The sequence below is a fragment of the Alligator mississippiensis genome, chromosome 3, assembly GCF_030867095.1.
Source record: "Alligator mississippiensis isolate rAllMis1 chromosome 3, rAllMis1, whole genome shotgun sequence".
In the NCBI taxonomy this organism is placed as follows: Eukaryota; Metazoa; Chordata; order Crocodylia; family Alligatoridae; genus Alligator; species Alligator mississippiensis.
In genome coordinates, this window is record NC_081826.1 from 138,938,996 (window position 1) to 140,002,688 (window position 1,063,693).

General features: G+C 43.5%; 3 protein-coding genes, 4 long non-coding RNA genes and 1 other non-coding gene across 20 annotated transcripts; 4 read left to right on the forward strand and 4 right to left on the reverse strand.

Moving 5' to 3' along the window:
* Positions 1 to 11,241: 11,241 nt before the first annotated feature.
* Positions 11,242 to 641,228, reverse strand: SEMA5A (semaphorin 5A). Of its 6 annotated transcripts, none has more exons than XM_059724457.1 (24): positions 641,131 to 641,228; positions 607,257 to 607,358; positions 557,917 to 557,976; positions 457,471 to 457,671; positions 405,518 to 405,617; positions 377,992 to 378,037; positions 289,030 to 289,092; positions 274,423 to 274,521; positions 271,321 to 271,534; positions 243,368 to 243,653; positions 233,825 to 233,960; positions 223,139 to 223,343; positions 178,982 to 179,189; positions 163,210 to 163,327; positions 153,811 to 153,992; positions 149,791 to 149,982; positions 132,182 to 132,329; positions 67,228 to 67,453; positions 53,446 to 53,664; positions 38,658 to 38,828; positions 33,818 to 33,973; positions 23,696 to 23,743; positions 19,195 to 19,406; positions 11,242 to 17,135 (listed from the first exon to the last, which is right to left on the reverse strand). In XM_059724457.1, exons 4-24 carry the CDS (start codon positions 457,601 to 457,603, stop codon positions 17,016 to 17,018), a joined length of 3,282 nt encoding a protein of 1,093 aa, XP_059580440.1. In that variant the 5' UTR covers positions 457,604 to 457,671; positions 557,917 to 557,976; positions 607,257 to 607,358; positions 641,131 to 641,228; the 3' UTR covers positions 11,242 to 17,015. The 6 variants fall into 6 exon arrangements, with proteins under 6 accessions (XP_059580440.1, XP_059580439.1, XP_059580442.1 ...); XM_059724456.1 differs by lacking the exon at positions 557,917 to 557,976 and adding an exon at positions 571,546 to 571,761; XM_059724459.1 differs by lacking the exon at positions 557,917 to 557,976 and having other exon boundaries at positions 149,791 to 149,934.
* Positions 641,229 to 641,699: 471 nt separating this feature from the next.
* Positions 641,700 to 697,802, forward strand: LOC109284038 (uncharacterized). 5 transcript variants are annotated; one of them, XR_009460885.1, is made up of 7 exons: positions 641,700 to 642,027; positions 647,808 to 647,897; positions 684,952 to 685,729; positions 687,423 to 687,520; positions 691,299 to 691,619; positions 692,362 to 692,692; positions 697,460 to 697,802. It is a non-coding gene; the product is annotated as an uncharacterized LOC109284038 (long non-coding RNA). The 5 variants fall into 5 exon arrangements; XR_009460886.1 differs by lacking the exon at positions 687,423 to 687,520 and having other exon boundaries at positions 641,718 to 642,027; positions 684,952 to 685,090; positions 685,628 to 685,729; XR_009460884.1 differs by lacking the exon at positions 687,423 to 687,520 and having other exon boundaries at positions 641,720 to 642,027; positions 684,952 to 685,090; positions 685,624 to 685,729.
* Positions 647,648 to 647,716, forward strand: LOC132249702 (small nucleolar RNA SNORD123). The gene has a single exon (XR_009461268.1). It is a non-coding gene; the product is annotated as a small nucleolar RNA SNORD123 (small nucleolar RNA).
* Positions 697,803 to 726,400: 28,598 nt separating the features above from the next.
* LOC132249398 (uncharacterized) lies at positions 726,401 to 758,196 on the forward strand. The gene is made up of 3 exons (XR_009460887.1): positions 726,401 to 730,131; positions 756,287 to 756,378; positions 757,676 to 758,196. It is a non-coding gene; the product is annotated as an uncharacterized LOC132249398 (long non-coding RNA).
* Positions 758,197 to 910,814: 152,618 nt separating this feature from the next.
* Positions 910,815 to 917,799, reverse strand: LOC109284026 (uncharacterized). The gene is made up of 3 exons (XR_002091335.2): positions 917,738 to 917,799; positions 913,876 to 913,982; positions 910,815 to 912,143 (listed from the first exon to the last, which is right to left on the reverse strand). It is a non-coding gene; the product is annotated as an uncharacterized LOC109284026 (long non-coding RNA).
* A 54,796-nt stretch (positions 917,800 to 972,595) lies between these two features.
* Positions 972,596 to 981,375, reverse strand: LOC132249399 (uncharacterized). Its single transcript, XR_009460888.1, has 3 exons — positions 980,368 to 981,375; positions 975,374 to 975,434; positions 972,596 to 975,263 (listed from the first exon to the last, which is right to left on the reverse strand). It is a non-coding gene; the product is annotated as an uncharacterized LOC132249399 (long non-coding RNA).
* Positions 981,376 to 1,004,411: 23,036 nt separating this feature from the next.
* On the reverse strand, positions 1,004,412 to 1,019,729 carry ATPSCKMT (ATP synthase c subunit lysine N-methyltransferase). Of its 4 annotated transcripts, none has more exons than XM_059724461.1 (5): positions 1,019,643 to 1,019,729; positions 1,012,868 to 1,013,157; positions 1,010,642 to 1,010,779; positions 1,009,412 to 1,009,462; positions 1,004,412 to 1,004,632 (listed from the first exon to the last, which is right to left on the reverse strand). In XM_059724461.1, exons 2-5 carry the CDS (start codon positions 1,013,102 to 1,013,104, stop codon positions 1,004,432 to 1,004,434), a joined length of 627 nt encoding a protein of 208 aa, XP_059580444.1. In that variant the 5' UTR covers positions 1,013,105 to 1,013,157; positions 1,019,643 to 1,019,729; the 3' UTR covers positions 1,004,412 to 1,004,431. The 4 variants fall into 4 exon arrangements, with proteins under 4 accessions (XP_059580444.1, XP_019346658.1, XP_019346657.1 ...); XM_019491113.2 differs by lacking the exon at positions 1,019,643 to 1,019,729 and adding an exon at positions 1,019,494 to 1,019,583; XM_019491112.2 differs by lacking the exon at positions 1,019,643 to 1,019,729 and adding an exon at positions 1,016,994 to 1,018,276.
* Positions 1,019,730 to 1,019,875: 146 nt separating this feature from the next.
* Positions 1,019,876 to 1,030,788, forward strand: CCT5 (chaperonin containing TCP1 subunit 5). The gene is made up of 11 exons (XM_006272898.4): positions 1,019,876 to 1,020,044; positions 1,021,486 to 1,021,546; positions 1,021,635 to 1,021,799; positions 1,022,259 to 1,022,457; positions 1,024,692 to 1,024,884; positions 1,025,125 to 1,025,274; positions 1,025,472 to 1,025,591; positions 1,026,137 to 1,026,322; positions 1,027,607 to 1,027,744; positions 1,027,958 to 1,028,138; positions 1,030,496 to 1,030,788. Exons 1-11 carry the CDS (start codon positions 1,019,940 to 1,019,942, stop codon positions 1,030,621 to 1,030,623), a joined length of 1,626 nt encoding a protein of 541 aa, XP_006272960.1. The 5' UTR covers positions 1,019,876 to 1,019,939; the 3' UTR covers positions 1,030,624 to 1,030,788.
* The last annotated feature ends 32,905 nt before the right edge of the window (positions 1,030,789 to 1,063,693 follow it).

The window sequence follows — 1,063,693 nt, forward strand, 5'->3', positions numbered from 1 at the left end:
CCATCCAGGAAGAGCACACACCAACTGCTGAAGCTTCCTTAGCCTGACGAAGGGCTTTTGAACCCGAAAACTTGCTTAATAACTATTCTCCAACCATTTGGGTTGGTCTAATAAAAGATATCAAATTCACCCAAGGAACCTTGTCTGCCTCAAATTGATTTGGAACTTTTACTTGGTCTCCTGATTGATTCGGAAGTTCAGTCTCCAAATCAGACCAAATCTCCTCCAAACTGAATCAGCTACAGAAGCTTTGCACAGCCCTAGTGCCCAGTGGGCACATCCAGATGAACACAGACATCTGGTATGTCGCACTGCAGACCCATCTGCAGCACTACACATGTAGGCATTCCCCATGCTGCTACTTTGCAGGGCGGGGGGAAGGGGTGCAGGTTTGCCCCTGGGAGATCCTGGGGTCAAAAATCCCCATGCCAAGAAAAAGTGGAGCAGCACACATGGTGGCAGTGCACGCTGCCCAAAACAAGAGCCTGGCCCGCTGGAGCTATACTGAAGGAGCTCCATGGTGCAGCTCCTGGAGGCACCCCAGGTAAGGCTGCTCCCCTACCCCAGCCTCCCCTACCCCACAAAGTGTGCCACTGTTATTTGTCCCCAGGGAAACCCATGTTTTCACTCATGGGGACATGCCCAGTGTGTGCAACTAACTAAACATAGAAAAGTCAAATTAAAAGAGAATCATGTTCAGCTGTGTGCCCAGTGGCCTCATATCTTAGCAGCAATGCAAAGCCATGGGAAACCCCACTTAAGCAATCAAGTGACATTATGGCTGTTTTGCATCCCTGGAGTGGCATGAGGCTGACAGCATATCTTGGTCTCAAATGTATTATCCATATTAGCTTTTAATGGAAAATTGTGGTGCTGTATTGCATCAGTTAAAGTAAAGGAAACTCCTTCCCTGGATGTTTCTTGAGCTGAGCCTGCCCCTCATGACAATGTGTGCTAGGTTTGTGACTTGTCACAAACAGTCTGGATCTAGTTTAAGAATTTGTTTCAGGCCCCCAGCAATGAAAGGGTACAGGACACTTACGCATCTCACCATCTCCAGCACTGATGGGGCATTACACAGAAAAAAACAATGCATCACATTGTATTAGCTGCCTGATGACCTAATATTAAGTAAGCAACCTCAGTCTTACTCCCACCCCATTTCTCATAATCATATGTAAAATAACTTCACATCTGTTGTACATATACCGCATTGCAAAGCACAGAGCTTGAGCCAAAGAAAATGGTACACAAAAAACCTGCTGCCTTAAGAGTTACTTTAAACTCTGTTTTGCTCCCAGTGGAGAATTGTTGCAGATTAGCTGTATTTAAAATACATTTCTGTGATTTACAGGGAATTTAGGTTTGAGCAAACAGCTAAAATTGAAAGAAACTTGTTTCAGAAACAGTTGCTTAAAGAAAAACATCACTGTTTTTATTGTTTTTGTTTAAAGGAAATGAGATAGCAAGTAACACTGCACCAGAACTTATTTTATTTTAATACTTGCTAAGTGGCAGCAAGACATTTTAAACACTTTTTTTTTTTTAAGTGTTTTTTTACAGCTTGGAGGTACATGAACAGGAGAAAAGTTTAATTAGGAAATAAGAAAATGTTTTCCAGCTTACTGATTCCATTTGTTCATTTTTTTCTGGAAGGAAGCAGGGATGGCAAAAAGGGCTGATACAAATTTCAAAATGTACTTCATTATAATTGTGTTAGAGCCTGTAGCTGATTGTAATAGGTAAGCCACTAATTTTTCTGTTCAGTTAAAAATATTTGTATTATTGTATTGATACAGTTGACTGAGGGCAACCCCATTGGTTTACCATTTTCTAACAAACAGTTACTCAGAGGGCCAGTTCTTTTGACTTCTCAGCAGATGAAACCATCTTGATGATAACGTGCACTGTTGGTAGTAATCCTGGACATTGCATTTAGCTCAATTGACGACATTAGCTGTCACAGTCTTGGCAATGGGCCATTTCCTAATGATGGATTTGAGTGCATTACATGAAGGTCTTATTGCATTGTACATATGCTGGTAGGCCTCATGGGATGTACCCTACTTCCGAGGTGAGGTGCTACTGTTGGTCAACATGTTCTCTACCATTTAGGCCCCCTCTATATGATATCTCTATTACGCAATTACCCAGTTAATTGCATGGTAAATGTAGACTGGCTACATGTGCAAATGAATTATGGTGCCTTGAAAAGGTCCAACCAAATATAAAGTTATTGCTCAAAAAGGTGTAATATCTTTGTAGCTGGTTTCTATTCAGCTTTAATCTGCATGTGTAGGCAGTCCCCAGTGGCTGGGAGACTGCAGCTGCTGTGATCTCCCAGCCACTATGGTGTAGCTGGGGATGAGCGTCTCTGCAACTGATGGCAGTCTTGGGCCCGGCTGTACCCCAAAAGTCCCTACAGCTGACAGGACTCTAGGTCCTGACTGCATCTGGTAGCTGCAGATGCTGTGTCCCAGCAGTGCCCCATGGTTGCTGGGATCTTGCAGGCACTGTGGAGTGCTGCTGTGATTTCCCAGCCCTGGGGATGCTTAGGGCCCCATGGCTGGATTGCAGTGGCGGTGGTCTCTCAGCCATGGGGATGCATGGGGCGCCCCTTCGCCTGGGAGCCCCATCAGCAGAGGGGGGGGGGACTCCCAGCTGTGGGACCCTGCTTTTTGGTGGTGTAGGGGAAGCCTGGGACTGGGCTCCCCCATCACCAACAATAAATAAAGGTGTGATAGGATCTAATGTGTAATCCCACAATCATTCATGTGTGGCATGGCAGGAAGTGCATTTGTGTAGGTTGCACATTAGATCCTATGGTGCCTTTACTTCCATGTGTAAAGGGGGCACTCTCATTTCAACATAAAACATAAGGAGCTTTCAATGCCAACAGGCTTATCTGAGAAAAATAAATAAATTGGTCTCTGAGTCTTTAGAAACAGAAGTGGCAAATAACCCTCCAAAAAAGAATCAGTAAAGATGCACACATACACACACAACCTCCCCCACCCCATCAATATTAGGATATCTCCTAAAGTGTAAGGATTTATTTTCAATGCCCACATACAATTAAATGAGAAACTATTTATAAATGTAAGTACAAAAAATATATAATACTATTTTATACTGTATATTATGAAACAATCAAGCTGCTACAGTCTGGGAAAAACACTGGACCCTAATTAGACCTGTATGTGTAATAAAATACTTTCTGAGTCAGGTATAATACCTAGCACATTGATTTTCCAATGCATTTTAGTCTCGGACTGAAGACTTACAAAGCATGGAGTAAGATATGCAACTGGCAGGTAGTCCTGCAGTAAGTTGGACTATATTTCTCCTAATGATCACTAATTGGTCCTTTCAGACATTTTTTTATGTTTTCCTTGGTAAGGAAACTGGGAAGATATTAAAATCAATTTTTATTGACTGCTTGAGTAGCTTGTTGGCTGTTTCTCTTTACTGATCAATATATACTTCTCCAGTGATAAAGACTGTCAGCACCCTTGCTTGCTAATTTGCTAACCATCAAATATCTGCGCAACTCATATTATCAACTTGCATCAGAAAACTGACTTTTGTTGGTGTTATATGCCAGCTTTCCTTTAGTGTGTGATCTTACAAGTGCCAGTAACAAACAACATCATGGATAAACACATTTATAATATTTTTTTTTTGAAGAAAGGTCAAAAAAATATCTGAGGTTTTAATTGTCCTCATGTCAGGAAGGTGTATGTGGATGACATTTAGAGTCAGATTCTATAGCACTTATATTAGGTGTCTAAGTAGACTTAGCTGCCTACATGTGATCCTACTCCATTCTGCTCAAGTCTGAAAAAACAGTGAATGCAAAAGCAGGTGGATCCTCCTTTTCCTCACTGCTCTTTGTGGCTTGGTCTAAAGTTTAGAGGTGAAGGCATGTTACAAGTGTAGATGTGTTAACATTTTCAGGGACTGGAGCAAGACAATAGGTGGTGTGGGAGGTGTTCCATGGTGTCTTTCACATGGGATACAAAGACAAATCAAAAGACATAAATGAATGGGGAACGTTTTCATACCCTAGGCTTAGTCCTACTCCTACTGACATCCATGACAGTCATGTCTTTGATCTCAGTGGGAAGAGGAACTGGTTCCACAGTTCATGAGAGCTTTAATATATGCACTGAAAAAAACAGGTTGTAGCCCCAAACCATTGTAAATCAGCAGGACTCCACTGGCACCAGTGATGATGCTGATTTACAACATCCGAGGTGTTGGTCTGAGATCCTTCCTAATGAATGTGATAGAGAAACATGCATGTGTGTGCACACACACACACGTGTGCAGGTGTGTGTGTGTGTGTTATATAGATCTACAGAGATCTATATCAGAACAATCTGGGAGAGCTTTTTAGTGTGTGCCATGTGAAACTTTATTTTGTTTCTTACACTCATAGGATGAGCTGCTTCTCTTCAGAAGTGTTTAACAAGCAGAAAACAAGTGGTGATAAAATGAACCATGTAGAAAATAGAGGTAAATAATTTTCACCTATTTTTTGTCTCCCCATCAGCCCACCCACTGCCAAAAAACATTCCTGTCACAGAAGCAAATTTTCACTGCAAGTACATACCAGCAACTTGATGAAAACAATTTCTATACAGCTTCTAAAAATACACCTCAGCTACCGTACTGAGAACACTGCCACCACAGATTCTTGCAAAATACTGGTGAGCCACTGAATTAGCCCATGTAGCTGGTAAAAGGAGGTAGCCTCTGGACACACAAGTAGACATCTGCATACAGAACAAGATTGCAGCAATCTATTTGTGTAACATGACGCTCAACATGTTGTTTCTCTAGCAGATCAACTCCCAAATATAGAGCAGTTGCAGGGGTGAAGGTGGGGCAGAGAAGGGGGAATAGGTCTTGTTTAATGCTTGATTTAAAACCCATTGAAGACAATGGCACGGTTTCAATGGATATTAGTAGACCTTGGATCAAACACTCAGGCCAGGTACAGACACTACAGATATAAAGGATTGGAAACTGGTCTATACCCATACCAGAACAGATGTTCGACACAGACTGATTTAAAATTGGCATGACCCAGTCTAAGAAATGGCAGAACCTGCCCCACCAAAGTGGAGCTGTGTGTTTTGTTTGCTACTGATCTGAACTACACCACTTACAGAAACTGCATAACTTAGATCAATTCTGCCTCAGGCTTTTTTAATATCTATACCTAGCCCTAGTGCCCATTTATCAGGTGTAACATTGAAACGAATGGGTTCAACTTAATTTTTCTAGTTTGTGGGAGGAGATTATATATATAATCTCACTTCTTGCCATTCACAAAGCCAAATTTGAACATTCCTTTTATTTCCATTCTCAACAATAAGAAAAAGCCCAAACTCTTAAAGCACATTAATTGCCCTATGTATATTAATTATCTTCCTTGCCTAGGGCAGATGGCTCACTGATCTTTGAAATGCATTTAAAAGGAGAAATATAAAGAGCATTGTAGCTTCTTTTCATTTTCTGCTCCTGAGCAGAGTGGGACACATGTGAAAGCAATTATTTTTAAAAGCATTCTCCAGCCACATCTGTTTCTTATTGCAAAAACTATTGTACAGGTGAAATAAATCAAATGCTGACCCTATAAAAGGGTACAAGTAATTTTTAAAAAGTGAACTTGAGCCAATGTTCTCAAGCATGGTTGTACAAAGTAGGAACCTAAATCTGTACATCAGCATTTGATTTTCAGAGGTGCTGAACATGTACTCCTCACTTACATTCCTGGGCACTGTGTGCACAGCCAGCTTGAACATCAAGTAATTTATGTTTAATGCCCCCTGTATGAATTTAGAGATGTGATTTTTCATTTTGAAAATACTGGTCTTCATTTCCACTTAAATGGAAATTGATCTGTAGATTTGCTTTGCTTGATCAAGTTAAAATATACTACACTTTGGAGTGATTGTGGTCAATGTTTCTGTGGTATCTTTCCATCTGTTTTCAGACCCTCATACAGATTTGTATCTCAGAAGTCATGTCATAGATTCCTAACAAATAAATTATTGTTATTTGAAGTCTTGCTGAGCGGAGAAGGTGACATTAATTCTCATCTTACCTACAGGTTTTGGCTTTGACAATGTCTCTCTTACACTCTTAAAAGATGGGTTAGTACTCTGGGTTTGGATTAGATGAGCTCTGAGGTCCCAACCAACCTGCAATTCTGTAAAATTTTCCTTTCTCCAAACTCAAAGCCATGCCCTTGGTGGAGAAGACTGCTCGCTCACAAGCAGGGCAGGAGAAAACAAGCAAGAGACTGTTGCATCAGCCTGAGTCTAGATCTGAGGGTCAGGCCTGCTTTGAAGTCAAAGCTTTTTCACCAAGTTCAGGCCTTATATTTAGTGGCAAATTTACTTTTTCTTCAGTTGTAGGCCACACAATCCCAATCAGGTTTGACAAGAGATTGCTCTATATCAAGATTGCTTGTTATTTTTTTTTAAATGATAATTATGACTGGAAACAGAAGCGAGGAAGAAGTACAAATGTACATGGTCAATAAATCTATTCAGGAAAAAAAAAAAACCAAGACAAGAAAAATAGAACAATATGATGTAAAAAATAGGCCAGTGCTGGTTGGTAGGAAGGGAACAGAAAGGCCTTTTTTTGTTTGTTTTTTTTTGTTTTTGTTTTTTTTTAAAGTGTAGTGGTGAAAAAGCAGTATTAGAAAGAAAAATAGTTGCATTAGTATGGACTGGGATGACATTAATGAAGAGTCAAAATGAAAAGCTAAGCTATGTTTCCAAAGAAAAATATAGAAAACAATTGAGCTATTAGTAAGGAGAGAATAATCCATGAAATAACGATGGGTACAGAATAGAAAAGGGATTCTTGAAACATCTGAGGACAACTAAATTGTCTGTATTATTACATTTTAAGTGAATTGGTGAAAGAACACATCACTGACAATTGTTTATATTAAAAATGTATTACAAGGAGCACATCAGACTTCTGAAAAGAGGAGGAGGAGCAATCTTGAAAATTCTCATCCTGTCCCACTAAATGACACCCTATAAATTAATGGAGCAAGTACTATGAGAAAGATAACATTTTGGGCCAAATCACAAGTGGGGCTGAACATCTGCTGATATTAGTAGACCTTGGACCAGAGAGGCTGAACATCTGAACACTTTTCCAAAGTACATCCGTGCAAATTGCTACTGCTCAGCACTGCAAACACTCAGGGGTAACTCAGATTTGTCACCCAATCGTTGATTAAGAAAGCATATAAACACATTTAACTTAGGTATATGCTTATGAACTTCCCTGAACTGTGGCCCTAACTAGTAACTGAACCATCAACAATACAAACAGCTTGAGATTTTAAAGAAAAAATTGTGCCAAACATGAAGGGCTTTTCTTATTCAAGGCTGAATGGCAACACTAGAAGCACTTTCCTTGTTATTTATGGGGATTTTAGTCAAACATTTGATACTGCTCTTCCAAAAAGGAATTATTTATAGACTGGATTCCTATTTTGCTGACTGAGAAGAGGCTATATGCATGCCGAAGGACAAATATTAAAAGTCCTGACTTGGGAGAACTGTATAGTGTGTACTGTGAGGATATGCTAAAACCAATTGTATTGACTTTCAACACCTGAAAGTGGGAGTAATAAGCAAATTTCACAAAACTGCCAAGTAACATGAACTGGGTAGGCATGGCTGGGGTAAAGTTAGATAACCTTTAGAAAACAAGCCATTCTTCTTCAGGTGACCCGTCTTGCATTCAAAAACTTGTCTAACTTTATTGCAACCACGCAGTTGGTCCAATAAAAGATATCAACCACAAAATCCTTGTTTCTTGCATTATTCCTGGACTATTGTGGCTATAATGTCACTCCCAACACTACTGAATGGGTAGGAATTATGAAAATATTCAAGCAGTGTAGCAATAGAACATGAACTAGAGACTGAAAAGGTGAGCAGAAAGCAACAAAAGCCAAGTTTAATATGGAAAAATGCGAAGTAAAGTACTTGAGGGGAAAAAACAAATCCAATATATGCTGGAGCAAGGGAAACCTATTGAAATAGGTGTTATAGTGGGCATCAAAGTTTGCAATGCTGTATGGCTATAAGAAGGGTCAGTGAAGTTTGAGATCCAGACACAAAGCACCACGCAATGGAGCAAAGCAACAATAAGTGTGATTCTAAACAGTTTTGGGCCACTATATACCTGACATATGATATTCATTTCTGGATGCAACTTTTCTAGGAAGGAAAAAAAAAAAAAATGATTGGAGAGAGTTAAAAGACAAGGCAACAAAAGTGGTTATGGAAGTAGACGGATTGGTTTGTAAGGAAAGTAAGAAGTGGTAAATGTGTTAGGCTATTTATTTTAATGATGTAACAGTTGTCTGTGGTGTCAGAGGTGTGCCTGGTTGCAAGAAGATTAATTATATGCTAACAGCCTGTGACTATCTAAAGGGAGCAACACCTCAAGTAGGGAGGAATTATTTCATGCAGCACAAGAGGGGGTACGACTATGAGTAATGGGTAAAATGGAAAAAGGAAAAACCAAGATATGCTGAATATAAGGGAAAAGTTGCTGGAAGCAAACTGTATTGTATCTTCAGGATAAGTTTCTGTTCTAGAGGCTCAATTGCTTTGGACTTTTATAACTAGATTAGATTAAAAACTGTAACGTACTTGATGGTCCAATCTTGCACTGGCCAAGGTCTTGGCTGGGCCTAGCAAGCTTTTCCATTTCTAACTTTCCAATCCAAATTAAACAAGAACCTATCTACTCCCTCTGCCATTCCAGACCTCCTTTTTTCTTATCTCTGAGTATCTGGCCCTGGTTTAATCTTCCCTTTCAGAGGCAAAGAGCTGTTTTTACACATTCCACAGAAATCATGCAGTTTGATTCATCCTTATTATCAGGGCAAGTACTTAGCTTAATTATACTAGGTAGCTCTATGACACCTTCCGTGCAGCAGTTTCCATAGTTTTTATAAGAGGTCGTGAATGAAGACTCCCAAAAACCTGAGAGGGATGAGAAATGATAGCATCCTCAAGGCCCTCTTAAGAAGTTTGTTTGCAGACAGGGAAACAAAGTAATGAGTGATAAACTGAGGCTTTGAAAACCTCACAAAGCAAATCAAGTGGTACAGAATGAACAAAGCTTGGAATTCACAATCTCCTTTCAGTTCTAATCAGTGTGAAATTAACCCAAAATAACTCTGTCTTCAAAGGGATTACTTTGGCTCAACTCGCTGAAGTCCAAGCCCTGCATTCTAGCCACTGCATTGGTCTTCCTCTTAAAAATGAAGATCCTTCCCTTGAAGCCTTGGCAGTTTTTCCAAGAGCATTTGGCATTTAGGGGGTGGTTGGTGTGACCTCCATCCCAGTAAGATTCTCTGCAGAGACCACTTACCCTATTATTACAAGCAGTGGCATTTTTTTTTCCAGCCATATCCATTTCTGAAAATATTTCTAAGAGACTTATGTCCCTTGAGTCCCAGTAAGTTACAATCAAAAACAACCTTTCAAAGTCAATGATGACCTTTTATAATGTTGCTTAAACACAGAGCACTTTTCAGCACACAGGTATGAAACCAATTACTTTTCCAGCCCAGCTGTCTTCAATTTTTTTTCTTTATTTAGAAGATGAAACCTTAGAGTTCCTTTGACATGCCTTGCTTTGAAATTTGATAAATATTTTAATTTTAGTCTATGCCCATTGCTGTAGCTAAGACAAGGGAGAATTTTATATGAAACTTTCTGCTGTAAGAATCATTAAATATGGTTGGTGGATACTGGAGCAAATATGATGGGGAAGTGATTCTGTATTCTCAGCCCTTGGGATGGGATATGTTGATATACAGCAATTTTGTGCACCACTTAGAAGTGAAGTCCCATCCATATAGGAAAGTTGCATTTGTTAAATTTATATAATTTTCAAAACGGTCTGGTTAAACAGATGGAACCTCTGTGTAGCTACTCTGTTTTCAAGTTAAAAATAGTAAAGTCTAGTCTACTTTAAACCGTTATGACTAAATAAATAAACTAAATAAAAAAAAATATGCCTGGTTTAAACTAAGGGGTAAAAAAATACCTATACAGCCTTTTATAGCATCTTAGTTAAATTTGTTAAACACACAAGCATGCACTTCTTTAATTAGGTCTGAACTGCATTCTTATGCAAATAAACTCTCAGTTAAAGGGAGCCATGTATACTTCTCTTCAGAGTCAAGGAGAATACAGGTGTCTGATCTGGTGCAGCAAGAGGGGGTCAGGTGCAAAAGAGATCAAATTAGGAAATCTAAGAGTCTTATGAGGAAGCAAAAATGACATCTGTCCAGAAATACTGACCAGTTTTGGGAGAAGCTGATATCCATCCACATATCCAGCTCTTGAAAAGGTCTCCATTCTGTTAATTTTATCCCTGCTGCCAAACAGTGACATTTCTTTGCCTAAGCATCTGCTGAAATACATGGACTCTCCTGCCAGGTGCTTGGCTGTAATAGCTGATAGACCTGATTACTTAAGGGGCAAAAGGTTTGTCTCATTTGGTCTTGCAAATGATGAACAATCATTCAAGCAGAGGGTTAACATTTGTGTGCAATTTAAGTAATGAGTCAGCCAAGTCATCAGTTCACAGTGCCCTATAACTTACTCCTACTTCCTTTGCTAAGAGAGCTTGGAGTTCAAATAGCTGGCCCATCTTTCACCTACAAACTCTTTGACATCAGAATTGTCAGGGGGATGGATTCCCTTGGCACATCACCCCAAGCACAGAAGACAGACCTGAAAAAACCTTATTAGATCATTCATCCTATCTCCTTCCCAGTCCTGTGCTATTTCTTACATTATATTTCCTTCCATTCTAGCTACTGTAATTTTAAAATTCCCAAGGCATGCCATTTCCCCATTCTCCTGAAGCCTGTACCTTGCACCATACCAGATTTACCTCCAAAAACAAACAAAAAAGAGCACCAAAAAGACATTTTAATTGCAGCCAAGATAAGCAAATAGCATGAAAGACACATTCATGTATTTGTGAACCAAGAGGCTCATAATGTGGCAACATGGTCCCTAAGGATCAGTTTAGGTTAGATGGAGAAATCTGTTAGAGAGGCTAGTCAAACTGAACACTGGTTTGAAATGAAAAATATTCCTGGATCCATTCTATAGCATTTTGTAGTCTGGGAAAACGTGTCTTTTAAATCAAGCCAAGCCAAACATCTTGTTTTGTAACCCATTTTATTTAGCAAAGAAAAAAATGAATTCAAATATCCCACACAAAGAACACATATCAGTTCCCTGATATCAAAGCCCAGATCAGAAAGCAAATGATTTTCATTCAGTTCAGTTCTGATGTTTGGTACCAGCGCAGTCCTCTTCTGCTACTTTCCATGGGCTCTTGCAGAAGTAGTACAGTTGGGGCCCAGTTCTGTACCCATTTTACCACATGTGTGATTGGCCTCAGTTAGTTCATTGACACAGTAAGAAAAATGCTCAGTGTTTGCAGAATGGGAGTTTTAGGCTCTGATCCAGCAAAGCAGCTAAGCACATGAATAGCTCTAAGCATGGGCTTAAGTTCCATTGATTTCAGTAGAGCTACTCTTGTACTGAGAGATAAACATGTTCACGTTTTGCTGAATCGGGGCTTTCATCGTTCTATCATTATCAGCAGAGGTGTTATTTAATATTTCTTTTCATTAAAATTTCCTTTACATCTTCAAGCTCCCTTTTTTTCTCTTTTGAGTGCCCATATGGTCAGATGTGCTGAGCACTTTTTTTTCTTTAATGTAAGTGCTTTGTGGCTCTTGATTTAACACTGACATGATATTTCTCAAAGGTTACTGTGGGATTCTGATAAAGCTAATGACTACTTCCATTTAATGTACACAATACCCTACACCCTTCCAGGATTTTAATTAGTCATATTTGACAGCATACAAAATCAAAGCCATTTTGACCCCATTTTATTCCCTGCTCTACTGTGAAAACCCTAATCCCAGTCAGGCATTTTTTGATTAGTTTTATCTGAACCACACGGCTGCAGCAGCAGGCCACTGCAGATAGCTGAAAAAGCTTCCATCAACAGAAACCTTAGGTGAGTATAAAAGTGTTTAGATTCAAATCCAAATACAAGATAAAATCTGCAATCACAGTAGTGGATTTTCTGAGCCACTGAGTAATGCACTCCTGTGCATCCCATACTGAATCAAGCCCAGAATGTTTAGACCTGCGCAGCTATAATTTGAACTATTCGATGACAAATCCTCTCCAACTGACATGGATGTCAATAGTACTTACATAGCCATGTAAGTGTTTTTGATGCTTATGTTTAGTTTGAGTTCTGTTTCCACCTGCGGCAGAGTAAGATTGCTCAAGTCTGCATGTATGTGCCTGAAGTAAAATGGAGGAGGAGGGTCCTGGGTTCAGGCCTCCCCTCCTACAATGGCTTTTCTTTACCTTGCATTTAATGTGTATTAGATAAAGTGGATAAGCAACAGTGGAATCGCTTCTGCCCCACTAGGGTGCCCTCCCAGGGTAACATCTATCGCACTAAGTCATCATCTTTCTTCACTGACTGTTTTACTCTTGGCCTCATATATCTTCCCCTTCTGGCTGCCCGGTGGGCCAGCTACAAAAGAGGGGCTGGAAAGGGCTCTGGACAATGCCCGGCCCATGGCCTGGTGGGTAGAGCCTTTTGCTGAGAAGCGTTGATGAAGGTTCATCTCCTGGTTGAGGGTAGACTTAAACCCTAGACTCCTGCTCCATTAGTTAGTGCACTAACCACTAGGTTATTGTGCTAAAAAAAGGAAAGATCTTCTCCATTTGACACCTACTAATTGTGGTTTTCTATAACTGCAGTTTCAGGTCTTACCTGATGTTCCCCCTAAGCACCTGTGCAGCCCACTGAGCATGCCTGATAGGGACGTGCAGGGCAAGCATAGCTACTTGGAATCCAAACTGTGCGTAAGTGCCAAAAAATGCAGATACGTGGCTATGCACAAGCCACTTAGGCACACAAGGATGAACCAGAAATTAGCCCTTACCCTCCAGTGTCAAGACTTTCCTTTAGTCAGTACTACCCAGAAATAAAAGCAACAGATTTAACCAGTGACATTTTGGTTGACACCAGAGATTTTTTTTTAAACTCCATTAAGTGCAAAATTTCAGTATTTAAAAATGAATGCTATCAGGACAGAAGTAATAGAATATATTGTGTGGAACTGATTGCTACCTCAGAGACAGAATTGTGTGCATCAGGGTACTGCATTGAATTTGAGAGGGCAGGCACTCAGAACAGAACAATGTTGGAAGGGTCGAAGTTTCTCCTTATATCAACGCAAGCAAAGCCTACTGGTTTATGTGAAACTGGCTATGGTGCAGCTTTTTAATTTTTTTATCATCTGTGCTTTCAAATACCAGAATCCACTTCCCCCCAACACTTCCCCTTGTTCAGAAGGTGTGTGTGTGTGTGGGGGGGGAGAATAGTTTTAGAAATACTTGGAAGAATATAAAACCCAATCCGATTGGGACTATTTTTTGCATCTCCCTGCCTGGAAGGCCAGGCTCCATTTATTCCATGTGTATGACTGTGCAGGACACAGAAGCAGAAAATATAAGTGTAGATAATACATTTTAAATATCTCTAACCTTACCTAAAACAGTGTTTCTACATCCAAAGTGTTCCTGCCTTTAATTTGGTTTCAGTTCTAGTCCCACTGGAAAGCTTGGGATTCCCTTCCCCATACAAACACACAGAGATCTCTTCCTTACCTTGAAGGAACATGAATTATTGGACCTAAAATTATTAATTACTTTTTTTTTTTGGCTGTAGGACTGAATATTGCTCAGTCTTGGGACTTAGGATGGGATCATTTGGGGAGATAAATTCCACATCCAAGAAAAAAAGGTTGATTTTTCTTTTAAAGAAAAATGACATTCCTTTACAGCTGCTCAGAGATTAGGAATGTTTGAAACAGTCCCATGGGAGATAGACAGGGGTTAGGATGTAGGAGAGGTGGTCAAAGGCACATGGTTATTACAATTAAATGTAAGGTTCTGTGATTTATCCCAATAATATTACTATTGCCTATCTAATACAGTATATATCTATTTATATATCTGTATGTACAAGGAATGGAAAACAGTTTGATATATAGATATACGTTCCTCAAAAACTATTGCAGAGGAACATGCTAACTCATTTCAGATCATTTTAATGAAAAGATTAAAATAAAAAAGATAAATATTTTAAATATTTTAAGGTGTGGCATTAATAACTAAAAATGTAAATTTAAAATACAGAAGCCAAACTAATGCTGCTATTAGTAGAGGAGCAGGAAAGAAAAGTGGGGCTTCTAGTATTTTTATTTTGGCAGTGATAGCAGTACAGGTTTTAGTCTCTATATAATTTAAATGAAAATGTCTATTTCTCAGTAGGAGCAGAATGATTGTAATGCCACAACTGTTATCATTTGGAAAGCTTTTTCCCCACCCCTCTATCCATTCCACTAAATTTTTTTGCAAAGGTGTTTTCCTTTTACCAAAGGGAAATAAATATAGTAGGCAGTATTTCTTTTTTAAGAAATCAAATCAAAAGTTTACTACAACAATGGTAAATAATAGAGGACAAGTACCACCATATTTTCTGAAGTGAACTTGTGTCAGAGTAGAGGCTTTTTTTTTTTTTTTAGCAGACAGTTAAAATGAATACTGAGAACAATCCAATAAAAACAACTAGGAAGCCCATCTTAATTATTTTCAGTGAATGTAAATGTGTGCTGTGAGCACAGTGTAGTATAAATATATTGCACACAAATAATGCATAAGATGTAAAATGAACTCTCCCTTGGTAAGTACCTGAAGGTCCTTCAGTTGGGCTCATATTGGAAGGCTTCTCCAAGCCTATTTTCTTTGCATTTTCTCATTTTACTGCAAAGCAGATGTGGAAAGCTTAGTATAGTATTCAAAACTGTCCCCATTCAAAAATATAGCACACTACAATGTATAGGTATGGTTTGAGGGGTGTAGGTTGTAGACGCTTCCTCAGCCTGATGTTTCCTCAGCCTGACGCAGCCTCAGCCTGGGCGTTTGTCCCCAAAAGCTTGCTAAAAAGAATTTTTCCAACTATTTGAGTTGGTTTAATAAAAGATATCAGATTTACCCAAAGAACCCTGTCTGCCTAGGCATGGTTTGAGGAATTAATGTAGTCTTGTTGTCAATCCATAACCTGGCCATATAAATAACAAGGCCACCATAGCTGTGCACACCCTCACATGCAATTCTACATTTGTTGGCATTTTTGCATAGTTTATACTGCAAAATTTTGAGTGACTTTATTTCTAACATTTTGCATTTACAGGTGTTTCCTCTAGGTGTCTAACTAACTACCCCACGCCCTAAAGAACAAGTCTTCAAAATTGAAACATCCCCACTTTTCATTTCCCTGCCTTGAAATACTCTTGGCATATTGTATACTTTAAAAACAGGCAACTATTTAAACCTTAACATTCACTGTTTAATTTCTTTTCTGAACTCTTTGAGAATAACAACTAGTAAGCTTTGAAACGTATCTTTTATGATAAACATTCTTTGGACCTCTGGGCTGAAGAAAGGGCACACAACCCTGCCATTTTCATTTCAGTGGTACAGCTGGAATTGCTGTTCCAAAAATAAAGATATCAGAGGTTTGGTGGGGTAGGAGGACACAAAGAGAAATGGCACAACAATTTGAGGATCGCTTCTGTTCCCTTGCCTGCCATTGCACAAGAAATCACAAATGACATCTTAAAACTCAGCTGATACTTTAAATATTTACATCAATAAATCCTCATGGGAAGCTCACTTTAAACAATATTATTAATGCTCCTGGAGGGGTTGATTAGCCTGGATCAGACACATCGATAAGATGAAAACAATGTTTTTCATAACACATTCACACTCCATGATTTTTTTTTTGTCAGACAGGTGTAAAAAGAAAAGCAATTTTACAGTTATTCATATGTTTGCAAGAGTGCCAGGAACAGAGTATGGTGAAAAAATCAAGGTATGGTATTCCTTTCAGTGACTGGCATGACGTTGAATGCTACAAGGGACCAGACAAGTGTATTCTGTATGAGCACGCCACAGAGAGGAAGTCTTTGGAATGCCATGAGTCATGCAAGTCCATACGCTACAAGAACGCTAGTTTACTAACGACATGCAGAAAACGCTCAAATGTGCCCTCCCCACCTGTCTTCCTCCCCTCAGCCTCCCAACAAAATAAAACAAACAAGATGAAGGCTTTTTGTCACCTGAACTGTTTTACAACTTGGAACCACCTACTTTGCAGATTTCCCTTTTGTCACAAGAAGCCCTTAGTATATATTTTGTTTTCTTCAAGGGCCAGATAGCTCAATAGACTCCAAGAACTTCAGACAATGCTTTGCAGTCAAAGCAGACAAACTGTAGACTGCTTGGAGTACCTACAGAATATCAAATTTCTCCTTGTCACTTAAATTAATGTTCTGTACATTTGTTGGCAGTATGATGTCACCAAGATTCCTTAGAGGGGACCATTGCTAGGAGCAGAGCTTTTTCCTCAATTCTTCTGGAAAGAAGGTGGCAATGTCCAAAAGGAAATGAAAGTCATATTCCTGGCACACTCTTTAGAGGGGTTATAACTTCTTGAGAACTCAATGAAATAGTTAGAAACATGTTAGCAACATCTGACCCAACATTAAGAAACTTGAACAAAGTGACATACTCCTCATGACTTGTTCAGCAAAGCCCAGGTGCTATCTTGACACTTGATACTGTCGGCCAAACTTTTACTTTCTGCAATAGGGAACATCATGTCACATACAGGTGTTTTTGGCAGCAATGGGACACTGATGGCTTGGAGTATGCTTGAAATGTCTCCAAATTTCATCTCTGAAGCCTCAAACACATGGGCGGTCATGTAGCACAGGCCTTGGGGAACTGGGGAGTTACAAGAGGCCGAAAAAATACACAAGCCCATTAGTACTCATCATAATTATTGAGATCTGTAAAATAGGCATTAGAATAGGTCTTTGCAGTTAGATGAGGATTGAAGTATTTGTTTCTCTCCTCCAGGATCAGGTTGTTTTTGTTAAATGCCTGGAAAAAGAATAAGAAAAGGGAGGGGGGGGGAGGGGAGTCAGTAAGCATTATTTAATTAAAGTGATTTTTGGGGGCAAACCTCAGGAGTCATAGTTTTAGACAAAAATGCAGTCTAGGGGCACATTCACTATGAACACTTGCATTATGTGTTCATCTATGTCCAAGTCCTTCATTCAGTAGCTAGATTTTTCTGTACACCAGCAATGCAATACATACATAGATACACACATATATATTTAAGAATACCTGAAAATTACCAGTTGCTTTTTATATTCATTCTTTCCTGCAATATTTTCATTGTCAAAATGGCTCTGTATAGCTTTATTGACATTTTTTTTTGCTTTATTTCTTATGCACGTCTTGATTTTTTATAGTCAAAATTTCAAAAGTATCTAAGTGGTTTAGAAGCCTAAGCCTGGTTTTCAGAAGTGATTTAGGCACTAAGGGCCAGATCCTGTTTGGTTAGAGCCAAGACCTGATTCTGTTTTACCTAGTGGGTGTCTAAGTGGACTTATATGCTTAAGTGTGATCCTATTTCCCCATATTCAAGTCCTGAAAATGCAGTAATGCATCTACTTTGGTAATGCACCATAATCTGACTTTGAGTCTGAGTTACAAAAAAGCAGCAAAGAGGAAGAGGAACCACCCACTTTTTGCATGAACAGTTTTTCAAAGATTTGAGAAGTGTGAAACAGAATCACACTTAGGCACCTAGGTCCACTTAGACATCCAATGTGTAGCAAAAAATCTGGCCCATAGACTCCTATACTTAGGTAATGGAATGGCGAAAACTTAGGGTCCCTGGCTCAGAAGGACAATCTAATTTGACCAAGTATGGTTGTCTAGAAATCAAGCATCTCAATAATAAAAAACAGACATTTCTGAAGAGCAATCCAGAAATCCTGAAGGTGACCAGTGGTTCGTTTCTAAAATTCTGCCTTTGTCAGTCTTCTAAACTCCTGACTCAGTCTCCAAAATAAGTAGCTCAATTATTCTGCAATCCAAAACAACTAGTAACAGTTCTAAGGGTAGGCAGTTCTGTTTATGCTTTTTATATTAAATAGTCATTAAACAACAGAAATTACTTTTAGACCACTCTCTGTAACACTGGCACCTAAACTGCATTTAAGTCTTGCTTAGGGGCTGACATAACCAAATTGCATTTGATCTTACGGTTAGATTTTCAAAGCTATTAACAATGAAGATAATTGTCTAATGGGATTTTCAAAAGTATCTAATGCACATTGATCTCAGAAAATGATATTTTCTTTACATTTTCAACCCTCTATTTTTTAAAGAAATAATATGAAAAAGGGAAAATGAAAAAGAAAAGTCACTAATCAGGACTCTAGAACCAGGTTATAGAAATTTCTGCAACATCTGGTATTGAGCTACATACCTTCAGACTGTCCAATCCCACATACTTTAAGAGATCTGAAAGGGGCAGGTGCTCTAAAAGATCATAAACATGAATAATACAGTGGAACCTATGGCCATGCAGTATACTCATCATGCCAGACACTTAGCTGGCTCTTAGCCAGCATTAGTCTGCCTGGCTCATCTCACAGGGTGCTATGCCAGATGAGAATTTGACCTGTTGTGTTCACCACCTAAATCACATATACGAAGGCATAGAAGGGGAAGGGGAACAGGACCTTTGGCTTGCTGTCATTGGAACTACAGAAAAATCTCTGCAACATTTTGTTACGATTGTCAAGGCCCAGATTTGCCTTCAAAATAGCAGATTGGGGAAGACAATTTTAAACCAAAAACTAAGCAATGATCTAGTTTCTTCCAGGAATAGTTAATAGTGTATAAGCATACCAGCCAAATCATAATGGTTTATATTCTGTGCAATACAGGTGGGTATGGTAAAATCTTTATAATTTTGATACTTACAACTGAATCTTTTTTTAATTCAAACTTCTGCAATTTTTAACATTATTAATTTTTCTGATGTTGACTCCAACTTCCAGCATGAAAAACTAACAAGCGGAATTCCACTTTATGCAATCATACAGTTTACACATTACAGTGACCTCTCTCTTTTTCTCACCTTGATGGCTTCTACAGAATCATACTTGTCCAGCTTATTGATATGGTTAGTGATGCTGGTATTAAGAGGAGCTGGTGATACCGGATGGATGACAGTTGCATCATGGGATTGTTGCTGATATCGCTGGCAATATGTGTAAACAAGGAGTGTAAGAAGGCAACCGAGTATAGAGCTACTCAGCCCCACTGCGATCATATGGAACATGTTGAATTCTGCAAGGTGGATTTCATAAGACAGTATTAGCTTTAAAGCACCCCCAATAAAAGCTTACAAACTTTAAAATGAGAAAAGAAAACAGGTGACTTGGTCTAGAAGAGAACAGAGTATCTCAGGGAATGATCATGTATTTCTTAGAAAATATCATGACTCAGAAGACTTTTCCTTGTAATGCCAAATGCATCTCCTGTCCCTAGAGAGACTTTCAGTGTCTTAAATTGTCACTTCTCTCTAGAGGTGTTAAGATTGAGACCTTCCAAAGGAACCTAAGGGAGTGAATTAAATTGTATTTAGCTAGGAGCCTTGAAAATATCACCTGAATTTAGTTCTGTAAATTGTACTACAAAGCATCTGATTTGTATTAAATACATAAATAATGTGACAATTCATGTAATATTTTAAAGATGACATACTATCTATACTAGCTTATGTTTTATTACATTAAATTATAAGTTGTTTCTCTAACTCTCTCTGTTATATTTAAAAATGAGGTGTGGTGGATGGGGTGTAACCACTCATATCCATTACAAGCAAACCCTGGGTGCTTTCTTTACTTGGTGCTTCTCCCAGGAAGCAATGGCCTGTTGGTCTTTCCATCCTCTTGCTTCTCTACACTCACTAGCAAAGCTATTACATTTCATGACCTGCCTAATTTTTTAAGGGATAGGGCAAGGGATTAGCACTATAAGGAAAACAGGGATCTCTCAAACTTGCATTTACTATGGAGCATCTCAGCCTGAAAGCTAAAGATGAAGCATATACTGCAGCACAAAGAGCAGGGACCTTTCCTCTTGTTCAGCTCCTAAAAGGTATGGTGAGCTCTTGTGATAGGTACTTTCTTATCTAAGATATAAAACTGGGGAGCAAGCTGGCTGCCTGGCTGCCATTTCAAAATCTAGGAGGGAGCTAACATTTTGAGAGATGGGATATAATAGGCCCATACCAGAACATGGCACTCAGAGGAAACTCAATTGCATTGTTTTGCACTATCTTCTCAAAGATGTAGCTATGCTGGTGTGGTGAAAAAAGGGATCTCAAAAGGACAGAATTCAATTTCACATTACATTTTACATGCCCAAATGGCAACTTTCCAGTTGCCCAAGTGGTATTTTTTTTACACACAATATACAATTCTATTACCTATGCACTGTGGTTGTGTCAGCATCCACATGGATCCTGACATGTGCAGTTGGCTACACACTGGCCAGACAGCTATGTACACACATATGCTGGGCAGGTGTAAGCCAGGAAATTCTACACGACAGAGACCCAGGACTAGCAGGTGTTAGGCACTAGAGGAACGAGGGAGGACACTGCCATGTTTTGAATCCAACAACTGAGTAGTTAGGGTGCTCATACAGAAAGCAGGAAATCCTGGTTCTAGCCTTAAATCCCATCACTCTGACAGGGTTTCCTTGAATAGCACTCTAAACACTGCTTCACAGATTAAAAGCACTATCCCTTCCTTTCTTCTGCCCTTCTCCTGAAGCTAGCCTCTTGGCTAGCCAAGATAAGGATGTAGAGCCAGGAAAAAAAAGGCAAGCTAGAGGATGTGTAACTCACTAAAATGCGATTGGATTCTGAGTTTTAGCCTGGATCCTTGCTCCCAATGGCGCAAAGACTTCTCCATCCATTTTATCCAATGGCTATTAAATACAAAGGCAGTGGCTCCGTTTCAAAAGAAGTGCCAGAGAGGGCACTGTATAAGGTACAATTCCCGGTGGTTAGAACACTATCCTGGGAAGTTGAAGCTGAAGAGATGAAGAAGATCCAAATTTATTCTGAATAAGAGAAGCCTAAAACCTCAGTCTTCCACTTCCCAAGTGAGTGCACTAACCAGCAGGCTGTTTGGTTGAATTATAAGAGGGTCCTTTCCCTGCAGACTTAGGCTCTGACAGCCATATACCATCACAGACTAGTATATGTGATCAGTAACTACATGGGTGCCTATATATGTACACTAGCAAGTAACAGAATTGCAAACTAAGTGGCAAGATAAGTTCCATGTGGGCAGGGGCTGCCCACAATTTTTGGGGGCCCCCTTCAAGATATAGTTTTGGGGCTCCCTGATGAGAAGAAGCCTGCAGTGGTGGTGGTGGGGTGGGGGGGAGGGGATTGGCTTGAGAGCAGCTGAAGAAGCCAGCATCAGCGGCAACGGGGGTGTGGCGAGCGGCCAGACATGAAAGCAGTAGCGGCAATGTGGAGTTGTGGCAACCGCCCGCCCCACCTCCCTCCCCCCCCCTTGCTACAGCACTGATTTGCAGTGTTCACAGCTGCAGGGGGCCCCTTGGCTGTGGAGCCCCCTGTGGTCACAGGTTCCACAGGATAGGGTGCACCAGCCCTGCATGTGGGCATATAGACTGTAATAGTGCTCTGCCCAAAGATCAGAACTCTGAAACCTCAGGGCTCAGTTTATTGCTTGCCTAAACTGGCACCTGGGTTATTTAGGGACAGATTCTATTTTACCTATTGGGAACCTCTGTGGATTTAGGCACCTAGTATGTGCAACTCTATTCCATCCTGCATATGTCCCCCAAACCCTTGAATGCATCTACTTTTCTAATATCCCATTATCTAAACCTTGAGACTGAGTCACAAAAAGCCAGTGAGGAGGAGGACAACTCACCCATATCTTGTATTAACAGATTTTCAGGGACTTAAGCAGGAATGAACTGAATCACTGTTAGGTGCCTAAGTCTAATTACATGCCTAATACATAGGGGTCTACCCAACTCAAGGAGGCGGCCAGCCGATTTCGAGGGCAGATTGCCGGGCAGGCCACCATTTTTGCAGGCTTATTGTGGTGGCCCCCACCTATGCTTCTGATTGGCTAGAGGAGGCATGGCCCTCCCCCCACCACTGATTGGTGGAGAGGACTGTCCATGATATGGTCCCGCCCCTCGTTGCTGGTTTACTGAGAAGGCTGTCCATCACATGGCCTCACCCCTCGCTGCTAATTGGTGGAGAGGGTCAGAGCCGTATGACAGGCAGCCCTCTCAGACAATCAGTGGTGAGGGGCAGAGGCAGCAGCAATCTTGCCTGATCACCTTCATGCCAGCAGCCCCATACATGCCAGGCTGTATCGTTGGTTTCACTGGGAGCCAGCATTTTATTTTTAGGAAGTTTTTTTTGTCTTTTTTGTTTTTTATTCCCCATGGATTTTGCAGAGATCACCTGATTTTGCGATTTCCGTGAAATCCACCAAATCACTATTTCAGTAAGTTCCTACTAATAGGTAAAACAGAATCTGACTAGTGGTGCCCAAATGAAGGATTTTAGTGTCTAAACTGAAAACTGGGCACCAGATGTATGTTACTGAATCATGGAAAGGGGTATTGGATGCAGGTCCTGGTTTTGGCAGGTACCTAAATCAGTGCTCATTTGCCCAAAATGAGTGGATTAAGGCAAGTAACCTGGCCATCAAGGTATGTTAGACCTGTGGATGTATGTCAAGATTCCCCCAAATCTGAAGGTTGGTAAAAACATTTCTAAATCATGGGAGGAAAGGAGAAAGCCAGAACATAATCTGTGCAGAGTAAAACCTAGAATACAACCTATTGTACTCACTGGTGCCTTCATATTTCCTTAGTGAACTCATTCCCTTTACTTGGATGAAAAACTGCTTCTTGCTGTACACAAGAGTGCTACAACAAGCCAGAACTTTTAATGTGGCCAGGTCCAAAATAAGTGTAGTTATTATGTATTATTTCATTTGTAGCTCTTTTCAGCAAGATTTCCTTCCTGTTTTGGGACCTGTTTTACTGGCTCTGGGGTAATCTAGAATGGGTTTTGTATCTGATTCAGTTTTGGAAGCCAGCCTGATAATGAGCTGGAGATACAGTTTGAGGCACTAAATGGACTGATTAGTAGGCTGACTCGCTGCTGTTCCTTTGCATCTCAAGTTATGGAGGGGGATGGCAAAATTATCATCCTGGACTGGTCCAGTGACTTTCCAGGTTTTTGACCTATATATAACTGGCTTATAATAGGGCTTTCTTCTGAGGAAGGAAGGGTGATTGCCTTGGGGAAGAAGAAGTAAATAAGTCCCTCTGGTAACATATGCTGTTGTCTCAAAGGTAGACAGTGGAAGCCAGCTGTTTAATAAGGAAGCCTCTAATAGCTACAATCTTTCTTGGCAAGTTTAATTAATGAGGATATGATATTTAGAAAGCAGACTAAAATGAAAGAAAGCAAGAGGTGGAACAAATGGAGAAGAAGGGGAATTGATAATTCAACTTTTAAATCACAGGTAAGGTTTCTACAACAGCAGAAAAGAAAAACTTACCACCACAACGTTTTTCTTCTATGCTGCTGGATCTTGCTACTGATATTTCTAGAAAAACAAAGGAGGCAATTATACCACAGAGAGAAAATATTACAGGCAATTGCCAGATTTGTTAATTGAGGCTGAGATTTTTAATGCATATTCTTACTACTCTTCCACGACTGGATCAGGATGAAAAGATTGTTACTGCATGTTAGAGCTGGATAAAGAAAACCCTCCCTCCAAGTTCACACACACACACACACACACACACACACTTTTCATTTTTGCTGCAAATATCTCTGGAAGTAAGCAAATGGCAGATATTGCACAGGATAATTTTTATATTTTCAGGGAAAAATGTGTTGGAAAAAAGTGGTAAATTTTTGAATGGGGAAAATAAGAGAGAGTTCATGACCATGTTTAGGGTTGGAATTGTGTCCAGGGTTGTAGAAATGGAATTCGAGGTGGAATTAGGGTTGGAATTTAGTACAGCAGTAAAGCACAGGTAAGCAATAAGCAGGTAAGCAATAAGGGGCCCTTCGGGCATCAGAGCTGGGGGGCAACAAAGGCACCAGTCACAGGCCTCAAGTGCCTATACACTAATGCTAGGAGCATGGGGAGCAAGCAGGATGAACTAGCACTCCTGCTTGTAGAAAACACCTGTGACTTAGTAGGGCTAACAGAAACCTGGTGGGATTCTTCCCACGACTGCGCGGTACACATTGAGGGTTATAAGCTGTACAGAAAGGATAGAGTGGCGAAGAGAGGGGGAGGGGTGGCACTCTATGTAAATGAGTGATATACATCGACCCTTATCAAAACAGAATCGAAGGAGGAGAAAGTAGAAGGATTATGGGTTAGGTTACATGGAGGTCAAAGAGAAAGGGATTTGGTGGTAGGGGTCTGCTACAGACCCCCACACCAAGGGGAAGAACTAGATTTGGGGCTCCTGAGGCAGCTCTCAGAGACCATAAAAACTAGGGAGGTGGTAGTCATGGGAGGACCTAAACTACCCAGACATCTGCTGGGAGACACAGACAGCAAAGTCCCACTGTTCATGCAGGTTCCTATCCTGTGTACAGGACCTCCATCTGACGCAGGAGGTACATGGTCCCACTACGGGGAATGCCTTACTGGACCTGGTATTGGCAATGGGGGATGACATGGTAGGAGACCTACAGATCGGTGGTCACCTGGGGGACAGTGATCACCAAATAATAGAATTCACCATAAGACGTTAAGCGGGTAAGGTAAGTAGTAGGGTGAAAGTGCTAGACTTTAGGAAAGCTGATTTCAATGAACTCAGGCGTTTAGTCATGGACGCACTGCAGAGTAGGAGTTTTGAAGAGATGGGAGCCCAGGAAGGGCGGCTGTGCCTTAAGGAAATGATCCTTCGGGCACAGAGGGAGACGATCCCGATGCGGGGAAAAAGGGGGAAAGGGGCCAAGAAGCTTCCTTGGCTGACCAGAGAAATCCAGAGCAGTCTACAGGCTAAAAGGGGGGCATATAAAAAGTGGAAATGGGGAGAGATTACTAAAGATTACAAGCTCACGCTTGTAGGGAGGCAGTTAGACAGGCCAAAGCTACCATGGAGCTGAGGATGGCATCCCAAGTTAAGGGTAACAAAAAATTGTTCTTTAGATATATAGGGAGTAAAAGGAAGGCCCAGGGTGGAATAGGACCTCTACTAAATGGGCAGAAGCAATTGGTGATGGACAGGGGGGACAAGGCTGAACTCCTCAATGAGTTCTTTCCCTCAGTGTTCCTAAGCGAGGGGCAAGATAAGGCTCTCACTGGGGTTGTAGAGAGGCAGCAGCAGGGTGCCAGACTGCCATGCGTAGACCCTGAGATGGTGCAGAGGCACTTGGAGGAACTGGATGAGTTTAAGTCGGCAGGCCCGGATGAGCACCATCTGAGGGTACTGAAGGCACTGGCTGACGTCATTGCAGAGCCACTGGCGGGAATATTTGAACACTCATGGCACACGGGTCACGTCCCGGAGGACTGGAAAAGGGCTAATGTGGTCCCCATTTTCAAGAGGGGGAGGAAGGAGGACCCAGGCAACTATAGGCCAGTCAGTCTCACCTCCATCTTAGGTAAAGTCTTTGAAAAAATTATCAAGGCTCACATTTGCGAGAGCCCGGCAAGAAAAATTATGCTGAGGGGAAACCAGCATGGGTTCGTAGCAGGTAGATCATGCCTGACTAATCTAGTCTCTTTTTATGACCAGGTTACAAAACACTTGGACACAGGAGTAGGGGTTGACGTCATTTACTTAGACTTCAGGAAGGCCTTTGATACGGTATCCCACCCCATACTGGTGAACAAGTTAAGAGACTGTGACTTGGATGACTACACAGTCCGGTGGGTGGCGAATTGGCTAGAGGGTCATACCCAGAGAGTCGCAGTGGATGGGTCGGTATCAACCTGGAAGGGTGTGGGCAGTGGGGTCCCTCAGGGCTCGGTCCTTGGACCGATACTCTTCAATGTCTTCATCAGCGACTTGGATGAGGGAGTGAAGTGTACTCTGTCCAAGTTTGCGGATGACACAAAACTGTGGGGAGAGGTGGACACGCCGGAGGGCAGGGAACAACTACAAGCAGATCTGGACAGGTTGGACATATGGGCGGAAAACAACAGAATGCAATTCAACAAGGAGAAATGCAAAGTGCTGTACCTAGGGAGAAAAAATGTCCAGCATACCTATTGCCTAGGAAATGACCTGCTTGGAGGCACGGAAGCGGAAAAGGATCTTGGAGTCCTAGTGGACTCCAAGATGAACATGAGTCGCCAGTGTGACGAAGTCATCAGAAAAGCTAATGGCACTTTATTGTGCATCAGCAGATGCATGACGAACAGAACCAAGGAGGTGATACTCCCCCTCTATCGGGCGCTGGTCAGACCGCAGTTGGAGTACTGCATGCAATTTTGGGCACCGCACTTCAAGAGGGATGTAGATAACCTGGAGAGGGTCCAGAGAAGGGCCACTTGTATGGTTAAGGGCTTGCAGGCCAAGCCCTATGAGGAGAGACTGGGGCTCCTGGAACTCTTCAGCCTCCGCAAGAGAAGGTTGAGAGGCGACCTTGTGGCTGCCTATAAGTTCATCACGGGGGCACAGAAGGGAATTGGTGAGGCTTTACTCACCAAGGTGCCCCTGGGGGTTACAAGAAATAATGGCCATAAGCTAGCAGAGAGCAGATTCAGACTGGACATTAGGAAGAACTTCTTCACAGTTCGAGTGGCCAAGGTCTGGAATGGGCTCCCAAGGGAGGTGGTGCTCTCCCCTACCCTGGGGGTCTTCAAGAGGAGGTTAGATAGGCATCTAGCTGGGGTCATCTAAACCCAGCACTCTTTCCTGCCTATGCAGGGGGTCAGACTCGATGATCTATTGAGGTCCCTTCCGACCCTAACATCTATGAATTTATGAATCTATGAATCTATGTATGACTCCTGGTAATTCCAGTTCAGATGAGTTTTGTATCTTTTCATTAATGAAGACCATCAACTTCTTGAACCTTAGTTCCAGACTAACAAAATTTTACTTCTAAATCAATCTATAGTACAGAAGTATAATAGAACAGCTGTGATGCATGGGGCAATGCCAGGCTGATGTGGTGCTGACTGTGGCAGTGCATCCAGCCACCACTGTGGTGGACTTTATTTTTGTGGTCCTCCATCAAGGTGTTGACTAGGGCTCCTGCCCCAGTCACCAGACCATCAGTTATGCTACTGAGTCTGTATCTTTGCTGTTTTTGAAAAGATTGGAATTGTGATAGCTCTAAGCAAGCATCTTAAACTACTGCTTCCATAACCATTCATAGAAGTTTCCCACAACTTTCTTGCTATCACAAGTCATGGCTGGTTCCTCAGTAGCTGTCCACAATCTCTAATTGATGAGTTTCCATCTAAAACTCTGTGTGTTCTCCATCTCTTAAATATTCTGCAAGCCTAGGCTCTGAAGAAGTCAATGGCTAAGCCTCCACTGATGTCAATGGACCTAGATTTTCAAATGTTAGCCCAAGCAGCATACAAAATGAAGACAGGCTGCTAAGAAAAGATGGACCATCATGCTGATATTTTGAAAGTCACTTCAGAAAACATTGGATTACTTCAGAAAAGAGAAGAAACAGCTTGATAGTATCGAAAGAAAGAAGCAACAAAGAGGAAAAAGCAAGTGGTGAGAAAAGAAGCAAACACAATTATGGTAGTAGGGTATGGCTGCAGCTGAGGAAAGGCTTGGAGAGATCAGTCAGGAAGTGTGTAGAATTTCAATGAGACGAGAACAGGAACAGAAAAGAGGCCTGAGGACATGGGGGAAAGGAAAGGCTGGATAAGGCGAAGTCGAGATTAACAGACAGAAGATGAATAAAATAGAGGAAAAAACATTAGGCAAAGGAAAGGGGCAGACCTCAACAGCTTTGGCATAGGTCTTGAGAAATCCAGAAGCTAAGGCAATCCAAACAACCTGCTGAATATTCTGAGCCTTGCTGTTACTATTTAGGCAACTATACTGGGGAACAGTTGCAAAACAGTCCTCTAATGTTGCTCACCAAACAATCAGGGCCACTCCACACTTTGCTTTAAATACTGATGTCTGTACAGATGGTTGGCCCTGGTGGGGTGACTTATTCTACTGTGTGGGAGCAGGAGATTGACATCTAAAGTCAGTTGTCGAAAGCTTCAATTAACATGCACATTAGCAGTAGGGTAGCTAAGGAGGGGTGACTAGGGCTGCAGGCACTGAGTTAGTGGGGCACAAAAACAACAGCTGCTGCACTAACAACCTGGCTGCCACTGCCACTGGCAGCCTAGTCATTGAGACTGCCCTATGTGCCACTTCTGACAAAGAAGTGGCCAGGTATGCCTCTGAATATTAAAAGACTTTTAAAAGACCAATTGAAGAGACAGTTCTCTCCCAGAAAGAATGCAAAAGACTTGATATTTTTTTTATAAGGAGAGTTAAAAGTCTGCACTCTTTGGGACAGATTCTATCCCACCAGTCGGGCATCTAAGGCATGTAAGTGCAATTCTATTCCACCCTGCTATACTCCCTGGAAATCCACAAATGCATCTATTTTTACAACCCACTACCCTCTGACCCTTAAGATCAAGTCACAGAAAAGCAGTGAGGAGGAAGACCAAACCATATTTTGCATTAACTGTTTCTCAGATTTTAGCAGGGTGAAATAGGATTGTACTAAAATGCCTAAATCTACTTGTACACCTAAGAGATGGACTAGAACCTGGCCCTTACATGCCTAAGAATCGGATTCAAATCTGACCTCTTGTATTTAGAGGCTAAATGAAGTAGATACCAGTGTAGTTTTGACAGGTATTTGGGGTGGTGGTAAGGACTTCTCAGAAACATCAAGGAAAGGCTGGTAGTGGAGAAAAAGAGAATAATGGATACACTAATGACCTGGCTTTCAAATTAAGTCTGTGCTCCAGGCTGGTTTTATGCTGAAGTATATATTGTGTTACTAGATGTGAAACAAAGATTAGTGACTTTTGCAAATCCAACAGGCCTCAAACCATTTAATTAAATTGAACCATACTTTTTCATCTTCATTCAGTTGTGAAATCAACCCTGGCAGATTTCAAAAGGAAAAATTACCAGTCCAGACAAAATATTATTATTATTGTTTGTTAGGTGCTGAGAGTGCAGTCTGTCTGGACAAGACACTGGTAATCCCTGCCTCAGGCAGTTAATCATCCAGAAGAAAAGCAGCCAAAATTGCATTGGGAAACTCAGAGGATGGAGATGATGTAATGTTGAGGTGGGTCATTATTTGGGGGCTGAATGATGAGAGGAGGTTATGCCAGGCATAGGAAATTGTACTGAAGAAGTGCTGAGAAAAGGAGAGAGGAAAAAAGGAGATGAAGGGAGAGGAAAACAACTTGCATAATTGGCTGAGCAAAGGTGAGGTGGATTACAATTAGAGAACAGGGCAGACATGAGGTGAAGGGGAATACTGAATGAAAGAGGTGGGGTATCATACACTTGACTTGATAGATGAGGGGCAGTGAGCTGCAAGATTAACAAAGAACAGTCCAATGCAGTCCAGAAAGATGACATGGTCTGAAGGGGAATAGGATGGGGATCAGAAAGCTGTTTTAGGAAGAAATTTCAGCAACATAATAAAACAGCTTATTAACTGAGCATTCCTCATTTCAATCATTTTAAAGTGCTTTTCACAAGACCACATGTATTTTAAATATGATCAGCTGGGCACTCGTAGCATCTGAATGTTGCTACGTTGTTTGAAACTCTCGGCAAGATGAAAAAAACCACGTTAGATGGGAGTGCTCCTTCTCATGCTGATTTTTCATTTGTTTTGGATGAAAAACAAAACTGTTATTGGATTCAAATTTATTCCTACTCACTGCACACCAGTTATAAAAACAAACATTGTTTAAACTTGTCGGTCTCATCATAGAGCTGTACTGCATTTATTTTAAGTCGCAAGGAAAAGAGTTGCTTACTGAGCAAACATAATTAAATTTGAAATGACAAAGGAATATGACATTTCTTTTTTTTCTGTGGATAGACTACTGCCTTTTTATGTATACAGAGACAAAGAATATTGCTAATAGCAATGTGATGTGGCCACCCATGTTGTTTTGTGGATTAAAAGACAGCAGTGATAAAAAAAATAGTGCAGCAGTGACTTTCCATAGATGCTAAGAATAATATGTGACCTGATTGTCTTGTCAGGTATTTAATGATCATGTGGGAGTTAAGGACCTGCGGCAAAGCCAAAGGTATTTAATGTTCTAAGACGGTATTATTCAAAGAGCAGGGGACCACATGAAAAGATTTCCATATACACTACTATTGTACTGATATTTTATACACTCGAGTCAAGCAAACAGGAGGAGCATGTATTCTGATATCCTCCAAGTTCTGAAATAATCAAACACCAAACCGGTTCTCTTAGGTAGCTAATGTAGTCAGAAATGCAGACATTAAATTAAACAGAATGAAAAGGGTACACAGAACGTTTTTGTATCAAGTAGCAAAATTTCTAGCTGGCAGAAATCAGCATGACTCCGTGAAGGTCAATGGAGTTTTTCAGATTTGAACCAGTAGAGAGTTGTGCACAGCTAAGAAGTTGCCAAAACACATGCAGGGGAGACCTACTGGGGGTGGGGAATGGCAAAATTCCAGCTTCATGACAATTTTTCAAGGCTTGGTTAGAGGAGCAATGTCTGCTTACATTACACAATGCCCACAAAGCTGGCAGGAACAAAAGGGAGCGACATGAAGGTCTTAGAGGCCTGTGTGAAGTGTCTCGTTTGTTACAAGGGATCTGGGTTTTCCATTTGCTGTGGAAAAAAAGCGGATTTTCTCCTTTAAAGGAGAAAATCATAGATTTTCTCTTGACGGGGGCACATGCTCCATTCTGGACACAGCAGCTATTGGGTCACAGCCCTGGAAGCTGGATTTTCTCCTTTTAAGGAGAAAAGCACAGGAAATCACAGGTTTCCCCTTGCAGGCTGGCCCAGTACCAGCCTGCAAGGGGCTGCTTGAGGCTGGAAGGAGTGGGATGCAGGGGGCACACACATGCACATGGCCAGCAATGCAGGCAGACAGCAGTGGAGAGCAGTTCCCCTAGTTGCCTATAGGTAAGTCAAGGAGGGGGCATAGGTGATGCATTGGGAGCAGATTGAGGCAGCCATGGTGAGGGAAACAATGGGGCAGTGTTGGTGGCTGGAGCTGGGGCTGGGGGTGCTGCTTGCTAGGGTGGGAATGCACAGCTGCGGGGCCGGGCTAGGGGAGTGGAAGAGAGCCATGGGAGGCTTGTCTGGGGGATGCTGGGGGGACTCATTCCCCACCCAGCAGCTCCCCCAGATTTGTGCGTGCAGCTCCCTGCCCTGCCACACTCCTACTGGGGGCTTTCACAGACCAGAGGGTGGGAACCAGCATGGGAGGGCAGGAGAGTGGCTCAGTGCCACGGCCCCCACACTAGCTGCATCACCATGGCAAAGTGTCCCTTGGCCACCTGGCAGTAGCAGGGGCAATGGTGGCATGGAGTTGTGCCCCCTGAGGCTGCTGGGTGGGCAGGGGGCACCTTGCTATGGCAGCAGGGCTGGTGCAGGGGTCCCAGCACCAGCAGCAGTGGCACAAAGCCTCCCAGCCCCACTCCATTTTCCTGTGCTGGGTCCTGCCCACTGGGCCGTAGAGGCCCCGGGAGCCAGACAGCAGGGCACGGAGCCCTAAGCCCTCAGCAGACAGCCCACGTCCATCCCTGCCCACCATGGGCTCTGCTCAGCTTTGCTCTGGCTGTGCCGCCTTAGGGGAAGGCTCGACACTCCACACTGGCTGCAGCTTTTGGGCCACGTAGCCCTGGCAGCTGGGGTCCCCCCCGGCAGGGCTGGGGGAGTGGGACCTGGGGGCTGTGGGTCAGGGGTGAGGTATACCAGCAGGGTTGGGGAGTTGGGGGGCTGTGGGTTGGGAGTGAGGGGCATCAGAAGGGAAGGGAGGGCTGCAGTTTGGAAGTGAGGGGCAATGACAGGGCACCAGCATATTAAGGCTGCTCAGCACCACAAAGCAGCTGCAGGGACAGTGGCAGCTGGACCCACATCCTGGTGAACAAAGTGGGTAGGTGGAGCTCTGATTTTCTATGATTAAAAAACCCCACAAAATCAAACAGCAATATATATATAGGTATCTATAATTTATTATAATGACTGAGGCAGCAGTAAGCTTCCAAATTTCTTTAAAATTGTAAATCTATCAATAAAACATTATGTTCAACTGATACCTATACATATAGTGGTGTTTCATTTTAATTGCAAGAAAAACATGGATTTGAGGGGTTTTAATCAGAGAATCTGGGATTTTTAAACAGAGAAAACCAGGATCCCTGATGTTACCCATTCTCCATTGCTTGACTATGAGCTGATGAAATGTAAGCAGAGTGAATGAGTGGAAACCTCACTACTCATTCTGGAGCAGCAATAAATTAAAGTTTAGGAAGCTATAGAAGTTATAGAAGTTTATATAACAATAGTTCAGCCAATTTCCTTAAGGGAGAGGTCTACAGAATAACTTTTTGAAGCCTCTGAGAGACCCAGGACTCAGAATTTGGAAGTTGTACAGAAGCCTTAAATCCACCTATATTCCCATGTATTTAATATCCTGGCTTGTTTGAATGTGGCCAATAGGTACTTTGACATGAATTTCAATGAGATCGGAGGCAGGTCTCTATTGAGGCAGAGAAAAATGCTGCATTTGCACCACCTAAGGATTATGTTTCTATTTAATGCAATCATATAAGACATACAGAATCTTCTTTAATGTCTACAGAACTCTACTGGTTTCATCTTTATTAAGAACTTTAAGACTTTTCCATGAGGGTTTTAGCAGGCCAGGATGTCAAATCAATGTAAAGCCACTTTCTATGAATATGACCTCTCTTCTTATTATTGCTGTAGTAGCACTGCCAAGAAGATGTGAACCAACTGGCATAAGATCTGCAGTGACTGCATTTACTGAATATATGGGAAATTCAGCAGCCCGCAAATGGACTCAGATATCCCAGAAAGTTTTCCTGAGTGAGATGCACGTGGCATTATTATTAATTATTATCTGTTAAGTGCTGGATGGGATGTAGACTATGTCTACTTCCTGGAGGATGTGGGCCACTGTAATCTATCTTTCTAAAGACGGATGATGTCTGTGAGTTGCCCTGGGTGGGAAGAGACCTTTTCAGACCTCTGAACAGTTGCCAATACAGGGCAGAAGTATAAAAGCAAGAGGCTGTGTCTGCCTGGACATTGAGCAGCTGGTCATGCTTATTGTGCATACAGGACTGCAGTATTCTTGTAAAGTGGTAACCGCTATAAAAGGGACATGATGGCAAACCCACAAATGTAGAGTATGAGGCAGCCGGTTGTGGTGAAGTTTGCAGGCATGAGTAAGACCACATGGCTTACAAGTGGTGAAGGAGTGTCTGTGAGGCGGTGAGAAACAAACTGTACACCTGCCTTCCCCATCTACATGTTTGCACCAGGCAGTTTCCATCATTTCTGGGATTTAGCTCCCTCTGCTCTCTGAAGCAGAGGGGAATGCTAGGGCTCATCTCTGAAATTCTGGGAGCCGATCTACTTAGTCTTTACGAAGGACTTTTGTCTTACCTGGTATGAAGTTGGAATCAAAAATGCAAGCTCGACTCTCGGTGGCATTCCCAGAACACTGGTTGCCCACAGGAAATAAAATAATACACTGACGAACACGGAACTGGATTCCAGATGAGTCACAATCAGACCACTCAGACCAGTCGGACCAGCTGTCTGCAGCAGTCAAAAAGGGAGAGAAACAGTGAATATCAGGGTTAGATCTGCGTGAAACCAGAGCAAAGAATTACTCTCTAGATCAGGACATTCTAGAGGCAGCAAGTGAACCACTTTAGTGACACAGTGCCATTTTAGTTCAGATGAAGATCGGAGCCATGTGGCAGACACCACAGAAAATGCGTTATCTTCCTTTTGAAATTTAGAGACTAGCAGTGTAAATGTGCAGTGGGTTGGTGTATTTGTCATGGGACTATTATTATTTTGATTTCTCTGTGTCTGAGTGTATATCCTGATGGATGTTACTGGTCCCTCCACTGAGCTCGAGAGAAAGTGTGGCTACCTAACAGGAAGCTTACCACAACTCTGCAAGGCAATGACAATTTGTTAATTTGCATATGTGACTAGTAGCAGTGGAGAGCTGTACAAATACGGGTTCTGTGTCTGATGTGGAGTATTTTTTAAATACAAAGTTGCAGTCTCTTACAGACACCTTCTTTTTATTCTGTCCTTGTTCTTCCCTCCTGAAATCATAAAGCATTTTCTTATATCTCAGATCTTATCTCCAGGTTGTTTCTCTTTATCGGGTTTGGTTCATTACCAATCTCTGTTGCTTCTTTCGCTTTGTTCCACTGCCTATATAATTTTATTGAAGGGATTTTTATTCTCACACCATGCCATCTCTGTGTGATCTCAGAATATCGCTCTTAAATTAAGTGCAGTTATCTGATCTATATGAGATGCTGTGAATCTACCCAGCTCACATCTTTCTTACATGACAAGTGTGAGCCCTGCCTTCACTGATTTTTTTGAGGTTTCATCTATGGTAGTAGACAGAGCTCTGTAAAACTCATTTGTTTCATTTTCTTCAGCGATAATCTTCCTGGGTTTACACCTGAATTGTGCTTTGTGCATCTGGTTTGACTTAATTGACCCCAAACTCAGATTTTGCTATTGAGTGTCAAATAGTTTTGTGTCAAAACTAAGACAACCCACAAATTTCATGTCTGGCAAAACAAAATTATAAATCAGTTCAAGTCTTCTAGAAATTGGATCCAAGTACATTTACAATAAATTCTGGCTATTTTGCAAGTGTTGTGAAAGTTTTATTATGAGTGATTTTAGATATATATCAAATAATATATTAGAAGAATCTGAAACCAGGTAATCTCACGTAGCTTTAGTTTTTATGGTGCATACTTTGCACATCTCTAACATATACTGCTTATATTTACCAGCTTCTGTTCCACAGTCTAAAACAAAAAGATCCTCAACCCTGTAAAACCAACAGATTTCTAACAATATATATTTTTAGACTATATGTTTATAAACCTTGTAGTAGTAAAAAGGCATGATCTGCATGGCAATATAAACATGTACTCCTGAGCCTTAAGGATTTGGTCGTATTAAAGCAACCAACTTTCAGGGAGCAAAATGAGAATGGCAGTCCAAGATGCTCCACAGACCTCCAGAACCAGAAATAGATTTCTCCATTTCCACTTAGAGCAGGGACAGGCAAAATATGACCTGTCCCACCAACTGATTTTATCCAGCCTGTAGGTCACTGGCTGTAAAGTCATAAGACCTGTCCCATAGGGAGCAGGCCTCTCAAGCAGCTGCACTGTGTAAGACGTCTCAGCCCCATCCACAGCTTACACCAGCTACCACCCCACCGGCGTGCGCTGGCTTTACTGTGGATGCTGTCTGTAAGTTCCCACTAGGGATCGGGACGACTGCCTGGGATGGCAGCTGATACAGCAGTGTCACTTGCAGATATGGGTGGAGGTCCTGATCCCCAGTGAGAACCTGCAGACAGCATCCACAGCTGATGCTGGCACTTGCCTGGCACTGCTTCTGGCATGCAGGCTGGGACCTGGTGTAAGCTGCAGGGATGTGCTGTAGGTGTGGGAAAGCTGAGGGGCAGGAAAAGGAAGGGGGAGACAGAGACAGAGAGAGGTGGCCTGCCCACGATACACAGCAGCAGCCAGTGCTTAGTGCCAGGCAAAAGCAGGATCCAGTGCCAGGTGCGCTCATTGCTGCCAAGGCCCTTCTGGCTACAGTCACCTGGAACCTGTGCTGGGGCTTCCCCGTGGCTCCTTCCCATTGCTGCTGCCACTGTCCTGCAGGCTGGGGCATAGCAAGGTGGTGTGTGGCGGTGGCAGCAGGTAGAAGCCACAAAGCAGCCCCTGTGATGGCTCCTGCTGGCCACAGCCATGAGGGCTCCAGCAGTGGCAACCACACCCACTGCTGGGTCCTGCTTTTTCCCAGCACCAGCTGCTGCTGTTTATTATGGGCAAGGCCACCTTCTTCTGCCTCCTCTCCCCCTCCCAACTGTCCCACACCTACAGCATGTCCCCTCTGCTTACACAGCAGCTCCCGGTCCATGTACTGGAAGCAGCATTGGGCGAGTGCCGGAATCAGCTGTGGACATCGTTGGCAGGTTCATGCTGAGGATTGGGGCATCTGCCCGAGCCCCTCCTCAGGGTAGAAGGGTGGGCTGGAAGCTGAAGCTGCCCACACCAGCTTCCTCCCTGCCACCCCCCGCCTAGGGAGGTTTCGTGAGCTGTTGCTGGGGGTGGAGGGCAGTTTTGACCCAGCTCACAACTCCCCAAAACTCCCTATATGGCCCGTAGGCCCAAATAATTGCCAAACCCTAACAGAGTCATTGTAGCCACCATAGTCTGATGCTATGGACAGACTTATTAGTTCTGCTGAGAGCAGAATATTAACAAAGTCCCAGAAACATGTGAGTGTTTCATTCTCTGATGTTTTAAGCCTTTAAAAAGGCATTCACACAGAAAATAAATGCTTTTTGTTTGGGAAAATGGTGCTGGGTTAACATTCAGGTCAAAATCATCTAAGGAACATAAGTTATAAATGCCTGAAAATTGGCATTTCTAATGTAAATGCTGACAGACCCTTAACAATAACAGCACTACAGGAGAAAGTACTATAATACTGGAGACAGCACAATGAACATGACAGTTCTGACCTTTCTAGAAATGCCTTAAGGATCTGAGGCTGCTGTGCTAATTTTTATGTACAAATATACTCCAACCCACTTGAGGAATCAAATCGTCAACTGAGTTCTCTTTCCCTTTTTTTAAAAAGCCGAAGTGGGGAGTTAAGTTCACTGTAATTTTGACAAAGTAAGTGCTATTCTATTTGGCTGTGAGACGCACTGTTCTCAGAAAAGGAAATTAACTGTAATTGCAGTTTGGTATGGGTAATACCATGTGTAAATTCATACACTTGGGCCTTGTGCCCTCACATGAGAAGTAAGCATGTGTGATAAAATATAACAGCCCCCTCAGTGAAGCAGCTAATGCAATGGAACAGCACACTTGCTAGCAGACATTTATTTCTCTGATGATCAAGAACAGACACTATTGAATGTAAGCAATAAACCAGCAAGAAAGACAGACAGAAAAACAGAAAGAAAAAAAATTTTCTCAGTTGTTTATCTACCCTGACATTTATCATTTATGTTATTTCAAGGAGTGCAGTGGCAGGTTGGTTGTGGCCTGTCACAGCAGCTCCAGAAGTGAGTTCAAGCCTTGGTTTCCCCACTTGTGCTGAAGCCTATTTATGACTGATCCAATGGAAAAGGATGCCTACAGCCAGGGGAGTCAGCACTAGGCAGATGTGAATACTAGCTACAGCATTCCCTTTTCTTCTATTAGCTATGAAAGCTAGCACACTTCTAGCCTCAAAGACCACAACTTAACATTTTTTACTTTCTATTTCTGTTCTTTTTTTATTCGCATTTTTATCATTTACATTTATAGTTTTCCTTGTTTTTCAAATATCTAGGTTAACTTGGTAATGCTCAAGGGGTAATCAGAATTAAAGTAAATGCCATGATCTAATAGCTCCTGCTGCTGACTGCAATAGTGTACAGGGGCTTCATTACACTAAATGTTGTACAAATACATAAAAAAAAGATGCAGACTCTGTACTCCAGTTCCTGCAATCTAGGAAAGCATTTTACAAAGGATAGCATTCTTGTAATCGGGAAAGGAGGCTGCAGTGCACTTTGTCCCCTTCTTGCAAAACTCCCTATAGGGTGGTCGGCAGGCAGGGAGCAGTATTCAGGAGTGGGAGAAGTGGGAGAGATTGGAATTACATGCCCCTGCTCTCTGGAGTGTGGGGTGTGTGGGCAGGGGCATGTGCTGGTGGGTGGGTGGGTGGGTGTGTGTGTGTGTGGGGGGGGGGGGGGTGTTGTAGTTTTTCAGGAAGATCGAGTGCCAGGTCCTTAAGTGGTAGATATAGGAAACTTCACTGAAGTCTTGTGTTACAATGACTTTCACCTGAGGAGTATGTTGCCTAAGAAAGCTTATTGGCCATGCCTATTCTTGTATTATAACTGGGGAGTTCTACTAGGGTGCTGTAATTAAGTGTCTTTCCAGACGCTGACCTAATAATTAAATTAATAGTCCCAATGTAACATGATGAGATTTTTTTTAGAGACTGATCTATGGGCTAAACCCACAGATTTATATGTACATTCACAGGGAATTCATTGGGAGCCGATGGTACACATACCAAAGGGTAGAAATAATTTTCCCATCAATGTTTAGCATGTTGATAAAATGGTAATGTACTAAACTGAACAGACTGGATTATATCAGGCCTATTGTGTGGCATAGTGAAAGGAAAGAGGCACTGAATGGATTTGCCATACCTGGGCAGGTTTGCGTGTTGCAAAGTGCTTCTTCAGTGTGGAGTCCAAGGCAGATATCCCCTCCATAGGCTGGGGCTGGGTTTGTGCATGAACGAGTTCGCATATAATGTCCACCTCCACAAGTTGCAGAGCACTTTGACCATGATGACCAACAAGACCAACCTCCATCAACTGAAAAGAAACAGAAAGTATAAAATTCCTGTATGGGTGAACAACTTAAATCAACCTATCCTGTTCATGCTTTGTGAGTCTGATCCATAGCACATAGGAGTTTTTTAGACAATTTTTGGCAAAGGACATGCATGGCATCCAGCTATGAGAGTAACTTTAGAGCTTTTAAATCCCAGAATATATTGTACTGTCTAATGCAGCCAGGATTATAAAACCAAAGTATGATATTTAACCAAGGACAAAAGTTTCCTCTGTCTTTTTTTTTCTTTGCAAGTGGAGAAAAATATGAAAGACTGAAAAGTAGAAGTATAGAAAGCCTAAAAGGAGAGTAAACACACAGCTGTAAAAGAAAATCCTAGGCTGATATTAGGGAGAGAAGGGCTGAAGAGCCTGGTTTTTGTTTCCAAGCCAAATCAGGGTCGATCTGGATCTGAATCCCATTTTACCCAAACCACTAGAGTTGGAGAAGATAAAGATAAAAAGATCCAATTTTAGCTCATCTTGAGTTTTAGCAGAAATATGCTGGTAGTTACCATTAGGATATTTGGTTTTAGGTTTTAAATCAGAGTTGGTCAGAAAAGAATCCCACAATTTATTAAAATGTTCTGATTCACTGAAATCTAAATGTTCCACAGAGAGCTCCTCCAGAACACAGACTGATTTTCAATGGAGCCATGCATGCCAGGCAGCTCCGGATGCAGGTGTTTAATAAATGCCTGCCTCATCTACAGACTCGCCTGCCTGTCTTCTTTGCAGCTTGGGTTCATGGGCCTACTGTCCTGGGTTCTCCAGCATTCAAGGCCTTGATACTGCCCACTAGATGGACTGTCCCAGGTTTGGAAACACCCATCTTGGAGCAGTTTCAGTATAATTAAACCAATACTCAAGGCTGAGCCTATGAAGAATATAGCAATTTGCCAATAAAGCTTTGTTTAACTCAGTTACTTTGCTTTTAGAACCAACTTGGCTTAGAAACTTCTTACAGAATTCTTAGTCTTCAGTCATACAGGAGGTGAACATTCACCATGTACAAGTAATTAAACACACTACAGCATTCCCAAGTTTTCCCACTCTAAGTATAGTGAAGACTGCAGACTATATGTTGTTGTACATAATTTCTCTTAATGGTTCACTCATGTTAATACATTTCTTAATCCATTGTTCAGTGACATAACTGATTATCATTTGAAAGCTCTGGACTATTTATACAGTTCTCTATAATTACTCTTTTTGAGCCTTTCTTTTTCCATGACATTAAAGAGCATTTCAAGGGTATAAAATCATTTCCACAAGTTTCCTGAAATGCTAGAATATAATAATCTGCGATGATAATAGGAGCTTCTGAATTTGAAAAATATACATATACTTTTAAAGTTATGTACTACAATGCACTTGTCCAAGAAATAACAATCCTTCAATCTTCTGCCAAATAAAGGCATTGTAGCATTTTGAAAAAAAATACCATGGACAGGTCATTTTGCTTAGATTGAATATTACATATTATGTGCATCCAGCAAGTTAAACTGAATGATTTCACTGAAAACATTTAATAGCTCAGAAATGAGCCCAGAAGATCTTACGATTTGGATACCAATATCTACATGTGCAGCTATGAATGCAGTCTTAGGACCTTGTTGCACATTATACTCAGGACATGTTAACTGCACTTAAAATGTGAGCCTCCATGAGTTCAAGGAGTAAAATATGTGGTGTGATCATATCATAGCTAAATTAGCACTTTTCATGCAAGGAGTATCTCCATATTGTGTTAGGTAGCATGTGTTCTTCTATCCTCCAACTGCTCCACACAGACAATGAAAGCGATCTGCAGTCCAGGGGCTGGGGCCCACAATTAGCTGATTGTCAATTCCAGTCCTGTGGACTAGCCCTGTGTGAAGCAGCTAGTATTCACATCACTGTCCCGAATCAATTCAGCCAAATCTGATTAGGAGATTTGGCTGCTGCCAAATCAGCTGAATCTCTGAGTCACACAGGCCACAACCCCTGCTTGCTCTCAATGGCTGTCCTGCCCGCCCCAGCTCCCAGCAATTCGAAAAAACAAAAGACCCCACTCACCGGGTGCTGCTGGGCTGGGGGTGATCCTTCTGCCCACCAGTGCCCCATGCCACGTGGGTGGCTCTTCCATGAGCCCCCCGACCTCTGCCCCCCCGCCCCCCAACCTTATGGCTGCCCTGCCTGGCCCAGCTCTGGCCCTTTCAGAAAAAAAACCCCAAGCCCCCCCCAACTCTCCAGGTGCTGCCGGGAGGGGGACAATCCCTGCTGCCCACCACTGCCCCATGCTATGTGGGGGACTCTAGACAAGCCCCAGAAGCCCCAATGCTGCTGCAGGAGCTGGTGATTCTGGGGGTTTTTTTGTTTCTTTTTTTCTTAAAGGGCTGGAGCTACGTCAGGCTGGGGGGCTGGGATAGCAGGGGGGGTTGGGGGCCTCGTGACAGAGCCCCCCACACAGTGTGGGGCAGTGGGGAGCAGCAGGGATTGCCCCCCTGCCAGGCAGCAGCCAGTGAGTGGGGGCTCTTTTTGGAGCTGGGGCCGGGTGGGGCAGCCATGGGGGTAGGGGGTCAGGGCTCTCAGCGGGGGCTCGGGGAGCAGGCAGAGGCTGGGGCCTGGCAGGGGTCCCCCTATGGTTCCCCCCCCCCCGCCCTCTACTTACCAGCATGGAATCCAGGTCCAGCTCCCTCCTGCAGCCAGCCAGGACTGCCCGAATCGCCAAAGCTCTCTGAATCTTTTCCGAATTGATTCAGAGAGCTTCAAATCGATTTGGACCTTTTAATTGGTCCTGATCCAATTCTAATTCAGAGATTTGGCCACCGAATCGGGCTGAATCTCCTCTGAATCAAATCAGCACCCAACGCTTCGCACAGCCCTACTGGGGACAGCACCAGTCTCAAACCCCAGTGCAGTGCCTGTCAGTCCCAGCCCCAGGACCTCACCAGAGTCCTGAATTGGCTCCAGTACATTGCAAACATGGTTTTTACAAGCTGCAAATATGGGGAAGAGGTGAGATTTTGAAATGGTCCTGGTGTGGTGCCAGGGCTGAGACCAACAATCAGTGAGCTGGAGGTCCTGTTCAAGATCATAGTAAAGATTTCTGTGTGACTATTGAGATGATGTTCTAACTTTTAATACAACATGGGAATGCTTGCTACCACCTAAATAAAACATATTCCAAGTGTCCTGTGTTACAAGGCCCTTATATGCACTGCATATTCAGGGTATTATGTCAGGTAAGCAGGTAGTTTACTAGAGCATTCCTGCGGTGATTAATTGCTCTTTAGTGAGAGTCATTAGCATGTGTAAAAATCTCTTTGCTGTAGTAGTTTACAATGTGCATTCACTGTACTGAATAACCTTGTAAGCCAGCAAACCTTTGTCAAACATGCACTACAGGAAGAATAATAAAGCAGACATTTATGACATCATGCAAACCATTTCTATACAATAATTCTAGCCTATCTACCTTCCAATAATCCCTAAACAAGAGTTTATTTTGCCTGATTGATTACAGGAATCCTGCTCAGACATCTCAAATATGACATTTAGAAAGAATTATTTGTATGGTTAATGAACTGAATGATTGTCACAAGTATGAAATGATTGTCACATAATGCCCACATTTTCCTGGATTTATTCAAATAGCAAGGAGTTAGACCCTCCAGTTATATGGATTTAACGTACTACATCTAGAAATTATAAATATTTGTCATATTTAAATGCCTGGCTTGCCATCTTAGGTCTATATCAACTAGAAAACAAACATCAGGATTTACAATAGCATTCTGTGCTATTCCAAGTACCGCTCTGTGTTAAGTATGTCTGTGGCAAAAAGACCAGGGATTTCTTTGTAATACAGGTAAAACAGTCCCCGAATCTTTGACTTGCTGAAGTCACAATATTTTTTCCTAAAATATATCCTTATATGGGAGCTAAATAAGAACAGAATATCTATTACATATATCTATTCTTTCCATAGTACAAAGGTCCTGATTTTCTTATTGATAATTCTTTTTTAATCATAAACTCTAGCTGCTCCAATGAATAATCTGCAGAGGGCCAGCTGCCTTCTATGCTTTTATGAAATCTAGTGAGCCTTAAGATAGAATTGTCTAAAACTGCCTAGACAGCAGAGAAGCTGCCGAAAAATATTATGAGATCTAGTTAGCCATGTTAGTCTGAAGTTAAGTAGAAGGCAGGGTAGATTTGCATCTTATATGGTACCAGCACTGTTTACCTTGATTAAAAACTTGTCCGGGAACAGTTGCCCCCACCCCATTTTCTACACAATGAAAATGCCTGTGTATTTGAAACCGTCATCTGCATCTCATTCTGTGGACAAGAGAGTATGTGGGGACACAAAGATCTTTTAGGGAAGAATTCTGCTGGAACTATGCTTCTTATTATAGCTACAATATAAACCTTAGGGTTTGGGAATAGATGGATGCATGGACACAGTGCAATAGGAAACGTGACAAAGGTTTAATTGTGTTTGGGCTAGAGGGTGCCATTATAATTTCAGCCTACCAATTAATAGTAAGGAAGGTAGTCAGCCTAAATCTCCAGCTCTCTAAAAAGCAGATGCAACTCCATCTTTTATCTGCCCCCTAAACTTTTTCTTTTTTGCAAGAGATGATGATAAAGCAGCATCACAGTTAAATAAGATCAAAGAAGTGGGTGTTTATTGCGTGAGGTTTTACAGGGCCTAAATAGAAGCCTGTGGTTGCTTTCATCTTTCTTTAACGTTGCTTAGCAACATTGGCCCATCTGTTTTCTCTTCCTTTGTCCATGAAGTCCTCAATGCTGATTCAGCCTCTTATCAAGGGACAAATAAAGAACTGTGAAGAAAGCTCTAGTCATTACACTATGTCTTTACACTACAGTATAGCTGAGCTGCTGGGCAAGAGAAGGTTGTTAAAAATTATTCCATAGTAATGGAAATACGGCTTTAAAATGCTTGACAAATATTCAGGTTGGTTTGTTGTGGAATTAATGCCTCTTCACCAAGCAAGGTACTTTCAAAACAATGCTTTTTTTTTTCCTCCATGCTTTTTATTTTGTGTCTGTGCGTATGTATATGTGCATCTTCATGAGCAAACAAATCTCTGCCTAATAGCTGTTGTCTTGGCTAGTAACTCTTTTTTCCACAAAGACAAAAAAATTAAAAATCATGATGGGAGAGTTTTCCAGGGAGGAAATAGTTTGTAGAAATGGGACCTCCTGTGGCTACAACAAAACATTCATGCCACTGGAGAATTTCCAACAGACTCATAAGTAAATTAGATACCCCGGCATGTATTCTGGATTTTTACAAGAGAGAAGAAGGACTTATGGTGGGGGAGCACAGATCCTCTGCATTCATGAAAATGTGGCTGGAACTGTGAAATTAGGTGTTTTACACAAACTATACAGTGCCAATCAGAATTTGAGCTTTTATTAAAATTGCTTCAAGCTTTTCTGTTGAGAAAATAACCTTTTGTAGCATTTGTCTTGTTGAGGATGTAACAAAAGAGAAAGAACGGTGCCAAAACAAGCTAGAAATGTATTGATTTGTTTGAGAGGATTAATGGAGGGGCAGCAGTCCCCTGCATGCACAGAAATGCAAGTGGCATCCGAATGGATAATTGGAATTAGAAGGCTCAGCTAGCACAAGTGTGGGATATTGGGCAGCCTGGGAAACTGGTGTGTTGGAGACATGGCCGCCTATTGCTCCCTTCCAGACTCCTAAACACCATCTCTACTCCACATACATTGCTGGCTTCTTCCTAACTCCTAATGAATACCACCTCCTTCTCCCCTGCCTACACGACCTGCAGGAAAACACACAATATTTTTTGGATATGTTTCTAAGTTTTTGTCTTTTGCTGCTACAGCCTACAACTAGATCGTATATGTGACAGACAGCAGTCTCAGTGTAGTACAGAAACAAGGCAAACCAGAGTTTGATGGTTTGTGAGCACAAAAAGAAGTGAGAGATACGGGTTTGAGTCCTCTTAAGCTAAGAAAGGGCTGGAATCCAAGTCTCCCTCTTCCTCAGCCACTGTCCTCACCAATAGGCTGTTAGGTGAAAGACCGCTGCCCCCACTGCCATGACGACTTTTGAGAGTGAGCACTGCTGTGGTTTGTATCAACATAGCATTGGTGTCTTCATGTGTTATTGGCCTCCTCTTGAGTGCCCTGGGTACCAAGATGACAAGGGTTCCCAATGTGGAGCCATGAATTAGACACTGGAGCTCTGAGAAAAGGCAGAGGTTCAGAGGTGCCCCAGTGTTTCACATTTCCTACTGGCTCACTTTCCACTGCCCTGTTGCCACTTAGTCTGGCTGGCTGGCTCTCATGAAGTGCCAGATGCTCTCTTCTGGGTTCATAGAGGCCTAACCATCTTCATTTGGATTGCTCTCTGGGTCAAGGAACCTGTATTATAGGTGATATAACACCTAAAATGCCAGTTTGGGTCTGCTCCTGAAAGCCAAAGTCCATGGGAGTGACTCTGACTTTAGATCAGGCACTGGTAGCATCAAGCCAATTTTTTCCATGATGTTTCCCCAACAGTAAATTTGGTTTATGTCTTTAAAATAACCTTGTCTTTCCACATGCCATGGCATAACTTCATGGGCAGAAGGAAAATCAGTTTCAGGAAAGAGATTAATGGGTTTTGAGGAGTTGAACATGCACCTATATATACTATTCTTACAGGTATTTTTGTTATGTCTGAACATCTGCATATTTTTGTCTTCATGTTCACTGATATGCAAATATTTGCCGTTGATTTATTAGTTTTTTCTCTGCCTGCATAATAGAAACAAAATAAATCTAAAAACAGTAATGAAAACAGAAGGAAATAGATGAATTCTCAAATAAAATAAAAAGCTATAACTTCAAATCTTGAAATCAGAATTTATGCATTTTTGCTTACATACTGGTAGGCTGGGGGTTGGAAAATATCACTGTTTTACTGAAACTGGGGGGCACAAGAGCAGCTCTGTATTCCAGTACAAGTACGGAATAATACCATCATGGAGCATTGCACTTTTGCTCAGTGATAGTTCAGCAATGGGAAACCCCTTCCCAAGAAACAGATCGTATACGTAACTACTTAGCAATGGGGCCATGAAGTTCAAGGGGCCCGATAACAAATGTAGGAATGATCAGCAAATGTAAATGGTTTGATAAGAAATGCAGGGGCAAGAGACTTAAATGACTGCAGGTGCATGTAAGGGAGAAAAAGAAGCATCAGATATTCCCAGAGAGAGGAGTATGAAGAAGGTAGCAAGGAAACCACACCAGCCAGCCAGAAAAACTTTTTTCATCCTCGCCCCTAAAGTAGATTTTAAATTGAATGGTTGTGTGAAAGAGCCTTGAAAATGTTAGCACAGAAACTGATTCCTACTAGGTTTCAGGAAAGAAGACTTTGGGTAAATTATTTGTAAAAAAATACAAAATAACTAATTCCAATATCGATTTCTCCTCCTAATGGGAAAAAAAAACTATATTAAAGCCCCACAAATGTGGCTGGCGATTTATGCCTAATGGGCTAACAACTTGCTAATGTAACTGATGGTGGATTTCCTCATTCTGATGTCCACAATTTGATCAAATATCTGTGTCTTAATTAAAACATAAACTGTCAATATAAATTTACAACTACTTCTCCTAATGTGCCAGTTTGTTCTGTATATTCTACTCCAGCATGATTCATCCCTCAACCATAACAAAACAGGAGACTATAGAGAGTGCAAACATGCTATTTTCTAAGTGTAGGATAATCATGTGAGTGCAATGAGCTCTTTTTAGTATGAGTTACTGTTGGTGACCATTATTTCCAATGAAAACAATGACCTTCCCCCATAAATGTGAGGTGGAATGTCATATACTTTGCAAAATGTTAAACCACATTGGCCCAGCTAAGGAAATAAAGTATGCTTTCCAGTAAAGGCTAGGATATAAATGAATCAAAGGAGGCCTCACAAATTATTTTCTATCTGTGAACCTCTTAAGATTTTACACCTGCATTTTAGAGGTCTGAAAAGTCATGTGACCAGTATTTCATGGTTTCCTTTTTGCTGTGGAATGCTTAAATATGATTGTCAAAGCTCTTCCAGCCTAAACAGACAAGTTAGTGTTATATTCTGTAAATGCAAATGTCCTTAGTTTTGAAGGGGTAGGGAATGTCATCTGGATAATGGAACTTGGGTTCAGGGTTCTGTTTCCAATTCAGTCAATAGCATGCTGTGGGACTGTAGCAAACCCAGGACAGTAACAACAGTTGGGTGAGGGGGGCATAACCCCTGGGCACGGATTAAAGTGGGGTGCTGGAATGGGTGCAGCTATGCTGCTACATGGACAGCTACAAGCTCAGGCTCTGTGGAGTGGGGCCAAGAGCCAGGTAGTGATGCAGGGCTGTATGGTCTTAGCACCTAAGTGCTTGGGGGAAGGATCAGTGAGTAAAGACTGAATTAGGGGTTTTTCGTTTTTCAGTCAGCATGGCATTCAATGGCACCTGTGGGAGGGCAGGTGAGGCTTAAGTCCTCGGCTGGGGTATATTCTCCATGTAGCTACCAGGACCCTAGAGTCACTCTGGCAACAGTCTTTGGCTCCTGAACACCAGGAGGACCTGTAGCTGCTCAGGACACAATCTCCACCAGATGTAGTGATCACTGGGTCCAATACACACAGGCATATGTGAATAAGAACTAACAGTGAGTTTTATGGTGAACCAGTAGATGAGGACCCTCAGTGTCTCTTCTAACTACCTGGCTGCTCTCTGAGGGGCCATCTAACAATTCCCAACTCCCTCTGTCTTCTGTTAGGTAGCCTCTCTAAATTATAACTTCTGTCATTACACCAATATGTCTTTGGCCCTGCTCTGCTGTGACAAGGGGTCCTAAGGAGATCATTATGCTTCTGTGCAAATCAGTTAACTTTGCTATGCTACAGTTTTTCCATCTGTAAAAAGGGGATGGATATAAATATTCACCCATCTTTGTAAAGCACTTTGTGTTCTGTCAATAAAAACACTCTATACAGCAGGCCATTCATTAATCCATATTTAGTTGAATTATGCATATCAGAATAACCTACAAGAAGAATTCACTGTCTCTTTTCCTCTCACAAGGAAGATTTAATAGCAGATGAAGAAGCCAGGTCCCAGATGTTGTCATTATTTTTAAAAGATGTACTGTAGTACGGTACATTTAATACTTTATAATAGACTATTAATATGAATAATTAAAACCCAACTATAACAGACAAAACAAATTAATTGAATATGCTTAGTGATTTCTGTCCTTAGGTTTTCAGTGTGTTAGTTCATTTAGGTCTTGATCCTGAAAAACAGTTAAGATTTCCAGAGAAGTCACTGGCTAGAGAACCTAGGTGATTTAGAAGCCTAAGTCTCATGGGCTTCCAAAGAGATTTTAACACATTGAAAATGTTCATCCACTGTCACTAATGCACAAATATCAATAACTCACAGTGGGCTGCCTGATTAATGTTAGTGAGTGAAGTTCTTTTCTCAGTACCAAGTCCATGTGTAGTCACACATTCAGATATGCAGAGTCATATCAATCATTTTTCCTCCCAAATTAACATCATGGTGGTCAAAAGCACATGATTTACACCCCAAAGGCTTGGCTTGGTAGCACACAGAGACAATGATGTATAGAACAGCAGAGTGGCATCTGAGCTGTGTTTGTGAGAACACTGTGGCATAGCTGCTAGTTAATCCTGCCTAGTAGTAGGGTAAGGCCTAAAAGCTGTGGGCTAGATGTACTGAAACCTTTTGCTCTGTATAATGTGGTGGGCATTATACTTAATGTGGTGAGCCTCGGAGGGAGACTCAGGAAGGAGTTTTGCTTGAGACATAACTAATTCTTTCCTTGACCCTTCATTATTCCAAGGGAGTTATTATTCTGCTATTGGCTTTGACCAGTGGTAGATGACTTCCTCCAATACATTGTAAGAGCTGTGCAGGGCAGTACACCCAGAGAAGGAAGTGAACCAAAGCTCTAGCCCTTCCCTATCCATGCCTTGCCCACTTTAATGGAGAGAAAGTATCAACTGTACAGATCCCTGCTTTCCTCTTCATGCCTGCAGTGGAAATGGGGCAGGTGGAGTGCTTCCATGTACCCTCTGCACGGCTGCAGATAGCTGGTACATGCTCTGCCTGCTAGGTGAGGAGGGTATAAATAAGTCCCATTAACATGACAGAAACCTATCTTTTTGAATTAATATTTCTTACCTCTCAGGCCCTGCCTCCCTTTGCCCTTCATGCTTCAGAATATATAAGGGTACAAACCCACTGAAACTCACTGCACTCTGGGTGGAGAAATGTCCTTAGCCCCTGGACCTGACTTTCCCTGGGAGTGGACTGCACTTGTACTGCTGTACAACCCAAAAGCATTTCCAGCTTCAAAACCCGAGTGTGACATTTTGGAAACCAATCTATGGATGACTTGATCATAACTTCATGAAGCTAACCTGAGGAGAGGATGAGGGGAAAGAAATGTACCTATCCATCCCAATGATAAAAATGGGGGCTGCAAAGCAGGTCCCTCCGCAGCCCTTGCTATAGCTTAATTTATAGGGTGTAACAGTGGTTGCTGCTCCCATATGCTCCCTTCATGGGTGTTTTTGGATGTTATGCCCAGGTAGCCTGGATCCAGAGGCCCTACCCCTCTTCTGCCTCACACCTCTCAGTGTACTCACCTCCTTCACCTTCTTAATGGGGGCTGAATGAAACCCCACATGGGACTCCCAGGTGTGGCAGCCCACTTCTGTTCTTTGCTACTGTTAGCTTTCTGTGGCTTCCATTTGAAAACCTTAGCTGAATTGGTAGGTTCCTCCTGGTAAACACTCACTATCTCCGTTGCTCTCAGTGCACCATCAGGGCCACCTTCTGGATGAGCCTCATCCTATTATCATTATTCACTCTCTTCATTCACTTCAAAAGAAAATAGCAAATGTTTCCCCCTCTTTTTTCCCCCATACAGATTTATCTGAGATCTGATTTGGAACTTCAACATTTCATTTTAATTAACAGCAAGCATCCATTGCTGTGAACAGGATGCAACTGAGGACGTTATGGGATTCTTTCCAACTCCTGTGGAACTACACTGTTCATGACCTGCCCCTAAGTCACCATGCATTTAGAGGCTTCACTGAAGCTCTGCAGACTTATTTAAATTTAATTTGTGGCCCCCCCAAAAAACAAGACTCAGAGAAAAGATATCACATACATTAGGACATCAGCTTCTTGTTTTAAAGACACCCATCACCGCTTTTTGCTTTGCTAGCTTTTGACAAACATTTTCAAAAGCAGGAACATCTGCAATGGGGGGTTGCTTGCATCCAAAATGTCAGGTTCAAGTTCTATAAGCTGTTCGGTTTAGTGTGTTGCCTCATGCTTAAGCAGTAGTGCCAGCATGGTGTTCTATATATTAACGTTGCATTCATATTGTATCAATTTCTTCCAAAAATATAAAAGCCTAACAATGGCAAAGTTAATAAGTAAAAGCTCTCTCATGTCTGGGAACCTTAGAAAACAATTTTGGCTTTAAAAGGAACATTGATTCATGAATCAACCGTGAGGGAGAAAAAACACGTCTACTCCAATTTTATAGAATTATTTTTATCCTGTGACTACAGTGTGGTAATGAAACCATGAATCTTAATGGTTAAGGGTCACCATGCTAGTGCAAAAGGAGCTAAAGCCAGCACCTCCTGGAAATGCATCCTCTGCTGGTCTTTGCCTTGGCACATGGGAGACTTGCTGGTCACATGATATACAGCAATGGTGTTCAATTTTCCAGCCCCAAGAGCCAGATGAGTGGCACAGGGTCAGTGCATGGGCTGGATCCTGAGCATAGGGTTGTTCTGTGGATGTGATCTGGCCATAAAAGGTTGGCCCTCACTGATTCAGAGCACACCCCAGGCTTCTGAAATGTGCCCTGGGCCTGAGCAACAGAACCTGTGAGCTTTACTGGGTTGTTGGTTCTGCCACCCTTCTTGTGCACTCAAGTGAAATTTAGCAGCAGGGGAGTGGCAATTAATGTTTACACTTCTCTCCAGCTGCCAAATTTCTAAATACCTGGGAAGACCCTGGGCCAGATGACATGGCCTTATGGGCTGGAGGATGAGCAACTCTGGTGTGGAGTGACTGTGACTAGCTCCCTGCTGCCTGGGTGGAAGGGGACCAAACAGACATCTGGATCACGAGGCCACTCCTACCATTTATCAACATTTAGAGGAGGAGTGGCCAACCTGTGGCACACATGTCACAGTCAGCCTCTGTATGTGGCAAGTGGCAGACTAGGGAGTGGACAGGCAGCACAGTGGCGGGTAAGGCAGGGAGCAGAAAACAGAGCAGAAGACTGGGCAGGGAGCACAGGGCAGGAAGCAGAAAGTAGGCCAACAGATTGGGCAGGGGAATAGAATCAGAGCAGCACTCAGGGAGGGTGTGGGGCTAATTTGTGATATGCCTGCCAAAAAGGTTGGCCCTCACTGATTCAGGGCATGCCCCAGACTTCTGAAATGTGCCCTGGGCCTGAAACCTGAGAGCTGTACTGGGTTGTTGGTTCTTGGCTTCTCCTCTTCTGCCACTTTTCTGTGACAGAAGCAGAGTCCTTCTTTTCTAGGTGCCTTGATCCTAAACTTGGTGGTAGGTAAGCACCTAACCTCCAATTTTTGAACAATACTGAGAAGAAAGCCACAGAATAATCAAAACTTTTATCCTTCCTCTGCTGCAAAGTGTCAAATGCCCAAGGGGGAAATTGTTCACTTGAGTTGATTGAACATTTCAAAAAGAAAAAAGCCAGTTTGTTGAGGCCCAAATATTTTGCTCAAAACATCTCAGGCTAATGAAGATGCAGGGATTTGAAGGAGCCCTGCCTGGGCTCCTGGTGGGTCAGGCCAAGGACAGGTGCAGGAAGCTGTGGGTCTAATAATGCATGACTAGAAATCAATTCAAGGTGTTTCACAGCTTATTTCTCTATTACTTATTGTTATTCAGTCCAAGAGGCTTTTATAACTTCTGGGGCTCAAAGACGTGTATATAATCCTCATCTGTCTTCCTTCATATCTTTTCATTTTTTCCTAATTTCATCAATCTTTCTTTCCATCCATCTCATTTTCTCAACTGCAGTGTTATTCTCCCTTCATGTCTCCCCTTCTGCAAGCCTATATAATCTCATGATATATATGTCCTCCCTTTGCCCTTCCATGTTCTATTATGTCCTCCCTTCAATCACTGACGCTGCCCCATTTCTGGGGGGACTCAGTTCTTTTTTCTTTTTTTCCTTCATCCTATTTTGATTCTGTTCCGGTGCCTGTACTAACTCTGTCAGGCATGATTTTGCTTTCATTCTCTGATTAGTGGTCAGAGAGCCTGAATATTTGCTGGGCCATCATTATTCACACAAGGTATTTCTGCAGAGTTGTATTGGGAATGATATCATAAATGTATGTATGGGAGAGAAGTCAGTATCCCCTCCCCTTCTACAGATTTATCAATGTACGTAACCAGTTTTAAGGGCAAACACCATGGCAATTGTTTCAGGCCACAAATGACACCAAGCCCCTTTAGGTTAAGTTGGTGCAGTCAACCAATGAGTGGGTAAGAGCGGCGAAGGGCCTGTGCTTTAGCTGGGGCCACCATGAGTCTCACACAAGGAACAGAGAGAGATGATCAGGCCTCCCGTGGTCTTGCCAGATGATGAAGGGACAGAAATGCTGCCCTCTCCCTCCACGGTCTGAAGAACATGTGCTTTATTTATAATCCCTTTTTAGACAACCATAAAACAATCTTTAATGAACAAACTGTTTATGAGTCCTTTAACAAACTCTCCCCATGCAACATTTACAGGCTGCCTGATAACATCTCCTTCAGTTATCTGTTCAGGCTCTAACCAGACTTCCTGGGGGCCCTGCACTCCAAATTTGGCACAAGTTCAGTCCGCAATGAAAAACATTTTGATTAACTTAAGCTATGAATTTTAACAAACATCCTGAGCCAGGCCAAATCTGTGTGTTGTTTCTTTTCTCTTTCATGAACACATCTCACATTCAGGGCCAAAGGCTCCATTCATGTAAACTACATTGATTTATACCCACTGACGATATGGCCCCTCTGCATCCCTCATACATCTAACTGGTTACTTGGGTCATGGGGAATCTACAATCCACATACTACTGAAAAAACTAAAGGAACTCTCTCTTCCTGGCAGACAAATAATTTGGCCAACTGAAAATGCAACTCAGAAATGACATTTCTGTATGGTACCTCACATCCTTAATCATTCATATCTAAAACGATAGGTGATTGAATGTAAAAAGGGCCTTTGGCAATATAAAATATAATAGCTTTAGTTGCTACAGGCAGTTACTATGAATGTATGTCTTCTGTACTCATACAGCAAATCATCACTGAAATTTACAGAGCAAAAGGTTCTAGCAAGATCAGATTAGCTGGGCTAATTCACTTTCCAGGAAGGGCTGCTGCAGAGAAAATAGTTTGATTTAATTTATCATGTTTTTCTGCTGTACAGCATGGGCTTGAAAATGAATTGAATCATTTTTACATCCCTTTTTGATTTCCCTTGACCCTTACCTGGACAAGGCAAGATGTTGCATTCCTGGTACTCTAGAGAGGGACCCAGACAGGGAAGTCCTCCATATTTGGGCTCAGGATTGTTGCAGACACGTTTGCGGTTCCGAATACCTCTGCTGCAGTCCCGACTGCATTGAGACCATGGAGTCCATGGTGACCAGGCACCATTGATTGTGTGAGCAGAGTATCGGCCAGAACGCAAGAAATCCCCAGACAGCCCTTTAAAAAAAAGGCAGAAAAAGAAACATGGGATTAAAATACTATCCTCTTCAAAACAAACATTTATTTTCAAATTTACTCTTAATCTTTCAATAATCATTTTTGGAAATATTCTGGATGATTTTTCCCTCTTTAACTATACACTCCCACAGGGCCTTGTTACATGGCAATTTTGGGCAATGCCTGGAGCTCTTAACCCCTGGATTGTTCACACATTAACATCTGAAACTGCTTGTAAGCACTTGTTATGCAGCTCAAAGTTATGCCACTCCAGGGCAGGATTATCCATGTTACTCAATAACTGTTGCACTAAGATATAGACTCTCTAGGATACACCTTAGTGTAAACACCCCACCTGCCCCCCCAAGCCCTGATCAGGCCCACTGCTTCCCCCCACCCCCTGCTGCTCTCTCCAGTACCCCAGATCCCTGGTCACCACCCTCCCCCCTGCTTATGTGTGACTGCCCACACCGTCTGTCCTGGGGGGACAGGCAGGGAAGGGTTAGCTTGCTTGCTTGCTTGCCTGCTGCTGCTCTCTGGGCCAGAAGAGCAGCAACCTGGCAGAAATGGCAGCTGAGCAGGCAGTTTACCTCTTCCCTGCCTGCTCCCCATGACAGGTAGGGCAGGCAGCCACACATAAGTAAAGCCCTGGTGCAGGGGGCAGTAGGAGGCAGGGGAAGAGCCCTGAAGGTGGGGGGGAGATTTTTACCTTTCAGACCTTCAGACCCCTACTGGCCTAAACATGCAACTACTCCACACTCAAACTAACACGAACACCCATCCGTATTTGTGCGGCATAGAGAGTAATGTGTAACAAAGCTCATACTGAGTTTTGCCACACGCACCTTTCATACAGTAGAAGTTGCATAAACCATCAGACAGCATCACAGGATGGTTTTGGAACAGACCCTCAGCTGGTACAACGCTGTATTGCTCCACTGGAGAAAGTGGAGCTGTGTCCATCTGTACCACCTGAGTATAAGAGAAATAATCTAGCCCTCACCTGATGCTTTCAAGTCACACTCCTCAAGGCACTTTACAAACGAGGTGAGTATCAGAATTCTCATTTTATAGATGGTGATAATGAATGACAAAGAAGGTAAAAGTCACTCAACAGGACCGTAAAAGACCAAGACATAGAACTCAGGTCTCCTGAGTTCTAATCCAGTGCTCCTGTAATCAGGATACTAAATTGCCTCCCTCCCTAGCTTTGGGGGTCCTCATTTCACCTAATATTAAATCACAACATGAATGGACTGACTGTATTTGTGCTCAGGTTTTACATGGCGTGAAACAATAGTTGCATAAATTTCATTAAGAAATAAATTTTGTTTCTTTGTGAAGAAAAGTATTTTCCTAGTCTGAAAGACAATCTTCCCTCTTTTCCACTCAGCTGAAGAGCTAAGATGCCTGCAAGTCAGGGAAGCGAGCCACTCTCTTACACAATAAGAACAGTGTGCTTCTCGGTGAAATCATCCATCTGGAAAATGAAAACATGTTTCAAACCTTCTTAAAACCTGTTCCTTTGTCCATTATCTTTTCAATGTGAAATTAGTGCTGAGAAGAAGCACCATATTAAACACTGCTGGAGTCTCAACTCTTTATTCAGAGAAAAGGCAAAATACAGGCAATGAGAATGGTGGCTCATTCATATATGGTCAATAAGCCCCAACCAAGTTCAAGCTGTGCACTTTTTAATGGTCTGAAGTTAGTTTTTAGGTCATTTTGGCTAGGGACACACATTACCTATAAACTGGTTTAAGTGATCAGAAACTGTTTTAAACCTGTAACAGAACAGAAGTTCAGTGCACATATACTGGTTTCAAAATAGCTGAACCTGTTTTTAGATAAACCTAGTTGAATGTAGTATCAGACTTAACTGACTTGGGTCAAACCAATTTATGCAATGTCTGTCCCAACCCTTTCATGGTTTAAGTTAAACCACAGTCCCCCAGAACCCCAGATGCTTTGTAGCCCTGGATTGTGCTGTCTGCTCCAGAGAACAGGGTTGGCCCCACCCCTCTGCTCCCTAGCTAGAGCTCTGGCAGAGACCTCAGGCACAGCAGGATCTGCCTGGCTTCAGCCTCTCCCCTCCTCCCCACCGCTGCTCAAGCAAGGATCCCCCCTCCGTCCCTCCCATAGCACGGACCCCAGCTCCACAGACCCTAGGCATGTGGTATGCTACCTAATGCCTAGAAGTGTCTGTATGTGTCCAATTTCACTGGGACAAGCAGACAGAACAGTGCCTGCTTAGGGCTTTTTGGAGCTAATCAACAGGTTAACTGGTAATGTCCCTTTGTTCCTTCCTTGGAAAAAACTGTTTAAGAAGAACTTGAGATGCTTTCGTTTTCTCGATGGGCTGATAAAAGCTCTGTTATCAGTTCCTTGCTGGCTCCCTTGCCTGTAGGTTTGCAGACAGTATGAAGAAGCAGGGAGAGGGAGATCGAAAAGCTCAGTATCATCAACAGATGCATTCACTTCACACACACCCTTTGCATCAGACTGCTAGCCCAGGGCTGGGGTCTGGCAACATTCCCGCCCCTTGAGCAGTGAGCAGAAGAAAGCCTGGGATGGTGCAGGCAGGTTGGGGGTCCCTCCCTAATCAGAGTGTCCTGCTGGGGCTTGGCCATGCCCCCCGCCCTCAGCTCAGTATTGTCAAAGGGAAGGGAGACCTGATCTAGCATCCCCTGGCTTCTAGCCTGAGCCCCAGCAGGCATGTATTACCATTTCTTCAGTCCATGTCTGTGCAGTTGCAAACTGGTTCAACCTAGGCAGATTAGACTAATCTGCAAAGATTGAATCAATTCAGGCTCAGGCCTTTTGAATGTCTGTCCATAGCCTTTAAGGCTAGATCCAGGATGGGAAGGAATACTCTCAATTATACTCAACAGAGGACTTAATTAATTCCTGACCCATTGAGCTACACTAGAAATGTATCAAAGCATACCTACAACATATGGCACTGATATAAAGTCCCCTCTGTACTAGGGGAATTCTTCCCACCATTGCCAACATGGATCACCTCCATTACTGTTAGCACTCTGGCACTCCTACTATAGAGGTAGAGTGTTGCTGCTGCTTGAAGCTTTGGTTTAAAGTTTTCTGAGAATGTTAGGTACTGAAATCAGTTGCAGAATCTGGCAGCCCATATTTTGTGAGGAGAAACAGTTTGGGGGTGGAGGATGTGGTTTCAAGTCCTAGCTCTGTGGATCACTTTATTTGTGGGCTTGCCTAACTGTGAATATTTGGAATGCCAGCCTTATGCATGTGATGAGTGAGGCATGAGAAGGAAGTGCCAATTTTTGTCCCTTGCTCCAGCCCCTGACTTTCAAATGGCAATGTTTCAACTGGACTGCAAATCATGACAGAACCCTTCTTTCTTAGGTTCCACTGGTCAGTATTTAGCTCGACAGGATGTTGCGGCACTGTATCATTTTACAATAGCATTAGGATGTAGTGGAGATCCCACTGAGGGGAGAATTTTCAGTCTGAAGGGAAATGTGTGACCTTATTTCACGTTTTCTCATTAATATATCAGATTTCTTGCAGTAATCCAGTTTAAAAAATGGCTTTACAGGAAACCTCAGGGGTACCTTTAGCTCTAAAACATAATAATGTATAAAAGACCCATTTAATGTAAAATTCTTGTTACAGCAAATGTTTCCTTGTGTCTCTCTCTTTCCAGAGCATTAAAAGAATATATTACTGTTAGCACTCTTTCTACAGCTTTACAGCAACTTATATAGTGTTCGTAGTCATATTGAGTTTTCTATTTAGACAAGAGTTATAAATCACAAGAAATTACCAGGTTGATTTGAATTCTGGGTATATAGTTTCATGTATAAATATAATAAAAATGAAATTATAAAAATATTGGAGAAAGGAAAAACTATTGAACTTGGCTTTATTTTTTAATTTCATTTTCTGCAAGCAGTGTGAAGCTATCTATTCCTTTCCTGTAAAATGTAACAAAAGGTTATTTTATACTTACCTTATTAAAGGAGAGACATATTTCCACAATTCCAGCATTTCCCTGTATTCCATGTCCATAATCTCTCCATCTGGGGGATAGGGGATATTTGCTATGCTTGGTACATTTTTGGGTGTATCCTCCAGTCAAGATAAAAGGGCAAGACAACTTGGGGATGAGTAGGTTTCCAGTCCTGCTGTATGGATTACCCTAAAGATCTTTCCTGGGTTCATAATATTCTTGTTTCAGCTTGGTATTCAATCGCTTCTAAAGGTACAGGAGGGCAAAATGAGCCTGACCATCACCTCTTCAAGATGACAAGGGATAAGATGTCTAGTTAACCTTATTTGAAACAGACCAGCCTAGCAAGACAACCCTACCATGTTCTTTACAAGTCCATTTATAGCATCTGATGAAGCAGGCTGCAGCTTACAAAAACTCTCTGAACGAGTTAGTCTGTAAGGCATCACCCTGTTCTGCCTTCTGCCTTTCTTCAGATGAACAGAGCTAATTACCCCTAGCAAATGAAGTGGACTTTTGGAGGAGGTGGTGGTAATATTCACTTTATAAATATTCCGTTCCAAAGAACTCTTTGAAATTATTCAAGAAGCAATATATGGCATTATCCTGAATATTACAGGAAAGTGAGCTAAAGTCAATGTTTGCATACAAAAATGTGCCTCCCACCAGGTGCTCAAAATTAATACCAGTTCGTGGAAAGCCTCAGTGACCCATTGGGTTGGACTCTGAGGTCAGAATACAGGTGATGAAAAGGCAAGAACCCTACTTCTGATAAATTATACAGTTTGCAGTGTGGTCCAGAGCCCTGACACTCCGGCTTCAGGTGCATCTCACCTTAATTAATCCAGGACACTGAAAGAACCATTATATGCTTATTTCAGAGTTTAAATGTTAGCACTGCAGGGTCTTCTGTAAACTACTGGGATCTTCTTAACTTGGACTTCATGTGCAGAGCACAAGACCAGGTGCATGCAGGGATGAGGGTGCATATTCCACTCAGCATACTCAACCAAAGGATTTTCCAGTATTTCACAAGCATTAATTTAGCCTCATCAGTAAAACAGGGAAGAATTTGCTTTAAAAGTTGGTTTGGCTTATAAGAATGAAAAAATTATCATCATTCTCCAGTCTGTATTTTACCTAAAGAACGCAGATTGAAAGAACAGCGGGGAACCTTGTAGAGGGAAGAAGTTAACTAAATTATTTTTTCCCAATGTTTTGCAAATAAAAGTAACAAATTGTGAATGCTGTTCCTCAGAATGCTGTCAGTCAGGATGGGTGAACTTGAAAACCCAGCTTGTATAATGTAAATAATACTCTCTCTTAAATAATATATAAGGACAAATACTGATATTATATTAAGACTACATATTTAAATACAAATAATTCAGGTAATATGCACTGGGATAAAATTTATATTACTATGAAAACCTTATTTTCCTCTAGTCTCTGGCTTTTTGTGTTTAAATATGTTATCGTAAATTTCCTGTAACACAGGTTTCTTCATTTATTATATTAGAATCGAACTGAATACACAGCTTTAAAAAGTCATTTTTTTCTTATCTTGAAATGACTTAGCTTAGCCTTGATGAGCCAGTTGAAGAGATAAAATCACAACTTGTATTCTTCCTGACAGGAAGACATTATTACATTCAGAATGTAGTTAAAAATAAAACTGGTGTAGATAACCTATGGTGCTCCTCTGTGGCTAATACTGTTATTTAATCAGTCTCTTCACAAGAGACTAAGACTAAACTAGTAGTAGGGCTAAATTACATCTTGCCTTTAGAAATTATTGTTTCTTGCGGTTTGGGTTATTGTACTACACGGTGGTTGGAAATTTGGGCTCAGGTTTCCAGTTCTATTTATTTTTGTATTTTTAGAACAGTTAACCTTCTATTTTTTTTGGTGGGGAAGCTGGGAGATGAAAGAGAGATTAAAATGAAATATCTTGCTGAGACTGCCTTATTGAAATGGTAGCTACATTCCCCCACCCCCTTTTTTTCCAGGAAATTTTGGGCCATTGATACAAAGGGACTTAGATGCCCTGCCATTCAACAGAGTTCTTAACCTAAGCTTATGGATATACATTTACCCTGGAGCAATGTACCCTACTCTGGGATGTAATTACACTGATGGCCAGAGCATGCACATGACCAGATCCCCTACAACAGCTACCTGCAATAGGTGGGCACTATTACAGTGCTTTACCAGTAGGGGTCGGGGTGGAGGAGCCAGTAATACCATGTTTGCACTGATGAAAATAACTAGAACTGTGGATACATAACATTTACACTGGGGCAAAGTTACTGATTTTTTCATGGAGTAACGTTACCCTGGAGTAAGTGACTTACTGTGGTATAAAGTTGTACATCATATATCCACTTTTACCCTGGAACAAAATCAAATTACTCCAGAGTAAACATGTTGTGCACTTTTTCTCTGTTAGTTGAACATATTCCCAACCCAACAGATAAGGCTTAGACATATCTGGGTGTATATCTAAGAAACATCAACTCTATTTAATCACAAGACAACACCAGTGAAGAGTCTGTCATTATTACAATTAAAAAAAGGAATTAAGATTATATCCTTTCCATGTACTGACACAGAACTTCTCTATACTTGCAGTTGCATGAAACAGCTGTACATATACCAACACATCTACCTTAGTTTACCTACAGGGCATGGTTCAAATTACCTCAATACATGCCTAAACTTATGAGTTGCAGTGCCTAATTTTTAGTCCCTCCTTACAAGTAGCCAACGGAAAATGCCTAAGTAGAGGGGAACACAACACTCAAAACCTAGTAAAGTACAGGGATGCACTTGAACTCTCCATTATGGATTTCTGTTCACTTGCAATTCACAACACTTAACCACATTTCTGAGATTCTGAAGATAAGTGATTCAGAAGGTGGTAGGGGTGCTGCTGTTGTTCACGTTTTGCCCCCAAGCCTAGTATATTTATCCAGGCCACACATTGTAGCCCTACCATAATCTGCGAGGATTAAACGCATTTCCCAAGAGAGTGCTCTGACTGCCAGGCTATAGAAAACTCTAGGTGAGGGTGCTCCCTATAAGCCCCGTTGAAGCAGGGTCACTGGACAAATAAGGACACAAGAGTCATGGAGCGAGGAGAAAAAGTAATAGGGATCCTGCCCCTTTAACCAAGTGGTTACGGTTCTTCTTTAGGACAGCTTGGTTCTGGTTCTGGTTCCTTGCTATATATGTACCAACTATGGAAATCTGATTCTGGCCTAGCACTGTGCTATGTGCAAACACTGTGTAAATTAAAGATCCCCAATATAAGGAACAAAAACACTTTCTCTCTCTCTCCCCCACCAGGTGACTTCTTTTTGTGTGTAGAGGACTGTCTGTCTTGTTAGGAAAATTATTTCTGGGGGATGCCTTTACTGAATATAAATTTGGGGCTGAGTCTGATCTGTTCTAGCAAAAGAGTTCTATTGCTGAGGTCGCAGCATTAAGAAAGCTCTGACCCTCGTGCTTGATAGTGAAAAAAACATGGGGTCTATTCAGCACCAGAACCTTGCAGATGTGTTTGGAGATTCTGTAGGAAAAGACAATCTTTGATGCAGGTAAGTTACTACTGAAATGAATGGAAAACTAACTGAACTCATAAAAACTGGTGTGATAAAAGAGTTTGGGAAGTGGATGGTAACTGAGGATGGTGAGGACATTACATGTAGGTTTATTCAGGGTAAGTCAGACTACTATTGTCTTTATCCTTTACATTTACTGATACATTTCCATCTGACAAGCAGACACAGATGGTTTCATTTATAAAGGGAGACAGGATTTTTTGCTAGGCTTCAGCACACATGAAGAGCAGACGACACTTTGCAGAAAGAGGTTTCAAAAACATAACACTACTTCAAAAAGAGTCAGTCCAGTTTTCTAAGCAAAAGAATAAGAAGTAGGAATTCCCAGAAATTCAGTAAAGAAACCAAGGGCAGACTACTAGGTCACCCGGTAGATGAACAGGGTGCAGCTTGAGTCTAACTAAGTTAAACAACTATTGTGTAGGGGCAATTCTATTACTCCCTTTGGTTGCTGATTGCCCTCTAGAGACAAGCAGATGTCTCTCCATTCCTATAATGGGAGCACTTACTCCACGGACGGGCAATTATTTTGGGCGGAGGGCCCCTTACTGAGTTTTGGCAAGCCATTGAGGGCTGCATCACAGGCAGCCAGGGGCAGATTAATATATATTTTCTAAATTTTTTATGGGCTCCACGAGCTGGGTAGAATGGCCTGGCGGGCCACTTTGCCCACCCCTGACTTACACACTTAACAGGGCTAACAAAATCACTCCTGCACTTCAGTCAGGTAACTCAGAATTAGTATAAAACTGCACTTTAGTTGGTGGCCTTGTTTATATCAACGAACTTCATAATGCTTGACTTACTGAATACAGGTAATAACCTTATTTTGTTACTAAGGCTACTTTACTTATTGTACATGGGTATTAAGATGCAACTTGCTTTTTTACTATTATTTTTAATGTAAAAACAAAGCCTGGATGATCAGGTTGAACACAGATGAATTAGTTAATTGATTACAACTATAAAGACCATAATCAATTAGTGAATAAACTATGTTTCCAGTTCTTGGTCTATGTGGAAGTGCAGGAAATAAAATGAAGCAAACTGTGCATACTGTTGTATACTTCAGGGCCTTGTTACACATTAGTTTTATGTGGCACTTGGAGGTCTTAACCCCTGGATTGTCCACACCAGGGGTAGGCAACCCCCAGCATGGGTGCCAGAGTGTGGCACATGAAGGCATTTTGCTTGGCACATAAGTACCTTGAGGTGGACAGTGGAGAAGGGGCTGGGGCTGCACTGCCACAACAAGGATCATTCCCCTTACAGCTACTCTGCCATCCATCCCAGCACACAAACATCTTACAGATTGAGGTTGCGGGTGTTTTTCTTACTCTGCCCAAAAATGTTGCCTACCCCTGGTCCACACAGTAACACATGAAAGTAGTTTTAAGCACACGTTAGGCAGCTGAAAGTTACGCCACTCCAAGGCAGGTTTATCTCTGATCTGTGTTACCCAGCTTGTGTTCCATTAATGTATGGACCCTCCACACAGATAAGCCATCCAAGTTGCAGTCTTCTAGGATGCAGTGTCCCTCCACCCTCCTGTTCTCTGTGGACAAACTTTCCACTTCCTGAACTCTACTGCCCAGGACACCAAGCCAACTCCCCCCCCCCCCGCCCCTGAGAGTGTGACTTTCCTACCCTAAGACGTGTGACCCCATGCAAACAGCCTGCACAGCACATGCCAGCTAGCCAGGTTGCAGGGCACCGACAGGTCCAGGAGTAGGATTTAGTTGAGTGACAGGGGGAACAAGGGAAGGGGCTGGATTGGGTCCCCAAGAGCTGTGGCTTCCTCCAAAAGCTCCTTTCCTCACTTCTCCCACCTCCTAGCTATCCTGGGAAGCACAACCAGCACACCCCACACCCCAATCCCAATTTATTAAAACATGAGACCTTTTTTAATTTACTTCCTCTTTATTTCTTTTTAAATTCTTTTATTTTTATTATTTTTTATTTTATCCTTCAATGGTTGGCCAACTTCATTTTATCACCCTTCTCCCACCCTTATTTCCTTTCCACCTCCAATTTCATTACCCATCCCTATCCTATTAACTCTCCACCTCCCACCTTCATGTTTCCACCTCCAACCCATCTCTCACATGTCCCCACCTAGATCAGGGATAAAACCCTGTTCCTGGCTCACCAGTCCTCTGCTGGCAACTCACAGCTGTAGCTCTAGTCAGCTCCCTGCTCGCCAGCCCCCTACTGGCAAGAGGTAGCTATGCAGGTGGGGGACAGTCAGTGAAAAATTTTAGTCTTAAAAGTGTGACTGCTCTGAACTAGAGCTCACACTAACACACATTAACATTTGAACAGCTCTAAGTGCAGTGTGTAACAAGGCTTTTATTTATACTCCACTTGCTCACAACATATGTTTATAGACTTAGCTAACCCTCTTGGCTTGGTTTAAAAGCACTAATACAAGAACAGCAAAGTACCAGACAAAAAATATTTTTACTGACATCTGTAGAAAAGTCTTTAAAAAGTAGAAATATAAAAATGCAAAGCATATGAGTTATCTATGGCTGGTACAAAAGAAAACCTCTTTCTAGACAGGTTTTAAAAATATTTTGTAAAAATAATGCTTGGACAAAGTTTCGCTAAGAGGCCTTAATCATTATGAACATATGAGTTAAATAGATTCCCAAACAGACATTAACGAAAAAGAAATTAATATATATATATATATTCCTATTTTCTAACAGGCAAAAGGGAATTGTTTTTATACCTACTAATATATTATAATGAAATTACTTTTAATTACTAAATAAAATTTGACTGGACTTCATCTAAATATCTAAAAAAAATAAATATATTTTGCTATTTTTTATTCAGAACTGTGTGGCTACCAAGGTTCCCTCTAAGCTGTGTGCATGTGTGGCCATGCACAAGAAAAAAATCTTGCCACGCAGTAAGTTTTTAATGCCCCACACCCACCCCAACCCAGCCACAGGCTGCTGCAGGAGTGGGGAGGGGCGAGCACACTGAGATACTCATGCACTCCCAGCTAGGATTGCAGCCGCAGGCAGGTAAGTGTCACTGTGCTTGTGGGGGATGGCAGGCAGATTGAGACCTCCGCAGCGCAGAAGGAAGAACGGTAGGGGCAGGGCACTGCCCTGCTCCCTCCTGCACTATGGGGATTGTCCCATGACCCAACCCAGCCGGGGGCCCATTCACTGTGAATGGGGCCCCAGCTGGGCTGGAGCAATCGGAGCCCAGTGGTTCATCCAGCACATTGCCTGCCCCACACCAGCTCCCCTGCACTGCGCCCCTGGATGAGCCGCTGGGCACTGATTGTCCCATGACCAAGCCCAGAGTCCAGCGGCCCCTCCAGACATGTGGCACAGGCAGCCAAGTGAGGGGACATGTCCCAGCCCGGCCCCCAATCTTTGCGTGGGGCAAGGGCGGGCGCTATCAAGGTACAGTCAACTTGGTGCTACCATCAGGCACTTCTGCACAGGCAGCCTGGTGCTGGCTGCCCCCCAGTAGCTCCTTTGTGTAACAACCCTGCAGGTTGGAAGACCAGTTGCAGGGGTACTGCAACTGCAAAATATACTACTTTTTTTTCAACCTAGAATCAGGATCCAGAAGGAGGAATAGTTAATTATGTGACAGCTGAAAACATTGGCATCCACATGTAATTTTGGAAACATAACAGATTCCTTTATTAGAGACAGAATTATCTGTGGGCCATCTGGGCCTGAAATGAGGCAGAGTTTGCTGAGAGTATTATGAAAGTATCTTTATGCACCTTGGTAAATTAAGGTGTCCACACCTTAAGTACCATGCGCAGTTCTGGTACCCATGCCTCCAAAAGGATATAGAAGAGCTAGAGAAGGTCAGAGGTATGGAGGGGCTTCCCAATGAGGAGAGACTAACAAAGCCAGGCTTGTTCAGTTTAGAAAAGAGATGCTTGAGTGGGGACATGAGAAGGATTTACAAAAAACTAAATGATGAAGGTAAAGTCAATAGGGATTTATTACTGACTAGCTCTCATCAGTGAAGAACTAGAGGTCACAAAATGAAACTACCAGACAGTAAGTTTAAAATGAGCACAAGGCAGTTCTTTTTCACGCAGTGTGTTATTAAAGTGGTGTACTTGGTGGCCGTGTTGATCTGAGACAAAAAGACATACAAAAAACTAGCTGAAGATGGAAAGCTATCCCTCCATCTTCATTTTTGAGGGACAGCCTTCCATCTTCAGCTTCTTCTGTGCAAAAATGAAGTTTATTTCCTACCTATGGGAACTTTTTCCTATCTTGTACCATTTATACTTTTCCCAGAGTCTGACGAAGCGACTTTGATCCCGAAAGCTTCCAGAAAAGGACAGTTTTCTTGCAGTTTCCCAGTTGATCTAATAAAAGGTAACATTTTGGAACGAAGAGTTCTAGTTTTTTGTATGTCTTATTAAAGTGGGGAACTCATTGACATCAGATGCAGTGGAAACTGAAGAGTTCAGCCAGATTTATGAAGGGATTGGACATGTTCTTGGAACAAATGGGATATCAGTAGCTATCAGTGTTCCCTGTAAGGTGCTCACAGACTGAAGTGGCGCATTCACGGACCACCACACCTTAGAAGGAACATTGGTGGCTACTGATGAAGGGAAAATAACTTAATGCAAACAAATTATATATGGAAAATACATTTAAAGTTAAACACACTTTGGTGATGAGGTCTTTCTGTCTTCACAGAAGGAAACAAAACTTGAAAACAGTAGTGATAGCTAGGTGGCATAACACTTGTATAATATAAATTATCCACTTCATAAGTTATCTATTTAGTTAATTGCCAGATGCACTCAGTCAGTTATGGCTTAAAAATTATTAAACAAAAAGCTCTCTTCATCAGCATGGCCAATATTTAACAAATGAAATCAGAATTTGATAGAATATCTAACAACAGTCCATTAGAATAAAAGGAAATGAAATAGTTATCTCAAGATTTAAACTTCAGGTCTAGAGACAGAAATTACACATAAACTGGTATAAGTGATCAGAAACCAGTTCAAATCTGTACACAACAGAAATTTAGTGCACATAAACTAATTTCAAAATGGCCAAAACTGGTTTCAGATAAACCTGGATGGATGCAGTATCAGACTTAAATGATTTAACTTAAATCAATTTATTGAACTTCTGTCCCAGATCCCCTCTAGATTCAAGTTAACTCGCATCTCCCCTCATCCCAGGATGCTTTGTATCTCCCCTACAACTTCCATCTTGCCAGGTGGGTGGGCTAGGCTTGGCTCAAGCTGTCTGCTCCACCCAAGCAGGGAGGCTTTCTTTAGCAACCCCTGACTTCTGGCCTAGGCCATGGCAGGCATATGACTGTATTTCTATAATCAAAAGTGAATATCTATTCACTTGCTTATTGGTTCAACCTAAGCAATTTAGGGTAACCTGTGAAGATTGAATCAATTCAATCTTGGGCTTTTTGTCTGTCTGTATTTATGCCAGTTGCATACCAATTACCCTGAGGAGCTGATTTTGAGAAAGAACAATTTAAACAACTATGTACATATAAATATCCCTCCTCATTTCAAGTGTGCTATTTGAATGGAACCAAGAGTAGAATATCTTTAACAGACAGCCTGTATCAAAATCATAATTTGATGACATTCTCAGCTGTAAGATACAGCATTCTATTGGGTATTATTATCTACTTACTTACATTGCAAGAGCATAAATATAATTTATCTAACTCTCTAACAAGGTAAAAATCCTACAGCCTGAGGTAAAAATACCTAGTTATCCTGTGATAATAAGCTAAGTCTAGAAAAGTATAAGCTAGTTTCCCTGTTGTGATCAATATGTCCATATTTCCATTAACATTTCTATTAGGCAAAAACACAGCAAGACATGAAGATCCACTCTTACAAAAATGGAAATAAAACCACCTCACTAGCAGGTGATATTGTTCAACTGCTCTATTTCTGCTTACCATCTGTGGAGCATCCACTGGTACCATCACTAGAACAATAACGCATTTCAATCCTTTGTCTTCCCACTTCCAGCAAATTTGGGTCAGGCAGTCGTGCCTTGCAAGTATATCGAAACCGTTGTTCATAGTGGCCACCATTGTCTGAGATATTGACTGGAGTCCAAGGAGTCCATGGGGTGGTTTTTTTTAACTCTGGACAGGAGTTGGTGTTACAAGGTTGATATTCCTAGAAGAAAATTAGCAATTATTTAAATTTGCTGCACAGTAAGGAATATACAACCCAAGACGAAACTTTGATCCATCTGTCTTTATTTCCAACATTTTTCTGTTTGTAGGGGTGGAAATCTATTTCCTTTTGTGCGTCTATGGCAGTTTTCTAGTTGTCTGCCTGATGGTTTTTGGCTCTCAGTTTGTAATTTGGCCATGTAGGTGTATGTACTGGTTGGGCATATATGCAGCTATGTTCATGCATACCCAAATGTAAGCCCTGGAAAAAATGATGTGGTGGGGAAAGGTATGACCCTCACATGTTTTAGTCCCAATACCTGAGTGGTTAGGGTACCACCATACTACAGACTTGGCATTACCAAACTCTGGCATGGTTCATCATCTCTGTTGCTACTTTTAAAGCTAAGGCACAGCCCCCTGTATTTACCCTCTACTGACTAAAATGAATGGAGGGTAGCACAGTGGGGAATCTTCTGCTGATTTGGGAGTAAGAGCCAAATTTATGACCCAGAGCTTACTTCTTCCTAGGGCAGCAACCACTGCACTGATCCACATACCCTCGTTCTTGTCTATTTATTTCCTAGACCCATGTATCTCCATTCTTGGGCTGTCCCAGGGCTAGCTGCAATAGGATTGCCAGAGAAAGGGCATGGATAATGCCCGACTGGTGGCATGGTGCCTGGTGCCCTCCTCCTGGAAATCAGAGACATAGATTCAAGCTTGAATGGGGGAGCTAGAACCACTCAACTCCTGGGGCTAAGCTATGGAAAAGACTTTTGCATCTAGAGACTAAAATCCACTAGTACTGTATTTCTGGCTGCTTGTATTCTTGTAGATTAGGCCCCTGGAAGATGTTACACTTAAAATGAGAATAACTAGTTGTCGCAGGACACCTCAGTGCCTGCTCCTAGAAAGAGGAGAAACTGCCAGGGAGAGAGAGCCCTGGCAGAGCCTAAGGAGCACAGCTGCGAGCTGCCGGGGCAACTAATCAGAATCAGCTGGCCAGAAGGGGGCAGGGCTTGGCCCTTATAAAGCCCAGGGCGGCAGGAGCTCCTGGAGTCAGGACGCAGAGAGAAGCCTAAGAGCAAGTACCGCGGTTACATGGAGCAATGTTGTTGGAGCCATAGGGCTTTGAGTTTAGTTATAGCCAGACGGCTTGAGTTTGCTTTGACGTTGTGATATTACACCCGGAGGCTTGGGTGAGGCTGTAGGGGTTGGAGGAGGCCTCATAGGGACCCCAGAGAGTGTGGGGTGCCCTAGCGCCAAGAGGGCACGTTGACCTCAATCATAGGTACCTCATAGGTGCCTCATAGGGACCCCATAGGGGTGGGGTGTCCTAGCGCCAGTGAGGGCGCAGGCTAGCGCCAAGAGGGCGCATTAATTTCACAGTGCCAGTGAAGGTGCAGCTTGCAGCGCCAGGAGGGCGAGGGGCGCAACCAGTAGGTTGCAGCGCCAGGAGGGCGAGGGGCGCAACCAGTAGGTTGCAGACGGGTGACATAGACCCCAGCCCCAGGGAGAGGGGCGATTTTATTGGGAAGCTCCGTGTGGGCAAGGCGAGCCCCAAAGAGGGGGGGGCGTCGTATTGTACGATTGAGAAGCCCCGTGTGGGCATAGCGAGCCCTGAAGAGGGGGAGCACCATATTAGGGAGCCCAGGACGGGCGCAGCTAGCAAGGGCATCATTTGTGGGGGGAACATTGACCCCAGCCCCAGGGAGGGGCGATACGGAGGAGCCCTAGAGAGAGGGGCGATACGGAGGAGCCCTAGAGAGAGGGGCCATACTAGAGAGAGCCCAGAGTGGGCTAGACTATAGAGGAGGCCCGGGAAGCGGGCGTGCAGACCTAACAACGTCTTTCCCATCGGCGAGGCTTGGGGCGTGGTATTAGGGGCTGGTAGGAGCCACGCATAGCCCATAAGGCTGGGGTGCCTAGGAAGCACCCATTGTATCGGGAGACCCCCAGGGGGTCTGGGAGAACCGCGGGGACAGAGGTCCCGAGTAGCCGTGCCCAGGGAGTCATAGGCAGCCTCCCAACCTTCTATTTACCAACAAGACGTGGTGGGCGAGAATAAGAGGGTGCCTTGGGCCGGCCTGACACGGAGCAAGGGACCTCAAGGAGATCACGGCCCTCCTGAAGGACCCCGCCGTGACACTAGTTAATCCCATTTTAAAATGTAACCTGGTCACATGTTCAGATAATTAATGGTTTTACAAAAAGCAAAACCATCCACAAAATTATTAAATGAAAATGGTTTTAATGGTGCCTTAAAAAGAATGTGTACCTGGGTGGACTACACAGGGGCTTGCATAGGTCCTACATGGTTCCTGCCAGCTGCCAAACAGCTAATCAGTGGCAGCATGAGAAGAGTATCGGGGCTAGAATGGGCCTCGGTGCAGTCCCTGTGCTGCCCCCCATGTTGCATATGTGCATAGCCAGTGCATATCCTACTAAGCACGTACAGTCTGTGTGCACAAGGCAATGTATCCACAACGCAGGGGAAATAGAATTGCTACTTGTATGTAAGTGGTATTTTTGGTACTTAGCTAAAAAGCTGCCATTCAGATGCAGAAAGGGAAACAGAATTTCATCCTAGTTGTACACAACATGCTGTTATTTACACTAATAAAAACTAGATTCAGCTATATCTGTAGCAACAGTAAAGTGCAAACTCAAGGGTATGATGTGCTGGATCTATCATTTATAGCAGCTAAGACATTTATACATCTCAAACTCAAAAAATGAATTAACTATAAATGCAATATACAAAACAGTAATTAATTCCCTGGTTAAACTCTGGCTGGTTACAAAAAAATCTACCTAATTTCCAGGGGGTTATAGTGTATGGGCCAACAGACATATTTTGCTTTCATTAAACACATACGACTGTACTAATTTCAATGTTGTCAGAGAAGCATAACTCAAAGTATAATATTCTTAAAAGATGACGTTCTCCCAGCTGAAAGATCTAGCCTTCCATTATTTATTATTTACTTATTTGCTCATGTCACAAGAATGTAAATATCATTTACCTAACTCTCACAGGGGGAAGTAAATTAATGAGTCAACTTGTGCATAAATCTTGCTATGTCATTTCACTCAGCATTTTCAGTTTTTTTTCTTTGAAAAATTAATTGTAGTTCATGTTTATTCAGAGCATATGGTGTTTACTGGAGTGGCTTTATCTAACTGCCACTTTGAGTGTCACGGCAAGGGAAAGGAGCCTTGACCTTTATAGGCTAACTTCTGCTGTCACTTACACAGCTGCAAAACCACTGAATTCAACATCTGCACAAGGGCTTGTTTTGTTTTTTAAACTTTTTTTAATGGTCATACAGGATGGCCTCAGGTCTCCATTCTTCTGTGTTGTCTTTCTATGGGTACTAAACCAGAACAGTTAAATTGTCCACCCACTTGGAAAACATCTACATAAACAAACCTAATGAGGCAGTGGAAAAGCAAGTCCCAAGCAAAAGGTGCACATGTTCTCTGGCAAGGTGGACTTCAATTTTATGGCAGCCTCACTTGTTTAATTGAGAACAGAAGAGACTAAACACAACTAACAGCTGTTTCCAGAGAACGACAGTTATTGTGCCTTCTAGTTAGGGGTCAATGCCCTTGCCCACAAAGACTGGCATGCTAGGCCATTCTCATCCATAGGTGGGGTTTGAGTCTGTGTGATCCAGTGCACTACAAAGTGTTCTAACTACTGGCTTGCAGACTAGGTATGTGTTCACCAGCTCTCCTCTTGTAACTGGCCCACTGGACAGCCAGGAGGAGACACTATGTTGGGTTAGGAAGAGGAACTCAAGTGAGTAGTTCAATGAGGTGGATGCTGCCTTGGAAGACCAGGCACTCTGTCCCCAGTGGGGTAGAAACTGTCTGACTGCTGTTCATGTAATAACTTTTAAACATGACGTGCAGTAACCCAGCTTGAAGAGGAGGGATGAAGAGTGCTTTGAGTAGTGCCTAGCCCAGGGGTGGGCAAAATCCAGCCCAAGGAATGGATACAGCCCGCCAGGCCATTCTATCTGGCCTGCAAGGCACCTAAAAAGTTTAAAAATTAATATTTATCTGCTCTTGGCTGCCTGTCAAAGACGACAGGAACTAGGGGCACTAGGACTCAGGGGAAACTGACAGGATCCAGCACCAAGGCTACTGTGTGATCACCTCTGTGTACACTACACAACAATATGTAAACCAGGACAAAAGTATTTTTTGAAATCAAATTAATGAATGTTGCAGATGTTCAATTTTTAGAATATAATTTGGTATTTTTCTGGTTCTGAGATGGCAAAACCCCTTGCTGAAAGGAGTATTTCCGGGGGCAAGGGGAGGGACTTCTGGTGACAGGTCGGGGGCTAGGGGGCAGTACTTCCAGTCCCAAAATGGAAACAAGGAAGTGGGGCACCTGTCAAGGGGCAGGGCTACCCATGCAGCCCTCAACAGCTTGCCAAAACTTGGTAAGCGACCCTCTGCCCAAAAGAATTACCTGCCCCTGCCCTAACCCATGGCCTGGTCTCCTCTGCGAGAGGGAGGGCTAACATCTGACTGGTTCTCTGCACAAGTGCCTCCTTCATTTTACTTCTGCAAACATGTGTATAAGGTGATCCTAATTTACCAGAGGTTGAAATAGAATTCAAACTTCTCATGAATGACAAACATTTCAGTGTTGCAGCTATATCGGTGCCAGTTAGGTCCCTGGCAGACATTACTTCCATCAAGCAAAAGGTAATATCACTCAACAGAAACTGTCATGCCATGTGACCAGCTTCACATTCAAAGACCAAGCTATCCAGAGCAGAAATAAAGCATCTTGGGAACTTGCTCTCCCAGCCTTTAGGAAGATCCAGGGAGGCCCTGTGAACCGGTTGGGGGGTGGGGGTGAGCATGCAGAAGAGGCAGGGCTCAAACTCTCCAGTAAACTTATGAGGTGCTTTCTTGCATGTGCTTGTCCTGCCCACAGATTTCTGAACAAATTCTGCCCGCCGCCCCACCCCGAAAGCATGTCACTTGAGTGTTTGTTTAGACTGGGTTTCAGAGACAGGTGCTAATAGCTTCTTAAAGAAGCAGCCTTGAAAGCCAGTTGAAGAAAGAGAAGTGGAGCAGTGAGTCATTGCATCTGCTAGTGTGCTCTGGGGCAGCAGCTAAGTATCAGTCCTCCTGCAGGAAGGGGAAGTGAGGGGGTGGAGAAGAGATACAGCACAGTCTACACTGAGATACTAAAGAACCTGGCCAAACACTATCACTCTGTGTATGGCATGCCACGTGTTCAAATTAAAGCTTGATAGAAACCAGGTACAAAAATGTTCTACATTTCTCAAATAACTAATTTATGGCTCATTGGCTATTTTTATTAGGTATATTACTTTTCATAAGTAGCCAGTTAATTTCACAATATGTGTAACGTCAGGTGCTTCTTGTGATTCTGTAGGTGCCACTTAGATGCACAAAAAGGTGAAATAGGATTTGACCCTAGGTTTCAATCAGATACCTGAAACTAGTCAAAAGACTTGATTTATAATGAAACATTTCAGTCTTCAAGAGATTAAATTTTAGAATTTAATGCCATAAATGTAGATCAGGAGAGCAAGTCTTTATAAATCCCAGAGGCCCTAGCAATAGCAGGTAAAAGACATACTCAGATGATACCAGAAAGAGAACCACTTGCCATGCTGCACTAATGATGAGGCACTAGCAGGGGCTCTGCCAGTATGACCCGGGGTAAAAATTCCTTCCACCTCAAATCCAGTGGTCTGTATATTCTGTATGTTGGGGCAAGATACCCCAGTCAGGCATCCAAAGAAGGGAGTTCTCTAGCAATACAGATAGGTAGAGTTCTGGTAGAGCTCCCCCTGTCTTGTGTCCTACTTCCAACTATGGACAACTTCTGATTCAGAAGAAATGGGAAGTAATCTAGCCAGTCGTGTGTTGGGGAAAAAAAACTCTCTCTCTTCCCGGTAGGAAACTAGCATAATTCTGAGATAACATATGCAAGTCTGCATTAAGCATATGAGCATCTTGAAACTAACTCTGGCAACACGATTCTCTTCAGACATATACTTTGCTCTTGTCTATATATAGAAGCAGTATAAAATAATATTGTTTAAGGGAACAGACGGTACATGTAATGCAGTAATACCAAAATCATCCAGACTTATGTTTTTATACAATGTTGGTAATACATCAAAGATAATAGCACCTCAGAAAAAGAGAAAAGGATAACCATGCTGGAGGCAAAGCATTCTTTTAATTCAAATGGCAGAGAATAATGTGTTCCTTCCAACTCAGAAAAACTGCCTGCTTGAGCAAGGAGAATATCACATCTTTTAAAAAGAGGTGGCTCACAGAATAAATAAAGGATTAAGCACATCCACCTTTTTGGTCTGATTTTCACTATAAATTACAGAATAATGTTGATTAATGCTGTGCTGTGATTTTATAAATCATACTCTCATTTTTTAGCTTCTATTGTTACAGGTAACAATACCAGTTTCCCAAAGAGTGTTTTTTTCCCTATTTAATATATTTATTACTTTTTTGCAGTTTCTTCATTGTTTCTTTTATGCATACAGTACCTCCTAGTTGTATGCATTTCTTCTGTTCTCTTCTCAGTTCTTCTTTGTGATCTGTGGAGGTAATCTCTCACACAGACAAGACACCTAAATCAACATTAAGAACCCATTCAGATTCAGTCAGCACATTACTTATCTTTAGGATTCATTTTTAATACGCTGTGTTGGCTGTGAGATTCTTACTGAATTGCTGGATAGTTCATTGATGTACAATAATTTCATGCTTCTATTGCTCTTGTGCTTCATTGTGCCTATTTTATATAATTTTTCAAAATAATATTCTCAACATAGAGTTTTTCTGGGTTGCTCAAAATCTTCTCACTTAAAGACTAGATTCTCAGGTGGTGTAACTCAGCATAACTTAAACAGGTCCTGTCCAAAACACAGGGAATGAAAAGCCAAAAGAAAAGATAATAACACAGATGCAAATCTAATGGCCTAACATGCTACTAGAGATGAGGTACGGCTGGACCAGTCAACCCAGGGGGCCATGTCCTACGCTTTACTCTGCATCAACACTGTGTGATTAAAGGAAAGGCTATCAACTGAATTTTTCATGATAAAACCATTAGAAATGGAAGCTGCTCTTCTCTTTTACTCTTATGCAATTGGTGTGGTGAAAGCCCACAATCAGCTGTTTTGTCCAGTGTATTGTGGGAGTGATGCACACCAGAAAAGAGTCTCCTGTGTGGATCTGTGCTCCTCGCCTGTGGCACGTGTTTCTGTAGTTGCCATCCCCATTATGGCTTCTAAGCGTCCCGCTAGCTTATCTCCAACTGTCTGCTGTTAGCGAGTAACAAAACTGTCTTAAAAAAGTGGTAGAAATGGGTCTGGAGGTAAGTAAAGTTGAGGTGTTGGAACGTATCCCTATTTGTTACATTGTAAAGTGGGCTCCCTTTATGTGAATTTGAGTTATGCACCATTTTCCAGGAACGTACGTACCGCATAAAGCAAGGGAAACCTGTACTGTACCTGTGATAGTCCCAGAAATATAAAAGAGGCAAGGGCTTTTTGGTAGTAACTTTTATTGAACCAACTGTATACCTAGTAGAGACGGTAAGCAAGTTTTTGGGCACACAAGACGTTGACTGCACGGTTGTTACTGCAAAGTTGTTTAGTACTTGCATACCCAAGTACTAAGTGACTTTGCAGTAACCAGCGTCACTGCGCAGCAGCATCCCCGCACGGCTCCCTGGTGATACTAACTGCACAGTAGCTTGTTACTTTCATAGATTTCATAGACATTAGGGCTGGAAGGGACCTCGGAAGATCATCGAGTCCAGCCCCCTGCCCAAAGGGCAGGAAGTCAGCTGGGGTCATAGGATCCCAGCAAGATAAGCATCCAGTTCCATCTTAAAGGTGTTCAATGAAGGCGCTTGAACGACCTCCGGTGGCAGGCTGTTCCAAACCTTGGGGGCTCGGACAGTAAAGAAATTCTTCCTTATGTCCAGCCTGAAACGATCTTGTAGTAGTTTGTGACCATTCGACCTTGTCATCCCTTGAGGCGCTCTGGTGAACAAACGTTCCCCCAGATACTGGTGGTTACCCCTGATAAACTTGTAGGTGGCCATCAGATCACCCCTGAGCCTGCGCTTTTCCAGGCTAAAGAGCCCCAGGGCTCTCAGCCTGTCATCGTAGGGTCTGCTTCCCTGACCTCTGATCATGCGCATGGCTCTTCTCTGGACTCTCTCAAGCTTCTCCACATCCTTTTTGAATTGTGGAGCCCAAAACTGGACGCAGTACTCCAGCTGCGGCCTCACTAAGGCCGAGTACAGGGGGAGAATGACGTCCCGGGATTTGCTTGAGAAGCATCTATGGATGCAAGCCAGCGTTTTGGTCGCTTTACTAGCCGCAGCATCACATTGCAGGCTCATGTTCATCTTGTGGTCAATGATGACGCCCAAGTCTCTTTCTTCCATAGTGCTAGCCAACATAGCACTGCTGAGCCTATAAGGATGCTGCAGGTTTTTTTTCCCAAGGTGGAGAACCTTGCATTTATCGGCGTTGAACACCATCAGATTCTCGTCCGCCCACTTGCTGAGCCTGTCCAGGTCAGCCTGGATCATCCGCCTGTCTTCTGGTGTGGATGCTTTGCCCCAAAGTATGGTGTCATCTGCGAACTTGGCCAGTCTGCTTCTGACTCCAGTGTCCACATCATTAATGAAGATGTTGAACAGTATGGGTCCAAGGACAGAGCCTTGGAGGACCCCACTGGTCACAGGACACCACGATGAGTGACTTCCATCAATTACTACCCTCTGGGTCCAACCCCGGAGCCAATTTTCCAGCCAGTGGATTGTGGAGGACCCAAGGCGACAATTGGCCAGTTTTTCCAAGAGACGATCAATCATGGGACACCAGATCGAAGGCTTTTTTGAAGTCAAGATATATGACATCAATCTCATCTCCCTTGTCCAGGTGATAGGTCACCTGGTCGTAGAAGGAAATGAGATTGGTCAAGCAAGACCTACCCGCAACAAACCCGTGCTGGCTATCCCTTAAGATGTTGGCGTCGGCCAGTCCATTAAGGATGGCCTCTTTAATAAACTTTTCTAAGATCTTCCCCAGGATAGAAGTCAGGCTGATGGGCCTATAGTTAGCCGAATCCACTTTCTTCCCTTTCTTGAAGATAGGCACCACGTTGGCCTTCTTCCAATCTTCAGGCACTACACCAGAGTGCCAGGAGTTTTCAAAGATCCGCGCTAGAGGCTGGGCTATGATGCTCGCCAGCTCCTTGAGTACCCTGGGGTGAAGATTGTCAGGGCCGGCTGACTTGAAGGTATCCAGCTTCTCAAGATGCTCCTTCACGAAGTCAGCATTAATGGAGGGCAGGGGATCACCCTCACCCAGACTTCCCGGCCCTGTAGCGGGCATGAGCGTCCCATGGGGCTGATGAAAGACCGACTCAAAGTACCTATTTAATAGGTTGGCTTTTTCCTGGGCGTCAGTTGTCAGTTGTCCCATCTGGTTCAGCAGGGGTCCAACGTTGCTCCTGCTTTTCCTCCGGCTCCCCATGTATTTGAAAAAGGACTTTTTATTGTCCTTGATGCTCAAAGCTAGCTGGAGTTCAGTTGCAGCCTTGGCTTTCCTGGTTAGCTCCCTACAGGACCGGACCAGTGCAGAATAATCCTCCTTGGAGGTGACTCCCATCCTCCATCCTTTGTAGGCCTTTCTTTTTAGCCTCAGGAGGTCTGCTAGGTCCCTGGAGAGCCAGGGGGGCTGCTCAGATTTTGCTGAGCGATCCTCCCACGAGATGTCCGGGTAATTGAAGTCACCCATGACAACCATGGTCCTGGAGCAAGCTGCCTCAGCCAGTTCCTGGGCAAACTCCTGGTCAAGCTCAGGACTTTGGGTGGGAGGTCTGTAATAGACTCCCACCATTGTGTCCCCTGTGCCGTGTTCCCCATGGATTTTAACCCAGAGGGTCTCCAGCCGTCCACCCTGGTAGCCAATATCGGCTTGCAGGGACGCGTAGCTTTCCTTAACATAGAGAGCTACCCCCCCACCCCTTTTCTCTACACGATCCCTCCTGTACAGGGTATAGCCATCTATCCCCGTGGTCCAGTCATGGGTGGAGTCCCACCAGGTCTCCGTTATCCCTATGACATCGTAATTGTTTGCACTGAGCAGGAGAATGAGTTCCTCCTGCTTATTCCCCAAGCTCCTGGCATTAGTGTAGAGGCAGGCAAGTGCCCCCTGGGGGGCTCCTTCCTTGCCCACAGATTTTACCAGGGCTGGGGCTGGGGTGGGCTCCCTTGAGTGCCGTGATCCGCTGGCTTTGCAAGGATTGCTCAGCGGGCCAGCAGTGCCGGTAGTCCCCCCGTCCCCCAATGGGCTTAGTTTAAAGCCCGGTGGAGCAGGTCAGCCAGTCTGGCTGAGAAGAGCCTCCTCCCTAGGGGAGAGAGGTAGAGACCATCTCTTCCCAGCAGCTCACTGCCTCTCGCCAAAGAGCGGGCTGTGGTCATGAAAGCCAAAGCCTTCCTGACGACACCAGCGCCGCAGTCTTTGGTTGACCACATAGATCCTCCTGTCCCTTCTCAGCCCATAGCCTGAGACTGGGAGGATCGACGAGAACACTACCTGTGCCCCCAGACGCTTAAGCCCCGCTCCCAAATCCCTGTAGCGCCTCATGACCTGGCTGGGAGTGCTCCGAGCCGTGTCATTGGTGCCCACATGAATAAGGAGCATGGGATAGTGGTCTGTGGGTTTGAGGAGCTTGGGGATCCTCTCCGCAATGTCCCGGATGTGGGCCCCTGGGAAGCAGCAGACTTGCCGGGCTAAGGGGTCGGGGTGGCAGATTGGCCCCTCTGTCCCCCTCAGGAGGGAGTCTCCCACAACAAACACCTTACATTTTGTCTTGGGGTGAGCAGGGGCGGGAGCTGCAGTTAGGCCCATGTTGCCTGTGGGGGCTGGCAACTCAGCAGGCTCTGCTGGAGCAGCAAGAGGTGCGTACCTGTTGCTCAGTTCTGGTGGGGGAGGGGCCTTGGTGCGGCGGGCCTTAGGGCCCTTGACCACCTTGGTCCATGCCCCTGGCTGGACACAGCAGGAGGTCCCAGAGTCCTCCTTTGGCCTGGAGGGAGACTGTGATCTACCCTCTGCCTCCTGGGGGAGAAGGGCCTGGCAGTAGGAGTCTATCTCCTGCTCGCAGTCCCTGATGGCACGCAGTCTTTGGACTGTGGCCTGGAGCTCCTCCAGCTGGCGCACCAGAGACCCCAAAAGGGAGCAGACCCCACAAGGGGAGGTCGCCATGCTCCCAGGCCCCAGAGCCTGAAAAAGGGACAGGCAGCCCCTGCAGCCGAGAGCCAGGGGCTCCGTCTGCGTGGAGCCCGGAACCAGGGGCTCCGTCTGGGTGGCCGTCTCTGAGGTGCCAGAGGGGGGGCCGTGGAGCCCAAGGGGACCCTCGGGGTGCAGCACGTGCCCATCCGAGTCATGCCTCTGGTAGGCTGGCTACGGCTGGGGCTGTCTACCCTGGGTGGGTGCGCAGGCAGGGTCCGGTGCCCTCCCGCACACCCTCCCGCGCGAAATCCGTGCTAACTCACGCGCTGGCAGAGAAGCGCGCCTGTTTGTGCAGCCTGTTCATGCGGCTCCGGTCGCATGGCTCCCTGGGGGGCTGGGCCAAGTAGGGGCCTGGGCGGGGCTTGACCCGGCCCGGCTCCACTCAGCCGCCGCCTCCCACACACACACTAAGGGGTTAGCCCCCTCTCTCCACGGGCCCTGCTTACCCTGGCTGTGCTGGGGGTCAGCGGGGGGCTCCACGGCTGCTGGAGGGTTTCTGGGGGGCTTCGGGGGAGCGGGGACGCAGCGGGCTTTCACCCGCGCGTCTCTCGCCGCTCCCGCGTCTAACTGGGCTTTTTCCCGGTCAGCGGGCCCTTTTAAACTGCGCGCATCTTTAAACTCCACGTCTAACTACTATGCAGCAGCTTGTTACTAGTGCACAGTAGCATTGCGTCATGGTTCATATCCCATGATGCTACTGCACAGTAGTAATGAGCTAATACACAGTAGTAAAAAGTTACTGTATAGTAAGCGTCTTGTGTAGATGCGGCCACGGTGTCCTTCCTCAAGTCATTCCCTAGAGAACAGGAACAAAGTATTTTTAAGAACCAATTGATTTTGAAGGGCTTCAAACACACATTCCAGAAAGTGGCTAATAGATCTTATAAATGAACATGTCATTTATTAGTGTTGGAGTGATGTAGCAATGATGGTTGAGGAGATATGCAAGAGGCAGGGATTTTTTAGGGTGAAACTTAAACAGAAAAGCTGATCTCTAAACTAATAATACTACTGTTATTAAAAACATTCACAGGCACTGTTTACCAGGACTTCAATATATATCGTAAGACAAAACCTCCTTAGGGTCACCTTCTACAAATATGACATCCATTGTAATGCTGCTTCAAAAACATGGTCTGAATTAATACCTGAGACCACTATGCTTACCCTACCTTAAACGGAGACTTTTCCATACTGCGAAATTTCACAAATATATATATATCCCACCCCAACATACCCCCCCACCCTCTTGTTGTATCTTACACTGTACAGTGTAGAAAGCTCAATTGATATTTCTAGCTCCTTTGATATCATTGGGAATATTGCCACTAAGTTTAATGGAACTAAGATGTCAAGGATCAGTGCAGAAGACAGTTATAGATACAGTCCTTGAGTACCATGTAGCAACAGAAGGGTTTTTTGTTTGGTTAGGTGGGGTTTGTTTGGGTTTTTTTTGGGGTGGGGGGGAGGAGGGAGGTGAGAGGGTTCCAGCACTTGCTATACATGTGTTGTGCATAAAGTGGAACAGTATCACCAGGAAAGACTGAGAATTCCATCCAGGGATACCCTGTGGTCTGGTGGTTAGACCAGTTTCCCAAAACACAGTGAGCAGGGAACTGGACCTGTTTCTCCACTTGTTTGGTGCAAGTTACAACCAGCTAACCACTATGGGACAGGGAGGTCCGGGTGAGGGAGATTCTCTGCCCTCCATCAATGCAGACCTTGTGAAGGAACACCTTGAGAGGCTGGATACCTTCAAGTCAGCCGGCCCTGACAATCTACACCTCGGGGTACTCAAGGAGCTGGCAAGCATCATAGCCCAGCCTCTGGCACAGATTTTGAGAACTCCTGGTGCTCTGGTGTAGTGCCCGAAGACTGGAAGAAGGCCAATGTGGTGCCTATCTTCAAGAAAGGGAGGAAAGTGGATCCGGCTAACTATAGGCCCATCAGCCTGACCTCTATCCCGGGGAAGGTCTTAGAAAAGTTTATTAAAGAGGCCATCCTTAATGAACCGGCGACACCAACATCCTGAGGGATAGCCAGCACTGGTTTGTTGCGGGTAGGTCTTGCTTGACCAATCTCATTTCCTTTTACGACCGGGTGACCTATCACCTGGTCAAGGGAGAAGAGATTGATGTCATATATCTTGACTTCATGAAAGCCTTTGATCTGGTATTCCATGATTACCTCTTGGTGAAACTGGACAATTGTGGCCTTGGGTCCACCACAATCTGCTGGCTGGGAAATTGGCTCTGTGGTCGGACCCAGAGGGTGGTAATTGACGGAAGTCAATTGTCATGGTGCTCTGTGACCAGTGGGCTCCCCCTAGGCTCTGTCCTTGGACCCATATTGTTCAACATCTTCATTAATGATGTGGATACTGGAGTCAGAAACGGACTGGCCAAGTTTGCCGATGACACCAAACTTTGGGGCAAAGCATCCACACCTGAAAAGAGGAGGGCGATCCAGGCTAACCTGGACAGGCTCAGTAAATGGGCGGACGAGAACCTGATGGAGTTTAACATTGAAAAATGCAAGGATCTCCACCTTGCAAGGAAAAACCTGCAGTATCCTTATAGGCTCAGCAGTGCTACGCTGGCTAGCACTACGGAAGAAAGAGACTTGGGGGTCACCATTGACCACAACATGAACATGAGTCTTCAATGTGATGCTGCAGCTAGTAAAGCAATCAAAACACTGGCTTGCATCCATAGATGTTTCACAAGCAAATCTTGGGACGTCATTCTCCCGTTGTACTTGGCCTTGGTGAGGCCACAGCTGGAGTACTGTGTCCAGTTTTGGGCCCCACAATTCAAAAAGGATGTGGAGAAGCTTGAGAGAGTCCAGAGAAGAGCCACGCGCATGATGAGAGGTCAGGGAAGCAGACCCTACGATGACAGGCTGAGATCTATGGGGCTCTTTAGCCTGGAAAAGCGTAGGCTCAGGGATGATCTGATGGTCACCTATAAGTTTATCAGGGGTAACCACCAGTATCTGGGGGAATGTTTGTTCACCAGAGTGCCCCAAGGAATGACGAGGTTGAACGGTTATAAACTACTGCAAAACCATTTCAGGCTGGACATAAGGAAGAATTTCTTTACTGTTCGAGCCCCCAAGGTCTGGAATAGCCTGCCATCGGAGTTGGTTCAAGCACCTTCATTGAACACCTTCAAGAGAAAATTGGATGATTATCTTGCTGGGATCCTATGACCCCAGCTGACTTCCTGCCCTTCGGGTGGGGGGCTGGACTCGATGGTCTTCCGAGGTCCCTTCCAGCCCTAATGTCTATGAAATCTATGTCTATTAAGTGACAGGGAGGGGCACAACCCTAACCTTCCCTTCCCCACCCCAAAATGTATTGCATGTCCACCCAAACTAATAAATGAGCGGACAAGAAAAATTCATCAGTCCTTGCCATCCCTCTTGAAGGGGCAAAGAGATGTCAGGAAACAACTGAAGTAGTGTATTAATAAGCAGAGCCAGCCACCTGTTGTGATGAGTCTTGATTTCATTCTTAACAGGTGATGAAGCAGCTATGGTCCCGGTGTGCCCCTAGGCTGAGATGGGAGCATACACATTAGATTGGCTATCAACGAACCATTTGGAGTGGCAAACCCAGACTTTGCTCCCTAGTTAATTTTCATCACATGACTGTCTGCAGTAATATGACAACAGTTTCTCAAAACCATGTAATCTGATCTGATCTTGGAAGTCAGAAAATGCTTTGTTCTGACAAGTATTTCAGCAAAGGTCATTGGAAAGTGACAATACACATAATACATGATTTGGAGACTCTGACAATCACTGGTTTGCTAGTTACCAAAACACATGCCCTCTGGAGACATCCTTTATACTATGAATTTAAGGAACAAAATGAACAAAGGAAACAAATAGCAAAGAGTTGTGTGAGAGAGAGCTGAATTCAAGCACAGTGTTACTCAAACCAGAAGTGAAAAAAAACTTATGCTTACCACCTCAGAAATGTCAGGTAGCTTGGCCTCACTGCCCTCTTCAAAAACAAGGCAGTCCTGTTATCCTTATCCCATAATTGGGATAAAAAAGACAGCCTTCTGATGAGGGCAGAGGCGGTTCAGAACAGCTTGCAAGAGGATGCATGCACCCCTGACTTAACTGAGAGTGATGTCCCATGCAATCCAGTCTTCCATGGCAGCTCATACTGAGGGGAGAAGTTTGCCCCTACCTCATGGTTCAAGTCATTCTTGATTAGCTCTTATGTATACCCATTTCTGGGAAAGCAGGGGAGGATAACTTGCTATTTGCTTGCTGTCCGAAAGGAGTCTTACAGCATATAAGGAGATAGTTCAAAAGAGCAGCAGGCAGAGCTACTCCCACAGAGCTACCCTGAAAACAGACCTAGTTTTGACAATTCGAAATGAAGGACCAAAGTTAAAAACTCTTAGAAATCCAGTGCAGTTTTTCACTCTTTAATTATTTTCAGTCCCTGTATACCTAATGAAAAACTAGCCTTTGCTCACTCTTGTTCACTTTTCAAAAGGGCTGTCTCCTTTTCCCTCTGTTTCTCTTAGAACCCCCCTAGATGTTCAGATAACGGTGTGATAGGATCTGATGCATGAGCCACACAATCATGTCTCCTGATATGCCACATGTGCATGGCAGGAGGTATGATTATGGGATCCAATATCAGATCCAATCACACCTTATTGCTGGTGCAGGGGGAGCCGTGGATCGTGATCCTGGGCTCCATCTGCACCAGCTTCTGCAGTTACAAGCCCTGTAGCTGATGAGGTTTGCAGCAGGGGTAGCATTTTCCCTGCTGTCCCTCCCCTGTGAGCCCCACAGCTGATAAGACTCGCAGCATGGGCAATGCTAGGAAGGCTGCTGCCACTGTGTTGTCATCTGTGGGACTGGCAGTGAGTGGTGCACCCCTGTGGGGGGGGAAGTTCCTTAGTCAATGGGGCCCCCAGCTCCAAGGGAGCACCTGGTCACATGTTCAATTAATGTCATGATAAGAACAAGCTACAAAGTTACTATACATTTTTTTGTGGAATAACTATGTAGGTCATTGCTTGTTTTATCACACCATTAATTGGCTGATCAAGTATCTGGGTCACAACTTATATTGTGATTACCTAGTTCATGCCTTAAGTGTAATATGTAGATGGAGTCCCTAATATAAGTCACCTGATGCATGTGGAATGTAATTTATATTTAAGACATATGTATACAAAGCCTGGTATTGCAAGATTGAAAATGTCATTTGCCTGACCTTTTTTGGTCATACCATGTTTGTGAGCACCCTGTGCCAGAGGCATGGACACGGGTGAGCAGCTGAAAGCCCAGAGGTTGAGGGTTTGAGGCCATACAGAAGCACGCACAGCACGGCCATGTCAGAGTCCAATGAATCTGCAAATTTGGCTAAATACAAGGACACGAGACACAAGGACATGAGAAATGAAGGATGTTTTCCAACCTATTTCTATACACAAATCCAGCTGGCATAACCTGAATCACTTCCTGCATAAACCCCCCCCCAAACATATTTGGGCTTTGTACCTCAGGGCAAAAGTAAATAGTATTGGAACTTTAAGAATTTAAGACTTGCTCATTTATAAATTATAAACATATGAATAACATTTTTTAATAATAAAGCGTTCTCCTTCCTCAGTCCAAGAACTAATAGAATTTGTTATGATTGTTCAACACAAGAACAAAGTCAACTTAGCATGAAGTTTCTTTTAAATAAAAAGACCTGAAATTTGGCTCAGACATTTTCCCTAGTGTCTATGTTTGCATGTCCAGTAAACATGTATTACTAGATACTTCATACTTGTCTGAGGCTTTAGGCTGCAAAACTAAGCTTGTTTTTATAAGACCTATACATCAGCTTCAAGGATTTATTTGCTATCTATTTGCAATCTTTTACCTAGTTATCTTAACACTTTTTTTAGGAGAGTTAACTGTGAATTCTAAACTTCTTTTCTTCCCATTAACAGCAACTTGATTATGAATAACACGCCTTACTTTTTCCTAGATTGGCATATATGACCGCCCCCCGCCCCTATAAATTTTTTTGTTTCCTTCACTCTTATGGAATCAAAGCTTACTGAATACATTATGAACAAGGCCTTCCATTATGCATTTCTTTCTCTCTTCCCTTTCTCTGCACTGTGGAAATTTTGCAAAAATAGATGAGCCTTGTGATATGACCTTAAGATCATCACTGCTGGACAAAAGTGGCAGAGGCAAGGTGTGTGAAAAGTTATCAGTCAGTTCCATAGTGAAGAAGTCTTCACAGAGAATGACTGGCTACTAGATCTTGTGCCACTGACAGCAGGAGGAGAAGCAGGCCTAGAGAAGTTTACATTTTCAAACATTTAAAAGAACATTAAAAAAGCAACCCCTGCTTTCCCCACAAAAAACAAACATTAAACCTCTAAGGGCATAGATTTAGACTTAGAAACATGCAACTACTTCTTTAACTGAAAGGGCTTTTATCATCCCTTTAACAGACTTTATGTTCAATTTTCTCATCACAGCCTGAGAAACTATTTACTTCTATGTATGGGTGTATAATGTTAGTTACTGGTAATAAGGTCACCTGTTCTTATCACTCTCATTTTATTGCTGGGGCTCTGCCAGGTCTTGGATATGACATATATAACTGCCAACCTCAGATGTTCAGAAGAAATGTCAGGCCTCAAAATGTCTTGGCTTAAAAATAAAGCTTTATAAGTAAATATAAAACGTTTCTTTTGTTTTTTATTTGCCTTCTATTTGGGAGATTTTTATTTTCCTTGAGGCTTTAAGATTAACTTTTAATTTTGTTCTTGGAATTGTGAGAGCAATAAACTTATTTTTTTTTAAATGAGACATGAGATTTCTGAGGCTCTGAGACAACTAAAAATCATGTGAGAAACACACTAAAACTGCAGGGGTTTGCAATGCTATATGCAACACATTGGGCCTAATTCAAGGTACTATAATTTAGACTGTATTATATCTGTGCTTACTTCCACCTACTTACTCTCACTTACTGATTTGTTATGGGAGTTATAATTAGAATAATTTATGCACGAAAGGGGTATAATCTAAGATTATGATTCTCTTAAACCAGGTTTAGGCCCAGCATGGTTTGCTGATATATCTGTGGGTGCATCTACATGTGTGCTGTACTAATTAGCTCTGCAGTAAAGTGCACATGTAGATAGTGACCAGGGCTGGCTGGGACATGAGAGTGCAATAGTGTGGGGGATGCCTACCAACTAGCCCTGTACAACAGCACCCTCATGCCCCAGCCAGCTCTCTGCAGCACGTTGAGCTGGGGCAGAGCAACTGTGGGCTGGTAGGCTGACCACAGGGCCCTCTGTCAGCTGGGGCTGTTCTGCCCCAGGACAATGTGTTGTGGTCCTGGGTGCACATGTAAATGCTGCACCAGAGTTTATTTCTGCATGCTAATTGCATGTGTACATGCATCTTGTACTGATAAAATAAGCTAGAACCAGTGGGGGTGTGACTCATCCCAGCAAAATAGGGAACACTTCCCAGTTAAGGTTTTTTTTAGCCTTGCAAATAAATACTTTAGCTTGGTAACAATACAGTTTTGCTGCTCAGCTTTCATTGCATGGCTTTTGCTGGTCCAGCTATGTTGGTTCTGGATCACATACCTTCACATCCCAGACATAAGTTTGTAGAGTAGACACAGCATTAGACTTTTTCATTCTCAATTAGAATTCAGATACTAGGATCAATTTAGATCCTCCCACTCCCTTATATTACTTTAGACTCCCAGGAATGGTCATAAAAAAGGTCAGGGAACTCTAAAGCCTTGTCTACACTGGCATATTTCTGTGGGCAGAGAGCAGCTGCCACAGGCAGGATGCCAGAGTGCACCCCCTCTCCTCTCTCCAGGTGGCCTCTGGGGGCTCTGCAGAGCTTGCACAAGATCTGCATGGCTCCATTTCCTCAGATGTGTCAGCAGGGCATACACTATACTTCGAGACAGCACCAGTTGTTGAAGCCATAGCAGCCAGCAGATGGTGTAGGCATATCTACTTTTGCCCTGCAGTTGCATGGGAAAAATGACAACTGCTGAAGCTCCACACCCCTGAATGCTGCCAAAGCTCCCTGTCCATAAACCAAATCAAATGGCTGTGCCAAATCCAGCCCATGGGCCACAGGTTGCTCACCCAGGTACACAGGGAGTATACAGGGAGTATACCTGGCTAGGAATATTCTATTCCTACAGACATAGCCCTGTATGTATGAACAGCTACATATGTGTGTGTGTGTGTGTGTGTGTGTGTGTGTGTGTACACACGTGCATGCATATGCATATATATACACACACACACATATACCACCAGACTGGCAGAGAGAGAGGGAGAGAGAGAGAATGTGAGCTTTTATCTCCACCCCCATTGCGTGTGTAGATGAAACGAGGGGCATATGTGCACAGCACTTTAAAGCAGGATAAATACTTTTGCACCGCTTTAATGGTTCGTAGATACTAGGGTCAGACGGGACCTTGAAGGCTCATTGAGTCCGACCTCCTGCCAGTGGCAGGAAACATGCTGGGGTGTTGTGACCCCAGCCACGTGCTTGTCCGGTCTCCTCTTGAAGACCTGCGAGGTAGGGGAGAGCACCATCTCCCTCGAAAGCCCATTCCAGATACCGGTGACCCTAACCATGAAGTTCTTTCTGATGTCCAACCTAAATTTACTCTCTATCAGCTTGTGGCCATTGTTTCTGGTTATTCAATGGGTGCTCTGGTAAACAGAGCATCTCCTATTCCCTGCTGCCCCGCAATGAATTTGTATACAGCCACAAGAACGTCCCTCAGCCTTCTCTTACTGAGGCTGAAAAGGTCCAGGTCCCTCAGCCTTTCCTCATAAGGACTCCTCTGCAGGCCTCTAACCATATGAGTGGCCCTCCTCTGGACCTTCTCAAGGTTGTCCACATCCCTCTTGAATTTTGGCACCCAGAACTGGATGCAGTACTCTAGCTGTGGCCTGACCAGTGCCGCATAAAGGGGAAGCATCACCTCCCTGGACCTGTTCACGATGCACCTACTAATGCATGACAAAGTGCAGTTAGCTCTGCTAATTACTTCATCACATTGACGACTCATATCAATCTTGGAGTTGATGACAAACAACTCTGAGATCTCTTTCCACCGTTGTGCTGCTGAGAGGGTCATCTTCACCAGCCTATAGGTGTCCCTAGGTGCAGCACCTTGCACTTGTCCTTGTTGAACTGCATCCTATTGCTCTCTGCCCACTTCTCTAACCTGTCCAGGTCTGCCTGGATTTGTTTTTTTCCCCATCAGTGTGTTTGCTTTGCCCCATAGTTTGATGTCATCTGCAAATTTGGACAGAGTGCTTTCCAAGCCCTCATATAGGTCACTGATGAAGATACTGAACAGCACCAGCCCAAGGATCGAGCCTTGGGGGACCCCACTGCCCACATCTTTCCAGGTCGATACCGACCCATCCACCACCACTCTCTGGGTATGACCCTTAAGCCAATTTGCCATCCATGTAACTGTGTAATCGTCTATGGCACAGCCATTCAATTTGTTTATAAGAATAGGATGGGATACTGTGTCCAAGGCCTTCTTAAAGTCCAAGTAGATGACATCTACCTTGACTCCTGCATCTAAGCTTTTAGCGACCTGGTCATAGAAAGAAACAAGGTTAGGCAGGCAGGATCTACCTCCTATGAGCCTCTGCTGGTTACCCTTCAGCATTATATTACCCACTGGACTCCTACAAATGTAATCCTTGATAATTTTTTCAAGGGTTTTCCTAAGAATGGAGGTGTTACTAACCAATCTATACTTACCCGGATCCCCCTTCCCTCCCTTCTTGAAAATAGGGACAACATCGGCCCTTTTCCAGACCTCTGGGACCTCTCCTGAGCACCACGAGTGCCCAAAAAGCCATGTAACTGGCTCTGCTATGACACTGGCTAATTCTTTTAATTCTTTATGATACTGGCTAATTCTGGTGTTGGTGTTTGCATGTGTCAGCAGTGTATTGCGCATTAATTCCAGCCGCTGTAGCACATTCAGTGGTGTGATGTGCCTTAAATGATTTTGGGGTGCAGCAAACTAAAACACTTCCGAGGAGTTTTAGTTTGCTTCCCTATAGCTGCAGAGTGAAGCACCAGGCTGTGTGTGGCTCAAGGACCATGCAGGCAGCCCATGCAGGCAGCTTGGCAGCAGCCTGGGAAAGCAGGCTTCACCAAAAAATAAAACAGTGGTGAGCCTGATCTTTTTTTTTCTCCCCCCTTGGAGCCTGCCTGCCTGCATGAGCTGCACGGGGACCCAGTCCTTCCCTCTGCAGCTGCAGTGCCACCCGGGACCACCCAAGCTGGGTGCCTGCAGTTAGGTGCTGCCTGGGAGGGGACCACCACTGCCGTGAAGGGAAGCACCAACCCCCCCCACTGCAGCCCAAAGACCACTACACCCTCCAGCAGCTTGCCTTCCCCTCCCTGCCACCAGAGAGGCAAGTAAGACGTGGGTGTACATAACACAGGGGTTTAATTCACCCTAAATTGAAGTGGTGTTTTTAAAAATTCACTGCTTCAATTTCAGACTCCCATTTCATCTACACAGACCCCCAGAAGCTCAGTGGGTGCAAAAAAGTGAACATGCATACATGAATGAACAAGGCTATGCATCCAGAAATAGGCAACTTCTTGATGTATAAATAACAAAAATGCCCTGTAGACAATGAAAAATGGCAACCAGAAAAAAGGGCAGAACAATGGAAAATCAGTTCCTGGGAATTTAGGGCTTGACTATGCAAAAAAGTTGTACTGATTTTGCTTAATTCATTATAAAAACTGATTCAAGTAATCCTGGTACAGTTTGTGTGTGTCAACAAGGCTACAGTTACAGCACATTACTCATCAGCTCTGAATCTGTGCCATGATGTTGATGGTGGAGGATAAGTCAGAGCAAGTGTAAATTACACGTTACATGTGTATAGGTCTAAATGAGTCAGAAGTCAACATTTCCAAACTAGGGTATTTAAACTTAGACTCCTGCATCCATATTTAAACACCTAACTATAAAGGTAGAAACTTAAAGTCATCTTAAAAATACTGGCCAAAAGGGGAGTCAGCCTGAATTGGTGTAATAGGTTGAAAAGGTCTGAAGAAAACAGAAACAAAACTCCTAGGTTCTCAGATTTATCTAGGAACTGATCCCTGGGCAATTTAGTCTTTTTTTTCCTCTAACACTTTTATTAGGAAGCTTACACTGTATTATTTGGATTCTACGGCTTTGAAGCATCTTAACTTCATATTTCCTGATGAAAATCTCTTTTAAATTTGACTAAGGATGGAAATATATTGAAAATTAAGAGAGTTTAAAAAACCCCAGAAAGGACAGCATAACTCAAGATCCACATATTTATTAATTCAGAGTGAAAGTTAAATTTACAAATACCTTTAAAAATGGGCAAGTCTTTAGCATAGGCACCTAAAGCCTGGTAGCTCTTCAACTAAACAAGACTAAAACATTAAAAAAAAAAAAAAGGGTTTGTAATGGCTCAGAAAATCTGGCTCTTCCTGCTCCTTACAATTCCTTACTTTGATTGCTACTGTTTCCTTTGCCTCCTTTTAGCACTTGGTCTATCAGTGGGAGTCACATGCCTGTTACAAAATGAGATCCACAACAGCTTTTGCAAATTTTTAAAAGTCTGATGGGTGGTAAATTACAGAGTTGGAATAGAACCAGGATATGAAACTGGGTAGAAAGTGGGAGGAAGGACGTGTTTGCGAATAGAAGGCAGATGATGTGCAGAAAATAGGTATCAAGACAGGAAAGCTGTTGGATCCAGAGAGCACAGAAACACAATAAGCAATGTGAAAGGGGGTAGCTGGTAATTCACTGGTGTACTCACCCTTTGGTGTAAGCAAGTTTGGAAATCTGGCTAGAGATTTTAATAACCAGAAATAAATGTATTATTTGCTACTTAGCAGCCTGATAAGAATTAGAGGTTTAACTGCTGAAAAGGAAAGTTTTGTTTCTGGTTCTAATTTTGTCCAAAATAAATTTCCTATAAATTCTATCATATGATTTATTGGTCACAAACTCCAAATTATAATCAACATGCCTTTTACTGAATTTAGTTGTGGTGAAATCTGCAGATGATTTTCAGTTTGGTTTGTTTGCTACCGTGTATCATTAACTCAGAAGGCTGTGACCACAGGGTGTAATCGAGAAAGCCAGAAACAAAAGGTAAAAAAACCCTATTGCCTATAATTATAGGATTTAGGATGAGCAGCTATAGTGGCACTCCTGTGGGCAGAAGTGGCTCAGTTTCTTGGCAAGCTAATCTTAAATTAGAGCAAAGCCGTGCAGTAGTTATGGTAATTTATATCCTGAGGATGTAAGTTAAACCCATATTTTCTGGCTTCGAAACAATGTAGGGGGAAAATAATATAGAAAAGTATACTAGCTATTACTATTTTAGTTCCTACCATAACAATGTACTACCTCATATTTTTCTTACCTACAGTTAAAGGGTTAGGGTTAAATCATAGGGTTAAAGCTGTTTTGCCGTACAGTTTTTCCTTTGAGGGGGAAGAAGCCTGAGTAAACAGTAGGGCTATATATCAGTGCTCAGGTATACATCTGCAACTTCCATTAGGTTCAGCTGGATTTACACCTGTGCATTTGAGGGAAGATCTGGAACCAACCAATCAACTATTTGTTTAATGAGACATACCAGCATGGAGCTGGAATTACAGACAGACTCCATATGTACAGGCAGGTTAGCTATGCAATCACTGTCATCTGTTAAGTGCTTAGAAAAGGACTGAAACAGCAACCACCTGATTGTGCCAGATCTGGGAAGTTTTACTTCAGAAAGTCTTGTAAATTGTATATATGAAAGGGAAAACTAAAAAGATTAGCAAGCAGTGAACAGTGGAAAGAGAGCAAGCTAAGGGTTTTAGTTTAGAGTATTACCATCCATGGTAAAACTATCATAAAACATGCCCACAGATAACTGCCTTAAATCAGTTTGTTCTAGATAAAATAAGAGGTATAAAAACCAGAGATGCTACCTGATTTGTAGTTTTATATGAGAATCTCTGAAAAGAAGTATATCTTTGCACTTCATGATTTTGTATCTGTCTAGAAATGCATAGTTAAGGACAATTTACATTTGCTCCGAAGTCAGTTTTCCTAAAAGTCTAGATGATAATGTACTGATTGAAGAATAAGTGGGAAGACATTTTGTTTGGAACCCTATCAATACCAAGTGACCCCATCGATTTCAGAGACTGCGCTATCTTCTCCATTTAATTTGCAGTAATATAAAAAATGACAAATCAATTCCTATCTTACAAACACCATCTTGTTTGTTTATTGGATTTTTTCCCCTCCGTATTATTGGATTTATAATGGAATTTGTTTATGTGGGACTTCATTTCTTTGTGTTGTATGCTGGGAACTTGTTGGTTGTGAATAAAATATTTTGTTTTGTGTTCTCCACCTGAATTCAAGTAGGAAAGATGTCTAATTGCACTGAATTAGCAGATATGGGCTTTGATCTGCAACTGTGTTTCCAACAGAGTCCCAGATAAACAGTGCAAGGATGGCCTTAGAATCACATAAAATCAAGGTTAGAAGGGACCTCAGGATATCATCTAGTCCAACCCCCTTCCCAAAGCAGGACCATCCCCAACTAGATCATCCCAACCAAGGCTTTGTCTAGCTGGGTCTTAAAAACCTCCAAGGGTGGAGAGTCCACAACCTCTCTGGGTAGCCTGTCCCAATGCTTTACTACCCTCCTAGTGAGAAAGATTTTCCTAACATCTAAACTAAACTTCCCTTGCTGCAGCTTGAGGCCACTGCTCCCTGTTCTGTCATATCCCACCACGGAGAACAGTTTAGCTCAGAAATGGGCAAAATGGCAGATACAGCAAGCAGCCAGACTCCATTTCCCAGCAGCCCCTGCTCGCAATGCTGCAGCTGGTTTCCATGGAGACCCCAGTATCGGTGATGCCGTGACAACGTGGGGCCAGGATTTCCATGGAAATCTGACATAGCAGTGCGGGCAGGGCACACGGCTGGGCAGGGAGCTGCTCTGGGACTGCGGCTGGAATCTCGCAGCAGTGACAGCGTGGGTCAAAGCCAGGGCATAGCTCTGATCTGCTGCCTGAATGCCCCGAGTGTCCATGGAAACCCTGGCCCCATGCTGTCATAGCACTGCCACTATTGGGGTCTCCATGGAAACTGGCCGCAGCAACAAGAGCAGGTGTTGCTGGGAAATGGAGTCTGCTGTGGGCCTGACCTGGCCCATGTACTGGGCTTTGCCTGCCCCTAGTCTAGCTCCATCCTCTTTAGAACCCCCCTTCAGGTAGTTGAGGCTGCTATTAAATCCCCTCTGAGTCTTCTCTTCTTTAGACTAAATAAGCCCAGTTCCCTCAGCCTGTCCTCACAAGTCATGTGTCCCAGCCCCACAACTATTTTTGTTGCCCCTCACTGGACTCTCTCCAATTTGTCTAGAGTGGGAGGTCTAAAACTGGATACAGTACTTCAGATGTGGCCTCATCAGCGCTGAACAGAGGGCAATAATCACTTCCTTTGACCTGCTGGCAACACTCCTACTAATGCAGCCCAGTATGTTGTTAGCCTTTTTGGCAACAAGGACACACTACTGGCTCATATATTCAGCTTACTGTCCACTGTAACCCCCAGGTCCCTTTCTGCAGAGCTGCTGCTTAGCCAATCAGTCTTCAACCTGTACTAGTGCATGGGATTTTTCCATCCTAAGTGCAGGACTTTGTACATGTCCTTATTGAACCTCATGAGCAGGGATTTGGGTTTTCCATTCATCATAGATAAATGTGGTAAAATGCAGATTTTCTCATTTTAAGGAGAAAAACACAGGAAACGGCGGGTTTCCCCTTGCAAGCTGGAAGAATTGCAGACTGCAAGGGGCTGGGGGGGGAGTGGAAGGATGAAAATCAGGCAGGGGGTGGCATGTGCATGTGTACATGTACACATGCACATGGCAGCCAGGAAGCAAGACAGCAGCTCCCCACAGGTAAATCTGGGGGAGTGGGATTGAGGCCCCCATAGTGAGGGAGGGAGGAAGGAGGGAGTTGGGCAGGGCTGGGGACTCAGCAGGGCCCAGCTGGGGTGGTGCATAGGACCTAGGGCTTGGGGCCCAGGGCTGGAAAGCACAGCTGTAAGGTCCATGCAGGGAGCTGGACAGAGCAGCAGGCAGCTCATCCAGAGGGTGGAGCCGGGGGCTGGTTCCTCACCATTGTGTGCACTCCCAGGGAGGCTATGGGGAGCATGTGCCCCTCAGATTTGTGCATGGGAGGGTGGGGGTGAATATGGGCTGGTGGCTGCAGGCTCAGGGCTCCCCATCCTGCTGCCCTCCCTCTGCGGGCCTCCACAGTCCAGCTGGTAGAACCAAGTGTAACAGGACAGAGTGGGGCAAGGAAGCTGGCTGCTGCTGCTAGAAGCCCCACACCACCATGGTGAGGCACCTCCTGCCTGCCTAGCAGCAGCATGGGCACAACTCCACGCTGCCACCCTGCTACTATCAGGAGAGCAGAGGGTACCTTGCCATGGTGGCATGGGGCTCCCAGCAGCGACACTGAGCCTTCCTGTGCCATCCCACTCTGCCCAGCCATGCCAGGTCCTGCCTGCTGGATGATGGGAGGGCAGCAGGGTGAGAAACCTGAGCCCGCAGTGGGTAGCCTGCATCTGCTCCTCCTATGGGTTCGCTCCAACTATGCTGCCTACAGGGGAGAGGGAGCCAGGCTCTGTGTTCTGTTCTGCTGCAGCAGCTGTCACCTCCCATGGGCAGTAGCCAGGCTCAGGCACTGCTGTGGGGGTTGGGGGCTGCAGACCTGGGTCCTGGCCCCACATCCCTGGCAGCTGGGGGCCCCCTCTGGCACAGCTGTGGAGTGCGGGAGGCTGTGGGTGGGGAACAAGGATCACCAGTAGGGCCAGAGGGCTGTGTGTGGGCAGTGAGGGGTACTGGTAGGGCCCAGGGGGCTGTGATTCAGGAGTGAGGGGCACCAGCAGGGCCAGGGAGGTGTGGGTCAGGAGTGTGAGGCACCAGCAGGACCAAGGCGCTGTGGGTGGGGAGTAAACAGTGCCATAGCAAGGTGGGTTGGCAAGCAGGGTGACTGCTCTGGGCACTAAAGCAAAAGGGTGCCAACAGGTGCTGCCCTGCTGGGGCGGGGTGCAGGACGGAGCCACGAGTGGCTTATTTGGGGTGTGCACATGGACAGGGGAAGGTGGCTCCTGCCACTGCATTCACTCTTGGGCAAGTATTGGGGTAAGGTGTGTGCCCCGCAGGCTCTGTGTGTGGGGCGAGGCTGAGCTGCTGCTGCAGAATTTGCCCCGGGCATCAAACTTCATTGCTATGCCACTGGGACTGAGTGGCACCTGCAGGGCCAAGGGGCTGTGAGTTGGGTGGGAGGGGCACTGGCAGGCCCAGGAGCTGTGAGTCCTGAGTGAGGGGAACTGGCAGAGCAAGAGGGCTGTGGGTTGAGAGTGAGGGGCACTAGCACTGCTGGGGGGCTGTGGCTTGAGAGTGAGAGGCAATGGCATGGGCAGGACACTGGCATATCAGGGCTGCTCAGTGCCACAAAACAGTGGGGGGAGGGGACAGCCACAGGAACGAAGGGGGCAAGGAGAGCTCTGATGTCCCATGATAAAAAACCCAAAATCAAATGCCAAAATTTATAGGTATTTAGCATTTATTTTATTATAGTGATTGAGTCACCGGTAGGCTTGCACATAGATTCACAAAAGTTTAGGGCTGGAAGGGACCTCATGAGATCATCAGGTCCAGGCCCCCTGCTCTGGGCAGGAAAGACTACTGGACTGAAAGAATCCCAGCAAGGTGTGCATTTCAGTTTCCTTTTGAAGATCTCCAGGGTAGGTGCCTGCACTACCCTCACTGGGAGTCTATTCCAGAGTCTGGTCACATGAACAGTGAAAAAGTTTTTCCTTACATCCAGTCTGAAACCTTCTTCTAGGAGTTCATGACCGTTGCTCCTGGTTTTCCCCTGGGATGCTTTGGTGAATAGTTGTTTGCCTAGCCCCTAAGGTTCTCCCCTGCTATATTTGTAAGTTGCCACCAAATCCCCCAAAGTCTTCTCTTTTCTGTTTGAACAGCACCATATCTGTCAGCCTTTTCTTATATGGCTTCCAAATTGCTTTAAAATTGTAACTCTCTCAATAAAACATTGTGTTCAGCTCATACCTGCATATACAGTGGTGTTTCATTTTAATCAAGGAAACACATGGGATGGGTTTGGGGGGGTTTAATCAGAGAATTCACAGGTTTTTATAAGAGAATTTTTAAACAGAGAAAACCAGGATCCCCACTCATGACATTTCTTTTGGTTAAATCCTCCAATTTGTCCAGGTCTTTGAATCCTAGTTCTACCCTCCAGTGTATCTACTTCTCCCCCAACAGCTCAGTGTAATCTTGAATCTTGCTTAGGATGGAATCCATTCCATCTTCCAGATCATTAATGAAGATATTGAACAAAACTGGCCCCAGGACCAACCCCTGGGGCACTCTACTTGATACTGGCTATCAGCTAGACGTTGTGCCATTGATTCCTACCCTTTGAACCCAATGATCCAGTCAGTTTTCTATCCACCTTACAGTCTATTCATCCAACCCAGACTTCTTTACCATGCCTGCAAGAATCTTATGGGAGACTGTATCAAAAGCTTTGTTAAAGTCAAGGTATATCACATCCACTGGTCTCCCTGCATCCACAGAGCCAGTCATCTCATCACAGAAGGCAATCAGGTTGATTAGGTATGACTTGCCTTTGGTGAATCCATGCTGACAGTTCCTAATCACTTTCTTCTCTTCCAAGTGCTTAGAAATGGATTCCTTGAGGACCTGCTCCATGATTTTTCCAGGGACTAAGGTGAGGCTGATGGGTCTGTAGTTCCCCATATTCTGAGTGATGAGCACAATGCCCTTTTTGAATCATCAGGAATCTCTCCCAATCGCCACAAGTTTTCAAAGATAACCGCCAGTGGGTCTGCAATCACATACCCTTGGGTGCATTGTGTCCAGCCTCATGGACTTGTACACATCTAGCTTTTCTAACTAATCCCTAACTTGTTCTTTCACCATAGTTGGCTGCTCAGCTTCTCCCCAAACTGTGTGGCCAGATGCAGTAATGTGGGAACTGACCTTGCCTGTGAAGACTGAGGTAAAGTGCATTAAGCCTTTTCTGCCTCCTTTGACACTAGGTTGCCTCCCCCATTCAGTAAGGGACCCACACTTTCCCTGATCTTCCTCTTATAGCTTGTAGAAACCTTTCTTGTTACCCTTTAAGTCTGTTTCTAGCTGCAATTCCAATTGCACTCCCTAATTTCATCCCTGCATGCCTAAGCAATACTCTTATACTCCTCCCTAGTTGTTTGTCCACGTTTCCATTTCTTGTAAGCTTTCTTTTTGGGTTTTATCTCACTGAAGAGTTCCCCACTAAGCCAAGCTGGTCTTCAATAATTGCTAGTCTTCCTGCACATAAGGATGGTTCATTCTTGTGCCGGCAGTAAGGTTTTTTTTTAAAATACAACCAACTCCCCTCAACTCTTTTCCCCCTCCGACTGGCCTCCCAGGGAGTCCTGCCCATCACTTCCCACAGGGAGTCGAAGTCTGCTTTTCTGAAGAGCAGGGTCCTTTGCTGCTCTCCTTCCTTCTTTTCCTCAGGATCCTGAACTCAATTATATCGTGGCCACTGCTGCCCAAGTTGCCATCCATTTTTACATTCCCCACCAATTGTTCCCTATTTGTGAGTAGCAGGTCAGGAAGAACATGGACCCTAGTAGGTCACTCCAACACTTGCACCAAGAAGTTGTCCCCAACACTCTTCAAAAACTTGGACTGCCTGTGCACTGCAGTATTGCTCTCCCAGCAGATGTCAGGGTAAACAAAGTCCCCCATATGAACCAGGGTCTGTGATCGGGAAACTTCTGCTAGATGTTCAAAGAAATCCTCATCTACCTCATACCTCATTCTCCTGGTCTGGTGGTCTATAGGAGACAACCACTATGTTGCTCTCCCTTCTGACCTCCAGAGACCCCGTCTCCAGTTTCACACAGCTCTTTTACATAAAGTGCAAATCCTCTTTCTCTTCTCCCCTGTATATTCTCCCTGAACAGTTTATACCCATTCATAACAATACTCCAGTCATGCAAGCTATCCAACCAAGTCTCTGTTAGTCTAATCACGTTGGCCTCTTTTGCTTCCCACTAAATACAGGTTTTCAGGGAGCTGGCATGACACCAGCTTAAGTCAGACCAGGCTTTAAATGAATGCCTGCATCTGCACTGCTCTGCAGACCACTGTTGCCAGTGCCCTCCAATGACATCTGCCATGGAGAATTTCCTTAGGAAAGCATTGAAACCCTTCTGTCTTGCTCATCAGTGGCAGTCGCAGCAGAGGGACAAAGCACTGACTAGAGGATGCTGGTACTATTCAAGGCATTCAGGTTAATGGAGGAAAGGAAAGGAGGAAGTGATTGTAGCAGTGATTCCTTAAGGGTCTGCCACAGTGGAAACTGTTGTGAGAAATGATACTGTATCACTATTGGGTCTGTCCATGGGTGTAGAAATTTGGCAGTGGAGGAGTGGTGACAATTAACACTGCCACTGCTCCTCCCCTGCCAAATTTCCGAGGCCACGGCTGTGCCCACACTGTAGGACTGGACTCTGATTGTGCTGGTGCCGCAAACCGGGTTTGGGCTAATGGACTAGATCCAGCCTACAGACCAACTGAGCACCAATCCTTCGGCCACAGGGCCAAGACATTTGGTAACACAGAGTAAGTCTGTATATAATTCGATATAGCTGCATCTATGAAGAGGATGTTATTTATATTTTATAAAACACACACACACACACACACACACACACACACACACACACACACACACACACAGAGCTTTCTGGGTGTAACAGTGAAGTGTGCTGCCAATTTTAATCCAGGAAAAAAGTATGCCTCAGGTGTCAGAAGTGTAGGAATGGCAAGAAAAAAGAAAAAGATTCAGGTAATGAAAATAAACCGACCACGGAAGGGAGGCAGGCTCTTCAGTATAATTAAATAAAAGTACACGTCAAATGGTGCATTTTATGACCTTTCAACAAGTTTAGTGTTGAAAAGCAATATTCCTTCTCAAGGAGAAAGCAGCTGAAGGAAACTGCAGGGCTATTCTGACTTCCTTCTGTGGGTATTAACTGCATCTGGCCATAAGATGAGATGGCTTCATCAGAAAAGTCTCTCTGCCAGGTAATATAAAGAATATGTGAACTGGCATTGAAGATAAAGATCTTAAAAACATTTTGCTACTTTGTCCCTCTTAGGCTGCATCTTCTCTAATTCTCAAAGGAAGGATAAAAAAAAGAGAAAAGTCTACATGGACTGTCCCAATTTAGCAATGATAAAGATACTGACAAATCCAGCCCTGGTCTGTGTTTATTGAGGAGAGGCTTCCCCCTGGCATGTCCATGAAGCAGTGAGGCAGGTTTCTAATCAAGTACTCAGGAGAGATCTCACATTACAGCTTGAGTAAGGACTGCACCCATAGGTGCACCACATCCTAGAAGAGCACTATGCCTGTTAGCTAGTGTGTATACTATCATGTGCAGCACACTCTCACTGCAGGTGAACTCAGCTCTTTTTTGCACCCATCTCATCTCAAACTTAGTTGAGTCATCTCATTGTAAGTTGGCACTGCCCCATTCCTCCTTACTTCAAAACTCTATCTAGCTGCATCTATTAATGGAATTATTCCATCTGAGTGAGCAATCACAATCTACTGGTGATGATACAAAGCCAAAAGAAATCATCATCAGCGTTCCTGAGTATGATCCACAGAGATGTTAATTGTATCAGTGTTCCTTATGCAGCAGACTTTAACTATTGGCCAAATCAGGCAGCCGTTACTTGGGTCTTACATATAAACACCATCCACTTAGGACAAGAAAAGTTTTTCTTGAATAAAGACTGCAGATTAGCTTTATTATATTATGCATTAGATGTTACTTACAGTTGCATAAAGGAAAAAGAAAAGGAAAACTGAAATAAAAAAGAAATAAAGGCACAAGGGGTGGTGCAGGTAACATAGGCTGCCCTGGGAAGAAGACGAGAATTAAAGAAGTGACACTTTATGCATCATGTTGTCTAATACACAGCTTCCTTTTACTGATCCAAAAATAAAGGGATCCAGAGCCTTCCAAACTACAAGAGTTGGGTTAAATTCAAACATGCCATACAGATTAAGGGATCCATGTCTCTTGTACGGCGGAAACGCAGTGTTTTGCTAATCGCTCAAAACAATGTTTTCATAACATTACATGACAAGAGAAATAGGAAGTGCAGGTACAGGGGATAAGATGAATGTCTCTTAAGAACTGCAGACAGAAGGGAGGAGACACATTGCCAGTAACCGTATACACTTGTTTTGGAATGGGTGAGCCAAAATGCTGCAGGTGAACCTTAGATCAAGATCAGGATAGGAAATGTGTGAAACAGGCTGTATTCAATGTGGATTTGGTTCGAATTGGAAACAGTGATTTGATTCATTGATTTGGATCACTGTCCCGATTCCATTCAGCTGAATCCGAATCTCAAGGTTCGATGCTGATTCAGAGAATCAGAGATTCGGCCATAGACACAGCATTAAATGTTTTTTCTACATACCTGGAGGTACCAAGCATGGCTCATGAATGCTTCGATGGTGGGGGGAGGATGGAGCGTCCCACAGGAGCACAGAGGGGGTCCCCCTGCATGCTCAGCAGCGAACCCAGAAGTGGACTGGAAGCACTTCTGGTCCACTTTTGGGTCTGCCGCTGAGCATGCCGGGGACGGGGGGGGCGGGTCTGCAACCCACAGCTTGGTGATCGGCTGCAGAGGACCCCAGGTGCCCCCCCAGACCCAGGAGGCAACAGTTGCCGAGCCAGGGGGGGAGGTGGGGGGCCCCCCTGCATGTTCCCCAGCAGACCCGGACGTGGACATGGACCGGAAATGTTTCTGATCCATTTCCACGCCTGCTGCCAAGCACGCTGGAGAGCCCCCCGCCCTCCTGTGGGATGTTCCATCCGCCCCAGCATCTCAGCATTCATGAGCCACCTGGTACCTTGAGTTATGTAGAAAAAACATTTAAAGATGTGTTTATGTCCGAATCTTTCCAAATCTCTCTGAATCGATTCGGAGGGTTCTGATTCGATTCAGAGAGATTAAAGAGTCTCCTGATTTGATTCATACTTGAAGATTCAGTCACTGAAATAGGCCAAATCTCCACTGAATCAAATCAGGGACTGAAGCTTTGCACAGCCCTAGTGAGCAGGTGTTGGCAGATGTACAGCAATCTGTAGCATAGATAGGTAAGCAAATCATGTGGCCAAATCTTCAGTGCCTTCAGGCCAATTAGTAATTGTTAAAGAGGAGCGTTAGTCTGAGCTTGCAGGCCATTTCTCAAAGGTATACTTTTGTACTTATTGGCTGTATCTACATGAGATGCTGACTGCGCAGTATCCTGATACCAATGTACAGTAGTGATGTGTGGCAAAAACCATGATACGATGCTACTGCACAGTAGTATTAGGCTACTGTGTAGTAGTGTCACAGAAAAGATGCTGTTTGGCACTATTGCACAGTAACTTGGGTTAATGTGCATTCATTTAGTACTTGTTTGTACAAGTACTAAATGAATGCATATTTCCATGAGATGCTACTGCACAGTTGTTACTGCACATTCATTTAGTACTTGTACATGTAATACAAGTACTAAATGAATGTGCAGTAATGACTGCATAGTAGTGTCTCATGTAAACATGGCCATTTAGTACCTTTCAGTTGGGAACCTCAATCCACTTTCTGGGGGAGCTGGCTGACAACACCAGACCAGGCAGTTTGGGACCAACAGTATAATCAAAGTTGAATAATTGAAGATTCCTGGCTTCCGTTGGGAATAAAAGATTGTAGAGGGGTTTTATTTAAGTAATTTAACTGGGAGAAGGAAGACAGGCATGGATGCAAAAGAGGGTGATCATTAAGTATATGTTTTTTGAGACTGCAATATCAAGAGAAATTTTACTACTTTTACACTAAAAACTGCCAATTAAGGATGTGGTAGACTCATCTGTCCTTCCATCCATGTAGTTAGGAGATTTTATAAAGTGTGTCACCACCCTATTGAATTGTTGGACCAGGGCAGGATGTTAAGATTCTAATGGGAAAAAGTCTGATTTTAACTAGTGTTTTTCTGGAGACCCAAGAACTAACCAACCAATATCTCAAAAACATTTAGGACATAAAGGAATAAGATACAAAAAGGATGGTCCAAAGGGAACAATGTAGGCAATGCCTACTTTTTTTTTTTTAACTGTTCTCCAGCTAAAATCAACAAGATAGTTATGATAAAGTAATGACACTAAGTTGAGTTTGCCTGCCTTCTTGCAGATGTATTTGCAGCTAGCTAAATCAAATTAATCTGTGCATAAAGGGATTACACTGGTAAGAATATCCAGGGGATTGGCAAGAGTTTCTGGGAATGATGATTGTATATAGCAAGAGGTTTAATTGCAAAGGATAAAAAAAGAGAGTGGTAGAAAGTAGCCCAGCAGGATACTGAGAGAAAGGGGGAAAGAGGAGGACAGGTTATTAGTTTCCATAATTACTTCTAAGGGCATAGGCTAGGACATTGCTACACTAAATCAATTTGTCACAGAACTCAAATTCCTTTAAAGAGAGAAAAATCCAACTGATTGAATGAAATGTATTTTTTCCCCACATCAAACATGAAAAATTAATTCACCTGTACATACTCTTGCAGCTAAAATACACAGGGACACATGAAAGAGATAACATATTTTTATGTCCCTAATTTCCATAATTCAAAGAATAGTGAAAGACTTCGGCATGAAGACACTTTGGTCACAGTCTATCAAACTGTAGGATACTGGGCTCCAAGCAGGATGCAAGGGCTTTAGAATGTATTTTAACAGCAGTAATAAGGAATGTGCCTGGAAGATAAGGCCTGCACACTGTGACTAATGGATTCTAATGCGAGACTGAGACATAAACGATTCAGGTAGGGTGTCTTACTGAAAGGGGTCTGTCTACACAGCAAATTGAGAGGCCATTAGGGATGCTTCTACTCATGGGCTTGCTAACTATTCATCTAGGTTTATATAAGGCCACCCATTACCATGGTGCTAAATGCCCTGAGTTCATTGTATTGATTGTGTAAGTTACTTCATTACAGATTCTTTTGGCATCTTGACAGCTTTTTTTTTTTCCACTGCACCGCATTTTAAGTCTGCATTTACTTAAGAAATTTATCACTTCCTTCTGACTGCAATTGTTTCTGGAGGCATACCATTTGGCATTAAATTCCATGAATCAGTTGTTTGTTTCAGTAGCCTGACAGCAATAGGAATTTACCTTGCTAAACCTAAAGGGAAGCTTCAGCCCCTGCTCCTTCAATGCATTCAAACCAAAAGGCAACTAGTAACATATTCAAACTTACAGCCCTCATTTTCAGGTTGGGGGATAAAATAATTCTGCAGGTGCTTTTCTTCCCTTCACATCAATGTCTCTCTGTATTGGCTTCATTTGTGGTTGGAGGTCAAGGTTCCTATTCTGAATATATTGTTCCTTGAGCAACAACTGATGCTGGCAAAGCATTTTTATGTTAAGAACATGTGGTTTTTTCCCCTACACCACTGGATTCATAAGCAATGAGACTGTCATTCAGGGTGATCTGAAAGTCTCCCACCACACTGAATAATAGGAAGAGTCCCTAATTTTTATCTATGGAAAATCCTATGATGGATCTGAAGATATTTTTTTAAATTGTAACTCTGGAAAGAAACATGTGGAAGTGACATAGACTATCACATGCAGAAGGAAGCAGATTTTTTGTTTTAATTAGGGAAAGATGCTGAACCACTTTTAGCTGAGCCATTAAATTCAGAAACTGCAGTGAAATGTTCACGTGTTTCTAAGAAAAACACATCAACCCAAAATATATTTCACTTTAGGCATCTATATGCTGTTTAGCCTTCTAAAGGAAGATGGACATGGCAATTAGTGTCACTTATGTTGGTATTAGATCCTATTTACACCTCCATGACCAGCCCATCCCTTTGGGAATCTTTATAAATGATCCCCTATAGCTATTTACACTCAGCTGCAATTCTACTTTGCCTGGGAAAGCATGCAACTATGTAAAGACCCTGAAACTTCAAGTGCAGAAGAACTACAATGAATAAATCAGTGGGAATTAGGCTGTTTTGTTCAGTGAGACAGATAGTGCTCGGAAAAGGAGGAGGGTACCTGGGGTCTGACCCCTGCTTCTGACCAACTGCTGTTTTGCATTAAGTAATCATTGAATAAAATGGATAGACAGCTCTACATCCAGAAATGGGGTGACATGATGCCCTCTATTGCTGCCTCAAGCAGCTCACCAGAGACAGAGATCTTAAAGACTGGAGGGAAGTATCCCTGAAGCATCATAACTGCCATACTTTCAGTTTGAAGTGGATAAATGGGATTTATTTTTCTCCAAAAGTCTTGAGAACAGTGCACAGCCAGTGAAGATGCACCCTCTGTATTTTCTAATAGAGGAAGAGAATGATTCTTCATAATGTGGACATACAAAAAAGTAGAACTCTTGGTTCTAAAATGAATGATACCTTTTATTAGACCAACTGGGAAATTGCAAGAAAACTGTCCTTTTCTGCAAGCTTTCAGGAGCTTCATGTTGTGTACACTGATCACCATTGAAAAGCCAACTTTTAGCGTAGGTATAATGGCAGAGAAAGGAAGAAAATAAAAACCCAGCACCATGTACAGTACGAGTGGGTTAATGGTGACATTTTACTGGTTTGTGCTATTTGTCTTCATAGAGTAGAAATTGTGTTGGTTTATATAGGATAGTGTTTTATCCTTTTCTATGCATACATGTTCAGCTCCACTGTCTCCAGACACAATATTACAGATCTCTTGATGCACAAAAAGCATCGTGTCCTCCAGGTAATTGATTCTGAGTTTTATATCTCTAATCCCTATGTTTATAGTATCCAAGGCTTTTTCAATTGTTGAGGAAATGAGTTCTTCATCATCTCTTGACAATACATTCAGATACCACAGTAGAAAGGTATATAAGATGCAATACTGTTCTTGTGGGCCTGATGTTTACCAGTTTCCTGAACAGCATTTTTTCTAATATTTGCTGCTTCCGTGAACTTGGGGACAGAAGTGTTACAAAAGGAGAAGTATCAGGGATGGATCTGGCATATGTGACGATAAGTATTTTTGAAGCACTGATGCAAATAGTCTTAGTCTTGGTCCCATATTAATTCTGTGCTACTGTCATATACATTTTTCTTATATATACCGTAATCATAATGACACTACCTAAACGTAAAAGAAAAGCTAAAGGACCATGACATTTCATGGGAGGAGACAATTTTACAGGTTAAATACAGTAATACTTATATTGAAATCATATATGATAAGAATGATTCAGTGGATAGGACACTGGCCTAGAGTTGAGGTACCTGTATTCTTTTTCCTATATCTATTCATTTCAATGGAAGGCAGGCACCTAAATACATTTGACAATCTCTCTGCTTCAGTTTCCATTTGTAAAATGGTGATGATAGAATCACACAGGTGTGCTATAATAGCAAATGTTTGAAAGGCAGTGAAGAGCTTATAAGTACAATAGGAATACCCTGGTTTGACAGATAGGAAGAAACTATTGGCATCTTGGCTAAGTACAGACAGTCAAAAAGGATTAGGCTGAATTAATTCCATCTTTGCAGGTTAGTCTATGCTGCATAGATTGAATCAATAAGCAAGTGAACAGACATTCACTTTTTATTCCAGAAATGCAGCCACATGCCAGCCAGAAGCAGGGAGGGGGGGGGGGGGGGGGGATAGAGCACACCTCTCTGCTTTGCTGGAGCAGACAGCTTAGGTCAAGGCTAGCTTCCCCACAAATCCCCCCACCTTAGCTGTGAGAGGGGGTTTGTGGGGGAGATGCAAAGCATTCTAGGATGCTGGGGGACTGTGAATTAACTTGAATCTAGAGGGGATCTGGAACAGAAGTTCAATAAACTGATTTAACTTAGATTGGTTAAGTCTGATACTACATCCATCCAGGCTTATCTTAAACTGGTTTCAGCCATTTTGAAAGCAATTTAAGTGCAATGGACTTCTGTTGTGTTACAGATTTGAACTGGTTTCTGATCACTTAAACTGGTTTATGTGTAATTTCCCTAGTCCTTGTTATAAAGTGTTTTCTTCATAAGTCAGATCTACTATCCAAAGGCTTGAGAATGCAAAGAAAATGGGATTGATCAGTTCCACACTTTTGAACCTTCAACCTAAAATATAAGTAAACCTAATATTAAGAGTAAACTTAAGCATTCAGAAAAATGATAAACAAGCAATATCCCCAACCATTAAAAAGTTAAACATAATAAGTTTATTTGAGCATAGTAGTTATGAGAACTATAATATTAAATAAATCAGAAGGTCTCACAGACAACAGGTGTGAATTTAACAAGCTGAGATCATGGTGGGCAGCACGACCGTGTTTGCTGGGAAATACTGTGGCTTTGGATATTAAACAGTAATTACTTCTCCTTCAAGCTTTCCTTAAGAATGGGGCTAACTTATATACAAAACCCTTTGTCTTTACTGACAGAACTCAAGATGGCTTGCCGTGATGGCAAGATAAGCTGCTGCTTGTGGCCTGGCTGCTTCCTTTGCAATCATTCTGCCATGGAAGGTTGCCCTGGGCCAGTATATGCCAAACCTGGAGGGCACTCTTGTGTCCCCTACTGAAGCTGCTGCTGTAACCCACCACAGTTACTGAGTGCCACCACTGAAGGTGGCAACAGAAAATGGTAGATTTGGTGTTGAGAAAAGTAGCAGCTGCAGTAGAGTCACAGAGTCCACAGGGGGCCTCCATTCTGGTGCCCTATTTGCCAAGTGTTACCAATCCCCTTGTTGCAGAATGCTGATCCTCCCTGCTGCTGATCACCACTGAGAGCCAGAGCACCCTTTTTCATGGGCCAGTTCCAACTTATAAGCCTAGGTTGCTGACCCCTGATTTAGACTGAGAAAACAGAAAATGAGGTCATCACAGTAATTCAGAATTAAGAGAAATAATACAGAAGTCAGATCACCCCAAAATCTTAGAGAATGTTTAAAATAATTTGGACTAGCTGGGACTGATCATGGGCTTCAGAGCCACTAGACTACCTTTTATTCCCAAGACTGCGACAGGAGGACTGTTTTAGGACTTCATTAAAGGCTGAGTTCCTTGTGAGGATTATTTATATGAAAACTTAAAGAAATTTCTCTCCAACTGACTTTGATTTATTGGTGTGCATAAAAGTGTACCTCCTCACCTTCCCATACACCCTATACACCCTCCTTCCTTTAATTCAAAACCAGCTGAAGGTATTCTCAGTGCTTTCCAAAATCTTTTTTTTTTTTGAGACCAAATAAACAATGCTCCAGCCTTTTCCCTTCCCTTCCCCTCCCTTGCCCAAAAAAAATGTTGTTCAGGAAGACAGGTGTTTTTGATCTTGGAGAAAAGAGTATTATAACAGAAGCTTTACCACAATTTTATCAAAACTCTAATTTTCAATGAAAGCTGTATTGTGTTGATGGTATCCATATGGAAAACTGTGAAGCCACATGATAAACTACAAGGTTTTTAACTGTATTCATCATATACTTTCAACCATTTCACCTGTCCTCTCCCCACATCCATGTTTCCTGAACCTGCTTCTATAGAAATTGTGACACTGACAGCTCCTTCCTGATATGATTCTGATCCTGCTTCCCAGAAAAAACTTTACACCATACTAAAGTACCACATACATACACACATGGAATATATGTAAAGAATCCATATTTATATATGTACCCTGTTATAACTCTAAATATATACATACATTCTCTTTCCTTCTGTACATTATACATATGAACACAAACTACTAGTAACTACTATTTTACTATTCTAAGTAATTTTTAATTTTATGCTGTAATATTGGTGCCCACCTGGATTTGCAAGGCAGGAGAAATTACTGATAGATTGCAAACTCTTCAAAGAATAATGCTTTAAGAATTTTCTGTCAAAGCATAATTCTGCTGTTCCTTCAGTCATCTCCTGGAAAAGACTGGAAAACCATACAGTCAAGACTGTATTTTACAATTAAAAATATGTATTCTAATGAATGGATTCAAAGACACATGTACATATTCAATAGAAAACTTTTTTATAGGCTTGTACAATTACCCCTCCACTTAAAGGAGGAGGAGGAGGAGGGAAAAAAAGAAACCTACAAAGCACTTTAAAAAAAACAAAAAACAATTCCAAAGAGAATGCAGGGAGGGAATCCATTAGATAAGCTTTGTATTCAAAACATCCATGAAGGATCAGTGCTCTGTTCACTAGCATCTGTGCTCCAGATGTTTTGTTTTGATTTTTCTTAAATCATTATGTTCCTTATTCTGATGAGCAAGTTTTTGATTGTATGCAGTTCCAGTTTTGGAGAACGAATTCATCAATGACAGGTCTCCCTCCCATAGCTCCTCATTATTATTTCTCACAGCAGCATGCTGATTTTAAAACTATTCAGAGCACCATTTTTTTTTTTTGGAGCTTAGTAGGTAACAATTTTACAGGATTAGAATATATTCATATTAATAGTATGGTTAGGTTTCCCTAAACCGTGTCTAAAAGCCACCCACAAAGCTCTTGGAGGGCTATAGAAAGCAACACTTCTTGAGTGCTAGATGCCCCACTCATGCATAAACCCTCGTATCTCCTACAGAACTGTCAAAAATGCAGAAAAGTTGATGCCTGAGCCAGAGCCCACTGATACTGTTGGAGGATTCTAGTGACCTCAATGGCTTTTGGATGAGGCCATGTCTGTGCGGTAGCAATTAGGCAATAATCCTATTTTATGGGTAAGGTGTGCGAGTCAGTATGGTGTGTAATAAGATTTTGAAGAACTACATAAGCCAAATAATAGGCTCAATTTCTGCAGAATTTTTAAAGGTTTTGAAAGCTCACTGGTAATTCTTGATAGCTACTGTAAGTTTCTTAATTACGGAGGTAACCTTTTTTCAGTCTAAGATGCACATGAAGCTCTTAACTAAAAATGCTATGCTTTGGCCCATTCCTTGTTTAAAAGAGAAGTGAAGAACCTGCTAGCAGAACCAGGATGACTCTACATACAGAAAATTATTTAATATCCGATTAGCTTTTTTTAAAATAGTTTAATTGCTTGGGATATGAATCAATGGTTAATGATCTATAGTTAAATAATACAGTCTGATAAGAGTAGAGCCAAATGAGTTCAAACTGATCTTGAATAAGTTGCAAAATTGCTACTGAATGTCAGGCAAACTAGGTTGATTTACTGTTGTTGGTTTAAAAAATATTACTTAATGTAGTGTTTCCCACACCTTTTAGGTTGATGTTCCACTGCAGTAAGTCAACCCTATTGTCCCTGCCACTGCCTCCTCTCACCACTGTCCCTGCTACTGCCTCCTCTCAGCAAGTGCCATTGATTCCCTTTGCCACTGCTGTCTTTTCCCCTGATACCGCTTCCCTTGGTTGCTGATTGCCACTGTTTCTCCCTACTGTCAATTCCTGTAACCATCCTGCCTTTACATCCTCCCTCTAGGAACCTTTGGCATGGCTACAGATATCCAGTATTAGCATATGCAAATATTTGAGATAGCAGTAACTAAATAAGTGTTTCTCATGCTGCCACCAAAATTTGTATACATCATAATGTGAACACACTATTTGATAGAGGGAACCTAACTGCATAGGAGGTGAAAGCAAATATGAACTCCAGGATGGACACCTCATGGGGACCCCGCATATACGAATACATTACTAGACAAGGAATATGCATGGTGGTGCAGACTGGGATTCAGGTGACTGACAGTCTTGTGAAAGCATTTTCCTAACATCAAACAGAAAAGCTATACAAAAGGCAGTTTTATGAGACACTCGCTTTTCGCTGTTGTAGGCTCTGAGAGACAGGAAAAACGCTGGAGCTCATTGGTTGACACTATGACTCATTCAAATAACTTTTTTTATGTGGATCACTTACATGTACCCTACATTCCCTAAGTTTTTTAAACAAATACAAAGGAAGAAAAACCATTTCTGAGGGATTTTTAAACAATGTTTTAAACACAAATAGATATAACTGAATGCTTTATTTTTAAAGAAATTTCTCTCTAAAAGCTAGGAGTGTGTTTCAATATTTCACTAAAATAATTTGCAACTGAACATCCATATTTTTTACTTTTTATTACATTGTCACCACATAGGAGAAGTATGTACATTTAAAAGCCAATTTAAGGAGTTAAACTCATGTACTAACCCAGGGGTGGGCAAAATACAGCCCATGGAGAGAATTTGCCTGGCCTGGGGCAGGTCCCTCAGCCCTGCTGGCCCAGATGTGGGGGGCAGCCCAGGCCATTGTGCATGCAGTTGGTTCTACCCTGCCTACGTGCCCCTGGCCCTGGATAGCTCCCTGCCTGGCCATGTGCCATGCCCATGCAGCTCCTGGCTCCTCTCCTCCATGGAGAGCAACTCTTGGCCCCGTCCCTGGACACAGGGCCTTCAATGGGGCTCTCACTGCTGCTGTTGCCCCCACACCACTCCCCTCCACACCCTATGCCCCGTGCTGAACTGGTGGGGCTGGAGGCTGCTGCTGCTGCCCAGACATCCTGGGGTGTCCCAGTATCAGCACTGGAGGTGGGTATCCCAGGGCCACCTGCCTCCCCTGACACCAGCCCAGTCCAGGCCACTGCTTCCAAGTGCATGGTGGGGAGAGTGCCACTGCCATCCTGAGTGATGTGGAGTTGCTGTCAGGTCCACGTTACTCCCTGCCATGCCTGCAGGCTTTGCGGTCCAGGCTGTGGGAGAAGGGTGAAAGGAAGCTCAGTTTCCTTTCCCCACTTGGTGCTGACACGTGGCTGTCCCCTGCCCCTGCTTCTTCTCCTCAGCCTCCTAAGCCTCCTCTGCAGGGCTCACAGCCCTCCTCTCACCGCCGTGGGTGCTGTGACCCTCCAAAGCGGCCTGGAAGTAGCTTCAATATCTGCCCCAGCTCCATGCTGTCACCACCCCAATATCCTGGCCCTGACCAAGGTGCAGCTCCCCAGTCAGCCATGAGCTGGGCCTGGGGCTGGGGCCAGGGGCTGGTCTCCAAGGAGACTGGCTGAGAGCCATGCAGGCAGGGTGCGTAGGCAGGCACGGAACTGCATCTAGGGGCAAGGTCAGGATCATGGGGCAGTGACAGCACAGGGCTGGGGCAGGCAGGGCTGCAATCTGCTCTCCGTACATCCCTGCCTGTGGAAACTATGCCCATCACAGGCATACCCAGGCAGCGGATCATGGCTCTGACGCAGCCCCAGCCTCACACTATCACCGCCCCACGACCTTGTCCTCACCCACCCATCCTGCTCTTGAACATCATGGCCTGCGGCTCCATGCCTCATATGCAGTTTTAGCAAGTTGTTGCATGTGGGGCGTGCAGGGGTTGCTGACCCAGCCTGCAACAGCACACCAAAACTTCCTACATGGCCCTCAGGCCCAAATAATTGCCCACCCCTGGTCAAACCCCAGACATAAACTTTAATTAAGTTGCAGTAAAAATGTAAATACTTATCAATGACTGTCATATACACACACAACTTGTAAAATCACAGATACAAGTAATACTAAAGATAACTAAAACTGGAAAAATATTTTTCAATTTCCTATCCTGTGAATTCAACAACACAATCATATTTCGTTTTAGAAGCACATTTCTATATAGGGATAATCCTATTTCATCTCCATGCACCTAAGTGACAGTTACGTGGCTACATGATGGCAGCTCTTGACATGTATGCACAATTTGGATTCCACGTAGCTATGCTCACCCCGCATTTCCTTACAGAGTCTGCTTAATAGCCTAAAGGCCAGGGCACTTCAAGAAAAGGTTGGAGAGCACTTTTGGTAATACTTACTCCACAGCCATGTGGTTAGGCGTTCAATTCCCTTATGTTTAAGAAGGTCTAGAGGCCAAATTTCCCCCTCCCTGGGCAGTCGCCCTCCACTTCCCCATTTGGCAGATATGTATGTAAAATGATCCTTTTCTGCAACAGGTGAGATAGAATGCAAACTGTAACTAAGTGCCAAAAGAAAGATGCTGTCTCTTGGCTACATAAGTACCATTTAGGCACATGAAGGTAAAATAACATTTAGACCATTGTGTTTAAAAGGGTCAATGACTGATTTCTTGATGGTCTAATAAATGGCTTAGTTTTTATTGATTGTCAGTGAGTTCAGCAGATCAGTACATTGCTTGTATCTGCTTTTAACATCTATAATATACACATCATGGCTCTAATATGTTTATAACAACTATTAATCATGTATTAAACCTTTATAAACTATTTATATGTGCCCAATTGCACTCTGCCAATGAGGAAAGAAGAAATTGACTTCAAGAAAAGATTTTTATGAATATAAACATGGCAACTGAAAAATTACGACAAAGTATTAAAAGATACTTTAATTAAAAAAAGACTATGCTGTTAAAGAGGGCACTAGGAAATAAAAGATTTAAAGAACATGAGCAGTCTATTTAAAAAAATAATCAAGTTGACAATATGCACTTAAGGGCCAACATCTCAAAACAGGTTTCTGAAAGCATTAGTAATTCTGGAAATTCAAAATTGAATTTGCATTAAAAAAACTGCTAACATTAACAAATCTAGAAATCTAATTATATCTACCAAACAAGTTTAATTCTGTCTATGCTTTGATGAGTTTCTAGCCTGCAAGCACATAATACTGTGCATGAAAAAGTCATTTTGATAAGGGACCTTAGAAAAGGAGGTTTTGCTAAGGACATGAAGGGACTAGCAGCCTGTAACCTGTATGCATGTAGTCTTAAAGTAAGCGGGTGCATCTACATATGTGCAATTAGCATGTAGCAATATACTCCGGTGCAGTTTGCACAGGAGTTCATTGATCCTGGGCACAGCGTTTACACGTGCACTCAGGGATGTAGCACGTTGAGCCAGGATGGAGCAGTCCTAGCTGGCAAAGGGATGGGGGTCAGCCTGTCAGCCCAGAGCTGCTCCACCCTGGCTCAATGTGCTTCAGAGGGGCATGTGGGGCTAGCTGACAGGCAGCCCCCACACTGTAGCATCCTTATGCCCCAACCAGCCTGTCACCATCTACACGTGCATTTTGGCACACTAAATAATTCCTTCATAGGATAGCACTTGCCCTGGACAATACTATCCTACAGCAGAGTTAACTAATTTACTTAATACAGTGTTTCTCAACCCAGGCTGCATTCTAGACTGAGGGGCTGCTTGTGGCATGGCCAGCATGCATCCAGATAGGGTCATGGGAGCAGCCCCAGCAGACAGATGAAGGGAAGTATATGGGGAGCAGGGGTTGAAGGGCCAAGGCTTGGGGACTGTCAACTTGGGGGGGGGGGGACACAACAGTCTGTGTGTGTGTGTGTGTGTGTGGAGGGGATGTGGGGGGCATGCCTGCCAGCACTGGGGGGAAGGGGGCCAGGTGGCCAGGCTCTGAGGCTACAGCAGGGCCAGGGGAGTGGGGCACTGTCGGTCACGCAACAGCAGGGCCAAGTGGGTATAGGTCAGGACAAGCCAATCTTTGCAAATGGGTCCTGGTAAGAAAAAGGTTGAGAACCACTGCATTAATAGGGGTGCATGTGTAGATGGTGACACTTTACTGTGGAGCTAATTAGTCAACTCCGCAGTACAGTGAATGTGTAAATGCACCCAGTCGGTAGTTTTACACTGGAAACTATATATGCTTTACAAAACTGTACCAAATGACTGTTCTGTATATGTCCAGTTCTGATTAAATAAAAATCTATTTCAACAGCCATAGACTCTATTCCCTTTTGTGCACCTAAATGGCAGTTGTCCAGCTACGTAAGTGGCCTTACTGACACAGAGCTTGTGATGCTGTTACCTTTTTGCTACCCATGCAGTGTGGGCAGGTAAGCCAATGCACATATGCTGTCTCTGCTCAGTAGGCTATACACTGGCCAGATAGGCACACATACACATGCCCAAGTCATAAAACTGTAGCCAAACAAAACCCTAACAGGTATGAAAAGGACAGGGGGTCTCTGATGTTGTAGTTGCAAGAGCCAAGTGACTCACGCCCTTGCCTAGGAATGAGGAGACCTGGATTGTAGGTTTCCTCTATGGATAGGAGGTTTGAATCTGCATCTTTTCAACTGGCCAGGTGCAATACTCTAGCCACCACAAGATGAGTTAGGCATTATCCAGGCCCCTTTCCAGTGTTCCTTTTGAAGCTGGCCCCCTTGGTCAGCCAAAAGAGGTGCAGGAATCAGGAAAAAGAACATAAGCTGGAGGAGGTATAGTTCAGTGAGATATACATGATTTTATGATCTTTGAGGCTAGGGACAGAAGTTACACATAAACCAATTTAAATGATCAGAAGCCAGTTCAAACCTGTAACAGAACAGAAATTCAGTGCAAATAAACCACTTTCAAAATGGCTGAAACTGGTTTAATATAAACCTGGTTGAATGCAGTATCAGACTTAACTGATTTGGGTCAAACTGCTTTATGAAACTTGTGTCTCAGACCCAGCATGCTTTTCAGCCCTGGGCTTGGATGTGCTGTCTGCTGCAGAAGAGAAGTGTTGGGGGGGTGGGGGAGGAGGAGGCAGGGACTGGGGGCTGGGGCCAGGGAGAGCGGTTAAACTCCCCTTCACCCTAGTACAGAGCTGCCCCACTGTTACACTTACTGAAAGTTACTGCTGGCTGTGACTGTGGACTACAAATCCCAGAGGCACCTGGAAGCAGGAAGAGGAAGTGATAAGCAACCCTGCAAAGTCCTGCTGCCGTAATTTTGGACTGCAAATTCCAGAGACTTCACGGGCAGCAAGAAGAGGAAGTGAACACACAGCCCAGACTGGCTATGTGCCAGACAGCATGCTCTACTTCCCCCTGGCTTCTGGCCTGAGTCACTGTAGGCATGTGGCTACATTTCCTGAATCAAAGGTAAACGTGTGTCCAGTTGTTTCTCAGTTTAATCTTTGCAGCGTAAACTAACCTGCAAAGACTGATTCAATTCAGCCTCAGGCTTTTTGACTGTCTGTACTTAGCCTGAGTGGGTTTACAAATGGTGCAGGATGGACCTTTGTTTTTCTTTGTATGCAGCCTTTAAGTAAGTCTCTGGATTCTGCTCAATCTCCACTCTCAAAACAGTTCAATACCTGCTTCTTTCTCTACCATTTCCAAAAAGTTAAGTGTGAATGCAAAGTTTATATACTCTGTATCAACCAAATTTAGGAATTAAAGAATTCTACTAATAAACTCTGCTAAATTAATTTAGGGCACAAATCTAGTTGAAGCCAAAAGAGTAAGAATATTCATGATGAGCTTTCATTTTGGACTGCTTATTTGTTTTGTAACTTTACGCCAAGCCTTTCTTGAATTATGGCAAGCCAAAAAAAAAAGTTAACAGAATGTTCTAAACATTCGTTTACTCTCTCACTACTGGGATACTTTTATCCAAAGCTCCTTGTGCAATTGGTCTCTAATTTACAGAAAATTTCATCCTGGGAGAGGACTTTGCCTATGAAATATTAAAGCAAAATAGCTTTTGTGAAGTTGCAGATGGGTCAAATGATACTTACAGTGAAAAGTTAATTCCAGTTTTCTCTATAGGTCAGGGTAAAAGGTCTTACCCAAGCTTAGATGGTCAACAAAACTAGCATGGCTAAGGCATACCAGAAGTTGTATCTACTCATCACTGACTCCCCATCTGGACTGGCCAGGTGCCCATATATAGCTGGGTCCATTGGGCATGACTTCCATGTCACTACATGTTGCCCAAGCTGTGGTTAAGGTTCTGTAGACTGAATGGTAAAACACTGAAATGCACAGACATGTAAAAACACTGTAAACCAACTTTCCCAGCTAAATACTTCAAAAGAGATTGCAGGCTTCATTTTTTTACAAGAATCATATTTATATGACCTATAGACAGGCTTTTGATGGATTAGTTCCCATAATCCAACATTTGCTTTTTCCTCCCTATCTGTGTCATGGAACATTTTTATACTTCATCCCAAAATTGCTGATGCTAAATTTCGATAGATGTCTCATACTTCTTCACTGCACAAGTAGATTAAGTCCACTGATACTATTTTTTTCCCTAAATAATCTAAAGTTCCTTTATCAAAAACTGCCAAGCTATTTCACACACATTCTCATCAAACTATACCAACAGGCAGCCTTCCAAGAGGGTTGGTGGGAACAAGAACCCTACCCAGGTTTAATACATATCTTGGATTGTTTATGAAGGGGATTATGTGACGTAGTTATACATAAAGGGACTCCTCCATACCCATGATCCTATGTGAATGCGTATATCTTTATTCACTCTGAAAGAGAAATACCAGAAATGGCGCAAACTCATTTCCAGGCTTCACTTAAATCTTTAAAATCAAATAATGAACATGTGGCTTCATTGCCTGGACAGAATATCATGGGTTACCCATCTACTCTTCATATTCCTGCCAGCTTAGATATGGTGATCAGGGAGGTAGAGGGCAAAAAAGGCAAAAGTGCAAAACCAGCCTCCTCCTAGCTTACTTCATCATTTTGGAGGGGGCTAGTTGAAGCTCTACCAATATGCAAACAGTTTTGTCAGTATGAGCTGCATCCACCCTAGAAGTACTCTGCTGGTATAGCATGTTGGTAAAGCTATACCAACAACATAATTCTACTGTGGGCTTCCCTTAGGTGGAATGGTACTCACTGTCTTCACAAGCACTGAAATGGAAAGGACCTTTTGTGAAAGGTTGAATGGATTCTGCCACCCCAGCTCACCTTTAAGATAACTATGGGGAGGGCAGGGAGCACCAACCAGGGCAATGATTTAGAGGGAGGACCAACAATGCTGCATACTCCAGAAGCACTCCTCCCCCCTGCCTTTTGATGCTCAGCATCCCCCTCCCTCCCCTGCCCTCTAGCTGTCAGCAGCCCTTCCCAGGGACTGCTATTTATGCCTCTGATGCTCAGCCTCAGCAGTGTCTTACTCCATGAGCAGTTTTGCAGGAAAAAACGGGGGTCTCCAATGTCAGCAAGGTGGCAGTGTCTTGGTGTTATAGTTTCTAAGGGCTGGATGTGCATCTTGCAATCTAGCCTGAGTAGAGGGAAAGGAGCTGGGCAGGGACTGAACAGCAGCTCTAAGTCAGAATGTGTTGTTTCATTCCCCTTTGCTCCATAAGGAAGATGACTGGCTTCCTATGCTGGCTGCTGCCTTGGTTCTGCTGGCTAGCTAACTGGTAAAGTGAGCCTGGAATCTAGGGCTCTGCCTGGTCCTCATTCCTCCCAGCCCACTTCCCAGCCATCTGTGCAGAGGGGCAAGTCACAGCTCTGCTTCTATCCTTGGACAAAGCTGGCAAACTAGTGCAGCTAGTTTCTGGATAGAAAATAGGGTAGGAAGCTGAGTTAAGTATTGTATTCTGGCCTGATTCATGATGACTAAACTTACCCAGATTCAGAAGGGAGTATATCCTAAATATGTATAAACTCAGCCACACTTAAAGGTCTTATTATTAAACAATCCAAGGTGTATGACTGCCCTTTCTAAAGGCATGTAACCATAGCTACTCTATATGAATGTCACAGGCTTTGAACAAGCAATTTCCTTTGGCATGGAGGAGATGGTATTTCTGCAGAACTTTTTTAATAGTGGAAGCTGAAGGAGAAAGTGATGAGATTCATCAATCCATGAGGAGAGAAAATTAGGTCCTTGTAATAACTACATAAATATATAGCCCACAGACTATTTAAAATTATGTTCCCCAATTGGCACAGCCAAGGGAATGAAATGGCTGGCAGATATTATTTCCAAAGAAAAGTAAAATCCTATCACAACTCAATAAACTAAAAATCACTACAATATTCTGAAAATAAGTGAAAGCAAAAGACAGGACAGCAGATAAATGTAATAAGTTTGGACAGAGTTCCATGTAATTGTACTCTGAAGGCTAAGGACTGCTGCCAATTAGCCTGGCTAACAAAATCACCCTCTCACACTTCAACAGCTCCTGCAATAGTGAATCTATAACTGCAATGGCACACTATTACTGATGCATGCTTCACCCATTTCTCAAACTCCTGATATCCAACCAAATAAATGACCAAAATGTGAAGCAAAAGCATGACTTTGTTACTTTTCATGTATCCATGTTAGATTTTAGAATAGTTTTCTGACTGGTAAATTTGTTTACACCTTTGGATTTTAACTTTAGCTCGGTAAATCCAAAAGCAAATGACTCTTAAGAGGGACAAACTGTTAAGAGCTGCAGCACTGATTTATGTAAAGGTTTTAATTTACATTCCATTCCTTATGCACTTCTGGTTTGCTTTTTTGAAGAGTCCACAGGAGGTTCAATGAATGATCCAGGAACTGGAAAACATGTTTTACAATGTGAGGGTGAAGGGCTCATTTTATTCAGTTTGTCAAATAGAAGACCGAGCAGTACAGGAATACCTCTCACATTTGAAGGATATGTTTAATTGGGTGGGGGGAGGAGGGTCAATCAAAATGAAGAAGGCAAAAAAGATGATTTGGCTGAAAGTTGAAGTTGGTCAAATTTCATCTCAAAATATAGTGTAATTTGCTCGCTGTGAGGCTAACTAACCATTCCTACAGCTTGTCAGTGAAGGGATTAACTCACTGTTTGTTACATGCAGGAATTAGATCTCTTTTAAAAAAGATGCACTTAAATCCATCTCTTGCATGGATTATCATGGTGGACCCTTATGGATGTGGAATCTTGAATCCATGAATCCCTTGTTCATAGGCTGCTTTCATTGGCTCTGGGGAAAACAGAATGACCTGAATCACCTTCAGCACAAAAATACAGAACCTGAGAATGACAGGACCTCTTGAGTCAAGTCCAGGGCTCTGCTTTCATAGACAGGCTCATCCCGTAATCCTGTTCATAAACATATATGCTTCTTCTCAGAAGCTCATTAAAGCCCATGCAAATTAGCAATCTTAATCTTCAGCATGGGGGACATCATCATAGAAACCTGGGTGTGAAGAACTGGACTTTTAAAAGCCTCTTTCAAGAACGAGTTGGAACCAGTTATTGCATTATGCAAAGGTACGCGTTACTTGAGGCTCATCATTCAGAAGTCAGACACTAGACAAAGCAAGCATCCATCAGATTCCTTGGCTCCAAGCAGTTCATGGACAATGCACTAGAACCACCATGAATGGCAGTGTTTCTTCTCAGTCACTCACAAATCGGAGTAGGAAAGTAACTGTGGGCCAATCTCTCTAAGATGCCAACTGCAATCCAGTTGAACTGGATGTCTTCTTCTGTGAACATCAACATGCTTTTTCTATCTTCTGTGGTGGTCTGTCTGGAATTGGCTTCCTAAGTTTCATGGTATTCTCTCCTACTGATGGGTTCACCAGGATGCAAAGCATGTGGAGATGTTCAGATGCTGCAATAAATTTCTCATCACCACTGAGGTAAGTCAAATTATAACCAGGGTGGGTCTTTACTTTGTAGCTCTTTCTCAGTCTAGAATGAATAATGGCACTCAGACTTACCAATGGCTTAACTCCTAAGAAGGAGCAGAATTTGACCCTCCATGTCTTTTGGTCTCATCTCCAGCTTAGCACTTATCCTGCTAGTCTCTGTACTGATACAGAGAGGTGTAAACTTGCATCTAGATCCAACATATATGGTAATGGTTAGATTTGTGAGTTCTACTTCTCAGTATTAAAAATATATGTCTAAATCATTTCATTTTCTTTGAAGCTTTTTTGACAAATGAATTGTTCTGCTTCAGTTTTAAGCGCATCGATCCATTCATGCCTCTTTTGTGAACTATTAAATTATGTCAATAAAAAGCAGTAATAAGATCTGCAATTTATCTGGTATAAAATTAAGGACATCAGGGGATAGAGCTCACAAGCCAGCCTTATGTTTACTAATTTCCAGATTGCCACATGATCTCTATGGAACCACTGGATCAAATGCAGACAGATGGCACCAGACTGCAGCACACATTGCACTCACACCAGAGCTCCAGCAGTGTTGCGACACATTTTTCTTTAGTCTGATAAAGTATTTTCAAGAAATTGTAATGGGAGGTGTTCCATCAGACCACAGACTGATCGCTACACAACTTAACCCCTATCTCAGGGGGACAAGCAGCCAACAGCAGAACCCTTTGCTTTCTGGAAGCAGTGTTAACATTTGTCCTTCACTGTCACCGAGTTGTATATTTTAGTTCAGTAGAAGATTTATTGAATGTCATGCCAAGTATTACATCCTAATTGAATATTCAACATGTCACAAACATGCCAAAACAAAAAACACATGCCTTTTGATTATGAAGAAAAACTTTTTGGAAATGCGCCCCCCCAAAAATAATAATAACACGAAGACTGGCCAAATCTTTAAAAAAGCCAGGAATGTTCATGAAACATTATGTACTTAAGGATACAGTCAAGAAAAATCACTGCTGTTTAAATCACAACTAACACTTATCAAAAAAAAAACTTCTTGATGAACATCAGAAGAGAGTTCTAAAGATGGCAATAGTAGTACTTTGGAATTCCCAGAAGTACTATGCAATGGTTATGTTTTAAAAACCCATTTAAATAGAAGGAAACCTTTTGGATATGAGAATATCTAAGAGAATGATTCTGCCTACCGTTCTGCGGAAAGGTCAAACCAACAGTCAGTTAGAGCCCACGAAGAAAGTTCACAAAAGAGTTGCATGAAATTGGGATAGCTCAATATGAGAACAATGGGCCAAAGCTTTAGCTGATACAGATTGTCATTGTTGTTCAACATTAGTAGAAGTATGACAGTTTACAAGAGCTGAGGAGCTATTCCTCTGATTTTAAACATTACCTGTCTACAAAAAATACAAGATTGGTATAACCTGTTTTTTAAAAAGGGCAAGCAATTAAAAAAAGAAAAGCAAATGAACTAGATCCCTCACTACCTGGATTACTAGCATGTGTAAAGTGAAGAACTGCAGGCAGGGCCCATTTTTTGGATACACATGCACAGCATGTGCCCAAGTTGCATGTCACATCTAGCATGAATATGCATGTACAGTCCAGAACTTTAAGGGCAAAGGAGCAGCCATGTTTCTAAATGGATCTCTACTAATACTAGAGACAATTTCCTGACAATTTTTCTTTTGTGATCTTAGTTTTGTACTGTTTATTACAAAACATTTGTCACCACTGTCTAAATTGGGGGTGGACAACCTGCTATAAGTGGCACAAACAGCTGCTGAGCATGTGGTACATAACAGATCAGGGAGAAGGCAGGGAGCAGAAAGCAGAACACCAAATCAAGCAGGGAGCACAGGGCAGGAAGCAAATCTGGCATAGGAAGGAGACTGGAATGGCACGCAAAGAGGTGTGAGATTAATTTCTGGTATCTCTGCCAAAAAGGTTGCCTCCTTTGGTCTAAGTTATTATTTACAGTTAGTGTTACCTGGAATGCCAGTAGACTCAAATGAAGTTGGGGTCCCATTGTACTAGACGCATCCAAAGCATAGAACTAGCAATTAATACATTAAAAAATTTATACTTTAAATAGACAGGAAAAACCAAGGCTACAGAAAATGTGCAGAACAAAAAGTATAACAATGAGGTTGCCAAATGCCACATGCAGACAAGGATTATTTTGTATGAGTTCTCTCTATTTCTGTTATAATGTGTAGCCTTTCTTTTTTCTGTAATCTAATAAGTCAAACAGGGGCTTAAAACCACAAAAACTGATAATAATAATTTTCATTTTCTTAGTACACAAAATATTAGAAATTCATTTTTGAAACTATGGAAATATTTTAGAGACAGAATGAATGCTGTCTGGTGGATATGATATACTGAAAGACCCCAATCTCCAAATGCATAAAGGCCTAATAGAAGAATGAAAGAGAACATTTCTGACATCAGTCTTTCAAGTACTACTTCTTTCAACTAGTTTCAGAACAGAAATATTGGGATGCCAATATTTTTCATTGTTGGAAATTTGGTTTCATCACTGTTCTTGAATATTAAACAAGACACAAATGCTATAGTAATGATTCTCTTTTAAGAAGCCGATATAGTTTTCCTTTTGTATTTTTCAAAAGCAGTAAGCTGGCCAGTTTGGTTTTCTTAATAAGTGTACTCATTTTTTTTCCAGATCCCGATTATATATAAATAAAATGGGTTTATATCATTAGCATGACATGCAATAGAAATGTTGATAAGTCTATGATACATAAAACATGCAAATCAAACTTGAACCTCATCCTGGATTTCTTACTCTAGAAATAAATCTCTCAAAAAAAGTTATTCTTTTATATTACTCATCTGAGGCAAATTCAAGTGAGATTGTTTCTCAGGAGAAAAGAGCCATGTCTGGAAGGAAATGTACAATTTACCTAAATATGATGTAGAATTCATACATATCTGTCTTTTGAGTCATGTTATTTCTGTCCACAGAATTTCACAATTCCTTCTTGAGCTCATGTATATCCTGTCTACATTACAATAACACCTGATTTCTGATCTACTTAAGCTTCCTATTACCAGATTTAGGCGGCTTGTAAATTTGACCACAGTCATTCTATCTGGCATTAGACAATTTCAAGCACACTATATTAACTTTACTTAACCTTCATGGGGTCCCTTTAGCTCACTGTATTGATTTCAAGGTTTTTCTTTTTGACCTTTAGGGTTCTCTGTGGCATAGTTCCTTTACATTATGAAAATTTATAGTTATCTTGCACTACACATGCATGCCTTTGGTCATGGCCTTTGGTCATCTATTTTAATGCCTCATGTGAAATTTCAGTAAGTGATACAGCTTTAAAATACCACAGTATATTTACAGTATTGAGATATTTTTGACGCCTTTCTCTTGAGGAGATTTATTTGAGAAAGACAGACAGAAACATTTTGTGGGCAAATTTAAAAATACTGTGTTAAAAAAACAGCTGTGTATGCAAAAGCCACATGTATTGTGACACCATCGCTATGGGTGTCTATGGTTATGGTGTTGGAAATGAAAGAGACTATTCCAAGGTGGGGGACAATCAGTCAGAATAGATAATTTAATAGGAAGGAAACCTTCTGTTTTATGTAAACACGTTTTAAAATAAATATCAGTAAGAGAGAGCAGGGACATTTTCACATGCATGCACGGTCAATTTTTAAATAATGAGTTTTCAAAAAGTTGGCTTAAAACATGAATTGCATATAAGGGCCTACTCTATTCCTAAGTATCTGAGAGGCAGTGGCAGATTGAGATTTCTTGGGGCCCTGGGCAAACAGAAAATAGGAGGCCCCCCACCAGGCGAGAGCAGGTCCCCTTTTAATCTGCCAGGAGGCTGTGGCTGAGTCCACCCAGCCTCCTTGGCATGTCTGGGTGAGCCAGGAGGTGTGAGTGCTGCTAAGGTGAAGATGGTCCCAGCCCCAGCCTGGACTCTCCACCTAGCAGGCACTGCGTAGCTGGAACTGCGGTCCCCCAGTGCTGTGGGATGGGCTGGAGCCAGCTTGCAGGGAGGGGGGGCATGAGTTCCACCCCTAGATGCCCGCCTGCCCCTTTGCCAATCTGGGTGGGATGGGATGGGGCTGTCCGGTCCTGCCCTAAGGGCCTTGATGCCGGCAGCCACCTCTGGCAGCAGGGAGCGGGCCCACGCATGGAGCATCTTGGCAGCAGATGGTCCCGGGAAGCTGCTGCTGCCTTCAGGGAGCCCTGTACCCAACCCTAGCCCCTGGCTCTGGCCCAGCCGGAGGGGAGGAAGTGCATGCTGCCCGCCCCAGATGCCCATGGCTACAATGCCTGCCTGGGCTGTGCTACCCCTGATGCCCCAGAGGGGGCCCTGATTGGCAGGGGCCCCTGGGCCCGGGCCCCACACACTCATGCATTAATCTTCCCCTGCTGAGAGGCAGATCATACTACAGTACTAACATTTAGAACATCTTGAAGCTGTCTTTAAGGCAATGAAGATTCTTCAGATAGGTGCAGCTGGATTCAAGCTCCTTGGGGATACTATGTTGTAAAAGGGCAACGGTCCTTTTTAAAGGATTAGTGGTTAAGGCACATCAATTTGTTTGTATAGCTCATAACACACATCACACCTGGCTATCTAATTTCTCAACCCCAATGGTCAGATACCCATTTACAGCTAGCAGAATTCCAGAGTGGGTCTTGAACTTTTGCAGCATCAGTACCTTGCCAAAAACAATCCAAAGAAAAGTTGCAGCAAAAGGCTGACAGCTAATAAGAGAGTAAAGAGACTGCCACAAAGCATCTGAAAGAATAAAGGCTGGCATGGTAAGATAATGGAGTAGAGAGGCAGAGTGTGTGGCATAAGCACGCTGAAAAAGGAGAAGCTAAGAGGAGGTAAAACAAAGAATGAAAGGATGTTTGGCTATCCTGATATAGGCAAAGAAGGACACACTGAAGAAATTAATGACAAAATAACTGGGGAGAAAAATGAAATTACAATGTGAAACAAGAAAGAAAACTGAGGGGGTTAGATGAAATAAAAGAACAGAGAGACTAAAAAGAAGGGACACTTAATAAGTGCTATGTCTTTTTTGTTTATAAAGCTTTTGGGCACAACGTACCCTTTCCCAGATGACCAGCAAGAACTACTTACAATTCCTATTGAATTCTTATATTCCGAAGAACAAAAAGCCAGGTTGAAAAAGTATCTAACTTACCTTGCTGCTGCCTGCTGGCTCAGCAGGAGCCTGGAAGAGTACAAACAAATTGCCAGTTATACCAATAAGTCAAGTTTGTGATGGGATATCCAGTTGGCAACTCTGTATACCACGCATCCTCCACTGAGGCATAGCACTATCTTCCTAAAACATTTTATAATTAGTCCTCAGGAAGGAGAATCCTGGCCTAAACTTACTTTGGCAATAGTTTGCCTATTTTTGGGCTCCTTCACTCTCCATAGTCTCTCAATCATCTAGAAAGCACTGCCCTAGTAGCCACTTTCTTGTGCTTTAGGCAAGCAGGCAAAATAAAACAATCTTCAGCAAAGAATATCTGGATAAGCTGATATAATATGATATAATATAAAATGGAAACTTCAACTCAATTGGGATATCTGAAAAGAAATGAAAACTGTGCCAGTAAGAGAGAATGTAAAGGACATACATTTTGTATAATGATCTCAAGATGAGGACTTAAGTCACCAAATCAAAACTCTTGGTCCTCCAGTTTCTACGCAGGACCAGGAAGGAAGACTTAAATAAAGCCGTCAGGTACCTGTTAGGCAGGAGGTGTCTCTTCTAGGAACATCATGTCTGTCCTAGATTGTTCTCTATTTCCATAGCAGAATTCTCAGACTTCAGACTAACTTTTCCTAAAGGTTCCAAGGAGGTTCTTACCAACTGAGAACCAAGGGAAAATATGATCCAAAGAATTTCAATAGGAATTCCAAACTGCATAAGAAAAGGGATGAGAACTTAAACCGTGACCAACAAAATGCTTCTGCAGATGAAAATAGCAGGGGTTTGCAAAGGAATTCGTTCCTCTTGAATGCATATAAAGAACACTTTATAAGGGAATCCAGAATCCAAAGAAAGCAGCAGGCTACAGGCACTCATCTTTGACCACAGTTGTCCGTGAAACATAATACTCTATGTATCAAGTGGCTTGTGATAGGCAAAAGCACGGACAAAGATGCAGCCTTACATCAACTGGTGCTAGCCTTATACTCTTTAGCCAACAGTATCAAGGGAATGGAATCCCTTTGGTGGAAGAGGTTTGGGGACACCAAGGATTCAAACTGAGAAGTGATCTTTAAGGTGGTATGAACTATATCTGAGTCAGTAAATACACAGTTGTGAGGAGGCTAAACTTTTGTTTCTTTTATAAGAGTGCCTTTCTTATTGAAGTTGGAAGTAACTGCATTTCTGTCGCTGAGGGAAGAACTCAAACCAAGAAGTCTAATTTAATTTAAGCCGGAGGGAGTCTATGTGAATGTAAAGGAATCTAAAGTTATGTAAACAACACACTGAGGAAATATAGAGATTATAAATTTCTTACAGCAAGCAACTCATTTTATTCACAGAACTTTTATATTCTTTCAAAAGTCTCGCAAAACAAGGATGTCATCTTATCAATAATGCACACCATTAAAGTTTAAAATGAGAAAATGCATAGGGAAATCTAGGATCTTCCAAAATAAAACAATTATAGGGTTTTACAATGACTGTGTCAAAATCTATCCATGATTTACAAATTTACAGCCGTACTCATTTCAGTTCCCCTTTTAATTGTGTTGTGAAAGTGTAACTGAGGGCAAATTTGGCTTTGATTCCTAATTATGTCTCTTGATGTTGGATCCCTGTAGACTGCCAACTCCCACAAGTGTATAAATTGCATCTGGTCAAAGCATCCTTTAAAGTAATTTTCTGGACAGATTAACTGAAGAAATTCATTTGGAGTCAGGTAAGAGAAAAGTAAGCTCACAGTTATCCCATTCTACATGCCTCTATGTAAGTACCAGGCTTAACAAGTCAAAAAACCTTCACATAACAAAAGTAGGCAAGGTAACTGGTGGTGACAAAGATGCTTTTTAATCCTCCCAGGTTGACAGCCAAATTTTTCTTTCATTTACATCTTAGAAATCTCTGGAATGGGCCAGGTGCAGCTGAGACTGAGGAGAGACTTTTTACTGTCAGGGCATGTTTCAACTGGGTTTTCAGGCACTTAAATGGGACTGAGAGGGAATTCAGATGCCTCCATTCCAACAAGCAATTGAAAGTGGCTCCATGCCAACAGCCACAAGCTTCTTAAACCACCTCTGTTTTGTATCACAAAGTTCTCTAGGCATCAACACCGGGGTTTCTGTGCAGAACAGAAGTGATTCAGGGGAGAGCTGAGGAGCTCCACACCACTAGCATAACTGAGTGGGGGTGACTGGGCCAGCAGTCCTGGGCACCACATTTGTGAGTGGGCACAAAAATAGCTGCCACAGCAATGGTGGCTGACCATGCTGCCCCGACTGGCACAGCTGCAGCCAGCTCTGCACCATGTGTTGCAGCTGCTCTGGGAGGGAGCTACCTGGCCATGCCTCTGCTCCACACAGCTTTGCAGTAACACAGAAATAGATGGGAAGGACAAAGCACAACCGACTCATACAAACAACACTGAATCCACCTCCAACCTACCACTACTACATTGCCCATCTTCAGAAATCCAGACGCATTAGAGATGACACATGGGAAATAGCAAATTAATGGAGATGCCTGAGAGGGGTTGGAGTTTAGACACCACCTTCTCCTTCGGTGGTGCCTGCTGGCTAGCTCTGGATACCTCTGGCACTTCTAAATTTCTCTCTGGTGAAGCCTAAGGGTCCCCATACTGTGTAAAAAGCACTAAGGTGTCCTTATGCCTTTCCAGAGTTACTGTATAGGGATCCTTGGCACCAAAGAAGGTAATTTGAATTGCTTTCCTGGGGCAAATGCAATTCAAATTTGCCCCAAAACTTAAGGAGGACAAATTTACCTCAAAACTTAAGGAGGACAACACCTAAGTCCAGGTGCACACTAAGAGAATTTGAGTCCTAGTCCAAGTGCTTAGATTCATAGATGTTAGGGTCGGAAGGAACCTCAGTAGATCATTGAGTCCAACCCCCTGCATAGGCAGGAAAGAGTGCTGGGTCAAGATGACCCCAGCTAGATGCCTATCTAACCTCTTCTTGAAGACCCCCAGGGTAGGGGAGAGCACCACCTCCCTTGGAAGCCCATTCCAGACCTTGGCCACTCGAACTGTGAAGAAGTTCCTCCTAATGTCTAGTCTAAATGTCTAGCTGGAAGAGACTAACAACAATTTTGTGCACAATTGTATAAGATTAAAATTCGTCCTTTTGTTGATGCCCCACACACAGTTCTCTGCAACACCAACCCCTGCTGCCACTCTACCAACCAAGTGCAAATCCTGGTAAGTTCCATTAGAATCCTTCAAACATCTCTTAATTCCTGGACCCGCAAACCCAGAAGACCAATATGCAAATAGGAATATGTTTTGGATATTGGATTGAAGCAGACCTCCTGAGCCAATAAGACCAGCCCCCCAAGAGTGCAGGCAGCTCTATTTACAACCCTGAACAGATCTTTTGCCCTGCTCCAAGACCTAAGTCACTTAAAACCTGCAAGGGGATATCTAAATATTTTGAGCTGGAATTTTTGCTGGGGCAAGCTACAGGCATGGCAAAACAGAAAGGTGGCCTCCATGCTTCAGAGGCAGTTCTCTGTACCAGCTTGGGATAAAACAGTGAGAAGGGGAGTGTAAGCAGACTGGGTGAAAGACCACTGTATGTCCTTCTTTGGAGTAACAGCAATAGAAGGCATCAAAAAGAGAAAACATGGCAATGAATTTGTTTGGTGGAAAGTTGAATGTAATCAGACACAACTGTGAGGAACACTGTAAATTAAAGTAAAGGTATAGGTAAATAAAATGGGCTCATTTGTGTTTCAGTCCCATAGCCCATCCCTGCGCTGGATCTCAAGATGGAAGGGCTCATAGTTTGTGGAACTGAGTCCCCCAATATCACATGCACAATGTCATATCACCACTTTCATAAATGGATCAAGTTCTGTTTTAAAAGTAATTGCGCTTCTTGCTCCCGCTAATCAAAAGGGCATTCCAGAACCTCATTTGTCAAATAATTAGAAAAAAGGTTTCTAACCATCAGCCTGAAATTATTCATGTCCACTCGATACAAATTTGTTCTTGCACCAACACAGTCCTTTATCTTAAATAGCTCTTCTCTGTCCTTGGTGAACAGCAGTCATAGCTCCTCTTAGTCTTAATTTTCCTAGGTTAAGCAAGCCAAGCTCTTGTAATTTCCTCTGCTATAATAAGCTTTTCTTTTTCCTTATCAATGAAGTATCCCTTCTCTTCACTGTTTCAATTTGAACTTGTTGGGAACATGTGGATCCAAAATCAGGGATTTTTAATTCTCTATCAGCACTGTTAAAAGACACTCAGGGAAACTTAGTGAATCTGACATTGTGAGGGTTTCTCAGAATTCACCTTTACTTTAGAAAATACAGACATCTTGATAAACTTTAGTTCTGGCCAAAAATGATACTGTCTAGTGATTAGAAGAGGGAGGTAGGATTCTGAATTTCCAAATTCTATTACCTCAGCTGCTACTAATTAATTTTGAAGTGGGTGGAAACATAACACTAACACTTCTTTACTCCAAATTTGATATTTTACAATCTGGGTTGATGGTGTGGAGTTCTGTGCAAGATACTAAAGTACATTGGCATCATCTACTCTAGCAGGTACAGTCCATTCATTAAAATATGTAGATATTGGACCAGATTCTATTTTACCTTTCAAGTACCTAAGTCCACTTACATACCTAAATGTGATTCTATTCCACTCTATTCAAGTCCCTGTAAAACTGTTAATACAACTGGTGAGTGAGCCATCTTCTTCCTCACTGCTTTTTATGTGACTCAGCCTTAAAGGTAAGATAATGCCATGTTACAAAACTAGATTAATTAATGGATTTTCAGGACTTGAATAAGGTAAAATAGAATGGCATGTGGGCATCTAACTCCATTAGGTGCTCAAACAGTAGGAAAAAAATCTAGTCCATCTTACTTTTCTACCACATATTAATCCAAGCCTAACATTTCTTCACTACCAATAAGTAATCAAAGAAAGTTAGTAACAAATCATAAATATTTCTACTTTGTGCATTTGTGGTTACAAATATGCATGGTTTTAATTATTTTGCAAGCTATTAGCTTGGCATTATATTCACACTGAAAAATGTATTTGTATCAGATGATTAAAGTCTCTTAATACTAGCCTTGATAGAATTACCCTTTTTCATTAGGATATTCTAGCAGCATAAATATTGTATGCAATCAACAACTAAAAAGTCATAAAATACTTCAAATAGGTCTTTTTCCGCTAGCGGAACAGTTTCTTCTTAACTAATAATCAATAAATTTCTAAATTGTGCGCTTCCACACAGTTCTGTTATATGGTAAAGGACCTTTCAATTCAAGACTAGCAGCTTTCAGCTGCATACTCACAGTCGCTTAGTAAACCACACGCTTAAGTCATTAGACTTACATTCTTTGTCTTCCAAGAAACCTGGTATTTACTAGGAATTTGCACCATATTTTTGGTATGCTGATACCATTTTAGGACATGCTGAAACATTTGAGAAGTAAATTGGAGTAAAAATCTTCATGTTTTACTGAAAAAATTGAAGCAAAATGTCTAAACAAAACATGTGGTTACTGAACCAGGAAGGAATTGTTTGAATACACTAGACGTCGCTACAGTTGCTGAAATATTTTACAAATGACAGGAAAATCGGATTGCAAATCCCAAAAACAACAGTCTCATTTTTTTGGATCTAATATCTGACAAAACACCTCATAATATTCTTCCTCTCATAGAATTTCCCAAAGCTATCTGGGGTATATACTTTTCACTACAGATCAGGAACAGATTACATTGCTCAATCATATGAGCCAAGTAATGCTAACACACATTTAACAAGGAAGATGGAAACAGAAAACTTTCATAGTGCACTCTTTAACTTCTTTTTGCCAGTCACAGAGGTTTAACCACAAATCTGTGCAAGAGATTTTCCTTTCTTCAACAGAAGTCAAATATTTTGAAGACTTAGCAGAAGTGAAGATAGCTTGGTTAATTAAGTTGAGCCAAGGGAAGGGAACAAATGCTTTGACTGTATTGAATTTCCTTGCAACAGTGAAATTTCAGTTGTGGGACAAGTGTCAAAAGCAGCATAGAACCACGGAGGGCATGTGAAAAAGCAAAACTGAGATTATTATAAATTACCCTTTACTTGGTTTTGAACAAGTTTGCCAGTGATGGTAAAAAAAGTCCATGGATGATAACACACCTTGTAATTAATCAAGTTTATCCTCTAAATTGAGGAAATTTAAATACTGGCCCACTATTTAGAGAACTGTATTTTTATCTTCTTGAATGACATTCTGAAACAAAGGACCAAAAAGTATGTCACAGGGCTTCTTTACATGTGCTCCAGGTTTGTTTTTTTTTGCAGGGAGGGGTACAGGGCTTTAATTGAAGTGGCTCTCGGGGTCCACTCTAATTAAAGTGCCCACAGCATCTCATGTATTCAGCATCCCACAGTTCAAAATGGTGGCAGGGGGTTGCTTTTGTTCAACAAGCTTTAGTTAAAGTACTCCCACCACCACCATTTTGAAGTGTAGGATGCTGAATACATGAGACCCTGAGGCTGCTGAAGCATGTAAATTACCTGAGTCTGGTCAGATGCACTGTCATTACACACACATCACGCATGTCTACAGGCACCAATAGTTCCCAACACGGATGTCCAACAAGTTCCAGCTCAAGTTCAGCTCAAGGTCAACTGTGTTAAATTAGAGCTCTTATCCTTCTCCCCAGACCTTTTCAGTAATTTTGGAAAATTAGACTAGTATTTTTTCTAAGTATCCATATCAGCACTGAGCCCTAGTTTTGCAGATTCTTTTTTTGTAATACCTCTAATACTTGGTCTTACCTATGTGTCCACTCAGCTCAAGCTCTCTTTAAGATTTCATACTGTGTCTCGATAGATGAATCATCCTTTTCTTTGGCACTAGCAAATGAAATATTTTCCTATTCATACAGAATTCTGCTCCGCAGATTATTCTCCCAGCCTGCTGCATTGAATATCTCAGTTTCCTCTTTGCACCTATCCACTAGCCTCCTGTCCCTAGCTCCACCCTGCCTGTCTTCATTCATTCAGTCAAGAAGCTGTCTCCTTATTCTGACCAGCCTGTATTGCCACCCTCCATCTCACACTTGTTAAATATTCTAATAAGCACATTCATGCCATGTCCCATGCTGCCCCTCACCCTGCGGTTGCTCCCCATAAATACCTACAAAGCCATTTCACAGATTTCCTTCAGGCTCACCTTAAAATTCCTTTTTGAAAACATTACTGAAATGCTTGCAAAATTCTGAAATGCCTGCAAAATTCCCGAAGTACCTTGTCTGCAAAATTGTTGATGTTGGTTAGCTCTGGGTACACTGCTGATCTGCTAATCAATATATCAGTTTTCTTGTGTTTCCACCTAGTCCTTTACTTGGGCTCTTAGTTACTTCAGTAATGCAAATAATAAATAGATTCAAACAATGTAGATATAAACTCACGCTCACAAATCACCATGTTTGTGAGTGTTTGCTGACAAGACATCCTAGAAGTGACTCACCACATTACAGCCAGGGCAGTCAGGGCCATTCTCACAAGTCCTGCGACGAGCCTGAATCCCTCCACCACACTGGGCAGTGCAGCGTTCCCACGGACCCCAGCCTGTCCAGAATACGTGTGGAGGGCATAGCAAATGTTCATTGCAGTATCTGACGGGGAAAAAAAATGATTTAATGCAAAAAGGTCCCCGACCTCTACATTTTCCATTATTTAGACAGATGTTTGCACATGGAAATGTTTCACATGGGTGGCCTCATATTTATTTGTTAAACCCTTTATTTTTTGAAACACAGAAGTGATGACTGTCATACTGTATATGACACATAAATATATGATTGGAATATTTTTGGTGCAAACTGAAAGTACAGCATTTTCATCATTGTCCATCTTCACTCTGGGTGCAATACAGCTTGTGTATCTACTTAACTGTAAAACACATTCCACACCAGAGTAGACTGCTACTCCAATAGAAGTAATACCTGTACTTGAGGGAAGAACTGAGTCCATGAATTAGAAAGGCAAATATTTATGTAGATACTATTTTACAAGCAGAAACAAGCAAGTCAAGCCTTGTTTATAATTCATCTTTTTTTCCTGCTCGAACAGTTGAGTTGGCTTTCCAACTGTCACACTGCCTCTGATTTTATAGGTAACATCAAAGATAAAACATGATTCTAAGTAGAAGGGTTCCATAAAATACTTTGATCATATTGTTGCTTTTACCTCTAAAGTATGTTTTTAAGCATCACAATTTACCTAAGGATTTTCTCAGTAGCCTTCAGGCAATCTGATTCAGAAGGCCCTCCGACTGTTTAATAGCAAATGAAAAGTTTGCTTCAGGACTGTTAATATTTATGTTAATCTGGGTCAAGCGAAAAAAAAAAAAATCAAACTGGGCATTGTATTGCCTTCCATCTTTCAACTTTTGATGCACTGACTACCATTTACTTTATAACTACTTTTGAAGTTGCTTTCTCCTCATCCTGTCCTGCAAAGAATATTTATTTTAATATTCTAGTCTCTCATTTTTTTCTATTTGGACACAAAGATGTTTTTCTAATATTATAAAAGCCTAAGTTTATCTGTCTGTCTATCTGTCTGTAACACTTTATTTGCACTCTGATTGGCTGATGGAAACAGCCAATCAGAGTGCTCCAAGTGTGGGTGAGCACTGTCATGATTCGAAAGCTGTACCAAGGATGGGACAGGAGGTGGGGGAGCTGAGGCTGGCCTTGGCTCCCCAACCCCGCTCCCTGCAAGAGGCAGAACAGCGGCAGCAAGGTGTGTTAGGTGGCGGCACTCCATCCCAGCCCCCTCTCCCACCCCACCCTCCAGTCATTCTTAACAGGCAATTTGCTAGTAAAGTCATAGTTCTCCCTACAAGAGAAACATAGTGAGCCAAGGTTACATAGGGAAAATGAGAGCCAAATATGCTCCTATGTATAAGTGGAATTGGGCAAACTAAGAGCAATTAATATATTTGATTAACTGACCTCTTTTTTTCTTTTTCCTTTCTCTACTTGTGAATTTTTAGTGCGCCAAGTCAGAATTATCCAAAAGTTTGGGTGAATGTGTTTCAATCCGTGGACTGCTCGTAAACTGTTCATTGGCTATTCCTTTGCACACTAGCTATTTTTAATTCTTTGTACACAGTATGTAATTGGTCTTCTGAATTACATTGTAATGTTCCATTCTGTGACTGGATAACTTCCAGACCCCAGAATATTCTCCTTGGTGGCACAAATGCTCCCTGTGTGAAAACAGCCACATGCTGACATCCTTGTGAATGTTTGTGACACTTTTCTCTTGTGATCAATATGGACTGAAAAGTTTACCTGTACAAATGTTCACAGAAATAGAAGAAATAGGAGCAAATGAGCTGTCAGAAGGAAGTCAGCCAATGAATGTAACACATAGTTTTTGCAGTGTACTTCCAGATCCTGGTAGAAGGTTGGTATTAACTTTGGGACTCACTCTCTCTTTCTCTGAAATTAAGCCACAAGTTAGGGGCTTGGAGTTACATAAAATGTGTACAAGGCAAGAATTTTTTAGTGTGATAACTTTTATGGGACCAATTACACAGTTGGGATAGAGTCAGACAAGCTTTCTAATGCAAGACATTTTTCATTAAGTCTGAGAAGTGAGAGCCAACACAACAAAGTAAAATACAGTTAGAAGACTGGGTGGAGAAATTCCCAGGGGTAGCAGACAAACAATTAGCAAAAGAAAACCAGCTGATTACTGGTAAATAAAGGCCTATTGAAAGATGGGGGCAGGGGTGGCATTCTCACATTTATGTGGGAAGAATTCAGGGATCAGGTAGTTTATAATGTACCATAAAACCAAAAGCAGTGTTAAGTCCTTGGTTCTTAGGATGAAGTTCGCATTACACTTAGACCATACTAAATATGTGGAATGTTAAGAGAAGTTAAAGTTAGAGCATGCTGTGAGCAGTCACATGTTAAGGGTTAATCCCATTTCTTGCCTGCACAGCTTTGATTTGCCACTAGAAGGCTAGCAAGCAAGGATTAGCAAGGAGTCAGGACACTTGGGCTCTATCACTGATTTGGCTGGGAGTATGGGGCTGGGAACAGTACATCCTGGGATGCTGGAGGGCTGCAAATTGCTCTATCTTTGTGGAACAGAATGAAGTTACTCTTTCACAAGCAAGGGAGCAAAGCCCAGAGTTAACCCTTACCTGAAGTGGCATAACTCTGTGATGCTCAGAGGGCACTTAGCACAAGTTAACAAGCTTTAATGTGCAGATGCTCGCATTTTAAGTGCTCTTAGTATGGTCTTAGTGTAATGTGCAACTTCACCCTTAATGTCCAGCCAGCCCATGAATATTTGTTCTCAGGCTTGCCATTTAATGGTGGTAGGCAGATTTCCCTTTAGCACAATGAGAGTGATGTCAGAGAGGGAATGGTTGTTCTCCAAAAAATGTGCTTCTAATGGAGCATATTATATTTTTATATTTTTTCTGTGACACTTTAATCTGGTGTGTAGTTTCTGTTTAGTCTCATCCACGTAGTTGCCATGAGAGCATCTTGTGCACTGTATCAGATATATCACATTTTGTGAAAGGTATGTGTAGAAACCATGAATTATGGTTTGGTTTGGTTTGTTTTGGAGGGTGTTGATTCTAGTAGCAGTGGAGATGTGTTGACAGGTTAAGCATTTTTTTGCTGAGCCAAGGCTGTGTTCCACTTGATGTCTGTTGGGTAGTGGCGAGTTCGCTTCTTATGATGAGTTGGGCAAGCTAGGGTGTTTGAAAACCAGGAGTCTAGGAGCTTGGAATATTTCTCTCAAGGTCTGATCTTTGTTGAGTATACTGCTGTTACTAACTTGTCGAGTAACATGTTCTCACCAAAGTGTCTTTATTAAATACCTGTTCTCAAATGTCAATGTATCATACCTCTTGCTCAGATAAGTGCATAGGAGGACAAAATTTTACCAGTTGATTTAGTATGTGCTGGAAAGGTCAGCAGTGCTAGAATTCTGTTCATCACATCCATTTAAAGATACATCTGAAGTTACAAAAAACACAAAGTGCCTATATACTCTGCTTAGTTCTTAATAAAACAAAATTGGTCATGGAGCTGAGTTTGCATTTTTACTGCCCTTTGAAAGAATTGCACCACACAAGTGCAGTCCTATATCCATCTCATCCAAGCAAACTCCAAAAACATCAGGTATGTTTTTACAGTCAAAGATCAATCGCAGGGATGATTCTGAGAACTTTGCTGTAGCATGGGGTTTTGAGCCAAGTTTTATTAAGCCTCTTTTTGGTTGCATTTCAAGTTAGCCAGAAATGGCTTTTCCTCTTTTGTGTTCTTTCTCTTACTCTCCCTCTCTCCCTCCTTTCAATTTTTTTTCTCAGGATCCACAGGGCTTATATTTTACAGTAATTCAGAAAAACAAGCAATATAACGAACTCAGATCTGTGAAACTGCTGCCCTTTGCACTGACCCTATCTCTAGCAGAAATGAGGTCAAGAGGAAGAGTGGCATGAAAAAATGCTAGTTTAGTGCAGTGACCCTTCCCCTCTTCCCTTCTCATGAATTTGAGTTCTGTTCTCCTAATATGGGAATTTTTATGGAGGGCAGGGGGAGAGGGGGAAGGTCAATCCAGCCCAGCATCCTCCCTTCAGAAGTGCTCTGTATTGATGGTTCAAAGAAAGGGAAAGCATGTTCTCTCTTTTTTTTCGATTTCATCTCATGAAGGTAAATGTCTTTCTAACACAGTAGAAATAAATTTATGCCCTAAAGAATACCTGTTGATGGGCCTTTTAATTTCTTACTCATACTAGTACAACTAGGATAAAGATCTAATCCTTTAAAAAATGGTACTTTATAGCTCAAGCCTGAGCCCTCTTCTGGTCAGGTGAGTCCCTCATTGGCTAGGGTCAGATGCTCAAAAACCCAGAGCTTGAATTAGAGATGTACAATTCCGGAAATTTTAAAGCCATGGAAAAAAAAACATTTTTTTCTGGAAAAAATGGAAATTTTGGGAAAAATTGAATCTGCAATACTTATGTTCTTAGCACCCTTTACAGATCTAAATTCACTTTCCTACTTTAACTTGGTTTGGTTATAAAATGATGTTTGGTATATTTATTAAATTTAAAAGTATAGCTTATTCAGACAATAATTACAAATTTACTAATTGAATTTACTTTAAAATGTTTTTAATTTTTGTTACAAATGGGGCTACAAGATGCAGAACTCTAAGAAACCTAGCATCTCTTAGTTTTTGCCAGTTTATGAGAAACAGGGAAAAATTAAAGTTGAACATAGAAGAAACCATCAACATTATAGTAAAACAAAGGAAGTTACTATGTATTCTAGACTTAGTCTCCTCCACAGTGTCAAGCAGATACAAAAAACACTCATTTTTAGAAAAAGAGTTGACAAAAAAGGAAAAAAAAACCAAGACTCATTGAATACTAATTTTGCTACATGAAACTTTGTCTAATCAGTCTCATTTTCTGAGCCATCACTATCAGCAGTTTCTGCTTCTTCTGATCCTTCATTTTTATAATCTTCATGGACTTTTGAAAACTAAAGGTTTGCCTGGATTGAGACAAGCTTCTTTACTCGTACACGTTAGATTATTTCTTGATTTAGTGTGAGTATTTCCAAACATAGACCAGTTTATTGCACATGCTGCAGAAGAAGTAGGAATCTGAAACAGGTGACAAGCAAGAGGAGCAGCAGCTGTGTTATGCAGCCATGTGTGCCTTGCCACCATGTTGCAGGAGGGATATGTTTGGCCAAGTGCAGGATTGCATTTCTGGACCAAATACCTGAAGATGTTCTCTATTCTGCAACATTTGAAAGTATCTTTCCAACATCAAGTCCTAAGTGTGTCACTTGTTTTGTAATTCAGTCAAATGCAGTAGCAGTGCTATCATTATTAAGATTTCTGTCTTTGATTCTTGGATTCAAGAGATTTGCAGCAGCATGAATTTATTGAAGAAATTGGCTCTGAGGTCAGACCCAGAGAGTGGTAATAGACGGAAAACCTGATGGTGGTCAACACCGAAAAATGCAAGGTACTCCACCTTGGGGAAACCCCCACCCTGCAGCATGCTTATAGGCTTGGCAGTGTTACGCTTGCTAGCACCATGGCTGAAAGGGACTTGAGGGTCATGATTGACCACAAGATGAATATGAGCCACCAAGGTAATGCCACAGATGATAAAGTAAGCAAAACTCTGGTTTGCATCCATAGGTGCTTCTCAAGCAAATCCCAGGACATCATCCTCCCACTGTACTCAGCCTTGGTGAGGCCGCAGTTGGAGTACTGCATCCAGTTCTGGGCTCCACAATTCAAAAAGGATGTGGAGAAGCTTGAGAGAGTCCAGAGGAGAGCCACACGCATGATCAGAGGGCAGAAAAACAGGCCTTATGATGAGAGGCTGAGAGACATGGGACTCTTCAGCCTGGAAAAGCGCAGGATCAGGGGGGACCTGGTGGCTGCCTATAAGTATATAAGGGGACATCAGGACCTGGGGGAACATCCAAGGGATGACAAGGTCAAACGGTCACAAACTCCTCCAACACTATTTCAGGCTGGACATAAGGAAGCACTTCTTTACTGTCCAAGCCTCAAAGGCCTGGAACAGCTTGCCTCCAGAGGAGGTGCAAGCCCCTACTCTGGACTCCTTTAAGAGACATTTGGATGTTTATCTTGCTGGGATCCTCTGACTCTAGCTGAATTCCTGCCCCTGGGGCAGGGGGCTGGACTCGATGACCTTCTGAGGTCCCTTCCAGCCCTAATGTCTATGAAATCTATGATTGGCAACAACATTCTTCCCGTCTGTTATTAGAGTCTTTCACTTTTCTTTCTTCTATACTTGTAAATGGAGATACACTTAGATTCTCAAAAACAGTTGATTTTATCCGGGCCATTTGGTAAGGAAGGTCTGACAAAAATGCACTGTCTGATTCAGATGCAGTGAGTACTGAAGAAATTGGCTTTAGAATCTTCAGGGAGTTCTACAGCTGAACCCAGAAGACATCCTCATCAAGTTCAGTGTTCCTTACATTTCTGGGTACTTTAAGATCCTCCATTATTACTGTTTCTTGAAGAGTTTCCTTGTTTTTTAGTAAACTTTCAAATGAGATCACTACTCCAACCCATCTAGTTTTACTACAGAGTTTGTGTCACTATTTTATTCTTTGCATTCTTTTCTTCCTGCTTCTTAAAGACTGCAGCTACAATATGAATAGCTTTTACATGTTTTATAACTTCTTCTGCTCTTCTATACATCTTTTGCAGTGTCCAACTTCATGAAGTCATTAAGAAGCCCATGGGATGCACATCCTATTGCAATAATATGTGGATATTTATCCATTATGATCTCCCATGCTGCTTTCATGTTACTTTCATTGTCAGTCAGCAAAGCAAATACTTCACTACTCACAATTTTCTGTAGGACTTCGCATATTTTACTACCGATATACTCTGCAATATGCCTGTTCTCTCCTGTTTCAATGCTTCTGTAAAAAACTGGTTGAGGTGTTGTTATGACAAAGATTATGATTCCTTCTCCCCACACTTTTGTCCATCCATCTGTAAGTACTGCAAATCACAGTGCTTCGTTGATTTTTCCTTGCACAGATTGTATTATATGTTCATATTCTGACTCTAAAAGAGGCTTGCTCAAAGGATGTCTGCTAGGCAAACGGTATGATGGTCTTAGTAATTTAAAAGCTTCCTGCCAGTATGCAGTTTCAGTTATTGATGATGCCGTCCCAGAAGAATATATTGCTCTTGCAAGAGCTTGGACAATTTGTTCCTGATCTTCAGGTGTCATGTTGTCTACAAATGAAGCTATTGAAAGTCTTTTGTATACAGTTGGTTGCAATATTTGGTTACTTGAGGATGTTGATTGGGAAACCCTTTGTGATGCTGATGTTATAGAAGAAGCAGTAGTAGGAGAACTTCTGGATTGAGAACGTTGGAAAGAGCTACTTGCACTTTCAACATCATGATCTACCTCCTCCTCACTTATACCCATGAAGGATTTTTTAATGTCTGCAGGACACTTCTTACATACAAGGATGTGTTTGGTTATCCTAGTAGCATTTTGAAATGCATATTTCATTTGAAAAGATTTGCAAATCACATTTTTTTTTCAGAATAACTTGCAGTGTGGAAATGCTTCCATATGCTAGAAGTTGGTTGCACTATTTTGCTGAGGGAGAAAACAGAAAAATATAATTTAGTGGCTAGCTTGCATATATAAACACTAAGCTACGCATGTACAAATTTAATGATGGATGGAGGAGAGGCCTCCTCAGGAGTTAACTGTGAACAACTACCCTGCCCTACAGGCCTCACCTCACTGCTAAAGTTGGATGATTTGTCACAAAACATCATCTTAGTAGGGAGTTCAATTATGAATTACATAGGTTATGAAAATATACTAATACAGCTAAAATATAGTTTAATATACTGAAGTCAGAGAAATTTGAACTCTTACCTTTCAATAAAGAAGTATACTTTCTTTCAGCTCCTTTGTGCTGCTTCTCTACTTCTGTGGATCTCAAGGTCACAGGACAGAAGGAGGCAGGTTCCTTCCAACTCCAAAACCTTTAGACTTGCTCTGTCTCCTCTCCTGCGGCTTTTGAGCAAGCAGGGCAAAAAGCTCCTCGTTTCTAATCTCTACAGGAATGAATGGATGATGCTGCCATTGTCCACTCCCAGCCCTCTGAGGCCTAGTCAGGAGGACAGGAGCAGATCCACCAATCTCTAGATCAAAGTCAACAATAGAGGAAGTCCACAAGCAAAGAAAGCACTGAATCCTTCTTCCTTCTCTTGTGAAAATGGCAGTGCCCCCTGGGGGCAGAAATGCATCTTGCTCTTGCATATGAGAGTTGTAGTGTGCTCCTTGTCCTTGGTGTACAGGAATTGTAATGATCTGATACTGTAGGTAGTCTTACATAAAAGTGCTCCTATTACATGCAATCTCCATTTAATGCTGTTTCACTTAGCGCCATTTCACTATAACGCTTGTTTTAAGTTGATACTTGATTTCGCTTAGCGCTCAGTGTGTTTCATTATAACACTCACGGTCACCATCTTGGGTCATTAAAAACACTTGTGGTTGCCATCTTGGGACATCAAATACTATCGGTTTCGATTAACATTCATTTTGTCCGGTTTTTCAGGAACCAATTAAGAGCACTAAGCAGGGGTTGCCTGTACATAGTTATTAAAAAACATTTTTGGGGAGCGAAGGGTAGCAATATATGAATACCTTGTATTAAAATTTTATTCATCATTCTAAAAGAAAATATTTTATAAGAGGTATTTTTAATTTTCCCCCAAATTTTCAATTTTTCCAATTTTTTTGAAAAAAACCAAAGATGTCCTTAGAAATCTGTTCAACCTCCACAAGAGAAGACTGAGAGGGGATCTGGTGGCCATCTACAAACTGGCCAAGGGGGACCAGCAGGCTATAGGAGAGCCCCTGTTCCCCCAAGGACTACTGGGAGTAATGAGGAATAATGGACATAAGTTGACCAAGAGTAGATTCAGGCTAGATATCAGGAGGCACTACTTCACAGTCAGGGTGGTTAGGATCTGGAACTAACTTCCATGGGAAATGGTGCTCGCTCCTGCCCTAGGGGGGTCTTCAAAAGGAGGCTAGATAATCACCTAGCTGGGGTCATTTGACCCCAGCATTCTTTCCTGCCCAGGGCAGGGGGTCAGACTTGATGATCTGCTCAGGTCTCTTCTGACCCTACCTACTATGAAACTATGAAAAAAACCTGTTTTTTTTTCTGCATTTTTCTGTTTTTTTCCCCAGGCTTTCACATCTCTAGCCTTAACTGATCCAATCTTTGCAAGTTAGTCTAACCTGCCTAGATTGAACCAATTTGCAAGTGAAAGTACATCCTCTCTGGACTGAGGAAATGCAGGTACATGTTTGCAGTTGCTCAAGCCAGGAGCCGGGGGCAGGGGGGTGCTCGAGTGTGTCCTTGGCTGCAGGGAAGCTGTGCTGGGGGGGAAGAGATGGGGACATGGCCAGCTCCGCAGTAGCTTGGAGTGAACTGGCTCCTTGCTGCTGCAGTGGCAGAGGCAGGGACATGGACAGATGCCAGCCAGCATGACCTCTGAGGCAGAGGGGGCAGGGAGGGGGGTTATTCCCCCGCTCTTCCTCCTCTGTCCCCGGGGCACGGCAGCCTGGGTCTGCCCACTCCTGCCCCCTCTGCCAGATGCTGGAGGAAGGGGGAAATAACCCCCCGCCCTGCCCCCTCACATAAAGGCCCCTGCTGGCCAGTCTCTGGCCCTGACCCTGACCCTGCAGCAGCAAGGAGGCAGGGACCCTGAGTGGGGCAGCACCTCCTGTGATGGTGTCCAGAGAGTGCAAGCCTACGAAGTTTACTTCATAAATCTACTGGACACAAAAAATCATGGATTAAACATAGACATTAAATTTATGGCACATTACAATCTGCCTGCCATCCGATAACCCCAGGTAACATCTCTACATTTTACCAGCTACATTCTATTACCAGATCAACATTCCCTAGTTCTCCCCTCAACCTACCTGTCTCTCACCTGTTGTCTCCCATGGCTTCTGATCCTCACTGCCACACACTTGTATTTTCACAGACCTGCATTTTGCATAGTGGCTTCTATTCCATCTGGTAGAGGACATAAAACACCACCAGACTCTCCCTATGCCTGAAGTAGGGTATTTGTGCCCGAAAGCTTACAAAGAACAATTTTTCCAACTATTTAGTTGGTCTAATAAAAGATATCACATTTACCAGAACCTTCTCTACCTATTCTATACCATTCATTCTTGTCCCTGTCTACACCATATTTTCATATTTAAGGTTGGTGGTGGTTATCAGCAGGTATTTCTTTGACTTACTGGCAAACAAAAAGCTCCTTGAGACTAACAGGGATACTAACTACCCCCTTTTCTTGTAAATGTGCAATTAGCACTTTTATGAACAAAGTTGAAACAACAAAAAATATTGCTCAAGGGAATAGGCCAGAGGCAAAACTGTTCAGAAGCTGAGTTATGTGGGCAGACCTTTTGCAAATGTAGAGGACATGTTTATAGCTGTGTTAAAGAAGACAGCTCCACAGATGCAGAGAGACAGGGTAGAAACTCTGGGTGTCTATATACGCCCTCTGGGGGAGGGCGGGGGGGCGTAATTAATTAGAGCAGCTCCCAGGTAGCCTCTCTAATTAAAATACTGCAGCATCATATGTATTAAAGCTCCCGTGCATTTATAAATGGTTATGGGATGCTTTATTTAAAGTTTGTTTGAGGAGGTTTAGATAAAGCACCCTGTGGCCATTTTAAAACACATGGGGACTTAATACACATGATACTGCAGAGATGCTGCAACATTTTAATTAGAACGCAGAGGAGACTTGGTTAATTGAGTTTGCTCCATTGCGTTCTAATTAGAAAGCTGAGGAGCATGTGTATAGGCAGCCTCTGGTGCAATGGCCTTGCAAGAAAAGGAAGTATGAGAGAGCTTTTTCAGCAAAGTGCTGTTTGGAAGAGCAGGTGTGGAACAGACACATCATTCTGGGGAAGAAAAAAAAAAACTGTGTTCAGAGAACTTTCTGAACACTCTTTGAAAATAAGCAGGATTGCACAAAGAAATATTGAGTCTATCATCAATTTCTCCTCCTAGGAGGAACACCTCCTGAGGCTCTGAATATTGGCTGTCTGCCCCCAAAAAGGTGGGGCAGTAAAGACCTTTCTGATCTGCCATGATTAATATTCCCTTCTCCTACATAAACTCCTGTACAGAGCAGAAGGGGATTTGTGGGATTAATAAACTGATGTTCACAGCTTCTTCCAGAAGGCAGGTACCATGGTTGCCTGTCCTCTGTACCCCCATTAGCTTCTCTTACCCTGAACAACTTGACAGAACAGCTCCTTAAGGAACATAGCTGCCATGGCATCTCTGAATACTAATTCTCCAAAGACACTTATGGAAGGTGAAGGAGCACCCATGGCATCACTCAGGTTACTATACACTCAGTCCTTGGAAGCTTGCTTCTTATCCTCATCCTCAAATGATGGATCTGGATTCCCAAGGAGACATGGGAAAAAATGGACGTCTGAACATGCTGTGGTGTGTACTCACTCTATATTGTGCCTGGATCCAGGTGTTTCTGTTCCTTTCTGACTGTGCAAACTATTAGAAGTGTGGAGTAGAAAACATGATAACTAAGTAGGGTGCACACAAGCACAAAGCAATAAACATGAGAAAGGAATGGTTTAAACCCCTCATTTGGTAGATCCTCGATTATTAATCTCCCTGAACACAGGTCTAAGCATAGGAATGGGGCAAATCCGCCAAAACATCACTCAGTGCTTGTCAAAAAATGAGGAAATACAGTGAATGATCAATAAAGTATTAGGTTGTGGTAAAGAAAAGATAGAGAATAATATGGATGCTGCTGCCTACATTATGTTCACTGAATATGATTTGTTTCGATGAATGACTCAAAAATGACATAGTAGAAACGGAACAAATCAAGATAAGAAAATGATTGGAAGCTTTGGAACTGCCTAAAAGGAGAAAAGGTTTTTAAAAAGTAGGAACTATTTAGCATGGAAGCAGATCAGAAGGGATAGATAGTACTACCCTCTTTGGACAGAGACTATAGCCAGTAAGGAACACTATAAATGGAAACTTGACAAGGTTCACTGATCTTCTAAAGAATAACCTACATACAGGAAAATGAGGTAATTTCTTATGTCCTTCAAAAATTCATCAGGATGCTTTTCTTCTGAGTGCTGACAACAAATCATTTTCTAGAATCAGCAAACTCTGGCACATTGCTATCCTTACTGATTTTTCAGACTGTATCTAAAAGCTCTGAAGAGCAGCTGTAATTTTATCTTCTTTCTATACTGAGAACTGGCCACATAATCCTATTCTTTTTTCCCCCCCATCTTTTAACCATCGCTCAGTCCTCCATCTTAGGCCCACATCCCACAAAGATTTAACCCAACTTTAATATGGTAAGTAATTCCATTGGTTTCCAATGGATAATTCACATACATAAGGTTAAGCCTAATACATAAGTCATCCTGCGACCCCAGCTGACTTCCTGCCCCTGGGGCAGGGGGCTGGACTCAATGATCTTCTGAGGTCCCTTCCAGCCGTAATGTCTATGAAATCTATAAGTCTTTCCAGAATAAAGACTTCCAGAAGCTTGTATGGGTATCACTGAGGGGGGAAAATGGCCCAAAAGGCTTAAAAAATAAATACTTAAAATGTAATATTTACTCAGATTTGTTAGTGTGTTCCCTTCAGTCACGCTTATGCCTCTTTTATATTAACTTTCTATAGAAAGTGAGACGGAGCTTGCACACAGAATTTGCAGACAGACCTGTTTGTAATGAAGCAATGCATTTAAAAACACATAAAACCATTGCCTGAGCAACTGGGTGGGTAACTTTTAGGAAAGATGCTTGTAGATATTCTGTAAGCAGAGGAAGAAGCTAAAGGTTTCTAGTCAGCTACCAGTTTTGAATTCTTTGCTCAGTTGTCCTAAATAACTTAGGCCTGATTCTCAAACAAATTACTTCAGTTTGAGGCAGATGTAACACTATTGGCACCAGACAAAAGTGGTGGTAAATCATGTCATAGACTTCATAGACATTAGGGCTGGAAGGGACCTCAGAAGATCATCAATTCCAGCCCCCTGCCCAAAGGGCAGGAAGTCAGCTGGCGTCATAGGATCCCAGCAAGATAAGCATCCAATTTATTCTTGAAGCTGTTCAATGTAGGTGCTTTAATCACCTCCGATGGCAGGCTGTTCCAGACCTTGGGGGCTCGGGCAGTAAAGAAATTCTTCCTTATGTCCAGCCTGAAATGGTCTTGTAGTAGTTTATGACCATTCAACCTCATCAGCCCTTGTTCACCAGAGCACCCAAAACGTTCCCCCAGATACTGATGGTCACCCTGATAAACTTATAGGTAGTCATCAGATCACCCCTGAGCCTGCACTTTTCCAGGCTAAAGAGCCCCATAGCTCTCAGCCTGTCATCGTAAGGTCTGTTTTCCTGACCTGTGATCATGCACGTGGCTCTTCTCTGAACTCTCTCAAGATTCTCCAATCCTTTTTGAATTGTGGGGTCCAAAATTGGATGCAGTACTCCAGCTGTGGCCTCACCAAGGCCGAGTACAAGGGGAGAATGATGTCCCGGGATTTGCTTGAGAAGCATTTATGGATGAAAGCCAGCGTTTTGGTTGCTTTACTAGCTGCAGCATCACACTGCAATCATGACCCCCAAGTCTCTTTCTTCCCTAGTGCTAGCCAGTAAAGCACTGCCGAGCCTATAAAGATGCTGCAGGTATTTCCTCCCAAGGTGGAGAACCTTGCATTTTTCAGTGTTAAACACTATCAGGTTCTCATCCGCCCATTTGCTGAGCCTGTCCACGTCAGCCTGGATCACCCTCCTGTCTTCTGGTATGGATGCTTTGCCCCAAAGTTTGGTGTCATCGGTGAACTTGGCCAATCTGCTTCTGACTCCAATGCCCACATCATTAATGAAGATGTTGAACAATATGCGTACAAGGACAGAGCCTTGGGGGAGCCCACTGGTCACAGGGCACCATGATGATTGACTACTGTCAATTACTACCCTCTGGGTCTGACCACGGAGCCAACTTCCCAGCCAGTGGATCGTGTTGGACCCAAGGCCACAATTGTCCAGTTTCGCCAAGAGGTGATCGTGGGATACCAGATCGAAGGCTTTTTTGAAGTCAAGATATATGACATCAATCTCTTCTCCCCTGTCCAGGTGATAGGTAACCTAGTCGTAGAAGGAAATGAGATTGGTCAAGCAAGACCTACCTGCAACAAACCCATGCTGGCTATCCCTCAGGATGTTGGCATCAGCCAGTCCATTAAGGATGGCCTCTTTAATAAACATTTCTAAGATCTTCCCCGGGATAGAAGTCAGGCTGATGGACCTATAGTTTGCTGGATCCACGTTCCTCTCTTTCTTGAAGATAGGCACCACATTGGCCTTCTTCCAGTCTTCGGGCACTACACCAGACCGCCAGGAGTTTTCAAAGATCCATGCCAGAGGCTGGGCTATGATGCTCGCCAGCTCCTTGAATACCCTGGGGTGTAGATTGTCAGGGCCGGCTGACTTGAAGGTATCCAGACTCTCAAGGGGATCTCCCTCACCCAGACCTTCCTGTCCTGTAGTGGGCATGGGCGTCCCATGGGACTGATGAAAGACCAACACAAAGTACCCATTTAATAGGCTAGCTTTTTCCTGGACGTCAGTTGTCCCATCTGGTTCAGCAGGGATCCAATGTCGCCCTTGCTTTTCCTCCGGCTCCCCACATATTTGAAAAAGGACTTTTTATTGTCCTTGATGCTTGAAGCTAGTTGGAGTTCAGTTGCAGCCTTGGCTTTCCTGGTTTGTTCCCTGAAGGACCAGACCAGTGAAGAATATTCCTCCTTGGAGGTGAATCCCATCCTCCATCCTTTGCAGGCATTTCTTTTTAGCCTCAGGAGGTCTGCTAGGTCCCTGGAGAGACAGGGGGGCTGCTGTGCCCTCTTGCTGCCTTTCCTCTGAGATGGAATAGAATTAGCTTGTGCACTGAGGATCGCTCCCTTGAGGAGCAACCACTCTTCTTGAACTCCCCTCCCCTCCCCCTGGGGTCATGGTCCCTTAGGGCCTCTCTGACAAGCTTCCTGAGCTTGTCAAAGTCAGCTTTCCTGAAATCAAGGACTTCAGTGTTGCTGACTGACTTGCCAGTTTTACAGCGGATGGTGAAGGTGATCAGCTCGTGGTCACTGTTGCCCAGCTTCCCATCGATCACTAGGTTGTCAATTAGGTTATCTCCAGTAGCCAATACCAGGTCGAGCAGTGCTTTACCTCTCATTGGCCCATAGACTTCTCGAGTCAGGTAGAGGTCATCCACGCACGATAGGAAGCTTTGCGACCGCTCAGATTTTGCTGAGTGATCCTCCCACAAGATGTCTGGGTAATTGAAGTCACCCATGACAACCATGGTCCTGGAGCATGTGGCCTCAGCCAGTTCCTGGGCAAACTCCTGGTCAAGTTCTTGGACTTTGGGTGGGGGGTCTGTAGTAGACTCTCACCATTGTGTCCCCTATGCCGTGTTCCCCACAGATTTTAACCCAGAGGTCATGCCTCAGTATATTCCCTAGTTTTCCTGTATTCTCCATTCTGACCATTCTGTGAAACTTCAAGGGTCAGAGAAACAATTTTACTCCTATAAAACTATGGTGTTAGCACCAGTATAGTGTGCTCTTCAAGAAAGATTATAACTACATAATGATTTCCTCAGCTAATTTTTCTTGCCCCAAAATTAGTATAAGGAGTCACAGTTAGAGTACTGAAGTTCTTTAGAAGGGCAGCTTTATGAATCAGGTTATACATTTTTAAGTAATTGAGAAACTTCATTGTTTTGTTCCTCCAGAACAATTAAGTACAACTATTGGTTAATCCCTCGTGCTTTATTTTTAATGGTCTCAAGTCACTCTATGTATCCTTGCCCATGTCACGGGTACTTTTTGGGAGGTATTCATTGTCTTGACAGTGGACATTTTATTTTAGATTTGAGGAGAGAAATCCTTAATGTTTTCCTGATCTCTGACTATTCATTCATTACGTCTCTTTGTTAATCCTCTAATCATATTACAATTAACATGTGAAAATGAACAATAAATACCAAAATGTATCATGGCCATTTTATTCAAATGAAATTCCTTTCTGAAGAATACCCACTCAGAGCCTGCCTTGTATCTTGCTGACCTCTCAGGTCTAGAAACATGGTAACTGCTGAAGGACAGTTGTGAGGCTTCAGTCATAACTCCACTTCCAGAAGTAGATTTTAGATGGGGGAAGCTTTTTTCTTGCCTGACCTAATGCCTGTGTTCTATAGCCAATCAAAATCTTGGTCATTATGACCAAACAATGGTAAATATGCACGACTGAAACCCCCAAATGTTGCAGAGCAACATTACATCATTGAAATTTTTCTCATTATCACTCTTATTGAAAGCTATCTTAAAAGTATTAGACATGGTGAAAAGAAAATAGAGATGACTCCTGTCTTGATGTGCAGGCAATATAAAAGCACCTGCTGTTTAATATTGTGTGATCTCTTCTCCACTGGTCGTGTGAATGTACTTTGCAGGAACACTAAAGTAAATTATAAGTGTGTATCAAGGAGAAAAGAGATCTGTATACATTTCTTAGAACTGATGGCCCAGGTACTCAGAATGCTAACACTGTCATATGATTGTGCTACTGTTTGCTAATTCTTTTGCAGCTGACAGGATGCCCCTGGAAACATGATAATACATTTCAGTGCAGTCACTTGTCTATTTTTTTATGAATATAAAAAGAAATGTTTCATTTCTATGCTGGACAGATAATCATAAATCAGAGTCTCTTGCGTGCATATACTATGGAATCAAAAACTGTACATTTGGAGATTGGGTGACAAAATGCTATGTGAAACAACAAACTGTGAAATCACAGTCTGATTTAAAATGCTGACTTGATCTATGGATAGGTTAATATATATACAGTCAAGTTTGGCTACTGTGAAGTGTCACTAAATATATATTTGATTGTAGGATGGTATTTTTTTATTGAACACATCAGAGTCCTTGAAAATTTCCCAAGTGCAGTAAAGATGCTTAATTTATATAAGAGAGAAAAAAAAAATTGAACTCAGCACACCAGTAATACAGTGCTTTGACCTTACTATATATTTTAGTTTTGTGTCTGGTCAAGTTACAATTCATACTTAGTGCAATCAATTTTCCAGTAAAATCAATTTTCAGGGTCTCATAGGCTACCAGAGAGGATAGCCTCAGCACAAACAGTTGACTGGCACTGCTAGAAGCTTAGCTGCTTTAGGAAGGACTTGGTTAAGTAAAAGTTGGAAGTGCTGCTATAGTCCTAGGTCCCTGCTAATAGTAATGGTGTTGTAATGTGCTAGCAGCAATTACACAAAAGAGTAAGGACACAAGGCAGGCAAAGGAGAAAATATAACTTGTAAACAAATCTAAGTGGAAGAAACTAATACAAGCAGTTGAGAAAAAGCAACTCACCTCTCCTCACGGTTCTGTCCCACGCACACGCGACCCCCATGCCGGGGCGTTGGATTGCTGCAGGAACGCTGACGGACCTGAAAGCCGATTCCGCAGGTGGTGCTGCAGGGTGACCAGGAAGTCCATGGAGTCCATCCTCCATTTCTGGAATAAGAAGCTACGGTTCTGTCAGCTGTTATAGAAAGTGTAGGACTGTATGGGTGTTACTAAGAGCTGAATTGGATCCGTTAATATATGTGCAAAGGTTGGGATTGCTTGTACTACTTCGAGTTAAGCTTTCTAAGGAGTAGATGAGAAAAAACACTGAGTTTCTCTGAGGCTTCCCTTTTCCATGCCTTGTGGATACTGCTATTAAAATGGGCCTGCTGGACAACAACCTAACAGATATAGAATCCATAAAACTCATTCTCTGATTGTGGAAAAAGATTTGAATCAAGACAAGTTTAGAAATGCTTCACTACAAATACTTCAAGAGATGAATCTCAACTTCACTGGGTTCATGTATTATTATTATTATTATTATTCTATTTGGGCTTAAAATATTTTTGTATAGCCTAAGCTATAGCATTTACCTCTTATTAACAATCTTCACTGGATGTAGGCCATATCTGATAAACATTAAGGCTGAAGCAATATGTTATGCTTAAAAAGTAATAAAAACCAATTCAATAAAAAAATTTGCATTTTCATTTTTTAATTATCTTCAGCATAAAGGCGTATTGTATATTTTTTATAAAATTAAATATAGTTTCTGTGCATGTGTGTGTGTGTGTATTATTTCCTAATATAGCTATATTTAGATATAGCTATATTAGGGAATACACACACACATATCTGTATATGTGTGTGTGTATTTGTATCTACACACACACACACAGAGGTGTGTGTATAGATATAAATCTATCTATCTATCTATCCCTCTCTCTCTCTGTATATGTGTGTGTGTGTGTGTGTGTATAAAAATTAGGAAACTATATTTGTGTGTGTGTATTTATATTTGTGTGTGTATGTGTGTGTGTATAATATAAATAGATCTCTCTATATTGCTATATATAGATAAATCTATATTCTCTCTCTTTCTCAGGAAACAATATTTGATATACATATAGATACAATCTATACCTATATATATAAGGAAATTATATTTGTATGTGTGTTATATATATATATATATATATATATAGAGAGAGAGAGAGAGAGAGAGAGGCGGGGGGGGGAATATAACAGGAATTTTATATACATACACACATCCTATATAATTTCCTGTTACATTTCTCTGTGTTTGTATGTGTGTATACTTTTATCTCTTTCAGGAATTATGTAGGGAAGAGAGAGAGAGAGAGAGAGAGAGAGAGAGAGAAGGGAATACACACACACACACACAGATATATATATGTAGATATATATGTATATGTATATCCATATATATATATATATATATATATATATATATATGGATATATTTGTATATGTATATCCATAGTTTAAAGATTTCATATTATTTACAATGACCATGTCTACACGAGACGCTGACTACACAGTAGCCTGAGACTACTGTGCAGTAATGCTGCATGGCAGAGCCTGTGACATGACACTACTGTGCAGTAGTCTCAGAATTATTACACAGGAGCATCACAAAAAAGCCATTGATCAGTGCTACTGTGTAGTAACTCAGGTTACGGCACAGTCATTTAGTACTTGATCATAATAATTACTAAATGACTGTACAGTAATGAGTGTGCATTCTGTGTAGATGTGGCCTTTGTGTATTTAGGAAAGATTAAAGTTTCATATTCACTTTCCTTCCTTTTCTGAAAAGAAAATGACAAAAAACTAAAACAAGATTAGAAAAAAGTTCAACTTCCAGGAGAACTCAGAGATTTAATATGAATCAGTTACATCAGCTTCCAACTTCCACAAGATCCTCAGGCAAAGTAACAATACCATGGGTGTAATGTGCCAAAAGTTGCTGAAAGCTAACAGAATCAATATGGATACCTTATTCTTGTAAATCACTAGAAGGCAGGGTTATGTTTCCATTAAAGTCAATACAAACTTGACTTCATCACAAAAAGCATCATGTCAAATCTCTGGAAAGGAATTTCAAACTCCACCTGAAGCAAATGAATCAGTGCACTACAACAGTTCTGGGCAAGGTTTTTTGGATAGATGTGATATCTTTTATGAGACCAACTGAGGAGCTGGAAAAAAGTACTTAGCAAGCTTTCAGACGCAGTCACCCTTTGTCAGGCATAGGGACTCTGCTGGTCTGAGACTCCAAGGAATGAGAAAAGCTAAACATTTTCTTCCCCCTATGCCTGATGAAGGGTGACTGTGCCTGAAAGCTTGCTAAGAACTTGTTTCCAAATACTCAGTTGGTTTAAGAAAAGGTATATTTACACAAACAACCTTGCCTGCCTGTGTCCTTAGACTCACATTGCCACAACCAAAAACCCAGCTACAACAGTTCCTAGACTTTTGTGTTGGTTAACTGGTGAACGTTATATCTGAAGAGTCTTACTAACAAAATACTATGAATTCCAAGAAAAATCTAATGCAGTATGTTATGTTCTTGAGGTTTCATCATGTTTTTAGGAATATTAAGGTTCAAATAAAAAGAAAAAAAAGCTGTCCTCCTCTACTGGACCACAATTAAAATATTTTAAAATTTAACTAATTCAAATAATCAGCAAGATGTTATACTTGTTAAATTGCTTCAGAAGTTGGTTAAAAATGCTGTAGTTAAAACTTTTACTAAGGTTACAAATTTTGGTTTGTTATCTTCCTTTGTTTCAACAGATACAGACTGTAACAATCTGGGAAACTGGTTACTGAAAAAATTAGGTTTCATTGATACCACATTTGGATTTAGATAAAAGGGTTGATTTCTCTGAAGGTCGGTATTACTGACCTGATTTTCTGAGATATTCAAATTAATGGGACTTCTGAACTGAAAATCTGAGCAAGCTTTCAATTCCCCTCCAAGTCCCCAAATGCACAGTTGTCCAGCAGACGACTAATAACAGCAGACAACTGGTTAGCATCACACAGCATCTGCATCTTCAACACTTCTCATATTTCCCTACTCTGATGTCGCTGTTAAGTAGTATATTGATTTTCCTTTACTGTTTACACTTGGATTCATGACCACATCTCATATCTCTCTGAATCATTTGGTGTTTGATTGAAGGCAAGCTAATAACTTTTACTTCTGATTCAGTGCAAAAATATCACAAGATACTTTGGAAGATAAATATTTCCTCCCTGTTCAGAGTAAGTGGTGAAGCAGAGGAAAATGACAAAAGGAGTCACTGAAAATGAACAGAACAGACCCTTTGACAAGTTTCATCTTGACAGTCACAGGTGCAAACAATGCTTGATACATGAGCTCGAGATCAAATTAGGCCCATTTTTTCTCCTTCACCAGTGGCCAGCCCATGCCTGCCAATCCCACAGCCTCTAACTTGTCCAAAGGACTTCAGAATAAACAAACACTCTGTGTCTGAACTCAAGCTGAAAAATAATATGCTCTCATCTTCTGTAGCTGGATGTGTTCAGGTATGTGCATGTTGAGGACAGGAAAAGAAGTTGCAGCAAAGCAAATTGTCTGGGTCACAGATCTGAATGCTATGGTGCTAGCACTGGGTAGAGTGGACATATACTTTCCCTGCTGCAGAGAAGTATTTTCCCTACTCATCTCTTGTTCTATATCACCAGGGCTGGCAGTTATGCATCCCAGATGTGTGGTTGAGGCAACAGTACTATAGGCTCTAGCTTCTTGGAATCAAAGATCAAAATGGATTTCTTTCTAACCTCTGTGCTGACAAATCCTGAAAGCTGGACCCAAGTCACTGCTTATCATTACAAAAAGTTTCCTAAGAAGAGAATGGGAAGGTGGTTGACAGGTTGTAATAGCAATGTAGATTAAATTCTGTACAAATTAAAACGTGTTTGATTTTTAATTCATATTAAACATCTACCACTGAAGGTCTGCTTGTGTCTTGCAATTCTGGGATGTACCTGGAGCAATTGGCAATCTCCATGCTGGGCCCGTCACACTGCCAGCCTCCACACTGAGGAGCTGGGCTGTCACATAGCCGAGTTCTGCAGAGGCAGGAGCCAATACTGGTCCCATCTGTGTGGGTGCAGGGTTTCCATGGTGACCACATTCCGAAATTTCCATCCACAGTCAGATTCCGTGTCTAGAATTAAAATAATATAATTTTTAAGAGGGAGGCAGAAAGACAAGTCTTATGAGAGATCATAAAACTGGATATAACTTTAATTTTACATCTTCTTGAAGTCTGACTTTCAACCATCCAATAACATGGAGCTAATCTCAAGAGAAACGTACCCTTTGTGACTGAAGGTCCTTCTTGGCAGGAACCATCTCTTTCTGCATTTGGGTGTTACTATAATAAAAGCAACAATAGCCTCTGACTACAAACAATATTGCAATAGTCCTGGGGTTTTGTTTGTTTGTTTTCAGACAATATCAACATTAATTCAAAAGGGATTGCAGCTCCATTTTGTCAATTATCTTCCGTGATTGTATTTTCCATTTCTCCTAAACTTTGCTTTATACAGTCCAGGTTCTAAATGTGAAATATAATGTGCAAGTATGCTTCCAGAAATGGCAACCTGGATTGAAAAGTGGAAGAAGCATAGGTCAACTTAAGATATTGTGAAACCTATGCTGAACTGTAAAGATTTGTAGTTGTGTGAGATAACATTTAAAATCACACATTTTAAAGAGAGAACTAATTTTCACCTTCACTAAAAGCATGTTTTCATATATTTACTGCTGTAAACAGGAGGGATGACCAATTTTTGACATGAGAGCAGATGGATTTGGATAGTTTGAAGCTCAGCTTTTAACCATCAATCAAGTAATAACTGCTGATAAGGTTATAACTAACTAGTACATTCATTCCCCCCAAATTAAAAAAAAAAAAATTAAAGCATTTTGTCAAAAGTGGGGAGGGAGGAATTGCATCAGAACAGAACGTCCTAACATCTGTTTATAGACTGACTATGAGCAACACTAATAGAGCTGCTGCGAGTCATGTAAAATGGTGACTTCTTTGGCTAACTGATGTGAACAACAGACTTCATATTTAAATGGAGGTAAGGGAGAAATAAAGTATGCATTCACTGATTATTTAAAGGTATAAGAGATGAAATAACCGCAGGCAGCATGTTTTCACTGTATTGCTAGCTTCTAGCTAATCTCCTGACACTCTGCTAGAGGTTCCATAATTTATTTATTAATTATACTGTTCAAGATTCATCATTCACATACAGTATTACCCTACAGAACATACTGGCTTATTTTCTGCCACCTGTAACTGACATTGCTACACTTAATTATTTCAAAATACTGCTGAGACATGTTTATTGAAAATAACTTACCATTCTTTGCTCACCCTAATACTGTACATGTGCTGCTGTTTTTCACAAAACAGGAAATAAATATTTCTTGTTATCTGTCAAGTGCGCTCAGTCTTTTATGCCGTTAGCTGGAAGAACGTGTAGTCGGTAAATCAGAGATAACATGTTCCCATCCCAATTAGTGTCAGGGCTGTGAAAACATCTCTGCTGCTTTCTTTTCCATGTGCAGGTAAAGCCACAATGGGATCTAATGCATGGTCCACACAATCGTGCCTCCTACCATGCCGCTAATGCATGGCAGGAGGTGGGATTGTGTGGAATGCAGCTGGGACTGAGTCCTGTCAGCTCTGGGATTCTCAGTCCGGGCAGCATTGGAGTGCTTCTGCAGCTGGGAGATCACAGCAGCTGCAGTCTCCCAGGCACAAGACTACATGGTGCACCCCATGGCATGGAGATTGCAGCTGCTGGGGTCTCCAAGCCACACAGCACAGGCTACACATGCAAATTAAAGCTGAATAGAAACCAGCTATAAAGTTATTACACATTTTTGAGCAATTACTTTATAGCCAATTGGACATTTTTAAGACACTATAGTTAATTTGCCTACATAGCCAGCCTAAATTAATTAGGCATTTAACCAGGTAATTGCACAATAGATGTAATGTGTTGAGGGGGGCCATGAAACACCACTACTTCTTCACTGCTGCCCATTGAGGCTAGTGATAGACTTTACATATAAACTAGTTTAAAGTGATCAGAAACTGATTTAAACCTGTAACAGAACAGAAGTTCAGTGCACATAAACCAGTTTCAAAATGGCTGAAACTGTTTTAAGATAAACTTGATTGAATGTATCGGAGTATCGGGCTCAACTGATTTGGGTCATACTGGTTTATGCAATGTCTCTCCCAGACCCCTGCCCAGTTTAAGTTAAACCAGAGTTCCCCAACACCCCAGATGTTTTCCTGGGCTGGGCTGGGCTGGGCTGGGCTGTGCACTCTGCTCTGAAGAACAGGCTGACCCTGCCCCTCTCCTCCCTAGCGAGATCTCCCAGGGAGTCTGCCTGGCTTCCCTCGTTGCTCAAGCAGGGATTCCCCCCTCTCATCTTCCACAGCATGGGTCCCAGCCCCACTGACCCTAAGTATGTGGTATGCTAGCTAATGCTGAGAGGTGTCTGTGTGTGTCTCCAATTTCACTGGGACAGGAAGACAGAACAGTGTCTGCTTAGGACTTTTTGGAGCTAATCAACAGGTCAGCTGGAAATGTACCTCCATTCCTTCCTTGGAAAAAGCTGTTTAAGAAGAGTTTGAACTAATGGGAGAGACTTTCATTTGCTGATGGGCTGATAACACTGGGGTTTTATCAGCTCCCCTGCTGGTTTCAAGCACTGCCAGGTTTACAGATGGAGAGAGAGATTGAAAAGCTCAGTATCATCAACAGATGCATGCACTGCACACCCTCCCTTTGCCTCAGAGTGCTAGCCTGGGGCTGGGGGCTGGCAACACTCCCACCCCTCGAACAGCAAGCATGGAAAAGCCTGGGATGGTGCAGGCAGGGTGGGGGTTTAAGCCCCTCCCTAATCAGTGTCCTGCCAGGGCCTGGCCACGGCCCCCCTCAGCTCAGCACTGTGGAAGGGAAAGGAGGGCTGCTCTAGCACCCCCTGGCTTCTAGCCTAAGCCACTGCAGGCATGTGTCTGCATTTCTGGGATGAAAAGGGAATGTCTATCCACCTCCAAATCAGTTCAAGCTTTGCAGGTTAGACTAGCTAGTGTCCTAGATCCTGGTGTTCTCTCCCTTGACATACTTGTAGGTGGCTATCAAGTCACCTCTCAGCCTTGTTTTGCTCAGGATAAACAAACCCAGATCCCGAAGTCTCTCTTCATAGGGCCTGTCCCCCAGGCCCTTGATCATGTGGGTGGTCCCTCCCTGCGCCATTTCGAATTTGTCCACATCCTTCTTGAAGTGCAGTGCCCAGAACTGGACACAGTACTCCAGCTGTGTAGAGGGGGAGGAGCACTGAATAGAAGGGGAGGAGCACCTCTCTGGATCTGTTGGCAACATACCTGCTGATGCATGCCAGAGTTCTATTTGCTTTGTTGGCAACTTTGTCACACTGGTGGCTCGTATTCATTCTCTAGTCAACTGACACCCCTAGGTCCCTTTTGGATGCAGTGCCAGCCAGTGGACTATCACCCATTGTATAGCTATGGTGAGGGTTCTTCCTACCCAGATGAAGGACCTGGCATTTGTCCCTGTTGAACCTCATATAGTTTTGTTCAGCCCATAGGACCAACCTGTCAAGATCTTCCTGAATTCTTGACCTGTCCTCTGATGTGCCCACTGTCCCCACAGCTTGGTATCATCTACAAACTTAATCATTGCACTTTTCACTCCCTCACTTGGCTGAATCAATTCAGAGCAGTGATTTGAATCACCAAATCGAATCACTGTCCCCTGAATTGGCCAAATCCAAAGCGAACACTATCCACTTCACAAGGCCTAGTACCAGGGTACTTTGGAACAGGGTAAGGTGGTGGAAACTGAGACATGAAGAGCATCTTTTTATGTGGTTCTAACAGGCTGTAAGACCCCTCTGCTGTGAAAATGTGAAGGATGAGAGGCGAGTAACTCACTGATTTGTACTACTCTTTTTATGGACAAGGGGAGTTGATATATAGTTTATACATGCAAATGACTAAAATAAATAACACAACTTGTTTCAATTCTTTTTATAGTGGGGGTTTTTTGGGGTTTTTTTTTACCACTTCAGCTAGTCTTTCCATCTCCCTGTTAATTGCAGATATCCTGCAGTCATATTTGTACCATGTGTCAGAGAGTATAATGAAGAATTATATAGCATCTATTATAATGTTTCATATATATCCCTAGTGTTTAAGACAGACTAAGTTTGAGCATGTTGCAGCTACCTGTAACACGCTCTGTGTCTTGAATTTAATTCCACTTTTTCTTTATTTAGTTTATACCCCTCCAGCAGCATATTTTCAATTAGATATATAATGCCTGCTATTACTGACTGACCAAATTCTTATTTGAAACCAATGAAGTTGCCCAGCTTAAACAAGGCACTGTGTATCTTACGAATAAAAGTATATGCAGGACTTTGACAGTTGGCTCTGTGTGTTTTCTCACTTTTATTACTAATACTATGAGTGACTGAGATGAGGTACAAAAACAATTAATTTTAAAATGCATCACCTTACCTTTAAATAACCGGGGCTGGGGTGGAATGGGTACTATGGCACACAGTTGACAGCCCAGAGGTTGCAAGTTTGAGGCCATAGGAAAAAAACACTCATCATGTGGCCCTGTCAGATTCCACTGAATCTACACATTCTGCAAAATACTTTGTCACAACAAGGACACAAAAAGGAAGGAAGGACCTCAAAATAACTGTTATCTTCTACTACATGCTCTGGTCATTTCTTTCTCTAGCAAGCTAGTTTTAATAAACAACTACTTTAAAGTTGCTCTGCTTACAAACTGCTCTACATAGTCTCGTCTGACTGAATGCTTTGCATCCAATCCTGCTTCTCAGTCTGTTTCTCTGATGTCTCCTCTGGGATATCTTGCTGTCAGCTTAAATTTCACATTCTCTAAATCAACTGGCTTACCTTTCCATTCAAATCATCTCCACTTTCTTCTGCTTCCATTACTGTTTAAGACATCATCCTCCAGTCCATCACATAATTCTTAACCTGGCAGCTATTCTGACCATTTCCTCTTTCTGGCCCTACTTTTTCCAAGCTGGGTCCATACTATATTGCTTCTTCTTCTACAGCATCTCTAGGATTCATCCTTTCCCATTTCTACAGCTGTAACTCATTCAGGTGATCCTCAAGTCTCATTTAACTACTGAACTTCACTGGCCTCTCCAATATCCTTGGAGCTCACCTCTGGTTCATATAAAACATCATTATTCCCCGTCTTCCCCTCAACTCTTGTTATCTCACCATTCTCTTTGTAGCCCTCCTATGATTTTCCTTCTTCCATCACACCATGTGAAGGCTTTTTATTGCATCCTTCAAAATCCTCTAAAACTCTGCCTTCCCTTTTTAACTGACCTTGTCTTGTTCCATATCGCCTCCCATTTCTGTTGGCCCCACCAGCAATGCTAGATTTATCTAGCTATTTTTCAGCTTCTCACATACGCCTCACTGTTTTCTCCTATGTCACCACCTTTGCAGGGAATGTCCTTCCTGGGCTTGTCTGTAAGGTTGTTCCCCTTTCTCTATCGGCCTAAAGACCCACTTCTGCCATGATGCCTACAGGGAAATTGCATGATTTATACTGACAAGTCTGTTGAATAAAGTGGGAATGATATATATAGCCTTAGGAAAAACCATGCCCAGAGCAACACCTTGATCACTCTGTAAGTTATATTTCTTGCCTCTATTTTTTGTCTATTTTTAGACTGCAACTTCTTTGGGGTGAAGACTAGGTTTTCTTTGTGATTTGGAAAGTGTTCGGCGCAATGTGGGAGTTGCAAGAAACATCCATAGCAAATAATAATCATCCTAATACAGCACAATGAACATCCTGGGGAAAAGCCTAAAGACCTGAGGGCTAAATAGTATTTTAAAATGTGTGAGAACGGTGCTCAGAATACATGCCTCTACTTTTGCACCACAGAAAAGCTTAAAATATTCACAAAATAGAAATCAAATCTCTTTCCTTCAGTATTTTTTCCAGTAAAAAAATCCTAGGAGATGTGTGTGCAAATGGTGCAAATGTGCTAACTGTTGATTACTAGGGAAGTGCACATTTCCAAGTCATTTTTAACCCCTAAAGATGGTCACTACAGGTTTAGGTAAACAGCAGAATTTTCAAAAGTGTTTAGTGCCAGCCTAACTACTTACATTAATGGCTAATTTGTGTGGGAGCAGTGTCAAATTACTACTGGGAACATCTACATGAGACACTATGTTGGTGTGGTGAAGTAGCTCATAGCTATGGCAATGTAGCAGTGGCAGGTACAAATGGTAATGGCGATGCTATGTTGCCATAGCAATGAGCTACCTTGTTATAGCGTGTCATTATGGTGATGTAGCTGCTAAAAATAAAAAAGTTCCACTGTGATGGTGAAGTAATGGCTGTTATTGCACTGTCATTTAGTACTTTAGCAAGGACTAAATAGGGGTGCACTGATAGATTTTTTGGGGCCAATGCTGATGGCTGATTTTTAGAGTCATATCAGCCGATACCGATCTGATTCTGATATGCAACTAGGCAGCTTGAAGACCAGTGTCGGGCTGGTAAGTCTGGTGTGGGGGAAGGGGTGGAGGGAGGGAAGGGGTGTGGGGGGGCAGACTGAGGGCCTCACAATGAAGGGTAGGCACTGCTCAGCTGAGGCGGGGCATGGGAAGGAGCTACAAGCGGCTCGTCTGGAGATTGCAGGTGGGGGGTGGCTCCTGACCTGCATGCACCCCAAGAGGGCACGGGGGGTGGTGTGTGCCTCCGGATCTACATGTGGGGTGTGGTGGGGTGGGCTGCCACTGCGGGCTGGGACCAGGGCTGCACTGGGCGCTTCCCAGCAGGAAGCTGTGCTTGGGGTAGGCAGCAGCAGAGCTTAAAGGGAGACTACGGTGGGGGGGGTGTCAGACACCCCAAAATTGGCCATATCAGGAAAAGCCCAGCATTGCCCCCAGTCCACAGTGGCAGCCCACCCCACTCCACCCCGCCCCATGTGCAGATCTGGGGCCACATGCCCCCATGTGTCCTGGGGTACATGCAGCAGTGGGAGCTGCGCCCCACCCCCTCCGGCACCCCCCAGATGAGCCCCTCACAGCTCTGTCCTGTGACCTGCCCTGGCTGTGCAGTGCCTGCTCCAGCCCCACTGTCTCCCTCACTGCAGGCGCCTTGATCCAGCCCCCCACACACCTCCTCCCACAACATCCTTACCAGACAGATTTTGCGCTCCAAACCACTGAACTGCGCTTCTGGCTGTGTGCATGCTGCACCTGTGCACATGTACGGTGCATTTAGTGGCCACATCAGGCAAAAAAAACGATTCCTAATACTGTCAATTTTCCCTATATCAATGCCAATCCAATATGGGACTGATGTATGAGTGAACCTCTAGTACTAAACAACTGCACCATGGAGGCACGTGTAGACGTGCCCACTGAGAGCCTTAGAATGCTTTGCCTCTGAGTACTGAAACCAGTTTGTGCAGCTGTGAGTGATGATCAGGTAGGAAGAAAGATTTCTCAGACAGTTCTACAAATTCAAAGCTAACACTTTCTCCATTTATTCTTCTTCTGTTTCCCAACTACTTCTCCTCTCCCCATTTTTTCAGTAACAACTGAACTATGTTCCCTATGCTCAACCCTGTGTCCTGTTTGGAATTTTCTCTCCCACAACTTGGAGGTACTTGAAAAATCACATGGGTCCCATGACTCACAGATGTTAATTCTCCAGCCTGAGCACACAGTTGTAGCTCTTTCCACAGTCCCAGAGGACCACTCACACACTACCCCTCTCTCACCAGGGTCCCACTCACTCCACTGGCTCTCACCCAACCTTTTTCATACTGTCCTCTGTCAGGGGCCCCACAAGCCGCTCGGCCTCACCTGGCTTCGGGCTTAGCTCTCTTCCCCTTGGTCAGCCCTGGCGCAGTCTGTTGGGTATCTCCCACTACCCTGACCTGAGCGTTGACTAAACGATTGTATGACTGTAGGTCTGTTTCCCTCCTAGCCCCTCGCCAGGCCATTCTGTCCCCACTGGGCCTCCTCACTCACCCACACTCATGGGGCCATTCTACTCAACGCCCCTCTCACACGGGGCCGCTCTACTCATTACCCCTCTCACATAGGGTCTGACTCGCACCCGCAGGCATTCCTTTGCCACCTAGGTGCAGCCCCAGGTCCCTCCTCTGGCCTGAGCTCTGCCTCAGGGCTCCTTAACTAAGCCCTGGGCTCCCCCTGCTAGAACACCACCAGGGATTTGGGGTTGGGGTTATTAAGGCACCCTGACATGCCTTTCACTGGGGAGGTAATTGGCCTGGCATTTCCTCGGGGCTCCCATCCCACTAGGAGCCCCACCAGACCATCCTTCTGGCAGGGTGCAGTTTTATGTCTTACCCAAGACAAGGGATCACCTCCTCCCCACTGCCCCTGCTCTTACCTCCTGACTCTGGATGGAGCAATCTCTCAGCCTAATGTTTCTTCCTTCCTTCCTGCAACAAACTACAGCCCAGTTTATATCCCTGGACCAAAATGGCTGCCCTCATCAGGCATCTTGCTGCTGCCTGTTTGCTGCTCTTAAAGTGGCAGGCACCCTAGGTGCCCTGCCACAGCCATCCATACCAGTGATGCTCCATGTGTGTTAAACAAATGATGCTCTGCTTAGTATTTTGTTCCATATTTCCAATATTATATTAATATAACATTTAAGTCAGACTAAAAAGAGTGTATCAACTTTTCTAGTGTGAAATATACTTATAAAAAAAGAAAATGTGAGCAATCAAATATTAATATTGTGCTTGCTCAGATCAGTTTTCATTTACCACTATGTAGATGTGATCTCAACACCTACACAATTCTCTCTCTGCCTCTGGAAGAAGAACACCTTTTCAGTTTATGAACTTTGTAAAATTTTAATGGGACTTTCAAATTAGCAATAACAACCCCAGAGGGAAAGATTTCGACTCTGGCAATTACATTTGACTTTAAAGTACAAAGCAAGAGAAAAAATCTGGAAAGAAAATCATATTGGTATAATTTGTCTCTGTGAATGTTCATCTTCAAAGTGGGAAAGCATTTAGTGGGGGGAAAAAGCTCACTGCCTTGTATAAACTGCAGACAGTTTACTGTCCTTGCTGCAAATCATTTTGCTAAGAACTAGAAAGCCAGCTAAGTGCATGGTCCAGATATGAGTGGAAACGCTTGGGGCAATTTGCTTTGAGTATAATAATTTTCTCAGCCTGAGAAATCTTACAAAGTCTTGTTTTCGTGAGATCCACATGAACCCAGAGAACTTTTAGAGATCAGCAGATTTTCTTGGACTTACAGGACATGCAGTGATACTTTGCTCCCACTGACTCATGCTCAGACTTTCTTCCAGGGTTGTGCATTTCTTCATCACCATGTCCCAGCCGCAGTAAGGATCCTGAGATCCAATACATGAACTGAAAATACAAACCAGAACAATCAGACAAAAGTATGAACAGTCACCTTTCACCACACATGCCAACAGTCCCTGAAAGGAAGCATTTCCTCATACTTTATAAGGCTAAAAAAAATACAGCAAAATAAACGCTAGTAATTATTACAATGAGCTTTGGTAGAGTGATGGGGAGACAGAAGGGAGGAATGCCAACTGCAGTAATAAATGACAAGAACAAAAAGCTAGATTCTCACAAATACAGAGGTAAATTTATCCTTCTGTATCGAGTATGTACTGAAAATTAGTAATCATTGAAATGCAGCAGTCAGTAATTTAAAAATCTATGTTGCCAGCTTGTTAAGTTTAGATTTCAGAAGGCAGGTTTCCTATGATTTCATTCTACTCTGAAACTAGTTATCACGTTAAAAATGCCCAGGAAATATACAAACAAAAGCTACATTAACAGCATGTGATTTAGGCTGCCAAGTCAAACACTCAAAAAGCAAGGAAATATCTGATTTGTGGTTCCCTGTACATCCTGAATTCAATTATTTACTGCATGGACATAATGATACCGTCTTTAATTACAATATCACATACTAATTTTCCACAGTTCCAGCTCCTGTGTCTTTATGTAAATCTTCTCATCTTTTGTTTTTTTCCAGTCACATTTTCCTCACTGCTTACATCTTTTTTTTTTTTTACCCTTTTCACTTCCAAGCTACAGTATGAAAAATACGCATTTAAGAAAAACAGGAAGTTACCTCATTGCACATAGGAAACAATAAAACTAACTGTGCACAAAGGGTTGTCAAAAGTGTACAGTAAGAAAACGGGGAAAGAACTGATAACTCCCTCTCTAACCCCATTCATTTAAATTAATCTTTGGTGCAATGGTAGGAATAAGAGGTGAATCTTTTCAACAGAATCGGGGACTTTAATTTGAGTGGCCGTTTAAACAGGCACTGCCTAGCTCACAGGCTTGGAAAATGCACTAGCAGCCCTGCATCTCTAGAAACTAGGCTTGCTCTGGAGTTTTATCAGAAGTAAAAATGAGTTTGTTCAACCTAGTCCCCAGTGGACATTCATAGTCATCTCAAAGACTTCGCACTATTTGCTATAACTGACACAACCAAAAAACTTTGCTCATTAGGGATATCTAGGAACAAAAAAAAAAGAAATTGGTTCATTATAACATACTCCATTTCTTCTAGTGCATCTTACACTGTGGCTGTTGGACCAGTAGGGGACAGATATTATCCCACCTATTAGATACATAAGTAGACTTACATGCCTATGTGCGATTCTATTCCACCCTGATCAAATCTCTAAAAAACAGTTGGTGCAAAATATGGGTGGATCCTCTTTCTCCTCAGCACTTTCTTGTGGCTGCACTCTAATGGTCAAAAATGTATATGCTCTAATGGATCTTCATGGCCTTGAACAGTGTTGAATATTGCTGCACAGTGACCAAGTTTATTAGATACCCAACAGGTGGAATAGAATATGACCCCCATTGCTTATTGTAAATGTCTATGCTTGTGCTGCTGCTTTTCTATTAAATTAGCAAAAGTGAATGATAGCTAGTTGAGTATCCTGTCTGCAAGTCATGCAATTGTCAATCACAGCCAGGACATCTGGTGAAATAATGTTTAAACAACAGTTTGTTGTTGACTAATAAAAGAAACTTAATCTAATCCAGTCTATCTTGCCATGAACATATCTTCCTTGCCTATTATAAGTTCAAGACAGGTTAGCATAATTGTTCTAGTTCAACAATATTAAAGGTCTGTTTAGCAAGACAGAAAATAAGGACTTAGGCGCATGACCCAGTACAGGTACAGGCTGGGGACCAGCTGGCTAAGCAGCAGCTCTGCAGAAAAGGGTTAACAGTGGACAAGAAGCTGAATATAAGCCAACAGTGTTCCCTTGTTGCAAAGAAAGCTAACAGCATACTGGGCTGCATTAGTAGGAGCACTGTCAGCAGATCAAGGAAGTGAGTCTTCCTTTCCCTCTATTCAGCATTGGTGAGGCCACATCTGGAGTACTGTGTCCAACCTTGGACCCCCCACTACAGGGTGTAGACAGACTGGAGAGAGTCCATGAGACAGCAACAAAAACAGTTAGGGGGCTGGGGCACATGACTTCTGAGGAGAGGCTGAGGGAACTGGGCCTATTTAGTCTGCAGAAGAGAAGATTGAGAGGGGATTTCATAGCAGCCTTCAACTACCTGAAATGGGGCTCCAAAGAGGATGGAGCTAGACTGTTCTCAATGATGCCAGATGACAGAACAAGGAACAATTGTCTCAAGTTGCAGCAAGGGAAGTTTAGGTTAGATATTAGGAAAACCTCTCTCACTAGGAGGGTAGTAAAGCACTGGGACAGGCTACCCAGATAGGTTGTGGAATTTCAATCCTTGGAGGTTTTAAAGACCCGGCTAGACAAAGTCTTGCCTGTGATGATCTAGTTGGAGATGGTCCTGCTTTGTGCAGGAGGTTGGACTAGATGAGGTCCCTTCCAATCCTAGTTTTCTATGATTCCTTTATACCTGTGTACTTTACATGAATAAAAAGTCCACCTGAATAGAGGGATCACTTCTCCTGGGATGCCTAATGACAAGGCGCTGTAATAGCACCTCCGTTTGCAGTAGGTACTATTACAGTGCTTTGCCATTAGTTGCTGAGGTAACAAGCAGCAGCCTGGCTTTCTTGAGCAAATAGCTACCACGGGTTAAGTTTCTTATACTAGTATAGTTTTATCCAGCAGTGGAACTATGGGTGAGCCACCAGAGCATGAGCCCCAAGCACCAACTCAAAGGAGATGCAAAAACAGAGCATCTACAACCACCCAGGTTACAGAATCTTTGTTTTATGCCTCTGATTTTAACCCATATTTTCCCGAGTGTTATTGCACTCTGGAGCTGAATGAGTTATGCTGATGTAAGGTGGTATACCATCTGTCTGCTCTTTTCTTAAACGGTTGTCAGGGCCAATTACACCACTGTAAGTATATACAATGTTCAAATCTTAAGTCAGAAATGAACATTGCTGTAGAGCCAAGTATATCAAATGTACATAATTTTGGCCTAGAAAGAAAGCATCACACATAGACAGACACTGAAAGATAGACACTTTTAAAGTGAAAAGATAAATCCTGCTCCTGTTGACTTAAGTGAGACGTGTATACTTCATTTCAATGAGGCCAGGACTTAGTTGCAGATTTCTGGCTTCTTCTTATCCAAAGAGTTTATACAGCCTGAGAAGCATCTATGTACATTTCCCTGTACAGATAGGTCTCTGCCCTGATCTATGGAGACTACATCAACATGTCAGAAGGGATTTCAGCTTTCTTCCCATTCAAACCTTTCTGCTCAGACTATCATACCTACAGGGTTCCACTTATTGTTAATTGTGATGTGGGCACTTTGTCCTTTCGTGACTGTGCTAAGACCATCAACTTAACTCATACAGTCCAAAGATTCTTTACTATAAAACCAGGACAAATTTTGAAACAGTGACACAGACATAATCATAGTATAAAATCTTTGTTACCATTATTATCATATTATGATCAGATACATTACAAAAAAATCTTAGACGTTTTACACATAGAGATTTTCAAATTGTTAATTGACATTTATTTCAGTGGACCAATATAGAAGGTTGAAGAGGAGGAATATAAAAAAGTGTGTGTGTGTGTGTGTGCACGCCAGGATTCCTATCTTTTGGGGGACAATCTATGAGTTAAAATTGAAATGTACATCAAAATATTCAGAATCCTGTTTAAATCTTTCCTGTGCTGTTCAAGAAAATGAAAACCTTAAAGCATCTAAGTCAGGGAGCACTTTTGCCTCTCCTTCTTTCCATCCCACTAAGACAATCAAAACAGATTTGGGTGTGATTCAGTCTTGTACTGTGCATTGACAATGCCAGCTTTAAATCTACAGACAGCTCCCTTCAAAGACAGAGTTGGGGATTTATGTATTATTTATTTAGTGAGGTTGTTTATACCACATAATTCTTTGAATGTAAATACTTTCAAGTGGTCCTGCTGTGATTCCTGGGGTATAATAATAAAGGCTACTTTAAGAGCTATACAAGAACACTCAAGTTTGCCATTCAGCTTTTCTTTCCACGAAATGGGAGATTTTAAATGTTAACCATAACTAATTTTCTGCTTCCAGCATTTCAAGAAACACACTTCATTGTCTACAATGGCATTATTTTCAACTCATTTCACATAAATATGTAAAGGGAGCAGTGTTAATTCTTTCTATTTTCTAAATAGGTCAGATCTAATTTTGTGGGTAGAGCTGGTTGGAAATTTTTCATGAACAAAGTTTCATCCAAAAATGCCAATCCATCAAGCCCAAAAAGTTTCATTTGAAAGAACTCCGGTTTGATGCATCGCCATATTTAACACATGATTCTGAGAGAACATGCTTGGATTCCTGACAGGTCTGCCCCTGATTTAGGGACCCAGATCTCTGGGTCTGGGACAGTTCATCTGATGGGATTCCAGGATCTGTAGGGGCAGCCAGCCAGGTCAAGGATGCCATGCTCAGTGCTGTGGACCCCAAGCTTGGGGCCTGAAAATGTTGTGATGGCCTCTCCAGGTGTATGCGTCCTGGACAAACTACAAACAAGCAATACCCAAAGCAAACCATTGGTTTCTATCCCATTCCAAAGCCGCCCCCCCCCCCCCCCCCAAAAAAAAAAAATATTCTGAAATTTCCCAAGAACTGGAAACTTTGCTTTGTGGCAGCTTGATTTGTGGTGTTACATTTTCCAAGCAATGACTATTTACAACCACTTGTTATTTTATGTTACTCTTCAGTTTAGACTGCTAGCAATACTTCCCATATTGTTTTAAGTGTAATAATATTCTCACTCTATCATAGCCAAACTCAGGGCTATCTTCAGAGTATTCTAAACTGGAGTTAACATGGGAGCAACCTGTAGATTTAAACTATTACATCTCTAGGAAAGTCTTCTGGGGGCCTACTCCAAAGTTAATGCAAGTGTCTGCATTTTAAAAACATAGCATTTTGTGCTCTTGAGGGCACCTGTTTCTAAGTCACTCACTCACTCAGGATGCAGATGGCATGATTTAGTAGGTGCAGAAAGATAAGACTGATTTGCAGTGGAATTGTGGATACTCCCCACTCCTGAACATCAGGCCTTCAGTGTCTGATGTTGAGCACCAGAAACAAATCTATCCAAAAAGTAAAGGCCACTTTGACATATCAGACTTAGGTGTTTTTTTGGAGAGAACATGACCCAAAATGGTGACCACTTTCCTGAAGCTACATTCTTGAGTTAAGTAAAAGCATCAAAGCACATTAACTGATCATGTCTAAACCATACAGGATACTTAGCTATTATTAGGGCACATTTAAGTCTCAGGTAAACTTAATTTTTAAAAAGAATAGAATGGTGGCAGGAAACACTTTCTTGTTAATTTCTATTTGTTCTCCAAGTCTAAAAATCCTCCAAAATTCATCTTGCATAGATCCCATAGGCTAGGGACAGACATTCAAAAGCCTGAGCCTGAATTTATTCAATCTTTGCAGGTTAGTCTAACCTGGCTAGGCTGAACCAGGTTGTAACTGGACAGACATTCTCTCTGATTAGGGAGGTCTGCCTGCACCATCTCAGGCTTTTCCCCACTGGCTGCTCAAGGGGTAGGAGTGTTGCCAGACCCCATCCCCCGGCTAGCACTCTAAGGCAAGGTGGGATGTGCAGTGCATGCATCTGTTGATGATACAGAGCTTTTCAATCTCTCTCCCTGCTTCTTTATACTGTCTGCAGCAAACTGACAGGCAAGCAAGCCAGCAGAAAGCTGAAAACAATGTTTTTCACCTCCATCAGCAAAACAACAGCCTCTCTCCATTAATTCAAACTCTTCTTAAACAGTTTACCAGCTGACCTGTTGATTAGCTGCAAATCCCATAAGCGGTCACTGTTCTGCCTGCCTGTACCAGTGAAACTGGAGAAACACATACGCACAGACACCTCTCAGCATTAGCTAGCATACCACATACCTAGGGTCCCTGGGACTGGGGTCTGTGCTGTGGGAGATGGGAGGGAGAGAGTGAGGGAGGGATTCCTGCTTGTGCAGTGAGCAGCGAGGGCAGAGAGAAGCTAGGCAGACCCTGCTGTACCTGCAGTCTCTGCCGGAGCTCTGGCCAGGGAGCAGAGGGGAAGGGCTAGCTCTGCTGTTGAGCAGACAGCCCTGCCCAGCCCATCCCAGAGAGCATGCTGGGATGCTGGGGGAGTCTGGTTCATCTTAAACCAGCAAGGGGTCTGGGACAGACATTGCATAAACTGGTTTGACCCAAATCAGTTAAGTCTGATACTACATTCAACCAGGTTTATTTCAAACCAGTTTCTGCCATTTTCAAACTGGTTTGTGTGCACTGAACATCTGTTCTGTTACAGGTTTAAACCAGTTTCTGATCACTTAAACTGGTTTATGTGTAATGTCTGTCCCTAGCACTAAAGGCTGAACCATCCTCATTGGATTAGATCACTTCATCATGTCTGTCTGCTACTATTAGCAAAATGGTCAATTGCAATTAATATCTGAAATTCTTAACATTGAGCATGAAAGCAAAGTGCCTGTGCTGGACATGTCAGAAGAATGGTCATGATGCTGTGCATCATGAGAAAATGACATGGAATGAAATGCATGCAGTGGTAATATCACAACCTGTCAGGTACCACAGGCACAGTAAGGAAAGAAATTATGACTGCTCTCTATATTTTTCTTTTCTAGGAATGAATAATGGCACCCAGAACCATACTGGAAATTTATAATACATCTTTCAAGTACACTACTTTTGACTCTGGAAAGATGGATCTATAAACAGGAAGATAAGGAAGGACAGACAGAGAGACAGAATCACACACACACACACTGATTGTAAGTGTAGGCTGCAGTGCTTGACTTTCTTGTTGAGACAACCTGATTCAGTTACATTTGCTATAAACAATTTTGCTACAGCAGATATGGGGATGAAGCAATTAATCTGAACTATCTGTCTGTCTTAACTTCAAATTACATTATTTCAGGAATGTTCCTCGTCTCTGATTCAACAATTTTGTCACAGTCCCACTCCAAAGAAATGAAGGCGCTCATAGTCAATTGAAAAGCATTCACAACTTTTGGAGACACTAATATATGAGATAAGTTAGGTTCTGCAAACTCAGTTTTTAATTTCTGTTGTAACAACATTTTGAATACAAGACTTTTAGTTATAAAAAGATTAGAGCAAGGCTTTCAAAAGTGATGAGTGATCTCAGAGAACCACTGGGAAACTTTTTAAAGGGGCCTGCTTTAGCCAAAAGTCTTTAAGCTTTTAGGATGTTTCAGATTAAGAAATCAAAACGGGAGTAATTACAACCACTTTTGAGACTCTTGGCCACAGTTCGTATACTTGCGTCAAGACTATTGTATTTCTCATCTATCCAAATGTTTAGTAAATTCCAAACAAAGAGAGTATTTTTGCCTTAGGACTTTCAGAATATACTTTCCCTTAAATTGGCAATGGAGGCTTCAACATTTTGTAAAGATTTGTCGTGGTAATACAAGTGGCATGTACTGCAAAGTAGAAGCTATATTGAGAGGCATTTGCCTGTGTCTTCTGGACTGCTTGAAGTAGCACAAGTCTGTGGAATACAAAATATTATAAAACCTATTTAAAACCATTCATTTTCTCAGCTTCACATTAAGTTATTTTATCCCATGCATTCTTTTTAACCTCTTCTTTCAGGTGCTTCTCAAATTTTTATTTTAGAACACATTCCCAAACATTAGGTGACTAGTAAAAGGACTTCCTGGAAGAAAATGTGTTGCTCTATAAATGTTGCAGCTGAATTTCAAACACTACAAGTTAGAGATAACTCCACTGCACTTAAAATATCCCCCAAGACTTCAACTTTATCTCTCTGTATAGATTAAAGCAAAGAAGTTAACCATATCATATATCTGAATACATGAAAACCACATGCTTTTTTCCCTATTCCTTAACTAACTTCTCATTTAAAAGAATAGACTACATAAAAGTATGTAGTTGAGATCATCTGCTTTTCATAACTTGGCCATACTAAAGGGGAAAAAACCCCAACTTATTTCTCTATTCCCAAGAGGCTATTGCATTAAAGATCTTCTGAGCAGCCCATAAAATTCTGTGAGTTTATCAGAATTCCTCTTTATCAAAAGAATTTGTTTACAATAAATTACATGCACACATATTTCACTACCAAATAGCTGAAAACACTGAAGAGCTATCCTGGGCTGAGTGGAAGTTAACTAGTTTGCTTCTGCCTGTTGTTTGGGCCTGGTGGAAGGGAATTTGAGCAATCCTGCCAAGTAGGAGAATGGAGGGCTGAGACTACTGAATTCAGGTATGATAATCAAGCTTTCTAAAAGGGCACTAAACCTTAGAGATAAGACACAAAACAGTGGTCTTCCCTAACACCAGTGTAAGTTTAACAGCTTCCTATCTTTTACTGGCAAATATTCTTAGTTATTACCAATTGGCTTGAATGGAGCTACTACAGTTTGCACTACTTGGAAGATCTGTCCCAACTATATCTAAACAGGGGTTGGCAATGTATGAGTTTTGGTGTATGAGTGGCCAGATGCAGCCTACGGAGCCTTTGTATCTAGCCTACAGAGCTGTGGCTTCGGCATCATTTGGCGGGGGGGTACGGACGACTGCCCATGCTACAGTGCACTACAGTTGGGCACTGTGGGCTTCTGCATGGAGGGGAAGGGCCAGCGGCGATGCATAGAGGGTGCAAGAGGCACCAGACACCCATGGGAAGGACTGAACTGCAGCTGGGCACCAGATATTTTGTTGGAGGGGGAGCTCTGCCCATGTCATGCCACTGTTGGGCAGCAGAGGTGGTTGGGTCCTAATGCTGGCCTGCCTGAGACCAGAGTTGTCATTCCAGCCCAATGATGGAAAACACTGCTGATCCTTGGTTTAGAGCTAAACCAATCAGGCAGAAGGTGTGACTTCAGACTAACACAGCTAATCACCTCTGATCTAAACCAGTGTTCACCATCCAATCTTCTTGCTTGCCTGTGCTAGGAGATTAGCTACACACCTATTCTGGAATATTACTCTGGAATAGTTATTTTGCTATAAGGTCCCAAATAGAACTTTTTTATTCTTAAATAAGAGTAACATTTTTAATTTAGTTTAATCCATATCAGCCCAGTCAGCACAAGGAACTCATACACCAAAAGAAGACTACCTATTCAGAAATGTATCCAAAAATAATGATTTTGGAGTAACTCTAGAATAGCTTTTTTTTGGTAAATTTCCAAGTTAGACAAGGTCTATTGTGTCAGCAAAAGGCGCCGGTTCTGTAGTCAGGGATGTGCAGGGAGTGGATTGTGGCTCTGTCCCAGGCTCCGCCCCACATTGTCACAGCCTTGCAATCCAGATCCCAGCCCTGGCCCCAGTCCCCCGTCTGTCCTGTTCCCAGATGGCACTCCATGCACACCTGCAGCTCCATCCCATTCCCCCAGCTGAGGGTGCCCTGCCTATGTGGGTCCCGGGCTGATCCCAGGATTGCAGGGCGGTGACAGTGCAGGGTCAGGCCCCGGGGCAGAGCCACTTAGGGAGTTTTGGTGAGCTGTTGTAGGCCCAGGGGAAGGTCAGGTGGCTGGGGGCAGAGGAGAGTGCTGATCAGCCCACAACAGCTCACCAAAACTCCCTAAGTGGCCCTCCAGCTTGCCTTAAGGAATGCAACACGGAAGAATGCCATGCCTGCTCTGTGCATGTTCTTTCCCCAGATGGATGTTATATAGCTGCTGGAGGGCATCAGTAAGCTCACTGTCTTGGGAGAATTTATTGGCAAGCCCCCACTGCCACGTAGGCTCACAGAAAGAACAGAATAGGCTGGGCATGAGTATAATGGCAGGCAAATCTCAAAATTTTGTCTGTGTAAAACCTGAGGGTAATAAATGCTTGACAACAGAGAAGCAGGTAATTCTTCTCATCTTTTAGCCCAAAATTTTAGTGGTTTGGTCACATATCCAAAGAGTATGAAATCTGTGCTTTAAGACCCATCAGCCAGAATGGGTTCAAATTCACATTTCTCACTTCTAACACTAAGCTCCATCCACCAGGCTCTGGGCAACCACTACTGCCCAAAGGCACCCTCCAGCCTTCTTCCTGAAGATGGCCCACTGGGCAACTGGGGGGGGGGGTGGGGGAGGGAGAGGGAGGAATGAGAGTAAACAAGAGGTACCTAAGTAAGATGGATGTTATACTTGAAGGACAGAGGGGGAAAGGAGGGAGGGATTTGAGTTCCACCCCAAATCAAGCAAATTATCCATTTTATCCAGCAAATATTAAATGAAAGGTAGAAAAAAGCCACTGGACCAAGACTATAATATGTTGGCATCAAAGGGAGGTCTGCAGAGTGCTCAGGGGAATACCTACTTCATGTCCTGGTTGCTAGAACTATTCACTTGGATGTTGGTTCAACCTGCACTGGATAAAGGAGGCCTGGTGCTAAGCAGAAGTCAAGGCCCTCTACAGGAGGAAGGGTAGTTTGTGGGAGAGTGCACTTCATGACAGAGAAATGGTAGATGGCCAGAGAAAGCACCAAAAAAATTAAAAATTCCAGGAGTGCTGCGGAATTAATGCACAAGGAAATATTAATGAGCCAAATATGTACAGTATGACTTAGTGATAATTAAGGATGGAAGAACATTTCAAATCAAGTAATGAAAAATGGTTATTGTAGGCTGGCTGATGAGAATGTAACTAGGAGTAATGGGATGAACACAACAAAGACACAATTAGACTGAACTTCTTGACACTGAGATAAATTCAGCCGTAGAACAGTCTGACAAACAGAGGGGTTGGAGTTCCATTGCTTGACACTTTAAAAACTTGAGTAGAAAAAAATATTGGGAAATAAACCTATGTGAACAATCTTGCATTGCCAGTGAGATGGCATAGATGATCTAATCGGTCTTTTTTATTTTTACCTTCTATGATCCTGTTTTTCACACATGAATACCTCCTGATTCTTACAAACTCTGTGAAGCGCATACTAAATGTGACAGTCTGGTACCCGAGGGCCACCACCTACAGGTCACCTCAATGCTGCCCACCTCTCACTCCTGCCTGCCAGGGCCTCACCCTGCTTCCTCAACTGCCGTGCCTTGATGTTAAAAGGTAATGAGGGGAGGCTGCCCTTGGTGGCTAGTGAGCCTCAGGTACTGTCTCTCTCAGTACTTGCTCCCTCAGGACCTACTTGCCTTAAGATCTAGATTTGTGACCTCCTTCCACCCCTACAGCCACACCCATGCCTTGCAGATGTTACTCTGTCCACAATTCGGTCCTTGTGAAGAGGCCTCAGGCCCCTTGACTTTAGCCCTGCTTTTCTCTGGATGCAGGCCAGCTTTGGGCCAAGATCTCTTGGCCTCAGCCCTCACTGCATCTCTGGGCCCCTCCTGTCTTGCACTTTGTACTAGCCCCTCCAACATCCCTGTGTGGCCACTTCTTCATCCCTTACAGCCACAGCCACCCCACTGGTTTCAAGGTTAAATCACAACATAAATAGAAGCCACTGCTTCCCAACTAAAAACCTACCCAGTTCTGGGTTGCTACCTCTCTACAGGCCATAAGCTCCCTGTAGCATTTTCCTGGAAGTTCCAGGGAGCAGCTCAGGTGCCTGCCAGTCTTTCAGCAGCAGGCGTTTCACTCAGGGGCTCCTCTCCCTGCAGGATGCAGGCCCAGTCTCCCCTTCTGGCTCAGGCCCCAGGCTTACATGCCTAGAAGTCATGCCCCCTTTCTGCCACGTGCCTTTCCAAGCTCTGCACAGGGGTTTTCACTTAGTTAAGGACCAGCCTGCCCTCTTGCAGCTATGGCTACACACCACCAGCTTAGCCTCTTGTCCCCTCTTAAAGGAAGAAAAGCCCCCTGGCTTCCTGTTAGTCCCCTCTCCTCCCCTTTCATTACACCCAAATAACAGGGTTTGGGTCCCCTCTTACACTAAACTTCAAATACTGCCCTGGATCTTTTGGTGGAACACCAGTTAACATGGGTTGGAAATTCTACATATAAGAACAATGGTAGTTATATAGCCTTAAGTCTGGTAAAGTATGGAGGCAAATGAGAATAGCATATGATGGCCCTGTAGTATCTACAGCTTGGCCTCAGGGTTATTCTATGAGCTTCCATCACTGTGGGGTGTAAGTGCTTCTCAGGCTGAGGATAAAAGCCACAAAAGGACTGAGGACTCCTTGGTCCAGTGACGCAGTATCTAACTTCCAGATGTCCGGGCACCTAGTGGGCTTCACAGCCCCCAGTAAGGTACCTTGGTTCTGTAAACAGTGCATAGGAAAAGTCAGATACCTAAGACTGAGATCTGAAAAACAGGAAACCCCCTTAGCCTTCCTAAGTCTCAGGGACTTAGGTACCTACCTATGGCCTGTGTCACTGTGGATTTGTATCTGTGGATCCTCTCCTAGCACTAGGCACCTAAGGAAGACATCTACTACAGAACATGGCCAGAGGTCCTTACCAAATGATTCAAGGACCATTTTACCCAACAGATAATGGAACAAGGACTAAAGCCCACACCTCTTCCATCTGCAGTTGGATGCTCCCCTAAGTTGAGGAGTCATACTTACTGCCTCTTCTCTATGACACAATGAATATTGGGATCATAGGATCATAGAAAAGTAGGGCTGAAAGGGACCTTATGAGGTCATCTATGATCTCTCATGACATTTGTCCTCCTTTTTACACATGCACTTCTCATGCTATAGGTGCAAGATCATAGGAAAGAAGGGCTGGAAGGGACCGCATATGGCCATCTAGTTCAGTGCCCTGCTCAAGGCAGATCATCCCTGACTAAATCATCCCAGACAAATGTCTGTTTAACCTGTTCTTGAAAATTTCCAGGGATGAAGATTACACAACTTCTCTATGTGGCCTGTTCCAAGGTTTGGCCAACCTCACAGTCAGAAAATTCCTCTTAATCTCCAACCTCAATATCCTGTGCTGCAGTTTGAGGCCATTGTTCCTAGTTCTGTTCCCTATGGACGCAGAGAAAAAACCCCAACTCCATCCTCTTTATAACTGCCTTTGAGGTATTTGAAAACTGTTATCAAATCCCCACTCTATCTTGACTTCTCCAAACTAAATAACACAAATTATTTTGATCTTTCCTCATAAATCATGCTTCCCAAGCCTCTAAGCATTTTTGTCATTTTCTGTTCGACTCTTTTCATTCTGTTCACATCTTTCTTGAAGTGTAGGGCACAAAACCAGTCCGTGTGAGGCCTCACCAGTGTTGAACAGAATCACTTCTCTTGATTTGAAAGTGACACTCACGTTAATACAACTCAGTATGCTATTAGCGTTTTTTTTTTTTCTCTTTTGCTACAAGAGCAGAGTCTTGGTTCATATTCAGCTTATGGTTTACCATAACCCTCAGGTCCTTCTCTACGGTACCGCAGCCTAGCTAGTCATTACCTAGTCTGTATTTGTGAACAACATTTTTTCTTCCCAAGCACAGGATTTTGTACTTGTCCTTGATGAATTTCACCTGATTGTTTGTAGACCATTTCTTTAGTTTATCCAGATTATTCAGGAATTTAACCCTACCCTCCAGAATGTCTGCAGAATACACATGCAAAATGGAACAGCTTCAACAGGTGGACTTGAGAAAGCAACCCCGTTCTCCATGCCTTGTAGTATAGTGGGTCATACATTCACCTGGCATGTGAGGGATATGGCTTCAAACTTCCTTGGTAAATTAATCTCAGTGTCCAACATACCTCCAACTGACATACTAAGGTGCAACAGGGACTGCCAGTGCTTTCTCTTCTTCCTGGTTTTTTTTTCCGTTTGTTTTTGGGGGGGAGGGGTTTGGGGGTTTTTTTTGCAGGGTCCAGTCCTCCAGCTGTGCCCTGAGAACCACACCATCAGAGGCAAGACAGGCAATGGAATGCCCTATTTCTGAATAATGGCAAGGCTTGGATGAGAAATAGGTACCTATCTGTTTAATATTATCAGGATGTAGGCAGTTCTGGGAATGCCCTGAAATAGGCCTTGAGGTACTTATGAAATTTTGCTGGCAAAATCGGCAGTGCTATGGTAATTTAGATGCCTCCATAGGGGTATATGACAGCTAAAGAGGGCCTCTAAGGGTCTACATTTTGTCTACAGTGTCTACAGTAAGAGCTGGGTGGCACTTAAGTGCCTAATTCCTTTTGTGGATTCAGCCTTGAATGGTTTTGAACTGGGTCACAAAAATCACAAGACCCCACAATACTAAGTTGTGCATGATCACCTACTTTTGGTCCCTGAGAGAATGTAGGGGACTAGTTACTACATTGTGCTACTTTTCTCACTGTCTGAAATAAACAGGGATCTTGAAGAATGTATTTCCCAATTTCTGTGCAAGGGGGACAGGCATGCTGATGGTCCAGGAGACAAGTGAGCAACAAAAAGATGAGACTGTGCTAATGGGCATTTACCTTTCCTGGTATCCATCTTTCATTCAAAATAGAGTGGATTATGATGGTCGTGACAGCATTAAGACCCTAGTCTTAGCTAGCTAAATCAAACATCTTTGAACCTGGTTTTGCATCCTTGCTTCAAGTACTAGATCCCCAGCTTTTGTAAAATTACATAATTCAACTGAAGGAAATATAGTTGTGCTGATTTACAGCGAGGAAAGATATATGGCCAATATTGTCAAAATATGGCAAAGTATGAGACTATTAACAATAAATGTGCAGCAGCACAGAAACTGCTTGGAGTGAAACACAGGAAGAATTACATGCTGAACTCTGAATGCCTTTGCTGTTATAAGACAGCCTCAATATGACAAGTTTTACAAACCAAAGTCCTTTTAGTTACTGACATGATGCTCAGGTGTTCAGTCATTTCTGAACAGCCATATCTAATTTTATTTTGGTTTCCTAAAAAACATCATACCCAAACAGCCATCTCTCCAACTAGTTTTTCCTTAACTCCCATCAAATTTCCTTTTCTGAAGTCCCAGAGACATTCCATTTACTGCATTGCAGCAGTTTAAAAAGAAGAAAAATACCCACTGTTATATTAAAGTTGGCCTGGAGTGTGATGAGGTAATCACACAAAGTCTAATCCTGACTAAACCAGCACATGAATGTGAATGTTCAAAGCATTTACTAAATATAATTTTTTTTAGAATATACTGTGGGGTAAAAATGGGAGACATCTCACTTCTTCTCAGACAGATAATGCATTTAAAAGCAATGGATTATTGCATTCAGATACATACAGTTGGCTTTAGCTCCAGGGTAGTCATACTTCTTACTCTTCTAATATCAATATCTATGCTACAAAATACTAGACACTTTGTTTCAATACCAAGAGTTGCTTATTGATTCATTCATATAGTTCAAATTCTATATGCTGACATTTAAATATCATTATCATGCCTTGGGAGGTTTTTCTAATGGAAACACATTAATCTACTGGAAAATGGTCCTGTAGATTCTTCTTTTAAGTAGTATAAATAAGAGTTTTACGTCCACTTATTAGGCTGCAGTTAATTTGGATGCCTATAACTATCACTTTTCCTTTTATGAAACCTTTCATTATGCACCTTCCTCCAAGCAGATAAAGCCCACTGATCCTTCGTACCTGTGTGTTTTATAAAACGGGCACCTCTTCAGGGGTATCTTTACCACATGTCCCTGAAGGCCCACAAACAGAACACTCTGGCTATGCAGGATCTGCAGGCTCCTGATGGATTCCCTCTGCCTCTTCGGGAAGAGCTCAATTTCCTCGAGCAAGCAGCTGGTTGAAGTCTGATTCATTGGGGCGAGAACTTTCTTAATTGTGCCATAGTCTGTAAAGGCAAAGAGGAAGATTTACTTACTGGCAGTCATGCAGGCAATACTGCCTATTCAATACTCTTCAATAATCACCCTTTTGTAAGAGGCCTTATAATCTGTAGAGTTCAACTGTGGTTTCCTGTTGGGGTACAAGGCTTACTATATGAACAAAAGAAAACTGAATAATAGCTTCAATTGTTTTATAAACACAAACAGCTTACAGACATAAGACAAATGTTTGAATAGTGGACACTAGGAAGATGGGCAATCACAGCTCATCTATTGTGAGCAGACATCAAAAAATTCATCTCTCAAAACGTACAGGCATTCCCATGATTTCTAATTCATGAGATTAAGGTACAGTTAACACCATTTAAGAAACCTATATATTTAATGAAGTCTATTGCTGTCTCAGTTTGTTTTACAACTAAAGGGTATGAACAAATAGGGCACTTCATGTTACAGAAGGCAATATTACTTTCTTAAAATACAATGGACAAGGGTTAGGGTGTGTGGGGAGGACTGGGGGTGCATGTGTGTGCACATGTGTTTGTTCAGTATTGGTATAACAAAACATAACAATCCATTGCTTCACCCACATCTAATCATGACACATGGAAAGTGATCACCTTTCTTCTAGGGCTGAGAAATACACCGTTTCAACTCTTCATTTTGCCGTGCTTTGGTCAATCCAAAGCAAGGACTGTTAATCACATTCAACCAATGTTAGTCTTAGCTGTTGATGACATTCTTGAATGGCCTCTCAGGGTATGTCCAGATGTGCATGGATGTTTGGTTCCCTGGGGACAAGAAGCAGTGGTGCACCTTCTGCTGCCGATACTTGTCCCCAGGGAACGCCTGTGCCACATGCGCTTTGGCATGAGGCAAGTTGCCTTGGGTGGGTAGGGGAGGCTGGGGACAGCACTGGGCTGGCCCCAGAAGCCTTACCTGGGATCCTGGGGGCCTCCTAAGGCTGCAGCTATGGCAATTCTGCCACACAGAGCCTGGCTGGCAGCGGAGCAGGGCTCCAGGCAGCCTGGCTCCACTTTTCAGCAGCATGTGCCGGCCGAGCATGTGTTCCTCTAAGTTTTTTTTCTGCAGTTTTTGTTTTTAACCCTGGTTTAGCCAGGGATCAAAAAAATCCACGGAAAAAATCCTGGTGCAGTGTGCACACAGGCAGCGTGCCCTTACATTACAGAGAACTCCCGACTGCAATATGTGGCAAACTGACCAAACTCGCAGTTACATGACTGTGTTTGTGCGTTTAGGTGTGTAAAGTGAAGCAGGACTTAGCCCACAAGGCCTAGTCTTGCAAATCATTATATACATGCATATTTGTTATTCATGCAAGTAGTCCATGATGAACAAGCAACTTGTGGGAGTCAGGAATGCTCATAAGACAAAGATCCACATGGTCAAACTCAGAAGCATTGACTATATTTTGCTTAGGTTCATATTAAAGATGCATTTCAAAGAGAATTAAATCACATCATGTCGTACTCCTTTTTTAGTTATGTTCCATGGCCTGGGTAATAAATTTAGAAATTAATATTACTGATAATCCATTGAAAATAGTTTCATTTCTACAAAACCATTGCTAGTACCTTCTTCTTTCTTTCCCATATGTATATGTGATTCTCCTAGAATTCCTATCTCTTCCACAGTTTCACTCCCAACCCCTTTCCCATTCTGCCTGTTAAAATGATCAGTGATTAGAGAATTAATACTCAGGTGTTATAAATGGTACTTCATGCTGATACTCCAGGGAGGAGTGGATAGGGGGCATCTCACAGTCAATTTTTTTATGGAGCCTGAAGGTTCAGGAAGAAAACATAGAATCATCTCATGTTTGGCTCATCTTTAGAAACCCTTTAGAAAGTTTTGTTCACAGCTCTGAAAAATACACAATTTCTTGTTTCTTTTAAATGAAAACAGATTCTGGAAATTCTGATTTTTTCCTATAAGCAAAATTAACACATGAAGAACTGCTTTCTGTTTCACTTTAACTATCTAAATGATAATTTTTCAGCTTGCAAAAGTGGCATTTTTGGTACTTACAAATAGTTTGCAATTATATTACCCATGCAGTATAGACCCACAAGTGTCCATGTATACCAGGTGGGTGTAAGTCCTAAAACTATACCTGGCAAAAAGCCATGATTAGTGGGTATTAGAAATTGAAGGAGAAGTAGGGTTGTGTGTAGCTTCAGTAGTAGCTGATTCAATTCAGAGGAGATTTGGCCTGATTCAGGGACTGAATCTCCGAAGCCAAATCGAATTGGGAGATCAAGTAAAAGTTCCAAATTGATTGGAAGCATCTGAATCAATTCAGAAAAGCTTCAGAAAGGATTCAGCCACTTCAGAGATTCGGCCATAGACTAAACAGGCAGCTGACACAGCTGTCTCCAGTTGGCAAGTCTGTTGAGTCTGGGGGAGGAGGAAGGGAAAGGGCATGGAGGAGGGAGGGATTGGGACTAGGACAAGCTGCCCAGCTGGGGCAGGGGGGGTGCGTTACTCGGCGAGGGGGGCAGGGGAGGGGGCAGGATGCAGGCATGGCAGTACTGGAAGCCACGGGAGTACCTGCAGCCACCCCGCTGTTCCTGCCTCTCCCTGGCCTATCCGAAACACTGAATCTCTCCAAATTCGCTGAATCTTCTGAAGCCAATTTGGATGAATCAATTTAGGACAGTGATCTGAATCTCCAAAGCAAATCACTGTCCTCTGAATCAGCTGAATCTGAATCAAATACTTCCCTATTCACACAGGCCTAAGGAGAAGGTTCCTCCCTGTTTTAAATCCAACAGCTGAATACTTAGAGAGCTGCCTTTTCACATGTGCATATAAACTTCAATGTATCTAACTTCTCCGTTCTATTGTCAACATCTCCTGCCTATTTAGGGTTATGTTTGATTGGCAGAAAAAGTTAATAATTGCACATCTGTTCACTAAAAAAATAATCAGATACAGGACAACTATTTGGTGTAATTCCCCACAAGTTTATGGCTTGATTTGTAAAAGTGTATAGATATAAATCTCCTAAAAGCTGTACAAGATGAAATATTTTACATGACAAGCTTGCATGATGGTTGGAGATCACTTGTATTTTGGCCATGTACTTTCAAAACCAAAGCCAAATACTATACTCCAGTATTCTATAGTTCTGTAAGCAACCTATACAATTTAGTAGGTTCAGCGTATCTGACCATTGCCAAGGGTTGCATATTGTTTAAAGATCAAATGTAGATCATGATCTGGGGGAACGCCTGTTCACCAGAGCACCCCAAGGGATGACAAGGTCAAACAGTGTCAAACTCCTCCAAGACCGTTTCAGGCTGGACATAAGGAAGAACTTCTTTACTGTCCGAGCCCCCAAGGCCTGGAACAGATTGCCACCAGAGGTAGTGCAAGCACCTACTCTGGACTCCTTCAAGAGACATTTGGACTTTTATCTTGCTGGGATCCTTTGACCCCAGCTGACTTCCTGCCCCTGGGGCAGGGGGCTGGACTCGATGATCTTCCGAAGTCCCGTTTAGCCCTAATGTCTATAAAATCTATGAAATCTATATAAAAACCTTTTTTTTCTTAACAGTCTTCTCAAATATTCTCAACTTAACTCTTTCTGTTTGAAATGGGCTGCCTTTGTAAGTATCCTGCTTGGTTATGACTCAGCGGAACCAGTTCAGTTATGGGTGCTGGCATAAAGTATCCTTGTACATTTAAATTTCATAGATTTCATAGACATTAGGGCTGGAAGGGACCTCGGAAGATCATCGAGTCCAGCCCCCTGCCCAAAGGGCAGGAAGTCAGCTGGGTTCATAGGATCACAGCAAGATGAGCATCCAGTTTGCTCTTGAAGGTGTTCAATGTAGGCACTTGAACCACCTCCGGTGGCAGGCTGTTCCAGACCTCGGGGGCTCGGACAGTAAAAAAATTCTTCCTTATGTCCAGCCTGAAACGGTCTTGTAGTAGTTTATGACCATTCGACCTAGTCGTCATCCCTTGGGGCGCTCTGGTGAACAAACGTTCCCCCAGACACTGGTGGTCACCCCTGATAAACTTATAGGTGGCCATCAGATCACCCCTGAGCCTGCGCTTTTCCAGGCTAAAGAGCCCCAGGGCTCTCAGCCTGTCATCGTAGGGTCTGCTACCCTGACCTCTGATCATGCGCGTGGCTCTTCTCTGGACTCTCTCAAGCTTCTCCACATCCTTTTTTAATTGTAGAGCCCAAAACTGGACGCAGTACTCCAGCTGCGGCCTCACTAAGGCCGAATACAAGGGGAGAATGACGTCCCGGGATTTGCTTGAGAAGCATCTATGGATGCAAGCCAGCGTTTTGGTCGCTTTACTAGCCACAGCATCGCACTGCAGGCTCATGTTCATCTTGTGGTCAATGATGACCCCTAAGTCTCTTTTTTCCATAGTGCTAGCCAACAAAGCACTGCTGAGCCTATAAGGATGCTGCAGGTTTTTTTTCCCAAGGTGGAGAACCTTGCATTTATCGGCGTTGAACACCATCAGATTCTCGTCCGCCCACTTGCTGAGCCTGTCCAGGTCAGCCTGGATCACCTGCCTGTCTTCTGGTGTGGATGCTTTTCCCCAAAGTTTGGTGTCATCAGCGAACTTGGCCAGTCCGCTTCTGACTCCAGTGTCCATATCATTAATGAAGATGTTGAACAGTATGGGTCCAAGGACAGAGCCTTGGGGGATCCCCACTGGTCACAGGACACCACGATGAGTGACTTCCATCAATTACTACCCTCTGGGTCTGACCCCGGAGCCAGTTTTCCAGCCAGTGGATCGTGGAGGACCCAAGGCGACAATTTGCCAGTTTCTCTAAGAGGTGATTATGGGAAACCAGGTCAAAGGCTTTTTTGAAGTCAAGATATATGACATCAATCTCTTCTCCCTTGCCCAGGTGATAGGTCACCTGGTCGTAGAAGGAAATGAGATTGGTCAAGCAAGACCTACCCGCAACAAACCCGTGCTGGCTATCCCTTAAGGATGGCCTATTTAATAAAGTTTTCTAAGATCTTCCCCGGGATAGAAGTCAGGCTAATGGGCCTATAGTTAGCCGGATCCACTTTCCTCCCTTTCTTGAAGATAGGCAGCACATTGGCCTTCTTCCAGTCTTCGGGCACTACACCAGAGCGCCAAGAGTTTTCAAAGATCCGTGCTAGAGGCTGGGCTATGATGTTCACCAGCTCCTTGAGTACCCTGGGGTGCAGATTGTCAGGGCCAGCTGACTTAAAGGTATCCAGGTTCTCAAGATGTTCCTTCATGAAGTCAGCATCAATGGAGGGCAGGGGATCACCCTCACCCGGACTTCCCTGTCCCGTAGCAGGCATGGGCATCAAACAAGGGGAAAAGAGGACCCCAAATGAACAAGCTTCAGGGCAGAGAAGAGACCTGTTAAATCCTTGAATAGCATCACGTACTCAGCCGTGGCCACTACAAAGTTAAATAAATAAATGAATACAGAAATACATGATGGGAGGAGGAGGGGAAAATATGGAACAGAAAATGTTCCTGAGTGCTATTTGGTAGACAGAACTTACAGCTTCTCCATCAGAGTTCCTGATTAAAATTCATTTCAGAGCTATATTTGCAATAATCAAGGCTGTCTGAAGAATGCAATTCTTCCTAATGGATGCAACTTTCTCTTCTACAGAAGTGACAAAGGTTTTTATTTTACCACAAACACTGACAATGGTTTCCGAAGTTATGTAAGAATATGAACGAGTAGCATTGCCACATTTTGAGAATAAGCAAGACAGGCTGGAATGGATCCAGGCAGCTGACAGGTTTGGTTTCCTGTAAAGATGACTGACTTTGTGGAAGCACAGAAAAAGATATTGATATTTCCCAGATGGAACTGATTCAATGAAAAAATATTTTAAGTAATGAAGCAATGCTTGCTTGAAGAGACCTGCTGAACTAGGAACTGAATAGCAGATATCTAAGGCACCCTGAATGAAGCTGATGAAGAATCAAGGAAGACTTCTGCGTGAAACAGCAGGTTGTATGGCCAAGAAGTCTACAAAACTACAGAGCAGTTCATTAATAATTAAATGGAAATTTCAAGGTGAGGACAGGGGAAATTAAATTTGGACAGCACACTGTCCATAGTGAACACAATGATGAATAGACAAAGTTATAGAAAGCCACTGAAACTAAACAACTGTGTTTGAGATGAAAGTGATACAAAGTGATACAAAACATTAGCACTTTTAGAAAATACCATACTTGAATTAAAATGTGATCATTTGCAGACTAGGAAGTGTTTAAATAAGTATCAAGCTTGGAGTGAAACTTAGAAAAGACAGTAGGAAATAATCCTGCAAGGCAAACATTACCAAACGAACAAACCTGCCTTATCTGGAAAGATTCCAGGCAAAAACTGGGACACACAATGAAGAATTTACAAATTCTTGCTGAAGAAAAAGAAAACATTTATATGTCAGCTCATATTTGTAAAAGCTTACTGAGTCCTTGGAGCAAAATTGTTTTTCACAAGGCATACATATATAAAAATGCAACCCTATAAAACTGCTCATGTTTATTTATGAGACAGTCTAAAAAAAAGCTGCTCCTTAATTCTGGAGGAAAACACCTGAAATCACTATTTTTAAGACCTGCCACATTATTATTATTATTATTATTAAAGCGTCTTATTTAACAAAATTTTGTTTAATGTATTTTGCCTAGGATCTTGGACAGTAGCCTCATTTACTAAAATGAGCATACTCAAGTGACTAAATTTGCAATTCAACATCTTGTTGACTCCTTATTTCATGTATTTATTTTAGTGAGAGGCAAGGATTTTTTGTGGGTGATGTCTTTTATTGAACCAACAAAAATATCACCCCCCAAAAATCCTGCATAATTCCTTTACCATCACAGCTATACCATGATTCTATTTTAGTATCATTTGATGAAAAAAAACATAGCTGTCTTGTAAACTACAAGCATTGTCTGAAGCAGACGCTTGAAAATGATTTCAAATGAATTCTCAGGCCACTTGTATACCTGAATATGTGGATTTACAGGCGTTACACTCTCCATTCTACTAAGTACTTGTGCAAATAGCAGATTCCACTGTATGCATAAATTTTGAGAAAAATAGTATCAACAATACCCACTAGGCTTTACTTAACACCAGAGCAGAATTGTGCAAGCTGGAGCGAAATCATACATCAACTACTGGAAGACACGCACAGCATCCCTATGCTATTTAGGAAAAATAGTAATTAAAAGAAATCAAAATAAAATGTGACTTTTGATTATCTAGAGGTATACTTGATTCATTTAATAACTGGAGAAATGGTACACCTATGACCAGAAAATAGCAGTGAGGAAAAACAGACAGAGTAGTGACTGACTGTCACTGTTCTGAATAGTCCTTAGAGTGATATCTAGAATGAAGGATGGAAAATAAATTACACCTGCAAGAAATAAATTGTTCGATATATTTCCAAGTATGTAAAAACAGCCTTTGTTTAAACCCTTTAAGACATCTGTCAACATAAGAAGAATGTTGTTGTAAATAAAAGTTTCAAATTAGCAAATGTCTTTTTTAATTCAAAACAGAAAAGTAATAGATACGTATTTCATAGCTTTTCGCAGGGCATAATTTGAAAATACTTATGGCAGCAATATTGCCCAGATAATTGTTTAATCTGGCAATTCATCATATGATATTTTTCCTGATGTGTTACTGGTTCTATTCCAGATGTGTTTCCAAAAGGCATAAAATGATAAAGAAAAGACTGAGTTAACATGAAAAACAATGTTCATTCAAAGGAAAAATGTAAACCAACATCATATTTTTTAAAAATAAAAATCTGTATATTTTTAAAATAATTCAGTGATTATGTGACTCAGATGTGATATTAGCATTCATTCTACAACATAGCCACATCACAAACAAAACAACAAAAGAAAAGAAGTAACATGGAGTTTTGCAAAAATAGTTAATAAAGGAGGAGGGAAGGTCCTTTTCCCCCTAGCTGCTTTTTTCTGACTCAGTCTTAAGGATCAGATGACAAAGTGTTACAAAAGTAAATGTATTAATGAATTTCCTGGGACATGAATAGGTCAAATAAAATCACACTTAGGCGTGTAAGTCCAGTTATGGTCCTGCTAGATGAAACAGTATCTTGCTCATAGCCCCTCTCTATATGTGCAGGTAAAGGCACCATAGGATCTAAAGCGTGATTCATAAATCCTGCCACATGTGATTGTGGGATCATGCATTAGATCCCATCACACCTTACTGTCACGGGAATGGGAGACTGATCCCAGGCTTCCCCTGCACTGGTGAGAAGCAAGTTCCCATGGCTGGGAGCCCCAAAGACACCAGTTGAGGGGCTCCAGCCTCTGGAGCATGGTGATCATGATCCCTTTCTATCAGGGTTGTGGGAAACCCTCTATGCTGATGATTGCTACAGGGCACTACTCCTTGCCCCAAGGGTGTGGGAAATGAGGCGGCTGTGATTTTTCAGGGCTTTGGGGGGCAGGAACCCCCTGGGCCCTGGGGATCATGGCCACTGTGCTTCTCAGGGCCTGGGGGTTTCCTGCCCTCCCTGAGCCCTGTGGATCACAGCTACCTCTATACTCAGTGTCTAGGAGTTTTATGCTGCACATGGTGCACCCCTGCAGCTGGGGGCCCTGTCAGCTGATGGGGGGGACTCCGTTACACGAGCAAATCAAAGCTTGATAGTAACCAGCTATAAAGTTAGTACCTAAAGTTAGTACACATTTTTTAGGTCTAACTTTATAGCTGGTTGGAGCTTTTTATTGTGTGACAGCAACTTTGCATGTAGAGCTAGTCTCCAAGTAAATTCACAATTAGCTAGTTAATTGCACAGTACCTGTGACATGTAGAGGGGTGAGGCATAGTCTCTGGGGTAGTTTTTTTCCAGATGAATAGATATCTCTGATGGCATGTGTAGAATTAGTTTAAAGTGGCTGATTTAACAGCCTTTCTCTGAGCAAAAATATCATCATTTGTCAGGCATTAACAACATCTTCTGAATTCCAAGTGCAGTAAGATATTGTAAGTGTGTTTCTTATCTCACTGACTTGGACAGGCAAGTCAGCTCTGTTGTCAGCATCTCAGACCAGCTCTACTGTTCAAAAACAACTTTGAGTCCACAACAGAATACCTCAACAAAAACAAAAACCATCTGCCCCTTCTAAACATTAAGAGAGAGGCAATTTTTTGCTTCTCCCCAGCACAGCAGCCTTCCCTCACCCTCTCCTCTTCCCCACCAAGGGTTCTGGACTCTCTCTGTAGCTCCACCTATCATCACTTCCAGCTGCCCTCAGACAGACAAACTATAATCTGCTGATCTGCGGCTGAGCTCCAAGCCCCTGAAGAGCTAAGCCCTTTCTTACAGACATCTTAGAAGACATTATATGATTAAACAATGTCAAATAGAACACTGTTTGGGTTTGAGATTTCAAATTTTGCAAATGTGGGGATACAAAAATTCATGTTTTTAACTGCAAACATTTACTGAAAGATGATGAAATTGAATCCCAAATCATCAGCTACTTCAGAAAGTACATCCAAATGTTTTCATTGGATTATGTTGCTTTATCAAAGCATGAATTCCAATTTTGTGTTTTTCTTTGTTTTCAGAGCTGTTTCTACACATTAGTAAGCTGCCCCCCTTATTTTATTTATAATTCAACCTGTTCAGATAAGTTAATACGAGTATTAGGCTACATTGTGCTTTTTTCTTCTTTTTAAAATAATACTTGGCACAATATAATAAATAATATATATATATACATTTTGTTTTCTTTACAACCTTCAGTTTATCATCAATTGAGAATGAAGATGTAACATTTTCTATTTTTCAATGTTCAGAGAGAATAAAAATTGTGAATCATTGGAGGCTTTTAAGCCATTAAAATGCGTTGACACCACAACTCATTATCATGATGAAGTGGATAACAAGACCAGACAGTGACAGATATTAACAATAATGTAGATATAAAGCATGTTTATTAGTTTATAAAAGCAATTGCATAGCCATAAAACACAGATCCTTGATAAATGGAGTAGTTGGAATATCAGCAGGTTAACAACAGTCTTTGGCAGTGATTTTCTGCAAAAACTCATAGAACCATAGAATCATAGAAAATTAGGGCCTGAAGGGACCACCAGAGGTCATCTAGTCCAACCTCCTGCCTGAGGCAGGATCATCCCTATCCAAACCAGCTTATACAAATGTCTAACTTATCAGCCAAATGACACTGTTAACCTTAACACAACCACAGGACATAGCACTCTGACCTGCCCAGGTAAAGCAGGGGGATTGCAGTGGCCAATGTCCGGTTTTTAAAATATACTTAAGACATGCAAGGAAGAGAGCCGTGCCTCCCTACTACGTAGGAAAGCAAAAACACCCATAGTCCATACCAATCTGACCATGGAGTAAAACTCCTTCATGAACTCAAATATAGTGATTGATCTGACCCTGAGTGGAGAGGCAAGACCCTCTAGCCAGGAACTTCTGGATTTAAGGCCCAGTAGGGGTATTGGCACAACCCAGTCAAAATCCCCAGCCAACACCCAATGCTTCTGAGGAAGGTGAACCCCCCCGCCCCCAACTCCCTCACCTAACACATGGAGCAGGAAGCGGGGAAAAAATCCTTCCTGGGCCCCATGTAGCAAGCAGCAAAGTCATAAGTCATGGTAGCAAGCAGCAAAGTCATCATGGATCCTATCTTAATAATACACTGATTTATTTTTAAATATTAAGGCCAGATTCTATTCCACCTGTCAGGTGCATTAATGCACTAAGGGTGAAATTACACATTACAATTGGATCACGTTAGGAACACTTAAAATTTGAATGATCACACATTAAAGGCTCATTAAGTGCCCTTTAGGCACCTTAAAAGTTAAGCTATTTTCAGCAGAGATTATCTTTGAACTGGGCTATCTAGCTTGAGTTAAATTAACCTCTGCATGTTCACCTAAAATAAAACCACCAATCTGCAGTCCTCCAGTAACCCAAGTGGATTACCTATCATCCAGGACTCAATGGGGTGACTGGGGAGGGAGGAAAAAGGGGTGAAGTTGGGTAGGAGAGCCAGGGGAAGTGGTGGCAGAAATGGAGGGGAGAAGAGGGTGATGTGGGAAATGGGTGGGTGGGGAGCTGCTAGACTGCTGCTCCCGACTTCCAAATTGCCTCTTCTGTCCCTTTATACCTGGATTATTGCCCTATCACCTGGAACAGCCTGAGAGAGGCTGAGGTGTGCTCTAAATAGGCTAAATTAAATGCCTTTTTTGGGGGGGGGATAGGGGGTTGCACAATAATATTAAGTGCAGAAAATATCTACTAAAATTTTAGCTCTTGTTTTTTCAGAAGTCCCTCATAGTTTTTCTTCAGTGTATTACAAGATTTCCTTCTGTTGGAGAAAAAAATTATACAGACAGGCAGGGAAACAAATTATTCCTCATAGTTGTTTAATTAAATTTTGAGAAACATGCCATAGTAATCCATAATGACTGAGCTGGTGCTGTCAAAACTAATACAAATATTGCTTAAAAACTGTTGAATTACAAATAAAGAGTAAGCATTCTAATATGGTGAAAACACTTTAAGCTCCCAAAAATTACCTTGCCCAATTGGAGGTACTGGACCAAATAGACTCTAGATGGTTTACAAAGTTCTCAACGCAGAGCAGCCATACATCCGCAGAAAGCACAAGTTGCGTTTACCACCATTTGTTTTGTGTCACTGAAACACCATAAGGCTGCTGAAGCATCCCAAAGAATTGAGCACAGTATCATCTTTCTGAGAGGTGAACCAAATAAGGGATGATGAGACTTCACTGCTACTGAAGTTGTTCAAGTGAGATTCCAGCCTGATATGGTGAAACTCTTGCAATACCTGCTGTTCTCATGAGTTTCTGGCCATGTATGAAGTGAATGGTGAAACAGGACCCAGTTAGTTCTGAATCTTTGCCATCAGAATCAAATTAATAGGGACATTTTAAGACCATATGCTTTAAAGCTAATCTCCCCATATCAATACTGTAAGGCCATTGGATTTTAGAGAATGGTTTATTCATCTTTAGTAGAGATGAGATAATATTGTTGCTATGATGATCCAGGAAATATGTAAGAGGCACAACTTATTGAGGGCGATACTTTTTATTGGACCAACTGCATAGCTAGGATAGATGTAAGCAAGCTTTCTGGTATCACAGTGCTACAGACTGGATTGAGTTATGTATGGCCTAAACCAAGACTATGGATTATGATCCCTTTACCTGAATTAGTATTTACAAACCCTACATCCCTCAATGGGTTAACTGATGTTTTTTTTTCTCCTTCCCATTTTGCCTCTCTCATCAGTGCCCCTTCCTTTCTCCTCTCCCCTTCCTTAACATGTGTATTCTATTCACTGTTTTCTATTTAGCAGCTGTGCTTCCTGCAGTCCCTTCACAGCATCTTACGAAGTAAGCCCCCTGCTTATAAAAACGTATGCTATACATCTCTGATTTAATCTATAAGGCTAAGTCCAGAACCTCAAAAGGCCTGAGGTGGAATCAATCCAATCTATGCAGATTTCTTTAAACTGCGTAGATTGGACCATTAACAAACAGAAATCATGTCGTTGTCCATTGGCCAAGGCAGGCAGATGCCTGCTCTGGCCAAGGCCAGGTGGGGGACACTCCTGCACACCTTCCAACTCTGCTGGGCAGTGAATGCCCCAGCCCCATCCCCTCATTAGTCCCACAAGGCTGAGAGGCAGGGTGCACGTGAGGGGAAAGGACTGGGGCATATGCAGCCCAGTGGAGCTGGGCAGCTAGGCAGAAAGCCCTGCCTTGGGGGATTCCAACCCCCGCTGTGCAGACCCCATCAGGGAGGGGGTAGGGGTCCATTCCCCCCTACCCCCCATGCCACCACTGGCTGGGTTGGGGAGTAAAGGCTTTGCTGCCTCATCTCTGTAACAGCCCAGGGGCAGGGTGGCCTGGCTTGGCTGGAGAAGAGGAGCTGGGGTAGAGGAAAGTACCCCTGGTGAGGCGGGGTTTGCAGGGGTTGTAATGCAGCCTAGGATGCTGGGGGACTGGGGCCTAACTTGTGTTGGGAGGGGATCCGGAACAGAAGTGATAGACCAGTCTAACCTAAAGTGATTCAATCTGATACTACATCCACCCAGGTCTACCTTGAACTGGATTCTGCCATTTTGAAACTGGTCTGTGTGCTAAACTTCTGTTTTGTTATAGGTGTAGACCGGTTTCCAATCACTTATACAGAATTATGTATAGTTTCTGTCCCTAGGCGAAAGGTGCAAATCTATCTTGCCTTCTGCCTGACTTCAAACTAACACAGCTAACTACATTGTTCTATGTCTATCCCAGCCATGCAATTGGTCCAATATTAAATATCACCCACAAGATTTCCTGCTTTATGCATCTTTTACATTTGTGGAGAAAACTCCAAACCCCAAGAATCATAAATCATGCTGGTACTCACATTTTTATAGCTTAAAGTCTTTCTTGGGAAGTCTAGGCAAAAATAAAGTCACTGTCATTCCAAAGCAATACTTAGCAGAAAGAAAAATGTTACCAGAAGTGAAGATTCCCTTCTAAAATTAAAGACTCTCATCTATGCCTGGCTTCCTGAGATCATATACCTGATGAAGAATGTCCTGCATTTGAAAATTTGTCCAACTTTATCCCAACTACATAGTTGGTCTGTAGCAGGGAGCTTGGGGTTCCTGCTACTTTAAGGGATGACAGGCTGCAGGTGAGCAGAAGGGAATCAAAGAAGCCACATGACTCAAAAGGGCTGGGCTTGCAGGATATAAACTCAGGGCCAGAGCTGGTCAGGCAATCCGACCTGGTAGCCATGGAGAGAAGACTTCCTGAGCAGAAGGGCTACAGGAAGGCTCCTGACTAACACCTGAGCTGGGGTAGGCAAGACTGGTGGTTTAGGGATGGAGACTGTAGGGGCAGTGGAGGGCTCAACTGACCCAGGAGCAGGGTCATGGCCTGAAAGATAGAAACCAAGGCTGAGGAGCAAGGCCAGTCATAGACTGGTGAGACCAGGTGGGGTCAGGGACCCATAGCTTAGGAGGGGTGAGAACCAGGTTCAGGGACCCACAGGCCAGAAGGGACAAGAACAAGAAAGGCAAGGGGGACCATAGCTCATGAGGGGTGATGTCTCTTGGAGGTATAGTTAAAGAGACAGAGGCCCGAGCCTAGGAGGGGCCAGGATGGTTTAAGGCACCAAGGCCAGAGGCCCCAACAGTGCAGAAGACTGTTCCAGCTTTAGAGGCCTGCAGTGACTGGACTGACACTGGGTGCACCTACATGAGATGCTACACTGCCATAGCGATTAGCTACGATGACAGCTTGTCACTATGGTAACACAGTATCAGCAGGTATGAACCATGATGCTGATGCTACTGTGCACTAAGGTTGGAAACTACCCATGCACTGCCAGGACTGCACAGTAACAACTGCACATTTGGGTGCACGTGTAGACATGCCCACTGGGGCTGAAGGCCCATGGATGAGAATGACTGGATTGGACAATGGGGCTTAATGCCTAATGACTGGTAACATCTGCAAGGTTTAGGCATGGCTAAGGGAGAGATGAGGAGGCCACATAATTAGCCCTTAAGGTGATGAGCAGTGACATCTGTGTTCATGAGTATGAGAGCTTACTTGACGACCCCTGGAGCAGCCTTCCTTTTCTCTAAAAGCATAATTACATCAAGGTGTGGCATACGATTTGAAGGTAAGATTGCCCAAAGAAAGTAAAGGTGAGAAAGGCTGCAGGGGCTCCAGGAGTGTCATGGCCACCCCTATTACATGGTCCCTCTGTTACATACACCCCTCCTGGGGTGGGAACCTGTTACATGGTCCAAGAAAAGATATCACCCTAAAAAATCTTCGCCTCTTGCATAATTTCTGGACCATCACAGCTACTTATACAGCTACTTATACTACCTATTCCATTGTCCTCTGAGTCCAACTAGGTTTCCTCTTCTTACAACATTCTGCTTCATATTATCTTCTTATTTAAACATTCTGTTTTACAGCATCTTTACATTTTAAAAGAAAAGGAATTACTATTCCTTTTTTCTGTGTTTTGATAACTGCAGCTATTATCTTTATTAATTAAAATTTGGTGAAAGGTATGCAATCAATTATGCATATTGCACTCTTAAATATACAAAGGGTCCAAAACCCAGAGAGTATTTAGTTTGAACATTACCAAGGTTAGCAAAAGCACAAGAATATTTAGCTCTTCTTTGAGAGTACTGAAAACAGCAGATATAGAATGAAGAAAAATCCTAACTTAAAATACCATTCATATGGTGGAAAAGCTTCAGTATTTATTTGATCCATTCTTAAACTATGAGTTACAGCAAGAACTAGTGTTGAAAGACAGAGCATAAAAAGCCAGGATTATTATATAATTTTAGACTTATCTATTTTATCTTTTGCTCCAGCCCCTTTTTACTCCGTCTTTTCCCTTTATTATATTGCAAGTAAATGTTGATGCTCTTTTAGAGTGAACAGTACTAAAAATTAAACTTCTGAATGAATGAAATACACTGTTGATAATGGCTGTCTACGAGAAGATGTGATGGTCCATTATCAGCACCTAGATTTCTAAATTGGAGAGATAATTGAATTCATCTTCAAACTGTTCAGAATCTGAAAGGGTACAATTTTGGTGATAACCCACTTGAATATCTTCCACAGCTATTAGAGAGAGTAGCATCTTAATGCCCTCTCAGCAATCCCAAGAGACATGCAGTTGTACCTTCATAAATGGAAGAGTATTTGACAACTGTGTGGTATAATTTCTACATGCATTTCCTTCACCATGGGGATAATTATACTCATCTTTTTCTATACTTCAGCTAGAACTACACTGTCACATTATTTCTTTTGATAAATGCATTGGTTTAGTTGGTAGTTATCCTAAAGTAAAGCATTCTCATCAATCAAAAGCACCTGCTTGGTAGGACTTCAAAGAGCAAGTAAATGAACGAATGAAAAAAATGGATATATCCACTTCCAGCTCAGCAATGAAATGATATAAAGAGAAAAAAGGTCTTGACTTTGAACATCTTTCTGGGAATATTCAAATTATTTATTTACAGCAGAATATTGTAATGTTTCAATCAACAACTTAAGTTTTCCGAGTTGCCAACTATAACAAAATGTCTGTAGTCAAAATGTGTAGAACCACCTCCATTTCCACCTTCTCTTTATTTTATCCTGTTTTACCTTTTTAAGCATGTCTTACATCAATTAGACCACCAAATATTTATTTTATTATGTAGCAGATATCAAACACAAACCCACTTGGAAGTAAACTGCTGGGATTTCCCATGCCAGGAACAACAAATAAAGCACCTACTATAGTACACAAAAGGTCTACCACTCCTAATGCTACAATAAATCTATAAGCAGGTAACTCTTAAGAATTCTACCCCTAGTGTTTCATGTGAATAAAAACTGTATTACATTTAAAACAATAGTGCAATTAGCGTATTCCTCTGGGTGCCCTTTCCAGGCCTCTTATCTAGGACCAGAACTTAAATTTAATACCATTCAGACTGGCTGGAAATCATTCTGTTAAGGAGGCAATTCGAGGTTCTAAAAGGAAATTACTTGCCTTAGATTTATTTTAGCCTAAAGTATGAAACACCACAAGCTTGGCAAAGCTAGCAGCTTTTTTTCAGAAAGACGCTGTGTATAAACACGAAGAATAAATTATCCTCTCACCCATGACGATGGAATTTATGTTTTGTCTGATCCCAGTAGGCCTTGGCTAAGACATTTTAACTACAACCATGTTAAGCACTTGTGTGCCCTTCAAATATTAATTTAAAACTAAAGCGTTTTCCTTCATAATGGATGACTAAAACCAAACTGCCACTTTTCTCAGTCTGCTAGGTTGTAACTGTTGAACGCAAGCAGCTGATGTTCACTCTCCACAGATCTGAAACTGATGCTGTTTCCTTGGTCTGTCGCAGGAGGCACACTTCTACCAGTGGCCTGAGAATATATACTTTTTCTTTACAACATGCCACAGGTCATTGCGCCACAGTGTTCCAAATTCACACGAGAGTTTCCATTGAGGTTGGGGGGAGTGAGGATGATCCAGCTGAAGCACAGTTCCCTAACGCTCCAGTGCATCATAGATCATTTTACTTGATGTATATACTAACTGAATTTCCTTTTCCCTTCCAAGGCCACCCCTCCCCTCCCCACAGTAAAACATATGCATTTAACTAGCCATGGAGCATTCGATGTCCAGACCACAGGCTGTGCCATCCAGCCCGAAGGGCTCCTCACAGGTCTGCAAATTTGGCGGCAATTGTACTGCTCCCCTGCTGCCAAATTTCTAGACCTGTGGGGGGCCCCAGGCTCTGCATGTTGGATTAGACACCTGATCCCAGTATGTGGGGGTCTAGGCGGCAGTGGCACAGTGTCCCCCAGATCTGATCCCGGCACATGGTAGCCCAGATGGGGACAGTCTGATACTGAGATGTGGAGCTCAACTTGGCCAGTGGACTGGCTCTGTACCACTCATCTAGTCCACTGGGCCAAAAACTTGAGGACCACTGATCTAGCCCATTGTTACAAATAGACAAAAACTCCATATACAGCATGGATTACAAGCATTTCTCCCAGGAGCCAAAAGTTAAGGATCTTTATAGGATTTATTAGACTGAAGAAGCAATCAGAGTACCTGAGAAGCCATACACTATAGTGTATTTAGGAAACCCAAACTACCACAATTATGTTAAGAACAGCAGTCCCAAATAGATAACCATGCAAAAACAAACAACCCCCCCCCCCCCCACTGAATAGGTAGATATTATCTTCTACTCTTTGCTCTTTAGAATGCACTTTTATATTGCATGCTATCTATGGCTGTATACTATATTTAAAATAATGGTTTAATTAAAAAATATAACGAAACAATATTATAAGATAGGCCTTTATCATTATTCTCAGCATCACTATTGAGGTTAAAGAAGAGCTTTCCCTTTCAGTAGAGAAAATGACTAGAAAGAAACAGAAAAATAATCAACAGAGCATCTTGATATCAGTAAAAATGTTATTTTTTGCTAAAGGCAAAAATGGAATACTAATTATATATACATATATATACACACACACACACACACACACACACACATATATACATATACCTATATATGTGTGTGTGTGTGTGTGTGTGTGTGTGTGTATATATATATATATACACAGAGAGAGAGAGAGAGATCTATATATCTATCATATGATGTGCATGTATATATATATATTTGTGTGTGTATAGGGTATGTGTATATATGTCTGCATATATCTTACACACATACATAAATTTACATGTATGCATTCATACACTTTATATATATGACAGCTCATATGCACAGCTAGATCTATACACATATACACACATACATATATACAGTAAAAAAATTAATAGCCATTTCAAGTGCATATGACATGTATATGTATGTGCATACCCAAGAAAGTACCCATCCACATAGCTCACATCCAATTGAAACAGCAACTGCTTTTGTAATCTATTTTTAGGCATTGTTGCTTTTAGCCTGATCCAGTATATTCCTATTGACTTTGGTGCACACTCAGGTATTGAAGACAACATGGAAAAACAGTTGCACAATAATGTAGAAACACATAAATAACAGAAAAGATAGCGAAAAAACAGAGAAGAAAAAATATTCTTAACATAGACTGTGCGCTAAAATCTTTGACCTAAATTCTCACTTATATCCGCTAATAGAGCCTGTATCAGTATAGCCTTCTGAGAAAACTCAGATGCGATGGAGTATCCACATTCTGACTCAACAATGGTAGATTTCTAAAATTCCCTAGTATAGATTCTGTCTGATGCCTGTAATAACAAAGCATAAATACTGGATAGAGAGTTAACTCTTAAAAGCCGGCCACCTACCTGACTTGTAGCCAAGGAAGTGTATAAGAAGACATATCTGTCTAAACCAGGAGCTGCCAAAGGATTATATTTCAGTGCTTTTTACAGAGAAATCAGATTGAAGGGAATGAACTCATGGTGAGTCAGCAATAGTAAACCGTGTATAGATTTTAATTTTATTTATAAGGTCTTTCGTGCAAACTGAATCCCAAAAGGCTTTGAACAAAATTACAGATACAGACCCATCGAACCATATATGGCATTTTATTTTCAGAAAAAGAAAACCCAGAAATGTACAGTTTCTATCTGGTTAATAAAGCATTCACAAGTGCTATGCTGAGAACAAATAAGTTTATATTTTTCCCAAGAAGCTCTTGATAATGTGCCACATAGCCATACTCCCTAAAGCTATGTTATCCTAACTGCATGATATAGGAATTCCTGTTGAAGACAACATCTGATAATTACTGTTTGTCCTCTTGATTTAATGTTATTTCAAGTATAGGAGGAGTGCCAATAAAACCAGCTAGGAAGAGCAGAAGGTAACATTTTTGTCTGAATTACACTGGGATGGGGGCAAGTCTCAGCTAATCTGACAAGCATCGTGGTGGATGCTGGGGTTACCAAAGACCTGATTTTACTGGCTTTTTCATTGCTATCAGTAGGATTTCTGCCTGCAGGAGTCAGTGAAAAGGTCTGTCTTGAGTTCCTTCTTGTACTGATGCAGCAGGCTTTCACCCACTCTCATTAACAAAGTTCATGCACTGAACTCACTAAAAGATATAATTTGAATTGGAATAATTGTAAACAGAACCTCAAATAACTACAGCTGTTTTGCAGGATATGGTAGATCCAAAATACTAATGAACTCACAACACAATCTATACTGGCTATATTTACAAAGTATTGTCTATGCTATATCTTTACATAATTTTAGGCTACATAAATAATAGATTTCCCCCTTCAACATACTTAAATAAAACTGTCCTTTTACCCTCAAAACAGTGTCTTACATCATCTAAATTGTGTCTTATATTTGGCTATCTGAGTTAAATGGAGAAGAATAGAGACAGAGTTGGTGTAACTGGTCTACTTTCTATTCTTCGATAAATTATCATGCAGGAAAATTAAGCATTTAATTAATGGAGGGATTTTCTCTCTCTCTCTTCTTTCTTTTCTTGCTCTGGAAAAAAAACTAGCATTAACCACATGCTGTGCTTTCTATCTCCAGAAGCAAAAAAGGTTAACAAAGAATAGAAAGTACATAGGCTGTCACACACAACATGTCTAGCTACCAGTTCTGTGATCAACTGCAAGGCTACATCAGGCAAGGAAAACAACCTTGTGGTTCAGACACTGTAAGACTCATGATCTGGGTTCAATTTCCAACTCTTTTCCATGGACTTCATGGCCAGACACTTTTACTCATATAAGTGATTGGAAACCGGTGTATTCCTGTAATTGAACAGAAGGTCAGCACATGAATGACGCGTGCCCCCAGCAGCTAATGGGGGGAGGGGGGGTCACAGCAGCGGCAGGAGCACAGCAGCAGAAAGTGGGTAGCTCTCGCAGATGCCACCGGTGGTGGGGGGTGGGGTGGTGAGCGCCAACCAGGGATCAGTGACCACCCGCAGACACTGCTGGCAGCAGCCAGTGGTGATTGCTGACCGCCTGCTGACCGCCCGCAGGGGGAGAGCATGGCAAGTGGCAAGTGTCGAGTGCCCACATGTGCCTTTTTGTAGCGGGTGCACCACCATGCTCAGCGGGTGCACATGCATCCATGTGTACCCCGCATGTGTCACCAGTGTTTCGGCACACACGGACTGGTTAAAAACGGTGAAACCCAGTCTAAGATTCCATTCCCATCTAAGATGCCAATGTATGTTCTGTTCATTACTGATCTAAACTACACCACTTACAGAAAACTGCATAACTTAAATTCTGCCTTGGACTTCTTGAATGTCTGTACCTAGCCATTATGTGACCCTGACAATTAAAAAAGGCAGACAACTTAAAGGGAAATTTAAAACCTATGTTTTCTGAAAACCGTTTTACATATAAATTAGTAAAAAAAACACTAAAGAGCCTTTGAAATGTATTATTTTGCTACCTAAGATGTCAAAACTTGTTTTGATTTACTGTGTCTATGTACACAGAAAGGATTTGCTGCCAAAAGTGAGAAGCAGCAGAAAAGTAATGAAGATTCTTCAGCCCCATGCTTTAAATCGGGGTTGGGACTGCAGGACACAATAGACAAAAAATACACGGAGTCCACATGGTCAGTGGGGATCTGAGGTCTGGAAAAAAGAGAAGAAGAGTACCAGAGGGCTTGGGCTGAGGAGCAAAGCATCCACAACCTCAGGTGTACGATGCAGACAATGAGCTGGGGAGGAAACAATGCATCTCTACTCTTCAACGCTCTTGCTTCTGGTGTTGCCTTATGCTTGCATGACTTTATTTGCCTGCATACATTTAGAATTCTTTATGTAGCTGACTTTAAAGTGATTTTGGACTTTGTACCCCTTGGATCACGTGTATTCTTCCTCAGGAGAATGTGGCCTAACTATTATACTGCCCAGTCATGCTCACTCTCCTCTCTAGCCCAAAGAACCCTGAATTCTTTTATGCTAAGTAGAACAGCCTCAAACACTCCTTGAAATCTGTTTAAAGGATCCCTTCTCAATTTAAATATCTATTGTGATTCAACCTAATATCATGGCTTTCAGGCAGAGATCTTGGATGAGCAGGGGCTCAGCCTGGGTGATCATAATGGTCCTCGTTGGCCTCAGAATCAACAAAAAGAGACCTTGATTGTGCTCCCTTCCCAGCTTGGTGCAAAATGTGGTGGCTATGATATTTAAGAAAGGGGAAAATGTAGCTCTGAACCCTCCTCACATTGAGGAAGCAATCATACCTGGGTCTTCCATATCCCAGCTACCTCAGGAGCTGTGGGGCAAGCAAAACACTGTTCTGGGTTGTGGTGAGCCATAGGGCTCACCTCTCCCCAGCATCTAAACATGCCTTACTCTGTACATCCTGAGGGACCTTCAGGGCAAGAGAAGCATCCTGCTGGGTCATGGTGAGCCCTACAGCTTAGATGACCCAGCACCCTGGCTCAGTTGATGGGCTTCCCATGCTTGGCACCCTGAAAACTACTCTAGAGCTGCACTGCACAGCAGTCATCCTGCTGCCAGGGGGAAGACCACCAGATGATGGGCTCTTGGCTTTGCACCTAAAACCAGGAAGTGCATCCCTATGAAGAGCTGCACCACACAGTTGTTAACCAAACCACACTACAGCACTGGGCTGCATGGTGGGGCTACCCTGCCATATGTTCAATTTAAGGCACAATGAAAACCAGCCATAAAAATATCGCATATTCTGTGGAACATTTTTGTAGCTGGTTTCTCATTTTGTCATACCGTTAATTCCCTGAACGTGCAGTAATGTCACTATTTATGGCATAATGAATAGGTTAATTGCATCCTAAGTATGATGTCTGCCAGTGGCTTTAACCACTCTCAAGCACATCAGCCTTCAGGACATCTAGGTGGAAGAATGCATGGTTGTAGATGGTGTAGGACCATACTGGGGTAGGACTCAGGTACAAGATATGTACTGAGTTGCACAGCAACAACATGGCTGAGATAGCAAGGACAGGGACACAATATGTATTTTAATTTTAATTTTCAAGGCTAAACTTAAATTAATATGTTTTATAATTTTTGTACCCAAATTGGACCATCCAAATATTTATCCCTCTAGTGCAAGTTATAGAAGTTGTATGAACTTTATCTTAATACTAGTTGAATCTGTGCTTTGCTGTGGAAGATTAATTTGATTTTTATAAACTTTTGTCATCATCATCATCTTAACTTTATGGATTATGCAACATTGCCTGTTTCAACTTCAAAAGCTTCCAGACCATCTTTTCCATCTGCTTTCTTCTCTTGTAGACTGTAATTGAAATGTTTTACATGAGTGAGCTACCAACCCCCATGATCTGGCCTCCGGATCTGGTCTCCAGAATAAGAGATTTAATTTATATAGATGTTGTAGCAACTATGCTGATATACATTGTGAAGGAAAAAGAAAATGTGGATAGAAAGAAATAAGGTAAGAAAGAAAGGGAGATACAGGAATAGAAAGAGAAACAGAAAGAAAAGTAGAAAAATGGGGGTGAATACTCTGACAGGGTTATCTAATAGAAGTGGGATTATCCACAAATCAGAAATAAAGAAATCAAACAACCACCTTTACTGAAAAGAAAGCAACATTTAAAAGACATGGCTTCTCAAGTTTTAGTATTATATTATGCTAAAATATTTTTTACATTCACATCTAAAAGGTGTACTACAAAGATAACAGCCCTTGAAATGTGTAACAACAAACTTGGCTGTAATCATTTTGTTGGACCTGGATAGATGCTTCAGATGGGAAGGATATGATTTGAGACTATGGTATAATAGGAAAACATCTTTAATTCAAGCTGTGCCAAGTTGAGGAATAGGAATCTGTTTCTCATGAGTTGGCAGACTGGAGCTAATGGCTGACTAACAGCAATTTCATGCTTTGCTCTAATGCCCCCACTGCTTTTTTTTTTTAGTTCAAAACATCAGGTAGTCTTAGATAGGGAACAGATAACAAAAATATGGTTCATGTTGACATCAAGAACTTTAATCTCACCAAAGCAGTATTTCCTTTTTGTATTTGCTTTTAGTTTTCCAAAGACAGTAGCTACAAAATTCCTCAGCAATATATATTTTACAAGTTCTATGAGAAATTAATGCAATCTCTTTGTGGCAAGCCAGCATAAAGTATCATTTGGTTTTCAGTTACTGGGTGCCAAAAGAACTTGGCACATATAAAAAAAACCCCCAGTGTATGTCCTTACAGCTTAGACAAGAACATATATCAGTGATCCAGGTAACAAATACCAGTAAAGAAAGTATCTGGGTCTGGACTGTATTTGCCTTTCAAACTTACCACTAAAAGAAAATACATATAATTATATATTTTGTCTATAGCAGAAATTACTTCACTGGAAACTCGCATGCGTTTCTAATATGTAGAGTAGTCTGTAAACAATCTTTTTATATCTTAAGACTCTCAGATATTCTTATTGATTATATATGCATTCCACACAAAATAGAAATCTCACTAATATACAAGATGTTGAGTTGTTTTTTCTGCCTAATTAATCATGTTTGGGATCTAGACTAAGGGCTGGCTATTTCCTTTGCAATTTAAGGGCTTATTTTATATAGGAAGACAAACAGTGCACTGGCAGAAAACTGTATTTGGGAATGCAGGAGGTATAGATGTGGGCTTCTATGCCTGCTTGCATGGAAAATTACCCAGGCTGCACTTGAGAAGTTAGACACACCTTTGTACTGCCATTTGAAAATCAAGGTCTTGAAAAATCAGAATTAGGGATTTCTTTTCCAGTGCTTGAGCACAATGTGTGCAGGAATAACATTGTAACTACCCTCACTCCCAAGCATTAAATGTTTTACTCACTGGCTGTTTACACATGAGCGGCCAACTCTGCAGTTGTTACTGTGCCCAGTAAGTACACGCCCACTAAGACTAGTTAAAGAATATTTAAGCAGATTCAATATCAAAAGGTAGGTGCATATAGCATATAATTTAATGAGTACCTGTTTGGCATAAAACTGTATTTGAATATGGTCTTGTTGGGAACACCCAATCTTTACTGTATTTAAAAAAAAAAAAAAGCTTTGGGACAAAGAATACAAAAGCCATCTAAATTTTAATAGTATTGAATGAGAAATCCTATAGCTGTCAAGACATTTGGCATTTTGATTCCCTGCACCTACAAAGGAAAAAAAGAAACAGAACTGTAAATATTGCTACCAAATATGGCAGCAGTGTTGAAATGGATGGAGATCAAGGTCTCCGCTGAAACCACTAGACTTGGAGCTTCAGTTTACTTCAGGCTCAAATAATGGACACTAACAAGCAGCCCCAAGAACAGCAGGAATAAAACATATTTCCAGGCAGCAGAGATTTGCTAAGAAGTCTGCTCAGTAAGAAGCCCTCAATTTCAAATAGGGCAAAATGAGCAAGTCTTTCTAAATGTGTGACCTAGAACTCAAGGAGTACAGCAGAAAATAAAAGATGGATACACGATTTAACTGAAAATTGAGACAGCCTTTGGGTGTTGGGCTTGCCAACAAAACTATCAATGAAGTACATGCCGCATGCAAAAAGTGTGAAAATATTTCATGAATTCTCTGGCATTTATCTCTGTTTTAGGAATAAAGCTCTTCCTGGGGTGGGATGTTTGGGTTTTTTAGATTTTTTTTCTCACTTCTCACCCCCTTTTTTTTGGCTAGCTGGGGTTGCCAGGTACTTGGTATCACTCTTACAATGGCCAAATGTCCTAAGGCTAGTCCAGTCAAGCTCTGCAGTTCCCTGACGTCTTCTGATTCCACAGTCAGATCCCTTCCATCAACAGTGATTTGTTACATACTCCTCCAGCTGCTACACACTCTGTCTGGGCTTTGTGATTTACGTTGTCCTAAAGGGGCACAGCTGTCATGGTGGTCCATAAATTGAAAACAAAACAAACAAAAACAGGTTTTGATGTTGGTGGGGTTTGATCCCATGATCTGTTAGGAAAATTAGGCCCTGGACCTTAAACTGGCATCACACATTGACTGGGTGGGTGTAAGGAAAGAGGGAGACAGTTCTGAAGTGCTTGTGAAGGCCTCAGCCACAGAGAAGATTCCTAGAAACCTGGAAGTGAAAGAAAACATTGATGCAAGCTGATGCCACCTGGCCGTTCCACACTTAAAGAAAATTCAGACAGGAGGGCTTAGCATCAACAGATGGGAACTGTATGTCTCCAGTGGAAGCAGGAGACAATATCTTGGCCAAAGTCTTCAAAAAGGTTTTCCCAAACCTTATTTCAATCTTGTTTGAGTATAGACTCAGCCAGGTGCTCTTTATCTAGGAACTGATTTCTTGCAGGTATTTATACTGTACATGCCTCTGTGACTATTATCAAAACTCCCTCCTCCCCCTTTTTATTTTTTTTGGTAACCAATGTGAAGACTTTTGGATAATCTGTGAAGAGAAAAGCATTCCTCTTCTTTAATGAGCAGCAGTTCAACCAATTATAAGACAGAACATTTGTGAGTGAGAACAGCCAAATATTCAGTGACCAGTTCATGACCAGACTAAAATTTGGTTGTGTAAACTATCAAGAGTTTGCAATGGCAAAAGGTAAAACCTTTGACTTACTTGTGGGTACTTTACAAAAAGAAAAAAAAAAAAGACTGAATAAGACACAGATACTTTGTGAACAGAATAAAAGGCTGGCACTTACCAGAAAATTACTGTATTGTTCTGATTACTGTATTGTCCTTCCCATTTTCTCCTCAAAAAGACCATAAAAATTGTACTCAGCTTATATTCACAACTGACCAATAATCAGGCCCTTGACAGTCTAGACCTTTGCACATGGAGTGCATTTGTACATTTAATGAAAATACCAAATCATATTTTTTAGTGCAATTGTTATTTTAGTATTTTAGTGCATTCAACCCTCCTTGCTTATTTGATTCTCCTGTAGTATTCTATAAGCACAATAGCTAGAGGGGTAACTGTCCAATTCTACACACTGGGGGGTGTTGATGCAGATGTTTGCTGCTGCGGTGGAGGGAGGAAGGGGATGATATGTCCTTTTTAGCTGTCACTGAGTGGCCATTTACACTCCAATTTTCAGCAGCAAAAAGGAGGTGACATCTCCCGCCTGCAGCAGTAAACCTTAGGCTGCTTGCTCCTGTACTGTTCACTGCCACTGCCCAGGACACCAGACACTGGTACTGCTACTTTACTGCTGCCAGAACAGGAATGGGAGACACTGAAGGGAAGGTACACAGTTTGGGAACCAGGAGAACAAGGATAGGAAGGTGGAGGTGTCCCCCTATCTCCGTTCTGTTGCTCCCCTCTCCCCCACATACACCTTAGGCAGCACCCAGGGCTCATGCCTCGCTCGCCCACCCATCATTATGCTATTAGTACTAGCAGCTTGAGACCTTCATGTGTATTTATTATCTCATAATCAGGGAAAAAGCTAATATCTTTTTTCCTGAAATTTAAACTGAAAATGTGGAGTTGATTTCAATGCAGGGACAATTTATAAATAGAATATAACATTTTCAATAAAAAATGTGATCAGCTTTAGTGCCATCTATTTGATAAATGGCCTTTTTTCTTTTTTTTCCCTTTTTTTTCAGTATCCATATCTGACAGAATTCTAGATCTCTGCTCAATTGATAAAACTGAACAATTACTACAACTGGAGGGTTTTTTTTGTTTACTTTGTTAATGTTTGAGGTTCACTTTCCGCCCAAGATACTGAAGAAGCAGGCTCAAAATTAACTGTCTCATTTAATAGCATTATTATTCTCATCTTGCATAAAATGGCACAAAAGGCAAGGCAGTGGCAAATCAGTCCTATGTTTAACTTACCCAGGCCAACAGGTTTGCTATAGAATCATAGAAAATTAGGGTTGGAAGGGACCTCAGGATATCATCAAGTCCCACCCCCTGCTCAAAGCAGGACCAGACCCAATTAGATTGTCCCAGCCAAGGCTTTGTCAAACTGGGCCTTAAAAACCTCTAAGGATGACGGTTCCATCACTTCTCTAGGTAGCCTGTTCCAGTGCTTTACCACAAATGTTTTCCCAGTACCCAACCTAAATTTCCCTTGCTATAACTTGAGACCATTGCTCCTTGTTCTGTCATTGCCACCACTGAGAAGTTTAGCTTCATCCTCTTTGGAACCACCCTTCAGGTAGTTGAAGGCTGCTGTTAAATCCTCCCTCAGTCTTTTCTTCTGCAGACTAAATAAGCCCAGTTCCCTCAGCCTCTCCTCAGAAGTCATGTGCCCCAGCCTTCTAGGATTCAGAGTGACCCTCTAGTCACTCTTGATCTGCTCAGAGTCACCCCTGGCAATATCATTGGTGCCCACATGGATGAGAAGCATGGGGTAGTAGTCAGAGGGTTGGACGATTCTCACTAATCCTTCCATGACATCTTAGATCTGGAATCCAGGCAAGCAGTGGACCTCCCAGGAAAACAGGTCAGGCTAGCAGATGGATCCCTCTATCCCTCACAGAAAGGAGTCTCCAACCACTACCACCACTCATAGCTTCCTCTTCATGGCAGTGGTCTCAATCCTCCGCACCTTGGGGATTTCTGGCCTGGCTTCTTCCACCAATGCAATGCACTCCTTCTCCTCTGTTGCTAGCACTCCATATCTGTGCTCCAGGCAAACCACTGCATATGGGGGATGACAACTTCTCCTTGCTGCCAGAAGTTACAAGCTTCCAGCTTCCAATTTCCTGGGAGTCCATGCCCTCTTCCTCTTCTAGCACCACCTCTGCCAGTCCCTCCTTCACAGTCCTAGAGGTTTCCTCCAGCATGGAATCGATGAAGCCCTCCTGGCAGAGGATCCTTCAGCTCCTTGCAACCTCCTCCTGTAGCTCTCTTGCCTTCTCCCTGAGAGACACCACCAGAAGGCACTGCTCACATTGCAGGCATTCCCTGACCTGGCTGACACTGGAAAGAATATGCAGGCTGCAGTCTGCACAGCATCAAACCAGGGCCTGGATGGAAGTCTCTATATATATCTTCAATATATTATTCCTTTCTGTTTCAAAGGTTATTACAAGTAAAAGATAACATAGATGCTGTGACATGGATATGTGATGAGATATATAGATGTGATTAGACCCAATGTTCTTAAAACACATTTAGCTGAATATTAAAAATATATATTCTTCAACCTAACAATATCAGAACAAGAAAGTTGCACACAGGGTTTATATCGCTGTGCTTTCTATCTAAAGCAGGTAAAGGAAAGTGTAGTTTCTGGGGTTGTGGATAACTTTACAGAGTTAACTTGAAAGGCAGAAGCCACTGGGGTGCTTGGGAGTGCTCCCAGTGCAGACATCACTCTCTTCAATGCAGTCACCTTGATTTGTAGGGCAAGTGTGCTCACGCATCGCAGCCCTATCCAGACACACTCTTACTAGGGATGTTACACTAATAGTTCTACCACTATTGGCCAACTATACTGCTTGCAACTTTATTTGTACTTTTCCAGCCCTGGGAACAAGAGTATGTCTGAGCCATATATACAGCACTAAGGGACAATGATTTTCCTGTACTCTTGCCAATTTCTGTGTCATTGCCACAATGGGAAGCATAATTCAGCCCTCTATGTTTAAAGTTAATTTAACTTTTAACTTATGATTATTTAATTAATGTCTCCACTGTGCCTTGGAAATAGAAATTGCTATGTACATATGCTTGAAAATTATATCTTAACAGTTATTGGGGGGAAAAATGATTAAGTGTCCAAATACAAAATGTATTGTCACTACAATACATTCTCCTGTTTGATTTTCCTATTCCAAAGGAAAATAATCTCAAAAAAGCATAGTTTTAAGTGTTGGGTACCATTAACTTTCTTAATACCAGTGTTAATACTGTCCTAGAGTGAATATTACCCATTGTTTAGACAAAAGAATGTAATTTATGTTTAAGCATTAAAGATAAATGCATTATGGAAAAATCAATAATGCAAACAATCTATTAATTCAGCTTCCCCAAAGCTACATTTCATTGCAACAGTTCAAATGTTTATTGTGAAATTAGCAGAGACCAAGGCTACAAAATGTCTGATGATTGCTGTTCATATGGCATTTATAATTGGACTGTTTTGATATGCACTGTTTTTGGAAAACTAACAAAGATAAAAATGACAGAATATGCAAAGGCAGTGTTTTCTACAGCTCCATTACAAAAGAACACTGTCAAGGCTGGAAAAAAATGTACAGGGGATAGCTTTAGTATGTTTCAGATTTGCTTTGCAACTGAATAACACCACAACAATTTACCTTCTAGTGCCATATACTGAACAAACACCTAGAGAATACAGTGACAGCATTATTAGTTACAAAGAAAGCTGGAACACTAGCTTCAAGGGTATCATGTCTGTGATCCACTTATCTTCTTTGTCTTTATGCCCCAGAAGGTATTATCTTTATGCACAAATTGTATACTTATCATTTATGCAAACTGCAAGTCAAAGGTCACCATGTTATGATGTCACAAAGCTGCAACAGCATCATTTTTAGTATTACTAGCTTTGATTCATGCTGGCAGAGCATCCAAGAAAGAACAGATGCTTTCTGAACGCTGAGGAAAAGAGGCTGTGGCTCTGTCTCAAGGTCACTGGACAATCACGTTCAATAAGCACTGGAACAGACTACCCAGAGGGGCTTTTTATCTCCATCCTTGGAAGTTTTTAAGAAAAGGTTTAACAAACACTTGGCTGGAATGTTTTAGTCAGGGACAATCCTTCCTTAAAAGCAGGGAGTTGTATGGGGCCTTGGACAAAATGACCTCCTGAGGTCCTTTCCAACCCAAGATGAGTTTTTTTTTTAAAGGTCCAGGGACCTCTAAATCTTGATAGTTTCCCTTTAAAGAGAACTATTAAAATAGTAGCTAGAATTCTGGTTTTGCTCCTAGACACGTCTATTGTAAAGATCAGTGAAGGTTTATGTGGATTCCAGAGCAGACAGGAAATCATGTTCTGCTAAACCTGAAAACAATTAATTTGAGAGGGGAATGTCATGGTCTAATTCTCTAGGTAACCGAAGGTTAATGAGATGCTCTCAAAGTTGTTAATGTGCATTACCTCTTTTCTTGTATCTGTTTACAAAGTCCATTTATGCATCTGTCTCTCTCTCTTCAGGGTCTGCAATTTTTCCTTAAAATATATATTTTTAGTGAAAGTTTTTCTACAAATAAGTATCACTTCAAGAAAACCACTGATGCTGATCTAGCTGTTTAATTTTTTCTCTCCTATGAACATTTTTTTATTGGATATCTTATCTCAGTTTACTGTGTGTGAATGTGTGCACCAGTGTTTAAATTAATAGCCCAATTCCCTTGTTACCATGCAGGGTAAACACCAGCCTGTGGTAACTTAGGCTATAGCTAACAAAAGAAAAACACATATTTTGATTCAGTGAACATGGCTAATAGGAGGGTTTATGTGTTTTAAAACAGATCTTTATGGATGGATATTTTTATTTCTTCCTTCCCCAGAAAGGGGGAAGTTAACATGACCATTAAGAACATGGTTAACCACTAAAGTCATCAGAGTTATTAAATGATACTGTTATCTTTTATATTGTTGATTAATATTGACATTTCTACCACAAACGAAGAATGTGCGAGATATTTGGTTTTTATTATAATAGTTGGATTTATCCAGTTTGACAGTGAAAACATCACTGCCATAACATTTCCCATAATTTTTTCTAAAAGTCCTTGTACACTTGAATTTGAAATGTATTTCCTTACTTTGATTCCCCACCTTCATGATAGGCATATGATACCTTACCATCTTCTATAGTGCTTAATTGACTCTTTCAGTTTCATCTGGCTAACAAGTATTAAACAACAGTGGGTAACACTATGTTTTTCTTCTCCTTAATATACATTTGAGCAAAACTTTATTAAGAAAAAAACAAAAACAAACTAAAAAATCCAGAAAACAATTAACTCTCCTTGTCAAAAGGACTTGTAACTGATTTTTTAAGACTCTCTCTGTCTCTTTGGGATTACACTGTATCTTAGGTTCTTGGATGGTTGTGCATTAAAGCAACTGCTTTCAGGATCAAGATTCAGTATAAAACTGCATCCTTTACCACCTGGTGTTTTCCCATCATTGCTAACACATGAAAAAAGAGTGGGGGGGGTTTCATAATTTACAAATATTTCCAAAACTATTCCTTTATATTCAACTGGTGTGTGTACTTTATTGAATCCATCCTAAACCGCTTGTCACCCACCACCTGAGTTTTATCCAAGACACAACAGACTTTCTGTGAAAACTCAAAACCATAGACCACCTTCCCAGAAATATTCCCCTAGTTACCATGGATGTCTCTAGCTTATACACCAACAACCCACACCAGGATGGCATCCAAACTTGCCTCATATACCTACAAGAGCGAGATTAAAACTCAGCACAGACCTCAGGATATCACTGAACCAATACACTTCATCCTCACATACAACTTCATTTTCAACAACCAACACTTCCTCCAGACCATGGGCACAGCTATCAGCATGAAAATCACCCCACAATATGCACACCTTCTTATGGCCTACCTGGAAGAAGAATTCCTCAACAACTGCACCATCAAACCCATGCTATACCTTAGATACATAGATGACATCTTTTTAATTTGGACCGAAGCTATGCAGTCTCTGATTGATTTCCATAAAAAATTCAACAATCATCACCCATCCATCAGACTATCTCTTAAATACTCTAACACCAGCATTTCCTTTTTGGACACCATAATGAATATCCAAAATGGTAAAATACAAACCACCGTGTACAAAAAACCTATGGACCAATATACATATTTGCACAGAACCTGCAACCACACTAAACACACCAAGAAAGCTGTAATTTACAGTCAAGCTCTCTGATACCACTGAATCTGCACCAAGGAAAATACCTATGATTGCCACCTCACAAATTTCAAAAGGGCTTTCACCCAATAAAGACACTTCTCAAGAGAGATGGATTGTATTTTTGAATGAACCACCCAGATTCCACACAAATAAATGTTGCAGTACAAAAAGAAAATCCCCATGAACTGCTCAGCATTAGTTATGACATATCACCCTTCCCTGGAACCTACACAGAAAATACTCAAACAATTGCAACCAATACTAGAAGAAGATCCAATTCTTAAAGAGATCTTTCTGGAACCACGCATCCTAGCCTTTAAACAAGCACCAAACCTTGCTAACCTCATCACCAGAAGCAAACTCCCTATGACCCAAACCACACCTAATGGACCCAGACCATGCCAGGACAAGAAATGCAAAACTTGCCGACACATGTCCACCACTCCCACAATAACTACATCCCACATGAGAGCTGATTAATTAGTTCTGCAGTAAAGCATGACAGTCTCCATGTGGGCACAGTAAACTAATTAAACTGCTATAGGATAGTACTGCCAGTACAAGTACTATTCTATGGCAGAGTACTTATGTGCACTCAAGTGCACCTATAGACTGTGACCGGGGCTGACTGGGGCACAAGGGTATTAGGGTGCAGGGGCTGCCTGCTGGCTAGCCCTGCATTGTAGCACCCTTGCACTCTAGCCAGCCCCTCCACTGCCCGCCACTGCCACCCAGAGCCCAGGGATGACTCCCAGGGCTCCTGCTCTGGGTTAGTTGCTCCTGGGCACATGTGAAGACTTCTCCAGAGTTTATTCAATTACATTAATTTCACTTGTACATGTGCCCACTGTGTTAGAAGGTGGCCTAATTTCCCCAAAACTTTTACAAAGATTTTTTCTGAATTTCCTTTCCAAGATGTAGAGGCAAAGAACATAAGGAGAGTCCAGCACTGAAATAATCATGCTGACTCTTTTGGCCACATTCAGATAAAACTGAGGAATGATTTTTCTTTCTAAAGCCAGCCCAGCCAACCTGACATGAGGTAAAATAAAGTGTGCAGGAACTCATGTACCTATTTTTCTGCATTTGATACCAGAACTATGAAATATTAACATTTGTACTTGAAATAGTAAAATGTTCTTTGAAAGTAATAGTAGCTGCTAAATCCCAGAACATCAAATCACCTAGCAAGAAGCCTTGGCAAAGGTTTGGAGGTATCAGTGACTGGGTTAATGCTTTTTGTTGTTGTTACTTTGTTTACTCTCATTCTCAAGTAGAAATATCTTTATTTAGTTCTTAATAAAAAAAAATGTTATTGAATATGGATCATACTGGCAGGGTCATCATCCTCGGCAAGGTCTGAATTTCGGCTAACAGGGTTATGTTATGTATATGGGGGGATGGGGAAGGTGTGTTCTTTTGACTATTTTCCATGTTCTACCAAGCATGCATATTTTGTTCCTGATGACAAAGGAAGCATGGAGTGTATTTGCATTCAATCCAACTGAGCCTAAGACGATTTACTTCTAAGAAACCACTAGTGCCTATACTGAATCAGCACTGCTCATTTTAAAACTCTATTTTTGTAAGCACTAGATAATGGATTCCGCTTACTAAAGTTATAGCACAGAACAAGTTACACAGCATGGACAAAAATCCATCCCACTTTATCCATCCTACTTGAGCTGAAAATTGTTTGCTGCACTGTACAAGTATTTCTCCTCAGTGGAGGACAGGTCCAGAGAACCACTAATACTTTCCCTGGTGGGGAATGTACTTGTCACCTACAAGATCCTTTACTAAAGGCTCTTAATGGAATTTGGCTGTAATGGCAAAGTCCACTTGTGCATCAGAGTAAAAGGACCCAAACTTCAAACCTGGCCATGGTGCCCCTGAGCAGCCCCACTTGTCCTTCTTGCTCCACTCTGGTCTCACAGGTTGTCACCCTGCTGTTTTGCCTGCTATGTCATGATGGTGAAATGATTATATAGTTGAGACCACCCACAGAGACCAGCATAAGCTTCCTAGGTGCTTCACTTGGCCTTGCTTATCACTGGGCTCTCAGCTTCCCACCCAAGCAGGGACACCTCTTCAGTTCTCAATCTGGACAGAAACACTTACTCCCTAGGCTTGGGCTCCTCAGGGCAAAGTCCTTTTGGGCTCAGGCCCCAAGTTCCCCTTCCCTTGCTTCACTGGGCCTCTGACCCTGCCTCTCAAACCATCCTCTGGCTTTGCTTCTCAGGCACTCACCAAGACCTTACTAACCCTAATTGTGCCCTCCAGTATCTGCTATAGCCATGCCCATACCTTGTGGGTATGTCTTAGGTGCCATTCACTGGACCCTCCAGTTCTGCACTCGTTCCCATTCACTCTGGCTCCTGTCTTAGCTTCCATTCACTGGCTTCAGCGCGCTTGCTCTGGCTTTACCCTTTTGGCTCCAGTTCGCCTCTTATCCTAGCCCTTGCTGGGCTCAACATGCAGAGTACTTCTCAGACATCCTACTGTGGCCTCCAAACCACCCCTATAGCCACTCTGAAGAACTCTGGTAACAACTCAGGTGCATATAATACATAACCACTTACCTCCCTATGGGCCTTTATGCAGATCTCCTTCCTGTCCAGGAATCAGGGCCAGAATGCCTTTGTAGCCCCAAAACTCTGCATATATCCCCAGCCTGGCTCTTTCCAGTCAGCCAGACCCCTGAAGTGGGTACTAGGGTTGCTAATTGCCTTATCAGCCCTCTAACAGTCTGCTACCTACAGTTAGCAGACGGGCTGATTTGGGTTTACAGCCTAAGCCTTTATACCTGTTTACCTTTGTTACCTATCTTCCCCTGGTCTGCTTACTTCTCTGCAGCGACCCAACCCAGATTTCAGGTCTTGGCGGTTGCACTTCTCTTCTTAAAGTAACAGGATCCCTGGACCCCTGTTACAATCAGTAACTTGCTAACGACTGAGAAAAAAGTGTAGTTGTAAATGGTCAGTTCTCACAGTGGAAAAAGATACGTAGTGGAGTCCCCAAAGCTCTGTGCTGGGGTCTGTGCTGTTTAACAGATTTTATGAATGATTTGGAAAGGGGGTGATATAACCAGGTCTGGGCTCCAAGAGTAGCTGGAATGCCCCTTGGTGGCTATGCAACCCTTACCTTGCTCCAGCTCTAGTGTACCCTCCCCTTCTCACTCGCCTGCCACAACTTGATGTACTTGTTTGATTGGAAGAGAGGCTGCCTAATGGGTCTTACAGTGAGCCACAGTTCCTTTAGATGTCAGCTAGCTCTCTCAGGCCACAGGTTAATCTTAAAGACCTTCCCTACAGCTAGGCCTATGCCTCAGAGGTGCTACCAATTAATGACTTTGGTGGACACTTGGCCCCAACCTGATGGCAGGCCAACTCAAGCCTCTATACCCTTGTCAGAACCTTAACCTTCCTGGCATCAGCCCCTTTTCTCTCGCTGATTTCCTTAGCCTAGGCCTACTGTGTCTGACTTGGCTTCTGAGTTCCAGCCCTGGGCCACCTAATCCAGCTTTGTCTTTGCCCAGTCCTGGGCAATACACTTGCTGAGCCTGCATCGGCTCCTGAGCCCCGCTGGCTGTCATCTCTGTCCTTTTCATGCACATGACCTCCTGGCCCTGGTTGCGCCCTTCCTGAGCACTACCCCCTTTGGTTCTTGTCCAAGATGGGCGTCAGCAGTTCTCTCTCTCTGGGCTTTAAAGTCACACTGAGGCCTAAGCCTTTAGCATGCCCTGAATCAAGACCCTTAGCTGGGCTCTAAACACTGCTATGCACCTGGCACCTCACTGTGGACACCTCAGGTGCCTCACCACAGCCTCTGCACACTCACCTTTCAGCCACTCCCAAACCACTGGAAGAAACTGTAATCCAGGAGTAGGCCTTCTGCCAAACACAAACTAAGCCTCCCCTGAGTCCAAACAGGAGCAATGGCCACCTGCCTGCATAACCAGGTAATACCCCAGGTAATATTTTCCTGTAGGGCATTGCCACTCTTGTTTCCCTTCTTCAAGATAGCCCTGGTGCTAGCTAGGAGAGCCCCTACATTCCCCTTGCTCTGGAGCTCTTGCCTCTGCAGCCTCCAGGGCCAAACTGACCCTCCTGGTTCAGGGTCTGTGCCCTCCCTGGCCTGCTAGTCAGGTGTCTCCTTATTCAGTTTGCTGGCTCAACCTAAGGGTGACTTAATACTATTGGTCTCTTCTGTGCTCTTATCCTATCTCCCATGCAAGGCTGTAGCCCAGGGTGCTACTGCAGCACAGCTAGTTCTGCGCTGAGTGCTTGCATCAGGTAAATCCTGAAGTACCTATTCCCTGGCAGCTCGTAATAAGCAGTTTTCCCTGCCTGCGGCTCTCTTTGTTGCTCTTTCACCCTTAAAGTAACAGAAGCCTTCAGTAATCTGTTACAGGTGAATAGCACAAAGTGACCAAGTTTGTAGATTATGCCAAAGCATTCAGGCTGATGAAAACCAAAACTGACTCTGAAGAACTACAGAAGGATCTCAAAAACCAAGGGAATGGACAACAAAATGGCAAAGGGAAATTCAATGTTGCTAAGTGCAAAGTGATACATATGGGGAAAAAATAACTTCAGATGCAGTTGGAATTATTCTGGATAGTTCTCTGAAAAGCATCAGCCCAGTGCTCAGCAGCCATCAAAAGAGCAAACAAGATGTTAGATATCAAGAAGGGAACTGAAAGCAAAACAGCATATGTCATTTTGCCACTATATTAATGGCATGCCCACACCTTGAACACTGGTTGTAGTTCTGGTCCGCCCACCTCCAAAAGGATCTACGCTTCATCTTAGCCAAAAGGCTGAGAAGCAAACTAGAAAACATACAGAGAAGAGCAAAACAAATGATCAAGGACATAGAGAAATGTCCATATGAAGAGAGACTAAACAGGCATGGACTTTTCAGCTTAGAGAAAAAATGACTAAAGGGAAATATGGTCAAGGTTTATAAAATCATGAACAGTGTAAAGAAAGTAAATAATTTTTACTTACTGTTTACCATTCCTCACAATACTAGAACTAAGGGGCATATAATTAAATTATTAGGGAGCAGCATTGAAACAAACAAAAGACAATATTTTTTTATACCATGTGCAATTAGCTTGTGGCAATGACTTCCACAAGTTGTGGTAGGCACTGAGAATTTAACCAGGTTCAAAGGGGGATTGCACCAATTCATGCAGAATCAGTTATTAGACATGATAGGTAGTGGTACAACAGGGGTAGGCAATTATTTGGGCTGGAGGGCCACTTAAGGAGTTTTGGTGAGCTACTGGGGGGTGAGGAGGGGAACTGATCCTATCCGGCCCACTGGCTGCCACTGAGAGCCTGAGGAGGGAGGGCAGTGCCTAGGGTGGCCATAATAGAGGACATTCCAGTTTTCTGCTACTCTGTCCTCTATTAATACGAGACCCCACAGCTGTAAAACACATAATTGGGCACCTTATGTCCTCTATTTTTCTCTTCAAGAAAGTTGGGGCAGGGGAACATGGGTATGTGCTACTGGTGGAGAAGGCAGGGGAGCCACCTGCTGCCAACAGAGCAACTGCTGCGGAGGGATCTTGGGAAGCGCTTCCTGTAGCATGTGCTCTATGCATTATGAAGCCCAGGGCAGCACCTCCTTCAAGAGAAAAATAGAGGACATAAAGCCATCTGATTTTGTATCAATAAAGGGCAGAGGACAACCGGATTGTCCTCTATGATGGCCACCCTAGCTGTGCCCCACTCCACTCCACTCCACTCCACTCCAGCCAGGGCCAAGCTAGACAGCATGCAGATTCCTCTGCTATCCCCCCTTCCCACCCACCCTTCCCTCCCCCAGATTTTAAGGCGATTTTGGCCCTTTGACCCAGTATTACTTCTGCCCTCCATTACTCACCCTCCAAACCAGTCTTGTTCCTCTGGTCCCCAGCAAAGCAGTACTGCTTCGAGTCCCCACCCAGCATATCAATTCTGCCCTTTCAGACCATCTGCAGGACTCCAGTCCCTTCAGGCAGCAGGTATGAAAACAAACTTTCCTCTGCCTGTGCTGGAGGGGAAGGAGAGAAGCCAACTATGTTACTCACTCAACCATGAGAGGGAGAAGGGAATGGAGCCACTCGAAGCTGCTTTGGTCTCCTTCCTTCCTCCTTCCTCAACCCTTCCTATGAAAACAGTGATGAGGAGGGACATTGCCTGCTTTGCTGTGGAGCTGGGTTGAACTAACATGCTTCCTCTTCTGGTAAAGCACTGGTTTGTTTGTTTTTTTCAGGCCTGTCAACAGCCAATACAATTTGCAATATACGAGAAACCAGACTAAACAAGCTAATGGTCTAACCTTGTCTTAAAATCTGTGATTTTTAAAATAACAGAGGTTATGGCCTCATCTCTGAGCACTCTTTCTCCATCTCTTGATACAGAGGAACTCTAGTTCACACCTCTGGATTAAAGAGAAGTTTACCATTCTCAGGGGAATGAAGCCAAGTACCTACAAGTAGTAGGGTGACCAAGAAAGTACTTAGGGCATGGACATACAGCTTACTGCCAAATAAACAAGAGCAGGGATTAACAGTGTGTCATGTACCTCTGAGTGACTGTCTGGGTGCACACTTTTATCCTGTGGTATAGGAAGGCTAACTCATGGTAGCTTCTCTCTCTTTCACCAAAGTACTCTGCCACTGAGGGCTTGGCTACCATAGGTTAGCATTCATTTACTACAGGGTAAGAGTATGAGCTGGCCATTAGTTTGACAGAGCTGACATGCAGTAGACCCCTACCTTCCTTACATTAGAGCTGTCCAAATAGTGCTTAACATGTGGCCCACAGGCCCTGGGAGTTGTGTGCCACTGTGCTCATGGTGGGGCAGGGGAGCATGGGGTATGTGCTACTGGTACAGCATGTGCTACTGGTAAAGGCAGGGGGAGTCACATTATGAAGCCCAGGGCAGCCCCCAGCTAGAGCAAAGTTAGACAGCCCTGCTTTAAAATCACAGAAATTTGTTCATGAGCTCCTACCCCTATTTTGATCCAGGATATTGCACATGAAGTAAAGTAGCCACATTATAAAAAGCATTATTCAAACACATAGAACTGTGACATTTACAGTACATAATAAGAAATCATTAGAAAATTGTTAGCAGTTTTATTACTCGGATCATCTGGACCTCACTTGATCCTTTTGCTCCCATTCATTTGCTGGTTTATGAACCCTAGAAGCGGGGAACCAAGTTAGCATTCCTTGTGGAAAGTATTAATCTATCATTTCATTGATGGAAAATAAAAATTAATAAAAGTATCAGATTCACAGGACTTGAGCTCTGACCTTTGAAACACAGAGCAAACAGAGTCTGTTCCCCATGGCAACAGAGCCTTTCCTAAAACTATGGGGATTTACAGGTTTTAAATTTGCTACAGAAAGCCTCCGCTACATATCCAGCAAGACACTGGAAACATGTCACAACTTAGAAAAAATCTTATTTAAAAATTTAAGCATTTCACACAATTGTTCCATATCTCAAGAATTCACAATATCCTAGTATGAATGATTTTGTGGAAATATATGGGAAAGCTCCCAGCCTACTCACCAACATCTATGCACATGCACAAGTTGATATGAGCTACCTCTTTCAAACCAAATACCAAAACCAAAACTCTTCACGTGAGGAAAGTTATAATAGGAAGAAAAGAACACGGCTCATTACTAATGCTTCATTGTTCAGATTTTCTCAGTTATGACACACCACGCACTCTGGTTCCAAATTCGCCCTTGTTATAACTTACAAAACAGTCCTACGGTGGGAATGGAACAATTTTTAAAAATAGTTTTGAAACATGACATACTAAATAAAGGCAAACTGATAAGGCAAGGACTCTGAGGTATATGAAAGCTTTAAAAAAATGAATATATTAAATGTAAAACTCATGTTTAAACGAAGTTGGACTCACCGTTAAAATTAACACTAAGCCTCCATTTGTTAACTCTAGTTATGTGCCTACTTGTTCTTCCCTACCATATATGTTTAACATACAGCTGTCACAGGCTGTGTTTCATAGTTTCATAGTAGCTAGGGTCAGGAGGGACCTGAACAGATCATCTAGCCTGACCCCCTGCCACAGGCAGGAATGAATTCTGGGTTCACAAGACCCCAGACAGGTGATCATCCAACCTCCTCTTGAATTTGCCCAAGGTAGGGGCGAGGACCACTTCCCTGGGAAGTTGGTTCCAGATTTTGGCCACCCTAACTGTAAAATATTGCCTTCTGATCTGTAACCTAAACCTATTCTCCATCCGCTTATTGTTCCTCGTCACCCCAGGTGGTGCTGGGGAGAAAAGGGCTCTACCTATTTGCTGTTGATCCCCCTGATGAGTTTGTAGGCAGCCACCAGGTCCCCCCTCAGCCTCCTCTTGCTGAGGCTGAACAGGTTCAGGTCCTTCAGTTTCTCCTTCTAGGGCCTGTCCTGCTGCCCTCTCGCCAAGTGGGTGGCCCTCCTCTGACCCCTCTCCAGGCTGGCCGCATCCCTTTTGAAGTGCGGTGCCCAGTACTGGACACAGTACTCCAACTGCAGCCTGACCAAAGTCCCATAGAGGGGGAGTATCACCTCTCTGGACCGGCTTGAGATGCATCTTTGGATAAATGACAAGGTGTGGCTGGCCTTGCTGGCTGCGGTCTGGCATTGGCAGCTCATGTTCATCCTGGAGTCAATAATGACTCCAAGATCCCTTTCCGCCTCTGTGCTTTCAAGAGGGGAACTTCCCAGCCTGTATGTATGCTGTGGATTCCTTCTCCCAAGGTGCAGCACCCTGCATTTGTCTACGTTGAACCCCATCCTATTCTTGTCTGCCCACTTTTGTAGTCTGTTTAAATCTATTTGCAGCCTCTCTCTCCCTTCAAGTGTGTCCACCTCAGCCCACATCTTAGTGTCATCAGCAAACTTGGACAGTGTGCTTTCCATCCCCTCGTCCAAGTCGCTGATGAAGATGTTAAACAGTGCGGGCCTGAGGACTGAGCCCTAGGGTACCCCACTGCTCACATCCCGCCAGGTTGAGTACAACCCATCCACCACTACTCTCTGGGTGCGCCCCATCAGCCAATTTTTTACCCATCCAACTGTGTAGGTATCAATGCCACAGTCGCTTAATTTATTGATGAGGATGGAGTGAGACAGTGTCAAAGGCCTTCTTAAAGTCTAGAAAGACTATGTCCACAGCAACACCATCATCCAAGGATTTAGTTACTTGGTCGTAAAAGGCAATCAGGTTGGTCTGGCAGGACCTGCCTTTGGTGAACCCATGCTGATTGCCCCTGAGCATGATCTCCCCTGCAGGCCCCCCACAGATTTGCTCCTTGATGATTCTCTCTAAGGCAGGACTAAATCCTACAAGTCACCTACAGATTCCTCTAAGGGTCTTACTGACCTCGATTTCTATTGAATTAATTGAGAGTTTTGGCTGAATAAAACTTCAGAGGATCCAGTCCTAATCTACTGCACAGAAGGTGCATAATATATATTTTAATGAGAAGATGGTTCATTAGCCAGTCTCAAAGGCTTAAACCTCTTAATGCTCTTTTACTAAATCAAATATAACAGGAAACACCATGAACAAAACCAAAAACCTGGAGACAATCAGGAATTATGAGAAATTACATCATGCTCAATGCTGCCATTATGATGCGATCAAATATCTCAGTGCAGCAATAGCAACCAAGTATAAAAACAATTCAAAATGTGTTTCTGTAATCCTATTTCTATCAGGAGGGTTGTACAGTATAAACAACACTTAGTATGGATATGATTCCACTTAAAATACTATAATTTACTAAACAGTGGGTTGTTTTGACTACTCTTGGCCAAATCCTTGTACTGTTATAATCTATTAAAGGTTTTTATTTTGCTACATATGTTTCCAGAACAATGAGTAAGCTTGCTCTGCTGTGGTAATATCCCAAGTAGCCTGGTCTCAACTGACAATTTAAAATCATAATATCTCCTAGTAATAGCCCAAAAGAAACAAGAGTCCTGCTAAAAGATGAGTTTATTGCTTGGATTCATAAGTAACACATTTTCTAAAGAAAGTTAAGCCATATATTGAAACACAGTCCTCCAAAAAACAGTATGTTTTTCATCACAATCCTTAAAAAGGAGGCTATAAAATGTATTGCTTTTATTAAGAAGCTGTAATTGTGGTGAAATATAACATGAACCATTGATTCCACTCCTATTGAAATCAACGAGTGGTTTTCATCAACTTAAATGAAAGTAGGATAAAACCAATAGTTTTTAAATTCTCCACACTTGCTACTGTATTAACTGTAAGAAAGAGGCAAAGATTGCAAACCACTGTTAACTACAGTAGTCCCTACTCATGCCTCTGGGACCAATTACACGAGGGCTAATTGTGTGAATGTGGGTTTACAAGTTGAGACTGTGCTACTGTCACTCTAGTCTGTATCTGAATCTTGATCAGTGGCATAAAATAACCAGTGACCTGCTTCAAAAATACTCTGCAGTAAAAAATAGTTCTCAACTACTTTTTAAAATGTTCAGGCAAAAGTTCATTCTGTGCTAAAACCCTTACAGTCCAGGAAGTGACAGTCTCAATGGAGGAATATTTTTCTTTCATTCCTAAACTTCAGGGTAAAAGGATAAGGATAGCAGGGGGTAAAAATTTCTAAGAATGAATTATTTAAACATGGCCTGTAAAAGAGAATAGACAGCAAATCTGTGCTGGCTGAGGAAGAGATGAAAATAGCCATAGTGATAATAATATTTGGCATTGGTATAAAATCTTCCATCCCAAAAGGTTCTAAAGCTTTTTACAAACTATGAGCAAGGTCATACTCTAGACTGCAAGAATCAACACAATTCAAATTGAGTTTGTCCTTTTCATCTTGATGGGCTGGAGCCCCCGAATTAAAACACTGAAAATTAACCTCTCGATACTGAGACCGAACCTTGGTTTATAACATTTTGTTCAAAAGATCTATATGCCCAACACACCATTCGGCTGATCTGCTTTGGCCAAATGAATGCTGTCGAAATTATCAATCAGTTGCCCCAGGTGGTTTAGGTCAGTGGTGCTCATGGTTTTGGCCCCAGGGACCAGAATCATGGACGTCACCCTTGCGTGCTGGGATTAGGCTCTAGGGACCTGCACACGGCCTCTTCCCAGGCAGGACTGAACTCCAGGGCCCTCTGCTGCCTTTGCCCAGCCAGGATCAGGTTCCAGGACTTGTGCTGCCCCCACCCAGCCCCTGTGCCCTAGGATCAGGCCCTGCACTGCCCTGCACACCCGATCTAGAGATCAGGGCCATGGCCTACCAGACTAGATGACATGGTGCCAAGGGCCAGATCTGGCCTGCATACTGGGAGTTGAGCACCCCTGGTTTAGGCAATTGAGACCTAATGTACTGACCACTGAAAAGGCTTCCTGACTTTCTACAGTTATCTTAGCACCATTAAGCATGTACCTGTGGCCAGATAGATGATATGAAAAAGCATTTCCTTGCCCTGCACCACGTCCACTGCGACATGAGAAAACCGGCTGTTGTCTTCCATGAAGTAAGGAATCGGAATGACAGGCTGAACCACCTCATGCATTAGAATAAATTTTTGGGCATCCTGAAGATTCCTCTCAGTCAGATTCACATATAGACCCTGGTCCATGGTACCACACTGCAAACACAGAAAAAATAACATTTTTTCCATCAATAACACATCTTCTCTGTTTGCATTACAGAAAACCAAAGTTCAACATGAAAGTCCTACATGTGTTTTATAGAATTCCAAAAGTATGCCTCAGTTATGTGTTTTACAGCTGTCAGGGCTCTACAGAAAAAATTGAGAGAGTTACACTTAAACAACACAGTCTACAGTGGATGAGTCTCTAAAACAAAACATCATCTTCATTTCTAGTGTGAGAGGTCAGCCTGACCAAAAGCAAATGGAGACATAATAATATCACATGAAGCTGTACCATAACTTCAGAAAAAAAGAAAAAGTTCAAAAGGTTAGTTTAATGTTCAGTGGTCTCATGAACATGAATATGAGTATCAATGCAATCCTGAAGACATGACCAATCACGTCTTGTCAGACCATAAAGGTCCACGTGAAAAACAGCATAGAAGAAGCTTACATGGAATTATTGCAGCTCCTAAAGGACTTCGTATTCATGAAATAAAAAATGGACAACAGGACCTAACAATAATATTTTAATCTGTGACAAATTAATATTTGCTTCAGAACTCTTTAAATTATGCAAAAGAAAACTGCAAACATTTCCTCCAAACCAACATAAAAATTTACAAAAGGAGCACTTCCTGCCATGAATACACTGAGCAAAATACATGATGATTATGTTCGTATTATCGCTTTACCACTTCTCATTTTTCTGAAGTATACAAAAATGGATACAGAAAGTGCTTATGTTAAGTGTGTAAGTAAGTAGCCACTCAAATGGAAAATGGACCAGCTATATATGAGATGAGAACACTATATTTGCAGCATGTATCCAGCATGTCAGCATTGTGAAAAGTGCATCAGTCAGACTATTTTTACTGTACTGAAAAACCAAACCTATGCTATGCCAGAAATGAGCTGAATCACAGCAGAGCCGAGATAACATGCTCTACAGAAATCTCCCAGTTTCGGCTTTCAGCGTTGTTAGTTCAAACAGTTTAGTTTGTCTGAATTTTCAAAGCGGGATGCATCTGAAGCATCAGACTAGTTCAATCTCCCAAAGTGAAGCTCAAAGGGAGCCCAAGTTCACAACTGCTAGCTCTTCCCTATGGGTTTAGGAAGGAGACAGAGGAAAAACAGTGGGCAGGAGGAAGGGACCTTACCTTGCCACACCTTACAAGCATGCAGAAAGCTGGACCAAGGAAAAGCTAAAATGACCAAACTGACTGTATCCTCAGCTGTACAATATTGTACTGATAAAAGCTCAGAGGCATTTCATTGTCTGGCCATCGAATTCAATACTGGGAAGTATCTTGTGGACCTGGTATTGAAAGCATAAATGATGTACTAGACTTGATGCAGCTATGTGTGTGTACACCTCTCAGAAACCTAGGACACACAGCATTTGATACATCTAATAGAGTGTGAGCATAGTCAGCCTTCCTATTATGTACTTTTGGCTCTTATTTATAACATTCTGAATAGTGTCAAGAATAAATTCAGTGTGGAGCAATCTTTCAGGTTATATGTCAAAAACCTTTGATCTTTTACCACAGACATAAATATACTACAGAAAACAGTATTCCTTTTCAGTAAGGAGATCAGGGGCTTCACTGAGAAATAAATCATTTGAGTGTCCAATGTGGGTTTTGAAACTGCAGTGAGGCACTCTGAACTCACAAAAAATGGTTAGCTCTAGCTCAGGGTACAGGGATAGCTTTTTGATAGATGCTGACGTTTCAAATCTGTGAAGCATGGAGCCACATGCCCCACTTACAGCTAGCTGAATCTGCAGAGCAAAAGATTCATTTGAGCAAAGGTAGCCATTTGGCATCACTCGTGGCACATGGAAATCTGTTAAAATCTACAGTTTAAGCATTTCTTCCAAAAGGGCAGGATGTAGCCCTAAGCCCTGGAAGTTGGCTGCAAAGCTGCCTGCACAAAATGGGATATGCTGCAGTTTCATTTTGGCATGTACTGTACAATAAATGGTGCTGTTGTTTTTCATGTAAATTGCTGTAAACCATGTGGTTAAGTATCGACCATATAAAAAGAAAAAAATCTCAGTGCCCAGAAAATGGTTTGACTAGGAGTTAAGGAACAAGTACACATGAGAATAGGGTTATGTATTAAGCCAGCAGGCTATTTTATACATTTTGCTCAATGTGACATCGTCACACTGGAACCACCACTAGCTTAAGACCTATATGTAAATATAACCTGCTTATTATACAGGATAGCTGAACACATTGGTCTTCAGCTACTTCAGCTAAGGGCCAAACATTTCAAAAAGTTACGAGGCCCAGTCAGCAATTTGGGGCAGATATTATGCTCTGCTCTGCTTCCTTTACACCACTTAGGAGAACAAAGGAAATGGAAACCACCCACAATTCTCAACTAGGGGTTCTACTTCATGAATGTAAAGACTTTATACCTCCCACAAGAAGATATGCTAGGCCAGGGGTGTCAAACGGGGGTACACGTACCCCCAGGGGTACTTGAGAAGGCCCTAGGGGGTATGCATGGGCAAGCAGGGACAGAGCACTGCCACACATCATCCCGCGCTGCCCTGCCACCTCCTTACTTCCCTCCCTAACCCCCGCTCCACGCCTGGCTGCTGGAGGTACACTGATCCAAAAAGGCTGCAAACTCCTGTGCTAGGTAATCAGAGGGACTTCTGTCAGGAGTGTTTCTAAAATCTAAAACTTGCATGTACAAGTAACACATTAGATAGAAAGATGCTGTCTATGGAAGTATTTCAGTGAAGCTGATGCTTTAAGTCCTGATTTTATGTGGTTTCCATTTCTAGTTCTCTTGTCAGAGCCACCTGGTTGGTAACAATCTACTGGGAAGATAAGTGGGTCTTATTCTGCAGAACAATAAAGACCTGCATCTGTCCCTGTCTGCAAATTCCCTTTCATTTTGCAGAAGGTTTCACAAAATGATTCACATGAAACTAATTGATTTGAAAAAGATACAGTCAAATTTGTCAGTCCAGTTTCGGAGGATTACATACTCTTCAGCTGATGGGTTTAAATCAGAGGACACACTTTTCTGAAACCATTTCCTTTCTTTGCTAAGCTGAAACACAAAGCCTCAGCAATAAGTATGTCAAGCAAATGGGCTTTGCAGGGTGGAGTAGGGTGCTCCTTATATCCACAGTGGTCAGGTTTAGTTGTTGCCTCAAAGCAGGGTAAACACTGCTAGGGTATGCCTACCCAATGGTGCCTAGACAGGCCACAGCCAAGCATGTCACATTCACTCACTTCTGCATGCACATTCTATACCTGGAAATATTCTGGTAAAAAAAACTCCAGGAGTCTTTCCAGCTTCTCTCAAGACTTGGTTTTTCTCTAGTGCACTTGAGGAGATGCTGGAACACCCCTGGGAAAGCCTTAGTGGCATATGACCATTTTTATTTTAGCATATGTGCAGCAGTAGGTGAGTGGGGGTGTGCTTGGGGACATGTCTCCATCTAAGTGTAGATATGTCCTTTTTTGGGTCTATGCATCTTCTGCCCCCTGAAAGTTGCAGAAAGATGTTTCCAGACAAGGATTTAGCCAGATGCTTCTGTTCTTCTTTGTCAGATAGCACTCCATTTTTGATTGTTTTGACACAAATGAACTGGACAAGAGAATCATAGCATGGTTACAAGGTCAGTGCTTGCCTCACACATAAACACCTTCTTTCACCTTGATAGACTTGTAAATAGCAGAAGACTCAACCTGAGGCTTATTGGAGCTATGGGTCACAGAATCATAGAGAAACAGGGCTGGAAGGGACCTCCAGAGATCAATCGAGTCCAACCCCCTGTCTGAGGCAGGATCATCCCTAACCAAACCATCCTATACAATCCATACTCTAAACTCTCCATAAGAGTACCATCAAACCTGACACAACACAAGACATAACACCCTAACCAGCCACAGGTAAAGCAAGGGAACCATGGCAGCTAAAGTCCTGCCTCTATAAAAGGTTGTTAATATATGTTCAAGAGACCCCAAGCAGAGGACCATGCCCCTTGATACAGACCTATGGCAAAACCCCCCACAGTCCATACCAATCTGACCATGGGGTAACATTTCTTCCTGACCCCAAATATGGTAATTGGTCAACCAGGAACCTCTGGCTTTGGTGCCAGCAAGAACAATGGTACACCCCAAACCCAGCCTTTGTTCCAGTCAACACCAAATGCCTCTGAGAGAAGTTTATAAATACCCTGAAGCATTTAGCAGAAAAGTGGGAGAGTGGAGGGGGGGGAGGGGGGACAACCAACACAGCCCAGAAGCATGGGGAATATCCATAGTAGAACGCAGGCAGAGGTATGCCTAGATCATCACTGACCAGTGGCTGTTCAACCTCTACTTGAACACCTCCAGTGATGAAGAGTCCACAACTTCCCTAGTCAGTCTATTCAGTGCCTCACTATTCTAACAGCGAAGAAGTTTTTCCTGATACCCAATCTAACTAATTTTGCTGCAACTTCAAGCCATTGGTGCATATCCTCCTCCTTGCAGCCAGCAATAGAAGGTTCTTTCCTCCTTCTTTATAGCAGCCCTTCAAGTATTTGAAGACTCCTATAACATCCCATCTTAAGAGCCTTTTCTGCAAGCTAAAAATACCTAGCTCCTCCAGCCCGTCCTCATATGACTTGCCTTTCAAGCCTTTTACTATTTTGTTGCCTACCTCTGGATCTCTCTAACTGTTCCATGACCTTTTTAAAGTGGGGAGCCCAGAACTGTACAAAATACTCCACGAGGCCTAACCAGTGCTGAGGAGAAAAGCACTATTGCCTCCTTTGTCACGTGCCTAATGCTTCTATTGATGCGTCCCAAAACCATATTTGACTTTTGTGCAGCAGCATCACACTGTAGAGTCATATTGAGTCTGTGATCTTCCAAGACTCCTGAGTCCTTTTCCATAATGCTGCCATTGAGCCAGATGTTACCCATTTTATTTTTGTGTTTTTCATTTTTCCTCCCGAGGTGTAGCACCTTGCATTTGTTTGCACTGAACTTTGTCTTGTTAGTTCTAGCCCAACTTTCCAATCTCTTAAGATCCTTCTGAATGGTGATCACATTCTCCAGCGTGTTTGCAATCCTTTCCAGTTTTGTGTTATCTACAGACTTGCTTAAGAAGCTTTCTGTATTAGCATCCAAATTATTAACAAACACATTGAACAGCACTGGGCCAAGGACAGACCCCTGTGGGACTCCACTTGAAACCTCCCACCATTTTGACATGAACCTATTAATAACTACCCTTTGCTTATTGCTATTGAGCCAGTCATCTATCTACCTTATAGTATTTTTATCTAGCCCACATTTCTCAATTTTGTTTATAAGGTCATGAAGGACCTTGTCAAAAGCCTTGCTGAAGTCCAAATACACTATATCCACTGCATTCCCATGATCCATCCAAGTATTCACTTTGTCAAGGAAGGAGATCAAGTTTGTTTTACATGATTTATTTTTCATAAATCTATGCTCACTGCTTGGGATCAGCTTTTCCTCCTCCAGATGTTTCGAATGGGTTTCCTTAGGATATGCTCCAGTAAATTCCCTTTTTGTCCTATTTAAAGAAGGTCACTACACTGGCCCTTTTCCAGTCCTCTAGTATGACTTCATAAAGATCATCGCCAAGGGCTACAAGATTTCATTTGCCAGCTCATTCAGTACCCTGCTGATTTGAATTCATTCAGACTCAACAAAAGCTCTCTGACCATCTTTTGTTATCTCCTCCCTCACCTTGCTCCCTTCCTTATCCAGATAATCTTTATTAGGTGTCTGGCTTCAGTTTAATTTTTTTGTGAAAATAGGCAAAGTACCTGTTGAAGAGCTCCGCGTTCTTTGCATCTTTGGTTAGGAGTTCCCCCTCGCTTGTTAACAGAGGACCCACAGCTTCTTGGTCCTTCTCTTCTGGCCAACATACTTATAGAACCTCTTCTTGTTGTCCTTAACCTCCTTTGACAGGCACAGCTCCTTCTTTATCTTTACCTTCCTGACTTTGTCCCTGAAGGTTCTTGCTATTTCCTAGTATGCGTCCTTGGTGAGCTGCCCATTCTGTCATTGCCTGTCTGCTTTCCTTTTGCTTTTGAGGCATTTTAGAAGCTCCTTGGGCAGTGACATTTGTCTCCTGCCATTCTTCTTGTGCTTCCATTGCATGGGGACAGTTATTTGCTGGGGTTCCAATACTGTGCCCTTACAAGCTCCCAGCCTTCCTGGGAAGTTATCCTTCAATCCATCTTCCCATGACAACATGCCTATTAACTCTTTGAGTCAGAAAAAATACATCTCTTTGAAATCTATCATACTAATTTTGCTGACCTCATGTTTTCCCTGTCTCAGGATCTGGAATTCTATTGTATTGTAATCACTTCCTCCCAAGTTACCCATCCACTTCACATCCACCATCCATTCTTTCCTGTTAGCCAGGACAAAACCCAAGACAGATGATCTCCTAGTTGTATCCGCCATTTTCTGGAACAGAACGTTGTCCTCCACACAAGCTAGGAACTGGTTTGAAAGTTTATGTTTGGTTTCATTGTTCTTCCAGTACATATCCAGAAAATTGAAGTCTCCCATCATTACCATCCCATAGCTTTTGGACAGATTTTTCATCTGCTTGAAGAGTGCATCATCTACCTCCTCCTCTTAATTTGGTGGCCTATAATAAATCCCCACCGTCATATCGTTGCTGCATCTTTTGCTTTTCATCTTCACCCAAATGCATTGCGCTTTGCTGTCATCTTCCTCCTGAACCACAGAATAAATATTAGTGTTTTTGACATACCAGGCAACACCACATTTTCTCTCAACCCCATCCTTTTGAAACAGAGTGTAACCCTTGATGTTGACATACCAGTCATAAAAGCTGTCCCACCAAGCCTCTGTAATGCAAATCAGATCATGGGTTTTTTCGTAAGCTACAGCTTCCACCTCATCCTGTTTATTCCTCATAGTTCTTGCAATTGTATGCATGCATTGGACATACTTTGTATTTTGACCTACTCACTTCCCTTTTGTAGCACTTGCTGCAGTCCTGTGGCTCTTTGGCCCTTTCCCAGAGTTAAGTTGCTTCTTTGAGTCCTTTCCCCTCTGGACTTTGTGCTCTGCTGCTAGAGGGTTTTGATTACCATCCCCCATGGAACCTTGACTTAAAGCCTTCCTTACTAGGTTGGCCAAATGACACCAAAAGATGCTCTTCCCCACTCTCATCAGAGGGATCCCATATCTTGATAGCAGTCCTCCTCACAATAACATCTGCCCATTGCTAAAGAAGCTGAAACTTTCACATCAACAATGCCATCTCAGCCACAGGTTCACTTCCAGGATGTGATGGTCTCTGTCTAGATCTTGCTTTCCATTGGGAGAATCTATGAGAACATGACTTGTGCTCCAAACTCCTTATTCCTCCTGCCAAGAGCCTCATAGTCATTTCTGATCTGCTCAGAGTAATTTCTGGCAGTACTGTTGCTGCCTACGTGGACAAGCAGAAAAAGGTAGTGATCCAAAGGATGAAAGAGTTCTGGTAGTCTCTCTGTGATATCCTGATTTCAGGCTCCAGCCAGCACACCTTCTGGGCCCCCAGACCTGTATGACAAATTGGTTTCTCTGTCCCTCACAGAAGTGAGTCAAACACCACCACTCTTCTCTTTCTTCTTGGTGCAGTGGTCCTGGAGCCCCTGTCCTTGGGGCCTTGCACTTCCTGCCCTCTAGGCTACTGCCCTCCTCTACCTCATGCCTGCAGATGTCCTCTGCCTTTTCCTCAGCAGTTTCACCACAGAGTGCTTGAAAGCAGTTGCTGACTTCAGTCTGCTGCTCTTCAATCCTGAGGACCCTCCTTCTTTGAGTAGTCACATGAGACTCCTATTCACATGCAAAGAGGCTGCTCCAATGTGCTGTAATTACAGCATGTCAGAGCAGACTCAATTAATTGAGTCTGCTGGAGCGTGGTAATTACTGTGCTCCAACAGACTCCAGCATCATGTGTATCAGTATCCCCAACGAGCTTTAGTTAAAGCACCCCCACTGCCATTTTTCAGCACAGGGATACTGATACACGTGATTCTCTAGGTACTTTAATTAGAACGGCTCTTAGCTACTCTAATTAAAGCACGGCCTCCCTCTTACCCACCCCCGCCCTCTGGCCACACACACTCCCAGAGCATGTCTATAAATGCCCACGCTGGCTCTTTTCCTTATTGCCCTTTGGACTCTCCAGTACCAGCCTCTTGTAACTCATGTCCAAGTAATCTTCCTGGTCCCTGATGCAATGCAGCTTCCAATCTTTGAATTTTCTTCTCCACTGAAAACACCAGCTTTCACTTGGTGCAGGTGAAGTGTCCCTGACCCTCTGAGAGGACCACAAACATAGTATATCCCGTGCAGGCCACAACAGCTGACCCAGACTCCATTTGTGCCTCCTTTGCTCCCTGAAGAACACCTACGCTGGAAGGAGAAGGAAAACAAAAGAGTGAAGGGGAAAGACAGAAAAAAGACACAACACAACAACCTGCACACCAAACACCCAAATCAGGACCCTTGCATGCACTCTCACACATATGCACAATCTCCTGCACCCTGGCTCCCTCCTTGGGCAAACTCCCTAAGCAAACTCCCTCTCTGTTTGTGGCCCTCTCCTTACTGTTCATACCATTCACTGGGGGCTGCCTTTTTATTAGGCTTCCTATCCTAGCTCCAGCCCTTTGTTACCTAAACCAGCTCCACACAAAGCAAATCCTGTCACTTAGTCATTCCAGAAGGGAAAAGATAGAAAAGGGGTGGAAAAAAAGAGAGAGAGCAAGAGCATGAATAAAAGCAAACACTCACCACAGGGGAAAAAGTGGAGTGGGAGGAACCCCAAATACACACACCAGGCTCCAGGCAAACACTTTGGTACCAATCACCTACCCTAATTCACTAGCATGGAGAGAAGCCTCATTTTTAGAATGCTTTGACACAGATGATCTGGACAAAAGAACCATGGCATGGTTACATTATGGCCAAAAGTCAGTGTTCGCCTCACATACAAACCCCTTTTTCTACTTTAATAGACTTGTAAATAGTAGAAAACTGAACCTGAGGCCTAATGGTGCTACAAGTCACAACGTATCTACTTTCAAAACCTCAGTTACTTCACATTGCTCAAAGAGAACACACCTTGTGTACATAAAGTCTAATAAGATGGATGGGATTTTGATGTTTCGGTTGCTATAACACCATGTAAACTTGGAGACCAGATTCTCCGGTCAGCCTTGTGTACGTGGACTCACGTAATCCCATTGAGCCTTACGAACGAAAATATGGCTCTATCAAGGTTCATGAATCTATCTGCTTGAGTCTAAAGACAATTTGGCTTTCTTGCTTTTTTTTTTTTTTTTGGATAACATTAACACCATACCTCTGCCTATCCTAGTTAAAACTTAAAGTAATATATGTCCCATATACATGTGGTTATGATGCAGTGCCAGGCACTTTTAATTAGTGAGCCATGCTAATTAAAAGCACCCGGCACTGTACTGGGAGTAGGTGTATCAGTGTCACAGTGTCCGTTAGTGCTGAGAAAATCGCGGCAGTGCACTTTGAACTAAAGCACATTAAATGTGTTTTAGTTCAAGGTGCACCACCAGCATCTCCTCAGCACTGACATGTGCTGCACCACTGATACATGTGATGTGGAAGGCTGTCAGCACGTCAACTTACATGCTCGAGCAGACTTGATTAATGCGCTGGATTTCCAGTGCATTGGAGCAGACTCCCCACATGTGTGCAAGTGCCCTTTGTTACAACGAGACCTTGGACAAAAATTGCTTATTTTTATGAAACACTTCTAGAAGAATAATTTTTAGAAAAATATCAAATAGTTTGGAAAAATACTAAGTACTATATTTTTGATAATACTAAAAAGTAATTTTTTTGTGAAACAGCATTTTGTAATATGAAAAAATATAGAAAGTAGAACTGAACCTGTGTATTTTAGGAGGATATGAACTGAAGAGAGGGTAATTTTTCCTGAATACACAAATATAATTTGTAATCTGAAAGTATTTTTTCCTTTATAAGCTTGCTCTTCTGTGAAAAATTCCTATAAAATTTTAGAGGTGGGAAGTCATGCAAAAAAGCTGATAAAATATTCATCAGCAATTACTACTGTTAAAAGTTCACCATTTTTGCTAAGTGAAATTCTTAGACTGTCTCTTTTCTTCCTTTAGCCAATTTGGATGAAAATATGGGGATATACTTAGCTAAATATCAGTATTATTGATCATAAAGTATTATTGATCATAAAGTAAACAGATGTCTATGCAATGTAAATTATTTCACTGATATCTGTCTGAGCAGATGCTTATAACCAGACTGACTCTAGATATGAAATGTCAGGTTCTTGTTTCCTGGTTTGTATTTTGATACCTGTGAACCATCCTATATTTAAGAAATGGAAAGCAATTAATGATAACAACTCCTGTCCATATGTACCTGAAAATTAGGGTTAGGATTGGGATAAGGCAGCCAGGCAGAGCGAGAGTTCTCCTGATATTTGAAGGGTCCATTGAAGGCCTGAGTTATGGCACTCAAGTTGAAAACACAAACTGCTGATGCTGCTATGCTGTTCCTGTAAAAGATTCCAAGAAAAAAAAATTAAATAAGGGTATTGGGGAATCCATTAACTGACCATGAAAAACAATATTTCCCACTGCAACTCTAAAAGTACTTCAAAAGTTAACTCTGCAACTCTAGAAGTTCATAAAAAAAAAAAAAAAGGAACGGGTCAGCCAGAGGGCGGCCAGGACCGGAACGCTCAGATGCTGTGAGTACTCAGCTCCTCTTAGATTCTCACCTGGTTGGTTCTGAGAATTGCGCTTGCTTGGTAGTTGGGAGAGAGGGTAAATCTATGCATGAATTCAGCAGCATCCATGACCACAAAGGGCAGCTTGTGCATGCCTCCTACCATATGGATCAAGACCTTCATCTTCCAAGCACTTTATATTAACCCTACTCTGACAACACACCCAGGAAAGGGTTCCAGAAAGTATTAATTTTATACTTTGTAAAACAAAAACATAGAAACAAAACCCCAAACAAAAAATCTGCCTTGTCCAGGATGATTGAGGGAGCCTGGGTTGATACTCAGGAGCTCCTGCAACTCAGTCCTGTTCTGATCGAACTACTTCCTACACTTTTCCCCTCACTGGATTCCACATATCAAAGCCACTTTCTTTAGCTAAGGAGGGGTAGATGGGACTAGTCTTCCTGCCCATTAATGAGACAATGCACTGAGATAATGGCACAGCCTGACACTTCCTAATTCCTCTAGAATCTGGATTTAACCTGTGAAGAGCTGAACTAAACCTAGATCTTCCAAGGCTAAGTGCAGACTGTTAAAAAGTCTGAAGCAGGATACACTAAGCTATGTAGACTGAACTGATAGGCAAGTGAATAGACATTCACTTTTGATTCCCAGGTTGCAGCCACATGTCTTGCAGTGGATCAGGCCAGAAGCTGGGAGGCACTAGAGCATGTCTCCCTGCTAGGCTGGAGCAGATAGTTTGGGCCAACCCTAGTCCACCCACTATGCAAGGGGGCCGGGGAAGGGGGTTACAAGGAAGGTGCAAAGCATCCTGGGATGTGGGGGGACTGAGTTAACTTGAATCTGGAGGGGATCTGGGATAGAAGTACAATAAATCAATTTATAGAGCTGTGCAAAACACCATCATTTTGTTTTGACATCTGTTTTGCAGCCCCATGGAGCACAGCCCAGCGGCGGAAGGTGGGCAGAGCCAGGGATGCACTCTGCCTTCCACCACCGGGCTGAGCTCCATGGGGCTCCGCAACCCCATGGAGCTCAGCCCGGCGGTGAGGGGCAGGCAGTCAGGACTGCGCTCCACCTCCCGCCACTGGGCTGAGTTCCATGGGGCTGCAGAGCTGCTTGGAGCTCACCCCTGGCTCTCCCATGCCTCCCGCCACTGGGCTGTTTCAAAACTTGAAACATTTTGAGTGTCCGTATTTTGTTTTAAAGGTGTTTCAAAGCTTTTTGTTTCATTTCGATTTCACTGTTTTGAGCTTGAAACACGTCAAAACAGCTTTGAAATGAAACACTCGGTGAAATTTTGTGCAGCCCTACCAATTTAATTTAAATCAGTTAAGTCTGATACTACATCCCTCCAAATTATCTTAAAATTGTTTCAGCCATTTTGAAAGCAGTTTGGCTAGGGACAGACATTACACATAAACCAGTTTAAGTGATCAGAAACTGGTTTAAACCTGTAACAGAATACAAGTTCAGTGCATATAAACCAGTTTAAAAATGGCTGAAACTGGCTTAAGATAACCTGGGTGAATGTAGTATCAGACTTAACTGATTTGGGTCAAATTGGTTTATGCAATGTCTTTCCCAGACCCTTCCTAGTTTAAATTAAACCAGAGTCCCCTCAGCATCCCAGGTGCTTTGCAGCCCTGGGCTGTGCTGTCTGCTCCAGAGAACAGAGCTGGCCCTGCCTCTCTTCTCCCTAGCCATGGCTCCAACAGAGACTGCAGGCACAGCAGTGTCTGTCTGGCTTCCCCCTGCACCTCCACCCCACCCCCCACCTCGCTGCTTGCTATTCAAGCAGGGATCCCCCCGCTACCTCCCTCCCATCTCCCACAGCATGGACCCCAGCCCCACAAACCCTAGGCATGTGGTATGCTAGCTAATGCTGAGAGGTGTCTGTGTGTGCGTCTCCAATTTCACTGGGACAGGCAGACAGAACAGTGTCTGCTTAGGGCTTTTTGGAGCTAATCAACAGGTCTGCTGGTAATGTACCTCCATTCCTTCCTTGGAAAAATCTGTTTAAGAAGAGATTGAACTAATGAGAGAGGCTTTTGTTTTGCTGATGGGCTGATAAACACTGTTATCAGCCCCCTGCTGGCTGCCTCACCTGTCAGATTTGCAGACAATAGGAAGAAGCAGGGAGAGGGAGATTGAAAAGCTCAGTCTCATCAACAAGTGCATGCACTGCACACACACCCCTTTGCCTCAGAGTGCTAGCCTGGGGGGTGGGGTCTGGCAACACTCCCACCCGAGCAGCCAGCAGGGAAAAGCCTGGGACAGTGCAGGCAGGGTGGGGGTTTACACCCTTTTCTAATCAGAGCATCCTACCCGGGCCTGGCCATTCCCCTCCCCCGCCCCCCCCCCAACAAGCTCAGCACTGTGGAATGAAAGAGAGGGCTAGTCTAGTGCCCCCCAGCTTTTAGCCTAAGCCACTGCAGGCATGTGCCAGCATTTCCTCAGTCCAGAGAGAATGTCTGTCTGTGCAGTCGCAAACTGGTTCAACCTAGGCAGGTTAGACTAACCTGAGAAGATTGAATCAGTTCAGGCTCAGGCTTTTTGAATGCCTGTCCCTAGCTTTTATGTGCACCAAACTTATGTTGAGTTACGGATTTGAACTGATTTCAGTCACTTATACCAGTTTATGTGCAATTTCTGTCCCTAGCCCAAATGACAATATGTGGAATTCCCAACATGCCTCATAAGTGCCAGATGACTGGCAGAAGGAAATAAATGACCAGGTAATTTTAACTTAACACTATGTAAGCTCACACACTTAGATAACTAAGCACTAGTCAGGCAAATTGTTCCGTATTGTGCAAACATAATTCTGCGTATCGTGACTATCAGAATTTCTAATATATGACTCAATAGCAAATTACTATTTTGCCATGACACAAAGACATAACTAAAATTACCTCTAAAAAAAGTGCAGCACTTGGGATTTATAAAATATCTGTAAAAATGCCTTTAACAGGAGCAAAACAAATGGAATGTTCAACAGCTAACAGTAAATTAAGGTCTGGAATTGCTCTCCTAACAATGCACATAACTCATGGGATTAAACTCCTGAGCTGTCCCTTTTCACAATGTTAGATAAATGGATAGATAATGAAGCTGGCAGACAGTTCCACAAACTTCCACTGTGGGCAAAACTGCTGACAACTGATCCACATAGCATTTATCTCTTCATAATACTCTGATGTTTAAATAAGGTCTTAGAAAGCAAAATCTACTGTAGAAGCTTCAAATTGATATTTTACAAATTTATAGGGAAAAGAAAATAATCCCTGGGGATCCAATCTGCCAACAACAAAACAAACATCAAACTACCCTGACAAAAGAGCACTTTGCTTCCTTCTATTTGTCCATGTTATGGCAAAAACCCAAAACCTAGTGCATGAAAGGAAATTTTATATTATGAACATGTGCAGAAACAATTAGTCTCAAATGTGATAAAACCTTGTTGACATAAAGTGCCATAACAGGCAACTCACTCGTAATATTTGCAATAGCACTGTGATTGTGATTGTAAAAAAGAAGTAAAATTGTCCCCTTTGTGGACCAGCAGTGGTATTGGAGTCAGTGGTCACAACAAACAAAAGGGGGAGGATTTTGCTATGAGTCTCAGTTTTTACAATGAGAAACATTTAACTTTTTCCCCCTCAGGTGTTACAGTACTTTTAAACAACCACTGGGGCCAATTTTACAGATAATTCAGGCAAAAATCACTGTACTTTTAAGGAACGCTGATTGTAGCCCAGTAGGGCACAATGTGCTCCTCCATTTACACTGATGGAAATAAGTGCATTCTTGACACTCTCTAGTAAAGCATTTAATTCTTCCACAGGCAGATTGCAGGTTTGAAGTTCATTGAGTCATATAGGGACAAGAAGGCAAACAACCACTGCCCAGTAGGTAAGAGCTCTGGCAGGGAAAAGTAGCTGTGGAGTTATTCAGTGTAAAACCCCAATATTTTGTAAACAAATTGCATGAGTAGATAAAAAATATATTGGTGTTTTTCACTGAATTTTTTCAGAGGAAAAACGTTCTTAAGCAAAAAAATTCTATAATGATCTGATGAGGTTCTATGTGTAACTTTGGTCATCCTGGGACACAGCATCCTACGCAGCCACCAGAAGCAGCAACTTTAAACAAAGCCTGCTTTCATGGGAAAAAGGTGACCCCAGAGGTAGAGTCATTCCTAATTCTCCCCTTCCAGATCATCAGAAGATATATCATTTGTAGATCATGCCACTTCACCACTCTGTGAAATGGCAAACTCTTCTAATCTGGGGGTGAGGGGGAATGGGCTCCAAGTTCATAAGAGAATCCTCATAATGGTTTTGGAATAGTATTCCTCTCTTGTGGGTTTCTTTTCCCCAGGGAAGAGGAGTGTTGATGCCTTAAAGGCTATGTGGAGCTATCATGTAGTGATGTGTCGAACCCTGCCATAGAACATCAGCTATGAAAGGAATGTCTGTGGCAACTGGTAGTACTTAGTGAAACAAAGAGACAGATTCAGAAACTAGTCATTTAAAAGGAAAAATTCATTCATCTTGTCCCTACCCAACACGCCCAACCCCCAGATTATTATTTTAAAAAAGTAACTCTCAGAGCCAGATCAAAACCTAACCAAACCTTAGATAGGGTTCTAAATTCCTCCAAAATTGCACTAAGTCCAAGGATCCAGTCCTCAAAACCCTGCCTAAGTAGGGTGACCACCCATCCCTAATTGGGTGGGATAGTCCCAAAATGTAAACATCACGTCCTGGTCCCAGGCTGAATGACTCCAGGACAGCATTTGTCCCGGGTTCCTCTCAATACAGTTCCCATGTCACTCCCTCCCCCTTCTCTCCCCTCCCCACAACCTCTAGGGCTCTGTCCCTCTGGCTGCACGTGTCATTCAGAGATGTCACAAAGTCTGAGGTCCTGCCCCCAACATGCTCCAAAAGCATGAACCCACCTTGAGAAAGCCCTCCCCCCAAGGGAAAGTGGTGCTTGCCCCTGCTCCTACCATAGGCACATGTGCAGGGCTGGGGAGGGAGGGCAGCCAGCTGTCCTCAAGCCTCCTCCAGCTGTCCCCATTGGTTCCCTATGTCACCACCCCATCACGCTCACTTCTTGTTGTAGAGCTCCTACAGGCAGTGCCAGTGGTATAATACTGTCCTCTCCTCCCATTTCTTTTTTAAATGGCATGCGTCCTGCTTTTGCATTTTGAAAAGACAGTTACCCTATGCCTACATGTTCAGGCACCTGAGAGTCCATAAGCACCTCAGTTTTTACCAGCAGAGCTCCTCAGATACCTAATGTTCTGCTATTGTGCATGTGTAGAGTTACCACTATCCTGGCTGAGCTGAGCATCTTGGTGACTAAGCTTCACAAACTTGTCATCCCTGTGTTCATGTCCTGAGAGTCTGAAACATGCTCTGAGCATATCTAACACACGTGGACAGTCCTTAGTTTACTGCAAATCACAGGAACTTTCTCTCAGACATGGTGGGAGTAGAGGGCCTGGCCACCTTATATAAATGAGCAGCTGTTTAGAGCACTACTCCAGGACATGGGAGATTTGGGTTTCACCCCTCTTGTACCTGAGACAGCTCAAGCCTATACCTTCCACCTCTCTGCTCTCAGAAGAGTGCCCTGACCACCAGGTTGGCCTGGGCTGGGATATTCTCCACAGTCAGGAATGCAAGTCTTATGGACCTAAGAGGAAAGCAAGCAAGAGGGAGCCCAAGGAGCAGCCCAAGCAGTGGGGAATCTTGAGTTTTGGTCTCTGCTCCCAAAACTCATTAAAGAGTCATTAGAAAAAATGCATGAGCAACACCTGGGAGAGGTCGGGAGGAAAGGGCTCTCTTTACTGGGCTAGAGATAGGCTCCCACCTGTTTGCTGCATCTCTCATCCTACAAACCTACCCTTCTTGGTTGTAAAGTTTTAACCAGATGGGGGCAAGATGCTCCTATCCCAGCCTGGCTTGGCCACACTAGAGGTGGGATGCTTATGCGGGCACTGAATTTGGGTCTACAAGGAAATGGAGGAAGTTGTAACAACTAAGCTATTACATTTATGTGTATATTGCACACCCCTGAAAAAGTCACACACCAGGTTTTGGAATGGCAGAGTGAAGAAAAAAATAGATTTTTCCAGTCTTCCCTGCCATGCCCCCAGCTCAGCCAAGGCTGAACCCTCCAGTGGCATGGAGCAGAGGTACAACCTTATACTCAGCATCACTTCCCCTTCACCTCCCACTGCTGTTCAGCCAACCAGCTACTGCCAATTTGACAGCTGCTGTTAGAGGGTTAAACCAGTAGCTGGCAGTCCTAGAGCAGGGGAATAGGGAGTGATGCTAAGGATGGGAGTCTGCCCCTGCTCCATGAGGTTGGTGGGGTTCAGCTCTGGCTGGCCTCCTGCCTTTCAGTGTCCCCCTGCCTCATCCTAATATGAAAATCAGTTTTAGACAGATGATTTTTGGGAAAGGGATGCATTTGGCAGGTGAATAAATATGGCATCTAAAAGGTGAGGTCTCTTTCAGCTGTTTTAAAATAAAAAAGAGGAACAAAGGAATAGCTAAGGAGCCTTTATCAGAAGAGGGCTCCAGGCTGTGAATTCCAGTATCACAAACGTCTGATTCGGGTTTGGGGATAGGTGCATAAGCTCTGCAGAAAGACAGGATTTTAGCACAGCCCTTTTCTTCAGCATTTCCTACTGGCTGTCCCAGCATTCTGAGTGTTACGAATACTATTTCTTGGTGCCTAACTCCAATCACTGCACAGGAAACTCAGGTACATAACTTGGGTTTGTGGCTCCTAGAATTAAATGCTGAGTGTTGACATTCCTAAGTCTCTTTGTAGAATGGAGCCCTTGCTCATATATACTACCTTTGGCTCAAAACACACAAAAAAAGTATAAAATTATTGTCCCTGTATTATAGTTGGAAAATCTGAGACAGAGAGAAGCAAAATGACAGATTTTTAAAGGCTTTTGAGCACTTAAAGATACAGATAGGTGCATCTATCTCCATTTTTAGGTATCTAAATAATTTTAAAAACCTGGCTGAAAATGACATGCCATAACCACACAGCAAATGAGTGCAGAACTGGGAAAACAGCTCAACACTCCTGACATTTCACACCAGTGCCCAGTACCATACCTAGACTCCTGGAAGCCCCATGCAAACTTTTAGTAATGGGGCCCCCCTTTGCCAGAGATAATTTTTTTTGTCACAAAAGTCTTTATCACATCTTTGATTTCAATTACTTTAAATAGTTCATTCTCAAATGATTACATTGCCAATCCCGTATATATGCACAATATTAAAACTTTTTTTTTTTGCAATTGTAATTTTTTTTTTCATTTTCAGGCCCCCTTTTTGTCCAGGCCCTGTGCAGCTGCCTGGTTTGCCCATGCCTATGTCTGGGTCTGCCAGTGTCCCACATATTGAAGCAGGCTGCTGTGCGCAAGCTCCCAACAACAGTAAGGTGCCAAAACTTTTTCAAGGTACTTAAACTGTAATTCTGAACTACTTTATTTTTGACATGTTAGCAAGGTCAGAAATGGAATAACTTTTTTTTTTAATATTGATAAGGTCTTGAAATTTGCTTGAGATTCTTTTTTAAAATTATTTTCTAATGTTAACAATTACAATTTTTTTTATATAATAATGGATCTTTAGACTTGATTAAGATTTCTTTCTGGGACTCAAACAAATATTAAAACAGGCTGCAAGATAGTTTGGAATATCTTATACCAGATTCCAGTGCTGCTAAAATCACAGATAACAGCACTTTTTAGCCAAATGAGCAATGATCTTGTTATGCTCAAAAATGAGCCAATAACTAAATTGTTTTTCTATAGCTACATTTAATGTTGTATTCCACTAGGAATTATCTTCTTCCCCTTTTGACCTTTCCCCTTGCCAAGCTCCACAAAACAGGTGATATTTTCCTTACTACAGCAAGATGGCAATGCAAATCTTAGGCCTCTCTATATGTTAAATGTATTATGCAATTACCTGGTTAATTGTACAATTAATTTAGACTGGCTACACATGCAAATTAACTATGGTGCTTTAAACTACCCAGTCAGCTATAAAGTTATTACTGGAAACTGTGTAATAACTTTATAGCTGGCCTGTGCCCCTGTGGGTGGGAATCTTATCAGCTGATCAGAGCTCCCAGCTGTGGGGACCCATGTGCACTTCCAAGCCTGGGAGCTTTGAGCTGATGCTGGCTCCCAACCATGGGAGCATATGTCCTGGGAGCCCAATCAGCTGACAGGGCTCCTAGCCCCAGAGTGCCCCACACATTCCTGTCCTGGGAGACCACAGCTGCTGTTAGCTTTCAACTGTGGAGGTACACCCCATGGCTGGGAGACTACACCTGGAAGACCCACATATCCCCACAGCTAGGAGACCAGCTGCTGCACAATCCTAGCCATGGGGGCACCCCATGCACTCCTGTGGCTGGGAGAGCAGCTGCTGCAATCTCCCAGCTGTGGGGGTGAGTGGTTGAAGTTGAGAGATTGTAGCAGCTGATCCCCCAGCCATGAGGATCTCCCAGCTGCGACAGTATATGGGTCTCCCAGCTGTGGTCTCCCAACCATTAGGGTGTATGGTGCACCCCTGGAGCTAGAAGATTGCAGCAGTTGAGGTCTCCCAGACACAGGGATGTGTGGACCACTCCCATGCCTGGGAGCCCTGTCAGCTGAGGAGCCTCCCAGCAATGGGAACTTGCTTTTTGCCGGTGCAGGGGGAGCCTGGGATCAATGGGATGTTGGGATCTGATTCGCAATCCCACAATCACGCCTTCTGCCACGCACATAAGGCATAACCAGAGTTGCGATTGTGTGGATCGTGATTAGATCCCATTACACATTTACCTGCAATGTAGAGGGGCCCTTAAGGACAAAGCTTGCCTCTGTTGAGAGCACACTCCACAGAAGCTCACATCTGAAGCATTTGACCCTGCTCATGAAGGCAGGGCACCTTCAGATGGGTCACTGGTTGAAGCACTTTGTTATTTTTGTAATCTCTTTACTCTCTATCCAGTCCATTAACACAAGAACAGGACATCTTTGGACCCTTCACACACACACACACACACACACACACACACACAAAATGCAATGTAATAATGTGGAATAAGGTATTGTGTGCGTGTGTGTAGACATTTTAAAAATGTTTCTTTTGTAAAATACTATGCAATTTACATACACATTAGTGGTAAAGATTCCGTAGATCAAGTCCAATTCTGGCAAGAAGAAAGTACTTTGTAGCTCATTGTAGTAAAATGGAATTTCTCCAGGACGCGAGCAGTTCAGACGAGCCTTCATAAAAGTGGTCCAAGTATCCTCCAGCAAAAATCTGCCACCAATATCATTCTTGCAGACCCGAGCAGCCCGAGAGAACACAGTTTTCCCACAATCATGCTCCACTGCATTCTCTCGAAAGAAGAAGTAGGTGAAGTTTCCAATGTCATAGGATGAGACAAAATTTGGCTCTGAAAACAGTTGGAGAAAAAAAGGAAATAGATATCATGTACAGTTGATACATATGCTTGTCCTTACATGGAAGCTAGGTTTTCATCAAATATAGAAGCAAAACAAAGCATATGTTTTTAAATCCAAACATTATTGCTATTTTTCTGTGCTGAAATAAAGGAAATCACAATGATGCTGATGTAGACATAAACTACAGTTTTGCATTTCTGGACATCCCAGGGAAAGTACAGAAAAGGTAGTTACTGAACACCTGATTGCAAAAACCTAACAACTTCTAAACATAGTTTGGTGTAATAAACCAGATCTTGACAAGCGCGTGAGTCTATCTAACTCTAGTCAGCAAGGGTTGTACTCATTGACAAAATTTGTAAAATTCCCACTGATTTCAGTGTAGCAGTTAAGCATGTACTTGTTTGCTTTGATGACAAAGAAGGAACTGTTGAATTGAGACTAACTCCATTAAAACTTGCAATAATTTTGGACTATTTTTGATGTCTTCTTTTTTTAAAAAAAAGAACAAATATTGATGCAACAGACTTAACTTGGCAGCAAAAGTGAAAACATGATAGAGAAATCAGACAATACAAAAAAGTAATCTAAGAAAAAAGAAACTAAGGAACAAACTACTGAAAAAAAAAGTGGTCAGAAATTATGAACAGCAGAAATAATGGGCATATGGCACATTTCCTGTAGCGTTTACTAAGGCTGAATAGTATCCAGGTTGTTGAAGGAGGCTGACAATTTGCTGAGTTTTTTAAAAGAAAAGACAAATTAGATACATGGTCTCTAGAGAAAAAAAGGCTAATTGTAAAATGCTGATGTTCCTAGAGTGGGAATGGGGTAAGAGTTCTTGCTTTCAATTCCAATATTCATTCTAAAAGCCTTTATCTGAATGTTGTCTACGATGCACGTCACTCAAAGAACTTTATTAAGTAGATCTGGGTGAATGTTTTTCAACAGAACATGCTTGTACTAAAAGATGCTGACTAGACACAATTCCATCAAAAGTTTTGCCTGAAACCACCTGACAGCACATTCAACTCCCATACTCCCTGCCCCTCTGCAAATCCTCCTGGTAGCCTGCTGGATTGCCTTGCTCTTAGGTTTCTCTGGTTGCTCACAGCTTGCCTGGAAGGCTACCAGGCTCTGATGCAGCCTGTTTCCCTAGGTGAACAGCTCCCTGGCACCTGCCTACATGGTGAGGGAAAGGCAGGCCACACAGCTCCCAGGTGGTCCATACAGTCAGCTTGTTTGACTTCCTGACTAGCCAGTTTGCCTGATGGTGGGCTGCCAAGCTCCTTAAGCGAGATGTCCATTTTCTTACAGCCCACCTAGTCTCCCAAGCCTGACCACAGTGTACTTCTACGGCATGGAAGGCAGCTGGCTGCCCAGATCCCAGGACTATTCAGTTCTGCCAACGAGCAGATCTACCAACTGACCAGCTTCCCAACTGGTTGTCTACCTGTCAGGCTGCCAGGTTCGGTGGCCACCAACTCCCCAAGTCTGGAGGCTACCATGTTCCTTGGATGACTGGTTCTTCCTGGGCAGTCAACTCTCTGGCCAGGCAACTGTTACCTACCCAGGCATCCAGGCAACATAGCTGTTTGACTGGTTAGTGGGAGATTGGGTAGTTTGGATGCCTGCCTGCTCAGGGAGCCCTGCATCCTGTCTAGTGAACAGACACAGAGCCAGGCAGACTGAGGAGCTCTGAGGAACATGCTTTGTGTTGGCAAGAATTTCAGTCCTACAAAATTCTAAACTTTTGTCCTGATTTGGGATCATTGTTAAAAAATATGTTTTCCCCATGGGATAGAAATATCATTTTCCAGGCAACTTTACTGACAAATGCCTCCCACATATCCTTCTCACTTGATCCTTCTTTCTATCTCTTGTCCATTATTCATTCTTTTTTTTCTCTCAACCACCTATGATAACTATCTCCTTGTTTGGTTCTAAAGCTCTTGTACTGAACATAGGTCCAGATCCTATTTTGTCTATTAGATGCCTAAGTGTATGTAGGATCCTAAGAGTAATTGGATTGCATCCTGCTCAACTCCCTTAAATATGTTAATGCACCCACATTTTAACACACCATTATCTTAGCCTCAAGACTAAGTCACAAAAAGCAGTAAAAGAGGAGGAGGACCCAGCCACCTCTTGCATTAACTGTGTATCAGAAACTTGAGCCAAGTAGAATAAGATCATGGTTCAGTTGACTGGATGAAGCCCATAATATCCATGACTTTGGACACGCTTACACATCCCTGACGGTGACGCTGCTACTGTGCCATGCTTTAGTACTTCCTAAAGGTAGTGTGCTATGCTTTAGTAACTGCCTGTATTGTTCCATGCGTGAGGCACAAAGTTAGTTTTCGCTGCTACTTTGATGTACTGGCAAACAGGGGAGCACACCACTACAGCGAAGTAGCTGTCAGTCACGTGTAGACTCACATGATCACTACATTGCCATAACATGTTGTATGGTGATGTAGGGTGATGTGTAGATGTGCCCTTTGAGTTCTAAAATCTGAAACTAAAGAAGTGAAACGAGAATTACGTGGAAATAGAAGTAAAGCTGGCATCATGTACAACACTAGACAAAGAGCTAGGTATTAGTAATGATAATGATTATTCTATTAGAGCCCTATGGGTGCATCTATATATTCATTAATGCATAGCAGTTTCTGTGCATTTAATTTAGTACTCACTTAATGAAGTACTAACTAAACACAAAGTAACTCGCACTACTGTGCAGTAGCACTGGCGCATGGGTTTTTAGTGATGCTTACTGTGCAGCAGCCTAATACTACTGCACAGTAGCATATTAACATGATTTTTGCCCAGCACGCTACCGCACAGCTTTATTAGGCTTCTGCACATTAACTGTGTCATGTAGACGCGCCCTATATATTCAGACCACTTGCATATAAAATTCACATTACAATCAACAGATCTGCATTCCAAGGAAAGCAAGATGTGAACTTAACTTGTGTTTTCCCAGCACTTACACATTCTCCATGCCACTGTTACAAAATAATAATTATTTTCTATTTCTAAGAGCACACTTAATATGCTTTTCACTGTGCAAACACAAAAAAATTCAGTGTCAATGGCTTAAAAGGCTTAACACTTTACTGTTAGAGTTCATATCTGTAGAAATTACACTTAGGTATTTATGAGCACTCATTCTTTATAGATAGAAATATAATACATATATATTCTGAACATTATAAGTAGAGGGAAATGAAATGAGTATTTAAAAACTCAAACTTCCTTCAGTTGCTTTTTCTGTAAAAATGTGAAAGATGAAGATAAAGATATTATCTGGTAAACATTTAAACACCCCTTTCTAGGGGATGACTTGGATGGCCTACTCTAAAGCTGAAATCAGAAATTGATGCTAAAACCTTTACAAAATAGCATACCTCACATATTAGACAGGTTAATCAGTTTGAGCAGATGTTAAATATACATACAAATACGCAAGTTTACTTATATATTGTTTTTCTTATTTATAAACATAAGTTGTCTGTCATCCACTCCTAAAAGGTATCATAATTTCCAGTTCTATGGGACAAACGTTGCACTACTTCTTCACTAAAAGTAACTCATCTTAAAGTACATTTAGGAATGTCAGGCAAATAGGGATAAAAATGCTGCTTCTCATTGCCTGACTTCAATTTATATCTGTAACATATCTATTCACTGCTTCTGTTAAACTGTAATGGGTATAAAAGATAACCTTGGACCTCCATTACCATATAATGGATGAGGTTACCTCCCCACCCCATTATCGTTACAAAATGTTCTAATACTCAGGAGAGGGACTACTGCCTGGAATGAAAAAAGATTCAGCAATCTGGATGAAACTTAGGCTATTTGTGTACAGTAGAAAGGTTTAGTTCTATTTAAGTCAATATCCACTAATGGCGTGTAGAAAGGAACAAACCTCATGAGACAGGATGAAAAAGAAGGACTTTCAAACTGTGTTTGACTCTTTACAATCTAAAAGCCCACTTGTTCTTTTAACCTGCTCAGCAGTATCATGACTGATCTATAACACTTTTTTCCTATTTATTGCACAAATCCTAACCATGTAGACTCCTCCATTTTTTCCCCTAAAATATATTTGTAGGAAAATTAACCACTAAGGCCCTGGTATGGACAGGACCAGTTGAGACTTCTAGCTGCCCAGTGACTTCAACAGAAATCTATGTGAACAGACAAAGACTTGAATGCAGGGTCAGGGACACAGAAAATTGTATTAAAAGTGCTGGAAGTATAAGTGGTGCACAGCTGCTCAGCAGCTCATAACTGTTAGGACTTAAAAAGTCCCATAAGAAGTAGCATAACTGTTTTCATTCTCCATTGACAAACCCACGTAATTTTTTTTCTGGGCAGCATTTTTTAATGTTATATATAATGCATGAAGTATATGAACATAAACATGTATATATTCATACAGACATGCATGTACATATATATGTATTTGTGTATATGAATATAAATTAATGTGAGGGGGCAGGGAAAATAAATGAAAACACCTGTATGCATATGCTTTGCTGATTATGAATTGATAAAAATGTGACCTGCTGTTGAAATTTGTAAAAGCTGTTCCTATTTGCATGAAATGTATTCATGCTCTCACCCCTCAGGGGATCCATGGACATGGAGGGATTATCCTGTCAGACTTTATTTCAATTGATTTTTTGGAAGAAAATGGATTGAGTAGCTTTGGAGTTTCAGGGAGAAAAAAAGGGATATTCTTGTCCAGGAAAAAATGAGTTCATAGGTTCCCAGTTACTGCATAGAGAACTCAAATCTATCAGTGTGGAGAAGGCCATCCAGCAAAACTTTGTAATATAAGAAATGAAGTGGCTCTTTACTTGCTATATTCCCAGATAGTTCTAGAAGGACAAATACATCTTTCAATTTTGAAGGTGATTAGTCACATTATTTGCGTACAAGATGTGTGTTAAGCAAGCACAGAGTTGCTGTGGTATAATCTAAGAATACTGATCTGTGATAACTTTATAAATTCTGAGTGTGATCTGGTCAGTGAGGAAAAATTACTATACAGCTGTAGGAGACTTAGGACACTTTCCTGTGAGAATACTATGCATAGCATAGAAGGAAAAGAAGCAGAAAGGCAATACAGTAACTTTAGGTAAACAGTCTGCCACTGCACACGTGGGGGCAGCTAGAGGTAACAATAAAACTGTTTGAAGTGAAGGTCCTACTCTGGGCTCCAGACCAGAAAGGATGCAGCTATTTTGTTAATGCTGGGAACTAGAGATCAAAAGGGACTGCGTGGGCAAAATCCTATTCCACTTTACATGCCTAAATGGCAGTTATGATGCATTCAGAGTGAAGCACCTAGAAAGTTTCAGATTGTAGTTTATCCTGCAGCCATACCAGTTGGAGGTGGCCGCCCATATGAGTAGGAAGGTCCTCCTTTGTTTTAAGCCAAAAACTAATGGTTAGGGTACTCATCATAGATTCATAGACTGTTAGTGGCAAGGGAACATGTTCTAGACTCCTTAACCAAAAGACAGTTCAACATATATCTCCCACACAGAGATCTAACTACCAGGCCACAGATTAGGAATTATACAAGTCTCTCTCCAACCCTCCTCTTGAAGCTGAGGCCCTAGACTATGGATTCTCTATTCACTGAATAAAATAGATCAGTTTAAAAGTTTCCAAACCTGTGGAAGCAATGGACCAGTCTGGTACCAAGGAGCCAAGTCCTATTAATTGGGTGAGGACAGCTTCAAAAGAAGAGCTAGGAAAGGGACTAGACAGTCCCTCATTTGTGGCTTGAGTACTGTTCTGGGAAGTCAGAAATATGTAGGTTCAAAACGTGTACAGGTGGGGGCTAGAACATGGGCAACCTCCCCCAACAATTAAGAGATCCAACAGAATTCCTATTCTTGCCTCCTAAACTGCAGTGCATGTCATAGCTGAAATACTGTATTTAAAGGAATATTTTTCAGTTGAATTTGTACCGGTAAGGAGATCCTTTCCTCCAAAGATAAATCCATGGCACTTACTACATGATTTGTTGAAGCCGACTTGAACACACAGTTCCCTCTTGACAAGCTCAGAGTCTCATTCTATTTCTCTCATCTGCCCATACATACTTTCTCATTCAGAGCAGTTTTTCATTTGTAGTCATGCTCACAGCTACAGGTATCACATGCTTCACCATGGTCTGAAGAGCTGGACACTTGCAGTTGGAAAAGAAATCAGCCCCTTGTGATCTATTTGTTCAATGTCCTAGAGTAGTGTTGTTCAACCTTTTGGCCCTGTGGGCCAAGCAGGTGGCATAAGCCTGTCTGTGGGCCAGATTGGGCTCTGGGGCCTGGCCCCAACCCCTTTTTACCCCACACATTGGGACTGGGCCCTGGGGGCCTGGCACCACCCCCTCTCCCTAGGGCTGGGTCGCAGGGCTTGGCACCATCCCTGCCCTGTGTGCTGGAATTGGGTGCCAGATCCAGGGTGTTCAGAGGTTTAACAGCAGAGGAACAATGCCATCACTCTCCTGCTGCCAAATTTCCAGAACTGTGGGATGTCCTGCAGGCCAGACAACACAGCACTGTGGGCCAGGTCTGGCCTGTGAGCTAGAGTTTGAGCACCATCTTAGAGCTTTGACGTGACTTCATGGTGTACACAGAATTAATTGCACAATGATTATCTAGCTATGTCTGCCTTGACACCATTCATTGTGCAATGATTCTCTATTTGCAGCCTTGACAACATCCATCAGATCTTTAAATATGAACTAAGCATGATGACTAAGCACTGAGAAGTGTTTCAAAGGACTTGCACCAAAGGGGAACCATTTCTCCATTTTTGTATACTTTTAATGCATATGACTTAAATGCACTTCAACAAATAGTTAAAAATGTCTTCAAATTCTCATTTACGGTGGGACCAATAAAATTGTCCTGCAGCCTATTCTTCAAATTGGCTCTCCAATTTGAAAGCTCTCTACCTTTTCCATGACTTCAGATACATCTGTGGCCTGAGATGCATCAAGAATTTTGATTGCCATGAGAAAAGCAGTCATATAGCTGCACACAGTACAAAAAGCATTCAGGGAGAGACAGATCTTTATCACTTGTCAGCTCATATTCTTAGTCAGTGATGAAGCCCCATATCGGTGCATGCATATTTCTTAACCTTCTAAAATAAAATGCACTTTCACAGCTCTCCAGCATTTCAACAGCTTCTTGATACCTAAAAGAGAACATTCCTGGAATTCTGTCAGCTCCTTGGCCAAGTTTGAAAACTCATTTTAATCCTTGATTGTCATGGCCCCCACATCATACTTAATTTGCTTACATCCCTGCTTGGCTGTGTTCTATAGCACCTTTACATTACAGTCTGCTTGCTGCTAGTTGGGTGACAAAGTATGGGATCATGTTTCTTGCTATTAACTGATACAATGTCAGCTGCAAAAAACAGTAACGGCTAGACATGTAAATGGGATTAGATATCTAAGTGCAATTCTATTCCACCTGGCACCAGTCCCTGAAAAATAATTAATACAATGGGGCTAAGTCCTCCTACTCCTCACTGCTTTTTTGTGATTCAGTCTTAAGGATCAGGTGATGGTACATGATAAAAGTTGATACATTAATGAAATTTCAGGACTTACACAAGGTAGAATAGAATCATACTTGGGTGCCTAAGTCCATTTAGACACCGAATAAGTAGAACAGATTCTGGCCACAATTTTTCCATCTTCAAGTCAGTGTCATTCTAAATGGCACATATTTTATTGTTTATAATCATTGTGTGCTTCTTTGGAATTTGTAAAAAAAAAATTTGTTGATGATGAATGGTTGTCATGGTGAATAGGCTGACTGAGACCATTCCCCACAAAGTCTCATACAAAACTAGCGGAATTTAATAGGAACCCTCCTATTTACTTTAATGCACTTTGGAGCAGGCCTGTATTTGAACTGGAGTGATTCATAGATGTTAGGGTCAGAAGGGACCTCAATAGATCATCGAGTCTGACCCCCTGCATGGCAGGAAAGAGTGCTGGGTTCAGATGACCCCAGCTAGATGCCTATCTAACCTCCTCTTGAAGACCCCCAGGGTAGGGGAGTGCATCACCTCCCTTGGGAGCCCGTTCCAGACCTTGGCCACTCGAACTGTGAAGAAGTTCTTCCTAATGTCCAGTCTAAATCTGCTCTCTGCTAGCTTGTGGCCATTATTTCTTGTAACCCCCAGGGGTGCCTTTGTGAGTAAAGCCTCACCAATTCTCTTCTGTGCTCCCATGATGAACTTATAGGCAGCCACAAGGTCGCCTCTCAGCCTTCTCTTGCGGAGGCTGAAGAGGTCCAGGTGCCCTAGTCTCTCCTCGTAGGGCTTGGTCTGCAGGCCCTTAACCATACGAGTGGCCCTTCTCTGGACCCTCTCCAGGTTATCCACATCCCTCTTGAAGTGCGGCACCCAAAATTGCACGCAGTATTCCAACTGCGGTCTGACCAGCGCCCGATAGAGGGGAAGTATTATCTCCTTGGTTCTGTTCGTCATGCATCTGCTGATGCACGATAAAGTGCCGTTAGCTTTCCTGATGACTTCGTCACTCAGTGCATGATGTCCTGCCATGGCACGATTATACATTCTGACAAATTTCTGGTTAATTGATAAATGAATATTCTAACTCAGAACAACAAAAACAACAAAAAAGCTGAGGTCGCAATCCCAAGAAGGCCTTATGCAGACTGCAGGTAAATAGTTATAACTACAGTACCAAAAAAAACTCTGTTCATTGGCTACTTAATCCCCGAAGTAGGTAAATTGACTCAATTCACCAATATGCTGCTGTTTGCATTTTCAAGCATTCCTACCTATCCAGTTACTATTAGGCTATTATATATCTTCCTTATGTGGCAGGCTTGTTGGCTAATGCCTGGTGCGCCAGGCTCGGAGAAGCTTGATTCCGATTGGTGGGCTGTTCCCACCAATCGGGTAACACTTGGGGAGGGGCTGGCCTTCCCCTACCCAGGATGAAGTGAAGAGTCTGGACCTGGTTGTAGACCAGCTCCACCTCACCCTGATTGGTTCCTTTACAACCTGGGGGCAGCATGCCCAACACACAGAGAGACATGTCGAGGGTCGGAGAAAAGAGTGGAGCTAAGAAGAGCTGGGAGAAGAGCAGCCCAGTGAGTGGGTGCTGTTGCCCTGAAGAGCCCCTGAAGACACCTCTTGCCAGACAGAATCGGCGGACGGCTTGTGCCCCAGTCAGTGTGTAGTGCAGCACAAGGAGTGAGACCCTGGGAGCTGTGTGAGCAGCTCGCGTCTCCAGTCACCCAGTGTACTCAGTGGTGCATGGAGCTCAGGCCCTGGGAGCTGCATGAGGCAGCTCAGGTCTGCAACCCCTGGCATGAGGCCGGGACCCCAGAGCTGGCAGCATAGAATGGCATGGGCTGGCAGGACCCTGATCCTGGGAGCCACTTGAGGTGGCTTCAGTCCAACATTTCCTGGCACGTGGCCAGGACTCATGCGCATGCTTGGTGCATGGCTGGTCCCAGGCAGGGACCTAGACCTTGGAGCCGCAGAAAGCAGCCTGAGCCCCCAGCCATGAGCAGCAGGCAGAGCCACTGGTGCCTGAAGTGGGGTACATGGTTGCAAGGGGATCAGAGGCCCCACAGGAGCCAGAGGCCTGCGTCTGTGTCAGCTGAAGGAAAACCTGGCTGGGGTGACAAGGACCCCACATTACCCATTGGAGCTGTGAGTTATCAGGAAAAGGGCTCCCACAGGGGAGGAAGCCCCTGGAAGGGGGTCTAGCACATGGCCCTATGAGGAAAGGGTCCCTGGCAAACCCGCAAGGGGCTGAGGTCCTGGGGCCCCTTCCTTCTCCCCTTTTTGGAGCAGTGCCAAGGCCCCTAGCCTCAAAGGGGAGTCTCCAGTACTCACAGTGATGTTGATACACTGAAGCGTGTGCAGACACCTCATGTTTTGTATGTGGCGACTTATATTTTGTTATTTCTAATGGAAGTTGTTGCTTAACTGTTGTATATTATACATATATTTACCTGTCTTGTTGAATCCCTTATTGATAGCCCCTCCCCCTCCGGTTTGCCAGTATTTATTTTCTGTTCACCTGTATTTACTTGTTGGTTATTTGGACTTAGCTGTGCTTAGCTGTTTCAGGTCAATTACTTATCTGTGCTGGGTTCAAGGCCATTGGTGGTGGTATAATTTCCTGGTTGCCAATTATAAAATATAGCCTTATATGTAAAGTATGTATATTGTATATATTTATTAATACCACTTTTTGGGGCATGTGTGTGTGTATGTTAATAAACCTGTATATAGTTAAACTATTTTTGTTCTGGCCTGACTCAATGGAGAACAGAGGGAACGGGACGGTATTGCATATCCCTCTCACAGCACTCCTGCCTGGCTACCCATCTCTTTTATTTGGAGAGTGGAGCATATGCTTGGGTGCACCCGGGTTACACTTAGGACCCAGATTTTATATTAAGTTTAATTTCTTTCCCAGAGGGTTTAAATCAAAGGCCTCTACATAATTAAGTGGGTATCTGTACAGCAGAATTAATTTTCCCTCAGGCTTGAGAGCTAAAAGTGCACCTACTAAACCTACTGAACAGTTAGTGAAATGGAAGCAGGGTTGCTAAGTGAAGGTACATTCTACACAAAGATACCTGGAGTTGTAAAGCAAATCTTAAAATATGAGATTCTTTGTGCTGGACAATGGAGTCAAGCAGTTAAATACCAGTAATTAAACTAGCATGCACATATGAGAATACTCTTGCTGTTTGGTTTGTTTTCATGTTTGTTTGTGGGAATTTTGCTGCCATCCTCAAAGGCAAGCTAAGCTTGAAGTATAACCTCATACCCCCACTTGTAAATGAAGTTATTTTTATTAGCTCTGTGAAAACAATGGTTTTACCTGATCTGTACTAAACCCTAATGATGTTAGGAAGACCTAGAACTTGTGATTAGGACAAGGTCCTCATCTTTTTTTTCTGTAATGTGTTTTCTAAAATAGAGACTAAGGCAAACCTGTCCTTTTGGCCAAGAAAATCACTTAATTGGAAAGCCAAACTCAGGGCTAGGCAGTATTCAATCAAAGTATCAAGAGTACAGAGAGATGCCTAATAATACAACCAGTAAAGATATTCACACCACCTGAGAAGGAAAGATGTAGGTGACCTCTGGACCACAATGGTTGAGTCCTCCCAGTTTCCAGTGTGGCATTTCATTGCATAATATGGTTTCTTGCTAATTGATACTTACATGATGAAAGAGTAATTATGTCTTTAGGGCTAGGGACAGAAGTTACACATAAACTGGTTTAAGTGATCTGAAACTGGTTTAAACCTTTAAACATAACAGAAGTTCAGTGCATGTAAACTGCATTCAAAATGGCCAAAACCAATTTAAGATAAACCTGACTGGATGTAGTATCATACTTAACTGATTTAGGTTAAATGGGTTTATGGAACTTTTGTCCCAAATCCATTCCCAATTCAAGTTAAATCGCAGTCTTCCAGCATCCCAGAATGCTTTGCAGCCCTGGGCTGTGCTGTCTGCTCTAGAGCAGGGCTGGTCCCTCTCTCAGCTATCACAGAGCTAAGGCACTAAAGCCTCTGCTCCCTGCCAGCACTCATCAGCCCAGTGGGATGGGGGGCAGGGGAAAGGACCCCCCAGACAGACCCCCTTTCCTTCTCCATCTGTACAGGACAAGGGGAAGGAAAGCTCCAGCAGTGGTGGAGGGGGGTTGCCCCCCAGCCAGTCCAGAAGGGCTAGCATCAGCTCAGACCTACCCCCTCCCCAGGCCCCAGCTGCGGGTGGAGGGGGGACAGAATGGGGGAACACATCAACCCAGCCCCCAGCCCCCACCCCCCAGCCAGGATCTGCCCAGTGCAGGGGGAAAGCCCCCACTGGGAGCTTTTTGCTCCCCTGCAGCCCAGTGAGCCAGGCAGGGATCAGCTCAGCCCCCTCTCAGGGAGGGGGCAGGACTGAGCTAATGAGCTGGACTGCAGGGAAGCAAAAATACCCCAGTCAGGTCTTTCCCCCACCCCAGGCAGAACCCAGCTAGGGAGGCCAGTGCCGGGCCATGTGTGTTTGCCCCCCACCCCTCCACTCACAGGTGTGGGGCTGGGGTGGGGATGAGGATGAGCCAAGTGGAGCACTGCTAGCCAGCTTGCAGGGGGTGGAAAGTCCCTGGTGGGGGATTTTCCTGCACCAGACCGACACCTGCTGGGCGGCTAGGGTCAGGTGGTGTGTTCTCCCTCTCTGAGATGGGGGCTGGGAAGAGATTTTCTGCTGGCTACCCCTTCCCTGCAGCTAACAAACAGTGGGGTGGGTGCAGGGGGGAGTGATGGCATGTGCCCAGCAACCAATCAGGCCTGGGTTGCCACTGGGTTGCATTAAGCAGCCTTAGGCAGTTGGCCATGAGGGGTGGTATGAGTGAGCTCCCCCAGGCTCCAGTCCTTGGCCAGTGCAGGCTTCTGCCTGTCTTGGCCAACCAAATACTGATCATTAGTTCAGTTTGTTACTGGTTCAAGCTCCACAGCTTAGAAAAACCTGCAAAGATTGAATCTATTCCACCTTGGGGTTTTGAGCCTCTGTAATTAGCCTAGGAGGTCTTTTGCCTTTAAAGGAAAATCATGAGAATGCAAAAAACAGGGTCTGAAAAAATTGCTAACATTATATTTTCTCAAATTTGTGACTTGATGGTGTCATGTCTGGAGATCACATTTGGGGCCTTCTGTCTCATGTTCCAGGGAGAAAAAATTGTTAATTAGCAACAGTTTGTGTTCTTTAGTTTTGTTATTAGCAATTTTTAAAATTGTGCAATTAGTTGACCTAATGACTTCTGCAATACAGTGCTTAATTTATACTTTTAACAAGATAAAAAGAATTTGTACAGTAGTTGTTCACAGCAAATAAAAATAGTTTTGCTTACACAGGATAAATTCACTAATACTAAGGCCTAAAGCAAGCCTAAGGCCTTATATACCAGAACTTTTCATCCAATAGCTAACCTGCTACAAATGCTACTCATTTTTAGAACTTCAAAAGATCACAACTTGAATAAAACTGTCTTTTAGAGCTTTTACATTGCTTTGTAGAAGGAAGGAAAGAAGGAAGAAATATCTATTTGCATTGAATTATGCAAAAGGAGAGAAATTTTAGTTTTTGTGATATTACCAAGAAAGGATAGGAGATATTTTTGGTACAACAAGCACAGCTCTAGTTACACACTTTATCTCCAGAGAAATTACCATTTCCTTTAACTGTAAAATCTGGAGCTTTTTGGCAAGGGGGCATTTTTTTAAAACAAACACTGCATTGCATATTTACTGTTGTTTTGTCAGTAAAATATCGTTCATTGTGGCATGCTAGGGAAAAATAGTAAAAGATACTAGTACAGCAAGGTGTGATTTGATACCACAAAAGTAATATATTTTTGCAAACTGGTAAACTAAGACAAAATAGAACTCATGATGCCTTGTGGGAGTTTGGTCAGGCTATTCACAACCCCTAGTTTTTAGCACATAATCTACATTGCAGTTCCCTAATGGCAGAATTGTATTTAGATTGTACCATATGTCCCTTAGCATTTAGGCACACAGAAATGATGAGCAGATTTGTGCATGTGACCTACTGTTAAGCTGTGAAACTGTTTCTTAGAAAACATTCAAAACATATCCAGTATCCTTCAATCTAGCAACAGAGAAGAACCCCCTGCATGATCTTTAATCTTGCCCCTGTCCCCAGATACCTTTAAGGAATATACTGTGCGCCTTGCATACAGCTGTAAGAAGAATGATGTGTGTATACCCTAAAGGTATACACACGTGTGCACACCATTCTTACAGATGTGAACAAAGACTAAATGTCTCACAAATTTAAATGTAAGTCAAGGGAGAAATCACCACAATCTCATTTGTCACTTGTGGAAATTTTGGAAACCAAAGCAATAAATCTGGATTCATTTTCATGATGGTCCCTTCTGACCCTAACATCTATGAATCTATGATTTAATATGAATGAATAAGATAGTTTAATATGATGTAATATATCCATATTCTATGCCTATCATGACTATTACATGAACCTACCACATCGTTACACTTGAGAAACTCACTCTGATTTCAGAGAAGATAGCATATGCAGAAGAGTTTCATATTTAGATGCAAAGAACAGTAGCTACTCAGTAATTAAATCTGTAATTGGGTTGCCACTTTAAGCCCAGTTTCCTCTATCTATATATTTCAGATACATGTATGCCCCTCTTTATTGTAATAGCTAAACACTTTACAATGTTTTAAATGCAGTTATGTTTATAATACTTATGTGAGATATGGAAATGCTATTAGATGAAAACAAAGCACACAGGGACCAAAGTCACAAGAAAAGGGTATAAAGGAACAGACAATCTAACCCAGGTTTCCCTGAGATCCAAGCTAGCATTTTCACCATTGAACCATCCTTCTCCTGTGTTGTGTTCCTTCCATCCCTAACAAGTACAAGCTTACTGGTTTTAAAATAAAAGGTTATATAAAGAAAATCTACGTCAGTTTAAAACTATCAAATCTGAAAAAAAATGATATGGAGTAACTGAAATATAGTACTCAGAACATAGTAATTTTTCACAAGGGCTCAAAATTTCTTGTTTTATCTATATAGTATTATCAAGAAAAATAAATACATAACTACCTACCTACATACAAAGTGGAGATTTTGTGCACAAATCGACAAATGCTGGAGATAATCTAATTTCAGTTATGAACGTCTGCATTTTGAATATCATAATATATAATCTGTTCTGGTGAGAGGAGTTTAGCACATCAAATGGGCTGATTTTTCAGAAGTGCTAAGCAATCTTATCTCTTTTTTAAAATTATTAATGGGAGATGAAAGTGTTCAGAACCTTTACAAATCAGATCCCAAATTACTTCTGGATACCCAGGACAATTTTTCTAAAACATTTGTGCTTAAAATTAGGGTCCTAAATTCATAATTGCAAAGTTGCTCAAAGGGTGGTCTGAATATAAAAAAAATGCTTAGCATATCACAGCTCTTATTAAAGTCAACAAGAGCTGCTAAATGTTCAATGCCAGGACAAAAATCTGAATCCGCTTATTTAGATTCATGACACTTGCCAGGTTGTGGCTGCAGTTACTGAGATGGAGCCCTACTCCAATTCACCTATTTCCGCAGGAGGAGGACTTTTTTCCTTTCTAAGGATCTTTAAGTTGTACATTAGTTCCCATCCTGCAAAGCTCCAATTAAGGGGGCAGAATGGTTTAGTGAATAGGGCAGGGGTGGGCAATTATTTCCAGTGGATGGCCAATTAATGGGTTCTGGTGAGCTGTCAAGTGTGGCATACATAAAATCTTTCAGAGGATACCATTTTAACAAGTTATAGATAAAAAACAAATCATATACTGTGGGATGGGGGTACACATGTGTGGGGGCGTTGCCTGCATGCTAGGTCCCAGGAGCTGGCCAGGGATGGAGTGGGGAGGGGGGCAAGGGGCAAATGCAGCAGAGCTCTCCTGGGCAAGTTGTAGTTGCAGGTGTGGTCCCCTCCCTGCCCACGACTGCCCCCACGGTGCTCTGCATGGGGCCTCGTCTCGCCCACTCCTGCCTAGGGCAATGCACTGTACTCCCACCCACACCTGCCAGATAGCACTACTTCAGCCCTGTCCCCCTGGGGCTGCTACTGGCTCAGCTGCAGCCACCTAGGTACTGCTTGGCTCCCCCAACCTCCAGCAGATCCTCCTTCCTCTGCTGCACCACTCCAAGCAGCAAATATGGGGAAGCCATGGGGATGTGTGCCAGGCAGCAGATGCCTAGCCAGGTTGGGGGAAGCTGCAGCCAGGTGGCTGCTGCCCCAGCACATGGGACTCTTGGCCATACCAGGAGCAACTCCGCTGGGAATCTGTGCACGCTGGCTGGGACTGTCTAGCAAGCAGTGCTGTCTGGTGGGTGTGGGACAGGTGTGAGTCAGAGTGCGGGGTAGGCTGTCCTGGGCCAGAGCAGGCAGGGCTTGGCCCCATGCAAAGCACCATGGGGGCAGCTGTGCCGGATCCAATCAATTGGCGAACTCTATTTTGCTCACCCCTGGAATAGGGTATCAGGCTAGGGATCCAGAGTCTTGGATTACTTACCAGTTGGGTATCCTTATATAAAGTCCCTTGACTTAATTTCTGTTGCCCAATCTGTCTGGTTATGTTTGGAGCTCTTCAACACAAAGATTGGGATAAGATGGTGCTTGCAAATACACAGAGTAGTATTTAAAGGAAATGTACTCCCTTGGGATTCAGTACCTGCCTTGTTTAATTTATGAACAAATGATCAGGAAATTGAAAAATATGATGCTTCCTCTGACCTGTGGAATGGTCTGTGCCACAGACACCATGGTATCCCCCATACTTCAGACAGCTGCTACAACACTGCAGAACAGGATGGCAAAGGTTTACTGATACCATGAAGGACTCCTTCCTTATCTCAACCCTTGATGAAACACCACCTAGTTTCTGGCTCCCACACCAGTTACAGAACAAGTAGGGACATTTTTTACGTGGTGTAGTGAAATGCAAAAAAATGAGCACTCCTGGGGACTAAGAGTCAATCTACTATGTGACTGTGGACGAAAGACACATAGTGGAAGGTTATTCTTGTCAGTGGAGATATCCAAGGAGGACTTATCAGATGCATGTTGGTGGCCCAGATATAGTCAAGTTGATGCAGAAACTTCTTAACTGTATTTTCACTTTTGTAATTTTTAATATAGCTGAACAGTTTTCCTTATCTCATGAGCTTCTCTAACATATAAAACAGCAACATTTGTACTTTGTTTTAAATTTGAGTAAAGACATTAAAACAAGGAAGGACTGCCTCATACTATATTTATAGATCAATGAGAATATTAGCTGAAGCCTGCTTTGTTGTAAAAATAATAATTGATAAAATATTACCATTTTATTTGCTGCTAATTATTCCTATCTGCCATAAATTGTAAATTAAATAATAGGATACAGACCCTAATATGCGATGATCCTAAGACTTTTCCCCTCTCAATTTGGTGAATTTTGATGCCCAAGGGAGGGGAAAAAACACACTGACTGAAGCATTAAGCATCATGCAACCAAACTTTCTCAATAATGCAGAATAGCTGCTCCTCCAGACCTGACATAGATCTGTGGTCAGAACTTCCCACAGCTTAGACAACACTGATTCTCATCTTATTCATATTTACATAACTGGAGTTTTATTACTGAATTTATTGCATGAGAACATGGGGCCTTTGGTTCCTCTATTATGTGTTTTCCTAACCAGAAGAACTAAGAGTGAATTCGTGATTTATTATATAGAAAGTTGAATTTCAGTCTCAATTTCATATTTTACTTCAACATTTCAAAACATTAGGAGGAAAATCTCAGGAAAAGTGATTTTGGAAACCTATAACACTATAATATACTAACTCAGCATTGTCTATCTGAGGGGTTAAATTGTAGGTTCCAGACCCCTGGGCCTGATGCCGCCCTCCCCATTGCTCTCTTGCTGTTGTTGCCAGGGTCTCTGGATTCTCCTCCCTCCAACTTCTGCTACCTACCTCTGCCTCTGAAGGATAGGGCAGCACAGCCCTTGGGGTTGAAGAAGCCTGCAGCTGAGAGGCTCAGGAGGACCACCCATGGGTTTCATGTGGCATGGAAACACTGGCGTGGTACACCATGAAGCACAATATGTGGGGACAGCCCATATGATGTGGTGCAGGGGAGCCAACATGATGCAGTGGGGAAGGTGCCCTCAGCAGGGGGTGCCCACATACCGCAACATCTGGCCTGCACAGCATGTGATTTGGGAGGCATGCCAGTGTCCCCTGGCCCCTCAGAATTCAGATAGTCCTGTACTAATTATTGTGCTGGTACTGTCGCCATAGCCAGGACAGATTCAGAAACATCCAGCTCTAAATCAGAGGCTCTGTACTGCTTTGTTTATTATCCTCAAGTAACACGTGTCTATGCTTTTAGACCAGGATGCTTTAATTTGTATTCCTGCTGTAGTGGTGACCTTACAAGTGTCCATGATATGCAAAATGTGACAAATACAGAGATCCTCCTTGATTACCATAGACATGTTAAAGTATATGTAAAAAATCTCATTTGCATCATTTTCTAAGGTTTTCCGATAAACTCTACAACCCAGAATGCACATTACTAAAAACTGTATTTTGCTCACAACAAAAATGTGAACAATATAATGAAAGGCAAACAAGTATTTGTCTTTTTGCAAAACCAGCCAAAATTGGCATAATAGTCAGGATCATTTACATATCTCTATTCATATCTTAGGTTTGAAAGCAAAATTCAAGGTTGCAATAACCCCAAGAACACTGCGTTCTTGGCTTACACAAAATATTTCCTGGTTTGGGTAATTACAGTAATTTTCATTATAAAAATGAGGGACAATCTTGAATTGTTATAATCATTTGCATTAATCCTTAAAAGCATAAATAAAAGGATTAATCACTGCTCTTAGCTCAGATTTTCTTTCCACATATCCAAATAGCAGTAAAAGTTATTTTCAAACTATAGTATGATTCAGTATGATCCCCAACACATTATTGGGAAATTTTAGTAGGTGTACCTTGGAAATATTGAGGGTGTTGTTTGACCTAGAGGCACTTTTTATAATATTAGATTTTTAAAAATAAATAAATATTATAAAACCCCTTCAAAAAGAATATTTTTGGAAGCTTATGCAAGTCTCTTGGATTGCGAATGCCCATGCACTCTTATAGTAGCATATGTATACTATGGTTTCAAAAGTCACAATGTTTTATCTGCCAACAGAGCAGACCAAGGCAAACGCTTCTATACTTTTCCCAGCTGGAAGTCTCTTTAATGAACATTATGGCTTTATCCTTTTTGGAGATGCATATAATATCAGATGACATTTTAGTTATCAATTCTCTGTAAATTGACTGTGTGGCTATATGTCTTTCATGATTTAAAAAAAAATGTATATATGTTGAGGGCACTTATTGTCTCACTACCATAAAAAAAACAAAAAAAAGACTGATATAGTTTAAAACATGTCAGACAAAACCAAGCCACCTAGGTACATAATCACATACGGCAAAGAGAACTTGTACAGAAAGAAGCTTTATATTCCCAGTGTTTCACAAAATGATGAAATGTAAAGGGAGAGTCAGTAGGGATATTAAATATGACAAATCACTGCCTTTCTACTGACTTCTTTCCTAGATGAAAGAAAGAGACTTTACAGAATGAACTGAAGGTCAGACAATGAAGCATATGGACATATCTCCTCTTGGTACCGGTCAACTGAAAAAGAAATGTTCCTACTGACTATGCATCCTGGGGAGGAGTGCAATTCTTGCAAGTACGTCCAGCCTAAATAATGAAGCTAATATACCAAAAGTTTGAATCCTTTGGCCTATTAGCACCTGGTCCAACTTGCAGATGCAAACATAATCAGCTCCTGTACTGGTATCTTAAAAAATAAGCAAGCATAAATTATACCTCACTGATCAATTACAAAGCAAAGCCCAATTAGAAGAATATTTAGCTAAATTTCTTGGACAATTAAAACCCAAAATTAAAAGACATTTTTGACCATTAGGGTCGTGTTCTATTCTCTTCATGGTCATTTAAGGGTGAAATTACATACTGCACTTAAACCAGTGGTCACCAACCAGTCGATCACAATCGACTGGTCAATTGCAGAGCCTCTTCCAGTCTATCTGAGGCTGTGTGGGACTGAGCACATGTGTGCTTGCACGCTGTCCCCCCCCGGCCCAGCCCAGAAGGTCAGTCTGTGGGGGGGGAAGGGGGGGGCAGATTGAGGCCCCTGCAGTGAGGGACAGAGTGCAGCACAGGCAGGAGCAGGGGCTAAGGTGAGAGTGGCTGAGCTAATCAGAGCATCCTGCCAGGGTCTGGCCATGCCCTGCTCAGCTCAGTGCTGTAGAAGGGAAGGGAGGGCTGCTGTAGTACCTCCCAACTTCTAACCCGAGCCACTGCAGGCAGGTGCCTTCATGTCTCTCGGATGTCTGTGCAGTTACAAACTACTTCAGCCTAGCCAGGTTAGACTAACTTGCAAAGACTGAATAAATTTAGGTTCAGGCTTTTTGAATGTCTGCCTCTAGCTGGGAAGGCTGTGTTAGCTATTATATATGTACTGTTTCTTTAAATATTGCTATACTGTGTACCTCCTTAGACACCATGAGTACTTTCCATTTCGGTCACTGCTCATAACAATAAAGTTACCAGCCATGTAAGCTATGTGGTATTCTCTCTCTCCTGTGCTAGTCTAATCTCTTTGCCACTGTGGAGCCACAAGACATAATATTTGAGCCAAAGGTGGAAGGCGCTCCACCGCAACCATCATATTCTTGCTTACGCATACGTCCAGTCTGCATATGTAGATGAGTAAGTCTATGCTCATATGATGTGGCCAAAAATAGAATTCTTACTTGTGCATAAGTGGTATTTTTGGCCCTTAGGTGACCAAAAATGCCAGGCTATGCCATGCCATGCCACTGAAGAATACTTTCAACTACTAGTTATCACTTCAGTTTTCTGTGAGGTATAAGGTAGCATCAACATTTTAATAATGTTACAATCCACATTTTCATGTAATCTCTCTTAGTAGCTTTGTATAACAAATTGGACGACCAGAAGGTCAGAGGGAAATGCAGTAAAACTACAATGAACCACAAGAGAATGTTGTTGGCAGTGGTTAGCAAATTTTCGTAATCCAATGAGTTTCCTCTCTTCAGGACCAGCACAATCATTCAAAAACTCTCTCATCACATATGCCTGCTTGTCTGCAGAAATGCTTATCCATCTTTCGAGCTGTTGAACCCTTATTTAATATCAAATATTTTTGCCCTTTCATATGATGCCATTGATTTGATACAAAAATAAGAGGAAAGATATCAGTGATAATGATGATGAATCATGAAAATAAATTAAGAGATTCTCAGAGAATTTTTGAGCTTCAAATGTCAGGGTGTGCATCATTTTATTTGTAATAGTAAAACTGTCAATGTCATGTAATCCCCAGTTGCCTTGTGTGTGCCCTGAGGTGTTATGATCCAATGGCTGAGAAGCTCTACTGTATAACATCAAACGTGGCTGAAACACTAAAAATAACCCACATAGACAGGTCTTTTTAGGTTCCTTGCCAGAAGGAGATCATCAGCCACATTAACAATGTCTGTGTCAGCCCTCAGATGGCCTGCAGCCCAACTGCAGGAGAGTGAAGTAACTGCTCAAGACCTGGCACTGTTCCTCAATAACTTTCTACCCAAAAGACATAAGCCTGTTCATTCATTAAAATGTTAACAAGAGCCAGTTTTTTCCATGGTAGACAAAGGGCACATCTACACACTGCTCTACGTTGCTGTAGCGATGCACTACGTCACCATATGATGTGCTATCGCAATGTAGCAATCACATGAGTCTACGCATGATCAGCAACTACTTTGCTGTAGCGTTATGCTCCTCCATTTTAGTGCACCACTACAGCGAAGTAGTGGTGAAAACTAACTATGCACCATCCCCATAACAACGTCGCCATAGGGTGACTTGTAAATGCACCAAAAGGGTACGTGTTTTTAAGCCATGCTCATTTAGATCTTTGACAACTACTTGATACAAAATGACAGAAGAAAAATGCTGTAAGAACAATTGGACTGGATCAAGGAATACCCAATTTGCATGTTAGTATATGCTGTTGTGAAAGTGTTTTCCATGAAAATATGAAGTACAAAAGCCATCCATGGTTATTACAGGCTATATTCTACTTGGCCCACTGGAAGTCTAATGCATTGCATAGCTGTCAGCAAGGACCTGGCTTACATGACAAGAGTCAGGGAGATATTCTACTTTGTCTGTGTAGATGCTCAGTTCAGCTGTACTTTCAAAGTACTGTGCTCCCCTCTCTCCGCAAATATGTTCTACTTTGTTTTACAGAACTGCATGACACTTTCATGCATTTTAATGGAAAGCACGTAGACATCTCCAGATGGCATGTGGCTCTCCAATCAGCTCAATGGGGGACTGTAACCTCTACTAACATGGATCTACTTGGTTAGATTCTACTTCTCCTGACTGAAAAAGCATAAGCTTCTTTCAGGGCTTTAACTTGAAAAGACAGATATCAACAGAAAGATGATCTTCCTCCTGCCTACTGGTTAGAGCCCTTGCTCAGGGCATGAGAGCCCTTTCTTAAGACATGAAAGACCCCTGCACCCTCAGAACCTACATCTCCAAGAGCACAGCACAGTATAGTGTCCTAACTGCCAGGCATTGATGTAGGGACTGCCTTCCACTCGTTTCCAGTTGAAACTGGCCAAGGGAGTCCTGGATTCTGACCCCTACTCCAAAGTGTTTTTCTGCATTTTAAACAAAGGCTGACAGATCTGGAGCTATACTGTTACAAACATTACTTTAAATTATATTTTAGTAGCAGAGGGGAGGATCTGGCCCAATAGAGTTACATAAATGCAAGTGAGAGGGGATTCTGGCCTTCAGTCCATATGGTGAAAAAGATGTGTGCTACCAGGAGCAGATCCCGTGGCAGTGCAGTGGTGCAGCTCACACACCACTTTCAAATTGGACCTGTAGGAGCCTCTGGAACCTTTTTCAAATCCCCAGAGCAGGTAAGAATCCCTCATCCTTCCCCTCCATGCTCAAAGGCAAGTCCTTGCCCCTCCCCTTCCCCTCTGCTCTTTCTGTTAGCTGCTGCTTTTCCCACTATCCCGAGGGTGGGGAAAGCTTCCAAGCTGCTCCTGCCTGCTGCAACGAAGCTCTGCAGAAGCTGGACTCAGCTGGGAACAGTGACAGATGCAGTAGCAATGTGCAATGAGGGTTCCCCCTCCCCACACTTGCTTCCAGGGGACCAAGCAGGGTGGGGGAACCCACCACCTCACCCATCTTTGCTGCTGCCCTTGTTGCTGAGCCCAGTCCAAAACAAGCCTGGCTGAAGTGGGCAGGAGCAGCTTTAAACCTTTCCTTGGAGCAATGGAGAAACAGCAGTGGCAGGCATGCTGGGGGGAGCAGGGAAAGGGGAGAGGAGGGGACATGCCTTTGGTTATGGAGTGGAAGGCGGAGGGATTCTTACATGCTTTGGGGACTTTAAAAAGTCTGTCTGTCTGCACCAATGGGTTGTGGGGAAGCAGGTTGGGGGCAGGGGTGCAGCCACCCCTGCAGCATGGGTGGCTGCTCCTGCACCTGCCTTTGCCAAATCCTAGATCTGCTCCCAGGTGCTACTGTCATGATTCAGCAGTAAATGCTTGCTGTTTGTGTTGGCCTAGTGTTTCAGGAGATTATGCAGCATCTCTATGCTTCCCCAGTGAATTTCAATCACAACAAAAATTAAATGGATTTAGACGCCTCCTTTTAGGCATGTCCAAAAGGAACAATTCAGTCATGTGAGGCATTTAGACATCCCAGCATAATTCAGGCCATTAAATGATGCGAGGTGGAATGGTACTTTGTGACTTTTAACCTAAAAACAGCGCATCACTTACGCTTCTTAAGAGTGAAATAGAATTCTGCCCTGTGTCCTTTCATCAAGTTCTCTACCACCTCTCCAAGAGGCACGTAAACAACTTTATTTTCTAGTGGGGAAGGCTACTGATGGGGGGAAAAAAACCAAAAACAGCATGCCTCACTGAGCCTTAAATATCCATCTGCTGATGCAACCTGGTTTTATTATGAGCTTCATGTCATTATGCCAAATATGGCTTCCAATTAACACCACAGATCTTCTTCCTTTAACACATAGTTGGGGGGCCTGTGAAGAATGCTGCTTTGTAACACATGCCAGAAATGTTGCTCTTAGAGGTCTGTCTAGATGGGTTACTTACAAATCCATAAAGTTTCCTATACAAAGAAGTAGCTGAAAGTAACTACAGGTCTGTACCTGGACCACAATGAAGGGGAAGTCACATGCTGAAATGGAAACTCTGTATAGAATATTTTCTTTCTTGATATTTTGAATTCCAAGCAATGATATCTCATTGTATCCCAGTCACAGTTACATCCTCAAGACAGGGAGAGCTCTCTTGTCTTTTCCCCACTTTTAGCACTCTCAGTAGCAGTCCCTGGTGGTAAAGGGACTGTTTTACCACCATTCTCAATGTGCCTAGTTAAACTCTTGATTAATCTATATTCTCAAAATAACTCGTCATTAATCTACATTCTCCAAATAAAATTTCCATTCTCAAAAATCTTTCCAGAAAAAGTGAATGCTGAGCATCCCAGCATATAAATAAGGTAGGCAAATGATTTCTCAGAATGCTGCTCAAATATGAAAGGTGGGCCATTGCTTTCAGCTTGACTGAAGACTTTCCAAATATTTGAATTTACTAGGAAAACAGTCCACTAGTTTTTAAGCCAAACAAGACCTGCCATTTTCAATTATCTTGCAGTAAAAAAGCATTGCTAAATACTGGAGTATTGGCAAGTTCACCTAGGAAAGGCTTGAATCAGGGCCTTTGGGTACTTAGAGTGGTAGTTCTACCATGCAAGATAAAAGTCCGTTTTCCTCATTGAACCATCAGATACCAGAGACCTGTACTTCATCTATATACTGCACTCCACAAATGTGAACCAGCAACACACACTTACCTATCAACTACTGCTGTAGGACTATGTTTGACAGAAAAACTTCATGCTGGTTAGAAAAAAATGACTCACTTACCCTCTTACCTTTTAGTACTACCTATTTTCCTCTCAGTATAGGAAGTAAGAAGCTGCACTATGGGCCAGTGTTGCAAAAGTAAGTGCTATTTGCTGGGAGGTGGCAGAGTCATGTTTGGGCAAGCAGACAGTCATAAGAACAAGTGAACTAACCAATATTATGACACTCCCAAAAGTGCTCTTCCCTCCCCATTCAGTTAAATAAAGTTCTGCTTCAAGCAAGATTTCGTTACAACTCTTATTTCATATTTATTCCAAAGTTAAAATCTAGGACCCGGTTATCATCTTAAATCCAAACAGATGACATTGTTGAGGCTAAGAAAATACATCCAGCTAATGCCTATGACAAAAAAACAAAACTTAGGCTTCAGTGGACTGTCAGATATAAAATGTCTTCTGCTTATTAGTTAACTCTAAGCTCCTGTACCCATAAAGCCTTATTCGTGCTCTGAATTTTACATGTGGGAACAATCTCATAGGAATACACAGGTGCATAAAGTTAAGCAAGCAATCCTGATTTCAGGATCAGGGCCACAATGTTTATATGGTGTGTTATTTACCATAAGATATAACACAATGCATCTTCCTAGCAAGGACAGTCCCTAGGAAAATTGATAAATGATGTATTAAACTACAGATTTTGTTTTAGGAAAAGTCTGTAAGGCTTTTACATATAAATGGACTGGAAAGTGGCCCTGCTGGGCCTCAGTAGAAGCTCCCCATTTTCTAATTTCTCCCAGCAGGAAGTCCTTATCTGCTGATTATGACTTGTGGCACAGGAAGCACTGCTGAACAGAGAATGTATTAGCTGTTGCAACTGGCCACACTTTGGTCTGGCCACTTTCCCTAGGCCACACACAGCTTCAAAGGTGTTGGCCTGAAGCTTAGTTAAACTGAAAAAAGCACGCAGTTTTTGCCTGTCAAGACAGGGTCCTCCAGACAGAGCCAAAAAAGTTCAATCCATTCTAAATTGCTTACTGTTTGTTTCTGCTTTTCAAGGAATTTAACAGATCATTCAAGACTAGCTACTGTTGTTGGCAGGCTGAGCTGTCCTGTGTAAGCACGCACCTGAGAGACACTGCACAGTTCATCTCTGCGCCTGCCAACACAGACATATACCATTCTTTTATGCTCAAGTGTACATTTCTACAAATCACTGGTCTATTTACATTTCCTCCCCCAATAATATAAGCATTAAATGCCTACACAGAACTACAGTGATGCAAGCTGGCCCTTGCAATTAAAGATCCTTCACTCTTTCCAATTCAGATATCCATACTCATATTTGTAACTGTTGCAAAGTCACCCTGGATTAAGGTTTGGCATACTAACTGAATGCAATGGGATGTTTTCCACATCTCCATATTAGGATGGTTAATGGTCAGCCTGGCTGCATCATACAGGCTAAAGCACAGAAAGTGATTCTTATATGAAATGCGCCTTATGAATTGCATAGGATTCCCAAAGGATTTTCACTATGTAATTGCCATATAAATTCTGCACAGAAAGCATGCACATTATGTTGCTACCTTCTATACTTGATACATTAAGTAAATCACACACTTGGTTCTGATACATGTAGTGAGATTTTCAGAATAAAGTAGTTTGAATAAATTTAGAGAAACTAAGTACCCAGAACTCCTCTCTTACGATAGGTAAGAAAGTCAGGATAGAAGGAAAGTAGGAAAAAAGAGAGAAAAAAGGATCATCATTTAAAAGATATTACTCTATACATATCTTTTGCTCGTTTTTATGTCATACGAATCAGTTAAAAGAAAAATGTCAACTCTTTACAGTAAAAATACTTTCTGCCTTGGCTGGCAATGTCTAACAGGGCCTATATTTCAAAACGTGATCCCTATATTTGCATTCATATGCCTTGTGTGTATAGGCCTTGAGGCTCACAGGCCTTCTCACACACACACAGATTTGAACCTATGCCTATAAGCTTTTCCTGAAGTGGAGCTATGCTCACTTGTATGTGCAAACATGCTTGCTCATGTAAATTCTATCAACCATATATGCTAGTGAAAGCAACAAGAATTGTATGCATACAGTTTTATGGGCACAAATGGAAGAAGGGTTGACTCCCCTTTGACAGTGCAGAGTGCTGCATCAAATGTCCTGCATCATAATACAGGGTCTTCATAAAGTCGTGGTGCACTTTTAAACTTTAATAACTTAGGTTGTAGGTATGATAGAAACAATCTGTAAACAGCACTTAAAAGCAAATTAATTAAAGTTTTAGGACAACTAGAGTACACAATGCCACCATCCATCATGATACAGTGCTCAATCCGATTGTCCAACTCCTTGAAAACATTTCCCAGTTGCTCTTGAGTTACTGCACTAAATGCACTGGTGATCCTAGCACTAAGTTCCACCAAAGAACGTGGTTTTGACAAGTAAACTACACTTTTAACATGTTCCTATAAAAAGAAGTCCAGCGGTGACAGGTCAGGTGAATGAGGTGGCCAAGCAATTGGCCCGCCTCTGCCTATCCACTTCTCTGGGAAAACATCATTTAGGAACTGTTGTACATTCAAAGCGTAGTGGCACGGAGCTTCATCTTATTCAAGAATAAAATCATTACTACTTATAAAGTCTAGCATTGTGTACTCTAGTTGTCCTGAAACTTTAATAAATTTGCTTTTAAATGCCGTTTACAGATTGTTTCTACCATACCTACAACCTAAGTTATTAAAGTTTAAAAGAGCACAAGAACTTTATGAAGACCCTGTATACTGACCTGCATTTTGTATGGACTTAGCTCTGATCAAAGAAAGGGAGGTGTAGGAACAATTTTAAAATAAAGATAATATTTCAAAAGCCTTCAGGCCCCAAGCACAGACTTCACAGAATGTGGAGAAGTGGAAAGCTGGCCTGATGTACACAAATGTACTGAATGAAGCTTGCCAACACTCACCATTCAGCCACTTGGAGTTGTATTGTGCAGTGCGGAGAGGAGGAAGGGTGCCCAAACTGCGATAGATGGCAGGGTCCCTTCCTGGAAAATCCATGGCGGTAGCAGCATATAACTCCCCACTGGAAGTGAGAAGAGCTGTGGAGTTGTGTTGGGGACTGTAAGGACAGCGAGCCATGCCACTGATCTGATCATGTATCTCTGTTAAGTTACTTAACTGTAAACAAGAGGGAAAAGACAATTAAAACTACATAATAATTACAAGAAGACTCAAACCACATTATCTGTGCAAAAATGTATACACAAAGCTCAAATTAGCTCCCTTGTTATAATGTGGAAAACAAGTAAATCTGTTCGTTTTTCTGACATCGGCCCAAATAAAAGGCATTATCCTAATGCCCAGCTGGCTTCCCTTTTGTATCCAACATGGTCACACAGTCTTTCATCATGAAAGATCACAGATCTGTCTATCACAACTAAGATATTCACTAGGGCTGTGCGAAATTTCAACGAGTGTTTCATTTCAAAGCTGTCTCAACACGTTTCGAGCTTGAAACCGAGAAATTGAAATGAAACAAAAGGCTTTGAAATGAAATGAGGGTACTCAAAATGTTTCAAAAGTTTCAAAACATTTGGAGTTTCGAAGCAGCCCAGTGGCAGGAGGTGGGGGAGATCCAGGGCTGGGCTCTGAGTGGCTCTGCCAGCCTAACAGACCTCAACCTGCCCTCCCAGTACTGCTGGACTCCTGCTGGGGGCATGGGCCCCCAGATCTGTGCGCAGGATGACAGGAGGCTGATGCTGCTGTCTGGGGCCAGCAGCAGCACAAGTCTTCCCGGCACTGGGCACAGCCTCTGCCCAGTGCCAGTCCCAGGCAGCAGCAGCAGACTCCTGTCATCCCGAGTGCAGATCCACGGGCTTGCACCCCCAGGAGGAAACCGACACAGTCCCACTTCCCTCCCATGGGTGCAGGCTCCCAGATCTATGCGCAGGATGACAGGAGGCTGTCGCTGCCGGCAAGTGACACAAGTTTTGCTTGTCAGAATTTTGAGGTGCAATTTCCCAGAAACCCCTGCACCCATCTCCTGAAACTCTGTAGTCTTCATGCCCTCAGAAGGGGCTACCAGCCCTGCAATTTTCATCTGAATCAGGCAAGAAATGACAAAGTTATAGGCACTGCATGATTCCCCATTATAGCCTATGGGCAAAACGTTGAAACACTTCAAAACTGTGAAACGGTTTTGACAAAACGAAAAGGAACAGTACTTCGAAACTAAACAAAACAAAATAATTAAATGAAACAGCGTCCATTTGAAATGGCAAAATAGAAGTCGAAACAAAATGGTGCTCTTTTGCACAGCCCTATATAGCACTTGACAAACATATAAAAACTACCCTTTGGATTTCTTGTTGTTTTCCAGGAATTGCACAGAAATAACAAGCTCAAAATTAAAAATGAGTTCTTCATCCTAGTAGAACTGCCCATTCGACACAGTGAGTCTTAATACTTTCACCCACAAACTGCCATCATGAAGCTAATAGTGTCTGGAAATGGATGGGCATCACATTTAAGTAGCATACAGCTTCCCAGAGATTTGACGCTGAACAGATATATATATAATTGTTTTGCTTAATGCCACCCCCTCTCCCCCCATGCTCTTCCTCCCAAAAGATCTCCCTGTTCTTGCCAGGGATGTTTTGATTTTTATTATAATTTTATTGATCCTTAATGGAGTCTCACTCTTTCTCTCTGCAACTGAAAGCTATCTCCTTGATCAATATTGTTCTTTTTGATGTCTTTTAAATCTATAAATTACAGAAAGGGACTGCTGTCAGTGAAATGATGACAATCTTTTCTAAAAAAACAAAAGTTTCCTTGTTGACACTAACCATAAATCAATGTCATACATATACTTATCTAAATTTAATGTTTTTTCCGCCCATGGCTACACATCCCTATTTCTGTTAGCACACAAATGCATTAACTGGATGTCCAAATTCCATACATCAGGTTTCATAAATCTCCCTTTTAGGTACACAACTATTTCTAGTTGTGGATTTCAGAAAAACTATTAAACTGCATGCATTTGAGAAGCATTCCTGCTATATCCCTTCTTGTGGATGACTAGTTTATATAATGCTTTAAAGTACAAAAATAATTTTTAAAAAGTTCAATTAAACAACTTTTAAAAAAATGAAGGCAGTTTCACATTTTTACCATGAACTATGGAATCCAAGTTAATATGCGTCTTCTCTCAAGTGTATAGATATGTGTATATCTGTATCTTATGATCTGTCTCTCTGTTCCCAAAACAGAAGTCATCCAGAAGATGACTTTGGAAAGGTTTGGTATGATTCACAGTCATGTGAATCACTTTGTTTTTTCTATGCTTTCTTGATGAAAACTAATCACTTAGCCCTTTCATCTTCTATGAACATGGAAAATTATTGTACTACTTATATTAAATGGTGCATGCTTCATGTACTTGACATTGTTCTGACAAGTTTGAAATATATTTGAGAAAGCAAATAAAAGGTGATTAGTTTTTAAGTCAAAGCCCTAGTCTAGTTATTTGTCTAGTTATTTAATTGATCAATCTCTTTTTGATCAGCATGTTATAGCTGTCTTGTGTCTTTTTTTCTGTTAATGCCTTGTTCATGCAAATTTAGTATTTGTACCAAATGTCCTTGGCATGACAACCTACAGAGTGAAATACCGTGGTATGTCAATACATAGGTAGCAGCCATGTAAACTTCCTTACATTATTCAACAACATGCCACATCCCCAATTAGAAGGGACCATGTCCAGAAGAAGCTACTTCAGCCTTGAAAGGTGATTGAATCTCTCTTAACCAGCAAGAAACTCCTTAGTGTCAACTCAGGTGCCCCTTGTTCTGTAATATGAAAATGTTTTTACTGTTCAGATCAAAACTTTATCTTACTTGAGAAAAAAACATTAGGGCTGCATTTGAACTAGACTTCTATATGCAGAAAAGATCAGTACCAAGCTAAAGAACTACCTACTCCCCTTTAGGAAATGTTTGGTTTCAAAACAGCAACAATGCTCTTTACTCTGAGTAGAGGCAGATTAAATCATTGACTCATACCGTACGATTGGTACAAATAGGAGTGAAAGCATTGGTTCCACAGGTGAAGAGATGATCACCACCAACAAGAAGTACACGGATATAGTTCTGGCATTCTTCCTGGCATGAAGAAAAGAAACAATGTATTCAGTGCTGTTGCAAAGGAGACCATTTAAAACTTTACCAATTCTTTGGTGTATACGACAATAAATTTTTTAATGATCTCGTGTGTGAGTAATCAAGTCTTATACAAACTGAATGCCTAATTAGAGGATAGGAGTATATTAATCTTAAGAAAATCTTTTAGCAGAGTCACACAAGCCTGTGCCATACTGAATGAATCTTTTACATGTTTAAATGTTTATATATTTAATATTTAATACATACCACTTTGAATAAAAATATCTGACCCACAAGACAAAATGCTATATACTCAAGACAAGCTAGGCCAGAAAGCAAGGATGGTCGGTAAATTGATCATTGGTTAGAGTATGTTGAAGCTACCATAGATTAAATGTATGTGCTAAGTCTCTGGATGCATATCTACTCTTTTAGCTTCTTACAAGTGCACAATATAGTTTATTAAAACATGCTGAATTACATGCAAAAGATATACATTTCACCAACTACAGAGGCCGCTCAAGATGGGTACCACACTTTTTCACTAGGCAAATTCACCCTTGAAGAATGATGTTATCATTTTTTATTCCATTAAAGAATATGAAGTTTTCCTGATATCAATTTCTACTTTTAGAGGCTAAAGGCTCTAACAGTAAACTTTAGTATTGATTCATGGAGGACTTTTTGCTGCTAAAAATATATCAAAACTTTGAATCAGGAATATACAAACACTCCTATTAGACAATACCTTTAAAATGAAGCAAAGAAGTGATATGTTTTTAAGAAAACAATTCGCAGACATCTTCACAAATCAAATGCACTGCTAAAATCCCTTCCCGTTTACTTCTATTGCACAAGAACACTTTAGGGTAAAATTTTAAAGCACTTGGTGGAGATTTAGCTAACTGGCTCCTACTGGTATTAATTGGAATTGTGTAGCTAAGTCTGCACACTTTGAAGAGGTACCTTGTTACATTTCAGAAAACCCTATTATCTGGGCTATGGCTATAAACAGTGACAAAAATGCACTGTGTGTACATCTTGCAAATAGGTTTTAATTCTGGAAAATGGGAAAAACATCCTACATAAATTGAACAAGACCTTGCCAGAATGCAAAACACAATAGACAGAGCTACAAAGGCACATGAGGCAATTTTCACAAGTGTATTCCTCTAGGAATCTTTTCTTCAGTATCAAAAATACAGGAAAAAGAGACAAATATACAACTGAATGTGTGTCTCTCTCAAGTCAAGTAACTTGTTTATTAAATTCAGCTTCTAACATCTCCCAATTAACTCTTAAAGTTCTTTTAAATGTTTTCAAATTCAGAGGCAAGAATCTCTAATGGTGTTATCTTTTATTGGACCAACTGCATAGTTGGGATAGAGCTACACAACTATACAGTTGGTCCAATAAAAAACATCATCTTAAGAAATCCTTGCCTTTCACAGAAGTCCTGGACCATCAAGGCTACAATATTACTCTAACAGTTCAACTACAGCCTGAATTTGAAACTTTACACTGTACCTTTAATTTCAATTTACCAGAACGTGTTTTAAATGCTCTTTGAATCAAAACAAAGTAATTAATATTATATACTGATACACCCTGGAACAACCTTTTAAACTTTTGGAAATGATGACCAAAATTTTGGCTATTTTTCTTGCTACAGATTTCTGTTTTCATTCAGTGCGAATGGAATGTTATCTTTGTTTCTCTGGACAGAAGGTGTTGGCAAGTGAGGTACACTGAGAAACAATAGGAAACATTTTTTTTTCTTTTGCCATCCACCCTTTGTAGAAAGCCTTGGAATTTAAGTGTAGGAAAAGCAAGTGGGCTGTAACATTACAGCCCATCCAGACCTACTCAATTCCCTTCATACTCCAAAGCCTGCTAAAATAATTCTGTGGCAAAATGAACTGTACACTGAGTGCCCACTCTTTGCATTTAAGAATGATGTTCTTTTTTCAAGTTTAACGTTCTTAACATTTTTAAGATACTTTCCTCTTCTGCCTGCAAGCCCTATGCCAACTTTGCAACAATTCATACCGTGCAACAGGATAAGTAAAAGATTTGTGGTCAAATGTATTTGTGTTGCAAGCCTGCTGAAACCAAAATAGATGCAGCAGTGGCCCAAACCAACTGTAGTGACATTTTTACAAGAAACCACATTAATGAATGTTTAAATTAAAATTAAATTAAAAATCCTAGGAAAGAATTCAAAAGCACATTGTCTTTCAAGGATTCATGGAATACTTTTCATACAATTAAGTATTCTTCCTAATTCCTCTAAAAATAGCGATAAAATACAGGCAATTAATAAAAGTCAAAAACTGTTTAGTTGTGTGAATTTTGGTCATCATTTCCAAAAGATTCACTTCCCTGCATTTGCAAGTAACACTCCTGTTATTACAAACCAATAAGCTGTTGGGTTTTTTTTGCAAAAAGAACATACTGTTGGTTTATTCAGCTTATGGTCTAGTACTGTAACCCCATGCACTGGGGGATCTAGGATTTTGAAGAGGGGTGCAGATGGTGTGGTACATATAACAACATATTTTTCTCCATTTTAAAAAGAAACTAGAAGCTTTACTAATATGCTAGAGGCCTAAAGTTATATACTTTTCAGTTTAAGATCAAAAGCAAAACAAAATATAACTTTATTGAAATGTCATTAATTTGCAATATATTATATACAGTGTCGCAGGGCACCTCGGTGCTCCTGCTCCTAGAGAGGGGAAAGCTGCCAGATGAGAAGCTCTGACAGTACATAAAGAGCCCCAGTGGAGATAATGAGCACAGCTGCAGGTTGCCAGGGCAACTGATAAGAATCAGCTGGCCAGAAGGGGGCAGGGCCTGGTCCTTATAAAGCCCAGGGCTGAAGCCCGACTGGCAGTTCCCTGCCAGCAGCCAGAGAGGCAGGAACTCATGGGGCTAAGATGTGAGTGCTGCTCGAGCAGGCCGAAGGATAGTGGCTCTGCGGTGCAAGAGCTATGTTGTTACAGCCAGGCAGCCTTAAGTTAAGTTACAGCCAGGAGGCTTGTGTTTTGTTTGGTTAGTGTTTGTATTACAACCGGAGGTTTGGGTGACGCTGTAGGGGTTGGAGGAGGCCTCATAGGGACCCCAGAGGGGTGGGGCCCCAGTGCCAGGGAGGGAGCAGTCTAGTGCCAAGAGGGCGCATTATCCTCATGGGTACCCCAGTGGTATGGGGATCCCAGCGCCAGTGAGGGCACAGCGCCAGTGCAGGCGCAGCTTACAGTGAAAAGCGCAACCAGTGGGTTGTGGGCGGGGAACAAAGACCCCGGGTTGTGTGCGGGGTACGTAGACCCCAGCCCCAGAGCGGGGCAACATTGAGAAGCCCAAGGTGGGCATGGTGAGCCCCGAAGAGGGGGAGCGCCATATTAGGAAGCCCAGGACGGGCGCAGCAGATGCCAGCAAGGGCATCACTTGTGGGGTGCATAGACCCGAGCCCCAAGGAGGGGCAATTTACTGAGGAGCCCGAGAGGGGTGTAGTAGACCTGGGTGAAGGCTAGCACTGCAGAAAAACCCAGGACAAGGGCAAGGTGCTGCGGTTGTCCCCGGCGAAAGGGGATAGCAGTGCGGTGAGCCCATACCAGAGGGGGTAGTAGTGCGGTGGGCCCAAAAGACTGGTGGCCAGAGAGGACGTCCCAGAGGGGACTAGCCTATTGTAGAGAAGGCCCAAGAGTGGGCATAGATGTATTGTGACCGGACAACATCTATCCCATCTGCGAGGCTTGGGGTGTGGTATTAGGGGTGGTAGGAGCCACGCGTAGCCCATAAGGCTAGGGTGCCCCAAGGCACCCATGGGTGCAGGATAAGACCCATGAGGGGTCCAGGAGTTTGTGCCCAAGGAGATGCAAGGCAGCCTCCCGATCCTACTGAACATCAAAGACGTGGCGGGCGAGAAATAGAGGGTGCCCTTGGGCCGAACTGGCACGGAGGAGGGCCTTAAGGAGATCACGGCTCTCCTGAAGGACTCCGCCGTGACATACAGACATACAATAAACCAGGCATTACTGTTTCATTAGAACTGTAGCCACTGGAAATAAATGTACATCTTTTTCAGATTCGTAAAACAAAATCTAGCTTTCTTGGGCACCTTGACAATACATCCAGTGCTTTACTGAAAGTTATTTCCATACCTGTTAACAATTACCTGAGTTAAGATTTCCACACCTGAGCTAATGTTTTTGCTAGAGCTAAAAACAATCTGCAGTGCTGTGAAATAGCAGCTAACAGACAGCAGAATTGCAGAAAAAAGGATAGCTTGATTAGTAGAATATCAAAACTATTAAGGAGAAAGGGTCATTAACACCTGGGGAATAAAGCATTTTAAAATATAAATTATAATTGGCCATGAACTCAATCAACTCTGTCACTGCTGCCTAACTGAAAATGCATCTGCCACTGCCAGGCAACTGATTTAAATGCTGGGTGGACCAGAAGTTAAAATGGGGTGTGATTGCAGCAATGTACACCCCCCTGGATCCACCTCTTTTTTTTCTTCTGCCTATTCTTTCTAAACAAGCTATATGCATCCATGACTCTACTCCAGTCACGTGACCTTTCCCACCATGTCTCCGTAATCCTAATTACCTAACAGTTCTATGCTTGGACTAGGAATCCCAATTCTTCCTGTTTGTTCCCTTTGTTTCTCAAATTAATATCTAAACACTTTAGGTATTTAACTGACTGTTCTATCCTCTGCTGGAGAACACTGCTAAAGCTTCTGTTACTGTTTACCCTTGCTAAGTTTTTATACAGGTCCCAGGGTCTTTACTTACTTCTGGGTGTTTGTGTCCATCCCCTGATGTTTTAGAAAGAGTTTAAGTAAGAATATTGGAAGCAGGATTGAATAACGGATACCAATTTTTCAATTTGTTACATCAGGCATATGATTTCATTTTAGGGCCATCTTGACAATAAAAGAGTAATCTAGTGGTAGATATTTATTTGCTTGCAGAAATATTTGTGGTTTTAATCTACCATTTCAGCAATGTCCGAGGGCAAGATGCTGTTTCACCTAGTAGGTGCCTAAATGTGACCCTCTTCCATTCTGCTCAAGTCCCTGAAAACATGCCAGCATAACCATTTTTCTAATATGCCAGCATCTGAAGCTTAACATTGCACCATAAATAGCAAAAGAAGAGAAGGACCAGGCCACTTTTGCTGGTAAGGGTTTTTCAAGGACTTCATCAGGGTAGAACAGAATCCTACTTAGGTGTCTAATAGGAAAAGTAGAATCTGGTACTGAGGTTTCAGAGCCTAAAATCAGTAAATGTAAAAGGAATCACACTGCACTCATTTTAAAAACTCTTTTTACTACATTATATGCCTTTAACTCAAATATCATATTTACTTAAATATAAAACAAGCTTTTTTTCCATCAATCAGCACAGGGGTGGGGTGGGGTGGGGTAGGAGAGGAGCCCCTTACTTTCTATTCACATACAACAAAATCTCATTCAATACCTTGCCTAGCATTAAACTGCTGCAAAAGCAGCATATACTCAGTAATGGAAACGAAATCTGAAGTTGTTCAAGTGAAGCCAACGCTAACCATGGCTCTAAAACACACGGCCCATATTGAACAAACACCACAAGGTTAGATTTGTGCAACCAATCTGAATAAGATATATGCTAATGCACACTGCACACAATCCCCCTTGGTGCTGACTCTTTCATGTCATAGTGAACCACTTCATTATATACATTTCTACTTCCTCTTCATCCCCACAAATGAACTGCACATTTCTTTTCCTTTTCCAATGAGTCCTGTTTCTTCACCAGCCTTAACTTTCCGGCAAATATCACCAAACAGGGCCCCAAACAGTTGACCCAGAATCCCTCTGTTGCCCCCTCTCTCAGCATGTTACACAGGATTAGTAGGGCCCTGCCCTCCATAAGGTGGAGCCAGACCAGACTGCCCTGCACCTCATCTGCATATACATTTCTGGAGGATCCCAGGATTTGTAATAAGAGCACCTGGTTCCAGTCATGAGTGAGAGGCTAATTAGTACGTGGATCCTTTGTTGGGTATCCGGAGAACAGATACATACTAAGCAGCACTGAGCTGTAGGGTCATGATGGCTTGAAATGCTGTTGACTCTGCTGGGGCCCAGCCTAATGAAATATATGATAAATCATGCACCTTTTAGTTTTGGACTAATGTAATTCATAGTGGGCACATCTACACATGCCCCCAACTGTGCAGTAACCACCATTACTGTGCAGTCCCAGTGGTGCACAGGTTGTTTCTAACCCTATTGCACAGTAGCTCATTGCTACTGAGCAATGGGGTTGGGGGTCACGGTTCATGCCTGCTGATTCTACATCGCCATAGCTCTTCGCTACAACGATGTAGTGTCTCATGTAGATGTGCCCAGTTTGTACCATATATAAGTAGGTATAAAAGTGCTGCTTAAAAGTGTGCTTGTGGAGTACCTGTGCTAAAACTTGCAGCAATTTCAAAGAAAAGGTAAAATGCATCAATTCTGGATGAACAGAGGTTCTGACAGTAAGGAAGGGATGGGATGCAGAAGGAAGAAGTTATGGGGCAGAAGGCAAGGGAGCTACTTGACCCCCAAAAGTATTCTCCCGGCTGTAGCAGTCAGATGGGGCAAAGTCAAGGCCTACTTCCAATAATTAGATTTTATACCTGGAAAATTAAACAAATGTATAAGTTTTATATATATAGAATCTAATTATTGGAGGGGGTCATCTTGTATGTGAGTAAACATGATAGTTGTATTTTGATTTATAAGCATTCCTGCTTAAAGCTACAACCTAAATGATCCAAATATAGTGTGTAGGCTTCTGCAGTGTTCTTGACTTATAAATACTAACACTTGATAGACATATTTTATTTGGCTCACTTCTTGATCTACTAGTTATTGTACGCAATAGTTTATGGGTTAAACTCTATGAAGTTTAAGGTACAAACATCAGTCATCTGAAGTTAAGTGTGCATTACATTGTCATATGTAACACGTATCCTTATATATTTTCCCTTCCAACTCTTTTCCTTTCTCAACTACTTAACTTAAGGCTCAGTGTGGCAACTACACAGAAAGGCTGGAGGCAATATTTAGTGCAACCTCCTTCTCAGATAACAAGGTCATATTTAGAGGGCCAGAACTCAGCAACTCTGCTGAGCAACTCTGCAGAGAAGGTATTTGAACTGTACCCCTTAGGTAAGCTCCATCCTTCAGGCAAAATATACTTAAGGCCTCACTTGTCCCTATGATGCAATGACCTCCAAAGAGGGCAAACAGCAGAATTTTCAATTTGTGAAGTCTCCCCCCAGATTCTTTCATCAAGGAAAAAGGGAATAAATAGGTTACCCCCCTCTTAGCCAGCAGACTCTATTTTGTTGACTGGCTGGAGGCCCTGGACAAACCTGCTCCAGCATGATTTAGAAAAGTCCGTCTGCCACAATTGTCTCTTGTGATCTGCAATGACACGCAACTCCAGGGATGACTGTGATGCACCCCCATATCTGGTTCCTCTCTTCTTCCTGCCATGCCTTGACACTAGATTAAATATGCTGTTTTAGGAGGCTGCCTTTGGCTCACTGGACCCAGCCATGGGTGCCTTGCTTCCCCTTTACTCATCTCCAGTCCATTAATCTGGCTAGCCTACATGGGGATCTGTCCTTCTCTTTCCCTCACCCTCTCTGTCCTTGGCTGGGGACTCAGGCCCGGCCCAGACTCCCTCCCACCTGGCTTCATTCTAAGCCTCTGGCCCATCTGAGCTTTGCCCCTCTTCTGGGCCTCAGCCTGGATGAGGTTTCCATCTACTTCCCTCCCAGAAACAGCCACACACACAAAAGAGAAAAGGGTAAACAGAAGTAAAACCAAGAGGGAAATATCATAGGGTGCTGAGCACTTTGCTCTGCAACCTCCATACCTCCCTCAAAACCTCCATACCTCCCTCCCCAGTCCACCAGGTGTTACTAACAAAGGAACACAGTAAAAAAAGAAAAATAAGTAGACCCTTATTGGGTTTGCATAAACAGCCCTCAGTCCTTGGGGTGCACCCACTCCCCCCAGTCCCACCTGGACCAACATTAACAGTCTTCAGTCCTGCAGGACCCCTCCTGGGTTAACATAAACAGTTCTCAATCCTTTGCATGCTGTCTCTCCCCAGGACCCCTCTGGAGTAACACAGAATGTCCTCCTTGCTTCCCACGCACCCATTCGCTCTCTTTTCACATACAGAGGCTCCTCAATGGTTGTAGCTTCTTTTTCTGGGTTTGCATTTGTCTTTATCCTCTGGAGGGATCCATCCTTCTCTGTCACTGGGGCCAGCCCTACTCCTCTGCCCTGGAGAAGAGTTTTTATCCCAATCAGGCCCTCTTCCCTGGTCAGCTAAAAGGGCTTCTGGCTCCCCTGACCCAGATCTGCTAATCTCCCCTTTGCATCTTGCTGCTGCGTCCTGCAGCTGGCAGCTTGCAGGCTAGGCTGCGCACAAGGCAAATCTATAGCCATGGGCCAGTCATTTCTCCTTAGACAGTCTCTGTTTTCAACTGCTACCAGGAGCTTGCCCCTTCCTGGTAGCTAGGACCTCTAGTAATCTGGCTGCTGGGGCAAACCTTCTGTCTGCTGCACATAATCCTTCCCCACTTTGGGCTACAAAAGCTCTGGTTTTAAAGATACCTTGCTGATTTTTCTTCCCTGGCTCTCTTCTCTGTAAGAGGGTTAGGGTTCCCTGTTACAAGATCCTTCCCTCCAGTCCAGTAAAGGGCTTCTATAACAATGCAGAAGGAAATAGCCTCATGCAATTATAACTTTGATTCCTTCCCCATCCTGAGATTTGGTGGGGTAAGGAGGAAGGACAGGGAACTCTACAGAAAGAACACCAGCTCCTTGACATGTCTGTCTTACCTTCTCCATCTACACAAAAGCGGAACCCACAGCTCTGCTATGAAACAGCTACTGTAGTGTTGGTGGGCAGAGGTAGCCTGCTCTGAACATAGAGAATACCTCCTGTCTGCAGACACAGGTTCTGTAGCTAATTAAAATACATCAAATGCACCTCATTTTGCCTGGTTATTTCAATCAGTTAGCAGAACACAACCAAAGACAAAGAAAGTTTTCCAGACCCCATTGTTTCTTTCTTTCTTTCTTTAATCCTCAACACAATAGGAGTTAAAAGAAAAGGAATATAAACCACTTAAAGACCTGGACAATCACCCTTCCCATCCCTGCCCGTGCCCAACCAAGGTCAGCAAGATATACCGGGGCCAAATCCAGTTTGGTCCTATGAGCACCTAAACAGGCAGAATTTAGGCACTCAAGTTCCAGGGAGCCATCCAGTTTGGCCCCACTGCACAGGCTACTAAATTTAATAGGTGTCAAAGTTTAGGTGGCAACTCTACTTTGGATTATAAAGTTCCATGGGCACCCAGATGCAGAGTCCTAAGCATGCTCAGGAGGTATCCAGTTTAATCACCTGGTATGCTCCAGCAGCCTCCATGTCACATGTATTCAGCATTCCCACGCTTCAGGCTAGGGGATAAGCTTTAGTTAAAGTACCCTGCCACCATTTTGAAGCATGAGATGGTAAATACACTTGATACTGCAGGCACTTTAATTAGAGCGACTTTTAGAGCCACTCTAAAGTACCTCCCGACCCCTGGCGCACACGTAAAGATTCCCTAAGTGCCCAGTGACATCTGATCCATTAGACCTACTCTGAAGACTAAGTTAGTTGGATTGCAAGTGATATCTCCCGAGCAATACAAGTCAGGCATCTAAGCTCCTGCCTGACTGGGTGTTTCCTACTGGCTAGCTTTAGATACTTCTGGGGCTTTCTGCAATGTCCCCTGCAGGCATATACAGCAACTCAAACTGGATCATCTCTTTTGGGGCAAAATGCATAGATTTTAAGCACCTTAACCACTATGTGTAGACATACCCAAGGCACAACTGGCTTTTAGGCCCTAACTCCTGACACTTTATAGCAATATCAGCAATGATAGAGTAACACAGCTTGTAGATCAGGATTATAGAACACTATTTTCTTCAACGGGGTATGAGGGAAGAAAATGAAAATCTGTGCTTGCACATCATAGTACCAAGGTCCAGTCTTGTTTAAATGTATGCTTAGTACTTCTCTTGGAAAAGGCGTTTAATATGAACATATGATTTTGCATTGCTAGAAATGAACGTAGACATTTATTGCTGGCTTGAACAAGGGAAACATTCAATGTTGTAAAAATAAGATTCCAAGAATGCTCCTGCAGTTTCAGAATTCCTCTTCCTCTCATTCATCATGCCAGATGATAATCACTGTACTGTGATTCTCCAACATGGGTTAGCTGTTCTTTTCATAGTTTTCAGACTCAAAAAAAAAAAAAAAAAAATCCTACTGCTAAAACACTGGGGTTTATGCTTTTATTTACACATAACACATTCCTACCATGTTATTTTCCACTATATGTACCCTTTGATCAAAGTAATTTGTCACATTCAATTGTAATCTAAGCGTGCTTTTCTTACTTCAAAGCAGTGTCGTCTGTGAGCTGGCTAGCTGATAAGGCTGGATGAATGTTTGAGGGATACATTACATTAAGAATCATAATGTTTTTAGGGAAGAGCAAGGATTTAGAAATTGAAACCCCTAAAGTATCATGCATAATTCAATGTAAACCTGACGTCATTTGGGGGATCTTTCTTACCTTTTCAGATACTGACTAGTAACTGTTCTGCCTTCTTGTAATCTACTGCTATCACTAACTGCCTTCACATATAAGATGATGCATCTCAGATGGTTTCCTTGGATTATATCAGCCTTCAGACTTTGCTTCCTTACCATTACACACACACACAAAGATACATATTATATAGAGAGAGAGAGACAGTGAGAGAGCGTGTGAGCACATGCACTAAACCTGCCTTTTAATGGCTAGCAATCAATACTTTATTAGCCAGCATTTCCCAAACTAAGATATGGGACCAGGACAAAGGAAAGGGGCAGAAAAGGCAAAACTGTCTCAGATTCACCTTCTCCAGTACTATAAGTATATATTTGCTGCAAAAGGTGCCTCTTCAAAAGCCATTTATCTTCCCTCCTTTCTCTTGTCTTAAAGCACCTAATTTAAAAGGAGCTTCTGGTGGTGTGTGACAAAGCAAGGCAGGAGAAGAGAGGGAAATAGAAAGGTGTCTCAAGTGAGACAAATGTGGGGAGAGGGGCAATGGCATTGTAGCGGGATCAGTATTATACTGGTTTGTGTGTGAGAGAGACTATGGCAATTTGCAGGAGCAGAAGAGCCACTGTTACCAGCAGCCCAAACTCCCCAACACTTGACCTCACCTCTTTTCATCTGTGGCCTTCAAAATAATGAAATCTTTGTCACTTCCAAAGAACGGTAGGGTATAGTGAGGCCCAAAGACCAGAAAGGCTAAGAACTGAGATGTATGGAAGAAGAGGCAGCACTAACAAGTTTGAGAAACAGAAAATAAAAGACAAGAAGGAAAGTTTAAAAAGAAGAAGAAGAGGCCAGAGACAAACAGGTAGAAAAGACAGAAACAAGGTATGAGAACTGGGACAGAGCTACAGCATGAGTGAATGTGGACATCTGTGGAACTGGCATGAGACGACAACCTTCAGAACAAGATAGGGATTCACCATTTTGAACTTAGGAAATTGACTGTTATAATACTAATTCACAAGCACAGATTTTATGTAATAACTTATCCAGAATAAAATATATCTGCAGGCTTACAGAGAAATCCTGGCCCCACTGATGCCAATGGAATTCTTGACATTGAGTCCCCCAGGGACAGCATTTTATCCCCTGCATTTCCTTACAGCCATCTTCAGGGGGCAGTTTTTATATTTCATGCGCATCCAAGTTGAGACCTGAGCTTCAGGCCTGGTTCTAGGTCACTGAAGACCAAGCTCAAGGCCACTGAAAATGACTTGGTTTGGCACCGAGTTTCATGGAGACAGAACCTTTAAAGAAAACACTTTAAAAAATATTTAAAATTCCATCTCTCTTGTTAATCTGCATTTAGAGGTATATGTCTAACCAACAACCTATATGTATTTTTTCAGGTTTTTTATATGAACACTGGACTAGATAGAAATACTTTTTTTATTTATTGGTTTTTAAAATGAGTATACATTGATCCTTTCCATAATGAAGGGAAAGCAGTTAATGCAGTTTAATGTTTTCCCAGAAAGAACCAAGACTGTTATCTTCAGTTTGAGTCCATGTTAAGCAAAATGGTTATAAAAGAAAGAGCTTAACCTAAGAACGAATCCAAGCCATGAGTTTGAGTCATGTTCTTAATGAAACAATAATTAGCAAATAACCTGAAATGATATTGCACAACAGTGAATGTTGGTAACAAGTTTAGGCATAGAGTTTTAAACAGACACCAAATACTCAGGAAAAGATGTTGATTGAACCTAAAGAAGTTTACTTCCTTGCATTCAAAGAATTTACGGTGGAGTATGTAGGAAATGGATCATAAGCAACAAGGAGTTGCAGGCCAGGGCAGGCAGGAGCAGGGTGGTCAGACAGCGGCAGTGGTGGCTCTGGGAGGGGTGGCTACAGGGGGGAATAAGGTGAATTTTGGGGTGGCTATAGCCCCACAAGCCCCCTCCTACTGCTACCCCTGCTCTGAGCACTCTGCGCCGCTGCCTTTCCCTTGGGAGCCCCCCACTGCTGGGCAGGCAGGGGACATGCAACCAGCGTGGGGCTTCCGAGGGAAAGGCAGAAGAGTGGAATGCCCTGAGCAGGACTGGCACTAGGGAGGGCTTGGAGGGGACTATAGCTACCCCAAAATTCACCTTAGCTCCCCGTAGCCACCCCTCCCAGTGCCGCCACCACCTGCTGTCAGAGACAGTACTGTCTTATACCAGAGTCATTTACTGAGTTGAAATGCACGTGTGAACAGTGACTGGGACCACAGCAGTTTGAGCCAGGGTGGAGCAACCCCAGGCTGGCAGCAGGTTTGGGGGATCAGCCAAAGAGCTCCACAGTCTCAGTGCTCTTGTGCCCCAGACAGCCCCTGCAATGCCACCCGGAGCCTGGGCCTGGCCCCCTCAAACCCACAGCCAGCCCAGGTCTCCTCCACCCTGGCTCAAACTGTTGCAGTCCTAGGAGCACATGCAGATGCTATGCCCAGGAGCAGCTGACTCCAGTGAAAACTGTGCTGGAGTTTATCATGTAACCTTAATGGCACATGTAAATGCACCCACAGTGTCTCAAAAAGATCTTCATGGATGCGTGTGCTGTTTTCCAAGTTGAAAGTGTCTAAGATGCTCCAAACTATAGACTTGACTGATTTGTATGAAACTCTAGGGATCTTTATGCCCAAAGGCAGCCATCTTCCCAAACAACTTCTTAGGTTTTATAACCACTGTATATTTTATGTATGAATCTGGTGATTCAACTACTTAGATAAAGTCCAGTCCAACACTGAGACTAATATACAGAATTCTTGATTTGACCTTAATTTGATAGTTGTACAATTCTGTTCTCAATTTATACTTTACCAATTCTAACACTAGCTTGGCACTGGTGACAGGTGTTCTTTATTTTAGTTTTGCTTGTTTAGCCATTTTAATAAAGTTCTCAAATCTAATACTGCATGATATTTCTTTCAGTTAACAGCATAGATCCAGATCATATGACAACCTGGGTGGAGTGCATCTGGTCAGCCTCCTAGCTTAATCAATTTCTTTTTTTTTTAGCATTTGCTTCTCCTATGAGATAGCATTTCTAAAATGCAATGTATTAACAGTGAACACAGAAGATTGCTGTACAAGCACCTTCCCAACTGGTGGACGCTAACCACCTTGGGAGAAGTAAAAGGGACAAAAAAAGACTACTTAGCAAGGTGAGTTATGCTCAAATTAATATAGGCAGTTCAGCTCCCAAAAAATAATGTTCTCTCACATAGGAGGTCTGTTTTGCCTCAGCTTTGCATTTAACTACTTTGTGTGCACTGAAAAATATATTGTAATTAGTCAAAACTGGAATCTAACTCTGGAGACAAAATCCTGTTTTGACATCAGTAGTACATTTCAGATTCTCATCTTCATTTTCAACTGAGTTGGAGTCATGAGGCAACAGAACAGGACAGAAGTCTAATATGTTGTTAAAACATGTACCCTACCCCCTGAGAGATGAGTGGATTTACACCAGTGTGCTGAAAAATCAGATCAAAATCTAGTGCTGTGTGTTTCACAGACTGCAGGAGTAAGACAGTAAAGTGACAGAAGCTGAATAAGGTGGGTATTGTTACTCTAGTGCCCTTGATATTTCCAGGAAAGAAGGAGCTATCCTTGTCTCCTGTTATTGTTCATATTCTTTTGCCTCCACTCCAATAAATGTAATATTGCCTCCCTAAAGACTCACTTCAAAAAGGAATGGGAGATAACAAGAATTTATAGAAAAGAGGTTTGTACACTGAATTGTACTAGTCACTCAAATATAAGTTCTGATTAAGCTGTACAGCTGTCACCTTCTTACCTTTGATTTGCCCTTACTGTAACAGGCTCTTTTAGTAGCTTCATCACATTGCCACTCTGCTGCCTGAAACACAAACAGTTATGGACACAGATAAGTAAAATGCACAAAAACAGAGACATCCAGCCCACAGTACAGTCTTATACGACACACGTCTGGTGCATTATCTACTAATATAGAAGAACATTCATTCATAATATTCTCCTAATGGCTTTTTTTCTTGTTCCCCAGGAGTGTAAATATTATCATTTTCCTTTTAATACAGAATACTCCTGAGTTTAAGGTAGGTCTGTATTTTTCTGACTTTCAATATAGAAAAGAAAAAAAAAAATCAAATAAAGTCATATTTACAAGGATACAGCATCTGCATTGTATATATGAGCCCGCCCACCTTTCCTTCCTTCCTTGTACGTACAGACCCAGTCCATTTGTAGATGAAATATTTCATTGTAAAAATGTGCCTTCTGTTTGAAGGAATACAGTACTACTGATTTCTCAGAAATTTCATGTTGGTGATCTCAATCAAGACCTACTATTAGATACAGCAACAGTATAAAAAAAAATTACAAATCACAAATGCCACTAATTAGAACCATGCTTGGCAGGTCTAACAAAGCTAAGAAACTGAAAAAGCACGCAAGGCAAAACACCCTCTCAGCCTGCCTACATGGTTTAACGGCCTGCCTCACCATCAGGGGTCAGTGTTATGGAGAGATATAGCCATGGTGTTGTGGAAAAGCATGTATGTCAGTGCCCTTGCTTTGAGTATCAACTGAAGATTTCAGTCCTTGGGGCTACCAACGCGGCACTAATCACAAGCACTAAAACATCCATTTAGTCAGGTTGGGGGCACGTACAAAACGACAAACAGTAAAACTATCTACTATAAAACTGAGGTGATTTATCCTCATTTCTGTGCTGTCTCCCCATTTCAGCAGATTTATGCTAGAGGTGTTACACTATTTTACCAGGCTGCAGGTTCAGTGCATGAACTAAACCTTATGATTTTGTTATCTAATATTCGAATGCTATGACTTGGAAAATCTACTATTTAAGGGAGCAGAGTGGATGTTTCAGAATGTACACACTGATACACATGTACATTTGCAAGTAGAGTGTATTTTATAGTAGCCATACTTGTCACATGGAGAGAGTATTTAAGAGCATCGTGGACTACATCTGCTTTCTACCAGACAGAATGGTGATTTCTTAGCTAACTATTAAAGCTCAAAAGTTTAAACCAAAGTCTGCCCATTTTCATTCACTAATAAATAATCAAAGACAATTCATGCTGATTTAATGCAGCTTATGTTTTGTACCTGACCTTCCATAGAGACTGGATTAATAGCAAGGAGGCTCTGTAATTAGTAAAAATAATAGGCTGAATGGCTATTTAAATGAATGGAAGAAAAAGCCTTCAGATTCTACTTTGTAGTATTCTTTGATTTGCCTTTTCAACTAACCCAAGAATGAGGTTTTTCATTTCAAGAAAAATAACCTTATAATCAACATCCCTTCCCTCCCTGCTTCATCCTTTCCATTTAAAACATTTCTATTGCAGATGAATTTGTACAGCAGTGGGGGGAATTCATTGAAAACTTCTGAAACAGGCTGGAAGAATCCATCAGTGAATGACCCTAACGTTTGTAATAAATTGTATTCTAACAGCATGAGAAAAACTCATACTGAGTTATATAAAAAGGGAACAATGGCTTAACTCTTTTCATTCTGTTGTAAGAAAACTAATTTTACCCCACTAATGGTAAGGACATTACAAAGGACTGTTCCTGGCAGACCAACACAGTTTTCTAAAGAATAAGGATTGCTTCAGAACAAATACCAAATGCAAGTGTCACTACGACACAATAAGCCTATACATTATACAGCATTATGTGTCGGTATCTGATTTTGGAAATGTTATCCTTAAAGGGCACTGAAGGTTAAAAACTTTACCATGCTTCCAATGCATGGAAGTACAGAGGAGTTACTGGGAGGAAGGCAGTGCAGGAAAACTTCATGGGCGCATTTAGATGAGCGCACACATTCAGTTTGCAGTGCCACAGAGCTATCTGTGGCATAGCAAACCACATGCGCCACACATGCAGGCATTTGCTGCGCTGTTAACTGCAGCATCAAAAAAAAAGACATAAAAAAGCAGGGTGGTACACATGCCACCCAAAACCAGAGCCTGGCCAGCCAGAGCCATGCTCCAGGTGTTGGCCAGGTTTTGCACACCCAGATTGCTGGTGCTGTAGCTCTGGGAGGCCCCCAGGACCACAGGTAAGGCTGCTGGGGCCTGCCCAGGTGCTGACCCCAGACTCCCCCTACCCAACCCAGAGCATTTTTCTCCATGTTAACCCTATGTGCAGGGGTGTGTGCCGGGACAAAAAGCCGTGGCACAAATTTGTGCTGCTGCTTTTTACCGCATGGCAACTGCACACCCCTGCTCGTGAGAACATGTCCTGTAGGTTTAAATTGAAGGCTTGAAGGAGAGCACTTGCCATTTGTGAAATGAGTAGGAAATATTAAAGCAGGGACTCTTGGGAGTGGGGGGGGGGGAGAGGGGAAGAATGGGGAGGAAAGAAGACAGAAAGCCAAGAGAAAGAAGAGGAGAAAAAGGGAAGATTAACTATATGCTGATATAGATGAGCTTGCAGAGTGAACAGAGATATAGGAGAAAATATAGAGGAAATTAGAAAAGTATAAAATATTAATAAAGTCACAGTTCACCATTAAAACAGCATGTTTCCAACTGTGTGAAAAACCAATGAAAAGGGAGTTTTTTGGAAGAGGGAGCTGTGCCACTGACTTGGGTTAATACTGTTTAAGACTTCATATAGTAATTATAAACTTAAGGCTTCACAAAACCTCTAATATGGTTGTCTTTCACATGAGGAAATTCAAGCAGAAATGTTTTGTTCTGACCAATATCCTGCACTACAGTACCATAAAAAGGGTTATATTCCAAGTGTCCTATTTGCTGTAGCCATGCATAATTCATTAGACCACTTTACCCACAAGACATAATGCTCCACGCCAAATTTTCAAAAGCAGGTTTTTGAATGCACAACTTTAAAGATTCAAGGCCTGCTTTTGCTTCTCACACAATCAACTCATCAGAGCCACATTTTCCCTGTCTCTAATGTAGAGGAAATAATATTTACTCTAGGTGAAAATATACTATACATTTTTAAAATATCTTCTCTAATGCACAGAACTGCAGATCTTCCCATTTTAAAACCTGGAATTTCAAACTGAGAAAGATTATGTTGCTTGTCTGGAGCCTACTTCTTAGTCTAATGAATTGGACATTGGTTTTGAGAGTCCAAAAATCATGATATAAGGGTGACTTGTTGTATGACCCTAATAATGTCCTTCAAACTCTATTTCCAAATATGCAAATGTTGGTGGATATACTTAACAACTTCATCAAACAGGTGAGGAGCATAATCAAATGATCCTTGAAAGAGCTACAGAAATACAAAATATTATATTATCTTATCAATAAGATGGGAGAGATGGGAATAGAATTTAGGAATTAAGATCCTTAGCCCTGTGATTAATTTTCTAGATTATAAAATATGGGGGCAGGAAAACTTTGTCACTCAATTCAAACACATTCATATAGATGTGGCCATTGTGACCATTCACACATTAATATAACTTCTATTTCATTCTCAACAGACTTCCTTTAAAATCTCTATAGTCTAATGATTAAAGCACCAAAATTAGCACATTATTTATGCCTGCAGATGTGAAAAAGAAAAAAAAGCACACTTTAGTTTAAATTTGGCATACTGCTGCGCTGAGCCCAACACATGCCCAGAAGAGGCAACACATGAGTCTGACCTGACTCTGCAGCAGCTGTATAAATCAGGCACTGTAGTAGGACTTTTTGCCACTTTTATCTAATAGGTGATTGAATCAGCTATTAGATAAAAGTGCCAAAAAGCCCCGCTGAAGTGCCTGATCTATACAGACACTGCAGAGCCACCCTAATGTGCTGCTTCTTCTGGTAAAGCACAGTTTGTTTGTTTTTAACATCTGCTAGCAGCCATTATTACTTAAAACCTAAAATGAGTAACAGGACAAAGACCTCAGAGAGTCATTTTCAGGACAAAGACCTCAGAGAGTCAAAACACCAAAACCTGCTCATGGATTTTCTTCAGTTTTCAGCAAGAAAATGCAATGAAATTGAATGCAAGCCAAGTTGGAAATCCAGTTTATCATACTGCAAGTACCCCTTTCTCTGTTCTTTGTACAGATAAATTGAAATATGAATACTAACTATTAAGATACCATCTTATGTTGCCAGATACAGTAGCCAAGGATGTACAGGGGAAGCTAGATCAAATCAACTTTCATAAGTAAATGTTATATTTAAATATAAAGCCAATTAAGTTGATAAAGCTCTGAGTAACATGTTGTAAACTTTTAGTGCAAGTTTTGCCTAATATGCAATCCTGTTAGGGAAAGAAGAACGTGTATTCACCCCGATTCCTTTTACATTAGTGATGAAATTAAGAAAGCAAAGATAACATTTGAAACTAAGTATACTTATGTTACTCTAGGTAAATGATTCTAAGTCAGGGTGTCATGGCACCCTGCACTGCCATGAGATCCTTTTTAAGAGTTCTGTGGGGTGCTGTGAAATATACTCTTAGGTATGCAAACACTTATACAATTCACAAAATAAATCTGAAGAATTCAAATAGGAATCCATGATGTCGAAAATACTCTAACCTGTTGAGGTCTTCCTAAGTTCTTTGCAACAAGATTTGCTCTAATATTTTTCCATAGCCAAAAAACAACATAAAGTGAAGACCTAGAATTTTCTGAGGAATGCCTTAATTTAAAAAAGGTGGAAAACCACCTATGCTGGAAGAGGCTGTCATAAAAGGGGACACAATCAGATAATGTGTTACAAGGACACTTGAGAATTAAAATATAACCATTTTAAATACTAATACACAGGCACAGCCCAGCCACACACGTAGAGTACTTGCATTTATTGTTAAAGTAAGGGCAGCAGATATGCTAGATTTATTCAGCTCTTCTGGACTGCTGGAGTACACCAGTTCTTTAAGTGACTTTGTGCTAATGCAGGGTGGAATGTCAAAACAAGTTAAAGAGCATCAAAGGAGTAGAGAGGCTTTGCATAACATTGTAAGTGAACTTTAAACTCAACATTTCAGCGGTCACTGGAGTGCTAAAGAGAAACTTGACTACAACACACATGCCGTATGAACCTGGTCAGGGACAGACTTGTGGAAAGCAATTTGCAAAGGTACATTACTGACTTATGCTGACCCAACACTCAATGTATTGCCCAATTATTTTTAGTTTTCTTTTCTTTTTTTGCATTTTCTCCATTGATAGACATATTGAGAATTCTATTTCTGTTCCAGAAAATAACTTTTTTTGTGAGAATGCTATGATTTTTAACAGACCAAATTCTGCCTTTTAATTAGCTCTTCTGGAAATATACAAAGGGCAAGCTATGGGAAAAAAATACTATCTTTCAGGAGAAAACAGTTTAAACTTCATTTAAAAAGCAAGCAAGAGAAAAGCATGTTACATATTAAACCAAATCAAATATTTAAAAAAATGTCCACCAACACAATCACACTGTAATTTTATCTTCAGACGCAGGTGATGGATGACAGGACTTCAAGTATTAGGATGTCTAATTGACACAAATTAATGTGTGTTATTTTAGAAAGGCAAAGTTTGACGTATGCAAAATCACTACTGTAATCTATGGTGAAACTGTTAGTTCCTTAGTAGCTCTTAAATACTTCAGTGGAATCTGGACTGGTTGGGCAAAGAATTGGGCATGGAGCCATGCATGACAATTATCTATTAAATGCACTACTGAGATTCTCAGAATATCTCTTTTCTTTCTTATGTCATAGTAAACTATACGTATTGCTAGCACTGGAGTGACGATGTGGCTGTATTGGTCCAGAAAAATATGCAATAAGCAAGGAGTTTTGTGGGCGTTATCTTTTATTGGACCAAGTGCATTAAGAAAATGCATTGCATTTGAAAGCTTGTCTAAGTTTCTCCCAACAATGTCGCTGGTTCAATGAAAGATATCACCACAAAATTACTCACCCGGGGCTCCGCTTGTCCGCACTCACCCCAGCCCATGCTGGAGCAGCCCCTGGAGCAGCCAACACCAGCTGCCTACACCAGGGCACGGTGCAGCCCAGGAGCAGAGGTGAGTGGGGACAGGCAGAGCACAGTGCAGCCCAGCAGCTGCAGGCAGCTGGCGCCAGCCACTCAGGGCCGCTGCAGTTGGGGTTGGGGTAAGTGCAGCTTTGTTTCCTCTGCTTTGCTGCCTTGTGCAACCCCAGGAGTGGCACCCCTCCCCCTGCCCCTTTCCTAGTCCCAGCCTCACTCTCTCCCTCACTGCCATGGGAACCTATCCCTATTTGTTACATTGTAAAGTGGGTTCACTTTATGCAGATTTAATTTATGTGCCGTTCTCCGAGAACGTATGTACTGCATAAATCAAGGGAAACCTGTACAACAATAAAATTAACTGAGCCAAATTCATAGATTCATAGATTGTAAGACCAGAGGGGACCTTGGAAGATCATCGGGTCCATCCCCCTGCACCAAGCAGGAAAGATAACTGGGGGTTAGGTGCCCCCAGCAAGATGACTGTCTAGTCTCCTCTTGAAGATTTCCAGGGTAGGTGATTGCACCACCTTTGGAGGGAGCTTATTCCACAGTCTGGACACCCTGACTGTGAAGAAGTTTTTCCTAATGTTGAGCCTGAATCAGTCTTCAAGGAGTTTGTAGTCATTACTCCTGGTCCTCCCCTCAGGTGCCCTGCTGAACAGTTGCTCACTGAGCCCTTGATGTACTCCCCTAGTGTAGTGGTAAGCTGCTACCAGGTCACCCCTCAGCCTTCTTTTCCTCAGGCTGAAGAGTCCCAGATCCCTCAGCCTTTCCTCATGTGGCTTGCCTTTAAGACTCTGATCATATGGGTGGCTCTTCTTTGGACTCTCTCAAGCTTGTCCATGTCCTTGTTGAAGTTTGGTGCCCAGAACTGGATGCAGAACTCCAGCTGTGGTCTCACCAGTGCTGAGTAGAGCAGAAGAATCACCTCCTTGGTTTTGCTGGAGATGTATTGATTGATGCACGACAGAGTATTATTTGCCCTGCTGGCTACAGCACTGCACTGCGGACTCATATTCATACTGTGGTCTATTATTACCCCCAGGTCCTTTTCATTCATGGTGCTAGTCAGTTTGGTGCCAGCAAGCCTGTAGGTGTGCTGGAGGCTGCTCATTCCTAGATGAAGCACTTTACATTTCTTGACAGTGAACTTCATCAGATTCCGATCTGCCCAACTTGCTAGCCTGTCTAGGTCCGCCTGTATCTGTAGCCTATCTTCAAGCATGACCACGCTCCCCCATAACTTGGTGCCATCCGCAAACTTGGCCAGTGAGAGCTTTACTCCCCTGCCCCCTCCACCTCCCCCCCCCCCCGACATCCAAATAGTTAATAAAGATGTTGAAAAGTACTAGGCCAAGCACTGACCCCTGCAGGACACCACTGCCCACATCTAGCCAGGATGACAGATCTGTTCACTATGACTCTCTGGGTCCTATCCTGCAGTCAGTTTCTCACCCACCTGACTGTCTTGGAATTAAGGCCACAATCCTCCAATTTTCTTGTGAGGACATTGTGGGATACTAGATCAAAGGATTTTTGGAAGTCAAGGTATACAATGTCACCCTGCTCACTCGTGTCCAGGTGGTGAGTTACCTGGTCATAGAAGAAGATGAGATTCATAAGGCAAGACCTGTTGAAGCATGGGGATATTGAATACATATGATGCTAAACTAATGAGCATGCTAATTAGCACAATCCAGCAGACTCAAAGGAAAAACCGCTATGTTTTGTACAACTATTCTCATACGTAACTTGGTATGTTTTAAAGACATTCCTTCCTTACTGTTTGTGCAGCACTTTGAAAGCTTAAGAAAGAAAGTGATACGGAATTTTGAAGCAGGACATAATTCCAGTAAAGGACCAAATTCCAACTAAAACTAAATAGCAGAAAAAAATCTTCTGTGACAAAAAAAAATATTTCAGCAGCTTGTCAGAATAAAAATTAACTAGTAATAGTAAGTATATACTTTGCGGCAATAAAGTGTACCACAATAGCTTGGATAATGGTTGAATGGCAATAGACTCTTGTTCAAAAGTTAAACAATGATATCTTTAGTGAGCAAACTAAATATATGCAGTTGGGCTAGCTCCAGGGGAAACCAAGAGGCATGCCAAACACCAACGGATTTGTTCAGATACCTTTGCAGAAAGCAAAGAGGAAAAAACACATGCAAAGCGTTAAGAATGCATAAGAGTACTTCTCATTGATTGGATAAACAATAGTCAAGAAGGACAACAGTTCTTGCCTTCTTCATATCTAAAGGCAGCAGGACATGAAGTCCTGCCACAAATTTTCCAGATAAGTTATAAACTGATTAAGGGAGAAACACAAACCTTTTCATTTTGATATAGCCCCATTATGAGATCCTAATCAATCAGTGAATGTCATCCAGGTTCAGAATATAAGAAGAGCCAAGGAAGGACTGGTTAATTAGAGTTTCTGTTATTAGATGTGCATCCAAGAGAATGAAAACACATTCCTCTTCTAGTGCTATCAATGGAAGCTGCACTTATAAGAATCGAGCATAACTAAGTCCCTAACAATATTTGTAGTATTGTGGCTAGACAGACATACAGACATTTGTAATGTGTATATTAATACACACACATATATTACATACACACTTCTTTGACGTGTAAAAACAAAATGTACTATTACATGTCACAGTGAAAGAAGTTAATTAGCCAGGAACCTGAAAAATGAACAGAACTATATTCCAGACAGATGGTCCAGTACTCTTTAGGCAGATGGCTCTGCTAATTAGATACTGGCAAAAAATAACATTAAAAAGGTGGTTTAATTACATGGTGCCAAAAATTAACAACTACATGAGTTTTTCTCTTTTCTTTTTTTATTATGTTTGCTTTCACATCTTATGTCATGTATTTAAACAATACTTTGGGGATTTTTAGGTATAATGGCAATGAGCATGATAACTAAATGACAATGAAGACACACTAATAATACCTGCTACTGCTCACACAAGTATAGAAATGGAATGCCTTGGACAAAAGTTATGATCTGTTGGGCTATAGTGGCCTTCAGCCCATACAATTAACTTTCAATAAACATGTATTTTGGTGTCCAAGAGCTAGTTCCAAGGAGATTATAACAGTGGGTATCAGAATAATCTAGGCAGGGAAAGAGTGAAGGTTCATAAAGGCAGATGCAGCATTCAGCAGACTATTATTGTTGGGTCTTATTGTTCACATGAATTTTAGTAGGTGCCTTGGTGTTGTGTCTTCACTCCCCTATGAGTTAGCTAAAAACAGTGTAGAAAGATTCACACATTCTCTTTCATCAAGAAAAAACATTTTCCGTATTTGTCTCCTCACAGCCACCTTGTCAGAGCTGTGCGTTACCTTGCCAACACACTTTAATAACTAGCCAAAGCTCAGAGAGTGATCGTTCTTTTCAGAAAACCTAAAAGAAAATGCATGAAAAGTAGCTTTTATGAGAGACAGGCTTCCTTCACTCAGGAATGGAAAGGGTTCCCTTTCAGCTGACTCAGCAAAGCTGATTTCTATGGATCAAAAGGACTACAGTTTGCATCTCACCTATGCTAGAATCTAATACAAGGAGTCCAACTACCATGAGAAACTTTTCTAATTTCCTGGACCATATGGGTACAATACTCCAAGCCTAGTAACTGGCTTAAGTCGAGAGGTGGTGAGCCCCTACACAACAAGCCAGATCTGGCCCATGGAGCTGCACCCCATGGGTCTGGAAGTATGATGACAGGAGACCAGTGGCACCAAATTTCTGGACCCACAAAGAGCCCCAGGCCCTGTATATTGGATCAGGCTTGCCAAAACTCAGTAAGTGGCACTCTACCCAAAATAACTGCCAGTCCCTGCTGTAACAGAACAGAAGCTCAGTGATGAGCAGCCTTGCAGAGTCCTGCTGATGCGATTGTGGACTGCAAATCCCAGAGACCTCGGGGGCAGCAGGAAGAGGAAGTGAACACACAGCTAAGCTGTGTTTCATGCTCACTTCAGAGAAAGAACTATTCTTGTTCAAGCTTTTATGAATTCAGTGCCACTACCTTTTTCCCCACCCATCCCCTACTCAGCCTGGCAGGTGCCACCCACACCCACCTAGGCAGAGCACAGGACAAGGCCTGGCCACACTCCCTCTGCTCGAGCAGGGAGTGGACAGAAAGCCTTGGAGGACTTCTCTCTTCCCTTCCCTTTGGCAGTGACTGGCAGGTGTGCTTTACTGCCCTCCAGCTTCTGGGTTGAGCCATTGCAGGCATGTGGCTGCATTTCCTGAATCAGAAGTGAATGTCTATTCACTCGCTCCTCAATTTAATTTCTGCATCTTAAATTAACCTGCAGAGACTGAATCGATCCAACCTCAGGCTTTTTGACTGTCTGTACTTAAACGAAGAAGTAAGAACACTCATTTCAAAATCTGGAGAAAATCTTCACACTAAGCCTGGGTAGATAAAAAAAATCTAAATTTCATGCACATTACTATATCTTTATGCAAACAATTAATTCAACATTGGAAACTACTCAGAAGCCATTTGCTGCCAATGTTAAGATCATCATCTAGCACTATATTTCTAAATCAGGAGTCTTACTTGAATCTTACAAATATTTCTACTTAGGCAGAATCAAAGTCCTAGATCCAAATGCACCCAATTTTGAGGGTATTCAGTTTTAGATTTGCATCTTAATTTTAATAAACATATACTGGATATTTTTACTAAATTGTTTTATAGAAATTGTTTTATAGATATATTGGGAGTAAAAGGAAGGCCCAGGGAGGAATAGGACCACTGCTAAATGGGCAGAAACAATTGGTGACAGATAGGGCGGACAAGGCTGAACTCCTCAACGAGTTCTTTGCCTCAGTGTTCCTAAGTGAGGGGCACGACAAGTCTCTCACTGGGGTTGTAGAGAGGCAGCAGCAAGGCGCCAGACTTCCATACGTAGATCCTGAGGTGGTGTAGAGTCATTTGGAAGAACTGGATGCCTTTAAATCGGCAGGCCCGGATGGGCTCCATCCAAGGGTGCTGAAGGCACTGGACGACATCATTGCAGAGCCACTGGCAGGAATATTCGAACGCTCGTGGCGCACGGGCCAAGTCCCAGAGGACTGGAAAAGGGCTAATGTGGTCCCCATTTTCAAAAAGGGGAGGAAGGAGGACCCAGGCAACTATAGGCCAGTCAGTCTCACCTCCATTCTTGGTAAAGTCTTTGAAAAAATTATCAAGGCTTACATTTGTGAGAGCCTGGCAGGGCAAATTATGCTGAAGGGAAACCAGCACGGGTTTGTGGCGGGCAGATCATGCCTGACCAATCTAGTCTCTTTCTATGACCAGGTTACGAAACGCCTGGACACAGGAGGAGGGGTGGATGTCGTATACTTAGACTTCAGGAAGGCCTTCGATACGGTATCCCACCCCATACTGGTGAACAAGCCAAGAGGCTGTGATGTGGATGACTGCACAGTCCAGTGGGTGGCAAATTGGCTAGAGGGTCGCACCCAAAGAGTCATGGTGGATGGGTCGGTCTCGACCTGGAAGGGTGTGGGCAGTGGGGTCCCGCAGGGCTCGGTCCTTGGACCGATACTCTTTAATGTCTTCATCAGCGACTTGGACGAGGGAGTCAAATGTACTCTGTCCAAGTTTGCAGATGACACAAAGCTATGGGGAGAAGTGGACACGCCGGAGGGCAGGGAACAGCCTGATCTACTGAGGTCCCTTCCGACCCTAACATCTATGAATCTATATTAGAAGACAATATCAGGCATGACTTCAAAAAGCACTCAGTACCGGATAGCTTATTGACTTATTGAGAGTCCTTTTGAAAATTCCACTCAGAAGCCCCAATTTCATATGGAATGTCACTGCATGAAGGAGAAAGATGACCAAAAGCCACTTGAGAATGTTATTATTACAAAATATCCAGTATATGTTTATTAAAATTAAGCTGCAAATTAAAACTGAATACCGTCAAAATTGGGTGCATTTGGACCTAGGACTTTGACTCTGCCTAAGTAGAAATATTTGTAAGATTCAAGTAAGACTCCTGATTTAGAAACATTCAGATGTGATTCTCCAAGTTATGAGTAAGTATTCAGATGTGGTGTTTTATTTTGAGTCTCTATTTCTTTAATTATATATTTTTGGCATTTAAAAAAGCAAGTCTGTATTGAAATGGATCTGTAACAAAATGTTCTTTTCCAAACTTCTCAGACTCTCATCAGGTGACAGTGGAGGATGTCATGATAAATTTCATTTTAGAATGTATATTCTGAAATTGTCTAAGAGATACCAAATTCAGCATAGAAATCATTGCAAGTTGCAGATGTCTAAGACTGATAGCTGTAACATTAGAGTGATTTAAATTATTCAGGCTAGCTGGCATCTTGGTCAATTTTAGCAGGTTCCAAGGTTTATTGAAAGGTATTTTGTATTAACTTTTCTCTCACTGGTACAAGTTTTTGTATAGTGTTGACAAATAAATATCAGCACCCCACCCCTCTCTCTCTCTGAAGAATATGAAACATCATAGAATCATAGAAATTAAGGGCTGGAAGGGACCTCAAAAGAGCATCAAGTCCAACCCTCCCTGTTCTGGGTGGGAATACTGTTGAGACCAAATGATCCTAGCAAGGTGTCTGTCCAGTCTCCTCTTGAAGACTTCCAAGGTTGGGGACTGCACTATCAGCTTGGGAAGTCTATTCCAGATTCTGGTCACCCTTACTGTAAAGAGGTTTTTCCTTACATCCAACCTGAAACCATCCTCTAACAGTTCATGGCCATTGATCCTTGTCCTCCCCTGGGGCACCCTAATGAACAGTTTTTCCTCCCAGCTCCTGATACTCACCCTTTACATATAGATGGCCACCAAGTCCCACCTCAAGTCTTCTCTTCCCCAGGCTGAACAGTCCCAGCATCCCTTAATCTTTCATCACAAGGTTTGTCCTCCAGGCCCTTAATCATGCTTGTGGTCCTTCTCTGGACCCTTTCAAGATTCACCATATCTTTTCTGAAGCATGGTCCCAAGAAATGGACACAGTAATCCAGCTGCAGTCTCACCAGTGCTGAGTAGAGAGCAAGTATTACTTCCTTTGCCCTGCTTATGACGTATTGGTTAATGCGTCCTAGTAGATGAATCACATTACAAAATAATTTAAAACTCTGCATACATTCTGGGCTAGATTGGGCATTTGCCTCAACAGAGTAAGAGGGAATATAAGAATCCCTTTTTATTACTGTCCAGAATTATTGAAGCTTGAATGTAGCCAAAGAGGAGTAAGTTGTGCTCTATGCATGGAGCAGGTAGACAGGGCATGAGCAGGACAGATCAAATAATGGGCGGACCCAAGGCTTTCATTTCAACTTGCTGTACAAAGTAGTTGAGCTAGCATGGACAACAATATAATAGGTTTGTACCAGCAGTTAAGAACTACTCCTCCCTGCCACACACACACACGCACACACACACACACACACACACACACACACACACTTTGGATTGAGGGGGAAGAAAAGAGGAAATGATGCTTTAGGTCACTCATGAGTTACAAACCCTCCTGAAGCTACTTTAGAGGTGAAAACTATGTGCTACTTTTTGTCTGAGGGATGTGCTTACAGTTTCTCCATAGTGTCATGACCCAATGATTTTGTGTGCGCTTCGGCACTGCAGAATTATTTCCCACCACATGGAGCTTTCTTTGCACGGTGCAATTCTCAGCTGCAGAGAGAAAACCCCGGTGCAAAGGAGTTCCCGCCACCTGTATGTAAAATTGTTCCCCATTATTGCCTGTTTCTAAATTATTCCCACGTGGCGGCTAGCGATTGGCTTGCTAGCCGTATAAGAGGCTTGAGCAGTTTCCGCCCAAGTCGGAGATCTCCGGGGAGGACCTCATTTAGGGGGACTCCGCATCCATCTCACGGAGAACTCTGAGCCATGTGGTAGAGTCTAACAAACTCTGCACGTGTCTTGGAGCCAACCGGTGGTTTGATCAGCCACCAAGACTCTCTCCCCGTCGCCGCACAATCCCTCGACGTACCCTACCCTGCGCGCTCGTCGAGAGTCACCTTTCAGACTCTCATTTCGGTTGTTCCACGGAGCCTAGCAAACTCGGTGAGTGTGTATCCAGAGCTCTGTTCGTGTTTGTTTTGTGGAGCCTAGCAAACTCCACGTGTGTCTTTTTGTAACTGCAACTCAAGAAAGTTTTTCCTGCCTGCACCGCGACCACCTACGGTGTAAGTAAAACAATCTTTAATCAACCTCTATGTGTCAGTGCCTAATTCTAGTTCGCCGTGCCGACTTCCCCGGCCCACGTGCCCGGGCTGCTGGCCACAGCCCCTCGGCCCCGACACATAGGAAGACAGAAAAACAATTATTAGAAAGAGATTTTTTTCTTATTTTTTAAGTTACAAGTAGAATCAATTCTACTAGCATTCTGACTATCCTTTTCTTTCTTAACATTTGTTTATAGTATATTCACATTGTATTTATTAAGGGAATTTTGCTATTTGACTTCCATGGGAGCAGGCTGGCTTCCTTTAATTGTACCTCTGATCCAAAGTTCTGGGGGAAAAAATAACAAGGCAACAACAATCATATATAGTAAGTAATTATAACACTACAGTCAAATGTAAAAAGAATGTAACAACTGCCAGGTTACAAAATAACAAAGAGATGGGAAATTGTTAAAAAAAATTAAAAAACGAAATGTAGGATGTGCAGAAGATGACAACTGTGCAGGCCAGGCCCTGATCCCACCGCCAAGTGCGAGTCGGGAGGGGCAATCCGCGGCCCGTCTTTGTGCACGCGGGCTGTGGCCAGCAGCCCGGGCACGCGGGGTCGGAGAAAACCAGTGGCGAGCTAGAATTAGTCACAAACGCGTAGTGGTTGATTGAAAAGATTATTTACTTACACCCAAAGATGGTAGTGGTGTAGGCTGGACAGTTTTCCAGGTGCAGCTCCGCTTAAATCCTCGCTGGAGGACTATGACAAATTATTTTCCACGGAGTTGTTTAGGCTCCGCGGGTTCGGCAATTCTTTCCCACGGAGTTGTTTAGGCTCCGCGGGTCCGGTCCGGTTCCCTGGTCCCCCGGAGTTGTTTAGGCTCCGTGGGTTCAAAAATTGGGTTTACAGGAAAGGGATACGTCTTGGATTGCGATCAGCAATGGGGAGAGGCTAGAGGCGATTCGTTCTTTTGTTTCCCCTCCGGAGTAGTTAAAGCTCCGTGGGTTCGATTGTTAAGCCTCTATTGCCTGCTTGAGAAAAGCGTTGGGTCCGTAAGGATCTGCAGCGCTTAGAGATCTTCACACTGGGTGAAGTCTCCTCCTCCTAGCGTTCGTGGAGTCCTCCAGTTTTTCTTTCTCTCTCTCCGACTTGGGCGGAAACTACCCAAGCCTTTTGTACGGCTAGCAAGCCAATAGCTAGCCACCACGTGTGCCTACATTTAGAACTGGCCAATAATGTGGCGCAAATCCAAATACAAATGGCGGGAACTCCTTTGCAACGTGCAGCACTAGTATGCAGCAAAGAAATGCACCCTGCAAAGAAGCTACAAAACGGCGGGAAACCCTTTTGCACCCAGGGTTCTCCTCCACAGCAGAGAACTCCACCATGCAAAGAAACTGTAATTTAGGCGGGAACATAATTTAGCATTGCCAAAGCATACACAAACAAAAACCACAACTTTGGGTTGTGACAACAACAATGTCTGAATTAAAAAGGAAGTAACAAATGAATTAAGGTTAAAAGGTTCTGAATAGAATAATGTAAGAAACAGGGCATTAGGTTTTTAATAAAAGAACTTAAAGAAGGACCAATTTATGCAATTAAGAGCTAGTGGAGGCAGAAAGGAAGCAAAATGAGATGTCTTGACTCCTTTCTGATTAAATGAAATACCTAGGAAGGAGAAGTAAAACTGGAATATGTAAGTCAGGAGGACTATGATGTCTGCAATTTAAAAAGAACATGCCACACAAAATATTTAGAAAGTGAGTAAGGCAAGACAGAATGCCATAAGAAATATGACTAGAAACAGTGGTGGTTATAGATCACACCAAAGTTTCCAGTGGTGGCAAGCAGAGTGATACATGTGTCATTGAAAGCAAGAGAAGAGGAAAGAAACAGAAGGAAAATACTATTTTCTATCTTGGTTTTATTTAATGCAAAGCAATAAGCTTTAATTTGAGAAAAATGAAGACAATCTGATTAAAATTAAATTACAGCTATTATGAGGGGAAAGAAAAAAGAAGAGCACAACGGAGTGGTATCAGCACATAAATGATATTGTAAGATGTGAGAAGAACTGTCAACACAAGGGCAAAGAGAAGGCAAAAAGGGTAGGAGACAGAGAAAAGTGCTTGGGGACAATTTATCAAAAAAGATGAGAGAAAGATGCTTATTATAACAGAATATCTTGAAGACACTGATTTTGTAATGTGGAAGAAATTCACTGGTGTGCAGATGTAATTTGTGCTATACCTGCTATGTGGATAAATTGTAGAGATATAAAAGGAACCACAGGGAGGAAAAGAAAGGGTGAGGAAGACAGATACATAGAAGATTAAGGAGGGTTGAATTAGGATTAACATCCCTTGGCAATATGAGAAGAAGGGCTCCAGCAGGAACATCACATGCTGCCATGGCAATGAAAAGGGGAAATAAAAGGGAACAGAGAGGCCAATAATGCAACTCACAATACCAAATTACAGCTTTCTGGGGGATATGTGGTATTATGGATTTGTTGCTATGAAGACAATGCAAATTAATTTTCATTTAGTATGATACAAGAGGGTTGAATAGTTCACAACAATGGCAAAAGGGTTAGGAGCCTTTTACCTTTAGGTTAACCTGTGCGGTTTTGCGATGATACCTGTGGTGTACAACAGTCTTTATTATTTGCAGGAACTTATATACAGTACTATTTATAGTAAGATGCAACTGTTTTTACTACCGCCCTTGCAAGGGTCTTGCAGCTGGCCTGTTTCCGTTTTGCCACCCAGAAGTTCGTGTTGACCACACTCCAACTGTCCCATGGGATGTCACACCTTCCGGACACGCTGTGTGTCCAGGAGAATGTACTCTACGTCACAACCTAAACCAGCTTTGATCATGTTAATTATTACTGCAGTTCAGTGACATCTGGTAGTCTCTTCGGCTTATGTAAACTGAATTATCAATTTCTGAGAGAAAAGCATCTACATCACTGCTGACAATACTTGGCAACTTTAGTGGAGGCAGCATGGAGTGACTGCTTAGGAAATATGACATCCTTTTACTTCTAATGTGTTTCCTCCTAGTCTAGGTTAAGATGTATTGACTAGGGATTCCAGGAAAGCAGACTGTGGGTCTTGCAATGGTTCTGTGGTTTGAAAGAAGATTTCAATACCTTAGATTTTCAGTCTAACTTCTTTCATGGACCATTACATTAAATAACAATAGTTTGCATATGTACATGTCTGAAGACTTACAGAAACTGTGACAACTTAAGAGCGATGATTTTTCTTTTGCAGAAGCCTTGTAACAGCCAGAGGCACAGATCCATAACATAAAAACGCCACCATTACAGAGATTAGGTTACATTCTCTTAAAATGCCTAAGTGACTTAGAAGACTAAGCTTCACTTTCCAGAAGTGACTATGACAGATCTTTAAAAGTATTTCAAGTATTTGGACATGGATATGCACTCAATGGATTGTAAGAGAGAAGGGGTTGTGAAATTTCCAAGTGCACACACCTACAAGCAAGACCAATATTTTTAGCTTTATAACAGTTATAACTAGAAAATACTAAATATCAATGGAACATCAAACAGTTTATCACTACCATGAGCAAGCAAGAATCAAACACAATGTAAAAAAAACTACTCATACTAAACTAACATCTGATCCTGTGTGTTTCAATACAGCCAAAGACATTTCAACTCTAACACAATCCCAGACTAGATTCTACCTGGTTCCATATACCTTTCTATCAGTTATGAATTTCCAGAGATGTCAAATATTTACCCATTCACAATAACCATGTAGAGTATGTTTTTAGAAATATTGGAAGGGGGGCTGCTTTTGTTTGCTTGGTTTCATCTTACAGATATTGTTTGGCTGACAAATCTGGAAACCTTTGAAGACTTCCCTTCATCCAGCACAGGAAGTAAAAACGTTCCATTGTTACCTAAGTATGCACCTCAAGCTTATTCTCAAGTAAAGGTAACATTTTAGCAGTGAAATAACAAGGCAGTCTCCATATCCATTCCAACTTTGGTGTTCTGCTAAGAATGCTAAATGGGTGCCAATTAGTGTGATGGTAGTGATAATTTTTGTGATATGGCCACTTGTACACTGGTAGTTGTAGGGACAGTGACAGCTAACTTCAAAATGGCCACCAAAGAATTTCACTGGCATTTTCTTTGAGATTTGCTTAGCATTTGGATTCTTTGGCAAAACCAAATATTAAGGGTGAAACCCCTCTCCTTCCCCCCCAAAAAAACTTAACAAGTTTCATATTGGTCTGCTTTGTGTCTCATTACCAATCTCTGTGTGATCTAAGCTACCATTAAAGGAACTACAGCAAAAGCTTTGTTATCCGGCACCCATGGGTAATGGGGGGTGCTGGATAACAAAATGTGTCAGTTAATTGAGAGGCCTGAACAGGTGTCTTTGCCTGTTCAGGCTGCTGCTTCTCCCACAGCATCTGGGGTGTCGCCGCCCCTCCCACTACATTGCCGACCCTCCCGTGGGCCCTGAGGGACAGGAAGGTGGGCCCTGCACAGCCTGCTATGCCCTGGGTCGTGGGGGCTCAGCAGCACAGGCTGCTTTGCCCCGGGTCATGGGGGCTTGGCGAAACTGGAACTGCCACAGTGGGCATTTCCAGTTTCGCTTTTACCTTACAAGCCGGCATGCCGGTTAATAAAGCATCCCGGCTTGTAAGGTGCCAGTTAAGGCAGCTTTTACTGTATTAATTCATAACTGCATGAAATATTGCAATAACTAATTTAACCATTTTTGCAAGAGGCAAGTTATTTTATGGGTGATACCTTTTACTGGAACCGCACGGTTGGGATATACTTAGACAAGCTTTTGAATGCAATATATTCTTCTTCAGATCACAAATATAACAATTCTTTCTTTTTCCTAAATTGTAGGGCCTCAACTGAAGAAAAGGGCTCAGATGACCATCTGGGCTAGAGACAGACTTTTCACCTTACCTTGTTCTGAATTTTTTTTCTTATGAACAGATTACCGAATCCTCAAATTCTAAACTTACAATTAATGTTTAGTATGCAAACAATTAAAAAATTCATCCTAAATGGTTAGTCATTCAGTGTCATTTTTGTTGCCTTCCTGGAAAAACTGTGTAACCAACCAGCAATGACTGTAATTGGTAGCTATTTAAATAAAAATATACATTCTGCTTTCACAGTTAACTTGATATTTATACTAAGACATAATTACAAGAAGTTATAAGAGTAGCACACATTATTAACTGTTATAAGCTCATCAGAAGAAGGCATATACATGGTTCTATAAGCCATGATTATGCACAACCTACTGACCTGTTGGACTACATAGTAATATATAATCACAGACATACTATTTATTAAAATATCATTTGTAATTCTATTATAAACATTTTATGAATGAAGTTCAATATAATTTATGGCCAATTGATTTATGTCCTGGTTGTACAACAGATTACTATTAAGAGAGTATGGGCAGCCACAATATGATAGATCTTGACACAGACCTTGCCCCTAAAGCTGATGTAAGAAGTACATAGACCTTGCAAACAGAGTGGTTAGAATGGAGGCCACATGAACCATTAGTTTGATTTTGATTTGATGGTTGTATCATTTTGTTCTCAATTTAGTTTAACAGTACTCAAATTAGCATACCTTGGTGACGTGTTCTTGATTTTATTATTGCCTGGTTAGTAATTTTAAGAAAAAATAATACATCTAATACAGTTTCACATTTTTGTCAGTAAGCAGAATGGACCCAGAACATGTGATGATGTGAGTGCGGAGTATCTGATTAATCTACAAGCTTAACCAACTTCCACATTTTAAAATTCCTAAAATGCAATGTATTTACAGTCGAATGTAGAAGAATGTTTCACAAGCACCTTCCCAAATGGTGGGCACCAGTTACCTTGGAAAGGGAGAAAAGGGACAAGAAAACAGTACATAAGTTATGTCCAAATCAATATGGTTAGTTCAGTTCCCCATCCCAGCCTGTCCCTCACCCCCTGACACTTCCATTTCCATTTTCACTGACTGGCTTTCTTGCCAGCATTGCAGGCCTGGCCAGCCTCTGGCTTCTTTACTATTCCTTCCATCCACACACAGCACACACACATACACCTACAAACTGCAAGTGCTTCCTCAGCCTGATGAAGGGTTTTTCAACCCAAAAGCTGGCATCCCAGGCAGCTAAGCTGAGCTCACCTGGAGCCTCAAAACTCCACTGCAACCAGCAAGCCTCAGGCCTGTCAAAGACGTGACGGCTCTGGGCTTTCCCCAGCTAGGACTGTGTGCATGTGTGTGATAGCTGGAGGTTATGGCACCTCCTACTTGCCTTTCACCAGGGAGATCCTCGGTCCTAGCATTTCCTGAGGCTGCCATGCCACCAGCAGTCCCACCAGGCCTCCCCAACCCTGGCAGAGTGCAGTTTTAGTGGTCATGCCCAGGACCTGGGGCCTCCTCCATCCCCATATCCCCAGCCCATACCTCCAAGTTCATGTTGGCACTGGAGCTCAGCAGAGACATGTTCTTCCCCTGCTGGCTGGTGATGCAGAGTGCCCCCTCCAGCTCTGAGACTGGGGCATTAAATGGCCTTTAAAAAAGGAAAAAAGGAAATAGCTGCGGACGGACTGAGGAAGGTGGCATTCACTTCATCTGCACCTGGAGCTTGGGGAACCCCAGCAGTGGGCGATTCACCTTGAGAAACACCAGCTGCTCCACCAAACCAGGATCCAAGCAGGTGCAGTGGGCTGTCATTACATCCCCAGCAATGCTGAACACCCTTTTGCTTGAAACACTGGTCAGTGGACAAAACAGGTGTTCGCGGGCAACTGTGGCCAGATCTGGCCACATCTGGCTGCAGCTTGCCTACTAGGCCAAGGGGGTCACACAGTAGCAGCTCCACATCATCGGTGAGATAGGCAGCCACGAAGACCTGAGCACTACCTGCCTTATGGTGGGGTCTGGTGCCTCTGGACCCCACCATGGAAGCCATGCCCTTGGCCCACATTAGCAGCTCCTGTGGTGGAAGAGGAGACTGGCTGGTGGATGGTGTGCCAGCATGGGACAGTGGATCCCCCTCTTCAGCGTCCCCCCGCCTCCGCTGTTCTTTCCCCCTGATTCTTCACCAGCACCTCCGTCCACTGATTCAGACTTTGGCTGCTCCCTACACTGCCCTTTACCCTTGGGTCACACATGGAGGCCACCACGTGGATTGTACTGGACCGCAAGGGATCAAGCCATTTCCTGATGCCCTCCTTCAGCCACCTCACCAGTGCTTGGACATCTGGTGACAGTGGCTTGCTTCAGCCAGGAACATTGATCCCCTGGAAGCTCTCCATTTGGCTCTGAAGTTTCCTCACTACGAGGATCACATGTCTAAGTGCTGAGGGTCTCGGTGGCCTCAAGTAAGGGCTTGAGGACCAGCAAGATCTGGGTGATAGTATCCCACTCAGCTGTTAAGGGGGCCACTGATCCCAATCTCCCTGAGCAAGGCCATCTCATGGATGGCCTTCTGTTGCTCCACTAGCCCCTTGAGCATCAAGTATGTGGAGTTCCACCGAGTCTCCACATCCTGCATGATTTTGTGCTGCGGGATGGTCAGCTCTGCTCGTTTGTCCCACGGCATCTTGCTCCCCTTGATGCTCCAGTGGAAATAGCCTGCCACCTTCCTGCATTTGGAAATGAGCTTGCTGGTGGTACTGGCACTGTCACCAGCAGCCCTGTTCCCTTCCAAGGTGTCCCTGAGAATGAAGTGGAAATTGTGTGCCACACAGCGGGTGCCAACAAATCGGGCCCCTAATCTGCCTTACAGATCACAGCAGGCTGGTGCTGCCGGCTGGGTCCAGTGGCAGCACCGATCTTCCCAGCACTAGGTGCAGGCTCCCAAGCAGCAGCACCAGCTTCCTGTGATCCAGGAGGTAGAGTGGGGGCCTGCACCCCCGGAAGCAGTCTGGCACAGCCCCTGCAGCCCTCCCAGGGGTGCGGGTGAGCCCCTGATATGCCTGCTGGATGACAGGAGGCTGGTGTTGTCGGCTGGGATCAGCACCGAAGCCAAGTAAGCCGGGCTTTGAAACTCAGAATGTTTCAAAACTTTTGAAATGTTTCGAGTGCCCTTGCTTCATTTTGAAGCTGTTTCAAAGGCTTTTGTTTCATTTCAATTTCACTGTTTCAAGCTCGAAATGCATTGAAACAACTTTGAAATGAAACACCAGGCGAAATTTTGCACAGCCCTAAGAGTTATGTCAGCCTTTAAAGGCACTGACCAGAAGCTTGATGTTGATGTGGTAAAGGGAGAGCCCAATGGAGGAATGTGAGAGGCAAAGATTATCGTGGGTGATATTTTTTATATCTGGAATCAGATAAATTCTAGTATGCCATAAAGTCACTATCAGTGTTCAGCCCTTGGTTCTTAGTATCCAGCCAGCTAATGAAATTTTGTTTCCAGGCTCATCTTTTGAAGGTGTTTTGTAAATTTTCCTTGAAGCATGAGGATAGTGAGAGCAGAAAGGGAGCGGTTGTTCTGTGAGAAATGTATTCCTACTGGTGTTTGTGTGTATCTAACCTTTTTATATTTATAAAGTATAAAAATATTTATATTGATTCATTTTTCTGAGAGTTTGTTCTGGTGCACAGTTTCTGTCTAGGTTCATCCACATAGTTGACATCAGAGCATTTGGTGGACTGGATCATATACCAATTTTGGGAAAGCATGTTTAGGATCTATAGATTCTGATGGGTTTCTTATGTGGGGGGGGTGTTGATTCTTGTAATAGTGGAGATATTTTGACAGGTTTTGCATCTCTTGTTAAGACAAGGCTCCATCCCATTTGATATCTCTTGAACAGTGGAGTATTTGCTTGTGATGATAAGTTGGGCAAGATTTGCAGGTTGTTTGAAAGTCAGTAGCAGAGGGGATTGGAGGTATCTCTCTCAATGTCCAATTTTTATCAATTATAGACTGCAATTGCTTGATGACTCTTCTAATTGGTTCAAGTGTGGAGTAGTAGGTGACCACCAAGGGCTTGCAATCAGGGGGAAGGGTGGGGAAGAGGTTGCTGTGGGATATCTGAGTACCTCTTTCAAAGAGATAGTCTATTTCTCTATTGGAGTGAACTTAGAGAGGAGATGACAGCTTAGCAAGATGTGTTGCAAGTATTCTCCTCAGAACACATGCGGTGGTACTTGAGGACCTAAGTGTAGGTTACCGTCCCAATGAAGGAAGTCATTAAGGAGCGAATTTTGGAAATTATCCTTGTATTTAAATAGCTCACGTACCCCTTTCTGAAAATCTCATGTGGTAAGCCAAAAGAAGGAAAGAAACTATTTTTGGATCACCTGTGCTATCTTTTCTTCATCCTGCCACTTTTCTTCTATGATTTCTTAGTTTAGAATCATACTGAAGACTGCAGTAGAAGAGCTGTTATGTACCTCTGTACTTTTTTCGCCAAAGCTGGCACATCAGTGGAAATGGCTAGAACAGCAAGACTAGTAATTTTCACTTAATAACAGTCACTGCTGACTACAAATCACTTCTGTTCAGCATCTGGTCCTTCCTTCCATTCTCTCCATTCAGTCATTAAATTTACCAGGTCATATTACAATCTGGGTGGTTATATTAATGTTTTGTTCTCAGATGGATATTTTGTGAGCCTCATTTTTCCACTATATCCACCTATTTTCATCCTGATTTGAACACTATAAAGATCATGTCAAAAATCTCTTTCCAATCATAGGAGCAAATTGACTTATTTCTTTAAAAACTTACTGTGCTTCTCTACTTAAGCAGAAGTCCTCTTGAAATGGCCCAAATACTGCAGGTTGTTTTTTTTTTCCAGTGGCCAAGCTCTGTTTGATTTTAAGTGAAAAGTGCTGAATAGAACCTATAAATTGTGTATGTACTAAAAATCAATAGTTTTACTAAGGAAAAAGGGCTGTATTTGTAAAGTAGCTTATAGTAGGAAAAAATCTGCAGCATATGACTGGTAAAAGTGGAAAACTAAATTGATTTAAAATTAGATCTAAAATCCATTTCTTTGCACCAGAAACTTCGTCATGAACAGTCAAACTGATTCAAAACCCAGATCATTCTATTTTAAGTGTACCTATAAAAAGCTGCAAAAAGAGATGGCTCCAACAACTCAGAACTGTAAGTTTGCCGTTATAATTCTAATGAGTAATACAGTAAAATAAAGATTTGTCAGGATTCTTTCAAAAAACAAAAAAAGTGGAAATAATGTCTTGTTGCAGTAAATAAGAGCATTTAAAAAGAAAAGGAGATGCCTTAGCTAGAGACAGCAAAATACTGAGGGAAAAGTGGAAATATATAGGGTTGTTTGTTTTTTTAATATAGAAGTCTAATGCCTAAAACATTACATTCAGCCAGGTTCCAAAACAGAGACCCTGATATACGCACATTGATATGCATGTCAAAAATCTCTAAAAGTTTAAAAATGACAGAGTTGAAATTAATTGATGGAGCTAGTTCAGTTAGACAGACAGACAGACAGACAGACAGACAGACAGACATTTGAGCTTCTACAAACTGTACTATATATACACACGATCTGAAGGAGTCAGAGAGATTCTGGTGTTGATCATGCACAGTTAGAATGAAGTAATAGTCCCCAAACAGTGACTTCTACCCTGATAAATTTCATCATAAAGCAGATCTGGGTCCAGCTAACTTTCAAAGGGAGAATTTTTTTAAAAATTAAAAAAAAAATTGTTGAAGTTGCGAAAGGCATGCCATTCTTTTAACTAACTGCAAGGAATCAAAGTTTCTGAAGAGCACAAAACTCATGGGAGGGCTTTTACCTATTATCAAGTTCCTTTTACTCACAAGTTGTGATGGATAAACAGCTACAAGTGTAAAAAGAACAAGCCCCCAGTATAGCCTCATAGCCTTTTTACAAAGGGAAAACAACAAATAAAACAAAACAAAAAGCATAACTGCTGACTTTTATTCCTTTTCCTTTTTAAAAACTATTGCAACGTAATGCAAGACAATTGCATCTTAAATTCAGACTTGCTCTAAATAAAACCTTCTTAACATATTTGATTTGAAAACAAATTTAGCTCTTAGGCTTCTAGCTCACCTGGCAGCTAAAGACCTCTGCCTGTGTGAAGCCCCCATGAAGGCAAGGAAGACTTTTCCCAGAGTCAACTGCATGATTAGGGTGCTTATACAATAACATTTTTCTCAACATTGGGCCCCTAAAAGTGCTCCACAGCAGGGACATAGCAAACATGCATGGCAGCAGAGTGCTTTTAAAATGGCCGGTTGCATGAAAAAATTACCCTGGTCAAATCAGGTAACAGATGAAGGCACTCTAAAGCAGAGCACCTCAGGGAACTTGTGTTCTCTCTAGCGTTAACTTTTCTTACTTTGTGAGCACCAGTCCAGCCCTGCGTTAGGGCTATCAGCAAGGTAGGGAGCATCACGGAGCTGCCAGCTGCTTTGCCTGGCCAGACCTGGGATGGCAGGGGCGGTGGACCAGAGCCCTCTTGCCTCACAGGTCCCCCCTCAAGGCAAGGGGGCTCCATTCATGCCCCAACCCTCCCCCAGCTCCAGCCAGACAAAGCAACTGGCAGCTCTGTACTGCCACTGCCAAGAAACCCGGCCGGGGAGGGGGGGGGGGGGGGGCGGAGTAGGGGAAGGGAGCCCCCCCTCACTTCGTGGGCCCAACCCGGCTCCCCCAATACCCCAGCCAGGGTAGCTGGGGGTGCCCATGAGGCAAAGGGGGCTCCCTTCCCTCACCCTCCACCCAGGCCTCTTGACAGTGGCAAAATGAAGCTGCAGACTGGTTTGCCTGTTTACAGCTGGAGTGGGGAGGTGGGGGGTGGAGTAGCTAGTCATCTGTTTGCTCCAGATCCCACTGTAATTTACATCAGTGTAGAAAACTCATGTAAATTACACTGTTAATGTGTTCTAAGCCCAGGCCCTCTGTCTCCAAATCCATTAATTGTTAGCTTCTCTGCAGAGACTGCCAAGAAAGGTCCTCATTATGATGGCAGCAATGTCAACACTGATTCATTAGGAGACTGAATGATATAGCCATCTCATTTAACAAAGCCACCTAATAGCCATCAGATACATTTTCATGACTGACAATCTGGGTTGGACCTAAACTGGGGAATTTAACTACTACAATCTAAGAAATCACTGTTGAGTATGTGTAAACTGATTGCACCCCCCCAAAGACTAATTCTAAGTACATGTAATAAGGGTAATGTATCTCTGGCAGAAAGGCCGTGGCCCAGCCACATTTCAAGTCCCTTCACTAACGCACAGGATGCAAAAGCTATTCACAGCAAAGCAAAGGCTGCCAAAATTTTTCAACATGAGCAAAACAAATTCTTTTCCTCCCACTTTACTCTCAGAAATGGCTGAACTGCTTTAGCTAAAATCCTTCAGCCTGAGCATGAAAGTCCATTAAAAAAGTCCATCAAAAAAATTCAATTCAAACAGTTATAGTTTGAAAAAGTTGTGAGCATCTGAAAACAAGGTTTTAGAGTGCAAAGCATTAGGCAACTTTAATAATAGGCAATCTTCCCAGCCCTACATATAACAATAATAATGTAATCTAAAAATGGGCTCCAATCCAGGCTTATATTCAAACTCCCCCAAACTGCAAAACTTCAGATGTGGATGGGATCCAAAATTTGCAGGACGGTCTCATCTATGCTTTCAGACAAAATGATCAAACTTGAAGCTTACCGCAGCCCTGCAATATTGTACACATATCTCATAATATCTTGGAAAATCCATCATTGTACATGCATTCTAGAAATGTAAAATGCAATTTGCCACAGTACAAACATTTTGCAAGAGTATCGTTTTTTTTAACATTTTAACCACTGATAAAAATCTGTAACTGCTTTCAAGATATGCCCCAAGCGGTTGTTCTCAGCTTTATGAAGAAAACCTTACAGCTAAATAAAATATCACAGAAAAAGAATGATAAAATCTCTCTCTCTTTCTCAAACATGCTGTATTTACTATATACACACCAGGAAGAACAAAGAAACTGAAAAGGAATACCTACTAGTTCCTTTATGGAAATATCCAGATAATATTGCATCTATATTACCCATTTCCTGACCACAAAAATGTTCACACTCATGTATTTACCAAGTCCTTTATCATGCAGCTACCTGTGAAAAGCGGTTCCTTATCTGTGGGCATTCATAATGGAAATGTTTTTTCTGCAATGAACAAATGAATGGGTGGAGAAGGCCAGAGGCATGCCAGTGGGCATACTGGAATGCCTCAACCCATTAACCTGGACCTTAACTTTACCTCCTATTCAGAGCTCATCTGTAAGTACAAAGCCTTCCTGTGCTCACTGTACAGCAGCTCAGGGCTGTGCCTAAAGGCAAAACCTAGCCTTGAATTATTAGTTCTAGTGCTAGCAATAACAGATGCAGCAGAAAGGCATAGGCACATAGTTATATCATTGGTCAAATCTTGATGTCTTTACACTGTTTGGGCACATGCTATTCTATTACATTGGGTCCAGTAGTCTTTCCTGTCTAGAGCACGGGGGCTGGACTCGACGATCTCATGAGGTCTCTTCCAGCCCTAAACTTCTGTGAACCTGTGTGAATTTGTTGCACATACATAGAGATGTGTACTGTTTTATTATTTGTATTGAAATGGAACTTAATAGCCTCACTGGACACCATGGTTCTCAGTGTTGTACAAACAGGAAGTGACAGAGTCTTCTGAAGATCACGTAGTCTAAACAGACTGGGTAGGTGAAGGGTCGAAGAGGAAACGGAGACATACAGTGAGGAGTGATTTGTCCCAGAGACCAGCAAGGCAGGGCCAGAGCTGAGAGCAGAGGAGACTCCTCTGCCTGACAACTCTCAATGCAGTGCTCTTTCCATGGCTTCTGCCAGCTAACAGCACACCTGGGCTTTAGAAAAGGCTGATGTTTATATCTTGGCCACTTCATGTTTATTTTTCCACTTGAGAAAAGAAAATATTGAGAAAAAAGGATTTTTTCTTTGAAACCAGGAATAAAAAGATTCCACTACTTCCCACTCCACTATTTCAAGACTCTCCCTTGTGTTGAGTCATTAAAGATGGTCTTTGCTGGCTACTTAAGCAACACCCACATCTGTGTTTTCCCTCTGTGGTAGTCAATACTATGTTTACAGCTGCAGCCTTCAGGACTTTTCAGCTTCTGGAATCAGGCCCAGTAACTCTCATGAAAGTCTGAAGTAGGTGAGGTTAGGCAGGTACAGTTCAAGTCCAGTCTTATCTCCATAACACGTTTCCCTGAGTAAGAACTGCAGAATTTGGCCCTTATAAGTAACAATTAAAAGCATGTTAATGCCATATCTGTTCTGTGATTACATATGGTCTTTGGAAAACAAGATTTTGTCAAAATGCTGAACTTTTTTTTGTCCTTATTCACATTCTGCATGTCTCACATTAGCTAAGTTCCAAGGTGATCGCCCACCTTTACCACTGTCTCTCCCTTGCTACCTGGAGAATCAAGCAGGTTAGAATGCAGCATGGAAGAACACTTCTTTTTTCCCCAAAGATATTTCAGCTCTAAAAAGTATTGATTTTTTGCAAAGTTACTTTTCACTTTTAAAAGAATGGTACATGTGTTCCGGCTTTTATGTGACAGGCTGGATTATACAGGAAAAGATAAAGATCAGCTGATATAGACTGCATTATACTTTGGTAATCAATATACCTAGCAAAGAGCTAAAGTCAAACCACTTCCTTTTTCACTCCTCCTCTACCTCCCCAGTTACATATACCTTTCTGAAACTTTCATGTCAGGCTGACATATTCCAGTAAAATAACAAATTATTTGGAAATTCTGAGCAAACACTAAATACCCTAGTCATTTTTGAGAAAAAGGATAAGGAAAAAATAAATGTTTCCCTTCCTCTTGCCTAACTGCCCCTTCCCCTCCCCAGAAATTCTGTAGGAAGGAAGGAAGGATATGGAAAGAGAAGGAGGGGTTCCTTTTAGTGCGTCACTGGAAATGACTGATTTAGCCAAGTAATGAGGGTGGGAATATTGGAAAAGTAATTCTACTTCAATGTCTTTTTAACAACAGTAGCAACACTTTTTAATCACCATCTTCCTACTCCCAGCTACTCAAAATGTTAAAAATAATTCATATTTGTAAAATTGCTTATATTTTAAAACATTCTGCATGAAATAGGCTTATACAATGTATACATGCATGGACTAGATTAGCTGCACAATGAGTAACTGTAATGAATGTGTGTTTTGAAGGAGACAGGTAAGTGTATATTCTCTACTGGAACCAAAGATTTGTTTCCAAAAAAGTTCTCAGCACAGAAACCTCCATAAATAGTTTGACGGTAACTCTGCTTGCTGGTTGTGTCACATTTTCGATATGATGGAAACCTAGTTGTATCCTTCAAAACTGAATTTGAGAATATCTCAGCTGCATATCTAATCAATATCTAACTATAAAGCAGACCCTGAGGCCCTGACCTTGCAACTTGGTCCATGAAAGAAGCTAGAACACACGCAAAGCTATGTAAAACCATTATAACAAAGGGAAATTAAAAAAAAAAAAAATCAGTTACGGAGGTGTGACTCCTAAATACTTAATCTTTCTTCTCTTAATCCATCATCTCCAACTTTACTGGTGTAAGGTTGCCTTAAAAATCCGCATTGGGCAGATGCCAGTTGGGTACTATTCAAGGAGTCACCAAGATGAATTCATCACTTCCAATGTGTGTGTGAGCTTGTGCAGTACAGGCATACATCCTCTTAGAAAAATGTGTTTACTAATATATCTGACCTAAAGAGACGCTGAACTACACTAAGATCTTAGGCCTAGATTCTATTAGCCCCAGTAGCTGCAACGGTGGACTTAGGCGCTTCTTTGTATTCTACCCAACTCGCCTGCCTTAAAAACAGTTCATACCAAAGGTGAATGTGTCCTCCTTCTCCTCACTACCTTTTTGAAATTTGGTCTCATGATGGTGTACTACAAAAATATAGATGCACTAATAGATTTTCAAGGACTTGAACTGGGTGGAATAGAATCACACTTAGACACATAGGGCACCTATAACATGCTCCGATGCATTTTGATTAGAACGCAATTAATCAAGTCTGCTGGAGCGCTCTAATCACAATGCTCCAGCGTGCTGCAACATCTCATGTATTCAGCATCCCCACATTTCAAAATGGCTTGAGGGTGCTTTAACTAAAGCTCTTTTGCCCCAACACCATTTTGAAATGTGGGATGCTGAATACACAAGACACTGCCGGCATTTTAATCAGAGCCACTGTAATTAAAAAGACCTCAAGTTCAGTTAGTTTTAGCCCAGTAGGTGGAACAGAATTTGGTTTAATTTGTCGCTGTATATATTAAAGGTGACACTGTATTATGATTTTGTGACCTGGATTCTGTTTCCATTTGTTTGTCTAAGTCATTAGTCTTAATGACCTTTTAAACAACCAGATGGAAATAGAAAGTCATCTTACATGCTAAATGCTCCTATAGTAATTTAATTTATTACAGGCTGTTAGTTAACCACTTTTTCTAACCCGAACTACTCTAACTACTTCTTTTGTAGAGCAGATATGGCCCATCACTGTAGAAAGACCACCAGTTTTCTGTCACACACCAAGCAGGGTTCTCACTCACTCAGTTGCTGTCCCCTGTCTTTCTGCAGCGGCACTGGCATCTCAGGAATCCTGGGGGCAAGGCCAAGTCAGGACAAGCATTCTGTCTTGGCAACAGTTACAATGCATTGAAACACAGGCTTCCAAATCCCTCCCACTTCCACAATCATCTCTGCCTTTTCAACCCCTGAGCTGCTGTAGGTTGTGGAATATTCACAAACTCTTAGGATTTGATTCAAAACTGGCATCTCCACCTGCATCACTGAAAGAGGAGGCCAACCCACAATTTTTTCAGTGGGCTAACTGCAGTTTCTTCATAAGCAGCAAGCTGTGCATGGGTACTCTGTAAGCACGCCTGGAGTCTGGTTTGCATCCTTGCACAATAGCCAGACACATAGATTCATAGATGTTAGGGTCGGAAGGGACCTCAATAGATCATCGAGTCCGACCCCCTGCATAAGCAGGAAAGAGTGCTGGGTCTAGATGACCCCAGCTAGATGCTCATCTAACCTCCTCTTGAAGACCCCCAGGGTAGGGGAGAGCACCACCTCCCTTGGGTGATCTGGTTCCAGGACTGAAACACAGTTTCAGTCCTGGAACCAGATCCTTCACAGAGCTATTCCTTCCATGTGTTCCCTCATGAACCAGAGCAGCTCACTGGGAGTTAGCATTTGGTGAGTAAAGGTCAAGCCCACCACTCATGAATCAGCCAGCAGAGTTTATGAGCACACAGAGGGAATTATGCTGAAGTGGCACAGCAGCAGGTGAATTCTCAAAGCACAGTTATGATAAATGGCCTAAATAATCTCTAAGGTAGCTTTTCTGCGATATTGTTCTGCACCTAAATATACATTAGGGTGGTCGTGTGTCTAATGCACCTGTGCTGGAGTAATGGATTTCCCAAAAGAGTGGGAGATTTCAGCTTCACACACCAATTAGTCACATATTCCCATCAAAAACAGGTGTAGCTATTCCACAGTTCCTAAGCACAGGCATTTCACATATCTACTAGAATAAGCAGCACAGTGGAGCCTTTTCAGATATATAGTCAATAGGGAGTCTCTGCCTACTTGTAATTTTACACATCTGCCAGCTAACTCAGAGAACTAAAAGTAACACTGTGTGCTCAGGGACATTTTCAGGATGACCTGTCTTATGCACGCTGCTTTTTTGATCTCAACAAGAGATGATATTGATACAAATCCTAACCCTATAAATCATCCAAATACAGTGACAGCCATAGAAGCATTCTTTATTTTATTACACTGCTTTATCAAAACAAATATGAGGGAATGTACCCTTACTAGGGAGAAAGTAATGATAATTTTGCACTAGGGTTTTCTTTCATACTGGAGTGGGGATTTATTCTGCTGAATGCATAAGAAAAGCAAACCACAGGAACACAGACATTTGTGTGTGTGGGGGGAAGAAATTGTTTATACAAACTTCTTGCAAACATGGCCAGAGTTAAAGTTGTTGTTCCTTTCTTATTATTTCAGCTAAACGTTAATCTATTTAAACACTGCAAAGATTTAGTCATTTTTTAAATGTCAAGAAGGAATCTTAAGATGTGTCAGTATTTTTAATATTCAATTGTTATGGAGTCAGAGAATCATAAAGTTGGAAGGCATCTCAAAGGTTAATGTGGTCCACCCTCCTGTACAAATGGAGGATGAACTACTCCTAAAACTCATCCCTACCAAATGCTTATCCAACATCCTCAAGAAAACCTTCAATGAAGGAGATTACACAACTTCCCTGAATCATCTATTCCACTGCCTCACTTATTCTTACACTAAGGAAACTTCTCCTGAGATCCAATTTCAATCTACTTCACTGCAATTTAAAATGATTGCTCCATGCAGAATTCTACATTGACGCAGTATTTTGTGTTTGGATAAAAGATGCAAGTGGAGTCTACAGCATGCACCAAGCCTCTCAATAAAGTGAATTCATACTTTGGTTTGATCACCACTTTGGTGTCATGGGATACCTGAAGTTGGCTCAAAACGTTATTGTCATATGTTTTGTGCTAGCTCCAGCCATTGTGCTACTCATTGCACAATCAAACGATAGTCTTTCTCCTAAAAAATTTAACAGCTCAAAGACAAAACAGAGAGGTAGTGTAATGGGACCTCTACCCCACTACTAGACAGGGAGTGGATCTAAGGGTGACTGGCCCTCTTCCCCCTTTTCCCTGTGTTCATACCCCCACCTTTTTTAAAGCCAATATAACTGTTAGAGAAGCCTGAAACAAAATGGCTGTCCAGCCCAGGTATAAACAGTGCCTAACAGACCTGGGACATAAGTGGAAGATCAGGTGCCCTAGGAAAGACTTTTTAAGCACAAGCCCCAAGCCAGAGGGGCAGTCTGGATGTAGGAAGTACAGGAGACAGAACTCCTGATAAAAGAGCCTAGGGGCAAGACTTGGGGTTGCAAAAGGACTCAAGAGTGGCAGCCAGGGTGGAAAAAATCTTGGAGTCTGTACCAGGAGCAAGATAAGTAGCCTAAGCCTTTCTGGTTTCTGTTTTGCAAGCACCACTATTGGGTAAGGCTGACCCCAGATGAAGCAATTTCTTTGAGTTAAAGGGGATGTGCAAGGTTTTGGTTCCTGTTCTCCTTTGTTCCTGATGGACTGAATTGTGGCTGTAGGGAAGGTGGAGGTCACTGATAAGGCTGCCCAGGGATGCCCCAAATGCTAGGCACAGTTGGTTTGGGCAACAGAAGATAAAGACTGGGGAATAAGCCCAGAACCCATGAGTGACACAGCTCAGCAAAGATTGAGCGGGGGAGAGGGCAGTCTCAGAACTCATGCAGGCAAGATCCAAGGCCACAGAGGACTGTATCGGGGTCGCAGCAGGGCCAGGGAGCCCAAAGTCATGAGGGCGTGACTGAAGCTGAGCTAAGAGCTTGTGGTCCTGGGCAGTGGGCCCCAAGCTGAAAAGCTCAGCTAGAGTAAAAGTGGAACAAGGCTCAAGGGACAAGGGTGTAACACTCAAAGCCCTCTTCAGCCTCAAGGTAGTCTCCCCTTGTCAATTCATTACATTAAGGTGTAGCAGGCAAGATCACAATGCAGGAGTGGTGGGGAGGAAGGGAGACCCTAGACAAATGAGGGAAGCTAGCAGGGAGAGACTCGGGAAGCAGAAGCTACCATTCTGGCACCTATAGGAGCATTACAGATGGGTACAGAACAAAGGAAAGAAACAAGGCTTGCTAAAGTCCTTATAACAGCAGAATTACTTCCAAGTTCACCCTCCACAGTCCTTATTAGCTTAAGTGCTTATCTTGCTGGGGTGATCTGACGCCAGCTGACTTCCTGCCCCTGGGGCAGAAGGCTGGACCCAATGATCTTGTGAGGTCCCTTCCAGCCCTAATGTCTATGAAATCTATGAAATCTATTAAAGTGTCAGCCCCACGCCCTTTCCTGCTCTATGGGAAGACTCTCAGCTTTACTCTGGGAAAACCAAACAAACCTAAGAAAGAGCAAACTGATAGAAATTATCTGCAAGGAGCTCTCAGTCATTTCCCCTCCCTGTGCTTTGCTTGTCCCTAAGAGAAGGGCAGGCATCCCATTTAACTTTAAATTGATTAGAGGCCATGGCATAAAATGAAATCCTTCAAAATTTTGCAATATTGGTTGGTGACCAATAAGGACAACTAGAACAAAATACTGACATAGGGGAATGTGCATTATACATTATACTTGCATTGTGTACTTTATGTCAAACAAAGTCCACTGGCCAAGATACTGAGATCTGGAAAAGGCAACATATCTCATTCCTATAAGTGCTCCCTGAAAACCCTCTAGGATTCCTGAAAGAGAGCTACTAAAAAAAATAAATTAAAAATTAAAAAATATCAGTACGCATTCTGGGCTTCATGGTCATACCCCATTTTAGATGGGTCTCTCCTGGGGTCACTACCTCAGTGCAAACAGATAACAGCCTTTCAGAATAAATACCTGTTTTGGCATTTTTTTTCTTTTTTAAAAGAATAATTACAATAAACACGAAGAAAAATTGGTACAAAATCTGTATGCAGAGCAGTTCTTATATTCTTAAATAAATAGACTGGCGTTCAAAAGTGCTAAATGCCCAGAGGCTACTATTGACTTTACAATTAATTACCTTTAAGTTTTTAAGATTGCTATTGATATAAATGTTTTAAAATTTTTACCTAACTTGTAAATAGCTAATTAGCATGGCCTTTTTGATTTGCACAGAAATTGCTTAGTAATTTATGGCCTCATTTCTATTTTACTTAGGTTCCATCCAGGGCTCACCATTATGGCATTTGAGCACCTTCAAGTTGGCATAAAAGTAATATGACTGCATAACTGTCATATGCTATTTGTTCTTTCACACACTATCACTTTCTCTTCCCCCACCCCCTCCAGGGAAAGAAGCACATGCAAGGATCATCTTGCTTTGGTAAGCTTTTACAACTTTTTTTCTTTTTAAACATCCATATTGCCATGCATTTATGCTAGAAAAGCCAAGGTCAAAGATTATGCCTTGCACCTGGAGAGGAAGGTGGCCCTTTAGTCTCCAGAGAGTTCACTCCATAGTTTAGGACCACACTGAGGAAACTCACTCATGCATGGATGAGTTGCCCTTATTGCAGATAGCTACATTGTGCAAGAAGAGCATAATTGGTGACCATGGTCTTCACCCCAGAACTTCAAGCTCTTTTAGATCATCTGTGATTATCCTGTAAAAAAATTCAAAGATAAGACCTGAGCCTGTGAACCTGAGTATTTTTTTGTTGGAAGCCATAACAAAGCAGAACATGAGCCTTCTGGTGTGGCTGAAACCAGCCTGGGATGTTGGGCTGCTGTTGATACAGCATTTTGGATTGGTTAAAAATGACCAAGTGCAGATGAAGATGTACATCATATTTTTGTAAGTCAAAGTAGAAGTGGAAAAGATATAGATAGTGGAGACCCAGAGTGTAAAAGACTCTACCAGCCAATCAGAGATGATAGAAAGCATAGCTTATGGATTTTGCCATGTGAGATTTAAGCATCAGATATCAATCCAAGAATATACTGAAAGCAAGGACTAATTTGAATTGTGTACCTTCAGCCAGAGAAAACCACACCCTGTCTGTGTATGCATAAAAGTGCTTTCCTCTGGCTTCCAGCTTCTTGGTCTTGGCCGTGTTAAACTCAGCTAGTCAACCAGGTGTCCTTCATCCATGAGCTGAATAACTTTACTTCATCTCACAGAACTACTGGGGCATCTTGATTATCAACTTCTCCCATTCGTATTTTTTAGCAGAGGCTTCTGACCTGGGACCATGGGGCTGTTTGTGCCTCCCTGTGCCAGAGCGGGAAATTCAGATAAGAAGTTGGGGGGGGGGGGGGGGGGGGAGAGAACTGTGGGCAATTGTCCTAGTCCTTAGGGCAGGGACAGTTTCTGCTGAGTCCCGTGGTCTGGTCATGCAGCCAGGAGCCACACAGGGCAGAGTGGCCAGTGGGTGGGCAGGAAAGTGGGGAAAGCAGTGGTGGAGGCAGAAGGGAGTGGAAGCAAGTGGGTGTACAGAAGCTCAGGGCCCGCATCAATGTCCTAGGGCCAGCACTGGTGGGGCCCAAAAGGAGCTGGCCCAACTCCATAAAGCCCCTGCCAGCCAGGACCCCATGCTCCTGCCGCTCCGCTCTGGGCCCCAATGGCACTAGCCTCAGGACAACAGCGTGGGCCCCATGCTCCTGTTCGGCTGTCACTGGCTCCCATGCACCCGCTAATTCCTAGTCCCCCCCCCCCCACCCCAGCCCTGCAGTACAGGTGGGGGTCAGCATGCACAGCCCTGACCCCATGCACTCCACGCTTGCCCATCTGGGATGAGTAGCGGCAGTGCAGGACAAACTGCTGCTCAGCATGGGGAAAAAGCAACCCCTCCCACTCCCAGCGCTTCCTAGTGCAGGCACATCAGAGCCCACGCGGGGCTGTCTTCCGTCTCCACCGCATCACTGGGGCAGGCTCAGGGGCGATCTGATGGCCACCTATAAGTTCAAAACGGGTGTTCACCAGGACCTGGGGGAACATTTGTTCCCCAGAGCACCCCAAGGGATTACAAGGTCGAATGGTTATAAACTCCTGCAAGACTGTTTCAGGCTGGACATAAGGAAGAACTTCTTTACTATCCAAGCCCCCAAGGTCTGGAATGGCCTGCCGCTGGAGGTGGTCCAAGCACCCACTTTGAACGCCTTCAAGAGAAACCCGGATGTTTTTCTTACTGGGATCCTATGACCCCAGCTGACTTTCTGCCTCTTGGGCAGGGGGATGGACTCAATGATCTTCCAAGGTCCCTTCTAGCCCTAATGTCTATGAAATCTAGGAAACATGGCAGCACAGAGCAGACACAGGGCAGCCCCGTGTGGGATCTGAGTGGAGGCACCAGGAGGGGGAGGGGCCGCTTTCCTCCCACACTGAGCAGCAGTTTGTCCTGCACCACCGCTGCTCAGCCTGGTCCCCAACACCGGCTCCAGGTTTGCCCATCAGGGCTGAGCAGTGGCAGCAGCAGCTGGGCAGAAATGGTTGCTTGGCATGGGGAAAAGAGGCCCCTCCCCCTCACTACCTCTGGGCAGTTTTTGCTCTAGGTGCCCAGAGCGCATGGAACACTAGGCTCCGGTGCAGCTCCTACACCGCCACCTGTGAGCTGCCCTGTGGCTGCTCCATACTGTCACTGCTGCCACACTGGGCAGCTCAGAAGCGGCAGTGAAGGAGATGCAGGGCAGGCCAGAGCAGGCTCTGGCTGGCCACAGAAAAAACTGCTCAGTGGTAGTGAGGGGGAGGGGTCACTTTCCCCCACGTTGAGCAGCAGTTTTTGCCTAGCTGCTGCTGCCCAGAGCTGGCACAAGGCTTGCTGCCCAGGGCAGGCAGGACATGGTATGGCCAGACACTGCAGACTGGGTATGGGGTGCGCTGGGGCTGTGTGCTGTTGTCAGTGGTGGAGAGGCACTGCAGGGCGCTCGGGCTCTGGGCTGTTGTGGGGTGGGGATGGGTGCTGACTGGCTCAGAGGGGCACGTGCACAAGGGCTCCCATGCAAAACCCACATACCCTCAAGCCCTTCCTGGAAACTCTCATGGCAACATCCTGAGGGACAGCCAGCATGGGTTTGTTGTGGGTAGATCTTGCTTGGCCAATCTCATTTCCTTTTACGACCAGGTGACCTATCACCTGGACAAGGGAGAAGAGATTGATGTCCTATATCTTGACTTTAAAAACTCCTTCGATCTGGTATCCCATGATACCAGCCTCTTCACAAAACTGGCTAACAGCGGCCTTGGCTTCACCACGATCCACTGGCTGGGGAGTTGGCTCTGCAGTAGGACCCAGAGGGTGGTGGTTGACGGAAGTCAATTGTCATGGTGCTCTGTGACCAGTGGGGTCCCTCAAGGCTCTGTCCTAGGGCCTATGCTATTTAACATTTTCATTAATGATGCGGACATTGGTGTCAGAAGTGGACTGGCCAAGTTCGCCGATGACATCAAACTCTGGGGGTAAAGCATCCACACCTGAGGACAGGAGGGTGATCCAGGCAGACCTTGACAGGCTCAGGAAATGGGTGGATGAGAACCTGATGGTGTTCAACACTGAAAAATGCAAGGTTCTCCACCTTGGGATGAAAAAAGTGCAGCATGCTTGTAGGCTTGGCAGTGCTATGCTGGTTAGCACTACAGATGAAAGGGACTTGGGGGTCACGATTGACCACAAGATGAACATCAGCCTTCATTGTGATGCTGCAGCTAGTAAAGCAAACAAAATGCTGGCTTGCATCCATAGATGATTCTCAAGCTAATCCCAGGACGTCATTCTCCTGTTGAACTCGGCCTTGATGAGGCCACAGCTGGAGTACTGCGTCACTTTGGGCTCCACAATTCAAAAAGGACATGGAGAAGCTTGAGAGAATGCAGAGGAGAGCCATGCACATGATCAGAGGTCAGGAAAACAGACCTTATGATGAAAGGCTGAGAGCCATGGGACTCTTCAGCCTGGAAAAGCACAGGCTCAGGGGTAATTTGGTGGCCACCTGCAAGTTTATCAGGGGTGCTCACCAGGATCTGGGGGAACGTCTGTTCATCAGAGTGCCCCAGGGGATGACAAGGTCGAATGGTCACAAACTTCTCCGTGACCGCTTCAGGCTGGACATAAGGACAAACTTCTTTTCACTCCAAACCCCCAAGGTCTGTAATGGCCTGCCACCAGAGGTGGTTCAAGCACCTACTTTGAACGCTTTCAAGAGACATTTGGATGCTTATCTTGCTGGGTTCCTATGATCCCTGCTGACTTCCTGCCCCTGGGGCAGGAGGTTGGACTTGATGATCTTCCAAGGTCCCTTCCAGCCTTAGTGTCTATGAATCTATGAACCCCACAGCCACACCCTCCCCCACACACAATCATATACCCCACAAATACCGTACCCACACAAACCCCACACCCACCTACCCATACCCCTCAACACCTCTGCACACCCCACACACTATACAAAAAAAAGACTGCATTTTTAGCTATTATGCAATAACTTCTACATAAACAACACAAACATATACAAATCAGGACAAAAACATTTTTATGAATTAAATTAAAATATATTATTATGGGTGTGTAATTTTTAATATATAATTTGGAAGTTTTTTTTCCATTCTAAGATGGCAAACCCTCTTCCCCAAGTTAATAAGTTTATCTGTTATTAACATCAAACAAGTTTTCCTGATATTTCTTTGAGTGGTGGCAAAGCAATGCCACCTCATACTGAAGTGATGCTTCTTTCACAAAGTTCTCCAGTTAAGAGGAGACAAAATGGGATGATTATACACACAGGTTTTGAAAGAAGTATGGAAGAAACCAACCGATGGGTTGAAATTCATAATATAACATTGCAATTGGAGAACCTGCAGCTCATGAACTCCACCATAAGAGTAGGTATGACTATAGAAAGAGAGAGAGAGAGAGAGAGAGAGAGAAAGAAAGCCTAACTGCTTTTCAGACAGTACTGCATATCTGACATGGTGATATACAATTCAAGCACTCCTACCCGAATCCTGCCAAAGCACTCTGCCTCTTACTGCAGCAGTTGCAGAATTCCACTGGGAGTGCTCAGGAGATGGTGGAACAGACAAATTATTCAGTTTTAACTTTGTCACAACGTGCTTTTTTGACAATGGCATCTGGCAACAAGGTACTCTATTGAGCCAAAATACCATTTGCTTTCTAGCTAGGATGCTGATTTACAAAGAGGAACACCCCATGGTATGCTATCTAGTGTCTCTCTTAGGATTTGTATTAGACTAGGTTCATCACTAGATAAAAGTCTGCCTCCCAGCTCCTTGAAATAAAAGTAGGTTGAACATGAATCGAGTCCAAGAGAGCAATGGGAGTCAGAACACCATTCAGATGCTTAACTGCAGGACAAAGACACAAGTAACTGTGAGAGCTGCCAATATAAATGACAGAGGAGTTTGCCAGGGACCAGCTGCAACTCTTTCTAGCACAAAAAAATGTCTTCCCAGGTGGCAACCCAGCCTCTGTGATAGTCCTCCAAAGTAAAGGACGAGCTGTGGAATAATTCCAAACAAAAAAAAAAAATGTCATGTTAACTCACAGCTATACAAGAAAACAGGATTTTAAATATTTTGAAAACAAATTTAAAACAGATTTTAGACATTTTTTGTGGGAGCAGAAAGAGATTTATTTCTTCCCTCAACAGATGGGTGAGAATGCATGTTTTTTGCATCTGCATGTTGCCTATGCCTGTATACATACTTTGGCTCTAATAACTTCTCAGTCTACTGAGGTTTCAGATATGCTTCATTTATTTCCAGTGTGAGATACAGACTAGGCTAGGGACAGATATTCAAAAAGCCTGAGACTGAATTGATTCAATCTTTGCAGGTTACCTTCCCAGGCTGAAACAGTTTGTAACCGCCCAGACATCCCCTCTGGACTAAAAAGATGCAGGTACATGATGCAGTGGCTCAGGCTAGAAGCCGGGGGCTGCTAAAGCAGCCCTCCCTTCCCTTCCATAGTACTGAACTGAGGGGGGCGTGGCCAGAACCTGGCAGGACACCTGAGCCAGCAGGGCTTTACATAGCATTTATCACTCCATCAGCAAAACAAAAGAATCTCTCATTAGTTCAAGCTCTTCTTAAACAACTTGCTCCAAGGCAGGAATAGAGGGACATTACCAACTGACCTGTTGATTATTCCAAAGAGCCCTAAGCCTTTGTCCCATCTCCCACGGCAGGGACAGCCAGCATGTGTGATGTAGCTAATGCTGAGAGGTGTCTGTGTAAGGCAGAGGGGAGAGGAGATTCCTGTTTAGCAGGGAGTGGTAAGGGAAGCAGGGGGGGGAGGGGAGGAGCAGAAGACAGGCAGGCAGATGCCTGCAGTCTACTAGAGCTCCAGCCACGGAGCAGAGGGGAGGGGCCAGCTCTGCTGTGGAGCAGAGAGCCCCACCCAGTCCATAGAGCATGTTGGGATGCTGGGAGAGTCTGATTTAACTTAAACGAAGAAGGGGTTTGGGATAGACACTGCATAAACTGATTTGACCCAAATCAGTTAAGTCTGATACTACATTCAAACAGGTTTATATCAAACCAGTTTCAGCCACTTTCAAACTGGTTTATGTGCACTGAACAGCTGTCCTGTTACAGGTTTAAGCCAGTTTCTGATCACTTTAACTGGTTTATGTGTAATGTCTGTGCCTAGCCTTCTACCTTCCTACATACTTTCTCACACAAAAGTATGTAGGAAGGTAGAAGGCTTGCCGTGGCCATCACAACAAGGAGAGAAAAAAAATGTTTGCTTATTCTCCTCAAGTTCTTCTTTGTCTGGATCACTCATCTCACACTGTGCTGCTGTCTCCTGATTGAACTCAGAAGGGGCACCTAAATAGTCTTCAGCATAACACTGGCTAAACAACATGACGTGACACGGCTCGGAGCACTCCCAGCCAGGTCATGAGGCGCTACAGGGATTTGGGAGCGGGGCTTAAGGGTCTGGGGGCACAGGTGGTGTTCTCGTCGATCCTCCCAGTCTCAGGCTATGGGCTGAGAAGGGACAGGAGGATCTATGTGGTCAACCAAAGACTGCGGCACTGGTATCGTCAGGAAGGCTTTGGCTTTCATGACCACAGCCCGCTCTTTGGCGAGAGAGGCAGCGAGCTGCTGGGAAGAGATGGTCTCCACCTCTCTCCCCTAGGGAGGAGGCTCTTCTCAGCCAGACTGGCTGACCTGCTCCACCGGGCTTTAAACTAAGCCTGCTGGGGGACGGGGGGACTACCGCCACTGCTGGCCCGCTGAACAATCCTTGCAAAGCCAGCGGATCACGGCACTCAAGGGAGCCCACCCCAGCCCCAGCCCTGGTAAAATCTGTGGGCAAGGAAGGAGCCCCCCAGGGGGCACTTGCCTGCCTGTACACAAATGCCAGGAGCTTGGGGAATAAGCAGGAGGAGCTCATCCTCCTGCTCAGTGCAAACAATTACGATGTCATAGGGATCACGGAGACCTGGTGGGACTCCACCCATGACTGGACCACGGGGATAGATGGCTATACCCTGTACAGGAGGGATCGTGTAGAGAAAAGGGGTGGGGGTGTAGCTTTCTATGTTAAGGAAAGCTACACGTCCCTGCAAGCCGATATTGGCGACCAGGGTGGACGGCTGGAGACCCTCTGGGTTAAAATCCGTGGGGAACACGGCACAGGGGACACAATGGTGGGAGTCTATTACAGACCTCCCACCCAAAGTCCAGAGCTAGACCAGGAGTTTGCCCAGGAACTGGCTGAGGCAGCTTGCTCCAGGACCATGGTTGTCATGGGTGACTTCAATTACCCGGACATCTCGTGGGAGGATCGCTCAGCAAAATCTGAGCGGTCGCAGAGCTTCCTCTCGTGCGTGGATGACCTCTACCTGACTCAAGAAGTCTATGGGCCAACGAGAGGCAAAGCGCTGCTTGACCTGGTGCTGGCTACTGGGGAGGACCTAGTCGGCGACCTAGTGATCGATGGGAAGCTGGGTGACAGCAACCACGAGCTGATCACCTTCACCATCAGCCGAAAAGCTGGCAAGTCAGTCAGCAACACGCAAGTCCTTGACTTCAGGAAAGCCAACTTTGACAAGTTCAGGAGGCTTGTCAGTGAGGCCCTAAGGGACTGTGACCACAGGGAGAGGGGAGTTCAAGAAGAGTGGTTGCTCCTCAAGGGAGCGATCCTCAATGCACAAACTAAGTCTATTCCATCTCGGAGGAAAGGCAGCAAGAGGGGACAGCAGCCCCCCTGGCTCTCCAAGGACCTAGCAGACCTCCTGAGGCTAAAAAGAAAGGCCTACAAAGGATGGAGGATGGGAGTCACCTCCAAGGAGGATTATGCTGCACTGGTCCGGTCCTGTAGGGAGCAGACCAGGAAAGCCAAGGCTGCAACTGAACTCCAGCTAGCTTTGAGCATCAAGGACAATAAAAAGTCCTTTTTCAGATATGTGGGGAGCCGGAGGAAAAGCAGGGGCAACGTTGGACCCCTGCTGAACCAGATGGGGCAACTGACAACTGACGCCCAGGAAAAAGCCAACCTATTAAATAGGTACTTTGCGTCGGTCTTTTATCAGCCCCATGGGACGCCTGTGCCTGCTACAGGGCCGGGAAGGCCGGGTGAGGGTGATCCCCTGCCCTCCATTAATGCTGACTTTGTGAAGGAACATCTTGAGAAGCTGGATACCTTCAAGACAGCCGGCCCTGACAATCTTCACCCCAGGGTACTCAAGGAGCTGGCGAGCATCATAGCCCAGCCTCCAGCGCGGATCTTTGAAAACTCTTGGCGCTCTGGTGTAGTGCCCGAAGACTGGAAGAAGGCCAATGTGGTGCCTATCTTCAAGAAAGGGAGGAAAGTGGATCCAGCTAACTATAGGTCCATCAGCCTGACTTCTATCCTGGGGAAGATCTTAGAAAAGTTTATTAAGGAGGCCATCCTTAATGGACTGGCCGACGCCAACATCTTAAGGGATAGCCAGCACGGGTTTGTTGCGGGTAGGTCTTGCTTGACCAATCTCATTTCCTTCTACGACCAGATGACCTATCACCTGGACAAGGGAGATGAGATTGATGTCATATATCTTGACTTCAAAAAAGCCTTCGATCTGGTGTCCCATGATCGCCTCTTGGAGAAACTGGCCAATTGTCGCCTTGGGTCCTCCACGATCCACTGGCTGGAAAATTGGCTCCGGGGTCGGACCCAGAGGGTAGTAATTGATGGAAGTCACTCATCGTGGTGTCCTGTGACCAGTGGGGTCCCCCAGGGCTCTGTCCTTGGACCCATACTGTTCAACATCTTCATTAATGATGTGGACACTGGAGTCAGAAGCGTACTGGCCAAGTTCACCGATGACACCAAACTTTGGGGCAAAGCATCCACACCAGAAGACAGGCGGATGATCCAGGCTGACCTGGACAGGCTCAGCAAGTGGGCGGATGAGAATCTGATGGTGTTCAACGCCGATAAATGCAAGGTTCTCCACCTTGGGAAAAAAAACCCGCAGCATCCTTATAGGCTCGGCAGTGCTATGTTGGTTAGCACTATGGAAGAAAGAGACTTGGGGGTCATCATTGACCACAAGATGAACATGAGCCTGCAATGCGATGCTGCGGCTAGTAAAGCGACCAAAACGCTGGCTTGCATCCATAGATGCTTCTCAAGCAAATCCCGAGACGTCATTTTCCCCCTGTACTCGGCCTTAGTGAGGCCGCAGCTGGAGTACTGCATCCAGTTTTGGGCTCCACAATTCAAAAAGGATGTGGAGAAGCTTGAGAGAGTCCAGAGAAGAGCCACGCGCATGATCAGAGGTCAGGGAAGCAGACCCTACGATGACAGGCTGAGAGCCCTGGGGCTCTTTAGCCTGGAAAAGCGCAGGCTCAGGGGTGATCTGATGGCCACCTACAAGTTTATCAGGGGTGACCACCAGTATCTAGGGGAACGTTTGTTCACCAGAGCGCCCCAAGGGATGGCGAGGACGAATGGTCACAAACTACTACAAGATCGTTTCAGGCTGGACATAAGGAAGAATTTCTTTACTGTCCGAGCCCCCAAGGTCTGGAACAGCCTGCCACCGGAGGTTGTTCAAGCGCCTTCATTGAACACCTTCAAGATGAAACTGGATGCTTATCTTGCTGGGATCCTATGACCCCAGCTTACGTCCTGCCCTTTGGGCGGGGGGCTGGACTCGATGATCTTCCGAGGTCCCTTCCAGCCCTAATGTCTATGAAATCTATGAAATCTATGAAACATTCAAGCAACATGCAGTGGCTCAACAGCACAGGTATCTGAGCCATATGGCAATTTCCTTATTTAACTCATGAATCCTTAATATTGGCTACTCAGACATTCACTAATATTGGCTACTCATATTTTTCATTTGAAATATATTTATAAAGCTTTTTTTTAATAAAACTGAATATATAAACAAAAGTAAGAAGAAATAACCACTAATAAATGTTCCACAACCACTATGCATCTTCCAAGCTCACCTGAAATATTAAGAAAAATGGCAACAATCCCAAGAGCGGAACAACAGTGGAGGAAAAAAACAGAAACAAAGTACACTTTCCTTTTTAAAAATCTAAAATCATTATATAATAGTGAAATGCTGAGTTTTCATTCGTAGTTTTGCCCTGAAATCAGAGTAACTAGGCCATTGAACCTCTTCATGACCCCAGGTCTGTAAAACTAATATTACACAAACACTTATAATTCCATAGGGGTTCACTGAGTTTTAATTATTCCTTGACAATCCTATAGAGGAGATTTGATGAAAGGCAAAAGAAATAAGCAATCATTAGGCCAAAAATTTTTAAATTAGCAGTCTTCAGTTATGTTCCTAAATCTAGATTTAAGGAATGGTAAAGTACTGGGTACTTCAAAATTCTTGAAAATAAGGCCACTTGTTTATATGCCTAAAAATGTATTTTGGATTTTGCTTTCAAGTGCCAGCTTTTGCGGATCTTGGACTTACCAGTTAACTCATATTTATTTCTCTCCGGGGCAATCTAAAAGCTAGAGGCCCTGATGGACTCCAGCACTTCTACATAAATGTGAGTTCTGCCCAAGTTGGAATTCCATGCTGAATGAGAATGATAGTGAAATTTAAGCTCCCATTGACAGATAAAGGAAAGCCTTCAAAACTTAGTAAATTACATGAGCTCAAAACAGAAGCAAGACATTTATCAGCATATTAATCCAGAGAAAAATTCAAGAGTGAAAGACTAAGTGGTGGGAGAACAAAGCAAGAGAGATTCAGAAGGTTCACTTATAGTCGTGACATGCTTCGTTTCTTCAGCACAAACAAGGCTATATATGGGCCAAAGGAAAAATCCCTCTGAGGTCCAAGGATAGAATAACATTCCTTAAAGACAACTTCATTCTCAGCATATGGTGGAATCACTTTCAAGAGCTCCTAAATCAAGATTCTGGTGTCAAGGAGAATAAAGTTCTTCCAAATTCCCCAATAAGGGCCATCAGATCCATCATCTTATCAGAGGTCTTGAATGCCATTAAGCAGGTGAAGAACTACAGACCATGTGGCCCTGATGGAATACCAGCTGACATGTATAAACAAGATGGAAAAAAAGCTCTGTCACCAACTACACTTCATTATTATGAAACTCTGGATATATGAACAGATTCCCTGCGATATGAGATGTGCCAGAATCATTACCATATTCAAGAAAAGAGATGGGGCACATTGCAGCAATAATTGTGGCATTGCACTCCTGTCTAGAGGTGGGAAGATTCTCACCTTCATTTTCCTCAATAGACTCATGTTCCTTTCTGAGGAGATTCTACTCAAGTCCCAGTGTGGTTCCAGAACACTTAGAGGTACAGTAGGTATATTCTTCATTTCTAAACAAGAGAAATGCTATAAGCAACATGAAGATCTTTACATGATCTTCACTGACTTGACTAAGGTCTTTGATTCAATCGACAGGGAGGCCCTATCAAAGATCCTGATGAGATTTGGACGCCCGTCAAAATTTCTTACCATCATCAGACTCCTTCATGATGACATGACAACAACCACCCTAAGCAATAGCTTGGAAATGGATCCCATTCACTATTAGAACTGGAGTCACTATGATTGCACCAACACTCCTTTCCATTTATATCATAGTTATTCTACATCTCATTGCTGACAGACTTCTATCTGGAGACAACATCCACTAACTACATTGACAGGACTCTCTTTAACATCAACAGGTTATGTTCCAAATGCAAATTAACCAACACCTCCATTACTGATCTTCAATACCCTGATGATTGTGTCATGTATGCCCACTCAATTAAAGAGCTGCAGGTCACTTATGACAACTTCTGTGAAGTATATAAAATGCTTGGGCTTACTGTCAGCTTCACAAAAATGAAGATGCTTTACCAACCCACCCCAGACCAACTAGTTCCTCTTCCACACATTACAACTGGAAAACAGGCTTTGAAGAATGTTGAGCAGTTCCCCTATCTGAGTAGCCACCTTTCCCAAAAAGTGAACACAGACAATGATATTCAACACTGGACAAAATCTGTCAATGCTGCCTTTGACCATTTTCAAAATCATTTCTTTGATGATCATGACATCAGGATCCAAACCAAAATTCTCATCTACCAGGCTGCTGTCACCCATACTCTGCTGTTTGGGTATGAAACTTGAATAACATATTGGATACACCTGAAAGTTTTGGAATGTTACCATCAACAAGGTCTTTGGAATATCCTTCATATCAATTAGAAGGACTGAAGAATGAACACTAGCATTCTCTCTCTCAAGCAAATACCAGCATCAAAGCCATGTTCATATGACATCAGCTCCATTGGACAAGACATGCAATAAGGATGTCTGAAAACTGGCTCCCAAAACAGGCCCTATACTTTCAAGTTATCAATGGTCCCAACTCTAGAGGTGGGTAAAAGAAGAGATTCAAGGACACCTTGAAGGCCAGTTTGAAGAAATGAAATATTATAACATCAATACCTGGGAGAGACAAGGACTGAATCTTCCCCAGTGGCACCAGGATATACAACAAAGCATAGGTATTCTGAGCAGAACTGCTTTGCTATCAGTCATCAATGGACTCACCAGTGACTTCCCTATTTACTGGAAGAGTGTCACCTCATATCAAGGGACCATTACCATCTACGATGATGCCAAGTATTGCATGCTCAAACACTAGCCACATCATTAAAGTTTGTTGAGTTTCTGTAAATTACCAGAAGTGTATGACCCATCTAAGCACCTGGGCTGAAACATTCACATGTTGAAAATTATTTTAATGAGGCAAGAAAAGGAGGTAGCAGTAATGACAGGTGGACAGTCTTATAGGAGATTACCACCTGTTGGATAGAGAAGTAAAGTGTTCAGGCCTGTCATCACCCTCTTTCTAAGCTCTACTCTCCCATGCGTCAACGTGCCATGGTTTTTAAATAGGCGTGCTACGAATTTGCCTTTGGACTTTAACATATGTAGGAAAGGCCATAAATCCCCACCATTTATAAAGCTTGAAAGGGTGCATGGGTCATAACATTTTGTGATTAGCACCTCAAGGGTTTAGACTTGAAAACCAAGCTATTTGAACACTATAATCATAAAGAACCTGTTACAAATGTAAAGTTGATAATGGAACTCAATGTACTCATGAGCCATGATTCTTTAAAATAAATGGCCTAGAACTTGAGCAGGAGGGTTTCATATGCAACCTTGAAATAATGATGAATTCTCCTCTACAAGTGTCCACATGATGTGTAAAGTAGTTGAACAAGGGAAAAGGACACATAGGAAGTATAGCAAAGATCATGTTGTTTAAATCCATGGAAGCTACAGAAGGTTTGCTGATATTAGGCACGGCAGCACTCTTACTGCATTAATTTAGATAAATCTCACTAATACTTGAACTTGGTGTTCTGCCTGTGAATCCTCCATTCCACACATGGTTTTGAATTCCCCTGTCTAAATTGGTTGTTGGAATATAAAAAAATGAAAATTTCATCTTTGAAGTATAAAGACCTAGGACAGCCCCATGCTTCACTAACGAGTTTCCTATTTTTAAAAAATGTACTTCTGAGAGTAATTTGTATACAACATTTCTACCTTGAACCCAGGAGCTGCAAATGGTGGCAGGGAGTGGGGAAGGCAGCTGGCTCTGTCGCAAAGGGCTTCCCCCCAGTGATGCATGAGTGCCGGGGCTGCACATGCACCATGGGAAGCCCCATGTGTTAGAGGTGGGCCAACCTGTCTCTGCTTCTCGGTGCCACAAGCAGCTCCTGGAACTGGCTGGATCCATGCACTGTCCCTCCCCTCCCCCCCACCACACACACACACACTCTCCCTCATACCCTCACACCCTGCCCACCTGAGTTCTGCTCTCCCACTGCCCCACTAGGCACGGGCCCCAAGCTCCACATTCCTGCCAGTCCCAGCCCCATGCTCCTAACCAGCTGCAGCTTTCCTTCCCACCCCACCACCACTTTCCTACCTGCTGCTCAGAGCAACCACTGAAGCAGGGACAGGATGAGGAGGCACTGGAGGCCAAGGAAGCAGAGCAGGTCCACTGGCAGCTATAGCAGTGGCAACAGTGGTTCCACCCAGAAGCTGCGAGTGTTGGCTGGGTCAGGGCCCTCCCACTACTCACAGACTAGTTAACTTTCACTTTCCATCTTGCCATTAAATAATGCAGACAACATTTCTGGCATAAAAACACCATTTTAAAAAACAAGAGAGTTCTGAAAATAAAATTAAAGCTTATTTCTACAAGTTTAATATTGCATGTAATTGCACGGGTTTTGTTAATTTAATTATGGCCATACATAGCCCAGGAACGGGCAAATTCTGGTCTGGATTGGGCCCAGAGCACACACCATTTCCCAGCAGCCCCTGCCCACATCACTGCTGCTGGTTTCCATCGAGACCCCATCAGTGGCAGAGCCGTGAGAGCTTGGGGCCAAGGTTTCTATGAAGACTGGCCCCAGAAGTGCTGGCAGGGCACACAGTTGGGCAGAGAGCTACTCCAGGGCCAGGATCTTGCAGCAGTGACAGCACGGTCTGGAGCACTGGACCACTCTGTCACTGCTGCAAGATCCCAGACCAAGCCCTGGAGTAACCCCCTGCCCAGTTGCATGCCCTGCCAGTGTTGCTGGGCCTGGTCTCCATGGAAACCCTAGCCCCATGCTGTCAGAGTCCCACTGATGCTGGGGTCTCCATGGAAACCAGACACAGTTACATGGGCAGGGGCTGCTGGGAAATGGGAGTCTGGCCACCAGTCGGATCTGCCATTTTGCCCACCTCTGATGTAGCCCGCTGCTCCACAGGTAGGACAGAGTATACTTAGATTAATGATGTTTTAAGTCAAAGTATCTTGTTCCCTCTTGCTTAAAAAAAAAGTCTTGACAATTTCCTCTTCTACTTGGATCTTCATGTTAAACATATTTGCTGCTCTAATGCACAATTGTGACATCTATTCATAACATAACCGTTTGCCACTGCAGGAAACAAATCCTATGGCTTAGTCTTTTCCACAGCCCTCCTGTTCAAAAGTAGATTTTCTTCCTCTCAATATTGCCCTTTCTCGTGTGCTTAGGAATTCAAGCACTAAGACCTCTGCCTGTCCCCTAACCACAAACCAAATATATTTTATTCAAATACCTGACTGCTAGCATCTAAGTTAAAAATGCCATGACTGGAGCTGGGCCAGTAACTTGGTTGTTACTGTAACACAATAGTACATGGGAGACCTTCAGAAAAGAGAGAGGTTTAGGAAAAAGTTCAAATTCAAGCTAAAATATCCTCTCTCTTTTAAATTGTGCCTGGAGATAGAGTAAGATCGATAAGCATATATTAAAAACTGTTGTAACATGAGATCGGTTTACACTGACAGGAGCATGAGGCATCTCATGAAAAGGAGGAAACAAAAGCTGCACATGCTCCACTTAGATCACTTAACTAACCTGCTTTGAAGGTAGAAACCACATACTGAATGTTAAGCTTTCGAGTAAAAAGTAAAGCATTCAGGACCATCATCAATGTTTTTCTCCAGGACACTCCCATGAGAAATCTCCTAACATTTTTTTCTTTTGGGGAGGTAATGGCTAGTGATGGAGAAAACCTAGAAGTATGAATTCCAACAAGCATCTAATGTTTTGGACACTTACCCAAAATTATCCAAACACCTGAAGTCTATAAAATCAGATGGAAAGTCTCATGAAGGAAGACACCTGATAAAGATTCTAAAAGTGCCTTGCTTCTCCTTGGCCTGGCACCAAGACATGCTAAGACATAAAAATTACCACTTTAAAAAAATGGCCATGTAAAAGTAGCATTTTGATTATGCAGATGAATTTCTTAAGTATATTGAGAGTCTAACTTGTCCACTGTCCTGAGAAAAAAAACATTTGTTTCTGTTTTTTACCCCTGAAATCCTGTAAAGCTACCACTGCTCATAGAGAGTGAGCTGTTCCATCCTAAACAGGATAAAATCTTAAATTCCAGTCAATTAAAACTTTGTGAGCTCACAACAGGATTCCACAAGCAGCACCAAGGGGATAGGTTGGGTTCCAGATCTGTTAGTATTGGTGATGTTTCAAAAGATGGAGTTTGCATGGACAGCAGTTATATATAAAGTACTCATGTATTTTTACTTGAACAGTGATCACATTTGACAAGGAAACAGTGAGAAACAAACACAAACCACAAAATACTTTCCCCAGAGCCCAAAGAGAACCATATTATCTTCAATCCAGATGTTGTCTCAACTTGGCATATTGGAGGAGGAGAAAGACACTGTTGTTGGGACTAGTCAACAGAACCAACTATTCTCTCTGCTCAATCCTTTATTTCAGATTGTCCATAACAATTAAACTTCCTCTGCAATCTCCAAGTTTCATCCAAGATCTCTGTTTACCAAGTGAAGAACAACTGCACAAAGGTACAGCTACAAATCAGAGACCCTCCCCTATGTGCTAAGTACCTGCCAACCCCACAACAGAGCATGACAGCTCTGCCAAAACACTGTCCAGGACCAGCTGGTGAAGGTCACCTCGGCCTTAGTTGGGACTGTGTCAGTCAACTGCACTACCCCAGGCTGTGAGAGCCAGCTATGCATGGACAGTCATGTCCAATGAGGAGAACAGCTGCACTGTGATGGACAACATCACCATCCCCGTTGAGAACTGGCAACAAGCCTTTATTGAAGCCCATAAGCAGAAGCAGATGAAGTACTAGCCACTGGCAGAAGGCTTGAGAAGCGCCAGGGATATGAGGTAGCCAACAAGATGCTGATCATTAGGGTGCTCCAAGCATGGGACCCCAGCAACTAGAGCCTCCTGCATACCTGCCAAGTATCCCACTTCTATGCCAAGCTGATGAAGCACCTCATGGTATCCAACGCTATCAGATGACTGAGAGACATTTACATCAAGCATGTCACAGGTGAGCACCAGTATGTGGACTCCAACAGATCACCAGCCAAAAGTGACCCAGAGGGGATGGCCTGACTGCCCCTTGCCAACAGATCATAACCAGTGCACTTATACCTGGACTCACCCTCACCCCTGCAATTGTACCCCATGTGGCAGTTACTTGTATCTTTGTGTATTCCTTAAAACCCACTCTGTAATGATGCAAATTCCTTGTACGGGGCACATTATATTATCTCTTTTCTGTAAGCATCACAGTTTTAGCTCCCCCATCCCCCACCCCAACCCACCCCCAGGTTAAGTAGGCTATGTTCTTACTATGTAACTTTGTCACGTTCCCCACTTTGTTCCCCCCATACTATTTAGCCACCCTCATCCAGATATTTGTATTTCCTTCTACCCCTTCAGCTCTGTAACTACCCTTTTAACAGTCACTAATAAAGTCATAGGGTGAGACCTGTCTCTTGCACTCTGAGCATTTTATAGCCATGGGATACTACTTTTGTGCTTTCCCCCTCACTTGCTCCTCAGCCTTTCGGCAAAGCTAGGGGGCATCTGAACTCCAAGGCTTCTGGACCTGGGGCTTGCATGTAATATGCCTGTAATGGATTTAGGGAGTATCTGAAACCCCAACAGGTGCGTCTGGGAAGGAGGGTACTTGCCCAGTGGTAGAACCACACAGTCCTGATGATTGAGTTTGGCTCTCAAATTTGGGAACCTGACTCTTGGGCTTTGCCCAAGTGAATTTGGAATGAACTTGGCCCTAGTTTATACTAAATAGAAGTCGGTGACGAAGTGCTGCTCAAAAGTGTGTTTATGAAACACCTGTGCTGAAACTTGCAACCATTAAAAAAAAAAAAGTAACGCGCACCAATTCAGAATTAAATAAGACTATGAGTACTGTATGCAAATTGCTACAGCCAGGGTCTAACAGTAAGGTCAGGGGGAAGGGTCTACCAAGGGAAAAAGTTGGAGGGAAGCAGAGGGCAAAGAGCTATCTGATCCCCAAGATTTATTTTCCCTGCTGTAGCAGTGGGAAGGGGTCAAATTCAAGTCAAACTCTAATACTTAGATGCTATACTGGAAAAATTGTAACAAATTTATAAATTTTCTATATCTAGAATCTTATAATCAGGGTCATCTTATAATCGGGGTCATCTATTCAAGGAAATATAGTGCTTTCCATATTCCCAGTGTAAGTTATCCTACCCTAAAAAAATACAGCATGGCTGCCCTAACTCATGCATTTCCAGGCTACCCTGTTTTCCTGATCCTGAGAAATAAATTGATTGAAATCAACACAGAACTCCTGTGGAAAATGGAATACTAGTCCACCCAATAATGAAACAGAAGACATGTCATTATCCTTAGAGTTAGCAACCTGGACATCATTAAAAATTTCAGGCTATTTTCCTAAAACCATTTCTTCTCCCTCCAACATCCACAATAATTCCACTGACAAATAGTCAAGGTCCTGGATCCTCCCCTCTTCCTGTTATTCATAATTGCACGGCACACAGAGATCTCATGTTAGAACTGGTTGGGAAATCTTACAAAGGGGTGGGACATTCCAATAGAAAACGGTGAGTCATCAAAAATGAACATTCACAGAAACATATTGTTTTTGCTGGGGGGGGGGTGTATTTGGTAGCCATTTTGGTCTGAGACAAAAAGAAACACAAGATTCTAGATCTCTTGGTTCAGAGATGATACCTTTTATTAGATCAACTAAGAAATCACAAAAATAATCTTTCTTCGCAAGCTTTTGGAAACACATGCCCTTCTTCAGGCTGGGAGGAATTAAACATGGTAAAAGTCCCCTTAGTTATAAAATGAACTTCATTTTGCACAGAGAAAGCTGAAGGTGGATGTATGTTCCTCTGGGTCCATGACAGTCCTTTTGTGTGAGCTGCCCATTGATGTGCAGATAAGGCAGTTTCTCTTCCCTGGTGGTGTCAGATGGCAAAAAGGCAGGGAGCCTTAGAAATCTCTCTTTGTTGTTCAGCAAAGAAGTTTACAATTCCAAAAAGGCTAAAATCCAGTACCTTCCACATTTCAGGGATGGTATTTGATAGCTGTGTTTGTCCAAGACAAAAAGAAATACAAAACTCTACACTCTTGGTTCAGAGATTATACCTTTGATTAGACCAACTAAGAAATCGCAATTGGTTTTGCTGAAACTTTCATGGAGAAAAAGGTTTCTCAAGTTCAGGACAGAACTTCTTGCAAATGAAAGACTGACCCACTGCTCAACTACTCAGGAATACTCCAGTCAGATGCAGAAGAATCAGGTTCAAGAACACTAACAGCTGGAACTGGAGTCTCTTCCATCCAGAATGAATATTTTAGAGCAGCCTATTTTATCTCCATGGAGATCCTGAGACTGATGGTGAGAAAAACCCTGCCCACTCCCCTTAATCTGCATGCTGAAAAATTGGCATGTGGCCACCTTTAGAACAGTGCCACACATACTCACCTCCACATGCCTAGGACTGAGATCCTGAGAGTATCCTTGGGCATGCTCTAAAAAGCGGTCCTCAGTGTTACCAGGAAAACCATACAGCTGTACCCATAGCTAAAAAGTTATCATCTCCTCCTTGTTTTCCATCTCTACTGTTTGAATTGCCCCACTTTCAAAAGGTAATTAAATAATCATTGGATTAGAGAGAATCAGGCAGAGCAAGAAACTTGAACCTTAATCTCCCAAAGTGCAACTAACGTTTTCACCTTGGGGTCTCTGGTCACTGGTTGGCTCTGGATCTCTCTCAGGATTGAGGAAATTTCGAGAGCAATGCTGTGTTTGATAGCAACTCTGTACACTGCCTGCCCCTTTTCTAGTTTCTAGTTAACTTGTAGTTTCATAGTAGCAAGGGTCAGGAGGGACCTGAACAGATCATCTAGCCTGACCCCCTGCCACAGGCAGGAATGAATGCTGGGTTCACAAGACCCCAGACAGGTGATCATCCAACCTCCTCTTGAATTTGCCCAAGGTAAAGATGAGGACCACTTCCCTGGGAAGTTGGTTCCAGATTTTGGCCACCCTAACTGTAAAATATTGCCTTCTGATCTCCAACCTAAACCTATTCTCCATCCGCTTATGACCATTGTTCCTTGTCACCTCAGGTGATGCTGGGGAGAAAAGGGCTCTGCCAATTTGCTGTTGATCCCCCCTGATGAGCTTGAAGGCAGCCACCAGGTCCCCCCTCAGCCTCCTCTTGCTGAGGCTGAACAGGTTCAGGTCCTTCAGTCTCTCCTTCTAGGGCCTGTCCTGCTGCCCTCTCACCAAGCGGGTGGCCCTCCTCTGAACCCTCTCCAGGCTGGCCACATCCCTTTTGAAGTGTGGCGCCCAGGACTGGATGCAGTACTCCAACTGCGGCCAGACCAAAGTCGCATAGAGGGGGAGTATCACCCCTCTGGACCAGCTTGAGATGCATCTTTGGATGCATGACAAGGTATGGCTGGCCTTGCTGGCTGCGGTCTGGCATTGGCAGCTCATGTTCATCCTGGAGTCAATAATGACTCCAAGATCCCTTTCCGCCTCTGTGCTTTCAAGAGGGGAACCCCCCAGCCTGTGTGTATGCTGTGGATTCCTTCTCCCAAGGTGCAGCACCCTGCATTTATCTACATTGAACCCCATCCTATTCTCATCTGCCCAGTTTTGTAGTCTCTCTAAATCTATTTGCAGCCTCTCTCTCCCTTCAAGTGTGTCCACCTCGCCCCACATCTTAGTGTCATCAGCAAACTTAGACAGCATGCTTTCCACCCCCTCGTCCAAGTCGCTGATGAAGATGTTAAATAGTGTGGGCCTGAGGACTGAACCCTGGGGTACTTGCTTTGTTGCTTGTTAGTTTCTTTGGTTTAAGGGTGATACCATTGCCCTGATCCCATTTTCTTTTTCTTCCTTGGAGCCCAGAAAGGTTCACAAGGTGGGGGCTCCACTTCAGATTATTTAAATCCTCTGACCCACAAACATGGGGCTCAGTGAGTGCCTGCTGTATCTAGCGGGGGGGGGGGGGGGGGGGGGGGGGAGAGAATTCCTTCCCAAACCGATGTGGCAGCCAGCAGAACCCAGACCAGAGGCTGTCTTTACTGAAAAGGAGAAAGCACAGCTGAAACTCCTGCTGTGTAAGCCAACAAACATCCAAGAGAAGGGCTGCAGACCTCAGACTTAAGTGTCAGACCTGAATGGTTCATTAGCCCCAAAGGCAAACACTTGTGAGAGCCTGTGACTCAGTTGTGTTGGACCTGGCAGCTAGGGATTAGATAAGGGCACACCCTCAGAGGCAGGAGAGCTGCCAGGGACTTGAGCTCTGAGAAAGGAGCAGGCACCTGAGAAATCCTTCCAGGGAGCTGAGCCCTCTGGAGGGAGACATACCTGGCAGGAGCCAGGACCCTCAGGAGCAGGGTGGTGAGAACCCCAGGGTTGAGGACTACCCTGGTTGAGTTCATTTACCCACAGCAGGGAGGATTTGGGTTGTTTAAAGTGACAACTTATCTTTTGTTAGCTGGGCTGTCTGTGTAAGGGTGCCTATGTTAAAACAACAGCTTATCTTTCTTTTTTTTTTTGGCATGATGTTTGCTTATCCAGTGTGGAGAGGATTTAGTTAAAGTGCTGGCATTTACGTTAGTTTCCTACTGGTGGACCAGGTTGTGACTAGCAGGGGAGGAGGAGGCTACAGAGTGCCAGAGTGGCAGTTCAGGAAGCCCTGCCAGGGAGCAGGGACATGAGAGACAGAGCGGTTAAGTAGCTGCCCAAGCCAGAGAGAGACAGGGCTGGGTCCAGCAGCTGAAGCCCCAGAGAGTGAACCTATGACAAGAGGGCCCAGCGTGATAAAAGGAGCTAAAGCCAGGAAAGCTAAAGGTTCCTACAGAGATGCAGAGGCCTGAAGGGACAAGCAGTGAGTAGGGTAACCTGCCCATTAAGAAAATGACTAATACTTGTGAGGAATGGGGAGGCTATAGGGAAGGTCGTAGGCCATAAATGCAACCCATAGGGCACCAGGTGTCAGAAGACATTAAGAGAGAGAGAGACTAGGCAAGTGGTTTCTCCTCCCCAGGCCTTGGGCAGCCTTCCAACTTCTCTTTTCAACCAACATCAAGGTGTTGTAGGTGAGTGAGAGGGCCCAAATAACCAGAGGCAGGAGTTGGGTAGACACAAGGTAGTGCCACAGCATCATTCAACCCCAATCTTGCTACACATGGGAAAACACAAACATCCTCCATGTACCCAAATCAAATGCTAACAAATACGCTGAATAACATGAGATATTCAATTGGCAATTTTTCAAGAAAATGATTGGAAAAGCAATTGTGCTTGCAAATATATAGATATCTAAATATGAGGCTTGTAAACCACTGAACCTATCTATATATATATATATATATTTTTTTTTAAACAAAGAATCAGATTCAATATACATTTTAAGGCAATAGTTTGTTTGGGGTTTTTTATCTGTTGATAAAATACTGAATGTTAAGGAATATGGAACATAAAATAAGTATCCCCAATGGATTTGAAAGTTTCTAAGTTCATTTAAGATATGTGCCATTCTCTCTTTTGGAATTTTTTTCTTTTCATTTTATCATCTTCAAAAGGTATCACCGCTTTCACAAGAATAGGATCAGCCACTCTGGCAAGTAACCCTCACTTAAGCCAGTTTCATTATTTTTCAGGAACAAAGCCTTTAAATTTAAAAAGCTCCCTAATAGTCTCGTTTTATTAGTTTGCTAAACTTTTTTTAAATTGTAATTTTATGGCTCTTATTCCGTCTTCAGGGTTGTAGAGCCAACTCCCACAAAAGTCAAAGAAAGCCATAGATATATATCTGAAGTCAGAAGGTGGTTATAGATCTACACATATAGATTGTGGACCAATTTTTCAGATGGGCTTTAAATTAAGCCTCTTTCAATAAGGGATAGGGCCACAACTCATACTTTAACAAATTTCGTATGTAACTTGGATGTCCATGTGCTAAACTACATGACTTCCTTCTAATAATTAATCATCCACTTCTGACTATGTCAGTGGTTCTTTCTTCCCTTGTTTTTATTCTAACACCACAGTTTCAAGCAGCTGCCATTTATAAAAAAGAATTAACCTGCCAGAGAAATGTTTCTTGCATTTCATTTCCTAAAAAAAAAACCAACACCCCCTCCCCACATACACATACTCTCTATTTTGAAGCTCAGTGCAAACTTTAATTTCTTAATGCATCTGTGTCCTAACTTTAGGTCCATGATATTGTATTTCTGCAAGGCCAGAAATGGGAGATTTAGGGATCAATAGGATAAGGAACATTTCCACTTACCAGTGTGGAATACAACTCTTGCATCTAGCCCTAGAAAGGCCCAAGTTACTAGACTTTAATATAATATTATTATCCTGAGAGCTGGCAGTGATGTCCTCAATTAAGCTGTTGGGCATGATAGGTGCCCTAAGTGACAGTTTTCCTTAACTGGTGCTACAGAGTAGGACAGTTTCAACATGAAAGACTACACATTACACTTAAGGCATAATTAACCAGTTAATCATGTCTTACGTTGTGACCCAGCCACACATGCAATCAATTAATGATGTGATGAAACAAGGAATAAGCCACAGAGTTATTCTATTAAAATGTGAGATAACTTTGTGGCTTGTCCTTATCACACCATTAACTGAATGTATAACCATGTGCGCCCTTGTGGACATAGTTGATGGGGCTCCCAGCCACAGGGGTGCACCACTTGCTGCGAGTCCTAGATGGAATGCTGCCCCTGCTGTGAATCCATCAGCTGTGGAGCTCACAGCAGTGGGAGCCAGTGCCCCTTGCACCAGCAATAAGACACGACTGGACCGAATACTGGATCTCACAATCATGCCTCCTGCCATACACATGTGGCATGACAGAATGAAGTGTGATTTCATGGTCACATCCTTTACTTCTTCCTATTATACCTTTAGTTGAACATCAGAGCAAGGCAGAGTCAATGACTTGACCGTATGCAGAACTGGGCAGTGGCTATTTGCTGTTATAGAATATGCATGTTTTTCTACATATATTTCTATATGTGAGAAGGGAGAGAGAGAAAGGCAACATAGAGAGAAAGGCAACATAAGTGTGAGATCAAGGACTCCCTTGGCAGCCAGAATGCCATAAATACCACTTCTGTAACAGGCAGAAAGGATTAAAAACACAAATGCATGCCACTAGCCTATGAATTCTTAAATGATCTGAGAGTTGTGTGAAATACACAACTGCAAGTACACTGGAGTGATCTGGTGGTCTCTTGGTCTGTTGTGACAAGAATGAAGAGTAATATAAACTAGGGACTGTATATTATATAAATTATATCAAAGTGTCTAGTTGTAAATAACTTTTCTTCCCAAAGGTCTATTGTTGTTCTTCTGTTTCTTTGCCAATTAATCTGTTCTTAACACCAAAAGTTGACAGTAGGTTTGTTAAATTTACTAAGTCACAATATAATTATAGATATAGACAAACAGAGTGCTATTTAACTGAATACAAACCTTCCCTCCTGGGATATGTTTCACTGATATAAACGTTTCTTTATATCAACTAATCAAATAATCCATTGGTCCCTAAGGGAATTTAGGCTAATATGGGAATATTAACTGTACTTGACATTATTTTAAAAAATCTACCCACCACATTCGATGTATCAAAGTGATAATATTGAATTTAAATATGAGCCATTCTACATAGCGTTGGCAAAGTTGCATGATTTTGGCCTGTTCTCCAAAATCCACAGATTAAGTCTGTAGCAAGTGCAGAGCACAGAGAGGAGGAAGGCAGAAACAGAAACATGAAGGCTGCCCAGAAAAGTGGAAATAGCGGAAAAAAGGCTTCAGTCATTTGCTATCAACAATATTTTTACACAAAATTTTATTTTTAAATTTTCAATGTATACTCAACACTTTATCAAGTTCTAAGAAGGAATTTTGTCATAAATGAATGCATCTTAATTATTTTAGGTCAAGGTCACAAGTCCTCTTGGCTTTAAAATAATTTAGATGTATATGCAGAGAAAAAGTATATAGACCACTACAAGTATAACAATATCCTTGGGCTCCTATACATGTGTAGGGAGGCTGCTCCAATGCGCTGTAATTAGTGTGTTGGAGCAGACTTGATTAATCAAGTCTACTGGAACGTGGTAATTACCGTGCTTCAGCAGATCCCAGTGTCATATGCATCGTGTCCCAGTGTTAAAAAAATGGTTCTGGGGCTACTTTAACTAAAGCTGGTTTGACAAGCCTCAGTTAAAGTTTCCCTGCTGCCATTTTTCAGCGCGGGGGTGCTGATACACATAATGCTCTGAGTGCTTTATTTAACAACTGCATCCTGCCCACCCCCTCTCCCCCGCCTCCCACAGCACGTCTAGAAACATACCTTGACTCTGTCAATTAAAACTAAAGTGTTTCAGTACACATAATATCTTGTGATATATACCTTAGATAATTTACATTGCAGCACTAGAAATATGTAGAAAATATTGCTATTTAACTACACAAAATATGACAAAAATACTTTCCCTGTTATAAGCACGGCACTTTTACCAAATGCTATTTGGCTTTCACAGAAGCATACAGTAACTAATGTAATTTGCAGAAAGAACAGAGTTCAGCTCAGGAAGGCAAAGCAAGATAGCTTTACTGTTTTGGGAATTACTAGCTTCCATTTTAACCATAATGTCACATTATTTTTCACAGGATTTTTTTTTGCAGTTACACCTGCACAGAGCAGGTACAGAGCTTAATCTTCAACTGACTCACCCTCCCTTTCTGCTCAACTAAAGTCGACCCCATTTTTCTGGTCCAAAAAATAAGGAATTTCTTAGATCCAGTGTATAAGTAAACCTAACTTTTGGGGTAAAAAATATGGGGTCTACTTATACCGGCCCCTGCATGCCCTCACTGTGGAGGCCAGGCACCCAGGGGCTAGACATGTGCTACAGCACCACTCGCAGGGGACAGCACTAGGCTCAGTGCTCAGGTGGCATGGCCCCATTCCCTGCAAGCGATGCTGCCTGAGTCACACCAGCTGAGCACCAAGCCCAGTGCAGCTCACAGGGGATGGGGCTGTGCCAGCTGAGTGCCAAGCCTGGTCCTGTGGGCAGCACTGCCAAGTGCCAAGCCCCTGTAAGCGGTGCCAGGCTCAGCTGGTGTGGCTGGGCTCCGCGCTCAGCAGCATCACTCGCAGCAGATGGGAGTAGGCTCAGTGCTCAGCTGGCACAGCACAGGCAGCGCTGCTCACAGGGGATGGGACTGCACCAGCCAAGCGCAAAGTCCAGCCGTGGCCCCTGCGAGTGGCCCTGGGCTCAGCATTCAGCTGGCACATCCCCATCCCCTGCAAATGGCACTGCTTGGGCTGCACCAGATGAGTGCCAAGCCTGCCCCTGTCCACTGTGAGCAGCACTGTCAAACGCCAAGCCCAGTGCCACTTGCAGGGGACTGTGATACAGTGTATAAGTTGAGGTTGAATTTTACGAGTTAAAGATTGGGCTTCAAAACCTGACTTGTATACCATGAAATATGGTAACCTAAGAAAGGTTAGTTTGATTCATGGAACATCAAGGCCATTAAAAAGAAGAGAATCATTAACACCTTTGGAATGAAAAACAATGAGCCAGAGAGTCAACTGACTTCTTCAGCTCCCTGAAAAGAAGTGTAATAGCTGCTGCATTGTGGAGCAAGAATCAAAGTAGGGTGCTCCTATCCTAATCAGAAAATCAGTTTTCTTTCTTAATACATGCACCCCAATTTTAGGGGGGTTGATTATGGGTGGAAAACTGTTGAATTTTACATTGTATACTCTGTCACAACCCAAGGGTGTGATTTTTTTTTTGTGCGCGCTTCGGCACTGCTGAATTATTTTCCCGCCGTTTGTAGCTTTCTTTGCAGGGTGCATTTCTTCGTTGCAACACAGAAATGCACGTTGCAAGGAGTTCCCGCCATTTGTATTTAAATTCGTGCCCCACTATTGGTCAGTTCTAAATTATTCCTATGTGGCGGCTAGCGATTGGCTTGCTAGCTGTATAAGAGGCTTGAGTGGTTTCCGCCCAAGTCGGAGAACTTTGAGCACACTGTAGAGTGCCTCTAAGGAGATCTGACTTGCGGCTAAGCTGATCGATAGACTGATCACCTATCGATTCTTCTCCCCGTCGCCGAACGATCCCTCGACATACCCTTCCCTGCGCACAAAGTTCCACGGAGCCTCGAAAACTTTGTGTGAGTGAATCAGAGTTCTTTCAGAGTCCTTAAACTAGGATTTAAGCCAAATATTCCTGGAAACGTTCCAGCCTACACCGCGACCATCTTCGGTGTAAGTAAACAATCTTAAACAACCATTAAGCGTCCGTGCCTAATTCTAGCGCGCTGCCTGCCTTCCCCGACCCGACGTGTCCGGGCTGCTGACCACAGCCCGCGGCGCAAAAAAAGGGCCTCGGATCGTTCCCGGCCCGCACATACTCTAGAACAGATTTTTGCATTTTATATCCAAAGTAAGCTGGTTTTCATAGAGCTTAATTCACATGGCTTTGATACTGAAATCTTATCTGTAGTATACTGAGCAACTTCCAATAGAAAATGTTTTCTAACAATTCCAAATATGTTCAACTAGCCATTCATTCTTTATTGCCCCCTTCATCAATGCTGCTGCTGACATTCCTAGTGAATAAATCTTTACCTCTCTGGAACTTGGCCAAATTCCAGGAGAATATATGACCAGTACTTTACAGAAGGTTAAGATTATCATCACAGAGCTATCTATATTCCAGACATCTCAAAGAGGAAACTGTCTTTATATATGTTAGCATGTGAAAGTCTTCATTTATGTTCCATGTTGTGAATGAATATGCAATGTCTTGTGAACACAGCTTATTCTGCTATCCTAATTCATGTTGAGTATTAGCATATTCTGTACATAGAATAAGAGCACTGAAATGTAATGTGGGTAAAGATTGTAGAAGCAGGCCAGATATATTCTCCATAAATATGTAACAAGTTTTACTGTTCTATTAGTATACAGCAATATTGTTTCTTTAGATTTGCATTGACATTGTACTCTTCCAACTATACAGTCAGTTCAATAAAAGATAACACTAAAAGCCACTTGCTTCTCCTGAAAACGTGAGTCAGATGCCTGCCTAAAATTCTGACAGTGGTTTAACATCCTGATATTTCAATTACTACTAGTAATAATAATCCATTCTGGGGTTTGGTTTGGTTTTGCTTTGAGCACGTAGGGTACACTTGTGGCATGCTCTCTACTTTTCTCAGTAACCATGAGGGCTAAAAAACGGCTTTTGAAAAAACCTGAAATTTTCATGTAAATCTCAAGAATTAAAAAGTTAGCGCTTTAAGAAAATACCAAATATCATGAGAGTTGACTAGAAACAAATGTGTACACACACAAGAAAGAGATAAAATGCATATCCTTTACAGTGCAAACAGCAGTCATTCTAAACAGCACTGGCTTTGATCTTCCCATGTAATAGTTATTACCATGTAACACATTGTGTTTAATGCTATGTGGGAAAAAATACTAAAATCTAAGAACTCGGTGCTTCAGGCACACACATATCCTATTGACTTCATTGGCATGTTGCTGTCAAGGTGGTTGCTACAGGGGAAGCACATGTGGCTTGCTCCGAATCTCTGAATTGTAGAAAGACCCAATGAAGAATGTCTTGCATTCAAAAGCTCGTCTAACTCTATCCCAACTATGCAGTTGGTCCAGTAAAAAGATACAGCCCTATACAATCCTTGCCTCTTGCAGGGACTCCTAGTAGTATTTTCCTCTCTTACTTGTGTGTGCGAAGGAGATCAGTGTGTAAAAGCTGTCTGTGCAAAGCTGCCTTTGACAAGGAGATCAGTGTGTAACAGATGACGACGATGACAACAATGGGCACATTTTTAGAAGGGCACCTTTTGTAGCCACAGAATCATAAAAATCACAGAAAAACAGGGCTGGAGGGACCTTAAGAGATTATCTACTCTAACCTCAAGGCAGGGTGGTCCTGTCTAAACTTAGCAGCTCTGGCCACCTCATCCATTGCCACCTGAGGGATAACACTGCTAACCATGTATCCCTTCCTGGAAGCATCCTTTGACTCTCCTCTTCTAGAAGAGTTTGGAAAGGAGTCCTTTACAGACTCTGAAGGAGCTATGCATCATGAATAACATGTGATAATTAGGGACCGACCGAATTTGCAATTTCACGACTTTCACAGAAACCGCAAATTCAGTTGGTCCCCGCAAAAAAGCCCAGGCCCTGCAAAAAAATGCAGACTGCAAAAACCACTGAAATTAGCAACAAATTGGGGGTGGGAGGGAAGAATCCTGCAAAAACAGAAAAGGGTAGAAAGTCCTGGTATCCTGAAGCAGAAGGGAAAAGGAGGGGAGGGGGATTTTCGCAGCAGAAAACAGTGCCCCCCCAATGCCTCTGATTGACTGAGGGGCCACAGAAGTTCTCCCCCTCCCCAGAGATTGACAGATGGCTATCTGTCAATCTCTGGGCAAGGGTGGGACTTCTGGGGCCCCTCAGCCAGAGGCATGGGGGGGGGGGGCAGTGCCACACTCTACTATGAAAATAGCACCTGGTACCACGCTTGAAACACAAAATTGGGGGTTAGCCACCCTGAATTTGATAGGTCCCTAGTGGTAATTCATTATCCTGGAATGTAGAAAGGCAAAGGAGGTTTATTTGTTGCAGAAGTTAATCTTCTTTGACTCATTTTCCTTTAGGAATCTTTTTGGCTGATCTAGTCTTTCCTGGCCTGCCAAGACAAAAAACAATCCTGGTGTTCAGAATCCTTGGGAAATACTTGATGACATTAACCTACTCATTTAGATGTCAGGGTAATCAATACAGGGTTATATCCAAAGACCCCTTGAGTTTTGTTAAGCCCTTATTTACTCTGGAAGCAACTGTCGGCATCAGGAAGCATAGTATGTTAAACAGCATATTCATATTTTCCTTTATTATAGTTGCTACAATGTCTGCAATTTTCATCTGAAGCTCCAGAATCCCTACAAATCATCCACAGACAGTACTATAGCCAGAACAATCAGCTTCTCCAGGAAGAGGGAAGATTCTTTAGGCGGGGAAGATAACTGAAGAGACTCCCATACCAATTCCATTGTCTCAATTTATGTTCCTCTGCTTACATATTGCTCTTCAGCTCCAAAGTCAGTGGTGACTAGAAACTCCTTGTCTTGCTGGGGATAGCTAATGTGGAGACACCATGGGATCAATGAGAAATGGGTCCCCAGGAGGGCAACCATACCCAGGATGGAATTCTGTATTAATAGTAATAAGATTGTGGGTGGCCCATCCAGTGCTATAGCTGTAATGGGCCTTGATACCGCACTTTCCTAGAACAGCCCCCAAGATCTTTTTCCAGCCTGTCCAGAGAGGGCTATCTGCTGAATATGGGCAAAATAAAATGGCTTAGAAAAGGGAAAGAGAAGAGGCCCTCTTGGAACAACAACGTCAGCTAAAGCAGTTCTGGAGAAAACATCTATACTGATGCTGATACCTGGCTCAATGCCCAAAGGAAGAGCAAAGCTGGACCATCACAAACAAAACTCTGTATAATGAAGGATTCCTCAGTTGATGGTAAGATCAATATTACAATTGCTTTCAGCACCAATATTAACACCTATAACATGAAGTGGCTGGCATTTAGCCACAGGTGCTATTTTACTGTCCTCTGAATCCAAGGAATTCAGGAATCCCTGGTCACACATCCCTGATGTGCCTGGAAAGTAGAGCACTCAAACAAGACAGTCTCCTTAGGTCCAACCTTGAAGATATCTCTTTCCTAGGATTAGAGGACCTTTTCACAAGCAGCTGGAATTCTGTGCATCTCACCTTATGGATGTGGGAGGAAGATAAAAGGTACATGGAAACATTCCTGGGGTATATGTCCTTTACCATGCAAGAAGAGATGCCTGCTATACACCTGTTTATTAACTAATCAGAGCCCTGAGATGACTGCAGATGTTAATCCTGACAGGTTAAGAGTCCATCTTTTCCAGTAGTCACAAAGAAAATAGGGGTTAAACTTAGACAACTGACAAAGTGGGGTGAACACGGTTAGGATTCTGCAAAAGGTACTACAAGAGAGCTAAGGGAGGGTTGTGATCATTCCACCTTCTATGTCTTATCATGGAGCATAAGACAACGCAAGGCAGATATTCTGATGTACACAGCTACTCAAGGACTCAGCTGTACATGAGGCTATGTGCACCTACAGTGGGGTCTACACTGTAAAAGAAAGAATGTGCCTTCCAGGTGTCTGGCCATCTTGACTTCCTCCTCATCATGGAAAACAAGACTGAGGGAAAAAGGATTCTAAGGGGATCCTTAGGGGTGGAAGGAAAAAAAAGTAGCAAAATAAAAACACAGGACTTCAAAAAAGCAGACTCTAAATTCAGGGAAATGGTGGGCAGGATCCCCTGGGAAGCAAGTCTAAGGAGAAAATGATTCTAGGAGAGCTTGCTGTACTTTCAGAAGGCTCTCTTAAGGGTGCAGAATAAAGCTATCCTGATGAGATGGAAGCATTGGAAGTGCAACAGGAGGCCAGCCTGGCTAGACAGCAATCTCTTAAATAAGATGAATCTCAAAAAGGAATCCTACAAAAAGTAGAAACTTGATAATAGCACTAGAGAAGGGTATAAGAATATTGTGTGGGCATGCAGAGAGAAAATTAGGAGGGCCAAGGCATGATTTGAGATGCAACTGGCAAGGAATGTAAAAGGCAATAAAAAGGGATTCTACAAGTGTGTCAAAAGTAACATGATAACCAGAGAAACCAGAGGTCCCTTATAGAATGCAGAAGGCAATCTAGTTATGGATGGTGATACAAAGGAGGATGAAGTATTTATGACTTTTTTACTTCAGCTTTCACAGATAGGGACAGCTACCAGATAATGAGCCCAACTGGCAGCAAAGATAAGGAAAAAGAAGAGCAGCCTGGAGTAATGGCAGAACAGTTTATGGATTAGTTAGAGATGCTAGATATTTTCAATTTGGCAGGGCTGGATGGTATGTACCCCAGGGTACTGAAGGAATTGGTTGTGGAAGTTTCGAAGTCATTAGTTACCCTCTATGAGGGGGTGTGGAGTTTGGGTGAGGTCCCAAATGACTGAAAAAGGACAAAAAGTATGCCCATCTTTGAGGAAGGGAAGGAGGAGGATCTACAGAGCAGTCAGCTTGACACCAATACCTGGAAAGTGCATGGAGCAGGTCTTCAAGGACCACTGCTATTATTAGGTATCTAGAGGAGAAGAAGGGGAACAGGAACACCCAGCATGGATTCACCAAGAGCATGTCATGCCTGGCTATCATGATTTCCTTCTCTGATCGGGTGACAGGCTCTGTGGATCAGTGGACAGCAGTAGATGTTATATACCTTGATTTTATCAAAGTGTTTGACATGGACTCTCACAACAGTCTCACTAATAAGCTAAGGAAGTATGGACTAGATGAAAGTACTGCAAGGCAGATACATGACTGGTTGGATCCTTGTCCTCAATGAATAGTCATCAATGGCTCAATGTCTAGCTGGGAGGAGGTATCAAGTGGGGTTCCCTAGGGGTCTGCCCTGGGTCTAGTACTGTTCAATGTCTTCATTAATAATTTTGATGACAGGACTGAGTCCATAACTAGCAAATTTGCAGATGACAACAAGATGGGTGGACTGGCAATCACTCTGGAGAGTAACAGTAGGATCTAGAATAACTGGAGAGCCTGTAAAAATGGTCTGCAATCAATCAGATAAGAATCAAGAAGGACAAGTGCAAAGTCACTTGAAAGAGAAGAATTATATGTACCAATACAGACTGGGAATGACTGGAGAGAAGGGCACAAGTGTTACAGTAGACCATAAGCTGAATATTGGTCAACTGTGTGCACTGGCTGTAAAAAAGCCAACCACATCTTGGATTGCATTATGAGGAGGGTCACCTGAAAATCAAGGGAAGTGATGCTTCTGCTCTATTTAACCCTGGTAAGGCCTCACATGGAGTACTTGCCTGGGAAGCAAGACTCAGATTCATAGACATTAGGGCTGGAAGGGACCTCGTAAGATCATCGTGTCCTGCCTCCTACCCAAAGGAGAGGAAGTCAGTTGGGGTCATAGGATCCCAGCAAGATAAGCATCCAAATGTTTCTTAAAAGTGTCCAGAGTAGGGGCTTGCGCCACCTCTGGAAGAAGTCTATTACAGGCCTTGGAGGATTAGACAGTAAAGAAGTTTTTCCTTATGTCCAGCCTAAAAGAGGAGTTTGTGACTGTTGGACCTTGTCATCCCTTGGGGTGCTCAGGTGAACAGGCGTTCCCCCAGATGCTGATGCACATCCATTATGTACTTACAGGCTTCCACCAAGTGATCCCTGAGCCATTGCTTCTCCAGGCTGAACAGTCCCATGGCTCACAGCCTCTCTTCATAAGGGGAAAGGCTGAAAGAACTAGAGTTATTTAGTCCGGAGAAGTGGAGACTGAGGAGGGTTTTGATAACGGTCCTCAGATACATGAAGGGCAATTATAGTCCATGGTGATGAACTTTTTACTGTGGCCATACAGGACAGGACTAGGAGCAATGGCTTCAAGTTGCAGGAAAAATCAGTTTGGAGATTAAGAGAAACTTTCCGACTATGAGGGTAGTGAAACTTTGCAGCAGCTTAGCTACAAAAATTGTGGACTCTCCATCCTTGGAAATTTTCAAGAGAAGTTTAGATAGGAACTTAGCTGGGATGATTTAGTTAGGGATGATCCTGCCTTGAGCAGGGGGATGGACTAGATGACCTCATGAGGTCCCTTCTACCCCTACTTTCCTATGATCCTTATAATTGTGACTGCAAGGTAACAAATTTTCATTCCCAGTCCTCCTCTTTCATTTCTTTTTCAAATAAGGACTCACAACTGTTCAGAACAAATCACAGGCAGTAAAATTCAATTACCAAAAAGACAAGGTTAAAGGGGCATTGAAAAGTGGCATATTTAGCCAGAAGGGAGCCATTGTTCAAAAACTGTGCTCAAGAACAAAATATCATGAGAGTTTAAATACAGGCTTTATTTAAGCAGAATCACTCTGAAAATACTCACTTTGGGTTCTAAATAGTTAGCACTTTTCTAAATGAGAATTATTTACTAATAAATCAATTTATTTTAAAGAATGATTAAAATATCCTGCAAAATTAACCTTGGCCTCCAATTTAAAATTTAATGTAAAAGCATACAACTACATGAACTACAGCCTGAAGATGTTCAATGCCACAGCTAAGTCCTTTTCACTAGTAATTAGCTGAATGCTTTTAATTCTGCCCCAATTACAGAGCCTTATTGGAATTAATACCCCAATGCTATTTGTCCTATAGTATATTACAGAAGTAGTGAATCCTTAACATTTAGTCATCAGTTGATTTCATGTAGTTCTTTCATATGCCCTTGAATACAGGAAACTAAAATGACTAATTAAAGAGAAAAGTGCTGAACTGATGATGTTTCTGAGTATTACGAGGTAATTATAGTCTAGAAAGAAATACCAATTACAAGACCAATAGGTGGTTTCTCCACTTTTTCTCAAGATAGTAATGTTCAGTAAAATTATACATAAATTCAAGTGTAAATATTCATCTCTCATCAAATTGCTTCATAGCAAAAAATACTAAATTTTTTCTTCTCCACAGAGAGTGCATTAGACACACATCATTTCCATTCCTCAAACTGAATAATTTCAAATATATTTGTTAAGAATGGGAACAAACAAGGTATAGACATACTATATTCAATTTTGTTTTTCAGTGACTTCTTATTTCTAATGTTAGGGTTTCATTACTTATTTTATTTAGGGAAACAATTTAACTAATATCAAATAGAAGAATGACTCTTTAGCTTTACAATACATATATTTCTCAATGCCCACAAGGAAGCATCGTAGGAAGCTCCAAACTTGTGTAATGAGGGAGTTTGTATTCAAACCAGAATGAAACAAATCATGGACAACAGATAAATTCTGATCTACAAATTATCTGAGAATGGATCACAAACACTATGTGGACCGTCAGCTGGGGAGTCTTGCATTAGAATGTTACTAGTGGTCTTCATATTATGAGTCTGGTGAATGTTGTATAAAAAGCTAAACTCAATATCACCACAAAAGTCTGTAGCAGCTTATGGATCCTGCTCCTCAAACATTAGAAAAATGCAATGACAAAAAAAATGGTTTAAACATATAACCCCTCCCCCCCGCATGGTTTTCTGAATCTGTGAAAAATGACATAGGATTATTTTCTAGGCAAAGTGCTTGTATTAATCAATGGCATCTCAGCTCTGAGGGGAGAGCAAACCGCATATGCCCTAAATAAATGCAATTTACAAAGACTCTAATACCTATAAAATAAGTTTGAGCTTGGACGAAATAAATATATGGACATGCATATTCTCACATAGTTATGCTTAGTGATATTTATATCATGCACAGTTTTTCTAGTGCTCTTCCATCATTATTAACTTTCACTTTTGGCCATGGATTCTTAGGTATTAGTCATGGCAGTTCTCAAGGAGAAATCATTAGAATATTTATACACATATAAAAGGCTATGCTACTGTATCTGAATGCTATACCATACCTAAAGCAGTGGAATAACTTTTGAGTCTATCTAACAGATGTACCAAAAAATAATCCATACCCTTATCTTACAAATGTCACCATTGCTCTGATATGATGGATTAACTTTTGAAAACAGTTAAAAGCCTGATTCAATAAAATGCCTTCTAGGCCTCCCGCCTTCTAGGCGGCCCTAGCTTGGGAAGACTGTCATATGGGACAGGCTTAAAGGTATAGGCACACAACCAAAAACACTGGGCTACTGGTCCTGCAGAGCTGGTAAGAGGTTAGTGAAAACACGGGCACCTCCTACCACACTTGCTGGTGCCATGAAACATATGGGGCAGGCAGTCTCTGGGACCTGACTCCCAAATCTTGCAGATTTACAAAAATATAAATAACACCTCGAATTGTCCCCAGAAGCAAACAGGTGGGCAAGGCAGAGCTCAGAACAATTATACAGGCAGTCCTCAGACTTACGACACAATTGGTTCCTGAGAACCATGTCTTAAGTCAAAACGTTGCAACTTGGAACCGATTTTCCCATAGGAAACAATGTTATAAGTGGGGGATTGGTTCCTGAACCAAGGCCCAATACCCTATTTTCACCAAAAATAACCCAGAATTTTGTACTCAAATCAATTATAGATGAGTAATATAACTACATTAATATATTTATATTGTAAATAGCAATCATATTGATTTGCAAGGACTTCTACGAGGCGACTTGGCTGGACGTTTTGAAGAGCTGTTGGCTGGAGTCTTCTCAGGAGTCTTGGCTGCTTTCTTAAAGCAAGTGTCCAAGGAAGTTTGGACAGATGGGAGATGGGCGACACAGCAAACTTGTTCATTGGCATGACATGGCGTGGCATTGGATCAAGTGTTATAAAGTCGAAACTGACGTCAGAAAGTTGAAACAGGGTGTCAATTTATAAACATTGTAAGTGCGAAATGTTATAACTCGAAACATTGTAAGTCAAGGACTACTTGTATTACATATTAATCACAAGCTACCCTGCTTGAGAAAAATGCAGTATTTGACACCAGGGCAGGCAAGGTTCTTTGAGTAGATGTGATACCTTTTATTAGATCAACTGAATGCTACTTTTCAAAGGCTGCCATTTCCTAAGCCTTATATGATAGCTCTCCATGGGTACTTGAGTGCCTAACCCTACAGTTGGTTCCTCAGAACTCCCCACTCAGCTGCCACCTAGCCCTGATGGCATCTGACTTCCCTAAGATCAGAAACTGGCATCAATGAAGGTGGTACAACCACAGAAACTCAGTGCCTCAATTTCTGCTGTGGATATGCACACAAGCACCCAAGCTCTGACAGCACCATGCTGCTCAGTGACTGAATCCCACCGGGATTAACAAGCTATGTCTTTTCTGGAAAGACTGATCAGGTAGGAGTTTTCAAAGTCTGTCTACTGGACTGGACTTCACACAAAAAAGCTAGGAGGAGTATATGATAGTGCCATCCTTTACATGCACTGGAGCAGTGGTTAGAGATGTGAGCCATCAGAGACACAGGTTCAAATACCAACTCGGTTTGACTGACAGATGGATCTGAAACCACTTACTGTGCCTATCAAAAAAAGTGTTTTACTCATTAGGGTATTCTAGGGGTGAGTCTCTCCTTGAAGTTGTGGGTGAGGGTTTTGGTGATTCCTTTGGTTAACAATTGCCTGTGAAAGCAGGGGACTGGACTTGATGGTCCTGCTAGTCCCATGTTCCTGCTGAAGCTTTTCTATTTGGCATAAAACACCCATTGGGCCCAGGAGGGGGACAGAGACAGAGAGCGCGTATGCAAGAGCATGTGCAAGTACCTGCCCAGGGTGGCCTGGAGAGTATGGGCAGCTCCAGGCTCCCCATATTCTTCTGTCATAAAGTAAATAGAGGTCCACCACAAAAAAGTAGAAAAAATTATTACTATCTTTTGTTGCAGCCACAAATTCAGGCATTTGTGGCACAACAGAGGGCATGGGCATCTATTTGCTGTTGCCCTTTGCCTGCATAAAAATTATTATAGAAGCACAACGGTGACTATGTTTCCAGCTTTACCCTCTGTGGACACTGCCGAAGGAGCCAAGGCATCTAACTCAATGTTGTGGAGTCCACTGGGCCACAGGGGGCCTAAGAATTAGATGCTACCACACTGACCCTAAAGGCCCTTTTGTGGATCTACCCTTGTGTACTCACTATATTGAATAGCTTTGTAATGCAAATAACTCTGAATATAGAGTAAAATTAAACTTACAATTAAAAGAAATAATTTCGTTGTTTATGATATACACTGGGTTTTATTTAAATAAAAGATGCTTTCAGCTCCTCTCTCTTCAAACAATCCCTAAATAATAGTGGATACTGTGAATGATTTATTACAGGAACCTCACTCATACATCTAACACAGCATTTCAAATCACATCTAGTATTCAATTTTAAGAAACAAAGTAATTTTCATATATTGATGTGATTTATAACTCCTGGAACTGACAGCAGCAGAAGCATTATAGTGTATTAGCATCAGGGACAGAGGAGGCAATTCACTCCAAAGGCCATGCCCATCACCAGAGGACAAAAGGAAGCTTCATCAGACCAAAATGAGATTGCAGGGATTGCATGGGGAAAGTGTCCTCAAAAGGCCTGAATTAGCATACCCGAATTAAACTCGGAATAACTTTGATTCACCTGCTTTTGGTCAAAACTAGTTTTGAAAAGGGCCTGTCCAAGGTTGTAGAAACTTCTGTTACAAGTGTCCCCAGCGCTTGAAAACATTTGAATGTGTAAATAAAACCTTCCACAGTAACTGAATGGACCTGTACACAATTGGAAAATACAGACCTTTGTCCTACCTGTGAAGACCTCTACTTAAATGTACATTGTGAACAACTGGCTGCCTATATAGACAAGGATCAATACCCTACCAGTAATCACAGGCAAACATGCACAGTATAGTCCCAGGTTAGTCTCTGTAAAAAGTTCAATAGCGCTCATATTGGGGCCTATTATTACAGATACAAATCAGACATCTTCAGGGCCAGAGTCTTAATCATCCTGGAAGACTTCTGAGCCCATTTTTTTCACGAGGGTTTATCATGTCTAAATGCTAAACAGCACAGTGCAAAAATGGCCGTTTTGGCAGCCCCTTCACAAAGGTAAATTGTGTTATGTAATCAAGGAATCTCCATTCAGCCTACACATTAGTGTTTACTAACTACTCTTTCTTGCAATCTTCTACCACTTTTAACCTTTGTAAGTGTGAAAACATAGTTATCAAAAGTGGGATTAAGTATCCCCACTTTACTGCTGCTTTACTAAACAATGTGGCTCTGATGCAGAAGCAAGGGAAATAAACTACTTGTTACCTTTCTTAAAATAAGACTTTTAGGTATTAAGAAGAATGCAGCATTGCTGCAAAAAACTTGTATTTTCAAAGCAACTGCCTACTTATCATTGCTGCTATATGATACACCACATCAGTATCACAACTTGATGAAGATGGCATGCACCTGACTGACCTTCATTTACACCACTGGAAAATTGAGAGCAAAGCAAATTAAGTCAACTGAGTTCCACTAATGTAAAATTAGTATCAGACCCTTTCTGTGTATATTCTGCAAAATGTGTGCAAATGTAGATTTTGCTTTCTTCTAAGTCCGTCATAAAAATAAACATGTTCCTGTTGTATATTTTGCTGATCCTGGATTCCGCTTTATTTTTTACTTAAGTACAAACACTTGAATTTTAAAAGAAGAAAAGATAAGCTTTACTGTAGATAGAGTGAAAAATCTCAGCACCTATTATTCTTTTCTATTGCCAAAACAAGGATAGAAGATTTCTATAAACCAACAACAAATACAGCCTGACAATCAGAGACAGGTGAAAAAAAGAGCTAAACTTCTCTAGACAAATGGATGTGTTCAGACTCATTTGTTTAGAAATGTACTTGTGCTTATATTTCAGTGCTGGCACAAATCTATGACAGATAGAGCGAATAAATGACAAATGAAGAAGGCTTTGCCCTGCTTTCTTTTTCTTCCTACCCCTCTCACAAAATGCTGACACAAACAGATAAGCCAAAGTAGCAGCAGAGCTTTGCCAGTTTATCAACATTCTTTGGTTTCACAGTTACTCTCTTTTCAAATTTAAGTGATGAATTTCAGCTCTGCTGAAGGGTAAAGGATTATGAATTCTGGAAGCTGAAGTCTCCCAATTACCTGGAGGCCAAGTGCAAATGAATAACAAGTGGGGGAAACACATAAATAAAATTGTCCTCTTGGTGTGTATACTTCATGGAGTACAATATCATAATGGGGGTCTGTACATCAATCCTGCCTTTCAAAAGGGGAAATATTCTATAGTCATGGGCTAGGGACAGACATTACACATAAACCGGTTTAAGTGATCAGAAACTGGTTTAAACCTGTACCTGACCAGAGGTTGAGTGCACATAAACCAGTTTGAAAATGGCTGAAACCAGTTTGAGATAAACCTGGTTGATGTAGTACGAGACTTAACTGATTTGGCTCAAACCTGTTTATGCAATCTTTGTCCCAGACCCCTTGCTGGTTTAAGATAAATCAGACTCCCCCAGCATCCCGGCATGCTCTCTGGGCTGGGCAGGGCTTTGCTCCAAAGCAGAGCTGGCCCCTCGCCTCTGCTCCCTGGCTGGGGCTCCAGCAGAGACTGCAGGTACAGCAGGGTCTGCCTAGCTTCCCCCTGCCTTATCCCCTGCCTCCTCCCCCCACTGCTCATTGCTCAAGCAGGAATCCCCCACTCCCTCCCTCTCATCTCCCACAGCATGGACCCCAGCCCCATGGAACCTAGACACGTGGTATGCTAGCTAATGCTGAGAGGTGTCTGTGCATGTGTGTGACTCCAACTTCACTGGGACAGGCAGACAGAACAGTTTTGCTGATGGGGTGATAAACACTGTTATCAACTCCCTGCTAGTTTGCTTGCCCATCAGTTTGCTGCAGACAGTATAAAGAAGCAGGGAAGGAGATTGAAAAGCCCCATATCATCAACATATGCATGCACTGCACACCCCTCCTTCCCTCAGAGTGCTAGCAGGGGGCTGGGGGCTGGCAATCCCCTAAGGCCATAGACAACAGGCCCCACATACTCCATCCCTTAAAAGCTAAGTCAGCACCAGCCTCTGAAATATGGAACTGTCCTGGCCAAACTGAGACATATGGTCACCTTACCTACATAGCCATTATGTTAGGGACTGGAGCGTGGATGATCTGGCCTAGTGGTCAATCACCTGAAACACTGGTGAAATCCAGGCTCAGCTTCTAAAGATTGGGGTGGGGTGGGGATCGACACCAGAACTGGAATCAGAAGTGTTAGCCATAGTCAGGATATGCTAAGAGTTAAGCAGGCTTTCTCTTATCAGATCTCTGGCTTTGACTATTGGCTCCCCATTCCAGTCCTAACTCCTGGTGTATCCTGACTCCAGCTAACACTCCTGATTCCAGTTCTGATGTCAGATCTCCAGTTCCTTGGGAATTCAGCCTGGACTTTACTAGTGAATCAGGCATAACCACCCATGTCCTGATCCCTAACATAATGACTGCATAAGTAGGGTGACCATATGTCCCAGTCTGGTGGGACAGTCCTGGTTTTCAGAGGCTGGTCCTAGCTGGCCAGTGAACTGGGGCAGGGAGATGGAGCAGCACAAGCTGTGAAATAGGAAGCTCTATCAGATAACAAAATGGCCCTAAAACAAGTTATCTGCATTAGTGGAATGAACATTAAAAAAGGGAGATGATTGTTAACACCCATGAAGTAAAGAATAATGAGCCATTAACGGGCCACTAACTCCCTTAGCTTCCTGAAGAGTAATACCAGACCTGCACTAAAGTACCCCACCCCCACTTCTCCCTGGTGCAACACCACAGACTTGAGAGTGTTTGTGTTGGGGGGTGGAGGAGACAGTGTCCCAAATTTCACACTGTCCCATATGGTCACCCTATACGTATGGAGTAGGGCTGTGTGAAGCTTTGGTCGTTGATTCGATGCAGTGGAGATTCAGTCCAATTAGGTGGCAGAATCTCCGAATCTGAAGACCCTTTAATTTCTCTGAATCAAATCAGAACCCTCGGAATCAATTCAGAGAGATTCGATGATTCGACATAGACACAGCTTTAAAAGTTTTTTCTACATACCTCAAGGTACCAGGCAGCTCGTGAATGCTGACATGGTGGGGCAGATGGAGCGTCCCACAGGAACGTGGGGGGGGGTCCCCGGTGCACTTGGCAGCAGACCCAGAAGTGGACCAGAAGTACTTCCAGTTCACTCCTGCATCTGCCGGGGAGTGCACCCCCCCCCAGCTTGGCAACTGGTGCCTCCTGGGTCTGGGGGGCACCCGAGGTCTCCCCACAGCCAATTGCCAAGCCGGGGAGGCACACACGGGGGTGGGGGTTCTCCCACACACTTGACGGCAGACCCAGAAGTGGACTGGAAGTACTTCTGGTCTACTTCTGGGTCTGCCGCCGAGCATGCAGGGGGCCCCTCACACTCCTGTGGGATGCTCCATCTGCCCCACCATCACGCAGTGTTCACAAGCTGCTCCTGGTACCTTGTAGAAAAAACATTTCAAGCTGTGTCTGTGGCCGAATTGCTGATTCTCTGAATAGGCATCAAATCTTCAGAATTGGATTCGGACGAATTGAATTGGGACAGTGATCCAAATCAACAAATTGAATCACTGTCCCCAATTTGGGTCAAAGGCAGATCGAATATGGCCCGTTTCTCACACCCCTAATATGGAGTTATAATGGTGGCTGGGGTTCTGCTCCTCTCTCTGGCCTCAGAGAGGGAAGGGCAGAGTTCACTCTACAGCATCACAGTTACTTTTAACCCTTTCAGAGCTTCTCCCTAATTGGCAATAGCTGTTGGCTGTACCACCACAAACCACAAGTGGCTGTGGAAGACTTGAAACAAGTTTTTGCCTGAAGGAGCGAGTGAGCTAGCTGAACGCAAGTGAGCTGCTGCATGCCGTCAGCTCTGGCCATGACTCTAAAGGGAAAAAGGAAAAATTTCCACCCTCCATTCAGCCTTCCCAAAACAAAACAGATATCTTATTTGGGGGCATATGGTATGTGATAAAATATAACAACATGCTGGTGTTTATGGAAACTACTGGTCCCATCACACAAGACCTCATTTTCTACAACAATTGAGCATTAAATGCTGGGACTTGCTTTTCCAAGGCCACCTGTATAAAAAACTTTTGCTTTAGGAAAACGCTTTGGAATTAATATTTAAATTTCCAGTTACCTCCTTCTATACTATATTTTTGCACTTTCTATTCTGTAACCATCTATGTGAGCATCATAAGATAAAAAATCACCAGCATTAGAAAAAGGACTACAGAACCGTCCCAACAGTGTGACTTACAGGTATAGAGAGGGTTGTTAACAAACATCTTTTTCAGACCATCCTATGGAAAAAGCAGAACGGTAAACCCTTAAAAGAATACCCTTTGTGTGCCTACATGGCAGGTCTTTAGCTCATAAGTAGATTTTCTAACACTTATGCATAGAAGAGAGAGATACATATGGTCAGGAAAGAGAGACAAGTTGGAGGGAATGTGGCTCAGTAAGAAGGACCCTGCTCTGAAAGCAAGGGGGCATCAGGTTCCAGTCTGGACTCCTGTTCCAATAGAAAAGATGCTTGCCCTACACTCTGTCCATCTTATCCAACACCTATCATGTGCAAGATGCCATGGCTCAAGTTCAAAAGAAATGCTGAAGAGGGGAAGAGATAATGCTTAACCTTTAGAACAGTGATTGGCATGAACAGTGTGTGCCCCCGATGGCTGGGGGGGGGGGGGGCACGGTGGCGGCAGGAATGCAGCAGCAGCAGCAGGAATGGCAGGAGCATGGCAGTGGTAAGCAGGGGAGCATCTACCACTGGCACTGTCAGTGGCAAGGAAGGGTGGTGAGCACCAACCAAGGGTCAGTGACCACCCGCAATAACTGCCAGCAGCATTGGCGGTGGCCTGTGGGAACTGCAGAGTGCCCACAGATACCACCAGCTGTGTCGGTGGCACCTTTTTGCAGGGGGTGCACCGCCATGCTCAGGGAGTGCACATGCACCCCTTACGAGTTGCCCCTGGTGATTAGAGCACTGGGCTGGCAACTCAGAGAGATTCAAGCCCCTTTGGCTGAAGACAGCCTAGAATCAGAGTCTCCTGCATCCCAGGTGAGTACCTTAAACACCTAGGGCATTTTTACACATGCTCGGGGGAGGCGGGGGGCAAAGGACACTTTAATTAGAGCAGTTCTGAGAGCCGCTCTAATTAAAGCACCTGCAGCAGCATCTCCATGCTTCAAAATGGTGGTGGGGGCACTTTAACTAAAGCTTATTGAATGAGCTTTAGTTAAAGCACCCCTGCCACCATTTTGAAGCATGAGGACATTATTACATGAGATGCAAGGGCTGATGCAGGTGCACTAACAAGCAGGCTTCAGCTGATTCGATTAATTGAGTCTGTTCTGACACACAGTAATTACAGTGCATTGGAGCCACCTCCCTGCTCATCTACAGACACCCTTAACTGTTTTGACTAAAACACTTCTTTGGTCTGTTCCCTCACCCCAGCTAGCCCCTGGGATATGTGCCAGTGGAACCATCTTCTCGAAGTCAAATGACAACTAATCAGATTTCTTTCATGTATTTTGAAATCAGCAGGAGTCTCTCAACACAATGAATCCAAACAGTAAAAAGTAAACAGAAATGAGTGGCAGTTAAAGAATCAACAATATACCATCTTTCCAGGTGTTCTATCCAGTTGACAACTTGGCAAATGAGGTATTAAATTAGATTACATTTGGCAAAAAAGAGAGATTAAATTATCATAGCCCAATTTCCCTAAATTTATCTTTGAATTCCCATTGAAACATAACTCAATATGCACTATAACTAAAAATGTCAAATGATTCTATGTAAATCTTAGTAACTTTGGCAGAATTTAGAGATGATGGGATCACCAGGACTAGAGTAATGCCAATATTAAAATCTCAGAACTGGGTAATTGCTCCAGGATTGTATTACCAAGTGTGTATACATTGTTGAGGCAGCAGGAAAAACATGACAGAGAAGAGCCTAACTGAGGGTTCAAAGCAGAGCAGAACAGCAGAGTATCTGTTGAGGCTGTAGGAGCAGATCAATCTTTCCCAAGAGCAAATATGTGGATAGAAGACTCATGGAGAGGAAATTTCTAGAGAGATCCCCCAGTATTCCTTCCTCATGGTTAAGTTCCAGGGCGAGTTCTTGGGAAGTCTTATTAAAATTTGTTTGCCAACCTAAATGGAGAGCTGGGTAATTTCTATGTATCCAGTGGAATCAATCGTTTTCTGGATCCTGCCAAATCACTTGGTCAAAAAAGACTTTCCAGCCACAAAAACGGGCCACAACAGGCTACCAAGAACACAATCCTGACAAAGCCAGGTGGTTGAGAAGATCTGAGGAGCAGGGCCTGTGCACCAACCTTTTTATCCTTATCACAGGGTAGGCATGAGGTGGAGAGCTAGACACTCCAAGGACACTTTGCTAAGGGGCCTGAGTCCTGGCAGTGTGTGTACGAATGAATGTGGATAAGTACTCATAGGAAAACTGCTGTGTGCACATTAGTAAGTGAAAACAAATGGGTCTGTGAATTCAGAGGCACCCATTTCCAAAGGATTTAGTTTTAAAATGAAATCTCTTGAAGAAATGTAGAGTCAAGATGCTTGTTACTGACATCCCTTCAATATTGAAGGGATGCCATAATTTCTCCCATGTTAATGTGGATTTAAAATGTCTCAGAAATATGTGAAATATACCCAGGAGGTCCACTTAAGGAGTTCTGGTTATACTTTCTTTATCTTTCTTTATAGACATAGTGGCTCTTTATGAAAGTTCTTCTCTTTGAGAAAGATATTCTACGCAAGGTAAAAGGATTTCAAAAAATCCTTAAAAGCATATACAGTAATACCTTTTATATTAACAAGGGAACCTATACATTTCATGTGCTGTTCCAAGGAATGAAATATTTGTCCTTCTGCAACTACAGCCTTGTAAGCCTTCCTACCCCTGCCCCCCCAATCCATAATCACCATATACTAATATCCCAATACCAACCTTAAACATTTTAAACCCACATGCTTCTATGGCTGGACATTAAAGGGCTTTCAACCTTTTTACTCTCCTTTATTTGCCTCCACAAAGAGAACTGCTGAGACGCATCAAATACCGGTTCACTACAGATACTATCACATTAAAAGTTGCTTACTCAAACAATAGTATTTTATTCCAAATGACAGAGCACAGAACCATGATGTTCAGGACGGTAGTTTTGATGTGCCAGCAATGGGTGGCGATGGCTTACTGGACAGAATGCCGTCTCCTGATTAGATACACACCCTGTCTCCTTCAATCTACTAATATTTTAACTATCACTTTTACTCTCTAGATTGGTAGAAGTGCTACTTTTAACACACATTAACTGGTGTTGATTCCCTTTCTGGTTATTTACATTTAAAATACAGTTTTATATAAAAACTGATTATTAATAGGTGAACCATAGAAAAGATTGTTCTGGGTTACTCAAATGAGTGGAGAGTTTCTTTTCTTCTCACTCACAATCATGAATGTGTCTTTTGGAAAGTTATCACAGAAGTGAATGAATCACTCTAGTTTCTTTATCACATTATGACCTTACAGAGTATGTTACTGGGTTTTTTTTAAATAAAAGGGAAATTTTGTAACTTAAAAATGTGGAGAGACCAGTCTAATTCCAAAAAATCAAATTTCAACCTGCTACTAGAGCAGGGGAAGGCAAAATCGTGGATGCGCCCAGCAGCCAGACTCCACGTCCCAGTAGCCTGGGCAGCTGCTCTGGGGTTGGGCCTAGGATCTTGCGGTGATGACAACATGGTCTGGAGCCAGGGCAGAGCTACAATCTGTTGCCTGCATGCCCCGGCCCTGCCTCTAGACCACGACCACTGAAAGATCTGAGCCCTAGAACAGCTTCCCAACCAGCCACGTGCCCTGCCAGTGCTGCTGGGGCCGGTCTCCATGGAAACCCTGGCTCTGTGCTGTCATAGCCCCAACCACTGCTGGGGTCTCCATAGAGACTGACCACAGCAATACAGGCAGGGGCTGCTGGGAAATGGAGTCTGTCATGGGCCCAATGTGACCCATGGGCTGGACTTTGCTTGCCCCTGTACTAGAGCATTGCTACTGTTGATTTTGTTAAACATCAATTGAAAAAGTATATATTTGGCATAACAACATGTAAAACAATGTAAGGATCCAAGCTTCCAAAGACCAAAGCTTGTGCATCAATGTATTTCCTGGGAATACTCGTGCAAACAAAGTTGTGCAAAGTTGAGCACAACCCATACTTCTGTTCTCCCCATTTCCCAGATAAAAATCTTCTGCATGCAAGTAAAATTAAATTGACAAATAGGTTTAAGCTAAGAAAAAAAATGGAGCTAATTCACGCAAAAATTAAACAGTTATAGAAGTCTATTTAGAAACAGTGGAGAAGCAGGTGGCAAATTGGAACATTCTTCCTTATTTTTGTGCCTGTGGTATCTGCTGTGAATGAGGAAGAATCAGCAATTTTCCTCTTGCCTCAGAAAAGAAATAGAAAAAGATAGGTCTTGAGCAATTTTCCAAAATAATGTAACAAAAGGTCTCTGGGATGTACTGTTTCCAGACCCTTTGTGTTCTCAGTATGCTTCACTGCAAAATTCTTACTGCTAGCACTTTACAGTATATCTCCTCTTCCAGATGTGAAAATGCAGTTTATTAGCCTGTACACCAGCTGCATGGTTGGTTTTTTTTTATAAAGTCTGGTTCTTATAAAGTAACCAAAGTGATCAAAGCAAGAAGGAAAATTAGACTGAAGCTTTTATGTTGTTATTATAACAACAACTGCATGAAAGCCAAGATGCAAAATCGATGGGCTAAGATTAAATTTCTTCTGTCAGCATGTGAACTTTCAGAATGTCCAGTCATTCCTTGAGCAGACACTACATAGGAAATGAGGGTATGTTCTACTGTTTCTACTTGTGATAATCAATAACTGTTTTACAGGTATTTCAGACAGTTTTTTCCTTTCCTTTTGATTTGTGTGCGCACTCCTGCTTACCATCACATCACTGAACTAAGGCTAAAAACAGATGTTTTTTTGTTGCAGCATCAGCTGATCAGATTGATCAGCAAAATGAGCAAACACTGCTGGTGTCCTGCAGAGATAAGCCCCTGCCACTTCCAGGGTTTCTGGGGCCCCCTCCAGAGTTGCAGACTGTGACCTAACCCTGGGACACAGCAGCATAAAACACATGCTATGGGAATCCCCCTATGGGGAGATTCCCAGAGTGCCCATTGGCATGAACAGAAGGGGGAATTCTCATAGGGTTTCCAGGGCACACAGGATCAGGCCCCTGAAACCCTGGGAGTGCCTGCCAATGGAGTTCCTCCATTTGCAGATACTTGCTCCAAGTCAGGTGAGAAAGTGTAATACATGCAAACAGCCAGAGAATCCCCTGCTGGGGGATTCCTGGGGTGTACCGCTGCAAGAAGGCTAACCTAGGCAGGCACACCCAGGACTTCAGAGGCCAGATCCTACCTGCTCCATGAATCCCCCTGCGGAGGAATTCCTGGGGTGCACATGATCAGGCCCCTGAAACAGAAGCACCTGCCCAGGGTGGATGGAGAGCCGGGCTGCCTGCATGCTCCCACCATAAAGCAAAGAAACATCTCCAGCAAAAAAGCCGCACCACTTTATGTCACCTAATGTCATGGCCACAATTTTGGGCACTTGTGATGCAACAATGGTTATGGGTGTCTGCTTGCTTGGCTGTTGTGCTGTCATAAAAAATGTTACTGGGGCACCAAGGCAATGCCAATTTCTAAGCCTAAGGTATGAACTTGAATCTTAGTTTTATGAACTCTTGGGACTTAATCACATGTCTTGTGATAGTTGTTGTTTTTCTTATGAAACCTTTCCACTCTGGGGTCCAATGGATACATTTGGTGATATAAAAATCTCGCATTTCAATTCAAAAAAAAATTCTGACCTTCATGATTATGGTCCAAAGATTGAATATATTTATCCTTTGCTCAAAAGGTAGAAAACAAGTTTTTAAAAAACCTACAGATTTATTTTAAACCAATTAGAACAGTTTGCATGTCTTCAGTCACTGAAGGCATCTGATAAACCTTTAAGAGCAATTTAAAATATGTATTTCAGATACAGGGATAGCTTTGTGTTTTTCTACACAAACACTTAGGTGATCTGATATCCTGCCTGTGTGAGGTTTCCATTGCCATAAGAAATTTCACTTTTGTTCTGGCTTGTTATACTGAAACAAAGTTTTGGCTATTTCTCCCCTGATCTTGAGCTTCATAATTAAAATGGCTACAGACCTTTAAGGACTGAAAATCTTTGGGCCAAAAGGTGTCCTAATCATTTTTTTTTATTTTTGTGCCAGGAATGAGCCAGAAAGGGACAGCACCAGAGGGAGAGGAGAGGAGGAGGAAGGGAACTAGAGAAGGATGGGAGGAAGAAATGAATTATAGAAAAAATTTGAACTACTGCAAGGGATTCTAAGGATAAGAGAAAATCTGGAAATGGGAGCGGTATTAGAAGAGGGGAGAGATGGGTGTAGTGTAGTAAATGAGCCCACCCATCCTAGCCTTCAAACAAGCACCGAACCTCACCAACCTCATCACCAGAAGCAAACTTCCTCAAGCCCAGAACACACAAAAGGATCCAGACCGTGCCACGACAAGAAATGCAAAACCTGCCAACACATCTCCACCACCCCCACCATTACTATACCCCACAACAGAGCCATCAGCATCCCAGGATCTTACAGCTGCACCTCCAGAAATGTAATATATCTCATTCAATGCACCAAATGCCCTGATGGAAGATATGTAGGAGAGACCAGACAACAACTGCGCACCAGAATGAACGCACACCGGAAATCCATCGACAGAAATACCCAATTACAGATGGGGGCACATTTCTCACAGGAGGGCCACTCTCTCTCCAATCTCTCAGTCCCGATCCTCAAGGGAAACTTACACAACACTTCCCAGAGACGAGCCTATGAGCTCCATTTCATCAACCTGCTGGATACTAGAGATCAGGGACTAAACATAAGCATTGGATTTTTGATACATTATAATCTGCCTGGCAACTGACTTCCCAGCCCAGCTCCTGGCTTCTTTACTTTTCATTCCATCCAGGAAGAGCACACACCAACTGCTGAAACTTCCTTAGCCTGACGAAGGGTTTTTGAACCCGAAAGCTTGCTTAATAACTATTCTCCAAATATTTGGGTTGGTCTAATAAAAGATATCAAATTCACCCAAGGAACCTTGTCTGTCTGTGTAGTAAATGAGGCATTGGAAGGGGAAAAAAACAGCTGTGTGTTGTTTTATTTCATATGGAAATAAGATTTTCTTTTTCCATTCCTAGCCAGGGAGGTGCTTTCACTGTTCGATTTTTCAGTGATAGGGCATGGGAAGGGTTGGAGAAAGCTTTGGTGAAGGTTGCAGGGACTATGGCTTACAAGCACTGGGTAAAATTTTGGAGTTGGGGGAAAAAGACCACACCAAAACTGAATTTGAAAGGACTGTGAAACTGAAGGAATTCTGCATCATGCTGTCAGTCAGGAACTTCCTGCTAACACCAATTGTTTACTAATTTACTTTGCACTCTTTCTGACTAGTTTAAAAAAATGGGTGGAAATTAGTGACATTTCTTTATACCACACATGGAAACACAAGTCTGTTGATCCCGGATAGCCCTCATCAACTATCTTCGAACAGGTAAGATAGTCATAAAAGACAATCCCTTGCAGTCAAGGATGATTGCAGAAGGAGCAGGTATCTAAAGCATTACAGACTATACTACTTGTTGTCATTTATCCTGTCAGTCACTAGTTGGGAACCTTCATTTGCAAACTAAAATCACAGACTATAATAGCCACTTCTGATCCACTTTAGCACCTTAGATCAATGGAAATCTCCAGCCATTAAACATAAATAATCTGCTACTTTTACGTGTACAGCTTTACACAAACTAAAACTGCTTGGGTAAGTATAGTCAACCCAGATTCAGGGTATATAGTTTACAGACTATCGTAGCTCAGCCTAGGTCTAGCCTTAATTTCAAATATTTCAGCCAAGTAATTGAAGTGCTATAATTTCTGCAATACATGAGACAGCTTTACCTTTTTCCTATAGTCATATGGGACAAGGAAGAGAAGCGGGGGGGGTGATTTTTTTGCTTAATCCCAATACATACAAAACCCTTGGAGCTCTGCACATCACACTGCTAGCCTCATTTTAATTTGACTGACTATTTTTTCAACATTCAAGTATGCAGAATAGCACTGTAGGGAAAAAAAAAGTAAGCCATAGCATTCAATTCAAAGTTGATTTTAAACTGCAAAAACAAGAGCGTGTCAAACCAGAAGTTTCCATTTTGTTCCGATTTTATATTTGGATACCTTACCTGCCTAGCCAATTTAAATGAAATGCAGTAAAACAAGCATTAGAGCCAAGAACACAGAAATGACAAATTATTCATTTCTGCAGTGTATGCATGGGAGGAATAACAGAAAAGAGGGGGAGGGGGGAGGAAGCTTGAGCAAAAAATGAGATTCATGAGGGAACATAAGAAAAAAATTAGATGAGGGAACATAAGACTGTGATATCTGACAAATACTTAACATGGAAGTCTCACCAGTATTTAAAAAGTTCAGAGGGAAAATGAACAGATTTGGGGTTCTTTCTATTCTTTCCTCAGAGTCTAAAGATTCCAATGTCAAGCTCTAACACAGTGGTTCTCGACTTTTTTTTAGACTCAAGGCACCCTCGTTAAACTCAAGGCATGCCTCGGAAAATGACAGCTCTTAGCTTTCGCTACTTTTTTTTTTTGGACTACGGAGAAGTAATAATAGAACAATTCTCTTGTTACAAAGAATTCAGAAAGACAACAACAGGTCAGAATGTTTCTGATGTTCTGGATTTTTATTTGAACTCTCTGGGTTCGTCTTGTGAACCATTCATCAATGGCTCAGTGTTTAGTTGGAAGGAGGTATCAAGTGGAGTTCCCCAGGAGCCTGTCTTGGGTCTGGAATTATTTAGCATCTCTTTAATGATTTGGATAATGGGATTGAGTGCACAGATAGCAAATTTGAAGGTGACACCATGTTGGACAGAGTTGCAGATGCTCTGGGTGGTAGGGCTAGGATCCAGAGCAACCTGGATAGACTGGAGAAAGAGTAGGAAAACAATCAGGTGAAATTCAAAAAGGACAAATCGAAAATCCTGCACGTGGGAAAGAAAAAAGAATACATGCACAAACAGAGACTGAGGAATGATTCGCTAGGATGCAGTACTGCAGAGAAGGACCAAGAATCTGGGTGTTACAGTGAACCAGAAGCTGAATATGAGCCAAGGTGTGCTCTTGCTGCAAACAAAAGCCAATAGCGCACTGGGTTGTATTAACAGAAGTGTCACCTGCAAATTAAGGGAAGTGATTCAACACTGGTGAGGCCTCAGCTGGACTGTGTCTGGCTTTGGGACCGACACTTTAGAAAAATGTGGACAGATTGGAAAGAGTCCAGTAGAGAATGACAAAAATGACTAGAGGCCTGGGAAACATAACTTATGAGGAAAGGCTGAAAGAGCTAGAGTTTCTTAGTTTGGAAAAGAAAAGACTAAGACAGGATTTGATTAGTTTTCAAGTACCTGAAGGGTGATTGTAAAGATATGGGGATATAGCCGTTTTTTCTGCAGCTGTAGGGGACAGGACTAGGCAACAGCATTATATTGTGGCAGAGGAAATTTAGTTTGGAAATTAAGAAACACTTTCTGACTGTGAGAGTGGTAAAGCATTGGAACAGGCTCCATAAACAAGCTGCAGAATCTCCACCCTTGGAAATGTTCAAGAGCAATTTAGACATACACTTGACTGGGATGATTTAGTCAGGGGTGATTCTGCCCTGAGCAGAGGACTGAATTAGATGTCCTCATGAGGTCCCTTCCAGTCCTATGACCCAGATGTTTGCACACCTAATGGTGCTAATAATGCGTGGCATCCTGTGGCACCCTTAAAAAGATCTCACATCAGCCTGAGCTACCATGGCACCCTGGCTGAGAATCACTGCTCTAATAACTTTAAACAGTAATTAGCTGCATTCTTTAAGGTAGGGAGAGCTCAGAATCATATTCACATTTGCATCTGTTTAACACAACTTTGCTTTCTTTCTTTGCTGTTTGCAGTTTCCTTAGCAAAGATGGGTACACTCCTTTCTTTGCCAGTATAGAGAAGGAGCAGAGCCTTTTCACATGAGAATTGCAGATATTGAGGGGAGTTATACAAGAAAGCCATAGCAGGATTCATAGATTCATAAATTGTGAGGTTAGAAGGGACCCCAAGGGATCATTGGGTCCAGCCCCCTGCACCAGGCAGGAAAGACAACTGTGAGTCAGGTGACCCCCGCAAGGTGACCGTACACTCACTAGCAAGTCAGACCATTTCTCGAATACAGCACTTTTTATCTTCAGCCTCCATTTTGGATATAGTCACTCTTACTAAATCCAAGTAGAAAAAGACCACACGCAAGTCTGTATGGCCTGGAACAAAGACCAATCTGGAATTAAAATAAGCAATGAGACTTACATAATGAGGGGCAGCAACAAGGATAAAAATAGCTGCACAGTCAGCTGTAGTTATGAAGCCAATGGATACCTTGATCATCTTTAAAACATCTGGTCTTGCCACATCAAATACAGGAACAAATTGAAAGAGACGGATAAATATATTGCACATACCTGGATTAGAGAGAGATCCTCAAGTTGCAACCTGAAGAGGTAGTTTCTGTCGTGAGAAAAAAAAAAGGAAAAAAAAGACAGAGAAAGTTACTATGAATGCTTTGATAAAGTAGTAAAACACAATCATTTATGGAAATAAGAACAAAGGAATGTGGTTGGAAGAAGTGACTGAGAATCAAGACTCCTGGATTCTGTTCAGGCTCTGACTCAGACTATCCTTGGGCTAATTACTAAGGGGATAACTCCAAATGTGCTTCTAATTTTGGGTACCAAATTGGAGGCACTTCAGCCTGTTTTCCAGAACTGCTGAGTATTCACAACTCCAACTTAACCTAAGCCTGATCATAAGTTTGTGTAACTTCTTTGATGTCAGAGGTGCTACACCCAACCATCTTGTGCCAAGTATAGGCCAAAAAAACTCCACTTAATTAGAAAAATCTCACTGCAAAGACATGTTCCCATTATGCTTTCAATCTACAAAAATGTACATTGTAGGACTTCATCAACTCCATCAGCTCCCTATGTAAATATGCAAAGCCAAATATGCATGCCTCAGGGATACTTTTTTATTTGTTGAGTTGCTAGAGTGTTTATAAATTGCATAGAAAAATCTAAAGGCTGTTTTCTGCCAGGTATCAGCACCTAAAGCTCTTACTGAACTTGATGGGAGTTCAGGGTGGATCAAGAACAACATATGACCATATCACTCTAAAATCTGTGGAAGGTGGAAGGAGAGCACTTAGGCAGATGAACTTATACCTTAACCTTTCTCCAGTATATACCTGTAAAAGAATAAAGCTAACGAGTGATACTACAAACTACCCTGGCCTGCCACAACGTCTCAAAGTGGCACCTGCTTAGTTTATATCTGTATTTTGCATCAGCTAAATCAGTTTTATCCCCAGTATCTAAATACATCAACCAATGTCAAATCACACTTTATACCACTGGTGCTCAGTCTTTTTGCCCTATCTTAGCACATAGAGTGGGGCCCAATCCGGCCATCAGGAGAGGAGATGGGGCAGTCCAGCTTCAATCCAGAGGCACAGAAAAAGGGGGTATGGTCTGGCCCCAACCTGGCTATATGGGGGAAAGATGTGGCCTGGCCCCAACCTGGCTGTAGCCACACAGGGGGGTGGTGTGTGGCCCAGTTGCAAAGGCCTTTGGTTTTTGAAGGCAGGGGAGGAGTGACAGTTTTAATTGTCACTACTCCCCCACCATCAAATTTATCAACCCATAGAGAGACCTGCAGGCCAGGTACCATGGCTCTGTGGGCCAGATATAGCCCCTGGGCCAGGGATTGAGTGCCCCTGCTCTATAATAACTAGTATTTCCCTACCCCTGAAAAAAAAAAAGAAATTAATACTGCACACTCTCTCTACATCTATAGAGAGATGGCTCCAAACCTGCAGGGTATGGATTCCCAGATTTGTGACAGGTCTGCTCCAGGGCTCTTCCATGTTCCATTCATGCATTTTTCAGACCCTGTTTTCTCTCTGGCTCTCATCATGTCCTTCCCTTTTGTTTACTGCTTATGCATTTTCATAATCTAATTTTCTTCCAATTCCTTTTCCCTGTGCTGGACTTTATTTAGTGCTACTCCCACCACCACCTCCCTTTCCCAGATCTTGTTCCACTCTTTCTTTCTCTCCCTCTTTTTCAGCTTTCTTGCGCACTCATTCAAAAAGGCAGCGTCCTGTTTTGCTCTACATTTTCCCTACCTTCTCAGTACATCTAAAAGAATGGCTCATTCACCAAAAAGGTAGTTTGGGGGCATCTCTAAGATGCTCACAAATTTGGGTCAAATTTACCTAATACTTGCAGCAGGAAAAAGAAAGCTAAATTCATAAACCTGCTGATGCCAGGACCATTTAGTCAAACAGCTTGCTGATTAAAGTACTTAACCTTGATCTAGGAGACCCATGCTCAGTTCCCAGCCCCTGCTGTATGCTGGAGGGCACAGTTTTCTAGGGGTCCAGGGTTCTCTAAATCTCCTGTTGATAGCGTTCTACCTTGCACAATTCATAAAACACATATATGGTCTGATTCCATATCAGTCCATATCTGATGAACAACAAACTCTTACCACCAGCTACAATGGCAGAGCTGCTCAATAGCTATTTTATTTGAGTCGTTACAAAAAAATTAAGCTGCAGCCAGCAATAATAAGGATTATTTGGACAAGGACGAGGATATGCTGAGAGATGAGATGGCAAAGCAACAGTCAGAGAGCTTTTGATGGGTCTGAGTGAATTCAAGTTGGCAGGGCCTGAAGGAACAGGCAGAAGAGATCTCAGAGCCCTTTATAGTGGTACTAGCTAACTGCCTGTCAAGAATGACTGATTTTGGGAAGTGTTTACCTGGTCCCCATTCACCCTTCGGGCCCGACCATGCAAAGACTCCTTCCACCACCTCCTCTTCCAGCCTCCAGCATGGGGGCTCCCTACCCCCTGCCCGCCTCTGGCTCGCAGCAGGGCTTCCCCCCACCTCTACTCCCCCCTCCCTGATGGCTGTTGTCGGGGCCAGGCTGCAGGGAGGCACTGCCACCATGATCCCCACTTTCCCCTCCCCTTTCCACCTCACTTCCCTGCCTTCCTTCCTTCCTTTCCTGCCACCCAGCCCCACCAACAGCCACCACCATGACCTCTGCCATTCACCTCCCCCCACCCACCCACCAGGGCCTGCTCAGCCTCCCCCGCTCCCTGCTGGCTGTTGTCAGGGCCCCCTTCCTGCTTCCCTCCCACTCTCCCTCCCTCCCTCCCCACTGCCTGGCCCTAACAATATCCACCACCATGACCACCCCTTCACCTCACCCCAGTCCACTGCCCTCCCTGCCTGCTGCGTCCCCCTCCCTGCTGGCTGTTCTGGGGGGCATTGGTGATGGGCAGCAGGGGGGGTACTGCCACCATGACCTGTTCCCCCTGCTTTCACCCTCAGGCAGGGAGGCATGGGGATGCCCTGCTGCTCAGGCAACCGGGGCTTGTTTGCTGCTGCCACAAACTCCCCAGCAGCAGCTCAAACCTGGGCCCATGTAGCCTGGGCCCATGCAAACAATCACCGCCCGCCCTCTCAGCGGTGCATGTGCAGTTGGCTGAAAGCATTACGGGCAGACAGACACACAGACAGACAGACAAAGCCCTTTATTATATCAGAATTTACAAGTTCATGGGAGACAGGTAAGAGTACTGTGTGCTCTACAGTTCTGGGCTCCACACTTTAAAAAGGATATGGAAAAGTTTCAGAGGGTCCATATGCAGGTGACAAAAATGCTAAAGGGCTTGGAAGGCAAGCTATACAAGGAGAGGTTGAAGGAACTAGATATGTTCAGCTTGTAGAAGAGGCAATTAAAAGAGGATGTGATAGCAGTTTTCCAATATCTGAAGGGCTGGCATAAAGAAGAGGGAGAACATTTTTTTCCTGTTATTGTAAAGAGCAGGACACAGATCAATGACTTGAAGTTGCAGAAATGTAGGTTTAGTTTGGATATAAGGAAAAACTTCTTCACTGTTAGAACAGTGAGGCAGCGGAACAGATTGTCTAGGAAAGTTGTGTAATCTCTATTAATGGAGGAATAGCTATGCATACCTATGCTATGGGTACTTCCCATGCTTCTGAGCTTTTTTAGTTGCCACATGGGGCCAGGAAGGAAGTATTTTCCTTTCCTGTTGCTAGAGGGGCCAGAGGGGTTTGTGGCGGGGTTGCCTTTCTCAGAAGCACAGGGTGTTGGCTGCCTGGGTATCTGGACTGGACCCTCCAGTCAGGGTCAGACTGATTGCCACATTTGGGGTCAAGAATTTTACCCCGTTGCGATATTTTTTTTTGCCTTCCTCTGTAGCCAGGTGTGTGACCCTCTTCCTTGGGTTTATTTTGACAAAGCCTGCAGCACAAGGACACTGACAGCTGTTGTCCACCTGCTTTACCTGTGGTAGTTTAGGCTGTGTGACAGGACTGATTGTGTAACTTCAGTAACAGGTTAGACAAGGATTTGTATGGGATGGTTTGGATAGGGATGATACTGACTCAGACAGGAAGTTGGACTAGATGACCTCTGAAGGTCCCTTGCAACCTTATTATTTCTGTGTGATTATAACAAGGAACAAACCCCCCACATTTTAAAATCAAGACCCCAAACTGTCCCCTCTGTTCTCCAAAACGCCCCCCTAAACATCCAAAAAAAACAACTCCTCCACTCTCTCTCAATTACCCTCCTTCAGGATCTTAAATGGAAACCCATTTGGTACCACAGCAACTCATCAAAGCCAAAATGTATTTCAGTAAATATGTTCTATTTTTAATAATTATTTAAACAATGTAATTACAATTAAAGCTAGGAAAAAATTGGGGGAGGGGCTATCTAACAATGAAAATATGGGCAGGGTTCCAATACAACTGTTAATTTTGCTACTCCCCCCACCACTCCATTGACAGATGTTCAGTTCAAGGCACAATGAGATAGCAGGAGGGGTGATTGGTTGGATTGTGAATCCTGTGCCCCAAGTGCATGAAAGGAAACACAATCATAGGATTAGGGGTCAGACCCCAATCACACCCTACTGCCAGAGCAAGTAGCAAGGCATGTGCCTGGTGCTTCCATGTTTCAGACCACCAGTTAGCTGACCAGTGTTCCCAGCCACGTGCGTGCATGGGAGACATTCAAGGCCCCAGTGCACTCCCAAGGCTGGGAGAGCCAATGAACTGATAAGCACTGCAACATGTTCAATCTAAGGCACAACAAGAACCAGCCACAAAGTTTTTTCACACATTTTGCATAATAAATTTGTGGCTTATTCCCTGTTTTTATCGCACCATTAATTTCATGACCATGTGGCCAGGTTCCTAATAAAGAAATGATTAACCAGGTAAGTGTAATTTCTGCCAGGGGTGTCAGATAACATAGATTTAAGTATATGAATAGATCCTCCCTAAGCATAGGCCAAGTGTCTGCAGTTTCAAACAAAGGGTATATTCCAAGTTACATTATACAGGATACTAGAATTAATACTTTCACAAAAAATAATACTTTCACAAAAAATATAATACTAACACTTTCACAAAAAAGAATCAAGAATTAAAGACAACTCCTCATTTCAGGCTCAATCAAAAGCTCAGATACATTCCCTACAGAATTATGATGTCTGAAGAATTAAAGTATTTCTATTCTTCAAGCTTAATAATAAGTTCCAGAAAGACAACCACCACCATAGCCAGGTTTTATTATACTAAAAAGAACTGTCTATCTAATGCATGTTTTATATGTTCATAATTATGGGGGGGGGGGGGAGTCACAACCTATTTCACAAGAGGCAAAGTACTAAAGTGAGTTTGTTTTAAACATGTTCAAAATGTCTGCAGGAGGCAGATTTTCAAAGGCAAGAACTTCTGAGGAGGCAAAAAGGAAGCAGCAGCATTTCTGACTGGCACATGGGAGCTATCAGAAGGAAATCATGGGAGCAGTCGTGTGCGATTGACAGAGAGATCCAACACAGGCAGACAAAGAGAACTGCACACTGTATGACAATGTTTACAAAGTCTCATCAGTATGCTAAATGCAAACTAACAGGAAAGAATTTCATTGAAAGTCAGGAATCACTGCACAGTCTTTTCAATCTACTATGTTAGATACACATAGCTCTGCTATCTTTTGGGGAAAAAATACACACATTCACTTAAAATTCATCCTGCTCCAAAATATTCAGCAGGGACTATAAATACTAACACTCCATTTCCATCAACTGTATTCCTCTTCTCACAGCGTATGCCCTCCAGCTACCACTATTGCTTGCTCTTTCTTCAGACAGAAAATGAGGGTATTAAGAAAAACTAAGAATTCATTGCAACTGCTATTCTTTGCTTGCCCTTACAGAAGCCAGATGACTACTTTCTTCTTTCTTAGAAAAAATGAGCCAGTGTAAGCATGTGCTACAGCACTGAACTTGATGGAGTTGGACATACTGTGTGCCCTGTACTTCTCTGTAATAAATTCAGCCAAGTGTTGTGCAGACTTCATTGTGGTTATTTTGTCTTGAGAAAGCTTTTGTGGATATATACTTCCAGTTGCATTTCAAGACAGACCAACTCATTCTCATCCTCTCATCATTTAAACCTTATATTAAACACTGAAGTCAGTTTTCAGTTTCTACCACCATAGTAATCATATATTTGTACTTATAGAATAGGAGCCCCCAAGAAAAAACAGAATGTAGAAGTTCTTGTGGGATAAAATAATTCAGTCACATTCTACACACTAAAATGTAATTTTCTTCCTCAATAATATGTGCCATCGGGGATTAAAAATATTGATTGCACAAGTGTTAATGAGGCTAAAATATCTATGCCATATGGATGAGCCAATAATCAACTAAATAGTTCACATTTTTCATTTTCCAAGAGCCAATAAATGCCAAACAAGAACCACACAATATCAGCCGAAAGGCTTTCTAAAATGTTACTGACAGACTGGTCGAAGGGAGCAAAGCAAGTGTAGATCTAGGAATAATGCTGGCATGAATGTCAGGAGTCACCTTATTTTATCCCTGACTCTTAAAAAAATGTGTCCTTTGCAGCAAAACTACATGGAACTATAAAAGTGCCATGATTGCAATGCCATGTACAGAAGGATATGCATTTTATTACTATTGGAATTCATAAGAAAAGGAAACATTTGTGAAAGAACCAGCTAAAAAAGAAAAGACCTGAGTGTGATTTGGGGATCCTGTTTTTCTCTGTTTAAAAACTGCAAATTCTCTGATAAAAACTGCAAATTCTCCGATTTAAAACCCCCAAATCTGCGATTTGAGCATCTGAGACCCAGCTGCCACCTACGGGAGGCAGCAGCTTCTGCAGCAGAGTGGAGCATGGAGCCTGGATCCCCCTCCCCTGTGGACAGCATGACCAAAGCGGAGCCCATGAGGGGGCGGGGGCAGGCTGCCTGCTGTGGGCTCAGACTCCCCACCCTGCTGCCCTCCACCCCTACTGTACATGCACACCACACCTCCTGCCTGACTGCCCTCCTCCTGCTCCCTGCAGCCCCTTGCAGGCTGGAACTCTGCCAGCCTGCAGAGAATTCTTTGCAAAAGTGGAAAATCCGTGCATTTCTCCATTAAAATGAAAAATCCATGTTTTTCCTCAGTTTCCATGGGAAACAGAAAACCTGGATCCCTGGTGATAATGGAGAAATCATCCAATATGGAAGCCCAAAGAAAAAGCCAGTTCAATTTTGAGCTCTCTTTTCAGAGTCATAATGTCAGACTAGATAGCTGACAATCCTTTCTTCTGTATGTTAAGACATCATGGTTAGAGCTGTTACTACCCAAGGTCTGTCTTGCAGAAATAACCCACTGTTTCATGCTATCACATTACCAAAAGATGTGGAAGAGAATATTCCCAATTATGCTTTAAAAGTATTTTCTTTGCACTTACAGATAGAACTTCTACCAAGTACGGATGTTCTGGTCCAAATAAACTACGACAAAAAATAGTGATGTAACATGCTGGAATTTCTCAGGAAATAATCTGATTGGCTAATACCTAGGACTAACTAATGGATGAACAGAAGAAATGTCACTCAGTTACCACACATACCTTATGGATAAGCTTTCCAGAACTGAATTCTAATTTTTTAAATAATTTTGATGGATAATATCAATGTTTATTTTTAAGCATTTATTTGGATTTTTATTGATTTACATTAAATTAACAACATAATGGTCTACTGCCCCCAGAATGCCAAAAAAAAATAAAATTCCCCAACAAAAAAGCCAAGAAAACACCAAAACTTGTATCCTTTCTAGTTGGAGCCTCTCTTTCCACATACCAATCTCACTAATAGGCTGCTTCCCCTCTTTTTACAGTCTCTCCCCAGTTTTCTGCACCTGAGTTGTCCCACTAAGACATCTGGACCTCCCTCCACTGCTTCATACACCTTCCTTGAGGGCTGCTGCTTTCAGTCCAGTTGGAATACCATCCCCCACTTTCTAGGCTCAGGATAGGGGTTTAAGTAGCCAGTTATCTCCCTCCAGCCCACTTTCTAGCACCTGTGAAGGAGCAGCTAATTGCTTAATTGACAAGTCATCAGGCTGCCCCCTATTTAAGAGACCAGCCCACTATACTCTGGCCTATGACTCCCTTTTGTTTTTCCCCACTCTTTTTGATTATTAACAATGGAAATATTTTTTCGTCAGTCTGTGAGTATGCAGTAAAATCAACATCTATTGACATTTACCGATAAAAATCCAATTCTGCCAAGCCTGCCTATGGACAGAACAGCAACATGACAGGAAGAAAATGCAACCCACAAGCGCCAGATATATGGTCCTTTATTTCCTCAGTTAATTGATGAAGAGTGTTCTCCTGTCCTCCTACCACACAAATCTAATACTAGAAAATTGTAAGGGCCTGCTCAATCCTAAGAGAAAACATCCCATCCCTTTCAGCAGAAGCTGAATCAGCCCATAAAAGAGAGTTTCCCATCCTCCTTCATTAACAAATCCCCTTTGATCTACAAGGGTGAAAAGAGGAGATAAGCCTCTAAACAAGGCATAGTTCTTATCTGTCATCAGTTTGTACTAACAGGCTGACCATCTGCTCTATGCAGCAATCAACTGATTACCCATGAATAAGAGGGAAGCAAGCAGCCCCCGCCTCCCCCCCACACACTCCGAAAAACTCCATGTAACCATAAGCAGCCAAGATTACTTAACCAACTGCTTTTCTGTGTTCAAGCTACAAAACACTAACAACAAAGTTACATTTGCCATAATATACAGTGCTATGATAGTACAAACTATACACTAAAGAACATTAAGGATCAACACCTGAAAATTATGAAATGCCCAGGCAATGAATTTACTCTGTTTCTGCATATGCATTTAATGACGCAATTATGTACAATTTAAGTCCTGTTTACTTGGCAACCACTGATCCTTCCAGATCATGGTATATGCATGAGAGGTCACGCAGATCTTTGATGCATATGCCTAGGCAGGAGTTATTTTTTGGAGGAGTGAGGGCTATGCTGTTTATTAGTCCACCACAAAATGCCACGATTCCTAACTAAAGAAAGAGAACAGCTGTGGGTAAAAGCCCACGTGGGTTCCATGAGGAAGTAAAGGCAGAAAAAATAAGAGAGCAATCAATATAAAAAAATATGTAGAAAATGGATAGGGGAACCAAAGACAGGAAAAAAAAAATACTGGCTGACAGGGCTAGCAACAAGTACAGTAGATTTCTACAATCACACAGCTTACTTTAAGTGGCATGATTGTAGTGGGGTACCAGCTATGCAGACATTGCCAGTGCCAGGAACCTGATCTAAAGACAGCCCTGTCAGAGCTGAGGGGGCAAGTGGCTGGGCTTTCTCTGCCCCAAGGAGACACTGCAAACATGTACACATTCCTAGGACCTGATCTACAATCATGGAGCTCACTGTAAGCTTCATGATCCTAGATCAGGTTCTGCATGTACACACATTTACCAATGCTGGGAGTCATGCCAGGAACATGATACAAGTAGGCCAAAGTGGGCAGGGAGGGGTTATTGGGTCTGCAGAGGAGTTAATATGTCCAAAGGGGGCAAGCAAATCTGTAGAGAATAGGGTGTTGTCTCTCCAGGGCTGTGCTGGTACACAGGTTCATCTTAGACTGAGTATGGGTTAGCCTGATCTACGTAGCTCACCTCCTATGTGATCTAAAGTTAGATTGGGTTGGGCAGTTCTTCCCTGATCTAACCATTCCCAAATGTCTGTACAAAGTGGCATTTAGATCAACCTAACCCTAGTTCAGTTGCAGCTCTCAGAAGCCACTCTAATTAAAAAACCCACAGCAACTTGTGTATTCAGTGTCCTGCATTTCAAAATGGCAGTGAGGACCACTTTAACTTACTCAAGGTTTAGTTAAAGTACCCCGCTGTCATTTTGAAACACAGGGATGCTGAATACATGTGATGCTGCAGCACGCTGGAGCATTCTGTTTGGATTAGACTCAATCGAGTGTGCTCCGACATGTTCTAAACAGAAAGCATTAGAGCACATGTATAGGTGCCCTCATTATATGTGTTTAGCAAAAATTTTCAATTATATAAGCTTTAGTTGGCATTGATATAGACAGACAGGTAGATGCATAGATGGATAGTATTGTTCATTTTTTATATTGCTTTAATATGAGCTTTATATAAACTACTGCTATTACTGCTGCTGCTAAACATTTTTTTTTTTTAAATCAGTAGGTCCAGATCTTTGGAAGGGTAGGATTAACTTTTAATAAAACTTGAAATACTGGAGAAATTCCAGAAAACCTGGAGAAGCGTTAATGTTTTGCCAATACTCAAACACAGCAAGTAATTGACATCAACCCTGGGAAAAATAATGGAAACATAGATATGGAATTCAATTAATAAAAAATTTAAAAGGGAACAAGATGATTAATAGCAGTCATATTTCTGTGGAAGATAGGTCTTGCAAACAAGCCAGTTTCATTCTTTGAAGAGATTTGAAGCAAGTTTCATAAAGGTAATTGTGAGATGAATTGCTCTTAGTTTTATAAGGTGCTTGACTTAGTATTCATTTACATTTTCATTAAAAGTGCCTACTGCACAATATGAATAAAGCATATGTTAAATGGGTTAAGAAATGGCTAACTGGCATATTTCAAAGTAACTGGCAATACGGAGTCAACATTAAATAAGAATGTTTCCAGTGGGGTTGTAGAGTGTTAACCATTAGCCCCAATGTGATTCAACATGTTTACTAATAATCTGGAACTATTAAAAAATCAATGTGATAAAATTGGAGGACGATGCAAAAACAGTAGAGTGGTAAATAATGAGGGCTTTGCATCTTTCACTGTGATGCAGACGACTTGGTAAACTGGACCCATTCACCCAAGATGCGTATTAATGCCAACTGTTCCTTACAACAGGATGGGAGCTGTATCAGGGAAAGCAGTGACTCTAGGGATCACAGTAGACAAACAAATACATAGTGAAGTCCCAGTGCAATGTAGTGGCAAAAAAGGTTAGCGTAAAAATTACTTGAGAGATGGGAAAAATGCCTGAGAAAGAGAAGCTTAAACAGCTTTATCTATTTATGTTATACACGGGAAGATTGAGAAGAGACTGAATTACAGTATATCAATACTTGCACAGGGAGAACGAACCAGTTCCTGGAGGCAAAACAAGATCCTATAGTTAGAAGCTAAAGCCAAACAAAGTCAAAACAGAAACAAATACCTTTACGTTATATATAATATAAAGTAATTTCAAACTACCAAGGAAAATAGAGGAGTCTTCACATTGGGGAGTCTTCGCATCAAGGCTGACTGGTATTCTGGAAATTGTGCTTTAAGTCAGACAAGTTATTAGGCTCACTACATGGGTAACTAAGTGGAAGTTAATGGTTTGTGATATACAAGAGGTCATAGTAAATGATCTAATGGCCACCTCTGGGTTTAAAAATCTATGAAACTATGAAAGTGCTCAAGAATGCTCTGTCCCCAGGGCCATATTCAGAGGCTGAGTAAATTCTAAATTAAGCAGACGTACAGCATCTAAGTTGATCTAGTTCATATGAAAGTTGATGCAGCTTCCATGCCAAAGAGCAGCAAGAAATGACAGTAGGAAAAGCAACTAAAAGAAAGATATACGTAAGTGTAAATTAAATTAGTCCCAACTCGCACTTTAATTTAAATCTTTCTACCACTTCTGTCAGCACTTGCACATGTAAGTTACACAAATGTAGATGTCCTAAGTGGAAATCATTCTTAAAGTAGTGTACTGGTAAGTGCATGTCAATTCTGAATTTGCTTTTGAGAGTTTGTCTGAGATTGTTATCAAGTTTGCAGGGTTGTCTGTATGGCCTTCACATCTAATCTGAAACTGCCACCAAGAAACAATCCCTATCCACTGGCTCCAGTACAATATGTGCCTTATGCTGAAAAAAATAGGGTGTGAGTACTATGAGAGTGCTGCCAGGAGAGCCCAGCATTGCTGGCATGGCCACATCTGAAACTAAGATCCTGGAACCGCCTATCGGCAAGTCTCAACATTTTTCAGCAAATGTACACGCACAGCAGAAGTGAATGGGGAGATTTGTTTTGCAGTATTGGTTTTAGCATTGCTTGGCTAATCTGAATTGTTAGCCAACTATTTTGGCTAATCTGAAATGTTGCAGCAGAACATAAAGAACAGGGCAGCATCTTAAAACTGCTTCGGCTGAAAGAAAAAAAATATATATATTTTTTTTAATTGTAGGGCTAACATATCTGGGCAGCATTCAGTCTATATATCTAGCAGTAAGTTATATTGGAATCCTATACAGTCTACTTTGTTTTTCAATTATTTTGCACTCTAAGTTACATCATGTTTCTCTTTAAAAGGAGTTTAAACATTTCCCTTACATCACCTCAGAGTCATCATCGGCAACTGATTTGGATCAATATTGAAACCCTAGACAGTTTAGTCTATCTGTGGCCTTTTTTAAAGTGATTAAATTAAGATTGTTATCTTACTGGGTAAAAGGATGGAGAGAAGTAGTGACTGTTTGCAAGAAGGTAGAAGCAAACTACAACAAAAAAGGACTAAAATTAACATAATTGTATCTGACTGTGATAGAGCTTAAAGGTTAGAGAGGAGAAAGGTGAGGGAGAAATACAGTACAAGAGCTATATACAACATTGGGTATAAATATTGACTTGGTGTATTTAAACTTCCAACATAAAAGCAAGGGGGCATGAAAATACATCTTAGATGGAATTATGATTATATTGCTTACTATAAGTAGCCAGATCACCAGTCCAAGTGTAAACAGCAATCAGACTTTGGCACAGAGCTCTGCACAGGCCACCTAGATCAGGTGTATAACACTACCACACACTTGTTGAGAGCTTTGTATGTAGTCAGGATCAGATCAAAAAAATAAACACCTGTAGAAGAGCCTGAACTACTTCTGCTGCAAAGACATTACCCTAAACCTAGGACAAATGAAATGTACAGCCACTGAAGTGAATGGATTTACACAGGTATAAAACCAGCATGAAATTGGAAACTAGACAAAAGTGCTCTGTTCAGAAATCTCCAGTTCTTAAACTAGATCAGAAGTATTAATTCAAAGAGAGATGCAGAAAGATGTTTTTGAAAGTAAATGTTAATTGGACAAAACAAACAGATACTTTCTCAAAGCATTTCCATGTAAATTCTTGGTACCTGCATTTTCTCTCGCAAGGTAGTGCTCTGAACACCTCATTAAACAGGAGCTCCTAGACTCTCCTGCTGAGAGCAGACAGCAGCAAGAAGCAAACCTGTAAAGTTATCTGTTCTTTTACTAAAGAGGTTCTTAAACAGATGTTAATGAATCCTTTAATTTGACTTCCTCATTCAAACAAAGGGTAGTAATAGTTCAAATTAAGTTTCCCAAATACACATTTAATTAAGTGAACAAGCCTACTAGTGCAGTCCTTTATCAGGGGGCTAAAGAGTGACTGGGGTAATAAGCCACCTGTGAGGAAGTTATGCTCTTCAAAACAACTTCAATTAACTTGTGAGACAGCCCACAATTAAAAGCACTACAGCTCTAGAAAATACCATGCAAAACAGATGCAAAACATGTTCCCAATAAGCAACATGGGTAATAGTAATGGGGGAATCGTGTGGCTGGGGCACATTGCTGATAAGAAGCCGTATGTTCTTCCAAACTCGGATCTTAAAAAAAGAACTACTAAGTCTTAAAAGCAGGCTCTCTCACACAAGTTTTCTAGAACTTCTTGTTTTCAATGGGAAGTGGGGGTTTGGGGCAAAAATTATACAACCTTCCCAATATTGTGCTCTTAATTCTGTACCATTAAGTGAAAAGAAATGAAAAGCAACCAATGAAAAAAATGTGAAACTTCAACAACATTTCTACCTTAATTCAGTTCAGGGAGAGGTTTCTGGTTGGTTCCTGTTTTATCCAAAATGACTCTCCTCTCTCTCACTTCTAATTATATACATTTAAATAATTCTGCCATTCTCAGAGGAAATTGGAGTGGCCAAGGATATTCCTTCTCCCATGGAAAACCTGTGGGGCTGGGGAAAAATAATGCACACCTTGTCAACACAACTTAGCTACTTCTGCCTCTTTCCCACCTGCTGTTGATGCTCTGTGGAGTGGGATGGAAGAAAAAAAGTAATAGCAGCAGGTATGGCAGAACTTCCTTTTTCCAAATGTGGCATAAGGCACACAGCTTCAGGCAAAGAAAATCTGAGCTCCAGGTTTACTCAGTTTGTCAAATCTTAGCAATCTTAACTGAATTTGCTTAAATATTAAACAGAATACTTCAAATTATATAATGAGGATGTTGCAGGTCTCCTGAAGAAGAATACATTGCATTTAAAAGCTTGTGAAAGTCTATCCCAACCATATCTTTCATTGGACTAATTGTATCACCCACAAAATTTTTTGCTGTTTAATATTACATAAGCTACTGGTGCCCAGCCTCTGGAGAGTAGGCCAAATCTGGCCTGGGGAGCTATGATATCTGGCTTGTTAGGTGCCCCACAGGTCTTGAAATCTGGCAGCAGAGGAGTGGTGCAGTGTTAATTGCCACTTCCCTGATTCCAAATTTCTTTACCTATGGAGAGCCCCGCTGACTGAATGATGTGGCCCTGTGTGTAGGGTTACCATAAGTCTGGGTTTTTCTGGACATGTCCTCTTTTTCAGTCCCCACATTTCCATCCAGGCAGGGGGGGTTTGGGGTTTTTTTAAATCAATAAATGTCCAGGATTTGGGATTTTGCTCTACTCACCATTGAAGTTTTCCCTGGTGCTGGGCTGCAGCAGGGCAGGGGAGGACTTGTCCCTCCAGCAGGGGAGAGGCAGCAGGGAGTTGTGTGGCCAGGCCATGCCTGTGCTCATGGAAGTGGGACAGGTGGGACATGCTTTCAGGGTTGGGGGGGAGAAGAGGGCTGCAGGTCAGGAGTGAGGGGCACCGGCAGGGCTGGGGGCAGGGTGGTAATGGGCTGGAGGTCAGAAGTGAAGACACCAGGAGAGTGGGGAGGCTGTGGTTTAGGAGTGAGGGGCACCAGGGAGGATGGGGAATTATGGGTTGGGAGCTCAGGGAACAGACAGTGCCAGGGGGCTGCAGGCCAGGAATGAGGGGTATCAGCAGGGATGGCAGAGGTGCAGGTTGGGAGTGAGGGGCACCAGCACAGTCTGTGGGGTGGGGGACTGTGGATCAGGAGTGAAAGGCAGCAGCAGGGTTGGGGGGGCTGTGGCTTGGCAGTGAGGGGCAGGGGTAGGGCATGGGCACATCACTGCCCCCCCACAATCATATTATTCCACACTCCTCGCCCCCAACAGGTGTCCTCTTTTTTGAAACTGGAAATATGGTAACCCTACCTATGAGTAAATCATGCTGGCATGCAGTCAGACTGGCATGTGGGAACACTGGCACATGGTTGCTCTAGTGCAGGAGTGGGCAATTATTTGGGCCCTCGGGCCACATAGCGGGTTTTACTGAGCTGCTGCAGGCCGGGTCAGCCCCCTGCCCCACCATGCACAATAGCTCACCAAAGCTCCCTATGTGGGATGGGGCTGGGATGAAAAAGGAACGGTTTTTGGGAGCAGGACACATAGGTGAGGCCAGACTCACAGGGTGAGGTTGAGGGTCAGTGACAGCATGAAGCCAGGGCCCAGGAGAGAGCTGCGATCTGCTGCCTGCATGCCCCTGTGACACACACCACTCCTCAGGCAAGGTTGTGGAGGCAGCACATCGCAGCTCTGCCCCAGCCCTGGACCTGTGCTGTCATTGCCCCAATATCACGGACACAGCCCTAGATGCAGCTCCCCATCTGCCCAACTGCACACCATGCCCACATGGCTCCTGGCCAGTCCCCACAGAAACCCTGGGATCATGGGACAGTAGCAGCACGGGGCTGGGGCTGCAGCAGGGGCAGACCCATGATCCACTCCGTGCATGTCTCTCCCTGTAGAACTGGGGCTTGTTCCCAGCCCCAGGCCTGACTCCACATTGTCACTGCCCTGTGGTTCTGGAGACTGCATGGAGACCAGCTGGGGGATGCATGGACAGGGCATGCAGCTGCGTGGATGGAATGGGGTCCCTGACAGGTGGAGAGCTGTATCAAGGGCTTGGGGTGGTGACAGCGTGGAGCCAGGGCCAGGGCAGAGCTGTGATGTGCTCCCTGCAACCAGCACCTGTCACAGAGGCACATGGGCAGCAGATCGCAGCTCTGCCCCAGCTACACCCCCAGCCCCATGCTGTCACACCAGCCACAAGACCCACAACCCAGGCTGCCCCCTGCTTCTGGGCAAGCAGGACCAAGGGACCTGCTGGAGGCCAGACAAATTCCCTCAAGGTGTTGGATCCAGCCCACAAGCCTTATTTTGCCCATTCCTGCCCTAGTGCATGCAAGATTGGGGCATCATGTTAAAATATCTAGGGTCTTGGTCAGCATACCAAACTAGACCCAGAGACTGATCCCATACAGGATCCAGACCAGACCTGCGGGTGGGATAGAGCTCACCACTCATTCAATCCACAGGACCAGACAGTTGAGAACCGCTGTCCTGGACCATTATGGCTACAACATCACTCCGCCACTACCAATAATAATGTAATATCTTTTGGAAGGGATTTTGTCCAGAGTAGCTGATTTCAAGACAAAAGCAGCATCCATTGGTAATTTCCACAAGCTTCCTGAGGAGGTAATGCCAAACAAAAAAGACTACTGGGTTGTTTGACATTACTTACATTTAAAAGCAAATTCAAAGGTGTTAAAGAACATTAAAATTGCAAAACTAAGCTCCCAAAATTTCATAAGTGCTGGAAATAAGGTAGTCTTTCTTGGCTTAATTTCTGCCTCCTTATGCACATGCATTATAGTCTTTACTATCAGAAATTCCCTGTTCTGCTATCTTCAGCTCTTCCTGCCTCTGTGCTGCTTTGCTCTTATTCACTGCCCCAACTCCTTCTTCTTCCAACTAGCCCCTTCTTGCACTTTCTAAATCTCTTCATCTTATCCCTTTGCATCCAAGCAATTCAAAATACCTCCTCCTTCATGCTGCCTGAATGAAGGGTGGGAGGAGGGGCTATTTACAGTACCAACAAAACTGCCTTTGTGCTCTTAGTTCTTCTGTGTCTAATCCCACAACAGATTTCTGCCAGTGGAAGATGAAACTGTAGGGAAAGTTCTGCTAATTCCCAGAAGGAACAGGATGGAATATGCCAGCTGGCTCTGTGAGGGCACAGACAAGCTCCAGGCAGTACCGTGGACCAGTGTGGAGATGGGACGCACACAGTGGAAGCAGAGCAGGTGGAAGTCTGACTGTAGATAGTCAAGGAATTATTCAGAACATAGAGATCTAAGTCTGTAGGGATGGATGGCACAGGTCAGATGGCATACGCAGTTTTGGACCATTGTCCTTGATCTTCTATTCACACTGAAATTAATTGGGTTTTTTCCCCCTCAAGGTTTTGTAGAAAATTATTTATGATTTCATTTTAGTTTATTAGTGGAATTAACTTTACACAATTGATGTTTTGCTTTGCTGTGAAATGTGAGGAAATAACTGTCTAGTTTAAAATTATGTGATATTAAAGCCATCTTTTTTCTTGTAAATGGACTCATCTTGACTGAAAAATACATGGTGCTATGGGAAAGAGAACTTTTTTGTTCGCTCTCAGTTATGCACGATAGTACTGCAATTCCTACTGGACATGTTTCTGCCTTCCTTGCATTTTCATTAAAGGGGTAGATTCACTGAGGAAGACATTTCACAGGAGAAAAGCTAATAATCTGGCCTTCAGATGTAAAGGGTGAAAAGGAATATAAATGCAACAACTAGTGGTTGACCTTAAATGTATTAATGTTGGTATGGGAAGTAGTAGTATCAGGATGGGTGGATGAGTGGGGCACAAGCCCTTGGGGCTGCCTAAGGGTGGATGCCAAAAAGGAGCTAGAGGGACAGCTCACTGTCCCATCCCTGTCCCCTCGATCCATCCCTACTGCACCTTTCCTAGCTTCCAACAGCAGGGAGGACAAAAAAAATGGCAGTGGAATGCAGGCCTATGGTTCACTGCTGCTGTAGATGATACCTTTTTTTTTTGCCCTTGAAAACTAGCATTTTTCTGGCCACTCAACGTAGATATCAGTGGCAAAAAAGGAGGCAATGTCTGCCTCAGGAGCAATGAAGTTCCCAAGGTACAGAACTTTAACTTAGAAAATTCTTATTCCTAAGTGTTTAATTGAAAAACCCCTCTCAGTTCTGTAAACCACTGATTTCATTTATGTAAATTTAAACAGTCACTTAAAAAGGGAAGAGAACAATAAACCTTTGGAGCAAGAAGAAATTATCAGAAGTAGCTACAAAACAATTATAAAGTAGTTGAAATAAATACATACACAGAGAGGTTAAAAAGGGATAACAGCATTTAGCTGTTATCAAATCAGAGGCTGCTTACCTCTTTATATTCCACAAGTAATAACGATCCTCTTCTCCTTTGAATGGTCTTATCCTTTTATATAAATATCTATCTCTTCTTCTTTTTTTAAACTTTCTTTGCAGCAATTTTTGATAACTTCTCTTTGCCCTACAGGTTTATTGTCCCTGTCCCTTTTTAAAGTCACTATTTACATTTACATAATGGAGTTTTACAAAAGTCACTGTTCTACCTAGTATTTAGTTGAGACTGTATCTGCTTCTTTCCCAGACCTGAGGAAGGAAACTTTGCATGCAAAAACGTATCTAACATCTTTCCAACTATGTAAATTTAATAAATGAGATTAACCAGCAAAACTTGCCTGCATATCCATGTTCAAAAGATTTGGGAGAATTCTCCCAGATTTGTTTTCCTGGTGGAAAAACTTACTCAGAGACACCCAAATAGACATTTGAATGCTGAACCCCTGAAGAGCAGAAAGATTGCCATGCTGATGCTGTGCAGTCTGAGGGCACCTGTACACATATTGCAGCATGCTCTGCAGACTCCTTCAGTCTGCCTGGAGACAGATGGCAGCACTGCACAGGGCAGCCCTGATTGGCTAACCCCAATATGCTCAGGGTTATCCTGTGTTTTGTCTCCTTGCAGCAAAATGTGGGGATTGTGAAGGGCCATGTTTTGCTCCCTGTTCCACTAGAGCACTAAAGCCCAGCAACATATTGTCTCCTAGGGAGAGGAGAAGACAAAAACACCCTGGCATGCTGGAGGACCATTCTCCTGTAGCTTCTCTCAAAAGACAGTATGTACAGACATTCAGTTTCTCTAAAGAAACTCTCTCAAGAGTGATTTAGCCCTTGTTGCTCCTGGGTTATTTTTCTCCCAAAGGAGCCATTTGGGCAAAAAATCTTGAACATCTGTACACTTCTGGTTTCTAGAGGGAGAGCAGCGACTCTCCCAGGACAAACTGAAACACTGTACATGGACTAAATAATCCCTAACTTTGTTTTTTCCCTTCTCTAGACACAGTAACTATCTGCATCCTTGATACTAATTGTGCTAGTCCAGAGTAAAATATGACATTGCCTGTCACCTGTGACTTGTACAAATGCTGTTATTGCCCATAGACAGTGAAGGTCAAGAGACACTGTTTAAGGAAATAAGCCAACCATTTACTAATAAGGGTTAGGATAAAACTTTCTTATGGGCAGGTTGTTCCTAGTGGTTCCCAAATTGTCTACTGTTAGGTTTTGATCTTCAAACGTTCTGATATCAGTCATGCTCAGAAGCAGGATTCCGTCCTAGACAAACTGTTAGTCTAACCCAGGATGACAATTCTTAAATTCTTGTGCCCTTATTTGCCACGATGATAAGAAAGGTAGAACCTATGGTCTTTCCATGTTCTGTTCTGTGTCACAGTTTTATCCAAATCTCCACACATCCCCTTCAAACTGTGTTTCTTTATATTGGACTGCTGATCAGAGAGTGATTACAGCATCTCCAAAATGAAATCAGTACCAAGCACAGAAATGAAAAGAAGGTAAATGACATGTAAATATATACAGCTCTCTCCAAAGGGGCCAAAGATTCAAATTCTGAGTATAAATTGAAAAACTGTACAAGCCAAACATAAATTCTGTCTACCTCTGATCAAAAGGACTGGATGGGATGGGATGCAGCTAAAGCTGGTACAAAATGAGCAAAAGAGACTTCACCAAAATTAACCTCAAACTTCAAACATGAATCAGAGGCTCTCTGCTGTGAGCACAGTAGCTGCAGATTCCAAGAAAATATCAAATCAATTCAGATTCAAAAGCAAGGAACTGATTTCCCTTCTCTCCTCACACAGCTGGCATTAACTACTTTAAAGCTCCTGTCTTTTATCTGTTCTACATAGCTGAGATTTAAATTGATTACAACCTCAGAAAAAACTTCCTTTCTTGCATTTTGTTTTTTTTTTTTAATTATTTATATCAAAGCACTGACTCATAAAACAGTTTGTTGAAAACTGTCTTCCAATAAATTAAATTTCCTGAACTAATATATGTTTTGGTCTCTCTCAGTTTGGCACTTATTTGTTCCAGAATGGAAAAAAGGAATGTGCATAAGAAAAGCACAATTATTTATACAAAATGTCAAAACTAACGGCTAATGTTGTTATAAGGCAATTTATTTGAGAGGCAGGAGAAAGTGATGGTTTATTTTGTATTGCTTCAATCAAAAAGTAAGTGACTAAATAACTATAAAGAATGAAAATTTGCTACAGCTCGTATGTAACCAACATCATTGTGTGACCAAGGTAAGATAGCAGCCTTAGCACATCTTCCAAAAACAGGGCAGGGAAGGAAGGATAATGCTGCAGCAGCAAGTGACTATTGCAGAAATGTAAACAAGGAGTAGCATACAATTGGTTTGAGTATGTGGCAGAGAGCAGAGAGCTCCTGAAGAGCAGACCTAGATTTTGAATGGTGCCCCAGGGGAAAGAGAATGCTGGAGAGGGGTATCTCTAGTTGCAATGCATTCCAGCCAGCAGTCCACCAATTCAGTTTAGTACAATTAATTAATCTTCTACCCCAGGTCCTAATATAGTCAATACTAGTTCACAGCAACATGTTGGTGCCCTGATGCTACAATTTTCCCTAAGGAGAAATTTCTGTAGGGCCGGCCCCCTGAATACATGGATGGGGGAAATGTGACTGGTAAGAGGGTGTTGCTCTTACTGGGTGTTGCCACAAATTGGCGACGACTGTATGATTAACTTACACTGTCCAGTTCTTATGCAGTTCAGCCAGCCCTCCTCTGTCTCCTGTACAAGTGCTGGCAGTGTAGTCCCTCAGCCTGCACAAAGGTCATTTAGCTTTCCCCTGCTCTACAAGGTGTTTGCAAGGAGCTATGTACTTCTGTCCTGCCTTTTTCTTCTAGGCTAGGGACAGAAATTACACATAAACCAGTTTAAGTAATCAGAAACTGGTTTAAATTTGTAACAGTACAGAAGTTCAGAGCACATAAAACAGTTTCAAAATGGCTGAAACTCATTTGAGGTAAACCTGGATGAATGTAGTATCAGACTTAACTGATTTGGGTCAAACCGATTTATGGAACTTTTGTCCAAGATCCCTTCCTGGTTTAAGTTAAATCAGAGTCCCCCAGCATCCCAACATGTTTTCCATCCCTGTGCTGGGCTGTGTGGTCTGCTCCAGCAGAAGGGTTGGGGAGGGGGAGGCAGGGACTGCCCCCCACCCCCCCAAAAAAAACCCCTCTGGCTGGGGTCTGGAGGGTGGAGGGCTGGGGGTGGAGGGCTTAACCTCCCTTTCCCAAAGTAAAGAGCTGTCCCCTTCCCCCAATTAAACCCCCTTTTCCGAAAGTAAAAAGCTGTCCTGCCCTGCTAAACTTACTGCTAGTTGCAACTGTGGACTACAAATCCCAGAGGCACCTGGAAGCAGGAAGAAGTGATGAGTAACTCTGCAGAGTCCTGCTGTTGTGATTCTGGACTGCAAATCCCAGAGACTGAGGGGGCAGCAGGCAGAGGAAGTGAACACACAGCCCATGGTGGCTACCTGCCAGAAAGCTATGCTCTAGTGCCCACCGGCTTCTGGCCTGAGCCACTGCAAGCATGTGGCTGCATTTCCTGAATCAAAAGTAAATGTGTGCCCAGTTGTGTCTCAGTTTAATCTAACCTGCAAAAGCTGAATTGATTCAGTCTTGGGCTTTTTGACTTGCCTGTACTTAGCCCTAGGGAGCAGAGACTGGTAGTCCCTTGAACAGAGGAAAGCACTGCTTTTCACAGGGAAGCTGCAAGGATATTGCTTGGCATGAGATGGAGTTCACTGACCCTGCAAATGCTGCACCTACCAGCTGAGGGCCTGCTCCTCATCCTTTCCCTCTCTATGAATGACATACATGTCCAGCCTGTTTTCTTGATCAACTCCTCACACTTCCTCTAACTCCAACCCCCGCCCCCCTCAAAAAAAAAAAAAAAAAAACAACAGCAAACAAACCCCAACTTGCAGGCTCCTATATTCTCCCCTTCAAAGCCCAGAACTGCTGGCAGAGGAAGGTCATATCCCACTTCTGTTAGCTGCTGCTTTCACCAAGCCTTATCCTGAAGACTTGCAGTGCAACTAGACAGGGAAACACAACCTGCATCATTGTGAAATGTAATACAGAATGGCACAGACCTGAGGGAGGGCTACTTCCTTTGGCTAAGCCCCCCTGTTGCTAATGAGGCACATTGCCTCATGTTCTCTTTTTGATACCACTTAATTTGAAAGCGACTCCTCCTCTTCCACCCATTTTTCTGTTTAAGGGGAACAGATGCCCTTATGCAACTTCAGATGGTAAGAGAAGTCATTTCACGTCTTGGCAATGTCACATTTGATGTTTAAAGTAACCCTTGACGTGTTATTAATGTTCATGGGCAGGGGGCTTATTTCTTATTCTTTTGTGGGATGGGATTTCAAGGAGATTTCAGGGGGATTGCCCCCTGAATATCTTCTAGTCTGGTAATATATTTTGGGAGCAGTGATTTTCAGAGAGTTGCTTAGCTTGCATGGATTAACAACCATTTTACTTCTGCACAGAGTTTTCTCTATATTTCTTTTCCTTCAATTCTGCTGCTTTTACATTTAAGCAAACATATAAAACAAACAAATGTGACATCTCACATGGAAAGCAATATCTGTGAAGTATCACCTGAATCCACCATAGGTTAGAGTTGCATTTGAAAGGGTTTCTTATATCAAATCTGGACAAAACTGCCATAACAGCAAAGAATCTGCTATTTTGTACCTAAACAGACTTCAAACCTAAGCAGACATAAAAGAAATGACCTTATCTTTTTGATTCAGCTTCAGAAAACTTTCACTTTTCTTTGACTATGCACTTTGGGCCATTTTATCAAAACTGGGCAAGAGAAATTCCTCCCCTCTCCTCCACTCTCTTCTCCATATTTTTCCAAATGAATTTTGCTACACAGACAATTTATGCAGAATTGTCCCAGGCAAGTACTCAATTCTATTTTGTCACTAAGAGCCAGGCTAAGTCATCAGTCATTCCAGGAGCTGCTCCCTTGTTCCAGAAGTCCTCTTCCAATAATGTACATATATATATATATATATATATATATATATATATAATTTTGCAATGTAGGCTGACAGAATAAGTATTAAGTATTGATGCTGTTTTAAAACAAAAGTGCTCTAACAGTTGTGCTTCAGTTTCAACATTTACTATAAAACAATCACTTGTTATAATCTCTGGTGATCCTGGAAGAAGTTGATGCTTGCCGTCAAGTAAGTAGTTGGTCCAAAGACAACACAAAACCTGGTTACAGTGGAGACTTTGCTAAGCACTTTTGTCGGGGTAAGTGGAAGGTACAATTAAACCTGCTTACATCATGATAGCAGAACCAAAAGAAGCCACCATCCACTTTTTGCATTAACAGTTTTTTGGGTGGAACAGGATGATAGTTTGGTGCCTTAGTCCACTTATGCACCTAACAAACCAACTAGAATGTGCTAAAAAGGGTTTATATGGGTGGTGGCTTATTATGGCAGAAGTTTAAGTTCCTTAAAGGAAATTAGTGCACTACCGAAAGGAACCACTGGCAGTAATTAAAACTATACAACTTTTTCCTTGCTATCTGTTTGGGAAAAAACTCTGCAGGTTAGGACAGGCCATGCATTCCCACATCACACAAGAATTCTGAGGGGCAATCTTTCAAGTAATTGGAAAAACTGCATTATTAAGATGGCACCATCAAATATAAGGCAGAGAATAAGTCATGATAATGCTGATGCTTTATCCAAACTATTATGTTTAAAGCACTAGGGGCCAATCTTTATGGCAGGCATGCCACAGATGAGTCTCACATGCTACCTGAGTGCCACTCTAATCACTTTCCCTTACCTGACCTACTTAGCTTTCTGCTTCCCTGACCAAGCTGCTGCTCTGCTTTCCGCTCCCTGCCCTGCTTGTCCTTGTGCTGCCCATCTCCTCCCTAGTCTGTCACGTGCCATCCGCAAAGACTGCCTATGCCACTTGTCCCACTTGTGCTGCTGGCTGGCTACCCCTGGCTTAAAGGATAATGCCAACACTGCCCTAAGCAAGGCTTTTATGGTAATATCTTTCATTAGACCAACTACATAATTGAACAGGCATATTAGACAAGCTTTCAGGCACCAAATACCCAGACCTGAGGTAAAAAAATCTGGGAATTTCATGCCTTGACTGTTTGTGTAACATTTCTCTCAATTACAGAGTAGGTATAGTAAAAGATGTTATTATCAAACAAACCTTGCTTCTTGCATATTCACTGGGCTATCGTGACTATAACACTCTGGACCCACTACAATACTGCCCTTGGCAGGAAAGCAAAGATTTGATTCCTCAAGGAAAGAACGTGCTCAAAGAGAGGGTTGTCTCTTCTTGCTCCAAAATTTGGGGATGTACAAATGTTCCTAAACTGAATATAACTATGGGTACAGTAGATTTACAGTTGCAAGAATGACTTCCAGCACAGTTAAATAAGAGAAGTTATTGACATGCCATTAGAAAATGAACTGGCAAATACAGACACCCTGGAATGTGCATCCCCTCCCTCCCACAGAACAAAAAAGCAAAAACCTTTAGGTCACATGAAAGATCTTGGAATTTAAGGATGAAATATACTACAGGGAATGGGGGGGGCAGGAACAGCAGGTGATAGGAAAGTAGATGTGCTGGCTTGGCTTCACTAGAGGATTCCCCTATACAAAGGAGAATCCAGAGCATAGTAACACTGAGCTGTCAATGGGATGAGTACATGACCTTAGAGGCATGTCTAAAGAATGAGTTGTTAAATAACTCCATATTGGATAACCACCTTTTTGGCCACCAGGTAGAGTGAAAGCATCCCTAGTTTTCCACTGTGAAGACATTGCAGTCCCAACAGAAGTGGTGCTGCTCTGTTAACCCAACCATGCATAAAGACACAGCTAATCAAACAGCAGAAACAGCACTATACCCCTGCTACAAAGCATTCACCTCAAAAAGGCCTGAACTATTACAGTATAGCCTTTTTTCATTCAAAAAACTGAATACATTCAACTGTCCCAACTCTCCTCATCTTGTGCTAAGGGCAAGAGGGAAAATATCTAATGATGTTAAAGGAGGAGATAATTCATAATGCTTTTGCTGACTATTTAGCATACACCTAATCAGCATTGTCAGAAGTGATTTTAGTTGAGGATACCTCTTTAAATGTGACTCTTTTTTTCCAAAACATGCAAAGCTCTGAACAAGGACTGCATTCACACTAAGTCTCATATATAAGTAATTGTTGCTATTGTAGTCTTCAAAACTATGTACTTAGAATTTTTAGGTACAGAATAGTATTTCAGTGTGTATCTGTCAGATTAACTAGAAACAAATGTTTATTATGAGCTGAAAGAGAAATAAAGATTTATCTACTATTCATACTACACAGAAATGGATTTAATAGTATCAACCTGAATTTTGTCCCCAAATGTATAAAACAGCTTCTTTTTATACTCTAACTAATAATACGGCTAATAAATTCTAGTACTTAGGGGCCCCAAATACAGACCAAACACCGCTCCATGCTCTATGCAAACATATAATGAAAAGAAAAAGCCCAAATCCCATCCCAAGGTGAAAAACAAATGAGAAAATTGGTCATTGTGATGGTAGGTTCATCCTGCTAATTGTCTAACTATGTATTTATGTACACACAAATCTCCCCAGTTTTAAAATAAGAAGTTAAAAATTCGAATGGTTAAAAATTTTTCCCTTGGAACAACTTTTAAAATGATGTGAGCTTTATAGGCAAATTTTGCCAGAAATACCTAAATGCACTCTCACTGGAAACAATGGAGATTGCACAGGTCTGAAGTCAGCATTTTACGCCAGTTCTGTTTTGCAAACATCTTCATGCATCAGGGCACAGTTTGATGCCAAGTGCATTTCTTAAACTTCCCCATATGGTGGATTATGTTTTGAGCCCAGAAACAAATATGTACAGCAGCAGCACAATACCTGTAATACAGAGAACCTGGGTGTTCTATGAATTAAAAGGAAACATACACCCAAAAATATATTTAAAAATTAATTTTATTTAATTAAAATCTCTGGAAACTTAAGTGTTCTACTGGCCTGTCAGAACTCAGTTTGAAAACTGATAAATGGATTACTACTTGGAGAGAAGAAATTCTGCATAGCACCAGAATGTGTTTTGCTATCAACTGCCATTTAACAACCACTGACATAATGTATAGTCTACTGAAGAAAATAATGATCAAGACTTATACTATTCTTGACTGACTGAGAGTCTTTAATAGATGGAGATGACCACACTGGACCATGACTAGAATCACAGAAGAGAAAAAAGCAGCACTGAATAACCAACACTTGAAGCTGCTAAAAAAGGGTTCCCTTAACTTAACTCTTGCCACACTGTCTTAAAATAAGGCTGCCTTTAACTACCAAAGGATCATATTCCGAGTGCAATGCCTGCAGGACAAGCCTACTAAAATTCAGAATACAGAACAAGTCATTAGGTACTCTGTGCCCACTTGGCACTTTCAAAACTAAGTTACAGTACATACCCATGCCACATCTACTATGTAATAAATTGACTTTCCAATCTAGCAGAAGTGAAGCAGGCACATGAGGCATAGCCCTAGTAGGCTGTAAATCACTAGCATTCAGGGTAAAGTTACTCCTTGAAAACATGGTATGGGTCAGCTCCCTTCGTCAATGTTATCCTGGGGTAGCCCACTGCCCAATAAAAAACGGTTCCCAGCCACTTGGCGGCCAGGCAATACAACAGGGCCTATTTTGGGCCGCCAGCTTGAGGGACTGGGTTGTGTGCCTGCTTCTTACCACAAAGTAAGTTTTCTATGGAACAAAATCTGGAGTGAATTACTCCATAGCATTCATGTTGTGTATCCACATCCTCAAGAATAATACGTGACCCTCGACACCTCAGATACAGCCAGTTCAATGGGTCTTCATAACCAAAGGCAGCAGAGTTGTGTGAATGCTGAACACAGAATGTGGCTCAGTAGCACAGACCCCATCGTGATCAAAAGGAAATATATTTCTCACCTTGCTCCAGCAATAAGTTCTTTCTGTCCTGGGTCAAATGTTAACTGCGAAAAGTCCACAGCGTTCTCGGCTCTAAACACACACAACCAGGGGGCAATTTCTAAAGAATGGAAAAAAATACGCTTGTTACTGAAGATGTCATAACTACAGTGTATCAGGTAAATATTACATTTCAGGAGTACTGTGGGGGAGTAGAGGCTTCCCAAGGTGATCCCTACAAGGAACCAGTTGGGATTTTCACCACTATGTCAAATAAGCTACTCTACAGATCTATAAAACACAGAGGGCTGTCACCCTATAAACAGCTGAATGAGATATCCATATTTAGCTCTGATTTACAAGCCAGATGTGATTTTCTTTTTTAAGCACTGAACAATGTAGACAAAAGCACAGTACGAGCAAGATTTGTAAACGATAAGCAAATGTAAACAAAATCATTTCCTTTACAAGTAAACCAGAAATAGCTGGTGATTGACCGGCCCCCTGTGAATCCTGGTTGAGCAGAGCACAGTAAGTAAAACTGGCAATATTTGACTTGTTACCATATTCACAATTTTTTGTCACAAATTTCTCAAGAGTCATGCAGCAGGCTAAAGTACAAAAGCTGAAGATTAAATGGCAAATTCCAGCTTTTTCAGAATCAGCAGCACACCCTTCACATACACAGGTTACTCCTATGTCCTAATCTTTTAAGTTAAGTATTAAGTTAAATACACAGAAGTAAGCACACCTAACCAACAAATGAAATGGAAGTGCTTGATGGGCTGACACAAGTCAGCTATTTGGTTGTACATATGACCGTGGCTGTCTGGCTCTATGCACACAGAGATGAGCTGAATACATGACATGAGTATTTGCTTACACATTACGCATCCCAGCTATTTATGCATACCTAAGTGGTGTAAGGCTCATCTATAGCTTTTCAGAGAATAGCAACAATGCAAAAATCTGATTCTGTGGGATTTTCTTTCAATTCAGAGAACAAAGAAGTATTTCTTTAAAAATATTTTGCCTCTAACCACTAAGCCGTACTAACTGAATCTGCGTTTCTGCGGTCATCAATCGACAGTGTAAATGTGGTATCTACAGCTGTAATGATGATGTATACACAGAAGTAGTACTGCCCAACCTCAAAGAACAATCTCATAAGTGTAAGTAGAATTAGTAGCATCCCCCATAGCAGTGGTTCTCAACCTTTTTAGATTCCAGGCACCCTCCCATAACATTTGTGAATTGAGCAGCATCATTTCAAAAGCTGACATTTATTACAGTGCTCATCTCTTTGCAGAGGGGCTCGGCAGGGGAAGTGGGGGAGCCTCCAGGCAGGAAAGACAAAACATGGGTTTATATCCTCACACCTGTTTATCTCCTCAACCTGCAGGCACCCTTCAAAGGATCTGGTGGCACACCCTTTGTTGAGAATTGCCACCCTGCCATTACAGCTGTTCAATATTTTAAGCACCTCTTTTCACTGGCTTATCACTTCACCAAATTTTAAACAACTGAACTGACATTGTACAGGCCAGGTGTCTGCTTTAGCTTGATTTTTTTTTAAGTTTCAATAAAAATGATCCAGCCATTTCCCAGAGGGAAAAAAAATATTCTTTTGACCACATTAAAAAAAACTTACTAAATTGCAAAGGTCACATTCAGAAAAAAAATCTTGAAGTTTGGCAGATGCATCACTCATTTATCAGGAAAGTATGTTTCACTCTTCCAGTTAAAATCTCTCTACATATCTCTGTGCATATACCTGGACAATTACAAGTCAATGAAAAATGTCAGTTTATGAGTACTGAGTATAGTTTGATAGCTAAATTCATCATATTTTCTATCTGCACTGAGCATGTTCTCAGGTTTAAGAAGTCTCCAAAAAAAATTTAAAAAAAAGGAAAACAGGCCACACATTGAATGAATAGGAACAACAGCTGCGCTCACCCAGTAAGTGTAGTACATCCTTTGCAATGAATGGGGCATGAGTCCTGTGATAAAACAGGACATAGTGAAAGACTGTATCATTAAGCATATGCAGAACAAGGTCTCAGACTATGACCCTAGTGGTCTTAACAAGCAAAGACACTTCCCTGATTTTCAGCACTGCCCTTGTGTTTGGATTCACTCCTGGCCAGTGCATCTAACTGTATGTTGTCATAATGATTGTGAATTGATTTTAACCAAAGCAGAAATCCATGGCAGAACAGTAATGCAGCAAGCTCAACTAATTATGATAAATACACTGCACAAATCCCTTGACATACAGGTCAGGGCCTTTGAACTTTGCAAAAGTGAAGTCCAGCACCCAGGTGGTTCTTTATTCAGAACCACGAATGAGTTTAGGGGCATCCCCTGTGGTACTCACAAAAGCAACTAGGTAAACAGGACATCTAAACAACCCAACCTCTCCAGTAAAAGAAGAATGGTGCAGTGACTGAAACTCTAGCCTCAGACCTGCATTCAGTGCCCTGCCATCTTCCTCTTGCATGTCCTCAGCCAAGACATACTGGCTATGCTTACCACTTAGCAGCAGATGGCTGCAACAAGAATATGCCCAAGCAAGCCTTGCCCACTTATATCTGTACTCATGTCCCAAACTCAGCAGTACCAGGCTGCTCTAGACTTATACTTTGAAGCATATATCATTAAAACAGGCAAAGGAACACTATTAAAAGTGATTCAAGATTTCTCACTTCTAATAGGTGATAAAAGATTTGTGCATCAGTGTCCTTACTGTTAGAAGTGTACAAGATGCTGTGAGTGTCTACCAGTACTTTTCCTTAAAATCCAGACACCACAGCAAAGTAATAGCCATTCAAATACAATTGCTAAGTAAAAGTAATTTCATTTCATGAATGACTTTTGTACAGATGCAACATAACATACTTACCAAAATAATATAGTTATAGGCTTATATAATAACTGCTGCGTGGTTAAGCATGTAATTTAAGTACAGTGCCTGTAACTGAGTTGTACCACCTGCTGATCAGAGGAGGACAAACAACAAAACTGTGACAATCCCTCCTCCCTTCCTGATACTAACTCATCTCCCTACAGTTCCCTTGATCCTCTTTATCCCCAATTATACAAGACCCAACCAAACACACAACCAGACAAACTCAGCTAACCATCGCCTTGCTTGTTTGCTATTCCTTTAAAACACTTTGTAGGTTTTGGCTCTGATTCTGAGAACACCTGTGCACTTCAATGGGGCTTCTTGTGTGCTTAAAGTTAAGCACATGTATAAATGTTGGCAAAGTTAGGATCTTACACTATGGCTAGGGAAAAAACATTACACACAAACCCGTTTAAGTGATCAGAAACTGGTTTAAACCTGTAACAGAACAGATGTTCAGTGCACATAAACCAATTTGAAAATGCCTGAAACCGGTTTGAGATAAACCTGGTTGAATGTAGTATCAGACTTAATTGATTTGGGTCAAACCAGTTTATGCAATGTCTGTCCCAAATCCTTTCCTGGTTTAAGTTAAATCAGAGTCCTCCAGCATCTCAGATGTTTTGTAACTCTGAGTGGGGTTCTGCTCTCTGCTCCAGCCCAGCAGGGCTCGCCACGCCTCTCTGTTCCCTGGTTGTAGCTCTGGCAGAGACTGCAAGTACAGCGGTGTCTGCCTGGCTTCTTCGTGGTCCACGCTGTACCACACACACTCCCTGCTCAACCTGGGTTTCCCCAACTCCCCTCTCCCTTACACAGACACCTCTCAGCATTAGCTAGCATACCACATGCTGGCTATGGTCCGTGCAGTGGGAGACAGGACAAAGGCAGACATCACAGTGTCAGCTTAGGGCTTTTTGTAGCTAATCAACAGGTAGCTGGTAATGTCCCGATGTTCTTTCCTTGGAAAAAGCTGTTTAAGAACAGCTTGAAAGCTGTTGTTTTGTTTGATGGGCTGATAAATGCTAACTCTCTGTGCAACTCTCTGCTGTGCAACTCAGTGCTCTGTTATCAACAGTGTGTATGGGGGGAGAGCGGGGGGAACGACCTAATCAGAGCGTCCTGCTGGGGCCTGGACATGCCCCCCTTAGCTCAGTACTGTGGAAGGGAAGACTGCTCTAGTGCCCCTCCCCTCCCCCCCCTCTAGCCTGAGCCACTGCAGGCATGTACCTGCATTTCCTCAGTCCAGAGGGGATGTCTGTATGGTTACAAATCAGTTTAGCCTAGGCAGGTTACACTAACCTGCAAAAATTGAATCAATTCAGGCTCAGGCTTTTTGAATGTCTGTCCCTAACTTATCTGGTGCAGGGTCTCTCTCTTCAGGCTCTTTCAATACTACTATAGCTTAAATTTCATTAGTAGAGTTCTAAGTTAATGATGTATAATAAAGTGCCAACACCTGGAATCCGTGGAAGTTAATGCAAGGTTTATCTGTACATTTCAAAAACAGGATAAACAAGCTGCACTGGTCTTGAAAGACATCAAGGAAGATACTAGTGATCTACAGTATTTCTTTTCTTTTTTCTCTATTTTTTTTTCTTTTTTTTTTTTTTTACCAACATCAGGTGTATTGGAAAACAAGAAGCTTGCCCAACTCAGACATCCAAGGTGAAACAAATATACTAAAACCCCCTATCAACCTTTTACAAAAATTAAGACAGTCCTTTAAAGAACCTGAGACACAAATTATGATAATAATTCAGAAGTTGTTCAGAAGGATATTAGATACTTGTCCAAATAAAGTCATTCCAAAATGTGTCATAATCCTAATCTAGAATTAAATTTCTGGCTGGCAGACGATGGGTTTTTTTGCTGTCTATATTGTCCAGAGGTTTGTCTGGAGTTGCTAGGTAATACAGTTCTTTGCAACTGGAATAAGTAAGTTGCTCTTAACTTTGCTATCATTATTCAGCACCTCATGAGTAAACAGACAAGCAGGTTGACAACAAACCTGTGAGGGATGCAATGGCAAGGTTGTAACTGAATTCAGGGGCGATCTCAACTGCAAACAACACAATTAAAAGGCAGGCAGGAGCCTCACAAGAAATATTTTAATCTGGATATTAAAGTTTTAATGCATGATATGCCAAGGACTTCTTGCGTTGCACTGCCCTATCTGTCAGTGTGCATATGCATCTAACAAAGTTACCACATACTACAATTATACCAAGATACAGTGCAAATGAAGACTTCTTCAGGACACTCTGCAAGAGAAAAATAGCAGTTATCTTATTTCACCATTTAACAAACTACTGAGTTTGCAATATTAACAGGAGTCTCTGGGTGGCACCTGTACCACAAATTCACTAATCTTACCAGATGCTGCTTAAAAGATACTGTTCCATGTTGTGTTTATTTTCTAATACTATGACATAAATTTAGACTAAGTTCAGTAAAATATCCCCTGTAATCTTATAACATGGGCCCAGCATAACTTCCATAGATGACTCCTCTCATAGCTGGTAAGACACTAGTAACTTCTTCAAAGGCAACAAGATGAGGTAGCATTCTGCTCTGACCTGCCATGTTTGATTCCATTCCATTACCCCTGCTGCCCTGGCGCCAGCCTCATTAACCCCAGAGGAATCCATTAAGTTAGCTGACAAGCTGACAGAAAAAGATCCACCTGTTCCCTCATTCACAGTAGTACACTTGGGGAAGTGCTTGCAGCCCCTCTTTCTTTATGGCTCTAATTAGGCGCACCTGCAAGCTCTCTGCTCTGACATTTCAGGATTTCAAATTCCTCAACTTTTTTTTTTTTTTTAACTATATTTGAGAAAAGAAAGGTTGCTGAGCAATTTTTTAAAAACACAATAAATCCGTTTCAGTGGGATTTTTTAAGTCGTCACATTAAGCCTCACTTCATTAAGCAAACATTTCTATAAGTAAAAAATGCACCCAAAACTGTTAGGAAAATGGACACTATCCTGTGCATAAAAAAAGAACTAGGAAGCAAAAAAAATGACATCTGTGGACCCGTTTCATTTTATTTTATTATCTTCTGACTACTCTCATTTTTCTTTCTTGTATTTCCACTCCTCCTCCTCCTTTCCTAGTTCTTTCATTCCAATCTCTCCTCACAGCAGTGAATTAAGCACACTCCTGTCGATAAGTCACTGGCTTTCACTGCAGGTAGGGAAAAAAGGTACCATTCTGGACTGCAATAGGAAAGCAGGAGCAGCAGCTATTCAATACCTTCCAACCAAGAGCGCTATCAGTTTTCCTCAAAACCCAGCTGTATTTTGTTTGACACCCTCAAGCACATTTCTCCCTTACCCAGAGCTCAGGCCGAGTGCATCAATAGGTATGTCAGGTACTTCATGGTTTATTTTGGACAATAAGTTATGTTAATTAATCACTGGCAATAAGTGTAATGAGCTCATTTAGGCTAAGTACAGACTGTCAAAAAGCCCAGAGGCAGAATCGATTCAATCTAGACAGCTTCTTTTAACTGATGTTCAGTTTTCAATTGGGAAAGGCAGGGAGAGGCCTGCACTGACCCAGGTAAGGGGGGGCGCACTAGAACACATCTCCCAGCCTGCTGGCCATTGCCAGCCCAGCCAAGTGGGGCTGCCCCAGTTGGTTCCCCAGCACACACTCCCAGCACCCTGCTGATCCCCCACAGGGGGTTAAGGGGCCCCCATTCAGGTGCTGGCCCCACCTTGGAGGATGCTGCCTGTCAGGGGATTTCCCCCAGCCTGGGTTCCCCAGTCCAGGCTGCCCTGGGGAGCCAAGGGGAATTCCCCACCTCCTCTTCTCAGCTGCTGAGTGCTTCAGCCACTGCCCCAGGTCAGAGGGAGAAGAAGTCCTTCAGGCCAGGTGCCTACCCATGTAGCCCAGCAAGGGGCACCTGGGAGCCCCTGCCTTGGGGAGCTTCCCCTACCCCAGCCCAGCCCCAGGGAGCTGAGAGCAATTCTTCCCCTCCTGAACCCCACAGCTGCTTGCCTTAGCCCCTGCAAGTCTCAAGGATAGCTGGGGTTAACCTCAGGAAGAAGAGGGAACTTCTTCTGCTCCTCTGCAGCTGGTTTTGCCTCCCCTGCTGCAAGTCACAGGCAAGCAGATGCAGAGGAACAGAAAAATTTCCCTCCTCTCCCTGAGGCTGCCCCGGGCTATCCTTGAGACTTGCAGGGGCTCAGGCAAGCAGCTATGGGGTTCAGGAAGGAAAGAATTCCCCTCAGCTCCCTGGGGCTGCCCCAGGCTGGGGGACCCTGGGTTGGGGTTGGGGAAACCCCCTGAGGCAGGGGCCCCTGGTGGTGACACCCCCCTGGGGCCTTGGGGACCTCCATCCCCCTCCCTTCTGTGGCATCAGCTAAGGCAAGCAGCTATACAAAAAAGGGGGAAGTGGGGAATGCCCGCAGCTACTTGGGCTGTCCCCAGCAGGGGGAGGGCTGCAGATGGGCAAAAACCCCCCACCATGGGCTTCCCCCAACACGCTGTGTAGACCCAGGTTAGGGGGGATGTCTTCCCCTCCCCCCATAGGCTGACAGACACAGGCAGGAAGCAGGATATGGAAAAGAGGGTGGGGCAGTCCCTACTCCACTGGAGCAGACAGAACAGCCCAGGGATGCAAAGCATCCTGGGATGCTAGGGGACTGTGAGTTAATTTGAGCTGAGGAGGGGTCTGGGACAGAAGTTCCATAAACTGGTTTGACCTAAATCAGTTAAGTTTGATACCACATCCAAACAGGTTTATCTTAAACCAGTTCTGGCCATTTTGAAAGCAGGTTAAGTGCGCTGAACTTCTGTTCTGTTACAGGTTTAAACCGATTTCTGATCACTTAAATCGGTTTGTGTGCAACTTTTGTCCCTAGCCCAGAGCCAACTTGAGCAAGGTCAGGTGCCCAGGGCAAATTAGCCCACGTGGAGCCCTATTCTCGCCCCGATCCCATGCACCCGACACGAAGAAGCTGCAGCCACCATCAGCAGTGGTGGCATTAGCAGTGGGAGCGGGGGGCAGTGAGTGGCTGGATGGGAAGCCAGAGGCTTTTTTTCATGTGCAAAAAATGAAATAACCAGAAAAATCAGATGCATCTAAGTACATTATGCATGACAACTTATATATAATATATTTATAGAGTTTATAGACATTAGGGCTGGAAGGGACCTCATAAAATCATCGAGTCCAGTCCCCTGCCCAAGGGGCAGGAAGTCAGCTACAGTCAAAGGATCCCAGCAAGATAAATGCCCAAATGTTTCTTGAAAGTGTCCAGAGTAGGTGCTTGCACCACCTCTAGGGGGAGTCTGTTCAGGCCTCAGGGGTTCAGACAGTAAAGAAGTTTTTCCTTATGACCAGCTTAAAACGGTCTTGCAGGAGTTTGTGACCACTGGACCTTGTCATCCCTTGGAGTGCTCTGGTGAACAGGCATTCCGCCAGATCCTGATGTATACCTGTTATGTACTTATAGGCTGCCCCCAAGTCACCCCTGAGCCTGCGCTTCTCCATGGTGAAGAGTCCCATAGCTCACAGCCTCTCTTCGTAAGGCCTGTTCTTTTGCCATCTGATCATGCGCGTGGCTCTCCTCTGGACTCTTTCAAGCTTCTCCATGAAACTCCACATCCTTCCTAAATTGTGGAGCCCACAACTGGATGCAGTTCTCCACCTGTGGCCTCACCAAGGCTGAGTACAGTGGGAGGATGACATCCTGAGTCTTGCTCAAGATGAATCAGTAGATGCAAGTGAGAGTTTTGTTCACTGTGCCAGCTGCAGTATCGCATTGGTGGCTCATATTCATCTTGTGGTCAATCATGACCCCCAAGTCTCTTTCAGGCATGGTGCTGGTGAATGTAGCACTGCCAAGCCTGTAAGTGTGATGTGGGTTTTTATTCCCGAGGTGGAGTACCTTGCATTTCTCTATATTGAATGCCATCAGGTTTTCATGCACCCACCATGCAAGCCTACTGAGGTCAGCCTGGAACTGGTACCAGCCTATCCTCAAGCGTGGACACTCTTTCCCAAAGTTTGGCGTCATCAGTGAACTTGGCCAGTCCGCAGTTGACACCAGTGTCCAGATTGTTTATGAAGACATTGAAGAGTAAAAGTCCAAGAACAGAGCCTTGGGGGATGCCGCTAGTCACCGAGTACCATATTGATTCAGTTCTGTCAACTACCAGTCTCTGGGTCCGACCTCGGAGCCAGTTCCCCAGTCAGACTGTGGAGTAGTCAAGGCCACAGTTGCCCAATTTCTCCATGAGAGCATCATGGGACACCAGGTTACAGGCTTTTTTAAAGTCCAAATACATGACATCAACCTCTTCCCTTTTGTCCAGGTGATACATAACCTGGTCATAGAAGGAAATGAGATTGGTCAGGCAAGACCTACCCGCAACAAACTCGTGCTGGCTATCCCTCAGAATGTTGCCTTCTGTTAGCCTGTCAAGAATGGTTTCTTAGATAATTTTTTCCAATCTTTTCCCAGGGGTTGAGGTCAAACATATTGGCCTGTAGTTTCCTGGGTCTTCTTTCCTCCCTTTTTTTAAAGATGGGCACCACATTGGCTCTCTTCCAATCTTCAGGAACTTTGCCTGAGCACCATGAATTCTTGAATATCCTCACCAGTGGCTGCACTATAATGTCTGCCAGTTCCTTTAGCACTCTTGGGTGTTACTTATCCAGACCGGCTGATTTATGGGGGCCTAGCCTCTCAAGCTGCTCCCTCACAAGATCCACACCAATGGTAGATATATATTCATTTTCTCCCTGGTCATCCTGCATCATGTCTGGCAGCGTGGACCCTTTGGGCTGGTGAAAAACAGATGCAAAGTAATCATTAAGCAGACTTGCTTTTTCCTGGGTGTTGGCAGTCAGCTGCCCCAGCTGGTTTAGCAGGGGTCCAATGTTGCCCTTGTTTTTGTTTCAACTCCCCACATATCTGAAGAATTACTTTTTATTGCCCTTGATTCATGTAGCCAGATCGAGTTCAGCTGCAGCCTTGGATTTTCTAGTTTGCTCCCTGCAGGTTCAGACCAGTGCAGTATACTCCTCCTTACTGGTGTTTCCTGTCCTCCATCCATTATATGCCTCTCTTTTTAGATGTAGGAGGTCCATGAGTTCTCTGTTGAGCCAAAGGGGTTATTTAGACCTTTTACCACCTTTCCTATAGCTGAGGATAGACTGCCCTTGTGCTTCTAGGATCGCTTACTTAAGGAGCACCCACTCATCATGAACTCCCCTCTCTGTGAAATCATGGCCTCTCAGCGCCTCAAGAACAAGTCTCCTGAGCTTATGAAAGTCAGCTTTCCTAAAGTCGAGGACTACTGCATTACTGGCTGACTTGCCAGCTTTGCGATGGACAGTGAAAGTGATCAACTTGTGGTCACTGTCACCCAGATTCCCTTTGATTCTTAGGTCACTGATTAGATCATCCCTTTTGGCCAGTACCAGGTCCAGCAGCACCTTGCCTCTTGTTGGCCCATAAACTTCTTGGGACAAGTAGAGCTCATCCACAGGTAGAGCTCGTGTATAGAAGCTTCGTGACTGATTGGATTTGGCTGAATGCTCATCCCATGAGATGTCCAGGTAATTGAAGTCACCCATGATGGCCATGCACCAAGAGTGTGCAGCTTTGGCCAGTTCCCTGGAGAATTCTTGGTCAAGCACTTGTTCCTGGTTTGGAGGTATGTAGTAGACTCCTACTGTTGTATCCCCTTCACTACATTCCCCTCTTACTCTGACCTAAAGGGTCTCCAGTCGTCCTCCTTGGGTGCCAATCTCAGCTTGTAGGGATGTGAAGCTCTCCTTGATGTAGAGATCTACACTCCCGTCCCTTTTTTTGGCACACTCTCTCCTGTACAGGGTATAGCCATTTATACCAGTAGTCCAGTCACAGGAGGAGTCCCACCAGGTCTCCGTGATCCCTAAGAAATCATAGTAATTTTTGTTCAGCAGAAGGACCAGTTCCTCCTGTTTATACCCCAAACTCCTAGGATTAGTGTACAGGCATGTAAGTGTGCGATTGGAGGCCCTAGACTTCTTTGTACTCATGGAGAAGCTCTGTTCCTGGGCTGGGGTAGGAGTGGGTTCCCTTGAGCACCCTAACCTGCTGGTTTTGTGGTTGATGCTTGGTGAGCTTGCTCTGGTAGTTGTCCACCCATCCCCAGGTGAGCTTAGTTTTAAGTCTGGTTAAGCAAGTCACTTCTTCCCCAGTTGAGTGAGGTAGAAACCATCTCTTCCCAGCAGACTGCTGCCTCTCCCTCTGAAGAGTGGATGGTAGTCACAGAAGCTGAAGCCTTCACAGTGGTACCAGCACTGCAGTCTGCTGTTTACTGCCTCAGTTCATCTCTTCCTCCTCTGCCCGTGACCCATAACTGGAAGGATTGAGGAAAAAAATACCTGTGCACCCAATCCCCTGAGTCCCGCTCCCCGAGCCCTGTAGCCACTCATGACCCAGCTGGGATTGCTCCAAGCCATGTCACTTGTGCCCACATTGATAAGGAGCATAGGGTAGTGGTTGGAGGGCCGGATAAGTTTTGGGATCCTCTCAGCCACATCGCAGATATGGAGTCTGGGGAGGCAGCAGACCTCCTGGGCTAAGGGGTCAAGGTGACAGATTGTTCTCTCTGTCCCCCTCAGAAAGGGAGTCATCCACAACGACCACTCTGTGTTTCATGTTAGGGATGATAGCTGGTCGTGCTTCTTCCTCACTTGCAGTCATTCATTACGCTCGATACAAGTGTACATTTTATTTCATATATTTCATTCTATACAAGTGTTTGTTTCATCATATACTCCAGGAAAATCTAGCAGGAAAATTGGTTCTGCCCCTCTGAGGATACCTACACTTTAAATGTTGTGACCCAGGGTAGAGATACCCAAGCTAGCTCCAAGTGAGCGGCAGCTTCATCAAAGTAACACAGAACATATTGGGTGTGTCTACATGAGACATTTACTGAGGAGCTAACTAATTACCTCTGCAGTAAAGTCTCAGTGTCTACACATGCAGCCCCATTAGGCTCAAGTAAACTAATAAATTCCACTGTAAGATAGTACTTTTAAACACAAGTACTATCCTATGGCAGTGTTTTTTTATTGTGCTGCAACACACATGTAGATGCTAATGGGGCTGGATGAGGCGTGACGGTGCTTCAGTGCATGGGGCTGAAGTATCTTTGTGCTAGCCCTACACTGAAGTATCTTTATGCCCCAGCCAGCCTCTCCACAACACAATGAGCCAGGTTAGAACAGCCCCGGACTGGCAGGCTGACCCCCTCCCAGGCCCTCTGCCAGCTGGGGCTACTCAGGCCTGGCTCAACATGCTGCAATCCCAGGCACACATTTAAGCATAGCACCAGGAGCAACAAACTCCGGTGTGAAATGCACCAAATTTTATTGTGTCATAGTAATATCACGTGTAGATGCACCAATGGCATACTAATTAAGTATGCTTCTGATACCCAAGATAACTTGAATAGAACTAATGTGGGTACCACTGCACTGCACTTCAGTATGTTCATGGATACATACACAGATGAAAAATGTTCAGCCCTCTTTAAGAGAAAGGTCCATCTATGGTGGGCAATTTTCCTCTCTTATTTACAGCTGACCAAAGTCACTACAATCTAGCCTAGAATAGGCTCTCTTCTGGACATACTAATCAATATCAATAACATGGCAAAAATGGCCATCTGTTTCAGAGAAAATATAATCAAGCAAACTTTAGAAATTGAGGTGAGAAGGAAAACTGAATCCAATAGCGAAATAAAGCATGAAAAATAAAATAAATTGTGTAAAATATTGGCCCCATTTCTCATACACTGATGTTTCCAGCAGCTACAAATAACTTAGCAAACATATTATGCAAATTCAGAATGTTTGAGCAGTTGAACACTACCCCCTCCTATGCTTCTAGCAGTTGAATGTGCTGTCATGTATCATTAAGAAGATAATTTCCCTTAGACCTAAGAACTACAATCATCAGATTTAAACTTCTTCTGTGCTAGGCTTGTGCAGTGTGCAACATCTGGAGGCTAGTAAAATGGGCTGGGGTCAAATTCCATTTAATAAACTTTTGAGAAGGAGATGTAGGACAGAGGCTGATGATTCAGATAGGCAAGATCCCAAATGTTTTATTCTTCCCTAATGGCCGTATGAATTGCCTGATGTTTGTTTGTTTTAATAAACTCTTTAGGGCATATTATCCTCCTAATCCATAAAACAGATATTTATTCTCACTTTTCCTTATAATTACTCAGCATCAACAAAACTGATTAAGTACATGTTTTTATATATAGCGAAAACAACCAAGAAAAAAATGTCTGTACATTTGTCAAGGAAGACTGACTTCTGATTTTTAAAATTAGGTAAACTTGCATGCAAATTAAATGCTGTCCTCAGACTTCTGAAAAAATTTAAATGCAGCTCTAAAAGTAACATTACGGCACCTTGTCAGACTACTTGGCTGTATGCCATTGAAAATATAATTTTCACTGGACAAAAAAGGTCTTGAATTTAGCCAACAGACATTCTGATTTGACTCATTTCAAACAGACTCCAAATTTTACAACATTAAGTGTACGAAAGTCACGTCAGTGAAGATCATTTTCTCTGAGGCTCTTCCATTGCACACCATACTTTTTTCTCAGTGTCATATTCTTCCAAAGTTTATGTTCTGTTGAAACAGTATTGAGTTTCATAAAGTTATCGGGCAAATTTGTAAGTGTTCTGGATTCATGATATTCGTTCTCTCATTCCCACAGCTCCTTTTGCTTGGATTCAATGGACTGGCTGGCGATGGTTCAATGTCTAATCAATGGCTTGATGTCTAGCTGGCAGCCGTTATCAAGTGAAGTGTCCCATGGGTCAGTCATGGGGCTGGTTTTGTTCAATATCTTCATCAACAATCTGGAAGATGGCACTGAGTGCACCCTCAGCAACTTTGCATATGACACCAAGCTGAGGGGAGTAGTAGATACACTGGAGGGTAGGGCTAGGACATGACCTAGACAAATTGGAGGATTGGGCCAAATGAAATCTCATAAGGTCCAACAAGGACAAATGCAAAGTCCTATGTTTAGGACAGAAGCATCCCACGTACCAGTATAGGTTGGGGGGCTAACTGGCTGGGCAGCAACTCTGCAGAGAAGGACCTGGGGATTACAGTAGACAATAAGCTGAATATGAGCCAACAGTGTGCCCTTGTCACAGAGGTTAATGGCATACTGGTCTGCATTGGTAGGAATGTTGCCAGCTGGGCAAGAGAAGTGATTATTCCCATCTATTCAGCACTGGTGAGGCCAAATCTGGAGTAGCATGTTCAGTTTTGGACCCCCAACTACAGACAGGGTGTGAACATATTGGAGGGAGTCGAGCAGAGGGCAATGAGGGGGCTAGGCCACATGACTTACGAGGAGAGGCTGAGGGAACTGGGCTTATGTAGTCTAGAGAAGAGAAGACTGAGAAGAATTTAATAGCAGCCTTCAACTATCTGAAGGGGTATTTGGAAGAGGATGGAGCTAGGCTGTTCTCAGTGGTGGCAGATGACAGAACAAGGAGCAACAGTCTCAAGTTGCAGCAAGGGAAGTTTAGGTTAGATATTAGGAAGAATTTTCTCAGTAGGAGGGTAGTAAAACACTGGAACAGGTTACCCAGAGAGGTTGTGGACTCTCCATCCTGGGTCTTAAAAACTCCAATGGAGTTTTTAAGACCCAGCTGGAATGATCTAGTTGGGGATGGCTCTGCTTTGAGCATGGGCTTGAACTAGATGACCTCCTGAAATCCCTTCCAACCCAACCCTAATTTTCTACGATTCTGTGATTCATGTATAAATCCCCCTACTTAGATTCATGTATAGATATCCTCTTTCTAGATTAAAGGAAATTAATATCATGTATAGATATGCCCTTCATGTATAGATATTCATGTGTAGATATGCCCTTTCTAGATTGAAGGAAATTACATATTTCAGTGTTAATAAATCTGAAATCTATCCATTTTAGTTTCAAATATTAGAAAGTAAATTCTAAGCTGGTTTGTGAATTTAGAATTCTCTTACAGTTGGTCTGGGGCTGCTAAATTATTAGGCATTGAAATGTGCGTCACACAGCTAAGAAACAACTGGGCAAAAATTCTCCTCTACCAGTAAAGGTGAAGATTATGTTACGGGTTGCTGGAAAGACAATTTTCCCTAAATATGTTATTTGAGATCTTAAATAGATTTTGAAATCAAAACACTTCAAATTTGGGGACTCTGAATATATAAACAGATGGCTCATATGCTTAGAAAATATACCGTGCATTTAACGGTTATAAATAAAATGGATAAACAGCAGTAGGCTAACACTGGCCTCACTAGGAACAGGAGAAATGGTGAAACCCAGGCAGGGCCTCCTTTCTGTCAGAACAGTGCCCATTTCACCAAGCTATACTCATTCTGGCTTGCTCTTTCCCTGGCCCCATAAATTTCCCCTGCTTGAGTATGCCATGGGCCAACTTCAATGGGCTGGCTTCTGGGGGATGGGGGAAAGTAGGGATTAGGGCACATTGCTAGGAATGAAAGATATAGGTTCAAACCCCCTCTGGGTGAGGAAGGGTCTACAACCTGGGTCCCCAACTTTCTGAACAGGCGCTCTTATTTCGCTAAAAAGTTTGAGGACCCTCCTCTTCTGGCAAACAGTAAATAGTTGTGATTAGTTGCACAGTTATTCACCTGCTTGGGTAGAACAAGGTGATCTCAAAACTTACCTAATCATATGGAGCCTTCTGGGCATGCTGGGATACAGATTATTTGTCTATAAGTGTCCAAAATGCCACCTACTAAGATGTAACTGAATTTACAAGTGACACTTAAATGAGTGGAAGTGAAATAGGATTTGACCCTTTGCCCTTTTGGAAGAGTGAGAAAGATGCATTTAAACACTCTTCCATATGGATCAAGAACAGTGTTGGCATGCCACCACCTAAACTTTCCTCTTTTCCCATAGGAGAAGAAAAATCTAGGTATGTGTTTGTATTCTTTTGAGTGATCCAAATAGAAGGCTAATGCTCTCTTATTCTCCGCCACATAGCCTAGGTTCCCCTGAATAAAACAAAACAAACACTATCTAGTTTGAAACTGAATCATGCTACCGTCTTGGGGACAAATCTTGATAATGGAGATTTATTTCCACGTTCCGTTTTTGAAAAGAGTTCAGTCAAGAGAGGCTGCAGCTTGTTCACTCTTCCATTAGATGCAGTGACAGTATCATCTTCAGTGATAGTTCATATATTCATAGATGCTAGGGTCGGAAGGGACCTCAACAGATCATCGAGTCTGACCCCCTGCGTAGGCAGGAAAGAGTGCTGGGGCCAGATGACCCCAGCCAGATGCCTATCCAGCCTTCTCTTGAAGACCCACAAGGTAGGGGAGAGCACCGCCTCCCCTGGAAGCCCATTCCAAATTTTGGACACCCTTACCGTGAAGAAGTTTTTCCTGATATCTAGCCTAAATCTGCTCTCTGTCAGTTTGTGACCATTGTTCCTTGTTACCCCAAGAGGTGCCCTGGTGAACAGAGCATCTCCGATCCCTTGCTGCGTCTCCCTAGTGAATTTGTAGGGAGCCACAAGATCACCTCTCAGCTTTCTCTTGCGGAGGCTGAAGAGGTCCAGGTCCCTCAGTCTCTCCTCACAGGGCTTGTCCTGTAAGCCCCTAACCATACAAGTGGCCCTCCTCTGGACACCCTCCAGTCTAATGAACATTCTTCTTGAAGAACAGCGAGCGCCCAAAACTGGACACAGTACTCCAGCTGCGATCTGACCAATGCCGCATAGAGGGGAAGTACCACCTCCTTGGTTCTATTTGTCACGCATCTGCTGAGGCATGATAAAGTGTGGTTAGCTTTGGTGATGATTTCGTCACACTGGCAACACATGTTCATCTTGGAGTCCACCATGACTCCGCGATCCCTTTCCGCTTCCGTACTGCTGAGAGGGTCACTTCCCAGCCAGTAGGTGTGCTGAATATTTTTGCGCCCTAGGTGCAGCAATCTGCACTTATCATTGTTGTACTGCATCCTATTATGTACTGCCCACTTTTCTAACCTGTCCAGGTCTGGCTGCAAATGTTTCCTACCCTCCAGAGTGTGCACTTCACCCCACAATTTAGTATCATCCACAAACTTGGTCAGAGTACACTTCACGCCCACATCCAAGTCACTGATGAAGATATTGAAGAGTACAGGTCCAAGAACCAAATCCTGTGGGGCCCCACTACCCACATCCTTCCAGGTCGATACCGACCCTTGTACTACCACTCTCTCGGTGCGCCCACTAAGGCAATTTGCCACCCACCAGACCGTGTATACATCTATGTCACAGCCTCTTAATTTATTTATGAGAATCAGATGAGATACTGTATCAAAAGCCTTGCTAAAATCCAAGTAAATGACATCCACCTCTACACCTGAGTCTAAGCATTTTGTGATCCTGTCATAAAATCCCAAGGGAGGTAGTGCTCTCCCCTATCCTGGGGGTCTTCAAGAGGAGGTTAGATGGGCATCTGGCTGAGGTCATCTGAACCCAGCACTCTTTCCTGCCTATGCAGGGGATCGGACTCGATGATCTATTGAGGTCCCTTCCGACCCTAACATCTATGAATTGATGAGAATGAAACCAGATTGATCAGGCATGATCTACCTGCTATGAATCCATGCTGGTTTCCCTGCTGCGTTATTTTTCCTACCGGACTCCCACAAATACGACCCTTCATAATCTTTTCAAAAACCTTTCCAAGGATGGAGATGAGACTGACTGGCCTATAATTACTCGGATCCTCCTTCCTCCCCTTCTTGAAAATAGGGACCACATTGGCCTTTTCCAGTCCTCCAGGACCTGACCTGAGTGCCACCATGCATGCTGAAACAGACATGCCAGTGGTTCTGCTATGACACCGGCCAATTCCTTCAGTACTCTCACATACAGCTCATCTGAGCCTGCTGACTTGAACACATCCAGTCCATCCAAGTGACTCTGCACCAAGTCAGCATCAACAGTTGGTGGGCTGATGTCCCTATGATGCCCATCTAAGAACCCATTAGGAGACTTATTTTGAGCCCTGTTCAGGAACACTGAGGCAAAAAATTAATTGAATAGCTCAGCCTTATCCCCCCTGTCTGTCACTAATTGCTCCTTCTTGTAGGGGCCCTATGCTGCCCCGCACCTTCCTTTTAGTCCCTACATACCTAAAAAAAAAAGCCTTTTTGTTGTCTTTAAGTTGAAACAGTGAACATTCTTCCAGGGAATGGAAGGGAAGTTTCATGAGTCAAGTACTAGATTGAGGTCCTATGTCAGGGTGGGTTTGTTAACCTCTTCTAAAATTTTCTAACACAACATTGTGGCCTTCTTAACCCACTACATTTCAGAGGTTTAACTGGTAATGCTTCCTGCAACAGTGTAATTTAGAGGCAACTATGACATTGCTTTATGGCCCTGAAGCTGAAGGAGCATGAAGGTATATGGAGCAGCAAGAAGGTGAATGTTATACATACATCCAAATGAGAGAAAAGGGCAGAGCAAGATGCATATGTTTTCATGATTCTTATATTGGAACCAAAGACTCAAGCCACTGTATTAAGATCCTTCATCAAAGAAATGAAAATGGAAATAAGGAGCAACTGAACCACCCAAATCAATTAATCTAAGAAGGCAACAGCAACTTAAGGAGTCAGTTCTGAAAAATGTGTGTTCAAATACCTGATGAGATCTGTAGTCCCTCTACTAGTGTGCTTGTAAAAAATGGAGGTAGTTGGCAATGATGCCATACTTTTTACCCTTGTCTTCTGAACATTTGGGCTAGGGACAGAAATTACACATACACCTATAAGTGATCTGAAACCAGTTCAAATCTATAACACAACAGAAGTTCAGTGCACATAAGTCACTTTTACAATAGCTGAAATGGATTTAAGATCAACCTGGGTAGATGTAATATTAGACTTAACTGATTTAAGTTAAATCAATTTATTGAACTTCTGTCCCAGATCCCCTCCAAATTCAAGTTAACTCACAGTCCCCAGAATCCCAGGATGTTTTGCACCTCCCCATGCCCCATGCAAACCTCTCCACAGAGGGTGGGCATCCTAGCTTTGACTCCTGCAGGCAAGCAGGGAGGTGTGCTCTAGCATCCCCTGGCTTCTGGCCTGAGCCACTGCAGGCATGTAGCTGCATTTCTGAAATCAAAAGTGAAAGTTTATTCACTTGCTTATCGATTCAATCTATGCATCTTAGATTAACCTGTGAAAATTGAACAGATTCAGCCTCAGCCTTTTTGGCTGTCTGTACTTAGTCTTGGAGCCACAAAAGAAGAGGCAGGGCATGCAACAGTGCTTCAAAAGGCACTGCCACTGTCTGAATGGTACTGTCTGTACATTCCAAACAGAAATGGTCAGAAGAGTTCATAGAAAAATGCAACCTTTTCCAGTTAAGGTCATAATGGGTTGTGATTTGTGTCATGTTTCTCAATAAAGTGAAAGGGACACTTATATTGTGTTTTGTCCTGGAGGTTGAGCATGTCTTACTCAAAGAAGAACGAGTCCTTTTTCTGTTAAACTAGTTTATAGCATGTCACTTCCTTCTCACTAAATTGAACTGGATGCTACAGACTAGATTTTTGCTTGCAGTTTGCCCCATACTAGGTAGAAGGTCTTGTTAATAAAAGGAAGGTGTGTATAGCTTTTATTATCTTGACGGGTGTGTCATGTGATACAAAATGGTATACTATCCCTCTTCATTTTTGTGTATACAATTTCATCCTTTGGGCTGTCTTAGAGTACTCAAACACAGTTAAATAAAATGCAAGAGTTCTTTAAGCATACTGTATACTGCAGAAGTTCCCAAACTTGTATTATGTACCCCCTTCCAGATTTACCAATTGCCTTACCAGCATGTTTTAGATTTGAACCCAATAATTGGCATTTAAGATTATAATGAAAATTAAATCCACCATTACATAATTGATCCTATGTACCCCCCTCCGAGATGTCTTGGGTACCCCCAGGGGTATGCATACCACAGTATGGGAACCCCTGGTGTACTACTTTCCATTTTAATTACCCACCACAAGAAAAGTATGTTTGCAAATGGTATCTATTAGAAGTGAAAAAAAAAATATTTATGCACTGTAGACAGTGGACTGTAATACACTGAACTCAGAACCAAAATCCCACTGGGATATACCTCCTTCACTCCCACACACACATGCACACAAAAATGGTCCCTACTTTCTCAGCCCATTCCCAGTTAGAAATATATGGTATCTACAATCAATGTTACACAACAAACAACTCAGGTACATATTGCACAAATGCATTTAGGGGCAGATTTATGAAAGGTCTTCAGTGCTAAAATGGACAACACTATAGCACTCAGCTTATAAGCACCTTGCCAGCTGCATAAAGTATCTTGATTCCCTATCAAATGCCTAAGGAGAATTAGGAACCCAGGAACTGGATCCACAAAAGCCAAGCTGAGAGGAGAGCTAACTAAAATGCAGAGTTGAATCTTAAGCCCTCCTCCTCCCAGGGATTCAGTGCTAGACTTTAGGCTCCAGAAAGACATCGTCTTCCACTTAGGATTCACAGACACACATTGCCTCCTGGATTTAGGTGCCTGTTGCAGCTCTTCTCACATAAAACCAAACTGGAGAAAGATGTGGCAGTTATACGGCATCCCTTTAATCAATCAATCATTGGTTAAAGCATTTTTGACTAGCTTTTAATAAGCAAGGTATTTCCAGTCAAGGAGAGGGACACATTAATACTCTTATACCAGGCAGTGGCGAGACTTCATCTGGAATACTGGGCATTAGGGGTATGCAAAGCAGACCCTATTTGATTTGGGTTCGGCCTGAATCAGGGACAGCGATTCGATTTGTTGATTTGGATCACTGTCCCTGCTTCAACTTGGCCGAATCCAAATCTGAAAACTCGATGCTGATTTGGAGAATTAAACGATTTGCACATAGATACAGCTTTAAAAGTTTTTTCTACATACTTCTAGGTAGCAGGGGCTCGTGGATGCTGTGATGTTGGGGTGCATGGAGTGTCCCAAAGGAGTGTGGGGGAGCCCTCCACATGCTCAGCGGTGAACCTGGAAGTGGACTGGAGGTGCTTCTGGTTCACTTCCGAGTCTGCTGCCGAGCACACTGGGGAGCCCCCCACACTCCTGCGGGACACTCCATGCTCCCCAGCATCACAGAATCCACGAGCCCCTGCTACCTAGAGGTATGTAGAAAAACCATTTAAAGCTGTGTTTATGTCTGAATCACTCTGAATCAGTTCAGAGAGATAAGAGAGTCCTCCGATTCGATTTGGATTTGGAGACTTGGCCACCAAATCAGGCTGAATCTCTGCTGAATCGAATCAGGAACCAAAGCGCTGCATAGCCCTACTGGGCATGGGTAGGAACAAATATAACAGTATAACTGTTCCAAGAATTATACCGATTGGGAACCAATTCACAATTGTCCCTGGACAGAAGTGTCCACACATACACTGCTAAGGATTCTAAGTAGGACCATCCCCTTTTAGGGGCTGCACTGCTGATGAAATGCCAAGGGGCTAGCAGAGTACCCAGACTACCATGCCTTCCAGGGCAGGGTGGAGGGGTCACCAGGTGCCAGAGGATTGTGTGGCCCTTGCTTTGTGGTTCCTGAGGGTCTGTGTGCACCCTACCCAATGTCTCCATTGCTTTTCAACTCCTGCCTTGAAAGCCATACCATTAGTTTCACATCCCTGCTAGAGACCCTGCACTCCAAGATGCCAGGCTTATTTGGAACGAGGGGAAGACAAGCCATGCAGTGTCCCCCAGACCCTGGCATCCCCTTTAATGTCCTCCTCTCACCCCAAAAGTGCACAGGTTCTCTAGCAGAGACATGAAAGTGATAGTGCAGCTTTCAGGCAGGGGTTGAACATCTGCAGAGATCTTGGTGTCCCCTGGAGCATACAGCTCCCCAGGAACCAAAAGCAGGAGGACACAAAGCCCCCTCAGAACCAGGCATGGGGCAAATCCAGAGGAGGTCCGGTCACACTCCACTTTTGGACCATCCCATCGGATCAGCAGTCCCCGAAGCAAGTAAGAATCTCTCCTCTCCCTTTACAATAAAGTATATTGTATTTGCGGCATAATAAACAACCTCTGCAGACCCTTTGTTTGGCTCTAAATAACTAGCTTAACTGAGGGACTATCTCCCAATTCACACCCAGTCTTCTCAGTAAGGTAATATCTTTAAATTATAAATTCTTTCACTACAAGGGCAGTTTTAATAACTCATGCTAGAGGAAGGTTTTCTGGGGGGTTTTGTTTGTTTGTTTGTTTGTTTTGGGTTTTGTTTTCTTACACGTATGGCATACATAGAAACTGAAGTCAAAAGCATCCTCTAATTTTGGATGCCAAGTTTGAGATACCTAGGACCTGATTTCTTCAGAGTTCTTAGCATAATATTGCACATTGGATGTTCAAAATCAAGCTTCCACTGCTTTCAGTTGCAGCTAGGAGTACTCAGTACTTCTGAAAAGCATAAGAGTAATAAGGCCAGGACACAATAAAAGAGGAACACAACATCAGTGACCAGCTCTGAAAGGTGTACCTTAAGTGATTTGCTTAGCAACATATATATATGCATTAGCTGAGGCTAGGATTGAAGCCAACTTTCTATAGCAGCTTTTACATGCCTGAACCATGAACCTACAGTTTTTCTTCCTAGGTCACCTGCCTCCTTCACTAAGCACCTTACAAATTCTGCAAGAAATGAGGCAGGTACTACAAACAATATTCTTTTTCCTCATGTGACCTATATATATTCCCAGAGCAGGCCACTCACCTGGACTGAATGAAGCAGGGGTCCTATGGGGAAAAATTATGTAACCATGCAAATAAAAACTGTATTGTGATGCCAACTCCCAGGGGACAGATAGCAGATCATATAGAAACTATAACTGTCATTTCCAAACCTTTCCTAGCTCTCCTGGGTGTTCATCCACTACAAGTGAAGCACAGTCAACTAATTAAAGACTGATTTATTTTTTTACTAATTATATGAGAAAATATGCAACAGTGTGGAGGTCTTTCCATGTATTTTTGCCCCTTGCAAGCAAAAACTCTAATCTTCATAAGGATCAGGATAAGCAGAAAGGAAAAGATTTTCCAAGGCACAAATGGCAGTTAGGCAACTAAATCCCCCTCAACCCTCAGTGGGAATTAGGCACCTAATGAATGAGCATCTGAAAACACCTCTCTGGCAACCCAATCCTATGAAGTGCTCAGCCTCTCCAAAAGGGGATCTCTGCACTCTTCAAATATTTCTGCAGCCAGAGACGAGTTTAGGATTCTGGCATCTTACGGGATCAAACACAAGGCTAATGGATCCAAACGACACGAGGTGTGGATGGTTGGTTAATGTTGTTCCTTAACTGGGAACAAATAGGAGAAGACTTTCACTAAGAATAATTCATCCACAATGTACTTTGGTGGAAAAAAATAGACAAGCACATTCTTTGCTCTACTGTATGCACAGGCAAAACACATTCATTCTGGAGAATAAGTCAGAAAGGGAGAAGCTATGAAATGTCTAGAGTAAAGATCCATGAGAAAACAATAGTGGAGTAAGCTTCCATTTCTCATTGCAGAAATAAAGAACACTGTAAGTGTTGTGTGGCACATAGTGCCACACAAAGTTAGCTACTGCTATTTAAACTTTCATAAAAGAAAGCTATAGGACTCAACAATTTGTCTACTAAGACTACAACAGCAACCAAAAGTTAAAAAACAAAACTACACATTGCCAAAGCAAACCAAATGAAAATGCATTAGGCCTCCAACGACACTTCAGAACTTGGGTTTCTAGAAAACATGTCTCCCTTTCAAAATGCAGTAGTTCCCTTGAGAGCTCCTTGTGTTATACAATGAGCAGCTACCTTCCCCCATTCTGCTTTAAACACAATCTACACAAGCTGCAATGGGATCAAAACCTACCCTACTCCTGGACTATATATTTATTCATGAACTGAACATAAGAAACAAACACAAGATCTAGCTCTCTCCTTCAGAGGCTTGGAAAGGATCCCTAAAATCAGTCAAGTAGTATCTAGACCACTCCCAAGACACCTGAGCATCATTAAACTTGTCCAGCAAGTGATCACCAGGGATTCTATTTTTCCATGGAAAAAAGCAGAAAATCTCCATCTAAAAAAAACCCCACAAAAATCTGTTGCTTTCTGCAACCTATTGAAAGCATGGTGGCATCCCACGGTGAATGGCACCATTTCTGTTCGCTTTTTGCCGCAGTTTTTGCCGATTCATAAGATGATCATAGAAGTACTCAACCCCACACCAAAAGGCAGGTCACAAAAAGAGGTGTTATGTGAATGATATAATTTTTTTCTCATCCATTCACTTCTCTTTATAACACAATGCAACTTCCAAACACTCAAACCAAACTACATTCCTGCTCCAAACCCTACATTAACCTTACATTATATCATATTTCCATGAGCTCAGATATATTTTATGTGCTCGTGTGTGCATATATCTATCCCTGTGATAATTAGAGGGAATTTAGTCTCTGACTGTCTGAGCCCTCAGGGAAGAGACAGTAACATCTGTTACAACGACTACTCATTTTTGCATTTTTCAGAATAAAAGGTTTGGACTGTTTATGTTTCATTGGCCACACATGTACTTTGCATACAGCTATAAGAAAGCATAAGAGAAAAAGGAAAATATCCCATTTAAATGAAAGGGATGTTGGTTTTTCAGACAAACAGTATTTAGAGGCTTAGAAATCAGTTCAGAAAGTAAGGAAACTATAGTTAGGCACTGTAAACAAAGAGAGCTTTTTGGCATTTTCTTGTGTTCTCAGTTTGCATCTTTACTAATAAATCCATAATGACAAGCAGAGATGGAAAGAGGCCAAAGCTGACAAGGATATCTTACCGGGAATTTTATTTAATATTTTATTTCTCTCAGGGGAGACTATTGGCCAAGACTGCCCCAAAAACGGAAGAAGAGTCTGATCCAAGGATCTCAGTACCTTGAAACTTTACAATGACAACTGGAGACAAAAAAGCAGGAGCAGCAGAAACAGTGTGTTGCAGACAGCGTCAAAAATTCAGAGCCACCCACCCTGACATGTCCAAGTTGCAACAGAGTCTGGCAAAACTGGATTGTCCTCATCACCCATCTCTGGACCCACAGATGCGACAACCCTCAACTGCAAGGGATTGCTGAAGAAGACTATATTACCTCATAATTATAAAACACTATATCTGAGGATATTAGCATGTTTTGCATAAGTATGGGTTTCGACACCCAAGTTTGAAAATTACTGTCCAGATTCAAGGACACAAAGAGAATTTACACTACAACCAGATTTCCCAGCTCTGGTCCATGCATATACAACAAATCCATCTGTGGCCCAGACGAGGAATCACTAAAAAAAGAAAACTCATACAAGCAGGACACCAATTAGGAAACATTAAAAAATGGAGTAAGGAAGAGGAAGACACAGAGAATAAAGGAAAACAAGTGCTACTTTAGGAAGGTGCTCGTCTCCTGTACAATTCACTTATGATCTCCTTTGACTGTCATCTGTTTTTATACTTGCAAGTTATACACGGCCATAAACTTTCCTACATTACATCTACAGCACCCACTAATCATCATTCTACAAATGAAGCAGTGGTGACAATTGTTGTAGCCCTAAGTCTGTATGACCAAGTACCCCAACACAAGAAGCTCACTGTTCATGAAGGCAGTGGAGGGAACCACTTACCTTACTTACAATTCAGATTTTCTATAATCTGAGTTATCAGCAATGAGCATTCAAAAACCTAAAAATTCTCTCCTCCCAGAAGCCGTTAATCTGCTTCCTTCCTCAGGACAGTAGGAGTTCCTGCAGCTGCCTCTGCTGAATACATTCTTCTTTCCCTTCTCTGTCTATATATAAAAGAATTAAATCAGAATGGGACACAGAAGCAAAGGCATCTTAGAGGTGAGCTAAGCCCCAAAGAAGGATCTAAAGGACAGAAAGGAAGGTTTCTGGGATAGAAGGGGAAACCACCAAGCCAGAAGAGGTAGTGAAGGGACTCTGGATGGGTATAAGCAAAGGGTGGCTCCAGGGGTGGAGAAGGCTGGAAGGGTGAGAGGCCGATAAAGAAGTGATGAAAAGATGTTGTTCGTTTGGGGAATGTGGAGAGAGTAATACAAAATGTTCAGCATGGTATGTTCTAGGGACTTCTAGGGAAATGCTGCAGACCAAGAAGAAAAGACCTAAGACCAATTTTAGAGAGAATAAAGTGAGGAAAGGAGGGAAAGAGGACCTCAGTAATCTAAGGCCTGGGTAGGGAGGATAAAGAGAGAAAGATCAGAGAAATGATTATAAACCTTAGGGCAAGAGTATCCATGAATTGAGACCAAGGAAAGGATGCCAAAAAGAAGTGAGGGACTTTCCACAGGAAGGCAGGAATTGCCCTAAAGCAGTGGTGTTCAACCTTGGCCTGCGGGGAAGATCGGGCTCATGAGGCCATGTCATTCAGCCCATGGGTCTTCCTTATGGGTCTGAACATTTAGCAGTGGGGGAGTGGTGGCAGTGTAAATTGCCACTCCCCTGCTGCCAAATTTCTTGATCCATGGGGAGTCCCATAGCAAGGAAGATATGGCCCTGTGCTCTAGACCACACTGGCTCATGGGGGAGCCATCACGTAGGGTCTCTTCACAACCAGATCGCACCCATAGACTATGCCAACCCTGTGCTGGATCAGGGCTGTGGGCCAACTCCGTGTGCAAGATCCAACCCTCACACCACTTATCCAGTTGAGCACCACTACCATACAACATTAGATCCACTGGCCTTCTCTTCCAGTACCCTGTTGGTGAGAGCGACCAGCTCCAGCAGCCTCAAAGGATGGTGTAAGCCTGCAGTAGACAACAGAAATCCATTGTGGGCATTACATCCGAGTCTTTTCTCTAACAGTTAGAGATTGACCAAAGCCCTGAACCAGAAAAGAGAATGAGAAGGAGAAAGACAATGCAAAAGACAATGCAAGGGGAGGGATCCAAAAGCAGGAAAGCAGGAAAGATGGGAATGAAGCCAAAACTCATGTGAAGTCCAAGGAAATGGAACAGAATATAAAAAACGTTACACCCGGGAGATTTCAGTTCCACTGACAAGTGAAAGTCATTTTGTAGGAGTCAAGCATAATGTGATAGATCACTGTGTAAAATTCAGTTTCGCAGTGTAGATGGGACTGAAGTGGACGCTCAAACCAAGCTGCAGCCTTGGGCTTTCATTGGCATATAACATGGTTCAAGGGTAGCACGAAAAGCATTTCATCTCCAATGACGCAACAAGACTGAACTACATTCCCAATGGGTTGGTACACCACTGTAGCTGTGTCTGGAGAAGGTTTTTTTTCCTTCTCCCATTAGAGGAAACAGACCTAGTTAGACTCAGAAAATGCAAAAGTCAGCTTGACGTAGCCCCTAGGGCCTTTTTACACCTTGCACTATGAGCCACACAAATGTTGATCAGTGTTAATACTAGCTCAAGTTTGGAGCAGTTGCACATTCAGGCCAGCAGGGGCCTAGAGGGCTGAAAGGTAAGAATCCTCCCCCTCCCATTCTGGGCTTCCTCCCTGCCCCCCACTAGCCTCCTCCCTGCTTACTTGTGGCTGCCCGTGCTACCTGCCCCCAGGAAGCAGGTAGGGAAGGGTTAACCTGCTTGCCTGGCCCCTACTGCTTCTGCTGTCAAACTGTTGCTCTTCTCTGGTCAGAGCCCAGCCTAGAGAGCAGCAGCTGCCAGGCAGGCTGGTTAACACTTCCCTACCTGCTCCCACCCACCGAACAGACAGTGCAGGCAGCCACAGGTAAGCAGGGGGGAAGAGCCAGGGGGGGGAGGGAAGGGGAGGCACTGAACGGGGATCTGGGGTGCTAAGGAGGGCAGGAGGGGAAGTGAGACTAATCCATGCCAGTAGGGAGGGAGGGACAGGTGGGATGTTTAAACTGGATTGGCTACACCTTAGTGTAACATGAGCTGGGTAACATGCATCAGAGATAATCCTGGCCTGGAGAGGTATAACTTTAATGCACCTAACCAGTGCATAAAACTAGTTTCAGGTGTTAATGTGCAGACAATCCAGGTGTTAGGAGCTCCAGGAACCGCTCAAAATTACCGTGCAACAAGGCCCTTAGTGAGAACAGGTTCCTCATCCAGTTCCTACCACACCTTCTAGCAACCAAGAAAGAACCCAAGGCATTAATCACTGCACCCTGTCCAGGAATTACCTACCACCCTGAAAGCAACAGATATGTGTGGGTAAGACGCTTCCATTTTATGTTCCCAGTCACTCTTCCTTTCAGTTGGTTTCATCTTCCATTATTTTTCTATGCTTTTAAAGTGTTAGGCCTTAGAATTTATTTTGAAAAAAAATTCTACTGTGTAATTAAAAATATGGTGTTTTCCCTCAGTGTCTAATCACAAAAGAGAAAGAAAAACCTGGTTTCATTTTTAAATATGAGCAAAAGGAGAAATATAAAGTTACTTGCACACAGCCAGTTATAATCATTCTTTAGTACACTTCTGGGAAAGATTTCTGGCTTCAATTAGTGAGATCTGTTTCTAGAACTGACCTCGTATTATACTGATGTGCACTCACTTCTTATGCTGTCATTGGACTGTCTAAAATATCTCTATGATGCAACATGAACAGCACTGAATAAAATATATTGAAGACTAGAGCTCTTAAAGCTATTGTTGTAAAGTATGACTAGGAAGAAGAATGAAAAAACAAAACAACCCTCCCCCCTCAAAAAAAAAACACACAAAACAAAACAACCCAAAATATAATAAAGAAGACAAAGCCTGTTCCTCCTGGACTTGTTTGTAAAAGTTGGAGCCAGGAATTGAGTTGGAGCATACCCAAGATCTAAGATTACAGCAACTCTCCTCTTTAGAGTGTTTTTGTATGTCAGACTTCAGGCGTTTTCTCTTAATGTCAATCTGTTTAGTGAATGTACTGAAATGATAGTTAGAGATGCTGGATTCCTAACCAAAAAAGATGAGATAGAAAGTTTTTCACTTACGCACAGAGCAGGTTTAACAAGAGCATGAGAGTTTAAATGCTCGCCTATATCCCATGCTGGAGGGACCAACAGGAGAGTCAAGAAGTTCATTCATGACTAAACCTATAAACTCTCCTGAAAATAAAATATAGTCACACCACATTATAAACTTGCTGAATATCAGATGTATTCAGCCATCTACAAGTGAACAGGATCAGGTGACATTCAATATTCTGAACTCCTGTCTTCGACTCCAAAAACACATTTGAGAGCAGCTGATGGGAACAAGAACATAAGCTAGAAATTACCCACCCAAAACAACCACTGATCATTAGGGCTGTGAGAAACAGCACTGTTCCATTCCGACTTCAGTTTCGAGGTCTGGACAGAACAGTGTTTTGTAATGAATATAATTTTGAGTCGAAACAGCCTCACTGTTTCGCTTCGTCGAAACAGTGAGACTGTTTTGACACTTTCAACCATTTTGCTGGACCATGGGGCTGGGGAAAGGAACTCAGCCCAGCTGGGCGAAGTTCCCAACCCCAGCCAGGGGTGGGAAGTCAGGCCAGCTGGGATAACTCCCCAGATCACGCCAGGGTGGGGAGGCATGAAACGAGGAGGCACGAAACAGCCGGGGAGGCACGAAATGGCCGTCGAACTTTCGCACAGCCCTATTGATCATGCTCATCTGCATCTGCCCAGTTCTTCAATGACATTCACAATGCTGTTCTCTGGTTGGTTTCCCTCATCTTGCCCACAATAAGAAATAAACATGTTGCTGATTTCTAAGGGGACAGGAAGTCAAAATGCAAAGGTGTTCGAAGCATCTCAGTGGAGAGGAGGAGGAATAAACCTTCTATCAACAAAACAGGTAAGGGAAGGCAGGTCTGGGAAGACATTTTTATTAGAATATAAGAAAATGGCTGATTATTAGGCAGTAATTGTGATTCTTTTAGATGAACTGTTCACACAGATTCCATTTGTGATGCACAAACTCCAGGTATGTGTGCAGGAGATCTGATTCTCTTTCAGTCCGTTGTGTTCATCACGGGCATGCCCACACCTCACTCACCACAGCTAAAGAATGGAGCAACCCCAATTATGCCTTGGTTTCTTTACCAATAAAGAATGTCAGAGGAGCAGAACTCCAAATTAGCAGAAAGAGAGAGAGAGACTGAGTTTTGGACTGTATATGGACAACACAACTCAAAGATCTATGGTGAGTGTAAAGTAAGAAACTGTCCTTCCTTTTTCAAGTAAGGGTGCACTCAAGTCTACCAACAAGCGCTTATCCAGTTGCTAAGAGGTAGTTAAAAGGAGTCTTACCTGAAAAGAGATTGCAAGATACCCCTGCCAAAATTAGTATACCACCTGGAAGTTTGTACAACAGAAGAATAGATGGTAGTGTATGAATTGAGCTCTGTTACTGTTCTATGCATTTCTGACTGGGAAATAGTACCCAATCAGACAGTTGATGCCATTCCCATCTGTGCAAGATAAGTTCCAATAAGTCCTTGGAGAGCCTTTTTAACTAACTGGTAATAGGTCCAGTAGCTGAGACCTTCTTACGTATGGTCTTACCCCTCTCTTGTAGTAGGGGAGAGGCTTGCATATCCCAATGATCCTCAGGACTATGTTGCCTGGAATTTTGCACTTTTGGCAGTCTCACCCAAGGTAAACATACCTGAGGAGAGGTTCCAGGCAAACCATGGTCCAACTCCCAACTGCCAGATCAGGCAGAACATGATGTTGGGATTTCAACAGCTGTAAAAATGAAAGAAGACTGCAGCAAGACAGATCTCCTGTTGCCTAGGGTTCTCCCATGCCACTGGGCCCAGATCTCCACCTTGTCAAGACTGTGTGGTAGCTATCTCCATGCACCAGCTTCTTCACATTAAAAAACTTACACACAGGCTTCTACCACAAGAAACAACATACTCTCCTGTACCAACCTCCAATAAGCCTTCTGGCAATAGACCAGTAGTGACAAAGACAGGACTAATAAATTCAGCAATCTCTAGCCATCAATTTGTACACAGGTGGAGGTAGTCTGCTGGTCTTCTTGTACCTGGGAGGAGACAGTGCAATTCAGCAGCTGCTGCTGTGACTGAGCAGTCCTAATTCAGGATCCCCTCTGCTCACCCCACATGAGGAAGAGGCTAGAAAAAGGTGCCCTAAACCTAGGCTGTCTTATCAGCTTCTGGCTGGATAATTATGTCAAGCAGGATCACTCTCTCTGCAGCTGAAAACATCATAAAATAACAATGATTTTCACAACACGGAATGCTCACACCATGCATAACCAAGACAATCAATGACCAGAAAGAACTACCATCATCTCCATGGAACTAGTGAGATGCAATATCCACATTGCATCTCTGAGCAAGACAAGATGGCCAGATGAGGGTCAGCTGAGGGAAGAGGCTGGAGGGTACACCTTCTTTAGGAAGGGAAAACCAGCCCAGGACAGATGTGTTCACAGCATCAGCTTCACCATGAAGAATCAGCTTGTCAGTCAGCTTACAGAGCTCCCTGTGGGCATTAACAAACACCTTATGACCCTGTATCTTAAGCTCATCAACAACCAATATGCCACTATCATCAGTGTTTATACCCCAATGCTTTATGTTGATGATGATGTCAAAGAATGAGTTTACTCTAACAGACCATATACAGACTAATACTTGCAAGAAAGACAAGATCATTCTTGTTTGTGATTTCAACGCCAGAGTCAGATGTGACCTGGAAATCTGGAGTGGCACCATTGGGAAGGAAGGAGTAAGGAAAGCCAACTTTAACAGCAACTTCCTCCTGAACAAATATGCAGAAAGCGGTCTTGTCATTGTAAATACCATCTTCAGATAGTCTTGTATTTTTCATTCTATCTGGAGACACACTTGCTCTATAGGCCTGTGCAAGTCAGCAGCGATCTGATCTGGCTTCAGATCTGCCCACTTCAGATGACAGTGATCTGATCCACAGCTCCGGATCGGGTTTCTGCCTCAATCTGGCCAAAGCAGCTCCGAAGCTTCGGGTCCACCTCGGAGATCCGGCCATAGGGTATAATGGGGAAATCAATGAAATATCTATAACTTTGTTGTTTTTTGTCCAATTTGGATGAAACTTTCAGGGATTGTCACCTCCACTGAGAACATGAGACCTGCCAAGTTTCAAGAAGATTGGGTGCAGGGGTTTGGGGGAAACCATACCTCAAATTCTTGAAAGCCAAATTCATGTCACAGCTGTGTGTTACAACACAGGGGGGTCAAAACTGCAGGGGTAGTAGTTCTTACTGAGGCCACGAAGCCTGCCAAGTTTCATGGAGATTAGTGCAGGAGTTTGGGGGGAACTGCACCCAACCTGCAGACAAGCAAAACTCGTGCCATGGGTGATACTGCGTGTGTCAAGGTGCAGCAGGGTGACAGCTGCAGGAACGGTGGCCCCTGCTGCAGTCACGATGCCTGCCAGCTGTCAAGGAGATTGGCGCAGGGGGAGTCTGGGGCCCTGCACCCCTAGCTGCTGAAAGGCAAAACTTGTGCCAAGACTATCTCTGTCTTGGGGCAGTTAATGGTCTGTATTGAGTCTTTCCTCTCCTTAGCCTGGTTTTGCAGGTGCTAATTGATGCTCATTAAGTTGTTATGTAGTAGCTAGGTCCTGTGAGCTGGTTCCCTGGTCTCTGAGTGAGTGAATCTTGATTGATTGATTGATTGATTGATTGGTAACTGGTAACACAGCAGCTTAGCAGCCAGGCCTGCAGTAGTGGGACTGTTTCTGACCTGGGGCATGGGGGACACAAGCACCCATGGCACCAGTTTTACTTATCCGCAGCTTGAAGGGCAGTTCCCCCCAAACCCCTGCACCAATCCTCTTCAAACTTGTTAGACTTTGTGGCCTCAGTAATAGTTACCATCCCTGCAGTTTTAACCTCCCTGTGTTGTAACACATAGACGTGACATGAGTTTTGCTTTCATAGATTCATAGATGTTAGGGTCGGAAGGGACCTCAATAGATCATCGAGTCCGACCCCCTGCATATGCAGGAAAGAGTGCTGGGTCTAGATGACCCCAGCTAGATGGTTATCTAACCTCCTCTTGAAGACCCCCAGGGTAGGGGAGAGCTTTCAAGAATTTGGAGTGCAGTTCCCCCCAAACCCCTGCACCGATCCTCTTGATACTTTGCAAGCTTCATCCTCTCTGCAGAGTCTACGATCCCTGAAAATATCATCCAAATTGGACAAAAAACAAGAAAATTATAGATATTTTATTGTTTCCCCATTATACCCTATGGCCAGATCTCCGAGGTGGCTCCAAGGTGGCTCTGACACTCTTCGGGAGCTCTGAACCACTTCAGGAAGCCTACCGAGGCCAGTGCTTTGACCTGGATGTGCTGCTTCAGACCCAAAGCTCTATCCGAAGCCTCACACAGCCCTATTGATCTATGTACTAGCACCTCCTTGACTTCATGTTATTGTTAGAGCTTGTGATTGAAAGGATGTCTGTATCACACAAGCCATGCAAGGAGCCCTGGCCAGCATGTGGTCTGCTAGCTAATATACAGACACCTCCTCAGCAAGGCACAGGGGAGGAAGGAATTCCTGCTTAGCAGGGAGTGGTGAGGAGGAAAGCAGCCCACAGTCTCTGGAGCTCCAGCTAGGGAGCAGATGGGAGGGGCCAGCCCTGCTGTGGAGCAGAGAGTCCTGCCAGGCCCAGAGAACATGCCAGGATGCTGGGGTGTCTGGTTTATCTTAAACCAGCCAGGGGTGTGGGACAGACATTGCATAAACTGCCTCCCCAGATTTGAGCCAAATCTGGTTTAAGCCAAATCAGTTAAGTCTGATACTACATTCAACCAGGTTTATCTTAAATCAGTTTCAGCCATTCTCAGACTAATTTATGTACAATGAAAATCTGTTCTATTACAGGTTTAAACCAGTTTCTGATGACTTAAAGGTTTATGTATAATGCCTGTCCCTAGCCCCAGGGAGCACTCCATGTACCAAGGTTAAGCACTTAACAGAGTAGGTGTTTACCTCATTTGGACAGGGCCAGTTATATGTTGCAAGGTCAAAAGTGAAATCCTTTGACCTGAAAGTGCAAATTATACAGATAAATTATCAAGTAATATTACCAAATATGGAGGGCATTTATGCAGACATGAGGTATTCTGCAAAATCTTCCAATGAAGTTTGTAATTGTAATATGCCCCCTCAGGCTCACATGCTGTTTACCTCCACTCCATAACAGGCAAAATGATTGAACCTGCTTATGTTGTGTTGAATTATGCTTTTCAATGCCCTTCTGAAGCTACTCCAAGTTCCACAAGTGATTTCAAAAGGTAACTGGGCTAATTTTGTTATATTTTAAACACCAGTTTTGTTCCAGGTTTCTGTGACAATATTTTGAACAAAAAATAAATAAATAAATAAATAAATAAAACAATCCGCTATATGGTAAGTTAGAAAGAGTCAAAAAGCTATTATAGACTGGGCCAAAATTTTACAAAGAACCAATTTATTCTGATTTACTGAAGATTTCAGGGCTTTTGACACAAATTTTATACAAATTCAATGTAGAATTTGACTGAAGAGTAGCAAGAAAATCAAAGAGCAACCTTAAAAGGAAAACGTGCAGAGCAGAAGGTAAAAGAGAAGTCATGAGAAAAAAATGAAAGATATTCAAGTGGATCCATGGTGGGTACATGAGACATTTACTGCGGAGTTGCCTAATTAGCTACGCAGTACAAGTCTCAGCATCTACACCTGTGGCCCTATTATACCGCAAGAAACTAAAACTCTGCAAAATTTTATTTTGTAAATAAAAGTACTGCCATGGAGTTTTTTTGTGTGCAGCAACACACATATAGAGGCTGCCCCATCTGGCTTGGGCATGAGGGTACCTCAGTGTGGGAGCTACCTGCAGGCTCGCCCCACACTGAAGCACCCTCATGCCCCAGACCCGGGTGTGTGTGACATCACAACACGCAGGAGCAATAAACTGAGCATGATATGCGGTGTTTTTGACTTTGTGTTATAACCTGAATCATCTTTTAGCTTTAAGCGTTCAAAGAGCTCACAGCTGGTGAAGAAAATTAGTGTGAAGTTGTTTCAGAATTATTTTTTTATGTATAAAGCAGATGTGCAACCACAATAAGTGGGAAAATTCACTGGGTATATACTTGTCAGTCAAAATAAAATGATGGCGGCAGGTATTTGTCACGAATCATTCCCCTTTCAGAGGAAGCTCTGCCTCAGATATCCCCAAAAAGAAGCCATGCTCAGCCTCCCTCTCCTAAAGGACCGCTCTGTGAAGCCAGCCCTGTCATGGATTCACAAGGGGCAAGCCTCTGGCTTTTTGATGCTGAATCTTCTCTATCCCTGGCTTCCCCAATGATTCACTGCAGCCCCACAAAGAACACCTTCATTTTAGCCAGCTCCCAGGAAGGAGACATACGTGACCTGTAACTGTTGATAGTAAGGGGAGCGGTACAATTTAAAGGTTTTGATTAAAAATGGGGAATGGAGGCATGGGCCCCTTTGGATCGCTTTCTCTCTCTTTCTTGCAGCAGTGCCAGATCCCACCTGAGGCAGCAGCAGGGACAGAATGAGGCGCTGCTACCTGGCCATGCTCTGCTGCTGGGGCTCAGGAGGTCTCTGGCCAGGAGGGGAGCTGTGGCAGGCTCTGCCTGCTGATGCTGGGCTGTCTGTTGCTGCCACTTGCTGCACTGGCCATGCAGGGAGCTGGAGTGGCAGCAACACAGTGTCTGCCCACCCTCGCCACTGCTGCCACCATTTGGTCTGTGCCCAGGGCAAGCAACAGAATAAGCCCCCCTCCTGCTCCCCTCCATCCGGGATCCAGCAGAGGGGGCTTATTCCACTGCTTGCCCCAGGCACAAAGCGAGCAGCAGTGGCAGCCAAGGTGGGCAGACCCTGCTGCAGTGCCCTGGGAAAAGGGGAAAATAACCTTGCTTCCTGCCCCTGCCTAAGGGGCCCTGCCCCCTCCCCCCCACCGTGTCTGGCCCTGCCCCTGCCTAGCCACTGGAGCAGCAAGGTGGGAAGCAACCCCGTCATGGTTTTCCCAAGTGTGAGCCTCTTCCCAGCAGGGAAAGCTGCTGCAGATTGCAGCGGCAGCTGTGGTGGCGGCTTGGAGAGCTCTGGCTACCTCTGTGCCCTGGTGCTGCTGCGTGGAGTCTGCTGCAGCAGGGCCCCCCACCAGGAAGGGCTCACACTCCCTGACGCTAACAGGGCTGCTGCCCCCATCAAGGGCCCTACAGCAGCAGGGTGGGGGTGCAGCCAGATGCCAGCTGGCAGGGCCCTTTAGGTGGGGGGCAAGGATGGGAGTTATTCCTCTTCCCTGCAGCGTCCAGTGGAGGAGGCTTATTCTGCTGCTTGTCCCAAGCAAGGAGCAAGCACAGTGGTGGCAGTTGGGGCAGGCAGACCCAGCTGTAGTCCCACAGGGGCAGTGGGAGTAAAGTAGGGAATAACCCCCATCCCTGCACCCTCTGCCTCAGGGACCATGCTGGCCCAGGAGCACCTGGAAGACCCTACTCAGGTCCCTGCTGGTGAGACAGGGAGGGGGGAATTAAACCCCTCTCTAGCCAGACCCCCACCCCTGCCTGTCCCTGCTTGGCTGGGGAGCAGCAGGGTGGGGCCAGCCCTGCTGGGCTGCAGCAGAGAACCCAGCCCAGAGAACATGCTGGGATGCTGGGGGACTATGGTTTAGGTTAAACCAGGAAGGGGTCTGGGACAGACATTGCATAAACTGGCTTGAGACTCAAATCAGTTAAGTCTGATACTACATTCAACCAGATTAATCTCAAACTGGTCTGGGGCACTTTGAAACTGGTTTATGTGCACTGAATGTCACAGATTCATAGACATTCGGGCTGGAAGGGACCTCAGAAGATCATCGAGTCCAGCCCCCTGCCCCAGGGGCAGGATCCCAGCAAGATAAACATCCAAATGTCTCTTGAAGGCGTTCAAAGCGGGTGCTTGAACCACCACCGGCAGCAGTCTATTCCAAACCTTGGGGGCTCAGACAGTAAAGAAGTTCTTCCTTATGTCCAGCCTGAAACAGTCTTGCAGGAGTGTGTGACCATTCGACCTTGTCATCTCTTGGGGTGCTCTGGTGAACAGATGTTCCCCCCAGATCCTCATGAACACCCCTGATAAACTTGTTGGTGGCCACCAGATCTCCCCTGAGCCTGCACTTTTCCAGGCTGAAGAGTCCCATGGCTCTCAGCCTCTCATCATAAGGTCTGTTTTCCTGACCTCTGATCATGCACATGGCTCTTCTCTGGATTCTCTCAAGCTTCTCCACATCCTTTTTGAATTGTGGAGCCCAAAACTGGATGCAGTACTCCAGCTGTGGCCTCAGCAAGGCCGAGTACAACAGAAGAATGACGTCCTGGGATTTGCTTGAGAAGCATCTATGGATGCAAGCCAGCATTTTGCTCTCTTTACTAGCAGCAGCATCACATTGAAGGCTCGTGTTCATCTTGTGGTCAATCGTGACCCCCAAGTCCCTTTCGTCCATAGTGCTAGCCAGCGTAGCACTGCCGAGCCTATAAGCATGCTGCAGGTTTTTCTTCCCAAGGTGGAGAACCTTGCATTTTTCAGTGTTAAACATGATCAGGTTCTTGTCCGCCCATTTCCTGAGCCTGGGCTCAGCTATGATGCTAGCCAACTCCTTCAGGACCCTGGGGAGTAAACAGTCAAGGCTGGCTGACTTGAAGGTGTCCAGCCTCTCCAGGTGTTCCTTCATGAGGTCAGCATTGACGGACAGTAAGGAATCTCCCTCACCCGGGCCTCCCTGTCCTGTACTGGGCAGGAGCGTCCCATGGGACTAGTGAAAAACCAATGCAAAATACCCATCTGGGTCTGTTCTGTTACAGGTTTAAACCAGTTTCTGATCACTTAAACCAGTTTATGTGTAATTTTTGTCCCTAACCCTCATGGTTGCCATCATGTTTGTTGCTATACTGTTTCTTCAAAATATTCCAGTCTGGGAGCTGTCACCCCATGGCACACTTATATTAAAAATAACTGTCCCCATTTTAGAATCCTTTTTTTTTTCTTTTCTTTTTTTTTTAATAAAATTGTCTACTTTAAAATCCTCGTTGCCTATTTTGTTTGGACAGCGAAGATATATATATGTAGCAGTGGTCTTTCACTCCTCTCATGTCTTCCAAGTAGAATTGCCAGACTTCCTGTTCTGAGAATAGGGTTTGATGTGCTTCTACATTCTGGCACCACATGCATGCAGGTGCCTGTGATGTGCATTGCTTCTCTTCAGTTAGCTCAAAAAAGGAGAGCTTCTAGGGTTGTTTCAGCCCTCATTCTGGAATGCAGAGAGTTTTATGGGGAAGATGGGAAGTGATTATTGTCATCAACTAGGCACATGGATTTTTCAGGGATTTCAACAATTGGTCTTGTTAGCCTTTATCTTTTTTCTTTATTCAGGAGTACTGCAAAGGTGCTATATGACTCAAGGGACAACCAATAGGAAATAATCCTTCACTCTTCAGATTATTTGTAAAAAATAATCTGAAGCTAATAATGAGGAACACAAAGCTGCTGCAACCAAATAAGCCTTAATTTGTGTACCATGCAAAAGAAACTGGTGATCTGAGTCTATATAAAAACAAAACTATAATTAGGTCAAGACTGAAGTTACTTCTTGTCCAAAGAGATGCTCCTTCTAGGTAAGAGACTGGAAACACTGGCAAGGCAGCATAAGGAAGTTTATCCTGCTGCTGTCTTTTTTTTGGTTACACCAAGGATTATAGTAGTTGACTCTCCCAGTCAGAACTTGTTCCCTATTAATGAATGCATCTTTATTTAAAAAAAAAAAAAATCCAAAAGAAAAAAGCATATCCCTTGACCACACTGTGGAAGTCAACAAAAGGTTTTTAAAGTATATTTTTAGGTGCCAAACCAAAGAGGAAAAGAGAAGACACGGTCTAATGGTTTAATAGTTTGCTAGGTATAATAGCAGTTTGTGCAAAAAGGGAGGCTGGGGGACAGAGAAACCTATTATATCCTATATTCCCTGTTATCTTATTCATCCCTGAAAAGTAATTTCCTCCAGTGTACACATTGTGTGATCTGTGTAGAAACCACACAAAAAATGGAAAGAATAATTGTACTGAACCTATATTTCTTAGACAAACATCAAATTAGGGAATACTGCAGTGGTTTAGACAAGGAGGTATAAGGAGAGACATTTCTTTGGGTTACTAAACCACAGCTAAAACATATGTGCTATTTTTATTCTCTGGAACCCTCAAAGAAACAAACAGTTTGCTTTTGTTTCTTCTGTGGGTTGAGTTTTCATCATAATTGCATTTGTTTACTTAGCACATGACCTTTCACAGCACAGCATGTGTTTTAAAAGATTAACCATAGATTTTAAAATTATATCAGCTGCCTCTCACTGAAGCAGCACTTATTCTCCCTAAAAATTTGACACCTATATAGTAGGATCCTAAGGTGAAACAGTGAGAATGAAATATACCCCACTACAGAAGATCTTTACAAGATCTCACACGCCTGAGTCAACACCAACACCAAGGGTGAAAAATCACATTGATTCTGGAAGAGGGGGTTAGGTCCCTATTCTCCAGCAGCATGTTACTTTCTTTCCAATGAACTGTTGATTCCAGAGTCAAAGCCCTAATCTACACTTAGGCTGTGTCTAGACCATTAAATTCCCATGTCTGAGAGTAGTGCCCTCAAATATGCTATGCTGTTTCACATGCGCTACACTGTCAGCCAGAAGCAACATAACCATCTCTGATGGTGCTAGGGGCTGGCTCAGTAACGTTCTTCAGTAACAAAGCCAATCAGCCCACCATTGGCATCAAGTGGACATGTCTACATCATGCTGCTCCCCTCACCAGCACCAATGAGTTTAAGGGCACCATTAATAAACACAGTAAATTTATGATCCAAATGTCTGGGGAGCAGCTTTGATTTCTGAATGTTGATCATTAGGCTGAGACTGAAACAAAATATTCAACATCCTCTGAAGAAGCAGCTCCCCTTAATAATTGGTCATCAAAGTTGATGTATACTGTGATACCCCGCCTCCTGTGAGAGGGAGTCAGTAAAGATTCTTGGGGCAAATCAAGACAAAAATCCTGCATGGTTAATGGTCTTGAGAGGTAGTTAGCTGTGTTAGATGGAAGTTAGGCAGAAGGCAAGGTAGATTTGTACCTCACAGACTAGCTACATCAGATGCATAGCATAAGCTTTCATGAATCCAGGCTCAATTCCAGTAGACTGCATCTTGATCAAATGCCTGTTCACTACTATATAAAGGAACGGTGCATAAAGCAAATTCACATAAAGCGAACCCACTTTACAATGTAACAAATAGGGATAGGTTCCCATGTCAGGGAGGGAGGGAGTGAGGCTGGGACTAGGGAAGGGGCAGAGGGAGGGGTGCTGCTCCCAGGGCTGCTTAAGGCAGCAAAGCAGAGGGAACAGAGCAGAACTCACCCCAGCCCCAGCTACAGCAGCCCCAGGAGTGGCCAGTGCCAGCTGCCTGCAACTGCTGGGCTGCACTGTGCTATGCCTGTCCCCACTCACTTCTGCTCCTGGGCTGCACTGTGCCCTGGTGCAGGCAGCTGGTGTCAGCTGCTCCCAGGACCACTGCAGCTGGGGCTCGGGTGAGTGCTGCACCCTGTGCTGCCCGGGGCTCCGCTTGTCTGCACTCACCCCAGCCCATGCTGGAACGGTTCCGGGAGTAGCTGACACCAGCTGCCTGCACCATGGCATGGCACAGCCCAGGAGCTGGAGTGAGCCCAGACACAGGGGGACTGGTGGAGCATGGTGCAGCCCAGCAGCTGCAGCCACTGGGGCCGGCCACTCCCAGGGCCACTGCAGCTGGGGCTAGGGTGAGTGGGGCCATGGCCCTTTCCCCTCCCCACACACACTTAACCTGCTGGGGGGGGGGAGGGGGGCAGACATCTATGCTGATCACATAAGAGTGAATTTACCTCGCATATAATGAATTCTGGGTCTAAATATGCTCATCACATAAAAGTGAATTAGCATACAAAGAGCCTGCATAAAATCGAGTTGAAACCTGTAGAACAAGTAATTGTAGAAAAGGGGATCACAGACATGACTAATGAATCTCCTCACCATGTGGCCTACTATGTCTGGATACAGAAGACCTGCATGATGATGTTGGCTGTAAAGGAGTGTTTACACTTATGAATTCTCTGTTCCCTTCTAGGAGGCTCTCCAACATGGGGGTCAGGCTGTTGCAATGAGCTGGCAAAACTCATAGATAGGAAGGTGTTCATTCTGTGTGTGATATAAGGATTCTTTTTTAAGCTTATACCTATATAAGAGTGACTAGACACCCAGTGATTGAAGCATGGCCCTGGAGTCTTTGAGGGTCAGTTTTACAGTTGAAGAGCTCTATAGCCCCAAAAGAAGAAACCCAAGCCCAAGAGCCTGCTACATTAAAACTGTCGATGCCATGGATCTGGAGGCAGTATGAGCTTCAATCCAGGGCTACTTGCAAGGCCATTCTGGACTCCAGCTGGGTTTCTGAAAGCTATGCTAGAATGGTTTCCCTTCCATTACAGAGGAAAGGCAACTACAAGTCTGCCAACTGCTCACAGACCTTAAAGTTATAATTTGCTGAGACTGACTGCAAGCCTCTTCCCAAACAGGTATAGCTTCTTAACCTTCTGTCCTTAAAATGTCTTACTTTCTTTTTCGTAGTTGTAAATACAAGGAAAAAGTCAGGTGGGAGTACAGCTAACTCACTACATTTAGAAGGCTCTCTGGAGCACTTGGCCACTTGTTTAGCTGTCAGGGGGACAAGATGCCAGATGTCATCCTACTACTAGGGACGCACCAAGATTTTTTGGCTGATACTGATGGCCGATTATTAACCAGCCATATTGGCTGATACTGATCCAACAGCCAACATGCAGCCTGGCAACATAGAAAGCAGCATCCGGCCAGTAAGTCTGTTGGGGGGAAGGGGTCAGGGGGAAAGGTGTGGGGTGCAGATTAAGGCCCCCATGGTGACAGAGGGAGAGGGGGGAGGGGCAGGGGCTGCCCAGCCAGGGCAGTGAATCTGACCCTGCTGGGAGAGGGGTGAACCCATGGGCAGATCATCTGGCAGACATGAGGGACTAAGGAGGAGAGGCAGCTTCCCAGCACTGCACACTCCCAGGAGAGACATGGGAGGCATATGCCCCCTGGATTTGTGCCTGGGCTGAAAGCGGGCTGCCCACTGTGGGCTCGGGGCTGGGGCTGCACTCAGGGTGGGCAGGGGTGGGGTGGGTGGCAGCAGCGCTGGGAGAAGTGGTTACGGGGTGAGCTATAGCGAATCCAAAATTCTCCATAGCCACCCCATAGCCTCCCCCTCCCAGCACCACCACCAATGCCCACCCCATCCCCGCCTGCCCCAACAGCAGCCCCAGCCTGAGCCCACAGCACAAATCCAGGGGGTATATGCCTCCCATGCCTCCCCCGGGGATAAGGCAGCAGTGAGAAGCCACCCCATCCCCTCACACCCCGCAAATGAGCCACTTGCGGCTCCATCTCACACCTCACCCTGGGGTTTCATTCACCACCCTGGCTGGCAGAGCCTGCCTCTTCCCCACTCCCTTCCTCACCATGGAGGCCTAGATCTGCCCCTCACCCCCCACACAAAACACTCCTTCCCATCCTCACACCCCTTCTCCCCCACAGATTTACGAGCCAGACGCTGCTCTCCACGCTGCCTGACTGCATTCTTGGCCATGCACACACTGTGGCTGTATGCATGCACACGGCATTTTTAGGTGATATTAATCAGCGACACCAGCCAAAAAAAAGCCAATTGCCAATAATATTAATTTTCCTTGTATTCATAGATTCATAGATGTTAGGGTCGGAAGGGACCTCAATAGATCATCGAGTCCGACCCCCTGCATAAGCAGGAAAGAGTGCTGGGTCTAGATGACCCCAGCTAGATACTCATCTAACCTCCTCTTGAAGACCCCCAGGGTAGGAGAGAGCACCACCTCCCTTGGGAGCCCGTTCCAGATCTTGGCCACTCGAACTGTGAAAAAGTTCTTCCTAATGTCCAATCTAAATCTGCTCTCTGCTAGCTTGTGGCCATTGTTTCTTGTAACCCCTGGGGGCGCCTTGGTGAATAAATACTCACCAATTCCCTTCTGTGCCCCCGTGATGAACTTAAAGGCAGCCACAAGGTCGCCTCTCAACCTTCTCTTGCAGAGGCTGAAAAGGTCCAGTTTCTCTAGTCTCTCCTCGTAGGGCTTGGTCTGCAGGCCCTTGACCATACGAGTTGCCCTTCTCTGGACCCTCTCCAGGTTATCCGCATCCTTCTTGAAGTGTGGCGCCCAGAATTGCACGCAGTACTCCAACTGAGGTCTGACCAGCGCCCGATAGAGGGGAAGTATCACCTCCCTGGACCTATTCGTCATGCATCTGCTGATGCACGATAAAGTGCCATTGGCTTTTCTGATGGCTTCGTCACACTGCCGGCTCATGTTCATCTTGGAGTCCACTAGGACTCCAAGATCCCTTTCCACCTCTGTGTCACCCAGCAGGTCATTCCCTAGGCTGTAGGTGTGCTGGACATTTTTCCTCCTTAGGTGCACCACTTTGCATTTCTCCTTGTTGAACTGCATCCTGTTGTTTTCTGCCCACTTGTCCAACCTATCCAGGTCTGCTTGTAGTTGTTCCCTGCTCTCCGGCGTGTCCACTTCTCCCCATAGCTTTGTGTCATCTGCAAACTTGGACAGAGTACATTTGACTCCCTCGTCCAAGTCGCTGATGAAGACATTAAAGAGTATCGGTCCAAGGACCGAGCCCTGCGGGACCCCACTGCCCACACCCTTCCAGGTCGAGACCGACCCATCCACCACGACTCTTTGGGTGCGACCCTCTAGCCAATTCGCCACCCACCGGACTGTGCAGTCATCCACATCACAGCCTCTTAGCTTGTTCACCAGTATGGGGTGGGATACTGTATCGAAGGCCTTCCTGAAGTCTAAGTATACGACATCCACCCCTCCTCCTGTGTCCCAGCGTTTCGTAACCTGGTCATAGAAAGAGACTAGATTGGTCAGGCATGATCTGCCCGCCACAAACCACAAACCCATGCTGATTATATATTGGTGCCAATCTGATACACAGACCAATATATCGGTGCACTACCCCTAAAAGGTCCATAATAGCCACATTAGCCAGTCCTAAAATGGCAGTGTTTTATGGTGCAACATAAAAGGGGGTGAGGAGACCACAATAAGAAAGGGGTCAAGCCACAGCCCTAAGGCTTCCTGACATCCTGCTGCTTCTCCCCTGTTCAGCAAAGAAAAAAAATATCTAAAAGAATAAGTGGCTAGAAATGGGTAGGCACAATAAAAGGTTTCCTTGATATGTTGAAGGCCATCATCATGAACAGCAGCAAAGCAATCTGTATCCAGCTAGGTGATTGTAAGGAACTAAAGCAGCAGAGAGTACGCACTGCCCTTTGTCCCCTCAAAGTAGGGATACTAAAAGTGACAGGGCTGCAGTAATCTCTATGGGTATTGCTAAGGCTAAAAACATTCCAAATGAGGCTCAGCAACAGAGACACATGTACACAGCTGCATGCATGCATACAGTATGAGTGTACATGTGGACAATTAATTGAAGGAGACTATTTCAAGCAGCCTGGTTTTGCAGAGGGATGTGCTGGTTTGATGTGGTTTCTGTTAGGCGCTGGCAGCACTAATGAGATTTAAAAAGCTGTAAGATCAAACTCTAACTAATTCTGACCACTGATCTGCAGTATATATAACTAAGTAGTACTGAACATATGGTCAATGAGCCATCTACTGCACAATCCTCCACCCAGAGGAGACTAACTGCTTTGAGTTGTCCAAAGCTTCAGATGGCTGTTAGCTTCCTAATATTTATGCCCTATCCCTATATATGAAGAATTCAAAGGTTTTCTTATATGTATATACTTTCTTTTCTCCAGGTATGCCTGTTGGTTTTTAAGTATCCTTTTCTTGCCTGTGGTCTGCTCCTCACGGGAATTTGAATTTCCATGGTGAGCTTCATTAAACAAATCTATTTGGTAACAGGATGTATTATTAAGTAGACTTGTTTTCTTCTAAGAAATAATCAAGTTAGACACAGTAAGCCCTTAAACACCTGCAAAACATAGCACTTCCAGAACTATATCTGTGCGTAAGTTCTCTGTGCACATAAAAGAGTAACCCTTCTGTCACCTGTCTCCACATATTCATAGCCTGGCTCTCCTCCCATATTTACACCCTCCTATCTCACTCCAGGATCTTCACTTACTATACTTTTGATCTTCACTGGATGGGATGATACATCCACAGCAGACAGGTGTAACAATATTTTAAAGACTGTAAATTAGTCTGACAAATGCATTTGGGCACCTAAATAAAAGGCTTGATTTTCAAAATGTTTCATGATCCTTGCATCACTCCCAAGCTTTAACGAAGTGGTAGGGGAGTTTTCCAGCACCCCAATGCAGGGGGACCCACAACTCATTTCTAACCCTGGAAGAGTCAAAGGTAAGCTGTAACATTTTCAGATAAAGAAACAGTTCTTTTACATATTTGTGTAATTCCTGGTGAGGTAAAATACTAGGCAGGGTTCAAATAAAGCAGAAAAGATGCATGGTACATTAATTAACCACATACCTGAACAATTTATCTTGTGACTATCCCTGCCACATATGTATATATTTATAAAGACATATATTTTAAGATGATTCTCTGAATACGCTTTTTTGTCTTCCCAGCTTCTCCTAGAATCTCTTGCCTTTCTCTTTACCTACCGTAACTAAAAAGTGAGGGGGGTTTCCTCTACTGGAGTTGGGGAACTTATTCTATTCGCACTTCGAAGATATGCCACAGTCCTCCAGATAAAAATATTCAGCTGAGAAAATTATCATAAAAAATACCGATGTGCCTTTCTAAGAGCTACAGTCCAACAGGATCACCTAAAATATGCTCCATGCTGAACCCAACAGAGTTTCACATAGGCAGTGGATAAGAAAGTTTGAGCTCTGCTAGGAGCCAAGCTCCCTTCCCATATGTCACCATGACAACTCCAGGGGACATTTTTTAGTTTTTTTGCATCTGTTCAGCCTTACGCTACAGTGGATTCTCACTCCATTAATTTTATTTAATAGCAGTTTATAGTCCATCTACCATGTTTCCTATCATCCTTTCAGAGGAAGACACGATCAAATAAACTCTCTGCTATTTCAGTGTATCAAAAGCGACCGAAATAATCTTCAGTTTATAAATGACTAAACAAAGAGTAAGTTGATGATAACAAATATATACATGTCTGTAAACTTAGGGCTGCAGTCTGCAAATGTTAATGTTGCTTTTAGGGTCTGCTAAGTGCCCTCAGCCCTTGCTGGTGCCTGGCAACTGCGGGGTAGGACCTTGGCAGCACAGTCAATAATATTAGAAGATGATTTCTTACAAAGTAGTAAATTTATAGGTCACTCTGAAGTCCTCCAGTAGCACTAATAATGTCATTGGAAGTTACTGAATGAAGTGCTGGCAGCTGCCTTCTTATGCATTAGTAAAACCAACTAGTCCTCCTGCAACAATACAGATAAAAGAAGTCAGAATTAGGTATTGTCTTTTGATCCCCAGATGGAATAGCAACTGGCCTAGTCCAGCCTCACAGCTTTCAAGATATCCCCTCCCCCAAGGGCCTACTCACACTCCTATTCGTTCTTGGGTCCTTCATAGAGTCATTCTCCTTGGAGGGAAATTCACTGGGCTACCATGTAAGAGCCATTGCCCTTTCCCACTTGCAGCACAGCATTGAGGAGTAGGAAACACTCCTCTCATTTAACACACCAGCTCCAATTAATAGTTGCATTAGTAAGGGGCCCTAGGCATTACCTAACCTAGCAGCCACAGACTGCAAGGCTAGGGACAGACATTACACATAAACCGGTTTAAGCGATCAGAAACTGCTTTAAACCTGTACCAGAACAGCTGTTCAGTGCACATAAACTAGTTTGAAAATGGCTGAAACCAGTTTGAGATAAACCTGGTTGAATGTAGTATCAGACTTAGCTGATTTGGGTCAAACTGTTTTATGCTACATCTGTCTCAGACTTCCGGCTGGTTTAAATTGAATTGGACAACCCCCAGCATCCCAGCATGCTCTCTGGGTTGGGCAGGGCTCCCTGCTCCACAGCAGGGCTGGCCCCTCCCCTCTGCTCTCTGGCTGCAGCTCACAGCAGGGTTTGTTGGCTTCCCTATGCCCCCCTCCCCCTGTCCCCTCACCACTCGCTGCTTAAGCAGGGATCCCTTCCTCCTCTCTTCCACAGCACGAACCATAGCCACCACGTGGTAAGTGAGGTAGTGCTGTGTAAGGCTCCAGTAGAGACTGCAGACACAGCAGGATCTGCCTGACTGCCCTACCCAACTCTTGCTGCTCTATCAGGAAATCCCCGCTTCCTCTCTCCCATACCATGGACCCCAGGCATGTGGTATACTAGCTAATGCCAAGAGTTATCTATGTGTGAGTGTCTCCAATTTCACTGGGGCAGGCAGACAAAACAGTGGCTGCTTAGGGCTTGGAGCTAATCAACAGGTCAGCCAGTAAGCTGTTTAAGAAGTTTGAAATAATGAAGAGAGGCTATTGTTTTGTCAATTGGGTGATAAAGACTATCATCAGCCCCCGGTTACCTTGCTCCCCTGTCAGTTTGCTGCAGACAGTATGATGAAGCAGAGAAGGAGATTGAAAAGCGCCACATCATCAACAGATGCATGCACTGCATAGCTCCCCTTGCCTCACAGTGATAGCAGTGGGCTGGTAACACCCACACCTCTTGAGCAGCCAGATGGGAAAAGCCTGGGACCTTGTAGGCAGATCTTCCTAATGAGAGTCCTGCCCGGGCCTGCCCACGCCCCTGTCAGCTCAGCTTTGTGCAAGGGAAGAGAGGGCTTCTCTAGCACCCCCCAGCTTCTAGCCTGAGCCACTGCAGGCACGTGCCTGAATTTCCCCAGTCCAGAGAGAATGTTTGTCCAGTTTCAAACCAGTTCAGCCTAGCCAGGTTAGACTAATCTGCAAAGATTGAATCAATTCAGGCTCAGGCTTCTTGAATGTCTATCCCTAGCCCAATACTCTAGGGGCCAGATTCTATTCCTCTTACTGGGCATCTATTCATCAGCCCAGCATGATTCTATTCAACTCTGTTCAAGTCTATGAAAATCCAGTAAAGCAATTGCTTTTGCAACATGCTAGGTCCATCTACACATGCGCTTTACTGTGGAGTTGGCTAATTAGCTCTGCAGTAAAGCCTCACCATCTATAAGCGAACAGGTATTAGGGCGCAGTAAATTAACTAACTCCTATGCCCTTATGGCAGGGTAATTAACTGCAATCAAACACTTGTTTGGATGGTGATCACCAGGTGCAAATTGTGCCTGGTTAGCTCAGCCAACTGGAAGCCAGGCCCCCAGCTCATGCCAGTCCCTCTGCCACCCAACACTGCCACCCAGAGCCCAGGGCTGACTCGCAGTGCCCCCTGCTCTACCCTGGCTCTAACTGATGCAGTGCTGGGCACATATGTAGATGGTGCACCAGAAGGAGTTAACTTGAATGCAAACTAGTCCAGAGTTTATTGTATCACCTTAATAGCATGTATAGATGCACCCACTGTCATCCAGCCCTTACAAAATGAGTCACAAAAAAGAGCAAAGAGAAGGAGAATCACCTTACCTTCTGAATTAAGTTTTTTAGGAACCCAAGCAAGATGAAACAAAATTGCACTTAAGTGTCTCAGTCCATTTACATGCTAAATAAATGGAATAATGGAATAGGATGTGGCCCTGCTTCCCTAGCATGTACTGGACATAGGCTCCCAGTGGGGTTCTAAAAGATCATACTATTTATTACGCAACACTTCAAAATAGTCAGAACATTTTTGACTAAATGAAATTTTGCCAAGATATGCCATTTCATCAAACCCAAAGCACTGTGTGGAGACATTTCAGTTTCAACAGAATCTTTGTTGGGAAGCAAAAAAAAAGATCTGAATCTTAGACCATCAATCTGAAAGCAGATGTTAGAGTCAGTTCTGTCTCCTGAAGGCACCTGAAAAGTTTTGCTATGTTCCATACAGAACAAACACAGATTTGGAACCCTTTCAAGTTGATATTGCAAGGTACTATATTTTGCCAGATCAATAGAGACAGTAGCACTGGAAAAAATGGTTCCTGGCTCTCCTCAGAACCCTTTAACATTAGAGGAGAGCACTGTTCAACAAGTATCAACCATCCAGAGAATCCACGGAGAATAGTGGCCACAGAGAGGGAAGGCTAACCCTATATGCTATTAAGACAAATAGACAATCTCAGTGACAAGTGGCGCTACCTGGTCCCCTTGCCATATAGGCAGATTCTGATATTCCCCATCAGGACCTCCGAGGCTCAAAACCCACATCTCCTGGGCTTGTGACCAGAAGTTTAGCCTGCAGCGCCACCAAGCTGCAGAACTAGTTCTGGACCCAGCCTAGCCTGGGTTCTCCTATGGGGTTCCCCCTGGTGGACCATGTGACCCAGGGTAACTAATGCAAGGCATAAGCCCTTGTGGGGTAGGCTATAAAACCCACCCACTTGCCTAGGGCTGTCTTGGCAACAGTATTAGTGGCCTGGTTATTTAGGACACTCTTACCTTATTCCTGCCTTGCTCCAGCCTTGCTTTAGCCTTGCTCTTGCCTCATCTCTGCCTTGGACTCCAGTACCTTGCTCCCACCTACCCCACTGTCTGCTTTAGATTCCCTAGCTCCTGAACTCTTGTCTGGCCTCGAACATGGAACGATCTCAACCCACAATGGGATACCTTAGACTCTGAGTGATACCAAATACAATGACCTTCCACTACAGCTTCCGGACTTCTAGTATTGTAGACACTCAGCTCCTGAACTCTGACCCCTCCCCGAAATCCAGATGGTTGTGACACTCCCATGGAGCACTGCCTTACTTATCTGATAGCACCACTGAACAAAATTATAATTAGATATTGAAATAAAACCTCAAAAGCAATTATTCTACATTACTCTTAAATATATGCATTGCACAGATGTTAAAATAATGTGCAACAATTTGGGAAAAATCATCATTTATTTATGAAAATAAATAATTTATATGCTATATGCCAGTGAGTACGCTCATGAGCCCCAGACCTATTCTACACAAGATGCGAGTGGGTCCAAACCACTGCTTCCTGATCTTGGTGTTTAGCTCATGCTTAGCATGTCCCAAGTTCAATTCCCCACCAGCTCCAGCCAAGAGGGTAGTTATCACAATTATACATCAATAAATCCTGAAATAGAACTACTCCTCATTCAACAGACCAAGATTCACTGTCCCAAGCTTTCCAATAGTCTGGCTAAAACATACACAGTTTTTTCCCCAAACAGAATTATAAATCCCAATTTAGTGAAGCAAAAGTAGACCTAAATAGCCCTTTTACTAAATAAATAGAAAAGTTTCTAGGCCAGTTGAGAATAATGTAATGAATACAAAGTACAATACGTTTTAGGAACCTGTTCCCAATATCCTCTTATGTACAAACCATTTGGGACTCTCTTTAAATTACTAACCTAGTGGTCAAACTTTGAATCAATAGACAATACAAAATAGAATAGTATTATTAGCATAACTAGAAAATAAACATTTTAAATTAAATTCAGGTGGTCATGAGAATCAATAAACTAATTGTAAAACCGGTTGTCCTAGAGGGCTGCTATTTTTTTCCCAGCACAGACATTTTATTAGGCATTACAAGAAAGGCAGCAGTGATGGTGCGTCTAGTGCACAAGGGATTTTAGCAGCAATTACCCAAGAGGTATGGGAGTCGAGAGAGTAAGTAGTCAAGGAAACAACTTTGCAAGCAAGTCAAAGGCTCAAGCCATTAGATTATATTGAACACTAAGAACTCTGCTGAATGGGACTCTGTAGTGGTAAATATTATTTCTGTGGTGAAAGGACAGTGAAGCCAGAGTCTACTGCATAGCAGGAAGGAAAGGAAAAACAGACTTGGTTAATATATATTCTGATTTATCCAGCTGTCACTCTCACTGTCCAAATGATTTCAGTGATAGCCAAACAGTGCAGTTCTGTACAGCAGGTGTTGCGTCTACTAATTACACATAAAAACAAAAGACCTAATCCTGAGATCAGATGCTCTGAGTATCCTCTGGTTAACACCCCAGGACTCAGTTATGAGCAAAGTTTGTAAACTCATTATTATTAGCCTGCTCTGAAACACAGTTCACTTAGTTTCTGCTCCCTGCTTGTCTCTCTAATTTAAAGTCATGTCTTTTCAGTTCTTCCAACCAGGTTGGCAGAAACACATGTTCCACTACATGACAGATTTCAAAAACGGTGCTTGTAAGAGACCAAAATGACTGCAGCACAGCGTTTACCTGCTGCTGAGAACTGTCACACACTTTTTGCAGAGTTAAGGGATTGTGGCATCACGCAGCTGCTGAGAAGCAACAAAAAGCTTTTTAATATTATTTTTTTCTTTTTAAGAAAATATTTGAGTCATTTCAGAGCATATGAAAAGGAAGGACCAACCACACCAGCTAGGGAGTGTAGGATAGCAAGAGTAGATAACATCTGTGCCAGTACTGCCAAGGTGCTCTGCCAAAGCACTTTAATCCTGACCTTTGATATCTCTGCTGTTCCAGGCCTGGGACTCTCCTAGAGCCAAAATTGCTAGTCATGCAATCAGTCAAGCTGTGCAGAGATTCCTGCAATCTGGACAACTGTCCGTAGGCAACCAAGTGAACCAAATTCATTTTTACTTGCTGCCAATGTACAGTATGAACAGAAGTTTCTCAAGGTGAAGGAACTGAGCACTATTTTGTCCTTTTTTCAGGGTGGGGTGAGGTAGGGGGAAATATTTGAAGAGGAGAGGAAATGCTCTTGGTTTCTCCTTACCTTTATAAGTGATAACTGGGTGTTCAGTACGCTGGCACAGGGAATCTTCTGTTGCTGTCAACTCCAGGATCTCCAAGACTCCCAGGCCTGCAACCAGTAGTGCAATGAGTCCATTCCTCTTCATGGTGGCCATACTGTGCTTTGCACTGCTCACTTTTCTTTTAACTAGCAACTCTTCTCGTGTTCATGTGTGGAAAGCTCCTGAGGAATGAGAAGAAAGGAACATGATTACACAGAGGACCACTAGCTGAAGACAAAGCAACTGGTTAGTTTTTTACTGGAAAATAAAACTTTGTTTTCTTTCTTTATAGAATTTGGCTCCTCAAAAATGAATTATGGCAATGACTGGTACACTTACATCATAAAATCATCACCTACTTTTCCATAAATTAGGGAAATAACCAAGAAATATCGAAAGGAGAATTTACAGTTTCCCACTGGTATGCAGAAAATTTCTTTCATTTTATTTTCCTTAATTTATATTTTTCTAACTTTGTTGCATATGTGGGTGGGAGTAGATTTATATATGCAATGCTTTCTTTTAGAAGCAACTTGCAAAACAACAGCCTTTTCCTAAGTTAGGATATTCTATTTTTATGAAATCAGCAGTAAAGACCACAAACCAGACTGTCTTTTAAAGGAAACCATACAGCCTAGTCAGACAGCTTTCATGGTATGCTCTAAACCAATAGTTTTCAAACTTCAGAAAGTCACAGAGCCATTTCATATCACTTCTTCTGCAGCAGAACCCCTACTCTTTGTTCTGCAGGCCAAAGGGCCAGGCAAATCAGCACGGCAGTAGCAAAGCACCGTCTTCCAGCCTGCTCCACTATTACCCCAATCACTTAGGGGAACCCTGGTGACCTGCTGGAGAATCCCAGCATTCTGCAGGACACCATTCCAACACCACTGCTCTAAGCCAATCCTTGCTAGGGCTATTTATACAGAAGATAGCATAAGGCTGGATCCTGCACCACCAACGTTAATAGTTTTGACTTTGACTTCAAAGGAAGTAGGAGCAGGCCTACAGTTTATCTGACTGTCTGTGTGGGTGTAATACTTGCTTTACTTCAGCACCAACTGGAACTACAGTGTTCCCTTAAGATCTGGAGAGATTCTGCAGGCTCCCCCAGGGGACTGGGGCCCACTGGGTGAAAGACCTGAACTTCTTCATTTCCCCCCCAGTCAACCAAATTCCATGACAGCAAGCTCTTGAAGGAATCTTCCTCTCATGAGTTTAGCATGCAAGTCAGTGCCCCACAAATCTCATGGGGAGGGGGTAGCATTATAAATGTCACTGAAAGATTAGAGAAGGAACAGAAGTTAATGTTAAGGAGGTCAGAATTTACACAGAGGTATCCTGATAGAGCTGAGGGGACAGATGATGCCATGTTACAGCCATAACTACCACCACCTTGCTCCCATACTACCCCAAAGCCTTGAGGAGGTGGGCATACCAGAGAATTGCCTCTTCCCCACCCTTACATAGGCACTGACACTTTTTTTCCTTTGCTCAAAGTAAAAAGCATCTGACCTCACATTAATGTATCGGAGAAAAGAGATCTTTCCTTCCTGTTGCATACACTCAAGCCCTAGGCAACCAAGATCTGTCTAGTCTCTGTGCTCATTTAATCCCTGGCTGCTCTGCAGAGCATCCTGACAAGGTTGCCTGTTGCAATTGTACCCTAATATTTCAAGAACACCTTTCTAATAAAATCTGGACAGAGATCACCAAAACAGTAATGACTTCCACTTAGTACCAACCTGGGTTAGATGCAAGCTGGCGAGAGACCCCATATTCTGCTAGTAATTAATTTATTGAAATGGCCAGTAACAAGTGCTTGTATTTTATAGGTGGCAGGACACTCAATGTGCTCAATGTATTCAAGATCAAGTCCATTTCTATTAGATCTACCATAAGTAAATGTCCAAAGCCTTAGCTATCTAATGCAGTGGCTCAAAACATGCATGCCTTGAACAATTTAACTAAGTCAATTAGGAAAATTATAATCAACAGTGGCAATTCCGGGTATGAACACACATACATTTGGAGCTGTTTCAAATGAGGAGTGCGTGACACTTGCTCCAAACTGTGTGGTAGCTGTTATGTTCTAAGAGTTGTGTGAGAACATATTGGGAATGATATACATGTAGCAAAACAGCTCCACTTTAAATCTACTTCCAGGATTAAAAATTAGGGGTGTGCGAAATGAGCCCTATTCTATTTGGATTTGGGCCGAATCGGGGACAATGACTCAATTCATTTATTCGGATCACAGTCCTCAATATGATTCAGCCGAATATAAAGATTCAATGCCGATTAGGAAAAAACAGCAACTCAGACATAGACACAGCTTTAAAAGTTTTTTCCACATATCTTGAGGTAGCAGACGCAGCTTGTGATCACTGCAATGCTGGGACGGATTGAGTGTCCTACAGGAGTGTGGGGAGGGGGACCCTCCACACGCTCAGCAGCGAACCCAGAAGTAGACCGGAAGTACTTCCCATCTACTTCCAGGTCCACCGGGGAACATGCTGGAGGCCCCCCCTGCACTCCCTGGCTTGGGGATCAGCCATGAGGAGACCCCGGGTGCCCCCCCAGGCTCAGGAGGCACCAGCTGCCGAGCTGGAGGGGCATGGGGGGGGCCCTCTGTGTGCTCCCTGGCAAACCTGGAAATGCTTCTGGTCCACTTCTGCGCCTGCTGCTGAGCGCACTGAGGAGCCCCCCTGTGCTGCTGTGGGACACTCCATGAGCCTCAGCATCACAGCATTCATGCACCCCTGCTACCTAGACATATGTAGAAAAACATTTAAAGATGTGTCTATGTCTGAATCTCCAAATCTTTCCGATTCAATTCGGAGGGTTCCGATTCGATTCGGAAGATTAAAGGGTCCTCTGATTCGATGCAAATTCAGAGATTCAGCCACTGAACCAGGCCGAATCTCCACCGAATTGATTCAGGGACTGAAGCTTTGCACAGCCCTATTAAAGTCAGAGCAGTTTTGCTACATTTTTATCATTCCCAACTTGCCCACATACAACTCTTAAAACATAAGAGAGGCTGAGAACTTTTGGAAACAACTCCAAAAGTGTGTGTGTCCATATGTATTAAGAACTGACATGTCACATCTGATTCCACTGGCCTGTATGAACAGTTAAACAAAGATACATTGGAAACTTTTCTATTTGTACTATATAAATAATATTAATTTTCAAAAATGAATATGAGTATATTATCCCCTTGACATGCACACACACCAAACTCCCATCAGCATTCATAAAGGTTACTGGGGGGAAAACTCTATTCCATAATGTGAAGGAAGCTAATTGCTCTATTTGGTACTTGCTTTATTTACCTATGTGACTGGTGGACAAAATGTATTAGGTATAATGAAGAAAAGTTTGGCTTACGATTTTGAACAAAAATTAAAGAATAAGATCTGACTTTAAATGCATGTTCTGCTATTCTTAAAAAAAATTAATTAAGGAGGGGAAATGTTAATTAAAAAGATACAGCATGGGCAAGAATGTTTCTTGAACACTGTAGGAGGCATAATTTCTCAAAAGGCAAGCAAGCGTTCTCAACAGAACTGACATCATTAAGGTCTGTCTTTCACATGTATTAGACATCATATTATTATGCAACACTGATATTAACATTCATCAGCACTTCACTGCAAGCTTGTCCTAGTGAGCCTACATGTGTAAATCTGATTCTTTTAAAAATGAAGCATTTTTATTCCATTCTTCCTAATACAAATGTTTCTCATCATATAACTACATTATAACAGTATATTTACTATAATTCATCAGTAATGCTTTATAAAAGGAAAGACAATATAATTTAAACAATCTAAGAACAAACAAATGCTCTTTTAAAGATGTTTTTAAAATTCAAAGATACAAATAGCATTCCTTTCAAACTGTGCACTTAGGTTAAATGTTTGAACAAAGCCAATGCAAAACAAAAGTTAACTGATTACAATCGTATAATATAAAATAAATGAAATTTACTAGAAGCCTATTGCTTTGCTTCAACTCCGCTTGATTCCAGTGGAAGTTGAGAGCGCTTAGTTCCTTGTCAGGAATCCTTGAGTATGTCTCAGCACCAGAGCCTAATGGTGATCTTCTCAAAGACACAAATCACAAAGCCAATCAGTATTGCTGCTATCACTGGAAGACATGTTGAATCTGGGATGTAAAAGAGGAAAGTGAAGGGAGCTGCAAAGCCAAAGGACAGAAGAGCTGGAAGGGGTCATGAGGTCATCTAGTCTAGCCGCCTGTTCAAAGAAGGATGATCCCCAATTAAACCATCCCAGCCAAGTGTCCGTCAGGGATGGAGATTCCACAGTTTCTCTAGGTAGCTTTTTCCAATGCTTGATTACTCTCAGTACGACAGTTCTCGATCTCCTACTTAAATTTCCTCTACTGCAGTTTGAGGCCTTGGTCTTAGTCCTAGTCTATATTTGTGTATGCACAAATTCCATCCCAAGTTCAGGACTTTGCACTTTTTATATCTCATCTGACTGATTGAGAACCGCTTCTCCAGTCTATCTAGGTCATTCTGAATCCTAGCTCTACTCTCCAGAGTATCTGCAACTCCACCCACCCATGAATTTGCTAAGCATGATTCAATTCCATCATCCAAATCAGCAATGAAGATGTTGAGGGCAGGGAACAACTACAAGCAGACCTGGACAGGTTCGACATATAGGCAGAAAACAACAGAATGCAATTCAACAAAGAGAAATGCAAAGTGCTGCACCTAGGGAGGAAAAATGTCCAGCATACCTACTGCCTAGGAAATGACCTGCTTGGTGGCACGGAAGCGGAAAGGGATCTTGGAGTCCTAGTAGACTCCAAGATGAACATGAGTCGGCAGTGAGACGAAGCCATCAGGAAAGCTAATGGCACTTTATCGTGCATCAGCAGATGCATGACGAACAGAACCAAAGAGGTGATACTTCCCCTCTATCGGGTGCTGGTCAGACCGCAGTTGGAGTACTGCGTGCAATTTTGGGCGCCGCACTTCAAGAGGGATGTAGATAACCTGGAGAGGGTCCAGAGAAGGGCCACTCGTATGGTTAAGGGCTTGCAGGCCAAGCCCTATGAGGAGAGACTAGGGCACCTGGACCTCTTCAGCCTCCGCAAGAGAAGGTTGAGAGGCGACCTTGTGGCTGCCTATAAGTTCATCACGGGGTCACAGAAGGGAATTGGTGAGGCTTTACTCACCAAGGCACCCCTGGGGGTTACAAGAAATAATGGCCATAAGCTAGCAGAGAGCAGAGTTAGACTAGACATTAGGAAGAACTTCACAGTTAGAGTGGCCAAGGTCTGGAATGGGCTCCCAAGGGAGGTGGTACTCTCCCCTACCCTGGGGGTCTTCAAGAGGAGGTTAAATAGGCATCTAGCTGGGGTCATCTAAACCCAGCACTCTTTCCTGCCTATGCAGGGGGTCGGACTCGATGATCTATTGAGGTCCCTTCCGACCCTAACATCTATGAATCTATGTTAAACAATACTGGACGTAGGCTGGATCCCTGGGAATCCCACTTGATTACCTCCTTCCAGCTAGAAATCAAGCCATTGATGGTGTCTCATTGAAGATGATCCAAACAGTTATTCACCTTACGGTACTGCCATGTAGTCTGTATTTTCATAGCTTGTTAATGAGAATGATAAGAGAGACAATGTCAAAAGCCTTGCTAAGGTCAATGTACATCACATCCACTCCACTGCTCTCCCCTCATCCAAAGAGTACATCACCATATCTTAGGAGGAAATAGGGTTGGTCAGACATGACTTGCTCTTGGTAAAGCTGTTCTGGCTGTGCCTGATCATCTTGCTGTCCACTAGGTGCTTCACAATAGATTCCTTGAGGACCTGCTCCACAACCTTTCCAAGTATTGAGGTCAGGCCGATATATTTGCCTTTTTTCAATCATCTAGAACCTTTCTCAGCCTCCATGAGTTCTCAAAAAAGATAGTCAATGGCTCTGAAATTACCCCAGCCAATTCCTTCAGTACTCTGGGGTGCATCCTATCCAGCCCTGCTGACTTGAAAGCATCTAGCTTTTCTAAGTAATCTCTAACATGTTCTTCCACTACTCTGGGCTCTTTGCCTCCTTTCCTATCTTTGCTACCAGCAAGGCTCATCATCTGGTAGCTGCCCTTGTGCGCTACTGTGTACTAGGGCTTCCAATTCTTCCTATTTTTTTCCTGTGCTTCTTGAATTAGGATACAAACACTTCAGGTATCTAACTTTTTGCCCCATCTTCTCCCTGGCCACATCTACATGCAATTAATGCAAAGCAATAAACGCCGGTGCTTATTGCACTGGAGTTTATTGCTCCCAGGCATACTGCTTGAATGCAAGTCTGGGACCAAAGCATGTTGAGCCGGGTCGGACCAGTCCTAGCTGGCAGGGGGCCCCAGGGGTCAGCCTATCAGCCAGGGACTGCTGCTGCCCAGCTCAATGTGTTGCGAAGGGGTAGCCCTGGCACTGAAACACCCTTGTATCCCAGCCAGCCACATCAGTATCTACACATGCGTTGCTGTAAATCTAAGTACTGACCTGCTGCAAAGTCTTTTAAGCATTAACCTGCTGTGTAGTTTATGAGTTTACTAGAGCCTAATAGGGCCATGTGTATAGATGCCGAGGTGTTTACTGTGGAATTAATTAGGCAGTTCTGCAGTAAGCATCTTGTGTAGATGCACCCTCTGAGAACATTACTAAGGCTTCCATTATTGAGTTTTTATCCTGGTCCCCTGGCTCTTTACTTACCCTGGGTTTTTTTCTCTATCCCTCAGTGAATGTAGTTCAAAACCCTCCTCACTATGTTATCAAGCTTATATGTAAGCTCATCTCTCTTTTTCAGGTGGACCCCTTCACTTCCCAGTAGTCCATCTTCATAGAACACCACCAAATGGTCAAAGAAGCCAAAGTCTTTTTGGTGACACCATCTATGCAGCCATATATTGATCTCCAGGATGTCTGCTCTTAGCTGGGTCTACCCTTAACTGGAATGTTCAATGAGAACACCATCTGGGATCCTGTCCCCTTCACCCTTGCATGCAGAACCAAATAGTCACTTTTGATCTGCTCAAAATTGCCCCTGGCACTATTATTAGTGCCCATATAGATAAGTAGCATGGGCCTCATATGTATGCTGACCTTAAGGAAATTTCAGACATTCAGGACATCATCAGGGACGTCCAAGACACTCTTCCCCCCGTCCCCCCATCATCCCACTGGCCGCACACACACACTCTCATAAGTTGGCAGGGGTGGGACAGCATGCTGGGCAGGCAACAGTGCCCACCTGCAAGGCATGCCAAACCACCAGGACTGTCCCAGCTAAACTGGGACATATGGCCACCCTGTTCATGTGTCTCGGCATCCTTTGCATGATGTCTCGGATGTGGGCTCCTGGCAGGCAGCAGACTTCCTGAGCTAATAGGTGGTCAGGCCACCAAATGGACGTCTACATGCCCCACAGGAGGGAGACACCAACTACCACTAACCTGAATAAGAGAAGGCTGAGAAGTGACTTGATAGCCACCTATAAGTACATCAGGTGTGAGCATCAAGATCTAGGGGAACAACCCTTCAGGTAGGCACCTCAAAGGAGGACGAGGACCAATAGGCATAAGCTAATAGAAGGTAAACTCAGGCTGGACATAACAAAAAACTTTTTCTCTGTAAGGGTCACCAGAATCTGGAACACACTCCCAGCAGAGGTGGTACAGTCACCCTCCTTGGAGGTGTTCAAGATGAGACTAGACAAGCATCTTGTTTAGCTTGCCTGAGCCCAATATTTTTCTGCTCATGAATGGGACCGGACTTGATGATCTTGTAGGTCCCTCCCAATCCTATGACTCTATCCATCACTTCCTTTTGGCAGCAGTGGTCTCAATTCTTCCCCCCTTCCCCAAGACAGCATGGCTTAGCCTCTCATACCACTGCAGTGGGCTCCTTCTCATCTAATGCCAGGATTTCACATCTGTCCTCCAGCTGGACAGCTGTGGATTCAAAAGAGAAGTGCTAGCTGTTGCCAGAGATGACATGCTGCCAGCTTATGCCTTCCAGAGTACCCATGCCTTTGGTGTCTTCCAATGCCCTCTCTAGGTGTCCCTCTTTCATAAACACTGGAGGTCTCTGTATCAAGTTGATGAAAGCCTCGTGCTCATGGCTGCTTCTGAGCTTATCCACCTCTCATCACAAGCACTCCCTCACCTGGCTGTCCCTGCTATGGACATGCCAGCTGTAGTCCCTGCAAAGCCAGACCAGAACCTGAGTGGAAGCCTTGGTTGTCAATGACTATGCCTGAACATAGCCCACAGATACAGGCAGAGAAAAAGCTGGCTGTAGCAGGGGCTTTGGCATTACAATGTTTTCCAGCTGTCTTGATTTTCCTACTAGCTCCTCCTTAGCCTTCTGCTGCTACTTCCTGAAAAATTCCCTCTTCTTCCTTTACCTGCTTCCACTCAGCAAGCTCACAGTGAAGGAAGGATAAGAAAGAAAGTGTGTGGGCAAACTCCCCAGTGAACTCCTTCCTCAATCTCCTACTCAGACTTCCCCATTTGATGGGCTTTTCACTGGTCCTGTGTCTCTGGCTTCTCTGTCACTGATAAGTGTCTTAAACCAAGCCTCAGGCCAAAGAGACGTCATGGTCAAGTCAACTCTTCAATAACAGCTTGATAATAGAAATAGCTTGATAATGGATAGTGAATAGTCTATCACTGCACTGCTGAATGCCACTGCATTATAAAGAGAACATATGTATAGATTTTCTATCCATAGATTTTCTTCATATAAGAGCTATGACAAGTTATATTTTAGAGCTATATAAAATGACCTCTTGTACAAAAAGAGAAATAAAAAGAGAATATGTTTAAACTATTTTATATATTTCAATACTGGTTCAACTCCAGTGACCTTGTTTTATTTCTGTGTTCAGAGGGATTTGTTATTGTGCTTTTTTCCTCAGTCATTTGTTTAGGTTCGGTTTGCCAAGGGGAACTGTAAAAATAAATGAGGTCTATTAGATAAAACCATTATTTGCACAAAAACAATATTCATTGCATCTCTTGGAAGCTTTTAGGAAGAAAGGATGGCTTATTCAAGCTACTTTTATTTTAGTTGAGCCAACAAAGATGGCTATTGCTAAGGAAAAAAAGTTAAAATGTAAGCAGCTGAGCATCCAAGGTAGAATAACAGTATTGGCAGGTCCTAAAGGATTCCTCTTGAGATGATTCCCTCAGGGCACCAAAGCCATATAGTCAAAATGAAATAATCAAGTTATAAATGATTCCAGCTCACTTAAAAATAACATCGATTGAATTTTAATTCACCTCTGAATTATAAAATAAATTGGGGTTTTTGTTTTGTTTTTTACTAAAACACGGTTACTCTAACACATAGCTGCTGCTTGCATTGCCACAATCGATCAGTAAAAACAGCCATGCATACATAGCGTAAGGGACAAGCTAATTAGCACTGGTGTATAGCAGTGTTGGACACCTCTACACTACTCCTAGTTTAAATAGGCAACCCATGAGGAGCTGCAGGATGTCCTTCAGGGCATGGCATCCAGGCACAATAACTGTTAATATCTATACCAGTTTATAAAGGCTGATAGCCCAAACTTCTGGCTGAATTTGCAATAGGTTTTTGATCTACCCCTTTCTTTTTAAACTTCCCTACAAGTCATATACTGTTAGTATAGACACTCTAGTGCTAGTCTCTTTACAAACACAACATGCGTCTGATGTTGTTGCAAGAAAAGCAAATGCAAGTGTGAGTTGCATTAACAAAAACACTGCATGCAAGACATAAGAGGGGATAGTACCTGTTGCTAGTTAGGTCTCCACTGGAGTACTGTGTCCAGCTTTACATTGTGCATTATAAGAAGGGTGTAGAAAAATTGGAGAGGGTTGAGAGATGAAAGAAATTACCTATGTTTAGTTTGGCAGAAAGATGATTCAAGGGGAACGTGATAGCAGTTTTCAAATATTTGAAATACTGCTATAAAGAAGAGAGAAAACTGTTGTCCTTAGCCACAAGGACAGAACACAAGACAGTGGTTTTAAACTACAGCACAGCAGATTTAGATCAAACCACAGGAAAAAACTTCCTACCTGTAACAACAGTAGGACATGGAAGTTGCCAAATAAAATTATAGAATATCCTTCAACTGAGGTTTTCAAGAAGAGACTTGGCAGGCATCTATCAGTTTAGGATGGTTTAAAAAGAAGCAAATCCTGTCCAGGGAAGTGTTTTAGATGACCCTTGAGGTCCTTCCCAATTCTATGATTTACCACTGAGAAGGAAAAGGTAGTCTGCCAGGCGCTTTCCTTCGCATCTAGCTGCCTGGTAGTTGCTTTGATAACTCCTCGTTATGCATACTATTTATAGCTTTAATTTTTCAAAAACAGAACTATAGGCCTTCCAGTGTTCGGGGTGTCTAGCCCATAAGCTAAAAAGCAGGTCAAAACATAAGCAGAGGATTGTCCATAAAAATACTCATCTCAATCCAGGCCTTTCTCAGATGCCTTACAGAATAAAGAAAAACGGGCTTTGTAATGTATCAGGAAGATTTATGAGCCTCAGTTCTGGTAATCAAGGAGGCAAGCATGTTCCAAAACTAAAGATCTCCAACAGGGTTGTGCTGCCTTTAAGTTAGGTAGTGTCTACAGGATGACTGGTGCCACCTCTGCTCAAGACCAACTCATTAGGAAACTAAGCTGTCTACCCATAAAACCAAGATGTATGCAGCATCTCATTAAGATAATTACAGCGCACTTGGACATAATGTGTTGTATTTTAACAATCCCCTAACTTTCATGCACATGTGGCATGACAGGAAGGACAACTGTGTGAATCACAATTTACATCCAATTGCACCTTTACCTGCACGTGTAGAAGGGGCCTATTTCTCATTAATACGTACATTTCAGTAGGAAAAGGACAGCCATGACCATCTAAAACCTGAATTTTAAGGCAAGGAACTACTACTTATTGTCTGTCAAATGGCTAACAAAAGAAGGGAAGTTAGCCTAAGCATTTGCAGCAGGACTGTTCATATTGACAACTACTAAATTTATATGCAGAATAAAAAAGTTAGCATTAGCCATGATACGACTTTCAAACATTCTTTCTTAAAAATTACTACACTAAGGGACAGATTTTATTGCACCTATTAGACATCTAAGTGGATTTAGGTGCCTAAGTGCGATTCTACCGCACCGTTCTCAAGTCTGAAAAACTGTTAATGTAACAACTGGGAGGGTCCTCCTCCTTTTTGCTGATTTTTTGTAAATCAAATCTTAAGTAACTGATGATACCATGTTAAAAAGTAGGTTTTGTTGTGTTTTTTTTAACAGAAATTGAAAAAAAAAGTCACATTTAGGCACTAAATCCACATATATGCCAAAAACTGGAATACAGTCCTGCCCTAAATTTGTATTTTTATCTTTCTAGGAGGAAAGCTGGTAAGTCTCTTGCACTTCCACTAATAGTCTTCTCCTCCAGTCTCCAGATTTGTAATCACAAAGGAACTTTTCTCATCCTTCCCTGGTCAGGTTGTCAAGATCTTGTTGGGTTTTTGCTTTCTCCTGGACTGTGAGGCATGTTTCTCTTTCCAGGACCATGTAAGCATATTTTAACTTCTCTGCCACTACAGGGATAGAGTATTGGCACTGTCCCCATGTTTTACTTGTGACATTCCTTACAGCGTTTCCGGTTTCATATCATAAGAACCTTTGTGGCTACAGTGCAAGAGAGGAGCTAAAGTGGATGATAAATGATTGCCTGTGAATGCAACCAAAGACCTTGCCAGGTGATGTTCCATATTTTGGCACCTCATTAAAGACAGGGTGATTTTCAGAAGAGCTGATCAACCACAGCTCCCACTGAAGATGATCCCTTTCATGCCAAGTGACAGGCAACAAACCTGGATGAAAGCACTCTGATCTGCTACTCAAATATCTTGGAATGTTGGGCAAAGCTTTCAAGACTGACATTTCATTTCTTCAGAGAGAAGCAACAAGGTTTTTAATGGTCTCTGTCTCTCAAGTAACACCTTATATAGCTAGATAAATAGCACCACTCATTTCAAGTCTTTACAAAAGAAATACAATAAGAGACTTTTTACTGCAATGAATATTACTGAGTTTCTGATGACTGCACAAATGAAAACTGTGCCACTTTGTAACATAATCATTTTGGAGATAAATTCCATATTTAATATAGCTTTATAGGAACAATTTATATAACTTGCCTCCTATCTGATCAGAGCAATAGCACAAAGACCAGCTCATTAAACATTAAAATGAGGCTGGAGGCTATGGAGCTTCTATTTAAAAAATCTATGCTACCTCATCATCACTGAGACCCAGCTGTTTCATATGCAGCAGACTAGGCATTTCTAATCTGTCTTCCTGTAATGGGAAGGATCCGACCTTGATTAACAAAGCAATTACAAAGTTCTTTGATTTTTTTTTTTTATATTGCCTCTCATTATTGCAGAGATATCAAATCTAGGAGCCATCAGTGGCAGATACCCATCAGCTGTCAGAGAAATGCAGTCAGAAAGTAATTCCTAAATCTGTAGTGACATATTTCTGACAACTTAATAATATCTGTAACTCATTGGTACCAGCCACAAAGAAATAGTCTGTCATTAAAGTTAGCTCTGTACAAAGAGACGCTCTGCTTGTGATCATTTGAATGAGTTGCTGTTTTTAGGAACATTGCCACTAATAAAGTTAGAAACTTGTAACAGAATCTTGCTTGCAGATCTCCCATCATTGTTGCTCCATGTCAATTAACTGTTAACCTGCCACCTGTAAAAACAATGCTCTAACCAAATGGCAGAGATCTAAGCAGATTTCAGAAATTACAAGTCTTTGAACCCTTTACAATTGAGGGACAAGCTCTCATCAAGCATGGTCCTGTGCCAAGTCTTTTGTAAGCAAGATTTCCATATTCTTTGCTCATAAGTGAATAAACTCACATAATAGTACTCTTATTTCTGTATTTTCTCTCTCCCCTCAAGAATATATCCAAAGTTAACCAAATAATAGTCTTAAAACAATATAACCCTCCTGCCACTATGCCTCCCCATAGTACCATATGGTAGCATAACTAGGGGTGCGTGAGTGGGACACCAGCCCTAACTGCCAACTCACAAGGAGCACCAAAATGCCACCCACCCCTGTGGAGTCCACACCCCTGCAGCAAGAGTTGTTCATACAGCAACAGCCAACACATGGGTATCAAGCTTCTGCTGCTGCTCTTTTAAGAGCAAGAGCCAGGATGAACAGAGGATGCAATGGTGGCAGCAGCAGCCGTGGCCAGGGACTAGATAAGACCTCTGCGCATGCCCTTACCCCACCCCACTCTTAGAATTGCACCCTCTGCCCCAGCCCAACTCTCCCACAGGGTTTTCCCAGGGCACAAACCCAGCTTGTAATGCAACTGTTAACATATATATCACTTGCCAATCAAGCACACTACAAACCAGGCCTACAAAACCAGGGAGGGAATGAAATAGAAATAGGACTTTGTAAACAACATGTGAAAAGGAACTGACACAAAGGATCAATAGTGGAGTTTGGCAAACCCATTCCCACAGATAAACACACCAAAAAAAAATGTACACATACAAAAAATGTAACACTTACACACAAAAAAAGTTAAAAGTGTTACTTAGACTGAAAAGCCATTATTCAAAAGTAGGAACTTCAACCCACTTCCAAAAAGGCATGAACTAAAATGAAAGACAAGATTCTAAATCCCAAAGGAGAGTGCCCATGCAGGGACTTATGCCAATAAAACTATGCTGAAAAATTCCTCTGTGCAGACAAGACCTTCGCCTTCTTCCATCAATGCCTCCCCCATTGTTGCCCTTTTGACACTGCGGGCAGGAGGCTTTTGTGAATGCAATTAAATGTGGTGGTCCAAGCTCTGCACCATATGGAGTTTGTTCTCTCTTCTTTAATAACTGAATTCATTTGGATTGTAAAAGCAAACAACTTTTTTCTGTCAGATGCATTCATAAGAGTGGTGGTATTTATTGGTAAATATATATACACATTATATACATACAGCTATGCAAAAAGGTGGCTTATTTGTTGCTTAATGAGTCTTCTATGGAGCACTAAATCCCAGGATGTGGTTTGAGATCATGCAGAGAAAGAGAACGAATTTTTGAGAACAGTCAGTCAACTACACTTTCTATTTGAATATTCTACTCACTCCATTTACTAAAACGTCCTGTGAGCTGGATAGAAATCCCACAGATACAGCCTTGTCACCAAAGGCATCAATCAAACTACACTATCATGAAACAGCAAACTCATGCTACCACTGTCTGGACTCTCTCATAAACTCTGTTTATAAATGTAATTTTCACAAAATAAAGTGACATTCCATCACCTCTTTGGAAAGCACTTTTAATTTAAAGGCAGACCTTTGCAACCCCATCTACTCTCTCTCAAATGAAAATACAAGGTTGCATCATATTATTCAGCTTCCTTCACAGCTTGATGACAAAACAGATCTCTTAAAATTAAAGTAGCTTTATTTGGATCTCACAGACTTATCAGTGTTACTGGTGACCCTTACAACTGTTCCTGTACAGTATGCTGTCCAAATATCCTTTACACATTCTTAGGGGGAAACAGTATCCTAGACATTATAGTGAAACCCTTATAAACAACATTCTCCCTTCATAGATTTTATAGGCATTAGGGCTGGAAGGGACCCCACAAGACACTGGTCCAGCCCCCTGCCCAAAGGGCAAAAAGTCAGATGGGGTCATCTAGGCTTCTTGAATGCATCTAGAGTAGGCGCTTGTACCATTCCTTGGGGGAGTCTATTCCAGACTCTGGAGACTCGGACAGTAAAGATTTTTCTTATGTCCAGTCTAAAACAGTCTTCCAGCAGTCTGTGCCCATTTGACCTCGTCTTCCCTTGGGGTGCCCTGATAAACAGACGTCCTCCCAGATCCTGATGCACACCCCTTACATACTTATAGGCTGTGGGAATTCCCATAGCCAGTTTGAACTCAGTTTCAGCCCTGGCTTTTCTGGTCTATTCCCTACAGGTGCGAGCCAGTGATATTACATAATACTCCTTAGAGGTATTTCCCATCTCCCAACCCTTATAAGCTTCTCTTCCATAGACAAGTTTACGTAGTTTCTAAAAATACAACATATTCTATACCTTTAATTCTATAAAAAGCTATATGTGAAAAGCTTATTTACCTTTTAAAAACCTGGAAATAATTCTACCATTAATATCAGCCTGCTCCCAAAAAAAAGTACTGTTAGAAAACCTAGTTACGTCATTCCAATACTACCATAAGTTTTGCATGGTAATTAATTACATGGGTTTTTCTGTAGACAGGATGAGGTGGAGCAGCAATAAATACACCTGGTTACATCTAGAGTAATCAAAGTATCCAACTACAGCCCAAGTACACATAACCAACTTACAATCCAGCAGCATGTCTACATCTCTAGATTACTGTGTAGATATATCCAGAGAAATTATTTCTCTTTCATTCAGACCCTCATGATTCTTTACACTGTATCCATATACTCTTTACATTCCAGCCTATCAGCTAGAAATGTTATACCCAGTATCCCCAATACACCACATATTCCAATTTTACCTAATAATGCACAGAATGTGTTGGCTATCTATAGCCAATATACACATGCACAGTGTCAAGATTTTCAGAACTATTGCTAAGGGTGTAGAAGCACTGCCCAGTGCAGTGTTGTGAAGAGGTAGGTTGGCACATTGGATATCTATATGCATGCACGGAGGCGGGGAAAGGGAAGAAATTTTAATTTGAGTGATTCCTAGAGAGATGCTCCAATTAAAATGCTGCAGCATCATGTGTTTTAAGCCACTTTAAGACATTTTAATTCACGTCTTCTGTGTATGATAGGTAAAGTAGTAGAGATGGACTGATACATTGGTCCCATATTGGATCAGCACTGATATAGGGAAAATTGACAATATCGGAAATCAGCTTTTTTTGCCTAATGTGGCTGATAATGTGGCCAATAAATGCTCTGTGTATGTGTGCAGCCACAGCATGCATGTGGCCAGGAACACAGTCCAGCACATTGCAGAGCAGCATTGGCTGGTAAGTCTGTTGTAGAGGAAGAGTAGGGGGAGGGAAGGAGTGGGGGGAGGCAGATCAAGGCCCCTGTGGTGAGGAAGGGAGTGGGGCAGGGGCAGGCAGGCATGACTCAGATGGGGCAGGGGGCAGGTGCAACACAGAGCCGTGAGAGGTTTATCCAGGGACACGGGGGGGGGGGCAGCTCCTGCCTCTGCATGCACCCTAGGAGGCATGAGTGACACATACCCCCAAATCTGCATGCAGAACAGGGCAGGGTGAGCTGTGAATGGGGGCTGTGCCAGGCTCTTCCAGTCTGGAGCAGTGCTGGGCTCTTCCTGGTGGGAGGGGCTGGGCCAGGTTGCGCTTGGGGTGGGCAGCAGCAGCACTGGAAAGAGTCTATGGCAAATTTTGGGGTGGCTGCAGCCTCCCCTAGAGTCCCCTCCCAGCTACACCACCACCTGCCCCAAGCGCAGCCCAGCCCACCCCAGCCCCCCACCCCGGACCCAGCCCCAGCCCACAGCAGAAGCCTGCCCTCGCCCCACATGCCAATCTGGGAGCACATGTCCCCCCTGCCCTCCTGGAGTGCATGCAGCGGCGGGAGCCACCCATGCCCTGCATGCATCCCGGAGCTGCTCATGGCTCCAGCCCACACCCTGCCCCAGCCCAGCTGAGCAGCACCTGTCCCAGCCCTACTCCCTCCCTCATCGTGGTGGCCTCAATCTGTCTCCCTGACATCCCTTCCCCCACATCAGACTTACCAGCCCAATGCTGGTACCCAAGCTGCCCGGCTGCCTATCAGAATTGGTTCATAGATTCATAGATGCTAGGTTAGGAAGGGACCGCAATAGATCATCGAGTCCAACTCCCTGCATAGGCAGGAAAGAGTGCTGGGTTTAGCTGACCCCAGCTAGATGCCTATCTAACCTCCTCTTGAAGACCCCCAGGGTAGGGGAGAGCACCACCTCCCTTGGGAGCCCGTTCCAGACCTTGGCCACTCGAACTGTGAAGTTCTTCCTAATGTATAGTCTAAATCTGCTCTCTGCTAGCTTGTGGCCATTATTTCTTGTAACCCCCAGGGGCGCCTTGGTGAATAAAACCTCACCAATTCCCTTCTGTGCCCCCGTGATGAACTTATAGGCAGCCACAAGGTCGCCTCTCAACCTTCTCTTGCGGAGGCTCAAGAGGTCCAGGTGCCCCAGTATCTCCTAATAGGGCTTGGCCTGCAAGCCCTTAACCATACGAGTGGCCCTTCTCTGGACCCTCTCCAGGTTATCCACATCTCTCTTGAAGTGTGGCACCCAAAATTGAATGCAGTATTCCAACTGCAGTCTGACCAGTGCCCGATAGAGGGGAAGTATCACCTCCTTGGATCTGTTCATCATGCATCTGCTGATGCACAATAAAGTGCCATTAGCTTTTCTGATGGCTTCGTCACACTGCTGACTCATGTTCATCTTGGAGTCCACTAAGACTCCAAGATCCCTTTCTGCTTCCGTGCCACCACGCCGGTCATTTCCTAGGCAGTAGGTACGCTGGACATTTTTCCTCCCTAGGTGCAGCACTTTGCATTTCTCCTTGTTGAACTGCATTCTGTTGTTTTCTATCCATTTGTCCAACCTGTCCAGGTCTGCTTGTAGTTGTTCCCTGCCCTCCGGCGTGTCTACTTCTCCCCACATTTTTGTGTCATCCGCAAACTTGGACAGAGTACACTTCACTCCCTCGTCCAAGTCACTGATGAAGACATTGAAGAGTATCGGTCCTAGGACTGAGCCCTGCGGGACTCCACTGCCCACGCCCTTCCAGGTCAATACCGACCTATCCACTACAACTCTCTGGGTGCGACCCTCTAGCCAATTCACCACCCACCAAACTGTGTAGTCATCCAAGTCACAGCCTCTTAACTTGCTCACCAGTATGGGGTGGGATACCGTATCGAAGGCCTTCCTGAAGTCTAAGTATATGACGTCAACCCCTACTCCTGTGTCAAGGAGTTTTGTAACCTGGTCATAAAAAGAGACTAGATTAGTCAGGCATAATCTACCTGCTACGAACCCGTGCTGGTTTCCCCTCAGCATAATTTGTCCTGCCGGGCTCTTGCAAATGTGAGCCTTGATAATTTTTTCAAAGACTTTGCCAAGGATGGAGGTGAGACTGCCTGGCCTATAGTTGCCTGGGTCCTCCTTCCTCCCCTTCTTGAAAATGGGGACCACATTGGCCCTTTTCTAGTCCTCTGGGACCTGGCCCATGCGCCACAAGTGTTCAAATATTCCCACCAGTGACTGTGCAATGATGTCAGCCAGTGCCTTCAGTACCCTCAGATGGAGCTCCATCAGACTTAAATGCATCCAGTTCCTCCAAGTGACTCTGCACCATCTCAGGGTCTACGCATGGTAGTCTGGCGCCCTGCTGCTGCCTCTCTACAATCCTAGTGAGAGACTTGTCTTTCCCCTCACTTAGGAACACTGAGGCAAAGAACTCGTTGAGGAGTTCAGCCTTGTCCCCCCTGTCCGTCATCAATTGTTTCTGCCCATTTAGTAGAGGTCCTATTCCACCCTGGGCCTTCCTTTTACTCTCTATATAGCTGAAAAACAATTTCTTGTTATCCTTAACTTGGGATGCCATCCTCAGCTCCATGGTAGCTTTGGCCCGTCTAACTGCCTTGATACAAGCGTGAGCAGAGGAGGTATACTCCTCTTTGGTAATCTCTCCCTGTTTCCATTTTTTATATGCTCCCCTTTTAGCCCGTAAGCTGCTCTGGATTTCTCTGGTCAGCCAGGGAAGCTTTCTGGCCCTTTTCCCTCTTTTTCCTCGCATCGGGATCATCTCCCTCTGTGCCCGAAGGATCATTTCCTTAAGGCACAGTCGCCCTTCCTGGGCTCCCATCTCTTCAAAACTCCTACTCTGCAGTGCATCTTTGACTAATTGCCTGAGTTCACTGAAATCAACTTTCCTAAAGTCCAGCACTTTCACCCTACTAGTTAGCTTACCCACTCGACGTCTTATGATGAATTCTATTATTTGGTGATCACTGTCCCCCAGGTGACCACCGATCTGTAGGTCCCCTACCATGTCATCTCCCGTTGCCAGTATCAGGTCCAGTAAGGCATTCCCCCTAGTGGTTCAGTATTGGCCAATACGGCTCCTTAAAAATCAGCCATCGGTATCAGCCCAAAAGATGTTTATCAGTGCACCCTTACAAAATATGAAAAGTTGCATGTTGAAGAAATGTTCTCACTTACCCCCCCAGCCAACCACTGGATTTTGGACAACTGAACTATTTCTTCTGTCCCTCAGCTATGGTAGAGAAGAAATAACTTTAAAAAGAAAAGGGGGGGGGAGGCAAGAGGGTCATGACAGCTGCAATATGCTTTATGAAATAAAATAATTTCAAACCCTAAGCCTCAAACTGTAATATCTCAAAATATTTTTTGACAATATGTTCTCTTCACTGCTGCAGTCATGGCATTTCTCAGATAGGATATTAGCTGCTTCATATCTGTGGTATTAGCTTTACTAGTACTCTGCAGTAGTCTTATGGCCTTTTATAGCTCTATTTCCTGTACTGTAAAGAAGACTTACAGGTGATCATTTATTTCTGTTTGTGCCCCAAATGAAAGGTGTATTTTAATGTTCCTGTTCTGTGTTCATAAACCTGTGCTGGAAAATATTCATAACTCTATGGCCTGTAATCACACCTATGTCTGCTATTATTTGCTTAGTACCAATGAATTATGATTTTATAATATATAAAACAAAGCCTACCTGTTGTAAAATGCTTATGGTCTATAAGATGGATGACTAGCCAGGCTTTGGTACTGCAAAAAGAACTTGGGAGTTATAGTGGAATGTAAGCTGAATGTGAGCCACCAATGTAATATTGCTGCAAAAAAATCTAAATAATACATTATGATACGTTCTTCGGCAATCCTTCACAGTCAAGGATGATTGTCTTCCATGACTGTCTCATCTGTGGGTCCAAAGATGGCTGATGAGGCTGATCCGGGATCAACAGAATGTTGCAATTCAGCCACATGTTTCCATGTGGGGTGGGTGACTCTGGATTCTTCATTCAGTCCAAGACACTTTTTCTGCCACTCCCACATTTCCATCTCCTGTTGTTGTTGTAGTAAGGTTTCAGAGTACTGAAATCATTGCAGCAGATTCTTCCTCCATTTGAGGCAGTCCTGGGTAACAGTCTCCCATGAGTTGGTGTTGATGTTGCATTTTTCAAGTTGGCCTTGAGGAAGTCCTTGAAGTGTTTTCTCTGCCCCCCGGAGCATGTGTGTCCCAGGGGCGGTCAAATAAAAAAACCCTAAGTCGCACCCTGGGGGCTCTGACAGTGGGGGCCATATACAGAAAAACAAAAACAAGAAGACTACTTACCTGCAACAGGACACGCAGTGTTGCAAGAATGAAGATGGGAGCCCACGTGGGTTATACGCTGTGCCTTCATACAGCTGAGACCGGCCAATGATGTCATCGGCAATCACCAGTCGGCGAAATAAAAAGGATCACCGCGGGAGGAGCGGGGAGAGGAGAGCTGGCAGAGGCTCTCTACACCAGTGCCAGCCCGTGCACACAGAGGGAAGGGAAACCCGGAAAAGGGGCAGCAACAGAGGTGGCAGAGGCTCGCAGTACAGCCAACAGAGAATACAAGCCTAGAGGACCGCAGGACACCGAAAGCAGGACGCTGCAGATGTCATCAAGCGAGAACAGCACCACAAGCCGCGTTTGGTGGTGTGAGTGGAGTGATAGCCCAGAAGGAGGACCCATAGTAAGCCCGGGAGAGACAACGGGTCATCACTCTGAACATTCCCAGGTACCGGGTGCAGAAGATTGACCGGTGGGGATGAAGGCAAAGAAACCCCAGGGAGGAGCGACAAGGAACCCCATCATGTCCCAACCGTAGGGCTGGGGAGGGAGCCTATTAGGCCCCTCCCAATTCATATTTTGTTCCATTCATTTTTTTCTTTTCCCCCTTTTGGAGGGGCTGTGGTGACGGAGCGAACAAATCATGCGAGTTAAGTCTCTTAGCTTAGGAAGGGTCTCCGCAAGGGGCAGACAGTGTGGCATAGGGACGCCAGCACTGTGGCTTCCTCCCTTTCCTTTTTTTTCTTTTCTTTTTCTGTTGTTGTTTGGTGCTTTCCCCAGTTTGAGGTGGCCCCGAGCAGGAAGAGGCCAGGCTCAGGCTAGCTAGTAGATCTGTGGACTGCCATAGGAGTAAAACCCTCAGGACATGAAACCCAAGGGAGGTGTTGAAGTTGAGGACACAGCCACATGGGAGGAATGGCTGCTTCAAGACCTAGTGACCCGCCGGAGGTTAGCATAAAGCTGGGGCGTAAGGGAGGTGGAGCCCCACGTACAGCTGTCAAGCAGACTACCAACCACTGCGGGACCCATAACAGTTTGCCCTACCACTGAAATTAAAGTCATGGCAGGCAAGTCTGGGGGTAGCCACCAAGGTGATACATATCTACCTCAGGGTTCACACAGAACACTGGTATGTCTGTCACCACCTGTCCAGGCCAAAGCAGCATGCAAACAGCTGCTCAAGGCCAGGCGGGAACAGTATGCCTTGACTGAGCTGGAAGAATAAAGCTACAGGAGTCTGGAGTCAGACATCCAGATGATGAGGACAGCCCAGCAAAGTTGCTATCAGATGATCATCACCTTGATGTTCATGGTGGTTGCTTGCGAGAGGATGCTAATGCTGGTGCATCCATCTTCCCACTGGTTTTGGAGGATCCTCTACAGGAAGAGTTAATGATACTTCTCCATCCACTTGAGGTGTCTCCTATACATTGTCCATATCTCAGCTCCATACAGAAAGGCAGGTATCACAGCTGCTTGATAAAACATGAGCTTGCTTTCAGATCTGATGTTGCAATTGAAGACTTGTTTGCTCAAGCAACTGAAGGCTGCACTTGCACATTTGAGGAGATGATGGATTTCTTCCATGTTAGACTTCTGCAGGAGATGGCTTCTGAAGTACAGAAAGTAATCAACCATCTCCACCATCTCACCATGAATCTGAATGACCACAGCTGGGAACTGCTCATCAGGACCTTGTTGATGAAGGATCTTAGTTTTCTGAATGCTAAGCGTCAGTTCCATTTTACTGTATGCCTCAGTAAAAATGTCCATGATTGCCTGAAAGTCTGCTTCCGAGTAACCACAGACTACAGCATTGTCAGCATACTAGAGCTTGATGACTGAGGTTGGGGTGATCTTGGTTTTGACTCAGAGTGAGCTTAGATTATACAGTTTATCATCCACTTGATTGTTTTACTCCACTCCAACTGGAAGCTTGTTGGTTGTCAAATGTAGCATCCTGGTAAGGTATATAGAAGAGAGTGTTGCAGTGATGACTCAGCTGTGCTTAACTCCCACCTTAACCTCATAACTTCCATCTTAACTGCAAAGGGATCAGTGAGAGCCACTGCTTGCATATCATCATGGAGTAGGGGAAGAATGGTGATTAATTTCAGTGGGCATCCATATTTCAGAAGGATCCTCTGCAGCACTTCTCGGTTGACAGAGCTAAAGACCTTTTTGAGGTCAAAGAAGGCCACGTAAAGAAATTTATGTTGTTCCCAGCATCTTTCCTGTAGTTAGCAAGCAGTGAAAATCATGTCAGTTGAGCCTCTTGATGCACTGAGATTCCAGGAAGAGCGCTTCAGCAAATGGAAGGAGACAGTTCAGGAGGGTTCTCGCACTTATCTTTCCTATGATGGAGAGTAAAGTAATCCCTCTGTAATTTCCACAATCAGACTTGCCTCCTTTCTTAAAGAATGTAACAGTCATGGCATCCCTGAGGTCATCTGGAATTTCTTCATCATTCCAAATCGTTAGAGCTGTGATGTAAGCTCTTCTCTCCCCCTGCTTGCAGATTGCAGCCAGATTCCATCAGCTCCAGAAGCTTTGTTGTTTTTTGTCTGCTTGATGGCTTTCCTCACCTCATCAAGGGTTGGATGGATGCTGAGATCATCTCGGACTAGGTGTTGTAAAATGAAGTTGAGAACACTCATCAACATGTTCCATGCATTTGGTCAATAGGAGGATCCCATTGGAGTTGATCTTTCCTATTCCTTCCTTGTTGATGGTTCTGTTCCAGGGCTTAGAGTCCCTTATGACTGTTACTAAAATCTCCAAGAATAAGTCCATCTCTCTCCAGAACATCAGAAAGGACCTGGGTCAAGGTTAGCATAGAATTCCTCCTTGTTTTCATCAGCAGCATCAAGAGTTGGGGCATACCTGCTCATGACAGTGGCTTATTGGCTCCCCACCAGTTTAAGACAGAAAGTCATGAGGTTCTCATTAATTCCAACAGAGAACGTGTTGAGTTGGTTTATGAGTTCACTCTTGATTGCAAAACCAACTCTGTGACACTGATGTTCTCCTTCCTGTTTACCCTTCTGGAAGATATACCCACCTCCATGTTCTTTGAGCTTCCCATTTCCCGCTCACCAGTTCTCACTCAGTGCAGCTACATTGATGATGTGCTGCCTGAGCTCTTGAGCCATAATTATGGTGCAGAGCTCTGGGCATTCATTGTTAGGGTTGTCCATGAAGGTCCTGATGTTCCAGATACCAAAATTGATTATGTGTCTTCACTGATTTTGACCTTAGTAAAAGTGATCCTACTGGATTCACTTATCCAGTCAGGAATGAGGTAGGCCAACTGTGCTTTGAGCAAAGGATCCTGATGAGATCTGCTCAGTTGTTGATATAGTTGCTGAATAGCACTCTTGCCTCATCCAAGTCATAGGCCACGGAATGGGGTGGGCCATGCATTTGTGGGTTATATAAATTAGCATGCTAAAAGCTGGTCGGGCCATAGCCCAGGTGTCCCACCCCATTCTGCAGCCTATGATCCAAGTGCTAGACAACCTTCTTCTAACTTCTGCCTTAATGCCAGTTCATGACTTGGAGCTTCCAGACCTCACAATCTTGCTTCTGTTGTCACTACCTGGTTGCCAAAGGGCTTGAAAAATGCCCTGGAAAAGACATTTTCATGGAAGATGCCTGTGCATGATTTCTTTTACCATAGAGAAGCTGCTGCACATTTGCTTCTACAAAGTTCTTGACAGAGCGGGACCTTAATCCAATGGCAAGGAGACCAAGATAATTGGAGATAGTGTTCCACTCCAGCCTTCGGCTGCCTTCACAGTCATTGAGATTCTAATATCTTCTTTTGCCTGCTCTGCCATTGAGGACTTATAGGCCCATGGCTAGGGGTTGGGCAGGCTTATTATAGTGGCAACCTGTACTCACCATGTCACAGCACCATCAAAGGATATATGTGACTTCCCAGCAGGGAAAGCATTGCCATCTGCTGTCCGCACTGGATCCTGATGGTGCTATTGCTGCTCAATACATAACTGCTTATTCGTCAGAGTTACCACTGCTTATTTCACAGCTAACCTTCCCTGAACCTTCCCATTGCTTTATCTGCCACATATGGATGAGCTGGGTATTAGTAGAGCTCTGCCGCCAGCCTGTTATGATACTTTAACCAGCTTGTCAGATGCAAGTCATAAGAAGTGATTCTTGCATTCTATTCAACCATGGTAAGGCCTCACCTGGAGTACTGTGCCCAGTTTTTAGCAATGGACTCCATGAAAGATGTGGTAAATTGTAAAGAGGCTAATGAAGAACAACAAAAATTATTAGAACCCTAGGAAATGTGAGGGGAGTTTGAAAGAACTGTGATCATTTAGGCTGAAGAAGGTTGAAGGAGATTTGATAACAGTCTTCAAGTACAAAAATAATTTTAAGAGCATGGCAAACCAATTGTTCTCTGGCAATCAAGTGTTCACAGGGGTCAGGACAAGAAGTAATGGACTCTAATTGCAAAAAGGGAGATTGAGGATTGGTATTAGGGTGAATTCTCCAAGTATGATGTTGGTCAACCACCGAAACTTATTGCTTTGAGAAGCTATGGAATCTGTCACTGGAAAATTTTAAATTCAGTTTAAGAGAAATATTTGTTATGACTTCGACCAGGATGAATCTGATTTGAGGGTGGATTAGACTAGATAACCTCTTCTGGTTACTTCCAGCCCTGGTTCTCTATGATTTTATGTAGAAAACAAGACAGTGGGAAATCCAGACATGGAAATAATGAAGGGGTTTTGTGATTGCTGATGTTTTGTCATCTTGTTTCCCATTTCTCAGATTACACTAAGTCCTATTCTTATGGGCCTTGTGGAACAAGTTGGTTTTAAAGAATGATTTGACTGAACAGATGGCAGTAGTTTGGTGAACTGGGATTTTGAGAGTATCTGTGCATGGGGAGTAGAATGAGAAATGCACTGAGATGGCAAAAGAAGATAATTACCAGAGCACTGACGCTAGTTTCAGTGGCAAAGCAGAGAAGGTAGAGAAGAACAGGAGAAAAAATCTGAAATATAGGTTGGAGTGGATAAAAAAAGATATGTAAGGCCTGAAGATGAGTCCAAGTAGTTTCAAATTATTAAGGTATGCAAGTGGGAACCGACAAGGAGACATACAGTGCTTAAATTAATGAGAGGAGAGGGAATTGTTAGCAATCACATTTCAGATGGACTGGAGGGAGTTGAGTGGAGGTTAGAGTTGTGTTATGTTGGTGATGGCTGCATCACAGACAATTATTTTGGGCACTGTGACAGAAAGGAAGTGCCAAGTTTTTTGATAAAATATACTGGAAGACTTGACAGGGCTTGGGCGTGAATAAAGGAAGAGGAGTAAAGAAGCCAAAGCCAAAGCAGATTACCAGGATGTAAGGTTGGGTAATAGAGAAGACAGCTACATGACAGCTTCAAAAAGTATATTATTATTTTATATTTGTTCTACCTCAGACTCAAAAATGAGATTTTTCCAACACCCTGAAACTCATAGGACACAACTGTTGGGAAGGGACAAGCTATCTGTCCATATGGAAACATAGGATACTTACATTTAGAAAGTTATAAACATGAATGCCCAACCTAGAGACAAAACTACATTGCTAAAACAACAGTTAACAGCTATTGTAAACATTAACACCAGGCAAGCTTCCAAAATAAAATCATATTTAAATGGTTAGTACTTGAGATAACTGCTTGGGTAAGTTTCAAAATGTCATGAGAGTACTGTACTTAAAATCTGCTTTGGAATAAATAATATAAATAATAGGGAAGAATTATTCCCTTCACTGTGGGCACAATTCTGTATCCTTTTAAGGGCACTTAAACTTTACCACTTATTGTAAGCAGAGCAGCCACAGACTCCCTCCCAACTTCTGGCTACCTGCCAGCACCTGATCTGGCTTTCCACTGAGCAATCAACCTGGCCTCTGGCTACAACTAGCTTCAGTTGCTTGACTGGCATTAGAGCTGAGTGGATTAATCATAGAGATAAAAGCCAGTAGCTCTAGTTCTCATTCCAGCTCTGATACCAATTCCCTTTTCTACCCATCTAGTCAGGTATTTAAAGTGCCCTCACCACTGGTTTCATAGATTTCATAGACATTAGGGCTGGAAGGGACCTCGGAAGATCATCGAGTCCAGCCCCCTGCCCAAAGGGCAGGAAGTCAGCTGGGGTCATAGGATCCCAGCAAGATAAGCATCCAGTTTCATCTTGAAGGTGTTCAATGAAGGCGCTTGAACCACCTCCGGTGGCAGGCTGTTCCAGACCTTGGGGGCTCGGACAGTAAAGAAATTCTTCCTTATGTCCAGCCTGAAACGATCTTGTAGTAGTTTGTGACCATTCAACCTCGTCATCCCTTGGGGCGCTCTGGTGAACAAACATTCCCCTAGATACTGGTGGTCACCCCTGATAAACTTGTAGGTGGCCATCAGATCACCCCTGAGCCTGCGCTTTTCCAGGCTAAAGAGCCCCAGGGCTCTCAGCCTGTCATCGTAGGGTCTGCTTCCCTGACCTCTCATCATACGCGTGGCTCTTCTCTGGACTCTCTCAAGCTTCTCCACATCCTTTTTGAATTGTGGAGCCCAAAACTGGACGCAGTACTCTAGCTGCGGCCTCACTAAGGCCGAGTACAGGGGGAGAATGACGTCCCGGGATTTGCTTGAGAAGCATCTATGGATGCAAGCCAGCGTTTTGGTCGCTTTACTAGCCACCACATCGCACTGCAGGCTCATGTTCATCTTGTGGTCAATGATGACCCCCAAGTCTCTTTCTTGCATAGTGCTAGCCAACATAGCACTGCCGAGCCTATAAGGATGCTGAGGGTTTTTCTTCCCAAGGTGGAGAACCTTGCATTTATCGGCGTTGAACACCATCAGATTCTCGTCCGCCCACTTGCTAAGCCTGTCCAGGTCAGCCTGGATCACCCGCCTGTCTTCTGGTGTGGATGCTTTGCCCCAAAGTTTGGTGTCATCGGCGAACTTGGTCAGTCTGCTTCTGACTCCAGTGTCCACATCATTAATGAAGATGTTGAACAGTATGGGTCCAAGGACAGAGCCCTGGGGGACCCCACTGGTCACAGGACACCACGATGAGTGATTTCCATCAATTACTACCCTCTGGGTCCGACTCCGGAGCCAATTTTCCAGCCAGTGGATCGTGGAGGACCCAAGGCGACAATTGGCCAGTTTCTCCAAGAGGCGATCATGGGACACCAGATCGAAGGCTTTTTTGAAGTCAAGATATATGACATCAATCTCTTCTCCCTTGTCCAGGTGATAGGTCACCTGGTCATAGAAGGAAATGAGATTGGTCAAGCAAGACCTACCCGCAACAAACCCGTGCTGGCTATCCCTTAAGATGTTGGCGTTGGCCAGTCCATTAAGGATGGCCTCTTTAATAAACTTTTCTAAGATCTTCCCCGGGATAGAAGTCAGGCTGATGGGCCTATAGTTAGCCGGATCCACTTTCCTCCCTTTCTTGAAGATAGGCACCACATTGGCCTTCTTCCAGTCTTCGGGCACTACACCAGAGCGCCAAGAGTTTTCAAAGATCCGTGCTAGACGCTGGGCTATGATGCTCGACAGCTCCTTGAGTACCCTGGGGTGAAGATTGTCAGGGCCGGCTGACTTGAAGGTATCCAGCTTCTCAAGATGTTCCTTCAGAAAGTCAGCATTTATGGAGGGCAAGGGATCAGCCTCACCCGGACTTCCTGGCCCTGTAGCGGGCATGGGCGTCCCATGGGGCTGATGAAAGACTGACGCAAAGTACCTATTTAATAGGTTGGCTTTTTCCTGGGCATCAGTTGTCAGTTGCCCCATCTGGTTCAGCAGGGGTCCAATGTTGCCCCTGCTTTTCCTCCGGCTCCCCACATACCTGAAAAAGGACTTTTTATTGTCCTTGATGCTCAAAGCTAGCTGGAGTTCAGTTGCAACCTTGGCTTTCCTGGTCTGCTCCCTACAGGACCGGACCAGTGCAGAATAATCCTCCTTGGAGGTGACTCCCATCCTCCATCCTTTGTAGGCCTTTCTTTTTAGCCTCAGGAAGTCTGCTAGGTCCCTGGAGAGCCAGGGGGGCTGCTGTGCCCTCTTGCTGCCTTTCCTCCGAGATGCAACAGACTTAGTTTGTGCACTGAGGATCGCTCCCTTGAGGAGCAACCACTCTTCTTGAACTCCCCTCTTCCTGTGGTCACGGTCCCTTAGGGCCTCACTGACAAGCCATGGTTAGAAAAACTCATTTTGTAGAAAACCATCTTCCTTTTCAAGACGCTTCATCCCAAATGTGGATAATATTTGAGTGGAGGTCACCATAACAGCAGGCCAGGGACTGTTATAAGGGTCTAAAAGCAGAACTGAGCTCAAACATGCTCTTCTGCAAGTTCCTGCTTTTTAATTTGCTCCCCCAAAAATCTGGTATCGATACTGACCTTTTACAATCTCTACAAGGGATCAAAGGTTATAGGCATTTTTCTAAAATAAATTATGTATGGTGAAGCTTTAAAAAAAAAAACACAAATGTTGCAGTTACTTAGATCAGTGTTACAGCTAGGAACTCCATGGTGTACCAGAACTGACATCATATGCTCAGGTCCACCCTAATGTGGTTGTGTTGCCTCATTTTTGGCACTCACACAATGACCAAATGGAGGTTGTTTTTACAGTGTGTTCCCAGGGGTAAAAAAGAGGTAGTGTAGACATGCTACTGGACCCCAATCCTGCACTTTGTTCACCTCAGATATTTAACGGATTTCAATGAAATCCCCCTACCTGGAAAAAATGCAATTTGGTCAGTTCTGCCTGTCACAGCTTAAAGTCTGAGACTGAGAAGTCAGCAGACATGTACTACTTGTGTGTCTACCTTCACATGGATTCATTCATACTGCAATCATAACAGAAAACATTCCTTTACAGAGAAAAGAGAGATACCTGTAATGTTTCCAGTCAGTGTTAAAAGTGAAAAAAACATTTTAAAAACTATAAAAGTTGACAAAACAGGATGCATGTACAAGCTAGTAGCAAATAACTAGTGAAGCTGTCAAGCTATAAGGGTGAAGATGTTGAACATGCAAAGGTTAATCAGAAATATTTCCTGACATGTTTCTTATAATACATAGAAGCTGCAGCTGTTGTGCATGTGTCTCTCTCTCTCTCTCAATGTTCTGGTAATTGTAAGTGTGTGTATCCTGGTATTTATCATTTAATTAGCATTTTCAATGTTTTATATAGGTAGCTAATGGAGGATACCCTTTTAATCATTTATATTTAAAGCCATAGGGGGGAACTCTTCAGTTACTTTTCAAACCAAAGATGTAGGGAAAAAATCCAATTTGCAAATGGTGGCACCTTTTCAGTGAAACTGTCAAGGGCTGAGAAATTGATCACTCAAAGACTAAGATACATGGTGTTCCTCTAATGTCTTCATCACATACAAATTCCCTTTTGACTTCTGACTTTCTATACTAGTCATTTTTCATTTCTGGTATATTAATAATCATCCGATATGCATAAATTAAACAGTCAGAAAATATGTACTCCTTTTGAAGACGATGTTTGAAGATCTAGAGAGGGAAAAAGAATGGGTGAAGTCATCTTGATCTCATAAACATGAACATGAAGGGGTGACCAGGTCTTATATTAGATTTTATCAAAGCAAGAGTTCAGCTGCAGGTATCTCAGAGCCACAGATTGATCGATCTTGGTAGACAGTTTTGAAAAAAACAATATTCCAAGTTATCACAAGGAGAAACCAGTAAAAGTATTTTCCTTACTACTTTATTTTGCTTATACTGTATTAAAATAGAATTTTAATAAGTCTTCTGAACCCCTCCCCCCCCCCACCAACTATTCTCCAACCATTTAGGTTGGTCTAATAAAAGATATCAAATTCACCCAAGGAACCTTGTCTGCCTATTCTCTCCATTTGCATTTGTCTCCATTTCCTTGCTCTGAAGGCTCAGCTTTGCATTTTTGGTGCTAAGCCTCCTCTCTCCTTGCCAGAAGTCCCCCCTTCTCTGACCTCCTCTGTTCATTTTCCAGTTTAATTTGATCCTCCTTTGCATTTACTAACCTGTTTTCATGTCATCTGCACAGTACAAACAGACACATAATCAGACTCCAATTCATGACCAGCAACCCAGACATAAAAGCAAACACTACAGGGAGTAGCAGGCAAGGAGAAAAGATACAGACAAAATGAACATTTCAAATACCAAAGGCCAATTAAAAATTAATGGCATGTGAAAGAGGGAAAATACAGTAAAATGACCTATAAACAAACATTAAGGTCTGACTGAAACCTACTCTTCGGCGCAGTGCTGTTGTGATGCCTGGAAATGATCAGGTCAACAAAAGAGTGAATGTCGAGGTTGTGCTGGAAAGGTGCTGTGACACAAGTAGCAAAGCTTCCACAATGAAGCAACTATGGGAAAGAAAATTTATGGGGGAAAAAATGCAACCCAAAAGCTGACAAAAATCCCAAAGATTCCAGTTATTCCAACCATACACTGAAACTCAAAAAGAAATTAATGATTTGGTATGTAGGGAACCATGATCAAAATCAAAGATGATGGAGCATTGGAAAGCGCTTTTTTATTATTATTAGTTGATTCGGTGAAAGAAAACCTAAGCCATAAATGAATGTTGTGATTCGCCTTCAAACCGCAGCAGGATTTATGGCATGTTCCTACTATGGTTTGCTGCACTTGCTTCTCCACAACAGGCTCCAATGTAGTGGGAAAACCCAGAGTACAGACTATCTGAAAAGTTTTACAGAAGTCTGAGGTGGTACATGCTGGTTCTTCAATGTCTTTATCCAGTGAATGTGGTTATCAAGAGTATTCCCAACAGGTGATGCCTTTTCCCTCTTTCCCTTTCTTTTTCTTGCATTCTTTTCCCTTCCTCATGGATATAATGGAGCTAATATAATCCCAGTCTTGACTTACATGGTTTGGACCTTTAATAAAGTTATTTCTCAGTATAAATTAATTTAGTTTTAATTTAGTTACATGTATAAATATTCATCTAAGCTTTCACATTAGGCCAAATTCTCTTCTGAAAGTATACCTCATCCTCCTGGAGGTCAATGCCATTGTCACAAAGTGACTGACTAGGGAGTTTGGTTTGTGCTTTTAAAGCAATAGTGGTGCTTTCTGTAAAGAGAAAGAGAACAAATGAACAAAAGAAAGAAAGGAAGAAAACTGCATTTTAGCTATTCATCTCCTGAATATTATGATCACCTTCCACCACTCTAATATATAACACCATAGCTGTAGCAGGTTTCTTGTGGTATTATGGGACTTTAGAAAAAATCATCTCCTTTATGAGAGGAACACTGTGTGGGAGTTCACTTTCTATAATTTTCAATGACACCAGCCTGTATATATACCAGTTTACAGTATAACTATAGATATTCTGGAAAAAAATAATAAATGTCCACCAGAGCATATTTGCACAACCGTTACGTACCTGTTACAAATTAAAGCAGAATGTTGCAGAACGAAAGCACTGACCCGCCTTCCTATTGTACTGAAATCCTTGCATACCTTCGGTACTACATAAATACAAATACATGAGCAGAGGTCATCTCAGCAGGTCAGGACAGAGCCACATGGGCATGACAGGTCTTTTGCACTGATCCAAACTGCTGTACTCTGTTGTGTGCATAAATAAGGCTTTCTAGTTCCCAGGGGTGCCCATCCTGCATATCATACCAGTGGTGAAATCCCAACATATTTTATAAATGGATATAAACTGAAAATGAGAGTGAAAATAATTCAGCCGCATGCAGTGCCCCATAGGAAAGGATTCCATAGCAACTAAATCACCAGCCCCACATTAATGTGCATAAAGGAAGTACAAAATCAATGTCACATAAAAAACACAGACAGAAACTATACCACCTGAGACAACTCAAAGGCCTCCAAGCAGGCCTCCTTTCTACTAGTGAATTCAACATTTTCAGAATCATGAACAGATTAAGAAATACATGAAGAGCTCAGGCAGCTACAAGACATCTGGGTCACTTTTGGATTGTTGCTGGAGGAGCAAGTGATCTACCAATTTTTTTGTTTGTTTATTATTCACTCGATTCTTAAGGCTGCAAAGATATACAAAAGATAAATCAAAGGCCATTTAGAGCTTCCTGCCAGGTGTTGAAATCCAACTTCTGGACTGCATTAATCCTGCAGCCTTAACAGCAGGCTTGAAAAGGAAGGGGCTTGTTCACTGTAGCAGGAAACAATGATCTTTCTATTAGACATAATGACCTTATCCATCCTTCTTTGATGCTCCTTCACCCTATATGCAGAGTAAAATAGAGCACAATTCATCACCTCTCCTGGTTTGTATAAGAGCTGTCTGCAATTCAGTGGTTTGTGGTTATATCTATATACCAGATAGAGGTTTTCTGAGAGAAAGCAGCAGGTTCTCCATTGACACATCCCACCCTGGGCTTGCTACACAAAGTAAAAAGCATTAAAGGTGATTTTTCCCTGTCCTGCTCCTTGTGTAGAAATTTACAAAAAAACTGGAACCCTTCACTGATGGGTTTCATTTCTCATTGTCATTCCCAATGCGCAGTCACCTGCGGGGCGCTCTACCAGAACGAACAGAATTCCATGAGGAAGGGGAAGGCAGGCATCTGTAAGGAGATCAAGAAAGGATCTATTTGCCTGTCTCCCCTAGAGCTGTAAATTTTCTCTGTCCTGTGACTTCTTTTCCATTCATCCACAAGTCTGCCCTTGTATCCACCATCATGAAAAACACATTCCTTCAGACATTCTAGACTCTCCAAGTGCCAGCTAATCTGTGTCTTTGCTTCTGTCTCCACAATTCTTGTGCAGGCTGTCTAGACTTTCCATGTTACTCCTTCAACTTCTCACATCTTACTTCTGCTGTTTACCAAAACCATCCTTACAAGGGCAGCTATCTACTTCCTACTCAAGTGAAAAGGCATTTCTCTCCTCTACTCATCCCCATCTAAATAAAATCATTCACACAGCTGTTCTTCTTTTCTTGCTTCTTCTCTTTTCTAGGTTCTTGTAATTATGATATCACAGCTCTCATCCCATCCAGCTGGCCACTTTTTACATTTGCTTTAAAAGGTCTTCATTTTTCTCTTTCCACTCTGTCCCCTCCCATCATTCCCCTACTCTTCCCCCAATGCCCTCTCTCTTAAAAGAACATCTCATCTGCTTCTATTATTTAATTAATCATGTCTGTGCAGCTTTCTAGTCTCTACCCTTTGTCTTTATCATCATGTAATAACTCCAGCATGTTCCTCGTCTCCCAGGTGCACAAACACAGCACCATTCGCAGTTTGACAATCCTCTTTCCCTGCCATCAGTTCCAAACTCCCACTAGTCCTATAATTTCTTCTTCACTATCACACTCTATCCTTACCTAACAATAATGGTCTCTCTGCTGCTGATATTTATTCAGTGATTTTATTTATTTTTTTTGTCCTGGAGATGAGGCCAAGCAGTTTCATGACTAATTTAATTAAGATTCTGTCTGGTGACAGAATAGGCCCAAATCTTTCCGTTTTACTTATGAGAGAAAAAATAGCTTTGAAAGCAAACCAGAATTTCAAATTACAAAGTGACTGAAGGGTTTTTAAATAACATTCCAGCCAACAGGAAGTTGTACTGGGACTAGACTCTGCAAACCTCTTTCTAGGAAACACAAAATTGTTAACATGAAGAAAGGTTTCCAGGAGCAGTTTCTAAAGACCTATTGGTGACACAGATAATCAGAAATGCTGTTATGAAATCACCTTTCACAACATAGTTTTTCAAATACCAGTACTCAGTAAGTTATGGAATAAAAAGTTATATCAAACAACAACAAAAGACAAGCATCTCTGGGGTTCATAAATAAAGATCCTCTGACTTAGCTAGCACAGTTCCCTTGCCAACAAAGCACGGGTAAGCTTCCCACATGTAATTCATCTGGGGAACACAAAAAAAAAAAAGAAAATAAGAATGCACTTTGCAGAATGTGGAAAAATGCATAAGAAATGTTTTATAAATTGGGCCAAATAAAAGAATCACTTTACCAAGGGCTAGCGTCAAAAGGGAGACTTGAATTCTGAAATGCTAAACACTACAACTACTAAATTTTAGGTGTCCTACAGCCTAATGGAATTCACAGCCCTGCATTGTCCATTTTTTAAGCTCCCTAATACAATGCATAGAAAAAGTGAGATGCCTAAGAATGGGATTCACAGTACCCTGAGCTGCCTAAGCTGACTGTCACAGGATGCATAACCATAAGCCTCCTCCTGAGTAAGAGCCTATGCCCTTCTTTCAAGAAACAAAAGGGAGTAAATCCTTTCAAAACATGGAGGCTAGACGGTGGTTAAGGCATTCTCTTAGGCCAAGTACAGATACTCAAAAAACCCAAGGCTGAATTGATTCAGTCTTTGCAGGTTAGTCTAAGCTTCAGAGATTGAACCGATAAGCAAATGAACACACATTCACTTTGATTCAGGCAATGCAGCCATATGCCTGCAGTGGCTAAAGCCAGAAGCTGGGGGGCACTAGAGCATGCCTGCCAGCCACTGCCAAAGCGAAGGGAAGACAGAAGCCCTCCAAGCCTTTCCCCTCTCCCTGCTAGAGCAGAGGGAGCATGGCTAGGCCCCAGTCAGTGCTCTGCCTGGGCAGGGGGGCAGGGAGGGAAGGTAGTGGCATTGAATTCATAAAAGCTTGAACAAGAATAGGTGTGTCTCTAAAAAACGATAAACTGAAGAACTATAAACACAGAGTGGGCTGTGAGTTCGCTTCCTTTTCCTGCTGCCCCCAGGGTCCCTGTGACCTGCAGTCCACAATCAGAGCAGCAGGACTCTGCAGGGTTGCTCATCACTTCATCTTCCTGCTTCCAGGTGCCTCAGGGATTTGTAGTCCACAGTCGCAGCCAGCACTAAGTAAGCCAACAGGGCAGGGCAGCTGCATACTCAGGGAAAAAGTGAGTTTAATCCCCCCTCCCTGGCCTCAGGCCCCAGTCAGAGTTTGCCTGGCAGGGCCAATGAGTCAGCCCTCACTGCCCCAGCTGAAGAACAGGGATGGGGGGGACAGGGCCAGCCCTGCTCTCTGGAGCAGACAGGACAGCCTAGCTCAACCGAGGGCTGCAAAGCATGCTGCAGGATTCCGATTTAACCTGAACCAGGAAGGGGTCTGGGGCAGAAGTTTCATACACTGGTTTGACCCAAATCAGTTAAGGATACTACATTCAACCAAGGTTCATCTTAAACCAGTTTCAGCCATTTTTAAACTGTTTTATGTGCAATGAGCTTCTGTTCTATTACAGTTTTAAACCAGTTTCTGATCACTTCAACTGGTTTATGTGGAACTTCTGTCCCCAGTCTTAGAGCCCTGGGTTCCTATCTCTGCTCCAATGAATATTTATTATTGTATACAAATGGAACAGTATCAATTGAAGAGTTTGACACAACACACCACCCCAGCCTCTAACGAGCTGGTTAATGGACTCTCCTGGAAAATGGAAGGTGTTAGTTCATATCAGAGCTGTGCAAAACAGCACCGTTTCATTTCAGCTTCCATTTCATGGTTTTGATGGGACAGTGTTTCATATCAAGTTTCTTTTCATTTAAAAACCACTGCTCCGTTTCGTTTCATCAAAACTGTTTTGACGTTTCGCCCATAGGCTTTAATGGGGAAACACAAAACTGCCTATAACTTTGTCATTTCTTGCCTGATTTGGATGAAACTTGCAAGAATGGTAGCTCCATTTGAGGCCGTAAAGCTTGCCAAGTTTCAAAGAGATAGGCACAGGGCTTTCTGGGAAACTGCACCTTAAACTGTTCAGAACAAAACATGTGTCACTTGTAAGTGTGAAGGCACAGAGAAACTTCAGTTCAAACAATGCTTTTTATGCTGTTTTCCCATCCCTCCCCCAAAGCACTGGGATTGGAAGGAACCTCAGGGAAGGATCACAGTCACTAGCCAGCTATAAATGTCATCAGAGCAATCCTTCCCCCCTCTTCCCCTCCCTCTCCTTACTTTGTTTCCCTGCAAGCAAGCCCAGCTTCGAAACTCAAAACGTTTCGATACTTTTGAAACATTTACATTGCTCTTGCTTTGTTTTGAGGCTGTTTTGAAGCCTTTCGTTTTGTTTCGATTTCGTTGGGGAAACAAGTTGAAACAGCATTGAAAAAAAAACAGTCGGAGACATTTCGCACAGCCCTAGTTCAAATCCCTTGAGGCTGAAGTAATATTTAAATTGGAGCTTTCCACATTCTGAGTGAGTGTCCTAAACACCAAGCTAGTGTGTAAAGGGCAGAAGGGTGGAGAGTGTCTCTTCTTTCTCCAGCACTGCTTTGTGTGGAGTTAAACATCCTGAACACCTCTACCAGATCAAACACAGGATGGTCTCCTCTACTTCAAAGTACTCCTTCAGACCCTCCTTTGCCATGAGGATTTTAAAAATCCTGATCAATAGTTAGGTTGCTGCTATGGTGATGCCTCTATCACACTGATTACATTTTACCTCATAGTTTTCTTGTATCTACTTCTCTTTGCATCTACTACTCGTCTCTCATATTACATTTGCACTGTAAGCTCTGTGGGCAGTGATTGTCTGTTTTGTGTTTGTATATTGCCTAGCACTGTGAGATCCTGCTCTATCACTGGGTTGCCTAGGGAATAAAGTTTTCCTAGTAAGAAATAATACTAATAAAGACCAGAAAGACTGCTCGGTTGTTCTAGATGTCTGTAATTCTCAGATATTTATAATGGTCATAAAGCATCTGTCCTTCAGGACAATAAATGGTAACGACAAGCACTGAACTACGTAGTAATGAATAAGTGCAAAAGGGATGATGTAGGGAAGAGACACTGGGAAAAAAAATGTCCATTGTTTAAAATACGTGGCAGACCTGATGTGAGAAGTAGCAAAAAATAGAAACAGAATTCATCTGTCAATGAACTAGTATCAAATCAAAATAATAGAGAAGTGTTGGACTAACTGAAAACAATTTAAATTTTATGGTGAAAAAGAAAATGTTCCCCATGGTGCCCCATGTTTTTGACAGAATACAAGTCTACAAAACATTTTGAAGGGAAGGGGAGCTTTAAATTCCCTTTTCCTACTTCAATAGCCCTTGAAGTACTTAAGGACACACTATTCAGTCCCCACTCCCCCTCACCCCCACCCCACCCCCATTTGCTACTGCATCTATCAATGATGAAACACTCTTACTCAATTAAAATCTTACAGTCATAAATTATACTAATAACTCATAAAAAGGTACACTAATAGCTGCTCACAGACAAACAGAGCTATTTTATCTTCCAGATAAGATAATTATTGTGCCATTAATTTGTGGACCTAATGAATCGGCTAGAATGATGAAAGGCTGACATTAGAAATTACGTATGCAGCAAGTCCAATTCCTCCAATTTCTTTGAGAAGCCTTGCAACATTTGGTTTTACTTCAAGCCCCCATTCTCAGGGTTATATTATTTCATGAGAACATCAGCCTTCATTTCAGTAAATAACAAGCTTCTAGCATTAATGCATACAGAGAACAGCTTGAACACAGAGCTCACCCTAAGAAGTCAATACCCAGAAGTTGAATACAAAAGGAAATAATACCTATTTCAGGGAAAGAAAAGCAGAAATGATGCTTATAATGAAGGTTGGGGAGAAGAAAGGAAAGGGCTGACTCTCTATTTTTTTATGTGTGGATTTGTTGTGGGTTTGTTACCTACTGTATATGCTCACTGAGGATTCCTAGTTGATGGATGTTAATGGTTTAAAAAGGGGTGCTCTAAGTGATATCCAATAAATAGGTAGACCAGGCATGGGCAAAATATGGCCCATGGGTTGGATCCAGCCCACCAGACCATTCTATCCGGCCCACAGGGCCCTTAAAAACATTTAGAAAATTAATATTTATCTGCCCTTGGCTGCCTGTCAAAGTTGACAGAAGCCAGGGGCAGTAGGACCCAGGGGAAGCCACCAGCAGGATCAAGCAGCTGCAGAAGCAAGGCCTGGCCACCCTGCCCCCTGCAGCCAGAAGCCCCATGCAGAGCAGAGGCTTCTGGCCTGGGCCCCTGGAGCTGTTCCTACCTCCCTGCACCAGAGGAAAATTCAGATGGAGGGGAGGGGCAAGGGGAAGGCAGGGGAGGATTGCGGGTAATCGCCCCAGTCCTCAGGATTGGGTCGAGTCAGCTCCTGCGGTCCCGGTACTGCAGCTGGGAGCCATATGGAGCCAGAGTGGCTGGTGGAGGGGTAGAGAGGAGTGGCAGCAGCCACAGGCAGGGAAGCTGTGAAAGTGGTAGCAGGCAGGGCAGGGAAGGGGCAGTGAGCAGGTACACGGAGCTCAGCAACAGCTGGGCTCGAGTGTGCGGTCCACATGGTGTACTGGAGCCAGGGCTGGCAGGGCCCAGAGCAGGGCAGCAGGAGCATGGGACTGGGTTGGGAGGGCTCTGGATCTGGGCCAGCTCCCCCTCACCCTGCTGGCACAGCCCAGCCTGGCTCCATAAAGTCATGTCAGCCCCTGCCCTGAGCTTCCACCACCCCACTCTGGGCTCCGCCCGCATTGACACCGGCGCACCACGCAGACCTTGCACTCCCACCTAGCTGTCACACTGCTCCACAAGCCCACTCACTGCCACTTCCCCCTGCCTGATGCAGCCATTTGCCCACTGCTGTCATCGCTCCCCTCCACCCTCCACCGGTCGTTTTGGCACCACATGGTCCCCAGCTGCAACGCCAGGCCACAGGATACAGTAAGAGCTGGCCCATCCCCCAAGACTCTAGGCTGGCCCTGTGCGGTGCCGGCTGGGCCAGTTTGACCCCTGCTGCTTCCTGCAATCTCGGCCATGCAGCTGGGATGTGGTGCTGGAGCAGCAACCTGAGGAGGGAGGGGGGAAACAGGGAAATGGCAAACGGGCAGCGGTGGCAAACTGGGGGAAGTGGCTGTGAGCAGGAACATGAGGCCACACCAGTGCCCTGGAGCAGGAGCCACACCAGTGCCCTGGAGCATGGGGCCACACTAGTGCCCTGGAGCCAGGAGCAGCAGGAGCGCAGAGCCTGGGCTTGGAGGTGCACTACAGGGGGCTGTGGGCAAATCCTCCCCCTCTACACATGCCACAATCCTCCCCAGCCACCCTCCCCCCCCCACACTCACAGCCCCCCAAACCCCAACACCATCCTACACCACATATCCACACATACACCCCTACATGCCCCCACCCCACATACCCCTCCACCCCCCCACACCCCTGTACAGTATACAAGAGTAAGACTTCGTTTTAAGCTATTGTGCAATCACCTCTATGTACACTACGCAAACACATGTAAATCAGAACAAAAAGTTTTTTTGAAATCAAATTAATGAATAGTAATTGTAGTAAATGTTTGGTTTTTAGAATATAATTTGGTATTTTTCTGGTTCCAAGATGGCAAACCCTTGCTGAAAGGAGAGACTTCTAGGGGAGTAAGGGGAGAGACTTCCACTGCCAAGGGTCAGGGGCTAGGGGTGGGGCTTCTGGTTCCAAGATGGTGACCAGGGGGCAGGGCACCTGTCAAGAGGCAGAGCTAACCTTGTGGCCCTTGCCCGCTTGCTAAAACTCGGTAAGCGGCCCTCTGCACAAAATAACTGCCCACTCCTGAGGTACACCAACAGCTCTTAGAGGTGATGCTTTCTTTTTTTAAGGTCTTATGTTCATCAGAAAATAAAACAACATTCCATGCTGCTAGACTGTACAAGCTGTGCCATTTTACTCTGACTTACACTGGGAAGACGTTCTCACACAAGTAGTCTTATTTTGGCCAGAAAAGCTGTTTTTAAGAGTAAGTTCTTATCAACTTGAGTAAAGGTTTCACAATCATCCCCACAATAGTACAAATATACTAGGAAAAAATAAATTAAAAAAAAATCAGAAACCCACAGCTAAGTGAATTATGTTAGAACTCTGTTACACTAGCTAATTCTAAAGTAAGTAGAGAGAAACAACTTCCCTGGCACCCAAAAAACCTCAAAAACCACTGAAAGTATGATACAAGATATAATGAGCCATATATCAATAAATAATGCTGTCGTATGGCATTATGAATCACAAATCAATCAGAGACTAACCCACAATATTACCATATAAAGTTTTATGAAAAAAGGATGTTAATTCAAAGTGCTACCCTTGTTGAGTCCTCCCAGTTTATTTTAATATTTCAGGGCAATAACCTATTGTTATTTTTATCTCTTGAAGATAAAACGTTAATTGGACAGAAAGGTCCAGCCCTCCCCGATATAAGTAGAATATTTCTTTATTGAAATTAACTGAATAAACAAATCCCAAACCAACGCAAAACAAACTCACTGTATGGAAAGTTGTGGCTTCCATTTGGTGACTAGTGCGAGTAGGTAAGGGCAGATCCAGAGCGGGTATGCTAGTGCCCTTTGATTCCTGGTCTATCCAAAGTTTAAAACCAACTGCCTGGCAGTGGAATCAACATTTGTAGTCAAGCAGTGCTGAGAGAGTCCCTTAACTTTATAGTTCATTATAATCTACCCAATCCCTTCTAAAACCTTCATTCCACAGGTGTTAATGACATCTCTCCTTTTTAATGGTCTTGATGTTTCACCAATCAAGCTGTCCTTTTTTTTTCTGCAATTAGCTGCTCCTGATAATGAAGTACCTATTTTACAGCCCTGGAGAGTATTTTTAACTCATTCCTATGAAGTTATATTTGCTTTTGCTTCAATACAGCCCTAGGCCCCTAGCATATTAGCAAAGCTTTTATTTTTATTTTTAACTGGATAAAAATGTCTTGTTTCATATGTGATTAGGCTTCCCACCATCTGCACCCTGTGAGCAAGTTATGCATTAACCTTCACTTTGTACTGATTTAGGCCCAGAAAGTCAAAATGTATGGCCCACAGGCCAGATCTGGCCTACTGATGTGAGTCGCCCAGTCCATGGAGCTTCTCATCAAGGCTGCCATCAGTGCAAGACCCTCTTTGTCTGCACCAACAGGGAAGGAGTTAACATCTCTGTTGCTTAATCTCCACTGTAGCAGCTGCAAGAGAGGTTAAGTGACAGAGGCCTTTCTAGATGGCACTGACACAAAGGGCATTTTTACACACACTCCGGGCCGCAGCGCCAGGCACTTTAAGTAACAAGCTTCACTAATTCACGTGTATCAGCATCCCCACACTGAAAAACAGCAGCGGGATGGTTTGAACTAAAGCTCATTGAATGTGTTTGTCCCAGGGACGCCGGGGTTAAAAGGGTACCCCGGGGCCGGACCAGGGGGGAAGTAACCACTCACTTACCCCACGCAGAGGCCGGAATAAGCAGGGACACGCGCGCGGGGAGACCGCCAGCATGGTTTGTAAGCCGCACTTATATCCAGCTGGGGCCGGGCGACGCCGGCGGGAGACGCCGCCTGGCGGAGATAAAAGGCAGCCCCGGAAGCGCGGCGAGGAGAGAGGCGGGGGAAGCCCGCAGGGAACCCCGAGAGTGGGACCCGTGCCAGCAGGGCACATGTATCCGACCCGACGGGGTCAGCCAAGGCAGCGGCGCTACCTGCAGCAGCTGCCGGGAGAGCGGCGGTGATAGCAGCACCGGCCGCGGCAGAGAGAGCCGCTGCATTAAAGGAGCCGGGAGAGAAAGCTGCGGCTACAGCAGCAAAGACTGCACTCTTAAAGGAGCCGCGTACGAAAAAAAGACGACGTCAGCAGCACGACAGGAGGAGGAACTGGCTACGGTCGTAGCAGGAGTACGGGTGGCGAAACCAGTGAGGCAATCGAGCGCAGACCCCACGAGACAAGTGACAGGCAGGCCAGCGGGGAGCCGGCAGTGGACTCGGCGAGGGAGAGAACGCCGGGAACAAGACTCCCAGAGAGAAGGAACCACAAGCTCAGGGACTAGGCACCCAGGGAAGTCGGTGGCCTTAAGCCTCCTGACAGGCCGGTAGCCAGGGGGGAGCTCATTGGTCGGGGCTTAGGCACCCGGGTTAGAGCCTGGGCTAGGCGTGATATAGGAATTGGAATTTAGTTTCAGTATTTCGCTCTCTTTTGGGGCTAGCTCGTGATTCTAGTGTTGCGGAGGCCTCGTGACCATACGGGCTAGGGGCAGCCGAGAAACCAGGAGGGGTAAGACCCCTAGGCAGCTTTCAACCTGGGTAGTTTGGATCCCTGGGATAAGGACCACTGGGAGATTCAGGACCGGAAAAGTGGCGGGGCCGCCGGACGAAGGCCACTAGAAGATCAGCGGCAGCAGGTGGCGATTGGCCGGGGTGTAGGGGAGGTTGGAGCCCCGTGTGTGCCCGCCGAAGGCGCGACGACCCCGGGAGGCGGCATTTAATGGAGACCCCCACCACTGAGGTTACATTCAAAGTCGTGGCAGGCGAGGTTAGGGGGCCTCCCGTCACCACCCGAGGCACCTCCCGGGGCCCTCTCGTGAGCTCGTGGCCAGTGAGAACGGCCACTCAGGCTAGAGCAGCCCGAGAGCACCTGGTCAAGCGGAGGCGGGCACAGTGTTTTATTTCAAAGAGCCCCACTACCATTTTTTCAGCACAGAGATGTACAGGGACACAGATACATGAGACGCGGAAGGCTGACAGAATACATCTATTTCCATGCTCTGGCAGACTCGATAAATAGAGTCTGCTCCCATGCACTGAATTTCCAGCGTGTCAGAACAGGCTCCCTGCATGTGTATAGGAGCCCAAAGGTTCCTACCAGGCAGGGGCTGTTTCAGCAGGTTTCTGGCAGCCATGGTGAAGTGCAAGGGGAAGGGGGCAGAAGGGAGGGGCTAAGCAGTGAAGGCGTTAACTCTTTGGCTACTGGTGTTGACAAAGAGGCCCTGGAAGCCACAGCAAGCAGCTGTGGTCCAGGTCCAAAGGTTGGTTGTTTGACCTGTGACCTGCTCAGATTTGGTCTGCAGGGCCAAATAAATTTAATGTCCCTGATTTAAGATCACTGCTATTTATGACCATTGTATCTGGCACTTCCTTAGATTGTAAATTATTTACAGCATATTTTTAAATGTGGACCCATTTTCTAAGTAGGAAAAGGCTAACAGTAAAACAATGGACTTATGTTACCTCAAATGCAAGTATATCTGATATTTTTAAGATTTTTCCAACACAGGAACTATTCTGAGAGAAACTCCTCTCACCTTCTCTCTGTTACTAACCCACAAGTACACTGGAAATTCACTTGGTTAAATAAGTGTTTTTTAGAACACTAATGTTGCAGCCTACTGGAAAAAGAAAGGGGTCTAGAACCTAAGACCTCCAAATGAGTCCTGGACTTTGAGGGGAAGAAGATGGACACCTAGATAGCTTTTTCCATCCGTGTCTGTCACAGTTTTTGGCTATCCATTTTCAAGGGTATAAGACCACTGCAAGTCCACAAGGGGTTTATGCAAAGGCCCTAGTTACTACTCCCAATGCCTGGTCTATTATGTGCAATATTATGCCTCATCATCCATGTGTGCATATATACATACATGAGTGAATCTGGACACTTAGATGACCAGGAAGGGAATAAACCGTTACTCCTGATAGGTGAAAGAGAATATGGCCTTTAGAGAAACACGAAGTCCAGTACTGCACGAAATGGAGGAGTAATCTATTATCACAAAGCAATTACCTGATCCTCCATCAACTAAAGGGAAATAGTGAGTTCTGCCCTAATCAACAAATCTACCTCTTTAATGAAGCCCATAATATTTTGGCCAAAATACTAGTGAAAAGATTAGAAGAGATCCTCCTATAATTAATTCTTCCAAGTCAAGCAGGGTGGAACATAAAGTACATGAAATTTTTAAAACTAGATAACACTTATTTCATAAATCTGAACCATAATAAAAAAGCAGCCAAGTGATAGCCCTTATTTTAAATGCAAAGAAAGCTTTAATTGGATCAAATGGGAATATTTGTCCAATATATTGCATATATTTATTTTATTTTTTTTAATGGGTACAGAGGCCTAACACTCGCCACTAATAAGCAATTTTCTAAAGCTCTTAACGTACCAAAAGATACGACACGTGGGTGCCCTCAATTCCCACTGCTGTCAAAAATATAGCACGGAAGCCATCAGTCACTGCAATCTGAGCAAACAAATGTAAGAAGGTATCACATGCTGAAAAAGGGCAGAGGAAAAAGCTTGAGCAGTAAGAGTCCCCTTATGTATTACAGGTCTCTGTAATGCTACCAAACTTACTGAACCATGTTAATGTCCTGAAGAAAATGCCTAACTACAAAATTAACTCAGACAAGCTGGAGGACTTGCTTACTTCTCTAATTAGTATGGTCCAGATCCTTTTTTCTTTTTCTGACTTCTTTGCATAACTCAGGCAGTGCACAGTGGTAGAATCTGTTTCAAACTGGTCAGTTGAGAATCCTTCCCCCCTCGGGAGTCTTTAGGAAGTGTGAAATGGCACAGCTGACCACCTCACAGACTGCTCAAGTGTAGAGGGAAGAGCAAGACATGTCAGCAGGCCTACACATCAGTCACTAGCCAACCACAATGGATAGTTCCATGGTGATCATAGCCAGCTGGCTTAATTTAGACTGGTGCTTGTACACATGCACAAACTGGCAAAAATGCACTATTGGGTTGCAAGGCAAGGTTCTTTGAGTAGATGTGATATCTTTTATTAGCTCAACTGAGGTACATTGCTAAAATGTACCACTTGTGATTCTCCAACTTATTTTGGTACAGGAGACAACTTGGTAACTACAATATAATTGATATGCTGGAGTGGTGCAAGAAGGACTACAACCATGGGGAAAAAGTCACAAGAACACAGAGCGATTAGAAGATTCAGAGGTTGGTTGTTTTTGGTTTGGGTTTTTGTTTTTTGGGTTTTTTTTGGGGGGGGGGGGGGAGTTAAATATATATTCCTATATGTCCATACATGTATGTGTGTGTGTATATATATATCTATATATATAGATATATATATAATTAATAAATGTATATCACAATACGTCTACCAAACTGTCCTGTGGCCACTATGGCTCACTTGACAGTCCAAAGCACCTCATTACAATTGCTTCATACACATTCTCATCACAATATCTGCACTGCATACCCGTGCGTCCATCACCATCACCCTTACCCATCACAGTGACACAGAGATATGTCCAAACTAGTGAAAATTCAGAACAGTTCCCCTGTCTCCTGTGCAAACTACAATTCTTGCTTTAAAATGGGGCTTAGTTAATATCCACACCTCAAAACTGCATAACCTCCCTATGGACTATAAAAACCATACCATTCCTCTCAGTGGAATATTCCTGCTGATAAGAACATATCAGACTTCATCAAATCTGTTTTAAGAATCTCCTGATGAAAAATGTACTTGGAATGGTGGGAGTAATGCAAGCTGACCCCCTCAGTAATTTAAGCAAAGTATGAATAGTTGCATTATGATACTGTATTGTGTTTGTGCAGTAATTCGGAGCAAAGAACCAAATCAAAACTCAGGATAAACAAACAAATCTAATAGTTTCTATTATAAAAAATATGCCAGCTCCTGTGTAGTCACTGGCTCTACCATCTGAATAAACACATGAGCCTCTTCCACACCAGAAAATTGGCAAAGAGATTCTGAAAGCTCCAAAACAGGAGAAACATGCTGAAAGACTACCATCTCCTCATTTATACACTCCAGAAATGATATGCAGATTGTAGTTCTTCTTTTCCATTAACAGAAGGAAATCCTTAGTAAAAAGTATATCAAAACACCTGCAGCTCTGGCACCTTTGTATCTGGACAAAACCTAAATCATCATATCCATAATTTTTCAAGTTTTTCATCCTGAATCAAAATGGTTTCTTGATTTCTAACTACAGCAAACTAGATTCATAAAGTAAATTCATATACAATTTACACAACTAATAATAGTATATTATTAACAGCTGTAGGAATTGCTCTTTACAGTAGCTTACTCTATGTTGGAGTGGCAAAACATGTTAAAAGAATCATAAAAACAGATTTTTGTAAAAGGCATGAATGTATATGCTTGAAGCTATTAGCATAGGTCTGCATAGTGATAAGGCATTATTTAATCATTGATGAAAAATGCCTCCAGTTACTAAAAGATATCATATTTTCTTGCATACCACACGCCCAAAATTATAATACTCATCTTGTTTTTTAAAAAAAAAATCTTTTCTAGTAATAAATAATGGAGCAGCAGCAGCTAGGAGGCTGAGACTGTTCATTGTTCTGCTCCTGTGGACCACTGCAGATTTTATACTCTATTTCACTCAATAAGTGAAAGAACCTATTGTAACAGAGTACCCACCAAAGACATTTTGAGATACTCAGCTCTATGGGCAGTCCTCCCAGCTCTGGCCCGCTACACCTTGATGTTAGTTGTTATACAGTATGGAAGGCTGCCCTGATCTTATTATATCGACCACCCAGATTGTGGTCCTGGCCTTACAGGCCAATTGCAAGACTCCATACCTCACCTACACCATGCCCCATTCAGGTTGCCAAACCCCTCGGTCTCTCTTCCTGCCCCTCAAACCCCTCGGTCTTGCATAACCCTGGGCTACCAGGCCCCTTTGTCACCCTCTCCACCCCTCTTCAGGCTGCCAGCCCCTTTAGGTCCCTCATCCTGAACCCTTTTAGTTTTCCACTTTCCCAGCTGCTCTCCAGGCCCTCGGACCCATACAGTCCTACACTCTATTCCCAGCCACTCATTGGCCCACTGGACCCCTCTAGTCCCACTATGCTCACTGGGCCCCACTACACTCCTCAGGTCCCTCACTGGGCCCCACTGTCCAGGCCCTCAGACCCATTTGATCCTGCGCCCTATTTCCTGGCCCCTTGCTGAGCTGCGGGACCCATATGGTCCCAGTCTTCCCTGCAAAGTGCTTTTCTTGTTGGGTTGTGCTCCTCCAGTGTTCCCCCTCCACAGGGTAACCCATAAGGCAGTGAGAGCTGAGGCTTTCTGGTGTCTCATCCTCACCTTTCCCTGGAGTGGCCCATGCATGGTATTTCATGGAGGCTGCCCCGTTACAGGCACCCTCCATGCTAACCAGCCCCAATAGAGAGGAGTTTCAGGTCTTATTCAGAACCGTCTTCAGGCCTTCCTGATCTTACTTATCTCTTTCTGGGCTCTCCTAGATGTACTACACCTCTCCTGGGCTGCTACTCATCAGTCCCCCTGGTCCTGGCTCCATCTCCCACCCAAGTGCTCCATCTCTGACCCTCAGCTCCCTCTCAGACCTCTTTCCTTGATCCCTCCTCCTCAGATAGCCTAGCATCAGCCATCCTCATCCTGGGCTGCACGCCCCTTGATTTCTTCCTCTCAACTGTTGCCACACAAGGACCTTCAGCCTCTCCTAGGTCCTGATCCCACCTCAGGACAGTTGAAAAGTCCATGCTCTCCCAGCTCTGGCAGTCTCTACCATGGTCTATTTCATAGAGGTGCACTGATATATTGGTGCCATAACAGATCGGCACCAATAAAAGGAAGATTAACATTACTGGCTACTGGCTTTTTTTGGCTGGTGTAGCCAATGTTGTACCAATAAATATAATATGCCTTCTGGCCGGGACCCCCAGACCTTTTGTTCAAGTGCCACTGCCGCCATTTTTAAAGTTCCAGGAAACTGATCCCCTGGACAAGTTGCCCATGACTCCATCCTGGCTTAGCAGCACCCGCAGCCTCAGCTTCAGCCCCTGCTCCACTCCCTCCCTCACTGTGAGGGGCCTTGATCTGGCCCCTCCCCCCTCAGCCATGCCCCTTCCCTCCCCATACCTCTTTCCCTACACAGACTTACTTGCAGGGTGCTGCTCTGCACACTGCCAGGCTGTGCTCCTGGAAATCAGCTATCAGATCAGTATCAGCTGATATGCCTGGTGAATAATTGGCTATCGGTAAAGAAAATCTCTATTGGTGCACCCCACTGTTTCACCCTTCCGCCCCTCCTGAGCCCTGGTCCTGCACAGGCTAGTTGAGATTCCTAGGGTCAGTCCTCCAGCTGTCAGCCCTCTCATCTCTATGGGTCCACCCTCTCAGGCCTCTCCAAAGATGACTCTCTCTCTCTCTGGGCTTTCCCAGAGCCTTCCATACGTCTTCCCTAATGTAGCCCCTTCCTTCTCTGGGCTCATCCAGACCTCTCAATAGGCCTCCATACTCTGTCCCACTCATTGGGTTCACCCAGACCCTTCACTAAATCTCCCAAACACTCAGCTCCTCTCTCAGGGGGCATCTGGCCCCTCAGTATGCCCACAGACTCTCAGCCCCTCCCCCAGGACTCACCTGGCCTCTCGCTGACCCTTGTGCACTCAACCCCTTTCTCTCTGATCTCATCCAGCCTCTCAACAGACCTCAGGCACTCAGTCCCCTTCTCAGGACTCTGAACCCTGACACTGGGTCCCCCAGGAACCTCCTATATTCCCTTAGTTCCCACCCAAACCTCCAGATGTTATTCTCCTTGCTGGCATTCAGGAACAGCAGCCCTCCTGCTGGGTGATGTTACTTCACCAGATCCTGAGATGTTACTGCCAGTCCCACTCTCAGTCTGGGCTTCTGCCCAGTCTAAACCCTGCCCTCTTCCAATCAGGTGACTCCCTTGATCAGGCCTAGCCGCTCTTGCCGGCCCCCTGGGTCAACTGACTACAATTAGCCCTGACCTCCACCTGTTGGTGGCTCAGCAGGCTGCCTGAACTCTTAAAGTGGCAGGCACATCGAGTGCCCTGCCACATCTATTTCCTGCATATAATCCATACTCCAAATTTCCAGCAGCTGATTTTTTTAAGGTGTGTGTGGTGTATGTAAGAAAATATGGTAATTATTTTGGAATAGTAAATTGGGGGGGAAAAAGATAGAATAATCTGAATTACTTTAAGTAATTTGAAGGGGGGGACACAGAAGTGACATAATAATTACATAACCATTTAAAATATGCTGTTCCATTCTTGCTCCTACTGAAGTAAGGAAGTCCAACTTCCTACAAATTGTACAATTGAGAATTGTTATTTAGAGGCATTTCATTCTGGGCCAACTCTGTTTGTCTAGAGATTAAAGGCTAGATTGCCACTGACTTCAGTGAGAACAGGTTTGAGCCCTGACTTAAGCTAAGTGTAGACAGTCAAAAAGCCCAAAGCTGAATTGGTTCAATCTTCACAAATTAGTCTAAACTGTGTAGACTGACTGATAAGCAAGTGAACAGACACATGATGCAGTGGCCCAGGCCAGAAGCCAGGGAGTACTAGAGAATGCCTCCCTGCTTGACAGGAGCAGACAGCTTGGGCCAAAGCTAGCTTGCCAACCCTGTGAGGGGCGGGGGGTTTGCAGGGAAGGTGTAAAGCAACCTAGGATGCTGAGGCACTGTGAGTTAACTTGAATCTGTAGGGGATCTGGGACAGAAGTTCAATAAACCAATTTAACATAAATCAGTAAAGTTTGATACCACATCCATCCACATTTATCTTAAACCAGTTTAGCCCATTTTGAAAGCAGTTTACATGCACTGAGCTTCTTCTGTGCTACAGATTTGAACCAGTTTATGATCACCTATGCTGGTTTATATGTAATTCTGTCCTTAGCCATAGGGACTATGCCATTCGTTCGTAAATCTAAACATGCATACTTATTGTATTTTGTTTTCCATTGCTACAAAGGGGTCTATTTCATTAATTATATTTCCTTATTTTCAGATCAAAATGCTGTTAAACACTTTGAAAGATTTTGTTCTTATTGCATGGTCACTTTTTGAGCTGCTATGGTTAAAACTTCACCATTTATTCAATCACATCAGGTCAAGACTCCCAGATAAAAAGGTACTATAAATCTCATATATTATCACAAGATGTTTCCTCCCCACATGAACACTTTTTAAACATTCTCATGAAATCCCATTTCTTGTTTATAATTCAGCAGCACAAAAAATGCATTTCTTTTCCACTGACACTGTCTTAAATCTTGGTGCTTCAATTATACTCAAGATATTTCATTTTGGGGGTACAGTGCTCATAGAACCTACATAACCTAGGCCATGTATGCAGAGTAAGCATGCTATGCTTGGCAAAACTGCCCTCAAACATAGTATGATGCTCTAGCTGGGCTACCTCTGAAACCAATAGCAAATCTTGTATTAGGCTAATTAGCATATGACTGGCTAATTGGCCTACTCACTCAGTAGTCATAGTTAGCCCACCCAAAGGGCTGGGCAAATGTTGTTTCTGGTTTAGGAAACAAGTCCCCTGAGGCACCACAATGCTCCTGAGATTACCAGGGACAGAAAATTTACCAAGTAAGCGCAGCCTTAAGGAAGGGTGCAAATTTTGCACTTGGGACTGAACAATCAATATACTAGGGAACGACTGCCTAAACTACAGTACTTCCAAAACAGACCTGTGGGTTACAGTGGATCATAAGGTGAATATGAGCCAATAGTGTGCTCTTACTGCAAAAAGATAAACAGCATACTGGTCTGTATTAATGAGAGAGTAACTTGCAAATCAAGGGAAGCCATTCTCCCACTTTGTTTGGCAATGGTAAGCCCTCACCTAGAGGACTGTCTATTTTTAGGTGCTCCACTTCAGAAAAGATGTAGACAAATTAAGAGTCCAGCAAAGAGTTAAAAAAAAAATTATTACACCTCTGGGAAGCATGACTTAAAACAATAGGCTGACTGTTTAAGTTCATAGAATCATAGAAGTAGGGTTGGAAGGGACCTTGTAGATCTTCAAGTCCGACACCCTGCCTGGGCAGGAGGGAAACTGGGCTCAAGTGACCCCAGCCAGGTAGGCATCGAGCCGCTTTTTAAAGACCCCCAGGGTAGGAGCCAGCACCACTTCCCTTGGAAGTTGGTTCCAGATCCTAGCCACCCTAACTGTGAAGTAGTTCTTACGGATGTCTAATCTAAACCTACTCTCCAACAACTTGTGGCCATTATTCCTTGTTATCCCGGGGGGTGCTAGGGGAAGCCAGGTCTCCCCCAAACCCTTCTGGTCCCCCCTAGTGAGTTTATAGACGGTCACAAGGTCCCCCCTCAGTTGGGAGAAGAAAAGACTGAAGGGGATTTAATAACAGTCTTCAAATACCTAAAGGACTGTTATACAGAGGAGGGAGACAAACTGTTCTTTGTAGCTACAAGGGACAGGACAAGGAGCAACAGTTTTAAAATGCAGCAATGGAAATTGAGGAAAAACTCTCTCACTATGCGGACAGTTAAACATTGGCACAGGCTACCCAGAGAGGTCATGAAATCTCCATCCTTGGACAAAGATGATTCTGCCTTGAGCAGGAGGCTGGAGTAGAGCAAAGGTGGCTAAGCTGCAGTACATATGCCACAAGTGGCATGGGCAGCCTCTCTGTGGCACATCGCAAATTGGAAAGGGGGCAGGCAACACAGTGGCAGAAAGGGCTGGGAGCAAAAAAAGAGCAGCAGGCTGGCACAGGAAAGGGATCGGAGTGGAACTCTGGGAGGCTGCAAGGATACTTTGTAGCACACCTGCCAAACGGGTTGGTCTCCACTGGACTAGGTGACATGCTGAGGTCCCTTTCAGCTCTACTTTTCTATGATTTTCAAAAGTGACTGAGGGTCAGATTCTGTTCCAGCTGTTAGGCAATTAAGTGGACTTAAGCACCCAAATGCAATTCTATTCCACCCTGTTCAAGATCCTGAAAACCCATTAAAACATCTAAATTTGTACCATACTATTTAAACCCTTAAGACTCACCCAAGGAAGGAATTTTATCCCATGGTCAGATTGGCATGGACTGTGGGGGTTTTTTGCCTTCCTCTGTAGTGTGGGGCATGACCTTCTACCTGGGATATCTTGAGCATATATTAATAACCTTTTATAGAAGCAGGAAATTGGCTGCCATGGCCCCCCTGCTTTACCCATGGGAGGCTAGGGTGTTATATCGTGCATGGTATCAGGGTTGATGGTAGTTTTACTAAGAGGTTAGATTATAGATTTATATAGGTTGATTTGGATAGAGACGATCCTGCCTCAGGCAGCTGGGTAGATTAGATGACCTATGGAGGCTACTTCCAGCCCTACTTCTCTGTGATTTCTATGGAAAAAAAAAAATCAGCGAGAAAGTCTCACCCTCCTTTTGTATTAACTGTTTTATAGGGTGGAATAAAAGCAAGGCTAGGCCCTTAAATCATTTACATCATTAACAGATAGGCTAGAATCTAAAAGCCTAAGACTAGACCCAAAGCCTAAGACGTTGAGAGACTTAGGTTCTTAAGCACTTGCATCTCATTTGAAAAGTTTTACCATTTACTTTTATACACAAAGCTCTGTTTTTTGCTTTGTTTGGTTTTAACCTGGTCTAGCTACATTTTGATTTTCAAAGACAAGTGAGTTAAGAAAGATAGAAGCAGCTAAAAGGAAAGGACCGGATCTGAGAGAGAAAACAAATGATACATTAGCCCAGACTCATCTTCACAGAATGTAATGATGTATACATTTTCTCTGGTAGCTTGAAAGGGGGTTGCTGAGCATTGCAAAGATGCTCATCAGTTCTGAGGGAAGTCAGAGCTGCTGCCAGCTTTCAGAGAAAAACAACGCTGTGAACTACAGTAACACGTACTGCTATTTAATTTTAATTTACTATTTTGGAAAACATGTTTGGCTTTTCTGTGTAGCAAAACACAAACTGGGGTGTTGCAGTTAAATTCTCTGGAACGGTTACTGACTAGCGGACAGGATGAAGCTGGGACTTAGGAGACCTGGACATTATGCCTGGATCTGCTGCTGATTTGCAAGGTGATCCTAAGCAACCCAGGTCTCCTTTCTATACCTGTTTCATCACATGAAAAATAAAATAACCTCATACAAGTTTACCTGCCTTACGATCTAGAGATAAAAAGCACCTTAAGCGCTAGTTGTTCTCATGACAAGAATTGGGGATGACAGTGAGGTACCTTAGGACCCCAGTACAGATTACACTTAAGACATGATTAACAAGTTAATCATGTCTTAAGTTGTTACCCAGCCATGCATTAATGCAATTAATGGTGAGATAGAACAAGGTATAAACCACAAAGTTATTACACAAAAAAAAAAAAAAGTGTAATAACATTGTGGCTGGTTTCTGTCATGTCATTAATTGAACACGTGGCCAGGCTGGGGCTCCAGTTGTGAGGTGTGCCCCCAAGGCTAGAAGCCATCAGCTGATGGAGCTCCCTGCTGCGGGAGCCTGCTACTTGCCAATTCAAAAGGAGCCAAGAATCATGAGCCCTGGCTCCTCCGGCACTGGCAATGAGGCATGATGGGATCTGATGCTGGATCCCACAATTACATCTCCTGCCACGCATGAGAGGCATGGCAGAAAGCATGACTGTGGGGATCCTTCATCAGATCCCATCACGTCTTCACTTACAGGGGCCTTAGATGTACATGTACAGAAATGCCTGGTAAAGATCATGGATACTGAAGTACTATCAGATATGCATATACAAGTGTGAAACTTAATAAATAAGCTGAAAAAGATGGATTCCACTTGAAATGAACTTTGGAACTGGTAAATTTCAGTTAGAATTAAGTAAAATGCTCCAATCTTTTCACTGCTCTGCAATGTGCAGGCTGTGATTCTAGTTATGAGTAAATCTCTGAGGGCAGAGAACTTGCTCTAAGAAAAATGACTTCATGGTCACAGTATCTGTCAGAGCTCAGACTTCTGGAAACCAAGACTGAACAGATTCACCTAGGTACTGCAGATGCCAAATAATGAAGGGACTAATCCTGAAAATTGCAGCTTCTGATAAAGCTCATTGCCTAACAATGCAGAAAGGATCACACCCACTACTGCCTCCAGCATGCACTGCTCAGGGAAAAAAAATAATAAGTTGTCTGGCAGAACCCACAAGGATAATTTGAAGAAGAAAAAAATAACCAAACGATGTCTATATAGCTTGAGGTTATGAAGAGAGTGTCTGATAATATGCAGCAGACTTCCATAATTGTACAGTTACAGTAATAAGGCCCAAACAAAATGCTGTTAAAAATGTGCGGGGTTGAACATCTGAGTCAGTTATCATGTATGTGGCAGTTTGCTCCAGGAGCTACCTTATCCACTTTGATAGCTTAAATGGTACAGAAACATTTAAATAGTGGCATGTACCTACTTCATTTAAAAGATAAGGAGCCAAATTCATCCCTGAGTAACACCACAGACTTTAATGCACTTTTACCCAGGATGGTTTGGGTCCATGAGCTGATTTTATAAACTATTTGTAACTATTTGTAAAGTATCTGTACTTTTGTAAAGTACATTTTGTAAAGAGGTACATTTCATAGGACAGGTTTCCCTCGCTTTATGCAGGTTCTGTATGTGTGAATTCACTCTTATGCAATGACCCTTTTATACCAAAAAACCATTATATGCGAGGTAAATTCACTCTTATGCAATCGGTGCGGTGGAAGCTTGCAGTCAGCTGCTTTGTGCCATGCATTGTGGGAGTGACATGAACCAAAATATAGTCTCCTGTGTGGATCTGTGCTCCTTGCTCGTTGCCTGCGACACATTTCTGTAGTTGCCATGCCTGTTATGATAGTGCCCTGTGCTTGTGTGTACTGCCTACTGTTGGTGAGTACCAAAATTGTCTTGTAAATGTGGTAGAAATGGGTCTGGGGGTCAGTACAGCCAAGGCCTTGGAACGTATCCCTATTTGTTACATTGTAAAGTGGGTTCCCTTTACGCGAATCTGAGTTATGCGTCGCTTTCCAGGAACGCATGTACAGCATAAAAAAAGGGAAACCTGTATTTCTTTTCCTCTAAATATGCTGGAACCACATTTGATGGGAAATGTAGGTTTACAATACATAAAGCCTTCAAACCAAATGCCTACCACAGTAATAGTTTGGCTTTGATTTTTCTCTCTCAGTAAATAATGTTCCCCTTTTTCCTGCCTCAGCCTGCACAGCAAGATAATCAGAATTTAGCATTTCTGTCACTAGAGCCAGAAGAGATGTTGCAGTCCATCAAGTACTAAAAGTTACGGACTTATACTTCCCAGCCCTCCTACTTTTTCTTCAGTGGGAAGAGGTGTGAAGCTGCATCCTTCTTCCATGTGGCTGTGGAGATAGTACCATTGTGGTAGCAGGGATCTGGACATATTACAATCTCCATCAACATATTTTTATCCAAAATAAAATATTTTATCCCCACTGGCAGTAAAGGCATTCCATGCTGTGGCTTTCCTTCAGTGAAACAAGCCCCCCCGCTTCGGTCTTCAACTTCTTCCATTACACACACACGCGCGGTTTTGCTTTGACATTGCTAAAATCTTCACTAAAACCTTTCAGTTTACAAAACATCATTCTTTACTCTAAACTCAGCATCCTCTGTGGCACTTTTGTCACATTAGCCCCAAATAACAGGGTAGGTAGGGACTGGACACCAGAAGTTTACAGCACTGCCACAAACCACTTCCACCTAGCTATGCATTCATTTACTCTATGATGATTTAGCATTTCCTTTAATTTGGATATTAAATTCAGCTCTTCTTATACAGCCTCTAGTTTTGGGAGCTATAATAATGTATATAGTATGATTTAAGGCAATATCCAGCAGCTACTGATGAGGATAAGTCTTTCCTAGAGGTAAATTATTCCACACCTGTATTTTCTGTCTTTTGTGCCTTCCTACATCTGATAATTCCACTATAAGAGACAGGATATTGGACCAGGTGACCACAGGTCTGAACCAGTAAAATAATTGATACATTTCAAATTCTGTAGCATAAACATGACTGCAAGAGTTGTGAAGCAGAAGCAGGATTAGGAGGTTTTGACATGAGGACTGGGGTAAAGTTTGGGGCTTCAGCACTCAGGTAGGTGTGAGAGTTTATAGATAAATCTAGGCAGCCATGAAATCAAATTGTAATTAGCACCCTATTTGTAATGGAAATGTTATCTTGAGTTTGTGTTGTTATTAGTTCTCATTATCTTTGACAATTCATTCAACACAGCTCATGATATATATGGAAGCTAACAAGTAAATAGCACAACTAATGTCATTTAAATCTAACTGCAATGAATTGCCCATCAGGCAGGATCTCTTATTAGGAATGCTTTTACATACATTATCAACAAGAAATAGAACAAAAATAGGACTGATGAAATATGTTTACTTGAGAAGGTTGAATTGAGATATTGTTTTCGAGTACTTTTGGGATTCTTGTATTTCTGCAGATTTGTAGTAACTGCAGGAAAGAAAGAAGGAATGTCTATGGCTAAGAAGATCTGATCCACAATAAGACAATAAACTCTTTGAAACCAAAGAGAGGGGGGGAAAAGGATGAATGAAAGAGGCTGGAGAGCACAAGTCGAGAAATGGCTATCAAAGAAAATATATGAATCCTAAGTAAATAATGAGAAAGAATCTCCTTGTGGAAATGTCGGTAAACCAACCAAGACAAAGGTGCCATGAACCTAGAACTTAGCCTTTATAAAAAGGAAGAGGAGTTTGGTACTACCTGATAGAGAGAAAATAAACATACTTCTGTCTAAGCATAGCATTCTTACAGATGAATGCTATTATCTATGCCATGCAGACAATGAGCCTGCCCATTACCCAGGCTCCAGAAAAGTGCACAAGTTGCAAAAATGCCCCACAGAGCAGACAGTTGGCATGCATCCCCTGTGCATTTGCCACTTTTTATCTCCTCATATATTAAAATGTGTGCTTAACTGTTTTACCTTCAGGACCCACTTTCATCAGAACAAATGAGCTTGGATCCCCAATACCCATATTCTGGAGGCAATATTCATATATTAACTATTAATGAAACACTAGGTCACATACAGGAACAAATTAAATTATCCCTAGAAGGGAAGAAAAAAAAATCTAATGTCAAAAAGAAGTTTAGGTTGAACATATACTTAAGTAATTTTGTACAAAGAAATGTTAGTGAGATGATGTAATTATTCCCCAAACATACAACGTCTAAAACCATGTAAGGTGTAATTTAACAAACTGAGATGGGGTGAGGGGAGGACTTGTGGAGGAAGGCAAACATTCAAGATGGTTATTTGTGGGCATGTGGTTGCACAGCTCTGAAGTGACGGGGAAGTGTACCAATACTCCATATTTGCTGAGAGAGAGAAAGCCATGCAGTTCAGTTCAAATCCCTTCTACTTGATATGGCTGACAGCAACCCTTGCTTCCATCAGAACACAAAAGTTTTCATAATGAGGGAAAGCAATGAACCTATGAATCAGTACTTCATCTCTGCCCCAGAAACTGAATGCCTGAATGTTCCAGTTCAGTACAACATTCATTTGATGTCAGAAATCAGGAGGAGAGTAATATTGCCTCAGATATCACTTTTACTGGTGCACAGGTTCCTTCTGTTTTCACACAGTTTAAACTGGATTATCGATCATACCCTCTACTTTTCACAGGTGAAACTATTTGACTCTTCTGTGTAACACTGGCCAGAAGGCACTGTACATCTGGCAAACCTGAAACAAGAATAGGCAGGTTCTGGAAAGGCAATGTTAAGAGGTGGGGAAAAAAAATCTCCATTCCCGGACAATTGGATATTGTGAAAATTTTAGAGAAATTAAACGAACCAATCAAGCAGTAGTGAAATGAAAGCCCCAAGCCAGGAGCTACTGGTTACTGCTCTCTTCACAAGCCTCAAACTGCACCGGAAAGGAGGGACACTGCTGTTCAGTGTTCATCAAGCATATCCCAGTCCAGGCTTCCTTTCCAAACACTGCAGCTGTAAATCAGAAAACTAGCATGACATACCAGTGACAAGCGGCTACTTCAAAGAGTAACATTTCTCCATTTTTTTCTTAATACTGTGTTTTTTATTACAATTTTCTCACTAGAGATAGTACTATCTGGGATTAAATAGAGCTGCTTGCCTGCTTGGTGATGAGGTGCTCACTGAGAGGCTGCAACTGAAGGCAGCCATCGCATCAGTCCACATCGATCAATATCAACTAAAGGTTTAAGAGGGAGTGAAAGCTAAGAACAGAATCAGGATCAGCACAAGCAAAATTTTCTCTGTGGGCCTGACAGCTTATCAGGTGACACTTCTAGAGATGTCAAACTTTCCCTTTTGCCACCAGCTATTGGCTGCAGATGGCAAAATGACAAGTTCCTAATGCAGGCATGTTACATCTTTCCAGTGAGGTGTTAAATGGCCAATAAAATCAATTGCTCAAACTGAACCGCACAAACACATACATGCGTATTGCTGTGTAGGAAACCCATATAATCAACCCAATTTAAACAGCTGCCTAATGCAGCTAACTGCACGTTATGAACCCTGTCAAAAGGGATGGCCTATTTCTTTTGACACCTTTCCCCCTTCTCCATTACTTTTTTCCTGTCAGGCAGATCATGCCAGCAGCTCTACTAGTACTTCTTGGCTTAGCTCGAACGCCTGCTATTGTGACAGAGCTTTTAAGAGTGGAAGAGATAGACAAAGTTAGAATGGCAGCATGAGCTCTGTCCCCCCAGGAACATATTGTATGGAAACTGTCACTGCACACACAACATCTTCATTTGCACCAAGATATCCAAAGGGAGCCCTCTCTGTTCTTTTCCAATGTATTTCTGCAGGCACATGGCTTCTGATGTGTGGTCCCCTTTCTTAAAGCATAACATTGTGCTGTCCCCTTGGTGTTAACAAAGGGCGAGAGAAGCCAAAGCCCTGGTAAGAACGGCATTCAAATCGCAGAGAGCATTCCCAGCAGCCTCCACAAAAACAAACAAACAAAAGATTGGGACTCATTCAGCCCCAGCTCCAGTCTTACAATACCTCTAATTGCTCCCAATAGGCTAATGAAAAAGCCGTCTCTCTGTCTCGTAGGAAATGCTACAGCCACTCAGAAATAAAAGACACGTGGTGTTATACAGCAGAGGAGGACAGCCCCTGAAAAAAAATAGGGGCTGTCCTTTATGCTTGTGAGGTTCAATTATTCATTAATATGACAAGAAAGAAGTTCATTGGCTCTGGCTTTCTTTTGGGACACTGACTACCTTTAAAATGAGCTGTTGCGCTCAGGTTGGCTATATTTATAAGTAACATAATATTGCAAAATCTCAGAAAACTAATGGGAAGAGAGAGGAGGCAGAAACAAAAAAGATCAGTTCTTGCCTGGAAACAGCACTGGGTGGGTGTTCTCAAGTGGCTTGGTTCAGACAAGTTGCTTTTTCAGACAAGAGCTTTGGTATTATCCTCACTGCTTACTTACTCATCCAGTTTAAGCTCTCAGGCTTACACAAAACCTAATTACTACCTTGTAAACAGGCAGATTACTAATATTTACATGTAAGCCTACTGGCAAGAAAATTCACTAAGATGTAAAAGGCTTTGGCACTTGCTGACATCTTGTTTACTTTTCCCCTTTGACAGAATCAGATTTATACTTTAGTTCACAGATTTATAATGAAATGATTACTCTTCATTTCAATACATGGGACATTGTGGGACCTTGGGGCTTCAAAGAGCTAGTAAAAAAACCTTATAAAATATAATTTACAATAACTTATTTTCCAATCAGGGACTAGCTTAGGTAAAATTGGGATTTGTGGCTCATTGCTAACTGGATACTCAATTTTTTTTTATTGTATTTCTTCAATGTTCTAATGTTATAATGTAAATCAGATAGTGGACACATCTACACACGCACTGTAACATGCAGTAACCTATTGTACTTCATGTTAAAGCAGAGCTAAAAAACTGTGCAAAAGGCTAATGCGCAGTACAATAGGCTACTGCGCATTAAGCGCCACTAAAGAAGTGGGTGCTTGCGCTACTGCACATTAGCACAGCCTAAAGCACATTTATATAGTACCTCAGGGTGCCTGCAGACGTGCAGGGAGACTGCTGCAACATGCTCTAATTACAGCACATCAGAGCAGATTTGATTAAAGCACTCCAGCCAGCCTCCACGTCTCATATCATCAGTGCTGTACCTAGATTCCTGGCAGCCCCAGGTGAACTTTTAGTTTCAGACCTCCCTTTGCCAGAGATAACGATGATAATAATAAATCGGACAACAGAAAAAAAATTACAAAATGTATACATTTTTGTGCCCTCTTTCTGTCCAGGCCCCGAGCAACCACCCAGTTTACCCATGCCTGTGTCTGGGTCTGTGCATCAGGGTCCCCATGCTCCAACATGGTGGCAGGGGCACTTTAAAGCTTGTTCGACAAGCTTTAGTTAAAGTGCACCACCACCATTTTGAAGCATAGGAACTCTGATACACTGCAGGTGCTTGAATTAGAGAGGCTCTCAGAGCCACCCAAATTAAAATGACCCACCTTCCCCACCAATCCCTGGAACATGTGTAAAACACCCTTATATTGGAGGTATTAAATTTAATGCGCATTAGTAAAAGCGCATTAACACACATGTAGATGCACCCAGTCATACTGTATTTGGATCAGCATCCTTACCTTCTTAATATAACGAATGATTAAGAGCAAGGGATGGTATCGCACTATTGTACTGAATAAAACAGTTGTCAGGATTAAACTTTCAAATACCATGGCAACTCATCTGTAGCTTCTCTTAACATATTTTATTATATTTATTGTATGTCATGCATTGGCTAGGAAACAGATGTTCAAAGTGAAAACTAATGTTAAATGCTAGTACTTCATCTTGCACACTGCAAGCTTTTGGTTCTCACGTCTGATTTTGACAACAATTTAACTTGTTCTTGCAATACATTTCAAAGAACAATTTTTATTTCTTTGGTTATTAAAATAAAACAAAAAGAATAAATTTATTTTTAATAGGAAAAAAGAAGCAAGTTATAAAATTAAAACAGGTAAAGTCAAAAAAGCTTCTTTTAAGTGAGACCTGACCTATTTCACTTTGCCTTCAACCCCTGATGGGGGAAATGTGGTTCTTTTCAGCCACAAAAAGGAAAACAATCCAGTACTGCTATCCCAAATTCTGAACACACACATTTCTAACTCCTCTTCTTCATCTGCCTCCAACTTAGACTGTCATTTTCAATACTAATAAACAAGTGAGCAGGAGTAAATATAAGCATTCCTGAAGACAGAACATTATGAATTAATTTACTTTACAAGATACATCCTAATTGGTAAAAGATGCATCTAATCTCATCAACGCTTATTTTTTTTAGTACCAGATGAATCACTATGAGCTTCAAAAATTAAATACTTAATAAAAATGGACATACTCATCACAAACATTCACATTACTACATCACACTTAAGAAATTTAATCAGGACAATACTAGAACCTTGGAAGGCTAGTACGGGTTACTAGATAATTGTACTCAGGGGATTAAGAACGTAAAACTGCTTCATCTCTCCTGACAGGGCAAGGACATAATTATTTCAAACCTATTATATGTGTACTATACTTGCTTCACTAATTAATACACTACCTGCATTTTCTATCAAAATGACTAGCATAAACAGTGTTTTAAGAATGCAGAACATGGACACAGTATCAAAACATCCACACAAAAAAAAAAAAAAAATCTCCCCTTCTGCCAGACAACCTGAAGCTATTTCAGAATTTCAGAAATTATACTATTATTTTTAATAACAATATAACTAAATGGAATGCTGAAATGCCTGATGGTATGGCATGGTATCATAACATTCTTTGCATGGATCTGAAATGGTATTATTACTCAGGGAAAGTTACGAGTTATGCAATTTATCTCAAAAAAGTGCTCTTAAAGCCTCTGGGTGCATCTACACCTGCAATTACCAGGAGGCAATAAATTCCAGTGCAGTTCGCACTGGACTCAGTGGCTCCTGGGCATAGCATATATACCAGCACCTTGAGCTGAAGCAGTTAGAGCCAGGGTGGAGCAGCAGGCTTGAGGGAGGGCGGGGTCATCCCCAGGCTCCAGGTCATAATGTCAGGCACCAGAAGGGCTGGCTAGGGCATGAAGGTGTTACAGTGTGGGGCTAGCCAGCAGTATTGTAGCACCTCATGCTCCAGCCAGCCCTGGTCACCATCTACATGTGCATTGAGGAAGCCTAAATTATGCCACTATAGGATAGTACTTGTCCTGGACAGTACTGTCCTACAGTAAAGTTAATTAACTTACTGCACCCTAATACAGGTGCACATGTAGACAGTGACACTTTACTGCAGAGATAATTAGTCAACTCTATAGTAAAGTGCATGTGTAGATGCACTGGCTATTCTGCATCAATTGATCACACGTATGACCAGGAGAAACACAGAAGTAGGACTGGAAGGTACAAAATGAGAAGGAACTGAGGAGTTCAACTCATTTGCAAGGCAGGATCATCCCTAACTAACCATTCCAACCAAATTTTTGCCTGACCTGCTCTTAAAATCTTCCAAGGATGGAGATTCCACAACTTCTCTATGTAAGCTTTTCCTGTGCTAAACCACCCTCAAAGTGAAAATATTCTTCCTACTATCCAACTTAAATATTCAATGTTGCAATTTCAATCCATGATTCCTTATCCTTTTTCCTGCAGCCACAAAGAATTGTCTATCACCATCTTCTTTATTACTGCTCTTCAGGTATTTGAAAACTTTCATCAAATCCCTACTCAATCTCCTATTCTCCAGACTAAATCTTTCCAAATTCTTTCAACTTTTTCTCATAAGTCATGTTTTCTAGACCTTCCTTCATTGAAAAGGATACTTTGTTTAAAAATTTCTTGAAGTGTAGGCCCAAAATTGGAAATCCAACTCCAGATGAGGCTTCATAAGGGCTGAGCAGTACATACTAATCACTTCCACTGACTTGCAGGCAACACTTCTGTTAATACAGCCTAGCATCTAGTTCCTTCCTTTTGCAACGAACAATGTGGACTCATATTTAGCTTGTGGTCCACTACCCAAAGCTCTTCATCTGTGTTACTGCAACCTAGCTAATCTTTCCTTGATCTATATTTGTGCACATGACTGTTCTGACCTAAGTGGAGGACTTTGCATTTGTCCTTATTTAAGACCTTTTATCCAGTTTAACAAAGTTATTCTAAATCATAGCAGATTTCATGATGCCCACGACTCCACCCTGCTTGGTGTCATCTGGAAATATGCTAAGTGTACACTCAATCCCATCCTCCAAATCATTAATGAGGAGATTAAACAAAACTAGACCCAGGACAGACCCTGAAGGAACACAGACCACAGAAAATCTACAATTATTTAACAGTGCTTGTGAACTGGGGGTACGCATACCCCTAGGGGTACTTAGAAAGGTCATAGGGGATACTCAGAATGAACGAGAAAAAATTACTAGAGGTGCACAGATACATCGGTCCCATATCGCAGGGGTTGCCAACAGGGGTATGCATACCCATGGAGGTACTTGAGAAGGCCCTGGGGGGTACACGCGAGCGGGTGTGGAGGGAGTGCTGCCATGCACCATCCCACACTGCCGTGCAGGTGCCACCTGCCCACTGGAAGCTCGCATGCGGAGGCTGCCACCGCTCCACGTTTGGCTACGCACCACTACTTCCCCCTCCCCGCCGCTGCTCCACATCTGGCCACTGGCAGTATGCTGCTCCACGTCTGGCCGCTGGGGGTATATTGATCCAAAAATGTTGAAAAACCCCTATTTAACACAATTCTGAAGTGTTAATAAAGCTATTCTTACCTCTCTCTTGACTGGAAAGCCAAGTATCCAATCAACATGCCCAGGTTTACAACCTTCTCCAAGGGAAAAAGATTGTAATTAAAACAATTCAGAAGCCTCTACATTTTTTCCATGACTAATAATACTGTGATGTTACATTGTTAAGATCTACTTCTAGATATGTTATGTCAAAAAATACTTGCCACTTGTGCAGGACTTCATATTGTGCTTTCCATCACTAGCCATGCTTTTGGTAAACAGCATACAAAGATATTGCCATAAAGAAGTTGTACAGGAGCAATCACTGGCAAGACAGTGGGGAAGCTGACGATAAGAGTGAAGAGATAATAGGAGCACATGAGACAAAATGGTCAGAGATCAACATTGATCCTGAAATCATGACAGGAAAGAGACAGCTAGCAACCTCCATGCTACCCCTGGCAGTAATGACAGTCTCTTCAGTCCATTCACATGGACCTGAACGGTTTCCCACCAGATGAGGAAATGGGTACCAGTCCCTGCCCAGGGAATGTCAAGGTCCAAGTAGTGGGGAGGGCAGGGTGTAAGATAGAATTCAAAATACTGCATCCTTTCTTGGGGATAACAGCACACCCTTCAAGTTGCTGTAGAATACCTTATCCCACAGGGCATGGCACAAGCACAAATTAGTGAGACATGAGCAAAGAAGTGCCTGTTGCAGAATGCAGGTGAAAAACTAAAGGTGCAACAGTCTGGACCACTGAGTAAGGCAGTATATTGACACTTGTCAGTAAGGTAACCCTAACACTGCTATAACCTTTCACGCATGCCCAATTCCTCTGCATCAGTTAGCACAGCCAGTGGTACAACACTCTCCCATAAATCAGCGATGCACAATTTAAAGCACCGTGGGTCTGCTTTACATTATTTTCCTGTATATCTCAGGATGCTGCTGGTGAGGGAACACCCCAATGAACTGGACCTTTTGACCATGCTTCTTTTCCACCCTCCTCTTCAGCAGCAATACTTCTTTTTCTTTGATGGAGACTTTTTGCTAACATGTTCTAAGAGCTCAAAGGCAGCATAGTAGCAATTACAGTTTTGTACAACTCTTTGATATTACTTTTTCAAAAGGATGCTGCACAAGTCATTTCCAACTGTAATGCAGCATGTGTCAGGAAGGCTAAAACATGGTCAAAACAAGTATTTGGGAGGAGGTGACTTTTCATGTCTGGCAGGGCTGAAGTTAGCTGCTTACACACAGCCACAGCTTTTAATTAAACATCGTTTCATCCCATTAAATTATCACTTATCGGTTTCAGCTGTCACTACTAGTTTGGGTTTTTCTTTTTCTATACAAGTAATATTAGAAGCTACTCTGGAGCAAAGGTGGCTGGTGTATCTCCCATTTAGTCTGGTTTTTAAAAAGTTTAATCTCTCTTTAGCAACTGGCTGAAAATGCATCTGGCTACTTTTAGACCAGGTACAGACATTACAATTTTACCAGTATAAGTGATCAGAAACTAGTCTATACCCATGACAGAAGAAAAGTTTAGCATGCATAGACTAGTTTAAAAATGGCAGAACCTAATCTAAGATTTGCCCCCGCCACCAAGGGGCAAATGTGTATTTTGTTCACTAATAGGGCTGCGTGAAATTTCGATGCGTGTTTTGTTTTGAAGTTGTTTCGACATGTTTTGAGCTCAAAACAGTGAAACTGAAACAAAATGAAAGGCTTCAAAACAGCTTTGAAATGAAACAAGGGCATTCAAAAGGTTTCAAAACATTTCAAGTTTCAAAGCCAGGCTTGCTTGCAGTTAAACAGAAAGTAAGGAGAGGGAGGGGAAAGAGGAGGGGAGGACTACTCTGATATTGACTGTGTAGCTGACCAGTGACTGTGATGCTTCCCCGAGGTCCCTTCCGATCCCAGTGCTCTGGGGGAGGGACAGAAGAACATCATAAAAGCACTGATTGACCTGAGCTTTCTCTGTGCCTTCACACTTACAAGTGACACGAGTTTTGCTCTGAACAATTTGAGATGCAGTTTCCCAGAAATCCCTGCACCTATCTCCTTGAAACTTGACAGGCTTTGTGGCCTCAGCTGGGGCTACCATCCCTGCTGTTTTCATTTGAATCAGAAAAGAAATGACTGTTACAGGCATTTGTTATAACTCCCCATTATAGCCTATGGGCAAAATGTCGAAAGAAGTTGAAACAGCGTCAAAACACCACACCTTTGAAACAGCAAAATGGAAGTCGAAACGAAATGGTGCTCTTTTGCACAGTGCTACTCGCTACCAATCTAAACTATGCTGCTTACAGAAAACCACGCGACTTAATTCGATTCCACCTCAGGTTTCTTGAATGTCTGTACCTAGCCTTAGAGCCCTCTCCAAACAACAGGCTATTGGTACTGGAGACAAATCATCAAGCACTTGGATAGATGAAAGAGAAGTAGATCAGAAAAAGGAAAATCAGATTCAAAACAGAGTTTACTTCCTCTTGGGAGCTGAACAAGAAAGTGAAGGGAGAAAAATATTAGGGCAAAGAGGAAGTACTTCTCCCCTTCCAAGTTTGTAGAGAACAATTGAGGACAGCTGTAACCTCTAGAAATAACACAAAACATATGTCAAAACACTACTGACACCCTTCTCCTTTATCCAAAACCTAACAGAGACTGATTAGACTCCAAACCACAAAAAGGCTTGAGGGGAAGAAGCAGGAGCCAGGGGCCAGAAGCAAACCTAAACTGATCCAGCTGTAATAACATAGGCACAAGGCTCATACCACTAGAGCTTTTTTAAAGAAAACACTGCAGTTTAAAAGTTCTTTCATACAGATTAGGGGTAAGGGAACCCAGAGTATTTTGGGGTTTCACAAAACCCTTTGAAAATTGTCATGGGATATATATTTTAAAGCAGTGTGAGGGGTGCTTACCCTTGTGACTCCTGTTTAATTCCAGAGACTCGCAGATAAATCCACATGCAAAGCTTTGAAAATTTACCCAAAGATGTTTTACAAAACAGCTAGAATTTTTCATTTCCCCAGGAAACCTTTCCAAGATGTAAATGTAACACAAACCTAATGGTGCACAAAGCTTCTAAAAGGGCTCTAATTCGAGAATGCATAATTATCTAAATAGACTGCTAGATCTGTCTCTCTTCGAGAGGCCTTTTGAAATAAAGGTCCTTTTTTTATTCTTAATGAAAAGAGACTCTTCTGTCTTAAGCTCCAATTGTGACCTATGTCCTACCTGTTCCATAGTAGTACATGGTTTTCTGCAGAATCCTTTTATCCCTCATTCCCTTTGACTAATAGCCATTGTGATACATTCTTTCCAAAAAGCAAGACTAACATTAGTATCAAGAGTGACTGTAAGAGCATGATAACTTCTACCTGGAGACCAATCCACAGCATTAGCTTTGTTGCAAGGCCATGACAGAACAAATAAAGTGGAAGTTCAGCCGAATGGGGATTTGGGGGGGAGGGCGAGGCACAGCCACACACACTGTGGCCCCAGAGATGGTCTTGATTGGGGTGGAGATGCAGGAAGTAACAGAAGAGCTTGGGTCCCCCAACATTTCATAGATTTTCCTTCCCTTCCCACCCAGGATCTCAGGGCAACTGCGGAGCTGGTTTGGTATACGTGTCTCCAGTTCTGAAGAACAGAAAATCCCTTGCCCCTAATTACTGCAAGATACTTTAGAGCTTTTTTCACTACAAACTGTCAGTCCCCACACTGGCTGTGATTACTGGATTGACCCTGAAAAAGATCTCCAGCAAGGTGCTGAGTGCCCTTAGCTCCCTGACAAATAGCAATTACTTCAGAAAGGAAAGAAACATGACAGCATTTTACACTTGCTAACACTGGTATTCCTGTGGTAGGAGAACTGCCAGTAGGTTTATCCAGTCTCTTGCTATGTTAAACCCAAATTCAAATCATATGAGGAGACTGTAAAGCAAATAAGAGTACCTCCACTGCAGATTATTTTGCAAAGTTAAATACTTGTAATGTTAGTCCCCAAAATAAATTGTTTCCAATATTAACTCCTCTGTTACCCTCAAACATTGGCTAATAACATTGTTTTCTTTAAAAGTTTTAAACACCAAAATAATCTGTAAAGACCTTCAGTTATACATAGGAAAAGCCTATGCAAGATACAAGGATACTCTACTTCAGCTTACCAAAAGTTGGTTTATGAGTAAAATGTTTAGAATTCCATAAAACCATTGAAGAAATTCTACAGAAATTGTAAATAGCTGCTCAAATCAGAGGGCTGATCATTGCATATAGGACTTAGCCCACATTCCTTTGTAAATGTGCTTTCATTAATAAAAACAAGAAAAGAAAAGAAAAGAAAAGAAAAGAAAAGAAAAGAAAAGAAAAGAAAAGAAAAGAAAAGAAAAGAAATTGTCACCAATCAATAGAACAATCCATGCCTTATTTTCAGTCAACACAAAACATCACAGAACCTAATAAGCACAGGAGATACATTGTACATCAAGTCTTTTTTATTTAAAGGGAAAAAAACTATGCTTTACAATCTGTGGTATAACAAACTGTCACAGCTTAGTAATGCTGAGTCAGTAATTATAAAGGGAAATCTCCCTTTGAACTTCCACATATTAATTCTTTAGTAATTCTATAAGAATTCAGCAATGCATTCTCCTTGTCGTAAACCATGCATAGTCTTTTACTTGACAAAGTGGGTCGCAAGAATATATGAAAGGGTCACAGGACAAACTTTAAAAAGAGATCAGCAAACTTTAAAAATGGATTCTTATTTAAAGAAAAAAAAATATGGGAAACCATGCATTTTCCTTTGCAGGGTGGCAGACTTCCAGCCTGCAAGGGGCTGCTTGCCCCCCTTCCCCCCCCCCGCTCCAAATGTCCCATATACACCCCTTCCCCCATAAACCCACCCCCCACCCCACACACTGGAGGGCTGGGGCCTGGGGACGGGAGGCAGCGGGTCGGGAGTGAGGGGCACTGGGTTGGGACTAGCCATTGTTGTTTACAGAAGCGTCTGATACAAAAAAGGTTGAGAACCATCTAGAGGCCCAAAAGGCTGCATCCCTGAGCAGACAAGAATGAATCTCCTGAGACAAGATGTGTGTTTTGTGAGTGAAGGGTCGCACAGGCTAAGACATCTACTAAGAAGACTAGGATCTTGGCTCAAAAGTAAAAGGAAAGACAACACTGTATAAATAAATAAATAAATAAATAATCAAAATCCAAACCTCTTCTCAATATCACGTGAAGATGACAACCTCCCCCCCGCCCCCTTATCCATTTATATAATTCCTACATTTTGTACTAGGATACTTAGTACATTGAAATTCCTTTCCTGGAAGCATTTATTCATGCACATGTAGCTGGAGGGAAGAGACTCATGCATGCAAAACAAAAAAACTCACCTCTAAGCCAATATAATGGCTATATGAACTTAGACAAATTATTTCTTTACGTTATACACTGAAAGCATTGCAGTAAACATCTTTCATTTTAAAATGTCCAATTTCCTTTACATTTTATTTTCTTCCTAGTTGCTATCACAAGAAGTGATATCCGCAAGAAAAGACAGAGGTGATCTTGTGGCCACCTACAAATTCATTAGCGGGGCACAGCAAAGTATCGGAGATGCCCTGTTCACCAGGGCACCTCTTGGGGTAACAAGGAACAAACCGACAGAGAGCAGATTTAGGCTAGACATCAGGAAAATCTTCATGGTAACGGTGGCCAAAGTTTGGAATGGGCTTCCAAGGGAGGTGATGCTCTCCCCTACCTTGGGGGTCTTCAAGAGAAGGCTGGATAGGCATCTGGCTGGGGTCATCTGACCCCAGCACTCTTTCCTGCCCAGAAAGGGGTCAGACTCGATGATCTGTTGAGGTCCCTTCCAACCCTAGCATCTATAAATCTATGTAAAACCATTTTATAGCTTTTAGGATTGGTAGATTATGATGTTTTATGAAAAATCATGCACGGTTTCCTATTACAATTGTATATAAAAAGTAAAAATATGGTAGAAAAAATGGTTCCTATTTATTATACATGAGCTGATGATGTGATGTGTTCAGTAAACCTGGTTCTTAAAGTTAAAAGGTTATAAATTAGAGTTTTATGAAGGTACAGGTAACTCAAACCTGTGCACTAGACTTATTCAAGCTTCTACAAAAAGAGAAAAAAAAATGTTTTCAGAAGTCTAAAGAACATAGTTCAACACATCTACTGGCAGTCAAGATTAAGACTGAGCGAATAAGCTTGGGAAAAATGCAAGCATGTCTTGAAGTCCACCAAATACAATTCAGCATCACAGTAAAACTTCAATGGCATCATATCATCACCTCAAAACAGGAAATTTCTTGTAGGGCAGAATGAATAAAAAGCAGCCAGTCACCACCTACTACCTGCATTCAATCATGGGACCCTGCATAGAACAATATGATCAGACAAGTTTCTTTGGGTGAATCTGATCTCTTTTATATTTATTTAACCTTGTCTGCCTATGTCCTTAGACCAACACCACTACAACAATATGATGGCATTCACACTGTAATTCTATATGACCAGAGGACAAAGTAAACTTCACTAAGTTGCTTCAGACCATTAAAGAGAGGGCCATTAACACCTGTAGAACAAAGGGATCAGGTAGATTGTAATGAGCCATGAAGTCAATTGATGCCCTCAGTACTGCCTGACTAGAACTGCTGCTGCTACTGCCAGGAGGTTGTTTTTAAACTTTGGGCAGACCAGGAACCAAAGAGGGGTGCAAGTGCACCAGTGTACCTCACCTGGATCTTCTCCTGGTTTGGATTAAGGGCATTTTTACACGTGCTCCGGAGAGGTGGGGAGAGGGTGCTTTAACTAAATCAGCTCCAAGAGCCACTCTAATTAAAAGTGCCCACAGCATCTTGTGCATCAACGTTCCTGCACTTCAAAATGGTAGCAGGGACATTTTAACTAAAGCTCGTCAAACAAGATTTAGTTAAAGTGCCCCTGCTGCTATTTTGCAGCACAGAGATGCTGATACACAAGGCATGGAGGCTGCTGGAGCACACTAATTAGCAAGCTTCAGCAGACTCAATTAATTGAATCTACTCTGATGTGCTGTAATTACAGAAATTCCAATTTTGGATTCAGAGCATATCTACCCAACAGGTTTGTGTGCACTGGAGTCGTTTCCAGTTAGTGCACATTTCCAACTCTTGTCGGATCATGTTTATCCCTTTTATAGTTCATATTTTATCTCAGTCAATAGCTGCCAAACTGAAAATAACATGCTTCCACCTGCCGCATATTTTATTAGTCTAAAGCTCACAATACCACAACCCCTTGATTTACATTTTCTTCCTTCTCTGTGGCAAGGAACAGACATTACACATAAACTGGTGTAAGTGATCAGAAACTGGTTTAAACCTGTAAGAAAACAGATATTCAGTGCACATAAAGCAGTTTGAAAATGGCTGAAACCTGTTTTAAATAAACCTGGTTGAATGTAGTATCTGACTTAACTGATTTGTGTCAAACCAGTTTATGCAATGTCTGTCCCGGACCCTTTCTGGTTTAAGATAACTCAGACTCCCCCAGCATCCCATCATGCCCTCTGGGCTGGGTGGAGCTTTCTGCTCCACAGCAGGGCTGGCCCCTCCCCTCTGCTCCCTGGTTGCAGTTCCAGCAGAGACTTGCAGGCAGAGAGCATCTGCCTGGTTTCTCCCTGCTAAACAAGGATTATTTCCCCCTTCCCTCTGCCTTACGCAGACACATCAGCACTAGCTAGCAGACCACATGAAGGCTATGGTCCATGCTGTGGGGCAGACAGGCTTTTTGGAGCTAATCAACAGGTAGCTTAATGTCCTTCCTTGGAAAAGCTGTTTAAAAAGAGCTCCATAAGAAAAGCTCCATTAGTTAATGGAGGGAGGCTTTGGTCTCTTAATGGGTTGATAAACATTCCCTGTTGGGCTGCTTAGGAGGAAGGGGGGGCAGGGGGGGATGCATAATAAGAGTGGCCTGGCCACACCTACCTCAGCTCAGACCTGTGGAAGGGAAGAGTAGGCTGCTCTAGCACCCCCTGGCTTCTAGCCTGAGTCACTACAGGCATGTGCCTGCATTTCTGGAATGAAAAGGGAATGTCTATCCACCTCCAAATTAGTTCAAGCTTTGCAGGTTAGATTAACTTGCAAAGACTGAATCAATTCAGGCTCAGGCTTTTTGAATATCTGTCCCTAGCCCATGAGTTTAACTATCATTGACACATTAGAGACTTAATGAGCTTCATTTTGTTCTGATCAAGTGCGACTCCCAAAGCCAAAAACCTTTAATCTTTTTATGTACTATTTTACTGAATGTTGCTTTAACTCCACAATTAAGAGCAGACTTCAGATGAACAGCAATCGCCCAGCCTGTGAAATCATAACATTAAAACCACCTCCCCTGTGATCTCTTACCATTGGTACAGAGAAGAAACACTCTTCCAATCAAACTCACTTACATATATTCTTGTTCCTTAATCTTGAGAGATGCAAGTTTTTGATAAAGTATGCATGGACAATTTAATTTACAATTGTTGGATAGTTACTGTGAAACAAAAATGTGTTTCACTGAACAGATACTAAATAGCAAAGCAAGACACTGGACTGCATAATAGTTTGGGCTTATTTATACTTCACTTTCCATGATTCGTCATTAAAGTTGAATTCATGATCAGAGTTTCCAATCCAAGCTTTGCAGCATTATTCTCCTTACAAATGAATGTTCTACTGCCTTGTACTCAGTGTGTAATTAGTTTGAAATACAATTCTCTCAACTTCTTGTGATTCTCTCTACTTAAATTCTTTCTTTCTTCCTTGGCAAGAATAAATCATTCTCTGCCAAAGAGAAATTTCAAAAAAAATATTGAAGGAAGAGGAAAATCCACTATGTGTCAAAGAAAAATAGAAAAAGACAAACCAAAGATGTGCTTATACAGCATCAACCACATGCTGTTGAAAATGGAAAATAAAAAAGGCAGGACATCTGTGATAACACGCTACTTCTGTCTGCCTCATAGCTCCCCAGCAGATAAATCTGGGAAAATGTCAAGCAGGCACTAACATGTACTATATTTAAAATATAGCATTCAGCTTCTGTATGCTAAATTGAAAAGTTTTGTTCCTAATTGAGGACAGTGTTAAGATGCCCAAAATACTTATCCACCAATGAAGCAGACTGTTCTCTTCCTATGTGATAACGAGGTTAAAATCATTACTTCCAAGGCACCATCTGTACTTTAAACAATTCATTCATTATTTAACATTTGTTAATGATAAAATCTTGATAGCTAGAATTAGAAAAATCAAGCTAGAATTAGAAAAATCAAGGTGGTCACTCTTCCATTTACTATTTAATGCACAATTCACCTTGTCAGGATTTCTAGTCAGCCAGAAAACTTAATAGTACATATGAACATTTCTAACTCAAATAACTGTCAGTAAATGAACAGATCCAACATTGTTTGATAGCATTTTATAAGCTATCAAATTAAAATAGGCAGTCTCTTCGTTCACACAAATCCATTCATGTAAACTATAAACTGTGTTCTATGTCAGCCCCTATGAACTTGAAGCACTGGAAGAACTTGAAAAAAAAATAAACAATTTTAGTGCCAAAATATAAGAAAGGATCAGAATCCAAATAGGTGCTCTATAGTATAAACCAAAACAAGATTTTTTTGCTAAGACTGATTTTGAGGTCAACTATCACTGCATTTCTAGTTGTGGCCCAAGTAGAAATATGCCAATTAGATAAAAATATGAAATTAAATAGAATGTTTATGCCATGCTTAAGATGCTTAAGATTCATTAAAAATATGAAAGTTACCAATGTTAAAGCCATCATATACAATCCTGCCCAGGAAGGGGTTGGCCAGGCACTTCCCCCATCACTGTGGCAGCAATGGGGGCAGGGGAGCAGCCAGACATCAGCTAGTATGATCCCTGAGGCACAGGGGTCATGGAGGGAGCTTAGTCCTCCCCTACCCCCAGGGGACTACAGCCAAGATCTGTCTGCCTGGCCCACTGTCGACTGCTCCCTGCATGGGGCGAGTGGCAGGATAAGCTCCTTCCCTGCCCCCCTTCACCAGACGCCAGAAGGAGGGAGTAATAACCCCACTTTTCCTATCCACTCGCCTAAGGCCCTGCTGGCCGGTGTCTGGCCATGCCCCCGCCCAGCTGCTGGAGAGGCGATGGGGAAGTGAACCTGATGGGGACTGCAGCCCCTCTCAATGGTGTCCTGGGAGCACGAGCCCCTTCCCAGCAAGGGGCTGCACTGCCACAAACTGTCAGAGTGGAAGCTTTAGCCCAGCGGCTTCTGCCCAGTGCACAGAGCTCTAGATACAGCTCCTGCTGCTTTCCACCCCACTCTCCCACCTGCAGGGGCTGCTCATTGTGCCAGGCAGGCAGAGTGGGCAGAAGGTAGCCGGAGCTGGACTCACAGCTCCAGACACTGGGCAGAAGCCACGGGACTGAAGCTCCTCCTACCCGGTATGGCACTGCACAGTAAGCTGGAGGTGGAGGGAAGAGAACAGCCCTGCTGAGCCCAGCCATCAGCCAGCTTCCCCTTGTCTCAAGCAGCTACTCCCCCTCCTGCCCTGCTGTGCAGCTCTGAGTGGCAAGGAGGGGAATACCTTTAGCCTGGCAGCTTCTGCCCAGAGCACGAAGCTCTGGCTCTAGCTGCTTTCTACCGACTCCCCACTCAAGGGCTGCTCTTTGCGCCGGGCAGGCAGAAGGCAGCAGCTGGAGTAGGAGCCAGAGCTCCATGCTCTGGGCAGAAACAACACCCTCCCCCCTCCCCACCCCCTAACCTCCCAGAGTGGCGCAGCAGGGGCAGGAGGCAGAAAGGGAGTAGCTGCTGGAGGCAAAGGGAAGCTGACTGCTGGCTGGGCTTGGCAAGGCTGTTCTCTTACCCTCACCTCTAACTGCAGCTCCTGCTCTTGCCCCTGTCCACCATGCAGCTCCACTCAGGGCTAGGGGAGCTTTAGGCTGGAGGCTTCTGCCCAGCATCTGGAGCTCTGGCTGCCTTCTGCCTGCTTCATCTACCTGGGGTGGGGGGCGGAGGGGCGACACAAGTGAAAAACAGCAGGAGCTGGAGCCAGGGCAGAAGCCACCAGGCTGAAGCTTCCACCCACTCTGCTCACCCAGACGCATTTGGCAGCGGCACTGGCAGCTGGAGGCAAGGGATGCAGAAAAGCCCTGCCAGCCCCAGCCAGTGGTGCAACTGCAGCTGGTGGGTGCTGCACAGGACAAAGGTGTGGCAGGAGCTGTGAGCCCCCACAGCAGGAAGCTGTCAGGTTCCAGGCCCAATGGTGCCTCCAAGCTGACCTGGGCAGCCTGCTGCTCAGCCAGTCACCACCCATGCCCCCCAACCTGAGTCACAGGCCTGGCCCCTGTGAGCTGGTCTGGCTCAGCCCTGCAGCTGCCGGTGAGGCAGATGGATAGTGGTGCCCTTGTCCCTGCCACTGGAGTAGGTAGATAGGATAAATGCCTGATGCGCTATTACACCCTGCCTAGGCAGTCCTCAGCTGTGGTGCCCCAGTGGGAGAGCAGAGTTGGGGGAATAAACCCCTTCCCTGCTCCCCTGCCTCAGGGGGCAATGCCCATTGGTATCTGGTCATGCCCTTGCCCCTGGCTAGAGAGCAGAGGGGCACGGCCAGCCCTGCTCTCCAGAGCAGAGAGCACAGCCTAGCTGAGGAGCATGCTGGGGGAAGTCTGGTTTAACTTAAACCAGGAAGGGGTCCGGGACAGACATTGCATAAATCAGTTTGACCCAAATCAGTTAAGTCTGATACTACATTCAACCAGGTTTATCTTACACCAGTTTCAGCCATTTAGAAACTGGTTTATGTGCACCGAATGTCTTCTCTGTTACAGGTTTAAACCAGTTTCTGATCACTTAAACCAGTTTACGTGCAATATCTGTCCCTAGCCTTGGTGTGCCCCTGCCTATTTTTTAAACTATAGAAAACAGGTTTGGTGTTCTTTGGCTACGTATGTTAAGAATGTACATGGCTGGGCAATCCAATCTGCCCATTATCCAAAACACTGAAAACTCTTTGTAAAGATAGCTGTAGGTGCCTACCCTCTCTTCTCCACTTGGTTGGACGCATATGCCTTCAGCTCTGACTCAACACATAAGCTCCTGAGACAAGCTGGAGTTTCAGATGGATCAATCATGCCAAGAATTTTCTATTGGGAGCTTCAAGCAACTCTTCCACTTAATATGTCAGATTTTTGGAACATCTTTCTAAGATACCAAACTCTCTTTATACACCTAGTAGTTGGAGAGAGCAGTGGATATGATATACCTTGACTTTAGCAAGTCTTTTGATACTGTCTCCCTCAGCATTCTTGCAAGCAAGTTAAGGAAGTGTGGGTGGAAAACTGGCTGGATCATTGGGCTCAAACAGTAGTAATCAACAGTTCAGTTTTTAACTGGCAGCCGGTATCAAATGGAGGGCCCCGGGGTTTGGTCTCAGGGCCTATTTTGTTCAATATTTTCACCAATGACCTGGAAGATGGGATGTAGTACACCCTCAACAAGTTTGTGGATGACACCAAGCTGGGGGGAAACAGTAGATACAGTGGAGGATAGGGCTACAATTCAAAGAGAGCTAAACAAACTGGAGGATTGGACTAAAAGAAATCTCAGGAAGTAAGGACAAGTGCTAAGTCCTGCACTTAGGATAGAACAATCACATGTACTGGTACAGACTGGGAACTAACTAGCCAAGCAGCACTGGGAGTTACAATAGACACTAAGCTGAATATGAACCAGCAGTGTGTCCTTGTTGCAAAGAACAGCATATTGGCCTGCATTAGTAGAAGTGTTGCCTGGAGATTGAGAGAAGTGATTATTTCCCTCTATTCAACATTGGTGAGGCCACATTTAGAATAATGTGTGCAGTTTTGGGTCCCCCACTATGGAAAGGATGTAGACAAATTGGAGAGAATCCAGTGAAGGGCAAATGGTTAGCAGGCTGGGGAACATGACTGAAGAAGAGGCTGAAGGAGCTGGGCTTCTTTAGTCTGGAGAACAGAAGACTGGAGGGGAGGCGGGATTTAATAGCAGCCTTCAACTACTTGAAGGGGGGCTCCATAGAGGATGGGGTTAGACTGTTTTCAGTGGTGGCAGATGACAGAACAAGGAGCAATGGCCTCAAGTTGTAGCTAGGGAAGTTAGGTTTTTCCTAATATCTAACCCTTTCTCACTAGAAGAGTAGTAAAGCACTGAAACAAGCTACCCAAAGAGGTTGTGGAATCTCCATCCGTGGAGGTTTTTAATACCTGGATAGAAAGGACCTTGGCTGGGATGATCTAGTTGGGAATGGTGCTGCTTTGAGCAGGGGGTTGGACTAGATGACCTCCTGAGGTCCCTCCCAACCTTAATTTTCTGAGTCTATGAAAACGTAGACACTTATATTTAAGTCCCTCCCTCTAAATGATCCCCTCAATGTTTCTATAAATGAATTCCTTTAATCTACTGGAAGTAAAGAAATGGCACATGATGTCTTCTGCAGAAGGATCTGCAGTGGGGCATTTACACCAGACTTTTGCATAGCTAAAAAAGGAGAGAAAGAATTCCCGACTCCTACTCACAGAGAGAGAAAGAGGAGAGACACATAAATAAAGCAAACCAGAACATGCCCATGTCAAAACCCTAACTAAAACTCCCATCTTTTCTTTGTCAACTCAGAGCTGTTCCAAGAAGATATGTGGTAAATTCCACAGGTACAGAGCCACTAAAAAGATGGATGTAATGTAAGTATACCCACATTCACAAAATATTTAATGGGGACATAAACATCATGAGGAAAACATAAACAATATTACCCTTTTATAAAGGTGTAAATACAACAGAAGGTGCAAGGCACTAGAGAATCTATGAGTAGCAATTCAACAGAATGGAGACGATTTATTGAATAAGCAAGGAGAGGAAAGTAACATTTTGATCCATCTTTGTCAACAAATTGATAACAGTGACACTTATTTTTCCTACTTCGAATACGTGGTGCCACAAGTGACCAAGATCATGGAAAATCCTAGTTTACAAATTATAGCCAGAAAGTAATAAATATGTCAGATCAATTATCACAAAATGCTAAAATACACATTGCTTGGGCTAACCACTCAACTTTCTGCAAACAACACACATAAATAGAGAGTTTCCAGGAAGGGAAATAAAAGACTTTTCAATTATATGTGATAACGTTTTAAAAATATTATTTGAACTGGTCTAGTGTAGAAGGACCATTTGTTGCATAAAATTTACAAACCTCACCTCACCTTCCAGCACAGACATTAATGGATGCCCATAGGCTTACTCCCAATCATATTCTGGCTCCAAAAAAAATCTAATGCATCTTGCAGTTAGTACTGAGAAGCAGGCACCTTGAAAAAGAACAAAAAATGTATATATAGTAATAGCTATATGACTGGCTAGCTGTTTGAATAATGTGTTTGTGTTACTAGGTTACAGAATGCTTTTTCAACTCTGTAGGCTCATATATTATAGAGGTAGATGTCTACTTGTTCTCATACCCAAGCTAATGGACAGCTAAGAGACTGAACAGGGATCTTACTGACAGCAAAATCTGTCTTAAATTGACCATGCAGTTTCAACTTTCATTGGTACTGTTGCTACAAACAACTCTTCACACCAATTATTTCATTCTTGTTAGCTCTAAAAATTAACCATCTCTTGCTACTTACCAGAGAAGTGAAGAAGGATATAATGAAGCTTGAATATATATTTTTAAACAGCTACTGGTGCTATTTGGTTATTGTTCGGTATAATACTACACAGCTTCTCAAAAAGTGTGTTTTTTTCCCCAGACAGTAATGCAGAAGTAATGCCCATGTGATCGTCTCAATACTTTAAATCACTACCTTTATCTGATCCAGCTCTAACTGGATACACTAAACAGGTTCTGTTCTAACCTGAGGTTTTTCTACCCATAACTTTCCCTGATGATCTCAGTGGAAATTCTACATGCAGAAGAGCAAAACATGGTCTCAGGAAAAGAGGGCCACAGTACTGACTATATTGTTCCACGTAGGAAAGGTTCAGAATTTCCCTCCTTTGAGGTTTTCAAGGAGAAATTGGTAGTCACCTGTCTGATATGGGTTTCAATCTTCCATCTATGCATGGGATTAAACTAGATGGGCCCTGAGGTCCCTTCCAATCCTGTGGGCATGTCTACATGTGTGCATTTAATGCACATTAGCCCGATTTAAGGCACATTAAGGGCACGTATCTGTACGAGCGTGCCCTTAACGCACCTTTAAAAATGGTGATTTAAGGCTATTCAAGCCTAAATATGATAAAGCAGATATCAAAATTATGCACAAATGCAGATGTGCTAATGTGCATTAATGCGGTGTGTGTCCATTGATTTGGGACTAACTTTAGTCCCAAGTCAGTCCACACATCTGTGTTAATGCGCATTAGGGCATGCTCGTGAGGATACATGCCTAAATCACCTTAATGCGCAATAAGTTCATGTGCATTAGGTTTAAGCATACGTAAAAGCACATGTAAACATGCCCTATGATTGATTCAATGATTGTACAATTTATTTATTTTATGTCAGCAAAAGATGGTCTTTTAGCTGCATTTTACTGCAGAGAACTTGAAAACTGAAATGGGAAAAAGAAAGTGAAAAAAAGGAAATTGGATAAAAGAAATAAAAGGGTTTAAGGGATTTGAAGCAGCTGGGGTAAACCTTCAGTGCATATTCTGACAGCATAATAGAAAGGTTGATGGAAAGCTGTAGTTATAAGAGCATCTTTCCGAGCCTGAAGATAGCTTCCCTACAAACAAAACTACCAACATGATGGTATTCACACAGATTCATAATCCTAAATCATAATTTTAACACATTCATTTGACTTATTTTTGTTTCCTCTCATATTCAAAAAAGTTATAGGACTTTGGATCTATAGATATTGAACAACATGTAAAGATTATAGATTCTTTGTTCAATTATTTCTGCTCTTTGCTTTCAGTTCTGTAATACAAAGAAATTCACTTTTGTAAGAGATACTAAGCAAAACAATCTATTAAAGACATTTTAGTGTTAACAAGAAAAAAATAAATAAATCAGAAAATGGATTAGTTTTTATTCTATCTCCTCCCCTCTGTTTTATTTTTTTCCTCAGAGGTCCCTTCTGCTGACAAAGTTATACTGTGAAACCACAAAAGCCACAAAGCTGAAGATGGCAAGGACCTGTCAGGTCACCTACTCCTGGCTGGCTGAAAGCCAAGGTAGTACTGTTTTCTACAATATATTTTCTCATTCTTTTTCTCATTTGGATTGTCTTGTGCAACTGGACTTCATAAAATATATAAAAAGAGCAATATAGCCAATAAACCAAAAAAAAAAAAAAAATCTAACTCCCATCCTGCATTTTAAAGGAAACTAGCACAGGGGATGGGAACTCAGCCCAGCTGGGATGACTTCCCATCCCCAGCCCGATCTAGTGCTGAGGAGGGGAACTGAGTAAATCAGGCTCAGTTCCCTTCCCCAAGCCCAGGCGGCAGCACCAGTTTCCCTCCCTCATCTGGCAGGCAGATCAGGGGCCCGCAGCCCCAATCTGCCTGCCAGATGAGAGAGGCTGTTTTGAGCTTCCCCATTGTAGCTAATGGGCGAAACGTCAAAACAGCCTCACTGTTTTGATGAAGCAAAATGGAACAGCTGTTTCAAATTGAAATGAAATTCTAAATGAAATGCTGTTCCGTTGAACCCTCAAAACTCAAGTCGAAATGGAACTGTGCTGTTTCGCCCAGCCCTGATACCTAGTTGGGTTGCCTGTTTTTTTGTAGCAAGTCTGTGACTGACAACAGATCAAGTCTAATTGTCTGCCCTGCTCAAACCATTAGGCCATATTCCATCTTTTTGAGAGCTTGCTTATAAGACTGCTCTGTTCTATACTACATTGCTTCTTTTGCATGCCACAGCCATAGAAATGTTATTCTTTGCTATAAAATTATATCCCGCTCCAGTTCCTCCTCCTCCTCTTCAGAGCAAAAACTAATTCGTGGTGCTTATTTGCATTTTAATCCTTACTACCCCAAGCACTTCCCACAACATAATTTCCCATCTCCTGAAAACATTTCTCATAACTTCCTTATGAATGGAATTAACCAAAGACCTTCGCCAGGATAAGAAATAAAAATAATAAAGGCAACAAAAATCCAATTGTAGCTGGCAGCTATTTTTCACTACAGTGTTATAATCAACACCATTTTACAAAGTAGGCAAATAATATAAGCTATAAGTTAGCAAAATAAGTCATCACAGCAATTTACAACTGATTGGAGAATATTAACAGCCTCAGGCAAATCAGTCATTAACTGCTACTGATTTGTAGGGTGATATAGCATTAATAATTCAGTAAAAAAGGCTTTGAGCAGTAAAAGCTTAAGGTTATTTATTTAACCAATTAGATTCTTTTTGGGAGCATCCCTGCTTTTGTAAGTATGAATAAACCATGCATGTTCTTCAATTAATCATGAAAACTGTAAACTACAAATTTGCAGTCTCTGCCTTTCAGTTGTTGTTATGCAGTGCATAAGAGGCCCTCAAATTGAGGGGGAAAAATACAATTTGTAATAGCTTTACAGGCATAATTTATATTCTCTCTGTGGATTAGAGAGCTGGCACTCGAAAAGATGTGCTAATTAGAAAAGCTTGGTCACCAGTGCTTAACGATCCACTCCTCCTGTACCACTTTCCTAATCCTCTGAGAGACAGGTACAAATTGCACCTATAAGAAGTTATAATCCATTAACATGCATATGAGGTGTACCTTGTTACCACTAATGTTTAACAATCCTCTTTAATCTTTTAAAGAGCTGGATACAAATTTATAACTAAAAATTTGTATTGAATTGTCATGTGTATCATGTAGGTTGGTCAGAAGCTCAGTGTGGTGTGTTGTTACAAAGTTATTGGTGACCTAGGTCACTATTTTCAATGTATGGTACACTTCAGTTTGGGTCTCCTGTCCACTCTCTAAGGGGATTGATCTCTGGCTCCCATAATCCATACGAACCAACTAAGCTAAATTTTCCAACATGAAAACTAAATAAAGCCTCTTGTTTCAGGTCTCTTGCTCAGTGAACCAGGCTAACTGAAATCTCTAGAGTGCATTCACTCCTGGCCTTATGTGCTGGATACTTAATCTTCTCTTAGTCCTTCTATAACGTGCTTTTTTTTTAATTGGCTGTGCTTATTTGGACAAAAGCCAAAATTAGTCATGATAAATCATACAATCTACTTTCTAGCTGATGACCAAACTAGCCTAGACTAAAGAAAGAAATGGAAATATACTGTACTTTCTATATGGCCTTGAAGGGCTTAGAAATCAATTTGGCCCTCATTTAAAGAGGTAAAACACCTAGGGAAGTTGAGTATATACAGAATTAAAGCCTCAGTATCTGGGTGTCTCTTCCATATGTATAAATTACTGCAGACAGGGAAATGTTTCAAGCAATCATTGACTGAGCAAATTTGCTTGTATAATGATTTACAATTTTTTATAAAGTAATGCTTACCATTTGGGAAAACAGTCTTCATGATGAATACAAAAATAAATTTCAGCTTCCTCAAATAGACTGGGATATCTCAAACTTATCCCAAGAGAGGCAATAGCAACCACAAATTCTTTACATGTGGGTGAAATTAAATTACTGGAAAATGTATGAAATTCTTACTGCCAACAACAAACCACTGAGTTTTAATATAGTAGTATTTTCTTCTAGTCTCTTTCATTCCACATTGGGTTTGTTTTGTTTTTCACCCAAATAAACCAATTGACTAAGCCAATATTTTCAGGAAAGTGTCCCCAAAATTAGGCACTTAACTCCACTTTTTCAGCACCTAAGTAGAATGCCTGATTTTTCAAAAGAGACTGTTTTTGGCTGCTACTACTGACATCAATAGTAGTGGATTTTCCCTAGAACCTTTTACAATTAGGCTACAAAATTAGATGCCTAAACATGGGCTTAGACACTTTCCTTTCAGAATCCACTTTCAGAAATTTTTGCCAAGGTTATGATCAATAAATTAATGGATGAGGATATGTGCCTTAAGCTACCACTCTCCAACCCATGTGGCATTTGTTAACTTCATTTACGCTTTGTTCACTGCTCACAGAGAAAGACATGAGTAATAAATCAACCATATTCCAATCCTCTCATTTTCTTTACCTCTATCTCTCTTCAATGAATTCACTGTGTGGCAGAAGTGAGAAAACATTTCTAGCCCCAACTACGAGAAAAGACCAGCAATGATCTGAAATGTTTCAGTAGCTTTCATCATCTTTTGAAATGTAATCCCTATATTTTAGAGCTGACGGAACTAAGATAGCCTGACCCATTACAGTATGAGGGCACTTTTACACATGCTCCAGGGGTGGTGGGCACTTTAATTAGAGCAGCTCTGAGAGTCACTCTAAATAAAGCTCCACAGCCTCTCATGTATCAGCATCTCCATCCTTCAAAATGGCAGTGGGGGCACTTGAACTAAAGCTCATTTGATGAGCTTTGGTTCAAGTGCCCCTGCTGCCACTCTGAAGCGCAGGGACACTGATACACGAGATGCGAGAGGTTGCTGGAGTGCGGTAATTCCCATGTTCCAGCAGACTCGCTTAATCAAGTCTGCTTTGACATGTTGTAATAACAGCGCGTTGGAGCAGCCTCCATGCTCATGTATAGGCACCCTGAGAGCCTATGAATGGGGACCAGCATCCCCTTGAATTGAATTGAGCCAAAGTATTTGGGACCCCTTTGCAGCCAGCCCCTCTCTCCAATGCCCCCACCTAGTGCACCTACCCTACAACTTGCTCCATCAGTGGCCAGGCTGCTGAGAAGGGTTGCTCTTCAGGATGAAGGACATCCACCAACTGGTGCGCTGAGGAAGCTCCTTGTGGATGTGGACCCTACCTCTCATTGACAGACACGCCACACCTCGCAATGTCTATTCCATTGTTGGCTTTCCTGGCTGTAGGCCCACTCAGTCTTAGGTTTGACGCAGCCCAGGCCTTTCCCTTAGGGCCTGCTCACAGTCCCATGCTCCTTGGCCTATTTCTCTGCTCCAAGTCATGTCTTTCTTAGCCTGTCCTCCTTTTCCCTTTCACTTCCAGAGCACACCTGTCTTCCAGCCTTAGTTGTCCCTGTTACAGGGACCTTCCCACTTTTTCCTTTTCTTCTTCATAATGAGGGAAAAGGGGAGCCTCAATTCAAAAGCTCCATTACATGGAACCTAAAAGAACTGCATGGTTATTTATGAAGGAAGACCTATAGAGTTAGCACCAATGTGAACTCCATGTTACACCATTATATCTGAGAAATATGGTAACAGCAGTTTCCACTTTACCAGGTGCAAACAAACATAAAATCTGTGTGCAACTCGCAGGGAGCAGAGCAATGAGCAGGCTTGGCTCCCTGGCTGCTGCAACTCAGTTAATTACTACAAAGAAAGATCTTTCTGTCTTCATTCTGCCTTTCAAAAACAAGGTGCATGTTTTATCCCAGGGAATGTTATATGCAAGAAAATGCAATATTATTTGTGGAAAGTGCATAATTTGTCTCCAAAGATCCTCAGGAGATTTGACAGACTTTTCAGAGCAATATCTAAACCTCACCCACCACTGAAATGCTGAAAATCTGGGGATAAAATGCTGTAAGTATTTAAACGGAGCGCACAAACACCATCATTGCGTCTATTAAAAATTCACATATCTGAAAATAGGTCAGATAACTCAAAGTTTCTGCCCAGCAAAGCAAAGACAATGAGTTTGTCAAAGGACAGAGAAAAAAACAGGAGAATGTTTAAAAAGACACCAAACCAACAACAGGAAGAATCCATAGGTCGTACTACAGAATACTGCAGTCAGATAGTTCACCATTTTATTTCCTTGCTTTCTTAGACAATTCTCTTCCCCTCCCACTTCTCACAGAAAGCTAATAAATAGTAAGTGCCCACATTTCAAGGGAAATCAAATTAATTTATCCAAAATTAATTTTTCACTGTAGAGGTGTTTATTTTTGAAAGTTCAGTGGGCTGGATCATGCACCTCTTACCCAAAGGAGGACTTGGCATCACGGGTATTTCACTACAGTGGAATTCCTGCTGATAGAAAATGGCTAATTCAAAGAAATCTTGTGAAATATTACATTTTTGGCTCATGAAATGATCTGCAGCAAGAAAACAGTACATGTTCATATGCAGTGTTATTACTTTTCTTTGACACTTCTCTACAACTCTTCCAAACCACCTAAAGCCCCTTTTTCTTGCTGGTGGATGCTGCTTTATGTTTTAGAAGAATTCTAATGTATACTACTAAAATGAAAGCACTGGGCTTCTTTTTGCCCTCCTTACACAAATACAACAATTAACATAAAAATGACTAAAACTTATCTAATACTATAGTTACACAGAGAGCAAGACACACGATTTTAACATATTCAGGCTTCTCCCCCTAATCCTCCCCCACTTTGTTCCAGCAACACCTCTACTGCACACCATTCACAGCCACAATCTCTCTCCCACCAAAACTGCTGCTTGCCCTTGAAACCCATCTAACTGCACCCCTACATTCTAATAATATCCATCCACCTGTTTTCTCTGCCAGCTTCCCATTGTGCCCACACAGAGTACACTGTATTACAACCATACAGGAGTGAAGAATTTGAGGGTTTCCAGCCTCAGACTTTATTATTTTTCCTTCTTTTGCCTCTTTTACCCAGGGGCCTCTTCCACCCCTTCCAGGCACTTCAGAACTCCTCCAGGAAGGTGTCGAGTAGGAAAGAACATGATGAAAGAGGAAGAGCTCCGTCAGTCTATCAGTACAAGTCTATCCACGGGCATAGCAGGGCTAACAGTGCCCTATATAACTACACCCAGGCTGAAATCCCACAAAATTTTCTGAGCAATCCTAACCAATGTACTAGAATCAAACAAAACAAAACAAAACAAAACTTGCCATGACATTGGAAAAGATGGAGGGTGCTGAGGCTTACCCAAATACTTTGAAGTACAGGAGAAGCTGAAGCTGTACTCCACTGTATTCCTCCACTCAGCTACAGGGGAAGGCCAGGGGGAGGGGTTTTGTAGAAAACTAACGGACACTTTCAAATCTTCTAACTTTCAATCACAGGTCAGTCACGGGTTGTGCGACAGGACAAGGCATACAGACATGAAATATTAATGCATTTCAAGATGACAGCAGGAAGTAATATCTTTCCGCATAAAGAACTTGCAGCTGTGGGCAATAGCTTTCCAAACAAATATGTAATATTAAAAAAAAATTCATTCAAGAATTGACATATCACCAGAGGAAGAGAAAGGGAAGAAGGGAGATGACAGTGCAAAAGAACTGCATGAATACCAATAAGCCAAATATCCTACATTTCCATATCCTATATTGAGCAGGACTTTAGGAGAAAGATCCTGCTAGGTTTATTCATGTAAAACCTCATTTAATTTCAGGGGTTCTCTTAGATCAAGGAAACTCAAATCACTGTGTTAAATCCAGCCCACAGAGCCATGGCATCCAGCCCACAGGGATCCCCACAGGTCAGTAAATTTGGCAGCAGGGGAGTGGTGGCAATTAACATGGCCATCTATCCACAGCTGCCAAATTACCAAGCCCCACATAGCTGAATCCAGCTCCTCCCAGTAGGGCTGTACAAAGCTTCGGTCCCTGATTCAATTCAGAGGAGATTTAGCCCGATTCAGTGGCCGAATCTCCAAATCCAAATCGAATCAGAGGACCCTTTAATCTCTCCAAATTGAATTGATTCGGAGAGATTCAGAAAGACTTGGAGATTCAGACATAGGTACAGGTTTAAATGTTTTTTCTATATACCTCTAGGTAGCAGGTGGCTGTGAACGCTGTGATGCTGGGGCACAGGGAACATCCCACAGACGCATGGGGGGCTCCCCAGCGCACCTGGCAGCAGACCCAGAAGTGGACCAGAAGGACTTCTGGTCCATTTCCGGGTCCACCAGGGAGCACACTGGGGGTCTCCCTGCACCCTCCTGGCTTGGCGACTGGTGCCTCCTGGGTCTGGGGGGGCACCTGGGGTCCCCCTGCTGCTGATTGCCAAGCCAGAGTAATTCCAGTCCACTTCTGGGTTTGCCATTGAGCACATGGAGGGGCCCCCCCACCACACTCCCGTGAGATGCTCCATGCACCCCAGCATCGCAGCATTCACGAGCCACACCTGTTACCTCAAGGTATGTAGAAAAAACATTTAAAGCTGTGTCTATGTCCAAATCACTGATTCGGAGAATCAGTATCAAATCATCAGATCCAGCTGAAACGAATCAGGGATGGTGAGCTGAATCAATTAATCGAATCACTGTCCCCGCTTTGGGCCGAATCCAAATCCAATAGGGCCCGCTTCGCACATGCCTACCTCTCAGGCTGTTACTGCATGGCCAGCTCAGACCCAGGCTTCTTCCCCTCACCCCCCTACACCACAATGCCACATAGGGGCAGGGCCACCATATGCAGACAGATAGTGTTTCCACCACACCTGCCCTGCAAGCCGTTTCCAGCCCACGGACAGCCCTGGCATTAACCATCTGGCCTGCAACACAAAGAGATGGGGCACCACTGCCTTAGACAGATAAACTAAGCAGGATTTGTTAAAAATACTACCAATAAAAGTAATCATTAGGTAACCTGGCAACTCCATCACCAGTACTGCTCTGTACTCACTGATCCTTCCTTGAACTAATGTTCTTTGTTTAGGGCTGTCCCAAAAATCTGCATGCACAATTTTTATTTCAACTTACTCAAGCTAGTCTAATCTTTCATTATACAGACAGCAGCCCAGTGAAGAACTCACATTAAACAACTTTAAAGCTTCTTAATACACTAAAGAAAATGTGTGTAAAGAACTAATCTAAATCATAATTCTGACTTTTTCCTGCAATTTAATTTCTAAATACACTGATGCTGATAATGCAATTAAATATACAGCATCATAATAATGTGTTGGTATGTAGCTTCAGTATCTGTTAAATATGATTTTGGTTCTGTGTGGTTATGTTTTTATGATATATAAAGCCATTACATTTGTAAACACTTAATCTTCTCTCTCTCCTCTCTGCCCAAGCCAGCCACTGTCTTTGTGCTTCTGAATGAGAAAAGAAAAAAGTAAAGGGTCAGAGTTAGTAGAAAGAGTGAAGTAGAAGAGGAAGAAGTCAAGCAAGGAGGAAGGAGTGAAAGCAGCCAGCCTGACAGGTGAAAACGTTTCATGATTTTGTCTACACGTCTTGAAATGAAATATTTTAGGTAAGAACATCAAATCCGTTTCCCCCCACCACACCTCCCACCCACATGGCACAATAATGGATTTTTAAATGGTCATCCCTTGGACATCTTTAACTGTGGAGGCTTCATATTATGCCAAGTGATAGAAAACATTTAATTCCCGAGCTGAAAATGCTTAAACAACATTGTGATTTTTCTCCCAGAGAAAGTAATTGTTTAGCCACGCAGTCCTCATAATCATGAATACATAATACATGAATGCATAAGAAGCATCACCTATAATATGCTGACAGGGTGATATTCTATTTCCATTTGGTTGTTTAAGTTGCCACTGACCTAGCTGCAACTGAGACAACCAAAGGAAACAGAATGTCATCTAGGTGACCAGTTGGATATACAATGTCATCCACAGTCATCATCTTACTTGCATCTCTGGTCATGCTCATCCTTGTCCTATCTTTTAGGTGCATTTCTTTTAAGGGGATGTATAGGCTCCTCCCCCTTCCCTCCCCTCTGGTAACAGCAAGGGTCCAGCCTCATAGCTCATAAATGACAGTGGAGCTAAAATAATTTTTTATTTTTATTTTTTTTTTTACTGAATTCATTTCAGAGATCTAACATTCACCAAGCATTCAACCGTGACCCCCTTACCTTATGGCAGCGGTAGGCAAAACGGAAGATCCGGACAATAGCCAGACTCAAATTTCCCAATGGCCCCTGCCTGCATGGCTGGGGCTGGTTTCCATGGAGACCCCAGCAGCACCCATGCTGTGATAGCACAAGGCTGGGGTTTCCATAGAGACCGGCCCCAGCAGTGCTGGCAGGGCATGTGGCAGGGTGGAGAGTTGCTCCGGAGCCCAGCTGAGATTTTGCAGCAGTGACAGTGTGGTTCAGAGCCAGGGCAGAGCCAGTATCTGCAGGCCACATGTCCTCAACAGGGACATGCAGGCAGCAGATCACAGCTCTGCCTCAGTTCCTTGCAGCAGTGACAACATGGTCTGGAGCTAGGGCAGAGCCAGGATCCACTGCCTGGATGCTCCTGGATGCCCCTACTTGGGACATGCAGGCTGCAAATTACAGCTCTACCCTGGCTCTGGACCACACTGTCACCTCCGCAAGATCCCAGCCAGGCTCCGCAGCAGCTCTGTATCCTGCTGCATGCCCTACCAGCAGGAGTGGTGCTGGGGGGTGGTTTGGGGGACTATAGTCACCACAAAATTCCCCACTGGCCACTGTAGCCACCACTCGCAGGGGTGCTGCTTCTGCTACAGGCAGCACCAGCTGAGCCCACCCCACTCCTGCCTGCAGCACAGCCCCTCCCCGCCCCCCAACCACCAGGAAGAGGTTGGAGCCACTGCTACCTACCAGCACTGCTGCGGCTGGACTCCACAGAAACCCTGGCCCCACACTATCACAGCCCAGCTGCTTCTGTGATCTCCATTGAAACCAGCCCCAGCCACATGGGCAGGGGTTGCTGGGAAATGGAGTCCACTGCCAGCTGGATCTGGCCCATGGGCCAGACTTTGCCTACCCCTGCTTTATGGCATTCAGGTTTCGTAAGTGCTCTCCCTTTCAAGTATTAGCCAAGGCTGCAACTGCTTATCTCCCACAATCAGACAAAAAGCAGGTGAACTCACTCTTGCCTAGCATCATTTTAGAGCAACTGGCAAAAGCAATTTCAGTGAACTGAGGAATGCCAAATTCAAGCTGAGTTACATCTGCAAAGAAAACTGAAATAAAGAGTAACACTTTCTTTAGCTTTGGAAGCAGAAAGAGAACAAGGAAATAAGAGGGGCTGCTACAAAGTCAGGCAAGGTAAAGAATAGATGTGGATCAAAACAGAGTGAATAACTTGTCCTGCTTCTAGTAAAGAGAATGGTGTTGAACATGGAGTTTAAGTTTTCAGGATTGAGGATATGGAAATGGAAATAGAAATTACCACATCCAAGTCAGAAGCAAAATTTAAATAGCTTACTGCTCTCCATGACTGCTTTCAAGACCTCAGTCTCCAAAAGGCTTCAGTGTGGTGTGGGCAAGTGGGTGGGGCATGCTTGAGGCCACCTCAGCCAGGGTACACTGACATCACAATGTAGACAAACAATTGGCCATCAGTGTGATGCAGCCATGAAACAGAAAAATTAATCCTAGCACATATCAAATAAAGTATTAGAGATAGGAAAATATGAAAACCATTGTATAATAAGGCAACGGCAAGAATCAACCTGGAATTCTGTGTACAACTCTGGTAATGCCTATCCAAGAAAAATCAAGTCAAATTGAGGCAGGCACAGAGATGGGCAGCTAGGATTAACAGGGGAATAGAGAGCCTGTCTTATGAGAGTAGGCAAGGTTCTTTGGGTAGATGTGATATCTTTTATTAGACCAACTGAGTAGTTGGAAAAAAGGTTGTTTGCAAGTTTTCCGGCGCAATCACCCTTCTTCAGGCATAGGAAGTCTCTGCTGCTCTCTCTTATGAGAGAACACTATCACAATTTAGTTTCTTTAATATAGAAAAAGTCCAGGCTGAGAAGGGAATATGACTGCTGCCATGAACTATGTAAAAGCTAAAGAAAAATGTTAGCATGGGAACAAATGAGTATAAACTGGCCATGAATAAGTATAGTTTGGAAATTGGAAGAAGGTTCCTTAACCATCAGAACAGTAAGACTCCAGAAGAGCCTCACAAAAGGTAGGGTGGGACAAACAATCTATGTACTTTTAAGGTAGAGCTCAGTATATTTATGAACAGGACTCTGCGAGCAGACTATCTGTGACAGCAAAATCCTGGGCCTAATGTGAATTGTTACACTGACAGGTATTGTGTAAGGTCTGCTTTCCATGCTTGTATTGTTTGTATACCACATTTCAAATGTCTGTCCTGTCCCATGTTCCTAAACACATAATAACCCACAAAGACTGGGGACTAGGTAACCAGGTACCAAGAAGAAATGGGAGGGCAGTCAAAAGACAAACGAGGGCTTCAGCCCACAGAGAGCGGAGAAAAGGCCACTGAGAGTTCTCATGCGTTTTCCCTCTAGTGTATCCCAGCTGTAAAAATCCAGTGACATCACAAAACCAGGGGGAATTCAATTCTTCTCTGAATTAGAACAACTGAACTCTAAGTTGTGACACTGAAAGAAAAATCCATTTCTTGCCTTAGGAAAAACAGGGACAACTAAAAGATCAGTAATAAAGTTTGTTAGGTAGTTTCTAACAATCTTCAAAGTAAACAGACCCTGTTACTTTTATAAATAAGTATATATTAGATATACATTATGTTCTGAATATGGATATTTGCTTTAAGCCCCGTAACATTCATGCGCTATATCACTTCAAAGCAGGAAGCTTGTTTATCTATGCTTTTACTTAAATGACTTTTCTTAGCCCTGCACCTAATCTCCTTCTACAACCCTTCTACCATGCCTGCAGCATAAACTGCTTTGCACTCGCATGAAAACACATGCGTCAGTGAAGTCAAATCCTGACACCGTTGTGATTTTTTTCCAAGACATTCATTCATTCAGACTTCCCCTCCACCCCCACAATATAGCACACACAATCTTTATAATCAGTTCAAATTTTTAAGCAGAAAGTAGGGCAAGGTAGCATCTTAGAGATTACTTGGTTCAGAAAGGTGTGAGATCATGGGCAACAAGTTTGTCATATTTGGAACATACCACCTGACAAAGTAGTTTGTTGCATATGAAAGCTCATGCCTCGATGAACCAGTTAGTTTCTAAGGTGTTACCCCACCCTACCTTCCATCCAACTACAGACTAACATAGCTAATCACTTTAAAATTGTGGTGGTCCCCACAAAAAATTAATCTGATCCAAAGCATATCAAGCATTCAGAAAAGTGGTCAAGATAGAAATGGAGCATAATAATCCTATGAAAATATACAGATACACTAGAAAAAAAAAAAAAGCTAGCTATATAAGAAGCTCAGCTAAACAAGCAAACCAGAAAGACCTTATGAGCAAATCAAAGGCTTTATAACAAGGGATAAGTATGCCTCACTGATATATATTTGTCCCTCTTTTTTCCACATAGGCTATGCTGAGCAGGAGAGCCCAAGAGCAGGGCTGGACACAGGCATGGGCAAACCAGGGGCCGCCTGGGGCCCAGACAGAAGGGGGGCCCAAAAATGGTAATTTTTATTATTATTAGCATTATCATCATTATCTTTGGTAAAGGAGGGTCTGATACTAAAGATCTTTGGTGAAGATTGGGGGCCCGATCTTTGGCGAAGGGGGCCACCAGGAGTCTAGGTATGGTGCTGCCCAGGAGTAGAAGAAAGGAGACAGATGATATTGCCATTATGCTATTATATATTGGTACTACTGCCATAATTCAGTCAAGGACCAGGCTGTGGCAGAGGACTTGATGTTCCACTTTAAGAAGCAGGCAGGCTAGTGCTGGGGCAACCTGCAGGTGAGGCCAGGATTTATCATTGAGTCATCTGACCCTGCAGGAAGGCTGGGCTTAGGTAAAATATAAGCCCAGACCCGAGTGAAGCCAGCAGTAATGTTTTGGAGCCTGCTGAGAGAATACTACTGCGGCAGGATGACTGCAGCTCCAGAAGATCAGCTTGGAGAGTACATCAAGAAGCAGTCTGGAGGTTTGGGGAGGAACTAAGAGGAGGAGGAGGTTCCTAGGGACCCAGGTTGGGGTCCAAAGCCCAGATTGAGAGGCTGAAAGCGTGGGACCAGCGAGAACTCCAGAAAAGGAGCTAAGAGGAAGAGAACATCAATGAGGATGCCATCTGCAAGGCATGGGGCATGGTGTAGGGATGGAATACAGCCATGCAATTAACCACATGCACCTGGTGCTCATTTAAGAGAGCAATTTAGGAAGCCCTGGGGCAGCTTGCCTCATAAAAGTAACAAATATCAAGGCATGGCAGATGGCTGAAAGTCAGGGCTAAAGGGACTCCAGGGGCTTCACAGCCACTCCCACAGCCCTGTCACAGAGGCAAGGTGCTGTACAAACAGATTGAACAGTCTCAGCCCCAAGGACCTTCCAATTTAAGTAGTCAGTTGTAACTGTCTTCAACATTTAAATGCTAAACTTCAGACATAGCTGTTTGCACAAAAGGCTGACTAGCTCTGTTACCTAACTTGATCCTATTTTCAATGTGGCATGTTTCAAATTAATTTTATAGTGATAATTGTTGTGTATGAAAGAATGTCACAGCATCCAGATGGTGTTTTCGAAAAAAACATTTAAGTTTCAATAAACATCCAACAGCATATTCCAAGGAGTGGAAGATCAGAAAACTGTCAAGCCAGCTGAAAAGACACTCTTGTAGCACCTCCAGCTAATTTCCTGTTTAAATAGTAACATCAGCAACTGACATTCTTACTACAACCATTTAAAATCTTTGGTCTTTGACCGTGTTCTTAAAATCACTGGTCACTATGTGCAAAGAGACTTGGAGCCAGATCCTATTCTATCTATTGGGCCCCTAAAGTGGATTTAGGAGCTTAAGTGCAATTCTCTTTCACCTTGCTCAAATCCTAAAAATTCATCAATACTTTTTTTTTTTTTTTGGCAACACACTGGACATGTCTACACATGCCCATGACTGTGCAGTACCTACTGGTACTGCACAATCATGGTGGTGCACAGGTTGTTTTCAACCCTACTGAACAGTAGCAACAAGATACTGTGCAGAAGTTTGTTGCTACCATGCAGTAGTGCGGTGTTCATCTGCCAAAGCTACAGCACTTGCCGCTATGGCAACGTAGCATCCCATGTAGATGTGCCCACTATCATCTGACCCTTAAGATTAAATCACAAAAAAGTCATGAAGAGGAGAAAGACCTGCCCTTTTGCATTAGCTGATTTTTAGGGATTTGAACAGGATGAAACAGAATCACACTTAGATGCCAAGTCTTCTTATATAACTAATAAGTGAATAAAAGTTTAATCCTTAACCCAAGATTAGCCATTAGAAATTAAACGAATTGCTAAATTAGTTGGCAATGCACATGTTTAACAAGAATAACTGAGTTACAACTCTATAGATTGAAGATTAGTTTCATTGATATAATAGTAAAACAATTAACATTTATAACAAAAATTCAAACTTCATATTCCTGAAAAATGACACAGATCCTCGTTTGAAGTCAACAGTAAAGATAGCTTGCACTAGCTGAAGATTTGACCCTAGAATTATGTTCTCTGGATGACAGCTACTACAGTTTTGCCTTTAGATCTCAACAGCATTGTTTCATCTTACAGATGTTTTCCTTATACCACTGATGCAAGGGAAATATAACAACTGAAAAAGATAATATAAAATTCAATATTTAGGCTATAAGTGGCAAACCAGGTGCATAATATTTTGAATCGGGTGCCTTAATTAAGACCCGATTCAAAATATCATGATGATAAAAGTTGAATTTACTCTATATAGTGATATTTGACAAAAGCACGAGATCAAGAAAATTTTATGCTTTTCCCCATAAGTAGGGCACCTATTCAAACGAATTGGTTTATTTTCTACCAAAATAATAAGTCCTCAACATACCACATTATGAGAGCAGTCCCAGAAACTTCACATCAGATTTGTATAGAGATCTACTCAATTCATGATGTGATTTTAGCGGAAAGTGTGAAAAAAGGCGTTTTCCATGATCACTATGAATACTGGCATTCCCTGCAAGTTTGTGCAGGATCACCGGAAAAAAAGAAAAAGGCTTGCTAAAAATAAAATGCTGGATCCCCAGTGGCCAGCCTCACAGCCCACTAGGGACGGGAAGGAAGCTGCCAGCACAAACGGGAGCAGCCAAGATGGCAACCGCCCCCTCCTCCCTCTGCCGCTGATTGGCTGAGAGGACTACCCTTTGTGTAGCCCCACCCCTCTCTACCAATCAGCTACAAGGGATGGGGTTGCATGAAGGGAAACCCTCTCTCCCAATAAGCAGCAAGGGGAAGGACCACTTCAGCCAATCAGCAGTGGCAGGTGGGGAACTCACCACAAAAAGACTGTGAAATTGGTGCCAAGCACCCTGAGCGGTAGGTGATTTTTACTTCCCCTCTGCATGCTTTAAATAAATCCCTATATATAAATAGTAACAATAATGCTCTTATCCTGTTTTGGTTTCAAGTCAATAGCAAATCTAACAAAGATGGAGGAAACTAATCTTCATGGACATGGCAAAGGAGTGTATGCGAATGGGAGCAAAACACTGCTTCACTGTTCACCCTCATAGAAGGGGTACAGTCCAGGGTTACAAGGAGTTTACCTCTATTATACGACTTTCACATATGCTTTCAACCCATCTTTTGAAAGGGGAAAAAATTGAATTCACAAGATTTGTGACCAAAACAAAAGTAAAGCAAAACTGCCTGTGTAATGACTAATTACTTTTTGCAATAAAAGAGACTCAGATTTGTGTCCCCAAATGAACTGAAGAAACAAAACACTTGAGCAAGTTCTGCAGGCACAAAACTGAAAGAAAAGTGAAATAAGGAAGGACTCCTTTCAAAAAGAAACTTGTTTAAATTAGAACCAGAAACTCAATGCAAAGCTCAGTAGTTGCAAACCCATGCAGACTGATATCAAAGAAAATATTGCACATCCCCTTTATGAAGTGTAATTGCCATGTTGTGCACAGCTCTAAAAATAAAGATGTGTTTGTCACTATCATGTGCAATACTGTGTTGAAACTTAATTTTTCATAGCATCAAAATGGAGCAGGTAGGAAGAGGTTGTATATGTACATGTGAATGATTTAGTGGTAATGAGTATTCCCTTAGGGCCCAACTTTAATTTGCTTTCACAAGAAAAACAGAATAAGACCTTTGATTCCAATTTTTTCAAAATACATTTTTTAAAGTTACTGATTTAAGAATGGGGGAAAGCTTTCGAAATGTGGTGTACAGTGCTTCAAACTGTAGCTTGGTATAATTAATGCAAGGCAACTACCTTATAAAAAACACCATCAATATAGTAATTCACATACACCTCTTCTTAATGTTTCTCTGTGGATCATCTGGTCCGGACAGAGGGTGTTCTAACGGAGTAGGGGTCAACCTTTTTGGCAAGAGTGCCACAAATTAACTCTGGGTTTTTCATTTTTTTTCCAAGGACATTTTTTGTTTTGTTTTTTCTGAAAAAATGGAAAAATTGAAAATGTTTGTAAAAATTGAAAAACCTCTTAGAATGATGAATAAAATGTTTAAGACAAGGTGTTCATATACTGCTACCCTTTACTCCCCCAATTTTTTTCTAATGACTATGTAATAGAAAGACTTTTATGTAAGACTACCTACAGTATCAGATCATTACAATTCCTGTACACCAAGGACAAGGAGTACAGTACAACTCTCATATGCAAGAGCAGGATGCATTTCTGCCCCCAGGGGGCACTGCCATTTTCACAAGAGAAGGAAGAAGGATTCAGTGCCTTCTTTGCTTGTGGACTTTCTCTGTTGTTGACTTAGATCCAGAGGTTGGTGGATCTGTTCCTGTTCTCCTGACTAAGACTCCAAGGACTGGAAGTGGAAACTAGCAGCAGCAGCATCCATTCATTCCTGTAGAGATTAGAAACAAGGAGCTTATTGCTCTGCTTCCTCAAAAGCCTCAGGAAAGGAGAAAGAGCAAGTCTAAAGGAGTTGGAAGGAACCTGCCTCCTCCTGGCCCTGTGACCTTGAGATCCACAGAAGTACAGAAGCAGCACAAAGGAGCTGAAAGAAAGTATACTTCTTTATTTCATAGATTTCATAGACATTAGGGCTGGAAGGGACCTCGGAAGATCATCGAGTCCAGACCCCTGCCCAAAGGGCAGGAAGTCAGCTGGGTTCATAGGATCCCAGCAAGATAAGCATCCAGTTTGCTCTTGAAGGTGTTCAATGTAGGCGCTTGAACCACCTCCGGTGGCAGGCTGTTCCAGACCTTGGGGGCTCGGACAGTAAAGAAATTCTTCCTTATGTCCAGCCTGAAACGGTCTTGTAGTAGTTTATGACCATTCGACCTAGTCGTCATCCCTTGGGGCGCTCTGGTGAACAAACGTTCCCCCAGATACTGGTGGTCACCCCTGATCAACTTATAGGTGGCCATCAGATCACCCCTGAGCCTGCACTTTTCCAGGCTAAAGAGCCCCAGGGCTCTCAGCCTGTCATCGTAGGGTCTGCTTCCCTGACCTCTCATCATGCACGTGGCTCTTCTCTGGACTCTCTCAAGCTTTTCCACATCCTTTTTGAATTGTGGAGCCCAAAACTGGACGCAGTACTCCAGCTGCGGCCTCACTAAGGCCGAGTACAAGGGGAGAATGACGTCCTGGGATTTGCTTGAGAAGCATCTATGGATGCAAGCCAGCGTTTTGGTCGCTTTACTAGCCACAGCATCGCACTGCAGGCTCATGTTCATCTTGTGGTCAATAATGACCCCCAAGTCTCTTTCTTGCATAGCGCTAGCCAACATAGCACTGCCGAGCCTATAAGGATGCTGCGGGTTTTTCTTCCCAAGGTGGAGAACCTTGCATTTATCGGCGTTGAACACCATCAGATTCTCGTCCGCCCACTTGCTGAGCCTGTCCAGGTCAGCCTGGATCACCTGCCTGTCTTCTGGTGTGGATGCTTTGCCCCAAAGTTTGGTGTCATCGGTGAACTTGGTCAGTCCGCTTCTGACTCCAGTGTCCACATCATTAATGAAGATGTTGAACAGTATGGGTCCAAGGACAGAGCCCTGGGGGACCCCACTGGTCACAGGACACCACGATGAGTGACTTCCATCAATTACTACCCTCTGGGTCCGACCCCGGAGCCAGTTTCCAGCCAGTGGATCGTGGAGGACCCAAGGCGACAATTGGCCAGTTTCTCTAAGAGGTGATTATGGGAAACCAGGTCAAAAGCTTTTTTGAAGTCAAGATATATGACATCAATCTCTTCTCCCTTGTCCAGGTGATAGGTCACCTGGTCGTAGAAGGAAATGAGATTGGTCATGCAAGACCTACCTGCAACAAACCCGTGCTGGCTATCCCTTAAGATGTTGGCATCAGCCAGTCCATTAAGGATGGCCTCTTTAATAAACTTTTCTAAGATCTTCCCCGGGATAGAAGTCAGGCTAATGGGCCTGTAGTTAGCCAGATCCACTTTCCTCCCTTTCTTGAAGATAGGCACCACATTGGCCTTCTTCCAGTCTTCGGGCACTACACCAGAGCGCCAAGAGTTTTCAAGCCTTTTATTTAAAGGTAAGAGTTCAGATTTCTCCAACTTCAGTATATTAAGCTATATTTTAGCTGTATTAGTATATTTTCATAACCTATGTAATTCATAATTAAATTACTACTAAATCTGAAGTTTTGTGACAAATCATCCAACCTCAGCTGTGAGGTGAGGCCTGAAGGGCAGCAAAGTTGTTCACAGTTAACTCTGAGGAGGCCCCTCCTCCATCCAGGAAGCTAGCCACTAAATTACATTTTTCTGTTTTCTCCGTCAGCAAAATGGTGCAACCAATTTCTAGCATATGGAAACATTTCCACACTGCAAGTTATTCTGAGGAAAAAAAAATGTGATTTGCAAATACTGTCAAATGAAATATGCATTTCCAAATGCTACTAGGCTGACTGAACACATCCTTATATGTGAGAAGTGTCCTGCAGACATTAAAAAAATCCTTCATGGGTATAAATGTGGAGGAGGTAGATCACATTGTTGAAAGTGCAAGTAGCTGTTCCCAATGTTCTCAATCCAGAAGTCTTCCTACTACTGCATCTTCTATAACATCAGCATCACAAAGGGTTTCCCAATCAACATCCTCAAGTAACCAAATATTGTAACCAACTGTATACAAAAGATTTTCAATAGCTTCATTTGTAGACAACATGACACCTGAAGATCAGGAAAAAATTGACCAACCTCTTGTAAGAGCAATATATTCTTCTGGGACACCATTGTCAATAACTGAAAATGAATACTGGCTGGAAGCTTTCAAATCACTAAGACCATCATACCGTTTGCTCAGCAGATATTCTTTGAGCAAGTCTCTTTTAGAGTCACAATACAAACATGTAATGCAATCCGTGCAAGGAAAAACCAACAAAGTACTGTGTCTTGCAGTACTTAGAGATGGATGGTCAAATGTGTGGGGAGAAGGAATCATAAACTTTGTGATAACATCACCTCAACCAGTTTTTGGGGATTTTTTTGTTTTTGTTTGGGGGGTTTTTTTGTTGTTTTTGTTTTTTACAGAAGCACTGAAACAGGAGAGAACAGGCATACTGCAGAGTATATCAGTAGTAAAATATGTGAAGTCCTATGGAAGATTTGGTAATGGTAAAGTATTTCCTTCGCTGACTGACAATGCAAGTAACATGAAAGCAGCATGGGAGATCATAATGGATAAATATCCACATATCACTGCAATAGGATGTGCATCCCATGGGCTAAACTTGCTTCTTAATGACCTCATGAAGTTGGACACTCTGCAAAAGAGCTATACAAGAGGAAAACACGTTATAAAACATGTAAAAGCTACTCATATTGTAGCTGCAGTCTTTAAGAAGAAGCAAGAAGAAAAGAATGCAAAGAATAAAATAGTGACACAAACTCTGTAGTAAAACTAGGCATAGGCCAGGGCTGCTCTGTGCTGTTCCCAGTGAGGGGGGGTGGGTGGTGGCAGTTTGGGGAGGGGCAGGCTAGGGGGGGCTATGGTGAATCTTGGGGTGGCTCCCCTCCCAATGTCACCACCACCAGCCCTGCTCCCGCTCCTGCTCCCGCTTGCCCTGAGCGCAGCCCTGCCTCAACCCCCCCCCCCCCCCCACCACTGGGAAGAGCCCAGCACTGCCACTGGCCCCAGCCCACAGCAACAGCCAGCCCTCGCCCTGAACAGACTTGGGGGGCGCAGGTCCCCCATGCTTCCCCCAGGATGTGCACAGCACCAAGAGCTGCCCCCCACCCCCATTCCCCCAAATGAGCCACTCAGAGCTCTATACTGCAACCCATTCCATCCTGGGTGGATGCCTGCACCTGCCTCTGCCCCTGCCTCACTCCCTCCCTCACTGCAGGGCCTCAATCTGCACCCCGCCCCCAGGCCCTTCCTTCCTCCCCAACCCCCAAACAGACTTACCAGCTGGATACTGCTCTCCAAGTTGCCAGGCTACATATCGGCAATCTGATTGGTATCAGCCTGTATGGTACATTAATAATCAGCAAATTGGTATCAGCCCAAAAAATCTTTATCGGTGCACCCCTACTTCCTGTCCTACCTGTCACTGTGCTGCCTGCCCCCACCACTACCTCCTGTATGGCACACACAGAGGCTGCCCATGCTACTTGTTGCACTCAGGCTGCAGGTTGGCCATGCCCTGCTGTTGCTGGTATGCTATTAGTTCATACCCTGAAAAACCAAGATCAGTATTTTTGTGATAAATGTGACTTCTTGCTCAGGATGTATACATGAAGTCCTTTGCTGAACCCAGGACTTTCACATAGTATTGTTAAATGTTACTATATGCCTGTAAGTTTGTCATACTTCATCATGCATGTTTAATGTTAACAAAAAATTAGACATGTAAAGTGCCAAACAATTTTTAAAGAATTAATAAATATTAATTTAAACCTTTCAAATTTTTGGCATGAGATGCTTATACAAGGAAAAAAGTGGAAAGAGTCGTTTTTTCTTAAAGGGATATTTCCAATTTAACAGCAAAAGCCTGACCCTTTTCACCCATTTTTTCAAAATAATACCTATTGCTAGAAGTAAGAGAGACAGGAAAATGAAATCAGTATTTTTCCCACCTTCCTTTTTGCATGTGCCAGCAGTTTTTTTACGGCTTGATTGTTTACCGTGCGTGCGTGTGCGTGCGTGTGTGATGTCCCAATTTTGTAAAGTACTTGTACTTAAAGTTCAGCCTATGAGTAGTTCTTTTGATTTCAATGGGATTATACTCATGAATAAAATGAAGCAATTTTAAGCCCTTAGAGAAGTAGTGTTCTGGAAATTTCTCCAGATTTGTGTAGGTCATTTACACAATACAGTGGTGAAAAAAGAAAACATGCTTAAAAATAGGAAAATGCAGGTATAAATGTATAAAATTGTCAAGGAGACTCAAGAGCAAACCTAACACTTGGAATTGCTTTACCTCGTTTTATTTTAAACCAATTAGACTTGAAATTAATATCTCCCCTGTTTACTCCCCTTATGTTCACGCACTTTGAAAAACATTTCATTTTAACACAATTTGACTTACAGTTCAGATATTTTTCCCCTTTTCTGTCTTACTCTTTTATCATAGAATCATAGAAAATTAGGGTTGGAAGGGACCTCAGGAGGTCATCTAGTTCAACCCCCTGCTCAAAGCAGGACCATCTCCAACTACATCATCCCAGCCAAAGCTTTGTCTAGCTGGGTTTTGAAAACCTTCAAGGATGGAGCTTCCACCACCTCTCTGCTTAACCTATACCAATGTTTTACTACCCTCCTAGTGAGGAAATTTTTCCTAACATCTAACCTTAACTTCCCAACTTGAGACCATTGCTCCTTGTTCTGTCATCTGCCACTACTGAGAACAGTCTGGCTCCATCCTATTCTGAACCCCACATCAGGTAGTTGAAGGCTGCTCTTAAATCCCCTCTCAGTCTTCTCTTCTCTCAACTAAATAGGCCCAGTTCCCCGCAGTCTTTCTTCAATAAGTCATGTCCCCCAGCCCCCTCACCATTTTTGTTGCCCCCTGCTGGACTCTCTCAAATTTTCCACATCCTTTCTGTAGTGGGGGGCCCAAAACCAAACACAGTACTCCAGATGTGGCCTCACCAGTGCTGAACAGAGGGGAATAATCACTTTCCTTGACCCACTGCCAACACACCTAACAATGCAGACCAGCATGCTGTTAGCCTTTTTGGCAAAATAGGACACTGCTACATCATATTCAGCTTATTGTTCACTATAACCCCCAGGTCCTTTTCTGCAGAGCTGCTGCCCAACCAGCCAGTCCGCAGCCTGTACTGGTGCACTGGTCCTAAGTGCAGGACTTTGCACTTCTCCTTGTTGAACCTCATGAGAGTCCTTTTGGCCCAATCCTCCAAATTGCCTAGGTCACTCTGAACCCTAGCCCTACCCTCCAGTGTATTTACTACTCCCCCCAGCTTGGTGTCATCTGCAAACCTGCTGAAAGTACACTTTATGCCATCTTACAGATCGTTGATGAAGACACTGAACAAAACTGGCCCCAGGACCAACCCCTGGGGCACTCCACTTGATCCCGGCTGCCAACTAGACATTGAGCCATTGATTACTACTCTCTGAGCCTGATGCTCCAGCCACTTTTCTATCCACCGTATAGTCCACTCATCTAGCTCATACTTCCTTAGCTTGCCTGCAAAAATGTTGTGGAAAACTCTATCAAAAGCTTTGCTAAAATCAAGATATGCCACATCCACTGGTCTCTCCACATCCACAAAGCCAATCGCCTCATCATAGCAGGCAGTCAGGTTGGTCAGGCCTGCTTGCCCCTGGTGAATCCATGCTGACTGTTGTTAATCACTAGGGCTGTGTGAAACACCATCATTTCATTTCAATGTCTGTTTTGCCATTTTGACGGGACAGTGTTTTGTTTCACTGTTTTGTTCCGTTTCGAAGCAAGCTGGCCTGTTTCATTTCATCAAAACTGTTTTGCTGGTTTGACGTTTCACCCATAGGCTATATGTGCCTAAAACTGTTATTTCTTGCCTGATTCGGATGAAAATTGCAGGGATGTTAGCCTCTTCTGAGGGCATGAAGCCTCCCAAGCTTCAAGGAGATAGGTGCAGAGGTTTCTCAGAAACTGCACCTCAAACTGAAAAAAGCAAACCTTGCCAGCAGCAGCAGCCTCCTGTCACCCGGTGCACAGGTCCAGGGACCTGCACCCCTGGGAAGGCTGTGCCAGACTCCTATTGGGGGTGTGGGCCCCCAGATCTGCATGCTAAATGACAGGAGGTTGCTGCTGCCACCTGGAACCAGCACTGGGCACAGCCCGCACCCAGAGACAGGGAAAACTGTTGCTACCACTGGCCCCAGGCAGCAGCGGAAACCTGCTGTCATCTGGCCCAGTGGCAGGAGGCAGGAGAGAGTCAGGGCTGCACACTAAGCAGCTCCACAACCCCATGGAGCTCAGCCTAGTGGCAGGAGGCAGAGCTCAGCCCTGGCTCGGTCCACCTCCTGCTGTGCTGCGTTCCATGCGGCTGGTGGAGCTGACTGGAGTGCAGCCTGAGGGTGGGAGGCAGACAGCAGCCCTGGCTCTGCCTACCTCCCACTACTGGGCTGCGTTCCATGGGGTTGTGGAGCCCCATGGAGCTCAGCCTAGTGGTGGGAGGTGGCTGCGCTCCATGAAACATTTCGAGTGCCCTCATTTTATTTTGATTTTGCTGTTTCAAGCTCGAAACAGCTTTGAAACTAAATACTCAACAAAACTTTGCAGACTCCTACTAATCACCTTTTTCTCCTTCAAGTGCTTAGAAATGGATTCCTTGAGGATCTTCTCCATGATTTTTCCAAGGACTGAGGTGAAGCTGGATGGCTTGAAAATGGTATTTAAAGGTTTGCTTTTTGGGAATTGGAATATATATGGCAGCAGGGGTTAATTGATTTTTAAAAGCCTATGTCTCTCTCACAGTTTTCTCAGCCTTCAGAAGCAGACAGGCTGTCTAACAAACAAGGACAAAGTCTGAGAAACTGGAGGCATATACCACGCTGTTCCAAAAAATGATATAAGATGGCACCAGCTCACAAGGTCAAAGAAGGGGGCCTGAAATTCCTATTTTGGGAAGGGTGTGCATGTGTTAGGCTTAGAATATGCTGATGGAACAGAACGTGGACAGTGAGACAAACACAAGAGACCAATCAGCAACAGCCACGGATGAAGAGTCATCAGGAGGGAAGGAGAATACAACAGCAGAGATTTGAAAGTAACAAAGGGTCCCTCCCCATTCTCCTCCCTGAGATGGTCCCCAAGTGAGGTCTCTGAGGCCACCATGGACAGAAGGCACACCACCAGCCCGTTTCATCCACCCCACTGTGGGTGAAGGAGTGAGCCTCAGCATCCCACCTCCAGGCTGCTGATATGCTGACATCTGACACCTAAGACAGAGCCTTAGGAGTGAAGCCTCCACCCTGGCCAGATGTTTGTTGATTCTAATGACAGCCCTAGGACTGGTAGATATACGGAACTGCTTGATATTTTCTATTCTTTTCCATTATCACTATGTATCAATACACATTTTCCTATTATTAAAAAGAAAGATCATGGTCAGTCTGAGGGTGGATTCCCTCCCCTCACCCCCACCCACTCCGAGCCCAGAACAAGGCATCTGGGTCCTAAATCCAGAACCATCAAGGCTGACTGGTCTGTAGTTCCCTAGACCCTCCTTCTTCCCTTTCTTAAATATGTGCACTATGTTTGCCGTTTTCCAATCATCCAGGGCCTCTCCTGATCACCATGAGTTTTCAAAGATGATAATCAATGGCTTTGCAATCACATCACCCAGCTCCCTCAGCACCCTCGGGTGCATCCCATCTGACCCCATGGACTTGTACATGCCCAGCTTTTACAGGTAGTCTCTAATCTGTTCTTTCACCACTGAGGGCTACTCACCTCCTCCCCAAACTACTGCCCAGTGCAGTAGTCTGGGAGCTGACCTTGTCTTTGAAGACTGAAGTAAAAAAGGCATTGAGCACTTCAGCCTTTTCTGCAGCCTCTGTCACAAAGTTGCCTCCCCCATTCAGTAAGGGACCCACACTTTCCCTGATCCTCCTCTTGCTACTGACATATTTGTAGAAGCCCTTCTTGTTGCCCTTCACATCCCTTGCTAGTTGCAACTCCAATTGTCTCCCTGACTTCATCCCTGCATGCCTAAGCAATGCTCTTATATTCTTCCCTAGCTATTTGTCCAATTTTCTACTTCTTATAAGCTTCCTTTTTGTGATTTAGTTTACTGAAAAGTTCCCTGCTAAGCCAAGCAGCATTTCCTCCTGCTGCTTATATCTTACACTCAGAGTCATACTTATAATAGTTTTCAGGGAATCAGGGGAACTGTATGTGTGATTTCAATTATGTCCTACTATATATCTCAATCTGAGGCTCTATTCTTCTGGGTCCAACTGTACAAACTGTCCTCTTCTCTGGGAAATAGTAGGTGCATCTGCCCATGCAGTTAGTGTGCCTTAAGGCTATTGTGCACTAAAATAAGGCATAGTAAACTACACCCAGGAACATATCTTCACATATGCCCACATCAGGAATATATTTGCTCCCAACAGGAGCAGTTGAATCCATTCCTGCTCCTGCTCCCCTGCCCTGCTCTGCTCCCTTGTGGTAGCCAAGGGGAGTTCCAGGCTCCCCATCCCCCCAGACCTGCTGCTGCCTATGCAGTGCATGGCCCAGTCCACTCCCACTTGCCATCCATACCTGGGGGGAGCCAGGAGCTAAGCAGCGCTGGGACCAATGGGAAACATGGGGAGATAAGCAGCACCAGGCCCAGGGGGAGATGTGCTGCTCAGCTCCTAGCTCCCCCAGGCATAAGCAAGGTGTGGGAGCTAAGTGGGGCATGTGCTATATGGACAGTGGCTGGGCTGAGGGCACAGGGAAGCTCTCTCTCCTTAGACTGGTGCTGGAGGGACAGAAAGCTCCCCTGTCCCAGTCTTGCTCAACTCCCAGCTCCTGGGGGAATCCAGGAGCTGAGCCATGCCAGAAATGGGGACAAAGAGTTCCCCCATCCTCTCAGCAAGAAAAGTGAAGGGAGACCTTAGGGTGTTGCTGCTACTCAGCCACAGGGCTTCACCCCAAGCCAGTGCTGCTGAGCCAGGCTGTAATCCCAAGCCCCACACTGGAGCTGCTGACAACTCCCCCACCACCTGCAGCCACCTGCTGCCTAGGCTGACCAGGAGCAAATTGCTCCCAGCCAGCATCTACACATGCGCTACCACGCAGTAGCTAATGTACCATTAATTTAGTACCTGTATTTGTTGGTACTAGCAAATGGCGCAATAACCTGAATTACTGCACAGTAAATCCTGCACACATGTAGATGCTGATGCTTTACTGCATATTAAATTAGTCTAACGTGCAGTAAAGCATCTCATGTAGACACGCGTAGTCTTCTCCAGGGAGGCACCAAGAAATCTACTCCCAGTCCTCGAATCTAGCCTGAAAGCCTGAACACAGACAATCATTTGGCTTACCCTTTCACCCTAATACTGAGGTAAAGAGAGGCTCAGTAATCACCAATCAAGTCCTACTGCTATATTTTATATAGTACAGAAAGACAGTGCAGAGATCCTTTCCCAGAATTCATCACCATACCATGAGAGACACAAGAACCAGAACCAATCTCTCCACCACAATGAAAGCAAGAGATCTGACTCAGTCATTTCACTAGATTATCATGCTCTCTGAACAAAGAATACTACTCTATCATAGAATGGTGCTATTCAGTAGACCTCACTGTGGGATTTTAGTCCTACTATACCACAGCTGGGGTAGAAGCCAATCATCTAAGAATGGAAGATGACTCACAGATAAACTGGTGAGCAGTTGTTTCTTGGAAGCCCCTTGAAGAGGAGACCATATTCCAGAACAGAGAGTCCCTTCTAGAACAGGACTCTCACACTAAAGATGAAACCATGTACTGGAGACCAGTAGCACAACCACATCCCAGGAACACCTGCCACCAGAAAACAAAAATGGAGAGATGTTTTCCAGATGCCAACATTTCCTTCATGAGCTGAGAAAGAATAACATTAAGCAAGATTTCTGTAACTAAAGGTTGAGCGTATTTTAACCAAACCAGCTCATTTACCAGTCATGCAAATTGACTGCAAGATCATAACAAGTTTGTTACTTCTGCAACCAAATATATCAGAAACAAGATATTACAATATTAGGTGCAAATAGGCAATATTCCCCCAGAAAGCAAAGACATATTTTCATTCAACTTTACCTAGCAAATAAAAATCGAGACTGAGAAATATGATATGTAAATATAAAATGGTTACATTAGTGACTGGAAGCCAGGTTCAGAAAACAGCCATTGGCATGAGTAGCTCTAGACTTAAAAAACAGATTTAAATTGCACCCACCTGCAACAGCTCCTCTGGGGAACTAGTTCAGGGTGTAGGAATTTCTACAGCGTAGTTGTGTTCTGGTCATACTTCCTCTCTCCAATCACAGTCCTCATACAAGCATAACTATGGTGGAGTACAACAGTGTCCAAAATTGTGGTTGCACTCTTTCATGAATACAACCCCTACTGGAATTGAGTAAAACTAAACATGTATGCTATGGACCAAAGTTACGCATAAACCAGTTTAAGTGATCCGAAACTGGTTTAAACCTTTAACAGAACAGAGGTTCAGTGCACATAAGCCACTTTCAAAATGGCCAAAACCAGTTTAAGATAACCCTGATTGGATGTAGCATCAGATTTAACTGATTTAGGTCAAACTGGTTTATAGAACTTCTGTCCCAGATCCCTTCCCAATCAAGTTAATTAAGTCACCTAACATCTCAAAATGCTTTGCAGCCCTGGGCTGTGCTGTCTGCTTCAGCAGAAGAGGGCTGACCCCTCCCTCAGCTATCACAGAGCTAAGGCACTAAAGCCTCTGCTCCCTGCCAGCACCTGTTAGCCTGGCAGGATTGGGGGCAGGGAGGGAGGGGTGCGCAATGGAATGGATCCCCAGACCACCCCCAAGTCCCCTGTTTGGACAGGACAAGGGGAAGGAAAGCCCTGGCAGTGGGGGCTTTTTGATCCCACAGCAGCCAGATGAGTGGGGTTGGCATCAGTTCAACCCTGCCCGCTCCTGAACAGGGAAGGCAAAGTAGAGGGGACCACACCTGTCTAGATCCAGTCCCCACAGCCAGGGCCTTCCCACCACAGAGGGAAAATCCCCCTTGGGGGCATTTCACTCCCATGCTGCCTGGCTCACCGGGCCGGCACTAACACAGCCCCACCCCCTCTCCAGCTCCCCACTTCCAAGAGGGGCGGTGGAGTAGGGGAGGAATGAACTGGTTCACCCCTGGCCCCCACAGCCAGGGCTGCCCAGTGCAGGGGGTGGGAAAGGAAGCCCCCCACAGCCAGCCTCACCAGGTTGACATAGTCTCATCTGTACCCCCTTCCCAGCCACCATCGGGGGGGGGAGGGGGGAAGCTGTGGAGTGGAATGCACTGGCTCAGCCTGGCACTGGGCCCCCCACCAGAGTCTGCCTGGCATGGGGTGGTACAGCTCAGCAAGCCAGGTGAGCATCAGTCCACCTCATCTGGTTGAAGCACAGGCAGGGTCTGGGGAGGGGGTGGGGCTTAGCCCATGCCAGCCTGGCAAAACCAGGACCTAGGGGAATGAAAACCTCCCAGTGGGGGTCTCCCCACCACCACACTGGGCAGACCTGGGAGGTCCAATGTTAGGCTGGGCCAGTGGGTTCCCCGCCTACCCCACCTTGGAGGTGAGGGACTGGGGAAGGAGCAGGGCTGAGCTAATCCCAACCCAGTGAGCTGGGTTTCAGGGGAGCAAAAAGCCTTTAGCGAGGACTTGCCCCCCTCCATGCTGGGCAGACCCCAGCTGCAGGGCCAATGCCCAGCTGGCCTGGTGTGTTCGCTCCCTCGTCCCCTGCCTCTCACACATGGGGGCTGGGGAAGGGACAGGGCTGAACTGATTCTAGCCCGGAGAGCTGGGCTTGCAGGGAGTGAAAACCCCCAGGCAGGTTCTTTCCCCTATGCCGGGCAGACCGCAGCTGAGGTGGGGGTCAGTGCTGGACCCCACCCCCTCTCACAGGCATGGGGCTGAGAGGGGTAGGGCTAAGCCAATCAGAGCTCTGCTAACCAGTCTGTAAGAGATGAAAAGCCTTTCTTGTACCAGGCAGATCCCAGCTGGGGGTGGGGGGGCCAGGGCTGGGTGATGTGTTCCTCCTCCCCACCCCCTTCTCAGAGGCAGGGGCTGAGAACAGATTTTCTGCTGGCTCTCTCCTCCCTGCAGCTAATAAAAGTGGGGAGCAGGGGGGAGTGGGGGATAGCATGCGTCTAGCAGCCAATTAGCCTTGGGCTAGGCTAGTGCAGCCTAGGTTAGGCTAGTGCAGCCTCCTGCCCGTCTTGGCCACCCAAACACTGAAGGTCAGTTCAGTTTGTTATCGGTTCAAGCTATGCAGCTTACAAAAACCTGGAAAAATTGAACTGATTCTGCCTTGGGCCTTTTGAACCTCTGTATTTAGCTGCAGAGAATTATGGTAGAATTCAGCCCAAGGCTTGTCAAGATTTTCTATGAGGAATTTCTTTCCCCTTCACACATCTAACTGGCACTTATTGGGCTATGTAACTGTAGCTTGGGGGACTTATGCAGAGTTTGGATTCCATGTAGCCGGGCTTACCCTGCATTAACCTACTGAGCATGTACTAGGCTCACTATGGCTGTCGTAGTATTCAGGGGGAACAGAATCCACAAGGCACTTACATAATGTTGTACAAGTCTAGAAACGTTATGGTCACAGAAAACCCCCAACTAGCAGGTTGTTTGGTTTTTTTAAATGGGAAGAGGAGGGCATTCCCACTTCAGAGCCCAATAGCCTTCTGGCTAGGGCATTTGCCAAGGCAGTGAAAGATCCAGGTTCTAGGACTCCATCCCTCAGAGGGGATTTGAGCCTGCATCTCTAACTTTTCAACAAAATGCTCTAACCACCAGGTTATAGGCTAGATTAAAGCACTTTCTAGCCCTCCTCTTGAGGCTAGCCAACTAAGCAACTAAGAGTGGAAGACATGTGGAGCCAGGAGGAAAAGAATAAGCCACAGGAAGTGTGGATCAGTAAGATGGATGCTCCCCCTTTGAAGGGACGTGACCCTGGGTTCCAGTGCAAATAGGCCAGCAACTACCCTGCTACTTTTTATCCAATGAATATTAAATGGAAGGTACAGGGAGCCAGCTTCAAGAGGAGGGATGGGCAGTGCCTAGTTCATGATTAGAGCACTATGTTGGGAAGCAGGAGATCCAAATTCAAAATCCCTCTGAGTGAGGGGGGCCCAGAACAAAGGCCTACTACTGCCTGGGTAAGTACCCTAACCACAAAGCTTTTGAGCTAAAAGATAAGTGGGCCCTCCTTCTCTTCCATCTCAGTTCCAGAAAATTAATGCAACCTGACCCTATTTCACCACAGATGGAATTAATCCCAACCATGCATAAGTGCCAAAAATACATATTGCCTGGCCATGCACATGCAGACGGAAGGCAGTTAACTGTGCAATAATTAATCTTTTTTTTAATTTTCAGTTTTCAAAACAATTTTAAAAGCTCTCTCTGCCTTTAAATCATTCTCATTAAGCTATTTGTGATCTAGTGCTCTACTGTCTTTTCATTTGCATTATATTGAGAATCACAGTAGAAATATTAAGCAAGAGAAAGAGATCTGTCATTATATTTGTCTTTCCTAAGTACTGTTTCTTCTGGTCATAGCACGCAAAAATCTTTTGGTATTTACAATAAAGGTGGCTAGTTCCCCCACCAGGGTTTCCCACTGGGTGCATAAACAGTGCAGCCAGTGATGCAACGGCAACTGATAGGCACTGGTCAACAAACCTGTCTCGCTTTGGGAACATCCAACAGCTCCAGGCAGAGGAGCGCCTACGGGCAGGGTAGTGGAGCTCCCTGAGGGAGGAAATGTCCCCAGAAAAGTGGATGAGCCAGAATCCTGTTGGGCAACGGTACCCATGCTACTGGAACCATGCCCATCCAGAAAAGGTGCAGCTGTGGATGCGATAAGGCAGGTGGCTTCCTTCAACTCAGAGTGGCATCCCAACTAGAAGCTGAAGCAGGTCTATCTCAATTGTCTTTACCTTCATCTTGCCATTGGATTTCTATAGATCCTTCTAAAAGAGAAAGTAAAGGGCCCATGGCAATGCCTTCCTTCTCTGTTGTGCCTAGACATACGTGTTGAAGGTCAATGCTCAATGGTTGCTCATCCTGCTGGGGAAGGATCCAGGTGTTTGGCATTAACTCAGATGTCCAAGCAGCCCTATTTAGGGATGGCCTGTTTGTCCCAATCTGGGGAAGGTCCTATAAAAAGTGAGCTAAATAAGCTGCCTTCTAACTTATTTCCTGGCTCTAAATTAATCATTGCTTGTTGGAACATTCACGCTCTGTTAACCGGACTTCAACTCAAAGACCACAGCTTTGGAAAACAGGCATAATTGATAGAGAACTACATCAATTAGGTCTGATTTTTCAGTCTTCCGCGAGACGAGACTTTCAGAAACTCAAACACTAGGTGAAGTAAACTACCACTTCTGCTTATCTGGGAAACCTGATAATGAACCAAAGATACATGGTGTCAGATTTGCTGTTAAGTCTATCCTCAGTGCATGTACCCCCTGCATGTACTGCATGCACAGTATCTACCTATGTGAAAATCATGCAATTGGATGTGAACGTGAACTCTGGAACGCTGACTCTATGGACTAACAATTGACTACTCCATACAGCAAAAATATGAGTTCTAGTCTCAACTGAAACAATTCATCAAGAATGTCCATGTAAGGAACAGACTCACTTTTCTTGGTGATTTTAATGCCCACGTGGGTAAGGATTGGAAACACTGGGAACACATCATTGGCCAACAGAGCACAGGTAGCCTCAACAAAAACAGCCAAGATGTCCTTGAACTTTGTGCCTCTTGTGAGTCAACAGTCTCAAACACCTATTTTGCTGGCAGCAGCCGCAGCAAGATCACATGTAAGCACCTCTGCTCAGGATACTGGCATCAGCTTGACCTCATCCTGATCCATCACAGAAACATTTGCAATACACTGCATGCTCGATCAATGCATAGCACTCATTGTGACACTAACCAAGCCCTTACCAGGACCAAGCTCCAGTTGCACCCTAAAAGATCCATCATGCAAAGCCAAAAGGCAAACCTTGTCTCAGCATCACTAGCATGAAGGACAGCGACATTGTACAAAGTTTCAATGCGCGCTTAAGTGTGTTTCTAAAAATGATCAATTTGATTCTTGATTCTGACACCTTGTGGGAAAATTTCAAGAACAAGACACTAGCTACTGCCAAGGATGTCTTTGGAACAAAAAAAAAACCACACACACACCACAATAGGCATTTATTGATGTGCTCCAAGGCCGGGGGGCCACTTTCTGCTCTAATGAAAGCTCTCGGAGCATCACATGTATCAGCATCCCCAGGCTGAAAAATGGCAGCAGGAGAGCTTGAACTAAAGCTCCAACAATTACCATGCTCCAGCAGACTCAATTATTCAAGTCTGCTCTGATGCACTCAGTGCATCAGAGCAGCCTTAATGTACGTGTATAGATACCCAACCTGACTGGTTTGTAGCATCTGAACATCTGCCACTCCCACTCACAGAAAAGAAAAAGCAAGCTCACCTAACTACTTCAACAACAAACTAAGTCCATAAATCTCAAGTTCAAAGAGGCTAAGGCTATGGTCCAGAAAACCACCAGAGAATGTGCCCAGGAGTACTGGCAAGACCTGTGCAAAAAGATTCAAATCTGTTTTGAAAGAATGGATCTTTGTGGTACCTACGACAGAATCAGAGGCACTTGGTACAACTTGTAAAAAGACTGCAAACCAGAAAGCAAAATGTGATCCCATCCTGACTGACTGGCAAGAACATCTTGATGGCTGGACTAAACGTTACAGAGAACTCTACTCAAAGATCGCTATTACAATCTCTGCTCTCTCCTATGGCTGATGAAGGGTGAGTGCACCCAAAAGCCTGCAAATAAATAAAATCATTTGTTTGCAAATATCTAGTTGGTCCAATAAAAGACATTACCTCTTCCATGAGTTTTGATTCCTTTTGCCTCTACTCTAGACTAATACGGCTACAACCTGGATACCTGATATTATATGCGATACTGCCTTAGCTGCCATTTCCCAGTTTCCAATAACAGACCAAATACCAACTCCTGAAGATGTAGAGAAAGCTATCAAGGCCTGGGAAAGCAGCAAGCAATGACCAGATCCCTTTGGAGCTCCTAAAGGCAGGGGTAGAAAACTTGCGAGTGACACCCACGCATCTCTCTGCACTTGCTGGGAAGGAAGCCAGATACCCCAGGATCTGAAAGATGCAAAGATAATTACTCTATACAAAAATAAAGGCAACAGAACAGACTGCAAAAACTACCAAGGGATATCTCTGCTCAGTGTGGTCACCAAGGTGCTTGCAAGGGCCCTGCTGCAAAGACTCCAAGACCTTGCTGAGTGAGTATACCCTGAGAGCCAGTGTGGGTTCAGAGCTGGATGCTCCATGACTGACATGTCCTTCACACTGCATTTATTACAAGAAAAAAAATGGGAACAAAAGGCACCTCTCTATTCACTGACTTACAAATGGCCTTCATCACTGTTGGCAGGAATGGCATCTACAAGATCCTGTCAAAAACTGGCTGTCCACAAAATGTGCTGTCCCTAATCAAGGAGTTCTATGACAGAACAAAGGCAACCACGCAGTATGAAAATGAAACATCATCTTAGTTTAGCATTGATACTGGCATGAAGCAAAGCTGCATTTTAGCACCTACCAGCTTTGGCACCTTCTTCTCTATCCTTCTCAGACACAGTTTTGCAAACAATTAATCTGGCATAATAACTGAATTGAAGATGGACAGCAGCTTGTTCAACATCAGATGATTTCATAGTAAAAGGCATGTCACCCAGTTCACTATTCTGGATCTGCTCTTCTCAGATGATGCTGCATTCGTCTCCAACTCACCTGATGAACTGCAAATCATGATAAACAAGTCCTCTGATGCATGCACCAAGTTTGGCATGGCAAGCAGTATGAAGAAAACAGTTGTCATCCTTGAGAGGACTGGCATACAGTCTATGCAGACTATGACGGATGCTCTCAGGCTTCGCTGGCTGGGACACATGGTACGCATGCCTCAAGACAGTCTGCCAATGGCTACACTCTATGGCCAAGAACCACCTGCGATACAGAGAAAGGCCAAAGCTCCAATACAGTAACGAGGTCAAGCAAAGTCTCAAGAATTCAGCATTCCCACTGACAACTGGGAGAACCCTACCCACAACTGCTCAGTCTGGAGAAGCTAGGTCAAGGCTGGTGCAGTTACCACGGAGAGCCAGAGCACCCAGACTAAGGCCCATGGGAGAGCCAGGAAGCAGAGTGTGACTCAAACTCTATCTGATGAGTGGACCTGTAGCCACTCTGGGAAGGTTTGCTGCTCATGCATTGGGCTCTTCTCCAACACCACTGCCAAGCACCACTGACTGAGTGACTCTGACATCTCCTTTCATCTGTCAAGATGTTGGATGGCTATCGCATTTACAACAAACACACCCAACAACATCCGCTACTAGAAGGGCATGGCCAATATATTTTACAGATTATTTTCCAATTTTAAAAATGAACCTCAGATCTCTTTAACAAGGTTTTTTTTTCTTCTCCTTATATCCTACATGGCGATTTGTTATTTTTAAATTATTCACAATTATATTTAATCACAATAATAAAATGCACATTAAAAGATGTATCCATTTTATCAACAGATATCATTGTTTTAACATTTATATCTTAATTTCTTTAACTTGACTCCTGAATAACATTAACTTTGTTTCTCTACTACTACAAAAAAGGAAAATTCAAAAGCTAACAGGATAATTTAGGCTCTAGGATACAGCCTAGGGTAATTTACAGCAGAATCTAATCAAATCACTCAATAAGTCTCTTTAAAGCTGAAAATTGTCAATTGGAATTTCCACTAAGAAAGAGTTTCTCTTTTCAAAAAAATATTCACACTTTCCTTCCAAATCAATTTTCTCAAGATGTCATTCTGCAATTTAATGAATATCTACAAACAATAAAACACAAATGAGGTGTTACAAATATGGCTTCACTGACAACATTCTTCTAAATTCCATCATGTTTTAACAAATGCTTTGATAAACTTGTCAGTAACAGCAAATGATGGTAAATTTTCAGTATGCAAAGATACAAATTGAAATAAACTAATACAACACTTTAAATCGCAGGCTCTCTCTTTCTCCAATATTGCTTCCTTATTAGATAGTTATGTAATATAATATAATATATCCATTATTATTATTATATTATATAATATAATACATCCATTATTATATAAAGGAATGTGTCTATTACCATACAGTGATAGGTACCAGATGGTTTACTTATTTACAGTTTATTCAGAACTCAATGAAATCAATGGAAGGCTTTTCTCTTTTATTTGATGTGCTTTAAATTGAGCCCTTATTTTATTTTCTGATGTTTATCAAATGAAGATAAGGCTCTATATACTTCTAAGTAAAGATAGGTCTAAACCAAAACTCCAGAATGAGCAACCTAGACTTTGGGGCAAGGTTTAGCATTAGAATCTTGCGCATGACTGTTCTCTCTCTCTAAACGAAAATGGACCAAACCTACAGATATTAACATCCTGGGACCTGTGAAGGAGCCAGACTGGGGGGAGGAGGGACAGGGGGGCAGGAGAGAGAAGGAAATGGATCCAAGTTTTACAATTTAATTGGGACCAGAAGATGTAATCATTTTCTGTTAAAAGCACAGAATAAAGATATGTCTGCAAAATGAATAGAACATTCTATATTCCAGCAGAAATCTCTTTAGATTAAATATGGCCTGGAAAAAAAATAAAGGAAAAAAAAAAAAAAAAGCAGAAAACAATACTACACTGTCATTAATAAAAATGTCTTTAACCAATACTGCACATAAAGTCCCAAAGCTATTAAATGTATTTTAAAACAGTGCATTCAAATGGACTATCAAAACAACAACAGCTGTTAAGTATGTAAGAGAAGTTTTAAAAAATACATCTCTATTGCTGTCAGTTATATATAGGAAAAATAAATATATCTGTTCATTTCACACTAGGAAGTTGCAATGTCTATTGTGCAACTGTTCACATATGGAGGGTTCATTGGTTAAAGCCAGGCATTTTGGCATTGATGACAGCGGATTAGCATAACCAGAGTTTGGAGTATCTGAAAACTAAGGTTAGCAAACCTGAGTAAGGAAAAACTCATCTAGCTCAAGAGGTGGTTGGTTTAACTCTCTGTGAAGTCAGGGATCACATTGGGCTCCTATAGACATGCAGAGAGGCTGCTCCAATGTGCTGATACGTGTGACACTTGGGCGCTTTTAATTAGCACAGCTCGCTAATTAAAGCACCACCTCCCAGGGCATGTCTATAAATACCCATTAGGAAGCAACTGAATAAGCAGTACTTTAGAAAGTACCAAGAAGAGGTTGCTACTGATTTAAGAAAATGGTACTGATCTTTGCTGCACATAACAGTTACCAGAAAGTACCAAAAGTTCCTTGAATCACACAGGGAACAAAAAACTGTTAGTGTCTATGCATCTAAACCATAGTTTCTCAACCTGTGGTACGCGTACCCCTGGAGGTACATGAGACACATGCAGGGGGTACACAGGTACCCCAACACTCTCTTGCCCTCTTTTCCTCTCTCACCCTCTTTTCCTCTCAAAATCATGGCAAAAAATTTGGTGTGCTGCATATTGCACGGCGCTTTAAATTTCCCTGTAGTAATTTGGTGTTATTGGGTTCAGCCCTCCTAGCTTTGGCCTACATCACCTCTAGCCCAAGTACATACTTGAGCTGTGCACCCCTGGTATAAAAGGTGGCAACCCTATCCACACCAGATCAGACATCTGTCATATCACGGCCTTATATTCACAGCCCTTCTTCCAACATATAGTTTCATAGTTGGCACACATTAGTCTGTAAACATAAAATCCCCTGGAAAATTGAGTGTTGGGGTACTTATTAAAATTTTCAGAAGTTAGGGAGCACTTGCTACTTAAAAGGTTGAGAAACACTGATCTAAACCACATCCAAAGCCAAAATATTCAGACAAAAAATGTCCTTTATTTTTTAATCATGGGACAAGATTTATAGAACACTGACCAGAACGGAAGAACAGAAGAGACCTGTAAGATCAAGTCTGGTCCCCTACCATGGGCAGGAGAGAACTGGGCTCAAATGAGCTCAATGAGGCAGCTGCCCAGATAAAAACAACCAGATACAAAGGGCATGCATTCTTCTTCTTTTGAACCAAGCTATGACATTTTCCCTAGAAGAGGGGTTGTCAACCAGGGGTATGCGTACCCCTGGGGGTACCTGAGAAGGCCCTAGGGGGTACGTGCAGGCAGGCGGAGATGGAGCGCCACCATGCACCATCCCGCACTGCCGCACAGGTACCACCTGCCTGGCTGGACGCAGAGGAAGCTTTCAGGTGGCGGCTGATGCCACTCGGCATCCAGCTGCACACCACGCCCCTCCTCCCCCTGTGCTCGTTGTCTGGCCGTGTGCCACCCCCACCCCCCTCATTTGGTGGCCGTGGGTACATTGCTCCGCATCCAGCCACCGGGTGGTACAATGATGCAAAGAGGTTGAAAGCCCCTGCCCTAGAACAAATACCAGTAGAAGGTAAGTTCAACCAAATCACTGCTGGAGAAAGAAAATAAAAAGAAAGAGAAAAGAATATAAAAGTGTAACAGTCTATAGGCAAACTACTTTACTCATTAAAGTGCTCTACTTTTTACTGGTAAAAAATTTTAGAGCTGTAAAACATTTCTCAAGTAGATTTGAGGGGAAGGATTTGGGGTGTGGGGTTACAGAAAACAATTGGATTTATATAGCATGTGGTATGCACTGGAGGATGTAAAGAGATATGGCATGAGGACATGACTTGTTTAGTCCAACTGTAACAACTCATTCATAGCTTCACCAGTCCAGACCACAAATAATAAATTCATCCCCAACTCATACCAGCAAAATAGTTCCTATCATTTCACATCACCATCTATTATTAAGACTTAAAAAGTTTTAATTGTGTTCTAATTAAAAGTCAATATTTTCCATCCCTCAGACTCTAAATCTACCCCATAAAACAATGTGAAGTTCAAAATGCATACCTAAGAATTCTATACCTCCCCTACTCCTATCTACTTTATTTGAATTAAACTGGAAAAAGGACTTTGATTAATGAGCTGCTAAAAATATAGGTATTCATTAGAGTTATGTTAAGAAGCAATGTCCCATTGTTTCCACTTCTGCATATAACTAGAGCAGTAAGGTGAAATCCTGACCCAATTAGGGGCTTCTTTATTCAAGGAAGTTTACTGTGATACTTATATTGCCAAGGTTATGCTGAAATAAATCCTCTTGTGGACATGCTTATACGAAAATAAGACAGCCTTTTTTCCGGTGTAAGCGTATAACAACACTTTGAAAGTAGCAGTCAGGGAAATCACTCATTGCCTTCAGTGGAGCAGCATTTTATCTGCTATTCCTTTAAAAGCAGATGTCTCCACTGCAATAGGTGGATTGATTGCAACACATATCTGAGTTAGTTTAATTCTAGTTAGCTTGCATACTAATAACAGTGATACCAAGGCTGCCTAAGCATTTGCACAGGCACAAGCCCATCTGGGATGCTGGTTCCATGTATGGGGGAGCCTAAGATTACTAGACTAAAACTACCTTGGGGGCATCCACATGCCCAACAATCATCTCTCTCCCAGATGCACTGTAGATGTAACCAAAGACTGAGTACTTCAAGAGCTAACACCCTCTCCCCAGCATGACTCAGCCTTAAGCCTTAAGGAGCTATAATCAAGCCCTGTATTTTTACAACCTATTTTGATTTTATTAATCTATGCTTCTCCACTCGCACTCAAATATTATGGTTATAGTAGGCATATAAATTAGACAGACTGGATAGAATAATTTATTGCATAAACTATCCTGTGCCATAGACATCAGCAATAGAATTAGAATTGAATGTGATTACTCAGCTCTTCTTTAAACATTTGCTTTAGTTCTTTCCCATGTTTTACTTCCTATCGTATTACTTCATTCACAGTCCCCGAGGATGCATGCTGAAAATGAAAGCTGCTATTTCTCAAACTCAGAAATGGATAATTACGAACAGCTAATCTCTGTCTTATATTTTAATATCCAAGTTTTAACTTTTGTCTACCATATTAAACTCCCTCTCAAAAAAATCCTTAGATATACAGTTTAAACTATTCCACTTTTTTCTATTGTGCTCCACATGTTCTTAACCACACTAAGTCAGGACAGCCTATGGTTTATCTAAGTTCAAGCTAATAGTTTTAAAATCATATTTTTATTTGAGTGTTAGCCTTTAATGGAAGCTAGATTTTGGAGTTTAAAAAGTTTTATTACTAAAAACAAACACTGAAGAAAGGAGCTAGACTTCAAAACCATCCTATTCCAACAACTATATCTCTCTGGTATCCCAGATTTCTGTTAATCACCCATTTTTAATTAAATGTTTCTTTAGCTTTTCCATCACTAGATGGCAGGCAATGTAATGAACACATTATATCATGACACACTTGTAATACAGAGTTACTTCTCCCGCATCCCCCCACCCCCACATTTCATATTCTGAAGTCATATATTACTCTGAGTAATATATTACTCTGTGCAAAAATGAAGTTTATTTCTACATATGGGGACTTTTTATGATCTTTCACTTTCCCTGAGCCTGATGAAGGGCATGTGAGCTCAAAAGCTTGTAGATTATTATTATTATTATCATCATCATCATCACCACCATCATTATTAATTTTTTTTGCAATTTCTCATTTGATCTAATAAAAGGTACCATATCTGAACCAAGAGTTCTAGATATTCGCCTTTATTTGCGTCTCAGACCAACACAGCTACCAAATACATCTCTGAACAATTTTCTCACTTGAATATTATAAAAGGAGATTAGTTTTGGATGAACAGACTTTTTAAGACTGTGCAACAGTACAAGTAGGTTGAGTGAGAGCAGATTAAAATGGTGTGTATGATACAAGGAGTATAAATAGACTGAGAGACTAAAATATACCCTCCCCGTCTTTTCTTTTCCGAAGAGACTAGCTCCATTCATTTCAACTGGTGATTCATTTAAAAAGCAGCTACTTGAACAATTAGAAAATACGTGCTCATGTTTGAAGATACCCGACTCAGTCCCATTTTTTACTCTTTATCTGCAGGCTGTCATTATGACTACCTCATTGACTTACTTGCTTTTCTTGTACAAATATTATGGGAAATGCTGAAATTGATTAGAATTACGTGACAGGGTGATAGCAAAGATGTCTATATGAACCTGATTTCCAAAATGATTTTAAAAATAGCTGAAGAATGATTCTAGGTATTTCAAGTCCAAGACTTTTCATGAATGAGCTTTTAAAAGTGATCTGAGGTCATTTCTATTCTTAATACTGAATAGAAGTGAATAGAATATACTTTAGGATTCATGAAGAATTTGGATGAACACTTCAGATAGGTTTTTTTTGTAATGGGCAACAGCTCTCCACGTTACAGTTCTTCCAACTTTCTGAGCTACACAGAGAAGTTTTAGGGCTACTGGTTGTAGCCATGTTGGTCTAAGGGCATCAGCAGACAAGGTTCTTTGAGTAGATGTGAAACTCTTGAGAGATATAAAATCAGCAGTTTTTGCACATTCTAAAAAAGAAGATAAATGTGTATTTCTCCTGACCACATATGTATCGTACAATGTTCTTAACACATTCACATAAAACTATACAATCCACTTATTAAGGGATGCTGTTCCATACATTATGAGGAAATGCAGTTATACAACAGACGGAAGCATCAGAGGACAACCCTGAACATGTTTTGCATGGTACAGACAAGAGATTTATTTTAGAAGTGAAATGACAAGTAGCTTGATCAAGGAAACATCAGTTTGGGAAATAAGAGAACAAGAGCATGGCTACAGTTACTTCACTTATCCCCATACCCCAAATAGTTTGCCAGTCTTGCAGAATTTGCGGGGTTGGCTAGTTCCTAGATTACAATGTTAAAGAGAGGAGGGAGAGAAGAAGCACTGTATTACTTGTCATTATTTTTCCATACAGTACTGTACCCAGCCAGCTATCAAGGACACTGAAACATGAAATATTCAGGACTCATTCATACCCCAGCCAGAGAACTCTTCAGGAAGCCTTTTTGAAAGAAGCATCTGCACTATTGCCCATGGTTTGCTTCTGCAGTATAGTCAAAGCTCACAACAGGGTGTAACGTCTGCCTACATGCTTTTATTTTCATCTCCAAAGATTTTTCAAAAGAACTACAAGCTTCTGCTTTTACTTAAAAATATAATTCTAAAAAGGTAAGTTAGCAACACCGCATTTTAGCAGCATTAAAACCACTTACTAGATCCTACCAGACTGCCTAGGGCGCTGCTTATTTATAAAATAATCTTGAAGTAGTGAATAACTAAACAGCCACTTTCATGCTGTGTTGTTTTAGTGAAGATGTGCACTTTTCAACAACCACCTTAGCGCTAACAGTAAAGCTCAATAAAATATAAAAGTTATTGTATGTAGTCTGATGAAACAATAGAATTATGCTTTAAAACAACAACAGTGGAAACTTCTGCTTTTTTGTGTTAAACGGAATCAACCTAGTAGACACCCACCAATAAATCATGGTGAATTTCCTTTTGCGTGCATATTAATTTATTTTGATAGTGGGAAAAAATTACTGCATGCTTATCAAGACAGGCCCTTCTTTTCTAAATTTTAACACTGTTGGTGGTTCAGACTGGAAAATGCCAGATGACCAGTCCAGGAGACTGTTTAGTCTGCAGATCAGGCAGTGCATGTGCAACAGTGCTGATTTTTCCTCACATTTACCCTGCTCAGAGACATTTAAAATTACACCCAGGTAGGAAAGCATGACTCTTAGCATAGTGCAAGGTCTTGAAAGCAAGCACTTTCAAGGCCATGCCAACGGCTTTTGCTGACACCAGCCCCTCTGCCCCATCTTCAGAGCCTGGACTGACAGCTTTGCTGGCAAAAGTTTGTAGCATACACTAGCAAAGTTGGAGGCTACCATGAAGTTATACAGCAAATGTGGCTGAAATTACAAATGTTGTTGCAAGATGCAGGGATCATTCACATTTGTGCTGCTTTGAAAAATGTTGTGTACAGTTTAACATCTTGTAATATTTACTAACTTGTAATGGGGTGGGGGAAGATATACGGGGGTGCAGTTGCACCCCCCTTTTGATTCCTGATCCATCCAAAACGTAAAACCAACTGCCTGGCTGTGGCAGCAACACTTCTATTCAGAAGCAGTGAGAAACTCAACTGATTTCACTGTTCAATATAATCTACTTAATTCCTGCTAAACTCTTCATTCCATTGAAGTTAAGTTTCCTTTTTATGGTCTTTAACGGTTCCACTATTCAAGCTACCCTTACCCATACTTCTGCAATTCTGCTTTCTGTTTGATCATCCTATTTCACAGTCCTGCAAACTGTTTTTTAGCTCCAGCTACAAACATTAACTCAGGTGTGGAAATATTAAAATCAGGTGAGCATTAGCTCAAGTGTGCAAATAACTTCCAGTGAAGCGCTGCATGCATTACAGGATGCTCAAGACGACTAGATTTTGTTTTATGAATCTGAAAGAGAAATGTACCTTTAACTATCATGACTGCAGCACCAAAGAAGCATTGCTTGATTATTTTTGCCTACGTAGTTATGTTTTAATATATACAACAGTAAATTAATGCACATTCCAATAAAGAGGTTTTGTGGGGGGTTGCTTGTTTCTTTTTTTTGCTTCAACCTTAAATTGAATACTATAGTCCTAGGTCCCTTGCTTATTAGCGAAGCTTCTAGTTTCTTTTTAACTGGAGAAAAATGCGTGTTGTGCTCTATGTCATGAATTCAAGGATCCTAGTTTTCTATTCACCACAGAAAATTGAAGAAAAGCATGGAATCCACATTTTCTATGTCCTACCAAAAGTGTGGTGACATCCTGCAGCAAGCTTTGCCATTTGTGCTCTTATTTTTCCTGTTTTTGCCTCTCAGCCAATCAGCAGCACGGGGGAAGAGAGGTGAAGGGGGAGCACTGCTGACTGGCCGAGGCAAAAACCACGGAAAAAATGAGACACAAAATGGTGCCACTTGCCACAAGAGACCACCACACTTCCAGTAAATCATGGCAAAACATGGATTTTTGTGGTTTTTTCCACGGAAAAGTAGGATCCCTGGTGAGGATGCACCTCACCATCTACACCCTGCCTTTTCAAAATCCTAGATCTGCCCACATAAGCAGATCCCTTAGCCTGCTGGCTTTTGTAGGAAAAAAAAAGTTCGTGGAGGAGCCACTCAGCCCGTTCTCTAAAGCAAAGTTCAGGCTTTAAACAAACAAACAAAGATACCCCCCTCCCCCCCGGGGCCTCTTTGGGACACTAGGGCTAAGTACAGAGGTTCAAAAAGCTCAAGGCAGAACTAGTTCCACCTTTGCAGGTTTTTCTAAGCTGCATAGCTTGAACCGATAACAAACTGAACTGACACTCAGTGTTTGGGATCATATGTAGATGAAAAGAGGGGCGTGTGTGCACGACACTTTAAAGTGGGCTAAATGCTTTTGCACCGCTTTAATGGTGTCGGTGTTTGCACACCTTGGTGGCGTATTGTGCATTAATTCCAGCTGCTGTAGGAAATTTGGTGGCATAATGTGCCTTAAATGACTTGGGGCACAGCAAACTAAAACTCTGAGGAGTTTTAGTTTGCTGCCCCTACAGCCGCGGAGTGAAGCGCCAAGCTCTGTGCAACTCCATGGCTCTGCAGGAAGCCCTGCAGGTAGCCTGGCAAGGCAGGCTCTGCCAAAGAAAAGCGGCAAGCCTGATTTCCACACAAACCCCCACTCCCCACAGGAGCCTGCCTGCCTGCGTCGTGCGGGGGCCCAGAGCTTCCCTCCGAGGTTGCGGTGCCTACCGGGACTGCCCAAGCTGGATGCCTTTAGGCAGGTGATGCCTAGGGGTGGGCCGCCGCTGCCACAGAAGGAAGCACCAGCCCCCTTCTCTCCCCACACCCCACAGCCCAGGGACTGCTCTATCTGCTGGCAGCTCACCCTCCCCTTCCCACCAGAGAGGTAGGTAAGTGCAGGGTGTGTACACAACACAAGGGCTTTAAGGGCCCTAAATTGAAACAGTGGGTTTAGAAACCCACCACTTCAATTTAGGGCCCCCGTTTGGTCTACACACACCCTGAGTGGCCAAGATAGGCAGAGCCTGCACTGGCCCAGCCCAGAAGCCCTTTAGGGCCTGCAGCCTAAGGCTGCTAAACCTAGCCCAGTGGCCCAAGCCTAAATTTGCTGCTGGGCACATGCCACCCTGTCCCCCACCTCCTTAGCTGCAGGGAGGGAAGAGCTAGCAGAAAAAAATCTGTTCAGCCCCTGCCTCTGAGAAGGGGGGGAAGGGAAAGGAAACAGGTTTTTTAAATGAGAGCAAATGTCCAGGTTTTTGCTTTGCCTCCACTTTTCCTGGGCATCAGCATCTTGGATGTTTGGGACTGGGAGCAGCGGGCAAGGTGACTGGCTGTAGGGGGTCACGTGCTCTGCATGCAGCCCTGGCATGCGTGTGTGCATGCGTGAGTTGTGTGGGCAGCAGGGCTCAGGGGACACAGGGCTCTGGGTCAAGAGTGAGGGGTACCAGCAGTGCTGGGGGGGGCAGGGCACAGGCATCACTGTCCCCCTCCCCTTCAATCATATACCCCTCCCCACCCCCCACCTCGCACAGGTGTCCTGCTTTATGATCTTGGAAATATGGTAATCCTACTGGTCCCCCAGCTGGGGTCTGCCTGGTCCAGGAAAAGCCCCAACTGGGTGCTTCCCCCTCTCCCCCGCCACATGCTGGCTAGTAGGGCTCTGATTGGCTCAGTACTGCCCCCTTTCCAACCCCACACCTATGGGGGGGATGCACACACCTGGCCCTGCACCAGCTCCCCAAGCCAGGGCCTGCCCAGTGTGGGGCAAAGATCCCACCAAGGGTTTTTCGCTCCCCTGCAGCCCAGTTTCCCAGGCTGAGATCAGCTCCGCTCCGCTCCTTCCTCAGCCCCCACCTCTGAGGCAGCAGCCAAGGAGTGAATGCACAAGGACGAGCCAAGTAGTTCCCCCCCCCCCACCTGGGGTCTGCCCAGTGCAGAGTGTGGGGGGAACCCTCACCAGGAGCTTTTCACTCCCCTGTAATCCAGCTCACTGGGCTGGGCTCGACTCAGCCCTGCCCCTCCACAGACCCAGCTGACTCTCCCGAGACCCTGGCGGGGGGGGGGGGGGGGGGTGAGGCTGGGCCACTGTGTTCCTCCCTTACCTCACCTCCCTTCTCGGAGGTGGGGAGCTGCAAAGGGGGCAGGGCTGAGCTGATCCCAGCCCAGTGAGCTGGGCTACAGGGGATCAAAAAGCCCGCAGTGGGTGTCTTCCCCCACCCCAGGTTGGCAGGCCCTGGCTATGAGGGCCCAGTGCCATGATAGGCCAGGCCTGTGCGTCCATCCCTGCTCCCCTCCCCCCCTCAAAGGTGGGGCACTGGAAAGGGAGCAGGGCTCAGCCAATCCCAGCCTGGCTCTCTGAGCTGCAGGGAAGTGAAACGATCCTGATGGAGGCTCTCCCCCTACACTGGGCAGACATGGTCTGGTGGGGGCCAGAGCCAGGCCAGTGCCTTCCCCCACTCTGGCCCCGCCACAGCCTGGGGGCTCAGGAGGGGGCAGGGCTGAGCCAGTGCCAACCCCACTCACCTGGCTGCTGCAAGGGTGAAAAGCCCCCACTGCTGGAGCTTTCTTTCCCTTTGTCCTGTACAGACAGGGGATTAGGAGGGTCTGGGGATCCATTCCTTTGCCTCACCACATCCCACCAGGCTGACAGGTGCTGACAGGGCACAGAGGCTTGAGTGCCTCTGGGCCCTTACACATGGGGGGGGCACTTTAATTAGAGCACATGTTTCAGCATCTCCATGCTGAAAAATGGCAGCAGGGGTGCTTTAACTAAAGCTCATCAAAGGAGCTTTAATTAAAGCGCCCCTGCTGCCATTTTTCAGCGTGGGGACACTGATGCATATGATGCTGGAGTCAGCTGGAACGCGGTAATTACCATGTTTCAGCAGACTTGATTCATCGAGTCTGCTCTGATGCACTGTTATTACAACGCATTGGAGCAGCCTCGATGCATGTGTGTAGGCACCCTCAGCTCTGTGGTAGCTGGGAGGTGTGGGGGTGGAAACAGAGGGATGGGACAGCCCTGATCCACTGAAGCAAAACAGCACAGCCCAGGGATGTAAAGCATTCTGGGATGCTGGGGGACTGAGATTTAAATTGAAATCACAAAGGGATCTGGGACAGAAATTCCATACACCAGTTTCACCTAAATCAGTTAAGTGTGATGCTACATTCAACCAGGGTTATCTTAAGCCAGTTTTGGCCATTTTAAAAGTGACTTACATGCACTGAACTTCTGTTCTATTACAGGTTTAAACCAGGTCTGGATCACTTAAACTGGTTTGTGTGCAACTTCTGTCCCTAGCCTAGCAGGTGAGCTCCCTTTTACTCCAGCCCCAGCACAGAGCCCCCACCCCCAATGCAGTAATCTGTCCCCTTCACAGCTTACTTCCTTGCTCCTCCTTGCTTTCAATTCTGTGAGCTTTTAAAGCTTCCACTAAGACATTCCTTCATTACCCACATGCCCTACAGCAGAGCTTTCTTAATGAGCAAGGATCCTGATTTTCCCTGATGAAAAATTGTAACTTCTCTGATAAAACTCTGCAAATCCATAATTAAAATTAAAGGCCTCCCCCACAGCCCCACCCTGCTGGTGCCCCTCACACTTCCCCACAGCTCTAGTGGTGCTCCTCACTCCCCCCCCACAGCCCCCCAGATCTACTGGTGCCCCTTGTCCCTCACCCATAGCCCCTGCCCCTCAGCCCTGCTGGAGGGGGCCCCCAGCTGCCACAGCTATGGGACCAGGGACCCAAGCTTGCAGCCCCCTGCCCCTGACAGCAAGTAGTGGCTGCTGCAGGAAAAGGAGCATGAAACAACCACCCCCTGCCGGCTGCTTGCTGCAGGCTTGGGCAAGAGTGGCTCCCAGCCACAGCACACACTCCCAGGGTGCAAAGGGGACCTGCGCCCCCCCCCCCCCCAGGTCTGTATGTGCATCAGGAGAGGCAGGTGGGAGCTGCAGGCTCATGCTCCCCACCCTACTGCCCTCCCCTGGGGCATCCACAGTGCAGCTTTTGTGACCCAGAGTGGTAGAGCACAGCAGGGCCACACAGGAAAGCTGCTTGCTCCCATTAGCGCCGCGCTGCCCTGGGAACACTTCCCCTGTGCACATGGGCAGCAGTACAGTGTAGAGCCCCTCACTGCTACCCCCATGCGCAGGGCAAGTGTCACCATGGCAGCATGGAGCTCACAGGGGCAAGCAGCTTTCCTGCACAGGCCTGCTGTGTCCTGCCATGTGTGGAAGAAGAAAACCCCAGGCCTTAATTTCTGCTGACTTCTTGCAGCTAGTGCATGATTGCTTTTTCCCACCTATTTTGTAACCTGCTCTCTCCCGCCCTTTTCCCTTGTTGAGCTGAGTAGGCCTATGAGGTCAATAGGTCAAACCACAGTCTATGCCCCCTTACAGCTTTCTGGTTCAAACCAGTTTTTCTTTGACTTGATATATCTTGCATCATATGACCTGAATTGAAACATATAAAAAGCTTGCTTCAATTGTCTGTTGGGGGGGGGGCATGCAGAACTGATAAGAGGAAGCTCTGTCTGTTCGGTGTCCTCCCCCGCAGCTGTTTGTATAATAAAAGTCTCTGACAACTTCAAAACCAAACAACAGAGTAAAGCCTGTTTCTTGCACACATGGTGGGTTGCACACAGTGTGCTGCAGAGAACCCAGGGGAGGGCAGCAGCACAGGGAGCACAAGCCCACACAGTGCAGCCACCCTGCCCCCATCCCACGCACAGATCTGGGGAGTGCACATTCCCCCTATCCCCTGGGAGCACACACTACAGTGGGGAGCCAGCCCCACCCCCAAACAGGCCACCCATAGCCTCGTCCTGCTCCCCGCTGGGGCTCTGAGACTGCACATTGTGGTCCAGGGCCCCAAGCCCCACACACTGCCCAGCAGGGCAGCAGCCCCATCCCTGCTCAACTCCCTCCCTATGGGAGCCCCCAATCCGCACCTCACTTACCTGTAGGAGCTGCTGTCCAGGCTGCCTGGGGCCATGTGCATGTACATGCACATGGCTCCCCCTGCCTGACCACCATGCTCCCTCCCAACCCCCTGCAGGCTGGAACTGTGCCAGCCTGCAGAGAGCTCACTTCAAAACTACAAAATCCATGGGATTCTCTGCTAAAATAAGAAATCCACGTTTTACTCTAGTATTGGGGAAAATCCACAGTTTACTCTGTTTTTCCGTGGGAAATGGAAAACCTGGATCCCTGTTAATGAGGCTGACTGTTCTGCCTTAAATGGACAGATCATCCTATTACAGCACTGTATATCAAAGAATTTTAAACACAACCTTTCAAGTTGGCTTTGCAGTTTTCAGACAAGAGAAACAAAATGTTCCATACCTCATATTTCTGTTGCAGTCACCCACACCTCAAGTGCAGGGCCTTCTTTTACAAAACCTAATAGGCTGATACACTCCCTCAAACCGGAATAAGTTAAAATCAATGCTGTCCAATTTCTAAGCCCCTGGGGGCCACAAGCTCCCCCACCTATGCTACATTGTATACCTCCCCAATGCTGGACCACAGGGAAGCATGAATGAAATTGCTTTGCCACTGCAATGCATGCCCATGTAGGCTCCCTTCACACTGCTCCACTGCATGGGTGGAATTTCCACCTTTATACAAGGACCCAATTCCCTTCCCCACCAGTGTGGCCCTAAACTCGCCCTCAGCTCCCCATGGTGCCACACTACCCCAGCCCCTTCAGGGAAGGCAGAAAGCAGCAACCAGAGGAGCATGTTGGGGGGAACCTCAACACTCTAGCTGCAGCTAGAACAAAACAGGGAGTGGTGACTAGGTGAGAGCCTAGATGTCACACTTTAACATCTTGTGGGCTGCATGTGGAACATGGACCACCAACTGGACCATCCCCATGTTAGATTTTTCTCAAAGCACGTGACAAAGTTGCTGATAAATTTTCATATGTGAAACCAGAATATGTGGGGGATGCAGGAAAATAAGCAGGTTGTCAAGTAGTGATGGGCATGCCCACATCAGTGGACTTTGTGACATATTACACTTAGCATGTATTATATTTAGATCATAGTTAGCATTAAACGTGACTTAGCAAGTTTTCTGAGCAGTCACACATGAATGCTTACTATGATCTAAATATAGATCATAATATACACCAGAGTCTTGAACCAGCTCTCTTTGGCTTGCATCAGAGTTAGTTCAAGGCCCCATTGCAGTGCACTGGCTGGGAGTCACAATGGAACAAATCTAGTGCACTGCAGGGGTGAGGAAGCCCATCAAACAGCTGTCATTTTTGTTGCTCCCCCCTCTCCCCATCACACTGGAGTACCCTGATCATATTACTTGCATGAAGCAGTCTGACATTAGTTTAACACATGTTAGGTAATAGGATCTGGAGAAAAAACTCCTCACTGGAAAAGACCTAACTTTTCTATACTATGATAGCACTTAACATGTCCTTCACTGCTTCAGTGCTTAAACACTAGCAGTGTAAGTGCAGTTAGCATGTGCTAAGTGTAACGTGCAACAAGGCCCTTACTCATCTCAAGCAGGAATGCAAGCTCATTTTGTGGCAATTTGGGATGGAAAAGTAGAACATTATTATTTTCCAACTGAAAGAGTAGTAGTATAAATGCTTTGGAGGACGATGGTCTGGATATCATTTTGTTTAATGCCATTATTCTTCTACATTTCATCCTTATTTCATATGATGAGTATTATAGTGAGTTATAAGGGAGCATCAAGATTTTTGCCAGAAAATTCATGTGATTTGACCACATAAGTACAGCAGTTAAACTTGGAAGGAAATAAATCAGAGAACTGGAGAAGCTGTCTTAAAAAATTAATAGGAATAAAATTGAATGACTCCAACACAGAAGTGAAATACTCTTCAATGGTTTAGCGTAAAAAGAGAAGACCCAGGAGAGCCATACTGTATCTCTACTGAAATATGGGGGTTAAAGTTACTCTGCTGATCAATACTGTGTTGATTATTATGAACTGTATATTTAACAAGAAATTAGATTTACTATGTAAATTGGTTTGAGAGAGAACTGAACATTATCTGCCAAAAGCCAAGAATATTAACTTCTTGCAGATGGAATAAATCAAGGTAAAATTACAGACAGGATTACAAGTGATGAAAGAGATTATTACATGAGCATAACTGAAGGGCTTTAAAGGGTATTATTACATCATGACAACAATGTTAGAAAAGGTTCAGATGACATTTCCTTTCTTAGTAAACTTCTGTTTTTGTTTCCTTTTAAGCTTTTCAAATAAGTTTTGCATGGGGATACAATTTCTTTTGTTTTATTTATCAAGGAAGTACTATTACTTTTCAGAAAATGTAATTAAAAATTTACTGATACTTTCTGACATTTTTGAATGAGGTGCAAAAATATTTTACAGACAAGAAAAGCCATTCTTTTCCTCCCAGCTTTACCTTCACTCAACCATGAAATTTTTTTCTTTCAAGATCTCACTTGGCAAAATGTCATACTTAGGCCTGAATGAAGAATTTATATTTTCTCTTAGAAAAAAATTAATTAAATCAACCAATGGATCATGAAACTGATGAAAGAATATAAACCTCTCCTCATCCAGCAACTGTTCCAGGAGAGAAAAGGACAGAGAAACCCAAGACAGACAAATGATGTTTGATGGCCCATGTGAAATAAACTGGTGGCCTCTGCACCAGTGTTAAGAGAAAAGGTGTCGGTTCACTGAAACCCTGACCACAACGGTTATCAGCTGGCAACCCTGGTTATAAAGGGAAACAGCAGAGGTCAAGAACTGACCAGGCACAAGAGCATAACTACTCATTTTTCTCTGCTCCTCCTGGGCTGGCAGAACATTGTGGGGAAACAAGCATAGCCTCTCTGTTTGCTGCACTTCTTCTGTGGGCAAACAGAAGATTTCATTTTCATTCAACTTCTTTCAGGAGCCACAATGTTTCAGTGGAAATGTTAATGAGAGGAAACATGCAGCAGACCCTAAGTGCTGACTGTGCTATGCCAGGATGCAGCCTCAAGAAAGCAGCTGAGAGAGCGTCAAAAAAATTTTATTCCCTCCATCTGTCCTGGGGACAAAAGCAACACAACTGCTCTTCAAGAAGCACAGGAACTACTTCCTCCCCTCCCAAGGTACAAGGCTACTACTCCAAAAGGAGCAGTCAAGAGGGAGACTGTGGTTGATCACCGACAAAGAACTATCTTGCAGCATCCTAAGGAACAAAGCAAATGCACATACACACTGGTATAAATAGGGACTTCAAAAGGGACTCTGACTCTGGAAGTCAAGCTCCTCTGAGCCAAGAACAGTTTTACGTTGCCACAACCCTGGCTAAAGTCTTAATGGCACAATCTGCACATAAAGGTTTTGATTCAGAGCACACTGAAGTCTGCACAAAGACACCTATTAATTCCAACAGCCTTTAGATCAGACCCATAATGCAGCCAGGACTAAACATCTGAAATTGAGGCTCAGATTGCAATTTAATAATGCTACAATAACAACAATAATACGTTATAGTATATAAATTGCACTACACTCGGCTACTCTTCAATTACTAATTCATGAGGCAGAAAAGATCTGTAGAACCCTCTGGAAAAAAATGAGCAAAACTTCATAGAAAGAAGTGCATTTTCTCTTTTTTACAAGGCACAGGCTTCATGTACAAATAAATAAATAACAGTAAGATAAAATATAGGGGATGTGATGCTCCATTAGCAAACATCACATCTGTTACTCATATTTTAATATCTTCACTGTCACCCTGTAGCATAGCATGTGCAATTAAGAGGAAATTGCAAGGCAATTTTTTTAATAAGTTATTGTCAACAGGCATACAGTGCTGAGCCAAATGCAAATCACTAAATCAATTTAGCACCAATTTAAAAAGTTTTGATTAATCCTCAACTCATTTCAATGCTATTAAAACGCATTATTAAATGCAACCCTTTGTTTTAGGCTCACTGTTATTATTTCATTTGTAAATATACTAAATATTGATTGCAGGGGTGATCTAGAGGCAGCCTGAGAATGTGAAATCACGGTCCCTGGAGGGACTTAGCTAGTGGCAATGTGATGAAAACCATCTCTCTGGCAGATTCAGCCCAGATATGTAAAAGTTCACCTTGTTTATCCATTATGATGCATATCCGCTTGGGTCTACTTTGATTAGCACAGCAACTGACTACAGCATACTTTTTTCTAAACACATTAATCAATTTTATCTTCAAATTAAAGTACCATGTAAATTGCTGCAACAGTCCACAAGCTCTAAAAAAAAGTTTTAAAAGTAAATCATGTTCCTGTGCATAACTAACACTTATATTTTACTCCATTAATCCAATTTTTTTCCCCCACTAATCCTTCAGCTGAGGTGACATGTGCTGGTACAGCAGCCCAGTTCTTCTTTACTCTGCAGAGCTGAGGGGGAGAAACAGGGGGATAAAAAATAAAAATAAAACAGAAGGTAGGAGGTCACTGAGCCATTCTTCCAGCATCTGCTCCTACTGGCAAAGAAAGAAAGGTTCTTTTTCCCTCCACACACTTTTTATCTTAAACACCTTCTAGGGGACCGTCTCAGAGCCTTCCTTCCTTCTGATGTCCCCTCTCCTGCTGGAAAGGAAGATGAGGACTCCATAATCCATTCCAAGCATAAGAAGATGTAGAATTGAGGATACCCAAGCTTCCATCCTCTTCCATTTTTTCTGTTAGCAAGGAGAGGGTCTCCAAAATTCTCCACTTCCAAATCTGAGTGCCCCAACACCAACTCCTTCACTGCTCTTGTTCAAGTGGAGGCCATAAAACCCTTTTAATTGCATACATTTCTTCCACTGAAAAACTTGCATTTGCAGAAACAGTTTGGACCAGATTCTATCACACCGATTAAGGCTAGGTACAGCAATTCCAAATGCTCAAGGTGGAATCAATTTAAGTTATATGGTTATCTATAAGAGGTGTAGTTTAGATCAGCAGCAAACAGAACAAATGTTCATCCTTTGGTGGGGGCAGGGCAAATCGTAGACTGGGTTCCACCCTTTTTAAACCAGTCTGTGTGTGCTGAACTTTTGTTCTGTTACAGGGAGACTGGTTACCAGTCATTTATACTGGTGGACTTAGTGCTGGCTACAAGGGACAACCTGGTGGGGGGTTCTGCAGGTACAAGGTAACGTAGGGGATAGCAACCATCAATTGATTGAATTCACTATCTGGCAAAGGGTGGAAAAAGTAACCAGCAGGGCAAAAGTGCTAGACTTCAGAAAGGTTGACTTCAGTGTGCTTAGGAGATTAGTTAGTGGGGCATTAAAGCTCAAGAGCACTGACAAAATGGGGGCCCAGGAAGGGTGGTCATTCCTCAAGGAAGCATTCCTTCAGGCGCAGGAGGAAATCCCACCGAATAGAAAAAAGGGGCAAAAGGGGCCAAGAAGCTCTCTTGGCTAAACAGGGAAATACAGGAAAACCTAAAGGCACAAAAAAGGGCATACACGCTGTGGAAGCAGGGGGTAGGTACCAAAGAGGCTTGCACTTGAAGGGAATCAGTTAGGAAGGCCAAAGCAGCATTAGAACTCAGGTTGCCAACAAAAATTAAAGGACAACAAAAAGTCCTTCTTCAGGTATGTAGGGAGCAAAAAGAAGGTGCAGGGTAGCATAGGATCCCTGCAGGACAGACTAGGGCAGTTGGTGGCAGATAGGAGGAACAAAGCAGAGCTCTTCAATTAGTTTTTTGCCTCTATTCTTGAACATGGATCTAGACAAATCTCCCATATGCATTACCAACAGAAGCAAGAGGAATACTAGTCCACCAACTGTCAGCACTGACCTAGTAAAAAGACACTTGGAGGGGCTGGATGTGTTTAAGTCAGTGGGACCGGATGAGCTCCATCCAAAGGTGCTGAAAGAATTAGCCAGTGTCATAGCAGAGCCAGTGGCATGACTGTTTGAACACTAATGGTGCTCCAGTGAGGTCCCAGAGGACTGGAAAAGGGCCACTGTGGTCCCAATTTACAAGAAGGGAGAAAGGAGGATCCGGATAACTGTAGACCAGTTAAGTCTCACCTCTATCCTTGGGAAAACCCTTGAAAAAAGTATCAAGTATCACATTTGTAGGAGTCCAGTGGGTAATATAATGCTGAAGGGCAACCAGCATGGCTTTATAGCAGGTAGATCCTGCCTGACTAACCTTGTTTCTTTCTATGACCAGGTCACTAAATGCTTAGACACAGGAGTCAAGGTAGATGTCATCTACTTGGACTTTAAGAAGGCCTTGGACACAGTATCCCATCCTATTCTTATAAACAAACTGAATGGCTGTGCCATAAATGATTACACAGTTATGTGGATGGCAAATTGGCTTAAGGGTCGTACCCAGAGAGTGGTGGTGGACAGCTCGGTATAGACTTGGAAAGATGTGGGCAGTGGGGTCCCCCAAGGCTCAGTCCTTGGGCTGGTGCTGTTCAATATCTTCATCGGCGACCTAGACGAGGGCATGGAAAGCATTCTGTCCAAATTCACAGATGACACCAAATTATGGGGCAAAGTAAACACACTGATGGGAATAAACTGAATCCAGGCAGACCTGGACAGGTTAGAGAAGTGGGCAGAGAACAATAGGATACAGTTCAACAAGGACAAGTGCAAGGTGCTGCACCTAGGGAGAGGGAATCACCAAGACATCTATAGGCTGGGGGATGACCCTTTCAGCAGCACAGCAACAGAAAGAGATCTTGGAGTCATTGTCAACTCCAAAATTAATATGAGTTGTCAATGTGATGGAGTAATTAGCAGAGCTAACTGTACTTTGTGATGCACCTACTAATGCATGACAAACAGGTCCAGGAAGGTGATGCTTCCCCTCTATGCGGCATTGGTCAGGCCACAGCTGGAGTACCGCATCCAGTTCTGGGTGCCACAATTCAAGAGCAATGCAGACAATCTTGAGAGGGTCCAGAGGAGGGCCACTCGTATAGTTAGAGACCTGCAGGGAAGGCCTTATGAGGAAAGGCTGAGGGACCTGGACCTTTTCAGCCTTGGTAAGAGAAGGCTGAGGGAGGATCTTGTGGCAGTATACAAATTCACCGGGGGGAGGGGGGGGGAAGCAGGGAATAGGAGATGCTCTGTTTATCAGAGCACCCCTTGGAAGAACCAAGAACAACGGCCACAAGTTGATAAACAGCAGATTTAGGTTGGACATTAGAAAGAACTTCTTCACAGTTAGGATTGCCAGAATCTGGAAAGGGCTTCCAAGTAAGGTGGTGCTCTCCCCTACCTTGGGGGTCTTCAAGAAAAGACTGGACAAGCAGGGGGCCAGATTCAAATGATCCACTGAGGTCCCTTCCAACCACAGCGTCTATGAATACCATTATTAGTGTAATGCCTGTACCTGGCCTAGATGTGTAAGTAGACTTGGGGGGCATACAAACATTCAAATCAACTGGCTGAAGTTCAGTCAGTTAGTTTAAGCCATTTGAAATTCAGCTAGTTGAAACCTGTACACAAGTACAGACAGCTGTCTGAAGGCTCTGCAAACAGCCAGCAAATGCTAAAAGCATCTAACCAGGGAAACCCAGAGCACATATCCCAGTATGCTTAGCAGGCTGCCATTTACCTCATGAAACCAGCCCAAGACACAGGTCAGGTCTCATTAACCAGTGCCCAAAGGGACTCTGCCTCCTCTTCCCACAACACCCCCTCCCTCCATTACAGCTGTCAGACAGCAGACCCAGAGTGGGTCTGCCAGCCCTCAAGCATGTCACTTTCCCCTCCAGTAGCCCAGTGACCCTTATCCCTGTGGCACTAGCTGCCAGATCCAGTGAATATTGGGTGAAGTCTTCACCCTTCATCTCTCCAGCCTTTCAGGTAGGGTCTGTGGGGGAAGGGAGCATCTGAAGGTCTGGGAAGTGTGGGTGAGAGTGGGCCAGTCAGTCTGTGCAGGGCAGGGGGGTGTCAGGAGGCTCTAGTCCCCATGGGAGCTAGCAGTACCTTGCAGGGGGGTGTCTGGGAAGTCCAGTCCCAAAGGAAGCTGACAACATCCCTGAGGAGGGGGTGGTGTCAGGTCCCCGTGGGCCGGTGGGGGGACTAGCAGTGCCTGGCCATCCGCCCCGGACTCCCCTTCTGCATGGACACTGGCCAGCTCCCCCTCCCCCCCCCGCATCCCACAACAAGAACTGGACCCCCCCCAGCCCCTCCCATAGACACAGGCCCTACCCGAGATCCCAGACTATGTCTGTGCAGGAGGGTGGGTTCAGTATCTCTGGTCCCCCTGGGGGATGGCAGTGTCTGTATGGGTGGGGGTGGTTCAAAGAGCCCCAGTCCCAGAGGGAGTGGGTTCCTTGTTGTTTGGTTAAAGAGGGGGCAGGGTTTGGCAGATCCACGTCCCGCTTGATTGGCCCTGGCTTTAAATGTAACCACTGCTGCCCAGCTGGGTAGCATGGGCAGCATTTGAAGCCCAAGGTCTGGTTGGGATTAGGGGGGAGGAAGCTGTTGAGAAGGGCTGACTTTCCAAACCGTGAGGGTTAACAGGGGAAGGGGTCTGCTCTGTGACTGGGACTGCAGCAGTAAAGTGCATCCCTAGACATAGAGCCTGCCCCTGGAGAAGAGGCAGGGGTGGGAGCAGGGCACACCAGGATACCAGAGGGTATCCCAGTGGCCTCAATCAACTGGGGGTGTATAGAAGTATTTGCTCAAATGCTTGAACCCTAATTATCGGCACTTCAACCTCATCTGATGTAGTGATTTTTTCACCAGATTGGCCATTTTTTTTTAAACGGCTGAAGAGTTGTGAACACTTGTTTACAGAGCATTTCAACTGGTGGAACTGCAATTCTACTGGCTGAAAGGTAACATTTGTACTCGCCTTTGGGCATCTAAATGGAATCCTATTCCACCCCATCATGAGATCTTCCTAAACAGTTAATGCAAAAGGTGGGTTGTTCTTCCCCTTCCTCACTATTTTTTCAGGACTCAGTTTTGAAAAGATGACTGGCCCTTAAACTTCAATTAGGAACTCCCATAAAAAATAAATCTCAATCCCAATTCTCATTGGAACCTAGGCTAAACAGCCTTATGACTCGTAACCAATTTTGTTCTGAATGTACCTTTTATGTATGCATTGCTTAGCTTGGTTCATAAATAATATGACTGAAATTGTTGTCAAATAGACTGAAAAATATACCCAAAATGAAGTAAATAAATGGTGCTGAAAGTAGCATTTAGAGACATGAAAAGATTTCCAGCACAATTTGTGTAATTTTCATCATATACTGAATGATCCCCTTTTTTTTTTTTTTTCCTTTTGTTTCCAATATTTCTCAGTTAAGTGAACGTGCTGCAGGGTGGCAGGGTATACCCAACAGCAGATGGCCCTGACAGCACCAGGCACCCCACGCAGATATGCCCTCAGTGGCTTGCATCTCCAAGAAATGTGTCAGGACAAAGAGAAGTGGAGTCTTAATATTTTTTTAAGTTCACATAAAACCAGGATGACTAACAAATCACAAGATTTAACTTTCAATCCTTAGCGCAGTTCTGTTCCTTCTAACAATTCTTTGGTGTAATCAAATAAAGATGATGGATCCTTGTTAGTAGATCATTAGAAGAGACCATCTCTCTCAACCCAAAATGCAATTAGATGACTGGAGTGCCATGAATTAATGAAAAAGTAGGCTCCCAATGACAGAATTCACCGTGATATGTTCTGATGGAGCCTAAAAACGTCTAACACATTACAAATTTTCTGCAGAGTCTGAAAACATTGTTTGTATTACTTCAGCTGTAACTTGCCATCACTGTTGCAATCTGCTCTGACATAAAAAAATAAATAGATGCTTCCTATCAAATACTTGAGGGGGGGGGGGGGGGGGCTAGAGAATAATCAGAAAAAAACTAACTTCTTTGCAGATTGTCTTTTTATGGCACCCTAAAGATGAAAAATGTTCCCACTGAGTTCTTACTTTCCCTTTTCTGTGGTGTCATTCTGCCTTTGTTTCTTCTTTGTGTTTGCTAGATTGAGAAGCAAAGGACTTATTTATCCATGAAGACTGGTATTAGCTTCCAAAATGCACACAAGATGCTTCATCAACAAATTTGGCACAGCAGTGCTTTATATTAATGTAATATGATATATGCAAATTGAAAAAAAATGAGGGGTCCCTGATGGCCAGTTCTTCTAGGTCTCATTTAAGAACCTAAATAAAGCAGTCAGATTTTCAAAAATGATCAGCACTCCAGTCTAATTTTTCCAAGAAGCTGCTAGATGCTGAAAACTTTTTAAAATCCTGTCTAAACAATTCATATTATCTCCATAAAAAGCACAAAGGTAGTAAAGTAACATGACAGTGTCTACTACCTGTTGTAGCAAGAGCTGACTAAATGAGTGATTTGTCTTGAAACTCATTCTTAAAGGGATGGCACTGGCATAATTGTAGATAATCATGACTTAGCTTTAAGGCCATTCCAACATTTGGAGTAGAAGACATACCCATCCAAAATGCTGTTTATTTGGCAGGAGTATATAGTAAACAATTCTTTGTGGATCCACCAGGAATTCTGGATCCCCCACAAAAAGTGCCACCTTCAACAGCTAGATCCTTCCTCTCCCCAACCTGCTCCACTCACTAATAGGCTCCGAGAACTACTCATTTTAAGGATAGCGGCATCTCCAGGTAGATGCACCAAGTCACGGAACTATATCCTGAAAGAAAGCAAATAAATACCAAAGGCTTGCCCTAGCCAAATGGCCCATAGGTTTAAGGCACACCATTTTCTGTAACAGTATGCAATGGAGCAATGGCATTAGCAACCTATCCAGTTCTCTTTGATCTCCTAACCTGAATGACAAATGATCATGTGCCCATTTACAACCGAAGATAACTGGGTCAACTGAAGACAAGTTTTGGTGAGTCTGGAGAAGGTTCAAACTCATGGCACTATATCCTATGCTCATGCAAAAAAACCCCAACAAAACAAAAAATTGTTTTTCCTGTATGAAGCTCAAATGGATCTTAATCATAGAATCATAGAAGTAGGGTCAGAAGGGACCTTGTAGATCTTGCCTGGGCAGGAGGAAAACTGGGCTCAAATGACCCCAGTCAGGTAGGCATCGAGCCGCTTCTTAAAGACCCCCAGAGTAGGAGCCAGTACCACTTCCCTTGGAAGTTGGTTCCAGATCCTAGCCACCCTAACTGTGAAGTAGTTCTTACAGATGTCTAATCTAAACCTACTCTCCAACAACTTGTAGCCATTATTCCTTGTTATCCCGGGGGGCGCTAGGGGAAACAAGGACTCCCCCAAACCCTTCTGGTCCCCCCTAGTGAGTTTATAGACAGTCACAAGGTCCCCCCTCAGCCTTCTCTTGTGAAGGCTGAACAGGTTCAGGTCCCATAGCCTCTCATTGTAGGGTCTGCCCTGCTGTCCCCAGATCATGCAGGTGGCCCTCCTCTGGACCCTCTCCATGTTGTCCACATCCCTCTTGAAGTGGGGTGCCCAGAACTGGACACAGTACTCCAGCTGTGGCCTGACCAGTGTCACGTAGAGGGGGAGGATCACCTCCTTGGCCCTACTTGAGATGCACCTGTGGATGCACGATAGGGTCCTGTTAGCCCTGCCGACCGCGACCTCACATTGTCGGCCCATGTTCATCTTGGGGTCAATGATGACTCCAAGGGGATCCTGATCCCCTATTTTCACAGAACCAACCCAAAGTTCAAATCCAGATCTGGATTCTAACCCACTCAAAGTCTGAAGGTATTCCAATTTGGATTTCTGGTTTATGTGATCCAACAAAAGTAATCTCTCTGCAAACAGACAATGGAGCAGTGCATTACTGGGTCACAATAAACTAAAATGAGAGCTAATAGAAGATACTGTAGAGATGCCAGAACTTTCTGAATGAAGCACAAAAGACTCAAGTGCCTTTTAAAAATCCTTATGACGGGTCATCTTCGTAGTCCATATTCACAAAACGTCCCTGGTATGGTTGTATTGCTGCAGGACCAATTAATAAAAAGGATGAACATTAACTACCAAAAGAGAATGCTCCTTCGGCTTTTCCTTTCTTTCCGTCTTTTCTTTTTTCAGAGCATCAGGCAATCCTAGTAAGGTTCCAATGATACCAGATGGTTCATTAACCAAATAGCATTCTCCAAATCTTACGGCAAGGTGAAAGAGTTATTGACTTTCAACAGACTTTCATAACAAAATGGCAGAGGTATAATCTGGAGCCATTTCCAGCTGGACACTTGCTTAAAACAAGCGAGTCAAAACCAGCCTGTGAAGCTGTCCTATTTGCCCCGCTGAACTACAGAAGTTGGGGGCATAGCTAGAGTGAAGGTGTACCACTGCTGCCCTGTGCCCTAGGCTAGATCTGCTGCTGCTGGTATGGCCACCAGCCCCACCACAGCTACCTCATTTCCCAGACCAGATCCAGTCTGTGAGGAGCCCCAAGACAAATCCCGCCTGAGGCACAGGGCCAGTCCAGATGCAGCCCAAGGCACAGGGCAAGTTTGACATCCCTTGTTTGAAACACATTTGGCAGAGCCCCCATGGGGTCCCTCTGTGTGCTCTCACTTGCCAGTCTCTCTAGGGCTAGCACTAGCCTGCATTTGTATATCTAGCAAATAAATGTACTGTCTGCCTGCCATCTAGCATGACATCAGAGGGGTCGCTCAATAAAGCGAGGCATTTGGAGGCATCTCAACATTGCAGGCCAGAGTCTGAGTGATGAGAAGCACCTTGCACCTATGGAAATAAACTTAACAATGTCAAATTCCAAAGACCATTCCTTTGCCCAAAAAGCCTTTCAAATACTGGCAAGATTTTCCTAATACAAGGCTCACGGTGCCAGGAAGAAGAAAGGGGAGGCTGAAGCAGCACATTTTTCTATTCCCCCTGAAAACTTTTGCTGTACTTTATATAGAAGTTAGAATAACGTCAGTAATCAAGTGAAAGTTGTTTTAACATACTGAAGAGTTCCACAGAACCAAATCCTGGCTTCAAAAGTACACATGGTATTCATTGATTTAAGTGAAAGGTACATATTGAACCAAAGCCAGATATTAGCCCTTAAGTTTTATATTTAGATCTCAGCAGCCAGAGACAGCCAAACAAACATATTAATATAGTTGAAGTGGCTACTCCTCAGTTCTGAGTGCTAGGGGCAATGGCAAAACTAGCTATTGCTCTTTCATTTTATTAGGGAGGAAAAGTTCTCCTGTTCGTAGGATATTGCTCTGTGTGATCTTGGGCAAGTGACCTACTCTAAGTTCTCCATCTGTAAAATGGAAGTAACAGCACTTCTCTGCCTGATGCGGGTGCTGACAGGATGAATGCATTATAGATGGTGATTTATTCAGATATCACTATCACAATACCAATCATAAGTCCCAGATTTTTTTTTTTTTAAATAAGGCATAAAAAAAATTAAAGTCAGATTACTGAACTTTAGTGGCTTATAAACCAGATAAAGTCTCTATGTAGGAAATGACGTTTTCCATCTGTGATGTTTCTTATACAAAATACAAATAACTCTTACTGAAGTCAAGAGCTCATATCCTGGAGTGGGGGACTTAATGAAAGCCCTCCTTCCCCAAATGCATACAGTCTGTTCTGTTTTTTAAATAATTATATATGTTTAAATTCTATGTACAAAATGCAAATACTGAAGGTCAGATGCTCTGTACCCAACTCAAACTCAATGTCAAGACTCGAGCATTTATTTCCTCTCATCAAACACAATCACTGCAGGACCAATAAGGACTGGGGGTATTTTTAGAGGTATTCTTTTCTCACAAATAGATAGGTGACATTATATAAGTGCTACACAGCTGCAGGTCCCACCAGCTTACAAAACTTTTAAGATAAATCATATTCTAAGGTTCACAATGATTTTATTCTTTTATACATTTGAAAGAAGAAAACAAGTTCCTGTGTTTTGAATATCAGTGCCTTTTAGCCTGTGACTTCAGGCCAAAAAACAGTGATATTCTTTTCCTTTACTCCAATTTGAGTGACCCTTGTAATAATTTTTCAGACACTTTTCCTCTCACTGCACAGTCCTAGAGAGGAGACAAACTCATGTCTCCAAAGGCTTTGTATTATTATTTTAAATTCCAAGTTATCTAAAAAGGAACAAGTCCTTTCCATCCACTCATTCACACCCCCACTGCTTTCAAAGCATTTTCTACTCTGTCTTCTCAAACTCTGAAATCAATCAGGGTAAAACCGTGTCTGACAAGGGGAAGCAGGGTTCAAGACAAAGGCTTTAAGAAGTTGCTTTCTCTGTGTTCCCCTACACAGGCCAGCACAATAGGGAGGGACAACTTGGGACTCAGAAGTGCAGGGACTGCTTCCACCTACAGCCAGTGAGAATATGAATGGGTAGGAGGAAAGGAGCAGACCCAAAGCCTGTCCACCCTCCATATTGGCTCACAGAATTGGTGGTCCAAGCCAGGAAAGAAGGCTGCTTCATCTTTCACAAAGGTAACTCAGTCCCAATTCACACAAAAGACTCAAGAGCGGGCAAGGCAGAATTCTGTTTTACTTAGTAGATAACTAAAGAGCAGCTTGAGAATAACTCTAAGTGCTAGACTCTGTTCTACTTATTAGGCATCTAAGTGAATTTAGGTGCCCAAATGAGATTATTTCATCCTGTTCAAAATCTTGAAAAAAATGTATTAATGCATCTACGAATCCATCACCATCATCTGATCCATAAGAATGAGTCGCAACAAAATGTTGGAAGAGGACCTACCCACTTTTTGCAATAACTGTTATTCGGGTGAAATAGAACTGTATTCGCCAACCAAATCCATTTATGCACCTAATAGGAGGATTTGAATCTAGACTGTGTTGTTTGACTAAACTGTAGGAGTGATTCTATTACCCCCTCTGGACATGCAAACGTCCCTATTATAGGAACAGAATTGTGCCCAAAGGAGGCGACAGAACTACCGCAACACTTTAGTCAGGTAGCTCAAAAACAGTCCCAAACTATTGCACCAAGCGAAAAAAATTCTGCCCCCAGTGGGCATTTCTACATGTGCCCCTTTAGCAAGCACTAAATGACTGAGCAGTAACCACCGTAAGTGCACAGTCCCAGTGGCTCACAGGTTGTTTCCAGCCCTACTCCACAGTACCAACAAGCTACTGCACATTAGCTCATTGCCACTGCACAGTAGCATCAGAGTCATGGTTTGTGCCCACCAATGCTAAGTGTCCGTAGCTCATCGCTACAGTAACGTAGCATCTTGTGTAGATGCGCCCAGTGTTAACTAAAACCAGGATGATGTTACCTCAAAGAATGATGGCCCACAGACTATGTCTAAGGGGTCCACAAAAGAGGACTACAATTAATTAAAAGTATGTGAATTTCCACACTTACAATTCAAAAAGGTTCGCACCTCCATTCAAAATCTGTTTAGGGGTCCGCAAATGAAAAATGGTTGAAAACCACTGCCCTAGGGGAACTCTTGATAAACACACTCCAGTTGAAAAGAAAAGATGAATAATGTTAACCAACATAATATAAAGATGGAAAGATGCATCCAATGCAAGCAGTTAAAAAAAAAAAAATGCATCGATACTACCCGCAGTTCACTGTACAAAGTGTTAAGTTGCAGAGCTCCTTTTGACTTGGGAATTGTGGTCCAAGTATCCCTGAAAAAGGGTTAGTGGAGCACCACACAGTCCCCACCCTTCCCTGCACATCAGACAGCTGAAGAAATCACTAAACACAATCTCTCCTGGAACCAGTTCTTGGGTAAGACAGCTCCATGTCGCCCCTCCCACTCCCCTTAAACTTGGATGATGGCAGGGAACGTACAGTCTGGCCCTCAACACAAGGCAAAATACAAGACTAAACAACCCTAGTGTTTAACACCCTTTTAGATAAGTATGCAGTAAATATGATATTATGACCTTTGTGTGTCCTAGTCCCTGTGTGGGAATCCTGTTAGCCAGAGACAGTTGTAAGAGAGTTCAGAGAATCCTGCCAATTTTGGTATTCGAATATGTCACCTGACATTTGCTAATCATTGCATTCTCCCTCATAGGAAATTAAGCAAAGCATAAGAAGTGCATCTGGTTTTCTTCTCCTTCCTTTCTTTTTGTTTCATTTCCTTCCCTATTTCTTTCATTTTGCTCTTTTTCTTCCTGCATCACCCTCTGCTCCTTCCCCTGATTTTCACTTCTCTCTCTCCACCTCCCTATCCATCTCTCTTCCCTCTCAAATGTCTACATTTCTTCTTCTCAAAAGGGAAATGCTGGCCAGCCTTCTCTGTACTCTCCTCACTGCTCTGGCCACATCAAGTGCAGAGAAAGAGCAGAAGGATTGTTAGTATTATTATACACAAAGCTGATAGCACCACTTATTACTAAGTTTGCCCAAGGCTGCTTCCAATTGTCTGTCGCTGTTTCTAGCTGCTTGCAACTTTTGACTAAAACATTCAGGCTGAAAATTTCCAGGCTGGGTATTTCACCTTCAGATTTGGGAGGCCGGGGGGGTGGGGGGGGGTTGTTTGTTTGTTTTATTGGGGGGGGGAAGGGAAGGAGGGGGAGTAGAGAGAATAGATGGAGAGTGGGCAGAGGGCAAGCAATGTCAGCCAAAATAATTTTGGCCATTTCTAGCAACTGTGAAAACTATGTTAAAAAAAACAAAACGTTTTTTCTCTCATTTTAATACAATGTTGGTGACATTTCTTTTTAGATACAGCCACCATTTTTAATAGAAGTGTTAAGTTTGACAAGATGGAGGGAGCATCTAATGGGTCCAATCCTGCTGACAAGCCATGTCACTGTCAATATGGCCCATGAAGAAAATGTCTGGGGATTTTTTTTAATTTGATTTTTTTTTTTTTTTTTAATCTAGGGCCCTACACCCAACATTCAAAGAACACATGCACAGCAGCCAAATCAAGCAGTCAGAAGTTGCCCTTGTGAACAGAAACTACTCCTTGTTGCATATGCATTTGGATTCAAGATTTAATAACTGCACAGGTTTCCCTCAGCAACCACAGTTTTGAGTATCCACACTTAATATTCTACATACCATTTTGGGTACCATGGTATACATTTGAGTAATCATGGTTTTCAGCCCACCACCTGCCATTTTTGCCTATAAGCCTTTTGTCTTGCCAACCACCATTTCACCACCCACAGGAACTTTCAGGAACCTAACCCCAGCAGTTGGCAAGGGAAACCCGTCTTGCCATTTACTACCATATTTTGTCTCATACCACACATACCCAAATAAGAAATGTACGTTACTTTCCCTTTCCCCTGCCAGAATGTCCTCTTCTGCAGAGGTGTTGCTACTGTATTTCCTCACTTAAAATGTGCATCCCAATTTCTAGCAGCCAATTTTTGGAAAAGGGTGTATAAGGTACATGAGAAAACACCGTCTCCCACTGCATGAGGGTCCTGTTCAGTGCACTGGATGGACCCGCTTTGGGGAAGAATTTGGGTTGGGTGCCCAAGTTAGCACTGTAGAGACTGAGGCAGAGAACTATAGAAAAGAATCTCAGGGCTTAAGCTTTGAATGGGACTTTAGAAAACCAGCCACTATCACCGTCTCTACTACAAGTTCCAAAGCAATACCAAGCAAGTCACTTAAATCAAACTTCTCACTTCCATCTCATTTTCCAGGTGCCCGACTGGAGATTTGGAACCTGGTTTGCAGAAATGCTGGGCACTTGGGCAACAACAGAAGCTAGTGTGAGTGATGTTTTGAATGTCTAAGGTGATATATAATGCCAACTGCTCTGAAAATCAGGTTCTTTTCACCTTAATCTCTCAGTACCTAACCCTCTTTCTACAGATGGGGAGTTAATATTAACTAGTAACATCACAGAAGTGTTGTGAAAATAGTAATGAATGTTATGAAGCACTTGCAAGCTGTAATGATACACGCTTTGTGCAAAATTTAAATTATTCTCTTTTCAGAACAGGACTCAAATGTTATGCAGCAAAATCAGGCCTACAGCCTGGGTCTACAGCCACACACTGAATGTGGGAAAGGAAAACTAAGGAACTGGCCCACCTAAAGAGCAGTGTCAGCTTCAATTCCATGCACTGAAAGAGAAGGGCTAAGCACAGACAGTCGAAAAGCCCAAGGCTGAATCATTTCAATCTTTACAGGTTTCTTTAAACTGCATAGATTGAACCAATAAAAAAAGTGAATTGAAGTTCATTTTTCAAACCAGAAAAGCAACCACATCCCTGCAATGGCCCATACTACGAGTCAGGTAGGGATGCTAGAGCACACCTCCCAGCCTGCCAGCCACTGCAGAGAGTGGGGAGATGGGAGATTCCCCCAGCCATGCCCCCTCCTCAGCCTCCAGCCAGCTGAGGGTGGGGTATGGGGGGGAATGCCCCCCCCCCCCGCTGGACCCCCATCCTGGGTCTCCCTGGTGCCAGGGAAGGGAGGAAGCTGCTAGCAGGGCATTTCTCCCTTCCTCCCCTCCCTGTCCCTGCCCCCAAATCTGGTCCCCCTAGCCATGCCCCCTCCTATGTCCAAGCCAGCTAAGAAGGGTGTGTTGGTGAATCCCCTCAAACCTGCACTAGACCCCCAGTCGGTGTCTCCCTAGCATGGGGGGTAAGAAGTGCAGAGGGAAGCCCCCAGCAGGCTCCCTCTCAACCCGCCACACCCAGAGCCTGAAGCCAGGCCAATCACCCCCTCCTCAGCTGGCAGGATGGCTAAGAAGGGAGTGGGAGGTAAAATGGCTCCCACTGTGGGCAACCCCTTGGTGCCAGGCACAGCTGGATAGGAGAGGCTAAGGAGGGATTTGGTGAGAAAAAAACAGGTCACCCTCTCCCTCCCTCCATTCCAGCCCCTCTAGCCAAGCTGTGCCTGGCACGGGGGTGAAGCCTGCAGTGGGGTCTTTACACCCCCAACCTGAGTGGGGAGCCAGGCTGATCACCCAGCTACATGTTTTCCCCAGCTGGAAGGCCAGCTGAGGAGGGAGCGCCGGGGGTGGGGGGAGGAAACACCCCCCCCCCCCAAGCTCCGGACCTCCAGCCAGGCTGTACCCAACATGGGGGGAAGCATGCAGTGAAAGCTTTACTTCCCCCCACCCCACCTGGGAGCCAAGCCAGTTTTCCTGGCTAAGGAGGGGCCGGGGTCAGGGAATCCACCCAGCTCCTAGGGATGGAAAAGCCCCCCACTTTACAGCTGGCGGTGAAGCTGTCCTGCTCTGCTGGAGCGGAAAGCACAGCCTAAGGCTACACATCATTCTGGGATACTGGGGGACTGTGAGTTAAGTTGACTTGGAAGGGAATCTGCGACAGAAGTACTGTAAACCGCTCTGACCTAAAACAGTTAAATCCAGGTTTATTTTAAATTAGTTTCAACTATTTTGAAAGTGGTTTAAAGTGCACTGAAGTTTTGTTCTGTTACAGGTTTAAATCAGTTCCTGATCACAAACTGGTTTACGTGTAAATTCTGTCCCTGGCCACTGTGGAAAATAGAAGTATGTGGTCATGCTTTTAGATTTTATCATAATGCATATGCATGGCTGCTATGTTAAATTTACATATGTTATCATAATTCTGGTATTTCCTAAGATTTGGGTACCTGAATGTGAAATCTTAAATTGTTTAACAGGTATGTATGCATGCGTGCATGCATGATTGCTACTTATTTTTATTTTTTATAATAAAAATAGGAACACCAATCAATGCTCAAGGACCTGCAGTGGTAGACACTGTGCAGGTAAACAACAAGAGGACAGGCCCTGCCCAGGAAAGTGGAGAGTCCAGATGCCAGACAGGGCATGAAAAATAAAAAAATAAAAAAGACCAAAAAGATGTGGCAGCTGGTGGGAAAAACAAAATAAGGAGACTACCAAAAAATGCAAATCTCTTCTTCATGATTTGTACAACCAAAGGAATGAAGTTGAATCTGGCAGTGTTCAATTCAAAAGGCATATGATGTAGGATTAAAAAAAAGAGTGAAGCTGATCTAAATTTCAAATCACATGAAATAGATTTTATACCAGTATAATTGAACCATTTGCTGTGGCTGAACCAAAGGACACAATTACTTTAATACAGTATATACAATAGTTTCTGGGGATTATTTTTTTTAGAGAATCTTAATAGCCTGCGAAATAGCAGTGGGGTGAAAAATTCAAACACTTTTTCACACAGATCACACTAAGAAGTTGCTGTTTTATCTTTTTTCTAGTTCTGGCTCCATAACTGACTTTGATGGATCCATTAAAGGGTTGATTTAGTGCTGTCATCAGCTGGTGCATTTAGCTCCAACTCAACATGTGGGCAAGCTGGATAATAAAATAAGCAGATTCCTCTATTTTTTCCTGAACCTTTCTGAATTCATAATCAGGGCCATTCACACTATTCAATATCACATTGGTCAGAGGCTATCGCTGGTGACTAATCCAAAACATTCTCTACTTGTCCCAAGACATGAATGTACTTCTCTGAGATCAATCCAATGACCAAAGGCCAGAACTGTGATTCAGAACCAAACAACTAAAAGGGTTATTTGTGTAAGTATCACAAAATAAAGGACCCACATTCTCATAAGTAAGGGTTGTATACATAGGAAACTTACCTTTGGAGGCCCATTATCAAATGAACTAAAACCTGCCTGCATCAAAATTAATTATCTGATCATTACATAGCAACTCAGCCCATGTGGCAGCATAGTATTAAATATTTTAAGTTTGCATACATAATATTCAGCATCACCTACACTGTGCTCCTTCCTGATAGTAATTTAAGGTGTAAGCAACACAGTTCGCAATTTCAGAACTAACAATGTGGAAGCAAGACAGATGCCAACAGGTATAAAAGGGTAAGTGGCATATGTGATAGAGTCCTAGCACTGTAACACAGAGATGCAGAAATTGTAGTATTATAATGAAGAGATACAGTTAACTCTTGGCACCAAAATAAGTAAATAAAAATACCATGTGTGGCCTGTACTGAGAAGAGACATCCGCCTTTGCAAGTTTTTTCTTGTCTAGCAACAAATTACCTCCTGTATTCTACAAAGAATTTACAGCCAAAATACAAGCTGGTAAGTAAGTAAAACCAAGGTTGTCAAAGTTGTGGGTTTGAGGGAGAGCTGTTAAAACACTCCTCTATCTCCAAGGTTTCCGATGTGTGTTCCCAAAGTACCACATATGTTAGAAGAAAAAAAGAAACTAAGGATTACAGCAAGGTAAGAAATGCATTTCCTGATCAATAAAAACCTTTTGCAGGGTCAGAGTCATTTCTAACCTGTATCAGAACAAAACTAAGCTCATAAAAATATTTGGGGGAGCGGCAAGAACCAGACAGACTCCCTTTGGCACCCCACCCCCAATGCACATTGCATAGCCAAGAGATTAGTGACTGGGCACTCACCTTGGATGTGGGAGGCCAAGCTTCAAGTCCCTGCTCTGCCTGATTCAGACCGTCTTGAAGATGGAACATTTTAGGCACAGAAGAAATTCTTGAAAATTCTTCCTAAATTGGAGAAATACTGTGTTGAAAAATTTTAGTCTAGAAGCAAATTAAGTATTCATGAAGATCTCCTATTGAGAGGATGTGAAGAGTACTTAGCTTTGATGGAACCGTTGCAAACTGCTGCAGCTGTACCTCCCTTTCTAATATCATGTGCCATCTCTAATGCAAACCAGATGGTGAAACCAAAGTGTCATCTGGCATAGCAAAAGATAACAGTCAGGTATGCTCTTCACCTGCCTATACTATTTTTCTGTAGAACCAAGATCCAGAGAGCCATTATTTTCAGCCTCAGTTTGCTATTTTCTAGTTGCTGTACTGCAATTTAATTTCACTCTCCCATATTGAGCATTGATCACAGGACTAGTTGTTCTTTTAATGTTAAAAATTGTATTCAAAGACTCACACTGTTCCTTTTTATTTCCAAAAAAATGGAGACTGCTTTAGGAGACTATCCTTATAGTGACAGAAAAAAAGAGTCTTCCTAATTTCAAACCTAAATATCCTTTGTTCCAAATTAAGTCAACTGGTTCTCACTCTACTCTTGGTGGACATGAAGAATAATTGATCACAGCCCTCTTTATAATAACTAATCAAAATCAAATTCATCATGTTTTCTAAAGCTTTCTTTTATGCTCTCCTTTACACTCACTCCATCTGTCTATACCTTAAAATCTGGTGCCCAAAGCTGGACACAGTACACTAGCCAAGTTCAAATGTAGGGTGCAGAGGAATACCACACAGAATTGGCACACTGGGCAAACCCTGCGGAGGGAACAGGGAGAGGGGGCATGCAGTTCCAAGAGCAGGAGCAGGGGAGAGGACTCAGCAGTCTTATCCATGCAAGAAACTCTTACGTAGTCCCCAGCTGCACTGTTGCTGCTGCTGTGCCTGCCACAGCCAGAGACCATTTTGGAGTTCCCAGCACAAGTAAGCTATGGGGCTGCTCTTGCTGAAAGGGTATGGACTCCAAGGGATTGGGGTATAATTCTGGTGCACCTCCTAACTTGACACCTGCAGTGAGTGCCCCCTCACTTGCACCTAGTTACATTACAAATAGAGTGACAGTTTGTGTACAAGCCAAAAAAAAGAAACTGGTTACAGAAACTACAACCTCTTTCCTGGGCCAGGGACAGACATTACACAAACCAGTTTAAGGGATCAGAAACTGGTTTAAACCTGTAACAGAACACACGTTCAGTGCACATAAACCAGTTTGAAAATGGCCGAAACCGGTTTGAGATAAACCTGGTTGAATGTAGTAGTGTGTACTGTCTGCTGTTGAAGAGTACCAAAATTGTCTTGTAAAAGTAATAGAAATGGGTCTGTGGGATCAGTACAGTCAAGGTCTTGGAATATATCCCTATTTGTTACATTGTAAAGTGGGTTCCCTTTATGTGAATTCAAGTTATACACCATTTTCCAGGAATGCATGTTCAACATAAAGCGAGGGAAACCTGTATCAGACTTAACTGATTTGGCTCAAACCGGTTTATGCACTGTCTGTCCCAGACCCCTTCCTGGTTTAACATAAACCAGAGTCATTTACAATAAAATGTATTCCTATTCATAGGGCTTCCATAAGCCTTATGCGCCAAGCAATCTGTGCCATCACAACACTCAAACTACGCATCTCTAGCTCACTGCTACCCAGACAGCAAAAGCTGGAAGGGAAAAAAAAAACCCTCATACTACTACACTTGGCCTATTAAAATGCATAAACTGTACTCCTCTATTTTAGCATTAGGATTATTTTCTTAATTGCAAGTAAAAGACAAATAGTAAATTCAAATCATGTTCATTTATACAAAAATACATATATGGTCAGCTTCAAATCAACTAGAAGTCCCAAAGACCATCAGAATAATACAAAAAAAAAAAAAAGATAATGGTGACTCTAAAACATTTTCTGAAGCCATAAACAAGGACTTTTTTTAATAGAAACTAACAGTCCTTACTGCTGGAAGAGTTAGGCCAAAGTAAACGATATATAAACACATCCACCCAAGTTCAACTGAAAAGTGGAGTTTCTCTACATGGTCAAGAAAAACACCACATGCATAGCTCCATATTCTAGTCTCCCTCCATCACACCCCTTTTCTCACCACCCCTCATCATCAATGTGATTGACTGAAATAAACAGTATAAATTTCCAACGTTTATGTGCCTGAACTTTACTCACAGCTGAGAATCAGCAGCTGAGTACAGTGCAAACCACTTTCGAAGAACATTCATAAGATGTAGGATAAAACACTCTCAAAAATATAAACAGTTTAAAGAGTTCACAATGGACAGCCAAGCAAGCTTTTCAAAATCCAGTTAGTATTTAGAAGCCCAATAAAAAGTCAATGGATGCTGGGCATGCAACTCTGAAAATCCCCTCTAAGTGATTATTACCTTAAATCTAAAACAGATGAGCCTTGACACTGACTGGATGGATCTCTCTGACAACCCACCACAGCACTGTATGATTTTGACACATAATGTATTGTTTTCCTTGTACACCCTCCAAACACAGAACAAGTTATTACAATATAAAAGGATATTTTATACCATGTCCATTTCTAGAATATCCCATCTATCTACTGCATATTCAAAATTGTCATATGTCCACAAACTGCATATACATGTGCCTAAGAAGAGTGTTCTTCATATCTCGTTGAGTATAACGAGACATTGTTTTTAATCCTTATTATAAATTAATTTAACAGATTTCAGATTCAAGCAATCTTTTATCTGCTTTAACTTGCTACGGAACTCAATAACCAAGATACATTTATCATTGATACTGTTATATCTGAATGTTGCATAAAATAGATTAAGATTGTTATACACCCTCACCCTCCTTGTGCACACCATATGTTTAGTAGGGAACTAGTTGTCCATGGCTACTATGGAAGTGTTACTTTTTCCTGTTTTATTCCTACCATGTCCTGTTGGCCGTGGGCTGTTCTCTAGTCCGTGGGAACTGTTCTGTGGAGTAGCAGATTCAACCCCGAGTTCCTACAATACTAGTTTGGAGCTGTTTATGTCAGGCAATGAAAGCTCCTAATGAACACTCTGAACTAAACTTCTAAATTCACATTCACAACAGTGATCGGGAGAGTAGTTTGAAGACATTAAGAAAAACAATTTCAATAATATAGTTATTGTATAATACTACAGTAACACAGCCTTGCCTCACCTGTGCTACACTCAGCAGACAAAAGAAATGGGTAGAATACAGACAAATAAATGCATTTGTTCCGCAGTCAGGGGTAACACAACTGCCACAAAAGACAACATCTGACAAAAACTACCCAATCGTTGAAAGGGTAATTTAGATGGGGCAGGGTGCCCTGGGAAAACAACTTTTCTTCCCACAAATCTCTGACATTCTTTTAAGCTCATCTTTCAAAGGACTGAAAAATGGTCAAACTTGAACAGAGAATGTGTGCGCCATATTTATGCCAAATTTACTTTTTAACTTTATAAGCATACTGTTGAAATGGGAGCATCTGAGTCGTTTGGCCAAAAGAACGAGTCTTCTTTCAGCATTTGGGTTTGAATGTCAACAAAGTGCCAGAGAAAGTTAAAAGTTAAAAAAAAAGAGTGTCAGCACCAAGAATATAAAGATCTAAAGGCAAATCAAGGAGAAAATATGAGTCACCTATGGAATTATACACAAGAAGTATAACAAATGGATACATTTATGATACACTTTTCTCAGAGGAAAGAAAAAAGAATGTTTTGTTTTGGAATTAATGAAATAAGGGGTTTGTTTGGGGCGGGGAGCGCTGTGTTTTATTCAGGCCTTTTTGGTTTCTTTTTAAAAAATTCATTTTAAAAAACAGCAACAACAACAAACTACAGTTGTCTCTGATTGTGCATTGGCATCCTGCTAAGATTCAGCTAGTAGTACAAAAGAGAAAAGTTATTCAATTATCTGGAAGTCACTTTTCCTGTTCAGTGAAAGAAGTGATTAATAGAGTCCAGCAATGACATAGATTACCCCCTACCCATGCAACCTCTTTCATTATAATGCAATTAAAACTACTGAAGTAAACAACTGATTCTGGTGCTCAACTTACTCTTTGCCTCTTTTTTAAATTGTTTGCCATATTAAGGAAAATGCCACAAATAAGCATGTTGCATATGTTCCCTCAATTAAATTCGGCTTTCTGTTACCACAGCAACATGTACATTTACACGACTTCAGTCCCAATAGGTGGCAGAAGACATACAAAACTTTCATTTAAAGGGATTTGCATGTGTGTGGTGTGAGTGTGGTATTTTGTTTCACCATGGTGCAATGAAGAAGTTTGCTATACATTCCAAAATAAAAGGCAAGCAGTAACTATAGTCACCAGACAAAAATCTCAGGGAGTATCTGTAAATTTGACATCAGAAACAAAACAGCAGCTCTGTCTTTTTTACTAGAATTGGCTGGAGACAATTTCACAAAACATTCCTCCAGTTCACTTTAAAGTGAGGAACAGAGTCTGACTAAAACAATACTGAACACTAAAATTCCCCTACCTCATGTGGAGAATTAAAGATGATTCAGCTGATTAAAAGCAAGTTGAATTTGGCCCAAACTGATCACAAAATATATATTTAATTAACTTTTTAATACTTGCAATCACATCTGTGGGGCTTTTCTATGCCAGACCCCAGGCATAAATGTTTTTATTTTTATTTTTTCCTTAGATTCATTTAAAAATTGTTACTGTTACAATACATGGACTGTACTCTCTCTGAAACAAGACACTTTTGTATTACCTAAAGCAAATACAACTATAGACAGGCAAGAGTGCTTCCACACAAATCAAGGTCCTGCCCAGTAAGATTTTATTACTGTGCCTGGACCTCCTGTTAAGCATGAAGCTGATAGATAGTGACTGAATAGCAACTGCAATGTTTCTATCATTACAGTTGCACCGTCTATAGTGAATTTTTGTTATACCTGTACAAAACAAGATATAGTTACTATATGAATCACACACATGAATACGTGTGTCCTTTAGTTGGAAAAGAAAGACAGGCTTTTACAAAGCTCATAAGAAGAGTGGATCTGACCATTCTGGGTATCAGGTATTACAAGGAACATCACCCATTCAGACACGCAAATGTCCTAATGCTAGAAAAAGTCAAGGGGACTCAGAGGGAAGTCCCTTTACAGGGTCAGTACTTTAGAAAACAAAAGAAAAAGGAAAAATAATTACTTCTCATAGTTTAGCAGAATTCAGTCAAGCAGACCATAATCCTCAGTTTTAGTGACTAAACACCACTTCAAACATTCATGCCAAACCCATTTCAGGTTTTCAATATACAGTATGGCCAAGCCACCTTGTCCTTATGCTGACTATCTGAGCTCACCTCTCCCTACTCCTCGCTACTTTCTTTATGCCAAATTAATACCTGCCTTCTTCATTTTAAAAGAGGAAGTGGCAAATCTCTTTCCCACACATCCTGATAAACCTCTGCCTTTGACTGACTCACTCCAAATGCATCTCCCTAGTCTTTTTTGCTTCCTGATCTTTGATTTCAACCGTCTTTTTAGCTATTTCTAAAATATGTGGAATTATAACAATATATAAAAAAAACTCTGCATGTACTCCAATACAGAAAACAATCCCCCATAAAGTATTTTGTAAATTGTGTGTGAAATGTTATCCCCAATTAAGTTAAATTGCACTACATTGTGTTGTGCTGCGTGTAAGAGGTATTGTATCAGCTGGAAAAAAACATGGCACTGAAAGAGGTACTTTTTTAGCAAACTACGTGGGCAATTACATGCTCCACACCTGTTCTTTGCACTAAGTGGTTGCAGACTGTTCAGAACATTTCCTCCCAGGGGATCAAAAATATCATAAGGATCACAAGGTTTCCTCCATGCCTACCGGGGGGGGGGGGGGGGAAAAAACCCTCCTAAAAAACACAAAAATCTAAGAACTGTTTAAATCCAGCACACCATAATTTACAAACAAAATGGTTATAGTTTTGCCTTTTGGGATGTCCTTTATTCATTAATAAGTACCAATAATTATGGCTTCTGTAGAAACAAAGGGCAATATTTTCTGACTACAAATTGTGATTTAAAGTTTTTCTCCCTGTGATACTTTACAGCATACAGACTGTAAAGGCTGGGTGTTTTACAACTCATACATTTACAGTGGAGAAGTGTCCCATGAAAATTGAAACCCCTGGAAGTAACAAAACAAAACAGGCAAAACATAGCAACTAAAGGTGTAAGAGCTTTTGCAGATCTTTGTTTGCCTACTTTTAAATAAAAGCCTGTTTTTAATGAGAATAATGAATTTAGATTTATTTCTCATGAAGACGCCATCAAAATAAGGGCTTCCAGGCTTCAGTAACAAATCTAATAAAGTAACCAAGGGGCTGTTCCACACTACAGTGGTTGTGTCATTAGAAGCTGACTCCTGTCAGCACTCAGCCTTCACATCATTCAGCCATGAGCTCAGAAGTGTGGGAGAGCCTGTCACCCCCAAACTGTAAATCAGTACAAAATAGCTGCCATGACCCAAGTTGCTTTTTAATTTACCATTAACTCTTTAATTTGCTAATTTATCCTTCCCCAAACATAATTAACCCCAAAGCAGCCTTCTCCAGGGATTTATTGGGCTTAAGAAAAAGAAAAAGTAATCAGACATGTTTCCAGCTAGTGCTGTCTGCTCTGGGACCTGAGGCAAATGCAAAGCCTAACCAACTTGAAATAAATGAAAGTGATATTGGCTTACTAAATGCATTACAGAAAAGTCCATGTATTCTTCCACAGACTTCCTTTTCAGGCTAGTCTATGTTTTACATCCTACTTGCTCCTTTATTAAAAGCAATTCTGTGCTTTTTAAATTTTTATTATTTGATGTCTGATGCTCCTGTTCAATTTCTTGGGCTCACAAGATGTTTTTTTACTCTAAGAAGTCTTTTTAAGTCAAAATTATAGGCCAAAAGTGTTTCTTTAAAACTGCATATTAATTTTTTCCCCATGCACTCATTCACCCTGGAACAGTTTACCATAAAACCAACTTAGCTTTTGACAGCCAATTTCATTAAAAAATAAATAAATTAAAATCAACCTACCAAGACCCCCCCCCCCAAATCAACAACATTCTGTATTGTTGTTTAAACTGGTGACACCTCCAGTACACAAAGAAGGTACAGAAAGTGGACACCAAAATTTGGTATTTGAAGACAACTATCAATGTGTGTGTGGGGGGGGGGGGGGGTGACACCGATTCCAATTTTCTTTTTTGACCTCTACAAAGCTCTCTTGATCTAACCTAGCGGACTTTAGCTGAAACAGGCACACAACCTTTTAGCATGGATGTCCGTGTTAATGCTGTTCTCACTACGTACTTACAGACTTGTAACATCACTCAAGCTGCAGCTCCCCCAGATACGAAACCCCTCCAGTCCGTTACACGCCTACCAAAGTTGAGAAATTTCATTGTTTTGCAAGTACCATTTTAGAAAAAGAGGCAGAGCTATTAAATGATAAAGCAGGATCTGACAGTGCTGAGATAACAGACAAGTGTTTAAAGCCAATAAATGTTGCTAATGATTGCCATCTCCCATAGTTAAAATTGGAATTTTAACTTTCTGACAAGCCCAGAGATGCACAGAACTTAGTAATGCATCAGATAAAGAAAAAACATTCAGAAGTTAGAAAACCAGAGAGATCCACAATGGGCTGAAAGTAACCCAGCTATTAGACATACAAGAAACAGTGCTAAATCCCCTTTGCTTTTCTTCCCCTTACACTTTAACTGGTTTGCCTTTTCCCAGCAGTGCTTGCATTTAGCAAAGCTGGTGAGTTCTTGAGCCATCCTGCATTTTCAAATGTCTTTCAAGCCTTTTGCTTCCAATGCATCCTAAAATGCCATACCATACATAACTGATGTGTTCTCAATTAGTCATGTAGTGCTGCAGTTGTCAACTAAACAAAACAAAAACAGTGTATGAGTTGGGTTTTTGTTCATATCAAAAGGAAAAACCTACAGAAGTGTTAACACTAATTGGGTATGGGAGGATCCCTGTTCCTGATGAAATACAAACCTTTTTCTGGACAAGCTAAACTTGTAAATGGAAGATGTTTCTGAAAGAAAAGTCCCAAGAATCTCCCTCCAAAAGCTTTACACCCTATTTAAACTGACCCCTATAACTCTCATTTGGAAATGAGGTCTACACAGCTCAAAAAGCAACCAAGTCTTATTTTTTAAGCAGCTAAAGACTTCAAGAAAGCAAAATCTTCTCCAAAGTCTCAGAACTATTTTAAATGCAGATAGTGCCTGCATTTTCAACAGTTTAAATAACTACTCAAAAGCAGTTTAAAACATAGGGAGGTTTTTCTGTGTCAGGAGATTAGCAACATTTAAGTGGTTACTGAAGTGACTGTTATCAATGGAAAAGGTCAGCACTCTAGTGAGCTTTGTACAGTAAAACCCACTCACTGTGAACATGGATATAGTGAGAAATAATTTAAAATATGCAGAATCAATAAAGCACTTTCTATCCAGGAATCTTAAGGTTCCTTAGAAACGTTTAGTAAATAACTCGTAATTGAGTGAAATTCACGCCTATGTGAAAGAGCAGCATGGAATCCTCAAAACAAGGCTTCCATGGGGCAATGGCCACAGCTGAGAATAACTATAGACTGACCCCAAAACCCATCCTTCTTCCTCCTATGATAAACAAGTAAAAGACCCAACTTTTTTCTCAAAATATTCCATTTTGCTAAGAGTATTTCCACAATATCTCATTTAAAAATAAGCCAAAACACTCCCTTGCAAGAATCCAAGTATTTTGAGAAATCTAATGTTGTGTGTGCTTTTTCTTTTTCTTTTGTTTTTTGAAGAATGGACAGATGGTTGGAAAGGCAGCAAAAAATGTATTGATCTTCAGTCTGAAAAGGAATAAGTGGTGAAAGACTCATTGGGTGCTTGTATATACGATGATCATCAGCATGTACATATGACAAAAATGTCCTTTGTGTGGCTTAATAACATCACACATTACACATGCGCGAGGTTTGGGGTTTTCAAAGGAGTTTGCAATTTTGCAGACTAAACCACATCCCCATGTAGTTTAGTTTGCAACGTTGATACTTTTAACACTGCAGCCTTTAATCTGACAGATTACCCTCCAGTTGAGGGAGAGGTGGGCAGGGTCCCCCGAAGAAAAGGAATGGATCCTTCATTGCTTCTCCCTTCAGCAGGCATCTGCTAGCCAAAGGCGCCTGCTGAAGGCAGAAGCAGTGAGGGGCCTGATCCTTTTTTATTCTCCCCCCTTCCTTCACAGAGCCTGCCTGCCTCTCCCACAGCCAGGGGTGAAGCGGCCAGCAGGCCAAGCAGCCCCTGAGCTATGGAGGCCCTGGTCCTTCCCTCTGCAGTGGTGGTGCCCCCTGGGGCCACCCAGGCAGGCTGCTAGTGGGCTGGGTACTACCCTAGCTTGAAGGCAGCACCTGGCTCGATTCAACTCTTCCCCAACCTCGCCGAGGGAGCAGTGCCTAGTTGGCTTCCAGGAGGCAGGCTCAGGGAAGAGTTGGATCAAGTCAGGTAGCACCCAGCCCACCAGCAGCCTGCTTGGCTAGCCCCAGAGAGGGAAGGACCAGGCAGCTCAGGGACTGCTCAGCCCAACCGCAGCAGGCAAGCTCTGGCCAAAAAAAAAAAAAAAGGATCAGGCCCCTCACTGTAACGTGATGAAAAACCTGCTGAAATTGTTTAGTCCTCAGGGTTTTATTCTATGCCCCGCCATTTCAATTTAGGGGGCACAGAATAAAACCTTGATGATTAAACTCCCATCATGTGTACAAGAGTCCATTCACAACAGTAATGTTTTAAAATTGCTCTTCAGAAACAAGAATCAGAAACTTCCAAATAATTTCTGCCCTACCTGAAAATTGCTAACAAAGCAAATGCAGACCGTGCTTCTATTTCAAACCAATGCACCATAATATCCTTTGACTGTTACCCTAATACCACCCACTTCCAAAGACAATGTCCTAATCTATACTAGAATGAGAGGAGAATAAGGGCCAGCATGTCATGCAAATGGTTGCCAAGTATACCCTGGGAATGCAAGTCTTCCTATTTAAAATTAATGCTCATATCTTACATTTTCTAGTCCTGTCTCATTTACTTTCCTGGTATCAGTTATTATTCATCTAGTATTGATACCCAGGCCAAGTAACCAGGGGTGCACCAATACATCAGACTGCCACCGATATGAGGAAAGCGAGTAATCGGCAATCAGCGCTTTTTTTTTTGGTCTCACGTGGCCAATAATGTGGCCGATTAATGCAGCGTGCACACATGCAGCCTGGCAGCATGGAGAGCAGCCAGGTCCAGCTGGCAAGTCTCTTGTGGGGAAGGGGCAAAGGGGGGGCAGATCCAGGCCTCCGTGGTAAAGGAGGGAGTGTGGCTAGCACTGGGGCAGGGCACAGGGTGGAGCTGTGGCTCATCCAGGGGGCATGGGGAGGAGGGCGGCTCCCAGTGCTGCACACACCCCACGAGGGCATAGGGGACATCTGCCCCTGGATCTGCACACAGGGTGAGGGTGGGCTGCCACTGTGGGCTAGGGTCAAGGCTGTGCCAGGCTCTTCCCAGTGTGGAGGCTGTGCTCAGGGTGGGTGGCGCTGGCAGTGGGGGTTGGGGGGCTGCAGCCTCCCCAAAATTTGTCATAGCCCCCACCCCAAGACCGCTACCACCGCCTGCCCTGAGCACAGCCCAGCCCAGCCTCAGCCAGGAAGAGCCTAGTGCTACCCCAGCCCCAGCCAGCAGAGGTAGCCCGCCCTGCCCTGCACGCAGATCTGGGGGGGGCACACACCTGCCCCATGCCCTCCCGGGGTGTGCGGAGCAGCAGGAGTCACCCCCCAGATAAGCTGCGGCTCCATCCCATGCCCTTGCCCCAGCCCTAGCCCCTCCATTACCTAGAGGGCCTCGATCTGCCCCCCCAATCCCTTCCCCCACAACAGACTTAGTAGCCATATGCCACTCTCCATCCTGCGGGGCTGCATATTGGAATCGGATCAGTATCAGCCGATATGGCTGATTTAAAAAAACAGCCATCGGTATCGGCCAAAAAAAAATCTCTATCAATGCATCCCTAGAGATAACCAATTGGGACAGAAACCTAAGGATGTTTAAGTCTGTCATTCATGTCTACTGAACTGAACGCAACCACTTCAGTTTCACCATGGCACAGAGACACAATTCATTTGCATCAGAACAATATTCCCAGGTGGCTCTTGTTCCCCCTCCCGTCCACCCCCAAAACTCTATATTCTGCAAATGTAAAGGAGAGTCTAAGCTGCTTCCCTGCAGTTGATAAGTCTTTAAAAGTCCTCACTTCATTTTTCCTAAAAAGAAATGGGCAGAAAAAAGCATAATATTCAAAGGACCCACCATCTAAAAACCATTCTGCAATGGTTTTCTGCAATGTGGAAATCTGACAGCTCTAACTTCAGAAAAATTCACATGGATCAGTCTCACTTCACACAGTTTTTCATTCTATTTTCACCCCACAAGTACTCTACAACCTACATCTACCGATGTGCCCTCTGCTGTCGACACCGCAGAGTCTGCCACTGAATTTCTTTGCTCCATCAAATGGAGGTGCCTCTACAGTGGGGCTGCTGACTGAATTACACACTCTCCATCTTATTCACTGCACCCTTATCACTGTTCTAATATTAATATCTCTCTTTGTTTCATCAGTGAATTGTAAATGTAGAACCCAAGCTTTTCAGGTTAGCAATGTTTTAGTCCCTTAAAAATAAGGCTTAATGGAAAGTATTAGCTACTTAAACTATGGCTGGAAATTATAATACTTGAAATCCCCAAATGTAATAGTTATTAAAATTCCTGCAAGCACCAAATATGAAAAAGGACTTTATGAACCTACTTTTTTTTAACTACTTAGCTCAGACACACTCTCTAAAGCTCTGTCAAAAAACTGAAAACGTACTGGACAGAAGTCTTTCACCTTATTAAAAACCATAATTTTTTTAAATCAGGAAATTTAACTTAGAAGTTTTTCATAATCATTCTAATAAAACATGAATATATTTGGTAAGATATTTTAATGCCAGAAGTTAGTGGTAACAGGAACTAATTTAAGGTATAGCACTGGCTTAGCAATGTGGTTGTCTGCTTCAGGATGTTCTTCCTATATAAGAATTGTGTGTATATCTATATCATACATACATTACACACACACACACAAGCTAGCTAGATGAAGACACATACAGCTTTTGTCACTGAGCCAGGCATTAAAAACTCATCGTCTGCAATCAACTGCCAAACTGTAACAGAATCTCTTCTTCTTGTTTCCCCACCAGCGCGTTACTTTGATGGATTTAAAAACAGCCTTCTGCCCCAAAATGCTTAGCTGCCTTAAAAAAAGAGGGCAGAGAGAAGGTAGGATCCCAACCAATATAGAACAGCCCGTGTCAAGCCATATGAATCACATCATTCAATGCCTTGGTTTAAGTTACTAAGTACAGAAAGCTGCCCACATTTTGAACATTGTTACATGTGATTAAGGCTGCTTAAAAGCCTCACCCATGTTTTGTGCCTATGCCATTACTATTAAATTAGGATCCACTACTATTCCCACTAACTGAACAGGACAGGGCCATAAGATTTTAAATGGCTCTACAAAGGACTCGGTTTTTAATGCCTATAATACAATACCTTCGATGCTATTTAAATAAGATAATGTAGGAAAATGGTCTTGCAGAGACCCATAATGTACTTGAAGTAAACATATGTTGTGGCTTGCCTTGAACAGAGGTGTTGAATACTATTCCGTGCTTGTGACCACTAGCAGTATCATATCCAGGATATGATGTTAATTTTAGATTGTTGGATGTACTCCACGACAGGATATGCTATTTTTAACAAGTTCTAACATATCAGTCTAATGGTACATCCCAACTTTTAAAGTTGTACTGTAAGGTTATCAATGTTTCCAGTTACTAGTTGGCTTGAAGCTGCAGACTGCTACAGCGTTGTTCTGCAGAACTGAATGCGTTTTCTGATTATCCTTATCCAGCATAAACCCATTAGTACAAATATATATTCTTTCCAGATGTTTACAATGGAAAGTGCAGTTGTCACAGTGCATATTTTTTAACAAGGAAAATATTTGTTCATGCTGAAATCAAAACAACAGTATTGACAACGTACACAGGAAATTCATTTTTAAGTGATGTTACAGCCTACAAATATACTTTCTCCAATGGCCCCGCACTGCAGTAATTTATATCAGGGATGCTCAGCTCCCAATCAGTGGGTCCCATCTGGTCCCTGGCACAGTGTCATCCAGCCTAGGATCTCCGGGGAGCCCCATGAGCCATGGCCCTGCTAGATTGGGCATATCCATCATGCAGACAAGGAGACCCCTGCATGGATCTCTGATCCCTGTCATGCCACGTTGCAGGCCAGGGAAGCAACGCAGTGGTGAGCAAGCTTGCTGGTCCCTGCCTCATGACTCGGCTCCGCAGTGAGCAGAGATCTGCAGCGGGGGTCTCCTTGCCGCTGCTTCCTGCCCCGTGCTGCCCCAGTGACGCCGGGCTACATGAGGTGGGCAGCAGTGGCGAGGAGCACTGCCCTACTCCTCGCCAGTGCCAGGACCAGCACTGCCCTGCCATGCAACCTGACTCCACAGGGATGCAGAGATTCACTCCAGGTTCTCCTCGCCACCACTGCCTGCCCCACGCCTCTGCTCTCTGCGGAGCCAGGTTGCACAGCAGGAACCAGCACTGCTCTGCTGCATGACCTGGCTCCCAGGGAGCAGAGATCTGCGCCAGGGTCTCCTTGCTGTCCCTGTGAAGCCCCGGATCTCTGCTCCCTGTGGAGCCAGGTTGCACGAAAGGGACCAGCACTGCCCTGCCGCACGACCTGGCTCCACAGGGAGCAGAGCGCCACACGGGAGATCTCTTCACTGCTGCTGCCCACCCCATGCAGCCCTGCATCGCTGGAGCAGTGGCATCAAGGAGACCCCCAGCATGCATTTCTGCTCCCTGCAGAGCCGAGTCATGAGGCACTGCAGCAGCGTACACCTGTTTCCCTGCAAGCCCAGCTCCAAAACTGAAATTTTCCAGAACATTTCCGAAATGTTTCAGATGCCTCGTTTCATTTTGGAGATATTTTGGAGCCTTCCTTTTCCATTTGGATTTGGTGTTTCGGGCACCGAAACAGCCTGAAACACCTCCAAAACGAAACAGCTGCTGAAATTTCGCACAGTCCTACAGTGCAGGCCATTGGAGCCCAATCCTGGCGCACAAGTACAGTGCGAGGCCTGATCTGGCAATAAACTTTCCTTGCATGCCCAGAATCAAAACCATAAGCACCACTGGTCTATATTATGCTAGGCATGCAAGGAAAGTTTGTTGCCAGATATCTATGGAATGCTTCCTGCCAGAAGTACCATTTGTTGGTCACCACTGAAAATGGGACCAACAAATGTTCCAATGGGAGCACGTAATTTACATTGTCCAATGGATAATCATGAGTTTGTGCTAACGATACACTGCTTAACCACAAAAGCAGTGTGGATGATCAAATACCTTCTTGTTTAAAAGAAAAAAGAGTCTAGAGTCAGCACATATTTTTGTAATTTTAAATAACAAGAATTTTAGATGTATATATTTGTCCAGTAGCCCTTCTAGCCATGCAGCCTTAATCAGAGGGTGGACTGAGACTGCAATGGTGCTATCTGTTGCTCAGAGTTATTTTAACATGTTTTGAATCAGTTTTAAGACTGAAAACATTAATGTCATTCCATCAAGGGACTGAAATAGTCAAAAGACTACATCTCCTGCCAAAATCCTACCAGTTACGGTTATAAAATTAGCTAGAAACAGTTACCTGAACAGTAGAAAGAAGTCACATCAAAAAGAAAAAAGTCTTTATTTCCCAAGAAAACAACTTAAAATTATTTTTAAAATGTTTTTGATCTGTTTTCATGGCTTACCCATGTCTGCTTAATTAAACCCAGCTACCAATACCATTCTCATTCAAAAGGGCAATTAATGAATAGAGCACAAAGGAAGCTTAGCCCTAGAGGGGTCTCTGACATTAGTCTTCACTTTAAGTGAATCACTAATTGCTCCCCTTATCCTAAACTGCTTAATGATATTTTTGACACAGCACCACAAATCATTGCAACTTGTTCTTTATAGCCAAAGAAAACTATACTAAGTTAAATCAATGAAGCAGTTTTAAAATTCTGCAAGTAAATATTTTTTGCAGGGGGCGGTGGACAGACTTTTAGATGTGGCTGACACCCAATACGAAAATTACTTCAAAGTTCCTATTAATATCACCAATTTTAAGCAACTTGTAATTATGAGAAAAAACATACAACAGATCATCTAGGTGAACTTCATAGCTGCTTTTTATTGGCTATAATTGATGCAGCTCAGACAGGAAGTCCAGCAGGCTATTCCAGTCTATTTGAACTGTGTTCCCATACAAAATTGAATCGTAACGCTTCATGGCTCTTCTTCAGATCATAAGGTCTCTGATGACTGGAAGAATTGGCTCTCTGATTGCTTTAGCAAAAATGATTGCTTTCTCAAAGGTGGGGGTGGGAGGGAGGAGAGAGTCTGGCCCAGACCTGTAAAACAGCCACCTGGATTTAAGGGTCAATTCAGAAGTTAAGACTAGCATGATCACCACTGGATGCCATATCACACCCAAATTATAGTCAAAGCCAGTCTATAAACGATGACTTGCATTGTTTCAGGAGAAACTAATTCCTTCTCTTTGATGAGTTCATTTTGTAATTATGAACTCACAGTCATACCCAAAAAGTCAAGTGATGGACCCAAGTGCTGGAGAGTTCTCTGGCTCAACACGCTATAGCCCAAGGGAGAAAACTAAATGAAGGGATGGATGACTGTGTGGAAAAGTCAAGAACTGTGAAACACCTAAAAGTTCAATGGATCCATATACTCTAAGTAAATCCAAATGAAAGTGTTCACCCTCAAGAAAGCAATAATAAGTCATTTTCCTCTGTTCCAGATTTACAGCCTGAGATTCAGTTTCTGCAATTCACATTATATAATACAAATCTTTCCTACTGTCTGTCAGTTTGGTGCGCTAAACACGGGTGCCAAGTTTTCTGAGGCTCCACATGTCTGAAATTTAGTGCAAAGTATATATAAATAATGTGTGCATGGCCATATGCATCAGTTTTGAAAATATTATGTGGATTAAGTCCTGATGGAAAACACCGGACAGAGTAAATCTCTCTCCCAGTATTCCCCAGAGCAGTGGCAGCAGAGGAAGTGAAAATACATTTTTTTTGCATTCCCCTTGCACCCCTGCAAAGAAAGGTAAGGGCCCATAAGCAGCCAGGGAGCTTGGGATAAGAAAGAGAACCAGGGGAGTCAAGTGGCTGTGTAAAAGAATAGCTAGAAGGCTGAGCATGGTCCCAGCGTTCAGCATTAACTCATGCTCCCTCTATTACCTACAGGTCACCTGGCACCATCAAAAAGCTCCATTCCTACCAGTAGCTCTTGTTGTCTGCTTCCTCATCACTTAGTAGCCCTGGCTCCCTTCCTCCACATTCCTGTAGAGACCACTGTAGCAGCTGCTGCCTCCTCTCCACAGTGCTCCAAGTAGCTTAGTGGAGCAGGAGGAGGAGGAGGAGACAGCTGCTCTTGTGGTGGGCAGAATGAATTGCAGCTCAAATGTTCTTGCTTACACGTGAGTCTCGCAGTAAGTTTGCATGGACCAAACTGCATTAAATATTCAGCAGGTCTCAGGGTAAGTGTCGGGAAGGCTCCAGGATATTAGTATATCTTCCACTGGCTAACCTTGATACAAATAATTTGATTTGCTGGCATAGGCACTGAATTTGGATTTTGCCAGTGGGTACTTGCAGATGTTAAAAAAAACAAAACAAAACCCAAAAGGCAGTTAACTTGAAAACTTGGCATGTTCCTGCACTGAGCCCCGCACATGCCCAGAAGAGACAGCACGTTACTTTAACCTGGCTCTGCAGCGTCTTTAAAAGATCAGGTGCTTTAGTGGGGCTTTTTTGGCACTTTTATCTAATAGCTGATTGAATCAGCTTTAGCTAAAAGTACCAAAAGCCCCCTGAAGCACCCCATCTTTACAGCTGCTGCAGAGCTAGGTTGAAGTAATATGCTGCTTCTTCTAGTAAAGTGCAGTTTTGGGGTTTGTTTGTTGTTTTAATGTCTGGAAGTAGCTGCAGCCATGGCTCATGGCGTGTTGAGCATCTGCTAATTTTTTCAATGGGTGCTCCAGAGCCTCAGAGCACCCACAGAGTTGGTGCCTATGTTTGCTGGATACTAGCTTGGCCGACACAACAAGGACTGAAAGCTAAGAGCATGAGTTTTAATCAGTGGGTCTCAATTTGTTTATTTATTTATTTATTTTACTTGGGGGCACCTCCTCAATAGACTCAAAGCACACTTCAGAAATGCTAGCCCTTAGCTTTCGCTGGTTTCTTGACTACAGAAAAATAATAGACCAATTCATCTGTTGCAGGAAACTCAGAAAGACCACAGAGATCAGAACATTTATGACACAGTGGATTCCTGCTAAAAAGCTCTGGGTTTATCTTGTGAATCAAGTGTAGGTATTTACACATCTAACAGTGTTAATAACATCACACAGCATCTTTAAACTGATTTTAAAACACCATGGGAATACCATGGGACCTTCATTGAGAAATACTGGTTAAATCCCCTAAAAGAAAAGATTTCTACGTGGGGCTGCAAAAAACATCCTCTTGAATTGGGCACAGCATGGGACCAGTAACAAATACTCACTACTGGGTCACATTCACACTTGGAAGAACTGCCACTGAGGTCAATGGGATTATTCAGGTGGATAAAGTTAATCCCTAGAGTGTTTGCAGTATCAAGGTTTCAATGTGTGTGTAGTACCATGCTGTAAATGCCAAAATATTGTAGGAGCTATTTCCCATTTCAACAAATAATAGATGTACACAATATTTAAGATCTTTTAGCAAGGTGCAAGGCTGGCCTAACCATCTCTACCTCAGATTTCAGCCTTAAAAGAAATGAAGTCTAAACACTAACCAACGAAGCAAGGAAAATCTGACTCTTTGCTTCAGTATTTGTGTAAGGTAAGTTTATGTTTAATGGAATGTTAAATGGTTTTATCAAAAGGAAGCACTGCTACACTAAAATGCATGTATCCAATCCTATAGAACAATATCCTTATCTATGGAAGTTAAATGAAAAGTTCCTTTATAAATGTTATGGTCAATGTGCAATAATTCATAGTTTAAAACTTTAAGTGAATGAATCTTTTACATCCAGGCAGCTATCCTGCATCTTCTCAGTTGAATTATTATTGTTCACACATTGGTTTCTACCAAGAAGGGTTTCATCAACATTGTCAGCCTAAAAGTCATTTGACCCAAGCCTTGCATGCAAAGGTTTAGAAAGCTGTGCGAGACAGAAATGTACTAGGTGTGCTTTTGTTCCCCAGCCCTATTCAGTGAGATAATTACCTCACTCTGGTAGGCCACTAAATCTGAGGCACAACCTGTTTTAAAAAGTTACTAAAGTTAATAAAAGACCAAGCATACTGTACAGAATAAAAATGCTGCAAAACATGTTGAAGCTTTGAAGTTTGGGCCTTTTTTTTCCTTATAGCAATTAACTAATTAGTTAATTTCTCTAATTTATCCTTATATCTGTACTTCCATTAAAACTATCAAACACTGCTTTTGATTCCTTCTAGATGCAGATTCCTTCCTTGCAAACGTGTATAAACACCTGCTGCCTTTTAAAGAGCCTATTATGGGATTTGATTTTAAAAACTGCAGTTAAAAGCAAGGATTGAAAAGAGCTTTCCATCCCATCGAGTGCAACCTCCATTATTCAGCAGCAGTCATTTATTCAAAGGATCCACAAGGATATCCAGTCTGGGCTGTATTGTTCAATACAACCACAAAGCACCAAATAAAAAGAAAGTGCATACAACATTCCACGGGATGAAAGCAGGAAAGACCAGGATGCCATTAAGGCAGGATTTGTGGTAAGCTATGCTCAGAAGATCCCAGGAAGTGTGCCATGCCCCACACTTTTACTGTGTAAACACAGTACAGTGGTTTTAGCCAATCTGAGCAGGGGAATCCAAATCTGATGATCAGCTTGTCCTCGATCACAACAAGCAACGCTCATCACAGACAGAAACCTCTTGGCTACCTAAGTGCCACTGAGGAACACAAGAATATCCAAAATAATCTCCCACTCCTAGCCACAGCAAATATCCAGTGCTTCCAAAGGTGAAAAAAAGGACTCAGAAGTCACTTAATGCATTTGAGGTGGCAAGGAAAATTTCTTCAAGCCCCCAGGAGACAACTAGCAAAGCTCTGTCACATGGAGCTGCCAGACACCTCCCACTCAAGCAAACAACCTACAGAAAGGTCAAGTTTCCTGTCAGCCTCCTCATGGGGATACCAAACGCATAAAGCCAAATATCACCTTTCCTTTATTCATTTTCCTCAGCCCATAGTTTCACTCACTCCATCCTTCCCTACAGCCCATATTAGTTATGGATCTTGTACATAATCAATATTGGATACTAACATTTCTGCGCTCTTCAAAAAGATAAGCTTCTTAGAACACATGTAACCAAAGATATTCTCATCTCAGTTTCAGTTCACATCCCCTTTAACAAAATTGTTTTGTACATCAACCACTGGACTGGCATTGACCTTAAACAAATCAGTGTATCCTTCTTGTCCTACTAGCTTTTACTTTACCAAAGAGGTCATGCCAGCTGTGTAGCAAACAGCACTTTCATAGCCTATAGAGTTGGTGGGAATACATTTAGGAATATTCATCAGGTTCTGAAAATTAGCAATTTGAAAGTGAAATTCAACTGAACCACATCTGTGATGAGAGGTGGGTGAATAATGAAAAATATATTCACAACTATTTATTTAAGAAAATTACAACTGTCATTTAGCATTTTTAATGAACAGGTCAGTGTGTGTGTGCGTGTGTACAGGCATGCATGCAATGATATATATGTCAATGTATTTCAAAGATTTTATGGCTAGATTTTTCTATTTAAATTTTGCATAATACAAGACAAAGAAGCTTACTCCATCACTTCTGAACCAAGCTCAAAAGTGGTTTGAATTACAATTTATCTTTGCCCAGCTCCAATTATTATTATAATTTTACAATTGTATACACATTTGAAAAGCATCTATCACCATAGTAACGTGATGCATTTTAATATTAATGCATATTATTTCCTGAGTGTCTCAGAATCATCAATATATCCCAACATCAGAAAATGTTTCATCCTCAGGATGTACTCAGTTTGCTAGAAGTCTTAAAATGAAAAAGTTACCTGGTACCTCCAGATTACATCATGGTATAGCAAGTACTGGATGAAGCGTCTGACTATTTAGTCTTTGGTCTTGCATGGGTTTAGGCAATGGTTATCATCTCTGAATTCAAAGCAACTCCTCTAACCATAAAATTGAACATGTGCATGTGCAAGATCTAGACTTAGACTGTAAGCTCCTTGTGGCAGAGGCATTATATTCTCATTCGTGTATAAAGTTCCATGCACACCAATGGTATAACTAATCATAAATGTAAGCAGGTATAGAACAGCTTTTCTCATCAGTGATGAACTTCTGCAACTAGAGAAAGAACAGGAAAAATAGTTCTAAGTACTTTTATAAATGGTGAGAATATCTATTAAGAAATAGTATAATTAGTAGTAGCTACTAAACAACATTTCAGAGGAAAAAACTGAAATACTGAAGTTACCTGGAGATTAATTATAGTGCAGTTCTGTCTTTTATACTCATTGCTAAAACGTAAGAGTTTGCATTTTACATAAGCCTAATACTTGGACAAAAAGTGTTAACAGTAAAATAAAATCCAGAGTAATGATTCTCAACCAAGGTGCCATGGGACTGTGGAATGCCTTGAGATCCTTTTAAGGGTGTTGCAGGGTGATAGGCAACTTTAACACTGTTAAGTGTGCAATCATGATTCACAAGATAAGCCTACAGATTTCAAATATGAAACCATAATGGCCAAGTACAGACAGTCAAAAAGGCCAAGGCTGATTCAATTTTTGCACATTAGTCTAAACTGTGTAGATTAAACCAAGAAGAAAATGAAGACATTCTGGAAATGCAGCCACATGCCTCAGGCTAGAAGCCACATGCCTCAGGCCAGAGCATGCCTTCCCTTCCCTTTGGCAGTGGCCATAAGGCAGGAAGGAAGCTGGGAGAGACACCCTCCATTTAGAAAGCAGTTTATGTGCATTGATCTTCTGTTCTAGTACAGGTTTAAAGTGGTTTATGATAACTTAAACCAGCTTGTGTGTAACTTTTGGTCCTAGCCTATATTAAAAATATTCCTATCTATTGTGGTCTTCCTGAGTTCTTTGCAACAAAAAGTTGCTCTATTCTTTTTCTGTAGTAAAAAAAATAAGTGAAAATTAAGAGCTGGCGTTTTCTGACGGTTACCCTGAATCTAACAAGGTTGAGAACCACTTTGAGACGCTTCCAAGAAATCAAAACCAAAGTCTTCCTGTTTGTGAGTGAGTTTGAACCGGGTGTGGGATTTGGTCATTTGAACAGTGCAACGCACCGTATTCTTCATCTTTCAGGCAAATTCCAAAAGTTCATTTAGTCCAGTCATGCTAGCATAAGTCACTGTGGCTAGGAACACACATTACACATAAACCAGTTTAAGTGATCAGAAACTGGTTTAAACCTGTAACAGAACAGACATTCAGTGCACATAAACCAGTTTGAAAATGGCTGAAACTGGTTTAAGATAAACCTGGTTGAATGCAGTATCAGACTTAACTGATTTGGGTCAAACCGTTTATGCAATGTCCGTCTCAGACGCCTTGCTGGCCTAAGATGAACCAGAATCCTGTAACAACCTGGCATGCTCTCTGGGCTGGCCGGGGCTCTCTGCTCCAAAGCAGGGCTAGCCCCTCCCCTCTGCTCCCTGCCTGGAGCTCCTGAAGACTGCAGGCACAGCAGGGTCTGCCTGGCTTTCCCTCACTGCTCAAGTAGGAATCCCCCCATCCCTCCCTCCCATCTCCCACAACACAGACTCTAGCCCCATGGACCCTAGACATGTGATATGCTACCCAATGCCTAAAGATGTCTGTGTGCATCTCCCATTTCACTGGGACAGTCAGACAGAATAGTTACCACTTAGAGCATTTTGGAGTGAATTAACAGGTCAGCTGGTAAGCTGCTTAAGAAGAGTTTGAACTAATGGAGAGAGGCTATTGTTCTGCTGATGAAGTGACAAATACTGTTATCAGCATTCTGCTGGCTTGCTTGCCTGTCAGTTTGCTGCAGACAGCATAAGGAAGCAGGGAGAGGAGGATTGAAAAGCTCTATATCATCAACTGCCCACCCCTCCATGCCTCACAGTGCTAGCGTGAGGTTGCCCACCCCTTAAACAGCCAGGTGGGAAAAGCCTGGGATGGTGCAGGCAGATCTCCCTAATCAGAGGTCCTGCCATGGCCTGGCCAAACCACCTCTCAGCTCAGCGCTGACAAGCGAAGGGAGGGCTGTTCTAGCACCCCCTGGCTTCTAGCCTGAGCCATTGCAGGCATGTGCCTTAATTTCCTTAGTCCAGAGAGAATGTCTGTCCAGTTACAAACCAGTTCAGCCTAGCCAGCTTAGACTAACCTCAAAAGATTGAATCAATTCAGGATCAGGCTTTTTTAATGTCTGTCCCTAGCCTGGATGTTATGTACACACATTCACATGACTGAAGAAGCAATGCTCTCTTCCTCAACATCCATATTCTCAAAGCAAGAAAATGTACCATTTCTTATTCATTATTTTTATTCCTTGTTCCAAAGCTTGGAAAATTTTAGCCATCAAATGAAAGAGCAGAAACAAAACTATGCGACTTAGGGGACTGGTCAACGTGAGCAATACTCAGGCATTCCACGAGACAAAACTCCCCAAAGTATGGAGAAAGGACAAGAAAGGCAAAGGGTTGGCCAGGCAGAAGGACAGACATGTTTCTTAACTAACTAAAGAAAAAACAATTCTGGAACCTCTGTGGGGGGTTGGTTTGTTGTTGTTTGGTGGGGTTTTGAAAAAAAGTCTACAGCTGTTACAGCAATGGAAAAAACCTTCAAATTGCGTGCCTGAGTTTGGAGACGGAGCAAAATAACAGGTTTGAGGTACAAACCACCCAGTTAACTCCAGAGGGTACTAATCTGACCCCAGCACACTTTCCTGCCTAGGCAGGGGGTTGGACTTGATGATCTGTTGAGGTCCCTTCTGACCCTAGCATCTATGAATCTATAATTCAGAAGCCAATTCTTGCCCTTTGAGTATCACCAATATCAACTAAAAGTTCAAAGCTTGAAAGAAAGGGGAATATATATATATATATAATATTGTGCTGATCTTAATCAAAACCAGTGGAAAAAATTATCCAGGAGCATATCTGGGAGGGACCAGCAGTGAGGAGGATGCTCAAGGGCAATCAGCATGGGTTCATTAAGTGCAGGTCCTGTCAGACCAACCCGATTGCCTTCTATGATCAGGTCACAAAATCATTGTCACAGTGGATGTAGTCTTTCTGGACTTCAGGAAGGCCTCTGACACCGTCTCTCACCCCATTCTCATTAAAAAAAGCTAGGTGACTGTGGCATTGATGCCTAATCAGATGGACTGCAAATTGGCTAGGGGACCGCACCGAGAGAGTGGTGTGGGATGGGTCATATTCGACCTGGAGGGATGTGGGCAGGGCTCGGTCCTCAGGCCCATACTGTTCAATTGCTTTATCAGTGACTTGGGCGAGGGGGTGAAAAGCACCCTGTTCAAATTCACTGACAACACCAAGATTTGGGGCGAGGTGGGCACGCTAGAAGGGAGGGACAGCATACAACTGGACCTGGACAGGTTACAGAGGTGGGCAAATGTGAATATGATGGGATTCAATACTGACAAGTGCAGAGTACTGCACTTGGGCAGGAAGAACCAGCAGCGTACCTACAGGCTGGGGAACTTCCTTCTTGAAAGCATAGTGGCAGAAAGAGATCTTGGAGTCATTACCAATTGTCATAACCCAATGATTTTTAGCGCCTCGGCACATTGGAATTTTCCCGCCACATGGAGCTTTCTTTGCACAGTGGATTTCTCAGCTGCAGAGAGAAATCCCCAGTGCAAAAGAGTTCCTGCCACACGTATGCAAATTAGTGTCCCACTATTGGTCAATTCTAAATTATTCCTACGTGGCGGCTAGCAATTGGCTCGCTAGCCGTACAAAAGGTCAGAGCAGTTTCCGCCCAAGTTGGAGGACTCCACAACCATCTCGTGGAGAACTCTGAGCGCGCTGTGGAACCTAGCAAACTCCACGTGTGTCTTGGAGGAGGACATAGAGGCCTGATCAGCTCTTAGCCACTCCCCGTCATAGTGGAAATTTGACGTATCCCCCATGTGAAGCGCTCGTGGAGTCGTATATCGACGATTCATCTCGGTTTGGTGCAGTTCGGAAGAGATCTCAATTGTGTTTGTTTGTGTGCAACTGCAACTCAAGCAAGTTTCTTCCCTGCACTGTGACCATCGGCAGTGTAAGTAAAGCTTTCTTTGTAAAACCAATACGCTTCTGTGCCTAACTCTACTCCGTTGTGGAAAAAACCCACCTGACGGTCCGGGCTACTGGCCGTAGCCTTAGACCGACCCTTGGTCCCGACACCAATTCTAAAATGAACATGGGCTGCCAATGTGAGGATGCGGTGAGTAAGGCTAACTGCACCTTGTCATGTATCCACAGATGCATCACGAGCAGGTCCAAGGAGGTGATCCTCCCCCTCTATGCAACACTGGTTAGGCCGCAGTTGGAGTTCTGGGCACTGCACTTCAGGAGGGATGAGGCCAGCATCGAGAGGGTCCAGAGGAGGGTCACTTGCATGATCAGGGGGCAGCAGGGCAGGCCCTATGAGGAAAGGCTAAGGGACCTGGACCTGTTCAGCCTCCACAAGAGAAGGCTGAGAGGGGATCTAGTGGCCATCTATATACTTACCAGGGGGGACCAGAGGGGAATGGAAGAGACCCTGTTCCCCCGAGCGCCTCCTGGAGTAACAAGGAATAATGGCCACAAGATGATTGAGAGTAGGTTCACGCTAGACATCAGGAGGTACTACTTCAGTCAGGGGGGCTGGATCTGGAACCAGCTTCCAAGGGAAGTGGTGCTGGCTCCTACCTTACGGGTCTTTAAAAGGAGGCTTGATAACTACCTAGCTGGGGTCATATGAGCTTAACTTAGTACAGGTCATACGCGCCCAGTATTCATTCCTGCCCAGGGCAGGGGGGTCGGACTCGATGATCTGCTCAGGTCCCCTCCGATCCTACATCTATGATTCTATGAAAAAGGTAACACAGAATGACATGGTGTGCAAGATGTATAAAGATGGACAAACTTTTACAACATATGATGGAGTTCCAGGAGCAACTTCTTTTCATTTCCCTAAAGGAAGGAACTCAATGTTATAGCCTTTCACATGCTACCATTGGGTAAAATTTGAATGCACATTTCAGCAATGCTAATTAACATCAGTTTGTTTAGAAATCAGAATTAGTTCATGAACAGAACAAAGGGATAAGTGAATCAAATCATTTTCTTGCAAAGAACAATTTAATCTCTTCTCTCTGTCAGGTCACAGGATTCCCAAATTTCCAAGTACCAACCACTATGGTAGGTCTATGTAGCAGGCCAGAACCTTTGCTGTCCTTTTAAAAAAAAAGTTAAGAAATGATATAGCACTTGTAGCACTTTATGTAAAGGGAGAGTCTTATCAGTGGTCAGCTATATAAAGGCCCCTGTGCGTTTCAAGACATAAATAGACTATGAGAGTCAACATGCTCACACTTGCATGTAATGGATAATCACAGTCTTGCTAATGTCATTGTAAAAAAACAACAACTATAATATGAGGTTTGGATGATAAAGAAAGAGTCAACACAAACCAAACATCAAATTAGGGTAAGTGCTTAATTACCTGTATCTCAAGAACAATTAGATGACTCTTGTCCACAGCCTGATCCGTAGCTGTCTAAGTATCTCTGGAAATTTGCAAGATCAATTTTCCAAGATACAGTTAAAGCTCTCTTTTCTCTTCCTATCTATATAGCAGAAGCCACTTGCAGTCTTAACTATAAAAAAGCTGCAGCCTCACCATAACAGTTACCAAATAAATAGCGTTAATGAATATAGATTGATTTTATTTAAATCCAAGCTTCACATAGTCATGGCAAAGCTTGATATCCCATTTTAACTAAACATTTAGCAATAGGTTATCTTCCACCGGAGAGAACCAGCAAAAAAGAGCAAGCGTGAGGCCCAAATTACACAGCTTTGTCCTCATAGAGTTAAAGGCACATCTGACCTGCAGGAAAAAGAGTGTGGGTCCATGCTCAGGAAACGCAGCAAGAAAGAGGAACCAGAGCCCTAGGGCATCCTCTGGAAAATAAAGGCAAAACTCAATGGATACCTGCCTACATTTATGAAAGAATTACCTCCTTTACGCGGGTCTCTTGGCCTGCTTTCCTTTGACTGCCAGACTCTGGCCCTGACACGTAAACTACAGCCCCTTTTTAAAGGCAGCTGCAATCCTCCCTCTGCAGACCAGGATAGTTCTCCCAAGGGCTGCTCCCCAAGACACAGCTCTAGGGGTACCTAGCTCTTACTGCACAGACCTTAGGCAAAGGAGTTGCCACAGCATCAGAAAGCAGAATACAGCCTACTGTGAGCCTGACTGCCTTTTGGCCAATCCAGAGCTTTGCTGAGTTACTTCACTCCTCTCTGTACCACAAATGTGGAGGAGCATGCTAACATCACAGCTGTATCTCATTATCTCCAGAAAAATACAAGATTTAACTTTCCCTGAGTGAAAAGGCCACAAAAGAGGAAATAGATGGGTATTTAAATCAGAAAAATCTTGCTATTAAATCCAGTCTGCTGACTTACATTCATATTTATCACCAGCATGAACAAAGTTTAATTAAAATATCTGCCAAGCAAGTCAACACAAGTACCCAGAACAATTATCCTGTGCAACACCATCAGTTCCCAAATGTGTCCTTTTCTTAAAATCCATTAAAGAATCAGTGAACTCTAAATCTCATTCCTGTAAAAGGAGCTAACTATAATCTGTATTCCTGCTAAACATCCTCTGAGAACGATCCGTATTCAGATTTGAGGTACCCAGAAACTATCAAACAAAAATGAAATGCTGCCAAAGGAAACCAGCAGTTATTAACTATAGAACAGCACAGTCCTGACTTCACCCTCCAAAATACTGACCACCACTTTCATCCATTATATTTTTCTTCATCTACTTGAATTTAAATAATGTCTTTCAGAAATGTTTCCCTTAAATCAAGAATACTCAGACTTTGCCAAGCCAAGAGACGCATGGACATTTTACATGAGTCACCCATCTATAACATGCAAGCTTGAGACTTTCCAAAGTACTCATCACTGACCTAACTCGGTTCCCATTAAAATCTACAATTGACCTCAATAAAAGCAGTGTTAGGTCAGTCTTAAGTACTTTTGTAAAGTATACACTAAACATGCATGATTTTTAACTGGAAAATAAAGACACAAAGCCTAGATATTCATTCACTTAACACTACATCTTCCTGGGTCAAGTTTACCAGCAACACAAGATTCAGAGACAACAGTGTGAGCTAGAACAATAGCACTTCAACTTATTAGAACAGTGGTGCTCAATCATCTGGCCCTGGGCGCCAGATGACTGGTGCAAAGTTGGTGCACATGCTGGATTGGGCCTGGCCTGGCTCCACATGCTGAGATGGGCCCCAAAACTCCACACCACCTCCGCCCAGCCCCATGTCAGGATCAGGTCCTGCATCACCCTGCATGCACAATTTGGCATGCAGGGTCACAGTCCACAGGACACGCCACAGCCCCATAGGCCAGATTACTTGGGTTTGGCAGCTAATCTGGCCAGCAGGTTCGGGGTTGAGTACCCTGCGTTAGAAGAGTACATCTCCCCAAACTGTACTTCCCTATCTAAGGCCTTACACTCAATTCTAATAAGCATATTTATTTATTTATTTTTAACCTGGTTCTAGTCAGAGACCAGGTTCAAATTTACCTCTAACTCCCCATCTAAACTAGAATTTGTTTTTGAAGTAGTTTGTTTTTTGTGGTTTGGTTTTGAAACACCATTTAGGGTGTGGCCTTGTCCCTCCCGGCTGCCCTAACCATATTAGGACCAAGTTTGCTGACAGATGAGTTTAAAGTGTACTTTAACATGTTTAATTTTAATTGTAAAGCCCCAGGAATGGCCTTGAGTAGAATAAAATAGAAGGGGAACAACAGGCTGGTGGTCACAGTATATATACTCTAAATAAGACAAATAAGTTAATAGGATGCTGTTATCTAATTAACATATAGCAAGGATTATAAATACAGGAAATTATACTCAAAGGAAGCACAGCCACTTGACCAATGCCTTTCAAAAAGCTTATTCTCTACTTACATTTTATTCCTCTATTTGAGAACTCTACAAACAATGAAAAGCTGGCACTCCAGTAACAAGTGGTAGCAGATCTATCTATGAAAGGATTAGTCAAACAGTTTAAAGGTCTTTAAAAGTTATGTGTATACATGGCTGGCAAATATTAAGGGGAGTGGGGAAATGAAGTGCAAAGGATTTCTTTCCTTCTGTTTCACAAAAGATTTTTTGAAATGGTAAACATGGAAGCAATCAGTCAGACACTTAGGGCACCTATACACATGTATTGAGGCTGCTCTGACACATTGTAATTACAATGCATCGGAGCCGATTCGATCAATCAAGTCTGCTGGAGCGTGGTAATTACCATGCTCCAGCAGACTCCAGCATCATGTGCATCAGCATCCACATGCTGAAAAATGGCAGCAGGGGCGCTTCAACTAAAGCGTGTTGGAGCAGACAGAAGTGCAGTTCCCAGCTGTAACTTGGAACCATTTCTGGAAAGTGCTCTGAGTTACAGCATTAACCCAGACCAAACAGAAGTTCACTGTTGGTTCCAGGGGGGAGGGGAATCTAGCTGCTGGCTGGGAGCAGGCTATTTTATTCTACTCAAGGCCATTCCTGGGGCTTTACAATTAAAATAGGCTATTTTCATAATAGGAGGTGGGGGAAGGCAGTGGAGGGAGCTCATTTTTGGTGCCCCCCACCTTGTGGGGGAACTCCAATACACCAGCCCCACTCTCTGGGGGAAGAGGGGCTAAAAAAAACCCAGACTGAACTCCCTCTGCTCCCTTTCCCCCACCCCCTCCCGTTCTTAAAACAGCAACAGGCTGGGATCTCCATAGACACCAGTTACAAAAGATGCTACATTTTGAAACATCTGTATCTGGTACATCCTTCAATGAGGGTTCAGATTTTGACTCAATCAGCCATTTTTGAAGCTGTCTCCAGTCCTGCATTTGTGCTCGGTCACAGCTATAAACTGTCTTCTGTGGCCAGGTCGGTCGAAAATGATCACTTCAGTCTGCACCTAGTGTCAAAGCACACCCGCTGCCATTTCAGCATGGGGACGCCGATACATGTCACACTCTTGGAGGCACTCCAATTAAAACGCCTCTCCCCCCTCCCTCACCTCCTGCAGCACATGTATAAACACCCTTTAGAGAGTGTGAAAATGGCACTGCAGTTGATATTTTATAGCAAAATTTATGAAGATTAATCTTATCCTTTTTCCCCTTCCTAACTTCTGAAGATAGTTTAACTTGTTATTAGAGTTTTGGCTATAAGCAAAAAAAATTGCAAGAGTTCTCAGTGCTGTCCCAGTAGACAGTTAATCCCATTTCCATATTTTCCAGCTACATCGGGGGTATAGTATCTTTGAAGTTCCCTGGCTTTCTAATTCACTGTGGAATGCAAATGGAGACTTCCTAGCACTAGAATGCCTCAGATAATCAAAGATTAGTTATAACAATGAAATTATGTACACCATTACAGTACTCGGTTCTTTATCCTCGTGCTGTTTTGACAGTTCGTATACATGCAAAAGACAATGATGCAAGACAATACTTATTAGCAAGCTAATAATAGAAAACAGGAAGATTTATACAATTCTTCAAATTCTGAAAAATTTAAATAAAAAACAGGCTCTATCCAGGCAGTGGGCTGCTAGCAAAGTCCTAGCAATGGAGTGCCTGCATTCCAGTAAAGTTTGCAGTAGTTATCTTCCTGCCAAATATTGAGCGCAGTTAACTTCTCCATGACAAATTCCCTAAAGAAACAACAGGATGCATTTACTAAGCAAGTTAAGTATTTTCCTTAGAAGGTTCTGTCTTACTTTTGCCATCAGACCCACATTTACCTGCACAAACCAGTTCAGTCTCTGAGATTCACAAAGTTTCCAGAGGAATAAGAAATAGCAGACTGCCACCTGTCTTTCGCAGGTCATTTATGCAATCCTGCAGGCTAGAATTTAAAACTAGCCTACCACGAGGACTTGATACAAGATGCATGTCACAGAGGGGTCCATTGGAAATATGTCAGATATGGCTAGTAAAATATGCATTTTTTAAAAGGTATTTATAGTTTCCAGAAACAAATGAGAAAAGATAAAAGATGTGCATATTATTGCTTACAACCGTCTTCACAAGGAAATGCATGCATACACAATGGGGACAAAATAGAAATGTAAAATAAGTCAAATTACATAGTAATGTGAAATTCAGCCCTGACGGGAACACCAATTATACATCCCTACAAATATTTTCCAGATCATAAGAACTTCCAGTGTCAACTCCTTTTAATTATGACAGTAATTCTACCAATTTGTCTCAGTAACTATGGCAACTATTTTTGGCCATTTTTCTTCTGAAATATCAAGATGTATCATTTTTATAGCCCCTATGCTATAACCCCTCTTAAAAATGAAGTATATATTGTTTATACTCTGAAATGCTTGCTCACGCTGTGTTTATTGATTACTAGATATTGTTTCAGTCTAATGAATCTGTTATCTGAATATTCACAGTACACTTTAGGTGTAAATTAGGCCATATCACTGAAAATTAATCACAAGGAACTTGACATTGCCACAGCAAGGTATGTAAACAACCTTGCTACTTGCCCATATCTTAAGAAACTGACACTGCGTAAAGATTTAGAGCCTGGTGTAGACTGTCAAAGTTAACACGTCCAGCTCCTCCAAAGCACTATTGTTAAAATACCCTGATGAAAAAAAACAACTTAGTGGAAGGTGTTTACACTTTTTTTTTTTTTTTCCCAAACTACCTCTAGGATAGAACTGCAAACTCAGTCCTATTCAGCTGAAGTCTCCCCTCTCTCTGGGACTTCTCACAGCTGTTCACTATTAAAATGAACAAATGAGATGGTACCTTTAATAAGTAATAAAATCAGATGATCATTATCTACCCCAACCACCAGGCTAAAGATTAGGTGCGATCTACCCCTCCGGAACACAGAAATCTGTCAAAACCATGAATGTCATTAAACCAAGCATGCAGGCTAGATCCGAAAGAGGTACCTACAACTTGGGCACTGCAGTACCTAAATCTTAGGCATCTGGGACTAGAATGGAATTAATAACACCTCACAGTGAAGCCCCTTGGCTCCCTATGCAATGTGTAAGGAAAGGTTATTGCCTCAGGAGGCACCCATAAGTTAAGCAGGAAGCTGCCTGGAGCTAGCCAACAGGGAACACTAGGCACAAGGTTGTTTATGAACACCTTGCCCCTCTCTGACACTTGGGTACCAAGCAAGGGAGATGCCACTTAGCATGCAAAGCCTGGAACCCTGTCCTCAAATGAAAATACCTATGAGTATTCTTAGAAAGAACTGAAAATGTCTTGTTCTGGTTTTTAAGTCCAAAAGCTGCTAAGAAAAATTTTTCCAACTATTTAAGTTGATCTAATAAAGATATCAGATTCACCCAAAGAACTTTGTCTGCCTCATTCTTTTTAAAACACTTTTCTGGAAGAGCAGGTGGTGGTGATGAGTTAGTTACCCCTGCTTTCTACTAGCCTAGTGGTTAAGGCACTCACCCAGGACATAGAAGACTTTGGTACCAGGTCCTCCACAGCCTGAGGGGATTCAGACCCACATCTCCCACCTCCCAGGAGACTGCCCCAACCCCCATATTAGGTGCTCAGCACCCGTCTTCTTGAAGCTGAATTGCTTGCAGCAAGGAGTTTGAGATTCTTGGGGCCAGAAGAAGAGTAAGTAAGAGGGTGCTTGACAGTAGCATAGTAGTCTGGGCACTCAGCTGGAGGGAGCGAGTCAGTCCCTGGTTCTGATCTGCCACGAGTGCTGAACACTGTCAGTTCAAGTACCTCTTCCAGATTTGGCATCCTTGGAGAGGCCCTTGCTACTCCTAGGTTCTGGATCTAAAAGGGGTCTGAGCATTAAAGGGGTACCCAACTGCACAAGTCATGGCATTCCCATGCACATGCTAAAGCAAAACTTCCAAAGCCTACAGAACTTCCCATCAAGAAGGGAGCTGCCTGGTGTATTTACATGCCACCAGGGTTAGGTGGTTTCTAAGCAAAGGTTTTCTGGATAATAATTTAATATCCAAGCACCCAAAACTAGGAAGATTTCAGGCATCTACGTCTTTTTCTCAGGGCTGCCCCTCTGAACCTTAGCCAAAATCCACTAAAGCCAGCAGCCCTCTTCCCTTTGACCTCACCGGACTTCAGACCACCCCGTTAACAAAAGCTTAAGACACACATTGCCAAATTTTGCAATCTTGGCTCAGTCAAACCTCTCGCAGAACTGAGCAGGAATTTTGCTTGACTGGAGGATGCCAAAGCTGCTAGGGTTAAACTTGAAGCCCCACTTGCATTATAAACCAGGTTTTACAGAGCTAGGATAAATGGTTTGGGGTTTGTTTGTTTGTTTTTTCTCTTTTCCGCTTCAACTATAGTTTACCCTGCAAGGACTCAGCCCAGGAGCGTTTGGTGTTCGTTGCTGTAAAAAAGCAAGAAACCTGCTGCTTTAATTATAATAATAGCAGGCTCTGACAATAAAAAGAGCTTCAATTCCAGTTGTAATCTTCCCAGGGACAACTGCCTTGGGGTCTTTGGGAATGTCTCTTACCTCCAGCTTTCCTTTTGATGGGACCTCTTCACTTTTAAGAGTGAGGCTTACTCAGCCAGCTATTACACCCTGGGGTTTTTGTTGTTGTTGTTTTTAATGACAAATGCCCTATGGATTATTAAGAGGCAAGTGCCAGGAGCAGCATGCTTGGCCCGGGGGCTAGTAGGAGAAGCCATACCCCAGGCATCAGGTCAGCGATCCAGGGCAAGGAAGACAAGCTGATGGCTCCTGCCTGGGACCCTGGGGCACTTCCCAGACAGCCCAGGACACCCCAGAACCCCGAGCTCCCCTCTTCCTAGAGCGGGGAAAAGTTTGCCTGAAACTTGGGCTCCACAGGGGCAGGCCTGGGGGCGCCGGGCAGGGCGGGAGGCTGGGAATGCACCGGGGGTCCCTGGCTGGGGGCGCCCGGGGGAAGGCTCTGCCTCCACACAAGCCCCCGCTGCAGCCTCTCCCGAGCGGCCGGGGCGCCCGAGCCCTCGCTCCCAGCTCCCCCTGCCGGCAGCGCGGCGCTGCAGCCCGAGCCCGAGCCCGAGCCCGAGCCCGAGCCGGGCAGCCCGGCAGGTAGAGGCGGCAGCGTCAGCGGCGGGCCGGGGCATCGCGGAGCCCCGCAGACTCCTCATCCCCCGCGGCCGCCCGCTTACCTGCGCTCCCCGCCGCCCCGCAGGTGCGCCCCGGCCGCCGGCATCCCCCCCGGCCGCTCCGTCCTCGCCGCGCCGCGCAGAGCAGCCGCCGCCCCGCGCCCCAGCCCGGTGTGCGCGCTCCTCCTCCCGCACTCGCACCAAGTTTCGCACCGCGGCGACTGGGCCAGCACGGCCCGCCCCCGGCCCGCCGCGCCGCCCCCCGCCGGCCGGCCACCCCCGCGCACACGTGCATAAATACACATCGCGATGGATACAGAGACGTGTGTGCACATGGGTATACACACACACATGCACACAAGGGCACGTGTGCACACACGCGTACGTATGCAACTAGTGCACGTGTGTATCTAGATGGACACACGTATGCATATATATACCTCTACGCGCGCACAGGCGCTTATCCATACGTACACACATATAGACACGCATACACATGCACACACGCACGTATGTACACACGCACGCACACGTATGTATACACACGCACACACAGCGGCAGCAGGAGCCGGGGCAGAGCAGGGCGCGGGTGCAACTGGTGCCCCCCCCGGCTCCATACCCGCCCCTGCGGCTTCTCCCCCCGCTCCTGGCAGCGCCCCCAGGCCGAGGTAGCGCCGGGGGCAGGGCAGTGCCATTCCGCTGCACCCCGCACCTGGCCGGGCTCCGCTGCAGCAGGTCGGCGGGGGGCACCGCGGCGATGCCGGCAGCAGGCGGGCGGGCGGGGCGAGAAGCGCGAGCGGCGAAGCCCCAGGCAGCGGCCCCGCTCCCGCCTCCCGAGCTGCGCCCTCGGCGTCTCCTCTGGCAGCCTCCGCCTGGGCGCCTATAAAGGGCCCGTGGAGCGCGCGGGGCCGGGAGACGTGGCACTCGCTCCCCTCGGGCCGCCTTCTCCCACCCCGCCAGGTACGTGCGCCCGCGCCCGGCACCAGCCTCCCTCGCCTCTCGGGCTCCCTCTTTTAGTGGGCTGGGCTGGGCTGGGCGGGGGGAGACACCCGTGGGCCCCCGGGCCCTCCCCGCCGCGCAGCACGAGCCCGGCGCTTCCCTGCTCTGGGGCAGCAACCGGACTCAGCCTGTTGCCTCCAGCACCCGCTGTCCTCGGCCTCCTCCCCCTGTTTCATGGGGGCTAAGGAGGCTGCTCTACCGCCTTCCTCCCCTTCCCTGCTTCACTTTTAGTCTAATGAATTTTATTTTATTTTCATTTCTTTTCATCCACATATTTCACATTCGCTTCCTTTTTACCCACGCTTTATTTTGCGTTTCCTTTTATTCGTGCTCAAGGCCGTTATGTTCACATTTGGATGTTTTTGCTTTATTTGGGTTTATTCATATTTTCTTTTGGTTGTGGTTTATTCAGTTGGCTGCGACTTACATTCACTTTGCACACAAGCCCATCAGAGCTGGCTCTGGTCTTTTCAGAAGCATTTGCATCTTTGTAAATGGCAGGACAAACCCCTCCTGCCTGGGTTTCACAGGAGAAAGTGTTACCAAAAGTTTCACTCTTTTTTTTTTTTTTTAAAGTGGGGGGGATAGGGGAAAGACATGAAATCAATTCCAACAGAGTCCTACAGATTGAATACTTAAGTATCCAAAGCTACTTACATTGCAAAATGGTGGGTATCTAAGTTCCCCCCTGCCCCCACCTCCCAAAACCCCAAAAGTTGGGACACCACATTGTTTTAAGGAATTTATTCAGAGGGAAATGTCAGTGATCAGGAAAGTTCATCACCCTTATTAGCAAGGAAACGGCCCAAACCTAGAGCCTATTCCCTAACTGTTTACTAGCCTGACAAACCACATAAAGTTTAAAAGCCATGGAGGGCCACGCTACACTTTCGGTTACATACACGCAACCCTCCGAGTACAGGATTCATTTCCTTTCATTATAACACTCAGGTTGGTCTACAGAGGCATCTGCCTGTGTTAGACAGCGTAGCCTGTCCTTAATCCCTCATCTCGCAGAATTATACATTGTGCTATAAAAATTTAATCCAACAAACTTTAAACTTGTCGTGGAAACACTCAAGCAGCTATATGTTAGTCTTCAAGTATAAAGTTTTATAACTTGTTTGGACTGCTCTAAAGTTGTTGCTGTATGTAGACCCTAAATCCTAGTGCCTTCTGCAAATCCTGCATTTTATGACAGTTGTTTTTTTAATTTCTAAACTACAGATGGTTTCTTTTCTAATTCTTTAAAAACAAAGTAGCAAGTATTTTAACTTTGAAAAGCAGCTACTGTACATGCAAGAGCTACCACCAATAAAAAAAAATGCTATCTGGTTTTTAGTACCCAGCTTTACATTACATTAGGTGCCTGGATCAGACTGACCATCAAGTAGAATACAGTTTAACAGCTCCATTGCAGCACAGCTATTAAAGAATCGGTAAATACATAATGAAATGATAAAGAGTGACTTTCACAGCTGTTACATTTTATTGTGTCAATGATCCATAATAGGCATATCATAATAAGACATTCACAACAGTTCCGCTGAAATCACACGTTCTCTAAATAATCCATAAGAGTTTTATGTCACGTTTCCTGTCCCTCTGCTAAAGGGCCAATATAATCCCACAGAAGAGCAGTAATAATATCAGTGACCAATTATTTTTCATTTTATTTTGCTCTGAGAAGCCCACAAGACAAGAATCCATTAAAAAAGGCTGTGTAAATGTGGCCATGAGAGAACTGCTTTGATAGAAAGCTGCAAAATTTTAAGTCAATGTGGTCTGGGAATGTGGGGCGGGGAGGGTGCTTTAATTACAGCAGCTGTCTGAGCCGCTCTAATTAAAGTTCCCAGAGTGTCTCATGTATCAGCATCCCTCCACTTCCAAATGGCAGCAGGGACACTTTCTCTAAAGCTTGTTGAATTACTTTTAGATAAAGCGCCCCCACCACCATTTTGAAGCGCAGGGGCACTGATACACAAGACACGGAGGCTGGCTGGAGTGCAGGAATTACAACACTCCAGCAGATGCACTTAATTGACTTTGCTGGAGTGTTGCAATTCCTGCACTCCAGCCAGCCTCTGTGTCTTGTGTATCAGTGCCTCTGATTAATTTGTCTGCTCCAACACACTGTAAATTATAGCATGTCAGAGCAGCCTCCAAACTCCTGTATAGGCACCCCTAGTGCCTACATCTAATTTCAGCATTGAGCAAATCCCTACCAACATGGTTCCATTGGACCAAATGATCCTCAAAGACACAACTTTTCTGTTAGATTGCCTGTATTTGCTACTGGAATATAAATAATGATTTTTTTTCCAGAGATTTGATAAGAGTGCTAGGGAGTACCAGCCTAGGAAGAAAAAGGGAGCTTCCAGCTGATTCTGCACAAGTAGAAATCCTTCTGGGCCAGATCAGCTTCACCTGCTTTTCCCTAGTCTCCATCCTTGGTCCTATTTCCTGACATTACACTCCCCTCCGTGCTGCTAATTACTGATTCCTGCATCCAACAGAAGAAAACTTCTCATGTAAAAAAATGGCAGCATGTGAAAGCACTAAGGCAAGGGTGGCCAACCTGCGACACATCTGCACAAGTGGTCTGGGCAGCCTCCCTTTGTGGCATGTAGCAGATAGGGGCAGGTATCATATCAGCAGATAGGGCAGGGAGCAGAGCAGCAGATCAATCAGAGGAAGGGGATCAGAGCGGTGCTTAGGGAGGGCAGGGGGTTAATACATTGCCCTCCCCCCCCCCCCAACTAAGGCACATCAGGACTGGGAGGAAAGCTAGGGAGAAGCATAGGGCTGCTGGCTAACTTAATAGGAAGCCAGATTCCAGATCCTCCCACCCCCTACCCAAACCCATTTTTCAGTCAATTTATAGAATGGGGTTTTGATAAAAATGTGTGCAACAGCTTTGAAAACATCATGATAAGTGGTTTACATTTTTCAGCCAGCTCTACTGCACAAAGCTAGACAGAGAGGGAAGTATCCTAGCCTTTCAGGGAGCATTTTACAGTAGGGCTTGTGAAAATGAGCTCCTTGCACTATCCTTCTTCTCTAGGGCCCATTCTAAAGAGCTGTGTATGCACACACAAGTCTGTGCAGTATGGTAGTTTCAATCTGCCCTTCATTTGGGGTCATATCTGGGTGAGGCGGAGATGTCCAGGACCCTAATATGCTAGTGAGCAAAAGAGATTATTCCAGGGGTGGGCAATTATTTTGGGCGGAGGGCTGCTTACCCAGTTTTGGCAAGCTGTCAAAGGTTGCATGAGTAGCCCCACCCCTTGACAGGTGCCCAGCCCCCTGGTCACCATCTTGGGACCAATGTCTCAGGGCCAGCGCCGGTGGGGCCCAGAGCGGGGTGCAGGCTGACAGGGGTCTGTGGAGCCAGGTTGGGCTGCACCAGCAGGGAGATAGGGGAGCTGGCCCGGCTCCATAGAGCCCCTGCTGGCTGGGACACCGTGCTCCTGCCACACTGCTCTGGGCCCCGCCAGTGCTGGCCCTGGGACACTGATGTGGGCCCTGTGCACCCACTCACTCCCAGTGCTCCCCAGCCCCGCAGTAGAGGCAGGGCGCAGAGCACAGCTCCGACCCCTTGCTTTGTGGCAGGGAACAAGCTGGTGCTGAGTGCAGGGAAAAGTGGCCCCTCCCCTGCCCTGTGGCCAGCGCTCCCTGCTGCAACCACTTGCAGCCCACACGGGGCTGTCCCAAGCAGGCACAGGTAGGGGCCAGGGCGGAGAGGCAGCAGATGTTTGCAGCTGGCCCAGGTTCTGGGTAGCTGCTGACAGCTACAGAGCCTGGGCTGGGGGGCAGGGGCAGCAGGGCATCCTGCCATGTACTCCCTGCCCTCATTTTGTTTTGAGCAGCCACAGGCAGCCCCACGTGGGCTGCAAGCAGCTGCAGCATGGGGCACTGGGCATGGGGCAGGCGAGGGGCTGCTTTTCCCCCCCATGCTCAGCACCAGCTTGTAACCCGACCACACAGCCAACCTGGGCTCCGCACCGGCTCCAGGCTCATCCATCAGGGCTGCACGTGGCAGCAGCTGCTGTGGCCCCCCCCACCTGCCACGCCAGGCAGCCCAGCACTACCACCTCTGGGCTGCCCAGCATGCGAGCTCCAGGCAGGTAGCAGCAGCCAACACTGCCCAACACAGCAGGCGGGGGCACTGCAGCTGCTGCTGCCATGCACAGCCCCAACAGATGAGCCTGGAGCCAACGCAGGGTTCAGGCTGGCAGCGGGAGCCAGTTACAAGCTGGTGCTGGGTGTGGGGGAAGCAGCCCCTCCCCTGCCCTGTGGCCAGCACCCCGCGTTGCAGCTGCTTGCAGCCTGCATGGCCTGTGCCTGCTCAAAACAGCCCCGTGGGCTACGAGTGGCTGCAGCAGGGAGCACTGGCCACGGGGTGGGCAAGGGGCTGCTTTTCCCCATGCTCCGCACCAGCTCCTTCCCTGCCTTCCCCCCCCCCCCCCACCCCATCTGAGGCTCCAGCCAGGGCAGCCACATGGTCCCAAGCCAGAAGCCCCTGCTGGTGCTTCCAGCTGTGGGGGCAGGGCCAGGTGGGCCCTGCTGTTGCAGAAGCCCACCAGGCTTCCCCTGGGTCCTACTGCTCCTGGTTCCTGTCATGTTTGACAGGAACCAAAGACGGAGAAATATTACTTTAAAAAAAATTTTAGGGGCCCCGCGTGCCAGATAAAATGGCCTCATTGGCTGGATCTGGCCCACGGGCCTTATTTTGCCCACCCCTGGATTATTCCAACCTTGCAGCTGCAGTCTTTGTGGGCAAACCAAAAGATTACTGTCTTATTTATCATGTCTCCATCACTTTTGGTGGTGGTTATTGGGTGTCCTTTTTCCTTCCTCTCCCACTGAGTCTGGGGAAAATGACAAGAGATTTCTGTGGTTGCCAAATGCGAAAATATATGCAACTTTTCCCCAGGAAACAGTCTTGAGTGGCAAGCCTAAGAATATGTAGATGTTTTCAAAAAGAAAGCATACCATTGAAGTAGCAATGCAGTAGTGTCTAAATAGTTTAACAGATACGCACCTTTATCAGTGAGCCAACAGCTATGGACTATATAGAGCCCTAATAGGCAAGGAAAGTGTTACTATTTTTTCTTAAAAATCACAAAAATTCTAGTTGTTGTCTCATATTATGCATCACATCTAAAAATCACACCCGCTGACACCTATAATACTTAGAGTTTGTGAACAGAGAGACAAAATATAATTCTGCATTACTTGACTTCTGTGAGCTAGCCACTCTCATAGGTTTTACTTACTGTTCATAAATCAAAAGAGTTGAATCAATGTATTTGGCACCTTGGGGTGTTTACAAAATCAGGCTCTTTATAAAAAAAAGATAGAATGCAATCTTTGTCAATCCCGACACACTGCATTGAAGTGGTATTTTCAACACAACTGCACAAAATCAATATTAATATGTCCTGGGAGTTCATTTTAATAACTACATCTTATTTTTCATCTTCAAACATCTATGGCAGCTAAGATAGTTAATAGGTTTTTTGTATAAACATTAACATCATATATCTTACTTTAAGCTACTAAAAAATTTTAAACACTGGGTGAAAATGATGAATCTTGGGATACTGATTCATGTGATCTGAAAAAGCCATCCATTTCCTGATTCACCTTCACATCCTCTAGGTAAAAAGAAATATTTTGGAACCAATCTCTTCAATCAAACTATTTTTGTGTGTGTGTTTCTCTCTCTTTCTTTTCAGCCACTTGCCTTAACTGACATCTTAAAGATAAAGAGAAAAGTTGGGGAGAGAATGAAGAACGCCTTGAGGAAACCCAGTTCCTGAACTTCTGTGAGTGGCAATAAGACGAAATGTTAATAACTGTGATCTTACATAATGGAGAAGATTGAGTGGAAATTATGAAAAGTCACAGACCGGAGACAAGTTCTTATTACACTGAAATCTAAATTAGTTTTTTGAATTTAAAAATAAGAGGGTTTGCATGTACTTTATCCACCTTATATGCCCCTGCACTCCCCCTTTCCATCTCACAGAACTGCCAAACTTTCCTATTCAGAAAAAAAAGTCTACTTATTTCAGACTAGATTCTTTCATCCTTAGGCTGTGTGTATAGAGCTGTTTAAGTTGACTCTGGCTCAGGTCTTGTCTACATGGAGATCTAACCACACAGTAACATAGGATGTGAATTTCCAAAACACTAAGGGTACCTACACACATGCTCTGACACATTGCGATTAGAAGGCATTGGAGCAGACTTGGTTAATCCAGTCTGCTAGAGTATTTTAATTAGAGTGCTCTAGCATGCTGCACCATCCTACATATTCAATGTCCCGCATTTCAAAATGGCATTGAGGTGCTTTAACTAAAGCTCATTGAACAAGCTTTAAAGTGCTCCCACAGCCATTTTGAAATATGGGACACTGGATACATCTACATGAGATGCTACCATGCAGTAGCTCATTGTTCATGTAGCTGAGACCTCACTCACATGAAGTAAGACAGTATACAAACTGGCCCATTGAAGAAAAGGAGACAAAGGACAAGTAGGAGAGTTGCCATCAGATTAAGGGAAGCAATTCTTCTCTATTTGGTACTGGTGAGGCCACAACTGGAATACAGGGTTCAGTTTTGCCCTCCCTCCACGCTCCCTACAGAAAGGATGTAGAGAAATTGGAGAGACTCCAGAAGAGGACAATGAAATAATTAGGGGGCTGGGACACATGACTTCTGAGGATAAACTGAGGGAACTGAGCTTATTTAATCTGAAGAAGAGAAGACTGACAGGGGATTCAATAGCAACCGTCAACTACCTGAAGTGGGGTTCGAAAGAGGATGGAGCTAGGCTGTTTCCAGTGGTGGCCAATGACAGAACAAGGAGCAAAGGTCTAAAGTTGCAGCAAGGGAAGTTTAGGTTAGAGGTCAGGAAGAACTCTCACCAGGAGGGTAGTAAGGCACTGAAACAGGTTACCCAGAGAGGTTGTGGAATCTCCATCCATGGAGGTTTTCAAGCCCTGGCTAGACAAAGCCCTCGCTGGGGCGATATAGTTGGGGACGATCCTGCTTTGAGCAGGGGGTGTTGACTAGATGACCTCCTGAGGTCCTTTCCAACCCTAATTTTCTTTGAATCTATGACTTCTCAATGGATGGGTGAGGACTTTCAGTGTTTAAGAGGCATGTCAGAATTGCTTCTTTTCACCTACTGGGTCTTCCTTTTCTGACCAGACAGTCTAACAATGGCAGGGTGAAATTATGTTCTTTCCCTTTCAATCATTATTTTCTCAGGTCCTTGCCGCACTTTGCTCAACTTTCTGATGTGTAAGAGCTAAATATTAATCCTCAAACCTGAATTTATCAGTCTTAGGATTGTACATATATTTATGCCTTACATTTTCCAGTTTATTTTCTGTTGTGTGAATAGAATCATGTCAAGCTGTGGATGGCCAAAGAGTTTTAACTGTGTATAGCTTTGGAGTTAGGCAATTAAAACATATCAAACCCAATCTCAGATTTCTTACTTAGTCACTAAAAGCACAATCTATAACACAGAGCACTAGCAGTGTAAGAATAGGTACCCTGTCCAGCTGTAACACGAAGCCAAACCTGCAACTATTTTACATCTTATAAGACATGCATGAATCTAGCAGTCCCATCCTTCCTGCCCATGTCTAAGATACAAAGTTAAACACCCAAAAACATTTTCCCCATACCAAAAATGCTTTGACAACTCAAGGGGCCCTGGGCTACAATACAGGAGACTCTAGATTCTGTTTTCACCTTCTCTGCTGTAAATGTCTACTCCTCTAATTACTGCATAGTATTTCATAAACCCTATTCTCTCCACCCCCATATGGCAGGCAGGTGGCATTCCCTGTATCAATACCCCCTTGTAAACAAGGTAATTGAGAGAACCTAGATCTGTAACATAAGAGAATAAGTACAGCAAATGTGAGTGAAGCTATCTTGTCTATCAATGATGCTCTAACCACTGAGAAGCACTCAGTCAGGAATAGATGTATAGGCAACTATCAATCCTCTGGATCATGGTGTATGTGGAAGAGGTCTAGTCAGGTGCCTGATGCATCCACTTGTACAGAGTCCTGCAACCGTCGCACCAAGACCTTTGACACACATGCCTAGGCAAAGTATGGAGGACTGGAGACTGCCTAAACCTACCATACCCTCTTTAGATCATGGAGACAGAATCCAAAGGCCAGACCAAGTCCAGATGTCCAGTGCCATAATAGTTGTAGCTTCTGCTAAGAAGAATTGCTGCTGACTGTCGAATGCCTAAAGCGGGGATGCATTTGTCAGGGTGATGTTCCTTAGCCTTTCTCCCCCCAAGGAGTACCCACAAGGCAGGGGGACCTAGGGTTTTGAGGCACCCCATACTCTGCAGGTTGGAATATTGTGGTATTTTATAGGAGCTACTCTGCCACAGGTAGCTCTGCCACGATGGCACCAAACCCTCCAGTCATATACAGTTTACAGTCATACCCAGGGCCATGTTTGTATATGCACACACATATAATAACATACATATGTATGTACATATACATATATGGGAGGGTATGTATTTATGTCTCTTTATTAGTTTGAGGAATTTTGAAGTACAATAATTGTTGAAATGATTTCAGATTCCAAAATACTATATTCAGAAAGAATCTGGATATTGCATTAATATTTATTTTCTATTGTGGTATATTTATGGTGTATATTTTGGATAATAAAAACTGTTCCCTAAAAAATATGGTATGGAACTTGATTGTAGAGTTTTAGCTGGATAGAGATTGTGTCTGTGTGTCCAAAGAAGGACATCCTATCTGTATAAGGTTTAGAAAGTCAAGAATTTGATTCTGGAAACTTGTTTTTCCAGGAAGCAAGCTTCATTCTTCAAGGTGTGGCATGAGAATATGTTTGAGGGCATATTGGTTAAATAGGCTTGTCTGCTTAAGTAGGCCAGCTCAGTCAAGATTAACAGTAGCTTTGATTTAATAAGTCTTGTGTGAGCTTCCCCATCCCATACTTGCCACCATACTTTGAACTTGTGATCACTGCAAAGCAACTGAGAACAAAGCCACAGAGACTATAACAGTGGTTTTCAACCTGTGGTTCGTGGATCCCTGGGGATCCACAGACTATGTTTAACAGGTCCACAAAAGATTATTATGATCAATCAAAAGTATGTGAATATCCACACTTACAATTCAAAAGGGGTCTACACCTCCAATCAAAGTTTCCAAGGGGGTCCACACCTCCATTTAGAATTGTTTAGGGGTGCACACATGAAAAAAGGTTGAAAACCACGCTCTGTTAAGGAAATCCCCACCTAAGATCATGCTGGAGACATGCTGACAGGACAGGATGTGCACTAAACTTACCCTGATGATGTGTCACAAATACACAGAAGACTTTTCACCTTGGCAATTAAGCTTGATGCCTTTCACCAGCACTAAATCTACACAATTTTTTAAAAAGTTGAAGTTCATCAGTATATTGAAGCAGAAATGCAAATGAGCTAATTAAATAGCTTGCATACAATGTCACATATGGAGTAGCACAAAATTTGGCAGCTGTGGACAGAATGGGGTCAAGAAAATTCTAGGCAGAAGCTCTATAGAAGAAAAGTAACACAATAGCTTTAGGGGTTATACTATGTTCCTTGTTCTACTAATATTTCCTGTTGATCAAAAGAAGTTTACTAATTCTATGACCATCCATAGTTGTTCCTAAAGAAGCAAAAAAAAAAAAAAAACCCCAAAAAACCAAACCCACCCGGATTCTCAACAATAAAGACAGCAGATCAACATAAACAACATAATGTCTGTACCTTAACATCAAAACAAACTGCTTAGCTCCCTAAACTTCCTTGAAAACAGAAAGGCTATCCAGCATGCCCTAAAAGTAAAAATACAGGACTGTTTTCAGTAAAAGAGGGAAAGAATTTTAAAGTCAAGGAGAAAAATCTTCCTGCAGATTCCCACTCACACACTCCACTAATCAGAGATACACACTCCAGTGATTGCAGCTGCAGAGATACTCGTCATAAAGGAATACAAGTCTCATGTACATTGGTACCAAGTAATTTAGAAACCCAAAGTTCAAATGCTTTTAGAACACTAAAAAGCCATCAGTGCAAATCGCAGTTAGATGGCTTAGGGATGATCCTGTCTTGGGTAGCTGGACTAAACCTCCTGAGATCCCTTCTAGTCCTATTTTCCTCTAATTTTATTAAGTGCTTATGTCTTGCACTCATAGCACTTAGCACAAACTCTGTTACATTGTGCACTGCCTTTGATTCCTGAGTGAATTTTAGGTATGTGCCTTGTAGAATACATTGTGCAAACCTATTCTCCAAGTGACAATAGCATGGATTCTGATAGTTAGAGTTGCCTTAGGAAACATTTCTGGCTATCTCCTGAGCAGGTACACGTGAAAAAAGCAGTCCCAGTTGCCCTGCAACGTAGGTAAATACTAATATCCTCCTTTTGCAGACAGTAAAAAGAAGGTAGAGAAGGAGAAACATTAGCAATGGCCTTCAGATTAAGCCTACTGCATGGATGAACCTACCATGCAAAAATTCAATGAAACAACGAAATAAGGAGCAAACCTAAAAAAGAAAAAGGTTTTCTGTAGATTAAAGGCTGAGTTCTGTTCCACCTATTGAGCACTCAGGCTGTGCTCCTAAGCTAGATGGAGATCACTAGCACCAGTTTGCAATGCTTGTTATCTATAGAGGTCCTTATAATTTCATTAAAGTGGTTAGAATAAGAATCTTAAAACACAAAAAAGACCATAATATACAAATGAAAACCTTATTTTTTAATGCTAGCATTGACTTTTTCTGTACTAAATTCATTTTCTTAGATGTATGGAGCAAGCTTTTTTGGGTCAGTGACTGACATTTGCTTTCTCCGATGAGAGCAGCACAAAGCAAAGATTTGTTCTAGCCATTTATTTGCTGTGCGAGCAGATGCTTCAGCCCATTTCATTTTTTTCAGATTAAAATGGTGCAGGGATAAAGAAGAATATCCCTCACCCAACTTTTTCATATATGGGAGCTAAACTTACATGACTACACTCATATTTAGTAGGGCTGTGCAAAATGGCACTTGTCTTGAGTTTCGACCAAACCGTGTTCTGTCTCGCATTTCATTTTGATTTGAAACAGCTGTTACATTTTGCTTTGTTGAAACCATGAGGCTGTTTCGATTTCTCACTAGATCAGACTTCCCACCCCCAGCCCAATCGCAGCACTGGGGAGACAGTTCCCTTCCCCTGCACTGTTATCGGCTTCCCGCAGCCTGCAGGGAAGACAGGGAGAGCCAGGGCTGCACTCTCAGCTGCTGTGGGAAGTGAGTGCAGCCCTGGTTCTCCCCTGTCTCTCACCACCTTGCTGCTAGCTGCTTTGAAACTCGAAACATTTCAAAACTTTTGAAACGTTTTGACTAGCCTCGTTTTGTTTCAAGGCTCTTTTGAAACCCTTCATTTCAATTCCATTTCACTGTTTCAAGCTCGAAATGAGTCGAAGTAATGTTGAATCGAAACAGCCAGCAAAATTTCGCACAGCCCTAATATTTAGGCCTATCCTTACAGAGTTGAAGAGTGTGTATGAGCTGAGGAGTTCCAGTTCAGAGGTCAAGTGATCTACTTGGGTACCTAAACAACAGCTGTGCTCCAAGATAGCCTCAAGCATAGACATTGGCAGGCAGCCCAAAGCAGGGAGGTGTGGGGAGGAGCTGGTCCAGCTGGGTCCCCAGGCCTTCAGAGTCATTATCTGAGTGGAAGGGGAGACCTTCCAGGTGAGCAGGGCTATAAAGGCAGGTCCTTCTCATCCACTCACACATATCAACTCCTAGAAAGGAGTCAACACAGCCATTAGAGCATGCTCAAAAGATGTTCCCAAAGTACAGTACTGAAAAGCCTAAGTTATGTTCCTACGCAAAGACACAGATATATGGTATGACAATGCAACTATGACTTGTCAGCTCCAGAAGTGGGCAGAATTGTGACCAGTGAAATCCCTGAAGCCTGGGATTGCTAGACTCCTTTCTTCCTCATACCTCTGCCAGGTTTTTGACATACAAGTGAAGTTCAGCATAGTGACTGGATCTCTTGAGTGTATTTTAAGAACTATTTCCTGTCCTTACAGTGGCAAGACATTGACCGTGCCCTCATCCCCCTGATTTACATAAGACAAGTTAGGGTGTTTTAATGTTTTGGGCATTGTACCTGGTAGTTGTGTAAGAGAGCTGTTGACAAAGTTTTTTTTTTAAGAATAGGTTGGACAAATGCCTGTCTGGGATGATTTAGACAGGGATTATCCTGCCTTGAGCAGGGAGTTAGACTAGAGCTTCCTGAGGTCTCTTCCAGCTCGGCCTTGCTAGGATCCTATAATTATCTGAGGTAGAAGAGAGTGCAAACTAGATGAGGACACTTCTGTTTGTACTGTCCACTTTAGTACATTATTGCAGCTAACCTTTTATATGAATTGACAAAACACTGGTGGCAGTTTAGTTTTATTTCATAGCAGCTGAGCAAATAAGTGCACTGTAACTTCCAAAATTTTTATTCACAGTGTTCAGGCTAACACTCCCCAAATCAGCAGGCAGATGGAGTTGTAGTCGAAAATGTACATACACAGATTATCAAAGAGACCAGTGCACTCCAAATTCCAAAAGAACTTTTCTTCTTTGACACAAAGTACTGGTTAGGGCAATTTCCCTTCTATACACCTCAAGATTTCTTCATTTTGAAATATTTAAATCAGTAGCAAAGCTTCCACTGATTTCAAGAAGCATTAGAAAAGTTTTTATTTCTCTGACATATCTGAATTACTTGTATTCAGAGAAAGTGTGAAATCTACACCCCACTGAAGTTGACAGGGAAACTCCCATTGACTACCATGGGGCCAGGATTTCACAACAGATATTTAAGGATGTGGGCACATTTACTATGGAGTAAATTGAGTATTCTGTAATAAAACTAGAGCAGGCATACATTAGTACAGAGCTGTGCATTGTAATTTATTCCACTCTAGGTGCATCTACACATGCACTTTACTGCAAGTTGACTAATTAGATCTGTAGTAATGTGTTACTGTCAGCACATGTGCTGGTATTAGGGCACAGTAAGTTAATTAACTCCATTGAAGAATAATACTGACAGGACAGTACTATCCCATGGTGGAGTAATTACCTGTGCTGAAATGCACATGTAAACAGTGACAGGGACTGGGTGGGGCAGAAGGGTGGCTAAAGTGCAGTGGCTGCCTGCTGCCGAGCCCTGCACTTTAGTACCTTCATGCCCCAGTCAGTAGGGCCGTGCGAAATTGCTATGTTTTGTTTTGGTTTTGGATTCAGCCATTTCAGAGGGACAGCTATTTGTTTCGGTGTTTCGGATCACTGTTCCATTTCGATTTGGCTGAATCTATTCTGGAGTTTTGACACTGCTTCGGCTCCGATTCAGAGATTTGGATTGGCCGGGGAGAAGCAGGTACAGTCTGGCATCTGCAGATTCTCCCATGGCTCCTCTGGCTGTGCCTGCCTTTCCCTCGGTGGGGGGAGCTGCAGGAGAAGCCCCATGGCTACCCTGCTCGGCCCTATCCTTCGCCTGGCCCCAGCCTCCTGGCACTTAGAAAAAAAACCAAAAAGAAGCCCCACACTCACCAGCTGTAGCAGCAGCAATCAGGGCCTCTGGGGGCTTGTGGCAGAGCGCCCCCCCCCCACACACACACACACACAGCGCGGGGCAGTAGGGGACAGCAGGGATCACCCCCCCTACCCCCTCACCCCCCCTGCCTGGCACCTACATGGCAGCTGCCCCGTGGAAGTTTATCACATTGTCTTAATGGCATGTGTAGATACACACACTGAAGAGCTGCCCCTCAGGAAGTAAAGGATAATAATACACAGTGTTATTTCCACAAGTCTACTGGCTGTGTGCCTACTCCCCTAGTCTCTTCCATCCTAGGTATTTGTTTCCTCAATGCAAATGGTTTCCTTTGATATCCACTGGCCAAGTTCTGTAATAAACAGCCAGTCTGGCAAAGCTTGTTGTGTGTCCACTCCCTGTTCTGGAGTAAGTTATTCCTGAGCAGTCATGTCATGTGTCTACACCCTCATACAGCTCTCGAGGTTGCCCGAGATGCAGAGCAATGTGAGGGAACATGCTAGAAATTGTCTGCAGCGTGCTTACCTAAAGTCTGTAGTCTTGGCCCGTCATTTTCATTAACACTTCATTCACTCACAGCATTTTAGACAAGGCATTTTAAAAATAACTGATCTGCTCAGGACAGTTCATTAACTGTTGTCTTGTAAGCCATCTTGTAAAATAGGAATAATTATACGAACCTCCTTTGTCCGGCATTCAAGCTCTTACTGATAAAAGTCATTGTTTAAGAGGTGGATATTATTAGTATTCATTGAATCATAGTCTGAAGGGGTGAAATGGACCTTAAGGGTCATTGTGGCAGGTCCAAGCCCCAGGGGCAGCTGTGATGCCCCGTGGTGTCCATGCAACTCCTGCCCAGCTCTGACCCTGATATTGCCCTCCCTCCATTGCTCACCCACCACACCCTGATCTTGTTAAAGGCTGAATAAGGGAGGCTGCCCACGGGCCTTAAAACAAACCCGTCCTGCTAAATCTGCAGCAGGGTTCCCCTGGATCCCACTAGTCTCAACTAAGCCCTCAGGCTCAATAAGCCATCTCAGGCTGACCATGCCTCTGCAAGTAATCTGTAGCCTTAAGGACTAATTGTGTGGCTCTGTTCTGCTCCTACACAATGCCCCAAGCCTCACAGGTGTTATTGTACCATCATACTCTATTGTAGGGGGTCTCAGCCTTGTTGGCCTCCTCCCCTCTTGCTCTCGCTGGACCCTTTTAGCACAGGCCTATGCTGCCAGACCTGGCTTCTAGGCTCCAGCCTCCTTAACTGCAGGTCCCAGCAATATCCCCCTGGACCTGTGGCCCCTCCTGGGCCCCTGGACCCTCATCATCTCCCCAGGCAACTCCTTCCTGAGCTCTTGGACCTTCAGTGCCTCCCCAGACAGCTCCTCCCTGAGCTCCTAGACCCTTGGTGTCTCCCCAGGCAGCTCCTGGGCTATTAGTCCTCTAAGTATGCCTTGAGCCACCCTCAGTAGGGCTCAAAGCTAAACCTCGAGGGCAACCTAAATACAAAGCATCTCAACCCTCTGGCAGGCACCCCCAACTTTCTCTAGATTAAACACAAAATAAGGCCACTTGCCTGTATCAAAAGCCCCTCTCTGTTCTAGGTAACTTCCCCTGTTCCCAGGTCAGCAGTTTCTTACCCAGTTTCACTCTGTTCAGGATCTTTGCTGTTCTACTGCCAGGAGCTCCTACCTTCAAGGCTCTCTGGGCTGGACTGCCTGACTGACTCAGGCATTGGGCTCATATGGCTCAAGCCCAGTCCCCTTCCAGTCAGGTGAGTCCTTAATCAGCCCCCTTTGCCACCTGCAAGCCCCTTGCAGGCTGCTTGTCCTCTTAAAGGAACAGAAGCAACCCAGTGCCCTGTCACAGTCATATACTTCAACCTCCTACATAGATGTAGGATGCATTATCCCTAACCTTCCCAGAGAGATGCTCATCCAGCTCTTTCTTGGACCTCTCCAATGAAGAGGATGCCACAACTTCCCTATGTAGTTCATGTCATGTATTATCAGCAGTTGTCATAGTAGTAACAAAGCTCACACTCACACTCGTATGTAGTGTCTTCTTTAAGTAGACTTTAATTTTTAAATGGATATAGTGTGAACTTGCACCTGTTTAAGACTAATCTAATGTGCAATAAAGCATCACCATCTATACACGTACAGGATTTACTATACATTAAATTAGTCTAATGCGCTGTTTGCTAGTGCCAACACACACAAGTACTAGATAAATGGCAGATTGGTTAATGCTCCATAGTGCACGTGTAGACACTGACTGGGAGGAATTTGCCCCTGGTCAGCCCAGGCAGCAGGAGGCCTGCTGCTGCCTGGCTAAGCCCTGATGTGGGGGAAACTGTGCCAGCTGCAGGTGCAGCTGTCTCCCCACCACATGAGATTGAGACATTCCCAATCCCCATGTGGCTAGGAGACCTGTACCAGCTGCAAGGACAGCTGTCTCTCTGCCACATGGGGACTGGGACAGGAACCTGATCCCCACGTGGCGAGGAAGACAGCTGCCCCTGAGGCCGGCACAGCTCTCCCCACCTGGTGGAGATCAGGACTGGCCCCTGTGCCCCCTGCCAGCTACCGGGGCTGGCACCAAGGGGAACCTGGAGCTCTCCCTGGCTGCTGCAGGGGGGCAGAGCAGGATAGGAGCAAACCTGGATTGGGTTGTTCCTGTCAGGCTCAATTTACTCCCAGCAGGGGTGCACATGTTGATGTGCACCAGGGAGTGCTTTAATGAGCCTGAATTTTCTGCACAGGAAATTCAGCTGCATTAATTGCATATGTAGATGCACCCAGTGGGTGTGTCTACACAATACATTTACTGTGCATTTGATTAAATAGCTGCACAGTAAATGTCTTGGCATCTACACATGCACCCCTTTTAGGCTGGAGTAAACTAATTTACTCCGCGGCAGGATAGTACTTGTAAAAGCAAGTACTGTCCTGCTGTGCAGTAAACAACTCCACAGCAGCACACATGTAGACACTGGAGGGGCTGGCTGGGGCACAAGGTTGCTTCAGTGTGGGGGATGCCTGCCTGCTAGCCCCGTACTGAAGCTCCTTTATACACCAGTTAGGCCCTCCACAGCATGTTGAGCCAGGGGGAGCAGTCCCAATCTAGCAGGCTGACCCCCAGGGCCCCCTGCCAGCCAGGGCTCATGACCCAGCTCCATAAGCTATGCAGGAATATAAGCTCCAGAGCTAATTGTTCCTGGGTGCCCATTCAAACAATGCACACAGGAGCAAAAAACTCCAAAGCAATAAGATCCAGAGTTTATTCATGTGCAGTAATAGCACATGTAGACGCTCCCAGTTAATCACTGGTTAAGCAGCCCATATATACTTCTTTAAGCAGAAACTAATGAAACAAAGGCTCAAATGCTATTCCACCTACTAGGTGCTACTGTAATATGAATAAAATAAAAATAGTGTTTATATGCAACAGGCAGGAACACATTATAATTTCTTGGAACACTGTTAAAACGTATCACCTCAGATGTAATTTGAAAAAAAAATTTCAAAGGATCTCTGATACTATGAAGACAGATGAGGTTCTCAAATGGTTAGAACATCCAGGATTTAAGAATGGACTGTCTAACCAGGTCTAATTAAAAAGTCATTAAGTATACATTCTGTTTCCCAGAAATGTATTACCTGACAAGCACATGCCATGCCCTTTCTCTCCACTTTATTTCTCCCCCCCCCCAGCATCTCTATCACCTGCATCCCTTGTAACTGAAATTAAAGTATTAGAGAAATCAACAAGTTTTAGTGATTTTTTGGAGTATGGTTATAAATGAAAATACAGCTGACTAAATTCTGTGGAAAGTGTAATCCGTTATGTTACAGAAATCGCTCAGCATTGAATACAGCTGGATTTGATGATACTAGGCATTGCTTGTTATAGAATCAATACTGCTGGCCTCCAGGAAGGGTAAATGAAGGAAGACTGATGGCTTGTGGGTGCAAGCCAGTCTGGGTCATCAGAAGCTAATAGGGAATGTTTTGACTTGCCAATGGCATTACTATTTCAGTGCCAAAAAGCAGGTCCAGATGCCAAATAACTGTCCCTAATTTTATTCTGAAAACAGCCTAGGTCTTTTGCCTCTAACTCTTGATTACTTTGGTACAGCAGAAAAAGGTTGTTTTATGTAAATGTTTCACTCAAAACATTTTCTGAGAGAGAAATGAAAAAAAAAGATGTACTGGCTTGAATTTTTAAAAGTGCTCAGTACTGGCTTGACTTAACTCTCATTGACTTCAATAGCACCACAGTTATACCAGTAAAAATCTACTTATTGTGTATTTCTTTCATGTTTGTTCAATACCAAATGAGCTCAGATCAAAGTTGCATCCGGAGAAAACCCAAATTTTGTGGTGCCAGTGCTGGTATTTATATCCCTCCAAACAGGCATCATTGTTTGTGTAACACTAAAAGTTAGCCGGGTGCTCTACCTTTCTGCATGTAAACAAGATTCACTCCCCAAAGATCTCTTAACACTGTCCACGCATCTGCCACTAATGACGCACGAGACGCATTGGCAGTGCAGTTGCTGCAGATCCACTTTCTGAAATTAAACTCTACATATTGTATGACAGACAGATAACAGGCTCCACATCCTGAAGCAGAAAGCTAGTGAATTACTTTCTACCCAGAAACCCATCATTTTAAGTTCCTTCAACATTCCTTAGTCCTGTCTGCAAAAAAACAAGACCTAGAACTCTATAAATCAAACTCAACTCCATAATATAAATATGAGAACGAAGTGAGAGAAGTGAAAAACATTTATCCCACCTGCCCCCAACTAAGGGGACTCCTGTTTTACAGTTTAAAAAGGAATGTCCTCATATAGTGCAGCATTATACAACATTCACAAGCATGGTACCTCAGGCCATTCAAGAAGTTACCTCAAGACGGATATCTTGGGACAAATAAACTGAAATAAAAAATCAGGGAAGACTCAAAAAAGCACATGAAGAAAAATAACAAACTAGAGATGAAAGAGATGTGAAGGGAAGTGCCCAGGAGATCAACACCACCTGGATCCTGCAATGTAATAATGAAGATGAATCCCCTTTCTCAGGGCACTGCATGGAGTCTACCTCTCTGCTATTGCTTTTCTTAACACCAAAAGCAGCCACACTATCCCTTGAGAAAAGCTGTAGTACGTCCTCATGTTTTTAACAAAAGCGCGTTTATGATTGAGCTATTCAGAAATGGAACTTCTGCCCTACAGAAAATCCCATCATTAGTTTTTAGCCTGAATTAGGATTTGAAAAATATTTTTTGTCAGAATATAAACTCTGGAAACATTCAATTCAGAAACACCAAAAGGAAAACTTCCTTCAGAACAGAAGCTGTCAAACAGCCAGGGATAGTTTCCCTGCTCACAGCCCCATAGTTCTTTCTTTTAGCTGCTAACACAAAAACTCTCTCTCTAGAGGTTGAAGGCAGATGTAACTATAAACTGCTTGGAAGAGCACATCAGTTGTTTTAACTGCTACATATGTAAAATCCTATATCACTATAAATGACCTTAACTGCTATTACTTTAAACCTGAACAAGAATTTAAAGTTGTAGCAGTTTTGCTCGATTCATAGTAGCATAGGAGTGGATAAACATAACGGTCATTACTGGAACAGCCTATATCAGTATACTTTAATGCTGGTGTAGGGTTTATGTCTGTTCACATTCTAGGCTTCCCTAAAGGCTACACACCAGTGATTGTTTAGCTCCATGTTAATGCTTCCTTTTCTATTTGCTTTGGCACATTGTCTCCTTCTGCACCTGATCTGGCTATAATCCACCCAAACACACCTCTCGTCCCAAACAATATGCCACATGGGGCCAGGAAGAAATTTTTTCCCCCTCCTGTTGCTACAGGTGTCAGGGTTGTTTTTTTTTCACTTCCCTCAGAGGCATTGGGTGTTGGATGCATCCAAGGCTGAGGATTTTAACAGGTATGCCAGTATTCCTGATGGAACTAAAACCCAGAGGATCCTGGCTAGACAGTCTTACCCCTCTGGTCAGGGTCAGACAAATTGCCATATTTGAGATCAAGAAGGAATTTTCCCTCATGGTCATATTGGTATGGATTATGGGGTGTTTTGCCTTCCTCTGTAGTAGGGGGCATGGCTTCCTTGGACCTCTCAAATGCATTTTACCAACTCTTACAGCAGCAGAACACTGACCACTATTGTCACTCCCACTTTTACCTGTTGCAGGTTAGAGTATTATGACTTAATCTCACGCTGTGGCTGACTTCCCACATCGCGTTCTGGCTCTCCCCAGGGCTATGCTGGCTTTCCCCAACGTGCTGGTTTCCCCCTGTACAGTGCCACCTCTCCCTAGCATGCTGGTTTTTCTCCAGGGTCAGTGCGAGGCTTCTGGTTACATCGGAAACTGCAGACCGCTCACTCAGATACACCCAACACATGCTTCTAAAGCATGGCTGGGGCAGTGTTGGGGTTAATCGAGGCTCTTCTGGTGCCACTTCATCTCCTCCTAAGAGGTAGGAGACTCTTTTGGCCCTTCCCTTCCCTTCTCTTTTCTCTCGGGGCTTAGGGCTGCTTCTCCAGGCTCCCCCTGTCCCATCTTCTTCAGGATGTTGGGAGGCACTCTTCTACAAGTGTCCAACAACCTGCTGCTGCAAAGTTTGTTAAAAATAGTCAAGAGATCCAAGGATGAGGCAACTCCACACTCCCACAAGGAAGGCAGAAACCCCTATAGTCTTAGTTGCCAAGAAGGCTAATGACATACTGGGCTGCATTGGTAGGTGTGTTGCCAGTAGATCAAGGGAAGTGATTATTTCCTTCTATTCAGCACTGGTGAGGCCACATCTGGAGTACTGTGTCTAGCTTTGGGCCCCCCACTACAGAAAGGATGTGGACAAATTGGAAAGAGTCCAGCGGAGGGTGCTAAAAATGGTGAGGGGGCTCAGGGACAGGACTTATGAGGATAGACTGGGGAAACTGGGCTTATTTACAGACAAGACTGAGAGGAGACTTAATAGCAGTCTTCAACTACCTGAAGGGGAGCTCCAAAGAGGATGGAGCTAGGCTGTTCTCAGTAGTGGCAGATGACAGAACAAGGAGCAATGGTCTCAAGTTACAGCTAGGGAAGTCTAGGTTAGATATTAGGAAGAACTTTCTCACTAGGAGGGTAGGAAAACACTGGAACATGCTACCCAGAGAGGTGGTGGAAGCTCCATCCTTGTGGTTTTTCAAGGCCCAGCTAGACAAAGCCCTGGCCGTGATGATCTAGTTGGAGAAGGTCCTGTTCTGAGCAAGGGGTAGGACTAGATGACTTCCTGAGGTCCCTTCCAAACCTAACTTTTTATGATTCTACCTAATTTTGGGCTGCACATAATAGTCTAGATGAGGCTTAACCAATTCTGAGAAGAAAAACACTTTTACCTCTCATGTCTTGCACCTAATGCTTCTATTGATTGCAAAACCACATTTGCCTTTTGTGCAGCTGCATTGCTGACTCATATTGAGTTTGCAATCTCCCAGATCCTTCTCTGTACTGCTACCGTCCAGCCAGGTGTCATACTTTTTATAGTTGTGTTTTTGATTATTCCTCCACGTTGTACTATCTTGCATTTCTCAGCATTGAATTACAACCTGTTAGCTTCAGCTCAGCTTTTCAATCTGTCGAGATCCTTCTGAATTGTGCACCTATCCTCTAACATGTTTACAATTCTTCCCAGGTTCATGCCATCTTGTTGAAGGAGCTCTCAATTCCAGCATCCAAATAATTAAGAAGTATATTAAACTTGTCCCAGGACAGACTCCCGTGGGACTTAACTTGAAACCCCCTGCCATTCTAACATAGATCCATTTATATCTGTACCCTTTGCTTGTGTATATTGAGCCAGATGTCTATCCACCTTATAGGAGTTTTGTCTAGCCTACATTTCTCCATTTTTTTTTTTATGAGAAGGTCATGTAGGACCTTATCAGAAACTTTGCTGACATCCAGATACATTATATTCCTGGTATTCCCTGGACCCACCCTAGTAGTTACTTTGTCAAAGAAGGAGATCATGTTTGACATGATTTGTTCTTAGTAAATCCATGCTGGGTTAAATCCATAGTAAATCCATGATCAGCCCTTCCTCTTGCGGATTATTGCAAATGGACATCCTTATAATATGTTCCAGTAACTTCCTCAGTATTGAGGTGATACTAGCTGATCTGTAACTCCCCAGGTCCTTTTTGCCTTTTTAAAACAGGAGCACTATACTGGCTCTTTTCCTTTCCTCTTGTACCTCACCTGTCTCCCCATGGCATCATAACTATTATTGCAAGGCTCTGAGATTTCCATTGCCAGTTCCTTCAGGACCCTGAGATGAAGTTCATCAGGCTGTGCTGACTTGAATTCATTTTGACCCATCAAAAGCTCTCTGACTGTCTCTTTTATCTCATCCTTCAGCTTATCCCCTTCTTTATATAAATAATCTTCATTAGGTGTCTGACTACAGCTTTTTTTTTCTGAAGATTGATGCAAAGTAGCTGTTGAGTAGCTCTGCTGCCTCTGCATCTTCAAGAGTTTACTCTGGCTATTTAAACAGTGGAGCCACAGCTTCCTTGGTCTTTCTTTTCTAGTCAACACATTTAGAGAACCTCTTCTTGTTGTCTTTAACTTTCTTTGCCAGGAGCAGCTCACTCTTTATCTTTGCCATCCTGGTTTTGTCCCTGCAGGTTCTTTCTATTTTTGGCATGTTTCCTTGATGATCTGTCCATGTTTACATTGCCTGTACACTTTCCTTTTTCATTTGAGGCATCCTAGAAGCTCATTGTACAGCCACATTGGTCTCTTGCCATTCTTCTTGTCCTTCTATCCTGCTGGAACACTTTCTGGTTGGGCTTCCAATACCATGCTCTCCAGTCCTCCTGGGCACCTTCAGTCTGTCTTCTCATGGCATCATACCTATTAAAGTCTTGAGTTAGTTGAAATCTACCTTTTTGAAATCTAACGTCTTAGTTCTGCTGACCTCACGCTTTCTCCAATGGTTGATGGTGTTGCTTTAGTAACGGACTAGACAAATTTTTATGGGATTTTTTGGATAGGGATGATCCTGCCTCAGGCAGGGGGTCGGATGAGATGACCCCCAGAAGTCCGTCCCAGCCCTATTTCTCTGCAGTTCTATTTCTGCAAAACAGATACAAATTCTTGACATGAAAAGTCTCCCAATTACAAGATAAATCTGTGGCCAAACATTCCTCCCTACCATGAATTATTTTTATCATTTACCTAAGCTCAGAAAAGACTACTCATAAAAGTGACACATGTTCAAAAGTGTCTCACATGCTATATGGGACTTATGACAGAACTAACAAGAGGGAGTTATATAAAAAAGATTTGCAAAGAAGAAATACCACTTTCACAGAAAGCCTAGGTCAATTATCCATGTAATAAGATGCCTTGACTGCTGAATACATAGATAAATTTATGGTTTCTATAATACACTGGAAGACAACTTCACAGTCAAAGGAAAGAATCGTAAAATGTAAAAAAGAGAGGGAATTGCAATATTACTGAATACACAAACAGAAATCAAGCAAGAAACTGGCTTTAACAAAACCCTCTTTCATTACATCTAGGACTACTATACTTTCATGGCATTCATAGATTTTAAGGCCAGAAGGGTGTTATCATTGTCAGTCTGAGCACTTCATCCAGTAACTCCTGTTTTCAGAGCATTTCTCTTATGATGATATGACAGAGCACAGGGATACTAAGGGTACATCTGTACCAGCTTCCTAGGCGTGTTCTTAACACTGCTGCAAGAAAACATGCCCTGTCCACCAGCTCCTTCTCTGTACAAACCAAACCATGGAATAAAACAGTGAAGTCACTCTGGGAGTGTCTCCTGTGGCTGGTCATAAGTTGCTAGAGAGACAGTGTTGGAGAGTGGAAGCAGGTGTCACTCTCAAAGCGACTTCAACACCTCATTTTCCAGATTGGCAGATGCAAAGAGGGTGGTTGGAGCCAGGCTTCTCAGGAGCAGTCTACAGTAGGGCTGCACAAAGCTTCAGTAGCCGATTCGATCTGGAGGAGATTTGGCCCCATTTGGTGGCTGAATCTCCAAATCTGAACTGAATCAGAATTAAAAGCATTAAAAGCTCCAAATCCAATTGGAAGCGTCCAAATTTTTGGAAAAGATTCAGCCCCATTCGGAGATTCAGCCATAGATTAAACAAGCAGCAGTCCTTGAGGACACTGGACACAACTGCCTCTAGCTGGTAAGTCTGTTGTGGTGGGGAGAGTGGGGAGGGAAGGGGCATGGGGGAGGGGGACAGACTGACATCCCCACAGTGAGGGAGGGACTGGGGCTGGGACAAGTTGCCCAGCCAGGGCGGAGGAGCACAGGACTTGGGGAGCGGGGCTCCTGCTACTGTGCGCCACCAGCCTGGGAGGGCATGGTAGCAGGCGTGTGCCCCTGGATCTGTGCAGGGTGGGCTGGGACAGGCTGCGCTCCAGGAGGCTAGCCCCAGCCGCTTGCCACCGGGCTGTGTTCCATGGGGCAGATGGAGCCAGGGCCGTACTCTAGGCAGCTAGTCCCATCCGCTGCCTGGAGCACAGCCCTGGATTCGTCTACCCCACAGAGCACAGTGGAGCAGGGACTATGAGGGGGCTGCAGCCACTCTAAAATTTCCCATAGCCCCTGCCACCAGGCCAGGCCTGATCCAGGTGCACCCGCCCCCATGCCCTGCCGCTGCATGCCCAAACAGGGCAAAGCCATGGTTTGTCCAGGAAGCGCAGGGAGGCTGGGCGAGCGGTGGGAGGGCATAGCCCCCACACCCAGAACCTTCTGCCGCCCATCTGGAGCACAGCCCAGCACAGCCTGCCCCATGCAGATCTGGGGGCACATGCCCGCTCCCATGCACTCCTGGACTGGTGGCATGCGGTGACACGCAATGGCGGGAGCCCCTCTCCCCAACTCCTGTGCCCAGGATGTCTTAGGATGACAAACTTTCCAATGCAAGACATTCTTCATCAAGTTCCTTCCTCTTTTGCCTGTCAAGAAGCAACTCTTTTATCCATGTCCCAAAATATCACCCTAAGAAATCCTTGCTTCTGGCTTTCTTGCCAGGGGGTGCCCCTAGAGTAGCATCACTGCCTCATTTCTACATTTGGTGCATGCAAGTGGATCAGATGGGTTTAGTGTGCTTGGAAACACTCCTAGGAGCCAGGGATGTGGTGCAGACATACCCACTGGGGTCAAAAGGTTACACTCCACAACTGGGATCACAGGACCAGAATGATCTCTGAAGTGGGCAGTTTGCTTCTAATAAGTATGTTTGTTTTATGGTAAACAATAACCTAGGGCAAAAGGCCTTGATGAGAATGATTTCTTTCTCCTACAGAGTCTCTACACCAATTTCTGCTAATTTGCCATTTTACAATAGAGAAGTGTTTCTTCATCCTCCTCTTCCTCCTCCAAGATACCCAAATATGTTGGTTACATATAAAGTATACCTGCTTCTCTTTGAAAATACAGCATTGAGGATGTTGATCAGGTATCCTATTTATTTTAATAAAATTTAACAAAGAAATCAATTAGGAAATTAAACAATTGTGCTGAAATGATAAGTGCAACTGCTGCATTAAAAAAAAAAGATCATTAGGCTGGAACAAACAAAATTAATATTCATATTGAGGATGCTAGTTCAGCTCTATGACCCAGGTTTTCAAAACATGCTAGTTGAGTAATACTAATTTAGAATATTCTCTGGCAGGTAATAATAATAAGAATATATAGTAAGTATTTTTACAATGACATGGCAACTATAAGTCACTGAAACTACGATACATGAAATCTGACATATATATCCATATTTTAAACTTTGAAGTGAAGATGTTAGCCATCACATTTTGATATTTTTCACAAGCCTTTAAATTTGGCTTCTTTTCTACCCTTTAAAAAAAAATCATGTGTTCCAAAATGTAACCCTGATATTTTATTTGTTGAAAACAAATCTCTCACAGCTTGTGCTTCTGACTGGTTGCTGAACTAAAAAGCCTTCCATTGAGCTTACTTGCCTCCCTATCAGTTCTAAACTTATTGAACTCATTGTGTACAATTACTGTCTAGAGTTCCTCTTCTCCAATTTCATCCTAAATCTCTTTCAATCCAGCTTCTGACTCTGGCACTCCACTGCCATCCTTTTTACCAAAGTATCTAACAAACTCTTCCTACCTAAACCTCCCAATCAGTGCTCCATCCTCATCCTCCTTGACCTGTCAGCTGCATTCACCACCACTGACAATTCTTTTCTTTTTCTCTCTTGGCCTCTAAGACTCTGTTCTTTCCTGGCCCTCCTGGTACTTCTTCTGCGCCCTTCAGAGGATCCTCCTTCTCCCCACTCAGGGCCGTCCTGAGCAACTGCCCTGGGCCCCGCGCTTTGGGGGGGCCTCGTGGAGCTGGGCAGAGAGGCCATGGTGACTCCATCCTGCTGCCAGCTTCATGTCCGGCCACTCAGCACCTCTTACCCCGCTGCCAAATCTACTGCCAGCTTCCTTGCGACTGGAAGTGGGGCCCTGCACAGGCTGATTTGCCCTGGGCCCCGCACCCTGCTCGAATTGTCTCTGTCCTCACTCCTTCTTTCCTAGGGGATTCCACAAGGCTGTGTCCTTGGTCCCTTTCTGTTCTTTCTTTAGAATTTGAGTTAACTTGTCCAAGAATTCGACTGCTGTAACTGTGAATGACTTACAGGTCTGCTTCTCTACTCCAGATGTGTCTTTTGCTGTGCAAACTAAATTTTGGCCTACATGTTTGACATCTGCATAGGGATGTCTTTGGCTCAATAGCTAGACATAGCTTTTTTCATTTGTAATAATTCTCATTAATAACCTAAGGAAATAAAGTCTAAATGAAAGTACTATTAGGTGCATACATAACTGTTTGGGTCACTGTGCTCAGTGAGTAGTCATTAATAGCTCAGTGCCTAGTTGGAAGGAGATATCAGCTGGATTCCCCAGGTATCTGTCTGGGGTCTGGTATTGTTTAAGATGGACATTATTGATTTGGAGGATGGGATTGAGAGTATACTTGACACATTTCAAATGACACCAAGATGGGTGGAGTTGCAGGCATCCTAAAGGGTAGTTTTAGGATTCAGAATGACCTTAATAAACTGGAGAAATGATCTGAAATCAATCAGCTGAAATTTGATAAGAGCAAGTCGAACTTAGTCAAACAATCACAGCTGCGAATAGACCGGGCAATAACTGGGTAGACTTCAGCAGTGCAGAAAAGGACCTCGGGGTTACAGTGAACTATAAGCTGAATATGAGCCAACAGTATGCTCTTGTTGCAAAAAAAGACCAATAGCATACTGGGCCTCATTAAAGGAGCTTCACTTTAAAATAAAAGAAAGTAATACTCTCATTTTATTCAGCAAGCACTGACGAAGCCTCATCTGGAGTACTGTGCCCAGTTCGGTTCCTGCACCTCAAGAAATATGTGGCCAAATTAGAAAGAATCCATCAGAGGGCAACAACATTGATTAGAAGAGTGGGAAACATGATTTACAGGGAAAACCTGAAAAACCTGGGATTATATTTGTAGCAGAAAACCTATTCTAGGCCCTGCTATGCTTGCCGTCCTGGGTGAACTTGACCCAGAAGTCTGGCTTTGGAGGGCTACTGACCAGGACACAAAACAGTTATATCTTGCATCTCCCAACTTTGCAAGTGGGAGGCAAATTCCTAGAAGGTTCCAGGAGTTCCAGTTGTCTTGTGCAGGGGGACCGCAGAAGGCCCCAGGTTGGGATTGTCTCCTGGAAAGGGGCAAAACGGGAAGCCTTACTCTGGACTGCACAGAAGCATGGTCTGACTGCTGTCTAAGAGTCTGGAAGACTTTACTTGCCAGGACAGTGAGGAGGCAAAAGCTGAGACCGCTGCCATGTGGGATCACATCACCAACTGGTAGGAAAAGCAGTCTTGCAAGTAGAGGGAGTTGGGGAGTGCCAACCTTTACAATAGAGGAAATGGACTATTCCTGGGAAAGGGGAAATCCAGGATACTCACCTGGGATCTGCACAGAGGGGTAGACCAGTTGCAGATATCTTGAGCCATGATCCTCAGCCACCGTGGAAGTCAGGAGGCACAACTTGTGTCTCTGGCTTCACTGGAGTGATATGCACTGATGAGGACATGATCCAGGCAGGAAAAGGAACATGGCAGACCAATTCCAACTGTGGGGGAAAGAAGGTGGCCCTGAAGAGGAAAAGAAAGGAAATAAAAATGAGTCTGCTGTGGAAGCGGGTGAAAGCCTATTTGTAGCCTGTCCCTAATAATAAGGCCCCTTAACTGAAACTAAATGAAACCCTGAAATCAAATTGTTTGAGCTGAATATGGACTGTGTGAGACACAACTTGAAAGGTAGCCCCTCCCTATGTCAGAGAAGGCTTGGGGAGAAGAGTCCTTATTTGACCTTGAAAGCAGAGCGATTAATTAATTAATTGCTTGGAGCACAGGTGTTGCTCTGAGGATACTGAGATATAGTTGTTGGCTCAAGGCATTGACTTTGGTAAAAGAACATAGGAGTCCTTTACCTTAGGTAATTGTAGAGGGGAATAATTGATCAAGAGGACAGACCTAGTTGAGGGACACTCTGAAGTGTCATAAGAGGAATAGAGAGAGGGGTGACAATTACTAGGAATGAGACCCAGACCATTAAGAAGGTCTGACATTGACTGAATCTGAATTGTGGCATGGAAGTCACTGAAGAGGTCTACAAAGGGGACTGAGTTGTTTATTTCTGTTTTGTTTAAGCTTGTATATTTGTGGGATCGTACCTACCAAGATAAACCAGGGGGGACACTGGGTCAAATGAGAAAAGGAGTTTGAAAGTGTAAATATAAAGAGCAATAATTATTAACATCTTGGGTGAGTGACAGACCAGGATGTAGGGGAGGAGGAGCCCTGGAAAAGGACCAACCATAAGAACTAGCAGGAAGCAATCCCTCTCAGACTGACATTTCCTTATGTCCACAATAATAACAACAAAGCATGGTGGGCGATAAATTTAAGGACAGGGGAGTGTTAGTCCTAGCTTGGAGACTGAGTGATTGATCAGTCAACACCCATGCTACAATATTGTCTGGAGAAGAGAAGACTTAGGGGTAATTTGATAAGACCCTTCAAATACCCGATTTGTGGTTATACAGAGGGAGAAAGAGTATTTTCTGTTGCTGCAGGGACCAAGATAAGGAGCAATTCTCTTAAATTAGGTTGGACATTAGGAAGAATTTCCAAGTATTGGAATAGTCTACCAGGAGGAGTTGTGGAATCTCCACCCTTGGAACTTTCTGAAAGCACTTTATATAGGCACTTGGGTAGGATGGTTCAGTCAGGAATGATCCTTGCTTAAGTAGGGTTTGAACTAGATAACCTTCTAAGGTCTTTTCCAACTCGAATTTTCTATGACTCTGTGGTTCCTTTTCTCCTTCAATTTTAGTTTTATAAAGTTTTAAATCTGTTTTGTACATTGTTCTTTCATTTATCTGGGACCATGGGTTTTTTTCTTTATTTTTATATATTTGTTTTATTTTGATCTGTCCATCTTTCCTTGGGTCTTCTGCTTGGTCTAATGCCTGATACTTACATATGCAACAATTACTTAGTAATATGATCTTCCTTTCCCTTACCAACATATCCATATCCTCTCAAACACGTTGTTCATAAATATTCACCTATAGCTGCTAACTGTGAAATTGAGACATTGGCTCAAGCTCAACCTGTTTAAACCAGAGATGTTAAATTTCCTCTTCAAGATCTCCTAGTCATCTCTTTTTTCAGTCACTGGAGACTACCCCACCATTCTGCCTATTACTCAGGACCATACCCTAGGTGTCATCTTTGATCAAAAACTCTCTCTAGATGTTCATATCCAGGCCATCTAAGCCTTGCCAATTCTTTCTGCATAACACCTGTAAACTATAGCCATTTTTAAATGTCTGTATACTATGGCCTTTCCCAACCATCCACACATCCAAGAGTCTCATCTCGGTTCTCATTACCTCACATCTTGATTACTGCAACATCCTAGCTCCCAACAAGTACAATCTTGCCCTATTCCTATCTGTGCAGAAGGCTGCTGCAGGGACCATTTTCCTAGTTCATAGTTTCAAGTCTCTCTGCAGAGGTATGCCTTTATAGTATTGTACATAGTGCAATGGGATCTTCACTGGCTTCCTCTTCTGTCACATCCAACACAATCTACTTATCTGCACTTTCATGGGCCTTCACAGCTTATCCCTGCTCCAGTGATCATTTATCATATGCTCTTGAGAGGTTCATCCAACCCTGTGGACCACTTGTTAAGTGTCTGAATAAGCTTTTCAATAAGCTCCTCTCGCTTGGGAAATACTCCCCATAAACATCCACTAAGTCAGATGTCATCAATGTTTTCTGGTGGGGGGACTGAAATGATCCAGTTCAGGTGGAGACAGGTGGGCATCAGGACCCAGCCATTGCCACTGTTTCTCCCCAACACACAGATGCAGCATGGCACAGTGAAAGTCCCTTTCTGCCAGGCCAGAGCCCATTCCACCTGATTGTGGCATGGCATTGGCAAAGCTCATCCTCCACCAGTGCCCTAGGTGGCTGACTGAAGCACAGCACAGAGACTACCCACTGTTGCTGAATGCCACCAAAGGCATGGCACAATGGGCCTAATCTAAAGGCTCTATGGGCTGGATCCAGCCTGCAGGCCATAGGTTGCCAACCCCTAAACGATTCACTGATTCCCTTCAAATCCTTAAAACTCTCTTCTGGCATGATGAATACCAAAAATATGACAGCTATTACTCCCCTGGGATGCTGAGACCCCCTACCTGTCATATTGCTAATATTGCCTTATTGTCTCCTTGTACCCTCATGTCTTTACACATTTGTTATCTCTTGAATTAGATTGTATGTGAGAAGCAAGGATTTCTTAGGGTGATATCTTTTATTGAACCAACTATGTAATTGGGATAAAGTTAGACAAGCTTTTGAATGTAAGACATTCTTCCTCAGGTCTCTGAATACAGGAAGCTAGACACAGCAAGTTAAACACAGCACAGGGGAGGGACTAAGAGAAATTCTCAGGGGTAGCAGACATACAAAGAACTAGAACGCTTGGTTCCAAAACGATACCTTTTATTATACCAACTGGGAAATTGCAAGAAAATTGCCTTTTCTCAGGTGTAGCAGACACACAATTAGCAAAAGAAAAGAAGCTGAGTACTGGGAGATCAAGGTCTATCAAAAGGAAGAATGGCGGGCGGAGGGGATCAGTCTCACCTTCTTTGTATGGAAAATATTCAAGAGTTAGATAAATTATAATGGGCCATAAATCCAATATCAGTGTTTAGTCCTTGGTTCTTAGTGTCCAGTCAGCTTATGAGTTTTTGTTCCCAAGTTCACCTTTTAAGTGTTAGGTAGATTTCCCTTGAGCATGAGGATAGTGAGGTCAGAGATAAAGTGGTTGTTCTGTGAGAAATGTGCTTCTAATGATGAGTGTATGTCTCTGTGCTTTATATTCTTTCTGTGAGAGGCCATTCTCTTGCATAGCTGCTGTTCCATTTCTCCCACATAGTTGGCATGACTGTATTTGGCATATTACATCAGGTATACCACATTTTGCAAAAGGCATGTGTAGGAACCATAGATTCTAGTGGACTTTTTATGGGGGGGTTGTCTAGAGCAGTAGCAGTGGAGAAGTGCTGACAGGTTAAGCATTTCTTGCCAAGGCAAGGCTCTGTTCTATTTGATGCCTGTTACGCAATGGAGCGTTTGCTTCCCAAGGTGAGATGGGCAAGGTTGTGGGGCTGTTTGAAAACTAGGAGTGGAGGGGCTGGGAATATTTCTTTCAAGGGCTGATATTGTCCAGTATGAGCTGTAGTTGTTTGATGATTCTCCTGACTGGTTGCAGTGTAAGGTGATAGGTAGTCACAATGAGAAGGAATTTTTTTCTTGTATTGGAGAAGGGTATTTGGGTAGCTCTTTCAAATGTATGATCTATTTTTCTGCTGGGCTATCCTTGTATAAAGGCAGATTTTAGGCTGGTCAGGTGGGCATCATGGATGTACTCCTCTGAGCAGATATGGTGGTATCTGAGGGTCTGACTGTAGATAACAGCTTTTTTGGTGCATGGGATGATTGCTGGCTCTGTGGACATAGGTATGGTGATTTGTGAGTTTTCTGCATATAATGGTTTATAGGGTGCCATCCTGGATGCGTCCTGTGGCGTCTAAGGAGTTGATGTTAGTGAAGGAGTATTCCAGAGAAGGTTTAATTGAGGGATGATGGTTGTTAAACCTGGTGAAAGTTGATAAGTGAGTCCAAGTGTCCGGTCCAGATAATGAAAATACAATCCATATAACACAGGTATAGTTCATGTTTGATGGTGCAGTTTTCTATAAATTCTTCCTCCAGGTGGCTCATGAAGAGGCTAGCATATTGGGTGGACCATCTTTGTGGCCATAGCTGTACCCATGGCTTGGAGGAAGTGGTAATTGTTGAAAGTGACTTTGTTGTGGGTGAGGATGAAGTGGATGATTCCACTTCTGAATCTATTCCATGTTCTTGAAGGTATTTCAGGCAGAGGTATGCTTTCATGGTGTGGGATGTTGTGTACAGGCTCATGACATCCATAGTTGCAAGTATGGATCTCTCAGGGATATGGCTGATGTTCTGGATTTCAGTGAGGAAGTCTGTGGTGTCTTGTAGGAAACTTGCTCTTTGAGGGATAAGTGGTTTCAGGATATTTTCTATCAATTAGCTCTTCAATGAGGGTGCCACAGTTGGATGTGATATGTCTGTCAGGGTTGCCTTGTTTATGGATTTGTGGGGGCATATGGGAAGTTACTGAGGTGGGAGAGCTAGGGATGAGTGGAAGTTGTTTTTCCTGATGTTGGTGTGGGAAGGATTTGATATTTTCCAGTTCCAGAGCTCATTGTGGTGTAGGGTCCTCCCCAAGTTCTTTACAGTATTTTGTGTCAGAGTTGTCTGTCAGCGTTATTGATGTAACCTTGATAGCTGAAGATGACAATAGCTCCACTGTCTGCTTATTTGATTATTATTTCATTGTTGGATCTTAGGAACTGCATGGCTTTTCTCTCTGAGGGAGAAAGGTTGTTGTGGTCCTACCTTTTGTTGAGAATTTCGCTGTTGACTTTCCTCTTGAAAGAGTTAATTTAGTATTCCAATGTGTAGTTACATTCAGTGGGAGGTGTGCAGTCTGATGTTTTATTATTGTTTGTTTTCTCATTTTTGGCACGAGGTGGTGTCCTGACTGTGAAAGTATTCTTTCAGGCGAAGTCTGAGAAAGAATTCCTCCAGTTCTCCACATGTTAGCATCTTGTCAGGTTTTTTCCCTGAGCAGAAGTTTAAGCATTTGGAGAGTGCAGCTATTTCAGATTGGGATAGTGCATGTTGCAATGGGTTGATGATGTTCATGTTTTGAGATCTACTGTTTTGATTCCTTCCTGTGCTACTGATGTGCTGCCTGTGAGGTGGCTCTGGCTGTGATAGCTGATTCAATTGTTTCTTCTTATGTTGGATGGCTATCTTCAGGTATTTCTGGTAGTATGTTTGGGTCTGCTACATAGGAGTCAAGTATATCTCCAAGTTAATATCTTTTAGTTTTACTTAGATTGTCAGCTCTGTGGGGCAGGGACCATCTTTCAGGTGTATAATACCTAGTACAATGGGATCTTGGGCCATGAGTAGTGCTTATAGGTGCTGCTGTAGTACTAGCAGTAATAGGAAAAGGAGAAGTGGCAGCAGTAGCAATAATAATAATAGTTATGTTGTCTGATGTATAAATCAAAGTGTTCAAATACACCAAAGAAACTCCTGATCTAGGACTTGTGCAACAGTGGCAGATTCTTCATTTAGCAAGAAAATAAGCAGCGTCCCAAAGTATAAGATCTGCCAATATACAGAAATATTTGTTCACTTTGCCATTCCAGAAGCAGCAGCCCCACTAGAGCTGGTGCAATTATATACGAATGATGATGAAACTGAAAAAAAACATGTCTGAAGAATGGAATCAGATGTTTCCTGACCAGCACTGGCTTCATGTTTTACACCACTGCTTTGCAAATAGAAGTGAGGACCTATTTAGTGAGGCCAGTAGTTTATCTCTCCCTGAAAGACCACCTGTTTTATCATATTGCTTAGAAGCTGGTACATAAGTTATCAGTTAAGCTTTCCATCACCAGGGCTTTCCAGACAGTGCTATTAATCTGAGCTTGTCTGTTTTCTATGCTTTATTCTAAGCATTATTTGCACTGCATCACATGCATTTCCTTAAGGCTTAAATTTAGGATTTTTTTTAATTCTTCAAGTCCTTCCTTCCAATTTCTAGACTAAGCCTAGATAACACAATATTTATTTTTGTTCAGGTTTTAACTGCAGACTCTGATGAGCACTGGACAATTTCAAGCTACTGAGTCCCTAATAGCTAAGTCATATTTTGGGTGGGCTTTTATCTCAATACCAAGTCTTCTATGTTTTCTACAAGCATTGGCTTCCTTTCTAATAATGTAGTCTGGCTCCAGTGTGCATATACTCTAGATTCAGAACTATTTTTATAATGCTTTCTCCTTTCTTCCCTCCATTATTTTAGAAATGAATACAGGCTGTTCTGCAGATATGGCATCCAATCCACTCATCCAGAGGCTCAGCATCTTGTAAAACCTCTATTTTATTATCTCTTTAACTGCAGTTCTTTACACTATAGGCCCACTGATCTTACAATCAGATATCATTTATTACTTCATGGCCATGAATCTGGTGTTTTAGGGTGAAGATTCTCTGGTGGTTAAAAGGAAATGTTCATAGGAATGAGCATTTCTGTGGGGAAAGCATGGGGTTCCTTACTTAAGGATACATGCCCAGGAGATCCCAGGGGTGTGTCTCTGTAAGCAGGAAACAGGCTTTCCCTGCTTAAAGAAATGTATCCCTGGAATCTCCCAGAGGGGTATGTCTCCATAAGAAGGGAACCCTAACTTTCCTTCCTTACTGAGATGCACCCTGAAATTTCCTGAGGTGGGGAAAGTGGGCCACAAAGTCCAGGGGCTTAAAGGGTCTGATCTTGCCCAGGAATCCTTGGGGTGTGCAGAATCGGGCCCCTCCGCACTCTCCCACCACAAGCAATCAAACATCCTCTGCTAAAAAGCACCACAATCTATTACCACCATTGTTGTGGCCACAAATTTGGGGCATTTGTGGCATGACAAGTTATATATGGTCATCTGTTTGCTTGACCTTTATGCTTCCATAAATTTTTTTATGGCAGCAGAAAAGCAAGGAAAGTTGATGTCTGTTTCTACCCTGATTCAGCACATCCCCACAGTGGCTCTTAGTGCTCAAATGTATGTCTATGGATCCTCAGCAGCTGAAAGCCTGAATAAGAGAAGCAGTAGAAAAGCTAACTGCCCTTTACCAAAGTGAAACCTGTGCTCATACAGGGAATTCAAGGCAATACAGTTTGCCTCTTTTTCTCTCTTACTTTGAATCAGAACCTTCAACTCAATATCTCTGAAATCTCCCTGTTCTCTAGCTCCATGTTGCTAATTCCTGCAGCTCTTCTCATTCCAGACCCTGGATATCTTGTGTCTTCAGGAAATACAGGCAGTGGTTCTGCTCAGATGGTGAATAGTGATGTTTCAAGTACTCTTTATTGGTTTTTGCTTATTATATTCTATCCTATTCTTCTATTACCATACTAACACAAGTACCTTCCAATAGAGCACTGAAAAAGTATGACTTATCATATACCATTTTTTCTCACCACCTACCACCTGATGTGGTGGAAGCATGTGTAGTCAATTACCTTGTTTTGGTTGGATTTTTGTAAGCTATCCATGTTGTTGTTACTAATATTAGAGAAGGCAAGATCAAAGAGGTGTACGTAATAGTGAATGTCCGGAGTGCTGTACTGCAATCATGGTCCAAGAACTCAGGTGACAACTGATATAGCTTCATTGAGTGACACTCAGCAAGCAGGAGATGGGCAGCTCAAAGATGATGGAGGTGGCTATACCTTCTTCTGGAAGGGTAAACAGGAAGGCGAACACTGACTTCATGGAGTTGGTTTTATCATTAAGAATGAACTCATAAACCAAGTCAGTGATTTCCCCATTGGAATTAATGAGCACCTCTTGACTCTCCATCTTAAACTGGTGGGGAGCCAATATTCCATTGTCATCAGTGTGTATGCCCTGACTCTTGATGCTGCTAATGAAACCAAGAAGGAATTCTACGCCAACCTTAACCAAGTCCTTTCTGATGTTCCAGAGGAAGACAGGTTTATTCCTCTCAGAGGATTTCAATTGCAGAGTTGGAAGGGATTCTAACTTATGGAACCATTGAAGGAGCAAGAAAGGTCAACTCCAGTGGCATCCTCCTTTTGACCAAATATGCAGAACATGGACTTGCCATCACTAATACCCTTGTCCACCAGAAAAACAGAAGACATCATGGCAACACCAACAATCTAAGCATTGGCACCTAATTGCCTATGTCATCATCCATGCCTGGGATTGCAAAGATGTCAGCATCACCCGAGCTCTACTAAGAGCTGATGATTGCTGGACTGATCTTGACTCCAACGCATCATACTGACTCCCAGGCAATGGATGCAGCAAAAGACAACCTTGAAGGACCCAAGCAAGTGAGACCTCTTCCATCAGTGCCTCAATGAAAACTGACAAGTTCCATCAACAACAATGGGAGAATATCAGTAGCCTGTTCAATGCCCTCAAGGCCACCATCATCAGTGCCTATCTAGAGACATTTGGATTTTCTACCAGGAAGCATCAAGGCTGGTTTGATGAGAAGAACTGGGAGATCCAAGAGTTGATCGATTGCAAGAGCAAGACCTTTTTGCGTTTGGCAAAATGCTTTTGGCTCTGTTCTCATCAGCACACAGGCAGAAAAGGCTCTTGGAGTCATTACTGACTCCAAGATGAACATGTGCCGACAATGTGAGGACGTGGTCAGGAAGGCTAACCACATTTTGTCATGCATCCACAGATGCATCATAAACAGGTCCAAGGAGGTGATCCTCCCCCTCTATGAGACATTGGCCAGGCCGCAGTTGGAGTACTATGTCCAATTCTGAGCACTGCACTTCAGGAGGGATGCGGACAGCATCAACAGGGTCCAGAGGAGGGCCACCCGCATGATCAGGGGGCAGCAAGGCAGGTCCCACGAGGGGTGGCTATGGGACCTGAACCTGTTCAGCCTCCACAAGAGAAGGCTGAGAGGGGATCTGGTGGCCATCTATAAATTTACCAAGGGGGATCAGCAGGCATTGGGAGAGTCCCTGTTCCCTCGAGCACTACCAGGAGTAACAAGGAATAATGGCCATAAGCTGACAGAGAGTATATTCGGACTTGATGACCTGTTCAGGTCCCTTCCAACCCTGCCAACTATGAAACTATGACATCAACTCCAAGCAAAATAAATTGAATCTCTACTAAGCAAAGGCAGAGGTCCAAAAAAGGACATGAACTTCATTGGACTGGCCATGTTATCCAGATGTCCGACTCCAGACTCCCAAAGCAAGTTTTATTCTCACAGCTCTCCCAAGGCATATGCTCAAGTGCAGGGCAGATAAAGTGTCAGAGATGTCTTCAAAACCAACTTTAAAAAAAGCAACATCAATGTCAACTCATGGGAAGCTATCACCTAGGACGGCCTCAAATGAAGGAAGAGTCTGCTGCAGAAATCTCAGTACTTTGAAACCTCATGACAACAACAGGAGGTGGAAAAGTGGGCGCAGCAGAAACAGCATGCTGCGGACCTAATCAAGTATCCAGTGCCACCCATCCCACACAGAAACCCATGCCCAAGTTGCAGTAGAGTCTGTTAATCCCGGATAGGCCTCATCAGCCATCTTCAGACACACAGATAAGACAATCATGGAAGACAATCATCCTCAACTGTGAGGGATTGCTGAAAAAGAAATATTAATTTTTCACAAGCCCCAAAATAAAATTATTCTGCAGTGTCATCTAGTGGTATTAAGAGGCTCTCATTCAAATTGAACTTCCAAAGTTATGAGGGCAATATTACATGAGATTATCACAATCTAGGAGTTAGACTGTAAAGCATATGTAAACCTTGTGACTGCTAAAACAGTGATGAAACTAATGAGAATGAAATGCAATACAAATTAAATTAATCAAATAGAAAAATAATGGAAATACTTCCTTATCTCATGGAATAGAAGCCAATGTGTTTTGAACAAAAGGTCCCGAGTTCTTCATTTATAACCTGAATGTCATAGATTTGTTGTACTTTAATCCAAGAAAACAAGGAACTTGTTTCTAGTAAGGCTGCTATACAGCATCTCAAATCATTTTCATGTTTTCATAGAAAAATCATCATAACTTACTTTACATCATCTGCCATCACTGTATGTTGATACACTAGTATATGGCCCCCAAATACCTAAAGTATTAATATTTTACTGCCATGGGGAGTAGAAGAGAAAAGAGAGAGAGAGTGAGAGAGATAATAGACTGAATTAAATGAAAATCTAAAACAACACTGGAAAGAAATTCAAGATGAAGTCTCAACCTTACTTCTCTCTGTCAGGTAAAGCCAGCACAGATTAGTGATGTGAGGGAGATTATAAAGACCATCCTTGGAGAAAAGTGGTATAGGGACCATTCCAAAGTGTTTAAAGATAGGGTCCATACATTTGGAAAAGATTATATGAATTTTCTGCAGGGACTCCTGAAGCGGTAGAAAAATGTAACCCTTTTAGAAATCTGGAAATAATAAAATGGGGAAACCTGAATCTAACTTGGAAGGAAGGTGGCATGCTAAAAATTTTGTAAGGAGGACTTTGGAACATCACAGTGTCATGGAATGTCTTAGGAACAGTATTCTCCAAGTGGATCAAAATTGTGTTGGACTGCTAAACTGAAAAGCTTTGCTGCTTTTGTAGAGTAAGTTTACCTTATGGATGGTTTACTGGCTTGGACTAGGATTTCCTGTATTTGTACTGAATAGTCTCTGTCAATGGCACTGAACTAGCCAATATCCAGGCTGCCGTGTGCAATGATTTTAGGTCTGGGTAAAGAACACTTGACCTTGGTTCTGTGATTTTTACATCTTGGCAGCCTGGAACTGCTACAGAGGCTGAGCTGACATTTGAAGATGCATTATCCAGAATTGTCTCTACTAATTAGGAACTATCTGAGTCAGTGTAACTGGATCCTGTCTGACTTTCTATATATCCTGCATATTAGAGGGACTGAAGGAAATGCAACATGAAATCTTCTTTCTATGATATAAGAAATCTATCTTGTAAGCATTCTAGGCTCAGGCTTCTTCTGTAGCAAAAAAGATGTGCACTTCATGTTCCCTTTGTTGGTGAATAAATTTATACTGGGATTTTACCATTACTGAAGTATTGATCTAAGGGTGGAGTTCTTCCAAACCCATTTGAACTCAGTGACAAATTGTCTACAAAGAAGATCTAAATCATTTTCCATCCTCAGAGGTGTAGAAGAATTGTAATTATCCCACAAAGCTGATTGCCTCTTAGTGCAGAGAAAATGAAAGGTTATTTCTGTGCTTATTCATAGAATAAGTCAGAAATGCACTGTCTGTGAATGACTGCACAGTGAAATCCTTTGAAGCCAAAGGGAAATGGCTTCCAGGCATTGCTACATGTCTGGAGTCCCAGAATATTTATGTGGATTGTCACCCCCTTCCAATTCAGTAGGCTGCATCCCTGAAGAGGTTTCATGTGACCTCCCACCTGGTTTGTAGTGAGTCTACAATCAGTGTCCTTGAAGGCAACAAGCTGAGGAAGAGCACACACACCTTGACGAACTTCATGAATTTACGCATTGATAAGATGGGATTTTGGAGTACGGTATAAATGATTCTCAGGCTGAAACACTGACCTCAGCAAGGCCTATAAAGGACAAACTAGTGTTGTCACATCAGTGGAAACTGACATGTGGGCTAACCGTCAGAGACAGGCTCTCACTGCGGCTGACAGGTTTATCTTGAGGCTAGAGATGATCACCTGGATAGAGTAAGCAGAGGTGTAGTGAGCTCATTCAGCACCTGGGGAGGGGGGTATATACTAAGCATTGTAGAGTGGGAGCTTGAGGGAAAGGAAGGAAAGTCTCACCTTTTCAACTTCCATCAGCAGAGAGAGTCTGGTACAGCAGCCTAGTTGCATAGGCTCCCTGGGAGCTGAGCCTGGTTCCCTGTTCACTACCCTCCACCCATACATATGCTACTGGGAGCAGAGCTGCCCCTCTGTGAGAAATACTTTGGTTGGCGGAGGAGGTGTGGGGGGGCGGAGGACTGTTTTCCCCCTCTTCTGATCATAGGAGCAGCCCTGCACTGCTGGGTGCAGGACTGCTCCTATGGCCACGCCTGGGCAGCACATGGCTGCCTCTGCCATGGTAAAGACTCTTGGGGTAGTCTGGTGCCCCTCATTGTCAGTGTCCAGGGGCTAATGCCCTACTCACCCTGCCCTAGTTATACTACTCAGACTGAAATCTCTGCTCTGTAAGTTTTGCCTTTAACTAACAAGACTGCCTATGAACTGTTTTGTCTGTAAGGGCTGAGTGATGATTTGTTAGTTTATAAACAGTTTGAAAAGTATAAGGATGAAGTTCAGAACTGAACACTGTCCTGATAGGACTATCTTTAACCAGCTAATTGCCTGGGAATGGATAGGTATGTATGTCACATCTCCCTAAATGTGTGGACTTTTGAGAAGACTCTGACTACTGTGGGGAGATTGAATGACATTACATTAATAATGATTGAGCCTTACTATGAATCACAGATATGATCTCTGAGCCAAATAGATCACAATATGTATGACTGACAGTCACAAATCAACCTCAAGTCTATAAGGAAAGGATAACAGGGGTTATGTTACTGTCTCAAATCTGAGATGGTTTGGTCCTCTCAGTTCAAGGATAAGATGAAGACCCTTTTTTCCTTATGGAAAAAGGAACTATTAGGTATAGAGACCACTTCCCTTCAAGTGCATACAGACATTCTCTATAGCACATATGTGAAACAAAGGGGTAGCTATTTCTTCTTCAAATTAACTTTCATGAAAAGATCCCCAGAAGGAAGATGGCAAAGGGGTTAGGAAAGCATCAGAAACTGGAAATGAGCAGAATAGCCACGGTAGATAACATTTATTATCCATTTGTCAATTATTATTTCAGTCCAAACTTGTAGAAGAGGGAAAGACAGTCTGCAAGACAGGGCTCCTTCATGACTCTAGTCCAGCAGGATCGTGACTCTCAGTATTCATGTCATTATGCTGTCTCAGTGATACCATATGCATGAATCATACAGAGATTGATGACTATAGAAGATGGTGATCTTCTCTGAACCCTGGGCTTTTTCCTCAGAGGACAGTAAATAGACCACTGTAGAGAGCAGATGGGTGCTCTCTATTTGCTGAAATTCATGTGTGAGGAGCTTCTGTCTCAAGGCAAATGTATGTAAACCTAGAAAGCTCAAAGTGGTTCTGAAGTCTTTTAAGTACTGTAAAGCCTCACTTGCTTGATGGCTAAGCTAAACAGACTTGTGCTCAAAAGCTAAGTACAATCAAAAAAGCCCAAGGCTGAATCAATTCACTCTTTGCAGGTTGGTTTAAGCTGCAGAGATCAAACTGAGAAACAGCTGGACAGACATTCACTTTTGATTCAGGAAATGCAGCCACATACCAGTAATGGCTCAGACCAGAAGCTGGGGGGGGCACTAGAGCATAGCTCTCTGGCATGTAGCCAGCATGGGCTGTGTTCACTTCCTCCTCCTGCTGGCTCTGAGGTCTCTGGGATTTGCAGTCCAAAATTACAGTAACAGGACTCTGCAGGGTTGTTCATCACTTCCTCTTCCTGCTTCCAGGTGCCTCTAGGATTTGTAGTCCACACTCACAGCCAGCGGTAAGTTTTTAGAAGGGCAGTGTAGCTCTGTACCCAGGGGAAGGGAGGCTTAACCGCTTTCCCTGGCCCCAGACCCTAGCCAGGGTTTGCTTATGGGGGGGCAGTCCCTGCCCCCCCCCACCTCCAAGCCTTCTCTACTGGAGGAGACAGCACAGGCCAGCCCAGGGCTGCAAAGCATGCTGGGATGCTGGGGGATTGTGAGTTAACTTGAACCAGGAAGGGGTATGGGAAAGAAGTTCCATAAACTGGTCTGACCCAAATCAGTTAAGTCTGATACTACATTCAACCAGGTTTATTTTAAACCAGTTTCAGTCATTTTGAAACTGGTTTATGTGCACTGAACTTCTGTTCTGCTACTGGTTTAAACCAGTTTCTGATGACTTAAACTGGTTTATGTGTAGCTTCTGTCTCTACCCTAAAAGGACAAGTCCTCTACAGTGTTCTTTATCTCTTTCAGGATGCCTGGTGCTTGAAACCACAAAGCTCTTCTTCCAAGAAACTTCCATGGCTATGGACAAAATTGTAGTATCAGAAATGTCCATAGGCAATTACAGATACTTCTCTGCCACTACTTCCCTTCAAAGAATATGGCTTCTAATTCCTCCCACGCTTCTGGATAAAACTTGTGCAGAAAGAGTGGCACTTTGCCCTATGATGACAACTTATGTTTAGCAAGTAGTACATAGTAATTTCCTATCCATTGTTGGACCAAAGCGGGGTAGTATGCTTTTCTTATCATGAAACTAAGGATAAAACTAAGGATTTCGGGTCTTTATCTCTTGGAATTGCTTTTGTTAGACCAGGCAGTAATGCTTTCTTCTAAACAAGAGAAACCACTAGAGATAGTTTCATAGTTGGTAGGGTCGGAAGGAACCTGAGCAGATCATCAACTCTGACCCCCTGCCATGGGCAGGAAAGAATGCTGGGGTCAAACAACCCCAGCAAGGTGATTATCTAGCCTCCTTTTCAAGACCCCCAGGGTAGGAGCAAGCACCACTGCCCTTGTAAGTTGGTTCCAGATCCCAGCCACCCTGACTGTGAAATAGTACTTCATTTTCTGCCTCTGTGCTGATGAGAAGGGAGTTCCCCAGCCTGTAGGTATGCTGCTGGTTCTTCCTCCCCAGATGCAGTACCTTGCACTTGTCAGTATTGAAACCCATCCTATTCTCATCCACCCACCCTTGTTACCTGTCCAGATCTAGTTGTAGCCTGTCCCTCCCTTCTAACGTGCCCACTTCTCCCCACATCTTAGCGTTATCCGCGAACTTGAACAAGGTGCTTTTCTCCCCCTTATCCAAGTCACTGATGAAGATGTTGAACAGTGTAGGCCTGTTGGTCCCTCCCAGATGTGCTCCTGGATAATTTTCTCAAAGAGCTTCCCCAGGACCAAGGTAAGACTAACGGGCCTAAAGTTTCTTGGGTCCTCCTTCCTCCCTTTTTTGAAAATGGGGACCACATTGGCCCTTTTCCAATCCTCCAGCACCTTGCCAGAGCACCATGAGTGTTCGTAGAACTGTGCCAGGTGTCCCACAATGGCCTCTGCCAATTCACTCAGCACCCTTGGGTGGAGATCATCTGGACCTGCTGATTTGAACATGTCCAGTCCCACCAGAAATTCCCTGACTAGTTCCTCTCTGACCCTGGGCTCGACTGTGCCTCTTCTGATCTAGGAACTAACTCTGCCAAATTGTGCAAAGACTCTCCATTGAACTTTATATCCCTCCTTCCACTGACTTTGAAGTTTGAGTAAAGGTAGCAGGAGTCTGAAAGATATTTTGATGGCTCCAAATTGCCAACATTCATAGGTATAATTAAATTGTCCAGAGCAGGGAAAATGAACAATGTCTAATAAATTGGAGGCCTTTTCCTTCATTAATGTGGTCATAATTTCCATTCATTTGGCTAACCATCCCTCCAATTTAAGACAGCAGCTCTTGGAATGACCTCAAATCATCCATGACTGAAATCAGCACTGAAGAATCTGCATCACTGGGAGATGGTGATAGTGGATCCTGGGAAGAAACTGAAAGGTAAAAGTCTACTGGTTCAGAACCTGCCTCTTCTTCATCCCAGCCCTAAAGCAATTCTATGGGGAGAGGGGTCTTGAAACCTTCTGTGTCTTCCTGACACTTAGGAAACAGACCTACTCGTCTGTGGGTTGGAATAACAGTAAACCAGTAGGACCATAGTAGTTGCACTTGTTACTTAACCTGTGTTTCTCACCCCATTGGCATCCATGGGTTGGATAACTTATGCCCTTGAAATGAGTGTCTGGATCTGAAGGCATGGCCAATCTCTGGATCATGGTGAGTGAATGAAGGTTCCTGGCTGGATGGCAGGAATGGCTAGGAGATGAAAAGGAAGAAGAGATCACTTCTAATAGTGGTACTGGGAGCTCAGATAATCAGACCTGGTGCACAATGAAGCACATCAGCACAAAGGGCAATACTGGAGAGGAAAGTACTTTTCATCAACAATAGACTAACTGAGGCCATTAATGCCTCAGCTGTGAAACCCAGCTCACTATGATGTCTTAGTATCAAGAACTCAGCACATGACCTAAGGGCTGGGTTATCTGTGAGGCCTTTGGGTGCCGGGCTGGAGAATGAACCAATATCACTTGTCTCTGCTATCTGAAAGGATGGTGTTCAGTTTCTCCATAGGAGAATGGAAGTAAGTTGCTCTTTTAGCCCTCTTGGTTCCCCATTTTTAGTAGTGAAAGTTTGATGCTGAAAACCATGTTTTGTCCAACTTTTTACTTGTACCAGCACTTGGAGCTGCGTCCCAGTGGAAGTTAAAAGTGGAAGTTAAAAGTGGAAAGTCCCATCTTGGAACTTAACACCATTCTTTTGCATTAAATGTGCTCTCTTTTCGATGGCTTCAGAAGACACTTTTTTACTGGGAGTTTCTAGAGTTTCTCATTCTTAAGAAGCATAATGGGCATATGGAGCAGTGGTCAGCATATGGCTCTTGCTAAGACAAAACAGGCCACAGCTATGACTTTCTGTAAGGGGAATGAATCCATCATAACATGGCAGAGTTTGAAGCAAGAGGGCTTTGAATCTGCCATTTTTAATACCTGCTGTGCAAAATAGTGAGAAAATAAAAAGGGTTTTTCGTTCTGTACAAAAAAAAGGATGAAAAATTAAGGGAAAAAAAGAGCAGGGGAGATTTCTTGGAAGTTAATCCTTGTTAGTTTGGTGAGGATAGGTTTAGAGAATATGCTAAAGAATAGCAGACATGCATAGCCTAGTTCAGTCTTGCTGCCCATGAGGCAAGAAAGAACTGGGGGACATTTGTGGCTGGTTGAGGGAGGGCTCAGGGACCTTTAGAGTTTTCATGGCCCAGTGGATGCTGCTATTCAGAGACTTCACTTGGGGACCAATGGTACCAGGAGTGGGTTCCACATGGGCAAACACCCAAGGAAGGACCACAAATATCAATGTCCTCAAACTGGAGCCTGAGAAAGTCACCTCTGCAAAGCTAACAGTGTCTATTTGAAGAGCAGGAGTTTTAAAGTTATTCACAAGCCCATATTCTTTCTCTATATTGTGGAGTGCAGCACTGACAGCTGAGTCACTGAGCCAATTTTTCTTTTGTTATTGACTGGACTAGCACAGATTGTTTTTTTATCTGGACAAATTGTTGTCGCTGCAAACTAAAAAGATTCAGGTACCTGTGGTAAATGGATCTAAGAGGTGGACATGCCATTCATTTTAACAGAATTATATAAAAGACGGCAAAGACAGGCTGAGTCCTTATGTGTGGGTTGAATGGCATGTAGAATAGAGATGACAAAAGGAAGCAGCATTTTCTTCCAGGTAAGCCTATATTACATTTTCATTAACCATTTAAGCAGAAAAATAGACTGCACAAGTGATCTGGAGCATCAGTGAGCAGCGCATACAAAGCAAAATTTCATTTTTTGTTGGTAACAATCACATTTATTCTGGCAAATACAGATTTGAAAATATATAAAGAGCTATCAAAAGCCAACAGGAGGCAGACTGAGCTGTAAAGATAAGTTCTGAGTAAGGGAAACGGTATAGATACTACAGAAAAAAATAGAAAACTGTTAGAGGCAAGGATTTTTGTGGGTGATATATTTTATAGGACCAACTGTATGGTTGGGAAGGATTTTTAACTCAAAAGGTAGTGTTGACTAGAGAAATTTACACCAGTGCAGATACAACAACACAGTTACACCAGTGCAAATCTGTAATGAGGACACACTGCTCTCCTGCAAAATGCAGCATTCTGCAAAATTGCTATGGTAATTTTAGATAAGCTGTCATAGTACTAGCCAGTTTGATATCAGAACAGTAAATCTATAGTAAGAGTTTGCATGGGAGCAACAGCCTGTTTATAAAATAGCGATAATAGTACAGACAGACCCTTGGGTTGTCACAGTACCCTACCTGCTCCTGTGTCTTCTTGAAATGGGCAGACTGAAATTTAGGTCATGTCTGTATGTGAAACTTGCCGATTGTGCCAGTATAATTATATAGGTATAATTATTCTAAGTTCTCAGTATACTAGTATCAGTATAAAATTGCACTTTAATTTACATTGAGAAAACTTTCTATATAAATAAGGTCTTACACAAGCCCTTGAAAGGACAGAGTCCTCTCCCTTGCCTATGTCAACTGACTGGTATAGGCAGAGCTCAAACTCCACCTGTTCCCTGAACCTCTCCATCATTTCACACTTGCTCTGCTTGAGGTCTCTACCTGAGTATTATCCACACTGTCTTCTACCTCCTACTCCATATCCAAGCCATAATGAAGAGATTCCTAATGCAGCCTCACCATTGGGGAGCAGATCTTAAGGCAAATTTCAATCTGGCACTTTGTACAAAAGCAAACTAAATACTTTAGAGCCCCAGGCCCCTGAATCAAGTAAAGTTTCCTTGAAAAGTTTCAAAATGCCACAGGAAGTATTTGCAATTACTCAGACAAGAAAAGCACCACATAATAATAGCAATCCATACATGCAATTCTGGAACTCTCCAACACCTGCTTCAAAACTTGGTGATCTTATACCATATGTTTTTAGTCATAAGGCTCTAAAATTATTATTTTTTAATATTTGCAACTTTTGTTGAGAATTTGAAGGTTTCTTTAGTCTACCTTCAATATCAAGGGTCAACCATGTTTTGCACTGGTGGGCTGCTTTAATGGAGCTTAACTCTGTGTGCAGACAACTAGCAACCTAGCCCATGCCACCACTGCTGGAGCCAGAGGAGCCAGAGCCGGAGCCACTCCCCCTCTACAGTGATACCAGCACTAAGCCTCCCTTCTTCCCAGTGGCCATGCTAGTAAAGTTTCTCACAACAGAAATGCCACCAAAGCCCCCACTGCCAAAATGCCCCCAAATCCTCCTAGCTCTATGGATCAGATAAAAAGTCTCCATGGGCTGAAGCCAACTCATGGACCATAGGTTTCCAACTTGTGTTACATGGACAGATTTTACTGTTTAGCTATGCAGTTTAGTTTCCTGGGCTGAAAACTACTGGATTCCCCACCCCCGCTTCGCTGGAAATATACTACATACCTCAGTCACAGCAGTACTGAGTATATAATAGATACCATAGAAGAAGCTGTGTGCTCCACAGGGAACTTAAGTTTTTATTTCATTTTTCACTGCAAGTCTTTAAAAGTTTTCCACCTGTTCTGTATGCACAGTTGAATTTGTGTCATAATGTACTGATTTATAAAGCATCTCCCCTTATAACCTTGCCTACACCACAACAAACACCCACAACTGACAACTGGCAGTGGCAACAGAGGCTGCTGAAGCACACCTACCATTCAGCAAGCACAGGCAAGAAGTAAACAGGGTTGGCACCTCTTCAGAAACAAGATCTTCCCCTGGTTTGGAAACAAGATTGAACATCATTTGCCTTTGTCTACAGTTACAGCTAAACAATGTATAGCATCAGTTCATGTGCAGGTTGCTGACCCCAACTACCAGTAGCAACTCCCTTGGTTCCAATGAACCGAAGTCCCACCCAAATGATTTCAATGGAGTCTCACGCCAAGAAAGTGAGCTCCACCATGTTAATCCTTAAAATGCATATTGTTTTCCATTTAACTGCAGCATATGCTACTGTCTGGCATACTGGTGTTCTGGAGAAAATATCAGGAACTCTGCCACACTGGGACACTCATCTAGTTGAACTATTACTACATGGTTGATGCTTTAGAGTCCAACTGGCCAACCAAACTAGCTCTCGGAGACAAACTAATGACCTCCCTCAGGGATCAACCTGGTTCAAACTGTACATTAATGACCTGCCTGTGACTGGCCCACACAAATTTGTTTATGCTGATGACAGTGCCTTTGCCACCCAAGCTCATGACTTTTCAAGGGTGGAACTCACACTTGGAGACATGAGATGATGTCAGAGTACTGTCTAAAATACTCAAACCAAATATCTCAAAGACTGTCTCAAGCGTTTTTCATCTGCATAATACCAGCACTAATCATGACCTCACTATCACTTTAAACGGTCAGCTTCTCAAATGCAAAACCCACCCAGTTTTTCATGGAGTCACCCTTGACTGGACTTTAACTGATGAATCACATCTCCAGAAAACTGCTTTAAGAATCAAAACAAGTTGCCAAACTTGCAGGCTCCACTTGAGGTGCCAGTGCCTCCACACCACATTCACCTGCTCTTGCACTGTATTATTCAGTTGCAGAATACTTTGCCCCTGTACAGGCTTGCTCATCACACAGCAAACTAGTGGACACCCAACTACATGTTACAATGTATCTTGTGTCAGGCACATTGGGCCCCACTCCACTCCCAGGGTTACCAGGCCGCAATAACATTCCTCCCTCTCATCTCTGCCACACAAATGCTAAAGCTAACTTACCAGCCAGACTCTATGATAATCTTACGCTGCCAGTGCACTAGGACATATTCTACTCACCGACAGCTCAGGTCTCCTCAAGGTGCCCAATATGGTCCAACCTTTCAAAAATCCTGATTTTTCCTTACTTACTTGATGGCATGAACAATGGTCAGCATAAGCACCAATCAATCACCACATCATCTCTGACTGTAAGCAGCTGTGCATAGTTGAGGCTGGCTGCCTACACTTTGCGGGGCGTTCTTCCACTTGTCAACTTTTAGGACCTGACAGCTTGACACAGCAGACAATTATTAATGGTGTGCACCCCTTGTTTCACCCACCATGCTTTGATGTAAATATAGAACAAGAGGAAGGTTCCTTGATCTAAGACACTGTTAACTCTTATCCAAGTGATGTTCCTTGGGGCTCCACCTCCCCTTGCATCCTGTCCTTGTACCAACCTGATATTATCAGTCTTGTTCAGGCCATTTGTCTTAAGGATGCATAGTATATTTCTGTCCTCACAGTTGGTGTATCTGGCACCGTCAAATAGCTGATTTTAGCTCAGTCCACTGGGCTTGCAATAGGCTGCACCCAGTGCCTTATTCTCTGTAAGCAACTCTGTTTGAGCAACAAAAACAAGAAAGTCCAAAGGGACACCCTTATTCAAGGGTTCCCAGGGAATATTCCCCTCACATTGCAACCGACTCATGGTTTGTTGTCTTCTTCTTTTCCATAGGGTGGAGAGAACTTCCTGATACCCTCCTTGCCATCTGCCAAACTCTCATCCCTTACTCAAAGAACTCCAGTCAGTAAAGAGACTCCTTCAAGTCTCACCATAGAGGAACAGCTGCCACTTTCCTCTGCTCAATCCTGATGGGGCAAGTTTAGATAGAAGTCGGCTTCTTTGCAGCCGCGCTCCCTTCTCCACGATTCCCTGACCCCAGCTGGGACAACGCACACCTTTATGACATGTTTGGCCATGCAGTGGCCCAGCTGGAGCTGGCACCAACTGATAAAGCATGCCAGCGACAGCACTGTGCTGCTGGCCCTTTCCCTGGTAAGTGTCTGTGCTAGGGAAAGGCTCGTTCTTTCCTTCCTCATGCACTGAGAGGGTTAGGGATGTCTCCAGGGGGCTCCTGGCTTATATCAGGGTTCAGTGGGGGAGGTCCCACTGCCATACTGACCCTACAGTCCATCACCAAGGATTTAATTGGCCATGCCATTATTGGGCACTTCTCAACCATTTTCAAACTGGACAGGGTCACTGTGCCTCAAGCCTATATCAATGGGACCTTCACAATAACAAGTGCCCTTGTGTACGAGTTCCAACCATGTCACACATTGTGTGAACTGCAGCGTGTCAAAAAGATTTTTATTTAGTGTATGCAGTTTTGGCATATAGTTTTAGCCATCTTAAGGTGATGTCATCAGCAGTGTGAAGAGTTTGAAAGCCGCCAGGTAGCATTGGTAAATGGACATGATTCAACAATCTAGACAGGTGTTAATTGCCAAATTCAAAGGGGATTATCACTTCCCTTCCCCTTCTTTCCACTGTCTGAACAAGGTTGGAGAAGGGGTTTGCAACTTATTCAGGGATAATGAGGAATCCTTTTCCAGCTTTTGTATGTAGTCCCAGAAGGTATGTCTTGCTGCAGATACTGCATGGTCTTCAAACTTTTTACAGGGTGGGCCACAACTTAATTGCCTTGTCCCTGTCCCTCTTTCCCTCCCCTTCCTACCATGGTGTTGTAGCTGTGATAGTCCAGGAAATATGTAAGGAACAAGGGTTCTGATTATAGGTCTGCCTGGAGGACTCGGCAGCTGATACAGATAATCGGCTGGCCATAGGAAGTTAAAAGACTCCCAAGGAAAGGAACCAAGAAGGAAGTCAGAAAGAACAGAGAGAGACAGAAGACTGTAAGAAACAGAGGAGAGAGATGTACCAAGCTAGTGGAGGCAGAACCGAGCCAGGGTACGTCTCATGGTCTGAGAAAAGACCCAAGGACTGCAAGCAGAAACATCATGTCAGGAAACTGAGCCAGAGACAGACTGAGAAGGAAGGCTGCAGTGTGACTGGAGCAGCAGGGAGCAGGAGACACCTTCTCAGGGGCTGGAGAGGACTCTGGGACTGTGAGTGCACCTTCTATGGACTATGCTATATGTGTTATTGAGTTCTGATTTATGTTGGAGATCATAGAATCATAGAAGTAGGGTCAGAACGGACTTTGTAGATCTTCAAGTCCGACCCCCTGCCTGGGCAGGAGAGAAACTGGGCTCAAGTGACCCCAGCCATGTAGGCATCGAGCTGCTTCTTAAAGACCCCCAGAGTAGGAGCCAGCACCACTTCCCTTGGAAGTTGGTTCCAGATCCTAGCCACCCTAACTGTGAAGTAGTTCCTACGGATGTCTAATCTGAACCTACTCTCCAACAACTTGTGGCTGTTATTTCTTGTTATCCTGGGGGGTGCTAGGGGAAACAAGGTCTCCCCCAAACCCTTCTGGTCCCCCCTAGTGAGTTTATAGACGGTCACAAGGCCCCCCTCAGCCTTCTCTTGTGAAGGCTGAACAGGTTCAGGTCCTGTGGCCTCTCATTGTAGGGTCTGCCCTGCTGTCCCCGGATCATGCGGGTGGCCCTCCTCTGGACCCTCTCAATGTTGTCCACATCCCTCTTGAAGTGGGGTGCCCAGAACTGGACACAGTACTCCAGCTGTGGCCTGACCAGTGTCGCGTAGAGGGGGAGGGTCACCTCCTTGGCCCTACTTGAGATGCACCTGTGGATACACGATAGGGTCCGGTTAGCCCTGCCAACCGTGACCTCGCATTGTTGGCCCATGTTCATCTTGAAGTCAATGATGACTCCAAGATCCCTTTCTGCCTCCGTGCTCTCAAGAAGGGAGTTTCCCATCTTATAAGTGTGTTGCTGGTTACTACTGCCCAAGTGCAGCACCCTGCACTTGTCCATATTGAAACACATCCTGTTTTTGTCAGCCCACCCTTGCAACCTATCCAGGTCTTTCTGCAGTCTTTCCCTCCCTACTAGCGTGCCCACCTCACCCCAGATTTTGGTATCATCAGCAAATTTGAACAGGTTGCTTTTCACCCCATCGTCCAAATCGCTGATAAAGAAATTGAACAGCGTGGGCCCAAGGACCGAGCCCTGGGGGACTCCGCTGCCCACTTCCCCCCAGGTCGAATATGACCCATCCACCACCACCCTCTGAGTATGACCTTTCAGCCAATTAGCAATCCAGAGATGGTTCCTGAGAGGCAAGTGTGCCCAGGAAAATAAAGAGCTGCATGGTTTAAAGGACTGAGTGGAATTGTTAAAGACTGTTTGAGCTAAGTGATTCGCCGACCTGCTACAATAGCCATAACAAGAGCATCTGTTACAATGCCTAGGATGTAGATGAGTGGCTATTTCATCAAAGACTCACTCTTTTTCTAATAATACCCTGCTTGTTGAGATAGTGCAGTGGCTTTTTCATAAACCTGTCTTATAAATACTGTACTTCATAAATAATATTGCATACAGGGGTATTTTCAGTTCAAAACTGTTATGGAAGTAGGTAAATTTGGTAAGCTGTATTGATTTTATTCATAATACTTCATAACAAGATGTGATGAATCCTCTAATGCACCTGGACATCTCACATGGATTTTCATGAGGTATGCCCTGTGTACACTAAAGAAGCAAAACTTTGAATTGGACAGATCCATAGCTACCTACTGTTCTGTAGACACATCTACAACTGCTCACTTATCCCAAGAGCTATGATTACACCCACTTCCTATTAATCACTGCCCCTCCATACCATCCTCATTTCGCCAGAAAGTGCTGATGTAAAGAAAGAAATGTGCCAAAATGTCTTTTGGCAAAGAGCAACACATCTATCATGAAGGAGACTTGATAGAACAAAAAATGCCAGTGTCCCCACATTCAATCAATAAGTCGGTAAGGCAAGACCTGAGCAACCAGGACCATCCCCATTTCTCTGACTAGGAAACATAAACAAACAGAGCTGATATGAGATTTAACTGAAAAAGAATTAAAGTTAGGATTTATGGTTTTAGGGAATATAGTTTTTGTCAAACAAACTCAATATCGCTCTTTAAGAAAACAGAGGGTATGTAGAGGCATTGCATTCAGATTGACCTAATCAGGATTAGTTCAGTTTAAATGCTCACCCAACCATGCAGAAGTTCAGAGGTTTTAATTTGGGATGCACTAACTTAAATCAAGAAAGAGTTAACCCAATCTAGGAAGGGACTAACCTGATTTGGTGAATGTATAGCATAGTCCTGGGACTGGAAAATATTTTTAGCCCATTGACCCCTTCTCCTGACTGGTTAACCCCCACTCCTTTCTCCCCCGCTATTAGGCTAGTGAACAGTAACATCACCTAAAAGACTTTAGCAGCGCTACTGTGCAGTAACTCTGGTTACTGCACATTTATTTAGTACTTGTATTAGCAAGTACTAAATAATGCACAGTAAGGACTGTGCAGTAGCATCTCATGTAGACACACCCACAGACTGGTTTAGGAATGGTAAAATACAGTCTAAGATTTGCTGTCCCCCCACCAAAGGGTGAGTCTGTGTTCTGTTTGTTACCAATCTAAACTATGCTGGTTATAGAAAACAGTATACCATATTGCACTGTGTATAAGTCAAGTTTTGAAGCCCAATTCGTGGGTCTTAAAAATCAAACTTGACTGATACACTGTGCCACATCCAAAAAAAAATAAATAAATCAGGGATGGGGCTGGGCTGGACTCAGCTGGGCTTGGCGCTCAGCTGGTGTGGCCCCATCCCCTGCCAGTGGCACTGCTGGTGCCACTGGCAATGGCTGACCCCAGCTCCATCCCTGTCCCGTGTGAGTGGTACTGGGCTTGCAGAGGATGGCACCACACAAGCTAAGCCTGACCCTGTCTGCTGCGAGTGGCACTGCCAAATGCTGAGGCTGACGCTGCTCACAAGGGACAAGGATGGGCTCGGTGCTTAGTTGGCACAGCCCATTCCCTGTGAATGATGCCAAGGGTGTAATATACAGCTCTGTACTGTCCCTACACTGTGTCCCATGCCTCGCAGATGGCATCCAATTCCACTATTACTCCTCTAGCCCCTTAGCTTGGCCACACTGGGGCCTCCACTCTGCCCGCATTGGGCTTCAACTCTTCCCCCCTCATCTGGGTCTCTGCTCTGACCAGCCTATGTGCAGTCCTTCAGGCCCATGGAGATCCTACTCTATGCAGCCACCAGCAGTCACTCAGCCCCCTCACTGAGGCCTCAACTCCAGCCAACCTACATGCAATCCTTCAGGCCCCCATGGACCCTACCCTATATGGCCTCCAGAGGCCACCCCAGCCCCTCACTGGGGCTACTGCTCTGGCCCCCTTACTGAGCTGCTCAGTAAGGCCTCAGGTCCCAAAGGACTTTGGCCCTGTTGCAGGCCCCATCTGGTAGACCTGAGCCCCGTGCTTTTCTCTCAGGGTGCGCTCCCCTAGACTTTCCCCTCCACAGAGTACTCACAAGGCAGAAGGGACTGAGATTTTCCAGCACTTCATCCTCACCTTTCACTGGGGAGGCACAGGTGTGGCATTTCCTGGAGACTGCCCCACCACAGGCAGCCCCACTACACCATCCAACCCCAGCAGGGTGTAGTTTCAGGTCATGCCCCAGAACCAGGAACCTCCTCTATCCCTGTAGTTCCTATCCTATCCTATCCTATCCTATCCTATCCTATCCTATCCTATCCTATCCTCTAGATATTCTGGAAACACCAGTACTCCAGCCAGGAGATGTTCACCCTTTGGCTCCCCAGTTGCAACTGCTGGCCCTGCTCCCTGGGATTAGTCTTATGCTCAAGCAGCCAAGCCCTCCTCCAATCAGGTAGCCTCCTTGTTGCCATGTGACACCCTGATTGGCTCTGCTGTCACCTGCAGGCTGCTCAAGCCCTTAAATTGACAGGCATCAAAGATGCCCTGCCACAGAAGATGAAACTGGAATGGTGAGGTGATTTACCACTCTGTGCAGCATCAGTTAGAGTGGTACTGGAACACTGCAGACAGTTTTTGTATCCACATTTTTAAAAGGCTGTTAAACTTTGGGGAAGATGCAGAAAAGAAAAAAAGATTTGGTCCTATTTCCTAATAGTACTGTAACCATGTTACAGGTTACGTATCATTGAGTACTGTTTTCTGTGCTGCTTTTGAAGTTGGCTCACTGGGCAGCCAAGCTAGAGAGATATGTAGGGCTGAGGGGAAAAGAGCAAACTAAAAGGTTTGTGTCTCTGTTGGCTGCTGCTTTTGATAGGAACGGGGCCCTGGGTTCTAGTCTAGACTATGCTCCCACTGCACTGCTTGGTATCCTTTTTATCCAATGACTAATCAATGCAAGGGGCAGTCACTTAGCTTCAGAAGGAACTCTGGAGAAGCATTTGAATAGTTTCTGGCCTTTGGTATGGTGGGTAGAGAAGCATACTACGAAGTCAGAGAAACACAGGTTCAAATGCCCAGTGCAGAAAGGGGGGGTGTTGGAACACAAGTCTCATACCTCCTAAGTGCCCCAACTACTCAGCTATGGGGTTAAAGCATAAAAAGTTCCTTCCCCTACTTGCTTCCTGTATATGCATAGCCATGTACCTGTCAGGCTACTGCATAACCTTCTAGGAATGATCAGTCTATATGTACATGCTGAGACACCCCAGTAACTGAATCACAACCTCTGCATAAGAGCCAAAAAACACCACTTATGCGGCTAGAGAACTGTCATTTAGGTGAACAAAGGGAAATAAATAAGCACATAAGGTAGAATTCTCTCTCACGCTGCAGTGCAGATAACTAACCTTCCTGTTTGGTTTGAGCAAGGTAATTGTCCGTTTTCATTTTCTTTCCTGCAGGAGATAGATGGCCTCTGAGAATGCGAAACAAGAACCAAAAGATGATAAAGTTACCTCTTACTCTCACAAAGTTATCCAGATGGCTCCCTAGAGGTTTAAACTTCAACTTCCCTTTTGGATTCTACTATACAAGATGTTCACTGTATGTGAAATACAAAGTAATTCACTTTCTTTAGTTGCTTTGTTTCCAGAAAACCATTTCTTGTTCCTTGTGAAAAATGATAACAGCTTCACTCCAGCTTTTACAGAGACCCTTGCATGCAAGAATGTCTGCCTTGTTTTAAAACGAAATAGTGAGTGGGTGTTCCTAAAACCGATTATAAAAGGGAAAAGTTTCAACTCAGAGCTTCCTGCATGTGTTTTTTTTCCTGCCATGACTTGATGGGAGTTAGTTCAAAATATAACACGCAGATAACCCGGTGTTCTTAATTACAGCTGAATTGGTCTTACACTTTTATTCTCTAAGTGCCTCTGTATCTGGATATTATCTTACTCTCCAAGAGCAAACCCCAAATTTGGTTATTAGGTAAAACAACACTTCAGGGTACTAGGTCTTTAATGGAAAAATCCACAAAAACACAACATGGAAGTAGTTACTAGTAAGTCTCTTCGCAAAGTGGGGTTTCAGGCTTCCGCCCCTCCTCCTCTGCTCTGTGAAACTACTTGGCACAGTCTATTTATAATCCGGCCAGCTGGTCAGCAATCCAGTCAAAAAGTTTCTAATTAAAGTTGGTCTACCTGGTTCTGGGGATAGACAGAATGATCTCCAGTCATGGTTTTACCCAGTACTGGCCTCCTGAGGGGACATCACTCTCTGGCTTCTCTCGTGCCTCCACATGAACTGCGCTCCGTTGCTCTCTGTCTCAGTGCCACGGATCTCTGTTCTTCCCCTTCTGGGGGATGTCTTGTTTCACTCCTCAACCTTTTAAGTAGGTCAGTTTCAATTACTAATTTTCAGGTTTTTCAGCTCCTCAGGTGCAGAGGAAGTTCCCGGTGCCAGCTAATGATGTCATCCTCCTGGGCATCTCGCCGCCGATTGGCTAAGCTTCTTTTCTTTTAACTGCTTTCAGTAATAGGGCCATGGGCTCCATGTTACAATAATGTATGTAAATATACTTTCTTAATAGTTACAAAGTATTTATCCCACTGCAAATAGGATTTGGCTCCAAATATTTATCTCAGTTTTAGACATCTAAGAAGTAGTTATGTAACGGTGCAAATTCAATTTTTTGCACTCAAACAAATCTTAGATTCCATTTCTCCACATAGTGGAATAGAATCACCCAGGTAGGTTGGTAACTGCCTGAAAAAAAATAGAAGAGGACTATCCTACCTTTTAGTCTAATAGCTTAATGGTCAGGGCACTTGTCCAGAGTCAAAGACAAGTGTTCTAGGACCCAAATGTAGAAGTATCTTCCTCCTCCCAACAAATTGTTATAGCATGACATGAACTAGATATTGCCCAGACACCCTCCTATTGAAGCTGATCCTTTATGTAGCCAAGGAGAGAAGATGTGTGGAATCAAGAGGAAAGCAAAGCGAAGAGAATGTGAATCAGTGAATTAGCCCTTTCCCCCAAATGGGGCAGACACTATCCCACTGCTGTGGGTCAAAAAATATTACATCCAAGTTACAAAAAAAAAACACACAAAAAAACCCAACAACCCAATCACCGGGCCAGGGGTCATAACCCAGGACTTCTCATTTTCCGAGCTGTGTCCTTCTGACTAAGCCTAAAATTGGATGCCTAAGCTATGTGTTTGTCACAAAACATGGCTGGAGGAGGAAAAAGTAGCAGCAGTATTGTTGAATCCATTATCCAACAGTACACAGCAGCCACACACAATGAGGGCAAAAGTTTTAATCTCTCCTTTGGGACAATATTAACCCATGCCTCCACCTCCAAGGGAAACCTTGTCACCTCTGAGGATACCTTAAAATGCTACATAGCCTCATGGTTAAAGCATTTGTGTGGAAGATTAAAGATGTGGATTCTACAACCATAAGCCAAGTGGAGAAACCACCACCAGCAAAGGAGAGAAATGAATTTGGGTCTTTCACAGCCTAGGTAAGTGCTTCAACTAGTGGGTAGAAGAAAGCTCCCCACACATGCACACAACCCTATATGCAGATTGGGAATTAAACCTGCATCCTTCACAGCCACATGAATAGTCTAGCTACTGGTCTGTTGGGTGGAGGTAGAAATGCCTCTTCTTCCAACAGTAGGATGTTGTTTGGGAACTACAAAAGGACTTGAGTGGAGGGGGTCTCTCACAGAACCATAGAAAATTAGGGTTGGAAGTGACCTTAGGAGGTCATCTAGTTAAAACCCCTGCTCAAAGCAGGACCATTCCCAACTAGATCACCCCAGCCAAAGCTCCATCTAACTGGGTCTTAAAAAACTCCACGGATGGAGATTCCACAAGCTCTCTGTCATCTTCTCTGTTTCAGTGCTTTACTACTCTCCTCATGAGAAAGTTTTTCCTAATATCTAACCTAATCTTTCCTTCCTGCAACTTGAGACCGTTGCTCCTTACTGAGTAAAGGAGAATAATTACTTCCAGCAGATTGAGGGAAACGATGTTACTAATGCAGCTCAGTATGCCGTTAGCCTTCTTTGCAACAAGGGCATGCTGTTGGCTTATATGCAGCTAATTGTCCAATATAACTGTTAGGTCCTCTTTTGCAGAGCTGCTGCTAAGCCAGTTGGTCCCCAGCCTGTACCAGTGCATAGGAATGTTCCATCTTAAGTACAGAGCTTTGCATTTGTCCTTATTGAACCTCAAGATTTCTTTTGGTCCAATTCTCCAATTTGTTAAGGTCACTTTGAATCCTACCCCTACTCTCCAATGTATCTACTACTACCCCCAGCTTGGTGTCATCTGCAAACTTGCTGATGGTGCACTCCATCCCATTTCAAATCATTGATGAAGTTATTGAACTAAACAGGCCCCGTGACCAACTCCAGGGGCACTCCACTTGATACCATCTGCCAACTAGACATAGAACTATTGATTACTACACTTTGAGTCTGATGATCCAGGAGTTTTCTGTCCATCTTACAGTCCATTCATCCAACCTATACTTCCTTAGCTTGCTTGTGAGAATGTTGTGGGAGACCATATCAAAAGCCTCACTGAAGTCAAGGTATATCATGTCCACTGCTCTCCCCACATCCACAGAGCCAGTCATCTTGTCACAGAAGGTAATCAGGTTGGTCAGGCATAACTTGCCCTTGGAGAATCCATGCTGACTGTTCCTAATCACCATTTTTTCCTCCAAGTGCTTAGAAATGGATTCTTTGAAGACAAGCTCCATGATTTTTCCAGGTACTGCAATGAAGCTGATTGGTCTGTAGTTCCCTCAATCCTCCTTCTTCCATTCCTTAAAGATGGGTACTATATTTGCCCTTTTACAATCATCTGGGACCTCCCCCAGTGGCCACACGTTTCCAAAGATAATGGCCAGCAGCTCTGCAATCACATCACCCAACTCTGTTAACACCCTCAGATGCATTGCGACCGGTCCCACGGACTTGTACAGGTCAGCATTTCTAAATAGTCCCTAATATGTTCTTTCACCACTGTTAGCTGACATTTCCCCCCTATACTGCTGCCAGGTGCAGAAAACTGGGAGCTGCCCTTGCCTGTGAAGACTGAAGTGAAAAAGGCATTGAATACGTCAACCTTTTCCATACCAGCTGTCATTAGGTTGCCTCTATTGGGTAGCCTGGGGACCCACATTTTCCCTGGTCTTCCTCTGTCTTATTGCAGCCAGTTCTGTCATCCCTCAGTCTTCTTAAAAATCTCCTTGATCCCAATTCTCCTGCCAGGCCTTGCTAAAAAGAAGTGGTACAGAGATGTCCTGCCTCTGCCCAAAGCAGAGTGGAGGAGCCTGATAACTAAGTCGTACCATGCCAGCAGGGCTTCTGGTATTTACTAGCTGTCTCTCTGTCTTATCTCAACTGTAGCTTCTCCACCTCAGCCCCTGAGCCTGTTCTGGGCCACAGACTCTCTGGACTCCCAGACATACTTTTTGTAAGTAAATCTGAAGCAACTTCTGTGCTTCTCTCTCTCCAGGGTTTAAACCCAGAGCCTTGGACTCAGGAATCACACTACTTAACCCTTTAAGCCATGACAGTAGGCCCTTAAGCCCCTGGCACCCACCTCAGGGTTTTTGTCCTTGTGCAACTGACCTTTTCTTCCGATGGGAGGGTATCACTAAGGATGTTGAGACACCTTTTATGTGGCCTCCTCATCTCCCCTTGTAGCTGCTTTCTTTCTACCAGTACCCATTGACCAGAAATTTCAATTTAAAGTTCCTCCCCACGTTGCAGTAAATGGACATAGTCCCCAGCTCAAGGTTTAACCCATTGGTATTTTTTGTTTTTTGAGTAGCGTGCCCAATGGAAACTTACTCCATCTATCACAGCCTTTTCTCCATCTGGTAAGGACAATCCATATTTTTCTGTGGTCAGGGCTTGGCTGACTTTCTCTCATCTGGAGTGAGCTTTTATAATCCCTAGCCCCTCCCCCTTTCCTGTCACCTGATCTATTCTGCTCTCTCTGGTAAAAGTCTTTTGCTATCTCTGCTGTGTTCAAACTAGTGGGGGGGTTGCCACTTTGCTTTCTCCATCTTCCCCTAGGCTCCTTTTCTGGCCTCTGGCTTTAGTTAAAGTGCCCCCGCTGTCATTTTTCGGTGCAGAGATGCTGATACATGCAATACTCCGGGCACTTTAATTAAAGCACCGCCTCCACCCAGAGCACATGCATAAATGCTCATAGTTCCTAAAACTGTATAAAATTCTACCATTTCAAAGGTAAAAAATTCAGAAGACTTGTAGATATTCTGCAAAACCAATAATTTTAATAGATTGTGGGTGTTAGACACTATCACAGGGCACTAAGATGTGCTCCTTTAAGAGCAGAAGCAGCCTAGCTAGAGAGCCCCGAGAGCTAAGCTATGCTCCATAGCTGCAGGTTGCCATGGCAGCAGGCTAATGAGGAAATTAGCTGGCACCTGCACCCAGTCAGCTGACCAGAAGGAAACAGGTCTCTGGGCACATATAAGCCCCAGGGCTGGGGCTGGCAGGAAGCAGTTCTCTGGCAGCACCAGGGAAGGAGCTATTGCAGGAAAACTTACTCAGAGATGCTTAGTTGCCTGTTTTGCTACTGGTGAGACTAATTGGCTCCAAGAGCTCCTAAAGTACCTGGGGCTAGGAGACACACATTACGGAGAGACAAGCTTGCCTTCTTAAAGGGGAAGGGTATAGTCTCCAGTGTTATGGTTATGGTTATTGTTATTGTTATGTTGTAGCCCAGGGGCTTCTATTTATGTTATTATTTGAACTGGTGGACCAGGATGAGGCTATTAGGGAGGACGAGGCTTCAGAAGAACCAATATAGTAAAATCTTTGTTATCTGGAATTTTAGTAAGTGGCACACTCTAGTAACTGGAATTTCTGGCTGGCCAGCTGGGTGTAGAAATGGGGAGGAAGAGGCAAAGCTCGCATGCAGCCCCCACCACCCACCATGCCGCACTGTTACCACCCCACGTGCGGCCACCGCCACCCCCCAGGGCCACTCAATTAACCAGCATATTTTGTTTTCTGGCATCCCCCATTCCTGGGGGATGCTGGATAACAGAACTTTTACTGTATATAGGGAGCACTAACATGAGATGCTTTAAGGCACATTAGCCTAAATTTAAGGTGCATTAGGGCATGCATCTACACATGCGCACCCTTAATTCTCTCTAAAAATGGAGATTTGGGGCTACTTGTGCCTAAATTGTATATCCCAAGACAGTCCACGCATGCAGCATTAATGTGCTTTGACACCTGCATGTGTAGATACCTGCCTAAACCCACTAAATTTAGGCACACTTAAATGTGTGTGTAGACATGCCCATGCTGTTGAAGAATTTTAAGATTCCTACTTAAAATAATGCAGTATAAGTATGCTTTATACTATATTCTAGTGCATATTTTATCACATCCAACTGAACTGATCTACAACAATGACCTTTAATCACCTGCAGTAATACTATCCTTTACCTATTCAGCAATAACTACCATAATATGCTCCATATTGTACAGTACTTATTCTACCCCACATTAGACAGAACAGTATAACTACATTTAGACTGTATGAAATTAAGAAACCTAAAGCCACTGTGAAACTCATTATGAACATACCTTAATATCTTCAAAAGTTTGTTTTACATCTTACACATTTTATTTAAATGTGTGTATTGATCTGGTCTAACATAAGGTTTTGCTGCAAACATGATGGCTTTGACACAGAACTCTACAATTCTGACAGTTTCATTTGAAGATTGAAGGCTTACTTGAAATCTAAACTCCAAATGAAATTCAAGGAGAAAGTAGAGCTTAAAGTTGGAGACCAGAAGTTTCATTTCAATAAACCAAAAGTTAATTAAAACAAACAATAAAGTGTCTGAGATTGTGAAAGTGCCCATATACCAGGGGTGGGCAAAATACACCCCGCAGACCAGATCAAAAATGACAGGAACCAAGGGCAGTAGGACCCAGGGGAAGCCTGGCAGGCTCCCACAACAGCAGGGCCTGCCTGGCCCCGCCCCCCCAGCCGGAAGCCACAGCTAGGGCTTCTGGCCTGGGACCATGTAGCTGCCCTGCGCCAGAACCACAGGTAAGGGGGAAGGTGGGGAGGGCAGGGGAGAACCCCGGGCAGAGGAGGAGCCCAGGGAAAAGTAGCTTTGAGAAAAAGCTGAGCGCAGGCAGGGGGAAAACGGCCCCTCACCCGCCCCATGGCCAGCGCCCCGCGCTGTAGCCACTTGCAGCCTGCGTGGGGCTGCCTGTGCCTGCTCCAGACAGCCCTGCGTGGGCTGCGAGCACCTGCAGCAGGGAGCACTGGGGCTGGTGAGGGGCTGCTTTTCCCCATACTCAGCACCAGCTTCTTCCCTGCAGGTGAGCGGGGTTAGAGCTGTGCACTGGCCCCTGCCTGTACTGCAGGGCTCGGAGGCACTGGGAGTGAGTGGGTGGGGAGCCAGCAGGAGCACAGGGCCCTCACCAGTGTTCCAGGGCCAGTGCCAGTGGAGCCCAGAGCTGGGTGGCAGGAGCTCGGGGTCCCAGCTGGCAGCATCTCCCCCCTTTCCCTGCTGGTGCAGCCCAGCCCTGCTCCACAGACCCCTACCAGCCTGGTCCCTGCTTTGGGCCCGACCAGTGCTGGCCCTGGGACATGGGTCCCAAGACATTGGTCCCAAAATGGTGACCAGGGGACGGGGCACCTGTCAAGGGGTGGAGCTACCCATGTGGCCCTCGACAGCCTGCCAAAACTGGGTAAGCGGCCCTCTGCCCAAAATAATTGCCCGCCCCTGCCATATACCCTAAATTTCCTGTATTCCATTTCCTGGCAGCTTTGGCTATTAGTATTTATTTTAATGGCTTTCTCTTTTAATAAGGTCATCCTGTTCATATTCTAGCAGGAATCTTGGTATATATGAAATATTTTTGGCTCAGAGACATAATATACTCCACATAAGGAGAAAGACTTTGTAAGAATCACCTAATCAGTCTATCAGGAGTCCCCCTGCTAATCTTCACAAATACAAAAAGATGCAATACAGCAGTGTTAGCAGTCCCTTAGGAAAAGATACAAGAAAGAAAAGTACTTACATTATATTTGACAGACAGCATATCTAGCAGCAAGACTTACTGGTACTGAACCTAAGACAACAAAGTTGCCATTAGGTGTCTGGTAATGATCCAGCCATTTAAATGTATATCATTTTACCTTTTAAAAAATCCAGTTCATGAAAAGCAATTAAGCACGTGGTGATGGTTAATAACATTAAAACCACTAAAGTAAGCTTCTTCAAGACTTTGTAGTGATTTTGATGGGGATTTAAAAAAATCAAGACATATATGATGACAGCCTGACACACAAGAGTGCCAATGTATGTGATAAATTCTAATCTGCGCACTATGACGCATTAATTGTCGAATAATTTATATTGTAAAAGAAGAACATTGAAAAATAAGAGAAGGCAGAGTTAAATTTGAACTTTTAACCTTTTGCAAACAGGTGGACATTTGATTTTCCAAACAATGCTATTTTTTTCCATGGAATACTATTAAGGGCTTATGACAAATCCCCTAATGAGAGAGGCAAGAACATAATGTGCCCACCATGTTGCTGGTGAAAGGGAACCATACAGAGATGCTCTGGAAAGAGTTTCTCTCACATTCTAAATGACCCTTCCACAAGAACACCCTATAATGGCAACTCTAGTAAAAGTGTCTGGCCAGGTACAATTCTGAATTCTTATTCCTAGTTATATCGCATTACAAGTTATTGCATAGTATGAATACAACCCACAAGGGCTGAAAACAGGACAATCCAACCACTCTGGATATATCTACATGAGATGTTAGCTGTACAGTTAACTAATTTACTGTGCAGTAAACCTCTCAGCATCAACACGTGCACTCCAATTAGGGTGCACGAAACTAATGTAATGCTCACTGGCACGCTAGGCTGGACAATACGCCAGATTCTGGATCCTCAGGGTGCCAGTAGCCCTGGGAACCCCTTCAGGCAGGTTTGTTGACTGAGGTATCCTATGGAGCGGTGTGTCCTTCAACCTCGCTGCCCAAGAATTTCTTTGAAGTCCAATAAACAAATGGGCTTCTTTATTATACACAACTATATACAGAAAGCAAATAATGAATCAAGAGAAGAAGAAAATATATATATATATAATTCTAATACTATAAAAGCCTCAGTCTGTCTGTCCATAACACTTTATTCCCACTCTGATTGGCTGTCTCAGCAGCCAATCAGAGTGCTCTACACAGACAGAGACAGATGGTGGAGTGCCATGACAGTGGGGACTGAGGGGCCAGAGGGGAGTGGGGCAAGGCCAGCAGAGCTGGCCTCATCCCCCTCCCCTGCTCCTTGGAGCCAGAGGGGGACGGCAGGGACCAGAGTGCCACCATAATGGAGAGAATGCTTCCTACCCCCACCAGGTCTGCTTCTTGGAGTCAGGGGCCAGTGTGCCCTCCCCCCCAACAACAGCCAGCAGGTAGCGGGGAACAGGGGAGGGAGGGGGGGTTACCGGTGGCTGTGCCTCACACCAGCCACAACTGCCACTGGTGCCATGGTCGCAGGCCCCAGCCCCGGCCTGAAAAGGCAGGGAAGGAGTGGAATGGCTCTGGCCTCGGCCTGAACTAGTGGGGGAGAGGGGCCCTGGCCACAGCTTGAAGGGGATGGGAGTGGGGGGAGCAGCCCCAGCCCAAAGTGGAGAGGGGAGGTGGGGAGTGGTCTTGGCCCCAGCTTGAAGGGGAGGGGGGTGACAGGGAGCAGCCCTATCCCTGGCTCTGACTCAAAGCAGCAGTCGGGGGGAGAGGCAGAGAATAGCCCAGGCCCTGCCCTGAACGAGATGGGGGGGAAACAGGCCCAGCCCAGATTAGGGACCATCCCAAAATAGCAGGGGGAAGTGGGGAGCAGCCCTGGACCAAGGTAGGGGAGGGGCTGATGGTGGGGCCAGACGCCCTCCCCACCCCCTCTGTCCCCACAACCCCCCATCATTCTTGATAAGCAATTTGCTAGTATGTATATAATATCAATAGTTAGTAATAAAACCAACAATTTGAATTGGGTTTACAACTGCAGCAATAGACTTTCATAGATTTCATAGACATTTGGGCTGGAAGGGACCCCAGAGGATCGAGTCCAGCCCCCTGCCCAGGGGCAGGAGGTCAGCAGGGATCACGGGATCCCAGCAAGATAAACATCCAAATGTGTCTTGAAGGCATTCAAAGTGGGTGCTTGAACCACCTCTGGTGGCAGTCTATTCCAAACCTTGGGGGCTTGGACAGTAAAGAAGTTCTTCCTTATGTCCAGCCTGAATGGGTCATGGCAGAGTTTGTGACCGTTCAATCTTGCCATCCCTTGGGGTGCTCTGGTGAACAGACGTTCCCCCAGATCCTGGTGAGCATCCTGATAAACTTATAGGCAGCCACCAGATCACCCCTGAGCCTGTGCTTTTCCAGGCTGAAGAGTCCCATGGCTCTCAGCTTCTCATCATAAGGTCCATTCTCCTGACCTCTGATCATGCGCGTGGCTCTCCTCTGCACTCTCTCAAGCTTCTCCACATCCGTTTTGAATTGTGGAGCCCAAAACTGGACGCACTACCCCAGCTGTGGCCTCATCAAGGCTGAGTACAACGGGAGAATGATGTCCTGGGATTTGCTTGAGAAGCATCTATGGATGCAAGCCAGCATTTTGCTTGCTTTACTAGCCGCAGCATCACATTGAAGGCTCATGTGCATCTTGTGGTCAATCATGACCCCCAAGTTGCTTTCATCTGTAGTGCTAACCATGCAGCACTGCCAAGCCTAAGCATGCTGCAGGTTTTTCCTCCCAAGGTGGAGAACCTTGCATTTTTTGTTGTTGAACACCATCAGGTTCTTATCGGCCCATTTCATGAGCCTGTCAAGATCTGCCTGGATTACTCCCCTGTCCTCAGGTGTGGATGCTTTACCCCAGAGTTTGGTGTCATCAGTAAACTTGGCCAGTCCACTTCTGACACCAATGTCTACATAATTTATGAAGTTGTTAAAAAGTAAAGGCCCTAGGACAGAGCCTTGAGGGACCCCACTGGTCACTGCACACCACGACGATTGGCTACCATCAACCACCACCTTCTGGGTCCTACCACAGAGCCAATTTCCCAGCCAGTGGATCATGGTGAGGGCAAGGCCACAGTTAGCCAGTTTTGCCAAGAGGTGATCATGGGATACCAGATCGAAGGCTTTTTTAGAGTCAAGATATATGACATCAATCTCTTCCCCCTTGTCCGGGTGATAGGTCACCTAGTCATAAAAGCAAATGAAATTGGTCAAGCAAGACCTACCTGCAATAAACCCATGCTGGGTATCCCTCAGGATATTGCCATCAGCTAGTCTGTTAAGGATGGCCTCTTTGATAATTTTTTCCAAGACCTTCCCCAGGATAGAGGTCAGGTTGAAGGGCCTGTAGTGTGCTGGATCTACTTTCCTCCCTTTCTTGAAGATAGGCACCACATTGGCCTTCTTCCAATCTTTGGGCACTTCACCAGAGCACCACGAGTTCTCAAAGATCCGTGCCAGGGGCTGAGCTATGATGCTTGCCAGCTCCTTGAGTACCTTTGGGTGTAAACTGTCAGGGCCAGCTGACTTGAAGGTATCCAGCCTGTCAAGGTGTTTCTTCATGGAGGTCAGCTTTGATGGAGGGTAAGGAATCTCCCTCACCCGGGCCTCCCTGACCCACAGTGGGCAGGGGTGTCCCATGGGACTGGTGAAAAACTGATGCAAAGTAGCCATTTAGCAAGTTTGCTTTTTCCTAGGCATCGGTTGTCAGTTGTCCCATCTGGTTTAGCAGGGGTCCAATGTTGCCCTCGTTTTTCCTCTGGCTCCCCACATATCTAAAAAAGGACTTTTTATTGTCCTTGATACTTGTAGCCAGTTGGAGTTCCATTGCAGCCTTGGCTTTCCTGGTTTGCTCTCTGCAGGTCCGGACCAGAGCAGAGTTTTCCTCCTTAGTGGTGGTTCTAGTCCTCCATCCTTTATTGGTCTTCCTTTTAAGATGCAGGAGGTCCACTAGTTCCCTGGAGAGCCAAGGGGGCTGCTGTGCCCTTTTGCTGCCTTTCCTCCGAGACAGGATAGACTTTGCTTTTGCATCCAGGATTCTCCCTCGAGGAGCAACCACTCCTCCTAAACTCCCCTCCCCTTTGGGTTGTGGCCCTTTAGGGCCTCACTGACAAGCCTCCTTAGCTTGTCGAAGTCAGCTTTCCTGAAGTCAAGGACTTCTGTATTACTGACTGACTTGCCAGCTTTATGGCGGATGGTGAAGGTGATCAGCTCATGGCCATTGTCACCCAGCTTCCCTTCGATCGTTAGGTCGCTGATTAGGTCATCCCTGGTTGCCAATACCAGGTCGGGCAGAGCTTTACCTCTCATTGTCCCATAGACTTCCTGCATCAGATAGAGGTCATCCACACATGAGAGAAAGCTTTGAGACCACTCGGATTTGGCTGAGCGCTCCTCCCTGAGATGTCTGGGTAGTTAAAGTTTCCCATTACAACCATACACCGGGAGCATGTGGCCTCAGCCAATTCCCTGGCAAACTCCTAGTCAAGGTCTTGACCCTCGGTAGGGGGTCTGTAGTAGACTCTCACCATAGTATCCGCTGTGCTGTGTTCCCCATGGATTTTAACCCAGAGGGTCTCAAATCATCCACCGTGGGTGCCAATGTCGGCTTGCAGGGACACGTAGCTTTCCTTGACATAGAGAGCTACATCCCCTCCCCTTTTGTCCACTCGATCCCTCCTATACAGAGTATAGCAGTCTATACCTGTGGCCCAGTCATGGGTGGAGTCCCACCAGGTCTCTGTTATCCCATGACATCATAGTTCTTTGTGTTTAACAGGAGGACAAGTTCCTCCTGTTTATTCCCCAAGCTCCTGGTATTTATGTATAGGCACACAAGTGTCCCTTTGGGGGCCCTTGCCTTGCCTACAGCTCGTTCCAGGGCTGGGGCAGGGGTGGGTTCCTTTAAGTGCCTTGGTCTGCTGGCTTTGCAAGGGTTGCTCAGCAGGCCAGCAGCGGCAGTAGTCCCCCCATCCCCCAGAAGGCTTAGTTTAAAGCCCAGTGGAACAGGTCAGCCAGTCGGGCTGAGAAGAGCCTCCTCCCCAGCAGAAAGAGGTGAAGGCCATCTCTTCCCAGCAGTTTGCTGCCTCTCTCGCCAAAGAGAGGAGCTGTGGTCATGGAAGCCAAAGCCTTCCCGATGACACCAGCGCTGCAGTCTTTGGTTCACTACCTGGATCCTCCTCTCCCTCCTCAGCCCATAGCCCGAGACTGGGAGGATCGAAGAAAACACCACCTGCAGCCCCAGGCCCTGTAGTCCCACTCCCAAATCCCTGTAGTGCTTCATGACCCAGCTGGGAGCACTCTGAGCCATGTCATTGGTGCCCACATGGATAAGGAACATAAGCTAGTCATCAGTGGGCTAGAGGAGCTTAGGGATCTTATCCACAATGTCTCAGATTCTGGCTCCCGGGAAGCAGCAAACTTCCTAGGCTAAGGGGTCAGGGTGGCAGATTACCCCCTCAGTCCCCCTCAGGATGGAGTCTCCCAGGACAAACTTTGCATTTTGTCTTCAGGAGAGCGGGGGCGGTAGCTGCAGTTGGGCTTGTGTTGCCTGCAGGAGCTGACAAACCAGCAGGCTCTGCTGGGGCTGCAAGAGGTTCATACCTGTTGCAAAGCTCCAGCGGGGCAGGTGCCTTGGTGTGGCGGGCCTTGGGGCCCTTGACCACCTTGGTCCAACCCCTGGGCTGGACAGTAAGGGAGGTCCTCGAGTCCTCCCTTGTCCTGGAGGGAGACCGTGGTCTACCCTCCATCTCCCGGGGGAGAAGGGCCTGGCAGTAAGAGTCGATCTCCTGCTCACAGTCCCTGATGGCATGTAGTCTCTGGGCTGCGGCCTGGAGCTCCTCCAGCTGGCAAGCCAGAGACCCCAGTAGGGAGCAGACCTCACAAAGGGAGGTGGCCATGCTTCTGGGCCCCAGAGCCTGAAAAAGTGACAAGCAGCCTCCGCAGCCAAGAGCCAGGGGCTCCGTCTGCGTGGAATTTGGAACCATGGGCTCTGTCTGGGTGGAGGCCTCTGAGGAGCCAAAGTGGGAGGCCGCAGACCCCTCGGGGACCCTCAGGGTGCAATGCATGCCCATCCACATCATGCTGCTGGTAGGCTGGCTGCAGCTGGGACTGTCTACTCTGGGAGGCTCACAGGCAGGGCCTCAGGCCCTCCCGCTCACCCTCCTGTGAGAACTTCGGTGCTATCTCACATGCCGGGCCCAGGAGCACGCCTTTTTACGCGGCCTGTTCATGAGGCTCCGGTCGCATGGCTCCCTGCGGGGCTGGGTTAAGTAGGAGCCGGAGGGGGTGACCCTCCCCGCCTCAGACTCAGCCAGCTCCCAGCTGGCTAAGTCCCACCCACCATAAGCCCCCGCTTTCCTGCGGGTAGGCAGGGGTCCCTGGGCTCACGGGGGCACAATGGGCTTACACCCATGCATCTCACACCAGAGCTGGGGACCAGAATGAGGCTTGTGCCATTGTCAGGCCCTTTTTAAACTGTGCACGTGCGCAGAAGGGCCATCCGGTGCCTCGCTACTTTTGGTTGATGAATAATTCCACGACACTGGGTGGCTCCACTTGCATCAAACAACCTCAACTGATTACATTTACCTGGTTATAACACTTTAAAACAGTTTTGCCCCCATAACCCAGGTTGATTTACCTCTGTTCACAGTCCCCTTCCCATAACAATAAATGGCAACACAGCTTTAATTATGATCCAGCACTAGGTGGCAGAGGCAAGGCTTCTGCTGCTCCAGGGAAGATGGACTCTTTGCTCATTCTTGGTAACTCAGCAAAAAACAAGGCTCTGATCAGCCACTACAGGGAATAAGCTTATTTTCTTTAGTTTCCTTCTGAAAAATACACCTCCAGCAAACACTAGGGGTTAAGTGTCCCTTCACACACCCATGCAGATCTGGGCTGTCTCTCTCCCCCGGCACTTCCACATGCAGACAGGGGATTCCCTCTGCAGGCCTCTGTCCCATGCAGTACAAACCTTTGCAGCACAAACAGAGGACTTCCCTCTGCAGGTCCCTGACCAGGCAGCTTCTCCCAGCTAGCTTACCAACCCCTCCCCACTCTTTCCCTGGGTACCTGTGTCCCTGATTGCACAGCTCTGACCCTGGGTGTGGAAACAGCTTCTGCTGGGATGACTCAGGTTCTCCTCTGTCCTGAAGTCTGCTCCCCAGCAAGCCTCAGCTCCGTTCCCTCTACCTGGGGGGAAGGAGGGGCTGAGTCTCTGTCCCCTCTCTCCAGGCTGGTATAGCTATCCTGCAGCTTCTCTCTCCAGCTGCTTTTCCCTCCCTCAGCTTTTTATGGCTCCATAGTAGCCAGAGTCCAGGGTTTGTGAAGGAGGCTCTGGCCACAGTTCAAATACACCAGTAAAAAGCAGGGGTGTAGGTTGTAGCCGTGTTGGTCTAAGGACATAGGGAGACAAGGTTCCTTGGGTGAATTTGATATCTTTTATTAGACCAACCCAAATAGTTGGAGAATAGTTATTAAGCAAGCTTTCGAGTTCAAAAACCCTTCGTCAGGCTAAGGAAGTGTCAGCAGTTGGTGTGTGCTCTTCCTGGATGGAATAAAAAGTAAAGAAGCCAGGGGCTGGGCTGGGGAGTCAGTTGCCAGGCAGATTATAATGTATCAAAAATCCAATGTCTATGTTTAGTCCATGATCTCTAGTATCCAGGAGGTTGATGAAATGGAGCTCATAGGCTCATCTCTAGGAAGTGTTGTGTAAGTTTCCCTTGAGGATCAGGACTGAGAGATTGGAGAGAGAGTGGCCCTCCTGTGAGAAATGTGCCCCCACCGGTAATTGGGTGTTTCTGTCTTTGATGGATTTCCAGTGTGCGTTCATTCTGGTGCACAGTTATTGTTTGGTCTCTCCTACATATTTTCCATCAGGGCATTTGGTGCATTGGATGAGATATATTACATTTCTGGAGGTGCAACTGTAAGATCTGGGAATGCTGATGGCTCTGTTGTGGGGTGTAGTAATAGTGGGGGTGGTGGAGATGTGTTGGCAGGTTTTGCATTTCTTGTCCTGGCATGGTCTGGATCCTTTTGGTGTGCTCTGGGCTGAGGAAGTTTGCTTCTGGTGATGAGGTTGGCGAGGTTCGGTGCTTGTTTGAAGGCTAGGATGGGTGGCTCTGGGAAGATCTTTTTAAGAATAGGGTCTCTTTCTAATATGGGTTGCAATTTTTTGAGGATTTTCTGTACAGGTTCAAGGGAGGGGTGATACGTCATAACCAGCGGTGTGCAATTTGTGGGGGGTTTTCTTCTGTACTGCAACAGTTCTTCACGTGGTATCTGGGTGGCTCTTTCAAACGTGCGATCTACCTCTCTGGACAAGTGTCCTTGTTGGGTGAAAGCCTTTTTAAGATTGGTGAGGTGGCAATCCCGGGTGTTCTCTTCAGTACAGATGCGGTGGTATCTGAGGGCTTAGCTGTATATCACAGCTTTTTTGGTGTGTTTAGGGTGATTGCTGGTTCTGTGCAGATATGTATGTTGGTCTGTGGGTTTCTTGTATACTGTGGTCTGTATTTTACCCTTCTGGATACTGATCATTGCGTCTAAAAAGGAGATGTTGGTGCTGGAGTATTCTAAAGAAAGGTGGATGGAGGGATGGTGACAGTTGAATTTCTGTTGGAAATCAATCAGAGATTGTAGGTTTTCAGTCCAAATGATGAAGATGTCATCGATATATCTTAAGTATAGCAAGGGTTTGATGGTGCAGTTCTTGAGGAAGTCTTCTTCCAGGTGGCTCATAAAAAGGTTGGCATACTGTGGGGCCATTTTAGTGCCCATAGCTGTTCCCATCATCTGGAGGAAGTGTTGATTATTAAAAGTGAAATTGTTGTGTGTGAGGATGAAGTGTATAAAGTCAGTAATATCTTTGGGCCTGTATTCTGAGTTGTAATCTTGTTCCTGTAGATATGTAAGGCAGGCTTGGATGCCATCCTGGTGTGGGATGTTGGTATATAGACTGGTAACGTCCATGGTGGCTAGGAGTCTGTTGCTGGGAAGGTGGTCTATGTTTTTAAGTTTCTGTAGAAAGTCTGTAGTGTCTTGTACAAAACTTGCTCTGTGGGTGAAAAGCGGTTTTAGGATTGATTCAACGAAACCTGATATTTCCTCAGTTAGGGTCCCATGGTTGGATATGATAGATCTGCCAGATTTCCCTTGTTTGTGGATTTTAGGGAGCATGTAAAAAGTCCCCGGGTTAGGTAGCAGGGAGATCAAGGTCTGTAGTTTTTCTTGTAGTCTTGATGGAAATGATTTGATGGTATTGTTGTAAAAAGCATGCATTTTGCATAGCACACCCTCCGTTTGGAAAGCTGTGCGCCTTCTGCAAACTTTTTGCTGCCCTTCTCATGCTAAGTCCTTAGGCATGGCTCATCTACTCAGTTTGCAGCCAAGCAAAACTCCGCAGCTGTTACACTAATTAACTCCGCAGTAGGATAGTTTGGTAAAATACAAATACTACCCTGCTGCTGAGTTTTTTCATGCACAGTAGCGCATGTGTAGATCCTGCCCTAGTTGGCTACGGTTATAGGAATCTTCAGTGTGGGGCTAGCTGGTAGACAGCCCACGTGCTGAGGCATGCTGGACTCCAGCTAGCTGTCCAACAGCATACGGAGATGGGGGAGCAGCCAGCAGCAATATGGTCCAAAGATTTTTGCTCCTGGGCACACATTCAAACAGTGTTCCTGGGAGCAAAAAACTCTGTAGCAAAATGCCCTCTGTTACCTCAGAGGGATTGGAGACGAGCTTCACAAGGCAGTGTTAGTACATTAATGCAGGGCTGTCCCACTTCCAGGCAGCTGGGAGAGAGACACTATGTAGGCTGCAATCCTGGGGCATGTATAAGACCTGGACCACAAACCACGGCCCCCTTGGAACTTCCCCAGCCATCTGGACAGCCCAGCATGCCCTGCCACTGTTGCATGGACAACATGTCAGCCCAGCTCCCCACTCCTCCCTGCCCCACAGGCAGCCTGTCTCCCCCTCCCCACAACACAGATAGCCAGGCTCCTTCTGCTGCATCTGCAGCATCTGCTTTCTCTCCCAGCTATGAGCTGACCTACAGTAAAGGTAGCCTTGCTCTTGCTTTTCTCATACACAACATGAGCAGCCCAGCCACCTCTCCTAGTGAACACACAGCAGGGGTACCCTGCTCTCTCTCCCCCCTGCTGCACATGTAGCATGGCACCCTAGCATGTTCCTGCTGTGCTGCCCTGGCTCCAGGAGCAGGGGCAGTAGGTAGAAGCCAGAGGAGGGCAGGGACACCCAAAGAACCTGGCTCCATGGCAGGAATAACAGAAGAGGGGCAGCCAGGCAAGACCCCATGGGCCACAAGCTAACCCTTTGTGGGGTGCATGCAGCCTATGGGCTAACCGTTGGAGAGCCCTGCATTGATGTATGATGATACTGCAACTAAGTAGATAGAGGTGGTGATGGTGGCAGGGAATACATTGGTGTAGAATAAAGGCAGGAGGTGACCTGAGGACAGCTTAAAAAGGAACAAACAGAAGTAATGGACAAAAAAGGAATAAAAGAGGGAAAAGAAGACTTGTTGACAAGGTAAACAATGTAAAGACTATGAGGGAAAGTGAGAAACCAGACCTCGGAGTAGGAGACACAGAGAAGCTGGAAGACATGGATGGCCCTCTCTTCCCATCTTACTCCTCTCCAGAAAATGTCAGAGGGTCACTGAAGCCACCAGCTGATGCTTCCACAATACCCTGAATAACAACTAGTGGAACTTAAGGGCTGTTATGCTAAGGGAATGGCTAAAAGGAGTGCTCTAGGAAGCCCCATAGGTCCTGAAGGGGAGTCTTTGGCTGCTAGTCTAAGCCAACTGCAAACTCTCAGCCTCATGAGGATTCCCCATATTCATTAAACAGACAATTTTGAAGTAGTTTCATGTGTATCCCACTCTCACAGTTTTGCAGCACTATATGACTGGGATCCAACATCATTCACAGAGTCAGCAGTGTAGAAAATACCGAAATGCATAGGTAGGTTAGAGTCTCTTGTTTTGCCCAGAGAATATTTTAACAGCACAAAAGCTGTGTTGGTTGTGAGCTCTTGGTGTATATTTATATCTCATTTTCATTCTTACCAATACTACTAAGATATTATTTTTAATCATCTGGTTATTTTTGGTTTGTGTGAGACTGTGCTTAACAATCTCAACAGATGGGCTCCCTTAAGTCCTGCACCATACACAAAGACATGACCCCTGTCCAGTCTAGATAATAAATTACCAGAAATGCACCATTATAGAGAAACAAACTTCTAGCACGGAGGGCAGAGCAGGCCCTGGGGGATTGCCATCTTACCTGGACAACTGGCTTTTGAGACGAAATTAAATTGCAGGTTTGATCCAGCGTCACTGCATAACACTGGCTGTCTTCTCGCAAAGCAGTCTGGTCAGGTGGGGGGTAATCAATCTCTTCTTCCCATGTCCTACTCTCCACCTCCCCCCTGCTCCCCACTTGCCCCCCAGCATGAAGCCAGGCAGGAAGGATTCCAGCAGTTCAGTTACTTACTATGCTAAACAGAAGACAGACAAAGATTCAATGTTTTCTTTAACTGTCTTTTTCTTCCCTAGTGCCACTGAGCCTTTTCTGAAACCTGACATTAGAAGCTATTGAAATTCTTTGTTTTAACACATAAAACATAGATACACCTGGTATATATTTTTGCCTTACTACATTTCAGATTGAAATGAGATCTGTAGTTCACAGCTGACCACATTTCTGCTTTTGTGTTGGCAGAATAGAAAGCGTGGCCCAGGATTCCACGAGCTGCAAAAGTCTCTAATACGGAAAATCTCTTCTATAGGATGAGGGAAAGATCAGTAACAGATTGTATGAGATACACTTTTTTAGTGGGAGAAGAGAGGGGTGATAGGAAAAGCTCAAAGATTTCTTTGCAGGAGGGGAACGGAGGGATTGCTGGAGACTAAAGCAGCATGGCCTTAGTAGGGGTGGGCAGAAGCTGAAGGTCATTGGATGAAAGCAATTATGTGAAAGGCAAAGGAGATTAGATTAGGGAGTCCCTGGAGGGACAGCTTCTACCGGAGCTCATTTCAGACACAGCTAGGGAAGGGCAGGGGACTTAAGTGGGGAGGGAATGGGAGTCACCAGTGAAAACAGAGAGGGGGGGGTCTGGTGTTGTGAACTACCCATAAACACTGCAGCTGGCCAATCTGGTGTGCCTACAAAAATGTTAGGTGCCTTTACTACATTGAAAGCACTCAGTTATTACAAGATTCAACTGAAGCACAGTGCAGACTTAGCAGTAGTATAGCTCTCCTGCTCTGCCTGCAGCTAGAGAATGAACGTGTTGCTATATGAAGGAAGGGGGAGGTTGACAGAAAGGACACAACTTGAGTAAGGAGTGCAATGGGATCTGGCATCAAAGACATACACCCTTTATAAAAGACAGCCTTTTATGACAAAACATCTGTGGAAGTACTTTAAATAATATGACAGGTAATATATTGCAAAAATATAATTTGCACCCTTTATCTAAATAGCCACACGTGACTGGTTGCAAATTGATATACTTTCTTCTATGTCTTCAGTCAGAAGGAGGGAAAGAGCCAGAAAGGTTCATTTCTTCAACATGGCATTAATCAACACAGTTTGCATGGCAGTCTGTATCAGAGCCAACATAAAACCAAACATAACAATTAATGTCAACTCCCTCTAGTCCCCTTGGTGGGAAGAAAAAGCAGAAAAGCTAATGATGACCTCTTTCCTTTTATTCTGCAAACCAGATACCTACAGGCTGAAGGCCAATGGGCCAGGAAAAAAGTCCTAAGAGATAATAAGGATCTCACATCCATAAAGGACAGGAATAGGTCATTTAAGCAGTGACATTTGGAAAGCATGGGTTTTTACAAACATAGTATAAAATACAGTTGATAAAGAGCAGCAGCAAAGCACCTTCCCTGAATTGTCTTGAGTGCCCTCAGGATTTTTAAGCCTTGTGGTCAAACCATTTTGTTTTCATAACAAGTGTTGAGCAAAGAGGTGAGACAGGGAAGAGTACTAAAGAAACAGTATATCCATCCCCAGGATGGCAATACAGACTTCCAGCAATGACAGGAATATAACAATAGGATGATGCATTGGAAACAGCAGGATTAAGAGAAATAAATGTGTCCATTTCTATTTATTAACAGACTGTTTCCCTTTTATGTTCTAGTATTTATGTGGGGATTTGGGCTTTTCATCTATTCCATTATAAATATATTTACAACTAGCTTTGTGAGGCAAAGACATTCTGTCAGATATCAACTTTAGCTGCATGAAACGAGTCTTCCAAAATAGACGATTTATAGAGAAATAGAAAATGCACCAAGTGCAAGGTACATTTAAATCTAATAATTCTCAGCACCCACCTATTTCTACACATTTCACTATGTGCCAGTTGGGAGGGAATGCCTTAAGTTATGCCTATGCAGCAGTCAAAAGTGGAGCTGTGACTTAGGTATGCATACCTGAGTCAGCTTTACACTAGCTGTAGTCACACTTTTGACTACAGCGGGCGCATCTGCACAAGATGCTTTACTTGAGATTAGAGTTAATTACTACACAGTAAGAATCACCGTCTGGACTTGTAAACACTTACTGTACAGTAATTTGCTTTAATAGCGAGTAAATTTGTTACCTGCAAATACAAGTAGCAAATTTACTCTTGATTATTTACTGCACAGTAAATATGCTCCTGATCAGCTGGGCAGCAGAGGAAGTGTGTGTGGGGCTGGGGGGGGAGGAATTGATTCTTGCCCCCAGGATCCACAGTTCAAGAAGGGTGTGGAGAAGCTTGAGAGAGTCCAGAGGAGAGCCACGCACATGATCAGAGGTCAAGAAAACAGACCTTATGACGAAAGGCTGAGAGCCATGGGACTCTTTAGCCTAGAAAAGTGCAGGCTCAGGGGTGACCTGGTGGCTGCCTATAAGTTTATCAGGGGTGCTCACCAGGATCTGGTGAGCGGGGGGAACGTCTGTTCACCAGAGCGCCCCAAGGGATGACAAGATCGAACAGTCACAAACTCCGCCGCGACTGTTTCAGGCTGGACATAAGGAAGAACTTCTTTACTGTCCGAGCCCCCAAAGGTTTGGAATAGACTGCCACCAGAGGTAATTCAAGCACCCACTTTGAACACCTTCAAGACACATTTGGATGTTTATCTTGCTGGGATCCTATGACCCCTGCTGACTTCCTGCCCGTGCGGTCCCTCCCAGCCTGAATGTCTATGAAATCTATTAAATCTGCCTACTGCTGGGGCAGGCTCCAACACTGAAGCCCAGCAAGGGACTATGTCACCCTACCCCAGCAGCAGGGAGCTCCCAGCCCCAGCTTTGCAATCTGGAAGTCGGGGCTGGGAGATCCTTATCTCCCAGTCCTGGCCCCACAGTCATAGGGCCCAGGCTGGGAGATCCTTAGTCCAGGCCACCCAACTACAGAGCTTGGGCTGGAAGATAAGGATCTCCCAGCTCTGGCCCCATGATCACAGAACAGGGACTGGGAGCTCCCTGCTGCCGGGGCAGGGGGATATTGTCCCTGTCTGGGCTCCAGTGGTGGAGTCTGCCTCAGAAGCAAGCAACTTCCAGGGGCAAGGAGCAATATCGCAGCCCTGCCAGGAACCTGCTGTCTCCTGTGCTCCCTGCCAGCCCCTGGGCTAGTACCCAGGGGGACCTTAGAGCTCCCCTTGGCTCCTGCAGGGGCCTGGTGCAGGGCCTCAGGGAGCAGAAGCAGTCTGCTGCTAGGAGTAGCAAATCTGCTTCTGTGTCCCTGCACATGTAGATGGTTGCCCGGGAGAGTTTGCTCTAGAGCACTTTACAGTAAACTGCTTCTGAATTATTTGTATATGTAGATGTGCCCAGTATAGACATACTCATTGACTACTTTGAGACCTCTACCCATTTTTATTTCTTTTGAAAGAACAAGAGATATTGATCCCAACTTGAACAATATTGATCAAGGCAAAAGGAATACTTGCAACCAAAACATTCCAAAGAAAAAGTGTGCCCAAGAAAAAAAATCCCCAAGGAGCTACAGTATATAGACAATTTATTTTTGAGTGAGAGGAATATCACAGAATGATTAATGGGCATTCTGACTGTGTCTCCAACTGCCACACTTCTGAAGCTCCCCACCTCACATGTCAGTCACACAGCTCATAGCACTGATGTTATTTCCATAAGTAAATTACTCATAGCAGATGGCACAAGGCTTGTAAGGGAAGGTTCAAAAGATTATGACAGTAGTTACCACTGTATTATTCTGATTTAATAATATGCTCATTCCCAGTCATCTGTAATGAGCAATCACAGAGGAAAAGAGGATCTGTAAATATTCTTAGGACAGCTGACAGGCAGGAGCGAGTCACATTGGTATTCAGTTCATTTAGTATTTCAAGTGAAACTAAAAGTTTTTTTTTTAAAGCATAGTTTCATAGCAATGCTCAGATAGTCATTATCACAAAATTCTGTTTTGCTGGGCAGAAAGACAAAGTGATTATCTTTCAGGTTGTCTGTTCCAGAGGACAAAAATCTATTGTTGGACCAGAGTCAAATCGAAAAATCAACTATATTTTAACGCTTTTCCCACTTTTTACTTGATTGTCATGGCAATGATTTTTGCTTTAAGCAATGTGCCCACCTATTACTGCATGTTTCTAAAACCATTCAAATGAATGGGACTGTAGGTTAAATAACAAGAGAAAAATGTGTATACCAAGTCTTACATAAGGCACATCAATGCACACAGAAGATTTTTGCTCTCAGAGGGAAATAACAACCTTCAGAAACTCACAACAGATATCTACCTAATTCTCACACATGATGGGCCAGTCTCCACTGCTTTGTGTCTTATGTGACCATTTACACCGGAGTAAAGAGAGCATAAAATACTACCATTCTGATTGAATTCAGATTCAGCTCTGGTGAAAGTTACATAGGCATGCACTAGGGAGGAACATGGCTCTGTGATGCAAACTCTTTAAAAATGATTTACAAATGTTATCTATCACCAGTTCTATCCATGTAGTTTATGGAAGCATTTTCTCTTCTTTAGAGATGGGTAGACTGGGGATGAGAAGCTAAATATGCTTCCCAAGGAGGCAGCTGGAGCCCATTTTACAGCCAAGAGTAGAACTTGGGAGTTTCCAGTTCTGTCAAGTCTCCCTCCCAAATTCATCGACAGTCAGAAATGCAATATGTTTCATGATAAATCTTTCCTCAGGATAACTTACTGGACTCTCCTATGATCAGCACAGATTCTGCTATAAACCTTAAGACTTCTGTATATTTGGATGGAGACAATTAAGTTATTTTGTCTGGCCTGTTTTTATACTGCTGAAATACAAAGCACCATTTCAAGGCTTCCTGTCCTTGTTGTGATAGTGTGATACCAAGGTATCTTTTGCCAAACCCAGACAGACTAAGAAAAGCGGTCAAAATAAATCGAGGTCAGCTAATCCTAAACTCCCTCTCTCTCAGATTCAGGTTAACACCTTCTACTTCCATTGAGCAGATTGCAGTTGAATCTATGATGTCATAATAATCCCAAGCCAATAGTTAGCAAGAAAAAGCTGAATTTGAAAGCTGAATCCATGCTGGGCAAACTGTAGCTCGCTTTTCATAGGAAGTTCTTTCAGGAGAGTCTTATATCTTTTCCTGGGTTTTTTGGTTGCTCAGGTATTTCCATGTAGAAGCACAATCTGTCTTTAACTGTCACTATTGCTGTAACTCTTAGCTGCTATTTATAGTTAAATTAACTAAGTTGCCTACCTTCCAAAGTGCTCAGCATATTACTGCAATATAATGTCAGGGCAAGAGAATTTCAAAAAACCCAAAACTTTTGGCACCTTTTTAAAAGAAAGCTAATACTGATTAATAAGGACACAAATGCCGATCAAAAACAAAACTATTACAGCCTTCAGCATGTGAAGTAAAAGAAGCCTGAATATTGGAATGAAAGTTACACGGGAAGACTGGGGGAAAAAAAGAACAGCATCAGACCTTTACAGAATTGAGTTACCTGGGTTAGTGATGGGTAAGTGGTTCCACATAGACTGAACCCTACACTCGCATGGGGCCCTGATGAATTCAGTGGGTAGCTTGTTTCTTTACCCAGCCTGTTGGATCTGCCCATAATTTAACCCATTTGGCATATCTTGTCTATAATTAGGCAGTAAATGCTTTGGAGCAGCATATGAGGCAACAATGCTCCAATGTTAGCAGCTCATCCCTGCTACACCTCATCACAGGAAATGAGGTAATAAAACCATGCCATCAGCAGCCCATTTCTTGCCTCACACTCAGCACAATTCCAGTGTTTGGGGACAGCAGAGCCAGGTGAGTTTTGGAAAGCCAGTTTAAATTACAGCTGCTAATATGTAAATGACCAGTCCCACCAGTTTCTTCGCTGCAGAACTCCGACTCTCCCATGTACATAGATAGCATTGGTCTTGCCCTGCTCGGAGTGAGGATTTAGAAACTCTTTTGGAAAACCCAAGCACAAAAATTAACTGCTTTCTGAGGAAGAGCAGTACAAGAAAGGTCAGTGTAGGGAAGCTGCTGAAGAGACAAATAACAAGTAAATTTGCTCAGAGCATGCCTACCATATAGTGACAGTATAGAGCTCAACACAGCACAGCAACCAAAGCCATGTTCATTCAAAAGCACATGGTAATGTCCACTTTTTATAACAGCAATCTTAGTGGGCCCTTCTTAGCCAGAGGGGGTTCAAACTAAGCAGCATGCTCTTAGCAGCACAGCAGAGGAAAGAGATCTCGGAGTCATTGTCAACTCCAAGATGAATATGAGTCATCACTGTGACGAAGTAATTAGCAGAGCTAACAATGCTTTGTCACGTATTAGTAGGTGCATCACGAACAGGTCCAGGGAGGTGATGCTCCTCTATGTGGCACTGGTCAGGGTGCAGCTAGAGTACTGCATCCAATTCTGGGTGCCACAGTTCAAGAAGGATTTGGACAACCTTGAGAGGGTCCAAAGGAGGGCCACTCGTATGGTTAGAGGCCTGCAGGGAAGGCCTTATGAGGAAAGGCTAAGGGACCTGGACCTTTTCAGCCTCCACAAAAGAAGGATGAAGGGAGATCTTGTGGCAGTATACAAATTCATCGGGGGGGAGCAGCAGGGCTCTGTTTACCAGAGCACTCCTTGGAATAACCAGGAACAATAACCATAAACTGATAGAGAGTAGATTTAAGTTGGACATCAGAAAGAACTTTCACAGTAAGGGTTGCCAGAATCTGGAATGGGCTTCCAAAGGAGGTGGTGCTCTCCCCTACCTTGGGGGTCTTCAAGAAGAGACTGGACAAGCACCTGGCTGGGATCACATGACCCTAGCACTTTTTCCTGCCACTGGCAAGGGGTCAGACTCGATGATCCATTGAGGTCCCTTCCGACCCTAGCATCTATGAATCTATGAATCATCTATGTGACAGGGGGCTGTCTCGCAGCTGATCAAATCATTGGTCTGCCCACCTGTCTAGGACAGTCCACCCATCTGCCACGCCTTTGATGTCACTGAAATAGATGTTAACAAGGCAGGAGGCTACCCATTTACTGCCTGATGCAAAGGGAGTAATATACACCTCCCTGCACCATGTCCCATGCCTCGCAGATGGCATCAGTATGTAGCTCTGGCCCCAAGGTGGACCTCATTCTATGCCCACCTGGCATTCAGACCCCACTTGGATCCCTCTTACTCAGGCAGTCTACTCCACCCTCATTCTGGGTAGCAAAACTCCCTAAACCCTTTTTCCCTCATGGCTGTGGCCCCCTCTGGGACCTTTGGCCTCACTGGCCAAGACCTTGCCTCTAGGCCAGTCAGGACTCCTGGCCTCTAGCCTTTGGCCAGCCCTTATGGTGGGCACTCTGGCCCCTTAACCAGTCTGGTCCTGGCCCCAGTGTAGTCCAGTGAGGTTATTTCGGGTAGGAACAGAATCGTTCGCTCTCGGGTCTGCCATCTCAGGGCCCCTCCAAACACAGCTCCCTTTACCTAGGCCAGCTTATGCACAGTCCTTTGTGCCCTCCATATGAACCCTACTCCACATAAGCCACGAGCAGTGCTTCAAGCCCCCCATACAGACCCTCCTTTATGCAGCCTAATTACTCCTCACATTCCCCCTCACTGCAGCCAATACTTCACCCTTTCACTGGAGCTAATACACTGCCCCCTCACTGGGGCTCTCAGGCCTTATGCCCCTTAGGTCACAGGCCTGATGACATGCCTGCACCCCTCGCCTCTCCCCTCTATGGAGTAACCCAGCAGGTCATTGGACTGAGGCTATACAGCACCCCATACTCACCTTTCACTAGGGAAGCACTGGTGTGGCATTTCCTGGGGACCACCCCACCAAAGGAGACCCACCACACCATCCTACCCTAGCAGGGTATAGTTTTAGGTCATTCCCCAGCACTAGGAACCTCCTTCATCCCTATAGCTCCTACCATGAAACTTCAGGTGTTCTGGGAGCAGGAGATCCCACTGGGCAATGTTATACCTCTGTCTCCCTGCATCAACTGCCAGCTCAGCTCTGAGGGCCTGGGTTTATATTGAGGCTGCTTAGCCCCATCTTCCAATCCAGGAGCTCTCCTGCAGTCATGTGACCACCTTGCTAGGCTGCATTGTACCTCCCAGCTGCTCCACAGCCTGTTAAAGACTCTTAAAGTGGCAGGTACCAAAGATGCCCTGCCACACCACATCACCCATGAGAGCACCTTCACCACCAGGCAATATAATATTTTGGAGGTGGGAATGAGATGGGGACCTTCTGTCTCTCCAGTTGACCCTGGGCTGCTGGGCAGCCAAAAATTCAAAAGTCCTAGGAGCAAAAGGAGTACAAGTTAAGGGCAAGCCTGGCTCTGTGGCCTAGTACTTAAGGCACTCAGCTGGGAGTGGGGCGCTCCAGGGGTTTTTTCCCTACTCTAGCAGCTTTTTCTGGTTTTATTCAGTGACTGTTTAATGTACAATGCATATAAAAGGCATGCACTACTACCAATGGCTCCAGGAATATTTTACAAGGAAAATAGTAAACTCTGTTCAGTTCAATGAAAGAAAAGTTATAGGCCACCACACTCAAGAGAGGTCCTAACCACTTAAGCTCTGGAGAGGGTTGGGAGTTGAGACATATCCCAGGGCTTAGTGTTTCCTATTGGCTTACTCTAGGCAGCTCCCTGTTCAGCGTGTAGCTTTTTGGATTGGTCTTCTAAGGCACCTAACTCTTCCCAAACACTGTACAGGGAACATAAGCACTTGGGGCATACCCTATTCTTTCCTGGTCATCTAAATGGCCATTTTTTGGCCTTCTATGGCATTTACATGCCCAGAGGAGTTCTATTTCTGGCTGCTTAGCCTTGTATGAATGGACAATTATATGAGTAATCCTGCAGACTGAGTACATGCAGTAGGGGGCATAGTATATATGTATATCCCTTGTGGATGTGTAGCGGACCTATATGCCTGAAAATTGAGTCAGTCAAAATCCATGACTACTGGATTTAGTCTCAGGACAGGAAAATACTGTTTGTGTGAGTGCACATTTTTGCACACGTGTCATTCTTTTGCCCCATAGTTTAGTGGCTAGGGCAGTCACCTGGGAAACTAGAGATTATGGTCATCTAAGTGTCATGTTGACAGATTGGAATTCTATCCCTGGCTGACTAACCCTGTGTGCATGGATGACAACATATGCATCCAGACTGGGTGTATACACTGACAAAAAATGAGAGAGAGGGAAACCATCTTTACCCCAAATAGCTCAGGGGCAATTGTGGCACTTAGATGACCATGTAAACAACTAAATCTAGACACTGAGGGTGACATTCTGTTCTTTCCTAGTCACCTACATATGTAGAATGCATTTACATGCATTTGTGTTCTATTTCTGAATGTATAGTCAACTATGTGCCCAGACTGGGCATATGCACAGGTTAGAGGGGAGGAAGGGAAGAAAAAAGGCTCTCATCTTTTTCCCCAAATAGTTTTACAGCAATAGTACTTACCTAGAAATCCTCAATTCTGCTCTCCCCACAAGGGGATTAAACCAGGAGCACTAACTCTTCAACATAGCACCTTAATACCTGTACCACAGGCCCGCCAGTACACCACCATTTCTCTGGTTTTTGAAGTTGACCCCCTGGGAAGCCATGAGAGAAAAGTCTCTAGAAGATATAGGATATAGGAAAGAAAGGCTGGAAAGAACCTCACAAGGTCATCAAGTCCAGTCCTCTGCCCAAAACAGGCTTATAGATGACTATCCCAAACAAGTATCTGTATAACTTGTTTTTTATTTGCAAGTAACACTCATGTTAATATAACCCAGTAGGCTGGTGTTTTTTGGCAACAACAGTATGCTGTTGGCTCACATGCACCTTAGGGTCAACTGTACCCTCAGGTTTTTCTCTGCAGTACTACAGTCTAGCAGTCATTCCCCAGTCCCTATTTGGACATGTAATTATTCCATCCCAAGTGCAGGACTTTGCACTTGTCCTTATTCAATCTCATCTGTAAACCATTTTCCTAGTCTCTCCGGTTCATTCTGGATTCTAGTCCTACTCTCCAGAGTACCTGCAACTCCACCCAACTTGATGTCATCTGTAAATTTGGTAAGCATGCACTCAGTTCTATTGTCCAAATCATTAATGAAAATATTGAACAATACTGGACCCAAGACAGACTCCTGGGGAACCCCACTTGATAGCTCCTCTCAACTAGACATTGAGCTATTGATGAATACTTGTTGTGTACGTCTACACGACTCCCTACAGCAACATAGTGACACACTACATCACCATACAGCGCACTATGGCAACATAGCCATCACACGGGTTGACACATGATCACTAGCTATGTCACCATAGCAGCATGCTCCCCGCTTATAGCATGCCACTATAGTGTTATAGCAGGGAAATCTAAGCGTGTACTGCCCATACAGGGCAGTATAGGAAGTTACTGCACCATGCTTTAGTACTTCCAAGAGGAAGTACTAAAGTACAGTGCCGTAGCAATGTCACCATATGACAATGTGTAGACGCGCCTGTTGAGTAAAATGATCCAATGATTTATATATTCACGTTATAGTACTTTTCATCTGGTCTGTACCGCTTTAGATTGTTAATGGGAATGTTATTAGAGACTGTGTTAAAAGCCTTGCTAAAGTCATGATATAACCCATCCACTTCTCTCTCCACTTCTACGGAGCCTGTCACCTTATCACAAAAGGAAATCAGGTTGATCAGGCAAGACTTGTTCTTGGTGAATCCATGCCGGCTGTTCCTGATCACCTTGTTCTTCTCTAGTTGCTTCACAATAGATTCCTTGAATACTTGCTCCCTGCTCTTTCAAGGTCTTGAGGTCAGGCTGACTGGTCAATAGTTCTCTAAATCTGCCTTCTTCACTTTCTTAAAGATGGGTACTATATTTGCCCCTTTTCAGTCATCCTAGACTTCACTCAACCTTCATGAGTTCTCAGAGGATAGCTAATAGCTCTGAAATTACCTCACCTTAAAGTGCATCCCCTCCAGCCCTGCTTCTTTGAAAGCATCTAACTTCTCTAAGTAATCCCTAACCTTTTCTTCCACTACTCTAGACTTTGTCTCTTTCCCTGTCTTTGCTGGCAACTGCACTAATAATCTGGTAGCTGTCCCCATTTCCGAAGAGAGTGAAGTAAAAAAGGCATTAAATACTTCACTCTTCTCTGCATCATCCATAACTAGATTTCCTTCCACATTCCTTAAGGGACCTATGTTTTCTGACTACCTCTTACTTTTGACATATTTGCAGAATCCTCTTTTTTATTGCCTTTTATGTCCCTTGCCAGCTGCATCTGATATCACGCCTCGGCCTTCATAATGTTCTCCCTGCATGCCTGTGTGATACTCTTATACTTTTTCCTCGTACTATAACCAAGCTTTCACTTTTCACTGGGTTTCTTTTTGAGTTTCAACTCATTAAAGAGATCACTATCTACTGGGGTGTTCTCCTGTTGCACTTCCCAGTCTTCTGTTACAGTGAGATAGCTTGCTCCTGTGCCCAAAAGGGTCTCCTTAAAGTAGAGCCAGGTCTCTTGGACTCCTTTTCCCTTCAGACTTGTCTTCCAGGGAGTCCTCCCCATCAGTTCCCTGAGATCTGTTAAAGTGTGCTTTTCTGAAGTCCTTGTTCTGCTGCTCTCCTTCCTTCCTCACCTTAGCACCTTATCATTTAGGACTCTTAGGACTCTTATCACTTAGGACTCTTATCATTTCATGGTCACTGCCACCCAAGTTACCTTCCATCTTCACATTCTCAAGCAATTCCTCCCTGTTTATGAGTAAATCAAGAACTTCCCCCCTTGTTGACCTCATTACTATCCATGTCAAAAAATTATCCCCAATACACCCCAATAATTTTCTAGACTGCTTGTGAAGTGCTGTTTTTCTCCCAGCAGATGTCCCAGTAATTAAAGTTCCCTATAAGAATCAGGTGATTCAGAAGGTTAATGAAGGCCTCGTCTACCTCCTCCTCTTGGTTTGGAGACTTGTAGAAGATGTCCACCATAACATCTCCCCTACTGCTCTCCTTGCTGATCTTTATACAGAGTCTTTCAACAGGCTTATGTTCCACTTCCTGGTGCAGATGGGGGCAGGAGGAAGGAGCAAGCCAGAGGGTGTTCAGCACAATGAGGCGGGTACTAGCCTGGAAGAATAAGATTTCAAGCTGGGGGCCTTCCTTCCCAGTGAGATAGAGGCATCCTCCTGCACTGCATTCCATCCATTTTTCCAGTGACTGTATGTTAATAGTTTAGCTTCAAAAGGGGTGCCAGAGAAGACTGAATAAAGCTTCAACTCTGGTGGGGAGGCTGGAGTGCTATACTGGTGAATCAGACACACCCAGGTCCAACACCCTTTGGACCAGGGTGGCTTAGATTGCAGGACATTTAGCCTCCCAGGTGAGTGTCTTAGCCACTGAGCTGTTGGAGTGAAAAAGGGACACACACAGTGTGCCCCTTTATTGGTCTTAGTTTCAAAAACAGAACCCATGGGTTTTAGCTGGCCTGTTTGTGGGTGCTTGAGGCTGCCATGCATCCACAAAGGGTGCATGCAGGTGCCCTAGCTGCCCCTGTGCATGCCCAGTTTGTGTGACTATGTAGCTGCAGAGTTATCCATGCATGCACAGCTATAAACCCAGGAACAGAATGCCAACCTATGTGCAAATGCTAATTTTGACATTAGGTTGGCCAAAAATGCCATATAAATGACCAAATCTGGATGCTTTGCTTAACAGGAAGGGAACAAATGCCACCTTTTGTTCTCGCTCTAGGCTAGAATGGCATCTTTTACAGTGTAAATGCCTAATGGTCAGATCTAATAAAGACTCCAGCCACTGTAGGGTACTGGCTAACAAAAGCCATTTCCTCAGTGATAACTACTGTTTATACCTTGTTCCTTATCTGGAACCCTTTAAGAACCAAATTTTCAGTAGGATGACCAGGGGTGTATGACCTGGGCACCAGCCCCAGGCACTGATTTTAAAAGGTTGAAAGAAGGGCATCTGCTAGTACTGCTGCCTCCGGCCCATCTACCACCACTGCTGCTGTCCTGGCCACTGCCACTACCCCAGCCACTACTGCCACCTAGGGTATAGAATCTACTTGTCACACTTCTGCAAACTTGGAAAAGGTTTATAGTTTGCTCTCAGTGCAAGTCACTGATATACAGGACTGTTGCAAGATGCATATAGAGAATGCAGGGATGATGATGAATCGAATTTTTGTTTTAAACAATGCTTTCATTATGCAGTCATTTTTCATTATGTTTAGTTGATTGTTTTTAATTAATATCTTAATTATACTATAGGGCTATACAATGGATGCAGATGATTTATGTTTTTCTAGGTGAAATATTCATATCCATAACAGGGAAGCCAACCTCTTCTCTTGTGAACGAGATACTGTGACTTCATATATGTGCCCATGACAGCAAACATGCATGTAAGTAACTATTTTCTTAGGATTTGTTTTTGTTAACAGTTACATATGCATGTGGACACTCAGAGGCTGTTTTTTTTTTTCTATTAATATATTTGTTTACAATCCTGACATCATGAAAGCTAATCTGACAACAGATCATATATGGCATAATATTTCATAAATGTATTGAAATATTGCAAGGGATTAGATCCAAGTTGGAAAATGTTCCCAACTGCAGACTAGCTCTTCTTCAAATACTGGTTATCCAGAGCTACATTATTTTTGGATGTCTGGTCCTTTTTAATTATGTCGCAGTCAGGTACCAACACACAATTGTATCTGGTTCCTAGGACCCAAGCACATGGACCACACACACGCACACAACCTTAATATCCTTTTTATTCAATCTCAGACAGTGAAAGAAAATGGAGATTAAAGTGGCTAAGAAGAGGCACCCTATGGCGATGGGAGATGAAGAGAAGGAGTGGATAGAGTAAGGGTTTGAACAAGAAAAAGTAGCAATTTAAACTGCACACTGTCCTGAAGTCCCAAGATGCTTTTTTAATAGCAGCATGTGGCCCTTTCAGCTATTTTTAACACACTTCCTTGTGTAAAAACTAAACTAGGGGCTGCTCAATAGTCTTATTTACTTTTTTATGAAAAAAAATAAGCTACAACTGCCTGTTAGTCCATAAACAAGCACCAACAACTGGGTTTTGGAGGGCAGTAAGAAAGTTAGATTTGTCCAGAGATCTTTGAAAAGAAAGAGTGAGGATTCAGAGAAAAAAAACAGATATTATGCATCAAAGCACATCCTAGTATGTCGACAAGGATTAATATTTTGTGTTTGGCTGGTAATTATAAGTGGAAGACAGTAATGAAAAAAGGACCAGAAGGAACCATAAGATGGGTGATGAAGGGAAGAAGCAGAGATATGTTTAACCTGTCTTTCAATCTCTAGACTGTTCCAACAGTGGTGTTAGCTGACCCAGTAATGAAAAATGGGTTTTCAGTGGTGCATCCACATCCACTAGCCCAACAAGTTACTATGACAGCTTTTGTAGCTTGTAGCACTCAAAATGAGTGGTGTGTCTAGCATTATATTTGCATGCCTTTGACTGTCCAGCCAAAGTGAGCCAAAACTGTTTTACATCTGGGGACAGCTTTTACGCAGAAGTCCGGAGCAAGGTTTAAATTCATGACTGCAGCTGTAGCAAAATGCCTTATCTACTCTGTCTCTACATCCCAACAATATAGGATTTTATTGATCAAGAAAAATAATAGTGCAGCCCTACAGTGTCATTCAGACTAAACCAGTGAAACATATCCTTAAATAATGGGTAGAGTACATATAATACATAGTGGCAAATGATCAATACTAGAACTGAAAAATAAACATTCAATTTAGGCTGTTATATGTTGGATTCTAAGGGGCATAATTTATTCCAGTATCCCATGAAATATATCCTTAATAGGGTCAAATCATGTTTGACTGGATTAGCAAACCACTTCTCATGCATGTAAAAAACCAAGCAGTTTATGCAGACTGCCATGGATAAGACGCACCTCTCTTTAACGTAGGGACAGTTTATTTTGTCTGTTGTGCGCTGTAGTGTGTCGCAATATCCAAATCTGGCAGTCATCAATATATGGATAAACATGACTAAGTTGGTGTTTGGGAAGACAGGGTACAGTTTTCTCCCCAGCCTCGGATGGAAGAGGATATTTTGCACAGCTGGAATGATCTGTGTTTGAGGTAACAGTGAAGGAGTTCAGAGGGACCCAAGGGTTTTAGGATTTTGACACATCCTGAAGGTCAGGCATCACTTAAGTGCCTCTGTTTGCCAAAAGAAACTTTACATCATTGAAAAAAAAATCCTATATTTTTTAATGAAAAAAGAATCTGTTTAACAGCAAATTACTGTTGGATGTCAGAAACTCGAACAGCATCTGCCACTGCAGCTGCACTTTCTGAGAGAAGGGAGCAGAAAAAGAGCAAAGAGAACAACAAAAAGGGAGGGTCAGAATGGTTTATTGCTTTGTAGATTTTCTCTCTGATATCTGCTCCATCTGCCCTCTTACCCCTCACTGAGCCCACCCTAATCAAAACCAAGGGCATATTTGACAGAGGATCATCATTAGCATGCAGCCTGTTTTATACAGCCAGCAGAGCTGTTAAATTCACTAAGCAGATAGCAATGTTTGGTGATTCACAGAGAAATAAGAAAACAATATAAAACAAACAACCCCCCCACTCTATTGTTAGTAAGAAAGGAAGAGACTGTAATCTTTCTCCTCTTCCTCAATAACAAGATTGATGCTTGAGTCAGACCCATTCTTACTCTCCATCTCTGACTCACTATCAGACTTCTCTGTTATTTTTTCCAATAAAGAATTGGATGCCTTGTCTGAGACTTGACTGCTGGGAGATGAGCTTTTTGTTATGCAGGAACATAGGTTTTGCCCTATAGATTGAGAACAGCCCTCCACATAGCCGAGTATCCTGCCTGTACCTGTAGTCAATCAATACTGTATGTTTTAGAAGAAAATATGAAAACTACAGCCAATCAATGATTTCTCATCCAAACACATTTTGGAAGGTGAAATATGGACATTTGATCAGAATGTTTTCTATATTTTCATTGAAATAAGACATTCTTACCAAAAATATTGGCATAGGGTATGAAGGGACAGTTGGAAAAAGAAAGAGGGTGGGGGGAGGAATTTGGAAAAAAAATGAAAATGTCTGATGGAAAATAAGTGGCAGTTTTAGAACAGCTCTAACCAAAGCCCATAATATAACTAGATATAGTTATGTATCCATCACCATAGTCTTTAGTCTTTGCATCCAAAATTAAAATAAAAAAATATATTTATGAATACAAGAACTATAACTCTCCATTCTTGCTTGTCAGACAGTTATCTTAAAAAGGTAACACACCATCAACATTAAATTAGTTCTGGGGGTTTGCGCAACCTGTGCTGTGAAGTACATGGTTTTATTTTCTAAATTCAAATACTGGTAATAAGCATAAACCTGTCTGGGACTTTCTGAAATCTGGCTTCAAGATAACAAAGCTGTGACTTCTACAGGCTGGGACACATTCATCCCACCTGCCATCTTTCAGAGGTTTTGCTGGGAGTGGCCAACTTTGCCTTCAGCTGGTGGCTCCATATCAACCCCACAAGAAATGGTGACTAAGAGGGTATACTGCGAAAAAACTTTTTTAGGTAAGGGTCCCCTTACCTAGGAAGTCTACAGCAGTGAATTGACTACCAAACCCCTTTTCTGAGTGGAGCTTCTCTATCTAGATCTTCATTTGTGATACCCCTCTTTGGCCCAATAAATGTAAACCATAAGTTAAATTTCCACCTATATGTTCTGAACACAATGCCCTTTATTATCACTATGTGCTTTCAGTTTTGTTAGATCATCAGCATTTCATTTTGTAATAATTCCATTGGTACAGAAGGAGAATCGGGCAGATGGGACAGCATGCCCCAGGCAGTAGTATTGCCAGTCAGCTGTTGGGATGCTTTTCCTCATCACTGACAATATGCTGCCAGAAAACCATCCCTGAGCTGGTGTTCTTTGACTTTGATGGGATTTTCCTTCAGGTCCTTATAACAAAGCTGTCCTGGAAAAAAGAAGGGCCTGTTGATTAAACACTGGACTTAGGCTCATTTTTAATACAGTGCCATAAAGTGTTTACTTTGCATTTGAGATCCAAAAAATGCAAGGCTTCCCATAGGCCATATGTGCTCTGAATTCATTACTGAATTTTCTTCTTCTATAACATCTGAGCTTTGCATATGAGCTTCAGTTTGGACTGTGAATCAAAAGCCTTCACCTTCTGTTCTCCTCTTGGCTGCTTGGGGAGATGAGAGGAAAGTAACATTCAGAGGAATGAAATCTTGTTGGCTTCTGGGGTGCTCTGAGGAAGGAGAGGCATTTAAGGTCCCACTATGAATTTAGCTTCCCCACTCTCTTCTTCTTTAATTTTGATAGCCCCATTCCAAGTGCCATTAGCAACTCCTCTTTCTGTGTGCCAGTCCTCTATTCCTAACAAACACTTTTATACTTCAAATTAATTGTTCCTTAAAGAGCAGGTTGAACTATTCATTTTAAAAAGTGGTTAGACTTATTAATTTTTCTCCCCTCTTGCAAACTGAAAATCGTTCATTCACAATGCTTCCATTTTTTCCTCTTTTTTATTTGATCAGTTGTTCAATTCACAGTTTTTACATGTATATTTGGGCTGATGCACTTTCATGACTGGCACTACCTCAAGCATCTCTTAGTCTGAACTCCGTGTTCTGACTGTGCTCTCAGTCACATAAGTGACAAATTATGTTTCCCAAGCAGGGCTGGATGACCTAATGCTTTAATGTCCACAGAGAACCTCAAATTCTCTGGAAGAAACAGATAGGCAAATACACACACCATGCCTGACACACTTTTGGACACTGCTCTTCTCACCAATACTTGCTGTACCTCCCTGAAGTCATTACTGACATTGATCATCCTTCTCCCTGTCTGCTGATCTATACCTTTATGATGGTGGTCAAGCATCTGACTGTAAGACCATCTATCACCTATACACATGATGGAGCTCTGCTTTGATGTGCATTGGAGCAGACTCGATGAATGTAATTAGCGCATTCAGCAGCTTTCATGCCGTGTGCATTCAGCATCCCTATATTTCAAAATGGTGGTGGAGGCACTAACTAAAGCTTCTTGAACAAGCTTTAGTTCAAGTGCTCTCGCCACCATTTTGAAATGCAGGACACTGAATACACGACGCTGCAGGAGCTTTAATTAGAGCAGCTCTCAGAGCCGCTCTAATTAAAGCACCCCTCCCCTCCACCCCAGAGCATGTGTATAGATACCTATATATATGGTCAAGCAGCTGTTGTCCCTGGCTCTGGAATGTGTCAGCCGACTCAGACAGGTAGATGATTGAAGTCCTATTCTCCATGAGACCTTGTGTTGACAGGGTACAGACAAGCTCTGAATGAAATACAGTTTACTAAAGTGTTTTTCAATTAACCCATATATTTGACCACACTGTATTTTCTTGCATACGACACACAGCCTTTTCTCCCCCAAAACAAACAAACAGCTTCTAGAAACTGGAATGTGTATGTATATGTTAGAAATATAGTAAAGAGCAGTTTCTGCAGTTTACCAGGCAAAAGTGAAAGGGACTCTGCATTTGATCCACAGGGAGAACAACAATAAGCAAGCTTAACTCCCTAGATGCTGCTATTCAGTTACTACAAGGAAAAATCTTTTTTTCTTCATTCTGCCTTTCAAAAACAAGATATATATTTTTTATTTTGAGACATTGTATGCAAATATGAAATATACCACCATAGTCTAAAGATCATCTTCACTGCTTAATGAATTCATGAGATTCTCAAGTATCCTCTTTCTCCAGAAGCCTGCAGCTACATAAAAATGCTTTCAAGGACCAGAATCAGTTCATCTTCTCTCACAAAAGAAGCATAAAGGAGGGATCAGAGAAGATGCAAAATCTCAGTGGGTATGTCTACATGTGTATTTACATGCTCCTAAACTTAATGCGCCTTTGCTTAAGGCACATTAAAGCAATTTAGGTGCATGTCTACACATGGACGCGCTAATGGGCACTAAGCTGCATTAAATTTAGGTGCAAATAGCTAAGATGCTAATGCAACTTAGCTATTTGCACCTAAATTTAATGCAGATGCACTAATGCAGATGCACTAATACGCATTAGTGTGCTATGTATGCATTGACTTATGCTGTGTTAATGTGCATTAGCACACCTACACATGCACTAATGCAACTTAGCTATTTGTGCCTAAATTTGATACCCATTTTATGCAGGTATCAAATCTAGGCTCACATAGCCTTAAATTGCCATTTTTAAGGTGCATTAAGGGTGTGCACGTGTAGACACACATCCTTAAAAATTGTGATTTTAGGCTAAGCCCACTTAAAAGAAGCACATGTAGGTGCACCCAGTAAGGTAAACCGAATCTTAGGCTATAATTGATAGATTGTTTAGCTCATGCAGTAGTGGTAGTACCCAGGACTTTTGCCACACAGAAATATTTGTGAGGCAAAACACTGCTATCCTTTTCATGGACTGTGATAAGGACCTGTCTGCTTCCCAGGAGCACTCCTGCCATTGACTGAGTTCTCAGGACACTTAACAAGACCTAACATTGTCTTTATCTCAGAAGCTGAGCAGCTGATTAAGCCAAAAGCAAGAGTGGTCCTTTCACTTTTTGCTCCCCATCCTATTTCCCAAACCATGAGTCATTGGGAGAACTAGCTAATTTGGGTTCTGAGTATAGTGCTGGTCACTATTTTTACAGCTGAGTGTGCAGCCCCCTCCCCCCCCATGCCTCTGATTGGCCCAGGGGCCCTGGAGGTCCCACCCTTCCTCAGAGCTTGATAGATGGCCATCTGTCAATCTCTGGGGAGGATCAGAGCATGGGCCGCAATCTCTAGGGCATGGGGAGGAGGCCGCCATGTTCCACCATGAAAATCCTCCCAGACTTGCTCCCTGTGCTTCAGGATGCCAGGGCTTCCCACCTCTGTTTTCAGCTCCCTTCCCTCTTCTTCCCACGCCCCGCCCCGCCGCCATGTTTGCTAGCCATTTTTTAGCTTTTTCGTGGTCCCTGTGCTTTTTCACGGGGGAGCTATCAAATTCGCAGTTTCTGCAAAAATTGTTTGGTAGGTCCCTAGTCATGGGGAATATAGATCCCACAGAGTGCTCACAGGGGGAGTCCAACAAGATCCCAGGGGAGGGAGAACTACAGTACAGAATCAGTATCCCCTCCACTGTTCCTCCATGTCATCACAGTTCCTCTCCAATTGCATATGTGAATATGGCAATCAGAGTTGAGGAATCAGAGAATTATGCTTTATGAATATTTATAAAACCTAACTGCAAAATATACCAGTGGCCTATGTATGCACTCTGTTGTATAATGGGGAGATAGGCAATAACAGGGATTTCTCTTCCATGTGTTTCTGCACCCTCTCAAAATAGCAGAGAGTGGGATTTACTGAACAGAGTTTTAAAAGGAAGCTACTGAGCCACACAGGGAGTTTATGACAATACTCCCATCTAGAAGTGGAAATCCAAGCTTGATTTTAGGGGCCAGGGAGATATAATTTGAAAGGTGGCAGAGTCTCAAACCACGTTTCCTGTCCCATAGCTGTATCTCCCAGTAGACTTGAGGTCACACCTCTCTGTCTTACCTCTGCATCAAGGCTTCTCTTTCATCTTTGGGGATAAGTTGCTTCAGGAACTTTCTAAGAACCCAATCCAGGTCTGGCCTTTTGAAGATTTCCAAAAGAAAAGCTTTCACTTTATCTATATCCCTTAAATTACCAAGACATTTTTAATCAGGAAAAATATAGAAATAAAAAGTCAGGGACCAACCCGTTTATTGCTGTTAGACTTCCAGTGGGGCAGGGAAACTCCATTTCTAACATGAATCTCAGGCTCACCCCTCCCTGCTACTTCCACTGGTATCTATCTGGCTTATTTCAAAAGCCCTGCATTGTCTTTAAAATGTTGAGGGGAAAAAAAATCTAACCTTCTGTTTACCATGAATGCACTTTGTATAAATCTCATCTCCATCCTGTTCATTTTTGCTGCTGCCTTGACTTCCTTTAGTTTTTCTTTAGCTCTGAACAGTCCCATTCATATTGCCTTTTGCTCAATGGCTATGTGAAATACAAACTGACTTTGTTCTCTGAACTTCTTTTTGTCCTAGTAGAAGTAATTTTAAAAAAGGGTTCAGTATGTTTTGTTTGCCACTTATTAAGCTTGCAATAAGTTCTTTGTGTGTTTTAGCTCTTTCCCGTTTGTAATGTTTAGTCTTCCTCTCTTTCAAAATGTGTCTGATCTTTTTTGAATGGGTTTCATGTCCTATCTTTTTTTGGCTTCTGAGTATGCCCTTTGATGCCTCAGACCTTTTCATTTTAGGCTTACTTTCTCTTTCTTTTTTTAGTTGCCATGATTCAACTAAATAGGGGAGCACAAACCCACATTATTAACAACAGCATATGTAAAACTGGAAAACTTCCTTTCTTTTCAGAAAGAAAGAAAACATGAAAATAACTGCATCAAATAACTACATAGCATGTGAATGAGTTATATAAATGTTTTATAGCAATTCAAAATTCAGTTGATATAAAATGTAGCAGTAACAATTTTTCCCCAGATGGGCAACTGTTGGAAAGACAAAATTTTAAACATTTTTTCTGGTATTTTTTTATTTTTGGTCTTTGTTTTTTCCTGTTCCTTCTGTCTAAATCTAATTTTATATCACATACATACACAGAGCAATATCTAGCATATCTGTTTTATAAGGATTTAGGGGTTCGGTTCAGATACATCGCCAATAGTCAGGAAGCTCATGCAAACTTCTCTCCCTGTTGACAATTACTATTGATGCAAGGATGTTTTACCGTGACATACTCTGTACAAAAATGCTTTTTAAAAAAACTACTAAGCAACATATTTGAACTTCTAAAAAGGTTTGCTTCAATTCAATTTTGGGGCAGTCTGTTGGGCAAGTTCTTAATTGTTATGAATGATTTTGCCAGTTGTCAGTATGTTTTATATACAAAACAAATCACCCAGATACGGGACCTTTCATACAAATAACTTCAAATCTTTGTACATAGACATGTTGGTGTATATACTTCAAAACCACAAAGATATAACTCAAGTTTTAATAGGAAAAAATGTATGACAGTGGAAGCCCTAAGCCAATGCTACAGCATTTGAAAGGTTGCTAGCAGCAGATATACCACAGTTCATCTTCACCTGGAACTGAAAACAGTTTGGCTGCTAAACTGTTTCCAGTTCCATTGCAGTATGGGAAATTAAGATCTAGTAGGACTTTCCCAGTTCAAAGAGCCTGGTTTTCCAGGCCAGATAGAAAGGAATGCAAGAAATATTTACAAATATAATTAAATAAATATATATAAAGTATTTTTTTTAAAACCCACCTCTTTAAATACACATTAAAAATACATGTTGGTGAGGTTCAAAGATCATATCAGCATAAACTTATGAACTTAAGAGACAGAATTGAGTTTTGTACGACTCAGATTTCAGTACATTTTACATGTTGGTAGCAAGTGACTTGTATTGTTATTCTTCATCCATAACCTGCCCTACTCTTTGTTACTCTGCACCATAAGCAATTCACAAAAAGCCATGACTGACTGTATTTTGCAGTGTTCTTAGTAAACTTTTGGATGTTGCAAAATGAAACCTGATACAGATACTGTTCTATAGATAACATTACATTCTATATAGATATTCCATTTTCAAAAGTAGGATTTTTGAAAAGGAACATAGGTCCAGACTTTCCAAGTTATTTAGATGTTTAAGAATCAGAGGATTGCCTTATGGTAGGTGAATAACTCTCCTTGATATCAAGAACAACCTATGAAACACTTGCATCTTGAAAATATCCAAATAATTTGGTAAATCTGGCCCTTAGTAGTTTACATTCCATTAACCTGTTGTTAGATTTGAGTTCTTAAGTGCCTAAATCACCTTTAAAATAAAACACTAAGGGCTATCCGTTAGGTCCTTCTGAAGAATTTTAATTCAAGATCTTTAAGTCAAAACATAACTGAAAAAATAGACCAGGTAACAATTTTAAACTAATTTATTCCAAGTCATTTTGTCTTATTCTCAGAAAAAGGTAAAACTGTCCAGTTAGACTCTTTTACCTCCCACTTTAAAGAAGTTGCATTTAATTATTTGTCTGAAACCCAAACATTTCTTTATTTCTAACATGAGAAGGAACATAAAATAAGGAACGCACGCAGTACAGGATATCTATTAATTCATCACTGTTTGCCTCACCTGCTGATTACCCCACATGAACTGAATAGAATTAAAATTAGAGTGAAAAACAAACATTGTGATTCTTTTGACCAGGGTCACTTCTGAAAGTAACAATCCATGCTGGCATAATGTTAGAAAACAGCCGCATGCAGGAGAAAATTATTCTCAAATGCTACATAAAGATGACTCAGCAAAAGCCTCCTCATACAAGGAGTGTGAATATCTCTTGGATTTTTCTGGCTAAAGCAATTGGATATCAGAAAATACCCAACATCCCCAAGCCAATCTCCCAATCTCAGCATTACAGTGGAAAAAACTGAAGGGGAGGAATGAGCCATGTGCAGTAAAAAACTTCAGTTCTGTTATTTATCCTGCTAACTGACAAGGGGAACAACTGGGTAACAAAAAGAAAAAAACCTCTTCATTTATGGCTACATGAGGCATGATCTTACTAGTCCCAGATACTTGCATTCTGTTTTTTGTTCTGACCATCCCTTATAATGTACCTATTTAATATGGCCTGTAATCACAGGTCCAGCTGCCCTAAGTGAGGTGCATTTCTGGCACTGATAAGTGTGCCCACTGTACTATACATATTGGATATGTTACTGAAGACATATTGTACCATGAACTTTTAATCAGCCCTTTTCATGAATGTAAAAAGGGAGGTCTAATTTAAATTTGATGGCAGAATATAACTTATAACCATTACCTTTTCTCACAGATGTTTGTGAAAGGGAGATCACAGTTCACACCAAACTCTGAGTAAATTAATATTTTTTTTCCCAACTCACAGGACATAATACTAAGTTCATGTGTCTCTCAACAGTACAATAAATACAGCCTCCCTGAAGCCACCTTCGCTCTCATTTTTTGCTTTTCCTCTGCTTTTTCCTCTATGCTACACTAAATTTGGTTTGCCTCACAACCTTTTGACACTATAAGGTTGGTGGGGAAAGACAGACAGAATATAACATTATAATGAATAGTACATTTATTTATTCACTTTTCGGCCTTTGATATGAACCAGAAAAAAAAGAAGCCTTGTTCATCTACAGCAAGGATTGTTCGGTGGGGACCAGATGATTGTGTCAGGTTGCAAGCTAGAAAAAGAGAATAAGAGATCCCCAGTGTAGCACAGCAAAATATCTGGTTGTGATCCCATGAAGGAAAGCACTCTACCTGACCTTCACAAAAACACCTTGAATCAGGTACTTTCCTCCACTGTATGTTCCTCTGCCTCACATCCTCAACCCAAAGCACTCTGAAGGGATATTCTGAGGGTTTCACTTTGATGGCTGGAAGAGGCTGAGAGACCAACAACATTTGACCATTGGACACTCCTCTCCTCTTAAGGCCTGACAGATAATAAAGTGGCTCTGCTCTTCCTCTCTCCTGTGCAGAATTTGCTTAGGAGCACAGCAGCCCCAGTCAGAGAGGCAGGTTCAGAAACCATGCTTCCAAATGGCAAAGTGTCCCAAAGCCAAGGAAGCAATATGGCAAACCTCCACAAAAGCAGTTTACTGAAACATTTCTGTTCAAATAGACAATGTCTTTCTACACAAATGCGTCCGTGATTACTTTTCACAGCATAAGCATTTTTCCACTGGAAAAAAATGTAGTGGAATTTTAAAAAATAATTTCTCTCCCAGAACATCATGCAAAAAAGAGCTAATTCCTCCTCACCCCCTCTCAGTTCTGGGGAGTAGAAGTAGAGATGTATATCCCTAGCATTTCTGCAGAAACATATCTGGAATACATTCAGAGATTGTTGTCACTGAGCAGAAATAACCCAGGGAGAAGAGCATGCCTGACCCCTGACTACTCCGCCTCTACCATACACCACTTTTAGTAGAGTATCACCTAGTTACTCATAAATCTATTAATGTACTTCGAATCTACAGTTTTGTATGGGTGGGAATTGAAGCATGAATGATTATATAGGAAGTACACCTACAATAATACTACATGGTAGCATAGATAGTATCCTCTTTGAGAACTCCTGGAGGCTGGGTGAGGTCCCAGATATTTGGAAAAGGGCAAATACATATCTTTAAGAAAAGGAAGAAGGAGGATCCAGAGGATTATAGACCACTTAGCCTGACCTTGATACCTGGAAAGAGCATAAAGAAAGTCCTCAAGGAATCTATTGTGAAGTGTCTAGAGGAGAACAAGGTAATCAGGAATAGCCAGCATGAGCAATGTCATGCCTGACCAACCTGATTTCCTTATGTGATGAGGTAACAGGTTCTGTGGATCAGGGGGGAGCAGTGGCTATTATATACATTGACCTTACTAAGCTTTTTGACACTGTTTCTGACAACATTTTCATTAACAAGCTAAGGACATACAAATTAAATGAAACCACTATACTAGTTTGATCATCAAGCTCTACAGATAGTCTTCAAGGGCTCAATGTCTAGTTGGAAGGATGCATCAAGTAGGGTTTCCCAGAGGCTTGTCCTGGGTCCAATATTGCTCAACACTTTCATTAATGATTTGAACAATGCGATTGAGTGCATACTTAGCGCATTTGTGGATGACACCAAGTTTGGTGGAGTTGCAGACACTGGATGGTAGGGTTACAATCCAGAATGAGCCAGATAGACTGGAAAAAAGATCCACAATTAAGAAGATTAAATTTAACAAGGACAAATGCAAAGTCCTGCACTTGAGACTGAAGAATGGCATGCACAAATATAGTCTGGGAAATGATTGGTTAGGTTATGGTACTGCAGAGAAGGACCTGGAGTTACAGTAGACCACAAACTGAATATGAACCAACAGTATGACAAAAAAGCCAACAGCATATTAGGTTTATCAATAGGAGTATCACTTACAAATCAAGCAAAGTGATTTTTCTGCTTTATTCAGCACTGGTGAAGTTCTACCTGGAGTACTATGTCCAGTTTTGGGTCTCACACTTCAAGAAGGATGTGAATAGTTTGGATAGAGCCCAGTGCAGAGGAGCAAAAGTGATTAGGGGCCTCGGAACCATGACTTGTGAGGAAATGCTGAAAGAACTACATTTATTTAGTCTGGAGAAGAGAAGACTGAGGGGAGAATTGATAACAGTCTTCAAATAGCTGAAGGGCAATTACAGAGACAATGAAAATGGGCTTTTCTCTGTGACCCTAGCGGACAGGCCTATGAGCAGTGGTCCCAAGCTGCAATAGAGGAAATTTGGAGTGGAGATGAGAAGGAACTTTTTGGCTATGAGGGTGGTCAAACATTGGAACAGGCTAGCTAGAAAAATAGTGGAATCTTCGTCCTTGGAAATTTTCAAGAGCAACTGGGACAGTGTAGTGTGAGATGACCCTGTCTTGAACAGGGGACTGGACTAATTGACCTTGTGATGTCCCTTCCCGCCCTACTTTCCTATGATACTAGGAACCTATGGATGTTATGGTGATGCATTAGAAATTACATCTTAGTAATAAAGAATAATAAGCAATGTGTTCTGAGTGATTATTTGGTTTAGGTCAGTTCTTATTTAACTTGTACATGATCAGCCTTTCCTGTAATAATCACTCAGACCTTGTTTGTCAGCTTATTATTATAATGAAATGGAACATTATGAATAAAAATAAGGAACAATAAAAATTGTATCGGGATTCTAGTAATAAACCTCTTGAGCTCAGCTTTTGTGGTTTGCAGTGCCATATGAATTCCTTAATGGAATTCTAATTCAGTATTACCTAGACACTTACCTATCACTTTTATTACAGGAATCTCCTTTTGCAATATATATATAATTAACTGCATATAATTTAACCTGTTAACTGTTCCTAGCCCACTATTTACACCATTATCAAGACCTGAACCAATTTGTAGAGGGTACTAGCTTGATGAGAAGCAGCCAGCCAACCAGTAATTCATTTTTGTAGACATTTATTTGTCTTTTCATTCTTATTTTACTGAAGTAAATTGTGTTAAAGTAAATCAGGTATAATTCAAAGGAGATTTTGTTCATTCTTTTTATATTCAAAGAGCTTGTATTATAGGTAAGGCTACTAAACATGGGTATTGTGGATTGGTTAATGGCATTTGGAAAAACCTTAACTTTTGCATCAGTTTCTAACCTTTTGCATTCAAAATATATAATTTATTGTAGCATTTTTGCAGTTATTTGCATCCAATATACTATTATTTTACCTGATGTACTTTGTTAGATGCATTATATTTTCCTGGGCAAATGTACGTTGCTTTAATGAAAAACAATTTAGATTTCTTTCAAAAAGCACATATCAGGCCAATCAACAACACTAGAAAAAAAAATTCATTCTCATAGGCCTCAACCTGGATTCCTTATTCAGTAAGATTATTAACCACAATGCCTTTTCCCCCACAAAAAACAACTATAGGTACTACAACATGAGCCTAAAATTACACATGGAAACAGTCCTGTTGAAGTGAATGGAAAGACCCGTGTGCCTAAATGTTGACTATATAAGTGAATAAGAATACACTAGCAACAATAGCACTCAAGCTCAGACTTACCTCAGGACGTAACAGGGAGGATCCCTCACAATCAGTGATGATTGTTTTCCATGACTTTTTTATGTGTGTGTCCAAAGAGAGCTGATGAGACCTATCTGGGATTGACAAACTATTGCAGCTTGGACATGTGGGGGTTGGACTCGATGATCTATTGCGGTCCCTTCCGACCCTAGAATCTATGAATCTATGTGCTTCTGTTTGGGGTGGGTAGCACTGGATTCTTGATCTGGTCCATGACACTGTTTTTGCCATTTCCGCTTTACCATCTCCTGTTGTTATGAGGTTTCAAAGTACTGAGATCCCTGCAGCAGACTCTTCCTCCATTTGGGGTGATCCTGAGCAATAGTCTTCCATGAATTGACATTGATGTTGCATTTTTTTAAAGTTGGCCTTGAGGACATCCCTGAAACACTTTTTCTGTCCTTCTCTTGAGCTTAAGCCTTGGCTGAGCTAGAAGAATAAAACTTGCTTAGGAAGTCTGGAGTTGAACATCTGGAGGACATATCCAGCCCAATGAATTTGATATTGGATGATCACAGGGAGGAAGGTATTGCCCGAAGAGAAAAAAAATATATCTTTGTTCCCCTCTCAAATAATATTGTAACAGCAATAAGGATCACAATGAGGTTGATTCCCAGGAAAATGATGACCAAAGAGAAGAATGGGAAAAGTCTGCCATTAATTCCCAAGAGATGTTGCGGGTTTCCTCTCACCTATGTAATTAATCACCCTCAAGATGCAATGGGATTTGTGATAGTTCAGGTGTCGTGCTTTAATTTATGGAATATTCAACCAGGGGAGCACAAGGACATTTCTTTTGCAATTTAAAGCAGAATGCTTGGAAATATTTTTTGTGTTTCAATCTTACCCTCACAAGGTCTGAGTCTTGGAATGGCTAAGCACACTTTAGTCCCACTGAAGTCACTAGGAACTGAGGATACTCAGTGCTCCTCAACGAAGCACCCACAGATGAGGTTATGACCCTTAGCCACTTCTCAGTTAGAAGCTTGCTATTTGGAGCATATAAAGTGGAATCAGTAGAAGCTAGATGTTCATACTTCTCTCAGCAATGTACTTGGGACCCAAAATCCTGACATACAGTGGGGAAAAACTTCTTTAAGTTCTACCCTTGTTAGAGATGCTCAAACAGCCAGAGTTACTGAAGTACCCATATGGCCTCTGATTCTTCAAAAGGAGATCAATTATTTTAATTAAAAAACTAATCTAAAAACCCTTTCCAACCTGATAGCAACTCTTCCCTTTCCCAGAATGAGACATGGCTGCAGAATGATAGATTGTCTCTTGTTTTCACTCCATTATGTAAAGGGGTCCCTTATTTGGAAGACTGAAAAGTTCAGCTATCAGCACTGCCAGGGACAGTTGGAACCAACTTCCAAGAGAAGTGGTGCTGGCTCCTACCCTGGGGGGCTTTAAAAGGAGGCTGGATGAACACCTTGCTGGGGTTGTTTGACCCCAGTACTCTTTCCTGCCATGGCAGGGGGTTGGACTAGACGATCTGCTCAGGTCCCTTCTGACCCTACCAACTATGAAACTATGAAGCTACAGATATTTTTTGCTCATCGCCAAATCTAGCCAGTAAGTTTTCAAGATTTTAGTCTAATACAATGCGTTTGCTCTCATGTTTATGTAATAAAATGACAGAGGAAAGCTGGCTTTTTTATCTGAAATTTGGGTCTCAGACCAACATAAAGGGTGCATTTACATGTGCAATTAAATTGAAGCAAAAAACTCTGGAGCAGTTTGAGCCAGAGTAAACTACTCCTGGGTGCAGCATCTACACATACGCCCAGGACAGCAGCAATCTGAGCTGGGGCAGAGCAGTTTACACCATGGCCACTCATACCCTGCTTGTGCTGGGCTGGCAGGGGCTACAGGGGGTCAGCCCCAGGCTCTAGGTGGAGGCGTTGTACAGCTGGCTGGGGCACAAGGGTGCTGAAAATAAGGACCCATGTGGCTAAGTGGCAGGCAGGAGTATTGCCCCCTGATGTCTGGGCTGACCAGGCACAATTTACACCCATGGTCAGTGTCTACACATGCATTTAATCACAGTTAATTACCCTGCTTTATGATAGTGCTGTCCCCGACAGTACTATCTTATGGCGGTATTAACTAGTTTACCGTGGCCTAATACCATTGCATGTGTAGATAGTGACACTTTACTCCACAGCTAATTAGTCTACTCCACAGTTAAGTACATCCAGAGCCATGGCCAGGGTTTTTTGTGTCAGATTGGAAATGAATTGGCACGAGTTTACTGAATTATGATGGCCTAGAAGTAAAGCTGGCAATCATCTTATTCTTAAAATACCAGAGAGAGGTAGTAAGCCATTCTAGGAAGATGCCTAAACAAGAAAAGAGAACACTTTTGCATTATTTTCCATCCTTTTTCCCCCTCTTTAACAGTAAAAAGCAGAAAAAAGAAAAATGAGCCCTAGTTGCCTGGGCTACTTTGAAATCTGGAGCACCATGCCAAAGATAAGTTGATCAACACCAATGTTTATGAGTTATTAATATTTTTTAAAAGGAGACAGAGTAATGTGCCTTGTAAATGGTCATAAACTAGGAATTCAAATGAATGCTAAGGATCTAGTTTGTGCTGCACGGAATCAACACATCAAGCAATGATTAGACAGCCATATCCATTGGAAAAGAGCATTTTTTCCCTACCAAAAATTTAGTTAATCAAATAAGTTGTTTGCAAATTGAGAGAGACTATTAAAGAACTGCTCATCAGAGCCCACGCTGTAACATAGCTGTTGTAAAACAAGCATTTGAACACATTTTGATAAATGAAGTGGTAACTCAATGTGATTATTATTAACTATATGACTAAATAGGCTCTTTCTTCCGTCTGGCCTAACCTGGAAAAAACTGCCCATGCCCTTTTTTCAGTCAGATATAATATCTGTTTATAACAGAGACTGCCAAGCCCACAGTGATTTTGCTGTAGGAAGATTATAACAGACTATTATCCACCAAGGCTTTGGAATTGTCTGAGACTACTGCATTTATAAGCCCAAGGTCCAGACAATAAACCAGCATTATAAAGAAAGCCCATTTGTATGTTATCAACAGAGCCCATTAGCGATTGACAATACAAGGCATTAATAGGTAAAATGAACTGGGTGCCAAATTATTCAAATCACTTTCCCATTATTTTTTCTGGGTTCAGTGCCATAGCAAGGGGAGAGGTGAGCAGGGTGACCGCCCTGGCCTCCAAAGCAAAGGGGCTCCAACAGGTGCTGCCCAGCCAGGGCAGTGCGTGGGATGGAGCTGCAAGCAGCTCATTTGCAGGGGCACGGGGATGGGGGAAGGGTGGACTGCACTGCTGTGTGCGCTCCCGGGCAAGCATGGCGGAGGGCATGTGCCCCCCAGCTCTGGATGCGGGGAGAGGGCAGGCTGCCCCTGTGTGCTTTGTCCCAGCCAGCAAACGTTGTTGCTATGGCACTGTCTGGGTTCCAGCATCCAGTGCAACAATACTCCTTTGCAAACAAGGAAAACACCACTTAGCCCAAAATATGAGAGGAATAGCAACTACCTCTTTTCCCCAACTATTCTAAAATAAGAGCCATTGGGTGCCTGAACGATACCAATCTCCAAAGAGTCAGGACTTCAGTGTACATTGTCCCATCAGCCACACCCTAACTACTTCCCTAGAAGCATCATGTTGAAAGAACCTTTTATTTACAGTTCTAGTGAGAGGAAAGTCTTTGCAGTCTTCAGGTCCGACACACTGAATGCTAGTAGATGCTACAAGTAGCAGCTGAGAGTCAGCCTGGGCGTTATGGACCTAATGGTTTCATGGTGCCAGAGACACTGAGCTAGATCTGCAGCAGTTGCTGATTAGCTTGTCAGTAAATTACAGACAAGGGCAAGAATAGGTATCTATTGTAAGCAAGTACAGCTATTACTTTTGTCATCTCCCTTGTTTCTATGAAGCCATGATTCACACAGATTGCTGTTACAGTTTTGATCTCTGAGCAGGCCATGTGTCTCCAGAACTGGGATAATTTCTTATACTTAGACTTCATCATACCAGACTTCATCAGTGGTTTTTAAAGAAACAAGGACAGGGATATAAACTACTTAATGCCTTGCCAAATGTAATTCTCTTCAATTCCATACCTACATATTTTAATAACCTTATTTTATGTTGGCAAATATACTGATTGCTAAAACATACCATAGGATGTAAGGAGGGAAATCATTTGCTGAATGGATAGTGTGGAGGGTGTCTATTTTTATGCTCTTTATTTCTATGTATTTAATCAGATTTTTATAATTTTTCCCCATTAGCTGCCTTTAAATTCCATTTAACAGATCCATGTATCAAGGAGCACCTAAGAAGAAAATGGACTGTATCTACTTTTAGTATCCCGCTGTGTTCAAGTTAATTTCATAACCAGAGAAATAATTTATCTTTAACTCTGCATCATAGCTTCAGTTTAATTAGCTTAATTTTGCTTGTCTGCATCTTGTAGGAATCATCCCACCATAACCTTGCTTCTTTTACAGCCCCCTTAAATAATTTGATATAAGTTGCTGACTCCTCTATTTTCCTCTTACTTCTCCTCCCACACTAGAGCTTTCTAGGGTAAGTTCCACATTATGCCATATAGCAGGTGTTGTGTAGATGCATTCTAATGTTTGAGTAATGTTTTTAAGAAAACTTCTTTTATTCTAACATACATGTCAAGATGTCCTTGCAGAAGCTTCCCGTGGCGTGATACTACAGAAATCTTCCATTCTTGATTTTACTGAGTTATAAAATTGAGCTGTCTTACCGATCTACTTTGCTACCAAAAGGGAACAATATGGATTAGGTTCACTGCTGATGGGAAATTCTGATAGGTGTCATTTTAATTTCAAAATTACTGTTTCTTTCAAAGGTACATCCAGAAGCAAATACTGACAGAAGATAGACATCTGTCAGAATTTGCTTTCTGCTGTACTGAGGGTGAAGGTAAAAAAAACCCCAGTGTCTTTCCTTTTCCTCATCCTTCTTCATACTTGACGTGATCAACAAGAAAAAGATTAGAGGCTGGTGTAAGGAGCTTCAGGGAACTCAGGCAATTTTAGATATAAACTACTAACCTAAAAACTTCATCAAAAGTAGAAACTTGGTCATAGTACTTGCATAGACATGCAAGGAGAAAATTAGGAAGGCCCAGGCATGATTTGAGATGCAACTGCCAAGGGACATAAAAGACAATAAAAAGGGATTCTATAAGTATGCCAAGAGAAAAGGAAGACCAAAGAATCAGTAGCTTCCTTACAAAATGCAGAAGACAATCTAGTTATGGATGTTGAAAAGAACCTAAAGTATTCAACATCTTCTTTCACTTCAGTCTTCACAAACAGAGGCAGCTACCAGATGATGAGAGCTGTTGTTAGCAAAAATAAGGAAGGAGGCAAAAGCTCAGAGTAGTGGAAGGACAGGTTAGTGATTACTGAAAGAAGTTAGATGCTTACAAGTTGGCAGGGCCAGATAGGATGCACTCTAGTTATTGAAGGAATTGGCTGAGGCAATTTCAAAGCCATTGGCTATCCTCTCTGAAAACTTCTGGAGATGAAGTGAGGTCCCAGATGATTGGGAAAGAGCAAATATTTTGTCCATAACAGGAGTCCCTAGCCCCTGTTACTTTAAGAAAGGAATGTTAATTTTAAGAAAGGAGCAGACAGTTGACAGAGGGCCAGCAAAGGAAAACTGGTGAAATGCTGTGGGCCATTTACCTAGATCAAGCTGGTAAATGAGACAGGCTAGGTTACAAGGGCTGGGCTCCAGGCAATGGATTAAATAGGGTCTGCACCAGTGGATATTTCAGCAAGGAGTGCCAGGTGAGATCAGAATGGTACTCTTATGAGACCAGGTGAGAGATGGAATTAGTAGCTGCTAGGTGGCACCACCTCTGACTTCAAAGAGAAGGAGGAGGATTCAGGGAATTACAGAGTCAGTCTGACCTCTGCACCTGGAAAGATCATGGGGCAGGTCCTCAAGGAATCGACTGTGAAGCACCTAGAGAAAAGCAAGGTGATCAGGAACAACCAGCATGGATTCAGCAAAAAGAAGACATGCCTGGTTTAACAAGAGCTGACAGAAGCAAGCAAATGCCATAAGCAGGATCTCCTATTTCAACCAGTATGACTAAAAGGTTGACACGATCAAGCTTCCTGGGAGACCATGTGTAGAATGCATGAGCCAAATTTGTCAGTTTTGAAAAAAAAAAAAAAAATAGTGGGGAAGGACAAAAATGAACCACCAAACTCTGGATTTTTGCCTGCTGGACATTGCACTGTTCTTAGGAAAGAAGAGGAGCTGCAGTAGAATGGCTTTTTGTTTCTCTGCACAGCAGGGGTATATGTCAGCTAATCTTGGAATATGTAAATATGAAGATTCTTTCACAGGCACAAAAATACAATAGATCTACTAAAGTGACATTTCTGTTATGTAGTTTCTGGGCAGAGATACAGGGGATGGTCATACCAAAAATAGCAATCATCATGAAAAGGCAGGGAAGGGATCAGATTTTCAAATACGGTGTACAACTGTGATGACAAAGCACATAAGAGCTCACAGATCTGTACTAAACTCTGACCTGCCTAATCTGAGACTTCAAATAAAAAGCATCCCCCCCAAAAAACCAAACAAACAAACAAAAAACCCATCATTGCTACCACCCTTGGCAGGTACTGTGGACCATTCCATAGTGCTTAGAACTGGAGATTTTTCAGCCTAAATTTGGACGGTTGTAGGGGAATAGTCAAAGAAGAATCATGGGAATATCATAGCTGGCACTTTTTTTTGGTAATAATTTAACTGACTAAATCTAACCTGTCTCCAATTATAGATGTCTCCTTGAATTAAATGCAATTCAAGCATCACAGCACCTACAATTTAAGTGGCTGGCCCCAAAAGCATGATTTAGAGAAATAGGGTTAGCTCCCAAATTAAAGAGAGTTCGGCACCTCTTCCTAGACCCTGAGTTGGGGACTTCTGCCCCTCATTGCAGCTTAAGTACCTGACCCAGGGCTGCATACAAGTCTCTGTTTGCAACCCAGAGCTTGGAGTCCTCCTCAGCTGGTAGGGACCCTTCTAATGGAGCAAGTCTCACTATTATAGTAAATGAGGTGCTGCCACCCACCTTTTGCCCAACAATATAGGGCAAAGGTGTCAAACATACAGCCCACAGGGCTTTATGCTATGGCTGCCAGCAGCCAAGGAGTTAATGGCACCACCAATGAAGGACCATTGCTGCAACTACTAAAGTAGTTTTGCACAGCCAGCAACCAAGCGGTGAATGTCACTGCCGAATTTAGTGGTTTCAGTCACTTCTGGTGACTAGAATCTGCACTGGTCATCCCCCGACTGCTCACCTTGTTGGCACTGTAGCTTCAGTAGCCATGTTGACAGGGTTTCAGTGCCATCCAGGAGCCAGGGTGAGAAGACCCGTGGGCTGGATCCAGAGGTAGGTCATACAGCCCATGAGAAGCCATGCAGTCTGCATCTAGTCCACCAACTCATTTGAATTGGATATCCTGGGCTACTAGTTAAACCACCTCTCCAGGAAGTGAGAGACTCTGGGCTCTATGCTACTTTCAGCCTGATGGGATTCAAAACCAGAAAAGTGACTTACCCTGTCAGATCCTGACTAGGCTAGGCTAGGCTAGGCTAGGCTGGGGTAGTATTCTTTATTTCAAGGTTTATGGGATCAGGGAGGGAGTAGCAAAAAGAAGCCAGCCTGTGTAACCAAGTAGTTAGGGCACTCATCTAAATGAAAGGAGTCCTGGGCTCTGGTTGCTGTTCTCAGTGTTATTTCTGGTTTTCACTAAATGACTGTCTAATAGATAATGCATAAATGGTCCTGGGAGCTGGGCCTAGAACTCAGAGCCAAACCTTTGCAGCCAAGTGCCCTGACAGCCATGTTACAAACTGGGGCTTCCTCTTTCTCACTTCCCTGCTGGTTGCAAGGCTTCATGGCTGTATAGCAGCCCAGCTTCAATAAGATGGATGCAGGATATTCTCATCCTAACTCTTCTACAGCCTAGTGAATAGGACACTCCCTTCAGAAATGGGGGATTGTGGGCTGCCTCCTTCCCGCGGAGAAGGGCTTAGCACCCATGTCTTCTACTTCCTGGATGAGTGCACTAGCCACTAGGCTATTATGGAAAAAGTGGGCCCATCTACATGAGACGCTACTGCACAGTAGCACTAAGATACTACATAGCAGCAGTTTTTGGCTACTGCACAGCAGCATTGGTGGGCACCAACTGTGCAGCAATGATACTGCACAGTAGGAACGAGTTACTGTACAGTAGCGTCTGAAAACACTGTATGGCGATAGTACTGCGCAGTAATGCCGATTACTATGCAGTCATTTAGTACCTGCTTGTCCAAATACTAAATGACTGTGCAGTAGCAACTGCACAGTCCGGTGCTCATGTAGATGTGGCCAATGATTCTTAAAACACAGGTGTTTCCTCCTCAGCCTATATGTTGGAGTGAAAGGGAGAGTGGCTGGTAAGCTTTAAATCATGTTGGTGGCATGTACTATATGCACACTGATCATACCTGCCCTATTATGTTCCTCTGGTGACTGAGGTGGAATGTAAGCTCTACTTCACCTCCATTCTGGATCCCAAAAAATTATAGGCAGGAGTCAGATGCCTATCTGCTCACACTGGAGTATTTCTAAGCATGTATAGAAGCCTAAGTTTAGCTCCCACTAAGGAACTGAGCAAGCCAAAATGTCGGCTCCAAATTAATCTAGGCACCTATGGGGCTTTGTGGAGTAGGGGTACTCTGGATAGCCTATTGGTACATAGGCATCTAATGTCTGTCCAAGTCTCTAGTTTTCCAGTCTAGGTATTATCCTAAATGTCTATTTTAGCCTGGAAGGAACTTCATGAATTAAAGTTCCTTAAGATATGGTCCTCTGTCACTGTAGACTTGTCAAGAAGACCCTGTTCTTTGTTAATCTCCCAGGCAGCTATCAAAGTTTTCAGTAAAATGTGTTCATCTCTTTCCCATCACACCCACTCACTTATCCCGTCTGCTGAATGACTCACAGAAACTCCAAATGTCAGTTGTGGATAGCGAACATGCATGCATGCATACACACACTCTCTCACTGCCATACTAACATCCACTCTTATCAATGGAAATGTTTTGCTCCCATTTTCTAAAAGCCATCCCAGTCTCTCTGAAGTCGATATCAGACTTACCCACTGACTTCAGGGAAATGGTACTTAGCCCTAGAAATATAAAGTGTTCTATGGAAGGAATGAGTAATACTAGACAATAAGCTGCTGTAAAAGAGAACATTTAATTGAGCATGAAATGTATTTAGGCATAGACCATTCTCTCATTCAACAAGGATCATACATCACTCTTCAGCCAACTGAAACTCAGTTCACTCTTTGATTTTGATTTCTGTCACCACGGTCCTGCTTCTCAGTGGACGAGTCTACATGCACATTAACACTCTTTAGTTAATGCACATTAAATCTAGTACCTAAGGGCATTTATACACATACTTTTCTGTCTCACGACGTGCCAGAGATCCACTGCTTCAGAGCAGACTCGACTAATTGAGTCTGTTCCACACATGAGCTGAGGAGAACTGTGCTATGCCAGAGGCCTATCTGGGGCTCACATGCAGTGTGTGCGGTATGCAGCCTGGTGGGTGCAGTCTGGGTAGCATGCAGTCCCCACAGCTCAGAAGCTGGACAGTTCTGTTCTAGATTTTACCAAGTTTTCAGCACTTAAAATAATGGCTTGGAGTTTGAGACAAATGAAGTTTAGAAGGCTACAAGATTAGATGGCCAAAACTTCTCAACCACATTAGCTTTGAATCTCTACATTTCAACAACAGAAACTGATATTTCCTGACTTTAAATGTTCTCAACTTTAAAACCACCAATGAATTTTGATTTGAGAAGTAAAACAAAGCATCAAATGCAGTACATCTTTTTTCTGCAAGCAACTTAGTCTGGTAACTGCTGCGAGCATCTGATAGCCTAAACTTGAAATGTGAGCTGTGCAACTGAATAAGTAATGAACACGTCCTTTTTTCTATCCCTGATTGCAAAACTCTTAACTGTTATAAAGAAAAGTGTTTGAATAGCTCACTGTGGTTTTGACTCCTTCTGGGTGAAGGTGGGAACACTTTGGGAAAAGAGACTAGAAGAACACCACTTTGAGAAGAGGCCAAAGATATTCAAAACCTTTCCTGCACTGTCTACATAGGTTTAGGCTAAAACATAATCATTAGAAAGGAATCTATATTTAATTTTCCATATTTCAGTCATGTGTGTATGCATTTCTAGTTGAGAATAAATAATGCATCAAACTCATAATGGAGTGTCCATTCTTGTCTACTGCCTGTGTGATGCAGTGACTTGGACAGTGACAACTTGGTTAAGGCTGAAAACTAGACAAGACAGAAGTAATATTAGGTGGCTGGGTCAGTAGTGAGAAAATGTTAGTGTTGTTATCTCATGCCAGGTAATAGCACACATTCTTATTTTCCTAAGGAAGTTTATAATCTAAGAGGTGTCCTGGATAGCTAGAGTTTGGGGTGACTTAATGGACAGAAGTGATCATAACCCTGTCTCTAGTGGATGCTGCAATTGTGACAATTTATTTTCCTGATGAGGACTTTGTTACATCCATCTGGGATTACTACAGTGAGTTCTGGCTGAGATTACATTTTAGGATTTCTAATGCACAATGGAGTGTCCTGTTTCCCATAAGGATTACATTATATCCCATCTCCCAAGATTTTGCTTTTTCCTCTCTTTTCTTCTATGTGTAATTCAGAGTGTTGATATTGATGTATAGGTACTTATACAGCTTGAAATTTAGCAACCTGAGAGACTTCCTCTCGGGTGGCCTATACACATAATCTGAGGTGGCAGGGAGGCATTTTAATTAGAGCAGTTTCTGGGCAGCCGCTCTAGTTAAAATGCCATAGCATCACATGTATTAAGCCCCGACACATTTAAAAATGGCCACAAGATGCTTTATCTAAACCTCATTTGGTGAGGTTTAGTTAAAGTGTCCCACGGCCATTTGTAAATGTGTGGGGGCTTAATACACATGCTGCTGCAGCAACGTTGCAGCATTCTAACTGGAACATGGAGCAGACTCAATTCATTGAGATTAACTGAATCTACTCTGAAGCGTTCCAGTTAGAACATGTTGGAGCACAGGTATAGGCAGTCCCTGTGCTCAGCCATGGCACATAATATCAACTAAGTCATATAACCTAAATGTTTGGGGGGGCTTTTGCAGGGCATTTCCTGTAGAAGACATTTGATTTTGCCACTGCTTCCACAGAAGTTCATCTTTTTACAGTCAACATTTTCCTAATAGACTAATGGGAAAATATATGCACAATCATAGAGTAGTATAGGAACTGGTATTTTTATTATTTGAAAAATAAAACCATCAAGAAATACAACATATGTAAAATAGTTCATGTACCCTTATTTTTAGCAGGAATACAAACTGTATACATTATATATCAGTAGTAATGGTAACTCCATTCAATGTCTTTGTCATTTAGTAAACCCACAATCAAATTTCACATCAGATTGTAACACAAACTTTTGGGAAAGCATCCACTATCCTTCCTTCTCTATCTTACTGTAAATTGTTAGTATGCTGCATTAGAACTAGTTATTATTGTGTGCAATCATTGATGCTAGTGAGTTTGTATGCCTGGATGGTCAGTTTGCTCACTGACTCAGACACAAATTTCAATCTCTGTTTCAACAAGAAATCCAATTGATGAGTTATCCCATCAACTGACTGAGGAGAAAAAACATTCTGGATGGTTCATATTTGAGGGGTTGCAGTATGAAAAGAAATGTAAGTAACCCAGGTACTGAAAGCCTTTGGGAATTAAATTCAAATAAAAAAAATGAAAAGTAGTTTTGCCTTTGAATAAATCAGAGGCTGAACGCTGGGTTATAGGGCTTTAGATATGGACAAAAAAGGAAGCAGCAAGGTAAGATGTGGCAGGGATTTAACATATAGCAGTTGCTCTGCATTGATAGTCCATACCTCTGCTATCATCCTGTGATAAGTGAAAGCTAAAGTGAAAGCTTTGAGTGACACTTGAACTACCCTGAGCATGCAGGTAGAAAGCTGCTGGCTGGCAGTGGTATAGGACTCAGGGTAGGGGGAAATATTGGGAATCAGCAAAGGAGCAGATGTTTGGGGTTCAAACCCAGTGAGAATTTGTGTTAGGGCCAGAAGGTTTATTCATATGTTATAGTTAAACTGGTGGACCAGCTTGGGACTGATAGGAGAGATAGGAGGTCCAAGAGTTGCATGTGAGGCTTGGGCAGGGTACAAGCTGCAGTGTAGCCTGAGAGGACGAGAACTAGGGCCAGGGACCCAGCAAAAGAGTGAGAGAAAGACAGAAACAGGATGAAAGCACCCAGCGCCTGAGAGGAGTGGTGCCAGGGTCAAGAACCACAGTACCCAGGAAGGACAGAGACTGAGAAGGGACATAGAAGCCCCCTGAGTTGGGAGATGAAACTGGGGCCAAGTGCCAATGAACTGATTGACTAGTGACATCTATGAGGCATGGGCATGGCTACAGGGGAAATTGGAGGCCACAAAATTAGCCCATAAGATAGCAGGTACCCTGGAGGCAAATACAGGCTATGGGGGCCAACTTAGAGGGATCCACTGAAAGGAAAACAGAATAGGGTGCACTCTAGGGATCTTGGGCAGCCTTCTTTTCCAAACTTAAAGAACATCAAGGTGTGATGGGCAAGAAGGGAGGGACCCTAGAGCCAGAGCAGAGCAGGAGCTGCAGGGTCACCATGGGGTGCCATGACCACTCCTAGGGCTTGGTCCTGTTACATCCTCATACAAGAAAATACTGTGATAGCATTTGGTTCATATGTACAGTACTGTTTGACCATTGTTGCTAACTGCTGAGTTTTCTAAGGATGACCTTTGTGTGGGTCAAGTACTTTTTGGTGGTCTATCAAGAATGAGAATCAAATTCTTTAAAAAGATTCTTTCCAAAATCCTATTTACTCCTCCCTAATTTTACTCAGTCTGCTTCAGCAACAATAGTGAATGCTAAATTTGTGTTGTTACCAAACCTATTTAACTTTAATCTTCACTGTCCCTTTTAATATTCTTCCAGACTTAGTCATACAATTATATACTTCAGCGCACAGAAGATGAGAGAAGTAGAAACTATTCAGACTGGAATGGCACTGCTAACAGATGTACACTTCTACATTTTAACACAACCTTTGGCAAGTCTGGCATGGCACTGAGAAGAGCTGGATTGCCTTCAGCTCAGTGAGGTAACCATATTTCATCCAGAGATCCACAGGAGCAAAGGAATCTTTTTTTCCAATCCAATATTATGAAGTGGGGTTGGCTGGGCTGGAAGAGAATGCAAAAGCAATTAGTGCTAAATGCCAGAATTTAGAAAGCAAGACTGAGAGGTTGAGAGGAAGACATCAGTCATTCATCACGCAGACTGGGTAGCAGGGCAATAATAATCAGGCAGTCCTCAAATGTGTAGGGCAAAAAGACACTGCTCCATTGCCCCCGCCCCAATTCTTACCTTTGCTGACTTGCAAAAAGGAAGAAGTTGAGCTATTTGTAACTCATACATTAATCCCAAAGAATAAAGCAACATCTTGACAAATGCAATTAAAGAATTTTTAACTGCAAGAAGCTTGTGTCTTTTTTTCATTTCTCTCATTTCTCAACAACAAACTTCCCCACCTTTCTGGTTCCAGAAATCCCAGAACACTGAAGGTGATGTTTTCTGAAATAGTCTGTGATTGTATCATACATAAGTGAGCCTTTAATTCATCAAAGTTTTAAAAATACAACTCCAACAACCTAAAAAGGTACAGTATTCTTTTGCTACTTAAAATACAAATTGTGAGATTTCTAGCATCTCTTCAAGCTATTTTGGGATTTCGTACTGGATTTTGAAATATGCTGACAAAGTCTACGCTGATCTGTGAAAGTTTTCATTTTGTCCCACAAAAACAACACTTCTTAAAAAATACAACACAGCCTGAACAAAGAGCAGGGAAGCTCCAGAACTCAGGTTTGTGATGAACCCAAGCCTTTCAGAAAATGGAGGCTTTGATAAAGACAATGGCAGCGGGAGCTTTCCATAGGAAAAATAGCTTCAGTGTTAAAGAACTCCGCACTTAATGTGCTGTAACATTTTGTAAAAATAGCTGATCTCCAAATCAGACAATTAAAGGAAAATAATGATAAAAATCAATAGAACAGAACAGACTAAGTGCTTATTTTTTTAGTGTAAGTTATGTAAGAACAAGATATGGAGGCCTATTCTTTTTTATTTATTTTTTTCAAATGATACTGTGGGAAACTGGTGGGAATTACACTAGTGGTAACTGCAGTAAAAGAACAGTTCAAAACTGAGAACACAATTTATGGGTTAGATGTATAACAGTATCTTGGTTATCAATTGTTACCAATCGCAGGGCATTAACTCATAAGAATATGGAGGGTTAACCTTTGCCATTTCATGGCCATATTCAAATAAGAGTAAGTGTGCTTTAACTACCATATGCTTGTGCCTGTAAGAGTAATGGAGGGCACTGAAATTCCAAATGAATTGAAGCACAAGGTCAGAGATTGGAGACATTAAATAATGGAAGACTTCTTTTCAGCTGCTTCCTGAAACTGCTTTTCTTTGCTGGCTAATATCACTTATCTTTCCAGAACTGGGCTGCAGCCAGCTATTCTTTATCCACGGTCCTATTTTATTGAGGCACTGTTGCATCACTAGAGGCAATGCAATAGACTAACAATTTTTATGCCAATGGTTTCATTCCAAGCCATACCCCGCATGGACACACCTGTATGAATACGTACTAGAAAAGCTAGTGCCACAACAAGTAGTGCTGATCAAAACATAATGTGCATTCTGTGTTAAGCTTAATCCTAACTGATTAATGGCTGTATACATCCACCATCCCATATCTGTTCATATGCTTTACAAACAACTTTGAGGGATCTTTCAGCATACAATCTTGAGTGGGTGGAATGAATGTGGTTTAAAGGTTACCAGAGGGTGGGTGAGCATAAGTTAGATGGGCCTCAAGTCTCTTTTGCTGGCTTGGGACTGGCCTGAGTACAATGTGCAGGAAACCACACCTACTCAATCTCCTAACAGGCTAATCACAGCATAGTGGAATCTACAACCTTCCAACATACTTCTATTCAAGAGGAAGCCCCAGTAGCTTCCCTAATGAGTGGGACAAATGGGTCAGAGTGGAAATTTTAAAGATGACCCCTTACCAGTATATTGGGAAGTAGGACATTGCATGTACCAGTGAGACTGAGAATTCAGATTCACCTGGCACGTGCCAATATGGCACTCAGAAACCTCCATGATGCTATCTTCTAAATTTCGAATTCAAGGCTTCCGTTAAAAGAGAGTACAGGCAGTCCTCGACTTACAACATTTCGAGTTATGTTTCGCACTTACAGCATTTATAAATTTACACCCTGTTTCAACTTTCTGACATTCATTTCAAATCTACAACGCTTGATCTGATATGACGTCATGCCAGCAAACAAGTTCGCTGTCTCACCCATCTCCCTGGAGAACATCTGTCCAAACTTCCTTGGACACTTTCTTTAAGAAAGCAGACAAGACTCCAGAAAAACCTGCAGCCAAGACTCCTGAGAAGGCTCCAGCCAAGCACCCTTCAAAAAGTCCAACCAAGAGCCTTTCAAAAAGTCCAACAAAGTCACCTCAAAGAAGTCCTTCCAAATCAATATGATTGCTATTTACAATATAAATACGTTAACGTAGCTATATTACTCATCTATAATTGATCGAGTACAAAATTCTGGGGTATTTTTCATGAAAATAGGGTATCAGGCCTTGGTTCAGGAACCAATTGCCTATTTATAACATTGTTTCTTATGAGAAAATTGGTTCCGAGTTACAACGTTTCAATTTAAGAGACAGTTTTCAGGAACCAATTGTGTGATAAGTCCAAGGACTGCCTGTATTGGTGCTTGTCCTCATGGGGAGGGGGAGTCCTCTGAGAGGAGCACACTGGGACCTAGTTCATGTTCTGGCCTTTGCCAGGGTCCATGGGGGCCAGGATGCTGTCCAACTCCCTCAGGAAGAGCCCAGATCAGCTGGCAGCCCCAGACCACCTTCTATGGTTCTAGACATGGACCTACTGTGCCCTCAGGGTTTTGGCCTTGACCCAGCACTTCTGGCCAGACCACAGGTATCTGTGCTTCTGCATCCTCTGGGCCATGTCCTTGTACACATGGGCATTGGCACCTTGTCACCTGGCCAAACTGCCACTGGATTTTGGAATCCCCTCCAGACAGCTATGAGATCCACTATCTCCTCATAGCTCAGGTTGGGCCCTTATCCCTGTGTATTAGCAGGCATGGGGCCTGATATGGCAGCAGCTGAAAGGAGCCTCAGCGGGTCAAGCCTAGGCTCTGGGTAGCAGTGTTGGGTGGCAGGTCTCCAGACCGGTAGCACTTGGTGCCCAGAGGGCAGGCCCACGCTGGCAGGGAAGTGTTGGCACTGGATTTAGAACCCAGCCCTTACACCTTTGTTCCGGGTGAGATCAACCCCAACCTTTCCATTCGATAATAGGCAAATTTACTGATACAGTGATAACAAAAGAAGCAACAATACAAACGATCAAGCAATTCTATATCTACCAATCCTAGGGATGTTATCAAAGTACATCTGGTTAGGACGCAGGCTTCACTCTGAGGCTTTCTCTCTCTTAGGCGTCAGCAGTCTGGAGGTGGGATGCTGAGGCCCACAGCCCCCCTCCAAGTGGGGTACATGAGACAGGCTGCTGGTATGCCCTCTGTCCATGGTGGTCTCAGGGACCCTTCTTAAGGAGGAGAAGGAGGGATGGGAGGGATGAGACGAAGGAAGAGAAGGAAGAGGAAAGGAAGAGAAGGGACAGGGAGGGACAGAAAGAAAAAGGAAGAGGGACAGCAAGGAGGGACAGGGAGGGACCATTTGTTACTCTCAAGTCTCTGCTTGTGTATTCTCCTTCTCTCCTGATGACTCTTCATCCATGGCTATCAGTGGTTGGTTGTCTTTCTGTGGTCACACATCCACGTAATCTTCTGGGCCTTTTCCTAATTTGGTCTGTTCCCCCAGAACTGGGACTTAGCCCCTCTGCTGCTCTGGAGCCTTGTAGCTAGTGTCACTTATCTCGTGTTATGGGACAGTATGGAATATACTTCCTCAGTTCTCAGGCTGTTGCTTGTTGTGTTAGGCAATCTGTCTGCCTTCAAGTTGTGCTCTTGTGTTATGGCAATCCTTCTTCAATTCTCAGGCTGTGTCCATCCATTGGCCTTGTTGTGTAAGACAGCCTGTCTGCTTCTATTAACCCTTGCTGTCCATCTTGAACCCTTATAATGCATATATCTATATCTATAAGTCAATTCCCAAAAAACAGACCTTTAAATACCATTTCTAAGCCAACAGATGGTGCAGCCACAGGGTCTGGGTTGCAGCGTTGGGTGGCGGAGGAGTTACTTGGCAGAGGTGTACAAAGTAGGCCATATTCAATTCAGATTTGGCCCAAATCGGGGGACAGAGACTTGATTCGTTGATTCAGATCACTTCAAATCAATTCAATTCAACCAAATCTGAATCTGAAGATTTGATGCTGATTTAGAATTGGGCCATCAAGCATGCTGGGGACCCCCCCACACACTCCCGTGGGACACTAAATCTGCCCCACCATCTCAGCATTCGTGAGCAGGCTGGTACCTTAAGGTATGTAGAAAAAACATTTAAAGCTGTGTCTATGTCTGAATCATTGAATCTCTCTGAATCTCTCCAAATTGATTCAGAGGGTCCTGATTCAATTTGAAGAGATTAAAGGGTCTCCTGATTCAATTCAGATTTGACTGCCAAATCAAGCCAAATCTTCACTGAATCAAATCAGCAACTGAAGCTTCACACAGCCCTACTGCTTGGGCCACAAGGCTCCCAAAGCTGCTGCACCACATGGCTTGGCAGCAGGCAGGAGTCTGGACCCCTGCTGGCTCAGCTGACCGGAAGCAGTTTGCACCCACAACACCATCTGTCTACATGTGCATTTAGCTGCACTAATTTACTCCACTATTGGATAGTATTCGTATCTGACAGGACCATCTTTAGCACAGTAAATTAGTTTACTGCATCCTAATAAACATCACTGTCTACATGTGCGCTGCTTACTGTGGAGCAAATTAGTCTACTCTGTAGTAAAGTGCACATGTAGATGCACTCAGTGTGTATATATTTAAAGCCCAGTGAAAGGCTATCATACACAGATAGCATTCAAAAAGAGATTTTCACCCTCTACATAATCTGTTGTGAATTCTGACTTCTATGGAATTTGTTGTGTAGGCAAAGTTGAAAATACCATCACCTTCTATTTCCCTAGTTTAACCCAGATAATAGCATCTGAAATGGTGGGGAGAAGGCTGCAATGAAGTAAGAGCATGGCCATTAAAATCATCTAGAAGGGCTCTCTTCTAAGAGATTAGCTTCTTCTACAATATTTGAGGAAATGATTTTGCATGACCATTAGAGCTGTGTGAAAGATCTGTTTTTCAATTTGGTTTTGGATTTGGCCATTTTGGAGGGCAGTGATTCGTTTCAGTGTTTTGGATCACTGTTCTGTTTTGTTTTGGCTGACTTTCCTCCAAAACTGTTTTGAAGCCCAGCCAGGCAGGGCTTGGGGCTGCAGGGCCCCAGCAGGGAGCAGGATGGGACCATGGGTGCCTCGTCTGGGACCGCTGTTCTCCATGCAGGTGAGGAGACCCCCGCACAGATCTCTGGTCCCTGCAGAGCCAGGTTGTGTTATCCCAGGTGAGGTAAGGGAGGGCTGGCCCCAGCAGCCTTACCTGAGGTCTTGGGGGCCTCCCAGGGCTGCAACAACAGTGATCCTGCCACGCAGAGTCTAAATGGCAGCAGAGTGTGGCTCTGGCTGGCCAGGCTCTGGCTTTGGGTGGCACATGCTACCGCCATGTGCACTACTCCCTTTTTCTCCCCACAGGTTTTCTTGACCCCCTAGATAACCAGGGGTCAAAAAACCTCTCTGTGCTTCTCCCCGGCAGCATGGAGAACAACTGAACATGCAGTATGTGGTGCTGCAGACCTGTCTGCAGCACCACATACTGCATGGCCACGCTCATTTGGCTGCAGCCACAAGGTTCATTAAGGACAAGTGAAAAGTCCCACACTTAGGGCAGAACAATCCTATGCACTGTGTACAGGCTGGGGAGTGGCTGGCTAAGCAGCAACTCTGTAAAAGAGGACTCGGGGGTTAGAGTAGAAAACAAGCTGAATATGTGCCAACAGTGGGCCCCTGTTGCAAAGAGAGCTAACAGAATACTAAGCTGCATTAGTAGCAGCATTGCCAGCAGATTGGGGGAAGTGATTCTCCTCCTCTATTCAGCGCTGGTGAGGCCACATCTGGAGTACTGTTTCCAATTTTGGGCTCCCCATTAGAGAAAGAACATAGACAAATTGAAGAGAGTCCAGTGGAAGGCAACAAAAATGGTCAGGGGGCTGGGACATATGAGGAGAAGCTGAGGGAATGGGCTTATTTAATCTGGAGAACAGAAGACTGAGAGGGGATTTAATAGCAGTCTTCAACTACCTGAGGGGGGGTTCCAAAGAGGATGGAGCTAGGCTATTCTCAGCGGTGGTAGATGACAGAACAAGGAGCAACAGTCTCAAGTTGCAGCAAGGGAAGTTTAGGTTAGATATTAGAAAGACTCTCTCATAGAAGGGTAATAAAGCACTAGAACAGGTTACCTAGAGGTTGTGGACTCTCCGTCCTTGGATGTTTTTAAGACTTGGGTAGACAAAGTCTTGGCTGGGATAATGTAGTTGGGGATGGTCCTGCTTTAAGCATGGCATAGGACTAGATGACCTCTTGAGGTCCCTTCCAAGCCTAATGTTCTATGATTCTAAGTAGAAAAATACATTTTAAATAGTGGGTGCAGGTCAAACATTTGAAGGAATCGTGGCCAATGTCTACCCTCAGTCCACAATTCTGGCTTCCAGACCTGAAGAAGGTAGAGAACTTCCTTGTAGTTCTGAGTCCAATGTCTAAGTTTTGGAGAAGAAGAATTTAGATGCATAGCCATGCTTCATGTTTCCTACTGAACAGCCCCAAGGAGCTCCCATTCAAGATGCAGGAAATCTGATTACCTCTTTTGAGGGACTTTACTCCCTCCCTGCTCTGCACAGCAAGCCTTGGTGACTAATTTTGGCTTGCATATTCACCTCTGGAGACTAGGGGTATTGGTTATAGTCATGTTGGTCTAAGGACATAGGCTCTAAGGACAAAGGTTCTTTGGGTAAATCCAATATTTTTTATTAGACCAACTAAAATAGTTGGAAAAACTCTTCTTTGCAAGCTTTCAGGTACAAACACCCTCCTTCCGGCTGAGGAAGCATCTGCAGTTGTTCTGTGCTTTTCCTGGATGGGATCTATTCTACCCAAAGAACCTTGTCTGCTTCTGGAGACTAGACACTTAATATGTAGATGCTGCAGTTCCTAAGCATTAAGTGCATAAGTCCTTATGTGGACCTAGCCCTAAAGATGGGATGTAAAGGAAAAAGATACTCAATATACCGGAGGAACCGACACCTATTTATTATTTAACTTTATTGTTGACTCTAAGATTTATAGCTGATACAAGAGTGTTTTTCATGCTTGCTGAGAAAGAGTACGAAGAGTTTATCAAGCAGAATTGAAGGTGGAGTCTTGTTTCCTGACATGCATCTTCCTATCACTGTAATTTACCATGAATTCTGTAACAAAGAATGGGCAGTTTAAAACTAACACAGACTCAGTGTGTATGAATATGTGTATTGAGCTTTAAACTTCCAGTTCTTTGCTACAAAATACATGGGAAATTAGTGCGTGTGTGTGTATTACAATATATACATAAATTATAATATATATAGTATATGGATGTTTGTATACATGTCTACATATGAATACACACACAAAATAACTAAAAAAAAACCCACGTGCAATATAGTTCACAGCAAACTGAGAGACATTCTGTATTATAAACTTACTTTCAGCGACATGGCTGCCTGAGTGTTTTGTACAAATGTTTCTTCTTCTTTGCACATTTTCCCCCCCATTTTGAATTACTTTCTGCTAACATTTAAATTGTTCCATTGAGAACAGGATTTATTTGCTGAAGTGTGATGAGGAGAAATAAGGATAAGAGAAATACAGTGTAGGCAGCTCCAATTGCTAGCACAGCTGTATTTTTTGTAATTTATTTTAGTTTTTTTATTCCATTCCTTTGGTAATGTAATAACTGAAGTACAAAGCTCGTGAAAGCTAGGAATGTGTTGGGAGGTCAGAAAGGAAAGTTTGTGCAGTATGATTGGGAGGGAGGAAGAGGAGGTCACGATAACGTCAGAAAATAATCAATTGCTATGATCTGGTACCTTATACCTATAGTGTGAACTGGCTAATGTATGGAGTTTTGGAAAACAACGCATTTTATATATATGTGTGTGTGCGCGCGCGCGCGTGCGTGTGTATTTTACACACACACACACACACACACACACACACCAGTCTACAGCCCCTTCATTGCAATATATATTACATAAGCTAAGGCACTTTGGGGTTATTAATCTAATATGGCTAAGAAAAATGAAATCCATTTCAGGCAAGCATATCAGCTCAACGTCAATTAGAAATTAATACAACTATTTGTATTAAGTTTCTTGGGTCACAAGAGAAATTGACACTAATCACCAACTTGCTGCTCTAGTTAGTTTGCTAATAATAATAATAAACCATCATTTCTTTTAAAGTCATGAAGGCCATCTGTAAATAAACTGCCTCCCACTGTCTAATTAAAAATATAGTGAAGATCAGAGAGTACATTTTTGGGTACTGTTTGAGGTCAACCGGCAACATTTTCATCTCATTTAGTGAGTCACATACTCACAGACAATTTCATAGACATTTGGGATGGAAGGGACCCCAGAGGATCATCGAGTCCAGCTCCTGCCCCAGGGGCAGGAGGTCAGCAGGGATCATAGGATCCCAGCAAGATAAGCATCCAAATGTGTTTTGAAGGCGTTCAAAGTGGGTGCTTGAACCACCTCCGGCAGCAGTCTATTCCAAACCTTGGGGGCTCGGATGGTAAAGAAGTTCTTTCTTATGTCCAGCGTAAAACTGTCATGGAGGAGTTTGTGACCGTTCGATCTTGTCATCCCCTGGGGCGCTTTGATAAACAGACGATCCCCCAGATCCTGGTGAGCACCCCTGGTAAACTTATAGGTGGCCACCAGATCACCCCTGAGCCTGTGCTTTTCCAGGCTGAAGAGTCCCATCGCTCTCAGCCTCTCTTCATAAGGGTCTGTTTTCCTGACCTCTGATCATGCGCATGGCTCTCCTCTGGACTCTCTCAAGCTTCTTCACATCCTTTTTGAATTGTGGGGCCCAAAACTGGACGCAGTATTCCAGCTGTGGCCTCACCAAGGCCGAGTACAACGGGAGAGTGATGTCCTGGGATTTGCTTGAGAAGCATCTATGGATGTAAGCCAGCATTTTGCTCGCTTTACTAGCTTCAGCATCACATTGAAGGCTCATGTTCATCTTAGGGGTCAATCATGACCCCCAAGTCCCTTTCATCTGTAGTACTAACCAGCGTAGCACTGCTAAGCCTATATGCATGCTGCAGGTTTTTCCTCCCAAGGTGGAGAACCGCGCATTTTTCAGTGTTAAGCACCATCAGGTTCTCATCCACCCATTTCATGAGCCTGTCAAGATCTGCCTGGATCACCCTCCCATCCTCAGGTATGGATGCTTTACCCCAGAGTTTGGTGTCATTGGTAAACTTGGCCAGTCTGCTTCTGACACCAATGTCCACATCATTGATGAAGGTGTTAAACAGTATAGGCCCTAGGACAGAGCCTTGAGGGCTCACTGGTGACCATGCACCAAGATGATTGGCTTCCGTCAACCACCACCCTCTGGGTCCTGCCGCAGAGCCAATTCCCCAGCCAGCGGATTGTGGTGAGGTCAAGGCCGCAGTTAGCCAGTTTTGCCAAGAAATAATCATGGGATACCAGATCGAAGGCTTTTTTAAAGTCAAGAAGAGTGTCACTTACATAGTGAGCTACTGAGACCACACAGTGTATTTTAAAACTCAGTTCCCATTTCTACCATCTTGGGGAAAGAATCATTTCACCCATTGCCTTCTTGTACAGTTCAGCTACAAGTGAAAAAAATAAGGTCCTAATCTATAGCCTGCTTAAGTTCATGGGAGTCTTTCCATTGTTTTCAGGGGACTTTCAATCATATTCTTGATGATTGTTGCCCAAGACTTTTCTTTGGTGCTTTTCATTTTAATTCACTTCTAGATGTGCATTAACTTCTAGTCTGTCAAACAACCAAATTACTTGTTTGTTTGTTTGTTTAGAGAGAACAAGCAAAAAAAACAGGCAAGAAAGCAGGAAAAAGTTGAAGCATGAGCACTTCCTTCCTAATTCAGGCATTTGACTACTGATAATGCACCCTCCCCTCCCCCACCAAAAATCTATGTCACTACATGGGAATGCTATTTATTTGGTTTTAATATTTATAAAAGTTCTGCTAGTTTTTTTATTACATTTTAATGGAATACAGCAAATCTGCAAACTTGGAAGACAACTGCATTATTCTGCAAAATGTATGTCTTTATCTTTATCGTCTTTGATGATATACCTGGGGAGGTCCTGCTTTGAGCAGGGGGCTGGACTAGATGATCTCCTGATGTCCCTTCCAACCCTGATTTTCTATGATTCTGTGTTCATACATACCAAACTCTGCACCTGCCACATATAATCCAGAGAACTTGATGGGTCACCCTCTTCCCTAACCCCTCCAAGGCACATACCCCAAACAGAAGTTTTGGACTGAATTTGGTACATGTTCTTTATGAAACAATCTTGTTTGCTCTCCACAGATGAGGCCTGCAATTATGGATAGCCATTATCCCAAGCAGTCATCAAGGTAAACTTCCTGAGAACAGCAACTCTTGGTATTTAAATGATTACAGAACACTAATTGCATTTTAAGTGGTCAGAAAAATATGATTGAAAATTAGTAAATAATAGAAAAGAACTCATACAGACCCCAAGCCAGATCTGAGGCAAGCATTGTTAAAAATTAATTCTGGCTGCATCAGAGTAATGTCTGGAGTCTGTAGCTGGTTTTAGCAGCCTTTTCAGGTAACCAGAAACACCACCCTAAACAGAAAAGAGGTGCAAGGGCCTGGAATGGGAAACTGAGATTTCAAAGTGATAAAATAGCTGGCCCAAAGTCACAAAGTAGATCTGGGAATCAACTCCCTTTTTGCTAGCTGCCAATCAGACTGTGCTGCCTTCCGAAATGTAAATTACCTTGCTGAGCAAGAGGCTTAATAATTTATTTTGGAACAAATAATACAACTTTTAGATTGTCCAAGCTGCAGTACTGGGCCCATACAACCCTTTACATGTATAGCTTTACAAAACCAGACAAAACTTTTTTTATAGAAAGAAAAACTATGTGGGAGAAGCTAAGGCTATTCTGATTGGTAAACCTGATTTTCAGTGCTCTATTTGAATCCTGTAGGAGTTATGGGTGTTAGACCTGAAAAATCAGGATGTGTTGGGCCTAAACAGTTACTTAGGTGCCTATGTATCAGCTCTCATATCCATAAATTTTGGCTGAAGCAATTTGCACCTAGACACACAAAGCCTATGACAGGACTTAGCAAATAATCCAAGCCTCCTGACTCTCCCCTTTTGCCATCAGACATTAATACCACAATTTTACAGAAAACGGTGTTCAGTACAGCACTGGTCAACAGGCACTGACCCTCACATCCTCAGCATCTTCCTTCACCCCTTGTCTACAAGCCATAGATAGAGACTGTTCAACAAGCACAGCCTTGTCAAATAGAAAATGGTACCTCTTCCTGACAGTCCCAACTCTAATGATTGCATCCACAGAACACCTAAAAATCCCTGATGTGGATGGAACTGCCTAAAGCTTGCTTACAGTCTAATGCCATCTGTAGCCTTAGGAAAAAAAAAAGTCTTATTGTTCTGGCTTGTGGCAGCCTGGGATTTCCATTCTAATATTTGCCCCAGAAGTGGTTGTTTTCCATCTGTATAACATGACTGGGTTTTGTAGGCAGCCTGCCCTTGCTAAACCCCAGGTTGCTTGGCACTGCCTAAAGCTTGAACAGTCCAAACAATTTATGAATGGGCAAGATGCCCTTCAAACAGATGGTTCTAAATATCAGCAGCCAGGGGATCAGAGTTGTACATAAAAATATTTTTCCTGGAGGTAACAGTATCATGTTGGAGCCCTGCTTCATCTATTTAGCCAAAATGTATCACCAGGATTCATGTCAGGAGGGTTTTTTTATTTTTATTTTTTTTAAGATATCCAAATAATTGATTTTTCAGCTTTGTTTCAACATTTTAAAGATTTTTTTTTTAAGTTCTGTTTTATTCCAAGTGAATTCATTTCTTGCCAAAATGGAGGTGGGGAAATGGGGAGAATCTATTTGGTTTTTGGCACTTAACAAGAGCAGAAGACTAAGCTCAAGTGTCATCACAAACCCACCTAAGTAGAATTGGTCCCCTTTTACTTGCTTCCAAAGCACTTGCTACGTTCTGGCATCAGTTGTTCTCCATCCATCCTTTCGACTTTAATGAAAATACTTAAGACACTTACTGAAGCACAAATGGAAACCATATGCTTCACCTCTCAGTTAAGTGCCTTGATCAGCAGGCCACAGCGTCATTCTTATACACACATAAGGTCTAACTGAGGATTAGGAGGCCAGGGCAGAAACCAAGGGACTAGCATGGATCTGATATCAATATCTGTGTTCAAGGCATGGTCCATAGTTCAAGAGCCAATGTCAGGAAGCAGAATGCCAGGCAAGGGTTGATGGCCAGCAGTCAGGACACCAGGCCAAGTATGAGGAGCCACAGACAGGCACAAGGATGTCGGGTAGAGTTCAATAGTTAAAGACTGGAAAAACACAGTGCAAGAATCAGAAGTAAGAGCTAGGAACCAGAAGGACAGGGACTGGGCTGTGGGCTAAGGCTGAGAATCAGGACCAAAGGCATGAAGGGTTAGGGAGCTGCTTTAACACTGAAGATACCTTGTGTATCAGAGGTCAGCTGTTTGAGTGGTTCTTAAATCTGGAGTCACAGCCAATTAGGTAGGCTGGTTAGTATGTACAGAGAGGTGGTTAGTAGGCCTGTGAAAAGCAGCAAGTATTCACTTCAGATTTGGATTTGGCCAATTTGGAGGGACAGCGATTCAATTTGGTGATTCAAAAAGTGTCCCGATTTGGCCAGTTTGGATTCAGAGATTCGGCACCAATTTGGAAATTACACCATAGACTATAATAGGGAATCACTAAAATACCTATAACTTTGTCATTTTTTGGCAGATTCAGATGAAAACAGCAGGGATAGTAGCCCCTTCTGAGGGCATGAAGCTTGCTAGGTTCAAGGAGATAGGTGCAGGGGTTTCTATGAAAGTGCAACTCAAACTGTTGAAAGCAAAACTCATATCACTTGTGTGTGTTAAGGCAGGATGAAAACAGCAGAGATGGTAGCCCCTCATGTGGGTATAAGGCCTGCCAGGTTTCAGGCAGAGTGGTGCAGGGGGTTTCTGTGAAATTGCATCATAAGGTTCTGAAAGTAAATTAAAAAAGCAAATAAGTGCAGAGGGAGGAGGGTGGCACTCACCCCATCTGCACGTGGAGCTTGGGGAACCCCAGCAGCAAGAGGTTCACCTTCAGAAACACGAGTGGCTCCACCAAACCAGGATCCAAGGAGGTGTGGTGGGGTGTCACAACATCACCAGCAATGCTGAACATCCTCTCGCTTGGAACACTGGTTGGCAGACAGGACAAGTGTTCCCGGGCAACAGTGGCTAAATCCTGCCACACCTGACTGCAGGTTGCCCAATAGGCCAAGGGGTCACAGTGCAGTGGCTCCACATCCTTGGCAAGGCAGGTAGCCACCAAGGCCTCCATGCTACCTGCCTGATGGTAGGGTCTGGTGCCTCTTGACCCCAACACTGAAGCCATGCCCTTGGCCCACATTGGCAGCAGCTATGGTGGAGGAGATTGGCTCATGGTTGGAGTGCTGGCACAGGAAAGTGGATCCCACTCTTCCACATCCCTCTGCCTCTGCCCTTCTGCCTTCCTGACTGTTCACCAGAACCTCCATCCAGTGATCAAGGGTTATTCTGCTGCAGATGCTCCCCTGTACCGTCGGGTCATGCATGCCTGCCAACATGTGGACTGTACTGGACCACAATGGATCCAGCCATTTTTTGATGCCCTCCTTCAGCTGCTTCACCAGTGCCTGCAACTCTGTTGAAAGCAGCTTGCCCCATCCAAGAACTTCGATCCCTTGGAACTTCTCTATTTCATTCTCAAGCTTCTTCACTATAGGGATCACCTGGCTAAGGGGGGCATTGCCAACACTGAGGCTCTTAGTGGCCTCAAAGAACAGCTTGAGGACCATCAAGATCTGGGAGATGGGATCCCACTCCATTTTGTTAAGGGTGCCTGTACCCGCCTCCGTTCGATTAGGAGTTCGCGTGCCGCTTTCGCCTGGGCTCGGAATCTTGCGCCCCCGAGCTTCGTTGGTACGCCCCAGGGTTTACCCCGGCTTGTATTAAGGGGGACCCCAGAACTCGCCTGCCACGACTTTGATGACTCTCTCAGTGGGGGGTCTTCCCTTGGGGTATCCCCTGGTGCCGGCACGCCTCTTCGCGGGTACTCTCGGGGCTCCGTCCTCCCCTACACCCCAGCCATACGCCACCTCAGGTCTTCCTGTCCTGGCCTCTAATCCGTCCTCGTCTCGTCCTCTTTTGGCTCGGTCACCCTAGCCACTACCGGCGGTCTTCGGACCGGGTATGCCCCTCCCAGTTGGGGGTGCTGCCCTGATCCCTCCTTCCTTGGGATGCAGACATCCTCTCTGCTTCCCCAATAGTCCCGGCCGCAGTTACCCGCGCCGTTGGCTCCGTAATACAGGCTACAGCTGGCCCCACTCTCGGGATAGCTGTTGCGCCTCCTGCTGCCTCGGGTGTCGGGTTCCCCGCTGGCTGCTGCCCCACCTCTGGGGCTGACTTCTCCCCCTGTCTCCTCACTTCTGGGTGCTCCACTGCACTACTCGCAACCTGCTCCGCCTCTACCTGGCGGCGTCCCACAGTCTGCAGGTGGAGGCTGATCCCCTGCTCGCTGGGGCTCCGCGCTTCAGCTCTCTCCCTTCAGCCACCCCGCTGCTTCAGCGGGGCCGCCTTTTGTTCCTCCCGGCCGGCGTGCCCCGCCCCCGCCGCTCAGCCGCAGCCGGATAAACGCCCGGCTGATGACCCGCGCTGGCAGTGCCGGCGCGTGGAGTTTCTTCGGGTCTTCCAGCCCTGCGGGAGGTAAGCAGACCCCTTGGCCGCCACGGGGGTCTCCCAGTGCCCCCGCTCCCCTGGGACAGTGCCGCTGATCCCAATCTCCCTGACCAAGGCCATCTCATGGATGGCCTTCTGTTGCTTGACCACCCTTTCCAGCATCAGGCATGTGGAGATCCACATCCTGCATGATTTTGTGGTACAGGATGCTCAGCTCTGCCTGTTTGTCCCACACCATCATGTCCCCATTGATGCTTCAGTGGAAGTAGCCTGCCACCTTCCTGCATTTCGAAGTAAGCTGCCTGGTAGTGATGGCACCGTCACCAGGAGCCCTGTTCCCCCCTCCAAGGCATCCATGACTATGAGGTGGAACTTGTGTGCCACACAGCAGATGCCAACAAAATTGGCATCATGCACCACCTTAACCATATTGGCCCCATTGTCGGTGACCATGAACCTGTGGGTGAGCTCACCCTACCCAACGAGCCACCCCTGCACCATGCAGTTCATGGCTACCATGATCTCCCTTGTTGTGTGGGATTCATCCATCACCTTGGCTTGAAGGAGAGCCCACTGATACCCTGACTGATCACACCAGTGCCCTGTGAGGAAGAGGTAGGCTTGATCTCCACTCCAGTTGCTCCAGATGTCCAAGGTGAAGCACAAGGCTACCTACTGACCTGCCTTCCACAGCTCCTCCCTCAAGTACTCCCTGCATGCCTCATACAGGGAGGGCACCACCATCCTGCTAAAGGTGGTATGTGCGGGCACTTGTCATGATGAAACCATGAGTGCCATGAGCAGCCTGAACCCTAGACACTCAACAAAAGAGAAGGGCTGGCTATCCAGATCAAGCATCTCTCCAAAACTCTGGGTGACCTTGCTCACCTTCAGAATGTGCCCCCATTTGCCTCTGCCTTTCCCCCACTGGTCCAGGGTGGCATGCTCCCACTGGTGCCAGGCTGAGGAGGAACAAGATAAAGGGGGTGCTGGCTTCTGAGATGCAGCAGCATCACTGTGGTGGTGATATGTTTCACCTCCTTGCCCCAGCTGATCTGCCTTCAGCTGTGTTGGCTGGTAGCATAACTGGGATCATCTGCCACCTCAAAATGATCCCACACTACACTACCCACCCACTTATGGGTTGAGGGTGGGGATTCTGCCTTATCCCCCTTCTCACCAGGCAGAGGCACAGCAGGAGGAGGAGCTGAGCCACCTGCCCCCACAACTTCCTCCAAGGTGCCTTCCAGAGAAGGAGACTTGCCTCTAGGGGAACTTTGAGGGGTGTGGAGCACAAACTCAGATTCCTCCTCCTTCCCCATAACTTCCTTTGCTATGGCCCCCAGCTCCGCTGCTTCCAGATCCAGCTTCTCCTCTGGCACTGGAAGGCTCATGCTGGGAACTGAAATTGGGGTGGAGAATGTCATGCTGCTGCTAGTTAGTGGTGTTAGTGGTAGTGGTACAGATGCCGGCACTGCTACCACCACATTGCTCCCACTAGCAGCAGAAGGTTTCTCATTGCCAGGAAAGAGGGTGCATCTGTTTGGGACAGGGGGGAACTTGCAGCTCTCCCTCTTCCCTGCCAGAAGACCTGTCACATGCCTTACTAGCATGCTTCATAATGTTTGGTGTTCTGCAAAATGTGTGTGTGTAATGTACGTTGTGCTTTCCTGCACAGTGATGGCACACTGTTAGGGAAAACACAGATTTCTTTTTGTGGGGGGGGAAAGAATCAAGACAGACTAACAAGAACAAATAAGAGGATTTTGGGGGAAGAATAAGTTGAAAGGAATGGACAGGGATAACAATAGGGACTGTAGGCAAGGGTGAGTAGGAAAGGACTAGATACAACTTACAAGAAGGGAGATGAGCTACCAAGAGACTAGCTAGCAAGCCAGAGCCTTTCAGATGCTGCTGTTCCAAGAGCGAGACAGCTCACAAAAGGCACAGATCATTTCAGACACAGCTTTATAAGTTGTTTCTATGTCCCTCCCACAAAGCACTGTGATGGGAAGGGTACTCAGAGAAAGATCACAGTTACTGGCCAGTTACGGATGTCAATATCAGAGCAGTCTTTCCCCACTCACAGCCTTTTCCATATATGGAAGATCACCCCATCCCCCTCCCTCTTCTCAGTTTCTGTTTGCTGCAAGCCTTCTGAATCTCTCCAAATTGATTCAGAGGCCTCCAGTTCAATTCAGACCTTTTAATGGGTCTCCCAATTCAATTCAGATTCAGAGATTCAGCTGCTGAATTGGGTCGAATCTCCTCCAAATCAAATCAGCTACCAAAGCTTTGCACAGCCCTAGTGGTTAACCAATTTACTTTGAAGTCAGGCAGAAGGCTGGGTAGATTTACACTTTATAAACTAGGAGTGGGAAAAATATGGCCTATGGGATGGACCCAACCTACCAACAGATTCAATCTAGCCTGCTGGTAGACGGCCGCCAATTAATTGGATCTGGCCTGTGGGCAGCTGGCAGCTCTGGCTGCTGCATGGTGTAAGGTAGGCAGGTAGCACTGGTTCCATGCAGCAGCATTAGGCATCAGCTGTGGACCTGGGTGGGGTTTCTGCCACAGTGGGCGGGCAGCAGCGTCAGCTGTGGATGCTGCCTGTAGTTCAGGAGCCCAGATGCATAACCTGCCATTGGTGTCAACAACTGACCCACTGCCCTCCCAGTCTGGTAGAAGCTCCTGCCTGGAGCCCCAACCTGGAACCTGCTGGTGTAACATGAACCGAACTAATGTAGCTGATGTTAACATAAAGTGTAATAATAGTGAAATGTAACCATGTTAGTCTTGTCCTGTAAGCAATTTGAAAATTCCATTTTGTATCTTTCTGCTTGACATATGTGAATGAACTCTGCATAGACTTTATGTATAAGTGTGTGTAAAAGGGTGAATGGTGAGAGAATGACAGAGATGAGAGAAGATGATTTAATTGTTTATGTAAGCAACTAGGCACCAAATGCAAATTACCAGTCAGTAAACTAATTAATGAATAGCTGAATAATCCCTTTCAGGCCTAGGGCACAAAGAAGATAACAAGGAGAAGGAATTCACCCATCCTGCCAGATGGGCAGCAAGGACACTCCAAGACTAAGATACCAACTTTGATGACCAAACTGACCTTGGGCTGAGATAAGCTGAAGACGGAAGAGAACAACCACAAAAACAGAAGCTGGGTATGGAAAATCCCCAGAGCACTGAAACAAAGGATGCCAACCCCGATAAAAGAGAACTTTGAGAATGCTAATTTGGGCAAGTCTCTCAACTGCTGTTTCATTGGAGCACAGACACATCTGTTTCACCCCGCTCCAAGCTGTTATCTACAGGATCTCTCTCATATAATAACCACCCTCTCTCAATAAAGTCTGGGCCGGCCACCCAGTGCGATTATTGAACAACTGCTGCTGGTAACTATAATGTCTGAATGGAATGGTTATGTGTTTGTGTGCGCCTAGGTGTAAATTTTGTGCATGATGATCTGTGTGTGTCTATATGAGTGGTGTGTCTGAACCTCTATGTCTAATTCATGTAATCAGTAAACACGGCATTTTGCATTATCCCCCTTTATAAGGTCTCGCTCATGATTTGAGCAATTGGCAAAAATGTTAACACTGTCAGCATCAGCTGTGGACTCAGGCAGGAGCTGCTGCTAGGCCAGGTGGGTGACAGCATCAACTGTGGGTCTGGCCATTAGGTTCCAGAGCCCCACCATGTAATCTGCCGGCAGTGTCACAACTGACCTTGCTGCTCGCCTGGCATGGCAGCGGCTCCTGCCTGGGTTCACAGCTGACAATGCCAGCAGGTTCTGGGTCAAGACTCTGGGCAGGAGCTTCCACCATGCTGGGAAGGCGTCAGCGTCAGTTGTGGATGCCACTGGCAGGTTCTGTGTCCAGGATTCTTAACCTACCAACAGCGTCCACAGCTGACCCTGCCTCCCACCTGCTGCAGTGAACTGCAGCTTTGGAGAGTTCATAGATTCATAGATGTTAGGATCGGAAGGGACCTCAATAGATCATCGAGTCCGACCCCCTGCATAAGCAGGAAAGAGTGCTGGGTCTAGATGACCCCAGCTAGATGCTCATCTAACCTCCTCTTGAAGACTCCCAGGGTCGGGGAGAGCACCACCTCCCTTGGGAGCCCGTTCCAGACCTTGGCCACTCGAACTGTGATGAAGTTCTTCCTAATGTCCAATCTAAATCTGCTCTCTGCTAGCTTGTGGCCATTATTTCTTGTAACCCCCGGGGGCGCCTTGGTGAATAAATACTCACCAATTCCCTTCTGTGCCCCTGTGATGAACTTATAGGCAGCCACAAGGTCGCCTCTCAACCTTCTCTTGCGGAGGCTGAAAAGGTCCAGTTTCTCTAGTCTCTCCTCGTAGGGCTTGGACTGCAGGCCCTTAACCATACGAGAGGCCCTTCTCTGGACCCTCTCCAGGTTATCCGCATCCCTCTTGAATTGTGGCGCCCAGAATTGCACGCAGTACTCCAACTGCGGTCTGACCAGCGCCCGATAGAGGGGAAGTATCACCTCCTTGGACCTATTCATCATGCATCTGCTGATGCACGATAAAGTGCCATTGGCTTTTTTGATGGCTTCGTCACACTGCCGACTCATGTTCATCTTGGAGTCCACTAGGACTCCAAGATCCCTTTCCACTTCCATGCCACCCAGCAGGTCATTCCCTAGGCTGTAGGTGTGCTGGACATTTTTCCTCCCTAGGTGCACCACTTTGCATTTCTCCATGTTGAACTGCATTCTGTTGTTTTCTGCCCACTTGTCCAACCTGTCCAGATCTGCTTGCAGCTGTTCCCTGCCCTCCGGTGTGTCTACATCTCCCCATAGCTTTGTGTCATCTGCAAACTTGGACAGAGTACATTTGACTCCCTCGTCCAAGTCACTGATGAAGACATTAAAGAGTATCGGTCCAAGGACCGAGCCCTGCGGGACCCCACTGCCCACACCCTTCCAGGTCGAAACCGACCCATCCACCACGACTCTCTGGGTGCGACCCTCCAGCCAATTCACCACCCACCGGACTGTGTAGTCATCCAAGTCACGGCCTCTTAACTTGTTCACCAGTATGGGGTGGGATACCGTATCGAAGGCCTTCCTGAAGTCTAAGTATAGGACATCCACCCCTCCTCCTGTGTCCAGGCGTTTCGTAACCTGGTCATAAAAAGAAACTAGATTGGTCAGGCACGATCTGCCTGCCACGAACCCGTGCTGATTTCCCCTCAGCATAATTTGTCCTGCCGGGCTCTCACAAATGTGAGCCTTGATAATTTTTTCAAAGACTTTGCCAAGGATGGAGGTGAGACTGACTGGCCTATAGTTGCCCGGGTCCTCCTTCCTCCCCTTTTTGAAAATGGGGACCACGTTGGCCCTTTTCCAGTCCTCCGGGACTTGGCCCATGCGCCACGAGCGTTCAAATATTCCCGCCAGTGGCTCTGCAATGATGTCGGCCAGTGCCTTCAGCACCCTCGGATGGAGCTCATCCAGGCCTGACGACTTAAAGGCATCCAGTTCTTCCAAGTGACTCTGCACCATCTCAGGGTCTACGCATGGCAGTCTGGTGCCTTGCTGCTGCCTTTCTACAACCCCAGTGAGAGACTTGTCGTGCCCCTCACTTAGGAACACTGAGGCAAATAACTCGTTGAGGAGTTCAGCCTTGTCCCCCCTGTCTGTCACCAATTGTTTCTGCCCATTTAGCAGGGGTCCTATTCCTCCCTGGGCCTTCCTTTTACTCCCTATATATCTAAAAAACAATTTCTTGTTGTCTTTTACTTGGGTTGCCATCCTCAGCTCCATGGTAGCTTTGGCCCGTCTAACTGCCTCCCTGCAAGCATGAGCAGAGGAGGTATATTCCTCTTTGGTGATCTCTCCCTGTTTCCACTTTTTACGTGCTCCCTTTTTGTCCCTTAGGCTGCCCTGGATTTCTCTGGTCAGCCAGGGAAGCCTCCTGGCCCCTTTCCCTCTTTTGCCTTGCTCAGGGATCGTCTTGCTTTGTGCCCGAAGGATCATTTCCTTTAGGCACAGCCACCCTTCTTGGGCTTCCATTTCTTCAAATCTCCTACTCTGCAGTGCGTCCTTGACTAATCGCCTGAGTTCATTGAAATCAGCTTTCCTAAAGTCTAGCACTTTCACCCTACTAGCTACCTTACCCACTCGACATCTTATGGTGTATTCTATTATTAGGTGATCACTGTTCCCCAGATGGCTACCAATCTGGAGGTCCGCTACCATGTCATCTCCCGTTGCCAATACCAGATCCAGTATGGCATTCCCCCTAGTGGGACCATGTACCTCCTGTGTCAGGTGGAGGTCCTGTACACAGGTTAGAAACCTGCGTGAGCGGTGGGACTTTGCTGTCTGCGTCTCCCAGCAGATATCCGGGTAGTTTAGGTCCCCCATGACTACCGCCTCTTTAGCTTTTATGGTTTCCAAGAGTTGCCTCAGGAGCCCCGCATCTATTTCTTCCCCTTGATGTGGGGGTCTGTAGCAGACCCCTACCACCAAATCCCTTTCTCCTTGCCCCCCATGTAGCCTAACCCACAATCCTTCTACTTCCTCATCCTTGGATTCCGTCTTGATGAGGGTTGATGTATATTGCTCACTGACATAGAGCGCAACCCCTCCCCCTTTCTTCCCCACCCTGTCCTTTCTGTACAATCTATAGCCCTCAATATGTACCGCCCAGTCATGGGATGAATCCTACCAGGTTTCCGTTAGCCCCACTAAGTCATAGATGTTTTGTGCAAGCAGGAGCGCTAGTTCATCCTGCTTGTTTCCCATGCTCCTAGCATTAGTATATAGGCACTTGAGCCCTGCGACTGGTGCCTTTGCTGCCCCCCCGCTCCGAGTCCCAAGGGGCCCTTTGATTCTTACCTTCTCATTCCTTACCTGTGCCGTAGTGCTGGCCTCCCCATGGCTTTCAGGTTCCCAATGCTCTCTTTCTTCAGGCTGGGCTGTCCTTGTGGGTGCCACATGGTTTGGTGGTCCACAGCTTCCCCCGCCCTCATCTTCCCCTCCCCCTGACGAGCCTAGTTTAAAGCCCGCTGGAAGAGATCCGCCAACCTAGAAGAAAACACGCTTACCTTTGGGGAACAGGTGAAGCCCATCCTAGCTGAGCATGTCTCTCATCATGATGTGCGGGTCATTGTCCAGGAAGCCGAAGCCTGCCTTGAGACACCACTGCCGAAGCCGCCAGTTGGTCTCTTGGATGCAGTTCTCCTGCCGTCTTCCACGTCTGTTCACTGGTAGGATGGAAAAGAATACCACCTGTGCACCGAACTCCTTCAGCACGCCACCCAGAGCACTGTAGTCCTCCATCAGGTGATCAGGGGTTCTCCTGGCCGCATCATTAGTACCCACATGGACTAGGACCATGGGGTAGTAATCGGTGGGCTTGATCCTGGCCTGGATTACCTCCGTCACATCCCGAATCTTTGCTCCAGGGAGGCAGCATACCTCTAGTGCTGAGGGGTCCTGGCGGCAGATGGGCCCTTCCAGGCCTCTCAGGATGGAGTCACCTATGACGAGCACTCGTCGCCTCCTCCCCTGGGTCCTCTTGGATCTCTTGATCTGTTCGGAGTGTGAAGAATGTGGTGTTTCTTCCTGCCCAAGGGTTTCCTCCTCTTCTTCCATCTCCTGCAGGGTCGCCAGGGCCTCGTACCTGTTCTCCAGTCGAACTGGAGAAGCTGGTACCAATTCTCTGCGAGCTGCTCCAGTCCTGGCTGTGACCGTCTGCCACTCTGCTGTGGAGGGCATTCCCCGTTCTGGAAAGAAGGAAAGGAAAGAAGAGACAGGCAGAGAGAGTGACAGACAAAGCAACAGAGTGACAGAGCAAGAAAGGCATGGAGGGGGGCCAAGAGAGGGAGAGGGAGAGGACAGGAGATGAGAGAAGAGAGGGAGACAGAGAGAGAGAGAGAAGAGGATAGAGAGAGACAAAGAGGAGAGGAGAGAGAGAGACGGGAATGGAGGGGAGGGGACACAGCGAGTGAGAGGAGGGGGGATGGCGGAGAGAGGGGGAAGGCAGAGAGAAGAAAGAGGCAGAGAGAGATGGATGTAGCTCTCAACAGGTCCCCAAAACTCATTAAGTGGCCCTCCAGTCAAAATAATTCCTCACCCCTGTTATAAACAAACTAAATCAAAGATGTATAAGCTTTCATAAGTAGCAGTTTACTTCATCAGATGCTGAGAAGGGGCTGCAGGAAGCAGAGCTTCTAAGTAGCTTGCTTCATCTTAGCTGAAGACAGCTGGCTCATTATGATACCTTGTGCAGTGTTGATTGGTCTTCACTGTAGCTGGGAAGACAAGCCTTACTCCTAGAATGCCCTATAGCAGCAGTCTCCAACCTTTTTAAGTAGGAGATCACCTTTGGCATTTAAAAGCAATCCAAGATCTACCATGTGCTGCTGCCGCCCCCCTCCCCCCACCCAGCAGGTAAGTCTGTGGGGAGGGAAGGTGGGGTGCAGATAGAGGCAGAGGGAGAAAAAATTATTTGGGGGCATGCCTCCCTAGCAGGTAAGTCCCACCTGGCCGGGGCCCCACTCAACTTACCCTTGCTTCTGCCTCTGTGGCACTGTTCTTCACCATGGTGGCCTTAATCTAACCCCCGCCGACTGACCTGCTGAGCTAGGGCGTGTGCATGCATGCACACAGGCACTCAGCCCCCCACTCCAGCCTCAGCTCGACTCCAAGAGGCTCTGAGAGCTACCACAAGAGGCTTCAAGATCTACCTACCGGTGGATCGAGATCCACTGGTTGGTGACCACTGCCCTATAGCCTTTTGGATAAGGCCACTCAGTAATATGAGTTCAAATCTCTTTAGACAGAGAAGATGGTTGAGCCTAGGTCTCCCTTATCCTAGATCAGGGGTGCTCAATCTCCAGCTTGCAGGCCAAATGTGGCTCACAGAGCTATCACATGTGGCCCATGGGGCTCCCCAGGGTCCATACATTTGGCAGCAGGAAAACGCTGGCTATTAATCCAGCGCCATCTTCCCTGCCAAATTCCCAAACCTCAAGCTCCACGCAGCCAGCTGAAGCTAAGTCCTATCCCCTTCCCCCATGAGGCCAGGCCATGCCCTCTTCCCCACTGCAGGGCTGGGATGGGGCCAGGCCATGCCTCCTTCCCCCTGAGGGGCTGGGTTAGGCACCTTTCTCCTGTGGGGCCATGTTGGGGCTTGCTTGCCCCCTGCCCTCCTCCATGCAGCTGGATGGTGTTGGATTGGGACCACCGGCCAGATACAGCCTGTAGATGGACTGGGCATCTTGCCTCACCCCACTTTCCTGGGCTGCCAGGGGAAAAGGTTGGGTACTACTGTCCTAGATGAGAGCCCTAACTGCCGAGTCATTAAGAGGACTCCTCCACTTTTGTGAACCAATCCCAACCACTGATTTGTTTTATTTATTTACTTATTGGCCAATTGTTTACCAATTGAAATTTCACCCAAGTCTATTCCAGAGCCAGATAAAACCATAGCTTCTAGTTCAGGGGAACAGGTGAAACAGTTATTCTAATGTCTGAATCATGAGTGAGCCTTTTTAGAAGGAACTGAACAAACAGTCTTGTTAACACACCTCTAAATCAAGACCTCTAACTTTAATTAGAAATAGTATAAGTGCTGACTCACAAGTGTACTGAAGCCATGTTTAGAGCTCGTGGGGATAAGCAGGCAAAGGTGGGAAAACAGAGAGATATAGCAAAGCTAGGTAAATGCAGATGAAAGCGTTGATAAATGCACAGTAAAGCATATTGAATGTATGAATATGCATTCATTATATGAATCACTAGCATACCCTCACTGGAAATACTGTATTCACTTCTGGTTATGCTATCTAAAAAACATGGTGTGGCAATAGATAAAGGATAGATGATGGGCAACAAGAACACTTAGAAGAAAAAAACCCAGATGAAGAGACATAAGAGAGATGAAGACTTTTTAGTCTGTGAGGAAGTGAATAAAGGAACCCAGTAAAGGTATACAAAGTAACAAATGGCACTAAAAAGATAAATCAGGCAATGCTTTTATCTTATATCACAGGCAATGCATTATAAACTATCAAAACTCGTGGAAGGTACAACATATAGGTTTGTGGAACTTATTTCCACAAGATACCAGCAGGTATTTAAAAGAATCAGGTATTTATATGAATATGTGAGAAGCGAGAATTCTTATGGGTGGTATCTTTTATTGGATCACCCATACGAGAGGTATAGGCAGAGGTAGGCTTTTGATTATCAGAGTACTCCTTTTCATGCCCGAGGAAGGATACTGCGATACCCCAAAGCTTATATATTATAGTCACATACAGACTTCCAGCATTCCAGGGGGTTTTGCTCTTGCTCCCTCCCTCCCCAGGGAGAAAATGCATCCCACGGGCTGGACTCTTCTGCTCCCCCCGCACAGGGAGCAGAACATGCCCCCTCTACAACGCTCACATTGTGCTGCAGGGAGACAGCCTGTGAAGCTCTCCGGGTCAGGCAATCAGGGCTGCCATGTACAGTGCAACCACATGTCACCAGGCGGACTGAGGAGCCTGAAGAGCATGCTAAAATGTGCATACAAGGGCCCTCAGGTTGCACAGCATCAGCATTATAAAAACTCTCTGCTCTTCAAGGGCTCAGCATTTAAATGTCTGTTCAGGCATCTCCAGTAAAGTTTTTCTACAAGGAGAACAAACCCAGGATAATTATCACAGGTCATTTGAACAGCCTATGCTTTTGGGCATAAATCAACTCCTAAATGACTGAGGGTAAGAACAAACTTCCATGAGGAGGAGACAATTCACTAATTCCCTATCCCATTATTTCTTGCACCTGGCTCTGGAGCATCTGTTCCTGACTATTGTCAGAGAAAGGACACTAAACTACATGAATTGATCATTTCCTATATATTATGGAAGGCTCTGGCAAAAAGGAAAAAGAAACAGTAGCAATGAGTAACTTAAACAACTAATTTCTGCTTTTTTGGTTCTCATACAGCCATATACATGTATATACAAGTGACGTCTTTCCATCACCTAAACAGGAGCCCACAAAGAGGAGATGGGCATGCTCAGTAATGCTGTCCCTAAGCAGTAATCTTGGGGTGGAACACTTGTAAGGATGGTAGTATTCACTCTAGCATTTGCTACTTTGGATTCTCAATTTAATGTATATTTTTCACAGATGGGAGACATATTATCAGCATTTTGAACACCAGTCATAATTTGTACTCACATGTTGTCAATCTCCATCTGGAAATATTGTCCAAAACTCTAAAATCTGCAATAGGACACCAGATCCATTCCTTGCCAACTACAAAGACCTCCTCTTATGGCTCTTGTGCATTTTCAGGTTCAGTTAAGGGGCAATGTCCAGTACAGAACTAGGTAATACATCCAGATCCAGCAGTATAAAAATGGCTTGGAAATTCTATGAAACTTTGCAAAATGTAATGGTCTAGATCAAAGGTGTCAAACTCATCTGGCTGTGCTGCATATGACAGTCACTCCACCACTCTAGGATGTGAGCTGGAACAGGTGCTTCATGTAGTACATGGAGCTATACAGTGTGACCCCACATGCTGCTTGTAGGTCACTCTGAGACCCATGGCCAGCACCAAGGGCCAGCTGATAGGGCTCTGTGGGCCATATCCAGCTCACTGGCCATATTTTGACACTCCTGCTCTAGATAACCTAGCATAAATTATTTATCATGAGGATACATTATTGCATGACAAGTCAGGACAAACAGTGATAAAAGTGCCACTGATAAGGCATCTTTATCCAACACGCTGTTAAGAACTTGGGTCCACTCTGAGCTTAGTGCTTTTTTTTTGTAAAATCATCTGGGGCATATACTGATCAATGTGTGAAGCATACCACTAAAACCTCAGAAGGAAGAGTAGTGGGACACATCCTCTTCTGCTGTATCAATTGCTGACAACCAGGCAGTGAAACATTGCCTATGACACACAGGCCCTTTATGCAAACTGCCTAAAATGGAGCTCTTTGAAGGTCTCATTCATATTTAGTTGAATTCAACAGTTAACCCTCAGGCCAAAAGTCTACCTGAGTTTAGCATCCTATTGGTTAAGAGAAGCCAGTTTCTGAAGCCAATGGCATACAACGTGGCTGCCCTCACACCTGGATGTCTTTGACCATCCCCTCCTTGACAAGCCCAAATGACCAGGTACTCATTCACAGCTGGGTCAATGAGAAGCAGCCTTCAGTGTATGTCCAGAAAGGCTCAAACTCTTCTGTCAAGAGCTGTAATGAGACTCCTCAACTGAACTTTCCCTGTGTCCAACCTCAATCCTTTGGTATCTCTAGAAACATACTGTTTTGTCTTTCCTGAGTTCTATCTCCCCTCTTCAAAAATTGCTTCACCTGTTGCCAGCTATGAGAAACAATGTCAATATTTTCCAGAAGCCTTATTTTGTAATGTTCTGGAAGACTTCTGATTGGAGCTGGGTACCTTCCACTCACAGTATCTTCAATGTGAATGATATAGCACAATGCAAAGAGCCTTCAATAATATTCCCTGCTTTTCAGGAGAGGTAATTAGCTGAAACAGAGAGCTGCACTGTTAATATCCTATTTCCAGACCTTGATCTAGCTCATTTAGGGGCATCTCAAGCATCTCTTCATGAAACTGCAATGTGCTGAGCAAACATACTCTACGTTCCTTGCAGGACTGTGACCTTTCTGAGGGTAGCTGTAGTTGGGATGAAGCAACTGAACTTCATTAAAAAGGACAGCAGGAGTGAATTACTGGACATCTTTTGTAGGAGAAAGCCAAAAGCAAGAACCTCAAAAATTCTTCCTCTTCAAGTCTTAGAAATGTGAATATGATAGAGTCCTGATTACAATTCCTGCATTCCCCAGCACTTTTAAGGGCTTACTCATGGAATGAAGTCCAAACCATAGACCTGCTTTCCAATTTGGATACTGATGCAGTTAAGTTATAAGAACAGTTTGAGTTTTGGCCAGGCTTGGTATAGGGTGTAAACCTGCAGGCCATTTGCTAAATCATCTAGACTAAGAATCAAAACACCATTACATAAACCTGTCCCTAATATTTTCTCTCTCCATTCAAAATAATACCCAATGACCAAGGAAGGCCTTCATTCTGCAATATATCTTGATCAGAAAAACAGGCTGAGTGAGAGACCTTAATTATGGCTAACCATCAACATTAACAGTCAAGAGAAGAATTTATTCGGTACTAAAAATTGGATAATTGGTTTGTAACACATCATGAGCAGCAGCTGTAATTGTAATGCAGCTCAACAGTATCAGTAGATGCTCAGGTGATTAATATCCGTCTCATTTCTAGCTGTGACAACATGAGTTTTGAGCCAGAAGTGTATAATCAATGCTGTGCTAGACCTCACTGGCTGCTCTACAATGGTCTTGCTACCTATCAGGCACTTTCTGAGAAAAAAATGCTGAGGCAACCTAGCTTCCATACATATGGTAGGACAACAAGAAAATGGCTCTCCAGAGGAAACAATTGGATACCACCCTTTTACATATGGGAAGTCAGTCATGTCCCTTCTTAGTCTTGTCTTTTGCAGACTAAACAAACCCAGTTCTTTAAACTTTTACTCACAGGTCACATTTTCTAAACTTCTTATCATCCCTATTGCTTTCCTCTGGACTCTCTTCAGGTTTGTCTACATCTTTCTTAAAGTGCAGTGTCCAAAACTGGACACACATTTCCAGCTGAGGACTCACCAGGGCTGATTAGAGTGGAATAATTGCTTCCCTTGGCTCATCTAGAATACACTGGTTAATATCTCCCCAAGTGGTATTTACCTTCCTTTTCTCAGCAGTATGCTTTTGACACATTCAGTGTGTAATCCCTTATACATGCAGATCCTTTACTACTGTACTGCAAACTAACCAGTTATTTCCTATTTTTCACATTGCCTAAAACTATATATATCTAGATAGACAGGCAGATAGACAGATAGAACCAATAGTGGCAGCAAACAGGGGAAGCAGTTTGCAAGCAGTTTGTTGAGAGCAAGAGGAGGAAGGGGAAGAGGAAGAGAAGGCAGGTACCAGACCCTGCCCTGGGAAGGTAAATGAGCCAGGGCTGCCTATGTCTTTAGCTTGCTAAGTTTTGTTTGGTGGGCTGTGTGTGTTTCAGGTGTGTGCTCTGAGAAACTGGGAGTGTTGCTAGCTGAATGATTGCTGGGCGATTGCTGTCTGCCTGACAAAAGTCCTAACCAAGGGGCAGGGCCAGTCCAAGCCCAGCAGGGTATAAAAGGAGACTCACTGAGTGGCCAAGGGGTGAGCAAACAGGGAAAGCAGTTTGCAGGTCAGTTTGCCACCCCACTCTTTGAGGGTAAGCTTTTAAGCTTGGTTCATAGATTATAAAGGGCCAAAAGGACCTCACAAGATCATGGGGTCCAGCCCCACTGCACTAGGCAGGAAAGACAACTGGATCAGGTGACCCCAGCAAGGTGATCATCCAGTCTCCTCTTGAAGATTTCCAGGGTAGATGATTGCACCACTTCTGGAGGGAGCTTATTCCACAGTCTGGACACCCTAACTGTGGAGAAGTTTTTCCTAGTGTTAAGCCTGAAGTGGTCTTCAAGGAGTTTGTGGCCATTACTGCTGGTTTTCCCCAAGGGTGCCCTGGTGAACATTTGTTTGCTGAGCCCTTGATGTACTCCCCTGATATAGCGGTAAGTTTCTACCAAGTCCCCTCTCAGCCTTCTCTTTTTTAGGATGAAGAGACCTAAGTCCCTCAGCCTTTCTTTGTATGGCTTGCCTTGCAAGTCTCTGATTATACGGGTGGCTCTTCTCTGGACTCTCTCAAGCTTTTCCACGTCCTTGTTGAAGCGAAGCACCCAGAACTGGATGCTGTACTCCAGCTGTGGTCTCACCAATGCTGAGTAAAGCAGAAGAATCACTTCCTTGGTTTTGCTTGAGATGCATCAGTTGATGCATGCCAGAGTTTTGTTCGAGTATGGTGAGAGGAAACAGGAAAAAACGAACCTTTCAGGACCAAAGACAATAAAAGAGCCAGCTTACAGGTGAGTTTGCTAGGGAAGGGCTGCTTGGAAGATGGGCAGCAAGATAGAAGCAGCAGATTAAGAAAGTGGCTGGAGGAAGTTGCAATGCCAGACCCACTGCCACTGCCTCTGCTTGCACCTGTGAGGTGTCTGTCCAGACAGGCATGCTCACTGTTGAGGCTTCCACCCAGGTTCTGGTTGATTGCAGCTTGCAGGTTCCTTCTGGGGACAACCAGGTTGGGGAGTGCCTGCAATGTGAACAGTGCCTCCTGGTAGTCTCCCTCAGGCGGCAAGGCCCCAAAGCACCCTCTACCATGAGAACTTCATCAATTCAATGCTGGAAGAAACCCCTAGGGCTGTGAAGGAAGGACTGCCAAAAGCAGTACTAGAAAGAGGAGAGGACATGGATTCTCAGGAAGGTGGAAATTAGAAGCTTGTGACCTCTGGCAGCAAGAAGAAATTTTCACGTCCACCTGCAGCAGTTTTGCCTAGAGAATAGGTATGGTGGCAACCCTTGATCCTCCTGGATCATGGTGTGTGCATGAGGGCCACCCAGACCTTCAATGTATATGTCTGGGCAGGATTTTTTGGAGGAGTAGAGGCTGGCCAGAGCTTCCATCTTTCCTTTAGGCTACTGAGACAGAATCCAAAGACCAGACTGAGTCCAGATGTTTAGTGTCTCCATGGCTGTAGTTGTATAAGTATCTGGGAATTGAACCCAGGTTTCCTGTGTGGTGGACAAGAACTCTACCACTGAACCATGGGGGACTCCTGAGAATAGATATGGGGCCCTAGTAACAGAGGGGTAGGAGCACGTTCCATTGGTGGAGGAGGACAGGACAGGTCTCCAAGGTTGGAAAGATCAAGACTATTGCCACCAAGAAGTGATTGGGGGTGGGGGGTGGAGACTCCCTTCTGCACGGGACAGGGGCATCAATCTGCCAGCCTGATCTGTTGTTCCAGGAGGTCTGCTTGCCAGGAGCCTGGAACCAAGATGTTGCAGAGGGATTACCGAGGCTCATCCAGACTTCTGACCGTTACCCTATGCTACTTGTCCATGTGGGTACCAATGATACTGCCAGGGAGCAGATCAAAAGTGACTACAGGGCTCTGGGTGAAGGGGACAGGAGCTCAGGTAGTGTTCTCCTTAATTCTTCTGGTCAAGGGGAAGGGTCTGGGCAGGAGCACATGCATCCTGCAGATCAATGCATGGCTGCACAGATCGTGTTGTTAGCAGGGCTTTGGCTTCTTTGACCACAGCATATTGTTCCAAGTAGGCTTGCTAGAAAAAGATAGTATCCACCTAACAAAGAGAGGGAAGAGCACCTTTACAGATAGGCTTGCTACCCTAGTGAAGAGGGCTTTAAACTAGGTTTGCCTCATTTAGTAAAGGACCCACACTTTCCCTGATCCTCCTCTTGTTGCTGACATACTTGTAGAAACCCTTTTTGTTACCTTTCATATCCCAATTCTTCCCTGTTTCCCAAGTTCCATGCACTCATGTACAGACACTTAAAGTAACTAGTCAATTGCCCTGATTTCTCAGGAAGTATGAGAACATATCCCATTACCCCTTCCTGCATGCACTTACCTCAGGGCTTTGGTCTCCATAATGGAGACCAAAGCCTTGAGGTAAGTTGGGACAGTGACGTCCTCTCCCCATTCCTCCCGGTAAGCAAAAATCAACTGCCGGAGGATCACCCCTCTGGGTCAGTGCAATCAACCATGGGGGATACCCACCCTGCACCAGTCACCCATGAGATGGGAAGTGTGTGACCTGGAGGAGGTGCAAGCAGGAAGGAAGCTTATAAGAAGTGGAAAGTTGGACAAATAACTAGGGAAGAATATAAGAGCATTGCTCAGGCATGCAGAGATGAAGTCAGGAAGGCCAAAGCGCAATGGGAGTTGCAGCTAGCAAGGGACATGAAGGGCAACAAGAAGGGTTTCTACAAGTATTTGAGCAACAAGAGGAGGATCAGGGAAATTGTGGGTCCTTTATTAAATGAGGGAGGCAACCTAGCGACAGAGGTGGAAAAGGTGGAAGTACTCAATGCCCTTTTACCTCAGTCTTCACAGACAAAGTCAGCTTCCAGACAACTGTACCTGTCAGCACAGCTTGGGCAAGAGATGAGCAGCCAACAGTGGCAAAAAGGACAGGTTAGGGACTATTTAGAAAAACCAGACATGTAGAACTCCATGGGGCTAGATGAGATGAACCCGATGGTGCTGAGAGAGTTGGCTGATGTCATTGCAGAGCCGCTGGCCATCATCTTTGAAAACTCATGGTGACTGGGAGAAGTCCCAGATGATTGGAAAAGGGCAAATATAGTGGCCATTTTTAAGAAAGGGAAGGAGGAGGATCCAGGGAACTACAGACTGGTCTGCCTCACCTCAGTCACTGGAAAAATCATACAGCAGATCCTCAAGGAATCCATTTCTAAGCACTTGGAGGAGAAGGTAATTAAGAACAGTCAGCATAGATTCAGCCTGACCAACCTGACTGTTTTCTATGATGAGATGACTGGCTCGGTGAATGTGAGGAGACCAGCAAATGTGGTATACCTTGACTTTAGGTAGGATTTTGATTTGATCTCCCACAACCTTCTCGCAAGCAAGCTAAGGAAGTACAGGCTGGATGAATGGATTATAAGGTGGATAGAAAACTGGCTGGATCATCAGGCTCAGTTGGTAATAGTCAAATCACTCAATGTCTAGTCAGCAGCTGGTATGAAGTGGAGTGCCCCAGGGGTTTGTCCTGGTGCTGGTTTTGTTCTGTATCTTCATCAATGACCTGGAAGATAGGATAGAGTGTACCCCTCAGCAAGTCTGCAGATTACACCAAGCTGGAAGAAGTAGATATGCAGGATGGTAAGGCTAGGATTCAGAGAGACCTCAACAAATTGGAGGATTGGGCCAAAATAAATCTCATCAGGTTCAACAAGGACTGGAACGGGCTCCCAAGGGAGGTGGTACTCTCCCCTACCCTGGGGGTCTTCAAGAGGAGGTTAGACGAGTATCTAGCTGGGGTCATTTAGACCCAGCACTCTTTCCTGCTTATGCAGGGGGTCGGACTTGATGATCTATTGAGGTCCCTTCCGACCCTAACATCTATGAATCTATGAATCTATGAAGGACAAGCGCAAAGCCCTATAGTTAAGATGGAACAATCCCATGCACCAGTACAGGCCGGGTAGCAACTGGCTAAGCAGCAGCTCTGCAGAAAAGGCTCTGGGGGTTACAGTGGACAATACAGTGAATATGAGCCAACCGTGTGGCCTCTTTGCCAAAGTTAATAGCATACTGGGCTGCATTGGTAGGAGCATTGCCAGCAAACCAAGGGAAGTGACTATTTCCCTCTATTCAGCACTGGTGAGGCCACATCTGGAGTACTGTGTCCAGTTTTGGGTCCCCCACTACAGAAAGGATGTGGACAAATTGGAGAGATTCCAAAGGAGAGGAACAAAAATGGTTCTGGGGCTGGGGCACATGACTTCTGAGGAGAGGCTGAGGGACCTGGGCTTATTTAGTCTAGAGAAGAGAAGACTAAGAGGAGATTTAACAGCAGTCTTCAACTACCTGAAGTGGGGGGGCTGAAAGAGGATGGAGCTAGACTGTTTTCAGTGAAGGCAGATGACAGAACAAGGAGCAATCGTCTCAAGTGGCAGCAAAGACATTTAGGTTAGATATTAGGAAGAATTTTCTCACAAGGAGGATAGTAAAACACTGGAACAGGTTACCCAGAGAGGTTGTGGACTATCCTTCCTTGGAGGTTTTTAAGACCTGGGTAGACAAAGTCTTGGCTGTGATGGTCCTGCTTTGAGCAAGGTTTGGACTAGATGACTTTCTGATGTCCCTTCCAACCCTAACTTTCTAAGATTCTACAATATTTATTACTCTAGCATTCACTACTGCAATGTGGGCCTCTAGTGCCATGAGCACTAAAATACATTTTTTGAGACTCCTTGTATTTGTGCATTTGATTTCTCATTTTTTAGATATCAGATTTAATACCTGTTGTTGAATTGCATCTTGTTAATTTCAAATAATTAGACAACTTGTTTCTCTTCAAAGCATTTGCAGCTTATCAGAGATGGGTATCATTCAGAGTATTGTCGCCATTTCACCGTCTAGAGTCTTAACGGAAATAGTTAATAGAAACAGGTTCAGGGCAGATCTCTGTTGGATCTCATGTGAGATGTCCTCCTATTTCACAGAAAACCACTGGGTCAGGGATCCTGGTTTTCTCTTACAAAAATCGCAAATTCTCTGATAAAACCCCCGAAATCCTCAATTAAAATGAAACACAACTATATATATAGGTATCAATTGAACACAGTTTTATTGATATATTTACAGTTTTAAATATACACCTCAATCACTATAATAAATTCTAAATACCTATACATTTTGGCATTTGATTTTGGGTTTATCATGGAAAATCAGAGCTCCCCCTGCCCCCTTAGCTCACAGAACACAGGTCCAGACTCCTCACTCCCAAGCCACAGCCACAGCCTCCCAGCACTGCTGGTGCCCCTCACTCCTGCCCCACAGCCCTCCCAACCCTGCTGGTGCCCCTCACTCCCCAACCACAGCCCCCTGCCCTGCCTCAGCTCTGCCCGAGCGGACCCCAGCTGCCAGAGCTACAAGGCCAGGGACCTAGGTCTGAAGCCCTCTGCCCTACTCAGCAGCACCTGAGCCCTGGCTGCCACCCCTTGCAGATGGTGGCTGCTGCAGCATAGCTGAGTGTGGAGCCCAACTCCCCCACTCCCGTGGGCTGCCTGCTCCCTGCCACTGCATACACTCCTGCAGGAGCAGGGAGGACCTGCATCTCCTAGATATGTGCATGGGGTAGGGTTGAGGATGGGTGCAGGCTGCCTGCTGCAGGCTCGGGCTCTCCACACTGCTGCCTTCCCCCATGACCTCCGCAGCCCAGCAGGTGGGACCCAACATGGCAGGGCAGAGTGATACCAGGCAGGAAAGCTCATTACTACCTCTGTGAGCTTCACACTGCTCTGGTGCTGCACCCCTGTGCACTCGGCAGCAGTGAGGGGTACAACCCTGTTCCACCATCCCTGCTACTGCGGGGTGGGCAGGGGGTGTCTTGCCAGGGTGACATGGGGCTTGCAGCAGCAAGGAGCTTCCCACTGGCCCAGCTCTGCCCTACTGCACTGGGTCTCACCTTTCAGGCTACAGAGGCCCTGGGAAAGAACAGCAGGGCAGGGATCCTGATCTCGCAGTGGGCAGACCGCATTGCCCCTACCCCATGCACAGATCTTGGGGGCACAGCTCCTCCCAACCCGCCCCAGGAGTGCACGCAGCAGTGAGGAGCCAGCCCCACCCTGCCCCACTGAATGAGCTGCTCATGGCCATCCCACTCCTCACCAGGGCCCTGCAGCCACACATTCCAGCCCCAGGCCCCAAGCCCCAGACACTGCCTGGCTGGGCAGCAGCCCCAACCCCAGTCCCATCCTGCCCAACTCCCTCCCTCCCTCCTTACTGGGGTCTCAATCCCTTCCCCCCCCCCACCCCCCCGTACCAAAATGTTCCTGTGGGAGCTGATCTCTAGGCTGCCTGGCAGCCATGTGGTTCCCTCTGCACATACACATGGCACCCTTGCCTAACCACCCTCCTTTTTGTCCCCCTAGCCCCTTGCAGGCTGGAACTCTACCAGCCTGCAGAGAGCTCTTTGCAAAAGTGAAAAATCCACACTTCTCCATTAAAATGAAAAAAACAAAACAAAACAAAACAATCAACATTCACCTTGGGTAAAAGGGGAAATCCAGGGTTTTTTTTCCATGGGAAATGGAAAACCCAGTTCTCTGATAATTACCCTGTAATGCATATACCCACCTGATGCCGATTTCATCCTCACCCTGCATATTTTACATGTGTTCGGATGCCTTCCGATCAGAACATGCTGGAGGAGACTTGATTAATCGAGTCTGCTGGAGCGTTCCAATCATAACACTGCAGCATCTCCGCATGTAGTTAGCGTCCCTGTGTTTCAAAATGGCAGTGGATGGAGGCACTTTAAAGCTCATTAAACTAGCTTTAGTTAAAGCGCCCCACCCCCATTTTGAAATGTGGGTGGCTGAATACACAAGGTGCTGTGGGTGTTTTAATTAGAGTGACTGGTGAAAGCGGCTCCTCCCTCCACATCACCCAGAGCACGTGTATAGGTGTCCCACATTTCCTTACAAGTTTGCTTGTGAGAATGTCAAGGGGCACTGTGAAAAGCCAGACCACAGTCAAAGTATCATTTCCCCTCTATCTGCTAGGGGCCAGATTTTATTTCACCTATTAAATGCAAAGGTGGATGTATGTAGGATTTTCCACTCTGCTCAAATTCTTGGAAAAAGTTCACTGTTGGTGTAAAAGGTGCATGGGTCCTCTTCCTCACTGCTTTTTTGTGACTCAGGGTCAGATGATGGTGTGCTACAAAAGCATTAATGGATTTTCAGGGTCTTTAACAGGATGAAATAGAATGCCCATGTCGCAGAGGTACCCAAGTCCACTAGGGTGAAAACAGAGATTGTCTGATTTCTCATTTCTGCCACCTTAAAAAAATTTAAGGCAGCACAAACAGAGAGCAAATAGATGTCCTTACCCTTATTGTTGCACCACATGACAGGAAAAAAAATCAGTGGCACAAAAGGTAAATAGATTCTGCTGCATTATTGCAGCTATTACCTTGTGGAACTTTCCCCACTGCCCCAGACCTGCGCTATGGGTTTGGGGCAAAAGGGAAAAGTGTTTTTCCCTATGGGGCTGGCTGGGCAGGGAAAATTCTGACTTTCCCTGGTGCTCCAGATCTGCTCCCTGGGTCTGGGGCACTGAGCAGGACAGGGAAATCATGTTGCCCCTTGTCCTGCACCATCAAATCAGGAGAGAGGCTAATGTGTTTCACCCTATGGTGTAGCCCATTATGGCACAGCTGAATCGCTCCATTTGGCAAAGTTTGCTTCTAGCCTTTGACACCCAAGGTTTGGTATAAAAATCTGGCTCCAGGCCAGTGCTCATATCACAGAAGGAAATCAGATTGGTCAGGGACGTGAGTAGTTCTTAACAAATCCATGTTGGTTCTTTTTGTATCACCTTATTATCCTCTAGAAGCTAATAAATGCATCTGTATCAAAAAAGCCAGCCTGTAGGTCTGTCTCTGCATTCTAAAGAGTCCCCCTTTGGAAGAGTATGAAAGTAGACTCTTCAACAGTTGCTGTTATTGTCGCTCGAGGCTCCTGACTTCTGTAGCCAATGCTGATTCCGCGCACACTGTGCTTAAACTATGACTGGAACAGAACCTATTCTGGCTTCCCACCCATGTTCCTGAAAATATATACAGGTATTTGGGAGCTTGACAGTAGGTGGAGTGTGAGGGTGTCTGGTATGCACTGGTCATGGTTATTACTTGTCTGACCTGTGCTCTCTCTACAAGTTTTTCCTCCGGAGTAGCCACTGTTACAGAAAAATGCATATAACCTCTGGACCCTCTTACCTTAGAGGCTCCATAAAAATTACAGAATTTAAATATATGCTCATTATTTTTTTTACAGCTCAAAGTTCAAAACTAAGAATAAAAATGGTAAAAGCACATTGAATTGCAACAGCAAATGCTAATTTTGAAACAAATTTTTTTTTTCTTTACAGTCTCTCACCCCATTTCTACTTCTCTCTCAGACCCAAGTTGACTAAGAGAATATAAACAAAACAAAGCAAATTCAGGTACAATAAGTGATCTCAATTTTCACCCAAACCTCAAACCCAGATACCATCTGTTACCCTGTCATTTTGATATGCTGCCTATGTATTCTGTGCCTATGTATTCATGGAAGCAGAAGTTATTGCTGTTATTGTTATCTGTTTGATAAATGCCAACAACCTGCTCAGTGCTATACAGGACACAATAATAAATATAGCCAATGCATCAAGAAGTTTGTGAAATATCATTTAAAAAAACCCAAACAAACGTTCTTCTGGCCTTTATTGTTTGGCTGGAACCACAGAAGGTGAATAACTTCACCAGAGAGTTTGTTCTTGCAAGACTTTCTACCTACACCAATGCATTTACTTGACCAATTTTTGGCATATAAAATGTAGCTACCTTCATGACCCTGTATTTGCACATGAGAAATTTGCTTTTGGACACACAGTCAGGTAAATGTGCATACAAACATATTTGCTTGTACAAAATACCATACATCTCTACAGTTGCCTGATTTTTGCACCAAAGCACAGATTCATACATTTACACACAATCACACTACTTCACCTTTGTTAAAAACTGCACTGAAGATTTTGGGTGCTGTACTGAAGGTAGTACAAGGTTTGGCAGCAGTCTTGGGTGATAAGCCAGAACAGCTGATAAACCCTTGCGTCTGCTTCATCATCCTGGAACAAAATTAACAGTGCAGGTCTTGAGGTTGATATTTAGTCAAAAATCACCATGAAGCAGCATGAAGAATTTACCTTTTCATTTTCCAGTCTGGACCCCAAGTGGAATTCCAATGAATTGGATGGGATTCAAAAGTCCATTGATTACAGTGGGATGTGGATCAGAGCCCCAGATTTTTCCATTATTTTGACAAGCAAGTTTCAGTTTCATTTAAGCATAGGGAAGATTTCTGATTTCCAGGTGGGAAATGGAAAGAAAAAATATATATTTCTTGTCTTATTTCCATATCTGTAAAAATGCAAAATTCACCTATTTCACTCTTTCTGCAATAGTTTTCCACTCAGTCCCTCTTTCTACTCTTTTTGTGATCAGAAGCTGACTTACGGGAAAACTGGACATTGTGGTGAGAAACCGTTAGTCAACTTTGGCAGATATGAGACTTCCTGATTGACAGGAACCATAGCACATACAGATTGAAAGCTGCTTTCTGCAGAAAGGAGCGCTACTAAGGAGCACAGTAAGGAGCGCTACTACACAGAGCCACCCACCTCACTGTGCCTTGACCAAAACTATGCTTTGGGAGTCTCCCCTGGCCAGCCTCCTTCCTGAAGAACATCCACAAGCCTGGGGTAACGCTGCCACCACCCGGGCACTGGTCCCAATACGGCTCTGTGCAGCCTGGGGTACGCAGAATCTGTAAGCCTGAACATTTGCCCACTGGTAATATTTCTCAGGCCCTTAGACAGTGAAACAGCCAGTCATGCTGTAACTGCATACTTTTATTGATCAGGTGGAGAGAGTTGGGGGAGTGGGGGGAAATGGCGTTAGAAACTACACTTTGAGCAAACCAAAATAAGTTGAGCTGGGTTCAGTGACCCTTTAAAGATGCGACTACATTACTTGGTTTTAATCTATTAGCTAGTTTCCAGGTCTTTAGTCATAGAGATACATCCAGGCAGCAGTCTAGAGGCATGTTGCTTGTGTCTGTTCCAAAATGCCACCAGAGGAAGAGGGAGAGCTCCCCCCCCCCCCCTTAGGAATTTACCTAGCCCAGTCACCTGACTAAAGTTCAACCAAATAGCAAGCAAGTGAGAGAGAGGAGTGTGTCAAATGACCCAAGGATGGGCAGAGAGAGGGGAATTTCTTCACACATATACCATAAGGTTCCATTTTTGTTGTCCCTGCCACATACATACTCAGTGGCAGAGTTTATCAGTTTGTAGGCAAGCAGTACAAATGGATTACTTCAGGTCAGGGCTTTACTGGAGCAGAAGCCAAAGTCAAAGGCAGGTGTCAGTCCTAGTCCAGTATACCAAGACAAGGACTAAGACAAGGTTGTGGTTAGGGCAATCAGTTGATCCAGGGTGGGAGGCTCAGGACAGGGACAGGAGTATGTAATCAAAAACAGGGAGGGCAGTCCAGATCAAAGGTTCAGACCTCAGAGTCACAAGCCAGAGATTCAGAGCTGGAATCATTTTTAGAAGTTTCAAGCAAGCCAGGGACACAGCAAGGCAGTCAGTTGCCCACATAGACTTGCAGTTGTTTGGTCTGAGCTTAAATAAACTGGTAGGGGCAGGGCCTCTTCCTGAGAGAATAACTCAGCCTAGTTCCAGTTAGACCTGGATCTGCCCCACCTGGGCCTCAGCTCCTTACACTCAGTCTTTGACCGCTACATCTCATTCAGAACTGGTCTCATTCACTCTCACGTTCTACAAACAACCCTATGCAGATTATTTTCAGCTTACTTCTTGATACCTCCCCATCAATCTACTCCTGAATGAGTCTACTCCTGAACATAGATCTACTCCCGAACGGTAATGGGAGAGAAATCATCAGTTTGTCAGGAAAGACATAATTCAGTGTGGAACAAGGGGAAACTCAAGAATGAAGGCAAGGATGAGGTTGTTAGTGCTCACTTTGTAGAGCTTTAGCTTGTAGCACTCTGCCTGTAGCATTATTTTTCACCAATGAAACAGATTGTAACTGCTTGTTGGCCGTATAGAGTGTATGAACAAATAGGAAAACTGGGATTAGGGGAGGAAGTAGCCATAAACAGCCAGAGGAAAGCATTTTGCTGTCATTTTGATGGTGTTTTGCTGTCTAAGCAGGGCTCAATAAGCTGCATATGGTCACAGTTTTACTCGCAGAAGGGAGGGATGCACACTGAGCTGATCCAGCCCTAAAGGAGGATGTAGGATGCTGTGGCATCAGTGTTTTTATGATATAATTGCAGTTGGCCCTACAGCTAAAGGAGAGCAAGAACCCTCCATGCAGGTGCCAGCTGGGACAACACAGCTAGTGCTACCCCTTACATTAAACATTGAGCAAAAAGCTCCATGTTTAAATCCAGTGCCTGAAATTAGCTCTTGGCTAGAAGCTTTTCTTTGGGAAGATAGAAAAAAGGTGTGGTTTAAGGTGGAGATGGCAGCGCAAAAAGCAGAAGGCTTAGCCCCGAATAATTTTAGATAATGAGCAGGGTCGTCATGTCTGCTGTACACTCTAGACTGTGTGCTTACCACCCTGGCTACAGGATCCAATTCTCATTGCTGAAATGAAGCCTGGAATCTAAATCTATATTGCAAAATGATGATGTTCCTCCCCCTCCCAGCCAGATCAACACTTTCCAAATATGAACCCAGTGTTAATCAATACAAATTCATTCACCTAAATTCCAAGGGCATCCTGAAACTATAGCTCTGAGATAAATACACTCAACTCCCTCCCATTAACTTCAGTGGTCTGTTAATGATATGAGCATCCTGTAGCTAGTTATGTTACTGCTGATCATTATCATTTTAGCACTAACAACCTACTAATGTGCTTAGAGCATAATCCCAAATTGACTCCCTCTGCCACCTTTGCAGGTGAAACACCCAAACTGAAATGGGCATTGTGGCTGAAATCACCCATACCTTGCCCCCAATAATTTCTAGAGGGCAGTTATACATTTTTAATATGCTAATCGGAAGCCCAGTGAAAACTATATAATCAAATGGATGTCATACTGCACGTGCTTTGATTGTTTTTGCATTTAAATCCATAAACATGAATCTACGTGAAGTTACTGCTGAATTTTTAATGTGCTGAACCAGGGAGCTGACAGGTTCAGGGAACTTGCTGTAGACTTCAGGCCTGCTTGCTATGAAGTACACAGGGCCTTTGCAACAAAGAGGAATAACCAGCGTTGAGAATAGCATTGTGACATGTACGGTTCATAAACCACTAATCATAACTGATGCACAGCAAGACACTGCAAATCAATGAGGCGATGCAAGAAAATATTTGCACTTGGGTTTTACAGCTACTGTGTCTCTCTCTTTTTTTCCCTTGTTGTTAAAACAATAAGACAACCCTATTGTACCTATCCAGAGTTTCAAATTAGGCTTGGCTAGGTATAATATGTTACAATTAATTTGTAACAAAGGCAACGAAGTATTTTTTCCCTCATGCTCAGGGACTTCATTGTGGCTAATGAACTGGAGAGATTTATCTCCCTAACACTCACACTACTATGCTTGTTGGGGGAAAATACTAAATATAAATATGTGTTTTTGTTGACACAACAGTTTAAATTTAAGGGCCTGCCTGCATGGCCTTTATTTAGACTGGTGAAGGCTTGTTAACACCAAAAATCCCATTGCAACTCATGATACAACTTGTAAGAGAATGCCAATGTTGTGTCAGTATTGTTAAATGAGCATTCATTGTCTGCTCATCCTATGATACGTAGAAAGAGACTGAACACTGCCATTCTGCTCAGCCCCCATAAAATAGTCCCAGTACTGGAGGACTGACAGGTGTAAGGACAGAGTCATCAACCTGAGTATCCCTCGGAAGGAATTTGCAACAAAACGGGTTTACCAAATGTATATTGGGGGTGGGAAGAACCAAAAAAGGTATGGTGAGGGCATTCTTCTGTCCCAGCCACGTAGCAACTGCCACAGGGTTCATGGAGCCATAGCAACTGGGGTACTAATTAGGCTGACTTCAGTAACAGCAGGATATAGAACAGACCAGGAAAGAATTTGGCTCTTTGTAGACTGCTGTTGGTGCAATATTAGCCATATCTCTGTTCAACAGCCTAATGCCAAATGAGCTAGTTACAGAAATATTAATTAGCATGAATCATAAAGCAGGGAGCTGCATATCAATGAATATTTTTGTACTCTCTCTAACATTATAAATTGAGCCTAGTGTGGGAAGGGCAGTTGTTTCCAGCTGTAAAAGCAGAGGGAATAAAAAGGTAATCTTTTCCTTCATCTGCTACTGGGAAGACTCCTGTGGGTCTTCTAGTTTTATTTGGAAAAAAAATTAAAGTAATAAAATATTTGTGAAACTTCTCGTGTGCGTGTGATACTGCTCCTCAAAAGTTCTGTGCATTTTTGTGCCACCTGCATTTACCTTAGCATCTTCTCATAGATCAGAATAAAGCCTTTTTCTGATATGAAAGTTATTTAAGAATTTAAGGGGGAGATAATCTTGAAAATGCCAAGTACAAGAAAAATGCCCAAAAAAAGACTTTTGCAAAAAAGGGGGGAAAATCTGCTAAAACACAGTCACAGTGTGATACGGACACACAGCAGTATAGGATATATGTAGTATATGCAGCCAGGCACCCGGGACAAAGCAGAAGCAGAGACTTCCAGTTGCCACTGCAATTTCGAATGCACAGCTACCAGCAACAGTTAGTAGCAGTCTCTTTTTTGCCCCCGTGCATCCCTCCTCCAGCAAGATGACACCCACGATGATTGCTCCCATCAACCCCTCCTTAATATGGCACTCATCTCTAAGGTCATAAAATTACACTTTCTTGGTTACATAAAGCAGTATTAAAATGCGCTTCATCAGTTTTAACAAAAACAGCAGCAACTTTGATCAAGTTAGGAAAATAATATTATTGAATACTACATTTTACTATCCACAATGAACAAGACTGCATTGAGAATGTAAAACATTAATGGTGCACTGCTATTGGACTTGCAAACTTTGAGGTGATCTTTTCCAAGTTCATTTCAGAATTCTCACTAAGTGGCTTCAAGAGTCAACATGCAAGTCTTTTGCTACTACACAGCCTCAAATATTTGCTTAGTTGCTTGATAGAACAACCTGAGTCTGTGTTTCAAGTCCTATCTTAAATGAAGCTACTCGTTTATTTATGTTTATTTTATATATATATATATATATATATATATATATATATATATATATATATATATGGGAGCTTCATCTGATGTAGAATAGGGCTGTCATAGCAATGGTCATAGATATAGGTAACACTAATATTCTCACACTGTCATTTTAGGCAAAGTTATCACTCACCTTGGTTGATGCAATATTACAAGCTGTATTCTTTTTGGCCTTTTACAGCTCTCTTTATAGTTCAAATTATATACAATTAGTCATTATTCAAAGTGTCCGTTATTTACATTTTAACTGTATCCATGGATGTGTTATATTCACAGCAATAGGATTCTGAGAACTTGTCAGTTTAGCATGTCTCTGCTGAAATATGTGGATGCAAGCTTCTAAACTTGTCTGACCTGCTTCTCTTGAGTAAGGAATATACAGCTTTTAATTTTAAAGTCTATTTTTGTTTGCATCTCTCTTGCTGAATAGTATCATGAATTCCTTTATTCCAATACTGAAGAAAAACTCAGCAAGTTGTCTTTAGTTGACAAGTCTGCCACCCAGAAAACACATATGAATCTTTTTTTAATGGAGCTTAATTTGTACTTTTCAATTTCATTAGACCTTACATGCCGTGAAATGAAAACTGCACTTCCTGAAAGTATAATGACTCACTTTCTAATTCTGCAGATGAATGAACTAGCCAGAAGGCTGGGTTGAAGGGAGGCAAATGCAAAAAGAAAAAAAAAAAACCCCACTCATTTTCTGGTCTTCTGATTCAAAAATTGTTTATCCTTCACAGGTTCTCAATTAGTGATTCAATTAGCTTTCACGGGGATTGATGATGCTGTGATCTTGCTTTGCTAAACTGAGAATGGAACACTGACAGATGCATACTGGTTTTCGCTGCAAAGTATAGAACCATATTCTTCCAGTCCCTCCTGCCCTACACAGACTTCAGGCTCTAGTTTATAGTCCACTGTATTGCCATGGAGCTATCCAAGAGCAATCTGCAGACCCTGCCCTATATGAGGGACCTGTCATAAGCAATTCTGCACTTTAAGACTTGATAGATCATGACATGGTTTGGAAAAAATAAATCAGGTTCCTACAGAAGCAGAGAAAGAGGATGATAGTTATCCACTAGCAACTGTGTCTGGGGGTGGGATACATGGGATTAAGTGGAAAAGCGGGACCAAGAAGCTTTACCAGAAAGAGAGTACAGTGACTTGAAAATATTGTACATTGCACAGAAACAACAAATCCTTTTAGATAACTTGTAGAAGGGCTATGCTTTGCCTTTGCCTGAGAAGAACTTCTAATACAGTTTAGCCCTAGCCATCTGACCAGCAACATCATATTGAAACACATGGGTCATCCAACTACTGAACTTAAATTAAGCTCCATCCAGACACAGACATTAAGATCTGCCATAAAGCCTTTACTGACAAAGCTCTGTGAACTCAGGCTGAATCACTGCAACATGTTGTACCTAGAAACAGCCATGAAGACCTTCTGGGAGCTTCATCTGATGTAGAATAGGGCTGTCAGATTTTAGAGCAGGTAAATCAATGAGAGCACATGACATCTCAGCTCCATGTTATACAATGGCTATCACAAATTGATCACCAGATTCACACAGGACCCTATGACTGGAGAAGGTGGGGAAGATGTAGTCAAGTTCCTGGGATCCAAGATAGATTGGGAAAAGTTGGTCCAGCAGAATAAGTAATTCTGCTTAGACAGGCAAGGACTTCTTAGGGTGATATCTTTATTGGACCTACTACATAGTTAGGATAGAATTAGACAAGCTTTCAAATGCAAGACATTCTGCTAAAGAATCAAGTTGGGATGCTGACATTCTGAAGGATGTCTTGTATTCAAAAGCTTGTTCACTATACCAACTAAGTAGTTGGTCTAGTAAGAGCTTATCACCCTAAGAAATCCTTGCATCTCACATAATTCCTTCACCATTGTAGCTACATTACTCCCAACTGTGTCTGATGCTGGGATTCATGGGATTAAACTGGAGGAGTGGGGCCAAGAAGCTTTACCAGAAAGAGAGTACAGTGACTTACAGATATTGTACATTACACAGAAACAACAAATCCTTTCAATGACTTGTAGAATGGCTATGCATTGACTTTGCCTGGGAAGAAGTTTGAAGTCAGTTCCATAGTTCATAAATCCATAAATGCTAGATGACGCAGGGGGCAGGAGGCAGCTCAGCTGGGCGGCATTCCTGTTTCCCATGCTAGATTGCCTGGGGGACCGGGAAGCAGCCCCGCTAGTCTGACTCCCCTTCCCCAGCAAAACTTGAAACAGCATCGAAACAGCCTTTCTGTTTTGATGGAACAGAATAGAACAGCTGTTTCGACTCGAAATGAAATTTGAGACAAAATGCTGTTCTGTCGAACCGTCAAAACTCAAGGCGAAATAGAACAGTGCCGTTTCACACAGCCCTAGTGTGCAATGGCACGTGAAACAGCCACTGACAGGGAAAGAGCAAGTTTTCTTTGAATCACGGAAGGAAGGGAAATAGAACAATGAATGGTGGTATAGCATTACAACTTGTTGCTCTAGTCCTAGAAATGATGAACATGTGACATGTAGAGCTCTGTAAAATGCTAGTATTTCCTGGTTCCTATACCTGCACTTTATTACTGATTTTTTAATACAGTAGAAAAATCAGAAAAAAAATGCGTATTAACTATACATATAAAATCAAACTATGTCACAAGAAATAAGCAATCACAGGAAAAAAGAAAAAAAGGAGGAGGAAAGTGGGAGGGATAGAACAAAACAGAAGCATGCAGTGAACAACAATTTAGCTACCAAAATAGTCCAAGAATTTCTTCCAAATGTGCACTTAACTTCCTGAAGCAAGTAAGCCTGCTAAACATGACTCTCTCCATAGATGCCAGCTGTGCCATCTCGTTGTACCAGATTTCAGCCTTTGGAGATGTCCTGTTTTTTCCAATGCATCAATATAATCCTGAGTGTTATTAAGAACGTCCACTATAAGAATGAAATCTGGGAAGGATTCAGCAGGAATTCCTTGGGGATATACCCAAGAACATACATTTACCAAAGGTTTCAGTGCTGCATTATGTAGTATTGCCAACTCTCATGATTTTTAGTGTTCTTAAAGTTTACACTTTGGGAATGTGAAAAACTGAGCTCTTTCTTCTATAAACAATACATATTATATATACATATATAAAAGAAAGAGCTCAGTTTTTCACACTCCCAAAGTGTAGGTTTTAAGAACAATGCCAAAAATTATGAGAGTTGGCAACACTCATTACACTTACACATTTATAAGAGTCTATACCTCACTTGAGATAAGGGCACCCCATCAGGGTGTCTCAGAGAATTATGTCTCCTAAAGCTGTTGTGATCCCTTACCCTAAAAATAAAAGCCTTAAGCATATGGCTGCTGTGTGTATGGCAAAATAAAGAGCTCTTTAACCCCTAGAGTAGCTGCACATTAGCACCTTTTAAGTGGCTTAAAGCACTCTTTATTTGTCTTAATGTTACCCTACTCTAGGGCAGGATTATCTCAAATCTGCCTAATTTTGCTTCTGTTTTATTAATTTGTGGCCACTCTCCACAGCTTTTCCACCCAAGTTGAAGTCCTCCAGCATCCCACGAGGCGGTGAGCCCACTGTGCCTCTTGCCATCGCTTGCTCTGACTGGCTCCCAGTGGCAGTAGAGCTAGTTGGATCTGAGCAGGGGAGCAGAGCCAGTCAAGTCCAAATGGGGGAGGGAACCACATCGCCGCCATCGATGCTGCTCAGATCCAGCTCCTCTCCCTGTCGGCAGCAGAGCCAGCTGGGTCCAAGCAGGGTGGGAAACCATGTTGCGCGGACCCATGTGGCTTTGCTCCTGGTGGGGAGCAGAGCTAGGTCTGAGTGCCACAGTTCCCCTTCCTGGCTCTGCTTATATCAGGGAGTGGAGCTGGGTCTGAATGGCGGTAGCAACATGGTTCCTTCTGCTGCTCGGACCCAGCCGACTGCTCCCAGAGGACAGCGAAGTAGTTGTGAATGATGCAGTTCCCTTCCCTGCTCAGACCCAGCTGGCTCTGCTCCTGGCAGGGGCAGAGTTGGTTGAAGTGGTGGCAGGAGGCACCATGGCTTCTAGGAGCTGGGGCTGCAGCACTTGATCTGCCCTGAGGGAACAGGGGACCTGTCCTTTCCCTGCTCACCAAGCCTCTAGTAGCAAGTCATAGCTGTGCAGGTAAGGATCAATCAAAGCAGGATTTTTGCCTTAATGTGCAACTGCTCCACAAAGCCAAACAACACTAAGCTGATTAAAACTTGTTCAGTTTACAGCATAGGGTCTGACAAGGCCCAAACAAAGACGTATTATCAGAAATACTTCAACATCTCTGCAGGGGGCAATACTGGCACCTGGACATAGGTTTACTAATAATTAACTGTGGATTTTCTTTCAAACCTACAACGTGGCCTTCCAGCTAAGAATGGCAGAATTTCCTAGCTCAGTAAGCCCTGCAGAATTTAGTTTGTTACATGGAAAACTACTCCCTATGACTGTGAAACTGAAAGAATATTGTCAATATTAGCACTCTCACATTATTGAAAATGCATCCTTAGTCTTCTTGTCCTGAGGAGTGACTGCCCAGAATGCAAAATCATACCATTAAGGAGGTTATAAAGTGGTACCAGGAAAGTCTACATCAGTGGTTCTCAACCTCTCTACCATACTGGGCGACACTTGCAGTTCTCAATGTGTTATGTGGGCCTCACCCACGCAGCTTACTTCCTGTGTATCCATTTAATGGGATGTCACATGAGCCACAGCAGTGTGCTGATTGGGCTGCATGCAGCCTGCAGGTTGAGACCCACTGGTCTTATGATTACCATATTTACCCAAATAGAAGACTACCCTGATTATGAGATGACCCCCAATAACTAAGTTCTGTATCTGGAAAGAATTATAAAATTTGTTATAATTTTCCAGGTTTAGAGGTTTGCCTGGAATTTGTCCTCCTCCCACTGCTACAGCAGGGAAAATAAATCAGGGGGAGGGGGTATCATGTGGCCACCTTGCCCTCTGTCCCCCCAACTTTTTCCCCCTGCAAACCCTTCCCATCAGACCCTGCTTTCTTTGAGCACATGGAAATATGGGGAAAATTCTGAAAACGCTGACTTTGAAATAAATATGTCTTTGTACTAGTACCCATAATAATATGCATATTACACTAGACTTAGTTCATCCAGTATTGATGCATTTGACCTTTTTTCATGAATAATTGGTGCCTCCCAAGACTGGGGAGGCACCATGGCGGTGAGCGGCAAGCAAGGACTGCCTGCAGATGCTGGTGTTGGTGTTGGCAGTGTGAAACGGGGACCGCCCGCAGGTGCCAGCGGCCATGCTGGCAGTGGGCGGGGGACGGATGCAAGTAGTGATTGGCCGCAGAAGCCAGTGGTGGTCAATCTTGGGAGGGGGTTGGAAAAGTAGGAAAAGTAGGGTTGGAAGAGACCTCAGGAGGTCATTTAGTCCAACCCCATTCCTAAGGCAGACTCATCCTTGTCTAATTTAAAATAAATGTTCTTGTTTAAGTTTAATTTCAAGAAGTTATTTTGCCTGAGAATACTTGAAAGCTGAACTTCCACTACTATGGGGCAATTTTTTTCATACTCAAGTTATACATACAAAACCCAACATATTCACCCAAGTAATGATTCATGCTACTATGTTTGTTAGACCCCAACTCCATGTGGCGCCCAACAACTAGGGAGATGACAGTTCAATTGCTCATGGATCCTGGTACTCACTAGCCAGAGCAGACAGAGAGCAGGCACCAGCACACATGGCTCGCAACAGCTTTATTCAGAATGGAGACAGTTTTAGACAAGGGTCCCAAAAAACAACAAACCGGGGACCTGCATTGAACATTGGTTCTTTTCACATTTTATACACCTTGGTTCATACATAGTAACATTTACTCTGCCTTCAACCCTCCTTTGGTTCCACCCATTTCTCCTCCCATCTCAAGCTCCACCTCTGTTTACTGTTTGCTTCCTTAGCATGGCATTGCCTATATATGCCTCTCTGCTAAGAGCGCACGCGTAACACTTTGACCCCCATCTTGTTTTGGTCACTTGCGGTTTCTCACTGGTTTTCTTGCTGACCTCAGCACCATCTCCAAGGCCATACTTCTGCTTTTGTCTCCTGACACTAGTTGGTGGGCTATTCTATTTTTACTCAACACACCATGCACTTGACACCCTATCCTTTTGTAAAGAATCCGCTTACTTAAGCATTAGCAAAGTTAGTTGCTTTTAACATATCATCCAGCCTTGTGACCTGCAGCTTTTGCTGAGACAGGAAAAAGCCTTCATTCAGCTGCACACTCAGTACTCCCCAAAATTCATGTTACCCCAACATTCAAAATCCATAGTTACCCTAACAATGTTCATATACAGATCCAAGGGCAACAGAATGTGAACACCTGCAAGCAGGCATATCCTTGTGCATCAGTGCTTTTTAAGGGTCAGGATCTAAGATATTTCATAAAAACTAAACCTCCCCATTTCTAAGCCACAGAAAGGAACTGCATCCTAGATTCTTCTCTCATTTGCATCAATTGTACACTGATTCAGCTCCGTCAACTACAATGCATTTACTATAGATTTACACTGGTGTAAGCGAGGGCCAGTTTAGGCCTCCAAACCCTGGATTAGTTTCATGAATGCACTCCTCAGATGAGCTGGAAGCACTCAGCTATTCTGTCCAGTTGCTTAATTAAACCATGCTTTCCACTGATGCACCTGAGTAACATTGTCATATACAGAATAAAAACACTAACCAAGGGATGGCCTTCATTATTCCAGCATGAACACATAAAAAAGAAAAACATCTTTTAAAACAGAAGGGGGAAAAACATCAACACACAACAGGTTCAGAATCAGATTTAAAAAAAAAAAAGAGGAGGTTAAAGCTGAAAGAGATGATTGAGACCTTATTAAGTCCCCCGTCTATGCAAAAGTATCCCCTACCCCAGTGAGGGCCAACCTTTTTGGCAGGTGTACCACAAATTAGTCCCACACCCTCACTCAGCGATGCTCCAATCGCTTTCCCTTATCTGACCTGATGCTCAGCTTTCTTCCCTGTGTTCTCTGTTGCAATATTGCCTGTCCCTTCCCCAATCTACTGTGTGCCATACACAGAACTTGCATACCATAACGTAAGTAAGAACCCCACCTGAAACATAAGAAGATGGATTCGCAACATTTCAAATTAAATATGGGAATAAGTCTTTGCACAACCAAGACCATAGTTTGTAACCTGGCTACCTTTTTGAGCATTCAACTAGTCAATAGTGAAAGATTGGCCTCATACATATTTAGCAAGCACACACAAAAACATACTTTTCTTCTTTGCATTTTTACAAAGATATGTGATGTCTTGTATTTTAATTACTTGATTATCACATCTTCCTCACAGGCCTGAAAATCCCTACGACATACTCATGCAGTTAAGGCTCAGTATTGCAGCTGCTGTCCTTGAGAATGAGCTGAATAGGCTAAAACTCCATTTGAAGCACATGGACTAGACTCCTGCAGTGAGAGAGAAAACCAAAAGTTTTAAGGAAAAAGTGCAGCAACAAAATAGAAAGAACAGAATAAGCAGAAAGAAACAGAAAATGAGACCAAAAGAGAAGAAGCTATTACTGCCTCAGTGAAAACTCATTTTCTAAGACGAATGGTCCCAAAACTATGCTATGGGTTACAGTAGATGGAATGAGTACTGATAACATAATGGAAAGATCTGGTACTTATAAATGGAACTGAATTGAATTTTCTCATCCAAAACTGAGTTGGGGGCAAAATGAGGATCCAAATTCAAGCTCTGCTCCTACAGGGTCATTAATAGTAGGGACTTTTTCTACAGCTGGAAAAGGTAATAAAAATATGATATGCAAAAAGTATGCAGTAGAGTATACCGAACCTTCCAAAACCCAACTATTAAGTTCCTTCCCACCATTTTGTAAGATAGATATATTAGGTCTATTCATTTACTAGTGTGTAGACAAGGTAATGACAAGCCTAATGGAAAGTGAGTCAGAAACAAGACTGGGTAATTCTTAGTATCCACTCATGTGTTCAGGCCTGTCCCCTCTCTCAATGAACTCTTAAGGAAGTTTGGCTGGGTTGCACAGTTACTATATTTAACCCAAGTAGAGAATATTTCCTTATACTAAATAGTAGTAGAGTCCAACCTCTTATGAGGACAAGCATCACAGACAAAAAGCAGAGAACAATATAACTTTGGGAGGCTGATTTGTCTGATAAATAGTTTATTTTAGCTCCACAAAAGTAAATTCAGATATGTAAATGAAGGTTGGCTGGAGCCAGTTCCAAGCTGTGTCCTGGATGTTTATGCAGCGTTTTATTGCGGTGATTACTGAGTATTTCCATAGAAGGGTAGCAATTACCACTGCAACCCTTATATTAGATGACACATTCACACACAAATAGATCAGCAATCCAAGAGTAAAATAAAGCCAGTCTGAACATTTATCATGGGATAGAGCATCCCCTCCTGTGGACAAACAGTTTTTCCAAGTACTTACGTCCCCTGTAGGAAAGGTATAGAGCGTACAGAAAGGCACAGATGGTTGAACTTTGGAATTTAAAGGGCAAAAGGAACTTCATTCCCACAGGTGCCAGACTGTTTATATGCTGCACTGGCTCTCCCTGGAGTATTGATCTGCCAGAAGCAGTAAGTAATGACTGGTCAGGGTGACAAATGAAAAACCAGAGGGTGAGTTGGAGTTAAAGCTGCAGAAAGAAATTGGCATCCTGCTGTTCCTCCTTCCATTGTGATGATATCCACACATTTTTCTGCAGTCTTGATCTGGTAAAACTCCAGTAAAGATGCATCATGAACTGGAAGGAAATGGGGAACACAGCAGCAGAGCAGACCTTCCTACACTATTTTTTCCCCAAGTGAGATCTGCTAGACCTGGGCTCCCCATGCTTAAAGAAGAAAAAGGGATGAGTTTCTAAACCTATGGAGGGTAGTTGGTTGTAGCCGTGTTAGTCTCTCCTTATGCCTGAAGAAGGGTGCTCATGTCCGAAAGCTTGCAAAGAACAATTTTTTCAACTAATTAGTTGGTCTAATAAAAGATATCACATTTACCCAAAGAACCTTGTCAACCTACAGAAGCAGATCTTTCCTGGAGGAAGGGGAAGGCTTGGCCCAACCTGGAAATGGAGGGATTCTTTATCAAAAACGGAAAAGGAAGAAAGTTGTTGTGAAATAGCTAATATTAATGCTGTTTCCTTCTACACACATCTTGGAGACCCACTCTTTATTTTCTACTAGTGCTTTTTAGTGTCTAACGGTGCTTTCATTCACCTGGCTACAAAGTGTGTTTACTTCCCTCAGCCAGGAGCACACAGCTCACCCCCAGATGATGCATCCCTGAAGGTCACTGCTGTGCTTTATCAGGAGTTTGGATGGACTTCAAAGATACAATTATTTTCTTATGGTGATAGGAGGAAATTGAAAAGCTGTGGGCTCTTCCGATTATCTTTCTCTCTCTCTTTTCCCCTCCTACTGGCCTTTGTTTAAGACTTTAATTTAATGGAGCTCTTGGCCTGAAAGCCCATGCAGGATGCTCAGATTTCAAACAGCAAAGGAGCTGCTATTCAATAAAGAGGAGTGGGGTGGTTGGAAAGAAGCTGTGCAGCTGACAGGAAATTGTTGACTTGCTGGAGTGAACATTAGAAGTATCACCGACTCTGAGGTTATTATATCTGTCCCTCACGGCTGGGTGTGCTCCAGCTTCAAAGGACATAGAAAAACATGCTGTACTACATACACTGGACTACAATTAATCAGGTACTAATTTCACCAACAAAACCAACTTTGTACTTTATCTTACGCTCTGGTGGTTCAGCAATGTTGAAGTTGCTGTTTTTTTTCCATGGAGTTTTGTCTCCTGATTTTCTCATTTTCAATCCCTCTCCTTCCTCACATCCAGATTCCTTCCTCTTCTACTCATAAAGTTTCCCACCTGCCATGTTAATAGACCATGCTATCCAATCCCCCTGTTCCATTCGGGCACCTAAATCCACTGAGATGCCTAATAGATGGAATAGAATCTGGCCCCAAAAGCAGAATTCTATCACTTAATAGATGCAAAAAGTTTGCAATTAACTCCGAGTTTCCAAACTAAAGTGAAGGAACAATTCTACCACCCCATCTTGGAGCATAAGTGCCCCACCTATAGGAAAAGGATTTTCCACTAGAAATGTACACATATCCCTCTTCCTATAATGGGGACCATTACATGCCCAGGGAGGGCAACAGCATCACTTCTACACTTTAGTCAGTTAATTCAAGGTTGATCAGAAGTCAGTTTGGTTGTCAACTAAGTGAAATAGAATTGTACCCTTACAGATTGTAATGGGAACAATATTTGAGTTAAAACATTGTTTTTCATTCCCTGGTTCTTTGAGGAGACCAATCCAAAAACAACCAAACAAGCAAAAACAAACCCAAAAATATAAACATTAATGCTTTCAAATATTAGAAATCTAAATATTGAAGAAGAACTGTTTGTTGAGAGTCTGGTCAAAAGAACGAACAAATCACTCATTACTGCAAAAAAAAAAATGTAAGGGAAACATTTTCATTTGCAATTTAAAAAGTTATCAAATATTGTGAAACTAAATATAAATTTTCAAACATTTTTATTCAAATCAAAATGTTCATTTTATTTATTTTTCATAAGCAAACTGTGTATTTTGAAGATTGAATGAACAATACAACTAGGAACAATGTTTTATTTAATTTCTCAGTTTCTTGTAAAAATAAATATTTTTCTGCAGAACAAGTTACTTTTGACAAAACTTCATTACTGGCAAGAAAATGTTGAATCTGATGCCACTAATTATTTAAAATTATCCTGTAGGGGGACCATGGGGTGTGGTGGCAAAGCAGTAAAGATTTACAGTATTACTAAGACTCTTGAAATGTGATCCAAACCTTACTTTAGGTTCATGCTAAAGGCTGACCTCAGCTGTAAACAGGCTTTTGGTTAAGCTGGGGAGTCAAAGCCAACTGGATGCAATGCTGACCACATCACTCCCGTGTGCGCTGTTGGTCACACTAGCTCAAAGGGCCACAACATTCAGCTTGTCCAATCACTTGACTTTGATAGAGTAGAGGAGGGGTGATCAACCTACTTGTCATCTTGTGTCATGCAGACAATTAACTGAAGAAACAATCTAGCCATTAAATTCTAAGGCCCAGATTCTGCCACAACTATTTATACCATACTGTATTTCTCTGTATAAGTCAGGCTTGTCCAACACGCCCACAGGCCGCCATGCAGCCCGCCAAGGCATTTTCTGTGGCCCGCAGTGCTGCAACGGGAAATGAAAGTAAACATAGTTTGTGGGAAGCCAGCTTCAGCCGCATGCTGCTCCAGATGGGACAGACCCAGCTGGGTCAGCACCGGCCAGGAAAAGCGGCATGCAGCTGAAGCTGGCTTCCCCACGTGCTGCTGGGGACGGGAGGAGCCCAGCCGAGTCTGCACCAGCCAGCAGAAGCAGCAGCAGAACCGCGTGCTGCTTGGGACGGGATGAGTCCGGCGAGAGCGGCAGGGGCTCAGCTGCATTTTTCCCCTACCTGCACCGGTCAGTCCCAAGCAGCACATGGCTCCGCCGCAGCTTCTGCTGCACCTGAGAAGCTGGCTTCAGCTGCATGCTGCTTTTCCTGGCCGGTGCTGACCCAGCTGGGCCCATCCCATCTGGGGCAGCACGCGGCTGAAGCTGGCTTCCCACGTGCTGCTGGGGATGCCTGACTGGGTCAGCACTAGCCAACAGAAGCTGTGGTGGAGCCTCCTGCCTTTTGGGACAGGCTCGCACAGGTAGGGGGAAAGTGCAGCAGCACATGGGGAAGCCACGCTTGACAGGGGACAGGATGGGCTGGCCGGGCTGCACCAGGGAGGGAAAGCTGTGGCTGAGCCCCCTGGTGCTGTGCTGTATGCTCCTTTAAGACTGAACAATATGCTCAAGAATACAGCATGAATGATCTGGGCTCCAACATAAATTTGGAGCAGGTAAAAATCTTTGTAAAAATACAATACAGTGTTTGGATTCTGCTTCTGTTTTTCTTTGTGTGGGATTGGGGGTTCAACTTGTTACTACTTGTTAAAGTTGTGTTACTAACAAGTTATTAATTCAATATAAGTAAATCTTCTTGAAGATTATTCTCAAAAATGCCCATATTTTGTTGCTTTGATTAGTTTCCACTCTGGCTGATATCTTTTCCGCATTTGATCTGTCGACTTGCATTATGCTTCTTTCATTCACTGAGAAGTGAGTAGAAGAAAAAGTGTTTATTTTAGTCAAGTGTTTGGTATTATTTCATTCTTGCTTTTACATTGTTTTTATTTTGGATTTTAAGCCACATTTCCAGACCCATTTCATTGTCACTTCCTGCAACTTCACTGGTGTCAAATGTCATGTGACATCACTTCCTGATGTGATACCACTTCCTGTGAGGTCTTTGAATATGGCTCACCGGCCCACTGGGTGATAAAAAGTTAGTGATCTGTCCCCACGTTCAAAAAGGTTGGACACCCCGGGTATAAGTAATCCCACTACAATCAATGACCCTGCTTCAGGAGCAAAATACCACTTAGTGTTCTAGCTAGTTTTTGCCACTCCAATTAAGAGAAAGATATGGAATAAAAACCAAAAATTTATTTCCAGCTATTTGAAAAGTTGATGAGATACATTAAGCTTTGCTCCTATCAGAAATTTAATGCAATATATCCACATTAGTGATCTGAAAAATGAGGATGAGCAGGGAGGTAGGAAAATCTGCATAAGACACAAAATTATATCGATTAGTTAAGGCTAAAGATGACTGATGAAATCCAGTGGGACATAATGTTAAGGACCAGATTCCATTGCACTTCATTTTATGGAGTAATACTTCTTACTTCATACAGACAAAGGGACTATAACATTACTTCTCAAGAAGTGACAATGGTAATGCCCATTTCCCTTGCTGGGATCTAAATCAGTTGTAATAATTCAAGGAGAAGACGTGGATATCAGTATAGAAAACAGAGTGGACATCAGCAGTAATGCAGAAAATGGTCTTCTAGAACAAGAGAGAATAGAACAAGACATTTAGGAAATATTATCAAGTGATTATGTAAATCAGTGACACATCATCTAGAAACTGTGTTCTGGTTCACATACCTCTAAGTCATTTAATTCTTCAAAACAAGTGAATCATTTTGATAAAACTTCCAAAAAGAATTCAGCCCAAGACAGATACCCATCATGGAAAATTTCACCACAGTTTGGCAAAACTTTTCCATCTTAGCTATAGGTATAGTCCTGAATAAAGTCCACACCATTAAAACAGTAGGAGGCAGATTCTATTCCACCTATTACAAGCATAAGTGGACTGAGATGCCCAACTCCACTTAGACACCCAGTGAAGGGTACAGAAATCTAGCCCTTGACCAGGCCTGTCCAATTTCTGGACACCCAGGAGCTGCACAGCATGAGCTACAGACCCAGGGACACTCTTTGCCCCCTCGCCCTGAGTGTCTGCCCCCTTCCATGCAAACAGCTTAGCTCCCCACAACTGTGTATGCATCCTACTCCGCCACCCACCCCACCATGCAGACAACTGCCCTCTCCCAACCACACACACACACACACACACACACACACACACACACGCCATGCTAGCAGCCAACTCTGCAACACAGACACCCTGGCTACCCACATTGGACACACAGCACCCCCACCCCCCTCTCAGCCTTGCACATTATACAAGCAGCCCACCTGTAGCATGCAGCAGGGGCAGCAAAGGAGGGAGCCAGGCTAAGTGCACAAGGCCCACAGCCTGGCTCCCTCCCCTGCCTTATGCACAGAGGTTCAGGCTGCCCATGCCCCCCCCTGGGCTGCCCTGCCACCACAAGCAGAGATAGAAGCTAAAATCTGAAGGACAGAAGGGAGGCCTGGAAACCCTAGCTGCCACAGCCATAAGAGCAATGGGCAGAGTGGCAGCCAGGGAGGGAGCCCAAAAACCATATGTGAACACCTTGCAGGCCGCATGAAGCCTAGGGGCCACCAGTCGGACAGCCCTGCCCTACGCGTTTACCACTTGTGGGGGTTAAATAGTTAATACCACCCAGATATGGTATTTATAATCATGTAAAGAGAAAGGTCACAGAAACACTGGCCATAACATTACATGAAAAAATGCGACAGTAAATCATGTAGGGAAATAACAAACAACAGGTATTTCCAACAAGGTTGTTTTAGAGGTCATTACCACAGATTCTCTGCTTAGAGAGGAAGAGCGTTCTTGAGAACACCTACTGGAATTTGGCTTAGATAACCCATTTCTCTTTTTGCTGCATGACCGGAGAGGTTTCTGGTATACAAAATACAAACCAGTAGCCATACCAGCAGAGAACATACATGACCTGGGGGCAAAAGTTTCAACTCTGCATATGTGCCTAGGAAAATAAAAAGACTTCTTGAACAACTGGTTTCAGAAATTATTGCCAAAGACTCCACATGGGGAAAGACTAGTGATAAGGAAACTGAAAAGAGAAGCAATTGAATAGACAGATGGGAAATTAGCGAACAAGATAACAGAGTCATCATGAGGCACTGAACCAAGTAGGACTACTGAATCGTTACTTGCTACTTATTTGGTGCATCTACATGAGACACGTAAATGTGCACTAGCCTCATTTACTGCACACTAAGCACACACGTCTACATGTGCCCGTGCTTACTATGCAGTAAAAACCCTTAATCCTGTGCACATTTATACATGGGATTAGTTACTGCACAGTAACAAACATGTAGATGCAACCCAGGAGCAAGTTTGCTCCCGGCTCTGCCCTGCCACTAGGGGGCCAGCCTCAGGCTAGGCCCAGGTTTGTGGGCTTGAAACTTTCACTACCCCAGGGCTGGGATGCCCCTTCAAAAGCCTGAAGGCAGTTTGAGCCTAGAGGCACACCACCAGGGAACCTGAGAGCACTCCAGGCCCCTGTGTGCCCCTGGGCAGGGTGTAGGATAGCCACATGAACCTGCCTGCACCCCAGCACTGTGGCAGGGCTGCCAGGACAGCACCATCCAGGCCAGCAGGGTGCTGCAGCCTCCAGCCAGACCTGTGACTCCCTAGATCCAACTGCAGGCAGCTTCTGGCCTGCAGAGCCAACTCCACCTGCCCACAGCCCACCCCCCAGCAGCCTGCCCTGTGCCTGTAGGTGTTGTGGGGTATTGCCTCTGCTGAGCTGCTGCTAGTCCCATGCCATACCCCTGCAATGGGCACTGCAGGCAGCTGCCCAGGCCTGGCAGAACAGGGACAGTTACATGGTGGCCCAGAGAGCCGGCATGGGACCCACGATGGCCTCATTCTCCTCAAAGGCCTGTGCCTTCCACCTGGGGCTCCAACTGGACCAAGGAGGAGACAGGTGACTTTATGGTGCTGTAGGGCAAGGCAGAGGTTCAGTGCCAGTTTGAGCTGGGCAAGTGCTGCAATGCCCACATCTGTGAGGAACTGTGAAGCCAGATGCAGGAGCACGGGCATGACCAGTTGTCACGACAGTGCCACATACAGGTCAAGGCCTTGCAGGCACAATGGGTCACCATGACAGACCACAATCCTTTGTCCAGCAGTGCCCACAAGTCCATTCCCTTTATGTGGCAACTGACAGCCATCCTTGTGCCCTGGGACCCAGGCCACAGCCATGCTGTCTACAGCAGCACAGATGGCCTGCCTGAGCCCTAGCCTGGCACCTCCAATGACATCACTAGAGGTGGACCCCTCGGGTGTTCAGCACCCCATCCTACCGAGCTCTCCAGCTGCAGACTCCACCAACATCTCAGAGAGCCCTGGCCAGCACCTGCCTCACCAGCTCTGCAGCCCCAGCCATGAAGCGTGGCTGGCCATGATACCACTGGCTGCCAGCAGCATCAGCTCCTCCCCAGGGAGGACCCCTGGCTAGGCACCTATACCCTGTGCCCCACCATTGGAGGATACTGCCTGGCCCCATGCAGACATGGAGCCAGAGATGCCTGGAGTAGGGCCAGGACCACATGGCTTGGAGTGGGACCATGGCCATGCCAGGGGACCAGCAACCACCACCACTCATGGGCAAGCCCCCCACCTGCCACTCTCACCACAGTATCCATACCCACGGGTGGGGGGGGGGGGGAAGGAAGGGAAACAGCCAGAGGCTGGGGTGCTGGCCACCTGCACCCAGGCTTTGTCCCCTGGGCACCTCTACCCCACATCCGCCCCACCCTGGGACAACCCATAAAAGACACTGCAAATAGGTTTCACGAGGAAGAACATTTTTATTGTTGGTGGGTGAGTTGGGTGGTGATGGGGCTCTGTTTGTTGAGGGGGAGGGAAGCTGTGTTTGGTGAGAAGTGAGGCAAGAGGGGTGCTCTGGTTGATGTGAGGAAAATAAAAGCTTCTTCTGAGACACGTGCAGTGAGTGTGGTGCAGGCAAGCTAGAGTGGGGAGTGCTGGAGGAGGTGGTTGGCTGGGGCCTACCACACCTGGTGCCCCAGACTCTGTTAGTGGATATGTAGCTCTCCAGAGGCCTTAGTGGGTAGAGGGCACCCCTGCCACTGCCAGTGGTTCTCCCATTGCCAGGTGTCCTCTGTGCACCACACCTCTGCCCTGGCCTCTGGGGGAAGCTCCCCCCAGATGTTATGAAGCACACAGGGTGCAACAATGACCTGGGGGAGGTTGTCCTTGGCAACTTTGAGGCAGGCAGCAAGGGAGCACCAGTGGTTCTTGAGGCAGCCAAAGGCACACTCCACCAGGGTGTGGGTTCAGCTTAGGCAGCAGTTGAAGTGGGCGTGGCAGGAGTCCAGATGGCCAATGTCCTAAGGCAGAAGCCAGTAGGTGGGATCCCCAATGAAGGAGGGGCAAGACAGCCAGGGCACCCAGCTGCAGGTCCAGAACCCACAGCCTGAAGCAACACTCTCCACTGGGACTGGCAGGTTGACGTTCTGGAAGATGGGGGCATCATGGGTGCTGCCCACCCAGCTGTCATGGACCACCGTGGGGCCTTCATGCACACAAGTGCCAGCTGGAGCACCACGGAGTGAAAGCCCCCTGGCCATAATAGGGGAGGTCTCCATGAGGGGAGCAGACAGGGATGTGGGTTCCATAAAGGGTCCCAACATGCTAGGGGAATCCCAGGGCAGAGAACCCTGCCACCACCAGGGGGTCATGCACATGGAGCACGGTGTTGTCAGCATGTCCTAGAGGGCACCGCACACTTCCAGGATGACTGCCCTGGTAATGGCCTTGCCTACGTCAATCAGGTGGTTGACATACTGCAGACTGGTAGGCATGGCCAGCTTGAGCAGGGTGAGGGCCAGGTAGGTGTTCAAGGAAAGGGGCAGCCACATGCCAGTGTCCTGCTGCTCCAGGTAGAGCCAAAACTGCTCTAGATCATGTGGAAGACCTCCAGACACTGCTTGTTGTCCCAGGTGGTCTGGATGATGTGCAGCCACTGGTCCTGGTTGGCTCAATGGGCCAAGAGCCAGCAGGGCAACTACAGCCCCAGCAGTGACATCCAGAAACTGTTCAGTGTCCCTGCTAGCAGGAAGTGTGTGGCAGCCCTGGGCTGGAGTGCGGCAGCCAGGCAGGCTATCGTTGCATGGGGGGCAAAGCCAGGTGTGGCGAGACAGCCACGGACTAGGTAGCAGTTGGTACAGTAGGTTAGCAGGGCCAGCATAGTGGGTGGCAGGAGCCCAGGTGCTGGCCATTGCTGCCAGGGGCAGGGGTTGGAGCAGCCATAGTACAGGAGGCAGAGTGAGCTGCTATGTGCTGCCCCTGTGCTGGGCAGGGAAATGGACTGGCCAGAGAGCAGCATAGGGCTGGTTTTTGAAGAGGGCTGCCAGCTGCAGCCAGTGTTGGCACTGGATTGAAAAAAAAAAAACAAAAACAAAAACCACCCAGATACTTGATTCCCAGTGGACCCAAACCCTCAGACCAACCACAACCTCCCCTTCGCTGATAAGCAAATTTCACTAATACACTGTGATAGCAGATAAGAATAATGCCAACAACTCTAAACTACCAGTCCCCAGGTTCACACAGTCAAAGGTGCATCTGGCCAGCATGTGAGCTTCACTCTGAGATTCAACATCCAGGCTACTGACATTTGACATGTCAAGAGAGAAAGCCAAGCCCCGCACCCTCCCCCCAGGGGGGTAGGCGAGATAGGTTGGTGGTGTGCCCTCTGTCCATGGTGGCCTCAGGGTCCACTCTCAGGGACACTTTGCTGCTCTAAAATCCCTCCTTTTGTATATTTCCCCCCCCCTCCATGATAACTCTTCATCTTTGGGCATCATTGATTGATCTCTCTGAGGTCAGATTGTCCACATTCTGTCCTGTCAGACCTGTGACCTGGCACCAATACTGCAGAGTCCCTTATCTCCGTTATGGGACAGTATGGTACAGGCCTTCAATTTCCCAGCCTGTGTCTGCTTGCCCATGTCAGATACAGTGGACCTAGAAGGAGACTTGTCAAACAGGCTTTAAAAAAAAAATAAAAAATTAACCCTTGCTGTTGCCCTGGGCCTTTGTTCCAATACTTACCTACTTTACCTTCAAGCCAATTCCCAAAAGCAAGCCTCTAAGTAGCATTTCCTAGCTGTCACCGGAGCCTGGAACTCTCCCTGGTAGCAACAGGGGCCCATTGCAAGGCTACAGGAAGTTTGGTGCTGAGAGCAGCAAATCTCCTCCCTAGTCCCTGCATATGTAGATGCCTGCCTGGGAGCCCTTACTCCAGTGTAGGTTACACCCAAGTAAACTGAGCCTGGATCAAATGTATGGTGTAGACATGGCCAGTGAATCAGCTTCTGAGGAGCCTGTCTCATGGAGAAATAGAAGCTACTGGAGATGCACTTGGGGGGCATTCCTGCAGTATGAAACAAGTAGGTACTAAAGGCAATATTTTCACCACCCTAAGAAGGAAGACTCTCGTCACTGCTGACTTCATCTTGAAGAGCGGATAGAGAATTTGGCAAAGCCACAAAAATAGTAGAACTTATTGTCATGTCCCTAGGTGAAAATATAGCATGTATATAAACTAGATAGGATTGAGGATGGTCTACCAAATCCTCATTGGTCATAACACATACTAAAACACTGACATGGCATCACACCTAACAACCCATATCATCAGAAATGTTAAAAGGATCTTGGAAGAGAATTGAAGATGACAGAAGTCCAAGTGATCTTCCTGGAAGTTCTTCTAGTCCCAGAAACCTAGAAGTAGGTAGATGGCACAACATTTTGAACATGAAATGCTGGCTGCATGATGAATGTTGGAGCTGAAGGTTTTGACTTGGCGGAACACTGGACCACATTCTAGTGGGAAAGACATTGTCTAAATAGGATGTGCTGCATCTCACAAATAGGATGGCTAATCTCAAACAGTGACTGGATAGAACAACCAGGAGCAAGGCAAGGCAAGGGTGCTAAGGAAGCAAAAATAGTACAAATTCAGTTTGCTGCAAGCAAACTGAACTGCTGTGAGAGAAGAAAGTTTTCATTTTCTTATATAAAGAATTTCAGACTGTAGGTACTAGACAAGAAAAAAAAAAAAACAACTTCTCATTGAATAAAATGGATAACTGGCATTACTGAAACAATTTGCATAGACTGGAACGTTAAAATCCTTGTTTAGGAACAAGAGGATGGGTAAATGAGGTGTGGGGACAGACGTGCCATTACTTATTCCATAGTTATTGGTAATTCAGAACCACAGGTTCTTAACTGCGTATGGATGTGCTAGCTAACAAAGCCTACAAGACTTAGCTAATAAATCCTGCAAGGAGAACTGTGGCAGACACCAGATCAAACCTAAGAAAAGGATAAGTTACCTTGAGCACCTCTCTCTAATGCGTGGAAAGAAAAAAAGTGTGCTGTTAAGGTAGACTTCAATTTCGGAGAAACTGCTAGACAGCTCTCAGACAGGCCAGAGTAAAATCAGCAGTTTCTAGAAATTATAAATATTTTTTCCAAGTTAAGACAACTATTTTGGACCTCATTATAATGGATAAAGATGAATTAATCAGTAGACTGGAAGCTGAATATTGTCTAGGGATCAGGGGATTATATATGATTGCTTTCAACAGAAGAGTATTCCAACCATTATCTATGTACTTAGTGCTCCAAAAGGACTAATTTCCCAAAGACTAAAGACAATTATGAGAAAAATTGACTAAAGGTCAAAAAGCAGGTCCTTCTGGCTTTAAACTCTATGAAGGGATGCAAGTCATAAAAAGAAATAGAGGAATCTAAACAGAAGAGATACAAAAGCCAACAGAAGATGAATAATAGAAATGAATACAAATTAGAAGATTGAACAAAACAAAAAATTATAAAAATGCACAGAATGAATGTAAAAAAAGTACAATAAGGCTAGGAAGAGACATTACACTTAACTGCACAGGAAGTGCTCTATAGCCATTACTAGACAGACATTCACAGCACAGAGCACCTTAAAAAAAATGGTGGATCCTGCTCTAAATTAAAATGGAGGCAAGGGCGCTTTAACTAAAGCTCATTTGACAAGCTTTGATGAAGCTCCCCCACCACTATTATGAAGTACAGAGATGCTGAATACACAAGACACGGAGGATGCTGGAGTGCACTAATTATCACACTCCAGGAAACTTGATTAAGCAAGTCTGCTCCAACGTACTGTAATTACAGTGCATCAGAGCAGCATCCCCACATGTCTACAGGCACCGTATGATGCAAAGGGAATGAGATCTCAATAAACCAAGATGAAAGAGACCAGTTAAAGATTTTCTGTAGTTTACTATTGTCCTAAAGTAGTGTAGCAAGAGGGATTATTTCCTTAAGTAACAGCTCACGGCATTCTGTGCTTAAGACAGGAAGGAGTAAGTTAAGGCTATTTAGAGAACTCCAGGGCAGAGAAGTATACAGAAGGGCCAACTAGCAACATGTTAGGGTTAAAAAGCTATAAATAAACAATTAGTGCATAGCAGCACTGTATTTTTAAAGAGGCAGATCTGAAAGTGATACGAGCAGAACTTAGGCCCTTACAAAATGATGAACCCAGAACCACCACCCTGCTACCATCTTAACCTAAACCTGGCAGCATGCAAAATCCATAGCCACCTCTCCCCCTACCCTTTTTTAATACCTTAAAAAGTTCCACGGCCACCAAAAGTTATATCTCTAGTCATATCCATAACTGCATCAGCCTTGACAGGGCCAGCAGCTTGTCATCTCTCACATGTAACCCTGATCAGGATCCAGAAACCATTTGCTTCTCTATTTAAAAACTTCCAGGGGGACTTAATCTGGTAGGCATGCAGAGAAGGCCTAACAGTCTGGATCAGGCCTTGCACAAAATTCAGTTACAGCTCCCCCTGCCTCCTAGAACTGTTTTTGCAGCTGGCAGTAAGCACCCACTGAAGAAAATGCAGACACAGATTTTGGAGCATCCTCCCTCCCAGGTGAGTACCCTAACCCCTAACATACCAAGTTAGTCCCTCTTGCAATCTTTCAGGCCCAATGGATCCTGCATCTCTGGTAACACAACGGCCCATCTCTACCAGGAGAAGAATGCCCATGCTTGGAATAGCCTATAGATTGGTGGTTGCTGCACTCTCTGGAGTTATAGGTGTTGAACCTCTGTAGGCCCAGAAGGAAACAGAACGCAGGTCTACTACTTCTTGAGCAAGTGATCCAAGTACTGGGTTATTATAGAGCAAAGAGACAGAACTAACATCTGCTTCTTAAAAGGCAAAATGTGGGCCCTGATCATTATGTAAAAGAAAGGAATAAGGCAACTGTCTTTAAGTGAGGTTCCTTGGCTGTGGATTGCAAGTAGATGGAGCTCTGCAGCTGTGGCTGAGACATGACAGAGAAAAAAAAAAGAGAGACTTTCACACTTAGCCCCTGTCCTCTGTCTGGCAGCAAGAATTGTAGGAGCAACCTGTTATTTCTGTCCAAGCTGGGAGCAGATGACCCAAGAGCTTCCTTGGTCTAAAATACAGTGTACCTAACCTGGACATCCATGTTTAAGAAACATGGACTCCTGAAACCAACTCAGAGAGAAGTTATTAGGAGAATCAAGGGAATGAAGAGTCTATTCTGTGAGACAAAAAGACTAGTAGAACTTGGCTTGTTCAGCCCAGCAAATTAGAGATTGAGAAGGGACATGACTCTGGGCTATAAATAAGTCTAAATACTAGACAGAAAAAGGACAATATTAGCACCAAAAAAAGGTTCTAACCATTTAAACTGGGAGGTTCTGTAACAACCCCCAAATAGGAGCAGCAAGATTTAAAACAAACAAACAAACAAGAAAACAAACAACAAAAAACCAAGCTTTTAAAAGGTGGAGGTCAGTAGGTTTATGAAAGTGTTACCTGAGTCAGCACCTGTAACAGCAGGAGACCAGACACAGCAACCCAGGAGATGCTTTCCAGGCCAGTCTTCCTCTCACCTGGAGGCTCAGCAACCAGAAACTCAGAAACGTCGAAAATTTGAGTTGGTAGGGACCTCAGGAGGTCATCTAGTCCAACCCCTTGCTCAAAGAAGGACCATGCCAGCCAAGTCTTCATCTTGGGAGGTTTTTAAGACCTGGGTAGATGGAGAGGCCACAACCTCTCCGGGTAACCTGTTCTATGGTTTCTAGTGAGAAAATTCTTCCTAATATCCAATCTAAACTTCTCTTGCTGCAAGTTGAGACTGTTGCTCCTTGCTCTGTCATCTGCTACCATTGGTAACAGTCTAGTTCCATCCTCTTTTGAACCCCACTTCACGTGGTTGAAGGTTGCTATTAAATCCTCTCAGGTCTTCTCTAGATTAAATAAGCCCAATTCCCTCAGCCTCTCCTCAGAAGTCATGTGCCCCAGCCCCTGAAGCACTTTCACTGCCCTTCACTGGACTCTCCAATTTGTCCACATCCTTTCTTCAGTGGGGGGCCCAAAACTGAACACGCTACTCCAGATGTGACCTCACCAGTGCTGAATAGAGGGAAATAGTTACTTCTCTTGCCCTGCTGGCAACAGTCCTACCAATGTAATCCAATTGCCAAGAAGGATAACAGCATATGAGGGCACACTGTTGGCCGATCTTCATCTTATTGCATACTATAGCCCAAGGTCTCTCTCTCTACAGCTGCTGCCCAGCCAGTCAGCCCCCAGCCTGTACTGGTGCACGAGTTTGTTCCATCCTAAGCGCAGGACTTTGCACTTGTCTTTATTGAACCTCATGAGATTCATTTTGCCCCAATCCTCCAATTTGTCTAGGAGACACTGAATTCTAACGCTACCCTCCAACGTATCTATTGCTCCCCCCAGTTTGGTGTCATCTGCCAGCTTGCTGAGGGTGCACTCTATGCCATCTTCCAGGTTGTTAAGGAAGATATTGAACAAAACCAGCTTCAGGACTGACCCCTGGGGCACTCCACTTGACACCAGCTGCCAACTAGACATCAAGCCATTGATTACTACCTTCTGAGCCCAATGCTCCAGCCAGTTTTCTATGCATCTTACAGTCCATTCATCCAGCCTGTAATTATCGCAGGTAAGCTAAAGATTGTGGGAGACCATATTAAGAACCTTGCTAGAATCAAGGTATACCACATCCACTGGTCTCCCTGCATCCACAGAGCCAGTCATCTCATCATAGAAGGCAATCAGGTTGGTCAGGCATGACTTGTCTTTGGCAAATCCATGCTGACTGCTCCTAAAAATCACCCTCTTCTCCTCCAAGTGCTTGGAAATGGATTCCTTGAGGATATGCTCCATGGTTTTTCCAGAGACTGAGGTGAGGCTGACTGAAGAGAAGCTATCAAAATCACAACTTAGAATGCAAGGACCCTGAGATTAATGGAGGAAAAAAAGGCCACCAACCATCACATCCTCTTGTCTCCTGTTTCCCCCAAGCCAGAAATACGTCCTGTCCCTTTAGAGTGAGTAGACAGTGGGCATGTCTACACAACACGCTACACTGCCATAGTGATGAGCTATGGTGACATAGCATCAGTAGGCATGAACCATGATGCCACCATTACTGCGGAGTAGCAACAGTCAGTAGCTCATTGCTACTGAGCAGTAGGGTTGAAAACAACCTGTGTGGTGCCAGGACTGTGCAGTAACACCTGCATAGTCAGGTGCACATGTAGATGCAACCAGTGTGCAGCAAAGGGAATGCAAAGGGAAATGACACAGTATACAGTCTGAGGCTATAAGGATGAGGACTCATCTGTAGAACAGAAAGGTTGGCTTAGTAACTATGCCTTTGGACATATCCAGTCATTGGTGTGGGAGTGTATAGTGAATGTTGAGGCACTGAAGTTAACTCCCCTCATTCCATGGCTTTTGTCTCCATGAACCCTGAGTCACTGCTCTTGGTCATCATTTTTATTTGACACCCAGATCATGAGAATTCACTCTAGGGGGGATAGTTCTAATCATTCCCATGGCCTGTTATCCAAGGCTGCAGGCAAATGTTACACATAAAACATGATTAACCAGTTAATCATATCTTAAAAAGTGTAAACTAGCCACACCTTCAGGGGATTAATGGCACAATAAAACCAGAAACTTATTACACAAAATATTTGTAATAACTTTGTAGCTAGTTTCCATTGCATCTTAAATTGAAGGTGTGGCAGGGACCAGCCCAGGGCTTGAGCCCCAGAGCAAACCCAGCTGATTGTTAGCTGGCAGAGACTACCCTGGGGCTTGAATCCTGCGGCCATCCCTACCAGCTAATTCTTAGTTGGACAGCAGATCAGGACTGCCCCAGGACTCCAGCCCCAGGGCAATCCCGATCTTCCAATGATCAGCTGATTGTCACCCAGTTCTAGAGACAACCCAGGGTCTCATACAGCCCTGTGGGTCCCCCAAGCCCGCCAATGATCAACTGATTGTTGGGCACTGAACTTGCCAGTGCAGAAGGAGCCCAAGGTCATGATTCTAGGCTTTCTGCACCAGCAATATGGTGCAATTGGGCCCCAATTCACAATCCCACAATTGTGCCTTCTAATATGCTCATGTGGCATGGAAGGAGGCACAGTTGTCAGAAGTCATGTAACATACCCAGAACCCGAGAGTGAAGTGAATTTCACAAGAGAAGCCCTCAAAGAGGAACTTTCACTGCCAGGGAAGATGACACTTCTTTTCTATACATACACAAACTACCTTAGATTGAGCCCTGGGGAGAGGGACTGCCCATTCCAAAAAAATGCATAAAACTGAAAAAGAAACCACACGGAGTCTGTGGCACTAAGTTGTGAAGTACCTGCCCTGCCCTTTCAACATTAATGTGCAAGTAGCACAGCTTTATTATGAAGAGGAGAGCTGCTGTTACTATAAAACGTCCCTCATAATACACCAACGCACAAAAGAAAGAACAGCTCTGCATTTGCTGCATGAACAAAAGCTTTCCTCTCCAATGCTGGTGGTAGAAACAGAGGAATTCAAGTCTCATAACCAGGATATTTTCTTACAAAAGTCTGGAATTGTGGCCCGAGATTGGAGATTAAAAAAAAAAAAAGAAAAGAAAAGAAAGAGCATTACGTGTATATGTCTGCGTGTTGAGAAAATTTGGTGAATCTGTCAGGGGCCACTGAATTTTAAGGAGATTTATAGATGCCCTCATGTGCTTTCAAAGCAGCAAAGGCAAGTCCAACGCTTGCCATGCTGGAGTAGTACTGTTTCCTACAAACTGAAGCACTATAGATATTTCAGGGAACATGAAGCAGCCATAATAAATCTGATTACTTATGCATTACTTTAAAATATAATTTACAGGCAGTTTCTTCCTGAATATTGTAGGCAAATCAGCCTGCATCCTGAAGTGCAAATAGTAAACTTCTTGAACCTCTACTTGGAAAGAGAGCACAAGGAGGAAGAAGTGTCATATAAGAGATAAGCAATTATTTGTAGTGAAAGCTATGGCAAACCATCAGCACAATTCAAATGCATGTGATCAAGCTTACTTAAAGTGTTTTACTAAACACACAGCATTTAAAAATCAGCCAAGGACAAATGCAATAATTCCAATGCTATGTATTCTGTATATCATTCTGCTGTTATATTTGCCATCTGCTACCGTGTCATGCTGCTCATTGTTCTGTGATCATCTAATGTAATGTCCTACATGTATAATAGGGCAGGGCAAGATGACTCTAGGAATATTAACTTGGATTTTTCTTTTAATGAATAAAAACAACCTTAATGTTGCATTAGTATAGGGTTTTTAAACATATGAATAAGCTTTAGGTATCACAGATACATGATATAAAACATGACAACCTGGTAATCTTTTTAGATTTGAAACACTTCAACATGAGCCATAATCACTGGCCAGTTTTACGAGCAATGTAATGTCATATTTGATAGCTGGCAACAGAAATCTCCTGCAAGCTCAGTTATGTAATTGATGAATGCCCACATTTTTGTGCTGGGCTCAAATAATGTCATGTGACAAGCCACTAAAAGTGGATCATTTTTCACAGCTTCCAGCTCAAAACTATTAATTTCTTGGAAAGTCCCATGAAGACAGTTACTAGGACATCAAAAATAGATTGCCGAATAGTAGCATACACCCCCTCAGATACATTTTAAATTAGTCACTTCATTCTCCACTCTGCACAGTGTCAGTTGGAGTTCAGTTTAGTCACGTAGGCAAATCTATTTATGGAAAGGGTGTAGCAGAAACAAAAGGCAGTTAGTTGGCTGTCCAAGTAAGACTATTGAACAGTTAAGATACAAGCTGTAAAAGATCCTTTACATTTCACAGAAGACAAGAGAAAATAGTAGAGACATCTAAGAATACAGTAATTACTTTGAAAGATATAAAATATCTTTCTATAGTTATACAACAGCAGTTTAGAGTAGATTTGCAGGTGCATACCTAACTTTAAAACAATAAAAGTTATTTTAACGGCTGTAGCATTAACCTCTGTTGTTCAAATTCAAAGCAGCCAAAGGTCTTTAAACATGCCGATTCATGGCATAAAAAGTGGAGACAAAAAAAACCTCACTGACGCTTGTGAGCAAAACCTATGAGTGATAAAGATGCAGACAGAATAATCCTTCTGTTTTAGATCAAAGCTTTAGATCAAGTTTTACATATGCTGAGAAAGAAACAGATTTCTGGAAAAAAAATCTTTATCATCTTTCAAAACAAGAAATGATCTTTATTTAGACATTGATGTGTTAAGCATTAGTAAAGAGGTCATCCTTCTTTGTTGGTGCCTCCATGGGAGTATAGAAACTGAAGTCAGAAAAATGAAGGCTGTGACCCGTGGACAGAGGCTGAAGGAGACGGAATTAAAATACAATTCTTACACAATGGCACACAATTCAGTGTAGTCTCAAGGTTACCCATGTTTTATGCAAACCTGACACCCTGCGCTTGTTATTAAAACTTGCGTCAAAATAGAAAATCATGAGATCGGAGCTATAGGAGGCGATTCACACCAACAGGGCGAGTTCCACAGCATTGCATTTCCTGTGAGAACAATACTTTGCCTCTCGCTTGTGGTATGTATTCCACACTATAGACCAGAACCAATTAAAAAAACCTCAGTGCCTACAAATTGGGTGAGGTGATGCTTGGGGGAAAAAAAAAACAAAAACAAAACAAAAAAAAAATAATCAGGAGCCTGGCTCCCAATATGGGTACTAGCCCCCCGGCTTTCTGCACAGTGTATGGAGAGAATTTCGTACCTCAGAAAGGCGAGTCAAAAAGCCTGAGTGGGGAGCTGAAGGGTGAGATCTGGGTTCTGCTCCCAGGATGATTTTCTTTTTCCAGCCGCCACCTAATGTAAAATATATAAAACAGGCCCTGGGAAGGAATCCATCGCTTCTCAGCTCAGCTCATGGCAGTCATGCTGCTGTCTTCCTTTTGGCCCAACAACATTGCTTAGCTGTACAGTGGCCCAGGTCTGATGACTTAGGAATGGTATTTAAAAGCTTTGATTTTTGGGAAACTGGCTTATATGTACAGTAAAAGCTCCGTTATCTGGCATCCCCCAGGAATGGGGGATGCCAGATAACAAAATATGTCAGTTAATTGAGCAGCCTGAACAGGTGTCCTTGCCTGTTCAGGCTGCCACTTCTCCCGCTGCATCGCCACCCCTCCTGCGGGCCCTGCGGGACAGGGAGACAGGCCCCACACAGCCTGTTATGCCCCTGGACCGTGGGGGCTCGGAGAAACTGGAAGTGCCACGGTGGGCACTTCTGGTTTCACTTTAAGTTACAAGCTGGCATGCTGGTTAACAGAGCAGGTTGGCTTGTAAGGTACCAATTACTGGAGACTTTACTGTATATGCATTAGAATAGTTCAGGATGGGCAGCAGCGGTGAATTGATTTTTAAAGAGCCTGGGTCTCTCGTAAGCAGTTTCACACAGCCTTTGAAGCAGGCAAGTTGTCTAACACAACAAGGCCAACAAGAACATAGCCTGGGAAAGACGGGGCATGTACCATACTGTTCCACAACATGAGATAAGGTGGCACCAGCTAAAAAGGCCCCAGAGCAGGGGGGCCTAAGTCCCAGTTTTGGGGGAATGGACCAAATTATAAGGCCCAGAAAAACCGAATTAGTGCGTGTGTGTGGGATGAGCTTGTAATATGCTGACAGAACAGGATGTAGATGTGTGACAAAACAGAGACACCAACCAGCAGCAGCCATGGATCAAGAGTCATCAGGAGGGAAGGAGAATATAAAAAGCAGAGACTTGAGAGTAGCAAAGGGTTCCTCCTCCTCCTTCAGATGGTCCCCGAGAGGGATCTGTCCCCCAAGAAGGGTCCCTGAGGCCACCATGGACAGAGGACACACTACCAGCCCATCTCATCCACCTCACTGGAGTGGGGGGTATGGGCCTCGACATCCTACCTCCAGGCTGCTGACATCTGACACCTAAGAGAAAGAGCTTCAGAGTGAAGACTGCATCCTAGCCAGATGTATTTTGACTCTGATGACAGCCCTAGGATTTAGCAGATACATAGAATTGCTTGATTGTTTATATTGTTTCTTTTCTGTTATCACTGTGTATCAATAAATTCACCTATTACTGAACAGAAAGGTCATGGTCAATCTGAGGGTGGGTCCCACTGGAACAAGGCCTCTGGGTCCTAAATCCAGAGCCAACAAGGTCCACCAGGAAGGGTGGAGGGCTCCCCATTCAGTCTACCCTATAACCTGGTGGTTAGGACACTCTCCTGGGAAATGAGAGATGCGTTTCTCCAAGCCCCTGATCCAGACCATCATCTTAAAGCCAAGCCAGAAAAAAAACCAAAAACAAAGGAAGGAGACCCACCTTTTCCATTAACTATTGACTAACAGGTTGGAATAGAATGGAATCACACTTAGGCACCCAAGTTGAACTAGGTGCCTAATAGGCAAAAGAAAAGCTGGCCTAAGTGCCTGTCAATTCAAGACAGGACAGTTCTAAGCATGCAAAGAAGCAGAACTGCAGGAACCTCCAGAGCTTTGGACTCAAACAGGAAAGTGACTAGTTGGTGAATTTAAAGCACCTCTGAGAAGGGAAGATTTGGATTGCAATTCTAGACTGAGATGCCAGAAGTCTACATAGGTCCCACTTTAATCACCTAAGCCTTTCTTCAGCTTTGGTCATTTGCTTCACAACTGGGGCTCCAGAAGCTGAGAGCTAAGAATTAAAATACCAAAAAGACCTCACACATTTACAGCAGTGGCTTTTGGATACGAGCCAGTTAATTTTTTTATTGGTTCAGCATGCCATCAACCTCAGTTCTGATTTCACCTGCTTCCAAAAGCAACTACTGTCTTCTTTCTTACTCACTTGTAATAAAAAAAAAAACCAAAAACAAAACCAAAAAACCACACTACGCTGCTTCTAAGCCCTCCACCCCCTGCAATCTTCTAAATACTTCACTGACTTTTAAATACTGCCATTTAAGTGCTTACATAGCCTCAACCCCGTTACTTAAAAAAGGAGGAAGAAGGCAGGGTCTGAGACTGAGTCTGGGGCAAGTCTTTGGAGAATTTTAAAAACAACAATGTATTTGAATCTATTTCTCAAAGTGAATGACTAGGCAGAATATGAAGATGAGCATTACTTGTGTGTGCAAGCTTTAGATGACAAACTATACAAGGCCATGACCTGGGTTTGTCAACATGTGTATTCTTTTTACTACTGAAAAATACAAAATTGGTCTACAAAACTGTATTCTCACACACACACACTCACTTAACTACCATGGCATCAGCCCTAAGTGCCAGTGTAGAGGGAGCACCTGTAGCACTCCCTATCCCTGCTTTCCAGCACTCAGCATTCCTTCCTCCTACTGCCATGTTCTGGGAACATCCACACATGATATTCATGGGACCTAATGAACCGTGGCAGAGTTTGTGCCTGAATTTATTGCTTCTGGGTACCATATTTACATGCACACCCAGAACTGCAGTATGTCGAGCCAGGTTGGGGCAGCCCCAGCTGGCAGGGGTCCCCAGGGATCAGCCTGCCAGCCCAAGGCCTCCAGCCAGGGTCAGCATGTTGCAGAGGGGCTAGCTGGGGCACACAGGGAGCTTTAGTGTGGGACTAGCCAGCAGGCAGCTCCTACACTGAAGCACTTTTGTATCCCAGCCAGCCCCATCAGTATCTAGTGCACTGCAGTGCACATACAGACACCAGCACCACAGCATAGTACTTGTATTTATAAGTACCATGCTACAGCAGTGTTTATTAGTTTACTGTGGCCTAATAGGGCCACACGTGCAGATGCAGAGACTTTACTGCAAAGCCAACTAATTATCTCCGCAGTAAAGGTTTCATGTAGACGCGCCCTCTGGCATCCAACAGCATCTCTGGCTAGGACACCAGAATGGCTAGTTACATCTCTGTGTACAGACACATGCCCACACACTAATACTTTAATTATATGTAAGCAATCAGTGGATTCAGAAGTGTTTTATTATGTCTGAATTGACATTGCTTGGTAGTACTACCATCCACTGGTTAAAAAAGCCATAATGGTTAAGGCCCTGTAATCTTGTCCTTGGGCTGTAGCAAATTCAGAGAATGGCACAGAACTAAGAAGTAGAAGTCTCTTCTTTTTCCTTCTTTAACAGTTGACCCACATCCACGTGGGCGATGCTTTCCATCAGACTTGCTTTTATATGATGCAGTGCACAGTGGTGCTTAAGTGAATTCTAATACCAAGATATTATGATTCTACCTATTACACAGCAGACATGCATTCTTTTAATTGTAATGTTTGCCCCTGTGAATTAGACAGTTCCTATTATGCATGTTACTAAGCATCAATACAGAAAAATAATCCATCCCAGCAGAATAGTATTTATCTGTTCAGTGAGTATCTGATCAATATTACATGACTCTGTCTATCCTGTAATTGGAGATTGGGAGGATCTTGGGTTTTTTTTAAATGAAAATGGTGAGTTACGAAATTTCATTTGTGTTGGCAATGGAAAAAAAAATGTCACATTGCAGAATCAGTTTGTTTTTTGAAGTGCATAATAAAAAGGAAAAACATCAGTCTTTCCATTGGCCCTTTATCCTAGAAGCAGAGTTGAAGTTGTAAATGGCTTTTAAGTGGTTGCAAATAAGCTGACCCAGAATTGTCTGTTCCCTTGCTACTATAGACATTTGTATAGCACTGAAGAATATACAGTCATATCACGTTAAGGTTGCTAAAAACAGATAGCACCAAGCTATCAGTAATGCACTAGTGGACACTTTAGAAATGCACAAAAAGTTATACCGCCCAACATATCATACTGCCCCCCTCCCCCCGCCCCCCCCCAGCACATAGGGGCTTTTTTTTTTTTTTTTTTAAACAGCATTTTTTATTATTTGAATGTTTTCACTTTTAGGGGGATGGTCTTAAAAATACACTCCTTTTCACAGAGGGATTTAAAATTAAAATCAGGACTCCAGTATAATGTGCAAACCTTAGGGAAGAGAATTTATGCAAGTATAGTCCTATTGATTTCAAATCACATGTTCAACACAGTGAACAACTGCTTGCAAGTAGGAACAATGGTCGCGTGATCTACTAGTGAAACAGTTTTCATATAAAGGCAATTCTACATCTCACCACTGGCAAGGAAACATTTTCAGATCTTCCCTTCTACACATTGTGACTTTTTATCTTTTTGGCCATTTGAAAGAGATGAAAGCCAAGAGAGGGGGAAGGGAGGGATCCTTGCATCTCCTTCAGAACATGGGAGACATACAAGTAATCTCAGATGGCTTAGGCTCAATCAAACTTCACTCAGCTGATTTCCAGGACTATGTAACAGTCTGCTATGGACAGCTGGAGGCAGATTGTTTCAGTGAGGCACAGGCCCACAAGGTGCAGAGCCCCAGGGGAAGCTCCCTGCCATACGTATGAAGTAGGCACCACACTCGTACAGATGTATGGCATGCCCTTCCTTCTCTAACTGGTGATTGTGCTGCTTGGTACTTAGAGGAGAAAGATACTGGTTCTGCCTACCTGTGGGACAACAGGTGACATGGGGTATGGTATAATCCTGACATAGCTGATCCACTTCATCTGGCAACATCTATTTATACCCCAAGATATCACCTGTACAGCATTTGGGCCCTTCCTCCACTCCAGCAAATATCCGACTCTAAATTTTCTGGAAAGGCTCAAAACCGCAGATGAGTTTCAAATTCAAATTACTGACAGAGGGGCTTTCGAGATTGCACATGTAAGACACGCGAGAGATTTGCACCATACTGTCCCACTGCAAAATGAGAGGACAGATGGTCTTCATCCACTCGCATAAAAAAAAGTTAAAAAATAAATAAATAATAATCATAATACACAGCCAGGTTGCTTGCACAGGCCAACATGACATTTGGCAATAGCTTCAATGCATGCCAAGACTGAAAATACTACAGCAAAGCATGCAAGTGCCACATGGAGATGCACAGATAAGACAGCACAGAGATCCGGACTATAGCAAGACTAGATTCATGCAGGACTGAGGGGTGGCTTCTTCCCTCATCTCACCTGTTGGCTATGGCTCTGACAAGTGCCTGCAAATGTGGCATCACAGGGCTCTATGCATACTCTCCCTAACATCCACAGCTCATCTGCCGAGTTCCCAACATATAGCCTTTAGCAGCCTCCAGCATTTTCCCCTCCTCTGCCCCTCAGTCTCTCCACCCCTTCTCAGCTTGTCCCCCTTCTCAGCACCCCACTTCTGCTCTCTAGATTCCTTCCAGCTGCTGGTGCTCTACCACAGGATGGGCACTAGTCATGCCTGGACTCACGTGCCAGACAACAGTGGCTTCTAATGGATGGTGGCGATTTAACTGAAGCTACGTTTATAGCTTCAACAGTGGTTCTCAGCCTTCTAAAACTCCTAGCAACCTCCTATAACATTCTGAAATTTAGTGGCGCTTCATTTGAATAACTGATTTGTTGATTAAGAGGCATAAAAATAATACAAGTGGAACCACATTTTTAAACAAACTGGAGAAAACATGCATGCATAACAATAATAATATAATTAAAGAGACTGAAAGTAGGTAAACCGAGACGCTAGATAGTACAATGAAAGCCATCTCATTAATTATATTATTATTGTTATGCATGCATGTTTTCTCCAGTTTGTTTAAAAATGTGGTTCCACTTGTCTCATCTTGTATGTATAAAATCACTATTTGAGCTACTGTTTGCTTCAGGTTCATCTTTTTCTGAGCACAAAGATTCACACTTCATTAACATTTCCCCTTCCCCAATGTTCTGAGTACATCTCCTTCACCTGATCTACCCCAAGTCTCATGGAATTTGAGCTTGGGAGTCCCACAGGGTTCTCGAGGGATGAAGAAGTGGCATGGCCAAACTGGAGGCAACTTTAACACAGCTGAGCTGGGGAAGAAAGGAAATGGGACCCATGTTGGGGCTTCCTCCAGTGCCCACAGCACTGATGGAGCCCAAGATGGCACCTCTGTACCCAGGGCAGATGCCATCTGGTCCTGGCTGTAAGGATCAGGGTATAGGCAGTCTGGTCTAGTGAGTAGGCCATCCAGGAGGGTCAGAGACAGAAGCTAGTGTCAAATACCCAAAAGAATGAATGCCAAGAGCAGAATCCAAAGTTTCAGGCCAAATCAGGGGTCTGGTGTCAAAGACTAAGACACCAAACCCAAGATGAAAATCCAGGGGGAAAGTCAAAGGCCAGATCTGGAGTCAGGGACCAGGTTACCAAAGGGAAAGGGAGTTCACAAAGTCAGAGTTCAGTACAGTAGCAGAGTCAAAAGCCAGTGATCATGCAATGCAGACAGGCTTACCACAGCAGACCCACAGAAACTCCTGGCTGACATACAGTCTGCTACTAGAGGTGGACCTAAATAAGGAGGTTTCTCTTCTCATCAGGCAATCAGAAGCCACTAAGTGGCCAGATGGTTCATAGCCAGGAGGGGACTGCTGGTTAGAGCCTCAGGTAGGTTTGTCCAACTAGGGAATCAGGCCAGGCTGCTTTTTAGGGTCCTTGAGACAGGCCCGCCAGAAAGCCCAGCCGACACTTGAGGATACAGCTCACCCAGCATGATGGGAAAAGGTCAGGGGCTGATCCTCAGCTGGGAGAATTGGCACTAGAGCCTTAAGTGGTGCTGCTTTACCTCTCTTGAGCTCAGCAGGGGCACAGGTGACACTCTATCCCATCTGACCACTCCCAGGCAAGTTGACCCCTCTTGCCACAGTTGCTTCCTTGTCTAGTCCCACACAGCACCTCCTAGAAACAAACAGAGGTGCAGTTCTACATGGCACTGGTGGCAGCATGACACACTTAAAAGGATCTTGCAGGACCCCAGTTAAGAATCACTGGGTTTCAGCTACAACTCAGGCTTGATTGAGACATGGGCTGGTAAGATTAGGCAGCCTGTCACAGAAGATGCACAACCTGTGGCAGCCCTGTTCCTCACTCAGTCTCCTCTGTTCAGCGTCATTCCACCTTCCTTCAATGCAGCTGTCCCTCTTCACTTTAAAATTCTCCACTCTAACACCCCCTCTCCTCCGTGTTGTCACTCTTCTTAGTGAATCTGTCATCTAAAATTCTATTACAAATGATTTTTTATTTAAGCAGTTAAATATTGTAGAGCTATCATTTAGAGTTCTTCACTTCACTTGTGGTTGTATGTTATTCCCCCACCTCCTCCCAAAATTGTCTACTTCTTATTCAGTCTTTATTCAGGTTTTAGCATAATGGGTCCCTGATCTTGCCTGGGGTATTTCCATGCTTGAACACTTTAGGACTGAGAGCCTACTATACACAAGTACCCAGCTGATACAAAATCCTTGAAAAAGGGGCATTTGTGGCTACCCCATCTTGGGATGAATTTAAGACTGGCATAAATCTAGGACAGCATCAGGCATTCTTCAAACTACTCACCCTCTGCCCCCCAACCATCTAAGGCAGAGACTTCAACTTGGCATTACTCAAGTAGAGTAGCATCCCAGCCACAATTTCAAATTACCTTCCATACCAGGAGCCAGCAGGGGACAGCATGAAAGCCAGCTAGTTTGTATCTGTGCTATTCAAGGATTCTTCTTGCACAGCAAAGAAATCCCTTAGGTGAACAGGTAAATAGGCCTGTGAGATGCTTTGTGTTGCCTGGCCTGTATAAACCAGTCAGAGCAGTAGCCAAGGATACAGCCTATTATTCACATTTTCTGTGCTGTATGCTACAGACTAAAGTTACAACAACAACAAAAAACCATTTCAACACTTGATGTAGTACGAATAACCAACCATACAATACCTTTCCTGGAATGCCTCTTCCCAGCACAGTATTTCCTTCATGCCATTATTTATAGACATAACACAAGTGTTTTGGAATATTACAGCACTATATAAATGGAAGCTGATAAATTAAAATAGTCACATTGATCTCAAATTCACTCAAACCATGGGGGGAGGGAGGTACAAACAATCATAACAACAAATTGCACATGTGGTAATACCGTGTTTTGGCTGTAGCAGCCTGGCTCCACAGCCAACATGGAAAAGCATGGATTGCTAAGAGCCGCCACCGTTAGCTGTGAAAAACTGCTTCACAGATTTTGTTTCATTGCCAAGAGAGATCAGAGCTCCAGGGTCACAACATTAAAACAACGTTGCCTCCTTCAGTCTCTCAGTGTTAGACCATCTGTAATGTAACTATGAGGTGGGCATGTATTGTGCCACATTTCTCTTTAGAAATAGAGCTGCCAAGTAAATAAGAACTCGGAGTCGCATGCTTCATTTGAGGGTTTGGTTGCTACCTAAATGGAAAATGGGAAACATAGGCAGTCACCACATCAAGCCACTTCCCAAACGGCATGAAGCACAAGATGCTACTTACATTTGTGGTAATTCACAGGCATATCCAAGGCCTCCTCTATACATGCAGGTAAAGGCGTGATGGGATCTAATGCACGATTCACACAATCATGCCTCCTGCCATGTCATAGGTGCATAGCAGGAAGCATGATTGTGGGCTCATGCCTTAGATCCTGTCACGCCCAATTGCCAGTGCAGGAGAAGCCCAATCCTGGGTTCCTCCACATCAGCAAGAAGCAGGTTCCTGAGCCCTGGCAGCCATGGGGCATGACTGCAATCACCCAGCCCTAGAGATATGTGAAGCACCGCACCCCAAAAGGTGGGAGATTGCAATGGCTGGGAGACTGCAGCAGCTATGATCTCCCAACCACTGTGTGAAGTGTTCCCCACGGCTGGGCAATCATAGTGTCTGTGATCTCCCAGCCTTGCAGGGACACTGTGCTCCCCACCAGTGGGTGGGAGATCACAGCCGCTGTGGTCTCCCAGCAGCAGACACATGCAAATTAAAGCTGGATAGAAGTGATCTATAAAAGTTATTACACATCTTTGAGCAATAACTTTATAGCTAGTTGGAACTTTAAGGCACCACAGTTAATTTGCACATGTAACCAATCTAAATTTACTGTGCAATTAACAAGGTAATTGCATAATATGTACAATGTGTAGTGGGGGCCCTAGTAACACTGAGCTCGAGCATCTCAGACACAAGTGGCAAATAACCATCTAGTCTCAGCCTGAAGTACCCCAACACAGAGGTAGCATGTGGCTGCCCAGGTCCCCCCCTCCTCCCCAGAAGCATGCTGTATGCCCTCCTTTCATGCTGTAGCTCAACATTTCTGAGGGTTGATGTGGAGCAGGGCACAGCTGTGGCCTCCAATCCTTTAAGTGAAGACTGCTGAGCTTGCACAGGGTGAAATCTCCTATCCCATTTACACTAGTGGGACTTTTGTCACTGATGTCAATGGGGCCAAGATTTCACCCACAGTCAGTGGGTTCAGGTGAGCAAATATTGGCTGCGCTCAGTACGGCATGGACAGCTGGAAGGCAGGAAGTCTCCTTGAACACTGGAAAAAACAGAGACTAAGGTGGGGGGGCATGACAGCGGTTTTCAAATATTTGAAAAGGTTGCCGTATAGAAGATGTAGAACAACTGCTCACCCTTGCTGCAGAGGTCAGAATGTGAAACAATGGCTTTAAACTACAGCAAAATAGATTTAGATTAGATGTCAGGAAAATTTTCCTTACTGCTACAACAGTAAGGCAGTGGAACAAGCTTCCTAGGGAAGCTGTAGAATCTCCTCCACTGGACGATTTCATAGACATTAGGACTGGAAGGGATCTCGGAAGATCATCGAGTCCAGGCCCCTGCCCCAGGGGCAGCAAGTCAGCTGGAGTCACAGGATCCCGGCAAGATAAATGTTCAATTGACTCTTCAAGGAGTCCAGTAGGTGCTTGCACCACCTCCGGCGGCAGTCTGTTGCAGGCCTTGGGGGCTCGCACTGTAGATTTCATAAGGAAACTCAAATAAGCATTGGTTAGGCATGGCGTAGGGCTAACATTCCTTCATTCATTTAGTGAGTTGGACCAGATATCCTCCGAGATCCCTTCCAACCCATTTATATATTGGGAAACCTAGAGAAAAATATTTATTTATATTTACCTCTAAGCTTTTCTTGGACAACTAGCAGTGGCCCATTCTCAGAAGAGGCATGAATTTCTCTTAAGTAGAAGAGTGCCAAGGTTCATCCTTTCTATATCCATTAAGAGATATAGAGAAAAGGCCTAGTTCAATAGATGCTACTTGGGTACTTTCTCTGTTGATAGGGTATATGATAAAAGTTGGATGTTTTAGGAATGAGAGTCACAGGAAACAGGAAATGGGTTTTGTTGATTATTTGGGGGAAGGGGGCTTTTGTTGTTTTTCCCCAGGTGAAAAATTCAAGAGAAGTCATGAGTTTGCAACCTTCATTCTGTCAGGAACCATATTTAGAAGATTACCTAATGATCTGTGTTGTTGGGAGTGAGGCCCTAAATAGGGCAGTTATTTCCCATAAACATATTACTACCATGGGTTAGAGTCTCAGCATCATCAGTAAGATTACCTTGTAGAATAAGATCATCTGACTCCCCTGCTTAGAGAATTGTTTATTTTACTTTCCCATCAATAGGGTATTTCCAGTAGAACTGTTCCAGGTCATGAATGGCCTGGTTAATCCAGCATATTTTTGCCTGGAAAGCAAGTTATTTTCAGTCCTCTGTGACAAATTTGCCACCAACTTTGCAGACAAAAAAAAAAAAAGAAAAAAAAATCACCACCCATATCCTGCAGTTTATGGAGCACTACTTTTGCTGCAGAGTCAGAGTCTGGAGATAAGAAAGCCTAGTCTCATCCTATTTATATGGATCACTTTAAATTGCTATCACCCACTGATGCAGAGAATATGTTTGGGGGGGGGGAAAGGGGGAGGAGATAAGGGTGACCAGTGTCACACACACAACCATGGGAAGTCTGCCTAGTGGTTGACATGAGAAGATAACCAGAGGTCCAAGGGAGAATGAGGTCAAACCCAACGAGTCAGAGTCCAAATCAAAGCCAAAACAACAGACAAGGCAAGCTGGGTAGGTACCTTGTGAGAGCCAAGTTCCAAACAGTGCAAGTCTTGTGGCAGAGACAGAGGTGGAAGTCCAGGCAAGGTCAGCAGTGGGTGGTCAGATCTGGATACAGGAGCAAGAACACACCAGAGCAGTCCACAGGCAGCAAGAACCTTGTTGTTTAGACAATTTCCACAGGCAATAGGAAGCCTTATTTATACTGGAGGAACCAATCAGCAGCCTGGAGCCCTCAGCCAATCAGGGGATGGCAGCAGAAGGCTTTTTCCTAGCAGGGTGCCTTTCCCTGCCACTCTACTGTTGTCCATGAGTTGTGGCATGGTGGAAGACTGAGCTGGTGCTTTATCCTTGAGCCTGTAGGCTGGGGGCTCAGGACTGGGTCCTGACAGCCAGTTATGAATTAAATCCATGCCTCTCCTGGCTTGTAAAAGCCAGTCACCCAGGGGAGATTGGGGCCACTGCTGACAGGGGTTCCCAATGCCTCCTTTGGGAGAGCAGGGACTGGATGTTCTCACATCTGTGATTGTCCAGCCCCTGCTCAAGAATCCATCACTTGACATGGACTCCTCCAGCCAGTTAAACCCTGTATCCAACCTCCCCTTCTTGGGGAAGGTTATTGAACAGGTGGCTGCCTGACAACTCCAGGTTCATGCCATCAGTTTCCTGAATCCTTACCAGTCTAGCTTTTGCCTTGGATATAACAAACACCCAGACTGCACTCATAGCCTTGGTAGACAGTCTCCACCTGGAGATCAATAGGGGAAATTGTGCCCTGCTATTCTTACTAGAACTTTTAGCAGCCATCAATACAGTCAACCATGAGGTGCTGATAAAGTATTTACAGGACCTGGTGGGTATTCATGGGACTGCTCTAAATTGGTTCTGCTTTTTCCTATCAAGTAGGTTCCAAAGGCTGGTAGTGAATGCATGCTCATCATCCCGTTGGGATCTTTCTTGTCGGGGAGGGGTCCCTCAGGGCTACATCATATCATCCCTTCTGCTCAATGTGTATATAAGGCTGCTGGGTGAGATTATGTGGAGATTTGGAACGCAGATGACACCCAACTCTACCTCTCCTTCTCCTCTGACCCTGGCTTACAGTCTCAGTTCTTTCCTAGTTGCTGGCTGCAGTTGGGGACTTGATGAGGGTGAATTAATTGAAGATGAATCCAGACAAGACAGAGGAGATGGCAGTGGGCAGACCACTTGACTTTGGTGGGATTGGGACATGTCACTGATAAGTTTCAGCCTCCTTTGGTCTCTCAGGTTCACAACTTAGGGTGCTTCTGGATCCTTTGCTCCATCCAGATCTTCAGATGGTGGCAGTGACTAGGAGCACCTTTCCCCAACCCCATCTCTTGAGAAGACTGATCTGGTCACCATCATCTCTGCCTTTGTAACTTCAAGGCTAGACTACTGCAATGTGCTCTACACAGGGCTGCCCTCAAAAAAACATCCAGAAGCTGGTACAGGCATTGATTAGGAAGCTGGTACAGAACATAGTGGCCTGCTTTCTGACAGGTGTAGGTCACCAGGAAAACATCGTTCCAATCCTCCAGTATCTGTACCGGCTACCAGTAGCATTTTGGGTGCAATTCAAGGTGCTGGTTTGGACCTATCAGGCCCTTCACAGCCTTAGTCCTACATACCTAAGGGGCCACCTTCCCCTTATGCCCCATCATGATCTTTATGTCAGCCAGGGGCAGCTTCCTGCAAGTGCCATCAGTACATCAAATCTGCTTGGCAAGACTTGGCAGCTGCTCTTCATCTAGTAAACTCCTTCTCTCTTGAGTCCTGCCAGAACCCAAGCCTGGACATCTTTCAGAGTTGATGCAAGACCTTCCTATTTGAGCAGGCAAGCAAAGCTAGGCCAGTATGTTGTTTAATAGGTCTGTATTTTATTTTAATATTCTAGTTACCTTTTTAAGTTGTTCTTTTCTCTTAATGTAAGCTGCCCTGAGTCTTTTTGGGGAAAGGTATAATATAAATAAGTCACATCTATACTGCTATCTAAGCCACACCGAAGCATGCTCTTTAGTCCCAAAGCTGCTGATCATGCATATTACAAACCCTGTCAACTAGTCCGCCCCCAAAACCTTTCCTTCCTGAGCAGGGCCCAAGGCTAAACAGTATCTGTACAACTCATTCAAGCACAGAATAAGAAGTCCATCTGAGCCTTCTGCCTCCCACTTTCTGTCTTGCCACTCAGAATTAGAGCCAGGCATAGAAAAAGAGACAAGTGGGGAGTGATTCCTAAAAATGTTCTATTTAGTTTCCTGTTCTTATTCTTCTAAGAATCAGTCTGTTCATTATGCGTCTCTCCTGGCCTCCCACATGGGGGCAGAGAAAGGTAATATAGGCAGGGAGGGCTAACTCCTGTGGTTTGGGGCAGTTAAGGATGAGCCTTCAACTGATCCCAAAATAGAGGAATGGATGCATGCTGAATCTCAAAGAGATGATCACAGGAACACCAAGTATGTGAGTGTGGCAGAGCACAGGGTGTCTCTGCCACTTTAAGGGCCTGGAGCTGGCAGCCTCCAGGTGCCTGATTGCGGCAGCCATTTTGAGGCTTATAAAAAACCAGGCAGTTTGGCTGCAGGAGGCAGGTAGGAATATTGCCTGGCTGAAAGGCTGCTGTGAACACCTGGAGGTAAGGGGGAGCTGCAAGGGGTTGGCAGGAGGCTCCTGGGCGTGACCTGAAACTGCACCCTGCCAGGAGTGGGTGGCCTGGTGGGGCTGTCAGTGGCGCGGGAGCCCCCAGGAAATACCAGGCCAGTTATCACCCTGGTGAAAGGTGAGTTGGGGCACCTTAACCCCTAGCTCCCACCACCACCGGGTGGGTAACCCTGATAGTGTTTGTGAGGGGCCCAGAGAGGGCGGACCCTGAGAGTGTATTGTGTACAGGGTGTGGTGCTGCAGTTGCTCCTAGGAGGAAGGGAATAATGGCACAGTGAGGCCCGAGGATGAGAGAGAGTGGCTAGAGAGACCCAGCCTGAAGGGGATAGTACCCTCGACTGGCACATGCTGGGGCCAGGACCAGAGAGGGTCAAAAGGGCCGGGGTCCCACCGCGAGGGACGCCCAAGAGCCAGGGGCCTGGGGTCCCGACTGTCCTGGAGGTGGGCCAGGGCTAGTTAGCCGAAGGTCCCGGGGGAACCACACCCGAGAGGGGAAGATGGCTTCGGGGGGGGGTGAGGTAGCCCAGATGATGGCGGAGTGGCCACCTGTGTAGCGAAGATCATAGTGGGGTCTTGCGTGGAAGATTCTGGGGCCCAGCGTGGGGGCCGGTGAGGAAGAACACCATGATGCCATCTGCGAGGCTTGGGCTGCGGTATTAGGGGAGGTCAGAGCTGCTGAGCGCCCCTTGGCATCGGGGCATTACAATGGGCAGCCTCCCGCTCAATTAACAACTTAATTGAACTAGTTATCATCAAAAGCATGGTGGGCGAGATAAGTGGGCGGTTGCCCAGAGACAGGTGGGTGGGCCACGAAGAGCTCGGCCCTGAGTAGGCCCCCTGTCACGGTGACAGGCGGGCGGGCCACAGAGTTCGGCCCCAGGAGGCCCTCTGTCACAGTGAGGTCTAGTATAATTCTGTGACCTCTCTGTATAGGACATTCAGCAACCCAAAGAAAGGCAAATGATGTCTTCTTATCATAGATTTACACTCCCAGCAGGATTGGAGATGTGTAATGCAGCCCTTTAAATGCAAGTCCAACAGAGGAGAAATGTTTGCCAAAATTTAAGGATTTTTCATGCTCCTCATTTGAAGAATGAAGTGACCTGAGGAAGGACGCCTGATGCTTGAAAGCTTATCCAGCAGCACTCCTGACTATACAGTTGGTCCAATGAAAGATATCACAAAAGCATTGCTTCTCTTTAAGAACAAAGACATTAGTCAATGTATAAATCACCAAAAAAAAGTTTTCTATTTTCAAATTGGAGAACATATAATAACAGTATAGGCATATTCCCTGCTTTTAAGTTTATTTTCACTTTTGAGTTACTAAGTACAGAGATAATGTTCAGGTGATGGTCATACTTGCACAATCTAATCAATTTAGACCTTTTCTAAAATACGGTTCAGTACTAATTTTGGTCCAATTCTGCCAACATCTATGCACATGGTAGCCCTCCTCCTGTCAGAAGATTACTTGAAGTTAATGGAATCAAGTGCTCCAGTAATGCTACTCAGATGCCCAAGTGTTTGCAGAATCAACTGCTTACTAACTAAGCAATAAATTAGGAGTGATTTTGCACCCACACTGCATGTTTGGAGCATTTATATTCCAAGCAAAATTGTATATGCATAATAAGCTCCTTCACCCTAAAGATGATGTCATTCTGGGAACAAAGAGAAAGCAGGAATCAAAGGTGTAATCACACAGGGCCTCCATCCTCTTAATGGTGCTTCAAGCTTTCATTTGCAATAGAAACATGCTTATTTCCACAGTAAAGTAACTCCATGGCAGTAGGGCAGGCAAAACACTGATTTTTTCTCCTTCACTGCAAAGGCCCAGATGTGTCTTTTTAAATACTATCCTTGTAATCCTACAAGGATTCTCTAAAAGTGGCATTTTTGCTATAGTACTTGCTACTTAATTAGAGGATATAATACAATGTAAACCCCCAATTAAGCATTTCAATAAGAATTGTGCCAACCCTGCAGCCCCAGACACTGGCACAAGCAGCAAGAGGGGGTTCCCACTTTTGTACAGAAAATCACAGTGGTTAGGATCATAAGCCAACAGGCCAAAGGGAGGGAATAGGTAAAAGGTAAAGAAATTTCAACACTGTGGTAACATATACTCAGCACCTTAATTTTCCCCCTACACCTCTGGAGGTGTCCCCAACAAGCCTTTAGTTCAGGGGTGGAAAAATACGGCCCATGAGCCAGATCCAGCCCACCAACAGATTTCATCTAGCCTGCGATAGGTCCCTCATCCCCTACCTGGCCCAGGCACAGGGGCCAGCCCAGGCACAGGGGCCAGCCTAGGCCTTGGTACATGCAGCCAGTCTCATTGCCCCCAGGCATGGTTAGGGCAGCGTGGCAGCCAGATCACACTTCCTGTAAGTCCTGCCACCAGCAGATTCTTCCAGCTGCAGCCACTAGTGTCACCACTGCCATTAGACCCGGCCCCACTACTCTGGCACCTTGGCCCATTCACCCTGCTGAGCAGATTGCGGTTCTGCCCTAGGCCCCAGCCCCACGCAATCCTGGCCCTGGCCCCTGCCTGGCCTGGCCATCCTGCTCCCAGATGTTGCTCCCCTGCCTGCAGCCCCATCCCATCTGCTTGGCCATGTGCGCCCTGCATGTGGGGGTCCCAGGCCAGTCTCCACGGAGACCCCATCTGCCCACCTGCTCAGTCCAGCACTACCTAGTGGCGGGTGCAAGGCAGAAGGGCCCAGGGCCAAATAGGCTCAGTTGCCCCAATCCATCAACACCCCTTCCTCTCCCCCCAGCCCAAAACAGCTCACCAGAAGTCCTAAAGCGGCCCTCCAGCCAAAGTAATTAACCACGCCTGATTTAGTCCCTACAGCACTCAAACAACAGCCTGCAGCTGCCCCCAAGCCCAAGTGCAGATCCTTCAGTCCATGGTCCTATCTGACCGAGCCAGTGAGATCTCTGGCTCCACTGTGCACTCCTCTACATAGGGCTGACCAGTTCTACCTCCACGCCCTACTCCAGCCTCAAACTTCCTCTTCTTTTTTCCCTTGCCCCCCCAAGCCCTGAGAGTTGCTGTCCAAATTAACAGGCAGCACAGCTCTGCAGACTGCCCCCCTAGTTTCACCTGCTGTCACACATACTGCATTCACATTACACAATGTCTTGGGGCAGCTCTTTCCTAACTAAAACCTTGTCCCTGCCAAGAGGTAAGTGCTAAACCCTGAGAGCAATCACAGCTTCAAACCAGCTAACAGATGTTTATTCTCAAGCATGTTTTAATCTAAAACACTTATAAACTTCCTGACAAAAAAAGAAAGACTAGCTCACTGCAACATGCAAACATTTTCTACAAAGTTTTGGGGGGAAGATTTCAGGAGTGGTTAAAAGCAGGGGATTCTCAGTAGGGGTTAGATCTAGCTCCAGTGCAGGTCTGTTAGGAAAACTTGTAAGCACAGCTCCTGACAATTTAGACACTGGAAGAGGGCCCTCTGATGTTTTAGCCCAGTAACTTCAGTTGTTAAAGTATGGTAGCATGTTGTGGTCCCAGAGGCAGCCATGATGCCCCCTGGTGGCCCCTAACTCATGCCGTCCTCTGCCTCTAGGGAACCTCACCTCCTTGTCTGCCGCACCTTGATATACTTATTGCATAGAAAGGGAGGCTATTTTGAGAGTCCTACAGTGAGCCTTAGTCCATCCACTAGCCAATAGCTCCTTCCTGCACCGCTGGCCTCGATCCTACCCTTCAGCTGCTTAGACACTCTCAGCCCATCCATGCTCCCCAGGCCACCGTAAGGCCTTTATGGCTCACTGTGTGGCTTTGTCCTTTCCCTATACCACATCCCATGCCTCACAGGCATCGCTGTATTGTCACTGTCCTGCTGGGGCTTTGGTTTTCTTGGCCTCCACCCCTTTTCTCTAGCTGGGCCTTCTAACCAGGGCCACTGTATTGGCCCTGGGCTCTGGAGCCCCACGCCCTGCCCAGCTCCAGGTCCAGCACCTGTTCTGCCTTGGGCCTGGCCCTAGCAAGGCTCAAGGCAATCACATGCCCCTAAGGCACTAATGGGACCTCCAAAGACCACCCTTCACAGCCCCAACCCAAACTACTAGGATGGACTGTAATCAAAAGATAAGCCTCCTGGCTATAAACGCTCCCTTCCAGGCCTACCAACATCAACAAAAGGGAAAACACTGCCCCTTTAAGAAGGAAAAACTTCCCCCACTTCAGGGTAGGCAAACAAGTCCTTGGGGCAGCCCTTGCTAGCTAAAAACATAATCCCTGCCCTGGGTTATATCCCTGTAAGCTCCCTGAGTCTCACTGGTATTCCCTAAGGCAACTCAGCAGTCCATCTAATACCCTCTTGCAACTTCCCTAACCAGGAGCTTCTTCCCCTACAGCTTGCAGGACCAGACTGTATTGCTTTGGCTCTGGACAGTATTTATATGCCCAGAGCCCTGCTCCTATCTCATCAGGTGACTATGGGGTTGCCTGCAGGTGCCCCTTCATAGATTCATAGATGTTAGGGTCGGAAGGGACCTCAATAGATCATCGAGTCCAACCCCCTGCATAGACAGGAAAGAGTGCTGGGTTTAGATGACCCCAGCTAGATGCCTATCTAACCTCCTCTTGAAGACCCCCAGGGTAGGGGAGAGCACCACCTCCCTTGGGAGCCCATTCCAGACCTTGGCCACTCTAACTGTGAAGAAGTTCTTCCTAATGTCCAGTCTAAATCTGCTCTCTGCTAGCTTATGGCCATTATTTCTTGTAACCCCCAGGGGCGCCTTGGTGAATAAAACCTCACTAATTCCCTTCTGTGCCCCTCTGATGAACTTATAGGCAGCCACAAGGTTGCCTCTCAACCTTCTCTTGTGGAGGCTGAAGAGGTCCAGTGCCCTAGTCTCTCCTCATAGGGCTTGGCCTGCAAGCCCTTAACCATATGAGTGGCCCTTCTCTGGACCCTCTCCAGGTTATCCACATCCCTCTTGAAGTGCGGCGCCCAAAATTGCACACAGTATTCCAACTGTGGTCTGACCAGCGCCCGATAGAGGGGAAGTATCACCTCCTTGGATCTGTTCGTCATGCATCTGCTGATGCACGATAAAGTGGCATTAGCTTTCCTGATGGCTTCGTCACACTGACGACTCATGTTCATCTTGGAGTCCACTAAGACTCCAAGATCCCTTTCCGCTTCCATGCCACCAAGCCAGTCATTTCCTAGGCAGTAGGTGTGCTGGACATTTTTCCTCCCTAGGTGCAGCACTTTGCATTTCTCCTTGTTGAATTGCATTCTGTTGTTTTCTGCCCATATGTCCAACCTGTCTAGGTCTGCTTGTAGTTGTTCCCTGCCCTCCGGTGTGTCCACTTCTCCCCACAGTTTTGTGTCATCTGCAAACTTGGATAGAGTACACTTCACTCCCTCGTCCAAGTCGCTGATGAAGACATTGAAGAGTATTGGTCCAAGGACCGAGTCCTGCAGGACCCCACTGCCCACACCCTTCCAGATCTATACCGACCCATCCACTACGACTCTCTGGGTATGGCCCTCTAGCCAATTTGCCACCCACCGGACTGTGTAGTCATCCAAGTCACAGCCTCTTAACTTGTTTACCAATATGGTGTGGGATACCGTATTGAAGGCCCTCCTGAAGTCTAAGTAAACGATGTCAACCCCTACTCCTGCATCCAGGTGTTTTGTAACTTGGTCATAAAAAGAGACTAGATTAGTCAGGCATGATCTACCTGCTACGAACCCGTACTGGTTTCCCCTCAGCATAATTTGTCCTGCTGGGCTCTCGCAAATGTGAGCCTTGATAATTTTTTCAAAGACTTTGCCAAGGATGGAGGTGAGACTGACTGGCCTATAGTTGCCCGGGTCCTCCTTCCTCCCTTTCTTGAAAATGGGGACCACATTGGCCCTTTTCCAGTCCCCCAGGACCTGGCCCGTGCGCCATGAGTGTTCAAATATTCCTGCCAGTGGCTCTGCAATGACATCAGCCAATGCCTTCAGTACCCTCAGATGGAGCTCATCCGGGCCTGCCGACTTAAATGCATCCAGTTCCTCCAAGTGACCCTGCACCATCTCAGGGTCTACGCTTGGTAGTCTGGCGCCCTGCTGCTGCCTCTCTACAATCCCAGTGAGAGCCTTGTCCTGCCCCTCGCTTAGGAACACTGAGGCAAAGAACTCGTTGAGGAGTTCAGCCTTGTCCCCCCTGTCCATCACCAATTGTTTCTGCCCATTTAGCAGAGGTCCTATTCCACCCTGGGCCTTCCTTTTACTCCCTATATATCTAAAAAACAATTTCTTGTTATCCTTTACTTGGGATGCCATCCTCAGCTCCATGGTAGCTTTGGCCCGTCTAACTGCCTCCCTACAAGCATGAGCAGAGGAGGTATACTCCTCTTTAGTAATCTCTCCCCGTTTCCACAGGTACCTTGTTTGGATTCACTGCCTGGTTGCCATAGTGCCCACCTGTAGCAGTGCCTAGTCTTCCCTGCAGGGCTCTAGCCTAAACTCCTACTGTAAAGCAACTAGCCCTGCAATAGACTTCCTACTAGGGCTGTGCGAAGCTTTGGTCCCCGATTCAATTGGGCAGCGATTTGGCCCAATTTGGTGGCCAAATCTCCAAATTTGTATCAAATCTGAGAACCTTTAATCTCTCCAAATTGAATTGGAACCCTCCGAATCAATTCAGAAAGATTCAGAGATTTGGACATTGACATGGCTTTAAATGTTTTTTCTGCATACCTCTAGGTAACAGGGGCTTATGAACACTGTGATGCTGGGGTGCATGGAGGGTCCCACAAAAGCACAGGGGGCACCCCAGCACGCTCAGCAGCAGACCCAGAAGTGGACCAGAAGCACTTCTGGTCCACTTCTGGGTCTGCCGGGGAGTGCATGCCCCCCCCACATGGCCCCCAACTCAGTGATTCCTGGCTCCTGGGTCTGGGGGGGCACCCAGGGTCCCTCTGTAGCTGATCACTTTGCCGGGGGGGAGCGCAGGGTGGGGGGGCCCAGCACGCTTCCTGGCAGACCCAGAAGCAGACCGGAAGCAATTCTGGTCCACTTCCAGGTCTCCTGCCAAGCACGTGGAGGCCTCCCCCCCGTGGGACGCGCCATTCACCCCAGTATTGCAGCGTTCATGAGCCACGCTGGTACCTCAAGGTATGTAGAAAAAACTTTTAAAGCTGTTGTCTGAATCAGCATCGAATTGTCAGATTCCGATTCAGATGAATTGAATCAGGGACAGTGATCCGAATCAACTAATCAAATCGCTGTCCTTGATTTGGGCCAAATCCAATTCTGAATCAAATAGGGGTGTGTGAAGCAGACCCTATTTCCTACTTCTCAAGCAAGCATTGTCCTATTATAAGCGCTCATAGGTCCCTTTTACCTGGGCCAGCTCTCCTGCATCTTGCTCTTCTGCAGTCTCCCCCCACCTGGGACTCTCCCTGTGCCCTTTCTGCCTTAAAGTAGCAGAGAGTCCCCAGCTGTCTGCTACAGGTACTCACCTAAAAAGTAGGAGACCCACTATTCTAGGCCCCGGAAGGAGCTTGAACTTGTATTTTCTGTTTCTGAGCTCATTGTTCCAACCACCAGGAAACAGGTGAGGCATCATTTAGTCCAGGGGTGACTAATCCATGGCATGCATGCCACAAGTGGCATGCAGCAGATTGGGAAAGAATAAGGGACTAACAATAAGGGACATCTTGAATTTTATTAATAGGTGGTTAGGATTGTGAATCCAAAAAGATGACAAAGCCAGTAGGGAAATACAAATTGCCCGAGCAAGGGACTAACGTTAGAGGGATGGGGGTGAGGAGGGGAATGCAACTAGGTTACAGAAAATACAAAGCTAGCCAACTAAGCCCGGGGGTTGGGGGAAAGGGAGGGAGGGGGTTCACAATGCTGAGAGGGAAAGAAGTTAGATACACACAAACCCGTACAATGGTCTGCAATGGTGGAGGGAGTAGGTGCACAAAAGTGTCTCAGTCCATATAGAGTCTCATAGCGGGGGTCCTCTGTTGCTGTGTAAATGCCATTTGGGTGTACAAAATGAAATAGGATCTAGCTTTAAGTGTGAGCCTATTGTAACTTCCTAAAAATCCCTGAAAAAACATGAATGTACCTACTTTTGCAACATGCCATCAACTTGTGACTTACGGCTAAGTTACAAAAAGCACTGAGCAGAAGAAAGACCCACCTAGGTTTGCATTATTTTTCAGAGACTTGAGCAAGGTGGAATAGAACCGCACTTCGGTGTTTATTAGATGGAGTAATATCTGATCCCATCTTCCGAATGCTGACTATACTTTTGCAGTGGGTTCAGTTTCAGGGTGGGGAGCTGCTGTTATTGAATTCTACCAGTAAGTAGCAGTTTGGAGATGGTGTTTGCCTGAATGCAGGCACATAGTATACACATCAACAATCTGGTGTTGCTGGGTTTCTTTCTTGGACTTTTTATTTTCCAGTTGCCCTGGAAGCTTCCCCCTTCCCCATGCCCTGCTGCTGATGATACTCTGGCAAGCTTTCCAGTGTTGATGAGACATGCACATACATGGAATAAATGCCAAGAAAAGGAAAATCTCTTTCAGTGCTGAAATAAAGCTACACAAATACAGAAAAAGCCAAGAAACTACAAATATTTCCTTGATACTGGAGTCTTGTGTGGGGGCAGGGGGAATCTAAAAAAAAAATCTGATAAAGTTTGGAATATATTTGTACTTTCTCAGTAGGAGTAGGAGAACTTGGGACTGTGCATTCATAATAAAGTTAGTGTGGGTAGCAGCTGTGCTCTTGTGCTACACTGTTCTGTGCCGGCTGTCTTTGAAACTAGCTGGAACCAGAAGCAGGGGCCAGGAACAGCTGCAGGCTTGAATCTCAGCTGCTCAACACTTCCACTGTTTGGGGTCTGCTGACTGGGAACCCTTCAGACTCTGGTTGTGGTTCAGAGTAGCCCCATCTGTTGCTAACAGCCAGCCCTCCTGCGTGGCCTCTTACAGGGGCCAGCCAAGCCCCTTATTATGCAGCTGTGACTCAGGCATCTCAGCTCTAATGAGGGAAGGAAAGCAGACCTACCACCGTGTTCAGCATTTTCTCACTCAGTGTGTGGGTTTTTAATGCATCTGTGTTGGACTTCAGGTAGGCTAATCCGTGCTCCTGAGTGTCACCCCGAAAACGGCGCAGACATGGCTATACTATATTGAGTGTAGGAGGAAACCTGCTCAGGGGAGCCTCTGCCAGGAAGTGTAAGGTTACCATGTAGTCATCATGACCTGCATGGAGGATCTGCAGCAGGGGAACCCAAACATTAAACTGGGCGTGCCTAACTCCTCGTATTCTCCTGCCTCTTACCAAATCTTCTGTCGCTCTCCAACATTACTAAAAATCTCACCTTTCCTTGCTGCTCCTCCTGATCAAACCCTTCCCCGAGGACAAGGGATTCACAAAAAACAGGTCTGTGTCAGAATCAAAGTCCTTAGCATCTTTGGGTTCACCAATGATCCTGTTCCAGCCCCACCACTCCCTCATTGTGGGCCAGCATTTATTCTCAAGCTTGTCCTTTAAAATTTGGAATTGGCCCATACAGCCAAGCCAGCTACATGTTCTTACTAATTACACCAATCTTGTTTTATCCCCACTCTTGCCTTCTTCTACAACACTCCGACCCCTCTTCAGTTTTGCCATTACTTGCTTTACGGTGTCTTTAGACTGTTAAATGCCTCACAAGAGCAGCAGCCATGTCTGCTTATGTCAGTGGCCATGCACCCTTGTCAATAAGCAACTGGAGTTTAGCACGTTCTTTGCATGCGCCATAAATACTAGTATGCAAGAGTAATATATGTAGAAACAGGAAGAGACGGACATGGGGTGTAGGAATTCCACTACCCTCCAAAGCACAATCTACACAGATTTCTACTAGCACAACTGCACCTTATCACAGAGGCCATATGCAGAGGGAATAGGTACATTACTGCAGACCTGAACAAAGTGCAAGCCTTGTCTGTCCAACCTGCACTGGGGGTATTGTCCACTATTCTTTTCTCACCCTCTTGGAGCCTGGTGCCATCTTTTGCAGCTCCCCCAAAGGTAGCTGCTGTATGCTGTGCATTATGAAGCCTCCTTGCCCCATCTCCTATCATGGACCCCCCCATCCCCCCTTTGTCACTGTGCTCTGGGTGACAAAGGTCTTATGAAACAGTAACTTTTCTTTCTTATCTGACATTTTGAAAAGGGTTAAATGAGTCTTGTAGCGAGTGTGGGTGTGTGTCTTTGATGCAGTGAAATGAAGGCCAGAGAGACTACTTCACTTTACTTCATGCCATAAGCAGGTTTCAGAACCCTTTCCACTGTCACAGGACTGCTTGTATTTCTTTTCTTCAGTACAGTATAATCCTTCTTATTAAAACAGAAACACTTACCTCACTCTTCATGTGAAAACAAACAGGAAGCTGGCTCCCAGGAACAGCCTGGGAAAGAGCAGAGAGTATCACAACTCATTTCTAATGAAACAGCATCTTACCTCAAAAGAAAGAAAGTAGCTAGGAGCTTGGGACAGACTTATCTATATTTGAGTTTAAAATATTCATCCATTTTAATGATACATTTGCAATTACTGATAAACCGTATCCTCCAAGAGTGCTCAGTAATACAAGCTTCTGAAGTACGTCTATGTACAAGGAAAGTCTTTCCAATTAGAGAAACTTTCACCATACCTACCTACATGCACCAGCACCTGGTATCTAGTTGAGAAGACCCCTCAGGTAGCATGCCATTTCATTTAGTGGGTGACCAAAGCTCTGCTTAAAACTGATTATTGTGTAGGAGTGATTCTGTTACCCCATCTTGCCGCATAATTGCCCAGTGTAAGCAAAACACTCACCCAGCTTCCTTATCTAAGCCAGCCAGCTCTGGGTTTAGGGTTTTGAAACCATTTTTATTCCTCCCAGAGGCTTCACAATCACAATAAACAAATCACCCCTCTCATACAAGGCCACCTCACCAATCCAGAGAGTGCCCCTGCCAGTGCCCATGCCTATCTCTCCTCCCTCCTTTGCACTTGAAATTCTTAACACTCTCATTTACAAGTCATCAATTGCAGCTTGATCCCAGCCTTTACCTTCCAGCTAGGTAGTCTATTAATTGCTAGCCACCCACAGCTAGCTGGCTTTCAGCCTCTTGAAGGCTGAGCACCTCCCTACACACCCACTTTGGGAGTAGGGAGATATCTGCACAGCTCCAGAGGGCAATCCTTTTCCTATAATGGAGGCATTTCCACACCCAAAGCAATAATAGAATCTCTCCTACACTTCAGTCAGGTAACTCATAGCTGGTTGAGACCTGTGCTTTGGTCATCCACCAAATGAAACAGAATTCTGCCTTTAGCTTGTATATACTTATATATTAAAGGCCTGATTTTGACTGATATGATCATAATTCACCCAAACTAGAGAATATATGCTTTGATTTTACTGGGGCAATCCTAGATTTTCATGTGGGATGTCTAAACTATTCCATGGCTTCAAATCATGAATTCATAAGGGCATGACAGGTGTATGAAACCATGATAGGGGAATTAATAATGATGTCAAGCACCTAAAAATCTTGCCACTAATGTCCTGAGTTGTGTGTGGAAGATGCAGAATTTCCATTTCTCAGTTTTATGGGCAAATGGATTGCAAGCTGAAATTCTGCCTTATAGCTATGTACAAGCAAGATTTCTCTCATTTATAGATTTCATAGACATTAGGCCTGAAGGCACCTCATGAGATCATTGGGTCCAGCCCCCTGCCCAAGGGGCAGGAAGTCAGCTGAGGTCAGATCACTGCATTTAGATATCTAACATTTAGATATCTAACATCTGGACTAGGGCTTCTTATCCAAGGAATGTTATCACTTATCACAATAAAAGTTGAAAAGTTATCCCAAAGTCTACAAACCACATGTGCTAGCATGGTTAAGCCATGCCTGTTTCTCCTGTCAAAAGCATACAAGGTAGTGATGTGTCTAGAAACATGCCCAGCTGCCTTTGGTTTCCCAGTCCAAAAGACCAGGTACCCAATTAAAGGCTGGGTCCTTTGAGATCAGTCTTCCACATGATTCCAAAAGGAGGCTTGCACTTATGCCTCTAGATCAATAGTGGTACATATACTAAAATTGGAAAGATATGGGGAAGATTATCATTTGTACCTGCATGTAACTATAGGCACCTGCAGCTATTTGTACCCACAGATTACAGATGCCAAAACAAAGGCAGGGTTATAAAAATCTGAAGTTCTTTTTATGGGTCACTAGAGTAAGGCTGGAAACTGGTGTAATGTCTCCTGCACAAAGTATGTTGTACTGTGCAAGTGAATTTATATTCTGAGTACGATGTACCTCTTACCATGTGAACTTTCCAGCTAATAAACTAAGAAAAATGAGTATGGTTTTCTTTTAAAATAGTAATAACATTTACATAGATGAAACTGTCAAGACAGCTATTAATACTCCAAATTAAGTCCAGCTATTATCTTTCGCATGCAAAATACTCCACTTAACTTGCAGCTGGAGTTTGTGGTTGTACAAACAATAATAAAAGTGGACAGTTTTTATTTCCCTGCCTGAAGCTAAGCTTTGGCTATGCAAAATTGTATTAGATCTGTACAAAAGGGAGTGGTGTGCAAACTTTATAATGAAGCTTGATGAGAGTAGGTATCAGGATGTCTGTGAATATGTGCCAATTGCCTGTATAATAGGATGCCCCACAACATCCTCTACACTCTTGCTTAAATACATCTCTCCCGTGCGGTGTAGAGACTGGGTTTCTGCTCCCTGCTGCCAGAATTATATCTGCTTTTACCCAATAAAAAAAGGCATAAACAGGTCTAGCAACAGGAACCAGAACCCAGCACCCCTCAGTCAAAAGGGATTGCTATAATTGTTAAAATACAGACTCTCTTCCCCACTTGGTGCTCTTTGGGCTGCTTATGCATTTTTCCATCAGAAAATAATTGGTTAAAACACAGAAAAACACCTAACAGCAAGACCTGGAACCAAGATCCCTCTCCTCCCAGGCAAGGTCACTTCACTGGGCCACAGAGTCAGGCTCCCTTCTGAACCCCTGAATCTTGCATTCTTGGCTGCCCAATGGAACAGCTTCACCAGAATGGGTGAAGAGGGGTCACTGTACCCAGCCTAGCCCATAGTCCAGTGTTTATAGCACTCTCCTGGGAAGTGGGAGCCATGCATTTATTTATACTCAGGGTGAGGTGGGCCTAGCACCTAGGTTTCTGACTTCTGTAACACATCCTTTTATAGCCAAGTCATTGTACAAAAGGAGGACTGTGCGGCACCACCAGCTTCAAGAGTTATTTCAGTGCTGCTATCAGTGTGATGTACTAGTTTGGGTAGGTTCCTCCCTACTGAGTGGTCTTCCACCAAAATGCCTCAGGTCAAGGAGGAAGAGGAGTTTAGCTTTGCCCCTGTGCCTAGCATTCCCTATGGGCCAGCTATTAACACCTCCCTGCTTAAAGACTGGGGAATCAGGATCACTCTTGGGGGTTATTTAGGTTTTTTCACTCTCTGCATTAGGTTTGGTGCCTAATCCTGCCAAACTGGATCAAACTCTCCTGGAGCTAAGTGCTCAGTTGTGGGCATGATGACACCTAAGCAAAGGGGTTTACAAGGACCAGGCCCACAAGCTCTTCTATACTACATAGAAGGGAGAGTTGGGTACCCAAGAATGGTTTTCACAGATGCCCATAGACTCACTGGGGAGCCGTTGAGTCAGCTACAAATTCTAAGTCAAAAGGCTGACGTCTCACATGCCTCAGGGATGTGGGGATTTGTGGGCACTAGCCCTCTCCTTGGAATAGGTGCCAAAGCTAGCATTATCTTGCAAAATATGGTAGGAGTTGATGCTAGTGCCCCCACCTTTGCCCAATTGTCCAGGAATGAGAGAGGTGGGTATAAATCTTGCCTCTGCCTGAGGGACCATGAGCCCTGATCTGCCTAGAATCATCCCCTTATCTCTCTGTAGGGCTCCTGCAGTGGGCCTCTCCCCATCCCTCCTGAATACTAAAATTATCATGGGAGGAGGGAAGAGGTGACTTGACAGCCTTTGATTAAAGCACACACCTACGACAGGGAAAGCCAAAGCACCAGTGGGTACACAAATATTTTATACTCTACCAGCTGCTTGGCAGTGTGAAGACTTAAGTACTTTGAGGCATGCCCAGAATCAAAACTACCGCACCAAAGGAAAGTAGTGTTAAGCAGTATTAAACCATGTAGTTTCATATGTCTACCTTTCTGTCTCTGTATAATATGAGGAATGGGCTAGTTATCTTAGATAAGATTCAGACTAGTTTCACTCTTTATTGAAACTGAAAATAAATCTCTCCTGAGGTCTAACTCTTGTGATGATTATTATTTTCTTTAGCCTTCGTGATTCCTGCAGAAGAGCTGTTCCTCTAGGAAATTTTATTTGTGTGCTATCTCTTGTCTGACTAGGCACAGGAAGTACTGGACTTCTCTAGAGGAAAAACTGTCCTTGAAAAAAAATTCCAGCCTCATTTTGCAGACCTGAGAGATTTGGACAATTTTGTAATGCTTCAAATGAGCATCCTTAGAAACTTTTAGGTTCATACAACCTTATTTATTGTATGTGGCTGCTTGAAAGAGCAGAATAATTGTGATCTGGTTCAAATTATGTTAGATATTCTCTAGATGTTATTTTACAATTATAATCCATCTGAGGCCCTGGATCTTGCCAGCTGTCCCATATGGGTACAGCAGCGTGCCAATGAAGAACAATTTGCAGAATCAGGGCCTTAAATATTGCAGATCTTCAAATTATGCATCAAATGAAATTTTACATTTCCAGTGTACATTAATGAAAGTTCTGAATAATTCATATAAATCCGTGCATAAAAATACTTAAAATGGCCTCTCTAAAATTTATTTTCAGTTTCATAATGTAACAGGTCACATTTTGGAAAATCTTAATTTAAAATTTATAATTCCATAATGGTTAGAAGAGTCATTACTCTGGTTTAATACTGTGACATTTTAGAATATTCTGTGTATATTTGGAACATTTGTTTTGAATAAAGCCATTTTAATAGCACAGCAATAATGCCCCAATGTTTAGGATTACTCACAAAATACTATTCCTTACCTCCATTACGAGGTAAATGAAATGTGTTGCCAAAAGTTGTGCTGTTTTACCTATTTCTCCAGTTAAAAGTGTCCCCACTGAGTGATAATGTCATATTATTTTGAGAGAACATATGAAGAGTGTGACAGCTTTGCTCATTATAAGTTTATCTGAGTGCCAAGGGCTGAATTGTGTTTTACATTTATTACCGTTATTTAAATTTGTACTTGACAACTCTTAGGGTTGTATTCAGTTCTCATTTACACTAATGTACATCAGGGTGTAGCTATACTGATGTTGGTAAGAAATTGATTTTCATAAATCGGTAAAGGACTCTTAGATCGATTTAAATACCCATGTAAGGAAGTTATACCAATTTAACTAGAGAAGGAGCTGAGCCAATGTAGTCAGATCAGGACAACTTCTGAGTGTAGACAAAGCCCTAGGGCTGGTGCAGTGTACAGGTACATTAGGATATGGGCATACTAACAAACTATGCCAAGTAAAGATTTACAGCATGTCAGCTGCTTCATATTAACTGCCCATGTGCATTATAATCATAGAAAAGGAGGACTGGAAGGGACCTCAGGAGGTCATCTAGTCCAACCTCCGACTCAAGGTAGGGTTTTCCCTATGTAAACAATTCTCTTCTCCTACCACAGATGAAAGCTAACCTGCAATAGTTCAGTTCTCAGTGAAAGATGGCTAATGTGCCCTGAGTTAGCTTTCATCTACCTCAGAGTAGGGGTGTGCGCATGGGCATCGATTTCTGACAAGAGGATGCACAGCAAACCCTTCCCTCTTTTACCTCAGAGATATTTGGTTGTGTGCCCTCTAGATTTGGATGTATCCCTATTTAACCAAAACAATCCAGCCCTCCAGCTCTCCCCTGCCTCCCTTTAAACAGAAATTTAAGACAAGCCAATATAAGCTACTCTGAAACTAAAACACATATTCACATTTGTGATTTTACTGGTTTCACTGAACTGGTAATGCCGGTTTCTGCGTAGACTTGGCGTTAGGTTACGTCTTCATTCTAAAAAAGGTGTCTTTTTTACACCTAGAGAACTAAAGGATATGCATCTCAATATAAAATCCTGATGGAGAGAAGGTACAGATAGTTCTTTGTTTTTTTTACCTTGGTATGGCTAGTTGAGGACAATTTTCAAGGCCCCATCCATAGTCTACCTCAACTGGGTAAAAAATGCAGACATCTCTCTGCTGGATCTTACATCAAGACAGCTATATCAAGTTAACTACCCCAGTGTAAAAGCTCACCTTTCAAGTTTTTAAGTAGTATTCTTTGATTTCTCATTTCTACAATAGAAATAAAACTTCCCTTTCTCTTGTACAGGTGCAATGGTGGCTGGAGAGGAAGGCCATATCTTCCACCTATTCAGACCCCCTAACCTTGTTTCTTTACAAAATTAAAATCCTATTTGGCAGATGTCTGTCTTCCCCTCTTTCCATCCAGCTACCCAATGAAAAGAACAGCAAGGGCCAACAGAGAAGGGGAAAGCAGACTCTAGCTCCTTTAATAGTGTAAAGTCAGATGCATACATACAAGGAGAAAAGCAAAGGTTTTGCTAGTAAGTAGAACATGGGCAAGAACCAGAATATCCTAAGAGCTTTCAATTTAGGTCTCACAATATATATGTTTTAAGTACTTGGTGACAGGATGATGATGTAAAGAAACAGAGTCTGGCACTTGGGATCCTTTTATGGTTAGTAAAGGAGATTAGATGCCTCCTTAAAGGCATGATCCATAAAAAAACAAACAAACATACTGGGGACATCTACACATGCATTAATGCACTTTTCCTAATGCACATTAAATTTAGTACTACCAATGTGAGGTACTAAATTAATGCGCATTAGGCTGTACTAATGAGCAGTAGCACAAGTGTACGCTTTTTAGGTGATGCTTAATGCACAGTAGCCTATTCCACTGTGCATTAGAGTAATAGCAGTTTTTTATGTGCTGCTTTAATGCACAGAAAAATAGGCTACTGTGCATTAAAGTGCGCTTGTAGATGTGCCCACTGAGTAGGGTAGTGTTGAGCAACAGGGGGTGTCTGCTCTCCTTTCCTCTATAGAGCCAAGATGCCTTAACCATGGCTACATAATACAGCATCTCTCATATGAGACCTGGCTGTTTGCCAGATGTGGCTACTTAGCCACAACTTAGAGTCTGACAGGTTCCCTGAGCCTGCAGACTGCAAAAAGAGGAGCCTCAGCTGAGCAGCCTGCAACCGTTCCTGGATGCTGCTTATTTACAAAGCTTGGCCCCCAACTATTCCCCACGGCCCTGACTCAAAAATATTCCTCAGCCTTCAAAATGCTTCCTAACCCTTCCCTGTTTCTGCATAGTTCCTGCTCAGTCTCTTGGATTCCCTGGCTTCCCATCCTGGCCTGTCTCTTGACTTCCTGACTCCAGTTCCTGACTCTGGATTCTCAGTTTCACCATTCCAGCTCCTTACCTTGGCTTAGTACTCTGGCTCCTGAGTTTGGTTATGTCTTGGTTATGGCCCTTCAATTGCAAGTAAAGGTCTGACTGTCTATTCTCTGGGGGGTGTTTTTCCTCAATCCACTGAGCTCAGAGACTAAAGTTCTCCTCTGAAGGTAAGCACCTAACTCACCAGAATTCATTCTTTAAAAAAAGTTCATGGGATTGTCTTTTTTTTGGACTTAAGCAGAATTAGGTACCTATGTCCCATTTCAGGGACGAATGCATCCTTGTAGAACTTGGCTACGGGAATTAATATGCAGTGAAGTTGAAGTATGCATAAGGCAGGCAAGGTTTTTTGAGTAGTTGGAGCAAAGTTCTTTGCAAACTTTCAGGCGCAAGCACCCATCTTCATGCACAGGGAAAGTCCATAGTTGTTCTGAGATCTCCAGGCAGTTACAGTTTTAATATGCCTTTGCAAGTTGAAATAAATGTGAAAGCACTTCTAACTAGAACCAATAAAAGATGTAGGCACTGAAACATCTCATATCTAGGCTCCCAGCCACTGGAGTGGAATCCAGACCTCTGAGTTGGGCATCCAGGCTCCCTACACAAAGCGTGGAAATGTGAAATCTCAGAAAGCGGGAGACAAAGCCAACTACATACTCAACATGGGGGACAATTTGAATTATTAAATAGGAAACACTGAACATGGGGACATATTTGACCTCCTGTTTCCTCCCCCTTCAGAGTTTAGACACCAGGGTCAGGGCTCCAGGCAGGTATCTCAGTCCACTCAAGGTGCACATCCATTCTTTCAAGACATGAGGGGCAAGATGGTCATGGTGGTGCTGGTACCTATGGTCACTTTTTACATAATTGCCTAGTGGGTAGAGCTCTTTCTTAGAAAGGAGGAGACATCAGTTTCATGCCACTCAGCTAGAAGGGGTTCAAATCTACATCTCTTTGGAAAGTGTCCTAATTACCATCACTATTGAAGCAGGGCCAGGGTTCAGAAAGAAAAGCATGATTCAAATGAGGGCCAGAAGCAGAGAAAGCAAAGGTTTGACTCTGTAACCTAGTAGTTAAGGTACCCAGCTAGGCAGAGGCCTGAGCTCTGGCCTGTGCTCCAAGGGTTGTTTCTGTGTGCATCCAGTGATTGTTTACAGTGGTGGTTCTCAATCTTTTTGTACCAGAACTCATTTGTAAACATCAATGGCCAGTGCTGACCCAGTGCTCCTCACTCCCGGCCCGCTGCCCTCTGCCCCCAGGCCCAAGCCCCTCAGTGTGTCAAGCAGGGGGTGGGTGTAAGGGGCATGGGGGGCCCCAAACAAGCCCCTCACAGGCAGGAACTTGTCAGCCTGCAAGGGAAAAGCCACATTTTTCTCCTTTACAGGAGAATTCATTTTTAAAGCTTGTTCATGACCCTTTCATATACTCTCACAACCCACTTTTGGACCATGGCCCATGGGTTTAGAAACACTGGTTTAGAGTCCTCCTCTTCATAATATGATCGCTTTCCCTCCCCCTCTTGCTTTGCATGATCACTCACCATCTATTTCACTCCTTAATTTATTCCTGATTCCTTTGCCTTTCTTCTGGTCTCTCATCACTTCTCTCTCTCTACTGTTCCTCCCTTCTGCCTGTCCATCTCTGCCCCAGAAGACTCCAGTAAGGTCCTCTTGTACAGCTGAACTAGTTCCCTTGGCAACTTATGCTGAGGTCATAATAGCAAGATAGCCAATGGGCAAGGGTTGCTGACCTCACAGAATTATTAGATCATCTCCTGTGATGAAGCAAATCAGAGGTGAGCTGCTGTCTCCATGGCGCAGTTGTTCATCAGCTCATGAGTTCTCATCTCCCTTCTGAACCCCCACATAAAGTATTAACAAGTTTTGGAAACCCAAATGACAGCCGCTGGCAGTGATCATGGATCCAGACTTCCTGTCTGCAGGAATAGGGGGCTTCCCTTGGTGTGCTAACCTCCTCTGCTCAAGCCGGTGATTAGGGAAATAATCCCTTTACGCCCCCAACCCACTTCATTGAGTGCTTTGAAATCCCTGGACTTGGGGCCCATCTACACAAGGAAAATCTGAAACCATTTTCCTCTACATCCAATCATCTGGGGTTTGACGAAGTGAACTGGGACAGCAGGGTGGGGGGTGAGGTTGGAGGATCTATAACATGGGTCTAGGGAAACAGAAGGCAATTTGACTGATTGTTTTGGGCAGAACAGCACCATCTATTTAGCAGGGCCAGCCATGTGAGAGAACCACTTCAAATATTAGCTGGTGACAATGGTTCATGAAAAGGTATGGTTTCCTCATGTAGACAGCAGCCTACGTATACAAAATATTAACTACCCCCCAATCTGAACAGTATTACTCATGATAATCCCATCTCATTCCAACTCCAAGATGCATCTCTGACTGACTGCTCCCCACCCTTGATGCCAGAGTGCACTGTTCATGATCTATTCCTGGATGCTGTGTCCCCAGCACACAGAATTTCCTGCTACCACTGTTCTCCATGAGGCTGGGGGAAGGTAGTGGTCCACGATGGCAAGTTAGAAGAGAGGCAGGAGCCAGAGAAGTTTATGCTATACGTCTCTGACTTAGTCTATAAGGTGTGAATCTATCCTGTCTTTTGGATGACTTCAGATTAACATGGTTAACTATCTCAAGTCAGAAGAGACAATTTGCCTTTGCAGAGGTCATCAATGCATATATTTAGATGGGAGAAAGCAGAAAAAAAAATAATCAAAGAATGATCAGTGATTCACTTCAGGGAAGTAGATGCATAGGGCTTGGCCAGTGAATGAATTGCCATAGTGTTGTCTGGTCTTCAGTCCCACTCCAAACCTTGATCCCTGTTTTTAACTTATACAATGTCGATATTTTCCAGACTGCCAGTCAAATCAATTGCAATATGTAAATTGCTATATAACAAACTCACCATAACCATGGTAGTGCTAGCCACATATCAAGCCATTTATGTGACCCCTGGTAATATAATTTTTCTGATAATTTCTCCTGTACTTAAATAAAAAATGTTTCCCCTTTTTCACAGTCTCTAAGGGAAACAACATAATTATAGAAAATTCATCATGGGCAGGAAGGAAAATACAGCACACAGCTGACTTCAGGAGATGTTTTTTGCCTATTGTTCTGGATATACTTGAGCTCATTCACATCTGCATTACACATGGCTATGGAAAGGGTTAGTCTAAATCCCTGTCCTGTGTGCACAGAAAACATTGTTTTAATATGTGTTTTGCCTTTTGTCCATAGTTATTTTCTTTCAATGGAACAAAGCTGTCAAGGGAGGTAATGGTTCTGGAGAAAGAGACCATCTCTTGGGGAACTAGATTCACATGAAGCCTTTGAATATCTGGACAAGGTACCTGCTTTGGACTTTCAACAGAAAATAAAAACCATGACAATGTGCTCCCAAAGACTAATGTTGCTAGGGTGGAAGGCTTCTGTATTTTATAGCAGATGTCCATGGAAACATATACTAAATACAATTTATATGTACCTTGGATGGCTCTCCTATACTCTTGACTTCTAACCTATACAGATTGGACTTCCTTCTAATGTTGCAATCCCTGAGCACCTTTGAATAGTTAACTTTGCATTAAAAAAATTCTCCAAAAAAAAAAAAAGTTTCCTTCTTTCCATGAAATGTGGAATTTGTCCTCAAAATTGCAACCAAGGATGAAAACCAGTTGGTTCTGTGCTGTGATAAACCAAGCTACCATTGGAAATTAAGAAAAAAACCCTCAGAGAAGGTGGGAAGAAACTTTTTTCTAACAATCTGGATTTCATTTTCTAATTTGTTTACAAGGACCTCAAGCCTGGAGGCCTCAGAGGAGCATGAGCTGGGAATCCCCTTTTCCTTCCAGCATTACTGGAATGAGTCTGTTTTTAAGGGAAACTCCCACCCAAAAGAAACAGGCACTGGGAGATCTGTGGCAATGGAAGGATGATTCAACATAATGCCACAGGCCTACTTGATTTCATTAAAAGGGTGGGAGAACAAAGAAATAGTCACAGAATGATTCTCCACATGCCCTTTGCTGGTATGCAGGTAGTTTCATAGTTGGTAGGGTCAGAAGGGACCTGAGCAGGTCATTAAGTCTGACCGCCTGCCATGGGCAGGAAAGGATGGTAGGGTCAAACAACCCCAACTAGGTGATTATCTAGCCTCCTTCTGAAGACCCCCAGGTTAGGAGCGAACCCCACTTCCCTTGGAAGTTGGTTCCAGATCCTAGCCGCTCTGACAGTGAAGTAGTGCCTCCTGATATCTAGCCTGAACCTATTTTCAGTCAACTTATGGCCGTTATTCCTAGTTACTCCTGGTAGTGCTTGGGGGGGGGGGGGAGGGAAACAGGGTCTCTCCCACTGCCTGCTGGTCCCCCTTGGTAAGTTTACAGGTGGCCACCAGATCCCCTCTCAGTCTTCTCTTGTGGAGGCTGAACAGGTTCAGGTCCTGTAGCTTCTCCTCGTAGGGCCTGCCCTGCTGATGACTGATCATGCAAGTGGACCCTCTCAATGCTGTCCACATCCCTCCTGAAGTACGGTGCCCAGAACTGGATGCAGTACTCCAACTGCAGCCTGACCAATGCTGCATAGATGGGGAGGATCACCTCCTTGGACCTGCTCGTGATGCAGCTGTGGATGCATGACAAGGTGCAGTTAACCTTCCTGACCGTGTCCTCACGTTGGCGGCCCATGTTCATCTTGGAATCAGTAGCGACTCCAAGATCCTTTTCTGCCTCCGAGCTGACGAGAAGGGAGTTCCCCAGCCTGTAGGTATGCTGCTGGTTCTTCCTCCCAAGGTGTAGTACCTTGCACTTGTCAGTATTGAAACCCATCCTATTCTCATCCACCCACCCCTGTAACCTGTCCAAATCTAGCTGTTGCCTGTCCCTCCCTTCTAGCATGCCCACTTCTCCCCACATCTTCATGTCATCCACGAATTTGAACAAGGTGCTTTTCACCCCCTCGTCCAAGTCACTGATGATGTTGAACAGTGTGGGCTCGAGGACCAAGCCCTGGGGAACCCCACTGCCCACATCCCTCCAAGTCGAAAATGACCCATCCACCACCACTCTCTGGGTGCAGACCTCCAGACAATTTGTAACCCATCTGACTGTGTAGTCATCAACACCACAGTCGCCTAATTTTTAATGAGAAGGGGTGAGAGACCATGTCAAAGGCTTTCCTAAAGTCAGGAAGACTTTACGTCCACTATGACACCTGCGTCCAAAGATTTTGTGGCTTGGCTGTAGAACGCAACCAGGTTGGTCTGACAGGATCTGCCTCTAATGAACCCATGTTGGTTGCCCCTAAGCATAATTTCCCCTGTTGGTCCCTCGCAGATGTGCTCCTGGATAATTTTCTCAAAGAGCTTTCCCAGGACCAAGGTGAGACTAATGGGCCTATAGTCCCCTGGATCCTCCTTCCTCCCTTTTTTGAAAACAGAGACTACATTGGCCCTTTTCCAGTCCTCTGGCACCTCACCAGAGCACCATGAGTGCTCGTAAAGCTGTGCCGGGGTCCTGCAATGACCTCTGCCAATTCCCTCAGCACCCTGGGGTGGAGATCATCTGGACCTGCTGATCTGAACACATCCAGTCTCACCAGAAGTTCCCCGACTAGGTCCTCTCTGACCTTGGGCCTGGCTCTGCTTCTCCTGGGTCCATCCAGAATTCCAGTGGGGGAGATGTCCTGGTCCCTGCTCAGAAAAATGGAGGCAAAGAATTTGTTAAAGAGGTCAGTTTTATCCTCTGGTGTGACCACCAGATTTCCAAACATGTCCTGCAGGGTCCCCATGTTACCCAGTGCCTTCTTTTTACTCCCTATGTATTTAAAAAAGGATTTCTTGTTATCTTTGATCCAGGTCGCTAGTCCCAGTTCTGCCTCTGCCTTAGCCTTCCTAACAGCTCTGCTACAGTCTCAAGCAATGGAGGTATAGTCCTTCTTGGTGATGGCCCCTCCCTTCCATTGGGTGTATGCCACCTTTTTAGCTTTCAGACATTCCTGAATGCCTTTGGTGAGCCATGGGGGCTTTTGAGCACTCTTACCTTCTTTGATTCGTGTTGGGACTGCCACCCTTTAGGCTCAGAGGATCATCTCCTTAAGGAACAACCACTCATCTTGGACTCCCAACTCCCATCCCCTCCGGGACTTCAGTGCCTGCCCAAGTAATCTCCTTAACTCATTGAAATCAGCCCTCCTGAAGTCAAGGGCTGCTGCCTTGCTGCAGGCCTTTGACACCCTGTGCTGGATGGTGAATTCCAATAGGCAATGATCACTACTGCCCAGGTGGTCGAGAACCTGCAGTCCCTTCACCAAGTCATCTCCTGTGGTCAGGACCAGATCCAGCAAGGCATTTCCCCTGGAGGGACTGTGCACCTCCTGGGTTAGGTGGAGGTCCTGTATCTCAGCTAGGAACCTATGTGAGAGGTCAGACCTGGATGACTGCTCCTCCCAGCAGATGTCTGAATAGTTTAGGTCACCCATGATGACCGCATCCCTTGACTTAACTGCCTCTGCAAGCTGACCTGAGAATTCCTGGTCTAGCTCTTCCCCCTGGTTGGGTGGTCTGTAGTAGACACCCACCGTTAAGTCCCTTTCCCCCCGACCCCCTTGTATTCTAACCCAGAGCACCTCAGTCTGCCCCTTCTCTGACTCAGTGCTGTTTGCTGAGGATGTGTATTGCTCTTTGACGTAGAGCACAACATCTCCACCTTTCTCCCCAGTTCTATTCCACCTGTACAGTCTGTAGCCCTTGATGTTTACCGCCCAATCATACGTTGAATCCCACCATTAGCCCCACTATGTACGGGTTTGTGTTAGCTAGCAGGAGGGCAAGTTCCTCCTGCTTGTTCCTCATACTATGAGCGTTAGAGTAGAGGCATTTAAGGCCTCCTGCGGGTGTATGCATGACCCCCCCTAATCCCAGGATTATTCAGAACCCTGTCACTTACCTGGGTACTTCTTGTGCTCGTCGTCTGTCTTGGCTGGGAAGTGTCATCACATCCCCCTGTGGCCCCATCCCCTGGCAAAGCTAGTTTAAAGCACACTGTATAAGATCAGCCAACCTGGAAGAAAATACATGCTTGCCTTTAGGGGAGAGATGAAGCCCATTCCACCCAAGCATGCTCTCTGCACGAAAACGTGGGTTTTCGTGCCTCAAGGAACCCGAGGCCTGCCTGGTAGCACCAACTCTGAAGCTGCTGGTATCTTATGTCCTTCAGTTTGAAGATTTTTTACAAGCAGTATTAAAATAATGTATATGTATCCTGCCTCCCTTCGTACTTTGCACTGAGGTCACAAGGATTTGGCGGTGACCATTCCCCATGGCCAGGGGAGACTGCCAGTGAGAGTCAGGACTGCCCAGTGAAAGGGGTGGGGACTGGGGAGCCGGGGTGGTTCACATGCAACTCCTGCTGCAATACATTAGGAAAGACATTCTAGGGAGTAAATTGGTATTTGACTCCCCCTACCAAAATCTGAGGGGAATGACACATGGGGGCTTAACTCGCTCGAAAGCACCATTCGTACAAACATGAACACCATGTCGTGCAAACAAAAATGTACTGCACAAAAAAAAGCCGCATTAAAATGTTTAGGTAGTCTACATTAACTCCTGTGTCATCTACACATGCTCATACAGCCCGAACGCAAGTCTCTCAGAACTCATTTCCTCTCAGCCACCTTCTGGCTGAAGTAGGAACATTTTTCTATCTGTGAAAGAAACTAAATCAAACTCTCTGCTTGTTCTTGGGTAGTTTAAAGTGGGCACAAGCATAGTAACTGAGCATCAGTTGCTCTACAAAAAGGCCCTGCCCCGCTTTAACTCACCTTGATTAGTTTGTTTGTCTGAACTCTTAGTCTTTGTTGTTTGGTTAGGTGGTAATATCTTATATTGGACTCATTTGCGTGGTTGGATGAGATGGGAGACAAGCTTTTCAGCATCAAGAACCCTTCACCAGGTCTGGGAAAGAAGTACATACAATCCAAGCAAAGTGCAAGCTTTGTTTATTCTAGTTGTGGCTATGCATTTAACCATTTGAAAGGGAAGCAAGCAGTTATAATCTGTGGAGCAAAGAGAAGCTAGACAAGGAAAAGGAAAAAGTTAGTTATAATGAGCTATAAAGTCAATGTCTCTGTTAAGTTCATCTTTTTTAATGTACAGTAAAATTACAAATTCATGTTTCTAAGCCTGCCTTCTGAAGATATTGCATAGGTTTTCTTTGAGGACAAGAACTGTGAACACAGAGATGAGATAGTTGTTTTGTGAGAAATGTCCTCCTACTGGTAACAAGACATTTCTATTTTCTAACCTGTGGATTGAAAGCTTGCTTCCCCTCTCCCAGCAATACAAAGTCAACCAATAAAAGATATGATCTCACAAATGTTAATTCTCTCATAGCTTTGGGCTATTGCACCTATAACAACACCACTACTTGTTATATAGATCAGTTACTTCTTAATTCCCCACCAAAAAGGAAGGTGGTGACCCACCTTGGACCTGAGGAAACACATTTGTTCCTCCAGTGTTGTTCCTGAAGGTGCTGTTAGCCAATATAGTTGCCTCTCCGGAACTGGGATGAGGATGGGGGCTAGTTTGCATCTTTCAGCCTTTAAGATCAACTTTCACATATCAGTATCTCCAAGTGCCTGAGATCTGTGATAAATCAAAACCACTACACTATACCAGATCTTGCTCTCTGGATCTGTCTCCTAGCCTTAGGATATTCGCAAATATTCTTCCAGTGATAGCAGCATGTTTCAGGAAAAACAATGTATTGTGTACCATTACCTGGCTGGATGACTAGAGAAAGTATTAGAATATATTCAAGCACTGCCCCAGGATCTGCATCAGAAAGTATATATGCAGAAGTCAAATGTCATACTGATATAATGCTCCTTGGATGACCCATAAGCCATGGCACACCTCTCTCAGGGAAGATCCCAGACCCTATCTAACCCAATCTCACAAATCAGAGGCTGACCCAGCAATGAGGATAAGAACTTGCTTTTTGCCTTCTGGATCAGATGACTTAAAAGAGGTGAAGTGAATAAGTTTTGTGCCCTGGGTCAGTTTTTCCCAAAATGCAACAGCTGGGGGTAGGCAGACCCTTACTCCAACCATTCTCATACCCCCTTGTTGCAGCTGTTGTCACCAAGTGCCACCACTGGACAAACATGGACAACCTCAATATTCTGGAGCTCAGGGTGGTTTATATTACCTGTGAATTCTTTTGCACAGTACTTTGGGATTGTTGACACAGATCATGACAAGCAACAGTAAGCTTATGCTTAACAGGAACAGATAAAATGGTGTGAAGTCTGACACTAGATATATATTTACCCACAGCCTACCTACTCAGTCTTCAGAATATCAAGGCAGACCACACAAGAAGGCATATCTCTCTGAATGGTGGGTGGGAAATCAAGGACTTTATCCTTCAACACATCTTTCTTGTCTGGGGTTAACTCAGAAGAGACCTTTTCCTGACACTTCTTATTTGGGTTGTGTCCTTTGTCCCAGAGAGAGACCTGAGCTCAGGATATTTATCTAATGCTTTTTTGAACCCATGGTTAGCTGGTTGGATGGTAAACTGTTTAATCTGAGCCAGCTCCAAGCTGAAACCAAGACCACCATGACTTGAAATCATGGATCTCCAACATGCTGTAGTGTGTGCTCACCCAGGAGCAGACCTTCAGGCAATTGTCAACATCTTTACCAAGACATACAAGAAAATGGGACTGATGCTTAACATTCAGAAGACTAAGGTCCTCCATCAACAAGCTCTTAGTGAGCAGTCCCCTGCTCTGGTAATTCAGATTTATGGTGAGACTTTGGAGAATGGTCTGGAAGCCATCTCTTGCAGAAAGCTGGCATCAGTGAAGAAATCCAACATCATCTCAGATGCCTTCAGATACCTAAAGAAATAGATGTTTAAAGACCATGACATCAGATCCAAAACCAAGCTCATGGTTTATCAAGCATTAATGATCCCCCACCTTACTGTTTGGAGCTGAGACATGGACAATGTACAGGAGACACCTCTAGTTGCTGGAAAAGTACCATCAATGCTGCCTGGGGAAAATCCTTCAAATCCAGTGGGAAGCCAGATGCACCTACATTAGTGTCCTCTTGCAAGCAAACACCATGAACTGTGAGGTGATGACCATCCAACATCAACTTCACTGGGCTGGCCATGTCATCCAGATGTCAAACTCCAGAATCCTTATACAAATTTTATCCTCCCACCTCAGTCAAGCTCAAGAAGAGGGCAGAGAAAGCACTTCAAGAATGTCCTCAAGGCTAACTTGAAAAGTGCAACATCAACATCAGCTCATGGGAGACTATCGCCCAGGTCCACCCCAAATGGAAGAAGAGTCTGAGACAAGAATCTCAATACTTTGAAACCTTACAATGACAACAGGAGACAGAAAAGTGGGAGTGCCATAAACAGCATGTTGAGGACCAAATAAAGAATCTGGAGTCACCTGCCCCACTCAGAAATATGTGCCCAAGTTGACCTGAGTTGCAACAGAGTCTGTTGATCCCAGATCGACCTCATCAGCCATCTTTAGACCCACAGATAAAGGAATCTGGAAAACAATCATCCTTGACTGCAAAGGATTGCCTACACACACATATATATACACATACATATACACACACATTTAAGTATGGTGACTATACACCTGCCCTCCAATTTCTATGATCCTCAGCGCTTTAAATAAAGTTAAACAGGACTGATCCTGACAGACCTGGCATGGCTGAGCTAATTCTAGGTCTAAGAGACTCTACATCTCCCATCCACTACCCCTGCCACCCCGTGCCTTACTTTTGTTTACAGAACTGTTATCCTGCAAAAGATGGAGAGTTCATCCAGACCTGAACTTCCTTCATCTCATCGCCTAGATGTTGGATGTTTTTCAGTCTGTTTCTTTGCCACTTTATGATATACTGGAATATCAGGAAAACTTCAGGCATGCTTACCTTGCAGACTTGATGAGATTTTCCACCTGATGCTATGTGAGATCCTTAACAGTGAACAAGACATCTATATCTATAATCCTGGGGTAACTTAAAACTGAAGCAAAGCAACATGTCCCAAGGTTCATCAAGATACATCTAGCATGTCTCTAGATGGTGTCTCTTCTCACCATCTCAAAGTATGTGGGATGTACAATTCTTTTTCATCTCACCATGCTAAATTTCTTGAAAGGCTTGACCAGATATTCAAATCAGTGCAAGATCCCATCCCACTCTGAGGTCTCCATCCAACTCTTGCAGCTTTCACGACCACTATTTGAACTTAGGCATCAAAGTTCCCTGTTGCATTGCTCAGCAAAGACTGCCTTCTTGGTATTGGGCTCAGAAATAGCAATACAATTAAAATATCTATTTTCAAATACAACACTAAGTTTAATTGTGTCAAGACTTCTCTCTCCCTATGAGAACTGTCAGGCTGTTGATAACAGGAGCGACAGTGCTACTGTTTGAAGAAAGGGAAACTCCCTCTGGCCGTGATAGCTGTAGCTGGAATAACTGCGTCTCAGCTGGAAATCACTTTTTGCATAACTTACATATAAATTACTCAGACAATAGAACAAATGTTCTGTGTAAGACATTAGACAAGCCTGAAATGAATTGTCTTGTTAATCATTCCATTCCAATAGACATAGGCAGACTCACACATCTCTTGTCATTCAATAACCACACAAATTTGCCTTTTGCAGCACTGCATAAAGCCAAAAATGATGGAGAAAGGAGAAAAAAAAGATTTAATTGATACCACTGATTCAACATATAACAGAGCAAGTTTTGAAAAGACGAAGAAATTCATTTAGCCTAATTCCAGGTTAACAGCATTGTGACTGACATTATTTAGGTAGTCACCTAGCATTTGGGTCAGCAGTGTGAAACTGCAGTAAGACAAGAGCATTTGTAAGTGCTCTGTAACATTATTGTTGCATATATCTTTCTGGCGAGTGTCTTCATGGGAGATAGGGCACAGCTTTAAGATTCCATGAGAGACTTTCTGCAGAAAAAAGAAAAACGAGTCTCGTGTAGACTAGATAGGGGTAGATGAATATTGAAAGCCACTGAATTACTTCGCAGTTTTGAGAAGCCAAAGTCTTCGGAATTTTGCAGATTACTCTTTGAAATGTGGGAATGGATTTCAAGCCTACCATCTCATAGTTTGGAGGACTGATAGATTTACAGATGTATCAAGTTTGCATATTCCTGCCCTCCCAGGAGTTCCACAAACTCCCTAGACTCAAATGGTCTCACTTGTTAGTGGGTTTTTTTAAGATAATCTGAAATCTTAATTTTGTTTTCATTTGACTTTCAGAACTTGCAAAACACAATCCTGAAGGTAAAAGTTGTGCAAAATACGACAGTATGAGTAAAACATATTCTCTGCCTTCTGTTAGCCTTGTTGTTTGTTTTTAATAATGTAGATATACAATTGCTTTTTTGGCATCCTATGCTTGAAGGTTTTTGGTGGGATGTATTAAATAAAAAATGTGTTTGGGGGGGGGGAAAGGTTGGGGGTTTTGTTTGTTTGTTTTACTAAAAGGGAAAAAACATAGGTATTTCTTCAGGGTAGAAGAAGAAAAAGCAATATGCAAGAGAATTCATCCCTGTATTCATGCTTTGACTACCAGAGTAACATCAAGGGGATGGACAGGTTGCATCTCTAGCAGAAAAGGGTTGGATGGGGTGAAGTCAGCTCTCAGTGAAGGATAGAGCATTCCTTCAAGGCTGCACCCATAAAAGTCTCATGGCATCAAGGAATCAGTAGATATCAGGGAGGGTCTTGGTCGCTTTCCTCTGTTCCCAGTTTGGCCCCAACCTCCTGCAGTTGCTATAACTGTCTTGTGGAGATGGTGTTGACCCTGAGTCATAGAAACTCTCCATCTTTCTGGGGCCATGGATAAAACTATGACTAAAGAACCGGCACAGGTTCAAAAACAAAGTAAGACACACACAAAAAAAGAGAAGTTGGTGTTGTTTGCCCAAATCTTTTCACAGTGAGGGCAGAGAGTCTCGCAGAGTTTCAGAATGATGCACTGTCCCATCCAACATTTGGAGAAAGATTAGTGTGACTTCTTAAAAATGTTTCTGGAAAAACAAACCTGTCAGGGGGACCAGGTGCTTCTTGCATTTTTCCCCCAATTATACTCCTAAGAACTACTGATCTTACAGAAGGCTTCTCTGTTGTACTAAACTATTTTTTCTTGCAGTTAAGCTTCTGTAGGAGAGACCAAGAGAGCAACTGAATCAATGAGGAGTTGTCATCGTTCATGATTAACAAGGTAGAAATATTGTGGGTGAAAGCATAGCAAAACTCCCATTGACTTCAATAGGGCCAGGATTTTATATCTTGGTTTCATGAACTTAATTCTAAGCACTGAGAGACCTCAGAAGAAAGGGCATAAACGGAGAGCCATTACCTACAGAAGCATCCCATCAACAGATGCGATCTATTGTAATGAAGCATGTGCCCCCAGACTGGCGCTGTTTTCACACAGAAGGTTCTTCTGGCAGGGGAAATGACACTCTGAAATCTGCAGATTGCTTCTCTGAGTCCATCTTTGACTGGCAAATGCGCCTTATTGAAACTGGCATAACACCTTCCTAGTCGGCATAATGCCAGCCAAGCAGATGGGCCTCAGTATAGGCATTCAAGACAACCAATGTATGCGTCAGGTTTGACTATTATAGGCACAGGATTTCCATCCAGAAATGTTATAAATAGAAGTGTATTATCTCCATAATAAGAGGTAATGGGAGGTGCCAGAGCTAAGCAAACCTAGCAGGGATGGGTTTGGGTCGTAATGGGTTTGCAAAATGAACTGCACAGTTCATTTTGAGAGGCCCCAAAAGAAAAACAGCAATTTCAGAGGTTTGAGTTCAGTGAATTCACACGTCTTAGGGAACATGTCTCTCCTGTTACAGCCCCAACAAGTTCTGGGTCCAGCCTACTTCATGACTGCCAGATTTCCAGGCTGACATAGGCATGTCGTCAGTAATGGAAAACATTGCTGTATGACCCCAAAACACTTTGGGCCAGATTCGATTCTACCTATTGGGCACCTAAGTGGGCTTGGGTAATTAAGTGTGATTCTGTTCATTCCCAAAAAGCTAATGCAAAAGGTGGGCAGGTCCTCCTCCTTCTCACCATTATTTGTGACTTGGTCTTAAGAGTCAGGTGATGATGTGTTACAAAAGTAGATGCATTAATGGATTTTCAGGACCTTGAACAGAGCGGAGTAGAATTGCCCTTAGACACCCAAGCCAAGGAATAAAAATCAGGTCCCTCCTGTTTTATAGCAGTTATTACATAGGCCCTTGTCTCAGCAAGTATTTTACTCTCAAAAGTGTTAAAACAAACCACAGAAGTTTTCCTTTAAAGATTAATTTGCCATGATAGGAAAAAAGAAACATTTGACAGAAAGTTTCCTTTTTTTAACTCATCTTGCGCAAGCCTAGGATTATTATGCCATGCTCTTTCTAGAACGTGAAGGTTGATTGCCTGCACCTAAGCCACAACCTTTCTCTATTTCAGCTTCTGCTGTGGTTGATGGTGATGATTCTGGAGAGAGTTCTGAAGTTTAAAAAAATAAGTGACAATAAGCAATGGCACAGCCAAAGCAGTTCACCCAATGGCAAGATTAAGAGGAAACATTCATATCAGGTTTTGGGGCAGCACAGCTATAAACCATGTCAGAACAAAGTTAGCTCAGAGAATAATAATGCATTGGTGGTCCCCTTTGTCTGGCTCAGCATATGGGTAACATGGCTGACTGAATGTCAAAACCAAAGGCTGATAACCTGGATTGACTCCATCCGTGTCTTAGGCTTCTGACATGTATGTCAGGCCTGGGTGTTTTAGTCAGTGATTTCGGTAACCATGAAGTGACCTTTGGTGCTCAGAACACTAAGACAACAAGAAAAATAAAGCCGGGCCCTTGCATCTCTAATTCTTGCCTAATTCTGGATGGCTCAGTGGAGATAAATAGGAGCTGTATCGACCCCCTTCCCTGTGTTGATCCAGCATGCAATTCCTTTGATTCAGAAATATTATGAAGTCAGTAAATCGCATGCCTCATTTAGAGATCTGAAATTAGAGGTTACCTTCCCCTTCTGGCCATCAGAAACACTTTCGAACAACTCCAAGACAGCAGGTTGGATGCTTAGTGTAACAATGTTCATAAGCGATCGTCTAAATTGGCAAGAGACTGAGTGTTGTATTGGATACTGCCCAGCATCAGCAGTGGGTTGGAAATGCTCAGGCTCTGACTGTTCTCATGCTGGGTGCTTTATAGATTTGTTTTTTGTTTTTTTGTTGGCAGGGCAAGAGTATCAGCTGCATCTCTGCTGATAAAATCCTGCCAGCCATGTTAATGACAGTCTGCTTTTTAAAGAGTCCCTCCTTTCTCTTTCCAGACAGCAGCATTGGGATGAAAGATGACTAAGGGCCAAATTCTGATCGGATTCTCAGCCTGTTTCCCAGGAGTAGCCCTGCTGCTGCCAATGAAGTTATGCCAGGTTTACACTACTCTGACTCTGGTCAGAACGTGGTTCCAGAAGAGTAGTGCGTGCTGAGGAAAATGGGGAGAAAACAGGAAAGAGGCCAAGGGGAAGAGAGATCATTTTTTCATAAATTCAGTTTTAGCACTCCTGAAAGAAAGGTTGTAAATTTGAGAGCCTTTTAGAGACTGGAATCCTCTGTATCCAGACAAGAAGGGCCTGACTCTAATTTCACCTATTAGGCATGGAAGTTGGCTGCAGCTCCTAAGTGAGAGTCCATTCTAGCCTGCTCAAGGCCCTGCAAAACTATTAGGACAACAGGTAGGTGGATCCTCCTCCTCTTCACTTTTTGTTTGTCACTTATCCTAAAATCTGTACCTTAGTCTTAAGGGTCTGGTGGCAGGATGTTACAAATATAGATGCATTCACAGATTTTCAGTGACTCAAGCATGGTGGAATAGATTCTTACTTAGATACCCAAGTCCTTCTAAATGGCTAATAGATGGAATAGGTGGGCCAAAAAATGTATATAATACAGTAAAAGCATCATCCATCTCAGTCCTGCGTTGCGACTCCACCTTAACCTGTGCTTGGACCTGCCTAAAGTGCAAATTTTCAAAACTTCCTGTTATTTGCTGGTTGGCCCTGATGGATGCCCAAGTGTGAACAGGCCGACTGATTCAGGGAAAATCTGATCAACATGCTGTCTGTTGAATCCTGGTCTGTCAATAAGAGTTTTATGGCAAAAAAGGCAACATTATGGCTCCTATGGCGAGACATTGCTCAGCTCCTGGCCTGAAAACATTTTCTTCCAGGCCTGCTAGAGGGGCTCTCTCTCAAAGTTTTGAGAGTCCAAATTGGACTGATTCAGGATTCCACATGTTGTCACAGTTGTCTAGCAGTGGCATTTGTGACTCAATGTCACTTAGGAACTGGATTGAGATCTGTAACTACCATTTTGTTCTTTTCCAACCTGGGCTCTGTATTGTATTACCTGTCCCCTGAATCAGTCTCCTGAGAAAGCCTCTCTCATTGTAAACAAAAGTCAAATAAATAATTCAAGAAAATTCAGTGTGCTTTGAAGGAGAGCCTTTCAGAAATGGAAGAATACACTTCATTAGACATATTGGCCTTTTTAACAAGATATTCCATAATGTCAGGAATTGTGTTAAAGTGAATAAATGCATAAATAGGAAACTGAACCATTTAAAACACTGTCTCTCACCCTGCTTATATGATGGGACTATTATGAACCTACTACTGTAAAAAAGTCAGCACTGTGGCTCCATGCAAGCGCTTTAAAAAAAAGGATCAAGCGTCCCCAAATGCTTTGTTTCCTTTTTCACTAATGATTTTTGTTGTTGTGCCTTGTAAATTGATAGCCATTATAATCTGCCTAGAGGTCAGAAACATAATTGATCTGCTTTCAGAACAATAGAAGCCTGAGGTGATGTGTGCACACATGAGATCTAAGTGACACATTAGAAATCTCATTGGCATTTTTTCTTCTTACACAGAATTAATGTGTTGCCTCTAGTTATTGTCACTCAGGACTTATAAACAATAACAATAGTTCAGGTTAGTGCAACGTGGCTTTTAGATACCTGTTTGAAAAAGGTATGTACTGACACTATTTACTTAAGTATAACTGGGGTCACCCATCTGGAAGAAATGTTGGGTGGAAGTTTGGTATCATAAGGCTTTCTTCATAAAATGTCTGGATGCTAATGTTTGAAATAAGTACTGTATCACTAGAGTTCAAAGCCACTGCCAAGGAATAAGAAAGAAAGAAAGAGCAAGTAAATTCAAATTTCCACCCAAAATCAGAAAAAAGAAAGCTCTTCTTTGTTTTTCAGAAAGCTTATTTAACTTTTTCATCATCTTTCATTTCCATGCACTTCTCTACTTGCAGTTCCCATTGGGACCAAAAACAGAAATATCAAAAAAACTAAATAAGAAAACTAGCTAAATTCTCATAAACCGATCATTATCGTGGCCTATTGGACCCTACTAGAAGCAAGATGTACCAAAATTTCCTTAGAACTCATTCTTGTCAAATTTCCAGTTTGGTCTCACATATTGAAGACATTTGGATAAGCATCAGAAGTGCTCAGGCCTTTTTCAGATTGCAGTTAGCTTATTAAAATTGGGATTTGCTTGTGACTTTGACTTTAAATATGTTAATTATTTGAATGATTGATGTATAATGTAAAACATAAAAATATAAAGAATTAGCGCTGTGAATATATTAATTTATACGAACCTATTTTGCCCATCATGCCACTGGACAAATCTGCATATAGCCTCATCAGTGATAATTAATGTTATGAAACAACCTTAAGAGAGCGAAGGTTGTGTTACAGTTCTCCTTTGGCAATCCCTCACAGTTAAGATGATTATCTTATATGTGGGTCCTAATATGACTGATGAGAGAGACCTGGGCTCGATAGACTCTGTTGCAACATGGGCATGTGTTTCTATGTGGGGTGGGTGGCTCCAGATTCTTGATTCAGTCTGCGACATGCTGTTTTTGCTGCTCCTGCTTTTCCTTCTCCCGTTATCATTGTAAGGTTTCAAAGTACTGAGATCCTCGCAGCAGACTTCCTCCATTTGGGGTGGTCCTAGGTGAGTCTCCCATGAGTTAATGTTGATGTTGCGCTTTTTCAAAGTTGGCCTTGAGGATGACCTGGAAGTGCTTTCTTTGTGCTCCTGTGTTATAATTATTGCAGGTGTAATTGTATGAATTTGAATGCCTGGCCTTAATGCCTCTTCTTTGGAAAGAGGCTCTGGCAGCAAAGTCAAAAGAAACTCCATAGACTTCCTTAGTAAGGTTCAGACAGAAGTGAAGGGGAGCAGGGGAATAAAGCACATCATGGGGACTGGAAGTGCAAGCATGAAGTGATATTTCTTTGATTCAGGCCTAATTCTTACACAAACCAGGCCTTATAGAATGGTTTGAGTTTGTCATGCTATGAACTATTACAAGCATCAAGTAGCTGGCGATCCTTTGTGTGTATAGTGTGATAGATCCGTCACTTGAACACATTTTTTAAAAGGTAGAGTATGCAATATACGGTTTAATAAATCCATGGTTCCAATATTGATGGGAGGCAAAATCTTTCAAATACTCTCACCTTAGACTAGACTGTTTGATCCTCATTTCTCTCTTGGTCTGCAAAACTTTCTAATCAGAAGATTTTTTTAAATCGTCCCCATATCACCTTACTGCAACAAAAGAGGGTTGAGCATTGCTCTCTATGTTCCATGTCATTATTTAGCAGGTGAGGAGGTCATGAGGCTGAAATAGTTATCCATATAATCATGTCACCTCAAGCTTTGTTATTTAACCTTTGTCCACCCCTTTCCTCTATCCTAGTAAGAAAGTTCAAGAATAGTTCTGGTCTTGCTGTAAACCTTAATGTGACTGCTGTGCATGGAATTCAATATATATGCAAAGCATTTTTCTTTTTTCTCCACTCATTGTCAGCCCTTAGAATACCACGCTCACCCCAGCATAAAAATACACTCTTCAGATTAATACATTTAGAAGCACTTTCAAGAACTAATCCTGTCATCAGAGATGTCAGCTGTATCTGACATGTTGCTGCAAGGCTATCTGTTTTATGTCAGAGTATTAACCGATATCCTCCGGGTGAATGGGTGAACTGACACAATTCAAGTAGGCCTCTTCTTGGTAAGCTTATTGAAACTAAAACAGCTGGAGGAACTTCTTTATTTCCATCTGGGGACAGCCTAATGTAGTAGAACTCTGCAAATGTTCCCCACTGAGATTTTCAGAGAAGTTGTAAGTGAAAATTTTAAATAAATCAAATCATTTTACATACCAAAGACAAAACGCAGCAAAAGAACAGCTGACATTTTAAAGTGATGTGCTAGAAATCAGAGATGAAAGAGACCTACTAGGTCATCCTGCACGTACATGCCCACCTGAGAGGAAAAAAATATGGTGAATGTAGGGGATACCTGAAACCTAACTAATGGGCAGGTGTGGGGCGTTCCCTCCCTAACACAACCTGCAAGCACTGTTACCCAAATTAAGTTGTATATAGACAGTGATGATGATATGGTACCACAGTGTAGTAAGTGCTAGTCTAGACATTACGCCGCTACTGTTGGGACTTGAAACAACAGCTATTATTATCCATTTGATTTTACTGTAGCAACTGAATTCTTTAATTCTGGCCCAGGACCTGGCTGTGACAGGCAGCGTACAAACACAGAACAAAAAACAGAGTCCCTGCCCCAGAGAGTTTATGCTGTAAGTACAAGAGAGAAGACAATAGGTGGATAGAGAGCAGTAGATAAGGGAACACACTGACAGATTCAAACAGTATTGGTTATCATGGCTGGCAGTAGCTGTAATACACCAGCACCCTCTCCATTGTCAAGTTGTTTGGAGCCATCACAGCCAAGGTGAATTTTAAATGAGGGATTTGAAGGAGAGTCATGAATCAACTTTGCTGAGGTTTACAGGGAGCTCCTGCCAGACACGGGGCAGAAAAGAAGAAAGCACAAGGGTGTTTATTTGAGAGCACACTAGTGTCATAGCATGCTCAGAGATAGAAGTCCACATCTCAGCACTGAGGAGATGGACTGCAAAGAGGAGATATGGAGGTGGCTTACAAAGTTCAGACAAGTGACAGACAATAGAAAGGGGGAACCAGTAGCAGGGAATGACCTTTAAATCAGTGATCTAGATGAGTACTATCAGGGCAAGGCTGCATCTATCAAGGACAAAGAAAAGGTTGTTGCTGTCATGAAGCCACTATCACAGCATTTACCCAAATTATTGCCCAATTCCTTGCTGCCAATGCTACTCTGCTTTCTCTGCCTGAGCTAGCTAGTTTAAAGCCAGCTTAAGTACATCAACATGAACTGTAATTGCACCTTTGGAAAGCAGAAGCTAACAGAACTGACAAGGTCATAGTGCTTATCATTATTCTGTAAAGCTCTGGACTGTATGATTAGCACTTGTGCCATTTAACACTACATTTGCTATTTTTTTTTGTAGTGGTGTCTAGAAGTTCCAATCAGGAATAACGTCCCAGAGCATAAAGCACTCTACATGCATTTAACACAAAAGTTGTTCCTGAGAGTCATATAATCTATGGTAAAATTAGTTGTTATACAAAAGTGAAATTTAGTTAAACTCTTCATCTTGCAACCTGTGGAACTTTGCCATGAGAACACAACAGAGAGTAGGTAATGTTGCTGCTAGTGCTTATGGCCATGATAAATCTCTGACCATTTTTTCTGGTGTGGCTGGCTTGCAAGTTTTCCTAGGTACACTTCTGAATCTTTGAGGGGTGTAGGGTGTAGCTGTGTTGGTCCAAGGACAGAGGCAGACAAGTTCCTTTGGGTGAATCTGATACCTTTTATTAAACCAACTTAAATAGTTGGGGAAAATATTCCTAGCAAGCTTTCAGGTTTAAAAACCCTTTGTCAGGGTAAGGAAGCCTCTGCAATTGGTGTGTGCTCTTAGAACTGATAGTGTCCACTAATTAAATGGCGTCTCACCGTGGGATCCCATTATATAACATGCCAAAATATAGTGCTGATTGCTTACCAATGTAAGAACATAACAATTGCCGTGGTAGGTCACAAAAAATGTCCATTTAAACCAGAATCCTGTCTGACAGTAGCAAGTGGCAAATGCTTTAGAGGAAGAGTACAAGAAACATGGTTTATGGAGAGTGATCTTAGCTCTTAGAGCACACACCAACTGCAGAGGCTTCCTCAGCCTGACGAAGCGTTTTTAAACCCTAAAACTTAATCAGAACATTTTTTCCAACTGTTTAAGTTGATCTAATAAAAGATATCAGATTCACACAAAGAACCTTGTCTGAATCTTTTAGGCACTTTCAGTTTTATCTGGGACTTTTCTAGGTGAAAACTATTCTAAATTGGAGATGGTCCTTGAAACAGATAATGTAATCCAATGGGATGGATGTTCAGATCAGATCATAATTATTTACTTTTTATTCTGGAAGTTTAAGTGGAAAGTAATTATAACATTTCTTTTAAAGAGACCAGAGTGCCTTGGATTAAAATGTATACATTTGATTAAACGTAAAGAGCCTTAAAGAAAACAGGTTTAATAACCGTTTCTCTCTTTAAACATGAAGGCCATACGAGTTATTTTTCCCCATTCATTCTTAGTATCCCTTTGTGTCCGAGGCGCAGATAGAATCTGCTCTCTGACCTCTCATACATAAAACACTTTTAGTCAGCTTATAAACTAATTCCTGCAAATGATTATAACCAACACTTCTTAAATAAAGAAACCAAGCTGCTGAACATATTCCTTGCAGGCAAGGCAGATGCACATGTTGGAGGGGGAAAGGGAATTGAAAAGTTTCGCTGACCATCTTTCACCAGATCCAGTTAAAATGTAGAATCATCCTTTATGAAGTAAAGAAGGCTGAGTAAAACTGCAGAAAATTAAAGTGGCATTGACCGTAGTGTAACCTAGGAGGGAGTCTAGGGCACCAACCCTGGACCTCAATTCAGAGGAGGGCCAGAATGGCAGTCCCCCGGGAGGCTGAGCCACCACCACGCCATGGTAGGCGAGCCTGAATCAAGGCAGAAGCACCTTGTGCCACCATAGCAGCTTGCACGAGATGAGAACTCCCCCCACCCTACTGTGAAGTTACCTCTCCGAGCACAGATTCAATGAATCGGGAGTTAAGGAGAAAACTTGTGCAAAAGCACGTTCAATCTGAGAGGAAACTAGAATTTGAGTAAGGCGGCATAGGAAAATTTCAAAAGCAGTGCTGGAGATTGCAAGAATGTTGATGAGCTAGGCATTCAGCCAGGAGGTAAATGGCTAATGTGAAGAAGAGCAGTTTGGAAGCACATATCTGAAATTGCTTTAAGTAAAGACAAGACTACAACCAGCAAAGTCAATAGTACCATCAAACATTAATTAGTTTCTCATATAATGATGATTATGCAAGAACACTATGCTCCAAATATTACACATACCTCTTTACTAACTTAATTAAAGCTAATGGCATTCATTTTTTAAAAAGTCCATAAGAGAAGAAAGCAAAAGGGAAACCTGATAATCACACAGGGGTTGATTTATGTACATTTACATTTTGTGAATTTTGCCATACAACCAAAATAACCATTAGAGGAAAAACGCATGTCTGCTGAAGGATCAAACAGGCAAAAGCAAATGTCTTATTCATTTTGGTTGTGGAAAGCAAGACGGGTTTTCCAAAAAACTTGGAGTAAATTTCCACATGCACATGTGAAACATTTGTAGGATTTGAACTTTATATAAACTGCTTGTTCCATTTCCATTACAGAAAAGCATAAACAAGAAAAAGAGCTGCTGGGCCAGTCAGCCCTGATCTAAATGGGTGCAAACATGTTGAAGTCATCTCCCTTCCTGTTCAGCTTACTGAGTGGGATTGCATCTGCTTACACAAACGCCAAGCCAGGCCTGCAATGATTCTGTGACCAGCTGGGAAGAATTGCAGAAATACAAACATGAAAGAAGGGCTGGAGTTGTAGGAAGCTAGGCTGAGCACATATTATATTTTTACCATATGTTTATGTGGGAAGTTCTTTTGTTAACATAAAAAGAGAATATTTATATGGGGGCTGCCAAAATTGTGCTTTCCCATCTGTCCTTTGCAATGAGGTTGCACTCTCTTCTTTCAGACATGGACCTTGCTACCATTATTCATAGATTTATCACTTTGGGGGTTAGACAACTGCAGTGTGTTTTACATTGAGCTGGTCTTTAAGAGCATTCAAGAACTGATATTGTCCACTAGTTAAATGGTGTCTCACTGTGGGATCCCATTATATAACATACCAAGATATAGTGCTGCTTGGTTTCCACTGTAAGAATTGCCATGGTAGGTCACAAAAAATGTTCATTTAACCCAGAATCCTATCTCTGACAGTAGCAAGTAGCAAATGCTTTAGAGGAAGAGTACAAGAACATGGAATATGGAGAGTGATCCCCTCTCATGTCAGACCATCTCAGTCACTAGCAGTAAGTTACAGCCCTGACTGCTGTACTGAAGAGCCACTGATGTACCTGTCCTCTATATATTGGGTTTTAAAAGTGACTAGACATATTTCCCAGTGGCTTTCAAGCAGGGTTGGGGTATTGGTTTTTGAGTATAATATCTTGATTGAACTTGGTTACCTCAGAGATCACTTCCATCCCCATCTAGTCCTATAGCAGATACAATATCTGGCAATGTCAGTATTTTGGTAGCGTGTCCCCACAGAAAACTTCCCCAGTGGGCTCTGCTAATTCCTTGGTTCTGGTAAATTGGTGTGGGGGAGGCCACAGCTTGCAGATAGCTATGCTAAAAGATTAGAGTCTATTAATTTTCACTTCCCTTTAAAGATCGGCAAATAGTAAGTATGGATTTATGGTATTTCATTATGCTTTGGTTGACATGTAAAGAAAGCTTCAAAAGATAAATTTGCTGGAGGAGGAACAACTAAAAAAAAAATGTTTCACTTTAAACCTTTCAGGATTCCTCCCCCCCTTTGGCAAAGATGCCAAAAAGGCAGAAACATTTTTTTCCCCCATTTTGAGGGTCATCCTTAGAAGGAAATATTTCTTCTCTTTTTATATGCAGAACTGGCAACACAGAGCATATTAACCTGCACTTGCTTTAAATGCTTATATCATGTTCCCTAAAAGATATACTGACTAGGCTGATCATATCTGAAAGAGACATTCATCCTGACTTTTGAAATGTAGGTATCTCCACCTAATTAGGGTAGGACAGTCTAAAAATTCCTATGCTTGGCTTCCCCTAAAACAACTTATTTTAAAAATAGAGCACGTGATCATTCATTCCTTTTACAGGGAGAGAAAAACAGAATTGGATATGGGACCCTGTAACAAGTGGGCATCCTGGGGCCAGTCTAGTCATTGGCCCACCCACTGGTCTCAGGGCTAACTGCCCACCTGCCTTGCATGCCACACCTTTGATAAAACCAACTGGAAGTCATTAACAAGGCAGGAGGCTGTCCATTGAATTGCCCTGATACCAAAGGCCTATACGTGGCTCCAAACCTTCCCTTATATTGTGTCCCATGCCTCACAGCTGACATGCATACCTATCAGCACCCTGGTCCCATAGCTGGACTGTCACTTGGCCTCACCTGGCTTATTATGCCATGGCACACACTAGGGCTCTCTCTCTAGTACCAACACACTGGGACTTTCACTCCTGTGCCCTCACACTAAGGATCATAATCCCTGTGCCCTTATGTCAGGATTCTCAATCCCTGTGTCCTCACACTAGGCTCTTACTCCCACTTCCAATGCCGTGCATCCACACTGGGGCTCATACTGAGCATATATCTCACACACCTTTTGCGCCTCAGGGCTTGCTGCGGACTTAACCCTGCCGCAGGCCCCCTTCTTTGGCTTGGACCTTGCCTCAGGCCTCACTTCATGAGCCTGGACCCTGTGCTTTTATCTTCAGGATGTACTTTCCTAGCCTTACCGCTGCATAGAGTAACCCACAAGGTAGTGGGGGCTGAGACTTTTTGGCACCCCATACTCGCCCTTCATTAGGAAGGCACAGATGTGGCATTTCCAGGAGACTGCCCCACCATTGGCAACCCCACCATACCATTTGGCTGCAGCAGGGAAGTTTTAGGGCATGCCCTAGGACCAGGAACTTCCACCATCCCCATAGTTCCTGCCCTGTACCTCCAAGATCTTACATGAACAGCAGCTCCAGCCAGGCAGTGTTCTTCTCCCAGCTGCTTGCAGCAAACTGCTGGCTCCACTGCTTAGGGCCTGGTCTTATCACAAACAGCTGTTCCCAATCAGGCAGTCTCCTGCTGGTCATGTGCCTGATTGGGAGTGCAGCCACCTGCAGGCTGATCTGCTGGTTGCCCACACCCCTTTGAGTGACAGAGCACAAGTTGTGCTGTCACAGACCCTTACATATGAGAAAAGTGTTCCAACCACAAGGCAATTGCATAGGAGCCACCACATCCTTTTCCTCTGACCACATTTAGAATGAAAGTGGAGGCCACTGTTCTGTTTTGTGAGAACCCTGACTCTGTAGGGGTACATTAAGTATGTTTTAAGTATGCCACCTCAGACCCATTAGGGGATGTAATGAGGAGACACAATGGGCCAGATTCTGTTGTACCTATTAGGCATCTAAGTCCACTTACCTGCCTAAGTGTGGTCCTGCTTGAATCTCTGAAAAACTGGTAATACAAAAGGTGGGAAGGTTCTGCTCCTCATTGTTTTTTTGTGACTCACTCTTGAGGTTGACATGATAGTGTATTACAAAGAGAAGGTGCACTGATGGCTTTTCAGGAACTTGACTTGAGTAGAACAGGATCATGTTTAACTGCCTGAGTCCCCTTAGATACTTATTGGTGAAACAGAATCTAGTTCTAAATGGGCATTGACAAGAACACCTGGAGGAAACAGGGATGGGTTTCTGGGAAAGCCTTACAAGCCAGTGAGCTTTAGAGCACCTTTGCTTGAAGGTGAGGTCTGAGCTTATGTGAATGGCTGGTGGAGGAAATTTCAGAGGTGAGGTTTTCAACATAAGAGCAGCCATTTACTGGGTCAAACCATCGGTCCATCCTGCCCAGAAATCCATCCACTGGCTCCTTGGATACATTTGAGGCCCATTGAGCACTGTCCACTGTGCTCTGTTGAGTGTGTCCTCCTTGGTGCACTCATTTTAAATCTATGGCCTCACTCCCATCCATTATGCTTTGATTTGTGCCAAGGAATCAGCTGTTGCTTACCCAGTGGCCTACATTCTAAGGGAAGCTTATAGCATTTCTTAGTGGGCATTAGACCATGGTCACTTAAGCACCAAATAAGTCTCTGCCACACAGTAGTCACACAGAACTTGCCTTTAACCTGGTCCCAGCAACACAGTCTCTCTCTGGTTTTAGCAACACAAGCTTCAAAACTCTGGGTTAACCTGTACCACAGAGCTCTACAGAAAATATAAAACAATCCAAAATGAACACCCACAAGCGTGAGTTAGTTCTCACCCTGTAATCTTCCTTAGAGGAGTCTTCCCTCTCCATGTGAGCATTTCCCCTTCCAAGTCCTCAACTCCTCACTTTCTCTTCCTGTCCCTTTTATTTCCAACTAGTCACTCAACTGTGGCACAGTGACAGACAGTGTATGCTGAAAGGGAGATTGAATTGGGTATAACCAGGGTTATTTTCCACTGTTCCTCTCTCACTTGCAGCCTCCATCATTTAAGGTCTAGGAAGTTCTGATTCAGAGCCTGTACCCCTAACTCCCATGCTCAATAGCTACTGATACACCTTTCCTCAAATAATTTGCCCAGGCCCTTTTTGAATCCAGCTAAACTGTCAGCTTCCACAACACCTGGTGGCAATGAGTTCCATACTTTTATTACCATGCTATGTAAAAAAAAAAAACAAACAAACCAAAAAACTTATTTATGTTAGTTTTAAACTTACTACCTACTAGTTTATAAGAAAAACCAAGAGTTATCTGGTCCTTGCTTCATTAAGCATTGTTTGTGGGATAGCTAGCTTGAATTTGCCAGATGTGCTAAGAATTTGTGACTAGTCACAGAAAAAAAGTCTGGCTCTGAGGTAGCTGCTCCTTAACTAATTTAAGGCTCAACAAATAAAGACCAGTGTCCTGAATTTCTCTGAGACTTTCTGAATAGATGGATGAGTATCATAACCGAGTACTTTGTTGAATAATATCTATCTATATAACACGTGCACAAACATGTGCATATATGTGCATGCACATTAGACCTGTGCAAGTAAGCAGCTATTTGATCCGGCTTTGGATCCAGCCGCTTTGAATGCCAGGGATCTGATCCAGAGCTCCAGACAGGGTTCCCGCTTTGATCTGGCTGAAGCGGCTCTGAAGCTTTGGAGCTGCCTCGGAGATACGGCCATAGGGTATAATGGGGAATTAATGAAATATCTATAACTTTGTTGGTTTTTTGTCTGATTTGGATTAAATTTGCTGGGGTGGTAGCCTATGCTGAGAGCATGAAGTCTGCCAGGTTTCAAGAAGATCAGTGCAGGGGTTTGGGAGGAACTGTACCCCTGTCTTGAAAGCAAAAAACTCATGTCACATGTATGTGTTACACCACAGTGGGGTGAAAACTGCAGGGACAGTATCCCCTGGTGAGGCCACAAAGCCTGCCAAGTTTCAAGAAGATTGGTGCAGCTATTAAGGAGCTAGGCGTAGGGCTTCTGGGGCCCTGCACCTCTAGCTGCTGACAGACAAAAATCGTGACATGGGTGCTTGTGCAACTGACTGTGTCTGCCTTAGGGCAGTTGATTGTCTGTATTGATTCTTTCCTCTCCTTAGTCACTGGTTTTGTAGGTATCAATCGTTGCCAATTAACTGGTTACATTACCTAGCAAATGTGTATTGAGCTGGTCCCTGAGTGAAACATGATTGATTGGTAACCAGTAACACAGTGGCTTAGCAGCCAGGCCTGCAGTAGGGTGGCCATCATAGAGGACATTCTGGTTTTCTGCTACTCTGTCCTTTATTGATATGAAACCCAACGCCTTTATGTTCTCTATTTTTCTCTTCAAGAGAAAAGCCTTGAAAAGAGAAAAATAGTGAACATAAAAGCATCTGGTTTCGTATCAATGGAGGACAGAGAACAACCGGACTGTTCTCTATGATGGCCACTCTAATACTGCTAGACTTTCATACCTGTTGCAAACTAATTTCAGCACTTTCTCCCTGCCATAGTTTCCATGGATAGGTGTTTGAGACAGGTGAAGAAAAACTGTCATATATTGAATCTTAAGCCTTGCAGACCTTGGTTTCAGTTGAGTGACTTGACAGAGGTCTCTCCCAATACTTTGAAGAGATGCTGTTCAGAGGGACAAATTGTATTTTGATACATTAGTATATTTTCAAGAATTACAGAGATTTCAATACATCTACTCCAGATTTACAGTAATAAAATTTATCTTTAAAAGCAATTAAACAAGAATAATGGACCAAATTCACAACCTCATTACACTGATTTCAGTGGACTTCTCCAGCATACACCTGAAGTATTATGGCTCTAGCACTTGATTTTAAAAATATTTTGATGTAAAAAGCTGAGCTTCAGAAACAAATTCCACTTGGTATGCACGTGGAGCTGGATCCAGTAAGCGACTTTGTAGCAGGTGCCACTGCAAGTCCTCTTCAACCAGGTTTTTGCTGCCCTGCTCCTCCAGCATCTCTCAGCAAAATGGAGTAACATGCAGTCCTTTAAACCCATAAGGCTGTGCTCCCTAGAGCATCTCTCAGCACGCCCCAATGATATACAATCTGTTAACAAATAAAGCAAGCAAACGAAACAAAAAAAACCCAAAATCTTAATGTCCTTGACACTGGGAGGGGACATTGTAGCTCTTGCCTTCCCACAGCAGGCTTGCCCTCCTTATAGTGCAGACGTCTTTCATCTCTGGCACTTCTCCTGCACAATTCCCTCTGGCTCTGCTTGCAGGGCCTTTTATTCCCAGTGAGCCACTCCTTCATGTGCCTTCACACAGCTGCAGCTACTCAGTCAGGCTGGCTGTCCCCTTTTAAAGGAGACAGGCCACCCTGTTACAGACATAAAACTAGCTGCTATTTTAATAATACTATGTCCAAAATTTAAATCTTCACCAAGTACACCCAACTTACCTAACCGGGAAGCATTTTAGGCCACTTTCTATTCCACCTATTGGGAGACTAAGTGGACTTAGGTGCCTGAGTGCAATTCTGTTCCCCCAGTTCCAACCCTGAAAATCCATGTTGCATTTACTTGAGTAACACACCATCCTCTGATCCTTAATATTGACTGTCTATACGTTCATTAACACGCTTTAGTTAATGTGCATTAAATCTAGTACCTGTATTGTGAGGTACTAGGAAAATGTGCATTAGCTTGTCTTAATGCACATTAATTAAAGAGCATGGGGCATTTTTACACGTGTTCTGAGGGTGGGATGGGCAGTGCCTTAATTAGAGCAGCTCTGAAAGCCACTCTAACTAAAGCACTACAGCATCTTGTATATCAGCATACCCACACTTCAAAATGGTGTCAGCAGTGCTTGAACTAAAGCTTGCTCAATAAGCATTAGTTCAAGCACACCACCACCATTTTGAAGTGCGGGGATACCGATGCATAAGACATAGGAGGCTGCTGGAGCATGGTAATTACCAGGGATTGGGGGGTTTTTTGCTTTAAAAAAAAATCTCCAATTTTCAATTAAAAAAAAAAAAAAGCAACCCCCAATCCACATTTTTCCATGATTTAAATGAAACACCACTAAGATATAGATATAGATATAGAGGTGTTTCATTTTAATCATGGATAAATGTGGATTTGGGGTTACTTGTCTTAAACCAAAATTTGGGGATTTTTTTAAAATCAGAGAGAACCAGGATCCCTGGTAATTAGCATGTTCCAGCAGACTTGATTAATTGAGTCTGCTCTAATGCGCCGTAATTACAGCACTTCAAATCAGCCTCCATGCTCATACATGCACCCACCATTTTTAAGTGACACTTAATGCCAATTAGTTTATTTTACTATTAATTAACTAAAAAGCACAGTTTTTTTAGTGGTGCTTTCATATGCATTAAAATGGGCTAATGTGCATTCAAGTGCATGTGTAGATGTGCCCACTGTGTCAAAAAAACAAAACAAAACAAAAAAACACTGAAGAGGAAGAGGACTCACTTGCCTTTTGTAATAGGAGTTTTTCATTGACTCAGAAAGGGTAGAATAGAATCACACTTTAGTGCGTAATTCTAGGATAAGAATTTTGACCCTAGGATAAGATTTTGTTCCACCTATTAGTCATGTAAGTGGATTAGGGCTACAAACAGATGTTGCATTTGTCCTGGGATAAACCATTTTCTCCCAAGACAATGTGCAATTATTCAGGCTTCCATCCCTGTTTCTCTGTTTCCAGAACAAATCCTAAAAAGGTTCATGGGATAAGAAATACTAACAGGACTAATACTACTGCTTATGTCTGGGAAATAACTCTGACTATGACTTCTTCTATCTGGGAAACCTACAGACTTTTCCATTTTCCATACACAGGCAAATATAATTGAATTATAATTGGACTGATTAACCTTCTAGGAGTAAAACATAAAGCATCTGGCAATTCCTTTGCCCTAATGCCAAGACTGTACTCAGCGCAGTGGGATTTATTGCAGGAATCTTACCAGTGTTTTCAAGGATGCTTGGCAGACAAGGTTCCTTGGGTGAATTTGATATCTTTTATTAGACCAACCCAAATGGTTGGAGAATAGTTATTAAGCAAGCTTTCAAGTTCAAAAACCCTTCATCAGGCTAAGGAAGTTTCAGCAGTTGGTGTGTGCTCTTCCTGGTGCCCATAATAATAATACCATTAGATGCTGTAGAACTGTGACAAGCTCCCAGTGTGATCCAAGAAGCATTCCTGTTCCCCAATTATTTGTCGACTTCATTTCATGCTTTTCAGTGCTGCAGTTTAGAAGTATAAAAGTTTTCTGAAGGAGTACAGGTTCCTTCCAGAAGAACCACAAACTTTCCATAGCTGAGACTGCTGAAATTCTTCTCTTGAGCTAAATTCACCCTTTTCTGCACATTATATTGAAATAACTAGGAGTAGGTGCATTACCATGAAAAATACACCTAACCTGATATGGTGGAAGTATTAAAACTCACTTATGCTGTACAGTAGCAAGGTTGTCAGGAAACTTCATTTAATGATTCTGACAGAACTGATTAAATTTAAGCTCTGACTATTCCTTCCAGATGCTCTCCAATTCTACATCATTCTTTGCATATGGGCAATGTATGTTATTGGATAGCATCAGACAGGCATGTACCTAGAACATGAAACATCTCCAAGAATATTAATTATGAATCCTTCATCTCTGGAGTAGGTTTTGACATTCTTGTTGGAAGGAAATGAACATCCTTATCTTTCTTTTTATTATGGGAAACATTCTTGTTTAGTAGCTAACCCAACTGCCCTGGAAAGACTAGTCTCAGACATAGACTAGTCTCAGACACGGTAGCAGCCTTCACTTCATATTTGGGTTTAGTTAATGAACTTGAGGACACTTCAGAGACTAACAGAATGGGATCTACACAAATGTTTGTTAACAATTGTCTCTTGACATATTCTTCATTTCTCATTAGAGGTAAGTGCACACTTGTGGCTTCTTCCCTTCCACTATAAAGTGTCAGCCATTTTGGTTAGCTACTGAAGCCACATAATAGCCAGGTCAACAGGGTGCAAGGCCTGTGCATTTCCTTTAAAAGGGGATGTAAACTACAGTAATGTACCTAGAACTCATGTCCCTTTGTTCACCCATGGAAGGGTCACACGCACTTGTTTGCTCCAAGTAGACACATGCAGACCATTAGCCTTTTCTAACAACTGAAAGCATCTTAGTATCCCTACCTAGAAAGAAAACAAGGTCCAATATGTGAAGCAGATGAAGATATTCAGCAGAACTGTAGCAGGGGAAGAGGTGGGGGGACATGTAACATGATCTCATGCATGATCAGGCCACAGCAGCTGCCTGAGCTACTTCATATCTTTTCAAAAGACATCTAGTCTTGAGGGGAAGATTCCCCACATTCCATGGTAAATTATTCTAGTAGTCAATCACCCTCACTGTTAGAAACGTGCCTGAATCTGTCTGTCTTCTGCCTCTAGCTACTAGATTAAGGAGTTCACTAATATCAGCTGCAGACCAAGGCCCAGTCACCTCTTAACCTTCTGTTTGGCAAGCTAAGTTGATCAAACTGTTTAGGTCTTTCACTGTGTAGCTGGTTTTTTAAGACCCTGAATCTTTCTCATTGCTCCTTCCTAAACCTTTTCTAATTTTTGGAAATTCATTTAAAATGCTAAGTGAGAAAGGCCACTGAGAAACAGAGATACAGTTTTAGATATCCTTTATTTAAGATGTTAATACTTAAACACAACAACAAGGAATAAAACTAATATGGATGCTAGCAAAGAAAGCACTACAATGGACTCCCTAAATACACAGCACTAATTAATCTGATAATTTCAAAACAATGTGCTCTCTAATTACACAGGAAAGCACTACAGTCTTCTGAGCGTGACTGGGTGCAGCGAGGGCTCTCTCTATGGGATACATTATTCAAGTGGACTTAATCACAATGGTTCCTTAATTTATATAAGTACAGATCTCATCTCAGAGGACAGCCTATTTGGAAAATGTAACAATCACTCATTCCACGTGTGGTTAGACTCCAAATTAGTCAGGCACATCAAATAAAAAACCCAAATGCACATTACTGAGATCACACAACTTCTAAAGCAAAAATGTAAGTCTGAGTTAGAAATCAGTACAGATGTGGGCCCACTGTGAAAAGTAAATCGTTTGAAAGTTGATGCTGAAAAATGCTCCTTTTACCAGTGCTGAAGAGGAGGAGGGAAATGGTGGAAGCCATGGATTCCTGAAGTGAAGGTGTTTCTATGTATAAATATCACTCACCTGCATTTATATGAAGACTTTCTTCCTGAGGCACTTGACATACTTTATAACTGACATAGACACACAGAAAATAGAGCTTATTTAATCTACAATGGAAATGCAGCTGCCTCTGGGGTGGATGTGGCAACAGCTTAATTCAGAGAACCAGGGCAAAAACATAAAAAAGGAGGCAGTGGTGGCATTCATAAATAAAAAAAGATAACCTTTAAATTGCCTTCAAGCAGCTTTCAAATTGAGATCTGCCAAGCTCATCCTAATGGAGAATAAATGCAGAGTAAATTTTAAAAATCATGAAATAGAGTCACTGTTAAACTCCTTCATACCAGTACCATCCTTGCACCTCCCTGTGATCCTTCCCATAACCGCACCCTCCCATGTGCGCATCTGGGCAGGACTGGATGTTTAGGACCCTTGACTTCTGTTCACGGGCTTCCCAGTCCCCATGGAGAACTCCTGAAGTAGGTGGTAGCTAGTTTGGGAAAGGAGATGCACAGGAGCAAGATGTGTCTCATATGATCAGGCCTCCTGAAGGAGTTTTTCCTAATGTTTTATTGCCTTTATATTACTATTTCTGTCTCAGCTTTCACAGGGAGTTTTTGGGCCATTCCACTGAAACAGAACAACAGATTTTTTTTAAAATTACTAGCATTGAGTTTAGGCTCTTGCTAGAATGACCCAGACCCTCCATACTCCTGAGAATAAATTAGTTTTGATTGATTACCGTCTTACTCTCTCCTCCCTTTGCAATGCTACATCATATAGTTCATGAAACTGATGAATTTGGTAAAGTTCTTTACATTTAGATGAGACTTGCTGTTGACCTAGACTTAAGGCACTAGTTAAGGGAATTAGTTAACAGTAAAATTTAAGCCAAACAGCATAAAAAGACATGCTGCATTTTATACTTCGCACCACATTTGCAACAGGATGATTAAAGTTTACAGCCTAGAAGCCAGGGCACTGTTTGGGGATAAAGATAATGGTGATTTCTGTAGATCATTTATCAGTAATCAAGAGAGTATCTAAGGGGGAAATTATGAGGAGTGTGATGACACCACTACAGATCTTGTCAGACAGAAAAATAGAACCCCTGAGCACTGTATTGATCTTCCCTGACATGAGCTGCTTTACTCATGCTTGAAACTTATCAGAAACTCGCAGACACTCTCCACCTTTTTCTCCAGTGTCCTCATACGTCATTTAGAGCTGTGCAAGGAGAGCGCAAAATGGTACAAGATCAGAACAATAGTTTTACATCTGTGTTACATATATGTGCATGGCTATACAAGGTGCAGCTTGTGTAATGGGGTAATCCTTACGAAAAGGTTTATGTAACACTGCCCACCATGCCAAAGATCATATCAATCAATCTCTTCCTCTGAGAACAGAAGTGGTATGGCTTTCAGGAGCTGAGATGATTATCTGCATAGCCATTGATAAAACACTATGGGCCAGATTCTGTTTCACTTACTAGGCACATAAAGGCACTTAGATTTTAACTGTGGTTCTGTTCCACCCTACTAAAGTCCCCAAAACATTAATGTTAAAGGTAGGTGGGTCCTCCTCCTCCTCACTGCTTTTTATGTTTCTCACTATTAAGGGTAAGATAATAAGGCAGATGCATGGATGGATTTTTGGGGACTTGAACAGGGTGGAATAGAATTACACTTAAGTACCTAAATCCACCTAGACAACAAATAGATGGAATAGACTCTGGACCTACATGGCTAACAAACATGAATCAGTATGGGATCAGCCAGTCATGCCTTTAACGTCAGTGGTGGGAGCAGAGACATGCAGCCTGCTCCATTCTGGCACTCATTAAAACACAAGTCCTAACAAGAAAAGCGAACAGAAGCAACCCAACTGGCCTGATGTATTTGCTTGATTCTAGAACTCAAAATATAGTCAGCTAAAATGGAGCTAGGGTACACATTCAAAAGCCATCCATGAGCACAACTGCCCAAGTGACCCAGTACTGGCTTGTCTAAAAGTGTACAATCCTGACCTGTGAGGGAGCAGCAGCTGGATAGCCAAGAAATAGTGGGATAACCAACCCACTTCTTCTCCTGGGAATAGACTTCTCCAGCATGGCTCCTGTGGACCTTCCGTGGGAACTTAAATTACATATTTGGGCCCATGGAAGTGAGTCCAGCATGATGGAAATACAAGCCAAAGCAAAACAGACAAAGCAATCAGAAGGCAAAAGGCCAGTGGCATGGTAATTAGCAAGAATAAAAGCCAAAAGAGCCCCTGCATCAGTAGGTAGCAAGTCCCAGTCTATGGTGTTGCATCTATATATGGTAGCTGAAACCTCACAGCCTCCATTTTCTTGCTATTGTGAAGGTAAGACAATAGGATCTGTGAGAATTTACATATTTCACTATAGCACAATGTGTTGCTTTACAGACAAAAGTAAAATTATTTTCTCTAAAATCCTGATGAGGCATATTAAGGTCAAATATTTCCATTTAGCAAGCCCAATCATATTTAAAAAAAAAATCACTATTGGCCTTCTTACTGGGTTTGTCTGAAGCAACCCAGCAATGCTATTCTTCTCTGTTTCTTTAAGTTATCTGGAAATTTCATCCCTTGTTTTCAAAGGTGTAGGTCTGGCAAGGACCAGCCTGTACTGTAATTTTCTTTCTCTACAATTCTTCTATTCCCTTATCTCAGTGTGGTATGTTGCAGAGCTGTATTGCTTCTAAAATATATGGGAATCAAATAACATTTTCATTTATTTATTATTACATCAGTCTTCCACACAGAGTATAATAGAAAATGACCCCTCCCTTTTCAGTATTTGATAAAGTAAAATTATTTCAATTTAATAAATTTATTAGCAAAGGGAGGGCTTGGAGTAGTAATTATTTTTGAAATGATGCTGGTTTGAAGGGTAATTTAAGGTCAGTTTGATTTACAGCTGACTCAAGTTTAGCATGTCAATATATTACCTGAACACATTTCATTGACCATGTGACTTCACTGTGAGTGTGCAACAGGGGACAGATCCCTTTCATTTGTCATGTGCAGCTAATAGATGGTTTCCAGCCATATTTTAGGAAGGGGAGGTTGCGATTATGAGATACAAGTTTTACTGAGTGGTAGTAGAAAAACAGTGCCAATTTAAGCCACTACAGCATCTTTTTTTTCCCCCATTTTAAAACCTGTTTTGACTTCATTGTGAAAAAATTAAACATTTAAAAACCTGGAATGGAGTCACATTTTTAATAGACAAGAAAGAGCCCTTTAGCCTGTTATAACTGTGTCAAATCACTACAGTTCTGTGGTTTCAGATTTTCTTCCCTATATTTTGCAAAATGAAAATTCATCTCCCATCTCTGATGATTTTGCAGGGCCAATGGGCACAACAATCAAAAAATGCATACATGTTAAGCAGGTATAAATTCTAATTGCAAAACCTTTGTTGTAATGATGTTCGTATATCAATTTTCATATCCCAGCCTAAGTTTGCAGGGCTGGTAGATAGTACATGTTTTACTATTACTGGGCAATTTATATTTGAAGTCATTAAGAAGCAGTACACCTGGTTCAAGCGCTGTGTGGAGGATGGAAATTTCATGGTGCAAAGGACTTTGAAATTTCCAGATTTGGTTTTATTCTAAGCAAAGCCTGAAAATATCAAAATGCTCAAGATTCAGGACACAAATTGTGTTTTAGATCAAAATGTTCCATTTCAGCAAGATCAATTTTTACTTTCTTTTTTAACATGTTATAAAAAAATAAACACAGTCATTTAAAAATGCAAACCGAAGCATAGCAGGAAATGTTTGGTTTGTTGGGATTTTATTTCCCCAGTGTTTCTCCCAAATAAAACTGCAGAAACACTGATGCAGTTTAGCAACACACTTTGATTTCCATGAACTTCTTGGTCCAATGGAAAATGGTCTCCTCAGTTTTTTCTGACCAACTTCACATGAGACCTTATAGGAATATTTTTGTAAAACCAGTTTTCAAGGTACCACCACTTGTTACAGTTCTCATCACCCTATTTTGCTACCAGGGCATAAGAGGCTGGTAAAGATTGGAAGATAATTGGCAAGTACATGGAGATTGTGAAAGACAGAAAGAAAAGTAGAAATAGGAGGTCATGATTTCTATAAGGAGCTATCACAGTAGATCAGTATACTTTGCTGACGCTCATTTCTCCACCCATACTTCAAACCTGAAGGCAATACTGGACATGTAAATAAGAAAACAAATAATGAAAAATAATTTTGCTTCCTTCCTTTAAAACTTTACTTTTCTCCCAGTATCTGTAGCTCAGTCTTTACCTGGCTGTAATTTGGAGCCTTAGAACCAGATCCCAAACCACAGTTAAATAAATCTCCTTTGTGGGTGAACTCTACTGTGTAGCAACTTTGACTCAACACTGATGGGATTCTAGTGGTTATGGTAAGAAACCCTCTTGCCAACACCTTAGAATAAAGTGGAAGTGACTAGAGATGAAGTGAGGGGCAACTTCCAAGGTGATTTGCTGTCAGAGCCTACCTTTTTGGGCACTAGACATAGAACCAAAGTAGGGGGCTTGAGAGGGAATCACAGGTACAGAGTACTCAGCAACATACGGTTCATTCAAGGTTGCCCAGAATACATTTTGCTAAAAGCTTGATGAAAAAAACATCATGGTGTGTGCAGCATATGCTCTGGCTGCAGAATGGGCTATTTAGTGAGAGTCTAATGAACTGGATCTAGTAAAATTTGAACTTCACACAGAAATAAATCTGAACAAACGCCAAAGAGATGGGGATTTTAAAGCTATGTACAGGGTGGGGGAAGGACAGAAAGAGGGATCAAATAAAGCTGGGTGAAATTATTTTTCAGCAAATAGAGAATTCAGTGCAAATATGGTTATAGTGCTCCAAAAACAGTTCATGAACTTGGGTTAAATTTACTGGTTGCTTTGGCTGGGAAAAAAAAAATTAGGGAAAGGGGTCCATGTTCCTAAAACTGCCAGAAAAGGAACATGATGTCCTTTTCCCCAACAGCTCACTCACCTACTCTGTGGGAAACTTGGGATCAACTCAGTCCTCTGCTTCAGGGGAGCTGAGCCCCCATATCTCAGAAGCCTAAGCAGTTATTCTTCAGTTGATTGTTCTCAGTCTATCCAGAATTAAACATTTACTGGGCTGGAACATGGGTGTCTGTCCTCTCTGGTAGGTACCCTTTGGATCAAGGTAAAATGCCACTCCCTCGTTTTTAATCCTTGTTTCAATGAACATTAAGCAGGTCTCTCACTCTGTATAGAATTATCTCAGATTATCCAGGGGCCTGGTGGGGGAGAGTATTCTTGTGAGAGGTGGAAAACCCATGTTCAAACCTCTACCTTTAACCAGGTAGATAGTGGACAGGGTTATGAATTCCCCATGGCATAAATGAGTGCCCTAATTGTCAGAATGCAGGGTAATCTGGGATGAGGTCTCTCCAAATCCTTTTGCTGGAGCTAGATGAGTTTGTCTGAAATGTTTAAATGATCATTTAGGCACTGAGTGGGAATAATTATATGTCCTTGTGGTTGCAGCACTCACTTGGGAAGGAGGCTACCAGATTTCAGAGTTCCTGCTCTAGTGACTGTCTATACAAAGAAGAAGAGTATCAAAAGCAGGGTCTGAGAGACCCCTTGGCCCCCTTCTAGAATAATGTATAGTCTGCTGGTTGGGCCCACCCTTGGGAGGTGGAAGAAGCAGATTCAAATTCCTTCAAAAAGAAAAGTGAATTGCATCCGTCTCCCCCAAATCTTGAAAGGGGGCTCTAATCCCTGAGCAGTTGGGTCAGAGGGGGCTGTTGTCCTTATAGAGTCCAACTACAGAGCAGTCTGAGTGGGTTCTCCCCTGGGCTTAGTTGGCTAACATTGTATTTTCTGTAGCCTAGTTGCATTCCCCTCCTCACCTCCATCCTTCTTGTGTTAGTCCCTCGCTCGGGCGCTCTGTATTTCCCTACTGGCTTTGTCATCTTTTTAGTTCATAACGCTTAACTTCTACTAATAAAATTAAATCTGTTGTTTCCCTGGAGACCATCTATAGGGTATCTAGGTACCCTACCTGAATGAAATATCAAATAACTCAATGTATCCACATTTGTCCAATCCCTTCTCCTTTAATAATTGCCTCCCTTGCTAGCTCACTGCCATAAACATTGCATTTTCTTCAGCTGCACTCCTTCCTCTGTGTTTCTTTTCTCTCACCCACACACAGTCCACATGTAGGAAGAGAAATTACCTATTGATCCCCACCACCCCTATAACAGCCTCATGAACAAAAAGGCAGTGTTGCTATGGATGGCACTTGAGGTAGTGGGGGGTACAACAACCAATCCCTTTTCTTTTGAGTGCCTTTTCCCCTCTAACTCAACAGACTTACCACCCCAAAAGCACACTTCCAGGAAGCGTGCTCTGCTGATTCTTCCTCCGATTGCAGAGTGAAGGCACACCGAGATCACAGAGTGAAGCAGAGGAAAGGGAGAATGAATTACTAATGCTGAAGCTGAACCAAAAGACCTGTACTGCTTCCTTCCCCTCCCCCTCTTCAATATTTTTGCTCAATGCAGTGTAGAAGAACATACTATCCTAGGCATGGGAGCCCTGTGGCTGCTCCTGTATCTGATGTCATTAATTTCCCCATAAAAAACAGGCTCTTAAGCAGAACTGCCCCAAGTTATGCATCACTCTGACGATTTCTGCCTGAGGTCAGCAGGTACTTTACCATAACTCACTATGCCATGTACAATTATAACTTTGATAGGTTGCTTCTTTATTGAATACTTCAAATCCTCCAGCTATGAAGAGAGAGTGTTCACTGTTCATCCGGCAAACCGAACCTCCAGCCTCTCTTCTCTTCAAGTACACCTTGTGATGGTGAGAGCAGGTTTTGGAGATTGCCAGATTTAGGAAAGATCTATACTGTGAAAATAACATTCCTCAAAATATTTTGGTGTTTGGATGTTTTTCATTACTACCTAGAGGCTGCACCCAGATACTGCTAGGCGCTGTACAAGCATAGAAGTCAGTTATCAAGGTTTTTTGATACTGTATAACCAAAGAGTACCCATCCAAAACATTCTGCATAGAGGAATATGGAATTGGAAGGGACCTCATGCCATTAAATTCTGAAACCTGCATTTGCAGACAACCAAAGATTCCTAAAAATAACCACTGCAAACCCTCTCACACAGCTCCACAGCACAAAACTAGTAACACCAGGATCTTCCTACAGTCACTGGCAATCTCTTAATACCACACCAATAAGCAAGCAAGTGTATTGGTTACCAAGATTGAATCCCTGCTCCTTTGGAACAGAGGACAATTTTATATCATGACAAAAGTCCCAGAAGAGGACTTTCCCCATGATGCTCTCCCTTTTACTCCTAACCCAGGGGTTCAGGCACTCAGAAGAATATTCACTTCCACTGAAGTGAAGCTTCAGTAATAATAAGCTTATTTCCACTGAATTCACATGCACACACACAGCTTCTGGGCCCTGTTTATCATGCCCACAGAGCTTACAGACAAAGGCTTCTCCAGCTAGCTGTATGGGGAGCTGTGCTCAGATAAGGCCAACAGCACTGGAGGTGGCAACAGGCAAGTTCCTCCTCCTTGAGCCTGCTCCAAGGCTGGCTGGGAACACCCAGAGGAACGGGATAGGAAGGAGGAACCTGCCCACTGCTACTGCTGCTATTCCTGGCTAAGCCTGGCTGCCTGTGCAGCCCAGCTGGGGTGGGGCAAAATTGGTCCTGGAGCTCCCCCTGCCTAAGGGCAGCTGGGAACACTGGCAGCAGTGGGAAGGAAGGCAAGAAGAGGGGAGGTGTTGCTGGCCACGGGGCGGGGAATTCTTACTTGCTTTGTCAACTTGAAAAAGTCCCTGACTACCATTCCTGTGGCATGGTCTGAAAGGGTTGTGAGGTGCAAATGCAGCCCTACACCCCCTCTGGATCTGCCCCATTGATGAGATTAGGCACCACTGGATGGTGGTGGCCATGATATTATTCATAGATTCATAGATGTTAGGGTCGGAAGGGACCTCAATAGATCATCGAGTCTGACCCCCTGCATAAGCAGGAAAGAGTGCTGGGTCTAGATGACCCCAGCTAGATACTCATCTAACCTCCTCTTGAAGACCCCCAGGGTAGGGGAGAGCACCACCTCCCTTGGGAGCCCATTCCAGACTTTGGCCACTCTGGGGTTGTAGAGAGGCAGCAGCAAGGCACCAGACTTCCATGCGTAGATCCTGAGGTGGTGCAGAGTCACTTGGAAGAACTGGATGCCTTTAAGTCGGCAGGCCCGGATGAGCTCCATCCGAGGGTGCTGAAGGCACTGGCCGACATCATTGCAGAGCCACTGGCGGGAATATTCGAACGCTCGTGGCACACGGGCCAAGTCCCAGAGGACTGGAAAAGGGCTAACGTGGTCCCCATTTTCAAAAAGGGGAGGAAGGAGGACCCGGGCAACTATAGGCCAGTCAGTCTCACCTCCATCCTTGGTAAAGTCTTTGAAAAAATTATCAAGGCTCACATTTGTGAGAGCCCGGCAGGGCAAATTATGCTGAGGGGAAACCAGCACGGGTTTGTGGCGGGCAGATCGTGCCTGACCAATCTAGTCTCTTTCTATGACCAGGTTACGAAACGCCTGGACACAGGAGGAGGGGTGGATGTCCTATACTTAGACTTCAGGAAGGCCTTCGATACGGTATCCCACCCCATACTGGTGAACAAGTTAAGAGGCTGTGACTTGGATGACTACACAGTCCGGTGGGTGGCGAAATGGCTAGAGGGTCTCACCCAAAGAGTCGTGGTGGATGGGTCGGTCTCGACCTGGAAGGGTGTGGGCAGTGGGGTCCCGCAGGGCTCGGTCCTTGGACCGATACTCTTTAATGTCTTCATCAGTGACTTGGACGAGGGAGTCAAATGTACTCTGTCCAAGTTTGCAGATGACACAAAGCTATGGGGAGAAGTGGACACGCCGGAGGGCAGGGAACAGCTGCAGGCAGACCTGGATAGGTTGGACAAGCGGGCAGAAAACAACAGGATGCAGTTCAACAAGGAGAAATGCAAAGTGCTGCACCTAGGGAGGAAAAATGTCCAGCACACCTACAGCCTAGGGAATGACCTGCTGGGTGGCACAGAGGTGGAAAGGGATCTTGGAGTCCTAGTGGACTCCAAGATGAACATGAGCCGGCAGTGTGACGAAGCCATCAGAAAAGCCAATGGCACTTTATCGTGCATCAGCAGATGCATGACGAATAGGTCCAAGGAGGTGATACTTCCCCTCTATCGGGCGCTGGTCAGACCGCAGTTGGAGTACTGCGTGCAATTCTGGGTGCCACGCTTCAAGAAGGATGCGGATAACCTGGAGAGGGTCCAGAGAAGGGCAACTCTTATGGTCAAGGGCCTGCAGACCAAGCCCTACGAGGAGAGACTAGAGAAACTGGATCTTTTCAGCCTCCGCAAGAGAAGGTTGAGAGGCGACCTTGTGGCTGCCTTTAAGTTCATCACGGGGGCACAGAAGGGAATTGGTGAGTATTTATTCACCAAGGCACCCCCGGGGGTTGCAAGAAACAATGGCTACAAGCTAGCAGAGAGCAGATTTAGATTGGACATTAGGAAGAACTTCTTCACAGTTCGAGTGGCCAGGGTCTGGAACGGGCTCCCAAGGGAGGTGGTGCTCTCCCCTACCCTGGGGGTCTTCAAGAGGAGGTTAGACGAGTATCTAGCTGGGGTCATCTAGACCCAGCACTCTTTCCTGCTTATGCAGGGGGTCGGACTCGATGATCTATTGAGGTCCCTTCCGACCCTAACATCTATGAATCTATGAATCTATGAAACTGTGAAGAAGTTCTTCCTAATGTCCAATCTAAATCTGCTCTCTGCTAGCTTGTGGCCATTGTTTCTTGTTTCTTATAGTGGCATTATCTCATACTTTGGACTTCTCTTGTGGCACACTTGCCAAAAAGGTTGGCTGCCACTGCTGTAAGATAAAAGAAAACCATATCCTAACACATTCTAATTGTTGCCAAACTCCACACATTTCTGTTACTGTAACACCATCAAGAAAATAGGTTCATAAATAAGAAATACTTTCAAAGGTCAGGTACAGACATTACACTTTTACCGGCATTAGCAACCAGAAACTGGTCTATACCCAAACAGAACACAAGTAGGCTGGTTTAAAAATGGTTGAACCCAGTCTAAGATTTGCTCCCCCACCAAAGAGTGAATGTGTGTTTTGTTCACTACCCATCTAAACTATGGCACTTACAGAAAACTGTGTAACTTAGATCAATTCTGCCTCAGGCTTTTTGAATGTCTGTACTTCGCCATAAAGAACAGAATGTAGAGTCTATGCACACTTTAAACCCCTCACAGAAACTTTTTTAATAAGTTTTATAAGCTAATGCAAAGAAAAGCTAAAGGCATGAAGTACAGATTGGAATTAGAACCTGATTAGAGCCTGAGAGCTCCAACGTCTGGGGACAGGGCATTGGATACCAAGTTCTGGCAAGGCCCCGTCACTATTTGAAAGAGCTCAGAGAATTCCCATTCCAAATCTCCCGCACCAGTCTTGCCCACCCACTCGTCTCTTTTCTAAGTGCCTGAATTACTCTGAGAAATGTTTTCGTTTTTTTTTTATAAATAGCATTTTAAAAGGCAGGTTTGAGTTTCACTTACCATATAAAATATACATGGGCATTTTTATGTAATGAAGATTCTGTCTTGCGAATAGCTGAAATAACAGGTGACACATTAGCCCTGAGGCTTTTTGTTTGGCTGTAGAAATAAAGAACAAAGCTAAATTGTTATGAGTAGACCAAACATGGATCAAAAGTAGATAGGCATTCTGAATGCACAGTGTCTGAACTCCTAGACTGGCATACTCAAAAGATCAGTGCAGCCTTTTACTGTATATTGTTACAGATGAAAAATGGAGCTCCCAGTATTTTACTAGTACTGGCAACTGGACCAGGATCTCTGAGGGAGCAGGGTTGAAGTGGTCCAGTAAAAAGCCAAGTTCTGCCAGTTCTTCAGGCTGAGAAGGTCCTTGCTTCACAGATAGCTACATTGAAGTCAAGGGGAGTACTTGCAGAATAGAATTAAAGGTGAATCAGAGCATCAGGATCAGACCTCAAAGGAGTTCATTGTTAGGATTATTGAAGCTGTATAATTTGAAGACCACATGTGGTTTGTTATTTATATTTATTATTTGCATGTTTTCCCACCACCATGTAGAATAACTAATACCTTTGTAATAAGTACACCTATGGCAATCTTCTAGAATAAGCAAGCAAGGCTGAGTTTTGTTCACAGGCACAAGAATACATCCCATCATATATGTATATCTGATAACAAAATGAAGTAGTAAAGTACTTTTTCTTCTCCTCATGGTTCCTTTTATCCAACCCAGTTAGTCTGTGTACTAGAGAGAATTAATAAGGATCCATAATAGAGATGATGGGATGGCATGAGTTATGCTACATCTGTCCCCCTATAAAAAAAATAATTTTTGAGTTTGTTACAGACTTGGACCTGATGTGTTTTTATATGAGAGTCTGTTTGGATCCAGACTGAACAAGAATGATAGCTCTTCTGAGACTGTACCATATAACAGGAACCGCAAGAAGACTGGGAACTATATTCAAAAAAATATAAATAACTGCAGTGCAAAAACCTCCTTTAATTTAATTTTCATTTGGGCATACAGTTGTCAATGGCTTGGATCCATTTTTTTCCTTGTCTCTTTCCTGCAAAATTAAATAGAGAATCCTACATTAACGTAATGTTAAAATTGATTATTTAAATGTAAGCTAGTCAAGAAATCTAAAAGTGATAGTTCCCAAAGCAATGTAAGGTGAGTCGCACTGTAGACATTTTACATATAGAAATATGCACTTAATTGCCCCAATAATCTTAGAACTATGTATTACTCAATGTGGTCAGGCTCTCTTTGCTCTGGGAACCTTCATTTTGAATTTTCCTGGCTGTTTTGCATTTAAATTCTTGGATTTCATGGTTGCATTAGCAGATTTTTTGAATGGAATATGTTCTACATTACTTCATCTTAGTTTGTCGCTTTTCTTGGGGATGTGCAGTAGAACATGAAAATAGCCGCACCTTGTGTAAGAGCAATCATAAGTGGCTACCAGGTACTTAATATGGAGCTGGAATGGTGAAGCTGTGCCTCGCTTAGGGAAACTTTACAAAAGATTTCAGAAGTCCTCATTTCCCCTTCCTGCCCATTGATTACCTGTCACTGTAATATAAAAAGATTCTGGACTTTTATCAAAGACTCTGGGTCTTGCTGCATTCAAAATGATGCAGAAAAATGTCCCACGATTCTCCAGAACATGACTGGACTGCAGAGTGGACTGCAGTTCTGATTTATTTATGGACCAAGTTCCAGCGACAGAAAGTGAACCTGAAACATTGCTTCAGAGATGCCAGGAGCCTGGTTCTCCATTTCACCTGGAGATTGGTAAATACCGATGCAAAATGGGTATAAAATGCTATTGGATCAGCAAGGTCGTATCTTACCCTTCACACTATTGGAAATGGCTACACTCCATCAGGTACTATTCAGACCAAGAAGAGCTGAACTGGGCTGCCTGTTCCAGCTCCAGACACTAGGCAAGAAAGCTCTTGCCACTGCAGAATCCCGCCAGGCAGCTGCTGCTTTCTGCAGTGTCGGCCCCACTTGCCTCAGCTTCACTCATTGCCTCAGTGCTGCCTCAGCTCAGCCGGCTGTCTTTACAAGCTAGTTACTCGCAGTCTCCAGGGGAGCTTAGTCTTATGCAGACCCATAACACAGGCCCTTTTGACAGTGAAGCACCACTATGAGGAGCCCCATTCTCCTTTCTGCCTCTGTCTGGCCCAGGCTCCCTTTCCTGCCACTCCCAACTACAGCCTGGACTGTGAGTTGATGTCACAGAGATTTGTTGGACAACAGCTCCTTCCTGATCTCTGTGGAGCAAGAGGAAATCAGTTCATTCCTTTGCTGAAGCTGAATCAATGAGACCAGATGAGGTGGCTTTTTTGGTTTTGTTTTCTTTTTAACTTGACTGGGAGTCTTGGCTTTGGGGACAGCTTTTCAAAGGTATTTTGGTGCCTAAGGAGGCAGGGAGGTGCCTACTGAGATTTTCAAAGGCCCCTTAAGCAGGTTAGGTATCAAACTCTCACCGAAATCAACAGAGACTCAAAGCATCCCTGGAGGAAACAGCTGCAGGCTAGAAAACTCTTTGCAGCCCACTGGATGCAGCTTTTTCATCCTTTCAGGACAAAGGTATCAGGACATCCTTAACTGTCCATTAACAAAAAGGAAACCTGTGTCACACATCTGACCTAATGTGAGCAGTGAGGGAGAAGAAAACAATCAAATGTCTTTTGTTCATTTTAGACCAGATGCAGTAGGTTTCTTTAGGGTGTGGTGCATCAGATAGCAGCACACAGATGTAACGGAGTGACGGGAGAATAATCCCAGTGCTGGGGATCTGCACATAAAGAGAGAATAATTTTCCCAGGAGTGTCATTTAGTTACAGTTTGTGTCTATACTGGCAAAAATGTGAACTGTAATTCACCAACACCAGAAGCAATGAAAGCTGTATCTTAGCCAAGACCTGCTGTGACAAGAGAATAACTCCTCTGTGAGCAGTTTACAAACCTAGCTCCCAAAACTACAACTAAATGTGCAAGCTGACAATTGCATCCATGTGGAGCCCCACTGGCTTCAATGTAATTCAGTATGTGGGCAGAGGGATCACAGACTCGTTGGGAGCAGACTCGCTCAGAACAGAGTCTCGATCAATTCTACTCCCTTGAACATCTGAGGCTAATTTAACAGAGTTCAAAAGGGGGAAATCAGACAAATTCATGCAGCATAGGTCAACCACTGGGCACTAAACATGAGAGTTAGGGATGCAGCCTCCAAATTAGGACTTCCCAGGTTTCTGAATGTTGGAAGCTATAGAGGGAAAAGGTAGAAGATCTATCAATCTGGATAAGCCTTGATTAAATATTCTTCCCCTTAGCATCTGTTCTGTGCCACTTTGAGATACAGGCTACTGGGTTAGACCCCTCCTGTCCCATTGAGAGGAGAAAACTGAGCAGCCATCTTGTAGAAGGGAGGATAGGGAAAGCCAATGTTTATTCCAGGGGCAGATTTCAGGGGGTCGCTGATGCAGTTGCACCCTCCTCCCTCCCAACCGCCTTGATTCACAGTCCATCCAAAGTTTAAAACCAACTGCCTGTCAGTGGCAACATTTCTACTGGTAGGAGTGAGGGAGTTAATTGACTTCATGGCTCATTAAAATCTACCTGATTCCTTCTAAATGCTTAATTCCACATAAATTAATAACCCACTCTCCTTTTTAAAGGTCTTGATGTTCCACTAATCAAGTTAGTGTTTCTTCTGTGATTCTGCTATCTGCTTCCTGCCCCTGGCAATGTAGCTCCTATTCCACAGCCTTGCAAACTTTTTAGCGCATTCCAATAAAGTTATATTTGTTCCTTCATCAATCTTAAACTGAATAATATAGCCCTAGGCCTCTAACATATTAGTAAAGCTTCTAGTTTCTTTTTACCTAGAGAAAAATGTGTGTTGTGTTATATGTGACGATGCACCTCACCATGTGCACCCCTCTTCTCAAATCCTAGATCCATCCAAAGTTAATTCTGCTTTAGGGATTCGGCAATGTGTATTACTGTTCTTTTTGGTCCCAGCCCCTCAGCAGATCTGCATAAAAGCATCCTAGAGCTCTTCAGAAAGAGGAAATAAGAAACTCAGCACCTATGTTGGGCCCATACATAAAGCCAACCACTGTTCTTAGGGTGGTGTCATACTTTCAATTTAACACTTACTAAGTGTAGTTAAAACTCAAGCCGCCCAATGTTCAAGTAGTTTAGCACATGTTAAGTGCCTTCTTAGGGCCTTGTTACATGTTAACATTCGGGGCTCTTGGAGCTCTCGACTCCTGGACTGCCCACACATCAATGCATAAAGCTAGTTTTCAGCACTCTTTAGGTGGCTTAGGCTCCAGGTTAAGTTTCTTTCTCTTCTGTGCTACCTAGCTCATGTTACACTAACATGTAGCCAGTCTAGGCTATATGTTAGTGTAAACACTCCAGCCACCCCCTCCCTCCCCCACTGGCCAGGATCAGGACCACTGCCTTGTGCCCCTGCCCATTGGGCCACCACCCCCTTCCCCTCCCAGATTCCCCTCGCTACCCTGGCTTACTTTCGGCTGCTGGCAATGTCCCAGGCAAGCAGCCAGGGAAGGGGAACCTGCCTGCCCAGCCCCCACCACTGCTGTCACCACTCTCTGAGCCAGGATCAGCCTGGTGAGGTCCAGGCAGGCAAGTTTTCCTTCCCTGCATGCTCCCCTGGGACAGCACCAGAAATCAAAAGTAAGCGTTGGGGGCAAAGGGAGAGCCCTGAGGGTGGGGAGGGCAGGGAGATCACCAGGAATGGGAGGAGAGAGGAGGGGGATTCTTACCTTTCAGTCCTCAAGGTCCCTTGAATATGTGATTGCTCCAAACTCAAGGTAGCACTACCACCAACCAACGTTTGAGCAGCTTGAAGGGCAATATGTAACAAGGCCCTTAGTGTATAAAGTTGTTTCTTTTCAGGAGAGGAGTAGCTCCTTAACATGTCTGAAATGTAATAGGTCGCTACATCCCAAAGATTTGCAATTGTTGCAAGTGAATGTGTGACACCACCCTAAGGCATACTAACATTAATGTATCACAGCATGCCAATGACTTCCAACTGTTGCAAGTGAACATGTGACAAAGCCCATAAATAACAACACAGTAGAAAATAAAGGTAACACATTGTTATACACTGTTCCTTCTCCTGTATTCTCCCTCACTTTCTAAGGGAAAATAGATTAGGATCTCTCTAGAATTTGTTTCTGCTGCTTACAAGGCTTCTTTTCTAATCTACTCCAGTTTTAACCTAGTGGCAATCCCACTGCCTTAATAGGTACTCATGAAAATGAAAAGATAAGGATCCTCTATAGGATTCCAAGTCAGGCCAAACTGAGGTTCAGGAGTCAGCACAGGGAAATAACAGGAGATCACTTGACTTGCTTAGCACCGTGCCTTTTTTCAGTAAGGGTTTTGAAATGCATCCCCCCAAAACAACTCTTATTGCTAATTGCATCTAAGGCACAGTCAAGTACACGCATCTCAGAAAAAATAATTTTGTTAAATATGTATCTAGTTTGATTTAAATAATTAATGATAATGGATCAGGCCAAGAATATCTCAATTAGATCAGCTGGAAGAAGCTGAAGCAGAAAACAAATACAGTTAATTGAACTTTACTGCATACATATGGTTTAGTGAACAAAAGTGAGGCAGTTCTAGATCCATCCTGGTGAGTGAGGAAAGAATTTTAGGATAATCAAGTCATCTGGGAAGACAAGATAGCAAAGTGACTGGCCAGCCAAACACAGGAGAGAAAAATATATGCCCAAGTAACTCATCAAAAGATGAACTAGCAAATCTGACAAGATCTGGAGGCACAGACTTTCAAATGTTTGCTCTCATCAGACACTGTATTAGGGACAAGCTTATCATGGGGAGAATTAATCATCAACTGGCAGGAAATTGTCTGTGCAGAGAAAGATGGTAATAGCATTCAAAATGGAGAGAGATGGTCATCTTTGGACACCCACATCCTGAGAAAAAAGGAGAGGAGTCAGAACAAATAATCTAGTTGCAATGTAAATGCTTCAACAGAAACATTATTAGGGCCAGTGAAAATCCCTTCAAAGAGAATTCAGCTTTTTCTTGAGAATGGAGAAGGTGTAGGCTTACCATATGCATGACTTATTGCTGAGTGTCAGTAAAGTGTCAATAGTCCTTCTATCTGATCAAAAGATATTTACAGACTGAGGCCAAAGAACCAGAAGCAGCCATTTATTTCCTCGCTGATGTAAAGTCATCTTTTTTTTTTTAATGTTCATATTCTGCATAACAAATATTTTAACAAATATCTGAGAAGAGCTAAGGAGAAGGCAAGGGCTTTTCATTATCAAAGCCTAAGATATTTCCTAATAAAGCTCATAGGTAGACCATCTGTTTTACCCCAAGCAGGTTGTGCTTGTATTGCTGTCAGGCCTTCTATTTAGGGGATGAAAAACCTTACTCAAACAATGAATTTGGCCCAGGAAAGAAATGAAGAGGAGGTATAATTTATGGGACTGATTCTGGAAGTGGTGTCCAAGGGATTTGTTCAGTGAGGAAGCCAGCTTTGCAGCATAAGGGACAAAATTCTTACCTTCAAGCAGCAAAAACTGTACAGAGCAGAGCCAGGGCTGCTAATGAAGGCACTGCAGGAAGAAGTGGAGGGCTGTGCTACCAGTATACTATGGCTGAACCCAATAGTCCTCTACAGCTTCTCTTATTTCCCATACCATCCCTTTCTGTGGTCCCAGAGAACAATCTGACACTTCAGCTCTGCAGTGAACTTCAGCAGCCTAAGCCATTTAGCTTCATTTCCACAGCTTTGGGAATAAAGGCACACACCTCCTCATAAATAGGCCTAGGCATGGGACCAAGGAAGACATTTTTTTTTACTATAAATTGACTTTAAAATTATGATTAGGAATAAATCCGCAGCAACTGACCAAGAAAAGTCTCAGGAATGTACTTTTTCAAGACTTTCTTATACATAAAACATGAAAGCCCAAATTAGAGATATAAATTTAAGTGCACTTAGGTGCCATCTGGTTACACACATCTGAAAATATCTTAGCTGAAATAAATGGGCACTGGGCTCACCTGGCTGGCAATGGCATCTCTCTGTGCTGAGACACAGAATACACTTCCTGAGGCTGAACCAGTCCTGCTCTCACAACAGGATTTCAGTAGTCAAGGTAGCACATCATATCCCAGGGAGACAAGGGAGGAAGAAACTTGAAACACATCGTGCTGTTTAATGAGAAGGGTTCTAGGAAGGTTCCTGTTTTGAGCATGGGTAGAATGGGATGTGGGAAGGGGCACTGGGAAAGACACTGGAAACCCTCTTAATCTTGCCTGGGTCGGCTGTGTTCCTTGAGACATGGTGAGAATGACATTTCCAGGGTGTATCATTTTGATTTAATAATGAAAAATTAAGAGCAGCCACCTAAAAGGCAGTCTACTTGAGTGCCACTCTCAATGAGTTGTGCTAAATCTAACAGTCCTAAAACAAATGCATCAGGGCATGCTCTTGGGAGCACTGCAGCTTCGTCAGTAATTAATCTTCGCCCTGCACGTCACCTGCATTTGAAATAAGAAAATGAGTTAAAAGGAAAAAAGCGTTTCTATTTCTATAGCTTGTCTCATTATGAGGCTGAGCATGAATGAGCCTCTATATGTACAGTCAGCAGTAAGTTCAGAACTGCTGAGCACCCACAAATGCCAGTGAAATCAATGGGAGTTCCAGGGGCACTGTGACTTTGAGAATTAGGCTACTTTCTGTGCCAGAATATGGGTTGAAGGACCTAAGTTTAGGCATCCTGAGGCAGGCCTTAGCCACAGGATTAGTCCTTTTGAAAGAGGCAGAGCTAGGGCCTATTAGGCGGAGGCTAGAAGGACTGCATGCCAAAGGGATCATCAGAGCCTAGATCAGTGGTTGTCAACCTTTTCAGCCTCCAGGCATCCCTTGTTAGATCTGAGGCACCCTTCTGAAAATCCTAGCTCTTAGCTTTCTCTCATTTTTTGACCCTGGAAAAATAATAGAGCAATTCTATTTTTGCAAAGAACTCAGAAGGACCTCAAGAAGTCAGAAAACTTTTAAAGTTATGGATTCCTATTTGAAATCTCTGGGTTTATCCTGTGAATCATGTTTCTCCACCTAACAGTGCTAATACTGCGTAGCACCCCACAACAGCATTGAAACGATCTCAAGACATCCCAGGCACATGGCACCTTGGTTGAGAGTCACCGATTTCAATGTCCCTGGGGTGTCTTAGTACCAACGCCCACTGCTACACCTCCTAATGAGATGCACCCTATACCTCCATATGAGCCAGGGCTACTTTGTGGATTTTTGCAGAGGAAGGAGTACCATCATGGCTCCTCCTTGTCTTTTGTAAGTTGTCGTAGGGAAAGAAGGATAGAGCAGCTCCTGTGCTCCTCTGAGCTGACAAACTGCAATTCTGTCTGGTTCCAAGCTACAGATGGGTGGAGGAGGAGGCCTCCTTTATTATCTTCAAAGCCATCATATGCTCCTGATCACTTATATTTATGTATCAGCAATTATGCATATTTGCACATTATTTTAGGGGTGCATTTGTTTTCAAAATGTTGTGATATAATACTTAGATCATATTTTTTTAGTACTTATTCCAAACTACATCTCTACTCAAATGACCCCTATGACAGAGGTTCCCAACTCCCAAGCCACAGCCTGGTACTGGACCATGAAGGGTTGGCTGCTGGTCCGCAGGAGGGTTGGCTGCCAAACCAGAAGTGACCAGCATACTACAGACCGGCAGCCAACCCTTTTTTATACACAGTATGCCGGTCACTTCTGGTCTGCAGTATGCTGTTCCACAGTTTGCCGGTCCACGGTCTAAAAAGGTTGGGAATCACTGCTCTATAAGGCAGGTAAGTATCATTATCCCTATTCTGTTGATGAGGAAATTGAGGCACAGAGAGGGTTACTGATATGTTCATGGGTCTACTACAGTGTGTCAGTGTCAAGGCTTCATTTAGAAATTTCTTGTTCTCATGTCTATTTTCAGGCCACTAGATTCTTCAGCTTCTCTTGTTTTCCCAAGTTCCTTGACTGTGCCCTTACTGAAGGCTTCCAGGGCCAAATCCTCCTTGCTTTAAGCATGTAACTAGCCACACTGATTTCAGCAGGGCTACTTGTCAGTTGGAAGTGTAGATAATGTCTTAGTTATCCAGAACAAATTTGACAGCCATGTCACTTCAGTGACCTTTCATTTCCTTTCTTTAAAGTACTAATTTGACCCTAGGTTCTTCTCACCTACCCAACACTCACCTACAGTTTGAAGATCAGTGATGCTGAATACCCCACATTTGTTTTTTTCCATAACAAGGCTCATGAAACTAGATGATCTTGAAGATGTGGATAAAGTTACTGAAGACCTATGGGAAAAAGCAGACCACATATTTCAATCCCTGATGCTTTACTGAAAGAGATCATCAAAACCTATAGAGCTAAGAAGCAGTTGTGTAGCTTATGTCCACAATGCAGTTACTTCAGTGTTTACAGCTTGGGTAGACATCATTTAAATGAGTAGGCTTGGGGACTGCTAGCAGTTAGCTGCCACAGCACAGAGGGTAAAAATCAGTTGATTGCCCAAATATTTACTCAGCTTTGGCTGAGTTTTGTGCTTCTACAGCTGCACAGCTAATAGTACCTGAGCTAGCTAGTTTAAAGTTATGTGACAACAGTCACTACAGTGTAGACCTAACCTTAGTTAAAAGAGTGATAAAGAACAAGGGTGACATTCTATTCTTTCCTTGTCATTTAAGTGGCTGTTTTGGGCATCTACAGGGCATTTTTAATACTTGCATGTTCAAAGGTATTCTATTCTTGGACAAAGACCTGTGCATGCACACCTATGCATGACTACATAATTACACTGGCTATCTGCAGTAGTGACTGTAGCCTTTATATCAGGGGCGGGCAATTATTTCGGGCAGAGGGCTGCTTACTGAGTTTTGGCAAACCATCAAGGGCCACATAACAGGCAGCCAGGGGCAGATAAATATTAATTTTCTAATTTTTAGGGGTCCCGCGGGCCAGATAGAATGGCCTGGTGGGCCGCATCTGGCCCATGGGCCGACCCCTGCTTTATATGCACCCTTTGCAGATGCACAGAAGACTTAGATGATTGAAAATGGAGTTGTCCAGAACCTGATGAGTGGAGTTAGTCTCAGGAACAGAAAAGGTAGGGGTCTGGGTAAGTATCTTCTGTCCTGTACCTTCACAGCTAAGCCTCTCACTTGTGATACTGGAGGTTCTATTAATGATAATGGACCAGGCCAAGAATATCTCAATTAGATCAGCTGGAAGAGGCTGAAGCAGAAAACAAATACAGTTAATTGGACTTCACTGCATACATATGGTTTAGTGAACAAAAGTGAGGCAGTTCTAGTTCCATCCTGGTGAGTGAAAAAAGAGCAGAGCCAGGGCCCATGAACCCATTCACCCAGAGGTTTGAATGAAGGCCTTTCTTGCTTCCCAGCATAGCACTCTTACTACCACAATGCAGGTCATGCACAACTCATGCTTTTCTCCACTGCTCCTTCTGAAGCTACGCCACTAATATAGACCTTGCAGAGGAAAGGATGAAGAGTAGCAGAGGTGGAAAGTTTCTAACACTAGAGAAAGGGCCCCAGCTAGAAGCTAGGATCTCCTTTCTTCCAGTCTAGCAGCCACTTCCCTAAGCCACACACCCTCTCATTTGCTCCCTTCCTATTGGCCCCACATAGCTCCTCCATCCTGTGGCTTCCCAAGCGCCAGCTTCAAAAAGGAACACAGCTGACAACACTGGATACTGGCTTGCTTGTGGCAAGAGAGTGTTATGCTAGGAAGTAAGAAAGGTCCAGGTTCAAGCCTATTCTGGGTGATGGGGGGACCAGAATCTCTGCACACTTGGGTGAGTGCCCCAACCACTCAGGTACAAGGGAGGAAAGATGGGTGGTCTCTTTCACTTTGTTGCTGCCAGTCTGCATACATATGTCATCATCCACACACACAGCACTGTGTGTCCAGGAACATAATTCCTCTGGACATGTAAGTACCAAAAAATGTCCTGTATACATTAAAAAAAAATCACTTACATGACCAAAACAGAATAAAATGCCACCCTTAAAGACTTAATGCAAAAATCGAGTTGTTAAGTAATCTAGACAGGGCATTGTGATATTCTTCCCTTTGTGTGAGAAAAAAAGAAGATAAGAAATGAAGAAAAACTATACAGCTCCAAGAAGGAATTCAGCATATCACACCATATGTTTCACCTTAAGCTGCCCTCTTGTTACTGTGCAATTCCTCATTCAGCTTTCATATGGAAACAAAAACTGGTGATAATACAACATTAATAGGAATAAATACTCAGAATTTGCATTGGTCCTTTGGGCAGCTGAAACCATAATGATGGGGTGGAATTGGAGTTGTGACCACAGTACATTGTCAAAGGAAGCTGCAAACTAGAAGAAGAATGGGGGTGGGGGAGTAAAATGCAGGTGGAAAAAAACTGTGCCTGGCAGTACATGCTGAAATATCTTCCTGAAAAGCAGTCATCTAAGGAGTAAAGTCAAGAAAAAGCATCTTTTGGGGACTAATACTTTTGATCTGCCAAATGCACCTGCCAAATGCACTTGCAGAAGAGAAGCAGACCAATGCTTATAACAGATAAACTTCCTAGCAGCACATGTGCCTGTGAATAACACATTTTAATATAAGTTATTTATAAAAGCAGCTTTAAAACTGGACAGAAGGGTTAATGAATGAATTCTGTGCCAAGGCCAGCCATTGCAGGCTTTAAGGCAGGGGTGGGCAATTATTTCGGGCGGAGGGCCACTTACCCAGTTTTGGCAAGCTGTCAAGAGCTGCATGGGTAGCCCCGCCCCTTGACAGGTGCTCCGCCCCCTGGTCAGCATCTTGGGACCAATGTCCCAGAGCCAGCACCAGTGGGGCCCAGAGCGAGGCGCAGGCTGGCAGGGGTCTGTGGAGCCAGGCTGGGCTGCACCAGCAGGGAGAGGGGGGAGCTGGCCCGGCTCCATAGAGCCCTTACCAGCCAGGACCCTGTACTCCTGCTGCCCTGCTCTGGGCCCCGCTGGTGCTGGCCCTGACACACTGGCCCTGGTGTGGGCCCCGTGTACCTGCTCACTCCCAGTGCCCCTCAGCCCTGCAGTACAGGTAGCGGGCAGCACACAGCCCCGATCCACTGCTTCGCAGCAGGGAACGAGCTGGTGCTCAGTGCGGGGAAAAGCAGCCCCTCCCCTGCCCCATGGCTAGCACTCCCTGCTGCAGGCACTCTCAGCCCACACAGGGCTGTCCCAAACAGGCATAGATGGGGGCCAGGGCAGAGAGGCAGATGTTTGCAGCTGGCCCAGGTTCTGGGTAGCTGCTGACAGCTACGGAGCCTGGGCTGGGGGGGGCAAGGGTCATAAGCAGGTCTGGGGGGCAGGGGCTTTGGGTGGGGTACAAGGGGCACAAGCAGGGCATCCTGCCATGTACCCCCTGCCCTCATTTTGTTTTGAGCAGATACAGGCAGCCCCACATGGGCTGTGAGCAGCTGCAGCACAGGGTGCCGGCCACGGGGCAGATGAGGGGCTGCTTCCCCCCCACCCCCACACTCAGCACCAGCTTGTAACCCATCCGCACAGCCAGCCTGGGCCCCACACTGAATCCAGGCTTGCCTGTTGGGGCTGCACACAGCGGCAGCAGCTGCAGCCCCCCGCTTGCTGTGCCAGGCAGCATTTGTCACTGCAGCCTCTGGGCTGCCCAGCGTGCAAGCTCCAGGTGGGCAGCAGCAGCCAACACTGCCCGGTGCAGCAAGCAGGGGGGCCACAGCTGCTGCTGCCGTGTGCAGCCCTGAAGGGTGAGCCCGGAGCTGGCACGGGGTTCAAGCTGGCAGCAGGAGTGGGTTACAAGCTGGTGCTGAGTGAGGGGAGGGGAAAAGTGGCCCCTCCCCCGCCCTGTGGCCAGCACCCCATGCTGCAGCCGCTCGCAACCCATGTAGGACTGCCTGTGCCTGCTCAAGACTGCCCCACTTGCTGCGAGCAGCTGCCGCAGGGAGCACCAGCCATGGGATGGGTGAGGAGCTACTTTTCCCCATGCTCCGCACCAGCTCCTTTCCTGCCCTTCCCCCACACACACACCTTACCTGAGGTTCTGGCAGGGGCAGCCACCTGGTCCCAGGCCAGAAGCCCCTGCTGGGGCTTCTGGCTGGGGGGGCGGGGCTGGGCAGGCCCTGCTGTTGCAAGAGCCTGCTGGGCTTCCCCTGGGTCCTATTGCCCCTGGTTCCCTTGTACCCCCCCCACTTTAGCATGAGGGTGCTAAAGTGTTGGGTGAGATAGCAGGCAGCCCCTGGACTGCACTTCAGCACCTCTGTGCCCCAGCCAGCCCCTGTCAAGGACTATGTGTGCGTTTCAGCACATGTAAGTACTTCATTGTAAGATAGTACTGTCCTTGACTGTACTATTTTATGGTGGAGTCAATTAATTTACTATGCCATAATACTGGTGCACATATAGATAGCAACATTTTACTGTGGAGTCTACTCCACAGTAAAGCGCATGTGTAGATGCACCCAGAATGAATACTACATCTGCCGCTTCCTGCAGCTTCTTAAAGTCTCTAGACCAGTGATTCGCAACCAGGGTGCTGTGGCACCCTATGATGCCTTGATATCCTTTCAAGGATCTCAAGCACTTTTAGCACTTTTAGTTGTCAAAACAAGATTCACAAGATAAACCCAGAGATTTCAAATAGGAATCCAAAGTGTTAAAAACATTTTGACTTCTTGTGGTCTTTCTGAGTTCTTTGTAACAGAAGAATTGTTCTTTTTTCTTTCTGTAGTCAAAAATTGAGCAAAAAGTAAGTTTTCCAAAGAGTGCCTTGAGTCTCAACCTTTTTAGAACCAATGTTCTAGATATTTTTGCATGCTTTCTAAAGCTTTTCAGCTCTAGATGGTTTCTTAGACAGCAACCCAAATGCTCCTCAATACTAGCTCAACCTGAATCTTCTTCCATTTAATACTTGCAAGCACTATGCATCTAAATGATACAAGAGGTGAACTACACATGGCAAACTTACAAAGGCCCAGGAAAACCTTTTCAAACATTTTTTCTGTGCTGTATTTGTGTTGAACTTAAGTACAGACTGCTAGTATTTTAACCAGAAGTGCTGTTCTGTTTATTCTAAATCAGAAAACTCCATTGTGGCAAGTTCAGATTTGATAGTTTGACTTTTGCACTTAACTGTACTAGTAGGAGAGACCGCTTTTTCCAGACACAAGCCGGAAAATGCAGTGAAGATGCTTGAATATTAGAATTTGTCCAGGTCATTCAGTTTCCTCCATTCCTTTGCTTCCCAGAAGATCTCTTGACTCCTCTCACCCATATGTTCTTGTCATCTCTCATTTAACCCAAGCATTTTAGAGCAAATAAAGGTGTCAATATACAAATGAATATTGCATGGCTTTTCAAATTAAAATCCCAAATAGTTAAACCTAGTGGCTCATTACCACTCCTCTGTCACAATGTCCTTCTCATATTGGTCCTTTGTCCCTGATTAACTTTAGTAATGTCCCTTATTTTCCTATAATAGAGTTTATAGATATGATTAATATGCAGAACAAATGCACTTAGAAGTACACACTAGAGTATTTCTGAGTAATGTATTAAGATCTTGTTTGAAACACATGACCAACTGCTTTGTAATACTAAATACTTAAATTTGCCCTCTATCAACTCAGGCAAAATGCACACACGGTTTTGCATAGAGCTGGGGGCTTGAAATAAAAAAAATGAGGTGTCCACTTCTGAAACTCCGGAAAAAATTGCCTTGAACAAAACTGCCACAAACACTCTTTGGTTGTGAGTTCATGAAAGCATTTTCATGTCAAACCATCCAAGTTTTACAGTTTTCTAGTAAAATTTTACCTGCTACTTGTAAACCCTGTAACACCATGGATAAGGTCTTTGTTTTTACACATTTTCTAGTAAAAAGGAGAGCAACCCTTTACAACAGCACACTGCTAAGCTCTTGCTTGAAGAGTTAGAAGGCAGCTGCTAAACTCTTGCTTGCAGACAGAGGAAATAAGAGTTATATTGATTGTCTGTTTCTTTAGAGGTTCCCAAAGGTCTTTCGCTCAAAGCCCCCAGACTATCTCTTGTTTTGTCATGGGCTGATCCCAATCCTTTCTACTCACATCGCACAGTTCCTTGCAACTAGAGTCATGATAACAAACTGGCTGGGAACAGCAGATCCGGGAGAGTTTTCTACTCTTATCGTGCCACTGAGGGAAAGCACTTTATGTCCCTAGGCCCTTGTGAATAAGAAAAAAACCTAAGGAGAGTGGTCCATACTGTCAACTCCTCACCTGCAAACAGCATGTACCAAACTGAGGCTCCCTGTCCCCACAACCCTGGGGACCACACTCCTCGAAGGAGCGAGCATGCACTAAGCACTTCTATGGTAAAGTAGGGGGGAAGCCCATTTCAGGGCTTTGTTAGCGTAGAGAAAATGATACCGCAAAGATAGATACTTCCGAGGGAAGCAGAAAGGAATATTTATTTCCTTGGAGTTTTGAAGTGTCCAAGCCACCCCAGAAGGGCTGCTTTGCTGCCAGCCTATGTAAGAAAAGCAACAGCTTATAGCTCAAAAACTCAGTCATGAACCAAATCTTTCAGTGATCAGCATCACGACAGATCATGACTGTGAGGTTCCCTCACAGAAGCATAGGGTTGGGAGGGACTGTAAGGACATAAACTGTGGCATGGGGGAGCAGACAAAATCCTAAACTCAGCAAGAGGATTTTCAATAAAGAAAGGAATGAAGGACTGCAATTTGTTGTATATTTTGAGCATTGTTCTGATATCCATATGGGTGGGGACACCTACAGAGAAGGCAAACAATGCTGCATGAGATACTGAGGGTCTGAGACTCATGTCCATAGGCAGCCACTAATCTACCCTTTGAAAATGTATAGCTTGCAACTTTTATGCCCAACCACTGTCAACATAAGCCCCACACCTTAGCCTTCATTCATACCAGTGATCAACCAACCTTGCTGTTTGCCAAGCCACTTTCAAAGCTACACTAATGTGTCCAAAGGGTCACAAATTGACTAACCACATAAAATAATGTCTCCTTATACACCACTGAAATTAAGTTACTGTTTTAATGACGTCAGTAATTATTGTACAGCATTCAAGAACAGGAAGTGAATATTAACGCGTTAGATTTAACCTGGAAGTCAATTTCTGGAGGAAGCATGCAGCCTCGATTTGTATCTTATTCCGTCAGGAAATGCCAGGTGTTTTGAAAAGAATTATGAGTACTTTAAAGGTCAAAAGGAATAAAGATCTTGGTTCTCTGTCTCTGTAAAGATTATATTAGCTCAGGGTGAAAAGTGCCATATGGTGAATCTCTAGCACCATTTGCTCACTTTTCATAGATGGTGCCTCTAGGAGTACTATCTGGTCTCATCCTGCTTGTGAGACACAAAGGCACAATAGCCTGAGGTGGTGTGACACCAAGCCATTCTTTCCAGCTATGAAAATGAAAACTAATAATATTACAAGAGCTGAAACAGTTTAAGAGATTAGATTCCCAGTTTTCTTATAACTAAAGCCAAGAACAGCTTTTAGAGATACAAGGTTAGCTAAATATGCCAATTTAATGCAGAATGTAATTTCTGTCAGTTTAAATAAAAATTTTAAATGAGGAGAGAAAGCAAGAAACCACTAGCTGAGAAACTAAATGAAACAGTATGTATATGAAAGTCAGGTAACTCACCAGCAATCTTACATAGAGAATGATATGAGTCTGCTATTTTTACTCCAATCTGCATTCAAAGAGTAATAGTCCTAACAAAATCCTTTGAAAAACTCTTCACAAATGACAAATAAAATTTTAAAAAGGATAACTTAGAACAAACATTATAATCTAATAAATTATTGGGTTGGAAAGCATGAGCCAAATTTAAATCTACTGAGTGTGGGTGCAGTTCCAAAGAAGTAATGAGTATTCTCCCTTAAATTTGGCTTGTCTTCCTTAAATACTTAGAAACCCCCAGGATGAGAAGCAATTCTTGCCAAGATGGCTGTTATTTAAAAGCATGCACCTCTTACTATGCAGAATATTTAATACAGCATATGCAGATAGCATGCCAGAGGTAACCTAAGCAATGATGCTGGTAAGCTGGCTAGTGACTGTAAGCCACCAAATGATGGCCAGTGCTTTTTAAATGACATAAGTATTCGCTGGAACATCTTGCCCTCTTCTGAAGATGAATATACACAAATATTAATAAGGCTTCACTACATTTATGAGTCAGATCTTTTTAACAAAGATGAAGGGGACCACGTACTGCTGCAATATATCCAACTGATCTTATTTAATGCAATAGGGTTGCACAGGTGTTAAGCAACAATGGGCATTTATACATGCGCTCTGGGAATGGAGGCTGGGGTGGGGTGCTTTAGAGCAGCTCTTGAAGCCGCTTTAATTAAAGCACCCAGAGCATCCTGTGTATCAGCGTCCCCATGCAGACAAATGGCGGTGGTGGACCTTTAACTAAAGCTCATTTGGTGAGATTTAATTAAAGTACCCCCCCACTGCCATTTTCCAGCACAGGGGTGCCGATGCACATGACACTGGAGTGCAGTAATTACTGTGCTCCAGCAGACTCAATTAATCAAGTCTGCTCTGGTACACTGTAGTTACAGCACATTAGAGCAGCCTTGCTGCACATGTATAAGTAGCCCAATAATTTGACCCTGTGTTAAGAATGTATTGTCCCTTTGGTGAAGGGGGAAAATATGCCTGCAGGATCGGACTGTACAATACAATAAAGGGTTGAGGCCAAATCCTGAGAGGTATTGAGTGTTCACTGAAATCACTGTCAGTACCCCTTAACTTTCTGAATTTCATTTTTTTCATGACTTCCCTTCATGTATAATGTCTTATGGAAATCCCCTATAAGGAAGTCTTTTGAGGAGGAGATAATGGATTCATATAGGCATTCAGTTTCTCCTGAGAAAGTCATCACTCTCCCATGAGAAATCATGAGTGTACAGATATTCAGGTTTTTTATCCTAGAGGACCACCTTGGGAGAAAAAATAACCTAGGAACAACCAGGGTTAAATAACTCCTGGAAGAGCAAATGTCTGCATATGCTGTGGCTTCTCTTAGAAGAGAACATGGTTTTCCAGCATCCCCAATGAAGACAGTGTGCCACTTGCTGGTCTCTGCTGCTCCAGCAGGGAGAAGAACATGTCCTCTTTATAGTCCGCATCATGTGCTGAAGTGACACAAAGGTGATCATAAGCAGTCTGGGTCAGCAAAGCAGGACTGCCCTATGCACTGCTGCAGTCTGTCACCAGGCAGACTAATGGAGCCTGCAAAACAATGCTGAGATGTATGTACAGGGCATCTCCACACCCTCGCTGCAAAGTGTCAGCACTGTAAGCTGTCCACTTTTCTGGGCCTCAGCATTTGAATGTCTGTACACCTGGCTCTGGGAAAGGTTTTCTATCAGGAGAATGTGAAGAGACTCATGGTGCCTCTTCAGAGAAAAAGGAAGATCCACACCTGGACTTACTGGCGGGTACAGTCACAATGCTGAGGAGGGACATTTTGGCATGCCCAGAACCCTATTTACCAGGGCACTGAGTGATCCGGATTGGATCTCCATGGGACACCAGGGCTACTTTCAGCCAGGAACTCCCAACAGAGGGAGAAAACTCCATCAAGATGGAAGCTCTCAATAGAAGATGATGATACCAAACCCCAGGAACGGGATTTGAGACCTAGTCTTGGTCAATGAACTCAGAGGAGTTCTGATGGAGCAGCATTCTGCCAAGCATGGCAGCATTGAGGGTTAAAGTCCTGGGAGCACATAGACTACAAAGGAGAGACTTGAATACATGGGGAAGTTTCTTTTCTTTTGTGATTATTCTGTCAAGGGGATTCTAAGACTGTTTGACCCCCAAGAAAGGCATTAACATTAATCAATTAGGGAAATGGTCAGAGTCCCTGAAGGAAGCAGGACAGACCAAGGGAAAAGTACAGCTTAAAGGGGCTGCACTTATGGAGCTGTAAAAGTGAAAGCTCCTGTGTTTTGTTCTTTTCCTAGTTTTTTTTCTTTGCTTGGATGAAGGGAGAGGATCCTCACTGTGATGGATCAAGCCAAGGCCTAAAGCCAAAGAAAAGAGAAAGATAAGAGCAAAAAAAAGGACTGAGCATAGAGGGACCCACCTAGGCTCGAACCCAGTAAAGGAGTTTATCAAGGTTACAAGTCCCAGTGGGAAATACCCACCAGTGTTTGACTCCTTGGGACATGCTTAGGACTGCTTTCCATGATGAAGGCAACTAGCTCAAAGCATGATGATAGGCAGTCTGGTGATGAAAAGAACTGTGAGGAAGACTGAGCAAATAAGATCCTGATGGTACCTGCTAACAAGATAACAGCTAATTGGCGTAAAGTTGGGGTGAAAGGGTAGGTTGGAGCCCCAATAGAGTGAGCCTAATGCCATAATGATAAGACTCACTTTATAACATCACCTCCTGAAGAAAAAGTTTCATCAAGTCATGGCAGGAAATAAATTGGACTGTGGCTAGAATCTGAATAGTTAAGACTGGGATACTCCAATTAACAACACACAGACATAAACTACCAGAACATCAAGGATCACGCCCTTACATGGTGCTCCCTTGCCAGAGAACAAACCTGGGAAAATTCTCCTAGATTTGCACATAGTCAGAGAAGAGAAGTATAGTCTTGTATATAGATATCCAGACTACAAAAGGAATTTTGTGGTGATTTAAGACTTTATCAGCCAGTAATAAATTACCATAGATATTTTTTTCTGATTGCCAGGCAATTTTTTCTGGGTGCCTTAAAATTATAGAAGGGAACTCAACACCTTTGACTAAACTTTGTAAAAGGTCTTAACCATTGAGAGGTGTCAACTGGACAAAAAGACCAAAAGCTTTCAAGAAATATGATCATATTTTCAATCAGTCTGAGATTAAATGATGTTGTATCTCTTTCTGTAGATAATTAAATGCAGATTAATTATACGTGATTATCAAGGATCCAGGTTTTCCATTTGCTGAAGAAAAACATGGATTTTCCCCCTTAATGGAGAAAAATGTGAGAAACTGGGTTTTCCCTTGCAGGCTGGCAGAGTTTCAGCCTTCAAGGGGCTGGGGGAGGGGAGGGAGGGGAGTGGGATGCAGGGGGCTACATATGTATGTGTGTGTGCACACATGCACATGGCAGCCAGGCAGGGTGGTAGAACGCTATACCCACAGCTCCCTCCAGGTAAGTCTATGGGGAAGAGGGGGGCACAGGTGATGTGGCAGGGGTGGGCAGGGCCAGGACAAGGCAGTGTGGTGTGGGGTGGAGGAGGCTAAGGCAACCTGGTGGAGGGGCAGAGGATGGCATGTGCCTCCAAGACTTCTGTGCCCAGAGGGGCATGGGACTGCAACTGGACTGGACCAGCTCTGGGCAGGAGCTACCTCTGTGGCTCAGCGAGCAGGACCTGGCTTGGGTGGGAGAGCTGAGCCACCATGGCTGCCAAGGTGAGGCACCCAATGCCTGCTCAGCAGCAGTGGGTGGCACAATTCTGGCTGCTGCTGAACCTTACCTTAGTGGCCACGGCAGTGAGGTGTTCCCTCCCAGGGCCAGGTCCTACCTGCTGGGCCACAGAGGCAGCTCCTGCCCAGAGCTGGTCTGGCCCAGTTGCAGCCCTGCTGTGGGTGCAGAAGTCTCAGGGGGCATGTGCTCCCCTGCCCCCCAACACATTGCTTGGGCCCCCTCCCTTCCTCATACATTGCCTGTGCCCACACCCCCCTTCCCCCCACACCTACCCCCTTCCTCACACATTGGTGGGCTGGGGCCTAGGGATGGGGAGCAGCAGGTTGGGAGAGAGGGGCACTGGCAGGGTGATGGGACTGTGGGTTGGGCGTGAGGGCTACAGCATGGGCAGGGGCAGGGCACCAGCATATCAGGGTTGCTCAGCACTACAAAGCAAGGGCAGGGACAGCTGCAGCTGGACCCCCATCCTGGTGAGTGAAGGGGACAAGGAGAGCTCTGACTTTCCATGATAAAAAAAAATAAAATCAAATGCCAAAATCTATAGGTATTTAGTATTTATTTTATTATAATGATTGAGGCACTGGTAGGCTTCCAAATTGCCTTAAAATTGTAAGTATATCAATAAAACATTGCATTCAACTGATACCTATATATACACTGGTTTCCTTTTAATTATAGAAAAATGCAGATCTGAGATTTTTTAATCAGAGAATTTGGGATTTTTTAATCAGAGAAAACCAGGATCCCTGGTGATTATTTGCCAACTGGAATAGCTAAGGGTTAAATCCACATAGCTTGTGGCTTTGCTTCACGTGCCTAGAGACATGTCAATACACAGTATTGGTGAGCTGAAGCCAGGATGGCATCAGACATGACCTACCCATGCCTCCTGCTGATCTGCTCCCAACCTAGTAATATACTAGTGAGGACTTGCAGGATGACATCTTTCTGCAGCTTCTCCTGTGACATCAGTCTCCAGAGTGCTTGAGAAAGAGAGCCAAGGATGACCTTGGAGCAACCTCACTAGCATGCCTCCAGCATGTCAGTGGCAACATGTAGGCAAGGGATGTTTGGGGTGGTCCCATCTGGGGCTGCATTCACTGTGTAGACATGCCATAAGGGGATCTCTACGGCTCCTCTTCCTCTCCTACATAAGCTTACATGCCTAAGTGCTTGACCTGACACCCCATATGTGCGGTTTGGACCAGGTGCAGATCCGGAGGAGGCACAGTGGCATGGTTGTACCATCCCCTTTCCACAGTGTAGCTTGGTGCCTGCAGCCAGCAGTCCCCCAGACCCAAGTTTTCTTTTCCAGGATATTTTGTAGCATCAGCAGGTTGCCTCTGCAACCTCCTTCAGTTAGCTGTGTGACCTTCCCAGCCCATGGTCTTGTTGGTCCCCAAACTAAACACCCCCCCTCTCTCTCTCTCTCTCTCTCTAGCACCCTGGATTCCAGGTAAATGACCACTGACTGCTGCTTTGGACCTCTAAATGACCACTGACTGCCGCTCTGGTCCTCTTCTATTGGAGATGCGTAGGGGATGCACCCCCTGATCAGCCATGCTCACCGCTTAGGTGATGGCAAGGGGGGCAGGCAGGAGTGTTGGTGCCCCCACTGCAAGCTCTGGCTGATCACTGCAGCTGTTCCCAGAAGTGGCTGCAGCCACTCCTGGAAGCATCTGCAGCAATTGACTGCGGGGGACCACCCCCAGCAGCAAGACCTGCCATGGGGGACCCCCCTCCAGGCACCAATTACCCATGCTCTTCTTTACAGTTCTCTACAGGGCATGTATTCTGACTGAGTAGCCCTTGGGTTGCCTCATTAACCACTTCTTTGCCAGCTTCAAGTGAGGCCTTCAGACCCCATCACACTGTACTACAGTCACTGCAGGTCATGTGGATATGCTTTAGCTAGTTTAAAACTAGCTAATTTGGGTACTGCTAACAGCAGAGCTATGGCGAGTCTTGCATAAACACCAACAAGATCCTTTTCTACTGAGTCTGAGACCCATTCTCTAAGAATATCTCCTAAATAGGCCCCACACCAATGACAAAATGAAGGGGGCATCCTCATTGTATGCAAGAGTTAGAGCTTTGACCTGGGATGTATAGAAAACAGGTCAGAATCCCCATGCTCTCCAATCTGGAGAACTGAACCCATATTTTCCACCTCATAGGAGTGCTTTAAGTATCAGCACACAGGGTACTCTGAGGCAAGCTTCTCTCCATTGCTTCTGGTGAAGCTGTTCCACTTTCTAGAAATAAATATACATTGGGGCAGAGAAAGAGTGAAAGCTTGACTTTACAGACTGGTGGTCAGGGCACTCAAGCGAGGTGTCAGAGACCCAGCTCCATCAGTATTTAATTATTTAAATATGTTATTATTTCATTATTTATGCCACGTATCTTATCTGCAAAGGTCTGACCCCAAAGGCCAAACCTCAGTAAGCTGTGCGGTACTCAGTTTAACCACCTTAGAATCAGAAATGACTGACTTAACCAGGCCAGCCTTAAACTTCTAATTCCAAGCATTTCAGCTGCTTCAAACATGATACCTGGCCCACTGAACAGTTCCCTCAAGCAATGGCAATTAACCCTTTATTGCTTTTATGTGACAAGATGAAAAAAGGGAATGTATTGTCTTATGGTTTTACAATAATGATCCCTTAATAATTCTTTTTTTTCCCCTTCTACTAAAATTAAGAACATATCATATGTATCAAATTATATTGCCAACCATTTAGGATTATATTTGAGACCAGATTAGTTTCCCTTTTTGAGTTTATAAAAGGGAAAAAAATAGAAATGTGTTTCAACAAGGATCTGAACTAGCAAAAGACACCTGAAGATCCTGGGTCATTGTATTATAAACTACTCAAATATGTTCCACTTACTGAGGATTGAAAGGTATTTCTAAACATACAGATATTCAGACTGACATGGAACTACTTTGTTAAGGTTTTAATAGCTGTCCTGATACAGTATGAGTGCCACGTCTGGATGAAACTAATTTGACTTCAGATATGTGGGAGGAGTAGTTTAAATAATTAGAAGTATTGAGTACGTTATAGACTAAGCTGGATTCTTTCTTTCGCATTCCAAGCAACTCATTAAAATGGAGAACTCCACCTCTAGCCCACAATTACTTTAGGAGGACCAGTCCTTAAGATTTTTGTTCTAATTGGGAGAGCAAGATAGTACAAGATGTGCCTTCAACACATCTATTAATTGCTTTTATTTTCAGCTCAGTTGTCCAAAACTAATTGCATGAACTTGAAGTAAAAGAGTAAAAAAAAATGAGCCACAGGGAGAAAAATCTAAAATAACACTTGTAAAATGATGTAAAAAAAAATCTATAAAGGTCAAGCATAAGAACAATAATGTTTCAATCTTTGGAAAATTGCAAGACAGAAATCTGCTAATCTGAGTTAAAAGAAGCTTTATGTTACACAATATTGCAAGTTCATGGGTTTCATTACCAGATGACCATCGAGGCCCTGACTGAAGTGGTTATAGGTATAACCAGGTTGAGTTACCTTAGAGTTTTTCATTGAAATGGTCTTCTCCCAAAGCACTAGTTCATCAAATCCAACTCTTTAAGTGGAAAAGCATTTTAAGCATTTTGACAAAATGCTAGCTAAAAAGAAGTTTCTCAGGTCCAAGCAGGAATTTCTGATCAAAGCTACAGAAGCATCCTTAGACAGGCTGGGAATAAGTTCAGACTAGGGACCTGATCTGCAAGACCCCACAGCCCAGGTGAGTGCCATAACAGCTGGGCTAAACAATCAGTCTCTCTATCTTCCACAATGAGTATTTAACCATATATACAAAGTAGAAGAGATCCACTGGAAGAGGTGGTGCTGAACTACCCCTGGGTAACCCAAGGACTAAGGTTGAGCTCACTTGGAATTTGGGAGACTAAAAATGTATATTTTGGCTCTAAATTAGGAAGAGCAGGGAGTCAAATATGGCTCTCCTGCACGCCTGTTACATGCCCCAACCACTGACTTATTGGCTACTCTGGGGAAGATCTCTCTGGTTTTCAACGGCAACATCAGAAAGTCTCTATTTTCTAGTGATGAACAATAAGGTTATTTTTAAAAATGGAAAACTTGCCCCTAGGATGGGAAGATTTTCCTGCACAGCTCTTCAATCTGGATGTGCAGCTCCCCAAAAACAACACGAGAAATTTCAGCACTAATCAACACAAGACCACTCGCTAGCTCTGAAACAAGTCAAAACCTAACCTTAATCCAGATACAAATACATGCACCATGTCCTATGCCCATCCTTACTTAACACACTTTCTGAGAAAATACTAGAGCCACCTTTCAGTACAAGGGTTTCCCTGAAGCCCAGCCATGAAAGAAACATGCCTGATCTTACCTGGGCAGAGTTACTTAACCCCAGAGTGTTATAGAAGAAATGATTTCTATAGATTCTCTCCATCTGGCCTGGCTTTTGCTAGCTACTAGGCCCTCCCTCCCTAACATCGGCCAAAAGACTACTTTTTGAATTTTTTGATTGAACTTTGGTTACACAAAGTCCATTTTTTAAATATAACTTAAAAGCACAGACTATTAGGAGATTTATTTTCACAGAGTGACTTTCACCTATATGCCCACAATCAGCTTAAGGATGAGGCACTGCTTGAATTCGATGGAAGCCCTCAAAATAACACAGCTTGGGGCTGTATAGCAAAGCACCCACTAGGTCTCCTTTCTCCAATTTACACCCCTGTTTTGGGGAGCAAGGAGCAGATATTAGAATCACTGTAGTGGTTCTATATCTCCCAAGTACCCCCTTGGATAGCCTAGTATTAGGTGTACTGTGACATCTTTGTAGCATAAAGCAATCATAGCATGGCTGAGGATCTGGCCACAGTAACTTCCTGAGCAACACCTCTCAAGAGAAAAGCAAGACCTTGCAGAATTGAATTCTGTGTAGCTTGTGAAAAGGAACATCCAGATCTAATTTATTTAGAGTTATTATTATACTCTTATTTTGTTATATCTGCTAATAGTGAGCACTCTCAGTGCTTCCTGCCTAAAGAAGTGGTTCACCTGATTTACTCCCACTGAGCTCTATGGTATATTCATCCTACTGTGTAGTTCTTTACAACAACACTTACTGCTTCTAATCAACTGTGTCATAGATGGAATGCCTCTATTAAAAGTATATGAGCACCCTCTAAAAGACCATTTTTTCCCCTGTGCCAACTTATTTTTGGTAGCACTGGTCCCATAAATTTGTTGACAATCAATTCCTGTTTCATTGCACAACTTAGAAAAAAGTATTGGTTTCCTGATAATAGAAAGAAACAAGCTAATACATAACACTGTTCATTACCAGGTGCTGCAGCACTGTGCAAATCTTTCAAAGGTTATTGCTTTTTTAATGAACAACAAAGTGAATCTACATGTCTGCATTAGGTTCCAGCACTGACAACAGCGTTCAATACATTTAATAGCTACACTAATATTACTGCTTACAATTACCAAATATGTTTAATCAACTATATTCTTGCAAACATCAATAAAGAAAAGACTCAAGGGCATCATAGAAACTCCCCTCTGATTTAAAGCTTAGAGAAGAGTAACAGTGATGGTTATGGATCATGCACTCTGGAAGGCATTGCAATGCATTGGCAAGTATTGATATTGATGAAAGAGTCAGCACTGTGCCTGAATGCTTCCAGTTTCAGTCCTCAGACACAACGCTTCCTCCCCCAGGAATCCTGAACAAGGATTCTGTATCACAGGAGCTCACTGCATTGAGCTCTTGAAACCACTAAAGTTATACCTGATCTCTCGTCCATACTACTGCCAGTACAAGATTGATGTGGCTTATTTCCTAATGCTCGGAGAAATAAGTCTGGGCAAAGGGACTTCACCACTTTTCTTCTGAGACATAATACAGCTTAATAGCACTCAAGACCAGCCAGTATTTCCTGAGATTCAAAATTAATTTACCTGTTTCATATTACCCCATTACCTCCAATTTCCCTATCCACTAGCCCTTTCACCAACAGAGCTTCAGATAAATAGGGGCTATTCAATGTGACAGATTAGGACAGGTTTGTCCACAGTGGAGTGGGATAAGCTACACTTACACTTGACCATGATGTTTATGTAAGATATGAGAAAAAGAGAAATGGAAGGAGAGAGAGAACACTTGTGTTTCAGGGAGGAAATGTAAAGATTTTCATAATTTGGAAAGCCATATTCAAGTTACTGTATCCTCACTGGTGGTGCTGCATTCTCCAGGATTTGGCAGGGGGTGGGGAAGGGAGGGCACATCTCCACATCTTTTATGCGTGGCAGTAAAATGAGCTGCCCTGCAATTCTTTCCCAGTAAATTGTGGGAGAACATCTCCAGCTTCTGGACTCACTGGGACAATTGTGGAGCTTCACTCTCGAATTGTCTTAGCCCACATTCTCCTTGTCAGGTGGGTGATATAATCCATGCTTTACACTGTGCCAGTGTGCCTAGGCTGAAGACACTACAAAACTTGGTTGAGGAGTTTTACTGTACAGACAGAATGTGAGAGTGAGGGCAACATCCAGCTCAGACAACTAGGGCTAATTCTGGATAAAGTCATACCCTGATTTTTCTCTGTCAACTTCAACAAATCATTGGCCACTTCTATCTTGGTTTTCCCACTGGTAAAATGGGAACAAAGCTACTTAGCCATCTTAAAAGTTTTTTTTTATGAAAGTTTGTCAGTCCTTGAGAAATTAACTTTCCCAACACAAAGTATATTTATGGGTTTTTTAATTGTTTTGCATCCTATCCCTTGGTGTCTGCAGAAATAGGAGTGCATGGCCACCTTCAAAGGGCAGAGACTGCTAAGAAGGGCAAGATGCCAGTCTACGGAGTGTCTTAAGCCAGAAGTGCTCAGCTCCTCGCCTGCAGGCCCGATCTGGCCCACAGCCCCATGTCATCTGACCCACAGAGCTCCCCACAAGTCTAGGTAGCACCACTCCCCCACTGCCAAATTTCCAGAGCCATGGGGAGCCTTGGGTCCTGCATGTTGGATCTGGCACCCAATCACAGCATGTAGGGCTGGGCAGGGGTCATGCAAGAGCCACGTCGGACCCCAGGGCTCAATCCCAGCACACGAGGGGCTGGGAGGGGATGGTGCCAGGCCCCTGGGAACCAATCCCAGTGCAAGGGGCAGGAGGAGTGGTGCTGGACCGCAGGGCCCAATGTGTGTGGAGCTCGATCTGACCAGCGGATCAAACCTGCCCCACCCATCTGGTCCAAGGGCCTGAAAGGTTGGCCTAACTTATTAAGAGAAACCATAAGAAACTGGAGGGGCAAATTCTACTGCCACATTGTTGGGAAAAATCTAGAGAGGCAAAAGGCGCATTGCAACTGAAGAGCTTTCTAGAAACTTTGGCTGTGTGCAGATGAAACAAGGGGCATTGTGCACACCACTTTAAAGCGGGCTAAATGCTTTTGCACTGCTTTAATGGTGTCAGTGTTTGCATGCCTTAGCAGCATATTGCACATTAATTCCAGCCGCTGTAGGAAATTTGGAGGCATAATGTGCTTTAAATGATTTGGGGTGCAGCAAACTAAAACTCCTCCAAGCCCCTACAGCCACAGAGCAAAGCGCTAGGCTCTGTGCAGCTCCAGCCCCCCTCCCGCAGCCCAGGGACTGCTCTACACACCAGAAGCTTGCCCTCCCCTCCCCACCACCAGAGAGGCAGGTAAGTCGGGCGCTTGCATGACACAGGGGGTTAAAAATCAGTCCTAAATTGAAGCAGTGTTTTTAAAAACCCACCACTTCAACTTAGGGCCCCCCCATTTCATCTACACATGCCCCTAAGCATCAGTATTTTGGCTGCCTCCTGTATACAAAACTGAGTAGATTATTCGGAGGCACCTTGCACTCTCCTCCTCTTAATGGACTGAGATGAGATATTTGATGAGAAAGATAAAAAATACAGAATATGAGTAAGAAAAAGCAACTTTTACTGTTTCTTTTTATTCTACATTTCTCTAGTATATGAAAAGGTCTGATCCACCATGAGTGGACTTCAATAGCTATACTCACATTGATTTGAATAGTTGTTTGATAAGATCCTATATAGCTATAATATAGGCAAAAAAACCCCAACTTTTAAAAATAGGTCAAGGTTTGGCAAGATTCCAAAAAGATGGAAAAATAAAATGACTTGGTGATTCTATTCAACTCCCAGGCTTAGTGCGGTTGTTCAAAAAAGCCTGAGGTGGAATTGATCTAACCTACATGGGTTCTTTTATAGGTGGTTAGATTGGGGGCGAACAGAATACATGCCCACTCTTTGGTGGGGAGGAAGGGGGGTGCGGGTGTGCAGGCTACCTGCACTGGCTGAGGTCAGCAGGTTGGGGGCACCTCACCATGCCTCTCACCATGCCCCATGGGCTCTCCAGGCTGCCAGAGAGTGCTGAGTGGAGCCAAGTGGCTGGGCCACTCCCAATTGGCTGCAGGGCAGGGGAAAGCATGCCCCAACACCTGTCACTGCAGACCCTTCCCCAGGCCCAGACCTAGGCTTTCAGGAGAGCCCCAGAGTGGGTTGCCATGGCAAGCCTGGCAGCGGCAGGATGGGGGCTAGTGATCTGCAGAAGGGAAGACTGGGTCCCTCAGAGCTCTGCCAAATGGCAGGCAGCAGTAGCAGGCAGCCAGAATGATTGCAGGGGGATTGTATAAAGAAAAAAATACCGATCGACAGATGTTCCTCCCCACCCCATCCCGCTCCTGCAGGTGACAGCTGGCCACAGGTGGGAGGCAGGACTGGGGACAGAGGCTTTGCTGATTTGGCTCCATGAGAGCTTGGGGACAGGGCCCACTGGGCACTCGGCCAGAGCAGACAAGCATGGCCAAGTTCCAGTGCACCTCCTTGTACGGGGGACTAGCCAGGGCCTGCAAACAGTGACCTAACTTGATTCAATAGGGGATCCGACAGACAGTAACCTAACTTGATTCGATAGGGGAGTCAGTACAGAATGCACCAGACTAACCTAATCTGCATAAATTTGACTGCACATTGATCCAGGGTTATCTTGGATCTGCTTCTGCCATTTCAGTTCAGTCTATGTGCCCCGAACTTCTGTACAGTTATGGGTTTGGTCTGATTTCCAATCACTTAGTCTGGATCATGTGTAACATCCATACCTAGCCACAATCTTTTGTTCAGGATGAAAATGTTTTAAAAATAATCTATAAGTAGTGACCCAATATATCAGCCTTGCTTACCTCTTTCAATTTTATTAGGCTTTTTTTTTCCTCAGGAGGTTTAATAGATTGAAGGGATTTTTTGCTATTTTTTTTTCCTTTCTGTGGCGCTACTGAATCCTCTGGGTCCATATATATTAGGGCAAATTCATGTCATAATTATTTTTCAGTTGTATCTGGGCTTAAATTTATCACAGACATGATTTTTCTCTGTATCTCTGTTCTTAAAAAATACAAGTTTGCAGCAAAACAGTCATTTTTTTTTCCTTCTGTGACACCCATTTAATTACCTTTCTGCTCCTGTGGTCTCTTGTTTTATATAATTTCTGCTCTGGGAAGTTACAGATCTATCCCCTCATGGGTAATGGGGTTGAAATTTTGAAACACATTCCTTTTATCGAGCCTATATAAATTTCTTCCTTTAAAAAATTGAATCATATTCTTTTTAATATCTCAAACAGCAGCAGATGGTCTTGAACTGAATACAAAAGCTTTTATTTAGGATTTACCAACAGGTCTGCTATAGTTAAATTGATAGAGTAAAACTCAATTTGAATTATAGCTGTGAAACTGTATTTTGCATTATCCTAGATATTATTCCAGTGCAAATACCATAAAATATGATCTTTTTTTATTTAGGTTTCAGTCCAATTTCTTCCCATTTTTTATTCCAACCTCATCTTAAGGTACTTCATAATAATCGAATTACAGCTATAAAAAGTGCATTATTTCTGCACTTGTGGCATACAACATATTACCATTACTTTTTATATTTAGGTTTTCTTTAAAATTGCATTTTCTCCTTGTTTCTGCTTGCAACAAATCTTTTTTTTTTGTAGTGCTGAATAACCTTCCTGTGCCTTCATGTCACCTGAATTTCCAAACCATGATCATTCTTAAGGAACTGGGACCAGCAGCACCAAAGAGGATTGAATGGCATTGATTCCTACTTCACTTTTAATTAGAGACAAAGACAAGGTGACTGTGATTCTGATTTTACTGTGATTTAAACTGGTGTCAAACTGGACTACAACAACTGAAGTCAATGTAATGACACCAGTGTAAAACAAGTTAAAGTAACAGCAAAAGCAATCCCTGCTAGATCTGTACAATATATCATGTGGTCCCATATCAGAGACCCCTGCAGTTTAGTTACCTGATATCCAAGAAAAACAGAATAAGAACATGATACTTTTCATAGGTAGATCTCAAAGCAGATCATAGGTAGATCTTAAATCTCAAACTACCTTACACCGTTAGTTCAGTATTGTTATCACCAGTCGCATATGTAAAATTGCTGTGTGCGAGTGCTTGTACACATGATGGGGGTTTAGTCCTTAGGGTTGCATTCTATGCCCCCAAAATTGAAACGGTGGGGTTTTATTTTTCTGTTACTTATGGCAAGAGGCCTAATCCATTCTCCCCCCGGAGTCTGCCTGCAGCAAAGGGGTGAGCTACTGGTGGGCCAAGTGGCCCTTGAGCTGTAGGAGGCCCTGGTCCTTTCCTCCAAAGCAGCGGCACCCCCCAAGGCTGCCTGGGTGGGGTGTGGCCCCAACTTGGAGGCAGCACCCGGCCTGCTCGAACTCTTTCCCGACCCCAAGCTGGGGCAGCACCTGGCCTGCTAGCAGCTCACCTGGGTGGCCCCAGGGAGCATTGCTACTGTGGAGGGAAGGATCAGGCTGCCCTGCTGCTCAGGGGCCTCTTAGCCTGCTGGCAGCTACAGGAGAGGTGGGCAGGCTCCACAGGAAAAAGAAAGAAGGATCAGACTCCTTGCCACTTCTGCCTTCAGCAGGCATATGCTGAAGGCAGAAGTGGTGAGCGGCCCAATCCTTTTGTTCTGCAGAGCCTGCCTGCCTGCCTCTCCCACAGCTGGGAGATGAGCTGACTAGTCTGCAACTATGAGTTCCAGCTATTAAACTACATTGGGATTTAGTTTAGTTTGCAACGATGCAAACTCATTTAAAAAAACCCAAAACTCTTGTACATGTAGTGTGGCGACATTAAGCCAAAGTGACATTTCTGTCACACGTACACGTGACGTCATTACCATGTACAAGTGCCCTATGTTCGTTTATTTCTCATTAAACTGCTCATGTGAGTCAGATGATTCCAGTTTAGTCTTGCACCTTTGGTTCAATGCTCCCAACTAAATTATACCTTATATTCAAGACTTCTCTTGGTTTCTTCTGACCCATAGTTACCTCCGTTGTCCTGGTCTGGAGGACAAATCAGGACATTATTTTTAAACATTAATATCTATTCCAGCAGGAGAAACCTAGCATATTAATGACAAAATTCTTAGTTTGTTTTCTTATTCCAGGTTCTCCCCAACAATGAAAACCCATCTTTTTTGTCATGCACTAGTCCAACTGTTGACATGGTCAAGCTAATAATGACTATGACAGTAAATCCTAAACTTGAGGCTTGCCTGCTACACATCTTAGAAACAGGCTCACAATCTCACTATTTCTTGTTGTCTGAGCAGCAAAACAGTTCAAAAGAAAAAAAAAATTAGTACTTGCAGGATGTTACATGGGGCCACAACCCTCTGCTCCCTCACCCCAATTCCTAATAGGGACTGTAAAAAAAATTATGCAAAAGAAAAAAAAAATTGACTTATTTTGTTCTGCTTTTTACTACTGGCAGAATGTCATCATATACATATCCCAGAACCAGCATGTGAAAATGTGAAGAAATGTTTATCATTTACATTGAAATTATAGTGGTGCATACTTCTTCTTGCTTAGAGTTTTCTTTTCAGATTTGATTCTTTCAGATAGAAAAAACCTGTACGGAAAAGAAGCATACAAATATCTATCAGAGAAGGGGTACATGAGAAAGACTAAGAAAAACAAAACATTTAAACGTCAGCAAGGTCAGACTTGCATCTTTTCCCTTCTCAGTCTGAAAATGAAATCTTTTCCCTCTGTCATTAAGATCTGGAAAGAAAGTGACATTTGACTAGGAAGGCCAACAACAGAATTAAGAAACTCACCTCTTTTTGTTTCAGGCTATTTATTTATTATTACTCATTCAATATGTCTGAGAACTGAGAAAGGAATAATTTTTTTGATCATTTTGAAGCTTACAAATCTGCGGCTAAACAGCAGCATAGTGGTTGCTAGGTAACGTCATGCATTGCAAGTTCTTAGTTCTTATTTAAAATTCACAGTGAAGGACCTTAGAGTGAGATTAGTTTGTGGGCAGAATACCATTTCTGATGGTGGTATATTTACTCTAGGAAAAGCAATAGAAAAATACTAAGCAACAAAAATGTTATATTTTTGTTACTGTACCCCCATCCAAAATGCCCTGAACTGGAGGGACCAGTTCTTGAGATGAGAAGATATTCTGCTTCTATATCTATTCAGTCCTTCATCTTTTTTGCTGAGACTGTCGGTTTTAATTAATGACATTTTCAGCGGGGATGTGATGGACTAACACCAATTTCTCATTGGTCTCTTCGTCCTGGTTTTTTTTTCCCTGAAGTCTCACAGAGAAACACAGAGTACTTCATTTAACGCGAAATCTCATTGGTGTCTCATTTCAGCAAAAGAAAGAAGAACTGAGTGAGTCACAACTGATCTATGTACTTGGAAAAAAAATACACAAGGAAGAGTCAGAAGTCTGTCTAAACTTCGTATGCCACAGAAATTAAATGTACGTTCTACTGCAACAGCTCAAAGATGCTGTCCAGAAAGTCTTATGAAGAATGTGTGTAGACATTGAAAGATAGCTAAGTACGTAAAGGGAAATATGACATGCAAGAAGAAACATAACCCCTGTTTAAATGGAAGGTCTGAGAAATAAAGCCAAGTGAAGCAAACTAAGAGATGAGAATAGAAGAGAGCTCTTATTTCTATGTAACTAATTTCTCTTTTAGTGAAGAGCCATGAAAGCAATGTGGTAAATAAGTCAGTTTGGTATACCACATTTGTGTATAGGAAACCACTGGAGAGAACACATCACCTGGCACAGATTCTAGTCCATGACAGAAATAAAGTCTCCATATCCCATTACCAGTCCCTTAAAAGTCTTTTCCCCCTTACAGTAGTAATGATAGTATTGTTAAGTTGCATTCCTATATCACCTTGAATCATAAATTGCTCCATATATAGATGCAAAAACAAAGAAGGGCTTTGGCCTCTCTCTCTCTTTCTCCTTTTACCCCCTCAACACACAAGGGCCAAAAGAAGTGTCAGGAAGCCAAATAATCTTCCTAGAGAAAAAGTTGGGAGTAACGGAACAAGTATAGGGCTGGGGAGAAGGTAGCAAGAAAGGAAGAGCCCAGCCTCTCATAAGGAAAGAGTGAATCCTGGGAAGCAGAGATCCATTACCACTGCCTAAGAGCTTTGCTGAAGTATGTGAGAATTTCATTTTCATGGGAGTAAGCCACACAGGATTTGGAGAACACTATCCAAGATTGCTCTGGGCCAGTAACAGGGGTCAGCACTGAAAGGGGCAGCAGACAGAACCCAGAGCCAGAGAACAAAGGTCCACAGTAGCAGCAAGCACAGAGAGATGCCTGTAAAGGTCAAGAGTAGACCGGTTCAATAGGTAGAGCGGATTCCAGCTGACACCATCTCAATATTGCCAGCATCACTACCCTCAAGCCCCACATCCACTTGACCCTTCCCAGCCAATAAATTCTGTCCTCCAGTCTCCAAATCCCACCCATTCGCTCAGCCCCCACAGCAATTTTGCTCCCATATCAGTTCTCCCTATCCCCCAACTCTAAATCTGTTTGCTACTCTAGCTCCATCCATTCTGCCCTAGGATCACATCAAGTCTAGCCACTCCCTCAGCACTCGCATCTGCCCAGATTCTTCTTCGATCCCCCATGTATCCCACTAATCCTGCTTCTCACCCACTTCCATCAATCCTGCCCTCTCCACTTCCCTTCTGCTGCTCCTGGGATTCTGCTACCAAAGGCTGGGGTGAAGAGGTAAGAATAGGAGCAGAGCGGTAGCAGGCTCCCCTCTCCCTAGCCATGCAAACTGTTGCAGGAATGGGGTTAGAAGGGCCATGAGCAGAGGCTACTCCCCCATTCCTCACAGGGCAAAAGTGGGGAGAAGGGACTGGGGCCACCTTTTGCTGCTGGACTCCCCTTTCCCTTTGTAAGTCAGCCCCTTGTATGAGACCAACAGAGTTGGTGAGAGCTCTGCCTGCATCCTACAGTAGCCCTGATTGGCTGTTTGTAGCCCAGGAGGTAGGGCAGTGAGGAAGACAGCCAGTCAGAGGGCATTTCCCCACCACAAGGCTAAGATATAGGTAATCTCACATTTATCTATTTATCTGTCCCTCCATCCACTTATTTATTTAAGAGAGGGAGGCCTGCATGAAAGATCTGCCATAACAATTAAGGGGGCAGCACACAGTGATTTGGTTGAATTGTGTAACCTAGATTTTGGAAATCAGGAATGTTCTTGAACTGTCTTTGCAATGACTGTCACAGATGGGGCTTCCCAGCAGTGCCAGGATTGATGGATTGGATATAGAATTAAAAAAAAAATCCCTCTCAATGTCAAGTGCTTTCATTGTCCGTGAATATTTCTGTTTTCAAAGTTTGTGTGTACACAGTCCATAAGATGTAGTGAGAGAAGGGGTGGAAAACAGAAGGACATTGAGAAGGAAAAGGTTAAATTTCTGTGCAGAAACCCTACTTGCTAAAAGTTGAAATAGAAACCAAACTCTGATGTTAATGAGCTGCTGGCAACAGTGAAGTGTGCCAAACCAATCAATAGGGCAATCAAAGCAGAAGTTATAGAATTTAAAGTAAGACACGAAGGAGGAGCACATAAAAAGGAATAGTCCTTTCTTCTGGTAGAATTTTCATTGTTATTACCTGATCAAGCAGAAAAGGCACAAAAGAAAACTTTCAGAATTGTTCTTAGTAGGTGTCATTAGATTGTAGCTTTCCAGTCCTGGAGCTCCGTAAGTAACTTTTTATGCTGAACTTCCTAAAGTTCAGTTCCTGTGTTATAATTAGCCATTACTATTAGTGAACCCTTGTTAGTCTTCCTATTCCTCATAGCCAGGTACAGACATTGTACTTTTACTGGTATAAGTGCTTGGAAACTGATCTAAACCCGTAACAGTACAGAAATTTAGCACACAGACTGGGTGAAAAAATGGTGGAACCCAGTCTAAGGTAGACCTGGATTGATGTACGTCTCAATGGATTTAGGTTAGACCAGTGCATCAAATTTCTGTACCAGATCCCCTATTGATTCATGTTAGGTCACTCTCTGCCAGCATCCTAGGCACCTTTGGGGTCTCCCCACTAACTCCCCTCCCCCCCTTGCAGGGAGGCACACTACCTTTCACTTCATGCTTGGCTGTCCCATCCAAGTGCCCAGTTGGCTCTGTCCTTGGCTTCTCACACAGCCAGGTCAGCACAGTGGCTGACAATGATGTGGGGAGTGAGGAGGAAGGAGTAGCCAGCCATGCCCTGCATCCTGTTGCGCTCCCTGGGGCTGTGCGGCAAGGGAGAAGGGGATCCCTGAGTGGGTGTGTGGGAGCCCATCCAGGGACCCTCCATGTCCCCTATGAATGGGCATAACCCAAGGGAGCCTGACTGGGCTGCAGGAGACAGACAAGCTGTTTGCAGTTGACAGATGACCAAAAGTGTGCTCCCACATACCTGGCAGCCAATCGGGGTGCCCTGGCCGCTCAGCTGAGCTCGGCAATCTCCAGCAGCCTGGCGAGCCTGCTGGGAGGCATGCAGGAGCACCCCCAACTTGCTGGCCTTGGCCACTGCAGGCAGCCGGTGTGCCTCCCCCACCAAAGGGAGAATGTGTGTTTTGTTCCCTCCCAAACCAACCTACGCCGCTCACAAAAACTTGCATAAGTTTGATCAATTCCACCTCAGGTTTTTTGAACATCTGTACTTAGCCCATGAATCTAGTTTGGTGCAGATCAATGTGCTCTATGCATTACATTCTCCACAGTCAATCTGAAGGTTGAGCCATTAAATCTCCTTTCTCCAGACAGATAAAGTAGGTAAGGACTGCCATAAGATTGTAGTACGGCACACCTGCATTACAAGACATTATTAACATTTTTAGCATACATTAAAAAAAAAAATTGTGTTTTAAATCTGGACCACAATAACAATGGTTGTAAGGCAACAGAGAAATAAAGGGCGGGGAATTAAAAAATAGGGACACTAGATTTTGTTCTGAGGTTATTTATTTTCTTTGTACAACATACCCCACAGAATAAACAATGTAATTGTGAGCCACAACATCACCATCAGCCAGTAACAATAATGGCAACCTGATGCTGTATTCCAGCTACAGTCCCAAGATTAAGTTTCTGCAAGATTGATTGATTGATAGCAACTGGAGTACCAGTTCAGGATGAAGTTCTTTCTTTGGTATTGAATAAATTTGTTCTTGGCAATGTCCATCCTTAAACGTGGGGTCTTTCATTTTGGACAAAAGACAAGATAAGTTGGATTTCCACTAAAGCAAAAATCTCAGTGTGGATTTAGTTTATGTTTCAATAGTTTTACCTGTTTTAAGGACACTGTGCAAGAGTGCATGCTATTTTAACATAAAATTGTTTTGAAACTAATACATTTGGAGGGAGATAATGCAATATCTAAATACTCTTTGCCAAATAAGATATAGGTGAACTGACTCTTTAAAATAGCAATTATAACATTTCAGCTTGTTCCTGTGATGCTGCTGCTTGAAAGCCAAAGTAGCAAGCAAAATTGGTTGCATTGTTCAAGTCCACAAAAAACAAAAAAAAAACCCTTATTCTATTTGCTGTCTGGATGGTTTTATATAGTCACATTGGTTTTGGTTTGTTTTTTTTCTCCCTCCTGAACAACTCCCTATTGTTCCATGGAAATTTCCTTTGCTACCAATCTGTAAATACCCTAATGAGATCAATGAAAATAGCAATAGAATATTCTGTTATGGCATGCAGATTTTCAGTTTTTAATTTCTGCTCTTTACTCGTCTGACTGTACAATAGTGAAAGCCTTTAGGTTTGATGAATGGCACGTCCCATGATAGACAGTGCCCAAAGATTGTAGGTGATTTTTTTAAAAACTTCTTAGAATCTGTAAAGACATTTTAGGAATAGACAAACTTGACTGTTAACTCTACTGCTTAATTAATCAATGTTGCTTGCAAAACTAGCAGTGCAGATTTCTGTCATGGGCAGTGATTTTCCCCAAATATTTCATACTTTAAATCAGGGTAATAGAAGAAGAAATAATGAATCCCCATACAGAAGAATTGTAAGACCTGTGCTGAGTAAAACAGAATACTATAAACTAATGCTACTAGTTTCGTTTCTGCATGATCTTTGAAAGGAAGAAAGTGAAAGGATCTCTTATGACAACTAGTGAAAATGAAAGCGTAACTGTAAACATGAATATTTTCTTTGTCTGTAAAATGATGTATGCACAACTCCAGGACTGTAAAATGTCCCATTTAGTTTTTGAAACTGTGATACTGTTATTGCTGTGATCTCTTTCCAAAATACAAATGAAATGCAAAAGTTAATGGAGCTATTCTGATTGCCTTAAATTTCAATTACACATACATGATGGTTCTATGATTTAAGGCTGAGGCATATTTACTGAAGAAAATACAGAAATGGGACTGGTTCTGTTTGTATTGTAATAAGCAGCATCTCCTCAATCTCTCTTTTGTTCATAACAGCCAAATAAAAAGCTTATTAGCTGCAAGGAAATCATCCAGCTAAAACCCAGTTGATATCAGAACCAGAAGAGAGAAAGATACAGAGAAAAAGAAAGAGAAAAAGACATACAGATACACGAAAGAAAATGAGTAAGAAAAGAACAGGGGCCTGATCTGAACCAGAGTCCAGGCAGGAGACCCTGCTGAAAGCCCAGTAAGAGACTGACTGAAACAAAGCAGCAGATTCTCAGACAGACGAGCCTGGTCGTAGCTAAGACCTAGGATTGAGGGAGCCCGTTGGACAGATGGGGAACCATTGAGAACTACAGTAAGGGAAACAGGCCTGTAGGGAGGTTGGGGCAGGCACCAGATACTCCTCTAATTTGTCTGGGGACAGTAGCCACAAACAAAGACTATCCTGTGATGAACTGGGACTATGACGTTGGAGGTACATAGTCTTGCTGAGGAGGGGGCTTGGGATCCAGGGTAGTGGACTCAGATCAGTGAAAGAGGGCTTACAAGCAGAAAAACCTGTGTGTGTCGTCCATGTTCATGGGGCCCCTTGGGTGTCCCATTCAGCTGCAATCCTCCCCAAGAGCAGGAAGTCAGATAAACCAGCCTGAGATAGGTTCATGAGTTCATTACACTCACTTCTCTTGGCCGAACAGGGGTTAAGGGCTTGATCCTATCCCTATTGGCTGTGCGTAGATGAAACAAGAGGTGTGCGTGCATGACACTTTAAAGCGGGCTAAATGCTTTTGCACTGCTTTAATGGTGTCAGTGTTTGCATGCCTCAGCGGCGTATTGAGCATTAATTCCAGCCGCTGTAGAAAATTTGGCAGTGTAACGTGCCTTAAGTGACTTGGGGCACAGCAAACTAAAACTCTTTTGAGGAGTTTTAGTTTGCTGCCCTACAGTTATGGAGCAAAGCAGCGGGCTCCGTGCAGTGCCACGGCTCTGCAGGAAGCCCTGCAGGCAACCCGGCAGCAGCCCGGGAAAGCAGCTCCACCCAAGAAAAGCTGTGAGCCTGACCTCCCCTGCCCCCCTCCCCCCTGAGCCTGCCTGCCTGAGCTGCGCGGGGGCCCAATGCTTCCCTCCACGGCTGCAGTGACCCCCGGGACCACCCGAGCCAGGTGCCTGTGGGCGGGTGCACTGGCATCTTGCCCTCCCCTCCCTGCCAGAGAGGCTGGGAAGTCGGCGGAGTGTGTGCATGACATAGGGGTTTAATCAGCCCTAAACTGAAGTGGTGGTTTTTTAAAACCTACCGCTTCAATTTAGGGCCTCCATTTCATCTAGGGATGCCCACTGAAACCAGTGATGGGCTCCCATCGACTTCAGCAGTGCCAGAATAGGCACTAAATAAGCAAAGCAGCTTCTTCTGTATGCATTACATGTGGGATTAACTTAAGCACGGAGAAAATGCAAAAAACCCCAAGAAAAAACAGGTGTTTTTTTGAATAGATACATTGCAAATTCACTGCACACCGTGACATGCTCTTAGACACGGTAGACTGACAGGAAATTTTCCTGGCATGCACGTGAATGAATTCATGCACACGTCAAAACAGATTGAAGGTGTTTTCTCCAGAGGGAGATTTTTTTTCTAGCCCATATTTTAACTGGAAACACAATACTCCAATTACCTTGGAGACCCTTGCTGAAACATTTTAACATTAAATTTTGAAAGTTCTGTTGATAAGAAGAAACAATGGACTCATGCAGATTTCTATTTGAATTACACTATAGAGCACCTTGGCTATCAGACCACTGCTGTTTGATTTCACAAGGTTAGACATAGCATAGACATGACAGCTGTGATGCACTATTCTCGTTGCATCACCCTATTTAATACATTTCAAAGATAAAAGTCAAGCGAATCACAGCACTAATCAAGCAAGTGACAGTGTTAATCTATTTCTCCATCTCAGTTTAAAACAGGATGTGCCACAAGTGACCCCTTTTCTTTCTTTTTCAAGCCATTAGTTTAACATTATATTTCCTTCTCCCTTCAATTTAGGCTCTGTCACAGTAAAATTCTTATACAGAAAGAACATATTAAATGGACTCCATATTAATTGTGATCTGGAACTGTCCATATATACCAAATAAATGTCTGTTATCTAACTTGCTTTTAATTATCTAAAAGTAGTTATGTAGTAGGAGAAAACCCAGAAAAAGAAAAACCCTCACCTCTGGAAAGTTTATAGCCACTTAATTACATTATATCAAATTAAAAAGGAAGCCTGAAATAACAACTCAATATTAGTGAAGTTTGTATATAATGAAGAACTTCCAGGAGAGAGTGTATAAAATGGATTTAAATATGGTACGTAGGCAAATCCAGGGACAATAGCACTCAAGCGCAGTCAGCAGAGAAAACACTGGAATGAGAGTAAGGAAAACTGGATACAATTCTTGACATGTCATTTTACCCTTCAGTAAAATGTGGATGGTGATCCTACTCCTCCTTTGTAAAGCACCTCAAGTTCTTGGAATAAAGGATACTACATGAACAATGAGAGGCAGTTGGCGTTGATGTGATGTTCGTGGCTAAGGTTGCCCTGTACTTCCCATTATAATGATCTCTTACAACTTCTCCAGTCTTTAAGCAATCAAGCTGAAATTCTTTAAGCTGCCTTAGGTCTGCACCACTGTATTGGAGTCTATAGTAAATATGCATTATTATGAGACCAACTTCAATTGCAGGATCACATGCTTTTTTTCCCATAGGCTCCCTACCTCAGTCTGTGCATAGGCCTGCTGTGTGGATGCCTGCATTGAAAAAGGCTGTTACATGTATGAACCTTGCCTCATTTGTTGCAAGATGCATAATTAATAGTGCAGAGGATTCTGGGGAGAGAATAGATGGCCTTGTGGTTAGTATGGCTGAATGCCACCCTGGAAAACTGGATATTATCCATGCCTATACCACAGAGTTGCCATGGTTTAAGGAAGGCACTATAAGCAATCTTTTTACAGGTGGCCACTATTTTTCATTAGGTCCAACACATGAGACAGATACCTAATCTGCAGTAAGGCCAAGCAACTGAAATCAGTGGAACCAGTGCTTTAAAGTGCTATATAACACCTAGCACTCTGGGGGGGGGGGCAGGAATCAATCCTTAGGCATCTCAAATTGGGCACCCAAAATTAATGGACAATTTTGGTCTGAATCTCTCAGAACCTCAATTCCCCTTCTGTAAAACTGGGGTAATAATGACTCACTTGGGTTGTGCAAATAAATGTGTTAGTGTTTATGAAACACTCAGATACCAGTGTAACTTTCCTAAGGAATGCCATAGGAAAGTCCACAGGACATTAATTCTCTTTTCAGTGCAGAATTTAAATTACATGCAGCAAATGAAGGCAGGGGTATGGAGGGAAGGGGAGAGACCTTGAATGATCAGCATTAAAAAAAGTGATGATCACTTGCCATCTTCTGCATTGAAGTCAAGCATGTGAACATGCACTTAAAAGCTCCATCGTAATGCTTGTGTACAAAGATCCTGAATTGAAGTTACACAGGCAGCTTTAATTTTGGCATTGCCTAACTCTGGAGCATTCAGCTGAGAAACCTTGTCTCTTTTCTTAATGTGGCTTTTTCGCCTACACACGTACATACACACCTACACATACATACTTACATCTCAACTGATCCAAGGGCCAAACCAGTCAGCTGCCAGGATTATGTGCAGAGGTATGGACATCTGCAACTCATTTAACATCTTTGTCTTGGTTCTCCCACCTATAAAATTAGGATCATTCCAACTGCTCAAATTAATTACCTCATATATAATGAAGAAAATATTAAGGTTCAAGATCGAACTGCCCAGAAAGGCTAGAATAAAACTCCCATTACTTTAACAGCAATAGATTTTGGCCTTCATGTTACCATAACAATTAATATTAAATAACTGGCAACTTTTTAAACAGCTATCAAACGTTTCAAACAGGGGAATGCATATATCTTGACACAGAACTAAGGCTGGGGTAAGTTATGAATCACTAAAGCCAAGTCCTATCCAAAGGAGAGGGCACGAACAAACCACCAGCAAGCATTTTTAATTAGAATTGGTTTAAATGTTTCACTAGTTTAAAATTAGCCTGCTTAGTTTTTTGTTTGCGGAATTAATCTGTAACTGGGTGTTGGAATGGAGTGCCCTGCAGAAATAACACTTCAGTGAAAATGATTATAAGTTAATATGAATCCCATTGTGCTTTTTAACAAAAAAATCATTGCTCAGCTGCGGAAAACAATTCTTCTTTCTTTCTTTTGTGCAATACTCACTGAAAATGAAATTGCCAGTCAGATGAAAGACAGAATAAGAACCCCCACATTCATTACAAAGAGCCTGATCCAACTCCGATTCACTCACAGGGAGCCTTCACTGACTTGCATAAAAGCCAGTCGAATCCTGAAGCAGCTGCAGAGCAGATTTTAGGGAATTTAATCCTCTCCGGAAAAACATTCAAAGAGTTAAGAGGCACTACAATGACTAGAACATTTAAGGAAAGAGAAAAAAAATACAGGATTGCATCTTATTCTTCTGACTGAATAGCATCAGTATAAATCAAGCTCCAGAGGATTTCATAGAACCTCTTAGGGGAAATTGCTCTGAGACATTTATATATAAAATGATATAAAACTCTGTATAAATAATCTTTTGGTTTCAGCCTTTTCATACTCGAGAAGCCAGAACCACCAATCATTGAATATATCAATCCAGGTGATATTTTAATAAACTTTGATTTTGTTACTCCAGTCTGAAGCCCTGTTTCCTCATCCTCATACAGCAAAACTTTCTGCAACTACAATGATGTTTGCCCTGAAGGAGGAGGGAAGACTCAAGGTCCTACCATATTTGATGGAAACTATATGATAGGTACAGTGCAATCACAGAGTTAGAAGTCATTCTTTTTCCTATGTCTAATACAAGTAAAGGAGATTAGAAAGCAATTATTTAACTCATCTAACCATCTGCCTCTAGCAGGGAACTCAAACAAGGAACTCACAGCTGAACACCTTCTGCCAGGTTGGATTTTGCAGGAGCCTCAATCCAGATCAGAACCTTTTGGTTGCCCCCTTAAATCAGTAAGGGGTACCCTGTAGACCTGAAACAGGGTTGGGAAACTCCCAGAGGCTGAGAGATATTGGAATGTCACATCACTACATCACAGACAAAGTGTATGAAAGTGTATTCCCCCTTTTCTGTGACATCATCTCCTTTCCTTACCCTCTCCATTGAAATGCCACTGTCATACAAAATCTGAATTTTAGACTCTAGCCTGTCTCTTGTGGTTTCAAGAATACGAGACATAATACAGCTAGGCTCAGCTATCCGAGAGAGGGCTCTATCATTTCACTTTATTATTAACAGAGAATGCAACTGGCCAAGCTCTAATCCCAAACCTGTGGGCATAGCACAGATTCCAGGATCTAGGCGTGGATGCGGTTATTCTGAAGGCATAAAGCATTCTTGGACTTTTACAAATCTAATATAATAAAAGGCTTAGTCTGCCCAGAACGCTTCTGGCCAACTGCCCATGTGCCACCGAGAGGTCAGGCAGTGATTGGCTGGGCGGCCCAAGTTGCACAGGCCCAAGTTTGTGCCACTGCCGGGGAAGTTCAGTGGCAGGGAACACACCCGGCCATCTGAGCAGGGAGTGGGGCTTCCCCCTGCCTCCCTGCCTTACGGCGAAGGTGGGGGGGAAAATCACGGTGGCAGCGCCCCCCTGCCACCTGGACCAGACGCCCCCCAGAACACCCGGCAGGGAGGGGGAGGTGCTGGGGAGGCAGGCGGATGCGGGTCAGGTGGACCCAGAGTGGTAAGGGGGAGCGGGGGGAGTGGGGTCAGACTGAAGTGGAGGGGTCAGATATAAGCAGTGGGAGGGAAGAGGAGGGGCGGGGAACAGGGTTGGACCGGAAGTGGCACGGATGTGGGGGGAGTGGGATTGGACCCGAAGTACCAGGGGTGGAGTGGGCATAGAGCGGGGCTGGATGTGGGGGGAGGAAACAGAAGGCACAGGGCCGGCTGCAGAGCTCTGTCCACGCCCCCTCCTCCCCCTTATTCTTGACAGGCAGTTTGCTAGTGATCTCTATAAACACCAAAGCATTTAACAAATAAATTTGACTCCCCCCCTCCCCCCACACACTTCTTTTTCTTTTTCTTTTTTTGCTAGAAAGATAAAATTAAACAAAAAGCAGAACTACTTCTCTCAATAATACTTTGCTCCTGGATGGCGCCTTCTATTATAGCAGGGGTAGCCAACCTGCAGCATAAGTGCTACAAGTAGCATGGGTAGCCTCTGTGTGTGGCACATAGCAGATCAGGGAGGTCATAGACAGCATAGCAACAGGTAGGGCAGGAAGTAGAAAGCAGAGCAGATCAGGCAGGGAGCACAGAGTACTGGGCAGAAAGCCGAAGGGGCAGAGGGAGCAGATTGGAGTATTACTAGGGAGGGCATTGTTGGTTTAGAAACGGTATTCAAAGGCCTGTTCTTTGGGAATAGGCTTGTAGGTATAGATATATGCATTATAAGGGGTCAAGATGGGCAGCAGGGGTTAAAAGGATTTCTAAAGAGCTTGGGAGACGCACACACAGCTTCCCATAGCCCTGGAAGCAGATGGGCTGTCTAGCACAACAAGACCAACAAGGACACAGTCTAGAAAACAGCCTGGGAACCAAAGGTGTATGTACCATACTGTCCCGTAACACAAGATAAGTGACACCAGCTACAACAAAGGATCCCTCCCTGTTCTTTCTTGTCCCTCCCTATCATAGTTTCATAGTAGTTAGGGGTCAGAATGGACCTAAATAGATCATCTAGTCTGACCTGCTGCCACTAGCCAGAGCATACACTGGGATCACATGACCCCAGACGGGTGTTCATCCAACCTCTTTTTGAATTTACGCAAGGTAGGAGCGAGGACCACTTCGCTAGAAAGTTGGTTCTAGATCCTAGCCACCCTAACAGTGAAATAGTGCCTCCTAATCTCTAACCTGAACCTGTGCTCCAGCAGCTTCTGGCCATTGTTCCTCATCACCCCAGGTGCTGCTGGGGGGAATAGGACCCTTCTTATTTGCTGCTGATCTCCCCTAATTAGTTTGTAAGCAGCCACCAAATCCCCCCTCAGCCTTTGGTTGCTGAGGCTGAACAGGTTCAGGTCCCTCAGCCTCTCCTCATAGGGCCTGTCCTGCTGCCCTCCAACCAAGCAGGTGGCCCTCCTCTGAACCCTCTCAAGGTAGGCCACATCCTTCTTCAAGTGCGGTGCCCAGAACTGGACGTAGTACTCCAACTGAGGCCAGACCAATGTCGCGTAGAGGGGGAGTATCACCTCTCTAGACCAGCTTGAGATGCACCTTTGGATGCATGACAAGGTGCGGTTGGCTTTGCTGACTGCAGTCTGGCATTGGCGGCTCATGTTCATCTTGGAGTCAATAATGACTCCGAGATCCCTTTCCGCCTCTGTGCTTTCAAGAGGGAAACTCCCCAGCTTGTCTGTGTGCTGTGGATTCCTTCTCCCAAGGTGCAGCACCCTGCATTTATCTACATCAAACCCCATCCTATTACCATCTGCCCACTTCTGTAATCTGTCCAAATCTAATTGCAGCCTCTCTCTCCCTTCGAGCATGCCTACCTCTCCCCACATCTTGGTGTCATCGACAAACTTGGACGTGTTTTCCACCCCCTCGTCCAAGTTGCTGATGAAGATGTTGAACAGTGTGGCCCCAGGACTGAGCCATGGGGGATCCCACTATTCACATCCCGCCAGGTCGAGTACGACCTGTCCACCACCACTCTTTGGGTGTGCCCCATCAGCCAATTTCTGATCCATCCAACTGTGTAGGCATCAATGCCACAGTCGCTCAATTTATTAATGAGAATGGGGTGAGAGACAGTGTCAAAGGCCTTCTTAAAGTCCAGAAAGACTACATCCATGGCGACACCATCATCCAGGGATTTAGTTACATGGTCATAAAAGGCCATCAGGTTGGTCTGGCGGGACCTGTCTTTGATGAACCCATGTTGATTTCCCCTGTGCATGATCTCCCCTGCTGGCCCCTCACAGATGTGATCTTTGATAATTTTTTAAAGGATTTTCCCCAAGACCAATGTGAGGCTTATGGGCCTATAGTTCCTGGGTCCTCTTTTCTCCCTTTCTTATAAATGGGGACCACGTTAGCTAGCTTCCAATTTCCGGGCACCTGGCCCGTGGACCACGATCGCTCGTACAGCTGCGCCAAGGGCACAGCAATGACCCCCGCCAGCTCTCTCAAAACCCGTGGGTGGAGGGCATCAGGGCCTGCAGATTTAAAAACATCCAGCCCTTCCAGAAGATCCCTAACTACTTCTGTGCAGACCCGAGGCCTGGCAGTGCTATCCCCAAGATTGCCCCTACCTGTGGTGGGAGAGCTGTCCTGGTCCCTGCCCAAGAAACAGAGGCAAAGAACTTGTTAAAAATTTTGGCTTTCTCGTCTGGCGTAGCCACAAGATTACCGTTTGAGTCTAACAGGGGCCCTACATTACCCGGTGCCCTCTTCTTACTCCTTCTCTTCCTTGAGAAGGGTCCCCATCCCCTTCCTCATCCTGCGGAAAGGGTCCCTGAGGCCACCATGGACAAAAGCATACCAAGCAGCCCGTCTCATGCACCCCACTGGAGGAGGGGCCGTGTTCCTCAGCATCCCACTTCCAGACTGCTGACACCTAAGAGAAAGAGCCTCAGAGTGGAGCCTGCATCCTGACCAGATGTACTTTGACTCTGATGACAGCCCTAGGATTGGTAGATATAGAATTGCTTGATTATTTGTACTATTGCTTTTTTGTTATCACTCTGTATCAATCAGCTCACCTGTTCTCAGCTGGCAGGTGTTGTGGTCAGTCTGAGGGTCATGCCCACCTGGAACAAAGGGCTGGGTTCCTAAAATCCAGTGTCAACAGGCATGTGGCTAATTTGTGTTGGACCTGCCAAAAAGGTTGTCCCCTGCCTTGCAATAGATGCCAAAGGAATCTGCAAACAGTAACTAAGTAAACAGTGCAATAATAAGGAGCGTTTTCCCCACCATTATAATTTAGCCAGACCTGGAATATATCAGAGCCACTCTGTTAAACGATACAGTAATACAAACTGCAGAATAGCATATGGAAGGAAATGAACAACACCCAATTCTACCACAATGTAAAATGTTAAATGTGAGTGGATTTGGGGCAACAAACCTTTTTCTTTATATAGAACAGTTCAAGTTGAAAGATGTAAACAGCCTGTCAATTTATTTTTCATTTCTTCTTCTTTAATAAGGACTGAACTGTAAAGAGGCAGGTGACAGCTCCACCAGGTAATGAATAGGCTGCCAAAGTGAAGACAGTGACTGATCATCCATGGTGACAACCTGTTCCTGATTTAAAGTTAGTTCACCTATTCAAGCAAACCATGTTAGGCCTGCCATTTTTCACCTCATTTAACCCATCTGGAACCTGGAGGTGGGGAGGGGGAGCCGGGTCAGACTGAAGCAGCAGGAGGAAGCGGGCAGTGGGGTTGGACCCAAAGTGTCAGGAGGGGGCGGGGGTAGAAGGGGGGTAGGGGTGGATGTGTGTCTCCTTCCTCGCTGCCCCTCCACCCCCTTCATTCTTGAAAGGCAATTTGCTAGTGTATATATTTTTTGCATAATATATATTAGGCAGAAAACTATAAAAGCATCTTACTTCGGATAAGTATAATAATTTAGTTATGATATACCTGATCAGTTCTGTTATTTACTGACTTCTGATGGCTTTATAACTTTATGCAAGTCTAGAAAGGTGATGAATGCCCTGAAGAGAAATTAGAAAAAATAGCTTTGTGGGTAAAGGCCAAGACTGTGAATGAATACACTTGAGGCCAAATATTCCAGCTACTAGGTGTCTAAAAGGACTTACACGCCTGTGCACTATCGTATTCCACCTTGCTTGAGTCCCTGAAAAAAAACAGTTAATACAATAAGTCAGGGGTGTTCAACCCCTGGCCTATGGGCCAGATCCAGCCCATAGTGCCATGTCACCTGGCCTGTGGTACTCCCCATGGGTCTGGAAATTTGGTGGCAGGAGAGTGGTGGCACCACCCCCTTGCTGCCAAATCTCTGGACCCATGGGGTGCCCTGCATACTGGATCCAGCACCTGATCCCAGTACTCAGGGCTGGATTTGGGGGGGGGCAGGGCTGGACCCCTGGAACCCAATCGCAGCACAAAGGGTAGGGATGGGGTGGTGCTAGGCCCCAGAGCCCAACGCAACCTGCAGACAACCCAATCCAGCCCGTAGATGGGCTCTGCACTACTCATCTGGCCCAAAGAACCAAAAGGTTGAGTATCACTGCAATAGCTGGATGGATCCTCCTTACCTTTGCTGCTTTTTGTCACTCAGTTTAGAGGTCAAATGATGTGTTACAAATGTAGATGTATTAGTGCATTTTGAGGACTTGAACAAGGTGGAATAGAATCATACTTAGGTGCCTAAGTGCACTCACATATTCAGTGGGTGGAACAGAATCCAGCTCTAAAGGCTAAGAAACCAGAAGGCAAACAAAGAACTTAAAATGTATTACTATAAAAAAAAAATCTATGAGTTTTAAGTCCAGCCTTTGCTTTTGAAACATTTAGCATTGTCAGTACTGAACATGGAATATTTTTTCCTGTCCATCTCACAGGGATGCTCTGAAGGCCCTACATTCAAAAGTGTATCTAAGTTTATCCCAATTATGCAGCTGGTCCAATTAAAGATCAAAAAAACCCTTTGCCTGTCCATGTAAGTACATCATTTTTAGATTTTTCAATGAAATGCATATACGTGCAAGATTAGATAATCCCACCTCTTGCTCTTGCCTCAATACTAACTTGTTGTCAATTAGGTTACATTCAGCATCATAGGAAAGTAGGGCTGGAAGGGACCTCACCAGGTCATTTAGTCCAGCCCCCTGCTCAAGCCAGGAACATCCCTGACTAAACCTTCCCAGTCAAGTGCATGTCCTGTCTGCACTTGAAAACTTCCAAGGATGGAGATGCCACAGTTTTTCAAGGTAGCCTGTTCTAATGCTTGACCACCCTCAGTCAGAAAGGTCCTCCTAATCTCCTACCTAAATTTCCCCTGCTGCAGATTGAGGCTGTCCCTCTGTCCTCTTTAGGTATTTGAAGACTTTTATCAAATCCCTCCCTCAGTCTTCTCTTCTCTAGACTAAATAACTCCAGTTCTTTCAGCCTTTCCTCCTATGTCTTGCTTCCCAGGCCTCTGATCATTTGTGTCACTCTTTTCAAACTGTCCACATCCTTCTTGAAATGCTGTGCCCAAAACTGGACATAGTATTCCCAGTGAGGCCTCACCGCTGCTGAATTGAACAGAAGAATCACTTCTCTTAATTTGCAAGTGACACTCCTGTTGATACAGTCCAGTATGCTGTTGGCTTTTTTTTTTCCTTCTTTTTTTAGCACAGCAAAAGTACACTGTTGGCTCATATTCAGCTTATAGTTCACTGTAACTCCTAGGTCCTTCTCTGCAGTACTGCCTCTCTTATTTCCGCCTCTCTAAATTCAATTGTGGAAAAATCAAAACGTGCAGTTATGATGAAGTTAGGGATTTTGTTAACTCACACTGGTTAGAGTTGTTTTTATATTGGTACAATCCATGCAGTAGTATGCACAGGAGCTCTTACTGCCCTGTCCCATGTCCCTGTTTTCCAGCTGTACTCATTCCTAGGTAAATTAATCTGCTCACAAGATGTTAGGTCTCTGTTCTTATGCTTAGGTCAACACTATAGATATTTTTATTAGTGTAACAATGACAGAGTGGGGCAATTTATTTCTATGCTGACAGAAGTCCTAGGCCAGATACCAAAACCAACAAAAACATGTTTTTGTCAGTATAGCTTAACTCATTTGGGGAACTCTTACCAACTCGGTGGGCAAAAGATACAAGATGGGCTACGTTTACACTAGGAAGTTCTGCTGGCATGAAAGGTTTAGACTTGGCCTATCCCTCTCTGCACCAGACCTCTATCCTCAGCCAAGCCTATGATTTCCAGCCATTCTACTACAGTAGGTCTGACTCAAATCCTCCTTCTCTAAAGAGAAGTTCAACTCTGGTGAAGGCAGACGAATTTCATGTGTATGGTATATAGGTGTATGGTATATATGGGGTGGGGGGCATTTTGCAAGCTTCCCAACACAGCTCAGTCAATGACATGGCCTCATAAGTACAAGTTGGAAATCTCGTTCCAGACCTATGCCAACAGCTAGCCCTAGTCAACAAGGCTATCAAGGGGTACCTGATCAGCTGGATGATAGGTTTGCAGGGATTTGACCATGGTGAAATAGGATCCACTTAGTTCACTTAGCCACCCAACACACAGAATAGGATCTGGCTCTAAGTCTTTTAGAGGAAAGAATTAACTCAAGGATTGGCTCTTTCTTATGATGTACAGAACAGCAGAGTCCCCAGAACAATTCATTCCTTTTATTTATTACATTTTTAATAATCACCTTTTCAGTTTCCCCAAAGGAAATAAAAACAACTTCAGATTGGGAAGGCATAAATAGGTATAGAGAACTAGGTCAACATTTAAAAACCCATATGCAGAAATATGGTATTAGGGATGAGTATACGTGGAAGGAAGCAAATGCTTTTATAGAAATGTCATGGGTTTTTTTTCTAGTTATCAGTGCATTGCCCTGCATATGCTAACAAGCATGGTTCACCAAAATAAATAGGTTTTCCTGTTCTAGTACCAAAGGGTCTCATAAAGGTAAAAAATTCTTCTCTTCTTAAAACTCTTCTCTTTTAATAACAAATTTAAATGTGTGTTCTGAACCTTTTAAGGATCTTAAGTTTACATATCAAAAGATTCCTATTTTAGTTTTTGAAGAATAAACAATTTTAAAAAATAATTGTTTTTCTTCAGTGTGCGAACTAAATGATAGGTCAGTTGTATGAAAAAGGGCAAAGAAAATAAGATTAGAGTCCAGTACATATCTTCGAACTCAAAGAGATGCAAAGCAGGGGTGTCTATACATGAGCGCAGAGGCTGCTCCAAGGTGCTGGAATTCCAGCGTGTCAGAGCAGACTCAATCAATCAAGTCTGCTGGAGTGTGGCAACTGCCATACTCAAGCAGTCTCGTGCATCTCATGTATCAGTGTCCCCATGCTTAAAAGTGATGCCAGGGGCACTTGAACTAAAGCTCGCTGGAATGCCATTAAATCGAGTGTTCCCCCCTGCTTCACCCCCAGAACACATGTAGAAGTGCCCCAGAACAAGGTAGCACTGGTCTGAGAAACCCAAGGCTGCTCTGCTCATGCTTTCTCCTGATCTGGAGTTGGTAACTGTGTTCCTATGCTGCCGTTCCTAGGCTAATTGGCTCTGCTAAGACACAGATCATTATTACTGATGATTTGTTGTTATTTTTAAATAATTATTTTTATTTCTTTGTTTTTATAGATGAGTGTCTATAGTAGGGAAAAAGGAAAACAAGCTGACAGATGTGCAGTTCCCCACAGAATGCACCGTGAGTTAGTGAATCCCCACCCCGATAGATGTTTGCTGTTTGTGGGGGGTGGGGAGGGAAGGAGATCAAGCTCCACTTTGAAGCCAGTCCTGGGGGGAGAGGCTGCATGTCTGCAGCCTCTCTCCCCTAGCCCTGCATCCTCCCTGCCCCCATCCCCACTCTAGGTCAGCACCCGCCCCATCCTGAAAACAGTTGCACCCCAGCCCTGCTCCTGGGCAGGGACAAACATGTTAATGAAGGCACTCTGCTTTGGAGCACCTTCATCTGAACTCTCATTAAATGAGGGTTAATTTATCCCATGATCAGGGCCTTTTAAAGCACACTGCAGCTGTTCACTTGTCAGGGAACAGCTGTAAAATTCTTTCAAGGGGCTGATCAAACAACAAACATAACTTCGGTCTGTGCCCACTAGTACAAGCAAGAACAACATGGCTGTCAGGTGCCTATCCATCTCAGCAGGACTGTACCCATCTTTCTGCCATACTCAGGGTGCCACAACCAAAATGGCTCACAACTTTATAGAGCTGGTCCAAACCCATGGTTTGGGGAAAGTACAAGGCAAATTAAAATAAAAACAAAAGCTTATTCAAAATCAAATGGTATGTCTATATTGATCAGTAAGCAAGCCAGGTAGCACTGGGCAGAGATGGACAAGGATGTTCTGGCTCATGTTGTCTCCTGATCTACAGTTGGTAGCTGTGTTTCCACAGGGCTGTATCCAGGCTAATTGGCTCTGCTAAGAGACAGAGCTAATCAGCCTGCCTGCAGCACTGTGCTGAGGTGGCTACACTGCTTTTGGCTTGTGAGGTAGTACATGGGAAGGAGCATAATATACCTGAGTGCACAATTGCCTGAGAGGAAACAAGCCATATAGATATTTCCAGAGAGGAAAAAAGAATGAAGAAACATCCCCAGAACATTTTTCATTGTACAAACAAGGGATGAAAGTAAAAAACAGATATTAGTCCAGAATGCACACACCTGTGTATAGTCACTTCAGTTAAATACATGCGAACAAGGATCCCTTGTGTCCCATTAAACTGGATACCCTAAGGCAGTGAGAGGGACAGTTGTGTACAAGAGTGGATCAAAGGCAGAAAAGGACCACCCCACACACATTTTAGCAGGTGTTGTGCAAAATCTCAGCACTCTCATAACCCTCAAAAGACTGTGAAAAGCCTGAAAGCCTGTAGTAGCACAAGATCTATTAGGAGCAGAGGCCAGGACAGAAATGGTGAGGTTGTTCTCCTCCTCCTCCTCAGCCAGAAGAATAGACCTGTGTACCATGGGACGGAGCACATGCTGTGCCCATTCAAAAGCGGGTAGCTGTGGTCATAGCATGTCTGCTCTCCATCCCTACCCAAGAAGGAATTGTGATTCTCTACAGCACAATGGACCAGATTCTCAGATCCACAACAGTCCCACGTTTCTCTGGCAGCAAAGGTGAGGCCTAAGGTGAACAGATATAACAACTTGTGCATATGCCTAACTTATGTAGTGCTACATGGCCCTGTTCGCAACCCTGTCCCTCATAACCTCCAAGGAGAATATATCAAGGACATCCCTGGAGACTATTTCTCTTTGGTTGTTCTAATTCTCATGGCAGATCACTGCACAGAGGATGCAAAAGTGACTTATAATCAGCTCTGGCTCCTATGACCTATTCTTGCTCTAAGTACAAGAACAGTTACTGAAAATTAGGTGCAGTATCATCTGAAATCCCTCTTAGCTGGTCCAGTGTAGCTTTGTGCCTTAAATGCCTACATGGCCCTTAGTGAGGAAGCAAGATTTTCACTCTTAAATGTCTGAGGCATGTTCATATACAAGCTGAGACTGGACAAGTACACAGTAAGATCTCCAACAACTAACTAAATTGAAATCCACATCAGAACATGAGCAGGCACCACTTTTTGGCAGGTCCACTATATATCAGAGATATTTAGGTTTTTGCATCCTTTTTTTTTACTCTTCAGATCTTCCTCAATTACAGTTCTTAAGTTATTTGCTGCAGTAGATGCCTGACAGATTCAACATATCAGAAAATGTAATTCTCAATTCTCCATTTGTTTAGGAACAGCTACTCTTTTACCTAGAAAGACATGCCTTGCTGGGAAAAACTCATTTCTACTGAACCATATACAAAGAGCTGATTCTACCATACATCTTGACCTTGTCTATCTTCAGGATTCTCCAGGGACCTTGTGTCTCTGACAACAACAGGATAATAGCAGCCTCAAATGCCCTGGTGTCCTTGATCACCTGTCAGCATGGGTGTTCTCTCAGTGAAAGCTGGCTCAAAACTGATGGAATAAGGCTTTTGATTAATATATCAGAGTCCAAGCTCCCTTTATTTTCCAATAATCATAAGAACACTGACATTTCAGTTTCACACCTGCCAAGCCAGATTTTTTACTCCATTAGGGCCAGCTTCTATTCCCCCTATTAGCTGTGTAAGTGGACTTAAGTGCCTAAGGGTGATTCTGTTCCATTCTGCGTGAGCCCGGAAAAACAGTTCCTACAAAAAGCTGGGTAGGTCCTCTTCCATCTTGCTGCTTTTTTGTGACTCAGTCTTAATGGTAAGATGGCAGTGTGGTACAGGAGTAGATGCATTAATGGATTTTCAGGGATTTGAACAGGGTGGAATAGAGTTGCACTCAGTGTACTTAGACAGCTAATAGGTGGGATAAAATCTAGCATTTGGTACACAGAACACTATATTATTTTTCCACCTATTGTTAAAAATGTTAGTTGGGGAGGAGATCTGCTTGGCTCTGAGGATTGTTATTGGGCCAAGCCACCTTTCCTCTGTGGTGACTGAGCTATATCTATCCCAGATTAGTAACAATGAAAACTAATTATTAGCATAGTGATGTTCAGTAGTTTCTTTTAAATGAGTTTGGGGGCATGGGGTGTTCCAAGAGCTCCTAATGGAAACACAGAAGATAGCTACAAAACAGCTTGCATTCATCCAACCAGATATCCTGTAGAATGTACCACAGACAGTTCCCATTACAGAGTTGTATTTTATAATTACTGTCTCAGTTAAGAAAAAAAAATACTGTCCTAATGATCTCAAAGATAACCATCCAAATATGAAAATCAAATGCAAAACAATGAGGTGCTATCTCCTTCAGCTGCTAAACTCACCATGAAACAAGAGCCTTTCTAAGGCATGAACTAACCCATTCATCTTTGCTCTGAATTCTAATGCTGGTATTGTTATGACAACACTGTAATTTATTTCACTACTAATCATTCTGCAGAAACACGTGCCATCTATGTTTATCCACTGTGGCAGATCTTGGAATAGGGGCAGCTGGATGTCTGGTTGCTGTTTAAGGTTTCTGGAAAAGTAAGCCGAGTTCAAATCTATCCCCCCCAAAATCTTAAACGGGCCCCATCGCAAACCATAAGGGATAAGGGGAAATGTATCTTACCTGCCAAGAGCCTAAGCTGGCTCCTGGATACTAAAAGGCCATACTGCTACTTACATCATCCTGTGCAACAAGTGCTCTTATTGCCCTCTTTGCAGTTACTGCAGCCTCCATCTTGTGTCCATGAATATTTCTATCCTGCACATACGTGCTATGCATGCAAACACCTGAAACATGTTAAAAACAGATTTTTTTGGAGTAACAAAAAAGCCCTGAATTTATCATCATAATATGAATTATCAGGGATATTATAATGACTGTCTTATTTGTGCTCCTTTTCACTTCAGTGAAAACCTTAAATGTTACTTGAGTGGCAGCTGCCACAGCTTTTGGGCTGGATCCACTTTGGTGAGGCAGGTTAAGGAGTTTTATAGTGCTCCTGTTTTTTACTATAGCTGTTCTGTGCATAGAGACAGCTTTCTCCAGAGCTATTAATTTGATCCTTTACATGAGTTTATAAAAGAAAAGAAAGTTTAGACAGCAGCAAGATACCTTTTTCTAAAATCTAAGTCAAAGATGCATCAGGATTACCCACTGATCTTGATGGTGTCTGACATGCCTTCTAGGAAGAAGAGCATGATTTACCCCTTGCTAAGATTTACTGCATTTTTTACCAAGCCCTTCTGACAGTGGGGTCAGTGGTAGAAGAGAAATGGTGGTCTAGTATAACTTTCCACCCTGGGGTTAGACTTTAAAAAATCCTGTTTTCTCAGACTGTGGTTTATAAGAGCTACCTCAAAATGTTTAACAAACGTCATCAATGGTGACTTTTTACTGTGCACTCAACTCTACTGTAAACAAAGTCAGGAAAAGCAGGAGCTTCAGAAAGTGTGTCCATCACAGTTAGTGCTTTATATTCTGATATCTGCTTGACACTTGATATTTGTTCTCCCAATCTATCAACTGATCCAGCACAGTTAAAGAACTATTTTCTACATTAAGCTTGTTGTGACACACTAGCAAATCAGTCTTCCTGACAATGTTATTAATTAGATGCACTTCATAAATCCATTTATCAGGCTTGACCCACTGAACTTTTAGCTTCATCCAGTATGAAGTGGAGAAACACAACAGATGCAGAAATGAACTCAAAGGAGCATCATACTCTGGAGTGGTCAGGTTCTCTATTCATCAGACTAAGGCTGTCAAGCTGGCAGGCCACCAGCTGCATGCAGCCCCTGAAAGGTCAGCACGTGACCAGCAGGCTCCTGCCTGGCTGCCACCACTGCCCCTCTGCAGTTGCTGCAGTAGCCAGGTTCTTCAGGCTCTCCCACCCTCCTCCTGCTTCTACTTCCTGCCCCTGCTCTTGGAGGAGGGGTAGCACAACAGGAGGAGACTGTGTGCCTGATCCAGGCATGCAATGGGGAACAAGGCTGCCCGTACTGTATGTGCCATAGGGCAGGGGGTTGGGCTGCTTGTGGTTTATTTGACAAAGGCAAGAGCCAGACTGTTCACACTGCAGAAGGGTAGCACACCTGGCCAAAAAAGGTTGTTACACGTGTGTGGGGGGGGATATGAACAGTTACGAGGAGGAAGGAGCTGGACTGTCTGCACAACACACAGTCAGGAGGAGAAGGGGGTTGGGGGTGCCAGGCTGCAGAGAGACCCTGGGGCAGCACCTGCGCAAGTGGTCCTCAGGTCTGCTGTCCGTGCCTAGTGCAGCCTCCAAGACTGTGTAGCTACACAGTGTGTAGCTCCTGTCTGCCTAGAAGTTGGAGAGTCTTGTATAAGACAAGCAATTGCATATATATGAATGCATGCAATTGACTGTCCGACGCACACACACTTGATTGTACCCTTGTCATAATATGGAAGGCAGCATGCATTGTTGCCCATTTAGATTAAAAAGGAACCCTTCTTCTAATATTTTTGCCTTGTTCCTAAAATAGATTCTTCAAGGCATATATGTTAACGTCCTAATATGACCCATACGTTTTACCTTCTAAGAGACCATCCTAATTTAGCTCATATATATGATGTGCAAGTAGTTATTCCCTCTTCTGGTGAGATTTCTCAAAGACAAGTGGGATACAGGAGGTCTATTACCAATAGTTTCCATTTCTTTCTTGATACAGACTTGGAGTGGGTAAAAAAGAGATACTTGAGCTCTATGAATGCACACTGCAATGCCAGCTCTCCACAGACTTACAGGAGGGGTTAAAGAGAAAAATAACTAATTGGAGGTGAAAAACAACAAGGGATTCACAGAAGTAGAGTTAATTTAGAGGAAACATACAAAGAAAAAAACCCCAGATCATACACTAAAAGTCAAACACCTACTATAACATACAAAAATACAAAAAATATTTTTGCCATGATTTGTGTTTGCATGGCATATATAAAGGTGACTGCATAATAACAAAAATAGAATTCTTAGTTTTGTATAATAGGGGGTGTGTGGCTTTGGTGCACGTATGTGTATGGTGGGTGTGTGTATGGGGGTGGTTGTGAGGGGGTGTGGCTGGACCCCTACACACACTGTCCCCATGGTGCAGCAGCAGCAGCCAGGGCTCTCAGGGTGCAGGCAAGGGGCACAACCTCCACCAGGCTGTCTGTATTGCTGGTGCTCCCTGCCACTCATGCACAGCCCTTGCACTCGCACAGCACGGTAGAGAAGCCCCACATACTGGAGCCAGCCATGGGCAACTAGTGCCTCCAGTCTGGGAGGGCACCAGATCACAGACCCCAGCAGCCTATCATGATTGGGGGTTGCGGGGGGGTCCCCCCAGTGGCCGATCACCGAGCGCAAAATCACCAGCGGTGAAACTGGAAGTTCACTTCCACTGGCACTTCCGGTTTCGTGGCTGGTGTTTCCAGGGGGTGCACAGCTGGTCTCAGGGGGTGCATGTGTACCCACATGCACCCCCTACACATTGCCAATGGAGCCAGCTGCCTTCCCTGCCAAGGCTGCACAGTACAGGAGAGAAGCCTCAGGCACTGGACCTGGCTGCCTTCCCTGCCAGGGCTGTGCTGCAGGGGAGGGAAGGCCCAAGCATCTTCTCCTGGCAGGCAGGGAAGGCAGTCAGCTCCAGCACCTGAGGCTTCTCTCCTGTGCTGCAGAGCCACAACAAGGATAGCAACTGGTTCCAGCATGCAGGGCTTCTCTCCCACGCTGTGCAAGTGCACGGGCTGCATGCGAGTGGCAGGGAATGCTGGTGATAGAGGTGGCCCAGTGGTGGTTGCACCCCTCACTGCGATGTGCAACACTGGCTGGAGCTGCACCCCGCCAGGCACTTACACCCTAAGCACCCCACCTGCTGCTGCTACTGCCATCACCTGCTGAGGCTGCATGCCATGGGGGAAGACAGGGGCAATGTGGGGGGGTCCCCCCATCCTCCCTCACACTGTCCACCTGAGCTCTGTGCTGCCACTGCTCCCCTGGACACAGGCTCCATGCTGTTGCCAGCCCTAGCCCCATGTTCCACACCCCTGCCAAGCTGCAGTTCCACCCCTGCCATTTCCCTACCTACTGCCCAGAGCCAGGAGATTGGGGAAGCAGAGCAGGTCCCCTGGGGCTGCAGCAGATGCCCCACGCAGAAGCTGCAGGCTGGCAGGCCAGGCCCTTCTGCCCACCAGGCAATAGGGGATGTCTGGGGCTGTGCGTACATGTGGGCATCTCACTCCCACCCTCATGGGTGCAAGGCCTGGGTGGAGCACAATTTTATGGTGAGTGCCACAGGCCACATGAAAGAGCTTGGCAGGCTGAATCCAGTCTGCAGGCCATATTCTGCCCACCCCTGCCTTAACTCCATCTCTAGCACATACATGTGATGATTGTGCCAGGTGTTTGCCAAAACCTCCCACCGCTCAACCTAGTCTTGCAGGGCTCACAGGTGGCCAGGGACCAGCCTGGTTCCCTAGCCTCTCCCCCTCTCCCCCATGGCATGGGGGAGCTGAGGGGAATCATGCCTCCTTCCCCTTTCCTTATCAAATGCTTGCAGTTCTCTGTTTTCTTTGGTCACACCAGTATGAGCAGCCCATTGCCAGCACGTGATGATTGCGTCAGGTCTTTGCCAACACCTCCCACCTCTCAATCTGGTCTGGTAGGGCTTGGAGCTAGCACACTGAGCTGGGGAAGGGCAGATTAAAGCCCCACTCAGACCCCAGCTGGGATTTTCCTGGGGTGGGGCAGTCCCTCTCAGGCTGTTTTCTCACTGTGCCCCTGACCCATTCCAGGGATGAAACAGCTAGGGGAGATGTCCCTCCCGCACTTGTGGCAGACCCGGCTGCAATCCCCAGCCAGGTTTCCCACCTCCACCCCTTTGTCAGCCAGCCCTCACTGTCCTGCCTAGAGAGCAGAGGGGTGGGGCCAGCCCCACTCTCTGGAGCAGATAGCACTGCCCAATTCAGGGATGAAAAGCATGCTGGGATGCTGGGGGACTCTGATTTAACTTAAGCTAGGAAGGGTTCTGGGACAGAAGTTCCATAAACAGTTTGACCCAAATCAGTTAGGTCTAATACTATATTCAACCAGGTTTCTCTCAAACTGGTTTTGGCCTTTTTGAAACTGGTTTATGTGCACTGAGTTTTTGTTCTGTTACAGGTTTAAACCAGTTTCTGATCATTTACACCAGTTTATGTGCAACTTCTAGCTCTATCTTATCAGTTTCCCCTCCTATAGTTATTTGGGGGGTTTTTTGTTATTATTTTTTTCAGAACCAGTGACTCGCAAGGAATCAAGAACAAGAAACAAGGCCTCCCTTTTATCTGGGAGTAGCAAAACTGCTAGGCTGCACTGACTTGTTCCTTCCTACTTGTTCCCATTAAATTTTTATGCATTTAAAATAACAGAATTATAGAAAAGCAGAGCTGGAAGGGAGCTCAGGGGGTCATCCAGTCCACCCCCCTGTTCAAGGAAGGAGCATCCCTGACTAAACAATTCCTGACAAGTGTATCTACTGTGCTCTTAAACTTCCAAGGATAAAGACTCCACAAGCTCGTAAGGATAAGGGTCAGCAACATATGGCCTGTGGGATGAATCTTGCCCATGAAGTCATTAGATCCAGCTCATGAAGATGCAAGACTTTGCCTGTGCCCATGCTGGGACTAAGCAGGGAGCTGGAAACTGCCTGTGCTGCTGTCACTTCTCCCTGCCTGCTCTCCCTATGCCTCAAGGTGGTGTGAGGGTTCAAAGAGTTCAAAGTGGAAGAAGCTTTCAACTCCCCACCCAGCACAGCTCCTTTTGGGTGAAAGTTGTGCTCGCACTGCATCCAGGGAACAGAAGCAGCAGTGGTGTGGAGCTGCACCAGAAGCTGTTTCCACACTGCTTCAGTTTCTCCAGATTTTCTGTCCTGCCCCAACTCCCACCCCTGCCTAACAGATGCAGCTCCCAATTGCATGGCTCCAGTGGGCACCCAGAAAGAGCCCCCCAGCCCACATTAGGCTTGTTTTGGCCCACAGCTTGGAAAAGGTTGTCAGTCCCTGCTCTAGGTAGCCCATTCCAGTGTTTAACCACCATCCTAGTGAGAAAGCTCTTCCTAAATGCCAGTCTAAATTTTCCCTGTTACAATTTAAGACTTATTTCTTGCCTTGTTGCCATGGGGAATAATCCATCAACAACCTCCTTATAAGAATTCTTCAGCTATTTGAAGACTTGTCAAATCTCCTCCTCTCCAAACTAAATAATACTAGTTCTTTCAACTTCTTGGAAGTCATTTTTTCTAGGCTTTTAATAATTTTTGTTGTGCTCCACTGGACTCTAGTTTGTCCACATTTTGCTTAAAGTGCAAAGGCTTAAGAAATAAAAATAGCCCTGGGAGTAGGGACCACAGCCCAGGCTTCCCAACCCCAAATTTGGGACCTAACCACCAGGCTACTGAGTCAGGCTTCATCTTGCCTATTCTTCCATTCCTTGCTTCCTAGTGGTTTCACTTAAGCAGGAGGGATTGTAAGGAGTGACCTAGAAACTACTATGCAAAGCCTAAGCAAAAGTCTCTGTTATGTGACGAATGCCCATCTGCAATGATAAGGAGGAGACAGTCTTAGATAAAGGAGGCTTGAAAACAAAAGCAGAATCAGAGTACTGGGTCAAAGAGCTCATTAAAATACTAAAAATCACGCCCCTAGGTGGGGAAAAAGTATGCTAACGAAACATACATGTATGTTAATGAGATACATAGCTAAAACACAGGTATAGAGACACGCTCAGTAAAGAACTCCTTGCGTCACTGCTTTATAGCCAATTAGCAAACAAGGATGCTTATGAAGGTCCAAAACCCCTGTATAAAAGATGCTTAGAATTAGAAATCTGGGTGCTTGTTATGTGATTTATTGCTAGCAATAAATCTTCTTTATACTTTCACCCCTGGTATCTTTATTGGCCTTTGCATACCGGGCACGAACCCAGACTTGAGCTGGGACTCAACAGGATGGATGGTAATCCTCCCTTTTCACTCAGCCAATCCTGCAGCTTGCTGTTTGGGACACTCATAGGAGATGGAAAAAAAGTGTGTTTGAATCCTCTCAGACAGAGGAGGGCCTAGAAGCCAGATTATTTTCCTCTTCCTGATGTGGCAGGTTAAAAAGTCCTTTAAAGAAGGTACAGCAAGTCCTGCTTGCTGGTGGAGGGTTTCAGGATGCTGGGAGCACTGAAAAGGGGCTAACTGAACAAGAGCAGAAAGGGCAGAAGGAAGAGCTTCACAACCAAAGGGAGAAAGGCACTGGTTTTCTTTAGCACCTGAGCAGCAGTATTTTGCTCGTTAGCCTGACGGGGAAAGGGTCATGTTTTTCTTTGTTCGGCCACCTCTGCTAAGGAGGGCTTTGAATAAGAGGGCTCTTTTTGGAACTTAAAAAAAGAGAAGACAAAACAAAAAAACCCAAGACCAACTTCCAGAGGGCACTGCTGGCACACACCTGGATGAGTGCTCTAACTTCTAGTGGTATTCAATCTATGGCTTGCAGGCTGGATCCAGCCCCCAAAGCAACTGGATTCCACCCACAATGCAGGAGACCACCTGGAAGCAGCGCAGCCTGCAACATCTCTTTACCTTGCCCCGTGCCATGACACTGATTCCCTTCACAGCTTGCTTTCTCTCTCCTTCCATCTCCCCTCCCAACCTTAGTAGCCATCTCCCTCTCCTACTCTGCTAGAAGATAGGAGTAATGGCCTACAAAGCAGCCATGTCACAAGCACCCAGCCCACTGCTCTAATCTATTGGACAAATTGTGGATGGCACTTCTCAGAAATGGGATGCTGTACTCTGGATCACAAGTATACAGAAGAGCTAATGTTCAAAAGATGGAAAATTAACACATACTTTCATGCTTACAGTTTCTTATTGGAAGTCCATGGAGCTAGCTAGGCTTTCTGGATAGTCTCTTGGGGGTATTATCTAGTAGGACTGTGTGAAATGCCGGTGTTTCATTTTGGTTTTGGAGGGACAGTGTTTTGTTTTGGTGTTTCACAGGGCTGTTTGAAATGTCTACTTCATTTTGGTTCAAATTCAGCATTTTGGAGGGACAGGGATTTGTTTCAGTGTTTTAAATCACTGTCATGTTTTGTTTCAGCCGAAGCAGTTTCAGAGCTGTTTTGAAATTGACGGCATTTCAACCATAGGCTCTAATGGAGAATCACAAGACTGCCTACAACTTTGTCATTTCTTGCCCGATTTGGATGAAACTTGCAGTGATGCTCACTCCTTCTAAGGCCATAAAGCCCGCCAAGTATCATGGATATAGGTGCAGGGTTTTTATGAAACTGCATCTCAAACTGTTCAAAGCAAACGCACGTCATTTGCTGGCAGCTGCAGCCTGCTGTCATCCTGCATGAAGATCTGGGGGCCCGCTCCCCTGGGAGAAGTTTAGCATAGCCCTGCAGCCCTCCCACACTTGCATGCAGGATGACAGCAGGCTGCTGCTGCCAGTGCCAGCACTGGGTTCTTCCTGGCACTCAGAGCACACCAGGCAGACTCAGGTACCGGTGCTGGCCCCAGACAGCAGCAGCGTGTTATCCACATGGTCCCGAGCTGGTGAGTACCAAGTTCAAAATAAAGCCCCACACTCACTAGCTCCAGCAGCAGAGATTGGGGCATCTGAGGGCTCATCATAGCACAGCCCCCCCTGTGCAGCACAGGGCTGTGGGGGACAACAGGGATTCCCCCTATGCCCATCTGGTACCCATGTGGCAGCTGCACCATTGTGCAGGTACAGTGTGGCTTGGCAGGGTGCTGAATAGTGCCTGGGAGCTGGGGTGACTCCAACAGTCAGCCAGAGGTCCTGGTTTGATCCCCAGCTCTTTCTGGGGTTTCAGCAGGCTGCCGCTGCTGGCTGGGGAAATAGCTCAGAGCCAGCAGTGGCAGCCTGCTGAAATTCTATGCTGACCCAGGGGCCTGCACCCTCTGGGAAGAGCTAGAGGAAGTGGTCAGAGGACTGGGGAAAAAAAAAAAAATTGAGCCAGGAACTAAGGGAATGTTTAGGGACCTGAACATGCCTCTGGCTCGATTCCCTAGCCCTGGGGTTGGAAGAGACATCAGGGCAGATTGTCGTCACTGGCCAGCAACAGATATCAGTATCAGAGGAGTCCTTGCCCCTCCTCTTTCCCTGCAAGCCTGCCTCTGAAACAGCTCCAAAATGTTTTGGAAAATTTTGGATAGCCCATTTTGTTTTGGAGTTGTTTCAGAAGCCTGTGTTTCATTTCAGATCTGACGTTTTGGACTGTTGAAATGTCCAAATCCAAAACAAAATGAAACTGCCACCAAAATTTTGCACAGCCCTAGTATCTAGCTTTCCCCATTTCGTTAGAGGCCCTTTCCCTAGTCAAACTGAACCACTCAGTGCCCAAAGTCTACCCATTAGCTGCATAAAAACCTTATATGGCTAAATCCAGTCAAGTTAGCCTGCTTTTTGTGAGCTGCTTGTGTGCATTGGGACACTTGGTCTCGGAGGCACCTATTCTAAAACTGGACTAGGCCCTGAGAGAAAAGGGATTGTTGGTCCAGGTTGCCAATTTACCCCTTCCTGCAAAGGGGTATTCAGCAGGCTTTACAGAATTGTCCTTCCTGCCCTGGAGCATGCAGTAGACGTGCAAAGACAAGGCGCCAGAGACCGAGAGTCTATCTTGCTCAGGGGGCATCAGCAATAAGTCTGCTGCAAGGCTGATGAAGTCCGAGGCAATGGGACAACACTGACAGGAAAGCAGAAGGGGTGGACGCAGATGGTGTTATTTTCAAATGCAATCAAAGATGTTAAAAAGTACCCCATCACCGTACATTAGGCAGTTACATGTGGTTTGGGGTTTCAGGTATAGATATCTGAGCCAGCTTGGTTTCATTACAACCATCAGAATGAGATATTTCTACTTTTTCCTGACAAAAGATACAGAAAAAGAAGGAAAAGCCCCACGAAATTAAAACATTCCTCATTTTATACTTTGGACAAGCCCTTAAATTTCACCAATATTCTTCATCATTTCCCTTTTAGCTGTAAAATGTTTTAACAAGATACACCCTTCAGTGTGACAGCCTTTTAGATAGCGATAACCATCTCTTCCATAGAAGAGGAAAAAAACAGTACTTGGGATGGGCTGAAGCTGTTGTTGATAAAGCCTCATCCATTTTCCTTTAAGACAAATAACTCACAAATGGGTAGAAAAAAAATAGCAAGAGTAGAAAAAACAGGTTCTGTCTCTGGTGTTGAATGTTGTAACCTCAGTGATGGCAGAGCACCCAGTCTTCTCAGTTACTCCAAGACCTGGTCATGTTGCAGCAGCATCAGAACATTTAGGACGCTGTTTAACCACTTCACGGGTCATAGGCTTTCAACACTGATGCAAGAAATGCAATCTTGTCTGGCTACACCAGACTTAAACAGAAGGCAAAGTAGTATAGGAAAGTGGAAAGAAACGCAACACTTAAAAAGAAACAAGGCTTACATTCCAGAACTTGTTTAGATTTAGGAAAATCCTTGGAGGTAGAGATTGGATCCATGCGAACAATCCAAAGAAATTTGTTTTTGATGAAACAAAAAATATTGCAGGATTAATAATCCAAAATGGATATGAGGGTTTGGAATTTTGACCCCCCCCTGTAAAAAAGTGTGTTAAAAAAAAAAGTTCTGGTTTCACATTTAAATGGAAAAAAAAAAAATCAAAACGTTCAGAAAAAAGTTTCAACTTCTTAACTTTTTTTTCTTTTGGGGGGGGAGGGGAGGCAGTGGCTAGGGCAGGGAATTGCCTCATTTGACCCAAATTCACAAATAACTTTGATCTACTCCAAAACTCCATTTCCCAGGAAGTTCACAGCTTGTCAAAATAATTTTACCCACAAAATACCAATACCATCCAAGTCACTGTGACCCATGCAGGTCTGAATCCTTCCTCTGATCTTAAGAGGCAATGCCCCGAGGTCTCCTGGCAAGCACTGTAGCCCTAGGAGACCACGACATTAACAGGCATGATGAAGCTTTTTCTTTTTCGCCCCTCTTTGGTCCCCTCAAGGCTGCTTAAAAAACAAAAAACAAAAACAAAAAACAAAAAAAAAAAACCCAACCAGGCAATGGGCACAGGGGCCTCACTGTCTGTTTACTCTTTATGCTGAATTTCCAACATACCAAGTTTGGTCCAGCTTTATTCTACTTATTGGTCAGGACTGACCAATAGTCTTTGGATAGTATTTATACACTTTTGTTCAGGCTAATCCAGACTAATGCCATATTACTTTGGTCAACATGAAAAGACACAATAGAAAGAAAAGGGCATTATGCACTCCTGGCTTTACACCCCTACCATAGCTCTGGATGTGTGCGTGGTTTAGGCCAAACAATCACCAATTCCACATGCTGTGGTTTGGGGAACAGGCCAGTTGATAGTAATGGTGCCTTCTTGCAGCAGTACAGCACCTGTTCTCTGCTAAGCTAGGAGGAAGGCTGTAGTTCGGATCTGTGTTTTTCCTCCATCTGTTCCAGTGGTAGGTTTGAGGAAAGGAGGTCAGAATTTTATAGAATCACTGGGTTGGGAGGGACCTCAAGGGTTATCCGGTCTAACACCACAGGAGGGGGCCAACCCCTAGCCTCAGACCCAGGGCCATAGCTTTAGCAATCCAGCACACCCATCCTTAATCTATTGCCCAGTCCCAGCTAGTAAATGGCTTCATACCTCTGAGGAACAACATTATCTCATGCATAAATTTTGCTTTCTTCAAGTCATCCTCCCTAGTCTGAATACGGTGCTGGGTCTATAGTGCCTAGACAAAAAACCTAAGCTTCCCCTTCCACTGTAAATGCATGCGCAATTATAAAAATCAACACTGTACTGTGTCACCTACTCAAAAAAATTAAAAAAAAATACATAGTAAATAATGTAAAAACAACCCTGCAGTAAAAGCTTCTAGACAAAGTTTACATTATGAAAGGAAAAAGGTTTTAGTCTAAACCAGAAGCTGCCTGGATCAAAACTATAGAAAAAATAAGCTGTGTTCATGCACCAACAAGCCATACTGATGTAATGAAACAAAGTCTTTGCTCTGAACATAGTGGTTTGTTGATTTATTTCTTACTTTGAATATAAATCAAAGTATCTTTAATATGATACCAACTATTTTTGAACCCCTGCCATTCCAGTCAAAGTCAATGGAAGCTAGAAGTGCATTGCACGTCTCAAAAAAATCAGACACTTTATTTTCAAATGTGTTTAATAGCTTTTTCATTTTTTGATTACTAGGCAAAGGATAATGGGGCTTTTCCTTTAAAGTACAGGACAAGTTGGCACAGCAGATTAATTGAGGTAATCTGTTACTAAAATGAACATAGAAAAAGTGTCTATTGGTTTGAAAATAGACTTGGGACCTTATAATGTTGCTAAGCCCAATGTCCCAGTACATTCTGGTTCCCCAAACTTACAAACATCATCATCTCAGCCTGCACATTTCTTAAAGTATATATTGATATTGTTTGCACATACCAATGTTAAGATACGCACAGATGAAAGCTCCTAGAAGCTTTAATAATGACCAGAGCAACTGCCATATACCAGGGCTGTCCACCTCCTAAGCACCCAGGGGCCCCCAGGTTGTATGATGCACATGAGGACACTACGCCCACACCCTCTGCTCCCTAGTCCTATGCTCCTCTACTGCACCATGCCACCCCATCCCATGTTTTGGGATTTGGAGAAGGGGAGGAAAGAGGGACCAAGAAGTGGAAGCCAGAGGAAGGTAGGAGAGCCTAGATACCTTGGTTGCTGATGCACCTGGAGTCAAGGGAGAACAACAGCTGAGTGTTGCAAATTAACTCCTCATGAGCCACATGCAGTCTACAGGCTGCTAGTTGAACAGCCAGACCATAGATACTACTTTCAAGACTGATGTAAGATTTACAAAACGCGTTGTATACCAGGGGAGACAGAGGGTTCACATGTACCCTCCGAGTGTGGTGGTGCACCCCCTACAAAAAGGCACCACTGACACTAGCAGCAGTATCTGCAGGCAGTCACCGCTCACCACCCCTGTCACCAACACTGCCAGCAGCATCTGCCAGTGGTCCATCATCCCCGCTGGCGGCAGTGTCTGCAAGTGGTTGCTGACCCTTGGTTGGTGCTTGCCACCCACCCACCCCATCACCGATAGCATCTGTGGGAGCTTCACGCTTACTGCCGCTGTGCACCCCCAGCCACCAGGGGCACGCATCATTTATGTTGTATATACATTTTTGCCCCTAAGCCTAGTACAGGGTACTGTTGAGGTTTCTTACTATTTCCACGTGAAGCCTTGTAGAGTTCGCAATTACTGTAAAGCCATTTTTGATGCTTGTGACAGACTCTTCAGGCACCTCTGTGAAGGATCCCTGCAGGTACCTTTAGAGCTTGCAGCTCCCACAGGGACCAGTAGCTATCCACATATAGGTCCTACTACAGAGCTCATCCTGAGGTGCTGATAATGTCTCTGTATAACTCCAAGACAATTTTTACATACCCATACCACATTTACTATGGTTCCTGTATCCATATTCTCACACTTTTTTTTTTTTTTTTTTTAATAATAGAGTCATGCTTAGTGTATTGTGGTACAAATAACATTCTCCTGACAAGAGGCTAAGACCCATCTTTAAGATACAGTCTCATCGCACTCTACTATACCATCACAAATCCAACAGCTCATTTCTAATGTTCTGTATAGACATGGACACCTCCTATGCCACAGTAGGTTACAGCATTTTCTCAGCTACACAATGGCCCCAAGCATCTGGCACTTCTTTGTATTTCACCATTATACGCTACACAGGTCAAAGCATAAAGTCAAGGTGGAAGCAGAAAAGCCAATTCAAATATGTGAGACCAGCCATCTCAAGGCAGAGAATAAAAAAAAAATATTAACTGTGAAGTCCTTGTATTAGTTCTGAATTGTGTATGGAGAGTTAGGGTTTAATTTATTTAAATTGATTAACTATTAAATATCTTATTCTCCCTGCTCATGTTGGCAAGATACCCAAGACATTCATAAAAACAAAGCAGGTACCCTAGTCCCATCTACTGGCCAAATAGCACCCTCAGATCACAGTGTATGCCATTCTCCAAAACAAATTAGATAGACTTTCTTAATTATAATTATTAAATTTAGTATTGCTTGAAGTATTTTAAGATAAATATCTTCATTTAGAAAAAGTCCTATATTTATTTGTTAATTAATAAGCAATCTAAGATTTCTTCTTTGTAGTGAAAAGAAATTCTGTTCAGTTGCTATACATTAATGAATGCTAAATGCTAGACAAAGTTATGCCGAGGTAAATTTTATGTTTATTTCTTAATAGAGTATTTAAATAGCAATACCTTTATTTTACTGAGTGTAAATGATAATAGACCATGTTTATGATAGATCAATGCTATACAGTAAAATGTTACTCTGTATCATATCTTTCGTTATGCTGCATTATAAAATGCTTTATACAACTAAATAATGCAAGAAAACAGCAAGAGAAATGTTGCTTAAAAAGGCTGTGTGCTAAGAAGCCTTTGTTAATTACAGTCAAAGGAACATGCAAGAACAGCAATGCTTATATACTTTACAAGTTCAGGAAGTCTAGCCCTGTTAGCTCTTCCAGTGTGGACTTCCTGCAGTCATATTGGTCAGGGCTCAGGTTTTAGGATAAGATGGGCATATCAATGTTGATCCACACAGCCCTGTGTCTCTATCTCATTAGAGGATGCACTGGAGATGAGTACAACTAGTTGATAAGCCAATTATTAGAAGGCTTCTAAGGAGGCTGATCTCTGCAGTTAGTTATCACCCATGTCCATTTCCTTATTAGGTAGAGCAGTGTTGCTCCTCAGGAAGAATATTTGCCAAGTCAGGGACTTATTTTGCTGGTGGACCATATGGTCTCTCTACCACCTTAAAATATTTTCCTCCAGAAGTTATGATGTATTCTTTTCTATAAACATTAAGGCTGATTTGTCTTCATACAAGCCATTAGCACTTAGATTCTAGACTAGAAAAGGAATTGTAGCAGTGTTGTTTGCTATTAAAGAAAGCATCATCTAAAATGCTGTATTGATTTAGAGGGAAGTCTAAGATGGGCAAAGAAGGACCTTAAAGATGGTAACAGGTGTTCTCTCTACATGGCTTTAAGTTCAAACCTGAGGTCACCCTTTACATGGCTTGAACTAGTTAAAAGTACCTTTTCCTGTCTATCTTAGCTTACTACAGCTGTGCAACAAACAGGAGAGAGAAAGTTGCAGGTGTACCGATTCCTCAAAGAACTCAGCTCTGCTGACCTGGGTTCAAATCCTTACCTTAATTTAGCTGGAAATGGGCTTGACCTTAGGCCTCGTACCTCCAGGATAATGATTCTCAGCCAGGTGCCACAGAACCCTGTAATGCCTTGAGATCCTTTCACAGGTGCCACACAATGTTAGCACGGTTAGATTTGCTAACATTATTCACAGGATAAACAGAGATAAGCCCACCTTTGGAAGTCTTCCACCTGAGAAAAGAAACTTGAAGATTGAGACAGAATACAAAAGCAATCCTCTAGCCTGGTATTTAGGATATTTACATGGAGGTAGATGATCTGGATTCCAGTTCCTGATCCAATTAATTATTTAAGTAGTGTGGAATCGTCATATCCCTTGGTGGCGAGGGTGCTTTCCCTGGCAGTGGGAGAGAGGGGGCTTCCAGCTCTTATGTGCTGACCCTGAGGTTATCTCCAAGCTTCATCTCTAGTAGTTTCACAAATCTAGTCTTTTATTTCCTTTACTTTTCCTGCAAGTACCCAAAGCAAGTTATTTTGCATTGACTCAACTGGAACATTCTATTGAATAAAATAAAATTAAAAAAAAGTTTAGTCTTTCCTTTCAGCAAGGAACACTGAAAACAATGAAAATTCAAAAGACCCCCCCCGCCAGTACCCTAAGAACATACCGTGATATAATTCTATGTAGTGCTCTGAGTCTTGGATATGTTGAGACTATATTACTGGGTCCTTCCAAGTACAAAAAGAGAGAAAAAAAATGCATTACAGTAAGACAGAGATGGAAGGGACATGAACTAGACCTATTCCCCTTCTGTCACCATTACTCACTTTAAGTAGTACTCCCACTTAAAAGTGCTACTCAACATTAGTAAGGTTGTCTATCATCTGTATGATCCATTTAAAGAGAGTCTGCAATCCCTTTACTCCTCACCCAAAAGACTCTTCTACAATTCAGAATCCACAGGAAGCAAGCAATAGCATCAGAGGGATAGGTCTTGTATGTTGTAGAGAGAGCTGGTAATTTGTGTGAGAAATTCTCTATTTGCTGAAAAGTTAAGTTCCAGGAACAGAAACACTATTTATAAAAAACAGGTCATATTCAGCAACTCTCCGCTGCTACCCTCCCCACCCTCAAAGTTGAAAAAGTTATAAGGCATTTAAATCATTCTAAAAAGGAAGTTATGCAATTTCTTGTAATGATTTTTATTTAAAACATTTAAATTCAACAACAACAAACAACTGTGACAGCTGAAAATTATGTCTGTGTGATGAAAGGTGCTTGCTGAAGGCTCTATGAAGATTAGACCAAGTGTTTTTTCTGTCATTTGTTTAAATATTAAGCTATATGTTGTTGTTAAAAGCCTAATAAAGTCAAAGATGTAGTAAGGTCTTGTATGTAATGAGGCCTAGTAAATTTAGCAAAGCCTTATAAAAAGTTGTAATAGGCTTTGTAGCATAGTTAAAATTAACCTTATCAGAAGAATGCAAGGCTTGTACTGCTATTGGTCAGTCTAAAGACAGTTTGAAGCAGGGAGAATCTGGATGGCTGTAAGTTATCAGCATAGCTCCAAAGTTATAAATTGGCTGGCACATCCAGAAATCATTTAGAAGGAAGATGCAGCTCTGTAAAAGAAGCTCCTGATTTAAGATTAGCTGCTGGCCTGGATTCAGTGGGCCTGTGGATCTCAAGGAGCCCAAAGACTGAATACCAGGGTCCTTCCCGGTACTTCTCGGACAGTGCTGACTGGGGATGCCTGACTTCACTGAGCTTTGCAGAAGAGAAACTTGTCATACATCAGGCATCAGAGGGGACTGCTGATAAAGTTGCCGACACGAATTATTATTGTCTGTCCTTGTTTTGTTATTTACATGTAGTTGTATGTTTGTTGAGTCAATAAATCTTACTTATCTTTCTATCCCTGACCATACTCTCAAACCCGAACCTTCCGCAGGCAGTTGGGACAAACAACCACCACCATTTCCAGTTATACTAAACATTTTGGTCAACCTGTTTTCATCATTTTGCTAAGCAAACTAAAAAAAGAGAAAGAAAGCATGTATGCACATGCAAGACAAAGCACATGCGATGCCCAAATAGTTAAAAACAAATGATATGCATATTGTTTATTTTTATATAGTATATGGTATGCATGCAAGTTGTTTATTTTGTTTTTAACAGTTTGGTTCAAGCAACAAATAAATAAAATAAGAATCACTGTGTGTGACCCTGGTTGTGATAATTCATAAAGTCTTGGATGTCACTGCTTCTGTGCCATTTCTTCCTAGTGCTTCCAGGCTGTAGACATGGGTACCAACTCTATGCTAATATTTACCAGAATCTACATAGAAACACTTCCCTGGATTAGGAAACCAAAGAAAAATAAAGCCACATAATTTTGAATAAAAATAAATAAGTGCAGACTGCATCCAAGCACTAATTAGACACTCATGGATGAGAAAAACAAATAAGTATTGTTCTGCCCTTGCAGTTTTTGAGATTCACTGCCTTTTCCTACTAAAGCTTCCAGATAAAATGTTGATAGATCTTCAACAAGAAGTAAACACCAAAATGTATAGACATAAGCAGTAACACTACAGTGGTCATAGCAGCTCTCGTACAATTAGGAAGAGGACAGGTTGCAGGGATGAGAAGTATGGAGGAGACATCAGGAATTAGCCTGTGTGCACCTACGGATTGAAATGCTATGCGCACTAGAACAGAGGTTCCCAGTAGGGCTGTGCAAAGCTTTGGTCTCCGATTTGATTTGGCAGAGATTTGACCCAATTAGGTGGCTGAATCTGAATCGAATCAGATGACCCTTTAGTTTCTCCGAATTGAATCGGAACCCTCTGAATTGATTCAGAGATTTGGACATACACAGCTTTAAATGTTTTTTCTACATACCTCTAGGTAGCAGGGGCTCATGAATGCTGCAATGTTGGTGTGCATGGAATGTCTCACAGAAGCAGGGGGCGCTCCCCAATGCGCTCAGCAGCAGACCCAGAAGTAGACCAGAAGCACTTCTGGTCCACTTCCAGGCCTGCTGGGGAGCATACTGGGGGGGCCCTGCATGCCCCTCTCGTTCAGTGACTGTTGCTTCCTGGTTCTGGGGGGGCACCCAGGATCCTACTGCAGCCAATTGCTGAGCCAGGGAGGTGCAGGGGGGAGCCCTGGCAGACCCAGAAGTGGGCCGGAAGTCTTTCCAGTCCACTTCTGGGTCTGCTAGGGGGCCCCCCGTCTTTCCAGTCCACTTCTGGTGTCGCTGCTGAGCATGTGGAGGCCCCCCCCCCCCCCCCACTCCTGTAGGATGCTCCATGAGCCCCACCATTGCAGCAGTCATGAGCCACACCTGCTACCTCAAGGTATGTAGAATTTTTATTTATTTATTAAAAACCATGTCTTGGAAAAAAAAGATCAGCGATTCAGACATCTCAGCATCAAATCCTCAGATTCTACCGAATCAAATCAGGGACAGTGATCCAAATCAATGAATCAAATTACTGTACCTGATTTGGGTCAAATTCAAATCCAAATCAAGTACTGCCCACTTTAAACACCCCTATTTCTCAACTACTGGGCCAGTGGGTTGGCTGCTGGGTCCTGGCATGAACCCCCCAGCTCGGCCCTCCCGTCTGTCTGCCTGGGCGAGAGGCTTCTGTCACCGGCAGTCACGTGTGAAGTTAAAACTGGGCAGCGGGGCAGCCCTGGGAGGGAGGCAGCTGACTCCGTGAGCCCCATCCCACTCCCGCCACCATGGCTGCGCCCAGTGAGGCACTGCCCGCGCAACAGGTACCAGGGCCAGTACCAGGCCGGGCAGAACCCCCCTGGCCCCACCTGTGGCTGGGAGTAGGGGGGGGATGCGGGTGGGGAAATGCCAGGGGTGGAGAGCAGGGAGGCAGGTCTGCTTCTTGCTTCTAGGGAAGGCAGCAGAGCCCCTTCTTCCCAGGCAGCCCTAGCTGGGTCCCCCCTGGGCCACTACCTGCACAGTCCCCTCCCCTGCATGGTCCCCCAGTGTCTGCGGCGCCCCAACCTGCACCCAGGTACAAATGCAGGTATTTACAGCTGTATATATTTAAATATTTACAATCTAATATAAATTAGATTGTTTCTATACCCAGTCCACCAAAATTCTTTGAGTGAGTTTGCCGCTCTGCAGTATAGAAGAGGTTGGGAACCACTGCACTAGAAGCACCTTTATAAATGGTTCTCTTAGCAAAGAACTAATTTAGTTTTCTAAACATGGATTCCTCTCATGTTATGATGTAGCACATGTTGCATGAAACTGTGACAGCCAGCATGAAGCCAAGACACTGCAGGCATAAAAAGTGAAAGCAGTCAGTTATATGAAGGAGAATATAATACAGGGTCCAAGGAAACAGCAAACAGTGCCAAAGTGCATTTTGTTGATTTTGATGGGGAAAAAGAAGGGGAAGAATCAAGAAGGTTGACATAATCCGGTACAACATTAAACTACGATACAGTACAACATTAAATATCTAAATAAGATGATCTAAATAAGGATACACAGCATTTTGCAACTGAAACAAAGAAAAAAATGTCAGTTCTGCTATCAGTTGAATTAAGAATAATAGTCACTTTCTTGGTCTTTGAAGAAAGAGACAGACAAAAAGGGGGTAGGTCAGAAAAGATAGTAAAGGAGGGAGAGTAGAAACAAGGAGTTTAGCATATATTCCCATGGCTCACAATGGCTGGCCAGTCCCAGACAGATGCCTTGTGCTGGTAGGTAGTCCCCAACAGCTATGACTCATCTCTGGCTTACTATCCTGGCCCAAAATACTGAGATACGTTGGTAAAGAAAGAGACCCTGACTAGACTGTCTCCGGCTAGGCAGAGCTGGATAAGCCATCTGATCGCATCCTGCTGGAGCTATGCAGTTCAACTGGCCTCAGGATCAGGTTAAGGTATGCCAGACAAAGGCAGACAGAAAGGACCCAAAAAATACCTTGGAGGACAGAAGGGAACGCAGGAGGGAAAGCCAATAGAGCAAGGTCCTCATACCCCAAGCAGGAGCCCTCATGGGTAATAGTAGTCAAACATCCTTACTGGTGCTCCCTAGATTAAGTATTGCTGCAAGCAGTGGGGAGTGCACCTCCAGGGGTGGCTGCTATTCCCTCAGGTGGTCACATTGTATCCATCTTCTACCCCAGATCCCCAGTTTGGCTTTTGTCTCCCCCATGCACACCTTGGTATTACAATTAATATGCCTTTCAGGTATGCAGAGTTCAGCTGTTGGTGCCTTACTCCCTCCCACTCCTCCCCAGGCTACTGGTTTGACTAATCTGAGTGGGGCTCTGTTTTTCTCTTACCCTCTACCTTGGGCCACAGCTTCAGCCCCTGTCAGGCCAGGAGCCTGGACTAAAGTGGACCAAGCTGGAACTTATCAGGGCTTCAGCTCTGTAGAGGCACTTATCTGGGCTTCAGCTCTGTAGAGGCATCAACCTCTCTCCCTTAGAAGAAAGGATAGACAAAAGTAAAAACAGAAGGGAGGAAAAAAACCTACAGGGTACTGAGCACACTGCTCTGTGGCCTCCAAACATCCCTTTACAACCACCTGGGCCTACCAGGTGAAATCAACAAAACAACAAGAAGAAAAATAGACCCCCAATAGTTTACCATAAATAGCCCTTTGGGTGAACTTACTCTCCAGTCCCCTACCTCTCTCTCCCTCTCTCTCAACAGAAGCTCCTCTTGCTGGGCTTATACGCCCTCCCTGCTCCTCAGAGAGTTTTGTCCATTTCTGCCACCAGGGCCAGCCAACATCTTTCCCCTGGAGGACAGTATATATACCAGTCAGCCCCTCCCTGCTGATCAGCAGACCTGGCTTTCTGCTCGCCTGGCCCAGGTGCTGTTAAATTCTCCCATCCAGCTGCTCCTTATTCTGCAGCCAGCCGCTTGCAGCCTAGTCTCTGCAGGGAAGGAGTCCATAACCAAGGGCCAGCTGTCCTTCAATAGGTGGTCCCTGCTCTCATCTGCTGCAGGCAGACTGGCCCCTCTTGTTCAGGGGGTTTGTGCTAGCCACTAGGAACTCCACTACCCTGGCTGCTCTGACAAGACTGCTTTCTGCTGCAGGTAATTGTCGTCCCACTCAGGATACAAAAGGTCTTGTTTTAAAGGGACCTTGTTGATTTTTCTTCCCTGGCTTGCTTTCCCCTGCAGCAGGGTTAGGATTCTCTGATACACTCCAGTGATATTCAAGGTGCATAAATGAAGGGCCAAGGCACTGGAGAGAATTATGGGCCTCGTTGCCTTTCCTCATCCACCAGGAATCTCCTTGCCATTCATTCCCTTCCAAAGTCTGGTTCTTCAGGATCCCCAAAAGGGGTGCTGAGTGACATAGACCAGAGGTTTCCAACCCGCAGCCCAGTACCAGGTCACGAAGGGTTGGCTGCCAGGTCATGGCATGAGTCCCTTACTCAGACCCCATCTGTCCACGTGAATGAGCAGCTTCTGCCGCTGGCAGTCATGTGCAGGGTTAAAGTTGGATGGCAGGACAGCCCTGGGAGGGAGGCAGCCGGCTTCATGTGCCCCATCCCATTCCTGCTGCCATGATCCTACCCAGTGAGGCACTGCCCACGCAACAGGTACTGGGCCCCACGCCGGGCCAGGCAGGACCCCCCAGCTCTGACCGCAGCTAGGAGTGGAGGGATGTGGCAGGGAAATGCCCGAGGTGGAGGGTGGGGAGGTGGCTCTGCCGCTTGCTTCTAGGGAAGGCAGCGGAGCTTCTTCTTCCCGCGCAGCCACTGCCTGCACAGCCTCCTCCCCTGCAGGGTCCCCCAGTGCCTGCAGCTGTGGTGCCCTAAGCTGCACCCAGGTACAAATGTAAATATTCACAAATTTAGATATGTAAATTAGATTGTTTCTATACCTGTTCTGCCAAAATTCTTTGAGTGAGTTTGTCAATCCATAGTATAAAAAAAGTTGGGAACCACAAACGGACCATCCTGTTGTTATCTCTTTCACTACTTAGCCTGGATTTGAAGCATGCAAATTTTGATTCACTGATATTTGACTGACACAGGGAGAGGCCTCTAACCACCACTTAACCCATTAGCCTAACTAGTAGGGCACTTGCCCAGGGCATAGAACACCTGGGTCCTAGGCCCCCTCAACCAAAGCGGGTTGGAACCTGAATCTTCCATTCTCTACCTTTCCTTCTCTGGTGTCAAGGAGTTATTTGCTATGGTTTTTCTTTACCCCACTTACAAGTACTTGTGTGCAGTTATGCATCTACCTAGGCAATCCTATTCCATTAACCCGAAGAGTCAACAAGGCCATGGTGGAGCTTTCTGAGCATGATACATAAAAGTAAAATATTTTTTGCCCCCAAATCTCTGAAGACATGTTTATGTCATTTCTGTGGTGTGCCCTGGCAGAGGTGCACCTGAACATACCCCTCCCATCAACTACTTGCACATACACCCATAATGGCATCAACAGCATATTTCCAGGTTTGGCACATGTGGGCAAGCAGGGAACACTTGGTAACATCCCTTTTCAACATGTTAGAGACATGATGTATACAAATCTTAGGTGTGATCCTATTCCACCCTAAAGTCCCTGAAGAGAATGTAATGTTGACTGTTGTAGATGGTAACTCATCCTATGCTCAGCCAAGCAATAACTAAGTCCCAACTTTCATGCTCTAGAAGCCAAGTTTGCATGACTCAATATTAAATCAGCTTCCTGACTGCCTAATCATATTCTGATGATTTTGCATTACAGAGTTTTTCAATTTGAGGGGAAATATTTTCATAAACCAGTGTCCACAAGAGGTTTTTGTTATATATTCAACATTTGGGACATTTAAAGAATTCTTAGAATAGGCAGTGATTCAAAATACTCAATAAGAATTCTATTTATAATTGTTGGCTGAAGTCTGAACCTCTGTTATGGGAATTTTAGGAGGAACTTCCAGTAGCAGATGAAAAAGATTTGAATTTTTCAGCACTGGCATTTCCTTCAGATCAGTGTTAATTGAAAAAAGGTAAACATTATACCTCATCAGAGACCTGTACTTTTAAACATTTGTTCAAAGTGCTGCATTTACTAAATGCATATTCAATAATTCTTGAAAATCATGTTATGAAATAAAATGCTTTATTCTGATGGGTCAGCAAATGGACTTTACTCCAGAAGCAAGAATGAGCTTTAGGAGCTGTGTTTTGCACACAGATCATTTAATATCTTTGCTATTTTTTTCCATAGTCCCTACTTGAACAAAATTCTTAATTAGGTTTTGAACTTATTGGCGTAAGGACTAAAACCTTAGCTTTGCCAACACTGGAATGGAGGATGAATCATGGCATGGGAAATGGTGGGTGCAGTTAGCCAAAGATAACTTTGTAATCTCAGGCTGACGCTTCCTTTCTTTGGCAGACTTAAGGGTGACCGTTCAAACCACAGAATAGAAAACATTTTTTTTCTTTTTAACTCAGGGATTTTTGCTGATTCCATTCCTACAGTAGCTGATCATCACCTTAAAACAGAACTAGGAACTAGGTCCAAAAAAGGTACACATTCTTCTAGTTATACCATACTAGTGTTTTGTGAAGGATAATGTCCACTTCTCCAGGCTCTTCCAGGTGGTCTGTTCAGACAATCTTTTGATATGCCATTCATATAGCATATGGAGGAGAGTATCTTTGCATTAAACTTTAGCTTCTGAAAAGGAGTCCACTTCTCAGACTTCGAGGTTGCCTTTAAGGCACCCCACAAGCTCCAAAATATTCCAACAGAGTTCACCCAAGGAAACATTTGCACCATTGTTTTCCTGGTCACCAAGTTTGATATATTTTTTTTATGACTGCAGACAATTTTCCTGTGCATGAGAGATTCACAAAAGGCTCCCTGTTAATAGGATCTTTCAGGATGCATGCCCCCCACTAACCTGTGGAGCTTTCTGTCATGACATTTAAATATGGGGCTTCTGGCAGACAAGAGGCCAATGGCAGAAATAGTTGGCTTACCCTTGGGCTGCTTGAAGCCATCATTTCTGGTGTATATTCAGGTTTGTGTTGAAGGGGTTTGTGGGGAGTCCTTGCCTTCTATAGAAAACTTTACTTCTGTATCTAAAGGCACTGGGTTGTGATTGGTTATAAAAGACCTCTCCTCTGTAGGACGAGGAATTCCCGATGAGCCCTAATGGGTGACAGAACTGCAAAGCACAAGACTTGGAACAACTGGAGGGGCACTGCAGAGAGCCTAGTGCAGGATTAAGCATGGTCAGGAAGTGGGAACTCAGGATTGTCTCTCTGATCTGAAGGGTTATGAGCCACCCTAGACACAGAAGCCTTCAAACCCACCTGAGGAAATGTCTACCTTGAAATCTCTTCAGTGATACCAGTGTGAGTATTAATGATGTCCAGCTGTGAGTACCCAAGTCTTAATAAACTGGGCAGCATCCAAACAGGCCTGGTGTTCCAGCAAAAGAAAGCTGTAGGGTAGAGAAGACATGTTTGAAAAACAAAACTAACTCTAAATATTCTAGGAAATCACAAGTACGCTGAAATTAATGTACCTCCCCCCAGAATCAAATAACTGATGGAGACATTGGCTGGGAATCCCTTGATATGTTAAATAAGATGGAGAAGATATTTAGAATACTTCATTCTCTACTAAAGCTTGTCATATCCTTTAAATTTCTCATAAACAGTGACTCCTGATTGTTCTGATGTCCTTCTGATAAGAAGCAAAAAACCTGGTTTGGATGTTTGGGAATTACATATTTACTGTTAACAACAATTTCATATTGTAATTCTGGACTTTTCTGTTTCCTGGGTCTCATGCTGGTTGTCTCTGAATTATTCAAATAACTCACTTGTATTCCTCTTCCTTCCTCCCTTCTCACTCTGTGCATGCGTGCACATGCAAAAGATGGCATCTCTACCCTATCCCCTACCACAGTAGAGCACTGGCTCAATACAGACCCAAGAAGGAGAGTGCTGTCTAGTTGTTCACAAATGCTATTTCATGCAGCATCTTTAAAGAAACTTCTTCATTTTCTTTCCTGAGGATTAAGTAAGATGAACTGCATTTATCGGGTACAATCTGAGGAGTTTACAACGTGAAGTGTTATGCTGTACGATGGAGACTTAGTAATTATTGAACAATATGAATCACACAGATCACTGCGAGTGGGCTGCTAACTATATGGATAGGTTTTTAGAGCAGGCTCAGGATGTCAGAAAGCCTAGTTTCCATTCCTAATAGCAGCACAGTCTCACAGTGTGCTTTGTCCAAATGTAAATGTGCTATCCTACACAGTGGCTCCCTGGTGATACCACTGCAGTTGGGTATGTGTTGGGGTTGGCAACACATAACAGCTCACATTATTTAAATGAGAAGGCATTGGTGGCAACATGTTCTCTTGCAAACCCTGAGCCCAGTTAAATTCTGGGCACACTGCAAGGATTATTTAATATCCCACCCTTTCTCTGAGATGGATGGGAGCAATTAAGCTACTGCTTACTTCAGTTTATATAAGCTTATTTAAGTAAGTACCTTGGGGTGGAGCCTGTCTCTCACTATACTTGCGGTGCCTAGAATAGCGGTTTTCAACCTTTTTAGACCCAAGGCACCCCACAGCAGACTTGAGGCGCCCCTGAATGGACTTGAGGCAACACTCAAAAAATGCCAGCTCTTGGTTTTCATGTGGTTTTTGACTACAGAAAAAATGAAAGAAGCAATTCTGTTGCAAAGAGCGCAGAAAGATCACGACAGCTTAGAATGTTTTAAACACTACAGATTTCTATTTGAAATCTCTAGTTTTATCATGTCAATAAGGCTTGAGCACCTAACAGAGCTAACATTGCATGGCACCTGGAACACGTGAACAGGGTGCCTTTCACCTTGGTTGAGGATCACTGGCCTAGAAACAAAGGGGCCTGTACAGTCTGGAAATTAGATGCATCTTTAAATAACTATAAGCCCATTAGTGGTGTTCGCTGGGCACACCTACACGAGATGTTTACTGTGCAGTTGATTAATTAACTGCAGCACACGTTTCAGTGTCTACACATGCATGTCATTACCCAATGATTGTGTGTGTGCTTCAGCACTGCAGAATTATTTCCCGCCACATGGAGCTTTCTTTGCACGGTGCAATTCTCAGCTGCAGAGAGAAAAACCCCGGTGCAAAGGAGTTCCCGCCGCTCGCATGTAAATTTGTTCCCCATTATTGGCTGTTTCTAAATTATTCCCACGTGGCGGCTAGCGATTGGCTTGCTAGCCGTATAAGAGGCTTGAGCAGTTTCCGCCCAAGTCGGAGATCTCTGGGGAGGATCTCATTTAGGGGGACTCTGCATCCATCTCGTGGAGAACTCTGGGCCACGTGGTAGAGCCTAACAAACTCTGTGTGTGTCTCGGAGCCGACCGGTGGTTTGATCACCCGTCAAGAGTCTCTCCCCGTCACCGGACGATCCTTGACGTACCCCTGTCCTGCGCGCTCGTTGAGAGTCACAGCACGGACTCTCATATCTGTTTAAAGAGCTCTCATCGTTCGAGTTTTTCTTCTTTTCTTCTGTCTACAACTGTAACAAAGCAAGTTTTCCTGCCTGCACCGCGACCATCTACAGTGTAAGTAAAATAATCTTTAATCAACCTCCACGCGTCAGTGCCTAATTCTAGTTCGTCGTGCCGACTTCCCCGGCCCACGTGCCCGGGCTGCTGGCCACAGCCCCTCAGCCCCAACAATGCACATTTATTAGGGCGCACAAAATTAATAAACTCTGCAACAGGGTAGTACTTGTAAATACAAGTACTGCCCTGCTGTAGAGTTTTTTTTGTGCGCAGCAAGGCGGTGACCGGCTGGTTGGGGCACGAGGATGCTTCAGTGCCAAAGGCTGCCTGCTGGTTAGCTCTGTGCTGAAGCACTCTTGTATCCCAGCTAGCCCCTCTGTAGCACATTAAGCCTGGTCAGAGCAGCCCCAGGTTGGCAGGTTGACCCGGGTCCTCCTTCCTCCCCTTTTTGAAAATGGGGACCACGTTAGCCCTTTTCCAGTCCTCCGGGACTTGGCCCGTGCGCCATGAGCGTTCGAATATTCCCGCCAGTGGCTCTGCAATGATGTCGGCCAGTGCCTTCAGCACCCTCGGATGGAGCCCATCCAGTTCATCCAAATGACTCTGCACCACCTCAGGATTTACGTATGGAAGTCTGGCGCCTTGCTGCTGCCTCTCTACAACCCCAGTGAGAGACTTGTCGTGCCCCTCACTTAGGAACACTGAGGCAAAGAACTCGTTGAGGAGTTCAGCCTTGCCCCCCGTCTGTCACCAATTGTTTCTGCCCCTGTTTCTGTTTATTGCTGCCCCTTAATGGCACATGTAGATGCATCCACTATGTACTGTGTTTTAGTAACCATCCAATCCTGTAGTATATGGGTAGCTACGCCTTGCATGTCTACATACAGTTTGTAAACACAGCCATGTAGAACCCAACTGTGCCTATCTGACTTCACATTAGGCTGTCGTGTAATGATCAAAAGACAAAATAGGCCTGCAATTGGTGGGGTTCTCTAGGTGCTGCTTAGTAAAAATAACAGTGGATCATTAACAATATATTTTAGATATGTATCCAGGTAGCAGAAAGAATGGATATGTGCATCTAATGTAACAAAACGAATACTAACATGTGCTCCTGCCTTGTATTCAAGTCTTGACTCATCACTGACAGAGGTCTTTAAAATTCTCTTTCTTATTCTGCAGGGTTACTATACACTGAACTAGATCCCCCTCAGATGGTGGTCGTAGTCAGTTTATCCCTTTAAACATACAACAATCCAAGAGACATAAAACAGATCTATGAAAACGTTAATTTTTTTCCAAAATAGGTAGTTCTGTGTGAGCTATCAAGAAACAGTATTGTAAATGTGCACTCTTTTCAGTGTTCAGGTCTTCAGGATTGCATTTATTACAAATGGGTGTTTATTTTTAGCCTTTCCCCCAATTTATCCCTTTATGCTAACATTGTTCAAGTTTCTGAGGGTCAAACAGAGTTCAGTACTATAGGGAAACAGTTAACTGCTGAACAGCTCTGTCAGACTCCTGTATTTAAGGAGACAAAATTGCATATTACAAGAAAATGATTGTTCAGCTACCTTTTCATTAACAATTTGTCTAAAAAGAGACAGACTCAACTGCATCTATTGAAACTTGGAAGCAACAATTTTCATGCGCTCCATAAGGATTATGCCATACTTCAAGCATATGGCAAGCTACAAATATTATGAAAATTCAGTACTGAGCTAGTAAAGAACAGCAGCATTGTTTTTTCACTGTTTAATTGAATATCAATAAATAGTACCTGTTTTTTTAGATACAGTTTGCCATTGATCTGAAGTCTCCATCTGAATTATTGCAACAATTTTATTTTATCTTTCCAGCAAGTTAAAACATTATTATTTCTAAAGGGCAGCTGCTAAGTATTGTTAAGAAAGCGAAGACTAAGAAGTAGAATAGGACACTTTATCCCTGTGTTTTCACATTAACTGTACAGAGGGGAATGGCTAAATAATGCTATGCCCAGGGGGCAGACAGGTGAGATGACCAGAATGAGATTGCTAAATGACCTAAGCACATGTCAAGAGTGTGTATAGAACTCCTGGAACTGTGTAGCATTACTTTAGAAGCTAATTGCTTCCGTAAGTTTCATTAAATTCTGTACTGCTTGGCTGACAGCACAATAGCTGCATAGACCAATCTCTGAATCCATATCCACAAAAGCCATCCCTGCTGGCGCTAGAACTGAGGGCATCTGGTTTTCCCACAGGTCCATGCTTAAGGAACTTTCCCCAGCCTTTCAATACACTTGCAGAGCTGATCAATATAGGGAGACGCCGTACAGTATAAAGCCCACTGCACCTGAGAAGCATACCTTTCTATGGAAGGAAAATGAATTTTTACCACTGTTCCTTCACTAGACTTACCTTGGAAGACAGTTTTAGTTTCCCCCTGGAACTTCAGAGGAGCCATCCTCCAACTGTAGGCTGCTAAGGAGAATTTGTGGCTCTCACAGGTCATGATAAGTTATAAAACCCTGAGGAAAGAGGAGGTTATTGTCACTTTACCCTCTTGCAAAACTCCACAGAAAGATGTCATGTTCTGAGTTATGTCAGAAACAGGGAAGACCTGGAGCTACAATATTTTCTGTCTTTGTCTGAAGTGCTATGAGTACAAGGCTTCCACCAGCATTCCGATCTTCCATAAAGAATGACAGCTTCTCCATCAGATTTGTCTGTATTTCAGAGTTTTAGTAGCTGGTTCTCAAATGGGGATATGGGCTACTGTTTGGGTATGTTTACCCAGTCTGTTCCGAGAGGTAATGTCAAAGCAGGAGGTATTTGAAAATTGTTTTAAAGGGCAGAAAGAGGCCAAAATCAACATGCACACACCTGGTGACGCTGAACCTGTTTAAATTCCAAGATGTGGACAGTTGTTAAAATAGACTAGACTAGTGATGACAGCTGGACACCTCTGGAATCTTCTAACATACTTGATGTGTGGAGACCTGATCGTTTTTTAGTGGCTGGTGAGAGCGGGAGATGGGGCAATATCAGTGCTAGTTCAGTAAAGGCAAAGCCTTGGGCTCCAGCAGGATGACCCCATAATAGTGTGGGGTCCAGAAACAGGAAGATCAGAAGCATGAGCAGCAAAAATGACCTGAACTGTAAGAGAGTTTGTGGGCTTCTACAGAGCTCTAGGGAATTGACAGTCTTCAATTTATACCAAATGGCCCCGTATACTGTTACTAAACATTAGTGTCACATTGTCACAGGGTACCACCTGTACAACATTTATGGCCTATCTTGAGATGTGTTACCAAGATTTTTTTTCCTTTCCTTTTAAAATGAGGTGGCAATAAATGTTACTTTTTCCCATGAAGAACAAATGTACCAACAGCCATATTTTCTCCTATGCTAGCTGCCTTTTTTTTTTACCAATTATATGTTAATGAACTTATTTTGCATCAGAAGCATTTGTTTTCTAGACATCACCCATTTTTCAGAAGAGACAGTGAACTAAATCCCATCTCACTTTATGTGCCTAAGTAGTAGTAGATGTGTAATTGCAATTTTTGGCACTTATGCACAGTTAGAGAAACAGAATCACCCTGCCTGTGTACCTGATGGAAATAAAATGGAAGAAGAGTGTCTTCCAATGTTTTAGCCCAATAGCCTAGTGATTAGGTAATTGTGCAGGGAGTAGAAACTCATATTCTAGGCCACCCTTCATTTAGAGTGCGTTTGAACCTACATTTCATAGCAATGTGTTCTAACCACCAGCTCTCCTCTTGAAGCTGGCCCACTATACCTTTCATTTCATATTCATTTGATAAGATCCTTGGCCCCACATCTTCCCCATGCTTAGCTGTCCAGGGGGCCAGCTGCAAAAGGAGGGTGGGAAAGCAGCCTGTATAATGCCTCACTTGTGGCCTGATGGCTAGACCACTGGGCTTGCTGGAAGCAAGAGACACAAGTTTAAACCATCTCTGAGCAAAGGAAACCAAGGACTGGGGCTTCCTGCTGCCTGGACAAGTGCCCTAATCACTAGGTTATTGGGATAAAAAGTGGCCTGTCAAATGTCTCTGAGTCTTGGACAGAAGACTTATTTTTATCTTTTCAAGTACTCTACTAGCATGATGTTTTCTACAGCAAAAACTACGCTATGGATTGTTTTCCTAATTTTAGAGCTGTTTGATTATTTTAATCTAACACTATGTATCTCTGCTTTAGCACGTATCAAGAGCCGTATGCAGAGTTCTCTGTTTCTGCTTTTCAGGGCTTAGGTACCTTTTTCAGTTCAGCTGCCCCATTTATGTCATTCATGCTGTTTTCCATAAAGTTTTGTCTTATGTAGCTCTTAAGCCTTACCTGACTGAGTTAATTGATTTCTGATTCCTGTATCTTGTTGCACATCATGCAAACACATGTTGAAGAGCTATGTTGTATTACAGATGAGCTAGATCAATTGATTGTGCTGTGATACAGCATCACCACCACTTCTCCTGGTGCTTTCTATGAAGGCATTAAAATTAATATTAAACACTTTAAATCCAAACAGCATTTTGCACAACATAAATATTTTGAGAAATGGAAGCTACACATGGTAACATGGCATGATGTTCCTGTTGTAACAAAGTGTCTTATTTATTTAGTCCCATTACTAGAGATAGGCACTTCCATGCAATCCTTTTTTGAGAATGCTAATCTTTTAAACTAGGTGGAAAAATCAATGAGTAATCATTTTAGTCCCTTGTATGGACATTTGCAATAATATCTTTGATTATTTATTGAATACACTTCAGACACAGAGAGCAAACTGTACATTTGAGACAACTTTTCAGTTACTCTCCCTGTCTTTGACTTCCTTAGCTTGCCAACCAGGGACTTTGGAGTAGCTTTAATAAGGTTTCTACATCTGACATAGTAGATATGATACATTGCTTCAGAGTGACAACATGTGCTGCATCCAATACCTATGTTGCTGCTAAGGGAGCATTTAAATCTCATGACACCAATTATTCAAAGGATAGTGAATCTCTCCTTGGATTATCATATCAGCCTGTTAAATCTTACGCTGGATTTAATAACTCCTTTGCTGAAGAAATCTTCCTCAACTGCAAAGGATATAAAGGACTGATTCTTCTGTGCCTGAACAGTTGTGTAGCAATTTATTGCATTCAAAGGAGTCCTAAGGGCATAGCCCAGGTACCGAAATCAAAACAGTAGTATTTTGCAGGGGTAGTAAGTAGACATATAAAACAATCTAAGAAAGGAGTAAGAAAGTCAAATGTGTGAGTGGGAAAGACTATATGAGAGGAAGATGACAGCTTGTAAAAGTGAAAAAAATGAGATTATTCTGTATGATGTGATCTTACCAAAACCTTGGTGTCAGAAAAACATTTTCAGCAATCTCTACTCTTATGCTTGTGAAAAGGCCAAACCGTTAATCTCCCTTTCTCTGTATCCACCAGCATCTTCAGTACAAAGAAGTGGTAGCTTCTGTTTGGAATCTCAGCTGGACAAATGAAGACAAAAGAAACTGTTACAGATATGCTTCATTGAATATTCTCATTTATATGTGAATATTGCATTTTGCACAGAAAATTTGCCAGCAACAGCAGATTACTTTTTTCCTTAAATCTGTCCACATTTGATCAAAACAAAATAAGCTTCTTTAACTTTGAGCAAAATTCTTCCACTATTGCACAATCATCTGCTCGGGCCGTGGCCTAAGCATTCTATTTCCACTCAGACAGCCCTGGCTATATTTGCATAATAGACATTTTTGCTGCACAAATTTCTCTCCTTTCAGAGTGCTATGAGTGTATCTTTAGTCAGTATATTACAAATGTAAATTTAGTCCAAGTGAATTATACATCAATTTCATGGGTTGAATCTCCTAGGCAGTGGAAAAAAGTATTTTCTCAAGATGAGATTTCAGAAGATTTTTTTTTTTAAAAAGGTGGCATAATTTCTTATTTATTTATTTTTCTGCATATTTCAGTTACCCGCTGTAGTCTCACAGGGAAAACACAAAGAATAATTATTCTACAGTTCGTATAACAAGGCATTTAAAAAGAAGCCAAAGGAGTGAACAAGCATCTACAAAGAAAAGTAAACTTACAATATCATGTCTGGCATTTTAGATAAAGCATCGCTCTTGAATACAATTACCATTTAGTAGTTAACGCATCTTCAGTGATATAGCAGATAATTTAGTGTTCTACTTTTCAAACTATGATGTGAAACTTTTGGTAATAAAGGACAGTTTGAAGGAATGGAAGATCATAAAATGGAAAATGTAATACATCTAGATGGCAGAATGGAGACAGCAAGGCATATGAAACATTAAATGGGACTACTATCACTGTAATATTTTAGAAAGTGGCAAGATTCCTGGTCCAAATGTCCTAATATAGTTGAATAATAAGGCAGGGCTAGACGTCCCAAGTAAAAGGACTTATGCATTGGAAAATGATATTATTAATAAGTGTCTGATACAATACAAGACAGGCTCAAACAACAGAATTGGGTGCAACAAATATGCTTTAACAAATCCATGTAGCTTAAGATATTTAAATTATCCAAAAAAACAATAACATTCTCTAAGCAAGTGTCTAGAAGTGCCGTTTTGTATCATTACAACATCTTCACATTTGTCAAGTTGCACACAAATCTCTTTGATGGCAATAAACTTTTGTTTATGACAGATGTTCATTTGATGCTGATCAGTTTAACCAACACAAAACTGCAGTGAACAATACTAAAGCCATCTACTGGGTGAATAATCCACTAAATTGATGCGTGTGGAATCTTGAGGGATTAACGGCTTTAGCTAATCCTCCTAGAGTGAAAAGGCAATAACACAACTTGACATTTATTATCTGTAAATATGAACATTCCCTAAATTAAACCATTGCTTTTCCTACTGTAACTAGTACTAGCCAGGAAGCAGGGCATAACATAAAAGGGCAGGGATAAATTTAGTAGCTTCCGTGTGGCAGCAAAATCATTTCTCTGCCTGTCATGCCCATTTATACCAGAAGCAGTCAGTGTGGTAGAGGCAAACTTTTATTACAGCAACTAGACAGTTACAAAAAAAATGTCTTTATTGCAAGCTTTCGGGCTCACGCGCCATTCCTCAAGCAAAGGAGAATGCAAAGATAGTAAAAATTCTCCCAGGTAGAAATGAAAATTCATATTGTACAGGAGAGCTGGAGCGTAGTGTAAGTTCTCCTGGCTGGAAAAGTTCATTTTATGCAAATTAGGCTCTTTTGTCTAACCGAGGCAGTTGTTAAATATGTTTATGGTCTATGTATCTTCACAATGAGATCTGTAAAGCTCTGGTCTAATTTAAAGGCATGACAGCAAGTTAGGATGCCACCACCTGGATATTCAAATTGGGGTGCTGAGCTTTCTAGTTGCAGAGTCTGGGGCTGCTGCACAGACACGCTATTCAGTTTTAGTCTAAGAGAAAAAGAGACCCTGATGACTTCCATGCAGGCTCACATCCAGCCTGCCTTGCTGGAGACAATATTGTCATGACGTGGAGCACCTGAGGGGAAGGGACAGAAAAGGAGGGGAAAATGAGAAGACACAAGACCCAAAAGAAAAAAGTGTGGTCCAGTGGTGTGAGTCAATGTGCTGAGAGCCAAGAAAGAGCAGCAATATTGCTTATAGTGGCTGTGTTCTTTGAGATATGTGGGTTTCACAGGCCCTACTCTGGAGTGCACATGCACAAGATCCAAATCTTTTTGAATAGCAGTCTCCTGTGGCTCCTCCTAACAACTGCCATAGCCAAAAGTAGAAGGAGCATGAACATTAGTCTCAATCTCTACTAAGTTCCCTCACAAGTAAGAATCTCAGGCAGACAGGTTTGCATCAGTGGGAGAGGAGGGTGTGCCATAGGTCCCGAGGAACCACAGCTACAGCATGGTGCATTGCCACTGCTGAGTGATTGTCCACACAGATTTCTACTTCTGGTGGCTAACACAGCAAATACAACCCTACGATGTGCTACTGTGGTGGATCTAGGGTTTTGAAAAAGGGGGTGCACATGGTGTGGTGCATCATCCCATAACACAATGCATAGTTTTCTCCAATTAAAAGAAACTAGAAGCTTTTATAATATGCCACGGGTTTAGGTCTACAGTATTCAGTTTAAGATCCAAGCAAAACAAATGTAACTGGGCTTGAAAGGCCTGACTGCCAGCTCCAGGGTGAGGCAGGCATTTAGTGCCAGGGTGGGGGGGTGCAGCTGTTACCCCACAACCTTGCCATGGACAGAACTGTTCACTACACCCACAAAGGAGTCTTCCAGACACCCTACCATGGCCCCAAAGTGCCCCTCATTGCCCTTTTATGCATTGCTCTTGCCACCTCAGATGCCCCCTGGCTCCACTGTGTCCCGTTATCCCCAAAATCTCCTGTACTAAGCCCCATTCCACCATGCCCAAAGCCTCCTCAGATGCCAGCATGCCATTTAGCCCTGCTAAGTACTACCGTACTGTCACAGCTTAAAAGAAAAATTAGTGCCAATGTTTTTCAGTTTCAGGGCAATGTGAGTGGACCCTAATGCATAAGGAGGAGGCCTGAGGAGGAGCTTTAAGTCTCTTACTTGGGCTTGATGAAGGTGTTTTAAACCTAGAAATCAGCCATGATCATGCAAGACACCAGTGCTGCCACTCTTAGACACCGCGTGCAGTCTTGCACCTACAGCTAAATTTGTGTGGATGCAAAGAATTTAGGAGTTTTACATTTCATTATTGTTCTGAGAGTTTACTCTCCAGTGAGCTCTCAGGCTGTTTTCTTCAAATATTTAGTGGGTTTTATCTTCCTTCAATACATACATGCAAATTCCTCAACTTCACATATGAAAATTCCTTCATGATTAACAGGAATGATTTGTATTCATTTAAGAGAGAACAGACATGCGTATCTTCTCTTTGAAGAAGGTAGAGTAGATATGTACCTTATAGACTAAGATATATGTAAAGAGCACAAGCTTTTGTGAACTCTTCTCACTGCACAACAGTGGGCTGGAGCCAAACCAGTGGGGCCTCACACTGCCACCAGGTGCACCCAAGATGAAGAAGTGATAGGTGCTATTTTGCAAGCACTGGGGTCTCGTCTCTCTCTTTGGCCTCCCTGATCCAAGGCTGAGCCCCCGACTAGGGTCAGCAGATGCAGTCCCAGCTGGCTTGCTGTTTTGGTAGGGAGCACCAGTGTAGACTTCTAAGGGCACCTGAATCCCAGATGTGCAGTGAAGCATCCCACCCCTGCAGGACTGCATTGCCAGGACAGCAAATCCACCCCAAGGGAGAAGCATGTGGGGCTGCCAGAACTGCTGCTCCTGTATCTGCACTTGCAGAACAGCACCCACCACTTTGTCTTAGCATCACCCAGTGGAAGCATGCGGCCCCACAGGCTCGGCTCTGGCCCGCTCAGTCACATAGCGTTAAGGTACCTTATGACGTCTACATGTGGGTTAAGGCACCTTAACTAATCTTGCCTAAATTTGATACTTGCTTTATGCAGGTATTAAATTTAGGCACAATTAGCCTAAATGCACCATTTTTAAGGTGCATTCAGGGAAAACACATGTAGATCTGTGCTCTTAATGTGCCTTAAAATGGCTAATTTACCTTAAATCATCACATGTAGATGCACCCAGTATGCCTCAAAAATCTTTCTCTCTCTCATACAAAGATTTAAAATATTCTATCAGTTCCAGGGAAATTCTGTATTCTAAAGGTAGAGAATATGACCCCAGTCCAGGGGTGGGCAATTATTTTGGGCAGAGGGCCACTTACTGAGTTTTGGCAAGCCATCGAGGGCTGCATGATAGGCAGCCAGGGGCAGATAAATATTAATTTTCTACATTTTTTAGGGGCCCTACAGGCCAGATAGAATGGCCTGGTGGGCCACATCTGGCCCCTGGGCCACATTTTGCCCACCCCTGCCCCAGTCCATGACAGGCTTGAGGTTAACGAGCGTACTTGTGTGTATAAAAGGTTATACATACATAAGGTGTGTATAAGGATATGTATGCTGGTTCTTGATGACTGCCGCAGCAAGCAGATTCTTTTCACTAGTGGAATTTTTTTAAAGCATCCATTGTGTCCAAGTGACAGACACATGACAAATACCTGAGTCAACCTCTGGCTGCAGCAGCCTCTGCTGGCAGGTTAAAAAAAAAAAAGTGGCGCAGAGCGCAGGGTAGGAGTCCCTTGCTAAACCCTGAGAACTATGCACTAATAGTTTCTTTCACCTTTTCCTCTCCATATCTTTATTTTATAGTAGTCAGCTTCACCTTCGGAAGCAGTCCTGCTGTTTGAGTGAAAGGAGAACGACCAGTCATTGTCACTAATGGTAACATTCCTGTTTCCAAATCATCACCTTTTGTTGTGTTGAGTTATTAATGTTCAGTCTGACCTGCACATTATGAATTTACTGGAAAATAGAATGAGTGCCTTTCAGCAGCCTGGCAGTTCCTGCACTACCAACCAAGCTTCCTCATTGTCCAAGTATATTTAACAGCTGTGCCAAATTACTTTTATAGCACCTGTATGGTAAAAATAAAGTCCTCATTGTTTATTATAAAGCCTATTGAGATAATCTGCTTTATTGGGAGGGGGGAGGGGAATCCTCAGCAATTGGATTTCCTTTTAGTTAAAATTTATTATCATTGCAAAGCCTGAATTATCCACTAAAAACACAAAGGGAAAGTCTCCAATTGTGAAATTACAAATTCCTGCTGTTTCTCAGAGCCAACAACCACCATTTGCAAACTATGTCACTGCCAGATTGGGTGGCTCATTCTTCTGCAGCATTTGACATTTTGGGCAGTTGAGGTTAACAGAAGCATTAGATTTATAGAATCTGGCAGATGTGAAATAGAACTTCCACTCCATTTCGTACTGGGAATTTGCAGGAGATTGGTGTATATTTTTACACCATACCATTCTGTGTTGCTATTGCTTAGTCTCCGCTCCTCATGTTCTTGTCTCACCAGAAGAATAAGATCGGTTTTCTTTTCCAGTTAATGCAGAGTAAACAATATTCCTTCACAAATCTACAGTCCTCCTTTCCCAGTTTATTTAACCAGAAAAAAATATCTGGTAAAAACAGGAAGGAGTTACTGCATCTTTGGTGCAGAACTTTTCTCATTAAATTATTACCAGATATTGCACTTAAAAAAAGTGTCCAGAAACAATCCCCCAGAACAAAATCACCCAAGATAACAGGGTTGTTTTTCCCCCCTACACAGCATGGATAGACATTTAAGGAACTATATACTAATTTTTTTATGTGGATCTTTTATTGGCTTTGTTTGTATGGCAGTGTGTAGATTTATTTTATTTTTCCAATTTTATCTGTTTTCCTAGGTATTTTCTTTGGAGTCAGCATATTCCTTAGATGTTTTATGCCCATTGCAGTTTTGATTTTACAACAGTAATTATTGGGGGGATTTTTATGTTTTTTGGGTTTTTTTAATTTTTGCTATTTTTTTCTTTTTCACATTTGCTTTCTCTCGTCTTTTGGGATTCCTAGAATTTTATTTACATAGTATTGCCTTTTATTTCTATCTTGTTTTGGATGGGGGTTTTGTTTTCACTTTTCTTTTGACCTCATTTTTGTCTGCCTTTATTGTGGTTTTGTGTAGTGTTTTAATTTTGTACTGGGGGGCAGGTGTTTCCTTAATATATTTTTGTTTAATCTTTGTCTGAACTGTGCTTGTGTTATTTCTTCTCTTGGATGCAGGGGAGTTTATGATTTTTATTATATTTTTATACTATTACTATTTTGTGTTTATTTTTTGCTTTTTGCCCTGCTAGTTTTTCCCCCTCATCTGGGGAAGATTTTGAATTTCCCCCCATCTTTTGCAAGCTTCTCTTATTTTTCATTTTGCATGTTGTTTTTCTTATTTTTTTCTATTGTGGGGTATGCTTTTCTCTAATTTATTTTTTCAGTTTTAGTTCCCTTTCCCAAGTCATTGCTTCATGTGGTTCTGTTGTATTTTTAATGTTTTTCTTTTTTCTATTTCAGTTTTCCTAAATTGCTTTTTCATAATTCCCACCCTCCTTGTTCTTTTTTGTTGTTGTTGTTTTTTCTGGCTGTGTCTATACATGCTGTTTTCTCAGACTGTTGTTCTTCTGCATCTGTTTATTGCTCATTTTTATTCCCTATGTGTTTTTATTGATGTGTTCATTTCCATCATATTTTGGAGCTTATTTTCATATGGCTTCTTGTATATGTTTCTTGTGGACTTCCCATTTTTTCAGTGTCTATTTTCATGTGATTTTTAAAATTTTTTGTTTCACTCTACAAGGTGCTCTACTCCATATCTCATTCTCACCTTCTCTGATATTCTTCTTGTCCATCTAATTTGTGTGCTCTTTTTGAGAGATTTCTCTGTTTTCTTTCTGTCATTTATTCTAGTATTTTGCTCTCCTTATTGTGTTGTTCCTTTTTTCATTGTCCTTTTTTTTTGTCTGGCTTTGACCCTTATTTCTTGCTTTTTGGCTTTTTTTGTGCAACGCCTTCAACCCTTTTCTGTATATTTTGTGGGATTTTCACTCCTTTGTGTATTTTATGAAGCATTTTTATTTTCTTAGTGCTTTTCCAGCTTTATTTTTTTTTATTAGTTTCTCAGGTTGTTTGCCTCTCTCATATTTTCATAACTGTGTTTTACTTCATTGTGTGTTATATTGCTTCTAACATGTCCTGCTTCATTTATCTAGTTTTCTTCCACTTTTGGGGACTTTCATATTTTCTAAATATTCTTGTTCCTTGTTCTTCCTCTGTTAGATTGTTGTGCTTGTTAATTCTGTTTTCATTTCTCATGTTTCAGGTATAGTTTTACACATTTTGTCATTTTGTAGAGAAAAGTATTGCAAAGGACATACTTGTTTTCATTATTTTCTTTATCTGATGTACACATTTTCTTGTACTGTTAGCATTTTTCTAGTCTTTCTTTGATTCTATTCTTTTTTTTGCAATGAGCGTATGTGTCTAAACACCTGCCTGCTATTGTGTATTAATAACAGGCTTTGTCTATTTTTCCCCTTTTGTTTTCCTCATTTTCCTCACTCTTGTTCTGTATGGTTTGCTCCTTTTATGTGTGTGGGAATGTGTTTTTCATCACCTCCTACTGAGACTGATACACTGAAACAGTGGGACTGCTTGCAATGCTCTACAGTCTAACAAGCTACATGGCAATGGGAGTGTTACTTTTAGCAAGGGAACCTATGGTAAACAGCTTGAAGAGGAGAGGCCAAGGAAAACAAAGTGCCAGCTCCCCATATTTGCAAGTTGGGCAGGAACCTGACCATCTCACCCTTTGTGAAAACATATTCTCAGTGCAGAAGGAGAAGGAAGATCCCACCTAACTCAATCCTGAAGCCTTAGATCAGTAAGCAAAGCCTAAGTGATGGCAGGTATCAAGCAAACTGTTGCTTCACCTAAAAACTGGTATCATTTGAAGAGGATTTTCCTCCAAGTTTGTTCCACAAAATGGATAGGATTCTATAATGCTGCCATAACTCATTTTGAAAGGAAAATTTTACAGAAAACCTTTGGCGCACAGTATGATCCCATAACACAAGAATGGCATGTAAGAATCAATAATACGTTATATCAATTGTATAAAGACCCAACCCTGACAAAGGAAATTAGAGCACAATGACCACAGTGGCTGGGCAATATCGAAAGAATGGAAGTGATCCAGACACCAAAGGAAGTACCAGAGGGGAGAATGCTGCCTGAAAGACTAAGATGAAGATGTCTGGATGATGTAGTGTCGGACCTACAGAAATTAAATATGGATGACTGGGGGATGAAAGCACACAACAGAAGGGAATGGAAGAAGATATGGGAGGCAGCCAAGGGCCGCTAGAACTGATAGTGATAAATTATACGCACATTACACGTAATGCTGCAAGTTGGAAAAATCTGCTCAAAGTATAAGAAAGGGGGCATTGGGTATTAATATTCCTAGAGAGAGTGCGTGTCCCTAGATTCAAGACTAAATTGTATAAAAAAGGATGGTCAACCCAGAGACCCCAGCTGGAGGAAGAGTTGGCATTCACCTGATCAGCAGGGATCCTAGTTTTCCATTTGTTATGGAAATCTGTGGAGAAACATGTAATCCACATTTTTCCAAGAACTACCAAAACTGATTGAGAGTAGGTTCAGGCTTGATATCAGGAGGCATTACTTTATGGTTAGGGCTGACAGGATCCCAACGGAGGCTGGATAGATATCTGGCTGGGGTATTATTATCCCAGCACTCCTTCCTGCCCAGGGCAGGGGGTCAGACTTGATGATCTGTTCAGGTCCCTTCCGACCCTAGAAACTATAAAAACTATGGCAGTGTCCTGCAATGAGCAGCGCTATTTCTGCTCTCTCTTTTTGCCACAGTTTTTGTCTCTCAACCAAGCAGTGGTGGGGGGAGTGAGCTGCTGATTGCCTGAGAGGCAAAAACTGCAGCAAAAATAAGAGAGAGCAGAAATGGTGTCATTTGCCATGGGACACCACTGCACTTTTGGTAGCTCGCAAGGAAAAAAGGATTTTTTTGTGTTTTTTAAGCAGAGATTTTCTGCTTTTTCCTGAAGAAAACTAGATCTCTGTTGATCAGGAGTGACACTGTACAAGAAGATAACGGAAGAATAATTATGCAAGACATGATATGTGAAGACAACAATCATTCAGTGATATGCCCCTGCAAATGAATGTAACGAAGAAGAAAAAGAAATTTTATGAGACCCTACAGGCTCTCATTAGTAGAATCCTACAGCATAACATCCTTGTCATGCATAAGGATGCAGCAGTAGGGAAAAATATGGTATACACTCACTGACTTTTTTGGCACATATGGGATTGGTTCATGTAACAGCAACAGGAAACAGCTTATGGACCTTTGCCAACAAATTATCTTGTTGTGGTAAGAACTGATTTTCCTCCCCAAGAGGTTCACAAAGCAACTTGAGGCTCACTAATCAGTCTAGCAAAGAATGAAATTTAAACAGATCAGTTTTGAATTTGTAGAAAGTTTCATTCATCTCTTCAACACATTCACGCAGGGATAGAGAGAGAGAAAGGCAGACGTGCAGCAGCAGGCATCATCTGTGCGCTGCCAGCAGGCAAGTGATGCTTAAAATGTTTTTTAAAATTACCTGCAAAAAAGCAACCAAGAAAATCAGTTCCTCCAGATTTACAGACCTCCCCCACCCTCAACAAGAAGGGCATTTCAACTTTTTCACATACACTTTCCATCTGGAAAGATTTGATGATGCAGAAAAGGCTTTGAGGAGCATGAAAACACACACGTTGAGAGAGCTGAGAACAACATATTGGGATTTTCCAAAGGGTAGGAAAGGAAAATATGTTACAAAGAACATGTGGGATGCTACAGTCAGAAGACAACTGATAAAGCTGAACTTTCTCATTGCTAATGGGCAAGAAGAAATTATGGGAAGACTGCTAGCTGAGCTTGCATATCAATAAACGCTCATTCATCTCACCTTGCTGAACATTCTACGTGTGATTTTTGGGATGGGCATAAAATTCCCCAGATCTCAACTGTGCCATTAGTTTAAAGTCTATGAAGAGCCTTAGTGTATTGCAGCCCCTGGAGAACATAATCTTTTGATGCAAGCAACCCATAAATGACAGTTCTTACTGATGGGACAGGAAGCACAGCTTCTTCTGAGAGTTGTGCTCATTTAACCCATGACTCCAGGAAGGCCTGATGCTTCACTAGTCCCCTCACAGTCTAGGGCTGTGCAAAGTAAGGCACCTCTGGATTCTATGAATGCTCCAAAACCTTTTGACTCCTTATGTTGAAATGCAAGTCAGAGCAGGTCTGTCCAACTCATACCCATGCCGCTTTACTCTGCTCAAAGTAGGTAGCCAAAGGCTGCTTCTACAAGATGCCATTTCAAATGGAGGTATTAATTCATGGCTGTAACTACTTAAGCCACTAAGACAGAGACTTGGCTTCCTGTGCCCAGTATTCACCTAGTAACTCACCCCTTTACAAAATCTGTATAAAGTGCAGCAGGCCTTCAACCAGTAGCCTGAGGGGAGGAGGGAGGCTGTAGCAGTGGCTGGTAGTGCTGCCACAATTGGCACAGCAGAGCTGGCACTGCCCCTGCCCATGCCTGCAACATCTTTGGAGGGTCACGGTTAGCCGCATCCAGGCAAACACCAAGCACCCTCTACCTGAGGCCACATCCTACTATCATCCTGCACCTGCTTAACTAGTTGATGAGAAGTTTTTTTTCTAGTGGTTGGTGTCCTATGTATACTTTCACAGGTCACAGGAGCAGTGGCTAGGATGGGTCACCATGAGTCAAGAGGAGAATGGTAACAGCAGTGAGCTAATCCTTGTCTCATTGTGGAGACTACGATTGAGTTGTAAGAAACCTGGCACTATGCACTTTACTGGACCACCTGACAACAGGGATGCATGAATCTTCCACAAAGGACCATGATGTCCTGCAGCATAGCCAAGAAAGGAAACAAGTATTTCCCTGCAACTGGAGTTCTTTGAGATGGACTGTCCGAACACATAAACTCAGTGAGGGTGCACATACCTCAACCAAACTTGGAGACTGACTTTACCTTCATGTTCTCCATGTGGTGTACCCTTGCTTACCCTTTCATAGCCTATTTCAAGGACAAAAGGGAACAGACCAAAACTGAAAAAAGAACTAGCAACAGCTGATTCCATGGATCTGCATGTTGTGCTAATAGAGGTAGAGGGAGAGGTTTTTAGCTCTGGATGAATCACCAAATCATTAGAGACCATGCAGAAGGTCAGAACTATCTTAGTGGGTAATAGAGCTGGTGAATGGAATGAAGCCAGCAAAGTGAGAGCAAATTCTCCACATCTGGAAGGAGCAAGTACTTGGTGACTTTCTACAGGCAACACCTTTCAGTCTATGATAGACCGTGATGACAAATTCTGCCTAATTTGTCAAGAGTTACCTTGGTGAAAGGAAAGTCATGGTGATCTGCAAAAACCTGTACCAGATGTCTTTCCCGAAAGCTTAGTTCTACCTAGAAGCAGCAACTTAAATAAAAATAAGTTAATACTAATTCATAAGGCCATTGAGACGTGGACATTCTCTACTAAGCATCTAAAATGTAACTCAGGACCTTTTTCACCATTTTTTCCTTCTGTCTCTTTATGTCAAAGTGTGTCACATCTGAATTTGTAATACCAAGTACACAAGGCCAAGATAATGGGCTTGGTTCTCCACTACACTGTAGTAAGCAGTCACTTGCACCTCTAAAAAGTGTGTGTAAAGCAGATATAACTCATTCCCAGATCAGAATTTTACATTCACTTTGTATAACCATAAGTAACAGTTCACGGTGCAAGGCAGTGGAGAATCAAGTTCCATCTCATTACCTGTTCTGAGAAACAATTTGCCCAAAACCTCTGGTGCACACTTGATAAATAGAGCATTTTGTTAATACACTGATCCTTAACAGCAATAAATCTTGCCTGTATAAACTTTTCACGTTAAAAACTAGTGAGAAATGTTCTCATGCATCTCCTTGTTAAGCAATGCGCGTGTCTACACAAGACATTTACTATGGAGTTGCTTATTTAGTTCTGCAGCAAAACGTCAGGGTCTACACGTGCGGTGCTATTAGGATGGAGTATAATAATTAACCCTGCCATAGGATAGTAGTGCCAGACACAAGTATTATCCTACAGTGGAGTTAACTGTACCGCAACGCACGTTCAGACGCTGACGAGGTTGGCTGGGGCATGAGTGTGCTTCCATGTGGGGGCTGCATGCTGGCTAGCCCCATGAGCTTGGCGGTACACCCCCTGCAAAAAGTGCTGCCCATGCTGCCTGCAGGCAATTGCCGCTCGCCACCCTGCCCCCAGCTGCTGGTGGCATCTGTAGGCAGTCCCCAGTTGCTGCTGGTCTGTGGGTGGTTGCCGATCACTGGTCGGCGCTTACCCCCTCCCCCTACTACGGACACCACTGTGGCCACCTGCAGGAGCTTGCTGTTTGCCGCCACCTGTGGGAGCTTGTCTTGCCCCCCCCAGCCTCCAGGGGCACACAGTGTTCATGCTAATACTTACTGTTATTATCCCGCCACTTTAGCAGCCATTGAAGACAGAGATGAGTATTTTGGTGTAAGAATCAAAGTTAGAATCCACAACACTTTTTAACCTGACTTTATTATGAGGAATGCATAATTGGCAGAGTCTCTGAGTATCTCTTTTCACTTCCTTTAAAATTTTTTGAATCATAGGCCCACACAGTGTCTATTCCCTCACCAGTAGTATAATCTGGCATCCAATGCGGAAAAGGAAAGCGGCAGGCAATGACTCTGGCATCGTGCTCGAGTTCATCTTCAAGCTTTTTCTCCAACTGTGGCATCTGCAGAACAACAACAAAAGCCACTGAGAGGGTAAGACAGAAGCATTCTCTCTTGAAATATTTTAAATGCCTGAGACAAATCCAAGGCTTGAAGATCTCTGTTTTAGTCCTTGGAAGCTTTTATGATGCAGAATCATATTCTTCCTAGCTAGAAATGGCTTTTCATTTACTCTGATGCTTAACATTTACATATATTTTTATAATTTATGATCATTTTAAGTAAGAGCTAGATCATCCCCTAGGCAAGAAATCTGAATTTGAGGGGGAAAAAAAACTGCACAATTGGATTCCTCTTCCAGACTACAGCCCTGGGAAGGGCAAGTCCTTCTGTTATGTCCCAGGTTCCATGTCAAGGGAAGGTTAAGGTCTTTAGTGTCCCCATGATGGCTCTTGAAACAGTCGATGCTTCTCTGATACCTCTGACCCCAAGTTAATATAAATTGGGTTGTGGTTACTATGTGAGTAAATACTGACTTACAGCTGAGTAAGCAATGGTGTAGAAAAATCAAACACCTTGTCCCCTAACTGTCACTATGTGCAATACCACAGGACCAGTATGTACCACTCCTTTTACAAGTACAGCTCCAGGGCTAGGACTCCTCCCAGTCCTACCCCCATCCATTTGTAGAAGACTAGGCGGATAATCAAACCCATAGAAAAAAAGACTGCCTTACCAGCACAAAACAATGGTTCAGCTACCTGGTCATTTTGTGTCCTAGAGCATAGAGGCTAACTTTTATTACAATTCAGGAAACGAATGATGTTATGCTGACATATAATAATGTACAACTGTTTAAGCATTTTTTAATGTATGAAAAGATATTTCTCTCAAAACATATTTGTAGATGTGAGATTAACAGCCTAATTGTGTTCAATAAAAATATTTTCTTTCACGCACCGTAAATTACTTGCTTTTTATTTTCTAAAAATTACTGTAGTATCAAAGGAAAGTTAAGTAATTTATACATATATAACGCATCTTAGAAAGCTACTGACTGAATTAAAGATTGGGTTAAAAGAAACCAAAAGTTTCTTACAAACACAATAGACAAGGTTTTATACAGAACTCTTCATGTCATCAGTGGCAGGCAGGCATTCTTTCCCCAGCTCCAAAAAACCCAAACAACAGAAACACTATCAAAAGTTGCAGATAGTTTCTACTGTCAAAACCTTGAAGGCACATTCTGTAGCTGCAGAATAACTTTAATGTATCATTCTTTTAAGAGATAAATTGAAGTTTCAAAAGGATCATTCTCTCTGAGGCACTGATATTCACAGACTTACCACAGATTACTTAAAAATATTTAAGCATTCTGTGTTTCAATTTTGTTCAAACAAAGAAGGCCTGTAAATATCTGTGCTACTATTCTTTTATTTTCTGATCATTTCGCTTATTTAACATTGACTTCGATATCTCAGGCTGAGCTAACATAAACCTCAAAATGAAAAGAGCCAATTCTGCTACACACATTACCTAACTATAGTACACATAAATAAATAAACAAGTCTTAGCATACAAGAATGCAAAACACTGGCACGATCCATCAATTTCAGGCATAATTACACTGAAGTATTTTGAAAATCAGTCAGTGTATTACATCGTAACTATAACTTCAATCCTTTAACTGGAATTGGCCTATACTAGTAAAACGAAATGTCTCAACAATATTAACTGTTTAGATCTTTTTTCAAAGGTGGATGCTTTTGTGTGCCTGCCTGCATATGTGCATGTTTTCGGGGCTTTTTTTTTTTTTTTTTTTAACAAACACTGAATACATACTATACTATATTAATATCTCCAAAATGTCTATTTAGTTAATATTTTTTAAACCCTCCTTTACTATAAATGTAATCTTTTTTCACTTTGACCAAATCCCACATAGCACTGTCAAACCTGCACTTTTACAGAAAGCTTGCACGAATGGATGGATGGATCATTCAGTGTATCCCAGGGATCATTAAATCCAGGCAGTGCAAGTTAGTTATAATGTCAAACGGAAAAATTAAGGCAGCTGACAGTCATTCAATTAAAGGCAGGATGGGATCTGATGTGTGATCCCAACAATTGCACCTCCTGCCATATCACATGTACAGGGCAAGACATGCAATTTTGGGATCAGAGATCAAATCCCAAGAGCATCCTCCCTGGCAGTACAGTGGGAGACCAGGATCATGATCCCAAGCTCCCTTTGCACTGGCAAAGGTGCCTGGCAATCAACAGATTGTCAGCTGTCTCTGGGGAGCCACCAAGCTAGTTGTGTAACAATATCGTGGCTGGTTTCACTTTTTGTTGTGTCATTAATTATATGAACGTCTGGCCAATTACACTTTAAGATATGATTAACTGGGTTCATGAACGACATGTACCCTTGGAGGCTGGCGGGGCACGGCAACTGCCCGCAGGCAGCGGCGAGTGGCGACTGCCTGCAGGCACTGCCAGCAGCATCGGCAGTGCTAGTCTCAGGGGGTGCACGTGCACCTCCCACGCGTCGCCAATAACTGGGTTAATCGCATCTTAAGTGTAACATCTGCCAAGGGCCTAAGTAACATGTTTATGGCTTCTGTCTAGCCCAACACTACTTACAAGATATATTCACCTATACAAAAGAGAAAATGAGTTACAGGTTCAAAAGCTAGGTCCAATCATATGAAATGATGAGACTCCCAACTCCACTCTGACATTAGAGCAGGTTGTGAGAAGTCTTAAGTTCTTCATATGTTTGAGCACATTGCATACATGGCAAGAATTAAAAACACACAAAAACTAAGAGCCCAATCTTAAGTGTGATCTTATTCTACTCTGCTCAAATCCCCAATAAACAGGTAATGCAAAAGGTATATGGGCCTTATGGCTAAGATGATAGCATGTTACAAAAGCAGCAGCTTTAATGTTTCTTCAAGGACTTAGCAAAGTGGAATAAAACCACACTTACGTGCCTAATAGGTGGAATATGATCAGGCCCTAATTACTTTGACTGGAAGTATTTTACACAAGGTTTGCGGAAGTAAAATATTTTTTCTTTTTTTTTCTTTTTGTAAAGGCTGCAGCACTTTTCTCTACTATTGAAACTGATCAAAAACCCCAATGGCTAATTTACACCGTATTAGGCCCCTACTAATTAAAAACTACATAACAAATGTTTCCATTTAGTTGGGTGACATTTGCTGTTCTGTGCAACTGTTTACTTGTAATTTACCACGTTGTCTGTTTTCATCTGCACGTTCGCCCTCAGGGATTCTGCAATGCGGCTGCAGAATTTCTAACTGCAGATTCATAGCTGTACCAGCAAGTGAACCAGACAGTGATCATGATATCACTCAGTACAGCAAGGGTGCCCTAATTTTCTCACACATTAACTGCAAAGACAACCACTACACTATGGTCTTGTCAAAATCATGCAACCAAACAGTTGGTATTGTAAGTCAAGGATACATTTGGAACAAAGGCTTCTAGTGCCCTCTCCTGGAACAAAAATTACTACTACAGTAAACCAACCAATATAGGTCTGTATCTCAGCCTCCTGGGAACAAATGCAATAAAACTTCTGGAACACATTCAAATATCGAAGAGACATTTCCTTTCAATATGCTAACAAAAGTAAAAATAAAATTTAATTATAAGCTACATAATTATCAAAATGAGAGCATTGTGGCCAGTGCTTTAGTCAAATAAACCTTTAGTACTACATCCTTCAAGAACAAAAGAGGACAAACAGAAGGAAGACATTGTTATATTTCTTACTGCAACTCCCTGTTAATGTTGCAACAATATTTTATCACAGATTATTCCCATTACACACTACATGTCTATGCCATATCAGTAGGATACAAAGCTCTTCACACCGCTCAAAAAAAAAAAAAAAAGCATTTATGGGGAAATGAAATGAGGGATATTTGAAATGTGTTTAAAACACATAAAAGACAAGTTCTCTAATACCGTGTTTATTTTAAAATCAGAGGGATTTTAGTATAAAAATCTAACAACACTTGGAAAAAAAGAGTAAAAAATGAACGTGAAGTTTGACGACATCCATGTAGTATACCACAAAACTGATTGCTTTCTTGCAATACCATTTTCACAATATTAAACAGCAATATAATTTCAGAAAGAGGCTGATGTTTCTGAGTGATAGACAACTTCCTCTAAAAATAAAAAAAATAATTTCCCTGTATAATCTACAAACTAGCAATCATACTAAAAGCACCCCATCCTGCTAATCTTTACAAATGCATCTGAGGGCTGTTTCAATGCTACTAAATGAGGTGTTTTCAAATTCTGAAGAATGCATGAACAGAATATTGAACTTTGATTTTCAGCCAACCAGTCCACAGAACTGAGCTAAAATTAGTCACTGCTCATTCTACTTGAAAATTATCTTACTGAAAAATCTGAAGAACAATCAATTTCAACTGAACATTTCATTAACTTTTCCAAGTAATTAAAGATGCATGTAGAAGGTCACAGCATTAATGTTCTAAACTGTATTGAAATGTGGATTGTGAGAGGCGCCGAACTGGAGTTTCAGAAGCACATTTAGATACTTGAGATTTATATTTTGTTCACAAGCTTCAAGTTGTAGCAGCAGGATGCATAATATCTTAATAATTATTAAATACTAATAATCCACAATCCATTATGCTGTTAAAATAAGTAACTGAATGTCAAATGTACTACACTAAGTGGGCTCATTTTCTAAATCAATGTAGCAATTTCAACTGGTTTAGCGTAAAACTACTATAGACAGTTAAAGATCATTTAAAAAAAAGGGAGAGACTTACCAACTGAGGTACCCCAAATATAACAACATTTGTATACTGGGAAAATCTAACCTATAAAAAAATTACAAATATGTTTATTATGCAGAGAATGTATAGTCTAAGACGATACAAAATTATTAGCCCACCTATTCATCCCCTTGCCCCAGGGACTAGCACAAAAAACCATGTAGAAACTGTTACACCAGCTTTAGGCCACTTAAAGATTTCCCTCCACATTTCCCTTTGCAGACTGTGCCCCAGACTAGCTCTACATGCCACTTCTAGCACACAACTCAGACCAGCCCCATGCGTCATGTGCCACATGCAAGGGTGGTGTGTGCTACATGCAGTGCCCAGGTCTGGAGTTGGCATGCGTGCTGCAAACAGGGCAGTCCAGGGCATGCATGCTGCATACATGTCTGAACTAGATTAGTCCTGCATGATGGATCTGACACGTTGGATTTGCACGGGCCTGATTTAACCTATCCAGCCATGTTTAATTTCAAGGTTACTGTTTTCAAATTTGCTCCTCACTTCTGTCTGCTCAGGAGGAGAAGCATCTGACAGTAATGAAAGGTGGAAGGGACTGCCAGGGGAAAAAGTTGGGAGGATACAGATAGTTAAAGGGCTACTTGACTACACAGATTTATTTTCCCTGCTCTAACAGTGGGAGGGGGAAAAATTCAAGGCAAACCTCCGATCATTCGATTCTACACCTGGAAAATTATAATGAATTTATAAAATGTCCATATATAGAATATAATTATTGGGAGGTCGTCTAATAACCAGGGTCGTCTTCTGTTTGACTAACTGCAGTAATTAAATGATCATATACTGTTTTCAAATAATACAATGTAGCTATATGTATGCACACATACATGCATCCACAAGCACAACTATACATACATCCACACACACAACTCAATATTCTACAGTATTTAGAAGTTGTAAAAAAACCAATGATTTACAGCTGATTGAAAAACAATGTGACTATCAAAGTCTGCCACATAATGCATGCATGCATAATTTTGCAACCTTATCTTTCATATTTCCCAACTTTTGGGTGCTTAAATTAACCACATTAAAAAACCCAGGCTAAAATAATGTTAAGAGACTATCACAAACAGCTGTATATTTTTATTTAAAATGTAAAAAATTAAATTTAAAATTTAAAAATTCTTTTTTTTAATTCACCAGTCAATTTATTTTGTACTTTGGTTTCTATAGGTTATTTTTTAAACCAATACATACCTTCCATAAATCTGAAATGTAAAATTTGGCATCATGATGCACACCTTCCCTCCAAGCACAGTATCTGGAGTACCAGACTAGCCAGGGATTTAATTCATAACCAACAGCTCTGAATCCTTCTTTTGCAGCTGCTATCACCTACAAAGAAACAAAAAAGAATCTTTATTAAGGACCAGAGCAAGCTATAGCACGCCACTGTTTAAACCAAAATTGTGCTTACTTCCAGTAAGCACATAAGAGAAAAATGTAATTTTATTCAGAGCAGAAATCAAGGAGTCCTTTATTTTTGTCTATTTTCAGGATTGGAGCTTTCATTTAGAAGTTCTTACATGCAAGCTTTATTTTACTGCCTTGAGTATTTCCACTGAAATAAATTAAAACATTCCTTTTTATAAATAAAGCACACAAGTACATTTGCAAGATTGGTGTGCAAATCCAGAACACTGCCATGACTTTTGCACGTATTTAAGAATGCAACTAGCATTGATGCCTTGCCTATAAACTGGTGTGGACAAAAAGCAGTGAAGCAGAGTATATGTGCCTGTGCTCATCTACAAACATAGGGGGACCTGGAACCTCAAAGGTAATTCAGGTGTCTAACTCCCATTGATTTCAATCATTGAGAGTTAGGCACCTAAATGACTTTTGAGAATCTGGGACAATGCACTTAACAGAGAAAGTGACAAAGTAAATAGTTTTTACTACAGTCCTTTTCTGTTACAGATAATTACACAGTATCTTTGTCGTGAATAGCATACCACTGTTTCAATTTTAATAATGGACGTACGATTTAAAAATTATAATTGTCAGCTTGCTTTTGTTAAGCAAAGTAGTCTAGATTCTAAATTTTAAAATATGTAAAACTGCTCACCTGCTTCATAAATCAGTTACTGGTTGCAGGTTATATTCTGCTCATTGTAATAATAAGTAATCTCAATAAATCCTGATTAAAATGAGAAAGGAAAGTATGTTTTGGTATTTCGTATAAATAATTTCTAACTCCTGCAGCTTTACATGAAAAAAACATACTGTAGGTCCCATACGTAAATAAAGCCATGCACTCATGCTCTGATTATTCAAAGAGATCAGACATAAAACAATATAAGATTAATAAGGAGATTATATGGTAACATCACATGCAACTTGCAAGAAGTATGAAATACAGGTTTGACAAGTATTTTAGTGTCTGCCTCATGCAAATCTTGATTAAGAATTCTATATGACAAAATTACAGAAATATAGAGTAGGAAAAGGAGCAGATATTTTTGTTTCTGAATAAAACTGGTCAAATAGCATTCAAGTAACATAATCTAATAATTTTGTCACATTTCCACGATAGCATTTGAAGAATCTTATTCTCACAATCTGCCCAATGGTACTCCTGGGTGAATGAATAACAGTCTGAAGTTTGTGACCTGCATACTTAAGAACAGCTTCATCCATTTTGGGCTGGATCCGCGAAGGGAATAAAATATGGTAACACACAACATCATCATGCCTCCCTTTGAAGTGCCTGGCACCTGGAACGTGATTCACAACCCTGAGTTAGGTACTCAGATTCCCCATACAGCATGTGGTGAGACTTAGGTGCCTAAGAATAGGATTCACAACAGGCAGCATGCTGATTTGGGGGCACAAAACAAGCCAATGGGTTTGTGGGTTTGAACCACTTCAGATCAAGGAAAACACTAAATCCAGGTTTCCCATTTCCTGGAAGAGCACCCTAACCTCACGGCTGTCATTAAAGGCAAGCGCTACTACCACTTTCATCCAGGATGATCATAGCTTCTGCATTTTGCCCTGAATGCAATGCTACATATGTTCACCATGTTCCCAGTAGACCTACTGGATCAGACCCCACAGGCAACTTATAAACTGTCTAATTTGTAAATCCCAGTTCAACATAGGCAGGAAATAGGCACAAAACGGTCAGCCCTGCCAAAATGAATATAGATCTGGGCACATGCAATGGCATAACTTTAGGCAATTTAGGAACTCTGAAGAAAACTTTGGCACCTATGGACTCCGGGGAGCCTAAGCAGTTAGGCAGGGGTTATGTGAATCGTATTTTGGCACTTAAATTTTACACAAGGCTCAGTGGAGGTAAGCCTTTATCGAAAATTTCTAGGGTTGAGGGGGACAGGGCTGCAACATAATATCATGCACAAAACTTAGGGGATTCAACAAAATATCATGCACAAAACTTAGGGGATTCAGAGCACTCACAATTCGTCCATCTCCACTACCAATGTCAACCAGAGATCCATTTCTGCATTGTAACATTTTCAGAACATTTTCAATCTGAGTTGAAGTTGCAGGAACAAAAGGCAGGCAAATTTTTCTCAGAGCTGGAGTTATGAAGGGAGTGGCAACAGCATAGAGTGCTACCAGTGTCCCACCAACAACACCAGTAACCAGCAAGCCCCACTTCTTTTTTCTTGAATTGTCATTATCAAAATTCATATTCTAAGATGTCTTGTGGATGGCTATCTTGCTTCAACATTTACAAAGAGAAACTGAAAAAAAGGAAAAGCATATGTAACGACTTATTTGAAACCACAAATATGCCCCTATTTCAATAGGCAAGTGCTTGCTGATGATACCAAGATATTTGAAAAAACATGAGTTCATATAAAGCTTCCATTTCCTCTGAACCAGAGATAAATTCCCAAATCATATTAACAAAAGATGAAACTGTCTTGAAGAAAATTATACGGTCCTAATTTAATTTTAACATCTATTCTTCCCACTATATTCTATAATTGTCTTTTCTGCTTCACCTACAACATTCAAATATTAAGCAGTAAGGAATCTATTTTCATCTGTGTTTCAGGGAATTTACATGTTTAACTCCTATTAACACAAATAGAAGTTAAGTACATAAATCCCACATAGCAAGAAATGAAACATCTGCCCTAAAAGGAAAAAAGAAAGAGACTGTTCTTGTTCCTAATGATTACAAACTTTCTACTGAAACTAATATCAGTAGCCCTTCTCTCATCAAAATACAATTATTTTCTGTTATAAAAGAGGAACTTTTTTTTTTTCTCCTTTTAGGGCAGACGAGTTCTATTAAGCAATTAAAGTGCAGTGCACAGCTGGATGATAACATTGTGGTTTAAATAGTCATAGTAGTTAAGATTAAAACAGTACACGAGGATTCTCTTTATCTCATTTGGTTTATAGTTCCTGGGAGTGCTATGTTATATGTCACTGCAGCGCAATGCAATACCATGTAGATACCCCAAACTACCTGCGTTTGTTCTCAAGTCCCAGAGCCAGCAGTGCAGTCACATAGATTTCATAGACATTAGGGCTGGAAGGGACCTTGGAAGATCGAGTCCAGCCCCCTGCCGCAGGGGCAGAGAGTTAGCTGGGGTCATAGGATCCCAGCAAGATAAGCATCCACATTTCTCTTGAAGGCGTTCAAAGTAGGTGCTTGAACCACCTCGGATGGCAGGCTATTCTAGACCTGGGGGACTTGGACAGTAAAGAAATTCTTTCTTATGTCCAGTCCGAAATGGTCTTGCAGGAGTTTATAACCTTTCAACCTTGTCATCCCTTGGGGCGCTCTGGTGAACAAATGTTCCCCCAGATCCTGGCGAACACCCCTTATAAACTTATAGGCGGTCATCAGATCGCCCCTGAGCCTGCACTTTTCCAGGCTGAAGAGCCCCATAGCTCTCGGCCTTTCAGTGTAAGGTCTGTTTTCCTGACCTCTAATCATGAAGATCAGAGTCACATTGCTGTGGCTGCATAGGGCCAGCTAACAAGTTAAGGAGAAATGTTTATTAGCTGGGATGCAGTGCTGTACAAATGTGGCTACAGGATTTCCAGCACTGAGGTCATGGGCGACTGTTGCCGCCTTAGTTGGGGGGGCACATGCCCCACAGTGACAAGTCAGTAACTGGAGGGGGAGGTCCCACCGACTGCACCAGCCGGGGGGGGAGGGGGTGTCCCGTCCGCTGCTTGCCGGGGGGCACTGGTACTTCTATTGCTTGAGCAGGGAATGTGGCCTGTCAGGGGATGTACCAGTGATCTCAGGGGGTGCACATGCACCCCCAACGCGTCGCCACTGACTGAGGTTAATTGAGGGTTAGCCTTGCATGCTACAGATAGACCAGTAAGAATCCAAACATCGAGCATTTTTACACAAAAAGAAGCGCCCAGTGCTATGCCGCTTGCAGTTGTATAAGTGGTAAAATGCACATCAGCACTGAGAAAATGGCGGTGGCGCACTTTTGAACTAAAACACATTAGAGGTGCTTTAGTTCCAAAGAGCACCGCTACCATTTTCTGTGGGCTGACACGCATTTCACCACTTACACAACTGCACACAGCGCACTGCAGTTCACCTCAGCTCGTATGCAAAGCACACTCGATTAATCAAGTTTGCTCGGAAGTGGCAGATCTCCAGCAGGTCGAGGGACAGAAAAGTATGTGTATAAATCCCCATCTCAAACTGTTTGAGCTTGAGGCACTGCTCTTTCAATATAGTTCTAAACACTGTCCAGCAAAGGGCAATGAAAATGGTGAGGCATATGCTGAGGGAACTGGGCTTATTTAGTCTGGAGAAGAGAAGACTGAGAGGAGATTTGATAGCAGCCTTCAGTACCTGAAGGGGGGTTCCAAAGAGGATGGAGCTAGACTGTTCTCAGTGGTGGCAGATGACAGAACAAGGAGCAACGGTCTCAAGTTGCAGCAAGGGAGGTGTAGGTTAGGTATTAGGGGAAACTCTCTCACAAGAAAGGTAGCAAAGCACTGGACCAGGTTACCCAGAGACGTTGTGGAATCTCCATCCTTGGAGGTTTTTAAGACCCAGGTAGACAAAGCTTTGGCTAGGATGATCTAGTTGGGGATGGTCCTGCTTTGAACAGGGCTTGAACCAGATGACATGAGGTCCCTTCCAAACACAATATTACCTTGCCAGAAATCTGATTTTCTTTAAAACAAGGTGCATGTACTGTATTAGTCTTATAACCCTAAAGTCATCTAGGCCATGGATAGATGTACATCTGAAGTACTCTCGTGCCATACAGATGTGCAGCACCTTACTAAAGCCCTCCTGCCAGATTGCTTCAAAATCAGAGTGTGGTGATCCCCAGCTATAATGCTGCTCAGTTCTCTGGGGAGTGTGGAGCAGACAACCCATGAGCACTCTCCTGTGTCTCAAGAACTGCAGAAGCTGAGGAATATTTCTTGCCAGCCCTCCTGGAGTGAGCAGTACCCCCACACTATGAGCTGATGAACATGGCTGCATCTTAGCTCCTGCCTTTTTATACTTCCAGTCTTTCTGTCAGGTGACAATCTGATTAGTCCTCATTGCAGGGCAAATGTGGTGGTGGTGGGAGGGGGGAGAGTTGACAAGCCTGTTGGGTAACTTTATTGCTAAGATAAGGTTTTCCCTGGTGGAGGCCGGGAAGAACGACAGCTCTGCTCAATGAAACCCAGCTTCTTACCCAGCATTTGCACGTGAATACCAGACCACCTCCATTTAAGGCCTACTTACTACTCAGTCTGTGCTACCAACCTCTAGAGTGTCAGGCCAACACTGAAAACAGTAAAGAATAGAAGAGAAAAAGTTAGTAACAACAAGCCCACAAATCCAAAGTGGAGCCAGCAGCTTGGCAAAGATATATATACAGCCTAGCCAACTTTACATAGTGTTGTCATCCAAACCATTAGCATTGCCACACTCAGTACCCCTGCAGCAGCAAGGTCCCTTATTTCTGCTGGCAGAGCAGCACCACTTCTGTAAATTACAAAAGGTTTTTGCCCAAAAGCATACATAGATGTGCCCGCACTTTCTGCCAACTGCTGAGGCACCTTTACCAGCTGATGCCTCCCAGAGTGCCCCTGCCAGAAACTGCGCAAGCAGAGACATGCTCTAGTGGCTTCCCTGTGGTGGCTGCTGGGTGCCTACAGGCAGCCTGTATCAAAGACAAACCCAAAGAGTTTGTAACCTTGTAACCACTGAAAGCTATGGCAAGAGTCCTCAAATCAATGGGAGCTAAACGTTTTGGCAGAAATGGCACAAATTAGCCCAGCACACACCCCCAGTGCCACTCCGATCCCTTTCCCTTACCCAATGTGCTGCTCAGCTTTCTGCTCTTCCCTATGCTCCATGCTGCTCCCTGGCCTATCTGTCACTGTGCTGCCTGTTCCTTCCTCAATCTGCCACATGACACACACGGAAGTTGTCCGTGCCACTTACAGCCCCCAGGCTGCAGATTAGCCATCCCTGCCCCAAATCATCATTCATACTGAAATGGTGTTTTGTAATCATGTAAGAGAGACTTACAATAGCAAACACATGATTAAAAAAAAAATACTCTCTCCAATACATACTCACCTTTTTGGTCCACAGTTAAGTTTTACGGATGTGGCTATAAGCAGATGAGAAATGAGACACTGTTGGGTTGATCATGCAGATTTCATAACAACAATGCACCATGAACGATCCTCTATCAATTGCTATTAATTTGTACCTTTCTTTACCCAAAATGATATTTTAAATGCCACTACAATTTTACTGGACAGTATACAAATTTATATGATCAGTATGCTGTATGCATTTTATGGTAAAAGGTAGTTTAACAAATGTTAGGTTTGCAACAATAAAGTACATATGTTATTTCAAAAACCAAAAATATGCAGACATTTGATTTTTGATCTCTTGCACTTTGCTTTCACATATTAAAAGGGCCAGTTGGTACTATAAACACTAATTTACTGAAATTACCATACTTTCTCAAACACGACATACACCTTTTACCCAAAAAATCAGACCCCCCATTGGGGTACGTTTTAAGCAAAAAAGCTATGTTTCTGGCTGGAGATACAAGCACCCTACTGTGATTCTGCTCCACAGTGTAGCAACTTGAGTATTACTACAGGTTTCCCTCATTTTTTGTGGGTTCTGTACGTGCGAATTCGCTCTTACGCGATGACCCTTTTTATACCAACAATTCGTTATATGCAAGGTAAATTCACTCTTATGCGATCTGTGTGGTGGAAACCCGCAGTCAGCTGCTTTGTGCATAGCACTGTGGGAGTGACAAGCACCAAAATATAGGCTCCTGTGTGGCTGTTCTCCTTGCTCGTTATCTGCAACACGTGTTTCTGTAGTTCCCATCCCCATTATGATAGTGCTCAGTGCTTGTGTGTACTGTCTGCTGTTGGTGAGTACAAAAATTGTTTTGCGAAAGTGATAGAAATGGATCTGGGGGTCAGTACAGTCAAGGTCTTGGAACATATCCCTATTTGTTACATTGTAAAGTGGGTTCCCTTTATGCGAATTCGAGTTATGCACTGCTTTCCAGGAACGCATATACAGCATAAAGTGAGGGAAATCTATATTCAGGCTACTGAAGGAGTCAACTGACTTAATGGCTCATTGTTCTTCACTCCAGAGATGTTAACAATCCTCTCTCCTTTTTAATGGTGTTGATGTTCTCCTAATCAAACTAACCTTTCTTTGGGCAATTTTGCTGTGTGTTCATTTGTCTTGGTCTCTTATTTCACAGCTTCTTTAGCTGTTTTCAAAATTGGAAAGCTACCTATAAACTTGCTGGATGTTTGCTGGATTAATAAAGTCTGCTGGCACGTGCTAATTAACGTACTATAGCAGCCTCCGCGTCATATGTATTCAGTGTCCTGCACTTCAAAATGGTGGTGGGGGCACTTTAACTAAAACTCATCAAATGAGCTTTAAGTTAAAGTGCCCCCGCCACCATTTTGAAGCACGGGACACTGAATACAAGTGATGCTGTGGGTTCTTTAAATACAGCGGCTCTCAGAGCTGCTCTAATTAAAGTGCCCCCCTTCTCCACCCTGGAGCACATGGAAAGACACCCATGGCAACCAGTCTTCAGCAACAGCTTGGGCTTTAGCTAAACCAGAAAGGGAGGATGATATAGCTAAAGATTCAGCTCTCTCTTCTCAGAAACCCTAACTCTGGAAAAAGCTCCCCCCCCTCCCACTTTGCCTTTCAAAAAAACAAGGTGCTGTATTTGGGGATGTGTTGTATGCAAGAATATACAGGTATAACTGAGCATCTAGCAAGATAAAGAGATCATTTTGGAACGTGTGTGATAAAAGGCACAGTGGGCTGATTTCTTGCCTGCTTCTAGTTCGGACCAATTTGGCAGTGGGGCTCAGTGCCAGGAGACTTTGCTGTAACTAGTTTTGTAAGCAGGCCACCTACATGCTTGTCACCTGGGGACAGGCAGCAGTCTGTGCTTGGCAGCAGGGCCCAGAGATTGCTCCATGACTGATCCCCTGTGACTTTGTTCTATTGTGGGGGGGGGCTGAGCCTCGTCCCCAAGCTGCTAGTTATGGCAGCCACAAGCACGGGGCGGGAGTGTGCAGAGCTGCCCTGCCTCAGGAAAGCAAGGGGGGCTCTGAGAGCTGCGAGAAAGGGAAAAGACAGAAAGGGCAGATCAGGGCACTTGAAGCAACTCCTGGCAAAGCTCATAGCAGCCCCCCCACACAGCGGGCACCACAAGGACCAGGGCAGGGGGCGGGGCCAGAACGTCCGCGAGCCAATAAAGGGCAACTGCCCGCCCTGGAGAGGGTCCTTGAGGCGGGAAAACACTGAGCCGCTTAGCTGAAGTGCCGCGCTTGCGCATGCTTGAAGAAAGCGGCCCGGTAGGAGGGCCACGGAACTTGAGCGTCTGTACTGCGCATGCGCGGTCCACAACCGCGCGCGTGCCTTCTCTCGACGTGAGATAGTCGCTCCTACCTCGGGCACAGCCCGCTTCAGTGCTAACGCTGGCTCCAAATATGGGTTTCCCCGAGTTTACCCATGGCTCAAGTTGCTACCTACGAAACCCTCCCCTGCCACCACTCACCTCCCGCGCAGGTCTCGCGAGGCTGCAGGCCCCGCCACATCCGGGCACTGCGGCACGGGCGATACCATCCGGCGCGGGGGGGAAGGAAATGGTTTGGGTAGATTTTATTGGGAGTGCAGTACTCGCACCTCTGTCCCCTCCCTACTCACACAAGGCTCCGACCCCGTCTCCCTCCCCGTGGGCTGCAGAGCCCGCGCAGTGGCTGCGACGGGCGATTCCGTTAGTGGTATTTCCCCCGGGAAGGGCGGGGCCTGGGCAACAGCCACGCCTCCCCCGTTCCGACGCTTCCAGAAGGGTTCGGCGGGGGCGCCACATTAGTCACGGGCCACAAACCCTGCCTGGGCGAGGCGGTTGCGCAGGCGCGGAGTGACATCCCGCGGAGGGGGTGGGGCTAGGGGCGGTGTGTGCTTGGGTTCTGCTTGGTGTAGGGCGGCGGCAGCGACATTATGTCGGCCATGGGGACTCTCGCTTTTGACGAGTACGGGCGGCCTTTCCTCATCCTCAAGGATCAGGACCGCAAGAGCCGCCTCATGGGGCTGGACGCCCTCAAGGCAAGTGCCCCGCGCCCCGCCCGGGGGGGCCTTCGGGCCCGGCGGCCGCGGCCTGCTTCCCCCCTCCGCTTCCGCGCATGCGCAGGGCCCGAGCCGGGGTCCCAGGGGCTGCTTCCACTCTGCTGCGGGGGGGGGATTCGTGGAGGTCTGCGCATGCGCTGGACCCGAGCGCGCCGGCTCCATTTAAGAGCGTGGCTAGCTGGTGGCGGTGCCCACGTGCTTGGAGCTGCTGCTGCTCTCTGAGATGCCGCCAGCGGTGCTGGGCAGGAGCCTGTCTGTACCTGGGCTCTCTCATGTAGGCCCTGGGGGTTTGCATCCACGTGCCTGGTTATTATCGGAGCCCCCAGGCAAATGCCAGCACCTAGGTTGCACTCCTGTTTTCTTGCCCACCGAAGAATGCCAGAGCCGAGCTTTTGTTCCAAAAAGTGTGGGCCCGCAGAGTGGTTTCAACACTGGACTCCTGCTTGAAATCTCTGGGTTTCTCTGATGTTGCGTGTTTGCATATCTAATGGCTAGTGCTGCCTAGCATCCCATAGCAGATCTCGAGACCCTTCCTCCCCCCCGGGTGCTGTAGCACCTTGATTGTGACTTTCTGGTCTATGGGTACCATGCTGCCTCCTGGGCAGTAGAGGAATATCCGTGTTAGCAGCTTTCTTTTTATTATGCTGTCATGAAACACTGATTCTCTTAGACTGGGGTAGACAGATGGCCTCTCTGGGGCATGCAGCAGATGAGGGAGGGGACAAGCAGTACAGCAGCAGGTAGGGTAGGAAGCAGAAGACAAGAGTTGGGCAGAGAGTCCAAAGTGGGTCAGGGGAAGGGGAGCAACCTTTTTATCAGGCATTTTATAGATTAATCCTGTGCCCTCCCCAAGTACCACAAACCCCTTCTTCTGCCAGCTCTACTGCTTTGATTTCTGCTCCCTGCCTGATCTCCTTCCTGTGCTTAACTGTGCTGCATGTCTTGTATTGAAAGCTACTTAGGGCACCTGTACATGCACAGGGAGTCTGCTCAGCATGTTGAGCAGACTTGATAAATTGAGCCTGCTTGAGCATGGTAATTACCAGGCTTCAGCAGACTCCAGAGTGTATCAACTTTCCCCCACTGAAAAATGGCAGCAGGAGTGCTGTTTAAGCTTTAATTAAAGCACCACCGCTGCCATTTTTCAGCACAAGGACACTGATCCACAAGACACTCTGGGTACTTTAATTAGAGTGGCTCTTGGAGCTACTCTTTTTAAAGCAGCCTCCCCCCACTCACTCCCTCACCGTGTATAAATGCCCTTATGTTCCTATGATAGTTTCTCCTGTAAGGCAGTAGAATCAAGGTCTCATTATGGTTGTTTTTATATAATTTACTTGGGTAGTGTCATTAGGAAAGTATTGTGACTTTGAGGCAATTAACTTGTTTTTTAATTTATATTTGGACTTTTGTTTCATAGTCTCATATCATGGCAGCAAAGGCTGTGGCAAATACTCTGAGAACATCACTTGGACCCAATGGTATGTATGAGAAGAAGATTGAAGTAGTTCTCTTTTAGAGGGTTTTTTGGATATTCAAAATGCAGTAAGTTGCAAATATTTTTTTCAGGCCTTGATAAAATGATGGTAGACAAGGATGGTGAGGTGACTGTGACAAATGACGGTGCCACTATTCTGAGTATGATGGACGTGGATCATCAAATAGCCAAACTTATGGTAGAACTGTCTAAATCGCAGGATGATGAGATTGGGGATGGAACAACAGGAGTTGTTGGTAAGAAAATACTTCTAATTGGTTTAAAATGTAGTGAATGCAGTCAAACTTAACTTTTTCTTTAGGAGGCTGGGGCTGCATAAATAACTCTAACGTGCTTGGAATTTTGAATTGTTCAGTATGTTGGACCTTGTTGCAGCTCCTCTTAAAAAATGAGCCCTTCCTGATACAGGAGTCTAAACTTCGAGCCAGTGTTATACATCCTTTCTATGTTTTACTTTTTCTTGTGTTTTACAATTTTTAAAATTCAAACTCATTTTTTTTAAGCAAAAGAAATAAATAGGTTATCTTCCCAAGGAACATGACCATCGGATGTATTCTAAACTTCTGTGTCATTTAAACTGTAACATTGCAGCAGCAGGTCTATTAACCCAAATCTTTATGTGCTCATAGGGTCTTGTAAGTCGAAATCATTTAAAATGTTCAGTGACAGTAACTCGTCTGAATTTTGTTTTATAGTTCTGGCTGGTACTCTGTTGGAGCAGGCTGAACAGATGTTAGATCGTGGTATTCACCCTATGAGAATTGCAGATGGGTATGAGCAGGCAGCTCGCATTGCCATTGAACATTTAGACAAAATCAGTGACAGCTTTCCAGTTGATCCACAGAACACTGAACCTTTAATCCAGACTGCAAAGACAACTCTGGGCTCTAAAGTGTAAGTTTACATTGGAAAAACCTGGCAAATAGAGTTTGGTACTTCAGGCATTTTGAGAGTGAACTAAGAACCTTTTCATTTGCTTTTTTGCTAGGATATAGTTTGTTACATGCAGAGCTGTCCCCGGGGAGGGGGGTGCGCAGACAGTGGCGTACAGGCCCTGCAGACAACACCATTGGCATGTACAAGGGGTGCTGTTACTCTGCAGCCATTAGTTTTGTGCTCTGGCTGCTCACTGCCCCCCACAGGCCGATGTGCCCCGGGCTCTGCACACCCCTAATGTCAGCTCTGGTTACGTGTGTCAAGTTTAGGAAGCACTTGCAAGATAGCATAAGGTACTGAAAAACTATTTTCCATGCAGGAGTAGAAAATGAGCAACGTGATAAATGAACTTGCATTGCAGTACTGTATGTTCCAGTATGTTTCTGCTTCTTTTTTTTTTTGTGAAAGACAATATCAGATGTAATACAAATGCTCTTTAAAATCCATTACATTTGTCAGACTTTTAGGAAAGTTTGTTGTAAAAGCTATACACCTACCCTTTTTAAGTGCAGTTCTCTTTAAATGAATTATGTAAGAGTAAGTTGACTCCGTTCCCATTGTGGAGTCAGTTTTGTCTTTTTGATTTCAAGTTTTAAATAATGTACTGTACTCCCCTTTTTCCTGAAAAAGTAAGCTGGGTCTTTGGCAGATGCATACAAATTGTCTCATGCCACAGTTATGGTGACAAATAAAACGAAGAAGGGGAAAATATGAAAAAATGTTGAATTGCACAAATAAATGCATTAAATTTTATAATCTGATTTTAGAGTATAGTTTCAAAGTTGCGTAGAGGAGAGGTTTCTTTTGGCCTCTGTATGTGAACTCTATAGATATAGATTAAAAAACGTGTGTCCACTTCCCTTTCCCACAGAGGTTGTAATATATAATATAAATGTGACATTTCTAAAAGCTTTAATAAAGAAGTATACCTTTAAAATAATTCTAATGTAGCAACAGTAATCTGGACTAGGTTTGTTTACAAACATGTTCATAGAATGTGGCAAGCTTATTTGCACCAGGGTTTATATAATGTTTGAAAAATTGTAACGTGTTGCAGTAGCTTCACTCAACATACTTAATCTGGTTAATCTACAATGGAACTCAGTGGTAGAGAAAAACACTGTAATAGGTGATGTCAGAGTATTAGAAATAATTTGTGTATCCTGCAGCAACCAGTTCCATTTGGAATGGCAGGGAAGTTATTTTTTTTGTGTGCTACTTTCTCATTAAGTGATGCTCAGTTTAATTTTCAGTTGGTAGGTCCTGTTGCTGCTGCTTAACTAAGGTGAAAGACCAGTGACATTAAGAGAACTTTTAGCAGAAAAACACTTTTTCTAACTTCTACATGACATTTGTTGTTTGTCTTAGGCCAGAGGTCATCTGGCTTGTGGGTCTCATGGAGCAGCACGGAGAGAGCTCTGTCCCTGAATTCTGGAGTACATAGTCCTGTTGAGGACACGTTTCAGTGGTGGGGTGCGAGTGACAGCTGCATCAACCCCCATAGCTCTGTGATGGCAATGTTGCTCACCTCCCTGCTGGACCTGGTCCACATCCAGAAGATATTCAAGAAGTGGTATCCACATACAGCACCAGGACAGAAAAATGTTCCCTCTCTCTGTCTCTCCCTTAACCCATGGGTATCAAATTCATCCGGCCCCATGAGCCAGAGGAGTGTCCAAAGCTGATCTATGCGTACTGGACCATTCCTGTGCACTGGCTCCAGTTCTTGGGGCAAGTCTGTGGGCTGAATCTGGGATGGCTCCAGAGGCAGTATGCAGGGCCAGTCTTGCAGGGCACCTCATACAACACGTAGGTTGGCACAAGGCACGTGCTATATGAGCGCTTGCACCAAATTGGCCCTGTGCACTGGCTCCCGCACAGGAGGAATGGTCTGTGGGCTCAATTTGAACTAGCTCTGGAACTAACATATGGGGCTAGTCTGGCACACGTGCTGCATACAGGTTTGGTCTAAGACCCACTGGCCAGATCACAGAGATCCACAAGATGCAATCTGGCCTGCGTGCCTATCTTTAACACACATGTACAAGCCCAATTACCAGGATATCTGTTGTTCCGCAGCAAACATTCAAAGTTAAGTAATATTGTTGTTTGCCACTAGCAAATTATTTTCTTCAGCGGGAGAAGTCCCTTCAAAAAAATTAACCAATTTCATTTTTTTTGTTTAAATTTAGAGTTAATCGTTGCCACAGACAAATGGCAGAAATTGCAGTAAATGCTATTTTGACAGTAGCCGATATGAAACGCAAAGATGTTGATTTTGAGCTGATCAAAATGCAAGGCAAAGTAGGAGGCAGACTGGAGGATACCCAGTTGATCAAAGGAGTGATTGTGGATAAAGATTTTAGCCATCCACAAATGCCTAAAGTAAGAATATTTTTTTTCTTTTCATGTCATGTATAACTGGTTTACATAAGGTCTCCTCAGGAACTGACTTTGTTCCTTCCACTGCCTTATCTGAACACCTCAAGTATGAAAAATAGGAACTTTTTTTCTCTCATTTCCAAGATTAAATGAAAACCAGTGTTAAATATGTTGTCTAAATGTTGGTGCGAGAATAAAGATAGTAAGGTGAAAATTAATCCTAATTTTTGTTGTGTCACATAGGAAGTTAAAGATGCTAAAATGGCAATTCTCACTTGCCCATTTGAGCCACCGAAGCCTAAAACCAAGCATAAGCTTGATGTTACATCTGTAGATGATTACAAAGCACTGCAAAAATATGAAAAAGAAAAATTTGAAGAGATGGTGAAACAGGTGAGAATTTTTTTTTAAGTTTACAAGGTCATTGTTTTGAAAGTTTTGCATTTCAGTATTTTCAGGTTCCCATTAAATGCTTTTATATTGGTTTGTAAGTTGACCATTTTCAATACAAAACCTGAAGCCTTTCAATAGGAATTATTCCTCAGTTTCTGTATTTGGTCATGAATTCATCAGAAATGTTTTACTTTTAGATTAAAGACACAGGTGCCAACCTTGCTATTTGCCAGTGGGGTTTTGATGATGAGGCAAATCACTTATTACTTCAGAATGAGCTGCCTGCTGTTCGTTGGGTTGGTGGACCTGAAATTGAAGTAAGTAATATTTTCTAAAATTTCACTCTTCATCAGTACTAACATTCAGTTACTCGAGGGCTTCATTTTAGAGGAGAGCACCACACTTTGCATATTTTTGTCTCGATAGCTCCTGTAAAAAAACCCCCAACCCTCCCCCCCCCCCCCCCCAAAAAAAAACAACACAACAAAACAAAAAACAAGCAAACTACTTTAGCATGTGTGAGAAAAGCCAGCTGTGAATGGGGTTGTGGTCTGTCATTGGGGCCCAGTGACAGAACCTTTGTACAAATTCTACAAATTGTAAATAATGATGAAATTTGGAATTGAATTAGAAAAATGGGACTGGAGCTGAAAAGGTAACCAGTATTAACTCACATTTTAAAATCTTATATTTTGCTCTGTAGAAATAAGATGTTCCTTTAAATTCACTCTCAGAAGTTGGGGGGGGAAGCGTGCAATTCCAAGTCTAAGGCCTCTAATCGACTTTCTACCATCAACTCAAAGCAAAAGTGATTTGCAAGGTGTCTTCTCAAAATGGTTACGATGTGCGTTTTACTTTTTAGCTGATAGCCATTGCAACTGGAGGGCGCATTGTTCCACGTTTCTGTGAACTCACCCCTGAGAAACTAGGTTTTGCTGGTATTGTCCGAGAGATCTCGTTTGGAACAACAAAGGATAGGATGCTCGTTATTGAACAGTGTCAAAATTCCAGAGCTGTGACCATCTTCATTAGAGGAGGAAATAAGATGGTGAGAAGTTCAGCATGCTAATAAGAGTTTGACATGCTCTCTGCTAATTTCTGTCTGTTTTACCCTCTGCTATATCTGTAGTTACATCCAAAAGAGTCTGTGTTCTGCCTTGTCTTGTTTAAACTAGTTGATGGATGGGAGGAGAGTAAAATCAGTAGTCTCCTTGTCCAAAACAAAATTGGTAGTCTCCCTGACTGCTTGTAAGTGGCAGCTCACTTCAAAAAGTACTGCTGCTTATGCTGTAGAGAGAAAATGCTGATAATCCTTTATGATTAGTCACTGATCCTATACAAATGGGTAATTCTTCTTGCGGATATTCCTTTTTTGGGTTTCAATTAAACTATTCCTATGAGTTAAGTTATGTAGTAGTTTTAGAGGTTCAAGCCTTCCTTCATTTTCACTTACCTAGCTTACAAGTAAGAGTGGGGTCTCCTGCACAAAGGTGCAAAATTTTACTGCTTTTCATACTAATCTGTTTAATGCAGCAATTTTGCCTTTAACCAAAGTGTAGGAAAAGGAGAAAAATACGGGATATACCTAAAAAGGGAAAAAGACTTCCAGATTTTTTTTAAAGTCCTTTTAAAAGGTTTGATCTTTTTAAATAAACCATTTTTAGCTGATGGCTGGTAGTTGACTTTCTAAAATATGATCCATAAATACTGTTAGCTTCAAAATCTGTTGGAGTATGTGTGTGCAAACTAATTAATGCAAGGTAAAAAGGGGTGGAGATTTACTGCACGTAGTTACTGCAGAGCAGTTCTATCTGTGTACACATTCTACATGTGAACAAAAGAAAACTAAGTTGGAGTAACTTAGCTTATTTTGCTGTCTGCTAAATAAAAGCTAACCTACTTCAGGACGGGATAACCTTCATCTTTTTTTTCCAGGGTAAAAGTGTGCATATTAGCAGTTACAGCAGAGCAGCTGATTCACAGTAAATCTCTGCCACTTTTCACTTTATGATAACTAGTTGCTCATGTGCACCTGCTTTTGGAAACACTTCAGGTCAGAAAGGAGTTTTGGTCACCAGAATAAGCTATTGCAAATTTTTAAAGATTTGTAATTGTAACTTAAGTGCATTAAAAGCTGATTATTCCCAGTTGTAAAATTTTTGTGTAGAAGCTGTGAAAGGGGAATATCTTGATCATTACAGCAAAAGAGACTATTTCAGTATTAATTGACTATGAAGTCTTTACTTTTATGTTAAAAATAAATTAAATAACTTTTTCCAGGCTTTAATTTTCCATGTTGCAATATAACTTGGTACAATTTTGTTATTTAAAGATTATTGAAGAAGCAAAACGATCTCTTCACGATGCATTGTGTGTAATCCGAAATCTTGTTCGTGATAATCGCATTGTATATGGAGGTGGTGCTGCTGAGATCTCTTGCGCTTTGGCAGTCAGCAAAGCAGCAGATAAGGTAAAAAGGAATTCCTTTGACTTAAGGAAAATATCTTTCTAATACAGTTTTAAATTGTTATGGAAACAAGTACTTAAGCACCTCAAATTTTCTTTGGGATGGGGATAAATCATGTTTTTAGGAAACACTTTTCTGTACTATTGGTATATGCTTTTTTCACCATTAATATGGTAATCTTTGTTCACACAAGTTGTGTATTTCTTTGTGTCCCAGTGCCCATCTCTGGAACAGTATGCCATGAGGGCATTTGCTGATGCCCTTGAGGTCATTCCAATGGCTCTTGCAGAGAACAGTGGCATGAACCCCATACAAACTATGACTGAAGTGCGAGCTAGACAGGTGAAAGAAAACAACCCTGCTCTTGGCATAGATTGTCTGCGCAAAGGAACAAATGGTAAGAAGTGTTTGATCTATGTATATTGTGGAGAAAGCTCCCATTTAGTTCTTTCTCAAAAATCTGAAGGCTTAATTGGTTTGCCATGACTGTTATGCAGGTAGTAGATTTGTTTCATATGAAGATTTTTACTTGCTTTCATTCCTCTGTGTAATACCTACAACTCTTTCCCCCATACTGTTTCTCTGCAGCGGGAAGAAAGTAATTTGAACAATTAAGTCTAAGGCATTTTAGGCAATATTTCATAAAATTATATTAATATATGTATGCATATAAGAGAGACTGAGGTCACTGGCAAATGTTTACGTATTGTGCAACTTTCGTGTTAATTGCGTGATAAATTGTAATGTGCCACACTTTCAGCCAATTCATGGCACATTAAAGTAGCAAACCAGACACAAAGATATTACACATTTAATGTGGAACATTAAAGTGAAAAATTGGCATGTGTTCTGGACGTGGGTCTGGGCTGATACCAGCGATCAACTGATCTGCAGGTTCGGGCAGGGGGCATCCCCAGTGTTCAGGACACAGTTGCCCCTTAAACAGCGGATGCTGAGCTTCCAGTGCAATATTGGCAGTCTCGCGATTGGAATCTGAGGAATTTTTATGCCCAATCCCAGAAATAGTGTGCTTTGCCATGCTCATTTGGCATGGGAGGACACATGTATTTTTGTTCAGGAATGATGTTTCTCAGGTCCCAGTTACACAATTATATTAACATCTGCCAGGGGCCTCAGTAACCATCTCAGATTTGATTTTTGTATTCCCTCATGAGAATATGTAATTATTTACCCTTTTTCAGCTTGTTCGTGCTTTTACTTGTCTTTCCCTGGCGCATGAAAATTTCATTTATTCTTCATGAAATTTAGGAAAATTTTGCAGTGGCTGGGTGGGAAAAGATGGAGCTGTTGTTAAGATGAACTGTTAAAGGACATGTGCATTAATTGTCAGAACAAAGATGCATGTTCTTTTTTTATGTGGAAGTTAGCCCACAGTAAGATAGTCTGAATTTTGTGGTAGTCTGAATGTTAACTCCGTGTGTAGACAAGACTTTTTAATACTTCACTTTTTTTTTTTATTAATGAATGGGGAGTGAGACTTTGATAAAAAGCAGTGCATTCTTATTCTGAATTAAAGAAAAGAATGTGTTCAGAGCTGTGTGTTGACCAGCAAGATCAAAAACAGTAATCCACATTTGTGTAGCGACTCCACATAATATGAGAACTAATAGCATTATTGTAGATCCCATTTTCCTAAGTGGCCATCGGTTCCTAAATGCTATGACCATTTTGATTTAGCTGCAAATAATTTTTCTTAATGTTAAATTAATGTGTGAGATCACTTGCAGCCTGCTGTTTTTTTGTAAAGGGAAAAAACTCACAATACACTTGACTAAGTGAATATATTATGTATTCACCCTTCAAATCTGAGATAATCTTTCATTCACAAGATATTCCCATTTAACTAGGTTTGATCATTTGGACTTTATGCCTGGTCTGTAGTTATTAAAAAAAAAACCCAAAACAAAACCACTGAACAGCCAACATCTCCTAGTATAGTACGTATGGAATTCTGATGTGAGGCTCTTCTTGCCTTATTGGTTGATCACTGAAGTCTAGGTAATGAAAGAACTTAGAGAATATGTAGTTACACCATGTAAGCAAAGTACTTGGTAATAGTCGAAATTAAGTTCTGTTTACACTAATCTGAAATTTGCTTGCTTTTGGAGATTTAACAGTCTTTCTTAACTTTTTGTTTTTGTTTTGTTTTTTTGCTCAGAAAGTGATGCTGCTTAAGATGGTATTTAGTAGTGTGCAGTAAGAGAGTACTGTCTCTATACTTGTATGTATGTGCTTGCTTGCTCTGATTAGAGTGGCAATATAATGGTTTGTTTGTAGTTCTACATTTTGGAGGAGAATCTTGTAGAGAAACCAAATTTTTGTAGAAAATTGATTAATGTAGGGCTTTAGGCTCCAGGTTAACAAGTTGAAAGTTCAAAGCCATTTTAAAACTAAAGAGTTTTTTTGTTTGTTTTTTTTAAAGAAGACTTTACATTCACTTAATTGTAATGTGAGCTGTTGAGTGGCCATACAGAGAAATTCAGGGAAGTGTGTAATTTTTCTAGGTAATATCACCAGTTCAGTTGGAACATGTGCTATTCTTCCCTTCCACCTCCCCCAACCCCCTGCTTCAAACGCAGTAGAAAATAATATTTATCTGCAATTGTATTCTGGTTTTTAATATAGGTTTGATTATATAGGATTTTAAAACTCAAATAATTCTATTCTCTATGGTTTTAATGTGCAGTTTTGATTTTTGGCCAGGATACTTACATTTTTTTTCTTCCTTGACAGATATGAAGCAACAGCATGTCATAGAAACCTTGATTGGCAAAAAGCAACAAATTTCTTTGGCCACTCAAGTTGTTAGAATGATTCTGAAGATTGATGATATTCGTAGGCCAGGAGAATCTGAAGAATGAAGCGTGAGCAGCAAGGAACAAAATGTAATGGGGCCACTGTAGGAGCAAAATCAACAATGCTTCATCTTCAGTTATTTATTTTTTACATGTCTTCTTTTCATTTCAGATTCTGTAACTCATTGTTCTTGAAAACAATAAAGTATAATTTAGAAGTTGTGGCTTTAAGACTTGTTTCAGAGGCATCATTGTTAAGGTGTTTCCTGCCAAATTATTCAAGTTCTTTTAGACCGGGGTGCTCAACATCCAGTTGACTTCATGGCCATGGAATCCTAGAGTATGCAGGATTTTGCTTATAACTTGTGCTCTTGCACCTTCAGTGAAATTTGAGGTTGAGGGAACAGGGCTTACCATTTTTGAATGGCAACCTGTAAAGACCCCAGCCCTACCAGTGCCTCTCACTCCCGCCAGTGCCCTGGCCTTGCTGGTGCCTCATCCTCCAGCCACAGCCGCCTCCAGGAGGGGGCTGCCAACTACCAGGGCTATGGGGCCAGGGACTACTGCAGCACAGCCCAGCTCCCTGCTGCTTACAGGGAGGTCGGCTCCTTGCTGGGGTGTGCACTACTGGGGGGGGCAGAGGCAACCCTTACACCACAGATCTGTGGGTGGAGCAGGCTGTGTGCTGCAAGCTCAGGTGGGGCCAGCTACCCAGTGCTGCACGCACTGCCAGGAGGGCATGGGGGACGGGTGGAGGCAGGCACGGGCTGCGCGTGAAGGTTCCTGGCCTGCTTCCCTACCCTGGGGCCTCTGCAGCCCAGTGAGTGTGACCTGGCACAGCACGGAACAATGGAGCCACATGGAGAAGCTACTTGCCATTGTGAGCTCTTTGCTGCCTGGCAACGCACCCCCTGTGCTCATGGCTGCATGGGGGTGGCAACGCAGGGTTATGCCCCTCAAAGCTGCTGTGTACTCGGGGCATGTTGCCAAGCAGCGGGGGAAGGTATAGCTCCTTGAGCACGACTCCCATTGCCCTGGGTGTTGGGAGGAGAGGCAGGGGAACAATATGATTGTGGTCAGACAATGTGGTTCCTAAAAGTTCCCTGACATCTGCCCTTTCTGTGGCAAGAGGGAGATGCAGTTGAACATGCACTGCCAAATGTTGTTCTTCAAGTTCCTCCAAAACTTTATGCTAAATTTCTGGCTGCACTTGCCCCACCCTTTGTTCATCCTTTCATGTCCCATAAAATTGCAGGACATGTTTGTCATCTTTCTAGTTCCAAGTAAATAAGCTATCTCTGCCATCAGCAGGAAGATGCTTCATGGAAGTATGCCCCTGAATTTTGTGGGGCTAGTGTCTGATCTCTGGTTACCTCCGATTTCTGAAGACTGTTCTGGGTGGTGTCTGTTGACCCCTACAAGTTGGCTTAGGAAATGGTATTTAAAGGTTTGTGTTTTGGGAATTGGCTTATAGGGGTTCAGGATGGGCTGTGGGGGTTAACCGATTTCTAAAAAACTCAAGTCTCTCACACAGTTTCATATAGCCTTGGAAGAAGAAAGGGTGTCTTACACAACAAGGCCAACAAAAACACATAATCTGGAAAATAGTCTGGCGACCAAGGGAGTGTGTACCTTACTGTTCCATAATGTGGAATAAAGTGGCACCAGCTAACAAGGGCTAAGAGCAGGGGGCCTGAGTCCCGGTTTTGGGGGAACAGACCAAATTAGGAGAAGGCCCGGAAAGACCAAATGAGTATGTGTCCATGTAATAAGCTACGGGGACTATGACAACCACACAAGGACCAACCAATGATACGCACAGATCAAGAGTCATCAGGAGAGAAGGAAAATACAAAAGCAGAGACTTGAGAGTAACAAAGGGTCCCTCCTTGTCATCCCTTCCCTGTCCCTCCCCATGTCTGTCCCCATCCCCTGGGAAGGGTCCCTGAGGCCACCATGGACAGATGGCACACCACCAGCCTGTCTCATCCACCCCACTGGATGGGGGTGGGGGGATGGGAGGGGAGCTCGGCATCCCACCTCCAGGCTGCTGACATCTGACACCTAAGAGACTCAGAGTGAAGACTGTTTGGCCAGATGTACTTTGACTCTGATGACAGCCCTAGGATTTGATAGATACAGAATTGTTTGATTGCTTGTATTGCTTTTTTTCTGTTATTACTGTATCAAATTTGCTAATTATTAAATTGAGAGGTTGTGGTCAATGTAAGGGTGAGAACAAGGCCTCAGTCCTAAATCCAGAGCCAATGCTAGACGCCTTTGAGGAATGAATAGTGGTACCTGTCTGCAGCAGCTAATGGGCACCTCCTAGGTGGATCAAAATGGTAATCTCATGGGTCTGCCCCATGAATAAAGTATACACAGGAGGTGAAATTATCACTGGTGGTTGGCTGCATTACCTGCAATGTCACAATGTACCTCTGTCAACGTCTCCCATGGGGCACCAGTTTTTTCCCAGCTGTCACCAAAATCCAGACCACTACCTAGATTTAGGCTCTCAAGGACTGGAAGTCAAACCTGGCAACCCCAGGAATGGCTTCCGTTATCTGATGGGATGCTGTTCCAGCCCTACTTCCTTGCGAATATAGCTAAGTGAAATCTTATGGCCAAGGCCTTTTTGTGGTGAAAATGGAATAATCTGCTCCAAAACATTTAATGAATTCTCTTGATTTGGCTCAGCTGGTTGCCTCAAAGGAAGCAAAGGACTGCCCCAGATTCTGAGCTTTGCCCTGGCATTTGCAAAATGAATCGTTTTGAATTTTGGAGTTAAAATTACTTTTGGTCGCAAATTTTTCTCCGCATTTATTTTGCAACTGTTATCAACTTTGCAGTGACAGCTTTCAGTTCAGGTTGACCAAAATGGTATAGTTGCTCTGAAATTGATTTTTCTTTTAAACTTTTGGTTGGCCAAAGCTGTCAACTCACTTGTTGTGTTAGAGGGCCAGCTGGAAAAATAATCTTGAATTTATTTTATTTTATTTTACGGAAGTGCCAAAGAATCTAAAAAATAAATAAAAGCATGTGTTTGCTTATGTCACAATAAAAGCTAAAGAGCAACTCTTCTGTCCTCCTGGATGGAGGGAAGGAAGAAGGAAAGACAAATGGGTAGAGTAAAGGTAAAAAAAGAAGCCCGAAAGATGCACCCTGTGTTTCTAAATACAGGTGTGGAATTTTTCTGGAATCTTAACCCCACGATTCTAAGCCTAGAGCTTTGCCACTAATAGATCAGGCTGAGTAGATGCCAACCCCCTTCCTGGCTCTTAGCCTCTATGGAAATGAGAGCAGTTTTCTGTCAAAATCCATAGCAAAACAGGAAGAAACTGCAGGAGCTTCTTCTCTATCATTCAGGGGCAAAAATCCAAATGCCCTCAAAGTCTGCAAGCAAAGACCTTGAGATTAAGCCTGGTTGAGTTGAAACCCCTGTGGTTTCTGACTTTGCTCTCTGCTATGCAACCTTAGCCTGTATATTTGATGTCAGAGTCTTTGTGAGGTCACTGCTTCTGCACCACCTTCATCCAATAGGCAGAGATCTTGACAAAGGCCCTTTGACCTCACTATCCACCTCCTCCCTTGGAGGTCTAAACTTTCCTTGTTGCAACTTGAGATGGTTGCTCCTTGTTCTGTCATTTGCCACCACTGAGGACACTCCAGCTCCATCCACTTTGGAACCTCCCTTCAGGTAGTTGAAGGCTGCAATTAAATCCCCTCTCAGTCTTCTCTTCTCCAGACTAAATAAGTCCAGTTTCTTTAGCTTCTCCTCAGAAGTCATGTGCCCCAGCCACTGAACCATTTTTCTTGCCCTCTGCTGGACTCTCTCCAACTACAGTGGACTAATTACTTCCCTCAATCTGCTGGCAATGCTTCTATTAATGCAGCCCAGTATGCTGTTAGCCTTCTTCACGACAAGGGCACACTGATGACTCATATCCATCTTATTGTCCACTGCAACCCCCAGGTCCTTTTTTGCAGTGCTGCTGCCCAGCCAGTCAGCCCTAAGCTGTACCAGTGCATGGGATTCTTCCATCCTAAGTGCAGGACTTTGCATGAACGTTGAGAGCCTCCGGAGGCTGGGGGGGCACGGTAAGCTCCCGCAGGCAGTGGCAGCACTGTTGGTGGTGGGAGCATAGCAGCGGCAAGCAGAGCGCTCCTGCAGGCAGTTGCAGCACTGTCAGCAGTGGGGGGAGGGGAAAGGTGGTGAGCGCTGACCATTGGTCAGCGACCACCTACAGACGCAGCTGGCAGCGTCTACAGCAGCCAGCGGCGATTGTGGACTGCCTGCAGACACCACTGGCAGTATGGGCGGTGAAGGGCAGGGGGTGCCAAGCAGCAACCACCTGCAGGCACTGCCGGCAATGTCAGCGGCGCTTTTTTTACAGGGGGTGCACCACCACTCTCAGGGGGTGCACGTGCACTCGTGTGCTCCCCCTACATGTTGCCAATGGGACTTTGCACTTGTTCTTGTTGAACCTCATGAGATTTCTTTTGGCCCAATCCTCCAATTTGTCAAGGTCTCTCTGAATCTTAGCCCTACCCTCCGGCATATCTACTACACTCCCTAGCTTGGTATCATCCACAAACTTGCTGAGGGTGCAATCCATCCAATCTTCCAGATCCTTAATGAAGATATTGATCAAAACAGACCACAGGACCTATCCCTGGGGCACTCCACTTGATACCAGCTGCCATCTAGACATCAAGCCATTGACTACTACCCATTGAGACCGATGATCCAACCAGTTTTCTATTCACCTTACAGTCCATTCATCCAACCCATACTTCCTCAGCTTGCTTGCAAGAATGCTATGGGAGACGGTAGCAAAAGCCTTGGGAAAGTCAAGGTGTAAAGTCAAATTCTTGTGTGTTGTAATTAAGTTACCCCTCGATCCCCTTTTTTCATAGGCTAAAGAAATTGAGGAATTCAGCTTTCTCACTGGACCTAAATTTCTCTACCATGGAAACAATTTCTGTGTCTTTGTGTCTCTTTCCTGCCTCTGCTCTGATATTTCAACATCATTCTTAAAATGTCAAGACCAGCAATGCATGCAGGCATCTAGTATTGGTCTTACTAATGCTTCATACAGCAGTAAAATCATTTCCTAGATGCTATTCTTATTTTGCCTTCTCTGCCACCCACCCAATGGCTGGGAGTTCAGAAGAGGAAGCGGAGGAGTTGGCCCAGGTGTTGGAGGAAGTTGAAGCATAGACTTAGAGCATCTAGACCAATAAGTGGAAGCCAGGAAGAGGAGGAGGAGGAGTGAAACAAGAAGTGGAGGTGAGAATGAGAAGTGTTTGTGGAAGCCAAGGAGGTGCCAGCATCAGAGGGTGCAAAGAAGGCAGGGGAGGCGGTGGAAGAGCCAAGGAGCTTGTAACGGCAGCTCAGTCAGGGAACTGTGAAGCCCTGGAGAGTAGAGGCCAGGCCTTAGTGGCAGAGGACTGAAGCTACAGGAGAAGGAGAATGACAATAGCATATAGCAGTTGGAAATCTGGGATTGCTGAGATACAACCCTAGGCCAAGGTGGGTGGCTGGGGAGGCCAAGATGAGGGGCAAGTCCTGGAGGCTGACCTTGGTTCTGTTGGTTCTCCAACTTGCCAGCTGGAGAGTGGAGGCAGAAAGGGGGCCTTTTGTGAAGAGTGGCTTAGTGCTAATTTCAGGCAGCCCCAAAATTTGGAGAGGAGGCAGAGGAGGCTATTTTCTTTCTTAGGTTGTGCTGGTCTCTTCATGTCCCTTTCCTCCGGAGAGAGCGGTGTTGAAAGAAGCCAAAAGAAGTACAAAGGACTTGGGCAGGATGTGTTGAGTTGGGAAAGGAAGATGGACTGGGAAGCTATGGTATCAGTTTGCTGCTGCCTGGTCTGCAGGGTCTGGGATCCTCTAGAGGTGATGCTCCATGGATGCTCGGCTCTGAGCAGTGGCGTAACTTGGGCAGGGGCAGAAAAGATGCCCCTGCCCAAGTTACGCCATTGCCCAGGGCCGTGCCACCACAGCTGTGAATACAACGGCAGCCCCAACTGGAAGTTGCCTATGCCCCTGTGTTAGTCAGGGCAGCAAGCAAACTAAATTGCCTCCATCTGACCTTGGATACCCCAGTGGGCCTGGCCAGTAGTGGCCCAACTACGCCTCAGTTGCCCGCATGGCTGTGGCTGCCTGCTCATCAGGAGCAGCTCTTTCAGTGCCCAGCAAGCTACTCAATAGGGCATGTCTCTGTCTAGACTTGTGCTTCTGAACCCGTGTTCTTCATTCCCTGCTTCCTGCCTCTTGATTCCTGCTTTCCTGGTGCCCGGTCCCCCCCCTGTTTTCAGTTTTCTGGATCCTACTTGTTGGTTTGCTAGCTTCATTTTGGTTCCTGCCTGCTGACAAGAGCTTAGTGTAACAGCACTGCAGTTATTTTGTATTATCCAGAAGGACCCGTAGGGGGCTCACTTTGCCTACATTTGGAGGGTCTCGGGCTGAGAACGGAAAGCAACTTAAAAAACCCCACAACAACCCACAAGTGTCTACAGCAAACCCCTAAAACTCTTGGTTCAGAGACAATAATAAGTTTGTTTTCTTGAGGGTGTTTGCCCCTATTGCTAGCTTTACCTCTGTAAATCCATAATCAGTAATACAAGACCAGGTCAGGATGGGTTCATTGAAATTCTAGTTCCCTTCCTTAAGCCAACTGTTCATGTTACTCAAATGGTCCAGCTGATACGTAGGGCTAGTTTTCTTATGCTACTTCATTTAGAACTTGGTAGCTAAAGATCTAACTACCTTAGAGATGCCGAGTTCTTCTGTTGTTCTGGCAAATCACAATGTTTCCCTGCCTTGGGTTACCTTGCTGTTAGGTGGTGCTGAGGTTTGATGCCCCCAGAAGTGTTTTGAGAACTTAATAGGTGGAGCCAGATTTTGCATGAGATTAGAGCCAGGTTTTCCAAGTGTTTCAACACCCTCCCTCCCCACAAAGACCACACTTTCAGAAAGTTAATTTCCCCAGTAAGCACCTAAGGTCTAGATTCCTCACAGCCCTCGGCACCTGGCAGTGTCCATGGTGGTACTTGAGTGCAGTGCTCCCCACCCTTGATCTGGAGCCCAGAGCAGGAGGCTGGGTGAAAAGCTCACTACCCAGTCAACCTGCTGGCACTGTGGAAGGGCCTGCTTTAATACTGGTTCAGGGGGAAGGATGGGGTGCAGTCACTACTGGCACTGAGCACCACAGTCAGGACGGCTCCTAAGCTGCATGTGGCTTCCTGGCAGCTGAAATGTGGCTCTCAAGGAAAAAGCAGCAGTTAAATAAAAATCTCTCTCTTCACCTATGACCCATTGTTTTCTCCCTCTTCACTTATGTTCCGTTTTTCATTTGCTTTCTAGCGGTTCTTTGAATGGGGACTCGGTTTGTTGACTCTGCAATGTGCACATCTCCCCAGTTTTGTGTGCCGAGGCTCTCAGCTGTGCCAAGATTTTTGTTTATGGCTAGAAGGGTGAGGAAGTTTTGGCCATAACTTACAGCCAACATGTTGAAAGGCTTTGGGAAAGAGCAGCAATGGAACAGCAGCCCTGCAGTATTAAGGGATATTGAGTTTGGTCTTTGCTGTGATGGAGCATACCCTGCTCCACCCTGCCCAGCCCTTCTTTGAGAAGAAGCATCTGGTTGACAGGGTTTATGGCTCTGCTGGGCTCCCAGGCATGCCACATTCTTAGCTTGGATTTTCTCCTGTCCAGTAAGTCCTCTGGTTTCTTTCTTTCCCGGGCCAGTTCCTTCCTCTTGAAGCTTCTGAATCTTTCTGAATCAGGCACAGTACCAACCTGGCCTTTCTTGAGGTCTGTTAAACTTATTTCAGGTGTCCCCAGGCTTATCCCCACTTGGTTCCCCTTAGATCTCTTCTCCTCCTCCAGCCACAGCTCTTCCCTTCTTCCTATTCAGGACCCCTCTGCCTCCCTTAATGCTTGGACCCTTCTTTTATATTGCTGTCAGGGACATGGCCTCCAGCCTGACTGGTTTCTCCTTAAAAAGATCTGTCCTTTTTCTTCTGTGATAGGGATTGAAGGGGCCCTGTTACAGTCCATGAATGGCTGCTCTCAGGCCTACTGGAGATGAAGGCCTTGAGAACAGGATCTGGGGATGAGTCCAAAGCAGCCTCATGACTGAGCTTTTGGCTCTGGAATACGTTGCTAAATTCCGGTGTGAGGACACCCTGCAGCTCCTTGTAGGAAGAATGACATTTGAATGTACCATTCTGAAATTTGCCGTACTAGGAAGCCAAGGTAACACTGTGCTGGAGTTCCCACAATCTTATTTTGCAACTGCCTTTTTGGTAAAGGCACAGTATAGCAAGAGGGAGTCAGAAAGTCCCTCTTGAGCACGTGGCTGCCACTTCAGTCACTCTTTAGCGGACAATGTATAAGAAACATCGAGATACTAGCGAGATCTGGGAAACCCAGGTCCAGACCTCTAGTCTGACATTCTCGCATATCTCAGGTAACCTCCCGAACCATCAGGCTGTTGGCTAGTCTGGGAGCAGCCCCCTCCCACCTCTTCTCCTGGAGATGACCTATTTTCTGTGAATATACGTTCAGGCAGGGATTTGCAGCTGGGTCTCTCCCATCCCAGTTGAATGCTGTGACCCCCAAGGTATTTGCTACCATAAGGTGCTATTGCTCTTTGCTTCTTTCTGTTATTTTGACTAGAAATTGCAACCTAGAGCTGAGAAATAGTTCCCTTTGGATATTTCTTTGACACTTGAATCTTCCCATCCAAAGTTTTCCTTTTGATCAGTGTATCATGCAACCGTGGATTATGATCTTTGATTCTTCCTTCGCTTGCATGTCACTTGCCTGTGCTTGGAGCTGACAACACCAACAATAAGCAACACCAAATTTGATCAGAAAATGAAACCTTCGGTACAACTTTATTATTTTACACCCACTTCTGGATTTTTATAGAGAAAGTTGGATGTTCTTTCTCCTTCTCTCTCTCCGGTAATATACTGATCCTCTGATCAGCCAGGTGTCACAATCCACACAGATAACATACACTATTTTATTTATTAGATTATCTACACAGACAACATACACTGTATTATTGATTTAATAGGTTTATATGCCACCCTTCCCAACAAAGGGTTGGAGTGGCTTACAGTGAGAGACAGAAATAACATATAAAAACAACTGGAATAGAATATGAAACAAAAACTCGCTAAACACTACCCCAGCCCAGTTTTTCTTGCTAAGCTCCTGGCCACATAGGAAGGTCTTACACTGTTTCCAGAAGATGTCCAGGCTTGGGCTCTGGCAGGCCTCAAGGGAGGGAGTTCCAGGGCTGGGGAACAACTGCTCAGAATGACCTCCCAAGTGTTTTTGCCATGTAAACTTGGTATACTGATGGTACTTGTAGGTTGCTCTCAGCTGACCTTAGGGATTGTGATGGGGTAGAAGGGGAAGGGTCCTTTAAGCATGTAGGATCCAGAGACTTAGGGCCTTATAGGTCAAAATCAAAACCGTGAATTGCATCAAAAAAGCTATTGAGAGCCAGGGCAGATGCTGGATAATTAGAGTTATTTTGTTGTTCCTGGCAACCCACTCTCATCAGAAGGTCGGCCTCCACATTCTGCGTCACCTGAACCTTACAGACAGTTTTCAAGGGCAGCCTCATGTAAAGCATGTTGCAATAGTCTAGCCTTAAGATGGAAACATAGATGATGGTAGTTAAATGCAAATCTGATGGAAAAGCTTGCAGCCTTCTCACCAGATGGAGTTGGTGAAAGGTGCTTCTAGCCACAGCTGCCACCTGAAGATCCAGGTGCAGTAAAGGATCCAGGAGCATTTGCTGAATTACCTATTCCTCATTTTAAGAATTTGATGAAAAAGAAGACATTTTAGTGAGTGACCAAGTGAAGTGGGTATTTAACCAGCTGTCCTGCATTTGGTAGAAGGACTAGTCTGATAATGGGAATGGAAGTCACTGGGAAGTGTGCACAGAGGAAATAGTGTGAAAATGGATGTTGACACCATAGAAATATTGCCTGCACCAGCAATTGTCAACCAGGGTGCTGCCTTGAGTTCTTTTCAAGCTCACTATGCAATGTTAGCATCGTTCATGAGCTTTTGTATCAAGGAGGTTGATGAAATGAAGTTCATAGGTTTGTCTGTGAAAAGTGTTTTGTAAATTCCCTTTGAGGATCAGGACTGAGAGATTGGAGAGAGAGTAGTTTTCTTGTGAGAAATGTGCCCCCACTGGTAATTGGGTGTTCTTGTCTTTAATAGATGTCTAGTATGCATTCATTCTGGTGCGCAGTTATTGTTTGGTCTCTCCTACATATTTTCCATTAGGGCACTTGGTGCACTGGATGAGATATATAACATTTCTGGAAGTGCAGCTGTAAGATCCAGGAATGGTGATGGTTCTCTTGTGGGTTATAGTAATTGTGGGGATACTGGAGATATGTTGGCAGGTTTTGCATTTCTTGTCATGGCATGGTCTGGATCCACTCAGTGTGTTATGGACTGTATGAAGTTTGCTTCTGGTGATGAGGTTAGTGAGGTTCGGTGCTTGTTCAAATTTACGAAACACTTTTCACAGACGAGCCTATGAACTTCACTTCATCAACCTCCTTGATACAAAAACTCATGGACTCAATATAGACATTGGATTTATGACACACTAACCTGCCTGACATCTGACTCCCCAGGTACCTCTCCACTTTTACCTATGCTGCTACATCCCCCCCTCCTCCCCAGCCTGTCTCTCACCCCCTGATGCCTCAATTTACATTTTCACTGACTGGCTTTCTTGTCTGCATACCAGCCTCTGGCTTGTTTACTATTCATTTCATCCAGGAAGAGCACACACACACACCAACTGCAGATGCTTCCTCAGCCTGATGAAAGGTTTTTAAACCCAAAAGCTTGCCAAGATCTATTTCACCAACTATTTAGTTGGTCTAATAAACAATATCACATCTACTCAAAGATATCCTCTACTCAACCTTGCCTGCCTGTTCCTTAGACCAACATGGAAAGCCAGAAACCCAGTTAATACACACAAGTGACACGAGTTTTGCTTTCAACCGTTTGAGGTGCACTTTCACAGAAGCCCCTGCACCTATCTCCTTGAAACCTAAGAGGCGTCGTGCCCTCAGAAGGGGCTACCAACCCTTTGCTGTTTGCATCCAAATCTGCAAAAAAATGACACAGTTATAGGTATTTTAGTGATTCCCCGTTATAGTCTATGGCTGAATCACCGAATCGGCCGATTCGGCAGCTGAATCCCTTAATCTGATTTGGCTGAATCAAATCAGGACAATGACTCAAATGACCAAACTGAATCGCTATCCCTCCAAATTGGCTGAATCCAAATCAAATACTTGCTACTTCACACAGGCCTACAAATTAATACCCTGGGCATACCCATTCAGCAGTGGGAGACCAACAAGATTACACAAATCTAGAATACATCTCTGAGAGCACCCTGACACCCTAGAGTTTTATCATGTAGTCTTTCTGAGTTCTTTGCAACAGAAGAATTGCATTATTATTTTTTCTGCCGTCAAAAAATGAGTGAAAACTATGACTTGGCATTTTCCAAGAGGTGCCTTAGTTCTAAAAAGGTTGAAAACCAGTGGCTTGTGCCAAGGATAGCACACCTGCAAATACTGCAGAGAGAAAAGAAGGTTTGCTTGGGATTTTCCAAGATCAGTGGTGTAATCAATGAGACACATCCCAATCCTTTGCCCTCCCCACCACATCTTGCTGTACGGATTGGGCTATTTCTCAGATATCCTGCCAGGCATGGAGGAGAATCATACAAATCAACACTGGGTGGCCTAGGATGGAGCATGACTCCAGGACCTTCCATGAGTTCAGCTTTGTGTCCCTGGTGAGGCAGGGAATGTTATCCAGCCCCTCTCCCATCACTGGAATTAATGGAGTGGCTACACTCTCCAGTGAACCTCCATAACCCAGACTACACGCTCCTCCCACAAACATGGGGTACTTGAACCAAAAGATTTGTGTACAATGAAGAAAAATGGGAGCCATTCAATTCTGGCTAAACAGTTGTTATATGACAGGGGAGGCGGCTTTGGGCACATAAAGGCCAAGGGGAGAGTCCTTAGTGTTTGGTTGGATGTATCTGGTTAATGGTGGTATTCTGTGTCATACTCTCTGCTTATTGTATCACTTCTTTTTTACAAGTTGTTGGAGATTACACAAATAAAAATAAGTTTCACAAATACAGCACATTTATTTGGGGCTAGGTTTAGAAATGCTTAGCACAAAAAAAGAACTGATCTCAGCTTAGAGTTAGAATGTGTAGCTCTCAGCATTTTTGCTCTTTATTGGAAAAATAAAGGATACAAAAATATCAATATAGGAAAAAAAGGAAACAGAAAAAGTGAGAAAGGAGGGAAAACAAGACAATCCAATGTACACCCCCTGCTAGGTGCTTTTGGCAGTAAAACAGGGTTGGTTCAATTAAACACAGGATCTTTTAGAGCAAATAAACAAACAAAATCTAAGAGAAGAAAAACTATTAGAACACTCATTTGAAACCCAGCAAGAAACCTGGGATACTGAATTATGTTGTGTGGGTGTCCTAGAGAAGCAATGTTTCTCTGCTCAGAAGAAAAGAGTCATAGGGTTTTAAACACACAGAACTTGATTCAAGGTTGGGGCATCAACACACATGACCAAATTAATGTATAGCACCCCTCTGGCCAGTGGGTGCATCTAAATCAGATGCAGTTGAATCCTCATTTAGATAAATCACTTGCACATGTATCAAGGCCTACAAAGTAAATCTGTGAAAGCCAAACTGACAAATCATCACTATTAGGTGAGACTTGTGCCCCAGAGTGTCTTGGCAGTAACTTCTTCTTCCCCTCACATGAATGGTTCAGACATTTGTTAGCCACTTCCCCTCTCTCCCATACACACACATGATATCACACTCAATCTGTTAATCTGGATTGGAAAAGTCTGGATTTTAGGCATGTCTGTTTCTTCTGCCCAAGGAATGTGCTGCTTGAGGGGCTTTACACCTCTGTCTGCTGATGTGGTCACAGCTCTGGTGCAAGACAGGGAAGCCCTCACTGCGGGACCCAGCCAAATTGCTGCTCCTGGTAGCTTCTGCCCATGCAGTGTCAGCCCTGCTCACCACCTGAGAGCTGTCTCTGTGTTATCTTGGTTCTCCAGGGAGCAACTGGTGGCATACATGGAAATCTTATCAGAGAATATATTCTCTGGCAGCAACCACAATCCCAGGGTTGGGGACTACTGAATGGCTCCTGGAACATAACAGAGAGAGACTTCTGCAGGATAGTGGGAAAGAGCTTTTAACAACTTGTACTTTACTTATTCAAATTTCTGAGGCTTGGGGTTTAGCCAAATCTGGATAGATTTTCATGGCGAAGGCATAAGGACCTCCCAGAAACATTCCCCTACCCAATTCTGCGCACTTCTGTGACACCTCCGGCTGGAACTCCTGACTTTTCAGCCTCATTTCAGCATTAACAAAAACTCGGAGCCCTCCAACCTCATCTGAAAGCAGGTATTTTTAAAGTGACAGTCTTGAAAGAAGAGCAACACCTTCCCTGTGCCATCCTATCCACATTGGGTCTCAGTGAAGGCAGTCCCAGTCCAGGCAAGGGCAAAGTAGGAAAAAGTTAAATTTTGCAGTAACATTTGCAAGTTGAGTGAAAACTTCTACTCGGTAATCTAGCAAGTTTATGGAAGAAGCTAAAATCAAAACCTGAAACAATTAGCCAGTTTAGTAACTAAAGTCACTGATTGTAGATAGGCCATTCAGATGAGTGGTTTAACAGTTATATGCTCAAGTAGAAAAACTTAGCTCATTAAGGGTCACACGCCACCATTCCCCATCAAGAGAGAAGAGTACTTCCCTTGGGGAGCAGTTCCAATGATTTCAGCATTGTGTAAGGGCCAGGTGAGTTGGAAGAGTAAAGGATTTGAACTCCAGACTTCAAGAAGTAATTATCCCACAGACAGAAAGGCCATTTGTACATGCCATGGGGATTTACTTGGGTTTAATTCTCCCTAAATTGAAGTGGTGGGTTTTTGAAAACACCGCTTCAATTTAGACTCTAGCCCTGCAAGCTGCAGGGGTATGAGCTCCTAGCTAGGAGAGATACCAGAAAATGCTAGATAGACTGCTGTGTGGCCTTTGGATCCCCAGTGAAGCTCTGGAAGCTCACACGGATATAACCTAGAGCTGGAAGGTTATCCTGGCACAAGAGGTGAAGGAACGTTTTCCCTTTTAAAGGGGCAGAGGGCTGCTTCCCCTTTTGTTGATGCTGGGCCCAGAAGGGAGTGTTTGTGTTATAGCCTGGGTGAGGGGCTTAGTTTGGGTTGCAGTTTAGAACTGGTGGTTTGGGTGGAGATTGTGTGGAGCAGTATTCAGAGGTCTCATTAGTGCCCTATGGGCACGCAATCACCTTAAGCCCTGCCAGGGGCAGGCTCAAGCCCTGATCAAGCGCTGAGCCCGGAGCAGGGCAGAGCATGGGGCCACAAACCAGAGACAGGGGCCTGGCATCCAAGAGGGGCATGGACAGACAGGGCCCCAGTGCTCGAGAGGGGCTTGGACAGACAGGTACCTGATGCCCACAAGGCTAGACTAGAGCTGATACCTCAAAGCCATGTCCAGTACAGTGGGGCTGGGCCAGAAGCCCCAGCTAGAGGAAAGAGGCAGAGGTCAAGGAGGTCAAAGCCCTGGCAGGAGAGTGTGGTGGTATGGCAACACCTGCAAGGCTTGGGGTGTGGTGTAGGGAAAAAACTGAGCCATACAATTAGCCCCTAAGGCTCTAGGTGCCCTGCAACGGCATATGCAGGTGAAGAGGGCTCACCAAACCTGAGGGTGCAGTTGAGACCAGTGGGGTCCAGGGGAACCCCACTGGGGATTCAGCTGGACTGGGGCCCATGCTAAGGCCCATGGGCAGCCTCCTTTTTAATTCTGTAATTATATCGAGGCATGGCGGACAGGACAGAATGGGAGGCACCCTAGAGGCAGAGCAGGGCACAGTTGCAGCACCACCAGCGGATGTCACGGCCACCCTGGGGACCCCAATGTGCTATAGGGTGATATCAAACTATGCATTTGGTCTAATAGGATATCGGTCACAAAAATCCTTGCCTTTTGAAAACATAACTACATTCCTAATAGCAGTCGTATATATTGCACCTTTGTGCATGAACTCTTTGTTCCATGAGTATATTCAGGCACGTGTGCTTGCTTCATTTTTCAGCTCTTTGATTATTGAAATGCTGAGACAGCAGGATTTCCCAGTCTATGGGCTTTCCCATATTTAACAAGTTTATCATTCTTCCTATGCTTACTCATGGAAAGTGTCTGGTCTGTAAGAAAATGTCTGACTACTAGTAGCATAATGGGGGAAGGGCAAGTAGGGCACCAGTCTTGTTCACCCACTCAGAGTGGGTGCAAGAATAGCAGTGACTGCCACCACTGCTGCCCCTGTTGCCACTGCCATCCAGACAGTGACACCCCCGGTTGACTGACTGCCATATTTCTTTCTTCCATCTCCTGGGGACCCACAACCAGTCTTGTTGGCTCTATTCCAATACACATCCTGATGGATAGTCTAGCCCCTCTGCAACATGGAGATAAAAGCCAGGTCCCATGTGATTCTGAAGACTCATCCCTTAAAGTTCAGAGCTGGGGGGGGGGGGGGGGGCGGAGAGGATGTTCGCTGTTCATATTCAAACCAGGTCTATGTGGAGGGGGATGGACACCTGCTGCTGGTCTTGCTACCCAGTCTTGTAAGGGATAAAAGCCTGGATTCTGCTGCGACTGCTGTGATACTTCTCAGGTGGGTATCCTTCCCAGCCTATGAGAGAGGGTAAAGTGTTTCTAGTCCTGGTATTATTGAAACCAGATTGCAGGAATTAAGATCCTCCCTGCTGACCCCTCTCCCCTAACAGAGCATCTGGGGTGTCTGCTCTTTTTCATGGGAGAAGAGAGATAGTGAGGACTAGGCACAGCTGCAGGCTCAGGATACAGAATAGCACAAAAATGGGAGACATGACTGAGAGAAGAGGAAAAACTGTTGGCTGGAATCTGTGTGGTCAACTTGCTCCCCCTTAACACCCACTTATGGTCTGACCACCATGTTTACATGAGTTGTGTGCATCTGCATTTTACAACCATAGATGTGTGAGCTGAGATTCCAGTGCAGAGACTGGTGTATTCCTGAAACTAATCCTGGAAGGTGTCTGAGATGCAGGAAAAGAGCTGATGTGTCTGTGATTAGTGATCCTAACACTGTGCATTGGCAGTGAAGGGGGGCTGTAGGACTAATGTACAAGTAAACAACATTGTTATTCAAATTAGTTTTGTGCAACTTAATTGCATTGTCATGAATAAAAATCTAACATTTTACACAATAAATATTCTTTGAAATATTGCCTCTTTTGCATAGTAATTCTATTGTCCATCAATCTTTTTTTTTTAGTGTCTTCTGCCAGCTTTCTTCAAACAAACAGGTTAATCTTTTAGAATTGTTTTCTGTCAGCATGTATTGTATTAGCAGTTTTTCATGAAAGCAGGAATGGAAAAACAATACAGAAAAGCAAATATTCTCAGCAGTATTTGGTCACTGTAAGGTTCAATGATGGAATTCAGTGTGGCACTTATTTTGCCATTATCTTCTCAAACCTGATGACTAACATCAGGGAAATATGACTAGTAGTACAGAAATGTGTAGTACAACATACTTGTATTTGTTAAGCTTTCTAACAAAGGTCAATATAACTGTGAGCTCCACTTATGTCATTTAATAACGAGTGAAGTATCCATAAATATAAAATGACTGAAACTTAAAACACTTATATATTCAACAATGTTGTATGGTCAGAGATATTACTTGACTATAAATCATTTTCTGAGTTAGCCAGCAGCCACTGTCTGACCCTAGAATCCAACATCAAATATTTCCCATGTGATTTTGAACAAAATCTTTGCTCTTCTTAATCTCAATCTTAAAAAATCAGGGTTGGAAGGGACCTCAGGAGGTCATCTAGTCCAACCCCCTGCTCAAAGCAGGACAATTTCCAGCTAGATCATTCTAGCCAAGGCCTTGTTTAGCTGGGTTGTAAAAACCTCCAAGGATGGAGACTCCACAACCTCTCTGGGTAACCTGATCTAGTGGTTTACTTACTATCCTCCAAGTGAGAGAGTTTTTCCTAATATCTAACCTAAACTTCTCTTCCTGCAACTTGGGACTGTTGTTCCTTGTTCTGTCATCTGCCACCACGGGGAATAGTCCAGCTCCATCCTCTTCCGAACCCCACTTCAGCTAGTTGAGGGCTATTAAATCTCCCCTCAGTTTTCTCTTCTCCAGACTAAATAAGCTCAGTTCCCTCAGCCTCTCCACATCAGTTATATGCCCCAGCTCCCTAATCATTTTGTTGCTCTCTGCTGGACTCTCTCCAATTTGTCTACAAATTGTTGGGAGCCCAAAATTGGACACAGTATGCCAGATGTGGCCTCACCAGTGCTGAACAGAGGAGAGTAATCACTTCCCTTGATCTGCTGGCAGCGCCTCTACTAATGCAGCCCAGCATGCCATTAGCCTTCTTTGTAACAATAGCACGCTGTTGGCTCATTGAGCTTCATGTCCATTGTAACCTCTAGGTCTTTTTCTGCAGAGCTGCTGCTTAGCCCGTCAGTCCCCAGTTCCTCTACCAGGATTGTTCTGTCCTAAATGTAGGACTTTGCACTTGTCATCATTGAACCTCATGAGATTTCTTTTGGTCCAACCTGCCAATTTCTTGAGGTCTCTCTGAATCCTAGCCCTACCCTCCAGTGTATCTATTCTGCCCTGCATCCTGGTGTCATCTTTCATCTAAAATGATTGCCTGTGTCAAATCCCCACTTAGTTTTTGATCCTGCAATGTGGTCTGTACTCTGGTTCTCATACACGAGAGCACCCTCATATTTGCTTAACTTTAAGCATATAAGTAATCTGACCTTTATGGAATTCTTCATGTGGATAAAATTAGGTACATGCTTCATTAGCTGGGAACCTGAGTGAATTTTCTCTGTGGAGAGGATTTCTTTATTGATGGTCATCTGGTAGAAGTAGCAGAGCTGCTTCTGTTGACCCCCATTGCCCTTTTTTCTAATTTAAGGGGAGTGAAGGTGTCTGTCAGGAGGGGATGGAGGCAAGAATGAAGAATGCTGAAGTAGAGATCTCCTGTACCCAAACCACCAGTTATATAAGGTCCCTGAGAGAGGCAGTAGGCCAAGGTAAGTTAGAATGGCCAGCTTGGGTTGAGGGGACTACAAATGCTGAAAACAATGTGGTATTGTACCAACAAATGGGTAAAAATTTATTTCCAGATGATAGATAAAACTCTTAACTAGCACTGGGCAGAGAACAAATCCCTGTAAGAACACACTAGAAGGAAAACCTGTTAATGGAAATCATTACTTCTATTGCTTTGGGGGATTTTTCAGCCATTCGATTTGTGCTATATTGATTCTGCAAGCATAAACGTGAGTAAAATGTATAGTTTTGTCAGAGTGCTAGATAGATTTTTGCAGCCTGGCACTAACAAAATAGATTTGTCAATTTTGTAGCTGATACTTGTATGAAATTTCATTTTTTACTGATTTGAGGAAGCATTTTAATGGTAGATTTTTTTTATGTTAACTTTATCACTGGACTTTTAAACTTTTATTTTTTAATTTTTACACTTTAATTGAGACAACTACCATTAACTATTTGTTTTAGTAATTTAAGTTGTTAATTATGCATGGTTCATGGTTAAAGACAAAGTTTGCATACTCATCTATCTGTTTGTGTATATGCACTTATCCCTTCTGTCTATATGGACTATGTATAATACCTGGTGTTATAAGCCAAATGAACATTCATAATACATACGTAATTAGCACAGCCTAAGGTCTTTCAAACAATAAGAGTAACAGGGTTAGAAGGGATCTCAAGGGCCATTTGGTCCAACCCCAATTGGCAAAGGCAAATACTGAAGTTCAGAATTTCTACAGTGTAACAAAACGTGACAATTCTTATTATGTGTGTTTCTATCAGTCATTTAATTCCTTAAATATAGGAACATTAAAACATGTCATGTAACTCCTCAATAAAAGCTAAAGTTTTCCTTAAGGTATTCCCTAAAGTATTCTATAGTTCAGTTTAAGGGTGACTAGTTTAAAACATCGAAAACAATTGCTTACATAGTGCTGAAGGTTTCTCTTCGGCCAGTTTGTTGGATTTACAAAAAAAATGCTCATGGCATTCCTTAGTAGAAGCACTGTCATCCACTTCTATGGGATATTGCTAGTAACTCTGAGATACATAGACTATATACAATGAAGAGAAATATGTCTGCAGAAATGAAAACATTCCTTAGTCCAGATGACCCCTGAAGGTGGCTGGAGGCTCGCCCTATGGTTGGTTTGAAGTGTCAAGGGGATTTTCATAGTCCTTTATGTATTCAGGGACTTTTGAAGTTGTTCCTATGAGACCTCTTATTTTCTACTGAACACTTGCAAACAGATTCTGCAATTTTGGTTTCCCTGCTTCTTCTGGTAATGTCCTGTAGATGGCAGAGGTATATAACAGATACGTTTGATTCCTTTTGTGTTATGAAATGTCAAGTTTCCTTGATTCCACATATTTTATTTCTGTATTAATCCACATTTGAATGAAAATTCTTCCTTTTAAGCAATTCCTTTTTAATATACAAAGTAATTCCTTTTAACTTATATCTTTAAATATTTCTCTCTCATTTACTATTTTGAGAGGGCAGCAACTGTTGTAAAAAGAAAGCAATCAAACTAACCCAAAATTATTTGTCATTGTTTAACATATAGATGTTTCAAGAACTTTAGGCCAGGTTCTATTCTACCTATCAGGTATTTAAGTGGAGTTAGCGCAATTCTAATTTCATCCTGCTTAAGTCCCTGAAAAACTATTAATGCAACAAGGGCGTAGGTCCTGCTTCCTTCTCACTGCTTTTTTGGTGACTCAATGGGCATGTCTACATGAGATGCTAAATGTGCAGTAGACTAACTCTATTGCGCATTAGCACATAACAGCAAAAAAGTGCTAATACACACTAGAATTAATCTACTGCACATTAGCATTAAAAAAAATCCATGTGCTGGCACTACTGCACAGTAGTGCTAATTATGGCGCATTTAGTACCTGTTAGTATAGGCACTAAACTTAATGCACCATAACTACAGCACATTAATGAACATGTAGACATGCCCAATCTTAAGGTGGAATACAATCACACTTAGGCACCTAAGTCTACTTAGACACCCAACAGGCGGCATAAAATCTGGGTTTAACCAGTTTTAACTAGCAGATGTCTGGTTCATCTTTATAATTTAGTGCAGTTATAACTTGACTGATCTATTGGGTCTGAGAGTTAATTTCTATAGGGAAATATACTCTTGTTCGTTGTTGCGTTCAATCTTTGGGTAAGGTATTTAGCTAGCAAGGGATAGGAGAAAGGAAACATTCTATCTGATATTTCTCAGGGAATTTAGAACGCAGTTTCAATTTACCTGGCTTTGCATAACCTCTGTGGGCCAGATTCTATTCCACTCTTTATGGATCAAAGGGTGTATTTACACCCTATCCCAGGCATATCCAGGGAGAGATGCCCTTGAGCACTCCCTGCCTACTTGCTTCCTCTTGTGCCAGCTAGACCTGGAAATGTGGGCATTCAATTATCTACTCTGATTCCACTCTAAAGATTTGGGGCAGGAATTCCTACAAATATAACACAATCTCAATACCATAGCCACTCAAATCAACAGAATCAGACTCAGACCCTGATCTGACCTGCTACAATACCAGTCTTGCGACAAGAACAACAGAATCCTTCTACAGCTCCCAGATTCAACACCTTGGAGACATCATTAGTGACCTCCAAACACTTTTGGAAAATGACAACCATCTCAAGGCTGTCATGGGGGACAAACCTGTCCTGACTTACATGTAGCCCTCCAACCTCAAGCAGCCTTTCTCCAGCAACTAGCTACCTAACTCCTATTCTCACCAAAGTATCAGGCTTTGCAATGGACCTGTATGCCAGCTTTGCCCCTTCATCAACACAAACCCCATAATCACTGTACCAAATAGCACAAATTATAACATCTGAGGTTTATTTACCCACTCCTCTAGCGACATCATCTGCTCACAGTGCACTTCTGCTGTCTACATTGCACAGACAGGGTCGGGTGATCCTTATATGACAAAATGAATTGACACCACTATGACCTCACATCGAGAAATATGCAAAAACCTGTGGCAACAATAGGTGTCTACTACAGGCCACCCAACCAGGGAGAAGAGCTAGACCGGGAATTCTCAGGTCAGCTTGCGGAGGCAGTTAAGTCAAAGGATGTGGTGATCATGGGTGACCTAAACTATCTGGACATCTGCTGGGAAGAGCAGTCACCCAGGTTTGACCACTCACATAGTCTCCTAGCCGAGTTACAGGACCTCCATCTAACCCAAGAGGTGCACAGTCCCACCAGGGGAAATGCCTTGTTGGACCTGGTCCTGGCCACAGGCGACAACCTGGTGAGGGGACTGTGGGTGCTCAACCACCTGGGAGATAGTGACCATCACCTACTGGAATTCACCATTCAGTGCAGAGTGTCAAAGGTCTGCAGCAAGGCAGCAGCCCTGGACTTCAGGAGGGCAGATTTCAATGAGGTAATGAGACTAGTCGGGGAGGCTCTGAGGTCCCGGAAGCGAGGGGAGTTGGGAGTCCAAGAAGAGTGGTTATTCCTTAAGGAGACGATCCTCCAAGACCAAAGGGTGACAATCCTAACGCGCATCAAAGGGGGCAAGAGCACTCAAAAGCCCCCATGGCTCACCAAAAGCATCCAGGAACGTCTCAAAGCTAAAAAGGAGGCATACACCCAACGGAAAGGAGGGGCCATTACCAGGGAGGATTATACCTCCTTTGCTTGAGACTGTAATGGGGCTGTTAGAAAGGCTAGGGCAGAGATGGAACTGGGACTAGCGACCCAGATCAAGGATAACAGGAAGTCCTTTTTTAAATACATAGCAGGTAAAAAGAAGGTACCAGGTAACATGGGGCCCCTGCAGGACACACTAGGAAATATGGTGGTTGCACCGGATGACAAAGCTAATCTCTTTAACAATTTCTTTGCCGCCATTTTTCTGAGCAGGGACCAGGTCATCACGCCCACCGAGATCCCCGACGGTCCCAGGGGAGGCACAGCCAGGCCCAGGGTCAGTGAGGACCTAGTCAGGGAACTTCTGGTGGAACTAGATGTGTTCAGATCAGCAGGTTCTGACGATCTTCACCCCAGAGTGTTGAAGGAGGGTCCAAAGGATGGCCACTTGCATGATCAGGGAGCAGCCAGGCAGGCCCTGTGAGGGGAGGCTACAGGACCTGAACCTGTTCAGCCTCCACAAGAGAAGGCTGAGAGGGGATCTGGTGGCGGTCTACAAACTGACCAAGGGGGACCAGCAGGCAATGGGAGAGTCCCTGTTCCCCCGAGCACTACTGGGAGTAACAAGGAATAACAGCCATAAGTTGATGGAGAGTAGATTCAGGCTAGATATCAGGAGGCACTACTTCACAGTCAGGGCAGCTAGGCTCTGGAACCAACTTCCAAGGGAAGTGGTGCTTACTCCTACCCTGGGGGTCTTCAAAAGGAGGCTAGATAATCACCTAGCCGGGGTCATTTGACCCCAGCATTCTTTCCTGCCCATGGCAGGGGGTCAGACTTGATGATCTGCTTAGGTCCCTTCTGACTCTACCAACTATGAAACTGAAAACACTGCAGCCTCTCTGGACATGCCATCCCTATCCTCAGAATGGCTGTTCTTAAACAACAGAGTTTTAAAAAATAACTTGAGCACAATATTGTGGAACAAGAGGTCATCCAAAGCCATGAATGACAAGTGCCCCTGGCAGCTGGGGGGGCTTAGTGGTGGCGGGAGCATGGCGGCGGTAAGTGGGAGCTCCCGCAGACGCCGCCAGTGGTGTCAGTGGTCGGGGGGGTGGCAAGTGGTGACCACCCCCTTTTTGTAGGGTGTGCACCACCATGCTCAGGGGGTGCACCTGCACCCATGTGCACCCCCTACGCATCACCCCTGTCCACAGCTTTGATAGTGTTAAGTGTAATCTAAACTGGGACTTGTACCATTACCTGAATTAGCTCTTATGTTCCTATGGGCTTACTGCTTTGTTGTTCTCTCCAACCTGCTGTCTCTCAGCACTGCCCTCTCTCCTTTCTCTTCTTTCCCCTCACTTCCCTGTCTTTTATAATTAAATCACTCCAGCTATTTGATAGCTTACTCTCTATGTATCCTTTTATAGTGACTGATGAAGTAAGCTATTGATCATGAAAATTTATGCATCTCTGATTCAGTTAGTCTATAAGGTGCACATTCACATTCTGCCAATGCATTCAAGGCATCTCTGTAAATATCACAGTTTTGTCCAATGCCAACTTAATCTGAATGATGTTATAGTTCTATATCCAATGTTTCCTAGAAGCCCAGGTCTTTTATGTTAGCAGTTATTTTTATTGATTAAATTTGTAATCTTATCTTTAAAAAAAACAAAAACAGTACTTCAACAAGAACTGTATAACTTAAAAGCTATGCTGATTTTCTGTTCTTAACTCTTTCAGTCATCATAGAAATCTGGCCTAGAAGGGGACATCAAGTGGTCATTTAGACCAGTGGTGCTTACAGTGCAGTGGAGATTTGGCCCCATGGGGAAGATGAATGGTATGGGGCCTGTCCACAGGTCAAATCAGGCCCCTGGACCCTGATCTTGGCAGGGTAGTAGTGACATGGGGCCCCTGGAGTCCAATCCTGGCTAAGCAGGGGTGCTGCGGGTACCAGGGACCTGATCCTGGTGTATGGGGACTGGGTGGAGGTGGTGTGGGGCCCTGGAGCCTAACCCTGGCCAGGCAGAGGCAGCATGGGTCCCTACATGGCCCCCATCTGGCTGAGATAAAGCTCTAGTGGCCTCACACTGTCCCCAGGCAGGATCAAGATCCAGGAGCCTGCATTGCCCTCACTTGGCCCCTACATTTTGGGATCAGGCCCTGCACTGCCCTGCATGTCCAATCTAGCACATAGGCCAGAGCCTGTAGAGCTACCCACAGGTCAGATGGCATGGTGCTGGGCCCTAGATGTCTCATGTGCCAGGGCTGAGCACATCTGGTCTAGACCATTCCCTTGCCCTGAGGCAGAATCAAATATGCCTAGTCTAACCTAGTTTTAAAATTATGCACTGGATGAGACTTCACAACCTCCCTGAGTAGCCTGTTCTTGTGTTAAATTATCTGTCAAATTAGAAATTTAGGAGGGAAAAACCCAAACTAACAAAAATAGGTTTTTTAAAGCTCAATACTTTTGGCTGCAGTGGATTTTCCTACGCAGAGTGGACTTTTGAACATCAACCTCTTTACAGCAACCTCCAACATACTGGAAACTGTAGTCCCACTCCTTATTCTTTAGTTTAGACTGAATATACCCAGTTCTTTCCACCTCTCCTTAAAAGCTGTTTTTTCTAACCCTCTTACAGTAGTGTAACTTGGAGTGAGCAAGCAGGGCATCAACTAAGTAGGGGCCCCAGAATTGTGCCCCCGCCCCCACACAATCTGCATCTGGGTAGTGGAAACAGCCCCATAGCATTGCTCTTGCAGCAGCACCCGGGTGTCCAGACACTGAAGTGTTTCTGTAGGAGGAAGAGCTGTGAAAGGCAGACCATGTTGTAGGAGCAGCAGCCAGTGACTGCTCTTGATGTAGGTACAAATGCACTGTTTGGATAGACTTAGAAAAACTTTCATGTATCACAATACCCTTCCTATGGTCTCTTGGAGAGAAACAGACACAGCAGAGCTAAGTAGCAGGTGGAACCAAAGCTTGTGTAAAACTTTATATGCAAATAAAAATAGGATATAAAAGAAACAGACAAGAGATGCAGTAAACACCTGATAACGGAAGAACAGGACCATTTGGGGGGTTGTTATCACCTGTGAAGTGAAGAGATTAGCTATCAAGTAGATTGTAACAAACTATGAATTTATTGTCTGTTAAGTCCCTGTTTCTTAGTGTCCAATAGCCTAATGAATATTTGTTCCCAGGCACCTCTTTTAACGGTGTTTAGTAAATCCTTTGAATGCAAGAACTGCGAAGTTAGTCATGGAATGGTTTTTTTTTCCCCCTGTTCTAGTATCTCTGCCCTTTATCTTTTTTCGATGATCATTCACTCTGGTGCATAGTTTTTGTCTGGTTTTACCCACATAGTTTCCATGAGACCATTTGATTCACTGAATGAGGCATACCACATTCTGGGCTATATGTGTATGATCCATGGCTTTGGATGGCTTTGTTGTAAGGAGTGTTGCTTGTTGTGGTAGTGAGATGAGTTGACAGGTCTTGCATTTATTAAGGCAGGGCTGAGTCATATTAGGTGCCTTGATCAGCAGGAATTTAGCAGGGATGATGAGTTAGGCATGGTTATAGGGTTGTTTGAAGGCCAGGAATGAGGGAAATTGGGAATATTTCTCTCAAGGTCTGGCTTTCAGAGATTATACAGCAAACAAGGTTATCGCTTTTGCCAATGAAAAAAAAATGCCAAGACTCAGTATTCCATTTCCATATATATAAAACAGCTTCTTCTAAAGGCACTGCCAGAAAACATTATAACCAGGGATCTCAAAAATGTGTCAAGTGTTTAGCAAATTTTATGCATGAGAATTTAAAACTAATCGTACATTGAGGGAGATAGAAATATATTTCTGCAGGGACGAGGACAGAATCTCACTGTTATGTAGACTGCTGATACCACTGTTCTGGCTATTGCGTTAGTTGTAAGACTGGAAAACTTAAGTTTTCCTTGCATTTCTCGGAGCAAAATATTTCTAATTTATTAAAGGAAATGACATGCTAATATCCACTGGTCATTAGAAAGTGGAGATGTTTCCACTGATCCACATACTAACATGTTAAGAGATGTTCTTCTCAGGAGTAAAAAATGCCCTAGATACAAGGAATGCATTTTGTGAAGGGCACATAACTAACTTTAATAAGCAATCCATCTGTTGCTATTGATGAAGATCTGGCAATGATTGCAGAAATCACTGTTTATCTCCATGATTGTCCCAGTATTGTCACAACTGCTTATTCTGCCAGAGTACTGCTATTTGTTCATGAAAATGCTTGAAAATATTCCACCAGCTCAAGCTGCACTGGTATTAATAACTTCTGGCAGCAACTATTCTCAAAGATACAATCAATAGTAAATCAAAAGTTCTGTGAATGGAGACTGGAAATCTGTACAGATAACTCTAACTGAAATACCTGGTGCTTTTAGAACACTTGTCAAATCTGGTTGCATAAAAGGCAGTAAAAATTGTGCAAGCATCAAAATCTAATCTACAAAGCACTGCTCTGTGTTCATGGCGGTGAATAAAATGAGGGGTGTGCCATCTCCTGTAGTGAAGATACCTGAGCTAGCTTTTAATGAGCTGTTTTGGCTCCCTGTGGCAGCACAGACCTAAGGGAGGCATTCTGTTATTTAGTCTGTTTCAAAGTTCCTGGAATAAAAAACCCAACCTGGATGACCAGAACCTAAGAGGAATTCTGTTGTTTTCTCTGGGCATGTAGGGGCTTATATAACAAGTCTAGGAGCTGCTTTGCACTCCATAGTAAAGAATGCCTTGCAAGTCTACATGTAGGCATCTGGACCAGCTTGTGTTGGGTGGGTGGGGGGATGGCAGAGTCCCCTCTGGGGGCACCCTTGGGGTCCTAAGAGCACTCCACCTCCAGGGAATTCCCCAGGGGCCCCAACAGGAGCGTGGGGGTAGGGTACAAGGCCTGGGAAAGGGCCTCACACAGTACTGGCTGCAGTCTACTTCATCTACTGGATGAAGACATTGAACAAAACTGACCCCAGGACCAACCTCTGGGGCACACCATTTGATACCAACTGCCAGCTAGACATCGAGCCATTGACTACTACTCCCTGAGCCTGATGCTCCAGCCAGTTTTCTATCCACCTGACAGTCCACTCAGTCAGGCTGTATGTACTCCCTTAGCTTCCCTGTGAGAATGCTGTGGGAGACCATAATCAAAAACCTTGATAAAATCAAGGTACACCGTATCCACCAGTCTCCCCATATCCACAGAGCCGGTTACCTTGTCATAGAAGGCAGTCAGGTTGGTCAGGCATGACTTGCCCTCGGTGAATCTATGCTGACTGTTCCTAATCACCTTCTTCAAGTGCTTAGAAATGGATTCCTTGAGGATCTGCTCCATGATTTCTCCAGGGACTGAGGTGAGGCTGACTGGTCTGTAATTCCCTGGATCCTCCTTCTTCCCTTTCTTAAATATGAGCACTATGATTGCCCTTTTCCAGTCATCTGGGACCTCTCCTGATTGCCATGAGTTTTCAAAGATGATGGCCAATGGCTCTGCAATCACATCAGCCAACTGCCTCAGCACCCTCAGGTGCATCCCATCCAGCCCCATGGACTTGTACATGTCCAGCTTTTCTAAGTAGCCCCTGACTTAGTTTTTCACCACTGAGGGATGCTTACCTCCTTCCCAAACTGTGCTGCCCAGTGCAGTAATCTGGGAGCTGATCTTGTCTGTGAAGACTGAGGCAAAAAGGCATTGAGCACTTCAGCCTTTTCTGCATCCTCTGTTACAAAGTTGCCTCCCCCATTCAGTAAGAGACCCACACTTTCCCTGATCCTCCTCTTGTTGCTCACATACTTGTAGAAACCCTTCTTGTTGCCCTTCACATCCCTTGCTCGCTGCAACTCCAGTTGCACTTTGGCCTTCCTGACTTCATCCCTGCATGCCCAAGCAATGCTCTTATATTCTTCTCTAGTTAGTTGTCCATGTTTCCACTTCTTATAAGCTTCATTTTTGTGATTTAGTTTACTGAAGAGTTCCCTGCTAAACTAAGCTGGTCTTCTGCCAGATTTGCTAGTCTTCCTGCACACTGGGATGGTTTGTTCCTGCACTCTCACTGAGGATTCTTTGAAGTACAGCCAGCTCTCCTGGACTCCTCTCCCCCTCAATCTGGCTTCCCAGGGGATCCTGCGCATAAGTTCCCTGAGCAAGTCAAAGTTTGCTTTTCTGAAGTCCAGGGTCCTTACTCTGCTGCTCTCTATCTATCTTTTCCTCAGGATCCTGAACTCAATCATCGTGGTCACTGCTGCCCAAGTCGCCATTCACTAGTACATTCCCCACCAGCTCTTCCCTGTTAGTGAGCAGCAGCTCAAGAAGAGCATGGCCCCTAGTTGGCTGCTCCAGCACTTACACCAGGAAGTTGTCTCCAACACTCTCCAAAAACTTCCTCGATTGCCTGTGCCCTGCTGTATTGCTGTCCCAGCAGATGTCAGAGTGATTTAAGTCCCCCATGAGAACCAGGGCCTGTGATCAGGAACCTTCCACTAGCTGTTTGAAGAAAGTCTTATCAACCACTTCCTCCTGGTCTGGTGGTCTGTAGCAGACCCCCACCACAGCATCACCCTTGTTGCTCTCCCCTTTGACCCTAACCCACAGACTCTCAACAGCCCTTTCCCAGCTTCATACTGGGGCTCTGTGCAATCATATGGCTCTTTTACATAAAGTGCAACTCCTCATCCTTTTCTTCCTGTCTGTCCTTCATGAACAGTTTGTACCCATCCATGGCAATGCTCCAGTCATGCAACTATCCCACCAAGTCTCTGTTATTCCAATCACATTATAGTTCCATGCTTGTGAAAAGACTTCTAATTCTTCCTGCTTATTTCCCAGGCTCTGCATTTGCGTACAGCAGTGGTCTTCAACCTTTTTATGGTGAAGATCACTTTTTGTAAGTAAACAGCACCCCAGGACATACTGCCCCTGGCCCCACCCTCCCGGCCCTTGCCCAGCCCGGGTGGCAGAAGGCATGGCTCAGCCCAGCCATGTATGTCCTGCTGCTCCCAATTATGAAGCCTCTGCCGGATGGAGATCGACGGTCAGAGGCTCCACGATTGACCACTGGTTCTTGACCACTGGTATACAGGTACCTGAGGTAACTAGTTGATTGCCCTGATTTCTCAGAAAGTATGAGAGCACCTCCCCTGTTGCCCTCTCCTGCATGCTCTTCCTATTTTATACAATTATTATTTTTTTAAGTACATTTTTTGCTGTTGGAGATCTTTAGCTACATTTCTCTGACAAATTGCTTTGCAAGAACTGGGTGCATCTACACTTGCAAATGCTCTGGGGTGGGTTTGCTCTAGATTAATTTACTGTACAGTAAACCTACCCAGACAGGCGTCTACACATGTGAGGAAGTGGGAGCAGATTTGCTGCTCATGGCAGCAATCTGCTCCCATATCTGTTGGCCCTTCACCAGCCCCCTGCAGCAGCCAGGGGAGCTCTAGGGTCCCCCTGGGTACTAGCCCAAGGGTTGGCAGGGAGCACTGAGTCAGAAGACAGCTGTCTCCTGGTGGGAGCTGGGACATTGTTCCCTGCCCCCGGGAGCTGCCTGCTGATGGGGCAGACTCTGTCACTGGTGCCCAGGCAGGGACAATGTCCCCCTGCCCTGACAGCACGGAGCTCCCAGCCTCCATTCCATGATAGTGATCGTGAGGCCCCAGGCTGGGAGAGTCTTAGCCCTAGCTTCACAGTCATATAACCAAATACTAAATGACTGTGCAGAAACAACTATGCAGTCCATTGCTTTTGTAGACACAGCCAGTAAGTAATCCAGAGTAAATCTGCTAATTGTATTTACAGGTAGAAAATTTACTTGCAATTAGAGCAAATTGCTATGCAGTAAGTGTCTGCACGTGTAGATGGTGATGCTTATTATTCAGTAATTTGCTCTAATCTCAAGTAAAGCATCTTGTATAGGTACTGTCTGCTAACTGATTGGATCTTGGAATATTATTAAATAATTGTGACATTAGGTAGTAAGTTTTCCCAGCAAAGATCACTTAAGGTGTTAAAAGTAAGGATACAATGTTATTCCACCTAGTGGACAACCAAAGTGCGACTTGAAACTAACTTTGACTAAAGGGTAGGAATAATTTTGTTATCCACTCTTCATGATTTCCCTTTGGGATCAAGGATCAGGACCCAGACAGTAAGACTGTGATAACAAAATCTGCTGAGGACTCCCAGGTGTGGGCCCTGTCAATACTAGGGGCATCAGAGCATTATACAAGAAGGAGTGAGAGGATGTCTATAAGACATGATCCAGTGCCATGTAGAGACACCAAGATACAGCTCATTATACAAGCTCAGGAACCAGGAGCAGCTCTGCTGCATCAATGCAGATATTCTCCTTCTGGGACCTGAGTTAGTACATGTTCAGAGCCAATATGAGCATCTCTACACAATGCTCCATATACATATTCCCTGAGTGACCTTGAGAACTTGAGCAATGGCAACTGGGTGAAGTATAACAGATTATAGTGAAGACCAGGTTCAGCTCTAAGCTGGGAGTGCACCATTTGAAAGTGGCGGTAAAGAGACCTGGGTATAATAGCTGATCCCAGGGTGCCTAGCCCAAAGAATTACCAATGATGCGCAGCATCTAAGGTGCCCCAACAGTTGCAGCAGCCTTGGGACTGACTTGACTTGACTCGAGGGTGCCTAACCCACCAATCTGGTGGAGCCCCAGAAAGACTGTAGGATGTACCAGTCAAGGCATTTCCTTTGAAGTCCAAAAGAATATCTGTTAGGATGCAGACAAAAGAAGCTTGTTTCATTTCTCTCTCTCTCTCTAGGTACCATATCCAAACAGGACACTGGTGACCATGGTCTTCCACAGATCTCTTCTCTTTGAGGCATATATAAGTTCCAGTGTTGATAACAGTCATCCATTTGGATAGATTCGACCTCTGTTTTCTATGATCTCTCCTTTCTTCACTTTTTCCAGTTATGACCAGACTTTTACTTTCCTCTTTCCTCATAATGTGTCTGAGAAACTCTAACTGTCTCTTTCTGATGTTAATCAGCAGGTTCCCCCTACAGCCTGCTCTTAACAAAATATCTTCATTTGAATTGTGACTTGTGCAACATACCTTTGTAGTGGGAGAAAACTCCCAGGAGTTGGTTGTCTCGCTGCATAGGAACCAGGAAACGCGGGTAAAGCTTTACTGCAGTTTATTTGCTCGAGCAATGACCATTAAGCCAGCAAAAAGGCAAAATGGCCCCCCCTAAAGGGCGGGGCATTCTTTTATACTTTTTACAATAAGGCAAGACTACAGGGTTAACAAAAAGCAATACTTGGGCGGTGCTTTACAAATCTTCATAACAGCATATTTCTATTAAGCTGAGCTAGCACTTTCTAAAAGCTAAAAGTTAAGTAACAGTAACATTATGATATGTTAGCAAAAACTTGCACAGTAGTAGATACTTCTTAAGGACAGGATCACTGTACTTAGAACAATGGCTTCTTTGTCTTATCTTGTTTCTTGCTGTAGCTGATTTTACAGCACACAGACACAGATTCACTTGCTGCATTTTACTCAGAAAATGGTTAACACAGTTAAAATGATTACTTAACATAAGCAAAGGCTTAGCTATCATTCTGCCTTGTGGTCAGCGGCATTGCTAGGCCACGGGTCATGCCTTGTATTCAGCTGCAAAGCTAATACTTCTTAATAATCTAAATTATTGTTAACCTAACAGTATGATATCAGAAAACTATTTTATTTCAGGGTAATAACAAACATGCTCACCACACCTTCAAGATGCGCCTTAAAGACCACATCTCAGTTGCTTCAATTCTCTGTTCCATACTTGGTGATATTGTCCAGCATTCTGATGCATACATGAGGACTAGTATAACATAACCACCCATTGTTTCTTTTAGCCCACAGGTGGGTAAAATGGCCGATCCGGCCAGCAGCCGGACTCCATTTCCCAGTAGCCCCTGCCTGCATGGTTAGGGCCGGTCTCCATGGAGACCCCAGTCACAGTTGGGCAGGAAAGCTCAAGGCTGGAGTCGCCATGGAGACCAGCCGCAGCTGCACTGGCAGCGCGCCTGGCAGAGCAGGGCAGGGGGCTGCTCTGGAGTTGCTGGGATCTTGCGATGGGGGCAGCTTGTTCCAGAGGCAGGCCAGAGCCGTGATCTGTAGCCTGCACACTCTGGGCAGGGGTGCACAAGCAGAGGATCACAGCTGTGCCCCAGCTCCTTGCAGTGGTGACAGCCTAGTCTGGAGCCATGATCCCCTGCTTGTGTGCCCCTGCCTGGAGCATGGCAGCTACAGATCATGGCTTTGCCCTGACTCTGAAGCAAACTGCCCACATTGTAAGTTCCCAGCAGCTCCAGAGCAGCTCCCTGCCCTTCTCTGCCTCTGGCTACTCCATGGCAAACCCAGCCTTGAGCTTTCCTGAGCAGCTGCAGCTGGGGTCTCCATGGAGACCGGCCCCAGCCATGCACAGGGGCAGCTGGGAAATGGAGTCCACTGCCGACCAGATCTGGCCCATGGGCTGGACTTTGCCCGTCTCTGATTTAGCCTATCAAAATGAAAGCGAAGAGGAGACCTGATGATAAATAGATACTTCAGTGGCATAAAAGCCAGGCTGGGAAGGAAGCTATGTAAAGTAAAGAATAAATGGGTTAGAACAGGCCATGACTAAATTCAGGAGAGATATTAGAAAGCTTCTAACAGCAGAAGAGTATGGCTGGAAGGGATATCCTGGGTTATCTAGTCCAAAGCCCTGCACAAATGAAGCATGGCAAATTCCCATGGCTCTTGCCTAGCCTTCCAGCAGAAGTACTGGAGGCAAAGCAACCTAATTCATTTGAAGGTATAGTTGACCAGGCCAGTAGAAGGGTTTGTATGGGGTGTTTTTCTGAGATAACTGGTGATGAGACTATTTGTCCTGGAAAGTCTTTCCAGTCCTCTGTCCTTTATTTCCCATACCGAACCTGGGGACTTTAGGATGAAATCAAACATTTGATTTATGCAGTGTTCATGTGTACTGTGAGTGCTGCCATGCTGTCTAACTCAATGTTTGACAAGTTACATACATTAATGACTATGTCCCTGTCTGTTTGCTAAACTTATGTCACACTGTTAATATAAACTGCACTGCTCCATGTGGGTTGCTTCCTGAATTGGAAACAGTG

Coding starts and splice junctions, on each gene's coding strand:
- SEMA5A (XM_059724455.1), bottom strand. CDS start 457,603: ATGGCCACCATGAAGAGGAATGGACTCATTGCACTACTGGTTGCAGGC. Junction 271,535..274,422: donor CTATTTGTACCAATCGTACG/GTATGAGTCAAT, acceptor TCTTGTTTACAG/TTAAGTAACTTAACAGAGAT. Junction 243,654..271,320: donor CAACTCCAAGTGGCTGAATG/GTGAGTGTTGGC, acceptor AACTGTTTTCAG/AGCCAAATTTTGTCTCATCC.
- ATPSCKMT (XM_059724461.1), bottom strand. CDS start 1,013,104: ATGAATTTTGATAATGACAATTCAAGAAAAAAGAAGTGGGGCTTGCTG. Junction 1,010,780..1,012,867: donor GTAGTGGAGATGGACGAATT/GTGAGTGCTCTG, acceptor GTTTCTTTGTAG/GTGATAGCAGCTGCAAAAGA. Junction 1,009,463..1,010,641: donor ACATTTCAGATTTATGGAAG/GTATGTATTGGT, acceptor ATTTTTTTATAG/GTTAGATTTTCCCAGTATAC.
- CCT5 (XM_006272898.4), top strand. CDS start 1,019,940: ATGTCGGCCATGGGGACTCTCGCTTTTGACGAGTACGGGCGGCCTTTC. Junction 1,020,045..1,021,485: donor TGGGGCTGGACGCCCTCAAG/GCAAGTGCCCCG, acceptor TTTGTTTCATAG/TCTCATATCATGGCAGCAAA. Junction 1,022,458..1,024,691: donor ACAACTCTGGGCTCTAAAGT/GTAAGTTTACAT, acceptor GTTTAAATTTAG/AGTTAATCGTTGCCACAGAC.